This window comes from Lissotriton helveticus, chromosome 2_2 (genome assembly GCF_964261635.1).
Source record: "Lissotriton helveticus chromosome 2_2, aLisHel1.1, whole genome shotgun sequence".
NCBI classification, from domain to species: domain Eukaryota; kingdom Metazoa; phylum Chordata; class Amphibia; order Caudata; family Salamandridae; genus Lissotriton; species Lissotriton helveticus.
The window spans coordinates 352,137,991-353,291,423 of NC_136060.1; the positions used below are offsets into that span (position 1 = coordinate 352,137,991).

Below are 1,153,433 nucleotides of genomic sequence, written 5' to 3' on the forward strand. Positions count from 1 at the left end.
GATATCACTATACTGTTCGGACTTAAATTCACTAAAGCTACTGATTGGATTTGCACCAAATAACAAAAAGCACAATCTGCGTAAAATCTACATTTCTACCAAATTTGGTTTAATTCCATCCAATGTTTTGGGCTGTCGGTTCGACAACGCGTTCCTATGGGAATTAACATTTCAAACGTACCCTTTTTTGTGCCCCTATTTCTGGGCCCTCATTGCACAGATCACCTCCCAACTTTCCACAAAACACAGAACCTACTTTGACACTTTGTTTGGAAAATGTCATGAAGATTAGTCAAAAGACAGCAAAGTTGTGAGCGAGTCAAAAATTGCTTTTCCTATAGAAACTAGGTACTAACCATAACTACCTACTGGTGACAGCAAGTAGGATATATATATATGAATATATATATTCACTGAAAAAACCATAGGTTTTACACACGTTATAGTTAGGAATTAGCATTTTAAAAACCTTTGAAATTCACTGAAAAAACCATTGGTTTCACACCAGTTATAGTTAGCTGGTCATTTTACTCATACAAAACCTTTGAAATTCCCCTGTTATTGTTAGTTCAGCTAACTATAACTCGCGCGCCCGCAATGCAATGTTGATGATGTCACATATTACATCACTCATGACATGGTCAGTGACATCACTCATGACATCACTGATGACATCTCAAATGACATCCCTGATGACATCACTGATGGCATCATCCAGTGAATGTGTCTCTTTCTGAAAAATAAATAAATATTTTTTATGTATGTATATCTAAAGGTCGATGGAAGATTGAACGGGTAAATAAGTGGATTTTTTTTTGTAAAATTGATTGTATAACTGACTTATTAAGTATATCTTAGTGAATAGGGGCCCGATTCACAGAACTAACTTAAGACAAAATCCTAAACTTACAACCATTTTGGTATTCACAGAAGGCACTTACTACTTACTCATTTTGGTATTCACAGAAGGCACTTACTCAATTCGGTATTCACAGAAGTTAGGAGTCCTAACTTTAGGACTCCTAAATGCCTTCTGTGAATACCGAAAGTCTTAAAGTTCGGATTTTTCTCAGTTTAGGAGTGGTAAAGTTAGGAGTCCTAACTTTACTACTCCTAAACTGAGAAAAATTTAAACTAATATAGGTGAGTATTGATGTATATAAATGAGTATATGTGAGAGCGAGACATTGTAAGAGTTCCTGTATAAATAAGTATGTGTTTCTATAAGTGATTGTTTTAGAGAGTAAGTATGTGTACGATTCTGTAGAAATTAGTGTAGTGGTGGGTGTATAGCTGTATATGCAAGTAAATGGATGTTTGATAGTTTATTTGCATGTGTGAGTAACTCTATAGATGAGTGTCGGTGTGTAATAAGATGTATAGGTGTATGAGTACATATGATGAGTGAGTACATGTATGAGTGCCTATATAGAACTGTTAGTGAATGACTGGATATGTATGTAGATTTTTGAAATACTGAATAGGTTATTCTAACTGGAATTGGTCTCTCCATTTTTTTGAAAATGTTACTTTCTATTTTTGATCGTGTGTATCAAAGGAGAGGAGGTCTGCCACAAGGATGTTGTCATCAGTGATGTCATCAGGGATGTCATTTGAGATGTCATCAGTGATGTCATGAGTGATGTCACTGACCATGTCATGAGTGATGTAATATGTGACATCATCAGCAGTGCATTGCGGGCGCGCGAGTTATAGTTAGCTGAACTAACTATAACTGGGGAATTTCAAAGGTTTTGTATGAGTAAAATGACCAGCTAACTATAACTGGTGTGAAACCAATGGTTCTTTCAGTGAATTTCAAAGGTTTTTAAAATGCTAATTCCTAACTATAACGTGGCTGTAACCTATGGTTTTTTCAGTGAATGTCAATGGTTTTGTAAATGAAAATGTTTTAATGTAATAATTGTTATATTTATTATACTGATTTACTATATTATTATATATTTTTTATTATTAGATATATTATTTTTTAAATTACATTACATATTTTTAATATAAATTGATAAAAAATGTTTGTACACCTCTCTGCAACGCAGCCCCCTGACGCATTTGCAGAGGGGGAACTAATTCCCCTTGCATACTGGGAGTCCCTGGGGGCCAACTAGCCCACCAGGAACCTCCAGTATTCCCCAGGGGGCTGTATTGCAGAGAGATGTAATGAGGCCACGCCCTTTTTTACACCTCTCTGCAGCGCAGCCCACGGGCGCGTTTGCAGAGGGGGAACTAATTCCCCTTGCAAACTGGGGGTCCCTGGGAGGCAACTAGCACACCAGGAGCCTCCAGTATGCTCCAGGGGGCTGCGTTGCTTTGCCCCGGAGGGCGGCGGTCCCCGGGGCAGTGTGGGGGGGGGGGGGATTGGGCACCCCCCACACTTCTTTATCATTATGCCCTCACAATTTGGTCCCCCTGGGGGGTAATTTTTAAATAAACATACCAGGTTTTTTAAAAAAAACATTGTTGGCCTTGGGGGTTCTTGTGGGACCCCCTGAGCAGGCCTAGGGGGTCAGGGTGCTTCTACCCTGCCCCCTTTTTGAGTTCTACACTTTTTTTTATGTTTTCTTGTGCCTTAGTCTACTGAGGCACAAGATGGCTGTATCAATTTCTGTTTTGGAGTGTTGACAGACAGTGGCAGCCAATCAGCATGAAGCTCGTGCACGGTAAGGTGCGCGCAGGGTGCGCGCTTATAAATATATAATTGATTTCAACTTTAATTTTCTGAGCAACTACTGGAGGGATTTACACCATTTAAACAAAAGCGTGATCTGCGTACCAGACCCTACCATTTTCCCAAATTTGGTGTAATTCCGTTCAGCGGTTCGGGCTGTAGCCGTGTCTAATCGTCCTATGGAAATGAACATGGGGAAAACACGTCTTGGGACCCCCTTTTTTCTCGGCCCCCGCTTGATGAATCTTCTAGAGACTTTCAGGGAAGGAGCGGAGCGCAGCGGGCCATCTTCTTTGAGAAATTTGCGGAGATTCATCAACCGGCGCCAAAGATATTCCCAATAGAATGTTGCGGATTCCCTATGGAAACTAGGTCCTAACTATAACTACCTACTGGCGACCGCCAGTAGGTAATATATATATATATATATATATATATATATATATATATATATATATATATATATATATATATATATTCACTGAAAAAGCAAAGTTTAAAGTAATGGTATAGTTAGGTGAGCTTGTCAGTGACAACATAAATGTGTTGAACTAAAAAGAAAAACCTGACATTCACATTTAACAGCTTTCAGGACAGGTTCTATGACATAATTTATGACATCACTGATAATATCATCTAATGAGTGTGCTAGCTTATTTTACAATTTACATAGTGGTGGATAACTACCATATTACCTTTCTACCTAATTTTGTACAGGCTGTGTCCAGCTAATGGGTGTAAGTGTATGCAAAACACGTGCTTCTATGCATCATAGATGTTTAAAGGTATTACGTATATTAGAAATCTTTGTATTGAAGAGTAACTCTGTGTGCAGCTGACAGTTGATGACTTGTGCCCAGTAAATTATATGTACATTTTTTGGTTCAGCAGAAAGTTTCCAACAGGGCAAAGATTCTACATAGTAGAGAATAAGTATTTTAAGCAGCAGAGAGTTATGAGACAGAATCATTGTAGCATGACAATTTCTACATAAATTAGAAGACTGTGTGCACCAGGTACTAACCCATGTACATGTGAGTGTTCAGCTTCAAAAGATACGCTATCTGGAATGTTTTCACTGCTGTATGAAGGCTGTAGGCAGTATGATCTTTAGCACATTCAGATCTTTGTTATTTTAAGTGAAAAGAGTATTTTAATTATTTAATACTCTGTGGTGTATTTCTCATGAGAGTTTCAGTGTCTGCAAACAGTGTGAGTAAACACTCGCCATAGAATAAACACTGTTTACAGTATCAATTGTTCTACTCATATCAACTTAATTTCTCAGTGTAGGTTCAGTGACTGTGATGAATTTGATATAGATAAAAGTGGTCCATAGTAGGATAATTATTTTGGAACAGACGTTGAGTATCTTGAGGTTCTTATCTTTCTCTGAACAGTTGTATACATATTGAATACCGTGTTGCGGAACCCACACCATTAACAGCTTTTGGCATGAGCAGCATAGGGTTTGCCTTCAGGACCCAGGGACCCCACACCCTGCGGCCAAAACATATATATTAAGGGGAGGAGGAGTACAGTTCCCTCCCAAACCCTTAATTGGCCCTGAAGACCACATCCCTGGTGCCAAATACAATAAAAGGTTGTAGGGGGGACCTGGCCCCCCAAAAAGCCTTCTAATGCCCTGGGGACCACATGTCCCCGGGGCCAAATATAAGGATTATTAGGCCCTGAGCAGCCTATCCCCCGGGGCCAAACCAAAAGGGGAGGCAGGCTATGTGGCCTCCTTCCTCAAGCCCATCCATCGGGCTGTGTTTTTTTAAAAAGGATAGGAGGGCCTGTGTGACCGCACCCTCCCAGAGCGTGGGGCTGTTTGATCCCCTTCCCCAAGCTTCATTAGGCCCTGGGGGCCCCATCCTACAGGGCCATACTTTAAATAGGTTGATATGTGGGGCCTGGTGCCCACCCAGGGCACCCACCATACACACACTGGAGGCTGTAGGGGGAGTCTAAAGGCCTCCGCAACCCCAGGCCGCTCCCTGCATGCTGTGGGAGCCACCACTGCTCCTGCCTGGAGCGGGCACATATTTATGATGCTCCCTCCAGGTGGGAGCAATCTGTTGATGCAGGTAGGGAAACAGGTAACATTTCTGCTCCCACCTGATGGGAGCAGACTTTCCCTACCTGTGCTGGTATGGGCAGGGAAACTACGGTGTCCCGGGGGTGGGCTCCCTGTTACACAGCAAGTGAGCCAGTCCTCAGGGATGAGGTCCCTGGGGCCGTTAGGGGGCTCAAGGGGGACCCATGTGACCCCTCCTTTTTGGATGTTTTCAGCCCTGGGGATCGGCTCGCAGTGGCCTATAATAGCTCGGGTGGGGCTTTTGAAAGCTTGTGCGACTGCTTCCCCGTTTGTGCAAATTTTGGCCCGGGAGCAGGCTCCCAAGGGCCTATATTGGCTCTGAGAGGGGGCGGCAGGTACACATGCCTCCTTCCCGTTTTAATTGTTTTGAGCCCCTGGGATGGGATCCTCAGGGCCTTTTAAGGCTTGGGGAGGGGGCCACGCTGCCCCCTTCTATTTTTATTAGAACTGACCCAGGGAGATGGGGGTCCCTGGCAAATTTAGGCTCATGGATGGGGGGCTGCTCTCGGGAATAGGGTGGATTCGCCCCAATTGACCTTCATCCCTGTGATGTCTCCGTATCTACAGCGAAATTCCATTAGTCATGGGACTGTACTATTACGTTGATGGACGTCAAAAAAACATATTGTCAACGTAGAATGAAATTCCCTCTTCTGCCACCTAAATCCCTGCACCCGGCCATCCACTTAGACTAGTTCTGCAAGTGGCTCCACCACCAGGGTGAATAGCAGTGGTGACAGAGGAAACACACACCGGGTGCCTTGTTACATAAAAAAAGGTTGCTGTAAGGGTCCTGTTGACTTGAACCTGGGCTCATAAATCAGTGTAGAGGGTCTTAATCCATTTGATGAAGCTCAAGCCAAAGCACATTTTGCAGAGCATCACTATTAAAAAGGACTAGGAAAGAAGGGTACTGGCCTCTGATAGCTTATCTGCCAAATGCCAGGGCCAGATGTAAGCGGCAGAAGCAGCGCCTGGTACTTCTGAGGCATGAAGCCATTTTAGTCCGTGTGAAGTAGGAAACAGACCATATTAGTAAGGCAAGTGGCCACTAATTTGGCAAGGATTTTGGATTCTGCGTTCATTAATTAGATTGGGCAATAGGAAGCACAATCAATGGGATTCCTGCTACATTTAAGTATGGCTGTTATGGACGCGTCTCTTAAAACAAGTGGTAATGATCGTTTAACCCAGGCCTCTTCATAGAGGGCCAGTAAGTGTGGAGAAAATAGGGAGGAATATTGTTTGAACATCTCAAGGGGAAATCATTTGTGGACAAGGACCTTCCCCGATGGCATCTCCGCTGTGGCCCGATGGTCCTCCCCTAGGTGAGGGAAAGATCCAATTCTGCCTGAGTCAGCTCCAGGGGCTTTGGCACTATTGAGTTCCCAATTTCAGGTGTGGGAGGCTGTTTGGAAGCACAGAATTCTCTGTAATGGGCTGAAAACGCGGCTGCAATTCACTGTGCCACTCAGAGTAGTTCCCCTGTACGGGTGCTCTGCAACAAAATCACAAGTGTCTCATGTCCCCATTAGCCAGTAAAGCAGTGTCCCAGCTTTATCTTCCAGTTTGCACACTCAGCCCGTAGCATGGAGCCAGAACAGTCGGGCAATATCAGGTTTGTCTTTTACTTACGATTTCTAAGTCTAGCTGTAGCTTCGAGCCACCAGAGTTCGCTCTCCAACTGCAACAGCTTGGTCTCGCGGTCCCAGATCTTCCCACTAGTAAACAACAAGGCCCTGCCTTGAATCACCGTTTTGAAGGCTTACCATAACATAGCGGGGGAGGAAACTGTACCCTCTTTTAGGTTAAAGTAGGTGTTGTGTAGAAATGCTTTTAGGTAGCCCAGGCTGCGCTCCTGGCCCTCTAGTTTAGTAAGAGTCATCATTACCGGGGAATGATCAGAGAGCCCTCTAGGTAATATGGTAATGTGTCTTCTATTGCCTACCTCCGAGGATGAGGAGAAGGGACCGTGGCTCTGGGGTCTGAGTCTGTTGGGCATCCATCACTGCAGTGAAATTGTCCCCTAATATTATGGTCCCAGAGGTTGTATCTGTCGAGAGGCACATAACAGCATTCAGTATGGAGTCTAATGCCTGTGGTGGTGTATCCACACTGACCAGTGTCCATGGCTGTCTCTATAGCAACCCCCTCAGCATGATCAGTAGCAGCTTTGTAAGTAGTCAGAGGGAAGCTCTTTTTAAGATGGATGGCTGCCCTGAGAACCCCGGGTGTTATCCAAGTGGTATACTATTGTGTATCTATTTTTACCCAGGAAGAAGCAGTTGGATCCCAGAAGATGGGTTTCTTGAAGTAGTAGGACAGCAGGGTGGAGTCTAGTGACATATTGCATGACCGCCCACTTAAAATTTTGTTGTTGAGGCTGTTTACATTCCGAGTTCAGTCATGGGTCTAGAATGCTTAATGACTACCATTGAGAGGGGTGTGCATTATAGAGGGTCACAAGTGAGGAACCTGGGTCTGTCTTACAAAAACATGGTAACAATAATAATCAACTCGGTCATAACATGCAGCTGTAAAACTCCTGTCTCTTCCAACTCCCTACACTTCTCCCATTTAAGGATCTCTCGGCCTTGAAAAAATAAAACAAGTTAACCCAACCTACAAAAGTCTAAAATAACTAAACCAATATACACGGGAGGCTGAATACCCCTGCATAGCTGTAATTACGGGGAGGACTGGTGGGCAGTAAGGGATCCCCCGTGTCAGCATCTGTGTTTGGGAGAGCACCCGTCTCTGCGGGGTGCAACGGTTTTGGTGTAACATGGGGTGGATCCTTTGAACAGTGCTGCCTCCTGCTCCTCCTTGTGCGATGTGGGATTGGTGCCCCCTCTTCGTGCTCACTCTCACACCCGTGGGCAAGTCAAGGCAGGGTGAGTGGGGGTGACGGAGGACTGGATGTTCCTCTATGCAAATCTATACGCCCTCCGGTGTGTCACATAAGGGGATATTATTCTTCTAGATTACTTTAGGGTGCGTCGGGAACTGTAGCATATATTGGATTTGCTAAACTCTCAGTTTCTCCTTCACAGGCTGGAAAGAGCGGCACTGCTGTTGAACTTTACAGGTTTAGTCCGGAAAAAGCATAACCAGGCTGATCAGCAGTGGAGTTTTCCTGGTGTTTTGAGCTGTCTCAGTCAATCAATCAATCAGAGAATTGTAAGTACGCTACTCACCTGTGAGGGTCTCAAGGCACTGAGTGGGGGGGGGGGGGGTCCGCAGATCTGTTTAGCCGAAGAGCCAGGTCTTGAGGGTCTTCCTGAAGGTGTTCAGGGAGGGGGCGCGTCTGATGTCTGCCAGTAGCTCGGTCCAGGTCTTGGCTGCAATATGAGAGAAGGATTTTCCGCCTGCTCTGGCTCTGAGGATGCGCGGGGTTTCAGCCAGTGCGAGGTTGGAAGATCGAAGGTTCTTTTGGGTATGTGGAAGTTGATTCTGTCGTTGAGGTATTTGGGTCCATTGTTGTGTAGGCATTTGTAGGCGTGAGTGAGGATTTTAAAAGTGACTCTTTTCTCCATGGGGAGCCAGTGGAGACTGCCTCGGTGTTGACTGATGTGTTTATGTCAGAGGATGCCGAGGACGAGTCTGGCAGCGGTTTTCTGTATTGTCTGGAGTTTGCAGAGTAGGAACTTTTGGATGCCGGCGTAGAGTGTGTTCCCACAGTCCTGTCTGCAGTGATGAGTGCGTGGGTGACTGCGTTGACCTGTCGGTTCATGGTGAGTGATTGATATGTCGAGTATGATGCTGAGCCTCTTGACGTGGCCTGAGGAGGTAGGTGGGCTTCTGGGGGCGGTCGGCCACAGGAGTTGTCCCGTGCAGAAGGGGTGGTACCGAGGACGATGACTTCTGTCTTCTCAGCGTTGAGCTTCAGGCAGCTGTTGGTCATCCATACTGTGATGTCTTGCATTCATTTCTAGAAGTTGAGTTTGGCAGTGGTGGGGTCTTTGGTGAGGGAGAGGATGAGCTGGGTGTCATTGGCGTAGGATATGATGTTAAGGCCATGTTGTCGGACGATGGCTGCAAGGGGGGCCATGTAGATGTTGAAGAGAGTGGGGCTCAGGGAGGAAACCTGTTGAGCTCTGCAGGTGATTTGCAGGTGTATTGGAGTATAGTGTCTCTATCTATGTAGTTCAGAAGTCATGCTATCATTGGCTGTGGTGGGGTCCTCGATGGTGGACGTCCCATCAGAGACCCACTCCACCACAAAGCAGGACAACAGCTTTGCTGCTGGGAGCCACGACAAGAGCCAGCCTGTTATGAAACTAACAGGGTGGGAGCCCTCTGCTCCCCCACCATGCAGATGTTGTTCCTTCTTGATCTGCCCTCCGCATCTTCCGTTCTGGCTTCAATCACCATGTGCTGGAGGGTGAACATTGCAGTCTGTAGTGTATGGTGCAAGTCTACCATTATCGAGAGGCATTCCTCCATCTCAGTCACAATATTGTTCAGGTCTTGTCTCAGTAGTGACAAGCTTAGGCTCAATTCACCTATTTTGCCTTCGAGTGAGCTCAGGGAATCTTGAATGGCATGGAGTATAGAAACAATTGAGATGTGCCTTTATCTTTGTGCATGGTCGACGTGCTGCAAGTTCTCTCTCGACACATGGGGCATGTGTGTTCTCCCATGGACTCCTCATGGGGCGTGAGGAAAGCTCCACTGCCAGTTTCTACTTCTCGTAAGCTGCACATCTGTAGGGAGCGACATAGAGTGGTTGTCTGAGATCCCTTGTAATAAGCAGCCCCAAAGGCCACCAAAGCCAGTAGGGGAGAGTAGGTGGGGGGATGCGCCTTTTATTGTGACCTCAGAGCAGAGGATTCTCGCAGTGCACTTCAGATCTCTCTTGATGGGTGTTTGGAGGCTGAAGGAGGATGCCAGACGGGGTAGCGAATCTGGTATCAAAACAAGTAATCAGGAGAGGCTAGAGGGGCATATACTTCCTGGGGATGCTGGAGGTAATGGGGTGTGGGAATTCAGAGTACTATAGATCCTCCAGTGATAAGCCACAGCAGGATAAGTGAATCTGGGCTGCATGGCTCGGAAACGGTCCACCCCGTAGGCCTCTCTGCTCAGCTCCAGCCGAACCCAGCCCTACGCAGTGGCTCACCCCAGCTCTCACTCCTGCGTGTACTCACCTCTCGCACTAGTGTCATGGCAGTAGGGCTTCCCCGGGTCATCACCGGGCTGTCAACACTCGCACCTCGGGCCCTTGATCTCGACCACTGCTCTCTAGGCCCAGGCTGTTGGCTGCCTCAGTCTCTGCATTCCCTCCCCTCCCCCATTCCCTCCCCAGGTGGCTGCCCCTCCCCTGCTGGGGCCCCAGCATGATCCCAGCTGTACTCTCCTTGTGACTGTGTGGATGGCTCACCATGCTCCCTGTGCCCTGGGGTCTCTGGCCTAGCGCAGCTGGCTGGCCACCTCAATGTCATTTCTGTGCACCTCTGCATTGGATGGATTCCTTAATTTATTAACCCTGTGGGGGGACAGGCTTCTATGCCGTCTACTCCACATGGATGCTGGAAAATGCAACCGATTGCTAGCATTTTGGCCACGTTATGGGGCCAGTGCGCAGATCTCAGGGTTGATCCCTGCCAAGTACCACGCATCAGGCGTCCGACTATTGCATTTCACTGTGGTGGTCTGCATAACCGCACTGAAATGCAAAGTCACGCATATTTGTGCCTTCTCATGTGCCTGTCAAGCGCTGAAGCCCGAGCGCTGGTTGCTAATAATATCACCATTTGCTGGAGCTGAGTGGCACGCAGTGCGCCCTGCTCAGCAGACATGGGGGCTGGCTGAGCTGCTTGGTAGTATGTAACTATCTCGATTCAATCACCACGCTGCGCAGCATAATAATTAGATGCAATTCACTGACTGTCAATGGCTACTACCGAGACATTTAGGCAGTCAATCAATCAATCAGGAGTTTGTTAAAGCGCGACTACTCACCCGTAAGGGTCTCAAGGCGCTAGGGGTGGGGGGGGGGTTTGGGGGGGGTGCAGGTTCCATTCCATCAAGGAGGGGGTCTGTCGAAGAGCCAGGTTTTGAGGTTTCTTGCGAAGATGGGGAGCGATGTTGTCTGTCTGAGGTGGAGCGGAAGGGCGTTCCATGCTTTGGCCGCGAGGAAGGAGAAGGAGCGGCCTCCCGATCTGGTCTTTCTGGTGCGGGGGACCACAGCGTAGGAAAGCTGGGCTGATCGTAGGGTCCTTTGGGGTGCGTGGAATTTGAGTCGACTGTTCAGGTATGCTGGTCCGGTGCCGTGGAGGGCCTTGTGTGCGTGGGTGAGCATCTTAAAGGTGATTCTCGCCTCGACGGGAGCCAGTGGAGTGTGCGCAGGTGCTGGGAGATGTGGCAGTGTTTTGGCAGGTTGAGGACCAGTCTTGCGGCGGCGTTCTGGATGTTCTGTAGCTTGCGGATGAGGTTTTTGTTTATTCCGGCGTAGAGTGCGTTGCCGTAGTCGAGTCTGCTGGTGACCAGGGCGTGAGTGACTGTCTTTCGGTGTTCGAGGGGGATCCATTTGAAGGTCTTACGAAGGAGGTGGAGGGTGTGGAAGCAGGAAGATGAGACAGAGTTGATCTGGCGGTCCATTTTGAGCTCGGAGTCCAGGATGATTCCCAGGTTGCGTGCGTGGTCTGTGGGGGTTGGCGGGTTTCCGAGGGCGGTGGGCCACCAGGTGTCACTCCAGGCATCGGGGTTTGGGCCCATGATGAGTACTTCTGTTTTGTTGGTGTTTAGTTGTAGGCAGCTGTTTTTCATCCATTTGGCGACGGCTTCCATGCCTTCTCGAAAGTTGCATCTGGCGGTGTTGGGCTCGTTGGATAGGGAGAGGATGAGCTGGGTGTCGTCTGCATATGACACGATGTTGAGGCAGTGAGGCCAGGAGTGTGATTTTCTGCTAGACTCACAGTTATAGGCGAGTGCCGCTGGACAGGTCCGTAAGCTGCTGCCCGGTCGTGGCCCAAGCAGGCAACAGTACAATTTCAGATTAGAGGCTCCCCTGCCTGCAATGAGCTCGCCGGGGTAATGGGTGTCCGAACCACCCTAGCCCGGCCCGCCGTTGGCAGCTAACTGAACATGGACTGCGGCGGCTGTTTACAGTTCAGCTGCCCAGAGCAGAGACTGTTATCAGGCACAGAGAGATGCGAGCCAGGCGGCGGTGTAGCTGCTCTAGCTGGCGCCGGCAAATGCTGCTAAAGTAAGTATGCCTATATTATGGGGCATAACATTAGGTGCCGGCACGCTGGCGGTGTAATGCTTTAAATTCTGCATGACACATGGCCCGCATTCACAGCCATAGACACTTGACTTCCACATTCAGTCTAACATGCACATACTGCAGTGCTACTTTAGCTACGTACAGTCTTACACAGACTGTCAACACAGTCAACCTCTCCGGGCAGTGCAGGACGTGCATGACCTGCACTATGTATTTAGAGCCTGCCGTGCATAATGAAAGGAGCGGTGGTAGAGTGAGCATAATTAGAAAGTTAAACAAAACCTTATCTTCATTCAAAGTGTACCACCTGCATATGAAGCCAGCACCAGCCACGTGTCTGCAGGCAGAGTGTGGTTTATTATTACATAAAGTAATGCACAGACTTTAGGACAAAAGTGTCAGTGAGACAGTGCCAGCCATGTGTTAAACTACAAATGTACTTTTTGGACCGAGCTTCGATCTGTGGGGTTTGGCAAACCCACTGATTGCCATTGGTAATTATCTGTGGCATTCAGAAATGCTGGCTTCTTATTGGTGCATTTCTGTCAAAGTCCCTCATTTGTGTGTTTAGTTCTCTTTCCGACTATTTCACTCTGAGAACAGTTGATTTGGCCATCACACAGTACAGCTGTGATAGCCTATCTTCCCTCCTCCCATCTGGCTATTGCAGGTCAGCCGAAGTTGTTTGCATTTATTTATGCTTTTTATAGAAAAAAAATGGGGGTTAGAAATGGGGGTCTCTAGTTGGCAGAGGTAGGTACCTTTTTCCAGATAGCGACCCTTACTTCTAGTCAGGGTAAGGGGAATACACACTTTAGAAAAGCCCTGCTCACCCCCCTTGGTAGCTTGGCACGAGCAGACAGGCTTATTCCAAAGGCAATGTGTGAAGTATTTGTACCAACACTCACAGTAACACAGTGAAAACAGCACAAAAGGACACCACACCAGTTTAGAAAAATAAAATATCTTTATCTTATCATACTCCTATGGGAAGATATGCTTGTAAAATGTTACAAAGCCTTCCCCATTCTGTCCTATGAGCAAGATAGGCTTTCAATAGTGAAAAACAAAATTGGCAGTACTTCACTATCAGGACATGTTACACACGCCAGTACATGTAGCACTGCAGGGGGGTACAATGGGACTACCATAGGGGTGTCCTATGTGCAAGGAAAGGGAAGGGTAGGGCCTAGCAAGTGGGTGCACTTGCCAAGTCGACATGGCAGTTAACAAACTGCGCACAGGCACCGCGGTGGCAGGCCTGAGACATCTTTTCTAGGCTACTCATGTGGGCGGCACAATCAGTGCTGCAAGCCTACTAGTAGTATTTGATTTACCAGCCCCGGCACACTCATAGCACTTTACTAGGGACCTACCAGTAAAACAAATATGCCAATCTGGGAAAACCAATCACACCAATTTACACAGGAGCACTTGCACTTTGACTCTGATCAGAAGTGGTAAAGTGCCCAAAGCATCTAAGTCAGCAAAATCGAAATGTAATGTAATGTAATGTAATGTGTATACTTGTAAAGCGCACTGTTGCCAGCCGGCGTCCTGGTGCTGTATACCGCTGGGGAACCCGTCCTGGCTTTCCCTGTGGGATGGTCCCTGCTGGGAGTCCCTAAGGTGGAGCCAGGCATCCCTGGCGTTGAGGGGGCCGTTGTGGAGATTAGGCAAGCTAATGCCCAGAGTTGCCGAGTGGGACCCCTGGTTAGAGTGGGCACCGAGGCGAGAATTATCGAGTCCGCTGACCCAGGTCCACAACCCTGTCGCGTCAGAAATCGAACCCTGGTCCCGGGCCGACTTCTGCTTCTGGGTCTGCCGCCTCTAACCAGTGAGCCACACCACTCCACTATCCAGCACAGCATCAAAAACACAGGGGGTAGAGGCAAAAAGTCAGGGAAAACCATGCCAAGAATGCCAGGTCTAACAAGCCCAAACTCGATCTGTAGATGTTGGAGTGTTGCAAGGATCCTGCTCATACACAGAACTGTGCACAGAGACCCAGGGCATCAGTGAATTGTGGTGTACCAGAAACTCACCTCAGTACCTAGAAAAACCCAAACCAGCTAGCATCAGTGTCACATTAGCTATTCGTCCTATAGCAAAGTAACCAATGATTAGATTACCTAGAACATGCGACTTAGGACCATCCCAGGAATGGTGGGAAGTGAGAACACTCTTTTGTTATACTCTCATACCAGTCCACAACAGGAGTAAATAAGAGACACGGTAAGGTTAAAATATTTATTTTAACGACGTGATCTCAGGTGCAGTATCTTTTTTTTGTGTGAAAAAAACCTTTATTGTTCAGTTCTGTTAAACATAATGTCAAACCTACAACCCATGGGCCAGCAGACATAATCGCAACCGCATCAATGTAACACAGCCCTTCAGCCGACAACCCTGGGGTCTGGCGGCATAGTAAGGTAGAGTGCATACAGAACCACCAGTTCCAACAAGGATGTACTAACGACCTCAGGTGCAGTATCTTAGCCAACATAAGCAGACATATGATTAAAAATAATATGGTCAGCATGGTTACAATTCCATAAAATACAAAAGGAGAAATCATATTACAATGATGGTGAAAACAGGTCTTATAGCGCCGAGTTTTAACACCCTCCCTATATAGAACCTATGTATTATGAACTAAAGAAGGTCTCTTAGGCTTGTTTGGGGGACCCCATTATCTTTCCGCTCAGTAAAAGTAAATTACATCTGGATCAGCATAAGCTCTCTGCATCCCTGGAAACGGAAACTTCCAAGTGTGAGAAATCATGCAAGTGTGCAATAATAAGGGCGCCAGAGTCTTAGTTGGCTCACAGCTGCCAAAATTGTTGTGCCTAGAAAGCATTACTCGAACATGTCTAAAAACAGCTAACATGTTTTGATAACCTTGACGGCTTCAGCACTCACTGTGCAGAGTAGGGGCACGATGTAAGTCTAGAGATGTCGAAAATAAAACCTTTTCTCAAGTGTAGACCTTCGTGAAGGCTAACTTACAAAAACAGCTATGCAGTGTCATGTGTAAAAGCAGCAAAAGGTAAAATGGTGTTTAAACTTCTAAAAAGCCATGCTAACATAACATGCACGCAAAGCAAGCCTTAGGCCATACTACACTCTCCCTTGATTGGGGAACGCACAATAAAGGGGGCAAGATTCATAGAATGCAGAGTTCAATTTCGAATGAGACAGAACCAAATTCAGGAATTTTGCCAAACTTGATAATTGGGAGTAAAAATCCGAATTAAAAAGGTAACCAAGTCAGTGAAAACAATCACGAGTGGCCATGGTGTGAAAAAGACCTACAAAATTTATGAAAACATTAAGGCATTATAGAAAAGAAAATTCGCGAGAGCAGTACGTGTCTATGAAGCAGAAAAGTTCACACTTCAATCCAACAGCTTATAAGCACCATATGTTGCAACCTCCTCCAATAGGAAGACATTGTTATCATCCATGAACATTTCAGCCATCCAATTAAGTAATGGAAATGAACATACATGTTCTTCAATAGCCGGAGCCTCTAGCACCATCAGAGGCAACTCGGGCTTACTTCAAGATAACTGCGCGCCGGAAAGTCATTGGCCACAGTCCATATGTTCCAATTGCCTAGAACCCCATGTGCCGCTGCAAAGGCCATACTCCCAAAACTAGAACAATCTATTTCATGAGCAAATAAGGGACTCATTAGTAGATTAAAATCCAGGTCAGGAGACACCGTGTTGCAGAGACACAATTCCAGGGCCCATTCAAATCTACAATACAGGCAATGGAAAACAGGCTGCATGCAATTGAAGTATGAGAACCGGAAAGATAAACCATACGCCACACTCAAAGTCGCCAGAGGTAGCGATCCATAGTATTCTAGTATCCGGTTAGGAAGCTGGAGCAGCCGGGGCAGATCGTCGTGGGGCACAGATTGTGCATCCATTTTGGAATAAATAAATTAACAGCAGCACACCTGCTCCCAAAGCGAGAATTACGGGGAAATCGCTGAAGACACTCGAAAAAATCGAATAAAAAAATACTGGGATCACACCAAATATAGTTTGGAATGAGGTCACAAGGCCAGAACTTACTACTTTAAAAAAGTGTGCCAGGCCCGTGAATCAAAGCACCGAAATGCAGGGGCAGGTCCGTGTTTAATAAGGCATTCACCTCAGTACGAGTATTTGCAACGTGAAGGACGAATGTCTCACGTGCAGATGTAAGGGGGACCTCCTTCTGGGACAAAAGAGCTCTTACTCACCTCATCTTGTTGAACTCTGCTTTCAAGGTCGGGATAGAAGGCCAGATGGAAACATCGAGCCTCCCATGTGGAGGAGGAAACAAGACATTCTTACAGCAAACTACACGTTGGAAAACTGTTATGGTATAAGGAATACCGGCAAGCAGACCACAGCAATATTCATTATTTAATAACAACTAACTACCGTTTGCAAGCAATGTGAAAGTCAGTGTAATAGCCGGGGTGGGAGTGCCTTTCAAAACACAGGCAAGATTCGGTGCCAGTATTATTGCAGATTTCTACAGACTAAAGAGTGATCTGGTGTGGATGTGCAATCTTCACCTTTCAAATAAACATCCTTTCCTTCCCTCAAGCACCTATATATGAATGGGAGATTCCAGACTTTATGAAGATAAGCACCACCTAAAGGTTCAAATCTACCTAAGACATAGTGTTTCATACATGACTCAAATTTAAACAGGGAAAAAGCTAAAGTAATTAACCCATGGATGAGCCAAACTGCTGAATTTGACTTGGCCACTGAAAATGGTAACGGTTCCAGTTTTTCAATATGTAGCAGTGAAAATGTGGCATCTTTCATCAACATAAATTGTTGTTTAACAGTCAAATTAAACAGTAAAAGTAACAGTCGTGTTCATGTGATCCCAAGGCACCTCCCCATTTTTTAACGTTGGAAGTGTCCAAGCAAACTGCATAATAGACCGCAATTGATTTTGCCCATGGTACAGAACTGCAACGTCTTCTTGCACGATATCAACAACAGATGAAACAATATATCCAATGTGTAAATACGGGAAGAAAGGGTGTTAATGCTATTATCTACAACTGCAAGCACTTTTTCTAAATTGGCCTGATCTATAGCTCTGAGCCTAGAAGCAGCGTCAATCTGGGAGAGTTTCCAAACCTCGTTATAAGCAGCATATATTCATCTTTTCCATCTGCCTGCTGCAGGACCTTTATCGAAATCATTTAAATTAACGGCGTCAGTCAGTTTGGACAAATGCAACATAACTGGTCACCAGCCTATTTAGGCTCCGCCTTCTTTGCCTCGCTAAACTCGAGCAGTCCTGTGGCAGAGGACGTGCTCGCGGGCGGCACTAGCTTTTAAATTCACTTACTTTTGCTTCTTGGCTGATTACAAGCCGTCCAGCTTCCTGTTTGCGCTGACTACTAGCTCGGCGAACGCCACATTATTTTTTACCAACCCCGCCCAACCCGCCCTGCTCACCCCGCCCACCCTGGTCACCAGCCTATTTAGGCTCCGCCTTCTTTGCCTTGCTAAACTCGAGCAGTCCTGTGGCAGAGGACGTGCTCGCGGGCGGCACTAGCTTTTAAATTCACTTACTTTTGCTTCTTGGCTGATTACAAGCCGTCCAGCTTCCTGTTTGCGCTGACTACTAGCTCGGCGAACGCCACATTATTTTTTAACAACCCCGCCCAACCCGCCCTGCTCACCCCGCCCACCCTGGTCACCAGCCTACTTAGGCTCTGCCTTCTTTGCCTCGCTAAACTCGAGCAGTCCTGTGGCAGAGGACGTGCTCGCGGGCGTCACTAGCTTTTAAATTCACTTACTTTTGCTTCTTGGCTGATTACAAGCCGTCCAGCTTCCTGTTTACGCTGACTACTAGCTCGGCGAACGCCACATTATTTTTAACAACCCCGCCCAACCCGCCCTGCTCACCCCGCCCACCCTGGTCACCAGCCTATTTAGGCTCCGCCTTCTTTGCCTCGCTAAACTCGAGCAGTCCTGTGGCAGAGGACGTGCTCGCGGGCGGCACTAGATTTTAAATTCACTTACTTTTGCTTCTTGGCTGATTACAAGCCGTCCAGCTTCCTGTTTGCGCTGACTACTAGCTCGGCGAACGCCACATTATTTTTTAACAACCCCGCCCAACCCGCCCTGCTCACCCCGCCCACCCTGGTCACCAGCCTACTTAGGCTCTGCCTTCTTTGCCTCGCTAAACTCGAGCAGTCCTGTGGCAGAGGACGTGCTCGCGGGCGGCACTAGCTTTTAAATTCACTTACTTTTGCTTCTTGGCTGATTACAAGCCGTCCAGCTTCCTGTTTACGCTGACTACTAGCTCGGCGAACGCCACATTATTTTTAACAACCCCGCCCAACCCGCCCTGCTCACCCCGCCCACCCTGGTCACCAGCCTATTTAGGCTCCGCCTTCTTTGCCTCGCTAAACTCGAGCAGTCCTGTGGCAGAGGACGTGCTCGCGGGCGGCACTAGCTTTTAAATTCACTTACTTTTGCTTCTTGGCTGATTACAAGCCGTCCAGCTTCCTGTTTGCGCTGACTACTAGCTCGGCGAACGCCACATTATTTTTTAACAACCCCGCCCAACCTGCCCTGCTCACCCCGCCCACCCTGGTCACCAGCCTACTTAGACGTCCCCCATGTGTCAGCGCAGCGGACGAGCGCAGCGGACGAGCGCAGCGGGCGCGACGGAGGCGCGCCGGAGTTGCGCCTGAGTTAAGCCCGTCTGCGCCCGTCCGCGGCTGGCCGGGGCTAGGAGCATGTCACTCTGCCCCTCTTATCGTCTATTCCTCGGAGAGTTTGAAACATCTACAAGGCAATTGGCCTCTTCCGCCTGCCACTAGCAGTAACATCTCTGCCCTTGGCCTCAGCCCTCCTATTTTGGTGTCTTGCCCTCCCCTTCCTTCTCCCCCTTTCTCCCTGTCCTTTATTTTATTGAACACAAGATCAGCGGTGAAACATCACCAGGACATATTCATCTTGCTTGACTCCCAGAAGCCAGATATATTGTGCTTAACGGAGACGTGGTTTGGCGACTCGTCCTTGGCCTCTCTCTTGGCGGCTCTCCCTCCTGCCTAGGCGGCCCTTCGGGTTGATCGCCGGCAGGAAAAAAAGGAGGCGGTGTGGCACTTATCGCCAGAGCAGAATACAACTTTCAGCTTCTTCCTTCCGCCTCTATTGACTCGGTCGAGTACCTTGTGGCTCGCTCTGACACCTTTTCTCCTCCACTTATTTGTTTACTTACTTATCGACCACCCCAGAATATTCCGCATTTCACATCAGCATTTCAGGACCTAGTGGCCACGCTGGCGGTTAATTATGCCTCTATCCTTATGCTAGGGGACTTTGACTATTGGCCCAACGATCCGTCAGAATGCCAGGCCTCGAAACAATTTACTGATTCGCTCCATTCGTTGAATTTTATCTCACGCGTCCATGTCCCCACACATACCGGTGGACATGTGCTGGACCAAGTTTGGTCCCTTAATTACTCTATCTCCTCCGTGTCTGTGTCCCCTTGTTCATGGTCAGACCATGCTTTTATTTTCTTTACTCTTCACCCTAGTCTACCAGTTAAGACCTCGCGGGAAAAAAACATCTGGGCCCGGAACTGGAACCGTGTCAATCTGACCTCATTGTCATCTTCCCTCCTAGCCTCTACACCTGACTTAGCTGGCTTACCATCGTCAGCACAAGCAATTGGGATTGACACCTGGCTTACGGAAGGCTGCGAGTCAGCGGCCCCCCTACGCCGGATCTCAATCAAAAGAGCCAAGGAGGCAAATCGATGGTTTGATTCAAACCTAAAGGAAAAGAAATTGGCTCTTCGGCGCGCTGAAAGACTATGGAGAAAGGAATATTGCCCCCTTCTGAAAACCTGTTATTTAACATTATGGCAGGAATACAAAAAAGCTATCGTAGAAACCAAATCCATCTATTTCTCAGCCAAAATCTTAACTGCAGAAAATCAACCGCGAGAAATTTTTTCTATCGTTCACGAGTTAGCTTTTTAGAAAGAAGCATATCAAAACCCCTCCCCACTCAAACTTTCTGTGACTCTTTGAATTCTTACTTTCCTGACAAAATCATTAATATCAAGAATAACATTCCCCCTCCTTCTGCCTTATATGCTGACCCCTGCCCGCCAACCCTGCCGTGTAGTTTGACCTCAATTCCCCTCATTACGGAAGCAGGGTTCCGGGAAATACTACTTAAAGTTAAGTCAGGGTCCCCTGCTGACATTTGTCCAGCACGCATCCTACAACAAATTTACTCAGTCTGTACACAGCCCCCGATCACCTTTCTTAACAGTTCCCTCTCACAAGGAATTGTGACCCCGGCCCTTAAAGTGGCCACCATTGTGCCCATCCTGAAGAAACCAGGTGCCGATCCAGCTATCTTAACCAACTATCGGCCTATCTCTCTGCTGCCCTACCTGGCTAAGGTGCTCGAGCGCCATGTCGCCGCGGTGCTCACTGCCCATGTAGAGGCTACAGGAGCCTTGGCGTCCTGCCAAGCTGGTTTCCGCCCCAAGCACTCCACAGAGTCCGTTGTGGTGTCGGTCCTGAACACCCTCAGGGAGGGCCTGGACCAAACTAAACATCAAGCCCTGGTGCTCCTCGATCTCTCCGCCGCTTTTTTTTTTTTTTTTTTTTTTTTTTTTGAAAACCTTTATTAAAACAGATAAAGCTCACAAATACGGGCCTACAACCCACCAGGGCTGGCCACCACATAGCAAAAACAGCCGGAGGCATATATCAGACGTCACAATATACAAAGGCAACAAATCAGGGGAAAGTACAAGCATCTCAGAGCAATCTCAGGAGCAAACAAATAGAAAGGTAGTTTTCTGTTTTAAAGAACGGGTGTGGGAGGTCAGGAGCCTGGCGGGCCATAACATTAGCCAGAGGGGCGGGGCCGCTGCGGGCAGCAACGCAGCGATCTTAAAAACACAGGAGAAATAAACACGACAGAGATATACCAAGAAATACCGGGCAAAACAACGGGTAGAAGGAAAAGCAATTGTGCACACAGTCCACTGCCCGCCTACCGCGGCCACCACCCGTCCCACCGATCAGCACAATAAAGGACCCAAACACCAAAACAATACGAAATGCACCCCCAAGTAGAAGAAAACCCCACAAAAGGGGGGGAGGGGGAAGGGAAAGGGGGAAAAAGGAAAAGGAAGGGACCCCAACCCATCCACCCGCCCCAGGGTGACAAAGCAGGAAAAGCAAAATTCCGGTACAAAACGACCACAAAATAGGAAGACAAACATAACAAATCACCATCTTTGTAATACCGGAAAAATACACCAGAAAGACACCCGGGGGGACAGACGGCGATACAGAGCCCCGAAAAAGGGGATACACAAGGGCCATAGAACCAAGTAGGGAGAAAAAAGGAGGAAAGAAAAGACCCCTCCAAAAACAACAACAGACCCTCCCACCCATCCCACAAGCCCTCCCTACACCCCTGCAGAGGGCTATGGCCTACCCCCCGACAGCGTGTCTGTCGCCCTAAATAGAACCCGAAATATAGAAGAAAAGGAACAGGGTAGAAACAAAGACAAAAGGGAAGGGGCAGGGGAGGGGAAGGAACAACGCACACGGGGGAGGGCGAAAAATCAGTATCATCTGCTTCCATCCCGCCACCTGCTACAAGGGAAGAGTATAGCCCATGGGAAGTTAACGATACTAGGAAAAGTTTCAGGAGTCCCATAAAATTACACGAACAGCACAACAGCACTTGTCAATCACGTAACAAAGAAACCAGACTACCGCATATAAAAGTCGTTTCAGCCCTGTCCGCTTTTGTCCAAGGGTGTAACCATCCGAACAAACAAAGAGCAAACGATGAGGGACACAGGGCTCAGGAGAAAAGTTCGCGGCAGTCCAAAGAAGAAACGTGAAAGAAGATAGTGAAGATCCAGGAAAGACACAGTACAACAATCGTATCGCAGACAGAGTTCCAAGGATAGTTCGAACGAGGCAGGCCCAGCCGGGCCGGAACATACGTCTCGGTCGGGAGTCGACGCGAAGAGAAACTGGAAGAATCGTCGAGGCCAGGCCAGGATACAAGCGGACCGCAGCCCAGCGGCTGAGGCAACCAGACAGGACAACGAGGGGCGTCGGAGACTCTCCGAGCCAAGGATGCGGTCCCCGCCGGGGGCACAGAGTCCAGGAGCACATCAGTCGCGAACATCAACGAGGAGGCCAAATCCGATGGCGGGGGCCCGCGTTGTTCAAAATGAGGGTCCGCCCCCACAGTGGAGACAGACGCAGCCACGGTAGTCCGCCAGGAGTTCAGTGCATCCAGGACAACTCGAAGCGCAGAAAACTCTTTACAAGATCCGACATCCGGTCCACGCGGCGGGCCCCCAGTGCTCGCCCGGGCCCGGCAAAGACTCCCAGGGCCGGCCGCCATCTTAAGAGCCCAGCAAGTCCCCGTCCGTCGGGAACCCCGGCCGGGGTAACACCAGAGCAAAAGGAGGTCAGCTGGACTGCGACAGGGCGCCCCAAGGCAGGAAGGAGAGCCACCAGAAGAAGGATGTCCGTCGGTCCCCCCGTACCGCCGGCCCCGTTCTCGAGCCCGGGCGGAAAAATTCAAAATGGCCGGGCCGGGGAACAGAAGGGGGGACCCGACCAAACAATTGCGTAGGCTCTCCCGCGAGGAGCAGCGTTCGTACCTCTGGGCCCAGGCCAGTCGGGTCCGTCAAGGGGCACAGCCGGCCAATTCGCACATCAGCCTCCGCGTCCAGCTCCACAGCGCCAGCAAGGGCCGACCAACATGTTCCGTCACGGCCCAGCGCAGCAAGGAGGCCCGGCCAGACCGCCCCGGAGGCTCCGAGCGGGATCACTGCACAGGATCGGCGGCACTCAGGATCACCGGAGCAACGGGTAAGTGTCCGCTAAGTGATCGGAGTACCGAAACACAGCAAGGAGGGCTTCCCAGGGCAGGAGCAATACAGGATAAATGAGGATAAACAGGCGGCTGGACGGAGCCGAGCTAAAACGCGGCCATCTCGGTCGCGAGCTAGGCTCCTCCCCCTCTCCGCCGCTTTTGATACGGTGGATCACTCCATCTTACTTTCACGTATCAGAGCGGCGGGAATCGGGGGATCAGCACTAGTCTGGCTCTCGTCCTTCCTGCGGGATCGTACACAGGCGGTCCGGCTGGGAGAGTTTATGGCAGCCCCTCGGAAGATCACTTGTGGTGTTCCCCAAGGTTCCTCTCTGTCTCCCTTATTATTTAATCTCTATATCTATCCTCTTATCTTTGCACTTCAGCAGCTGGAGGTCACTGTTTATAACTACGGGGATGACCTCCAGCTGGTTTTCAATCTTTCTTCCTCCCCTCACGCTATTTCTAATTTTCAATCTATTATGATTTTTATCAGGGATTGGATGAGCCACAACCATCTGAAGCTGAACCCAGATAAAACCGAATTGGTGCTCACTGGTGGCTCCTCCAGTCCCTGGAATTCTTCCTTTTGGCCCTCCACCCTTGGTTCTTCTCCTGTTCCCTCTTCTACGGTCAAGACCCTTGGCATAAAAATTAACAATCAGCTTACCCTCCACTCACAAATCAGTTCTGTCGTCTCTTCTTGTTTTCTGATGCTCCGTACTATCCGCACTGTTTCCCGTTTTTTTCTCCACTTTGGCACTTAAACTTATTATGTCTGCCTTGGTGATCTCCCGGCTAGACTATGCCAATGCCCTCTACAACGGCATTCCGGCATATAGTCTACGCAAACTCCAGCTTGTGCAGAACCAAGCAGCCCGGCTAGTGTATGGCCTTCCCCGTTTCCACCACTCTACACCACTGCTGAAGGCGCTGCACTGGTTGCCTGTTCTGCAACGATCTCTCTTCAAGATTGGGTGCATGGTTTTTCAGGCACGACAGGGATCTGCCCCTGCCTTTATCTCTTCCCTCTTAATAGATTATGTCCCCGTTAGACACCTTCGATCTTCTTCTCAGTCCCTTTTGCAGGTTCCTCGCTATACCAGGAAAAAATGGGGAGGTTCCAATTTCTCAGTCTTGGTCCCCGTATTTTGGAACTCCCTTCCTGACCATCTACGAGCGACAAAACAATACTCTCTTTTTCGCAAGGGCCTGAAAACCTTCTTGTTTGTTCAGGCCTTCCCAAACTAATGATTCCCTCCATTTTCTGTTCTGCATGCCGCTAAAAGCGCCAAGAAACCGTCATGGTGTATGATGCGCTATACAAGCTTTTTAAATTCAAATTCAAATTCAACTGACGTTAAGGTCAAGTGTCTGAGCCAGCTCTGACATAATTTGCCTACAGAATAGGTGGTGACTGAATGTTGACTCTGAAAACGGGGATCTACTCTAACCTCTGTATAGCCAGGGGTCAGACCCAGAAAACGGTGCTGGCAGGAATCTGCACTTTTTTGCCATAGCAACCAGCCCTCGGGATTAATGCTGGAAACATTAAAAGTGGAATTTCTCAACAGGGCTTGTAATTTACTTAGGGAAGTACTGGTGTAATTATTCCAATAGGAAAATTCACCCAAATCAGGAGCATTTAATTTTTTAGAAGTAGCCAATCCAATGTAGGTGGTTTGTGAAATAGTAGCATTCAGATTCTAGAAGATCAGCCTGCAAAGATTGCAAGATGGCTGAATGTTTAGGCAGCCAGCACAATTTGGAAAAAGAAGGTTGTATCAATGCGTAAAGAGGCTTGATATGCTGGGCATATTCTGGAATGTAGGTGCGCATGAAATTCAAAAAGCCCAGTAAAGATTGCAGTTTTTTCAGTGTTGTGGGAGTTCGCAAAAGTGCGCATTTCTCCAAGAAGAGAGGAGCTAAACCTCGACCTTCATTGCTGAGCTCGTAGCCCAGGAACAAAACTGTGTACTCTGCAATGAGTGATTTTGCATAGCTAAATTTATAGCCATAATCCGCAAAACAGCAAATTATGCAGTCTACATGGCACAGATGCGGCCATAATTAGTCATCTGTGAGATAAATGTTATCCACATACGAACATGCATCTGCGTCGAGTACCTCCAAGAGGGGAACAATGCGGGCGGCAAAGACGCCTGGACTATTCTTGTAGCCCATAGCCAAACTGCGAAATTGACGCTGTTGGCCACCACTGGTAAAAACTGTCCATTGACTACCAAGAGGGGACAGATTGCGGCCAAAAAAAACATTGGATATGTTAAATGTGGTTTTGAACCTTTTACGCACAAGACTATCCACATGAGCAGAACTGTGAGTATTCTGCACCGCGCACGTACGACAATGTGAGTTTAAGTGGCGGTAATCCAACACCAAACGGTACGAGCTGTCTGGCTTGGTCACAGTAAAAAGAGGGTTATTCATCGGAGACACAGACGTTTCAATTACACCTTGATATTCCAATTGTTCAAGGATTTCCGCAACGGAAGCTTTCACTTCTCGCCGCATGGGGTATTGGGGTTGAGGCTGTGGCATTGACCGCAATGGGATCTTATGTCGAGGGGAAAATGTGTCCCACCCACAGTGAGTATGGTACAACGCCGGCGCAAGCGCCTTAGCCCAATCTTCTGCAAAATGCAGAGCCTGCTCCTTCGGCACTGTGTGCGCGAAAGCAGGGAGAATCACCTCCTCCCCTTGCGGAGCAGCTAAGACCTCTGCCAACAAAATGTCATAGGTAGTAGTTAGTTTTTCCCAAAATACCCCTTTTATGGTACGTGTTATGTCACCTTCAATTATAAGGACAATTTCATAAAGCCTTTCAGGGGGAGCCACTCTAGTGTCTGCTGTCTCAACTACAACGAAGGTGTCAGTCGCTGTCACCTTCAGTAGTGGATGCAACGCCTCGCGAATTATGGTAATCTCCCGCCGCGCTGTCCAGCAGCGTCAGCGCCCATGTCAGATTCCAAAGCTGCGTTCTCACTATCTGTGGCATATCTCGCTGTTACCGCAGCAACTTTCTTCTTCTGAAACTGGGGCCTTTGACGCGGGGACTCGTCCTGCTTGCCTTTTCCGTCAGCCTTGCGTAGCTGCTCAAGGCTCTGTTGGGCACCTTGTCCTCTGCCGCCGCCTCCTCCACCGGTGGGTGTTACCAATGTTTCCTGCAAAGAGCGAGGAGAACATTGTTCAGGAACCTGAAATCTATCAGGTGACTTAATCGTAGTGCGGTCGCACAACTCATATGTACGCTCAGTAGAGGCAGGTGTAGGTGAAGCAGGTTGGCACCCCTGTTTCTGTTGCTGTTTCCCCTGTTTTTTGTTCTTACTCCAATTTTGTTTCAGAACTTTCTAGCGGTCATCTTTATCAGATGACGCCTGCGGAGTTTACTGCTGTGTTTGTTTTTTAGCAAAAGGCCTAACACCAAAACTATTACGGCCAACGGTCTTATAAGCCTCCGTAATATTTCTCGGTAACTAACGGGGTGTCTCGGCCTCGGGAATATCGCGCAAAGCATTATACACCTGGAAACTTACCGCATCTCCCTTGACATTAGCAAGGACGAGATCGTGAACCATGTCAAACGCTCCCACTAGTCGCATTCCCAACTCTACAGCCGCCTCTGGTTCGTGTTCATCCTGAACACGCCTAATGACAGAGGGCAGGACACCCATTGACGGGGTGCCAAAGCACCTAGTATAGACTGCTGCAAAAATCACACCCCAAGTGGTACAGTCATTTACGTCCGGCACTAAGTCTTTCTGCAAACTAATAGTAAGGATCTTGTGTTTCTCCACAGGAGAGGTATTTGGGAACACTGCCTCCAGTTGGTCAAATTTCTTGGCAAGCCAAAAAGGCATTTCATCCTTATCTTGGGGACACTTGCCCATAATCGCATTAACCATAACAGGACTAAGATTCAGCCCGTTCGGCCCAACTGGATGCGCCGCACCACCTGGGGCCCTACCTGGGAGGTTGCGGGAAATGTAATGAACCAGACCCCTTATCACTGACACTCCAGAGGCATAAAGGGGTCTCAATTCAGGAGCTGTACAACGTGCCACATGAGGGTACGGAGTATAAGCTGCTAAAACAGGCCAAGATGTGCCTGCAATTGACAACGGTCCTTGTCTGCCCGTCGTTATAACATGTGGGAGGGCGCAATTAAACCAAATTGCATGCTGCCATGCAGAAATCGGAACTTCCAGTGTCCTATATGGAGCGTACTCTGCAGGCACAGCAGTCGCAGTGTAAGAGTGAAATACACCAGTACCAGCATCAACCGCAGGAAACGTGACCCATGAGTAAAACAGCTCAAACGGGTATGCTGCGTCAGGAGATACAACAAAAACAGCTGCCTGTCCTTCCAAAGAAACTAGGAAATCCTACAAATGATTCCGCAGAGCCAAGCGACTTTCAGCCGGGATATCAACCGCAGCCATATCGACACAGTGAAAGAGAAGTACAATGCAATATAAAAAAAGCACATCTGGGTAGTAATTCAATAGAAAACCATTTTATATTATTAAGCTTGAAAAGACCTATGGAACTATAGGTAGGTTTTATCCGTCACCACTGTCAACCGGAAACAATAGTGAGGAGGTCGTGGACTGATACAAGCTCTACTCAAGAGTTTCACTACAAGACCCCTACGTTTGCGGCGCCATGTTGCAAAGATCGTGCTCATACACAGAACTGTGCACAGAGACCAAGGACATCAGTGAATTGTGGTGTACCAGAAACTCACCTCAGTACCTAGAAAACCCCCAACCAAATAGCATCAGTGTCACATTAGCTATACATCCTATAGCAAAGAAACCAATGATTAGACAACCTAGAACATGCGACTTAGGACCATCTCAGGAATGGTGGGAAGTGAGAACACTATTTCGTTATACTCTCATACCAGTCCACAACAGGAGTAAATAAGAGACACGGTAAGGTTAAAATATGTATTTTAACGACGTGATCTCAGGTGCAATATCTTAGCCAACATAAGCAGACATATGATTAAAAATAATATGGTCAGCATGGTTACAATTCCATAAAATACAAAAGGAGAAATCATATTACAATGATGGTGGAAACAGGGCTTATAGGGCCTAGTTTTAACACCCTCCCTATATAGGAACTATGTATTATAAACTAAAGAAGGTCTGTTAGGTTTGTTTGGGGGACCCCTTTACCTTTGCGCTCAGTAAGAGTAAATTACATCTGGATCAGCATAAGCTCTCTGCATCCCTGGAAACGGAAACTTCCAAGTGTGAGAAATCATGGCAAGTGTGCAATAATAAGGGCACCAGAGTCTTAGTTGGCTCCCAGCTGCCAAATTGTTGTGTCTAGGAAGCATTACTCGAACATGTCGAAAAAAAGCTAACATGTTTTGATAACCTTGACGGCTTCAGCACTCACTGTGCAGACTAAGGGCACGATGTAAGTCTAGAGATGTTGAAAACCAAACCTTTTCTCATGTGTAGACCTTCGAGAAGGCTAACTTACATAAACAGCTATGCAGTGTTGTGTGCAAAAGCAGCAAAAGGTAAAATGGCGTTTTAACGTCTAATAAGCCATGCTAACATAACATGCACGCAAAGCAGGCCTTAGGCCACAGTACAGGAGCACTTTACATGTAAGCTACATACATTACAGAAGAACACATACATTTTTGTAGGCGTGCTCAGATTCATTTATTCATGAAGCCTGAGTGGGCGGAGTCGAGGCTTCTCTGGTTACCTCTGTGACTCCGGTTGCCGCTCCTGATCGCGTATTGCTTGTTCTTTTCTACTGTGCTATGTAGTCACTGGAGCAAGGACCCTCGCACTGTTGACGGCGCCTTGCCAGTTGTTCTTTTCAGAACCAGGCACAGCGACATCCCACTGTGACACATGCCATGCAATGATTGGTCCCTGAGGCTGTGGGCAGCAGCTTTGGTTGTCCTTGTCGAGCCGCTGCATCTTCGTCATGCTCGGGATGAAGCATTTTTTACATTTATTTATTTAATGCAGTTTTAGAAAGCGCAAACTTTACCCAAAGGTGTCAGAGTGCTTTACAAAAGAACCAAGTAAATTACAAAAAGTACACAAGTTAGACTAAACGTGCTAACAAGTTACATATATACAGTTACAGGTACATAAGATAGGCTCAGCACTGGAAAAAGGTACATCAATGCAGTTACAACGCTAACAAGTTGCATATTTCTATTGTAAAAAATATAAAATGTGTCAGCGTTAGGTTAGAACAGGAGTAAAATACATATTTACTAAGTTGACCTCAAAATGAGTGCCAGGTAAATTACAAAAGGTATACAAGATAGACTAAACACGCTAACAAATTACATATAAACAGTTACAGGTACACAAGATAGGCTGATCAAGCTAACAAGTTACAAATATGTAGTTACAACACTAATAGGTTGCATATTTATATTGTAAAAATATGAAAGGTATTAGGTTGAAACAGGAGCAAAATACATATTTACACAGTTGTCCTCATGTGAGTGCTAGATGGCCGTAGTGGTCAAGAAATACGTTGAGGAAGTGTCTTTGGTGGAGAAGAGGTTTAAGATCTGTGCCTTTTTTCAACTAGACAAACACATGGACACCTTTAACCTACTCGACTCCTTACAATGCAGTTTCCGAAAAGGCAGCAGTACAGAAACTGCCATAATAAATATGGTAGACGACATCCATCACTCTCTAGATAATGGCGAGACCTGCCTACTCCTTCGCCTGGACCTCTCTGCTGCATTTGAAACTGTTAACCACCATGCCTAGCTTAATGCGCTCAAAGTTCGATTTGGCCTTAATGGTCTGGTACTTAAATGGTTCTCCTCCTTCCTCCAACACAGAACACAACAAATCAAAATCCACAACTGCCTCTCTACCTCCACTCCCGCCTCCCTCGGCGTCCCCCAGGGTTCTATTCTCTCCCCCTCTCTCTTTAACCTCTTTATGGAACCCCATACCCTCATTCTAAATCAAGCTGGAATCAACTGCCACCTCTACGCTGACGACACCCAACTGTACTATAAGATGTTCTACAACTTAATGACACCCTGTCTAAAATCCAATCCTGGTTCCACTTCAACCACCTCAAACTCAAACTTAAAAAAACAGAAATAATTCTCTTCTATCCAAAAAACAACCCTCTTCCTATTCAAATATGGATCACTGACCTTAATGCTTTCAACTGTACGCTCACCTTATCAAACTCAGTAAAATCACTTGGCATCACCATTGACAATAGCCTAACCCTCCAGGCCCACATAAAAAACTCGGCTAAAGGAGCGCTCTTCACTCTATGCCAAGAAACTCAAATCCTTTATCCCAGCTGACGACTTTAAATCGGTCATCCAATCACTTGTCCTCTCGAAAATTGACTATGGTAATGCTATCCTCTCTGGAACCCTAAAAGTTCACCTTACCCCACTCAAATCTGTGCTAAACCTGGCGGCCAGGTTAATCACTGACTGCAAATGCTTTGACCACATCTCCCCGGCCCTTAAGGCCCATAAATGGCTGCCATTCGAAGGCAGATCCACCAACAAGATGGGATGCATTACTCACAAAGCCATTCACCAAAAAGCCCGCTATATCTCACTGATAAACTCAACAAAGCAGGCTGCGCATGACCGTTAAAAAGCACCAACGTCCCTCCCCTGTCAAAAAAGAAATCCACACAATCTTGCTTTTTCTCCGGATATGCCCCCAGCATCTGGAACACCCTCCCTAAAGACCTGCGCTGTAACCACTCCTACATCAGCTTTAAAAAAGACCTCAAACTACACTTGCTGAAGAAATATTGGGGTCCATAGTCCATTTCTTTCCATAGTTTTCACTTCTCTCTCCATTTCCCCTCCTTTTCCATCCCCGCCTTCCCCTTTTCTTCCCCTCTTCCTTCCATAGTTCCGTCATCTTAATTACTACCCCCTCATTTTTTTAATAATTTCTCTCTACTCCATTCACGCCTCTCCTACCTCCACCCTCCTACCATGTCGCCTCCCTCCATCTCAGGCCACTATATATTTTTTTTTGTTGAAAATTTCTTTATTAACAGGAGAAATGTATTTGCATTCAGCAGTGCAGGTTAATCACATTGCATATTTTACACATTCGTACGGTATTGTCGCACTTGTAGGATACACACATTTTCATTTTCTAGGTACCCTCGAAAAGTCTCCCAACCTGAACTCCCCCCTCCCTTCCCCTCCCCCCCATGGCACTGACCTACTTGTAATTACATTCACATATGGTGTCGCTCATTCCTACACATAGACATCACATGTGGGGACCCTGCTATAATCTTACTGAGGGAACATAAAATGTTTCACGTTTATTAGACACTATTCGAGCACCCGTAGTTGCGTGTGCCGGCCCCATTCTATGTGGTATAAGCCGTATGAGGGGCGGTGCAGTGTTGGTATTTGTCATCAATCCCGTTGCCCCAAATCTATGGTGTGATCTGAGTCTGTATCGTACCCTGTCTTGAACGACCCCAACAATGTATTCCAGTCCAGAGCAATAGGGTGCCTCCTGAGCCCTCTGCGTTCTTCGCGCTGTAACGTCACACGCTCAGCCTTCCCCCATCTCACCAACTCCGCCCTCCATATCTCAGGGTCTGGTGGCCTGGGTGACTTCCACTTCATGGTTATGGTACGCTTCGCTAAGATCAAGGCCAAGTCCGTGAATCGTGTGCCTACACTCTGTGTCCTCTCCACTGGGCCCAATCCCAGAAGGGTGTATTCCAACGTGGTGTATGGTTTAGCGGGTACTAGCTTAGCCAGGTCATTCTGAACTGTAGTCCAGTAATAACCGAGTTTTGGGCAGCTCCATAACATGTGCACTAGTCGGGCATCCTCCGCCCCGCATCTTGGGCACGCATCAGGGGCATCCGGGAACATAATGTGCAGGCGGTGAGGAGTCAGATATGCTCTGTGCAGGAGCATAAGTTGTATGAATTTGAACTTCTGGTTCCTCGACACCTTTTTTGGATATTTCAATATCCGGTCCCATTCCTTATCCCTGAGTGGTCTCCCTATGTCGTGTTCCCACTTAACCCGTAGTGGTTGTAGGGAAATAACCCTGCCCTCTCTTATACCGTGTGTTATCCATCTGGTCAGATGGCTACCCGATACCATCAAATACTGCATCGTGAGCAGTGAGTTCGTGGGTGGCTCCAACCCATCTGGGGCCCACACCTGTGTTATGTAGCATTTCACTCCTGCGTGCAGCAGGAACGACCCTCTGGGTGCGAGGTGCGTAGTGCGAAAGTCTTCGAACGTCATCATTCTGCCAACACTAAAGAAATGCCCTACTTGTGTCACTCCTGAGTCATGCCAGTCTATAAGCATTTGATTCGAGAGTGTCCTCAGTCCGGCTGGTAGTCCCAGTAGTGGTATCGAGGGGGCATAAGTGGATGTGGAGGACGCGTATTTCACCGCTCGCCTCCAGTGTTCGACCGCTATGCGGAGCAGAGGGGGTGTTGACCGCGGGACCTCCGCCCTCGGGAGTAGCAAGGCATGGACACTCCCCCTGTTCCATTCCGGTACATGTCAATTTCGTGTAGGTTGCGTCCTGCCAGCCAGTAGGCGAGCCATTGCAGTTGGCAGGCAAAGTGATAAGCCCGAAGGTCTGGGACCCCCATACCGCCCGCGGATGTGGGGAGCTGCAATTTTTTCAGGCTGATACGTCGCCTCCCGGGTCCCCAGACCAATTCAGTCATTAGTGTATCCATTGCTTGGAATACGGAGGTAGGAATTCTCAATGGTAAACCGGTAAAGTAGTACAACAGGCGGGGCAGTACCACCATCTTGGAAATAGTCACCCTGCCCGTTACCGCTATTGGTAGTGTGGTCCAGAATTGCACTTGCGGCCTTAACTTTGCTATTGCCCTCCCTATATTGCCATCCAGTAGGTCCCTCGCCTCTCTGTAGATTTGTATCCCCAGGTAACGGAAGGTGTGCTCCGCCACCTGGAAGGAGTAAGGTGCGAAGGGAATGCTGGTTTCCACTCTGGGTGCAGAGAAGAAGAAACCATACGATTTGGGTTCACTAATCGTTAGGCCCGACATGGTGCTGAAGCTATCAAAGATGTCAGGCACAGGTCCCAGATCCCCTCCCAAGTCTCCGAAGTAGGGGATAATGTCCTCCGCATAGGCTGATACCACGTGCGTCACCCCGCCTCTTTGTATGCCCCTGTGTTGTGCCGACTCTCGGAGCCTGCATAGTAAAGGCTCTAGTGCCAGTATAAATAAAAGCGGGGATAATGGGCATCCCTGTCTAGTACCCCTTGCTATCTCCAGTTGTGTTGATATGCATCTGTTTGTGCGGATCCTCGCTGTCGGTCGTGTGTAGAGCAGTGTTACCCAGCTAATGTACTCCATCGGTATCCCGAAGCAGTCAAGCGCCGCAAACATGTAGTCCCATTTGATCGAGTCAAATGCCTGTTTCAAGTCTAGTGATACGCATCCCTCCGCTGTCGCCCGACCCGGTGCACCTAGCATAATTTGGCTGAGTCGCCGCAGGTTCATTGCAGTGCTCCTGCCCGGCACAAAGCCGCATTGATCTGGGTGTATGAGCGATGGGATATATTGGGCCAGTCTCGTCGCTAGTATTTTACTTAATATTTTGTAGTCCGTATTTAGTAGTGATAACGGCCTGTAATTTGCCATATGTAAGCCATCCCTGCCCGGCTTCAGGAGTGACACTATTAGGGCCTGCAGTGTGGACTGCGGGAGGCCCCGAGTTTTAAGCGCCTCTTTATACACCTCGAGGAGCCGTGGCGCCAGAAGATCTATGAAGGCTCCATAGAATTCCACTGGATGGCCGTCTGTGCCCGGGGCCTTGTTCCGTGGGAGTGCACGGATAGCGTGGCGAACCTCTGCCACTATGATAGGCCGTGCTAGCTCTTTTTTCTGTCGTTCCTCAAGCTTCGGTATGTCCAACCCCATCATGAAGTCCCCAAGAGTCCCATCTAACATAGGTGTGTGTGGGCCGTATAGTGTCCCATAATAATCTCTGAACGCTGTGTTAACACTCATCTGCGTGGTTACCATCGACCCCCCTTGTTCAAGTACCTCCATAATGGGCAGGTGTATCTGTTCATCTTTCACCAGTCGGGCCAATAGAGGCCCCGCCTTATCCGCCAGAGCATGCTGTCGGCTCGTGTACTCTCTGTAATCTAGGAGGCGCAGCTCTTCTAGCAGTTCTGCGTGTTGGATGTGTGCTTCCTGTAGTGGTGTGAAGGGCACATTCGTGCCGGCAGCTTCACTTTCTAGCAAGGATAGGCGCCCCTCCACCTCCCAGACCCTATCCATCACAGTGTGCCTCATGCCCACTCGTGTGCTCATCGCTTCTCCCCGGATCGAGACTTTGAAAGCGTCCCACTCCACTTGCCGGGAACTCGCGGACCCACTATTTGTGGCAAAGTAAGATGCGATGGCTATCTCAAGTGTTGTGCGGAAAGTCGTGTCCTCTAAAAGTTGTGGTGTAAGGCGCCAAGTTGGTATGGGTGTCGGGATCCTGCCCCACTGGAAGCTGACTTCCACCGGGTTGTGGTCCGAAAGAGTTTTACCCATGTGCTCTGCTGTCGTAACCGACCCCAATAGTGATGCAGTGCAGAAAACATGGTCAATTCTGGTGTGAAGATTGTGGGGTGGTGAATAGAATGTGTACTCCCTGTCTAGATGGTGTTTACCACGCCACGTGTCCACTAGGCGCCACCCCTCAGCCCATTGCGCCAGCGCTTCAGCTTGTTTCCTACTTTCCGTAGCATGCAAAGGTGGGTGGGACCTATCTAGGGAAACATCCAGTAGAGCATTAAAATCCCCGCCCATCAACTAAGGAAAGCCTGCACAGTCAGCCAGCACTCCGTTAAGTTTTACTAGGAAGGCCGATTGGCTCGCGTTCGGCGCATATACACTACCCAACACAACAGGGGAGCCGTCCAACAGCCCTCGGACAAATACGTATCTGCCTTCAGTATCTTTCCTTACTTCCACCAGTTTAAAGGGGACCGAGTTCCTCAGCCACACAGCCGCCCCTCTCGAGAAGGCTGAGTAAGAGGTAGCAAACAATTGACCCTTCCACTTTTTAAGCAACTTCCCACTTTCCGAGTTCGTTAAATGGGTTTCCTGAAGGCAGACAATTTTGACATTCCTGCGGTTTAGCTGGGCTAGAATTCTATGTCTTTTGTGGACCGACCCCATGCCACGAACATTCCAGGTGCACAACTTGTAATCATTAAGGGTCCCCATTCCGATTAGCAGCAGGTAGAGTCAGTGAGGGCCACACCATGAAGCATGTGCATATAGTCAGCCATAAGTCCCATGCCTGTACAAAAAACAACCCCACAACTACTAGGTCCCCGAATAAAACCCTCCGGGATCCAAACAGTACTGCCCAACGTGGGCACGCCTTACATCGAAACATGTCTATATAGTGGGGAGCCTGGGCCACTTACACCAGTCCAGAGTCTGTTGGTAGTACTCCGTTGTGCCTATAGCAAGTGAGGCCCCACCTCCCCCGATCGCCTTGCATACAGTTCATACGTTACCATCCGATGTCTTCCCCCGCTACAGTCATAGGTCATTCGCTTCCTGTGCAGTGATCTTGGGGAACAGTTGTAGACTGTCAGCCGAACCCGACACCTCCGTGTGCGTGGCGGAGCGGCTGGCTGAGGCGGCAGGATCTTGAGCATCGTGCACAGCCAACGCGGCCTTTGTTAGTCGACCAACCCCCTTGGACCCGGTCGGCGACGACCCTCCTGAGGCTGTGTGTCGGTTCTTACGTCCCATGGTCGCACCAGTCTGGTTCCGGTCTTCCCTGCTCGTCGGTCCCTCTCCCCGATCCTCCTCGAGGGGGTCCTGTGTGTTCGGGGGAGTCAGTGTTACCTCCATCCACTCCGCTGCTTCCTCCGGTGATTCGAAGAAGTAGGACTTGTTGTTGTAAAGTACTTTTAGCCGGGCCGGAAATAGCAGGGCGTACTTCAGGTTCCTGTCTCGTAGTTTGCGTTTTACTCCCAGGAACGATGCTGGCTCGCTGCACCGCCGGAGTGAAATCTGGGTACACTGAAATGGTCTTATCTTCAAAGCGCAATGGGGCTTTCTCTCTCGCCGCCCTCAAGACGGAATCTCGATCTTTATAGTGTAGGAGGCGTGCAATTAAAGGTCGCGGTGATGCCCCCGATTTCGGTGGTCTTGCTGGCATCCGGTGCGCTCTCTCCACACTATATAATGGCGTGAGGTCCTGTGGGTCTACCAACTGTTTTATCCATTCCTCCACAAACTGAGTAGGGTCCTTCCCCTCGCTTCTCTCCGGAATACCCAGTATTCGCACGTTGTTGCGGTGTGCCCGCCCTTCCGCATCGTCCAGCTTGTCCCATATCATTTTGATCTGTTTGTCCATATTTTCAAGTTTCGCGGAGTGAGCTGTTTGTTGCGGGATTAGGTCATCCAGCGCTATCTTGTGCTCTGTGACTTTCTCCGCCAGTTTGGTATGGTCCGCCCTGAGTAGCGAGAGGCCCGTCGCCATACTGTCCATTCGGGATTCCAGTGCCTCTCTGGACGCCTTAATTTCAGCTAGTATGAGGTCCAGTTTTGCATCCTGTGAGGTCTTGCCCGTTGGGGGAATCATTTCCACGTTCGATGAAGCCAGAGGGTCCTCCGAGCCCGTAGAGTGCATATCAGTGTGCGCTCCATGTTCCTGCATCTTGGCCCTGTTTCTGCCCATAGCTCTTGTGTGCAGGGTGGTAGACGTAGTATGTCTCCAATGCTACCGGGTTGTGGCAATTCTGGGCTGTCCACATGCAAGTAGTATGCCCCAAGCGCCTTCCTGAAGCAGTCGCTGGTATGGGGTTGTTGTCCACAGTGAATTATCCAGACAGGAGGCCTCACCAGTCCCCCCAGGGTGCAACACGCCAGGTCATCAAAGGGGGGCAGAAGGAGAACAGTGGCCCACTAGGCGCTATAGCGGCCGCTATACCTCATCGCCGGAGCGCCAGCACACAGCGGGGGGTGTCAGATCCCAAACGCAACGCCCGGGGCACTGCAGCGTGGCGTTATGTCGAGCACCGTCGCTCCTTCCCCTCTCACCGCACGGTCCGCCAGGCAGCACGAGTGTCCCAGCAGGCAGCTTCTCCTCTAACCATGGGGGCCTCTTGTGTGCCGTGATGCAGACAGCGTCCGTCCCCAGCCCTCCCGATCACGGCCGCACTGGATAGGGTAGCGATGGGCAGCGTCCCCAAGGCGTCAGCTCAGTGCGACGGGTGGAGGTGTGCACAGAAGAGGAGCCAATATGGCCGGCGCCTACTCCTCGTCTAACAGGAGGGCCCTGCGGGCGGTCCTCCAAAACAGCGGCCTCACCGGTTCCTGATTGCTCGTGGGCTCTGGAGGTCTCGCCGCCGCTCCCTCAACGGCCCGCTGCAGGTGTACTTCAGCTCACCCTCAGCCAGCGGCCCGGGCCACGCCCGCAGTCCGTCCCAGTATTCACGGGTCGTCCCTTCACTCCAGTCCGCTGCCGCACCACGAGGCGCAGGCCGCACACAAGCTGCGGCTCGCGTCCGATCACCGTCAGTCGTCGGGTGCTGCAGACCGCTGTCGGAGGTTCGTACTGCTTCCCAGAAGCCAGGGGGGATATTATGGCGATCGGGGGCATAGTGGGAATCAGGATATTTAGCTGGTTTTGGAAGTTATGTACGGAGCCTCTCTAGAGCACGTCCGCCATGTTCGGCTCTTGGCCACGCCCCCCCATCTCAGGCCACTATATCATAATTAGAATACATGTATCTATTTTATTTATGTTTCTTTCTCCTTTGTTTTGACATTTGCTAATTGGTATTATGCTACCTGTTCTTCATAGCCCGACCTATGTGTGACCTCTACGCTAAGTATATTTGTATTATGCCTGTACTATCTACACTTATGTAAAGCGCTCTGATACCCCCAGGTCCAGCCAGCGCTATATAAAACCTTTAAAATAAATCAATCAATTTTGATGGTCAGGAAGAGGTGGTGGTTCGGAGGGATGGATGAAGTGGGTTCCAGATTCTGGTCACAATACCAGAGCAGGATTGAGCCATAAATCTTTTCCTTTTGAAGGTAGGAGGTTCGAGTAGTAAGTTTTCCGCATTACGTGAAGGTCTAGAGCCTCCTGAGATTCTGAGATTATTAGCCAGATAGCGTAGGGTGGAGGTGTGCAGGGCTTTGTGGGTGATACAGGCAGTCTTATAAATTGACCTTGCTTTGATAGGAAGCCAGCAAAGAGACAACAGTATGGGTGAGATGTGATCATTTCTTTTAGCCCCATATACGAAGCGAGCTGCTGAGAGGAGGATGGATTTAAGAGGGGAAAGGTGGAATTTGGGGAGGCCAGCAAGGAGAGAGTTGCAGTAGTCCAATCTGGAAAGAACTAATGATTGGACCAAGGTTATTAGGTCTTGTTCAGGAAAGAAGCACCGAACACCCCAGAGAAGGCGCAGTGGTAATGTGCATTCCTGGCAAAGGAATTGATATGGGATTGTAAATTGAGCCTTTTATCTAGGATGACGCCTAGAGATTTGGAACTGTCAACAATGATAGGCTTGTGGTTGATAATGTTCAGATTGTTCATCCAAGATTGGATAGGAGGAGGACATAGTGAGGTCGAGAGGAGAAGGAATTCTGTTTTGGAAGGATTCAGTAATAGTTGATGAGTAGGCAGCCAGTGGTGGATGGAGTTGAGTGTGGTGATAATGGATCCCGAATTTTTTTAGGAGATTACCCAGTGGTTCAGTGTAGAGGTTGAACAGAGTGGGCGCGAGGATGGGGCCTTGAGGGGCATCTTGTCCAACAGCCATTGAAGTGAAGACGATACAGAAAAGGGGGTGGTGATGAACAGAGTGTCTGAATTAAGCAGACCACTCTTACCCAGTCCAAAGATCAGGGCTTGATCCATCACCGTTATTTATCTCACTGCCCCATCCCAGCTCAGAACCTGGCTATATGCAAATTAGTCTGTCCCTGGCCCAGTGCATCATGGGAACAGGGCAGACCAAACTACAAAGCCAATTCTTCACCAGAAAGGAGACAAGCTACCGGGGACCGGTTTCTGGCATTTCAGCCTCTTCGGCCCGGCTTGCTTGAATCCTGATGGAGCAGTGAGAAAGGGACTCATGTCTGAGTATACCCTGCCACACCTATAGTGGCCAAAAACGATACAGAAAAGGGGGTGGTGATGAACAGAGTGTCTGAATTAAGCAGACCACTCTTACCCAGTCCAAAGATCAGGGCTTGATCCATCACCGTTATTTATCTCACTGCCCCATCCCAGCTCAGAACCTGGCTATATGCAAATTAGTCTGTCCCTGGCCCAGTGCATCATGGGAACAGGGCAGACCAAACTACAAAGCCAATTCTTCACCAGAAAGGAGACAAGCTGCCGGGGACCGGTTTCTGGCATTTCAGCCTCTTCGGCCCGGCTTGCTTGAATCCTGATGGAGCAGTGAGAAAGGGACTCATGTCTGAGTATACCCTGCCACACCTATAGTGGCCAAAAACGATACAGAAAAGGGGGTGGTGATGAACAGAGTGTCTGAATTAAGCAGACCACTCTTACCCAGTCCAAAGATCAGGGCTTGATCCATCACCGTTATTTATCTCACTGCCCCATCCCAGCTCAGAACCTGGCTATATGCAAATTAGTCTGTCCCTGGCCCAGTGCATCATGGGAACAGGGCAGACCAAACTACAAAGCCAATTCTTCACCAGAAAGGAGACAAGCTACCGGGGACCGGTTTCTGGCATTTCAGCCTCTTCGGCCCGGCTTGCTTGAATCCTGATGGAGCAGTGAGAAAGGGACTCATGTCTGAGTATACCCTGCCACACCTATAGTGGCCAAAAACGATACAGAAAAGGGGGTGGTGATGAACAGAGTGTCTGAATTAAGCAGACCACTCTTACCCAGTCCAAAGATCAGGGCTTGATCCATCACCGTTATTTATCTCACTGCCCCATCCCAGCTCAGAACCTGGCTATATGCAAATTAGTCTGTCCCTGGCCCAGTGCATCATGGGAACAGGGCAGACCAAACTACAAAGCCAATTCTTCACCAGAAAGGAGACAAGCTACCGGGGACCGGTTTCTGGCATTTCAGCCTCTTCGGCCCGGCTTGCTTGAATCCTGATGGAGCAGTGAGAAAGGGACTCATGTCTGAGTATACCCTGCCACACCTATAGTGGCCAAAAACGATACAGAAAAGGGGGTGGTGATGAACAGAGTGTCTGAATTGAGCAGACCACTCTTACCCAGTCCAAAGATCAGGGCTTGATCCATCACCGTTATTTATCTCACTGCCCCATCCCAGCTCAGAACCTGGCTATATGCAAATTAGTCTGTCCCTGGCCCAGTGCATCATGGGAACAGGGCAGACCAAACTACAAAGCCAATTCTTCACCAGAAAGGAGACAAGCTACCGGGGACCGGTTTCTGGCATTTCAGCCTCTTCGGCCCGGCTTGCTTGAATCCTGATGGAGCAGTGAGAAAGGGACTCATGTCTGAGTATACCCTGCCACACCTATAGTGGCCAAAAACGATACAGAAAAGGGGGTGGTGATGAACAGAGTGTCTGAATTAAGCAGACCACTCTTACCCAGTCCAAAGATCAGGGCTTGATCCATCACCGTTATTTATCTCACTGCCCCATCCCAGCTCAGAACCTGGCTATATGCAAATTAGTCTGTCCCTGGCCCAGTGCATCATGGGAACAGGGCAGACCAAACTACAAAGCCAATTCTTCACCAGAAAGGAGACAAGCTACCGGGGACCGGTTTCTGGCATTTCAGCCTCTTCGGCCCGGCTTGCTTGAATCCTGATGGAGCAGTGAGAAAGGGACTCATGTCTGAGTATACCCTGCCACACCTATAGTGGCCAAAAACGATACAGAAAAGGGGGTGGTGATGAACAGAGTGTCTGAATTAAGCAGACCACTCTTACCCAGTCCAAAGATCAGGGCTTGATCCATCACCGTTATTTATCTCACTGCCCCATCCCAGCTCAGAACCTGGCTATATGCAAATTAGTCTGTCCCTGGCCCAGTGCATCATGGGAACAGGGCAGACCAAACTACAAAGCCAATTCTTCACCAGAAAGGAGACAAGCTACCGGGGACCGGTTTCTGGCATTTCAGCCTCTTCGGCCCGGCTTGCTTGAATCCTGATGGAGCAGTGAGAAAGGGACTCATGTCTGAGTATACCCTGCCACACCTATAGTGGCCAAAAACGATACAGAAAAGGGGGTGGTGATGAACAGAGTGTCTGAATTAAGCAGACCACTCTTACCCAGTCCAAAGATCAGGGCTTGATCCATCACCGTTATTTATCTCACTGCCCCATCCCAGCTCAGAACCTGGCTATATGCAAATTAGTCTGTCCCTGGCCCAGTGCATCATGGGAACAGGGCAGACCAAACTACAAAGCCAATTCTTCACCAGAAAGGAGACAAGCTACCGGGGACCGGTTTCTGGCATGTCAGCCTCTTCGGCCCGGCTTGCTTGAATCCTGATGGAGCAGTGAGAAAGGGACTCATGTCTGAGTATACCCTGCCACACCTATAGTGGCCAAAAACGATACAGAAAAGGGGGTGGTGATGAACAGAGTGTCTGAATTAAGCAGACCACTCTTACCCAGTCCAAAGATCAGGGCTTGATCCATCACCGTTATTTATCTCACTGCCCCATCCCAGCTCAGAACCTGGCTATATGCAAATTAGTCTGTCCCTGGCCCAGTGCATCATGGGAACAGGGCAGACCAAACTACAAAGCCAATTCTTCACCAGAAAGGAGACAAGCTACCGGGGACCGGTTTCTGGCATTTCAGCCTCTTCGGCCCGGCTTGCTTGAATCCTGATGGAGCAGTGAGAAAGGGACTCATGTCTGAGTATACCCTGCCACACCTATAGTGGCCAAAAACGATACAGAAAAGGGGGTGGTGATGAACAGAGTGTCTGAATTAAGCTGACCACTCTTACCCAGTCCAAAGATCAGGGCTTGATCCATCACCGTTATTTATCTCACTGCCCCATCCCAGCTCAGAACCTGGCTATATGCAAATTAGTCTGTCCCTGGCCCAGTGCATCATGGGAACAGGGCAGACCAAACTACAAAGCCAATTCTTCACCAGAAAGGAGACAAGCTACCGGGGACCGGTTTCTGGCATTGTGAAGAGAAGAGACAATTAGCTATTTTGATCATCTGCGATCTGCCCGAGAGAAATGATTTGAACCATTTGAGCACTACGCCTTCAAACCCCATTCTTAGCTTTAAAGTGTTCAAAAGAGTGTTGTGATGAACAGTGTCAAAGGCTATGGATAGGTCAAGAAGGATCAGGAGACAAGATTCACCAGAGTCAAGCATGCAAGTCCTGCCGCCACCACCAGCTTCAGCTCCGATCTCGAGGCAGCCTCACTGCATTTGTGGACACAGAAGTCACTTGTCTGGTAGATGCTTGGCCTGCGCCGGTTTAAAAGGCGAGGCTCAGTTGACCAGCCTTGGATAAACAATCAGAAAACTTGGCAGCTACGTTAGTGTAATTGTGAAAGACGTCTGCTTTACGTTAATGAATAGGCTCAAACTTTGAAGCCCGCAGTATTGATAGTAGGATGGGCCATGACTGGCACTCTGGCATTAAAAATAAGGTGTTGTGAGGTACAGAGTCTACAACCCACTTTTGCTCCATGCATAAAGAGTCTGTTTTATTTCACCAGATCCAGTTTCTCTGGCTGTCATTACAGCAGAGATTATAAATTTGACAGCTAAAGGATCAAGTGCCAGTAGGAAATGAAGGGGGCATCTGTTCCGCTGGTGAACTCTCCCACTTTTAAAATCTGTCTCTCTTTCTCGCTTCATTTCTTCTCTTTCAGTGTTTGACTTTTTCTGTCTGTCACTTCGTGAGTATCCCCCTCTAGCTAGTACAATATATCTTGTCACACTGGTTTTCTTTTACTTCACTCTTTCTTCATATTCTCTCGCTCTCTGGACCATCTCTCCTCTTCCAAATTCTGCACATCGGCCACACCAGTACCACTGAACAACCGGTAAGTCCCACGGTTGGGTGGACAGGGCGTAAATTCCAATGGTATGTCCCTGGAAGAATGCTATGGTCTACTGGAGTCAAACAAGTGCAAGTCCCCACATTTAAAAAAGTCAATTGGGAGGTAGGAGTTTCATTATCTGTGCCTCTAGAGCATGGAAAGAGCTTCCTTTTCATCTTAGGAATGCCCCAGATCTCCTCTCCTTGCTTGAAGACATGGCTCTTCTCTCAGTAGTATACACTCAATTTCCCCAGGAACCAGCATTTAGCACCAGGACACCCCCAGGTTAACTGTGCGCTCTACAAGTGCAATTGACATAACATAACATAACATAACAGGGTGCTCAGAATGGTTTTCAAAATTCAAAAAAACCTCACCATAGCCCTGATTGTACTGATGTAATTTTAAGTATCGTATTAGATAAGGATATTACTTTATTTTCTTTCTTCCTATCTTTTTCTTTCTTCTTTCTCTTCTCTTCCCTCTCTCATTTTTCTCTCTCTCTCTTTTTCTTTTCTTTCCCCTTTTCTAAAAACTGTAAAATGCTACTTTGTTTTAAGGTATAACTTTTTATTATTGCATTTAACTTTGGATTTATTCGTTTATCATTGGTAGTTATCTTAATGTTGTTTATCCCTCTACACCGTATAGTCTGATAGCAACTTTTTCCTGCTATTTTGTATATGACCATTTTTATATTGTTGTACCACTTACCTATTTGCTTCAATAAAGCTATTTAAACATAAAAAAAGAATGGTTTTCACATTGCAACAACCTCATCATAGCCGTGGTCTTGATTTTTTTCGCAAATTAGGTAAGGCGTTGGGAATGTAAGGCCGGTTATTTATATTACAACAACAGGAAGTGCTCCTTCCAGCACTAGTGTAAGACCCAGGTTCAAATATCCGCCGGGCTCGTATCCCATTCTTCCGGAGTCTATGGTTGGCGCAGAGGTTACAGCCTGTCAAATGTACATCATTTTTTCCACGTTTTCAAATGACAGGAGTGTGCCTGAAGCACTGTGTAGAATAACTGTTCAGCTGGTGCGCTTCCAGTTTTCTGTCTCAGCTTTGCAGGTTGATGGTGTCTTGGCCAAGTGGGTAGGATGCTTACTTAGACACCAGGAATCATGGTTTAATGCACCAGGTACCTCATTAGCATTCGAGTAAGGAGGCAAAATAGCTTCAGTTCCTCAAAGCACAAGCAGGTAAGTTAGAGTTAAGCACTCCATTCTATCTCATATTTTCTTAGTATGGTCATTTCCCTTTTCCTTGTAATGACTCAGTTAGATCAGTTTGCTTTCTAAAAAATTGTGTATTAGATGCCCATACTTTCCCATTGTAGTGCACTTTAATGGCGTGCAAGAGACATTCGTTTGCTCATGACAGAGATACTATTTTGGTGGCAGGCGTTTTGCAAATGAATCATAATGCAGTGGCTATGGGGGGGGAGCGAATCGACCTTCTGCTACTTGCATATTCTGTGCTGGAAGGTCATGGGGTTATGAAACTAGGACAACCAACTAAAATAAACAGGAAACCGAACATGCATTGTGCACATGGTGCCGGTGAGTTAGTTTTCATCCTGATCCCTCGTCAGGTGTACTAAACACTATATGAATGACATTGCAATTACAAAATAGACGTGTAGGTGCTCAAGCAGCAGCTGATGACCAATCAGTTCGTTCTTACTGCCGGGTGGTGTGCTGAGGTGGGAGGAGGATGCACCCTTAGAGTTTGAGGTGCGTTCTATACTCATACCGGTAGTGGGTGCTCGTCTTGAAAAAACGTCCTTGGTGAAACCTCTGTTACTGCTTTCATAAAAAGTCTGCCTCGCTCATTTAAGTCCAAGACAGCACCCTGAGTGTTTTACTGTTCGCCATGGGCTGCACGTCTATCTCCGAGGATGCTGGCTTTGTGCTACTCTGCATTCTCTTTGCCAGTGTCACTGGAATTATGTGGCAGTGGAGGACCAAATATATGTCAGCTTTGACAAACTGTGTGGCTTGAAAACGAAAAATAAGGTGCATGATGTTGCACTATTTTGTACTTTCAACGCACATTAAAGTTGTTGGGTCAAATGTTTCTTGTAATAAGTAGCACTGAACACACAAGTACAGAAATTGAGGGAGCATCTGCCAACGCTCAGCACATGCCTGTCACACTTTTTTGTGGTTACTCTTGATCCCTTTCGATTAGAAATTAAGGGCCAGGTGTATCAAAGGGTTTTACCCATTCTGTGTCTATGGGAAAAGGTGTTCCTACATATGGCACCAAATGTGCTTTGCTGAGTACTTCAAATGATAAGGCAGGTACTATGTGGCAAGTGTGGTTAATTCATTACTATTTAGAAAACACTGCAGTAGCATATTCTCATAATTGCAGAGGCATTTGGTTATACCCAGGACCACTGGAATTATCTGACAGGAGATGACCAAATTATGTGGCAGAGATAATACAATTATACAGCAAGAAAAGGTAAATTGTGCAGCATATTTTGTAACAACATTACTACATGATTTGTCATTTTCAGCCATGTTAATACTGTTATATCAAATATTTCACCCTATTAGTAAGTCGTTAACATTTAAATACAGCATTAAACTACTGAAAGGTGACCAGTCAACTTGTGGGAGGGGCCTTCTACTGTGCACCCGCCCATGTTGCTGCATATTTTAGTTCATTTTGATCTGTATGTGAGCACTGAAAAAAATGCAGTACCTCATTTTTAGATCTCGCTTATAACACTTTTTTATTATAACTTTTCAGAATGCTGCATAGCACCCACAATGCTCTACAACATAGGTTAAAGACATTGGAACTATCAATAGCTCTGACTAAACACTTATAAGGTCCCAAAAGCGAGATCTATTGGCTTTGCCAATGCTTATTTTTGCTTAGTGCGCGATCAGCTGCCTGCCGCTCAGTGTTTTATGAATCTGTATCACTGACATCGGAGATGACAATGAGGATGTTTATTGTAAAATGTCCTAAATACCATGTGACAGCCGGCCTCCGATGCTGTGGCACTAGCAATCGCAGCCGACTGTTAGGAGGCCTGAAACTACCCGATGGAAGCAAAGTTCATATGCCCAGCTCTTCACGTGTTGAAGGGAGGGCACTTCTGCACCCCCCACCCCACCTGACCAAGAAAACATCTGCCCACTTGCGAGGGGGCCGAGACACCTGTCTGGATCTGCCAGGGTCACTGAACGCACAGTGACTGGACTCCGCTCGGCCAGCAGTCTGACTCCTCTGCCTCTGCCCAAAGACCCTCTGACTGACGAAGCTCACCGGCAGCAAAACTGAGGCCAGTAAGCTGTGAACTGAATTAATGCATGATGAGCGGCGACTTTGAACTGTCCTGAGCTCCAAGACAGTGAGAGCAGTGGCGGCCGCTCCATTAGAGCGTTGGAGCAGGGTTCCTCTGCTTTCTCTCGCGCTGCGAGAAAGCAGACGGCAGGGGTATGCCTGGTTGGGGGCGAGCGGGAGCATATTCCTGGTTGGTGGTGGGTGGGCTGGGTGGGGAGGAGTGGCTTGCACCACTCTGAGTGCCCTGACTGTTTGGTTTGCCCTGGGGCTGCCCATCAGACATAGCCGACCTCATTATCGCACATAACCTAGACCTGACCATACTCACCGAAACCTGGTTAACAGAATCTTCCTCGCCACTCATTGACATTCTAGTACCCCCTAATTACCACATCATCAGAATGGATAGGAGTGGCAAGACAGGGGGTGGAATCGCATGTATTCATCGGAGCAACCTCTCAGTAATTAAGAGCCATATCCCCTATATTCTCCTCCTGTGAACACATCTGCCTCAACATCAGCAGCGATGGCAATCTAGTATGCTCTCTACATATTATCTATCATCCACCAGTGGACAACTTCACCTTCACTGAACACCTCATGGACATGGTCACAAAGAACTCTGGACGACAAAACACACAAATATTCCTTGGTGATTTCAACCTCCACTGGAACGATCACAACGACTCTGTGGTCAATAGTCTCAAAAACCTCCTCAGCGCTCTAGACCTCACCAAAATTTGCAACAGCCCTACTCACGACAAAGGCTCTATCCTGGATCTAATCATCTCCAAAGGCGACTCCATCCAACTCGAGTCAATCCAACCCTGTGACTGGTCTGACCACCACATTATCACCTTCTTAGTCAATGAAAACGTGAAACTTAACCCGGCTCAATCCACCAAACCAAAGGTCTGGCAAAGAGACCCGAAGAAACTCAATCCCAACTCATTACCTTCTCCCAGTTACAATCTTCTCCTACCCCTACCGGCGCGTCCGATGTACAGGTTCTCACCGACCACTACCTCAAGTCAATGAACTCGATAATCAATGAGGTTTCCCCCCTTCAGTTAAAGAGAGTTTGCTCTAAAAACTCAAAACCAAGGTACGACGGGCTGCTTAACGAAGATAGACGATCTATGAGACTGGCGGAACGCAATTGGAGATCAGTCCCATCGGCTATGCACCTTAAAACACAAAAGAAAAAAAGAAATGCTTCCTTTAGAAAAATCAAACGCTCAAAAGCAGACTTCTTTAGCCACCAGCTAGATCAAGCAAGAAACGGGCAAAAATAACTGTTTGAGTTAATCAAAATTCAATCTAAGGAAGAACCTCAACGATTACAAAACACAACTAGCACACTACTGACCTGTGAAGAATTCTCTACTTTCTTTATTCTAAAGACATATAACAACAGGAAAGATCTCCTCACTGATCTAAGCCTATACTTTAGACCCCACAGCAAAACACCCCTTGATCTAAAAAACAAGGCTACATGGTCGTCCTTCGATACTTACACGGAAGAAACTATAGGCAAGATTGTCAGTACCCTGAAGCCCTCCAATCACCTCACTGACCCTCTACCAGCAAACGCTGTAAAGGTCTTTATCCCATTGCTTCTCCTGCTCTGGACCAAAATCATTAACAGCTAACTTCAACAAAGATGCATCCCAGACTCCCTCAAAGTGGGACAAGTATCGCCCATACTAAAGAAACCCACAGCAGACCCCACCGACCTAAACAACTATCGCCCTCATTCCAATATCCCTACCTTGGCCAAATTGTTGGAAAAATGTGTACACCTCCAACTGACAAAACACATCGAGCACTTTGACCTCCTCAACTCACACCAATCAGGCTTCCGAGCAGGCCACAGCACGGAATCAGCCATGACACACATAATTTATGACGAGCTTCAAACTCTTGATCAGAACAGTACTTGCCTCCTCATCCTACTCGACCTCTCTTCAGCCTTTGATACGGTCAAACACGAGAATTTACTCGATCTGTTGAATCTCAGAATGGGTCTATCAGGGACAGTACTCAAGTGGCTTACCTCCTTTCTTCATAACCGGATTCAGAAATTCAAGATTAACAATACCATGTCAACACTCATTCCAGTAACACCAGGTGTCCCACAAGGATCCTCCCTATCCCCGACATTGTTCAATCTACTCATGGAACCACTCACTGCACTGCTTCTAGCATCTAACGTGCAATTTCACATGTACGCAGACGATACCCAACTCTACCTTAAAATACACACCCCTGAAGACATCAAACTACTCAACACAACACAACACTTAGGTACACACAGACATGGCTGGTAGAGAATCATCTCAAACTTAACGCTCTAAAAACGGAATTCCTCCTAATAGCACCTCCCGCCAAAGTCCCCATCACTCAGGCTCGGCTTAAACATCTTACTGCATTCAACGTTCAAACTACCATCGTGGACTCAGCGAAATCTATAGGCATAACCCTCGACTTGAATCTCAATATGCAGCATCATATTAGCAATGCAACGAAGGGAGCTAATTTCCAAATCAATACATTGAGGAAGCTGAAACCCTTCCTCCCAGCCAATGACTTCAGGACTGCAGTCCAAGCCCTAGTCATCCCTCGAGTAGATTATGAAAGTGTCGCCCCCTGTGGCCTCCCCATATCGACAACCATACCCCTAAGAGCCTCTATTAATGCTGCAGCGAGACTCATCACTGGCTCAAAAAAACGCTCACACATTTCTCCTGACTTAAAATCCTTGAACTGGCTGCCATATGAAGCTAGAATACACCTGAAAATCGCGTGCATGACACATAAGGCTATACACCACAATTCGCCCAGTTACCTCGCTCAGAAATTGACAATCTCGGGTGGCTCTAGAGCCACAAGAAGCGTAGAAAATCTTCTTTTGAAACCACAAAGATTCCACAAGAAAAACACATATAAAAGCTCCTTCTCAGGGATGGCACCAAGAATCTGGAATGCCCTCCCTCCAGAAATCAGACTTCTCTCATCTACTGCATCCTTCAAAAAAGAAGTAAAATCGATCCTCTTGGCTAAATTCACATGAATATAGGCTGAGGAAATCTCGAGACTCAATATTTTTCCTTTTATGACAATGACCTGCCAGACCACCTATGCACCTCTGCCACCTTACCTTGAATCTATGGGTAACCATTTGCTCACCTTTACACAAAATGCCTTGTTAATTATTATTTTGTCTTTATATCCCATATGTGATTAAAGCGCTCTGATATCCGTGAGGATCTTGTACGCGCTCTATAAAACTTTCTAAATAAAAAAAAAAAAAATGCACACTCTACATTTTCTCTATGTAGGCCGCATATAGCCTACATAGAGAAAATGGCCTCCCTAGCGGTGTCCTGCTGGGCACCGTCCGGGACTCCGCACCAATCACCACACTGCCATTGCAGCATTGCGATTGGCTTACAGGAGGGGAGGGAGCTGCAGCATGCCTGTTCCTGTTCAGAACGCGGGACCCCTGCCCAGGAGCAGAGGCGGCACAGACCTGGTCAGGCAAGTTTTCTTTTTATTTTAATTTTAAACTCCCCTCCCACCCCCACGCATCCCCCCCTCCCCACCTGCGAGTATTGCGAGCCGTGACTGGGGCTGTGGTAATTATTTCATGGTCATCCTGCCCGACTCACACTTCAGTATTTGACGATAAGCAGTAAATGACTGGAATGAACTAAGCTCCCAGCTATTTGTCAAAAATGTTACCAGACACACCTTTGCAAAGGGTAAAATAACGTGAAATAAACGAATAACTTGATATGCCCTGCTTGCTTTTCCTGGCAAGGTTATACATCCCAAAATTATGCTCCAAAAAGGGGACTCGAAAACGTGTAGGGCGCATTTGCTTGACGACTACAGCTTTAATATATTTTTTTATTATGGAAACAAGGTGGTATTTTGTGTTACTGTACGGCATTTATTATTCTCGCAATTGTTCATGTTGGGATGAATTGTCTAATCAATCCTTCTGTGTTCAGTGTGCCAAACAAGATAAGAACATTAATATACAATGGCCGCTTGGTGGCCTGCTCCCTCAGGCAGTGAATGTTACAATCCTCGCAATATAAATCGGCAATCCAAGTTATTTGGATTGTTGATTTATATAGCAAGAACTGTAGGATCACTTGTTTTTTTCCACTCCTCGTCATTTTCGGATCATTTTCATTTGTTTACGGATTAACTTTCCACTCCTGGAGCATTCATAAAATTCCTCGCATCATCATCCAGAAAAGAAAAAAAAAAGTGCTGCGACGTGGAGCTTTAAGAAGGGAGGAAGTTGGTAAATACTGCAGAACTTGAAAGTTTATCTTTAAACAGCTCCTGTAGTGAGGCGAGGGTATGGGGCAAGTTTCAGTGACCGGGAAGGGTATTCTGCCTGCATAGTGTTGTGCTGAGTGCAGGCGTGCATTGTGCTTGTGCCCTGTAAATCTTTAATGTTAATCAATCAATCAGGCTTTTGTTAAGCGCGACTACTCACCCGTAAGGGTCTCAAGGCGCTGGTGGGAGGGATGTAGGGGAGGGGGAGGTTAGCAGGCTCCAGTCCATCAAGGGGGGTCTGTCGAAAAAACAGGTTTTGAGGTTTCTTGCAAAGATGTAGAGCGATGTTGTCTGTCTGAAGTGGAGCGGAAGGGCGTTCCAGGCTCGGCCGCGAGGAAGGAGAAGGAGCGGCCTCCCGGTCTGGTCTTTCTGGTGTGGAGGACCACAGCGAAGGAGAGCTGGGGTGATTGTAGGGTCCTCTGGGGTGCGTGGAATTTGAGTCGGCTGTTCAGGTATGCTGGTCTGGTGTCATGGAGGGTCTTGTGGGCGTGGGTGAGCACCTTGAAGGTGACTCTAGCTTCGGTGGGGAGCCAGTGGAGGGTGTGCAGGTGCTGGGAGATGTGGCAGTGTCTTGGCAGGTCGAGGACCAGTCTTGCGGCGGCGTTCTGGATTTTCTGTAGCTTGAGGGTGAGGTTTTTGTTTATTCCGGCGTAGAGTGCATTGCCATAGTTGAGTCTGCTGGGGACCAGGGCGTGAGGGACGGTCTTTCTGTGTTCAAGGGGGATCCATTTGAAGGTCTTACGTAGGAGACGGAGGGTGTGGAAGCAGGAGGACGAGACGGAGTTGATCTGGTGATCCATTCTGAGCTCTGAGTCCTGGATGATTCCCAGGTAGCGTGTGTGGTCAGTGGGGGTGGGCAGGCTTCCGAGGGCGGGGGGCCACCAGGTGTCGTTTCATGCGTCTGGGTTTATTTTATTTTGAAGGCTTTGTATTACACGAACAAGACCCTTACGGGTCAGGGTACTTTACAAGGGAAGATAGATGAACAAAAGAACACTGTCTGTCATTGTTATGTTCCACTATACAAGCAGCCGTTAAGAGAGTTAAATACATTGTTCATGCGGATTTAGTCATGAGAAGAGATTTTACTTCTTTTTTGAAAGAGGCAGTAGAGGGAGTCAGTCTGGTTTCTGGGAGCAGTGCATTCCATATCCTAGGAGTGTTTCCAGAGAAGGCACAGTTGTATGTTTTCTTTTTGGCAAATCGTTGTGGTTTCAGAAGAAGATTGCTGGAGCTCCTAGAGGATCTGTTGCCACATGAGAACACCATTTTCTGGGCCAGATACCTTGGAGTGTTGTAATGTAGGGCTTTGTTAGTCATGCAAGCGATTTTTAGTTGAATTCTTGTTTTGAAAGGCAGTTTCTTTTAGATCCTGTGATGAGCCTGGCCGCTGAGTTGATTGATGCTCTTAGAGGGGCCGTTGTAGATCTGGAAGGTATGCAAAGAGTTGCACTCCCATATTCTAGTCTTGTGATTAGTAGTGCTTGAACTGCCAGTTTGAAGTCATTTGCGGGAAGGAGGGCAACTTCGGGAGCGAGATTGAGAAGAGTGGCAAATGTGAGAGGTACGAGGGAGTAAAGTTCTGCTTCAGCTTTTTGTGTTTCTTTGTAAAATTACCTGATTACAAGAAGCACAACGAAGAACGGCCTCCTGAGCAGCTCGGATGACTGCAGGAACAGGAACGAGATCAGGAACAAACCTTAGATGCAGACCGAACTTTGGAATGACCCAAAGCAGAGTGTTCTTATGCTTGGCGATGTTGAGTTTTGCCTCACATTCTCTGATGGCCTTCAGGTTCATTGACAAGCAGTGGGTGCGGCCGTAGAGTTGTGGCTCAACTCCAGGCACAAGAAGAACACCTCATGAGGATCCATCACAGACATTTGTTTACAAGTTTAAACAAGGCTCGAAGCCGGTACTTTTGAGGGGTGACACTGTTTGCAAACTGGAAAAATTTGAGTAATAAGGCTCATAGCGACAAAGAGAACTCTGGATCCACATTACGTGGCATGGAAAGAAAGGAGCTGGTAACAACCTGTGAGTGTGGCGCCTAAACTAGCCGTACACAGCAATTAATTAAACTAGTAAAATTACTATCAAATTATTTGAACTAAAATAGAACATTTTCAAAAAATGTGCCTAAACTGGGTCCCACTTCTGGTGGCTTTCAGAACTACAACCCATCCCGGCTTCTACCAGGAACCTCAGTGTAATAATTCATTATGATCTATGACATGACAAGTCAAACCAGTTGTCGCATCTGTTTCTCCATTCTTAGGATGCTGAGAAAAATCATAGGTGTCCTGCCACCATCCTCATGGAATACTATCATTAAGCACTTATTACCTTGCGCCTTGATTACGGCAACTCCCTACACTTAAGAATCACAACTTATCTTCTCCATCAGCCGGAGGTACTACAAACCTCTGTGGCCCATCTTACACTGAAATTATCCACAAAACACCCATTTTTGCATCGCTAGAATTCACACTGGTTTCTGGTTCACAAACGAACACTTTTCGAGACCGTATGTTTGCTCACAAAGCCTTATGTGATCAAGGTCCACAATACCTTAAAAAGAAGATTTTGGTCCAATGTGCTGCCTGTGACCTTCATTTCTTTGGCACCGTCATTATGGCAACTGTTCCCCAGACCCATCAATAATACAGTGATGGCTACTCTTTCTTGTACTTCTTAGCCACAAATTGGAATGACCTGCCATGTTCTGTATGTTCCATGACCAACTACACTCAATTTAAAAATAAAATAAAAACTTGCTTATTTAAGCATCTGTGAGCCATCTACTGATTGATATTTTTGTCCTTGGTGCGAGATTGCCCAATTTTGGGAAGCAGGCATACTTTACAAGCCATATAATATAACACAGTAAAACATAAAAAAAGCATAACATCCCTAATCCTTCAACGAATGGATATTTGCATGCTTGCTTATCCATTTCCTCAACCAGAATTCACTGATCCAATAATAGCTTCACTTGTAATAACAAAAAAGATATGCATATGGCCCCTACATGTTTCTTGGGAGCACTGTGCTGGTGCTGCTGAATACTAAGGCTGTCTAGCATTGTTGACACTTCATATTTCTTTCTTCCTCCATCCAACATTTTCTACCTACTTATCTCTTGAGAAGATTATGTTTCATCTCCTTCTCAGATTTTCTGCCTTTCTCGTTCTTCCTGTCAGATTCCAAGGTGGCCACCTAGAACCCTCTGACATCTTTTAATCCCTCTGCAGGGTAGTGGTGACTACTGAAACACCTGCCTGCGAAACAGGGAACAACAGGGAAAAGGAAGCAGGAAAAACAGATGGAGAAAACAGGGACAGGAATGCCCTCTAGTTGGATTGGCTTTGGTTTCTCAGGCTGAGCCTTCTTTGACGTGTCCCCAGAGTGCTTGAGAATTGAGGAGCCAGCTGAAATGTGAGAGGTATACAGTATTCAGAAGTGAGTTAAAGATGGTATTGGGTAAGTTAAATATAACAGCATAGCAGTGTTGGAGACACTTACCTCTTGTACTGGAGGACTGAACTGTAAGAAGCTCCGGACAGACCAGAATACCAGGCAGAAACTGCAGAAGACAGAAGGTCACCAGCAGAGGAGCAAACACACGATGACCCCGGACCTGTCCAACTTTCTCCAGATGGTCAGTAATGGTGATTTTTAAATGTTTAATCTTTTGACTGTAAATGACTGTTGGATATGAATTATCACTTTTGGAACTAACACGACAACAAAGAAACTAAAGAAGGTACTAATGGGGAACACTAACTGCGAGGGAAAAGCCAAAAGTAAAGATAATAGAAGTTCACGGATGGTAAACAGGTGTGAGTTTGAATGAAGCAGTACAACCACAGAAACTATGGAACAGGTTGCAAAACCTCTGCTTTATGTTGAGAGTGGGTTAAATACTAGTACTACCACTCATGAGTCAGAAGTGCTCATGTGATTCAGAAAGTGAGGATTTACAAAGAAACTGTGTCAAGCAGTCCAGCTGTTGCAAAAAAAAACAGTTTCTAAACTTTGTTCCCTATATTTCCCACTGTTGGACTTGGCCCTTTTTGCTAAAGTTCCCTAAACGTTTTGCCTTCCCCCCTAGACCTTTTTTCTTACATGGTGTTGCCAACTTAGATGATTTGGGCACTTTGCCACTGCTGATCAGTGTCAAAGTGCAAGTGCTCCCTGTGTAAAGAGTAATGGTAATTGGTTGTCCATCATTAGTATGTTTGCCTTACTAGTAAAGTCCCTAGTAAAGTGCACTATGTGCGCCAGGGCTGGTAATGCAAATGCTACTAGTGGGCCTGCAGCACTAATTGTGCCACCCACATAAGTAGCCCTAAAGAGCAAACTCAGGCCAGCCACTGCAGTGCCGGCGGGCAGTTTGTTAAACTGCCTTGTTGTCCTGACAGTTCACCCACTTGCCAGGTCTTACCCTTCCCTTTTTATGCACATCAGACACTCCTATGGTAGGCCCAAGGTACCCCTCTGGGCAGGGTACAGTGTATGAGAAAGGCAGGACATGTACTAAGGTGTGTACTATGTCCTGATAGGGAAAACTGCCAAATTAGTTTTTCACTTTTGCAAGGCCATCTTGCCCAGAGGACAGCATGGGGGAGGCTGTGTAATATGCTTCCAGCCTATCTTCCCTTAGGCTTAAGATGGAGAGGTGAAGTTTAGTATGCCTGAAGTCACAATTTAATAACACATCTTTTTGTGAAGGTGGTTTTTGCATTGTGTGTTTAGAAACCACGCTTTTAGAAGTGGCTGCTTTCTTTGTTCTAACAATTCTGTGTGTCTCTGCCTGGTTGTGGACTGACTGTCTAGATTTGAATGTGATAGGATTTAGAAATGTCCTGACCGAGGGGAGGAGGTGAGACATCAACGGGCTGACCTGCATCTGGAGTGTAGAGGGAGGTGTAGCCCCCGGAGGTGAAGAGGCCTGGGCTGCTGCCATAAAATAATGGCTCCATCTCCTGCTGAGTGATTGAGGATCAAGACCCCCACTATCAAAGGAAGAAGGTGTTACTGGTAGGGAGACACTCAGAACTGGTTTGGACAGGGGTCAATGCCCCCCTGAACACAAAGACTTTAAAGACATTTAGGTGTATAACTATGAGAGCAAAAACCCCTGGGCTTTGGAGTGATCAAGACTGAAAGGATTGAAACTACTTCGCGGACTGACCCTTGCTGTGTGTTCTGGGGCTGGACTGCAGTTTGCTGATTTAACTAAGGAGAGGCTAAGGGACTTTGTTGTGTGCTGTGTCCCGAAGTAACATGTATCCAAGGACCTGAGGAGAGCTGGCTCCCTGTTGTGGAAACTCAGGAACATAAAAGTTTCCAAGTGTGTCTCAGCGACGCTGTGTGCGTGTGCTTTTTGCAGCCTGAGACCTTCGTAAGAACTGCCCGTGATCATGTGCACTCGGAGACCAAGTGAGTCTCAGCGACGCTGTGTGCGTGTGCTTCGTGCAGCCTGAGACCTTCGTGAGGATTGCTATTGATTGTGTGCACCTGGAGTCCAAAAGAGTCTCAGCGAGCTGTGTGCGTGTGCTTCGTGCAGTCTGAGACCTTCCAGAGGATTGCCCTGTGATAGTGTGCACCCGGAGTCCAAGTGAGTCCCAGTGACGATGTGTGCGTGTGCTTCGTGCAGCCTGAGACCTCAGTGAGGATTGCCCTGTGATCGTGTGCACCCGGAGCTCAAGTGAGTCTCAGCAACGCTGTGTGCGTGTGCCCTTTTGTAGCCTGAGACCTTCGTGAGGAATTGCCCCAAGACTGTGTGTCCCGGAGCAGTCTTGTTCTTTGCTTCAATCGACAGCATGTCAAGAAGTGCTGCAATCGTCATTGCCATCGGCCCGGACAGGCATCCCCAGAGCAGCTGTGGGAATTCACCGCCGCCGGCCAGAGCCTGCCTTTGCCAAAGAGAGACCTCAAACCATCACCGTCGGGGGTCCGAGTTCTACTGCCCAAGATGAACGAAGTCGCATAGGAGCCCCAATCCGAGAGGAGAGTGAGATCGTACCCCCCAGGTAACGCTCAGCAAGCTTGCATGTGTCACCGCCTGGGGTGGGGTGCGGTCTACGAGAGAAACGCTCTTGGCCTTTCCCATCTTTGCAGCGCGAGCCTCCGCTCAAGTCCGTATCATGGCCCGTACTTGCCGAGGAGTGGCAGTACCGGGGCCGGAGTTTGGAGCTGCTCTTTGTTTTCCATCATAACAGTGTTGGGGGTTATTTTGGCAGTAGCTGACCGCGAGTCAGTAACAGTGGCATAGGGACCATCCAGAGCACCACGATCGCTGCCGGAGTACATTATTTTGGCATTACGAATGGCTGGATTGTTGCATTACGAATTTCATTATTTTTGCATTACGAACTGCCGGATTGTTGCAATACGAAGGCCAAAGTCATATAGGATCAGCAAAGAATTGTCCTGCAATACATTCAACAAGCTTTAAATGTAAAAGGAAGGGTCATTATGCCAAAGTGTGCGAGGTAGTTGGTTCACAAGAAATGGTAGTGTCAAATGTTAATGAACAGGTTGAATGAGATTCCAAAAACAATGAAGTGTTGTGTATTGAGGAATAGGGCAAGTGGTAATAATAATGACTCACCACATATACACTTGTCACAGGGTATGAAAAGGAAGCTACCACAGTGTAATGTATGGATGATGGTATGGGGTTCGGTTAAGGTTAGATTCTGGTTTGCCGTTTACTTTAATTGGTCTGGACACTTTAAAAAGATCCCACCATTATCTTTGAATAGGCATGTGCTGTATGCAAAGTGTTTGTTGCCAAGAAGGGATTGAAGCTACTGGAATTTTATGTTATGTTATGCTATTTGGACTTATAAAGTACAAATAGTGTGGCCCCGAGTTTGTGGAATTCCCTCCCTCTGAAGATTAAAGCCCAACCATCCTTCTTGCTTTTTAAAAAAGCGCTCAAGACGTGGTTGTTCATCAAGGCCTACTTGGAATAATCGCGTACCTGTCTTTGCTAGATTTCTGATTAGGCGCCTTGATGCCCATGCGGCTTAGTAGCGCGTTATATAAATTTATATAATAATAATAATAATAATTACCTGAAGGTTTCAAGGGACTAGCACTGTGGAAGAGAAAAGAAGAGAACCCAGACGATGCTTACTTTGGGAAGAGGTTGGTTTTCAAGGCTTTTCTGAAACTGAGTAAGTTATGAATGGATCTAACCTGGGATGATTAGTTATTCCATTCCTTGGCTGTGGTGCTGACAAAGCTTTTGCCTCCCTAGTTGGTAAGTTTATATCTCTAGACCGCCAGTTGGCCACTGGATCGAAGGTTTCTACCTAGAAGATATCACTTGAAGTTTTTTTGCAAAAACTCTAGGTCAATACCATGGAGGGCCTTGTGCGCCAGGCAGAGGGCTTTAATTTTAATCCTTTGCTGATGGGTAGTCAGTTAAGCCGTTTTATGGCAGGGGCAGTGGATTTGTGTTTAGGTATCCTAGGTAGAGGCCTAGCTGCCACATTTTGTAGTACCTGAAGTTTATTGAGCTGCTGTTCCTGCATAATGATACATATATATGGCATTACAGTAGTCTATTTTGGTCAATACTAGAACTGAGATTACTGTTTTCTGGGCATCATTTGGAATAAAAGGAAAGATCTTTTTGTTCACACACATATTAAGGAAGGCAGAATAAACGACTGCCTTAACCCGAGGCTTGAGAGTCAGTTTTGTGTCCAGAACCACACCCAGGTTTCTGACCTATTCACTGGTGTGGGGAGGGTACTCATCTCTTTAGGCCACCAGGATGGGGCCCACAGAGTTGGGTTATTCCCAACCAAGATGGCTTCAGTTTTCCCTGAATTGAATTTATGGCAATTTTGGGTAATCCAATTGCTGCCATACAATTATTAAAGTTAAAGCTGGTATGATTATTGGTTGAAGACATGGCAACCACAATTTGGGTATCATCTGCGTATGGCGTCAAATTCAGACCAAAGGATCTGATCAAGGCTGCGAGGGGTTTAACATATAAGTTGAATAATGTGGGGCTTAAAGAAGACCCCTGCAGAACCCCACACAGCAGACAGAAGGGTTCAGATACAAAGGGATCAAGGGCCATGATATATTTCTTTTCCAAAATAAAGGATCCCAAAAGTTTTAGAGCGGACCCCTCGATATCAACAACCTTGTGACCGCCGATCAGAATCTGGTGGTCGATCGTATCAAAGGCTGCAGATAATTCAAGGAGCACTACATCCGCCATCCACTATGGCTCTGATAACGTCTGTAGTTTGTATCAGGGCTATTTCGGTACTATGACCGCTTCTAAAACTGAATTGGGTGGTGTCAGGATAAAAATTGAGCCAGTTGCTGATTCGTTGCTTTTTCAATGACTTTGGCAGGTAGGGGTAAACGGGAGATCGGTCTGTAGTTGTTAGGATCCCCAGGATTCAGGTTGCCTTTTTTTTAGCAGGGGAAGGATGGATGCCTCGTTCTAGACCGAAGAAAAGAGTCTGCAAGACAGCATAGAGTTGAAGATCGTGATCAGATAGTCTGCCACTGTTTCCGTGGCCATATGAATGATGGAAGGAGGACACAGGTCCGAGGGGGAGCCTGAATTAGTTGTTTTAATGAGCGTGGGAACTAGCTCTGAGGTAAGAGGGGAAAAACTGGAAAAGTTAGGCATATCTGGAGAAGGCAGGCTTAAGGAATGCTCATCAGACCTGGGCACCTGCTTCTGTCCAAAAAGTTTGCAAATTTGAACTAGTTTATCCATGAAAAACTGCCTGAAGTGTTACAATAGCCCTGTGTGTTATTGTTCAAGATAGTCAGGCTAGCCACAACTTTAAAAAGCTCTTTAGAGGAATTGTTGGCATCAATTATTTTTGGGTGAAGAAAGTCGACTTTGCTTTACGCGCAAATTTTTTATATTTATTAAGGCTGGCGTTATAGTTCTCTTTTTCAGAAGGGTTATAATCCTAATGGGATGAGCAGAGTGGTACTGGATCCCACTAACCCGTGGCAAGTGATTTCTAAGAACAGATTATACAAAGGTAACATGGTTTGTAAAGTACATACAGATGAAGATACAACATGGGTCAAAAAATTCCCTGAGTTGTTTTCTGACTCGTTAATCAAACTAAAGGGGTTCCAGCACAAACTTGTTCCATGTGAGGGGTCCATTCCAGTAGTGCACAAGGTTCATCCAGTACCATTATGTCTCAGGGAAGAATTAGACAATAAGTTTGATATGTTATGCAAATTAGACATTATTGAGCCAACTGAAAGTTCTGATTGGATTTCCCTGGTGGTTTTTGCACAGAAAAGTGTAGATCTTTATGATGTCAACCAAAATATATGGGTAGACAGGGAGCCATTGCATAATATATTTGGAATGCTGAGCACATTGGATGAGGCATAAGGTTTGCTACCCTTTGATTTGTCTGCTGCATATCGCCTGGTGCAGTTAAATGAAGACTCCAAACATCTCAGCTCCGTTGTAACACCTGAGGGTGCCTTTTGATACATATACCTGCCATTTGGTCTGGCGTTGGCATTCTCTGATGTTTCAGAGGATTATGAGGCTTATATTCAAGGATGTTGAAGATGTATTATATTTTCAAGACAATGTCCTCGTCTATGGGAGAAATTACGTGATCATGGTTTGAATTTGCGAGTTGACTGATGTCAGTTAAACCAAGAAGGTGTGGACTATTTGGGCCATCATATCTCTCATGAGGATGTATGCCCAAAAATGAAAATCTTAGTAGCTATCGTGAAGATTCCTGCATGTATTTATAAAGACCAACTTAGATCTTTCTTACGTTTAGTAGAATTGTATTCAAAATTTGTTCCACATATTGCTGACTTTTTCCTTTATGCATTTACTGAAGAAGGGTGGCAAGTATGTATGGGACAATGAATGTCAGTTGGCTTTTGAGAGAATTTGTGCAGACATTCTGTGTGCTAATCCGCTTAAACCACTGGATACCCAAGATAGTTTGATTGTTACAGATGCCAACAATGCTGGTCTGAGGGCGGTTTTGATGTAAAGGAGAACAGACAGGAGAGATGAGGTGATAGCTTTTGTGTCGAGGATACTTCAAGATGCAGAGGCCCCTTATTCTACAATAGAAAAGGATGTTTTGGCTTTGTGGTGGGGTGCATAACATATTAAGACATAAGTGTAGGGTGTGCATTTTACTACCTGCAGCGTTCATATACCTCTAGTGAGTCTGTTTACCACTTAAAAGTGCAGAACAGGCTATTCCCAGGATAGCATTGGGGCAGTACCGCCTGCAGGAGTATGAGGTGGAATTGAATATATTCCTGGGAGGAACAACATTGTTGTCGATAGTTTATTGCGATTACCTCTTATTGAGGTTGATTGTGCTATTGAACCTACGGATGACATTGAAATGGTCTGGGCTATTTAAAGGAGTCTTCACAGGGCTTAAAGCCGGCCTTCCTAGAGGTCATCTCTGCCACACCAGAAGACAAACTCTCAAAAAACTTTGAAAAAAAAGTGAAAAAGCACAGACAAAAAGTGACTGACGGGGTAGCTTGCTTCAGATCTGCGCTGACTGTCGTAGAAAGAAAAGAACTGACGACAGCGCACTGGAGTGGCGCCTATATAGGCATCGCACTCATCACTTCTGTCACAGACTACGCAACTTTGCCACGTAGAGCAGAACAATGCCATCTACAGGCGCACAGGGGTACTGCTCACGAAAAATCTCCGGCTCTAGTTTGACGCCCTGGGGATAAATCTAAGGTTAAAAACCTTCAGCTAGAAGTCTCAATCAGATATATGCATTCTTCCATGACTAGGGAATGGAGACTGACTATTACTTTTCCCTGTTACACGTGATCATCAGGATGGCGGCTCAGGTCAAGAGACAAGGAGCAAACTTAGTTCTCATCACTCCAATCTGAAGATCGCAATTCTGGTTTTGATGGAACTTTCTTTGGATTCACTGATCAATCTCTCCCACTCCTTCACAATGTTCTACTGGACCCGCACGGTCATGGCAGAGATTGATTGCATGGCAGATTAAAGGGACAGTTGGTCAATTCCATGCCCGTCCAGAGAGGCGCAGGATCTTATCAAACAGTGCTGGTCACTTAACAAAGTCAAAACAGTACAGATCAGCTTGGAGATAACAGGACTCTTGGAGTGTAGAACGGCGTCTCGATCCCATGGCGGCTGACACATCAGACAATAAAGCCAGTTACTAAATTGCTTCAGATCGCTATTTAGGCAGGTTTTGTGCTGGTTGACAGGATCAATTATATGTGAATATAATGAGCAAAGTTTGATTAGACCACCGTGTGTTTGGTTTGATGTACGAAATGAACTGAAACAGGAATAGCAGAACACCTCATGGTTAACTGGCTAAGGTCACACTGAGAAAGAGGGGGAAGTCCGGTTGTATTGCTTGAAACTACTATTACCCTTTTGTATTCATGAGAAAGGTAGCTTTGCTTACATATTTACTTGGTTAAAGCTGCTGTTGGAGAAGAAAGCGGAGTCAGATAGCATACGCGTCATCTCAGTGTCATTAATAGAATTGAAACTGTTTTGACGTTAGCTAAGATTTTTTTTTATTACACTACAGTTGAGAATACTATGACTTAAGTATTACCTTACTTTTGAAACAATGCTTGATGTTTCATAAAGTGAGTCTGAATTTGACAATTCTGGACACACAAAAGTAGAATTTTATGTATAGCTAATGCACTAAAAGTGCCAATTCTACAGAGCAATAATTAAAGATAAAGGCAAGCCAAGGCATTTGGAAAAGAATGGAAAAGAATATACATTTAATAAACATGATAACCTAACATTGTAAGGGCCAAGGGCACATGCATTCTAGCAATGGCTAATAGACTGATCGATTGGCTAATAGCCTGACCGCATTGCTAGAATGCATGTGCCCTCAGCACGGACCCAGTACCCTAATATATATTTTCTACTCCCCAACTAGATCGTAAGTGCTCACAGGCCCTTGTCCTGAAGATGATCTCGCTAACCTGAGATCGAAATGCCGTCGACTGTCTCAACAAAAAACTCCATCACCCAGTTCATTCATTTGTGGAATTTTGACAATATATATTGTTGTACAATGCGATGCTGTTTTTAATAGGTCACCTATATGCCTTCACCACACGCACCTTTTATCACTTCTGTGAGCACAATATGTCACAAAGCCAATGTATGACATAGCAAATTTAGGGAGATAATACATTTGCTGTTATACTTAATTGTTCCCTGTGTCCGTGCATTTGAAGTAATGGAGTCCTCTTTGGACCCCTATGAGTAATACATGTATACATTGATTCAATTCCTCCATTAAATTTCCTCAGACTAGGCTGTCAGAGGACCAATAGGCCTACCTCCTAATCAGGGCTTAAGTGTATATGGGATGACAGTGAAGACAAGGCAGATCTGCAAGAGGTATTTATTGTTTTATGATCGGATCCAGATGTGTTTTTATGGCAAAAAGCATAACATATGACCAGAGTATAAAGGTATTAAAACATTTCATGTGTCCATAATATGATTCACTTATGAATCTAAAAATAGCTCTTCGCAGGTAAATACTGTGCAGTTGTTTTATTAACCCTGAGAACAACCTTGCTTGATTAATCATTTCCATTATTTAAATTAGACGGTTACATGTTAAAATTAATTATTTCGCTTTCTTAAAAATAACATCTGTGTTATGTGGAATGTGTGTTGATCAACTACTGAAAATATGCCCCAGAATGATCAATGTGCAAAGAGTAGCCTAAACTAAATCCGCTTTAGTGGGCTGTTCTTCCCAGAAACAGACGAGCACATCCCTTGGCAAATGGAAAAATGTGACCTCGGCTTAGAGCGGTTTAGTAATTCAGTATCCGGTGTATGACGAAATCAGTTTCATTGGCAGTGCTTTCAAACTCTGCACGGAGGATCTTTTTGACAGCAAGCAGTGTCCGACTGGGATTCAGCTCACATCCTCGACCTTAAACTGCCAACAGCTGGCTTCTTGGCACAGAATTCTGCCCACCACGACGGCCTCTCCAGCACTTTGCTTCCCTGGAGCACAGCAGTCCACAGGTTTTTGTACAGCTGAAATATAAGAATGATTATCAGACAATGGAGAGTCAAATGTACACACTCGCACAGCTGAAGGACTCATTCTCGCACAGGTGTTAAATTGCCATGCGTGTATTATTTCTGGCTATATGCTCTGTGCCTGTGTCATATGCATGCTGCAGGTTGCCATGGCATCCCTGTGCAATGCAGAATGGAAGGATGGGGTGGGAGGTTGCGATGGAATATGATGGATTGAAATAGAGGATTTGCAGGGCTGTAGCAGAACAGAGTCAACCTGAAGGGGGCTCCAATCACTATTACACTGACGAGGGGCTGCTTGCATCCAACATACATCTGTCTTTCACCACTCTGGGGGTCACCACTGCTGTATGACAACTGTTTATTCACCCGATCATGGTCTACTGGAGTTATATGTGATCACCTCAGTTATTTTGGCACTTCACCCATTAGGATCATTGCTAGTGTTTGCTTGTACTAGATAAAAGCCCTGCTAGTGAAGTATTTAATGATTACAGGCTTTGGAAAACCTCTTGCCACTGATATGATCTGACAAACCTCAGACCTCTCATCTGCAGCACGTTGGTGTTGCCAATTATACATTTCTAACCTCAGACCAAGAAATAATGCTCTCACTTTCCTTGTTCTTCATCTTTCCCTCTCTTACTTCATGCGAATCTTGATAACAAGAATACATCAGATAGAGCTGTATTACTTTCACAGCTGCTGCTGTTGTGGTAATTTTAATACCACTGTTGATGCCCCTTATAAAGGGTAATTGGCACCCGGTGTGAAGACTATGTCCACATCTTAAAGCGTCCTCCCATGTGTGAAGACCTTACGCTAATGTGTAGATGTCCCCTCAAAAGCCTGTAGTGGAAACAGGAAGTGTTTCTCTAGTGCAGAGCAGTGGTTAGTGTCATCAGCAAGGCAATCATGTCCCTTTAAATCTCAAATTCTATACTACTGTCAAACTTCTATACTATTCTGTAGACATGAATGTCTATGTGGCACAAGTGGTTACCACATTCAACTGTGAACTGAAAATGTGATAGTGTGTGCCCACACTGGGACGGTGGCAGGGCTGTAATGCAGTGCTCTTTGGTGTTGTGTGGGGGGAAAAATTGCGGGGCACAACCCGTTAGCAGGGCCCCCAACCCATCAAGGGCCGCAATGATTCCAAGTCCAATGAATATCTGGGAGTCTCAGGGGCTCCTCATCATGCTCTGCAGGGGGGTCCATCATTTTCCGTTACGCCACTCGAAGGAGGGTTTTTCTTTTCAAACTCAATCGATGTAGATAATGGCAAAATAGCAACAGAACATGAGAAAAAAACTTCCTCAGGTGGAGCAGTGAGGCAGAAAATGCTGAAGGAGAATAGAAATGGGAGGTAGGATAAAGGGATAAATGGGAGCGAGGGAAGGCGAGGTGAAGGACAAATAGGGAACAGTGGGGGAGAGCAACTAGATGCTTACACAAGCGGAAGGAGGACGACCATGTGCTTCCAATGAGTGGCAATGGGCAGATACAATATAAATGTAAATGTAAATGTGCAGGAATTTATATAGCGCAAATCACCAAGCGGTTTCTAAGCGCTTGCTTAGGGAACCCGTCCTGGTATTCCCCTGTGAGATAACCCTGGCAGGGTATCCGCAAGGTGAAAGCCAGGCATCCCGCCACGAGGGGCCGTTGTGGAGATTAAGCAAGCTATTGCCCAGAGTCGCAGAGTGTGAACCTGTGAATCGAGTAGGCACCGGAGCGAGAATTGTCGAGTCCATTGACATTTTAGGACTCAAGACCCCGCCGAGCCGGGAATTGAACCCTGGTCCCAGGCTGACCTCTGCTTCCAGGTCTGCCTCCTCTAACCAGTGAGCCACACTTCTCCAATAGAGACAATGAAAACGAAAAATAGGTTCCTGATGTCAGCAATCGAAGAATACGCGCAACAAATCAATAAGTAGGAAGAAATGTAAAAGTTTCAGGGAGGGACAAGCACAAGAATAGGGAGGAAAACCTTCGAACCAGATGCAGGTTGCTGAGATAGACCAGAAATCCACCAAAACATGAGAAATTGACAACACAAAAGCCCACTCTGTGTATATTTTAATGTACTAGTTACAATACCGTCTGCAACCGACAGCTAAAGCTGTCTGTATAGAGACCACAAAAATGTGTCTTTCATCTCACATTACTTCTTTCATTCCTTGGTAAAACACAGTCATTGACTAATGAGGAGACCGTTAGGGTACTTTATTGCACTGCACTGCATTGGTGAATTTCAATGCAGAAGAAAAGAATCCAATATATATGCATGGTCACACAGTTACCTTTACCATACACCAATTAAGTCCTTGGTGCGTAGCCCGCACATATGAAAGAGAGACCATGTTTGCAAACATGAAGAATGAAAATCAAATCACTAGTGCAAAATTTAATACACCAAAAATGCTGTTATCTAGTTGTTGAAGAAAGATATTAGAAACAATTGAAAAATCATTTTGTTTAAAAAGGAGAAGCAGAAACATACCGAAAGTGGTGACGGATATCCCGTCTACCAAAATATATATCCCAAAGGCTATAATTGGATTTATTTTTCGGCAGATTCCCGAGAGATCGTTAAAGGATGACAAGTACGTTACAATGTTCAATGAGCAAAAGTGGGTGTGGCGGTTTCTCAATAAAGAAGTTTAATTGTTTAAGTAATAGGGAATGCAGGCAGCATGTAAACCCCCAACAATCTTCTTCCCTTGTCCCATTCATCTCGCTCTCCATCGAATCTTCACCAAGATACCATAGTTCAATGGAGAGCTAGACGCATGAGCAAAAGAGTCTCCCTTCAAGTCATAACACACACATGCAACTTTATTAGGCTTTCCAATGGCTAAAATCCATTTATTAGATCGCACACTTGCAACTAATCAATGTCTAGCAAACAATTGCACACCTTTAACATATTAGCACTTTAAAGTAGCATTCCTCTTGGTCAAAGAGAAGATTTGGGTATGCAGGGTGCAGTTGTTAAAAAATGCAAAAGCGACTCATGACTCTTACCTCTCCATCGGCTTTGGCAATGGGGGAGTTGAGAATGAAGTCAGGCGGAGCAATGACATCCACCAGGGCAACTGCATCATTTTTCAACTGTGGGGAAACAAAGAGCATAAACTTGGCAATCGTGTAAAGAATCCCATGAGTACAAACTGTTAGAAAGTGGATTATAAGTGATGATAAGTAGTGACTTACCACTAGTAATAAGGCCACAATCACAAAAAAGGGTTCAGTTAGGGTCTCAATAAATGTTTCCCTTGATCAACACTTGGTAGCTGGCAATGAAAAGGCAGGCTTAACTTAGGAGGCAGATGTGTAATGCATTAAAAACACCAATACATTAAATAAGACACAAGAATAATCCAACTCAAATTTATAAATAGAGAATATATTGTTATGAACACATTGACACCAACAATGATCAAATTCAATTCAATGTAGAGATGCAGGGATATTCATTTTTATAGATTAAAAGTAAAACTAGCGCCTAGAAGCAAATAGCGCTAAAGGGGTAAAAAAGGTTGTGCTGGACAGAGACAAAGTCAAGAGATCTTCACACTTACTTCCAGAAGTGTTTCTTGATGCAGGAAAGTGGTTCCAGAACCAGCCAAGGGCTCAGATGCTCTGGTTTGGATCTTGGGGCCTGGGACTACAACTGCCACAATGCACCTGGTCAGCTTTCCACCAATAGGAAATCCATTGTCTACTCTGACAGGACACGTCATGCTTCATCAAGCAGCTCAGGTTCAGCCTGGGAAAGGCTGGCCAATCAGGAGAGAGCAGCAGGAAAGCTGGGGCCTGATTCACAAAGGTAAACTTAGACCAAAAATATATGTTTAGACTTGAAGTCTAAGTTTAGACCTAACTTTTGGTCTATGTTTGGACTAAAAGTCTAACTTAGACCAAAAGTCTAACTTTAGTAGTAGTGAAAGGTATATTTTAGGTGTAAACTTAGACTTCAGGTCCAAACTTAGACTTTTGTTCTAAGTTTACCTTTGTGAATCAGGCCCCTGGACTTTGGATCACAGAAAGAAATGTTCAATAACTTATTTTCTGTAATAGTTACTAGAAATCTAAAAGTGTCAAGCTGTTGGATTTATCTTAACTGGTAATTAGATACCTTGAAGTATATTTTTAGGTGGCTCCTGTCCCTCACCAGGGCATATAAAACATCTTGCATAATGTCCCTACTTACAGTCACAAGGCACCCTAGGGGAGACCTTGGGGTGACCTATAGGTAAAAATAAGGTAGTTTGAAACTTTGGATGTACCTTTAAATCCAAAGTAAAATGTACATATACATTTAATATAAAGGCAGGCTCAAAGGAAGTGCTGCTTTTAAAATGACAACAGGCACCACAGTAGTGCACACGTCAGTGCATTAAGTTTGCTGGACCTCTAAACCTACATGCCCTATTATATACTGGGGACTTGCAGTTAGGCTGTCAGTACCAATTATAATTACACCTAATTTGCTTATCCTTATAATCAGAGCACTGGTCCTGGGCCTGGTGCCCAGGGCCCAGAGTGCAGTCCTAGTCAGTTACCAACAGGACCAAGCAAAAAATGGGGGTGATCAGGTCAAAAAAAAATGACTTTCAAGCACAAACGCATAACAAAGCTGTACCACCTTGTTGGTACGGTACTAACAAAGGGTAAATTAAGAGGGCACACTTACCTCTAACAAACATTTAGCTTTTTTACATAGTGGTCATAAAAGGAGTAGTTTCTGTCCTGTAACTCCAGTTCTGTAGTAGGGGTATCTCTGTTATAGTCATTAGTCAGATATTTCACAATGCAGGTTAGCTACAGAAATGCAGATGTTTTTAAAAATCTAGTAGTGTTAAAATGCTTTGCAATAAAGGTATTTGCACTCATATCACTCTATCAATGAAACAGTGAAAGTTTAGAGCGCTATGGCCCTATTACTTAAACTCTGCGTTCATGAAAAAACATTGGGCAAATCAATGTTGCACCATTGTTGCTGCTTAGACATTGGGAATGTTACCAGAGACAAATCATCGATTCTCTTCCCTATTCAATTATGGCTTTTTTGCATTCAAGAAGTGCTGATTCACATTATTAAAGGGTCATGAGACAACTTTGCTATACAATATCCACACCCCATTTCATATAAGGATGTTCCTTGGTTTGCATGAGGGCACTGACCAATGAAAATGCGGATCCCACATGTGTGTGTTTTTCTTTAGGAATGCGACGTTGAGGATCCCTGGCACATTCTTGAATCTACTCAGAGGAAGACCAATCACAAAAACGCCACCTGAGGAGCCAGTACTGAGGTCAGGTGGTGCAAATGTACAGACTGTCAGAGTTGCTGTGGACTCCCCGTCAAAACTCACAGGTATGTAACATGCACTGCTGTCGACTGACACAAAGCACCTTGAAGTGGTCACACAGTCAAGCAGGCAGACGCTGCCCCAGCACTCTACTACTTCTGCTACACCATCCTCTGCTCACATGCTCAGTGCGTGTGAGCACGAGAGCAGGGAATAAACACTCTTTGTAACTGATGAGAAGAACGACCCCACTGTAGGAAAGCACGACTGCTGCCCATACAGCATCGAAGCTCCCCTTTTGTGATTGACGCCCTGGAGAAAACACACAAAAAAACAAAAAAAACAATCTGACTTCTTAGGTAAACTTCTTTCTGTGAGGACTAAGAGGCTCGTTCACCCATCGTAGCCAGGCACACGTAGCCCAGAATGTCTCAGAGAAAAATGCCAGTAATATTTGTGCAACAATACTAAAGTAACATTATGCTCAGAAAATACATTATGTGAAATTGCCAAACAACCTCAGACAAAAAATTGAAAATTAATTGAGTTTTTGATTCGGATATTAACGAAGAAAATCTTATAGAATGAACATGCGTTACAGTAAAAAAAAAAGCAATTGGAAACCATGTGAAAGTCAGATTCAGTGTTATTCTACGGAGTGCGGTGTACTAGGACCTAAGCATCCTTTACCGCCAATCGGAGATTCCTGGTCGAAATGTATATTTTTGAGACAATCGTCTGCGAGCTAAAGCTGTACGTTTTAGCCAGGCAGGGCTTAACAAGACAGGACAGTCCCTTTTCACAGTCCCACAGTAATCTCAAACATTGCAGTCAGAGAAGCCAGTAAAAAATAAACAAAGAGGTCGTGATGTTTTCCAAAACGTTTCAGAAACCCTTGCCTAGGAGACTCTACACTTTTAGGAAATGCTCCGTGGGCAACAATCCAAGGGTTAACGTTGAAGGCAGACTCACCACTCTAGCTGATTTCTACAAAAACAATGTTTAGATCCTGGAATCGCTCTGCAGCAGCTCCCACTCCTAGGGCGCTCGTCATCTCTCAAACACAGGGCAGAGGTTAACACCAGGTGAGCTGGCTGAAGAAATTACCAATTGCAGCTCATCTACTTATTCTCTTTCAAATGCATTCTGCTTTCTTTGTCTGCAGGCAGGTCTTCAATCACCATCGTTAGGGCCTTTGTCATTTCTAAAAAACAGTGAAGAGGTTTCACAAGGGCAAGCTGAAGAAATGTTCAGTTGTCATTGTACTACTGATTCTCTTTCGAGATGCTGCTGCTTTGTCTCCAGTGTTTCAAAAGACAACGGTCCAAAAAAAAAATTCACATATCAAGGCTAATAATCAATATAGACCAAAATTGGAATCTATATTAGATGTCCAGCCAGACAATTTTAATAATTAATACAATCGAATGTGGCAAAAATAACAAAGAATTTCCAAGGGGGACACAAGCCTGTGTCCAAATACCACATATATACAGACATAGAAAAACAAACAATTACAAGGCAAGAAACAAGTCTGTAAGTTAGTTACAGTTAAAACAGACAATTAATACTTAAATACACTTTGTGTGATTTTGCAATAAAATGATGTTCAAATCATCAAGTGTTATCTGTCGACGACATTTCGATCCCTTTTTAATACGGGATCATCATCAGGACACATAAATACATGCCTTAACTATATATATAAAGAAGTTGCCAAACATAATACATAACATCAAGGGTACATCCATAAAGGAAGACAGTAGAATGTAACCAGAGGAAATAAAAAGAAAAGAAAAAATACCAGATTAATACATTTAGAATTACATATTCAATTACATAACAAAAAAGTTCCTGTGAACTCAAAACAATACATCTCAGAATTTGTGACTTGAGCAAGAACCCGTATATAATGTGCCATGTGATGGAGATTCATGCAACGTATGTGATTGAGTTTTGGCGGGTAAGTGACGGATAAATACGAAAAATAACTACTGCGCCGAGTCATTCAAAGTCACTGTGAACACATGATTTAGTGCTATAGTGACGTTCAATCAGTTTTAAACCCACACCATAGAGCATTATGAAGCGGTAAAGGCACGCCATACCTCTTTTAGAATCTATCTCTTCTAGCAGTACTGGACAGGATTGCCAATACATGCATTAAGGTGGAGAGATCTAAACAAACGTAAGGGTAGGACTTTAGGGCCGTGCAGATAGAGTATAAACACCAACACACGGCAGATAGAGAGTCCAGAGTTGTGCTTACCAGTAGGAGGCTCGGAAGGCTCCGAAGGCTCCCAGGGTCGATGGTAAGACAGGAATATCAAGTGTGGATACAGATAGTCCTGTGATGCATTTTTACAGAACAAATCAAGGGGATGCTTAGAATATGCAACAAAATGGGGAGAACGACTATAGCGAAGTGCATGGAAGCTTTCTTACCGCTAGGATGACAAAAAACAGGGGAGGAGGGACGTTCTTTCTGCGCGTCGATATGAAGATTAGAGCATCCGCCGAATCAATGCTCAGTCAATTTCAGGGTAAAATCCTGCAAAACAAACCGATAAATTACTCGGTTATTTGCAGATGAGCGTCCTACCGATAAAAGGACGGCAAGAATTCAATTGCACTAACGGCTAAAGTAAAGGGCATTACGGCTGTCTTACCTCTCAAATGAGATGAAAACCTCAGTAATAGGGGGTCTAGCACATCCAAAAACAGATAGGGAATGCGGTAGAGATAATACTCGGTACAGTCAGGGTGGAAAAAATCCTCCGTGAAAAATAACCTGAATAGTGAAGCAAAATCACATGATCATAGTCATGTGATGCGCAGGGATTGAAAGAATTCAGTGGTCTCTCTGGAGGCCATCTTGGAGGGGACAATTGTCAAAATATAATTAAAGATTGCATCAAGTGACAGCCATATCGGGCTCGAAAATTCACAAAATTGAATTTATACTAGCCAAAGACAATAGTATATTATCTGCATAGAAAACCTCACAGCAATAATTATGTACCTCAATTTTGACTAGATAAGCGGGTCTATTTATACAATAAAAATCAGTGATTAATGCATACAAATGCAGCAGCCATTTTGTAAAGGTGAAAAACAAAAAACCCTCCGAAATTGTCCATTGGGAATACAGAACTACAATCAACAGAGACCCTTTCACTGGAAAAGCAATTTAAACAGTTTTCCGGAAAATAATTCTTTTGGTGAACCAGCTTGTTGTTTAAAGAAGGAATGGATACCCTAGCCAATATGTAATCTGTCAATCACAAGACAACACGTTCACATATCCACTTAACAATACAGTTCTATAATCACAATGAACAGTTTCATGAATAAACCTTATTCGAAGTTAATATCAAAAGAATAATTTTTAGTCAGAGATCAAAAAAGTAAAAAATTAAAGAATTAGTGAAAGACTAGTGCTTACAAATTGACCTTATTTGCACATTTCAGAAATTCATAGTGGCAGTATGACAATGATTTTACCATTTCAAATTAAGACACATAGGTGCTCGTCTGGCAATACAATTATGCAAAAATTACACAAACGTAAAATGGATTCTGAGGACCAAAAGTATCCACACTGGTCTTAATCGTTTGGAGGACTGGACCTCATTGCTTTGATGTTTACTGAATTTTGAAATCCAGCCTCTGACAAAAATGTCTGTTCCAGCCTGTCCTGCAACTTTGCGATCTGGGGACAATTTCCTAGCTCGTCTGTCAGTACGTTTGTGTTATTTTTGCATAATTGTATTGCCAGACGAGCACCTATGTGTCTTAATTTGAAATGGTAAGATCATTGTCATACTGCCACTATGAGTTTCTGAAATGTGCAAATAAGGTCAATTTGTAAGCACTAGTCTTTCACTAATTCTTTAATTTTTTGATCTCTGACTAAAAATTATTCTTTTGATATTAACTTCGAATAAGGTTTATTCATGAAACTGTTCGTTGTGATTATAGAACTGTATTGTTAAGTGGATATGTGAACGTGTTGTCTTGTGATTGACAGATTACATATTGGCTAGGGTATCCATTCCTTCTTTAAACAACAAGCTGGTTCACCAAAAGAATTATTTTCCGGATAACTGTTTAAATTGCTTTTCCAGTGAAAGGGTCTCTGTTGATTGTAGTTCTGTATTCCCAATGGAGAATTTCGGAGGGTTTTTTGTTTTTCACCTTTACAAAATGGCTGCTGCATTTGTATGCATTAATCACTGATTTTTATTGTATAAATAGACCCGCTTATCTAGTCAAAATTGAGGTGCATATATATTGCTGTGAGGTTTTCTATGCAGATAATATACTATTGTCTTTGGCTAGTATACATTCAATTTTGTGAATTTTTGAGCCCGATATGGCTGTCACTTGATGCAATCTTTAAATATATTTTGACAATTGTCCCCTCCAAGATGGCCTCCAGAGAGACCACTGAATTCTTTCAATCCCTGCGCATCACATGACTATGATCATGTGATTTTGCTTCACTATTCAGGTTATTTTTCACGGAGGATTTTTTCCGCCCTGACTGTACCGAGTATTATCTCGACCGCATTCCCTATCTGTTTTTGGATGTGCTAGACCCCCTGTTACGGAGGTTTTCATCTCATTTGAGAGGTAAGACAGCCGTAATGCCCTTTACTTTAGCCGTTAGTGCACTTGAATTCTTGCCGTCCTTTTATCGGTAGGACGCTCATCTGCAAATAATCGAGTAATTTATCGGTTTGTTTTGCAGGATTTTACCCTAAAATTGGCTGAGCATCGACTCGGCGGATGCTCTAATCTTCATATCGACGCACAGAAAGAACGTCCCTCCTCCCCTGTTTTTTGTCATCCTAGCGGTAAGAAAGCTTCCATGCACTTCGCTATAGTCGTTCTCCCCATTTTGTTGCATATTCTAAGCATCCCCTTGATTTGTTCTGTAGAAATGCATCACAGGACTATCTGTATCCACACTTGATATTCCTGTCTTACCATCGACCCTGGGAGCCTTCGGAGCCTTCCGAGCCTCCTACTGGTAAGCACAACTCTGGACTCTCTATCTGCCGTGTGTTGGTGTTTATACTGTATCTGCACGGCCCTAAAGTCCTACCCTTACGTTTGTTTAGATCTCTCCACCTTAATGCATGTATTGGCAATCCTGTCCAGTACTGCTAGAGGAGATAGATTCTAAAAGAGGTATGGCGTGCCTTTACCGCTTCATAATGCTCTATGGTGTGGGTTTAAAACTGATTGAACGTCACTATAGCACTAAATCATGTGTTCACAGTGACTTTGAATGACTCGGCGCAGTAGTTATTTTTCGTACTTATCCGTAACTTACCCGCCAAAACTCAATCACATACGTTGCATGAATCTCCATCACATGGCACGTTATATACGGGTTCTTGCTCAAGTCACAAATTCTGAGATGTATAGTTTTGAGTTCACAGGAACTTTTTTGTTATGTAATTGAATATGTAATTCTAAATGTATTATTCTGGTATTTTTTCTTTTCTTTTTATTTCCTCTGGTTACATTCTACTGTCTTCCTGTATGGATGTACCCTTGATGTTATGTATTATGTTTGGCAACTTCTTTATATATATAGTTAAGGCATGTATTTATGTGTCCTGATGATGATCCCGTATAAAAAAGGGATCGAAACGTCGTCGACAGCTTACACTTGATGATTTGAACATCATTTTATTGCAAAATCACACAAAGTGTATTTAAGTATTAATTGTCTGTTTTAACTGTAACTAACTTACAGACTTGTTTCTTGCCTTGTAATTGTTTGTTTTTCTATGTCTGTATATATGTGGTATTTGGACACAGGCTTGTGTCCCACTTGGAAATTGTTTGTTATTTTTGCCACATTCGATTGTATTAATTATTAAAATTGTCCGGCTGGACATCTAATATAGATTCCAATTTTGGTCTATATTGATTATTAGCCTTGACATTTGAATTGCTGTTTGGGACCATTGTCTTTTGAAACACTGTATACTCCCAAGGTCCCAGGCCTATTGCTACTTTGGGTCCCCCTTGTTCTGTACAACAAAATGCTGCTTTGTCTCCAGGCAGGTCCTAAGTCTCCATCGTCAGAACAGAAGTAGTCCATGGCATGTATGCTTCTCTGGACCGGGGCATCAATGTCCTTGGTGTTCAGCAAGAATCTAGCATGAACACTGGAGGAACATGCTGGTTCCAGAGACCGAAGTCCAAATCTGTAGACACATACTCGCCGATATACAGAGGCAGGGAATCTTAGACACCATTGTAAATGGATGTTTTCATGAACTCAGGGCCGGCTTTAGGGCAGTGCGACTGGTGCGGCCGCACTGGGCGCTGGCCTGTGGAGGGGGCACTGCCCTTAGGTGGGGGAGCTGAGTTTAGCAATAATTTGTGATTGGAGAGACGAGGGACACTTTTGCCCCGTGAAAGTGAGGGAATCAGAGGAAGCGGTCATGTGGTGTGGGGGTGCAAAAAATCACTGTCGCACGGGCACCACCAGCGCTAAAGCTGGCCCTGCATGAACTGCACGAGGCAGTCCTATTGTTGAGTGTGTTCATGAAGGAATTTTAAGCAAATTAGTCCAATCAATGATAGTCGACAACTCCTTGGCATCTCAAAACAAGGTTTCCATATTCACTCTGCCTAATATTTTCAGCAGAGTGACTCTTTAGTGACTTTTAGTAGCAGCCAGCCTTCATAAGGCCGTCTAGGAGAAAGTTTTCCTCCTACCTTTCCAACCAACACCAGTTTGTACACACGTGTGCCTCGATGTCCCAAGATCCCGATCACCTGCGGAGCCCCCGCAGGGTTCCATACTGTTCTCTGTTATCTTTAACTCCTACACAGAGCTGCTTGGTGCTCTACTCGCAGATAAAAGCATCAAGATTCATCCATATGCCAGTGATAAAAAAACTCTACCTGAAAGTTTCCTCCACCTCAGACAACGACTTCAAAACTGATGTTCAAGCATAGTTCTCTCACCTTTAGATGGTAGTAATGACTGGCTCATTGGACTCACAGCCTCAATGCTGGACCCTCTTAAGCGCCTCCTACATGTCGCATCCATGACCTAAAGAAGTCTGATCACATCACTCCCATCCTGATGGAACTCCACTGGCACCCCTTACTGGCCAATGCCATCTCCAAAGCCAGCGGCATCATTTACAAAGCCATCACAACTAGCACCTCAGCTTATCTTGCGGACAAGCTCACCGTTTCTGCTGGTTCTTAGAACAATGTACCCATATCCCCAATGCTGCTCAAGTTTAGGAAAGAGTTGAATACATACCTCTTTAGAGAATACTGTATCACAATGCATTAACAATTCACAAACCAGTTACCTCTCTTATCACTCATTGACTTAATGCTTGTCACTGACTCTATACAGTGTTCTGCTGCCTTTTGGCTATGTTCAAGCTATAGAAATACATACATACATAGAGCCTCTTTTACTACATAAAATGAAAATATCACTCTGATTTAATATAGATGCGAATTGTATTCCACAGTGGAACATTTTCCAAAATGTTGCAATTTTTTTAAATGTTCCACATTTTTTAAATGTTCCTATTCCTGGAAGTCAATACTGTGCTGACCACAGTACATCTGTCTATGCCAAAAAGTGTTGTTCTCCTCCTTCTACATTGGGTGGTGTCCCTGAAATCAGAAACCCACTGACATGAACATACAGGGGTATCAAATAATTGCAACACAAACAAGCACCATGTAACTTCTGAGGCACTAACCAAGTATGCTGGAATAGATACTCATGGCTATAGGTGGTCTGGGCTACATTAACCTGTGAGATGCTTGTCTTAGTAATATCTGACTCCTTAAAAACACAGACCTGAATTATATTTTAACAATTAAAATTTCTCTTATGTATAAATAATTGTTGTTTGTCAACAATTCACAAAAGTGTGTTTTCTTATTTCCTTATTTAATAGACATATGGGATTGTGCCTGACTCTTCATTGATAAGTGGCCCAACAAAACAGTAATAATTTAGTATTAAAATATATGCCTTTAGATCAAGCAGCACAGAGTCACAGAGGGCACTTTACCTCACATCACACATTCTAAATATGACAATTAAGCTCGTCATTTCACATGAAAATTGGATTACATATAGCCAATCTTCTATACAAATCTGACACAAACAACACACGTTTAGGAAGAAATGTCCAGCAGATATGTCAACTGCCTTCCCCACATCTCTGGATATGTTGAAATTGGACATTGCAAGCATGAAGCTGACATACTTTGTTTCAGATACCATCTTACCCCAATCTAAATCACTGTACCACACTCTTCTCTCTCTGGTTACAAATGAACAACTCAGTCCATAACGAGCGGCCTACAGGATTCCCTCAACACATGGCATGCTCACACCCTCCTTAAGACTGACAAACATACAGAGATCAATCAACTACAAGCTGACACAGGCTCCATTTCCTACTAAAAAGTCCAGGGGAATGTGTAGCCAGACAATTAGAGGACTACAATTACAAAACATTGGCTAGGCTATATGTCTGCACAAGCATGTGTGTTCCTAATATCATAAGCCCCAAAAAGCTTCCTTTTAGACAGTGCTCGAAGGAGATGAAATGACCACCACACTCCAACACAAGGAAGCTAGGCTCCCCATAAAAATTAAAAATACTCCTGAGCTCCGTAACAATAAACATTAGAGTTCGAATTGTTCCAAAGTTGTCCTTTTAATTTTCTTTTCTTCTTCGAATGCATCCAGTAATAGTTTCAGTTCTGTAGCCAACACATGTTTTGTCATATAGGTAGTCAACTAATGACTTCTTCAGGGCTAAAGCAGAATCCACTGTAGTGTATAGACAAATAATTCAAAAATATGTTAGTGTCCAGCATCTGTATTCTAGTAAATCTCTATGTCAATGTCACTTGTAAATAGGTGATTTCAAGTACAGGAGAGTGCTCCAACTCGTGTCATCGCCAGCGTTGTAAGTAGGGAAAGCATCAGATTTCAATCAAACTGACGTTCTACACAACATACACAAACAGTCACGAAACTGAACCATTTTGTGACTGTTGGTGTACATTGTGGAGCACAGGAGTCTATGCATTAAAATCATGCCAGGACTTCTGATTTGCAAAAAGAAATTTACTCTCTGGAATTATACATACGTCTGATAATATTCAACGACTGGAATATGTTTTGGAAGAACTTGGGGATGTATTTAGACACTCCTTGTCACCACTTGGGCTCTACAGCAGGTTTCAGAACTTTGTGCTCTGTAGAAGTCTCTATGTTTAGGGACGAAGCGTGTAGGCTGTGTCCTTGTCCCTTTTTTTAAAGTGCAAGAAAATAAATAAAAGATGAATTTTCACCTTCGAATGCATCCAGTAATAATTTCAGTTCTGTAGCCAACACATGTTTCGTCATATAGGTAGTCAACTAATGACTTCCTCAGGGCTAAAGCAGAATCCACTGTAGTGTATAGACAAATAATTCATAAATATGTTAGTGTCCAGCATCTGTATTCTAGTAAATCAGTTCACCAAGCATATTCTCTATGTCAATGTCACTTGTAAATAGGTCATATCAAGTACAGGAGAGTGCTCCAACTCGTGTTATCGCCAGCATTGTAAGGAGGGAAAGCGTCAGATTTCAATCAAACTGACGTTCTACACAACATACACAAACAGACACGGAACTGAACCATTTTGTGACTGTTGGTGTACATTGTGGAGAACAGGAGTCTATGCATTAAAATCATGCCAGAACTTCTGATTTGCAAAAAGGAATTTACTCTTTGGAATTATACATAGGTCTGACAATATTCAATGACTGGAATATGTTTTGGAATAACTTGGGGATGTATTTAGACACTCCTATCACCACTTGGGCTCTACAGCAGGTTTCAGAACTTTGTGCTCTGTAGAAGTGCCTATGTTTAGGGACGAAGCGTGTTGGCTGTGTCCTTGTAACTGTTTTTAAACTGCAAGAAAAGAAATAAAAGATGAATTTTCTGAAAAACTCATATGTTTTATGATGTGTAGTAATTTTGCTGTAATGCTGATGTAACCCTGATGTTTGACCCTTTGGAGGGATACATTCCTGCATGAGAAATGTTCCCTTTTTTTTTCATAAATCTTTTTATTTGCAAAATTAAACTTGGTGATCGGTACATACAAGGATTGCAGTTGTTACAGTGTTGCCTTTACATATTGTTATACAAATATATCACAGCTGGTATCATAGCATACAAGATGTTAGCAATGCATGAGTCACTTAAAGTGTTAAAGGTTCACACAGATTGCCACGGTACTCATTCCATTTTGACCAAACTGCCACTCACTTCCCGGGGCAATCCCGGGCCACATGGACTGTCTTTTCTTGTAGCATGCACCAGTCCATGTCGTTCTTCCATGTACTGAGCGTTGGAGGTGTTACCGCTCCCCGTAGGCGTGCAATATTCCGTTTTGCAATTGCGAGTTCCAGCGTCACCCATAGTCTGCCTTTCGCGGACAGATCTGTGGGATTCCAGATGTTCAAAAGGCACCTCTTAACTTCAGGCCGCAATTCAACCCCCCAGACAGCACGTATACAGTTGTGCACCCGCTTCCAGTAAGCTTGTATAAGAGGGCACTCCCACAGTATGTGAAGGAACGTCCCCACCTCCCCACACTGTCTCCTACAGAGCCTGTCCTCACTCCTGCCCATCAATACCAATCGGGTGCCAGAGATATAGACTCAGTGTAATACTTTCAATTGTATTAATCTCAATTTTTCTGATATTACTACTTCTTTGGGAGAGGAGAGTGCTTCTCTCCACTCTTCGTCATCGATCACAAGACCGTCTGTCTCCCAGAAATTTTCACTTTTGACTTGTATATATGTGTGTGCTTCTGTCCTTGCTTTGTAACTTGATTCATTTTGTTAGGACCTGCATTTAGACTACCCACTTCTGTACTACATGTGATTGCATACGAAATCCTCATTAAATCCAAGAAAAAGGAGGAACTGATGCACGAGGACTAAGGTAACCTGGTCCTTATCAATGAACGTATCCTAGTTAAAGTTATGATATGCCCAAATCGAATGTGCACAAGTGTTATAATTTTGCTGTGATCAAATAGGTCTTCATAATGGGGCTGGAGCTTGCGCATACCCTGCATGATACAAACAATAAAACAATTGTATTTCAATACTGGTCAAATCAGCAGCAAGGAGTGATGTCAGCTTAAGACAACAACAGACAGACCCTCATTAAATGTAGCACAACGTTGTATTACATAATGGTTTGCAGTGGTAATATCAATAAATCACCTGGCACTATTGATCGTTGTTCCAGTTACATATTTTATATGCTTAGAGCAGGTTATTACCTCCTTAATGCGTTCTTAATATGTTCAACTATCTTCTTACTTAAAACAGAGCTGTAAAGAAATATTGAAACCCCATTCACTGCATTTATTTCAAGAGGTATTGCAGAACCAATCCTCTACACGCTCACCTTTGCACACAGTTCCAGAATGCTCCCCTGAACGATTTTTCCAGCCTGCTCACCTTGACAATATCCACCTGTCAATGTGAATAATGGTTATTACCAAGCGGTAATCTTGAAAGCAGCAAATACTTTGAAAACATACCCCGAGACCTTACTCTTCAGTTCGTAAGACAACATTTTGCTATCTGCTATTAGGTCTGGCTTACTCTCGTTTTTAGAGGAAGGCACTCACTCTTACTCTCATCTTGAGGGAACAATTTTCCAAACAGCATTGACTAGGAGGAGGAAATAGCAAAGATGCACGTAAGGCATCATCAAAACAGGTCTTAGGAGAGACTCCAGTCTTAACCAGCATTACAGAAAGAGACAGTTAAAGAATGCATGCAAAGGCTGAATTCTCTAATGCGGCCAGAGTAGATTTTCAAAAGTCTTCTATTATCCAGATAACAAGTTGAAAAAACAAAACGGGAGTTGATCTACGGATTGTAGTGGAAATCTAAAATGACTGTACAAATCATGTACTGATGAATACTCAGTACTTTGATTCATTACGATACATCCTTACAATTCCCTATTAAAAAAACCTTCAAATTCACAAACATAAAATCACGGCAATCTACTATTTGAGAGGGGAACATTGTAAATACAATAATCACAACAATCAGACAAGTCTGTGGAAATGATCACCTAAAATGCCTCGGTCTGTAAGTAACATCTAAACTTAAACGCAGGCCTCAGCAAGAAGATGGGTACAAGAAATATCTCCTCGAGAAAACTCAATAACAGTGCAATATCGTGTAATTCGATCTGATTTATTCATGTATGTACGTTATTCAAATCTTTAAGCATAAATCATAAATTTACAAACAGAATTTTTTTTTATTTAGGAAACATTTTAAATATCAAAAAGGAGGAGTTATGTTACTGGCCTCCTAGTTCAAACAGCCCATGCTACAATTCTGACTGTGTTCATAAACATCAATAGTAATAGAAGGAAATTAATGGATGCAAAATAATGTATCAAGCCAAAAAATGTTAAATGAGTCTTGAAAGAAATTTGCTTAAGTAAACAACAGATGCGGAGCAAATGTGGAATCCATATCACTGATGGATAAAATTAAAATCCTGAAAATAATTGTATCCCTGATGCAAGAAACCATGATCAACAATGGCAGAGCTTTGCAGTATGTTCAGGACTTACCTTTTTTTTGCATCCCTAGAGACCACTAACTGGATGCATAAGAGGAAGAAGGTAACTGCTCACTGTTGGACTTGGCCCTTTTTGGCTAAAGTTCCCGAAACCTTTTGCTTTCCCCCAAGATTTTTTTCTAAAATGGTGTTGCCAACTTAGATGCTTTGTGTGTAAAGTGTAATGGTAATTGGTTGTCCATGATTAGTATGTTTGCCTTACTAGTAAAGTCCCTCGTAAAGTACACTATGTGTGTCAGAGCTGGTAATGCAAATGCTACTAGTAGGCCTGCAGCACTAATCGTGCCACCCACACAAGAAGCCTTAAAAGAGAGAACTCAGGCCTGCCACTGCAGTGCCCGAGCGCAGTTTGTTAAAATGTCATATTGTCCTGACAAGTGCACCCACTTGCCACGCCTTACCCTTCCCTTTCTATGCACATCAGTGTAGGAGAGTAGGGTCTGCTTCCTATAGTTACCCCCACTTTTTGCTGTGTTTCACTGGTTTTTCGAATTTAGTCTGGCTGTGGCCCTGCTAATCAGGCCCACAGCCTAGCTGTTCTCTCTCTAAATTGATACCATGTACTTTAGGTACAGACCAGATTGGTTACTGGGTTTGGCGTGTGAGTCCCTGTATATGGTACCTCAGGTACCCAGGGCATAGGTACCCCAGATGCCTACCAGGGGCTAAAACATGTATTATGCCACCCCTGGGAAGCCTTCCAAAATGGCACCACAGGTCTGCACTTGCAGCCTGGGTATGGTGGTGTTAGCACCCCTTACTTAGATATAGCATGCCTATATCTACCTTTACATATAGACACATATTAACCTATAAGTCACTCCTATGGCAGGCGTTGACAATCCTGAAGTCAGAGTGCTTGGTTTTATGTGGGAGGGGGCCCTAGCATGAGCTGAGCCCCTCTGCAGCTTTTGGAAAAATCTCCTTATAGCTGTTCTATAATATAGCCATGCCATATACTCTTAAGTGCAATATAATCCTCGCGGTTAATGCTAACTTTGGTTTGGCTTTATCAAAACATGTTGTGTTTGGTGTCAAACACTTTGGAATACTACCTCTCTGCCAGTTCTGGCGGCGGAGCTATCAGTTGTAGGTGTTAAGGTCTTAGCACACCCTGACTACAACTACTAGAGAGGTTTAGTAGGAAACCAAGTAGTGTAGGTAAGTGCACACACCACAACTCACTAGTCATGACTTTAAAGGCAGGACCTAGTTGGTCTCTGCCAGATGTCAGCCTGGGGAAGACATCTAAATATGACACATTCACCTTTCAAGAGTTAAGGGGTCTGTGTGCCATAAGAAAATTAAAGCAAGGACAAAGTCCCACCACCCAACAACTGATAGAAATATTAGTGTTAGATGACTTGGAAAAAACATCAGATCCTGATAGACTAGGTAATGGGGATGAGGTGCAACCATCAGCAGAAGAGGATCCTAGTGGGTTGCCCCACCAGAACTCTGATGATGATGATGATGCAGACCAGGTTAATGTCAGTAGACTCAACCTGGGGAATCCAAATCTACCTGGAGATGAAGAAGGCCAGAATGGGCCTCCCTCCATCCCCCCACCTGGACATGGTGGTGTGCCTGGATTAGAAAGATCATCTTCAGTGGAATCTGACCATTCTGGTACATCTCTAGGGTCCTATGCTTCTGCTCATAGGAGGAGAACTTCTCCTGAGAAGAGGGAGCATGAAGCTAGGATGAGAGAAGCCAAGCTTAGGATAAGGAGACAAGAAGTAGCCTTAGAAAAAGAGACCCTAGCTTTTAAGAGAGAGAGAGAAAAAGGATGGGGTTAGAGCCCCATGTTGGCAGCAATACCCCTAGTGGTAGGGATAGGTCTTATGACCATGGAAACCTAAGCAAGATTGTCCCTCCCTACCAGACTGGGGATGATATCCACACATAGATAACTGCACTGGAAAAGGCCTGCAAAGTACAGCAGGTACCACCAGGGCAGTGGGAAGCAATCTTGTAGCTCTCCTTTGCAGACAAAGGTAGAGACAAGCTCCTCACTGTTAGAGAAGAGGATGCTGACAATTGCAGTGTCGTGAAGAGTGCTCTGATAGATGGGTTTGGCCTAACCATTGAACAGTATAGGTTGCAGTTCAGAGATAACCAGAAGACACAGACTCAGTACTGGACTGACTTTGTAGATTGTACTACTAAGGCTCTGGAGGGCTGTTTGCTGGTCAGTAAAGTGTGTGACTATACAGGATTGTATAATCTAATCATGAGAGAACAGATTCTTAATAACTGTCAGAACCAGTTGTTACATCAGCACTTGGTTGACTCTGATCTGACCAGAAGGCAGACAAATGGGTCAGAACCAGGGTGAAGCAGAAGGTACAGAACCAAGGTGGTGACCAAAAGAAGCAAGACCAAAAGGTGGGGAGAAAGGTAAAGGCCAGAAGTCTTCACAAGGTCCCCAAAAAGCTTCTAATGGTGGGGTCCCCAATCTAAGAAGAAAGAAGGCCCAAGAAAACCATGGTGCAAAGTTTGTAAAAATCATACTCAGTGGACTAGTGAGTGCACCAAAAAGGAGACTGCTCCAGCCACCATTGCCCCTAAGGCAACCGTTCCCCCTAGTACAGCTACAAGCGGTGGTTCCCAACAGAAGGGTGTAGTAGGGTTAACCCTGGGAACTGAGATGGACTCTGGCCTAGTCTGAGTACCAACTCAAGCTGTTTTGATCTGTGATGGAGGCATGTGAGTCCCAGTAACCTGGGCAAAGTACAGACAAACACCTTTGATTAATGAGAAAAAAGGCTCAGGCCTACAGGGACACAGGTGCCAGTGTCACAATGGTGATACCTCACTTTGTGGACCCTGCACAAGTCATACTTGGTGAAACTTACCAAGAGACCAATGCCAGCAATGTCAGTACTACCCTTAGCATGGCTGTTATTAATTTCTCCTGGGGAGGGGTAACTGGCCTTAGGAAGGTTGTGATTAGTGCAGACCTCCCTATAGAATGTTTGCTTGGCAATGACCTCGAGACTTCAGCCTGGTCTGAAGTGGAGTTTAGGACACATGCAGAAATGTTAGCAGTCTCAGCACATGTTCTTGCAGTGACTAGGTCACAGGTCAAAAGTCTAACACTGGACAGGTACTGGATTCTGAAATAATGGACCAGTTGCCTACCAAGAAAAGGAGCAGTAGGGTTAAGGCAGTGCCTTCCCCCTTGACTCAGAGTGAGGATCAGCCTTCTGAGGAAGCGGATTGCGAGCCTGAAGAAGCAACTGTCCCAGAAGAGCCTGAACCTGATCAGGTTGAGTTTCTGGGGACAGGGGGCCCTTCCAGGGCAGATCTGAGTCAGGCGCAGTTGGACTGCCCTTCTCTTGAACCCCTCAGACAGCAAGCTGCTGCTGAGGCTGCTGGGAATACTAGTGGCATCCATAAAGTATATTGGGATAAGGGGCTCCTGTATTCAGAGAGTAGAGACCCCAAGCCTGGTGCTTCCAGGAGGTTAGTCATATCTTTGGCATTCAGGGGCTTCCTTTTGACACTAGCCCATCATATTCCCCTAGCAGGACATTGTGGCCAGAACAAGACCTGGGACAGGATTGTTCCTCACTTTCACTGGCCCCACATGTCTGAAGACACAAAGGAGTTTTGTCGCTCCTGTGTAACCTGCCAAGCCAGTGGTAAAGCAGGTGGCACTACAAAGGCCCCCGTATGCCACTACCTGTGGTGGGGGTCCACTTTGAAAGAGTGGGGATTGATATTGTTGGACCAATGGATCCTCAGACAGCATCTGGGCACAGGTTTATCCTGGTGGTAGTGGATCATGCCACCAGGTACCCAGAAGCTATTCCCCTTAGGACCACTACAGCACCTGTTGTGGCAAGAGCCCTCTTTTGAGTTTTCTCAAGAGTGGGTTTCCCTAAGAAGGTAGTGTCAGACAGAAGTGCAAACTTTATGTCTAGCTACTTAACTGCAAAGTTGAAGGAATGTGTAGTGGACTACAAGTTTACCACACCCTATCATCCACAGTGCAATTGTCTAGTTGAACGATTTAACATGATCTTAAAGGGTATGATTTAGGGTCTCCCAGAAAAACTCGGGCAGAGATGGGATATCCTGCTACCCTGCCTTTTGTTTGCGTATAGGGAGGTTCCACTGAAGGGTGCTGGCTAAAGCCCATTTGAACTTCTGTTTGGGCACTTTGTCAGAGGACCACTTTGTCTGGTGAAGGAGGGATGGGAGTTACCTCTCAAACCCCCTAAACAGGATATTGTGGACCATGTACTTGGTCTCCGCTCCCAGGTGGCTGAGTACATGAAAAAGGCAACTAAAAACCTTGAAGCTAGCCAGGAATTACAGAAAGCCTGGCATGACCAAAAAGCTGTACTGACTGTTTACCAGCCAGGACAGAAAGTGTGGGTTTTGGAGCCTGGGCCCCAGCAGCTCTCCAAGACAAGTGGAGTGGACCCCACACTATTGTTGAACAGAAGGGAGAGGTTACCTATTTGGTAGATCTTGGAACTCCCAGGAGCCCCCATAGTGTGCTTCATGTCAACGGACTGAAACCATATGTTGACAGGGCAGACATGCGCTTGCTCATGGCTACTGATGAAGGACAGGAGGAAGAGAGTGACCCTGTCTCAGAACCCTGACGATGGATCAGTTGATGGAGTAGCCTTGGCAGGCAGCCTCACTGATCAGCAGCAGACTGACTGCAGGCACGTTCTACAGCAGTACAGACATACGTTTTCACTGACTCCAAGTCAGACTACCTTGTGCACTCATGAAGTGGACACTGGGGACAGTCTGCCTGTTAAAAGTAAGCTTTACAGGCAACCTGATCATGTCAGGGACTGTATCAGGACTGAAGTCCATAAAATGTTGGAATTGGGAGTGATTGAACCTTCAGATAGTCCTTGGATTGTCCAGTAGTCCTAGTACCCAAACCTCACACCCAGGGTGGTAAGAGAGAGATGAGGTTTTGTGTAGACTACAGAGGTCTCAATGCAGTCACTAAGACTGATGCCCATCCAATACCCAGAGAAGATGAGCGCATAGATAAGGTGGCCTCTGCCAAATTTAAGAGCACATTTGATCTAACAGCTGGCTACTGGCAGATCAGACTAGCTGAGGCTGCAGAGCCAAAACAGCATTTTCAACCCCTAGTGGACATTATCAATTTGTGGTAATGCCCTTTGGTCTGAAAAATGCACCTGCTTCATTTCAAAGGTTGGTGAATAAAGTCCTAACATTCTTGGAAGACTACTGTGCAGCTTATCTTGATGATATTGCTGTCTTTAGCTCCACCTGGGAGGATCACCTGATTCACCTGAAAAATGTTTTGGAGGCCCTGCAAAAGGCAGGCCTAACTATCAAGGCTACTAAATGCCTGATAGGAAAGAGTCAGGTTGTGTACCTGGGCCACCTTGTAGGTGGAGGCCAGGTTCAACCATTGCAGAGCAAAATCCAGACCATAATGAACTGGGTTGCTCCCACTACCCAGACTCAGGTCCAAGCTTTCTTGGGCCTGACTGGGTACTATAGAAGATTTGTCAAGGGGTATGGTTTCATATTGACACCCCTGAATGACTTATATTCTAAAAGACTGCCTAAGAAAGTGTCACAAACAAAGTTAGGTTGACTAACCTTGAAAAGCCGGGTACAGCAGAAGCGATGATGATGCTAGTTCTCCCCGTCCCTATATGTGGCGCCCCCACTCACCCCCCCCCCCCCCCGTGAGCTGTATATACACTCCACAGATAGGAACTCATAAGGGGAAGGGGAACAAATGGAGAAATAAAATATAACAGTCTGGCAGCTACAAACCATCTACAGCGTGTGTGGAGGGTGCAGAAATTCACACTCTAAATCTGCATTCCATACTTTATATGGCAGCCGCAAACATCCTGACTATAAAGGCACAAAAAGTAAAAATAAAGTAAAGAAAAGAAAAAGAGTACTTGTAACAATTGTCTTGATAGCTCTAGCCTTAGTTATCAAAAACCAAAAACAAAGTCAAGATAGAAGGCTACTTAGCTGCAGACGACTTCTCACTGAGTTCATGAAGCAAGGTTCCTTCTGTACAACTCGCTGGTTATCCTGAAAGGTTAATGTCACCTCCATACAATGTTAAGACCACCCACGAAAGTAATCCGAGCCTTTCAATGGCTCTGTAAAGTATTCCTCCAAGGCGTGCGAAACTCCACGCACAAAAGAATAAATAATTTCTGTGTTCGCTAGTTCCTTCACTAGTGCGCAACAAAAGCGTTTCTTTTCTTTGAACCCAAAAAACGCTTGAAAATAACACAGATACTTGCAGCGTATCCACGGAGCAAACAACTCTGAGCTGGATAACGCTCCAGCGCGTTTCACTCCTCGCTGCCAAGGCTGTGTTCAGGTCAGAGGTCACAAAAGCGCACCAGCGTTTCTGTGAACTTCCAAGGCTACAACAAGTGCGGAAACGAACCGTGGCTAAACCCAAAAGCCCGCGGTCAGTTCTTCAAAATACTCAAAATCCAAACAAGGGGTCAGAGAGAGAGCAATGCGTCTTCCTCCGCTTGCTCGAACTGCATCAAAACACAGGTGACAAGCACCCACCAACCACAGTAAGGAGCATGTATAGGAAGTAGAGACAGTTTTAGAGGTCAGAGAGAGAAGACAGACCATTCTGCAGGCATTCTGGGATACGTAGTCAGGTATCTATGTGGCTGAAAACGTGACAGAACCCCCTCTCAACGACCGACGTCTCGGCGGTCCACCAGGCTTAGAAGGGAACGAAGCGTGAAATCGCCTCAGAAGCCCCGGACAATGCAGATTGGAACGTGGTTCCCAGGAGCGTTCCTCAGGACCATATCCTTTCCATTCAATCAGGTAATGTACACTACCCCGCACCCGCGATTGATTGGACCTCATACTCCACATCCCCCTCTACTTCCACAGGTCGAGGCCTCCCAATATCTCTAGTTCCCTGTAGATATGGTTTCAGCAAGGATACATGGAACACAGGGTGAATGTGCCAGGAAGAGGGGAGTTTCAACTTTATGGCCACCGGGTTGATCACCGCCACAATGGGATAAGGACCTACAAATTTAGGTTGAAGCTGTGTATTCCCCTTGAATTTCAAATGTTTGGTGATCAACCACACCTTATCCTCTATTTTGAAAGACGGTTCAGGGGTTCTCTTTTTATCAGCGTGTAGTTTGTCACGGTTTCTGGCTGCCTCTAACTGTACCTTGGCGTTTTGTAAGACTGATGTGAGGTGTGCATGGTGTTCTTGAATGGTGGGATGGGTAGAAAGCCCAGGTTGTTCAAAGGGCAGTAAGTTGGGATGATACCCATTGAGACAAAAGAAGGGCGAACACCCCAGAGAAAAATGGGTAGCGTTGTTGTAGGGGAACTCAGCCGTCCACAAACGCGTTCTCCACTCCTCACCCTTCTGCAGGATAAAACAACGGAGATACTGCTCTAAAGTTTGATTGAGCCTCTCTGTTTTGCCATCAGTTTGAGGATGGTAGCTTGTTGACAGACGAGCATCAATCTTCATGATCTCACACAGAGCTTTCCAGAACCTGGAAGGAAACTGTGTTCCTCTATCTGTAATGAGAATGGAGGGAATACCACATGTTGCAAGAACACCGTGGCCAATTCCCCTGACGTAGGCAACTTGGTCAACGCTATAAAATTACCCATTTTGGTCAGATGGTCTATAACCACGAGTATGGTGTTGTTACCGAAACTGAGAGGCATTTCCACTATAAAATCCATAGACACTGTGTAGGAACTGGGTTCGCCAGATCCCCGGGGGTAGCCTGGCTCGAGCGGGTAGGCACCCGAAGCTTAGGTGTAAAGTGACTATACAGCACACGCATCCACTGAGACAAGAAGTACATGCAGAGACTGAAACCACACCAGTGGATTTGATTCAAATAAATAAGTTTTATCTAAAATCAAAATCAGGGCAATCAAGAATCACAGTAGTACTAACTCATTACCTTTCCTTAAAACGCATATTTTTCAGTACTTGGCCATAAATACATAAATAAAAAAATATTAAATAGTGAGTATCTGTAGGCCCTTCAGAAAATACTGCCTTAGACAGGATTAAAACATTTCATGTAGCATTGGTAAAATCTCCAATACCTACTAGCACATGAAAGGTGGCATATGCCACACAACAATTAATAATGATAGACTACTGTTTTTACACATGGAATACACTTTAATTCCTTATACAAAACATGATATTTGATAAAATCGATACATGATTATAGACAAATGATAAAATATTTCAGCATTATAGCATATGCATAATTTCATACACACAACATTTATATAAAAAACTATTGGATGGTTTCCTGTCTACGCGTTTCGACACTAAGATGTGTCTTCCTCAGGACTGTACCATCGTAGTGCTATTTTGAGGGTTGACTAGACACACATCAGGATGCCAAGAAGATAATATTCGTATCAAAAGAAAGTAATCTAATTTTTAACAAGCACCCAGACAGGGTATGTAAACCTCGTATGGGTCTTCAATATTTTTCATTGATGTGATAGTGAAAATGAGTTGCTGACATCAATTGACCGCGTGAATTGAGGCACGTAGATATAACAATAGAGGCAGGAAATTTCGTTTCTCTTGTTTAAAAGATATGCTCTATTAATGTTAATCAACGGTGTCAAGTAGCGTATGCCTGGTTGTACTTGTTAAGTTACGCAGTCTTTTATCCTGCTTAAGCGTCTGTTTTCTAATGGTTTATATTCAAAGGCGCCGTGTAGTGTTGGTCCGGATATCTTCCGTAGACTGAGCAGTTTATTATCTAGTCCTGTTTAGACTTATCTGTAGTTGTAATTATTCAGGGACGCCGTGTAGCATTTGTCCACCTGAACGTCAAAGATTTGGCGATCCTTTATCTGTATTATAGCAGAATTGAACGGACCGGCTGTGATAAGTTCCCGGCGGCATCTAGTGTTTTTTTATATAAATGTTGTGTCTATGAAATTATGCATATGCTATAATGCTGAAATATTTTATCATTTGTCTATAATCATGTATCGATTTTATCAAATATCATGTTTTGTATAAGGAATTAAAGTGTATTCCATGTGTAAAAACAGTAGTCTATCATTATTAATTGTTGTGTGGCATATGCCACCTTTCATGTGCTAGTAGGTATTGGAAATTTGCCTGGGTGTTTTATTTACATATATTATTTGCCCTGACCCAGGAAGTTGATTCTTATCAGGGGGTCCTTGTTGCTCTACAAAGCATTGGTAAAATCTTCCAGTGAGCATCTGCAAGGAATTCGTTAAGGAGACATGCACATACATTTCATGTCGCAGGAATAAAACATTTCCTTATACCCCTGTGGGCATCTAGTCAACCTTTCCTTATGCAAGAATAAACATTTCATCCAAGGAATGACGTTTCATTACTCAGCAATAACATTCCCTAGCTGCAGGAATTAGCAGATCATCAAAAGAAGGTAAACATTTCATTGAACGTAGGTAATGCATTTCATCAAGCCAAGTTAAACCCTGCATCAAGCAACAATAAACAATCCCTCAGCCCATATATCCTACCTCTGGGCTGGCCTAGGGTGAGTGGAAACAACTAGTTCTCCCCAATGGTTGTGGTAGGAGGATTGCTGGCTCCGGCCCAGTTGCGGTATTTTCAGGGTCACTTAGGGCCAACAGGGCCCAGTCTCAAGTTCTCCAGGGGGGTGGGGCGATCACGGGCTTCCCCCTCGCTCCTGGGAGGTCCCGAGTTTGTGTGGGTTCTCTGCCCTCCCCCGGGGCTTTACCTGTGGTCTTCAGGCCTTCCTAGGGCCCCTTGCGGTGATCATAGCAAGCAGAGGAGGACTGTGGCCCTCCGGGGCCTCACTCGGCCCAGGGCGGTGTGGTGGCGGATCGGGGAGGCTCGCGACTCCTGAAGAGCCCCCGTGCCACGCTGCAGTCGGCCCCGGGCCTCGCGCTGTCGTCAGAGGCCGGGGACCGGTCGGGCACAACCTCAGCAAGGGCGCGGCACAACGGGCCAATGAAGGCGCGGCGGGGGCGGAGTCCAAGACGCGCCCCCGTCACGTGAGGCTGGAGTCGGGCTTCTTCGGCCTACTGAGGCCTAGGCAGCCTCCCGGGTGCAGCGGCGGCCCTCCCCTGGCTCTGAGGGCCGCCGGGGTGAGGCGATGAGGCGCAAGGATCTCCGCGAAGGGGGCTCTGGGGCCGCGGTCGTGAGGACCGGCCTCCAGTCACAGCGGGGATGGTGTGGACAGCGCCGGGCCTCGGCGGTGAGTTTCGCCCCGCTACCGCGCTTCTTCACCTCAGCGCTTTGGGAGACAGTCAGTGCTGCTTCTCTCTCCGGGCACAGCGCAATGGGGCAAAATGTCGCGTGGCACCTTTAGCGCCTCAGGGGGTCACCGCGCTCACTCTTCACTGGCACGTCAAGAGCAATGTCAACAGTTATTGGCAGGCTACAGCGCTCAGGGGGGAATGCAGCGCTTTGTAGAGAAAGCGATGGGGACAGGTTTCTCCTTAGCGCTTAGCTGGCAGGTTATCACTTCAGGCACAACAGCACTGGGGGCACAGGTTGATATGCGGGGCGCAGAGGTGGCAAGGCCCAATACCTGGTTGATCCCCAGTAGTCCTTGGGGGCACAGAAAGGGGGTCTTCTCGACGCCAGTTGAGTCCTGCGTCCTTCGGAGGTAAAGTCCTGGTTTCTGGATGAGGGGGGGGGGGGTTATGAGTTAAAGACTTTCCTCAGCAGATCACTTCAGGTGGTCCCTGTGTTCCCCTCCCGCGGGGACAGATCAGTGGGCTAGTTCAGTGTTCCTTACACAGCTTGGTGGGAAGCACCTAAACCCTGTCACCCCCAGTGGTATAGGTTCCTGACTTGGCCCTACCACCTAAGTCTCCTGCGTAGGGTCCCCCAAGTCAGTGATGCCCCAACTCTAGACTGACTAGAAAGTTTCCCTCCCTTTTCTTTTATAGTGGCAGTTGGCAGTTGGCAGTGGGCAGTTGGTGACCACTCCCCTATTCTGGAAGGTTCCAGGAGCTTCCTCACTCTAGCTATGAGGAGGCAGGCAGGCTGGTGTTGCTTCAATGTTTAGGGGTTCCAGCCAGCTCCTGGCTACTAGAGTGCGCCTAACAAGACCACGCTGCAGTAGCAGGGGTCAGTGGCAGCCATGTTGGGGGAAAAGAGAACCTGCACCCTAGCATTGATTAGCAATGGGAAGGTGCCCAGAGACCTAAGGCCAACAAAAAGAAGGTGGGAAAAATGAGGCAAAAGCGAAAAAAATAGGGAAAAACCACCCTAAGGCTGACAGGTCTAACACACTGTATGCCACGGAGAGGGAGGTAGAGTTATAGGTAGTAGCAGTCCGCTACTTCTTTGATGCTGTGCTTTAGCTTGTGTGCAGATGGGACATCTAGAGACATACTCTTCTATGTCTTTAGGTATTGTTTCCCACCAAAAGTATCTGGATACTGCCTGTAATGTTTTCTGGACACTCATGTGTCCACCCAAGGGAGACTCATGAGTCCATTGCAATGACTGTTTCTGTAAAGATACATCAGGTACATACAGCTGCTTGTCTCTGAATAGTAACTTGTTCTTTATTGTTCTCTGTAATGGTTCCCTGGCGACCCAGGCCTGTTCATCCACAGATTTTGTTTTCTCCTCTACTTGCTTCAAGAAGTCGGTTGGGGTTGTTATGGCCATAACGTTGGGTGCAAAAGAAGCCTTATGGAGGATAATAGGAGGTTCTTCGGTGACTGAAGGAAGGTTCTTGAGTATAGATTCTGGACGGGAAAGGGCGTCAGCTTTGCCGTTCTGTGGGCCTGGACGAAATTTGATCACAAAATCAAAATTCGAGCAGAACAAGGACCATCGTAGTTGTCGAGGAGTTAGGGCCTTCGCTCTCTTTAAAAAGAGTAAATTACGGTGATCAGTGTATATTTCCACTGTGTGTCTGGCCCCTAGAAGATGATGCCTCCATTCCTCACAGGCCCGTTTTATTGCCAATAATTCCTTATCTGTGATGCTGTAGTTGATTTCACAGGCTGATAATTTCCTAGAAAAGTAGGCAACCGGATGGAGTTGTCCTGTATCAGGGTTTCTTTGCGAGAGAATGCCTCCAATGGCATAGTAGGAAGCATCCGTTTCCATCACGAAGGGTTTGGCTGGCATCAGGGTGTCGTAAAATAGGAGCTGTTGTGAAGCGATCTTTCAGGGCTTGGAAGGATTGTTCTGCAGGGTCAGTCCACTGGAAGACAGCTCCTTTCTTGAGTAGATGGGTTAACGGCTGTATGATCTTGGAGAACTCCTTAATGAACCGTCTAGAAGTTTGCAAAGCCTAGAAAGCTTTGCAAGGCTTTGACACAAGAAGGGGATTCCCACTGGATGATGGCTTGAATTTTCTTCTGATCCATTCGTAAACCATTGGGCCCAATAACGTATCCCAGAAATTCCACCTCTGTTGCATGAAACAGACACTTCTCCAATTTGGCGTACAATTCATGCTTCTTCAGGCATCCTAGAACTTCTGCCACATGCCGAACGTATTCTTCTAGTGTGGTGGAATGTATCAATATGTCGTCTATATAAACGATGCATGACACGTCCAATAAGCCCCGTAATACCTCATCCATAAAAAACTGAAATGCAGCAGGGGCATTACAGAGGCCGAAGGGCATAACCTGATATTCGTAAAGCCCGAATTTAGTGCGAAAGCCGGTCTTTCACTCGTCTCCTCTTCGCACTCGCACAAGGTGGTATGCTCCCCTTAAATCCAACTTGGTGAAAATGTTGGCATCCTTCAGCTGGTCCAACAGTACGGGTATTAAGGGGAGAGGGTACATGTTCTTCCTGGTCACCCTGTTAATTGCTCTGTAGTCTACACAGGTTCATAGACCCCCTTCCCGTTTTGGGATGAAAAACAGAGGCGAAGAAGCAGGGGAGGTAGAAGGTCGAATGAATCCGGATTCCAATAGTTTCTTCAAATATAGCTGTAAGTAGGTAGTCTCAGCCTCTGTGAGGGCGTATATCCGACTACAGGGAATGCTAGCACCTGGTTCCAGCTCTATTACACAATCGTATTCCCGGTGTGGGTACAAGTTATTGGCTTCCTTCTCGCTGAATACCTCCTGGTACTGTGTGTAGATCTCTGGGAGTGTGGATACCGCACCAATACTCATTTCCCTCCCTCCGCTTGCTAACAGGACTGCAGGAGTCTCTTCCTGGGTGTGTTCGTGTACTAGATTCTGTGTACAATTTTCCAAACAATAGGCAGAGCTGAGGGTAATAGTACGAGCTGCCCATTTGACTACAGGATCATGTGGCGTCAACCACTGCATTCCTTCAATTGTGGAGCATCTATTAGGTCAAAGCATATATTCTCGTAATGATTCTGTCCTACTTGCATGATGAGTTGGCGCGTGTGGAAGCATACTGGGCCTGACGTCAGATCCGAACCATCCACTGCCTTCACAGGTTCTGGCATCTCTTTCCTTGTGCATATTGTTGATCTATAAAGTTGCCAGTGGCCCCTGAATCCACCATGGCATGCACCAACAAAGGCATTTCTCCTGGCCAAGTAATTGTGACACGCAAATTCATGTGGGGGACTGAAGATTGCATGGTGTTTGCTACTTCATGACAGACCTCTTCTACATCCGCTGAGCTCAAACAAGGGGTCTCTAACTTGTCTGAGCATTCTCGTTTCCCGATACACCAGAGAGGTACTCCACCACAGGAACATTTCTAGCGCTTTTATCATCCTTATAAGCAGCCTTAGTCTTAGATATACAGTCCTTGATAAAGTGACCTGCTTTCCCACAGTACATGCAAAGTCTTTGACTGCGTCTTCTGTTTCTTTCCTCGGGACTCCAGGGACCTCGTACTCCTCCTATTTGCATGGGTTCTGTACTATCATTGGATGACGATGCTCCATCAACGATAGTTCTTGGTCTAGCTGTCGGGAAACAAACCTCATAACGTTGTTTGTCTCCTTTCCGCTCTTGTAACCGATGATCGATCAGCTCTTCACAAGTGGTAGGCATATTTACCACCTGGGCCAAGACATCCTTTAATTCTCCTCTCAGCCCCTGATAAAACAGGGAGACCCTCTTGTTAGCGGGCCAGTCAGTTTCGATAACAAGGCGGTTAAAATTAGTAATGTAAGACAAAAGTTCTTGTGAGCCCTGTTTGAGCGTGATTAGCTCTTTATCTAACGAGAGCATATGAGCCTTACGATCAAACAATTTGCGCACTTCATCACAGGAATCCGAATAATTAGATAACACAGGATCATTTCTCTCGATGAGAGGAAAAGACCAGCTCGCCGCGTTGCCTCCTAGATATGACAAAATGAAAGCTGTTTTTGCTTGATCGTCATGAAAGACAGTGGGTTTGCACATAAAATGTAGTTTACATTGTCCTAAGAATGTGCCGAACTTCTTAGAATCCCCTAAGAACCTCTCTGGGGGAGCCAAAGGCAACTACACGGGCTGAGTGACATGTATGGTAGTTGGACCTTGACCTCCCTGTGTTGCTGTGGAGCTGGAATGTACAGGTGGTGGTAAGGTATAATCCCTGATATATTGAACCCCTCTAGAACTGGTAGGACTTGGCCGGGCTAAACCGGCAACTTCACGTCGAAGGGTGCCCATTTCATTCCTCATGTCCTGATTCGCCCCTCTAAAGGCATCTACTTCCATCCTTAAGGCTGTAAGGGTCTCTAATACAGAAGTTAATACTGTATTCATATCCATCGCTCGGGCGGTATGTAACCGTGGGCTTGTCACTCTGTCACAAACAAAGTCAGGTTGACTAACCTTGAAAAGCCGGGTACAGCAGAAGTGATGATGATGCTAGTTCTACCCGCCCCTATATGTTGCTCCCCCGTGAGCTGTATATACACTGCACAGATAGGACCTCATAAGGGGAAGGAGAAAAAATGAAGAAATAAAATATAACAGTCAGGCAGCCAGAAGCCATCTACAGCGTGTGTGGAGGGCGCAGAAATTCACACTCTAAATCTGCATTCAGTAATTTATATGGCTGCCGCAAACATCCTGAATATAAAGGCACAAAAGGTAAAATTAAAGTAAAGAAAAGAAAAAGAGTACTAGTAACAATTGTCTTGATAGCTCTAGCCTTAGTTCTCAAAAACCAAAAACTAAGTCAGGATAGAAGGCTACTTAGCTGCAGACGACTTCTCACTGAGTTCATAAAGCAAGGTTCCTTCTGTACAACTTGCTGGTTATCCTGAAAGGTTAATGTCACCTCCATACAATGTTAGGACCACCCACGAAAGTAATCGGAGCCTTTCAATGGCTCTGTAAAGTATTCCTCCAAGGTGTGCGAAACTCCACGCACAAAGGATAAATAATTTCTGTGTTTGCTAGTTCCTTCACTAGCGCGCAACAAAACCGTTTCTTTTCTTTGAACCCAAAAAACGCTTGAAAATAACACGGATACTTGCAGCGTATCCACGGAGCAAACAATTCTGAGCTGGATAACGCTCCAGCGCGTCTCACTCCTCTCTGCCAAGGCTGTGTTCAGGTCAGAGGTCACAAAAGCACACCTGCGTTTCCGTGAACTTCCAAGGCTACAACAAGTGCGGAAACGAACCGTGGCTAAACCCAAAAGCCCGCGGTCAGTTCTTCAAAATACTCGGAATCCAAACAAGGGGTCAGAGAGAGAGCAAGGCGTCTTCCTCCGCTTGCTCGAACTGCATCAAAACACAGGTGACAAGCACCGACCAACCACAGTGAGGAGCATATATAGGAAGTAGAGACAGTTTTAGAGGTCAGAGAGAGAAAACAGCCCATTCTGCAGGCATTCTGGGATACGTAGACAGGTATCTCTATGTCGCCGAGAACATGACAAAGTTCAGTGGTCAGTCAGCTGTCAAAAGGCATTTGATGACCTGAAGCAGGCCATGTGCACTGCACTAATTCTGCAAAGGTCAACTACTCCAGAGAATTCATTGTACAAACAAATGCTTCTGAGTTGGCGGTAGGGGCTGTGCTATCACAATTTAATGGTGAAGGTCAGGACCAGCCAGTAGCTTTTATTAACAGAAGGCTGAACCCTAGAGAGAAACGTTGGTCAGCTATTGAGAGGGAGGCCTTTGTTGTGGTCTTCCCCTTCAGTAGAGCAATTAGATTCTTTCTTTAATTCTGTCCCTAAACCACCTAATCCTTTGGTGGATTTCTCTTCTCTTGATGCCCTGATTTCAGAAAAAGAAATTCTTGCTGCCCTCTCTCTTCTCCCCAAAGATAAGACACCTGGCCCTGACGGCTTTACTGTTCGTTTCTTTCAACAATTTAAATCTGTACGGATTCCTCATTTGCTCCAGCTAATTAACCACTTTCTCTCCTCTGGTAATTCCAAAGGCTCTTTCACGCAAGCTATGCTTGTTCTTCTCCCCAAAAAAGATAAGGACCCTTCCCTGTGTAAAAACTATCGACCCATCTCCCTAATTAATACTGATTGTAAATTATATGCAAAACTTCTGGCCTACGGATTAATTCCATCATCCCCGATTTGGTCAACATTCATCAATCCGGCTTTGTTAAGGGAAGATCCATTACAGACAATTCTAGGACCCTTCTCAATATCATTCATCTCTCTGCTAAAATGGATAGTCCTTTGGCGGCCATTACTCTAGACGCCGAGAAGGCATTTGACCGTGTCAACTGGGATTTTATGTTTGGTGCCCTGCGCTGGCACGGTTTCAGTCCCACTTTTCTTAAATTAGTTCATTTGCTTTATTCTGCTCCTTCTACTTCTATATGGATTAATGGTATGCAATCTGATTATTTTCCCCTTCATAGAGGTACCAGACAAGGCTGTCCACTCTCCCACCTCCTTTTTATTTTGGCTCTCGAACCTTTCCTTGAGAAAATTCGTCAATCCCCTTCCTATTCTGGCTTTCTTTATAAAGATGTGGAAATTAAGTTTACTGCTTACGCCGACGATGTTCTGATTTACATTTCCAACCCTGCTGTTGCTCTTCCTGCTTTCTTTTCTTTACTACATGATTACTCCTCAGTTTCTGGTTATAAATTAAAATATCGATAAAACAGAAGTCCTTCCCCTCAATAAATGTTGTCTTCCTCACGTTTCAGGGCTCCGGTTTCCAATGGAATTCTGGCTCTATTAAATGCCTTGGTGTCTTATATGCTAACACCATTAGAGAAACTATCAGACTTAATCATTCCGATATACTCAAAAAGCTCTCTTCTCATATAGAACGTTGGTCCCCTCTTTTTCTTTCCTGGTGGGGTCGTCTTTCCACTATTAAAATGATGCTCCTTCCTATCGTGAACTTCTGTCTTTCCATGCTTCCTATCTCTCTCCCCAATTTCTTTTTCAAGTCTATCAATAGTCTTTTTTCCAAATTCCTGTGGAATAAGCGTAAGGCTAGAGTCTCTCTTCTCCGTCTTCAACAACCTAAACATCTTGGTGGTGTTAACTTCCCTAACATCTCACGCTTTCACTCTGCTTTTTCCCTCAAGCAAATTTGGCCTTTCCTTCTCGAAACCTCATCTCCTCCTACTACGGCTTGGAGCTCTCTGGAATTGGCTCAACTTCACCCCTTCTCCTTTCTTCTTGCCTCCAATCTCACTCAACCACCTCCTAAGCTGCTTTCACCTATTTTTAAACACTCCAAAGCTTTAACACTCTCCCTTTTTCGCTCATTCTCTGTCCTATCTACTCTTCATTTGAATACCCCACTTTGGTATAATAAATCTCTTAAACTACGCAATCGGGCGCTCTTTTGGAAGGAATGGATCGACAAAGGAATTCTCACTTATAGACAACTCATTTCTAACAATTCCTTATTAACCTTTTCAGCACTTCGTGACTCCTTTGGTATCTCTAACAAATACTGTGCACATTTTCACGAACTTCTACCTAAACTTTCCGCTATTATCTTGCAACACATCCCTTCACCCTCTTCACCTCCCCTCCTTGCATCTCCACCAAACTTTCAGGCTCCCCTTAAGGCCTCTGCTATTTATAGATTACTTTCTCCCTCACCTACTGATAGGCCTAAAACTAACCTCGAACTTATCTGGGAATCGGACCTTAATCAAACTTTTCCCTCACTTACCTGGGACTCTATTTGGTCCAAACCTCATTCCACCTCTCGGTCCGCTAGTACCACACAAACCCTTTACTTTTTTTATAATAGATTATTTTATACTCTCTGTGACTTGTTCAAATTTAAATTGTTAGATGCTAAGACGTGTTGGTCTTGTTCATGTACTTCTGGTGATTTGGTTCACATGTTCTTTCTTTGTCCTAAGGTCCAACTTATGTGGTCCTGCATTTGGTCTACACTTAACAAGATTTTATCCACTAATGTTCCTTTTCTTCTTTCTTCTGTATTTCTGGGTGGTTTGGCCCCAGTTTGGGATGTCCCGCTTCATATTCGTAAATTTATTGATCTTTGTATTGCTATTGCTTTTCAAATCATAACAACTAACTGGAAAGATACCAAAAATGTGGTTTATAATGCCTGGTGGAATTTACTCTGCCATCATCACAGATTAGACCGTGCATGCGCCTCTTCCATTCCAATGTTGATTAAACGTGATTTACTTTGGTCCCCCTTAACAGACTTTTTATCTAAAAGTGCCTCATGATCACCTGTTAATGTTATTATTCGTATTACTGTTATTACTATTATTATGTACTTTTACTATCTTTTACCTCTTTACTCATTTATTTTTTAATGCTGTTCCCCCTCCCTCCCCCTTTTTTACCCTTTTTCTTTCCTTCTCTCTCTCTTTCTTCCCCCCACAAAATGAAAAGTTATAAAAAAAAAATTCATTTGTATAGAGTTTTCCCCCTTTGGGGCTTTTCTTGTTATGATGGCACATTATTCTCCATAATTATTTTGTTTCCTGCTGCTCTTTATTTATGCTGTTGTACTGATGTTTTACATTGTTTTCTTTAATTCAATAAAGCTTTTCAAACTTAATAAAAAAAAAAATCAAAGCTATTGTATGTTTCGGATGTGCTCTCCATAATTTAATACTGTACTGTTCATAGGAGTAATTGGAGGTCTTGACTCTATAAATAGGCCAAGACTGGGAACAAACTCCCTTAGAAGCATTGGCTTCTATGATATCATACTCTTAGAGTGCCGAGGTACGACCAATTTTGTGCAATACTTTAGGTACATACCAGATTGGTTACTGGGTTACCCTTGTGAGTCCCTGTATATGGTACCTTAGGTACCCAGGGCATAGGTACCCCAGAGGCCTACCAGGGGCTGAAGCATGTATTATGCCACCCCTGGGAAGCCTTCCAAAATGGTACCACAGGTCTGCACTTCCAGCCTGGGTAAGGTGGTGTATGCACCCCTTACTTAGATATAGTATACCTCTATCTACCTTTACATATAGACACATATTAACCTATAAGTCACTCCTATGGCAGGCCTTGACAATCCTGAAGGCAGAGTGCTTGGTTTCATGTGAGAGTGGGCCCTAGCATGAGCTGAGCCCCTCTGCAGCTTTCGGAAATATCTCCTTATAGCTGTTCTATGATATAGCCATACCATATACTCTTAAGTGCAATATAATCCTCGCGGTCAATGCTAACTTTGGTTTGGCTTTATCAAAACATGTCATGTTTGGTGTCAAATACTTTGGAATACTACCCCCCTGCCAGTTCTGGCGGCGGGGGTAGCATTCCACCCTTCTAGAGGGAGAACACATGTACACACTGGTATACCCGGTTAAAGTTAAACAGAGCCCCAGCATCACAAAATGGATGCTGCTGCCACAGACACGAGTCTGCCCTCCTGCTGCTGGACGAAACTCCGGCAGGGGGAGGCCTGGACAATAGGTTTCCTGTCCAGGGAGGTGCTAGCACTTCCCCAGACAGGCTTTAGTGTATTGGGGCAGGGTGGGTTGCATTCAGTGAATGCTTTTCAGACACTGCCTGGGGCACACAAGGTGCTCCATGCATTTCCCAGTTCAAATCGGTTGCTGGGGAACTCTGGCCGGAACTGGACAAAGGGGAAGGGGTGTAACCACCTCCTCCCCAGGTCCACCCATAAGTGGGACCTAGAGTTAGTCCAACCCTTAAACTTACTATAAGAATAGGACCCCAGTCCTCCCTAGGACTTTAGATTACCCTGGACTAAACTCTGCAACATATATCTTGGACCTTCGACATTCCATAACGACTGGAAGACAGAAGAAATCTCCCTTGTGGTCAAGGAGTGACCACCCCGTCCAAACAAGCACCAAATACATCTTTGCCAGTCTGCATTTTCGAGGCTCCCGCCGGATCCCGAAGAATCTGCGACACAGGACACGGACTTCCAGACATCTCTGAAGCCGACCCGAGATCCCAGCAAAGCCGAGACCCGTAGCTGACACGAGAGAAGTGGGACCGGAACTCCTGGAGATCCTGCATTTTTGCAACTGCACCTACTTCCCGAGGTATCCCAAAGTTGTGCATTGGGGTATCTGAAGCCCCTGCCCTGAGCACCTTTTGCATCGAAGCTTAGAGGCCTACACTCTACGAGTGTTCCGTAGGCCCGCTTTGTGCATTTCAGCTCGAGGCTCCTTCGCAGTTCCTAGTCCGTTGGCTAGTGAGCCCCCACGAAGGCCAATCCTTTGTTTTTCTTGAGCTTTCCTGGTTGGTCCAGACGTGCTCGGACTACCCTCCAAAGGAGGAGTCCCACAGACCTTGCTGGTCTGAACCGAAGCCAATCTTGTCATCTTGTGTGGGTTGCTTTTGCCAAGGCTTATTGGGTCAAATCCGGTGTCCGACGCTGCAGCACTCGACATCCTTCGTGGGACAGATCGAATCCAGCTCTTGGTCGTCGTCGAAGCCTCCTGGTCCTTGTGGCTGAAGAGTCAAGCTTCACCTGGCATCTTCTTGTCGCCCTCCTAGTCACTGGACAGTGACCCAGACTCTGTCCCCTCTGCTTTCAGGTTCTTCACATCTCCGATCCACCCTTGGATCCACCCAGGCCCTTTTCCTCTTGTTGCCTGCAGCATTTCTTCTCAGCTCTCCACTGGAATCGACGACGAAACCTGACACCAAAAGACACCTATGCACCCGGCTTCCCTGGGTGAGGTAACACGAGTAATCCGGTGCTCCCATGGGTCTTGACTCTCGAAGTGTCCTAGTCTAAAAGGGTTCCATCGTAGTTCACCTCTAAGTGCCCTTAATCTTTAAAATTGTATCTTGTTCGTTCTCCATAGAAAGTCAATAGTGATTTGTGGTTGTGTTTAGACACTGCACGCGTCCCCTGTGGGTCTCCTGTGTCCCTATCTGGGGTGGTTCCCAGTTGCCCCAGCGGTTCTACAGGCCCTAGGCCTGCTTTCTAACCCTCACGTGGTTCTTATACCACTATTTTAGTATATGGTTTGTGAGGCCCCTAGGGCATAACGTATACTGTGCAACTTATCATATGCTAATTAAGTTCCTTGAATTATACTTTTACCTCTGACCTCAGAAAGAGTCCAGAGGGGTTGTGTTTAGAATAAATACATATATATTTGATATATACCTTGTGTGGTGAACTTTCATTTGATCATTCAAGAGATTATAACTGGTAAAACAACTTGCTTAACTCGCCTCTAAGTCTTAGCCTGAAGGCTGCTCTCCACAGCTACCACTAGGATTGCTTTCTATAAAGGTTGACTTTTTAGAATAGTGGACATCATATGCCAGGCCAACCAGTGTGTGGGATTACAGATTGCTGCTACCCATAATACTTACATCCACTTATTCTTATGAGAAGGAGTTTGGGCTGGACCATTAGTAGGAGAAAAACAACAAAACCCTTATGTTGGGATGGGATTAAACATTGGAATGCTTTATATAATATCCCGGACAACTTACCTTTGGTGATGGTATAGGCTACAATGGTCTCAAACCTATATATTCCTGTAACTGCTGGGCAGAAATGCCAGTGTTTAGCAGTACTGCCTACCAAATGGTAAATACGTGTGCCTGGTTTCCTGGCTTCACTTTTAAATTTAAAACACGAAAGGAAAAACTATTCTCACAAACAGGGAGTAACTGATCGGCAGGGAAAGGAGCAACAGCATTATCTCATAAAACATGAACACCTATGTAACATACAGGGTTATCAAATAATTGCAACACAAACAAGCACCATTTAACTGCTGAGGTACTACCCAAATATGCTGGAATAGATAATCATGGCTATGGGTGGTCTGGGCTACATTAACTTGTGAGATGCTCGTATTAGTAATAGCAGGCTTCTTATACACACAGAACTGAATTAAATTTTAACAATTGAAATTTATCTTCTCTATGTATTGTTGTTTATTTATCAACAATTCACACAAGTGTGACATTTTCATATTTCCAGATATGTTGTCTTGCATATTAGTTATTTTGAGTGTTCTTTAAATGGCTTCAGAGTGAAGTAAAAAACATTAATGGTTGATCTTACCTTGGTACAGCACGGACATGTGTTTATTTAATGACCATAGTCCATACAAAGCACAGATATTTTTTAAGACTGGCTGAAGTGAAGGAGGTGTGCTGGAGTCTTGAACATAATCATGAAATCGTTGTAATACGGTGAGTTCAATAAAAGCCAGAGACAAAGAGCGACAATAGTACACCTTAAAGATAAAAGTAACAAGTAATGTGCATCGTTATGTGTCCTTGTATATACTTTACCATACCTACTGCAGCATAGTTTTTATCTGGCTTAAACATGTCAAAATGAATCATAAGAATAAACATTGTAAAGGGGCCTGCGAACTAGGCATCTCTCTTGGACAAGAGTCTCTTACAGAAAATACTGCCACAATCTGGGTGACTAGATTTTATGGTGTCCACACCAAATCCAGATGCTGCAGATTTCAAGGAATATTGTGGAGTCAGCAAGACTCTAATTTAAAATTTTTGAATTGACTTCAAGTTCAAGTTCAAGTTCAGGAATTTGTATAGCGCACTACTCACCCAGAGGGTCTCAAGGCGCTTGAGGGAGGGTGGGTGCATTACTTATCGCAAAGCCAGGTTTTTAGCTGCTTTCTGAAGGAGAGGTGGTTCTGAGTAAGGCGAAGGTGAGTGGGGAGAGAATTCCAGGTTTTGGCTGCTAAGTAGGAGAAGGATCTTCCTCCCATGGTGGATCTGTGGATGCGCGGAATTGCGGCGAGGGCTTGATTGGATGATCGTAGTTGGCGGGTGGGTGTGTAGAAGGACAGTCGTGTGTTGAGGCATTCGGGTCCTAGGTCGTGGAGGGCCTTGTGTGCGTGGTTGAGGAGACGGAACGTTATTCTCTTGTTGACGGGGAGCCAGTGGAGGTCTTTCAGGTGACCGGAAATGTGAGCTTGACGGGGGATGTCCAGTATGAGTCTGGCTGAGGCGTTTTGGATGCGCTGGAGTTTTTTCTGTAGTCTGGCTGTGGTTCCGGCGTAAAGGGTGTTTCCGTAGTCCAGTCTGCTAGTGACCAGTGCATGGGTGACCGTCTTTCTTGTTTCGGTGGGGATCCAACGGAAGATTTTTTGAGCATGCGTAGGATGTTGAAGCATGAAGATGAAACGGCGTTGACTTGTCTGGTCATCGAGAGGGAGGAGTCTAGGATGAAGCCCAGGTTACGTGCGTGATCTGTAGGTATGGGTGCTGTACCCAGGGCCGGTGGCCACCAAGAGTCGTCCCAGGCAGAGGGGGATGATCCTAAGATGAGGACTTCTGTTTTGTCCGAGTTTAGTTTTAAACGGCTGTTCTTCATCCACTCGACTACTTCTTTCATCCCTTCGTGTAGGTTGTTTTTGGCGGTGTTTGGGTCTTTGGTGAGGGAGAGGATCAGCTGGGTGTCGTCTGCGTAGGAGATGATGTTGAGGTTGTGTTGTCGTGCGATGGATGCAAGGGGACTCATGTAAACGTTGAAGAGGGTGGGACTGAGTGATGATCCTTGTGGTACGCCGCAGATGATTTCGGTGGCCTCTGATTTGAATGGGGGGAGGCGGACTCTCTGGGTTCTTCCGGCGAGGAACGAGATGATCCAGTCAAAAGCTTTTCCTTGCATTACGACGTTGCTGAGGCGTTGTGTGAGGGTGCTATGACAGACTGTGTCGAAGGCGGCTGAGAGGTCAAGTAGGATTAGGGCGACTGTTTCTCCGTTGTCCAGTAGTGTTCGGATGTCGTCCGTAGCAGCGATGAGGGCGGTTTTGGTGCTATGTTTGGCTCGGAAGCCGGACTGTGAGGGGTCGAGGGAGTTGTTGGATTCAAGGAAGGCGGCGAGCTGACTATTGACGGCTTTCTCAATTACTTTGGCAGGGAAAGGGAGGAGTGAGCTGGGGCGGTAGTTCTTAAGTTCAGAGGGGTCTGCTGTGGGTTTTTTCAGAAGGGCGCTGACTTCTGCATGTTTCCAGCTTTCCGGGAAGGTAGCGGAGTTGAAGGAACAGTTGATGACTTCGCGGAGATGGGGTGCGATGATGGATTCCGCTTTGTTGAAGATGTGGTGGGGACATGGGTCGGTTGGTGAACCTGAGTGGATGGAGTTCATCAGGCGGATGGTGTCTTCAGTAGTGATTGGGCTCCAGGCGCAAAGGTTGTGAGAGTGCTGTTTTGGTACGGGGGTGGGTGGAGTGGTCTGATCTTCGGACTGGTTTTCACAGCTGTTATGTATGTCGGCTATTTTGTTGTGGAAGAAAGATGATAAAGAGTCGCAGAGATCTTGGGAGGGAGTGATGTCGTTGGTGCCTGCGGTGGGGTTGGTAAATTCTTTGACGATGTTGAATAGTTCCTTGCTGTTGTGGGCGTTGTTGTCGAGTCGATCCTTGAATGCTGATTTCTTGGTGGATCGGATCAGTTGATGGTGTTTGCGGGTGGCGTCTTTGAAAGTGGTCAGGTTGTCAGTGGTTGGATTTTTTCTCCAGGTTTTCTCGAGGGTACAACATAACTTCTTGGATTTCTTAAGGTCATCGTTGAACCAGGGGGCCTTTTTTTTGCCTTGTTTGGTCTGGTGGTTTTTCAAGGGTGCTAGTTCGTCAGCGCTGTGGGTGATCCATTGTGTGAGTTTGGTGGCAGCTTGGTTTGGGTCCGATGATATGGCAGGAGGGTTTTTGTTAAGCGATGTGAAGAGTTGGTCGGTGGTAATTTTGTTCCAGTTTCTTCGAGGAATAGGTTGTGGGGGGTTGTTGTGGGTCGTGGTCTTTTTGTAGCTGAAGTGGCCGCAGCTGTGGTCCGTCCAATGGAGAGCTGTGGTGTGGTCGAAGGAGATATGTTTGCTGGAGGTGAAGATAGGGTCGAGCGTGTGTCCGGCTAGGTGGGTGGGAGTGTCAACAAGTTGTTTGAGTCCGAGGTTGGTCAGGTTGTCTAAGAGGGTGTTGGTGTCGTTTTTCTTATCCATGTGGAAGTTGAGGTCTCCCAGTAGAATGTAGTTATCGGATGTGAGGGCATGTGGGCTGATGAAGACAGTGATGTCTTCGTTGAATTGTGTGCGGGTTCCTGGAGGTCTGTAGATGAGGGTGCCTCTAAGTGTGGTCCTGGGGTCGGTGTGGATCTGGAAGTGAAGGTGTTCGGCGGTCGCGAGGTTATCGTCGGAGCTGGTCGTGATTCGGATGATGTTCTTATGGACGATGGCGATGCCTCCTCCTGTTTGTTTGATGCGGTCCTTTCGGATGATCTTGTAGTCGTCCGGGATGGCTATGGCGATGTCGGGCGCTGAGGAGGTGTTCATCCAGGTTTCTGTAAGGAAGGCGACGTCCGGTGATGTAGTGTTGAGTAGGTCCCAGAGTTCAGTGGCGTGTCTGTGGACCGATCGGGTGTTCAGCAGGATGCACTTCAGGTGGTTAGTGTCGGAGCTGTGTTTGGAGGAAGTGGATTTGGTGTGGGTCCTGCTGCAGGAGAACTTGCAGGAGTGGCAGGTGAAGGGTCCATGGGTGTGTCCTGGGGCGGCTACGCAGCATTGAGGTGTGCGTCCGGGGTTATGGGCAAAGAGGGTAGCGGCGTCATACGTTATACGGGTGGGGTGGGTTATGCGAGGACCAGGGGGTCTGGCGCTGGGCGCGGTCCAGGCGCGGACGGGCGTAGACGGGCTTACCTTTGGCGCGCCTTCGGCGCGCATGGGGCGCGCCCGCTGCACGCATTGGCATCTGTCATATGTGGATAGGGGAGGCGGGAGGGGCGAGGGAGGAGCAGCTGGGAGGCGGGATCGTGGTGGAGGGGACGGGCTCCGAGGCACAACAACAACAAAATGGCTGCAAAAGCGAAACCGGAACAGGTTGGGGCACAGACAGGGTTACGCTCTGGGCAGGGGCACTGGCACAATCAGGCTAAACACTCTGAAGGCAAAGCGGGCTAATACCAAAATGACTAAAATTATTACAGAGGCAATGCGATTTAAATGAAGCTGATCAAAGCGAGTGGTACAATGGCAGATGCAACTAGAGAGGCAATGCGAGCAGCGCAGGCACCAGATCAAATTCAATGCAGTCGAGCAAGCCAGCAGTACAATGCAATGCGATTTAAATGAGTCACAACAAAGCGAGCAGCACACGATTTAAATGAAGCTGATCAAAGCGAGTGGTACAAAGGCAGAGGCAATGCGAGCAGCGCAGGCACCAGATCGAATTCAATGCAGCAGAGCAAGCCAGCAGTACAATGCATCAGTACAACGATACCCAGGAGAGACCAGGGGTCGTGGGGAGCATCCGGTTCCGATGGGATCAGGGCGGACACAGCGTTACACGGGACGGAGCGAGGCTTGGCAATCAGTGGGAGGGAGGAGCAGCTGGGAGGCGGGATCGTGGTGGAGGGGACGGGCTCCGAGTCACAACAAAGCGAGCAGCACACAATTTAAATGAAGCTGATCAAAGCGAGTGGTACAAAGGCAGAGGCAATGCGAGCTGCGCAGGCACCAGATCGAATTCAATGCAGCAGAGCAAGCCAGCAGTACAATGCAGCAGTACAACGATATAAATGTAATCAACTAGAGAGAAAGGGCCAGAAGGACACTCTTGTACCCCTCGAAAACAACAGTAGAAAACAACATAAGAGTGACCGCAGTACAACGATACCCAGGAGAGACCAGGGCTCGTGGGGAGCATCCGCTTCCGATGGGATCAGGGCGGACAAGATTGGTCTCAAATGTTCACTTTTGGGAAAGTTCATATCATGATCAGTGATATGCCTTCATATATATAATGTATGTGCTGCCAATTGTGTACTTTGGGGGAGCTTATGACAGGCTCTGATAATTCTGAGAGTTCATGTTAGAAATTGAGTCTCTAGGTGACAGAGGTTTGCACTCTGTCCACGTGGAAACACACAGTCCTAGTCAGGGTAAGTCAGATACACAACCTTAAATTAACCTGTGCTCACCCTCTGGTAACTTGGCCCAGAGCAGTCAGGTTTAACTTAAGAGGCAATGTGAATTTGTGCAACACTTTAATTACAGTAACAGGGTGAAAACACCACAAAACGACTCCACACCAGTTAAGAAAAATAAAGAATATTTTTATCAGTAAAACAAGACCAAAACGACAAAAGTCCAATGAGTAGAACTCAAGATATGAATTTTGAAAGCTAAAACTGCAATAAAGCGTTTAGAAGGAAACAGCACTTTGAGGTTGCACTGGACCAAGTGCAGGCCAACCACGATGGAGTGCAGGTAAGATACAGGAGCCACGCAGGCCCGCTGAAAACAGCACCCTTCCGGAGGATGCATATACAATGTGTCGGTTCCCAGTCATGCAGTTGGGTAGATGTGTTGTCATCGGGCCTGGCAGATGGATCTCGCATCGTAGTCGAACCCCTTTGTGAAGAAGGCGAAGCGCTATCGTCAACCTCCACAGTAATGTCTTCGAAGCAGCTCTGCATCAATGTTGAAGGCAAATGAGTCGGTTCCGATTGGCGCAAAGCAGGTGACGGGTGGGTTTTTGAACAAACCAGCTGCAAAACATAATTTCAAATCTCAGGACCGGGTTGACACCTCTTGGCAGGGCAGGACTCATAGTTAGCAAAGTCCATCAGCTGAAGCAGAGTTGAAGGAAGTCTTTGATGACCCTAAGTTTCCAAACATGAGGCAAGCCAGCAAGTCCTTGGGGTCACCTAAGTTCGTTTTTTTTTTGTGTCCTCATTTGCCTTGCCCTCAATATAGGAAATACCAGCCACCTAGCGAGTCCTTTACTTTGGAGCCAGGCCAAAGTGCTTTTCGTGCCCTCTCTCCTGTGCCAGGACTCGAGTTGTTTTAAGGGTGGCAGAGAAATCCCAAAAACTTGAGGAGTTTGAGCTGACTCCATCTAGGTATATTTCAACCTGTAGGACCAATATCGTGTCGAGGATAGACCCAGTCCAAGGAGTGTTTACGGCATAATCATAGGACCCGGGGAAAAAAACCAAAAAAAACCCGGAGTCTATCTCCACTCGGACAACAAATCCCAAAATGCCAGATTGCGTTTACTATATGATCTGTTGAGGTCTGCTATGGATGTTTCATATAGAGATGTGAGCCATCCAGAATGTAAAGGGGCTGTTTTCTCTATCCAATGCAAGCAGATATGCCTTCTTGCCAACAAAATGGCATAGAAAAGGAATGACCTTGCTTTACCAGTAATGTTGTCTTCCAACCCAAAGATAATAAGTGGTAGTGTTATTAAGAGTGATGTATTCAGGATGGAGTTTAGAGTGGCCTTCACTTCTTCCCAAAACCGACTTATTGCAGGACAGTCCATAAACATGTGGACGTCCGATGCTCCCATAAGATTACATTTGTTACATTTTTTGTCAGGGAGAAATTTGGAAAGATTTAGTGGCGTGATGTATGCACGGTGTACTGAGAAGAGATGATTTCTTCTTAGCCATGATGGTTTTACAATCTTATGTAGAAGCGCAAAGGAATTTAACCACCTCTCCTCACAGTGAAGGCCAGTTGCCGTCCCCCATAACTGATCTGGGAGGGTGAAGTCTCCATCGATTTCTTCAAGGATCTGCCAATACCATGAGGCTACCTCCTTTCTTCCCGCTGGTTTTTCCACTAGCTGTTGTTCCAAAGAGCTTGCTTTCCCAAGATGTTTGTCTTTACTGCACTGGGCTCTCGTCCAACTATCCAGTTGAATGTATTTAAATCTGGACAGTTCGGGACCGGTGTGGTCGTATAACTCGTCCCATGTTATTAATGATCCCTCCTTCAGTAGTTTACCCCATCTTGAAATCCCAGCTTGTTCTAGTGTGGATGACAAACTATCTCTCATACATGGTGGAAGCCCAGGGGATTCCCAAATTGGGGCAAAATTTGAGTAGTAGGACAGCCCCAGTCTTTTTCTGATGATAAGCCAAGTCTTAGACCATGATTGTAGTATTTTAAGTTTGATTTTTTGGAAAAATTTCTGGCTTGCAAATTTAAACATAAACCCATCCACTGGTAGGTTTGCCACAATTAACATGGCTCTATACATTGACCCATTAGAAAGGTTGGTTGGTGTTTTTAGAAGCATCCTAGAGTGTGTCATCTGGAAGGCCCAGGCATAGTATAGTAGGTCAGGCAAAGCGAGACCTCCCTTCTCTCTTCTCCTCCTCAGCTTTTTCCACGCAAGTCTGGTGGATTTATAGTTCCAAATAAAGGAATTAATTTCTAGTTGGCTTTTTTCAATCATTTTAAGGTCAAATGCCAAGGGAATAGCGCTGAAGGCGAAGATAAATTTTGGGAGGATACACATTTTAACTAAATTTACTCGACCTGTTATAGAGAGTGGCAGGTGTGACCAGGATCTCAACAACTTTTTGATCTCGCTGTGAATTCTGTCCAGGTTGGTTTGACCAATGTTGCCCACTTCTTGGGTGACTCGTATTCCAAGGTACCGCATGGAGGTTGAGACGTTTATCCCCAAGTGTAGGTCTGGTATATTCCATGTCATAATTTCGGTTTTACTCGAGTTGATGTCGTAACCTGAGATATGCCCAAATTCCTCTGCTCGCTGGATGACTGCCGGAAATGTTGTTGTTGGATCAGATGTAAAAATCAAAATGTCATCAGCGTATAGTGCTACCCGTCTCTCCCACTCCCGGAAACCAAATGATGGAATATTGGCCTCTACCCGCAGAACCTGGGCGAATGGCTCAATATATAGATTGAAGAAGAGTGGGGAGAGCGGGCAGCCCTGCCTTGTACCTCTGGTGATATGAAAGGCTTCTGTCAGGACACCATTAACTCGTAGCCTGGCAGAGGGGGCACCATAAAGTTGGAATATCGCTCTACAGAATCTCCTTCCAAAATTAAATTTTTTAAGGACATCCTTGAGGTAGGACCAATTGACCCTATCAAACGCCTTGGTTGCGTCTAAAGTTAGTGTGGCCAAGGGTAGGGAAAAGGCTGAGGCAATATCTATGGCTCCTATCAGGTCGTGTGTTAGTTCTGATAGTTGTCGACCTTTGATGAAGCCTTTCTGGTCTTGATGTACTATATTGCCTATTACGCCGCTCAGTCTTGTTGATATTATCGTTGTAAAGATTTTATAATCATTGTTGAGCAACGATATGGGTCGATATGACCTGCATTCCCGGGGAGGTTTTCCTGGTTTCGGGATAAGCACAATTGTGACTTCCCCCCATGTTTGTGGCGGTGGATTTCCTTCTATTAAAATATCATTAAATAGAGCCATCAACACGGGGGCGATAACATCTTCCAGTGCTCTGTATATCTCCCCTGGGAGACCATCTGGGCCAGCCGCTTTCCCTTTTTTAGATTGACGTATTGCTTTCCTCACCTCTTCCTCAGTTATCTCGCTCTCCAGGGATTTACTCTGTGCCGTTGAGAGGGCTGGGAGCGTGATTTCTTCGAGCCATCTGTCCCTTGCATGTTGGTAGTTGGGAAGGTCTTCTTTATAAATTGCCTCAAAGAAATCATAGAAGGCTTTACCTATATTTAAATTAGAAGATCTTACTGTAGCCTCCCCCTCTACCTGAATTTCTCTGATATATTTGAGGGCTTGATCAGATTTTATTTTCCCGGCCAGAACTTTTCCGGCGGCTTCTCCAAATTCAAATTAGGAGATCTTACTTGCTTCCCACCTTTTGTTTAGCCTTTCTTGTAGAATATTTTCCAGTTGTACCTTCTTTTCAGCTAGTTTTATCTGCTCCTGTGGGGTTGCCGGGAGTGTGTCAATTTTTTGTTCTAATAGTCTCATTTCCTGCTCCAGGTTGGCTATTTTGTCTCTGTATATTTTACGCCTATAAGAGGCTCTGTTAGTAATCTGACCTCTTAGAAAGGTTTTAAAAGCCTCCCATACTACAGCCAAGACTGAAGAGCCCAAATTTAGATAAAAAAATATTGAGGACTCTGCTGCCAGGAACTTGACCTCTTCGTCCTCGAGCAAGAGTGTCCGGTCAAACGACCAAGATGTTGATTTAGTCTTGCTGTCCGATCTCATTGTGAATGTTAAGGCAGAGTGATCCGACAGATGTAGAGGGAGGTAATCTATTGTTATCAGAGTGTCTTTCAAAAAATAGCTGAAGAAAGCATAGTCGATTCTAGACTTGTGCTTAAAACGGCCGTTCCGAAAGGACACCCCCATTTTGTTACCAACTTTTTCTCTCCACAAATCTGCCAGGCCAAGTTGTTTCATGATTGTGATAAGAGTTTGCCTCGATTTGGTGGAACTGCCGGCTTTAGAGCTTGTGGATTTGTCTAGCCTGGGGTTGAGCACAATATTAAAATCTCCCATTCAGATCACTGGATCCTGAACTAATGTCAAATAGTTCCTAACTGCGTCTAGATGTGATGGATCATCCGAGTTGGGGCCATAATAGCCCACCAGGGTACGAATTTGGCCATCCAGTGATACTCTCACTATTAAACATCTCCCTGTATGGTCTTCTTTGTAATCTAGGATTTGCGCCTTTACAGATTTTTTAAAGATAAATATTATCCCCCTGATGTTAGCATTGTGATCTGTGGAGCAAAATTTATCTATGCACCTATATTTTTTGAGTATAGATTCGGCCTCTGATTTAAGTAGGTGTGACTCCTGGAGGACTATGATCTGTGCCTGAGAGTCTCTCAAGTATTGTAGGATACGCTCTCTTCTGCCCCTCACTCGCAGACCATTGACGGTCCAGGATATATAGTGGACAGATGTCATTTTATTATGTCTATCCCTAACTCCTTCATACTATTTCTTTTCCGCTGGCGACGTCTCTGTATTGAATTGTTGTAAATCAGATTTTGAAAAATAGGCCCCGCTAGAATACAAATTGGGTTAGGCTCATGAGGACTTTTTACTGTTTCTACCCTTCTCCCCACCCCCCCCCAACCCCCCTGGGAAAATCCCCCTTACTTACTATGGCCTGGTGTCTGGCCAACTTCACGCCGCTGCAGCCTTGCTCTTTGACTTCTACTGCAGGTAATTTTCTGATTTGGAACTGTTATTATCAACCCGTATAAACGTGGGGAGGGCCACTAACTATTGTCCTAAAGGGAAAAAAAAAATTGTTTTTATATTGCTCCTTTTCTTGATTTTATCTATATTTGTTATTATGTTTGATATTGTTTACATTCCACTTTTTTTCCCACTTTTCCTATTTATTTATATTTATATATTTATTTATTTTATATTATTTTATTTTATTTTTTTCTTCCATTTTGTCTCCCTTATATCTTTTTTTTAATTATTAGTGTTAGGGTTTTTTTTCCCCTTTTCTTCCCTTCTTTTGTACACCCTTTCCCTCTCTCTTTCTCTGCCCATCTCTTCAAAGGGCCGACATATGGGACCTATAAGTACCTCTGTTTCTCCCTGCCTGGGTTATTTTGCTTTCTGGGCCTGAGCGTGGTCACGTATGCTCTCTAGTAGGTCATCTGCATCTTGTATAGAGCGGATGTTGTGCATCTTGTTATTGTACATAATCCGTAAGAATGCAGGAAATCTCATCTGAACTGTGGCTCCTAATGATCTAAACTTTTCCATGTGCTGTCCCAACTCCCACTGTCTATCAAGAGTGGTTTTAGAAAGATCTGACCGAATCTCAAAAGAAAAATCTGGGCCCTGCATTGTTTTTGCCTTCAGGGCAAGATTCAATACCTTTTCCTTGAGTGCATATGTCAGAAAGTTAATTAACACCTTTCTGGGTTTATTTCTTGCCGGGTTCAGACGGAAGGGGTCACGGTGTATTCGTTGTATATCTCTTTCAAGAATTTCCACTGTCTCGTCCAGATTAAGAGAGTCCCTTAATAACTTTACTATAAAGCTCTTGAGATTAGCCCCCTCTTTTCCCTCAGGGATCTTCAAAATTCGAATGTTGTTGTGTCTGGAGTAATTCTCCAACACTTCGTTTCGCTCCCGCATGCCCTCCCCGTCTCTTTAGAAGGTATGTATTTTAGATCTTGCAGACTCTAGATTTGAGGTCAGGGCTCCCACTGAGCTCTCTAATATTTCAGTTCTTTCACAGAGGCCATCGACTTTCTGTTCCAATATCTCGCAGGATGCTCTTATCTCGTTCTGATTAGCTTTGGAAACTACAAAGTCGTGTCTTATTTCTTCTCTCATCGCAGTTATAGAGCTAACAAGAGCCTCAAGGGTGCTGCCCACTCCTAGTTCCTCCTGTCTCCGGTCTGCTTCCTCCTGTCTCACCTCTTCCCCTGATGTTAGCACAGTGTGTCCCCCTTCATCTTCCCGCCACTACTGCGGGTTGGGTACCTCACTAGCATTACCAGCCTCTGGGGATATAGAACGAGTCAATGGGGTGGCATTTAAGGGTGACTTGGGTTCAGGCGCGGGGTCCCCTAAAGGAGCCGGTGATAATGTCCCATCCAAACTCTGAGTGGGGGGATGACCCTCCCCTGAAGCGGCTTTTAACATTTCCTCCTGTTTGTCCAGTTGTACACCTAGAACTTTTGATGTTGCCATGTCTTGTGGAATTTCCAGCACCTGGGGTAGGGGTTTAAAAAAGGACCGCAGCGACGGGGTAATGCCCTTGGAGATCTTTAGGCTTTTGTTTTTTTTTACCTTTTCTGTTTGATGGTTTTGGCCCCCTTAATTGTAGCAGCTCTCTTTGATTCCGCTGAATTTGCTTGATAATCCAGCTCCTTCGTTGTATCTGCCCCCAAAGTGCACTCTGGGACCTGTAGTTTTTTCACCAGTACGGCCCCCTTGTGACAGCCCCTGGTCTTGCTCCTTGTTATTCTTGTTAGGGAGTCTGCACATCCAACTATCCCACTTAGGCTTGGCACGTCGCTGCTTAATTCAAAAGTCTTATTTCGAAATACTCGAGGACCTCTTACCTCTTCTATGTGAGTCGCCTCCCCGTCTGGTGTCCGGGCAAGCGAGTCGTCAACCGATTGAAGCAGCGGGGATCCGGCGTCAGTCGAGTTTCTTCCCTCTCCTTTGCCGCCGCCGTCAGCAATCTTGCCGTGGAACCCCCGAGCTGCGGCCGCTCGGCCGCGCCGAATCTCCACGGCTGCCCGCCTCCATTTCGGATGACGGCTGTAATGCCAGAAACCGGTCCTGGGAAGCTTGATTCCGGTCCAGGGAAGACATGGCTTGGCAGTTCGGGCTGGACTGTTCCCATGAGGCACAGGGTCAGACTGATTTGCATATGGCCATGTCTGAACTGGGGTGGCGGAGTGAGCTAAAGAACGGTGATGGATTAAACCCAGATCAGTTGACTGGGGGTGAGTGTTTGTATTGTCAACGCTCCGTCCATCATCACCATTGGTTTTTCTTTGTTCGCCCTATGTTGGCAGGGTATGCTCAGACGTGAGTCCCTTGCTCACTTTGCCACTGGAGTCAAGCAAGCCTGGCTGAAGACGGCTGTAATGCCAGAAACCGGTCCTGGGAAGCTTGATTCCGGTCCAGGGAAGACATGGCTTGGCAGTTCGGGCTGGACTGTTCCCATGAGGCACAGGGTCAGACTGATTTGCATATGGCCATGTCTGAACTGGGGTGGCGGAGTGAGCTAAAGAACGGTGATGGATTAAACCCAGATCAGTTGACTGGGGGTGAGTGTTTGTATTGTCAACGCTCCGTCCATCATCACCTTTGGTTTTTCTTTGTTCGCCCTATGTTGGCAGGGTATGCTCAGACGTGAGTCCCTTGCTCACTTTGCCACTGGAGTCAAGCAAGCCTGGCTGAAGACGGCTGTAATGCCAGAAACCGGTCCTGGGAAGCTTGATTCCGGTCCAGGGAAGACATGGCTTGGCAGTTCGGGCTGGACTGTTCCCATGAGGCACTGGGTCAGACTGATTTGCATATGGCCATGTCTGAAATGGGGTGGCGGAGTGAGCTAAAGAACGGTGATGGATTAAACCCAGATCAGTTGACTGGGGGTGAGTGTTTGTATTGTCAACGCTCCGTCCATCATCACCTTTGGTTTTTCTTTGTTCGCCCTATGTTGGCAGGGTATGCTCAGACGTGAGTCCCTTGCTCACTTTGCCACTGGAGTCAAGCAAGCCTGGCTGAAGACGGCTGTAATGCCAGAAACCGGTCCTGGGAAGCTTGATTCCGGTCCAGGGAAGACATGGCTTGGCAGTTCGGGCTGGACTGTTCCCATGAGGCACAGGTCAGACTGATTTGCATATGGCCATGTCTGAACTGGGGTGGCGGAGTGAGCTAAAGAACGGTGATGGATTAAACCCAGATCAGTTGACTGGGGGTGAGTGTTTGTATTGTCAACGCTCCGTCCATCATCACCTTTGGTTTTTCTTTGTTCGCCCTATGTTGGCAGGGTATGCTCAGACGTGAGTCCCTTGCTCACTTTGCCACTGGAGTCAAGCAAGCCTGGCTGAAGACGGCTGTAATGCCAGAAACCGGTCCTGGGAAGCTTGATTCCGGTCCAGGGAAGACATGGCTTGGCAGTTCGGGCTGGACTGTTCCCATGAGGCACAGGGTCAGACTGATTTGCATATGGCCATGTCTGAACTGGGGTGGCGGAGTGAGCTAAAGAACGGTGATGGATTAAACCCAGATCAGTTGACTGGGGGTGAGTGTTTGTATTGTCAACACTCCGTCCATCATCACCTTTGGTTTTTCTTTGTTCGCCCTATGTTGGCAGGGTATGCTCAGACGTGAGTCCCTTGCTCACTTTGCCACTGGAGTCAAGCAAGCCTGGCTGAAGACGGCTGTAATGCCAGAAACCGGTCCTGGGAAGCTTGATTCCGGTCCAGGGAAGACATGGCTTGGCAGTTCGGGCTGGACTGTTCCCATGAGGCACAGGGTCAGACTGATTTGCATATGGCCATGTCTGAACTGGGGTGGCGGAGTGAGCTAAAGAACGGTGATGGATTAAACCCAGATCAGTTGACTGGGGGTGAGTGTTTGTATTGTCAACGCTCCGTCCATCATCACCTTTGGTTTTTCTTTGTTCGCCCTATGTTGGCAGGGTATGCTCAGACGTGAGTCCCTTGCTCACTTTGCCACTGGAGTCAAGCAAGCCTGGCTGAAGACGGCTGTAATGCCAGAAACCGGTCCTGGGAAGCTTGATTCCGGTCCAGGGAAGACATGGCTTGGCAGTTCGGGCTGGACTGTTCCCATGAGGCACAGGGTCAGACTGATTTGCATATGGCCATGTCTGAACTGGGGTGGCGGAGTGAGCTAAAGAACGGTGATGGATTAAACCCAGATCAGTTGACTGGGGGTGAGTGTTTGTATTGTCAACGCTCCGTCCATCATCACCATTGGTTTTTCTTTGTTCGCCCTATGTTGGCAGGGTATGCTCAGACGTGAGTCCCTTGCTCACTTTGCCACTGGAGTCAAGCAAGCCTGGCTGAAGACGGCTGTAATGCCAGAAACCGGTCCTGGGAAGCTTGATTCCGGTCCAGGGAAGACATGGCTTGGCAGTTCGGGCTGGACTGTTCCCATGAGGCACAGGGTCAGACTGATTTGCATATGGCCATGTCTGAACTGGGGTGGCGGAGTGAGCTAAAGAACGGTGATGGATTAAACCCAGATCAGTTGACTGGGGGTGAGTGTTTGTATTGTCAACGCTCCGTCCATCATCACCTTTGGTTTTTCTTTGTTCGCCCTATGTTGGCAGGGTATGCTCAGACGTGAGTCCCTTGCTCACTTTGCCACTGGAGTCAAGCAAGCCTGGCTGAAGACGGCTGTAATGCCAGAAACCGGTCCTGGGAAGCTTGATTCCGGTCCAGGGAAGACATGGCTTGGCAGTTCGGGCTGGACTGTTCCCATGAGGCACTGGGTCAGACTGATTTGCATATGGCCATGTCTGAAATGGGGTGGCGGAGTGAGCTAAAGAACGGTGATGGATTAAACCCAGATCAGTTGACTGGGGGTGAGTGTTTGTATTGTCAACGCTCCGTCCATCATCACCTTTGGTTTTTCTTTGTTCGCCCTATGTTGGCAGGGTATGCTCAGACGTGAGTCCCTTGCTCACTTTGCCACTGGAGTCAAGCAAGCCTGGCTGAAGACGGCTGTAATGCCAGAAACCGGTCCTGGGAAGCTTGATTCCGGTCCAGGGAAGACATGGCTTGGCAGTTCGGGCTGGACTGTTCCCATGAGGCACAGGTCAGACTGATTTGCATATGGCCATGTCTGAACTGGGGTGGCGGAGTGAGCTAAAGAACGGTGATGGATTAAACCCAGATCAGTTGACTGGGGGTGAGTGTTTGTATTGTCAACGCTCCGTCCATCATCACCTTTGGTTTTTCTTTGTTCGCCCTATGTTGGCAGGGTATGCTCAGACGTGAGTCCCTTGCTCACTTTGCCACTGGAGTCAAGCAAGCCTGGCTGAAGACGGCTGTAATGCCAGAAACCGGTCCTGGGAAGCTTGATTCCGGTCCAGGGAAGACATGGCTTGGCAGTTCGGGCTGGACTGTTCCCATGAGGCACAGGGTCAGACTGATTTGCATATGGCCATGTCTGAACTGGGGTGGCGGAGTGAGCTAAAGAACGGTGATGGATTAAACCCAGATCAGTTGACTGGGGGTGAGTGTTTGTATTGTCAACACTCCGTCCATCATCACCTTTGGTTTTTCTTTGTTCGCCCTATGTTGGCAGGGTATGCTCAGACGTGAGTCCCTTGCTCACTTTGCCACTGGAGTCAAGCAAGCCTGGCTGAAGACGGCTGTAATGCCAGAAACCGGTCCTGGGAAGCTTGATTCCGGTCCAGGGAAGACATGGCTTGGCAGTTCGGGCTGGACTGTTCCCATGAGGCACAGGGTCAGACTGATTTGCATATGGCCATGTCTGAACTGGGGTGGCGGAGTGAGCTAAAGAACGGTGATGGATTAAACCCAGATCAGTTGACTGGGGGTGAGTGTTTGTATTGTCAACGCTCCGTCCATCATCACCTTTGGTTTTTCTTTGTTCGCCCTATGTTGGCAGGGTATGCTCAGACGTGAGTCCCTTGCTCACTTTGCCACTGGAGTCAAGCAAGCCTGGCTGAAGACGGCTGTAATGCCAGAAACCGGTCCTGGGAAGCTTGATTCCGGTCCAGGGAAGACATGGCTTGGCAGTTCGGGCTGGACTGTTCCCATGAGGCACAGGGTCAGACTGATTTGCATATGGCCATGTCTGAACTGGGGTGGCGGAGTGAGCTAAAGAACGGTGATGGATTAAACCCAGATCAGTTGACTGGGGGTGAGTGTTTGTATTGTCAACGCTCCGTCCATCATCACCATTGGTTTTTCTTTGTTCGCCCTATGTTGGCAGGGTATGCTCAGACGTGAGTCCCTTGCTCACTTTGCCACTGGAGTCAAGCAAGCCTGGCTGAAGACGGCTGTAATGCCAGAAACCGGTCCTGAGAAGCTTGATTCCGGTCCAGGGAAGACATGGCTTGGCAGTTCGGGCTGGACTGTTCCCATGAGGCACAGGGTCAGACTGATTTGCATATGGCCATGTCTGAACTGGGGTGGCGGAGTGAGCTAAAGAACGGTGATGGATTAAACCCAGATCAGTTGACTGGGGGTGAGTGTTTGTATCGTGAACGCTCCGTCCATCATCACCTTTGGTTTTTCTTTGTTCGCCCTATGTTGGCAGGGTATGCTCAGACGTGAGTCCCTTGCTCACTTTGCCACTGGAGTCAAGCAAGCCTGGCTGAAGACGGCTGTAATGCCAGAAACCGGTCCTGGGAAGCTTGATTCCGGTCCAGGGAAGACATAGCTTGGCAGTTCGGGCTGGACTGTTCCCATGAGGCACAGGGTCAGACTGATTTGCATATGGCCATGTCTGAAATGGGGTGGCGGAGTGAGCTAAAGAACGGTGATGGATTAAACCCAGATCAGTTGACTGGGGGTGAGTGTTTGTATTGTCAACGCTCCGTCCATCATCACCTTTGGTTTTTCTTTGTTCGCCCTATGTTGGCAGGGTATGCTCAGACGTGAGTCCCTTGCTCACTTTGCCACTGGAGTCAAGCAAGCCTGGCTGAAGACGGCTGTAATGCCAGAAACCGGTCCTGGGAAGCTTGATTCCGGTCCAGGGAAGACATGGCTTGGCAGTTCGGGCTGGACTGTTCCCATGAGGCACAGGGTCAGACTGATTTGCATATGGCCATGTCTGAACTGGGGTGGCGGAGTGAGCTAAAGAACGGTGATGGATTAAACCCAGATCAGTTGACTGGGGGTGAGTGTTTGTATTGTCAACGCTCCGTCCATCATCACCTTTGGTTTTTCTTTGTTCGCCCTATGTTGGCAGGGTATGCTCAGACGTGAGTCCCTTGCTCACTTTGCCACTGGAGTCAAGCAAGCCTGGCTGAAGACGGCTGTAATGCCAGAAACCGGTCCTGGGAAGCTTGATTCCGGTCCAGGGAAGACATGGCTTGGCAGTTCGGGCTGGACTGTTCCCATGAGGCACAGGTCAGACTGATTTGCATATGGCCATGTCTGAACTGGGGTGGTGGAGTGAGCTAAAGAACGGTGATGGATTAAACCCAGATCAGTTGACTGGGGGTGAGTGTTTGTATTGTCAACGCTCCGTCCATCATCACCTTTGTTTTTTCTTTGTTCGCCCTATGTTGGCAGGGTATGCTCAGACGTGAGTCCCTTGCTCACTTTGCCACTGGAGTCAAGCAAGCCTGGCTGAAGACGGCTGTAATGCCAGAAACCGGTCCTGGGAAGCTTGATTCCGGTCCAGGGAAGACATGGCTTGGCAGTTCGGGCTGGACTGTTCCCATGAGGCACAGGGTCAGACTGATTTGCATATGGCCATATCTGAACTGGGGTGGCGGAGTGAGCTAAAGAACGGTGATGGATTAAACCCAGATCAGTTGACTGGGGGTGAGTGTTTGTATTGTCAACGCTCCGTCCATCATCACCTTTGGTTTTTCTTTGTTCGCCCTATGTTGGCAGGGTATGCTCAGACGTGAGTCCCTTGCTCACTTTGCCACTGGAGTCAAGCAAGCCTGGCTGAAGACGGCTGTAATGCCAGAAACCGGTCCTGGGAAGCTTGATTCCGGTCCAGGGAAGACATGGCTTGGCAGTTCGGGCTGGACTGTTCCCATGAGGCACAGGGTCAGACTGATTTGCATATGGCCATGTCTGAACTGGGGTGGCGGAGTGAGCTAAAGAACGGTGATGGATTAAACCCAGATCAGTTGACTGGGGGTGAGTGTTTGTATTGTCAACGCTCCGTCCATCATCACCTTTGGTTTTTCTTTGTTCGCCCTATGTTGGCAGGGTATGCTCAGACGTGAGTCCCTTGCTCACTTTGCCACTGGAGTCAAGCAAGCCTGGCTGAAGACGGCTGTAATGCCAGAAACCGGTCCTGGGAAGCTTGATTCCGGTCCAGGGAAGACATGGCTTGGCAGTTCGGGCTGGACTGTTCCCATGAGGCACAGGGTCAGACTGATTTGCATATGGCCATGTCTGAACTGGGGTGGCGGAGTGAGCTAAAGAACGGTGATGGATTAAACCCAGATCAGTTGACTGGGGGTGAGTGTTTGTATTGTCAACGCTCCGTCCATCATCACCTTTGGTTTTTCTTTGTTAGAAATTTAGTTACAGATATCGTTTGAGGCCTTTTTTGGGGGATGGTTAGTGTATTGTGGAAGTCGTAGTTTTTTAGGTGGAAATTTCAGGTGCAGCTTTTTTGATAACATCGTGTGCAGGCTGTGGGGGAAGGAGTCACGTGGAGGCAATTACGAGTGTGCTTGATGGTTATTTAAGAGGACTTGAGTGTGTACGCACTGACTATACAAACAGCAAGCATAAGGATGCAACTTTTCCACGGAGAGGAGAGTGAACAGGGGACGCTGCTTGAAGTGGCTGCACACGAATGTGAATAGGAAAGAAAAGGGTGAGTAAGGGAATGAGGGTACACAAACATGGTTATAATGAGGGATAGTGGGAAAGGAAGGGAATGTTTTGAAGGTGCTTGTGAGGGATAGTCTGTGAGTTGATGTGATTGGATGGAAAGGAGCATGGTAATGGATGGTTAAGGGTAGGTGTCATCTAGGAGTGAGAATGGGAGATTACCGGGAGGGGAAATGAGCTTCAACAGGAAGTGGTTGAGCGTGAGCTGCTTGAAAACGTTTTTACACTATTTTTTTTTACGTTGGGAGGATAATAGAGTGCTGCAGTTATTATCACAATCTTTTTATTAAAAACTGGGTGAAGGAGGGGTTTTATTTATGAAGTGGTTTGCATTAGTATTTTTTTTTACAATGTTATGATAGCGCAGTGCACCAGTACGAGAGCACAAGGACAGTGCTCGTTTTTTTCATATACATTTTCTATAAGTGGCATTTTCAGACTTGCAACTTAAAAATTAACTTTGCCATAAATGTAGTTTTTTAAATTGGGGGTCCAGATACACCAAACTCCAAATGTCCATCTTTTCCCAATTGGAAATTACACTTATAAAATGTAACAAGGTAATCTTAATGTTAACCTATGGGAGAGATAGACCTTGCAGTAGTGAAAAACGGATTACATAGTTTTTCACTTCCAGGACACGTAAAACTCAAAGGTACATGTTCTACCTTTTGAATGCACTGCACCCTGCACATGGGGCTGCTTAGGGCCTAACATAGGGGTGACTTATATGTAATAAAACATTTTTGGGCCTGGCAAGTAGGTTAACTTGGCAGTTTGTCATAGCAGTTAAAACTGCACGCACAGGTTCTGCAATGGCAGGCCTAAGACATGTTTAGAGGGCTACTTAAGTGGGTGGCACAGTCAGGGCTACAGGCTCACTAGTAACATTTAATATCCAGGTCCTGGGCACATATAGTACACTTTACTAGGGACGTGTAGGTAAAAATATGCCAATTGTGGACAAGCCAATGTTACCATGTTTAGAGCACATGCACTTTAGAACTGGTTAGAAGTGGTAGAATGCCCAGAATCCTAAAGCCAGCAAAAATGAAGTCAGCAAAACACAACTCGCCTCCATTATGGTGCAAAGTTATAATAGCTCTTGACATGTTAGTGCCCCAAGGTTCATTAGTTCAGGGGTTCCTCCAGTAGAACTCTGATTTTGCTTCCACAACAAAATGATGGAATCTTATGAGAATTTTTCTCCTGCAGCAACCCTAGCCATACCCCTTCCGACATCACAAATTCTAGGCTCCAATTAGGATTCAAACCCAACAAACACACTCAGACACTTTTTTTACCATGTATTTCGCCTCTTTTTTCAGATTTTATTATATTCAAAATCCTCTTTTGTATATGGGGGAGTTCTGAGGAAAAAACTTACCTTAGTCTACGCATTTCCTTCCAAACAATTATGGAAAGAGAGGCAATCAGCCATAAATGGTCATTCTTTGTGAACTGAATAACATAGGAGGTTTCGAGCTAGTGTTCAAAGGGCCATCAAAAATGTGGACTATGTATAGTACATGGTATTGATTTCACTTTATGAACTCTTATACAAGCAAATATGCTTAATTAGGAGTACGAAACCACTCTTCAAATTCTGAATGTTTGTTTTGCATGCAGAATGCCTTTTGTGAAGATGAACATGTTTGAGGGTATTGCCATACTTCCCTCCGAACCATTCCTAGCAGATTTACATCTATCAAAGGCAGGAATTTTCAAGATCGGTAGGGGAATGGAAAAACCTGAAGAGTGGTAGGGTAAGGGATTTCTACACAAGGGGAGATATTTATCCGTGCAAAAAAAAAACAAAATAAACAAGGCTACATGCATTTGCTCTAATGCTGAAGATTTCCACCCATGCAAATATACGTGTATGGAAAATGGAGCTGACAAAACTATTTCAAGAGTACACTGGATATCCAAAAATGTTCAAGATTTGCAGTCAAATCTTGAAAAACATTTGAGAATTCCAAGAAGATGGAAATCTACACAGGTGAAATCTAACACCTGCAGGTGCAGATTTGTAACTATTTTAGGTGTAATCTAAAGACCAGAGGCACAGCAAGGGTATCATGGGTGCTCATTCAAGCAAGGAGAATAGGGCCTGTTCCCACAATTTGGTAGAAAGTGACAATCCTGACTAGGGTCCAGAGGCAGGGTCGGATTGGTAACGCAGGCACTTGGGAAATGGCCGAAGGGCTGGGAGCCGAGCTCTAGCTGTAGGCTGCTTTTTTGGGCAGCCTTGGGGCTGTCTGTGCTGTTAGGATGCCGCCAGCGGCCCAGTGGGTGCCAGAGTGGCCTTTCTGGAGGCAGATGGGCGGAGGTATCACTCCCTTTCTCTCGCTGGGCCGGCCCATTAATGTATGCTGATTGAGCGGGGCAGGGGCCTGAGCAGAAGTGATCTCACTTGAATTTATGTGTGGCTCAGCAGTGTGAACTAATCAATGCATTTTTTTTCTTTCTAAGTGAAGTTAATAAAAAATGCCCCCCACCCCTTTGCTTTTAATAAAACATCGCTGAAGCAGTGTTTTGCGGAAAGGCAATACGTAAATGTGGGCCACTTCTTTTGGTGTGCCTGGGCCGATTTTTTATTCCAACCCAACCCTGTCCAGAGGACTTATAGCCCTGCACCCTTGTTCTACTATCCATGGTGCGCTGCTTTTAGCCACACCCTTGAAACAGACCACTGGGTACACCGTGAAACAAGATCAGAACCATCTCCAGAGAGCACTGCTATGTGGCACTCACAATCTGAGCAGAGAATATATTCATTCATCTAATTAAGAAAACAAACGAGAAAACCCTGAAAAATTTAGCCGCTTGTTTAATAACTTCTACAGAGAAAGAGCACATGAGCTATGCAGGTCAGCCCCAGAAATTTTCTATGGCATTTATTATGGAGCTTAGACGAGGCTAGTGGCATTATCGCATCCGCTCACTCACGCTTTAGGCAAAATAACTGTGACAAAGCATCTAACGTTTTATCTCTTTTCTGTCTCATTCACGGCCCGAGGGCCTCGTCAAACAATATAAATCCTAACACGTTTTTTTGCCACTGACCTTGATAAAATGTGCTCACAACGACCAGGAACAAGCATTTGCAATGCAATAGGTCTGGCATTTGTCAGAGTTAGAGCTATAGGCGTTGTAAATGACAATGTATTTTATCTATGTGTTTTGGTTTGGAAGAAAACCCATACAAGAGAGCATGAAATGGGCAAGCACCAAATGAAAGAGGGTAGAATAGTGAGAGAGCGCATGGGGAGAGGAAAGAATTTTGTCACCCGGGCACAGGATAGTGTAGTGTGGCCAGGGTGCGGGCTCGTTATACTTCTTTCAGATTCTCATTTCATAACTAGAGCATTTTGAATATTCTATACAATGAAGCCATAGTTGTTGCTTATTTCCCTTATGCAACTAACCAATGACAAAGCCAATAGTCCTAGCTTCTTGTAGGTGTAATGTTACTTCAGTCAGTCAGTCAGTCAAATATCTTTATTCGGTTGATTAAAACCATAAAAGCAATACACAATTCATTTTTAAAGATAAAAAACCATACGAATAGATTAAAAATTAACAATTAAACAATTTGTACACCTGTTGCAGTTCCTAAAATGCTTCCTTAAAAGAGGTTATTTTTAAAAGTTTGAATACAAAATAGATTCACTATAAGGTAGAGTCCAGAGAAAACAGGCACCTCCATGTCCCACTAATCTTAATACAGTGCCCCAGAACAAAGTTGACAAAGTATCAACCAGAATGTGTATTTGTCTGGGTAAGTCTTGTTTTGTTTAATCGGGCAGCCGCCACCAAAAAACTGGCTACACCATATGTGACCTGCACAGAGTTAAGCATTTGCAGGTGTAAAAGTGCAGGCCTTACCTGGACAAAATTAAGTTCCTTCAGAATGGGATATAAAAATTTTTTTCGGGGCTCCAGATAGTGTTCGCAAAACATCACAAAGTGAACTGTGTCCTGATTTGAGAAGCTATCACATGTGCAAGGTGGGGAATTTTCAAAGGTCCCCCACTTTATATTAGTACCAAGCACTAAATGGATAAGGTTGAACCTAAATCTCAATAAAAGAAAACGATGGTATGGTTTGGTCACATATTTTAGATAAGGTTCCATAACTGAGGAAATAGATAGTTGATATATTGTTCTCACCATGGGTTTATTGAGTTCAACCTCCTCCCTTTCTAACTCCAACAAGTTCCGGAGATGCAACTTTACCCACCCTACATCTTCTTTCTTGAGGCCCTGTGGTGAAGAATACATATCCGGGCGCCCTAGCTTCACGCATGCCGCTCTAACATACGCTAGCCAGGGAATACTACCCGCCTTATCCAAGGCTATACAGTCTTTGAGTATGAGATGGTTCAACGTGATCTCCTCGTTTGTCCAGGTTTTCACCCAGCATAGCAGGGGGGGCCATTTTTAGAAGGTCAGCAATGCGGCCCAAACCGACTTCACTATGAATAGAGTATGTAGGAGATGACTTTGGGAGTGACAGCAAAGCTCGTATAAAGTTATTTTCTACAATGTTACTTGTTGTTTTATATATCTGGATGCAATGACAGGAGCAGAAAATTACCAGTTGGGCGGCACGCACTGTAAAGCTCAGATTTTTAGGTTACTTTTTAAGCCATGCCCTAATTACATCGGCCACTCCCCTTTGAGAGACCCCTCCCAGTTTTTTCATCCCACTTAGAGCCCTGCTTCCATCCTTCCGTGGTCGATAAACTGAATAAGAGTAATCTGGGTGATTGTAAGACCTGTTGTTTAGAACTTAGAGCAGGTAATAGTGCCTTTTTAGGTGTTATATAAAACAATTTATCATTTAGCGAACTACTGCAGTATTGTGCTACTAGTGCATGCCCTTTAGGATGCCAAGGCCTGGGTGGGTTAATGTTAAAAAAAGGTGCCCTCCACATAAAACCGAGCCCCCCAGACACTACAAGCACAGATTGTATGTATGACTAGTGCACACTACGGCCTGGTGGCTCTGAGCTCACTGTCTGATACTGTAACCAAGTGCAGACTTGCGGAACAAGAGAGCAGAGTTTGGATCCTAGCTTTCACGTACACCAAATTCTGCTTTATTATCCAGTGCCCCCGTTTACATGAGTTGGAGGAGCAAAAGGAAGAGAAAATCGGCTGCTGCCACCAGCCCCGCCTCACCTCTAACTCCACAGACTGGCAAACTCCAGTCCATTTGTATACATGACTGAGCAGGAGAGCAACACTGGGTACGGTGGTCGAATAAAACTGTTTTGTTTACTGTGTGCACGGAAGCACAGGGCACTGCTCTTAAACTTTAACCACCGCGAGGATGACCAGGCTGGAAGCCTGTGGTATGGCACCCAGTACAGCTGCGAACATAGGAGCTTGACAGGGGGCGGGGGAAGCCCAACCATGGCAAAAGAAAATTAATTACCGTTGGGGAAGCGGGAGAAAGGGTCACCCCGGGATCGATAAAAAGCCACCGCACACAAAATGTAAAAAAATGTAAAATCCTTTATAGTTGATGAAGTGCCTCTTATTGGGGGTGAGTCAGGGGGCAATGTGGCTAGGGTTCGGTGGTGTGCTGTGCATGTGGGCGAGCCGCACATAAGAAAAGAAATGTGAGGCTGCCAATGTTGACCCCGAATCATGTAACGCTGTTGAAAACAAAAGCACATGTTTAAAAAACCTCAAGTGAAAGCGGTAGTCGTAACTCGAGCACAAGAAAGTTAATGCCGCGGCTGCCATTGTTAAAGTTGTAGCACGGCACAACTATTTTCATTAAAACAAGGAAGAGAGTAGAGAGTACAAGTGGTGCACGCGTGCGCGCCACAGCGAGACATCTGTTTTGCATTATCGGGCACGATAATGCAAAACAGATGTCGCTTGTGTGGGTACCAGACACCAATAGGCCATGGGCAGGGCAAATGCGGGACATGTACCCGCATTTGCCCATATGCGTGCTGTCTTTGTTAGAAAGATGCACGCAATGCCCAATAGCCTGCAAGGAAAACAAAACCACACGCAAGAGCGTGTGGTCAACTTTCCAAAGCCCTTTTTAGGTTTTGCCTGGCGAAAAGATGCGCTCTGCGCATCTTTTTCGCGCAGGCGAAATCCTGATGAGAACTGTAGTGTGGCTTTGGTTCGGCCCTCGTCATTCATTGGCTGGCTCCATAAATGGAGCCTAGCCATTGGACGAGGGGCCTGTCCGTCAATGCCGGACCAGATTCGGGGGCGTTCCCGACATTCTTTGGCTTTTGCCGACGTCACGCGACGTCAGCCGAAAGCCGGGAACGCCCCCGAATCTGGTCCGGCATTGCCGGCACCTGCCTCTGCCTTCCTGCTCGGGACATTGCACAAAAGTCGCTCGATAGCCCCTCCCTCCCGCTCCGTGGCAGCCCGTCTCCCTCCCTCTCCTCAGGCCGGCCAGCCGAAGGAAGCAGCCGGCCGCCTCCAGCCAGGGCCGCGCTGGGATTGGCCCAGCCGGCCGAGCCTCCACCACGTCATCGGGAGGAGGAGTGGAGAGCAGGAAGCAAGAGATCTGCCGGAAGATGTCCAGGTGAGTGCTTTGTTTTTTAGTTTGTTGCTTTGTCCGTGTGTGTGTGTCTGTTCCCGCCCCTCACCCTCCCGCTGTCAGTGTGTGGCCGTTCCCGACCCCCCTCCCGCTCTTTGTGCCTTTCCAACCCCCCCTCCTAGCCGGCACCCGCCTTCCTGCTCCGGCCAAGGGTCGCCTACAATCCCTGACGAACCCCAACAGCTCTCTTCCACCAAGGGAGAATGTGCACCAGCAGAGGCAGGCAGTCTCTGACTCAACTGTCTCGCACACAAGGCTCGTGGTCCAGGTCTCTGGCCTACTCTCGGCCTACTGCGGGCACCGGAGCCGGCCGATAACGTAGCCCTGCAGCCCAATTCCTGCCAGCTCCCGACTGCATCGCGAAACTCGAAGTCCGCTCCTGTTCGGACTTCGGGACAAGCAGTCGCGCCCCCCCTTACCGGGTACAGTTGTTCACGCTAGCTCCTCAGAAGGGCAGCAGGGGCAGCCTACGACGCCAGCAACAAGAGGGCCCTACACGAAGAGAAGACACCAACTTACATCCGGGGGCACAGGGGACGGACGGCGGAACCGGAGCTCAGTTCATATGGTAGAGCTGGCCTGCATATACTGACAAGAGCCCGGGCGGAGGGCGTGTGCGCGCGCCCTGGTGGCGACTGTGGCTGCGGCTGGCGAGATCGGAGGCGAGCTGTTGCAGACCTGCGTGGGAGCGAGAGTCGGATCTGTGACCGCTGGTGGCGAACTGAAGACAGCGTTGGGAAAAGGTGCGGTAAGTGGGGCTGAGTCCGCTGCTGGGAAGGGGTTGGGCTGAGCCACGCCGCATAGGCCCTGGCCCCGTTGCAGCACCTGACAGCTGCGGGGCTGGGATATTGTTGTGTAGGCCCGGACACCACCCGCCCTTCACTGGGCCTTGGCCTGCTTCTACACAGGGGCGGCTTCTGTGCAGGCATCGGCGGCAAGAAGTAGGGAGGCTGAGGTGGGTCGCGGCCATCTGGCTAGCCTCCCCTGCATTAAAACTGCAGGAGGGTGTTCCGGCTGTACATGGGCCCGCTAAGCCTCCTTCTCCTGCTCGGCGGCCTGCGTGGGGCCCCCCCTCCTCCTGCCCTGAAGTTGGAAAGACGACCCTGGCCCCCGGCTCCGCATCCACTGTTTTTATCAGGCTCTACATATCTGGTGTGTACATGTAATGCACTAACTACACTGTGGTAGTTAACTACACTATGGCGAAGGTGCACATTTCGGCGTGACTGTTGCTGGGGCAATCAGGGACAGACTGTTCCTCACTGAGGCACTGTATTGAGACGATCTCGGCGCATTGCCTATAACCAGCTGCCTAGTTGGGATCTTTTACCGGGCGTGCTCCACCAACCGGTTTGCCTACGCAGGAGGAGTGCAAACCTTGCCACTGACACGCATCACTATGTCTATTTCATACGGGCTGGGGGCTATCTAGAACGCCCCCCCTTCACTGTCATCCTGTCTGATTGCGGAGAGGGTCCTCCCTTGGTTTTCATTCTCACTTGAGTCACAAACTGCACTATTTGTCCCTAAGTGCATGTGGGGTGGTACACCGCGGCTGGGCTAACGACAAACCTCACTTAGAGGACATAGGGGTCACTGTAACAGCTGCTGGATTGCCTTCGGCGATATGTGGGGACATTTAAGGCTTGGGCGTGGACTATCAGCTCAGACGGACTCGTGGCTGACTGCGATATTGGGCTTGCTATCATGGGTAAGATAGATCCAAAGCAGCCCAAGATCCCATTCGAGAGCAAACGTCAAACGTGCACCACGGAGGTGACAACAGAACTGGACGCCACCCAGGGCCCTAAAGAGATGGCAGACCAACCGGTAGAAGATATGCGCTCTATCCTACTTGATGTGCGCTCCAGCCTCAAAACCATAGACAATAATATTGATGCATTAACCTCAAGCCTGGATGTTGTCAAAAAGCGGGTGGTTGCACATGAAACTTGCCTGGATGTCCTGGAAAACAGATTGTCGCGGAGAAGCCTCGTTGCCTGCTTGTGCCTCCGTGTGCCCCTGTTGCCTGCTTGTACCTCCGTGTGCCCCTGTTGCCTGCTTGTACCTCCGTGTGCCCCTGTTGCCTGCTTGTGCCTCCGTGTGCCCCTGTTGCCTGCTTGTGCCTCCGTGTGCCCCTGTTGCCTGCTTGTGCCTCAGTGTGCCCCTGTTGCCTGCTTCTGCCTCCGTTTTCGTGCCCCTGTTGCCTGCTTGTGCCTCCGTTTTCGTGCCCCTGTTGCCTGCTTGTGCCTCCGTTTTCGTGCCCCTGTTGCCTGCTTGTGCCTCCGTGTGCCCCTGTTGCCTGCTTGTGCCTCCATGTGCCCCTGTTGCCTGCTTGTGCTGTGTGGGTGTGTGTGGAGGGCTCTGTGTAGCTGTGTGTGTGGGAAGCTTTGTGTGGCTGTGTGTGTGGGGGGCTGTGTGGGTGTGTGTGTGGGGGGTCTGTGTGGGTGTGTGTGTGGGGGGGCTCTGTGTGTGTTTGTGTGTGTCATTTGCGAGAGATAAAGCTAGTGGCATTGTAAATGGCAATGCCATTTATTTATGTTAAAAAAACATAAATAAAAATAATGTCAAGAGCAATGCCAATAGCTCTAACTTTAACAAAGGCAAAACCATTGCATTGTAAATGCTTGTTACTGATTACATAAAGTCTTGCTCCGCGGGTGCATTGCTGTGCACTGCAAAACTAAGCGCGAGACCTAAAAACAAAGCAGGGTCTAGCCGACGGCAGGAGAATTCAATCAATTGCCTCACATTTCGGTCCACTTTCTAGAAACACATCACATTCAAAAAGATACACAGAAGATACCGTAGGGCGTTAAAGGGGGACATAAGCCAGAATGGAAAAGGCAGCACACACCCATTTACACTTTCCAAGATGCAATCCGGACACAATTTTATGATATTCTCACCAGAAGGGAATAGAAAAGAGCCAGCTGAAGGGGCATCTACGTTCGCACATACACCACATTAGAACCAAAACGTAGATAGGTTGTAACATTAAAAACTTTATGGTGCACAATAATTCTTTGACAGGTGTTTTGATGCTCCATTTCCAAAAAAGACTGCACGCGTCTTACCATACCTGACTATTATTCCTTGCGTCAAACTCGCTGCTTCCAATTTGTTTCTCCTGCTTCAATTTTAGGCAGCTTTCCCTTAGAAGATAACACACAAGCCATTTATAGGCTGTCACAGTAACTGCAAAACACGAATAAAAGGTAAAATAGCTTGCACATTGTTTTATTCGCTAGTGTACGCTTTTGAAACTAAACAGTAATTTTTCCTCACATCATTGATTTCCTGGAAATATATGTTATAACAATTATTTTTCTCAAATATTAGACAAACCCAAGAGATGACAACATTTAGCAATACAAGAAAAACAAATCTGTGCAACATACTTTTTACATTAATGCAAATTCAGATAGCTATAACATTTCAACAAATTGATTATTAGAAAAGGAGGTGGTTTCACAAATCAGAAAAAGCATGAACAACTAAAATGTTTATTTCTTGTAAACAGAAGGCACATTGTTAAATACACCCTATGAAATCAGATTACTGAGTATAGGTTGCAGGTAGCTGGTAAATTGGTTGATGTAGTTAGGGACATGGGCATAGGAGAACATAATCCATCCCTTGGTGTAGGTTGCCTGTGTAGAAACACGCAGATGAACTTTGGACCTTATTTACAGTTTGGCAGACAGAGACCCGGTGACAAACACACCAGATGTCCCGTCTACCACATTACGAGCCCATTGACTATTGTTTACGTGCAATATGACAAATAGGATACTCGCAAAGTTTGCGACAGAGTTCCCTGTCTGCCAAACTCAAAATGTGGCACTTGTTCTCCTACTGTTTACGTCCTTTTTGTTACCCCTGTTTTCAGCTGAGCCAGTGAAGGATAATGAGACTGCAACTGTTAGAGGGGAAGCCCCAGATAAAAGGTTCAATTAAGGTAAGTCCATGCTGCTACCTCAGTCTGGATAGGCTTGGTCAGGTGCTTCCTGGCTCTCTCACTCAACGTTAGAGGGACTGTGGGGGAGACTGTACAACAGTCCATATCTGGTGGGAAAGTCCTCAGTCTAGAAAATGTAGTAGCAGCAGTAAAGAACGTACTACATTTTAAAATTCCAGAAGACGCGAGGTTTATGGTCGCCTCGGAAAGCCTGCTGAGTACAGATATGGACACCAATGTATTTACTGGTAATAGGAAAAACACGTGTTTCGCTCGAATATGAATTTACACTGATAAGATAAGAGCCATTTAGGCAAAACAGGAACCGTTGATTTAATTAAACACTTGGGCCCTGAGTAAAGCTTGCAGAAATGGGTCAGAGGATTGTCTCAAAGTACAATCAATCCGGAGCAGGATTTATATAGTTTTGGGTGTCATAAAACTACATCCGGTGATCCTTATTTGGTATAAGAATTCGGGCCTGGTCTGTGGAGTCGTAAATAAAAGGTCTCTGGTGACAAATGCAGGTGGGCCTTGACCTTGTGCGGACACAATATGGGCCAGTGGGTAATGTGTCCAGATGTTCGGCATGAGGAGTGTGTGGTCACTGTGTGTGCGGTGTCCTGATTGGCTGCATGTTCCTAACTCCATGCGGCATGAGATGTTATGGTATTTTGGGAATTTGCGTGCCCTTCTGGCCATTTGTGCATTATTGGGGCCGATTTCCTTGGGCCATTGTGGAATTGCTGTGCCTATCTGGGGGATGGACCTGGGTTTCCTGTTTGTGAATTTATCAGCCGGCGAATTGCCCCCTCGCCTGTGACCTGTCAATCAGTTACTGCAAGCCTAGGCTGCAGAGCCTGTCTGATCATGTATTTCTTAGTCGGAGTTGATGGAGAGTTCATGATGGGGAGATTTGATAATAGTGCTGCTATTTTGTTTGTGTATGCGAGCGTACTATTATAAGCATTGCCATTGTTTTTGTGATCAACATTCTTCCCTTTAGTTGAATTTTTAACGACATTATCAAACCCATACTTCATTACAGTCACATTATTGGGGACATGCTGTTCTACAGCTTTGACTAATACTACTTTCCTAGTTACTTGCATTCTGCCTAACTTGAGGACTGTGTTTTTACAGCAGAAAACCCCAATTGTAGGGAACAACACAAGAATAAAAAAATATGAAAACGGTTAACAGTGACATGCACAGTCGGTCAGCCATCAGGGGAGCCAGGCAAACCAGTTTAAATACAGTGCCTGCTCAGGGGCACCTCCCTCCTCACGTATGTCTCTTCCTAAACGGTTTATAAACAACATGAGGCCTGACTTGACTTGAACGCCTACTATTGAATACTAGACACTGAAGGGGTTTCCAATATTTTTCCAGTACTCCCTGACAAGAGTGACTCCCTATCGCTAATAAAGTGTCATGGTGTTTATAGGTTGTTGAGTGGGGGGCGGCCTGACTCCTTTCTCCCCCTTTTGCTCCAGTTGTGTTGATGATCTTTCTAAACGGTGCAATGCTTGGATGGTAAGAGTTTGAGTTTCGTTATCCAGGTTGCTACCGGGGATAAATGTGGAGCAGGACACACTGATCTTGGCACAGAACCCTCTCTCCATTGCATTCATTTAGTCCAACACATATCAATTTTGTATCACCATGAGGTGTTTAGCAAAACAGGAACAGTTGGTTTATTTAAACACTTCGGTCGGGACTACAGCTTACAGAAACTGGTCTGAGGACTGTCTCAAAGTATAATCAATCGGAGTGTTTTTTTTTTATAGTTTTGGGTGTCATAAAAGTAGATCCGGCGATCCTTGTTTGTTAAAAGAATGCAGGCCTTGTCTGCGTAGTCATAAATTATAAGTCCCGATAACAAATGCAGGTGGCCCTCGACCTTGTATGGACACAGTGTGGGCCAGTGGCTAACATGTCCAGATTCTCCAAGGGCTTGTAGTAGAGCTTGCCTCCTGTTAAGAAGTCTAAGGGACACAAAGACTTCTCCTGCAGCATCCTTCAACTGCACAGCTGGGATTTCTGACCTGCCTTGTGCTGCTGAATCCAGTTCTGGCCCCCTAGAAGTTGTTCCTGCTGCAAAGATCTACAAATAACTGAAGAAACCAACAAAATCGAAGCTTTGTCCTTCTTGTTGCAGTATTTGCCGGCACAGCAACGCCATGTAGGCGAAGATTCTGCCGCACAGACCCGTGTCTTGAGATCCTGCCATCTCCCCTCGTCCCTTTTCACTCCAGCCCGAGTTAATTTATAAAACTTACTGCCTGCATGGACCTGCAGCATATTTTTGTATTTTATTGACTTGACTACAGAGAAAGCGTGTTTCTGCATTCCTTATTGAACCAGCATTTGGGTGTAGAGGGGAATATGCGGAAAGACGATGTAGGAATGAGAAAATAAGATAGGATTTCTTGAAAAGCTTATTGTGAAGATCTATGCTAAACCATGATCCCTCTTTGCATGATGACTTAGTAGACAGCTCAGTCAAACAGGATGATACCTCCTTGCTGGTAGAAGACAAGATGTCAGGGAAACCCACAGCCTTGGACCCTTTAATGTGTTGCTTATTGTTGAAAGTTTGCACATTCCTGGTGGAAACCAAAGTGTAGGTATTAGCCACCATTGTAGCGCAGAAGGATTCCAATAAGAAGCAGAGAGGATTGTGATCACTCTCCAACCTCATATTAACACGCAGATCTCTAAGAATAAGCCAGGAACTTTTCTGAGGTCTTTAGAGGCTGTCTGTATGTTAGCATGCATTTATTGAGCGCACGTCCACCCGTGGGTTTCATGGCGCTGAGAGAGGAAGGCAGATGAAACAGAAGCGCTTAGCCAGCCACTTGCACGAATAGCCAGGTTTTCTAGGATTTTCTGAAGCTGATAAGATCTTTACAGCTTCGGAGTGCCAGAGGCAGAGAGTTCCAAAATTTTGGGGCAAGATGAGAGAAGCTGCAACCACCCAGCCGTTTACGTCTAAAGGACGAGGTGGTGAGCAGAAGGTGGTGGGCAGAGCGAAGACAGCGGCTGGGGTTGTATTTAGTGAGCCGACTGCTGATAAATTTAGGGCAGTTGCTGTGCACGGCTTTAAAGGCCATGCAGCCAGTTTTGAAAGACACCCTATGGGTCAGCGGGAGCCAGTGGAGTTGAGCAAGGCAAGGGCTGGCCGAGGACCACTTAGGGAGTTTAAATATCAATCTGGCTGCTTGATTTTGGACGATTTGAAGCTTTTTTAGTAGGCCAGCAGGAAGACCAAGGTAGATGGAGTTAGAAAAGTCCAGCCGTGAGAGTATCAGTGCTATTACCACCTGGATCAGTGCAGAGTGAGTAAGCAGATGAGCGATCTTCCTAATTTTTCGTAGCTGGTAGACACAGGAAGAGATCACAGCGCCCACCTGCCCGCGAAGCGAGAGGTCGGCCTCAATGATAATCCCCAAGCTTTTCAAAGAGGAGGAGGGGACTGGGGGGAGCCCGAGTTCAGGTGGCCAAAATTGCGGGCCCCAGCTGATTAAACTATTTCCAGGCAGGACCAACTCGGTCTTGCCTGGGTTAAGTTTCAAATGATTGATGTCCATCCAACGCTGGATGTGGAGTAAGGTGCCCTGAAACTCACTGACAGCATTGGGGGAGCTAAGGGAGAAGATGATCTGAAGATCATCAGCATAGTTGAATAATGTGATATTTCTAGTTTTGAGAGAGTGAATGAGAGGTCTGAGGTAGATATTGAAAAGCAACGGGGACAAAGAGGAGCCCTGCGGGACCCCACAGGTAGAAGGAAGTTTGGGAGCAGTGAATTCTCCAAGCCTGACTGCCTGGGTGCGGCCTGTGAGGAAAGATTTGATCCATTCTAAAGCAGCTCCTCACAAGCCGGCCTGCTCGACACGGTTGAGAAGGATGGTGTGGTCAACCGTGTCGATCGCGGCCGACAAGTCCAGGAGCACCAGCGCTTGATGTTCACCTCTGTCTGCATTAGCCCTCATGGTATCCATGACCGCTAAGATCAGAGACTCCGTGGAGTGTGCCGGGCGAAAGCCCGCTTGATTTGGTTCTAAGAACTCTGACCGTTCAATAAAGTTGGACACGGAGCTGGTCACATGAGCTTCCAAGACTTTAGCAAGGAAGGGTAAAAGGGAAATAGGACGGTAGTTAATTGGGTTACTGGGGTCCGCCTCAGGCTTCTTAAGGAGGGGGACAACTGTGGCGTTTTTGAAAGCGCTTGGGACCATACCTTGGGACAGAGACTCATTAAGAAAAGAAAGCACACTCTGGGGCAAGGTGGTAAATATATCTTTGGCGACAGACGGGGGCAGCAGTCGTCGGGGGAGCCTGATTTGACACGGGTCAAGAGTGCTGCTAAGGTTTTGAGACAAATCGGTTGGAGCGTATCTAGGGTGAATAGGTTCCTGGCAATGTCTTGTGGAGGTTCCCAATTAGAGGTGTTAGGAAGAGTGGCTTTAATGGCAGAGATTTTATTGCAGAAAAAGCGATTTAAAGAGTTACAAAGTTCTTGAGTGGGAGTCTGAGTCAACGAGGTTCTGGTGTCGTTGCACAAATCGTTGACAATTTTAAAAATTATTTTAGAGTTGTTGGGGGCATTGAGTAGTATGGAGGAAAAGTAAGCTGCTTTAGTTGAAAGGATAGAGCATACTGGTGCCGTCATTCGTGCACCACGCTGTTGCACTGCTGAAGAAAACGAGGTATCAACGTGAACCATGTCATCCATTTTAAACTGATTTAATCCACAATAAACCATCCAGTAAACTTCATTTTCATCCATTTCTGTATATCTTAGTGGAATCACTCCGGAGACTACAATGTTAACCATAAGCCTTTATTTTTGCATTTTCAGATGCCTTCTGTTGCCTATCCAGGCTCGTACATTGGCACGTGCTGTCAAACAAATCTCGATATGGACAATTTTTATAACCCAATGCATTTCGAACTATGTTCTTCGTCAGGGGTTAGCTGTAAAAAGATCACAGACAGTTCTTTAACTAACCGGTAAAGCAAAAGAGTCTCTACAAATAATATCTACACTTACATTTTGACTAACTTGACCACTTCAGTTAAACCATATTTTTTGTCCCAACCCCATTATTAGAAAAAATATAAACCAAATTATGCAAAGTGTGCCACCAGCCCTTCTTAGTTTTAACCCACAGTCATTCCCTTTACCTTAAACAAGCCGAGTCCGACATACTCGATCTATCAATTCCGCACTACTGAATGCGAGATCAAACGCCGAGTTCTCTCCCCCACATGCCTCAGTTTTAACTGGCTTACACACCTGTGATTTGATTTGATTTGATTTTAGGTTTTCTAGAGCGCGCAGCTACCCTAGGGCATCCCGGCGCTAAAAGAGAGACCACAGTACTGAGGGAAGGAAGGGTCAGGGAGACGAGCTCAGGGGAAAAGTAGGGTTTTTAGGCGTTTCCTAAACCTGAGGTGGTTATGTTCTTGCCTCAGGGAGAGAGGAAGGGCGTTCCAAAGTTTAGGAGCATTATAGGAGAACAGGCGACCGCCTGTTCTGGCCTTCCTAATTCTAGGGACATTGGCGAGGGAAAGAGAGTTGGATCTTAATTGTCGAGTTGACTGTTGTTGAGTCACAAGTGTCCTAAGAATGGGAGGGCCTTCATTGTGCAGAATTCTATGAGTAATGCACAGGGTCTTGAAATTGACCCTCTCCTTTACTGGCAACCAGTGCAGGCTTCTGAGAGCTGGTTTGGCCGAATTCCTCGCTGAGGTTCCTGTGAGGATTCTAGCCGCCGCATTCTGTGCGCATTGAAGTCTATGGACAACCGAGGCTGGGGCCCCCAGATACAGGACATTTCCATAGTCCAATCTGGAGTTCACGAGCCCCTGCAGCAGGAGTTTCCTGGACTGGAGCGGGAGTAGATGAAGAATCTTTCGAGCCATCTTTATCAGGCCGAAGCAGGTTCCCGCCGTTTTTCTCGCCTGAGTTTTGAAACTTAGATCCTGGTCAAGCCATATCCCTAAGCTCTTGACTTCGGATTTGGGAATAGGTGGTGTTCCCATGCATGGTGGCCAAGGAAGGGATGTGGGGATTTTGTTGGAGGTTCCTAAGAGGAGTATTTCAGATTTCTCCCCATTTAGTTTTAACCTTGATTCGCACATCCATTGATGCACCTTCTCCAGACAGCTGCTCAGATTGGACAAGGCGTTGTCTGATTGGTTAAGGGAGACGACAAGCTGGGTGTCATCAGCATACATTATTGATTTAATGCCAAATGGCTTGACAACATCCTCAAGGGGAGCCATGTAAACATTAAAAAGTGTGGGGCTCAGGGAAGAACCCTGAGGCACACCACACCTAAGAGACTGAGCATTGGAGATGGAATACCCGTCAGCAACTTGAAAAGACCTGTCTTTGAGAAAGGATGAGATCCAGGCCAAGGCGGAATCCGCCACTCCTATCAGACCAAGGCGCTGGACAAGGGTTGCATGGTCCACCGTGTCGAAGGCGGCACTCAGGTCGAGGAGGATCACTGCCACTGATCCTCCTACGTCCAATATGCCCCTAGCTTCTTCGACCACGGCTAACAATGCGGTGTCAGTCCCTTGTCCAGGTCTAAAGCCTGTCTGGGACATGCGGAGAAGATGGTTGGTCTCTAAAAATTCCGAAAGTTGATGATTTGCTACTCGTTCGGCTATTTTACTCATAGCTGGTAGCAATGAAATTGGTCTAAAATTGGAAGGATCTGTGGGATCTAAGTGCGGTTTTTTTATGAGAGCCTTGACTGTGGCTTTTTTCCACCTGTGCCTCATCGCTTTACAAAAAACCTGCTCACGCGTGAGCATTAGTTACAACGAAATTCTACCCGTGCCAGAATGCATTTTGCATGTTGAACAAAAACATAAAAACTATCCTAACTAGTCCCCCGTGTTCAAACCTATCAGTGACCCATTCAGTGTGATAAAAATAATACATAAAGTAAGGCAAACTGTACATACTGTGACAAACACAATGTTATAATACTAACATATGCCGATAATTCAGAAAAAAACAAAGGGAACGTTATGCTATTTGTCCAAAGACTGTCCCTTTATTTTTAGGTCCATTAGCGTTCTGTGTGAACCATTAACCATTCGAAATTGTAGTTGTTTCAATGTCTCCGGGATGATACTCATGAGGTACTTTTGCTCGTTTTTTTTAAACATGAATCATTGGGGTGCATGCTTGTTGTTGGGATGATGAATGAAATTGCAAAGCAAGAGAAGTGATAACGGCTGCACACCTTCCTTTATTTGTTTATGTTTTGCTGAAAATGCTGAGAATGTTTTGCGTGCAGAACAGCGCTGTGTTTCATCCCACCACAGCATATCAAAGATAGAGCATACTGGTGCCGTCATTCGTGCACCACGCTGTTGCACTGCTGAAGAAAACGAGGTATCAACGTGAACCATGTCATCCATTTTAAACTGATTTAATCCACAATAAACCATCCATTAAACTTCATTTTCATCCATTTCTGTATATCTTAGTGGAATCACTCCGGAGACTACAATGTTGACCACAAACCTTTATTTTTGCATTTTCAGATGCCTTCTGTTGCCTATCCAGGCTTGTACATTGGCACGTGCTGTCCAAAAAATCTCGATATGGACAATTTTAGTTGAAAGGATAGCAGTTTTGTACTCTCTACGAGATCTAACAAAGAGTTCCCTGTCTTTAGTAGAGTAGGTGGATCTCCATTTCCTCTCAGTGTGGCGCAGTTCGAGTTTTTGTTGCTTAAGGTCCTGAGAGAACCAACTGTGTGCCTTCGAGCGGCGTGCACGAGCAAATTTCACTATGGGGGCATGAGTGTCACTAGCAGATAAAAGCCAATTGGCAATTTTTCCCTCCATAGAGTTGACATCGCCACAGAAAGAGGGAACGGAGTTCTCCAAAGTTTCAATAAAGTCAGATCTATTTAAAGAGTTCCACTTCCTAGATTCTCCGCCCGCTAGCGTCGCAGCTTCTTTGCGGATGGAAGATGCTATGGTAAATTGAATCAGGTGATGATCTGACCAGATGCAGGGCTGGATGACTAGGGTGGGTATTGATATGTTATGGGACCATATATGGTCCAAGATATGGCCCCCTTCGTGAGTGGGGGCAAGGACGTGTTGGGCAAGATTGAGGTTAGATAACAGTTCAGACAACTTAGCCGACTGTGGACCTCCAGAAGCATCATTGAACCAATAGTTCATGTCCCCAACCAAGAGCACCTTATCTTGGTTAATCACCAACGTAGCCATTTGCTCACTGAGGCTCGTGGGAAAAGTGGGCGCTGACTTGGGAGGGCGGTAAATCAAAACCAGCACCAAGTATCCCGACTCCATGTTGAGTTGTATAACCAGATTCTCAGTTTCGGCGAGTACCAGAGGGGGTAAGGTCGTGAATTTGAGGGTTTTATTGATAATAGCAGCCACTCCTCCACCCGCCTTCCCAGGTGCCCGATTGGTCGTCAGCATGTAATAATCAGCCGGAAGAGCGGCTAAGATGTCGGGCAGAGAATCATGTGTGAGCCAAGTCTCGGTAAGAAGGAGGACATCTGGTTTCTCTGACATAAGTAGCAAAAAGATGTCTAACTGGTGCTTTACCAGAGATCGTGTGTTGAGGTAGTTAAGACGAATAAAGGTATCGGTAACTTCAGTGCTAGGTATGTGAGCAGGAGAAGGGAAACGGGTGGCAGTAGAAGTATCGTGCTCAGTGTGAGGGATAGCAATACCATTAATTTTTATACGATCTAAAGTGGTGGGCGCTAAAAGAGGGCAAAGTTCCAGTACAGGCCTCAGTAATTTTAATGCCTCAGAAGAATAACTTACAACTTGACCAGAGTCTATGGCCCCAGGGCCCGGTCGGGCGCGGACGGACGCAGACGGGCTTGTCTTTGGCGCGCCGCTGGCGCGCCCGCTGCGCGATCTGAAAAGGGGCCGCTTTTTACGTTCCCATTGTACGGGGAAAGGCAAATCCGAGGGGGGCATGGCAGGGGGCGTGTCTCGCTCTCACCGGTCCGCCTTCCCCACAAACAGCAAGCAGCTGCGGGGGACCGGGGCCGGAGCGGGAGGCAAGGGCGAGAGAGAGAACAGAGTAAAAGTACTTCACAAGTAAGCAAAGCGATATTTAAAAGCACACGATTATTTAAAAACACAACAACACGTGGCAATAGCCTGCAGTAGCGGAGGTTTCAGCTCTTCATCAATCGGGATTCCCTGAACTGAGTGCCATATGTAGGTTTGAGGCAGGGGGCGTGTCTCGCTCTCACCGGTCCGCCCTCCCCACAAACAGCAAGCAGCTGCGGGGGACCAGGGCCGGAGCGGGAGGCAAGCGGCGAGAGAGAGAACAGAGTAAAAGTACTTCACAAGTAAGCAAAGCGATATTTAAAAGCACACAATTATTTAAAAACACAACAACACTTGGCAATAGCCTGCAGTAGCGCAGGTTTCAGCTCTTCTTACACTAGCAGTAACATAGTTTTTTTAAATACCACCTTTATGAAAGTTGGGTTTGTATATTTTTGAGAGCAAATGCCAGAATGTAGGCACACATCTTGCATTAGGACTTATGTTATAACAACTGCTATATAGGGTAAGTGAATTATGAGAAACTTACAGAATAAAATATACAGAATGAACAAGCATCCTTCATCAAATGTAAAAATTAACACCAGAAATAAGTATATGAAAGAATAAATGTGTTACCAAAAACTTGAGTTGAAAAACTGAATTATTGTGTTTACCAGTTGCTCATCATAATCAGTATCAATTGAAAGATCATATGTGAACCCTTTAAGTTACATTTAATGGCAAGTAATTTTCTATTGGGTCCAGCCACCATCAATTTCCTGTGTCTTTATACAGACAGACACATACAGACAGACACACACCTACAACCTATCTTTCCAATCTATTTGCCCCTGGAAGCAAATTTGTGGAGAATATTACTGCCATTTACAGCAACTTCAGCCCGCAACTAAACCAGACAGACCTTGCCAAATGCCTCACAATCTTATCCAAAGAACCAATGCCAACCTCTTAACCCATCATCACCCCAGAAGAAACTGCCATACCCATGAAGTCTATCCATACAGGGGCCACATCTGCACCATGCCCTCACCACACCTACTCTGGAGGTCAGGAACCCATCAGCACCAGGACTACCAACTCCTTGACATCACTCAGTCTGATTTCAGACCCAACCACAGCCTGGAAACTGCACTCATTGCAGCCATGGATGACAATCTGCATGACTCTAGACAGAGGAGACACAGCAGTCCTCATCCTCTTGGACCTCTCCGCAGCATCTGATACAGTCTTCTTCCCCATCCTCATCCAAAGCCTACACAACATCGGAATACAATGATAAGTACTCTGGTGGATCTGCTCCTTCCTTACTGGAAAGACACAGTTAGTCAGCCTTGCACTGTATACCTTGGAAGCCTGCAACCCCATCTGCGAAGTCCCTCTAGGATCGTTCCTGAGCCCAACCTTCTTCAACGCATAGAGGATCCCTCTAGTCAGCATTATGCACTCTCACTAGATCAACGTCCTCTCCTACGCTGATGACAGGTAACTAATTCTCTCCCTCACAGACAAAATGCCCAGTACCCATATCAAGTTAAATGCCTGCACAACTGAAATCACCCACTGGACGAAGACCAACTGTCTAAAGCTGAACACTGAAAAGACCTATATTGTTGTCACAAGCAAGAAGGACTATGGGAACACCCTCTATGCCAGGATCAACAAAAACTCAACACAAGGCTCAATACTCTTCAGAACTTGGCAACCAGAATCACTCTCAACCTCCCATACTGCACTCACATCACATCACACCACACTGGAAGGACAGCCACAGGCTCCCAAATTCACAAATGAGTGCAATTCAAACTCTTCACCCACACTTTCCAGGCACTACATAGCACTGGCTCAGCATACTTCAACAAACCTTCCAAACACCCCTGCTTGTCTAGGCTCCTATTTGAACAAATCCCAAGCATACGGAAAACCAGATCTGGCAGTTGAGCCTTCTCCTACACCCCTCCAAACCCATGGAACAACCTGCTTCTACACGTAGGAGCCTCCTCCTCACGTCTTGAATTCTGCAAGAAGCTGAAGACCTGGATGTTTTGTTAGTCCCACTAAGCCTTATGTCGGCTGAGTGCCAGGGTAACCACACCTGCTCAGCACTAGGAAACCCTCCCGGGTGATAGCGCACTCTACACATCTGCATAACATAACTCCAGTAGAGGTTTTCACAAGTTAAGTGCTCCCCAAGAAACTGCACAACTGATTGGAATGTCAACATAGCTCAGATTGTCTAGGTAACAGCATGACCTCTAAAACAGCACCACAAATGTGTCTATGCATTACAATAACACAGGTACAGCATTTACATTTCTGTGACTTGTTATGAAGGATTAAATTAAGCAATGCTGAGGGCAAGGTGAATGTATTTTCAAGTTATAATTTCCACTGCCTCTAATTATTCAGAGTTGCTCAAGAAAAGCTCCAGGCTTTATAATTCTGCAGACGGGACATCTGTCACAGTTGTAATGGAGTAACCCGTCCACCAATATCTAAATCAGGCCTCAGTCTCTTGTCTTCTTTAATCAGACTGAGTGTGGCAGTTTTTTGGCAGGTGGACACCTGGTCAAGGGGCTCATCCCACACCTTTTTCCATGTATGCTGCTGTACAAATTACTAACGAGTTATTCATTTGATTCCCTACCAATGAACGACAATGTGATGGTGAAAGCTTTTGCAACTGTTGCAAAGTAACAATAATTCAGCTTCCACTAATACTAATAATAATTATCATGATGTAGCTCGAGATTTGTAGTAATGCACTCCAAACTAAAGTAAAGTTTACATTATATGTTCCTGAACATGGAAAAACGTGGAAACACTGCTATCCTCAAACTTAAAATATTGTAAGCCTGATTAAAAGAGCCCTTTATAGCCATAAACCTACATTTAGAGGCGGAAATAGCTCCAATTATGACAGGCAGGTGTCCACCAAAGGACACCTGGCAGACGTAAATTGTTTTATTAGTGTGTAATTGTAAATCATCACTGCTTTTAATTACAGATTAGCAAATTCCATTTAAGGATTGGGAAGTTAGTGGATTCAGATTTGGCTTACATTCGAGAGTTTATATGAGGTCTTCCCTGAACCAGAACATGAGGAACTCAAAACCGGTTTGGCCTTGTTATAACTCATCAGTCAGGTATTCAAAGTGACCCACTCACAAAACATTTGGGACTCCATACCATACCAATTCATCTCCAAAATGAAGAACCTTGAAAAATATTTTGATGGAAAAAATACCAAGGACTTCTGCTCAATTTGAATATTTCCACTACCCCGTTATCTACTCTTCGACAGACAACACTCCTTCAACATGTTGTCTACTGGGGATTTTGCCAACCTCAATAAAGTCTGAAATTCATCAGGATCACTAGCTGGCCAATGTTAAGCGCGCACATTTAAGGACCTCAATAAATGCTCAGCTGCCACCCTGCTCCAAGGCAGTTTTAATTGCTCACTGGAATCTTTCTTATTCATGGATGAACTTGGATAACCTCCAAACAGATTATATCAAAACATCATGCATCAAACTGATTCTAAAAAAGAGGTCTCCGACCATATAGTGCCAACTTAACAATGACCAAATTACAACTCTCCCCTGTTAATCAAAACAACAGAGAAGCTCCTGCCTCCTACCTACTCTCTCACTTGAACCGAGGGATCGTCGACTGGCTGACAAGATAGGATCTTACAGCTTGTGTAGGCACGTGTCTCTTAATTCTGCGTGCTACAAAGTCTGGAGCTTGGTCATAAAAGGATTTGTAAATAATACAAGCCTGTTGGACTAGGCCCTTTTTGGCTAAAGTTCCCTAAACGTTTTGCCTTCCCCCTAGACCTTTTTCTAACATGGTGTTGCCAACTTAGATGTTTGGGCACTCGGCCACTGCTGATCAGTGTCAAAGTGCAAGTGCTCCCTGTGTAATGGTAATTGGTTGTCCATAATTGGTATATTTGTCTTACTAGTAAAGTACACTATGTGTGCCAGGGCTGGTAATGAAAATGCTAATAGTGGGCCTGCAGCATTAATTGTGCCACCCACACCAATAGCCTTAAATAGAGAACTCAGACCTGCCACTGCAGTGCCTGCGCGCAGTTTGGTAAACTGCCATGTTGTCCTGACAAGTGCACCCACTTGCCAGGCCTTACACTTCCCTTTTTATGCACATCAGACACCCCTATGGTAAATCTAAGGTACCCCCTGAGCAGGGTGCAGTGCATGTGAAAGGTAGGACATGTACTGAGGTGTGTACCATGTCCTGACAGTGAAATACTCTCCATTTCGTTTTTCACTGTTGAAAGGCCATCTTGCCCATAGGACAGATTAGGGAGGCTGTGTAATATGTCTCCAGCCTATCTTCCCATAAGCTTAAGATGCAGAGGTGGAGTTTAGTATGTCTGAACCCACTATTTAATAACACATCTTTTTGTGAAGGTGGTTTTTGCATTGTGCGTTTAGAAACCACACTTTTTAGAAGTGGCTGGCTTTTTGTGTTCGAACATTTCTGTGCATCTCTGCCTGGTTGTGGTTTGACTGGATTTGGAAGTGATAGGATCTGGAGAAAGTCTTTACCCAGGGGAAGAGGTGAGACAGCAACAGGCTGACCTGCATCTGGAGTGTAGGGGGAGGAGTAGCCCATGGAGTTGAAGAGGCCTGGACTGCCGCCATAAAACAATGGCCCCATCTCCTGCTGAGTGACTAAGGATCCAACCCCCCACTATTAAAGGAAGAAGGTGTCACTATCAGGGAGATACCCAGAACTGGTTTGGACAGGGATCAGTGCCCCCCTGAACACAAAGACTTCAAAGACATTTAGAGGTATAATTATGAGAGCTGAAACCCCTGGACTTTGGAATGGAACTGTTCAAGACTGAAAATGATTGAAACTACTTTGTGGTCAAGAGGAACCTCTGCCAAGGAAGAAACGGCTGAAGAGACTGAAGGAAAGGGCTCACCCTTGCTGTGTGTTCTGGGGCTGGCCTGCAGTTTGCTGCTTTAACCAAGGAGAGGCTAAAGGAACTTTGCTGTGTGCTGTATCCCCCTGCTTGAAAGACTTTGCTTTGTGCTGTGTTTTGATGTAATTTATCCTCAAGGGCCTGAGGAGAGCTGGCTCCCTATTGTAGAAACTCAGGAACACAAAGGTTTCCAGGTGAGTCGCAGCGATGCTGTGTGCGTGTGCTTTTTGCAGCCTGAGACCCTCGTAAGAATTGCCCTGTGATCGTGGGCACCAGGAGTCCAAGTAAGCCTCAGCAATGCTGTGTGTGTGTGCTTTGTGCAGCCTTAGACCTTTGTGAGGATCGTCCTGTGATCGTGTGCACCCAGAATCCAAGTGGGTCTCAGCGACGCTGTGTGCATGTGCTTTGTGCAGCATGAGACCTTCATGAGGATTGCCCTGTGATTGTGTACACCTGGAACTCAGGTGTGTCTCAGCGACGCTGTGTGCGTGTGCTTTTTGCAGCCTGAGACCTTCGTGAGGATTGCCCTGTGATCGTGTGCACCCGTAACTCAAGGATGTCTCAGCAACTTTGGGTGTGTGGGCTTCGAGCAGCCTGAGACTGTTGCGAGGATTGCCCTGTGACCATGGCCCCCGGAGCTCAAGTGAGTCCCAGCGACACTGTGTGCTTGTGCCCTGTTGCAACCTGAGATCTTCACGATTGCCATCGGCCCGGAGCGGCATCCCCAGAGGAGCTGTGCTGCCGGTCCGAGCCTGCCTTTTGCCACTGCCCAACTCTACGAAGTCACATCAGAGGCCAAAGTCACGAGGAGAGGAGAGCAAAGTTGCACCCCCCAGATAACGCTCACTGAGCGTGCGTGTGTGGACGCCTGGGGCAGGGTGCGGGCTCGGAGAGTAACGCTCTTGGCCTTTCCCATTCTCGCAGCGCAAGCCTTTGCTCAAGCTCATACCGCGGCAACGTACTTGCCGAGGAGTGGCAGTACCAGGGCTGGAGATTGGAGCTACACTTTGTGTTACACCATACCCGTGTGGGGGCATATTTTGGTAGTAGCTGACCGTGAGTCAGCCGGAGTGGCCTGGAGACTATCCCGAGCACCGTGATTGGTGCCGGAGTACATTATTTTGGTATTACGAACTGCCTGAGTTGTGCATTATGCATTACATCAATTTCGTATTACGAAATGCCTGATTTGTGCATCACGCATTGCATTATTTCTGCATAATGAACTGGCTGATTGTTGCATTACGCATTGCATTATTTCTACATAACGAACTACCCGATTGTTGCATTACGCATTGCATTCTTTTGCATAACAAACTGCCTGATTGTTGCATTACGCATTGCATTATTTTGCATAATGACCTACCTTATTGTTGCACTACGTATTGCATTATTTTGGTATTACGAACTGCCTGATTGTTGCATAACGAACTGCATTAGGTTTACATTGCAAAGTGCCTGATCCTTGCATTAGGAACTGCATAGCATTGCATTAGGACTGCATTGGATCATCTAGAATTGCTCATTAACACTGCAAGAACCTACAAGGGCTTGCTGGGCTAATAACCGGGCAGGTGAAATTTTACAAATAAGCATATGCCCTAAATTCCCCCTTTCATCAATTAAATAAGTTCCAAGAAACTTGTATGGTGCATTTTGTAGGGTATAGAGGAACCTGGGCAGTGCTTTCATTTTGAAGAGGGATGCTCGCCCAGGCAGAGACAGAGGCAGGGATCTCAGTGGTGCACGTCGCTTTGCAAATGTGATCAGACCAATGAGGTTGTGTGCCTAGAAAAGATCAGTGTCAGCCGTTACAAATGTACCTAGATTTTGGTAGCCCTGTCACTACTGTGGCATCGTAATTGGGGGGCAGTGTTGGGGGGGCACTTAGTAAGTATATTGTGGATTTTGACTAGTTAATGGAGTATACTGAATATTTCCCAAAGTTGGTGCAAATTTGGAGTATTCTATTAATTGATGCCCGTGGCTATGCCGCGTAATCAAGAACGTCATCTGCATATAGGTAAATGTTGTTTTCCCATCCCTCCATCCATTTCAGGCCATGTATCAATGGGTCCCCATGTATCCAGACTGCCAAGGGTTCCAAGACAATAGCAAACAAAATGGCGACAGGGTCATCACTGACTCATGCCACTATGGAGAGCAAACCTCTGAGATATATGTCCATTAACCAATACCTGCACCAGAGGACCCGCATATAACAGGTGGATCCAGGCCATGAACTGGGGCCCAATTCCTATTTGTTCTAGCAGTGCAAACATGTAGGGTCATTCGATGATGTTGAAGGCCATTTGGGCGTCCAAAGACAATATAACGGAGTCTTCTTTAATCATGTCTCTTCGCCTCACCACCCCTTGGAGTTGACTCAGATTGAGGTCCGTGTTACGCCCCGGCATGAACCCCGACTGATCCCGACGTATCAGCCTGGTCACGACTTGGAGCAACCACAATGCAAGTATTTTTGCCGAAATTGTAACCACTGTGCTGATTAGTGAAATGAGACGGTAGGAGCTAGTGTCTACTGCTGGCTTGCCTTTTTTATGTATGACTACTATAGACTGCTAGTCTTTGGTCGCTGGGTATTATGCCCCGTTGCTTACTTTCTAGATACATTTATTGTAGGCATGGGGTTATTTTAGTGTTAATTTATCAAATTCTATCAGGATTGTATACTTCGGATTGCTGTTTCAATTTCGTCATCAGTGAGGTCAGTGTCAAGTTGTTGCCGCTCATCCGAAGAGAGTGTTGGCATGGGGAGATCAACTAAGAACTCTTTGGCCTCCTCGGCTGTAGCCGTTGCGGTGGGGTAATAGAGATTTGTGAAATGGGCAGCGAAGGCCTCTGCTATTTCCTGTGGATCGGATATTCTCAAGCTATCTATTGTTAGTGTGTTTACTCAGCAGTTTGCCCTTTCCCGTTGGTCTAGCCATGCGGGAATTTTCCCTGCTTTTTCCCCATGCTCGTAGATTTTGTTCCTCGTAGCTAGGTGTTAGGCTCTGGCCATCCCTGAGACTAGAATCATGTATTCTTAACCTCGATTGTGTGTTTGGTTGAGTCGTCTGGAGTGAGCAAAACTCCGTTCTCGGTGTAATAAGTCTTTCTCAAGCGCTTCTAACTGTTTACTCTTTTCTTTACTATAGACTGTTGTCCCTTTATTACCGTTTTGAAAGCTTCCCAGAGTATCTGAGGAGAGTCCACTGATCCAACATTTTTTTTTTTATATCTTTTTATTCATTTTAATAAACAATAAAACATACAAATGATTGGCAAATCACATGTAGGTAATATATGGCATGATTAAATATGACATTTCATTCGGAATACACAGCAATTGCAGGAAACAGTACCTATTTTGGATTGAGTATTCTGGGAGACAGGGATTCACTGTCAGGGAGGGCAGTAGGTGCAACACAGATATCTCCCCTGTATGTTTTCCACTTGGCCCACACTCTGGACCATTTTTGGGGGCATCCTCTTGCCACATAGACCATTTTCTCTCGAAACATGCACCAGTCAAGATTTCACTTCCAAGTCATAACAGTAGGGGGTGACAGCCCTACCCATAATTGAGCTATGTCTCTTTTGGCAGCCGGGGCACCCAGTGTTATGCACAACCTCTCCGCCCCTCCCAAGTCAGTGGGCTCCCACACATTAAGTAAATGTTTTTTAGCCTCTGGGCAGGCATTTGTATGAAGGACCTCACTCATGACTGTATGTATCTCCCACCAATATCTCTGAATTTTCTCACACTCCCAAAAAATGTGCAGAAAGGTGGCAACCTGCCCACACCCACGCCTGCATTACAAGTTTGTCCCACGCCCCATACGGACTAGCTGTGATCCAGTGATGTAGACCCTGTGGAGAATGTTCAATTGTATCAGACGGAGACGCGCAGAGATCGCCACCTCCCTGGGGGAGGCCACCGCCTCCCTCCACTCCTCGTCGTCTAGTAAGAGGCCATCCGCCTCCCACAACTCCCGTAATTTAACCAAGGGATCTGGTGTGTTGTTGACCAGTTTTTTGTAGGTTAATGAGATAGCTTTCTGTGGAAGTAGCCCGTCCCATAGTCTATCCTCTAGGGGGGAGGAATCAGGGAAGGGGGAGTCCCTAGCTATGGCGGTGGTTAAAGCATGTCGGATTTGTAGGTAACGAAAAAATTCAGAGTCTGCAAGTTCGTACTGTTGTTTCAGCTGACTAAAACTGAGCATGGTACCCTTCACCCAGAGGTCACCCACCGAAGATGATCCCACATTTTCTTTAAAATAATTATCTGTGGATTTAGTAAGGCCGGTTTTGATAAGAAAGACTTTGAGGTACCATGGGTTAAGCAAGATTACCTTGCGTTCTGATGTTGTCCCCAGAGAGTATTGTGCCCAGATCGGGGAGTGGTCTGGGTTACCTCTTGCCAAGTGTGTTACATCTTTGAAGTTTGATAATGGGTCAGCCGGTACGATGATGTGGTCTAATCGAGAATGGCTATTGTGGGCCCCAGAGTAAAATGTAGATTGCTGTGTAAGGGGATTATTTTTGCACCAAACGTCTACCATTTCAAATGGCTCTAAAAAAACTGGACAGGTGAGATCTGGGGAGAGGAGTGCTTCTTGGTGGTGATCGGTTCTCCTGGTCGCAGAGCGTCATATTAAAGTCCTCACCGAGTACTATATCTCCTGCTGGGAAATGTTATCATCATTGTGCTTAGATCTGTAAGTGCCATCTTGTGAAGTGCTGGGGGGACATACACTGACACAATATTGAAACACCTGCCCTCCCAGCTGCCGCATATGGCTGCGAAGCAGCCGTGTTCGTCTATACAGGATTTGTCTACTAGAAAAGAGAATCTATTGAGCAGGAGGATGCCTGTTTCTCTGGACCCAGAGGTAAAACCCAAATATGAAATCAATCTATGTCCTTGCCTATTGAGTGCATTGCATGTATTGTCACACAGAAAAAGGGCCACAGGTCAAGACTAGAAGGAGGTAGTCTAGCTATCTGAATGTACTCTGCCGTGCAAAACCAGGGGGTTTTCCTTTTCAGGACCGTTCCCCTCACACACCAAAGGTGTCATGCTTCATCATAGGGTTGCCTCATGTGATAGACCTAGTCTTCACGTGGGCTACAACCCCTCTCTATGAGGGAGGAGCTCAGGGATGTTTTTAATTGAGTCTGGAGGGATGTACTAAACCTCTATATCAGGCTGGTGTGTGTATAAAAAAGTGTGCAGTGCTGTGATGGGATTATTTAAAACTGGCTACAGGTTAGCTATATGTAACTTTATTCGGCTACCATGTGTCCGAATTAAAAACAGTGAAAAGCTGACAACACAAGTGTCGTCATTAGAGACAGTTGTGTAAATCACTCAACCAACATGTTTCGGCCAAAAAACCTAGATAGTGTCACGGCCTTCTTCAGGGTCAGTTGTTTAGCTACTGCAATAAATACAAGCAATTACGTGAAAAAACATGGACAAACGTGAATAAATCAAAAGTATAATACTGAACCAGTGTGATTGACTGTTCAGTAAGTACTGCATACAAACTATATTGGAGACAGAGAGGCATATTGTCACCGATAGCATATACTATGTACAAGAAGCCAGAGTCAGACAAACAGTTTAAAAATCCTCCTATTTGTAATTTATTTTACATCACATATGTACATATTAGAACAATGTGCAGTCATTGAAGACATGTGACTCACCACTGTTGGTTGCTGAATTCCCCACATCTGTCCTGGCATATTAGCCATGTGGTACGTGCACAAAAACCTGCCAAGAGGAGGCATATGGTCTTCAAAACAAGAGATCCCAAGAGAGGTATTCAAAGCTAGAGCCTAAATCTGACTAGGATGTCAGATGGCACATGTAAGGACTCTAAGAAAGATGTGAATGTCAATTCACTGTCTAAATCGAAGTGCTGGTATCCATAGACAAGCATACAAGCAAGGGACCCTGGGCATTTGTCATCAGGCATTTGACATCAACGGACCTTGATTTAAATAGTGGATGTTGGGTAGAGGACGGTGGGTGTGCATTGCAGGTGGGGGTAGGAGGTCATACAATGAAGGCAGCAAACACAGGGTAAATTAGTATGAGGCTAGCCTGCGTGCCACTTATATAAGGGCTGATGCCATCGGTGACGGTCTGCCTGTTCGTCATCTTGATGGCAGAACAAAACCAATTGCGCTGGTAGCAGGGGCGGCGTGGATTGAAAAAACAAAACCAAAACCCACTCATTTAATAGGCATGTAGGCACCGAGATTGGGAGGCAGGGGTCACTCAGTGTGGTGCTATTTAATTCCAAATGCCATGACGTAGCTGTTAACCGGCAGCAGGGGGGGCGAAGTCAGCCACGGTGAAGTACCGGTGGTGTTAAGTGAGGGCGAAGGTGGAAGGAGCAATCCAGCGTGTCTGGTGTGCGCTTGTGGAAGGAGCACTCCAGAATGTCCGGTGTGCGCTCGCGAATAAATACATGGATATTGAAAAAATCTAGAAGGGGGTTTGAAAGTAGCCTGGCTGTCAGCAGCCGTTGTGTCTGTGCTCAGGGATCTGCCTGAAGCAAGGAAATCCAGGGCCGGGTGTAGCCTAGGTAGTCGACAAAGTGGGCGTGTGCAGGGTGAACAAGGGGAAGAAGGGCCGGGGAGAGAAACCAGGTCCAAGCCGGGTAAGATCATGTGTTAGGCTGTATTGGCCGGGCAGGGGACGAGGGGCTCGGTGGAGCGCTTGAGGGAAAAGTGTGGAGCTAGCAAAGTTTATGCAGCTCTTACCCCAAGTCCCTGGGTTGTTCTCCGGGCGACGCATGTCCAGGGACAGGAAACACAGTTGTCGGTGAGGCTCCAGATATTTATAAAAAGGGCAACAATTGTGTTGGATTGGAAGCAGCTGGCTTCCACTTCGCGTGCCCGGAAGCCCCAAAGGTTCACAGGACTTGTAGTGCGGATGCTAACGGTCTGGAAATCTCCGTAGATGGAGTGACGGCCAAGCCGAGGCTCATGGTAGCCATGTGCATGGGGTGTCAAGGACCAAAGGTGCATTAAAAAGGATCCGGGCGCTGGTGGTTAAGAAATGACCACAACAGTAGTGGTGGCCATGGAGAAAAAAGGGAGGGAAGGTGCTAGGTTGCAGGTACATGCAGTGGGTGCCCGGGGCTGTTTGTCAAACTGTGTGGAAGGGAGTAGCCGCTGCGTGGGGTCTGCTGGTGGTGCAGAGGTATCCAGAGAAAGAAGTTGGTACCATTTGGGAGTCCCCTGTAATGAATTCAAAAGCCCGTAGCAGGGATTACGACCAAAGGGGGGGTTATAGTGATCGCAGGGGTTCTCTAGCTGCAAAGGGGTGGCTTCGAGAGGAGAACCAGTGCTGCTGGTCAGAGTTTAGAGGGGGGGAAAGGGTGGAAAGCGCGTCTGGTCTGCTGGAGGTGGTACCATAAAGGAGTGCCCCTGATGTAGGTTCAAGGTGCTCTACTTCTATGTGGTAGATTGACCAAGGTAGTGGCCTAAGGCCCGGCAGATGGCATTGACAAGGTGGGGGCTCATGCCCATGGGTATGGCCTGTACGAGCTGTGAGCAAATCAGGATGTGCACCTGGCACCACTAGAGGCAAAAGGCTCTGATCATGGTTAGTTAGGAGAGTGTCAACCAAGGAATCTCGTCGTTGAGGCGGGTTTCCGAGGTCCCTAGCCTTTAAACCCATCTTTGTTCAATCCGAGGAGCTTAGTCGTGAGATTGGGAGTGTTTGCATTCAAGTTAGATTCATCTAGAAATGTCCAACTCAAAGAGTCATGTCCGTGTTTTATGTCAAAGAAGTGTTTGGTCATTTTGGTGATTTGTATGGCGCACCTTATCGTACTCTTATGTTCTAAAATCCTGGTGCGTACTTTCCTGGTGGTCATGCCAACATATCTCAGGCCACAAGGGCAAGTGATAAGGTAAACCACCTGCTCACTATGGCAGTAAGTGTATTGTTTTAAGACCCAGAGTCTGGAAGTGCCTATATCTATGCTCTTGGCCATTTTGGTTTGAGCGCACACTGTGCAGGAGCCGCAAGAGTAATGTCCTTGAACAGGTGGTAGGTTCCAAAGCGTGTTTGGTCTTGGTGCTTCTGGTAAGGTAGGTCTTGTATTGATCAGTGCGTCTTTCAACTTGCGCCCTCTTTTAAATGCAAAAAGCGGTTTATCAAGGGTCATTTGCCCTTTATTCAAAATATGCCAATTGTGAAGAATTGATTTTTTTAATACATTGGAAAGGGAGCTGTAGGTGTTGACACAAACCAGTTTGGAAGAAGTAGGTTTGGCAGATGGTTGATCTAGGAGGGCTTCGCGGTTGGCGTTGAAGGCACTTTTGGATGATTTATTTACTAATTTTGCTGGGTAGTGTCTGTCAAGAAGGTTGCTTCTGAGTTTTGCAGCGTATTTATTGTATTTCTCAGTTGTAAAGCAATTGCGCCGGAATCGCAAGAACTGTCCATATGGTAAATTTTCCCGCAATGACTACGGATGGTAGCTCTCAAATTGGAGCAGTGCATTGCGGGCCATGGGCTTTTGGTAAAGTTCTGTCTCAAAGGCACCTTCCGCTGGATAGATCTGGAGATCCAGGAAGGCCAGTTTCTCCTTACTATATTCGCAGGTGAAGCGGAGATGTGTATTTCTGCTGTTAAGCCAGTTGTGAAAAGGGTTGATGGTGACCTCATCCCCTCGCCAGATGACAAAAATATCATCTATATACCTCCTCCACAGAAGTATATGCACGCGAAATGGATTCTGTCTCTCCAGGACTACACCTTATTCGAACGCATGCATGTAGAGGTTCGCAAGATTGGGCGCGAAGGTGCTGCCCATGGAAATGCCAGAGATTTGTAAATATAAGTGGGCAGTAAATATTTCCCGGCTCTCCGTTGCTGCAATGCCCCCCAGTACTCCCAATGCCTACGACAGTCTTATTTCGGCTGTTGGTTTCCTGCTTATTTGGTATTCTTTTCAACGTATGAGATATTTGTAATGGGACGCTTCCTCTGCTCGGATGCGCCATAGGTATTTGTGGAGGCTGATATTGTTCAAGTTTCTACCTAATCAAGTGGAGTGACTGATCTCACCTTTAGGTCTTCACGCGCAATTTTGAAGATTAACTACTGCAAGATTTGCTTCTGAGCCTCATCCCAATACAACATGGTGGTGCTTGACATCCTTATTGTGGGATGCGCCTTTTGGCCATCATCTGGTCGTTGTCTAGATACAGACGGCTCTAATTTTGGATATAATATAACATTGGACGTGGAACAGCCTATTAGTAAGGAAGCCTATGACTCATCAGCCTTTGGATATGTTTGACCCACCCAATATTTATGAAGAAGTCCTGCACTAGAACGAAACGCATCGGCTGTACTGTGTGTAGAGTCATAAAAATTTGACTCTATGTTTTATCTACTGGAAATGGAATAAAAAGAAAGAAATTGAAGAACATCTTTACTGGATATGGACTTTATAACTGTTCTTTTTGTTTAAGTTCTGAAGTGTGGTGCACCTGTGCTTGTGTTCTGAATTGTTAAGTCCCTGAGGGAACAAGCGTTGTGACGGTGCGTGCCATTCAGTGTGTACACAGACCCCAGCTAGTATAGAGGTGACAAGATTGATGGAGGAATAACAGGTTAGGTGCTGGTAGTCAGAAGGTTCCACTGTCAGGTTCCTCTGTTCATAAATATAAGTGGGACTCAAACTGGAAAAAATTCTCTTTTATGGCCATTCGCGCACAACTCATTATGAATGAGATAGGTGTGATTGTGTCGGGTGGATGGTCTGATAGTAGTTTTTCGATCGTCTCAAGGGTCTCGTCCTGAGTTATACAAGTATACAGTGAGTCCACGTCGAATGAAACCAGGTAGTCAGTTTGGGGGTTGAAGACCATATCGTCCTGTAGGCGAAGTACGTCTGTCGTACCTTTGAGATACGTGGGCATCTGGCTGACCAAAGGACGAAGGAAAAAGTCTGCGTGTATGCCCGATTAAGTGAGTTCCCTGTAGGACAACATTGGGTTGGTGTCTTATATTTGAGCACTATTCCCCTTTTGATTTTTTCTCCCAGCCCATTAACGTTCCAGGAGAGCAATTTAAGTGATTTCTCCATCTTCCTATCATTTGTGTGCTGATCTGTCATAGTCGTTATTGGAGAGTGCACCGGTTGGTGCTTTGCGTTGGGGCATTAGAGGCAGCTTGGCTGCGGTACTTGTTTGATCGGATTGTTTTTCCTGGCTGGAAAGAGATAGCTAGTTTGGGTTCAAGTGCTGCCCTCTTTGTGGTTTGTAAAGAAAGATATCTAGTTGTGATTCCTTTTCAACCCTACCATAAGTATAACCATCTTGGTAACCATAACAACCCCCCCCCACTCTGCCTCCTTGCATGACGTTTTGTGAACTTCCCACCCCCAACATTGCTGAGTGCCCGTCGCCTTCCCTCCCCATGTTGGTAGGACTGTGGCCCTAGTTATCCCGCCCCCAATTCACCAACTATGAATAATGGTAAGGCACACTGCTATACATTGCAATTTACAGTCCTTTTCCTTCTTGGCGGTAGGCCTTCGTCATGCCGAACCTATACTTGGATGGTGACCACCTTTCGCTGGTCGGCCTACAGGAGTACCGTCGTCGCCGGTCGTGTGATTCTCAGTTGCAGTTCAATCAGAATATAAAAGATCTAAATTCCTTTGGGGGAGTTTTACAAAGTAACACCAACTCAAAGTTTAAATGCTCTTCGAGCTGTCATGTGTTCTGCCATTCATCGACTGCACCTCTTCCAGGCTAGGGTCTGTTTGTCTCAATGACTTCCACGTTTGTCGCCTGCGTCTTTCATTGACTCCTTTTTACCCAATTATCTCCATCCGTCAAGCCATTCCCATGCCTGCTCCGGTGCATAAAAAACAGGTTTTTCCCTCTGCCTCCACCCTCGGGTTGGCCGGAAACAACATGGCATATTTCCGATTTTTTCCCTGAGGGCATTTTTAATTTTCAGAAGGCTGAGTCTTTGTTTTGTTACTCAAAGGGTGAAATCTGGGAAGAAGGTAATGGTATTCTCATACTTGATTGGTGGCATGCAACGGGTCGTCTGAAGTATGATATCTCTGTCTCTGAAGTTAAAGACTCGGGCCAGTAACAGTCTCGATGGCACACCCGGTTTGGGTGGGCCTCCTGGGACTCGGTGTGCTCTTTTAATTGAGAAGTAGTTGGTGAGATTTCGCGGTTTTAGGTGATTTGAGATCAAGTCTTCAACAAAGATGTCTGCTGCCGGGCCCTCCGCTCTTTCTGGAACGCTGAGAAATCGGATGTTGTTCCGCTACGATCTGCCTTCATGGTCGTCTGGCCGTGCAACCAGGTGCTTACTAGTCTCTTGCAGTTCACGGATCTCTTTCTGAGATACAGAGGTGCTTGTTGTTGGACCGGGGGTCACCAGTCCGACTAGGGTAGCTTGGCACAAGAGGGCAAGACTTAACTCCAAGGCTTTTGTGCTGTACTTGCGTCACACTCTATTCAGCACCCTAGCGTACCTCCACTCAAAAAGAATGACACTACACCTTATTTTAGAAAAAGAAATAGCGAAGCATTATCTTTTCTTTCACGTTAGCTTTCAATTTGCATCACATTTAATACTTTCAACTAGGTTTCTCATCAAGTTATCTGACTTTATAACATTTTAACAGGTCAGGTATTCAATGGATTAACAACTCTACTTCTGTCCTCTCAAAATCAGCAAAGTTAACTTTAGCATTACATTACCGTTAAGGTTACATTCTTATTACAAATATGTGGATCTTTTCAACAAACAGTTTAATGCAATCTCAAACAGCTAAATTCCAAGGGGTAAAGAGAATAAGATATTTCATCCATCACATATACATTAGCTCTGTTTCTTTAGCTACAGACGATTAGCCAATCATCAAATGAAAGATGTTAGAGCTCTTGAACCGTTTATGTGTAGCATTCCTCTTAGTCTGGCACTGTTCCAAGGCCAATACGATTTACACAACTTTCCCCAGTTGGATTCGCCTGAACGCGGTGGTTGGCAAAGGCCTGCTACCCCTGGGATAACGCTTTATGACCAGTACGATTCTCCAATGGGCAGGGCTAATAACTTGAGCCTTCTTTAGGTGAGGCCGTTTAACCAGTGTCAGTTACAGATACCTGTTATACCCTCCTTCTTATTTATTTATTTATTTTATTTTATAGCATTTATAAGGCGCACAGCTACCCACAAAGGGTTTCCCGGCGCCGAGTTGGCAAAACACAGGACACAGCTAGAGAGAGAACAAATCAGAAGGCAATTATTTGTCGAACAGCCAAGTTTTTACGCTTTTCCTGAAGCTTCTGTAATTTTCTTCTTTGCGTAAATGAATGGGCATTGTGTTCCAAAGGGTTGGTCCCAGGTATGAAAAGGATCTCCCGCCCATTCTAGCCCGTTTATACCTAGGTACCGCAAATTTCGCTGATGTAGCTGATCGAAGATTGCGATTGGGAAGGTAAGGCTTGGCAAGATCTTGAAGATACTTGGGAGCAGTCCCAGCTTTGATTTTAAACAGGTAGCTCAGGGTTTTAAAGCGAATCCGGTTTTCAACCCTGAGCCAGTGCAGGTCCCTAAGATGTTTAGTGATCCTGGCGTATCTGGGGATTCTGCAAAGCAGTCTGGCCGCAGCATTTTGTACCAGTTGCAGGCGTCTTATTACTGCTTTGTTTGCACCCAGGTACAAGATGTTACCGTAGTCAAGCCGAGATGTAACTAAGGCATTGACTACGGTCTTCTGGGTGGTAGGAGGCAACATCCAGACAATTTTACGTAGCCATCTGAGGACCGTAAAGCATATGCCTGCCACTTTGTTGGCTTGCTGTGTCATGGATAGACTGTCATCTATGATGACCCCAAGGTTTCTGACCTGAGTGGCTGGTGGCGGGAGCTTGCCCAATGACATCGGCCAGTGGGGGTCGCTCCAGAGATCTTTACTGTTCCCTAGGAGGAGGATCTCTGTTTTCTCCCCATTTAATTTAAGTTGGTTAGCCGACATCCAACAAAATATTTCGTGAAGGCCTATCTTTAATGCAGATGGGGCAGACGGGTCAGATTTGGAGAGTGAAAACAAAATTTGAGAATCGTCTGCATAGGTCATTAAGACGAGACCGAAACTTTCTGCAAGGTTGGCTAGTGGTCGAAGGTACAAATTAAACAATAGGGGACTCAGGATAGATCCTTGTGGTACCCCGTGGGGAGAGTAGAAAACATCAGAACATGCCTCAGAAGAGGTGATCTGGAAGGTGCGAAGGGATAAGTATGATCTAATCCATTCTAACGCCCTGCCTTTGACACCACTCTCCTCCAACCTGACAAGCAGTCTGGAGTGAGAGATGGTGTCGAAGGCCGCACTTAGGTCCAGCAAGACCAGTGCCACCGTTTGGCCATCATCTCTGAGCTCTCTGATCTTTTCCGTGATCCCAAGCAGGGCAGTCTCTGTGGAGTATCCACTCCTGAAGCCAGACTGGGACGGGTGAAGTAGGTCATTGTTTTCCACATATGTTGAAAGAGCCGCATGAATGTGCCTTTCCAACATTTTGGAAAAAGCAGGGAGTAACGATATTGGTTGATAATTGGCCAATATCGTAGGATCGGCGGCCGGCCTATGGGCCCAAGGTGGACTGTCACGATGGAACTCCCACGGACAATCTTCCCTCCCTCTGCATCCAGTGCCCTGCTTACTTTCCAGTCTGGCGGTCCCGCTTGAATGATAAGGCCTCGGAAAAGTCCTGACCTCCAACCGGCACTCTCTTCAGCGCAGCCAGGCCCCTATTCAGAGGCGAGCCGCTGACTGCCGTCGGAGGAGGTCCGACTCAGACGCTCCTCAGCTCTTCCGTGTTCCTCCTCATACGGGGCATTGACGCGGGTGGAGCCACGACGGAACTCGGTGTCCCTCAGCTCCCCCCCTGCGCTTCTGACGCCTCCCTGCTGGCTTGACGAGCGGAGCGCCTCCCGTTCTCCTCCTCACAGTTTTTCTCACCGCAACAATCCCGCAACCTTGAAACTTCCGCGGCGGGGTGCCAGCAACAGAACCACCCGCAGGAAGGGGGAAGGAGTCGCGAGTCAGAGGCACCCGGCCCTCGGATCACACCGGTCAGCTACGGTAGGCACAGTTCCCACAGTCTAGCGCTTTTGATGCTTGAATCCCCACAGTCTAGCGCTTGGATGCTTGAATCCCCACAGTCTAGCGCTTGGATGCTTGAATCCCCACAGTCTAGCGCTTGGATGCTTCGGGTAATGTTAGGGATACAGTTGGATTGAGTAAAGGTAATAGTCCCCTATTCAGACACAGGCTTCCACCTTCCGCACCCCCTATTTCCTAACTCAAGGTGTCTCAGTTCCTCAGGATTTTCCTAGATTCCTTAAGAAGAGCGCAAAAGATGGGGCAAAGGAGCTATCACTACAACGTTGGCCGGAGGGTCAGGTCAGCAGGCAAGGGGTCGCATCAACAAAGCAGGGTAGCCGGCCCAAAGGTCAATCAAACCCTCCTCAGTGCACCAACCTCCCCACGCAGTTGCCTTAACTCCTCTCCCCTCAGTTCCTTCACAAAATGGCCGCCCAACATTCCACTTTATATAGCCTGAGCCTTGAATGTCCAGAGTGGACCAGAAAGTTCTGGAACCCCTTATATCATTCCTAGGCCTTCAGGCTGTGAGGTAATCTGGTCAGTTAGCAAGCCACCATTTTGTGACAGAACCCTTTTCCTCCATTTTAGAAGGCACCTACACTGTGTAACGAATTAGTAGTAACAGGGCGCCCAGACCTAGGGTCAACACCAAGAAAAATCACAGTCGACACATAATAGAGGCAAAAAGGGGAAAAAGAAAAGGGAAAAAAACAGGAGGGACCACCCAAAGGGCTGACCGGTCTAACACGCGTCCCCCCCCAGCTGAAAGTGGGGAGAGCTACCCAACCCCTTGTGAGTTCTCATCACTAAGGCGTAAATACCTGGAGAGACCGTCTGCGTTGGCATGGTCCACTCCAGGCCGATGTTCCACCCGGAAGTCCATTCCCTGTAGGGAGATGGACCATCTCAACAACTTGGGATTCTCGCCCTTCATTTGCATCAGCCAGCGAAGGGGCCGGTGGTCAGTTTGAACAAGGAAGAGCGAGCCAAACAGGTATGGTCGCAATTTCTTCAAAGCCCATACCACTGCAAAAGCTTCCCGTTCAATCGCACTCCACTTCTGTTCCCGGGGGAGCAGTCTCCTTGACAGGAAAACCACTGGTTGGTCCAGGCCCTCTTCATTGAGTTGCGATAACACTGACCCAATGCCATGATCTGATGCATCAGTTTGGACAATAAACTCCTTGGAAAAATCAGGGGCCTTTAAGACCGGAGCCGCACACATTGCTTGCTTTAGGGTGTCAAAGGCTCGTTGACAAGCCTCCGTCCAGATTACCCGTCGAGGTTGTTTCTTGGAGGTGAGCTCGGTCAAGGGTGCCACAATTGTGCCATAACCCTTGACAAAGCGACGGTAGTATCCGTTTAGGCCCAGGAAAGCTCGGACCTCGGTTTGGGTCTTGGGGGGCTCCCAGGCCATGATAGTCTCAATCGTAGCCCAGAGGGGCTGCACCGTTCCCCTGCCCACCAAGTGGCCTAGGTACACTACCGACCCCTGCCCAATCTGGCATTTGCTGGCCTTGATCGTCAAGCCAGCCTGTCTCAGGGCTTGGAGAACAGCCTGTAAGTGACACAAGTGGTCCTCCCAGCTGCTGCTGAAGACTGCAATGTCATCTAGATAAGCAGCAGAGAAGGCCTCCATCCCGGAGAGGACCTGGTTCACCAGTCGCTGAAACGTGGCATCGGCGTTCTTGAGACCAAAGGGCATCACACAGAACTGGCAGTGGCCCTCAGGCGTGGAGAAGGCTGACCTTTCCCTTGCTCCATCTGTAAGGGAGATCTGCCAGGACCCTGATGTGAGGTCAAAAGTACTCAAATATTGGGCAGCTCCCAGCCGGTCAATGAGCTCATCCGCCCTAGGGATTGGATGAGCATCAGTCTTTGTCACTGAATTCAGTCCCCTGTAGACCACACAGAACCTGAGTTCTGGAGTGGTACCCGGCGGGGCAGCTTTTGGTACCAGAACCACTGGACTGGACCAGGGACTGCTTGAAGGTTCAATCACTCCTAGCTCCAGCATCTTTGTGACTTCACTCTTAATGCTGGCCTTCACCTTATCTGACAGCCGGTAGGTCTTGGACTTCAAAGGTGGGCTGTCTCCTGTGTCCACATCATGGGTACACAGGTGGGTCCTTCACGGGATAAGGGAGAACAGCGAGGAATACTGCTCCAGGACTTGACGACAGTCCCTCTGCTGTTCAGGAGTTAGGGATGGTGAGAGAATCACCCCCTCCACCGACCCATCCTTCTCTTGGGACGAAAATAGATCAGGGAGAGGCTCACTTTCCTCTTCCTCTGCTCCATCAGTCACCATCATCAAGATGACCTCGGGCCTCTCATGGTGGGGTTTGAGGCGATTGAAATGAAGCACCCGATGGGGCTGCCTGGGGTCTTAAGATCCACTAAGTGAGTGATCTTACCCTTCTTCTCAACCACCTCAAAGGGGCCTGTCCAGCGATCCTAGAGGGCACTCAGCTCTCCAGGCTCCATGACCCACACTTTCTGGCCAGGCTCCAACTCCACAGGGTGAGCATTGTGGTCATACCACTCCTTCATAACTGCCTGGCTGGCTTCCAGGTTGTCAGAAGCTTGCTTCCACAACTTAGCCATCTGGCTACGGAAGGCCAGCATATAGCTCACCACATCCTGGGGAAGCTTCCTGGGAGTCTGTTCCCATCCATCTTTCACCAGGCTCAGAGGTCCTCTGACAGGGTGCCCATACAGAAGTTCGAAGGGGCTGAAGCCCACTCCTTTCTGTGGCACATCCCTGTATGAGAACAACAGACAGGGTAGAAGGACGTCCCATTTCCTCCGCAGGCTCTCAGACAGACTTCTCATCATGCCCTTCAAGGTTTAATTAAACCTTTCCACCAGACCATTGGTTTGGGGGGTGGTAAGGGGTGGAGAACCGGTAGGTAACCCCACATTCCTTCCACATAGCTCGCATGTATGCTGACATGAAGTTGGCCCCCCTGTCAGACACAACTTCCTTGGGGAAACCCACTCGGGTAAAAATCCCCATCAGGGCCCGAGCCACCGCAGGTGCAGTAACGGTCCTCAAAGGAATTGCCTCTGGGTACCGGGTGGCATGATCCACCAGAACCAGGATAAACCTGTGACCGGCTGAAGTGGGTGGATCCAATGGCCCAACAATGTCGATGCCCACCCTTTCAAAGGGGGTGCTAACGATGGATAGTGGTTCCAGGGGAGCTTTCAGCTTAACCCCTGTTTTCCCACTGGCTTGGCAAGACACACACGTCCTACAGAAAGTGTCAGACGCAATCCTCATCTGAGACCAATAGAAATGGGGGACAAGCCGGGCAAAGGTCTTGTCCTGACCCAATTGTCCTGCCAAGGGAATCTCGTGAGCCAACTCTAGAAGAAAGGCTCAGTAATGTTGGGGTACTACTAAGGCCCGTGACGAACTGTGCACCGGAGCCTTGGGTTCACTGTAGAGAAGACCATCCTCCCAGTAAATGTGGAAGTTCCCTGCAATGTTACCTGCTGCCTGGGCTTCGGCCTGTCGCCTCAGCCCCTCAAGGGTAGGGCACTCCTTCTGCCCCTGACAAAACTCCTCTCTGGTAGGTCCTCCCTCCACATGCCATTCTGCAGGGATAGGTAGGTCCTTCAGGGAGACAGCATCCCCCTATGTGGACTCCGGGCTCACCACCTCAGGTGTCCCATCCACCTCACGGGGTGTGGATGTCGAGGCAGGTTTCTCCTGTCCCCGGATTTTCCCCTTTTTGGCAGCCGGTTGTGCCTTTGTTCCAGGCTCCAGCCCTTGCGAACTCCCCCTCCGGGCAGTCGCTGACCGTGTGCTTGCACTGGTCTAATCAGGTGTACCCAGCATCTCTGAATGAGTCCGGAATTCCACTTCCCTCCAAGCATTGTGCTCCAAGTTATTCCCCAACAGACAATCGACTGGCACGACAGGGCTCACCGCAATTTGAAGAAGACCTGCGACCCCTGCCCACTCGTGGGGAACTTCAGCCACAGGATAGTGACCTATTCTGCCGTCAGCCATCGCGGCGGGGTGGAGTACGTTTGGAATCACCTGCTCTGGGGACACCAGCTGTTTTCTTACCATAGTCATGCTGGCACCTGTGTCCCTCAGAGCCTCCCCTCTCTGGCCATTGATGGTGACCCACTGCCCATACTTGGTGGTATTTGGGGGCACCTGGATCTTAGGAACCATCTTGCTGTCTCCCAGGGACACTAAGGTTATTCCCGCCCACTCCCCTCCCTTATCTAAGGGCAATTCCTCCCCGAGCACTACACTAGACATTCCCGGTGTTTTTCCTCCAGTGGGAGGGGGTGGTCTCTTTGGGCACTTGGGATCACCTTTATAGTGCCCAACCCCACCACATTCATAGCAGCGGACAACCATTGGCTGCTGACTATGGTCAGGATGGGGGGTCTTTTGTGGGTTAACCCTAGGAGTGAAACCTGATCCCTTTCCTTGGAAACTGTTTTGGGGGCCTTTCGAGAACTCCCTCTTTTTGTTTCCCCCCTCTTTCTTCTGGGGAGCGCCCTGACCAGTCCTTTGGGAATCACCTCCAGCTCCTTTTGAGGACACCCGGGTACTAGCCCAGATGTCTGCCTCCTCTGCAAGCTTCCTAGAGCTAGTCAGCTTGCTGTCCACCAGGTGTTGACGCAGCTCCGGAAAACATTTCTCGAGGAGGTGCTCCTTTAAGAACAAATCGTACAACCCCTCGTAGTCAGTCACCTCACTGCCTTGCACCCAACTCTCTAGGGCCTTCCTAGCGTAGTCCAAAAAATCTACCCAGTTTTGTGTAGCCAGTTTGTGGCTGTTCCGGAATTTCTGCCTGTATTTTTCAGGGGTCAGCCCAAACTTTCTGATCAATGCAACTTTAATGGTAGGGTAATTGGGCTGTTCCTCCTGCTCTAAGGCTAGAAGCGCATCCCTCCCTCCCGGAGGCATATACCGGTACAGACCACCCCCCAATGACTCTCTGAGATCCCATGGGCTCTTAAGGAGACCTCATAGGCAGCCAACCATTTGGCAATGTCGTCTCCCACACTAAAACTGGCGCCTACGTCTTTGGGCAAATAGGGTCTGGGTTCCCTGGTTGTTTCTTTAGGTACGCTGCCACCAATAGGATTACTGGAGGTCCCTACCTGTAGGGCTTTGAGGTCTAACTCCTTTAAGCTAAGCTCATGAGTGAGCCTCGTCTCCTCCCTCTCCTTTTCCAACCTAGCTAATTCCCATTTTAATTGTCTTTCCTCCCTCCTGTCAGCTAACTCCGCTGCAGTCAGGCTCCTTCCAGATACACTACTGCCCGCCCTCGAAGGTGTCCTAGGACCGGGTAACAGATTCCCCCCTTCGGTTTGGTACAGCATTTCTGCTTCTATGACAGTGTCACGATCCTCCTCTTCCTCCTCCTTTTTCCCATCTGGGTGAGCTGCCACCCATGCTCTCAAGCTGGTTTGGAGTTCCACTTTGTTATGTTATGTTATGTTATGTTAAATGTATTTATATAGCGCATGGCTACCCCAGCAACGGGGCGTCCCAGCGCTAGCAGACGGACCAATAGTAGGCGTAGCGGACGCATAATAGAAAGGAGAAACGAAGTGATCAATATACGGGTGGGGGCCCTAAAGGGAGGAGAACAGCCAAGTTTTGATAAGTTTTCGGAAAAGCAGATGATTCATGGTGTTACGTGTTTCCAAGGGGATGGAGTTCCAAAGTATCGGAGCCATAGACTTAAAGGAGCGACCCCCAGCTCTACTCCTACGTACCCTAATGGTGCGGGCAAGAAGGAGGTCAGCAGAACGGAGAGCACGCATGGGAGTGTAGAAAGTACAGAGTCCCTGCAATATTTGAGGACCGTGGAAATAAAGAATTTTGTGAGTTAGGCAGATAGTTTTGAATTGAATTCTTTGTTTAATGGGTAACCAATGTAATCGACGTAAAATCTGAGAAGTGGGGCAATGTTTTGGCAGAGCAAGGAGAGTGCGGGCAGCAGCGTTCTGAGCCCTTTGAAGTATTTTAATGACTGTCAGGTTTGAGCCCAGCATGAGCACATTACAGTAGTCCAGATGAGATAGGACCATGGACTGGACTATTGTCTGACGGGTAGAAGGCTCAAAGAAACCTAAAATGGGCTTGAGAGAACATAGGCGACCATAGCAGGTGCCTGCCACTCTTTTTGCGTGGGAGTCGAGAGCAAGAGCATTGTCCAGAAGGACCCCCAGATTTTTAACTTCCTGTTTTGGAATCGGAGGTGGGCCCAATGCAGGGGGTCACCAAAGCTCATCCCACTTCTGAGGGTCTGGCCAACCAAGAGCACCTCGGTTTTAGACGAGTTAAGCTGGAGACAGTTCTCTGACATCCAGCCAGAGATGGCTAGTACATCTCCTTGAAATATAACTCGGTCCCTCTCGGCGTCACTGGAAAAGGTGAAAATAAGCTGCTTGTCATCAGCATATGTTGTTAATTTGATATTACGCTCCCTGGCTAATACGGCCAGGGGGCGGACGTACACATTAAACAGCGTGGGGCTGAGGGCAGACCCCTGTGGGACCCCGCAACTGAGGGGGAGCCTACTGGACGAGTACGGTGGGGCATGAATCTGGAAGGAACGGTCAGATAGAAAAGACGCAAACCAATCCAGAGCCCCTCCCCAACCCCGATCTCCCCAAGTCGTTTAAGTAAGATCTTATGGGAGACTGTGTCTTAGGCCGCACTCAAGTCCAGCAGGATCAGGACTGAAGTATCGCCCAGGTCTTGTGCAACCCTCAGCTGTTCAGTGACTGCCAAAAGAGCGGATTCCGTGCTATGATTAGCTCGGAAACCGTTTTGAGATTCAACCAGGATCTCATTAGTCTCCAAGTATTCGGTCAAGATGGAATTAACGTGAGATTCCGTCACCTTGGCCATATACGCAACAAAGAGATGGGTCTAAAATTCTCTGGCTGCGAAGGATCCAAGGTGGGCTTTTTCAGCAGTGGGACCACCTTAGCGTGTTTCCAGGAGCTGGGGACTATAGATGATTGGAGCGATCTATTGATCAGTTCCCGTCCCACAAGCAAGATGGAATCCTGGTGAGATCGAAACATTTCAGGTTTTACCGGGTCATCTGGTGATCCAGACTTCACCTTAGAGGCCAGGAATTCCAGATCTGTCTGAGAAAGAGGTGGAAGAGTAAGGAGAGAGTAGGGTGGATCATATGGGCCAGTAGCTTCACTTTCTTTGCACCACGCTTGAAGAACACCCCCTTTTCCTGGCAAAATTCCCTAAGTTGAGCCGCTGTGTAGGTCTCCAACTCATCCAACTCAAACTCCATTTTACCAGGTGGGACCTCAAACATTTACTTGGAGTGTACAAGAAAGAGGCGTCAAAGAGAGCTACTACAACCCACACCAGTAAGGAATTTGGAAAAAACAAAAACGTCCAATTAGGGAGACCACTAGGAGAAAACTCCAGGTGTAGAGTACGTGGTGCACACTGAGCTGCTGTCAAGTGGACGCAAGCACAAGCCCTAATCCCACCACTGAACACCAATATGTTGGACCCGGGGTCACCGGTCCGACTAGGGTAGCTTGGCACAAGAGGGCAAGACTTAACTCCAAGGCTTTTGTGCTGTACTTGCATCACACTATATTCAGCACCCCAGCGTACCTCCACTCAAAAAGGATGACACTACACCTTATTTTAGAAAAAGAAATAGCGAAGCATTATCTTTTCTTTCACGTTAGCTTTCAATTTGCATCACATTTAATACTTGCAACTAGGTTTCTCATCAAGTTATCTAACTTTATAACATTTTAACAGGTCAGGTATTCAATGGATTAACAACTTCACTTCTGTCCTCTCAAAATCAGCAAAATTAACTTTAGCATTACATTACCGTTAAGGTTACATTCTTATTACAAATATGTGGATCTTTTCAACAATCAGTTTAATGCGATCTCAAACAGCTAAATTCCTAGGGGTTAAGAGAATAAGATATTTCATCCATCACATATGCATTAGCTCTGTTTCTTTAGCTAAAGACGATTAGTCAATCATCAAATGAAAGATCTTAGAGCTCTTGAACCGTTTACGTGTAGCATTCCTCTTAGTCTGGCACTGTTCCAAGGCCAATACGATTTACACAACTTTCCCCAGTTGGATTCGCCTGAACGCGGTGGTTGGCAAAGATCTGCTACCCCTGGGATAACGCTTTATGACCAGTACGATTCTCCAATGGGCAGGGCTAATAACTTGAGCCTTCTGTAGGTGAGGCCGTTTAACCAGTGTCAGTTACAGATACCTGTTATACCCTCCTTCTTATGGGCCCAAGGTGGACTGTCACGATGTAACTCCCACTGACAATCTTCCCTCCCTCTGCATCCAGTGCCCTGCTTACTTTCCAGTCAGGCGGTCCCGCTTGACTGATAAGGCCTCGGAAAAGTCCCGACCGCCAACCGGCACTCTCTTCAGCGCAGTCAGGCCCCTATTTAGATGCGAGCCGCTGACTGCCGTCGAAAGAGGTCCGACTCAGACGCTCCTCAGCTGTTCCGTGTTCCTCCTCATAAGGGGCGTTGATGCGGGTGGAGCCACGACGGAACTCTGCGTCCCTCAGCTCCTCCCCTGCGCTTCCGACGCCTCACTGCTGGCTTGACGAGCGGAGTGCCGCCCATTCGCCTCCTCACAGTGTTTCTCACCGCAACAATCCCGCAACCTTGAAACTTCCGCGGCGGGGTCCCAGCACCAGAACCACCCACAGGAATGGGGAAGGAGTCGCGAGTCAGAGGCACCCGGCCCTCGGATCACCCCGGTCAGCTACGGTAGGCACAGTTCCCACAGTCTAGCGCTTAGATGCTCTCTGACCCTGGTTCAGTGCTGGTCGCTCCACGCACCGCACAGCTCCCTGTGGGTGCGCCCAGCCTCACCGCTGCTGCCGCGAGTTCGCCTCTGCCCCCTGCTGCCTGGTATCTATTGTATTCATTGCTGTACTGTAGTTTGTGCCCTGTGACTTCGCTTATTGACTGTGCTTGTTTTTGTGACCACTGATCCTCCTGTTTGTTTTTGTCTTCCGCCGCCCGTTCTCGGGACCGTTTCTCCCACCCTTAGCTCCCTTCTCACTCCCCGCCGCTGCTCCCCTGCGCCCGCCCCTTTTCTCTTCTGGACCCCTCTCTCCCCCTCCCATTACCCGCCCCGTTCCCGCCTCCCAGCTGCTCCTCCCTCCCACGTCGCCTCATATGGAGCCCACGCGTACGCGCAGCGGGCGCGCCGATTGTGCGCCAAAGGCAAGCCCGTCTGCGCCCGTCCGCGCCTGGCCCACGCCCAGCGCCAGAACCCCTGGCCCCCGACGACGCCAGCCCACATGACGGACTTACGATGCCGCCACCCTCAACGCACTCAAACCCGACCGGAATCCCGCCTGCTACCGAGCCACCCCGAAACGCGCCCACGGACCCTTCACCTGCCAAGCCTGGAAGTTCACCTGCCTCCGGACCAGCACCGCACCCGCAAGGCCAGGCACCAGCAACAACCACCTCAAGTGCATCCTGCTCAACACCCGCTCTGTCCACAGACACGCCGTCGAACTCTGGAACCTCCTCGACACAACATCACCAGACGTCGCCTTCCTCACGGAAACCTGGATGAAAGCCTCCTCAGCCCCCGACATCGCCATAGCCATCCCGGACGGATACAAGATCACCCGGAGGGACCACATCAACCAGACCGGAGGAGGCATCGCCATCGTCCACAGGAACACCATCCGCATCACGACAAACTCCGACGACACCCTCACCACCGCCGAGCACCTCCACTTCCAGATACACACCGACCCCAAGACCACCCTCAGAGGCACCCTCATCTACAGACCCCCGGGGCCACGCACACAATTCAGCGAAGCCATTGCAGACTTCATCAGCCCGTTCGCCCTCGCCTCCTCTGACTACATCCTCCTAGGAGACCTCAACTACCACCTGTAGAACGACAAGGACAGCAACACCACCTCCCTACTAGACAACCTCACCAACCTCGGACTCAAGCAACTGGTGAACACCCCCACCCACTACGCCGGCCACACGTGCGCCGATTGTGCGCCAAAGGCAAGCCCGTCTGCGCCCGTCCGCGCCTGTCCCACGCCCAGCGCCAGAACCCCTGGCCCCCGACGACGCCAGCCCACATGACGGACTTACGATGCCGCCACCCTCAACGCACTCAAACCCGACCGGAATCCCGCCTGCTACCGAGCCACCCCGAAACGCACCGACGGACCCTTCACCTGCCAAGCCTGGAAGTTCACCTGCCTCCGGACCTGCACCGCACCCGCAAGGCCAGGCACCAGCAACAACCACCTCAAGTGCATCCTGCTCAACACCCGCTCTGTCCACAGACACGCCGTCGAACTCTGGAACCTCCTCGACACAACATCACCAGACGTCGCCTTCCTCACGGAAACCTGGAATGAAAGCCTCCTCAGCCCCCGACATCGCCATAGCCATCCCGGACGGATACAAGATCACCCGGAAGGACCACATCAACCAGACCGGAGGAGGCATCGCCATCTTCCACAGGAACACCATCCGCATCACGACAAACTCCGACGACACCCTCACCACCGCCGAGCACCTCCACTTCCAGATACACACCGACCCCAAGACCACCCTCAGAGGCACCCTCATCTACAGACCCCCGGGGCCACGCACACAATTCAGCGAAGCCATTGCAGACTTCATCAGCCCGCTCGCCCTCGCCTCCTCCGACTACATCCTCCTAGGAGACCTCAACTACCACCTGTAGAACGACAAGGACAGCAACACCACCTCCCTACCAGACAACCTCACAAACCTCTGCCTCAAGCAACTGGTGAACACCCCCACCCACTACGCCGGCCACACGCTCGACCCCATCTTCTCCTCCAGCATGCACATCTCCTTCAGCCACTCCACCGGACTTCATTGGACTGATCACAGCTGCGTACACTTCAGCTTCAGGAGAACCACGACCCATCACCACCCGCAACAAGCTCCCCGCAGGAGCTGGAGCAAGATCACCGCCGACCAACTCACCACCTCCCTCAGCCAGAACCCTACCGCCAGCACAACGGACCCCAACGAAGCAGCCGGCAGCCTCACACAGTGGCTCACCAACTGCGCCGATGACCTCGCACCACTGAAGAACCCTCCCAGCAAACCCGGCAGCAAGAAAGCCTCGTGGTTCACCGACGAACTCAAAACATCCAAGAAAAACTGCCGCACCCTTGAAAAACCCTGGTGCCACGACCAAACCACAGAAAACATGACTGCCCTCAAGAACGCCACCCGCGCACACCACCAGCTGATCCGCATCACCAAAAGGACAACATTCAAAGAACGACTGGACAACAACACCCACAACAGCAAGGAACTCTTCAGCATCATCAAAGAGCTCTCCAACCCCAGCGCCGGAAACAACGACATCACTCACTCGCAAGACCTCTGCGACTCACTCGCCTCCTTCTTCCACCGCAAGATCGCCGACATACACAACAGCTTCGGCGCACCAACCACGCACCCCACCACCGAACCAACGCCCCCCATCACCACCCTCTGCGACTGGACCCCGGTCAGCACCGAAGACACCACCCGCACGATGAACACCATCCACTCCGGATCCCCAACCGACCCCTGCCCCAACCACGTCTTCAACAAGGGCGACTCCATCATCGCACCCCAACTACGGGACATCATCAACATCTCCTTCAACACCGCCACCTTCCCGGAGAGCTGGAAGCCTGCCGAGCTCAGCGCCCTCCTGAAGAAACCCACAGCGGACCCCACCGACCTCAAGAACTTCCGCCCCATCTCGCTCCTCCCTTTTCCTGCCAAAGTCATCGAGAAGACCGTCAACAAACAGCTCGCCGCCTTCCTCGAGACGAACGGATCCCTCGTCCCCTCACAATCCGGTTTCCGAGCCAACCACAGCACTGAGACCGCCCTCATCGCAGCCACCGACGACATCAGATCCCTGACCGACAACGGGGAAACAGCTGCCCTCATCCTCCTGGACCTCTCTGCAGCGTTCGACACTGTCTGCCACCGCACCCTAATACAGCGCCTCAGCAACATCGGAATCCAAGAGAAGGCACTGGAGTGGATCATCTCATTCCTCACCGGAAGAACCCAGAGAGTCCGCCTCCCCCCGTTCAGATCCAAGGCCACCGAAGTCATCTGAGGCATACCACAAGGATCCTCACTCAGCCCCACCCTCTTCTACGTCTACATGAGCCCCCTCGCAGCCATCACACGCCAACACAACCTCAACATCATCTCCTACGCCGACGACACCCAGCTGATCCTCTCCCTCACCAACGACCCCGCCACCGCCAGAGCCAGCCTACACGAGGGAATGAAAGACGTCGCCGAGTGGATGAAGAACAGCCGCCTGAAACTGAACTCAGACAAGACAGAAGTCCTCATCCTGGGATCATCCCCCTCCGCCTGCGACAACTCCTGGTGGCCCCCTGCCCTGGGCACCACCCCCAAACCAACGGACCACGCACGAAACCTAGGCTTCATCCTGGACTCCTCCCTCACGATGACCAGACAAGTCAACGCCGTCTCGTCATCCTGTTTCAACACCTTGCGCATGCTCCGTAAGATCTTCCGATGGATCCCCAGCGATACCAGGAAGACGGTCACCCAGGCACTGGTCACCAGCCGACTGGACTACGGGAACACCCTCTACGCGGGAACCACTGCCAAACTTCAGAAAAGACTCCAGCGCATACAGAACGCCTCCGCACGACTCATTCTGGACATCCCCCGCCGCAACCACATCTCCACCCACCTGAAAGACCTGCACTGGCTCCCGTCAGCAAGAGGATCACGTTCAGACTCCTCACCCACGCACACAAGGCTCTCCACGACCTGGGCCCCAAGTACCTCAACAACCGCCTCACCTTCTACACGCCCACCCGCCAGCTGCGATCGACCAGCCTCGCCCTCGCCACAGTACCACGCATTCGCAGAGCCACCGCCGGAGGAAGATCCTGGCGGCCAAGACATGGAACTCCCTCCCCATCCACCTACGGCTGATCCACAACCATCTCTCCTTCAGGAAGCAACTCAAGACCTGGCTTTTTGAGCAGTAGCGGAGCCCTCGCTCCCAGCACCTTGAGACCCTTCCGGGTGAGTAGCGCGCTATATAAATTGTCTGATTGATTGATTGATTGAATCCCCACAGTCTAGCGCTTGGATGCTTAAATCCCCACAGTCTAGCGCTTGGATGCTTCAGGTAATGTTAGGGATACAGTTGGATTGAGTAAAGGTAATAGTCCCCTATTCAGACACATGCCTCCACCTTCCGCACCCCCTATTTCCTAACTCAAGGTGTCTCAGTTCCTCAGGATTTTCCTAGATTCCTTAAGTAGAGCGCAAAAGATGGGGTAAAGGAGCTATCACTACAACGTTGGCTGGAGGTTCAGGTCAGCAGGCAGGGTCGCATCAACAAAGCAGGGTAGCTGGCCCAAAGGTCAATCAAACCCTCCTCAGTGCACCAACCTCCCCACGCAGTTGCCCTAACTCCTCTCCCCTCAGTTCCTTCACAAAATGGCCACCCAACATTCCACTTTATATAGCCTGAGCCTAGAATGTCCAGAGTGGACCAGAAAGTTCTGGAACCCCTCATATCATTCCTAGGCCTTCAGGCTGCGAGGTAATCTGGTCAGTTAGCAAGCCACCATTTTGTGACAGAACCCTTTTCCTCCATTTTAGAAGGCACCTACACTGTGTAACGAATTAGTAGTAACAGGGCGCCCAGACCTAGGGTCAACACCAAGAAAAATCACAGTGGACACATATTAGAGGCAAAAAGGGGAAAACGAAAAGGGAAAAAAACCAGGAGGGACCACCCAAAGGGCTGACCGGTCTAACACTTGTCACAAACGATTGCGTGGTATCTTCAACTTATTTGACTCTAGTGTCCATGTTCCGCAGATCTGCACTTACAAAGGAAACTTCTGTTGAGACTGAGTCTATTTGAGATTCCAAGAAGGTGCGCACAGTGGTGATGGCCGCCATAATTTCATGTGGAGTAAGATCACTCTGTTCCGTCTCCGCTTGCGGTTGTGTAGGTTCAGTTTGGTTGTTTGCCCCCTCCTGGTTCTTCTGCCACGAGAATTTGTCTACCTTGGGCTCGTGGGAAATGTGCCCTCCTTTGCTGCCCTTAATTTTGCTAGTGGGGGAGCTGTGGCTTCTGGGCACCGTTCGCTATGGGCCACTGGGTACTCGCTGCCTGCTTAGGGCTATGTTCCCCTTATCGGCCTGTCAGCTTCCACCAGTGAACCTTGCTATGTGTGGCCCTGTGTTTCTTGCGCCTTGCCGCCTATGGGTTCTCACTCACTGCGGGGGGTGGCCTTCGGATATCACACCTAGGAGCCCCGGGGTATTGTGGTATTAGTTATTTATATATGGCTCAATTCCGTTGTTGATGACAAGTTTGCTGTCTCAGTTTCCCTGGTGTGGCCCTTCCCGGTTACATGGTGGTTGAGCAGTCTCAGATTGTTTTGTTCTTGGGGGCTGTAACACTTCCTGTTGTTTGACTTCTCTGAGACACTACCTGGACCCTGTGTGGTTCACATTGGGTCACCGCCGTCGCAGGCGATATGAGACCTCCACCTTCACACCTACCGTCTATCTCCAGGTGAGTATCGGACGCACCCAGGCCTCAGGGAGAGCGGTCGGAAGGCAGCTCCTCCTTTTGTTTGTCTTTCACCCCTAGGCCTCCAGTGCACAGCCCTCGGCGGCCAGACCACTTGGGCCCAACGGGAGCGGTGCTGTCCTCCCAGGTCATGCCTCCCCTAGGGCGAGCGGCATGCACCTCCCCAAGGCCTCGTCCCCCTCCCGATGCCTCCACCGATCGCGCTCCACGGGGCTGCGCCAAGCCAATTCACCTTTTCAGAGGAGAGGGGGACGAGGAGCCAGTCCTCCTCGACGCCCGAGGTCGGGCCACCTTGTAGACCAGTCGAGGCACTCTGCCCACCAGCCCAGGGTCAGAGTTTCTGCAGACTCTTCTTCTCGCTGCAGCAGGATCCCACGTTGGCTGCTTTGCAGCTCAGTGGGGATCGGATTTCTGCAGTCGCTGCTATGATCCGATCCAGGTGTAGCAATATTATGTTGTTTTAGGGTGCCAGCAGATAATTGGATGGATTAATTGGTGTTTTGCAGCATGGGTCGCCGGAGCCGCGTTAGAGTGCGGCCATCTTCTTCGGCTACTAGCCACGCCCCTCTCTTTATATGTTTCTTGAATATCTTATCAGACTGTTCCTCCACCCCTCATATTTGCATGCTAGGGTGCTACAACGTCAAATTTAAACTTCGGCCTTTTCACCAAACACCTCCTAACCCACCCCCTACCTTACATTGTTACTATACCATACAACCTACTTAAACATGCATTCAGGTCACCCAAGAATCTGATGCACACAAGTGCGCTCTGCGACCCCTTGATGGAGTAAGAAGACCTATTTAAATGGAAGAATACAATACAACACTTGTACAAGTCCATGACTGAAAACAAATTACTAATGCCAAAATACAGCTGCTGTTTATATGAGTGTGAATGTTTACACTGCTTGAAAAACACGGTAGAATGGTTTAGTTTTATATTAATTACACCACTTATATGTTATGACACAATCTTAAACTATGAAGGAGTTACCTAAAAGCGCCGCTGAGACTGTTGGAACAAAGGAAAAAATAAAACACATTTAAAGCATTTTATCAATGCATGTCTAATAAAAATGCAAGCATAATAAAAAACATAAATCTATGAAGCTAAAGAAAGTGCCTATTTTATCGAATATATTGGGTGCTTGCTCTGCAAAATGAATACACTTTAACTGGCTAGTTCGTTCTTTAGCTGTAATGAAAATATGTTGGCACAAATGTGATAACAATCGTAAAGAATACTGGAACTTCCAAAAATGGTTGGGCGTAAACCACTCCAATATCTGTTATTCAGAAGTAGTGAAGCAGAATTCCTATCTGCTGATCTGTCATTATATATAACAGATGTATAGCATATGGTGAAGTAATATGTACAATTCTCTTTGGTACAGCATAATAAGAACCTGTAGTGTTTTATTTTGTTCACTACACTCAAGTTGTCCAGTAATGAAATCAATCAGAGTAAGCATTCTAGGTGTAATATATATTTTTTTGCGAATTTTCATTTATACAGTTGAGCAGAACAGATTGATAGTTAATGTATAGGAAGGCTCAGCATAAGCTTTCAATATTTAGGTGCTGAAAAGGGAAAAGACTGGGGATGCTTGTGGTACTTTTTTGAGGCCAAATTATAGGTGTTTTGGTAAGAGAGAGCGTGCTTCTTTCTTCATGTGGCAAGAAAAAAAATAAATACAACTTGCACAATTACAGATCGAGCATTGATAAAATAAAATGTAACCTTAGCAGACAGAAAGAAAGGTTTATACTGGTCAGAAAAACACGTCATATGGCAAATTTCTATTTTGATATAACTTGGAGTCAGCATCTTGTTTGGGCCACACATGATCTCGAAACGTTTTAATGAAAGTTCAACCTCACGAAGGCATTTTATTTTAAAGATGTGTGCACAACTAAGGAAAATTCATATTTTACAAAGAACATGGCTAAAATTGTAACACATAGGGAAAAAAAACAATGGTAGGAGCTAGTGTGCAAGCAAATATGTAGGCATATGGGAACTCCGTTAAGGTGTTATGACTTGTTTTTTGAGAAAGGCAATATACTGTGCTGTTACTAGTAGTACTATGAAGTGGGGAGATTATGTAAAGGGCGGATGACAAAGGAAAAAAAACAAGGTTCTTTTACATGTTGTGTATGGCTGTGCAACATGGCATAAGGTAATTTAAAAAAATGCTTGGATAATGCCAACTTTAACTCTTTTATTCTCCCACCTTATTTTAGCTTTTATTCTGATGCCATGGTCTCTCTTTCAATCTTATTGTGTATGCTCTTGCGCTGTGTGTGGAAAGATGGAACACATGCACTTGTATGGAAAGTGGGGAGGAGTTTCTGTTTTTTAAAGTACCTTGGAAGCGTGTGGCAAGTGGAAGGACACTGGCCGCATGCCACTGAGCAAAAAACCAGAAAAGGTACTTGGTCCAAGCACCAGGGAACAGCAGCCAAAGCCGGGGAAAGAAAGGAAGTGCAACCTGATGCAGTGAAAAGCTGTTGCTGACCAAGGAGAAGAAAGAAAACAAGAGTGAATGGCAAAGCCCACCAATGGTAAGTAATGGGCAAATGGGTATGCCCCTTTTGAGATTTTTTTTATTACAAAGGATTTATCAAGCACAGAGCAACAGCTGTGCAGGCGAAACGGAAAAACAGTTAAAACAAGCATTGGAAATGCAATAGGTCTCGCATCATTAGAGTTAGTGCTTTTAGAATTGTTTATGGGTTTTTTTTGAAAATCTTTAGCATTTTTGTTTCCTGTAGCCAATGCTAAAGAATTACAAATAAAAAAAGCCATAAACATTTCTAAAAGCTCTAACTCAAATGCTGCGAGACCTATTGCACTGTCGGCTGGGTTTTTTTGATGGTGCTGTGCTGGGAGAGAGAGTGGGGAGGGGTTGGAGAAGGGAGGGGGCGAGACCTTCCCTGCATCCCATGGGGGATGCAGGAAAGCTAATTTCTGTTTGCTGAACTGTGTTGTCACGGGGAGCGCTTGGAGGGAGGATCAGAAGGCAGGATAGAGGGAACTGATTGGGTTTAGACTGAGGCAAAAAAGCGGGAGGGGGAGCGGTGGGCAGTAATTTAGGCAGCTAAAGAAGAGATAGCGAGGGGTCTGGTTAAAGGGTGAATGGGGGGGCGAGGCCATCTAAATGAAGGAATTTTTTCCAGATAAGGAGAACAGGGTGGGTGATGACTATAATCCAGTAGGCGGTCCCTCACATCGGATCTGTGCGTTACGGGGTTGGCACCATTCCGACAATACACAGACTAATTTAATGTTACAAACATAAGGAGAATACAGTTTAAGAAATGCACATAGCAGCCAAGGTTTTGGTTTGCTAAGTGTGACATTTTCAGTGGGGTGAGTGACGTGTTAGCCGCTGTGAGTGCCGCTGTCCGGCGGCAGGGGTTGGGTAGTGGGTAGTGAAGTGGGTTTGTGAAGCGCTCTGACACCTTCGGGTAAAGTCTGCGCTATATAAACAAGTTGTGAGGAGCCTGGAAATAATTAAAAAAGTTCTGTCGCACGGCCTGAAAGATGGGAGGGAGGTGATGCGGGAGAGACATATAGAGACAGCAAGACATAGAGAGAATGAGCGGCAGACACAAATAGAAAGAATATGAGAAAGGGTCAGAGAGGGGTGAGCTGCAGTGGTGTCAGGCGGCAATAGGTCCATTGCATCTGTGTGCCATAGATATAAAAAAAGAGGCATTATCTTCACCAAGCTAACATACTGTGATTGCTGAAAAGAAGCATAAACAACCAGATGACGAGGCTGGAATGTTTAGTACTAATGCTTTACAAATCTGCTTAAAGCCACAGCTTTAGGAAAGCCTATTTACTTCCATGTTTTATAGAGCACACCGGGCAGCCCGTCTCTGGGGCAGACAGACCTGGATTTACATACGTGGAAACATACGGGAACTTCGATCCCGAATTTGCTAGCGGAGAGGAAGCAATTTTATTGGGTCGTGCCAAATATGGAGAATGAAATTCACCGGAGCTATAACTGCCGGCCGAACCTGGGGACTGCAGAGCACGGTATTCTTAGTTCACGTGTTCATGTTTTTGGAAAAATAACGCATCTATTTGAATTTTGGAGCCGGGAGATGCGCAAGTTGAAAGAAGTGGTTTCCCATGAGGTTACACATTTTCTGAGCGCTGTGCAGCAAAACATAATTTTAAATGTTTTTGTTTAAAGCTTGTATTTCCTGGCGAGACAGATCAGTGTTGCCCCTCATTTAAGTGGCCTGTTGCTAACTGTGGAAAGGTTTTCAAAACCAGCATGCGCAACACCCCTCAGTGCGAGGTCAGTGTGTATCCCAGATGGGAGGTTTAAAAAACAAGCAGAAACACGAGAGACGGCCTGCGGCCGTCAAAGTGAAGTGGACACGGCGGGACGGGGCGGAGCGGGGAGAGCGGCATGTGGGTGTGAAGAAGCCGGGGCATTTGAAGTGAAGCTAAGCTTCACTTCAAAAGGTGTCGGAGTAATGCGGCTGAGGGAACAGACGGCGATTGCGGCTGAGGGAACTGATGTGCACGCGCTTTTAAGCTCAATGCACATGCGCATTGAGCTTAAAAGTCACGGGCACTGCAAGGAATCGCCACGATTCCTTGCAACTTGGTTAAAGACTGTTTAAGCCGCAATAGGCTCGCAAGCTCGATGCGCATGCGCATCGACAGGCGAGACCTAAAAAAGCCTAGTACGCTACATAAGGCTTTGGAAAGTGAAAAAGTTCTAATTGCTTCACTAACACACATAGATACACCACGGGCATCAAGGGAATACATGCATCACTCATACAGAATTGCTTACTGGCAGACTACTGAAAATGTGCAAACCTGTCACTTTGGGCAGTGTTGAAGACCAGTAATGGACCAGAGGAACTTTGATCTCTAAGCTCTAAGAAATTAATGGCGTTGAACAATAGTTACATAAAAGTGACCGGTAGTTTCCAAGCCTCTACATTTTTTTCTTTTTTAAAGCATATCCACCTGCTAACATTAGGCTCTGAAACTCAACCCTGTGCCTTATCGCTACTTACAAAGTTTAATAGAAGAATGTTTTGTTCATTTAATAGTTCTAGTGGCAAAACAAGCACGAAGAACAGAAAATCCAGGTGATCAGAAATGAAGAGTAACATATAATTGGCATCAGTATAGGGCCTTTTTACCTTTTGCACACCAATTATAAGGTGGTTAATACTATATGAATGTCACAATGCAATACATTCAAATTAACTTTGGGCTGCACACCAGATGTTTACCGTTCTACCAATTTCCTTCTGTAACCCTCCCTGGAATTAATTGAAAAGAGAAATAACTTTGGTGTGATGACCCGCTCTCAAATGATCGCAAACCCACGAACCGGACACATGCTTAATTAAGACATGGAATGGCCTCTGTAGTACTCAGTGCCACTGGAATTATGCAGGATAATGCGGCACATTTTGTGATTGTGTTACTGCATTATTTTGTCATCTTTATACTTGGTAACACTGTGTGAGCATTGGGTGCACCTCATTAGTACCAGGTTAACACCCAATCAATAAGCAACAGAAAAGTGGCCAGGCCAGTTTTGCAAAGGTCTTTCCACTGCACGGCAAATCATGCAGCTGCATTTTTAGTAACTATTGAACCGTTTGAGCTAGAAACTATTTTTTGTTGTTGTTAAAATCTGCAGATTATGCTGCAAATTATGGATTGTGTGGCAAGTGCGTAAAATCTATGATTATGTGAAATCGCCGGCGGCCGCACAATCGCATTATTCCAGTGGCCACATTTAATACAAAGTGCAGCAAGATAAAGGAAGAAAGTGAATCATCTCAAACACTGTATTATTACCCGCAACTACTGCCACAAATGTTGGGAAACGCATGTTGGCACGATAAACGTGTGGTATATCACCAAAACTCTGTGTATATATAAAATACGTTTCTGAAGTATACGTGGCAATACCCCTCTGTGCTGCACTGACTGACAATGCTTGTGCTGGAGGACACAGGTGCAAACAGACAATGTTCGGTGGGAGGAAGAAGGCTACATTGACATGGCACAAGTGCCTGGCTGTGCATTAGATCTCTTATGGCTGCTCTCATTCTTAGTCCCACCTGCCCTTATTGTGCCCAAGTATGCCTGCTGTAAATAGACAAAGGTCAGTAGCAGAGACAGCTTTGCATGCACATGCATGGACATCGTAACTGTGTATGAGATTTCATATGGCACAGGTGGAGAACAATGCTGGCATTGGTTCTCAGTTACCTGCACAAACTGCACCTGTGCCCACATAGTATAAACAGAGAGAGAGGGGTCAGTGGTTGGCAGAGTTATGTCACAAACTACATCTGACTGTAGAAGGCACGAATGCAGAATGATACAGACTATATCACATCCCTAATGCCGCACCAACGGGCACTGCTTGCACTAAAGGACAAAGGGTGCCAACACCCTGGGCGGCTGCATATGGATGACATACATGTATTGGATATGTATGGCATTGAATGCCTGCCTCTGCATGAGATCCCTTAAAGCACATATAGTAATAGTATTCAGGTTGTCAATCACACCCCTATATAGGGCCTTAGGGGGTTTGAAGAGTTAGGGCACGCGAGGGGGCAGAAAAGGGTCAGAGCTGTGCATACAGTGTAACAGGACACCAGTCTGTGCACAGGGTCCCGTGAGGCAGGTGACAGTCACACTTCTCCCTGGTCCCCAGGGAGGAGGCAGTGACAGCTGGGGGTGGAGGGAAAACAGTGAGTGTAAACAAATGAGTAGTGGGATAATGTACATGGGAATGGCATCTCGTGGTGGGTGCATGAGATCCCACAAGGCTGTGGTATGTGCACTTATTCTGCGGCTCTCAGACACATCCTGCACAGGCTGCACTCACCCATTGAGTCAGGCATGGTGGCGATCCTGTCAGAGTGTGGCTGCTGCTGAGACAGTGGTCAGTGCATGCTGGAGGATGGGCAACAATGGTAGGAAAGTGAAGGGCACAAAATCAAGGGTGACAGCGTTTCACAGAGCCATCCTGTCGTGAATCAGGTGTGCCCCAGGCTGGCATGCCACCACTGTGCAACCAGAGACATCGATGAGGCGCCGCATCATCTGGTAAAAAGATGCACACAGTGCACAATCCAGCCCAAAAATCTGTCACCCGTAAGGTGAGATTTTCCCCACACAAATGGGGAAAATGTCACCCATTTGTGCGGAATATAGTCCAATCTGGCAACACTGTTTGCTGCACAGAAAACTGCACATCGGGTGTTATATCTGAACAGCACAAGTTCCTCTCCCAGTGCAAAGAGGTCTGGTCGGAAACATGCACTCTAGTGATCGGAGGTAACCGAAGAATCGAATACCAAGGCAGCGAGCAAGACGGTAACTTACCCCCACCGAAAGCGTGCCGGATGGATGTTATTTTTCACTACACGAGCCATCACTGATAGTGACCATAGAGATGAAGAAACATTCTATCACAGTTCATAGGGTCAATGTGATTTAAGGAGAGTCAAATGGAGTTTTAGTGGAGAACTATAGTGCTAACGTTTCTCAGTGAATGGTAGGACAAAAGGGAAGCAATAGTGAATGCCATGCTTGCTGTCGGAAGAGTGAAAGCTATTTGTACAGTAGTTTCATTTGTTCGACATAGAAATAGGACTATAATTCACAAACACATCTTCAACAAGAGATTACAAATGCAGCAAGCCCCCTATTCACACCCCTTAAACAAGGGTACCTAAGGGCCAAGTGACACCGACCTGGCACTAAAGTGAAACCGCGTAAATCTGATGACAGGACGGAGACGAACTGCAGAGATACATGCACTCAGCAGAGAGTAAAAATGAGCACTGGCCAGGCGCTGTGCTACCAAATGCTTAAATAAAGTTTCCAAAACTGGATACAAATAGTACTTGGGCCTCAGGACACTGATAAGAGCAAACACATGGAGGAAAAACAGGAAATAGTATGCTACAGCCAATAGAAACTGAGGAAAAGTAAGTGGCAAGCACAGGAACAAATGAAAAGCAAGAGGGTGGGATATAAGCCCCTTTTAAGATTTATACTGAAGACAATAGATTTCACAAGCACAGCGCTGTGCTGGCGAAACCTAAAAATGTACCACTTTAGAACACGATTTGCAGTGCCAACATAACAAGGAACTCTGACATATTTGCAAAAACGGCCTTCAATTAATGGGATTTAGAAATATCATAGCAACAAGTGTTCATTATAAAGTAATGGCATTCATATCATTTCCCAGAACAAGTAAATAATTAGCACCCTGGATGGAACAGTGGAAGTAGGCCTGCTAATGAGATAGTTCCTTTTGCAGCCATACGTCTGTTGCAAGTACCCAAATGGAGCATTCTGTGCTGCCAACTCCCAAAGAGCTCTTGGCGTGCTCGGCACCCCACCCTACCCAAAATCAAGCGCTGATGAAAGGAGAGAGTGCTGCAAGAGGAGCAGGAGCTGCCTATCTTCTGAAAGACGGGATGGAAAAATGGCACTGCATTCTCCAACAGCACTTGCGCAGTCTCCTATGAAGCAGCGGTGAGCGACAAGGATGTCCGGGCTCTGCTCTTTGATCTAACTGAGAGGGAAGCCCAATAGTTAAATTTGCTTTGTTGAGGTGTTATGCTCTGTGGTGCTGTTATTTTGTGTTGCTTTGTTGCTATGCTGTTTTTTATTCTTGTGATGTGTTGTTGTAGTCATTTTCTTGTTCTATGTTTTTTTGTTTCTTTATTACATTTTAGTGTAAGTTATTTTGTCGTGTAGTTGCTTGGGTTATTTGATTTCTGTTGTTATGCAGTTTAGTACTGTTGTGAGTCATACTGTTGTGTGGTTGTGTTATTTGTATTTTCTGTCGTCCTGTGTTGTGATGTTGACGATGTGTTTTGTTGTTATCTTTTTATTCTTTTGGTTTATTATGTAGTTGAACTATTTTGTATTTTGCTGTGATGTGCTCCTTGGAGTGCTATGTTGTTCTATTTTTCTACTCTATTAACGTTGTGTTGATGTATTTTTGAATTGTTAAATTGAGATGTTGTTCTGTAATGTTGTTTTGTGGCATTGTGTGCTTTTGAGGAGTTGTGTTGGATTAGTACGTTGTGAAAGAGGTGGGAGAGCCAACAAATTAACAGGGAGAGCCGAGTCTTATATGAGTTGGAAAAGGAGAGAGAATAATTACCAGGAAAAGTTGACATTTAGGTGATATTTGAACATTAGCGTTATAAGTTTCTTCCAAAAGCTGCTAGTGTTCTCTTGCCATCTGATGAGAGAGAGTTCCACCGGGGAGGGGCAGCGAATATGAATTTATCTTGAAAAAACAAAAGACAATAGGGGTTTGGCAAAACAGGAACAGTTGGTTTAATTAAACCCTGGAGCCTGGAGTAGTGACAGAGCAGATCTGAGGACTTTCTCAAAGTACAATCAATCCGAGCAAGTTTGTACACAGTTTTTGGGTGTCATAAAAATACTTCTGCCGATCCTTGTTTCATAAACGAATACATGCTTTGTCTGTGGAGCCAAAAATAAGGCCCCTGATAACAAATGCAGTTGGACCTCAGCTTTGATGGACAGAGTGTGGGACAGTGGGTTATATGTCCAGATGTTGCTGCGTGTGCTGTGTCCTAATTGGCTATGTGTTCCTAATTTCTGTGGCATCTGACTTTATGCGCACCTCCCTCTGGGCATGTGTGCTTTATTGGGGCCTATTTCACTGGGTCTTACTGCACTTATCTGGGAAATATACCGGAGTTTCCTATTCGTGCATTTATCTGCCGGCTCGTGCCACCCCACCTGTGACCTGTCAATCAGTTCCAGTGGGCTTAGGTTGCATAGCCTGCCTGACCACGAGTCAGGGTTGATGGAAGGTCATGACGGACGCATTTGATAATAATGATGCGATTTTGTTTGTATATGCGAATTTATCAATATAAGTATTAGCATCGATTTTATCAATATCAACACTAACTTTTATTTGTATTTCCGGATTTGAAGTCGAGAGGTCTCTTTACTTCAGACATGTAAAGAGGGGAAAGGCAATACCTGCTGTAGTTTTAGGGCACTGAAAGCAAACTGCCAATTTTTGTAATTGATTCTTGCCTCGAAGGGTTACCCTGTGAAGGTATCTCAAAAAAAGATGTTATGTGATCAACAGTACGTCTTTCATGGATGCTAATACATTTCTGGGAGCTTCAAAATGAAGAGCATTTCTATAGTCAGGGTTTGAGATGACAATTACTTTAGTGACAGCAAGGAAGTCAAAGTGGCTTTGGGCATTTCAGGGAGTATAACGATGCTCTAACTGACTTTACAATGCGTTTGATGCGAGTATTCATACTAAGGTCAGTGTCAAACCAAAAGCAAAGCAATGTGAATTCTTGAGAAAGTTTTGGTGCAAAACTATCCACTTTCCAATCTCCAGATTCTATGTCAGTACCAGAGGCTTGGATTATGCATTTCTCCTTCTTTTTATTTAGCTCAGTAGTCCAACTTACTAATAACGAACAAGAACAAAAGACTAAATTTCCCATGAGTCTTTAAAATCCAAAATTCTATTCCACCAATGGCCTTGCTCTACCTCGTATATAGTATATATACATCATCAGGAAAAGCCAATTTCTCTTACTTCGCTGCTCAGCAGCTAGATAACTACCTTTCCTTATGATTGTTTAATGTTATGAGGAATTGCTTTCATTGCTTTTCTAGTTATAATTGTTGTCTTGTGGCATGATTAGAGTTTAACGCTGTGGGGGATGACTTGGTTTACGGCGGGAGACACCTGACTACCATTCACTCCCCGCCACACTTCTGCTCTCTTCACAACCAATTTTCCTTTCCCACCTTTGTTTTCACTCTTTCGAGTGTTGCCTCATACACCTGTAGCCTTCTTGGGCGACGTCGAAGATACCAGTGGCCCCGCGGGTGGTGATCTCGCGCTCCTTCATAGGCACAGTATCTGTTTTGCAACACTAGAGGGCGCTCAAGTTCATCAGGCTGTCCGCGTGTCTCACTGGACTGCTCTTCCGTTGCAATATTGGTTCGGTGGTCAGAGTGTCTTTACTACGAGCGTGCGGAGCCTTAGGCTATTCTTTTTGCTTTCCTTAGGATTTTCTTATTGCCCGTTTTACTTTTCTCCTGGGCTGAATTATTTTTCAACAAGCATTGGCAAATAACCATCAGCTTTTCTACCAACATAAATACTTACTGGCAACATAAATTCTTACCTTATCATGCCCATTCCCAAGAGCAGGCTCTAGAAACGATGAAAGAAGAGTAAATCTTAATGCCCCTTAAGGGCTTTTTAGTGTACTCGATGCTGCTTTTCACCAAGTCATTTTTAATACAGTAGAGCCTTTATAGCAAGGTGGATAGGGACGTCCCTCCCTGGGGGCCCAAAGTAACTCATCGGTTCATTGGGTGCCTTACAGGTAGTCCCTAAGGGCCAGTGAAACCTTCCACCATCTGACAATTTTGAGAGGCTGCATCTGGCCGGCTTGAAGAGACTGGTGGAAGCCCAAGATAGACGGGACACAGAAACTCTTGGATTATACTTATGATGATGCTTTCCTTCCTTTAGGATAAAATGGCGGAGAAGACTCTGACAATTTTTAATCTGGAGATGAACTAGCTCCAGCAGACCATGCAGGCCGGACGGCTGCCCGAAACATCCTAGGATGGATTCTACTAATGGTCCTGGTCCTGCAGAGTTGGCTGATTCCTCGGACATGTTGAACCCAAACAACATTTCCTTCCTCGGAAAGGGTCCCGGAGGGGACGGTGGCTCAGTATGTGAGCAGCCTCATTAGAAACTCTTTGGATAAGGAGGTTCAGTGAAGTCCCCATCCAGAATGTCCTAGACCATCTCTGGCAGGGAAGGTAGCTAATACCCCCAAAACTGACCCTAAAATGGGCTCATTTAGAAAAGAAATGTATGAAGGAACCGTTAAAAGGCCTTGATCCCTCTTTGAAGTCCAGCCAGGACTTGTGTTAGATGTCTTGTGGCCTCTCACTTAAATTCTAGATATGACCGAAGAGGCCCAGGAAACTGGCAATCTCATTGATCCAGATATTCTCTCAGGTTGTGCTCAATGTGCCCTGTGCTTCCTGGGCAATGCAAACTGCTTCCTCTCCATGGAGTGCAGGAGGTATATTCTAATAAAAATTGATCCTAAACTTGGAGAGTTGGCCACCTCAGAGATGGTGACCTCTTTGGAGATCCCTTTATCAAAGAGATTTCCAAGTTTGCCATGATGTTTTCCTCCCTTGACAAGGTGCAAAAGTTGTTGTTCAGAAGATTTTTGGAGGGCCCGGGAGAGGCAGGGGGTGCTCCCCGGGCTGTTCCTACAACACAGCTCCCAACAAACTGCAAACGAAGAGATACATGCAATGGCAGGACCAGAAGAGATTTGGGGAATTCTTCCTCTATCATGGTACCAAATGAGGTAACGGCGGCAGATGTGCCTTCAGAGGAGCCACTAATGCCCATAAGGAACTAATGGTAATCAGTAACCTTTCTTTTCCAGGAAGGGTGGGGGCAGATTACGCTTCTTCCTACAAATTTGGACAGACGATGCTTGGGTTCTTGAGATTGAGTTCTTCGCTACCCCACCCAAGAGAATTCAGCCCTTACCTTTGACCTTCTCACAAGAGGCCGATCAGTTGATAGATTGGGAAGTAAATACCCTACTAGCGAAAGGTGCTATAACCACAGCATCTCTTCATCCCAAGGAGTTACTCAGGACTGTTTTCCTGGTGGAGAAGAAGGACAAAGGCTTTCACCATTATAAACCTGGGGCAATTCACCAAATGGGTGATATACAGGCATTTTAAAATGGAAGGAAAGCACTGAGGATAATTCTCCAGCTGAACGACTGAATAGTATGACTAGACCTCAAGGACACCTGTCTAACAGTCCCAATTTTCCATCCTCATTGGCGGTTTCTACAGTTCGAACAGAAGCATCAGATCCATGAGATAACGTGCCTTCCATTCGGACTCTCCTTCGCCCCTTAGTGCTTCACCAAGGTAATGCGACTGGCCATGGAATGGCTTCGAGCAAGAGGGGTCCGACTTATCGTCTACCTTGATAACATTCTTCTCATGCATCAGAACCTAGTTTGTCTGCAGGAACAGTTGGCGCAATTTGTCAGTTACAGGACCTTGGTTTTATCAACCACCAAGAAGTCCGAGGTCAACCCCTCTCAAAGGATAGTCTTCCTGGGGTTCGTTATCGAACCCATTCATCAGTCACTGAGGCTGCAGCAGAAGGAGATGGCCTTAATTTGCAGAGAACTTGGAAGGACTCTGCTGAAGGACAAGATTTTGTTACAACACTTATTCAGGGTGGTGTGTCTCCTGACTTCTTCCTTCTAGGCCATTTTTCTAGGATCCTTATACTACAGGGCCCAGCAGAGACTAAAGGTCATGCATCTCAGGTGTAGCTTGAACTACGCCAAGGAGATTTCCCTCAACCAAGAGGACCGATTGGAGATAAAGTAGTGGTTGGAACACATGCAGGCCTGGAACGGCAGGGCTATCTTTAGATCCACCCCAGATCTTATAATAGAATCAGATGCAAGCCGTTGGTGTGCCCAATGTCTGGATACTACCACCGGATGTCCCTGGTCAGATGAAGAAGAAACTTCACATATCAACTACCTGGAGCTCCTGGCTGGTTCCTTCACAGTAGAGAGTCTGGTATCGAACGAGGTGTCCTGCTCCATTCTTTGGAAACGGACAATGTGTAAGCAATGCGGTATATCAACCAAATGGGAGGAAAAAGTTCCAGGGTATTCGCAACTCTGGTAAAAGACTTTTGGTAATATGGTCTGAGCCATAAGATATCAGTAATGGCGGAGTACCTTCTGGGGAGGCTGAATCGGACAGCGGATTGGCATACCAGACATCAGAAAAAGTCCAGTGCCTGGCAGTTGGATCTATCCCTCTTTCGAGCTCTGATGAACAGATGCGGACAGTGCCTGATCAACTTTTTTGCCTCTCATCTGGACAGTCAATTTCTACACTTCTTTATCTGCCACCTGGAAAGACACCATAAAGGTGTTTCTGCAGGATTGGAGCCAGATGATGGGATACACTTTTCCACCTTTCTCGATGATCAGCAAGCTAACTGCCAAGGTCAGGTGACAGCGAGCAGCGATGGTGTTGGTACTGCCACTTTGGAGATCGCAAGTCTGGTATCCAGCTCTTCTGGAACTTTCTATGGATTTTCCAGCCTCTCTTCCCCTGACCCCGAACCTGGTGAAGGATTCTCACAGCAACTTGCTCCACTAAGGACAAGCAGGGACTCTCCAACTGCATAGAAGATTACAGGTCACAATGGGAGGACCTGGGATTATCACATTCAGCTGCTCACTTCATGAGCTGACCGTGGACAGATTTGATGGTCAAGCGGTGCAAATCCATGTGGCACAGATGGTCAAGCTGGTGTATGCAAAGGATCCTGTGGGGTCAGAAGAAGTCACAATAGTTAACTTCTTATCAGATTTATCTGAAAAAGGTTTGGATTACAGGACCATCAATGCATGCTGCTCTGCCATATCGGCAGGCCATTTTTATTTTCAGGATTTCTCAGCAGGGGAACACCCTCTAGTGTCTAGAGAAATGAGAGGGTTCAGATGATCAAGACCCCCAGTTCCCAGATATTTGTCTTTGTGGGATGTTAATGCAGTCCTTAAAGTTATGGAATCCTGACAGGACATCACATTTCTTTAGCAGAAACAGCTTACAGGCAAGTTAATAATCTTATTGTGTATCGTATCTTGCAAACGTGTGTCAGATGTCAGGGCTGTGGATATTTCGGCCCGAATATTTTCCCTAGAAGGGGTGTCTGTATCCATGTTGCGAAGAACTAAATCTAATACTAGTGTGGTTTACTATCTAGCTTTTCCCCAGCATCCACAGTTATGCATGGTACCATGCCTAAGAGCATATGAAGCCATGACGGAGGGGTTCTACCCTCAAGGAATGTGTCAGAATCTTATTGCTTTGAAAAAGCCTTTTAAGTCAATCTCCTCTCCAACCATAGCATAATGGGTAAATTGGATTTTGCAAAATGCAGGTACTGCCATTTCTATTTTCAGAGCTCATTTCACTGGGGAGGGTATAGCCTCTAAAGTATTTCAATGAAGTGGTTTGGAAGATATTTTTAATGCAGCAGACTGGTCCTCAGACTCTACTTTTAATTATTATTTTTTTTAAGGTGTTTTACATCAAGCCTTTCTTGAGTGTGGCTTCACTGGTGGTTAGTAAGCTTTAAACTTGTTTAATCTGAGAGTCCACTTCTGACATAGAATGTAAAATTCCCTAACAGACCTGAAAGAAAGTTTCAATTCTATTAAGGGCAGGGAGGCTAGGATTATCCCTCCCTGCAATACTTCTGTATTTCCACTTACCTGCCCAAGTGGCATGCCTGATACTTCATAGGGATATGTATAGTGTGCATATTCTGTTCTTACAGTATGTTCTGAACTTTTGTGAGATTTGTTTAAACACTGGGCACTCTGCTGTTAGTATCGCGGCTTTGTACTTTGTAAGTTACAATATCGTTTTTCCTTTATTCACTAGGAGCTGAATAGAAATAGGATTTTTCTATCACAAGCGGATGGCATAACACTTCGCACAAAGAAAAAGGGAGTGCCTTTCCTTGATGAATTCTATATATGAGGTGGTTGCACCCAAGAGGGGCAGCCCTATTACCCAAAACCTGGGGCATTAAACAATATCAAAACCATGATGGTTCGAGAGTCAGGTCAACATAACAATACAGTATAACAACCAATACATAAACAAACAATGCATGCTCATGATGTTATACAAAAAATAATATATACAGTGTAAACAAAAAACAATGGCAAAGGGATAACAATACAATAAGCTCAGCTTTTAGACCAGAACATAATGCAACTAATGCTTTATCAAGATTAGCCAGGGAGGCGTTGATTGTGTTTCGACCATTATCAGATCATCATCAGGACATATGAAAGTAATTAAGAGCAACCAAGAGTGAGATTTGCAATATGCAGGGTTCAAAATGCTTCATAAAACAATGAACAATTAAATTCCAAGAATCGATAGCCTACAGAATTGTCTAAAAGTCGTCTCTTTCGGGAAACAACAGTTCCCGTAGTCTTTTGTTCTTGTTGGTTCTTATTAGTATGTTGCGCTGCTGAGCTAAAATAGAAGAAGGAGGAATGCATAATCTTCGCCTCCGTGTCCTTAATAGAATTTAAACTTTCCTTTATATTAGCCAGAACATTTTACAATCTGTTTATATATGGTTGGTGTTCTCTGTTAAAAAGTATACATTCGGACTTCTTTGGATAATCTCAAGAGAATTTTCACCAAACAATTCCTGTTTGAATTTAAGATAAATCTAACATCTAACATACGGAGTCACAGAAGGAGAAGGACCCTACTTCACAGACTCTGAAGCACTAAAGTCTGGCATGTTCACGGTGAGAGGCTAAACCTGTCTTACCAAAGATAACAAAAGAAGCACCTCCTGTGGACATGTAGCATTACAAAAGAGAGCAGAAGGGAATTAAGAGAGGTTTGTAAGAGACTGTGCAGAGTTAGCCTTTATCACACAGTCTAAGTACATTGGACTAAAAACATAGGGGCTCATTACGATGGAGTGAAGACCATCGTAACAAGAAATACCCCCGCCATATTATAATGGCAGGGGTATTGTGGCGGATGCAAAATCCGTCTGCCGCTTTTCCGCTGCCGGCTGGGCGGTGCTGGGCAAGTAATATGGTGGCGGTGCCTAGCAGGCACCGCCAGCAATATTACGATGTGGGTGGTGTACAGGCCCTGAAGGGCTGGCAGGGATTGGCTTTGGGGGCCCATTGTGGGCCCCCGTGGTGGTGTGGGGTACACTTGGGAGGTACCAATGGTACTCCCCTGCAGTTCCCAGCACCAAGTGGCAGGCACTGCATGGTGCCTGCCACGTGGTGCAGGGAAATGCCAGGCATGCGATTTTTATATTGCAGTGGGTGAAGCAGCACCCGCCACAATGTTAAAATGCGGAATGCGACCGCCAGGGTGGCGGTCGTATTCTAATTCGCGGTGCGGGACCGCCGCATGTCTGGCGGCAGGTCCCAATGCTGCGAGGATGGTGGGTGGACTCAGGTCCGCCCGCCATCCTAATAGGCCCCATAATAGTGTAAAAAACCACAAGACAATCAGAGGATTCGATATATATGTGGTAAGTGATAAGGTAAGGACTATCATGCACAGGTAAGTAGTGGGGGGCAGTAGCACCCAGTTAGTCCATACAGAATAATTACGGCTCAAACAGTGAAGAGTGTCAACACATGCAGCTAGATTCATCAAAGACCCGTTTTGCGAGTCTTTAATAGCGATTCATAAGGAATCGCTATTACAGACTCGCAAAACGGGATTCATGTAGGAATCGCAATATTTAATGCGATTCATACAGCTTCCTTATTTGCGATTAGCTAATTGCTAATCGCAAATAAGGAATAACTCCCCATTCATTCCTATGGGCCCACAGGCCCATAGGAATGAATGGGGAGTTATTCCTTATTTGCGATTAGCAATTAGCTAATCGCAAATAAGGATGCAACTTCAAGGGTGCCAGGGGTGTCCAAAGGACACCCTGTAGCACCCCTGAAATGCAAATTTACACAGGTGTTGCGCACACACATGTCCAAAGGACATGTGTGTGTGTAACATGCAATTGAGAAAAATGCACTAAAGTGATTTTTTCTATTTTTTCGCTATTTACCACGAAGTCAGACTTCGTGGTAAATAGCGACCAAAAATTGCGATTTCGCAATTTAAAAATGGTTAATGAATTGCATTTAAGGAATCTCAAATAGAGATTCCTTAAATGCAATTCCTCGCACATATGCGATTTCGCAAATAGCGATTTTTGCATTTGGGATGATGAATCCCAAATGCAAAAATTGCGCTCGCAAAGGGCCAGATTCGCAGAATCTGGCCCTTTGCGAGCCGAATTTTCTTTCATGAATCTGGCTGTAAGACCATAAAGGGCAAAATCAGTTACAACTGCAAGTCGAGAAAGCTGTAAAGCACACACAAACAAACAGTTATAGTTCTAGCCTGGCATCAGGATGCCAAGACTACTATAGAACAAAGAAGGTGACAGGTGAACAGACACAAACTTAGATCACAAACATAGACTTCAAGACAGAACTTCAGGAAACAGCCAAATAATCTCACCTCGCAACAGTGAAGTAGGAAAGTACTCTGAAAAGTTAACTGTACTACTCAAAGAAGTATTTCTATACTTGTGATAGCGTCCAACTTTACAGTGGTGATGCTGCAGGTATAGAGCCACCCTCGATGTCATCTGCCATGTTGAGATTACACTTAAAAGAGGTTCAGAACTACTGGATAATCTTTAAAAGTTTAATTAAAGATGCATCTTACAACAACCTTGACTCAGGAAGCATAATAATACTACTCTATCCTGTACACTAATGTGACCCTAAATCTGGGCCTGCCTACAAACAATTCACAAGGACTATGCGGATTTCAAGTATGTCTATTTAATGCATACGTTTTGTTGATTTCAAAACATTGTTTTGGGGATGGATGTTTGAGAATACGAAAAAGAATACACCTACGAAATTCCTACACATGTAACTATAAATAACGGGGCTTACTAATTTAAAACTAAAATATAAACCCCATGGTATTCAGGGTCGGAAGAAGGACACTTGTCTAGTTGTAATGAAAACCTAGACATTTATGATATTAAACAGCACTTACACTGCAGTATTTAGCTTGTTGCTTCTATTGAAGTAATGCACAACAGTGGCTTTGTTATGCATGATTCATTCTGTGGGTGTGGTGATATAAAAATGATAGTCACAGTTCTATGTTAACACTGACTACAAGAGCTATTACACATGTTCCTTTTGTGCAACAGCCCCCCCAACAAATACTCCCTAAAAATATGACAACGTTTACCTAATCAACATTTACCAGTGTAGTCTATTGAGATGGCAACAAAACAACAGAAAAGTCACAGCAACATCTAGACATAACATCAAGCTACACACCCTAACTCTGGTTATTGTTTTGTTCGTAAAACCAATACATCTGGAATAAGTTAGGATGACATCACATCATATTAAAGGGCAGCACACACACTGTTGCTAAGAGATTCACTCCCATAAGCTGCTTTACTTTTGAAGTCTATCCGGTTAATAACCCTGTAGGCATGCCATAAACCCAAGGCCTTCATATGGTATTTTATATGCTGGTTCTTTACTACAGCTGGCAGTACGACTTAAAATGTAAATCGAACATCTGACCAACACCTGCGCAGACGTGCCTTTGACTTAGAAATGCTTCAGAAATATTGTGATATGTCTCCCAAACCTACAAATTCAATTTTCTGCACAGGAAGGAGAAGAGAGTACAAAAGTGATGTTTTCTTATGCTTTGTTTTGCTTTGGTCTTCCTGTCCGAATGGGTAAGTGTGACGTCACCTTAAGACCAAGAAATCCCTGCAGCTAAATCACCCCAGCTAATAAAACATACTGCTGCCCTTCCAACCTTTGGTAGTGCTTCACCGTATACCTTGGTGTATAGCATAACAGGATTCCAGATGCTGCCACAGGAAGCAGTTCAATGGTGACATTCACGAGCTTTGTGAACTTAAATCTGTGTATGGTTCGCGCAGTGGTTTTTGGAATAACAGACCAGAGCGATGTCTGCATGATCCAAAGTCAATAAATCTGCGAATTAAGAGTGAAAAGATCCAGCACATGCATCAAAATAATCACTTGCGATTACCAAATAGTGAATATTAAGTATTCACTATTTGGTAATCGCAAATGCCTATGCATGAAGGATTCGCAAATAATCTTGCGAATCCTTAACATTCCCTAATAGCGATTCGCAAATTGTGAATCACTATTAGCGAATGCATTCCCATTCATTCCTATGGGCCTAAAGGCCCATAGGAATGAATAGGGATGCATTCGTAATTTGCAATTGCCAAATTGGTAATCGCAATTTGCGAATGCAAATCCAAGGGTGCCTGAGGGCCTAAGGCCCCCCTGAGGCACCCCCAAAAAAGGTAAGTTTGCACATGTGTAGCACACACATGCCCTAAGGGCAAGTGTGCTACATAGTGCATTGAAAAATGCATTTTTTGTGCATTTTTCAATGCATGCACAAATTACCATCAAATTGAAGTTGATCGTAATTAGCGTTTCCTAAATGCACAGTCACATTTAGGAAATGCTACGTCCATCTCAAATAAGGAATTGCAAATTGTGAATCCCTAAATGCATTTGCAACAAAGGTAATCGCAAAAAATTGCAATTACCTATATTGCAAATGCAAAAAGATATATGCATCGGAAAAGGGCCGATTCTGTGAATTGGCACATTTGCGACCGGTAAAACGCTTGATGCCTGTGCCCTTGTTTTCCCATAATAAGTCACAGGACGAGCGCTAGTTGAAGTTTGCTTTTTCACAACGCCAAAATAGTGTGAAATAGAGTCCTAATGTGTTTCGGGTTTGCTCTGCTTTATCATAGATAATCCTGTTGTGTTACTGAATTTGCATTTTGTGCTTTTAATGACCAGTGCATTAATTTGAGGTCTCGTGCATTGAGGCTGGAAGACACTAGAAAAAGAATGACTTTGAAGAATAACCTGGGGTATCACAAGAATGGTGATCAACACTTTAAATGAGCTTTCATCAGACTAAGGCCCCGATTAAGATTGCCTCGTAAAATCCCAACGCCTGTGTAATCACTCTTTATGAATTACATATTTATCAGTAAAACTCGTCAGTCGGATTATCCATCAAATATTTACTGGGAGGAAATACCTGGCCATCGGACCTCGTTTTAGCGCTGGGGGGCAACGGGACATTACCCAAACAGTGGTGACTATCTCATCTGCCACCTCCTAGTTTCCATCTTCATTTAGAATTGGGGAAACTTGTAGCCACTGCAGGAAAACCCATGACACTGGTCAAAATCAAGTGAAAATGGCATTGGAAGGCCCTTGCTGTTAAGGGAAGTTCTCCCAAATCTGGGCGTGCTGTGCTTTTCCTCTCAGGACTGAAGTGGCAGTCCATAGCAAGGAAAACAACATTAAATTGACTGCTACTAAGTTAGGCCAAAAACACTATCAGAGCCTTAAAACGAGACGGGGAGGAACGTGCAATATAAGGGTGGCAATAATACATTGTATTATTAAATCCTTTGCATGCTCTGTCTGGGGAAGCACAACCAGCGATAAGCAAAATAGTATTTTTGTCTTCCAAAACTGAAACTACAGGCTTGTTATTGTAAGATTGAACAAACCACCCGGTCCACCATTGTCTGGTGAATTACGCAGAACTGAGCAGTTTCATCAGCACTGCAACCCTGGGCGTAGTTCGCGTAGTTGTGCTACGCGTAGTGCACTTCGCACTACGTGAGCTACGCGTACCTACGCGAACTGCGTAGTGCATTGTGCAAAATGCTGTTCGCACTGATTGCACAGTGCCGGATGCTTGTCCGCACTGTGCACTCAGTGCAAACCGCATCTTGCTCAGTGCAAGCGGTCGTTTTCTGCCGCTCAAGTAGATTTCTACTCGAGCTGCAGCTTTCTCAACGCTGAGTGGTAGTTTCTCATCGTTAGCGGTCGCGTGCATACGTGACCACTCACAATGAGAAACCTGAACTCCCCGCATTGAGAATCTCACTGGGAGGTTTATTTTCCACGCTCGCGATAAGCAACTTGATGCTGCTGATCCCGAACGAGGAAAAAGTCTCACCGGAACGTCATTTTGCTCGCTCACGGTCGCCAACTTGACGTGGAGGACCGCAAGCAAAAATTCCCGCTACGCGTGTTTGCACTGTGCTACGTGCAATTCGCGTAGTGCGAAGTAGCGCAAACTTCGCAAACTATGCGAGCGTAGCGTAGTACTTCACCCAGGGTTAATCAGCAGTGACACTCCTGTAGCAAGGAAAAGCCTTTCAGAATTATCACCTACCCGTTCAGCGATGAACTCTATCCGAGAGGTGGGCTGTGCTCAAACTTCGACGCGGCTCAGCGACCCAAAAAGTTCAATAGGATAAAATGTGCATTTCATGGAAATCATGTTACAATAAAGTAACTGGGAATGCAAACAAAAACATCTAGCAGTGCGACAGAGGGGTGCGAAGCCTCGTGGCTTTTTGTTTTTTTTCAACAAAAACAAGTCGAGCATGAACCCAGGAGCAAACGTAGCCTCAAACGTCCACATAACTAAAATGGCAGGAAATGGCCAATTTAGGTCGAGGGTAAATAGGGAGGGATGAGGAGCACGACACTTAAGGTGCATTCCACCATCCACATCGAAATAAACAGTGGGCTCAGTACCGTCCGTGCATGAAGCATACTCCTGATGCACGGATATCATGGATGCCGTGCTCAGAGTCATCGAACAACTGCCAGTAGTTACTCTAGGATTTTTTCAAAGTGGCGGCTGTGTCATGGTGGACAAAATCCAGCAATCCATATCCTTGAGATTTCATTCTGTGAGATCCCTTTACTTATTTTGGGAACCAGAGCAGGGTGGCACCAGCCAGACCACTTGGAACTACAAACCTTATTGTAGAGAAAGCTTCCACTTGATTGAATTCAAAAGTTTTTGATAATCATTCTGGAGGGATAACTACCTACACCGTTATGGAGGTAAAGACTTGCTATTATTCCAGCTTTATTAAGTTGAGCATTTGTATGATGCTGACTTTCAGCGTTGAATGGGGTAAGACCTACTTTTGCCGACCTTAATACAACATCTGTTCAGGTTAAGAGATAGAGGGATAATGCCCTATCAGTTTCTGGCTAAACTGTGAAAAAAGGCTGCTAAAACAAAATAATTTTCAAATATTGGTGAATTTTGACGCATGAGGTCAAACATAAAGTTGCGAACTAAGCAAAAAAGGCAATCATTGATATGCGCAAAAGGTAACTATAAAAAAAAGGAAATCTTCAGTGTCCTTCGGAAATCTCTTTCAGAATACCTTCATATATAGCTCAAAAGCACTCCAAGGTTTTTATAGTTCTTCAAAGCCATTTTGTAGAAAATGGTGAGCCCTTTGAGAAATGAATGGAACCCTCATGGTCTCCAACCATCCTCTTCACTTCAGTACTGGTGTATTACCTTCGAACTTGTGGCTGAGAAGGAGGTGGTGAGGCAAGCACAAGAAATTAAAGCCTCTATTTTGCCAGTGGAACTATGCCCTGCATGAATCCGTTGTTCACAACCCCCTCAACAGATGTCATCAACATGATAAACTAATCCACTGAGATGCACAATTCTGAAACTGCTCTTGAAGTAACCGTTAGAAGACCCGTACATTTTGGCCAAGTAGCTACCAATCGTCAACCTCCCATACTCATCACAAGCAACATTTTTCCAAGTGATGGAAGTAAATGCAAACCACCTGGTGCATGAACTTTCATCGAACGCCAACCCCTTACGATGCGCAGATTTTGCACTGCCAAATATCAGAGAGTAGTGTTATATCACTATCAACAAAGTTGAGGAGGCCACTGTGGTTCTTCTTGTCCTCTCAGCAGCCTATAGTAAGGTGGACCAGCCAGGGCCTTGTAGAGTGGCTGGTCGGGAAAGGACTAAGAGTGGCTTTGATGCTCATTCTTCAGGGTCAATTAGGAAATCTAAGCTGGTAGAATGCAATCATCACAGGATATTATGCAGAGTAAAGCTAAGGTATTCCCACTTGACTCTCCTTTCTTAATAATTACCTCCTCCCTTTGGTGTAGACATCTCAGAAGCCCCAGATGCCCTTGTAAATGTACTCAAGCTAGTGGAGAACACCCTTGATGAGCAAGTGGATAAACTTGTGTGAAGGAACAATACTAACTGCTGCGATGTCATTGTGCATTGACGGTGAGGAGCTTCGCTGCCAGCCATTCTCCAAGGAGAGTCTTCAGAGGGTCTTTTAATAGTGCAGTTTCCAGCCGGCTTCAAAGTCCACAATTTCAAGTATAAACACAAGAAACATGCGTTCAAAATTATTATAACCTTCACAGCTAAACTCAACAACAGAGGGAGAAATACAGAGGCATATCCTAGCCGGTGTATTGGCAGTTACAGGGGCTATTTTCCTTTATGGAGTCCAATGAGTCAAATGCGGCATTGACAATGACAGCCAAAATGGCATGTCTAAATGTAAGGTCTGCAGTCAAAAATGCAGTAAATAATACAGTAGATATGGACTTAAGATATATGGTGTAATTGAAGATGTAGTATTTAACATTATTCTCTGAAATAAATACGAAGCGCCTTTTATAACTCAGGTTGAACTGGAGAGGAGAGTATCAGAAGTAGCTATATTAAAATATATTTTTGTTGTACAGATGTTTCCAGATACATTCTTCTAGCTTTAAGAATCTTACCATTAGGTGTGTAGAGCGTGAGCGTTTACCTACCATAGTAATTGTTCTATACCACCTACTGCCTAGAATAATTGTCATTTCAGTCACTCTGCTAAACGCTGTGCCTGAAAAGTGAGAAAGTAATTATTATAGGTGTCGCTAATGTAAGAAATCGGATTATTATTTGGAGTGGGTGACTCCCAACTTTAAGGAATACCCAAAACCCTCCTAAGAGTGAACCGTCAATGTCACTAAATTAACCGGAGCTCAACCCCCTCCCTGATGCTGTGGCACAGAGTAGACAAACATAACGTAGAGTAATGTGTCAAATATTTATGTAGTACCAAAACAGTAATGAAGTCAAAATGCAAAATAATTAAAACCCCCAAAGTGAATGAGAAAATAAGAGGACAATATAATAAAAATAATGAATAAAAATGAGAACCATCCACTAGCCAGAACCAGAGTTATGACGTTTTAAAGTTTTAAGTGGAAATAGCAGCAAAATGCAGAAACAGCCAATGATAGTCAATAGTCACAGCACAGTTTGAGGCTGACCACATTGGAGTGCAGGTCAGATACACCAACCTGGTTCATCCTGGTCGAAGGTTCTACCTTCTGACTAAGTTCGATGAGTTTCAATCTACCACAGGAGCACACTTTTAAAATATTACCTGTAGCTCAGCAGACATGTAAAGCAGGATTTGACATCGTACGGCCATAGAAGGCCTGCATATTCTGCAGAGTTCAGATAATTCATCGCTACCCATTCAGGGTAGCCTATTGTTTGCTCCTGGGAGGCACTTACACCTATTCAAAGGCTAATCTCTGGCTGGAAGCTGGAAAAGGCGTATTCTAAATAGCCTCCTGACGGTTCAGACAGGCAAATGATGGCTTTCTAAAAGTTAATTCCTTAATAATTATAAAAAATGTGATTTCATCATAGTTGTTTAATAGTTTCTAGCTACTTCCATTCCCAAGATACAGATTAGGATTTTTTATCTGTACTCTGGTTTTCTACATAGGACAGCTAGGCGTGCCAAAAGGGAAAATAGCTTTTGGGTACTAGTCGCTGTAAGGACATGTTGACAAAAATATCTGCATGCCCTAATTTTAAATACTACACACCCTGCCTTGTGGGAATCAAGGCCTACATAGGGGTGACTTATTAATATATGAAAGGGAGTTTTTGATTTGTCAAAAGGGTATATTTTGACATGTTGAGTTGCAGTTTTCACACTGTTACAGGCAAGCTACAGTGGCAGGCTTGAAGCCATATTTTCACTGCCATTGTTATGAATGGCCGCATAGGTGCTTCAGTCCACTAGTGGCATTCAACTTCCAGGCACTGAGTACTGATGGAAATCACTATCTTTTGTGTTGTATTCCTTCATATATTTAATTCAAAACCCTATTTTTGCTGAACCCATTTCTGTTTACATCAGAACTCTGTGCACTATACTCCTGCTAACCAGTGGTAAAGTGCTTGTGCTCTCCCCTCCAAACATGGCAAAATGAGTTTACCCTGAGTGGTACAATTAATTTACTTATATGCCCCTAGTTTATGGTACTAAGGTACCTAAGGCTGTAAATTAAATGCTACAAGTGGGCTGCAGCACTGATTGTGCCATCTACTAAAGTGAAACATGTCCAGGCCTGCTACTGCGGCCAGTAGCGCACTTTCAAACTGCGATTCAATTTGAAAAAATAAACATTTTGTCAGGCCCTAAATCTTCTTTTTTAATACTTTCATGTCAACCTTGTGGATATAAGAGTTTCTGCATCTCTTTTTCTGTTAACGAGTCACTTGTATATTTTAGGGGGAAAAACAGCACTTACAGCGCTCATTTAATTTGTTACCATAACACTGCATTAAAAAAAATCAAACGCTGTAGGACAGTTGGGGAGGCAGAGAGCATGCATCCGCATTTCTGTGGCGCTGTTGAAGCAGTGCCTAAAACTCATCTTTGTGTTTCAAAGAGAGGAGATTACTATCTGTCTGCAGCATGAGGGTGTTCAGGGCTTCAAGCATGTGCAAAAGAGCAGGGTACATTAAGCAAGCAGGATGTTCTAACATGTTTAAATTCATGGCAAAGGAAAACCGCTGATCAGGATCACATTAAATGTTTTCCACTGTATGCATCAACCAGGTATTACAATACCTCGAGGAATGGTGCACTTTCCCACCCATGGTCCTGAGCCCAAAAAATGTCCACGGACTCGATAATTCTCGCCTCGGTGCCTATTCTAATCATGGCGTCCCACGCTGCAACTCTGGGCAATAGTTGCTTAATCTCCACTACGGCGGCCCACCCGCTGCGGGATGCCTGGCTTTCACCCTGGGGATACCCAGTAGGGGTTATCTCACAGGGAAAAGACAGGACGGGTTCCCAAGGCAAGCGCCTTGATGCCTTTGGGTGATACGTGCGCTATATAAGTTGCAATACATACATACATACAGGAATAACAATGTTCCTCAAAGAAATGCGAGAAAACGAAAGTAGTGCTACCCTGGCCAACTCTGCCAGGTGGCACTAATGTGTAGACAGGAAAAGGAAAAAGAGGGGTGGTGCAGAGAAGATGAAGTGAACACTGTAGGGAGGTGGGCGGTGTGAGATGAGTGTGGTGAGCGGTTGGGAGGCGGGGTTTATCATATTCAGATGGGGGCCCCTACAACGCGGTGAGACAGATAAATCCATGCAATCGGTTGGTTTTATTGTGAGTGGACAATAGACATGCATTGTGACCAAACGTACAGATAAATGAAACATTCTTGCTTGAGGATTTAAGAGTTTTTGCATTTCTTTTTCTGTTAAGGAGTCACATGTACATTCAGGGGTGGGGGGAACTGTGGTTACAGTGCCCATTTCATTTGTTACCACAACACTGCCTTAAAAAGAAAATAAAAGGCTGTAGGCGAGGTGGGGTTGGCAAGCCTGAGGGCATGCGTCCTCATTTCTTCGGTGCTGTTATAGCAATCAGTGGTGTAACGAACCTTGAGGGGGGGGCCCCCTGCAGGGTACGTGAAGGGGCCCCCTCCGGACTCAATCTAGAGCTCCCCAGCAGAAGTGCAGTGCTGACGGGGCCCCTGGAGGGTGAACGCCCCCCGCACTGTGGGGGCTGCAGGGGCCTGTGTTACGCCCCTGATAGCAATGCCTAAAACTCATCTTTGTGTGTTCAAAGTGAAGGGATGACCGCCTGTCTGCAGCATGAGGGTTTTCAGGGCTTCAAGCAGGTGCAGAAGAGCAGAGAACATTAAGCAAGCAGGAGGTTGTAACACACGTTTAAACTCATGGCAAAGGAAAGCAGCTTGTCAGGATCGCATTAAACGTTTTCCACTGTACGCATCAACCAGGTTTTGCAGTACTTCCAAGAATGGTGCACTTTCCCACCTGGGGAAAACAATGTTGTTCAAATAAAGGCAAGATAACAAAAGTAGAGCTTCACTGGCAAAATCTGTAAAGTGGGGTTAGTGTGTGTGGGTGTGAATAGAAGCAATCTGGCCACTTTGTGAGCACTCGGTCTTGCTTTACTTCATTTTTTATTTAGTTTTCGTATTTTTAACCTATTGTTTCTCTCTGTCCAGGGGCTGCACTTTGGAATAGAAAAATGTCTGAAAAAGACGACATTTGCAGCAAAAGTGTTTCTTTCTCTTTTTTATCCATTTCACAGGGGAACAAATAAAGGAAAGGAGAGGAAAGAGAAGGTAAGAGACATTTGTTGAAGTCATGATTTTCAGCATATGAGAAGGAGCAAGACAGAAAGAGTCACTCACCCTACAAGAGACACCCGCCAGATAAGTGCCCGGATCTCAGAGTGGGAGGCGGAGGCCTCTGTGTCCGGCTCACTGGGTACTGTGAATGGGTACACACGCGCACACAATTCGGGGGTGGGGGGGCAGAATGAAAATGCACCTTCTGCCATGTTGGCAGCGGGGACGGCAGGTCGAAAGCGGTGCAGAGCGTGACTCGTTGCTGGCCAAGTGGGGAAAGAGCGACGAAAGCAAGAATTAGAAAAACATTGCTTTCCCAAACATAGGGTAAAGACTGAAAGTGCAAGGAACTGAACTTGGCCACTCTCCTCAGCCTTAAATTGAATGAGGTTTTGGCTGCGCAAATGAATTGAGAGGTAGCAAAGAAGGGAGACACTGGAGTGAACCCATAGAAAGCAGCAAGCGGGACCAAGGTCATTTTATCGAATACAACAGGTTTTGCAGACAGTGAATGCGCACAACCTAGGCTTGGCCTAAAAAGGAAATGTGTACCAGAGCCCCTCCTGACTTCCAAAGCTGCCTTTCTTGTCCCTCTCAAATGGAGCCCACATCTGGGCCTGCCTTCCCTTTGTTCTCATAGACAGATTGGATTCAAACCCCGAGCAAAAGAGAGAAATGTTGAGAACCAGTTGAATGGTAGGCAAAGGACGTGTACCACAAGCTGGCACTGGGTATAAAATTGGTACCCTCAGAACCTCTTATCGGCACACTCCTGGACCTGAGAAAATTCAGTATGAGTGTCTTGTTGTCTGAAGGAGGAAGATTGGAACTGTTGCCTTGAACCCAGGATCCAAGAAATGACTTGTGGGGTCAGTTGGCTGGCCTCTTGTTTGAGACACAGGGACAGGACCATCCTACTTTCCAGCTGACCAGTGCCATCTGGTCTTTATCTGGTCCTCTCTGCTGGTCACTGTGGGTGTGAGTTCTGACCCCCTCCCAAAGTGGCAGTCGCCTGAATATGGAATACACTACCTGACAGCCTTAGACAGACAGAAGATCTCTTGCAGTTTAGGAAGAAAGTAAAGACCTGGATTTTTCTCCCACTGTTACTGCATAATGTTGTTGCTATCAGCTAGGCATTTTAATGCATTCTCCGTGCACGGCTAGATTAGGGTACTTAGCGCCAGGATGCCCGTTGGGTGATGGCACACTTTATATGTCCAAAATACAATACAAGGTCCTTCATTGGAGTCACAGTGTACTTCTCCCTGTCTAACTGAAAGCTCCCTCAGATTTGAAGGGAAGAGACACTGGGTATGGCAAAGCCATGCAGCTCTGCACGGAAGGCCTTAATATAATCAATGCCAAGCAATGCAGAGCCCTGCAGAGCTGCGGCTTGCAACTGAACACTTCCCTAGATCCGACAACAAGTCTCAGAGATTCACACTGTGCAGATCACACCTGACAGCTGCAACGGAACTGGCACCGAGAGTCACTGAGCCTAGTATAGCTGCACAGCTCCTACCATAAGGCTTGACATGATCTGATGCAGAATAATGTGAAGCCTCGTCAAGACTCACGGGTGACCACTTCACCAGACCAGATGGTGTGCAATGTCAAGCTCAGCAAAGCAGCACCACATAGACTTCACATCAAGGGGGGCAGTCTTCGTCCTTTATCTGGCCCTTGCTCCATGGTGGTCGGCCCGACTTGTGATTTTGTCCAGCAGAACCAGATACCCACAGCTGGTGCTTCATGGCTTTTGGTACTATTTTTAACGAGAACTTTAAAAGCTCATCTTTCTGGTTCTATTAATTGGATTTTTGTAGTTTATGTGTGATTTCAGTTATTACCATATGTTCTATTTTTCTAAATTAGTTGAGTGTATTTGTTGATTGTGTTTTTACTTTATTACTGTTTGAGTACTATATATATATATCTGTATCTCTTCGTCACGGCCCGGTCTGGAACTGCTCAGGGGGTTGAGGCGTAGGGGACCGGAGGTAACCCTTTGCATTTTAAACTTTGGGACTTTGGTGGCACAAACACAGCCTTCTCCCCCTCTCTGGCCTCACAGGGCGCACTGAAGCGCTACTCCGCTTTTTGGACTGCAGCTGCATTGCATGCTGGAAGATCGAGTTCATCCAACATTGAACAACAGCTGCAACTACTTAAGGCGGGGCCGGAAACACTCCTACTATTCTTGGAACTCCGTAATTTTGAGAGAGGGAGCTGAAGTAATCCCATGCAGCAATGGCATCTGAGGAAGGCAAGACGCCGAAATGCATTATGCCCTAACCTGCGCGAAAATAAAAGGTTACCTGGTACCCCCGCTGTGTCCTTCGGTCCTTTCATCTGGAGGGGCCTTTCTCTGCATATATATATATATATGTATGTATGTATTTATTTTACCTACTGGCGCTTGCCAGTAAGTAATTATAGTTAGGACCTAATTTCCACAGATTGAGTGTTTTGTGTTTTGCTAATAACTTTGGCGCCGTTTGACAAATCTTCACAAATTTTCAAAACTAGTTTCCACTCACTTCAGCGCCTGTCTGGAAAGTTTTGGGGTGATTCGTGAAGCTTGGGCAGAGAAAAAAGGGAGTCCCAAAACTCGTTTTCCCCATAGAATCTCCAAATGGAGTTTAGACATGACTACAGCCTGAACCACTAAACAGGATTAGATCAAATTTGTCCGAAAACAAGATCTTGGTCTAGAAAGATCTCTTTTTGTAATTTGGTGTAAATCCGTTCGTACCTTTGGAGTTATTAGGAAAAAATATTTGTAGATATCTTTCGACACTCATTCTCTGTCGATCCAACAGACCTCATGGTGAGATCTGATTGGCTTCGAACACCTCAACTAGGAAGTGTTGGGAGTCATCTTGGGACTCTGAACTCTACCAAAGTTCCAAAACGAAGCCACTGCGGTCATATGGGAGAATAAGGGTGTCCCAGGCAACTCGAGGACTGCGACCGGCCCAGACCAATTTTGAAAGGAGACTACGTAGAGAGCCAAATAAGGAGCTTGTCAGACGAAAGAGTATATTAAAAAAAAATACAAGAAACGGGGAAGGACAATCATTTTTATGATAGCTATGCAGCCCGCCAAGGAGCGAAGGGAGTTGCATCCAATGCTCAATCTGGACTGTAAGGCAGTCAATGGTGGGAATGTAGTTAAGGCGAACAACTTGCTCCCTGTCTCTATGTAACATAGTACAAAATATTTTGTGGCGTCTGTAAATCATTTACGAGGATAGTTGCAGGAAGGATGGTGACAGCTGTCAGGGAAAAGATTCAGACTTGTTCCAATTATTGTACAGACCAGAAAGTCCGCCAAATGGAATGATTTCCCTCACGGGGTGCAGAACAAAAAATAACATGTTGTAGTAGATATGAGGAGTGGTCCCAGTTTAAAGTGGAGACCTCGATGCATATGATGTTTTTGGAGGTGGCGAACCAAGGGCCCCATAGTTATAATAAACAATAGTGGTGAAAGAGGACATCCCTGTCTGCCACCCCTAGTTATGCAAAGGGTTAAGTAAGGGATCCATTGACCCATATGTGGGCAGTGGGTTTTGTATACAAGAGGGATATGAGGGCAGTAAAGCGAGCAGGGATGCCGAGCCCCTGTAAGCACAGCTGGTATATCTAGGGAAACCCTATTCAAGACAGAAAACACAGTATGCAGGCTGAGTGAAGAAGATCTATGGAGAACAAACCCAGTTTGGATGGGGGAGATAATCTGCTGAAGTAGCAATAATAGTCTATTAGCCATTGCCTTGGTCAGTATCTTATTGTCGAAATTAATAAGGGAAAGGGGCCTATAGGAGAAGTAGTAATTAGGGTCTTTGCCAGGCTTAAGCAGCAAAGAAATCGCTGCTTCCCAAATAGTAGGAGGAAGGATCTATACGACTTTCAGCATAAACATCTAATAAGTGGGGGATGAGAATGCCCTTGAATGCTTTGAAGAAGGCTCCAGGGAGGCCAATGAGGCCAAGGGCAATAGAACCATCGAAGGAAACAATTGCTTAAGCAATCTCTTCCAGCTCTTGGAAGAAAGAGTGGTCGTCCACACTAGGGGCATAAACATTCGAGTTAAAAGCAGCCAAATCCTTGTGCAAAGGCTGAGAACGCGCCTGGCAAATAAATTATGAGGAAACAGCTAAACAAATATACAAGAATGGTATGAAAGAATATCACCGGTTACTTAGGAAGACCAAGAGGGACTTTCTGAATAATAGAATTATGACATCAGAGAACTCGACTAAGGAGCTCTTTGAAATATACAAGGAATTAACATCTCTGGAGAGGACATCAGCTACAGAAGCCCACACGATAGAGACCTGTGAGGCGCTTGCTGACTTTTTGTCCAAAAAGTAGAAAAGATATATAAAACTCCTTTGAAATTGGTCCCAGTGGACCTGTCATGGAACAAAGGAGGGAAGGAAGAGGGACAGATCACCCTGGCCTTAGCCAGTTCTCAGTCCCGAGCAACCCTGAGATGATGAAAATAGTCCAGAGTATTAAATCTGGCTCTCCTAGTGACGCGGCACATCCGAAGATCTTTAGGAATTCAGTGGAACTCCTCATAAATCATATTAGTCAGACCCCCCAGGATATAGCGGCATGGATTAGCAAATTTAGCGGCACAAAAATGGAAATTTAGCGGCACAAAAATGGAAATTTAGCGGCAATTTTGCGGCATTTTATTTGGCCCTGGACCTTGATAAAGCGGCCTCCAGTGACCCCATTTGTCACCCGTCCTTCCTTACACTCTTTCTGCCTCCCATTTCTCCCTCTCTTAGTTGTGTTTTGCCGCTTTTAGCTCCTCTATCTTCCTTCCTGTTACACTCTTTCCACTGTCCCATTCAGCTTTCTGTTTCTCATGCCCCTTCCTTTCTGTGCCTCATTCACTCATCCTCTCTCACACACACACATCTTTCTCTCCTTATCGATATCTCTCTCATCAGCCCAGTCTCTTATCCCCTGTCCCTCTCTCTTTCCATCTTCGGATCTCTCTAGCACCCTGCCTCTCTAGTTCTCTCTTGTCTCCCTCTCTCCCTTCCTCGCCCTCTCTTCTCTCTCTAACTCTCATACTTTCGTTCTTCCAGACACTGTCTTTCTTCCCCTTCCTCTCTCGCCCTCTTTCTCGCGCATTCACCCTCCCTCTTTCTCTCCTGCTCACTCCTCTCTACTTTTCTCCACCTTTCAGTTTCATTCGCCCAGTTTCTCTCACCCCATACTACCCTTTCCTTCTTTCCCACCTCTATGATTTCTTTGCTCACCCCCCCTCTCTTTCACCCCTTCTTTCTCGTCTCACCTGCCCCATACCCTCAGTTTTCATTCTTGCTCCTCCTCTTTACCTTTGCGCTCCACCTTTCACCTTCATCCTCCCAGTTTCTCTCACCCCTACCCTTTCCTTCTTTCTCCATCTCTGTGACCTCTTTTACTCACTCCCCCTTGGACCCCTTCTTTCTCTTCTCACCTGCCCCATACCCTCAGTTTTCATTCTGGCTCACCCTCTTTACCTTTGCGCTCCACCTTTCACCTTCATCCTCCCAGTTTCTCTCACCCCTACCCTTTCCTTCTTTCTCCATCTCTGTGACCTCTTTTACTCACTCCCCCTTGGACCCCTTCTTTCTCTTCTCACCTGCCCCATACCCTCAGTTTTCATTCTGGCTCACCCTCTTTACCTAGCGCTCCACCTTTCACCTTCATCCTCCCAGTTTCTCTCACCCCTACCCTTTCCTTCTTTCTCCATCTCTCTGACCTCTTTTACTCACTCCCCCTCTCTTTCACCCCTTCTTTCTCGTCTCACCTGCCCCATACCCTCAGTTTTCATTCTTGCTCCTCCTCTTTACCTTTGCGCTCCACCTTTCACCTTCATCCTCCCAGTTTCTCTCACCCCTACCCTTTCCTTCTTTCTCCATCTCTGTGACCTCTTTTACTCACTCCCCCTTGGACCCCTTCTTTCTCTTCTCACCTGCCCCATACCCTCAGTTTTCATTCTGGCTCACCCTCTTTACCTAGCGCTCCACCTTTCACCTTCATCCTCCCAGTTTCTCTCACCCCTACCCTTTCCTTCTTTCTCCATCTCTCTGACCTCTTTTACTCACTCCCCCTCTCTTTCACCCCTTCTTTCTCGTCTCACCTGCCCCATACCCTCAGTTTTCATTCTTGCTCCTCCTCTTTACCTTTGCGCTCCACCTTTCACCTTCATCCTCCCAGTTTCTCTCACCCCTACCCTTTCCTTCTTTCTCCATCTCTCTGACCTCTTTTACTCACTCCCCCTCTCTTTCACCCCTTCTTTCTCGTCTCACCTGCCCCATACCCTCAGTTTTCATTCTTGCTCCTCCTCTTTACCTTTGCGCTCCACCTTTCACCTTCATCCTCCCAGTTTCTCTCACCCCTACCCTTTCCTTCTTTCTCCATCTCTCTGACCTCTTTTACTCACTCCCCCTCTCTTTCACCCCTTCTTTCTCGTCTCACCTGCCCCATACCCTCAGTTTTCATTCTTGCCCCCCTCTTTACCTTTGCGCTCCACCTTTCACCTTTATCCTCCCATTTTCTTTTACCCCTTCCGTTTCCTTCTAAACGCCCCACTCTCCCTTGCTTTCACCCCTTTCCTCACACATGTGCCCCCAGCCACTCCTCCTTTCTTTCACCCCTTTCTTCTCCTCACACGTACCTCCAACCCCTCTTTCTCTCTCCCTCCGGTCTGTGATCCTCCGTGCAGGAAGCCGACTGTCTGATGAAAGCTTGCACCACAGCAATCCCCTGACACCTGCCAGAGCCGAGGATAACAGGCGGGGGCGTGAAAAACTAAGCCTCATTAACAAGTGAAAGGTCTTTAAATGACCTGTGAAGTACTCGGGTGCGGCTGGCAGTTTTGAACTGCCAGCCGCACCCGAGTACTTCACAGGTCATTTAAAGACCTTTCACTTGTTAATGAGGCTTAGTCTGACTCTCTGTGTGTGTCCCGGGAAGCTGTTGACACACACGAGTGGGGGGGGGGGGGGCGGCGCGCACAGCCAGGCATTCTTTGTTTTGCTGTCTCACTTGTTAATATCGCGGCCAATATGGTTTTTATCGCGGCCATCGCGGTAATCTGCCGATTTCGCGATTTTTTCGTGAATCGCGAAATCGCGATAAACTGGAGGGTCTGATTAGTCATATGGCTGGGCTGTCATTTAAGACCTGTTATGTACCACGAGATTGGAAGACTGCTCAGGTCATACCTATCAAAAAGAAAGCCAACTTGAGCATAGAGCATTTGGACAATTTCCGACCCATCTCGCTTCTCCCCTTCTGTGCGAAAGTGGTAGAGAAAATTGTTAATACACAACTGGTGAAATTTATGGAGGACTTCCAACTTCTTCACCCATCTGTAAGGCTGGGCTATCTGCGGGCCGGAAAAGCAGGCGAGGAGGCCGTATGTAGTGTGCTATGCTGTAGGTTTATTTATACAATGAGCCAGAACCAATGTCCCAACAAAAGAAAGGAAAGCAAGGGGAGGTCCGGGTTCGCAGTCCGCTCCGGGTCTTGGGTGCAGTCCTGGGGCGGGGACTCTCCGACGACAGCTCCGATGCAGAGGAGATCCACGGAGGGCAGTAAGAGAAAGAAACAAAAAGGACCGTTAGTCTTCTCCTTATGCTCCAAAGCTAAACCGAACACCGACACCCGGTCGTGAGGGGGCGGGAAGAGAAAAGAGGCCGTGAGGAAAGGAGGGCGGAGGGAGGTCGGAACACAAGGACGGGGTTGTAGAAAGGGTGTCGGGAAGGGAGGTGCGATAACGGGGACAGGGGGGCCACTACAAACAGTGCGAGTGCTATACAAAATATGATACAGTGCAAAGGACGTGCTGCTAAAGAGAAGGGTATATTTACAGGGCGTTACTAGGACTCCTAAGGAGTTGGGGAAAGGAAGGCTGAAGACACTCACCCGGTCCGCCGTAACTCTCCAAGTGAGTTACGGCCGCTCTTCAGCCACCTCCTGTGGGCTCCACCACTCTTCGGTCCACACCTCTTCGTCACACGTCTGCTCTCCTACTCCAGCTCCGGTCCGAATCTCCTGCCACAAAACTCCGACGGGGTGTTCTGCTCGGATCCCGCTTTTATCCTGTGCTGACTCTGCCTCCAGGGCGGGACTTCCGGGGTCGGCGGGATATACTTCCTCTGGTCCCGTGGTTCTGGTTGGTCCCTGGGGAAGAAAGAAGGGCGGAGCCCCGTGTGTTATGGCCGGGTTGCCGAGTTCTGTCCTCGCCCCATGACAGGGGGTGCGCTGTTGTAGTCCCGGTGGCGGAGAAGATTGAGGTAGGTGCGGGGAAGTACAGCCCTCCTGGGGGGGCCACGGGGGCGCCACCTCACACCATCTCAATCGGGTTTTAGAACAAACCATTCAACGGAATCGGCTCTGCTCTTCTCAACCGAATTATTACGCAAGAGAGTGGATGAGGGACGGACGGCCGCACTATTGCTATTAGATCTCAGCGCGGCATTCGATACCGTCTCGCACCCCATGTTGCTCTCCCGTCTTAAGGAGGCAGGGATTACAGGTTCGGCCTATGAATGGGTGAAGACGTTTCTAACTGACAGAAAATTCCAGGTACACTGCCCACCTTACAAATCAGAAGTACGGGCACTAAAGCAAGAAGTCCCTCAGGGCTCTATATTGAGCCCGACCTTGTTTAATCTATACATGGAGCCCCTGGCCAAGTTAGTAGAAACATTCGGGGTTGAGATAGTGTCCTACGCGGATGATACCCAACTGGTGGTGACACTATCTCAACCCTCCAAAGAGGCGGCAGCCAACTTCTCGGCGTGCCTGGGGAAGTTGGCTGAATGGATGAACAGTAACTGCCTGCGCCTCAATGCTAATAAAACGGAACTCCTTGTGGTTGGAAAGGCTCCCTCCATCTGGTCCCAGGCATGGTGGCCATCGAAATTGGGGCCCTCCCCGTGCCCCGCGGAGCAGGTGAAGAACCTTGGGGTTAGACTGGAAACTAACCTCTCTTTCGAATGCCATACTAGAGAGGTAGCAGGCAAATGCTATGGCATTTTAAAATGCCTACGCAAAACGCTGGATCTCCTTCCATCGACCAGCAGAAAAATGTTGATCCATACTCTAGTTACTCCCCATCTTGACTATGGCAACTCATTGTATGTTGGCCTGAGTCAAAAGGGGCTCCATCGTCTGCAATGTGCTCAAAATGCGGCGGCCAGATTGGCACTGAATCTTCCAAGAAAGTCATCCGGGAGCCGTGCTCTAGCTAAACTTCATTGGCTTCCGGTCCGCGAACGTATTAGGTTTAAAACTCTCTGTTTAGCCCAACGCATTGCACAGGGGAAGGGCCCTGTTTATCTACAAAACTTGCTATCTTTATACCAGCCTAAACGTCAGCTAATGTCTCTTGGCTGTATGCTCTTCCAGGTGCCCCGAATCCATCGAGCGAGGATGGGGGGGGCGCTCTTTTAGGTACTTGGCCAGTAAGTACTGGAATGAGCTGCCTCTGGAACTCCGTATGGAGCCATCAGAGCCGAGATTTAGGCTGAAACTTAAAACGCTTCTTTTCCCTAAAAATTAGGTCTGCTTGGCGCTGCGTGTGGCTACTTCTACGTGCTAGATGTATGAGCCGATTCCTTGAGTCTACACAGCGCGGGGACACACTGTCATTAGTGTAACCAGGCGCTTTATAAGCTTGATTATTATTATTATTATTATTCGATAGAAGGATCCTCCTCTCCATCAGTGTTCCTGTTACAAGGAGATAGCGGCCTTGAGTATCAGATATAGTAGTGTGGTAGCTAAAGAGAAGGCTTTTATGAAGGGGAATACAAACTCCACGGGAGTATGAGCAATAGTTGACAAAAGATACATGGGACCCTCAAGATGCTGCATTAGGGGAGGATTGGGGAGGAAGATGTGTTTCCTGTAAGACCGCAAACTTCATAAAGTGTCAAGATTGAGATATGAAAATGCCAGTTTAGCCTTACGAGGGATGTTGAGGCCGCGGATATTCCCAAAGAGAAATGTATGGTCTACATTTTGACAATTACCCCCCATCAACTTTATAAGAGGACTCGTCACGCACACCAAAGTCGTGTATATGAGGTCTTGTATAGTCTCATTCAGCCTAATGTGAAGGCAAGAAGACAATAGGAAACAATAACGATAGAAACCGATAAAACTCACCCACCTCCTACACTGGTTATAAGAGACCCAGTAAATCCCATCAAAACCCAAACAACAAACAGAAACCCCAACATTCAAAATATGGAATACTAATTGGAGGGCAAACAAAGCAGCGGTAATCAATGCCCATAATTAAGAGTAGATACTGATGATGAATCAAAAAGACATGTGGATTACATAAGAAGGGAATTGCAAGGGCAAGATAAAGCTAGTTGACTACAGCAGTATATCACCATGGGAACATTTGAGATTCAACATGGAATGCCAAATCGTTATTGACCAGTTCAACTAGGATGGAAAGGTGTGCACTGGAATAGTGCATTCGGATGAGGAGCGCTTTGGGGTGGTGCGGGGCGAAGAGGGTTTGCCAGGGACCAGCTGTTTACAACAGGAGAGCACATAGCCCAGGTCGTCGGAGAATAGGGCCTTGCCATCCACAACCACCTGGAGCCTAGCAGGGTACAGCATTCAATACTTGATTCCATGCTCACGGAGGAGCGCTTTGGCATCGTTGAATGTTTGCTTCGCCTCCTGGGCGGTGAGAGTTGGAGATTGTGGTGTCTTCATATTGCAGTGGGGCCTGTTCCCTGGCCAGGTGAAGTATAGTGTCATGGTCCCTATCATTCAAGAGACGAGCCACAATGGGGTGGGGGAAGTGCCCAGAGGTGAATGGGGCCCGATAGACCTATGAGCGCTTTTGACAACAAATGTAGAAGTGAAAAGATGGGAAACAAATAGAGTGGTAAGCAGAGTTTCTACAAAATATTCGGGGTGACCCATGCTTATGGATTCCGCAAGGCCTACTATATGAATGCTATTCTGGCGTGAGTGTGCCTCGAAGTCCTTGCTTTTTATGGCTACTGCTTTCAGTAGACTTTTTGTCTTCTCCAAGCACCAGGTCAGGGAAGTTGTGCTGTGTTCCAGGCTGGATACATGATCATCAGCTGCATCGAGATGATTGCCATGACACTCGAGGCATTTTCCCATGCAGGCCAGTCAAGCGACATAGGCGTCAAAGACGACATCAATAGCGAGTAAACTAGCCCGGAGCTCCACAACAATTGCCGCTGTGCTCTACGGGTGTTCTGGGAACCATCCTCAAAATGACTATCCTCAACATCCAAGAGGAATCGGACCTCCTGGTCGATTTAGCGAAGTCAAAAGTGAATTTCCGTTGCCTTGGGTCCCTCCGGCCCATGATGAAATTTGGCCCCTGGAGAGGTAAGAGCGGCGGGTGGGCAGAAGCAGTAAAGAGGAAAACACCAGACTAAGTTATAGGGTGTCCCAAACAGAACAATGCACGCCTTGTTCTAAGAAGCGTGGGCCCCACCAGTAGTAGAAGAGTAGGGACAATCGCAGCAAAGCAAGTTCAGGACGCGAGGTAACCAGAGTATGCCCAGTCCAACACTAATAGAGTGATTAAGTTTCCAGGGTAGGAAGTCACAACAAGGCAGAACAAGCATTTACAATGCAATGGTTTTGCCTTTGTTAAAGTTAGAGCTATTGGCATTGCTCTTGACATTATTTTTATTTATGTTTTTTTTAACATAAATAAATGGCATTGTCATTTACAATGCCACTAGCTTTATCTCTCGCAAATGACACACACACAGAGCCCCCCACACACACCCCCACACACAGAGCCCCCACACACACAGCCACACAGAGCCCCCCACACACACAGCCACACAGAGCCCTCCACACACACCCACACAGCACAAGCAGGCAACAGGGGCACACGGAGGCACAAGCAGGCAACAGGGGCACACAGAGGCACAAGCAGGCAACAGGGGCACACAGACGCACAAGCAGGCAACAGGGGCACACAGAGGCACAAGCAGACAACAGGGGCACACAGAGACACAAGCAGGCAACAGGGGCACACATAGGCACAAGCAGGCAACAGGGGCACACGCAACAGGGGCACCAAAACGGAGGCCCAAGCAGGCAACAGGGGCACAAAAACGGAGGCACAAGCAGGCAACAGGGGCACGAAAACGGAGGCACAAGCAGGCAATAGGGGCACACGGAGGCACAAGCAGGCAACAGGGGCACACGGAGGCAACAGGGGCACACGGAGGCACAAGCAGGCAACAGGGGCACACGGAGGCACAAGCAGGCAAAAGGGGCACACGGAGGCACGAGCAGGCAACAGGGGCACGAAAACAGGCACAAGCAGGCAACAGGGGCACGAAAACTGAGGCACAAGCAGGCGACAGGGGCACAAGGAGGCACCAGCAGGCAACAGGGGCACACGGAGGCACAAGCAGGCAACAGGGGCACACGGAGGCACAAGCAGGCAACAGGGGCACACGGAGGCACAAGCAGGCAACAGGGGCACACGGAGGCACAAACAGGCAACAGGGGCACACGGAGGCACAAACAGGCAACAGGGGCACACGGAGGCACAAACAGGCAACAGGGGCACACCGAGGCACAAGCAGGCAACAGGGGCACACGGAGGCACAAGCAGGCAACAGGGGCACACAGAGGCACAAGCAGGCAACATGGGCACACGGAGGCACAAGCAGGCAACAGGGTCATGAAAACAAGCACAAGCAGGCAAAAGGGTCACAAGCATGAATTGTAATTTAGACGGGGCTGAAGTGGAGAACGGTCAGTAGGGAAGTAGTGCGGCTGGTGCAGTGGTACCAGGCCGAAAGGTGAGAGGGGCTGTCTGCACCCCAGTTTGGACAGTTTCCACTACCTAACAGGGATTGGTGGGAGGGGGGGCGTACTTCTTGCTTGCTTTAGGGCTGTTACTTCGGGGACGCAGTGCACGCTCCTGCCTGCTGCCGCCGGGACACGACAACAGGCAGGGAGAGGACAGGCTGGGAGAGGGCAGGGAGGAGACAGGCTGGGAGAGGAAGGGGACAAGCTGGGAGAGGGCAGGCTGGGAGAGGGCAGGGAGGGGACAGGCTGGGAGAGGGCAGGTTGGGAGAGGGCACGTTGGGAGAGGGCAGGCTGGAAGTAGACAGGCTGGGAGAGGACAGGCTGGGAAAGGGCAGGCTGGGAAAGGGCAGGCTGGGAAAGGGCAGGCTGGAAGTGGACAGGCTGGGAAAGGGCAGGGAGGGGACAGGCTGGGAGTGGGCAGGCCCGGAGAGGACAGGCTGCGAGAGGACAGGCTGCGAGAGGACAGGCTGCGAGAGGACAGGCTGCGAGAGGACAGGCTGCGAGAGGACAGGCTGCGAGAGGACAGGCTGCGAGAGGACAGGCTGCGAGAGGGCAGGCTGGGAGGGCAGGCTGGGAGGGCAGGCTGGGAGAGGGCAGGCTGGGAGAGGGCAGGCTGGGAGAGGGCAGGCTGAGAGAGGGCAGGCTGGGAAAGGGCAGGGAGGGGACAGGCTGGGAGAGAACAGGCTGCGAGAGGACAGGCTGCGAGAGGACAGGCTGGGAGAGGACAGGCTGGGAGAGGACAGGCTGGGAGAGGGCAGGCTGGGAGAGGGCAGGCTGGGAGAGGGCAGGCTGGGAGAGGGCAGCAAACAGCTGGCCTGGGAAAACAGCACAGGGATCCTTGAAACCAACGCCCGTACTTCATAACTGTAACCAGTCCCTATAAGACCAGGGAAGCAGTGCTTGGATCCCTGAAACCAGAGGCAATTCTCTGTGTCTGAAGCCTGTCCGGAAACTTGCTACGACTTCACCAGTGCAGCTTTCACTTACAAACGCCTACACCTACAAACGCGTAAAATGTGCTTTATGAGCGGAATTTTGTGTATAACTAACTATACAGCAAAGAATGCCCAGTACGGACTGTAATAATATTTAAACGCATTTACCAGAACTGATTTAAGAATGAAATAACAACGTACAATGCATTCTAAAACAGCTTCCAATAATTAATGTATCTGCCAGGTTACTCGCTATAAACAACGCCCTGAAAAGCAAAATACATGGAGAGGGTTAACGAGTGGGGCAGGAAGAAAGTGACAGATAACTTTCAGACGTGCTGTTCCCCAGAAGCAGCCACTGTTGTTGAGAAAAGCTGATACATACAACACGTATGGGAAAGGGCAGGCGTGATGACAGCAGCAACTGGGGAAGTTTTCTGTCTTGTTGCGTTTCACCCTTTCAGGGTTTCTCACTAATTCACGTTTTAAGGAATATCACGGATTGTAAAAGCGCAGAAAACAGAGTGACAGGATCCGTAACACATGTTTGTGTAGGTTACTCACTCGTGTTACGTGTCAATTGTTAACGGGGCGGGAGTGCTGCCCGAGTACACACCTTGAAGCGTGACTGTGGCCTACCTCTCCGGATTTCCTTATCCCAAGATCCTTCTCCTCGCCCAGTTCCTGCGGATCCAAGGGTGAGGAACAGGACAGGCGGTCACAAGAACCCCTTTACTTCCTGAAACAAGGGGGCACGGGAAGGAGGGAGAGCTTACCTGCGTTATCCAAGCTCCGGGCCGGGGGTCACATAAGTTCCTCCTCCCGGGATCCTGCGTGCGGGCCAATCACAGCGTCGCAATCCAGGAAATGAAAAGGGAAAGCTCAGCCGAGCCAACACCGGGGGCGCGGGAAGGCGCTGCGCGGGCGGACGGGGCAGTCAGCTCATCGGATCCAGTTCCTGCCCGCCTCCTGCCCCTCCTCCTTTCACTCCCCTCTGCGGTGCGTGGTGCGCTGGCTCCCAGCTCCGCAGGAAGGACAGCGGGTCGAGCAGCTGCTGTCAGAAGGGGCTGGGGAGGTGTTAATGACATGACCCTCGGATCTGTGCAACACCCCGCACTGCAGAGAGCGGGACCAACCCCGAGCCCTGAACCACGGCGTTACGACGCTCTCTGCAGACACCCAATGGTCTGCAGAGGAGACGGGTGGGGGGGCGGGAGGGGGGGGCGAGAACAAGGACAGCGGGACGGGGGGCGGGAACACGGGGGAGCGTGCACTTTGTATTAATTAGTAGAGGTGGCATCTCCGTTCCACTCGGCCACCGGTCTGTTCACGTGGGGTCGGCTCTAAACACCAACAGGATCACAGAAATGACGGCGGCTGCAATGAGGGGGTTTTCATATAATAAGATTGTATTAATTAAAACAATAATTAAACGTAGAGCCAATCACAAAATATAAATCTTATAACTGCAAATCAAATTAGAGGCCAGCTCTTAAAAGTGCAATTGTTGAACTTCAGATCGAAGAGTTGTCTGCGTACCACTGCCGAAGAAGTTACTGGAAAATTAGCTGGCAGGCTTTCAAAAACATTCTGTGCTCTCCAGATAATGGTTTCAATTATTCTTGCGTAAAAAAGCAGAAGTCGTTGGCAGAGAGAGCTTCAGGATTCTCCAATGGACGTTTTGCGCAGCAAGAAACTTTTTTTTTCTTTGTATTTCCGAATAATTCTAATCACACCGCTCACGGAGCAGGAAGGCAGCCGGACCAGATTCGGGGGCGTTCCCGGCTTTCGGCTGACGTCGCGTGACGTCGGCAAAAGCCAAAGAATCTCGGGAACGCCCCCGAATCTGGTCCGGCATTGACGGACAGGCCCCTCGTCCAATGGCTAGGCTCCATTTATGGAGCCAGCCAATGAATGACGAGGGCCGACCCAAACCCACACTACAGTTCTCATTAGGTTTTCGCCTGCGCGAAAAAGCTGCGCAGAGCGCAGCTTTCGCCAGGCAAAACCTAAAAATATCTGGAAGAGGGCCTCAATGATGAAGAGCAGAATGGAGTTTAGTTCAAAGGAGGCTCATAAAACATCAGAGGTGGCCTGGGAAGCGTTACTCACACATCGTAGCCCAGGCAGGCAGCATCGGTAGTAGTACTCGAGGTGGGTGGTCTACCTCACAGGGCCGATGGAGGAGGCCTAACCTGAAGACGTGCCGGTGGAGCGCAGACTCCCGGTGTTCAGGTGCCAAGGAGGTGCTGCGCCAATAGCCTCGGCCTCCTGCAAAATGCAGCGGCAAAGCTCTCCGCAGTGTGAGGGCGTCGTCCCAGGGAAGCGATCTTGTAGTCTGCGTCGGGCTGTAGGGAAAAGATAGCGGCCCGGCGTCCTCCAGACGCAGAGGCGGCTTGCCGTGGGAGCTCTGCGGGGCGGTGGGCGGGGGAGGGTCAGTTTGGGGAGGATGTAGTAGAGTCCGACATACGATGGACAGGAGTTGGGTAAAAAAGTTATTAAATAAATAAATAAATAGAACAATGTACCTTACACGCGCAGCATCGCCCACCCTGCCCCTCCCCCGCCCCGGAGCACTCCCACGGCGAGCAGCCAATGTCCAGACGGCCCACAGCCAAACCCCGCACCTAGTGCAATGATGGGTCAAGGTGGATGCGGGCACGATCGGCCGCGTAGAAAGAAAAGCTGTGGCAGCAAAAAACTGGAGCGGGAGGCCGGAGGAGGTAGATATGAGGGAGGCATGGGGAAGCGGGCCAGCAAGGCTCCATAGCCCCGGCCTCAGGCTCACCCGCTGCCCTTGTCGCCGAGGGGCCTCTAAGGCGGGCTATGCCACACTCTCCGGACCCAGCAGTGCTGCAGTAGGATGGTTCAGTGGGAGAGCAATCAGCGGGCGTCCGGCCACTCCGTGAGTTTGGGGGTAGTGTTCATCTCTTTATGAGGCGCAGAAGCAGGAAGGTATGCCGTAACTCTCAGGAGAGCAGGATAGAGACTATCAGCTTCAGAGCTTCATAACCGTGCAACCATTACGGCGGTGAACGGCATGGCCATGCCACCCCTAGAATTAATTCATATATAATTTGCATGTTTGAATTATGCTTTATCTAAAGATATTAAAAAGACAGTAGCCAAGGCAACAAAGGACATGCCCCCATTCCTCCTGGCTCGGGGGATGCCAGTGGCTGTGGTGCTCCATAGGATCAAATAAAATGGCAATTAAATCATATAATTACCATTTTATATTTCACGTTAGCGCGGCTTGAAACGGGTAAGGAGGCGATGTTTCCCCGCCCTCATTAAGAAACCTCCAATGATCGGATTATCACGCAGCCCAGTCCAATGTGGTTTACTGGCTCAACACACGGTGTGGGGCACCCCCATTTGCCTGTAGAAAACTAGCAAAATATTGCTAGGAAACCTACACACTAGTGTTATGCTACAAATACCCAGACCGATGCATTTAGTCTACGTGGTACACTGCACAACATGGCCAATATGGACCATGTGTAATATGCTGTGACCTACCCTGTTCTTGTCCCTTTCCCGCCCCGTCCTGCCTGCTGTGTCCGTTCGCGTGTCCCCCGGCGCGCATTTAGAACATTGTCGGGGCTTACGCTAAAGTCGCTATTCCAATGGCATGCCGTATCGCTTGTTGAATAAAGCTGGTCGCTTACTTTATCTCTCCCTGTCATCTCGTCATTACACATGGCTGAGGCGAACGATGCGGTGCAGATATACTCTCACGAATTCCCTATGTTAGACAAAGGGGTTCAAATCAGGCTTGTGACATCTGGGCTGTGGACATTTGGGCAACTATTTGTGGCTGGAAAGTTCCTGTCCTACAAGCAGTTTGGGGAGGGGCGGACACACAGACCGCTCTTGAACGCACTGACTATCTCAGAATCAGGCACGCCATCAGACTGAGAAGGCAGTTGTTTCCTGATGAGAGTTGTTTACCCCGCTCACACAGACGGTCAGAGACCCTGGAGGCGGAAGGTGTGTGTCTAGGCTGTACAGACTGTCTCTGGCCAACATATAGTTCCTAGTTGGGCACTGGGCAGGTGGGAAACTAAGAAGGGGGAGGTCTATAAATACTGCTACATGCAAACAAAAGAGGTTTCCATCAACTACTGTCACAAGCTCCTTCAGTTAAATTTCCATACAGAATGTACTGCACTCCTGCCGTGCTTCACAAAATAGGCCCTCCTCGTGCACACAGTGTCAGTCAGGGCATGGGAATGCCTGCAGTTGGTGCAGTATTTTGCTGAGACAGCACATGTTATTATTCATATTGTCGGATATGCAATTGACTGCACCCAACAAAGTATTGCTGCTGGATTATGTTAAGGACCTCGCAAAAATAGGGCGTAAACTAGGAGCCATTCTGTTAATGTACACAAAGAGCCGATTCATGAAAATGTGGATGAAAGGACTGCCCCATCGGACTGTGGAAATGGCTCAAGGATGCTGCTTATGGGGGTGAAATGGCCAGAGACTTTGCTGCCATCCAAACCCCATGCGCCAGACCCAAAGACATATGGGCTCGCTCAGACAATACCTCATACAACAAGACCCAGCGGACCATGGAGACGGGTTCATGCTTTTATGATGCTAGAAACGGGCATCACAATAGCTATAAGGATTTTATCATTCACAATTTGTATTGATTAGCGAGACCCCCTGAGTCACTTCACCAACTTTTCTTAACATTATATTCAAATTTAAGAAAAGGCATCTACAACACCTACCTTGACCGCTGCTCATTTTATTATTATGGGAAACATCAGTCTACTTTTTTGTCCCCGAGTGGGGGTTGAACAGGAAAGAGCTAATTTGGAAAATCTAATTTAAAAAAAGGAGAGAATTTGCTACCTTCTTCCTTGCGCCACCTTTATATCTTTTAGTCATTCAAGATCTAACCCTAACTGAAGTTGAGTGATTTGCTTACTTATTTGGCCAAAATTGATATTGTTTACAAGGACGGTTATAGTTCAATGTACATGTACAGTAATTGGGCTCTTGAAAGTTTCGTCTTATATACTGGAGTTCTGGGTTGCACTATGGATACCGTGGGGGTGCCTAGAAGCCAGTAGGATGCAGTACTGTTGGGAAATATAAATTCAAGATACAAAATACAAGTATAGAAGAACTATATCGGAGATGAAAACATATGTGTTCAAATATTTGTTTAAAACTAGTCTGTACGACTGGCAGCATAAAGATAACACAGCAGCACTATTGGTAGGGGGGCTGAACATGATATACCTACATCTGTGAACTTTCAATGAAAGTACAAAATGCTGCAGTATAGAAATGTCATTTCAAAAATATGTTTTATAAAATGTATTTTGCAGGATTTGTGCTGTTAATGTGCAATTCGAGTATTTGTGCTGTTAATGTGCAATGTGAGTGAAATTCAGGAAATACACCACCTTTAATTTATGAGGTCAATTTATGGAAATTAAAATGGCTCGTTATTATAAATTCATAATAGAAGTTTAAGGAATTCAGATATACTTTTCTATATCTAATGCATATTCTACGCATTAACATATTTTGAACACGAACAATTATATCAGAATAGCTAGAGTAAAGAGGGGTTCATTTTGAACATGTATCCAAACAAAAAGACCCAGACCAGAAACACAAATACATAAAGATGTAGTTCTCCCATTATTAATTTGCTCAAACTATATTTGAGCTAATTTTATGAGTAGACAGTGTGAGGAAGAAACAGAGGTAAAGATTCAATCTCTACATAGAGTACATTAGGTTATGTGGAAACATCTACCTGCAGAATCCATGCAATCTTCAACAGTGGTCGCTGTGAACTTCAGGCCAAGAATAGAATTATAGTCTTCCAAAAAGTTAACTGAACCAAGAGGGGACTCAATAGGATCATGACCTAAAATAAAAGTACAATACACCAATAAACGGCAGTTGCCAATGTATAAATCATCCAGGAGCAAGGCATTTTTAAAATTGAAAGGCTGGCAAAATATAAACAGGCAACTAGAACTTGCAAACTTAACAGTTAAACTTTAAACTCTCTTGCAAATCAGAACACGATTTGTTGGGATAGTTGCACCAGAGAATAACATTCTGAGTATGCATAAGCGCTGCCTCCTTGAGAAGTGAGGGATCTGGATCTGTTGTGTTAACTGTTGGTGTGGACCTCTATCTCTCTTTCTCTCCCTCTTCTCCCAGGAGCTTTGCAAACTTCAGTGCGGAAGGTGCGGTACTAACATGCTGCTTGACCATACCTCCTGGGCACTAAGTGGATTCTCATGATGGAGTCTGGAAGCACCTGCCACTCTGACGGGCATGGGGGCTTCACATTGTCTAAATAACATTTGGAGTTATTGATCCCTCATGTACCACTTATTGCCTGGTGAAAACCTCCATTGAAGGTGTTTGCTATGTACAGCTCAGCACATACACAACAAGGCAGAACAGCACAGATGAAGAAACTGGCTGAATACACCTGGGTAAGTCGTGGTTCACACCTTCATATGGAAGATTGAAAAACCACAGGTACGCGTTCATATCCCCTGTCCTGAGCTTTTGAAATGCCTTTTCTGCAATAAATAATACAACACCTTAATTGGATTTATTTTTATTTTTTATATTTGAACAAAAACAAGAGCAACTCTTATGTCCATGCGAACAGGGGTATCAAGTAATCCTTGAAACAGGCGATCACATGGAACTGATTTGTAGGCAGATTTTGAGTGTCACAGATCTTTCTGTGTGGAATTAATCCATGCAGACCAGTATTCTTAAATAACGTTTTGTAAAAACAATAATAGCACAACCAGTATTTCTATAAGCAACTATGGTTCAGCCAAACCGAGTTTTATTAAACAAGAATTATGTCAACAAACAACATTGTGAGTGTCTTTCAGGACATAAGGAAAGAAAATAGAATAAGTAGACCTCAGGTGTGTAATCAAACCAAAACCAAAATAAAACAGAAAAAGGTGAAGTGAGAAATAAACATTGAAGGTGTATTGGTTGATTGAAGAGACAGCAGTTTATACTCAATACTATCTAGAGTACAAAGAATAAATCATTGTATCACAGTTTTGGAAACTTTGTCTGTCTCTGAAAGTGTGTTGACGGCTTTACGACCCACTAAGAAGGATTAGAGGGTCTCATCAGGACTAAGATTGCTGCGCGTTGGCTGGGGTTGTTGAGGCGCTGAACAATATCAACAATTTGAAGCCACTGAGGGTTCAGAAATCAATCCTGCTGGGTGAACTAACATCTATTAAAATTCAAAGCGATCTCTTGCATTAGTTCTTTAGAAAAAAAAGAGCATCTTCCCCTAGAAAAGCCACCTCATGTTCCTCCTGCAAGGTGGTCGCATTAGGAGCATTTAATGCCCTATTAGGGACTATCACATTGTGATAGCCCGGTAGAGAGGTTGAGCCTTCCTTCCACCAAAATCGACGTGTTTTTAAGAGAGCTTGACATAGCAGCTCCTATTTTTCTAAGGGTCGAAACGCCATAGACACGCTTACAGAGACTTCATCTTTTTCTGTTTTGTTTTGTTTTGGTTTGATATATTGATTAATTCCACACAGAAAGGTATGTGACACTCAAAATCTGCCTACAAATGACTCTCATTGGAAGCAAGCTGTAACCATCAATCTTAATCTTTTGAGAATGGACTTGGTTAAGATATCAGGCCAAGTATGTACATATACGTTTGAATATGTACAGGGTATTTCGATAGCACAAACCTAGCCAAAAGAATAGAGCACTGTACATGGTCAAAGACAATCATAAGTTAACAAGAGGAGATGGGGCTGGGTTGAGGATTGTTAATAAATTGTGATGTAGTGCTCTTTATAGAGTCGATTCTTCAAATATATCCTGAAATGAAATAGCGTTGGGGCAATCCAGATTATATGGGGATGTTACAGATCCAGGGTGCATAGATGAGAAAGGCCTCCTGTCTATTTTTGTTCTTTTTTACAGTTCTTAGACTGCAGTCTAAAGGTGTCCTGGCTACGGGTGTGCCAGAATCCACCACAGATGGTGAGCTTGTCTTCAAGATAAGCAGGGTGCTGGTCTGATAGCTTTGTTAATAATGCAGCTGATTCTGAAGATGATGCATGCCAGCAAGGGTACCCAATAGAGTTCCATCAGGATGGGTGTTTGAATGAGAATATTTCTTCAATCCCTGGATGTGATTTGCTGCAGCATGTACGGTGCCCCTAAGGGGTACCACTGTATCTTCGTAGACGCCATGGAATAGGGTTCTTCGACCATCCAGATGTGAGAGTATGAGGGCATGAACAGCAGCTCTGAAGTTGCCTTCTGGAAGACATGTTTGACTTTTGTTTTGGAAGAGAGACTAGACATCCAGGTGGATGATGTACAAGCAGTGCTTGAGGCTTTGGATATCTGAAGCAGAAGAGACTTTCAAGTATATTTGTGAATCGTCTGCATATTGGTGAACTTCGATGCTGTTATCTGTGAGTAGGCTTCCACCACAGAGTTGGTGATCAATGAGATACCCCAAAACAACAAAGCAGACTTTGCAGCATTTCAAAAGTTGCCTAAACCTGTGGAATTGCAAGCCACAGGTGTGCAGTACAGAATACAGATACTGCGGAAAAAATATGCAGATGGTGGACTGCTGGAGAGGGCAAAATGTAGGTGTATCAAGGTCTTTATAAAGGACAGGTTAATCAAACTCTTGAAACGAAGTGGCCTATCATCCCCCTTCTTGATTGAAAGGACACAAAGACCTCATCAGAAGAAGCACCACTTAGGTCTGTGATATTTAGACTGTTAAACAAAAGACAGATGGCAGTAATTCTACAGTAGCGAGAATGATGAGATAGACACACTTCAGGAATGCAAAGATATAACTATTCCTAGACTACACTCAACAGGTTGGAAATCAAAGACTCAGCTAAGACGTTATGTATATGCAGATACTTTCCAGTATAAATAAGAGTGGTAGATGGAAACTGTTCCTAGTTCTTCAGTACTTGAAAACAGACCTGGGACTGGATGAATGAAGACAGGGAGGCACCAGGGGACTGAAAAAGGACTAATGCTTCTATGAAAACAATTCCCAAGGCATTCATAAGGGTTCAACTTGTCTCCAGTACAGAAACAGCTTGGCCCATATTGGCCTGCGTGAGAGCCTTTGAGGAAGATACTTTGCCAGGCACTGGGGTGTCTATGCTATGTGATTTTCGAGAACTCATGCAGGCTCATGAACTTCAAATATGACTTTGGCTAGAGATTCAGCTGATAAACAAATGAAGGCTTTACAAGATTATGCGGTGAATCCATATGGACCAGCAGCCTGTGTATGTATGTATACTTGTAAAGCGCACTATCACCTTTCAGGCATCCTGGCGCTGTATACCGCTGTGGATCCCTTCCTGGCTTTCCCTGTGAGATGCCCCCTACTGGGCACCCCCAAGGTGAAGCCAGGCATCCTAGCGCTTTCGGAGCCTTATTACTCTCCAATTTCTTGATGATCATTTACACCTTCTGTAGAGAAATAGCCTCCTCTGGTTCATTAGGTTACCTGGATCTACTGTTGGAAAGGTAAAATTGGTTAGGCACTGGACAGTTAGCGGGTTGTTACCCCCTTGGGTGGAGGGAGAATTTGAAGTCGAAAAAAGGCCTATAATGTCCATAGTCATGTGAAAAGCATTGTCCCTTATAGTTTTAATGGCAGATATGTGGTTTCTAATTTTAATTATGTTAAGTTTGTGTGCTAGTGGCCTATCTATTTTGCCACCATGTTTGTAATATTTTTGTGAGTAAAGAACATTTTTGCATGCAGTTTTAGTCGCAATATTTGCACTAGTTTCATTCATCTTTGCCTAGTGATGCAGTCCATAGGTTTTGCCTGGTTCCATCCCATTTGTGTTGGATATCTAGACTAAAGCTTACTCTCCTTGGTTAACTTCAGGAATATGGCCAATTGAGAGATCAATTTACCCCATATGACCCCCTTGGCTGTATCTGACACAGTGCCCCAGGACATAGTCTGCTCATCTGCTCGATATTCTCAAAGAAGCGCAGATTTAAGGAATCAAGGTGTATACAGTTGGGTCTTTAACGCCTTAACGGCGGCCCCGATTTTGCAGAAGTGCGGCACTTCCTCAAAACGGGCGGGGCCGCGTCAGCTATTGGCCGACGGCAGCACTGGGGAGGTAGTGCTGCCGTCGGCCAATGGCCGACGGCAGCACGGAACGGGTTAAATGCCAATTTGTGGATTTACTTGTGTACTGATAATGGCTATTCCAGATGAAATGAGACAACCCAGTGGTTCAAAAGAATATTCACACCAATTTACGATTCCATTACAGTTGTGACTAAGAGATTACTGATTAGAATAACGTCTTTTCTCAAATACTTCTGTATACATTGAAATAAAAGCATAATCAAACTCATTTGTATGTTGAAAAATCTATATAGGGATGAGAGCTAGGTGTTCAATACCTTGTGATAGTAGGAAATACAATCTAGTTGTGGAGCAATCTATCGTGGGGTTCAGGGCCACAATGATGTCCTCACCTAATATACTTTCCCCTCTCATACCTCCCTTTTTTCTTCCAAGTCCCAATACACAACTACTTCACATCTTGGAGCTGCACCTCGGCATCCAATAGGACCCCCCTAACCGTTACAATGCCTGTTCCGTTTGTTATGATGGTGGCTTTGTTGGGAAATTGAAAAGGGTACCAAAAACATATTTATTTATTTATTTATGCGATTTGTAGAGCGCGAACAATTGCCCAAGGGCGTCTCGGCGCTATGGATGAAGCAGAATGAAGGGGAGAGGGGAAGAAGTTATTGGTTGAAGAGCCATGTCTTTATTTTTCGTCTGAAAATGGTCAGAGTGGGGGCAGACCTGACATCAGGTTCAAAGGAGTTCCAAATTTTTGCCGTTGATACGTGGAAACTGCGGTCGCCCCATGCAACAGTTCTGGTACATGGGACTGTCATGATAGACTTATTCATTGAGCGGAGTGATCGTTTGGGGACATGGAATGCGAAAGGGTTAAGAAGAAATCGCGGGCCTTGTTTGTGAGAAGCTTTGTAGGAGATACAGAGAGCTTTAAACTTTATTCTGTTTTTGACTGCTAGCCAGTGATATTTTTTGATGGTATGGGCAATGGGTTGGAATTTAGGGGTGCCTGAAAGCAATCTGGCCGCAGCGTTTTGTATGGCCTGCAACCTTTTAATGACCTTGCTTTGGGCATTAACCAGGAGTCCGTTGCAGTAGTCCACTGACGACATGACAAATGAGGTGATCAAGGTTTTGCCAGAGTTCGGGGGAAGAAACGGGAGGATCTTTTTTATGGCTTTGAGTTTAAAGAACGATGATGAAACAATGGAGTTGACATGGGCCGAGTAAGTGAGTTTGTCATCTATGAGTATTCCTCGGTTTTTGACCTTGGTAACTGGGAGGTGGGGAGGGCCTAGGCTAGTGGGCCACCATGCATCTGGCCAGGTGGGGGTGAGCTTGCAGAATGTCATGACCTCGGTTTTGTTGGAGTTCAGTTTGAGGCAGTTTACTGACATCCAGTTGATGATGGCCAGCATGCCCTGCTGAAAATTGGCCGCTATTTTTTCTCCGTTCTCTTTGATAGTGAGGACCAATTGGGTGTCATCCGCATAAGATGTTAGGCTCATGCCCCAGTCCTTGATGACCCTTGCCAGGTCAGTGACATAGATATTAAATAGGGTTGGACTGAGGGATGAGCCTTGAGGGACACCACAAGGTAAGGCCAGTTGTTCAGATAGAAAGGTTCCTAGCTGGACCGTCTTGGTGCGGCAGGCTAGGAAGGATGTCAAGAGGTCTTTTGCCTTAGCTTGGATGCCTAAGGCATTGACACGGTCAATCAAGATATTATGATCGACCGTGTCAAAGGCCGCGGTGAGATCCAGCAGTATGAGTACTGCCGCTCCTCACTGGTCAAGTGCCATTCTTATCTCATCGGTGGATTTGATGAGTGTGGTCTCGGTGCTATGATGTTTGCGAAAGCCAAATTGGCTGTCGTCTGAGAGGGAGTGTTCTTCAATGTATTGGGAGGTTTGGAGATTCATCAATTTTTCGGCAATTTTAGCTGGGAATGGCAGGCTGGCTATCGGTCGATAGTTGTTGGAATCATACGCATCAAGGTGAGGCTTTTTCAGCAGGGGTTTAAGGAGAGTGTCCTTCCAGATTGCAGGGTATATTCCAGTGTTAAACATGGTGTTAAAGATGTTAGCAAGTTGGGGTGCAATGATATCTGAAATAGGACGGAGAATAGATGCGGGACAAAGATCTTTGGCTGATCCTGATTTAATGGTGTTCATGGTTTTGGCAACTTGAATGGGGTTGATGGTATGGAATTGTGAAAAAATGGGGTGATTAATTGGGGCTGTAGTAGGGCAGGAGTCTGTATAGGTTTTTTCTGAGAAATTGGTGTATATGTTGTTTACCTTATCAAAGAAAAAAGTAGCCAGGTTGTTACAGAACGATTGGGTTGGTTTGGGGGTTGATTGGGGGGGCAAGTGTGACAGTTTGGCTACCACTTGGTAGAGTTCCTTATTAGAGTTCTTAGCTTGCTCAATTTGGGAGGAATAGAAGCTACTTTTGGCCTGTAGAATGAGAGATTTGTATTGGGTCAGTTCTCTCTTATAATTTTCCTTCTCTTCATTGGAATAGGCCTTTTTCCAATGTCTTTCTTTATTTCGGCATAGCTGTCTCTGCTGTCTCAGAGCCTCGGTATACCAAGGTGCCGATGGGGTACCGCGATTTTTTGAGGTGGTTTTAATGGGTGCTAGTTTATTTAGGGTCAAAGTGAGCCATTTCGCGTATTCTTCGGCTGCGTTGTTAGGGTTATGAGACAGCTTAGTCGCAGAAGCAGAAAGTAGTTCTCGAAATTGTTGATGATCAATGTTTTTCCACGATCTAAAGGTCTTTAGGGTACAGGTATGTATTCCATATGTGACAGTGAGTTAGATGGCATGGTGAATATTACTGCATGGTGATCTGTCCATCCTAAAAGGAGGATCTCCGTGATGTGTAAGTTGTTGTCGTTAGTAAATAGGCCATCAAGAGTGTGCCCTGCTTCATGCCTACTGCCTATGACCCGTTGAGTAAGGCCCAGGGATTCTAGGTCAGTTATGAGGGTTTTGGTGTCGTTATTCATGCCAATTTCTAGAGGAAAATTAAAGTCTCCTAAGATGGTGGAAGAGTTATCGATGGCAAGTCTTTCATCCTCAGATGTGTCTCCGAGAATATATCTATTTTGACTGAGTGTACAGCCATTTGGGAAGGAATAATTATTTTATCGGTGAGTATTTGTTTTTATTTTGTGGAGTTTTATATAGCGCATACTAGACCAGGAGGTATCAGAGCAGTTTACATGAGCACCAGCTACGTTACTTACAGACACATTCATTTTTTTTGTTAGGAATGGGGAGATTAAGTGATTTGCCCAGTATCATAGAATGTTGGGCGTCCCTGCCGAGACTCGAACCCGGTTCCCCAGCTCCGAGGACGACAGCCCTAGCCATTAAGCCATATTCTCCCCCCGGTGTAGGGCCCTGGTGAGAAAAAGAATTAGTAATTGGGGTAGAAGCTATCCAGCACAAGTAACAAAAGTCACTAAGTTGTTAGGTCTAGACATAGGCTTCAATAGTTTAAACATGAGGTCAACCCCTGGTATGTCTGGCACAGAGCAGACAGGCTTAACTTAGGGAAACTGTGTAAAGCATTTAGAAGTACCAAAATAGTTACAAAGCTGAAAACACAATAAAATAAATATCCCACTAATTTATAAACAAAGAGCAAAATATAATGAACCACATAATACCAAAACGACAAAACTCCCGAAAGGCGAACCGGCGATATTAATTTTTAAAGATTTCTGGGGTAATAGCACCATTAGTGCAAAGGACCAATGGTAGTCAATGATTGTAGTAGACCAGGACCAATGCGCAATTTGAAGTCGACCACGATGGAGTGCGGATTGGATACATACAGTAGAGTGGCTGCACTAGGGCGTGGAAGTATGAAAGTTTGAAAAGGTTTCTAAGTCGTAATCTAAAAAGGGTTGTTTTGTTCTGAGAAAAAAGTTTTCTCCAAGTGGGACTAACCAGAAAATAAAATCCATGCTGTTGAACTGCAGTGGGATACCTTTCGCGGTCGGTCCACTTGAAACTCTAGAGCAAAGGTTTTGAAAGAGTTCCCAAACTAATTTTGGTGCCCAAATAACGGTTGAAGGACACCACAATGCATGTCATTATATCGCATGCCATTACAAAGTGGTTGTAACAACGCATGTGTTGTTACAACACGTTACCATTACAAGGTAAACATTAACCACGCATATACCTTTACAACGCATGCCTTTACAACTCATTTTGTTGTAAAAGCATGTTTTGTAAAAGCATATGCAAGGTTAAAGTTATGATTTAAAATATAAATATTTTATAGGTAAATATAAATGCTATATATGTTTACAATACAGCTTTATATTTCCCTGTACAATGCTTATAATTTTTATAGTAATGGCATGCATGGAAATGCATAAAAATATATGTAAAAGTAAACTAATGCCCTTATTTTTATATATGTTTTTATATATTCCCCATACAATAATGTGTGTTGAAAAATATCAAACCATACATAAATATGTATGTATACATTTTATATAAATGTGTCTACATATATATATATATATATATATACATATGTTGAATATATATGTATACACACTCACTTCCTAAAAATCCACCAACCCCTCAAACCCTACCCACCCAAAAATTATCCTTGCCACCCTAAAACCGCTACCCATACTAAACCCTAAAATTACCCTTGCCCCCCAAAACCCATACCCACCCTAAACCTTAAAATTACCTTTGCCACTCCTAAACCCATACCACCCCAAAACCCTTACCCACCCTGTACCCTAAAATTACCAATGCTACGCCAAAACCTCTACCCATGGTAAACCCTAATATTACCCTTGCCACCCCAAAACCCATACCTACCCTAAACCTTAAAATTACCCCTGCCACCCCAAATCTCATACGCACCCTAAACACTAAATTACCCTTGCCACTCCTAAACCCATACCTACCCTAAACCCTAAATAGACCCATGCCATCCCAAATCCATATCCACCCTAAACCCTAAAAATTACCAATGGCAACCCAAAACCCTTACCCACCCTAAAACCTGAAATTGCCAATGCCACCCAAATCCATACCCACTCCAAACCCTAAAATTACCTATGCCACCCTAAAACCCATTCCTACCCGAAACACTAAAATTAACTATGCCACCCCAAGACCCATACCCACCCTAAAATTACCCATGCCACCCAAAGACCTATACCCACACTAAACACTAAAATTACCCATGTCATCCCAAAACCCATACCCACCCTAAACCTTAAAACTACCCATGCCATCCCAAAACCCATACCCACCCTAAACCCTAAAATTGCCCATGCCACCCCAAAACCCATCCCCGCCCTAAATCCTAATATTACCCTAGCCACCCCAAAACCCATACCCACCCTAAACCCAATAAATAACCACGCCAACCCACAACCCTTACCCACCCTAAACCTTAAAATTAACCATGCCATCCCAAAACCCATACTTACCAAATTTAAAACGCATATCCCATTACCCTTCATGCCTTTACAACGAAATGCGTTGTAAAGGAATGAGTAATAAAGGCCTATGCGTGGTAGAAAACTGCATTGTGATGGTTATGCATTGTTTCAATGCATGCGTTGTAATAGCATGTGGAGTAACAGCTGCGATGTAATGTCGTTTTCCCCCAAATACCCATAGAACTACTCCTCCAAGTCCCTGGGACTTCAGTGGGAGCACATAAAGACTTCAAGGATGTCAGGCAGAGTCCAGTACAGCTCCATTTGGCACTGGTCAGCTAGGATTATAAACAGGAATGTCATCTTTAGCTTTTTTATGTTCTTGGAGTCACCCAGGGGATCAGCCTTGTGTCACTGTATTTCAAATGGGAAGGGGGGTCTAAACTCCTCAGGTCCTTTTCACGGGTCACTAGTATCCTTATGCATGTCCAACAGTGTTCTGAGGAAGGCTGGGTGATGGTCAAGCTTTGTAGGGTTCACAGCCTGTGGGTGGGAGACATTCTAAGACACTCGTAGCTAATCTCTAACCAATAGACTAAAGGCTTCCAGGCCCTGACCTACCTGCATTTGCAGTTGCTCCTATTTTCCTTACTACAAGCAGGTTTAAAATGCATGTATCTGGGTCAAGATGGCTGAAGTCTTGAACCACACTTAACTTGGGTTCCCTGTTGCCTAGTAGGACAAAAGCTGGGTCCTTCAGAAACCACACAGAAGGTACATACGAATCATCTTGGCATTCTGTTGTCTCCTTTTCAACTGTGTCCCAAGCATTACATGTGGGTCATCAGACATGTCAAAAGTGTAAATATAGAGGGGTTTATGCCTCCTACTCAAACCTTAAGAAGTATCATGTGTACATATGTATGTATAAATTGATCACAGTCATCAGAAAAAAAATTGCATACTTCACCAAAAGATAAGTGTGCATATCAGACTATGTAAAAATGTCTGTTTCTATATACATATGGGTATTTATATAAAGGGATTACTCCAACAGCCACTAAGATATATAATACTACTGGCAGTCGCCAGTAGGTCGTTATAGTTAGGACCTATTATCCATAGGAAAATGGTAGCATTCGTTTCCCAATAACTTTGGCAGCGGTTGACGAAACTTCGCCAACATTTTTAAACTTATGGGGCGCTCCGGTCAGCTTCTATCGTAAAAGTTTCGGGGTGATTCGGCAAGCGGAGGCCGAGAAAAAAGGGGGGTCCCAAAACGTGTTTTCTCAATGTTAATTCCCATAGGAAATTTTAGACACGGCTAGAGTCCAAACAGCTGAACGGAATTACACCACATTTGGCAAAAAGGTAGCCCTAGGCTCGGAAATAACTCTTTTTGTCAAATGGTGTAAATCCGTTCAGTAGTTCCTGAGAAATTTGAAAAAGAAAAAATATCGATATCTGGGCCGAGCCTAACCACACATGTCATTGTAAGAACCGAATGGCTGTCAGCACTTCATCCTGGAATTGCTGCCAGCCATCTTGGGACCAATAAACATGATAGTACCCCATTGAAATACATTGTAGTGAATCGAAGATTTCGAGGGTTACCAAAAGGAGAACTATAAAGGGTGATAACAGACTTTAGTTACATTAGAATTTATTTGTTGATGGTACCATACTAATTTAAGGAATTGTGGTGTGTTCTAAGGTGATTTTACCCTGTGAAAAACCTACTGCTGGGATAGCATGAATCGTGTTTGAGAGAAATCTATTTTCACACGCTTGTCCCATAGAGTTTTGGAAGGTGCTCCAAAAGCTAAAATGAGCGCATATTTTCTGTAAATTCACATTTTCTTTCTCAGTCATGTGAGAATGAAGTCTGACATTCTCAGTAAAACATGTACATCCAACAAGGGCAGAGACTGTCAGTTGATACCTTTGTGTTCTACTTCAGCTTCCCATAGTGTTCTAAAGAACAACTAGAGAGCTAACAGCCTTACTTATGACAAAAGTATGGCACACCTGAAGCCATCTTGATTGGAATAAACTGGTAACACTTAAAACATTTAATTTAAAAAGGAACAAAATGATGGGGTTGATTTTGTTATAGGAATTATGGTTAGTGCTGTAGAAAGAAAAATTAGGACATGTTTCAAGTGTGATCTCAAATATCTTCCTGTTATATTTCAACAGGAGCAGCCCGTCAGTTGATGTCTTTGTGTTCTATTGCAGCTTCCCAGAGTGTTCTAAAGAACAACTAGAGCGCTAACACTCTTACTTATGACAAAATCATGGCACTCCTGAAGCCATCTTGATTGGAATAAACTGGTAACACTTAAAACATTTAATTTAAAAAGGAACAAAATGAGGGGGTTCAATTTGCCATAGTAATTATGGTTAGTGCTGCAGAAAGAAAATGTAGGGCATGTTTTAAGTGAGATCTCAAATCGTCTTCTATTTCATTAGAAAATTCTGACATGCAGACTGAAACAATCACTTTCAATACCAGCAGTAGACTTCCATTTAACTCCCTGGTGAGCAGCAGCATTACTACAGTGATCTAATGAACAACTAGAGTGCTAACATTCTGAATTTATGGCAAATGTGTGACACATCTGAATGCCTTCTTGATGGAATCAAAGTAAAAAACTGAAAGCATTTCCTACAGAGAAGACTGCAGTAAATGAGGAAATTAGGAAACTTCATAACAAATGTCTCCCAAGATGGCCACCAGAGAAAGAAGAGCCCAAATGTAGCACAAATATCACCCAGATGTAGCCCACATATAGCCCAATGACAGAAGTGTGCAAAACACTTTTTATTTTTAGCTTTTGTGCAGTTTTGTATAGTGCAGACTGGTCAGGTATTGGAGCGTTACATCTTACTTGGACCCCTTATTGCGTATTTTGCACGAAGTACATGAGATTGATCTTGCAAAACATTGAACTTTACGATTCTGTTAACCTGAAGTTGCTCTGAACCGGGCTTTGTAACACCCGTTTTTACCTACTGGTTTTAATTAATTCTCACTGTATTGTATTAGGAAAGAGGATTTACTGTTTTTATGTACACTTTTATAATCTATGTTTCTAAATCAGATCAAATAAAGTGTATTTATTTCTATGGCAGGACAGAGGCGAGGAATATGCATATCTTTCCTCACTTTATTTGCATAGCAGTTCACAGAAAACGTAACACAACAATAATTAAACAAAAGACTACACAACCCATGAACCATTAGGGGGTAGTCTCCAAGGCAACTATATTCCAATCATATCACAGTCCAACGTATATAATATTGTTACGTCCCTTCCGCGACCTCTTTCTTCACTGCTCAACAGGTAAATTCATTCCTTACATTCTTGGCTTAATCTGATGTAGTTGCTGTTTGTATAGCAGTTTCTTGTGCACGTTATTAGCATTATTGCCTAGGTATTGTTTCATATTCCCTGCGAAGCAGGCTCTTGCCCAAGCGCATTCTCTCCCTCGCAGTTTCTCCGGCTGTGTGCTCGGCATGCGGTAAAATCCTGTAAGGCGCGTCAGGTCCGAGCGAGGCAGCTCCGTTGAGCGCTCCTGCTGGTCTTTATGCGTGTTTGGGAATACGGTCACTCCTTTAGTGTCCGCTTGATTCCCCACCACCCCTCGCCTAATTTTGACACAGCTACGCGGTGATTCCCCCACACGGCCACGTTAGTGACCAGCATCACCTGGTGGTGGTAATTGGTACTACGCTTCAGTCTATTCTTATAACAGCTTTGGGGAAAGCCCAGATGTTGGAGCACCGGCGAGGGGGCTGCCTTAAGGATTTGAAGAGCATTTGTTCTGTGCTCACACCCTCTGCTATCATGTCTTCTCCAGAAGACCATTTTTACTCCTCCCACCAGGAAGTGGAGGAGGAATGGCCCCCCTCTCTCTGGCTATTTCTAGAGCGCTGGCTCCTCTTAGGGATCAGGTTGATAAGCTGGCGAAAAGCATCCCTGGGGTGTTCAGTGACCCAAATCTGGTGGTAGCGGGTCCCAGTAGCTCCCAGATGGGGAATAAAAGGTCTGTTAAGCATAACAGAATCGGAGCGTCCCTGGCGTCCAGAGTCCCACTCCTCTCAGTCCCCGGTTGGGGACGGGGTCCACTTGGACATGTTCGAGCCTACCCAAATTTACCATCCTAGGTCGGCGGAGTGGACCCCTGATGCCAAAGTGGCAGAGTACGTGGTGGGCAAAATCGATCAATCCCTTGAATGGGAGGTCAGGAATAGGATGAGGGGAGAATGCCCCAGGCCCTCACTGAAGGGGAAGGTGTCACACACACCTGAAATTGATGAGAAACTATGTACCTTTTTCTCCAAGTATATGAGGGATCCCAAGAAAGGAATTGATAGGTCTTGGACGTGGTAGGGCCCTTGACCCGAATTATTCAATTGGCGGAGGGTTCAAAAGAGTCAGGATCCCCTTTGTCCACGGATATAGTGGCTGGTTGGGCGCACTATCCTAAACCCTAAAACACTACCCCCTCCACTGCCCAAACACCACTGCACTACCCTAAACCTTAAAACACTACCCCAGCACGACACCCTACACTACCCAAACATAACTGCACTACCCTAAACCCTAAAACACTACCACCAGCACGACTCCCTACACTACCCAAACACCTCAGCACTACCCTAAACCCTAAATCTACCCACAGCACAATCCCCTACACTACACAAACACCACTGCACTACCCTAAACCCTAAAACACTACCCCCAGCATGACCCCCTTCACTACACAAACACAACTGCACTGCCTTAAACCTTAAAACACAACTCCCAGCATGACCCCCTACACTACACAAACACTGCACTACCCTAAACTGTACATCCACCCCCAGCATGGCCCCCTACACTACACAAACACCACTATCTACCCTAAACCCTAAACACTACCCCCAGCACTACCCCCTTCACTACCTAAACACAACTGCACTACCCTAAACCCTAAAACACTACCCCCAGCATCACCCCCTTCACTACCTAAACCCAACTGCACTACCCTATACCCAAAAACACTCCCCCAGCACGACCCCCTACACTACCCAAACACCACTGCATGACCCTAAATCCTAAAACACGACCCACTATGCTACACAAACACTACTGCACTACCCTAAAACACTAGAACCCAGCACGACCCCCTACAGTACACAAACACCATTGCACTACCCCAAACCCTAAAACATTAACCCTACACTACACAAACACCACTGCACTACCCTAAACCCTAAAACACTACCCCCAGCACGACCCCCTACACTACACAAACACCACTGCACTACCGTAAACCCAAAACACTACCCCAGCACTACCCCTACACTACCCAAACACCACTGCACTACCCTAAACCCTAAAACACTACCACCAGCACGATCCCCTACACTACACAAACATCAATGCACTACCCTAAACCCTAAAATACTACCCCCAGCATGACCCCCTACACTACCCAAACACCACTGCACTACCCTAAACCCTAAAACACTAACCCTACACTACACAAACACCACTGCACTACCCTAAACCCTAAAACACTACCCCCAGCACGACCCACTACACTACACAAACACCACTGCACTACCGTAAACCCAAAACACTACCCCAGCACTACCCCTACACTACCCAAACACCACTACACTACCCTAAACCCTAAAACATTACCACCAGCACGACCCCCTACACTACACAAACACCAATGCACTACCCTAAACCCTAAAATACTACCCCCAGCATGACCCCCTACACTACCCAAACACCACTGCCCTACCCTAAACCCTAAAACACTACCCCCAGCACGATTCCCTACACTACACAAACACCACTGGACTACCCTAAACCCTAAAACACTACCCCCAGTACGACTCCCTACACTACACAAACACCACTGCACTACACTAAACCCTAAATCTACCCCCAGCATGACCTCCCGCACTACACAAACACCACTGCACTACCCAAAACCCTAAAACACTACCCTCAGCACGACCCCTACACTACCCAAACATCCCTGCGCTACCCTAAACCCTAAAACACTAACCCCAGCATGACCCCCTACACTACCGAAACATCACTGCACTACCCTAAACCCTAAAACATGACCCCCTACACTACACAAACATGACTGCACTACCCTAAACCCTAAAACACTACCCCCACACTAACAAACACCACTGCACTACCCTAAACCCTAAAACACTACCTTGAGCATAACCCCTACACTACACAAACACCACTGCACTACCCTAAACCCTAAATCTACCACCAGCACGACCCCCTACACTACCCAAATACCACTGCCATACCCTAAACCCTAAAACACTACCCACAGCATGAACCCCTACACTACCCAAACACCACTTCACTACCCTAAACCCTAAAACACTATCCCCAGCACTACCCCTACACTACACAAACACCACTGCACTACCCTAAACCCTAAAACACTACCCCAGCACTACACTACTCAAACACCACTGCACCACCCTAAACCCTAAAACACTACCCCAAGCACGACTCGCTACACTACCCAAACACCACTGCACTACCCTAAACCCAAAAACACTACCCCAGCATGACCCCCTACACTACCCAAACACCACTGCACCCTAAACCCTAGAAAAGAAACTCCCACACCATGCCCAATCCCCCTTACTTATCACTCCTCGTGGTTCCTCTATCCTCGTGGTTCCTGCTTCACGTCCTCTCCGAGGAGCTGCACGTCGTTGTGAGAAAACGGAACAGCCTCTGCTTCCTTACATCAACGTGGATCGTCTACATGTTTTTTAGAATGCATGGTCATTTACACATGCCTTTACAACAAAATTTGTTGTAAAGGCATGCGTGGTAAATGACCATGCGTTCAAAAAAAATGCGTAGTAATGACTTTGCGATGTACAACGCAAGCGTGGTAATGCATGCGTTGTAATGGTATCGCGAAGTAAAAAAAGTCGCTGTAACGGCTGTTTACCGATCGAAGTTGGACCCTGTTCTTCAGTGAGACGCTTATTTGATTAATTAGGAGGAAGGAATGTGTTTTTTTTACCGAAAAGTGCATTCCCGGCTGTTGTATTGTGAAAGTGTTAGCCTGGTTTCACTTCCGGTGAGAGAGTGGAAGAGTCTGTTTGGATCTAAAGGAGTTCTGTTGTTGGACGGGGCCGGTATGACACGTCATCAGAAAACATAGGTAATGGAAAACGTCCTCCCTGAAGTGTGGAGCAGTGCCATGAGAGGTCAACGAGTGTGCGACCCACCACAGTATGACCGTGCCGCGTGACCCATGTGCCGCCTCCAGGGTATTGGAGGCAGAAGCGGCATCGCAGGTCTTCTTGAAGACAAAAGTAGCTCTAATTCTAAATTTTGGTACTAGGGCATTTTAACTTTGTTGTTCCTGCCAGATACAAAGAGAAGATCCTGTGTTATTCAGTGCCCTCGTTACCTTTTTGGTGGGTTGTGGTGCTTGTCACTTCGCTGCCCCGCCGGCGGGTTTGCAAGCCCAAGCATCTGTTTCGACCCCCTCTAATGCAGAAATCTCCACATTTAAAGGAGCGCAGAGAAAGGGAGTCAGTAAAGTTAATAGAACAAAATCTACGCTTCAGTCTATTCTTATAACAGCTTTGGGGAAAGCCCAGATGTTGGAGCACCGGCGAGGGGGCTGCCTTAAGGATTTTAAGAGCATTTGTTCTGTGCTCACACCCTCTGCTATCATGTCTTCTCCAGAAGACCATTTTTATTCCTCCCACCAGGAAGTGGAGGAGGAATGGCCCCCCTCTCTCTGGCTATTTCTAGAGCGCTGGCTCCTCTTAGGGATCAGGTTGATAAGCTGGCGAAAAGCATCCCTGGGGTGTTCAGTGACCCAAATCTGGTGGTAGCGGGTCCCAGTAGCTCCCAGATGGGGAATAAAAGGTCTGTTAAGCATAACAGAATCGGAGCGTCCCTGGCGTCCAGAGTCCCACTCCTCTCAGTCCCCGGTTGGGGACGGGGTCCACTTGGACATGTTCGAGCCTACCCAAATTTACCATCCTAGGTCGGCGGAGTGGACCCCTGATGCCAAAGTGGCAGAGTACGTGGTGGGCAAAATCGATCAATCCCTTGAATGGGAGGTCAGGAATAGGATGAGGGGAGAATGCCCCAGGCCCTCACTGAAGGGGAAGGTGTCACACACACCTGAAATTGATGAGAAACTATGTACCTTTTTCTCCAAGTATATGAGGGATCCCAAGAAAGGAATTGATAGGTCTTGGACGTGGTAGGGCCCTTGACCCGAATTATTCAATTGGCGGAGGGTTCAAAAGAGTCAGGATCCCCTTTGTCCACGGATATAGTGGCTGGTTGGGCGCACTATCCTAAACCCTAAAACACTACCCCCTCCACTGCCCAAACACCACTGCACTACCCTAAACCTTAAAACACTACCCCAGCACGACACCCTACACTACCCAAACATAACTGCACTACCCTAAACCCTAAAACACTACCACCAGCACGACTCCCTACACTACCCAAACACCTCAGCACTACCCTAAACCCTAAATCTACCCACAGCACAATCCCCTACACTACACAAACACCACTGCACTACCCTAAACCCTAAAACACTACCCCCAGCATGACCCCCTTCACTACACAAACACAACTGCACTGCCTTAAACCTTAAAACACAACTCCCAGCATGACCCCCTACACTACACAAACACTGCACTACCCTAAACTGTACATCTACCCCCAGCATGGCCCCCTACACTACACAAACACCACTATCTACCCTAAACCCTAAACACTACCCCCAGCACTACCCCCTTCACTACCTAAACACAACTGCACTACCCTAAACCCTAAAACACTACCCCCAGCATCACCCCCTTCACTACCTAAACCCAACTGCACTACCCTATACCCAAAAACACTCCCCCAGCACGACCCCCTACACTACCCAAACACCACTGCATGACCCTAAATCCTAAAACACGACCCACTATGCTACACAAACACTACTGCACTACCCTAAAACACTAGAACCCAGCACGACCCCCTACAGTACACAAACACCATTGCACTACCCCAAACCCTAAAACATTAACCCTACACTACACAAACACCACTGCACTACCCTAAACCCTAAAACACTACCCCCAGCACGACCCCCTACACTACACAAACACCACTGCACTACCGTAAACCCAAAACACTACCCCAGCACTACCCCTACACTACCCAAACACCACTGCACTACCCTAAACCCTAAAACACTACCACCAGCACGATCCCCTACACTACACAAACATCAATGCACTACCCTAAACCCTAAAATACTACCCCCAGCATGACCCCCTACACTACCCAAACACCACTGCACTACCCTAAACCCTAAAACACTAACCCTACACTACACAAACACCACTGCACTACCCTAAACCCTAAAACACTACCCCCAGCACGACCCACTACACTACACAAACACCACTGCACTACCGTAAACCCAAAACACTACCCCAGCACTACCCCTACACTACCCAAACACCACTACACTACCCTAAACCCTAAAACATTACCACCAGCACGACCCCCTACACTACACAAACACCAATGCACTACCCTAAACCCTAAAATACTACCCCCAGCATGACCCCCTACACTACCCAAACACCACTGCCCTACCCTAAACCCTAAAACACTACCCCCAGCACGATTCCCTACACTACACAAACACCACTGGACTACCCTAAACCCTAAAACACTACCCCCAGTACGACTCCCTACACTACACAAACACCACTGCACTACACTAAACCCTAAATCTACCCCCAGCATGACCTCCCGCACTACACAAACACCACTGCACTACCCAAAACCCTAAAACACTACCCTCAGCACGACCCCTACACTACCCAAACATCCCTGCGCTACCCTAAACCCTAAAACACTAACCCCAGCATGACCCCCTACACTACCGAAACATCACTGCACTACCCTAAACCCTAAAACATGACCCCCTACACTACACAAACATGACTGCACTACCCTAAACCCTAAAACACTACCCCCACACTAACAAACACCACTGCACTACCCTAAACCCTAAAACACTACCTTGAGCATAACCCCTACACTACACAAACACCACTGCACTACCCTAAACCCTAAATCTACCACCAGCACGACCCCCTACACTACCCAAATACCACTGCCATACCCTAAACCCTAAAACACTACCCACAGCATGAACCCCTACACTACCCAAACACCACTTCACTACCCTAAACCCTAAAACACTATCCCCAGCACTACCCCTACACTACACAAACACCACTGCACTACCCTAAACCCTAAAACACTACCCCAGCACTACACTACTCAAACACCACTGCACCACCCTAAACCCTAAAACACTACCCCAAGCACGACTCCCTACACTACCCAAACACCACTGCACTACCCTAAACCCAAAAACACTACCCCAGCATGACCCCCTACACTACCCAAACACCACTGCACCCTAAACCCTAGAAAAGAAACTCCCACACCATGCCCAATCCCCCTTACTTATCACTCCTCGTGGTTCCTCTATCCTCGTGGTTCCTGCTTCACGTCCTCTCCGAGGAGCTGCACGTCGTTGTGAGAAAACGGAACAGCCTCTGCTTCCTTACATCAACGTGGATCGTCTACATGTTTTTTAGAATGCATGGTCATTTACACATGCCTTTACAACAAAATTCGTTGTAAAGGCATGCGTGGTAAATGACCATGCGTTCAAAAAAAATGCGTAGTAATGACTTTGCGATGTACAACGCAAGCGTGGTAATGCATGCGTTGTAATGGTATCGCGAAGTAAAAAAAGTCGCTGTAACGGCTGTTTACCGATCGAAGTTGGACCCTGTTCTTCAGTGAGACGCTTATTTGATTAATTAGGAGGAAGGAATGTGTTTTTTTTACCGAAAAGTGCATTCCCGGCTGTTGTATTGTGAAAGTGTTAGCCTGGTTTCACTTCCGGTGAGAGAGTGGAAGAGTCTGTTTGGATCTAAAGGAGTTCTGTTGTTGGACGGGGCCGGTATGACACGTCATCAGAAAACATAGGTAATGGAAAACGTCCTCCCTGAAGTGTGGAGCAGTGCCATGAGAGGTCAACGAGTGTGCGACCCACCACAGTATGACCGTGCCGCGTGACCCATGTGCCGCCTCCAGGGTATTGGAGGCAGAAGCGGCATCGCAGGTCTTCTTGAAGACAAAAGTAGCTCTAATTCTAAATTTTGGTACTAGGGCATTTTAACTTTGTTGTTCCTGCCAGATACAAAGAGAAGATCCTGTGTTATTCAGTGCCCTCGTTACCTTTTTGGTGGGTTGTGGTGCTTGTCACTTCGCTGCCCCGCCGGCGGGTTTGCAAGCCCAAGCATCTGTTTCGACCCCCTCTAATGCAGAAATCTCCACATTTAAAGGAGCGCAGAGAAAGGGAGTCAGTAAAGTTAATAGAACAAAATCTACTCGCAAAAAAAAGGGAGGAAAAGGTCAGTCAGCAACTCAGTCCATTAAGCCTTTTTTTGAACAGGAACAGGAACAGGAGGTTTTCGCGCAGAGCGCCGCTACAACATCAGGGAGCCAAGCACTCAGTAAACCATCAGTAAAACTCAGTATAACATCCTCATATCTAGTAGCTGAGATTAAGGCCAAGCGCTCATACAGGGGAAGAAAGGCAACCAAACCAACACCTATACCTAGCTCTAAGATTACGCCCTCGCTTCGCTCTTTTTTCAAAGTAGTTCCCCAGGTGTTGGACTTAGTTCAAGATAATCTCCCATCTGAACGTGACCCTTCCCCTTCTATTTTGGGCAGACCTGACCCTTTAGAGACCCCGAAACAGTTACGCTCACTAGAATCTTTTAGCTTTGTACCCCCGCTAGTCTCCGTGCCAATCCCTCAACTTCTTCATATGGCAGACTTAGCAGCTTCCCTTTCATCTTTAAATATGGAGGGGGCTCACTATTCCCTCAGGTCTCGGAGAAGACTGTAGCATTAAGCCACAGTGAACAAGACAATCATGTTATATCCCCTGCAGCTTTGACTGAGCAGTGTGCCCAAAATGGAGAAGTCGAGGCAGTCAGCTGTACCCCCTTTAGTAGCAGTAAACAGGGTTCTTTGTATCCTTTAGCGGTTGATTCTTCTTTAACCTCACTTACCAGTAAGGGTACAGAAGGAGATCAGGTAGGTCATGAAGGGGAGATCCTTGCTGAGCATCTAAATTCAGACCGACCAGACTGCTCACTACAACCAACCCTAGATATGCTTCCGACTACAGAAGATATGCCAACAGCCAGCGGCCACACAGCCCCAATTTTGGACCCTCCCTCCAGCATTTCAATAGCTTCCCTACAGCTTATGTTCTCAAGCCTGTAAGCTGACATAAAGAGAGGCTTTGAACAGTCCGCATCAATCCAGAGAGAGATCAGAAATTACTGTGAGTCTCTTGACAGCAAGATTGATGGTCTCGCTGCAAGAACGGAGGCTCTAGAAGAGACAGTGGGCGGGCTATGCCTACATCTAGAAGATACTAAGGTTGAAATATCAAAACTCAAGGGAGAAGATTTGTCACTAGCAGAGAGGATGGAAACATTAGAGAACAATGCTAGGCGCTGCAATATAAGAATTCTGAATGTGCCAGAGGGAAGTGAGGGTTCGGACATTAAAGGTTTTATTATCCCACTATTAAAACAGTCCCTCAACCTCGACATGCCGGAAGAAGAGCTCCTCAAGGATGTCCAAAGGATTCACAGGGATCCCTTCAGGCGGAACCCCCAAAGAACTAAGCCTAGAAAGATCTTGGTAAACTTTCATACTTATACTCTAAAAGAACAGATCCTCAATCTAGCGCTAAGGCAAAAATCTCTAACCTGCAAAGAATTCACCTTTCAAATACGATCCGACCTATGTAAGATCACCTTGGAAAAACAATGGGAACTGGGGAGGAGGATGGAGGCATTTCGTGATCTGGGCGCAACGGTACAAATGGGCTTTCCAGCAGCTTTAAAGATCATGTTTAATAACAAGATGTTCAATGTTCGTTCTGTCCAGGCGGTAGACGAGCAGTTGTTGTCTATCGGGGGAAAAAAGGGGGCCACAGGCTAATCAAAGAGTAATTTTATCTGGAAACAATAACATTCGGTCCTGTATTACTGATGGTTTCTTTTGGTAGCATTCCTCTAATCTCTCCGCAGTGCTTCAGTTGAAATAAAAAGGGAATTATGATTGTAGATCCCTCGTCCATACAAGTAGTGGAAATAAAGTAATTTAATTATAGTAGAAGACTAAGGATAAAAAGGGAAAAACCGAAATAGTGAAAAAAAACCACTAAATAACCTTTGGGGGAAGGGGAAAAAAAAGGAAAAAAGCAAATAAATAAAATAAAAAAATAAATTTAAAAAAAGCATTACTCTGCAGGGAGCTTGGGGAGGGAGGGGGTGCCATCAGCCGAACTTGCTCCGGTTAGATAGCACAAGAGTTCCTCAGGGGAGGGGTCGGGGTAGGTTGGGGCACTGGGGGGGTGGACATTAAACACGAAATTCCCTCATTTACGTTTAGGTTTTTGGCTATTTTTTTTTCATCTCAAAATATGGGTAGTGAATTTAAAAATAGCAGGAGTAAGTCTTGACTCTTGTGGCATTAAACCCAGAGGAATTACAGTAATGATAGGGTCTCTGAATCATGAGTAATCTCAGGATTCTCTCCTGGAATGTTAATGGCCTGCGCACCAAGACAAGAGCAAATAAGATCATGCAATACTTGCGCGATATAGATGCGCAGGTCATTATACTCCAGGAGACACATTTAATCGAAGCTGAGATGCTCGAAGTGGTTAAGAAAAATAGGTGGATTGACAGCTCTGTATCCTCTTCCCAAACTTCGAACACAAGGGGGGTAACCATTCTTTTTAAAAAACCCTTAAAAGCAAGAATTATCTCACAGGAGGTTGATTCTGGTGAGAGATGGGCGATCACATCTATAGATATGGGTGGAACTCATCTGACTCTTGCTGGTTATTATTATTACTTGGTTGATTCAGTAAAAAACATAAGATACCTCCCCTCGCACCTGTCTGACCACTCCTCAGTAGCATTATCTCTAGACGGAATATCCATATCACCTTCTAAATCTTGGTCTTTCGATCGTTCATTCCTTACATTGTCGGATGACATCTTATCTATTAAAACAGATACTGGAGAGTTCATGCAACTAAACATTGGCTCAGCGGACCATTGTACAGTATGGGATGCATACAAAGCCTTTCTACAAGGGGTAATTAAAAATAAGGTTGCGTTCCGTAAGAAGCAGTATACTCAAGAAATTGTATCTATTGAATCCGATCCTCTTAGAGTACATGCCGAAATAGAGGCCATTCATAGTGCCTCAAACCAAGATCTTATACCCCTACAGAATAACCTGCTCACACTGAAAGAGAAAATGGCCACGGTTTTAAATCAACGTATCCTCCAAAGATGGGAGAATAGTAAATTATCCCATTTTAAATATGGGGAGGGAGCCGGTAAATTACTGGCCTGGAAGACCAAAACGGACCAGGCTCGAACCATCATAGCCTCGGTAACTACAAATAATGGCACCCTCTCTTCAGATACAGAAATCAGGATAGCCTTTATGGACTTCTTTAACACCTTCAATGCTACAGGGTATTTTTCTGCTGCGCTGGACCTTCTTTTTTCCCATTGTTCATGACAAGGTCAGCGCGTCATAAGCACAGCTCCAGTGGTACTGCATGACGAGCTGACCTTGTCATTAGCATAGAAGGGGTTACAAAGATATACCAGGAGGACAAGAACATCACCTTAGATAATGTAGACAGATGGCTAGACGTTGTCTCCCTTCCATCATTTTCTTTAGAACAAAGTGCTTTTTTGGATGGGGAGATTACCGAGGAAGAGGTAATATCAGCTATCCAGGGAAGTAAGAGCAGCAAGGCAGCAGGTCCCGACGGCCTACCAGCTGAAATCTATAAGAATCTAGCGGCTGAAATATCACCCTTCCTTGTTATACTCTTTAATCTACATCCTGGAATGGCGCGTCCATCACGCTTATTTTGAAACCAGGCAAACCTGCTAATAACTGTGGGTCGTATCGTCCCATATCAATCCTAAACGCGGATTATAAAATCTTCGCATCTCTTTTAGCAAATAGGCAGGCCCAGGTGGCCCCTGATATTTTCCATCTTAATCAGAAGGGCTTCGTGAGGGGTCGCCAGTTGCATGAACTCACTTACGATCTCATAGGTGCCATAGACATAGCAGTTAAGGATTCCAAGCCCTTGTCCATCCTTACGTTGGACGCTACCAAGGCCTTCGACAGGGTTAATTGGATTTTCCTGTCGGGGGCCTTGAATAGGTTCAACGTGGGAGAGGGTTCCGCAGGGCTGTGAGATTGCTGTATAATGGTCCATCAGCCTCTGTGCTGGTAAATGGGGCTTTGTCTGAACCCTTTGCAATAACTAAAGGTACACGGCAGGGCTGCCCTCTATCCCCTCTCCTATTTGATCTCTACATAGAGCCCTTCGCGCAGAGATTAAGAGAGGATAATACCATCAAATCCTTCTTATATGGAGATTGGAAAAAGAGGGTGGCCCTCTATGCAGACGATGTCATGATAATGACCTCGGATATCAGTACCGCATTTCCTACAGCAATTAAATTAGCTTTGGAATTCGGGGAAGTGTCAGGTTACGAGGTACATGCCTCAAAAACAGAGGTTATGACTTGGAACGATGATGCGAGTGGCTTTAATGAATATCTTAGTGAAAACCTGCGCTACTTGGGGCTGAACATCGTTAAAGACATTAGTCAGATTGCCCCTTTAAATTTTGCAGCAATAGCAAAAGAGTGTCGTAAGCTAATGAGATCTTGGCAACACCTCCCTTTGTCTCTGTTGGGAAGAGCGAATCTTGTAAAGATGTCAAACCTACCAAAGGTTTCCTTTTTGTTTAATACAATTCCACTTTTCTTTGACCCTTCTTCGCTGGCTAAGTTACAGGGAGAAATTTCTTCCTTTCTCTGGAAAAACAAACATCCTAGGATAGCCTGGAAAAAGATCAGGCGCCGTAGGGAGAAAGGTGGTCTGGCGGGCTCCGATATACAGATATATGCGTGGGCGTTTCAGCTCTCGCACTCACGCATGCTCCTCAAAACACCAACAGAAGAGGGAGTAGGCAACATGTTCTCGGCTCTCCTACGCTGTGAAGGAGTTGGTCTATCAGGTTACCTCTTCAAGTTTGGAGATCCCAAATAAAAAAAAAAAGTAAAACTGAAGGTGCTTCATGGCCTGGCAAGAACTTGGGCAAAGATTAGATCTGCAATTAATTTGGGGTACTATTCTAGTAGATCTCCAATTTGGGACCTACCCTTGGCTCCAAGCTGGGCGAGTGACTTACTAGCACTCCCACTCAGAGAAGCCGGAATATCTACCTGGGGAGACTTGTTTGGTGAAGGGACCTTGCTTCCTTTGGAGTATCTAGTAAAAAAGGTGGGGCCCAACATGTCAAGATTTAAATATCTTCAAATATCGAGTTGGGCTCAAGCTGCAACCACACAATCTGCACGACGTACAAACTTGCCACTAGGAGGAGGCTGTGAACTCGAAACTCTTCTGATGGATAAACCACCAGCAAAGAAAGAGATCTCAGTGTGGTACAATTTAATATTGGAGGAGATCGATGCCAACTTCCCTCTTCCAGAGTTACTGTGGGGAGAATTAATGCCAGGCGTGCATGTAAAAGATCTCTGGCTATTCTCTTGGAGGGTCCTCTGGGATTTAGTTAAACCAGCTTGGCTGCGTTGAAACCATCTTTTTACCCTACATAGGGCATATTATTCCCCTCAGAGGTTGTCAAAGTTTTCTCTGGAAGGCCCTGTGGCTTGTCTAAGGTGGGGTTTAAAAGAGGCCCTGGATACTCATATGTTCTTCGACTGCCCCCAGCTGAAGATCTTTTGGGACTCGATTAGCAAAAAACTTTCATCTTCTTTTGGCTCAAATGTAGTGATTAATCTCTGTATGGTTATTTTTGGAGTTGTGGATCACACTCGAAGTCCAGCAAAGAACTTATTATTTTATTCCATTCTGGCAGCTCGAAGAGAAATCTGTAAACATTGGAAAGATGCTCCCCCCCCCCGTTTCACGATTGGTGTAACTCTATTCTACAGATCTCGAAATTAGACCTTGCCAGGGCTGGGAAGAAAGATAAAAGAGCTTTTTGGCATTTGTTGGACTGGACACATTAAACCTGGGTTTTTTTTTTTTTTTTCCCCAGGTCCGATGATTACATTGCCATGGTTTAATCACTCTGCAATGCCCAACTATCTTCGGCATCAGCTATGATAGCAACTGGCTTATTGGTGTCACCTGTCATTTGAGCAACATAGTTGGTTTGTTGGGAATGAGTCATGCGTTGCTGATGGGAACTGTTACCACCATCCGCTTGTCTTCCCAACCAGTTTCGACTGAGTCAGCACGACTGTACTCTATGTGCCCCACTACCTTCTTCTGTTGCTTGGCAGCCAGAAACCATGAACGTGGATAAGGATACAAAAAAAAAAAAAATACATAATTTTGACATAATGTCTTTGATACAATTTTAGATAGGAATATATCAAACTATTTCTCAAGTATTCTGCTAATGGCATATTAAAGCAACGCCTTTTAAAACAACATGATATGTTAGTACCTCTTATAAGATTTTCTTTTAAGTTAATATATCTGGCTCTGGAAATAGTTCTGGGTTTTGTTTTACAGAAAATGTCAAAATGTCTTGGCACTGCCTCGCTTGCATGATAGCTGAAATATACAAGAGTAGAAACAGAGCTTAGTGGTTCTAAGACCCCTACCATTTAGTGTAAAGGTTCTTTCATCTTATCCTTTAACAGGAACTTTTACAACAACAATGGAAAGTTGGGACTTTTTCCATAAAACATCCCCATTGAGTGTAGGAGGCTGTGTTTAAACCATTTAAACTAGTTTACCCTCCTGGAAAATATAAATGTCATGGGAAAGTGCCAAAGTTATGCAGAAAGCAAAAAATCAATGTGCAATGAAAACCTTGACCTAACCACGACTTTATTGCACTTTCACTATCTGTGTAATATATATCTATAAAAAATGCTCTTGCAAGATTGGCCTACTGAATAAGTTATACAAAACATAAGGAGGCACACATGAGTAGTTCCCAGTCTTTCGGTTGAGAGTTGCTCCTTTATATAAACACATCTACATATAAACTACATCTCCTCACGTCAAAAGTCTGCTTTTCAAGCAGAATTGTTTAGCATTGGATAAGTCCAATACCATCAACAGCAAGATAGAAATGTCACAAAGCATTTTGCCTTTTTAGCATAACATTAGGAATTGCAAATGCTATTCATGCAGACTTTTAAAAAACAAATGACAAAGGCATTTTATCTTTGCAGGAACAGTAATAAGGCTTTGGATTGGTTAATACCATCTAAGTTAAATGGAATTAGTGGGAAAAAAGTAGTCTCAAGTCCTTATGTTCATCTTTGAACACTGTGCTTATTGGCCACCAGTGGAGCCACACAGCACAGCAGCTGCAGTTCAACCCGAGCCAGAGCTGAATTAAGGGAGCTCCGAAGTTATAGCTCGAGAAAGGCCGCTGTAGGTTTCATGCAGTAGATAGTTACAGCCCAACATGGGTCACTGCAGAATTCACGCAAATGCTATAAAGTGGGGTGTTTTGGATCCCAATTTTCTAAAATGGGGATTTGGATCCATTGCCTCAAACTTCAGAACCGGTTTGGGATGATTCTCTTTAAAGTGTCCTCAGTCTGCTCTCCAGACAGCCTGTGTGTGAAGAGATGCTTCTCAGAGCAGGCAGTACTAGGGGTGTTCAAACTGGATTACCCACAACATGGGCACAATGAAGTGTGAGGTTTCTGTACCTGGCTGACACCAGCCTCTCTGAAAAAGTAATCAGAGACACATGAAAATGCACACCTGACCTAGAGACTTTTACACCTTGTCCAACATAAACTGCAGTGCCCCCACACCCCCATTCCATTTATCAAATGGCAGTGGACAGAACACACTGATCAGCAGCCTCTTGCTAACAAAGTGTTCCTGGAATTTCTGAAGTGGTCCTATTTCCACCACGTTCACTTTAGAATCTGGATTCAGCCTTCCAGACACATCAGTATACACTACCACTTTCAGGAGAAGCTGTCCTCTTTCTCCATGTTGTACCATGCTAAATTTGGGGCATCCAAAATAGATCCGACTGGCTACAGTGCTCAGACATAAAGAGCCCTACTACTACCACACTGGACACACACATCCTGTACATGCACTACACATAGCTTATACATGCATACATACTGCACATAAACACAAAATGCCACCACAAGGTTCTAGGCAATAACAGTGGAACTTTATACATGTGGGCCTGTAGGCTGCCGCCTCGTTGACTTAGATAAGAGGGTCTTGTAACACTACCAACCAAAAAATATGGTTGGCTGCCACCACCTCTTTATGTGCTATACCCAGTACAGAAACAGTATTCCTCTGTCCACAAGGAAGGTATGCGTTGTAGGCCCCTCACATGACAGGTACTGCACCTTGTACTCTCAAAGAACAGCCAAGGCCTCTATGCACGTTAGATTACCATGGCGCCAGGGACAAAATAAAAGGCAAGGCACCAGATTCCCCAGCAGTTGGGAACTTGGAGCAGGGATAAGTGTTTGATTGCCATCCAGTGTCCTGAATTCATTTTTTAAATGACTCGGCTAATATTATAAAAAGAAATGATGGGTGGTTTGGTTCCAAATGTTCAGCCTGCTTGGAAGTCATTCAAGTCCATTATTATGTTGCCCACTATGCACTCCAGACAGGGAGCTATGACATAAAGATCAGTCCTACCCTTATCCAAAAGGTAGAGCACGAATTGTCAGGGTATGACCACTAAACGGGAACTAAAGAAACATGAGACCGGCTTCACCTCAAAACATGCGCTACAACGCAGCCCGGTGTGACTGCAAGTGGATGAGGCTTTTGCAAGCTTACCAACCAAAATCATTTGGTTTTTTAATGTGATGCTCTAAATGCAACGGGTCTTTGCAGACATGGGGGACATCCTAAACTATGTCATAGAGCAGAAACTGCAGCTCTCTGGAGGCTCTAGACCATCACGTAATGCGGAAAATCTTCTGCTTGAACCTCCCACTTTCAAGAAGGAAAGAACAATGGCACAATCCTTTTCAGGCAACGCGGTGAGAATCTGGAACTCCCTTCCACCGCAGCTCCGGACCACCGCCTCCTCCCAGGCCTTCAAAACGGACCTCAAAGTTCTCCTCCTCCAAAAACACCTCCAAAAGTAATCCATGCCCACTCTATTATCTGAAGGAAGACCTCCCTTTACTGAAAATTCTATTCTCCTTGACTATGGAAGTGCCTTCCCAGTGTGTTCTTGTGGTTGGAGTGTTTAACATTCACTACTGTACTATCCTTGCACTTGTGTTTGGTACCTTTTTGTAACTTGCACACACCACTTTCCCTTGTAACACACAGTATGCTACCTCTCACATTTTGTTTGCCTTTGATACTTGCACAAGTGCCACCATTGCCTACGTTATGTTTATTCTTGTGCCTGAGTGTCTAGCTTATTTTGCAGTATTATACCTCTATTTGTACTTTGTTTTCTCTTATAACCTGCACACTTGTCACTTTTTCCTCATGGCACCTTTGCTACCTCATGTATTTTGTTTGCTCACAATTGTCACTTTTACCTCATGTAACTTAACGTCTGCTTTTGTAATTTGTTCACGTATAATGTTCTCCTCATGTAACAGTTCTGTTCCTTGTGTGAAGTGCTCTGACGCCTTCGGGTAAAGTCCGCGCTATATAAAAACGCATAAATAAATAAATAAATAAAGCTCACTCATGAGGTTCAACTAGGTCGACGCTGATGGGGTACCTTTTGTTTCTCTTCAGAGGGCTGTGGCCTGCCATTTTATGTTAAACTAATCCTAATGAACAGGGACAAGACTGATCGGCTGTAGGTGGTGGATCACACACCACGGCTAACAAGACCATACAAGTTCTTCCCAGTGCATCCTGGTAGATATGGTGCTACACAGTACTCACTTACTATGATTGTAGTGGCAGCTTGAATGTTCAAGGTTAGCTTGTGCTGCACAGTGCTTCACACGTGTTTCACAATTCTGTACTCTACACAAGGGAAAGTTGTTTGGGACATTATTCACAGATGAGTGTAAAAACAGCTCCTGAGTGCAGATGCCTGGCACCAGGAACCAATTACCAGCTTCTCTAACCAAGGGAAGCTTGTACAAACTTTCTAAAATGGGTTGTGGGGCCACACACCGGCTATAAAGACCGCTCCAGTCCTTCCAAGTGTATTCAGAGACACAATACTTGTTCACAGTGGTTAAAGAGTGTGTGGGTGAGAGAGAAAGAGTGTGTGTGTGTGTGTGCGCGTCTATATGTATGTATATATATATATATACACATATATATATATATATACATATATATATATATATATATATATATATATATATTCACTGAAAAAACCATAGGTTTCAGGCCTTATATAGTTAGGAATTAGCATTTAAAAAACCTTTGAAATTCACTCAAAAAACTCTAAGTTTTAGGGGTGTTATAGTTAGCTGGACATTTCACTCATACAAAACCATTGAAATTGCCCCTATATAGTTAGTTGTACTAACTATATTTTGCGCACCCGCAATCCACTGCTGATGATGTCACATATTACATCATTCATGACATGGTCAGTGACATCACTGATGACATCTCAAATGACATCACTGATGACATCACTGATGACATCATCCAGTGAATGTGGTTTGCTTTGTTATTTAAATATGCATTATATATAAGCAATTTGCATTGAGGAATGAGTGGATATATAAAAATAAATATTTGGATGGAGAATTTAGTAGTAGTGTAATTGACTGTTTACTTTAACAATGTATAGTTTCTCACTAAATATAGTGGATAGTGACTAAACTGGGTGAATATCTGTATCACTTTGTCAGTTGTTGTGTAAACTGGTTCTCCAGTTGCTTACTAGCTATGTGAAAGTGTATTTTATTTATTAATTAGTTAACTGAGTATTTGTATGGGAGAGTGAATGTGTGTGTGGTTCGGTAGGGGGTGTGTGACTGCCCAAAAATGTGTGAATAGTTGATTCATTAGATATATGAAGTTAAAACTACATATTCTAACATATGGCAGTGTATGTGACAGTATAAGTATACATAAGACTCAATGATTGTGTGAGTGACTGTATACTTGTAATAGTGATTTTATAATACACTAAGTATGACTTACTATGAAGTGGTGTTTGTATAAGTGTGTAGCTAAGTGAGTATGTAAGTATGATCCATTGTTTGCATAAGTGAGTAGGATAACTTCATATGTGAATAGGTTGTGTGCTGGTGTGTAATGTCGATATAGGTGTATAAGTATTTTTTATAGTGTTTTATTGTTCATTGACAGCATGTATGAGTGAATCTACAGGTAAGTGATTAGATGTGTGTATACATCTAGGAATCACTGAGTGGGTTTTTAGATACTTGTATTGCTGTGTCAATGGATTCAAATATGATACTCTGTATTTTACAAAGAGTGATGAAAGATTTTACCAGAGAAGGAAAAGTTGTATATGATTGTCACGTGGATGATGTCATCAGTGATGTCATTTGAGATGTCATCAGTGATGTCACTGACCATGTCATGAATGATGTAATATGTGACATCATCAGCAGTGGATTGCGGGTGCGTGAAATATAGTTAGTACAACTAACTATATAGGAGCAATTTCTATGGTTTTGTATGAGTGAAATGTCCAGCTAACTATAACACCCCTAAAACGTATAGTTTTTTGAGTGAATTTCAAAGGGTTTTTAAATGCTAATTCCTAACTATATAAGGCCTGAAACCTATGGTTTTTTCAGTGAATTTGCAAGGTATTTTAAATGCTAATTCCTAACTATATAAGGCCTGAAACCTATGGTTTTTTCAGTGAATTTCAAAGGTTTTTTAAATGCTAATTCTATTAGCGGATAATGTTTAAATATATTAATATCCTAGTGGGACCACCTGATCAGCCCTAGGGGGTCAGGGTGTTTCTACCCTGCCCCCTTTTTGTGTTCTACATGTTTGTTTTTCTGCTTTCTTGTGCCTCAGTCTACCGAGCACAAGATGGATGCCAACACTTCCGGGTTAGAAGTGTTGACTGCCAATGAGCATGCAGCTTTCTCGGGAAGGCATGCTGATTGGCTGCCACTGTCTGTCAACACTAGCACAAGATGGATGCCAACACTTCCTGGTTAGAAGTGTTGACAGCCAATGAGCATGAAGCTTTCTCGGGAAGGCATGCTGATTGGCTGCCACTGTCTGTCAACACTCCAAACCAGGAAGTGTTGGCAGCCATCTTGTTCGTCGCTAGAACTGAGTCAACCACTTTTTTTTCATAACTCCTACTTGCAAACTGCCATTTCATTTCCAAAACTCATCTGACTACAACCGCATCTAAGGTCTGGATTGTGGGTCATAGCTTTGTTCACTGGAGTGAAAAGTATGCAGCAAACAGAGGTATTTACAACCTTGATTTACCAAATGTGGATATTATGTGGATTGGCCAGAGAGGATTGAGATGTCACCAATTGATACCATTGGTAAAATCCTTTATGCATCTACCACACCCTGACCTCATAATTGTGCACTATGGTAGAAATGACCTTGGCACTTTGCCTGGGGTAGGTCTGGAAATGCTTTTAAAGGACACCTTTGGGCAATTGATGTCACTTTTTCCAAAAACTGCCTTGGTATATTCTAATATATGCCAAAGGCAAAAATGGAACTGGTCCAACCAATTTTGTCCACGGAAACATGTGAATAAATCTGTTTCTGCTTTCCTCAGAGACTATGGTATGGGTTCCATATACCACAACAACTTGCGTTACAACATGCAAGGCATCTATAGGAGAGATGCTGTACATTTTACAGATGAGGGGAATAGAGTCTTCCTCTTGAATTTCAGACTCTGCATCGGTACCTACTTGTAGGTACAAAAAACACCCACATAACACAACAGCTCTTTTCAGAGCTACCCTACCTGTAAGTACTCTAAATTATTTGTTTACTCTAATTTTTTACACTGTTTTTCCCCGTGGTGCGCTCAGGGTACGCGTACCTGTAAGCGTACATGGGAACGCACCCAGCGCTTACCCCGTGAAAATTAAAAAAAATATATATAGTTTCTTTGCCTTTAAGGGTCCTTCTAGGCCCCCCTCAGAAAACCTAGGGGGTGTCTACCCTGCCCCCTTTCAATCATTTCCCCCTTTTTTTTACACCTCTTGTGTCTCGATTCTACCGAGACACAAGATGGCTGACTCTCCGGACTATATATATATATCATACTGCGTCTCTGGGAAGAGATAGTTTGCAGAATCCCAGCATCCCCTCCTGCATGAATAAAATAATACCATGGAAATAATGTAGTTACATTACATGCTCTTTGTTAGAAAATTTACAAGCTATGACGTGCTCATAACAGTTCCTCTAAAACACAATCTTGACTTGTCACTCTCACACTGCAGATTTTACAAGAGAACACCATGTTAATGTTTTCAAGGTGAAGATACATTTTTCCAAGTTAACCGGCTGACACCTTATGCAGAATGTGTGCATTAAACACGGATCTATGCTTCAATTATACAAATTTAAATCAAAAACCATAACTGTAAACATAAATACATATTTTACTAGACGTGTGTGCATACATACCCTCATGCTTTAAAGTCACCCAGTTGAGTAAGTAGTTACTGGTTTGCTGAAGTAGAACATTGTTGTCTCCTTCGTAAGTGCAATTTGGGTCATTGTCATTTCGGATATCACCTAATCGATTCACTTTCAAATAAAATAATAAAAATAGTAATTAAAAGATCATCATGAGACTGGGAGAACTACATACCTTGAATTAAATATCCACTTAATTTCTACCAAATCCCTGATGCAAATAGTATAGCATATTGATATGCACATAATCTCTTTATTTGCGTACAGTATTGCAAATATTAACCAGGAAGGAATTTCTTTGAAAGTAATCAATATTAAAGTTTCGAGAGCAATCAACTCGTTGGGCAATATTAGATTTTGTCTGCAGGGAGATTTTGGTGGCCATATCTGAGAAGGTTCACTTGGAATCAAGCCAAGTATTGTGTATCTTAGTGCTATTTTATTTCTGAAGTTATTACGTATCCACATTCAACATAATAGAATGTCATTATAAATCTATTTTGATAGCCCAACAATTCTCTTCAATGGTCTCCAAAGTAATCGCCGTTTTCCCAAATACATTTGTTTTTTATTTATCGAGGCTCATGGAGCGCTGTTCATTGTGGGACGCCCGAGGTCAGTGACTGAAGCATATCTCAACGGTACTGATTGCTGTTCAAGTTGGCAACAGAAGTTCAGGGACAAAGGTCATGCTTCGGATATGCCCCTGAGCTTTTTGGAGCTGTGTCAGGGGTTGTCCCTATGCTTGCCACCCTAAGGTATCCATCCTTGCTGTACTTATGGGGCTTGTGGATCTTTGCCAGACATATGGCTATCTTGGGTCAGTGGATTAATCCTATGGCTAAGGGTCAAGTCACAGATGTGCATGGAGGCTTCCAGGATTTCTAACTGGTGGTGTCTCAAAGATTTGGAAGTCCTCATGGTGCTTCTGGTATTCTGCCCTGGATATAGAGGGATCTGCTGTTCTGTATCTAATAGCGTGGTTCAGAGGCTGCTCACTGAACTGACAAAGGAGTCGCCAAGTAGTCTAATTCTCTTAGTCTAGAAAAGACCTGAGAATCCTGGAATTCTGCCCTTGGAATGAAAGACCAATGCAGTTCAGCCAGTAGAGTTCAGAATCCTGGAATCTGCCCTTGGTATGAAAAACCAATACAGGTCAGTGGGTATAGCTCATAATCCAGGAATTCTGCCTTCAGTATGAAAGACCATTACAGGTCAGTGGGTAAAGCTTGAATTCAGTGATCTCAACTCCACCCACTGACCTGTATTGGTCTTCCATACCGAGGGCAGAATTTCAGGATGATCATGATTATTCTGGGCTAAGAGTTAGACATTCTGGAGTCTCCCTTGTCAGCTCGGTGTGCAAACTCTGAACCACAGCTTCAAACATGCATGGATACCTCCCGGTAACCACACAGGGCTTATAAGAATCAGCTATCCCAGAAGTGCATGGGAGTACTAGCAGGGCTTGTGGGATTCTGCTGTAAGTATAGAGAGATGCTTTGGGTCAACAGCAAGAGCCCCAGTATGGGGCCTGTACACTGAAAATGTCTTTGGGACTCCTCTGTAAATGCAATAGGTTCAGAACATGTCTCCCTGAAGTATTCTGGGATTCACCATTTCAGGAATGCTGCCCTGGGTTTAGGGCTGCCCCATCAGAGATCCAGTCATAGATATGGAGGCGTCACTGCAGTGTATGAGTGAATTAAAGGAATTCTAACTGAAACATATACATATCTTACAGGTTGAAAGGAGCCTGGTATTCCTAACAGGGCATCTGAAAGTCCACTAGGAGTAACAGGTCTGCTTTAGCTTAGTGGTTTGAATCTGGGCTAGAAGCCATGCTCCAGGCATGGTATCCATACGTGAAATGCATCACTGTTTGGGGCAAGCACACTGTCCACCTCTCCGATCATCAAAGTTAACCTGGCCTCACTATCTTTCCTGGGAGAAGTGTCTAGGTGGTGTTGCGTGAAGCAATATTGGTGGAGGTGACCGTGCTATCTTGCAATTTAGGTACCTGAGGTGAAAGAAGAATACCTATCATTAAATGTACTCGAAATTCTTGTAGAACCTATTGGGGCAAAATTGCAGCTGTAGTCGGGTGTCACGCCTCAACCGACCTTGGCATTGGGCTCAACAGGGATCTCTGTTCGATGACCAGAGAGCCGGCATGCCACTCGCCACACCAATGAAGAGGGTGGGCTGAGGCGTGACAGCCAACTACAGCAGGTTACCGCCAGTGAATCCTTCACTCCCTGACATTTCATGGGATCCATGGTTGGTTTTGTATATATTGTGAATATGATTTAATTCTTATTTGATTTGAGCACTTTTTGAACATTTCTAGGTCCTGAAGAAAGCCTCAAAACCTTCTGGGCATGTCGAGCATTTTATGACACACAAGTGGGTCTAATGATTCCTGTAGAGTCATGTTGTTTTTAATCCTAGCCCAGGGTCACCCTAAAACAGTTTCTTGAAACCCTGCAGTTAGTTTTAACCATCACTTTAACTTGCTCTGCTGCCCTCACCACCCGAGCTCCACAATTGGGTATTAAGTATACCTCTCTTAGTACGAAAACATCCCTGATCTCCTCCCTCTCAGTGACGGGGTTGTTCAAGATACGAGAAGTCCCCAATGATGAAGCATGCCACCTACGATGGGTGAGGACAACCATCCTATAAAAGGGACACTCCATGGTAGTTAGGTGCCCAGCAAGGCTATAAATGTACATAGACTAAAGGGTTTCTTTTTGTGCTTTGACATATCAAGTAGGGAAGTCAACCCTTGTAGTCGTTAAACCTTTTCCAGACCTCTTTTGTGATATAATAGATATCAAATGGATTGTGTGGATTGCAGTGTAGTTTTACAGTTTTGAAGTAAGGCTTCAAAAACATCGTTCCACGCAGACACTGCAATGGTAAAAGGCTGTAGCTAAACCTGCGTTGGAATCCACCAAGCCGGGACGCATAATACATAAAAAGGAGCCATGGCCAATACTGGGACTGGCATGTCCCTGCAGGGACAGGATTAAAGGCTACATGCATTAAACTGTGCATTTGCAATTCCTAAATTGTGATTTTTAAGAAATCGCAATTTAGAAATCGCAAATGCTTATGCATGTAGGAATCGCAAAAAAATGATTTGCGACTTGCAAATTGTGATTCGCAAATAAGGAATTGCTTCCCATTCATTCCTATGGGCCTAGAGGCCCATAGGAATCAATGGGAATTGCATGCGCAATTTGCAAGCACCAAATAGGTACTCGCAATTTGCGCATGCAATTTCAAGGGTGCAAGGATACCAAAAGGACACCCTGATGCACCCCTCAAGTTGCACTTTCAAAACATATTGCGCACACACACATGCCCCAAGGACATGTATGTGTGCAACAGAGAACTTTGAAAAATTAACTTTTGTGCATTTTTCAAAGTTCTTGCAAATTACCATCAACTTTGAATTGATAGTAATTTGCGTTTAATTGTGAAATCGCACATTTTGTTTGGGTGTTGGTTTAGGGAATTGCAATTTCTGATTCCCTAAATGCAATCTCAATTTAAGTAATCGCAATTTTAGTGATTACTTAAATACCGATTTTTGCATATGGGATGACGCATCCCAAATGGAAAAATTGCGGTCGCAAAGAGGCAGATTTGCAGAATCTGCCCCTTTGCGACAGCAGTTTACAATGATGCATGTGGCCCTAAAAGTTTTATCTCACTGCAAAGACTATAATCTCTACTTGTGAATGAAAATAATTTTTTTCACAAATTGGTTTTGGGAGCAACTATATAACCCACCGCATAGTAAATTCAAAATCTGATTTATTCGATTTTCAAATACTTTTGGTAAATATGTTCTAGGATGATTTTGATGAAATGTGGTTGTCTACGACTGGAGCCTGAAGAGACATCAAACTGGTTCGAATAGGTTCTCTTTTCCGGTAAAAGAAAATAACTCTCCTATGTCTCCTGGTTAAGTATACAATACATTTCTAGAAAAGATATTTCACAGAAGAGATCTCTATCACGGAGGCACCTGGAGGTTAAAGACAAGTTAGTAACAGAGCGTTCATCCCCAGTTATTTTAGAATATCAGACGGGATTTGAACAGGGGCAACATATAAGCATTACAAACAGCTGGCAGGAGCTCTCAGAGTAGCATGTTTATAGTAATTAGGGCTCTGGTGTGTAGATTGCTTTGACGAAGGGCGAATTCTGCCTAAGGGGTAACCAGAGCCTAAAAAAATAATGAGTTGGGTTGCCCCAGCATATTTCTCAGATAATTACGTCAATATCATGCAAATGATGGTGATGAGAATCATTAACACGATTCAGAAAAGGGGGTGGTGATGAACAGAGTGTCTGAATTAAGCAGACCACTCTTACCCAGTCCAAAGATCAGGGCTTGATCCATCACCGTTATTTAGCTCACTGCCCCATCCCAGCTCAGAACCTGGCTATATGCAAATTAGTCTGTCCCTGGCCCAGTGCATCATGGGAACAGGGCAGACCAAACTACCAAGCCAATTCTTCACCAGAAAGGAGACAAGTTCCGGGGACCGGTTTCTGCCATTTCAGGCGTCGTCGGCCCGGCTTGCTTGAATCCTGATGGAGCCGTGAGCAAGGGACTCATGTCTGAGTATACCCTGCCAAACCTATAGTGGCCAAAAACGATTCAGAAAAGGGGATGGTGATGAACAGAGTGTCTGAATTAAGCAGACCACTCTTACCCAGTCCAAAGATCAGGGCTTGATCCATCACCGTTATTTAGCTCACTGCCCCATCCCAGCTCAGAACCTGGCTATATGCAAATTAGTCTGTCCCTGGCCCAGTGCATCATGGGAACAGGGCAGACCAAACTACCAAGCCAATTCTTCACCAGAAAGGAGACAAGCTTCCGGGGACCGGTTTCTGCCATTTCAGGCGTCGTCGGCCCGGCTTGCTTGAATCCTGATGGAGCAGTGAGCAAGGGACTCATGTCTGAGTATACCCTGCCACACCTATAGTGGCCAAAAACGATTCAGAAAAGGGGGTGGTGATGAACAGAGTGTCTGAATTAAGCAGACCACTCTTACCCAGTCCAAAGATCAGGGCTTGATCATCACCGTTATTTAGCTCACTGCCCCATCCCAGCTCAGAACCTGGCTATATGCAAATTAGTCTGTCCCTGGCCCAGTGCATCATGGGAACAGGGCAGACCAAACTACCAAGCCAATTCTTCACCAGAAAGGAGACAAGCTTCCGGGGACCGGTTTCTGCCATTTCAGGCGTCGTCGGCCCGGCTTGCTTGAATCCTGATGGAGCAGTGAGCAAGGGACTCATGTCTGAGTATACCCTGCCCCACCTATAGTGGCCAAAAACGATTCAGAAAAGGGGGTGGTGATGAACAGAGTGTCTGAATTAAGCAGACCACTCTTACCCAGTCCAAAGATCAGGGCTTGATCCATCACCGTTATTTAGCTCACTGCCCCATCCCAGCTCAGAACCTGGCTATATGCAAATTAGTCTGTCCCTGGCCCAGTGCATCATGGGAACAGGGCAGACCAAACTACCAAGCCAATTCTTCACCAGAAAGGAGACAAGCTTCCGGGGACCGGTTTCTGCCATTTCAGGCGTCGCCGGCCCGGCTTGCTTGAATCCTGATGGAGCAGTGAGCAAGGGACTCATGTCTGAGTATACCCTGCCACACCTATAGTGGCCAAAAACGATTCAGAAAAGGGGGTGGTAATGAACAGAGTGTCTGAATTAAGCAGACCACTCTTACCCAGTCCAAAGATCAGGGCTTGATCCATCACCGTTATTTAGGTCACTGCCCCATCCCAGCTCAGAACCTGGCTATATGCAAATTAGTCTGTCCCTGGCCCAGTGCATCATGGGAACAGGGCAGACCAAACTACCAAGCCAATTCTTCACCAGAAAGGAGACAAGCTTCCGGGGACCGGTTTCTGCCATTTCAGGCGTCGTCGGCCCGGCTTGCTTGAATCCTGATGGCGCAGTGAGCAAGGGACTCATGTCTGAGTATACCCTGCCACACCTTCCCAGTGTAAGAATTGGCTTTTGTAGTCTGGTCTGCCCTGTTCCCATAATGCACTGGGCCAGGGACAGACTAATTTGCATACAGCCAGGTTCTGAAACTGGGATGGTGCAATGAGCTAAAAAACGGTGTTGGATCTAGCCCTGATCTCTTGACTGGGTGAGAGTATTCTGCTTAATTCAGAGACTCTGTCCATCACCACCCCTTGTTGTAAATATTTTTGTCCACCCTAAGCGTGGAAGGGTATACTCAGATGTGAGTCCCTTGCTCATTGCACCATCAGGATTCAAGCAAGCCGGGCCGAAGACGGCTGAAATGCCAGAAACCGGTCCCCGGAAGCTTGTTTCCTTCCCAGTGTAAGAATTGGCTTTTGTAGTCTGGTCTGCCCTGTTCCCATAATGCACTGGGCCAGGGACAGACTAATTTGCATACAGCCAGGTTCTGAAACTGGGATGGTGCAATGAGCTAAAAAACGGTGTTGGATCTAGCCCTGATCTCTTGACTGGGTGAGAGTATTCTGCTTAATTCAGAGACTCTGTCCATCACCACCCCTTGTTGTAAATATGAGAATCATTAACACAACATGGATCTTCAGTTTCACTAGAACCAAAGGGGTCAGCGGAATAAGGGAGTTTTTAATTCTCAAACTATGATCCCATCCTCCCAGTGCACAACTTTGTTTTCTAAAGGTTGATATGTGACACATGTGAAACTAACGCCTCACAAACTTACAGAACTTCATATATTTTATTATTTTAAATAAATACATTTAACACTAGAAGTTCCCAATAAAGGTTAATCAATCCACAAAAACACACCAATAACCTACCAGCTACAATCTAAATTGTGCAATATATTTTCTAGGTATATGGGTTAAATTCTACCTATGTCAATCCAGAAGAGGACTTCAGCAAACAACAGGTCTAGAACAAAATGTACTTATCAACTGAACAAAATACCATCACTACAGTGAAAAGAGCAGCTCATGGCACATGTTTCGATCTAACCTGAGTTTAACACCCAAAAACATTTTAAATTAGCACATAAAGTTGCAATATCTGAATACATCTGAAAGAAACCAAACTATAATCTGGCAAAAGAATAATCAAGCTCATGTAAAAATTGTTAACACCAATCTAACCTATCTTTCGGTGTCTAGCAGCAAAGATAAAAATGCAACATTACTTACTAGCTAGGTAGCCATGGCCTCCACAAGCTTCTCGGCACTCTTGCGTCCCATGCTGAGCAGTCCACGACGCCAAAGGTTTACTGGCACTGGAGAGAGCATGTATTTCACGTCCAAGTTCGGCCTTTGTTACAAATGAAAAAGGGGTATGGTTAGAAATTAATTAATGAAAATAAAGGAAATGTCAGTTTTCAGTATCATAAATGTATGTACCGACAGAAGAGTACCAACAACCTTACGACACGATGACAGCCTGATGGGGTATTAGAGGTTCTTTTTAAATTCCCCATCCAACAATCCAAATATAGTAAACAAGTATGTCTGTGGTTCATCTATATTTACCTATTGCAATAAGGAAACACATTAAATGAGAATTAGAACATTGGAACGTTGGAAGCGCCATTGAAAACAATGGAGAACCTCCGGGCTTATAAGGGCTGGTATAAGCCCGGAGCGCCAACATTCCAATGCTTCTTTGTGGCTTTGAACAAATGCTTCAAGGATCCTTAGGGGATTTCAATCCCCTCACGCTCCCTGATACCTTTGTTTAATTTGTTAGAACATTCTGCCCTCTAGTGGCAGAATGTTCAAATAGCCTTATAGCCCTTCATAGCAGGGCTATACCGGCTATTAAAGTCCTGCTGCCTTGTTAAACTCCCTCACCTTCAGCTCGGGCCTTTAACGCTGCAGTGGGCCTTTAATGGCAGGTATAGCCTGCTACAGTGGGCTATAAGTCTATATTGTGTTCTATGATTTATAAATGTAAAAAGGACGGACACTGAAAAGGAGAGTAGCTTACATTTTACATAGTCTTTAAGTTTGCATTTCCTTCAGTTTCGAGGCATTACACTATCCCCTGATGTAACAAGTACATGAAAGCGCATTTGCTTTGCCTGATCACTGACCCTCGTTCATTGCACTTCTGATCTGATCTGAAGGTTATCATGCTTTCTGTGCAACAAACCTTACTTCAGGTAGGGCATTTTTATCCATAACAAACCTAGATGGTACATGTCAGAAATGGGATGCCTGGTTGGCAGAGGTATGCACCCTGTCCAAGCAGGAACAACCACTCTAGTCAGGGTAAGCTAGATTGACACTAAAAGATAACTGTGCTCACCCTCCGTTAGCTTGGCAGTGAGCAGTCAGGCATATCCAAAGAGGCAATGTGTAAAGTATTTGTGCAACACACACAGTAACACAATGAATACACCACAAAAAGACACCACACAGGTTTAGAAACAAATGATTATTATATTCCGAACAAAACAAGATCAAAACAACACAAATACACTGTATAGAGGTTGAGATACTGAAGTTTAAAGAAATAAACACAGTAAAGCAAGTAGAGCTAAAAAGGTTACTTTAGGTCACTCTAGACCGAGGCAAAGTCAAAGTTGTGCCGATAGAAAGGCAGCGCTGGCTGGTTACAGGACCAAGTGCCTTTCCTGATCGTAAACAGCAAGATGCGTCGATGTCAAGGCTTGCAGGTGAAGGAAGCTTCGAACTTCTCCACGCAATGAAGGCGATGCGTCAGTCCAGAAGATGGGTGCCCGGAGTTGAGAGGTGTTGAGTGATATGCCGGATTCTGCCAGGCAGTGAAGGAGATGCGTCACTCTCACCAAGCTCAAGTGGCCGCAATATGCTGTTCGATGCGTCAATCTCGGGAGGCAAAGTCCTGGTTCCAAGGTGATACACTAATTGTAGTCCTGCAACTGGGTTGATGCGCCGTTCTGCTACATGCAGACAGGAGATGCTCTAAATTTTGTGTTACAAACATGTGGACCACTTCCAGTGAGCCAGTCAGAGGAGCAGGGTTAGAGACAATGATATGCGCTAAAGCGCATAAATTGAGAGGGACAGAGCAGCTGGGTAAGACCTAGGGACGTTCTCTTGCTCCTGAGGCGGAAGCCGGGAACTAGTTAGCTATTTTAACACATTGTAAATTGTTTTGCCTGTACTTTTAATAAAAAATATTACAACTGCTTATTTGCACCAGACGCTTTTACGAGTGATTGAATACACTCACCTCGCGCCGCGCCCTTCGGGGACCTCATAGCTACCCTCGAGCCGAGTTGGGCATTCTGTTTACCGGGACCTAGAGGGGCCGATTCACTACAGCGGCCATCTTGGGCGAGGACGAGGTTGCCGCGCTAGTTGCTGGGAGGTAGGGCTGGACACGAGGCACTAAAGCGCATAAATTGAAACGGTCCCTCTACGCGCTAGCGTACGCGTTTGCGTACGCGCCTTAGTGCGCCAAAGGAGCGCCTAAGGAAAGCCCGTCTGTGCCAGGCCGGGCTAGGACGTGGCTTAGGGCTATAATAATGGAATCCTCTCTCCCTAAAACCCTCTGTTATAGTGGGGATCTGTTAAGGGCAATAAGAGGAGATGCGAGGGCTACCTGTCCTATAGAGACACTACCAGAGGAGGTAATATCCTTCTGTCCTCATTGCAAGCCTTTAAAGCTAGTGAGTGATAATAACACCCTTTTTACATTTGCTCTGTTAAACTGCCGATCTCTCCCGAGGCATGCAGTGGAGATCCATCTGATCCTTGAGGAACGATGTCCAGATGTACTCTTTTTAACGGAGACTTGGCTGACCGATTCATCCGACCCGGACATAGTCCAGGCGCTCCCGCACAACTATTCGATCATTAGGCAGGATCGTCTGACGGGCGGGGAGGAGGTGTGGCAATTATCTATAAGAATATCTTTAGATGTAGAACCTCTGAGAGTCCACTTACAGAATGTGAGAGTCTTGGCTTTTCTATATCCTTTTCGCCCACGTGTACTTTATCAGGAATTTTGGTCTATAGACCCCCCGGGTGATTACCACGACTTCTGTAATAACCTTCAAGATAAGATCTCTCTCTCCATTAGCAGCGCCCCCAATTTTTCCATCTTAGGCGATCTCAACATTCACCTTGATGAAGTCGATGCAGCTGCATCGCAGTGTCTGCTGGATACCTTGGGAGTAGTACATTTGGAACAAATTGTGGCAAGTCCCACTCATGTAGCTGGACACCTATTAGACCATTGTTTTACTAACCTTGCGAACATCGTGTGTGATCAGCCTTACTTTGTTCCTTGGTCAGACCACGCCCTACTTTCCTTTGTGTGGTCTCCAGCAATACAGAATCATAAGGCTACCCTTTCAAAGAAAGTTGGCCGAGTTTGGTCTAGACTACCGGTCGAGGACTGGGAGGCAGCCCTGAAGAGGTGCCCGCCTATTCCCCATGAGGACCCAGTGGTAGCTAACGAAGACTTTGACAACTGGCTTAATTACACCTTAGATGCCACTCTCCCCAAAAAAGAGATGCGGCATCGGGAGGGTCATAATAAACAACCGTGGTACTCTGGAGAACTTAAGGAGCATAAACAACTGTGCAAACGAGCAGAAAGGAAGTGGAGAAAGGACTTTGCAACCGCGGCGAAAACTGAATATAGAGCATCCCTGAGATCGTACAAAAACCTATTGAAATCTACGCAAGCAGCATATTACCAGGGAAAAATCTCGGAAGCAGTTAATGCCCCCAGAGAGATTTTTAAAATCTTTCAATCTCTGGTTGCTACTCCCAGGGTTACTAGTCCTGCTCCGGACCCTCAGAAACACTGTGAGGACCTAGCTGTTTTCTTCGCGTCCAAGGTGTCTAACATCTACTCCAGCTTTGCTCCAACTCCATATATTCCAGACAAAATGGAGAGTGGTAATGAGAGGTCTGAGGGGGGAGCCCCTAACTTATTTGGAGATCTCAAGGCCTTCCCACTACTAGACCTCGTTACTGCGGAAAGTCTCCTAAACAATCTAAAATCGGGCTCTCCTCAGGAAGTTGCTCCTCCGGCGGTTCTTAAGCAGGTATCGGAAACAGTATGCCCGGTGATAATGCAGGTCATTAACGTGTCGCTGGCCTCAGGAGTAGTACCCCCCAATTGGAAGAAGGCAAAGGTCCGGGCCCTGTTAAAAAAACCTAATCTGGACCCGGAAGATCTGGCTAATTACAGGCCTATTTCGCTGCTCCCGAGTCTCAGCAAAATAGCTGAAAAACACATTAACCATATACTCCCCATGTTTGACTCATTTTTTGATTTGTTACCATTCCCTATAATTGTAAAGCGCTCTGATATCCTTCGGGATCAAGTTCGCGCTATATAAAACTTTATAAATAAATAAATAAACCAGGCCCTTTCTTCATGTATTGAGTCTACGGGCTCATTACATTCAACCCAGACTGGGTTCAGAGCCAAGCAAGGAACAGAGACAGCTCTGGTGGCGGTGGTGGAGGCAGCTAGGGGTATTGTGGATTCGGGAGGCTGCACTGCGGTGGTCCTATTGGACCTCAGCGCAGCCTTCGACACTGTAAACCACTCTCTCCTGCTGCACCGGCTACGTTTCGCAGGGGTTTCTGGTTTGGCTCTTAGATGGCTTCACTCCTTTCTATCGGACAGATGTTTCTCCGTTTTTGAGGAAGAAGTGTCATCGAGCCAGCTGCAATTGAGTCACGGCGTTCCCCAGGGATCACCACAGCCCCACGTTGTTTAACATTTACATGAGACCTTTGGCTGAGGTGGTGCTTCCCTGGGGAATTCAGCTTGTCACCTACGCCGATGACACGCAGCTGGTCGTTTCTTTGGTGAGGGACGATCCCTTAGATCAGGGGATCAACAATCTGACCCCGTGTCTCACCAAAGTGCTTGAATGGATGACCTTGTCTTTTTTAAAGCTAAATGGGGTCAAAACGGACATTATGCTGTTGGGCTACAAAGCCCCAATCAACTTGGACCCCTGGTGGCCGCATTGTCTGGGACCTCCCCCGTGCCTAAGACCAAAATAAAAAGCCTGGGGGTCTGGTTGGACTCCTCCATGAGCTTCCAATAACAGGCCAAGAAGGTGGCCGCGACCTGCTATGGATTGATGCGAGCTCTTAAAAAAGTCCTAGATCTTCTTCCATTTGAGGCCAGACGCGTATTGGTCCAGTCGTTGATTGTTTTGCGACTGGACTATGCAAATGCCGTCTATATGGGGGCACCAGCAGCTACCATAAAAATTCGGCAATCTGTGCAGAACTGTGCAGCTCGCTTGCTTATGAAAGTCCCCAAACAATGTTCGGCGAAGGCCTCAATTCGCTTGCTCCATTGGCTACCAATCCAGGAAAGGATTGTGTTCAAGACCATGTGTTTGGCACATAAGTCCATCCATAATGCTGGCCCGTCCATTCTTGATTCTCTGTTTCGTCGTCATCAATCGGTGAGATCTCTTAGATCCAACCAACGAAATCTGCTGGTGGTACCCAGGGTGAAGTTGGCCCGGATGGGCGGCCGCCTGCTTTCTGTCCAAGCAGCCAAAGGATGGAATAAACTCCCAGACAACATCAGGTATGAATTTATCCATCTGGCTTTCAGGAAGCGACTAAAGACATTTTTGTTTCAATAATGTCCTTTTAACGTCCTCTGGTCTTACAGCGCTGGGATGCTCTAGGGTAGCCATGCGCTATACAAGAAAGTATTCATTCATTCATTCATATCTCCGAGTCTCAATCAACAGCAGGCAAGCCAACAAGCCCTTGGAGATCACTTGGAGTGAAGGCAGAGTCCAGCTCTCCTTCAGAAGAGTCAGAGAGCATCCGGCTGCAGGGCAACAAACAAACAAGCAGGCCTTCCAGATCAGCAGGCCAGTTGGGTCCTTTAAGCAGGGCAGCAATTCTTCTGGCAGAGCTTAGGTTATAGGTTAGGTAATAAGTCCATTAGTCCAGTAGTGTCTGATGTTAGGAGTCAGAGCTCCAGTACTTATACCCAAAAGTGCCTTTGATGTGGGGGTGACTTCAAAGCAGCTCTCTGAAGTGCACAATTATCCCTTACAACCCAGTTCTGTCTGCCAGGCTATCTGTGGGGGGTAATCAGTGCTTTGTGTGGGGACGGGGACAGCATATTCAAGTAGAGTGGTAGCCCCTCCCTTTCATCCTCCTGAGGCAAGACCATCAGAATGCAGTGGCACATACCAATGTGCATAATGTTTTAAGCACTTTACAACCATGGTGTGGGGTTATGCTCAGGTGAAGTGTGTCTGCACAACCTTTGATATGATATTGCATTATAGCTAAAGGTCACTAAAAGTTGCAGAATGAAGAACATTTGATTGCGCTTGTAGCAATTTTATAAAGCCATTACATATACACTCACGCATTGCCATATTATAGAATCTCAAAATAACATTTGGTGAACTCCCAGGATTGTGACCTAATGCACAGTCATATCCTAGGCATGAAGTGACCAAAGTATAAAATACTGTATTCCGTTATCACATGTAGTTTAATTTATACAAAAATTATTTCCAAATTCTCTACAAACTTCTTCATTAAATCCACATACTGGACTTATTTTGGTGGCCTCAGTGCATTTCAGGACTTCTAAGTAACTTCTTCAAATGGCTATTTTATTTTGTGGGTGAAACATATCTACAAATTGAGGATATATAACAATGTTATGTGATCCTGTCTTAGAGTGCAGCAGTTTGACGTGTCTAGAATTGGGAGCAAATAACATCCTATTTTACAAAGCTGAAGCCAGTCAGTGGGCATCCCTCTTATTTTGACTGTCTGGCCTTCTCAAATACTGAAACAAACAAAGGTTACAGTGAAGTTATAGTAGGAATTGTAATTATATCTTACTTTATATTTAAGAAACATCTTAAAAATTCACTGAACAAACCAAAGGTTAAAGGGGACGTTACAGTTAGGTGAAAATGTCAGTTAAAACACAGCATTTTAATCTAACAAAACCACTGAAATTCACTTGTTATAGTTATCTCTAGTAACTGTAATTTGTGCCTTAAAGTAACTATAAATCGTGCCCTCACCATGCACTGCTAATTACCTCATATAGTACATCACTCATGACATGTTCTATGACATCATTGATATCACTGCACCATCTGAAATTACATCATTGATGACAACACAGTGCATGGTGGGAGCAGTATTTTCTTTACTGATCCTGCCCGGGAGAGAGTATGCCTGTATTCTACAGGGCAGAGAGCACCAGTGTCCTGGTGAATGAGGTCCCTGTGACAATGGAGCCATATCGGTCCACAGGGCCAGCACAAGGCCTGGGTAGGGGCGCCGCAAGTCCCCATCACCTTTTATTTAATATGGCCTGGGGGTGGGGTCAATGGAGTCTAAAAAAAACAACAAAAAAAAGGCTGAGGATGGCGCACTCCCCCTTCCCTGAAAATATAGATGCAGAACCCTCCCGGCCCTGGGGGAGGGTAGGGTGTAATTTTGAAAATGTTTGGGAGCTCATGTTTCTTTTTTACGTGGTACTATGCAGAGGAAAACAAATATACGGTTTTGGCCCTGGGGGAGAGGTGGGGAGGGTATCCCAACCCCTTCCTTCTATATGGTTTTTACTTTGTCCTCAAAGTTTTTACAAGTCCACAAGTCCTAAAATGCCTGCCATCACATTATTGTTGATGTGGTGGCAGGCAATTAAATCTTATCTTAAGATCGGATGGCTCTTCTCTGTACTCTCTCGCTCCAAGTAGAAATCTCCTATTACGGACCTCTGCCCCCCCACATCTTCCCCAACTAGGACATACTATCAACTCCTCCCTCACATCCGGCACCTGCCCTAGTGACGCGCAGAGGTGAAATCCCTCCTCAAGAAACCAACGGCCGACCCAACAGACCTGAAGAACTACCGGCCTATATCTCTTCTCCCGTTCACTGCCAAAGTCACCGAAAGACTTGCGAACACCCAGCTGACCACCTTCATCGAAGAAAACTGCATCCTAGACGCTTCATAGTCTGGCTTTCGCAGCAACCACAGCACCGAGACCGCCGACGACATCCGCATGCTGCTCGACCATGGACACACGGCAGCCCTCATCCTCCTAGACCTCTCTGTAGCCTTCGACACCGTCTCACATTTCACACTAGTCACTAGACTCCACAAGGCAGGAATACAAGGATCCGCCCTCGACTGGATCCAATCCTTCCTCGCCGGCGAAACCCAAAGGATCAGACTCCCCCCTTCCCTCTCCGACACCACTGACATCGTCTGCGTAGTACCCCAAGGATCTTCACTAAGCCCGACGCTCTTCAACCTCTACATGGCCCCCATCGCCGCCATCGCCAGACAGCATGGGCTTAACATCGTATCCTACGCCGATGACACCCAACTCATCCTCTCCCTCACCAAGAACCCAGAAATCACCAGACTCAGCTTCCAGGAAGGAATGAGAAGCGTAGCAGCATGGATGAATGACAGCTGCCTAAAGCTCAACTCCGAGAAGACTGAGGTCCTCATTCTCGGACCCTGCACCTCCGCCTGGGACAACACCCGGTGGCCCCCCGCCCTCGGGAGCCCACCCACCCCGACAGACCACGCTCGGAACCTCAGCATTATCCTCGACTCCTTCCTCTCCATGAACCACCAGATTAACGCGGTCTCCTCCACCAGTTTCAACTGCCTCCGCATGACTTTCAAATGGATCCCCCCCGACTGCAGAAAGACCGTCACCCACGCAATCATCACCAGCAGACAGGACTACAGCAACGCCCTTTACGCCGGAATCAACAAAACTCTTCTAAGCAAGCTCCAAACCATCTAAAACGCCGCCGCCAGACTCGTCCTAGGGCTACCACATCACAAACATATGACCCAACACCTCCGAAGCCTTCCCTGGCTCCCTATTGAGAAGAGGATCACCTACAAACTCCTCACCCACGCCTACAAATCCCTCAACAACATCGGACCCAAATACCTCAACGACCGAGTGCGTTTCCACGTACCCAAGAGGAACCTCCGCTCTGCTGACCTCACCCTGGCAGAGGTCCCCCACATCCGCAGAAGCAGAACGGGCGGGAGAGCTTTCTCCCACATCGCGGCCAAAACCTGGAACAAGCTCCCTGTCAACATTAGAAGCTCCCCAACCCTCCACACGTTTAGGAAGGACCTCAAGGCCTTGCTCTTCGACTGACCCAGACCTGCTCCTCCCGCACCCCTAGCGCCTTGAGACCCTCACGGGTGAGTAGAGCACTCTATAAACCACTGATTAATTGATTGATTTTATTAAAAAATACAATGCTCCAAACGTACCAGATAACTGCAGCGATTCTGTGGGATCGGAAAGCCTGCCATGTTCAGGGATGCGGATTCTGCTTGCATATAGAGGCAGGATAATTTGAAGAAACAAGCATTTTCAATGCAATAGGTCTCGCATTACTGAAAGATTGACCTATTTTAATTTCAAATAATAATGCAACACCAATAGCTCAAACTTTCAGTAATGCGAGACCTATTGCATTGCAAATGTTTGTTTTTAGTTGGTGCCTAGTGACAAGAGATCTTTATCAACATGTGCTCTAAAATAATATTAATAATAATAATAATTTACAGACTAACCACGATTCCAGATCTAGGATGTGTGTAAGGTTCAATAATAATGTTTCAAATATTAAAACATTTGGGAGAGTTTCACATACTTCATAAAACAGCAACCGTTTTGTTTATGACCTTGGTTAAAGAAAGGGAGGGAAATGTGTTCTTTTCAATCTTATGAAATTACAGAGCTATTAAATACATCAACGGAGCTTTCAAAACATTTTCCTTGTTTGGACTTTTTCGGATTCTCAATGCAAAGATGCGAGATCATAGGTTCCGAGTCGCTGCAGCAAATCACCATACAAGGTCAGCATGGCTCACTTTTTTGTGTGCTGTTATTTGGATGCATAGGAAAACCATTATCCCACAGAAAGGTCTTCTGTTTGAACTGTAGATTTGTTTCGCTAGAACACAGATTCTCATCAGTGTGAAGTACAATTTAGATGTCTCAAACTAAAAACCATTTGAAAACGCTCTATGTTACTTTTAAAGCCAATGATTTACAAAGAGTAGAGAGTTTTTACTTGAGTTTCACGAATGACAAGTTTCACTGATTTAAGGTGTTTTTCTATTACATACAGGTGCACAATCTATAGACTCTGAGCAAGGAAGGCGCCCTCCACTGGCTTCTAGAAGGACAGCTGCTCGTATTTTTTTGCAGCTATTTTATATAGTCCGAACCTGACCCGAAGGTATTGCAGCACTTTACATGAGCACCAGTTACGTACCACAAGAACCACGGGAGCTACTAGAGCCGAACTTGGGGGGGGAGGGGGAGGGGGGGCTAAGACTCCCAGCCAGGGCTGGCCCTAGCACTGGTTGTGCACAGTGCAACAGTCTTTTTTTGGTGCCGCTCCCCCATTTCCTCCTTCTCCATGAATTCCCTCACGACCACTAGCCAACAATGCACCTCATCTCTCTATAGCCCCTTTCTGACAAACATTTCATTTTTTTATTTTTATAGGGCTACTCATAGTTTACTCACACTCAGTTCTGTGTTGGTGCATGGTACACGTTCTTTGTAGCAGGCACATTAACCCTTTGCAATGTGTGCGTGACAGGAGTGCCCATGTGAGTGCACGGTGAGTGATGAGACAGTGCGAGAGTAGGGGAGAGGAGTGAAAGTGAAAGGCGAGAATGAGCAGTGAGTTGTCTGAATGCAGGGTGCATTCCCAGACAGTTGAAGTAACTCAGCATGTTATTGAGGGCTGGGGTAGGGTTTCAGATAAAAATTAAGCTATTTCTCGCAAAGAATGCGCATGCGCGGCCGCGTGCATTCGCAGATGACCCTGAGACGAAGAGGAGGACGACAGCCCGGGGACGCTGCAGTCAAGGTAAGGCACATCTTTTACCTTTAGATGTATTTTTTATTAATTCTTAATACGGGGGTAGAGGTGGGGGCAGATCAACACAGCTCCGCTGCAGAGTGTGCGGAGATTTGCATACCCCGCATTCTCTGCGGAACGTGGAGTAGGCAAATCTCCGCACACTCCGCGGGTGGAGCGGAGCTCTCTGCCAGCGCCTAGTAAATATACAAATGGTCTTTCAAACTGCCCAGCCGAGCACACAGCAGCTCAGGCTGAAGCAGCCCGGCCTGAGAGACACGACGGGAGGGGGTAGGGGTTATGGCGGCTGAAGCCGTGTCAGCCGTATGACACACTCATTTTTGTAGGCACGGGGAGATTAAGTAATTTGACCAGAATCACAGGATGTTGAGCCATCACTGAGGCTCGAACCTGGTTACCCAACTCCAAAGCCAACAGCTCTGGCCGTTACACCACACTCTCTCCCCTCTTTAGCCATGGACCTGTGTATCTGGTGTTGTGTAAATAACCGCTCCAAAACACAAGGATCAAACACAACTAATGGTGCATTTTACATGGTAATATTACAAAGAAACTGGTGAAAAGCCAACATATCTCAAACAGCTTAATGTAATCTGTTTATGCAATTTGATGTGGCTGAAGGGTGCTGTATAATTCGTGGCCTGGAGGAGCTTAATTCTACTGCATGCCACCTGTGACTGCTTATAATATCTCCAAATAGCTTTTTACAATAGAACAGCTATTTGGAGATATTATAAGCTCTATAGATGCGATGCAACAGAGCCTGTAATCTATTTTGAGTTGACATACCGCATGAGCACATAAAGCAAAATGAACATTGGCGTCTATTGTGTGAACAAGGCCATTTGCGAGGAAGAAAGGTGTTAGGGCGGTCTGTCGATAAAGCATATTTCCTGAGTACACAGCTTGAGGGTCTGTGCCTGTTTATTTGCAAGACGGGAGGAGGAATGAGATATAAATGTATAGAGTATATATATATATATATATATATATATATTCACTGAAAAAACAATGTTATAGTTACGTGAACATGTCAGTGATAACATTAACGTTCTGAATAACAACAAAACATTCTGAAATTCTCCAGTTATAGTTAGCAGAGCTAACTATAACTTGCACCCCGCCATACACTGTTTATGAACTCACATATGATTTCACTCATGACGTTCTATGACATCATTTATGAAATCTCAGATTACATAATTGATGATATCACAGATGACATCAACCAATGAGTGTGTTAGTTTATTGATAGTTTACATAGTGGCGGTTAACTATCGTATTGCTTTTCTACCTTATTTTGTGCAGCTTGTGTTCAGCTAATGGGTCTAAGTGTTTACAAAACGCATGTGCTTCGAATGCATCATAGGTATTTAACACGTTATAAATATTTAAACTGACAACTTGTGTCAAGTATGTTCCATACAGGCTTTTTGGCACAGCAGAAAAAGTTTTCAATAGGCCAACAGTTCTACGTAGTAGATACAAAGTATTGTAAGCAGCCTTGGTTTATTAGACACAATCATCTCAGCATGACAATTTCTACATAAGATAGAAGATTGTGTGCACCAGGTACTAACCTATGTACGTCTGCTGCAGAAGATGGGCTGTCTGTAAAGTTTTCACAATAGTATGAAGGCTGCAGAAAGTATGATCTTTAGCACCTTCAGACCTGGTTATTTTAAGCGAGTAGTGTCTTTTTTTAACAAGTGTCCAGCACTGCTTTTAACCTCACATATTACCTCACTCATGACATGTTTTATGGCATATTTTTTGACATCACTGATGACATCATCTCAAATGACATCACTGATTACATCATCCAAGCTTCTTCTGTATGCATTGCTCTATAAACGGATATAGATTAGAACTAAGAAAGTGCAAAATAGCTAAGAGTAATATGAAGCATAATTACCGCTATCATACATAAACACCCACAGGAAAACAAGCTTGTGTTATGGTCAACATTGACTCTATACCATACACTTCATGGGTAGCCGAGTTCATGTTGACTATGAACCACTGATGAAAGGGCAACCTATCCTGCACACACTGTTCAATCTGTATTCAACTGTTCAGGGAAAGCATATTTCCTCCAGAGACTCAAACCCTGTTACATAACTAATGACCTACTACGGACAGTCTTCACCGGTCTCAAATCTTTGACAGTCACTAAACCTGCATTAAGAAATCAAGTGGCTATGAGTAGAAAAGTGGGTAGGGTTAACACTGTTTACTCTATACCACACTGTTTTCAACATTCGGGGCAAAGCTTTATTTATTTAATCACGTATTATTAAGAAAGATATCATAAAAGGAGTATGCATCAACTACAATAACTTACCTGCCTTGCACTCTTATCTCTCATCATAAGGCCGATCTGAAGTTCAATGAGGTTCATAAACAATGTCTTTGCGAAATGGTCCAAGGCAAAAGCTGCAGCCAAGTAGGGAATCAGACGCCATTGCTGGAAATAAAAAGCATCAATGGCATTGGCAATGTTTAATAGATACAAGACATTTTAGTCCTTCAAACTCAGGATGAGGGCCTCTGTTTTAAAGAAAAAAAATGTTCTCACAATTGCTAAACAAAAGTGTAACATGGCATTGAATGCATCGTGTTCTAACTCCTCCGAGTGGAGCATAAACCAGATAACTTGTCCAAATAGCTTAGGAAAGCCAAAAAGAGATTTTGAGAAAAAGACAAAATGCTGAGTGCGTCATTCATATTTGGGGGAAAAACTGACCATAATGTTTTGGCACAGAAACATGGGCAGGGATTGGAATAACTTTTTAAGCACATTTATCCCAAACTCTATATTTGATGGACAGCCACTTCCCTAGTTATCACTCCCAGAACGTTCACTTTGACTTTAACCAGAAACGTAAAATTTTTCTTCAGATCCTGTATGTGTAATTTATTGAGGGCACTTTCATTACATACATTTCTGCAAGTATTTGGAGTGAACGCAATTGGCGCGCTGATATCTAGATACCAAGATTGTGGAGACTCTCCTAAGAAGAGAGAACGTTTTTTTTTTTAGGAAAACATCCAGTCTAAAGGTGACTTTGCTTGTTTGATCTAACAGCTGCTACATGCCAGAAATGTCCCAATCAAGATTAACTCCGCCCTAGAATTTTCTTCAGCAAATCACTTTCATCCACACTTTGACATTGTATGTGCAAATGAAAACCTAAAATTGTTTTCCACCATTGAAAGAGTCTGTGTAATATGAGTATTGGCTCCATAAGTGAGCAAACTGAAGGAGATTTGTGGCTGTATTACAAAGAGGTGCATGTGCATGTGCTCCTGCTTGGTGCACTTTGGTATTACAGAAGAGGCCGCAGATACTTGTGCAGCCCCTTCCCCTGGCTCTATCATTCAAGGGTGTTCCCTCATTTGTGTGGCCCCGTGCAAATGAGGGGAATCACTTATACTCCGTATTGCGGCTGTGGGCGCAGAGGCAAACATGACCTTAGGAAGTGCACTTGCAGCAGCGTGCAATCACTCACTACACCCGCCTGCAAGGGGATCTCTCTCCCCTCTTTAAAGTGCAGGTGTGTTGCCGCCTGCACAGTGAATCAGCCTCTCTTTATTTCACTTGAATGCGCTGCCCTGCAGGTACTGCGAGCTCACAGCTGCTCAGGGGGCAGAACATTCACAGTAACACAGCGCATTTCCCTGTTTGCGGATGGTGCACCTATTTAAAGGTGCGCCATGGGGCAAACAGGGAAAGTGCCCTGTATATATAATATGGCCCCAGATGTTTGACAGTCAGTCAAACCGTTTATTTTGCTACAAGAAACCTTACAAAAAATACAGTATAAATATTTTGTTTAATTATTTCACAATACCTATTAAAATATACCTACAGTTTACAATAAAATTACATAAACACATGTAGAATAGAGCAATTACATTACAGTTAAATAAAAACATACAAGCTCTGACATCTTTCACCAAGGTATCTCCCTTATCTGAGTCTTAATCCATTTTAATCATCCTTAGATATTCTGATCTTCACAGCTGTAACTTTAGAGATCGCCAAACTAATGCAAGGGGCATTTACCCTCAACAATTCAACAAAAGCCGGCCTTTGAGAATAGTGATCCAGTGACAATAAAATTGGTATTAAAAACGTATTTTGGGGGATTTATAAAATTTACCAAAGAAAAGACAATGCTTGAAGGTTTGGGGAAATATTGCATCACACAAATATGGGAAGCAAGTACTGTTAACAATTCTATCCTTAGGAGAACTCAGTGTTTCAGAAAAAAAAAATCAAATCTGCACTGGTAGACCTGGCATTCTTAGGGTGTTTTTTCTCCTAACTTTTTGCCTTCAACCCTCCTGTTTTGCTGCCTTTGTTTTTGCTGGCCTGAGGACTCTTTACTTTTTACCACTGCTAGCCAAAGCGAAAGAGCTTGTGCTCTCTCCTTAAAACATGGTAGAATTGTCTTAAACACACTTGGCATATTTTACTTACCTGGAAGTCCAAAGTAAAGTGGCACTACCTGTGTCCAGGGCCTGTATATTAAATGCTACTAGTGGGCCAGGATGGTGAGCAAAAGAATGATGGATTTAACCCTGATCTCTTGACTGGGGGTGAAAGTTTGATTTGCTCTGCATTCCGTTCATCATCTGTGTGTCTTTTGTTTTCTCGCCCTAAGTGCACCGGGTATGCCCAGACGTGGGTCCTGGGCTCACCGTGTCACTGGATTCAAGCTAGCCTGGCTGTTGAGGGGTGATGCCCCGAAACCGGTCCCAGGATGTTTGTTTCCAGTCCAGGGAGGACCTGGCTTGGCAGTTCAGGCTGGACTGTTCCCATGAGGCATATGGTCAGGACAGATTTGCATATGCTGGGTCTAAACTGGGGTGACATGACGAGCAAAAGAATTATGGATTTAACCCAGATCTCTTTACTGGGGGTGAATGTTTGATTTGCTCTGCATTCCATCCATCATCTGTTTGTCTTTTCCTTTCTCGACCTAAGTGCCCCGGGTATGCCCAGATGTGGGTCCCAGGCTCACTGTGCCACTGGATTCAAGCTAGCCTGGCTGATGAGGGGTGAAACCCCGAAACCGGTCCCAGGATGCTTATTATCAGTCCAAGGAGGACCTGGTTTGGCAGTTCGGGTTGAACTGTTCCCAAGAGGCACAGGGTCAGGATGGATTTGCATATGGCTGGGTCTGAACTGGGGTGGCATGGTGAGTTAAAGAATGATGCATTTAACCCAGATCTCTTGACTGGGGTGAATGTTTGATTTGCTCTGCATTCCGTCCATCATCTGTGTGTCTTTTGCTTCACAAATAGTGGGCCGGCAGCACTGATTATTTGGTCCTCTGAAGGGATCCGGAGGCATTCAGCAGGACCCTAAATAAATAGTCACTCTGCATATGTGAAAATAATGTGCACCTTCCGTAGAGACGTCCAGGCTGGAAGTCTTTTTGGATGGTGCACCATACTAACACGTTGGGCACACTAAGTCTGTTTAAGTGCATGAAGAGTTGGTCTGTTCTATCGTTCTGTAGTAGGCGAACCCCTTGAAGTGAATTGGATCATTGAACACCTGACCGCCTAGTTCCTGTGGTGGCCATTATATTGACATTCTTTTCACATATGCAGAGTGACTATTTTTATTTTACGGAGTTTTATATAACGCTAACTTGACCCGGTTTGGGGTATCAGAGCACTTTACATAGCACCAGTTGCGTTACATGAGGACACATTCATTTTCGGGAGGCACGGGGAGATTAAGTGATTTGCCCAGAATCACAGGATGTTCAACGTCATTGCCGAGACTCGAACCCGGTTCCCCTGGTTCAAGGTCGACCTCCCTAGCCGTTAGGCCAACTCATCTATTTAGGGTTCTGATGAATGCCTCCGGATCCCTTTAGGGGTCCAAATAATGGCAGAAACATGTTGACCTTTTTCTAGGGATGTATTGGCTTTATCTCTAGTCCTCCTGCTTTTTATCTGTGTCCCTGTGACCACCCAATAAAGTTTTAGTGGATCCAGAGATACACTTTTAATCACTCACAACTTTTTCTGCACTCAGCCCCGCAGTCACCACTATCCATACGCTCATCTCTGAGAAAACACCTCAGCTCCTCCCCTCGGGGAGTCGCAACCCACACCTTGATGTGAGGAGGGAACCCATATGACGAAGCATGTCACCTAACGGTGAGTGAGGGTTCTTGTCCTGAAGGAATTCTCTCCCCTCTGCTGACATTTCACCATTCTTATCTTCTTCTCTCTTACACACAGCCGGACGTACTCTTTGTGATAATACATGTTCTATTGAGGGATCAGTACCTCCTGGCTCTGTCTCCGATCCCCTCTGATCCTAAGTGTGTCGACAAACATTAAATCCAATGTATGAAATTGTTCTACATTCTGTCCATCAATTGTTCTTTTTGCATTTGTCTCCCCGAGTGGGACGGGTATGCAAAGACGTGGGTCACTTGCTCTCCATGACACTGGAGTCAAGCTATTCTGGCTGATGAGGGGTGAAACCATGAAACCGGTCCTTGGATGCTTGTTTTCAGTCCGAGGAGGACCTGGCCTGGCAGTTCGGGCTGGACTGTTCCCATTGGGTGCAGGGTCCAGACTGATTTGGATATGGCTGGGTTCAAACTGGGATGGCATGGGGATAGCACATCAGGCTCTAAACAGAAAGGCAAGACTAAAATAATAAAGTAAAAACAAAAATACTGGCACTGAAGGGAACTACCTTATGCGTGGAATTGTTCATTGTGAGAGAGTAACATACAGTCACTCCAAGTGAAGTTAACCAGTGGTTAAATAATCTGACCCACTGCAAATGCTGTATGTTGCAGTAGGAGGAAGCCCACAGACCAATGGATGAAGAAACCGGTCTGAAAGCCCTTTAAAGTAAGTATATTATTCAAATAAATGCCATAAAATTAAAAGGTCATAGCTAATGCCAAACCTAAGAAACTCCAAGTGCTCTAACACTTCTGTGGGTATGAGACCACTTCCAAGTGACCTAATATCTTACGTAAATGCATGTATTTATTTTGACATTTTCAACAGAAGCTTCACATGCTGGGATTTTTGTACATCCCTTGCCAATGTCAAAAGCCAAACTATAAATTCTGTGTGTAACGTGTTTTGGACGGACCCGGTGGCAACAATGTCCTGCTAGTGTTTATGCAAGGTTAGTGTAAAAGTGTTTAACTGCAGTGTAAAGTTCCAGTCAGTGTTGAGCATTGTATAAACTCCCTTTAGCTTTCTTCCTCCATAAAAGTTTCTAAATATTTCTGGTAAACTTGTACTCCGCTGAAACTGGGGTAAATGGAATCTATGAATGGATTGCCCATTCTCTGAAAGGTGGTAATTATAGCGTTATGAGACAATGTGCACTAGGACGGACTCAACAGAGAAATTACGTAACTTGCTGGGAGGTGTTAAGGTGTTGTTGTTGATGGCTATGACGTAATGAGAGTACAGTGTGTGATAGTATGCTGAGGAATAAAGACGTCTGTTACAGAGCTCCATGAATGGCGTTTTTATTTTGTATGCTCCTGGGCTGGGGAGGACGCTACAGTAATGAATGAAGCGTTGTACAGAATTCTACTGCACCAAAAGTGTTCTAGATTAAGTAACATTAATATCTCTACTCTTTACCTTTCATGAAAGTTTCCATTTCACAAAAAGTAGTAATTGTATATGTATAAGAAAGCTACACAATGATGCCTTTAATGCAACTGTTTACAATAACCACTGTTTGATAACAATAAACTGCATAGCACATCCACCACACCCACTGTTGTAGATAGTAGGTGTGAATTATTTGGTAAATACAAGGGACACTTATAAATTCAGTTACTGAGTCACTTAGTTTCCGCAGGGAATACAGTCAACCTTATTACCATTTTCCTTTCATTACTGTGCCATATTGTTCCAGAATCAGAAAGAACCCACAAATTTCCTACCACCCAGTGTTCCCTCTAGATCTCCCAATATAAATGCTACCTCACTTGTGTGGGTGGGACAAATGCCCGTGACAGGGAAGGGCCCAAAACGTATTGTGGAGACATCAAAAGTATCTATCACAAAATGACCCAGTTTTGCAAGGGGTCACCTACGTTTTTGGTCCCGGGCTCGGCGGCCATCTACACATTGCATTTTGGGCCGCTGTCAAGGGCACTAGGCCTAAACACGCAAGTGAGGTACCATTTCTATCGGTAGACAAGGGAAACTGCTGAGTGTGTGGAAGTGTAGCTCCCCGCAGATTACAGGTCTTTCCATCACAGAAATGTGAGGACATTTTTTTTAGACAAAGTTTGTGGTTTGCAGGGGATTCTGAGTAACAGAAACAGGTGAGAACCACACAATTCAGCCCACCCCGGATTCCCCCGAGAGTCTAATTTTAAAAAATGACCAGGATTGCTAGGTTTAACAAAATGCCAGTGGAGCTTGCAAAAAAAGGGGCAGTTTTCAGTGGAAAAATGTGATGTGTCTATATTTGGTTTTAGCCCATTTCCTATCACGGGCTCTAGGCCTACCCATGCAAGTTAGGTACCATTGCTATAAGGAGACTTGGAAGAACATAGAATAGTAAAACAAGTGTTTTACCAATAGTCTTTCTCTGCGTTTGTGCCTCCAAATGTAATACATTTTGAAAAATGCCCTATAATTCACATGCTAGTATGGGTACCTGCAAATTCAGTTTGTGTAAATAACCACGGATTCTAAACTGCATATCTTGTTCCCTTTTCAGAAATACATGGATTTCTTTGATACATATTTTTCATTCTTTATATTTTACCAAATGAATTGCTGTATACCTGGTACACAATGAAAAATTATGCCAAGGTGCAGAACAATTATTGGCTCTGTGTAACTCGAGTCCTTCGTGAACCTACAAGCCCTTTATATCTCCAAAACCAGAAGAGTACAGCAGACATAATGCTATGTTGCTTTAAAAATCTGCCACAGCTAGAAGAAGTTACAGGTGAAAATGTAGGCACAAATGGAAGTTTTTTTCAACTCAATTTCAATAATTGTTTTATTTCAACTGATAACTTATATAGGAAACCCTCAAAGGAAGGCACATAACAATAGGAAACATGGGCTATGTCCCAGTAAAATGCAAAAACTGTGTTGAAAAATGTGGTTTTCTGACAAAAGTCTGCCTGTTCCTGAAAGCTGGGAAGATGGTGATTTTAGCTCCACCAACCCTTTGATGATACCACTGCAAGGAATACAACAGATGCTTTCTTCATCAGCGCTTTTTTTTCCATTTGCCCCAAAAAACCAAAATGTAGCTGTATTTTCCACTAAATTTTCAGTCCCCTCCAGCGGAATCTACAAACTCTGGGTACCTTTAAAATGCCCAGAATGTTGGAAAAAAGGATACAAATTTAGAGTGGATACCTTGTATGGACAAAATGTTATGGGAGCCTAAGTGTGAATTACCCATAGTAGAAAAAAAGGCTTAAAACACTATTATGCAATGAAAGGTAGTTGCACAAATTAATGTGTGCAGCAGGGTTCAGCATCTATTTTTCCTGTGTTAGTTCTTCGCGCTCTCAGCAGCTGTGGTGGTGGGACACAAGGGAGGCAGGAGAAATGGAACTGGGGCACAGGCCACATCTGGCCTTCCTCTACAGACACCCCTACATAACAAACGTCTGAATACACATCAAGTATTTGGCCCGGAAACACAGCCATGACATTTTTTTAAATAATTGTTAAATGGCTATGTTTTACCTGCATTTGATATTCGAGTACAGGAATTTCTTCACTTTTTGTTGGTCCAAACTGACGTCGAGTTGCTGAAAAACGAATTGCTATCGACACAGCAAGATTTAAGTTTACGACAGCCATCCCTGTTATGGAAACTCTACCACTGGACAACGCTCCCAGGGAAGCACCGAAGCGTTGTTTGGGATCCTGAGGAAAGGAAGCAGGTGTGGGTTAGATTCAGGAGTAAGGGGGCACTCTGAGAATAGAACAAGTGATTACTGCATACACGTAGCAATACGGTATGAACTTTATTGAATGTGAATTATACTTAAAGTTTCGACCTAAAGTATCATTCTACTCAAAAGGCTGATGAAGATCGAGTAATATAATGCACATACATTTGACTACTCAAGAAGATACTATTTGCACTTAAAAAATATAGGATTATTAGCCCTGTGTCAATATGGAACTCAATGCATTTATCAATGAAAATTAAGTATTGTCCTTATTAACAGATACACCCATTGTCAAATCTACATCAACACAACTCACAAATATGTAGTCTAACAGGCCCTGAGATCAAGACCCGGGATAGGTCACAGGTGGGAGGTTGTGTAGATGGCAGGCTAATGCTCAGGCAGGAAATTTTTGATCAATCCTACAGATAGGCGCAGCGACATTACAAAGGGTCAAAGCAGATCGCACCAATAAAGCTTTAGGTATATACGCGTTGCTAAAACACCATAAAAGTAAGATGCAATATTAGTTAGGAACACATAGCCAATCAGGACCTCGCATACGTAGTGATCACTCGCTCCCCATGCCGGACATTTGGACACGTTATCCGCTGGCCACATTATGTCCACGCAAGGTAAAGACACGCCTGTGGAAACCATTAGACAATTAGATTATGACTCCAAAGGCAACAACCAACATTCCTCATCATATATGGAACGCCGGAATGGTTTACAACCTACTAAGTTTTATATGTAAGAAGAATACCTAGAGATTATACATTGAGACAGTCCTCAGACCTTGTGCCTGTAACTGTTCTTCCGGCCATAATGTTTAATTAAACAAACTATTCCTGTTTTGCCAAACGCCTCTTGTCTTCTGTTTTTAAGGAATTTCGAACTCAAGCAACACCTTACCAGGATGTGATGACAAAGCCAGCTGGTCGTGACGTAGGAAGAGTGGTTTGGGTCATGAAAGCAAGGAAGTACAATCTGCTGCATTTTGATTATGTAGTGTAAGACAGCCATAACAGCCATGCAAAGGGCTCCTCACATCTGTACGCGATGACTGCCACTGCACATGCTGCATTAAATGACAGCTATGTCTCTGTAAGCTCATCTAACTTGTTATGGGTTATGTCAGAACCTCTTTCAGAGAGCATCATGGCAACCAGTGGTCACTGGGCCTTTTACTCCTGATGTCCCAGGGCCCACCATACTACAGATTTGGAGCACCTGAGCAAAGTACCATTTCTGCACAGGACTCTTGCTTTTAACGTGGTCAAGCAGTCCAAAGCTCCCTCGGATGGAGGTAGATACAGGGTAGTGAACACAGTGTCACAATTCAAACGGTGCACTAAAGCAGCAGTAAATCATCAAATTATCTAGCCAAATAATCACTTCTTTTCTACTGTTTGCTAACACAAAGGAAAAATAGGACATTCACAAACAACTACACAATCCACCTGAGGTCAGGGCTGTAGTATTTCATTGGCAGTTCCCTGTCCCAGTCCCTCCTCGCGTTAACAATGGTGGTTATTCCCCATTCACTGTTGGTAACATTCAGTGTATCCACCACTATCAGCCAGAGTCTCAAGAGTCCCCTTTGACTCTAATTTAAAGTCAATAGTGTTCCCACAAGTTCCCCTGTGGCCGACAGGCCTGGAATCAGTCTTAACTGCACCGACAGGAGTGAAGCATCTGGAGTTTCTTAGGGGGCCCGGTCTGTGGGTGCTCAAAGCAGCTGCAACTAAGTTCTGGTGAGTCTGTTGCATGCAGCTCAGGTGGCTACAATTAGCGAGCACAGCGTTCCTCACTCATGGTCACGCTCCAAAAGCGACAGCAGATTCTCAGAGTTTCCTTCTGCAGGGTAAGTGACTGGTCATTTTCCTGTGGGGGAGAGGGTGCGCAGGTACTCCCACAGTATCCTCACTTCTCCAGCGGAGTGTTGCAGATCAGGTTGCATTCCTTGATGTTCCTGGCAACCCCCTGTGGCATACGGAGTCATCGTATCTCACAGCACAGAGGCGCCCGCTGGCACCGTGAAGTATTCGGGTGCGCCTCCTCCTGCCACACAGGTTCGTGACTCGCAGCCCGCTTCTGCACAAGGCGACGACCCTTACTGCCCGGCAGTCTTTTTCACGGAGGCCCCTCCTGGCATAGGGGGTCATTGACTCAGCACTACATATGGGTTCTGGCCCAATTGGAACAACGTGGCAAACGGCTCACTTCATAGTGGCCCTTCCATGGCATACAGGTGTCGCCAACTCTGTCTTGCACATGGGCAATGACCAGACTCCGAAGTTCCTGCTCTAACGGGTTGGGGGAGATCTTTCCAAGCTGTGGCTTCTCAGCTGTGAAATAGCCTTCCTCTCTCTTTTAGACAGAATCTGGGCCTCCTTACTTTTAGGAGGAGTCTAAAAACATGGCTCTTTCAGCTTTGTGTTTCCACTTTATAGGAATGCTTTGTTTGTTGTTAAGTGGTCTCTGTTTTCCAGGCGCCGGGACACTCCTGGGAGTAGCTGTGCGCTCTATAAATACCTGATAACATAACATAACATAACATCAATGGTGTGAAAAACTTTTTGGGGCATTTGACACTTCACTTCCTGGCTCCTGCTGGCTCCTGGAGGGTCTCGACCCGACGCTGCTGCCCTGCTGTGCCCTTGTCCTCCCGCCGCCGCACATACCATCGCGGCCGCAGTGAGGAGGACTACGTCATCCAGACTCCTCAGCGGCTGAGCCCGCCCTCGCCAATCACCGCGCCCAGAGGTGCTTTAAACTCTGCTTGCCTCCCGCGTCGCGGGAACGTGCGCGGGACGAGCCGGGCGAAGCCCGGGCAAAGGGCGGGCCGTCTGTGGCCGTAGAAGGACGGGACGGGCCACCCCCCTAATATTTCTCCACCACCATAGGAACTGTCGTCTATATAAAGGTACTCTGGGAGCTTTACGACTTTGGACTTTAATTTATAAATGTAATAGTATCTGGTGGTTGCACTATCACACATCGCCATAAGCTGCTTGTAATATTCTGGGGTTGAAGCGATATGTACAGTGCCTAGTGTAACTCTGTAACATAGTGTAGCAGTGCCTAACCAAAGGGAAATGTCAAAACCTGTCTTCTCATGCCGTATCACTAGGCTTCAGGCGACTAAGGCGCAACCCCTACCTAGTCTTACGGCCATTGATAAAATGCTCCAGAAGACCATCAGGGTTGTTGCTTCTGCAATATAGAGCATGGAACGGCGACTATCTATTACCCCTGCGGTTCCTTCCACCCAGGCCGAGGGGGACTTGACGGCCGGTACCGTTATGCCACCGGATTTTAGTTCCTCGCTTATGTGTTCCTTTTCAGACCTACCATGTGCACAAATCGTCCATGATGTAATTGATACGCCTGCGGTCCCTATCTCGCCCCCACATCCCGTAGCTAGAAGGGCACCTACATTTAACTTGAAAAGTAAGAAAAGGAAAAATAAAAAACCTGCTACAAAATTAACGACTACATCTGCTGGAACCCAGGCCACCGCGGGACCCCCGCTGCGTGATCTATGTACTCCTGTGTGGGCCACACATCTCTTATCTGATCTAGAAGCCCACATTGAACAGATTATCAGTTCCTATCTCAAACCCTTGACATCTAAGCTTGACCGATTGACCACTGCAATTAACAGTCTAGGTCAAGGGAGACCTCAGTCTGCGGCTATATCGGGGAAAGCAATTAATGGTACACCACCTAAACCTAGTGACCCCAATCCCCCATCACTAGGAGTAAACAAATCAGCTGAATCGGCTAAGGTAATAGCAAATCCTTCATTGATCCTTGCTGCACCCACGATAGGGGAGGGCTGCTGGGAAACCCCAAGTGACAAAAGCCTCCACTGGAAATAAGCCAGGGGCCCCGAATCCCCACCCCCGCTCTAATAGTAAAAATACGGAAGAGGGGACTTTACCAGCTTTGTCCACCCTTAACCTTCCAGTTGAGTCCTTACCATACGTGGTGGTTTTAGTGGGGGTTCCTCCCTTAACCCAGGGTAAAAGTGAGGATCATTCCGAACGAAAAAACAAATGCATTCAATGGCTTAATGTAAATAGGCCCCTTCCTCCCAATGTATCGGGGGAAATACTCTGTGTAAGAAGGGTTGGGTGGATTGGGTCTGGGGCTAAAAACATCGCGGGGAATTGTGTAGTGATCAACTTTAGGAGTACAAGCGCGGTAGATTATATCTGTAGTAGGTCACCATCTTGGGCAAACACCCAAATCTTCCCTCTGCATCTTTCATATTTTTATCCTAATACCCACTCTAGACAGTATAGAGGCATTCGACAGGAGGAAGGACAGAACATCCCGCAACTAAAAGATTACCAGGGACTACCCCCGTGGGAGGTTAGCCATCTGCCGCCCCCCCTTCTCTCACATTTCCCACATAGGAATAGGTTCAGTGCACTGGAGCAGGTCGAATGACGCCACAAGGGGAGCAACGGTCACAGTAGCTTACCCCCGAGGCCAACAAGTCTCATAGCAGACACCACTGAGCTAAATCTTTGTGAGAAGGGTGGGAATAAGGGAGTTACACTAGACTTGCTCTCTACGGTTCACAGGGTGCTACACTTGCTATCTTGGAATGTTGCTGGGCTGCAAAAAAGCTGGTTTTACCAGAGTGGAACGCGTTTATCGAGAAGTTCAATATCTGCATTTTCCAAGAGACTTGGAGTTTGCTCCCAGTGTACAAATCAGGGTATTCAACCTTCTTCTCGCCCGCATCAAGCTCCGGGAAGGGCAGACCCGCGGGGGGCCTTCATATATGGATAAAGATTGCACTGAATTGGGATATCACTATCCACGAACCAGTGTGCGAGGATATTTTACATCTTTCATTCGCAGGGCACAATAAGGGGAGTAGGATAGACCTACTCAATGTTTATGCAAGAGGATCCCCAGGGGAGCAAATGTCAAGTACAATAGCGACCCTTGAGCAGGTACTAGCTAAATGCCCCCCGCTCTCCAAAATCATAGTGGGAGGGGATTTCAACTGTACATTTGAACCCCTAAGTAGGGACAATCCCCTGGCTATAGAGGACGACGGACTCTAGATGGTCTATACCGGCCCTGTCACTAGCACCAATCAGAAAATGGTCTACAAGGGCAATACAGATTAATGCCCTGACCATGGAATACAACCTAAGAGCGCTAAATGGCAGGACAAGCTCAGACCGTGACGGGGCAAACACCTTTAATAGGCCTATCGGCCCGTCGAGAATAGATTATATCCTACTTGACGTCACCTTGTGGCGAGATCTAATTGATATGGAGGTAGTACCTTCTCAGGACCGTGACCACAACCCCTTATGTACGAAGTTATGGTGGGGCACTTTAAATGGAATTGGGAATAAAGCCCCCTTGAGGACAACTAAGGAGGTCGTCCCCTTTAATTCCAATCGTAGGCTGAAATGGGATAAGGTTCAATCACAGGAAGGGAACCTTGACAGGATTAAGGCTCACTTAGCAGAACTAATTGTAGACCTAGAGGAACTCGAATTAGCAAATGGTAGTGTTCAGGGCCCGCCTTTTTCGCTGGCCTATAAAAATGTAATAGAGAAAGTGGGCCACTATTTCTCCATTCAGGGCAATAAGTGTAAACTGAACCACAAACAGGCAAAATCCAGTAACCCTTGGTACACAGACCGGTGCAGGGAAATAAGGAAGGAGCTATCAGCCGCCCTGCTTAAAAAGAATCCTTCACTAGTTAGAGCGGCTAGGAAGGATTATGCCAGGTCATTAGTGTTAGCCAAACGTGAGTGGGATGAACAACATTGGCAGGTCCTTAAATCTGCAGCCAATATGAAGAATTCTTCACTGTTCTGGGATTTGATTAATAAAGCCAGGCGGCGGAGCATGGCTCCCATTAGTAATCATATAACAGAACAACAATGGTATTCCCACTTCCTTGCTTTGTATGATGGAGCAGATGTGATACGCCCCTCTCCCTTAGCCTCTGACAGCGAGGGCCAAGCGCCATCGGTGTTCGCAGAACCATTCTTGACCACTGAGGTAACATTGGCCATTAAACATCTAACCCCGGGGAAGGTGGCGGGTCCTGACGGGCTACCAGGGGACCTCCTCCTGGACGAACCCGTAGTCTGGGCCAGACTCATCGCCCTAATAATGAATTTGATCTCTAAGGGCAACCCAGTGCCGGATTCGTGGAAGGGAGCAAAGGTTGTAACCGTGTATAAGAAGGGGGCGAGAGATGACCCTACCAACTACAGACCGATCAGTCTAATAGACGTGATCCAGAAGGTGGTGGGCAGGGTCATCATCTCCAGGGTGGGTGTCTGGATGGAAGAGAATATTCTTTTCCATTTTCAAGCGGGTTTTAGACAAAAAGTGGGCCCGATGGATCAGGTCTTCCGATTTTTTGCGATCTATTGGAAGGCCGTGACCATAGGTAAGGGCAGCCTGTACCTGGCATTTATAGATCTCAAAACAGCTTTTGATCTAGTTCCCCGTGCCAGGCTGTGGGACATCCTAGAGAAGATGGGTTTCCCGGGGTCTCTCCTGCGTTTTATTGTGAAACTTCACGAGGGAAATTATGCTAGGATCAGATGGGGCTCCCAGGGGCAACTGACAGAGAGGGTGCCTGTGAGGAGTGGAGTCCGCCAGGGATGTGTCATGGCACCGACCCTGTTCTCCCTCTTTGTGAATGGTGTAGTGGATCACCTGAGGGAGGAAGTGGCCGACGCCCTACCCCTGGCAGGGGAGAAAACACCTACCCTGCTCTTCGCGGACGACACCCTGCTGATCTCTAAAACCCCCATAGGCCTTCAAAAGCTCTTGGATCGTTTTAGTGCGTTCTGCAAGGATAGAGGCCTTACCATCAATACCTCCAAGACAAAGCTTATGGCCATCTCACCCTCCAAGAGATTCAGGAACAATGTTTCGCTCAGCGGTGCCCCCTTGGAGTTGGTAGATTCATTCGACTATTTGGGGGTCAGGGTTAATAGTCGGATGAATTGGAAAGATCATTTGGCCAAAATGCTTTTAAATCACAAAAGAGGGTCAGGGGCTATTTTGAGGGAACAGCGGGAGTCAACGAGTAAACCGGTGGTACCGGCTCTCGCTGTGTATGAAGGCCAAGCATTACCATCAGCACTATATGGATCCGAGCTGTGGGGGTTCGAGAACATAACTGATCTAGTTACATCTGAAAATAGGTTCTTGAGAGACCTGGTGTCCCTTCCCGTTTCCACCCAGCTAAATCCACTACGGCAAGACACGGGCAGGCAGTTCTTTAAAAGATGTAGTTCGCTTGCGGCCGCTACTTTTCTGGGTACGACTCAGAAGGACCTAGGAGCTCCATAACTACGCAGCAGTTCTAGACGAACTCCTTTTGCTCAACTCTGGGAATAAGATCAAGTGGTTGAGCAATTTGAGGCAGCTGGTTTTAAAATTGGGCCTGAGTGTATCATGGACGAGCCAAACACCCCCCTCTAAGCTAGTGATCAAGAAACTTTACTGGGATTGGGTTCAGGAGGAGGCCACATCTAGAGGTGCAGGGGTCCCCTTACAGAGCGGTTCCTTGAGTTTTAATTGGCAAGGAAATTTGAACCTTTCCTAGATTTTATAGAAAAACCACTGGATAGATCACTCTATCTAAAACTCAGGTTTGGGACCCTCCCGGTGAATGATTTCACCTCTGGGTGGAACAACCCAGGCAGTGTACCCAAACCCTGTCCTGGGTGTGCAGCCCCCAAAGAGTCTGTGGCCCATCTCCTTTTCGCTTGCCCGGCCTACAGGGGCGCAAGGAAGATATGGTTAAAACCATTATGCTTGGGGCTGGGCCTCAGGTGCCATAAAATTGCCTTGCGGGTCCTCAGCACCGAAACAATCTTCCCTTGCCATGGTGTGTGGGGTAGCCACATTTTTGGGCAGTGCTTGGCAGACTCGTATGCGGAGGGTAAAATCCACCCCCATAGCAACCTGATTTGTTTGATGGATGCATGTTAGGATGACTTAGGCTGTCATGTATCTGTTTTTATTGTATATCTTGTTGCTTTTAGCATTGTGGTTTTAACGTGTTGATGTCTGTACACAAGGATTGGTGGGTTCTTGTTTTTTATTCTTTTAACTGTATAAGACTGTATACTTTTATGATGAAATGCTATCGAATAAAGTACTTCTACTACTACATCAATGCAGCAGCAGTTTCCTCACACCTCGCAGTGGCAGTCCATTCGACAGGGCAGGCAGGCACTGGTGCTGGTGCTCAAGGCTCCAGGGCAGAGGTTCTTTGATTCCCCAGGTGATATCCCCTGAGCTAGTAGTGGGACTAGCAGGCCTTGGCCCATAGTCATGGGTACAGGCAGAAGTCTTGCAGAGCTTACCCATTTCACACCACTCATCTAGCTGCTTGGCAGATTACAGATTTGGGGGTCTCTAACTCTCCTTCTTGTAGTACATTTCCAGACTACAAATGTGATTTAGGGACTCAGTCTTTGACATTTTATGTTGGGGTTCTGCTTCTTTTGAAGTGTCCACTCCTCTGCTCTCTCCCTCTTGAAAATGATGTTGCTCCTTAACATTAAGATAATTTACCAAGAATGGGACAGACAATCACTATTTACCTTATTTACCTCTCTGTACTAGAAGATACTAGAAACGTTAAGGCAGACCTAAACAGGAAAGACAGCATTGAACACATATTGTTTTACTTCTCATTCTTCAAATTACACTAGGAAATAAAAAAAATCGTTTTTCAATTGATGAAATGTAATCAAGTTACATGTTTTCCCATTTCATACCAGATCTACTTCATTTCAATGTTTTGTCTGATTTTTGCCAGTCGGCCATCTTTAATTGATCTTGTTCGCTGACTGAATCAGTAGCCTCCCTACCGGGCACTCACAGCTACACTGCATTCATTCTCTCTGGCAGAAATCAGCCACATTTTGAGAACTGGATACACCGCATGAGCGTACCACTTTAGCCATAGAGCTCCAGTCGGAGCTTGTTACCAGTATTTAACTTATTTTTTCAATGCTCTTCCTGGGATCTCGCTTTAATCTACCCGCATCCCACACAAGCTGCAATACTCCGCCCTGTGCTTGTTTGCAGATAGGGATGGTACATTTTTTTTTACGGAATTTGGAGTTTACGTTAGCACAGATATCCGACAGGATTATCAGCGGCCGAGTAAGTTAGACCAAATATCACATTGATTATGCTTACTTTCTAGACATGTCTTTCCCGTGTCCATTCTAATCCTTACAAAATTTGTATAAGATATTATTTAATTTGCTACAAACTTACTAACTTGCTTTTACTCACCTCTGTGGTGTTTCTTTTGGCAATAACACTATTAGCCCTTATCGCTCTTTTTTACAGCTGTCCTTATTCTAACAGTAAACCTAAGTAACCTCTTTGATTATATTAGTGAAGGACTCGATTACACCTGTTTTTCTTCAACTCAGGGACATTACCATGCCCACTTTACTAAGTCTCTACACTGCCTATGGTACTAACCTCATCCATTGCAGTCACTTGAATGAATCCCTACATAGCTGGCTTATTTGAGGTAATACTTTACCGTCCCAGTCCTGATAATGATCCTATAGATTTAGACAGTTCAAAACGTTGTAAACCGTGTCACACACAAAAGCATTTTGCAGTCGGTAACAACCCGATTTGTGGAATAGGGCAGTTTCTGACAGCAAAAATGCTTTTAAATATGTACAGAGCACAAATTGTGATTCAGGAACATGTTACCAAACCTCAATTTGTGTTTAGCGATTCGCTATTTGAAAGGGGGGCGTTTAGGGCGTCCCTTCAAAATACAGAAAAGCAGTGGTCTGAATGAACGTTTTATGACTGAATTACATTGCAAACAGTCATTTTTTATCAACACCTCAAGGGTGGTGGTAACAATTTGAAATGGGAAGGGTTCCCCAGAGGACCCCTTCCTCTTTGAGAATGCTGAAGCAAATATTTTTCAAGAGCAGGCAGTGGTCCAAACTTCAAAGTTTGAGTTTTGTTTTTAACCCCTTCCCGTTTTCCTTTAACCCATTCTATGCTTTGGATGCGTGGGAGATGTCCGACGCAACAGTGGTCGTGTGCGTCAGACGGCTCCAGCGCGTCCGAGCACATAACACTGGAAATCACTCTGGTTCGAGCACCAAATGGATTTTCTTCATCTCAAAGAGCTTCCCCAGCTCCTAAGGCTGTTCTGATTTTTCATTTCACTGAAAACTAAAGTGAAATAAGCCAATCAGCTCCTTTTGCTTTCACTGCCTAGGTACTCGGGGGGCTATGTCAGCCCCCGAGCACGTAGGCAGACGGGAGAGGTAACATTGGAAAGGGGAGAATCTCTAGTGGATCCCCGCTTGGGGATTGCCACAGGAGGGAGATCCCCAAGCAGGAATCCAACACTAGACACCAGGGAGGGGGGAGCGGCCCCTTGGGCAGGGGCTTTTGCTCCCCCCCAAAGTTTTGGGCAAAATTCAGTCTTACTACCCCTCTGGGAGTCTGATGGGGGAATAGCCCCCGATTCTCCTCCCCCCGGGGGCAGAAAGCACACTAGGCACCAGGGATTATTCATATTTGTATATGTAGGGGCTGCCCAAAATGGGCATGCTAATGCCCTCACGCTTCAGAAAAAAAAGGCAGTCTTCGTGCCCCCCTTGGGGTGCAGATGGGGGCAATAGAACATAATCTACCCCTAGGGGGGCAGAAAGCCTACTAGGAACCAGGGATAATTGATATTTGTATATGTAGAGGTGGGGGCTGCCCAAAATGGCCACGCCAAAGCCCCATCCCCCCAAAAATTAGCCACAGTCTCTCTGCTCCCCCCGGAGGCAGATGGGGGTAATAGCCCTTGATCTGCCCCCCCCCACCCACTAGGCACCAGGGATTATGATTTTTAATTACATTGGGGTGGGTGGTGCCCAAAATGGGCATGCCAGTGCCCCCACCCCCCAAACACAAATTGGTCAGTCCTCCTGCCCCCTTGGGGGGGCATATGGGGACAACCGCCCCCTATCTGCCTCCCTGGGGGGGATAAAGTCCACTAGTAAGCCAGAGACTATTTTGCTTTTGTAAGTCAGGGGTGGGGAATGCTCAGAACATGCATGCCAATGCGCTCACTGCCCCCTAAACAATTTGCAACCGTGTTTCTGCCCTCCCCCCGGTAGCAGATGGTGGCAATAGCCCCTGATGTGTACCCCCTGTAATGTTGTAACTGGGCCGGGCACTAGGACCGGCGCCAGGGATCCCAAAAGTGGGAGGGGGAACGAGGAGAAGGAACAGGAGGAGTTAGGGGCAGTTTGGGCAAGTGAAAGTAAGAGTGAGGAAGCAAGATAACTAAAGCTCCCACTTGAAATTATACAGTGTTGCCTGAGTACTTGCTGCGACACAACAGCTGGCGACGAGGGACGTGGACCTTCGCTGCACTTACCTGGTGTAATGGTATCCTGTGCTGAGCTCCGCTACGTGGAGCCGTGCTGTTCGCGACCCGGGAGCTCACCCCGGTCACGTCCTGTTGCTGCTGTGCCCGTCGTCTCGTCTGCCGCTCCGTTGTCCAGGAGCATTGCTGTTCGCGACCCGGGAGCCCACCCCGGTCGCGTGTGTCCCCTGTGGTGTGCAGCTATAAACGCGGGCCGGGAGCTCACCCCGGTCGCGCAGAATCAAGGCTGCATGGTGCCCGATGTGATGGTCGGGTTGTGAGCCTGTGGAGGAGCTTAAACGGTGGAGTCCTGGACCGGTGGCCACTTCCTCTCCACTGCCAGTAGGTTGAAGTGCCTGCCTGCTCACGTGTGGTTGAGTGTCTGCAGTCGACTGAGCTCTCGCTAAAAGAGAGCTCTGGCCGGCGGCCATCTTGGAATCAGGCACCTCGGACAACCCCATTAGAGGATTTTTCGGCAGCCATATTTAGGTCAGGCAAGCATTGGAATTGCATGAGATGACCCTCCAAATGTCTTTAGATGCCTGTGGAATGCCTTTAGATGCCTGTGGTGGACCACACTTATTGTCATTCATGGATTAACGCTGAAAAGAACATTTTACATGTCTACTGGAGTGTGACGTCGGGCCATTACCAAGTGGAGGAGCTGAATGCATGTTTTCTTTTCTTTGCTGCCTGCCTTGGTACAGACTGAATGGTGCCAATAAACAGCGCCTGTCCTATAATTAACGCATTCCTGAGTCATTTCCTGCGTAGTGAGCATCTTCCTTCAAGTGCTGACACCGTTCATATTACTGAAATTGCGCCAAGTGACAAGGCGTTGTGAGATTCATTTTGCGTAGACAACGTCTGTCAAACCTTCTGAGCACGTATACTGTCTACGCTCCGTCATCATGTCTGGGTCCCCAACGTCCAGGCAGCGTCACACCTCTGCTGGCGCGAGTAACAGGCCGGGGTCGCCTACTTCGACATCACAGACTGGAGGCCAACGTCTTGGCTTGCTTGGAGTCCCGTTTCGACGTCCACCGGAACCTCTAGTCCTCGTATCTTGGGGAGGCAAGGGCCTTCGCTGGCAGAAATGGTTGGAGGATTTCGAAGATTTTATGAAAGGGTCTCATGTAACTGAAGAGGATCAGCAACTGATTGCACTGCACCATCTAATTGAGAAGGATGTTGGCCAGATCATAAAATAACTTCCAGCTGATGCTGCGTCGTCCTATGCAAACATGCGTGATGCTTTAAATCGAAAATTTCTTCACAAAAGGAATATTGACTATGAAAGATACACAATCAATTTAGCATCCCAGGAGAAAGATTAACCCATGAGCACATTCATCACGCGACTCAGACGTTTGGTTCGTTACTGTGAATTTGACTCGTTCACGACTTAAGACGCCCTTCGCCTGCGAATCATTGAAGGATGCCAGGCTGAGTCATTACGTAGACCTCTATTGAAGAAGAGCTACTCTCTTGACGAGATTGAAGAAATTACGCGGGTACACGATTAGGCGGAAGAACATGCAAAGCAAATGGAAGCAGGAAGAGGCGAAAAACAAGGACAGGCATTTAGGCTCCAATCTCGCAACAATGACAGATCGTCCCCTGCAAAACAACGCTCAACGAGATCCAAAGTGCAGTCTCATCACACAAGCCGTCGTAGTCACAGTCGGACTGACAAACGACAGGAGCGCCAACTCAAATGCTAGCACTGTGGAAATGACTTCCCTTACACGGAGCCGTGCCCTGCAGTAGGCCAAAGTTGTAGAAAGTGTGGTTGGGACAATCACTTTGAAAATGTCTGCAGAGCCCCTCGGAAAGACACTCACAGAGATACGTACAGACAATCCACTGTTCACCATCATGTCAAGGCTGTGAGAGACCGCAGAGAGTCTTCTACCTGCTCTTCAAGGTCCAGCCGCCAGTCTCAAGGCACATACAACTCACATCGGTCACTATCTCTGGAGTCGAGGTCGCTGTCTCCAGTATCTCAAGACAGTGATGAATATGTCTTCATGGTTGCGGATCCTGACCGACTGAAGAAATACCCGCGACTACATATTCAAATGGACACTCACATGGTCAAGTTTGTACTGGATAGTGGGGCATCTCTCAACTATATTTCTGTTGCAGAATACAACCAAATGGATCCACAACCACGCTTGCATAAAGCTGCTGTGCGGGTATATGCATGGATGTCAAAGGAGACTCTTCCGTATTTAGGACAATTTCAGACTAATCTTACATACAAGAACAGGACTATTCCCGCCCGCAGCCAAGTCATTGATGGTCCCGAAGCAGATTGTCTTCTCAGTTTGCCCACAGCGGAACGTTTGCGGCTAGTTGAAATATTATATCGATGATGAACCGGACAAAATTCACAAATTTCCAAAACTATTCCACGGACTCGGAAAAATGCCTCACTGTCAAGTTCGACTGCATATAAAGGAACGAGTGACACCCATAGCACAACATCACAGGAAAATTCCATTTCACCTTCAATAGTCTGTGGAAGAGGAACTACAGGATCTTCTAAGGGCCGACATCATCGAGAGAACATCAGGACCCACTCCCTGGGTCTCTCCAGTGGTCGTAGTATCGAAAAAAGGCTCACTGGGCAAAGTGTGTCTCTGAGTGGATATGAGAGCCCCCAACAGCGCAATTGAGACACCCTTGACCTCACATCAGCGACATGATTGCGTCACTCAATGGGGTGAAAATATTTTCCAAATTAGACCTCAACAAGGAATATCACCAGCTAGAACTTCACGAAAAATCGAGCTATATCACCACGTTCTCGACTCATCAAGGCCTGTTCAGATACAAACGACTCAGTTTTGGGGTCTCAACTGCCGCTGAGATTTTTCAGGAGGCCATTAGAAAAGTAATCCATCATATTCCCAATGCTCTAAACTACAGTGATGACATTCTGGTATACGGAGCAACGATGCAAGAACACGAAAAGACACTGGACCGTTTTTGTCATGCCCTACTGGAGGCTAACCTCACATTAAATAAAGACAAGTGCGAATTCCACAAATCTATACTAAAATTCTTTGGACACATTTTCTCAGGTGCAGGCATGAGACCAGATTCCAAAAAGATTGCAGCCTTAAATGACACTCCCAGACCGAAAGACGCTGTAGATGTGCGTTCTTTTCTAGGCATGGCGAGCTACTGTGCACGTTATATTAAAGATTATGCCACCATCAGCTATCCGCTGAGAAAGCTGACCAAACAAGGCCATCCATTCCAACAAGATGTGATCAAGCTTTCCACGCAATCAAAGCTTCAGTGGAGTCTGCTAATAACCTGGCCTATTTCAACCCCCGGCGAAAAACGGAAATCACTGTGGATGCGAGTCCTGTGGGACTTGGAGTGATCTTAGCTTAATATGACAGAGAGGGTGATCAACGATACATTGTAGCCTATGCAAGTCGAAGTCTCACGGACACAGAGAGAGCATACTCTCAGCCCGAAAAGGAAAGCTTGGCGGTAGTCTGGGCCTGTGAACATTTCCACATCTTCATTTATGAAAAAAACTTTACGCTCATCACGGATCACCAGGCCCTGCTAACAATTTTTGGAAACCCCCGAGCCAAAATGCCACCCAGAATAGAGCGGTGGGGCATCCGCCTCCAAGAATACACGTATACTATAGTCCACAAACCCGGAAAAGCTGCAAATCCAGCTGACTATATGTCGAGGTATCCTAAAGCAACATCCAAATCAAATCCATCCCTAGCGGAAGAATACATTCATTTTGTAGTGGCCCAAGCCAAACCACCTGCAGTTCCCCTGGAGGTCATTCTGGACGCCACCAATGAGGATGTCACACTACAAAATGTGAAACAGTGCATTCAGACAAATAGTTGGAGACACCTAGAAGAACCCGGACAAAATGAACAGGTTGACAGTCAGGAACTGTCCTCCTTTAGACACGTGAAGGATGAACTATACATCACTTCCAATGGTCTTTTATTACGAGACAACCGGATCATCATTCCGAAACAACTGCGCCAGGGAGTCATCAACTTAGCATATGATGGGCACAGAGGCATCATAGTCACAAAAAGAGCGCTGCGTGAGCGAGTCTGGTTCCCTACACTCGATCAGATGGTGGAACTCACCCTGAAAGACTGCCCGCAGTGTCAGCGAGTGAGTCGAGAGGATCCACCTGCACCTCTACAAATGTCAGAACTGCCGGACGGTGTCTGGCAACATGTTGCGGTAGATTTCTTTGGCCCGTTGCAAACTGGCAAGTATATCCTGGTCATAATGGACGAGTACTCACGTTTCCCAATTGCACACTTCATAGCATCCACCAAAGCCGACAGTCGGAGAAAAGCTGCGCAGTCATCCATCCAAGAAGGGGATTAGGTGCTGGTGAACAAGAACAACAGCGAAAAGCAGTCAGCCGATATCATCCGTGCCCACTGTTAGTAACAAAACAAAAAGGGACCATTATCACGGCTGCGTCAGAGAACAGGAGGATCACCAGTAGTGTAGCGCACTTCCAGAAATGCACGCCCACTGTCCGAGAAGCACTGACTGTGCCTGACAATGCTTTGAATGAGAAAGCACCTGAGTTAGCAAGCGATCATTGGACTTCCACTTCTCCTGGTGAAGATGAGCAGGTGACTCTTGATGTAACTCACCAGCAGCAGCGAACTCATCGAAGATCCATTCGCCTCATTGAATAACTGTAACTATGTTGTTATCTCTCATTGTTAATTTGACATGCACGTATGTCACTGAGATGTTTTCAAGTTGTGTAAGAAGGGGGAGATGTAATGTTGTAACTGGGCCGGACACTAGGACCGGCGCCAGGGATCCCAAAAGTGGGAGGGGGAACGAGGAGAAGGAACAGGAGGATTTAGGGACAGTTTGGGCAAGTGAAAGTAAGAGTGAGGACGCAAGATAAATAAAGCTCCCACTTGAAATTACAGTGTCGCCTGAGTACTTATTGCGACACTACACCCCCTGGGGCCAGAAAGCCCACTAGGCACCAGGAATTTCTTTTGCCCCCACATACATTTTTCTGCCCCCTTGGTTGGCCAGATGGGGGTTATTAACACCGATCTGCCCCACAGAGGGGGGCAGAAAGCCCACTAGACAAAAGGGATATGTGTATGGGCATGTCAGGGAGCCGCCCCATAGGCAAGGGCCGCTCCTCTTTTTTTAGGGACACATTTTGGCTGTTTCTGCCCCCCTTGGGGACAGATCAGCAATATTTTTAGGCTCCCCTGACCCCCACGGGAGGCAGAAAAGCACTACATACCAGGGAATCTTTCTGTGTATGTGTGGGAACTGGAGTTTGGCTGACAGTCTGCGTGTACTGGCGTTTGGCTTGCTGTTTGTGTACTGGCATTTTTGCTGGCGGTGTGTGTTGACTTGCCCTTGGTTGGTGGTGTGTGTGGACTGGCACTTGGTGGCGATGTGTGCAGACTGGCGCTTGCCTGGCGGTGTGAATGGACTGGCGCTTGCCTGGAATTGTGCCGGGACTGGTGCTTGGCTGGCAGTGTGCATGGACTGGTGCTTCGCTGACGGTGTGTGTGGTTGGCGCTTGGCTGGCAGTGTGCGTGGATGGTGCTTAGCTGGCAGTGTGTGTGTACTGGCACTTGGCTGGTGGTGTGCATGGACTGGCGATTGCCTGGTGGTGTGCATGAACTGGCGACTGCCTGGCGGTGTGCGTGGACTGGTGCTTGGCTGACAGTGTGCATGGATGGCACGTGACTGGCAGTGAGTGTGTACCGTCACTTGGCTCGTGGTGTGCGTAGATGGTGCTTCACTGACAGTGTGCGTGGATGGTGCTTAGCAGGCGGTGTTACTGGATGGTGCTTGGCTGGCGGTGTACAAGCATGGAGCTTGGCTGGCGGTGTGTGTGGATGGCGCTTGACTGGCGGTGTAGAAGGATGGAAGGGAGGCGCTGGGTCCAGCTACACTTTAACTTGGATAGGCCGTTTACTGTCTCCACACAAAGGGTTGCATACCCCCTGTAGTTATTCTGAAGCCAGGACCAGGAAGGCAGAGTACCTGCACACTTCAAAGGCAAGTCTCTAGAAGTTTTTCCCCACTTCAATGGCAAAACTGTGTATAAATACTGGACCTCAGGCACAACCACTTTGGTACACTTCTGGACCAGTGAATACTCTTGTAGGGCGAAGGAGTGCTGTGCTGCTGAAAGGACTGCCACACTGCTGGACTACTGCTCTGAAGTAACTGCTGCTGCTCTGAAGGAACTGCTGCTGTTGCCTGGGTGAGAAAGACTGGACTTGCATTTCCTAAACCCAGAGTGACTCCAAGGGCTAGTTGGATGGCCTCCGGAGATGGAGCCTCAGGGACAGAACATGCTACCACAACCTTGCACCTGGACTCTGCCACCTGTGAGTGTACCCTGTCACATGGTGCCACCTCAGTCTTAGACCCTTGGAACTGAGCTTAATGTGCTATGCCAGCCTCTGTGAATTCAGTGTAACAGACACATAGCCTCTACTGGGCAACTCCGACCAGAACCAACACAACTCCGCTCTTGCGTGGATTGAACTCTTCGCAAAGACACAAATTGCCAGCATAGCTCGTATCGCCTTCCAAACTGTTCCTACACAATGCATCCTTGTTGCAAGCCCTCACATCTCTCAATGGCAGCCTCGACGACTTTGTCGGTCTACCCTGCGCAGCCTTGCAGCTCTCCGGAACAGACACATCGCTCAACTGTGTGCTGCATCCTTGATGCCGGCCCTTGCATCGCAAGCCCTGTTGACAGGATCCTCGTTGACCACACAGGCCCTCGCATCGCAGCCTCACCACACTGCAGAACGCATACATCGCTTCTGCTGCGCATTAAATCTTCAATGCAGATCCTCAGAATGCTCTGCAAACTAGGATTTATGGTACTTTGTTCAGCAGGCCTCACTGGGTCCCTGTAGCCGGCCTACGATCCATCATGGTTGGCCTGAACTTGGGACTTTTTCCCAGTCCGGCGCAACCAGATATCCATAGCTGGCGCTTTGTGCTTTTTTGGGCGCTATTGTCACTAAAATCTTTAAAATGTAATTTCTCCAGTTCTACTAATTGTATTGTTGTCATTTTGGTCTTGTTTTGTTTATTAACAGAAGTACTATTTTTCTAATTGTGTGTGGGATCCTTTTTGTGTGGAATATTTTACTTTATCACTATTTGAGGTGTTGCACAAATACTTTGCACATTGCCTCTAAATTAAGCATGACTGCTCTCTGCCAAGCTACCAGAACATCAGGTGCATGTTAATTTCAGGTTGGCTTGTGTCTCAACCCGACAAGGTTTGTGGTTGCTGCTTGACCAGTACTCACACCCCTGTCAACCAATTCCTCACAGTATCCTCCACTATATCCAAAATCCACTACACACTCATCGATAGTCTGCGCCAGATTGGAATCACTGAAAATGCACTCGCCATGGGGTGCGTTTGCACAGTGGTGAAGGGAGGGGGCGGGGCCTGAGTTCACACCTGTGCTAAAACACCCTGGGGCGCAGTTTACATTGGGGAATTAATTCCTTGTCAATCCTGAGGGTCCCTGGGGGCCAACTCGCCCACCAGGTACCTCCAGTAAGCGCCATGGAGCTGCAACGCAGCCTCCTGGGGCATACTGGAGGTACCTGGTGGGCTAGTTGGCCCCCAGGGACCTATAGGATTGAGGAGGAATTAATTCTCTAACTTAAAACGCGCCACAGGGCGTGTTTGCAGACATGTCACCTCAGGCCACACCCCCTTCCTTAACCACTGTGCAAACACGCCCCGTGGTGCATTTTAAGTTGGGAAAAAAATTCCCTTTCAATCATGAGGGCTCCGGGGGGCCAACTAGCCCACCAGGTGATTCCAGTAAGCGCCACTGCGCTGCGTTGCAGAGAGGTGGTCTGGGCCATTGGTTGCCAAACTTTTGACTCCTGAGGACCCCCACTGAATCACTACTGGAAGCCGTGGACCACCAAGCAATTTGTACAATTTCAATAAAAAAAATTAAAACAGTAATTCGCAAAAAATACACAAACAAGTACACACCAAACAAATACTTGCATTACTAAAGCTTTTATTATTTACAGTGTGTGTTAATTTGGTAATGCGAAGATCTGACCGATGCCACATTGGTTTTGCACTCTCTTCAGTGCTCTTTGGGCAAGATAATCCGCAAGTTCATGCATATAAACTGACTGCCAATGTATTTGTTTTAAAAAAATGGGTGGCACTCGGGGACACCACTACATCACTCGGGGACACCACCACATCACTCGGGGATACCACCACATCACTCTGGGACACCACCACATCACTCAGGAACACCACCACATCACTCGGGGACACCACCACATCACTCGGGGACACCACCACATCACTCAGGGACACCACCACATCAGTCGGGGACACCACCACATCAGTCGGGGACACCACCACATCACTCGGGGACACCACCACATCACTCGGGGACACCACCACATCACTCGGGGACACCACCACATCACTCAGGGACACCACCACATCACTCAGCGGCACCACCACATCACTCAGCGACACGACCACATCACTCAGGGACACCACCACATCACTCTGGGACACCACCACATCACTGAGGGACACCACCACATCACTGAGGGACACCACCACATCACTCTGGGGGACACCACCAGATCACTCAGCCCAACCACATCATCACTCAGCACCACAACAGCACTGTCCTTTCTTGCTACCAACAAGCATGGCCATAGCCAATAGGACTCGCATTAGGAAAGTGTAAGCTATTGGCTTTGTGAATAACAATGCTTTTAAGTTATATATTTTTAAAGTCAACACATTTTAAAAAAATGTGTCATTTACAATACCAATAGCTCACAATTTACTAATGCGAGACCTATTGCATGGTAAATGCTGGTTTAAATGATTCTTATGCTGCGTGTGTCAGACTGGCCTGTAGGGAAACCCGCAGATAGAGAGACAGAACTGTGCTCATAGTTGTTGAATGTCACTCCTAATTACAGACTTGATGCTTCTCACCGCACTCGTGTATTTTCTTCATGATAAACCCACGTGTAAATGTGCAATAATGATCATTAACTCATTTTCTGTGGGCACGTTTAGTGTCGCTCCCGGGTACTGCACCGGGGACACTTGGGAGATGTCACGCTTTCCCACGTGTGGTGTGAGCATCTTGTTCCACAGGCTTGCTCTCAGTCCTATTACTGACTGTTGCACTTTTTAAAGAGAGAGAAGGTATGTAAAGTGCTCTGATACCTACGGGTAAAGCTAGCGATATATAACACTTTTAAAATTAAAATAAAATTAGGGCACAGGGAAGTCCCCACCACAATGTTTACGAAAGTGCTATTCTTAACCTCTGACTATGAGTCTCAGCTGGATCAAACTGAGGAATGTGAAGAAAGTGGTTGTCTGTGGAAACTGCTACAGCGCATCAATCCTGAAGCCATGAAATCCTAGGCCTTCGTTATATTAATTTATAGTCAAGTGTGCAGCAGATGAAAAGATAATAAGTAAAGGGGAAGGGTCATCAGTAAAGAAGATTGTACCTGGAAATATACAGTCACTACTGGGTATGGTTTAAGAAGCTTTTGCAGTCAGCGAAAGGAAAGGAAAAGATTAAAATGTGCATGAATCATTTTAACTTCAGGGCAGTTGTGACAAGCGCACTTATTTACAAATATAATTACTCATCTGGTATACTGTAGTCCTGAGTGGATGCATCACAGATTTTGGACTGCTTTCAAATATACCCACATAAACACGCACACACAAACACGCACACACAAATTAAACACTTACATGCAGTTCCAGCCTCCAATGCTCTTCTATCTCGCCACGCAGCTGCTTTCAGGGCAAATGGAGACAGGTGGCAAAATGCCCTGGGCCTGGTCACAAACAGAACAGGAAACGCACGCACTCCTGTGCGAGCTCGACGTCGGGTGATGCGCAGAAGTAAATAACACAATATAAGGGCAATCACCCTTCAGCTTGTACCCATAGCTGAAGGGTGATTGGCCAGATTTCACTGCTGTCTTGCCGTCCAGGCCCCAGGCGCCAGCAACATTCACACCTCTCTACTGTACTGTGCGCCTGGGGGCCAGATTGTATTGCAGTCTTGCTGCCCGGTGCCAAGTACATTCACACCTCATAAGCCTTTTGTTTTTTTACCGACGTTGGGCACTCAAGTCCTGCGGACCCCCTGGGAATGTGTCACGGACCCCTGGGGGTCCGCGGACCACACTTTGGGAAACGCTGGTCTAGGCCATACCCCTTTATACATCTCTCTGCTACGCAGCTCTGTGGCGCTTACTTGATGTACCTAGTGGGCTAGTTGGACCCTAGAGACCCTCAGGACTGAAGGGGAATTATTTCTCCACTGATCCTGAAAAGTAATTTTAACCGTACTTACCAGTAACTTGAATTTCCTTCCATAGGATATCATTGCCTGCTTTTTGCTGAAAAAGTTTCGAAGTGTCTATTTTTGAAAAGTACAAATATTCCTCTAAAATCAGCCGTACTAAGAATTCCGATTTACTCACCTGTTATCACAAGAGACCTCAGTGTATGCATCCTTTAGCCCAGCACTGACCCTGAAAAGTAATTCTAAGCGTACTTACCAGTAACTTGTATTTCCTTCCATAGGAATCCATTGTGTGGTTTTCAGCAAAAAAGTTTCCAATTGTCTATTTTTGAAACGTACAAATATTCCTCTAAAATGAGGCGAACTACGAATTCCTATTTACTCACCTGTTATCAGGAGAGAACCCAGTGCTGCATCTTTTAGCCCAGCACTGACCCTGAAAAGTAATTCTAAGCGTACTTACAAGTAACTTGTATTTCCTTTCATAGGAATCCATTGTGTGGTTTTCAGAAGAAAAGTTCCTAAGTGTCTATTTTTGAAACGTACAAATATTCCTCTAAAATCAGCCGAACTACGAATTGCGATTTAATCACCTGTTAGCCCACGAGAACCCAGTGCTGCATCTTTTAGCCCAGCACTGACCCTGAACAGTAACTCTAACCGTACTAACCAGTAACTTGTATTTCCTTCCATGGGAATCCATTGTTTGGTTTTTAGCTGAAAAGTTTCTGTCTATTTTCACAAACTAAAAATATTCCTTAAAAATTGCCTGTATGACTTAAACGCATTCTTTCGACTGGTTACAGGGGATCACCCGTGCTGGATCAAGGATCCACCACTGTGTAAGAAAATGTAACGTTAACACTACTTACCTGATAAGTGAATTTCCTCCCACAGGATAACATTGGTGATTCTATGTGAAAAAGTTTCCAAGTGTCAACTTTTAAAATACAATAATATTCCTTAAAAATCACTGCTGTAACCAAAACGCTTTTACTCAACTGTTTACAGGAGATGTCCCAGGACTGAATCTAGGATCCAGTCCTGTGGTTAGAAAAGTAATCCAAAAAGTAACTAATTGCATTTGACAAGAAATTCACATTGAGCTCAATGTTGCATTGTGTCTGAAATTGTGTTGCGCATTGCAACTACTGTACTTAAAAGTCTATTGCCTATTTCCAAAGTATTTAAACTAAAGTAATTTATTCTGAGAAGGTATATTTTGTAATGTAATGTATAATGTAATTATAATGGAATTTAAAAAATAAAATATCTAAAATGTCACTGACCATGTCATGAATGATGTAATATGTGACATCATCAGCAGTTGATTGCGGGCGCGCGAGATATAGTTAGTACAACTAACTATATCGGAGGAATTTCAATGGTTTTGTACGAGTAAAATGTCCAGCTAACTATAACACCCCTCAAACCTGTGGTTTTTTCAGTGAATTTCTAAGGTTTTTTAAATGCCAATTCCTAACTATATCAGGTCTAAATATTTTTGTTTTTTTCAGTGACTATATATATATATATATATATATATATATATATATATATATATATATATATATATATATATATTAGAAAGAAGTGACTCAAACAGATAGATTCACCAAAGAACAAAAATATATTTCCACTACAACGTTTCAGCTTCCGCCTTCCTCAGGTAGTTTCAAGATGGTAAGCTCAGTGGCTGCACAGATGACACAGCTGAATTTTCAAAAAGCATCATGAGTGAAGATTCCATTTGGAATGTGGAATCAATGCAGCCCTGAGAGTTCTTGAGATATGCAGTAATCAGGTTGTATTGTCAGTAATGTTCAGTCCATCTGGATGCAATGATTTTAAACGGTACATCCAGAAGTTTTCCCTGGAGTCCAGTAGTTCTTCCTTTGAGACATGTTCTACGGGGAAAATCTTCAAATCTGATAGTGAATGATCCACAAGGTTAAAATGATTGGCTACAGGCTGGTCAATTTTCTTATTAATTATTGCTGATTTGTGGTTCCTGAATCGTGTGCGGAGGTCATTCACTGTTTGGCCTACATATTGTTTTTTACAGCTTTGCCGTTGGCACTGAATCACATAAATAATGCATGTTGAGCGACATGTTAGATGCTGCCTTATTGCATAGGTTCTTCTGGTAACATAACTAGTAACTGATGATGTTTGCAAAAGGTATTCACACGTGATGCATCTTTTAGAGTCACAGCAATGAACCCCTGCATTTGTTACAGCTTGCTTGATTTCAGCTTTCGCAATAAGAGATCGTAAATTTGGAGCTCTGCGGTAAGCAATGACTGGCGGTTTTGGAAAAACCTTTTGCAATTTTTCACAAGTGGACAGTAAGGGAAATGTTTTTTGCATTATATTTCTGTAGTTGGGAGCTGATGGATGATAGTCAACTACAAATGGAGTTCTGTCACTTTTGTTTCTGTCGTTGGTATTCCAAATAAGTGCTTCTCTGGGTAACTGCAAAGACTTGTCAATTTGTTGCTGTATGATATGCAGAGGATAGCCTCGCCTTCTAAATAATGTAGCAAGCTCCTGTAGATGGTCTTTACAGGTTTCCTCATTGCTGCAGATGCGTCTTATTCTGAGTGCTTGGCTGTAGATGATGCTCAGTTTAGTGTGATGAGGGTGACATGAAGTCCAGTTCAGATACAAATGAGCATCTGTAGGCTTGTGGTACAGATCAGTTGTAATGTTGTGTTCATGAATGGTGACTAGCACATCCAGAAAAGGGAGATGATGCTTCTGTTTGGTATTGCTGCTGGTAAATTTGATGGTAGGATGGATATTGTTGATATTAGCTGTAAATTGTTCCAATGTTCTACTTCCTGCAATCCATATTATAAATATGTCATCAATGTATCTTAGCCATACCAGTGGTTTGATGCTAGAAGTAGCAAGTATACTGTTCTCTAGTTTGCCTATGAAGATATTTGCATAGGATGGAGCCATCCGAGTACCCATGGAAGTACCTTGTATCTGCAGATAGTGTTTTCCATTGAATGTAAAATTGTTGGATTTAAGGATGACTCTAGCAAAGTTGGTGAGTACATTTGTTGATGGTTTTTTCACAGTTCTTTTATTAAGAGCTTCAGATAACGCCATAAGCCCATCCTCATGTGGTATATTGGTGTATAATGATGTAACATCAAATGTAGACAGAAGAGTATCCTCATCAAATGTGTAGGTTTCGTTTAATTTTTCAATAATCTGAAGGAAGTGACTGGTATCTTTAACAAATGATGGAAGTTCCTGTACAATGGGCTGGAGGTGCAGGTCAACAAATAAAGATAGTCTCTCAGTGGCGTTGTCATTGCCAGAGGTGATGGGACGGCCAGGATTGTTCATTTTGTGAATTTTGGGAAGCATATAAAATCTCCCAGGTCTTGGTTGGGGATGAACAAGTATATCTGCTGTTGTTTCATCAATGAGGTTTAAGCACCTGTACCTTACAATCATGTTTTTAATTTCTTTGTTCAAATCTTCAGTGGGATCCGTTTCTAAAGGTTTGTAAGTGTTGGTATCCATTAGTTGTCTCATTCCTTCCTCAATATAATCACTTACATTCATGGCAACCACTGCACCACCTTTGTCTGCCGGTTTTATAATGACATCCATTCTCTGTTGAAGGAGGTGGAGAGCTTTTGTTTCTTCTTTGCTAATGTTATCAAAAATCCTTTTAGGTGTTGATTCCTTGATGTGTTTGTTGATGGATAAAATATATGTATCAAGGACAGGATTTCTACCACATTGAGGAGTCCATGATTTGGGATGACGGAACTTCTTAAATGGATCTGGAAGGTAGCTTGGCTGACCAACATTAGAATTATTGTAAAAGTATTCTGCGAGTCTGCATCTTCTCTCGAAGGTTTTTAGGTCTCTCATCATGTTGGCTGCATTATGGTCCTTCGGTACAGGACAGAAATAGAGGCCTTTGCTCAAGAGGTTCAATTCGCCTGGTGATAGGAGCCCTCCAGTCAAGTCAATAACTGAGTCAGATGTCTGGAAGGGTTGAAGTTGGCTGATGCGTTGCAGTCTTTTTTGTCTTATAAATCTTCTGTTCTTTTTATGCTGTTTATTCACAGGGCTTACACTGACAAGAAAATCTCCAAAAACAGAATGATTTACGAAGTGGTTAGTTGGAAGAGGAGGTATATGAAATCTTAACATATCTCTTTTTAGTTTTTCAGATTTAATTTTAATAGAATTCTTGGCAGTCATCTTTTTTACTACTGCAATCCTCTGTAGTATGTGTGCCACTTCAGAGTCACTTTTTGTGTTCTTTAAAAGTTCCAGTTCTTTTTGTAGCTTGGCTTTAAGCATCTGCATTTTTTGAATGGTTACTTTAATAGATACCAATAGTAGGGCCATTGATGAGTTATGGAGTACAATATTCCATGTAGCGGACCATTCACAACTAGTTAGTTTAAAAGGTGGCTTAGACTTAATCTCCAACATATATATATATGTCCAGGTTACCTTCCTCCAAGAAAAAGGCAGAGGCCGCGGTATAGGAACAAATTGAAGTCTCTTTATTGCAGATTAGGCAAATGAGCGGGCATATGCATTTCGGCCGTGTGGCCTCATCAGCGCCCAGAGTGTAACGGGGGGGTGAGTTAAAATGCTGCCACAAGTTGCTGCCTCAATTTAAATAGTGCTACTTGGCTCCACCTGCTTTTAGTTCTTTGATGGTGGAGCACACTTCAAGTCCCAGCATGCAATAGTTCTGCAAGGACGACCGCAAAGTTACGGGAACAGCAGACCCCTCGAGCAGCTCTCTCCCAGTGTCCCGCGCTGCCTTCCACAACAACGCAGCTCCTGGCGTCCCCAAACTGCACAACCACCACCGTCAGGTATGTTTTCCACGGGGGCAAGTGCAGCGGTGTGCCTCACCCAATGCGGAGTTCAGTGACTCCGACACCGCTTCTGTTCCTCCAGTCGTTTGATGGTATATATATATATATATATTCACTGAAAAAACCATAGGTTATAGACCATATATAGTTAGGAATTAGCATTTAAAAAACCTTATTTTACTCACACAAAACCATTGAAATTCCATATATAGTTAGTTGCACTAACTATATATCGCGCACCCGCAATCCACTGCTGATCATGTCACATATTACATCATTCATGACATGGTCAGTGACATCACTGATGACATCACTGATGACATCTCAAATGACATCACTGATGACATCACTGATGACATCACTGATGACATCACTGATGACAACATCCAGTGACTGTATGTTTCTGTAAAGTTAAAATATGTCTTACATATTGAAGAATGAGTGGATGTATAAGTGTCTGGATGAAGGATTTAGTAGGTGCGTGACTGACTGTATGAGTGAGTGATTAAATGTGTCTCACTGAATGCATGGGTTAGTGACTAAACTGTCTTAATTTGTGCATCATTATGTCTGTTGTGATGTAAACTGCTGCATGTGTTGATCATTAGCTATACGAGAGGCTATATGTGTTATTAATTGGTTGCCCAAGTATTTCTATGGGAGATTGAGTTTGTGTGGGGGTGGCTGGAAGGTGTGTGACTCTATGCATAGATGTGTGAGCAGTTTATTCACTAGGTGTATGAGTTCAAGACTGCATGTGGAAACAGCTACATGGGCAGTTGACTGTGTGCATGAGTGTATTGATGAGTGAATGGATATCTCAATGCTACATGTCATAGTAAGTACATATGTTAAACACAGTACATGTGAGAGTTGGCATATATAAATAACTGTGCATGAGAGCCACTGAATGAGTGAGTGGTTGTATCGATCATTGTGAACTTGTATCAGGGATTGTATAAGAGAGTAAATATGTGTTAGTATATGTTTCAATAAGTAAGGTGTGTTTAACTGTATAGTTGAAGAAATGGAGGTGAGATTGTTTCTTTGCATGACTGACTGGGTGTGTGAGTAACTCCATGGATGAGTGGCAGTGTGTGAGTGTCTGTATACACTGAGTGTATCTAAGGTTATATTAGAGTCTGAAGAGGTTTATCGTATTAGCACAAGAATGATGTCAAATGAGATGTCATCAGTGATGTCATCAGTGATGTCATTTGAGATGTCATCAGTGATGTCATCAGTGATGTCACTGACCATGTCATGAATGATGTAATATGTGACATGATCAGCAGTGGATTGCAGGTGTGCGATATATAGTTAGTGCAACTAACTATATATGGAATTTCAATGGTTTTGTGTGAGTAAAATAAGGTTTTTTAAATGCTAATTCCTAACTATATATGGTCTATAACCTATGGTTTTTTCAGTGAATTTCAATGGTTTTTTAATAGCAAATATCATAAGCTGTCGAATGTCAAGTACGTGGTAAGTAAAAACATTTTCGTGTTTATGCACACTGATCTGCTTTGAATGCTGCCCCCCACCCCTCATTTCTATTAGGAGTACTCTCTCTTTGCAGATTGTGAAGGGTAGTTAACGCAGGCCTTTGCCCCCGTTGCCCCCGTTGTAATCCGTCGTGCCTGCTTCTCTCTCCATTTGATTGATTGTTCTCTTTGGTTCATTCTCTATTTACAAACAAGCACAGAGTCGCAATACTCTGTTTAGTCTTTGCAGATAGCGAAAAATCGTGTAAAAAAACAAAAGGAATCGAGCAAAATCAGTAGGCCACTAATGGGATCTCTTTTTGACCTCCCTAAAATAGAAACATTAGGAACAACCTGTTGATAATACCAATGTGTATGTACATAAGCGGCGTTCATTTGTGTTCACAGTACCCCTTGTTGATTGTTTGAATCGAGCATTGAATTGTTCGAAGTTGATTCTCTTAAGAATCTTCTCTGCCTGCAAACGAGGAAGAATAGGAATATTCTCTCTCCCTTTGCAGATAGTGAAGGGTAGGTAACGCAAACCTTTAACACGTCGTGCCTATTTCGTTCCTCATTGATTGATTGTTTCCCCAAACATTGACTGTTTGGGAATTGGTTCTTTTTGGAGGTATTCCCTGTTTGCAAATATACGTAGGAAAATCTTTGCAAATAGTGAAAGGGTAAGTAATGCGGACCTTTCTCCCCCGTTGTAATCTGTCATGCCTATCTACTCCCCACTGATTGATGCACCTGTTTCACCCGGACCATTTACTAGAGATACGTCATCTGGCCCGACCAGAGAGCACCCCTAGTGAAAAGGACATATGCAATAATAACGAAGTGATCACTGTATCCTGTTAACAGAAACTTTAGCATGAAACAACCTCGAAAGAAAAGAATAGGAAAACGAAAATCAGTAGGCCACTGATGAACATGAACTTTTAATAAACAACGAACAAAGAAACGATAACATAACGTAATGATAAAACCTATTAATGTCCTAGAAACAAGAAAACGTTAAAATATGCCAGTGGTGAGAGACCAGAAAAACAGTAAGAGAAACCAAATCACCCCTCGCTGTCCCACCGCCTGCCACGCCAAAAAAATCGATAGACTAGGGAAAATGCAAGTCAGTAGAACATCCGCCCCCACTCTGGAAACTTCCAAGGTGGGGCAGGGTTGCGGCTACGCCCAGCCGGGAGCAGCCCATAGAAGGCGGGTCCTGCTGCCACGCCTCGGCCAGGAGATCCTAACGTAGGGTGTAGCCGGAGGAGAGGCCGAGGCCAGCGGGACCCGGCCAGGGGATTGCCTTTACAACGCTGAAGAGTTGCAGGGGGGGGAATATCTCCTCGACCCTCCCCTCTCTCTCCCAGTCCGGCCGCGGTGGCCCTTGACAGTTACAGGTAGTCCCGCCACATGCTCTTCTGGTCCGGCCACCAACGGTCGGGGGGCCGAGGCCGACGGGATCCGGCTGCAGCCGATAAACCAAGGAACCCGTTCATGGGGCCAGAGCCAGGGGCGTCCGGCCGACATCCACCGGAAGCCCGGCCCGAAGACGGACGGGACACTTCTTCTGTCTTGAATAATGGCTGCGACAACACTGGGGGGGGATGTCTTGCACATGCCTCCGACCCCCCCCCTCGTCCTCATCGCCTGGTCCGGCCATAACAAATCTCAAGCGAGACGCCGTGGGGTGCACTGGGAGGGAGAGACGATGCGAACAGGCCTCTCCCGCCTCCCCAGGTGGAGGCTTCCCAGCTGCACCCTCAGCGCTCCAGGCGCCCGGAAAAGGGTTCTTCCACTGTGGCCATGTTGCAACGTCTCGCCCGGCAGGGTGGAGCCCGTCCGCTCATTTGACCCCGCGATCGCCAGTAGCTACCGAACTCTCAAAATGGCGGTCGACCTGGCAAGAGCGGGCCCAGCATAAAGAAATGGCCCGGTCACTGGTTGACTCCACCACCGTAGTCCTCCACGACCTTGAAGATTCTAAAGGAGCCGCGGGAGTCTCCGACCCCCGATGGGGAATGACTGCCATGATCGCTCGTGGAGTGACGAAACTGTATCCGCGGGACGTCGGCGATCCCATGCTGGCGCCAGCCTCACTTTGAATTACTAGAATTGTCCAGGCTATCACCTAGCCCTGCAGATGTAGTTTATGGCTCCAGCTGTAAAGAATCACCCCTCTTTAAAGGAGTTATAGTAGATCAAGGCCCACACCCGATGAGATCCGTCACACCACACGTGTTCCTACTATCTGAAAACCATCCTGTATTGTGATTGGGGAGGGGACCGAGCCTGAAGCGGAAGATTCCAGGAATGACTCTTTGTACATCAAAGTTTTTACAATTATGTGTCACATTAAAAATATATAGCACTCCAACAAAGTAGTAGGAATATAAAACTTTAATAACATATAAATATATACAACAAAACAAAAACAGTAAAAACATTTAAACAACGAAGAGACCGTGGCAATTTCTTTTGAATTCCTGATGAGGACATGTTACTAGTTCTTTCAAATTATGAAAATTCAGAAGATGTTGCCTGGGGGTGGGTCGTCAGTAGCAGTCTGTTGTGCGAATAGTTCCAAGGCAGCAGAAAGCGCTGAAATCTAGATGGCACGAAAGTGATGTCTAGCAAGTTGCCGCCCAGCAAATAACGGCGTGGGGCGCCGCGGGGGTGAGTGAGTCCAGTAGGCACCACAGCTATTCTTACCGGCATTGCAGAATTACTGCTGGGGGCAATGCCTGTGCTGTAGCAGGGTCACAGCAGAAACAAAAAGGATTCTGTTGAAGATGTTGTTGGTTTTCAATTTGAAAACAGTTCTGGTGTCAACTGCTATGCTAATGTAGTGGTTAATGTTTTGTTTTCTCTAGAAAATGTAAAAGAGGGGGAGGCAGTCCAAAGTTCCGTTAAAAGGGCAAAGGAAAGGATCGGTGGTTTGAACTATCAGTCAAAAAGGGGAGAGGGTGCAACAATTTTTCCTACCGGGTCACACAGAGGAAGAGGAGTGTCAGAGGGTGCGGTAGTGAATAGGGCGAAAGGGAGGTGTCGGGCGGGCACAGAGTGTGATTTTCAGGGAAGAGCAGCGCAGATGGGGGGAGGTTTATTGCCGATGCATAAGACCGAGAGCGGGGGTGACCAGTGCCTGGGGAAGATGCTTGCGAGGGTGGGGAGCCATGCTACGAATCGACAGCGTGCAGAGAGTGGGTCTGGTCAAGGCATCTAAAATGGCTGCCGTGCACGACAAAAGTGTGGCATTTCAAAAAAGGCAAGATGGCGCAGACAATGTTTTTCAACACTTCCTCATTTCCTTCGAATCGAACGTTAACAGACGTTGGTGCATATTACCAAAGTTAAGCGATATTTATCGCTAACGATGCTTACCAACGAATTTTTTAACGCTAAGCATCGTCAGAAATTATCGAAGATAAACCTTGCTATTATCAAGGTTTATCGCAAATGCGATAATAAACGGCCGCAATGCATGAATATCGCTAAAAAGTCAGCGATATTCATGCATTACCGAGCTAATGCTCTTAGCCATGTTATCCACCTCCCATTGGATAACATGGCTAAGAACTGCTCAGGGCAGGTGTTAGCTTTTGGAGATAATCGCGCTTAGCGCGAATATCTCCAAAAGTTGGTAATAGGAGATAGATATCTTGCATGTTGTAATGCAAATTATTGTGGTATATGGAACTCATACCATAATCTCTCAGGAAAGCAGAAACTGATCCTTTTGGGACCGCCTAAAAAGGCCTAGGGGGTGAGGGGTACTCTACTTTGCCCCCTTTTCACGTTCCGAACTATTTTATTTTACTCTCTTCTGTAATTACACAAAATAGCAGCGATAAGATGCATCGGAGACACACAGTGAGAGAAAGGAGGCCGGAGATGAAGAAGAGATGTCAAATACACATTGGAGATAATATAGTGGCAGAAGGGAAGTAAATATGAGTAAACTTACCATGTAACATAAAAATGTTGCACTCTATACTATAAGTCTCATTTTATACTACAATCACTTCGCTACAACCTCATAAAATAAAAATAAAACTGAATAATGTCTCAAACAATTTTTGATTTCTAAATATAAATTTATTCTTCAGAATTTTCTAAATTTGAAAGAACTAGTAACATGTCCTCATCAGAAATTTCCTCATGAAAAGTCTGCAATGATGATTCTTCTAACTCTATGGTCTCCAAACATTCGATAAATTCGCCATCAACAGATTGATCAAAAAAATCATTCAAGTCATCTCCTCCTTGTGACAATATTTCATTATCGGTGCTGTCAATTTCAATCAATGTAGTGGAATCATTCAAGTCATCTCCTCGTGACAATATTTCATTATTGGTGCTCTCAATTTTAATCAATGTAGTGGAATCATTCAAGTCATCGCCTCCTTGTGACAATATTTCATTATTGGTGCTGTCCATTTCAATCAATCTAATGGAATCATACAAGTCATCTCCTCCTTGTGACAATATTTCATTATTGGTGCTCTCAATTTCAATCAATGTAGTGGAATCATTCAAGTCATCTCCTTGTGACAATATTTCATTATTGGTGCTGTCCATTTCAATCAATCTAATGGAATCATACAAGTCATCTCCTCCTTGTGACAATATTTCATTATTGGTGCTCTCAATTTCAATCAATGTAGTGGACAATTCAAAAGAAATTGCCACGGTCTCTTCATTGTGAGCCATTTTATTTTGAAATTGCTTGCTGTAAATTGCAGAAAAAAATAATCACTTTCATTTATCGTTTTTAGTAATACATAATATAAAACTAACTTTATCAAGTATTTAGTATAACAGAAGGACTGCAAATAAATAACAGAAAACATTTTTCAAATTATCTTCAAGTGTACAACATAGTTCCCCTTACAAATTAACAACTCACCTTTTTAAAAGTAGGAGAAGTGTTAGTACTGTGTAAATCAAACACCAGAAATTCACCACCAAAAATTCCTCACAAATGTACCTCAGACAGTAGTATCACAAAATGGCTGTGGTTTCCTCTCATTTGACATATATACATAACCAATTAACTTTCATCACACACAAATACAAAACCAAAGTAACATTTTAATTGGTTCTAAATTTCAACACTTTCAAATGTGTTTTCCCCATGCAATTTTCCATAGGACATTTACATACGTCTACAGCCTGAATGGCTGAACGGAATTACACCAAACTTGGCAAAATGGTACATCAAACCTAAGAGGTCAGGAAGGATCTACTATGCCCCCTTATGGTCATTTCCCCCTTCGCTTTGGCCTCCTCTTGTCTCTCAATCCTACCGAGAGACAAGATGGCGGCCGCTACGGACTGTTTGGAATGTTGACAGACGCCGGAGAACCAATCAGCTTCGCAAAGCTCCGTAACGCGAAAAGTACGCGAAGCGGAGCGCTGTTACAGATATATATCTTTTTTGAACGTTAATTTCTCAAAATCCACTGGAGCACATATATTGAGACCTAGCAAAGGCACATCGGGCTACCAGTCCCTAATATTTTGCCAAGTTTCGTGCAAATCCATTCAGCCGTTGGATTATTATTATTATTTTTTTTTTTGCCCCGCGGGGCCCTTTTAAAACCTCCACATCAAACCTAGGGGGTCAGCGAGGATCTATTATGCCCCCTTATGGTCATTTGCCCCTTCGCTTTGGCCTCCTCTTGTCTCTCGATCCTACCGACAGACAAGATGGCGGCCGCTACGGACTGTTTGGAATGTTTACAGACGCCGGAGAACCAATCAGCTTCGCTTCACAAAGCTCCGTTGCGCGAAAAGTACGCGTACTGGAGCGCTGCCCGGTCCGCTGTTACAGATATATATCTTTTTTTAAACGTTAATTTCTCAAAATCCACTGTAGCACATATATTGAGACCTACAAAAGGCACATCGGGCTACCAGTCCCTACAATTTTGCCAAGTTTCGTGCAAATCCATTCAGCCGTTCGGGCTAAAAGTGAGGCCAACCGCCCTATGGAAAACTCAATGTTAAAAACACGTTTTGGGACCCCCCTTTTTTCTCGACCCCCCCTGGACGAACCCCCCCCCAATTTTCAGGGGCTGCTCAGAAACAAAATGTGCCATTTTCCTGAAAATTTCAGCCAATTCCGTCCACAAACGCCAAAGTTATTAGACATAGAATTTTCAAAAATCCCATAGAGAAAAAATCCTAACTATATATACCTACTGGCGACCGCCAGTAGGTAATATATATATATATAGACACACATATATATAATATATATATATATATATAATATATATATATATATATATATATATATATATATATATATATATATATATATATATATATATATATATATACATACACACACACACATATGTTTGCCAATTGGCCAAGAGCAGCAGACTTATTTTTCATTGTTTTGTTTTACAGGATTTGCAAATCCAGAAGATTCCTACAGGCTGAAGGAGAGACAAGAATTTGCAAATCCAGCATAGACATCAGCGGGGACTCATAGAAATATTTTTGGTAATTTTTACTCTATTGTCAGTAGGGGTCCCCAACATGGGCCTGGTGGTTAGGGTAGGTTTATCCTGCCCCCTTTTTCCTCAGTATGGTGCTTAGAACAGCATGTTGGGTAATAGCGGTCACAAACATTTTTCTGTGATGGTCAACAAATCACAGTGCAGAGGATTCGCAGCTCTGCAGCCAGATTCGCAAATCCTCGTAGTATAACAGGAGAAAACTTCTCTAGTACAGTGATGTGCCTTTTTTTAATTGGATTTTCGAATTATCTGTGAATTCACGAATCTACAAATTAACAGTCCAAATATCTCTAGAATTTAGCCACTACAAGCCCAGACTGGAACACCTATGAATCTTATGGAAAAGTACTGAACTGATACACACAAAAAAACAAGCAAAGGCACTTCCTTCAGTAAAATTCTGCTTAAATATCAAGTCTGGTGGAATTTCGTTCAACTATTTTTTTCTATAAAAAAGTAAAGAATCCTAAGGGAGTTAAAATGGGAAATGTTACTTCCCACCACCTGTTATTTTTCGGGCACACTGCTCTACAGATGTGCACAATATTTGCCTTGAAGAAACTAAACTGAATGCACTTGTTTTGGAAAGTTTTGTGCAGATTTGTCAAACTATGCGGAAGTTATTGGCAATATTTCTGCACAGACTTTGAAATATTATTGTGCACACACGTACATATGACCTCTCTTGCAAAAAATGAATCTTTAATGGCACATATTTCTTAATATACATAAGTCATACCTTAAATGGAGTAACGTAGACTCCCAAGCTTGAGACGTCACCGTTTCTATTCAATAGATTTTCTTGAGGAATTCGAACTTTGTGAAACATGGCAAATCTGTCAAAATGATAATAAAAGTGAAAGTTATTTGGCGAATGTTTAGTGAATAGTGTAGAACAATAAATGAAACGTCTTTCAGTTGTTAGTCAACTTTTTTAAAAACTCAAATTCTGTTTACTGAGTTTGACATCAAAAAAGGGGAGAACACAGTGCTGGTGTCATTACACAGAAAGACATCGTTCAGCAGTCAGACACATTGCCATAATTGCGTGTGCATGCAACATTGACATAGCTACGTGGAAGTCAGAGACACTCAGGAGAAGCCTTGGGAGGCGAGGTCCGACCCGCTAAGGGCTGTGTCAGGGCTCAAGGGCCTTTCAAGCGCTGTGAGCACTAAATAGAAAGCTTCTGCGCAAGGTGGAGGGGGTAAACCTGGGAGAAGTGAAAGGAAACTGCAGGGCTAAGGGGGAGGGAGAGGAAACCAGTGGCCTCCAGTGAAGTCCATGAAGCTGTCAACCATTGTTTAACCCATTTATCACTTCCAGCCTATTTGTCATGCTAGACTCTAAAATAATTATGCAACTATGAAAGTAATCTACACAAAATAGCTGGCATCATTTCTAGCACTCTAATGTATTTGGGAGGGAAAAACTATAGTTTTCCCTACATGTTTCAATTCAGCTACTAACACAATAATAATACAACACTTATACACAGATAAATAAAATATAATACTACTTACTAAAAAACTAAAAGACGAGTATAGATAAATACCTATTCCTATGTCTTTTCTAGTCTCATCTTGAGGGTTCCCAGCCACCGAATGTGGAATCGAAAGTTTGCTCTATTAGTGTAAAATCAGAATGCGTATCTGGTATTGAGCTGTTCATTGGCGCCGGCAGAGCTCTTTTGTTTTTACTCCTATTGTTGCAGGGTTTCTGTACTCACACAGAACTGTGCACAGAGGAGTGGAACCTCGGCAAATTAGGATGTCCCAAAACTTACCTTAGCAACCAACTCACCCCTTACCGAGCTAGCTACAGTGTCTCATTGGACATATCAAACACCCAATGTTTAGACAAACCAGAACATGAACTTACAGTACCTCAGGGTACGTGGGACTCATGAACACTCTTTCGTTATATTATCATTACAAACCAGAACATGGAGTAAAGAAGACACATGTGCATTTGAAATGTTTATTTACTAATGCCGTCTTCTCAGGCGCAGTATCTTTGATAATACAAGTATACTTATTATCAGTAGCAAAATTATCAGCATAGTTACTAAGACATAAAAAGCGAATGGTGACAGCATGTTAACATGCTGTAATGAATAAGAGTTAACAACACTTATATCTCACCCTCCCTGACACATATATTATATTATTAGCTAAGAAGGTCTCTTTGGGTTGTTTTAGGGCGGGCCCATACCTTAGTGTCCTAGCATGAAGGAATCACATCAGCATACACCAGCTCTCTCTGCATGTGCACCGCATCAAGTGTGTTAACAATTCTCGTGCAAAGCAATATCAATCCCGCCTCAAGCCCGAGTTGGCAAAGGCTGCACTTGTGTTATGACTATGAAGGCGTGGAGATCAGACCTCATAACAATTCCATATCGTGTTGCTCCTGAAACTTCAGCACTCTCCGTGCAGACATGGTTTATTAAACAAAACTGATATCAGAGCAATAACATATTATTCTCACATACACCACGGCAAACCACTAGGTTGAAAGCTAAGTCAACAATTAAGGGTCGTGTGCAGAAGTTGCAAGAAAGGAAAAATGGCGTTTAAATCTCAAATGTACCTATGCTAACTTAACACGATATAAGGATATATAGGAGCTATACAACACCCCCCCATGATCCGAGAACGGACTAAATAAGATAACAGAAGTGCCATCACATGAGAGCAGAATCCAATTATAAACGAGCATGAATAAAAATTCAATTATAAAAACTAATGCTAAAAAATAGTCCACAAGTATAATGTGGCTCAAGCCAATAGGCAAGCAAAAACAAAATGTCTTGACCAAAAGTCAATAAAATCAAGGAAATGCTATCAATCAGCATGTCATTTTGAGGCAGTGTCTATGATAAGACTGTATATGAAAAGTAAGCTGCAACAGCCTCCAGGAGGAAGTCACTGTCCTCATCCGAAAACAGTTCAGCCATCCAATTTAAAAGATGAAAGGAACATACGTGATCTTCCAGCACCGGATCCTCTATAACCATCAGAGGACAGCTCGGTGGGTTTTCAAGAAAACTTTGTTCCAAGAAATTTAGCGCTGCTGACAACACATCCCAGGGACCCATTAGTCCATGTGCCACCGCCAAGGCCATAATCCTTTCGTCAGAACAAACCAACTCGTGAGCAATGATAGGACTCATCAGTTGATCAAAATCGACGTCAGAAGATATTGGTCCGCAGAGACACAAATCAATGGCCCAATGGAAATCACAGGTCAGGCAGCGAAATACAGGCTGGACACAGGTGAAATAGGAGAACCGAAATGATAATCCAAACGCCGTGCTTAGAGTCGCCAACGGCAGTGTGCCATAATAATCAAGCATGCGGTTGCGAAACCGCGTCAGTAGCAGCCGAGCGTGGTCTTGCACAGGAAGGGCATCCATATTTAAAAAGGCAGAAAACCACCAATGCGCCAGCCGCTAATGCAAGTAAAAACGGGAACCCTCCAAATAAGGATGAAAAAATAGAATGGAAGAAGGCAGGGATGACTCCAAAAATCTTCTCAAAGGAAGTCACGAGACCACCGCTAACAACTTTAAAAAAATGTGCTAGGCCCGTTGTGGAGGATGCGTTAAAGATAGAACGGACCATGGCTCCGAAATGCAAAGGCAAATCAGTATTTAAAAGAGCCTGAACCTCCGTACGGGTGTTAGCAATGTGAAGCACGAAAGTTTCACGGGCCGAGCTCAAGGCCACCTCTTTCTGGGACAATAGAGCTCTTATTCTAGCCATGCCGCTGAATTCTGCTCCCAAGGTCGGTATCTGTGGCCAAATGGAAGACTCCCTATGTTCACGTGTGGGAGGATAAAGAACATTTCTGCAGCAAATAACTCGCTCACTAACCGTTACTATGAAAGCTATACCTTTAATTAAACCACAGCAGTTTTCATTATTGAGCATTAAATAACTACCATTCTCTAACAATTTAAACGTGGGGATGATAGCAGGAACTGGCGTGCCCTGTAAAACGCAAGCCATATTCGGTCGGTCCTTGTTACATGAACCGTGTAACTGTATGTGTCTGCACATTAAAGAATGATCTGGCGTCTCAGTACACTCATCCCCTGTTAGATAAACCTCTTGTTCATCCTTGAAACATCTGTATGTGTATGGGAGTGACCAGACCTCATGAAGAAAACCGCTACCTAAGGGTTCAAAACGACCTATTGGCACATATTTCATACAATTTGAAAACTTATATAAAGCAAAAGGCAGCGTTATTAAACCGTGGATAAGCCACGTAGCAGCAGTGGTCTCTGCCACAGAAAAAGGTAAAGATTCCAATCTTTCAATATGGAGCATAGAAAAGGAAGCATCACGCATTGAAAGCAAGCGTTGTTTGTCTGTCAAATTAAACGGTGCAAATAAAGAGGAAACGTTCATGTATCCCCAGGGAACTTTACCCATTTTTAGAGTCTGTAGTGTCCATGCAAACTGCATGATTGAACGTAATTGATTTTGACCATGGTATAATACAGACACTTCATCATGCACAATATCAACAACAGACGACACAATATTATCTAATGTGTAAATTCTAGAGGAAAGCACGTTAATGCTATTGTCAACCACTGCAAGCACTTTCTCAAGATTTGCCTGATCAATAGCTCTAAGGCGTGAAGCAGCCTCAATCTGTGAGAGTTTCCAAATTTCATTGTAAACACCATATAACCACCTTTTCGACCTGCCACTAGCTGGGCCCTTAATGAAATCATTCAAATCCACGTCTGCATTCAGTTTGGAAAGGTGATACTTAACCGCAGGTAAAGTTGAATGTTTCAGCCAAGCTTGACACAACTTGCCAACAGAGTAAGAGGTGACAGTATGACTCAAATCAAAACGGGGATCAGATCTAACAGCCTTAAAACCGTCAGTTATATTTAAAAATCTCTTTTGGCAAGAATCAGCACTACGGTGCCAAAGCAGCCAACCCTTGGGATTCATACTGGAAATGTCAAAGGAGGAATTCAGAAGCAGAGCCTGTATATCTCTAATGGACAATTTAGTAAAATTACTCCAATCCTCATATTCCTCCAACTCCGGGAAAGACGGGGTGTTTAACCTTTTAGATGTAGCCAATCCAAAGCACGTCGTCTGGGAAATGGTTTCATTTAAAAACCACATATGATTTGGGATGAGACATGCACGGTGCAAAGCTTCAGTGCCTTGTACCTGCCAGGCCCTTGAGCCCCAAACTGATTTAAGGTCTATGGTATCCATCCATAACTCATACCCTCCAGTAACTAATTGATCCAGGAAGGCCTTTGAATATAACAATTTTGTATTTGTAAGTCGAACCTTGGACAGTGGCTGTTTGTGAAATTTAAAATAAAAGGACTCGGGATTGGACTGATTAAAGTCAGTGAAATAAGTATACTTTTTAAGAAACGTTTCTGAACTCCCTTGTGTTGGTGCTGGGCAATGTTCCCACTGAGTAAAATTAACCGCATCCCTTCGGGAAGATGTCTTGTGTAAGAAGTGATTGCCATAATGTTGGTAACAGAACAATTCACCATAATTAGCAGATTCTAAATATAAATCCTCAGCATCAAAAGCAGCATAATATTTCAAATCAGAAAACAAACTTTCCACAGCATTAACATCCCAATCATCAGAACGAATGTTTTGTTTCACCACATCCCCCATATTAACTCTTAGTACATTAGGGACATTAACGACTTCCGTTGGACCATGAATCTGAAAACGAACTGCATCCCACGCGATTCCATCCAGAACAGGCCACGCTGTGATGTTAACCAAAGTCAAGTCTCTTTTTAATCTGTGTGTAGAATGTGAAGAGGAAAGTGGGGCCAAAGTTCCATTCAAATGAGTAATGCAAGTTCTCTCCTCGACATAGTGTCCATTCATAATCCGAAAAAAATAAAACACAAAACCAATTGACATAAAAAGGTAAACTGAAAAAAGGACCAGCCAAATGTATATCCAAGGAGGTATCAAAAAATGTTTTTTAAACAGGCTAGCATATAATGCAATTTTAGAGGGTTTTTTCGAGGCAAGGGAAGCAGAGTCAAATGAAAATCTGGATTCCGTGGCTAAACGAGCTTGCAGGTCAGGCATGGACAAATCAGTGGGGTATGTATAGTCTGTCTCATCAAGGTTAGTTCCTGGTAAATTATTCAATAATGGACTGGAAACAGCAGGTAATTCGATGGCCACCTCAGGTTCATTATTAGAAGCAGTGGGCATAATTGAATTTCTCACAATGGAAGGACAGGAAACAGCCGGTGTCATGCTAAGAAGAATCGGCCACTCTGTGTATCTTGACATTGTCAATAGAAATAAACCTGTTTTCCTTACGACCTGGAAGTGGTGGTAAAATGACTGTTCTTGTGCCCTTCACTCCAAGCACTGGGACCGGAGCTCGATAGGAGGGACCAAACTCTTTCTTGTTGTCGATCTTCTCTCGAACCAGTTCTCCAACTTGGGGTAGCCAGCCAACTACCGGGATCTGCAACGCATCATCCGATGTGGAGGGCAAATGTTCCTTTGCAAGAGTGTCTCTCGTCTTTTGTAGATTCTGTAAAACATTGCAATGTTCATCTGCGTCAAAGGAAGTGGCGCGAACCACCGAGTCTAGACCGTCAAGGTCAGGGACGAACATCTTGATGCCAAAGAGCATTTCGTATGGGGTCCGCCCACCCAGAGACCTTCTAGGGAGATTATTAAGAGCACGCTGCACGCCATAGAGGTGAGCCAGCCAATTTCTGCCAGTGCCTATAACTCGGGCTGTCAAAGATTGCTTTAAATCACGGTTCATTCGTTCAACTACACTATTACCCTCGGGTCTGTAGGGTGACGAAAACTTGACTTGGACCCCCATCGAAGTCATGGCATCCTTATACGCCTTAGAGGCGAAAGCCGGACCCTGATCCGAATGGAAGGTACCACAGGCAAAAATCCCTATAAAGATACGCAAATCTCTGATGACAGTCCGGGAATCAGCGCTGCGATGTGGCCATACCCACACAAAGCGTGTGCATGAGTCAACTGCTACTAAGATGTATTTATACGCAGTATCAGATGAAAATGGACCGCAGTGATCTAAATAAACACAGCCTAGTGGTTTATTAGAAATGTACAACTGAGTCTGAGGCGGACGCGTAGCAGTTGAAGGTTTAATCTGCTGGCATATGTCACAAAGAAGGACATAATCACGCGTCTGTTTGTACAGTCCCCGCCACCAGAAACGTTGTTGTAGTTGCGTTACAGTGGCTGAGACGCCCGCATGCGCAGACGCCACACCTTCATGAGCCGCTGTAATCAAGTCTGTTCTGCGATCCGAGTTGGGAATCAGCCGTTCCCCAACATCAGGAAGTGTCACAAAAGGAACCTTTTCGGGACTTAAGTGGTATTTATACTTCGAAGGGAATCCCGAAGGATGTTTACTTCCCTTCTCAGAGGCAGCAATCGCTGCCAAGATGTCGCTATCAATCTTGGTTTTAGACCTAGTAACTGCTGCAACTAAGTATGTAGATACTGCTGATTTCGCTGCTTCATCAGCAAGCGAGTTGCCAACAGCGTGAACTCCCACGCGCTGATGACCGAGAGTATGAATCACATAAACGAGTGGCAACATAGCCTTAAGCTCTGCCACTCGAACCCAGATCATTTTATGTTTTATTGTGCTACCCTTGGAATCATGAAAATCATTTTGAATCCAAAAGAACAAGTTTTCATTGTAAGACTGGACACAGTAGTAAGAATCACCTACAATTAGAGTAGTAACACTTGGATCTGCGTACTCCAAAGCTAGTAAGAGAGCACGAAGCTCTGCTAATTGTGCGGTGCAATCGCCCAGGGGCAACGTGTGTACCTCCCTGGAAATGAACTCATCATTCAACATAGCACCGACCACAATGGCGCATGCGGAAACGTAGGCATGTTTAGAGCCATGCGCAACCTGCGCCGACCCATCAGTGTAAATGATGCAATGGAAGTCCTCCAAAGGTCGCATCGCCAGAGGAGCAGGGTGAACGAATTCATACTGCAAGTACTCCTGCGACCGTAAGGAAGCGTCAAAAATAAACATGACATCCGAGGATGACAATGACGCAGCCCACTGAATCCACCGAGGGTGCAAAGCTTTTGAATTTGGTACACTCGCTTTCGTGACTGCCTCCAAATGAGGACAGGGTGTTACCACTAGCATGCGTTTCCCCTGTGACAGAGCACGTTCTTTCAGAATTGCCATCTGTACAGCAGTTAAAACTTTTTCCACAGTGGGAAACCGCATCTCAGCCGAAGTGTACAAGTGAGACTTGTAAGCGATAGGTACTGTGTCACCTTCATCAAAAGTGAGGTATGTGAAACCCACCGTCCCAGGAATTATTCTTATTACCAGGTTGGTGTGGTTATCACGAGTCAGTAAATATTTAGAAGCGAGCAGATCAGCCTGCAAGGATTGCAAAATGGCTGAATGCTCAGGCAGCCAGCATGATTTTGAGAAAGTTGGTTGGATCAAAGCATACAAAGGCTTGATACGCTGGGCATATTCCGGAATGTAAGTTCTGCCGAAATTCAAAAAGCCCAGTAAAGACTGTAATTTTTTCAGTGTTGTTGGAGCGCGTAATTGTGCGCACTTCTCTAAGAAGTGAGGAGCCAAACCTCTACCTTCATTGTTGAGCTCATAGCCCAAAAACAACACTGTATGTTCAGCAATGTGCGATTTTGCAAAGTTGAATTTGTAACCCATGTCTGCGAAGTTGCAAACAAGAGAATTTACACGACACAGATGCTCCCAAATATCGTCGTCTGTGAGATATATGTCATCCACATACGAAAAAGCATCAGGGTCGAGTGCCTCCAGAATAGAGACAATGCGAGCGGTAAATATACCAGGACTATTCTTGTAGCCCATTGGAAGACGCCGGAATTGCTTTTGGACTCCAGCGCTTGTAAAACTGGTCCATTGGGAGCTAAAGCTGTCCAATCTGTGGGCATAAAAACCATTGGATATGTCAAGCGTTGTCTTGAAACGCTTACGCACGAGACTATCCACTAGGGCAGAGCCGTGGGTATTCTGTACTGCACAGTTACGGCAATGCGAGTTCAAATGCCGGTAATCCAAAACCAAACGATATGATCCGTCAGGTTTATTCACAGTAAAAAGGGGATTATTCATCGGTGACACACACGTTCCAATAACTCCCTGATATTCCAATTGTTCAAGGATTTCCGCGACGGAAGATTTTGCTTCACGCCGAATGGGATATTGAGGTTGAGGCTGCGGCTGAGACCGCAACGGAATTTCGTGGCAAGGCGACAATTTATCCCAACCACATTGGTTACGGTACAGAGCCGGCGCGAGAGCCCGAGCCCACTCTTCTGCAAAATGCTGCGCATGCTCTTTCGAGACAGTGTTTGCGAAACTGGGTAGGATTACCTCCTCCCCTCGCGGCGCCGCGAGCACAAAAGGTGGGGGCCAGTCAGCCTCCGAAAGTAAAATATCATATGTAGAAGACAGATTCTCCCAAAATACACCTTTAACGGTACGCTGTATGTCACCTTCAATTAACAGGACAATTTCATATAGTCTTTCAGGGGGAGCAAGTCTCGTATCCGCTGTTTCTATCACAACGTAGACATCAGTCGCTGTCACCCTCAGTAGTGGACGCAGCGCCTCTCTGACTATGGTTATCTCCGCCGCGCTGTCCAGCAAGGTCAGAGCCCACGTCAGATTCCGAAGCCGCGTTCTCACTATCTGTGGCATATCGATGCGCTGTTAAGGCTGCGACTTTCTTTTTCGCAAACTGCGGACGCTTAGGCGTAGAATCCTCCTGCTTCACTGCGCCGTCCGTCTGGCGGGACTGACCACGTCCTTGTTGGCCACCACGTCCACGTCCACCCCCTCCTCCTCCACCGGTCTTCGGGGCCGATGTGTCCTGAAAGGAACGAGGAGAGCGTTGATCAGAACCCTGAAAACGATCAGGTGATTTAATCATCGCGCGGTCGCGCAAATCATAAACTTTTTCGGATGGCGCAGGAGCTTGTATTGCAGGAAAAGTACCCTGAGTCTGCATTGTCTGCTTCCCCTGTGTCTGTTTTTTAGGCCAATTCGATTTCTTGGACTTGGGCTGGGCATCTGTCACTGCAGATTGTCCCTGAGGTTGTTTTTTATCCTACACTGGAAAATATTTCAGACCTCTACTTGTGCGGCCAATAGTTTTATAAGCGGCCACTACAATCTTTGCTAACTGGCGGGGTTTGTCGGCATCGGGCAGAGCAGCCAAAGCATTCGACACCTGAAAGTTAACTGCATCTCCTTTAACATTGGAGAGAATGAGATCACTTACAATCTCAAAAGAACCACACAGGCGCATACCCAATTCCACAGCTGCCTCTGGACCGTGATCATTCTGAACACGTCTAATGATTTCAGGCAGGGCATTCATAGACGGGGTGCCGAAGCACCTCGTATAAACAGCCGCAAAAGTTTTTCCCCAGCTTTCACAGTCAGCTAGTTCAGGAGTAATATCCTTCGGTAGAGTAATCGTCAACATTCTATGTTTATCAGCAGGAGTAGAATTCGGAAAAACCGCCTCCAGTTGATCAAACTTCTCTGCTAGCCAGAATGGGAAGTCATCGTTGTCAACAGGACGCGCACCAAAAACCGAATTTACCATCACTGGATTGAGACGCATTCCGCCTCGTTCCATGGGAGCGGCCGCACCCCCCTGGGGACCACCAGGAAGATGTCGACCAATGTATTGCACTAAAGCACGAATCACGGAAATGGAAACTACATGTAGCCTGCGAATTTCTGCCAGGGTACAAGCCCCGTGATTCGGGTGCGGGGTAAAGCCACCCAACGCAGGCCAATTAGTACCTGGAATTGAGAGTGGACCTAACCTCGCACGGGACAAAGAGTGGGGGAGGGCGCCATCAAACCAAACTCGATGCTGCCAATGATCAATAGGTATTTCCAATGCCCTGTATGGCGTATATTCAGCCGGGACATCCGAGGCGGTGTAGGAGTGGAACAAACCAGAATTAGCGTCCACAGCCGGAAACGTAACCCAAGAGTAAAACAACTCGTAAGGAAACGCCGGATCTGCACTTACCACGAAAATCACAGCCATCCCATCTACTGGGACCTGGTACGTCTGAAGATGGTTGCGTACCGCTACGCGACTATGCTGCGCAATAGCCACCGCTGCCGCCATTACAGAATTGGAAACAAGAAAACACAAAGAATACTTTGTAGCACAACTGGGTAGTAATTCAAAGAAACCGTTTAAGTAAGAATCAAGCTTGAATAAAGACCTATTTCAAAAAATAGGTAGGTTTCACCAACACCCCGTTTTCCGGAAACGGATGTGAAGGGGTTAAGGCATGAATGATAAACTACTCGAGTGTCATGATATAAGACCACCGAAACCGTTGGGCGCCATGTTGCAGGGTTTCTGTACTCACACAGAACTGTGCACAGAGGAGTGGAACCTCGGCAAATTAGGATGTCCCAAAACTTACCTTAGCAACCAACTCACCCCTTACCGAGCTAGCTACAGTGTCTCATTGGACATATCAAACACCCAATGTTTAGACAAACCAGAACATGAACTTACAGTACCTCAGGGTACGTGGGACTCATGAACACTCTTTCGTTATATTATCATTACAAACCAGAACATGGAGTAAAGAAGACACATGTGCATTTGAAATGTTTATTTACTAATGCCGTCTTCTCAGGCGCAGTATCTTTGATAATACAAGTATACTTATTATCAGTAGCAAAATTATCAGCATAGTTACTAAGACATAAAAAGCGAATGGTGACAGCATGTTAACATGCTGTAATGAATAAGAGTTAACAACACTTATATCTCACCCTCCCTGACACATATATTATATTATTAGCTAAGAAGGTCTCTTTGGGTTGTTTTAGGGCGGGCCCATACCTTAGTGTCCTAGCATGAAGGAATCACATCAGCATACACCAGCTCTCTCTGCATGTGCACCGCATCAAGTGTGTTAACAATTCTCGTGCAAAGCAATATCAATCCCGCCTCAAGCCCGAGTTGGCAAAGGCTGCACTTGTGTTATGACTATGAAGGCGTGGAGATCAGACCTCATAACAATTCCATATCGTGTTGCTCCTGAAACTTCAGCACTCTCCGTGCAGACATGGTTTATTAAACAAAACTGATATCAGAGCAATAACATATTATTCTCACATACACCACGGCAAACCACTAGGTTGAAAGCTAAGTCAACAATTAAGGGTCGTGTGCAGAAGTTGCAAGAAAGGAAAAATGGCGTTTAAATCTCAAATGTACCTATGCTAACTTAACACGATATAAGGATATATAGGAGCTATACAACACTATCTAGGAGATCATCCTATTAAAACTGTTCTTGGACCCTCCTAGACAGTTTCAAATCACCTCACTTACTACCCTACACTCACTACATCTTCACTTTCGTTCATCATTACAGCTAAAAATCAGATCGTCTCCGATAAAGAGCCCGCTCCAGGGCACCGTTGGGCATTACAACGCAAGCCCAATGAGAAGCAGTCCAATGATTAAAGCATGATACCCATCTGGGTGTATGAGGGAAATCCCTTCTGATCACACTGATCCCCCAATCCAGTCGATCAGCCAGCTCCTCTCCTGGTCTCAACTACGACCTTCTCATTTCTTGGTCTTGCCTTTTCTAGAGGTACAGAATCCTGTTTTTGTTTAACTAACGTATTTAAGAAGTGTGAGAGCTGGACCTGCTATCAGCTCCTAGTCCCAGACTTCGTTTACTATCTGGTATCATGCAAACATGCAAGAGTTCAACATGGCATGTACCCTTCGATATGAGCATCCTTGTCTGTGCCCTTGTTTTTCGGGCGAACAGTCTGCATCAAAACCTGCTTACTTCCGAGCTCAGCAAACTCCTAACATAGTGCCTTATTGTTGATATGCTAAACTAAAAAACAGGAAAATCTATGAGTATTAAGGATCTGAAGTGTCAATTAAAGAAAAGAGAACAATGGTCTCTAATACCAACAAAATGTAATGGACATCAAATAGTAATATATTTACGGATGTATAACAATGTACAGTGAGGAACAAAAGTGTCTGTGTTCGGTGCTCAGAAGAGTGACACACTATTATGATCTTGAGAAATAGTAATGTTCTACAAAGCTTTCTTAATATACGACTAAGATACAAATGGCGTTATGATCCCAATTGATGACGGGATCCTCATCAGGACTCCTAATATGTGTAATGGCTCAGTTGAAGCGCTGGTCCGAGAAGGGTAGGATGAATAAGGGCAAAACGCTCAACAGACGCCTATTTCACATATTGTTGGTTTCTCCTTTTGGGAGCCGGTCCAACATGACTGTGCACCTCCCAGAACTGCGCGTCGCTGCAGCTTTATCTTACTTCTCTCCACTTCTCCCCCGCTTGACGGCCTGTTCAGCATTTTGACTTAATTCGTCCAGCCCTTCTCATGCCATCACTTGAACCTAGCCATGACACTCTACTTAGAATAATAATATTAACAATTCCTTCTTGTAAAGCGCAAACATATCACCTCCTTAAGGGTTTCAAGGCGCTGGAGGCCAGTTCGGGGAGATTAAAGGAGCTATTGCCCAAAGTCACATGATGCTGAGCTGAGCTGCTGCCAGTATTGAACAGTGACGTGAACCTTGTGCTCTGGAGTCAGTCGCTCTGGCCTCTGTGCCACACCTCTCCCTTTACTCTACACTCTACTGACTAAGATCTCCCACATCAGTTTTTGGCATCCTCTGATTGTGCTGCTTTTGCTACATGCGCTCAACATGTTTTCGGGCTCATATATTTATTAAGTCTTGATGGAGATCCTGTTACCAAAAGTGTCGAAACGCCACTGAGTAATTACGTGACATTACCCACTTTGCCCAGCAAACATCAAACTACGCATTTTACTGACATTTCCGAACGGTTTTGGAAGGGAGAGTTATACCTTCTCGTATTGAAAAAAGTACCAAATCGCCAATCCGCGAAGGTGTCTGATGTCACTACAACTGCGGTACAAATTATTTTTACTCGTTTAGATTGCCTACTACTGTTTTGCAAAGGGACGTTTGTATCAATATATGAAAATATTATGACCTAAAAATAGCCAGCGGAGAGTAAAAGCAATTCAGTACTTTATCCAGTGAATGTTTGTTTAAATGACTGATACTATGTATATTGTTTTAACTGTGCTTTTATTCTATTTTTATTGCAATTTATCCATGAAACTGTATTTAATGTATTTACTCTTGTGATTTTATCTTTTACGGTTGTGATTGAAACCGAATAAAGATTGATTTGACTTAAAGTCGTGTGTAGCCCTAATGAACACTCTGATGAAAGTAGCTACGTTGAAAGCATGACATTTTTTTTCTTTAGCCATGACAGTCCACAAAATAATAAAGCAAGGATAATAACTTTGATGGTTCTGGACACCAGAACAGCACACGCGTCTGTGTGCCCTGCCTTACTTATCATATCTGTGCTCCGTGGAAACGTTTGGATTAGCACGGACAGCCACACACAAAAACATAAGTACCAGGCACATTCCTGTAGCCAATCAGCCATAAAATCTGACTGCCCAAAGCAAAGAACACTGAGCACATTCATGTAAACTGTCCAAGCATGCCGTTTTCAAAGAGAGGAACCATATTATTGTTTTATGACTGACATTACAATGAACTTGCATTTATAGATGTTCACGTCCTTTCCAAACAGCTTTCAAGAGTGAATCATAAAGCCAATGTTATTTGTCATTCCAGCAACCAAGCTAAGTAAAACAAACTTGGAAACGCAAGTACAAAGCAGCTAAAAGAGGAGTTCGTGTGAGATTCATGTTGGTTAAAATAAAACCAGAAACAAGCATTGGCCAAGCCAACAGGTCCGGCTTTAACCTGTTCACTGCTAAAGGCGTTTGCACCTCAGTGCTGAGCCCTTCTTTGCTATCTGGGGTACTTTGCACCTAAGCCTCCATAATTCATTTTCCAAATAAAGCATCCGCACAAACATTTTCTCCTTTTCCCCCCAACATCATGGAGATTTTAAGGTTTTCTAGATGCCCTTGAAGAGGACTGAAAAAAATAGCCAAAATATACCCACAAGTTACTTTTTTCTTGGGTAAAAAGTGATGTGCTAGAAAGTTTTTTTGCCTACAAATGACATCAATGATGATAGGTTTGCTGTGCTACAGCCACAATCTTCCCAACTTTCAGGAAGAAGAAGAGCTGAATCTAAAACAAATTTTTGCCAGAGTTTTGGCCTTTTTCTAAGACGTAGTTTCTAATTTTTGTGCTTTCAATCTGCTTCCAACGTGTGGAGGAAAAAGGTATGAAACCTATGGATGATTCTGAATTTAGCAAGAGGTCATTTGTGTAGATGCCTCAAGTTTCTCTCAAGGAAATTAACCATTGAAAAGAAAATATGATAAAAATGAGTCGGAAAAAACAGCCATTTGAGACAATATTTTAATCTGTAATTTCTTGACAAGATGGCAGATTTACAAAAGCAGTATACTGTTACCTACACTGGACCCTCTGGTTGCAGGGATGTATATGTTTTGTAGATTCTCCAAGAACCTGAGGCACTCCGAGCCAACATCTGAGTTGCACCTTACAATGGTTTTTCATTTGTACTAGTATATAGCAATTCCCATGGTAAAATGGGAGATCCACAATTGATCCTGGTTTGATCTGTTCCTATCGTGGGAACTAGGCCCAGTCACACATGTGAGGTAGCATGTTTGTCGGGGCAACTGTGGGAACGGTGGGAGGTAGGAATTTTGTAGAGCCCTGCAGTTTCCAGAAGTTTACACCAAAGAAATGCAAGGGATATGTGTGATTTGAAGCAAAGTTTGAGGTTTGCATGGCATTATAGGAAAGAAACTGTTGTGGGACCCATGCGAGGCACACCATCCTGGACTAGTTTTCAGAATTGTCTGGGTTTGGTTGGTTTCCTTGAGTGGCCATCCAGCCAAATACCGCCACTATCAACCGTTACCTCTATTGCCGATTTCTTCATGTTGGGTTTTGGGGACCTTTGTGTTTGCTGATGTTAGGGTCAGCAACACACAAGGGGTACCATTATATCAGAACAAGTGAAGGAACGCTGGATGGTAGGGAATTTGTATTTTCACTCAGATTCTGTAACTATCCTACTTAGAAATGTGAGGAAAATGCATAGTTTAATGTTTGCAGGGCATTGTGGGCAAGAAAACATTGTGGGATCCATGCAAGGCACATCACCCTGGAGTCTCCTGGGTGTATAACTTTCACACTGGCTGTGTTTAGTTGGTTTCCCTGGGTGGCAGAGCACAGGCCCAAATAGCGCACCTATCACCATGGCTAGAATTTACTCTTATTCTGCTAATCCATATGTCAAGACTGAGGCCAAAAGGATCGAAATATCTTTTTGCTTGCCATGGGATGGGGCTCTGCGCTCCAGGTGGGCAGAAAGACTGTTGAGGTTTTAAGGTTGGAAGATAGGCCCATCACAAGAGTGGTCCACCCGCACACCATATTCTTTTTCTACAACAATAAAAATATTTCTCTGTTGTCTGATGGGCGCTCTGCCCTACTGGGGAGAGATGGGATAATCAATACCATCCGCCCCGCAGGAGGGGGTAGAAAGACTAACTAGGCCCAGGCAGTGAGGCAGCACAGGCCTATGCCATTGGGGATGCCCCCTCTATTAATAGGCCCATGTAAAAATCCCTGGTGTCTAGTGGGCCTTCTTCCATCCCAGGGGAGGCAGATTAAGAGTGAACATCCCCATCCACCAACGGGCGGAGCAGAAAGACTAATGGAGGCCAGGGCAGAGTTGAGACAAAGCCCATGACTTTGGGGCTACTCCCCCCCCCTCTGAAAAATAGTGTCAATTAAAACTCCCTGATGTCTAGTGAGGCTGAGGGGGAACACCACCATCTGTCTCCCAGTAGAGGCAAAGAGACTAACGGGGCCAGGACAAGGGGGAGCACAGGCCCCTGATTAGGGGCCGCTCCCCCAGCAATCCTCATATTTATCCTTTCTGGCCTAGCATAGCGGATCCCTGCTGGGGTGTCATGTGCCCAGAAAAATCCCCAAACAGAGATCCACAAGGGAAAGGCAGTACTGGAACGGGGACATTGTCCACTTTCAATGGTATTCCTCCCATAACAATCAGTGCTCAGGGGGCGAAGTTATGCCCTGTTTACCGATGCAGTGAAGCTGAAATGAGCCAATCGGTTCATTACACTTTCACTGAAATTACGCCAGCGTGCGGGTCATCATGTCACAAGAAAAAAGACACAGGCTGTTGGAGGAGTTCTTTCCCAAAAGCCGGTCAAACTTTTAAAACAAGCATTTACAATGCAATGGTCTCGGCATTATTAAAGGTAGAGCTATTGGCATTGCTCATGACATTTTTGTTGTTGTTTTTAAATCATAAATAAATGGCATTGTCATTTATAATGGCAATAGCTTAATCGCTCGCAAATGCGAAACCTATTGCATTTGCACCCACACAGAGCCACACATACAAAGCCACCCACACACACATACAGAGCCACCCACAGAGCCACCCACACAGAGCCACCCACACACAGCCACCCCCACACAGCCACCCCCACAGAGCCACCCACACACAGAGCCACCCACACACAGAGCCACCCACACACAGAGCCACCCACACACAGAGCCACCCACAGAGCCACCTACCAAAAAAGCTACACACGCACACACATAAAGACAGAGCCACCCACAGAGCCACCTACCAAAAAAAATACACACAGAGCGACAGAGCCCAACACACACACACACACACACACACACACACAGAGCCACACACACACAGAGCCACACACACACACACACAGAGCCACACACACACACACAGAGCCACACACACAGAGAGACACACACACACACACACAGAGAGCCCCCCCACACACAGAGAGCCCCCCTCACAACCAGGGGTCAGGAGAGCAAGCACAACCAGAGGGGGCCAGAAAGCAAGCACAACCGGGGGGGGGCGGAAAGCAAGCACAACGAGGGGGCAGGAGAGAAAGCACAACCAGAGGGCAGGAGAGCAAGCACAACCAGGGGGCAGGAGAGCAAGCACAACCAGGGGTCAGGAGAAAGCAAGGACAACCAGGGGTCAGGAGAGCAAGCACAACCAGGGGGGGCCGGAAAGCAAGCACAACCGGGGGGGGGGGTAAACAAGCACAACGAGGGGGGGGCCGGAAAGCAAGCACAACGAGGGGGGGCAGGAAATCAAGCACAACGAGGGGGGGCAATGGCAAGCACAACGAGGAGGCGGAAGGAAAGCAAGCACAACGAGGGGGGGCAGGAAAGCAAGCACAACGATGGGGGGTGGGCCGGAAAGCAAGCACAACGAGGGGGAGGCCGGAAAGCAAGCACAACGAGCAAGCGGAAGTCCCTCCAGCCCTAGTGATGGAAGGGTTTCTGCTGGCGAAATGACTTTGTTTAAATGACTGTTAAATAGTGTGGTGACAGTACAGACTTGAATACCCCACCCACCCCAATTATCAACCCAACCCTTGGCCGGTATGTAAGCTGCGGTTTCACTACCCCCTAGCCCTCTCTTTCATTATAACGTAACACCACATTCTGTATTTACTCCAGGGCAGGCCTCTGTGTCCGGTGCCACTCACCGTGTGCTCATGTTCATCTGCCTGGACGGGCAGCAGAGGGGAGGCGCAGAGGAGTCGCATCTTTATCGGGTCCATGTCCCGTACACACCGAGGCCGGATCTTCCTCCCGTTACTACTGCTTCTTTCTCCGGGGTAGCTTCTGCAGATCCCTAGGACTCCTGCAACTCACGGAGGATTCTGTTGCCCGCTGGGCGGCTGCTGCTCCCCCAGCGTCCTTGCCCGACAGCTCTCAGTGGCCACTTCCAGTTGGTTTCTGGTAGCAGTGGGCCCGAGAGGCGCTTCTTCCTGTCTGCTTCTCCTTCCTGGCTGCCAGCGAGCGCCTCTCTTCTTACGGCGTGTATAGGAGAGCTCCCTGTTTACAGAGGGGAGGAATGCCGCACGTCCAGGGGAGTTTCACCTGGTGAACAATGAGCCGTGGCCCTTTAAGGAACCCTGCAATTATCTCTGAGAACACAAAGCCAACCGTCCTTTCGTGCGCAGCCATAATTAGTGCTCAAACTTTAAGGGTTCATCACGGACATGCAGACGCCTGGCTCCTCCAACCCCATTACTCCAGTGCCCTTCACGCATCGTAGGGTGGCGACCATGAAAGGGCACCTAACCTTCAGGTCTGCCCAAATGTTCCCCAGCGTTATTATGCATGCTGGTTTGTTGACTTTCAGTAGCTGTCATTGCAACACGTGGGCATTCCGGGCTGGACTGCAACGCCCTGTGCAATGAAAGTGGATTAGAGACACCCATGGTCTGCTCACAGCCCCGGCATGCGCGCCTGGCACAGGCTTTCTAGGGAGATTTGAAAAAAATGGAGTACGTGGTACATCAAAACTCATGTAGACTGAGAGATAGAGGGAGTGACGCAATAACAACCAGCGGCTGCAGTAATGGAAACCGGCCCAGAAAGCAAAAAAAATCGCCTGACATGGCTTTAGCTTAGCAGCACACTCTGTCAACCTGATACTCGAAGTGCGCTGTGTATAGGAGAGCTCCCTGGTTACAGAGGGGAGGAATTCCGCATGTCCAGGGGAGTTTCACCTGGTGAACAATGAGCCGTGGCCCTTTAAGGAACCCTGCAATTATCTCTGGACCATCTCATTCTCGGCCTATAATTAAAGGTGGTGACCTGCGTTTCCTGCCTACCACGGGTGTAAACAAACCGGGGGAGAGAGTCATATTGAGGAACTGGTGGCCGGATGCTGTTCAAATCTCACAACTCATGCCCATACATAATCCAAAAGGGGACGTGACGTTTTGCTTTCTAGCATGTTGTAGGGCAGGAGTATAAAGAGTACATCATTCTCCTGCCCAGGATATTTTACGTGTGGCACATCAACAGCTTTACTGTCGCACCAGTGTAATCTAATAATAAAAATAACAAGCGGATAGATGCAAGGGCCGGACGCGGTCGGGCAGAAATGGCTGCCGCAAAGCTCCGAAATTTTCAGAATCGGAGGCGTGTTTTTTGGTGAGTGACGGATGACGTCACAGATAGAAAAAACCTAAAAAACACGCCCCCGAATCCGTAAAAGACGGGGCTTGAAGGGAGTGACGCCCATCTCCTCCAATGGCTGGCCATCATTTACGAGGCCAGCCAATGGAGAAGAGGGGCGGGTTCAAGCCCCCTAACCTAAAAACATTAAATCTTAGGACCGAACTGCGCAAGCACAGCCTACGGTCCTCGACCTAAAAAGGAAACCCTTAAGCGCTCACACCATTGGGTCCTTTAAAGCCATGCTCTGCATTGGGCAACGTCCGACAGATGTACTGGGGAAAGAGTGCTGGTGTCCGTCCATTGCCAACACCCGCACCATAGATAATAAAGTACCAACAAATGTAAAACAAAACATTCACACATGCTGTTTGCATGCTTTGTATGCACAAATATTGTCTATCACATTAAAACCTGCCCTACTGGATTTTCTAATGCTCGGTAAAAGTGCCAAAATATGGCCGTCTGTGTGAAAGTATATAGGAGAAAAACAACTGAATATGCCGAATGAGCACAGTTAGGATTATTTTTCAGTTTTAAAATGATCTCTTCCCGGAATATACATCACCAGCTCATAGCATTAGGTGAGAGAGTAAATTTCCTCGGTTGGAGCTTAGTAGGAGAAATTTAAAATTTGCATCCAAGAAAGGTCCTTTACTGGGTCATAAACACTTTCTGCCGTGATATCCGGCCTAGTGTGGGTACTACCCAAGTCAACCCCACAGCCTACATTTAACCTTCTCCTAATGTGATGACTTCTGACATAAACTGTGGTTAGCAGAGCAAGGTATAGGGTACGGAAATTCCAGACGGATGCCCATTGTGTCAAAAACAGGTGGGTTCTGGAATAAATCTACAAGCAGGAAATATGATTCCCTTTTCTAATGGAGTTGGTTTAAAAAATATCACTTTGTCTGATGAGTCAAAATGCAGCATTGAATAGTTAGTGCTATCAATTAACTCGTGTATCTACATTAACAGGGTAGGAGCAGGCTTCGATTTTATTTCATAATGTGTTGAACGCCAAAAAACAAGCATTTAAAATCAATCAGAAATTAGTAATTTCTGAATGCCTGAATATATCATGGTAGACAGTACAGTCCTTATGCTTTTTCTTTTATTTTTTTTAAATAATTCAAGCGGCCTCTTGTGAATAAATTCAAAACATATTCAGTATTTGGTCACAGTTTTTCTCTTTTCCTTAGTATGCATACACACATTCCCATTGTGTATTCATTGCTTTATAATTTGTGTATGTTTTGATGACTACACAGCTTGGCTAAAGCCCTGCTCTTTGAGCCTACCCAGACACCCTGACTCGGCTGTGACTCAGTGCTGACTGACTGTGAAGAAACTCCTCTTTGAAGATCTTAATCTTAGACCAAAAGCAATAGCGAAGAAATTCATCAGATAAAAGAATTGTGATATACAAGTAAAACGTACTGTGTAATTCTATACAGATGTCCAACCATTTCAACGACTGATTTTTTAAATGTTTAGATAATTGTAGGGCATTTCAAGAAAGTGTGTTGAAGGTATATAAAAGTAAACCATGAACATTAGAAACGTTATACAGACACCTATTACAGTATTTATAGGAAGAACATGACCAATTCCATCTCATCTGGAAACTGGTGATAGAAGGAACATTCAGCTTTTGTTCAAGATGATCCTTTTATAAAATGAGAAATCGAAAGAAACCGGTTCGAGGGGCTATAGAAAAGTTTCAGTTCTCAACAGGTGTTAATGTAGAGATGCAAACATACCACTAGCTGTAAAAAGGAAGCACGTAGCATTACAGAAGTGTTTGTTAATGCCCAGATGGATGGTAAATAAAGTCTTAGAAGATTCCATCTGCATGAACAAAGCCAGAGATAACCATGCCACTAGATGGAAAAGATTCAGCTAGTAATGGGCCTGCGAATCAGGACAGCATTATAATGTACTCGAACCACAAGGTTTATTGGATGAAGAAGAGCTTATTTTGTATGAGCACAACAAAGTTGCAGGTCATGATATGAGGGGAGGTTCAGTTTCAGATCAATTACACCCCCCCCCCACCCCCCCTCCACAACACACACCTAGCTCTTTCAATCATTGTGAATGTAAGACATTTGGAAATCTTTTCGACTCCAATCTTTTTTCCACGCTCCCTCCCCTCCCCATGTGAAAGCAGTAATCTAGAACAATACTCAGGAAAGTTTATTTCAATTCTTCTCCTGATGTACGCTGAATATTGCAACATAATCTACACAGGTCTTCTGTATAAACTCACTAGTACTCTGCAGAGGGTCAACAACCAAGCTGCTATAATGTGTCTGAACTTTCAGTGAACTAACTATATTAAACGCACTGAAAACACTTCACTGGCTTCAGAGCCAAATTCAAGGATGCCAGGCACATAATGCATACTGTGACAGATAAGTTGCCCTCATTAATACCCACACAGGGCCCTATGATCAATAAATGCGAAATGAATCACACAGAAAGACTATTGTGTCTGTCATCCCAAGTTGTTCAATACGCTTCCATTGTATTCAATTCCCGGAGATGCTAGGATTTGTACAGCAGCAAAGAAGGCTTGCAAGAGGCACATATCTTCATGACCAAGACATGACAGGATGTGCACAGAACCAAGAGGTGCTTCTTGCTATGCATGAGATGTTCAAGAACAATGAGGACGAGAGAAAAGAAGTAGCAACAGCAAACTCTCATGTGTATGGGAAGTGGCATGTCGTACACAGTGTAATGGCACAAATAATATGCAGCTCCAAAACACTGACAACATCCTCATGCGAATAACAGGATGTGGACGTGGTAGCGGTTCATGGATAGTATGGAGTATGTATATATGGCAAGTTTACCTCTGAGCCCTGGATGTGAGAGGGCACTGCTGGGGGTCTATGTAGTAGGTGACAGCGTGGTGTGTCACAGCACTGAAAAGTATGTACAAACCGTGAACCTCTCCTGCGCAACCACTCGTCCTTAGGCCCATGTTCGGAATGTTGATAGGACGTGCATAGTGTCGCTGCACTGCTGGCAGCCCCAAATTCCTGATGTATTGGCCAGGAGCAACAGTGCACATGAGCATACTTACAACTGTTAAATGAGTTGTGCAGCGCAATACGCGTCTCCAACTTACTTCGTTACACCAACACACATAAACTTGTAACATGCATACATGCCACTGTAATATGCAGTCTTCAAACAAAGAGAAGACAAATGAAAACAGCACTAGATAAACAGTGTGCTTTCTTGTCATCCTGCCCCAGACCCATCAATGAATTCCATGTGTACCGTGGTGACCTTTAATATACATTAATCCTAGGGCTCCACCCTCTGAGTCCTGAGGAAGATCTTACCTTTCTGAAGGGATCAAAACGTAGCCAACCATGGTGTGGACCCGTTAAAAAAACGCATTTCATATTAACGGGGCTTCTTGCTGTTCTTGTATATTTGATATGCAGTATGATCACGTTTTTCAAGTGTGTATCACTTTTGAAAGAGCTGCGAGATCACTTCACTCATTGGCATCTTCTGTATCGTTGTAATATAATTTTTGGTTTGATTAAATTCCATTTGGATAAGTTACCTATTTGTTAGACCTGGCATACTTGTCTTGGTATTCCCCCAAACGTTTTATCTTCACCCCTCCTGTTTTGTGGATTTTGTTACAGCTTGCTTCAGTAGTCTGTGCACTTTAACAATGCTCCCCAGTGCTAAAGTGCTTGTGCCCTCTGCCTAAAACATAATCAAATTGGCTTACACCTACACTAATTGACACATTTAATTTACTTGAAAGTCTCTAGAAAATTGTACTACATGTTCTCTGGGCCTGTAATTTAAATACTACTAGTGGGCCTGCAGCACTCATTGTGCCACCCACTAAAGTAACCTTTTAAAAACATGTCTAAGGCCTGCCACTGCAGCCTGTAGTGCAGTTGTAAACTACAGTTTCAACTTGGCAAAATGAACCTTTTTAATACTTATTACTCACTGGTAAGGTAGGCCTTAAAGGTTAATAGGGCATGGTGCACTGTATTTAAAAAAGGTAGGCTATGCGTACTCAAGATTTACATGTCCTGGCAGGGAAAAAGTAATTTTTCACTGTTGTAAAATGTATCTGTCTCATTGACTAACCTTGGGTTGGGGTTGCCATAATACATTCAAAAAGCGTCAACTTTGGATTGGGAGCAGAAAGAGGCATGCTGTTTAGTCTCAAATGAATTGTAGTTTAAAATTATCTTCAATGCTGAAGTCATATTTTGAGTCACAATTCTGAAAAAAACACTTTTAGAAAGTTGCCATTTTTTGGTCTTAACCATTTGTGCCTCCTGCCAGTTTCCTAGGTCACATTACTGGGAATGGCTCCACTCTTAGGGCTTGCGTATTCCTCCTAGACAGTGACACATCGGGGACTAGTTGTGGGCATGATGGGCCATCCATACCATAAAGTATGGACCACATGCAGAATTTACCATCTTGCTTTACTAACCCTGCCAAAAACTCAAACTTTAACAGATGTGACCATATGAATGAGTGCATGAATGACTGACTTACAGAGTGAGTGACTACTCGACCAAGTATTCCAGTGCTGATCTGTTAAAAGGTCTGTCCACCACTACAACCACCCTAATCCAAAGCAAAAAGATGGATTTTTAGTGGCTTCCTAAACAGGGATTCCTGGGAGCTAGCTCTAAAAGAGTGTGGGAGCAAATTCCACTCCTTACTTACCAGGAATGAAAAAGAGAGACCACGGCTCCCAACCCTACTGAATCTTGGCACCATGACCCATAGAGCATATGTAGAACAAAGTGTGAGAGTACGGGAATGCTGGATCCTATTGATCATGTACTGTGGGCAACCCTTTTAAAAGACCCGATGTATGGAAGTAAGACCTTTGAAAATAATCCTCTTAATATGTAGGCAGTGCAGGTCTAACAGACTGAGCAACAGATTCCGATCTGTGAATATAGAGAATGGGGCGGACCACGACATTCTATAGTGTCTGAAGTTTTTTTTGCTCAGTTGCCTTGCACACCTACATTTAGTATGTTGACATAATCCAGTCTGGCAGTTATCAAGGCACGGACAACTGTCCTAAAGGCCGCTTGTAGGAGAAAGTCAATAAGTTCCCTGTGATGACACAGGGACACAAGTGCTACAAGTTGTCACCTTTATTGTAGGGAGCACCACAGCGGCAGCAACGAAGCGTGAACCATCATCGCCAGCCAGACTCCAACTGTCGGCCTAACTGACGCTGGTGGAACGATGCTGAATGAACATTCTAAACTGGCAGAACACTGGGGCTACAAGCAGCCCAGCTCATAGAAATAGATACGCCCATTACAACATTCCCGTATGAAATGAATCAAAGCAAAGTAGATTCCGGCCACAGACAGATTCTGGGGAAGAAGAGAGAACTTATTGATCGTGACACACAGGTTCTTGGCTACTGCAGTGGACGACGGTTTAGAAGATAGATTTTTGGGCCAGCAGGCCATAACCCAAAGGTCACTTACTTCCCCGAATAAAAGAATCAAAGCTTTTTCTGTATTGCATTATAGATTACTCTCCCAGAGCCAGTGAGGCACGTTTAATAACTAGGGATGAATGTAAAGTGATGCATATGTTTGTAGAAGAAGGATTGAAATTAAGGAATTGTCTCATAACAGAAGGCGACACAATGAGTTTAGCTAGTGAGGGGCATACATATGTTAAATAGTGATAGTCTGAGAGGAGAGCCCTGTAGCACCCAAAACGCTGCTTGTTAGACCAGACAGATTGAATCAGCCAAGTGCCCTGCTCTCTCCTTTCCAAGAAACAATTTGGCCATCTTCAAAATACAGCTCTGTCAAGTACTGAAGCAAAATTGGATGGGAGACAGTATTTGGATGCTTTTCAACTCCGACAGTTAGTGAGTGGCTCAACACATAGCGGTGGGCATCTCTTAGACCCCATTTTTTCCAATCTAAATAATGCGACTGCTGAACCCCCCATCCCGATGGTTTGGACCGACCACTGTTTGGTGATTATGACCATCCCTTTTGCTAGTGACACTAACTCAAAACCCACTCAACAAGTCCTGAAAAGACCCTGGAGGAAGCTTCGCCTTGAAGACTTCCATGCACTCCTTACTATGAATTCCCCCCAATTAAGCAATGACCTTGATCTTAACTATTAGCAGTTTTGTCAGTGGATCAAAAAGGCCTTAGATTCTCTGATACCAGCTAAATGGATCAAAGCGCGTACACATGAATCTAGTCCCTGGTTCAATGAAGTACTTTCCCTGCAAAAGAAGGAATGCAAAAAAGCGGAACGAAGATGGAGGAGAGACTATGATCCCTCACGTAAAACCCTCTACATTCAAATGCAAAAAAGCTATCATCGGAACATTTGCAGGACTAGAACAGATTCTTACACCACGGAAATCAAGAACAGTGATAATGCCTCCCAAACTATCTTCAGGATATTGAAAGAGCTCAGTGCTAAGAAAGCGACATACATCCCTAATATATCTTCTGCATTTTGTGACACTATGGCGTCTTTTTTTATCGACAAAATTAAGAAAATCTATAGCACCTTCCCAACAAACACTGGCCTCGCTCCTCAAGCTGACTTGAATGGGCCCAACCTATCCGAAATTCCAGCACTTAATCAAGTCGACTTCCTCAAACTATGCAATAAAATCAAATCAGGCTCACCTGCAGATCCCCTGAAACCGGAACTATTCAGAAACTCCGACTGGACGGTCTTAGGCCCTCTTAGAGACATAATAAATCTTTCCTTCACAACAGCCAACATATCCATTAAATGGAAGCAAGCCTGGGTGACTCCCATCATCAAAAAACCCACACTAGATCCTACCCTACCCGAAAGCTTCAGACCCATTTCTCTCCACCCCTGGCCGGCAAAAATCGCAGAAGCCCACGTCAACTCCATTCTGACCAACTATTTGATATCCAATGCCATTCTGGATAGATCTCAACACGGCTTCCGCGCGGGCCATAGCAATGAAACAGCTCTTCTTAGTGTGACAGAACACCTCCGTACCATATTAGACTCTGGGGGGACAGCAGCACTGATCCTTTTAGATCTCAGTGCTGCCTTCGATACGGTGTCACATGAGATCTTGCTATCAAGGCTGGAGGTGATAGGAATAACAGGGCTTGCCCTCAAATAGTTCAAAGCTTTCCTTTCGGGCAGATCCTTTAGAGTCTCTACCCCTCCTTTTTTGTCTAAAGAACACCCCATTGAACAGGGTGTGCCCCAAGGGTCAGCTCTGAGCCCTACCCTGTTCAATGTATATGTCCAACCCTTGGCAGAAATAGCTAGAAAACATGGTCTCTGACTAGTGACATATGCCGATGATACCCAGCTGGTGGTGTCACTGGACAATGAAAACGGCCTTAGTGCACAACATTTTAAGCAGACACTTATTGACATCACCAGCTGGATGACAACAAACTGTCTCCAGCTGAACGCTGGAAAAACGGAAGTGTTACTGGTGGGAAAAGAAACAACGACCTGGGGAAACAATTGGTGGCCAGAAACTCTCGACCAACCTCCCGAATGTAGAGACCACGTAAGAAACTTGGGAGTCTGGATGGATACCGAGCTGTCTTTCACTCTCCATACCAAAAGGGTAGCAGCTACCTGTTTTGGTATCTTACGCAACCGTAGACCCATCCTTAAGTTCTTTGACCACCAAACCCGCCAAATTGTGGTGCAGTCAGCAATCCTGTCAAGACTAGACTACGCCAGCTCTCTCTTGTTAGGGGCAAACGTAGCAGAGAAAGCGAGGCTCCAGCGAGTTCAGAACGTTGCAGCGAGAGCTCTAACCGGTATCCCACGCTACAAGTCAGTGTCTACTGTCCTTTTGAAACTTCATTGCTTCCTGTTGAAAAAAGGATCCATTACAAAACCCTTTGTTTGGCGTTCAAAATCCTTAAAACTGCCTCTCCCCCCATGCTAAGTTCCCTCCTCACATCGTACGTTCCCCGACGTACGCTGCGTTCAGAAGGACAGAACCTGGCAGTAGTACCCCGCTTCAAACTGGCAAGAATGGGCGGTAGGTCATTTAGACACCTCGCCGCAAGACTTTGGAATGGACTCCCTATCCATATTCGAAAAATTTAAGAACTTCTACCTTTCAGGAAAGCGATAAAAACCCACCTTTTCTGCTAATGTTCAACGACCTAACTGTGACAGACCTATCACTCTTTACTGACACACTTCTTACAGCAAGCGCTGGGACGCCCCTTGGATGGGGCTGCTGTGCGCGGTACAAGTTCATTTAACATTAACATTAACATAAAACTCAAAACTCTGTGAATAGATCGAGCAAGAATAATGCAGCGGCTTTACCTGCATCCAGAGTGAATTTGATAGTATCCACTACCTCAAGCAGGGCGAAGGCCCGGCTGTCTATAATGGAGCAGATTATTCTCCTCCAAATACCTGGATATCCCAGAGAAGAGCTGCTCTAGCAAACAGAACATAGTTCAGTCTATATCACTAATTACTGTGGATTAAGAGGAAAGGGTTTGTGCTGCTCTCAACTTAGTTGTATATTCTGTGCAGAGTGCTCAGCCGGATAACAGCAGATACGCTCCTGGTTTTATATATATATATATATATATATATATATATATATATATATATATATATATATATATATATATATATATATATATATTGTGGTCTACATCTTTGTGGTTTCTTGGCAGCCTGGGTAATCTTTGAAGTGGAGAGTGCGCCTGCAGCTTTAAAGAGGAGTCTGTGGTTCCAGATGGCTTACAGCCTGCTTGTGCTCTGCCTGTGCTGCCACAGTCTCCCCTTCTCTGTTCTGTGAAGCGTCTAGAAGACCTGACAAACAACCGCCATCGTACTTCGATCTTAATCTAGTCGTTTTGGAAAGAAGTGCTGGAAGGTCACTGTGAGGTCAATGAGCTGTACACTATCAGAACAACGCGTTTTCTCAAAATGAAGATCAGCCAGGAGCATTAATATTAATTGCTCCTATATCTTAGTTGTGTAAGCTCAACAAACTTTAGTGTTTCTTTCAAGTAAGTTACCTGTCAGGAAAAAAATTCTGACCACAGACGCTGTCCAGCTTTCACCGTGTAACATGCATCAAGGTCTAGATAAAAACTGGCATTCAATCAATTCAATCAGTTACGAATTCCAAAACATTTCCCCCTCATCCTTCTTCATTGTAAAAGTCCTGACAGGACGAATCACCCATTTGCAGTTCCCTGCTACAGAACAGATTCATATGTCTGTCGCAATGCTATTCTGTATGGAATATACTGAGAGTGGCTTCTGATCATCCATGCATTGGATCAGTAGTGCTTTCTTTTGGTGTCTTTTGTGCAAGCATCAACTCAAACTAACGCGGAGTTCGTGCAAGGTTTGCTGACGGCAAAGCTCGGAGACACAGGGCAGTAGTCGCCTCCTACTATTTCCGAGCTCTGCTGTCAGTAAAACATGCACGAACTCAGAGCTAGCCAATGCATGTGCTCAAGACTCAAGTCAAGCTTCTGCATCAGCACAAGGCAGGAAGCGGAATCATGAAACGGCCCATGGCTATTTTGTCTGTCTCAGGTTTCCGCTCTTGATTCGATGGCTTGCCTCCCTATTCTTTTGTTTGTCTAGTCCAGGAGCCATTTTGGGGTGACAGAGTTCTAACTGGATGAGTTGTATCCTTCCACTGCGGACTTGAGGGGACTCTTTATCTCTTTTCCATTTCCAATAGAAGTGCATCTGTTTTTTACTAGGTCCCGACAGCAGCAGAATGCTGCCAGGCCACGTGCTTCCTTTGCTTGTGCTGCAGTGCACATTCTTTTAAGTTTTACTTCAACGTTGATAAAGGTCTGTCAGCCATGTCGGATGGTAAATTAAAACAAATGTACAATTTGTTTTTAAAAAATCGCAAAATGGCCACTGGTGGTTTACCAATGTCATTTTGGTGTTAGCTACTGCTAAAGAAAAACATCATTTACAGCTGGGACCTATTGGGTTTGCCAATGCTCGGTTGTCCATTGCTCCTCCACAAAGGTAGGACTCATCAGTACAACCTATTTTGGATATGTCTCACTAGAAAGAGAACTGTTGTGCTCCTGACTAACTGACTGGCAAGTGAGTATGTTTTTTTAAAGTAATCATTTTGCCATATATCTTACCCAAATGTTATGGGGCTTGAGTAGTCGCTGGGTATTTTCTTGTGCAAAGCCACCCTGTGGATGATAGGCAAAGTCTAAAGCCACAGTGCTTTTAGAAGAGTATTGTATGGAATGTGTGACTATGAAAATACACCATCCACCTTTCCTCCTCCTATGGCGTTATCTGCATCCAGTTTTAGTTGGGTTGTTGTTGCTAGAAAAATGAAGGGGCACAGTTCACACACTGCTGATTGCAACAGGGCCAAGTTACAGGAGGCAAGACGTCATTCCAGCAGTTGTTTTCCATGTCTCCCAGGCAAGTATCAATTCTCCAACTAGAACAGCAATCTAAAATGGAGGGACACACTAGGTTGACGGAAGACAGTCACAAGCTGGTGCTCTTTCCTCTCTAGAGAAAAGAGCACAAACGTGTCAGCATGGCTGGTTAAATAGGACTGGATGCTGGACACCTAAAGGAAAATTCAGAGTGGAAACTTGACCCCTGATAAGGATTGCACAGATTCAGAGACTTAAGAGCAAAATGATATATATGCATAATTTACAGAAGTATAGAGCAACATTAGAAAAGTTCCGGGGATTGCTTTGTTTTGTTTAATGTTTTCCTGGAGTTCATGTGGAGCATGATGGCTCCCTCAATCGATACAGACCAATAACTAGGACATGGAAGAATATGACAGAGCATCCTTCTAACTTCCATTTGGTGCCTATCATAAGCATGTTCAAGTTACTATCTATTGAGGGTGTATATCCACAGGGAAATACGGCGTTTATTATAGTTGGTTTCTACCATTACACACTTACGCTCAGCCCCAAGATCAAATCACCACCAACCATCTCCTGTATAAGTATCAATCTGGCATCAGATCATGCTGCAGCAGAGAGATAGCTATTTTACAAATTGTAGATAACACCCTCCTTGCCACATATGAACACACCTGTCTGCTGATACTGCTGCCTCTAAGCCACCTTTGTACCGTTAACTATTCTACCTTCTTCCAAACCTTGAAGTCCTGAATGGGATATACTGACAACGTCCTTCACTAGTTCTCATCCTATCTATGCAACTGGCACTAGTATGTTCATTGTGCACCCCCAGATCCCTATAACATGCAGAGCCCCCCAAGGTCCATCTTATAACCCTATATATGGAACTCAATGGTGTTCTACTCAGTGATAATAGCGTCACATTTTAAACAATAAGCTGACATTACCAAACTTTACTTGAACGTCTGCTCCACTCCCTACACCCAATGCCACAAACTTTGCCTTACACCTCATCCAGACAGAAATGTACAGCACCTACCTGAAGCTTAACCCCACCAAGACAAAACTCCTCTTATTTTCTAACAAAAACAAACAATAACTAGTCCAATCCTGGCTCAATGCCATGAACCCTGTTGGCTTTGAACCCCAGCTTTCACCCAATGTCAACTCACTTGGATTTGTAGAAAATAGAAACATCCTGGTAACAGCTCCTATTACTAAAGAAAGTGAAATTGTTCTTCGCAGAAAGGGAATATGGAATTCCTTTTTAAGTCTTATGCACTAGCATCTATATGGTGACAAAGCTCAACTGCATGGCATCTCAGACTCAGCAAAGCCACATCTAAGGGATTTTCACATGCCTTAGCAAGTCTCATCCATGTCCTAAAGAAATCTGACCTGCAGTCTACAATATGACTAGTCAATTGAGTGGACAATTGACAAAAAAAATAACCAGAAATGCAATGTGTAACTGTATTTTGTATGTGATACTGTTGGAATACTCTTAACAAAAATGGTTTGTGCAAACATGAGAGTTGTTTGTATTAAGTTAGTGAAAAAGAACAATAAAAAGAAAGATTAAGAAAACAATAAAAATATATATTTTTTAAAAATGATCACTCCCATACTTATAGAGTTCTATTGGCTCACTTAAGACACTATCGTAAAAAACACAGCTGCATCGTTTACAAAGCTGCCATGACCAGCACGTCTGCCTAGCTGGCTAATATGCTCAACATCTCTGGTGCCCCTTAGCACACCTGCAACTAGGAAATCATCTGACTGGAGACAAAGACGTGCAAGAAAGAAAAAAACAAGACAATAGGCCTTTTTCATCTATGCACCCAGGATGTGCATCATATCTGTATCCAATAGGACCACCCTCAACCCTGCTGTATTTTAGGAAAGAAATGAAACGGCACCTTTTTAGAGATTGTTGGCAGAGTCTTTGCATTTTACCCTGTACAGCACTCTGATTTCTTTTCACTAGATTTGCACTGCACAAAAACACACACACATATACAACACACATACATGCATACATTGCTCTCTGACTTGCTTGGCAGGTTGTGACCATCTATAAACTACTACAAGCTCTGGCAGTAGCAGTCAGAGGGGCTCCATAAATGTTAAACAGAGTGGAGCTTAGACAGGAGCCCTGTGGTACCCCCTTCTCAATCAATATAGTGTGATCCTTGAAAGTGTCCAAAGAGATAATGAGTTCTGTTTTTTTAAGAAATCTTGAAACCAATGCAATGCAGTGCCAAAAATGCCAATCTCATACAGCCTTTGAAACAACCTAGAGTGGGACACAGTATTATACACTGCATATAGATGCCACCAGCATCTATGCTGGTGGCACCACCAGCATAGATGGAATGCTTTTGTCCAGGAGAGCCTTATACAATCAGTAACCACAACCAAGGCAGTCTCAGTACTATAAGAGGAGCTGAACCCAGAATGCGATGGGTCCAAGATATTATTACCCTCAAGATAGACTGAGAGTTGAATATTTATTATACCTTCCAGTGATTTGCCCAGGAGCAGAAGCAGCGAGATGGGGCAGTAGTTTGCTAGATTGCTGGGATCAACATTGGCCTTTTTCTGTATAGGTACCACCTGTTTCCAAGCTTCAGAAATACTTCCCATGTCCACGGATAGATTAAACAGTGCTTGAACAGCGGATGCCAACTGGTGCGAAAGAAAGGCTGAAATCCATGAAGACAAGAGATCCAAAGGTGAGCCAGATTTGGGTTTCTTAGTATCTTTTGAGTCTGCTCAAGAGAGAAGGGTGCAAACTTTTCTAAGCTGTAGGCATTGTTTCGGGAGGAAAGGGGGCATTATAGTTAAGCACCTCAGCAGACTAACCTGTAGCAGTGGTAAATGCCTGAAAATTTGGTTAATTTTGTTCTTGAAAAGTCTGCTAAAGAATTACACAGGTCTAGCGAAGCTAGAATAGACTAGGAGCAGGTTGAAGGATTTACAAAACTGTTGAGGATTCTAAATGATTCTTAGTCCATGGCGAGGGGCCTTGTTTAGGCTTTCCCACCCATTCCTTTGATTCCGAGAATATTGAATAAAGTTCAGAGGAAGTCAACAGAAATAACTATAGTGCTCCAGACAAGAAGATCTTATTTTCCGCTCCATCGGAAACCAGCCGTGGATCAGGAGTTTGGATCGTTCTTTTGTCTCTGTCTCCCCCTGAGTCACCCTCTGCTGTCTTTTGCTACCCTCGGCTGGCATAGACTGTCAAGTTGGAGGAGGAGAGAGACGGTTTCTTGAGTGAGGATCTTTCCAGTTCTGTTTCGAGCTCTCTGCAGACCTCAAGAAGAAATTCCACAAATAAGGTATTTTATCATCATTGGGCTTCTTTTTGGTAATTAGTGTAGGCCAAAAGATCTTTATTCAGTACAGAGGAGAAGAATGTCCTCTAGCAAACTAGAGGATATTCTTCAATTCCTTCAACAAGAATTTCTATTTATTCAGACTTAAATTGCAATGATCTTCTATAGAGCATTTATATTCCCCCTGAATGACCCTTGTTCAAATGGGCCACTGATTACAAAGCTTTTTAGGGGATTCTAACTATTAAGACAAATGATTAAATCCCCTTACTACATTTGGCTTTAGCATTTATTTTTCTTTTGAACACTTGCAGAAGGTTTCAGTAAAAAGACTTACTGTCAGAGAGTTTTTCTAGCAGCACAAATTATGGCCAGGAGGGTATTGGTGGGTGTCCTTGTGTGTTACCACCCCTTTCTAAAGATTTTTTGAGGATCAGAGTGTTCTTTCTTTAAGTCCAAAATGTCTGCCTAGGGTATATACAGCCTTCCCCAGAAATCATGAAAGCATTATTCCTTACTTTGAGGCAATCTCATCCTCAGATATGGACCCTTTAATTCATCTCCTGGATGTTGTGAGAAATGTAAAAAGGTACCTAAAGAGAACAGCAGACTATGGGAGATGTGTCTTTCATTTCTTTACCATATCAAGATTTTGGCAATGAGCTCCCAGGTGCAGTTACACCTTATCCCACAAGAGGGATGACAGCTTCTTGGGCAGAATGGGCTGGGGTATCCATTGTAGATATCTGCAGAGCTGACACCTAGGCTTCCAATTCTACATAAATTTTTACATTATAGGCTAAAAATAGCTTAGGGTTCGGAGTTATATAATGGGTCAGGAATTCTTGTGAAGACAATGTTTGCATAAGCAACAGTTCCATTTTGGTTTCTTTCTATTTCTGTGTTTCAGTTTCAAAGAACTTTATTCGGTTAAAAACAAGTAACCATAAAAGTGACAGACATAAAAACAGATTACAATAATTACAGCTCTTAATGTGAGTTCAGTGAGGGGGATCAATAGACAGTTATTCGGTTATTACCATTTATTTCCATAATTTAGAAACACTTTTTAGGAAATTTAAAACCACAGTTACAGTTAAAACCGTATCCATTCTCTGGACTTCTAAAAAAGCTGGGCGGCATCTGGTTAAATTCATTTCTTTTAAAAAAGGGACGACAATTTTTCTACGAGAGGCACTATAAAGCCTGCAAAAGAAAAGGATATGGATATCCGATTGATGTGAGGTGCCATCACACGGGCAAGTGGGCAATATACGTGTCCATGAGTTCATACTAGGAAAGGACACCAATCTAAAAAATATACAAAATCTAAAACGAGTTAAAAGAAAGCGATCATAGTTTGTCATGGGCAGGGATAAGTATGGCTGTACAGACTTAATCTCACATAAAGTAAGGAGGTGGGAATGTACTGAATTTTTCAAAGTTTCAGCTCTCCTCCTCTCATCCTCAAGATGGTCCAGGCAGAGGGCTTTCAATGTACTCCTTGAGATGCTATCCATTGTAGATGGATCCGAGTAATAAGAATAGCACCCAATCTCAGTCAGGAAGCACTTAACATATCCCAGCCATTGTGATCTCTCCACGTAATCCAGGCTGAGGGTATCCTGTAATAGGGCCCGATTCATAACGCATTCATTTGTAGTCCATACCCTGTGCCACAACAGGATAGGTTGAATTTTAATAATGTCTGTTATGTGAGGTTGAGCCAGTTCAGCGTGACAGTTAAATGTGGCAACACACTGTGGAACTGCAAGGACTTCCCTCATAAATTTGTTTTCCACCACCTGGATTGGATCAACATTTGCGTACCCCCACAAGCCTGAGCCATACATAGCCACGGATAAGCATGTTGCTTTATATATAGTTAACATTTCTTTTATCGGCTTCCTGCCCAATTTTCTAGCAAAATTCTTTAAGGCCATGATCGTTTTCATAAATAAAAGAGTTCTTGCCTTAATTGCACTTGTCCAAGAACCTGACTCATGGAATAGAATGCCCAAATAAGAAAAGGTTGGGGTGTTATCTTGTGGAACATTATTTAGAAACATCCGTTTCATCGGTTTACCTGATTTTGGACCACAGTTCATTGTAAAAGTTTTACTACAGTTTACTAGCAAATCAAGATTCAGCATGAAGTTCTCAAAGCTTACTACTAGTTTTTGCAGAGCCTGAGGGGTACGTGCCATAAGCACGGCATCATCCGCATACATGAGCGCAGGGATTGCCCTCCTCCCCACCCTGGGCATATCTCTGCACTCCTGCAGCAGATGATTTTCTAGCCCATTAATGTAGAGGAGGAAGAGAAAAGGTGCTAATACGCAACCTTGGCGCACTCCACGACCCACACTGAATTGTCTGGAGCATTCGCCCCCCCTACCGTAGCGAACAGAAGCTGTGGCTCCACTATAAAGTTCCCTCAGGAAACAGATGATGGTGTTGTCCACTCCCAAACTTTTCATTATTGCCCACAATTTGGTGTGTGACACGCAGTCGAACGCTGACGAGAGATCCACAAAGGTAAAATACAAGCATTCTGACTTAATCCTTATATATTTATGTTGCAATAACATTAAATTTAGGCCTTGCTCGATTGTGCCAATCCCTTTTTGAAAACCAAATTGCAAGTCGCTCATGACTTCATTTTCCTCCGCCCAGCTTTGGAGTCTTGCCAACACTATTCGTCCCAAGATTTTTATTGAAGAATCAAGAAGGGAGATTGGCCTATAACAGGCACAGCTGTTTCTATCCCCCTTCTTGTAAATAGGGACGATGACAGAGGTGAACCAGGAATCTTTTAAGCCCCTCGATAAAGCCGCATTAAAAAGTTGTACCAACATTGGGCCCCAGATTTCAGTATTTACTTTGAATAAGTCCGCAGGGATCCCATCAGGCCCAGCTGCCTTTCCTCCTTTGGTAGTTCTTAGGGCGAGCAGTACCTCATCAAGTGTTACAACCAAATTTGGGCCTGGTTGTAAATCCAAGCTGGTCTGAGGACCTCCACTACGAGTATCATCCTGAGCCTTGTAAAGATTGGAGAAATGGTCCACCCAATTATCCTCATTTATTGCGATCTCAATTCGCGCCGTATGGGTTTCGTAAGGGAAAGGGGTGTTAATTACTTTCCAAAATGCGGCGGAATTTTTAGTTTTTGAAGCCTCGCAGAGTGAATCTATTGCCTCTTTGTTTAGTGCAATTTTCCTTACTTTAAGGGCCTGGTTATATGCAGACCTGCATGTTCTTATTTCACCTGTGTCCCTGGGGCTTCTGTGCACTGCATGTTTTAGATTTTTCAGCGCCCTGGTACATGCATTGTCGAACCAGCTCCTGGATCCCTTACCTCTACGTTTTGACTCCACCCGTAAGCCACTTTTTATATTTGTAGCTATAATACCAAAGTGTTCAATTATTTGATCACTACTAGAATAATCTCCCAAACAGGTCATGAAGCTAGTAGAGCATACCTCCCAGAGTTCCTTGAAGAATGTTGCGGGGATTACTTTGCTCCAGTTAAGTGTGTACCCATTTTGTCTCCCAAGAACCACATCAACCGCTGCCTCAACAAGAGGCGCGGCCGAAGATGGGTCTGGGAATAAATCTGCTACCTTAAGGCATTGGGGGAGATGATCACTTATAGGCATTGGGATATTTGTAACCCCCACAACTCTATGATTAAGATTACTGGAGGAGATAATAAAATCAATGGTCGACACCAAACCTCTACCAACAAAGGTCGGGACAAAGGGTGTGGGTTTTAGCGCTGTTTCATTGGCAAACCCCAAGTCAAACATGAATAATAATTCATTCAACAAATCCCCCATTAAAGTGTGATCAAAGTGAGTCAGATTCATGTCTCTCTCTGTCATTAGGCCGCATAGGCCCTGACTCCCTTTGGTACACAGTGAACAGTTAAACCCCCCCCCCCATAAAATTACTAGTTCTCTGTCATTTTTATCTACCTCTAACTGAACTTCCTCCTTGAGCTGCTTCATCGCAGCCGCAATTTCTTCCCTCTGGACATTACTATAAAAATTAATAATGATCACCTTTGCTCCTTTAAGATCTCTTAGAATTATGAGCTGAAAATAATTGGAATATAAATGACATTGGACCTGTTTGATTTTAAGTTGATTTGAAACAAACGTAGTCAAACCACCCCTTGCCCTTCCAAAGTGGCCTCCAACTGCTGGGGTAAAAAAGGTTCTATAACCATTTACGTGGATTGGGTCCTGGATCCATGTTTCTTGCAGGGCCACTATGTCCTGGCCGCTTATTACAGACTCCCAGGCTGGGTTAGTGATTTTTTGCCTCAACCCAGCTACGTTCCAGAAAAGCAGTTCACAAAAGTCACTCTTCACCTGTGTCGGGCCATTACCTGTCTTTTCTCTACTCCCATTATTGTCGCCTACGATAGGTTGCGTCTGCTCCAGTAGATCACTGTCACAAGGTGTCAGCCTATCGAGAGTGAGGGTCTTATTTACTATGGGAGGTTCTTGAGATGACTCAGTGGGGGCCTCGGTGTTATTAGAGAAAACCCCACCCCTAGTAAGAACTTGAGAAGCTGGGGGAGAGGGCTTTTTCCCAACCACAGTTTCTATGGGAATCTGGGCTTGCTGTCAATCTACCCCATCCAGACCAGAAAAGATCTGGTAGCGATTTTGGATCGGTAAATTATACATATATGGAAACAATCCTCTATTGTTCCACATCAACCGCTGCCTCAACAAGAGGCGCGGCCGAAGATGGGTCTGGGAATAAATCTGCTACCTTAAGGCATTGGGGGAGATGATCACTTATAGGCATTGGGATATTTGTAACCCCCACAACTCTATGATTAAGATTACTGGAGGAGATAATAAAATCAATGGTCGACACCAAACCTCTACCAACAAAGGTCGGGACAAAGGGTGTGGGTTTTAGCGCTGTTTCATTGGCAAACCCCAAGTCAAACATGAATAATAATTCATTCAACAAATCCCCCATTAAAGTGTGATCAAAGTGAGTCAGATTCATGTCTCTCTCTGTCATTAGGCCGCATAGGCCCTGACTCCCTTTGGTACACAGTGAACAGTTAAACCCCCCCCCCCATAAAATTACTAGTTCTCTGTCATTTTTATCTACCTCTAACTGAACTTCCTCCTTGAGCTGCTTCATCGCAGCCGCAATTTCTTCCCTCTGGACATTACTATAAAAATTAATAATGATCACCTTTGCTCCTTTAAGATCTCTTAGAATTATGAGCTGAAAATAATTGGAATATAAATGACATTGGACCTGTTTGATTTTAAGTTGATTTGAAACAAACGTAGTCAAACCACCCCTTGCCCTTCCAAAGTGGCCTCCAACTGCTGGGGTAAAAAAGGTTCTATAACCATTTACGTGGATTGGGTCCTGGATCCATGTTTCTTGCAGGGCCACTATGTCCTGGCCGCTTATTACAGACTCCCAGGCTGGGTTAGTGATTTTTTGCCTCAACCCAGCTACGTTCCAGAAAAGCAGTTCACAAAAGTCACTCTTCACCTGTGTCGGGCCATTACCTGTCTTTTCTCTACTCCCATTATTGTCGCCTACGATAGGTTGCGTCTGCTCCAGTAGATCACTGTCACAAGGTGTCAGCCTATCGAGAGTGAGGGTCTTATTTACTATGGGAGGTTCTTGAGATGACTCAGTGGGGGCCTCGGTGTTATTAGAGAAAACCCCACCCCTAGTAAGAACTTGAGAAGCTGGGGGAGAGGGCTTTTTCCCAACCACAGTTTCTATGGGAATCTGGGCTTGCTGTCAATCTACCCCATCCAGACCAGAAAAGATCTGGTAGCGATTTTGGATCGGTAAATTATACATATATGGAAACAATCCTCTATTGTTCCATGGTCCACCTTGAGTAAGGTTGGGTCCCAAATATGGTAGGTAATGATTACTGGGAGGGGGGTATTGGTAGACCTGATGCTCATTTCTGAGGTAAAAGTCCTCCGGCCTCTGAGTGTAAAGAGAGGGGCCTTGACCACTTGGATAACCAGAACTACCCAGCATTGGGGGTACTCCTCCAGGCCCAACCCTATCCCATGGTCTTACATTTCCAAGCCCCCGACGTTGATGGACTGGCTTCTTAATAAGCTGCCTGTCCCTGCCCCAGTTATTAAAACTTTTTGGGGGTGCATAGGGATAGAAATAGGAGAGAAGATGTGTGAAAATGGAATCGCTACTTCTAGCATCGAACCAGTCCCCAATATGCCTCACGGCCCTATGGTCCTTAAAATTGATGATTATAACATCACCATTTTTATCCTTTGGCCTGGCTCCCACCCAGTTGGCACGCCTTAGACTTATAATTTCACCATTTATTGATGCAGGTAACGGTCTATTATCACGGAGCCAGAAGACAACCTTATTCCGTAATGCACCATGATCTTCCCATTTACCTGCAGGCAATTCTGGGACCCCTGCCATTACAATAACATAAGGAGCAGAATCAGGGGTTAAGTCTATGACACGATTAGTTTTTCCGGGAGCGATGGCCAAAACATTCCCTTTACTTGTCTTGGTCGTTAGTAAGTCCTTACTACCACCTTGATTTTGGATTACCCCTGGTTTAGATGTTTGCTCCTTAGTTACAGGAGCCGCCAGTTGAGATATGGCCGTTTGTGGGGTTGGAGTTATTAACGTAATCACAGGGCTACCCGATCTTACCCCCTCTTGCACAGATTTCTGTTTTTGTACAGGTACCGGTGTTGTAGATGCTGGTGTTATGGGTACTAGCATTGGAGGGGGAGCTGCTGCTGTGGATTTTGCAGGTGGCTTGGCTCTTAATAAAGGGTTCACCTTAGGTTTCTCTAGCCCCTTTACCAGGTCATATAAGAGGAGGGAATTCTGTTCGACCTTCTTCTCTATTTGATCTAGGTGTGCGCACATCATAATTGTCTTATCTAGGAGTGGTTGCGTCACACCCCTGATAAGTTCTGCAATTTTGGCCATCATGACCGCCTCACATCCTGGGATTTGGCCAGTTTGTGACTGGGGGGCATGAACAGCCCCTTTCCTTATTTTATGTGCTCGATTTCCCAGTGGCTCGCCCCCCCTTTTTTTGCTGTTTGTCGTAATAAGGGGGGATGTAGGGGACATGGGCGATGGCTCAATAGGGAGTTTTGGGGAGCCCGATAGCCTAACACTATCATTCCCAGTAAGTAAGTCCAATGCAGATGAACTAGCGGGTGTACTAGACAAAGGATGAATACTGATCAAGGTGGGGTCATCGGAAGTGCTTTCAATATTATCTGTGACCCCTGAGTGTGATAAATCAATAAGAAGCAAAGAATCTTTAGGGCGTTTGGACGCGGTGACATCCCCTATTTCTCCTAGTCTGACTGATCTGGTTTCTGTAAATAGTGATGAAGATCCAGACTCTCCCCCCCTCTCCTTGTGTAGTTTTATGGTTGATTTTCCTTTGCTTCCCCCTGCGTCTCACTCGGGCTTTCTTAAATCTTCTAGGGGATTCCCTTGCAGCAGGCTCAAATATTTCAGAAGAGCCTATACCTGTCCCCATGAGGGCTTGGACGTTAGAATCCTCATCGTTCTGACCCGCATGGACCATGGCAATTACAGTAGTTACTTTGCCTACAGGGGGAGGGGGCTCCTCTGGCACGGGTGTATCTGTGACAGTAAATGGAAGCTCAGGTGTAATTGTAGGAGAATGCTCCAACCCCAGAGAGCCCTTCTATTGTTGTTAATTTGCGCAACCTTTTTAATTAAAAAGTTGTCCATAGTTCCCAATTTGGAGGGCATAATAGAGGATAATTCCAGACTTAAATAGGGAAAGGGGTGTGGCCCCGGCCCGGCTCCTTCGGTCCCCGGAGGGCCACAGAGGGCCCGCTCTTTGCCCGGTCTTCGCCCCGAGCTTCGCCCCGAGCTGCGTCCCGCGCTGCGGGAGACTGCGTCTAATTTATGGTGGGTATACCGGGCTGTGGGCGGAGCTACAGGGAGAGCGGACCGGAAGGTGGTATCAGTCAAGCAGGGACTCCTGGGAAATGGAGTCCCTGCAACGCTCGCAGCCCCGTAGCAGCCGCTGCTCACCTCTGACAGAGCGCTAGCCCCCACTCGGCAGAACAAGCAATCAGCCCCTCCCTCGCTTCCAAGCGATGCGGCGCCCGCGTAGCGGACGTGGCGAGGTCCGGCAGTCCAAGGGCAACAGAGTTCAGCAGCAAACTTCCTCACAGGTAGGGTGTTTTGAAAGAAGGTCCCACGATGCAGGGGGCGGAGGGGGTTTAAGTGGAGACAGGTGGGCTGCGGGCAGAGCTACAGGGAGAGCGGACCGGAAGGTGGTATCGGTCAAGCAGGGACTCCTGGGAAATGGAGTCCCTGCAACGCTCGCAGCCCCGTAGCAGCCGCTGCTCACCTCTGACAGAGCGCTAGCCCCCACTCGGCAGAACAAGCAATCAGCCCCTCCCTCGCTTCCAAGCGATGCGGCGCCCGCGAAGCGGGCGTGGCGAGGTCCGGCAGTCCTTTCTGCATTTCCTTTCTGCCCATCACGCCTGTTGGCTGTAGACTTGAAGGATGGCTATCTGTGTTCTGCTCTCAGTGCGATGTATTCTTTTTACTTCTGACTCTTCTATAAACTTCTGACGAAGGCATACTTAGTGATCGAAAGGATAAATGAGACACATTCATTCACTGAAGTAAGTACTGGGACGAGGAAGGATGACTTGGAGTAATGAAGATTACCAGTAAATAATCCTGTCAATATTGTAAACTAGGAATATGTTTGTAAGAGGGCGTTGGATAACTTATTCACTTTCATTTACACAGAGAAAAATTAATCATTTGAAAAGAGGATGATGTTCTGCATGCATGGATAGATCTCAAAGATATGTTTTTCCATGGATATCATTTAGCTGTTTTGATATTTCCACGTCATCTATAGAGTCATAAACCTAGTGTCCCATGACAGAATTCTGTGTTCTCAAAAGTAAAAAGCACTGGCCATGTCAAAGACGTTGATGTTTGTGTTGTGCGGATCAGGTTAGTAACTACTGGGTAATCAATTTGCCATCTATCTAGCTCACATTTACAGATACGTCTAAAGGTATAAACTCATAAACACACTGTTGGAACGGCATTGTTATTATATCTTTAAAATGTTGCACACCTACATTTTACACTCAAAGGTGTTAACTTACCCATTATCAATACCATTCAGCCCAAGTTTCTTGCCCATGTCTCCAACCATCACACCTGGCATTGAAAGAAGTGTTTTTGGATCTCTGATCTATGAACAACCAAAAACAATGTAAAACTAAATGTGGGCAAAATAATCGCAAAAGGTGCCAAATGCACATACCAATTAATTCAAGTATTTTTTTCATCTCATACAAGTAACAGAAGAATAAGTCTCCAGGAAGTATATGAAATAAAAGAATAACATCTATTTACACAATCATTTTTAAGATGCTTTACAGAGTTGCGGAAGTACAACATTCCAACAGAATTGAATAATGTGCGACAGCAGTGCCTACAATTTAAAATATTCAACCCACTCCTACTCAGCGCCTAGATATGGGTATATAAACAGGACTCCACTGCAAATTGAGGAAGATGTCAGTCTGATTGGAAGATGTCCCATTTTCAGTCCCCATTTGGATGGGCACATTGCAGACAGGGTCTACTTGGCCCAATAATAATGGGTGAACTTGTTTGCTAATGAGATCATAGGGTCCACACTTCTGTTGCTTTATAAAATGGGTCAAGTACAGCCCTTCTTCGCATTCATTCTCAGGGTAGAGAAGACAAGCAATATGAGGAAGGTAATGTGGAGTACAGATTGGGATCAATGAAGCCAGTTACTGTGAGATATGCAAGCAATGTCATTGGCTAACTTCCCACCTGTCACATTCTGTGTACGTCTGGGGAGGGCATTGTTAGGTAAACACAAACAGCACCACTTTCTGCTGTTCTATATCTACATAAAAAGCACCTGACCTTTTGCTTAGTGTAGATCCAGCTGGAGGGATTACCCTTGTAGATCCCACAAAGATGATCATACATTGGTAGAGTAGAGTAGAGAACAATGATATGTATTCGCAAGTCTATCATGCAATTTTCTGCCACATCCCACACATGTGGTACTCCTTCAAGATCAATGTCACACACAGGAGCACTCCTCTGAACCTGTCACAAAATACCAAATACTTTTCATAAAGGAGAGACTGCAAACCTACAACCTCCCAGCCAAGAACAACTACCAAGAAAATGGCATGTGTCTGAAAGGGCAACTCTGTCTATCATAAAACTCTCTACTTCACCTTATGCACAACTATACGTTTGCTGTGAAATGATAGGAGCAAATATCCAAGCCTCAAGCATGATACCCAGTACCTTCCACATATGCCACACAATATCAACCATGCACAGCAAATGTTTTACTTGACAACCTTTAAGTGCTTTGTGGTCTTATAAGTGGCATGAAGCAGTAATAAGCCTTCCAATACAAAATACTACAATTCTGGGGAAGTTCTTCTGCCTTTTCATGCCCAACTTTCCCTGGATTCTGAAGGCAAAAATCACTGGTCAGATCATTAAGAACTGGTTAAAAATGTTTTGCTGACTCCAGGCCAAACAGCCCTCCCATCTGTTCCATTGCCTCTTGGACCAGTAGAAACATAGAAAGTAGGGAATAACTGGGTTTCACTATAGCGGGAGGTAAACTAATGTAACAAAGGGAATGCGTTGGATGGTTTTGCCTCATTCAACAACTACAACTGGTTTCAGGAAAGAGGGTTTAGGAAGCGTTATTTGAGGCTATCATGTTTACCATTGACTAGGAAAGCTTGCCCTTCCATACATGACGAAGGCAAGAGACCACTGCCTGGGGCACTGGACAACCAATAGTCAATCCACTCACAGCGATACAGGTTGAACTTCTTGTTCCCATGCAACAATAATCTACGGATAGTAAGACCTGCCACTGTATAGCCTCATTTGATGGGCCATGAGCCAATCTCACAGATTGGGTACCATTTAGATGTCCAGAGACATCAGAGCTCTGCTACAGCAGAACAGCAAAAGGATTGAACACTTCCAGTGAACAAGTGTTAGAAGGTGGTTCTCACATAATGGCCCGGCCAGATTTTTCGCTTTTTGAGCACCTAATTGTTGAGCTTTTACTGTGGGGGTAGCCTCATAAGTTAGGACTCAACCACAGTGAATTCATAATGAAAGAGACTGCATGGGGATTTTACTGGTGTCCCCCTGGCTTGACCAGGCCACTGCGCAGCAGCTGGAGTAAGGGACAATGGGCTGGTTACATGTAGACACATGTGTACATGCGTGTGGACACGTGTAGGAGCTGTGCAGGGGAGATTCCTAGCGTGCGTGTGGCGGCGTTGGACCCATGACAGTGGCTATGCTAATGAAGAACACAGTTATTGCTGCTAAGAAAATGCTAAAACTAACAGAGTTGCATGCTGTGGCATTATAACAACTCTTGACTAAGACTGTGCGACATTCCAAATCCACTGCCAACAGGCCAATAGAAATGCAATATTTTTTTATTTATTGACATTTATTTAAGGATGAATATGGAAATACTTTTATTCCACAGGTGCTTCGACTTCATGATAGACTGGTGTGGCAGGATTTATACAGAATGGGGTGGTGACATGGAATAGGCTTTATACAGTGGGAAGAAGCATGGCAGGGAAAGTCAGTGCACTTCACAGTGTGTATTCCATTATTCTCTAAAGGTAATAGGGAGCACATGTGCTTGTTTTACTTTCCTACGGCCTAGAGATTCCAGACATGCACAAAAGTCCGCTATAACGGATGTGAACTAAAGTCCGCTGTAAGGGATGTGAGAAGGAGTATTCTGCAGAGTCCAAAGTCATATTTGTACTGCTTTTGGGTCATCCAGTACTGTCACATTTCTCTAAGTCAGTCATAACCAGGGCCTGGCTGAGGGCTGGCCTGAGCAGGATGGATTGATAACCTTTCTTGTACAAGCTCAGGCATCCTCTCCACGAAGAGAAGATGGGTGGGGCTACAGGCTCATCTATCATTAGCTATCACTGAGTGCCAGGCACCAGGCTGCACCAAGGAGGTGAAGGCAGCGAGGGGGGAAGGATGCTTTTTCAGAGACCCTGTGGCAAGAGACCCTGGACGACGCCATTTTGAACAAACCCAGAGGCTGGGCAGGAAGGAGGGAGCAAGGGCAGTGAAGTGATATGTCACTGTTTGATAGGACAAACAGAGACTTCCTGCCAGCCTCCTAATCAACTTTTAAAAAGTGCTTGCACAGGAAGAGAAGCTCTCTCTGGGGTGTGGTCTGCTGAGGCAGAAGGTGCTGGAGCCTGGCGCAATTGGCAGTTGGAAGGAAGAACCCCCTGATTGCCATCAGAATCCTGAACAGCGCCAGGAGAAGAGTCCAGGACCAGTGCGCAGAAGCAGAGGGCTCTGCGCAGGAAGAAGAGAGGCCCGGGAGGAGAGACATGCAAAAGGCTGGGGCAGGGAACCAGTGAAGACAGCTCCCTGCTGAATCCCTCCTTCGTGTGACCAGGAGGGTGGAGGAGAGTGCTCCCAGGGGATGGGCAGCGCCACCAGGAGGAAGAGGAGGTGAAAATGGTGCAAATCGGCAGCCTTGGTGCCGAGATATGCCCCCCAGAAGGTAGGCAACCTTTGACCTCCAAGAAGACTGACGACGAAGCGCGTGGGGCACCGCCGCCGGTCTTGAATGTTCCCCGGGGTGGGGCAGGTCCCGGGGACTACCACCTCAAAGAAGCAAAGCTGGAGAGCGCCGTCGCGTTCCCCGTGAAGCTGGTAAATTTATTTATTTATTTATTTATTTTTTAAACTTATAGAGCGCGAACAAATGCCCTTGGGCGTCTCGGCGCTGTGGACTAGCAGGATTCCAGACTAATTTACTGATTAAACAACCATGTTTTTATCAATTTGCGGAAATGGATTAGAGATTGACAAGAACGGATCTGCAAGGGTAGAGCGTTCCACAGTGTGACTGCTGTCACCACAAAACGTCTGTCTCCCCAAGACACTGTCTTCGTTCGTGGCACCACTAACTGATGGGCAGTCGTGGATCTGAGTTGTCTATTAGGACAATAGGTGGTCAACTGATTTATCAGAAACTGGGGGCCTAGTTTATGTGCAGCTTTAAAGGATACGCATAAAGTTTTACATTTTATGCGATTCTTAACCGCCAGCCAATGATAATCTCTGATAACATGTGAGATCGATTTGAATTTAGGAGTCCCGGATAGTATTCTAGCGGCTGCATTTTGGACCGTTTGCTTTTTATTGATTACCCTACATTGTGCGTTTGCAAACAATCCATTGCAATAGTCCAGTGATGACATCACCAGAGTGATGACCAGAGTTTTTCCTGCATTTTCTGGCAGGTAAGGAATTATTTTCTTGATCAATCTGAGTTTATGAAATGCTGTCGATACTACTTGGTTGGCGTGGGAAACAAAGTTCAGATTGTCGTCAAACATAATTCCTAGGTTCCTGAACTTAGTGACCGGGTTGGGCAGGGTTCCCAATGAGGGTGGCCACCAGGAACTGGACCACGAGGGGGATAGCTTTCCAAAAATAACCACCTCCGTTTTGTCGGAGTTCAGTTTGAGGCAATTACTGGCCATCCAGTCACTGATGGCCAGCATGCCTTCCTGAAAGCACTCAGCCACCTTCTCTCCGTCGTTATTAACTGCCAACACCAACTGGGTGTCGTCCGCGTAGGATGTGAGGCCCATCCCATGAGCTTTTATAACTCTCGCTAGGTCCGACACATAGATATTAAAAAGTGTCGGACTTAGGGATGAGCCTTGGGGGACACCACACGGAAGGGTCAATTGGGCGGATTGGAAGGGTCCTACGGTAACTGCCTGGGTTCTATCCGAAAGAAAGGAGGAGAGCAGTTTTGTTGCTCTATGTTGAACGCCCATGGCCGAGACACGGTCGATTAAGGTGGAATGAGCGACCGTGTCAAATGCCGCTGATAAATCCAACAGTATGAGCACAGCTGTACCTCCCTGATCTCTAATAATTCTTATGTCTTCGGTAGCTTTAATTAAAGCTGTTTCTTTGCCGTGAAGCTTGCGGAACCCAAACTGCGTATCATACAGCAGATGATGTTCCTCAATAAATTCAGAGAGTTGTAGGTTCATCGCTCTCTCTGCCACCTTGGCCAAAAAAGGTAGGCTAGCTATGGGTCTATAGTTTTTCAATTCCTCCGGGTCCAGGTGGGGTTTTTTTAGGAATGGTTTAAGGAATGTGTTTTTCAGCGTGTCTGGATAAATCCCAGCAGCAAACATGGAGTTACAAATTTGTGTTATCACGGGGGCTGTTGAGTTGATAACCGGGACAAACACTTTAGGAGGGCATGGGTCTGTGACAGCTCCTGATGTTATCGTTTTCATTATTTCGGCTATATTTTGTTCATTGACCATATTGAACTGCTTTAAGCAATAATCTTGCGGTATGAGGATGATTTGCTTTGCATTCGTTTTCGGTTTGGTCGAAAAATCTGAGTAGATGTTATTGACTTTTTCATGGAAGTGATTGGCCAGAGCATCGCACAGTGATTGTGATGGTGTAGGGGCGGCCTCTGGGGCTCTTCCCGCTAACTTCTTCACTACTTGGTATAATTGTTTATTTGAGTTTTTTGCTTTTTCGATTTGGTCGACGTAGAATTTTCTTTTTTCCTGCATAATCATCTTTTTATATTTAGCCAATTCCTCCTTGTAGCACATTTTTTGTTCAGTGGTGTAGGATTTGTGCCAGTGTCTTTCACTATTCCTACATTTCTGCTTCTGTTCTCTGAGCGAGGCCGAGAACCAGGGTGCAGACGGAGAGGACCGATTCCTAGAGATCGATTTTTTGGGCACTAGAAGATTCATGGCGTTACTTAGCCAACAGGTATATCTATCAATAGCGATGTTAGGATCAGTTGGTATAACCGGGCAGGTCGTGTTTAAAAGCGCTGTCAGTTGTTCATTATTTATATCCTTCCAACCCTAAATGTCCCTCGGTTGATTTCCACCACCTTCTTTACCGGTGCACTATTTGTCATTATATTAAAGATGATGGCGTGGTGGTCCGACCATGGTAGGATGTCTTGTACATAAGCTTCCTTTGAGTTAGAGAATATACCATCCAGCGTGTGGCCAACCTCGTGCGTAGGTGAGGTGACCAGCTGAGAGAAACCCAGTGTTTCCATATCAGTCAGTAGTGCCATAGTTTCGTTATTATGTGTATTTTCTAAATGGAAATTAAAGTCCACTAGGATAGTGAAAGAATCCTCTATCACTAGTGATTCCATCAGTGTATTAAAAGTGGCCAAGAATTCTGTGAGAGTTCCTGGGGGTCTGTAAAGGAGCACTCCTTTGAAGTTGTGCGAGGGTGTTAACATAATGGAAAAATGAACAGCTTTACAAGTGGAGGAGGGAACTTGGAGTATTCTTACAGGAAGATGATTCCGGGAAACTATTGCCAGACCACCCCCTTTTTTGTTTAATCTGTCCTGCCTTTGAACAGTATAGCCTTCAGGAATAGCTACCACCAGGTTCTGACGCATTATCGGTCCAGGTTTCAGAGACAAACAGTATGTTGATATTTCTATCGATGATTAGGTCTGCTATTTCCTGCCTGTGTTTGCCCAAAGAACGTGCGTTAATAAGTGCCATCACTATCGTATGGCTTTTGTTATTATATGAGTCGAGGGTGTTTGCAATGTTTCGAACGGGTGTCAGACAGAAGTTACAATGGGGGCATCTAGTTGCTTTATTTATGGCTATATTCTCCGGATCCACCAAAAAACAGTTGTTGTCTAGTACTGGACGGAACTGCATCAGTTCGCTTCTAGTGTCAGATATCTTGACTCTTGTCAATGTGGGACCAGGTGGTATGGCCCTGGGCCCGGTCCCAGCGTGGACGGGCGCACACCGGCTTGCCTTTGGCGCGCCAACGGCGCACCCGCTGCGCGGGCGCTGTGCTGGGCCTTAAGTGATCTAGAGGTGCCCAGACACTGCAGCGCTAACCCCGGCATCCGCCGGAAGTGTAGAGTGCAGTCTAAAGTTCCCATTTCAAGCCCTCCGAACAAGCGGCACAAAGTGGGGTGCCAGGAGCCCACCCTGTCCCCGAGAAGAACTGGAGCAGGGGAGCGCCATCGCACCCCCCTGGGAAAAGTGCAGGGGACCAGAATCCAACTCCTGGCCCCATGTGCAGTATAAGAAGGGGTGGCGTGCCGTCGCGCTGCCCCCCGCAAAGAGGACGCTGGGGCCCGGGATCCCAACACCGTTGAAGCGGGGAGCACCATTGCACTCCCCGTGAAGATTTTCCCCTGCGGGGTTCCAGGAGCCCACCATAGCTCCCGCCGAAAAAGCCAAGATGGGGAGCGAGGGTGCGCTCCCTGTGAAGAGAGGGAGGGGGCCTGGGACCCCATCTCTGGACCCGAGTGCAGGACGGAGGAGTGCCGTCGCACTCCCCCGCGGCCTCGCTGTGCCGGCAGCAGTCTCCGTGTCCGCCCGCTGGAGCGGGCGGACCAGAAGAGAAGTGCCGGCTCCCGCAGCAGCACTTGAGGGTGCTGGCCAGACAGGAAACCGGAGGGGACAGCCGGGGGGTAGGCTCCCCATGCTTCCCTCCTACGTGAAGACATGTGGGGGTCCCGGGTGGGGCAAGGACTCCGAGAACCAAGGAGGAGGCGCCAGGGGCCCGGGTGGGGCAGGCCCTGAGCACAGACAAGAGCGGCTCCCCGAGCTGCAGGACTCACCTGGGGTTCCGGGTGTGACCGGCCCCCCAACGAAGCCTGAGGAGGTGGCGAAGCCACAGTGGTGCGATCGTGGCTCTCCCCAATGCAGCTGGGGAGCCGCTGCTACAATTTTCATAAAAAGGAGCACCAAGCGCCCCAGAATGCCTTGCTAGGCATTTGGAAATCTGCCGTTTTGGTGCTTGGTGGCCCCCAGAGGAGGGGGCCACCTTCATATGCGAACAGAGGTGCAGGGGAGCTGCAGGAGCAATGCAGCCTCCCCCAGCACAAAGAAGAAAATTCCGCCCATAAGTTTCATGGGGCCTCTGAAAGAATAACCCCTCAAGGGCTCAGTCAGCATTTAAACACCTCCTAGGCTGGAACTTTTGTTCTGCAGCTGGAGGTGCATGGAGAAGTGCGCCAAGGGATAACAGGCTGAGTTGGGGATCCCCTGGAGGTGAAGAGGTGCAATTGCACGAGAAGTGCATTTTCATCTGTGATGCCTTTTAGAGGTTGTAATTGCAATGCATTATAATGGTTAACAACTGTGATAAGTACTGTCATTTTAAGTGATGCTTAAACATGTATTCTTGCTGCTGCTGTTAGGTTAGGAACAACCCAGACTCTTAGCCCCGAAGATTTAGAGAGGCATACTTTATGGTCAGTAGGAGATGCTCAGTCAGGGTTCTGTGTCACCAAGACAGGTGTACCCATGTTTAATGCTTGTTGAGGTAATGGTGTGGGTCGCCACTAGGATGGTGCCAGGGCGCAGGGCCCACGCCCCAGGTTATGTTCAACTAATTGAATTAGGGGGCAAGATGATGTGCATTCATGGGAATGGTGGTGCTAGATCTCACCCACCCTGTGGGAGGTGTGGAAATGTTATGCAATGTCACAAAGTAATTCCAACAGCTTAGGTATATTTGTAAATTGGTGCATAGTATTGAGTAGTGTGTGTGTTTAATAAATGTACTCTTACTTTTATAAAGCAAAGTACAGACTGGACAATCAATTATTGAGTGCTATTTTTGCGCACCTGCAAATGGCGATTACTAGCCCACAACACCTCCCTTGAGTAAGCCTCAGACTGCTCTGCAAAGGTACCCTCTGAGAGTCAGGCACTACAATTGGGTGTTTGGTTCCCAGTGAAGGACAAAAGTAGTCATGTTATTTGTGCAGGCCTCACAGATGCTACCTCGTTTTCCAACAACAAGTAATAGGGGAACACAGGGATAGTCAGAATACCGGACGGTGTAGGATAGTATAGCACTTCCAAGCCATGCAGGGTACTTTTGGCACATGAATTTAAACTTGCCTGATCTTAGGAGTCCCATAATATACTTGATGGGTTAGTAGTAGAGTACAGGCAGTATGTCATCAATACTACCCTCTGTTAAAAACTCTGAAGTGTTTAACAAGAAGGTAACTGTAAGAAAGTTAAGGGGAGTGACAACCTACCTCAAATAATAATCTCAATCCTTCTCAGGGTGAACCACACATGCCACTAAATAAACCTGTGCTTAATTCACTGGTAGTTCAGCATAAAGCAGTTAGGCGTAACTTAGCGGCAATGTGTGAAGTATTTATGCAGCACTTGAACAGTACTAAAGTTAAAACACACACCAGAAAAAAAAAAAAACTGCAATGGAGCATGGGTAGGATGTAAGGACCGCTTTAGTATCAGTCTAAGAGTTACCTTCTCACCTTGAAGAAATGCTGTAGGGCAAGGCACCAGTCTGTATCCGAAGACGGGTTCGTCTGCAATCGGGAGACACTGGATGAGGTCTCGGTGAAGCTGTAGACGAAGGCTGGAAAAACTCCAAACCGGAAAAGTCATGGTTTCAAGCTGAGAAGGTCACCATCGATCTAGTGCTGCTCAATATCAGGCCCCGTGACGATTTCTACCATTGGGCGTGGAAGTTCTTCTGAAGCTCAGATTTCCTCAGCGGTCAAGGCTACAGGCTGTACTTGAAGAGGGCTCCAGAAGATCAAATACCGTCGCTGGGAGGTCCTGCTGAACTGAATTTGCATGGAGAAGAACTGCAGATTGGCTTGCAGGTAGGCCAGGTCACCCGCAGAAATTTGCAGAAAAGTTTCTAAGTTCCATATTTCAGGATTAGGCAGGAGTAGAACAATCTACCCCCAATCCAAGTATCCAAGACCTGAAGGGACACACCTAGGGGTTAGGACTCATTCCAACAAACGAAATAATGTCAAGTTCTAATCCAACGAAATGCATTTTTAAAATCTTTAAAGATCTTAGAGTAAAAAAGCGGCTATGCCTAGTATAGTGTCTGCACAGCAATGTGAAGAGCTTGTGACCTTATTTGTGGAAAAAGTCCAAAAGATCTATCAATCTTTTCCACACACGTCTTCTTATTCCATCCCCTCGTCTTTTAGCGATGAGACTTGTCCAACTTTATCGGACATCTTCAAGGATGAATTTACCAGACTGAGTGGTAGAATTAAATCAGGCTCACCCTTTGATCCTCTGAGACCTTCCCAATTCATTGAGTCGCTTCCGATCTTTCGGAAGCCGCTTTGTCAAATCCTTAACTCTTCCTTCTCCACGGCTACCGTTCCCGGAGCCTGGAAACAGGCCTCGGTGTCACCGATCATTAAGAAGCCCACACTAGACTCTTCAAAACCCGAGAATTTTAGACCCATATCTCTTCTCCCTTGGGTGGCCAAGATTGCAGAAGCTCATGTTAATAACGTCTTATCGCATTTTCTGAGTTCCAATAATATTCTGGACCCATCGCAGAACGGATTCCGACCGGGCCATAGCACGGAAACGGCTCTGTTGGCTACCACTGAACATCTCTGGTCAATCCTTGATGCTGGTCAAAGTGCAGCGCTGTTTCTGTTAGATCTAAGCGCTGCCTTTGATACAGTGTCACATGGCATCCTTCTCCACCGATTAGAGGTAGCAGGGGTCACGGGGACGGCCCTAGAATGGTTCAGGTCGTTCGAATGGTTCAGGTCGTTCTTGACAGAGAGATCTTTCCGTGTGTCTGCCCCCCGTTCCTCTCCCAGTCCCACTCCATCGGACAGGGGGGTCCACAGGGCTCACCACTGAGCCCGTCGCTGTTTAATCCCTATGTCCAGCCTCTAGCTGCTGTCGCTAAACAGTGGGACCTTACGATGGTCTCCTATGCTGATGACACGCACCTTGTTGTCACCTTAGCTGAGGGGCCTTCTACAACGGCTACTAGATTCAGAGACGGTATGACAGCGGTGGTACAATGGATGGCCAATAATTGTCTGCAATTAAATGCAAGTAAAACAGAGGTTCTACTGGTGGGAAAAAATGTTGCTCTACGGAATGAACACTGGTGGCCATCGCTCCTTGGAGTTATGCCCATGCCTAAGACAGTGGTAAAGAATCTTGGGGTCTGGATGGATTCTACTCTTAGTTTCCAGACCCACACAAAGAAGGTTGCTGCTACTTGTGTCAGCCTGCTACGGGGCCTTAAACTTCTTTTGAAATTTTTTTGACCCATCGGTACGACAGCTAATTGTGCAGACAACTATACTATCTCGCTTGGACTATGCCAGCTCCCTGATCTAGGGGCAAACAAAGCAGAGATACTTCAGCTGCAACGAGTACAAAACTCCGCAGCGAGAACACTGGTGGGTCTCCCCCGCTCCTGCCATGTGGGGGCTACTATTCGAGGGCTGCACTGGCTTTCGATGGAGAAGCTGATTAATTTTAAAGCACTATGTATATCCTTTAAAATCTTTAAAAAACTGCCAGCCCGGCACTTCTGGGAGACCTTTTGACCCCGTATGTCCCCCCCCCACCGACAGCTGGGGCAGCACTTGGTGATTGTCCCTCGGATCAAACTTTGCCGAGCAGGAGGGCGTTCGTTTCGCTGTCTGGCCGCCAAATTATGGAATTCGCTGCCTGTACATATTCGTGGTATGGACAGCCAGCTCGCTTTCAGGAAAGCCATTAAAACTTTCCTCTTCCCCTCAGTGTAGTCTATCGATTGCGTGACGCCTGTTAGGATCTTCGCGGCTGTGTGTGCTATTTTCGATCCTTGCAGCGCCGGGATGCCCCTTTGCTGGGGCAGCTGTGCGCTATAGAAAAATGGATAACATAACATAACATAACAGCAGAGGCCAGCAAGAGGGTCCAGAGCCAATAGGAACTGGTCAGCCTGGCAGTGGTGTGGAAAAGTAAATTTTGCCATGTTCTGTGTCCCTACGCGTCCTCCATCATATGTTATGTGTGCACGATTAATATGCATATGTATTCACCATGTTCGATTAATGACGCAATTACAGTTGTGTCCATCTCTAGTATGTCAGTTTCCAGTTCTCGTGAATACTACGAATATCAGGCCTATGTAAAGCTACGTTGCCACGTTTCTCAGTGTGCACGTTATTTCATTGTAAAGTTCCCGTTTCTAGGCCTCAAAAGGGCCTGGACACCAGATTCAGCTTCTGTCTCCTGAGCCTCGCTGAGGAGCGATACAGCCCCCACCTGTGTTCCTGACCCTTCACTTACTTCCTGCCTTGCAGTGCCCGGTTCAGCCTGGCTCTGCCTACGAGTCTGCCAAGAGTATGTTATGATTCTAGTTATCAGTCCAGCCCTCCTTCTCTGCATTCCTAAGCTACTGAACTGCATCAATAGTTACCATCATAGTCTAGCCTTTACGTCTCCATGTAAGAGAAATACTGTATTAATGATCATTTAATACTCTTCATCACGCACTACATGTAGAATAATGCATGCTCCAGTCTTAGAGTCTGTTCGCCTTTACCCCGATAACTTTTGGATTCTATCAACATGTTCTCTAAACATCAGATACTAGATACTGTTTAGGTACATGTCGCCCTGACTCTCCAGACTTCAGTCTCTGCTCCTAGCACAGAGTTCATAGCCCCCAGCTTCTCCTAGTAACACGTCATTGCCAGTTTGCGCGCACCATTAGGTCAGAGGTCCCGGCTCCTTAAGTAGCCCCCTCCATGTCTCCACCCCATTCATGACATATTCTGTTACGTTTGCATCACATGTCTATGTATACGCCTCTGTTACACCTACTTTCACCCTTATCTTTCGCGACTGCTATTGACCACACCCACTGCTCCGCCTATCGTATGTATTGTAATGCAACTGTTTTAGTATATATGATCGTGTATTGTTATTAAATGTTAGCGCGCTCATCCCAGATCCTGCCCGGCAGCTGTCGGGGCCCCCCCTGTCAGGCCCTGCCATCCTATTCCTGTGCAGGTTGTCCTGTTCCTGTCCTTTATGCTGTAATAAGCCTGCAAAACTCCTACTACCTCGAATCTTGACTCTTATTTATTGAGCTATCTGTTATTGCTATGCCTAGACAAAAATAGATCCGGTATTATTTATTTATATACCACATAATGGCGCCCGAATAGGGACTTGCCCTTTCCCCACGCGTCGGTGAAGCCACGCCGACCCCCTGACCCTCTGCAGTCGTGACGGAACTCTTCTGCGCACCGGCAGATATTTCTGCTTTAAGTATCCCTCAGGCCCACGGAGGAGACGGAGGAGGCGGTCCAGCATCCAGACGAGACGGTGGAGGAACGCGGCGAGTCCCGACCAGAGCCCAAGCCGAGAGTCCAAGGTCCGAGGTATCCGGAGGCCCACCCGTAACAGAAGTCCGAAGTTCGTCCGTCCGGCGTCGAAGCAGTCCAGTCCAGTCCGAGGCCTTCCGTTCTTGCTGCCCGGTGAGTACCGTTGCTGGGGTAGTATCTAGACAGGGTCAATCTAAATTGTCTCTGGTCCGATGGGTCTGGGTACGCAGATCTGAAACGAAGTGTTCACCTAGGTGGATACGGGTCTTGATGCGTCCCTTTATGGGACCGGTATGTTCCGTGCTGTTTCAGCAGCGCATCCAGTAATTCTAGTCTGTTCCGTTCTCGAGAAATTCATGTGTTTCTGTTCTCAGTGTTCCAGGTAGTATTCTGTCCGAACTGTTGCTTCATAATGTTATTCAATGTATTTTCAATGTCGTGGTATGCCTGAATTGTTTTCTCAATTGTTATTGTTCCTCGTGTATTGTATTGTGTTCAGATTCAAGTTTGCAATGTCCCTCTTTTCGAGATTACGTCAGTTAAAAACTAGAAAGGGTCTGCTAGAAGAAGCAGTTCCTGTCCCGCCTAGGGACAGTCCAGGTCATTTTATGTATCAAAAGCATGGCATAAGCGCCATATTGTATCTAGATTTATGGGTAGAGTATACCAAACAGTTAGAAGAAAAGTATAGATGGCCCGTATCGGGTACATGGGATGCCGAGTGCATCATGAGAGTAGAAGAAGCATTATGGAAAAAGAAAGCCAGACAGTCACAGAAAGATGCCATTGAGTTATGGCGCAAAGAATCTCATAAAAGAACCGAAAAAGAAATCAGAAAGTCAGAATTAAGTAGAGAATCCTTAGAACGAGCCCAAGAAAAGGAATTAATCGAGATTGGTGAACGAGTTAAAACCGAACAGTCAGACAGACAGAGGCATGCTCTTATTAAGGGTATGTATCCTCTTCTTGCCGAGGGCTTGCCAAAAGCGACCCCGGAGGCATCCAGTAATTTCCCGCCACCACTAGTTCCGACCAAGCTACGTCACAAACCGACCGCAGCTGATATTTTCATTTCGTCCTATTTGGACGACACAGTCCCAGAATATGCAAATCCTGTTCCTGCTCCGCCAGTCCCTGTAAATCAGGCACTTCCCGCTCCTCCAGACACCGGAGTACCTGTTACGGTACCCCCGGTCCAGCCCGCCATACAAGTCCAGCCTGCATTTCCATTTCCCACTCTGCCAGGACGAAGAGCATCAGTAGACGACTCTAGTTTAGGGGCCGCAGGGGGAGGTCCTCCAGGAACCCCGCCGCCACACAAGCGTTTAACGTTAGCCGAATTACATGCACAAGCGTCACAGCGTACGCCCAGGTATCAGTCTGTTGCAGAAATAAGAAAAGCCCTTAACGAATGTGGCTATGATCCAGTCCCAGGCGAGGATAATATGGTTTTATATTCATTACGTGTGAGAAAGGTGACCGAGTATCTAGTCACTTTACCGAATATGAAGGAAGATCTAGACAGAATATATCGTTTCATCCGTACAGGGGATGATCCAGAAAGTATTAGTGAAGTCATGTCTCAAAGGAAAGCTGAGATCCAGCTCATGTTATTAAAGTTTCTGATTAATTGTCTAATAAGGGAACAAGATTATCCGACCAAAGATCGAGCCGAAATGAAAGTCCTGACAAGGTGGAGTGATAATATAGCCGAGGGTAAGCATAAGACCATCAGTAGTATAGAGAGTATGTACAAGAAGATTCGTAAAGAAATAATAAGGATACACGAACAACGTAAAGAAGCACAAGTAAGCGAGAAAGAAAATGACTCTTCTACAGAAGAGGTAGAGGACGAGAATCCCGACAGAATAGCGTATGTAGGAAAATCTAGATTTCCAGATCGCCATTTGCGCCTAGAACACAAGTCAATTTTTCATCATCCAGCACCAGAACAAGGTTCTCTGGAACAAGTATTTCAAGCTACCGATCACATTCTGAAATCACGAATCGGTTATAGCAAGTTAAGTACTATGCATGAACAAGAACTAGCCCGATCAGCAGTCCGATGGATTACTGATTCTACCACTTTTCCAGACGAAATAGTGGCACAAATGTTTCTGAAATTGCCCCCAGCCGAGCAGCGACTGGTGGGTATGTATATGATCCAGCACCTCATTACTTTGTATGAGGGTCAACATTCTGATCCAGGTCCGCTACACGATGTCCTGAACGAGTTACTCCAGTATAAATGGAAAGGTTTAGGTACCGATTTAATTAGTGTCATTCTAGAACAGCGCCACAAATACAGAACGTTTCTGAACCCGCATTTTGTTCATGTCTCACCTCCAGAAAGTAAACCCTTTTACATAGACAGAATCCGTTAAGAGAAGTGCATCCAGTTAAGACAGAGGGTGGTGAAATGCAACGAGTGTTTGTTTACACCCCTATCACAAAGATGGAACTCTTAGAGATGAAAAAGTTAATTCCCTGTCATGATAAAGATCCAGCAGGGTTCCACCGAGAATTAAAAGATATGCTCCGTATGGGAGAATACACGTATCCAGATATCATTAAAATGTTAAAGGTCCTGTTGCCCGCAGGGGTATATGAGAAACTCAAAGAAAAAGAATGGGAGGTGGGAGAGAAAAAGATCGATTGGGCAGTTCTAGAAGCCGAAGACAAGGCACGAGTACCAGGTACCGGTCTTGGAGATAAATGTAAAGGATTACCAGAACTGTTAATACAAGTTTTGCCCAGACTATTAGCAACTAAAAAGGAAGACTGGGATGCAATCTCAGCCTGTAAACAGAAACAAGACGAAGACACTAGTGATTTTTACTCTAGATTTGAAAAATGTTTTATTATAAACAGTGGCCTCAAGACGAGTAGTGAATCATACCCTCATCTTTTTGTTACTAAATTAGTCGAGAATTCAAGTCCACAAGTTAAAAACCGAGTTTTGAAAGTCGAAAGTACCTGGCAAGCTAATACCCCGTCCCAAATGTTACAGATGCTTCAATATCACCAGAATAGAATCAGAGAAGAGCAAGATCACGAGAGAAAACGTATGAAAGACACGAAAATGAAAGTACTAGTTGCACAATCTGTTCCTCAAGACAGTCAGAAAAGGGGTCCAAATCAAGCCAGTCATCCTGCAGCTCCCGTTAAAGGAAACTGCAATTATTGTAAACAGCCAGGTCATTTTATAAACGAGTGTGCAGTTCTGAAACACAACATAGCTACCGGTAAGACTAAAGAAAGACCACGTCCGCCGAGACAAGAACAAGTTACACAGACTCCTCAGTCACAGAATGCACCACAGACAGTTACTGTACCGCAGCCTATCGCTGCAACACAGCATGTTACACAGCAGATGTACCAGTATGCACAGTCAGAATATCCAGAGTATCAACCATATTCATGAAACAGCCTGGAGAGGGAGGTAGGCTTGCCTCTCATCGAGATACCTGTAGATCAAGAAGGTCCCTATGTTCATAGTCAAGTATTAGGGAAAGATAGAAAGTTTTTGATTGATACAGGGGCAAGTAGGACCACCATCAGCCACGCCGAAGTTCCAGGGGCTCCACTCTCAGGCTCTAGAAATGTTTCCCTTGGATTTTCAGGAAAGCCTATTGTAAATGAAATATCAAAGCCAGTTACTCTAGAAGTAGGTCCATTGTCCCGCACTACTGATCTGTTACTTACTAAGTCATGTCCAGAAAATCTATTAGGCATTAAGACACTGAAAGAGTTAGGTGCAGTTATATGCTGTTCCCCCGAGGGAATACGATTGTTCCTACGTGACTTCAAGGGTCACTATGTATTACGAGATTTTGATCCGAGATTGTCCAATGTCCCGCAGCATCTATGGGCACAAGGTCCAACTGATGTTGGCTTTATGCAAATCACACCCCATCGTGTGACTCTCAAGCCAGGTGTAGTGTTACCACGAATCAGGCAGTACAGATTGCCACCTGAGGCTGTAGCAGCCTTATCCAAAATTATTGACGAGCTCATCGCTCAAGGAGTAGTTGTAGAAACTGACTCCAATGTATGTAATTCTCCGATCATTCCAGTCATGAAACGTACTGATCCAAATGCACCTCCAGTATATCGATTAGTGATTGACCTTCGAGAGCTTAACAAATGTATTATTCCCCAGTACCCAGTTGTTCCAGATATCTCTTCCCTATTGACAGCCATTGATTCAGAAGCCTCATTTTTTACGGTCATAGACCTCAAGAACGCGTTTTTCAGTGTTCCCATTCATCCAGACAGCCAGTTTCTTTTCGGATTTTGTTTAAATGGAAGGAGCTATATGTTCACACGCGCTCCTCAAGGTTTCACAGAAAGTCCTAGTATTTATAGTCAAGCACTCAAGAGACAACTAGACAATATTCACATGCCAACTGACACTGCCCTGCTCCAGTATGTCGATGATCTCCTGATCACAGCCCGTTCTGAATGTGCTTGCGAGCGAGCATCCCTTACAGTCTTGTATTTCCTAGCCGAGATGGGACACAAGGTGTCCCCTTCGAAGCTTCAATTCTGTGTCCAGCAAGTGGTCTACTTAGGACACTTACTGTCCAAGTGGGGTAGGCAGTTGACACCAGACCGTATCCAGTTAATAGCGAGTCTTCCTCAGCCCAAGACCCAGAAGGAGGTACGTGCTTTTATCGGCCTTACTTCTTATTGCAGACAATGGATTCCTCAGTATGCATTTCTAGCTAAACCACTGATACAGTTAACGACACAGGAGGCAGCCGTATCGACTGTCCTCCCTTGGACATCTGAACATACACTCAGTTTTAATGAGTTAAAGAAAGCCCTATGTCAAGCCCCAGTTCTAGCAACACCGAACTACAGCAAGTCTTTTACACTTTTCGTCACTGAACGTGAAGGTACAGCATTATCTGTTCTCACACAAGATCAAGCAGGACAGTACAAGCCCTGTGCTTATTTTTCGAGCACATTAGATCCTGTAGCCCAGGCTCTGCCTGCGTGCCTCAAGTCAGTTGCAGCCACAGCACTAGCTATCAGACAAAGTGATTCCATAGTATTAGGACACTCCCTGACAGTACAAGTTCCACACTCCGTGGAAGTTCTTTTAAACCGAACACAAACTCAGCACTTGACAATTGCACGTTTAACAGGTTATGAATTGACACTGTTCCAGCCACACATAGAAATCAGACGCTGCAACGTTTTAAATCCCAAATCCTGCTACATTGTTACCATCAGTTACTTTGAATCCTGCCACACACGACTGTGTGGAAGTAGTTAACATCATGACCAAGCCAAGACAAGATCTGACAGATATTCCATTACCAGATCCCGACCTGACGCTTTATGTGGATGGTTCATGTATGAGAACAAGTACAGGAGAACTAGTAGCCGCGTATGCAGTGACTACTGACACTGAAGTTATTGAAACACACCGTATTGACACCCTGTCTGCTCAAGCAGCAGAGCTAGTTGCTCTGACTCAAGCCTGCATACACGCCAAGAACCTGAAAGTTAATGTTTACACCGATTCACGTTACGCATTTGGAGTTGTACACGACTTCGGAGTGCTCTGGCAGGAGAGAGGTTTCATGACTTCTCATGGAACCAAGATTCAGCATGGTCTCCTTATTCAGGCTCTGTTAGATGCCATACATTTACCGACATCCATTGCTATTATGAAGTGCAAAGCACATACGAAAGTTACTGACATTATTTCCCAGGGTAATGATCTAGCAGATCGCACAGCCAAGCTTACAGCACAGACACCAGACGTTCCAGTAAATAAGACACCGACATACATTCCAGATCCAACTACCTGTATGACAGTTAAAGACCCTACACAAGATGTCATAGATATCCAGTTACATGCTACTCCCGATGAAATCAAGAAATGGTCCGAACAAGGAGGGGTCCAGACAGATCAGGGATGGGTAACAAAGGGTAGAGCCACATGGTTTCTCCCCGACTCCATGGTTCAAGTCATTATTAATACCGCACATAGTCCAGCACATTTAGGAGAAAAAGCTATGTTAGACAGTATCCAGAATATTTGGTTCAACAAGCATTTACGAGCTGCAGCCAAGCAGAAAGTCCGTACCTGTATGATATGTTGTCAGTTTAATCCAGGTAAAAGTGTCCCGGTGGAACAAGGTGGATTCCAACCTCCTGACCACCCTTTTGAAGTCCTCCAAATGGATTACATTCAGATGGAGCGATGTCGAGGTTTCAAGTATGTCCTTGTAGTTGTATGCGCTTTGTCCAGGTGGACAGAAGCATATCCAGTCCCAGATTACACAGCCACGACCACTGCCAAGCAGTTGGTTCGTGAATTCTTCCCCCGTTATGGACTCCCTAGGGTCGTATATTCTGACAACGGCCAGCCATTCTCATCCGAGCTAATGAAACACGTTTCCCTTTTGTTAGGGTACCAGTGGAGGTTCCATTGTGTACGCCATCCTGAAGCAGCCGGTCTCGTAGAGAGACATAATCAGACCCTGAAAATTCGAATTGCAAAAGTTTGTCAAGAGAAAGGTGTAGACTGGCTAGTAGCTCTGCCAGTTGCTCTGTTTTATATGCGCATGGTCGCACATTCCAGATCAGGTCTGTCCCCGTACGAGGTCGTTTTCGGCCGCCCCCCTAACATGTGGGGTACACCTAGACCTCGAAGTATTACCGATGTTTCAAGTAATATGCTGACAGATTACCTAGCTTCCTTGATGTCTGCCCTCAACTCTTGTCGTTCACAGGTTGCCGCCGCATTTCCAGACAATACCGAGGTGGCACCGCATGAAATCGTTCCCGGATCCATGGTCTTAGTGAGAAATTTCGATCGTTCAAGTCCACTGGAGCCTCGCTGGAAGGAGCCCCGACAGGTCCTCCTGGCCACCCGCACAGCCGTGAAGTTGGAGGGACGCAAAGGCTGGGTGCATCTATCGCATATCAAGAAATTTTATGGATTGAAACCAGTTTTAAAGAACATTTCCGAGGATTTAAAGGACTGCCAAAGTACTATTCTTAAGGACTGTCCCGCAAAAGACAATGATACTGCACCCTCCCTGTTAGAGACAACTCCGCAACAGGAGTATAAGAAAAAGCTAAGGTCTAGTAAAATAAGTCAGCCAGTTTGATTGTCTAAGTCCTCCCCTAGGTGAAACGGTTAGACCGGTTTCTGACATGTATATAATAGACCCCCACAGAGAGAGAGTTAGTGAGAACTCTAGAAGTTGCACTATTATTTTATGTTTTCTGCTATATTTCAGCATTATGATTTCCTGCACCAGTTATGCATTTTACTTGTATTTTCCAGTTTCTCATGTAAATAAGTCCTCTAATGCTACAGTAGAGCACACGTTTAGTGATCTGCCTCCTCATGAACTCTCTTATCGCCTCGCTATGCGTAACAATTCTTTTATCCGCATGTTACATTATTCACACCAGACCAGCAATGCCACTAATTGTTGGGTGTGTGGTCGACTCCCCCCTTTCCAGACCCCGAAGGGAGTTCTGCCACTCTTTCCTTATCCATTTTCACATAATGGTTCGTGTGGAGCATGGTCCACGTTAACGTCATCCTCAACAGATATGTCTTTTCTTAACAGTACATGTTTCCCAGACAAGCAAGGTCTTCCCCACAGAACAGGGTTAGATCTAGAAAACGAAGTTTACAATTTAGGTAATTATTCTTCGAGTTTCATGGTCCTGAATGTTCAGTCTGATTCCACTCCAGACTTACCTGCTATTTCAGTACTACCAGTCAAAGGCGAATTATGTGTTAGAAATAATGGTTACGTACATGTAGGACATAGCGATTGTACTACTATTGTCAAATATAGTGACAGTGGGAAATCTATTTTCAAAGCTTCACGTCATTCTTATTTTGTTTGTGGTCAGACCGCATATGTTCGTCTGCCCCTCGATTGGGAAGGAACCTGTTACATTGCCTTCCTACTGCCACCTGTTTTCCTAGCCCCATCTGATTATCATAGAAACACACATCTAGTACACATTAGACATAGAAGGGAGTCCCCCATTGTCGATTATACTGAAACTGCTCTAGAACAATATACAGATTTCAATAGAGGTTTCTTCTTCTTTATAGGACCTATCCAGAATAGTAAGCTAATTCGTAGATTAACCAGAACCCTTGAAGCAGTAGTTAATGAGACTGCCTCTGCTCTAGGTAACTTAACTGAAGAGCAATCTGCTATGAGATTTGTCGTTTTACAGAATCGTCTCGTCCTTGACGTCATACTGGCCGATAGGGGCGGGGCATGTAGAGTCATCGGATCTAGTTGCTGCATTTTCATTCCAAATAACGCGCCGTCTGTTTATTCAGCTATAACCAGACTCCATAAAATTGCCCATCTGTTACACCAAGATCCAGGCACCTGGACATGGTCCGGTTGGTTCTGGAATATAATTTCCGCTTGGGGATGGAAAGTCTTGTCCTTTCTAGGTATTGCAGTAGCGATCATATTCAGTTGCTGCCTCTGTATACAATGTGGCCCTGCGATTTGCGGCATTTGTGCTACCTCTTGTATTCCTAGTCCCAAGCCCCGTTCTAAATCCCGTTCCAAGAAAATTCGAGACGAGCAAATGATACTGTATGAAATGATAGATGGTATCATGAATATTGATGTTTCCTGATGGAAACGTAGTGACAAGGAGGGAATGTGGAAAAGTAAATTTTGCCATGTTCTGTGTCCCTACGCGTCCTCCATCATATGTTATGTGTGCACGATTAATATGCATATGTATTCACCATGTTCGATTAATGACGCAATTACAGTTGTGTCCATCTCTAGTATGTCAGTTTCCAGTTCTCGTGAATACTACGAATATCAGGCCTATGTAAAGCTACGTTGCCACGTTTCTCAGTGTGCACGTTATTTCATTGTAAAGTTCCCGTTTCTAGGCCTCAAAAGGGCCTGGACACCAGATTCAGCTTCTGTCTCCTGAGCCTCGCTGAGGAGCGATACAGCCCCCACCTGTGTTCCTGACCCTTCACTTACTTCCTGCCTTGCAGTGCCCGGTTCAGCCTGGCTCTGCCTACGAGTCTGCCAAGAGTATGTTATGATTCTAGTTATCAGTCCAGCCCTCCTTCTCTGCATTCCTAAGCTACTGAACTGCATCAATAGTTACCATCATAGTCTAGCCTTTACGTCTCCATGTAAGAGAAATACTGTATTAATGATCATTTAATACTCTTCATCACGCACTACATGTAGAATAATGCATGCTCCAGTCTTAGAGTCTGTTCGCCTTTACCCCGATAACTTTTGGATTCTATCAACATGTTCTCTAAACATCAGATACTAGATACTGTTTAGGTACATGTCGCCCTGACTCTCCAGACTTCAGTCTCTGCTCCTAGCACAGAGTTCATAGCCCCCAGCTTCTCCTAGTAACACGTCATTGCCAGTTTGCGCGCACCATTAAGTCAGAGGTCCCGGCTCCTTAAGTAGCCCCCTCCATGTCTCCACCCCATTCATGACATATTCTGTTACGTTTGCATCACATGTCTATGTATACGCCTCTGTTACACCTACTTTCACCCTTATCTTTCGCGACTGCTATTGACCACACCCACTGCTCCGCCTATCGTATGTATTGTAATGCAACTGTTTTAGTATATATGATCGTGTATTGTTATTAAATGTTAGCGCGCTCATCCCAGATCCTGCCCGGCAGCTGTCGGGGCCCCCCCTGTCAGGCCCTGCCATCCTATTCCTGTGCAGGTTGTCCTGTTCCTGTCCTTTATGCTGTAATAAACCTGCAAAACTCCTACTACCTCGAATCTTGACTCTTATTTATTGAGCTATCTGTTATTGCTATGCCTAGACAAAAATAGATCCGGTATTATTTATTTATATACCACAGTGGGCTCCCGGAAACTTGTTGTGTACCAATAGCTCAAACAGAAGGTTACCAACTGACCCTTGGAGTCACTTCTGGGGCCCTGGGTTATAGGCAAGCAGGGTCAGTCTCCGATCAGGTATTCAGGAACGGGAGAATTCTGTGGAGAGGTCTGTGGGGTCTACTTTTATGCCCAAAGCCAGCCTCTGGGTATGGCATAAGCCTTTGTACAACCCCTAAACCACTTCTGGTCAGTTCCTCTAACCCCAATGGGTTTGGTTAAAACCCGATTAGTGAGACAATGAGGAAGTAGGCCTAGGTGTGAGCTTCATTTGCCAGTGACAAGGTAGGCATCCTTTGAAGATCAGGAAGGGCCGGGGAACAGCCTGCAGACAATCCTGTCAAGGGAGGAGTCCCCCTACCCACTTCCAGGGGCCTTTGCCTACTTTCTAGGAGTAATACACACCTCACCAAAAGGAAGCCATTAGGGGTCAGGTGACAGATGGATACTGGTAGGACAGCCTTTTATTTTTAGGCAGGGAAATTACAACTATAATACTTTATAGTTGTAATTTAAAATTATAACTATAATAACAAAAGTTCAATTTCCAAAATAGTAATATAAAATCTGAGTTGCCCATTACCTGGGACTTTAAGTTGCTATTAAATGAGTCATTAAATCATCTTTCTAGCAGCTCCATAACGGAAACTAAGCAGTATATGTTGCTATAGTGTAACCCTGCAGCTTCCTATAGGAGAGAATGCCTTGCCATAGTGAAAAAAGACTTTGAAGGTTTTTCACTGCCTGGACCTGGAAAACTTGAAATATAAATATCCTACGTTATAAATACCATGCACTCTGCTTTATGGGTATTTAGGGCCTACCTTTGAGGAGACCTATAAGTAGTACAAAGGAAGGTTTAGGCCTGGCAAAAGGTTTATTTTTCCAGGCTGATATGGCAGTTTAAAACTGCATACCAGTCTGCAGGGAAAGGTCTACAGACGTGCTCATTAGGTGGCACAGTGGGTGCTGCAGCCCACTAGTATCATTTAATTTACATGCCCTTGGTACATGTGGTATTTTATGTGCAAATTATGTATATGGCAAGTTTGCCATGTTTAAAAGGGAGATCACGAGCACTTTATCTCTGCTTAGCAGGGATAAAGTGCCTGGTCCTATGGCCAACAAAAATAGATTCATTACAAGAAGGAACACATATAGGGAAATACCACACAAAAGATGCTTATTTCTAACGCTAACCAATAGCCAAAGAAGGGAAACACAACTGTGCCAACAGATCTGTAAAGAAAATGCAGATTGGATGCCTTTTAAGAATCACATATTTGAAAAATCAGATTATGCTGGACATGTGCTCTATCTAATGTCCTTGATACTGCTTTTTAAAGGAATTAGACATGAATGCCAATGCCATTATCAATCTCACAGGTACTTACTCTAGGCAATATTTACATAACGTTTCCACGAAGGCATCTTAAAAAAATATGACTAACATTTGCTAGACACATTGATTCTAATTTTTCAAAGATATATACTTTTTCTTCCTTCTACCAAGAGATTGGAATGAAATCTCTCAATGATTCTGAGTTGGTGACTAGCATAAGATGCCCTAGGCACCAGCTTATATTTTAAAAATATTACCTGTATCCTATGTCTCCAATCAACAGATGGCACCATGTGCCTGGACATAAATTTCCAGTTACGGCCTCTGCTTTTACAAATCATTGCTTCAGGAGTTTAGTGCGTTTTATTTGAAATAGAACTTAATCAGAATTAAAATACCAGAATGCAATGATTTGTTACATAAACGTTTGGGCTACAAAAAGAGGTGCACTACTAAAATGGAGTGTTTTGGTAATGCTGTATCTGGTCCTGGGGCATTCCTGTGACTTTGTGAGTTAGAAAGAGTGCAAAGCTTTGGATACATATATAGCTCACCTCGTCAGGCAAATGATCTGATCACTGTGATCATTAGCTGAACCAATTGAGAACAGGGTTTTTTAGAGTGAGGGAAAAATGGGCGCACTGCTCACGGATAATGCGCAGGAGGTTTGTTGTGTTTGGCAGTAGGTGCATGCAGGTGAGGGGAAAAATCCCTATAACCCCTCCAAGAGTGTGTGACAAGACACACAATGTACAAAGTAGACAAAAACCTGTTGCACACTAAATAAAGAAAGTACAGAAAAAAGATGTCTCAATGGACATTTAAAAGTTCAAGTTTCCATTGTTGAAGAAAAGGGGACCACCAGTATTTCGGCTCCTCTTTCATTGCTATGAATAGCCAGCCGACACGTGTTTCGTCGCAAAGAAAATACAACACTTCCGCGACTCCTCAGGGCTGTAGTTAACGAGTACTGAACCACAGGTCGCTGTGCCGGTGATCATTCCGACCCGGCCCCGCTCGAGACCAGGTTGAGTGCTTTCAAATTGTCGTCGTACGTGGTCCAGTTTTAGTCAGGGTCATTTGGTGCAAGTTAACAACATTCAGCGTAACAAATCTTATCAATGGCATTTCAGAACCGCAATTGTCGATCGTATTATGTGCAGATTGTGGATGCTTAACCATTATATATAAATTATAGGTGTTAAGATAGGATTACATTGTAAGGGTCACCCTTACGAGACCACTCAAAATAGTTAATATAACATTACCTAATGTTAGACTCATTGAGGGTACACTTGAAGTTAGTGAAAGTTTGGTTACAGTTACAGAGTACACTTGTTGTTTACATGGTCAAAATACAGAGGATGACAAATGCTAATGTGTGTGATCGAAACAGAGATAAGTGACCACATGGTTCATGCTATAGAGGGAGATGTGACAGGAAAACGTGTTAAATTAGTCCCCTAGGAAGTATTGCATCTCCTGGTCAAAATTCAAACCATGATCCACCGTACGGAGGCGGAGAATCCACATTGCTTCCAGACGTCTCAGTTTCAATTCTCTGTTTCCGCCCCGTATTCCCGATGGGACCGTTTCAATCCCAAAAAAGGAAATCCGTTTATCCATACTTTGGTCGTAGCATGCTGCCGCATGCAAAGCTACCGGATACCTGGGGTCTTGTTTATGGATAGCTCTAATGTGTTCGGCTATTCTTTCTTTGAGAGGGCGGATGGTGCTGATAACATATTTTTCTCCTTTTGTATCGTAGAATTCGTTTGTTTTGTGTTTAGCCCACCGACACATAGAACAAAACCCACATCTAAAGAAACCTGTGATTCGTACCGTTAGCCAGGTGTCAGTTGTAATGCCTCGGGGAATTGTGGGACTAAGTCTGTTTCTTAGGGTCCTGCCCCTTCTGAAAGTTATCTGTGGATATTCTCCTATGTAGTCTTGGATACTTTTGTCGACCCTGAGAATATTCCAGTGTTTAGTGAAGCTCATACGAAGTGATCGGTGTTGGCTATTAAAGTCCGTGATCATTCGGATTGTTGTGGACTCGGTTTTTGTGTCTGTATGTTTCTTCCTAAGTGTGTCTACTCTTTTGATTTTCTTGACCCGAGCAGTTGCTCTGTTGAGTAAGTCATCTGGGTAGCCTCTTTTTTTGAAACGTACCTGCATTTCCCTCAAATGTTCGTTAAAGTCTTTGTCATCACTACAGTTTCTACATGCTCTTAAGAATTCGCCAAATGGAATAGTACTGATCTGGTGTGGTGGATGGGCACTGCTAGCGTGTAGAATCGCATTGCAGGCAGTACTTTTTCTAAAAAGTTTGCTGTTTAACTTGTTGTTGGAAATATAGATTTCCAAGTCCAGGAATTCTACTCTGTCTAAGCTGGCTTCAATGGTGAAACCCATGTCCCATGTGTTATGGTTCAAATGTTTGTGAAAATCCATCAAATGTTCGTGTGTTTTTCCCGGACCAGATTAAAAGACAATCGTCTATGTATCTTCCCCAAAATACTATAGAGTCTATAAATGTCGCACCTTTTGTGCCCCAAATCAGGTCTTTTTCAAGTGCACCCATAAACAAATTCGCGAAAGGGGGGGAAAATTTAGAACCCATGGCGACACCTTTTATTCGTCTATACCATGAGTTGTTGAACATGAACACATTGTTCCTCAAAATGAGTTCCATCATAGATATCAGCATATTAGTATGTTGCCACATTGTGGCCGGTCGATTCTGTAAAGTCTTAGTTACTACTTCCAATCCTAGATCTGGTTTGATGCTAGTATACAGTGCTACCACATCCATGGTTGCTAGAATGTTGCCTGCTTGCCACTGTAGATCAGAGAGTATACTCAAAATATGTTTTGTGTCTTGAATAAATGATGGTAGGTTGCGTACCAGGGGCCCTAAGAATAGGTCTACATACTCCGCTAGTCTCTCTGTTGGTCCCCCTATACCCGATATAATGGGTCTTCCAGGGGGGAAAGGGAGGAGTTTGTGTACCTTGGGCAAGGTATAGTGCCAAGGGTAAGAGGGTTTGAATATTTTCAAATAAAGATATTCATCTTCCTTGATTAAGCCCTCTTCTTTCCAAGTTAGAAAAAATCTATTGATGATGGTAGTGAGGGATGCTATTGGGTTGTGGTCGAGGCACTCATAACATGCAGTGTCTTGTAGTTGACCTAGTATTTCGTCTTGGTAATCTTTCTTGTTCATAATGACAACATTACCTCCCTTATCCGCTTCTCTAATGATTATGTCTTGATCTTTGATAAGGGTATTTAGGGCGTCTCGTTCTCCTGTTGTTAAATTGTCCTTATATCTAAAGGTACGTAGGTTTTTCTTATTGTCCAATTTCTCTATATCCTCCAGTACTCGTTTGTGGAAGTTGTCTATAGAGTTACCCCCTGGTAAGGTAGGGATCCATTTGGATTTGGACTTCAGCCCACTTACGATGCTGTAGTCGGACTCAATGTTGAGTTCTTCTAGTAATTTCTCCATGTCATATGGAGTTTGTTCTTGGTCAGTTAAAGAGAGTAAGAGCTGTGTGGTTTGAAAATCATTAATTGTTAAGACACCAGGTTCAAACTGAGTCGGGATGTTCGTAGAAGTTTTATTAGACATATTCCGGTTGAAAAAATGCTTTTTCAGTTTTAAATTGCGCACAAACTTAAACAAATCAATTTTCAATCTACAGATGTCAGTGTTAGCGAAAGGGTTGAAATTCAGACCTTTACTTAGAAGGGAGATTATGTTGAGGGTCAAAGTCTTGGATGATAGATTAATAACCTGTACTTCCCCCTCTTCTGTGTCAGTTATTTCTGGTTGTTCCCAGATCTGAGTTTCCTCCTGTAATCTTCTATGTTTCCCCCTCCTGCCCCTGCGGGTTTTGGATCTTGGATACGATTGCCTCTCCTGATCCGTTGTATCTCGCATAAAAAAGGTGTGGTTTCGCTATCTGTTCTGTTGGCGTCGTCCTCACTGACACTGACTGTGCTAAGTGATGTATGTGGTCACTTATCTCTGTTTCGATCACACACATTAGCATTAGGTAATGTTATATTAACTATTTTGAGTGGTCTCGTAAGGGTGACCCTTACAATGTAATCCTATCTTAACACCTATAATTTATATATAATGGTTAAGCATCCACAATCTGCACATAATACGATCGACAATTGTGGTTCTGAAATGCCATTGATAAGATTTGTTACGCTGAATGTTGTTAACTTGCACCAAATGACTCTGACTAAAACTGGACCACGTACGACGACGATTTGAAAGCACTCAACCTGGTCTCGAGCGGGGCCGGGTCGGAATTATCATCGGCACAGCGACCCGTGGTTCAGTACTCGTTAACTACAGCCCTGAGGAGTCACAGAAGTATTGTATTTTCTTTGCGACGAAACACGTGTCGGCTGGCTATTCATAGCAATAAAAGAGGAGCCGAAATACTGGTGGTCCCCTTTTCGTCAACGATGGAAACTTGAACTTTTAAATGTCCATTGAGACATCTTTTTTCTGTACTTTCTTTATTTAGTGTGCAACAGGTTTTTGTCTACTGTGATCATTAGCCACCTCTTCAGATACATTTAAAGAAGCAGGAGCATTTGTGACTCGCTCCTCTCACTCGAGCAGAGTGGTCGCTCCCAGTGTCCCCTGCAGGCATCTGGTATCGTTGGGCTGCTTAGCGACTTGCATTTCCTTTGCTTGAATTAGTTCTGCCAATTTCATATTGCCTGCGTTTAGCCTGCTGCTCGCCGCTTTAGCTGCATTTGCACATTTGTCATTGAAAGTGTACTTTGTACTCGGTTTGCGCGTCTGTGCTCCCCCCTCCGCCTCCATTTTGTTTGTTTGTTGTTATCGTCCTCGTGGACCCGCCCCGCCTCCCAGCTGAGACGCCCTCCCACTGAATACAACAGCGCTCTCCTACCTAAAGGCGCCGTGACTCGCTCCTCTCACTCGAGCAGAGTGGTCGCTCCCAGTGTCCCCTGCAGGCATCGGGTATCGTTGGGCTGCTTAGCGACTTGCATTTCCTTTGCTTGAATTAGTTCTGCCAATTTCATATTGCCTGCGTTTAGCCTGCTGCTCGCCGCTTTAGCTGCATTTGCACATTTGTCATTGAAAGTGTACTTTGTACTCGGTTTGCGCGTCTGTGCTCCCCCCTCCGCCTCCATTTTGTTTGTTTGTTGTTATCGTCCTCGTGGACCCGCCCCGCCTCCCAGCTGAGACGCCCTCCCACTGAATACAACAGCGCTCTCCTACCTAAAGGCGCCGTGACTCGCTCCTCTCACTCGAGCAGAGTGGTCGCTCCCAGTGTCCCCTGCAGGCATCTGGTATCGTTGGGCTGCTTAACGACTTGCATTTCCTTTGCTTGAATTAGTTCTGCCAATTTCACATTGCCTGCGTTTAGCCTGCTGCTCGCCGCTTTAGCTGCATTTGCACATTTGTCATTGAAAGTGTACTTTGTACTCGGTTTGCGCGTCTGTGCTCCCCCCTCCGCCTCCATTTTGTTTGTTTGTTGTTATCGTCCTCGTGGACCCGCCCCGCCTCCCAGCTGAGACGCCCTCCCACTGAATACAACAGCGCTCTCCTACCTAAAGGCGCCGTGACTCGCTCCTCTCACTCGAGCAGAGTGGTCGCTCCCAGTGTCCCCTGCAGGCATCTGGTATCGTTGGGCTGCTTAGCGACTTGCATTTCCTTTGCTTGAATTAGTTCTGCCAATTTCATATTGCCTGCGTTTAGCCTGCTGCTCGCCGCTTTAGCTGCATTTGCACATTTGTTATTGAAAGTGTACTTTGTACTCGGTTTGCGCGTCTGTGCTCCCCCCTCCGCCTCCATTTTGTTTGTTTGTTGTTATCGTCCTCGTGGACCCGCCCCGCCTCCCAGCTGAGACGCCGTCCCACTGAATACAACAGCGCTCTCCTACCTAAAGGCGCCGTGACTCGCTCCTCTCACTCGAGCAGAGTGGTCGCTCCCAGTGTCCCCTGCAGGCATCTGGTATCGTTGGGCTGCTTAGCGACTTGCATTTCCTTTGCTTGAATTAGTTCTGCCAATTTCATATTGCCTGCGTTTAGCCTGCTGCTCGCCGCTTTAGCTGCATTTGCACATTTGTCATTGAAAGTGTACTTTGTACTCGGTTTGCGCGTCTGTGCTCCCCCCTCCGCCTCCATTTTGTTTGTTTGTTGTTATCGTCCTCGTGGACCCGCCCCGCCACCCAGCTGAAAAGCCCTCGCCCCTCCCCCTCCACCATCCATATATGCCCACTGCATCAACGCGCAGCGTCCACGCGCAGCGACCGCGCCCCATTCGCGCCGAAGGTGCGCCAAAGGTAAGCCCGTCTACGCCCGTCCGCGCCTGGACCGCGCCCAGCGCCAGACCCCCTGCCCCTCGCGCTGCCCAGCCCCCCCGCATTACCTACGATGCCACCACCCTCCTAGCCCTCAACCCCGGTCGCGCCCCCAACTGCGTCCAAGCCGCTCCTGGACACACCCATGGACCTTTCTCTTGCTACTCCTGCAAATTCATCGGCACCAACAACATCCCCGCTACGACCACACCACAGACTTCCGACCCCAATCACCTACAATGCATCCTTCTCAACACCCGATCGGTCCACAGACACGCCGTTGACTTATGGAATCTACTGGACACCATCTCTCCTGACGTCGCCTTCCTAACAGAAACATGGATGAACGCTTCCTCCGCCCCAGACATCACCATTGCCCTCCCTGAAGATTATAAGATCACACGCAAGGACCGTACCGGACACACAGGAGGAGGAATCGCTATCGTCCATAAAAAATCAATCCACATCTCAACTAGCTCTGACGTCAACCTCGCCAACTCTGAACACCTTCACTTCCAGATCCACATCGACCCCAAGACCACACTCAGAGTCACACTCCTCTACAGACCACCAGGACCCCGCGCAAAATTCAGTGAAGATATCACGGACTTCATCACCCCACACGCGCTCCCCTCCAAAGATTACATCCTTCTGGGAGACCTCAACTTTCACCTTGAAAAAAACAACGACCGCAACACCACCACCCTCTTGGACAACCTCGCCAACCTCGGACTTAAACAACTGGTCACTTCCCCCACCCACATCGCAGGTCACACTCTCGACCCTATCTTCACCTCTAGCAATCATATCTCCTTCAGCCATACTACGGATCTCCTCTGGACTGACCACAGCTGCGTTCACTTCACCTACAACAAGCCGAGACCCATCACCAACCCCCAACCAACCCTGCAAAGAAACTGGAACAAAATCACCATCGACCAGATCTCCTCATCGTTCCTTCTAAACACCCCAGCCCACTCTTCTAACCCAGACCAAGCCGCCGCCAACCTCACCCTTTGGTTATCCAACACCGCCGACACCTTAGCACCACTGAAAAAACGTCAACGCAAACCTGGCAGCAAGAAGGCCTCCTGGTTCAACGATGATCTTAAGAAGTCCAAGAAACTCTGCCGCTCCCTTGAAAAGGCCTGGAAAAAAGACCCAACCACTAGCACCAAGAACGCCTTCAAAAACGCAACCCGCTCACACCACCAACTAATCCGAAAGGCCAAGAAAACAGCATTCAAGGATCGACTAGACAACAACGTCCACAACAGCAAGGAACTCTTCAACATCGTCAAGGAATTTACTAATCCCTCAGCCAACTCCAACGACATCACCCCCTCTCAAGCCCTCTGCGACTCCCTAGCCTCATTTTTCCACAACAAAATTGCAAACATCCACAACAGCTTCGACAACCAACCCGGAGACCAACCCACCCAACCATATGTTGAACATTCTCCCCCCTTGAACACCCTTAACGACTGGAACCCAATCTCCACTGAGGACACCATCCGCCTGATGAACTCCATCCATTCTGGATCCCCCACTGACCCATGTCCTCACCACATCTTCAACAAAGCAGACTCCGTCATAGCACCGCACCTCCGAGACGTCATCAACTGCTCCTTCAACTCCGCCACCTTCCCGGAAAGCTGGAAACACGCTGAACTCACCGCCCTTCTGAAAAAACCCACAGCGGACCCCACCGAACTCAAAAATTACCGCCCCATCTCGCTCCTTCCTTTCCCGGCCAAAGTCATCGAGAAAGCTGTCAACAATCAGCTCGCCGCTTTCCTCGAAGCCAACAAATCCCTCGACTCCTCACAATCTGGCTTCCGAGCAAAACACAGCACTGAAACCGCCCTCATCGCAGCAACAGACGACATTCGAACTCTACTGGACAACGGAGACACAGTCGCCCTCATCCTCCTCGACCTCTCCGCAGCTTTCGACACAGTCTGCCACAGCACCCTTTTACAACGCCTCAGAAACATCGGGATACAAGGAAAAGCACTTGAATGGATCACCTCGTTCCTCACCGGAAGAACCCAGAAAGTCCGCCTTCTACCATTCAAGTCCGAAGCCACTGAAGTCATCTGTGGCGTACCACAAGGATCCTCACTCAGCCCCACCCTCTTCAACGTATACATGAGCCCCCTTGCGGCCATCGCTCGCCAACACAACCTCAACATCATCTCCTACGCGGATGACACCCAACTGATCCTTTCTCTCACCAACGACCCCAGCACCGCCAAAACTAACCTACACGAAGGAATGAAAGAAGTTGCCGAATGGATGAAACACAGCCGTCTGAAACTCAACTCAGATAAAACAGAAGTCCTCATCTTAGGTACATCCCCCTCTGCATGGGACGACTCTTGGTGGCCGGAAGCCCTTGGAAAAGCACCCATCCCGACAGACCACGCACGGAACCTAGGCGTTATCCTGGATTCTTCACTCTCAATGAACAGACAAGTCAGCGCCGTATCCTCATCCTGCTTCAACATTCTTCGCATGCTCAAAAAAACATTTCGCTGGATCCCCACCGAAACCAGAAAAACAGTCACCCATGCTGTGGTCACGAGCCGACTGGACTACGGAAACACCCTCTACGCAGGTACCACCGCTAAACTCCAGAAGAAACTCCAACGAATCCAAAACGCCTCAGCCAGGATCATATTAGACATCCCGCGTAACGAACACATCTCCGGTCACCTGAAAGACCTCCACTGGCTACCCGTCAATAAGAGGATCACTTTCCGACTGCTAACCCACGCACACAAATCACTCTACGACATCGGACCAGAATGCCTCAACTCACGACTGTCCTTCTACACCCCCCCCCGCTAACTACGTTCTTCCAAGCCCTCGCCACTGTACCTCGCATCAACAAGACCACCATGGGAGGCAGATCCTTCTCATACCTGGCAGCTAAAACATGGAACTCACTCCCCACTCACCTTCGCCTTACCCAGAACCACCTAGCATTCAGAAAGCAACTTAAAACATGGATATTTGACAAGTAATCCTCCTCCCCTCCCTAAGCGCCTTGAGACCCATGGGTAGGTAGTGCGCTATATAAATTCTTTTGACTTGACTTGACTTGACTGGAGTAAATGACAGTTCCATAATTGGTCTCTCAGGTTTTTTTCTTGACTATTGGTATATATTCTGTACCATGTCTTCCAGATTAATTTGGAAACCTTCCAGCATCCTCTTTGATGGTTATTTGGACCATTAGACCTATGAGTTAGGGCTGTTTGGGTGCAAATTGCATATAAGCCAGTTTTAGGAGTAACTTGCGTAAAGACATGGGTGGCAATCATGTGCACTCCTTGCTTGCAATTCTACGTGGTAGTAATTGTGTTGAAATTTGCGCTAGGCATAGGTCTAACGGCTAGGGCGCTCGACCTCGGACCTGGGGATCTGGGTTTGAGTCTCGGTAATGCCGCCAAACATCCTGTGATTCTGGGCAAATCGCTTAATCTCTCTGTGCCTAACAAAAAAAATTAATGTGTGTCCTCATGTAACGTAACTGGTGCTATGTAAGGCGCTCTGATACCCGATTTGGTTCGGGTCAAGTTTGCGCTATATAAAACTCAGAAAAAAAAATACTATATGATTTCAGCTTTTGGAGAGTAGCTGAGTAAATAGTGAAGCTTCTCTGCTATTGGCACAGCTACTGAACATACTGGGCATGGCCAATGGCTAAGTGAAAAATAAAGTTTCTTTTCTCCTTGCACAGACACTGGCCACATTGTACATAATGTCTGCTACATCGTCCGAAGTTGGGTAAACAGAGAAGTTTCTTTGCTATTTAGATGACTGCCATTCAAATAGTAGTGTCAGCTATTTAACCAGCAGCTGCATAAATAATGACGTTAATAGGCTACTTCCACAGCTGCTGGCTAAACAGTACATAATTTCTGCTATTTAGCTGGCATCCGGGCAAATAATGAAGCTTGCTTGCCCTTTACAAGGCCAGCATTCAAATAGTACATATTGTCTTCTATTTATCCAACAGTGAATGGTCTTTAAGATTTGCAAGGCAACCGGCCAAACAGCACATCATTTATAACCTCCCTCAAATAATAATCTCAAATATAAAGCCAATAAAAGTGGAAATAATGAAGATTACTTACTATTTGAATGGCCAACACTTAACTTCACTATTTAGCTGTTGGCTATTTGAATGTTGAAGTTTATTTGCTATGTGCTCGACCTCTGACCAAACAGAACATACTGTCTGCTATTTAGCAACAGGTTGGGTAAATAGTAAAGTTTATTTGCTATTTGCATGGCTGCCGGTCAAACAATACATAATCCCTGCCAAGCAGCCAGATATATAGTCTAGTTTACTAAACTAATACTGAGTTGGTGAGTAGCATAACAGACCCTAGGAACCTGCTTCTAATTTAAAACTATTGCCAAAAAGCAAACATTTTCTAGTAATTATCTAGGACCAGCTAAATAGCAGAGACAAATCAGCATGAACTGTGCGGCTCTTATGCATTATGAAAACTGTACTCTTCATTTAATTTCAATGGAGAATTTCTTAAGTCGAATAAAATTGAAACACTTTTAAAAGGCTGAAACGGCGATGCTGACTCTAGCGTGAAGGCAAGAAACCTAATGTGTAAAGCTTGGAGCACTTTACAGAAAACACTTGCTGAGGGCTGACACAAGCTTGGGGCAAAGTCAGAACCTCAAAAGTAAAGTTCTTCTTATTAGAGACTTAAATATTATGCAGCCCATATATGGCGCAGACACGTAATTGCTTTGATGTTCAGGGTACGCGTTTGAAATCTGGCAAAATCTATCGGACCTTCGATTCTTTGTACGGCAAGCAATTAAATTATTTTATCTCTATTAACACAGTATTGGTAGCATCACATCTTGCCTAACCATTTAATTGATAATGAGCATTATATTTTTCCGCTGTTCAGTACAAGACTAAAAGTATTACATGGGTGGCAGATTGTATGTAGAATGGTTTTATGTGTAACCAAGTAAAATATTTGCCAAACTATAATAAGAGCAGGAAATGCTGCTCCCTGCTCTAGCACAAATGAAACAAATTCGAACAGGAGCTCACGTTTGGATGCGGAGAAAGAGCTACTTGCTCTCATTAACGTCCATGCTTCATTAAACAAACGTTCTTGTATAGCTACTTCATCATAATAACAAAATATAATATCCATTGTCATGCCACAGCTGGATCAAGCAGAACCCATTTAAGAACTCGTCAAAATAACAATGTAATGGACATGTAACTGCAAGCTAGAGCACCATCTAGTGGCACTTCCTGATATTACATTGCTCTGGTACTAAAAAAATCATTCGAAATAGGAATTTTAGTATAGCCCTCGTAAACGACTTTTTGCAATAAAAACGATGAGTGTGGGTAACAGAGAACAACACAGAAAATAGGGCGGAAGAAGAAAGTCAATCGTGACTCCAGTACTTAACATATCTTTTGTGCCCACCCGTAACAGGGTTGTCACTGGACACCGACAATGTGGTATAAGCAAAAAAAAATGTAATCTCCTAAAAATGACACTTTCCTAGTCATGACTCGGACGTGTCTCTCTAGGCCTCACTCAACGTCCCTGCCCGTTGCAAGACTACCTGTTTCGCACTTGGCGTTCTGCCCATTATGCGGATGACACTATAGGTACAGCAGTCAACAGATAGCATTTTACTTTCAGTCCATAGGTGCATTTTCTACCATCATCATATAATGTAGACTTATAGTCAAGTTAAATATGTCAGTCTTGGCTCAGACAATTTAACCATGTTTAAAAGGGGATAATAGTTAGTTTACTCCTGTCCCGAAGAGGTTATGTGCACAGAATTGTAATGGCAGCAAAAGAGATAGGGCAAACGTTGGGGTGGATCACACCCGAGATCGTAATTTCCTACACTTGTATATTAGCACAGTTGAGTTGAAATGTCTATTAATTACATATTGTTTCAAGGAAACATTCACCGGGAGAGAGCCCATGCTTCATTATCTCAGTATACTTTATCGGTTTTTTTTTAATATGGTATTGGAATGTTGAGCGCTCCATTGAAGACAATGGGTAGGTAAAAGCTTCTAATGGCTGGTAGAAGCCAGGAGCTCCCAACATTCCAATGTTTGTCTTTCACAACAACAGCTGTGAACAAAGGCCTTGTGGGCCTGAGGGGAATTCAACCCTATCGTAATTCCCCTAGGGCTGCGCAAGGCCTTTGTTTTACTAATTCGAACATTCTGCCCTGATGGAGCGGAATGTTCTAATACAGCCTTATAGCCCGCTGTAGCGGGCTACACCAGCTATTAAAGGCCTGCTCCAGCGTTAAAGTCCCGAGCCGGAGGCGACGGCCTTTAACAAGGGAGCTGGACTTTAATAGACAGTATAGCCCAGCTACAAAGGGCCATAAGGCTATTAGAACATTCTGTCATTAGAGGGCAGAATGTTCTAACAAATTAAACAAAGGACTCTCGGAGCCCGAGGGGATTGAAATCCTCTAGGGCTCTGAGATGCCTTTGTTTAAACAAAATTGGAATGTTGCTCTGCGGGCCTTCATCGGCCAGTAGAAGCACAGAGCGCTCCATTGTCTGCAATGGAGTGCTCCACATTCCAATGTTCTAATAGCCTTTATAGCCTGCCCTAGCAGTGCTATACCTGCCATTAAAAGCCCGGTCCCTTGTATAAGGCCCTTGCTTTCGGCTCGTACATCAGACAGCAATTATATACAGAAAGCACTTTTAAAAGTGTTGTAGGGCTGTGTTAATGTTCCCTGACTCATAATTAAACAAAGGAAAAAAGCCAATTTACAAATGAAAACTTTTCTGTGTTTTTTTAAAAGTCCTATTAAGTATCATGTCCAGGTCTCTTGAAACTACAACAAACAGACACCATTTTTTCTTGAAAAAGTGGCAACCCTAAAGGGGACTAGAAAGGCCACAAACAGAAAGCAGCAAGAAAAAGTCATATCGTTTTTATTCCACCCACTTTAATGTTTAAAAAGGCCCAGCTGGGAAGGAGCTTTTTTATTTTTTCCACCAAGCTGAATATTAATTGAAGGGAAAAACACTGAATAGAGTCCATTGGCTCAAAAGCAGACCGGTTTCGGTATCAGGTACTTTCGTTTCTCCTGCCTCTTGTGGTGAAAATTTCTTGTTAGGAAAGCCCGATATCCATAAATATTTCAGGTAAACAAACACTTCATATTTTATCTTTGTCCTCATTTCCATTCAGTAATAGTATGGGAGACAAGCAATGTGTATGTGCACAACGCGCAGCTTGAGCGGTCACTGAAAATAAATGTGTAAATTGTAGAGAGGTCTCTGGGGCCCTTCTCCCTCACTTTCCAGAAAGCGTGTTCCTCGGCCAATGTTCTAAAAGCCTACGTTGCGGGTCTATACCGGCCATTAAAGGGCCGCTTACTTCTTAAAGGCTTTAATAATGCAGGAAGGGTCTTTAATGGCCAGTATAGCCTAAGGCTATAATATGAATATATATACATATGGTTCTTATCTCTCTTGTGGAGTTGATGGTTCACTGACAGAATATTGATGTAAAAAATATAGAAGAAAAAAATACAGATGAAAAAAATATAGAATGCAAAAATATCGACCCCATATACTTAAACAGGTAAGTACAAAAATATTGAAAAAAAATATCGCTGTCAAAAATATAGTTCTGCAAAATATTGATTTATTATATATATATATTTTTATTTATTTAGAAAGTTTTATATAGCGCGAACATGACCACCGAGGGTATCAGAGAGCTTTACAGTTTATGCAGCAAGAAGGGTACAGGCAAACAAACATAACTAACATAGCGAAAAGTACACAATCTTAAAAAGTCCGACATTCTTGTGAGGCAGGCAGCTGTGCCACAAATCAGCAGCTATGGCCCAGAATCAAACAGAGAAAGAAGCCAGACTGAGGCAGAAATTTCTTTATCAAGAGCCCTATGACTTCTATTTTGAAGAGGACAGTGGAAGGGATCGCCCTGACTTCGGGGAGAAGGGAGTTCCAGATCCTCAGAGCCATACCTGAGAAGGTTCGATTATACGTCTTTTTTTCTTGAATTTTTGTGGTTTGAGTAATAGGGTGCTGGCGCTTCTGGAGGCTCTTGAACCACAGGAGAGCTCCAGTTTCTGAGCAAAGTACAACAGAGTCTTGAAGTGGATGGCTTTGTGCGCTATGCATGCAAGTTTTAACTGTATCTGAGCTTCATATGGAAGCCAATTCAGGGCCAGCAAGTCAGGAGAGATGTGGTTGTATTTTTTAGTGCCAGTTAAGAGCCTAGCAGCAGAATTAAGGGCCACCCTAAGAGGAGCCGTTTTCACTCTGGACAAGCCGCAAAGCGTTGCACTACCATAGTCCAGCTTTGCGATCACTAATGCTTGTATTGCAACCTATATATCATGAGCAGGGAGAAAGGGTTTGAGCTTCCTTAGGATGCTGAGTTGGAAGTTCGCTCCTTTGGTGAGGGAACTAATGTGCTTTTGCATGTTCAGACTTTTGTCTAATATAATACCCAGCGAGGATGGAGAGTCCACGAGGTGAGGTTTACAGTTAAGAGCAGTAAGCTGATTCAAACATTGTTCAATGACCGGAGATTGTTTGTGAGGTGAGATTAGGAGGAATTCAGTTTTTAGCGCATTTCATTTCAGGTGGTTACGTGTCAGCCAGCTTTGTGTTTCCAGGAGGACTGAGCTGAGGGACTGAATGTCCTCCGGGGAGGCGTTCTTCAGGTATAGTTGAGTATTGTCCGCATACATGTGATAGTGAACTCTGTGCTATGGCCTGGGCGGAAACCAGATTGGCATTGGTCCAGGAGTTGGAAATGAGGTTACAGAGTTGGGCGAGCACACATTTCTCCAGGAGCTTTGCCAAGGTGGGAATGTTGGAGATTGGGCGATAGTTAAGAAGGTCCGTGGGATCAGCAGTTGGTTTCTTTAGAATCGGGGTAACTTGACCTGATTGTAGGCAAGTGATGCATTGACGATCGTAGTCCACAATGTTAGTAAGGAGGATCTGACTTGCGGGAAAAGGTTTGATGGCAGAGGGTCCCTGAAATGATTTGAAGGTTTCAGAGTCTGCAGCATTTTGCGCATAGTGCATTCATCCAAGGTTTGTAACAGACTCCAGAATGCATTGTTGTTAGGGAGGTAGGGTTGCGCAGGGTCAGTGACATCCAAGCCTGGTGGACAGAGGGAGATCAGTGGACTGAACAACAGGTGGTCACGGGCAAAGCGTAATTCAGTTTCAATCTTAATAGTCTTATCTGTGAAGAAATCTGCAAATTCTTCACAATTAGGCAATGTCCCTTGACCTAGTGATGCGGAGTTAGGATGACTCTTAGCTTGGGACTTGATGAGTTCAAACGGTTTTTTGGACTTTTATTGCTTGGTCTAGTTGAGTTCTGAAAAAGGTGGCTTTCGAGCATCTGATACCAGGGGCGTAGCATAGGCCCCCGCGCTACAGCGGCCCCCTCCGCGGTCGCGAAGCACTTTAGTACACACATCCATCTGGGATGTGAGTTACATATCTTACGTTATGCTCGGCGTCTGCGCGGTCCTCACCATTAGGGTGGAGTAGAGGGTGGCACTGGTCAATGTCATGCGCATGCCGCTTTGTGCAATTAAAAGTGCGCATGAGGTGCGAGGGCTCCGGGAGAGCGTGCGGCCATAATTTAGTTGTTGGTTGCTAGCCGCTGGCTAACCCTGACCAGGCTTCTGCACCGACTTGAGCCAGCCGCTGAAGCTACAGGCAGGTGAGTCTGTCAATGGAGTCTTAGAGGGTGGAGTGGGACACGACTGTAGCTGTAATTCAATTCGGTGCCTAACCAGCAGCACACAGTTCCTGCTGTCTTCCCTTTGTGTGTGTTTTGAACCCTCACTGCTCACTATCTTGGTTTGTTGAGCTATCGATATTGTGAAGTTAAAAAACCTGTCATGAGGGACAGGGCCTCGGCTGAAAGGAATATTTTAAGGGCGAGCGCACACCTTGCCTGGGAGCATTTGGAATTGATCATTACGTTCTGCCCTTGTTTGTGTTTGCTGTCTATGTCCACGAGACTTTGTTCTAAATAATACTCTTTTATAGCATGTAATAAAACGCTATTGTCGTTTCTAAGTGCTGTAAAACATCAGAGTATGGCCGGGTGTACTTGCCGAGATGGAACTCATCCTTCAGACCATCGCATTTGTCAGTGTCGATCGTTCAACTCACTGAGCCACCCTGGTCCTCGCCACTTGAACTTAATTAACCTGCCCACGTTGCTGGTTTCTGTTCCTCACTCTCTGGTGCTTTCATTTGCAGTGAAAGGAAGCTGAATGTACTTGTGAGCAGTGGGCATGACAGAGTTTGTGTTCCTTATTCAATGATGTACCCAGGTTTACAACAAAACTAAACATCTAGCGGATTTTGGTTTATTGTGGCGTACAACGGCGTGTAGTGCTGGGGTGCTGTATATGGATTACGTTCGTCCTTTCAGTGCATACACACCCGTTGTGAGTTGGGTGTTCTGTTTATGGGAATATTACAAAATTGACTTTCCGTTGGCCTCCTTGGTACAAGCACAGAAAGGCAGCCTCATCAAGTCTGCCTTTTGTATGCACTACATTTAATCTTAGTGGTGGCGCACAATTTAAATCACCAAGCGTGTACACTCTTGAAAAGGGATCTCAGACTTGTCCCGCCTCATGAGCATAGAAGAAAGACCAAAGCCTCGCGGGCTCTCGAGTACACCAGACTTGGACCAGATGTACTCAACTTGAGTAATGGCAAGGAACTGGCTAAAAATTTCTCCCTTGTTTGTGTAGAGTAGACCAATCAGGGGGCCCTGTGCACCAGAACCTTGCCATCGCCATGCACGCCCTCCCAAAAAGTTCTTTATTTACTACCTCTATAAAGGAGGTTAGAATTGTCTTGAAGTTACAACACATAACCAACCTCAGATGTTTACACATGATAAATGCACCTACAGTTGATCTCAATTAAAATAAGTTCAATAGTTCCTGTAATGCTGGCATAGATACGCCCCCCTGAGCCTAAATTGGGCACAGATGGTCGTGCTGATATGCTGTCATCCGAAGAGCTGTAATGCACATGCCATGCATGGAACCATTCTACAGAAACATACATGCAAGAGGTGTCGCAACTACTAGAAACTGGAATGTAACAAATGCTCCAACTCAGACTGAAAGCGAGATTTCATTCTTCAAACCCTGTTACATGGTTCTAGATTTGTTTTACTTAATTACTTTCTTGAGTAAAGCCGGTGGCATTCCAATTCATAAATCTTTTATGGAGAGCAGAGCTCATGGTAGTCAAAGAAATGGTAACTATTAAAAACAAGACATTGCTGTTGGTGGACTTTAAGGTGTTTCTTTTTCTTTTTTTATCCCTTGAATCTATGCCTACTAGTTTCTTGCTAACTCCTGTTCTGTGACTGTCATCAGTGAGAGGCCCAATATCATGACCCATGACAAGGATAAAATAAAAATGAAAACCCGAACACACTCCATGCTAGAGTACTGACTAAAGGAACCTGGTCAGCTGATTCATAAGGACCTCGACGCCTCAAGCTATGCAATCATACACAAATAATATAGGAAGCCTTGCAACCCTGTTACTGGGACTACATGCTTGTGCCAGAGGTAGGAGACAACTGAAGATAGTATGGGGAGTATTAATTGCACCAAAGTTATCAATTATCGCCTCTAACTGAACTCTACATCTCCACGTTATCAGTTCAACTCACTCTCAGGTTCCCTTGGGGACCTTGTTTGTGTATGATTACATGGTTCTGCTACTATATTTAAGGAACCAGGGATAGGTGAGAGCAAAACTGTATACAGGGATACCAATAAATATACTACAAGTAAATTACGAAATATCTGTATGCATTTTATTTGCTTTTACGTCATTTGTTTGACAACAACCAATAGAAACCAGGCAGCACAGAACATGTAGTAACCATATACACATGATCTAGAGCCCCATATTCTGATTTATACATGTCTAGTCCTTATTTCCTTAATGATAGTAGACTTGGTATTGAAAGGTGTTTTGGCATAGAGCTGTTTGAAAAGGAGCCCCCCAGGGATGTGCCTGTTTTGTAAATTACCCAAACTCTGAGGGTAGATTGGGCAATCCCTTTTAGTAGACAGATACAGTCAACAAGAGAGCAGGGGATAGGAGTAGTGAACGAGACACCTCTGAATCTTGCCACAGTGATGAGTATATTGAAATAAAAAGGGCTTCCAGATTATCAACAATCCAGTTTTTAGATCTCTCTCAGCTGGCTGACCAGCTGCAGCTTTCTAAAGATGGAGCCATGAAGTAAATAGCATTAATTTCCTATTCCTTTAAATCTTTTGTCTAGCTAAAGCAAAAAGTATTTCAATTTGTTTTTTGTTTGCATTTTTAATATTCTTTTTACTCACTAACTAAAGCAATTGAGTCCTCGTTCTTCTTGTTAAAAGCAGTACATGTTCCTCAATATGAACATCTGAAGTTAGGTTCAACAAGGAAACCTAATTACTTTAAATCTTTTCGCTTAGGCCTAAGTGTTGTCAGTTGAGGGGTTTTATCGGTCACAGCATGCTCGTTTCCAGTCCAGGGCGGACCTGGCTTTTCTTTGAATTTCAGCTTGTCCGGACGCGGCCACGCAGAATCTAGTAAATACCTTCAAGACGGGGAGTACCTTACTGATGTGGTGATTAGGAGTTATACATGCCTCATCCCACCCTGATCTTTGCACATTTGCAGTGCTTACCCCCGGTTTTACTGTCCTAAACCTTTCATGTTTGATATGGTCGCAGTCCATGCCGAGTATCCACGTTACCATACAGTTGTGCCTCCAATATATGGCCCACTGATCAACCTACCTGCAGTCTTGATCTTATGACTAACTGCTCTGGAATATTATTTCTCTTCGCCCACTTGGACTGTTACCACTTTTATCCATATTTGATGCAATTTTGATTTTCTGCTACCCGACCAACCACGTCTCTTTCAATAGTTAGAAGATTTAGAGGCTTACCTGCACACAACGTGGATGGTTTTTGTGATCTGCGTTTCCTTGGTTACTCCATGGGAGACTGCTAAAAAATATAGCCTTGATGAAGTTCCTACGGGAACGAAACACGTTGGCTGAGGCCTTTTAAAGACTTAAAATAATAAAGGAACTTGTTCTAACTACTATACCTGCTGCAGACTTCTTATTTTGGTGCACCATCCATTTGATATACGATTTGGTATCTGTCCTGACAGTGGAGTTTCTATGTGGCTAGCTCTGGATGTGACGTGCACAGCCTTCTATTGACTTTCTTACATCGAAGCCTAAGTGCGAACCTTTTGGTCAGCCACAGTTGTTTCACTTCTAATCGGACCTGGCCTAGCAGTTCGGGCTGGTTTGTCCCTATGGGGAGCGGTTTCAAGACTGATTTGCATATGGCTGGGTCCAAACTGGGGTGACGTGGCGAGCAAAATAAAGATGGATTTTGGGGATGACTGTTTCAAACGTTTCAATACTCCATCCATAACTTTATTTTGTGATGTTGATGTAATCTAGGTACATGGCCATGAGCCAGTGAAACACAGGATTTTGCCAGTCGTTGACAATGTTACGCAATGTTAATTAGACACTAATTTCTGGTTATGAGAACTTGAAAAGTACAGTAATTGGGAACGTTGGTTTGGCTCCTGTATTTTTTTTAAGAGATTGCCACAGCGCGCAACTGGGAAGTTGCCAGTTTAGTGTATTGAATCCCATCTCACAAAAGGACTATTTTACACTCCACTATTCCTGCTATCTCCCTTAGTTTCCTACTGTGCTATTCTATGTGTAGAAATAGCACAGTTTGTTTTTCAATGTATGTTTTACATGGGGCATTTCAATGACTTCAAACACTGCGTAAGGCTTCCACACTGCACAACATTTTGTTCCTCTGACTATTGTCTCAAGCGCCTTCCCCCTCCTTCAGTTTTAAGCCTCAAGCTGGTTGCAGGTTGCATCGTCCACTCTGAGCCTGCATTCTACCCTGGTGGGAAGCTCTTCACATTGGCCCACACTACTTCTTGACCCCACTGCTGTTATAGCTGGAACCAGAGAAGGAATCCCCTGCCCAGACGGGTTTGCCCAGACATGGGTCCCTTGCTCACTGTGCCACTGGATTCAAGCTAGCCTGGCTGATACCCCGAAACTGGTCCCAGGATGCTTGTTTCCGGTCCAGGGAGGACCTGGCTTGGCAATTCGGTCTGGACTGTTCCCATGAGGCACAGGGTCAAGACTGATTTGCATATGGCTGGTTCCAAACTTGGGTGGCATAGTGAGCAAAATAACAAGGGATTTAACCCAGATCTCTTGACTGGGGGAGAATGTTTAAATCATTCAGCATTCCGTCCGTAATTTGTTGCAGTTACACTTTTTGCCCTAAGTGGGACAGGTATGCCCAGACATGGGTCCCTTGCTCACTGTGCCACAAGATTCAAGCTTGCCTGGCTGAAGAAGGGTGACATACCAAGAAACCGGCCCCAGGATGCTTGTTTGCGGTCCAGGGAGGACCTGGCTTGGCAATTCAGTCTGGACTGTTCCCATGAGGCACAGGGTCAAGACTGATTTGCATACGGCTGGCAGGGGCGTAACACAGGTCCCCGCGCTACAGGGGCCCCCTCCGCGGTCGTGCAGCACTTAGTACACACATCCGTCTGGGATGTGAGTTACATAACTTACGTTATGCTTGCCATCATTAATTAAATGATGCGGGGCCACATCTGCACTGTCCTCACCATTAGGGTGGAGCATAGGGTGCCATCATTTAATTGCTAGCCCCTGGCTATCCTTGCCCAGTTTTCTGCCGCCGACGTGAGCCTGCCACTGAAGCTGCTGGCCAGGCCTCAGGTGAGCCTATAGGAGGAGTCTCAGAGGGTGGGGTGGGCAACATACCGAACATGCCAGTCACATGCATCATGGAGCCAGGGGTAGAACAGAATATAGGCCCGGCAGCCCCCATTTTCCAGACTTCAGGGTCCTCATCAGCGCAGTAGTTGTTGTGCGCATGGGTGCACCCGTTGCCTCATAACAGTCCTGACCTCATAAATTAAATGGTGCACTTCTGAGCCTCTCATTAGTGAAGATGGGTTGCCCCTCAACTCTCTCCTGTTTACCATCCCAGCACCAAAGTCTTTGTTGTAGCACATTCTGATGACCAAGTTATAGATAGAGCCACACAACTAGAGGGACAGCAATTACATGTTAGGTTACGTTATTTATGTTAATATACTGCATTCTATGAAAAATATGGCCCATGGCCCAAATGTCATGTCTGTGCTTAGTTAGATGTAAGCAAAATGTTCTATTTAATGTGTTGTGTTGGAAGTTTGTGTGTGTTCCATGCCCTTGTAAAGTGCTCTTCGGGGCCATATTGCAGCCAGATGTATAGTATATCTACGTTATGTGGGGTGTATGCAAGGTCTGTCCTGTGCGTTATGTTCAATGCTTGCATGTGTTTATACTAATTGCAATGATCTTGGGAGTTTCGTGCCATCCAGCTATATGGTATTTCTGAGCTATGTGCTATATAAGCTCTACCCAGTGTGCGCTATTACATGTCTGCATGTGATGTACATTATTGAAAAGTGTTGTTGGGTGCTACAGTGCATCATAACAGTCAGATGTACGCTCGATCTGAGATGCATAGTCAAAATACCTTTGTAAACTGGTTACAGAGGCTTCGTTTTTTTCTGGTTCCAGTACCCCCTGGGCTCCCACTCTGCCTATTCCTTGGTTTTGAAATTTACATTTACTGCTGTAGTGTGAGAATGCATTTCACAAAAAGGAATATAAATTAGGGTTGCCAAAAAAAAAATGTCAGACGTGTTGTTTAAAGAGCCTGGAAAGACCTCGTCTTGGCACTAAATAGGGTTATAAATAAAAAAAGTATGTATTAATTTGTAATGTGACTCTTCTGTCTTTGGTCCCTTTAATTATCAGTCATGGATCTCATCATTCAGGCAGCTCTAGAACACAATTAAATACGGCTTTAGGTGACTGCTTATTTTTGTCCCATCTGGGACATCAAAGTAATGAGCTGGCAACTCCACTCATAAGACTGGAAGTTTGTTGCAGGATCAGCAAATTACTTATTTCCTACACCCTTGATCCCTGATTAATAGCAAACGTTTAACTTGTATATGAAACCATACTCTGCCGTCAATAACATACTGAGTTACTTCAAGTGTCTTGGAATGTATTCTGCATTAAGACAACTCACTACTCATTCTCGCCCTTCACTTTTACGCTCACCCTGAATGCCCAGTGATCACAATGCAATCACTGATTACCATGCACTCACCGCATTCACCCGCTCACCCTGCACTCAGTGATCACTCCGCACTCACAATGCACTTGCGCTGTTCATCCTGTACCTCACCCCGCAGTCACATGAGCACACTACTCACCATGCACTCATGAGATACTTCACCCACCTGTCCCCCTCACTGCTCAATCTGCAACCTCACTCAAACAAGCCCATTCAATAAACATGCCTTCTCTTTCGTCCCACTCTGCATTTACATTCGCACCCACATTCATATGGTCACCTCACTCACCCTGCAGTCACTCCTCTTATCCTACTCTCACACTGTCATATCGCTTACCGTGCACTCACATGGGCATTCCTGTCACCCACAAAGGGCAGTGGGTCAATGTGCCTGCTACAAAGAACGTATACCATGCAGATCACAGAACTGAATGTGAGTAAACTATGAGTAGCACTATAAAAAAAAATGAAATGTTTGTCAGAAAGGTGCTATAGAGAGATGAGGTGCATTGTTAGTTAGTGGTAGTGAGGGAATTCATGGAGGAAATGGGGGTGGGGTGGCAGAAAAGACTGTTGCACAGTGTGCGACCAGTGCTAGGGCCAACCATGGCTAGGAGTGGTAGCATCCCCCCCTCCCATCCCCCAAAGTTTGGGTCTAGTTGTGCCCCTGGTTTCAATCCCCTAGCCAACTCATGACTTTCATTCTCGCTTCTCTGATTTGTTATATGAGGCTTAGGTCGGTGATGGCCACTGGGGAAGCAAGGGGCAAAGCCAATCTGTGAATGGGCACAGTTGTGCCACCCCCAGTGCCACACTCATTTGATCTCCATAGTATAGATATGTCTGTCTCTGGACAGGTACTTCCCGCGTTTTGAACCATGAGTGAAAGCTGCTTGAGTCGAAAATGTATATATTTTTTAGAAAACAGTATGTATGATGTGAGGGCACATAAGTATCTTACTCCTCTCAGTATTGATGTTAATTATTCACTGAATGTGCAATATTCATCTACATTTTTGAAGATCAGGGATTCATCTTCACAATAACCTCTTTGTGGAAAAAAGGATGCGTTCATAACTCTACATAATGAACCCCTTAATATAGTTTGCTATACTCCCTTCTAAAATTCTATTGCGTTTATTGGCAAAAGCAAAAGGAAGGTGATCCGAATCTAACTTTTTCCTTTAACAACTACCCACGTTATCAATATCATCTCTAGCTTTACTCTGAACATCCTAAAACACTTCAATACAGACTTGCTCAGATGAAGAACTATTATATGGGAAAGGAGTGTATTGAAAAAAAACATGTTTACACATATTTTAAAAGCAAAGTTATAACTAGCTACTATTTCTTAGAAATGATGTGCCCCATGAGCAGCTTTGGATGCTTTTTATTAAAATGTACATGGTTTTGGTTTTCCAAGTTGCGAACCAACGCGAGGGGCTGCAAGACATTGTTTCAAATTATTTAGGTGCGTGGGTTTTGGTGCCACTTTGCCTGCAGGACTTTCTCTGGCCACCCTGTTACTTGCATTTACATGCCCACCATTTTGTGATGTGCTGCTATCTTCCCTCACACTTCCTTTCACATACAGTAAATTCTCAGCTCCTGTTCCATGCCAGGGCCCAAGCCTGATTCTAAGTGCTCTGCCACCTGTCATGTTTGTCAAGCCATATCCTTGGGATCGCCTCTTGCCAGGGCCTGCTTTACTTTCCCCAGGTCACTATTGCTGCCATTATTGGATGGGATATTGTTGCATCCATTAAAGGCAGATGCCATCCAGAGACGTTTTAAGGCATGGGCAAAGTGGACTCTGTCCCAGGGCCCCAGACTTTCAGGGGGCCCAGCTCTGTTCTGCAGAGTCTTGCAGTCTTGGCCTGATGGCATGAAATGATTCTTGAACAGATTGTTTTAAATACCACTTACCTTTGTTTTTTTCAATATTGGTGATATGTGTGTCTATTTCAGACATTTTGTAGAGGAATGTTGTGTTTCATGCAACATCTGTAAAATAGTTTCTTTTGGATCAAATCAGGACCTCGCACATTAGAAATGGGAGTGTGTCACAGATATTATTTGCAGTAATATTAGTGAGCAGCTGCTGTATTACAATATTGAAAACACACATTACCAGCCCTGAATATTACATGGAAACATATTTAGAATTTGGACTAGTGTGTCTGTGACACTTTCAGGGACCCTTGACAGTAGCTCGTGTGTGGAATGCAGAAAATTCTCCAGTCTATTTCTCGTTACTTTCACAGGATACAGAGGTATATCTTGTCCGTTTCTCATGTATATTGCCAGTCGAGTCTATGGAATTTGCAGGTTTGGGTTTGTCTTCCAAAGTTTGAAGTTATTGTCTGTTAATGTCAATTCTAATTCAGACTCTTCATAGTTCTTTGTTCCTCAGCCAGAGGCAGTTCCTGAGACATTAGGGCCGCTCCTTGGCATTGTCCTGATTGCTGCCTCAGTTAAATAATCTGCTTTTGGCAGTATTGTTACAAATGGCGTAGCTTATATGTTAAGAGTTTTTCCCACTTTCTCATTAGAACTTTGAGCAAGACAATAGAGAGACATTTCATCAAATGTTGGAGTTTTCAAATCAAAATATATCAGATTTTTGGGCGATGGGGCAAAGTGATAGGTGGTAGGCTGGGCCACTGGGGGGGCTCCCTCCATATGCTTCGCAGGGGGGGCCCCCTCAACTTTTGTTATGCCACTGTCTGATACGTTTATTATATATGCTTCTCAGGTATCTCAAGTGGTAGATATGCTCATGGAAGGTGATGGAGCAAGGTTTCTTACATACAGAAACTTGCTTGGACTCAGTTCTCTCGAAATAACATATAATTAATTAAATCAACACGTTTTGTATTATTAACAAATGCATTACACGACATTTCTAGCATCTAGGGGAAGCTTGAAAATGTGCCTTTACTAACAGTAACTAGAGTGTCCAAAAATGGCTGCTGAGAACGCGGGAACTCTTCTGCGCATGCGTCTGCCACATCTACGTGGTGTGACGTATCTTTCGCTTTGGTGGGAAATGTTTGCTTCTGCACACTTATGCCAAGATGGCCGTTTCATGCTTACTCATACTAAAGCACATGCTGCTGCTTGTACTAAACTTTGCTCATTTTGCTTAACTATTAATGCTATAGTTAAAATAAAGTAATGGGGTTAGAGTAGAGATAAGTGGTATACAGTGCATTCATTTATTTTAGTATTCCAATATGTTTTTCCTTGATTTTGTTATTAGCTCGTATTTTGACCTTAAGGGTGACTTGAATCGCCATATTGAATTTACTCTGCGCATGTGCAGGGAGCACTGAAGTATCTCGAGCAGTGGCATTGGAACCTTGCCAAAGACTGTCTTACCCATGATGCGTCTGAGAACCTCACCCCATGACCTGGGAAAAGGAAGACAACTTGCAAATTTGTTAAACATTGTATACTAAAATGAAATAGTATTGCTGGGTGGAATACAATTCATGAGAAAGTAAATTATGGGCGGGATCTGACCAATTACTGCAGGGGAACACATAGATTTGCAACATTTAGGGGTGGTACATTGCCCAGAAAATAGTATAACTAAGGTAGGCTTAATTAGTTAATTTGTCCGACTTGTCACAGACCTTTTACTGACCCAACGTATGCTGAAGGAGAATCGAGAACAGAGTTGCTGGCGGAGCACTCTGTCAGAAAAATCGGGGTGTGCTGAGGGAGAAGTATTGATTACCCAGTCGGGGTACCTGATTGCTAGAGAGGGTGTGATGCTGGCGTTGCACTTTGCTGAGGTCACCTGTCCTGATCTGCACCTGATTAGTCAGGAGCTCTATTCTTTGCCCTAGCCTAGCTTCGCCGTCAAAAAACCAGAGAGACGCTCAGAAATCCCAATCGGCAGAGGGCTCTTCTGCCGCACCACAGGAGACACGGGCATTCACTCACCAGTGCGGTGGCAGGCAGTCACGTCGCAGGATGAAATCACTTTGCACTACGCTCTTCCGCCGCACCTCCGGCGGCACGGGCATTCACTCACCGGGGTGGTGACAGGCAATCCTGCAGCAGGGGCGGTATAGCACCCTCGAGCCAGCCTCACCGGACCTGAGCTACACTCTGCACTCTACGCCGTCAGCATGCTCATCAGGAAGTACCTCAGAGCTCGGCTCATCAGGCAGCATCTCAGGGCCGGCCTGGGCATTCGGCTCCCCAGTGCGGTGTCAAGACGTCACTGTGCTCAGCGGATCGGACGCTCGATCCAACTCTACAACATACATACATACATATTACCTACTGGCGGTCGCCAGTAGGTATATATAGTTAGGATTTTTTCTCTATGGGATTTTTGAAAATTCTATGTCTAATAACTTTGGCGTTTGTGGACGGAATTGGCTGAAATTTTCAGGAAAATGGAACATTTTGTTTCTGAGCAGCCACTGAAAATTTGGGGGGGGTTCGTCAAGGGGGGGCCGAGAAAAAAGGGGGGTCCCAAAACATGTTTTTAACATTGAGTTTTCCATAGGGCGGTTGGCCTCACTTTTAGCCCGAACGGCTGAATGGATTTGCACGAAACTTGGCAAAATTGTAGGGACTGGTAGCCCGATGTGCCTTTGCTAGGTCTCAATATATGTGCTGCAGTGGATTTTGAGAAATTAACGTTCAAAAAAAGATATATATCTGTAACAGCGGACCGGTGTTGTATCTGTACCTTTTATTTCCAATTCTATGACATGTACTGTGTTCCATAATGACATATGCCGCATTCCATGTTCTATGTCTGAGCTCTGCTGTCGGGTCATTCGATTCCGTTACTTGGACACGACAGCATTGCTCTTCCTTAGCCTGTTCTTGTGGGTTTATATATTTACAGATTTATTCCTAATAAATCTTCTACTCAAAACTCCTGCCTTGACAATGTTGTTATTCCTTTAAAATACAACATAAATATGGCGACGATGGATTGGGATCTTGAAGATATCTTTATTGAATTTTGATTTTTGGCAGTTTGAGTTTGAATTAATTTACCCACCGAGAAAAGATTCATCTTACAAAAAACGAAGACTTTATTTACAGCGACTACAAACTTATGGTAAGATCAATTTACCAATTTTGTATGCATCGCTAGACTGTATTCGTTTAAAAATTACCTGGAGTTCCACTTGAAAATCGTTGAGAGACGAGCGCGAGTGAAGAGGAGCGAGCTGAGTGCAGAACACGGAACGTCATCAAGAACTAAGCGCGAGCGGAGAAGAGCGAGAAAGCTCAGTGCACGAGCTTTACACAGCTTGGTTACACTCTGTCATCACGCAAGGTCAAACAACGTGACCCCACGCAGCGGCCATTTTACTTTACATGTAAACAAAGGAAAATTTCCCGATTCAAGACACCGACAAAAAAAACGAGCAGGTTCTTTTTATATATAAAAAGAAGATCGTCACTGGTAATATTATTTATTTATAAATCGGAATACTTTGTTTTCATTATAAACTTGTTAAATCTGAAGTTAAATCTTTAAAAAAAAAATTTTGTGAAATAAGAAAATAGAACAGCAATAAGGTGAATTATTAACAATGGCTTACCAAATTCAACCTTATCAAATAAATCCTTTCCTACAGAATGCTGGTAAACCACCTGTTAAGTGGGAACAGTGGCATAAATCTTTTGAAAGCTATCTTATTGCAATTGATGGTAAAGATTACACAAAGGAGAGGAAACAAGCTGTTTTATATGGACTCTTAGGTGATGCTGGAAGAGAAATCTTTGACAACATGCCTGAAAGTGAACCACCACCTGGACAGTTCATTCCTTGGGATGAGTACACTGAGGCAGTAAAAAGATTAGAAAAAAGATTTAAAGAACAACCAAATATAATGGTAGAAAGGCATGGATTTAATAAGAGAAAACAGTTACAAGATGAGAGCATTGAAGACTATCTTTCTAGTTTGCGCATTTTAGCTTCAAAGTGTGAATTTGGTGACATGCTTGATACTTATTTAAGGGATCAATTGGTCTTTCACTGTTTTTCAAACAAAGTTCAAGAACGTCTTCTAGCATGTAGAAATCCCACTTTAAATGAAGTCATCGACATCGCAATTGGGATTGAAAGGTCTTCAGTTTCAGCTAAGGTTATTTCTGGAACAAGCAATGCGGAACCTGTATGTTCTATAACAAATAAGAGTAAAGTACAAGACTTAAAAAAAGAAAAAGGATCCATTTCTACAAAAAAGAATTTAGTTTGTTATCGTTGTGGTTCCAAAACTCACATTGGAAATAATCCTATCTGTCCGGCACATGGAAAGAAATGTGCAAAATGTAGAAAATTTGGACATCTTGAAAGTGCATGCAAAACTATTTTTAAAAATAGGAATGTTTCACATACTAGTGTAAATGCTTTAGATGACATGGAAGAAGAAATTAGTAACCTTGTTATTAATGTAAATTTAGTAGATTCTGAGATTACTTTCAAAGCACCTTTAGGCGAAGCTATTATTCATGGTGTAAAATTAGAAGTAATGGCAGATTCAGGGTCACCAATAACCATTTTAGATGAAATGACTTATGCCAGTTATCCTTTTCCTAGTAAACTTTCTGTTGCAGATGTTAATCCAAAAGCAATTGGTGGACAATTCCTCAGAATACTAGGATACTTCAGTGGTTTAGTTGAACTGCTAGGTAGGGAAATTACAACAAAAGTTTATGTGGTTGAAAAAGGCAAAGATATTATTGGTTGGCGTGATCTAGGTAAGATGGGCATTATGTTAAAACCTGGTAGTGACACTCCTATTATTCTTGGCGACATTCCTATAGCTTCTATAGATATCTGCAGAGAGAAAGTATTTTATAATAACCTAGATTCTATTCTTAGTAAATACAAAGAAGTATTTGAGGATAGAATCGGTTGTGTGAAGGGTGTTGAGCATGACATTAAGTTAAAGGATAATGCTATACCTATTATACACAAGGTCAGAAATGTACCATTGAGTGTACGAGCAGAATTAAAAGAGCATTTAGATGGTCTATGTAAAGATGGAGTAATTAAACCTACAGATTCCTCTGAGTGGGTTTCTGCTGTTGTCTTGGCCAAACGGAAAAATGGTAAGTTGCGCATGTGTGCAGACTTGCGCTCTCTGAACAAAAACATTTTGGTGGATTGTCACCCTTTGCCATTGATTCAAGAGATGCTTATGGCAATAGGAGATTCTACTCATTTTTCATTAATAGACTTAAAATCAGCCTACCATCAGGTTGTTTTGTCTAAGAGATCACAAGATCTTACTACTTTTGTTACTCCCTTTGGTGCCTTCAAATATACGAGACTCCCTTTTGGATTAGCTTCTGCAGCAAGTGTATTCCAGAAGCTAATGGACTCGTTGTTTGGAGACATCAAAGGGGTGCAAGCATTTCAGGATGACATACTCATTTTTGGAAATGGAGTCGAAAACCATAATAAAACTCTTGATAAAGTATTAAACATCTTGAGTAAAAGGGGAATGACTGTATCAAAAGAGAAGTGCAGTTTCTTAGTTCAGGAATTAGAATATTTAGGGCACTCTATAACTAAAGAGGGCATTAAACCTAAAAAGAACCTGATTGATTCCATCATGCTTGCACCTGCTCCAATTGATAAAGACTCTCTTAGATCTTTTTTAGGATTAAGCGAATACCATGCACGTTTTGTGCATGGTTATGCATTTGTGGTGGAACCTCTCAGGTGTTTAACGAGGAAGAATGAAAAGTATGAATGGTCTTTTATCCATGATGAAGCTTTTAACAAAGTCAAGGATATGATTAAGAATGCACCAGCCTTGAAGCCATTTTCTTGTGGTGTTAAGTGTGTTGTCACCGTAGATGCTAGTTGCATAGGTCTTGGTGGAGTTCTAACACAGTTTGTTGATGGAAAAGAAAATACCATTGCCTTTATTTCGAGAACCTTAACTACAGCTGAGACCAATTATAGTACCATAGAGCGGGAGGCTTTAGCTTGCTCATGGGCGGTCGAAAAGTTCAGGTGCTATTTATGGGGAACTCGTTTTGATCTTGTTACAGATCATAAACCTCTCATTTATTTGATGAATGGGAATGGTACAGGCCAAGCAACTTCAAGACTAGTTAGAATTATTTCTAGGCTACAAGAATATAATTTTGATGTTAAACACATCTCAGGAGGAGCAAATTTTAGGGCAGACTGTTTGTCAAGAATTCCTCTTGACAATCAGATTGGATCCTCAGATGTTCTTGATGATGAGAGTGTTGTAGTTTCAGCAATTGATGCGTGTGATAATTCTTTGGGATGTTTTTCTGAAAATGATTGGTTGGATGGTTATGAGAAAGATCAAATTTAAAAAAAAATCAAAGAATACATTAGAAAGGGATGGCCACCTGTTAGAAATCTTAGTAAAGATCTTGTACCTTATCAACAAGTATCCTCTGAATTAAGTTTGGAGAATCAGTTCATCACCAGATGTGGACTTTTTGTTCCGCCCTGTGATTTGAGAAAGGGTCTTGTAGAGAGAGCTCATTCTGGGCATCCAGGAATGTCCGGCACCAAGAAAATTTTGAGAAAATTTTATTGGTGGCCCAGTATGGATTCTTTAGTTGATGATTTTGTTAACCGGTGTCCTGAATGTCTTCTATCCGACAAGCATTGGAAAAGTAAAAAAAATGTTACATCTACTAATTTATTGCCTGAACAAGCATGGGAAAAATTAGCAATTGATTTTTCAGGACCTTATAATATTTTGCCGGAAGATATGAGATATTTAATTGTCTTAACTGACTATTATTCTAAATGGATCTCATATGATTTTGTTAAATTTCCCTCTACGGATATTGTAATTGAATTTCTAGAGAAGATTTTTAATGTAGAAGGATTTCCAAAGAAATTAGTATCCGATAATGGCACACATTTTGTATCTAAAAAAATGGTAGATTTTCTGAATAAATATGACATTAAGCATATTAAAAGTCCTTTGTATTTTCCAGCTGCAAATGGACTAGTTGAAAGAGCAAACAAATTTTTCAAAGAAGGCATACAAACAGCTTTGTCATCAGGAATGGATGTCAGGAAACATGTAAAAGACAAGGTTTGGAGTTATCTTAATACTCCGCATTCTATCACTGGTTTTACCCCTTTTTTCTTGTTGAAAGGTAGGGATGCAAATGATAACATCAAACCTCTTTTTGATAAAAAATCATCTTCTTTAAATAAGTTACATCTTTCAAAAGCTGATTCAGTTGATGAGTGTGTCAGGCAGAATTTTGAGAAAAAATATAAATTAGCGAATAATATTTCTCCGACAAATTGTGAGTTTAAAACTGGTGATTGGGTAATCATTAAAAAACCAAAAAAAGTTGTCAAAGGGGAATCTAAGTTTTCTTTGCCCCAACAGGTTGTTAGATCATCTAATTCATCTGTTATGATTAAGAATAAGGGTTGGTGGAATAAGAGTGCGGTTATCAAACTTGAACCTTATCAAAAAGACATTATCTTGAAAAAACTTTAAAAAAAAAATATTTCAAGAAATTCCTCCTTTTTATGTTACAAAGATTTCTTGGATTTTGTGCAACCATTTCTTCCTTTGCATTTTGATCAAGAGTTAACATCTAAAGATCATGAAGTTTTTGATAATACTCTAATTTCTTCACATGTTAGTGAAACTAATTCTCAATCTTGCTTTGGTGAGGAAGTGGGTGAGAGTAATCTGTTAGATGTAGAAACAGATGCAAATTCTGTAGATAAGGAAGTAGAAACAGCTGTTAATTCTGATGCAAATTCTGTAACTAAGGAGGTTGAAGCAACTCAAAGTTCTTTATCTGATTCTGATTTGAATCTGACTTCTGTGAAGAGAAACATTGTTATTCCTTCCAAATTTAAAGATTATTATTTGTATTGAAACTTGTTTAGCCTAATAATATTTGTTTTACTTACTTTTGTTTTCTTTTTCTTTTATGGAAAGGAGATGTTGTATCTGTACCTTTTATTTCCAATTCTATGACATGTACTGTGTTCCATAATGACATATGCCGCATTCCATGTTCTATGTCTGAGCTCTGCTGTCGGGTCATTCGATTCCGTTACTTGGACACGACAGCATTGCTCTTCCTTAGCCTGTTCTTGTGGGTTTATATATTTACAGATTTATTCCTAATAAATCTTCTACTCAAAACTCCTGCCTTGACAATGTTGTTATTCCTTTAAAATACAACAGCCGGGCAGCGCTCCAGTTTGCGTACTTTTCGCGTTACGGAGCTTTGTGAAGCGAGGCTGATTGGTTCTCCGGCGTCTGTAAACATTCCAAACAGTCCGTAGCGGCCGCCATCTTGTCTCTCGGTAGGATCAAGAGACAAGAGGAGGCCAAAGCGAAGGGGCAAATGACCATAAGGGGGCATAGTAGATCCTCCCTGACCCCCTAGGTTTGATGTGGAGGTTTTAAAAGGGCCCAGCGGGGCAAAAAAAAAAAATAATAATAATAATAATCGAACGGCTGAATGGATTTGCACGAAACTAGGCAAAATATTAGGGACTGGTAGCCCGATGTGCCTTTGCTAGGTCTCAATATATGTGCTCCAGTGGATTTTGAGAAATTAACGTTCAAAAAAAGATATATATCTGTAACAGCGCTCCGCTTCGCGTACTTTTCGCGTTACGGAGCTTTGCGAAGCTGATTGGTTCTCCGGCGTCTGTAAACATTCCAAACAGTCCGTAGCGGCCGCCATCTTGTCTCTCGGTAGGATCGAGAGACAAGAGGAGGCCAAAGCGAAGGGGCAAATGACCATAAGGGTGCATAGTAGATCCTCCCTGACCCCATAGGTTTGATGTGGAGGCTTTAAAAAATCGTTTTTTTGGTGGGGTGCGCCCGGTTAGCGTAACGGGAAGCGGACTGGGGAGCGTACTACAAGGAATGAAGAATGATTGACTTTTAACTTATTGTATGTTTATAGACTTTTTTTAAACTTTTTTTTCTGCTGAGTGACGTCTCGGCCTATCTTCACGGGATGCAGTCCCTACCATCTCGGCGTTTAAGCCCAGGGGGACCGGTAGTGTGGGAGAGATAACGGGGCATATTATCAAGGGGGTTTATCTCCGCTTTTTTGGCTTTAAAAGCCAAGAAAGCGGAGATAAAATTATCTCCGTATTACCTAGCTGTCGCTAACACCAGTTAGCGACCGCTAGTAGGAGATAGCGACTATCTTGGGCCCCACTTTGCATGTCAGTGATATTTATCACTAATGACATGCAAAGTGGGCATGCCAAGATGTTAGCGACTGGAAACAGTCACTAACATCGCTATCTCCTATTACCAACTTTTGGAGATATTCGCGCTAAGCGCGAATATCTCCAAAAAGTAACACCTGCCCTGAGCAGTTCTTAGCCATGTTATCCAATGGGAGGTGGATAACATGGCTAAGAGCATTAGCTCGGTAATGCATGAATATCGCGGACTTTTCAGCGATATTAATGCATTGCGGCCAATTTTTATCGCATTTGCTATAAACCTTGATAATAGCAAGGTTTATCTGCGATAATTTCTGACGATGCTTAGCGGTAAAAAATTCGTTGCTAAGCATCGTTAGGGTAAATATCGCTTAACTTTGGTAATATGCCCCAACGTCTGTTAACGTTCGATTCGAAGGAAATCAGGAAGTGTTGAAAAACATTGTCTGCGCCATCTTGCCTTTTTTCAAATGCCACACTTTTGTCGTGCACGGCAGCCATTTTAGATGACTTGACCAGACCCACTCTCTGCACGCTGTCGATCCTTAGCATGGCTCCCCACCCTCGCAAGCATCTCCCCCAGGCACTGGTCACCCCCGCTCTCTGTCTTATGCATGGGCAATAAACCTCCCCCCATCTGCGCTGCTCTTCCCTGAGAATCACACCCTGTGCCCGCCCGACACCTCCCTTTCGCCCTATTCACTACCGCACCCTCTGACACTCCTCTTCCTCTGTGTCCGATTGTCCAGGCCGGTCCCAGGCTACCAGCTAGCCCTGCAGATGTAGTTTATGGCCCCAGCTGTAAAGAATTAACCCTCTTCAAAGGAGTTATAGTAGATCAAGGCCCACACCCGATGAGATCCGTCACACCACACGCGTTCCTACTATCTGAAAACCATCCTGTATTGTGATTGGGGAGGGGACCGAGCCTGAAGCGGAAGATTCCAGGGATGACTCTTTGTACATCAAAGTTTTTACAATTATGTGTCACATTAAAAATATATAGCACTCCAACAAAGTAGTAGGATTATAAAACTTTAATAACTTATAAATATATACAACAAAACAAAAACAGTAAAAACATTTAAACATTTTTAGGGAAAAAGAAGGAAGTAGCGGTCGGTTGTGCGAATAGTCCCAAGGCAGCATAACGTCCAGATTTCTGGACGGCACCCAGGTGATGTTGCCTGGGTGCCGCACTGATTTCGGTATCCGGCGTGGGGCGTCGCGGGGGGTGGGTCATCAGTAGCGGTCTGTTGTGCGAATAGTTCCAAGGCAGCAGAACGATGGCACCAAGGTGATGTCCAGTAAGTTGCCGCCCTCCGAATAACGGCGTGGGGCGCCCCGGGGGGGGGGGGGGGAGGCGGCGTGAACGGGCCTCCCCAGGTGGAGCCTCGTCTGCTGTAGTGGGGCGCCCCTTTACCGTTTCAGTTGCCATTCCGTCCGCTTTTGGTCCACTGTGTCAAAATCCGCAATTCAGCTGAGTTGCCGCCCTCCGAATAACGGCGTGGGGCGCCCCGGGGGGGGGGGGAGGCGGCGTGAACGGGCCTCCCCAGGTGGAGCCTCGTCTGCTGTAGTGGGGCGCCCCTTTACCGTTTCAGTTGCCATTCCGTCCGCTTTTGGTCCACTGTGTCAAAATCCGCAATTCAGCCGAGTTGCGCCCACTCTTGCGGTGCAGCGATAGGCGGCTGTCACAGGACTCTCAAAATGGCGGCAGGCTCTTTCCTTTTTGGGCCTGGTCCACTGAAATGGCCCTGGGACACCTTGGAAATCGGACGCTTGTCTGCTAGGTCTTGGACCCCATTCTTGAAAGCGTCCCCTCCGCCTTGAGGATTCTACAAAAGTCTTGGGGGCCCCCGACTCCTGTAGGCTTCCGGTGGGGAGCGGCTGCCATGATTGCTCGCGGAATGACCACGACGGAGCCACGAGATGGTGGTGCTTTCATGCTGACGCCAGCTTCAGTCTGAAACATCCAGAAACAAGGTGGGGCTTTCATCGTTTGGGAAAAAAAAATAGTTTTCATCCAATGAAAAGTGTTATTTTTAGGTCATATGATCAAGCCTTCCATCATTAGGAAACCAAAAGTAAAATGAACCAATGAAAAGTTTTATAAACAAGTCACATGACCTGTTATGCGGCATAGGGTATAAAAAGCGTAGAAAATCCGTTGGCACGTGAGGCGGCGTCAGTAGCGGACCGATGTGCGAATAGGCCGAAGGCAGCACAACGCGCCAAGATCCGGATGGCACCGAGGTGGTGTCCAGCAAGTTGTCGCACTGGTGTGGCCATCCTACAATGCTGAAAGTCGACGTGCGGCGCCCCGTTGGCCTGTGAGTTCGCGTCAGTAGCGGACCGATGTGCGAATAGGCCGAAGGCAGCACAACGCGCCAAGATCCGGATGGCACCGAGGTGGTGTCCAGCAAGTTGTCGCACTGGTGTGGCCATCCTACAATGCTGAAAGTCGGCGTGGGGCGCCCCGTTGGCCTGTGAGATGGCGGCAGTAGCGGACCAATGTGCGAATGGGGCCAAAGGCAGCGCAACAATATTTTCTGAATAGAAGACACCACAAGGCGCTGAGATGCCAAGATCCGGATGGCACCGAGGTGGTGTCTAGTAAGGTGCACTGGTGTGGCCATCCTACAATGCTGAAAGTTGGCGTGGGGCGCCCCGTTGGCCTGTGAGATGGCGTCAGTAGCGGACCGATGTGCGAATGGGGCCAAAGGCAGCGCAACAATATTTTCTGAATAGAAGACACCACAAGGCGCTGAGATGCCAAGATCCGGATGGCACCGAGGTGGTGTCTAGTAAGTTGCACTGGTGTGGCCATCCTACAATGCTGAAAGTCGGCGTGGGGCGCCCCGTTGGCCTGTGAGATGGCGTCAGTAGCGGACCGATGTGCGAATGGGGCCAAAGGCAGCGCAACAATATTTTCTGAATAGAAGACACCACAAGGCGCTGAGATGCCAAGATCCGGATGGCACCGAGGTGGTGTCTAGTAAGTTGTCGCACTGGTGTGGCCATCCTACAATGCTGAAAGTCGGCGTGGGGCGCCCCGTTGGCCTGTGAGATGGCGTCAGTAGCGGACCGATGTGCGAATGGGGCCAAAGGCAGCGCAACAATATTTTTGGAATAGAAGACACCACAAGGCGCTGAGATTCGGTTAGCACCGAGGTGGTGTCTAGCAAGCTATGCAGCTGAGTTGCGTGCGCACTTGCGGCGAATAGGTCGAAGGCAGCACAACAATGTTTTCTGAATAGAAGACACCACAAGGCGCTGAGATTCGGTAGGCACCGAGGTGGTGTCTAGCAAGTTGCCGTACTGGTGTGGCCATCCTACAATCCTGCTCCGAATAACGGCGTGGGGTGCCCGAAGGGGGGGGGGGGGGAGGCGGCGTGAACGGGCCTTCCTAGGTGGAGGCTCGTCTGCTGTAGTGGGGCGCCCCTTTACCGTTTCAGTTGCCATTCAGCTGAGTTTCGGCCGCTCTTGATGCTACAGCGACAGGCGGCTGCAAGAGGACTCTCAAAATGGCGGCCTGTTCTTTGGATTTGGGCCTGGTCCACTAAAATGGCCCTGGGACACCTTAGAACTCGGACGCTCGAATTTTTTTTCCTTTCCTCTACATGCAAAAAAAGGTAAATGCCCGGTACGTTACACGCTTCATCTGCCACGATGTACTCTCCAGAGGAACCGAAAAAAAATATAGTTATGGTAACTATACCATGCATCGTCATATGGAGAGGTGGCACCGATTAATTATAGTGCTGCATAAAAGAGAGATTTGGAGGAGAACCCCCGACCTGCCAGTACATTCATCAAAGAAGTGGCACTGACAGCATCAGAGGCAAGGGAAACGGTCCCAAATATTTAGAAGAACTTTGGAAAGATTAAAATTACATGTTTAGATTGTGGCAAATTAATTTCATGTGGACAGATGAGTGTTACTCTAATAAATACAGCATATGAACATCATCATAGTCGATGGTTGGTAGAGACAATTTGACTATATCCTGGACCTGCCCGTCCTCGCCCAAAATGGCGCCGGAATAAATGGGACTCGTAACTCCTTGTTGTGTACTGGTTGCACAACCTTGATATCACGAGATACGTATGCAGTTTTGAAGCACATGGCGGGCGGGGACGAGAATAGATTGAATATTTCGATATCCCTATTGATATTAAGTTCTGATGTGTTATTGATTACTGTACTATTGAAAGTTCGAATTAACGTCACCCATGGTACTTGCCCGCAAATGTATATCTAGATAGTTTTATTGTAAGTGGCCCTGTCGTATTTTAATTATAAAATGTACGTCCACCGATTCCGCAACTGTTAGACACTTTAGTTCTTGCAACCTAATGGCCCGCCCGTTACGTTCCTCTACAGTGTAAATGTCTACTCATCATATACGATTACAGTTTGCTCCGTGGCCGGCCCACGTGGTTATAGGCCCGTATTTGTATAATGACATTTTCACAATAAAGGTTTTTAAAAGAAAACATGGTAGTAGTATATACATTGGTAAAGTTTTTAATAATAGTCACTGTTTTCGAATCAGTAAAAGGCAAGTGAAATAAAGCAGTCCAATTACATGAAGGGTAAAAGGTATAATACGCAGGAACGCAGTAAAGATAAATGGTCAAGGGCTGTTGTGTTTTCTACTCCTGCAACATAAAGTGATCGATAAGAATCTGATATTCAGGCGTATCGGCGACTAAGACAGCAGGCCGACCCTCTTTTGCTCAACGGCTCCGTCATGGGACGAAGAAACGCCCTTTTTCTCGAAAAAGGAATACATTTTACTTGCAGGACAGTTGTAAATTTTCCGGGAAAGTACATTAGCCTGGAACATTATAACATATATTTAAGAAAAAATAATGTTCGAAAGCATCATTAGAATAAGAAAAGTAAAATGAACCAATGAAAAGTTTTATTAACAAGTCATATGACCTGTTATGCTTACGTTACGCGCTGCGCGTCGCGCCCCGGATCACTTCCGGATGCGCTAACGCGGCGCGTCATATGACGCATTACGCGACAACGCAGGTCTAGAATATAGTCAAAATGTCTCCACCAACCAGCGGTCGGAACACAACCCCTTTCAGCAGGCTAAATAGTTCTGTTAAATGACAACAGAAGGGACAGGCAACAAGAACCATCAGTCAAAGAGGGGAGGGCTAGTTCTTCTTTACCGGGTCACGTTGGGGCGCTACCGGAACTGATCGAATTGGTAGTCTACAGTGTTTCTGGATGTTTCAGACTGAAGCTGGCGTTAGCATGAGAGCACCACCATTTCGTAGCTCCGTCGTGGCCATTCGACGAGCAATAATGCTAGCCGCTCTCCACCAGAAGCCTGCGGGAGTCGGGGGCCCCCAAGACTTTTGTAGAATCTTCAAGGCTGAGGGGACGCTTTCGAGAATGGAGCCCAATCTCTAGCAGACAAGCGTCCGAGTTCCAAGGTGTCGCAGGGCAATTTTAGTGGACCACGCCCAAATCTGAAGAGCCGGCCGCCATTTTGAGAGTACTGTGGCAGCCGGCTATCGCTGCACCGCAAGAGCGGGAGCAACTCAACTACATGGTGAGCGAGACGCTGTAGTCGAAAGAGCGGGCGGTAAACAGCTGAATAGCGGAAGAGGCACAGTGTAGCAAAAGCGGGCGGAATGGCAACTGAAATGGTAAAGGGGCGCCCCACTACAGCGTGTCTTTAGGTGAAACGGATTGTGGGACAAGGTCAAGAATGGAAGAGTTACCAAAAGGCAAAAAGTTCCGCTTGATCCCGGGAGCCGGCCACCTATGTCGGGGGCGATCTCAGGCTACACCAGGAGAACACGACTTGGGGAGGGAGCCGGAGCCAAGCGCCCCCTCCGAGTCCGCGCCATCACACCGTCCCTCGGGGGCCTCCGTCAAGCGGTTCAGGGTGGCACCGCATTACATTGTTCACAAATGCAGTCACGTCCTCAAACAGTCCCCACTTTACTTTGACAATAGTGAAGCTGAAGCAAGTGCAAATAGGCTTCAGACAGTGTTACAAGCACTCCTCAAAACTTTGAACCATCAGAGTGCATGAGTTTCATGCTCGATCGATTGAGCTAGCCGGATCGGGCAACAAAAAGTATAAAATAGTTATGTAAATAGTTGTTTAATAAAATGTTTTGCCCTGTTACTTTGCTGGTGTGTTGTATATATTTGTAATATTTGCATAGAGTTTATCGTTATTTTGGGCGGGGTGGGTGGCGGAGCCGAGCTGTATTGCAGCCATCATGGTGTGGAGTTCAGTTCATCTCAATAGTTTCGTGTTTGTCATGAGGGGTTGTTCCTAATGTTTCTATTTTAGCGAGGTCAAAAAGAGATCCCATTAGTGGCCTACTGATTTTGCTCGATTCCTTTTGTTTTTTTACACGATTTTTCGCTATCTGCAAAGACTAAACAGAGTATTGCGACTCTGTGCTTGTTTGTAAATAGAGAATGAACCAAAGAGAACCAATTCTAAAACAGTAAATGCTTGGATAACAATCAATCAAATGGAGAGAGAAGCAGGCACGACGGATTACAACGGGGGCAAAGGCCTGCGTTAACTACCCTTCACTATCTGCAAAGAGAGAGTACTCCTAATAGAAATGAGGGGGAGGGCAGCATTCAAAGCAGATCAGTGTGCATAAACACGAAAATGTTTTTACTTACCACGTACTTGACATTCGACAGCTTATGATATTTGCTATTAAAAAACCATTGAAATTCACTGAAAAAACCATAGGTTAGAGACCATATATAGTTAGGAATTAGCATTTAAAAAACCTTGAAAATTCACTGAAAAAACCATAGGTTATAGACCATATATAGTTAGGGCTTAGCATTTAAAAAACCTTATTTTACTCACACAAAACCATTGAAATTCCATATATAGTTAGTTGCACTAACTATATATCGCGCACCCGCAATCCACTGCTGATGATGTCACATATTACATCATTCATGACATGGTCAGTGACATCACTGATGACATCACTGATGACATCTCAAATGACATCACTGATGACATCACTGATGAAATCTCATTTGACATCATTCTTGTGCTAATACGATAAACCTCTTCAGACTCTAATATAACCTTAGATACACTCAGTGTATACAGACACTCACACACTGTCACTCATCCATGGAGTTACTCACACACCTAGTCAGTCATGCAAAGAAACAATCTCACCTCCATTTCCTCAACTATACAGTTATACACACCTTACTTATTCAAACATATACTAACACATATTTACTCTCTTATACAATCCCTGATACAAGTTCACAATGATCCATACAGCCACTCACACATTCACTAGCTCTCATGCACAGTTATTTATATATGCCAACTCTCACATGTACTTTGTTTTACATATGTACTTACTTTGACATGTAGCACTGAGATATCCATTCACTCACCAATACACTCATGCACACAGTCAACCGCCCATACAGGTGTTTCCACATGCACTCTTGAACTCATACACCTAGTGAATCAACTGCTCACACATCTATGCACAGAGTCACACACCTCCCAGCCACCCCCACACAAACTCAATCTCCCATACAAATACTTGGGCAACCAATCAATAACACATATAGCCTCTCGTATAGCTAATGATTAACACATGCAGCAGTTTACATCACAACAGACGTACTGATGCACACATTCAGACAGTTTAGTCACTAACCCATGCATTTAGTACGACACATTTATTCAATCACTCATACAGTCAGTCACGCACCTACTAAATCCTTCATCCAGACACTTATACATCCACTCATTCTTCAATATATCAAACATATTTAAACTTTACAGAAACACACAGTCACTGGATGATGTTATCAGTGATGTCATTTGAGATGTCAAATGAGATGTCATCAGTGATGTCATCAGTGATGTCATTTGAGATGTCATCAGTGATGTCATCAGTGATGTCACTGACCATGTCATGAATGATGTAATATGTGACATCATCAGCAGTGGATTGCGGGTGCACGATATATAGTTAGTGCAACTAACTATATATGGAATTTCAATGGTTTTGTGTGAGTAAAATAAGGTTTTTTAAATGCTAAGCCCTAACTATATATGGTCTATAACCTATGGTTTTTTCAGTGAATTTTCAAGGTTTTTTAAATGCTAATTCCTAACTATATATGGTCTCTAACCTATGGTTTTTTCAGTGAATATATATATATATATATCCGCAATACCTCGCGGCGCTCCACCTATTAGGTGAAAAACAAGGCATGGACCACTTCTTTCGTAGCATACAATTTATTCACCCCAACAGCTAGTCAGGACGCGTTTCGGCCGTCCCTATATATCATAATTAATATTAAATATTAACATTTAAAAAATAAAGTAGATTTAATATTTAATATAGATTATACCAAATAAACTTAATAAAAAAAGAATATATGTATATTTACTTTAACACAATTAATAAACTATTAATTGTAATTTATTTTATAATTAGATAAAAATGTACATATATATATATATATATATATATATATATATATGCCTGAAAGGGTTTTGTTTTGATATATATATATATATATATATATATATATATATATATATATATATATTCCTTTTCATTGTCGGGTCATACACACGAACTTCATTAAATACGGCTGCTAAGCATACCCGAGACTCCGAGTGTGCATTCTTTGCAAGGATTTGGTTTTATATACATATATATATATATACATATATATATATTTCAGCTCCGTTGCACCAGAAACCGGGTCACTCGCAGACGGGTGCCTCTTCGTGGTGGCGCACCACGTTACAAATTGCAGCTCCAATAATCTCCCATTCCAAAGAAAGAAAATTCGGCACTCGCAGGGGGAAGTGTTCACGTTAGTTTTAATGTCAAACACTCAGCAGACAAACGCGTTTCGGTTTTCCTTCGTCAGTGTCTACCATTGACACGGAAGGAAGCAGATTTAAAAAACATTTCCTCGCATTTTGGCATGTGTGTAGAAAGAGGACTGACGTTAAGCCCCGTGAGAAAGTTATTTACACAGTATATTACTTTTTCTTTTACATATCGTAACACACGTGAAATGGCAATATGAATGAAATACCTTGCACAATTTCATACCTTAATTTCAGATAAGTTCAATACAATATTTCCGAAATTATTTACATTATATATACATTTTATTAAATTGCCTTTTATCGTGTTGTGGGTGTTATTTAGCCGTGGATCGGCAATGCTCACGGGGTGAGAAATACTCATGAGATTCATGATTAAGTATAGTTTCTAGGGTCTATGCTTTTCCCAAATGAGATGCTAATTCCTCGTTCTTATTTAATCCCAAGGGGGCCTTCGTCTGGAGATCTATTATATAACGGGATTCTAACCTTCTTAGTCTCCGTAATCTATCTCCACCCCTTTGGTCTGCTGGGATATGATCCAAAGCATAATATTGCAGGAGTTCTCTGTTGCTATTATGCTTTAAGGCAAAGTGTTTTGCTACGGGATAGTTGAAATCTTTGTTCATAATAGCACGTTGGTGCTCTAGTATACGTAACTTGACGTTCTTTACTGTACTGCCTATGTATTTCAGTCTACATGGACACAATAGGCAGTACACAACATGGGTAGTGGTACACGTAAGAAACTTGGATATTTTTCTTGTCTTTTTTGACCCTGGTATTTCATATGATGTTCTCTTTTTGCTTTTTTCACAGGCTTTGCACTTTCCGCACGGGAAAAATCCTGGCATATCTTTAATCCTCCCTGTTACTGTTGTTTTATCAGGAAGAAGGCTATGTACAATTTTATCCTTAATGGATTTTCCTTTCTTGAATGTAATTAATGGAAAAGCTGAAATTTCTTTTCCTATAATTTGGTCCGTTTTGAGGATATGCCAGCTTTTTTTCAAAATTTTTCTCAGATGATTGGAATCATCTGAGAAAGTGGTAATCAATCTGAATTTTCCCTCATTTTTCATATTCAGCTTGGTTTTCTTGATCTTTTCTTTTAACAATTGGTCTCGAGGTATTCTCTCAACTCTTTTTAGAGTGTTTTCTAAGAGGTTTTTGTTATATCCCCTTGCTTGAAATCTGCTGATACTATCTCTTGCTGCCCTTGCAAAGTCGGAATCCTTAGAGCAATTTCTTTTGATTCTCAGAAGCTCTCCATAGGGGATGCTTCTGATCAGGGTTGGGGGGTGGCTACTTTCGGCATGCAGGACCGAATTGCCAGCTGTTATTTTCCTAAACAATTCTGTTTCTATTTTGGTACCCCTCAAGTTTACTTTCAAATCCAGATAATTTACTGTCGAAACATTAATGTCAGCTGTGAAGTTCAGATTCAAGTCGTTTGTATTTAGGTATGCCACAAACTCTTCTGCCGAAGTTACTAACCCCTCCCAAACTAGGAAGAGGTCATCAATATACCTATACCAAACTTTTAGGTTTCCAGCCCATTTTTCGAAACCCGGGCTCCTGGTTACCTGCTCCTCCCACCAGCCCACGAATAAATTCGCGTAACTGGGGGCGAAGCAGGTTCCCATCGCCGTACCAGTGACTTGTCTGTACAGTTGTCCTTGAAATAAGAATATATTGTTAAATAAACACTATTCTATAAATTCTAACAGCATTTGACTGTGTTTTACAAATTTCATTGGTCTTTTGTCAAGGAAGTACTTGATGGCTGACAGTCCCTGATGGTGGTTTATGCTTGTGTATAAACTGGTAATGTCCATTGTTATTAGTATACAAGATGAATTACAGTCCACATCCCCAATCTTATTCACAAAGTCTTTAGTGTCCCTGATATAGGACTGTAGTTGTAAGACGCTTTGAAAAAGGAAATGGTCTATGTATACGGACATGTTCTCAGATACACTTCCTATGGAAGAAACTATTGGTCTCCCAGGGGGATTTTTATTGTCTTTGTGAATTTTTGGTAACTGGTAGAAGGTGGGCACAGTTGGGTTGTTGTTTTTCAGAAAGAAATACTCATCAGTATCCAGCATATCATTATTGTACCATTTATTTATGAGTGTTTGGAACTTTATAATGCTTTCATCGTATGTCTGTCTGGTTGTTTTCTCATATGATGTTTGATCCTCCAACTGTCTATGTGCTTCTTGACAGTATTGTTCTCTAGACATCACCACGATGTTGCCACCTTTATCTGATGGCTTGCAGATGATGTCTTGGTCATCATCTAGAGTTTTCAGAATCTTTCTTTGTTCCTTTGTCATGTTAGGTATTTTTTTCTTCATTTGATTTTGTCGTGTTCTGAATTTCACCAAGTCCTTTATCACAGCCTCTGAGAAGGCGTCGATCGCATCATAGGGCATTATCGGTACGAATAATGACGGAGGTTTGAAGTGTGTCGTCGGCGCTTCTTGTTCGACACCTATCCTTCTGGTTTTTTGCGTGATAGATTCTAGTTCTTCTTCATTGGCATTTTCCTCAGTTCTCAATTCCTCCAAAATTTCCCAGGTTGAGATATCATCTGTTGTAAGGATGTCAGTTTCTCTCGTTTTTAATTGTCTGTTTTCTTTCGTTGTCGGTTTTAGTTTGAAATATTTGTGTAATTTCATCTTTCGCACAAAGGTAAAAAGGTCAATTCTAGTTTGTGTGAATTCGAGTTTTTCATTGGGGCAATACGATAAACCTAGTTTCAAAGTTTTTTCTTCTAATGGTGAGAGAGTCCTGTTCGTTAGGTTTAAAATTGTTAGATTGTCCTTATTCTCTACCATTTCACTCCTCTTTTGCTCCTCCTAATTCTGGGAGTGGTATTGCTCTGACCTCTCCCTCTGCCTCTGCCTCGGCCCCTTCCAGCCCCCTCTTCTAGTTCTTCGGTTGCCTCCGGGGGTTTGCTTTTTCCCCCTCTGAGCCAATTTGCTCGGACTAGATCGTATTCCATATGAAAAGGGGTTTTCGCCTGTGATGTACTTGCCGCCTCGTCTCCAGATAATTCATTCTCGGTCACTTCCGATTCTGAAGTTTCTACTCTTGGCGTGGCTGTGCGATAGGCTTTCTTTTTGTTCATCTCTTTACGAGGAGCGTCGAATTTTTTCGCGAATGTCAATATTCTTCCTAGGGAATAATCTCTTTCGTCCCTCTCGAATTTCTCTTGCTTCCTTTGGCGGATTTTTAGCTCATATTTCTCTAATCGTTTTCTCATTTCAGATCTTAATTCATCCTTTCTCGGTGTATTCGTCTCCTTGTCTATTTTATCTTCCAATGATTTGATCTCATTGATTGCCTTCTCCCTGTCGCTCCATGCGAACTGTATTAATAGTTTCAACATACCTCGACTGGATAGGGCTGTGTGTTCCGCCCATAGTTCCAACAGTCGAGGGTCTGGATTTTCATATGCCGGGACAGTGTATATTCTGAGTCCCCTCGGCACTCTGTCAACATCCATGTAATTTTGTAGGGAGGTGGCTTCCCACCACTTTCTAATCTCCCTTTCACGCAGTCTCTCAAGTTGAGTAAAAAGATTACTCAGCGTGTCTTTGCCATTGCTGTTCTTTTTCTCATTTGGTTTTGCACCCTCTGTCTCTTTCGGGCGTTTTTGGAACATGCCCATTGCTGCTTCCTGCCGAGCCTTGTCACCAAACATTTCGTCATCCATGATTTCGTCTAAACTGGTGACTCGTATTTCCACTCCCCCTTCGTCTTGCTCCTCACACTTGCATTCAGCACACCTGCACGCACTCGAGCTTACCCGGTAGTGAAGCCTCACTCGTCCTGGGTTGCTCTTCTCGGCGTGGTCTTCGGTATGTCCTCGTTTTGGTGAGCGCGGTGCCCCGTTTAGTATTTCAGCTCCGTTGCACCAGAAACCGGGTCACTCGCAGACGGGTGCCTCTTCGTGGTGGCGCACCACGTTACAAATTGCAGCTCCAATAATCTCCCATTCCAAAGAAAGAAAATTCGGCACTCGAAACGCGTTTGTCTGCTGAGTGTTTGACATTAAAACTAATGTGAACACTTCCCCCTGCGAGTGCCGAATTTTCTTGCCGAAAGTAGCCACCCCCCAACCCTGATCAGAAGCATCCCCTATGGAGAGCTTCTGAGAATCAAAAGAAATTGCTCTAAGGATTCCGACTTTGCAAGGGCAGCAAGAGATAGTATCAGCAGATTTCAAGCAAGGGGATATAACAAAAACCTCTTAGAAAACACTCTAAAAAGAGTTGAGAGAATACCTCGAGACCAATTGTTAAAAGAAAAGATCAAGAAAACCAAGCTGAATATGAAAAATGAGGGAAAATTCAGATTGATTACCACTTTCTCGGATGATTCCAATCATCTGAGAAAAATTTTGAAAAAAAGCTGGCATATCCTCAAAACGGACCAAATTATAGGAAAAGAAATTTCAGCTTTTCCTTTAATTACATTCAAGAAAGGAAGATCCATTAAGGATAAAATTGTACATAGCCATCTTCCTGATAAAACAACAGTAACAGGGAGGATTAAAGATATGCCAGGATTTTTCCCGTGCGGAAAGTGCAAAGCCTGTGAAAAAAGCAAAAAGAGAACATCATATGAAATACCAGGGTCAAAAAAGACAAGAAAAATATCCAAGTTTCTTACGTGTACCACTACCCATGTTGTGTACTGCCTATTGTGTCCATGTAGACTGAAATACATAGGCAGTACAGTAAAGAACGTCAAGTTACATATACTAGAGCACCAACGTGCTATTATGAACAAAGATTTCAACTATCCCGTAGCAAAACACTTTGCCTTAAAGCATAATAGCAACAGAGAACTCCTGCAATATTACGCTTTGGATCATATCCCAGCAGACCCAAGGGGTGGAGACAGATTACGGAGACTAAGAAGGTTAGAATCCCGTTCTATAATAGATCTCCAGACGAAGGCCCCCTTGGGATTAAATAAGAACGAGGAATTAGCATCTCATTTGGGAAAAGCATAGACCCTAGAAACTATACTTAATCATGAATCTCATGAGTATTTCTCACCCCGTGAGCATTGCCGATCCACGGCTTAATAACACCCACAACACGATAAAAGGCAATTTAATAAAATGTATATATAATGTAAATAATTTCGGAAATATTGTATTGAACTTATCTGAAATTAAGGTATGAAATTGTGCAAGGTATTTCATTCATATTGCCATTTCACGTGTTACGATATGTAAAAGAAAAAGTAATATACTGTGTAAATAACTCTCTCACGGGGCTTAACGTCAGTCCTCTTTCTACACACATGCCAAAATGCGAGGAAATGTTTTTTAAATCTGCTTCCTTCCGTGTCAATGGTAGACACTGACGAAGGAAAACCGAAACGCGTTTGTCTGCTGAGTGTTTGACATTAAAACTAACGTGAACACTTCCCCCTGCGAGTGCCGAATTTTCTTTCTTTGGAATGGGAGATTATTGGAGCTGCAACATATATATATATATATACATATATATATATATATATATATATATATATATGTATATATATATATATATATATATATACACCAATAACATAAAATCTAATAAAGAAAACATTCTATTATAAATTAAAACAAACTATTTAAAAATCTTTCAACTTAAATTTCCTACTCCAGTCAGTGCAGCAGTGGGAAAGTGTTGGATAGCGGAGTGGTAAAAATGACTATTCCCACTCCAACAAGGGCAACAGTATGGAAAATGTGGATAGCAGAGGGATGAAATTTACCATTCCCACTCCAGTCAGTGCAACAGTAGGGAAAGTGTTAGTAACGGACGGGTAACAATTACTATTCCTACTCCAGCGAGTGCAACAATAGGGAAAGTGTTGGATTGCAGAGGGGTGAAAATTACTATTCACAATCCAAGGAGTGCAACAGTAGGGAAAGTGTTGGATGGTGGAGGGCTAAAAATTACTATTCCCACTCTAGTCAGTGCAACAGTAGGGAAAGTGTTGGATTACAGAGGTGTAACAATTAACATTCTCACTCCAGTCAGTTCAAAATTAAAAACAAACAAAAATATTTAAAAAACAAAATTAATTTAAAAAATATATAAATATGTTAAAAATTAAAATACAAATATATTTAATATTACAAAATGTAAAAACATATAATGTTAAATAAATATGATGAATACCTACAAATGTTTTAAATAAAATACAATATACATTTCAAACAAATAAATATTTTTATTTAGAAATTGTTTAGAAACAAAAACATAAACTACATAAATTTGTTTTTTATTTATTTCCTACCCTTTGATACCACACAATTCACAACCCACATCAAAATTAAAAGAAAATGTACATCCATAATTAACATAATTAATTATCAATTGAACCAATATTAACAACACAACTTCACACACATCTCTAGAATCCCAACCCACAGCTAAAATTAAAATGTGAAAAAATTAAATTACACAATTAAAACGTATTTCAATTTAAAAAACTAATAGTATTTCACAACTAATTATGAAGTAAAATTAATTTACTCCCCACCCTTTACCCCTATAAACCCCACAAACAAAAATATATACACAATTACCCTGATTAAATATCAATTAATTAATATTCAACTAATTATTAATTACTTAAACAAAAATTACTTTCCACTCTTTACACCTATAAACCCCACAATAGACACCTGAAAATTAATTACACAATTTCCATATTTCATTTTCAATTAATTAATGATAATAAACTAATTAAACATAAATTACTTCCCATCCTATACCCCTATAAACCCCACAACCAGCACCTTAAATTAATTACACAATTTCCATAATTAATTTACAATCAATTAATTAATATAAATTAACAGCTAATTATTCATTAAACATAAATTTACCCCTATAAATTTACCCATATAAACTCCACAACCTGCACCTAAAATGAATTATTTCAATTATTAATTTTTAATCAATTAATTAATATAAATTAACAGCTAATTTTTAATTAATTAAAAATAAATTACTTCCCACCCTTTACCCCTATGAAGTACACAAACTGCACCTGAAAAATGTACACAATTACGTTAATTACCAATTAATTAATTAAATTAATTTAACAACCAATTAATTAATTACAAATACATTACTTCCCACAATTAACACTATAAAATCTCAATTAAATAAATATTAATAAATAAAAAATAATAATGAATTTATTATAATTAAATTACTTCCCACCCTTCTCCACTATATACCCACAACCCGCTATGGAACTAAAAAACGCAAAATGTAATTAAAATAAAATTGATAAGTGCTAAAAATGTAACACATATATTAAAAACATAAAAAATACTTATACAAAAAACCATACATCACATACATTTGAAATATAAACTAATATACATAACTAATAAAAAAATCGATATTTTAAAAAACTGTATTTTTGCAAACGATGTTAATAACAATATTTCTTACCTTAATTTCGATATTCTTGACCACGATATTCCTGCTGTCGATATTTCTGTGTCACAATATTTCCAACTCGATATTTGTGTAAGTCGACATTTCCAACTCGATATTCTGTCTGAATTCCGGATTTGATGAAAGTTACACCGGAAGGAACAGGACTCTCCCACCAGACACATTTCCAAATCTAAGAAAGCACACTCTTCGAATATATTTGTGAGGGTAATACCCTTGTTTCAGCGCAAGTGTGCACGATAGCACAAGGGCAGATAAGGAGGCGTTATTGCTAAAATGGACAATAATTTTTATCAAACAGAACTTGAACAACTCGTCAATGATGAAATAACCTATTTGAAATTAGATCATGACCCCACTAAAGAATGTACACAAATTCTTAAGATCGTCATACAGAAAGCCCAGGAGTATGAGCAGATCACAGAAGACAACATATTTTCTTCAAATGGAGAATCCTTGAGTGATGAACAATACTTAGGGCCCGATTCCGATCTGGGTCAGAAAGCTCTCCGACCGAGTCGGATCTGGAGTGTTTTCCGACCGAGCCGGACTCCTGCAGTCCGACCATGCAAGTACGATGCGGCCGCATGCTGCCGGACTCGGTTCTGTCAGACTTCCATAGAAGTCAATGGGAGCCCGTCCTACAATGTGTACATGGGCTCCCATTGACTTAATGGGTACGTCTCGCACAAAGGCGCCCCTACAGTGAGTACGCGCCGGTGCAATCCGCACCGTACATGCCTCTGTTGGGGAGACCCTTATGTCTCCCCCTGTGTCCGAGTCGTAAGGCTGCGGGTCACAGGGGGTCGGATGTGGACCCCCAAAGGCAACGTCCTGGACGTTTTGCGAACCGGAAACTTTGGCTCAAACCGGCTGTCCGATGCGTGCATCGTACTGGGTCGGTCGTAAATGCAATTCATTGCACGGCATGGTTTGCTTACGGAAGACGTACGGAGCGGTTCAGACCCGGAAACGATTCGGTCGGTGAATTTCGGGTTGCTCGCATCGTACTTGCTCACTCATACAGCTGTACGAGTCGGGCGGAAAACACGCGTACAGCTCGTACTTTTCCCAGCTGGATCGCGTTCGGTGCCCTTCCGAGCAAGTTTGGAATCGGGCCCTTAATGTGCACCATGGATGTTAACTCTCTGTGCACCTCCATACCACACATTGCAAGCCTGGAAGCCACTGAGTCGGCCTTACTCAAAAATCGTTCACAAGGCACTTTTCGCTCAGAATTAATCCACTGCACCTTTTAGCACAATTTCTTAAGAGTTAACAAGGATACGTTTTTGTTTACGACTCACAGAAACCTCTATATGCTTTAGAGCAGCACCAGCAAATCTAAACATCTTTCTTTACATTTAGATATGAACATTACAATATTCCCTCAGAAGAAAACTGCAAAACAGGGTTATACCCATATTTGAGATATATCAATGACATTTTCTGGATGAAAACACTGTCCTGCATTACTTCCTGTGGTGTTTGAGTTTTACTCATCACTTTTGCCAGTGCTCTTATTTTACATGTTGGTCCTAGAATCTCCTTTTGTACCTGTGCTTATATTCCATGTATTATCTCAGTTAGAATGCTTGGGCTATGTTTTGTAAGACTCCAGTGTCAGTTGGTGCCGCCGTCTTGAGCCACGCTTGTACTTTGCTCGCATTTATCTTCAATAAATCTACAGAAACTACAATTGACTACTGGCTCATACTTCTCTACGATTAATGTTTAGAAAGGAGAACGTGTGAATCCACTTAACAATTGGCGATGAGGATGGGATACAGTAGACTGGAACTGGACAAATCTACCTTTGTCTTCCTTTATGTTAGAATTATAAGACAAAATAACAGATGGATCACAAACATATATACTAAACACAGAGATTGCAACAACTTACTCCACCATCACTTATTCCATCCATGGAAATTAAAACCAATCTGCCCTACTCACAAGTTTTTAGAAGTCAAATAATTACATCCAAGGCAGATCACTTTGAAGAAGAAAATATGTACGTGCCCAAAAACGTTGTGGAACTAGTAGCATTTAATTTACAGGCCCTGGGCACAGGTAGTGCCACTTTATTAGGACTTGCAAGTAAATTAAATATGTCAATTGGGAATAAGCCAATTCTACAATATTTTAAGGAGAGAGCACAGGCACTTTAGCACTGGTTAGCTGTGGTAAAGGGTGCAGAGTCCAGGGCCCAAAAAAATGAAGTCAGCACAACAGGAGGGTTGAAGCCAAAATTTTAGGGAGACACCACACCAAGGATACCAGGTCTAACACTCACCTTGTGAATAGCTACTAAATGAGGACTGCCCGACCCACTGTTGGTGGGTCTGTGAAGACCAAAAATTCCTGCAAGAATGAACGGGCAAAGTCGCCTACCAGCCAGACCAGGCAATCAATGCAGTAGTGCCATGAACGCGAGCACTGTTGTCCAGGCAGTAGCCTGAGAGATGTCTAAGACAAGCACTCCTTGGGAGCTCCACGCAAAAGCTTTAATACAGTGCACACTCCACAATGACAAAAAGACTGGGTTCTCCCTATTGCTGGAAGATGCACTACATCACATTTAAATGTAATCACCATTCATAATCCTTTAGCCAACTTTGTCTGTCCCAGTATTTGAAGACCTTGCCAGGTGATCTACGATCCGTTTAACGCCCAGACAACTGAGCCAGTTCCAAAGGTGTAAAGCCTCTAGGCACAGCTCCCAAGACCCAATCCTACCCTGCTTGTTGCAGTACCACATGGCACTATTGTTGTATGTGAGGACAGGCACCTGTTACCCATTTATAGATGGACGGAAGGGTATTAGTGCTGTTGGAATAATCTGCAACTTCAGCAAATTCATATAGAGCCGGGCATTCACAACAGACTCCTCTGATCTCCACCTCTCCCAGAAGGCCTCTCCATCCCAGCAACGATGCATCTATCACAGCCATCAGTTCTGAACAAGGTAGGGAGAGGGGTCAGCCACTGGTCCAGGTGGGGTCTAGCAACCACCATTGCAGATCTTTTCAGTCTCCTCCAATACCTGGATGGGTTCAAACAGTTTCTATTGGTACTGAGCCCATCGAGAGCCTGCATGTGCCACAAGTCACACTAGCAGGATGAAGGATGCCAACAAATCTCAGTCACTCTCACAGACACCAAGGCCAGAGGTTGAAATATCGGGCTAGTAGCGTGAATGCCCCAGAGTCTATGAGATGGGAAGAAGGCCCGAAACTGCACTGTATCCAGAATGACTCCGATGAAGGAAAGTCAAGGTGTCTGGTGTGGCTTTGGCACATTGATTGAAACCCCAAAGATGTTAGAAGGTTTGCTGTCATTTAAAGTTAGTCCACAACTGACTAAGGCAAGCCCACATTCTACAGCCAGTTGTCGAGGTATGGATAGACAGGTATTTCCAAGCTCCGAAGATATGCATATACCACTTTTGTTTACACCTGAGGGGCACTGGTGAGGCCAAAGGGGAGCACAAAGAACTATAAATACTCATGACACATTTGGAACTTCAGGCAACTTCTGTTGGACTGAAAGGACGAGGATGTGGAAATAGGAGTTTTGCCATCAAATGCCATGGCAGACAGAATTTAGACCAGGGTGATCATCTTGAACGTGTCTTTTTCGAGGAAGAAGTTCAGAGTGCAAAGTTCTAAAACAGAATGAAGTCCTCAGTCTTTCTTCAGCACCGGAAAATAACAGAAGAAGCAACCAGCCCCGATTTCTGATGTGTTACCCTCTTGGTTGCTCCCTTGTCCAAAACAACCTGGACTTCCTTTTGTAGGATGGACAAGTTCTTTTCAGATTCTGCTGTGGTGTAGGTGGCATATGAGGAGGGGTGGACAGGAAAGGTAAGGAGTAATCATGCTGGACAATTTGAAGCACCCATCTGTCTGATGAGATGTTTTGCTACTCATGGAGTTGATAACTTATCCTGTATTCAACATGGTGACAATGAGCTGCCGAGGACAAGCTCAAAGGGCTTGGGAAGGGTAGCAGGAGAGAGGGAGACTGAATACGACATTGCCTGTGAGGGATGAGACGCTGCTGGCCCGATCCCTGACCGCTACCTCAAAAGGTCTTTGAATGGTCTCTGCTGGATGTCCCGTCTGAAGCCTTGAAAAGGGCGGTACTGTTGGGGATACTCCTGCATAGGCACTTAGAGACCACGTGAGCACGCTGTGGCTCTGCTTTCCTTGTAGCGCTCTAGGACCAAATCGACTTTGCCCCCAAAGAGACAGGTGCAAACAATGGCAATTCTATTACGGATGCCTGTACATCACTGGAGAAGCCTGTGGTTCTTATTCAGTTGTGTCAGCGAAGCACCATATGGATGACAACTGCCCTTACCAAGCAATCTGTGATGTCCAGCTCCGATCTGATGACATACTTCACAATGTCTTGGGCATATTCTATGATCTAGGCCAAATTGGCGTGAAACTCATCAGAAGTAGCGGGTATGATTTTACTGACCATGTCCCACAACACATGAGAGTAATGTCCTAATGTTTTCGAATCGCGTTTTGGGCTGCTATTGCACAGGTGCTATTCCCACCCACACAAGCAGGGTACTATTTCTATCTGGAGACATGCAGGAACGCTGGGTCTTAGGAAAAGTGTATATACCCACAAATTCTACAACTTTGCCTCACAGAAATGTGAAGAAAACATGTGTTTTTAGCCAGTGCCTCTTGGTAACAAAACCTTGTGAGATGCACACAAGTCACACCAGCCTGGACTCCACCAGGTCATTAGTTTTCAGAAATGTAGTTTCCTTGGGTGACGGCTGATCTAGGGCCCAAAACCTGCAGCAACCAACATTGTAAAAAAAGCATTGATTTTGCTGGGTGAAGGTACCATTTTTATCCGGAATACAGAATAGTAGCACATTTGTTATTACCAAATGGATTTTTCTGCATTTGAGGCTTCCAAATGTAAACCAGTGTGCAAGAAAGAATACATTTTGAAAAATGTCCTCTGAATCACATGATAATATGGGTAACCACAATTTCTGAAGTGTGCAAATAGCCACTGTTCCTAAACTCAGTATATTGTGTACATTTCAATAATACATGTTTTCTTCATATCCATTTTTCATTCTTTATGTTGTGCCATATGAATTGCTGTATAGTTGGTACAAAATGAAAAATCATTGAAGGGGCAACTCAGTTATTGGCTCTGGGTATTGCATGTTTTTGGAGAACCTGCAAACCTTACATCTCGCTGCGCCTAGAAGGGTCGGCCAGAAGCAAGAGTATATTGCTTTTATAAATTGGCCATCGTGACAAGAAGGTACATATAAGTACATTGTGACAAATGGCTGTTTTTTCCTACTCATTTCCAATATTTTTTATTTCAATAGTTAGTTTCTTTGAGAGAACCTGGAGGGATCTACACAAATGAGAGTAGAATTGTATCTACTTTTCATAAATGTATAGCTTTCTGGGATCACCCATTGTTTTCACATCTGTTTCCAGTACAAAAAGCAAAGTAGGAAAATGGACTACCTCTCAGAAAAATGCTCAAACTGGTCAAACAAATGTGTTGATACAACTCTGCTCATTCCTGAACGCTGGGAAGATGGGAACCCCAGCACAGTAAACCATTGATGTTATTTTTACAAAACAAAAACCTTTTCCTACTTGCACAGCTCCCATTAATCTCCACAAAAACACAATTTAGCTATCTAGTGTCTGTTTTCCCAGATCCCTCCAGGAGAATCTACAAACCATGAGTACCTTTGAAATCCCTAGAAAGTTGAAAAAAGGATGCAAACTTGCCACGGATACATTGTGTGGAAAGCAAAACCCCAGCAGTCAAGAGATTAACATTTTTTGATAAACATCGTCAACGCTTTACAAGAATGCACGATGAATTGCTTCAAATGTGTTGGCCATCTTGGAAAAGTAAACCAATACTAAAGTTTTGGTAAACTATTCAAAGTTTTCCTCCCATGTTTACCCACGTGGGCAGGCAGCCAACTTTTAATGATTTTTGGCATATCTCCAAATGGCAGCTGCAGTGCTTCTAAACAAACTGATCATATATCCAGAAATATATAAAGCAGATATTACTAGACATAATTTATTGCATGTGGTGCATTATGAAACAGATCTTCGTGAAAGGTTTTACTCAAAAATACTAGAATTTGTTAAATAGAAATGGTAAAATAATAGTTTAACAACAGCAGTAAGTTGTTTTACCTGTACTACAAAGGAATGCAGTCCATGACACTGTCCATCTGGAGTATACAGCTGGGCGTACACAACAGCATGAGTGGCAGTCTTGCCCATGTTACCAACCCAGAATTTGGCAGCTTCAAAGTCTGGTGAATTAATTATAAATTCCTGAAACAAGTAAAGGAATTATTCTCTACAAGCATGCACAAATTGTATGTACCAAGTTCGTACACTTTGAATAGGTAAGCAGAAAACGGACACTGCTGATGTTTAACCTACAAGTATATTCTTAGGTAGGCTTCTACATCTGAAACAGAGCGATTTGCAATTCACAAGTTCAAATTCCTATTAGGCCCACTCAACCTTTCATCATTTGGACATTAAATTGAATTACATATTTAGAAGTTACTATTATGCAAATCCACACAATGACGCACTGCATCTGCATTTTACAGACATACAAAGTGGAAGCAGGTTCATAGGCCCAATATAGCCCAACAGATAAACAACTGCAGGCCATAGTTAATTTGCAAATTAACTACAATTCTCAATATTCTGTGTGTGTCCTGAGATTGCTCCTGCCTCCTGAATTCTAACAGTCATGGATGACCTCAGATCCGACCAAGCCCTTCTATTATGTGGGCCCCATGCCTCAGCTAGGATGGATCGCTGCCAAAGCCAGGGTGAGGCTACACACTGGTGTAGGGCCCATTTTCCAGGGTTCATAGCCAGTCCCTAAGCAAATCAGTGTACACAAACATCATCATAAGTCAATTTTCAAGGTACAATATTTGCACTCCAAGAATACATCATCAGAGTCATAATGGGGATAAGTACCATCACAAACTATAGGGATTGAGGAAAGCACATATTCATGCACTGTGTATATTCATGCAGATTAGATGACTTGATGAAAATGTAGTTTTCAAATCCAACTGCTTTCCAAGCTCAGAAACATTTTATTACACACGAAGGGCCTGATTACGATGGCGGAAGACCTGCCACCGCCAGCAATGCGGTGGCGGGCCCTCCGACATCGGACGTCAATTTTCCCCCGCCATAATGCGATGGCGGGGGGATCCGTTCTTGTACTGTGGCAGTCGTAAAAACTGCCCAACACCGTTCTGCCATAGGCAATCGTTCCGATTCCCTGGCAGAGTGGTCAGCATGTGTAAAATGGTGGCGGTGCTTAGCAGGCACCGTCCGCCATATCACAATGCTGGCCGAGGCTCGCCTTTCCGTGGCGTGTACACCGCCATTGTAAGCCTGTTGCAAAAACAACAGTTAATGGATAGAATGCAGAACAATGTCATACATTCATCCCTGTACAGAGATCTGGGCCTAAATCCATCGTTTTTTTTGCTCACCATGGCATTCCAGTTTTAACCCAGCCATATGCAAATCAGTCTTGACCCTGTGCCCCTTAGGAACAGTCCAGCCTGAACTGCCAAGCCAGGTCCTCCCTGGACTGGAAACAAGCATCCCAGGACCGGTTTCTGGCTTTCAGCCTTCCTCAGCCAGGACAGCCTGATTCCAGTGGCATGGAGAGCACGGGACTCACGTCTGAGCATACCCGTCCCACTTGGGGTGACAAATGCAAAAACAACAGTTGATGGACAGAAGCAGAACAATGTCATACATTCACCCCAGTACAGAGATAATGGGCCTAAATCCATCGTTTTTTTGCTCACCATGCCATTCCAGTTTGAACCCAGCAAAATGCAAATCAATCTTGACCCTGTGCCCCATGCGTACAGTCCAGCCCGAACTGCCAAGCCAGGTCCTCCCTGGATTGGAAACAAGCATCCTAGGAACGGTTTCTGGCTTTCAGCCTTCCTCAGCCAGGACAGCCTGATTCCAGTGGCATGGAGAGCACGGGACTCACGTCTGAGCATACCCGTCCCACTTGGGGTGACAAATGCAAAAACAACAGTTGATGGACAGAATGCAGAACAATGTCATACATTCTCCCCAGTACAGAGACAATGGGCCTAAATCCATCGTGTTTTTGCTCACCATGCCATTCCAGTTTGAACCCAGCAAAATGCAAATCAGTCTTGAGCCTGTGCCCCATGGGAACAGTCCAGCCCGAACTGCCAAGCCAGGTCCTCCCTGGATTGGAAACAAGCATCCTAGGAACGGTTTCTGGCTTTCAGCCTTCCTCAGCCAGGACAGCCTGATTCCAGTGGCATGGAGAGCACGGGACTCACGTCTGAGCATACCCGTCCCACTTGGGGTGACAAATGCAAAAACAACAGTTGATGGACAGAATGCAGAACAATGTCATACATTCACCCCAGTACAGAGACAATGGGCCTAAATCCATCGTGTTTTTGCTCACCATGCCATTCCAGTTTGAACCCAGCAAAATGCAAATCAGTCTTGACCCTGTGCCCCATGGGTACAGTCCAGCCCGAACTGCCAAGCCAGGTCCTCCCTGGTTAGGAAACAAGCATCCTAGGACTGGTTTCGGGCTTTCAGCCCTTATCAGCCAGGATAGCTTGATTCCAGTGGCATGGAGAGCACGGGACTCACGTCTGAGCATACCCGTCCCACTCGGGTTGACAATTGCAAAAACAACAGTTGATGGACAGAAGGCAGAACAATGTCATACATTCACCCCAGTACAGAGATCTGGGTCTAAATCCATTGTTTTTTGCTCATCCCCTTTGGTATCGCTCCGTTCGCTCTAAGTTGGCAGGGTATGCCGAGAGGTGGGTCCCTTGCTCACTTTGCCACTGGATTCAAGCTAGCCTGGCTGATGATGACTAATTAGCCAGAAACTGGTCCCAGGATGCTTGTTTCCGGTCCAGGGAAGACTTGGTGGGCAGTTCGGGCTGGACTGTTCCCATGAGGCACAGGGTCAGACTGATTTGCATATGGCCATGTCTGAACTGGGGTGGTGGAGTGAGCTAAAGAATGATGATGGATTAAACCCAGATCAGTTGACTGGGGGTGAGTGTTTGATTTGCTCCAACGCTCCATCCATCATTCCTTTTGGTATCGCTTTGTTCGCCCTGAGTTGGCAGGGTATGCCCAGACATGGGTCCCTTGCTCACTTTGCCACTGGATTCAAGCTAGACTAGCTGATGACGGCTGATTAGCCAGAAACCGGTCCCAGGATGCTTGTTTCCGGTCCAGGGAAGACATGGCTTGGCAGTTCTTGTAGGACTGTTCCCATGAGGCACAGGGTCAGACTGATTTGCAAATGTCCATGTCTGAACTGGGGTGGTGGAGTAAACTAAAGAATGATGATGGATTAAACCCAGATCAGTTGACTGGGGGTGAGTGTTTGATTTGCTCCAACGCTCCGCCCATCATCCCCTTTGGTATCGCTTTGTTCGTGCTAAGTTGGCAGGGTATGCCCAGACGTGGGTCCCTTGCTCACTTTGCCACTGGATTCAAGCTAGCCTGGCTGATGATGGCTGATTAGCCAGAAACTGCTCCCAGGATGCTTGTTTCCGGCTCAGGGAAGTCATGGCTTGGCAGTTCGGGCTGGACTGTTCCCATGAGGCACAGGGTCAGACTGATTTGCATATGGCCATGTCTGAACTGGGGTGGAGGAGTGAGCTAAAGAATGATGATGGATTAAACCCAGATCAGTTGACTGGGGGTGAGTGTTTGATTTGCTCCAACTCTCCGTCCATCATCCCCTTTGCTACCGCCATTGAAAGCCTGGCGGAGAATGCATTGTTAGCCTGTTGCGGGCCCCCCTTGTTTTGGGGGAGGTGGTGGTGCACTGGGTGGGTACCAATGGTACCCCCTCTACATTTCCCTGCACTACGTGGCAGGCACCGCGTTATGCCTGCCACATAGTGCAGGGAAACACACTACATGCATTTTTCACATTGCAGTGGGTGCAACAGCCAGCAGCACCCACCGCATTGGTAAAGATGCAAGATGCAACTGCCACGGTGGCTGTCGCATCGTGATTCTAAATGCGGGACCGAAACCATACAGGCATCGGTCCCAAGCTCACAACAATGGCAGGCGAAAGGAATGTTTGGGGTCAAAAACTCTGACCAAGAAAGGAGGCAAATTGATTATTTTATACTGTAATTAATACACCAACCTATTGGTGCACTGTTTGTAAAAAAGTACTGTTTCCACCTGCCCACATAGCTAGAGAGGGAACACGGATGCCTTTGATAAATGTTTCCAACATACGCTTTGATTATCTGAGAAAACTGAAAGCCATGCTTTTTTAAGAGGATGTGGACTTAACATCTGCCAAAGAGAAGTTTGATCTCAAGGTTGAAAGGTCCACGTCCGAAACACAAACGTTACTTCATAATAATTTCCTACTGTATTTCGGGGAGATGGTCCTCCGTATCTTCAACATGCCTGATACAAAAGGAGTAGCGCACTTTTTAAAATGTATGGGCTCTGGATTGGTAAGCAACTTCCAGACGGTTTCTGGAGTTATACCATCATTCGGACACTCCGTACTAGGAGGCATTTTTGTAGGTCTTACGCTTATCGTGCTACTTGTTGCAGGGATTCTTATCTTAATTTTCTGTCCCACAATGGACGTCCCAGTTCAAACCGGAATGGAGACAGCACTGCCTGGGCTGCTATGCCATGAGCGCATGCTACACTGCATGGCACACCTCAGCTTTGAGAACTGAATTAGCATTGGCTCTTATCACTGGGTCTCACTCTGTACAACCTATATTACGGTGAATTTCTGCCTCAGATCGCAATTGATTGCACCATTGGACATTGAAGTATTGATGTACTTTAAAGGCCCATGGGTATAGTTGTCCCCAGCGTATTCCTTTGTTTCTGAACGCATTCTTCGAGCCACCTTGGGATGTTTTGTCTCCTAGTAAACTGGATATTCGCTCTGCGGAATGCATACAGGATGTGGTCCCTCCGTCGTCTCGGCAGCTGCTGTGGGATCTGCATGGAATCACCTATGCTCTACAAACCTGCTTTGAGGTGCGACTATGGTAACATTGTCTGCTGTTGCTGGCAACAGCGATGTTGCGACTGCCACTCTAAACAAATAATTAGCTATTCCGTGTGGTGGGAACTATTTGACCATTTTTTAAACAAAATTATGTTTTTCCCCCTCTCTCTGCATTTCTTTACTTCTGGGCAACTTGGCTTTCCGTGTGCTTGGTATTTGAAACTGTGCGTTGGCCTTTTTATTAAGAGATTGCTTTTAGGTGATTTCAGAGGATTTTTAGATATTACAGTCATTATCGTTTTATAAGGCCTGCGTTTTGGGAGTGGTGTTTTGTGCCCGGGTTAGGCCAATGTAGCAACGCTGCATATTTTTCTTACATTGTCCTCTTTTTGCACAATAACATTTTTACTGTGACCGTTTGCACATATTTGAGTGCATGACAATGTTGGAATACTTTGCTTACACATCTGGCTTCACGCAACATTATAATGATGCCTAGAAGAAGAAGTACAAGGTCTTTAATAAAGGCCTTTAAGCATGCTTTACAAATGTTGTTCTATCTTCATCCACGGGGCGACAAGGCTATCTGCATACCCTGAAAATACTAATCTGCATATACATCACAAGTATGCTTTTTAATATAAAAGAAGCATTTCTGGGGGTCAGCAGAGGAGACACTTCAGCTGACATTGAGGGGTCCCTGCATGCTAAGGTTTCGCCAAGCAGCTGCCTAACTTCTCCGTGACTGGTGTCCAGTTTGTAGGTTCTTGGCTATGCACCTACGTACACTCTAGACACACATAGAGTAGGGATTGCATAGTAGGAGTACGACTGATTATTACCTTGTTTTATATGCCTGCAAATATACACTGTTCTAGCACCATGGTGGAACTATACCTGCTATTTACTATTCTGGTGCTTGTAATCACATTCATATGCTTCTGTCTACTGATTATCGTAGCACTTGTACTATATACAAGAATAAAGTTGGTTCAATAAATCTATTGAAAACGTCCCATTGTGTATTTTCTGTATACTTCTCTGAGAACACGAGCGCACAAGTGACAGAGAAAAAGGGTTCTAGATCACCTACCACAATCCCTGAAGGGGCAGGTTTTTCATGATGCCAGAAACCATTACCTCCCTGTTTGGGTTAGAGGGGCTTATGGTGGCACTGTTAGCTAGCTGGACTCTAGGCCAACACATAATATGGGGTGCATGGAATCAGTTTAGGCACCTCACCCTAAGTTTATTTTGTCCACAAACGCTCAGATCCTAAGGATTAGTGGGAACTGCACGACAGGATGGTAGAAGAAACCAAGGGGTAAAGCACGGATTTTGGAATAATCAGGAGTTACAGAATTCAGGCATTGCAGCAGGGTGCCCACCAGCAATGGGTGCCTAAAGTTGAAAACTAGACAATGTCCTTGAAGTGAATTTGGGACATTTCCATTCCATCCAACCCTGCGGACCATAATAATGTCATCCATCAGATCAAAGCCCCACCCAGATTTATACATGATCAAATGTGCAGCTCTCCGTTTGAGGGGAAACCAATCTTCTGATTAGTTGTAACATGCGGAAGGCACACCCGTTAAGACGATGACATAGGGAGTGCAGTTAGGAGGTCATTGTAGATGATCCTGGTGACAGTAATCAACTAATGCAAGGCCCCTAGATTTCGCTTGCTGCAGCGGTTCATGTGAAATGGGGTCCTATGAAATTCTAGCTTGAATAGAGTTTAAGTTTACTGTCTGATTTTAGTTAGACATCCGCCGGTGGAGTGAAAGTACCGACTGTCATTGAAATACTAGAGGCCAGAATGGCGAATCATTCCAATTGGTGCTGACTGGGAGATGAGTGCCTGCGAGTGTTTTCCATGGGGGTCTTACAAAACTTAACGTTATTGTTTACAGACTTCAGAGGTGAAAAAATGGAATAACGCAGATCCTTGAGCAATAATTCCTGTCGAAAAAGTGTTGACACACTATGTACACAGCTATAGTGATAAAATGGTCAGGGGCCAGGATGGAATGGAATGGAATGCAATCCACTATGGAAGGAGGAAAATTTAGGGTTTGTCTAACTGATCTTGTCCTCTCCCTTCTTGGACTTTCCGTGGAAACATTTGCGCTTTGAGGCAGGTGTTTTGGAGGCATCGAGGAGAGGACTGGAGAGGCAAATAGGTGTTAGGTCGTTAACAACGGCATGCACAATACAAGGGTTTACATTAGGGGCATTTTGTGTTGTGCTGGTGTAGCCTGTTGCTGAAGCACAACAAAGGCCCATGGGTATAGTTGTTCCCAGTGTATTCCTTTGGTTCTGAATGCATTCTTCGAGCCACCCTCGGATGCTTTGGCTCCCAGTAAACTGGATATTCGCTCTGCGGAACACATACAGGATGTAGTCCCTCCATCGGCGGCTGCTGTGGGAACTGGATGGAACCACCTTTGCTCTACAGACCTGCTTCGAGGTGAGACTATGGGAACATTGTCTGCTTTTGCTGGCAACAGCGATGTTGCGACTGCCAATCTTAACAAAAACAATTGTCTATTCCGTTTTGTGGGAACTATTTGGCCTGTTTTTAAACAAAATTATGGTTTTTTTTTGTCTTCTCTCTGTATTTCTTTACTTCTGGGAAACTTGGCTTTCTGCGTGCTTACTATTTGAAACTGTGCGTTGGCCTTTTTATTAAGAGATTGCTTTTAGATGATGAGGAGTTTTAGATATTACAGTCTTTGTCGTTTTATATGGCCTGCTTTTTTTTAGATAGCTTTTAGATCGACCCTTAGTATGAGGAGTGGGTGTTTTGTGCCCTGATTAGGCCCATGTAGCAATGCTGCACATTTTTCTTACATGGTCCTCTTTTTGCACACCAGCATTTTTACTGTGACCGTTTGCACATATTTGAGTGCATGAGAATGTTGGATTACTTTACTTACACATCTGCCTTCACGCAACATTATAATGATGCCTAGAACATGAAGTACCAGGCCTTTAAGCATGATGTACAAATGTTGTTCTATCTTCATTCACGGGGCGACAGGGCTATCTGCATACCCATAATAATACTAATCTGCATATCCATCACAAGGATGCTTTTTTATTATAGATGAAGAAGCATTATCGGGGGTTAGCGGAGGAGATACTTCAGCTGACGTCGAGGGGTCCCTGCATGCTAAGGCTTCGGCAAGCCAAGCAGCTGCCTAACATCTCTGTGAGGGGTGTCCAGTTTGTGACCAAGTTGGGGTCATACATTCTGAACCACAGAAGAGGTGCCTGGTAAAACAACACTTCCCTCCGTTGGGGGGCGTGAGACAGAGCTGGGTGGGACATTAATCATCTTTTGTACACCATCAATGTGAGTTGCAACCAACTCAATCTCGGGCAAGATCGTTCCCATAGCACTAGATAGGCAGGATTTAATAAGGGGGGACGTGGCGGCTCCCTTATGACCTGATGTAAATGGCTGAAGGGGGTTTCTTGCCCATGATTAGCAAATAGGTTAATAAGTCACAGGATACAAAATGTGGAGTCTACCTCAATGGTGCTGCAGGCGAGGGAAAGGGCCCTTGTTTGGCTGCATACGGCCGCAAACAGATCCACCATTGGTGGTACTGCGGCGCACTTATGTAGCACTGAAATGGTTGCAGGTGCGGCTCCCAGCGGGAATTCTGGAACACATGGTGCCCAGCAACTGCTGACTGCAGAGGCTATTCCCACAAATGAGGCCCCAGTGTCAGTACAGTACTCAGAAATGGGCAACATACACACCCTTTACACCATTACTAAGGGTGGTGCAGCCCTGGTCGATAGCACTTATTAAACTGGATAAGTAAAATGAATACATTAATAAGCCTGTACATTATAACAAATAACATAAATGACCGCACACCAAGTGCTCTTCAAATTCAGTCTTTAAAAGCACTTAACTAAGATGAGTAAAATGTAATAATTGGCATAGATGTGGCACATTACAATTTGTTGGACATCATCTCTGGCTAGATGTTTTCAATTCAAACATTGGCCCCCGACAGTCAATAGGACTCTCCTAAGATTTCAAAATGGATGTAATCTAGAATATTCCAACCAACTACCTACAGTAATAGTCAAAATAGAAAACAGACTAACCTTAGTGGCAGCATCATAACTTGCAGTTGTCCTGATGGCCTTGGTATTGCTTCCATGGCTGATCTCAGTCAAAGCAAAACATCCAAAGATCTAAGCATTCAAACAATAGTATGAAATTTGAGTCATCACACTCCATAGTTGATACCGTACAAAATTTTAAAAGCTAAACATTTTTTTTTTAAATAAAGGTTTTAGAAAACAGTTTTGTAGAATAACAGTATGCTTTGGAATAAGGGAAAAATGAATTGAAACTGAATAAAACTATCCATAACTACAACAAAACATAACTACTTATATCTATAGCTTAACAAATCAGACATATGTTTTACATGTTTTTGCAAACAATGCCAACTACATTTTACAGTTACAAAGATTATTTTTTTCAACTCTTTTAATTAACATTATTCAAACCACCATTCTTTACATGAATCACTTGTGTTGGTACATGATGAGGTTTATACAGTACAGTAATAATAGTTACGAAAAAACAGGAGACTATTGATGGTTCAACTTTCATACCATGATATTTCCGTTCAACAAGTGTCTTGGCCCGGGTCCTCCCTTCCAACTGAGTTACAAAGATTTTTTGAAGATGCTGAACATTTTCCCATGACAAATTAATGTATTCACATAAACTCGAATGCTTGCTGGGAGCCATGGGACTCGTGGGTGTGATTAGGCGGGTCTACTTCCCAAATGGCCTGGAGCAAGCAAAGGACACCACTCTGATCTCTTCCTGTAAGGAGTTTATCCTGTCTTAATATTTAAAATCTTAAATACATTTTCTACTTTGCACTCATTTGGTTTGTGTATTTTACTTAGTGGTTTCTTGACCTTTTTGGTGTTTGGTATTGCTTACATACTGGGTAGACCCGACTCATGATCCATGGCCTACCTGGGGTTAGCCAAGGATTCCTCGGCTTTTACATAGTAAGTACATTAGTTGGTGAGACCATGCTCCAAACTAATAATCCAATATGTTGCATAGGGAACACACAGGCAGCACTACTTTCACCTTTAAGGCCACTATTTCACCTTCAAGGACCCTACTTGCACTGCTTCCTTGTCCACATCCTTCGGGTGCTTTGAATTACTATTAGTAACAGTCAAGACTCTGGCTCTCCCAGTCACTGCCCTGGAATCAGGCTTGCTGCCCTTCCCATTGGATCATGCAGGAAACACCAGAGCACGGTTCATGCCACTCTTCTGCAATTCAGGTCTCTGCCCTCCTCAGTTTTGCTTTCAGTGGAAGAGGAGGTAATCAAATGGGACAAAAGCAACCTTTGGCTTGAATGATAAGGGTCATTATATATTTGTAGATCAAGAATGAACACAGATCAAACCCCAGAACAAAGCTCACTTGCAGCCATATGCAAATGCAATCAGCTGAAAGTAGTCGCTATGGCTTTCTTCAGCCAATTGTAATCGTCTTAGGGTGGCTGGTCTGGAGCTTCTGATGTGTAATCTGTATGGTTCCTCCTTCCAACCATAAAAAGTCACGCATTTAGGATAGCTGACCATTTAGAAGTAAGGAAGTCTTTTAACAACACCTCTGAGGAGACAGCATGGCATGTAAATAAACTACTTTTTTATGCAGGGAAAAAGAATGTATTAATTCCATACCTCCATATTTTTTGTTTGCTCTACAAATTGACTGTGCCTCTCTGAGCCAGTGTTCTGAACAGCGCCAGCAAAAACCTGAAAATATAAAGCAGAATCCTTAATAAACATCAGAACATCATATATACAGGCAAAATTGTAAGTCAAGTTTCAGTAAAAGGGAGTCAAGATGTGCTCTTTGGTTGGAATCCCCCTATACAATTTCTAAATAACCCGCCTCTGCACTCAGCAAGGCTCAAACAGAGAACATTCCTTCTGCTCTAGGGGGTGTCCATCCACATCACGTCAGGTAAGGGAGCAGATACAGAGAGATGGAGGAGAACATGTCCGGAGGAGAGTTATGCAGGGAGATTACAAGGAGAAACAATCTGCTACTGGACAGAGTTGTGGGCAACTTAGAGTTGCAGCCAGCCTAATACTATGCCCCTCTCCTTGCCCACAGAAATGATTGTGGTAGAAGCGCAAGAATAGATGAGCAATATAGAACCACGGAAGACTGACCCAAGCCCGAAAATGCAGGTTTTCACCCATAGTAAACTACAGCAAGGGATAAATGCATATAACCTGCAGCACTAGCTGCAGAGATACATGGCAGAGCTTAGGTGCTACTCAAATGGTATACTGCTATTTTTTAAACCTGATTAAGCCTGATTTATATTTACAGTACCATTATCAATTTATTTGAGAATTGAAAATGAAATGGTTTCATGTTTCTGAAAAATGTGATATATGGAAAATGGACTAATCTATTTCCACCGTATAAACAGTTGAAACTATATACATTTCAATTCAATGCAATTCAAGCTTTATTTCGAATAATCAATCATGAAAGCCAATTACCATAAAATACAATAACCAATGCTACCAAACAGTTATATAAAAACATTTTTTTGTTGTCATCAACAATTCCTATATACAAATTTGCAATTCATAGTTTGATAACACTGTACAAATTTACAATAAGCAAGAAGATATAAAATCATCGGTAAAAACATTGGCCGTCGGGTATGTTTTAAAATAGTTTACTACCCCGTTGATAAACAGAGAAAATAAAGTTGGGGCTAAGACACACCCTTGGTGCACCCCTTTGGTGACTGGAAACCGTGGGGTAACTTCTCCCTGGGTACCCCATCGGACTTGTGCGAAGTTATCTTCGTGCAGTCTCACAACCATCTGAGGTGCTAAAGGTGTCTTTATTTATCGGCCAATAAGTACAACTTGCCAAAGTGACAGCACTTCTCGTAGCATATTACCCCCAGCCCGGTTCTTAGGTCTAGCGATGGATTAACCACTTGGATGCTAAGCTACTTGCAGTGCTTCCATGTAATTTCCATTGAAATCAATGGAAACTCCATGACGAGCTGGGCTCGTCATGAGCGTCGAAGGGGTTAAACCCAGATCTGTGACTGGGGGTAAATGTTTGGCAATGTGCAACATTCCGTCCATCATCTTGTGTGTTTTGCTGTTTGCCCTATGTGTGAAGGGTATGCCCAGACGTGGGTCCCGTGCTCACTACGCCACTGGAGTCAAGCTATCCTGGCTGATGATGGCTGATAGCCAGAAACCGATCCTAGGATGCTTGATTCTGGTCCAGGGAAGACATGGCTTGGCAGTTCGGGCTGCACTGTTCCCATGAGACACAGGGTCAAGACTGATTTGCATAAACCATGTCTGAACTGGGGTGGCGTGGTGAGCAAAATAACGATGGATTAAACCCAGATCTGTGACTGTGGGGAATGTTTTGCCAATGTGCAACATTCTGTCCATCATCTTGTGTGTTTTGCTGTTTGCCCTATGTGTGAAGGGTATGCCCAGACGTGGGTCCCGTGCTCACTACGCCACTGGAGTCAAGCTATCCTGGCTGATGATGGCTGATAGCCAGAAACCGGTCCTAGGATGCTTTATTCTGGTCCAGGGAAGACATGGCTTGGCAGTTCGGGCTGCACTGTTCCCATGAGACATAGGGTCAAGACTGAATTGCATATTCCATGTCTGATCTGGGGTGGCTTGGTGAGCAAAATAACGATGGATTAAACCCATATTTGTGACTCGGGTGAATGTTTTGCCAATGTTCAACATTCCGTCCCTCATCTTGTGTGTTTTGATAGCCAACATTATGGACCAATGAGAAAAATGTATATGATACAGGATATCCTCATGTTCGCGGACGACACGCTAATTATCGCCAAAACACCCAGTGGTCTGCAAAAAGCCTTAAGTAGGTTGGAGGACTTTTGTTCCAACCGGGGTCTAGTAATTAACACGGCAAAGACTAAGTTCATGTCTTTTAACGAACATAGATAATTTCAGGGCAAGGTATACACGAATAATGCTCCCCTCGCAAAGGTCGACGCCTTTACTTATCTGGGAGTTACTTTACAGCCAGATATGAGGTGGTCAAATCAAATTGATGTGGCCACATTAAAACATAAAAAACAGGCTGGGATTCTGGCAGCTAAGTTCAAATCCTCTTTCTCCAAACCGATTAGCCCACTGATGGAGATCTATGGCATGAAGGTTTTAAGCTCCGCTTTGTACGGAGCTGAGTTATGGGGGTTTACGAATTTATCCACCCTAACCGCAGCTGAAAACTCATTCTTGCGTAAGGTTACAAATGTGCCCAAAAGTACACCAATGTGCCCGCTACTGCTAGACCTGGGTAGGAAAGGAGTAATGGATTTAGCGAAACTTCGCCCTCTTTTATATTGGCGAAGATTGTGGAGTACGGCTGAACTATCACACTATGCAATGGGACTTAAAGATGTAATGGATGCAGATCATTTTCACAAGGTCAAATGGCTGAAAGAGATTAGGTCGTTGCTGATGAACCTGGGCATGAGTGATATATGGAATGATCCCCTCAATGCTTCTTTCCCTTCAAAGAAGATTCTGAAGGAGATGTATTGGGATATGATATAGGTTACAGCATGCTCTAGTGGCTCAGCAAAGCATTTGACAGGCCGGTTCTTAGAACTTAAATCAAAGCCAGCCCTAGAACAGTACTGGGACGCCAATGAGAAACCCTTTGATAGGAAGTTGTACTTCCAGCTGAGGGTTGGTACCCTTCCTGTCAGGGAATTTACTAGCAAATGGACAAGGGCCTCCGATAATGTATGCCCAAGGTGCCAAGCCAGACAAGAATCGATCAGTCACCTGCTGTTCTTTTGCCCACTATATAAGAGACCTCGTTCTATGTGGGTTATACCCATCTGTAAGTTGTTAGGCTTTAGAAGGCATGAAGAGGCGTTGAGAGTCCCAACACTATCAATATCTATCGCTATGGCCAAGTTCTTGGGTTGGGCCTGGTCTATCCGATCCAGGGTGCTTTCACAAACCCAACCAAATGCTTAATATTAATGTTACCCCGTATTACTAGCAACAAACTGGAGTTATGAAATGTTGGTGGCTCAATGTTGTTTTTATGGAATTATAAATTAAAAAAAAAAAATCTTTGTTTTAGATTCCTTTTATTTGGCAGTTACTAATTGTTTAATATCTTCTTAATTGTTTTAGGATTGGATTATTTATGTATTTTATCTTGTATGTTTGTAATGCATATATTGTGCTTTTATGACATATCTGTTGAATAAAGCTATTGAATTGATACAGGATACAGTGTGAAACCTGAAGAAATAAGGGTCATGTTTACAATTATTTCGGAAAATAGATGGCAGTTAAAGGTAATACATATTTTCGGCTGTTCACAGAACTTTCTTATTATTGCATTACTCCTTTTATCATGTTATCACTGTATGAGATATATATCACAGCTCTCAGAAAGAATAACAAGCATTGGCAAAGACATGGGTGTCGCCTATTTATGGTCTATATACAGGAGATAATGTGTTTGTCAATGTATTTCAGTCATTTTATACAGTTGTGCCGCTGCTGTGCAGCATGTCAAAGTATAGAATCAAAAAGTACTATGACACAATCAGCAAAAGGGGAAAAACAAGAAAATTTGCAAAGAAACATGGCTTAAACTGAAGGACAAAAAGTGCTATGCCGATGCCAGTATTGACCGCATCATAGCACTTTTTCTGAAGCTGAGATGCACTGCTGTGCAATGCAAAAGAAGCGACAAGCAACAATGACGAGGGGTGCAGGGCTAATATTGAGGGAAGCAACAATAAATAGACGGAGGAAGGGTGGATGTTTGTGCAAGCAAGGACGGCGCAAAGGGGTGGGAGAACGGGTGTAACCAAACACGAGCAACAAGTTAAACAAGCAATGACAAACACGAGTTGGAAACAAAGAAAAAAAAAAGAATTCCCCAAAACGAACATAAAAACACCAAAGCGTAAAGATACCATTAATTGGGCAGTGCTCTTTGGGAGGAAACAGAACACAAAAAGGAGGGACAAACAAGAAGGATTAACTACTAGCAAGCAAGCCTTTTTAAAGGACAATTGAAGTAACACATAAAAAGGCAATGGGCGGGCTGTAAGCCCACAAAGTGCATACAACATGTCTTGAAGAATCAGCACAAGCACAGCCTAGGCTCAACGTAAAAAAGATCCTAGCAAGCAGCTTCAGCAAACATTTTGCGTACAGTTAAAATTTGTGACCCAGAGAATCTAGTATTTAACGATGGCTCAAAGTAAACTTGCTATATGGAACAGTGAATATACTTTGTTTAGAAGGAAGGTAGTTGAGACATGTAATATAAACACTGTACACTAGCCATGCAGACTGTTGCTGTAAAGAGAGGTTTAAGACCCTAAGCATAGTCACTGTTCAAGTAAGCTACAGGAGTATGCATCTCCCAATGGGTCCTAATCACACCGAGTATGTGAAATGAATAAAGCACTAACATAACCTAAATGGAATCACTGTACTTTCAAAGCATAAGGTGTAGTCTAAGAACTATTTAATGCCACAGGAAAGTCAGCAATTCACGTACAAGAACTCATTCTTATTGATCAGATAAGACAAATGTAACCATAGAATACATTTAAAATACATTTAGATAAATATGTTCTTTTATGATACAAACTGAATGATATCGGAAACTTTTGAAGCAGAAAATGTATGTACTTTTGGTTTCCTGCTAAAAAGTCACTATGTGAACAAATATAAAACAATATATAAATCAGACTGGAAAATGGATTCTCCGTGGGTATAGAAGATGGTGGGAGCAGGCTTTGTAATTCACCACATTTTAGCAGATGACACACACACACAGCAATTCCGCCATTTCACCAAATCATAGTAGAAGACAGTGACTTAACCAAAGGTGGTGCAAAGTCACAAAGACTACACCCCCTTACAAAGCCATTTAGGTAAGCATTTACAAATACTTGAAATCAAGTGGGAAGAGAAGTCCTGGTCTCTATGATGATGCCGTTGTGGAATCACGATGCCCGGGCTATAAGGCATATGACTGAATCATGAGATATTGTGACACTCGTTTTATGGACTTCTGCTACATTTGTCTTATGTGACAACATTTAAATCAACAAAAAAAGGCAAAAACCCAATGGTAAGCAATGTACAAAAATATGACATTTGGGAATGTATAGCTGATTGAAGAGACATAATTAAGAGCCTGATGCTATTATAAGTCCCAGTACTACAAGAAGAGATCCGAATATGACGATCACATCAATACAAATACAGATTTCACAATCACTTACTTGTGTATTTAGCATAAACTTGGCTCCCAAAGACCAATCGTACATGCCAAGGCAGTTTATCAGGGCACGAATTTTTAACGGCTGCTCCATCATCTCATCCATTGTCAAGAAATCATATTCGAAGACCCTTTTGCATTGCAGAAATGTGAGTTCACGGTACTGCTCCAACGATAGTTCTTTACCAGAGTGCTGAGCAAAAACAGGATCGCTTTCTAGAGCTGAGAAGATTTTGTTCTATAGAGAAAAATTAAAATTAAAAACCGAACATAATGTTGGTGTACAAGAAGTCACAGCTACTGGTGATTCAACATGAGTTAATTACTGCTTCTACTTTATTCAGTGAGGCGGATGGGTATGGGTGGTGGGTGATGGGTGATGTAATGAAGGAATAAGAAGCCCATGCTACTGAGCTGAAAATAATAACACTTTAATGCACCCATAAGAAAGAGGTGTAAAATGCCAAGCAAATGACAACTTATCTGAAAATTCTTGAAGGTGAAAAAAAAAGAAAATGTGGGTTAAAATACAAGTAGGCCTTGTCTATTTTTTCTTGTGGGTGTACTCCCATATATGTAGAGGGGAAAACACCTTCCCATCAAACCAACGTAAAAGAATTAGGAGTTGCTCAAAGCAGTGGCATGGTGGGATAGCTTCATTATTTAAACTACAAAGTCTTATGTATTTTTTGCTTCGTTAAAACATGACATACAACTAGTTACTCATTGGTAGAGCCAATCAAGGTTACTACCTCTGCCTAGATCCAACATCCAGATTTTACTAAAACTCCATCTCCTTCACTCAACTGTAAAAGAGGGCATTGTTATTCCACAAGCTAATAGCACAAGCAAATGAACATATCAGAGGTATAGACACCCTAGTAATGTTGAGTGCGGTATTACAGCACATCACACTTAATCGAAGAAGCTTTACCTGCAGCTACCCTAGGTTATATGATATGTCAGAAAAAGTTGCATCCTGTGATTTTCTGATAATTTTCTTCGATCCAAAGGTACAGCACAGAAGAAAAATAAAAACTTTGCTTTACAATATCACTATCTAATAAGATGAACGGTGTGCTAATGCTCACAGAACTAAAGCATGTGGATTAAAGGCTGGCTGCCCTATTCTCAGCCACAGATAATATGTCAACATATATCAGAGGAAAACAACAAGTGAAATGCGGAGCTAACTCAGAAATAAAAGGTTAATTTGTTTTCAACTCCAACAAAAATAAATAAAGAATGTGCCAAAAACGAAGGTATGTTTTATATCGTTACTAAGATGTAAAGATAAAACTAGATAAGAAAAGGGACATTACTGTCTCCCCAGGTTCACAATTGTTGGTTAGATGTATGAGAACAAGATAATCAAATATTTATTATTGATGTTATTTCTCTCTCTCACTCATATATATGCCAGGGCCGCCTATAAAAATGCCGTCGCTAAAGCCAAACGTAATTGGGATGTGCAAAGGTGGAGCGATTTAAAAGAGGCGGGACACCATAAAGATATGCGCAAGTTCTGGAATGTTTACAAGTGGGGCATGGATGGCAACCCCGAGAAACCCCAGAATTGGGTCCCATGTGATAAATGGGTATCATATTTTGAGCCGCAATATGCGAAGGGCGAGGCATTAAACCTTTCCCCTGAGATCCCGTTCTTGCCATTTTTGGATGATCCATTTACACTGAAACACATGGAACGTGCCCTAGATCTAGTGACACCTGGTAGAGCGCCAGGTATCGATGGCATTCCCGCGGATCTATTCTTGCAGGATAGGGTCTCTTGGGGCCCATATATACTCCTCCTGTCAAATATGATTGCTAATGGCGCACCCGTTCCAAAATCATGGCTGGGGCTGAAATTATTCCCGTCTTTAAAAAGGGGGACAAATCCCTGCCTGGAAATTATCGACCGATCAGCCTGATCGACAACTCACAAAAACATTTTGGCAGGCTGATCCTGGATAAAATACTCGCATGGGAACGGGACCATAACATCCTGACCAATCTACAAGCAGGGTTTAGAACATCCATTAGTACGGTCGACCAGGTATTGCATTTCACAATGCTGTACTGGAAGACCGTGGCATTGGGCTGCGGCAGTCTATATGCCGCTTTTGTAGATCTGAGAGCGGCCTTCGATCTGGTTCCCCGTTCAACTTTGTGGAATGTCCTTAAAGATATGGGTTTACCTGGGCCCTTACTTTCACTGATTAAAAAACTTCATGACCTAAATTACGCTCAGATCAGATGGGTTAGTCCTGGCAAAGTCACAACTCAGGTCCCTGTCGAATCTGGAGTACGGCAGGGTTGTGTATTGGCTCCAACCTTATTTTCCCTTTATATTAATGACGTTGCTAGAATTTTAGTTAACTCCAATGTTGATGCCCCAATCCTTGCAGGAGCTAAAATTCCCATTTTAATGTTCGCAGACGATTGTCTCATAGTATCAAAAACCCCAAGTGGGTTGCAAAAGGCGCTGAAGCTTTTTGATGAGTTTTGCACCACAAGGGGTTTAGAAGTTAATGTACTTGAATCCAAGTTCATGACTTTTAAAGCTCCGAAAACTTTTAGAGGCTCTGAAACCATGAATGACCATCCCCTGGAGAGGGTTCAGACCTTTAGTTACCTAGGTGTGTGTATGCAGAACGATTTATGCTGGAAGCAGCAGATTGAGCTGGCCACTTTGAAACATCGACAGCTCACTGGCGCTTTATGTCTGGAACACTCAAGGTCCCTCACTAAACCGATAGCCCCTGTACTATCAGTTTATAAGGGTAAATCGATCAGCTCCGCACTATACGGAGTTGAAATGTGGGGGCATGAGAACCTTAGGGAACTGACGGTGTCTGAAAACTCCTTTTTAATGAACCTAATTAAATTACCCAAGAGCACCCCCCTGACCCCTCTATTTTATGACCTAGAGCTGTCTCCAATAGCTATTATTGCATCCCTACGTCCAGTACTTTACTGGAGGCGGACCTGGACTACACCAGAACTGACCACCTACACCCGGGGATTGCTGGACATAATTACTAGTGGCAACACCCACAAAATTAAACGGTTGGTGCATATACGGGGTGTGCTATGTGAATTAGGCCTCAAAGAATTATGGGAGGATCCAATTAACGTTATCTTTCCCCCTAAGAAGGTAGGCAAGGACCTATATTGGAAGTCCCTGGCCACTAAGCTCTTCAGAAAAACAGATCCCTGTTCTTTGACAGGTATGTTTCTGGACATTAAAGAGGGCCCGCATCTGGAAGCATTCTGGGATACTATCATGAATCCCCTGGACCGCAAACTCTACTTCCAACTGAGAGTTGGGAGTCTGTCTGTAAGGGCTTTTACTAGCCGATGGTCTACAGGAGACAAGGCTTCGTGTCCAGGCTGCCCGGAGCTTTCTGAAACTATCGTACACCTGTTGTTCGAATGCCCTGCATATGTGGCCCCTCGTCGATTGTGGCTGCGCCCAATGTGCAGGTTACTTGGCACCAACAGTGGATTGCTTGCCTTAAGAATTATCTGTACCTGCACTAATATGACGGTATATGTAGCCACGGCAAAATTCCTGGGGTGGGCATGGACCATTAGAATTAAATGACTTGTAAATTAATTTTGCTGAGGGATGCAAAATTGCTATACTTACTTTTTGTGTAATATGTACAGTTGTAAGAGCATTTTATCTGTTTTTATCTTTTTTATCAAATTTCTTAACTGTATTTATTATTTTATACATAAACTTGTAAGTACTGTATGCTTTTATGACAATTCGTCGAATAAAGCTTGTTTGACTTGACTTGATATATATATATATATATATACACACACACAAATATAGATAAACTTTCATCTATAATTTTACCTACATGTTATTCACATATTGTTCCTTCAGACATTAAGATGTGCTTTTTTTTTTAATTTAAAAAGTATTTTTTTCTTTATATTTAGGCTGGAACATTTCATTAGTACTTAGTAGGCACTTCAAACTTTATTTTCCCATTCATTTCATTTTTCCTCTTTTTATACAAACCTTAAAAGATAGGACTTAATTTAAACTGACATGTTGCTTTTATTATGTTACTTCATTCTGGAGCAGATTTTATTTTTCCAGTTGATCTTAATTATTGTGAACTGTACCCTCTTATATATCATTCACTGGTATCACATCAATAATTGTAAAATTACAATTATCAACTAGGCTTTTCAAATATAAAAACATTATTATTGAGTGTACCTGTAAATAACAAGAAAAAGACATAAGACAATAGCATTTTTGGCAAACATTAAAGACGAGATTCGCTGATAGTAAACAGAAAATACCCACTAGAAATGCTAATTTCATTTACATTTCACAATAATTATGTTAGAAGTTGGCATATGCAATTTTCAGAGAGTAATGCACAGGTTATTCTATAATGTATGCAAGGTAATTTACTTAAATGGCAATATTTGGGTGTATTTGTCAACTAAAAAACCTGTCAAATAGGCAGAATGAATGGACAGTATTGATGAGGGCGGGAGTAATGTTAAATGTGATGGGGCAGAGGTGAAATATTTGGGCAACGGATATCAAAAGAAAGTAAAAAAAAATATTGGCTGAGGCAATTGAGGGGGTATTTATTGTGGAAAATTAGGAACAGCTAACTAACTCGACAGTACGCAAAATAGTGTGGAACTCTTCTAGGATAAGACTAATGAGAATTTAGAATGAAATCTGTGGAATGTATATGGAGTGAATATGAGGCAACTGCACTGAAAACATATAATATGATAGGCAGGACTTTAATCTCAAATGATGCCAGTGCCTACAGTTTGGGAGCAATATTTTTACAATAAAGTGAAGGCTTAGAAGGGTTGCTTGACTTTGCAGAACATTTAAGGGTGATAGGAACAGTCATTCGGTCACTGATAAGAAGATTCTTGCATGTTGGTTGGGTGTGCAGCACATACTTATGTGGTGTGAAGCTTGTGGTGTGGCACTGATCAAAAAATTCCATTGGACAATTTCATGACGAAGGGCAAATCATGCTACTCCAAGGGTTGTTAAGTTGAAAAAATTAAGAATGTTAATGCTGGTTGCATGTCACTGTTGTCCTAGAAAGGGGAAAAGGGTGAATTAGAGCAAAAGTTTTCATCACATGTATGTCACTGGTTATGAGAGAGGCTATATCAGAGAAAGATTGATTAGTCCATTGGGAAGAGGAGTTGAAGGTAATGAGAAAATAAACTGAGAAGTAGTGTGCGACATGGCCCCCTCAGACTACGGAAAACCGCAGCCAGCACCAATGCTGCCAGGCAGGACCTGAGGTCCAGGCTGTTGGATCCTATTGGGCTCTACAGAATGCACCAGCACCATTGCATCATTGTTGCTGCTGTGCCCAGACATCATGGATCTTCAGACAGCATCATTGGCACCATGCCCTGAGGTCCAGAGTTACCAGCTCACTTCCACTCTAGGACTCAGTCAACCAGAGTATGAAGTAGGAGTTATTCTGGTGTGCAAAAAGGTTCATAAGTGGTTGAGGTACCTCAGTGGCTTAAAAGGGATTGGCCTAGAAGAGAGACACTGGGAACCAGCAAGTCATTTTCCGATCTGGTACAGCATTTTCACAACAGTGTTCCTTCTAAACAGGAGCCTGGGGGAGGAGTGCTTGAAATGGGGTACTATCATTACTTTATGCATGCACCCCAACCAGGACTCATGCTACTGTGCCCAGAGGTTAAGGCTGGTGGCTGCCTGCAGTCCTTTAAACCTGATCCCATCTGCCAGATATTTAAAGTGAGGCCAGAAGTTGCAGGAAAACAAGGTACTGCAACCGGAAAGCCCAAACTACCATACAGGATCACCCTGCTGCAATATAGCTGCCACCAAACACAACCATACCAGCAACAAGAACTACTGCTGAGATCACAGACTGATTATGCTGCAACTATTGGCACAAATACAGTGCTGAACTGTTGGTACAGGGATATGGATATCCAGTGTACTATGTGTCCTACTTTTAACCTCCCTAAGCAGTGGCCATAACCTGAACTATCGCTCCGCACAGAGGCCCTCAAGACATATTCAACCACAGATCTTGCGTCGGTATATGCAGATGTTTTTTATTTAATTTGTGCTAAACATATTTATATGATGCAGACAAGCCATATAGCCAGGGGAATACTTTACAATAAAGGATACCATGAAGACAAGTGTGGGTTATACTAACTGCACTGAGCAATAGTAATAGTTAAATGAGAAGAAATATTGACAAAAGAATGTGGAAAGTAGTAGAAACATAGTAATAAGAGTTCATGGAGAGGAGGGGCGTGGCTTAGCGCCCAAGACGGATGGACGCCTCGGGGTGAGGCTCCGTCTACACCGAGGACTTTCAGCGGCCCCAGCCTTCACTGGACGATATGCTGCACCGCAAACGGCAGCGGAATACTCCAGGAATGTAAGCAGTGCCTCGCTGCTCTCTGTTTCTTCCTCCCTGCCCAGCATCTTCAACTCTGCTTCGGTCGCGGCTCTTTCACCGCCGCGACCGCCATTTTAATGCCTCTGCCGGCGCCTGCATGAAGAGCGCGCACATTGCGCATTTTGCCTGTAGCAGCGGGCATATTTCTCCAAATCGGCCCGAAATTGCAGGAGATGACGGCGCTTCGCTAACACAATAAAAGGTGACTTTGTCTTTCATATGGAACTATTTTTTTTCGTTTTTACTCGACTTACAGCTCTCTCCTCAGCTTTGGCGGCCATTTTGCGATTCCTATTCACTCTTTTGATCTACCATTTTTTTTTTTTTTTTTTTTTTGCAGAGTTTTATATAGCGCGAACTAGAACCAAACCGAATCAGTTATCAGAGCGCTTTACATAGCACCAGTTACGTTACATGAGGACACACTTTCATTTTAGGCACGGGGAGATTAAGTGATTTGCCCAGAATCACAGGGGGTTTTTGGCGTCGTTACCGAGACTCGAACCCAGATCCCCAGGTCCGAGGTCGAGCGCCTTAGCCGTTAGGCCAACCCCTCTCCCTGCTATTTACTTGGTATTGCTCAGGCTGCGCACATTTCTTTTTCATTTTTTCTTGGCTCGTCCTGGATTTACCACCACTTCCTCCTCTAACTGACTTTGTTGGTTTTTCCTCACTTCTCTGGTGTCTATCTACTATATTCGCTCCTGGGGCTTCCTCATCATTGCAGTCTACATGGCGCAGGGTCCTGGAAAAACCCCTAAGCGCAACTTTGTTAAAAATTCGCGGCTATTTACCATGTTGGCTCAATTAGAAGCCTCTGCGGGCTCCTCCAGTTGCGAATCTTCTCTTAACATGGACGCCCCCCTCCTGCCAGGAGCAAAAACTACTCCTAAGAGATTGAAACACAATCCTCCGTCTCCCCCGAAGTCACCATCTGACATCTCCATGGAGCTCCTCCTTGAGGAAATACGAGCATTGCGCCCATATATGGAGGAGACCAATTCAAAGCTTCAAATTTTGACTGACAACTGGTCGTTAATGGACACCAGAGTCTCTGCAGTGGAAAAGTCTGTGTCAACTCTCCAGGAAGCTGCTACTAAGTCGGTACATATGGATATGCAACTCACCACCCTCCAGAAGCAAGTGGAGGACCTTGAAAACAGGAATAGGCGCAATAATCTCCGTCTTTACGGCCTGAAGGAAGGTTGCGAGGGGAGTGATGCCATCGCCTTCTTCACGTCCTTCTTGCCCAAGCTCCTGCATCTTCCTGAAGGCACTTCTCTTAACATACAGCGCGCACATAGGCTTGGTAGAGCTCCCTCCAGTATTTCTCCTGAGACAAAACCTAGAGGCATCATAATGTACTTTCTTGAGTACACAGATCTGCTGAAAGTTCTTTTCGCAGCTAAAGCAATACCTCACTTGAAATGGTCGGATTCCACTTTGTTTATTGCCCAGGATTACGCCAAAGCTACTGCCTCTCGCCGCAAAGCATTTCTTGACATGAGAGCGGAACTGAGATCCATTGGAGCCAAATATGGTCTTTTTCACCCTTGTTTATTTAAAGTCACTTATAACAATAAGACTATGACTTTTGAAGATCCTCTCCGACTTCGCAGTTTCCTCAATTCCTGTGGTCCGGCTGATATGGAATTCTCTGGCCCTTCTTCTTCATTTCCACCATGACTTTGTTGCTAGTATAGCCTGCCTTTCCTGGAATTTATGATATTTTGTTGTTCTTATAACGATATGTTCTTTTTTCCACAGGTTCCTTAGTTAATGTTGGACCTCATTGGTCCCAGCTCATTCTCGTCTATTTTTCTTCTCCAATTGTTCATTCCTGTGCTTTTTCCCGTTATATAGCCGTTTGTTTGTTCTAATCTCACTGTTTTTCTTTTCCTCACAGATCGTCTTATTGTGTTCCGTCATGGTCCTCCGGTGGGACGTCCCGTGCCCCGTTTGCTTGTCCTCCGTTGGTTGGCCTTTCCTCCCTCCTCACGTCTCCGTTGCTTCCCTTCTGTTTCCTGTCCTTTGACAACCCACCCCTCATCATTTTTTGTAAGTATTGCCCAATGTTTTCTCTCTCCATTGTTCACATGTCCCATGCATTTCCGCTGGTTTTCGTCTTCATCGTTTCCTTGTTCTTCCACGTTCTTCTGAGCTCTATTCTCTTTCGACCGTTCTTGCTTTGCTTTTCCTTTCTTTTTTTCTCTTTTTCATCCTCTCTCATTTTCCTTCAGACATCATTTCTATTACTTTTCTGCCCCTTTTTCGGTCATTTCTACTTATCAGCTTTAACTTCTACTCTATCAACTTTTTTCCTTACTGTCTTCCCTCTTCAGCACTTTCCTACTATTTTTCCAACACGATTCTCTTTCCTTCTCATCAATTTCATGCTCTCTTCTTTTCGCACTTCTCTGCATGTTTTCTTCCTTACACTTTCCTACTTCCATTCCTTTTTTCATTTTTTCCCTCTCGAATCCTTTGAGGCTTCCTCATATTTTTGCTCTGCACTATCCCCTTTCATATCTCCTTAATGTCTGTCCGCATTGTTTCATGGAACGTTAAAGGTTTGCATTCGCCCATCAAGAGGCAAAAGATACTCTCTCATTTAGCTAAATTCAATGTTGACATTGCCTTTTTACAGGAAACCCACTTAACTGATAGTGAAGCTGCTAAACTCCAGAGAGGTTGGGTGGGTACGGTTTTTTCCGCCCCTGGTGATGGCAAAAGAAATGGTGTTGTTTTGTTAATCCGTAAATCTTTTACTCATTCAGTGCTACATTCTGACTTTGACCCTGAGGGCAGATGGTTATTTGTTAAACTTTCTTCTAAAGGTGTACCTTTCTCTTTGCTTAATGTCTATGCCCCTACAGGTGGGAATCCTATTTTCTGGAAAGCATTTGCCTCTCGTATCACTGATTGCATAGCTGATAATTTCATTTTAGCAGGTGACTGTAACCTACCATTAGATCCCTTTTTGGATAGGCGTTCCAAATCTCCATTTGTCCCTAATAAATCCCATAACCTTTTTGCCCACGCCATCTCCCAGCACAAATTAATTGATGCATGGCGACTTTGTCATCCAACCGACGAAGAATTTACGTTCTACTCCCCAGTCCATCATTCCCAATCCCGTATTGATTATATATTTCTCTCCCACCATATCTCCCAATCCCTTACCCAAGCGGAGATTGGTCCCATTGTTTTCTCTGATCATGCCCCTGTCCTGGTCAACATTGATTTTTTACCCAAATCCAGTGGTCCTAAACGATGGCGCTTCAACAATACCCTCCTAACTGATCCCAAATTTACCGCCTCCTTTATTGACTTCACTAATGAATTTTTTGTTCTTAATGAGACTCCATCCTTGTCTGCTCACACTGTCTGGGACGCTTTCAAAGCAGCTGCCAGAGACTTTATCCTTAGACATGTTGCGGCAAAACGTAAAATTGCTCGTCAACGCACTACTGATCTTCTGTCTCAGATTAAACTCCTAGAGCACTCCTACTATACGTCTCATACTCAAGAGTCTTTGACAGCTCTCATCACTGCCAAAATGAACTATAATAAACAATCCACTGATGATGCTTCCCTGTACCTCCTGAAATCCAGTTCGAAATTTTATGGTGGGAAAAACAAGGCGGGGAAAATTCTTGCCAATTATTTAAAAGTCAAACAAAACAAGTTGAATGTTGAATCTGTTTTTGATGTTCATTCGGTATTGCAACATAAAGATGCTGACATCCTGGAGGTATTTTCTCATTTCTACTCTACACTTTATTCCTCTGACACTCAACCTTCTGATCACTCTATTTCCACCTTCTTATCCAGCATACATCCTCCTTCTACCTTTCCTATTGATTTGACCTCCCTTGAAACTCCCCTTACCATTACCGAACTCCGCACCGCACTCCATTTACTCAAAAAGGATAAGGCTCCCGGCCCAGATGGCTTCACCGTCGAATTTTACCAACACTTTGCAAACCTTCTACTACCCAAATTATTTCACCTTCTTGATTCCTTCAAGACAGACGATGCCTCCTTAGGCACTTTCTCGGATGCTTACATCTGCATCATACCAAAGGAGGGCAAGGATCATCAACATTGCAAGAACTACAGACCAATCTCCCTTGTCAATATTGATTATAAAATATATGCTAAATCTTTGGCCATTAGACTTGATCCTTTTCTCCCAGATCTCCTTGGCCCTGAACAATCGGGTTTCGTTAAGGGTCGTTTTATCTCCGACAATACCAGGCTCCTTTTTAATGTCTTATCTAAGTCCCCACGATTCAATGGTTCCTTAGCTGCTATTGCCTTAGACGCCGAAAAAGCATTTGATAGGGTAGAATGGTCATTTCTTTTTTCCGTGTTAAAATGGTTTGGACTTGGCCCCAATTTCATCTCCCTTATATCCCTCTTCTATGCAAATCCTAGAGCTGCGGTGTGTGCCAATGGACTCATTTCTTCATTTTTCCGTCTCGGTAGAGGCGTCCGACAAGGCTGCCCTCTCTCCCCTTTTCTTTTCAATCTCGCCCTGGAACCTTTCTTATCCAGAATACGTCAAAACCCGAACATTCATGGCTTCCCTCTTGCTCAAACGCAGGTTAAATTAGCTGCCTATGCAGATGACATTTTGCTTTTCATCTCGAATCCATCTGTCTCCATCCCCGCTTTCCTCGCTGAAGTCCGTACCTATTCCCATCTCTCTGGATATAAGCTCAATAGTGATAAGTGCGAAATCCTACCTCTCACCAAATTCACCTTTAAACCTGACTTTGCTGCCTCCACTTTCACTTGGAGTCCAGCTCATATCAAATATCTTGGTTTGCACTTTACTCCTTCTGCCCCAGACACTATTTCGTTATGCCTTACTAAATGCTGTCAAAAATTGTCTGACCTTACTTCTAGATGGCACCCCCTATACCTTTCTTGGTGGGGCCGTCTTGACACTATTAAGATGATGCTGTCCCCAATTATCCTCTACACCATTTCTAACTTACCGCTTTCCATTCCTGCCAAATTTTTCACTAAACTAAATTCCATACTCTCAGTATTCTTATGGTCTGGTAAGAAGCCGCGTATGTCCTTATCGCGTCTCCGCCTCCCCAAATCGGAAGGTGGGGTTAATTTCCCAAACTTTCCTGCCTATCATAAGGCGTTCCTCCTGAAACAAGCAGCCGTTTGGCTCAAAGACCCTACTGACCCCCCTCCTCTGTGGGCTAAACTCGAACGTCTTTCTCTTTCTCCTTTTTCCTTTGCTGAATACTTATCTGTGGAAGGGGGATACCACCTACCTCAACCGGGCGACGCCCGTGTGGGGGTACCACGACCTCTAACCCTCCCGCGTCTCTGACGACCGGGAGTCCTTCTTCTTTGTGTCCTGTGCAGGTACGAGACCAGAGGAACAGACACCGGCCCGTCCCAGAAACGGAGAACCCCGAACACCCGGAACCCGGAAAACCCGAACCGGAAACAGCCTACAGGGGAACCGGAAGTCCTGAACCGGAAGCAGTCCACCGGGAAACCGGAAGTCCCTCCCCCTGCCCAGGACCTGGACGTACAAGAGCCGACGACGAAGAGAGGAGAACGTTCCAGATAGCCGACTCGTGGCAGGAGACAGCGCGCAGCGAACCCTTGGCGGAGAGTGGAAGGAGTGAGAGGATAGAAGACGGAGAGTTGGAGGACGTCTGGACCGAGGAGTGGTGGAGTCCTCTGGAGGTGGCTGGAGAGCGGCCGTAACTCTCGGGAGAGTTACGGCGGGGCACGTGAGTACCTTGTTACCGTCTCCGTGTCCCCTTTGTATATAGCTGTATCTACTTGTAAATTGTATAGATATTGCATGCACTGATAGAGCACCCTTACGCACTGTATATATTAGAACTTAGAGACACTGCACTTAGACCTTGTATCATAGTCCCTACCCCCCGACCCATCACCGGAGCACCTCGTCTATACCCTTTCCCCTCCTACTTTGATCCCTTCCCGTCTACCCCCTTCCCGTTCCCATCCTCACGGTCCTCTTTAGTCCCGCACGACCCTGGTGTTGGTAACGGTACATGTATAGTCCATACTGAAAGGACTAACCCCTGCTTCTCTATCTCCCTCCGAGGTTATCCCAACGCCCGGAAGACGTGAAGACCTCCGGACGATCCATCAGCCGGTGTATACCAGAAAGGCGACTACAGCTTCACCCCAACCCTCTGTACTGACTCCGGTTTTCCTTGTTCCACCGAATAATAAAAACATCTACCATAGCCCAATACATACGGCCTCCACGCCTGTTATTCCGGTCCGCCGCAACCCCCAGTCCACATTATCCTTCTCTCGTAAGCCCCAATTCTTGTCCAGTCCAATTCATAAATACACCGCGAAACTACTTTTAGCCATTACTCCGGCTCCTCCCTCTTCTATTGCAGAACTTCTCGCCACTACGATTTGGTATAATAGCATTCTTATCAAATTGAAACCCTTCTACTGGAAAACTTGGCGACAGCGTGGTTTAATCTGGGTCTCCCAACTTTTCACTGGATCTGTCTTTACCCCTTTTCCGGTTCTTCGTCAACTCTTTTCTCTCCCTGCCTCCTTTGTTCATAAATACACCCTACTCAAACATGCAGTTATGTTCGCCTATGACTCTCTCTCCAACTCTACTCCGACTGTGACCCCTACTGCTCCCGTCTCTTCTCTACGCACTCAACTACGCTCTAACCCATCAGCGTCCTCCATCTATCACTCCTTTTACGATCCTCCATCACCTAGGCCTAAATCCAAAGTTGAGGAGCAATGGGAATCTGATCTTGCTGTCTCGTGGCCCACGTCCCTGTGGGATAAAATATGGACTAAAATTCGCAAGTCTTCTAGGGCTGCTTCTCTCACACAAACCCTTTTTTTCATCTACAATCGCCTTCTGTACACACCATCTATCCTCCACAAGCGTTTTCCCCTGACCCCAGATCTCTGCTGGTCCTGTTCGCACCCCAACGCCACACTTTTTCACATGCTTTTCACATGCCCTCCCACGAATGCCTTCTGGACTAAAGTCTGGAATCAAGTCAATTCTATTTTCAATACTTCCATCCCTTTTTCTATCCCTGACATTTTCCTTGGTTCACTTTCCTTTTCTTGGACTGATGTTGCAGCAAGTGTTCATATTGTTGACCTATTATTGGCTGTTGCGTTTCAGCAAATTACTGTTAACTGGAAAGACTCCAAGGGAATTACTTTTAAAGCTTGGTGGTTCAATGTCTGTTACAATCACAGACTAGATACTGCATTTGTTTATCCCACTTCCCTAGCTCCGAAAAGGCTTTCATTATGGCTCCCCGTTACCCTTTACCTAGATACATGTGCCAAACGTTCCTTTCAACTGACCCCAGTTCAACAAGAAGTCTCGAAACCCCCTTGAATGACCTTTTGTTCCTTATTATTCATTAATGCTTATTCAACTGCATATTTGTGCATTGCATCTACTGTTATATAGCTTCAATGCTTGTAATTTTTAAAGTTTTAGCCTCATTCTTATCTCCCTTTCCTTTCTCTCTTCCCTATCCTCCCTTCCTTCCTTGTCCCTCCCCCCGTTTTCTTTTATCACAATTTTTTTTTTATAATGCTCTCAGTTACTACCCATGCTATTCCTGTTGTTTTCACTTTGTATACTATGCTGCCATTATTTGATTATCTTAATAAACTTTTCTTTGAACTAAAAAAAAGAGTTCATGGAGAGCTCAGTCTTACAAATGCTTTTTAAATAGGTGGATCTTAAGGTTTCTCCCTCTAGCAGAAGGTTGTTCAATTCGAAATCTCGAGGAAAAGGTTTTAGCCAGACTCAATAAGGTTTTAGTTAGTGTTTTCGTTTTTCCTTTTGTTTTGGATCACTAGCATCAGTTAAGACTTGTTCGTATTTTTTCTTTATCCTCCAGGGAGCAGCAATTTGTGTTTAAGTAGGTTGCACAGGCTTGTTAAAGTTTTGCCTTTTAAACACGCTATTCTAAATTTTGTTCTGGCCTCCAGAAGAAGCCAGAGGAGATTTCTCAAATTGAGGGTGATATGATCCACTTTCTTTGCCCCTCTGACAAACCAGATAGCTGCATGTAGTAGGGCTCTGAAAAAGGTTAGAGCATTTTAGGTAGACCGGTGAGTGAAGCATTGCTCCATTTAGATGTGAGAGGACCTACGCCTTTATGGTAGACCTGAAATATTCAGGTAGGATGGAGGGTGTAGAACATAAGAGCTAGAGGTGGGTAGATATTAAGGAGACAGGTGTGATTTAGGAGAAAGTTGTTGCCAATTTAGTTTAGCCATACAGTCATTATGCAACCGTTTTTCCCCAAAAGTAAATATCTACAATTTAATAAAACACACTCCTTACTTTTGAATGTTTTCCATTTGTGCTCTGCTGCTTTTTGTCTAGTTTCACGCTATAGGTCTACCATATACATACATACATACAGATAGACTTTTTTTATTAAAGTGTTTTAAGAAAATTCACATATGTAAAAAGGATGGTATATTTACACCAACAAAAGTGTCATATTTTCTCAGTGGACGTCATGAAAGTCATCACATTAGCTCTCATTTACAAATAAAAGAGAAAAACCACAGCTCGTAGAGAGGTAGAAGATGTTGATGATGCACACTTACAACCAAGGAAGATGTTATGATAGTGAACATACAGGTGGCATGAGTCACAACAGTCACACCCAATCAGTCAAGAATCCAAGTCCAGCATAATTGTATAGCTGCACAGCCCCACACAGTGTGTATGGAGGTGCCACCTGAATGTGCGCAGCAAAGGCAGGAGTGGGAGTCTACCCTGCCAATCACTGATAGCCTGTGAGGTGTAAACTATGTGCGGTGGATGTAGTTCAGCTGCATGAGCCGCAGCCTTGACGCAATGGCTGAGCTTCATGGTGATGCGCTACCCTTTATCCGCCAAATCCCTGACGTCCCACTCCCAATCCGCATTCAATGAGGCAAATAAATCAGGCATATGCTGAACCAGGTACCAATAAACCTGAGAAATTTTATGTGTGGCTAGTTCCTCGAGGAGTAGCTTGGCATCGAGGGGGTTATAGTGAGCAAGGGTCTCCAGCCCACAAATGTGCAGTGTCATGGCGTAGCGCAGCTGGAGATAGCAGTAGAATTGACTATGATGCAAATTAAATTAGCTCTGGAAGGTGGCATATGATTTCAGCATGACACCCTTCGTGATATCCCCCAAAGTTGAAATACCTATAGTACCCCAATTGAAGAAGACCTCCAGTGCCACCACATGAGGGAGTGAAGCACCCACCCACGGGTCTGTCCCGTTAGGCATCATTTCCATCCCTTTTTTGCTAATGGCCCATCCCAGCTCTGCAGAACCAAGTTCGTCACTGGGGGAGGGGGAGTTGGGGGTTAATAAACAGCTTCCAGACCTGTATAGTAAGTGGTGGATTGGAGCGCCTTAGAGCGGGATAAAGGAAGGGCCGACCAGTTTTTAATGTCTGCTGCCAGTGTGTCAAGATGTAGCCTGATATTCAACTTCCAAGTCGGGTTAGGGCCATGGGTGATGAGTACTCCCGAATATTTGAAGTCACGCGTAGCTATCTGGAAGCTGGAAGCCCATCCCAAGTCCTGAGCATGGGGGGTGGGACAGGGGGACAGGGAAGGTGGTTGTTAAAAACGGGTAGCGTGGTGCAGAGCGGGTGGGCCAAACCCTGGAGGAAATGTGCAAAGCATCCGCGCAGCACACACAGGTGACACATAAGGCACACTACAAAAAGAGACTCCACACCAGGTTAGGTGAAAAACAGTATGTGTATTGTAAAATAAACACATCAGAAGGGAATCACAGGTGCAGATAAACTGTGCCAGCCGGCACCGGGGAATAATTCACAGGGGGACTATATATAGGGCAGCGCCAATCGGTCCGCTGCCAGAACCATCATAAGTCCAAGGTTAACAGAAAGTCCATAAGCAATAACGTCTCACCTGCCGTACCTACTGGTGAGTAGACATGTACTTGGCATAAATCACTTTAGGCGTTTGTCAAGGTAGGCCTAAACATGAAACCAGCCATGAAGGCATTAGGGAAAAACAGTAGCATAAAGGCATTAATCATGAAAACACATTATGCATAACTTCAGGCATAAATCATCGTTGACGTAGCCTGGAATGGGAACCTCAGGTTAGGCATAGTATGCAGAACACCAGCATTGCAGCCTTAGGGGAAAAGAAACCATTAGCACTAGGCATAAAGCACACAGTGGTCAGGCATAAAGCCTGAATCAACACCTTAGGCTTGCCGTTACAGTGGACCTAAAAACACGAATGCATTAGACATAAAGGCACTAAATGATGCATATCATTAGGCACTTTATACACAGCTGGGGCCTAAACCATGAGAGCATTAAATCACCTTAGATTAGGCACTTTTTGCAGGACCCCCACAAGGTAGCATTAGGGTAAAAGCATTGCCAGCATTAATGCATTAGGCATACAAACAGTATGAATAACCTATTAGCCGGGAAAAGCATTAGGTATCATCCTAGGTACAAATGCATTATGCAAAAATATTATGCAAGAAATCATGTGGGGCAATAGGCCTCGCGAGCATAAACACAGTTCACCCCAATCGGGGGCACAACACTCTGAAACTGGCCCCAGGCCAACTGGCCTCTCTCCGGGGCTCAAATGCCCTATGTCCCGCAAAGTCAGAGCTGGCTGCAAAAACAGCAAAAGCAAAGTGCGCAGAGCACTGGGGCAGGGCAGGAGTGTTTCGCACTCCTCTCTCTCTTCTCCTGAGGAGTACAATGCCCCCCAATATGTTGCAGCTGCCCACTGTCAACCAAGCCAGCAGGGGGGAATCCCACACGCCGAGATCCCTTCGTAGCGCTTTAGAATCCTGGCGCTGCAGACGTCTGCTCCTCTTCTCCTGGGCACAGTTGTAGCGCCTTGGCAGCAAGCAGAGCACAGTCAATGCAAATATGGCACTCTGGCAGCACCCCAATGCAGCACACATGCAGGGGAATTGAGATATAGCGCTTTGACAGCACAGCGCTGCAGGCATCAGCTCCTCTTCCCCATGCACCTTGAATATAGCACTTGTGAGGCACTAGGTCCCACTAGAAGCTTCAGGGATAAAAGATAGTATACCTCTTCTGGTAATCAGGAAAACAGTGCCCACCAGGCGCTAGAGTGCAGGCAGAGCAGCACAGTTACTTCAAATATGGCGCTCACCAGGCGCTAGGTGACTCACAGTTCCCGGGGTCCCACCCGTGGGAGTAGCGCCCGCGCGCCTCACCTCCTAGGAGTGCAGGCAGTCAAAGTATAGCACTCACGAGGCGCTGGGGCAGCAGAGCAGGCAGGCCAGGCTGGGCAAGATCAGCAGACAGTGGGCACTCATCAGTACTGGACAGCAGCTCCTAGAAGCAGTCATCTCCCATAAAGTGGCACTCCTCCTGACACAGCAGTCTTCACTCCAGCAAAGGCTCTCACTGGCCCTGTCGACAGAAGAGGAGTACAGATGGGCTCCGGGGCCAATACACAGGCCCATGCGGCGGTAACTCCTGGCATAGTGTCCCCTCTCATTCCAGTCCACCCTCAGTCTGAGCACATGGCATCTCTACTGCTCTACATATTCACCCCTCCTCCCACCTACCAGAAAGAGCTGGAAGCTTCTAGAAGGTCCATGGCAGTTCCAGCCTCACTGTCACTGGGGGAAGAGTAGAGCACCTTGTCACTTCAAACACTAGACCGCCAACCCACCTCAGGCAGGTGGCACAAGCAGACAGAAATGGTGTCCATTTTAAAAGTGACATTTTCGCAATGGTGAAAATAAAGGTGCGTACACCATTACACAGAATTTATTATTTTCCTCTCACACCACACATGGCATATACATTTCCTACCATGGGATAGATGTCCCCTAAAGGGGGTGGGGATTCCTAGTATACCTATGTAAGGCAGAAAGCACACACACTTTGCACTGCTAACCAGCGCCAAAGTGTCCAACATCCTGAACCTACCAATTTCATCACAGCCAAAGGGATAAGGGAAAGGCAAAATGTTTCGGGGTGACCCTGCAAGCAGGGCCAAGTCCAACAGTGGTAGACTTGGTACAATTGACAGAGAAAACACATAGTCTCACCAACGATTTGTAGGATTTGGAGCACACAAGGGCCAAATTCTCCAGTCTAGTCGAGAAAAGTAAGACGTCATCAGTGTAGAGTGCGACTCTATCCTCAGGACCTCCCTCCCACTCAAACCCCGGTACCTGAGCATTTATAAGAAGCCACTCGGCCAGCAGTTTTATAGCAAGTGCAAAAAATAGTGGAGATAATAAACACTGCTGGTGTGCCTCATTTAGTGGCAAAGGGCTGTAAATGGGAGAACCCACTTGTACATGGGAAGTAAGACCTGTATAGAGGAGTTTGACATATTCCTGGAACATTGGTCCGAAGCGCAGTCGGCGAAGGAGTGCAAATAAATATCTCCCATCCACCGAGTTGAATGCCTTTTCAATATCAGCCAGCAAAATTACTGCTGGTCCATCTAGGCCATGGCAAGCATAATATACACCCTACAGATGTAATGTCTGGTGGGGCTTCCTAGCATAAAAACACACAAGATGATGGACGGAATGTTGCACAATGGCAAAACATTCACCCCCAGTCACAGATCTGGGTTTAATTCATTGTTATTTTGCTCACCAAGCCACCCCAGTTCAGACATGGCCATATGCAAATCAGTCTTGACCCTGTGCCTCATGGGAACAGTCCAGACCGAACTGCCAAGCCATGTCTTCCCTGGACCGGAATCAAGCATCCAAGGACCGGTTTCTGGCTATCAGCCTTCATCAGCCAGGATAGCTTGACTCCAGTGGCTTAGTGAGCACGGGACCCACGTCTGGGCATACCCTTCCCACATAGGGTGAACAGCAAAACACACAAGATGATGGACAGAATGTTGCACAATGGCAAAACATTCACCCCCAGTCACAGATCTGGGTTTAATCCATTGTTATTTTGCTCACCAAGCCACCCAAGTTCAGACATGGCCATATGCAAATCAGTCTTGACCCTGTGCCTCATGGGAACAGTCCAGACCAAACTGCCAAGTCATGTCTTCCCTGGACCGTAATCAAGCATCCTAGGACCGGTTTCTGGCTATCAGCCTTCATCAGCCAGGATAGCTTGACTCCAGTGGCGTAGTGAGCACCGGACCCACGTCTGGGCATACCCTTCCCACATAGGGTGAACAGCAAAACACACAAGATGATGGACGGAATGTTGCACAATGGCAAAACATTCACCCTCAGTCACAGATCTGGGTTTAATCCATTGTTATTTTGCTCACCAAGCCACCCCAGTTCAGACATGGCCATATGCAAATCAGTCTTGTCCCTGTGCCTCATGGGAACAGTCCAGACCAAACTGCCAAGTCATGTCTCCCCTGGACCGGAATCAAGCATCCTCGGACCGGTTTCTGGCTATCAGCCTTCATCAGCCAGGATAGCTTGACTCCAGTGGCGTAGTGAGCACGGGACCCACGTCTGGGCATACACTTCCCACATAGGTTGAACAGTAAAACACACAAGATGATGGACGGAATGTTGCACAATGGCAAAACATTCACCCCCAGTCACAGACCTGGGTTTAATCCATCGTTATTTTGCTCACCAAGCAACCCCAGTGCATATGCATATGGCCATGTCTGAACTGGGGTGGCTTGGTGAGCAAAATAACGATGGATTAAACCCAGATCTGTGACTGGGGGTGAAAGTTTTGCCATTCTGCAACATTCCATCCATCATCTTGTGTGTTTTGCTGTTCACCCTATGTGGGAAGTGTATGCCCAGACGTGGTTCCCGTGCTCAGTACGCCACTAGAGTCAAGCTATCCTGGCTGAAGACGGCTGATAGCCAGAAACCGGTCCTAAGATGATTGATTCCGGTCCAGGGAAGACATGGCTTGGCAGTTCAGTCTGGACTGTTCCCATGAGGCACAGGGTCAAGACTGATTTGATTATGGCCATGTCTGAACTGGGGTGTCTTGCTGAGCAAAATAACAATGGATTAAACCCAGATCTGTGACTGGCGTGAATGTTTTGCCATTGTGCAACATTCCGTCCATCATCTTGTGTGTTTTGCTGTTCACCCTATGTGGGAAGGGTATGCCAGACGTGGGTCCCGTGCTCAGTACGCCACTGGAGTCAAGCTATCCTGGCTGAAGACGGCTGATAGCCAGAAACCGATCCTAGGATGCTTGGTTCCGGTCCAGGAAGACATGGCTTGGCAGTTCAGTCTGGACTGTTCCCATGAGGCACAGGGTCAAGACTGATTTGCATATGGCCATGTCTGAACTGAGGTGGCTTGGTGAGCAAAATAACGATGGATTAAACCCAGATCTGTCACTGGGGGTGAATGTTTTGCCATTGTGCAACATTCCGTCCATCATCTTGTGTGTTTTGCTTCCTAGCATAAAGCCAGCCAGATCACAGTGGAATAGGGAGGGGATAACCCTAGGCAAGTGGTGGCTAGAGCCTTGGTCAGAACCTTAACCACCGTGTTTATTAAAGAGATCGTGAGAGAAGAGGAGCATTGGTCTGTAGATTTCCTCGGTTTAGGAATCACCACAATCTCCTCCCTATGGATGTTCTGAGGAAGTACTCCTGTGTCAGCTGTTTCAGTGAGGGCTGCCATTAGGGGTTCCACAAGCCTGCTTTCAAAAGGTTTTAAGAGCTCTCACAGGAAGCCGTTGGGGTCTTGAGTCTTACTAGACTGCAGTTTACCCAAGGCAGTAGCGAGATACTCGGGAGTTAGGTCTTCGTCAAGGGTCTACATCTCCTATGCACCAACTCCCATACCCTAGAGGGCCCGGTGGCCCTCTAGGCCTTCAAGAGTATAGGCCCGGTGGCCCTCTAGGGTATGGGTGGCTGTCATTTCGAAAGTAACCATGAGTAAGGGAATCTAAGGGGGAGGGTACCAAGTCACTCTCCAACCAACTATGGCCTAAAATGTTTTCTTTGCAACGTAAGGTCATTAGCCAAGCACGCAACTGAGATATGAGATGTAATCACCTCTCAGTTTCCTGATATTTGTTTTTTGACGGAAACATGGCTAAACCCCACCAACCTTCCAGCTATTGCGCTAGCTATCCAAGATAACTACAAACTAATCAATCTCGATAGAGATGTAAAAATGGGAGGAGGTATTGCCATAGTTTTTAAAAACACAATCAATGTGACATGGATTACAACCACCATCACTGACGCTGTGGAGTTAGGTATCTGTAAGATAAGAGTTTCCGCAACTGTCAGCTGGAATGGAGCGCTGATTTATCGTCGTCCGGGGCCCAAGGCTAATTTCAGTCAACAGTTGGTGAAACAGATAGCCACGCATGTTTTAGTCTCAAATACATTTCTGCTCCTAGGCGACTTTAATTTCCACGGGGAAGAACACACCAACTTGGAAGTTATGAAGCTATTAACAGACATAGAAACATTAGGACTCTCCCGAAGAGTCAGAGGCCCTATGCATATAGCCAGCCACTCACTTGATCTAATTTTCTCTAACATTGAATGATTGGACTGTAAGGCACCACTCCCCCTTACATGGACTGACCATTTTTTTATCACTTCTGATGTGCAATCCTTTTATTCCCTGACTACTACGAGGAACAGCAGACTGTGACGTAATGCCCATCGACTTTGGCATAAACTCACTCCTGAAGCTTTCTGTGAAGCTTTCCATCCTAACTTACCACAAAGTAACCCCGAGGTCTCTGAATTGTTGGAATCCTTCAACTCTGCCCTAACGGCTGTGCTGGACGCAACCATTCCTTACAAAAATCACAGTTCCACCAACCATCGACCTTTGGCCCCGTGATTCTCACCAGAGTTAAATATAAAAAAAATCAAAGTGTAAGAATTTAGAGAGGCGCTGACGCAGAAGTAAAGAGGCTCTTGATAAGGACCTGTATAAACAAGCCCTGTCCCGCTACCACCATAATACCAAATACGCTAGGCGGAGCTTTAATATTAACCAAATTGAACTGGCTGGTAATTCTCCCAAAGTTCTTTTTAATAGATGCACATGATCCCCGCAAGCGTGCAATCGGTCTCCCTCGGAAACCCAGAACCTCTGTGACTCTCTGGCCAATTTCTTCCAGGAGAAAATTTCCCACATTTACACAAAATTCCATACTGCCCCCCCTCAGGGCATAGAGATCACTACCTCCAAGGAAGATCAGTGAAAAGCAACCCTCCATACACTAGATAGTTTTTCGCCTGTCACTCTAGAGGAAATACATAGTTCCTTGGTGTCAGCGAAGTCTGTCTCTCCCCTGGACCTCTGCCCACCTAAAATAATAACCTTGCTAGCTACTTGCTGCACCCCAGCGATCCTAGAGATTTTTAATTGCTCAATTAAAACAGGCATTATTCCGCCAGAGTAGAAGGCGCATGTGTTCGACCCATATTACAAAAACCTACTTTAGACCAAAAATCTCTCGATCACTACCACACAATATCCTTGTTAACTCTACTGGGCAAACAACTCGAAGGCCTAATAAACAAACAAGTATGGGCTACTACTTTGAACTCAATCATATCCTTGATCCTTCACAATCTGTCTTTCGCCTAGGGCATAGCACAGAGAGGGTGCTCCAGGCTGTGACCGAATCTCTGCAATTGGGGGTGGATGCAGGGAACCCAGTGATACTTGTGTTATTAGACCTTTCTTCAGCCTTTAATACCATCTCCATTTGAGGCTGATGAAAAGGCTGCAAGCAATCAGCATACAGGGTTCAGCACTCAAATGGCTCCAGCATTTCTTGACAGACAGACATCAAACTGTCATTCTCGGCCTTTACTCTTCACATTAATTGACCTTAGACAAGGGTGTTCAGCAAGGCTCATGCCTGAGCCCCACTTTGTTTAGTATCTACATGGCGCCGCTAGCGGTGATTGTAGAGCATTACTGCTTTGATATATTCTCATAAGCAGATGACACCCAGCTAATGTTCACACTTGGCCTGGACCTGATAGTGACAAAAAAACGATTTGCATCAGGCATGTTAGCAAATCTACATTAAGCGATATCCTCCTTGCGATCCCAGGTTATGTTTTGGACAGCCCTTCCACTCACATTAGCGGGCCAAATAGCAATGTCCAAAATGGTGATGCTTCCTTGCGTACTGTACTACTTTGTTAATCTCCCGGCCATGATTCCTACACACTATTTCACAATTCTCAATACACTACTGATAGACTTGATATGGGGGAAGGGCCGTAGGAGGGTTGGACTGACAAAACTACAGCTCCCAACAGATAAGGGCGGTCTGGTTGTCATAATGGCTGGCAGGCCGCAACCTCCATGAAATAGGCTACGACATTTCCGCAATCGCAAGCGGCACACTTCAGACAATACTGTTGCCACCTGTGAGTGTTCCATCTGAAGTGCCACTGCTACTTCGAATTGCTCTCACATATTGGAAACAGGCAATGCATTATGCAAGGCACACAGTACCATATGACCTAAATACACCGCTGCAGGGTATCCCCACTCCCAATGGCATAGTTACGATGCATAGTATACAACTGTGGTAGGAGGCGGGGGTAACGATGCTGGGAGCACTGTTCGGAGACAGAGTTTTACTCGCCATATGGACTTTGCACATGAACAGGGGGTTTCCGGAGTTGCTGTTCCTACTGCACGCACATGTGACGCGTGGGTCAGAAAACACTGGGCTCCAGAGAATGTAGAACCGCCAACACATGAGCTGGTACACACCTTACACCTGAAGGGTAATGGAAGACACTTAATTAAGTGGCTGTACAGAGGCATACGTACGCATGCAGCAATATCCCTCACACCACTAAGGGGTAAATGGGAGCGGGAACTAGGAAAATAACTTGAAGACAACGACTGGGAGGGAATGCTAGCCTACCCTAAAAAAGTATCCAGGAACACAAGATTTAAATTCATACAATATATGGAATTACAAGCATAGTGCAGAGTGCTTGAGAACCAAGTTGTGTCACTCCGCAATTGAACAGCCTATCTGACAGAGCAGTAGCTCAGACTACATCAAAAGAACGGTCTGATATATATTCAATCTGCCGTTCAATGCACCTCTAGCAAGGAGGAATACTCTGCCCCCTCCTCCACTGCTTTGAAAAGCTGCTTGAAATCAGACATTAAGGACTGTGACACGCACGTGCCATAGATGCCAGCCCTCAAAGCCAGATAGGCTCCGAATTTAGCTTCTTCAGGGTGGAAACAACTTTTTTATCCTTCTGATTACGAATAATAGAGTCCTCTGCTAGTGATGTGTGTCCCACCAAAATGGCCACAAAAGAGTCAATCAGAATGGAATCAGGCAAGACATGCTGCATATCTGTAATCGGATATAACTAAGTCATACCCCTTCGCAAGAGAGTCCTTCCATTCTCTGTGCAAAACCTGCATAATATCTGGATGCACAGGGAAATACAGATGGGCAGACTGCTCAAACTCTTGCATAAAGCCCCCACCCGAAAAGGAAGGCTCAGGGGTCTCTTTCCTCTGAAAATCCATATTCTGCTTCACATGCGCCAGTAGCTCGGTAGCAAGTCTTTCCCAATATATTTTCCTTTTTGCTCATAAACAAGTGCGGGCTGCTCTTCATCAGAAAGGGCTGACATGTCAGCACAAAATCCCCCCTAATTCGTCTTGCCAGGGCCTTCCCCTAATTAAGTTCAAGCCATGTCTCCTTAATTAGCTTCCTGAGAGCTCATCCTCCCACTCCGACCTTAGCAGTCTGTTTTGGAGAAGGAGAGCCCAAAGAATCAGGAGGAGGAGTAATCCACATGCCTCCTCTTAAGAGAATGTTTCCCTATGGCAAGTACACTGAAGTAGAAGAGCAAATACTAAGAAATCCACAATGTGTCCAGCACAGCAAAATCCAACACCACAATGCAGATTTACCTGCTCTGCAGCAGAAATACTCTCACTGCCCTGATGCTCTGAGAGAGCATAGCTGCATAAGTATGCACATGTGTGCTCACCCAGGCCTGCACATGTGCAGAAGAAACTACCGGAAAGAAGTCCGGCACCTCCCACGCCCTCGAAGACACTTCCTGCAGTATGCACACTGCAAATGCCTAGCAAGATCAAGTGCATACTACCAAACCATCATCAGTACGCCACTGTGCCTAATCCCAGAAGAGGTTATAGAGAGGGTAACCCGATCAACCCAATGAATCAAATCAATGAATCTCGATTAACCTGGGGCATAGAAACCATGTTAGCGCAGTGTGCTCGAACAACTAAGTGTGTGGTTTTTTATGCAGTGGCAGAAGGTAGCTAACTGATTAACTGTTAAGTACTTAGGGCAACTGGTGTCAACTGTGTCAGTTGGACTTTGTAAGATCTGGTTCGAAACACTCTGGTTAGAATGATATTATCTGAAAGACATGTCGATTTATTTAGAAGTATGTTATAAAAATGGGGTTAGCAATCCCAACACAAGGTTGGATATATGATGATGATGATGAAATATGTTCTGAAGAGTCTGACTGCTAGATTTTCAGCATATTGATGTATGGATCAATAACCTGGTCGTATTGTATCCACAAAGGGGGGACCCTTTCTGTGCAATTAAACACTTTTCCTGATGATGGTCTTAGAGACTACAGCTACAAACACCGAAACGTCGACCTGCACACCATCTCCTATGAAACTTATTTCTGGAAGAGCTATAATGATCCATGCTTTCTAGTTGCTCTCACCTTATTAACAGGAGTGGTTGTTATCTTATGAATTGTTTTGTTGAATTGATCTATACATTCTTTCATGACAGTTTGCATTTGATTTAATATTTTTATGTATCTCCTTGAATGAATTTGCAATTCAGCAATTAAATACAGAATATATATTTTCTATAAAAATAGGTTCTTCCTTGTGTTACTTTTGCTCTAAGAGATTCATAAGTGTTGTTGTGTAGACACCTGCGAGAAAGTTCCTCTCACTGATTAAGTTTTCAACAAATAATGTGAATGATAGTGATCAAGTAAATCCCTTGTAGACAATTTTACCTTGTACTAATCCCAGAAGAGGCTACCTTAGATACGTTTTGATGTTGGCTCCTGTCCTGTCTTGAGAGAGGAGGGAAAAATAGCAGGAGGAATGCTGGATTAAGTGGACCCTTATTGGCTAATCCCTATGGGGGAGGGACACTGTTCAGCCATTTCTGCTCTCTTTTCTGACTCTGGAGGTGGATTCACCTCATGATTAATGAATGGGATGGGGACATAAGATCATGGAGGTAATGTTGGTTTATTGACCCCTGGAACAAGGTGCAGATGTTCTTAATTCTTTGAGTGAGATTTTGGCAGTACACTGGGTGCAGTATGCATATTTTACTATATTAGATTCAAGTAGCTGAGTATAATAACTCACCTGCCTGGACATTACTCGAAATACTTTCCTTTTTAGGTCGAGCGTAAGCACATGACCTCTTGTGTACTGTAATATACTTCTCTGAGGGCTTAAAGCCATCCCCCTGCTATTCGTTTGTTTGTTTGAGTTTCCTTTAAAAATCCTTTCTTGCTAGTGGTCAGTCCTGCCTCTTTGTCCCTCATTTTCTTTTTGTTCCTCCCAGGCAGCAGGGACTAAGTACAGTATCATTACGATTGGTTGTGTTTATCTGTGTCTGGGGGGACAATTTTATTAATTACATTTTTTTCTGCCCTGCTCCTGTTACACTGCGGGTGTTTCAGGCCCGTAGCTGCTTGAATTTTATTGCAGTATTTGTCTCTCCCACCTCCTCTCAAACTGGAAAAGACCAGCCATTATGCTCCAATTGGAGCTGCTGCAAAGGAGGTATTCTGCTAATCATTTAGGCTGTGCTGTCTCTAAGTAATGTGCTTTCAAAGGTAAACTAGTTAAGCACAAATGGCCTGCAAATGTTTACTTTAATTTTCTCCAAGCGCTGCCGGATATTTTCGTTCCCCTGCAAGCAGCATCTCCTAGAGGCATTTAAGGCTGGCAGCTAAATCCCAGCAGCACTCTGTTATATATGACAAACAAACCCAGCACCAGATCACAGCAGCCGCTTCTGAGATGAGTCTATGCTGCACTTAGATAATGACATATTTCACTTCCAAAGGCACCGGGCGATATTTTGACACTCAGATTTAATTAACTCATTTAATATGGATTATTTGCCACAATATATATTCAATGCAAATATTACACCTAAAACAGAAAGGACGGCTCTTGCAGGCCATGTTTTCTTTTGACTTTCAGTTGTGTTGTTTTTGCCCTCTGGGATATAATAGAAACTAATCGTCAAAATCGAAACATTCCAAGTCAAGTGACTTTGTTAAGCCGTGAATACTTTAACAAACACGTGACCCATTAACAAGCTCCTTAGAAACAGACGGAGAGAAAGTCAATAAGTGTCCTGATTCTGCAATGAAGCAGCTTGCCCTGATTAAATCATCTAGACAACAAAGAAGGTGTTGCTTCACTCCGTGGATCTCTTCTGCACTTGCCAAGGAAAAAAAGATAAAAGGAAAATGGCGCAGACATTTTTCATCTCAAACACAAGATGATGGACGGAGTGCTGAAACTTTTCAGACACTCACCCCCAGTCACAGATCTGGGTTGAATCCATCATTGTTCTTTAGCTCACTTCGCCAACCCAGTTTGGACTCAGCCATATGCAAACCAGTCTTGACCCTGTGCCTCATGGGAACAGTCCAGCCTGAACTGCCAGGCCATGTCCTATCTGGACATGAAACAAGGATCCTGGGACCGGTTTCGGGGTAAAACCCCTCATCAGCCAGGCTAGCTTGAATCCAGTGGCAAAGTGAGCAAGGTACCCACGTCTGGGCATACCCAGCCAACTTAGGGCAAGCAAAGCAAACACAAGGAGATGATGGACAGAGTGCCGAAACTTTTCAGACACTCACCCCCAGTCACAGATCTGGGTTGAATCCATCATCGTTCTTTAGCTCACTTTGCCACCCCAGTTTGGACCCAACCATAGCATTTTCACAGAGCTCCTGGGATCCCTATCTATCCAAGTTCTGTCTTATAAACCATCTCCCAATTTGAGGCCTTCTTTGATGAGATTTCCCCTTCATTTGCAAAAAGCAGATACATAAAATTTTGTTTTGGAATTCTACCAATAGGGGCCTTCACAAAGAAATGGTCCTCGGGTCTCTGTCTTGCGACAGAGTGCAATTTGTGTGGGTATAAACCTGAGGATACTGATTATTTTTTGTTATTCTGTCCATATTACACCAGCTCTAGACACAATTGGATTCGCTCTTTGGGCCGAAATCTGCACCTTGATAGTTTTTTTACTGCACATGGGATTTTTATTTGTGATTCCTCTAGGTTTATGGTGTTCACGATTAGTAGATAGCGGTTTGTGGCTTGGTCCATAAACTCTAGGTTTTACTTACCTGAGACTTAGAATTCCCCTTTGTAATTTTGATTAACTAAACCTTTCCAAATACTTTCCATCCCAATCATAAATCAAATGAAATATAACTGAATCATGACATTTTATCATTATGTCTTTATTATATATATTTTTTCTTTTTTGTTTATTCAAGACACTTTACATTTAGATTTTTTGTGCTCCTCTGTTTTATTTTTTTAAGATAGGATAGTTTTTTTCCTTATTTTTCCCATGCTTACTTTTACACCTTAGTAGTCTACATTGAGCAAATTATCTTGCTTGGGATTCTCACGTATTAGAAGTTTTAAACATCTTGTACTACCAGCTCGAGGCCCACTGATCCCTATAGTCCTATGATGGTACACCACTACATACTTAATTTTACATTCAATTGTTTTAGTAACTTATGCACTTATATGCACAAATTGTGCTATCCTGAATTTGTGCTTTTATAGGTTGATCTCTTATTTTCTGTAAAGAATATGTAATATAGGGGGTGCGTGACCAAGATTGCACTGAAGCAGTCGCTTTACTGTAAGGCTTCACTCCATCCTGGGCTCATCAGCAATCGCCCTAGCCCCCATCAGAATATCTGGCCAGACGGTAAATCTCTGGAGGAAGTAGCCTGATTCACAGGGCATCGCTGTGCAGGCGAAACCAAAAAATTGCCATGACATGGCAAGCGTGTTTTCTTTTGTTGTTTGCCATTGTCCCTTCTTTTATTTCCCCACCCCGGTTTGTCCGCCATGTTATGTGCAATGTATTTTTTTTCTCGTAGTTGATTACAAAGTTCTCAGCACCTCTTACCGGAATCCCATTTCTTTATTCTGGTATCGCTTGGTATGAAAACAGGCAGCGTAGAAACATTAACCATTTTGCAGTAGATTTTTAACTGAAGGGAAGAGAGATGCAGTGGTTCCGGCAAAGCACACAGCAAACAAGTAGTCAGCGGAGTTATCTGCGCATTGCATCACTCACTCAGTGCTGGTGTAGCCCTAACTAATTACCGATGTCTTCCTTGCACTTCAGCAGGCTAATGCGGCCTGTTCAACATCAGACAGGATGTTATTAGTGTTTCAAGGCCAGAACGCCTGACTCAAGAGCCTAACTTCACGGTCATCTCATTGCATCACAACACATTTATTGTTGCAGTCTTGATTTCCCAAGTGACCGCCCTCCCCACCCCCTTGCACACCCTCGCTTTAAGAATTCCCTCTACTTCGTGGCACTATGGAACTATATGTAAGGGAGGACAAGGCGTGCTTTTTGAGGTTTTGATTAAATGTTATAACTGCAAACCATTCAAGTGACTGGTCCCAAATACCTGGCTCTTAAACCCTGTGCCATCCCTTGCCCAGAAAATTGTTCGAAGCAAATCACTTTATCTTCCTGTACCTTGAACTGTAAATATTTCAAAACCAGCAGTGTGCTGTTGAATAATGTCCAAATAATTATTCTGTGTGTGCCTCTTCAGTGCCTCGTCAAGGTTAGGAAGCGCTATATAAATACCTAATGAAGCTCCCCACCACTTATTTGAGCTAGTTTCGTCCTATTTAAAATATCAAAACAAGCACTGGTAAAGCCAACAGGTTTTGCAAATAGGTCCTGACATACAATGTTAATTGACACATCATATTTGTTTGCAGGCATTTTTGGAACTCAAATGTCTAACAAACAAAATGAATTTCTATGGCCTACACTATAATCAATATATCTTGTTCAAAGTGTACCCCAAAGCCCCCTACAGCTTGAGCATTAGCTTATTACCACACTTCACACTCTACCTTCTCAAATACTTTTCCTAATTGAATGAATTTCTCAAGGCTGGTTTTTCACAAGACCACTCCCACCCAAAGTTCCATTTTGATGATGACAGTTCTATCAGCCCTCCTCTGAACTGCGCCTCCATACTCTCCATCAATGCGTGCAGTGATTCCCCTTGCCTGTAAAATTCATCACATCACCCCTACCCCTATCCATATTCCTCTTCCACATTCTACTCCACCTCTTCCTTATCACCTCCTTCTGGGCTTTGGTAGTTTGCCAGCAGAGACACTCCAAACCCCCTAGTTTTACTCCTTCTGGTTTCAACCTTATTGCTGTTCTCTCTGGTCTCACTCCCCACCCACTACTATTTAGCACCCGCTCCATGCCTCAGTTTAATTTCGATTTTTATTCCCTCCCCTTAAACCTCCCGTCATTGATCTCTTTATTCTTTCCTTTTACCTTTTTATGTCTGGTGAAGCCAATGCTGTACTTATTGATTGAGCTTGGGTCAGCCCCAGTCATACCCCGTCAAACCAGAGGCTTGCCGGCCCTCAGCCGCTGGCTTGACACATTGAGGATCACGTTGGCTCCGCACAGAGGCATATTTTAGTCTCACTCTTATGATAATGGTTGTCTGGCTGCATCCTTCCTCTGCAAACGCTTCCGTTGGAATGATTGAATAACTTTTTTACAACTCAAAGATCCACTCTAACATCATACCTTTTTTGTCATCAATAATGTATCTCACAAGTGAGTTTTTTTTTTACTTAAGCCAACTGTTTTTTTAATGCTCACCATAGCAGTGTTTTTTAGAAGGTTTTCTCAGCGCGCAAGTATAAACCTGACCCTAAGAGAGCAGCCCCATTGGCCTGTCCCTTTTCAGATCGAGACAACCTGACCTCAAGATTGACAAAGTCTTGCAGAATCAACAACAAAAGATGCAGTCTTGCAGGAATTCAGGAGTGCAACATGAGGATCAGGCTGTCTACACCAGTGGAGGGTTGCTGACATTCAGTGTGCAGGATGCTCCATTCATTCTACCTCCAGGCTGCTGGCCGGATGAGAATGAGTTGCCGCTAACAAGCATTGGCAAAGCAAATTGTCTGCCTCATAACTAAACACGCAAACCTGATCTACTGGCTTTACCAATGTTTATATCTTTCTGGCTTTCCCATCCCACCTCCTTACCTTTTCCTCACTGCACAGGTGATCTGCTGCAAAAAATCGTCTCTTTCTTTGTTGGAAAACGAGGCAGTATCTGTGAGGCCTGCACAAATAACATGTCACATTTGTCCTTCACTGGGAACCAAACACCCTAGTGTAGCGCCTGACTCTCAGCGGGTAGCGTTGCAGAGTAGTCCAAGGCTTACTCAAGGGAGGTGGTGTGGGCTAGTAATCGCCATTACAGGTGCGCAGAAATAACACTCAATAATTGATTGTCCAGTCCGTACTTTGCTTTAGAACAGTAAGAGTACATTTATTAAACACACACACCACTTAACACTATGCACAATTACAATTATATCTCAGATGTTGGAATAACTTTGTGACATTGCATAACATCTCCACCCCTCCCGCAAGGGGGGTGGGGTCTAGTACCACCACTCCCATGTATCCACATCATCTTGACCGTTAATGCAGTGGGTTGACACAACCTGGAGCGAGGACCTTGCCAACTGGCACCATACAAGTGGCGACCCACCCCATCATCTCAACAAGCATTAAAAGTATTTACACCTGCCCTGGGGACACATAACCCTGACTGAGCATCTTGTACTGAGGCTAACAGTCTGGGTTGTTCATCCCCAAACGCAGTAGCAAGAATACATGTTTGGGCATCACTTTAAATGAGGCACTTATCATAGATGATAACAATTATAATGCCTTGCAATCACAACCTCTAAAAGGCTTCACAGATGAAATCACCGGATTAATCATATACAGCCAGACACCCTAGCACAAATGTCCAGCAACCTAACCCCTCATTGCTTATGACCTCACATTACACATGTGACTTACAGTCCCACCATAGAAATAACATTAGTCAAGGCACTTCATAGAAATTACATTAGTAATACACTTCTCGTGCAATTGCACCTCTTCGCCTCCAGGGGATGTGTAAAGATCAGTCCACAAATGTGTATGTCAGAAATCCAGAAGATTTATTTAAGTGTCTTCATAACACCTCAGCCAGCATACACAGCTCCTGTTCATCTAACAGCTTTAATTGAGTAAACCCATTCTAAACCTCTGTCTTAACTCTAGAATGATGTCATATAGAACCAAGAGGTTACTTTCTAATTCTTACAATGGCTAAAGGGTTAAGTACAACATACTACATATCTCCCTCCAAATAACAGAAATTACAAAATAAGTTAAAGAACAAAGTAAGTAATTAAATTGAACAAAATCGTTTAAAACGAGGAGCATCAACACAAAACATAGTCTTCTAGGTACTTAGGTTTAGTATGTTGTCTAGTGCTGTCATGTTTGCTGTGACACTTTATCATATAAGGATGATTACCATTATTCTCAATAAGAGTATCGGACGATGGGTAAGAGAGTTTTGCAACCCTATTTTTAAATTCCATACCTTGTGATCTTCGGTTATGATTGCATTTTTAAAAACTTTAATCACCTTCATAGGTAACAAGTATTTAGAACCATTGACATTAGTCACCTTGCGGGGATTTTTGATTTTGACTATGTCACCTACACCGATATTCGTTTCCTTTACACTTTTCTTAACATCAAATCTCCTTTTGCTTTCACACATTCACTTCATTTCGTTCTCAAATTTATCTTGGTCATCACCAACAGTTTTCAAACCTTGAGATTTGGCAAGAATCCAGGAGGGACAGATCATGGTACAAGCCCTTCTCTTGCGTAACAACTCGAAAAGGAGTTCTACCTGTCATGGAATGAGGAGATAATCTGTAGTTTCTTACTTTGTTATAAATTTCACCCTGCCAACATTTGTGAAGATACAAAGCACGCTGAATGGTTTCTTTGAGTACCCTGTTGAATCTTTCAACAATTCCATTTGTTTCCTCAATGATATAATGCAGACTTCTTATGACTAATACCTTTATCAGACAGATACTTGTTCATTTCATTAGAGGTAACCTGAACCCCCATATCAGACAATAATGTGGATGGGAAACCCTCTCTTGCAAAAATGTCATCTAAAAATGTTATTATATCTCTTGTCTCCACAGAATTGGTGACTTTATTTTCAGGCCACCTAGAATACACATCTATAAGAACCAAAACATACTTGTTGACCATTAAGTGTTTCATGGGACCCAAAATGTCTATTGAAACCTTTTCTCAAGGAAGTTTGGGTAGAGTCCTTAAAGTCATGGGTTGAACTCTAGGTTTAAGAATGTTGTCATACAGATTGCATTTGACACACTCCCTCACACATCTCTCAATAGAAATGTCCATTCCAGGCCAACAGTATATTTGCCTCAGTATTTCTTTTGTCTTAGAGATACCTGGATGACTCTCATGTGCAAATTCTTCTTCTTCTAAAACTTTATTTCGGTCACGAGGAGCATTGTCATAAAAAACACATGGAATATGTACAATTAAATACAGACAAATACATAATCTTACAATAGTTCATCTGAGGATATTGACACAAGACTGTACAAAAAACATTGGAGCGAAATAAAGTGCATTACTTGGTCTGCTCTGGCCTGGTCCTGGTTTGAAAATACGATACAATACATTTGTGTGTAAATGGTCAGGATCCACTCTACAGAACAGTATACATAATGAATTATAAAACCAGCATAAAAAGATAAACGAGAGTTAAAAATAATGCGAGCCTTAGTGTCATCTTAAATAGGTTCGCCGTACAAGACACATTGAATTTAAAAAACGGGATACGGCAAAGACAGTGGGAGGATGGGTATCATACTTTAATATTCTTAATGGCTTCGCGCAATGGACAAAACCTAGGTTCCTGCATAGCTGAGTAAGTCAGCGCTGCCGGGGTATTTTATAAGCGGGGCAAAAGAAAAGAACATGTAGTTCTGTTTCTTCCTTGCAGTTACAAGCAGGACATCCATGAGACCGGGTGCTGGACCAGTTGTTTGTAAAAACATGGAGTGGGAGGGTCCCTAGTCTGAACTGCACATACAGTTTTCTGGCCAGGTTTGGTTGGATGCCAACCAAGAAAGGTTCCAGGCTGTACTTGTCTTTAATCTGCAAGAAGTCGGCTGTCAAACAGCCGCAGGACAAACTTTCATGGATGATAGAAAGTTTGTGTGATCTGTAGGATCTCACCAATTCCACCCCCGAGATCAGGGGACATGAGTCCTCAGGAGAGGTCCACAACTCAGTTTTGCCCAACTTGATACAAAGGTCCCTTATACGCTTAAGCAGGGGTATGTTTGCAATGCCCTCTAGGTTCAAGAGATCTCTGAGTTCTGTTCGATAAGTGATCAGCTGTGGTGTTGCCCACATCCGCCGCCAGACGGTTACAGGTCTGAGGGCGATCTCCTCACTGATTGGCCTCATGCCCAGATCCAGACGTATTGGGGTGAGGGGGGTGCTGGATGGGAGGCATAAGAGTTGCCTCATAAAGTTATTCTCAATTTTGCTCAGACTAATGGCCGGGCAATGCCCCTAAAATTCTGCCCCATACAATGTAGCACCCCTTGCTTGAATTTTGTAAATTTCAGTTATTGGACCTGCTGGTTTAAATGAGGACAATCTATATAGTTTTGTGAGGCCTCCCACTGTCTGAGCTAGCTTAAGACTTGCCTCAGTGATGTGCGAACCCCATACTAGATATTCTGACAAGGTGACACCCAGGTAGTCAAAGACCGATACTCTTTCGAGCCGGATGCCATTCAGGGATGGATTTGGGCGAGACTTGATAGCAGGGTTGAAGACCAGGTATTTGGTCTTCATTGTGTTGATCTCCAAACCCCTATTCTTACAAAAAAGTTCAGAGCTGTTGAGAATGCGTTGAATTCCCATTGGGGTCTTTGAGATTAAAAGGGTATCATCGGCAAACAACATCGCAGGAACCCTACCAGAGGCAAGCCTAGGGGCATTGCTGTCCTTTACCTTGTTTTATGAGTCCGTTTATGAATAAGCTGAATAAAGTGGGTGCAAGAACGCAACCCTGCCATACTCCTTTCTTGACAGGGAATCGGGGGGGTTAATTCACCATATTTCGCATATCTCACTTGGGCAAAATTATTTACATGTAGCTTCTCTAGAGTATTAAGGAGATAGAGTGGGATTCCCAGCTCTCTAAGTATCTCCTAAAGTTTGTCCCTTGGTACAAGATCGAAGGCCGATTTCGGATCTACAAATATTAAATTGAGGCTGCCATCCTCTATTGTAACCGTTTTCCAGAAAAGAAGTTGGCGTCTAAAAATCTGGTCAAAAGTAGAGGTGTTTTTTCTGAAGTCGGCCTGGTAGGAACTCAGGATCTCTTCCTCATCGATCCATTTTTGGAGGCGGTCAAGAAGTACCCGAGCAAACAATTTCTGGATGACATTGATTAAGCTAATCGGCCTATAGTTCGTAGGCAGGAGGGGACAGCCTTTTTTAAAGACTGGGACAATTTCTACCCAAAGCCAAGTGTCAGGAGGGTACATACCGCTTAAAATGGCATTGAATAGGGCCCAAAAGTATGGTCTCCAAATTTTTGGCTCCTCCCGAAAAAGATCCCCTGGTAGTTTATCTAGGCCTGGCGCTTTATTAGAGGGGAGCTTCTTAATGGCATTTAGCTCCTCGGGCAAGGTGAGCCCTATGGCCAGTTCCTGGGGAAGGTCGGGGTCTATTATTAGGGTTTTGACATTTACAGTTGGGGCTTCCTTGTCTGAGTACAAGGACTGAAAATGGTTCTCCCAGACTTCAGATGCTATATCTGCCACAATGGCTGGTTTCTCACCCTTATCGCAGAGGCGACTATTGCCCAGAAGGTCTTCAGATCTTTATTGACCGATGCAATTTTGAGGGTTTCCCATCTATTCAGTTCCCAATCTTTTTTTGCAACTTGGATGGTCTGCTTGTACCCTACGCTGTTTTGTCTGATCTGTTTATCCTTAATTTTAACGGCATCCAGAATTGCCTGCTTCGCCTTAAGGCATTTTATGTTGAACCATGTACTTTTGGCCCCTGCCTTTGTCCTGCGAGCCATAACTGGATAAAATAAATCTGTACGTTTTAGGGTTAGTTCCAAGTGTATTTCTGCTACCTTTTTAAGATCGAGAGGGGAATCCTGAACAGATGTGTCTCTCTGCATTTTTGTGAGTATTGGAATTACAGTCTGATAGACTGTAGCCATTTTTTTGGGTGAATGTTGGAATTGCCCCACCTTATTTTCCTTCTGTTATGTGTGAGAATTAGGCCACTATTCTGGGTAGTGGGAGTATATTTGGGATTAACAATGCCCTAATTCGATAGACTCAATTCTAGGATCAGAGCGATATGGTTGTTATCCTGCCTCACTATCACAGAGAAGTCGTGCACCCATTGCCAGAGTCCAGTTTCCACTAGAATGTAAGCCAGCAAAGATTCCAGCCTGGTCTATTAAATCTCAGTTGACCCGGGTTTTCTGATTTTGTTTGGTCGTTGCACGCTCTTAATGAGTAATCTAATGTAATTGAGTTAATCTGGAGTGCCAGTGGGGTCCAGGCTTTAATAGGTTGAATAGGCGTGTCTGGAATTAGCCATTGCATGTCTTCTTCAGAGGGAGTGGTAGTATTTGAATCAATAAGGGGTTCGAACTGACAGTTGAAGTCACCCCCTACAATCAACCATGAAGCCGGATCAATTGTAGGAATAAAATGTGCCAATTGGTCCACAGTGGCAGATTCTTGGCTGTTGGCTACAGGTCGAGAGTATATAAACGGGTGATTTTCCTATTTGGGGGAAAGGTAAGTACACTGGATATTAGTTGTAGCAGTGGACAGTGGATCAGCTCTACAGCCCAGGTGAGTGGCTACCCAGATAGACAGGCCCCCAGATGGTCTACCCCTCCCACCTGAGCTAGCTGGAATGTTGAATGTTGCGAAGCCTACCCTCTGATGGTCTTCCCTAGCCCAGGTTTCCTGGAACATACATATGTCCTGGCTATCCATGAAGAGCAGCCAATCTGGGCAAGCAAGTTGCAAGATTCCAGGACAGCACCCTGAGCGGGTAGCCTTGCACTATATTCACACCTGGGGGTTGTGTGTCCCTTGATGGCAGCGTGGGATTGCTGTCAGGTACCCTCACATCCACCACTTTACTGTAAGCTTTATTCAGACAGCCGATAGTGTGGTGTCAGGGAGTCCCCTTTTTTTCAACCCAGCGATTTCCAAACTATTATTCTGCAGTGCCTCTGGTATGCGTTCTTTGCCCGTTACCCTGACCCCCCTGCACTCGTCCAGCTTTTTATCCATCCGGTGCCCTTCTATTTCCCCGTCAGGCATGAAATTCCCCACTTGTCAATCTATCTCCTCCAGAGTTTCAAATCTGTTATCTATTGGTATGTTATAGAGTAAAGCCCTAGGTGGAGCGTCCCATCTATCCTCAGGTCTGTTGTTTGCTGATGTATTGAGCAATAGGGACCTTGGGAGGGGGGGTGTGGGGGGGGCATACAATCTACCGTTATGTGGGGGATTTCGTAGCCATCTGGGGGTGTTGAGAGTAGTGTGGCTCCTAGTCAGCGTTTGGGGTGGGTATAAAAAAGTCCAGTGGGTAGAACCTAATTACAGTTGATGGGTCCTGGTGGGATAAATTCTGTTCAATTAAATCTCTCACAGTTGCCGGGTTTTTAAAGTTTATGATTATACAATCCCCTTGCCCTGTCTTTTCGCGTTTTCCCACCCAGCCCACTCGACGAACCATTAGAATTTCGCCTGCCCTACCACAATAAAACTGCCTGTGCCTTGCTAGCCAGAACAAGCATTTATTTCTAAAGTTAAGTTGTGGTTTCCTTTGGTTTGTTCTAAGTCCAGGGACTCCAGCAAGTATGATTACATACGGGGAGCAGGCAGGGGGTAAATTTATGATTGGCAGGGTTACTGATTCCGGCCCCTCCACAGTACAAACTGGCCTTATCTGCTCACTCAGATTCCCACTCAGATTCCCACTAGGTTCATGTGGGGGAAAGCTTTTCCTGTCCCTACCCCTTAAAGAGGGAGGTGCTTGATTTGAATGTGTGTGTTCCTGGTGGTTATCAATATTCAGTTCCCTTATCTCTTGACATAGGACAAACAACGCAGGCAATCAAAATGCGAATAGGCCAACATAAATCGAGAATTAGATGTAAAACTAGCGGGGCTCCGCTAGTACAACACTACATAGATTGTGGACACGACGAAGAGGACCTAACTTGGGCAGTACTTGTAGTGGTGACAGCTAAAAACAAAGTAGAACTAGAACGTAAGCTAAACTGTACAGAAGCTAGATTAATTGAAAGATACCACACTGCGACCAGGGGCCTTAATGACCGTGACGAACTGTGGGCATTAATTTAATGGTGTTCTTTAACGCTTTCTGGATCCGCAGATGAGTACCCCTGATGATATCCCAATTTTGTCGGGGGAGCTCTCTTTGGACCCAGTCTGTGTAGAGTAGTACAGGAATGAGAACATACACAATGCGTATTTTTACACCTAATCTAGATCTACATTTGATTGTGTTTGTCTATATTCATTGTGTTGAGTTGTTTGCCGTTTGTAATTTTTATTAATTATGTCTGGTGTATTGTGATTAGATTGTTAGCCCATATGCGTTGTTGCAATGCTCACTTCCTTTTAAATAATGCACAAACTTAGGTGGTGATGCGAGTGTTATGTTATTATTTATTTTATTTTATTTATTTCTGGTTTCCTTTTATTATTTATATGGTTTCCGAATGGATGTGTGGATAATTATATGGCAAAGGATAACACCTTGATAGACACGATGTTTTGCCCGTGGTCCGTTGTCTCTTCCTTTTAGACTACCCCCTGTCCTGTTTCTTTGTTCATGTTGTCAGCGCGCAGAGCAGAACGCCCCCTGAGACGTCCCTTCTTTAATGACGCTGCGCTTGTTGACCGCGAGACTGTCTCATGACGAACGGTCGGCGGAGCCTTTGTAAACTCAGATTGAAGGTCCCCGTTTACCGCGTGTGACTAGGGGAAACCATATCACCAGAGGTAGGCGTGTATTATTGTCACCGTAAAATGTAGTGACGCTGTATAGACCTGAGCCATGTTGAAGCACACGCGGGTAGTAACTGCGTCTGTGCTTTGTTTTGTGTTTATTTTTACTTTGACTGCAGGTAATCCCGGTGACTCCTTAGTGAGGGCGTGTAACTAATTGTGGTGCTCCACACACGAACGATATAATCTTCCCCCTCTTTTGGATACTTTTGAAGGTAGGACGCATTCGTGTGTGAGACTTGACTCACCGTGACCTTTGTTAGTTTTGAGTAACCGATAAATTATCAGAACCGGTTCTCAGGCTCTCTCTCCCTCCCTTTTAGGAAAGCGTGAACCCTTTTCCCTGTGGGAAGAAGTTGTTTATACCCCTCAGGGTGGTGCCTTGGCACTCCCTGTTGGGGGGGTCACGTACACTACCATTTTGCAGGTATTTGGAACCTTGTGGCAGTTGCCATTGCCCATTTTGAGTGGTACTTTTTATTTTTAAATGCATGCCACCCGTAATTTATTTGTAAACACATGGTGGATTGAAGAATGTGCCCTTGGTGTGTGGGTTTCTACTACCTCTGTACTCGTTATCACTTGTGTGAATAATGGGCACGCTTGGATCTTGTTGTTGTGTTTTTCTTTCTCTTGTAAATAAGATGTGGTTGAGATTTGATTTAAGTTTTTTGCACTTTTCTCATTTTTTGTTGGTCATTGCAACGGTGTATATGGGTGAGTTGGTACTTGCGGCATAGTGTGATTTTAGGAATTATATTGTATTTGTATATATATTTTTCAGTACCCTTGTCCTGATGAAGCCAGAAGAAACAACTGGCGGAAACGCGACCGCGACTGCGTCGACAGATAACTAATAGTGTTTGCTTTACCCCCCTGTTTTTCTTTATGTTTAGGGTACATAGTTGTATATTTGTATATATTGTAATTACTTCTTTTTTGATTACTGTATATAGTCTGGTTCTTCCCCCCTGGTCTTTTGATCCAATATTTTGTCCTTCGTGAAAATTATAATCATTTATTGTTAAAAAAGAGTACATAAAAAAACAGGTTAATAAATTGTTTCCTGTTGCGAAGTAGCGTTTGCTTAATTTATCCCTCAATACCTTTTTGTTCTATTTTCTCATCCATTTGATGTTCCTTGCCCAGGTATGGGAGGGTAATATGGGCAGAACCCCTGTTCATTACGCAGTTGCTAGCCAGAACAAGCATTTATTTCTAAAGTTAAGTTGTGATTTCCTTTGGTTTGTTCTAAGTCCAGGGACTCCAGCAAGTATGATTACATACGGGGAGCAGGCAGGGGGTAAATTTATGATTGGCAGGGTTACTGATTCCGGCCCCTCCACAGTACAAACTGGCCTTATCTGCTCACTCAGATTCCCACTAGGTTCATGTGGGGGAAAGCTTTTCCTGTCCCTACCCCTTAAAGAGGGAGGTGCTTGATTTGAATGTGTGTGTTCCTGGTGGTTATCAATATTCAGTTCCCTTATCTCTTGAGTTGTGGTGGGACCATCAATGGTCTCTGCACCCGGCTCGTCCGGAGATATTGGCTTTAGAATATCCACCTGGCAGCCAGAGTCGATCCTGCTAGCTTTTGTCTGGGTTATGATTATATCAGGATTTGGTTGTCTTCTTTCCCCAAGTGATATCAAATTGTCTAAGCGGTTAAGGGGGGGGCTGGGTCAGTCTTCTCTTACAATGGCTCTAAATTGGGACCTCAGATCAGTCAGGAGATTATGGTTCATGTCTGCACTAGTAGATGATTGGTCATCATGAGTTTGGCCCTGCTTCTCACCTTCCACAATACTGGATGTTAGTTCTTCACACGGTTTCTTCCTTTGGGGGCCTGCCTCTGTTGTTTGTTTTCGCTTCCCGTTTTTTGTAATGGTGGTAGTATTTCTAGGTCTGCGTGGAACTTTTACTGGTGGGATACTTAGGGGTGGTGGTGTCGTTATTGGATCTAGAGGGACACGAGGGACTGTTTGCTGAGTTGGTGATTCGAGTGCTGGAACACCCAGATCAGGGGTAATGGATAGGCGCCTCGCTGTAAGCTCAATTTCTGTACTAAATTCAATCAATTGCATCCTTAAACAGGCTGGAGGAATCAACCTGGTACCTCTCAACAAAATTCTATTCTGTAAGGATAGTTCATCTTTCACGCGTTCAAAACCCTAAGGGAATCTTTCACTTTGGAATACTCTTTCCAATTGCTTGTGATTCCACTTATCACACATTGCAAATTTTCATCATTTTCTAGCTCTCAGACCCAAGTGTCTTCCTTGATTATTCTGTCATTGACAAGACATACTGTGTAATCATCAAACTCAGACAAAGTAGCGTCAGGTTCATTGTCGTCTGTTTCAACATTGTGGGTCAGACAAGAGCATCAATCAGCTATGTTGTTCTTGGCTCCTGGGATATCTTTTATGCAGTAGTTAAATTCTTGAAGGGCTACCACCCACTTTTGTATTCTAGAAGAAACGTTATCTAAGTCTTTCTTTTCAAAAATTTCCCTTAGGGGCTTATGATCAGTACTGATTGTAAATTTGTTACCCCACAAAAATTTCCTGAGTTTTCTCACTGTTCAGAATATGCATAACGCCTCCTTTTCTTTGATGGAGTAATTCATTTCTGCTCCTCTTGGACACCTGGATAAAAACAAAATAATGCGTTCCACGCCATCATGTACTTGCATCATGACTGCACCTAGCCCAGTAGCACTGGCATCAGTCGAAACAATGATGTCTTGGCTAGGTTCAAAGCTCTTCAAAGAGGTAGCAGTAGACAAAAGATGCTTAACAATTCTAAAATCAGATTCACATTCTGCGTTCCATTCAACGATAACACCGTTTCGGAGTAATAACCTCATGTTCTGTGTCCTATCAGCAATATTAGGGATACATTTGGCATAGTATTCAGACATTCCTAAAAACTTTACAACCTCATCCTTGTTACTAGGACTGGACATGCTGTTAATAGTGCCTATTAGTTCTTTGTTAGATTCAATGCCAGAGGCCGTGATCTTGTGACCGAAATAATCAATGTCAGAGATATTGAATTTGCATTTCTTAGCTTTCAAAGAAACCATTTTCTCTAAGCTTACGAAGAACGAACCTGACTCAGTGTTCATGTTCTAGTTCAGTGCTGCCAAAAATCAGGACACCCATCTGTCTGAGTCCATGATTAGAGAGCCCTGGCCTCGGATATATGAGCATTGAAAGTAGACTTTCAAGAGGTCTTCCTGGATTGACAGAAACGCTGTAATTTATTTACGACCGACACATTAAGAACAACAAGAAGCGAGGAGATCTCAGCTGTATTTACGCTGGCAGTCCAGATTGGTGAAAGCTTTGTAACAACAGACAGACTTGGAGCTGGAAGAGACATAGGTTTCAATATGAAGATGGTGGAACCTTGAACGCCCTGGTCCTGATGAGGCCTAGAAATTAGAAAGGCTGAAACGCGTTGACACTTTTATGGAAGGCACTATTTCAAAATGTTGAATATGTAAATTTAATTCAAAAGGAGTATTAGAATACTAGAGGCTAATGAGTGTACCTCCTAGGCTCCTATTGTCTTTATGGCGACCTTTTTTGTAAGGAATGTCTTTGGTTATACATGATTCAGACGCATCCTTTGGTTAAAATAAGAAGGGCGTGGACTCTTAAAAGGTTCAATGATATATTTGTTGTACGTGTATTGATATATTGTGTTGTTTGTAAATATATATATATATATATATATATATATATATATATTACAACAGTTTCCCCGGTGCCGGGGAGGGTGGGGTCGCTGAAACAAACTGGAGCAAACAATCGCTTTTTAAGTTCTTATGTTTTTATTCTTAATCCATGGGGGGTTCAAAGAAACAAAACAACCGACGCGTTTCGGCAGCGTCCGCTGCCTTGGTCACGGTCAGCTTTGTGTTCACAACTCACACTTTTGTTACATTTCCAAAATGTCCAGTACACGCCCCCTTGTGGGTTTGACCAATTCCATTTAGGAATTCTGGGACCTGTAGTTTCCCCAAAACATCCCAAAATCAATGTTTTTAATGTTTGAAATACTTTCTATACATTTCATTATTTTGTGAATTATTCTTCACTTAATTTAATCCAAAACATTGGGACTGTTGTTCCTCAGGATTATTCAATTTTGCAAATTCAAACATTTTAAAAGAATTTGAATGAGGTTAAACACAATTAAACAAATAATGCCCTCCAGTGGGCCTATATTGCGGTGCGAATTAATTTTTATAATAGGAATGCTTAATTCTGCCCTCCAGTGGGCTGAGACCAGTGTATGTTTATCTATGGTATATGTGAGTTGTGATTAGTAAGTGAGAAAAAAGGTGTGTGGGTGGAAAATTATATTGTGCGAAGAAACAATTGGGTTAAAATCAATTACGTTCTGCGGGATGCTGAAAGGAATTCAATCAATATTTACAAAATTTACAAATGCGTGTACAGTTCCTCTGATTGGTTCAGGCCAAACGGTGTCATCGTTCTAAAGTTCAAAATGTGCCTTGACTCCTTCTGTCTCAGTATTCTTTCGTCATGGCCGCCTCTTGCTGATAAGGTCATAGTTTCTATGCCCCAGAAGCGTAGCTTTTTCCAGTCCCCTTGATGGTCTGACTCCATATGCTTCGCAACTGCGTTGCTCCTGTCCTTGTGTACTGTGGCTCGGACATGCTCCAGTATGCGTTTTTTTAATTCGCAAATCGTGCTCCCTATATATCGTTGTTTGCATGGACACTCAATCATATATATAGTATATTTACTGTTGCATGTTATGCATTCCCTTATTCGCCAGGTCTTGTTGTTATACATGATTAGTTCTGTTGTTGGTTTGGCGATTTCACAAACTTTACAATTGTAACATTTTATGAATCCTTTGGTTTTTATCCAGTTTGTTTTTTTAGTAGTTGGTTGGAAATGGCTATGGACAAGTTGGTCCTGTAGATTTTTTGCCCTTCGATACGTGACTGTGGGATGTTTTCCCATTCTTTGGCCTACCACCGGATCCAACTGTAGGATTCTCCAATTTCGCTTCAGGATTTGATTTAATTGTTTTGTTTCCCTATTGTAGTTTGTGATTAGTCTGATTGGTTCCTCCTCTGTTGTCGTTTTAGTTTCTTTCATTTTCAAGCACTCCGACCTTGATGTTTGATTAGCTCTGTCCCAGCTTTTTTTGGTACATGGTTTATTGTAATGCCTGTTGTGAAAACGTTTCATGGCATTTTGGCTCTGTTTCTGCCATTCTTCTTCCTCACTGCAGATTCTGCGCAATCGCAAGAATTCCCCATACGGAATGCTGGTTATTAATGACTGTTGGTGGAAGCTCGTGGCATACAGTGTCGAGTTTGTTGCTGTACTTTTTCGATGGAGGGTTGTTTCCATTTGGTTGTTTTTTATATATATTTCTGAGTCCAGAAAGATCGCTCTGTCCTTGGTGATGCTGTGGGTAAATTTAATACCAGGTGTACTGTTGTTCAGTATCTCGAAATACTCCAAAAATTTGTCTTCTCCACCATCCCACACAATAAACAGATCGTCTATAAATCTTCTCCAGATTATGATGTGTCGTGTATACCTCAAATGATTGTCATTCCATGCTATTTTTTCCTCCCACCATCCCATGGCGGTGCAGGCGTAATTGGGGCTGAAGGAAAAACCCATGGCGGCTCCATTTTTTTGTTTGTAGATCATATCCCCGAACATAAAGATGTTGTTATTAAGTAAGAGATTGATCATTTCCACCAACATTTCGTTATGGTGTTGATAATGAATATTCTGTTCCTGAAGTGCGGTTTTGCATGCTGTTAACCCCATTTCGTTATTGATGTTTGTGTATAATGATATTACATCCATTGTGATCATGATATACTCGGGTTTCCATTGGATTGTTTTCAGAATGCATAAAAAGTCGGTTGTATCCTTTATGTATGATTTCAGGAGTTTGACATGGGGGCTGAGGTAGTGATCTATGAAATTTGACACAGGTTCCAGTAATGAGCCATTGGCTGACACAATGGGCCTCCCTGGTGGTTTCGTGGCATTTTTGTGGACTTTCGGCAAAAAGTACATTGTAGCTGTTTTTGGAAAATCTACTGTCAAATATTTCTTTTCATCACAATCCAAGAGTTCTTCCTTTTCCCATTGGCTGATTTTTATATATATATATATATATGTTCACCGCTGCACTGTCGGCTACGCGGCAGCAGTGCAAGGTAGCCGAAAGAGCCTGGCGGGCGCAATATGACACTGGCGCCAAGTTGACATACAAAACGGTGGTTAAGGCTTATCACCGGGATATCCGTCTGGAAAAAAAAGCTTATCTAGCCAGGAGAATTGATGCTGCGTCCAACTCTTGCAAGGAGATTTTCTCCATTGTAAGAGAATTCACCTCACCTTGGTCCAACACCTCGGACCAAAAACCATCTGGCACCTGGGCCACGGACCTTGCTGACTTTTTTACGAGCAAGATCCAACGCATTCAGGAGTCATTCCTGGCACCAGTGTCTGCGGGCCAGACTGAACCCGACATTACCACACTGCCACAGGCCGGGCCAGGGGCGACGTTGAGTGTGTTTCCTTCTATCTCTGCTCCGGACTCTCTGGCTCTTATGGGCAATCTAAAATCGGGTTCTCCTCTTGACCCATGCCCTGCTAAATTTCTGGCGAAAGTCGCGGAGGTGATCAACCCGTTGGCTAATCCGCTCTTAAATCTTTCGCTGAGGCTCGGCGTGGTCCCGCAGGCCTGGAAGCAGGCGATGGTGATTCCATTGCTTAAAAAATCTGGCCTAGATCCGAAGGCCCCGGTTAATTATAGGCCCATCTCTCTGCTGCCGGCCCTCACGAAGATTCTGGAAAAGCACGTCCAAGGCGTGCTCTCCAACTTTCTTGAATCTCATGAGATTCTGCACGCCACCCAATCGGGCTTTCGTCCCCATCTCAGTACTGAGACAGCGCTCCTGGAGGTCTCGGAAACCATTAAAGGGGTTCTGGACTCTGGGGGCAAAGTCATGCTGGTGATGTTAGATCTGTCGGCGGCGTTCGACACCGTTCCCCATGATGGTCTTCTCGCCAGACTTTTCGAGATTGGCCTACGGGGGACGGTGTTCGACTGGTTTTCTTCTTTCCTAGCCGGCCGCCGGCAGTCGATCTGGGCCCCGCCGGATTCCGCCGCGATGCCGCCTCTGGGAGTCGGGGTCCCTCAGGGTTCTATTTTGAGCCCGACCCTTTTTAACATCATTATGACCCCATTGGCGGCGTTGGTGGAGTCGCATGGTGCCCAGATCGTATCCTATGCGGATGACACCCAGCTCCTCTTCTCTTGTAAGAGAGGAGGCGACTTTGATGGGGAGAGTATTCGGGATTGCCTTGGGGCTGTTTTTCACTGGTTCCATCTAAACAGCCTTAAGTGCAATTCCGACAAGTCCGAAGTTCTTTTCTTTGGGTGCGACACAGAACCAGACTGGCAGACCTGGTGGCCACGGGATATGTTCCCTCCGTCCTGCTCCTCTCAGGTCGCTAAGAATCTGGGGGTGAAGATGGATAACAGGCTTTCCTTAAAATCCCAGATCCTGGGGGTGTCGGGCATTTGCTTTGGCATCCTCAGGATGTTGCGGAGGTTTCTTCCTCTGTTATCCGTGGAACATAGGACGCTGACTGTCCAGGCTCTGATCGGGTCCAGGTTGGATTATTCCAACGTTCTTTACCTGGGCCTCCCAGAGTACTTGTTGCAGCGGCTGCAAGTGGTACAGAATGCCGCTGCCAGGGCAGTCTTTGGCCTTAGCAGGCGCTCCAGGGCCTCGGGTTTGTTGGCAACGTTACACTGGCTTCCTATCCGCAAGAGGATTGCCTTTAAGGCGCTGACCTTGGCCTACAAAGCCCTTCACAAGGAGGGAGCCAAGTACCTCCAAAAGAGACTGGTCTTTTACCATCCGACCAGGTCTCTAAGGTCGGAAGCCTTGCACCTTGCGGTTGTCCCCCGGGTAAAGAAGGCGCGCCTTGGAGGCCGCTCTTTCGGACTGCTGGCATCTCAGCTGTGGAACTCTTTACCACAGGCCCTACGGGGAGCGACCAGCCTACTGGCTTTCAGGAAGGGCCTCAAAACGTGGCTGTTCACTCAGTAGCCGGTCTCCTGCGAATCTCCGGCCCATTCTTCTGTTAGTTTTTATCTTGGTGTTATGTTTCTTATGTTGCAGTATTGTCTCTTTCTCCATTAAAGCGCCGGGACACTCTTTTTGAGTAGCCGTGCGCTATAGAAATAAATAAATAACATAACATAACATAACAAAGAGTTCAGAACCAGAGGACAGGTCCACAGTCTCCTGGACGCCACTGCAGCAGAGAACACGAGACCCAAAATCAGGTGAGCTTCTTATTTTATTAGCACCTTCGCCAGCATAACGTTTCGGCCTGCACAGAGGCCTTGCTCCCATGACGCACTGGAGAGCGTGGGCAAAATTTAAAGTGCAAGTGCTAGAATTTTAAAGCCTTCGATTGGACAATAGCGTGTGTGGGAAAACACCATGGAAGACAGACTTATCAAGGCACATCTTGGGATAATCCCAATCACTATACACTTTTCATTGGAGTTTAAATGACACATGCATAGTCAGTTAAACCCCATCATGATTCATATCATTAACAATTTAAAACCTAATTTCCCGATAATATTTTCAAGGAAAATGCAAACATGATTTACGAATAATCCAATTTCCCGAAAATGAGAAATCAGCTGCCACCAGCTAATTCTCCCCTTCTGGCGCATGAATAGTATGCTATCAAATCACTGTATAAATACGACAATGCATATACTTTTCTACTTGAAGTGCCTAAGTTTACAAAAAATTCAAATAAACACATTTGCTATGTCCAATTTCATGCGTGATAAATAGTAAATTGAAAAAAATGAATGTACAAAAAGTTAAAAAACATACAAATGATTTGTGTTGTTATAGTAGGCTGCTCCCAACCTACACATTTGATGTTGATGGTCTAACCAAAGACCAAGAACCAGATTTGTACCTGAACAAGCTACGACCCAACCTACTGAAAATACTTTTTTTGGGTTAGGACGTAGGTTAGAGACTATATCATGACCTGCATACGACATGTTGGAATAATAAGGCAAGTAAAAGTGCACTATATATTAAGGGCCCAATGGACTACATAGATCGAATTTTTCAAAGACAAGTATAAAGATCTTCCGTGGAGTTCAGACCCCAAGGGGACTTGCTATTCAATTCTAGTATGTACTTAGTCTCTAGCGCTCGGAGGATGCCTTCCCTGTCTCCACCTCTTCTCAGGGGACCCACTGTATCGATCGCATAATATCTGAGGAGTGCACTGTTGTTACCATGACACTCCCTAAAGTGCCTAGCAACTGGGTACGTGGTATCATTTGTATTGATGGCTCTTATGTGCTGGAGCACCCTCTTGTGGACCTGCAATTTGGTACTCCCAACATAACGCAGGCCACACGGGCACTCCAGCACGTATACCACGTACTCACTCTTACAGGTTAGCTGTTTTGTGATTTTACGGGGTATAGGAGAAAACGGAGTAATATACTCGGTCTTACTAACTCCATGTAAGCACGCCTTACAACTGGAGCACTTTCTGAAACCTTTACTGCCTGTAAGCCAATTGTTGGGCGCAATCACTTCAGGACTAGATTTCACTAGTGCATCCTGCATAGAGTATGCCTTCCTGTATGTGATTGCAGGTTTCTTTAGCATATGTTCTCCAATCACCGGATCAAATCTTACTAGATCCCAGTGTTTGTTCACAATTTTTCTCAAAGCCCCATGCTGCCTATTGAAGTTCCAGATCAATCTGGTAGGTTGCTTGTGCACATCTATAGTGGGTTTCAGCATCTTTTTGTGAACCAGGGCGGCCTCCCGGGATAGGGCATTTGCTTTCATCATTGCCGCATCTAAAATGCTTTCCCTATATCCTCTAGCTAGGAACCTTTGTTTACTGGTCTCCTGAGCAAGTTTACACTGGGCTTCTGTGCTACAAACACGCCTGATCCTGAGCATCTCCCCGTAGGGGATGCTCCTTATCAGGTGCTGTGTATGATGACTCATGGCATGAAGCACCGTATTGCCAGCCGTTGGTTTCCTATACAAAGTTGTTTCCAGACGGCCCTCAATAATCTCGATCGTAACATCCAAAAAATTAGCTTGGCTCTGACTAATATCTGAGGTAAAAGCCAAATTGTAGTTATTGCAATTTAGCTTCTCAATGAACTGGGTAGCCTCTGCCTGTGTCCCCTGCCAGATTAGAAATACATCTTCGATGTATCTGTACCATCGTATGATGTGCCTCTTACAGATGTCGTAGTGTTCACCATAGAGGACCTGTCCCTCCCGGTAGCCCATATGCATACAGGCATAACTGGGAGAAAAACAGGCCCCCATAGCGACACCCCTCACCTGCTGGTAGTGTTGATTGTGGAACATAACATAGTTGTTATGTAGGCAGAAGCTAATCATAGAAATCAGCATTTTATTGTGTTCTAGTAGTTCAATCGGTCTCTATCCCAGATAGAACTGGACTTCCCCGTACCCCATCCGCATGTACTATACTAGTATACAGGGATGTAACGTCTAACGTTATCAACCAATATTCCTGATTCCACTCAATTTTCCTAATCTTTCTTAGAATATCGCTGGAATCCTGGATATATATATATATGTATAATCTGTGTGTATATATATATATATGTGTTTGAAAAACAGAAAAACAGCAAAAGATGACGTATTTTCAATTTTGCAAAAGATGGTCTAATAAATAGAAAAGAAAGTTTACTTTTTGAAAAAAATATTCTTTTCTGGGTTACCATTAGTTGAAGAGACTTAAAGAAGCTTTGATTTGTTCTGGAAGAGAGTAAACTCAAATAGGTAGAGATAATTAATTGTATCTTTATCTTTTAAATGCTTACACTATCTTTCCCTAGGTATCATATTTAGTATTTCCCGCCAAAAATAAGTATGTCATCTTGATATATTTTTACACCACCACCGTTTTTGAATAGGTGCTCCATCATTCTCTGAAAGACTGCAGCAGCTGAAATGAGTCCAAAAGGCATTCTTAAGAATTTAAATGTCCCAAACGGAGTTATGAAACCTGTCAAGTATTGGGAAGTTTCATGTAGCTTCACTTGATGATAGGTTGATGCTAGGTCTATAGAGGAGAAAAACTTAGCACCTTCCAATAATGACAACATTTCAGAGATATTTGGTAATGGGTAGATATCCACAACAACACACTTATTAAGTTCTCTGAGATCAATACAAAGTCTAGACTCTCCATTCGCCTTAAGTGTCATAACGACTGGAGCTAGCCATTCAGTAAAGTAAAGATGCCACCTTTTAAAAGTTTGTCACGTTCTATCTTCATTTTATCTCTAACTTTAAGTGGAACATTTCTAACTTTACTGATGACAGGAAGAGAAGTTTTCTTTAAAATTATTTTGTAAGAATAGAATAGTTTTTCAAACAACCCAATTCCTCTTTGAACACCCCAGGAAAATCATTTTTATACGAATTGGAATCAGAATGTGCACATTTGCTTTGTTCAATATCCAAAATTACCTTATGACAAGTTTGTAATTCATCTTGTTTTAACCTTATGGATGAAGTTTCAATGGGATCAAGAATTACTCTGAGATCTTTTTATAGGGACTAACTTACTGATAAATCCCCTCTTTCGGAAACATAAATCTTTCCTGTGGCTGTATTGTTTTTGTAAGAAACACTACCATTGAAAAATCCTGACAAAATAATGGGTTCAACCACCATACCCTCTAGCGTTATATAGGACTACTCTGTCTAAAAAATATTTATCATAAACCTCTTTTGTAATCAAAGTGATTTTAGCTCCTGAATCAAACAACATGTTCACCGGAATTTTTTGAATGTACACAACGTCAAAAGGCCCACTTTTTTCACCATCACTGATTCTCATTATAATCTCTTCTACTTCGCATTCATCACCACAAGAGATTTCTTGAATTTTCTCATCCATGAAATCACTACGAGAACATTTTAAGACATGACTCTTTTTTAAAACAAAATGTACACGTTGCCTTGTGTTCACACGATTTAGCTATAGAGGTGATATCTGAGAGAGATGGATCGTCTTTCTACCAACAAGCTTCTTTAACTTTGTCTAAAGTACAACCCAGCATGAACTGGTCTCTTAACCTTTCTTCGTAGTTAGCTCCAAAATTGCATGAAGAAGCTAATTTCCTTAATTCTGTTATATATTCTTCAGCACTCTCCCCTGATCTTTAAATGCGATTACCAAAATGATGTCTTTCTAATACAATGGAGACTTTTGGTAAAAAATGCAGATCAAGTTTTTTTAGACAAACTTCATAGTCATTTAGATTGTCTGCATCTTGAGAAGACAATTCCGGAAGATGTTGAAACACTTCATGTCCCTAGGAACCCAAACAGTGTAAAAGCAGTGAGATTTTCCTCTCTGCACTGAGGAATACACCACACACACGTGCATAATGAGAAAATAAATTTTTCCATTTCTTCCAAGCAATAGGAGGTTCACCGGGAGAGGACAAGAAAAATGGTGGTGGTGGAACATTTTGCATGCTGAAATTGCTTTGTTAAATACCTATAATGGAAAAGGATAGTGCAAGGTGAATATATAAATAATACCTGTAAAGCAAGATGTTAGTGTAATAGCAAGAATATACTATTAGAAATCGCTTAAAGTCTCATAGTAAAATGAGATAAGTTGTATGAAGATTTTCGCAATAAACTCAGTTCTGCAAACAAAGAATGTTCTGCCAAGGAAGTTCCCTCAGAACATCTGATTTGGGTAACAAAGATGCTTTGTCTTTGGAATACACAGGCAAGTAAATTCTGAGATTACAGAGCATAGAATTTTGCTTTGTGGTGTAGAATCTTGCTTTGTCGTAAAGATTCCAAGTATTATCAGGAAATGAGTAGTAGATGTGTTTTGTAATAGAAAGGTTAGCAGTCTAGCATTCAATCTCTTGACGTGTGATGTAAGACGCCATGGAAGGTTAGACATCTAGTTCCAGAACAAGGAAGAGAAGGCTTTCCAAAGAGGTCAGCAGTCTAGTTTCAAACAAAGTGGGCGTGTCACGTGATAAGTGTGACAATGTGGAGTGTTAAGCGCAGACGAGGATTCACGCGGAGACAGTAGCGTTCACGCGAAGGCAGCAGGTAAAAGAATTGTTTTCAATCATAAACAATTCTAATTAAGGCGGTTACAGTTTCAATTAAATGAATGGCGCTCAACCAAAGGCCCAAAAAAAGGAGTATATGCGATCAGTCCCACAGACAGCACAAACTCTCTTGAATGACAAAACAAACGCTGAGAAATCCAGTGAGAAGACACAAAGCAGGGTGCACAAGCCAAAGTCAGGAGGCCATCTTAAAGTGCAAATAAACCCCAAACTCCTTCTCCTCTCAAAGTTCAATTAAAGTGTTCAATCAAAACAGCAAGCAGTTCTTCAGCAAGTGACATACTCCCATGCGCTTAGAAGCAGGAACTTCACACTTTAGATTAATAAAGTCAAACGATGCCAAGAGGAAAAAATCTTCAAATTCAGATGCTGGTAGCGTTGAGGTGTAGACGAGACACGAAACCTTTAAACACGTCGCCAATGTACAGATCAGTCCACAAAGTTGTAAGTCAGAAATCCAGAAGATTTATTTAGGTATCTTCATAACACCTCAGCCTGCATACACAGCTCTTGTTCATCTAACAGCTTTACTTGAGTAATAACATTCTGAACCTCTGTCTTAACTCTAGCATGATGTCATATAGAACTAAGAGGTTACATTCTAATTCTTACAATGGCTAAAGAGTTGTGTACTGCATACTACACAATGCCCTTCTTCAGACATCCCCAACTCAGTCCTTCATCCCTTGGTGCACTTTTCAATACACCCCCAGTTGTAGAACAAAAGTTCCAGCCCAGAAAGTGATTCAATGCTGAGTGAGCCCTTGAGGGGTTATTTTTTCAGAGTCCCCAGAGACTTAGGGAGGGAACTTTTCATCTTCGTGCTGCGGGAGACTGTGTTGCTCCTGCAGTTCCCCTGCACCTTGGCACTCACGGGGTGGTGACCCCGTTCTCCTGGAGCCACCAGAAACAGAGAAAATGCTGTTTTTCCCTTGCAGGCTGGTCCAGGCCTGCAATGCATTATGGGGCGATTCCTCGTTTTTGTGCATATCCTAGCAGCGGCTCCCCCGCTGTTCGGGGAGAGCTGCGCTGCGGTCTTCGGCGGCCGCACGCCGCCCTTGATGTTGTTGGGGGGCCGGTCACACCTGGATGGCTCCTCTTCTGTTTTCAGGGTCCCGGTCCCACCCGGGACCCCCACATGCCCCAGCTTTAGAGGGCAGCCCGGGGAGCCCACCCCCAGCTGCCCCCGCCGGCTCCCTGTACGGCCAGCACCCTCCCGTGCTGCAGCAGGAGCCGGCACTTCTCTTCTGGTCTGCCTGCTCTGGCAGGCAGACGCGAGACCAGCCCTGGACCTCAGGGGAGTGCAGCGGCACTCCCCCTTCCTGCTCCTGCCAGTCGGGGCCTGAAGATGGGGTCCTGGGCCCCAGAGCTCATCTTCATGGGGAGAGTGATGGCGCTTCCCGGCTTCGACTTCGCTCCCCTCAGGGGCTAGGGTGGGCTCCTGGCACCCCCTTCTCCAGTTTCACGGGGAGCGCGATGGCGCTCCCCGACTTTGGCGGGGCCCGGAATTGGTGTCCTGGGTCCCAGAGTCTTCTTCGCAGGGGGCGCAATGGCGGTCCCCACCTCCTCCTCCTCACACGGGGGCCCGGAGGTAGGATCCCGGGGCCCTCCCCAATCTTCTCGGGGAGCGCGACGGCGATCCCTGGCTGCCGCCGGCAGCCTTGGGCCAGAAGTTAGGGTCCCAGGCCCCTATCACTTTTCCCAGGGGGGGGGGCGCCACGGTGCTCCCCTGCTCCAGTTCACCTCGGCGGCCAGGGTGGGGTCCTGGCACCCCTCTCTACCAGCTTCACTTTGCTTCTTGTGGGGGAAGCCCCCCGGACCTGACCCACCGCGAGGGCATCTTTGAGACCGGCGGCGCAGCCCCACGCGCTTAGTCAGTCGACCAGAGGTCAAAGGTCGCCTACCTTTGTGGGGCATATCTCAGCCCCCAGGGGACCGTTCTTCACAATTCTGGCCTCTTCTTGCTCCTGGTGGCGCTCCCCAGCCACTTGGAGCACTCTCCTTCTCCCTCCTTGTCTCCAAGAGGGTGTACTCGGCAGGGAGCGGTCTTCACTGGCTCCCTGCGCCTGCCTTTCACCTGGCTCTCCTCCTGGGACTCCCTTCTCCTTGCGCAGAGGCCCAGGCTTCTGCTCGCTGGTCCTGGACTCCTCCCCTGGCGCTATAGAGGATCCTGGGACAGTCAGGGGGTTCCTCCTTCCAACTGCCCATGGCGCCAGGCTCCAGCACCCCGTGTCTCAGCAGACCACACCCCAGAGAGAGCTCCTCTTCCTGTGCAGACTCTTTTAAAGGATTGGGGAGGGGGCTGGCAGGAAATCTCTATTTGCCCTATCGCACAGCGACATCACTTCTCTACCTTGGCTCCCTCCTTCCTGCCCAGGCCAGTAAAAATACACATGCAGTAACCTGCACAGCCCCAACACGTGTGCACCCGCATGCACACATGTGTCTGCATGCAACAAGTCCGGTGCCCCTTACTACAGCTTCAGCGCAGCAGCCTTGTCAAGCCAGGGGGGCACCACTAAAATCCACATGCAGTCTCTTTCATCATGAGTTCACTGTGGGTGAGTCCCAACTTATGAGGCTCTCCCACAGTAAAAGCTCAACAATTATGGGTTCAAAAAGCGAAAAATCCGGGCAACTCAGATGGTCAGAACCACCTTCTAACATTCTTGCATCGAGTCTTTTAAAAAATATATATTTATTGAAGGATATTTGTAAACTCCTGTGTACACTCCACAGGGAATATCTTTCCACTAAATAAGTTGTGGTAAGTTCTTATTTTCTTTGAAATGTAACTCTGAGGTTTTTATGTTTAGAGGCACAACAGGCTTATGTAAGTGTAGTACAACCTGACTCAAACTTGCTATCTTATCCCAGTTACTCATTACATTTACATATTTGATTCTGGCCTTACAGTGAACAGAATTGAACAAAATATTCTCTGGATATTATCTTCATGCTTAACCCTAAAATAATAAAGTATGATTTCAGAGTCTTGGATTAAAAAAATAAATTTCATATCCCTTTGGAAGAAATTCCAGATGACCAGTTGCACATGGTTCTGAATGGATCTTGTCGCAGTTATATGAGCACTTGGACATTTATGAACTACTATGCTGGAAATTGTTGTTGGTTCCAGTTGTATCTCCGAAACAAATGCAGTTGTAGGCATCTAATTTGAGCCATAGGCTACCTCAGCTAGACATATAGGTCCTTATATAAAAAAAACATATGAGCTCATTTGTAGAAGGTTTGTGCACTTAAATCAGGAGTACAACAGAAGCCATAATAACACACTTCTTGCCTGTACAAATTTCACGAGTCTAATGCGCTAATTTAAGAGCAGATAACATAGAATAACAGGGAAAGGTGCAGGACCATTAAAACACAAACACAATTAATGAAAAACATATCCACTACTTTCACACTTATTTTATGTGTTCGTACCCTGAATTGAATGATATCTTCACCATCAAGAAACAATGCCAATTCTCTCCAGTTGAAGGACGCCTTTTCTCTGTATACACTCAATGGGCCCTTTGGGAAAGCAGGCAGCAAGTCTTGGTGGGAGTTTGCATCATTTCTACTGCTGAAAGGTGAGGGATTCATTTTGAAACAAACGTCTTCTGCCAGCTACAAAGAAAAAAAAATGTGAAGAAATAAGGGAGCAAACAGATAACTAGCTATAGATATATTAGGGATATCATCACAACACATGCATAACAGAAAAAATAACTTAGACAGTGTGGGGTCGCCTGGGCAAGATGGTGGCAAGGATGCTCTGTGAGAAGATGTGCTATGGTTCAACACCTGTTTGGGCATCCAGAGGCTCCAGTAGACGAGCCCGCTCAGATTGGATGCCGCAGTATGTGACGGAGGGTGTTTTTTTTTTAAACCTTTTATTTTTTCAATAAAGTCACAGTGGGTATGTAGTTAAGAGCATGCGGTCTGATGGGATCTGAATACAAGATAAGAGTAAAGAAACAATATATTTTGACAATTTCATGTACCAGTTGCTATATATCTAGGAGCTTAGGAATAGTCACATTAAGGGCATCAACTCCCCTCATTGTCAGTCACACTGTTGTTTGCATCCGATGCATATTGATCACTCACAGTTGCCTCAAGAGTTAGGAAATCTCTACTGAGTTCCCTCTACTGAGATCTTCTGATTTCACATCCCTCCTACCGGCCTTCATATGGGCCTCCTCCACAAGCGTCCACTCACGCACATCCCCTTCAGGACTGTGGATTGTTAAACGCAGTCCGATCATGTAGGCACTGTTGAGTTTCTACCAAAGTTAAGAAGGTGCGTGTTAGCTTAAGCACTGAGTTGTGGTGAAGATCATCTTAGGCTTGCCATGGCTCCGACACAAGCTTGATTGCCAAGGCGCCTGCAACAGTCTTGACTGGCGGGGAGTGGAGGGCGCTGGAGGAAGTTACCGTGAAGCTGCTGGGAAAGACGCTGTTGCCCGATAACGCCTCGCAAGTAAACAAGCATTTGCAATGTAATAGGTCTCGCATTTGCAAGAGTTTACGCTACTGGCATTGTAAATGACAAGGCCTTTTATCTATGTTTTTAAAACTAAAACATAAATAAAAGATATTGCCATTTAAAATATTAATAGCTCAAAATTGTAAATTTGAGACATATTGCATTGCAAATACTTGTTTAACAAGAAGTTCAAAAACTATTTCTGTAAAATGAAAAGAGATTGGGAACGTTGTTCCCAATGCCTCTTCAAACACTGGGGCGTAAGTTTTTTTTTTTTTTTTAAAGGACCTAGTGATACATGAGATGCACACGCATGCACACACACCCACGAAAATAAATGAGTCCCACTAGAAGTGTATTAATAATACATATTCAACTGTTTATTTCTACAGTGCAAAGGTTAAATACCACATTAATACCGCATTGCAGTCTAACTTGAGAAATCACTGCTTGGTATTGGAGTTTTCTTACAGAAGCATGGCATTGGGTACGATCTTAGGGGGCCATAACGTTGAGTGAGTGTATGGGTCATGGAGCTAAATTATTCTTGAAAGGCATGAGTTCTTACCGAAGCAGGGCACAAAATGATGTGATGTAGCAGAGCGCTGTACCGTTAGAAGAGGGCTTTAAGCAGCATGACAGTGGGTCCCATTAATCGCCATGGAGTTAAGACAGCCCTTAGAACCAGACCTGGAGTTGCATACATTCTTACACAAGTGTACTGTGAATAGGGTCTATATTTTTACACGAAACACTATTAAGTGCATCATGGGAACAGGGCAGATCAAACTACCAAGCCAATTCTTTACTGGAAAGGAAACAAGCATCAGGATTCAAGCAAGCCGGGCCCTGTTCCCATGATGCACTGGGCCAGGGACAGACTAATTTGCATGTAGCCAGGTTCTAAGCTGGGATGGTGCAGTGAGCTAAAAAACGGTGATGGATCAAGCCCTGATCTTTTGACTGGGTATGAGTGTTCTGTTTAATTCAGATGCTCTGTCCATCACCACCCCCCCCCCCTTTTTGAATCGTTTTAGCCACCACAAGTGTGGCAGGGTATACTCAGATGTGAGTCCCTTGCTCACTGCACCATCAGGATTCAAGCAAGCCGGGCCGAAGACGGCTGCAATGCCAGAAACCGGTCCCCGGAAGCTTGTTTCCTTTCCAGTAAAGAATTGGCTTGGTAGTTTGGTCTGCCCTGTTCCCATGATGCACTGGGCCAGGGACAGACTAATTTGCATGTAGCCAGGTTCTGAGCTGGGATGGTGCAGTGAGCTAAGAACGGTGATGGATCAAGCCCTGATCTTTTGACTGGGTATGAGTGTTCTGTTTAATTCAGATGCTCTGTCCATCACCCCCCCCCCCTTTTTGAATCGTTTTAGCCACCACAAGTGTGGCAGGGTATACTCAGATGTGAGTCCCTTGCTCACTGCACCATCAAGATTCAAGCAAGCCGGGCCGAAGACGGCTGCAATGCCAGAAACCGGTCCCCGGAAGCTTGTTTCCTTTCCAGTAAAGAATTGGCTTGGTAGTTTGGTCTGCCCTGTTCCCATGATGCACTGGGCCAGGGACAGACTAATTTGCATGTAGCCAGGTTCTGAGCTGGGATGGTGCAGTGAGCTAAAAAACGGTGATGGATCAAGCCCTGATCTTTTGACTGGGTATGAGTGTTCTGTTTAATTCAGATGCTCTGTCCATCACCACCCCCCCTTTTTGAATCGTTTTAGCCACCACAAGTGTGGCAGGGTATACTCAGATGTGAGTCCCTTGCTCACTGCACCATCAGGATTCAAGCAAGCCGGGCCGAAGACGGCTGCAATGCCAGAAACCGGTCCCCGGAAGCTTGTTTCCTTTCCAGTAAAGAATTGGCTTGGTAGTTTGGTCTGCCCTGTTCCCATGATGCACTGGGCCAGGGACAGACTAATTTGCATGTAGCCAGGTTCTGAGCTGGGATGGTGCAGTGAGCTAAAAACGGTGATGGTTCAAGCCCTGATCTTTTGACTGGGTATGAGTGTTCTGTTTAATTCAGATGCTCTGTCCATCACCCCCCCCCCCTTTTTGAATCGTTTTAGCCACCACAAGTGTGGCAGGGTATACTCAGATGTGAGTCCCTTGCTCACTGCACCATCAGGATTCAAGCAAGCCGGGCCGAAGACGGCTGCAATGCCAGAAACCGGTCCCCGGAAGCTTGTTTCCTTTCCAGTAAAGAATTGGCTTGGTAGTTTGGTCTGCCCTGTTCCCATGATGCACTGGGCCAGGGACAGACTAATTTGCATGTAGCCAGGTTCTGAGCTGGGATGGTGCAGTGAGCTAAACAACGGTGATGGATCAAGCCCTGATCTTTTGACTGGGTATGAGTGTTCTGTTTAATTCAGATGCTCTGTCCATCACCACCCCCCCTTTTTGAATAGTTGTAAGCAGTGGCGGACTTTAAATAAAAAAAAACCGCACATCGTGACAAAAAATGAACTTACTGAAAGACTAGGTACAAACAAGAAATGTGACAAAGAAAATGTTTTCTAATACTTGTGTAACTGATTTAATTGCCCTTTAAGACAGGCTATCATTAATACATGCTGACAAAAGCAAGACAAGCTATTCGGCTTCAGGGCAGCTTCACACGAACTACGCTCATCACGGGAGATCACACACTCAGTAAGCACAAAGCATGAGTGGTATGCGCCGATAATCCTAGAGTGGGCCATTTACTGGAGTCATCCACATAAAAGCGCAGCAGATTTAAGACACTAAAGTTCACCTTTGCAGCTATTTTCTTTTGTTTGGGTTCTGGTTTAGGAGGGGCGGGATTCTGAAGGAAAAAATCACCACAATATTAGCTATTCTGTACCGTCGCAACTTTTGTTTTTAACTATGCGTCAGGGACAAATATGAATCGTACAATACTTACAGACGATAGCCTTGCAGATCTCCTATTAGGGTGGGGACAAAAAATAAAGACGTCAGCATTCGTAGGTACAGACACAATACATGGGATAACCCTCGGAAACAAGCTGTCTCCGTGGAGCCAAACGGGGGGAAGGGAAAGTAGGCTGAGCAAAACTTTAACCTTAGATTACTGTCTGTGGAAAGTCATTCTTAGTGGAAGAGGAAACCTCACACCCTTGTTAGTGTCATGCTTCTTCATAGGAATCCTCTCCCCACCCTGGTAGGACAGTACCACCAAGGCGGACTCGACCTCCTCGAAGACTGACTAGATAGGAGGCAGTTCTTTCATAAATCTTACTGGACAACACCACAGGACAGGGGATCCAGATGAATATTAAAAAATACCTTATTATGCCTTAGGGAAATACCTTTATTCGGTGGAACACTAGGTATGGTTACAAAGTCAAAATTGGGTGGGTAATGGAGTACAATGACTCACACCCATCCACTACCTGTCAACATGTTTCTGCCCATCGTCAATAGCCTGAAAGGTCCGGGGCATTCGTCAGGGTGTGTGGATCACTATTGGTGAAGTATTTATAAACAATCAATCAATCAATTAATCAATGACAACAATCTTTTGCACTATTCCCAATCGGGCTTTAGGAAGGGCCACTCCACTGAGTCCACCCTACTTGGGGTCACTGAGGTTATCCGCCAAGAACTGGATACTGGAGGCACGGCGGCACTCATTCTTTTAGATCTGAGTGCCGCATTAGACACCATCTGTCATACAACCCTCATCAAGTCCCTGAAGGATATTGGAATCAGAGGTAAAGCATTGAAATGGTTGGAGCAATTTCTCCTGCATCGAACAGATCAGGTCTTCTCCAAAAGTAATTCCTCGGAAGTATATGATTCCCCTTATGGAGTGCCCCAGGGCTCTATATTGAGCCCCTCCTTTTTAATGTGTATGTCACTCCCCTAGCCAAAATTCCTGAAGATATGGGCCTTACCATTTATTCTTATGCGGACGACACACAACTTGTGTTCTCCCTCACATCTACAGAAAAATCTGACATCTCTCCCCTTCGTTCTAGACTACTTAGAATGGCTAACAGGCTCCATTCAAAAAAATTAAAGTTGAATGGGGATAAAACAGAGTTACTTATTTTTGGCAACCAAAAGAATCTTTGGGGCCCGACCCATTGGCCTGTTGAAATGGGCGCTACCCCGACTGCGGTACAATCCGCACGCAACTTAGGGGTAATAATTGATGATAAGCTGTCTATGCGTACGCACACAGCCAAAACTGCCTCCACATGTTTTCTGATCCTCAAATGGTTGAGAAAAATACTGTGGCAATTGCCAGATGGAGCGCAGAGGACGGTCCTACAGGCCTTAATTACTTCGAGATTAGACTATGGTAACGTCCTATTCCTAGGAGTCATGAATAGTACTCTGAGTCGACTTCAAGTCGTTCAGAACTCTGCGGCCAGAATGCTCCTCAATCTCCCAGGTCGCACGAGTATGACAGAACATCTTAAAAAACTGCACTGGTTGAGAGTGGCAAGTAGAGTAAAGTTCAAGGCACTCTGTTACATGTATAAGATCAGCTCAGGGGCAGCCCCGGAGTACCTATGTAAGATGGCACAGAAATATCTACCCTCTCGCAACTTACGCTCAATGAACCAGGCGAAATTCATCGTTCCCAGGGTAAAAAGAGCTCGACTGGGCGGTCGTTCTTTTGCCTACATGGCACCTGTACTGTGGAACTCACTCCCTCTCCAACTACGGTTAGAACCCTGCTATCTACACTTCCGTAAGGGAGTGAAATCATGGCTGTTCGATTAATAATTGCCCCCCTGCTTACTTTTCAGTAACACAGATCCAAGGCGCCAGGAAACCCTCAGGGTAGCTGTCGCGCCATACAAGTGCAAGCAAGAAATAAATAAATAATAATCTACTGTTCAGACTAATTAGGTTGGTCAGGGAAGCTTCTTAATTTAAGCACTACCAAACTACCCTACCTGTTAGTAGGTTTGTGGGAACTTGAAACCTACATTAGATAAATATAAAAGAGAAACAAAAACAGGATACAAGGATTACCAAGGTGACCTGATGGTGCACTAGGAAAAAATCAGGTCATGAAATGACTAGAGATGTCTAAGGTCGTGCTCATACAAGTGCTCATTGATAACCCTCTTCAAAATATGGAGAGTTCTATGTGAACTATGGTGCTGTGAACTATTTTCTTAGTTTGTAGCATTGTGGACATTCCATGACATTTTTTGTGTGTATCCCTAACCCTAGATTTTAGGGGATACCAGCATCATGGTCACAGAGGAGGTGGGTCCTTTGTAGTCACATACTAACAAAGAGAAAGCCACAATATAAAGATAAGTATCAATTAAAAATGCAATGGGTGGGATTGTCATCGGTTTTAGTTATATTATATGTTTGTAATGTGTGTCCTGCTTCCGACTTGTCTAGCCAACCTCGCAGACCGATGTAAAACAATTATTTCAGGTTGATGACTTACAAACATTATTCAACAGCTATCCAAACATTATCTATGTCATCATTAGTCTTCAACTCGTTCTTAAGGTGATTGCTTGCAAGATAGTGCTTGGCTGATTAATCATAGGATGCCATTAGTATACAAGTGTAGGTCCCCTTTGACAATTCTACCTTGTAATCGAGTTTGATTTCTTTAGATCATCTCATGAAAGTAGCAAAATATGTATATTTTTTAAACTATTAAACATATAGCAATAAATTCAGAAGTTAAGTGTACCCCGTTGATTGAAATACCAGTAACACATGTCGAGGAAGTTGATCAAGTCATCACAAAACTGTATTGGTATATGTATTAGTAAACCGGAATACTGTTTAGTCAGAAAGTAAATATAATTATTCTTAATTATTTAGATAGATATATATATAAATAGAAGATTTTCTCAGGATTCCATTTTACCAGCGATTCGGCTCAGACAAGTATATATCACATATTTACAGAGTGAAAAGAGAAACAAAAATTTAAAAAAATTAAATTAAATTAAAATAAAAAGGGGTAGAGAGCAGTATGTGGGGGAGAAGAGTTGGAGGCTGAGATTGGTGAGAGGAGAGAGGTGGACCTGGGGGGGGGGAAAGATAAGGCTGTCCAGTGTAAGAGAAATGTCTGAAGGTCAGCAGGATGGAATTCAAGGGACCAAAGGAAAGGACAAGAATCAACAAAATGGTGGACCCGTGTCGGGGGCATAGAAGGAAATCATCTCAACATAGCAATATGCACCCAGGGCAAGAGTGACAACAGGAGAGGGTCCAAAAATGGCAGGGCGCACTCGAGTTCCAGTCCAAAAGTTACGAGGGCCAAGTCCAAAGAAAACCAGGAAGCCGACCCAACGGAGGAAGAATAAGTGGGGAAAAGGAGCCAGTCAGTCAAAAGGAGGAGCATCTTCAGTATTTACACCTCCATTCACCGCTGCTGCACACGCATAATTCCTGGTCTAAATGCTTCCACGCTCCTGTACTGGGCACCACAGTCCACCCGTGTCATTAGCTTGAGGGGTGTTAAAACAAATCCCCAGATCTCCACCCAACTTTTTATTTATTTTATTTTATTTTCTTTAATGCAAATTTATGTAGCGCGAACATCACCCGAAGGTGTCAGAGCGCCTCACAAAAGAACCAGTTGCAATATATAAGGACTCAGGATTACATGAGGAGCTATTATAGGTTTGGTTTGGTCACGTGGTGTGCCTACCCGAGTGACATTACTATTGGGGCGTGGAAAGGGTAAAGAAGATTAGCGTTAAATAATCTGTGCATTATCCTGCTCAGCTACATGAAAAATACAAGTTCCCTTCCTACCCAAGCGGGCCGTGACACTACTGCCGCCCCAGAGAACAAGGAGAGCACTTTAACTGTGACATTCACACCGTGAGCTGGACGCAGCCCCCAATCCCTGCCCACTTACTCCCTGCTGCACCACAACACGCGTTTAAATTAAAAACACCCTGAAAAGAAGAGAGCCGCTGTCTAATTGTATCATCCATATGGATAGATATTGGACTTTTACCGACATGGCAAGGATGTCATTGTGAGAATAAGGAACATGCTGTCACGTGAGCGTACAAACAACTTCACACCGAAGGGGAGAAAGTTCTCCTGAAATAAACATGCTCGGGTGGAAATAAAAGTGTCCTGGGGAACCTGTTGCCGCAATGTCCTCAGTTTACGGGGGTGTTTTCTAGTTGCTAAATGTTTGCCTTGGGAATTTAGAAGATCTGTGCTGTCCAGGTTCTTGAAGTGGGGGAGGGAGGGAAAGTGAAATTGCGCGATGCCTGCGCCGTGCCGCCGGTTTCTCTGCCGAAGGGAGACAGGAGTTGGCAAGCGCACACATCTCCTGTCCGCGTGTGCCACCTCCTGTCTCCCTTCGACAGAGAAAGCGGCGACTGTGGACTGTGTGCTTTTTTCTAGGGTTTGTTTAGGCCATGTGTGTACCAGAAGATATTTTATACTTGTCCCTTTTCTGAATGAAAACATGGGCTTCTCAATCTTAAAACCCCCTTTTAACATAATCTTCCAATTCCTCTGTATTACTTTCTGGAAGGCGTTTGATAGTGTGTTATAAATTGAGACACAGATAAGACGATCGTTGTCTTGTCTTCTCCAAGTTTCCAGGAGCCGATCTCTGTTATTGTTCAGTGCTCTTTTGTCAGCTGATTTTATTATTCTTTTCGGGTAGTTGTTCAAGGATTTTTTTACGCTAATTTGCCAGCATGTGTTCTATATTCTTCTTTCTCCATGCAGTTACGTCGTAGCCGGAGAAACTGGCCTACTGGTAGGTTTTCTCGCAGGCTAGAGGGTGGAAGCTGTCAAAATGTAACAGATTGTTACGGTCTATAGGTTTGTAATACACCTCAGTAGTCAGCTTCCCATTCTCTGCTTGTATCAAAAGGTCTAGGAAAGGGACTTATTTTCCCCCCACTGACATCGCAATTCGCAGGTGTGGATCAAGGGCATTCAACCATGTAGCAAAGTTTGTGGCTTCTGCTGGTGTGCCCTTCCATATCACCAGCACAGCATCAATATAACGTCTCCAAAGCCGTACATTGTTGTTAAATGGGTTATGTTCACTTTGAATATATTCAAAACGTAACTCTGGTTTATCTGTTCTTGTGTATGAGAGAACTTTACGTTGTTGCTCTTGCAATCTGCCATATTAATTTTTTAGGTTTCGCCTGCAAAGCACCTGCGCTGTGCTTGTGAAATCTATTGTTTGTAATATAAACTTAAAAGGGGGTTTCATCCTATCCACTCTCTTTCTTAGCTCTTCATTGGTCCCTGTTCTTGCTACTAACTTTTCCACCATTTCTTGTGGGTGCAGCATATTTTCTGCACTTACCAATGCTTGTTCCATGTCTGTTTCAGTTATCAGTTTCACGTAGACCAGGTCTTTAAGTGGGAAAAAAACCTGGGAGTGCTCTAAAAGGGGTGGGGCAAAATGCGAAGGGGTGTGGCCTATCCAAGAAGGGGCGTGGTCTAAATACAGATAACTAGTTTAGCGGTACCCCCTGCTCTGACAAGCCGCCAGCTCTAGGACTCCTCAGAGCCCTCCCCCCTGCCCCTCTGTGTGGCAGCCCAAGCTGAGACAGCTTCCCGGGCGCAAACACAGCCGCACCCCAGTACTTCACAGGTCTTTAAAAGACCATTTGCATGTTAATGATTCTTTGTCGTTTTTTCACCCCTTCTTAGAGCCCCTGCATCTCCACACTTCCAACGCCTGTGCCCACGGGCGTTTTGTTCAACAGTGCAAATGCTCCCTCCTCCTCTTCATCCTCCTCCTCTTAATCTCCTTTTCTCTTTTGTAATCTCCTTTTCTCTTTTGTCTGTCTTTTTCTATCCGGTTCCTTGTGCTGCAAGCGCCTTGAGACCTCACGGTGAAAAGTTGCGCTATATAAGAAACTCTGACATTGACATAAGAAAGTCTGACATCGCCCTGTGGGTATGCCAGTGGGTGCTTTTTGCCAGGATACTGATTAGGCCCCTCTGTGGCTTTAACACTGGCGGTAAATACACCGAAAGGCTTGTGATGTTCCAAACAACTGGGCGATGCTGCAGGCCACCATCGAAGCGCACAAAATCAGCCTGCCGTTCTCACACTTGCAAAATAGGGATGTCACATCCTCGTTATGATGCGGTCACATAAAATTTCCTTCTGTGCAAACACGTTTGTATTATTTCACGTCTAACTTTTGTTTGACTGGACTTTTACAAGCAAGTTTCCCATGATCAGAAGTAAAAAAGCTATATCAAAATGTAGGCAGTTTCTCACACAAAGTGGTTTAAGCTGCTAAATGATCCCACTTGAGTTACCATTGATCGACACAATGGTGCGATGAAAGCACACTACCAAGGAGTTGTGGGCACTCTAGTTGCGCCTCTGATCGAGCTGGTGTGGGGATGCCAGGGGTACTGGGAGCGCATTAGCTTGATTTGCTTAAGCAGTGCACATGCATGCTCACCAGAAACACCAACAGAAACCAGTACTTCTGGTCACCCTCCCTTTGACCTCTGAGGCCTGAAAATAGAGCCCCCAAGAGAGCCCTTTCGAGGCCCCCCCAAAAAAACTGGGGGTGCTCTGACCCCTGCAGCCCCCCACCTCCCTACTTAAAACCCTGACATAGACGAAATACTGTTAACATCCGCTTAGGTGGAACAATTTTTTTCATAAAGTTTCGCTTCTTTCTGGTCTTGCAGCAGATTTATACATAAGTAACTTATCACACAGAGAAATTAAGTGATTTGCCCAGAATCACCGGATAATGCGCAGCTGAGACTTGAACCGGATCCCCAGCTCTCGAGTCAGCAGCTCTCTGACTGCTGACCACAACCCTCCCACTGTGATGCTTGTTATCCATGCCACTTCAATGCTTTCACATGAGATTCATCTGTAATATTTCACAAAATGAAATTTGCAATATTCCACTCAGGAACATTAGCCACGGCAGCACATAGTGTAATAAACAGTTTACTTCCGCCAGGGAGCAGCTTTACCTTGTTTCTCATCGAGCACCACCGTGAACAGAGCCGGTGAGTGGGAGGAGCATTACAGCAAGAGAGCAGGCTTCAGCTGCTGCAGCTTTGGTGTAATTGCTAATGTTATGTGACTTGCTTTCCTGAGTGAGGGAGTATAAACATTGACCCGCTGGAGCGGCTGCTATGGGAGCGTAGTATCTCTCTTGCCATTGCTAGCACCAGTGCACAACTCTGCTGTTGGCCCTTCTGTTCACCCTGCTCCCCACCATATTCCTTACTGCCTCCGGCCGCTAAAGCCATGTGTTGTTAGCCTTCGTCAAGTCTGCTTTAAAGGGCAGTGCGCTGCGTTGCTTAATTGTTCACGAGCTGCACAATTTAGTACAGTCCCCGCTCCCCAACTCTGGTTTGTATTAACCACTTGGATGCTAAGGTACATCTAGTTCTTCCCATTCATTTCCATTGAAAATGAATGGGCACTCCATGACGAGTTACCCTTGTCATTAGCAGCGAAGTGGTGGTACAGTCGTATTTTAGACAAATGGCTTCCGCATTGTGCCGTACTGTGTGTAAACGTGAACCTGGAAGCCCCTCTGAGCCCATTCTGCCAGGCAGAGGCTCCCCTTACTTATTTTTTACCGAAGATCAATGCACAGTTATATATACAGTGGAGTATAGCAGCAACCAGAAAATTTTAAAAACCTCATATGCTTACACCCCATTGTTTCAGAGACACAGACAGATAACAGCATTTGCCCAATATTACACATCGTGGAGAAGCTGCGGTTACACACCCGGCTTTTATATATTAATGGTTCCTTGGCCATTTTCTTGCCCTGCAGCTGCAACAGGTCCTTATTGGCACTGTTAGCCCCGGAGACAACTGCTATTCACTGGGCCGGTTATTAGGCCAACAAACTAATGCAGTTCGTAATGTAAGAATAAGGCAGTTCGTAATACAAGAATAATGCAGTGGCTTCCGACCAGAGTCCAAGCCTTACCTGGGGGTCTCTGCCTCTGTCTCTGTGTGTGTCTCTCTCTCTCCTCTCTACTCTCTCCTCTCTCCTCCCCCTTCTCCTTCATTGACGATCTTTCTCTGTCGGATCCTGGTTACATTCACTAACCAGGATCCGACAGAGAAAGACGTTGGCATTCTTCGTATCAATTAGAGGAGACTCCCCAGCTGGAATCATATCCCAAGAGGTTCACCATTGATACTAAAGAGACAAGACAGCAACACAGAGCAATATGTGCTGAGTCGGCTGACCGGCACTGTTTCATTTTATGAACAGATATCTGAGAGGTGTCCGAACCTCATAAGGCTGTCCCGTATCCATTCAGTCCTGATGAAGACCCGCACCTAATGTGCAAAATCGGCGCATCGCCCCCCAGGGTCGAAACGTCGACGCACCATATTTTGAGATCCGACTGTATAAAGTCTAATAGGCACAAGAATTAATTGATTGACCTACTGACTATTGTGTTCACAGTGGACTTTGTGTAGTAACTGTTTTATCACGAATTTATGTATGTATGCTTTAATGTACACCAATCCTTCACCAATTACCATGTTTTGTATTATATATGTGTATTCAATGCTTGGACAGCTCTAAACGTTTAAACATATTTTGAAATGAAGAGAGTATATGACTAAAACTTTACCCTCTTCACCAATGTGGTCAGTGTTTTTGTTCTAAGTATAAGTACTACTATATATGTACCCCGACAGGGACATATTGATGAAGTAATCTTACTTGAATACCGCATCACCAGGTATTCTAGTCCGACAGAACCATTATTGATTGTTTTACTACCCGCCCAGGTTCTGAGGGTTACAGGGTCACCCCATTATAATTAATGGCAGGCCCACTAGTAGCATTTGCATTACTAGCCCTGGCACATATAGTGCACTTTACTAGGGACATTACTAGTAAGACAAACATACCAATTATGGACAACCAATAACCATAACACTTTATACAGGGAGCAGTTGCCCTTTGACACTGATCAGCAGTGGCAAAGTGCCCAAAGCATCTAAGCCAGCAAAACGAAATCCATCACTGCATCAAAAATGGAGGAGGTAGAGGCAAAAAGTCTGGGGTAACCACGCCAAGAAACGCCAGGTCCAACACGTGTCCCCTCCTTCTGAAAAGTGGGGAGAACTACCCATCCTCATGGGAGTTCTCATCAGTAAGGCGGAAAAATCTGGGCAGGCCATCAGCATTGGCGTGTTCTGTTCCAGGGCGGTGTTCAACCGTAAATTCCATTCCCTGTAGAGAGATGGACCACCACAGTTTTGGGTTCTCACCCCTCATCTACATCAACCATCTGAGGGGCCTGTGGTCTGTCTGAACTAGGAAGTGAGTTCCAAACAAGTAGGGCCTCAGCTTCTTCAGCGCCCAGACCACAGCAAAAGCTTCCCTTTCAATTGCACTCCACCTCTGTACCCTGGGAAGTAGCCTCCTGCTAATGAAAGATATGGGTTGGTCCAAGCCCTCGTTGTTCAATTGTGAGAGTACTGCTCTCACACCATGCTCTGAAGCATCTGTCTGCACCACAAATTCTTCGGAGAAATCAGGCGCCTTGAGCACAGGCGCGGGGCACATGGCAGTTTTCAGGGCATCAAAAGCGGTCTGGCAGGCATCAGTCCAGATCACCTTCTTGGGCTGTTTCTTTGAAGTCAGTTCTGTCAAGGGGGCAACAATGTGCCATACCCCTTCACAAACCGTGTAATAACCTGTAAGTCCTAAAAAAGCTCTCACCTCGGGCTAGGTCTTGGGGGGTTCCCAAGCCAGAATGGTATTAATTTTTGCTTGGAGGGGCGCCACCTGGCCGCTCCCTACCTGGTGCCCTAAGTACACCACAGAACCCTGCCCTATCCGGCACTTACTTGAATTGATAGTGAGGCCTAGCCTCTGTAGGGCTTTCAATACTTCACAGAGGTGTTGCAAATGTTCCTCCCAACTGAAGCTGAACACAGCAATGTCATCCAGGTAGGCGGGACTGAATTCCTCCAGCCCACACAGGACCTGGTTAACCAATCTCTGGAAGGTGGCAGGGGCGTTCAACCCAAAGGGCATAAACCTGAATTGGTAGTGCCCCTCTGGCGTTGAGAACGCTGACCTTTCTTTGGCCTCCTCGGTCAAGGCAATCTGCCAGTATCCAGACGTCCAGTCAAATGTACTGAGGTACCGGGCAGCTCCCAGCCAATCCACAAGGTCGTCAGCTCTGGGGCTGAGGTGAACGTCAGTCTTGGTGATCGCATTAAGCCCACGGTAATCCACACAGAACCTGAGTTCTGGGGTAGCACCAGGCGCAGTAGCTTTTGTCACAAGGGCATCTGGGCTAACCCAGGGGCTGCTGGATGGCTCAATTACCCCTAGCGCCAGCATCTTGGAAACCTCCTCCTTGATGCTGGCCCTGACCTTATCAGCTACTCTGTAAACTTATTGTTTTACAGGCCGGCTGTCTCCAGTGGTTACATACGCCAATGGGTGACTCCTGGGGTCAGGGAGAACAGGGAGGCAAACTGACCCAACACCTGGCGACTGTCCATTTGCTGTTCTGGGGTCAGGGTAGGCGAGAGGTTCACCCCAACTACTGACCCATCCTTCTCTCCGGCTGACAGGAGGTCAGGAAGAGGTTCACTCTCCTCTTCCGCCCCATCATCTGTAGCCAAGAGCATGGTCACATCAGACCTCTGAAAGTGGGGTTTGAGGCAGTTCACATGGAGGACCCTCAGAGGGTTCCTAGGAGACTGTAAGTCAACCAGGTAGGTCACTTCGCTCCTGCGCTCCACCACCTCATAAGGCCCAGTCCACTCTTCGTGGAGTGCGCAGGGCTCCACTGGTGCCATTGATGGAGCGAGATAGAAAACAAAATTTTGTTTAAACTCGCGAAGTCACATTTCCATAACATGAATAAAAATATTAATGATTTGTGATATGTTGTGCTAATACAACTTAGATTAAACTTTACACATGGGGGGACTAACATGTGTGCTCATAAACGTGCATAAATGTTGCATCTTTTTGTTCGTGCAAAATAATAAAATAATTTATTGTTTTCGTTTTTGTCATTACTAACTGCTGCAAACTTAAAAGAAGCATGTGCTTGTTTTGCTTTTCCTTGTCTGTGTGATGTCATTTCTACTATTCTAGGTGCATATGGGTCTCATGGAATAACGGAGACTGGTAGATATAAACGCTGCTTTATTTGTTTGCAATGGCTAGGTAACATTTTGATTAATCGGGTGGGTTAATTAATTAGTAAAACTTGGGGTGGATACAGAATCTACATTATTTCTTACATTAATACTTTTCTTGTGTTTGTTTTATATTAGAAATCATAAGTTGCCTGCTTTTGGGCCTAGTCACTTGAGCCGCAGAAAAGAGCTGACATGTAATTCTGCAGAGAGTCACGAGACGCCCATTCTGAAATAAATTATTCGTCAAAAGCTGCGTTCACAAAGCAAAAACTAATGTGCTGTCATCATTCTGTCGGACATGGCCAAGGTCGAAAGTGAACATTTTGTCAGTCCTTAACTTGGCATCCGCGGAAGTATAATGAAAGTCAATGGACGCTGCGAGAATGACTTTATACATTTGTTGCAATATGAGGAAGCTTCTGGCTTCACGTGGAAGGGACAATGGTCTCTATGAAATATGATTTAGTGGAACTTTTTGAAAACTGGGTGACATGTCACTTGTCACTCTCAGCCAATGGGACGTCGAAGATTTCTGAAAACTTTCCTTTGCGTAGTTTAGTTAGCATAGAAAGGTATAAAAAGTCATGCCCTTAGGGATGGGCTGGCTGCTGCTTTCTGACTTTCCGATGAGGGTGATGTGCTGTTGGACTTTGCGTGGAGCACGTAAGAATCCTCAAAGAACTTTACTTTAATTTCTATCTATTTAGCTCAGTTAGGGAATTAGATTTTAGAAATGCTAAACTTTAAATATTCACTTTGATTTTGATTCACTTGCTTAAATTGTATTTTTCTCATATTTCTTTACAATCATGCTTGCTTTATTGCAAATAAAATTCATTTATAGAACTATCAACTTATATACCATAATTTAGTAAATAAAATCTTACTTTTGACAAACAAGCTGGTCTTAGTTATTCAGAAGTGTAGGTTACTATTAGCTAGATCACGTCGCCAATGGTGGTCATTTAAATGGTATAGTTTTATTCTAATGACAACATTCCTTTCGCAGATGTATAAAATGTATATAGCTTGTAGATAATGTGTATATAGATTTAATTTGACCACCTGATTCAGTAGGCCCAAAATATGTCAGATTTATAAATGGGTCCATATTTAGTATAGAATTTTGTTTATAGGTTATGAAGTTGGGTAGCGTTGTTTATGATATATTTTCTATAGGCCGCTGGATCAATTCTCTGGTAGCAGAAATTGATGGTTGCTAAGGGGTAACCAAGGTAATATGTTGGTTGCTAAGGGTTACGTTATGGTATGGAAATAGGATCGATGTTTTAACACATGTTGAGTTCGTTTTTCGTGCTATCTGTAAACTATACCGGTATAGATTGTGTGGCGAGAAATTAGTCACGCAAGCCATCTGTTCTGTTTGTAGTGATATCGCCGAGTATCACAAGAGGTATCGCCGTGTACCATAGTGTTGTCGCCGAGCAGCACAGTTTTAGGGCTAGGTCCGAATCTTGTATAGTGAGGATTTTCTAAGAAATTAGAGCAGCATGAGAATAGGGACAAAGCGCCTTCCATAAAACTCACTGTGATAAGAGTATTAGTTATATCCGAGCTTGAGTGAAGGGTAAATTAATGTCGGTGCATGATTATCTATAAACAGGTTAGAGTCCTGTACGGGTACATGTTTCATATCTATAAACAGGTGAGAGTCCTGTACGGATAACGTCGTTATTTTGCTAACGGTGCATGATTTCTATAAACAGGTGAGAGTCCTGTACGGATTTCATGTGTGCTTGAAAATAGGGAAATTTCAGTGTGAAAGTGCGAGTTTGAATTGTATTTTATGTTCAAGTGGAACTCTTAGAACTTTCACTTCGCGGTGGGTTCAGAGCAAAGCGAGTTCATAATTATACGTGTTAGAAGGGTGGGGTAAGGTTACTCTACTGACAATTGAATATTATCCTTAGTGTGAATAGCGCCGTCTATTCCGAAGTGTGGATACTTGAATGTATGTAAACTATCCTAAATAGTGAAACGAACAGATGTTGTCTTTATAGTCATCGTTAAAAATTAATTTACACTGAAAAGTGTTCTTAAAATGGCGCTGTGAAAAGATTTTGTGAAGGAGGGGTAAGCGCCAGGAGTGAGAAACGAGAAACCGCAGCTGCTGTGTACGTCACAGAACCGCGCTGGGATTGGGTGACCTACGTCACAAGCTATATTCTGATTGGCTCTTGAGTCTCTGACGGCCTGTGAGCTGATTGGTCTTTCGGAAAAACTCTAAATTTATTGGTTGAGCAGAAAAGTGACGTAGCTCAACTGTCATTGGCTTGTTGGTGTGTTTCGCGCACGGATTGGTTGTTTTGCGGAACATCCCGGAAATATTTTACGAACGATTTTGTGAATTAGATTTAACTCTTAAAAATGAGTTATCATTTTAAACATGTTGAGAAAAAGCCAACATTATTTCAGAAGTTCAAGAATTTATTTTCACCTGACAAGAAAATCGAAACGCGAGGTGGTAAACTACTTCATAAGTATAAAACACCTGCAGCGTATATGGAAGGTGAATATGGATATCATACTGTCTTATGGTTCGATAGTTGGAAACGATATACTAAAAATGACGGTGTTTTAACTTGGCCTGATGATGGTTCATTTAATGTAAGAGTCTTAAGAAACTTACGAGAGAAAATGAATGCTCTTATTCCGAAACCGAGACCAACTCAATTTGAAGCTTTAGTTGAGTGGGAAGACGAGATGTATCAGTTACAAAGAGAAGCTAGTGGAATTAAAAGACCTTCTAAAAATCCATCTTGGAAAAGAGAAACTCATGAAGATAGATTGAGAATGTGGAGACAGGGAAACATGAGTGAAGGATTGTATTTAATTCATGAAATGGTAATGGGTACTCCTACAGGGAAATCTATGGAAAGTGAATCTGAGGATGCAGTTATGGAAGAAATATATACAACTGCTAGAAAAAATCAGCCTAATCAGCCTTTGAGACCTCCTAGATCATGGTCTACTCCGGTGGTTTCTACTGAAACTTCACCGAGTGCACCTCCAATTAATGAAGCTCCTAAACTTTATCCAAATAATTGTGAAATCAATGAAACTCCTAGAAGACCAGAATTCGAGAATGCTCGAAATGAAGGTAGACATTTTACAATGACTCCAAGAGCAAGGGAACCTCCAAAAGATTATACAAGAGAGGCAAGAAATGTTGAAGATGTTGATTATAATGAATATATAAGATCAAAGGAAGAATTAATAAAAAGAATGACAAAAGGCATGGAAGCAGTGACAGTTCCAGTAACAATTGGTCCTGTTCAGCCCGTATTTGATCAAAGAGAAACAAACAAAACTGGATTAACTATTCCTTTACAGAAATTCAAAAGGCTGCTGAAAAATTTTATTCAGATTTATCTGAAATAAACTCTTCTAAATCGAGAATGCCTGATTTAACCTTTAATGAGGATTTATCTCCAAAAACACCAATGGGTGCTATATCAGATATAGGGAGTCCTGAAGTCAGAGTAACCACACCAAAACTTGATGTGGCCAAATTAAAAGCGAATATCGAAGAATTAATAATTGGAACAATTGGTTCAGATAGTTTAAATTACTATCGAGATGATGAACTACTGTTCATTTGCAAAAGCATTCAGTGGAAAACGAAAAATAAATATGATCAACTAGAGGATCTAGCAGCAGAACTTGAAATCGATGTGAGTAAACAAAAGAATTTTGCAAAGCATTACAGATTAGACTTTTCAGAAAGTGACATTGAGAGTTTGAACTCAATGGGAAGAATAGTTCATATTAAAGATTTGATTGTCTATATCAAAAAGCTAGGAGAACTGAATAAATGGAGAGTAAAATGGACGAAAAAGAAGGAAGATGAAAGATTGGATAAATTGTCAAAACAATTTCCAATGAGAGAAGTTGCAGGTGGAGGATATGTTCATGTCCCTTGGTCGAGACAGGACATTCTGTTATTCACAAATGACTTTCCAAAATTGAGGGAAAAACCAGTTGAGTGGTACAGGCAAGTCGATAGATTTATTAAAGTGTCAAAAGTTCTGTGGATTGATTTAGATGGATTTTTTGACATTGTTGTTCCATCTGATCTTTGGACAGAATGTAAAATATCGATTAGTTGGCCAAAAACAGAACCTGAGCGAATCAAAGAAACAGGTGCTCCAAATCCACTTGTAATGGATTTTTATGAAAAAGTAATTGTTTGGATGAAAAACAAAATTCCACCCAAAGAAGTTGATTGGGTTAAAATAGAAAGGACAGAACAGGAAACAAAAGAATCAGTTCATTCTTTTTATGAAAGACTACTGTTAATCTTTAAACAATACAGTGGTTATGAAAAATTAGATGAAAAAGACATGAGCCATTTTGTCTATAGATTTGTTTATGGACTAAAACCTGAAATTGGAGAAATGATCAGAACTAGTATTGTCGGATGGCAATCACTATCTGTAGATGATATTCTAAGAAAAGCAAAGTATTGCAGTGATGAAATAGAAGTAAAACAGAAAAAGCTGAAGGAGAAAGCCATGTGGGCTCAGGTAAAGGTGGCTGAGCAACAGATTGCCAGCATGGGAAATAAGAACACTAATTTTGTTCAAACTGGAAATACAAACCAGATACAAGGAAAGTTTAAAGGTAATAATTTCCCAAAGAAATTTAGCCCAAAGATTGAGGAGTTAAAGCAAAGATTACCTTGTTTTAATTGTGGCGAAATTGGACATTGGAGAGACGAGTGTCCTCATCCTCCTAAAAACTTAAAGAATCCCTTATTGAATCCACAGATGCAGAATGGTGTTGACCTGCAGCGACAGCTACAGATGCAACAGGGGTTAAACGAATTTAATATTCAGCGACAGTTACAGCAACAGCAACAACAACAGGTGAATAATCGTCAAGACCAATTGCCACAACCACCTTTTCCGAATTGTGGGGGAGTTCAAAAATATAATCCAAATGTGGGATTTCAGGGAAGTGAACAAGTAATAAAACCACAAAAACAGCAAAAGCAGCAAAGGGTTCAAATGCAAAATGCTTCACAACAATTCTTATTAACAGAAAGTCAAGACAGCGATTCTGATGATTATTGCTGACGGTGCCCGAGAGAGGAGGAAGAGTGTGTCGTTGGAGCCACTCTTGAGGTTGACCAGTCTGGTCCTTATGTAAACGGGAAAGTTAATGATGTAGACATCACTTTTCTAGTGGACACTGGTGCTACCCGTTCTACTGTTAGATCAGTGGAAATTGAAAACCTACCTCTCTCTGGGGATACCATCCAAGTTGTTGGAGTAAGTAATCAACAAATTAAAACTGACTTAACTGATCCAGTACCAGTTGAAATTGGAAACTACAGAGATAAACACAGATTTGTGGTTTGTAATAGTAGTCCAGTAAATTTATTAGGCAGAGACATCCTATGTAAAATGAATTGTAGAATATATTGTTCTCCTGATGGAGTTGAATTACAAACAATGGAGGAAGATGGTTTATACAGAATGACAATGATGATGATAGAAGCAGAAGAAACAAAATTGTTTCCTGCATTTGAAGAAAAAGATTTACCTGAAGAACTCAAAGAAACAGTGAAATCTGAAATATGGGATTTTACTGGAAATGAGATGGGTCTGATGAAAAACGTAGATCCAGTAAAAATTACATTGAAACAGGGAATAGAATTTCCAAACACTCCACAATATAAAATGAAAACAGAAACAATTGAAGGTATTACACCTATAATTGAAAAATTAATTAAGCAAGGTGTATTAAAAGAAATGGAAAGTAGCTCTTGTAATTCACCAATCATGGGAGTTAAAAAGTCTAACGGAACATTTAGAATCGTACAAGATTTGAGAAAGGTTAATCAAATTGTCGTTCCATGTTGTCCTGTGGTTCCAAATCCAGCAGTAATTCTTTTTCAGATTCCACATGATGCTGAATGGTATACAGTCATCGACCTTTGCAATGCATTCTTTACTGTTCCCTTACATCCAGATAGTTATGAAATATTTGCTTTCAGATTCCAAGGTAAGACCCTTGGATGGTCAAGAATCCCACAGGGCTATACAGAAAGTCCTTCAATTTTTAATGAACTGTTAAAAAGATCATTAGAAGACCTAGACTTACCTGGTAGGTCTACGCTAGTGCAGTATATTGATGATTTGTTAATAGCTGCAAAGACAAGAGAAAATTGTGTAACAGACACAATAATTCTGTTAAATCGCCTTGCAGAAGAAGGACATAAAGTGTCCCCAGCAAAACTACAGTTTTGCAAACAAGAAGTAAAATATCTTGGTCACAGAATTGCAAAGGGAAAAAGACAAGTAACAATAGAGAGAATAAAAATGATTCAAGCAATGTTACCACCAAGAACACAAAGACAGGTCAGAATGTTCTTGGGAATGGTAGGTTACTGTCGACAATGGATAAGTGGATTTTCAGTAATTGCAAAACCACTACAAAGACTGACAAAGTCAGATGTAAAAGATCCAATTATTCTCAATGATGCTGAGATGGAATCTTTTGAGAACCTGAAAAAGAGCTTATGCCAAGCTCCTGCTTTAGGTATGCCAAATTATGAGAAAGATTTTGAACTGTATTGCAGTGAGAGAGAAGGATGTGCATTATCTGTGTTAATTCAGAGACATGGAAATTTAAAGAAACCTATTGCATACTTCTCTGCAGTTCTTGATCCAATTGCAAAAGCATTACCAGGTTGTTTGAAAGCAGTTGCAGCTACAAGTATCAGCCTTGAACAAAGTGAAGGAATCATTATGGGATTTCCTGTGAAAGTTTTTGTGCCTCATTCAGTTGAAATATTACTGACAAGAGGTAAGACTCAACATTTAACAAGTAGCAGATTGACAAAGTATGAGAAAATCATACTAGGAGCAGATAATGTTTCGATTTCAAGATGTTTAAATCTGAATCCTTCTACATTACTGCCTGATTCTGAAATTGTTGATGACATTGAAACAGAACATGAATGTTTAGATGTCATGGAATTCTGCACTAAACCAAGAAAAGACATCAAAGACAGACCTTTGTCTGAATCGGATTTTGTCTACTTTGTAGATGGGTCATGCTTAAGATCCGAAGGAGGTGTCTTGAAAGCTTCATACTCAGTTTGTACAGTCGTAGATGTTGAAGAAGCATCATGTCTTGAAGGAGTTCGTTCAGCACAAGTGGCTGAATTGATTGCTTTAATTCGTGCATGCGAAATATCAAAGGATATAAGAGTTACCATCATTACTGATAGTCAGTATGGGTACGGAGTTGTGCATGATTATGGACAACTCTGGTCACAGAGAGGATACATGACATCAACAGGATCACCAATTAAAAATGCAGTTTTCATTAGGAGATTAATTGAGGCAATACAATTGCCAAAAGAAATCGCCATTGTTAAATGTGCAGCGCACACTAGAGGAACTGATTATATTTCCAAGGGAAATGCCTTCGCAGATGAAACAGCAAAATACTGCGCAAGGAAAAATTATTCATACAATCGGGAGAGGAGTAAAGAAACTGATTCAAATTCATTAATGCTAACAACTGTTGTAGAAACATGGCATGAGATTAGAGATTTACAAAACGAAGCAGAAGATGAAGAAAAAGACTTATGGTTAAGATCAGATTGTAGACCACGTGAAGAAGATGGAGTGTGGGTTTACAAAGATGGCAGAGTAGTCTTACCAAATTGTTTGATTGCTGACATGGCCAGATTATATCATGGTCCAGCACATCTAGGAAGAGATTCTATGGTCAGACTTTTCAGAGAAACATGGTTCAATACCAAGTTTAGAACTATTGCTGAATCTTTTTGTCAAAGGTGTTTGTCATGCCAACAAATGAATCCAAACAGAAAATCAGTGGTGGGGACAGGAATAATTGGTCGAGAAGGTGGTCCCTTTACCAGGTTACAAATGGATTTCATTGAAATGCCCTTACACAATTGTTTGAAATATGTACTTGTAATTGTATGCTTATTCTCAAGATGGGTAGAGGCTTTCCCTACACGACATTGTGATTCAATTACAGTAGCAAAACTAATGCTCAGAGAAATCATCCCAAGATACGGTTTTCCAGTCACTATTGAGAGTGATGGAGGAAGCCATTTTGATAACAAACTGATGAAGTTAATTTGCGAAGCTTTGAGTATTGAGCAGAAAATACACTGTGCATACAGACCAGAGGCATCAGGAGTAGTTGAACAAATAAATGGAACAATCAAAAACAGAATTGGAAAAATGTGTCTTGAAACAGGTATAAAGTGGACTGATGCTCTTCCACTTGTTTTGATGTCATTAAGAAGTACACCAGATAAAAAGACAGGTTTGAGTCCTCATGAAATTTTAATGGGAAGAGTTATGAGACAAGCATTTGTACCTGTAGGTAAACTGTTGAGCATAAATGACAGTGCAATTTTGGATTACTGTAAAAGGTTATCTGATATGGTAACTTCTGTGTCTAATCAGGTGGGAACTGAAGCACAATCAAATGAAAAGGTTTTGACACATGATCTGAGACCTGGCGATTGGGTCAGAACGAAAGTACATCGGAGAAGGAATTGTCTAGCTCCTAGATGGCAAAAACCTAGGCAGATAATCTTGATCACTACTAATGCTGTAAAGTGCAGAGGATTGAAACGTTGGATACATCCTAGTCATACTATTCCAGTACCAACTCCTGAGAGTTCTGATATTGAAAGTGATACCACAGATGATTCTGATTCTGAAGCAGAAGGCAAAACAGAAGGTGAAGTAATTCCAGATTCTGAAGATCGACAAGAAAGTCGACATCTGGAAACTGTGCCAGTGAATGGAAATCTGACAAGAAAAGACTTGGAAATAATTGAAATAGATTCTGAAGGTGAAGAGAATCTGTTAAAAGGAAAGATAACTGAGGATTCGGTTGTCTCCATTGAAGACAAAGAAGCAGAACAAAAAGAAGTTTCAGACCAGGAGAGTATCGAAAGGCAGAGAACAAACTCTGAAGTAAGGAACAGAAATCCGAAATCTGGGAAGTTAGAGGTAATTGAGGAAGAGGAGGAGAACGAATTACCGAGTACCAGTGATGGAAGACAAAGTGAAGTTCCTGAAGGAGTGAAATTGCCGAATAGAGAAGTTCCTGAGTCAATTGAAATTTCAGACTACGAAACTGAAGAAAGTGACGTGGAAGGTGAAAGTGAAAACAGAAAGAAAAGGACTTGGAAGTCAGAATTAAATAATTCTGAACCAAAAAAGAAGTACGTGAGAAAAGCAGACTATTGGCCAGGTGGAAGATTGAGAGTCAGATTGATCAAGAAACCAAAAGAACAAGTTGAAGAAATCAGTAGTCAAAAGAGTCCTGGAAAAGAAGTTGGAGTTGGAAGGAAAATTGAAGTGATATCAAGAAAAGGGAAGAGAATAATAAGACCAAACCAAAAATACAAGTCTCCTGAGTGGACTTACTTAGTAATTCCACCTGTTATTGACATATATGATAGTAGTGAAGAAGAAAACGAAATCCAAGAAATTAGTGACAATGATTGAAGTACAGAATTATTAAATTGGCAAAAGGCTGAAGAAAAATTTGTTAGTTGACACAAGGTCGAAGAAAAACTGTTTAGTTGAAGGAAACTTATGTATGACATAAGGTCGAAGAAATCTTGTTTAGGGTTTTAAAAGAAAAAGAAAAAGAAATTTTAAAAGGGGGGTGTAAATATAAATTTAGAATTTTAAAATTTATTTTTATTTTTGAGGCTAAACTAACCAAGAATGCCTTATGTTAAGGAGAGCACTTCAAAGTGTTCTGTTTTTAAAAGATGCTGTAAGATGACTCTGGTATGTCTGCTCATTTTAGTTCTGCTCTGGTTGGTTCTAGCTGTGATTATTCCTTTAGAAATGAATAGAGAATTACACAAAGTTAATTTAACAAGCAAAGCTCTGGTTAGTCAAACTAAACATAGTGCGTCTACAAAGGTTATTGATCATCAGCCTAACATTCATCAAGATAAATCAATTGGTGATTTTTCAAGTAATACATTCACAAAGCTATTGAGTGAATATGTTAAGGTAATGGATGCAAAAGACTGCTATGTCTGTGTTAAGTTACCTGCTTCTGTTTCTGAGGGAGTAACATATAATATGCTTCCTCTCACTTATGCTGTAACATGTAGTGTATTAACTAGTTTATTTTATCAAACTGGACGTTTAGAATATTACTATTCAAATTATGATGACATTTTTGCTAATATTAAGATTGATAACGCTTTAAATAAGCATAAGAAAGCAAAACAAATGAGAGAATTTTTCCTTGTTACTAATGAACTCACTTATGAGTATGCTTACAAGAATAATCTAACATGTAAATTAAGTGCTGAAGGAAAGAAATTTTTGAATATGGTTGAGGAGAGAAGAGCAATTTATAAGAGGAATGAATTAGTCAAACAGACTAAGTCAGCCTTCTGGCAGAAAGAGGATGAGAAATTAAATGGCAAAATGCTTGAAAATATTGCAATTCACATAGACAAACCTGTTAGTGGAAAACTTTGCATTAGAAGAGATAATACACTTTTTGATAATTACTTTGTAGGTGCAAGTAACTGTGAAGATACTTATCAGATTCTGGGAGGTTGGGGATTTAAAGGTGGAAAGGATCCTATCTTTCCTGGGATTTATTTTGTTTGTGGTGACAAAGCCTATTACAACCTTCCAGAACACTGGTATGGAACTTGTTATGTGGGAATTGTTTTTCCTAAAGTGTTTCATGTTGACAGAGATTCAGAAGGATTGTTTAAAATTCATAATTATGTAAATAGAGTTAAAAGAGAAACTTTTACTGAAGTTCTGGGAGATATTTTTCAAGCTGTAATACCTTTTGTTGGTATAACCCTAAATGCAGGGAGAATCAGAAAATTGTCCACTATAGTTGATAGATTATCAACTGACACAGCTGATGGGTTTCAATTAGTGAATGTTGAAGTTATTGCAATTAGATCTATGGTAATTCAAGACCGTCTTGCTTTAGACATACTCCTAGCAAAAGAGGGAGGAGTCTGTGGCATTTTACATGTTCAACATTGCTGTACATATATACCTGATGAAAGTAAGAATATTGAAATGTATATTAAGAATATTACACAAATGCATTCAGAGATAATTCCTTTAGAAGAAGAAGATTTTACAGGGAAACTTTCAAAAAGGTTTCTAGCAATTAAAAACTGGTTTCATAATATCGGAAGTTCAATTCTTGGCAAGATTCTGGCACCTTTGATTATAATAGTATTCATTTTTATTTTGACCAAATTAGGTTGTTTGTTACATAAAAGAAAGAAACAGTTGAAAGAAAAGAAAAGAATCTATAAACTCAGAAAAGAAGAAGAAAGGGAGATTGAATTACAGGAGTTACATAGAGAGCGTCATGTAAATTGCAAAGATTATGCAGAAACAGACTTTTAGGTTTACTGATACAAATGAATTTGAATCGATTTCTTAAAAATTTAAATTACCAAAATTTTGAGTGCTGGTGTGGTGATTTGTTAATCACCAGATGAGGGAGTTGATGGAGCGAGATAGAAAACAAAATTTTGTTTAAACTCGCGAAGTCACATTTCCATAACATGAATAAAAATATTAATGATTTGTGATATGTTGTGCTAATACAACTTAGATTAAACTTTACACATGGGGGGACTAACATGTGTGCTCATAAACGTGCATAAATGTTGCATCTTTTTGTTCGTGCAAAATAATAAAATAATTTATTGTTTTCGTTTTTGTCATTACTAACTGCTGCAAACTTAAAAGAAGCATGTGCTTGTTTTGCTTTTCCTTGTCTGTGTGATGTCATTTCTACTATTCTAGGTGCATATGGGTCTCATGGAATAACGGAGACTGGTAGATATAAACGCTGCTTTATTTGTTTGCAATGGCTAGGTAACATTTTGATTAATCGGGTGGGTTAATTAATTAGTAAAACTTGGGGTGGATACAGAATCTACATTATTTCTTACATTAATACTTTTCTTGTGTTTGTTTTATATTAGAAATCATAAGTTGCCTGCTTTTGGGCCTAGTCACTTGAGCCGCAGAAAAGAGCTGACATGTAATTCTGCAGAGAGTCACGAGACGCCCATTCTGAAATAAATTATTCGTCAAAAGCTGCGTTCACAAAGCAAAAACTAATGTGCTGTCATCATTCTGTCGGACATGGCCAAGGTCGAAAGTGAACATTTTGTCAGTCCTTAACTTGGCATCCGCGGAAGTATAATGAAAGTCAATGGACGCTGCGAGAATGACTTTATACATTTGTTGCAATATGAGGAAGCTTCTGGCTTCACGTGGAAGGGACAATGGTCTCTATGAAATATGATTTAGTGGAACTTTTTGAAAACTGGGTGACATGTCACTTGTCACTCTCAGCCAATGGGACGTCGAAGATTTCTGAAAACTTTCCTTTGCGTAGTTTAGTTAGCATAGAAAGGTATAAAAAGTCATGCCCTTAGGGATGGGCTGGCTGCTGCTTTCTGACTTTCCGATGAGGGTGATGTGCTGTTGGACTTTGCGTGGAGCACGCAAGAATCCTCAAAGAACTTTACTTTAATTTCTATCTATTTAGCTCAGTTAGGGAATTAGATTTTAGAAATGCTAAACTTTAAATATTCACTTTGATTTTGATTCACTTGCTTAAATTGTATTTTTCTCATATTTCTTTACAATCATGCTTGCTTTATTGCAAATAAAATTCATTTATAGAACTATCAACTTATATACCATAATTTAGTAAATAAAATCTTACTTTTGACAAACAAGCTGGTCTTAGTTATTCAGAAGTGTAGGTTACTATTAGCTAGATCACGTCGCCAATGGTGGTCATTTAAATGGTATAGTTTTATTCTAATGACAACATTCCTTTCGCAGATGTATAAAATGTATATAGCTTGTAGATAATGTGTATATAGATTTAATTTGACCACCTGATTCAGTAGGCCCAAAATATGTCAGATTTATAAATGGGTCCATATTTAGTATAGAATTTTGTTTATAGGTTATGAAGTTGGGTAGCGTTGTTTATGATATATTTTCTATAGGCCGCTGGATCACCATCACCCACACTTTTTGTCCAGGTTGAAACTCGACCAGAGGGGCATTCTGGTCGTATCAGCATTTCATTTTTTCCTGGCTGGCTTCCAGTTTCGCCTGAGCGAGTTGCCTGAAAGCCCAGCATGTTGCGGTATACATCCTGGGGGGTTTACTAGGAGCCTTCTCCCAGCCCTCCTTCTTCAAACTCAAGGGTCCTCTTACAGGGTGACCATTCAGGCGTTCAAAGGGACTGAACCCTAAGGACTTCTGTGGCACCTCTCTGTAAGCAAACAGTAGGCATGGTAAGAGGACGTCCCCCTCATGGGTTCCTCAAGACCCATAATCATGCCCTTTAGGGTCCGGTTAAATCTCTTAACCAGCGCGTTCCCTTGGGGGTGGTAAGGCGTGGTGAACTAATAGGTTACACCGCACTCCTTGGACAGAGATTCCATATACCTAGATATGAAATTAGTACCCCGGTCTGACACCACCTCTCTGGGGAAAACCCACGCATGAGAAAATCCTCATCAGTGCGCGGCCCATCACCGGGGCTGTCACCGTCCGGAGAGGGATGGCTTACGGGTACCGGGTGGCATGGTCCACCGAGACCAGGATGAACCTGTTGCCAATGGCTTTCTTGGGATCCATAGGCACCACAATGTATATGCCCACCCTCTCAAAGGGGGTGCTGACTACAGGGAAAGGTTGCAGAGGAGCCTTGCGCTTCCTCCCACTCTTACCACTTACCTGGCAAGTCTGACAGGTCCTGCAATGAGTATCGGAACTTTTTCTTATTTGACTCCAGTAGAAGTGGGTGACAAGCCTCTCAAAAGTCTCAAAAGTCTTGTCCTGCCCCAAATGTCCAGCTAAAGGTACATCACGTGCCAGCCCCAGTAGGAAGGCCTCGAAGCGCTGGGGTACCACCAGCACACGGGCTGACCCAGGTTCAGCAACCTTAGGCTCACTATACAGGAGACCATTCTCCCAGTAAATCAAGTGTGACCCTGACTGATCACCTACTGCCTGGCTTGCAGCCTGTTGCCGCAGGCCCACACGAGAAGGGCACTGCTCCTTGCAGAATTCCTCCCTGGAGGGGCCTCCTTCTTGCTGCCAATGCGTCCGCTCAGGCAGGTCCCCCAGTTCAGCTACTTGCTGCCCGGTAGGCTCCAGGGCATTCCCCTCAGGGTCTACCTCCTCCTGGGCAGTGGGAACTTGGGGGCCGGTTTCCCGCGCCCCCCGCCACTTCTCTCTTTGGCAGGTTCCTGGCCCTCCCTCTCAGGCTCCAGGTTCTCTTGAGAACCCCTACTGGCTGACATTGACTGGATGGTCACGCATGCCCAGTCAGGAAGTTCAACCATCTTCAAATGAGTTGTTTTCTCCACCTTTTCCCAAGGGGAGCTCTCCAAATCGTTCCCCAACAAACATTCAACAGGCATGGTGGGCCTCACAGCTACCTGAAGAGTACCAGAGACCCCCCCCCACTCTAAGGGAACCTGAGCCATTGGACAATGACTCTCTGTGTGTCGGGAGCAACAACTCGGCAGAATGCATGGGGAATAATCTGCTCTTGAGACACCAGGTGACACCTGACAGCTGTCACACTAGCTCCTGTATCTCTAAGAGCCCCCACCTTTTGGCCATTGATGGTCACTCGCTGCCCATATTTCTTAGTGTTCTGGGGCAGCTGAGCTTCTGAGACCATCTCACAGTTTCCTAAAGAGACTAAGGTCATCTGTGCGGGACCCCACCCACCTTGGACATCAATCTCCTCCCACAAGGCTACACTAGCCATCTGCCAGGGCGGGGCACCAGTCGGTGCAGGTTTACCAAACAGGCGGCATCTGGGATCACTCGCCTTGTGACCCAGGTCACCACACTTGTAACATTTCCGGGGTCCCTGTGGAACAAGACTACCTGTCGGGACCCCTTGCTTTCTCTCAGGGGGAGGCTGGGAACCTTTCCCATGGTTCCCTTGGGAATTACTTTGGGGCCCTTTGCGGAACTCCTTCTGTTTACCCTTGTCCCCCCCCACTCTTCTGCTGGGGACCCTGCCCACCTTTGCCGGAGTCTCCCACGTGAACCTGGTGGACACGGGTGCTCACCCAGCGGTCCGCCTCCTCAGCAAGCTTCCTATAGTCAGCTTGGTATATATCAGATGCTGGCACAGCTCTGGAAAACAATTATCAGACAAGTGTTCCCATGCAATCAAATCAACGAGACCTTGAAAATCATTAACCTAGCTGCCTTTTACCAACATCCAATGCTCTGCAAAAGAAAGTGACATATTCAACCCAAGTACTGTTTTCTAACTTCTTGCATTTCCTGACCCTCTGCCTATAGAGCTCAGGTGTCAAACCAGCAGCAGACAGCAATGCATCTTTCATGTGGCTGTATGAATTGTAGACTTCAGAAGGCAAGTCCAACAATGTGTCCCGCACCTCACCAAGGAACCTTCCCCACAGCCCCACTCCCCAATCTCTCTCAGGGACCCGGTGGGAAGACATGGCTACCTCATAGGCTCTGAACCACCGACCAATATCATCATTTTTGTAAAACTCTTGTACTGACGGTACACTGCCACCAGAGGGAGTAACTTCTAAACTTTTGGTTTTAAACTCCAACTCCCTCAAAACTTTTTCATGCTCAAACTGCATTTTCTTTTCCTCAATGTCTAACCTTCTATATTCTAATTCCAGTTGCCTATTCACCTTGAACTTGGTCATTTCCATTTCATGCCTCCTTGATCTCTCTCTGTCCTCCAACTCCTCTGGAGACAGACTTTTGCCAGAACCAATGCTACCTGCAGGGGAAGGTAATTTCCTTCCTCTTGAGCCCAATGGCTCTTCCTGCTGTACTTCTGCATGGTCATCCTCCTCAATCTCAGGAGTTTTCCTTGCTTCTACCCAGGCCCTCAGCGCCTTGTAGAATTCTTCTCTCTTTGTGCACCCAACAGTGGAAACCTTGAATTTCTTGCAAAAATATTTCAGCTGCTTTACTTCGTAGCTTTTTAGCCTTTCTTCTTCCCATTCAGACTCCATGGAGGCTATGGATTCTGTATCTCCCATGACAACTGAATCAGGCATCTTTCAACAATAGACCAAAAATCCAAAAAGGAATCTACCAAAAAGTATGTGGTATCGTTTTGGTCTGCACTCACTAAGTAGTGTTCACCAGTCACTGTATATGAGTCACAAATGCAAATCCAGAATCCCTTCCGTTGACCACCAATGTTAGATTTGGTGGTCTCTAGTTGGCACAGGTAGGTACTTGTGGCAAATAGGGACCCTCGTCTCTAGTCAGGATAAGGGGATTACACTCCTAAAATAACCCCTGCTCACCCCCTTGGTAGCCTGGCATGAGCAGACAGGCTTTATCTCAAAGGCTTTGTGTGTTAAGCATTTGTGACCACATACAGTAACCCAGTGACAACACTACAAATGAACACCACACAGGTTTTATATAAAAAATAAGTATACTTTATATAGAGTTACCACAAGACCATAAACGACAAAAATACACAATACTATTACTTTAAGATGGTAGATTAAGCTTAGTTCAGTTCAGTTCTTAGATGTGACACTTTGCGTCAATGTACTTTAGGTTGCATTGCGCTTCCACGACAAGCAATGTTGCAGCGAGGGGAATGCGGCAAAGTTCAGATACAAAGAAATAAAGACGTGAAGATCTTCCAGATGCGGCACGCTTCTCGGGGATGCGAGAAGTTCTTGATTCGATGCCTGGGCTGCAGCGGCGACACCCTGACGATGCGACGGCAGCAGCTCCAGCGGCGACACTCTTCTCCCACGATGCATGAAGCTTCCGCACGATGCAACAACTACAACGGCGACATCCACGATGCAACAGCAGCAGCTCCGATGGCGGCGCGCTTCTCAGGGATGCAAGGTGATCTTCTTCGATGCGGTGCAGTGCGACAATTCCAGCGGTGACACCCTCCTTCGGAGTTGCGACGGCAGGCTCAGCGACTGCGACATGCTCCGACCTCGTTGCGAAATTCTTCTCTTGATGCTGTGCAATGCAACAGCTACAGCGGGGACACCCTCCTTCAGAGTTCTGACAGCAGCAGCAGTGACGGCGACACGCTTCCTCTTCGTTGTGGCACACTTTTCTCCGATGCAGTGCAGTGTGACAGTTCCAGCTACGACACCGTCCTTCGGACTTGCGACGGCAGGAACAATGACAAGCTTCTTCTCGTTGAGTGGCACTTTTAGCTCCTTGCGACACGGAGTTCCTCAGAAAGCCCAAAACACCAACAGGCACTTCCAAAAGAACTCTGGGGGGCTGGGGGGTTGAAGTCTGTTGTCCCCGAGACTTCAGCAGGAGGCAAGCTCTTTTCCAAGCCCTTGGAGATCCTTCACAAGTTGAAAGCAAAGTCCACAACGTTCCTTTCTCGAACCTTTGGCAGTAAGGCAACCACTGCAGGCCAATCCCCCAAGCAGCACTTCAGCTTGGGAATAGTCTCTCCTCAGTTTCTTCAGGTTCCTCTACTCAGTAATGGTTTCTTCTTGTAGTCCAAAAGTGATCTAATTTCATGGGATCAGGGTCCCAATATTTATACCCCAAAGTCCTCTGTTCTCTGAGGGGAGAGGGGCCTTTGTCCAGTCCAAACCAGTTCTGAAGCCCTCTGTTTACCAGACTTCTCCTTTCCTTTCACAGTGCAGGGCAGAAACATCAGATGCCCCACAGGAGGTCTATCCAGCATTGTGGAAGGCAGGCACAGCCCTATTCAAGGTTCAGGTGCAACTCCTCCCTCCCATCTAGATGCAGATATCTCTATTCACCACTGGGTGACTCAGCCTGTCTCTTGGAATCCCCCAGCCCTGTCACTCACAAAACCAGACAAAGGAATACACAACCTAGCAGAGGCAGGTTTGAATGGTTAGACAAGCAAATACCTACTTTCTAAACGTGGTATTTGCAAACACAGAATGTTAAAATCAACTTCACTAAAAGATGTATTTTAGCATTCTGAGTTCAGGCACACTAAGCTCAAATTTCTACCATGTTCTCGGAGACAATTAGGATTATGAACATGTAATAATCTAACAGCCCATTCTGGCCTATGGAGAACAGGTAGCCTTGCAATAGTGAAAAACGAAAATGGCTGTAATTCACTATTAGGACATGACACACACATCAGGGCTTGTCCTACCTTTTACTTACAATGCACCCTGCCCTTGGGCCTACCATAGGGGTGACTGAAATCAAGAAAAGGGAAGGTTGGGTGCACTTGCCCAGTCAGCTGACAGTACCAGACTGCACGCAGGCTCTGCAATGGTAGACCTTAGACACATTTTACAAGGCTGCTTATGTGGGAGCACCACCAGTGCTGCAAGCCCACCAGCAGCATTTGGATTTACACACCCTGGGCACACTCAGTGCACTAGACTAGGGTCTGACAAGTAAGCCAAATAGCCAAACATGGAACCACTGATTAATACATCAATTTACAATAGGGAGCACTTGCACCGTGGCACTGAATAGCAGTGGCACAGTGCCCAAAGCATCCAACACCAGCAAACACACATGAGGCAACAGCAGCAAAAATGGGAAGGGAGACCCACGCCAATGGTGCCAGGTCTAACACCTGTTATCACAGGACAAGACCAAATCACATGGTAAAAATCATCTGGGGCTTGCCTGCAATGGAAACGCTCAGGATTAGTCTCGCCTTAAACAACCTGCCTGGGGCGAGGTAGGCACAGTGTAAGTGGAATGTCTGGATTAATCTGAGCCTCATCAACATAGTCAAGACGATGGGAGCCATCAAAGCTTCCCGCCGGTCCACAACTTCCAGCAGTCCAAGCCAATCGTCCCAGCGGGTACAAGTGCCATGAGCCTATCTAGTAAATTGAGGATTAAAGTACGGTAAATTGCAGATCCCCCACCCCTTACCAAGCGCACCCAGCATAATTTTGGGTTCGATCAGGCTGAGGTCAGGAATGGGTGTGTCGGGGGAATATGCACCCATAAAGCGTGCTGCAGCTGGAAATATTTGTGGAACAGTGTCCCGGACATAGCATATGTTTGCCAGAGCTCTTAAAAGGAAGCCATGTGTGTGCCTCTCCATATATCTCCCACGAGCATAATACCAATGGCGTCCAACTGGCTAAATCCATCGTGGGACGCCACCTTTCTAAAACAGGTCCTGTGCCACAGGGGAGTTTGTTGCATGAGTTTGTTCTATGAGTTTTGCCCACCAACCCATGTGGCGAAGTGCAACCCAAACACCTACCGGGTCACCTCAAGAAGCGTGCTCGAGATTGTATCACAGTATAGCATCGTCATAACACATAGGAACCCCAACCCAGCGTGGTTCTAGCCTATAGGCCGGATTGGACGACTCACCGCCCAACCAATCGTTAAGTACCAATAAGTGTGAGGCCAGATAGTAGAGGTAAATGTTGGACATAGCCAGGCCACGCTCTGAGGAAGCCTGCAGACAGGTTGTGAGTGCTAGGCGCGGTCTTGAATTATGCCATAAAAATGCAGTCACCACTGAGTCCATCTCCTTAAACCAGTGATGAGACATCATTAGGGGAACGTTTTGCAGAAGGTAAAGAAATCTTGGTAGTATCATCATTTTGTATAGTGCCATCCTCCCCATCACATTCAGCTGAAGTATTTGCCATCTTTTGAGATTGGCTTTGACCTTGGGTGTAAGGGGTGTAACATTTAGGGACCAGGTCAGTTCTGAAATCAAAGCCACATGGATGCCAAGATATTTAAAACAGAGGCAGCGGATGGAGATTGATGTTTGTCAGTCCACGCAGTCCTGTGAGGGGCCTAAAGGAGCAAACACCGATTTGGTATGGTTGACAACGAGATTCGATGCCTCCAGAAAGTAGTCCAAAAACTGCATACATCGGGGCCCACTACAGGCCGGGTCTGCAAGGTAAAGGAGGACATCGTTCGTGTAAAGCATGATAAGATCTTTGTGCTCAGCCGACCATTGCCAGCCCCGGACCTACTAGTCTCCTCATATAATCTGTGCTAGCGGTTCAATCAGTTTAACAAAAAGGAGGGGGGAGAGAGGGAAACCCTGTCAGTTCCCCCTCCTCATTGGAAACTCAGCGGAGACTGCCCTGTTCACTTGGACTCGGGCAGTGGGGTGAGAATATAAAACTTGGCCCATACCAAGGAATCGGGGTCCAAAACCAGCATTGTTCAGCACCTGTGCCAAGTAGCCTCAATCCACTGTATCGAAAGTTTTTTCGAAATCTAGTAGCAGAAGGGTGAGATGGGGTGACAAAAGATGTCGAGGCAGCCAATGCCACATGAAGGCGTCTTAGGCAATGCCTGGTGCTCCTGGTCAGCATAAAGTCACATTGGTCTGAGTGAATCAAGGGCCCAACTACTCAACGTAAACACAAAGCTAGGATAGTTGAAAAGATCTCAACTTCTGCATTAATTCAAGATACTGGGTGGTAAACATAACAGGATACTGAGAGGGGATGGGTCTTCGGTATCACCACAATTGTCACCTGATCAACCTCTCACGAGAAGGAGCCAAGCTGCAGTGCCTCTGTACAGGTTTATAGAGGTGAGCGACCCAAACTACCCTTGAGGGCTTGGGTAAATGTAAATAGTAAGGTAAGGGATGCCTTCAAGAGAATTTATTTCAAAACTGTATTCAAATTGTTTAAAGTAACTTATAAGGACAAAGTAATGGTCCCAAGGTTGAATATTCAATTATGAATTTTAACGTTCACATATGTTTCATAAGATGTAAGCAATAGTCAAACACCAACCAGAAACAAAAAATGAAAAGCAAAACAAGATTAAGCGGGTGTATATGAAAATATCGAATTTATCTTCACATGAAAAAGCAAAAGTTTATCTATACAAATATATATATATATATATATATATATATATATATATATATATATATATAAATAAACAGGTCTACAGGAATTTCAATAAAACATCAATATAAAACACTGTAGGTCCTGCTAACACCTTTCCTTCTTAACAGACTTATAAATTAATTATTGGTAGGAGAAGGCGATGGTCAATAGAACGTTAAAATTCATAATTGAATATTCAACCTTGGGACCATTAATTTGTCCTTATAAGTGACTTTAAACAATTTGAATACAGTTTTGAAATAAATTCCCTTGAAGGCATCCCTTACCTTACTCTGTACAGGTTTAACAGGTGTGGGAAAATAATAACTCTAAAGTGGCTACAAAATTCAGTGGTTTAGCCTTCAGGACCAGGAGTTTTGTCAGTCGCCATTGCTGAAATGGCGTCCTTAACCTCGTCCACTGTGACGGGTCCCCTAAGTCCTGACATTCAGCGTTGGAGAGGTGGTGGGAGATGCACCTCATCAAGAAAAGGCCTGACTACTTCAGTTGCCGGTCACAGAGTGGCAGTATAAGTTGAAGCATAATATTCTGCAAAGGTTTGAGCAATCTCCAAGGAGGCACAGTGGGAGCATCCCTTGCCGTCGACTATCTCTGGTATAACTCTGAACAATAATGGTCAGGACACTAGCCTATACAGCACCTTCCCATTCTTGTCTCCCTAACTGTAGGCACTGGCCGTTGAGGCCGGCTAAATCTGCTTGCTTTGTTCAAAATTATAGATGACTCCAATGCAATTTTATTTTAAATAGCATTACATGCTGGTACCCCTACACCCGTCAGCTTCCTTTGATACTATTGCCCACAACATCCTCGTCCATGCTCTACAAAAAACAGATTGGGCTTTCAGTGTACAGTACTTATTGGTTCAATTCCCGCCTCTCCAACAGGACTCAGAGCATCTATCCACACTAAGCTGTCCGCTTAGGTGTACATTAATGTTCCATCCTTGCTTTTGTACTGTACAAATTGTACATTTAACCTCTTCAAAAATATTTGTCTCAACAGCTGGTATGGACTTTCACCAATACACTAATGACACACAGTTGCATCTATAAATTGACAGCACTGAAAACACCTAACTCTGTGGCTTTCAGACATCAGTTTAGATGGATGAAACCCAAACTAGAAGAACAAAAATTAAAAAAAATCTTCTGTCACCTAAAAACACTGAGGCCTTTTCGCGAGGCTTAAACGACAAATTACCAGCCTTAACCATCTTTCCCAGGATTACTAAATCATCTAAATCTCTTGTTTTTTTTGTTTGGATTGACATCTCAATATTGACATGCACATTAATTATGCATTACCTACCTCAAAGCCATCCTCCACTCGTCAGCTAGGCTAGTCACAGGCACATGAAACTTTGACCAAATAACACCTGCCCTCAGATCTCTAAAAGCGAACACTTTGGAAGTTCACTATCAATACATTAATTTATGTCGGTTAATGAAGGTTTGCATCTAAATTCTCCTCCCCAACTCACTCAAAAACTAAAACGGTCTGAAAAAACACATAGAAGCTCAAACTCTTTCTCTCAACGCACATCAATTCAAAAAGCCTTCACCCTCAAATGCACTTTCTCAGGGAATGCCTCCCAAGGATACATGACCTATCCCTTACTCCCAATTTTCAACCCTGAGCTAAAATGTAATTTATTGAATCTGGTCAAATTCATTTATCCATTGGTTTTAATTAAATTATATATACATATTTGTTCGCGGGCTGGCAACATTTTGTAAATATATGCTGTAGACCAATTTTGTTGTCTCATTTCACCATGCAATTCTACATCGCCCTTTCTTCTGTTTTCTAATGTACAATGCCAATTCCAGTCATTGGTTCAACAAATACCTTTATGAAGAAAGGAAGTACCTAAGAATCCTGGAGAAACAATGGAGACAAGCGCCCTTCACCACTAATTTGGCCACGCTTCGTTCAGCAAGATCCAAGTATCTTAAGCACATCTTCCTTTCGAAAAGCATCACACTTCAGAACCCTCCTCGACTCAGCCAAAAAAAGACTCAAAAAACTATTCGATCTCATCAAGAATCCATACATCACAGCGCGAGTTTATGCACATTAGGAAGCGTATTTTTAACTGTTTCCTCCTTCTAATATCTTGGTTATTTTACTTTATTCTTACCTTGGTTTTAAACTGCGCTAGGAAGCGCTTACTGCCCTCATTGCCCGCACTGTAAAATTCGCTCTAGGCGATCCAAAGCACCGCTCTTAGCGGGTCCCCTGTCACTGCCAATCATCATACAGGCGCCATCTTAGGTGAGGACGCGCCGCTACTCGGCGCCATCTTGGTCTGCGCTCTAGCGCTACGGCGAGAGGGAGGAGAGACTACAAAAGAGCCTCATTCAGGTGGGTTGGCCTGGTAAAGGCGCCCCCTGGGTGCAGCGCTTCGGGATCACAGCGCGAGTTTATGCGCATCAGGAAGCGTATTTTTAACTGTTTCCTCCTTCTAATATCTTGGTTATTTTACTTTATTCTTACCTTGGTTTTAAACTGCGCTAGGAAGCGCTTACTGCCCTCATTGCACGCACTGTAAAATTCGCTCTAGGCGATCCAAAGCACCGCTCTTAGCGGGTCCCCTGTCACTGCCAATCATCATACAGGCGCCATCTTAGGTGAGGACGCGCCGCTACTCTGCGCCATCTTGGTCTGCGCTCTAGCGCTACGGCGAGAGGGAGGAGAGACTACAAAAGAGCCTCATTCAGGTGGGTTGGCCTGGTAAAGGCGCCCCCTGGGTGCAGCGCTTCGGGATCACAGCGCGAGTTTATGCGCATCAGGAAGCGTATTTTTAACTGTTTCCTCCTTCTAATATCTTGGTTATTTTACTTTATTCTTACCTTGGTTTTAAACTGCGCTAGGAAGCGCTTACTGCCCTCATTGCACGCACTGTAAAATTCGCTCTAGGCGATCCAAAGCACCGCTCTTAGCGGGTCCCCTGTCACTGCCAATCATCATACAGGCGCCATCTTAGGTGAGGACGCGCCGCTACTCTGCGCCATCTTGGTCTGCGCTCTAGCGCTACGGCGAGAGGGAGGAGAGACTACAAAAGAGCCTCATTCAGGTGGGTTGGCCTGGTAAAGGCGCCCCCTGGGTGCAGCGCTTCGGGATCACAGCGCGAGTTTATGCGCATCAGGAAGCGTATTTTTAACTGTTTCCTCCTTCTAATATCTTGGTTATTTTACTTTATTCTTACCTTGGTTTTAAACTGCGCTAGGAAGCGCTTACTGCCCTCATTGCACGCACTGTAAAATTCGCTCTAGGCGATCCAAAGCACCGCTCTTAGCGGGTCCCCTGTCACTGCCAATCATCATACAGGCGCCATCTTAGGTGAGGACGCGCCGCTACTCTGCGCCATCTTGGTCTGCGCTCTAGCGCTACGGCGAGAGGGAGGAGAGACTACAAAAACGAACCATGACAACGCGCAGCGGTCGAGCGCAGCGGGAGCGCCGAATGAGCGCCGGAGGTGCGCCAGAGGTAAGCCCGTTTGCGCCCGTTCGCGCTGGGTCGCGCTCAGGGCTTAGAACCCCTGCCCCCCCGGCCAACCCCAGCCCCCATTACTCCCGGGAGGACCTATTTTCCTGTAGGCAAGTGCTATTACCGAGTTGTCAGCATGCCCTGGACTTTAATAGTGGACAAACCCATTGTTTTCACTGCCCTTACAAGCTCTCAGAAATCGAGGAGACAGCTGACGATGCTAAGGGAAAGTTGAAGATGGCATTAATTAATTGTCGTTCGCTGCCTAAACACGCCACCAACCTTTCCCTTTTAATTAGCGATCTGGACATTGATATTCTGTTTGTAACAGAAACTTGGTTGGGAGCTACATCAGCCCCAGACATAGTACAGGCCTTGCCCCCAGGCTATCTGATCCAACATAAGGATAGAGGACTCAAAGGGGGAGGTGGAATTGCTATACTCCACAAGGAATACATAACCTGTCGAGTGTATGATACCCCCATCCCAGACTGCGAGAACCTCCATTTCTTCTGCTCTCTATCCGCAGTCCTGTCCATATCCGGACTGCTGATTTACCGGCCGCCGGGTTCCCTGGGCGGATTCCACGAGGGGCTTATAGAGACCTCAATGGATCTCGCAAGTAGAACCTCCAATTTCTTGGTCCTAGGGGATTTGAACATCCACTTCAACCAGGTATTAGATACCACAGCCACTAATCTGCTTAAGAACCTGGAGGCCATGGACTTGACTCAAAGGGTCACAGGCACCACGCATGTTGGTGGCAATCTTTTGGACCCAATCTTTTCCAACTCCATAGGGCTCTCAGTAAGTAACCCCCTCCCAGTCCCTTGGTCCGACCATTCAGTCATTTGCTTCTCTTGGAAGCTGCCTTTAGGCATCCCCACCCCACCTCTTCACTCCTTCTCGACCAGGGTTTGGTCCAAGTTGGACAGAGAGGAGTGGGCAAATAACCTTAGGAGCACGGCCCCCCCGCCTAATGCAGATCCGGATGGGGCTAACACAGATTTTAATCAGTGGCTTGTTCAATCATTGGATAAGGTACTTCCGGTAAAAACTATGGTCAAGAAAAAAAACCAATCATCACCAACCATGGTACAATGCCGAGCTTAAGACCTTGAAACAAACGTGCAAAAGAGAGGAGCGCCAATGGCGCAAAGATTTCGACTCAGACTCTGAGAAAAAGAACATCTACAGAGCATCCATTAAATTCTACAAAGCGGCGCTTACTCGGGCCAAAGCATCTTACTATGCCCAGAGAATTGAAACTGCCTCAAATGCTCCGAGGGAGCTCTTTCAGATTGCTAAAAGACATTACGCTGCAGTGGAAAAGGAAGCCCTGGCAATAAAGTGGGCTGTGGAAAGCCTACGATAATACCTAGAGGGCAGAGACTTTGTCCTCTACACCGATCACGCCCCCTTGGAGTGGATGGCTCGGAACAAAGGGCAGAATGACCGGGTCTTCCGCTGGTTCCTGTCCCTACAACCCTTCCATTTCAAGACAAAACACCGAAAAGGGTCTGACCAGGGTAATGCCGATTTCCTTTCTCGCTACCCTCATTCTTCAACCCGTACAAGAAGGACAGCTAGGGGAAGGGGATGTGAGATGGTGCCGCGGACTCCCCTACCTAGACGCTGCCCTCCCACACACGTACCTCCTTCCTTTCCACCGGGACTGCAACCCCGCAAACACTTCCCAGTGTCAGAAACGGGGCTCGGAGCAGCAACCATAACAACCGGACCCCCGCCCTTCTCTCTCTTACAGGAGCCAACCAGAGACCTACGTCCAGAGGAAGTACATCCCTCTGACCCCGGAAGTCCCGCCCCCGTGGCAGCACCAGAACAGGGAAAAGCCGAGACCAGGAACCAGAACGCCGTCGGAGCATCGTGGCAGGACACTCGGACTCTAGCGGAAGAAGGAGAGCAGGTGTACGACGAAGACGTGTGGACCGAAGAGTGGTGGAGTCCTCAGGAGGTGGCTGAAGAGCGGCCGCGACTCACTGGAGAGTTGCGGCGGACCTTGTGAGTACCCTACGACTTCCTTTTCGGTGCTCGCTAGGAGCTCGCTGTATAGTCCCTGTAAATAAGTCCCATCTCCGTAGAACCACGTTCCTTGCACTGTATCATATATGTATAGCACCCTCACAGCGTAACTAGCCCTCCCCCACACGACCCGATTCGACACCCTTTCTGTCTGCCACCCTGCTTTTCCTCCCCCGATACCTCCCTTCCCTCACGGTCTCTTTCCGTCCCCCCCCCTCACTGCCCGGGTGACGGTGACTGTTACAATTGTGCCTTGAGGCCCAAGATAGGACTAACGGTCCCTTGTTTTCTTCTCTTGCTGCCCTCCGTGGATCCTCCCCAATACCGGAGCCGTCGTCGGAGTCCCTGAAGACCTGGACCCGAACCCAAGACCCGGAGCGGACACCGGCATCATCCCCTGGAACCTTTTTCTGCTGTGACTTTACTTTCTGCCTTCTGTAAAAATAAAACTAACAGCATAGCCAACTATATTCGGCCTCCTTGCCTGCTTTTCCGGCCTGCAGCACACCCACCATCACACTCTCCCTCTGTCAAGGCTCCCTTCCTGTCTCCTTCAAAACTGGGCAGGTTACCCCTCTGCTTAAAAAACCCACCGCTGATGCGAACGACCTCAACAACTTCTGCCCCATCACGAACCTACCTTTTCTTGCGAAAATAAAGGAAAGATGTGTAGCGAAACAACTCTCCTGTCATATCAAGGACAATGATCTTCTTGAGAATATCCAGTCTGGCTTCATTCAAAACTGCAGCACTGAAACAGCCCTGCTGCAAGTGATTGATGGCGTGCTGCGGATACTCGATTCGGGGGACTCTTATCTTCTAATTCTCCTTGACCTTTCTGCAGCCTTTGACACTGTCAATCATAACACTCTCCTTAACACTCTTCAACAGAGAATGGGCATGGAGGGCACTGTGCTTAAATGGTTTGCTTCCTTCCTCTCTGATAGATCCCAAATGATCACAAGCATTTACAATGCAACGGTCTCGGCATTGCAAAAGTTAGAGCTATTAGCATTGTAAATGAACGCGAATTTAAGGTCTTGACATTGTAAATGACAAGGTCTTTTATTTATGTTTTAAAAACCAAAACATCAATAAAAGTCATTGTTATTTACAATGCCAATAGCTCAAAGTCGCGTAATGTGTATGTCAAACTACAGTAGCCTCCTGACGAGTGCCCTTTCACTTAATTTTTTACAAAAGAAAGCCCTGGCATTTCTTTTTTTACAAATTAAGCACAGGTGGTGTCCGTGTCTGCATGGCAGTGGTGGTGTCCGTGTGTGCATGGGAGTGGTGGTGTCCGTGTGTGCATGGGAGTGGTGGTGTCCGTGTGTGCATGGCAGTGGTGGTGTCCGTGTGTGCATGGCAGTGGTGGTGTGCGTGTGTGCACGGCAGTGGTGGTGTGCGTGTGTGCAGGGCAGTGGTGGTGTCCGTGTGTGCACTGCAGTGGTGGTATCCGTGTGTGTATGCCAGTGGTGGTGTCCGTGTGTGCATGGCAGTGGTGGTGTGCGTGTGTGCATGGCAGTGGTGGTGTGCGTGTGTGCATGGCAGTGGTGGTGTGCGTGTGTGCACAGCAGTGGTGGTGTGCGTGTGTGCACAGCAGTGGTGGTGTGCGTGTGTGCACAGCAGTGGTGGTGTCCGTGTGTGCACGGCAGTGGTGGTATCCGTGTGTGTATGCCACTGGTGTTATCCGTGTGTGTATGGCAGTGGTCGTGTCCGTGTGTGCATAGCAGTGGTGGTGTCCGTGTGTGCATGGCAGTGGTGGTGTCTGAGTGTGCATGGCAGTGGTGGTGTCCGTGTGCGCATGGCAGTGGTGGTGTCCGTGTGTGCATGGCAGTGGTGGTGTCCGTGTGTGCATGGCAGTGGTGGTGTCCGTGTGTGCATGGCAGTGGTGGTGTCCGTGTGTGCGTGGAAGTGGTGGTGTCCGTGTGTGCGTGGAAGTGGTGGTGTCCGTGTGTGCATGGAAGTGGTGGTGTCCGTGTGTGCATGGCAGTGGTGGTGTCCGTGTGTGCATGGCAGTGGTGGTGTCCGTGTGTGCATGGCAGTGGTGGTGTCCGTGTGTGCACGGCAGTGGTGGTGTGCGTGTGTGCACGGCAGTGGTGGTGTGCGTGTGTGCAAGGCAGTGGTGGTGTCTGCAGATCAAGCCTATCATTCAAGTTCAGGGACTTTAATTACTGTTATGGCCTTCAGCAGCAGATTGGCATGCTATTAGATAGCCTGGAATTGTGGGCTTTCCAAAACAATAGGTATTGAAGGGAATACAGAGGGGTTCACTTGTATGTCTTATTTTTCCAGTAAAGTCTTGAAATGTACTGCATATTAGCATATGTGTTAATGACCGACGCTGCAAACCGCACTAGAACATGGATACTGCATACCCTCAATCCATTGCCCGCGTCTTAGTTTGCACGCGGTAGACAATTCATGCACGTGTTTAACGTGACGCAGGAGCAGAGTCCCGGGATGGCCTGTTTTGCAACACATCGTAGTTTTTCAGACTCATTGCTGAGGCGTTATATACACTATGCGGGGAGTGACGCCGAGTAGGATGTTTGTGTACCGTGAGAGTGGGAGAACCGGCTATAGATTCAGATCCGTTCTGAAGTTATGTGAAAGGACCTGCATCACCGCGATGAGGCTGCCGCGCGCCTCGTGAAGAGCGCCGCGCCCCCCTCTGCAGACTCCTCTGCATTCCAGAGAGGCGCGCGACGCGATCCGGTCTGGAATGCAATTCTGTTGAGACAAGACCTGGCCGCGCGCACAACGTTATCCTATGGGGAAACGCTGCGCGCGGCCAGGTCTTGTCTCCCTTCGGCGTCTCAGACTGCTGAGACGCCGACAATAGTTCTCGGCGAGAACGCGCTTTCAGCGCGTTATAGCCGAGCCCTAAAAAATAGCGAACAGTCTTTCATCTCCTTTGGCGGTATGTCAAGGTGTTCCTCAAGACTCTATTCTTGCACCCACTCTGTTGAACCTCTATTTGGAACTATCGGGAAATCTCCTTAGTAAACCCGGGATCCTCTATCATATCTATGCGGACGACACTCAAATCTACCTTAAGGCCTCCACTCACGATCTCTCCATCCTAAACTCTACTCTCGTCTCCATTCAAAACTGGATGTTAACTCATTAACTGATTCTGAATCACTCCAAAACTGAATTCTTCCTCCTTTCCTCCTCACTTTCTCCTCCTCCGGTTCAATCATGGATGGATCAGATGAATCTACTTAACAATAAACCCATCATTGTCGACAGCACAAAATCCCTTGGTGTCATACTTGACAAAAAAACTCAATCTACTCTCCCACACCAACTCCATTGCAAATTCTGCTTGATACCAACTGTTCCTTCTTTGGGGGATTTGTTGCTTCTTCTCAGAGTAAGACCTTAAAACCCTGGTCCAATCGCTGGTTCTCTCTAGATTGGAATACTGCAATTCTCTTCTTACTGGCCTCCCCAAATCCCACCTGCGCCCCCTTAAATCTGTTCTCCATTCAGCAACTCGTTTTATATATGAGGCCAAAAGAAGCGACCCCATCACACCCATTTTATCCACCCTCCGTTGGCTTCCCATTGAGGCAAGATCGATCTACAAGACTGCCAGTATCACCCACAAAGCCCTGCACTCCTCCTCTCCTCGCTACCTGGCGAATAAACTGAAACTCTCTGGAGGCTCTAGACCATCACGTAATGCGGAAAATGTATTGCTTGAACCTCCCACTTTCAAAAAGAAAAGCTCGATGGCCCAATCCTTTCCAGGCAACGTGGCGAGAATCTGGAACTCACTTCCCCCTCAGCTCCGGACCACCACCTCTTCCCGGTCCTTCAAAACTGACCTCAAAGTTCTCCTCCTTCAAAGACACTTCCAAATCTAATTCACGCCCTCTCTATTCCCTGAAGGAAGTTCTTCCACTACTGTACTCCATGCCTATAGAAGTGCCTTCCCAATGTGTTCTTGTGTTTTGGGTGTCTGCCATTTATTGCAGTTTTATACCTCTACTTGTATCCTGTACGCTTATGTAATTTGCACACGTCACTTTTTCCTCTTGTAACATATTGTTTGCTACCTCTTCTTGTATTTTGTTTGCTTTTGATACATGCACAATTGTCACCTTTGCCTCATGTAATGTAACTTTTGCTTTTGTAACATGTCCACTTGTAATTTTCTCCTCATGTAACACTACTGTTCCTATTGTGAAGCGCTCTGACACCTTCGGGTAAAGTCCGGGCTATATAAAAATGCATAAAATAAAAATAAATATGCACTGGCCATAGTACAGAGTGCTGTCACACTTACAGGATCAAGCAGACCTATAATAAGAGCTACAAATAAATATATTCACGTATTGCCTGTGGGTTCAAAAAAGTGCAAATTCCAAGAACTCACAGCAACGATGAGTCGTCTATCTGAATCTCTGCGTATAATGTGAGCACTAAAGGAATGTCGAAGAAAGGAACAGAGGTCTTTGCCAACTTGAACGACTCGCCATAAAAGTGGTAAAGATTACTTGTGTTGAATGCTCTCCAGTGTTTTGCAAGAAAATTACCACAAAGGAAAATAATTATTGCAGGAGTTCTACCTATCTCCCCAATAAATCACTCATACCAAACAACCTAACTCACTCAAAATATAGTCTCACAGTTAAAACATATAATTCTTTGACAGCACATTTGAAAGCTCACCTGCTGCTTTCAAATCTACTTTGTCTGTGTTCTCATATGTTGTTGCCATGTTCTATGTGTGGAATGTTGGTGAGTGTGTGAGTCAGTTGGTGGATGGGCTGAGCAGCAGGAAGGTTGCTGCTACTGGTTAGGCTCTATTTTACATCTTAATAATTAATCCTGAATAAACCTATTTAAGCAATCAACATGGAACCAGATCATCATGCAATTCACTACAGTAACCTTTGCCTCCAGATAGTAGAGATGACAAGGCAACATCATCGGTAGCTGCAAAGTCCATTTTAACAAACAGATCAACTATTTCGGAATGTTTCAGGATAACAACGTAAGAAAACGCATTTTTATTTAACAGAATTGCTTTATAGAAATTAGGACTCCCTAAAAACGGACTACCAACTTGATAAATTCTGTTCTACGTTAGCAAACCTTACACTTTTATTGTCATTAATAATGCTGAGAACGGGACAAAATGCTCGTTTGTAGCGCAAGGAATCCAGAATCACAAATATGCATGGACAGCAATATTAAATTGATACAGGTCATAAATGAGAAGCCGTACTTCCAACATTTCCTGCTCTAACTGTCACTGCAAAAAGTGCAATTGCCTCCACAGGCTGATGATGCAGGATTTCCTCGGGTCAGATAGTTGCTATCCTTTTAGCCTATTCCATAAAAGAATATTATTAGTACTACAGAAAAGACCATTACCTTCCACTTAAGAGTCAAGCTGTTCCCGAGTTAATGAGTCCACAACAAGCACGAACACATCCTGGACTACAACTGGCCTGACAGCTTCATGCACTAATGAGTATGCAATTCGAGTGACCAATTGATGACATAAACATAAACGACGGACTAAATACATGCCTGTAATTCAGGAAGTATACGGAGTAACATTCAGGGACTAAAGGAGACGTGTAACCAGTGAGAGGTTCCAATACTTACCACCATTGATGAATCAGTAGATCGCAAAAGTGATTAAATATTAGGCTATCAAGAGTTTTTTTTTATTTTTAATGAAAACGAGATCGTTGACACCAGAACATGTTGTTCTTTTATTTTTGTAATTCACATAGAAAAGACCAACTTCACTTATTTTTTATTTTGACAAGTAGTTTTTCTCCTAAACAGACGTAGGACTCAGGGCATTTGCGTTATTTGTTTATGTATATTCAATCAAATAATAACACCGTCCAAGATGGTTTCAACATTCAAAGTGGTAAGAGGCAACACTTTCAGCACTGGTCCCTCTTTTGTGTCCATTTTTGTTCAAAAGAGTCGATTTCAATTGAGAAGGCTGTTATGAAATAACAATATGTCCAACAGCGAGACCGGCGAATAAGTTGTTTCTTGTTGTGTCAAGGAACGTATGCTTTCACCTCATCTGCTCAGTGTTTGTACGGTGTGTTTAAACAACACATTGACCAGAAACGTAGCCTTGTTCTAAGATGTCTGCTTCTGTGATAGGCTACTAAATACATTTTCTGACAAGCTGCACGCCTGTGTCTGAACTACAATAGGGTTGTCGGGACTGGACTTGAGTTGTTAAGAAAACAATGGTGATTCTAGGACAGTGCACGGTGAGAGGAAGTCTCTCGGTGCTGCCCGCCGGCTTCTGGGCTGCGGTGGACGTGTGGGTGCAGAAGCCACAAGTGGTGAACAGGAGGCTATGCGGATCCCAGAGCCATCAGGATGCAGATAGCGACCGCTGGTTGGCCTCGGTAAAGAATGACTTCTGCGAGTCGGGCGGCGGCGAGGAGGACGTGGACATTCTTCGCAGTATTGCTGATCAGGGGGATCTTGCGGAGGTGCTGCCGAGGATCCTTATCCCAAAGGCAAACCCACACTACTCTTCAGTGCCCAGCAGTGAGCTGGTAATTAAAGGTATCTTGTATAAAGCAAGCACCTGTCCAGCTTTGTTTTTGTGTTTTTTGCAGTTATTGTTTTTTACATTTGTAAATTTAAATATACTGAATAATACCAAAGTCATACCGTACTAGTATGTCCTTCACTTTTGCGTGCGAGATCAACCCATAGGTCTGTAGTTTTTACTTGTTACTACATCTAATGTCCACATTAAAGCAAGCATTTGCAATGGAATAGGTCTCGCATTTGCGAGATTTTGAGCTCTTAGCATTGTAAATAACAATGCCTTTTATTTATGTGTTTAAAAATCTGCAATAATAAAAAGCATTGTCATTTCCAATACCAATAGGTACAATTTTTGAGAATGCGAGACCTTTTGAATTGCATATGCTTGTTTTGTGTATTGGTTTCAAAGAAAGCGGGTGCTCGTGTTATTGTGAAAGGGGGCACCTGTGTTGTTAATCTTAAAGCGGGGGCCATGCTGAAAACGTAAAGCGCGGTGCCCAGGGGTGGAACGGAGATGAGGGGCTACGAGCCATAGTGACAATATCGGCAACACTCCCCATCCCTCCCACAGCAATACTTTGGAGAAATAATCAGACGCAACACATTTTTAGTGGAGAAAATTGCTGCAGGTTTATTTGCATAACAAATATGCCAACATGGTGGATTATTTTACGGGCAATCCCAGGGCAGGCAGCCCCTCGCCACCTGCCCACCTGATGAGGCAACCTACTCGACCAACCGGTGTTTGTCTATTTGGGGGAGGGTATAGCCCCTCCCACCGGCGGACCGCCAGTCCACCCCTTACTCATGCCCCTCCCAGCTCAGGGGGGGGGGGCGGAGAGTTGCAGGCAAACCTAGGTTGTTCAGGTCCACAACCGCCCAAAGGACTAACGGGGCGCCGTCGCTCCTCCAGGGTCCAACGTGAGGACCTCCCTGCGGATTTTTGGCTTTCACACCCTTACTGTGCTCCTGCAGAGGGTACCCTTACTGTACCTTACAGCCTCTGGATCGCCCTGTAACTCCGCCACAGCACTGGGAGTGGCACCGTCACCCCAGGTCCCCCACCACGATAGACCTAGTTACCTACCCCCCTGCTGATTCCAAGGCCTCCCCCATATCAAGCAAGAATAGGTCCATTCCCCCTTTGGACAGGTGTATCCCTTCTGCATCTAAACACCATGTGGACTTGGCGTGCAGTAACCTATACAAGATCAAACCAAACCCCTGTTCTCAGTGAATATATGTATGGCGCTGTCCACCCTCCTGCGTGATGTCTCCATGGCTTCAACTGAACGCGCCCCCTGCCACAGCTGCCGGGGGGGGGGTACTTCAGACCACCATATTTCACTGGTCCCCCATTTGATGCTCAACTCACACCTCTGTGTATAGCGCTTGTTGGAGCATGTCCATCGAAACAAGCCAGTCACCACCCTAGGTGACGCCTTGTCCCCCCCCCAATTTCTGCTAATATTCTTGGGAAATGTTTTATAATACTTTGTATCACCTTTGTGCTTTAACCCAGAGTTTCCCCAATCTTTGGACCATAGCACACTTGTTGGAGGACAACCCCCACAACCTGCATGGCTGCCGGCTATAGGGCGGGCAAATTCACATATGTTTATTGTTGGAACTGTGGTCACCAGTCCCCTAGGGTAGCACGGCACGAGCGGGTAGGCATCCGAAAGCTTCTGTGTAAAGCGACCATACAGCAACGCAACCACTGAGACAGAAAAATGGGCATGCAAAAAGTGACGCCACTCCAGTGATCTTGTGTAAAAACTCAAGTCAACTTTATTAAGATAGAGCAGGTTCAGGGTATTAGGAATTCATCATAAAATTAGCTTCATAGCTCTCCTTCCAGACACCTGTGTGTCTTCACTTGGCATTAAACTTCAGTTGCATAAATATTAGATATTCCATAAATATTAAATATTGGATAAATACATTTTCAGTAAAACACAGGCCTGACCTATGCCTTGCCTTTGGTCAGCACCTGCATCAGAAACATTAAGGAGACAACCAAAATGATAGGTCATCTTATTACTCCCCAAGCAAAGCTGAGTGTCTCAGAACAGCAACGTGTAAATGAATCACTGTAGGCTTCTAATAAATATAGCACTACGTGGAAGTAAACATGTCATTAGGAATAAACAACCTCGTGGGTAGGTATAACCATTTCAGGAATCACTCCTAGTAGGAATAAGCATTGAGCAGGTTAACAGTTAAAGGAAAACTTTTCATTAGTTATGCATCATCCTTTCAAACAATATGCATTTCACCATATTATGCATCAACTCATTTCATTAGAGGCCAAGCATTTTCTTAGCAGTAACCTCTTTACCCTACAGATTAAATTATCATCTAAGAGGGCATCAGCAGACCCCTAACTAGGGTAGAATAACCATCCTTCTAGGTACGAACTAACATCTCACCACCCCCCTGACTAAACAGGCCATTAACACTCAGGCAGGAAGCACCATCCCCTAATCGTAGGTAAAACGTTTCCTTAGCCAGGAATAAACATTTCAGGGAATAGGAGTAACCCTTCCTCTGGAACAAAAACAATTGAGCTTTCGTTGACATTCAACAACTTCCCTATTTCATTAGGTATACTCTGGTTTGCAGGTGAGAATCAACATTCCATAGAGCCCACCTCTGCAAGAAATTCATGAGAATCATTTAGGCATGTTTCATGTAGAACTACACGTAACCACCTATGGGCAGGAGCCACTCTATTTCATTAAAGGTAGAATATTCAATTTCCTGTTGTGAACATTTCATAAGTGTATTATGCACATTTCTTTTAAATACAAAGCATTTCATTAAGCTACAAATACACTATGCGAAAAGGGCCTACATTTGCTGGCATTTAGCTAGAAATAAACAGTTCTCTAGGCAGAAGTTGGGGCTTTTCATCAAGTAAGTATCCCATAAGAAGGCACAACATTTTATGAGAGAATAAACGCTGCCTTGCTCAGCCATAAACAGGCATGTAGCCTTAAATAACGATGCCTCAGGCACAGGTGAGCACCTCCGTGGACTTTCATCAACAGGTCAGTAACTCATTCATTAGGCGAATCATAACATTAGGCAGTAATGGACACCTCCTTAGATAACTCTATGCACCTCTACTCCCCTAGTATTCCTTCAACCTTTCCTTAAACATAGGTGGGACACTGGTGTAAAGGGCCAGACAACATCTCCCCACAAACAGTGTGGGTAAATCATTCCTTCCCGCAGCACTCCTTTCTCAACTCTTAGGTTGGTAGTATAAACAGAACAACTCCCCAGATAGAGGGTCAATGGAGGGCTACTGCCCAATTCGGAAAGCCTCGTGGGCACGACAGGGGCCCATGGGGTTTAACAACAGTGTTCCCCAGGGGAGGGGCGAACTCGGGGCCTTTTCCGGCCTTCCGCCCCCTCCCCTGGGGTTTACCTTCGTTCTTTGGGCCTCCACCGGGATTACGCTGGCACGTGGGGCCCTCGCTGCCTCTGAGTTTCACTCTTGGCCCATCCGGGGCCTGCACCGGCTCGTAGGGGGAGCTCTGACTCTCTCAGAGCCCTCCTTGGGGATGACCGGCTGTTCCCGGGCCTTCCGCAGCCTCCACGGCCCGGGAACCAATCAGCACGCGGCTCCTGGGGGCGTGACACTGGCAGCCAATGGCTGCGCGGCTGATGAATCAGTCGTGGCACCCCCGTCACATGGGGTGAGTGTCCCGGCCTCCCCAGGCCTAGCGTGGCCTGACGAGAATTCCCGGCGGCCTCCTCACCTTCAGGTCCGGCGCGGCCCACAGCAACACGGCGGCTGCCCCTCCTGGCACCGGGGCCCGTCGGGCGATTGGCAGGCGAAGTTGGAGCCTCAGGGCAACGCCGGCGATCTCCTCAAAGAGCGCCACGAAGTCACAGCAGCGCTCCGGGTACACAGCACCTCAGCAGGCGACGGGGGTGGCAGCGCTGAACAGCGACGGGGGCACAGCGCTCCACACAGATTCTTCGACCCCAGCGCGACACAAGATCCAGCAGGTGAGCGATTGAGGCAACCTTCCAGCGCTTCTCAGGGGGCACAACGCGCAGAGGCTTCAGTGCTTGACAATTACGGCGCTAGAAAGGCCACAGCAATTCTTGGCACCCGAGGGATGTAGCGCTCCTCAGGGCACAGCCATTCCGGCAGTTTACAGCGCTGGGCAGATTCAGCAATAGCGCTTAGTGCAGTGAGCTGGATTTAGCGCTTCACAGCCACTGTCTCTATTTGTAGCGTTCTGTTGAAAAACTCTCAGCAGGTTCCACAGGACAGGTCACACAACAGTGGCAAACCAGAATAAGGGATCCCAGGGGGCGTCAGGGGGCACAGGGAGCAACACAGCGCTAATACCTGGGTGATTCTTCTAATGTCCTGTAGTGATTCAGTCTCTTCTTGGCGCTTTATGTTCCTTGCGCCTGGTTTCTTCTCAGCGCTTTATGTTTCTTGCGCCCTTGTAAGTTTCAGTTGGTTTCTTGTTTCCTTGAAGGGGGTTAAGTTGGTGGCTGGTGTTAGATCTCCTCAGCCAATCCCCTCAAGTGGTCCCTGGGGGTTCCCTGCCGCGGGGCTAGGTCAGAGGGGGGGTTACAGGATACCTCAACACTTGAAAGGCAACTCCTAGGCCCTGTCTCTTCCAGTATCATAAGTACCTGTCCTGACCCTCATTGCCTATCCTCCTGCGTAGGTTCTTCCCCAGGTCTTCCCCTCAGTCTCTCTCAGGAAAGTTTCCCTCCCTCTCCTTTTATAGTGCCAGTTGACAGTTGGTAGTGGCAGTTGTTGTCACCTCACCTCTCCCAGAAGGTTCCAGAGGCTTCCAGGAGGTTCCACCATTCTACCTGTGGGCAGGCTGGCAGGCTAAGATGGATACATTGTTTGGAGGGTTCCAGCCAGGCCCTGGCCACTAGAATGCGCCCACTAAACCACGCTGCAGCAGCAGTGGTCAGTGGCAGCCATGTTAGGGGTATAAGTCACCTGCACCTTAACATCAGTTTCACAGTACACAGGGCTTTCCTCACTACACAACGCCTATACATTGTTGTTACCATGAGGGCATTCTAAATTAAAAGGGGAATAAAGGCGAAAAATTTTGGGGAAAGGGCCAAGTCTCACATTTATTGTTACTCAACTCCATGCTACTCTATTTATTGACTTCAGAAGGATGAAATGCTGAGTGAACCTACCAGGATCTCAACCTGTGACTCGGAGGTCAAACACAAGTCCTATCAGTTCTGCCACTCAACAGGCCTGTGAACATGAAACCCAGGGCCGACTTCTGAACTCTTCCCTTACTCGGACATGCCTGCGCTACAAACCATATCTAAAAAGTCTGCCGACCGCCTGACCATGAAATGCAGTCCCAATGGTAACTGACCACTCCCAAGGAAAATGTGCATAACTGACGCAACTGGTAGCATGCAAACCCTATGCTCAGGGGACATGGAGGAAACTTATTAGTAATGTACCTGCACCCTCTTAACTATGACTTCAAAATCTAGTCTGGTAGTTGTCCGTATAGTGCTCCATCCCCTCTCATTCAGCACTATAGGGCAAACTGCACCCTCTTGGGAAAGGCAACTCCCGGCCTAGCTGACCGAAAGTGCCTATTTGCGTGTAGACCAAACAAATGTCTTTGCCTATTCCATTTCTGGCCGCAAAGTACGATGACATTGCCTGCCCCAATCCCGAGCAAAATAAACGAAATCTTTACTGCTACCAATGTGACAGTTGCTGGTGTTAATGATGGTCCAATATAGCACAGATGCTGTACTATAGCCTTAGATAGACCCAACAGGGGGTGATCCTTTGAAATGATGTAGGTACCACCACCGCCACACCCAGCATGTGACTCAGCCCAGGTTTACTTTGCCATGACCCCTCCTAAGTCCTTAGAGATCCCCATTAACAGCCTGCAGTGGCCAGGTGGCAGGCACCCCTACGGGACCTACCAGACCTATTCACTCACCAATCTTTGCTGCCTGGCAGCATTCCCTGCTGCAGGTGTCTAGTTGCAAACCCTACTCGCCCCTCTTCGCCGTAAAGATTGACATTGCTTTAGATGCGTGGTTACCTCTCACCAGGGACGGTAGACCGTATAACCTGTGTCCTGAATGTCCAATATATGTGATGTTGTGCAGGAGTAGAGGATTCCGAACATAATAGTAACTGTGCATAAGGCGTGTGTTAGTATTCAAAACTGTGACATACAGATTATGCATGGCATGTGCTAGCTATTCCAAACTGAGACCTATACATTATGCGCGGGGTTTAGCAGCACAACTTGGCCCAGCTCATCAACTTTACAAACCTAGGAAGCAAACCTCTGCTGGTTACCCCCAGATCCTTGCCGTGCACGCCTTAACCCACGGAGTTCTCTTCCTACCGGAGCATTTGTCCACACACAACTGACACCTCTGCATTCCTCTTCCAGATGACGATCTAGTGTTTCATGTTTGCTGGCTTACTGTTAAGTGTCCCAATCATGCACTACTATATCCTAACAGCTTATCTACTTTCTCTGACCGCAAGTTAAAGGATAGTGTAATCACCAGACCCAATGTAAACAAAATTGCAAGCCGAACTTGTCAGGAGACATTCAACCTTTATCCTTGAAGCGCCACACATTTGGCAATCGAAATTACAGAACTCACAAGCCTCTATATAACTCTAACTTGAAGTGTGACAAAGGAGGCTTTCCAGTCCCCCAAGACTAACAGGATGGCTTGGGCAGAAGGCAATAGTTAACAAAGACTTGACTTACACAGTGCCTGTTGTAATGGTCCTCTCTCCAAGCCAGACAGTGCCACCTATTGGCAGACTGTCAGAGGTGCCGGAGGTGAAAATTAACTGATGGTGCCTATTGCACCAGAAAACCACCCAATCAGATTTAAGGTGAACTTGCTGCTGAAGATCACAGTGGTGCACCAATGCCGCACTTACGTAAGTCCAGACTTTACTTTTTCCCTTGTGGGTTAAAACAAGGTACAAAATTGACAAGTGTGTACCCCGTGAGTAACTAGAAGAGCGGAAAAGGTAGCCCCTATTAAATGGTTGCCCCTGAGTAAAAACCCCTATGCCCCATGCTTCTTGGTCATGAGGGCAAGAGAAGCTTCCTTGCGTGCGGGGCTTGCTAAATACCTTTCTGCAAGCAAAAATATTGATGCCTTAACAAAACCAACCAAAGGATGCGTGCCCCTGTCGCCCATCACCTCTGTATGCTGCGCACAAACTCCCAGAGATCTCAGGCATATCCCATGCAAGATAAAAAGGACACAAGATCACTGCACTCTACAATTGCCACAAGGAGAGAACTCAACTGCCAGCAACATCAGGAACGAAAAGTGAACCCTAGCAGCAGTGCCGGCTATAGCACTGGTGGCGTCCTGTGCGACAAAGTTTTTTGTTCCCCCCCATCAATGACCACCTGCACAATGAATTCTCTGCACTACCAAATACCCCTTATGTCACCATAACCACTCACTCAGGTGCATCTAATTAGTTTACAGTGTCGCTCATAAAAGTGAAGGATGTCGGAGCACTTTACATTACACACACACATTACTTAATCATGCATGTAAATCAATGTATAGGAAACGTTACATCAGACAGAGGGTGGAATTTATATGACATCCCTTCTGGTAGTTAGTAAAGTTCAGGGGGGAATTGGTTTGGAGAAACACCAACTCCGACTTTAAAACGTAAGACCATGGTAATGAATTATCATTTTTAATCTATGGAATTTATTTCTACCCCAATCAACAGTTTTTACCACATTAGGATTCTGAAAGTCTGGGGGGAAACTCAATACGCTCTAATCTATACTTTTCTGCATTTCAGTACTTTAATGACAGTAAACATCTCACTGTTTTTTATTAGAATAACACTCATCCTGTAGAAACACATTAAACATTTCGTGTCCTGCAACCTCATTGTACCCCTCCGTCAAACATGCGCTTGAGGAGCCCTAACATCGTGCCAAATTCAATATTGTGAACGCGACAGAAGGTGTGGAGCACTTTTCAGGTCGGCCTGCCTTCCCCTGATAGGGCTGTGACCAATTGCGTCACCCAAGCACTGTCCTCAACGCCACGGGCATAGAATGGTAAAGGTGCGCCAGCTTGCATCCTCCTATATAGCATAGAAGCACGGGAGCTAAGTGCTTTGTCCAGAAACACTGAATGATATAGGCGCGCTAGTGTGCCCAACACATTCCATTGCCCCTTCAAGCACGTGGAGTAAGTGATTAGTCCCTCCGGTCAGCACGGCGCCAGAGTGCCAGAATGCGCCCAGCTCCACACTGCACCCTCAGACACGGGACAACATACCAAACAATACAAAAGTAACCAACCTTGTTGTGCAGGAAGCAACACAAACGGCATTGCCCTCCGGTGGCCAAACACCGCTCGCCCCAACCCACGAGTCAGGACCGTCGACGCAGGTAATGGTTGTAACCTACCTACTACAAGCAAGCTGCAACTAGGGCTGTGCACACTAGGCCGTGAGCACAGCCACGGAGAAACCCGCAGCAAAAGGTGGGCGAGGACAATGTAGTGGAGGACGTGGCCTGAATACGTACCTAAGAAACTGTGCTAGCTTATGTGCAAAGTGCCCAGTAAGCGGTGCACCGATGACTTGTGTATATTTATTTATTTGTTTTTTGCATGTTTAACCCCTTCCATGCTCATGGAGCGCTTTATGAGCACCGATTTAACATTACACCTTTAGGCACAGGAGGGTAAGTGATTTGCCCAGAATCACCGGATGTGAACGCGACCCAAGGCTCGAACCCTGTAACCACACAAGTAACAAGCATTGGCATAGCCCATAGGTCTCGCTTTTGGGACCTTATAAGTATTTAGTCATGCAGCACAATAACATTGGTGCAACAACATCAACTATTGCATGGCTAAACACTTATAAGGTCCCAAATGCGAGACCTATTGGCTATGCACCTCTGCTCAATTCTGAATTTTTTCAAGTGATCCTCAATGCCTATTGCTGATTCGCCCTGCCAATATTGAATATCCGGATCCAGTGCGAACAGCCGAGCTTACGCTGCGTGCAAGAGATCCGTTGGTATGGCTTTTGTGAACTCACCTTCTTAAACACAGCTGCAGTGTCGCGGATGCACCAGTCACTGTGGTGACAAAGACGCAAAGAATCCTTCAAGGTAGACTGCAGTCTTGGGGGTTCTGCGTGTGTTCTCCCTGTATGCATTATTTAATTGTTTGTTCTCCAAGGCACTCTCTTTTATGAATAGTGCCTAAGGATGATGTTTGTATGCCACTCCCACCACCAAGCTCTGGGAGCAGACTGTTGACTCAGAGTAACAGACGGATACACACCAGCAATCCTGTTGTTTAACCTAGGAGCAACCTGCACTGGTACCCTTGCCCACCACCACTGCAGAAACGCATGCTACAGAAATCAAAATGTTAATTACAGTTAAAAAGTGCAATTAGCCCTGAGCTAAAGGATCCCAATGGTAAACGTGTCACTGGTTTCTGTAAAAATCAGGGCTATTGGTGATCATGGAGCAGGGCAAGGCTACATTGTACACTTATATTTTATTTAAGCATTGGATCATAGAGCAGGGATAGGCTACCTTGTACACTGATATTTATTTAAGCATTTTTTAATTCGTAGAGTGTTTTTTATAGCAATTCCCCACTGGTTGAGATGTGTTTGCTCACAGTTCAGCCACTTTTATTTGTATATTGAAATAAAATAACTAACTCTACATCCATGTGTCATACATTTGAGTAAATCCCTTTTAGATAGTGAAGCTGTGAACAGCTAAAAATATGTTTTAACTGAAGGTATAGCAAGAAGGAAAGCATTTGGTGTTACTGGGTCACAGGAAAGGCATGGGATACTGGTGGGTTAACAAAGTAATCCGAAGTTGCATAACTGAGATACTACAATTCCCATCATGCCTCCTGGAGTGGCAGGGATGATACAGAAGTACATTCCCATTATTGCCTCATGCACTGGCAGGGAGGAAAGAGTGGAAGATCAGAGGGCTGAGATGGACAAATTAGATCCTAAAAATATCAGATTGACTATGGTGAGAGGTGATTTGCTTATGTTTTGTTTTCTACTTGCCTGCTCAAGTAGAGATGCTTGCTGAGGGGTGCGATCAGAGCAGGAAGGAACCCAATGAGCACCACTGGGTTGAACCATGCAGTTTGTATCCGCTCACGCCATCTGTAGGGTCTTGTAATGAGATTTACAACAAGCTCTAGATGTCCTTGTGCCCTGGAAAGAACTGTGTGGCCTAGTCGCAAGACTTTGGCTGTTTGCTCCACTAGTTTCACACAAGTGAATGCAGATTCAGGACCTCCCTGTTGGTCATGCTAAGAAAAGATTGTGCATAGGAACTCTGAGGGATGACATGCTTCTCAAGTCAGACACCCAGAAAGTGTCATCTTTTATTTCGCCCCACTGCAAATTTCAAGAGTGGGTTAATAAAGGCTTCTGAACAGACAATGAAACCAGCAGGGAAAATTAATGCATGTACTTGTTTCAGATATGAACATGCTGAACAGAATGGAATCAGCCTGGAAAAGTACTTAGTGGGGTTCATTAGCGTATAGGCGCACACTAAAGTTAAATATTGAGAAGCAGGATGCTGCCTAGGAGATGCTTTACTTTAATCAGCTGACACAGTACTCCACCTGATCACGTGCCATCAGTCTACCAAGAAGCCAGCCATGCAAGTGAAGTCAGCCCACGGCTCCTTCCATATCCTTTTTTTAGTTGTATCCCTTTCCAGGGGAAATGTCTGTAGAAATATAGCAGATCCACTTAACTGCTCAGCTGAAAGGAATCTGGCATTTCTCTGCTGGTTCCATCTTCCCCTGTTCATTCGCACACATTCCATTTTTGTCAGACAGGGAAATACGAGGTGACTGAGAGCTGTAACTGGTCCCTTGGAGTGGTAGGTGCGGGATACGACTGCATTAACGCTGTCATCTGGGCCAAGAATTTCAAAACACCTGGCCAGTCGATTCAAACATGTTTTGATATAATCTCTGCTACAGCTTCACTCACGCCTGATAGGTAAAAGGCCCCACAGTCTCTGTTACAAATACACACACTATCAAAATCTGTTTTCAAAAGAAAACAGATTACCTTAAAGTACCCATGGTTTGGGCCGCGCTCTAATACCGCCCATTGTGGTATTTCCTAAGCCAATAATTGATAAATGCACAGCTCATATTCCAAAATGTTGGTCTTCCCCTGCAGCAGCACTGTCTCTGACAAACAAACAACGTAGGTGAAGTCTGTAATACGGTCAGCAAACTCTAAAGAGTAGAAATGATGACCCGGTGACTGGGTGTGAGTGTATGATTGGTTCAGATGCTCCGTCCATCACCACCCCCTTTTGTACCGCTTTGTTTGCCATAAGTTGGCAGGGTATGCTCAGACGTGAGTCCCTTGCTCACTTTGCCACTGGATTCAAGCAAGCCTGGCTGAAGACGGCTGAAATGCCAGAAACTGGTCCTAGGAAGCTTGTTTCTGGTCCAGGGAAGGCATGGCTTGGCAGTGCGGGCTAGACTGTTTCCATGAGGCACAGGGTCAGACTGATTTGCATATGACCATGTCTGAACTGTGGTGGCAGAGTGGGCTAAAGAACGGTGATGGATTGAACCCAGATCTTTTGACTGGGTGTGAGTGTATGATTGGTTCAGATGCTCCGTCCATCACCACCCCCTTTTTTACCGGTGACAGGCAGAAAGGATAATGTGGGGAGGAAAAGTAATCAATTTGTTTTCTCGAGTTAGAAATGGCCCCCAACTCTGCAGTGAGAGGAGTTATGATTTAGAGGGAACGTTCTCGATCCCAGGGCCCTTGTGTTGGGTCTCGGGAAGTGTGTCTGTCTTTACAAATAGCAGCGTGGGTGCACGGAAGCAGGTGGTGCCACCGGCTCGTGCCTGAAGAAAGCAAATGCGTGTTGTGCTACCGCTGAAGGGCGTGCAATCACAAATGACTTCACACATAGAATGTTCTGAGTTATATGGCATTGCTGTGAGAGACGTCATTCCAAACTGAGCACTGGTTCAGGGGTTGTACAGGTCTCTGAAGAAACAAACACATCATGAACCTCTTAGACTTCCCTCACAAGAAACAGCTGGGCGCGTGTGCTTGCAAAATGCGCGGCCCTTTTAATGCAAGTGCTATTAGAGTTGGCACACAAACACACACTTGTGGAAAACATATGAAAAGAGGTGCAGGTTGATATGTGGGAAGAAAAAGGCAATAAACAGTTCCCACGTCTGTTAACAAGCTCTCTGGTAGAATTACTGCTGAGCATTCTAAAACAATGTTTTAATGCCTCCATTGTATACTTGATATTCAACTAGGCGCTAAAGAAAACTAGAGACAGGTTTCTGCTACGCGTCGACTGCCTTTTTGAGCATTTCCGAGTTCACTTGAATTCGTAGCATTTCAACTGAATAAATAACTGTGTCGGCCCAGTGACTGCTTCTTACAAGCGAGAACAATTAATATAACCAGAATGTACAGATTCGATGAATCCAATGTCCCTCTGGTTTGTTATGTACTAAATTTAAGGTGTGTGCGTTGAGATCGGCGTAGACTCCACAGCGGCAGCATTTAACCCTTTCAGGATCTACCAGCTCTTAATAAGCATTCAACCAATACTCCACCCATCGGTCTCCAGCGGTGCAGCATGCAGGGCCACCTAGCACTGCTACGTGGCTGATGCTTCAGACCCAGGCTTCCCAGGTTCACAACTTTGTGCCTGTTGCGCATTGTTATGTTATGTTATGTTATGTTATGTTAAACTTTTATTTATATAGCGCACGGCTACTCAACAAGAGTGTCCCGACGCTTTATGAGGGCGACTCAGCAGTTTAAAAAACATAACAGTGAACAGCGAGGAAAACATAAAAAAGAAAAGAAAACAACCTAAAGGTTAAAAAGCCAGGTCTTCAGGCTTTTCCTGAACAGGATCAGACTGGGAATACTGCGTAGAGCAAGGGGCAGAGAGTTCCACAGCTGGGGAGCCTTAAGGCTAAAGGAACGACCCCTGATGCGAGCCTTCCTCACCCGGGGAACCACGGCCATGAACAAAGATTCCGACCGCAAAGAGCGGGCCGGACGATAGAGGGCCAGTCTACGCTGCAGATACTTTGCTCCGGAACCAGAGAGTGCCTTATGCACCAGCATCAAGGTTTTAAACATTATCCGCTTTCGGATGGGGAGCCCGTGAAGAGACTGTAGCACCCCAGATGTTCTTGCCCGCCTGTGAAGGCCGAAAATGGCGCGAGCCGCAGAGTTCTGCGCCACTTGCAACCTTTGGACCAGATAATCCGGAAGTCCTAAATAAAGAGCGTTAGCATAGTCCAGTCTAGATCCTATTAGAGCTTGGACAGTGATCTTTCTATGCTCCTCTTTAAGCAGGGGTAGGAACTTCCGGAGCATCTTAAGGATGCCAAAACAGGTGCCCGTCAGACCAAGAATGTGCGATCTGAACGTAAGGTTATTATCAACCTTGACTCCCAGATTTTTGGCAGTCACAGATGACTGGGCGGGGGGACACATGTCCGCTGGCCACCACTCCCGCCATTCCGGTTCCGAAGCACAACCAAAAAGCAGAAGCTCCGATTTACTGGAGTTGGCCTTGAGACCATTCTGCTGGAACCAGTCAAAGACCTTCTTTAGACATCCCCGGATGCTCTCCCCATCAAATGGCTGATCTTTCTTGCAGGTGAAGAGAAGCTGCGTGTCATCCGCATAGGACACGATCTGGGCCCCCGAAGCCTCCACAAGTGCCGCCAAAGGGGTCATAAAGATGTTAAAAAGAGTCGGGCTCAACACAGAGCCCTGTGGAACTCCGACTCCCAGTGGCGGCATCTCAGCGGAGCTTGAAGAGGCCCAGACCGTTTGTCGACGGTCCTCCAGAAACGATGTAAACCATTTGAACACCGTCCCCCTCAGACCGATGTCATAGAGTCTGGTGAGTAAAGCCTCGTGGGGGACGGTGTCGAAGGCCGCCGACAAGTCCAGCATGACAAGCACGGCCTTCCCACCTGCATCCAGTGTCTCGTGGATGACCTCCGACACCTCAAGAAGTGCCGTCTCCGTGCTCGGGTTAGGCCGAAAGCCGGATTGCACAAAGGAAGGCGTAAACTGGCAGGGACGAGTGTAACTGACGGAGAAAGAATGTCCACAGTGCACTGCACAAAAACCATCAAAATGTAAATCTGAAAAAACACACAGTGGGATTGCCGCCTGGTGCAGCTTGCTCCACCCACAAGAAACACTCGGCTGAAATCTGAAAACAGAGCCTGCTCTGGGATGCAAATAAATAAGGCAATCGATTTTGTGTAGAAGGTGGAATCTATTCCAGCACATCAAAAACATCTCGCCGGATTTAATAAGTACCCAAACCATTCAATGGGAAATTGGATTTTCAAAACGCAACATTAGTCCTAGCCCCGGTGCTGGCTGATGAGCAGGCACCGGGCCATTTCCTGTTCACACCAGTTAGCCAACATGGTCTCTGGAACATTTAATTGGACGAGGATGAACGGGGCAGGGCTTGGCACGGCTCTAAAATCATTGCGATCATTAAAAAAAATGCAAGTGGTGCGCACGTGCGTCACCGCAAGTGCTACCTTGCCGGCGAGTGGTGACGCCGAGACATTTAGTAGCTGCTTTTAAAAGTGCTATCTTGCCGGCCACCAGCTTGCTATTACGCATGCGCATGCGCTCTTGTGCGCGTAATAGCAAGCTGGTGGCCGGCAAAGTAGCACTTTTAAAAGCAGCTACTAAATGTCTCGGCCAGAGCGGGCATGCGCTGGATTAGGCGAGACCTAAAAAGTCCAGTCCTCACGGTAGGTTACAAATGCAGATAAGGCGTTACTAAGGAGAGACTAAAGTAGCAAACATTTAGAAGAGACAGGAGCCAATTAAAAAGATGGTCAGAGAGTGGGCGGAGCATCAAGTCCATACCGGAGTACAGCATGACTTGAAGAGCAGTGCATGTACTGCCCAGTCTCGACATAGCGATGTCAAACAACGTGTGACACAAAGACATCATTGTTCATTGCTGGTCTAAGGTACTGAAGATACATAACAAAATTAAGTTTGCTCACTTTAGCTTCCAAGTGAAGCTTTCATGGGTGCTTTGAGATTGTTATACTCTTCAGAAATACCCAATATTGGGGAGCTGGTGATCCACTTGGGAGAACAAATTATTGTATTTCCATAAACCTTGTACTGATTCCTTTTCTAATACGCTAAATTCCATTAACTGCAATGTAAACATTAAGGAGGGTCAGAATGAGGCAAGTAACAAATAGGTGGCAGATGCGTAACGCTACAATCAACATGACCCGCACACAAAGGGTTGTTCTATTGTCCGAGTCTTGCACTACTTCAACACAGTCAAAATGGTCTACGTTTTGAAAACCTACTCAGAGCACAAAGAGAGCAGAAAAAAAAGACTGGGCGCTCTCTTAGGGCCAGGTCCTTGTAAATAATCTGCTCTTTGTTGATAAAGTTTATCCGTTGTGCATTTCTACTGTCCCCATTCTTTCTCCAATGCAAGTGTTCAGATGATAACCCCAGACAAGGCCTTCTTTTTTTTTTTTTTTTTTGTGGAAAATCTTTTATTAACAATAAAACATAATAACAACAGTCAAGGCATTTAGGATACAGTACACATGATCCTGTGTCCGTAGAGAGCATTACTCCATTGAGCCGGTTAAGTCATATACAAACAATGCGTCAGGGGGTGAGGGGGGCAGTGGGAGAAAAATACAGCAATCGCAATATCAAACAATACGCGGAATGCCGTTTACGGGGTTAAGGGGGTATCAGGCAGTAATTCTGGTGGTAGAGTGCAAATATTCCCACGATATGCATTCCACTGAGACCAAACCCTATTCCATTGCCTAGGTCTTCCCCTGGCCAGGTACACCGTTTTCTCCCTGAACCTGCACCAATCCATGCCCTCCTCCCATACCGAGACCGTGGGCGACCTCTGGGAACCCCACAGCTGTGCGATGTCTCTCTTAGCTATCATGTTATCGAGGGTCGCCCAGCGGATCTGAACCACAGTATAATCATTCGGTTCCCATACATTCAGGAGGCAGCGCCTAGCTTCAGGGAGCAAAGACACTCCTGTAACTCGTTCCATCACCGCATGCACTCGCGTCCAAAACGTTGCCACCCCCGAACATTCCCAGAGAATATGGAGGAAAGTTCCAGGCATGCCGCAACCACGCTTACACAACCCATCCAGAGAATAGCCCATGGGCAACAGACCCGGACCAGTAACATAGATACGGTGAAGGATCTTAAGTTGGATGAATCGGAGACGGGCAGGAATGGCAACCTCCTTGGGGGATGACAATGCGGATTGCCAGTCTTCGTCATCTAATTCCAACCCATCCTCAGTCCAGACCGCTCTGAGACGCACAAGTAAATGAGCACGATTGTTGATCCATTTTTTATAAATCAATGAAATCGTGCTGTCAGGGACATAACCGTCCAATATACGGTCCTCTAGAGGGGAGGACTCGGGGACCTCAGTGCCCACAGTGAAAACCGACAACAAAGCATGGCGCACTTGAACGTATCTGAAAAATTCTGTGTCTCCGAGCTCATATTCAGTCCGCAGCTCCTCGTAGGGTTTGACATTACCCTTGGACCAGAGGTCACCCACTCTACTGATGCCAATCATGTCCCATTTTTCAAACCCTTTCGTTCTCCACAAACAACCCAATCTTTCAGAGGCATACAATGGCGCAGCACGAGTCAATCTATCACCCCATCCCAAAGCAACATTTGCATCATGCCAAATACGCACAGCAATCTTAGTGGGCCCAGTTAATGTCCTACTAATACTCCTTGAATAAAGCGCCCTAGAGAAAATCCCGCCTGGTAAAAGGTGTTTATCCATATCAAAGGCCGGTGAGGGACCCGGTGAGTAAGTAGCATGATTAATCGCACTCAGTTGAGAGGCCCAATAGTAACGCTTAATGTCGGGGAGAGCAATGCCTCCGTCGTACCAGGGAAGCGTGAGCTTGGGGAGAGCAATAAGAGCACGTCCGTCCCAAAAAAAACGACGCTGCAGGCTCTCCACCTCCCGAAAAAATACGGAGGGAATAGGGTCAAAGGAGTTTTGCAAAGCATACAAAAATCTCGGCAGCGACATCATTTTAAACAAAGCTGCACGCCCTAGTGGTGACAACGGCAACCGACGCCAGCGCGAGACATCAAGTTTCAGTCGTTGAAGCGGGGGAAGTAAGTTGCGCTCGTAACCAACCACAGGATCCAGGGAGATATAAATCCCCAAATACTTGAATCCGGACTCAGAGAGCTGGATCGGGAATCTGCGAGGCAGTGCGGGGAACCCTCCTGCCAATACATAAACACAGGATTTCGTCCAGTTAATAATGAGTCCTGAGTTCTTCCCAAATGAAGTCAAAACATCGAAGAGCACATTCAGGGATTTCTGGGGGGATGTGAGGTATAAAAGAATGTCATCCGCGTATTACGAAATACGGTCTTCGAAGTCAGGAGTCCATCTGATACCCTTTATCGAGGGTTCCCAACGGAGCCACGCAGCTAGTGGTTCGAGCGCAAGGGCAAAAAGTAAGGGAGACAGTGGGCAACCCTGCCGAGTACCTCGTCCAAGAGTGAAAACGCCAGATGCCCTCCCATTGACCACCACCTGAGCCAAGGGTTTCTCATAAAGAAGTTTACCCCATGCGATGAATGCAGGGCCGAAACCAAATTTGGCGAGGGCCGCCCAGAGATAAGGCCATTCGATAGTATCAAAGGCCATAGTGGCATCCAAGGAAGCCAAAATGGCCGGCTCAGAGAGGGTCGCGGCTCTCGCGAGAACTCCGTGTAGTCGTCGGAGGTTAAGGGCAGTGTTGCGATGCGGGATAAAACCGGAGTGATCCGGATGGATCAAATCACCGATCACCTTAACCAAACGAGTAGCCAACAATTTGGCTAAAATTTGGGGTTCGGCGTTCAAAAGGGAGATGGGCCTATAAGAGGCGCAACGGTCTCGAGGCTTACCCTCCTTGTGTATTACCACGATGGAGGCCAGCCGTTGATCAACAGGGAGGGAACCAGACTCCAGCGCCTCAAGGAACATCTTCCTAAAATAGGGCGCCATTTTGTTGGGTCGCAATTTGTAAAACTCAATAGGCAAGCCATTAGGGCCCATAGCCTTGCCAGAGCGAAGGGAGCGGATGCAACCGCTATCTCGTCTGTCGAAAGCGGTGCGTCCATGAACTCCATATAGACATCAGAGAGACAGGGCAATGCAATGTCACGCAGTAACAAATGGGAATCCTCCTCATTCCTATCACAAACCGGAGAGTACACAGTACGGAAATGATCAACAAAACAGTCAATGATACCAGTCGGGTCAGTCACACATTCTCCATTCGACCTTTCAATCATAGGAACCACACGACTCGCTATTTCTTTCTTATCCAGCCAAGCAAGCAGTTTACCAGCCTTGTCACCCACATCATACAGTCTACCCTGTTGCTCTCTGTTCATGACCTTAGCAGCGTCGGTCACCAGGGCTTTATTGTCAGATTGTTTCAAGCTGAGGGAGTGAAGTTTAGCATGGATGACCCCCGCCTCGAGGGCACTCTCGAGCACAGTTATTTCAGCTTCAATGCGGACCAGTTCCTCACATTTAGCCTTCTTGACGCCAGTGATTAACGACAATGAATGTCCACGTATGACAGTCTTAAAAGCCTCCCACAATGACACAGATGAGGAAACAGATCCCACGTTTTCGAGGAAATAATGATCAATGGATTTTATCAGCTCCGAGCGAATTTTAGGATTACGGAGATACCAAGGGTTGATAGGAGCGATTCTACCCACGCTGCGCACTCCAGCTTCCACACGGAGCCACAAGGGGGAATGATCTGAAATGCCCCTGGGGAGGTGCCGAATTTCCCTGATGGAGGAGGACTGGGCCGCCGGCATTAAGAAATTATCAAGCCTGGAGAGGCTCCCATGGACACCTGAATGAAAGGTAAATTGTAATTGTACGGGGTGCATCAACCTCCAGCTATCCACCAGTCCAAAAGTGTCTAAAAACCCACTCATCCATGACTGAGAGTTGGGCAAATCTCTGGGAGGGTAGCGATCAAAAGTACCAGAGACAACAGAGTTAAAGTCACCCCCCAAGATGAGGAGACCGTCAGGAAGCCCCAGAACCACCCTTCCAACATCAGCAAAAGTGAGAGTCTGTAGGCCAGGGGGAACATAAATAGAGAGTATAGAGAGCGTCTTCCCCTCCCATCTACCTGTGAGCGCGACATAGCGCCCCCTATCATCAAGTATTACATCATCAATCTCAAAGGGAAGGGAAGCTCGGACCATAATACCCACCCCCTAGAGCCTGAAGGGAATCCGGAATGAGCAATCAAGCGGTACCCTCGTCTATTCATGGCGTGGCACACATTACCAATTAAGTGTGTCTCTTGCAGGAGGACGAAATCAGGAGCATGGCGTCTCAAAAACGGCAGCACAACCCCTCGTTTTATCCTGTCCCCCAACCCGTTGACATTTCAAGACAACAGTCTCAACTCACTACCCCCCATTCCCGAGAAGACTACAGAGCACACTCCACACAGAACACATTACTCGAAATAAGAGAGAATACAACGCGATGCCTTGTGAAAATGAACAAACAAACAAACACCCCCCCACCACCCCCCAACAGGAACCCGTTGCAACTCCCCCCACCCTGCACCCCTGCGTGAAACTCAATAGCCACCCCAACTTGCAGTGTGCCTGTCGCCCAGCCATTAAACTAATCTAAACAAAGAAATCCAGGAGGAGGAAAGAACCCCGATTCACCCCCCGCCACCCCGGCTCTATATAACAAGACAAAAGAAGACCAAAATATTAAACTCAGCTGAAATACTAATGAAAAGTTCAGACATCGGGAACCACAGTGTCACTCCTGATCCGGCAAGCCGCCCTCCGCACCACCAGGGTGCTCGGATCGATCGTCCCTTTTAGGTAAAGAGTCAAGCCAGTCACTAACACTCTCCGGGCGATCGAAGAAAATCGTACGATCCTCATATTCGATACGGAGTCTAGTTGGGAACAGCATGCCATACTTGGGACCCAAGTCACGCAACCTCCGCTTAACACCCTGGAAACCCATTCTCTGTCTTTGGACCAACTGGGAAAAGTCAGGGTAGAAGGAGAAAGATGTGTTCTCAAACTTAACCGGGCCGCTCACCCGAGAGGCCTGCAGGATAGCGTCTCTATCACGAAAGTGAAATAGTCTTGCGATGATAGACCTCGGTGGGGCACCGACTTTCGGTTTTCCACCCGGAATTCGATGCGCTCTCTCAACGGCGAAGAATTTGCTGAGCCCGGAAGGGGCAAGATGATTCAAAACAAGATCTTCCACCAGGAGATCGACCGAGGCGTATTCATGGTTCTCAGGGACTCCAATAATGCGTACATTATTACGCCGTGCCCTATTTTAAAAATCCTCGAGCCGGTGTGCCATCAAGTCGTTAGAGGCACGTAGATTGCCGACTTCAGTCTGTATGTTGGAGACGTCAGTGGTCAGGCTGGAGGTCTTCAAATCCAGGGACTTGACTCTCTCATTTGTTTTCGCCAGGTCCGCTCTGATCAAAGTAACGTCGATGGCCACCGTATCGATCTTTGATGCAAGGGCCTCGTATTGCTGACCCATCGAAGCCTGCACACCGGCGATAGCGCTCATAACGTCATGAAGGGAAAGCTCAGAAGAAGCGGAAGATTCAGCACTCGGATCCTCAGGAGTGCGGCCGGTACCGCCGGGTGACCCCTTAGGAAGGGTATAACGATCCATAATGTTAGTTTGAATCTGTCCCCCTCGGAGAGGTGTTTTAGTCTTGCGCTTCCCAGGGTCCGGTCTGTGGCCATATTGAATAAAGTGCCCCGAAGGGGCCCGCGAGACCTGGTGAAAATGGCCGTTGATGAAGATGCCAAAAGTCAATAAAAGTGAGTCGATGTGAGATAAATGCCAGGGAGATCGAAGGCAAAAAGCTCACAGAGGAAACACTGAGGGAAAGGGCCAGCCAAGTCGGACCAAGGAGGGATCTGAGTCGTTCTCCAATCGAACGAGGCCCGGAGTAGGAAAACGAAAACGAAACTTGGGATGAGGCCACCTGGGGGAGATCCCTCCGGCCGATGTTGTTTAACTACTCCACGGCTTGCTGGCGAATCGAGCCCCCGGCCAAGTCCCGGGGCAGGCCGCAGAAGTTAAAGTCGATGTAGCAGCGGTTCCCGATGTCCGATCGAAATTTTGAAAAGAATATTGAAAAGAATATTGAGATCAGCCAAAGCACATCTTCAAAAGCCCATCTACGAAATCAGGATAGATGTCAGGATAGTTGCGAAGGGCGGCGAGGGTCCCGGGAGCTCTGTGCTCACGCGACCATCTTGGATGCTCGCGAAGCTCCTGCTTCCAGACAAGGCCTTCTTAATTCAAATCCTATTATGTACTGAATGAGGACTTGGGAAACACATAGTTAGGTGTAGAGCAAACTTAACTGCTAATGCAAGCCTTCACAAAAGAGGTAATAAGCCAAAATTCTGCATCAGATAATGCTGCATTTACTTACCAGTAAAGGCATTACTCTGAGGCCTCTCGCCATGATGACTCACATAGTGAAGCTCCTGTGCCTCCAATCACACACATTTCTAACTCCTAAAATGTCCCCTCCAAACTTCCTGTTCCGTACCAAGCCCAAACACCACACAGTTGGACTGGTCCGAAAGGGCGGTAGGGAGGTCCTGAGTCACCATGGTGCGAGAAAGACTCCGAGTATCGCCATAACTGGCAATTAATCTAAGCATTACACCTTCGTCCCTCTGGCCATGATGACTAACGTAGTGAGATGTGCCAAAGCCAAAAAAAAGACGGACTAGGACAGCAGCACAGAATGCATACATAAGTTTAATCCAAAGGCAGAAAACTGTTAACAGCACGGAAGCCATCACCTGGGTTCCAACAAATCTGGGTCTTCGGGACCCTGGAATACCTGATAGTGGGACGCAAAGGTAGAAGGAACTGCTCAAGTAGCAGACCGACAGATCTCCTGCAGAGAAGCACTCTGCACCTCAGACATGCCCCTAGTAGACCTCCTTTGGATCTCCAGAGGAGAAGACAGACCAAAATGCTTGATGGGCAACAAAATCACAGACTTGATCCACATGCTCAAGGTCTGAGTCGAAGGCTTAGCTCCCTTCTGGGCAGGACCAAAGTTAACAAATAAAGTGGAAGAGATGCGGAACCCCTGCACCCTGTCCAGGTAAATCAGAACCGCTTTACGCACAACCAGTGTATTAAGAGCCACTTCCTCAGGAGACTGAGGGTTAGGACAAAACACCAGCAGAAGCACTTCTGCTGACAATGAAACAAAGAATTCACTTTCGCCACAAATCCCGGCCCCAAACGAAGAACAATCCTGTCTTCGAACACATGAAAGAAAGTAGACAAACGGGACACTGATCACAACACCCCCAGCCAACGAGCAGATGTGACATCCACCAGAAAAAACACCTTCAAGTTCAGAAAGCATTACTCCACAGATTCAAGGGGCTCAAATGGGGGATACTGCAGAGCCCGCAACACCAGCGGAAAATCCTAAAACAGACACGTCATCTGGGGGACAGGACATATATCGGAGAACCGCTTAAAGATCCTGGAAGCCATACACTGATCGTCCACCAAACCCTTCCCCTTCTTCCCCCCCCCCCCCCCCCCCCCCCCCATGGAGCCTGAAAAGCCTTATTCGCCGCCCATGGCCCCTTATGAATGGCAAAGCTCAGATTCAGCTGGAAACCACCCTGGAGATATTCCAGCAACTGATTCAGGAAGCAACTGCCTGGGAGCAGACCAAGCCTGAAACGTCTTCTAGTGTCTAGCATAAGAAAACCGGGTAGATAGTTGTCTGGCTCCCTTCACAGAAGAGGAAACTGAAGCTGACAAACACTGCAACATCAAGCCTCTGAGAAACCAGAGCCAACCATGTAAGTAGAAATTTGGAGGCAAAATGAAACTGCTGCAAAACGGAAGACAGAGCAGCGGAGGCAGAGAGACAGCCTTGCAAATACCACGGGCCCCAACTCCAGAGGCCGGCCTAGCTGAAAGCAGCATTCCGAGGAGACACTGGCAACCAGCACACGCCCCCTAGCCGGCCATGGGCATGCACCACAGACTTCTGGCCTAACCGCATGAAATGGATGCCGGAAGGAGTCCTGACCGCAGCCCCTCCCCGCACCTGAAGCGCCAGCTCCCACTGCATAAGGACGACAGGACGCCGCTGAAGGCGACCAAGTCCATCAGGAAACATGCCCCACAATTCAGTCCTTGGGAGCTCCCCAACCCCGCCGGCACCAAGCGGCCAGGAACAGAGCCACATTGAAATGCTGGAGCATGCGCACCATGTGTGTCCATAGATGGGAGCACAAAAAAGGGACCGCAGGTAATGAGTGGGGAGGGTTTTGTATGAGTTGGAAATGTGTGTGATGGCGGCACAGGTGCCTCACTACGCGAGTCATCATGGCGACAGGAATGAAGGGGTAATTGCAGTGGCTGAAGTACTTGCTCTGCGTAGGGTGCAAAGAAGTCTTCCTTGTCAGTGGGAAACATACGGTAGGCGAGCTGCTCCTTTGACAGACTAAATCTGACCTTTGTGAGGCCTGAGGCTCCAGGTCCTGGTAAAGTCTGGATAGTACGGACAGAAACAGGATCATAATTCACAATGGTATACATTGTAGCCTATCTTTTTACAAAAGGAGCATCCAGATAATGAGTTGACTATGAACATTGATAAGCTAGGAATTACATTTCAGTGATTATAACCGATCCTAAATCGGAGGTTTGGTGATCACATATAACTCTAACTTATAGGAAAACTGAAAAGTTAACAGGGACTTTAATTTTCACGTTTCACTCCAGCTTCCTAATGTTTTTAAGTTTAAAGAAAACAGGGGCACCACTCCTACATATCACGTTAAGAAAATGAATTATTCAGTAGGCTAATATGCCTCACACGCTTATTGCTACTATGATAGGATCACGTACAAGACCACCAAAGTAATTCATAGAACAGTATTTATGACAGTCATTAATGTACAGAGACAAAACAAAAGAGATGCACTTGTACATTATAGAGAAATAGTGTGCTTAGTGTCTCCAGTGAAGTAGAACCACATAAAGTATATAAAGAAACGTTTTACAAATAAAGAAACGTTTTACAAATAAACAAGTACACATGTGTTACTCCTAAAAGCAACCACATGAGATCAACATTGATAGTCAATTGGCCTTAAACGGTGCCATATTGTTTGTTAGTTATAATTTGTGGAAGACGTTTCAACCTGAAATTGGGGTGACGGTCTCATCAGGACCTTATATGAGATGAGGAACATCTGAAATCATAGATAATAAGGGTGTATTAGTAAACATTTAATAGGCTTGGTCGAGCGTAAATGGAATGAAGTGTTAGGACACCTCATTGCATCCAAACAATGGTGAAGGGTGTCGTCAAAAGGTAATACACCCATGTGAATTCAAAATGAGTACTTACTCCGGGTGAATAATATCTGTAAAAAGTGGATCAAACAGAATGCGACAGTAGGCTGCATGAATAATCGAATCAGGAATGATATAAACGTAAGTGGGCGACTTAGCCCCTAGTAAGGAAAACTGTTTGGATAAGTCATCGGTTTTTCATGGTGTGGAACAATGGAAGCGATTCCTCAAACGAATCTCCGCCAGGGGAGAACTCTTCCTTTCAAATGACAGGCAGCACGGTCGGCCGACTGACAAACCGTCACTGTCTAAATCGAAAGCGAGCCTTTGGCCGCACTGTGTCACATGCCTTGCCGCTGGGTCTTCCGACATGTAGGAGCATAGCCATAGATAAAGAGAGAGGACCAAGTATAGAAGGAATCGGTGTCCAGTGCATACAAGGGAAAGCAGGGAAGACCGATATCTGTCAATAAATGAGTAATAATACAGAGGTACAAGCAAACAATATCATGTAGAAACAGACTGATTACATCTGTTGTGGCTATAACACCGGATTTAAATGTAGTAAAGGAACATGCACAGTCAACTGTGTATGTAAGATCCTTTATTGTAAGTTCCTTCCAAGTTGATAAGTACAGAAGTAAAACCCCACCAGGAGCCAGCTGTTAGCAGCTCAGCCTGAGTTAACCAACTGCCACAGTCAGGTAGAGAGAGACCCTGTGAGCCAGAGAGTCACCCAGGCATTCTATGATGTCACAGATGACATAGTACAGTCTATCTAGTGAAGAACAGTGGAGAGGACATTTACTACACATCCTCTTCCCTTATAGAATAGGAACAGAACAGAGAACACAATAGGCAAAATACCTCAAATGCAACATCAGCAGAAAAGTACAAGAATGAACCAAATGAGATGTACACAGATAACATTAGCATGAGGTATCATTAGCAGAAATGTGAACAAAGAAAAGTAAATTTAATACTATATGCCTCATCCCCCTCCCTTAACGAACCAAAGCAGCTAAGCTAAGTGGTCACACTCAAAACCTCCCCACACACATGGGTACACCACAGGGTAAACACCCTAGAACAAAAGTTAGTGTAGACAGAGACGCTAGAGAGAGACACAATAGGGGTAACATTCACTCAAAACAAAAGAGAGCAAACCCCTTTCACAAAAATTCACCAAAGAAAAACAATCTTTTCAAAGAACTAGAGCTTCCCCTGATAAAGACGTGCTGACACTGAAGATATGATAAATTCACAGCTCAAAGTCTTACCAACATGAAACCCTGGCCACGAGTTACAAGAAGATAGACTTAGAGCAGAACATAGTGCACAAACAGTCTACACCAAAACAGGGGACAGCCCAGAGTATGAGGAATGGACTACCCGCAAACACCAACCTCTGTTGAAAATTAGTACGTTTTGGTGAACATTATCTGCGCCATCTTGCCTCTTCCCCTAATGCCACACTTTTGTCGTGCGCGCCCGCCATTTTTTTGCCCCGAGCAGAACGAACCCATTTGCACGCCGCTGGCCCCTGACATAGCCCTTCGCCTTCACCAAGCCTGCACGCTGACCACCCCCTGCTTGCACCTGCCTTGAGTCATAAACCCCTCTTCGGCGCTGCTCTGCCCCAGGCCCTCATCCTGTTCCCAGCGCGACACCTCCCTGCTTCCCTTTCATGATCTCCGGCCCTTAGATGCAAACCCCCTTTTTTCTGTGTGCCCGTTTTGTCTTCCCCGTTCCCAGGCCGACACCCAGCTCTGCCGATACCATTCCTTGCCCCTCCCCGTACAATAGAAAGCTTCCCCCATCAAAGGATCCCCGGGTTGATCAAAGCCCCCACTCCATGAGATCCGATCAAACCCCCCACATTCCGTGAATCGGCGGAATATCCGGCTGCGTGATACTCATCACCTGTTGTGACTAGGGTGGGGACTTCAACTGTAAATGTGTGTGGGAACGGGCCCAGAGGGGAGTTCCGGGAATGTCTTTTCCATACATCAAAGCTTTAACATGAATGTGTAATCTACAATAAAGTCATAAACGTGTGTATAAGAGGCCAGGCCTCAGGGATGCAGTTAGAGCACCTCAGAACGATACCTTCTGTCCGTTTCGTTGTGTTCTCCTCCGGAGAGAATAAAAACCTTGTTTCCTGCTTTCCAGTCTCCAGCGCCTGCCTCTTCATTGATTAAATAACTAGAGGGTCACAGAGGCAATACCGCCGGGCAAATATCGATTGTCCCCGACCCGACTCAGGTTTTAACAATTGGCGTCCCAAGCGTGGGGCCCATCAGCGACTCGTGGATCCAGTGGGAGAGGTCCCGACGACAGAGTGAACGACTGCAACGATCGGGAGAGCTCTTGCCCAATAGACCCTCGTCTGGCAGCCGATCATCCGAACTTCACTAGTTCCGAACAGACCTCTCTCGAGTGATCTACGGTCCTGACTGGGGACCATCAGGAGTGCCGTGAGAAATACGAGAAAAAGAGGACGATCGGGCGCTGGATTCGGAAGACAAGAAACTGTCCACATGGTCCGGGTAAGGTCGTGTAATCACGACAAGTTGCGAAATAATTGCTTGATTGTTTGATTGTTTAAAAATACTAGTATTGCTCTTTATTTATTTGGAGATTCACTGTATACAAACGGAGAAACAACGGGCTCTCTCTTTGCAAGCAGTGGAGGATAGGTAGGGCAGCAGCCGTGCTTATTTTTTCTCCCCCACTCAATAATTACTTGAAACTGAACTGTTGTTCGCAAAACTATTGTTTCCTGGAGATTCCCTGTCTGCAAACAGGGAAGAGACCACCCTTTTTGCAGATAGTGAAAAGGGTAGGTAACGCAGATCTTTGCGGACCTACTCATTCTCCCCATTGTTATTTATTGGTCTGTTTGTTATTTTTTTTTGATCCATGAGGTATTCACTGCCTGCAAACAACGTTGAATAGAAATATTCTGTCCAGTCTTTGCACCTAGTGATAAGATAGGCAGTGCTGACTTTTTAGTCCCTCGTTACGAGCCGTCATGTCTGTCTTCTCCCCACTGATTAATAGCCTGTTTAGCCCGGACCGTGTATTAGAGGTAGGACCATATAGCTCCACTAGAAGGCACCCCTAATAAGGACATGTTCATAAACTATGGATTAGTCACCATAGCCTATAATAAATTGTGGCACAGGTATACCGAAGAGAATCAAGACAAACAGTGGCCACTGGCAGGATCCTTTGACCTTGATAAAATAGAAACGTTAGAAATAGCCCTTCGAAATAATAAGACAACGCCAATTATGCTCGACAGTCTCGGTATGTGGCGCAGAGAGGCTATGCAACGACAGAGAAAAGACGAGGACAAACCAAGTAGAGAAATATACCGACAGGACAACCCCAGGACACCGCTACCCACAACTTATCCCCCGACACTATGCAAAAGACGACCAGACTTAGGGCCAGACCAATGCGCTTTTTGTAGGTATGTCGGACACTGGAAAGCCCAATGCCCGACTCTACTGAGCGTGAGTAAAGGCAAAGGGCCGACAGGAACGACAGACCGGCAGTACGAGAAAAAGCGCGAGACAAAGAAGAACCCGACTTACATAGACAGACCAGACAGAACCACCACGTTTGATTATGCCCGATGGCACAGATTTCGCCAGGAAAATTTCAGCGACATGCTCAAGTTCTCCTAGGTCGGGCAACGTCAAGACGGGAACCCAGCCTCGTTTCAAATTCACAGACGGAAAGAGATAATTATGACCAATAACTGTTTTATATTCGTCTTGGGTCTTTGTATGTCGTACTTGTACTGTCCCCCGTCTGAGTTTGTGTGTATGTAATGTACAAATCTGCGTCATCCCTCTACACGTGTTTCCGTGTTACTCAACCTCTGTTAGCAGAAACTTAGCATAAAAGCAACCTGGAAAGAAAGAAATGGCAAAACAAAATCCGTAGACCATTAATGAACTTGAACTTTTAATTTAACACAACAAACAAGGAATAATAACGGTAAACTGTAGAAAATGAAAGTCAAACAGAACATTCGCCCCCCCCCATTCTGGAACCTTCCAAAGTAGGGCAGGGTTACGGCTACGCCCAACCGACGGCAACCCATATAAGGCGGGCCCGGCCGCCAACTCTTGGTCAGGAAATCTTAACGTATGGGGGAGCCGGAGGAGAGGCAGGAGCCAGCAGCCCGGGCAGTTGTAGGTAGTCCCGCCACATGTCTCCTCGGCCAGCCGCAACGGGCCTGGATAGACTTAAGCAGTCCCGCCACATGTCCAGAGAAGAACGAGGCACCTCTTCCTTTTCTCTTCCGTAACAGCCGCAGCAGCTCTGGACGGCGGGATGTCCTGCACGTACCTCCACAACAATTTGTCCAAATCGGGCTGGGAGGGAGAGGCGACGCGGACGAGCCTCTCCCACCTCCACCGATAGGAGGTCTCCCAGCCCCCGGCCCGACGCCGAACACCCCCAGTCAGGCGATGGTGCCAATACTTCCACAGCACCGAACGCACCATGGTGGCACCCCAGTACTTGCGCAGCACCGAACGTGCAATGGTGGCCATATTTTCGGAACACCGAACCTGCAATGGCCGCACTGATACTCGTGCCGCACCGAATGCGCGCCACAGGTGGCCATACTCCCACAGCACTGAGCACAGGACTTGGGGAACACCGGATGGGGAGAGACCTTCGTGCGGGCCGATGAAAAGGAGCAGCATGGGGTGCCCCGGAAGAAGGAGACGGCGCGAACGAGTCTCCCTCGCCCCCAGGTGGGGGCATCACAGCTGCACCCCAGCCGAACGTCCCGCTCTCACAAAACAGAGCCCTCTTCCTTTCACTCCGAAGGGTCTCTTCCACTCTTGCAAACTCGACGAGAGTGGCCCCTGGAGGGCCTCAAAATGGCGTCTGGGTCCGCTGGAAGGGCCCCGGCCACTAGAGTAACTTTGACCGGCAATATAACTCGAACATTTGCCCCCTGGAGCACGAGCCCCCATCTCCGACAGCATCTCCGCAGCCTTGAAGATCCTACAAAGGTCCCCGGCGGAACCTTCGGCCTTTGCAGGCTTCCGGTAAGGGACGGCTGCCTTGATCGCCAACGAAACAAACATGACATTGCCACTCCTTCTGTTAGCATGAATTCTAGAACTGCCGAAAAGGACTCTGGTCCAAACTGCCAGTAATGGGAAACATTTCCCCCTGATGCTGCTTCCGGACTGAGCCGGCCCCGCCCAAAATGGCGCTGGTATCAATCGGAACTTACGAACACCTCGTGGTGTTCCTTCGCACTAATAAAAACTTGATGTTCTGAGATTTTATATGATCCTTTGTACACTTGGCTAGAAAAGACAAGGAGAACTCACTCGACGAACAGTACGAAAGGATCCCCGTTACAAATGTACAATGTATTATATTTTTATAACTGATGTAAACCTCATTTACGACGCACACGTACGGTATGCATATAGGAAATCTGATTACAACTATTATGATTATGCTTCTAAATTATGAAAATAAATGCCCCCGAACCCCCAGCCAATTAGTAGACGTTTTAGTTTCTTACAAATGAATGAGTAAAACTTTCCGATGTTTTTATTGCTGCAAACGACACCCCCCACTGTACGCACTTTAGCCATTGCCACGACCGGCCAAATACGACCGCACCCTCATAATCCACATGCTGAAACGATTTTGCAAAATAAAGTTTTTGAAACTATGGACGGGTATTGCATGCTTTATTTTAAAAAAAAATGTGGGATCGGTGGGAAAGTTCTTTTCTGTGCACCCTACTCTGCTCTCTCTTTAAGGTTGAAAGAAGATGGTTGCCCAGCCCTGGAGGACGGATCGGATCGACAACACGACACTCCGCCTTCAAAGTGCGCGACTGACCCATGAACTCTCGCGCAGAGGAAGACCTTGACTTCCAAGGATGGGTAAAACGAACGGTGTAAATGAGGGAATGTAAAGGGAGGGTGAAATGAAATAATGTAAATGTTATAAAGTACAACGTTCCAAAGTATCAGGGAACGGAGCTGACCCAAGAACCGAAGAACCTTAGAACGCCACAGCGTTGAAAGAGGTTTAAGGATCCCGATAGTGAGATACATCCTTTTGACTAGGTACCTCGCACTAAGCACCTCTGGTTTCCTTTTTTACGTTTCCCCGCACATGACCTATATGGACACACTACCCCCCTCGACTCCAGAAACCATATCCCCGGGGACCCTGCCCCGAGGAGGAAAGACGAGTAAGAGGTAAGTAAAGAACTTATGAGTCCATGTATTTGAATATGCGCGAATGCTGTCTCCCCCACCCCCCTTTTTTTTTTTCCTCCCTCTGCAGGTTACATCAGAGATTACAGCCGAGGTGTGGCGAAGATCTGAAGCCTTGCCATGTCTAATACACGAAACGGACTAGCGCCGCAAGGTGGTGTCTAAGCACGCCTGCAAACTACTCACGTATCGAACAAACCCGAAAAATTAGCACAACCTGATAAAAAACGATCACCCTTAAACCAGACCGGACGAATGAACCCATGTCACGTATGATGCGAAACTATGAGGGAATGTGTGTGTGTGACTGAGGCGTTGACCCAACTGGTCGAAGGACCGAGAATGCGAGAAAGTGCGACAAAATGGTACCTCCTTTCTTCTTTCCTTTTTCTCAAGGCACGTCCCCTCTACCCTGTCTAATGCTCAAACTGCATGATTACAAGACTCTAACGCAGACCCGTGAATGCCTTTTACTGTGTAATGCACTAAATAACCTTTCTTGAATACACTGCCACCCTCTCTGTTGCATGTGTACTATTTAGCCTGCCGTTGCGCTGTCTCTCTCTCTCTCTCTCTCTCTCTCTCTCTCTCTCTCTCTCTCTCTCTCTCTCTCTCTCTCTCTCTCTCTCTCTCTCTCTCTCTCTCTCTCTCTCTCTCTCTCTCTCTCTCTCTCTCTCTCTCTCTCTCTCTCTCTCTCTCTCTCTCTCTCTCTCTCTCTCTCTCTCTCTCTCTCTCTCTCTCTCTCTCTCTCTCTCTCTCTCTCTCTCTCTCTCTCTCTCTCTCTCTCTCTCTCTCTCTCTCTCTCTCCCTCTATTTTTTTTGCACTCCCACTCTTCCGAGTGATTAGCCCCGAAATTGGCAGACTGCCACCCCTAGCACACCACCTAATTGGTTTCAAATACCGTAAGTATTTGCACAAAAACTTGTCTTTAATACAATCCCCCTGAGGCCGCGTCATTACCTCTCCTTTTCCGCTAGAAGTCAATGAACCGAGGTTGGGCCATAAGGGAAAGGACAGGTAAGACGACAGAGGTTCCCTAATCTGACCCGAAATAAGGGAACTACATGTCAACGGCTCCTATGGTATAAAACAAGGACCTCAGAATACGCGACCCTCCCCTCCCCGAATTGTCGCAATACCCAAACCGGAAAAACGATCACCCCTGTTACCTCCCCTGTATCAGCCGCCCAAAAACTGGAATTATGAAACTACCCCTCATTTCCGGTTGTGAGAGATGGGTCGATTTATGCCCTTACCACAAGTTTCCTATGTCCCTGGTTGTTTCCCATAAAACCCCTGTCCTTCCTAATTAAGTAATCGGGCTGTAAAAGGTTACGTAGGATCCAGAATGATGTTTTACAAGGTTAACAGACTAGTCCAAGGTAAAGAAATCATCGAAAATAAACCCCGTAGTAGTTGAAAAGCAGGATGCATCGATCGAAAGGAAATGTTTAGCCATGATCGTCTCTCAGCAAAATACCTGTGTAGTACCATGTTGACGACTCACAGTACCCTTTTGTAAATGTAAAACTCTAGAGAACGGCATATCTTTGCCAGGTTCGTCTCACGAAGGTGGGTCACCATCAGATGAACTGTCGTGACTGTAATAAATAATTGTTAAGGAAAGTCATAGTAAATCCAACAGGCCCGTCACCGGTCATTCATATGCCAGTTGTGAACACTGATATAACGGGCATTTTCATTCTTTGTCTGGAGCTGGGAGAGAAATAGACTTTTTGATTATCTCCATCTGCAAATTCTCTAAAGACTGTCTTTTCAAACTTGTTTAAGGGTACTGCTGTTGGAGGAGAGAAGGACCGGATGTGGGAGCACGAGGCCTGACTGCAGACTAAGGAATACCTGCGACATTAGCCAAGGCGAGACCACGACAGAAAAGAGCTGCAGGACGAGGCACTGTTTTCGACAACATGAGAAGAAAGGGTCGACCTGATGCCCCTGCTCGATGTCCAGTGTTGGTCGACAAGTCCCCGCTCTCTGAATTCGGTCACACGCCCGCCTATTTGAAGTCTCTCGTTTCCCTAGTTTGTTCCTAATTTGGCCTTGCTCCATCCCCCTTTTCCTCTGACCTACCCTATGGACTGTTTTGTACGCTCTTCTTCCATCTGAACTTTCTGACGATCACCTCAAAGGACACAGGGCGAAAAGGACCTTTCCGACCAGAAACGCGAGGAAAGGGTCATGCCCTGCAACGCAGAACGTAGAACAGAGCTGGACTTGTAGCTCCACCGCCGGTGCTCAACAGCGCCAACGAAAGGCAACAAAGAATGATGAGAACTCGTTAAACTTTGAACATTTGACATCCCCAATCGCCGTTTCTGCTAGACCTCATTTCTCTCCCAGCCGCCGTTGTATTGATCATGCTCCAATCCGAACCTGATATATATGTAATAACCTGCCAGTATGAAATATGCTTGCTGCTCTCGCTACAGAATCGTTTTTGTATTGCATTCCTATGACTTTCCTGCTAAAACAAATTGATCAAAGTTTATCAAATGGGCTCACCTCCTAAAAACTAGAAATGTTAAAATGTATTGTTTACAACTCTTTTCCTCTAGGGTTCCTACCGTTTTCTTTCTCATGCCCATCACAATAGAACCGAGTAGAAAATGAACCAGCAAGATGTCTTGAATATGTTAAAGGGAGGACTGTTGAAAATTAGTACGTTTTGGTGAACATTATCTGCGCCATCTTGCCTCTTCCCCTAATGCCACACTTTTGTCGTGCGCGCCCGCCATTTTTTTGCCCCGAGCAGAACGAACCCATTTGCACGCCGCTGGCCCCTGACATAGCCCTTCGCCTTCACCAAGCCTGCACGCTGACCACCCCCTGCTTGCACCTGCCTTGAGTCATAAACCCCTCTTCGGCGCTGCTCTGCCCCAGGCCCTCATCCTGTTCCCAGCGCGACACCTCCCTGCTTCCCTTTCATGATCTCCGGCCCTTAGATGCAAACCCCCTTTTTTCTGTGTGCCCGTTTTGTCTTCCCCGTTCCCAGGCCGACACCCAGCTCTGCCGATACCATTCCTTGCCCCTCCCCGTACAATAGAAAGCTTCCCCCATCAAAGGATCCCCGGGTTGATCAAAGCCCCCACTCCATGAGATCCGATCAAACCCCCCACATTCCGTGAATCGGCGGAATATCCGGCTGCGTGATACTCATCACCTGTTGTGACTAGGGTGGGGACTTCAACTGTAAATGTGTGTGGGAACGGGCCCAGAGGGGAGTTCCGGGAATGTCTTTTCCATACATCAAAGCTTTAACATGAATGTGTAATCTACAATAAAGTCATAAACGTGTGTATAAGAGGCCAGGCCTCAGGGATGCAGTTAGAGCACCTCAGAACGATACCTTCTGTCCGTTTCGTTGTGTTCTCCTCCGGAGAGAATAAAAACCTTGTTTCCTGCTTTCCAGTCTCCAGCGCCTGCCTCTTCATTGATTAAATAACTAGAGGGTCACAGAGGCAATACCGCCGGGCAATTATCGATTGTCCCCGACCCGACTCAGGTTTTAACAACCTCCCCTGAAAAGGGTACACCGCAGGACAGTAATCCTGGGAACCAAAAATGGGGCGTGGACTAACCGCAAAAACTCAACCTCTCCTGAGAAGGGTACACCACAGGAAAATGGTCCTGGGAACAAACATGGGGCATGGACTACCCGTAAACACTCAACCTCCCCTAAGAAGGGTACACCGCAGGACAGTGGTCCTGGGAAGAAAAATGGGGCATGGACTACCCGCAAAGACTCAACCTCCCCTGAAAAGGATACACCACAGGAAAATGGTCCTGGGAACAAACATGGGGCATAGACTACCCGCAAACACTCAACCTCCCCTAAGAAGGGTACACCGCAGGAACTTTACACTGAGAACTGATATGGGCATTGACTACCCACAAACACTACCACCTCCCCAAGGTAGGGTACACCACAGGAAATTAACACTGGGACCAAAACTACAACATCCCCTACATAGGGTACACCATAAGGTTCAACATCACCGTAGGAAACAGAACTGGGCATGGACTACCCACAAGCACACAACCTCCCTTAGGCAAGGTAAACCTACACTGGATATACAACAAAACTGGTAAGCTAACTGTCCGCTCAAGACACTATATTATACACTGAACACATACCACCAAATTGAAGTACAGTGGTATACAGGACATGAATGATGAGAACAGACGTTGTAATCACAAAGCACTAGTTAAGCACCGGTGAGCGGTTTCTCACCCGGGATCCATACACACAGACCATATACCAAACATGACATGCATTATGTCAACTTGCTGTGTGTTCTAGTAAAAGAAAACTGATCTTCATACAGTTGCTCGTGTAGTCATCGGGAGCAAAGTGAACTTCAGCAAACAAGTGCAGCCCAACCTCGTCAAACAGCATAAAGTAAATACCACAGGAATTGATTTCTCACTTATGCTCCTATTACTTGTGAAACAATGTCCTTTCTTGTGCTGAATAATTATTGTCTGTCCAACTGGCAATCCTAGGGAAGTGCGCAAAAATGTTGGAGCCAAGGAAATCGTAGGAGGACTGCCATGATAAGGGTGATTGGCAAGCAGACAGCGCAAAGAACATGTACTGTCAATTCCAAAATGGCGGCACGCTGCCTCATGCCGTGCCGAGTGGCTCACGGCACGTTTGAGCAGAGGAGTGTTGGTCAGCAGCTGTTAGTACGTGAAGACAACGAAGTGTCACTGGTGATGTCACGAAGAATGGCAGTACGAAGGTAAGTGCGCGCGCTGTGGCATGAATAAGAATATTTGAAGAATGCAGCACGCGCTAAGGATTTGAAGTCAAACCGCTTTGCGGCAACGAAGCTCTGCATACACCATGCGCAAAAATAAAAAACACATTTACCTTGATAACACTGTCCAGGTCACACAGGCACAGTCACTGCTTTTCCAAAAATGTGCAAGAACTCACCATAAGGACCGTTCCTTAATAATAAATGTTCCGCTTTCCCCCACTCGCTGTAAAACAACTGAACACAGTTCATGCGCAAAAAACGAGCTTTCCCACGACGCCGGTCCCCGAATGAGCTTACCCAGAAATGCGCTGCCAAAGTACTAAACCAGTTAGAAAGCACTGGAAAAGCACTGAAGGACCAGTAATCGATGTCGCCACATTTATCGCAAAGTGACAAAAGCTGTCACGCTGTTTACTTCTTCCCACTAACTCGAGCAGCTCACCTCTCGCCGGACACAATGCCTTCCTCCAAGGTGCAGGGACAGTGCGTCGAGTTTAGACAGAAGGCCTCCCAAGTGAGCGCCCGTTTCCAGACACAGGCAGAGAAGGCAGAGGCCGTGGGAAGGTCTCCTTCCACAGAGAAAGCCGATCACTTTGGTAGAAACTTTGATGACAAGACTTGCTGTTGAACAATGACAATTCCCACACAGGTTGAAGTGTATAAATGGATTCAACAGATATGTGACAGCAAAGTCTTGAGTGATGAAACCACAAACGCCCAGGTTGCAAGCTGTCCAGGTAGTATAAGACACTGGTGGGGTTAGCCGGGCGTTACCTTTGGGTTTCAATTGAGGTAAAGAAAATCCTTAATGTATTCAGTTCCTTGGGTTTTGGTTCCTTGGTTCCTTAGTTGGCCTTTATCCTTAGTTCACGCGTAGGTTCATCCAGTTAAAATCGTCGCCAAACTGTAGTAAAGGAACATGCACAGTCCACTGTGTATGTAAGATCCTTTATTGTAAGTTCCTTCCAAGTTGATAAGTACAGAAGTAAAACCCCACCAGGAGCCAGCTGTTAGCAGCTCAGCCTGAGTTAACCAACTGCCACAGTCAGGTAGAGAGAGACCCTGTGAGCCAGAGAGTCACCCAGGCATTCTATGATGTCACAGATGACATAGTACAGTCTATCTAGTGAAGAACAGTGGAGAGGACATTTACTACATTAAACACTGGATAAAAAGAAAGGATTGGACACAATGTGAAATTATAAACCAAGTAACCAAACGGCGATTGGTCCTTAAGTCTTTAGTAAGGCAGCAATAAGTGCCAGTGATCATGCCACCATATTTAATTCATGTTTCTAGCCCATTTATTCCTGGAGCAGAGATACAAGCCCATGTCACTCCTCAGTAGTGTTCAGTCCTTTTTCAGTGGATTCATACACATAATCCATTTACACTCCAGCTTTTGCTGAATGAGCGTTATGTTACCACTTCTTGATGAGTGATGTTTTTATATACCAACGCAACTGAATACACATCACCCTTTTTACAGTGAGCCTATTTAGTTACTTCTGTCATCATATGTTTGATTATAAAGTGCTTCCACTTTGATGTATCATACATCTGAGTCGGAAACTGATGAAGTTGTTCCTGATGTACCTTAACCATCATTCTTTATCATGTCCATTAATTTATTTTCACAAATAACAATAACAAAGCTGCAGGTTATGTGTACACTGTTCCACCTGTTTGTTACATTTTTGTTTTGAAATGTATTTATAATAACGTCTACAGGTCTGTCTTAACTTTGAACTGTACCTTGCTGACCTTGGACGTAAGCATCCACTTTTGCTCGGTTTTCCTGAGACGGGAGTGGGTGTGGGGCGGGAATCAATTATTTCAAAGTGCACTGGCACATCTAAACAATGTACATGGTGTGATTACATCCTGGTGTACCACTTTTTGTTTTTAGGTCTCGACTAGCAATGCAGCGCATGCGCTGCTCGACTTGGCGAGACCTATAGTCGATTTGGTGGTCGAAGGGGCACAGGGATGTGCACGCTCACAGCGCCCGGACAGCCCATCTGCACGCTCAGGGCGTCTCTTTTCCGAAGGGGGACAGGAGATGTGCACGCATAGGGACAGGAGATGTGCACCCCGTACGCCTGCACATCTCCTGTCCCCGCGTGAACACAGCTCGAGCAATTTTGCTTCCTCTCTCCACAGGCGAAGGGGGACAGAAGATATGTATGCGCTCTTGTTTCAATTATTTACTGAGATTTTCTCCCAGTGAGTGAGACTTCTGCTGAGACGCATTTATTGAAAGATAGAGTGCCTTCAGGTTATTCATATTACAGAGCTGCGTCAAATGAGTATCTTACTGATTCATTTAATCATTCACCTGTCTGCCAATGTACACCTCCCAACTCTTCAACCTACCTCTACCACAAACGAAAATGTGTATTTTTTGTATTTTGTGTTTTGCAAAGTGCCTTTTGCTATTCTTCAAGTCCGTAAAACAAAACAGAGAATCCCAAGTCGTGCTCAGCTTATTAAGCAACAAACGGAGAAAAAAGATTTAGCATCTTAGAAACAAAAGGTCTGTGGAAATCCTTTAAGGTGGGTCTGGGTTACGGACTTGTCCCCACAGGCTCCTTGCACTGTCTGCCAGGAGTGTCTATCTAATCAGATCCAGGCCGAACTGTTAATTAAATCCCTCTTTTGCCCCCAGCCATTTGGACTCTTCCAAAAGCTGCCACTGGTCGCCCACCCCCTGTGGTGTGTGTTGAAGGTGGCAGGACCGAGGGGGAGCGCCCTGTGGTGCCTGCCGCCTGCCAACAAATGGGATGTGAAGGCAGCAGCATGGGATTACACTCGCACTCCTTTGGATTCTGAAAATAACATCAACCCTTGCAGCACCCAGTGACTCTACCAGTGCTGGCGTCCGAGATGGTCTATTATTTGTTTATTTTGTTGTGTGTATTGCACTTAACCCGCAGCCCCCAGGCACTTCCTGTGTGTCATTTTCGGAGGACTTTTTAAATAGTATTGTTAAATTGCATGTTCAGAAAAGTAGTGCCTCGTAATTAGGAGGGACACACGTATTTTTTAATGAATCTTGTTATTTTTCATTTTCGTTTTTAAAAGAAATGCCCATTTTAAAGCAATCCTTAGATTTCATGCTGTGGAATGGGTAAACAGGCGCCCCCTCTTTATGTATGGGTGGTTACGGGTCATTTGTGGGTACTGTATGGTTGGGAGAAACCGTGGGTCAGGTAAGCCAAGCACAATGAGGCTCCTGGCTGTGTTTGATGAGGCGCTCCTGAGGTAGGAATTCAGTGCTTAATTTGAGCCGGTGGTTGCAGGTGCAGCATACTGGCACTCATTTTTGGGACCAACACTTCTTTTCCCTCAACAGATTTTGATGCAAACAAGAGAGAAAGGCAAAGAAGGAGGGAAAGAGGAGTAAGAAAAAGACGGAAAAAGAGTAACAAAGGGAGAAAGCCGGGATAGAAAATCCTTCAAAAGTGAGATAAAGAGGCAGGGACTGTCTGGGGTGGATTAAAGAGGCATGAGGTGGATTTTCTGCAGCCTTAGTATTGTGCACCCTGACCTTCAATAATGGGGACAGCGGGCTTCTTAAATCATCTTTGGGGCCCGGCACTTATTCCATTGCAAATTAAGCTCAGGGCAGGATAGAGTACCAGAAAATTCAAAAGAAATATTATTGTGCAAAAATATTACACCTTAAATAGCGACTACCAAAATATTGTGGGGTTAATTATACATGGGCAAGTACAGATTTATTACATCTAACTCAAAATCTATGTACCTTGACAATATACATATACTATACTGAACTCCACATATACATATTGTCAAGCCAGATGGATGTGAAGTTCATGCTTGTCTATATGTGCATAACTTACAGTATTCTCGTAGTTGATATTTACGTCACAATATTTTTGCCAATTGAGTATTTTTATTCTATATTGTGATACGTCCTTAAATGTTGCAGTTCTGGGTGCTTAAAGAAGTCTTGTCTGGTGTTTTCTTTCCTTCCTTACAGTTTGTAATTTCAAACAGCCTCCTTGTCCTTGCTGGTTTCCTATGGTGATGAGTTTCTCGGCCAGGTTTGCTGGTGCCTTTGGTGTCCCTGCTGAGTAAACATGTAACAGTAACTTTTGAGGATACAGTGGGCTTGAAGCATATGTCCCAGTAGTGTCGCCTTCAATAGTTCTCGATTAATTCCCAGATTTGTTTCAAGCCGTGCTTCTTCATGTGGTTTGTAGCATGTTTAGGGGATAGCATGACCAACATTGGAAGAATTTGGTGTTGTTTCTGAGGGTCGGAGAGTTGCTCTTAACTTGTCGCTGTGGACTCAAATCTCAGGATGGGCATGCTTGTGTCGCAGAAGAGTTTGATGAAGAGGGTACATTGCTTTCCAGTCAATATACTTCATCCACATGAAGCTAGCGCCTCACCCAGTATTGGGTATTCCTTGGAGCATTCTCTTACAGGCAAGGATCTTGATCGCCTCTTGTTGGCTGTTGAGATGGATAAAGAAGGAGTGATCATGGTGACTTGAGGGATTTCTTGTTTAGATTACCAGGGAGGTCCAGTGCTTGGACATCTGCTCAGCTACATAATGCACTTGGTATGCTGCGACACTTGACAAATGCTGGCATGTATGTTGGTTGGGTTCTGGATAGTCAGCTGTGGAAGACTTTAGGTCTTCCTGTTAATAATAGATGTGTTTATAAGTTTTTTTGCTAAATCGAGATATTTTTCTTTTCAAGCTGAACCAGTTGGTTATTCTTCAGCCATAAAATATTATATGAAACTCTGGACATATAATAAAACATGTTCATAGCAACCAGCAGTCTATTCCTTGAGCACTGGTAAATAACAGTCCAAATGACACTTAAATGTTTAACGCAGCACATACATAAAGTCACTGCTCAAGGCACCAATGACTTTAATGACGCTAGGACAGAAGGTGCCACTGACGTGCTTCTCCATTGATTCATTTCTGGGTTTCATTTGCTTGAAAATCAGTAAATAAACATTGCTATCATGTTGAAACTGTTAATTATCCTGGTTAATGCTATCACCTAGATTAAACAATTCAGTAGCTTATGCACCCACTGCAGAGCTCTGTGTGTAACTTGCAGGCCACACAATCAAAGCTCTGCAGATTGTGTCATTCTGGTGATAAATTGTCTGTCATTGAGTGGGGCAATAACTCCTCTCAAGTGGCAAGAAACAATTCTATTAATGTTGGGATATTGTATACAACTAGGTATTTTTATAGCGCAATACATCTCAATTACTTGATTCGCTGTCACTGTCTCGGCCTTTTCAAGACAAATCCATTCTTAAAGCTAATCACCAACTTTTAGGAACACAGTCTGAGAGTGCCGAGCAACCTGCAGTGTGACCACATCAAGAGGCAAGAGATTTGATGACAATGCGACTGATCCAAAGAATCACTTAACAAAAAGCCGCTAAGTTGCCACCAATGGAAGTTATTTAAAAAGGTAAATTTCAGCTGCTAGGTCTAAGGCAGATCCAAAATTGGTGCCCTGGTTGATGTGTATGGGGAAAATAAGAGGAAGGATCTGGGTCAGTGAGTGAGGGAAGGGCAAGGACTGGGTGGGACACTCCAGTAGTAAGTAGCAGGGCCAGTGCGTCTATAAGGTTAAGTGTGAAAAGGTGCCAAATATTGATTGTTTTTAAGTGCATGGGGAGAGCTCCATTAGTAGATTTTTTTTTTTTGCCCGGAGCGCTGAAGCACACAGTGACAGGACATATGGAGCTGGGCAGAGAAAAAGTGTGGATCTTCCCAATGTTACTGCAACACCAGACGCATAGGTATCAAGTGCAGTGGCACCGGGGCCTGCTTCACCCCAATTTCAGTTGTCTTTTACTACCAAACAGGAAGTGGGGGGTGGTCTTATTTCCTTGCCTTTATTAGCCCCCGTGGAAATCTTGCAAGATCTCTAGCAACATACAATGAAAATGCTGCGAGTGTTCAGTATATCAGAATGAACAGTGATAAACAGGACAACTTCACCGCCCCTGATTAAAAAGCAGGCTGAATACAAGAAATGAAGGGAAGAGATGACACGACAGAACACCTACTGTACCTTACACAACGCAGGATGCACTTGCTCAACAAGGACAGGCCTTTATAACAAGAAACCCTGGTGTGCTGGCCCTCTCCCAGCAGGGACCTCAATTCTGGGATGAGAAAATCCTGCTCAGCGTTCCATTAGCCCTGATTTCATCTGAGGTTTAACCCACGCCTAGCAACAGATGAGTCACCTTTATATAAAATAAAGAACAACTGGTTTGTAACCACAGTTTCAACTTCACAGCCACGAGCAATCCTGGCATAGGATGTCCACAATAGTCTTGGTGTGATCTTCTGCAATCTCCTGACTGAGTTGCATCACAATATCCAGGTCAGTGACAAAGACCTTCATGTATAGGTATAGCGGCTCCATCATAAACAGGGAAGGATAGGTTCTTAACCACACATCTACTTACCTTGATGATATAGTGATATTGTGGAGTCGATCTAATGGCAAGACAGTATCAAAACATAGAGGATGTGGCTTTATGCTAGAGCTGTCGACTTCGAAGCTGATTTTATGTGCATTTTTTTCTCCAAAAAAGAGAGGATGCAAGGAGTTACACTTATGCAGTGATATAACAACATATTGAGGAAGCTTTGTGCCCCCTGTAAAGTCATTATAACATGAAATCTGTGAATTAGTTAGTGTTTCCTTTCATGTCGAAGCTGTGATAATATAGAATTTGACCTTTGCACTGCAGTGATATATGATTGAATGAGTGTTAAATAGTAGTTACTCTAAATAACTTATGTCATTGACCCCCATTTATTAGGTCGAGCCTGGGCAGCACATGCGCTGCTCTGCGAGGCATGATGTATTTGAGTATAGACTTGAAGCTCCACCCACTCTCCTCCCATATTTTTCATTGACTTGTGTCATTGTCCTTTGTAAATGCTGGCTTCTGATTGGTTAATAGGCTTGTTACTCCATCCTTAATACCGCCATGTCTTCATTTGTAATCTCCCACGAGGACTGGCCCTTTTACTTCTGTTGTTACATGGTATGTCTTATTTAGTCTGGAAGCACTATTTTCTTTAATGAGTTTCTCCTACTGCAGGCACGACATGCTTTCTTGCAACATTCAGCACGCCATGCATGCTTTCACATTCCAAGCACCCCGGGATAATGGTGGCCGCTTCTTTGAAATGAAATGGGTCTCGCATTTACAAGAGTTTAAGCTATTGGCATTGTAAATGCCTTTTATTTATGTGTTAATTATTTAAACAGATAAATAAAAGGCATTGTCATGTACAAAGCCAATAGCTGAAACTATTGCAGTACAAATGCTTGTTCTTCATTCTCCTCACCGCACCGACTTGGCCACTACCAGAATCTCTCTGGCTGTGTGTCTGCTGAAAACTGTTGCAAGTTTGAATATTCTATGCTTTCTGTGTAGGGGCCCTTACTAGCTTCAAAATGTCCTTAATGCTTACACTGATAAAACTCCCTGTGTCAGCATAATGGGGTGTGAACAGGTTGTCTCGACTAACTGAATGTTTTCTCCCTCGCTCTGCCCCCAGCGAAGTTAATATATTGCATTAATAATTGAACAAACCGGTTCCAAATTACACTGTTCATCAGAAAATGGGGGCTTGTGCCTCCCTCACGTGGAATTTTATTATATTGCACAATAATTGGCCCATTCTATTTATATGCTACCCACGTATAGGAATTTTCTGCTATGGGTCACACTGGAAAGATTCATTCTTCAATCCGATTTAGAATTAGCAATCTATTATACCAAAAGATTAAAATTCACAAGCTCCACTAATCCTATCAATTATTCTTTGCAACTAGCATGGCAGAAAGCACATTAGCTTACAAACACTTGTATTCGTCTTCATTATGAAGCCCCACTATGGGGCAATGCAGGTATCCTTCATAAAGGAACAGAATTCAATTGTCCCCTCTTCTATAAACATAAAATACATAGGATATCAGATGCATTTTTGCCTGCTCGTTCTTTGAAATCATTTTCTAGTTTACAGCAAGAATTGTATCTACCTTCTTCACAATTAAATACATTCAACTCTCATCTGCCCTTGTTCTAAGTATTACGCAAACAAATGATGGACGGAATGCTGAATAAATCATACATTCACCCCCAGTCAAGAGATCTGGGTTAAATCCATCTTACTTTTGCTCACCATGCCACCCCAGTTTATACCCAGCCATATGCAAATCAGTCTTGACCCTGTGCCTCATGGGAACGGTCTGGACCGAACTGCCAAGCTAGGTCCTCCCTGGACCGGAAACAAGCATCCTGGGACTGGTTTCTGGGTACTACCCTTCTTCAGCCAGGCTATCTTGACTCCAGTGGCAAGAGGGTCAAGACTGATTTGCAAATGGCTGGATCTAAACTGGAGTGGCATGGTGAGCAAAAGAACGCTGGATTTACCCCAGATCTCTTGACTGGGATGAATGTATGATTTATTCAGCATTCCGTCCATAATTTGTTTGCGTAGCACTTGTTCTAAGTATGACAAAAATCCTAACACAACATCTCCTTCTCTGATTGAACGTTATATTTATACTTGGAAGCATTTTAAGGGTAAATATTTTGGACTGTATGCCATTTTAATTGATTTCTCATTCTCTACTGAAACTTCATATAATTTAAAAACATAGTGGTCCGTTCGTCTGGGTATAGAATTTACGGATTAGGAATGGGATAATATATGAGATAACTGAATTAAAAGACTTAGGGATACTCGTCTTAAATTCAATTACTTAAAAATACTACATCGTTGGCATTGGTCTCCATGTAAATTACACTCCGCTAAACTCAATCATGCTACCCACTGTTGGCGATGTGGATCTCCGGATTGTGATATTGTTCATATACTTTGGGACTGTCCATAATATATAAACATTCTGGCTTCAGATTGAAGACTATCGGAAGGCACATTCTCTTATTAATGTAACTTACTCAAACTGGTTTTTATTTTTGTATGATATTTCAATGTTTCCACCAATGTTTGCTCTTGCCTTTAAATATCTCTGTACAGTTATTTGTATATGTTATGTTTTTGGAGAACTAATGTTATTCCAACTCTTCAATACTGGCTTGAAGATATGTTTGAAGTGGGTAATTTTGAGAAAATGAGTTATAAACTGAATGACAATTTGTTTCTTGTTTTTTTTTAATTAATCTTTATTCGGATGCAGAATGAATCCATAAAAGCACAAGTCAAAAAAGTTCAGTATTAAAATACATAGAATATTCATTTGAATTATTTATGGGGTCCTTTCAAAGATTTGTGATGACTTTGATTATATTTCACACATTTATTGTTAATGGCTTTATACTAAGGCTTTGGTTTCAAATGCCTATATTTCTTCATTTCCTGCGAACATGTATTTTCATTTAATATTTCACCCAATTAGTATGGAACAGTGGTATTGGTACAACATTTCCGTCGATATTTGTTAGTTATTCATTGTTTACGGACGTTAAAAATGTTTTTTTATAAAGAATTGTGATACAAAAATATATATATTACATTAGCTATCCCTAGTGCTGTCCATTCAATTTGAACCCTTAAGGCCCCTGTAGGATCTTGCAGAGATCTTTAGCATTAAATCTCCAAATCCCACCTACAGTTTAGTGGCTATAATCCTTGCTTACCCTTCCTATGGCATAATTTTACTGAGGATGGTTGTGGCCTATCCCTCTCACAGCTTCTTGGCATATCTTGAATGCATCTTGCCTTTAAGTGAAAACACAGCAGACTTCTTAAAACTATGCTGGTGCGACGGATATCTAGTATTCTCCCTGTGCTCAATGAATAACTGTTCAGTCACCTTTTACCTGCTATACTACCTGCAGCCAGTCACCAGATGGCTACAAGAAAGTTGCAGCTATTTTTATCCTGTGGGCCAACCCAGGGTGCTAGGGGCGTGGTTGTCCCCTTCTCACCATCAGTGGTTCACTGCACCGAGTAACAGTAACAGCTGTTTTCATTGTAATGTTCCCATTATTGCGAATTCTCCTACTGGCTCATTTGTCTCCTTATTATATTCACTTAAGTCTGGTAAGGGTGAAATTAGTATAGGCTTATTTTCTTCTCGGCTATCCTTATGTATTGTAACAAAGTGGACTTTCTCAATATTGGGTCTCCCCAGATAACAGTCCAGATCAGGGATGTTACATAGAGAATGTTTTGAATCAGTGTTGACGTTGCAGTTGTTATAATGATAGTAGTCTGTTAAAGTATTTACTGTATTTACTTTCCCAGAGCACTGGGGATTGAGATAAGTTTGATGCTAGGCAGCAATGGAGATTTTTCATCCATTGATTCCTGCGATATGCAGGATCCAGAAATGAAGTCCAGCGCAAGGTAGTTTCAATTTTGCATTCCCTAAGGCATCCTTCTCAATCCTCTTTACTCATGTATGGTGCATGAATACTCCTGAGCCTTTATCTCTACACATGTGGTGACCCACTGGCATTCAACAAATATGTCCAATTTTTATAGGACGTAGTATTAGCCATGGCAAATATTCAGTTATAGTGCTTGGTTTCTCAACTTTTTATAATCGAAGTGTGGCACTCCAGGCAAAGGGGGGACCCTGCTATTTATTAGTTATTGACTCAATTCTACTATATTTGGTGTATGGGGACCATTATACTAGAGTTTTCTTTCTCTCATCACTTGAGCTATCCTCGATTGCTTCCTTAGTCTTGCATGGTTTGCAACCTTCTGATGAGTTCCTTGTTGATCCCGGCATAGAGGGCTTTTAATTCTGAAGTGTCTGCATGTGTATACCAATTAGTGAAGCAAGAGTCTCCTGCTTATTTTTGGGGAATGGAAATCGATCTTTGTTAAAGCCCTATTTTGCACAATTTAAACATTTAACTAGTAACATGCCTCAGCTGAGGTGCTTGCTAATAACATATGATGGAGCTTTGAAGCCACTATTTCAGAGTATTGGTGGCTTCATGCATAAGAAGTCGATACATTGAGCTCCATTAAGTTGTGTAGAATTAACCATTTACAATGCTTACAAATGGAAAACGTGTGGTAGTGAACGCTAAATAAAATGTAAAAAATGATTTGCTAAAGTTGTTTCATGATGTTAGAAGTATGAAACTGCTACCTAACAAAATATCCTGCCTTTGCCGACTAATTGCAGATATTTCTAATGGAGTTGCGACATTTATACCCCTGAAGAAAGTGGAAGAAGAACATGTTCAGGTGAACAGAAGCAATGTTTATCAAATTCGTCTTTCACATGCCAAGGATGATGAATGGTGAGTTTCCTTTCAAGTTTATATGTATATCCTGTTCACAACCTATGGAACAGACATTAGGCACACAACAGTCTCTAATTACTGGCAAACAACACCCTTGCAAACCTGTAGTATAGACATAAAACATTTTTATGTAATCTAATTAATCTTGTCTAATTATTATATCGAATTAATTTACTTTTAAAATGTTGTGAGTAATACTCCCACCAACGTGTGTAGAGATGCCTGCTCTCATTTAGGTCATAACTGATTTCTGGTTCTGTCTGTTACACTAGGCTCACAGCAACCCGTTTTCCAACCTACTCAATTAGCTTTGAAAAGGAGAACATTTGAAAGAGAGTTTGACTTGCTAGGACTGGTGAGGCGTAGGTATGCGATATTCCGCTAAGGTGGAGGAGCGTCTCCCCACAGCTTTTCAGCAGTGACACAAAGGGAAAATAGAATGATAATAACTTGTGTTCTTATCATTTTATTTTCATCTACTTCCGCCCGCTTTGTGTTAGGGAGCGGGGGCGGTGAAGGAGTTGTAGCACCCTCCTAAAGTGCGCAGTGACTGCTTGGCCAGCCCTCTCGGGCCACTCATAAACAGTCTTGCACACTTTGCATTTTCTCCAGACATGCTGCATTGCGGCCTACATGGAGTACACGCCCAGGCCCCAGTCATTCTCTGAGCGCCGAAACACGGCGTACAGACAAATCGCAATGCTGCTAATGCAGAGTTTTGATTGGCTGACTGGGAGCCTGGGTGTTCTTTCGGTAATGCCAAGTGAGTGAGGACTACCGAGGCAAGGAAGCGGCCTAAAGGTAAGATTTTATTTATTTTATTCCCTCTTTCTCGCATCCTCACCCCCACCGCCCCCCTACCTCCGATCAGTTCCGACCACGACTGACGTTGTTTCTGACATTTTATATTCAGAGAGACAACAGGTTTGTAGATAAATGTGTCAAATAGGCTGTGGAGGTATACTATACTAAAATGTGGTCAGATTGATATTTTGGGTGTATCGCACGACACTCCCTAGAATCATTGGCTAGGAAGAGCAACATATAATGTGATACGTCGGACATAATTAAGGGAGCATAGTGTCAGAGTGCTTAAAGTTGAAGAGCGCACTATATCAGTTGGACCAAAGTCAGGTAAAGTCAAGGCAGAAGTAAGGACAAGTAAGGACATGTGTTCAGTTGTGTGTGTTGAAAAAATGGGGCCTAATTCACAATATATTGCCAGGCTTTGTAAAAAATAAAATAAAAATAAGAGACCAGAAAAGGTGTTGTTATGAGTTGAAGGGTAAAGCTTTGAATGGAGAGTAGTGGAATGGCAAGGAAATATAGAAACAAGAGGATACGATATTTAGATGGAAGGGATGGAAACAAAACATAGGGAGCAGGGACGACCCTGCTCGTGGTTTCTATTCAGCCCACCAGTGGCCCAATCAGATTGACAGAGTAGATAGAAAATATGAGCAGCGGAGTCTCATAGTGAAACAACAAGATTGAAGAATTGCAAAGTTGGACCAGAGGCCAACAAAGGGGCCTTCCTACAGTTAAAGACATGTTAGGGGAAGTGTTTTAAAGGATGGGTAGGAAAACAATGTTATTAGAAGCTTAAAATAGGAGTATACAATAAAAGATAATTTATTAGAGTGTATATAGTAAAAATAATTAAAAGTTGAAGAAATGTATCAAATTATTTGATAATTTGTTCTCCTTCAGTAAATGCAACCTTTTCACAGCAACAAAAGAGTATGTGTATATCTTGCCATATTTTACTTAATATAATGGCAATCAGAACATGGAGGCAAAACATGATTTGCTGGTTTGCGGAACTGTGTTAAAGTTTTATTACCAACTAGAAGAGACCACAGCTATCCCTAGATACTCAGTAGTCTGTTGCAACATTTTTCCTAAAGGTCCTTCAGAATACAATGGATCCCAGATATTGCAGAGTCATAGAGGTGCTGCTGCCTACGCCTCTTCCTCATTGTAAGTGAGAGGGTTGGCTGGCTAGCTTCTGGTGAACTAATCCCTAACACAGTTTGAGTTTCTCATAGTGCATTAAATACTGTATCCTGTTTTAACACGCTCAGTTAGGAAAGGAACACTGGAAAAAAACATATTGTGATTTAGAAGATGCACATCGAACCCACTATGTTTTTCCCGCTACAGTAAAATAACTGAATGAAAAACGACCCATTTGGTCATCGAATTAATGAATATCTTATAAGGTCCCGATGATCTTTCCTGTTAATTATGTAGACTATCCGCTTGTCCTTTTTGGTTATTGAATTGCTACTCAGTGTACTTCTGCGAATTGTTTTATTCTTTAAAAACTGCCTATGTTAAGAGCAGGAGCTCTCTCCTGACCATTCCATTGTTTAAAGAAAAAGAGACAGAAGTGTGATGTAGATAACGATCATCTTCTAATGGCCTTCTTTCCTTTTATTTTGAAGGTTTATTTCTGTTTTAGCTCTATGCTCAGATGGCTGGAAATCAGATGGAGTTGTTTACCCAAAACCAGAGTGGCTGGTAAATGAACTTCTGCCCAAACTGGCTAAGTGGTCTGCCGAGCCCAAGACAAGTGATTTCAAGAGCACCTTGTCCCTCATTTCTGTAATACGATACAGCAAGCTTTATCAGGAGCTGAAAGAAAAGTATAAAGAAATGGTTAAGGTAAATGCGAAAATCATGTTGGACATAACTACTTGGGCTTGGTTGTAGTCTGTATATCGAGTAGGAAAGATCGCCTGCCGTAATATAGTAGGCAAAATAGAGAGGACCAAAATATGAAGGTGGTAAGTGCCTATAGGTAGGGATAGATTTACTATTCTTAACTCCACATCTTCATACCTTGAATATATATACATTGTCGAGGTACATATTAGTGGAGTTAAGTATACTAAGTCTGCACATTCCTTTATATACTTACCTGTTCGATATTTTGCCCATGATACTATGATAGGATGTTATTCCCTACTACATATTCTATATCTCCACTCTTGCCCTATCGTGGTTTACATTCGAAGTGCAAGCGTTTTACAGGTAGGACAAGAGTGGTACAGTAAGCAATATATTTTTAAAAATTGTCTATTTGGAGATAATAATTAATGGCTCTGTCTTGGGACAAAAGGAACTTGCACGTTTTTCCCACCCTGTTCGTATACCCGCAGGCATGATTTCTTGTTTCAACAAGCATTGGCATAGCCAATAGGTCTTGCCTTTGGGACCTTTATAAGTATTTAGTTATGCAGCACAATATCCTTGGTGCAACAACATCAACTGTTGCATGGCTAAACACTGCTTTATGGTCAGGTGAGACGGTTTTTACTATTGATTTTTATGATATTAAAGCAAACATTGCCTGCACCAAACTTAAATCAGTGCAGTTTTCAATACCTTACAAAAAACCTACACAGTATATCTTTACAAGTTTGAAAACTGCCCCAGTTTGCAAACATGGGACACTTTTCTAGCTAATTAACTCACTAATGGGTCTCCTTTTATTTTGGCACTGAGCCTATTTTCTTTCCCAGTCTGATGCTGCATGTTTGGCAGGGCCACTGGCATTATGTGATTGTGCAGCAGCGGCAATTTCTGCAGAATTATGCATTTGATGCATTTGCCACATAATCGACCATCTGCTGCATAATCTACAGATTTTAACAACAAAATTGCTTTCTATCTCAAACGGTTCAAAAGTTACTAAAAATGCAGCGACACGTCTTGCTGCATGTGGAAAGGCCTGTTGAAAAGCTGGAATAGTCAACTTTCTGTTTCGCACTGCTAAATTTGGGTGTTAAATTGGTACTAATGAGGTGCAACCAATGCCCAAACAAAAATGAAGTAATACTATTTCAAAATGTGCCAGATTATGCTGCATAATTTGCCTTTTCTTGCCACATAATTTACTAACCCAGCCACATAATTTAGCCCTCTTCTGCAGCGTAATTGCAGTGGTCCTGATGTTAGGGTAATCAGTGGTAGTGATTTTGTTCCTGTTTATATTTCACATGCCTTCCTTAATCTTGCATTCCCCTTGAGTGGTAGCTATTTCCAGCAACTGTGTTTGTGTATTTCATCTCACAGCATATTACTCTTGGATGATAAACCCTTTGTACTGAGTTGCCTCCAGGTGTTTATAACAGGCTACAGTTGAGCACCTTGGAGTTGAGGCTGCAGGCAGTACAACTCTCACACTGTGCATGACCGTGGGTCAAAAAGGTGTTCAGATTACATGATCATTCAGAAATATGGCCTCTCTGCAGAGCATAAAGAGCAGTGGTCCTGCATTCCAGTTGTGATTCTATGCAAATGTGTGTGAAGGAGCTACTTATTGGGCAAAACAACTAGACCGGCCCTGTATAGGAGCACAGAGGGGGAATAGTCATCATCATTGTGTTAGCTCACCCAGAGGGACCCAGAAATTCTGAAGGAGTGTGGACTGGCCACGCGGACGGCGCGCGCTGCTGAAGGGCAGACGAGAAGCGTGTGGTGGGGGCGGGGGCAGTGGACGACAGAGTACAGGGCAGAAGTAACCGCTAGCTTCACAAACAGCCGTGGTACGCAGTAAGGCTATGGGGGAAGAAATTGCATGGACGGCCTATCCTAGGGTGCAGATTGGCAGGAGACATTCAAATACGACAACAAATGTTACTGCACAACTGGGAACCCCAATGCTTCCCCCGGGCACGTGAGCGGAGGATCCGGTGAAAGAAACAGGAGGTGGTAAGGACTGATGGAGCAGCTTCAGAAAGCACGAGTCTGGGCTGCCTCCCGACAGTATTCCTGTGCTCTGTCGGTCTCTCAGTTTTCACTCTAGTGACAACCATGTCTACATGCAGACATTGTCTTATTGGACTTTAAGGAAGGTGGGTGCATTAGGCACACCCTGTTTTATACCAATGAATGTGCACAGGATGGGGAGCTCCGCAACATGTATTTGAAAACCTTGGAACTATAGTCCCCGCTATACGTTTATGCACATTAGATCCCAATGTATCTCCTAAATTATTACAAATTAAATAAAAGTCTGTTTGGGTGGAGGGGGGCACATGCGCCGATTTAATCAATGTAGTTGTATTTAAATATAAGCAGACGTCATGGAACCTTGTGCCCAGATGCAGAGCGCACTAACCGCTGGAAACCAAGGTTAAAGTTCATGATAGCTTTGTTTTCAGACCAAATCTATGACTTTAGGGATTAGGATGAGAGATAAGACTGGAGGTTCACCTATGGCACATATGTCATGTGCACCCCCTCCCCTCCTGTCTCCCACTCTCCAGAGGTTTTGCTGCCTTCTAATCACGGGGCAAACGTCGGTTTGAGTAATGCCTGCGCCTGGCATTCCTCAGGAGAGCAGGGCTGGTTCAACAGCAGAGACGGGTACACTCGAGCAGGAAACTGACTGGTACCTTGTACTTTTTTGCATAAATTAACGATTACACGTGCTCTGACGAAGCATAATTCAACGACGCAGACGCATAGCTGCCAAGGTTTCAGATTGCTATGTGTGACATTTTTCATAATTTCAATGTAAGGATGAGTGACATTTCAACGATTATGAGTGACACTTTCTCACGAGTAAATCCAAACAAAGAAGTGCTTGGAAAGAGATAATGTCAGAAATTACACCATTTTGAGCAATGAGAAGCTCTTAAAACTATGTAAAACGTCTACAAAATCACTCAAATGGAAAGTTAAGACTAGGTTTATAACAAACACCAAGTTTCTGCATTTTGCACCAGCCTATCTTATACTCTATGGAATTCCAGTTTAAAACAATGTGCATATCCACAGTGCTTTTTGACGCTGGCTGGGGCCTCCTAGCACTATAATACAGAGGCCGCTGTTCACCACTGTGCCAACCAGTACTGGACTTTGTTTCTCTCTGGTTACAAACAAAACATTCTTTCAACCCCCTGGTATTTTGGAAAAATAATAAGCCTCATGTGGAAACTAACTGCAGTAAGTGCAGTGACCTAATAAATTAAAGCACATGTTGCGGAGATCAGATGAGTGAACTGTGCAGTCTGAGATAGAGTGCGTGACTCACCTAGGCTGGTAGCACCAAAACTCTAACCAAGCTATAGATTAAAAGAGCTCTGCGGGGCTCTGTTGATCTACACCGCTTGGTTAGAGTTTTAACACACACAGATACATGCATGTATCAACATGTTAGACATTGGTGGATGAGTTCTCATTTAACAGATGTCAGAGGCACATGGGGAGGAAGCATTGGCGATATACTTGAGGAGGAGGTGTGGCCTTGGGGTTAGAGCTGCCAACCCCGGAAATAGGTAAGCATTACCAGGTTAAAATAACCAGCTTCAGCGGGATAACCTGTGATTTTGGGCAATTCACTTAATCACCTCATGCCTAAAACATATGTGTAACGTGTTCTCGTGCTCATGTAAAGCACAATTCCAGGCCTAGCAGCTCAGAATAGTGCCACGTTGCTGCTTAGGCCATCGGGCGTCCAAGCAGGATGGAAATATGCCCGTGAGCTCGAACCAGATAAAACTTGAAAAAAAGGCCCAAAGAGGATCTGAGAAGACCCAGGCTAATGTCAGTGGGTACTTTGAGTGGGCACTTTGAGAATCCCGTTGTTGTCTATAGTGTGCCACTGGAGCGTACCAGACACATCGGTGGGCGTGGGATTGTGGTTGACATACGGGTAAGTGCCCCTCACCAAGGCCAGTAAATGTCTAAAAGCTGATAGGTACATTACCACACAACTGCGAGTTCAGTAGCGTGAGGCTGAAATTGAATGCGGTCTTCACTTTTAAATGTATCACACACTTGGCTGCGGCATGTTTCATGCATTTCACTAATATTAAATAAACACAAAAACAAACCATCACACCCGAGAATTCTCCAGCTGGCTCGCATAGTTCACAGCCAGCCAGGGTGATGTATTATGTCAAAACTGCTCAACTCCAATCATAATAACTCCGAGCGGTCCGCCTGGGTCGGCGCGCACTCGGCAGCCAGACAGTGTCAAAAATCACACACGCAGACTGTCATAGTGCTAAACGGGCTCTGCTCTGCCAATTGTCACCGCTGTGGTGCTGTTAAAGTAATCTGTTGGACCGGCAGCCAGGCACCACAGAGTCAGTCGCAACAGCTCCCCCTTACCGACCCAAATGTTTACCGGACAGACTGAGACAGTGAGTTCGTAACAGGATAGCAGGGCAGAGGCTGGCAGCTGAAAATTAACTTATCAAAAGCAGAGTGTTCTTAAAAGCAGCAGCAGAATGAGAGGTACCTCACTCCACACAGTGACTCACTTTACAAACGAGTGACGGCCGCCGGGCACGATTCAGACTCTCAGGCTCACTCAGCAGCAGCACAGCGGTGTGCTCTAGGCTCCGTGGGCACCGCAGTCCATGTAAATTGTCAATGTAAATTGATATTTGTATAGCGCACTACTCACCCGCAAGGGTCTCAAGGCGCTTGTACGAATACCGCTGTGGAACCCATCCTGGCTGTCCCTGTGAGGTGTCCACTCCTGGGCACCCCCAAGGTGGAGGCCAGGCATCCTTAGCGTTGTGGGGGCCGCTATTGCCCAGAGTTGCAGAGTGGGACTCCATGATTGGAATAGGAACCGAGGTGTGAATTATCAGGTCCGTGGAATTTTTGAGCCCAAGACCCGCCGAGGCGGGGAATTGGACCCTGGTCCCGGGCTAGACCTCTGCATCAGGGTCTGCCGCTCTAACCATTGAGCCACACTTCTCCACTGGGGTTGGGTCCGTTTGCGGGATAGTTTTCATTATGTTGGGCAGTTGTTACTACCGATGGGAGCAGCGCTGGCATTGCCACTGGCTGCAGCCTCCCACCAAGTCATTAAAAATGAACTACAAACCACCCGCTGACGCCGCCATTCTCTCTCCTGCCGTCAGTCATCCTGATGTAATGGCGCGCGAATGGCGGCAGGCTGTCTGACTCAGAGCAGCGCCACGGGATCACCAACGGAGACGATACATTGTAGCTATGCCGCATGAACCTACCAGCACAGCAGCTCATAACTCAGTTGCGAGCATACCAATGAAGCCTGCAAGAGCAGGCGCACAGGCCATTAGTCCCCACATGATGACACTGCCAACTGCCACTCACGATCGTTAATGCTGCAGAGCCTCAGCTGGGACACTGTGGAGTATGCATCATATGCGTGACAATGCATTTCAGTGCGGTGATGCGGAGCACCGCACTGAAATGCGTTAGTGTCACACTCGATGCGTGATACTTGACAGGACTGCAGGATTTTGAAGCACTCAAGAGGGCATCTGACAAAATTACAGATATGATGAATTAATTATTGTAATTAAATATTCTAGGAATTCTATTGAACGCAGTACGGCATTGCCAGAGATGCAGGGGCGCTCCTTGAGCCTCGCTCTGAGCAGAGGCACCAGGGGCTGATTACCTGAGGAAATAAGCATTGGTCTAGTGATGCGCGCAGGTGCAACAGCATGAAAAATTGAAAGTGAAGGGCAGGCGCGAACGGGAATTGTGAGCGCGCGCGAAAGTGAAAGAGATTGCGTGTGCGCCTAACAGCAAGCTGGTGGCTGCCTTTGGTAGTTCTATTGGGAAAAAGGAGTTAGCACTGAGCAGAAGTGCTACTTATACCTATGTGCTGCAGCTATATCATAGATATTTATGCAAGTGATTGTGATTCACACATATGTATTATCAAAAAATATATCTTTTTAGGTCTCGCTCTCGAGACCTATTGCTGTTAAGATGCCTCTCAAGGGAGACAGACCCGGGCACGTGCTGATTCTGTTATGTGGACCCACTTCCCAGAAACTGTGCACAGCAAGTCAGCCTCTCGCCTCTCAATCGCGCGCACACACCCACACTCACGCATGCACACACACACACACACACACACACACGCAGGCACACACGCATGCAAACACACGCAGGCCCCCCCCCTCTAACTAAGCCCCACCAGCCCCACTTACCGGGCTACAGGCTCCGTCACGCGGGGCTTCCCTCCCTGGCATCGACGGCCTCTGCTCCTCGTATGTGCCTACAGCGTTTCTCCGCCTCCCCTTGGGCGGGACTTCCTCCTTCTGCCCTTCTCGTCCAATCACTTAGTGGGTGCGGGCTTCCCGCAGAAGGCGGAAGTCCCGCCCCAGGGGAGGCTGAGAAACGCTGTAGTGCCCTCACTGATGCATGCTGTCGCTAGCTGCCGTGATTCGCTGGAGTGCCGCAGAGTTTTAGCAATGTGTGTGAGGAGAAGTGGGCCAGCTTAACATCTCCTTGTTTCTGTTGCTGTGTTTATCATTCATAATTGCCCATCAACGATGAAATCCAGGTACCGACTTTGCACGTCGGGTTCATATTTAACTTGCCTTTATATCGGGTGTAGGTGCTTTTTTGGTAATATTTGGGAAAATAACATCAGGGCTCAAAGTAATATCTAAAATTCAGGGGCACGTTTATCAGGAGCGTAGCGATCAAAGAGTAGGTGGTTTCGTAGTACCGGGGTTGAGAGGCTGTGTTTTTTTTCTGCTGCGCAGCAAGGTGCAGGAAATGTTTTCGGTGCATGCAATTAGGGCCCGCCCATAGGACGGCACTGGCGTTCCTACCACGTTTTGTAATCCTACTTGATAACTTTTTTTTAACATTCTGCGAAATTTTAATGTTACATTCGTAAAACTCTAATCTGATGCAAGCATATATCTTTTGTTCCTTTGCTTATATTACAGCATGAATATTTTTGGAACCGTCAGTAAATATGACTATTGTACACTACATGGCAGTAGACACTCGCGGTTAGTTAAATAGTGTGGTTCTGAAACTTCTGGACTCGTGTAATTATTCTGGACTCGAGAATTGAACTTCGTCGAAACATGACGAATTTGGTATAAAAAAAACGAGAATGACGAGCACACCATGTACAAATATTTTCAGCATATTCGAGTGACGATTTCACCTCGAAATCGTCATTTGCGTTCTGAACCCTTGAATTCCATTTATGTGTTGCCCTTTACATAGGCCTTAATCCAGCTGAATTCAATTCCACAAGGACACATACTCCTTAATCGACTTTCCTATGACCTGTGCAAGTTGGAACCATTGCCCCAGGCCGAACTTGTTAGGTCAGTTCCCCTCCCAGTGGCCGAACAAGATAGCATCAAGGCTCAACAAGCCATAAAACCATTTCAGCGCGCACACCTGCCGTATCTTGCTCACATCTGTCTCTACTCTTTTTGCTTCACTTACTTTATGGTGGGGAGGTGCCTGTTTTATTGGGGGTCCACCGATATCTGATGAAATGTTGGGCCTTGCCGGGTGATTTGTTGTGGGCAGCACAACGTGAAATATGTACATGTCATCATGACTCTGCCTTTCCTTTGTAACCAAGAACTGTAAATGATATACTGCAAATTCGAAGAATGTTTGCCTGAAGCTGAATATTCTGTATAAAAAGAGAAGCCTGACTTTGTAAATTCGAGCAGTCTCCTGAGAATATACTTCCCCGTGTGTTGTACTTCTAGGACACTTGTTACCTTGGTTGCAGCCAATAAAATCGATCCTTGACTTCACCTAGAAGACTCTGAGTTTCTGTGGTCTGAATCAGGAAGAACCCGAGGTCTCTGGGTGTACCCTGACACCGCTGGGTTGCCGGTTCTGTGCCGGTTCTTAAAAACCCAGTACCTCAGCTGGCGCCCAACGTTTGGGGCGATTCCAGTGGTACCAGTCAGCCAGAGGTTTGTGAGGAGCTTCGTGTGAAAATTCCAGAGGACGGCCAACCACCTCATCGACCCCTGCATGTCGACGTGGTCCGAAGGTCTTTGCTGCGAGGTTCCCCGCTTCCCAACGGCTACAGAGGACTGCTGCTGATTTGGACCCTTGAAGTTTGGTAGAGCGAAACACTAAGACGAGTCTTCTGGTGACGTCATCGATATCTCAGTTAAGTATAAGTGGAGCGTCTCCCAGTCCTTAGTTGGTCTTAGTCTTGGGTATCCTTTGGGATAATTGTTGGTACTTGCAAGCACCAAAACCGAAGGACTCGTGTATTCACGAGAAATATCGTAATCGATAATCCTTTGAAGTTTGGAACTAGACTAGAGAGCGAAAATGCCTAGTCTTAGACTTGGAAATTTGTTTTGTCTTGGTTGTAATAATAGGGACTCCCGATTGGAGGACTCATGTCCGGTTCCTCCGGTTGGAACTCCAACTTACGAGTTATATGTCAAACACGGAGTAGGCCCCACCACATACAATGTAGTGTGGATCAAATACACCAGGAAAGATGGTGTTTTAAAATGGCCCCAATATGGTAGCTTCGATACCGAAATCTTAGACAACCTTGAAGTTAAACTGTTCAAAAAGAAAGCCTGGCTGGCGATGTTTGACTCTTTCCGCCTATGGCGTAAGGAGGCCAAACAAAAAGAAATCAAATTAGCTAAGAAAAATAAGAGAGAAGGGGGAATTTCAGTAATGCAAGCTGCTATGCAGTTTAAAGACAATGAAGAAGAGCAGATGAGCGAGCAGTTGCACAGGCAACGTAAAATGGCAATAGATAAATGCTATCCAGTTTTGCCGTCTCTTCAGCAAGAGGCAGCAAAAGAACGTGAAAAAGATCCATTAATGTCACATTTATTAAGTTCGCCACCCCCCTATGCGCAAGATGCCACGGCACCCCTGCAATCTTTAGTTGTGCAACCTGTGCCTCCTGTTCCTCCGCAGCACCCACCAGCTGTTCTCAAGCTGGCTCCTGTTTCTATGGTGCAGCCTCCTCCAGGCCCACCGACCACATCTGCTTCACCTGTGTTTTCTACGATTTTGCCTAATGTACTTTCTACTTCTCCTAATGCTCCCTCTACGATTTTGTCCAGTGCTCCTTCTATTTCTCCTGATGCCTCCTCTGCTATTGTCTCTACTCCTGCCTTATCTCACCCCGTTTTTCCACCCGTTCTTCCTTCAGTTTCACCTTCCATTCGGCAGAAAATGGCCAGCACTGTCACTAACCTTTTCTCACCTCTTTTTGGGTCGCCTACTACGACCCCTAACATGGGACGAAGACAGTTGCGAAGTCGACTGCCTGACTATCAAGAGAGAGACTCATTGAATCGTTTAGCACGGAAATGAGTTATGGACACTGTAAAGTATGATGTAGAGTCTGTCATGGAAGTCTTCCATCAATGGGAAGCACCGACGCAGAGATATGTTTTTGAACAGATGTGTGTTTTCCTTTGTGAGGATTTGGAAGACAATGATCTGGAATGCAACCCGCAAGAGTTGTGCCATGTACGGTTTAAGTTTGGAGAGGGCATGATTGTAGGTCCCGATGTGGAGAAAGCGGTTGAAATATTGTTATCATATCGGAGTAAGGGGAGCAGTTCTGGGTCACAATCTGAGCCTGGTGCATCTAGTAGGAAAAAGGCGCGACAATACCCGATGAGAGAAGTTCCCCCACAATGGAGAGAGGGCGACACAACTGTTAACCCCCCTATTCTGCCACACTTTCAGCGTGTATGGGTACATGTCCCATGGAAGCGAGCTGAAGTTTTAGCACTTAAACAGACATTACCTGAAACGCGTAAAAATCCTGCAGGGTACTACAAAGAGTTGTCACAAACTGCTGGGTCATGTATAATGAATTTAGCCGATATCGATATGTTATTTGGGAATGTTGTTCCACAGCCTTTATGGGGTAAAATTCGTCATACAGATCATGATCAGGAGTTAGGTGACTCATGGGCTAATATTGCTGCTGCAGATGCCCGACAATTTGGTGGTGCTAAGCCTGAGCCTTTAATAGCAGAACTCCCTGGTAAAATAGTTGATTACATGAAAACGATAATGCCTGCAATACGCGTAAATTGGGATAAGTTGTCTGCATGCAAGCAGAAGAAAGAAGAAACTGTCTCAGATTTCTTCACCAGGTTTGAAGAAACATTTGTCGACCACAGCGGTCAAGATATGACCACAGAAGGTGGTCAGAGATTGTTCGTCGACAAATTCGTGCACAATCTGCTTCCAGAATTGTGTAAAAAGTTAAAGGATTCGGAAAGTTCTTGGGCTGGGTCATCTTCAGCCCAGATATTGGCTACTGCACAATATTACGAAAATAGAGACAAGGACGAGAAAGATAGAGCAGAGAAGAAGACTAAAGAGTTGAAAACAAAGGTTTTGTTGCAGCAAGCATATCCGCCACGTGGTGGTGGTGGTGGTCAAAACAATAGTGGTCAGAATAACTATCAGAATAATTTTCAGCACCCTCAACAGTATCAGAGGAACTCGCAAAGAGCCGAGTACACTCAGCCACGTGTCCCTGTAGGCCCCAACCAGTGTTCGTATTGCAAGTAAGAGGGTCATTTCAAGTATAGTTGTCCTATTTTGTTACAGCGTGCAAATGGTACTTCTAGTGTAAGAGGTCGTGGTGTTCCACAAGCGCCTAGAGGTAGAGGACGTGGAAACGTCCCCCAGAACGCACGTCCCCTTCCACCCCAAAATTCTATGAATAGGTTCGATCAGCAGAACAACGCATCTGACTGGACAGCTCAATACTATGTTGATGATTACTATACAGAAGATGAGTATTTGGAGGGTAATGATTGCTAGGACAGCCATAGACAATGAGAGGGAGTTGTTTCAGTTCCAGTAGATCAGAGTGGACCTTACGTTGAGGTGATTACATCAGGTGTGTCAGAGCCTTTTCTGTTGGATACTGGTGCTACAAAGAGTTCTATTATGCACTCCAAACTCCCTGGCGCACCTTTGTCTGGCGAAATGAACGTTTCTGTAGGTTTTTCTGGCGCCCCAGTTAGAAATCCGATTTCTGACCCTTTATCTCTTTCTGTTGGTCCTTGCGAATTCGAAGCACCCCTCATTCTGACAACAGGTTGTGGTGAAAACTTGCTAGGATTGGATTTGTTAAAAAGATTGTATGCGACTTTGTACTGTTCTCCTTCAGGAGTACAACTTACTTTAGGCAAGAAAGTGGTTTCTCCCATGTATTTGTCGAGTGATAAACTTCCAGCAGAATTGTCGTCTCTTCCAGATATCCTTTGGGCCGCTGGTCCTAATGATGTGGGTCTTTTAGAAATACCACCATATGTTGTAACATTGAAAGCCAATGTTCAAATGCCACAAATTCCCCAATATAGGATATCTAGTGAGGGTGAAAAAGCTTTGCTAGCGATCGTTTACGAATTGATTGAAAAGGATGTGATTGAAGAAACACGAGGCAACGTTTGCAATAGTCCTGTTCTGCCTGTTTTAAAACTAACTGATCCCTCTCAGCCACCTGTGTACAGATTCGTGATTGATCTGAGAGAGGTGAATAAAATAGTTGTGCCACAATTTCCAGTTGTCCCCGACATTACCACATTATTGACTATGATTCCAGCATCTGCCTCTTGGTTTTCGGTGATTGACCTGAAGAATGCTTTCTTCAGCATCCCGATTGCTGAGGAGAGCAGGGATATTTTTTCCTTCAGTTTAGGAGGTCGCAGCTTCCGCTTTAAACGCGCTCCTCAGGGCTACTGTGAAAGTCCATCGATATACAGTCAAGCTCTAAAAACACAGCTTGATACGATTGTTCTACCTAAAGGTGCTGCTCTTGTACAGTATGTGGATGATTTGTTCATTGCTGCAGACACTGAGGAAATTTGTAAAAAGGCCACGCTGTCAATATTGCGTCATCTGTGTGATCTTCATCACAAGGTGTCACTCTCCAAACTGCAATATTGCCGACAAGAAGTGACCCACTTAGGTCACCTCTTATCGAAGGAGGGAAGGAAACTGACCCCAGAAAGAATTCAGGCAATAGCGAAATTAAGTGTGCCAAGAACACAGAGAGAAGTGCGTGCTTTCTTGGGCATTACATCGTACTGTAGGCAGTGGATTCCAAATTTTTCGTTATTGGCCAAACCTTTGGTGGCATTAACGCGTACAAATACACCCAATCCCATTCCTTGGTCTGAAGAGTGTCAGAAACGTTTTCTCGAATTGCGCACAGCATTATGTTCGGCTCCTGTGTTAGGTATCCCCAACTACAGTAAGCCATTCACATTGTATGTCCACGAGAAAGAGGGCTGTGCATTATCAGTGTTGACTCAGTTATTTGGAGGTAGGCAGCGTCCATGTGCCTATTTTTCGTCGACTTTGGATCTAGTAGCTAAAGCATTGCCAAGTTGTTTAAGAGCCACAGCAGCAGCAGCTGGTTCTATTCGACAGTCTGCTGGTCTAGTAATGAATAATACACTATTCGTGATGGTCCCACATGCAGTAGACACGTTGTTAAATAGAACCAAGACACAGCACTTAACTAGTGCTCGATTGTCCAGTTACGAATTAACATTACTAGCGAGTCATGTGCACATAAAAAGGTGCAGTACTTTAAACCTAGCCACATTGTTGCCAATTGTAGAGAAACCAGGTGTTTCAGAACAGCACGATTGTTTTCTTAGAACAGAGGAAGAGACGAAAGGGAGAGTAGATCTATCCGATACTCCTCTTGCTGAATGTGATGGTACATTATGGGTGGATGGTTCATGCTTCAAGCTCCCGAGTGGTGACACGACTGCAGCATATGCTGTCACGACTTTGCATACAATTGTTGAAGCTGCACGTGTGCCACATAATTCAGCTCAAGCAGCAGAATTAATTGCACTCACGAGAGCATGTGTGTTGTCTAAAGGAATGAAAGTGACTATCTACACTGATAGTCAGTATGCATTTGGAGTGGCTCATAGTTTTGGACGATTGTGGAGAGAACGTGGGTTCCTGACTTCGCATGGAGCTAAGATTCAGCATGGTCAGTTGGTGAATGAGCTTCTTGAATCACTGACCTTGCCTCTGCAAATGGCGATTGTGAAATGTAGTGCTCACAAGAAGGTGACTGATGATGTTGGTCGTGGAAATGCATTTGCTGATGAGATCGCGAAAGAAACGGCAAAGAATGTAATGAGCCGAATGTATGTTGCAGGCCCTGCAAGATGGACTGGTGATGTTGGAATGTGTGAAGACACAGTAGAGAGCGTGAAGTCCATTCAAGTTGAGGCCACAGAGAAAGAGTTGAGCACGTGGAGAGAAAGTACGGGTAGAATGGATGCAAATGGTTGTTGGATTGAATTGACAGAGCATCAGAGATGGTTGTTACCCGATGCATATGTGCTTGCAGTGGTTACAATGGCTCATGGAATGGCTCATATCAGCGTAAAAGGGATTTGCGAGTTGTTGGCCCCAGTATGGCACAATTCAGGGATTCCCAAGTGTGCAGAGAATGTTGTCAAGAACTGCATGGTGTGTCTGAAACACAATCCTGGTAGGGGAACCCCAACTCCAGCTGGTCATTTTGCACCTCCTACGTATCCGTTCAAAGTTTTGCAGCTAGATTTCATCCACATGGAGAGGTACAACAACTTAAAATACGTACTCGTTGTTGTTTGTGCCTTCTCAAGATGGGTAGAAGCCTATCCCCTAAAAGACAATACTGCCTTGTCCACAGCAAAAGCCCTTGTGAAAGAGTACTTCCCCAGGTTTGGAATGCCTTGAATGGTCTGGTCTGATAATGGGAGTGAATTTGTGGGTCGTGTGATGAAGAGAGTGTGTGAAGGGCTAGGTATCCGGCAGAAGTTCCACGCTGCAATTCACCCCCAATCAGCTGGATTAGTAGAATGTTACAATGGCACTTTAAAACTTAAACTGGCCAAAATCCAAGCGAGCACAGGTCTTAAATGGCCTGATGCTCTACCCTTAGCACTCCTGTCCACCAGAATGACTGTGCATTCACGAGTGAAACTCAGCCCTTACGAGATCGTTTTTCGCCGGCCAGCCAACATATGGGGAGTGCCTAGACCCACTAAATTCAGTGAGCTTGAACACCCTGTTTTGCTTGATTATCTGTATGAATTGACGGCTAAATTGCGTGTTTTGCATCAACAGGTTCACGACACCCTGCCTCCGGTCTCTGAAACTCCGGGACATAAGATAGACCCTGGATCCTGGGTCTTGGTCAGGAATTTTCAGAGAACTAAGAACGACCAGCCCAGGTGGACCGGACCGCATCTCGTCCTTCTTTCCACGAGATCAGCCGTTCGGGTGGAGGGGAAGGCACACTGGGTCCACGGGATCCATTGTAAGAAAATCCCTTTTCCTCTGCCTTATGACCAGTGGGTCCAGAAGGGTGTCCCTGACCCAGAACCTGATGCCGTGCCACATGTCATACCTTTCAGTGATGCACGTGTAAAAAGAGCTGACTCTGAGTTAGAAAATGAGAACATTTCGCACAAGGCTGTGCCACCATCCAAGCTATTGAACACTACAGAGCCTGAACTCTTGTTCCAGGATCAAACAGTACCTGGAAGACAACGGTATAATTTGAGTCCAAGAAAAACGAACTAATAAAAACGATTTCTTTTGCAATTTGAGACTGAGACCCATGGACTAATAAAATATTCTCTTTCCTTCCAAACCCCATTTTTTTTTTTTTGAAAGTGCAGCTCTCCCATCCGAGAAACGTGCTTATTTTTGTTTTTCGAACCGCCATCCGGGTTCCGCTGCTAGGGCCGCGGTTGCTTAAAGTCTTTGGGGTGCAGCTGACGACATTAGGTCGGTAGTTCTGGTTGGTCCAAGGGAGTTGCCCTAGACTGACAGAAGCATCCCTTAGCAGAGTCAACCTCCCACCACGGGCAGCACTTTAGAGAGGATGGAGTTTTCCGAGATGAAGAGATCTGCCAAACCAACGAACTTTAAACGCAAATTATGTAACGTGATGACAAAGAAAAGTTTTATAATATTGTGCATTTTCATGCTATTGAGTGTAATATTTTTAATAAGTTATGTTTTATTCTCTTTTCGTGTAACATTTGGACCTACTGCATCACCCATACCTCCTACTGTTTCCTCTCATTCTTTCCACCCCCTTCCTGACCATGAATCCAATAGGAGATTGGAGTTCATTAATAACTCCTTTGTTCAGCTCTTGCACCAACACCAACTCGTAATGAACACAACTAACTGTTGGGTGTGCGGTCTTATGCCTCACACCAAGGATAAAGGTATCCCTTATCTGGTCCTGCCATTCAGTCACAATGGTTCTGTATGGGCATATAGGACAATGTTCATATATGCACACGAAATCTACCCCCTACGTTCTGTAACAGACAATCCTAGAAAAAGTGCTCTAGTCAAGGGTATAGTAGACATGATTAAGGAAGGTATTTCTTATGAGACTATCCCGAGAGATGAGACACTAGTATACATAGGATGGAACATGACTGGATATGGAGCTACTCTGAGTGAGAAACAGCAAGCTAAGAGATCGTCCCCGATTTGGATTGTACCCCATCAGGGTCATCTGTGTCTGCAAAGTAATGGCACGAATCCCAGGGCTCAGTTAGGGAAGAGTAGCTGCACTAAAACTTATGTTTTTGCAGCCCAGACTTCCCCCGCGTTTTTAGCAGCTAAGGGTACTTATTTCATCTGCCATGATAGAGCCTATACATGGTTGCCCCCTGACTTTTCGGGCTCATGTTTTGTTTCATTTCTGTTGCCCCCCACCTACACAGCAGCGGCAGATTACCACAGGACAAGGATAGTTAGAGGTGTCTTGAGTACAGAAGACACTGCAGGTCAAGAATTTGGGGACTTTGCAAAGGGTTTTCGGCCGTTCTGGGGATCCATGGCTACCAGCAGGAACATAAGGCAATTGACAAGGGTAGTTGAGTCCACCGTGATTGAAACTGCTGGTGCCCTTAGTAACTTGACTGCTGAGCTCCAGTCGGATCGACTTATGACCCTTCAGAACAGGGTCGCGTTAGATGTCATACTTGCAGACCGAGGTGGGGTATGCAGATTGATCCAATCGAGTTGCTGCGTTTTTATCCCAGATAACGCTCCAACAGTGTACCAGGCCATCTCCAAACTACATAAGATTTCCGAATCTATTCATGTGGATAAAGGAGATTGGTCGTTAATGGGATGGTTCTGGGAACTGATATCCGCCTGGGGATGGAAAATCCTGATGGTCATTGAAATGGTCTTAGCCATTCTTTTCCTGTTCTGTCTATGCGTGCAGTGTGCTCCTGCAATATGTGGCCTTTGTGTCACATCATGTGTAAGGAAACCTGTATCAAGAGACGAACTAAGTACTAGAATGATGTTACAGCAACATCTCAATGACTTTAGGAATATAGATCTGGACTCAGATTAGCATGAGGACAGATTAATTGCCTATGTAAGGGCAAAAGGAGGGTTTGTGGTTCTGAAACGTCTGGACTCGTGTAATTATTCTGGACTCGAGAATTGAACTTCGTCGAAACATGACGAATTTGGTATAAAAAAAACGAGAATGACGAGCACACCATGTACAAATATTTTCAGCATATTCGAGTGACGATTTCACCTCGAAATCGTCATTTGCGTTCTGAACCCTTGGCTTCCATTTATGTGTTGCCCTTTACATAGGCCTTAATCCAGCTGAATTCAATTCCACAAGGACACATACTCCTTAATCGACTTTCCTATGACCTGTGTAAGTTGGAACCATTGCCCCAGGCCGAACTCGTTAGGTCAGTTCCCCTCCCAGTGGCCGAACAAGATAGCATCAAGGCTCAACAAGCCATAAAACCATTTCAGCGCGCACACCTGCCGTATCTTGCTCACATCTGTCTCTACTCTTTTTGCTTCACTTACTTTATGGTGGGGAGGTGCCTGTTTTATTGGGGGTCCACCGATATCTGATGAAATGTTGGGCCTTGCCGGGTGATTTGTTGTGGGCAGCACGACGTGAAATATGTACATGTCATCATGACTCTGCTTTTCCTTTGTAACCAAGAACTGTAAATGATATACTGCAAATTCGAAGAATGTTTGCCTGAAGCTGAATATTCTGTATTAAAAGAGAAGCCTGACTTTGTAAATTCGAGCAGTCTCCTGAGAATATACTTCCCCGTGTGTTGTACTTCTAGGACACTTGTTACCTTGGTTGCAACCAATAAAATCGATCCTTGACTTCACCTAGAAGACTCTGAGTTTCTGTGGTCTGAATCAGGAAGAACCCGAGGTCTCTGGGTGTACCCTGACACCGCTGGGTTGCCGGTTCTGTGCCGGTTCTTAAAAACCCAGTACCTCAATAGTGACATGGAAAAAAATGATGAGAGGGCGCACAGTTTGCCTATTTATCTCATTATTGTTGGAGTTTAATATAGCGTGAAATCGACCCTAAGCACTTTACATGAGCACCAGTTACATTACACAAGGACACATTCATTTATCCAGACTTTCAAAACAGATGTTAAAACTCTTCTCTTCCAAAGACACTTCCAAGAATAATTCGACCAATTTCATGACCTTCACGCGAGCTTTGCATTCACTTGAGTTCAACTTTGTAAACATGTATTCTATACCTGTATTAACCTAATTTTGCCACCTCTTTTTATTTTTAACTATCCCAATTGTATTTGTAACTTGTTAGTGTGTAAATCTCCTTAAGTAACTTACTTGGTTCTATTGTAAAGTGGTCTGACACCTTTGGGTAAAGTCTGCGCTTTATAAAACTGAATAAAATAAATAATAAAATTAAAAAATACATTTTTCTTAGGCGCAGGGAGATTGAGTGATTTGCCCAGAATCAGAGTGTGTTGAGCATACGGTGAGACTCAAAGTGGTTCCCTGGTTCCAAAGTTGGCGTCCCTGGCCGTTAGGTCATATCCTTTCCCATATCTATTAATTCATACAATACAAAATGGAAACATTACTCAGCCTGCGTAATAAATGTAACATAATGTCAAATGTGCACCTCCGTGGCTATTAGAAGGTACCCGAGAGCGATCCTTGTAATGTTTGTGAACAGTGAGGATGTGTGAAAGGCAAATGGAAAAGTCCAGTGAAGCTGAATGTTGTTCTTTCTTGTACGTGGAATTCTGTAACATGAATGTGCAAGTTCATTTTGGGCACTTATATTCAAATATTTCTAATATTCCTCTGGTATTTTATCCTTCACCTTCCTGCCTGCTCTCAGCGCCTACACTATTAGTCTTACAGGCGCTATAAGGGATTCTTCCAGAACCTTCCACTTACTGATTTAAAAACTATGATTTCCTTTTCACAAGCTTTACAAATCCCTATTTTAAGGCTGGATTAGAAATCCCATCTTAATCGCAGTTGTAAATTCTGGCAGCTACATTGCCTATTGGTATCTGACAGAACGATCTGAATGTAAAGGAGTGAGCAGCTTTGAGAGTGTTCTCCACCAAGGAGACAAGACAGAAGGCCCTTGATGCCACGGCCTGCCTAGTAGAATCAGAACCAAAAGCTAAAGGACTGATGCCATCTGATCCCATGAGCTTGAGAACCCAAATCCAAGGTAGGGGAGGATACCATTCTGTGTATATTCCTACAGGAGCTGGTGTGTGGAAACCACCATCAAGGACTTTGTCCAGGCAACTTGTTTGCTGAGGTATTCCATGACACCAAGAGGAAGCCATCAAGGGACAACAGGAGTAAAGTATCAACGCATACAGAACGCCTCCGCAGGCTTGATCCTCGACATCCCTCGCCGCAGCCACTTCACACCCCACCTAAAAGACCTGCACTGGCTTCCTGTTAACAAGAGGATCACCTTCAAGCTCCTCACCCACGCACACAAAGCACTCCACAACACCGGACTGACATACCTCAACAGACGACTCACCTTCTACACCACGAACCGTCACCTCCGCTCCGCCGAGCTCGCCCTCGCCACCGTCCCCCACATCCGAAGAGCGAACACCGGCGGCAGATCGTTCTCCCACCTCGCCACCAAAACCTGCAACACCCTTCCCATCCTTCAACGGCAGACCCAGGACCTACTCACCTTCAGGAGGCTACTCAAGACCTGGCTATTCGAGCAGTAGCAGCACTCCTCCCCTCAGCGCCTTGAGACCCTCACGGGTGAGTAGTGCGCTTTACAAATGTTATGATTGATGATTGATTGAAAAGGGGAATCCCTCTCAGTTTGAATGGAGCTGCAAAACTTCACTCTAGTGGGGGAATAATGGACAGTTGTAATTGAAATGATTTTAACATCAGGCACCCTCCCACAGGCGATGAGGACAAGAAGCATAGTCCGCTTCAGGAAGAGTACGTTGAGTGAGGGGCCCTGGTTGGCAGATTCCCTTCCCCAGAGATTTAGGGTGGAAGTGACAACCCAGGTGGAAGAGTGACAATGGATCTTGAAATTGAGCTCCTTCATTGTGGGTCATCAGGATGGATATTAAGTTCCAAAGGTGAAGATTGGAGGTGGCCACAGATCGGTAAATGTTAATTGATGTATTCGGTGCCATAACTTGCTTACATTTTAATATAGCAATACTCCCTCCCACCTCCTTTTTAATGCCTCAGTTTTAGTACTGGTAGTAATATACATGTTTCATATTAATCAAAAGATTACAATATAAAACATCACGATCAGTACACATATCGGAAAATGGGTAAAAGATGTAAAAAATAATAGTGTTATAAAATCATGGCATAAAAGAGTCCAGTTTCTTTGCATGTGAACTCAGAACATACAATTCAGAGTATGGACAGAATATTTAAATCACTTGGGGCCAGATGTACGACCATTTGCTTTTGCGACTCGCAAATTGCGAAAAATTGCGAGCCACAAAAGCAAATGTACAGCAGTGTCAGAGACACTGTTAGCAATTCCCAATTGGGTCGCAAAATGTGAGGTTCATGATGATTAATGAGCCACTCGCAATTTGTTGCCCCATTGGGGATGGCTGGCCCTCCCAGGGATGCTGGCCTGCTGGGCTCAGCAGACCTCCATGTCTGGGACTGCATTGCAATAAAGCACTTTTTTCAATCATAAAAGGAAAACGGGATGCATTTAAAAAAAAAAATGTAAAACGGTTTCGTTTAATTTTTTAAGGGCAGGCAGTGGTCCCTGGGACCACTGCCTGCCCGTAAAAAGTATTTTTGGAGCCAGTCACAAAGGGGAAGGGGTCACCTGGGGGCCCCTTCCCATTTGCGACTCCATTACCACCCTCTTGAAGAGGGCGGTAATTTGCCAGTGTTTTGCGACCGCAATTGCGGTCGGAAAACATTTTTGCATAGGGTAGAGACTCACTATTAGGAAGGGACGCCCTTGGCACACCCCTTCCTAATAGCGACTCGCAATTCCTAATTGGCAAGTCTCAAATAAATTGCGACTCGCTAATTGGGAATTGTACATGGCCCTGTAACATTTTTCATGTGCACACGGGTCGCAAACCCATTTGCGCATGCAATTTAGGGTCATACATCTGGTCCATGGTAACTTGTGCACCTGATCTAAAAGTTTAATTGGCATATTATTGCACTACTACAAAGAAATATACTAACGTCCAGAGACTTATAATTTGCAGTCAATATATTGGAGCAATTGCATGAATCTTGATACAAGCATAATCAAGCAAAACATAGACATTTACATGTTTGCGGAAGAGATGCTTTATAATTCTCGACCAATAATATCACTAGCCTTATTATTGCACTATTGACACAAACACGTTCAGTCTCAAGCAGACTTTTCCGTCGATCTTGTTTGACATACTAATTTTTTCCTAAAAACGCCCTAGTGATGCAAATGCTCAAAGTGTGCAAAAAGGCATATACATTAAGGCAGGTTGTATAAAAGCAAGTTGGTTAATCCAGATGCAAGAGACAAATCAGGATATATAAATGAGTAATAACATTATACAGATAGGGCTTTATAGGCTTGATCTAAAAATGTTGTTAACATTATTATTGCACTGTCTTACCTAACGCTAAAACAGTACCTGACAGCTTCCACAGTTGATCTTAATTTTGCCTTGATGACCATGGGACGTAAATGCTTTTTTTTTCTTTAGGGCAAATACATGTGACGTGCAGAAGGGATTTGGTTGCATGCCCACAAAGACAACAAGCTGTTTTATCTTTAAGAACTGGGTTCCATTTCCCTTTGAATTCATGAATCGAGATATAAAACAATCTTAACCGTAAATATTTCTTGTTAACATAGCCAGCCAGATTTGACCCTAAACATTCTTGACTCCGCAGAGAGTAGGTATCAAATACTAATTCCATATGGCTGTATTGTTTGGATTGTGCAAACAATACAGACAGATAGGTCACAGTCCCTCTGTTTAAGAGTAAAGGTACCACAGAGTAGGATTTTCTGGGCTGGTTGATTCATATGCGCCAGTATCTGTGGATCAGGTAAATCATACGTTTCTAAGCTTGCCGGTAAGGTTTGGAAATCTAAGTCCTTGTATGTAGTTTCGCTTACTTCCTGATAAATGAAGTATTTTAGTGATGTTGTATCCGCTTTTGCTCAAAACACAGAAGTAATTCCACAGTTCTGTTATTGCTTCCTCCTGCTCCGTTGCTTGTATTTTTTAGCTTTTTTGTAATTTTGGATATTGACCATCAGTTGGGGTTCTTTCCGTAAAGTATTTGTTTGTTTTTTGGCTTCCTTTTATGGGGGACTGGGTTTTATTTGAGCCTTTTTTCACTTTTGGATGTCATCCTTGTTGGGGCATCCTTTGGTAAGATGATTTGGCTTGTATCCATTTGTGTTTGCACACTCTTTTTTGTTTTTGTTTTGTTGCAGGGTACACAGGTTTTCCTGGCTCAGCACGGTGCCCGCTTCATGCATGCCCTGCTTTCTATTTTATAGGCGCTTGCTCTCCCCCCGTTATTTACAGGAAAGCAGCAGTGAAAAGCGCTCCCAAGGGCAGCTACGTGACTTGCTTTAAGGAGTGGTGACTCTTAGCTGCCTTGTTTATTTCACTGTCAACTTGATGTCTGTTCCGTGAAGCGGGCTCCATATTAATGAAAGAAAGCTGTGCAGCAGCTTTCTCTGATGAACCATTGTTCCCCAACCCATGCTCTTCGAGTCGCTTGCCCTCACTTTTAGGTCTCGTAGAAGCAATGCGTAAGCATTGTTCGGCGAGATTATAGTAAGCCATTCGAAAAGTCTACCCACTGCGGATCCCATACAGTTCATGTGAGAATGGCGCGTGCACAGGAATCTGCTCCCCCTCCCACCAAGCAAGACAAGCCAAGAACATCAAAGTGACCGGCAGCTTTGATTCCATTTGCCACCAGCCACTTCACGCGCTCCGCAGGTCATAAACAGGACCATCTGCTAGTGAATCGGAATGCTGGCATGCTTGCCCAGCCCCCCTCCCAGCGCTCGTGGCACATGCATTCTTTTGTCGTCTCTTTTGCTGCTCAGCTTCAACCAGTGCCCGACATCGCACCCCAGTTCTATGCTCCTCACATGTATCGCGCTGCCCCACTAGTGCTCTGTTTACCACCACTGCATGGCCTCAGCAACTCTGGAACTCTTTAATCCCATTTCCACCTTCTCACAACCCCTTCGAGCACTGTTATCTTAACATTTGTGTTTCTCTCTGTCTTATGATGTCTGCCCTACCACCATTTACATCGGACCCTCACACACCCTAACTCACCCTCACACCCTCTCATCCTCACACACCCTCTCACCCTCACTCACCCTCACACCCACTCACACTCACACCTCCTCACCCTCACACATCCTCACTCACCCTCACTCACCCTCACCCTCACACCTCCTCACCCTCACACACCCTCAATCACCATGACACCCCCTCACACACTCACACCTCCTCACCCTCACACACCCTCACACACCCTCACTCACCCTCACTCACCCTCACACTCAAACCTCCTCACCCTCACACACCCTCAATCACCCTCACACCCCCTCACACACTCACCCTCACACCCCCTCACACACTCACCCTCACACCCCCTCACACACTCACCCTCACACACCATCACACCCTCACCATCACACACCCTCACACACCCTCTAACACCCTCACTCACCCTCACACCCTCACCCTCACACACCCTCAAACCTCCTCACCATCCCACACCCTCACTCAGCCTCACACCCTCACCCACCCTCACACACCCTCACTCACCTTCACACCCCCTCACCCTCACACACCCTCACCCTCACACCCTCACCCCCCTCACCCCCACTCACCCTCACACACCCCCACCCTCACACACCCTAACACCCCCCACCCTCACACCCTCACCCTCACACACCCTCAAACCTCCTCACCATCACACACCCTCACTCAGCCTCACACCCTCACCCAACCTCACACACCCTCACTCACCTTCACACCCTCACACACCCTCACCCTCACACACCCTCACCCCCTCATCCTCACTCACCCTCACACCCTCACCCCCCTTACCCCTCACCCCCCTCACCCCCCACTCACCCTCACCCCCTCACCCCCCACTCACCCTCACCCCCTCACCCTCACACACCCTCACCCTTACACACCCTCACACCCCCACCCTCACACACCCTCACACACCCTCACCCTCACACACCCTCACACCCCTCACCCTCACACCCCCTCACCCTCACACCCCGTCACCCTCACACCCCCCTCACACCCCCTCACCCTCACATCCTCTCACCCTCACCCTCTCATCCCCTCATCCTCCTCAACCTCACCCCCCTCACCCTCACCCCCCTCACTCACCCTCACCCCCCTCACTCACCCTCACCCCCCTCACTCACCCTCACCCTCACACCACCTCACACTCACACCACCTCACACTCACACCCCCTCACACTCACACCCCCTCACACTCACACCCCCTCACCCTCACACCCCCTCACTCACCCTCACACCCCCTCACTAACCCTCACACCCCCTCACCCTCACACACGGTTACACACCCTCACACACCCTCACTCACTCTCACACCCTCATACACCTCCACCCTCACACACCCTCACACCCCCTCACCCTCACACCCCCTAACCCTCACTCACCCTCACACACCCTCACCAGCATAGCATAACAAAACATAGCATAGCATAACAAAACACAGCATAGGATAGCAAAACAAAACATATCATAGCAAAACACAACATAGCATAGCATAACAAAACACAGCACAATATAGCATAGCATAGCAAAACTTAGCAAAACAAAACATAGCATAAGAAAACAAAACATAGCATAACATCACAAAGCATAGCAAACAAAACATAGCATAGCATAACAAAACACAACAAAACATAGCATAGCATAACAAAGCATAGGATAGCAAAACTAAACATAGCATAGCATAACAAAACAGCATAACAAAACACAACAACGCATAGCATAACAAAACATAGCATAGCTTATCAAAACATAGCATAGCAAAACAAAACCTATAATAGCACAGCAAAACATAGCATAGCATACCAAACACAACAAAACATAGCATAGCAAAAGAAAGCTTAGCATAATAAAACATAACAAAACATAGCATATCATAACAAAACATAGCATATCATAACAAAACATAGCATATCATAACAAAACATAGCATATCATAACAAAACATAGCATAGCATAGCAAAACATATCATAGCATAACAAAACATAGCATAGCATAACAAATCAAAGCATAGGATAGCAAAACATAGCAGAGCAAAACAAAACATAGGATAGCAAAACATAGCATAGCATACAGCATCACTCAGCAGCATCACTCAGGGGCACCACAACATCACTATGCGCTACCACAGCATCACTGAACGCCACAGCATCACTCGTTCGCCATCACAACATCACTCAGCGCCACCACAGCATCAATCTGTGCAACCATTCAACAACTGGTTCAAATGGTATGGCACGTTTACTCCGAATCTTTTTTCCGCGGACTTTCAGTCCGCATACCATTACTCCGCGAGGTCTTTGACCTCGCATTCCATCACTCCGCATTTTTTCACAACGCTTGTGCATTTACCACGCATACCTTTACAACGAATTACGTTGTAAAGGCATGTATGGTAAATGCACATGAGTTGTGAAAAAAAATAGACTTCAAGAAGATGGAACCAGGAGGAGTGTGGAACCACGACGACGAGAGAGGTAAGGGGGTTTGGGTTAATTGTTAATCGTAGTGTTTGTGTAGTGTAGTGTAGAGTTGTGGTGGCTGTGTAGTGTAGGGTCGTGCTGGGGGTAGTGTTATAGGATTTAGGGTAGTGTTTGTGTAGTGTAGGGTCATGTAGAGGTAGTGTTTTAAGGTTTAGGGAAGTGTTGTAGTGTTTGTGTAGTGTAGGGTCATGCTGGGGGTAGTGTTTTAGGGTTTAGGGTAGTGTTGTAGTGTTTGTGTAGTGTAGGGTCATGCGGGGGGTAGTGTTTTAGGGTTTAGGGTAGTGGTGTAGTGTTTGTAGTGTAGGGTCATGCGGGGGTAGTGTATTAGGGTTTAGGGTAGTGTTGTAGTGTTTGTGTAGTGTAGGGTCATGCGGGGGTAGTGTTTTAGGGTTTAGGTTAGTGTTGTAGTGTTTGTGTAGTGTAGGGTCATGCGGGGGTAGTGTTTTAGGGTAGTGTTGTAGTGTTTGTGTAGGGTGTTGCTGGGGTAGTGTTTTAGGGTTTAGGGTAGTGTTGTAGTATTTGTGTAGTGTAGGGTCATGCAGGGGGTAGTGTTTTATGGTTTAGGGTAGTGTTGTAGTGTAGGGTCATGCAGGGGGTAGTGTTTTAGGGTCGTGTTTGTGTAGTGTATGTGTAGTGTAGGGTAGTGTTTTAGGGTTTAGGGTTGTGTTTGTGTAGGGTAGTGTATGTATAATGTAGGGTAGTGTTTTAGGGTTTAGGGTCGTGTTAGTGTAGTGTAGGGTAGTGTATGTGTAGTGTAGGGTAGTGTTTTAGGGGTTAGGGTAGTGTTATGGTGTGGGTGTAGTGTAGGGTAGTCTTTTTGTAGTGTTGGGTAGTGTTTTAGGGTTTTTGGTAGTGTTTGTGTGGGGTAGTGTATGTGTAATGTAGGGTAGTGTTGTAGGGTTTAGGGTAGTGTTTTAGGGTTTAGGGTAGTGTTGGTGTAGTGTAGGGTAGTGTTTGTGTAGGTAGTATTTTAGGTTTTAGGGCAGTGTTAGTGTAGTGTAAGGTAGTGTTGGGTAGTGGGTAGTGTTGTGGTGTTGGTGTAGTGTAGGGTAGCGTAGGGTAGTGTTTGTGTAGTGTAGGTTAGTGTTTTTTGCAGTGTACTCACTTACCTTTAAAAGTTTTACAATAAGTATACCTTTAACATGCATGACTTTGCGTTGTAAAAGCATGCATGATAAAGGCATATTTGTTGTAAAAGTTTGCGTTGTGTTAATTTGCGGAGTGATAGTATTTGCGGAATCATTTTTGTGGAGTGATGGTATGAGCGGTATATGTATGCGGAAAAACGTCACATATTCGGTTCAAATATGTTCTCTCAATGTTTCAAGCTTTATTACAAATGTAACAAAAAGATAGTAATATTTCACTTCTGTTCTTGGATTTTCGTCACAATAAAATACACTGAACATAATCTTCACAAAAGTTATTTACAAAAGTTTAAGCTATTGCCATTATAAATTACAATAACTTTTATTTAAGTATTAATTATTGAAAAAAATTAAAAGCCATTGTTATTTGTAATATTAATACATGTAAGTCACGTAAATACAACACATTTTGCATTACAAATGCTATAGGTGTCACATTTGCGAAAGTTATAACTATTGGCATTGTAAATGACAAAGCTATTAATTTCCCTATTTTCAAAAACAAAACATAACTAAAAAATTTGTCATTTACAATATCAATAGCTCAAACTTTCCTAATGCGAGACCTATTGCATTGCAAATGCTTGTTTATTTTTCTTATTACAAAATTTATGGTTGATATTTTTCTTTTCACATAATCTGAAATTGATATCAAATAGTATTAAAAATTATATACAAAGTTAATGTCTTATGTCCGCAAAATTTTTTTTTTTTTGTTCATAAATCATCACCATATAAATATGACCACTCTGGGAGATTGACAAAGATAACATCATTTTGTACAGTGCAAATGAAGAAATTAATACAACACTACAATTAAATGTCAATTTTAAATATTTTGAGAGAAACACTGGTGTTAAACACAATAATCACCAACGCGTTTCGGTGTTGAACCTTCCTCAGGGTGAATCTACCAGTGGCATACTAAAACAGAAAAAAGAAACAACATAAACATGTATCTATGATATAAATGCAAAAGCACTATCTACAAAATACAAATAACAAGCACATATCATCCCCACCTCCCCACATTGCACAGGTTTCAGAAGACACAGAGCTGTCAGTAAGGCCATCACAGTGCACTCCCACCACCTTACAAAAAACATTCACTCATGTTTAAACACACTTCAAGGTTCTCTAACATACTCAAATATTATTCTGAAGAAACTTTTATTCGTGATTTCATTTACACCAACCTAATAACCTAAGGCGCTGGTACCATCTAACGTAATTCTAAAGAAACTTTTATTTTGTATTCCATTTTCACCAACCTAATAACCTGAGAAGGTGGTACCATCTAACATAATCCTATCCTATCCTTATCTCAAGTTAATAGCATTGGCAGTATATTATTAAGTTCTCCTTGAGGGCCATCCTTGATTAGTTGATGGCGGAACTCATGTCTGGGACTGCATTGCAATAAAGCACTTTTTTCAATCATAAAAGGAAAACGGGATGCATTTAAAAAAAAAATGTAAAACGGTTTTTTAAGGGCAGGCAGTGGTCCCTGGGACCACTGCCTGCCCTTAAAAAGTATTTTTGGAGCCAGTCACAAAGGGGAAGGGGTCACCTGGGGGCCCCTTCCCATTTGCGACTCCATTACCACCCTCTTGAAGAGGGCGGTAATTTGCCAGTGTTTTGCGACCGCAATTGCGGTCGGAAAACATTTTTGCATAGGGTAGACACTCACTATTAGGAAGGGACGCCCTTGGCACACCCCTTCCTAATAGCGACTCGCAATTCCTAATTGGCAAGTCTCAAATAAATTGCGACTCGCTAATTGGGAATTGTACATGGCCCTGTAACATTTTTAATGTGCACACGGGTCGCAAACCCATTTGCGCATGCAATTTAGGGTCATACATCTGGTCCATGGTAACTTGTGCACCTGATCTAAAAGTTTAATTGGCATATTATTGCACTACTGCAAAGAAATATACTAACGTCCAGAGACTTATAATTTGCAGTCAATATATTGGAGCAATTGCATGAATCTTGATACAAGCATAATCAAGCAAAACATAGACATTTACATGTTTGCGGAAGAGATGCTTTATAATTCTCGACCAATAATATCACTAGCCTTATTATTGCACTATTGACACAAACACGTTCAGTCTCAAGCAGACTTTTCCGTCGATCTTCTTTGACATACTAATTTTTTCCTAAAAACGTCCTAGTGATGCAAATGCTCAAAGTGTGCAAAAAGGCATATACATTAAGGCAGGTTGTATAAAAGCAAGTTGGTTAATCCAGATGCAAGAGACAAATCAGGATATATAAATGAGTAATAACATTATACAGATAGGGCTTTATAGGCTTGATCTAAAAATGTTGTTAACATTATTATTGCACTGTCTTACCTAACGCTAAAACAGTACCTGACAGCTTCCACAGTTGATCTTAATTTTGCCTTGATGACCATGGGACGTAAATGCTTTTTTTTTCTTTAGGGCAAATACATGTGACGTGCAGAAGGGATTTGGTTGCATGCCCACAAAGACAACAAGCTGTTTTATCTTTAAGAACTGGGTTCCATTTCCCTTTGAATTCATGAATCGAGATATAAAACAATCTTAACCGTAAATATTTCTTGTTAACATAGCCAGCCAGATTTGACCCTAAACATTCTTGACTCCGCAGAGAGTAGGTATCAAACACTAATTCCATATGGCTGTATTGTTTGGATTGTGCAAACAATACAGACAGATAGGTCACAGTCCCTCTGTTTAAGAGTAAAGGTACCACAGAGTAGGATTTTCTGGGCTGGTTGATTCATCTGCGCCAGTATCTGTGGATCAGGTAAATCATACGTTTCTAAGCTTGCCGGTAAGGTTTAGAAATCTAAGTCCTTGTATGTAGTTTCGCTTACTTCCTGATAAATGAAGTATTTTAGTGATGTTGTATCCGCTTTTGCTCAAAACACAGAAGTAATTCCACAGTTCTGTTATTGCTTCCTCCTGCTCCGTTGCTTGTATTTTTTAGCTTTTTTGTAATTTTGGATATTGACCATCAGTTGGGGTTCTTTCCGTAAAGTATTTGTTTGTTTTTTGGCTTCCTTTTATGGGGGACTGGGTTTTATTTGAGCCTTTTTTCACTTTTGGATGTCATCCTTGTTGGGGCATCCTTTGGTAAGATGATTTGGCTTGTATCCATTTGTGTTTGCACACTCTTTTTTGTTTTTTCTTCAAATCTGTTTTTATTGTGAACACAGCGGTAAGCCTACAACCCCTCATCGGGGCCGGCCGCGCAGATAGAAATCAATAATAGGAGTAGGTAGCCACGTGGGGTGGAATTCTTAAACACAGCGCCTTGCCTACAACCCCCAAGGGGCCGGCCGCGTGGCCTAAGGGAGTAGAAAGCAAGAGGTGGCCATGTGCTGGCAGTGTGCCTTAGTACGGGGGAGGCGCGTATGGAAAGGAGAGCAGCGGTGTCACATTAACAAAGGCCCAACAGGGGCCAAACTGCCCCAAAAGGGGGGCGAAAGCCAGAGTGGCAAGACAAGGAAAAAGAGAAAGTCGGAAGAGGAAATGCAGGGGTGAGGTGGAGAGGGGTCAGGGAGGTGTATCTGCGGTCGCCCACAAGAGGCAGAAGACGGGGAAGTGACTATGAGCCTAGTCTGCTTGGGTCGGCGGGGATGAGGGCATCCTCGAACAATTGCAAAGCGCGAAGCCTGGGAGGCATGTGGCGGGCATAGCTTATGGAGCACAGGTGACGCACGAGGGGTTCCCACACTGCCTTGAATCGCACCCCCCTTGATTGTATCCGTGCCGTGAGCAGCTCCATGGTCAGGACCTGCCAGAGGCGCACAAACCAGGAAGCTATCGGCGGTGCCTCAGTCCGCTTCCAATATAGTGCAATGAGTTGTTTGGCAGCGCCTAGCATGTGGAGGGTGAGGATCCAGTCGCTGCGCGTGAGTGCTTTAAGTGTGGGGGGTCGTATACCCAGCAATAGTGTGCAAACCTCCTCAGGGAGGGGAAAACCCAACACCTCCTTAATGTGACTGAGGACCTCCTTCCAAAAGACAGCCAGGGCAGGACACGACCACCAGATGTGTATGAAATCGCCAGTCGCAGTGCCGCACCTCCAGCACAGCGGTGAGGAGGCAGGGAACATTTTGCTTAGACGCAGGGGGGTGTAGTACCATTGTGTTAACATCTTGTATGCATTTTCCCTCTGCGGGATGCTGCGGTAGGATTTGGGGATGTCGTTCCAGAGCCTAGACCACTGAGATGGCGTGATCTCAGTGCCAGTTGCCGTCTGCCACTGCCTTTGGTAGGGATGCGCAGGCGGAGTGGTGGGATGCTGCAAGATGTTGTAGATTTGGGAGATGAGTCGTTTCAGTCCCCCGAGGGAGCGTGCCAACTTTTCAAATGGAGTGTGCGCCCTGGAGGCGGCCTGATACATGTCATCTCCCGAGGTCCAGTGGCGCAGCTGCGCGTACTGCAAGCTAGCAGTCGAGGGGAGGTTGAACTCCTCTTTGCAGTCCAGCCACGATTTAGGCGACCCACAAAGAAAAAGATCCCCTGCAACCCTGCAGTCTCCTAGAGTCCAGCTCTCGAACGCCCGGGTCTGAGCAGCAGGGGGAAAGTGCGGATTGCCGGCAATGGGGGTATGCGGAGAGGGGAACGTGGTCAGCCCTTTGGACACTGCCACTCTGTCCCATACTTCAAGAACCGTCCTCGTGGGGACCGCCATGTACGCACTTCTGGAGCGCGCCACCCGCGGCAACCAGGGCAGGTCCCATATGGTGCGCCCCGTAACCATTCGGTCCATGTGGAACCAATGCTTGTCGCTTTCGCGTGCACCCCATTCTATCACGAACCGGAGATGCGCCGCCCAGTAGTAGTGGAGAAGATTCGGGCAGGCTAGGCCGCCCCTGTCCCTCGGCTCCATGAGGACTTTTTGTGAGAACCGGGGTCGTTTGCCTCCCCATATGAAAGACGTGAGGTCGCGTTGGAGGGTCTTGATGCAGTGAGTCGGTATCGGGGTGGGGAGGCACTGGAAGACATATAGAATGCGGGGGAGGATCGACATCTTGACCGCGTTGAGCCGCCCTAACCAGGAGACCATCAAGGGTTTCCATTTCCGCAGGTCCGCCAGGACATCCTTTCGGCAAGCAGCCCAGTTTTTTGAGGACCACGAGTCGAGGCGAGGAGTGAGGTCCAGACCCAGATATTTGATGTGGTCATCCGCCCAACGGTAAGGCGTGTCCTCCCTCAGCAGGCAGACCTCCTCCTCGGGGATGGTGAGGTTAAGCGCCCAAGATTTGGTGTGGTTAATTTTAAGGCCAGACGCCCGCTCGAACAGTGTGAGGGCGTCGTGTACCGCTGGGAGCGAGACTCGAGGGTTCGTGAGAGTAAGGATCAGGTCGTCCGCAAACAGCGCTACTTTGTTAGCACGCCCCCCGTGGGGGATGCCATGGATGTCAGGGGTACGCCTAATCAACTCCGCCAGCGGCTCGACCGCCAGGGCGAACAGGAGCGGCGAGAGCGGGCATCCCTGCCTCGTACCCCTGTGGATCGAGAGCGGTGGTGTCAGTTGGCCGTTGACCCGGATTCTAGCCTGTGGTCCAATGTAAGGGGCCATGCACCTGGAGATCATGGTAGGACCAAGGCCCAGTTTCTCAAGGACCGCCCTCAGGAAGGTCCAGTCGACCCGGTCGAAGGCCTTTTCCGCGTCTAGCGAGAGGAGGCAGGCCGGGATTTTCCAATGGTGTACCTTTCCTACCAAGTGTGCCAACCTGCGAACATTATCGGCCCCCTGGCGGTCTCGTATAAAACCCACCTGGTCCGGGTTCACCAGGCCCGGCATATGTGGATCCAGCCGCTTGGCCAGGATCTTAGTGTAAATCTTAAGATCAGTGTTAAGGAGGGCGATGGGGCGATAAGAAGCACACAAGTCGGGGTCCTTCCCAGGTTTGGGGATCAAGGCTATTTCCGCCATGCCCATATCGGGGGACGGGCCGATAGCATCAGAGAAGGATCCATAAAGGCGCAATAGATGTGGGCGGAGCTGGGTCAGGAACAGGCGATAGAAGGCCAATGGCAGGCCATCCGGCCCCGGGGTTTTCCCCACGGGGAGGTCCCCTATGGCCTCTGTCACTTCCTCTTCCCGCAGGGGGTCCTCCATCGCGGCTGCACACGCCGGGGACAGTGGGGATCCCTCAAAGTTTGCGAGCACGGCCTCCCGCGCCTCCGCAGAAGTGGGTTCCTCGGCGTATAGCGAGGAGTAATACTCAAGGAACGCGTCCTGTTTGGCCCTCTCAGAGGTGACACGAGTGCCATCCTGCCGCCTGACATTAGCGATGTGGGCCCTAGCGGCTCGCGCCCGCAGTCTGCCTGCCAGCAGGCGACCCACTTTGTCCCCTCCCTCATAATACCGTTGCTTGAGCGCCAGCAGGGAGAATTCCGCCTTGTTAGTGCGCAGGGCGCGAAGTTGTCCCCTAAGATTGGCAAGGGCTCTCTTTATCGCCCGAGTGGGGGCGTCCCGATCCTGGGCCTCCGCCAGCTTGATCTCGCTGGCCAGGTCAGTTTCCAACTTGAACACCTCTTTCCTCCGTGCCGCCGCCAAGGAAGTGATGTGGCCCCGAATGGTGGCCTTGAAGGCGTCCCACACTGTGTGAAAGGGCATGTCGGGGGTGTCGTTAACGGTGAAATACGAGTCTATGGCGTCACGGATGCTGGCAACGTCATCCGGGTCTCGAAGGACTCCCGGCGGGAGCACCCACCTGCGTTCGCGAGCGGCCCGAGCCTGGGGGTCCTGCAGTAACAGCTCCACGTGGGCGTGGTCCGACAGGGAGATGTCGGATATAGCAGCAGCTAAGGAGTCTCGGGTCAGTTCAAGAGAGGTAAACAGATAGTCGATATGGGAGTACGTCCGGTGGGAATGCGAGTAGAAGGAGTAATCTCGGGACCCCGGGTTATGGTAGCGCCATATGTCCACGAGGCCCAGGTCCAAAAGCTGCGTCTTGAGGGTAGAAGACATCGCTCCCGCGCCGTTAAAGGGGGCGCCCGCGCGGTCCAGCTCGGGGTCCCAAACAAGATTGAAGTCACCGCCCAGTATTGTATTAGCGGCGCCCATTGGGAAGTGTTCCCGCAATAATGTCTGGAGGTACTTGTCCTGCGACTGGTTGGGTGCGTACACACACCCCAGAGTGAACTGTGCACAGCCTATCTGTACCGTGGTTCGGAGGAAGCGCCCATCAGTGCTTTTAAAGGGTTTCACGGGTCCCCGCCTAATGCCAGCCCTACAGAGGATCGCCACCCCCGCCGTCTTGGTGTCAGAGGATGCCCAGAACTGTGTGGGGTATCTAGGGTGTGTCATGCGTTTGACGTCTCCCCTGAGGAGGTGTGTCTCCTGGAGGAGAACAATGTCGGGGGAGTGGTGCAGGAGATAGCGCCATACCTGTCTTCGCTTGTTGGGAGAGTTGAGCCCCTTGACGTTAAGGGAAAGGACCTTCAAGGGTGCAGGGATGTTTGCTGTCATAGCGCCAAGGGGGTTTGGAGTCGCACAGATCCCGGCCTAGCAGACCTCCCCGCGAGCGGGACAGCAGAAGCGGCAACTCGTCGCAAGCGCGGCAACTCCCGCAGGACCCACCCTGCCACCCCTCCGCAAGCGCGGGGAAGGAACAGGAAGAGGGGGATGTGTAAGAGGGAAGTAGGAAGAGAGGAGAGAAAGAAAGAAGAAAAGGTGCAGAGGGGGAAGAGAACCAAAACAGGCCAACGGGCCCAGTGTACAGTGTCCCAGGCATCGGACATCCTCCACCCGAGGGTTAGGATGAACTCAGGAATGTCACTTCCTACGGGACAAAGGGAGGGAGCGGAGATCTGGGAAAGTAGTGTTCAAACAAGACGTCTCAGAGCCCGTCTACCCCGCTGCTTCAAGGTAGTTCGGGGGGGTTGCGTCGGGCCGTGGGGTCCATTCGGCCCGGTCAGGCACCCACAGGGCGCTGGAGCTCGGCGATGCGGTGCTCGGCCTGGAAGAAGCGAAAAGTGTTGTCCATGTCTAGGGCAGTGGGATCAGGCCACCGTGATGGAAGAGGGTGAGACCAAGCGCCCAGTCGGCAAGCGAACGCCCAGGGTAGCACGTGACACAACAGCAGCGATCAGCAGCCATCCGGCGTTGAGGGGCGATCCCCACCCTCCGAGCCAGAAGCGAGGAGCTGGGAGGCCTGCCCCTCGCGGTCGCCCCCAAGGGAGCGGATGTGGGCGATGATGTCCTGCTTGGCCTGCGAGACAGAGAGTGCGTCCACCGGAGGAGATCGTCGACTTCTGCGCACAGTGGACCATTCCGGGTGTGGAGGTGCCTTCCCCGAGCGGGGAGGACGAGCCGGGCTGTGGTCCGGGGATTCCGGCATGCCTAGTATTTGTGCCGCCTCTCGGTAGGACCGGAGGGCCCTGCGCTTGCCCTCCCATTTGAAGATGAGCGCGAAGGGGTGGCCCCACTGGTACGAAATGTTCAGGGACCGGAGCTTCTCTGTGATCGGACGGAAGACCCTCCGCCTGTGGAGTGTGGTGGGGGCCAGATCCTGGAAGATCTGGATCTTGTGACCCTCGTACTGCAAGTCAGGGTTGTCTCTAGCCGCCTTCAGGATGGCCTCTTTTTCAGTAAAATAATGCAGTCTAGTGACGATGTCGGGAAGGAGGCCCGCTTTCCCTCCCGCTCCAAAGACTCGGTGCGCGCGGTCAAGGCGCGGCGGCGGGGCGTCCTCCTCGCCCCACACCTCTTGCAGGAGTAGGGCCACGTAGGCCATGGTATTAGTCCCCTCTTCTCCGAGTGGCACGCCCCGAATGCGGAGGTTGTTGCGGCGTCCTCTGTTTTCCAAGTCCTCCTGCTTAATCTGGAGCTGGATGTGCTGCTCTTCAAGGGTCGCCACTCTCCGCCAGATCTGCTCCAGGTCCTCGGTGCGGGAATCCACTGTTTTTTCCAGGCCGTCGACCCGGTCGCCAAGGTCGGTGACTTCTCTGCGTAGCTCTTTGACGCACGTATGGACCTCCGTCCTGAGGGATCCAATCTCGGTTTTCAGATCGGCCATGAAGGAGGACATGAAGGCCTGCGTCACCGGGGGGGAGTCAGCCTGCGTTGGGGGTTTCCCCTCGGATGTCGACGGGGGGCCCCCGGAGGAGGATGGCGAGCCCGCCTTGCCCCACATGGAGGCCACCGACGCCCTCCTGGTCGTCGTGGATGGGGGGTCCGGTCTGTTACCCTTGCCGCGGGTCATGGTCCACTCAGGGCGTCGAAGGGCAGCGGGGGCCTGCGTCTGCCGCTGTGTACAACTCCTGGTCGGCGGCGTGGGGTAGTGCAGGGGGGGGTGTGCTGGCGCCTCGGTGATCAAGCCCGGGTTCCACGGTCAGTAGCACAAGACCCCAGGGCTGGGGTCGGCGGTGTGTTCTCCGACAGGGCACGGGGCGCGTGTAAGCAATTATTGTCCAGCAGAGATCCGGGCCGTGATGAGGCTCAGCCCGGAGGACAAGGTGGCGCGTAGGCCGGGGAGGCGTCAAGGAGGTGACGGTCGCGGGTGCTCCACGGCAGGTCGGGTGGAGATCCCACAAGCGGAGGGCCCCCGAAGGGCCGCGGCCCGGCACAGTCTCGTGGTCCCGCCGGGGCTAGGATCCACCCCCAGCGCGATGTCCAGGTGGCCGTGTCCAGGCGAGTCCCCCCGAGTCGTCCAGCAGCGAAGAGCCCAGGGCCAGGGGGGGCAGAAGGCGGGAGCCCCTAGTGTCCTCGCCGGCGCTCAGTCGGATCTTCTGGGCTGGGGTGGCAGGGCGGCCAGGGGATGTGTCCAACAAAGTTCGGGCCCCCAGGGTACCAGACTGACCCACACGCAGCTTCAGGGTCACTCCCCAGGTCTCCGCCCGCGCGCCCCAGGCTGCAGGGAGTGCTCAAGCAGCGGCCGCCAAAGCGCGGGAAGCTGCCCCCCACCAGAAGGGCAAAATGGCGGGCCGGTCAGTAGGCAGGCCCCGCAGGCGCCGGGCCCCCGCAGAGAGGCGGCAGGGGAGGGGGGGGCGTCTCACCTCGGTACACCAGGGCGTCCAGCGGTGGGCGGGGGAGTCGTGGCCCAGGCTCGCGGGCAGGGGGATCTGCAGCAACCCCTCCGGTCGGGGGCCCGTCGTCGCCTCCAAAGCCGGGGGCTCGCGTAGGTGCAGTACCCAGGCCGCTGATGGTGTGTCCCGCCGGCGATCGCCCAACCCCAGCAGTTCCGGCACGGCTCCGCCGACGTCAACCGGGCTCCGCCGATGTGGTGCAGCCGCCGGAGGGGTAGCAGCGATGTGGCGCCTCACCCAGCCCGCTGCAGCGGTCCCTCTCGTGGCTGGCAGGCAGGTCAGGCGGCGCGGCAGAGGGCCCGGCTCAAAGATGGCGGCCAACAGTCGAGCACGGGAGCCCCGGAGCTCGGGGCAGGGGCCTCGGGCGTGCTCGCAGTCGCGGTCCGCCGATGGAGTGCAGCCGCCGGAGGTAGAGGAGCGATGAAGAGCCTCACCCAGTCCGCAGCAGTGATCCCTCTCTTGGCGGGCAGGTCAGGCGGCTCGGCAGAGGATCCTGCTAAAAGATGGCGGCCAACAGTTGAGCCCGGGAGCCCCGGAGCTTGGAACAGGGGCCGCGGGCGTGCTTACAGCCGTGGATCGCCGCTAGAAAGAGCACCAGCAGGGTCAGGATAGCACGGGGGGTCCCCAGGAGCGGATGCCCCCCAAGAACTACGCTGTAACAGGCTGATTAATGCAGCGGGGCGACGGAGCTCGCTCGAGACACGTCAGGTCACATCGCTGTCTCGGCCACGCCCCCTCTTTTTTGTTTTTGTTTTGTTGCAGGGTACACAGGTTTTCCTGGCTCAGCACGGTGCCCGCTTCATGCATGCCCTGCTTTCTGTTTTATAGGCGCTTGCTCTCCCCCGTTATTTACAGGAAAGCAGCAGTGAAAAGCGCTCCCAAGGGCAGCTACGTGACTTGCTTTAAGGAGTGGTGACTCTTAGCTGCCTTGTTTATTTCACTGTCAACTTGATGTCTGTTCCGTGAAGCGGGCTCCATATTAATGAAAGAAAGCTGTGCAGCATCTTTCTCTGATGAACCATTGTTCCCCCACCCATGCTCTTCGAGTCGCTTGCCCTCACTTTTAGGTCTCGTAGAAGCAATGCGTAAGCATTGTTCGGCGAGATTATAGTAAGCCATTCGAAAAGTCTACCCACTGCGGATCCCATACAGTTCATGTGAGAATGGCGCGTGCACAGGAATCTGCTCCCCCTCCCACCAAGCAAGACAAGCCAAGAACATCAAAGTGACCGGCAGCTTTGATTCCATTTGCCACCAGCCACTTCACGCGCTCCGCAGGTCATAAACAGGACCATCTGCTAGCGCTCGTGGCACATGCATTCTTTTGTCGTCTCTTTTGCTGCTCAGCTTCAACCAGTGCCCGACATCGCACCCCAGTTCTATGCTCCTCACATGTATCGCGCTGCCCCACTAGTGCTCTGTTTACCACCACTGCATGGCCTCAGCCCCTCTGGAACTCTTTAATCCCATTTCCACCTTCTCACAACCCCTTCGAGCACTGTTATCTTAACATTTGTGTTTCTCTCTGTCTTATGATGTCTGCCCTACCACCATTTACATCGGACCCTCACACACCCTAACTCACCCTCACACCCTCTCACCCTCACACACCCTCTCACCCTCACTCACCCTCACACCCACTCACACTCACACCTCCTCACCCTCACACATCCTCACTCACCCTCACTCACCCACCCTCACCCTCACACCTCCTCACCCTCACACCCCCTCACACACTCACACCTCCTCACCCTCACACACCCTCACACACCCTCACACACCCTCACTCACCCTCACACTCACACCTCCTCACCCTCACACACCCTCAATCACCCTCACACCCCCTCACACACTCACCCTCACACCCCCTCACACACTCACCCTCACACACCATCACACCCTCACCATCACACACCCTCACACACCCTCACACACCCTCTTGGCAGCGCGGATCAGCTGGTGGTGCTTCCGGGTGGCAAGCTTGAAGGTGGTCATGTTGTCCGGTGTTGGTTCCCTTTTCCAGACTTTCTCGAGGGCTCGGCAGTTCTTCTTGGAGCTCTTGAGTTCGTCGGTGAACCATGGGGCTTTCTTGCTGCCGGGTCTGCTGGGCGGGGTCCTCAGCGGGGCGAGCTCGTCCGCGCAGTTGCTGATCCACTTCCTGAGGTTGTCGGCGGCCTGGCTGGGGTTCGCTGAGCTGGCAGGATGGTGCTGGCTCAGGGAGGTGGCGAGCTGGTCGGCTGTGATCTTGTTCCAGCTTCTGCGGGCAGCCTGTTGCTGGTGGTGGTGGGTCATCGTTCTTTTGAAGGTGAAGTGGACGCAACTGTGGTCCGTCCATTGAAGCTCTGTGGCGTGGCTGAAGGCGATGTCTGTGCTGGATGAGAAGACTGCGTCGAGTGTGTGTCCGGCGAGGTGGGTGGGGGTGGACACCAGTTGCTTGAGTCCAAGGTTGGTGAGGTTGTCGAGCAGGGTGCTGGTGTTGCGGTCGTTGTTGTTCTCCAGGTGGAAGTTGAGATCCCCCAGGAGGATGTAGTCAGCGGAGGGGAGGGCATGCGGGCTGATGAAGTCGGCGATGTCCTCGCTGAATTGGGTGCGTGGTCCCGGAGGTCGGTAGATCAGGGTGCCTCTGAGGGTGGTCTTCGGGTCGGTGTGGATCTGGAAGTGCAGGTGTTCGGCGGTGGTCAGGGTGTTGTCGGTGCTGGTCGTGATACGGATGGTGTTCCTGTGGATGATGGCGATGCCTCCTCCCGTCTGGTTGGCGGTGCGATCCCTCCGGGTTATCTTGTAGCCCTCTGGGATGGCGATGGCGATGTCGGGAGCTGAAGAGGCGTTCATCCAGGTCTCCGTGAGGAAGGCAACGTCGGGGGCTGTGGTGTCGAGGAGGTTCCAGAGTTCGATGGCGTGCCTGTGGACGGAGCGGGCGTTGAGCAGGATGCACTTGAGGTGGGTGCTGCTGGTGTTCGACTTGGCGGGTGTTGGTGCGAGGCAGGTCCGGATGCAGGTGAACTTGCAGGTGTGGCAGCTGAAGGGTCCGTGGATGCGACGTGGTGTGGCTTGGTAGCATCCTGGGTGTCGACCGGCGTTGAGTGCGCTGAGGTGGGCGGCGGTGTACGTCAGGCGGGTCTGTCGGGGTCCTCGTGGGCCAGGGGTCCTGGCACTGGGCGCGGTCCAGGCGCGGACGGGCGCAGACGGGCTTACCTTTGGCGCGCCTTTGGCGCACAATCGGCGCGCCCGCTGCGCGTTCGCACGGTCGCCATATATGGCGAAGTGCGCGGGGGGGCGGAGCAGCTGGGAGGCGGGAGCGGGGAGGGTACAGAAGGCAAAAGGGGCGGGGTTAGCGGCGGTGGCGGGAAGCGGGGAGGGATACAGAGGGACGAAAATACAATTATACCAATCTAAACAAAAATGACAATAATACAATACTAATACACTAATACAATTCTAAGCAAGGCTAACAATACTGACAGCAGGGCACAGGAGGAGAAGCGGCGCCCAGGAGCGCTCACGTACCACGCCGCTCGAAGGAGGGGGCGTGGTCACGCGGCGGCAGCCGGACAGCGAGGCAGTAAGGCGGAGGGGGCACACGCAGCAGCTGGTGGCCGTGCGGCGCGGGGGTGTCCTACCCTCACTCACCCTCACACCACCTCACACTCACACCACCTCACACCCCCTCACACTCACACCCCCTCACACTCACACCCCCTCACACTCACACCCCCTCACACTCACACCCCCTCACTCACACTCACACCCCCTCACTCACCCTCACACCCCCTCACTAACCCTCACACCCCCTCACCCTCACACACGGTTACACACCCTCACACACCCTCACTCACTCTCACACCCTCATACACCTCCACCCTCACACACCCTCACACCCCCTCACCCTCACACCCCCACGCCCCCTAACCCTCACTCACCCTCACACACCCTCACCAGCATAGCATAACAAAACATAGCATAGCATAACAAAACACAGAATAGGATAGCAAAACAAAACATATCATAGCAAAACACAACATAGCATAGCATAACAAAACACAACACAATATAGCATAGCATAGCAAAACTTAGCAAAACATAGCATAACAAAACAAAGCATAGCATAACATCACAAAGCATAGCAAACAAAACATAGCATAGCATAACAAAACACAACAAAGCATAGCATAACAAAACAAAGCATAGGATAGCAAAACTAAACATAGCATAGCATAACAAAACAGCATAACAAAACACAACAACGCATAGCATAACAAAACATAGCATAGCTTATCAAAACATAGCATAGCAAAACAAAACCTATAATAGCACAGCAAAACATAGCATAGCATACCAAACACAACAAAACGTAGCATAGCAAAAGAAAGCTTAGCATAATAAAACATAACAAAACATAGCATATCATAACAAAACATAGCATATCATAACAAAACATAGCATATCATAACAAAACATAGCATATCATAACAAAACATAGCATAGCATAGCAAAACATAGCATATCAAAACATATCATAGCATAACAAAACATAGCATAGCATAACAAATCAAAGCATAGGATAGCAAAACATAGCAGAGCATAACAAAACAAAACATAGGATAGCAAAACATAGCATAGCATACAGCATCACTCAGCAGCATCACTCAGGGGCACCACAACATCACTATGCGCTACCACAGCATCACTGAACGCCACAGCATCACTCGTTCGCCATCACAACATCACTCAGCGCCACCACAGCATCAATCTGTGCAACCATTCAACAACTGGTTCAAATGGTATGGCACGTTTACTCCGAAATCTTTTTTCCGCGGACTTTCAGTCCGCATACCATTACTCCGCGAGGTCTTTGACCTCACATTCCAAACTCCGCATTTTTCCACAACGCTTGTGCATTTACCACGCATACCTTTACAACGAATTACGTTGTAAAGGCATGTATGGTAAATGCACATGAGTTGTGAAAAAAAATAGACTTCAAGAAGATGGAACCAGGAGGAGTGTGGAACCACGACGACGAGAGAGGTAAGGGGGTTTGGGTTAATTGTTAATCGTAGTGTTTGTGTAGTGTAGTGTAGAGTTGTGGTGGCTGTGTAGTGTAGGGTCGTGCTGGGGGTAGTGTTATAGGATTTAGGGTAGTGTTTGTGTAGTGTAGGGTCATGTAGAGGTAGTGTTTTAAGGTTTAGGGAAGTGTTGTAGTGTTTGTGTAGTGTAGGGTCATGCTGGGGGTAGTGTTTTAGGGTTTAGGGTAGTGTTGTAGTGTTTGTGTAGTGTAGGGTCATGCGGGGGGTAGTGTTTTAGGGTTTAGGGTAGTGGTGTAGTGTTTGTGTAGTGTAGGGTCATGCGGGGGTAGTGTATTAGGGTTTAGGGTAGTGTTGTAGTGTTTGTGTAGTGTAGGGTCATGCGGGGGTAGTGTTTTAGGGTTTAGGTTAGTGTTGTAGTGTTTGTGTAGTGTAGGGTCATGCGGGGGTAGTGTTTTAGGGTAGTGTTGTAGTGTTTGTGTAGGATGTTGCTGGGGTAGTGTTTTAGGGTTTAGGGTAGTGTTGTAGTATTTGTGTAGTGTAGGGTCATGCAGGGGGGGTAGTGTTTTATGGTTTAGGGTAGTGTTGTAGTGTAGGGTCATGCAGGGGGTAGTGTTTTAGGGTCGTGTTTGTGTAGTGTATGTGTAGTGTAGGGTAGTGTTTTAGGGCTTAGGGTTGTGTTTGTGTAGGGTAGTGTATGTATAATGTAGGGTAGTGTTTTAGGGTTTAGGGTCGTGTTAGTGTAGTGTAGGGTAGTGTATGTGTAGTGTAGGGTAGTGTTTTAGGGGTTAGGGTAGTGTTATGGTGTGGGTGTAGTGTAGGGTAGTCTTTTTGTAGTGTTGGGTAGTGTTTTAGGGTTTATGGTAGTGTTTGTGTGGGGTAGTGTATGTGTAATGTAGGGTAGTGTTGTAGGGTTTAGGGTAGTGTTTTAGGGTTTAGAGTAGTGTTGGTGTAGTGTAGGGTAGTGTTTGTGTAGGTAGTATTTTAGGTTTTAGGGCAGTGTTAGTGTAGTGTAAGGTAGTGTAGGGTAGTGGGTAGTGGGTAGTGTTGTGGTGTTGGTGTAGTGTAGGGTAGCGTAGGGTAGTGTTTGTGTAGTGTAGGTTAGTGTTTTTTGCAGGGTACTCACTTACCTTTAAAAGTTTTACAATAAGTATACCTTTAACATGCATGACTTTGCGTTGTAAAAGCATGCATGATAAAGGCATATTCGTTGTAAAAGTTTGCGTTGTGTTAATTTGCGGAGTGATAGTATTTGCGGAATCATTTTTGTGGAGTGATGGTATGAGCGGTATTTGTATGCGGAAAAACGTCACATATTCGGTTCAAATATGTTCTCTCAATGTTTCAAGCTTTATTACAAATGTAACAAAAAGATAGTAATATTTCACTTCTGTTCTTGGATTTTCGTCACAATAAAATACACTGAACATAATCTTCACAAAAGTTATTTACAAAAGTTTAAGCTATTGCCATTATAAATTACAATAACTTTTATTTAAGTATTAATTATTGAAAAAAATTAAAAGCCATTGTTATTTGTAATATTAATACATGTAAGTCACGTAAATACAACACATTTTGCATTACAAATGCTATAGGTGTCACATTTGCGAAAGTTATAACTATTGGCATTGTAAATGACAAAGCTATTAATTTCCCTATTTTCAAAAACAAAACATAACTAAAAAATGTGTCATTTACAATATCAATAGCTCAAACTTTCCTAATGCGAGACCTATTGCATTGCAAATGCTTGTTTATTTTTCTTATTACAAAATTTATGGTTGATATTTTTCTTTTCACATAATCTGAAATTGATATCAAATAGTATTAAAAATTATATACAAAGTTAATGTCTTATGTCCGCAAAAAAAAATTTTTTTGTTCATAAATCATCACCATATAAATATGACCACTCTGGGAGATTGACAAAGATAACATCATTTTGTACAGTGCAAATGAAGAAATTAATACAACACTACAATTAAATGTCAATTTTAAATATTTTGAGAGAAACACTGGTGTTAAACACAATAATCACCAACGCGTTTCGATGTTGAACCTTCCTCAGGGTGAATCTACCAGTGGCATACTAAAACAGAAAAAAGAAACAACATAAACATGTATCTATGATATAAATGCAAAAGCACTATCTACAAAATACAAATAACAAGCACATATCATCCCCACCTCCCCACATTGCACAGGTTTCAGAAGACACAGAGCTGTCAGTAAGGCCATCACAGTGCACTCCCACCACCTTACAAAAAACATTCACTCATGTTTAAACACACTTCAAGGTTCTCTAACATACTCAAATATTATTCTGAAGAAACTTTTATTCGTGATTTCATTTACACCAACCTAATAACCTAAGGCGCTGGTACCATCTAACATAATTCTAAAGAAACTTTTATTTTGTATTCCATTTTCACCAACCTAATAACCTGAGAAGGTGGTACCATCTAACATAATCCTATCCTATCCTTATCTCCAGTTAATAGCATTGGCAGTATATTATTAAGTTCTCCTTGAGGGCCATCCTTGATTAGTTGATGGCGGAACTGATCTTTAAATAACGAGAAGCTATATCATGTAAATACTCTGGAAGTAATCCCACTAGACATTTAAAGATTACACTTACCAGAGAAGTATGAAATTTATAATTGCTTCTCTTGTATTATGCATTCAAATTCAAAGGCCATGCGGATTATAAGATCATAACTGTCCAGATGTCTAAAAATTTATAAAAATGATAATGTCAATGAAGAAAATCTGTCAAGTGAGCAACCTCCTACATCAGGGGCACTCTCGAAAGTTCCTAGTCTGCATGGATGCTTACCTAAATCCCGTGGTAAATGGATTAACCGCTGATCGTTTGCTCCTTATATGTTCTGGATGTAATTCTTTAATTCTGGCAACTGTAAAAATATTGTAGGAGTATATGAACTATAGGTTTACACTACAGAAACTAGATCTTATCCCTAATCTGAAATACAGTGACACAAAGATCTTACCTATTGATTTAGCCTCAATCCAAAGAAGTGTGTAGGCAAATCCAAAGCGTCTAATAATCTAGGGCGACCGATAGTTGCCTAAAGCGAAGGCGATAGCTGGTTCTTCTGGTGCGAATTAACACAATGCTACAGCAAAGTGTAGCCTGTTGGAGACAAAGGTAGAGATAGAAATCCTCTATCTTGGCAATTGAAACTATATCCTACAAACAATTGTACGTACTACTAAGGCCACAGGGCTCAATATGGTTCTTACTTCCTGACTTTATCTTCAATGCATAAAGGTCTCTCCAAGGCGTCCTGTGAACTATAGAAACTGATAGTAGCTCCAAGGCATACTTTAAGCTGAGATGGCTGATAGTAGTAAAATTTTCAATGGACGATAGACATTTCTGATAGAAATAAGGTCACAGTCATAATATGATAAACGCCTATTAAGAGAAAGGAAAAAAGGTTTTTAGAAATGGTTCTCCATAAAGATTCCATAAGCTGTCTGAAAGTCATAGTCTACTTAAACGCGCATGATCCGTTGCGGGGGTCAAGCGAAAACTTACGCCAAAAGTTGCAGTCTCAAGTAAATTGCTAATCTCCAATATAATGGTGTCTAGACTAGCATGCACGAGCTATGCTAATCTCAAATTTAATGGTGTCTAGAATGGCAAGCACAAGCTATACGGTTTACTGAAATAATAATAATAATAATAATATGGTAGCAATAAACATTCAAATAAAATGCCTGTCTCTAGGGGGGCAATCTCTATAAACCGTCTCTCCCATATGGCCATGCTTAAGGTATAAGCAATCTGACTACATACAGAGCAAATTTCACGGCCACCTTGATGTTAGTCGGCCTGAATATAAACAATTGTCGCGGCCTCCATAAAAACAAATATCACGGCCTTCAAGACGAAAATCAACAAAAGAGCCTCTTTGTAGACTCCTGGTCTTTACCGTAGATCGCGCGTCTATGTGATGCAATGATGTCATAACCATGCGTCCGTGTTTGGCCTGGATGTAAACAGTATGGCGGCCATCTTGGGAGTGTGAGCTATCAAACTACATTAAAACAAATGTCACGGCCAACTGAATAGCAATCGGCCTGAATGTAAACAAATGCAGCGGCCTCCATAAGGACAAATATCGCGCCCATCTTGGAAATATAAATATCCAAGAATATACCGCGTGAGCCAACTATAATTAAATCAGAAAAAAGTATCTAGTGCAATATGTTGCTACAGAATGCGAAAATCAACAGCAGGATATTAGATTAAAAAATCAAAACAACGATTTCATTCGTAAATGTCTCTAATATAAGGCCAAAGGTCTGCATAAAAACAATTGTCACGGCCATCTGCATAATATTCTTATAAAGAGGTATCCCTCATAAGCTAACACTAACTAGCCAATAAAGTCAAATCAAGTCATCCATAAGTGACTTCAATATGAGCAAATATAGCAGTCATGTTAGGGGTGTAAAATATAGTCTCAAATAAGATGTGGCCATTTTGATATTGTCACGGCCATCTGCATAATATTCTTATAAAGAGGTATCCCTCATAAGCTAACCCTAACTAGCCAATAAAGTCAAATCAAGTCATCCATAAGTGACTTCAATATGAGCAAAAATAGCAGTCATGTTAGGGGTGTAAAATATAGTGTCAAATGAGACGTGGCCATTTTGATAATCTTTTATCTACCAGAAACCAACATTAATGGGATCAGCAGAGAGTTCCTAATACAGTATTTGACTGCAAATCAACATGATATCAACAGAGAGAGATAAGACTAGAGAAGCCAAATTAGAGATAGTAATTAGATCCATAGAAATCACTAGTCCTAGTCTGAAGGTCTACATTCTGGGCAACATGTATAGGTATCTGAACATTGCAAATGCATCTAAGTATATGGGCATAAATCAAATACAATAAAAATTATTGATTGAATTTGATTGCTTGTTCCCTAGGTATCTCCATATTTAAGCCCTTTGTTGCAGTACCCAGAAGGAAAATCCAGTATACTTCTCTCATTTTGCTTGTTACCTCCTGAGATTTCCCCTCCTTCGCGTATATACTTTCTAAAATATACCAACGTATATAATCTGGGGTGTGAATTTGTTCCATATAATGATTTACTATAGGTGCGGTTGGTTTGTTAGTCCTGACCGCAGATCTGTGTTCTGTCAATATCATATTGAATGGTCTCCCTGTCTCACCCACATAGCCCAAATTGCAGGGGCAGATCAGTAAATAAATTACACTAGATGTTCTGCAGTTGTTTAACTCTGTTGGTACTATTGTGTGACCAATAAAGGTTAATGTGGGGGCCTCTATGGCAGTTTGACATGATTTGCATTTAGTACACCTATAATTACCTGTCACTGCAGTCAGGCCTGTAATGCTCATTTGTTTAGTTTGGCCTTAGTTTAGAGAGCGCACCACGTAATCTTTCAGGTTTTTATTTAGTTTGTAAGCAAACATGGGCTTGGGAATATCCTGAGTGACAACATTTAAAATGTGCCAGCTCGAAAATACTGCTTGTTTAACCCTTTCATTCAACATAGAATGACGTGCAATGAAAATGGGTCTGGTGTTACTTTCTTCTTTCTTTGTGTGATCTATCAAATGTTGCCTGTCAAAGAAACGGGCTCTCTTATAGGAGTCCCTTATTATTTTATTTGGATAGCCCCTAGCCAGGAACCTCCGTCTCATGTCTGCTGACCTGATGTCATAGTCACTAATGTTGGCACAGTTACACTTAAGGCGCAAGAATTCGCCGAAAGGTTTGCTATTTCTTTGTACTTCAGGATGAAAACGATCATAGTGTAATAGCGTATTCCTCGCAGTGGGCTTAAAAAATAAGTCCACTGAAAGGGATCCACCGATGCACTTGATAAGTATATCTAAATACTCCACTTGTTCTTGACTAATGGTGTGAGTAAAATGTATGTTCTCTTTTTCCTTGACTCCTGCCTCCTTTAATGCAGATGGTTTTCGATGGTAAGCTGAGTCTGCGCTGGCCATCCCATGCGCTGAGCTCTTCTGAGTGACTTCTTACTTGGCCAGTCAATCCTTCTGAGTGCATTGACGTTCCCTTATATCTTGGACCACCCTCTGCCTTTTGGGCATCCATGAGTCAGTCTGGGTCTCTCCTAGCATTACACCTTTTCATAATGAAATCTCTCAATTTGGGATATTTCCAACCTCTTTGATCCCAGGGCGACCAAACGCTTTAACCAAGCTAGCCAAGTAGATTGCCAAAGCCATCTCACCTCACCTCATCCGCACTACTTGCCTTGATGTGGTTGGACAGGAGATTGTTCTGCAGCTCCTAAAGCGAGCACAGTCAAATAGGATTCATCTACTGCTGATCAACCAGTTTTCCTTGTCACTGTAACCCCAGAGTGCCCTGTCATGGTTCCCGCTTGGCTCCCCGCCTTGGCTTTGAGGGCCGCGCCCAGAGCGGCTCCTTGAAGCCACCAATACACTGCACTACATCATTGTAGTAGCATTTAAGATAGCGCTTACTACCCATGACGAGGGGTCAAAGTGCATTTCGGCGAGCAGCATGCTACTCTGGAACGCAAAAAGTACTAGTGGTGAATTAGCATAGTTCTGCAGCTCCCCCTCATTCGAGGGACCTGTCCCTCGTCTGTGCCCCAGAGACAGCCATTCCGCTCTTTGCATCAAACGGGGCCGAAGAAACCTGCGTCTCACTCAACATTTCCATACCGCCCGCAGGTATGTAAACACTTGTCATGATAAAGGACGCCTGCCGTGTTTCTTGAACCCCCTGCCCCACGCCCCTCCCTCTGGGTCTCTCTTCCATAAAGTTTCACTTTGCCCTGATGACGCAATTGAAAAATGACACATTGAAGCACACAGCAATGTGAAAACAACCCAGAAAAACACCGAAATTACACATACAAGGATATGAGTTCCAGAAATATGAAGACAAAACAACTGTTTGTCTGTCAGTTCTGTAGACACCGGTTACAGACCTAAAAATTCAGGATGAGCAGCCTGTAACGAATACGCTCCAGGCTGCAGCCCTCAGATTACTTTTACAAATAATCTAAAACTATTTGCATACTGCGCACTAATAAATGTTCTTGTTACTTATCCCCAGGCGTATCTGCATTTAAATGAGTTTTATTTTTCTCCGTTGTATGCTTGAGAAAAGACACAAACACCGCTGTTGTGTTTTTTTTTCCCATCCAAATGTCTACATAATTTTTATTTGTTCTTGAGCAATATTTTCCCGTCCGCACACATAGGACCTCTCTCTTCTCACTAGCTTTAGAACGGTTGTATGTTTTTTCAACGAACTCCGTTGTAACGCATGCCTTTACCACGCATGCGTTACAACGGAATGCTATTTACACGCTGTTGGACCTAGATTACCCAAGCCTACATATGGTAGCTTGGCACAGTAGTGGTCTACAGCTAACTCAAGGCGTTGGCTAAGTACTTACAAGTCTCACCCACAGTAACACAGTGATGAACCACTAAAATAAAGACACAACACCTCTGTTTGGAAAAATACCGTTACCTTTTATAAAAAATAATATGTCTCTTTGGATTCAAGTTATACAAGATACAACATTAGTTTCTTTCAGGAGAAAACATTCCACTTTTACTTTAAGAAATTACTTTTCACTCCTCAGCTGTGGAAAAAGGACAATAAACCACATTCTTTTGTCAATGGTACAGTAAAGCATAAGGGTAACTCTTTGGTTGGTTAAGAGAATCTCATTAGCTTCACACTCTGTAAGGTTACCTCACATTATTATACAATGACACATTACTCCACCAATAAATCTACTGAAAAGAAGATGCAGACTGTTAGTGCAATACGTTTTTACAGGTTCATTAATAGGTACTTTACCCCACAGCACTTAAGCACTGCCCAACTCAACAGCAAGACCTGAATGTAGATTTTCACTGTATGACCCACCAGTTATGTGCCAAAAGGAAAGACACAATAATATTAGTAAGGTTCCTCTCCCTCTGATTGACAGGCACACCTAGCTGGTAGAGAATCTACTTCTTCACTTATCACTAATCTGTAGGGGATTTTACCCAGGAACCCTGTGGTTCCCTGCACCATTTCCACCTTTCTTTTCTGAGTCAGATATCGGATAAGTTTTATTCTATGTTATTCAGTTCACTAACTCGTTTTCCTCGAGTCAGGTTCCCCTTGACAAGTCAGTCACTCGCGTGGGTCGTAGCCCCACTGTTCTGCTTCATTCACCTGGCTCTGCCGCCTCCCGTTCCCACGCTACCCGGCTTACTTGTGAGGTTGGGGGCGTGTCGCGGGTGTTTCCTCTACACGCGCTGGAGCCCGGTAACAGACGGGCTGAAGGGGGAAGGCAGGGAAGGCTTTCCCGGCTCAGGGCTCCCTACCGAGTCGTCCGTTGTGGCGCTTCTGCCTCCTCTGAGGGGATCGACCTCCTGGAGCTCCGACGCGGCACTCCTCAGCTGGCGCGATGACTTTCCTTCCGCTGGCACTACTCGGCGGAGCATGCGCGGAAGCGCTCGTTCCTCTTCCGCCTCGGCGCACCTGCTCCCAGGAAGGACGCTGTTCTCCACAGGGACGCTGCTCGGTCTCTTCTGGGCCTGCTCGATCCTAGGCCCCTCCTGCCTCGCAAAAGCGTTCAGTCGCTGGTCATGCGCGGAAGCGCCTACCTCTTCGTGTGACGCGGCCGGTGCCCCCGGGGTCCCGACGCCGATCGGAGCAGCGCCACTGCTTCTCCTCAGGCACTTCTCACTCCGGCTTCACAGGAAGGATGTGCACACACGGCGACCTCGCTCTTCAGGGTGCTAAGGTGCCACAGACGCCCACCTTCACTACAGCTACTCCACGACACCGGTGAGCACAGCGCTGGGATTTGACAAGCAGGAATACCCCCAATTAAGGGTGTTCTGAGTGGTTTTACTGGGGCTCTGAGATAAAAGGATCTTCTTCCTCCAGTAACTCGATTTCCTTGTCAGTAGTTGTTGTCTTGATAGAGGGATCGGTCAAAGGCTGAAGGGGGAACAATCCTCTGAAGTAACTGTCAGCCTCAGTGACAAACTAGCTGCTCTCAGTGTGTCCACCTCCTCTCACCACTGCCTCACTCCTCTACTCTGGGGTCAGCACAAAATGGCTGCTGGTCACTGGCCTTATATAGGGTGGCCTGAGACCTGCAGAAGTCTCTAGTCAATTCTAGAAAGTTCCCTAATGTTATCCTATGGACCTGTCCTCCAGTAGTGTCCGTTATGGCAGTTGGTGGACACCATCTTAGGTTTCTGGAGATCCCTAGATTTTCAAGGGGGCTGACTAGGCCTCACAGGTTATGAGGGAAAAATGGCGTCATCGCCAAGGAACACCTAGCCCCCTGACAGCATTAAAAAATTCCTGATGGACATATGTAAAAATAAAAATAGAAACTCTGGGAGGCTAAGGGGGACAAAAATAAATAATAATGGTTAGAGTCTCTCCAGAAGCAGACAGGTCTAACACACGCCTATCTTATTCCACGTATTTTAGCGTGGTGACGTCATAAATAAAAATAAAAAACGGCCGTTTCCTTCCTCTGCGATGCCGATTGCCTGCACATCACGTCTAAAGGTAAGTGTTTTTTTTGGGGGGGAAGCCCCCCCAACCCCCCTTTTTTATATGTACCCTTTACCACACATGCCTTTACTACGTACCTCGTAGTAAAAGTATGCGTGGTAAAGGCTGTCTTTGTAACCACGCATGCGTTGTAATGCATGCGTGGTTAAAGTTTTCGTTGAAACGGCCTCGTTGTAGTGGCCGTTTCCCCTTTAGAACATTAGGCTATGCTAGCACCACACAACGCTGACATGTTTCAGCTCGAAGTCTTCGTCAGGTCCTCAGCCTTCTTCAGGAGTTCTTCAGTTTGTATGAATACATGGAATTGTTAAAATGTGTCTTTAAGGTAAATGGCTGAGAGGCACCAATGGGGAGTGGCTGGGTGGAGGACTCGGAGCAGATGAAGATTGCATTTAGTTCTGTGAGCTGGCTAGTCTCGATGTGGCGGCTCAGCCAGGGTCTTTGGACTATAAAGAGTCTGCCTCCTTATAGCTGCAGTTGATGTGGAGATGTGGAACAGGTATGAGCAGATGAGAGCAGAGATCACAGAAGACTGTATTGTTATATTCTTTTATAGGGGTGGAAGAGCGATTTCACGTGGGGACGTAGAGGTCGGAGATCCAGATATTGAGATGGAAGCCTGCAGAGGTGACTCCGGGGTTGCAAAGGCATTAGAATTCCATACCTGTTACCAACATGACTGTGTTGTGGAATACTTCACAGTCAGGGATTTGATTTCTTTTTTGTCATGGTAAGTTGTACCAAGTTGGCGGAATTAAGGCAGCCATTGACAGTTGTCTCACACTTTTACTCAGTGGTCATTGGCTCCCTTGAAGAGGAGGATGAGTTGAAGAAGAAGGAGGTAGCGAAACAAGGTTGTATATTTAGATTTTTACTTTGGTGTTATTTGGGTTGATTGTCTGTCATAGCATGAGTGGTGATTTGTTGGCAGGGAGGTTGATGCTACCTTCCTGCAGAGCAGAATCTTTCCTTTTGGGCTGATTGTCCGTCATGGCATGAGTGTGATTTGTTGGTGGGGGGGTTGGCAGTACCTTGTGCAGAGCAGAACCTTTCATTTTGGATTGATTACTGCCTTGGCATGAGTGGCCATTTGTTGGTGGGGAGGTTGTTGGTACCTTCTGCAGAGCAGTACCTTTCCTTTTGGCTTGATTGGCTGTCTTGGTGTGAATGGAGATTTGTTGGCGGGGAGCTTGCCGGTACCATTTGTAGGGGAGAACATTTCCTTTTGGGTTGATTGGCTTTCTTGGTGTGAGTGGTGATTTGTTGGTGCAGATGTCGGGGGTACCTTCTGCAGAGGAGAACATTTCCTTTTGGGTTGATTAACTGTCATGGCATCAATGGTGATTTGTTCGCACTTAGGCTGGCAGTACCTTCTGCAGAGCAGAACCTTTCCTTTTGGATTGATTGCTGTTTTGGCGTGACTGGTGATTTGTTGGTGGGGAGGGTAGCACTACGTTTTGCAGAGTGGAACCTTTGCTTTTGAGCTGTTAAGTTTCTGGAAGCTTCTGTCCACTCTGGTGCTGGAACACTCCTTGGAGTTCAGGGCTCAAGTCCTAAACAAGCATTTGCAATGCAATAGGTCTCGCCTTTGTGAGAGTTTGAGCTATTGGTATTGTAAATGACAGTGCCTTCCATTTATGTGTTTTGAAAACCTGTAAGCGGTGCGTAAACACACACTTTGCACTTCTAGTCTTTGCTTACGAGAAGCAAGGCTGGCAGTAAAAGAGGCGCAGTTACTGTCAGACTTGCTTCTCGTAAGCAACACATATAAGTAAATAGTGCGTGTTTATGCACCACTTGCAGGTTTTCAAAAAACATAAATAAAAGGCATTGTCATTTACAATGCCAATAGCTCAAACTTTCGCTAGGCCAGACCTATTGCATTGCAAATGCATGTTGCTAACTTCCTATCAAACTTACTCTTTCCTTTATATACTCTTTCTATCAGTCATCGAGAAGAACACGTGGAGCATGTAAATAAGTCAATTCTACTCACAGTATTGACTGTACTCCTAATCGACTCTTTTTCTGCATACCATCCACCCTCCATCCTTTTTTTTTAGGTATGACTAGAGAGAAACAGAATTGAAGATTAGCAACCCTGTTGACCATGTTGTGGTGGATGGGGTTTTGCTTTAGTGGATTTGTGGACGAACCTGGGCATGCCTAGTTTTCAATCTAACATCCTGTGCTTGTGTCTTTAATTTGGTATTTCAATTTTAAACGAGTTTTTGGATGGAAGGTTCGTCCATACAAAGAAGAGGGTGTCTTGGAGTTTTGACAAGTTTGTAAGATGCAGATGCTTACACCATATTGACACCTTTTCTGACCTTTAAAAATTCTGATATCCAGTATTTTTGTTATTTGTTATTTATTTAATTGCATACGTTAATTAAAACCATTGCATTACAATAGATTATTAAAAAATGCATTACTATTCATGGAAATAAAACAGGATATGAGAAAATACAATAATTAAAATGCCAGCATTTGTTTACTGGGGTGGCAGAGTGGGCTAAAGAACGGTGATGGATTAAACCCAGATCTGTTGACTGGGTGTGAGTGTTTGATTGGTTCAGATGCTCCGTCCATCACCACCCCCTTTTGTACCATTTGTTTAAGGGCTTCTTATCATGGTTTCAATTGGGCGTTGCTTTTTGGCTAGATGTTAAAGTCGGGCAACAGCATGATCCTCGTTTATATTCCCATAGGCAGCATACTCCTCCTGTGTTTTGATCTGCCTAAGCTCGGCTGAAATCTGTGATTGGGAGTGCCAGCAGTCGCATGTACATAATCTCTCTTCTGGCCTTAGAGTTGAGCAGGGCGGTAAGATAAGGCTGAGGTTTATTTATTAAATATGAATCATTCAGCGATATCTGGAAGGGTGGTGTTTTTAATGCTGCCTGGTCTTGCTGGTAAGAAACTTGTGTACTTGTTTGTTGATGCGCGTTTTCCAGATGGTATAGGAAATGCAAGGCAGAGCAAGTGCTGATTTATTTATTTCCATGGAATCCATGGCTTTCATGAGATGCTTGTTCCATGGCGAAAGAGTTTTTTCAAATGTGTCTTGGAGGCAGCTTTTTTAGGTATCTCCTGAAGATTAAAAAAATTGAGTATAGTATTTTAGCAAAATTCTTTTATAGGCCACGCACTGAGCTCGCTCTAAGGTTTCTGAACAAGCGCCCGGGAATGCTTGGTGTCCATACGAGAGTGCTGGGAGAAGTGAGGCTTGAGTGACCTTTCTTATGGCCTCTGCTGACGTACTATCTAACTTGTTGTTCAATTTTGTTAAACCATACGCTATAGCCGTCGATTTACTTTTTATGAGCAGTCATTATCCTGGAGCCCATTGTGCATGTAATACTTTTTTGTGTTTTTGCCGACCTATTACTAAAATCTTGGTTTTATCTGGTTTGGTGGTAAGATAGTTGGATGTACAGTATTCATGAAAACTAGTCAGTGCTCGTTGGAGGCCCACTTTGGTATGATCCACGATGACTATGTCATCTGCGTACTGAAGAATATGTATAGGACGATGTCCTAGACAAGGAGGGGCCAGGCGTTTATTAGCAAGAGCATTACCTAAATCGGCAGTATACAAATTAAAAAGAAGGGGAGCAAGCAAACCACCAGCAGTGGAGAAGTGTGGCTCAATGGTTAGAGCGGCAGACCCTGTTCCAGAGGTCTAGCCCGGGACCAGGGTTCAATTCCCTGCCTCGGCGGGTCTTGGGCTCAAAATTCCACGGACCTGATAATTCTCGCCTCGGTGCCTATTCCAATCATGGAGTCCCACTCTGCAACTCTGGGCAATAGCTTGCTTAATCTCCACAACGGCCCCCACAACGCTAAGGATGCCTGGCCTCCACCTTGGGGGTGCCCAGGAGTGGACACCTCACAGGGTAAGCCAGGATGGGTTCCACAGCGGTATTCGTAAAAGCGCCTTGAGACCCTTGCGGGTGAGCAGTGCGCTATACAAGTATCAATTTACATTTTACATTTACAGTGTACATTTTGGCAGAGAGAGACGTGGGGCCTCTTTTCACCTGCACCCAGGTTTCTGAATAAAGGGACATTGTAGTTGTTAAAAGTGAGGATGGAATGCCCCAATTCACTAATTTCTTCCACAACAGTTGTCTGTTAACTTTGCCAAAGGCTGCAGTTAAATCAACAAGGCAGCAAAAGAGTGGAGGTTGGTTCAGCTGAGTTGCGTGGTGACAGAGGACAGATAATGCGAATATATCGTCAGTTGTTGCGGCTCCTCCTCGGAAGCCTGTTTGAAAAAAAGGGAGCAACTTGTTTAAGCCGATCTCCTTTTTTGTAAATCTGGCATAATATTGATCCCTTCCAGGCTTCAGGGGTTTTCCGAGGGTATAAGCGTTATTAAATAGTGGATTCAGTAACATTGCCCAGCCCTCTGGAGCGGATTGGAAGATCCCCACAAGGTGGCCATTTGGGCCCGGCGCCCCACTTAGTTTCATGGATTTTATTAGTCTTCTAATATCCCTTGGTTGGATTGGGGTTTGAAGATCACCCCTGTTCAATGGGACTAGGGACATGGTCGATGTTATATTATGTGTCTGGAACTGAGTTCTCACATGGTTCTCCCAGACAGGGGCCTAGACTGCATTTGTCCTCGGTTGGGGGGTGGGGGGGTCCAAGAGATTTTATTCTGTTCACATACTCCCAAAACGAGCTAAAGAGCCTTCTTTAAGCATGATGAATAACTTTTTCCATTCCTCGTCTTGCTGAGCGCGTTTCAGGGCCCAGATGTTTTTTTGTGAGTTTTCCGTGCTTCCTTCACTGCCAATAATTTTCTGTGAGTTGAGTTTATTTTCAACAGACGGGATTTCTTCCTCAGGTTCTTCCACGTGAGATTAATGGTTCGTTCCAAGAGAGATTTTTTTATGTCACTTGGCAATTTTTGAGATCGCTTTGAAAGGCCTTTATGGCCCTGAAGAAGTAGTCCCAGCTCTTTGGTCATGAAATCCCAATTTTTAAAAAGAAAATTCCCCGGGATTTCCTGTGATCGGAGGTTCACCTCATTGAGCCAGTTCGTCACCTGGGGCGAATAAATGGTTGCCATTTTATTCGTTTCACCATGTTAATTAGTTCATCTTCTGTGGAGTGGCCTATCTCTTGGTCTGTATCTGCTATCTGGTGATTTAAGTTCAGATTTATTACCAGGGGATTATGATCGCTTTCTGTGCGATTTGCGATGGCTAAGCTCTGAAGATGATTAATCAAGCCACTTGACATGAAGATTTAGTCGATTGAGGAGATTTTCTTAAACGTGGGACAGACATACGGAATCTGATTTGCTGATTTTAGGCCATATGTGATGAATAGATTGTTAAATTTATCGCATTCGATATTACTCTGTCCCGCATTATGTCGACGGCCCAAATATTTGGTGTTAAAATCGCCTACCAACAAGATTTCGTGCGCGGGATAAGATTCGATGACTGTCTTGATGGTCGCGCACAGGTTGCTCAGGGCAAGTGCTTTTGAAGTTTTACAGGGATTGAGGTAGCAATTTATGAGGACCAATGAGAAAGCCTTCTGACTGCTTCTTGGGCCTTTAATGGCTAGGGCTTGAATGTTCTAATTGGCCCGCATGTCAGCAGAGATTGAGACCATAAGAGATTGCTTTAGAAAGATCAAAAGGCCCCCCAATGGCCTCCCAAATAAGCTTGTTTGTGTTGCTGATTGAAAGCATTCATAATACCCATTGATTGCTGTTGGAGTGAGTGACCAGGTCTCCTGGAGACTGATAATGTCATTGTTGTTTAAGAAGTCGCGCCCATGTTTAGAACAGAGTGTTGAGGCCAGCCCGTCACATTCCAAGAGATGATGGTGAGTTGGTCTTTTAATACCAATTTCCCATGCTCAGTGGGCACTACAGTTGGCCTGAGTGAAAGTTCTCTCGTACGAGATAGCGCAAGGGAATTTATTATCCTTAAGAGCTGAATTTGTTGTTGCCCCCTCGGAATTCTACGGGTTGCCAGCTGATTGTCTGGTCTTTTTAATGGATTGGATGCTCGTGTTGTACTTACTCACCAATCATGAGTTGCCCCTCAAGCTCCCTTCAGTGTACATTTTCTAGCGGGAGGTCTCTAGTCCTCAGTTAGGACGTCCGGGTATGTCCTTGGCCAGGTGGGCTCTAATTCTAGGCCCCATTCGTCAAAAATGGAGGCTTCTTTGAGAATGGCATCTCTGGTGGCAGTTGAGTCCCAGCTTGTGATAGTGGATTCAGGTGCCCTTCACCCCAATATATGGGCGAATTTTACTGAGTGTAATTTCACTGAAGTTCGGTGCTTTAGAGAAGGTATATGTTGAATTTGTGTTAATAAGTTTCTTCTATTCAAAATATCAGCTGGTCCGCTAGAGATGTAATGAGGAATAAATATTAGGCCGGCAGATGAGTTTTCAACCTTTTTTTTTCTCCGTTCCCTCTAGTACGGGGATGTAAGACTTGCCCCAATGGATGATACTGGAGAGCTGAACTTTCACTTACTCCCTGGCCTGTTTCCTCACACTCCCTTAATGCTGGGGACCAGCTAGCGCTTCCTTGTGTGTGTAGCTAGAGGCTATGGCTTTGCTTCCATGTAACCTTTTTCTCTGCAGATGGTTTCATAAATTGAGATGGGCTAGGATTTCTTGTGCGATCTCGTGTATTTGTATTCCCTCTCAGCAAGGTTTCCTGCACTTGTTTGTCATCTCTAGTGAAGTTGACCGTTGTCCGCATGAGTATTCATTGAGGAGGTTTGGTCTGTGGTCATTGTTGATCGACTGATAGAAGTGGAAGACAAGGTAGAAATGGTATATATACCATTCTGTGCGGCTGCTGTTCCTACATTGGAAGGGATACCTGGGGCCATAATTTGACCCACATGCCTATTTGGAGGATGGTTTCCACTCTCGCTGTTTAGAAGTTTTCCTGTGCTGGCCTGATGTATCGCTGGAGTTTCAGCCAGGGGTTCGACCATTCCCATTGAGTGTGTTGGAATCGATGGACAATCACCTCGCATACCATTTACTAGTTTGTCTGTTTTTGGTATTCTTTGGGTACTTTCAGTATTTCCTCGTGTCGGTGAGGACTCCTTTTTCTGGACGTTAACAACTAAGTGATTGGAGTGTGAATTAGAACCTGGATTAGGTCTTTTATGGAAAATGGGGAAAAGTTTGATCGGATTTCCTTGGTGTGTAATCGTGCGTGCTCTTTGTCCTAGGCCTGTTGTCACCTGAAACCTTTTTTTGTAGGCGCTTTTTTTTGGGGAGTTTTTTCAGCTTCATTTTTGCTCTTCTTGATAGAGGAGCGTCCCCTGAGACATGAATACTAGGAGCTTGCTGTGAGTTGAGAGATTCCCCAGAGACATGAGTATTTAGGAGCTTACTGCGAATCAAGAGGAAGCTCTTCCGAAGCGTGTGCATTAGGGATTCGCTTGCTGGGACTCTTGCTTAGATCTTAGTTTGTGTGGGGGCTTAGGCTGGTGCTGAAGTGAACATTTACGTCCGTGCATTCATTGATGCGAGAACTTATTGCCTGATATATTGGTTCCCTTGTCTGCGTTATTTGGCTGGATGCAGCCTCTCCGATATCCTTTGGTATAATTGCAGGTGGACCGTTCTTCCTGGCGTTGTTTTATAAGGCCAACAACATTTCCGGTAATGTGATCAGTTTGTCCATTTGTTGAGTGCAAGAGCACGATTGGCCCACTCCTGTCTGATCGAGTGTGTGTTCGATCGCCGTTAGCCTGTTCCCTAGAGCCAGTAGTGTTGTTGCTATCGACTGAATCCGATCAATCTGGAGCTCCATTTTTTGTGACTGCCAGAGTGGAGCTTTGGCTATTGTGTATTTTTTGTATCGACAAAAATCTTCACAGTTATAGTCTGCTGGACTTCCCATGCTGGCTTGGTCATTGCTCATTTCGTGTAAATGGAGTGGCGATAGGTAATTAGTATTTGTAGCACGCATAATGTTCAGCCCTGGTGTTTGAGCTCCAGATACTTCCATTTGCGTGTCTATTTGGGCTTCTAAAGTTAATACAAATTCCTGTGATAGGCCCCCCTGGACAGGAACAGGTGTGATCCTTTGTGTCTGCTCCTCTTCTGGAGCTTTTCCTTCTGGGGAGATTGGCGGGCTTAGCTGAATAACCGTTCCCTGTGCTGAGGCGTGAACTTGAGCTGTTGTTACGGTATGGGTATCTCCCCCAGCCGGCCTGAGTGAATCTCCGACTTGTTGGAGTGTGGGATGGGAAATTGATCTTCGTAAGTCCTTAGGCTGGGTCGGTTCTGAGCTCAGTGAGGCTGCCCTATTTAAAGATCGAGAACATCTAGGTTTTTCCCTTGGGTCCTTCTTACTGTTACTGTTGTGTTTTTGATTACCGGTGGAATGTGAAGAACGAGTGATTCTTTGAAAGAAACTTTGATTTTTTTCCCTATGTGGAAGAGCGCACGGGCATAGTTGCCGGTCCGTCTTTGGATGGTCTCCAGTTCAGATGAATGCCCGTTTCTATTTCTGTTTCTGTTTCAAGTTCCATCTGTAGGTGGGTTTGTGAGTGTTTGTGAGTGGTACCCAAAGGGTCTGATACTGGGCCACCTTGCCCCCCTTCAGCCATGCCTGGGCACTCTCTTGCTTTGTCAATTTGCCCCTTCCTACCCGTGCCTCTGCCTGAGCATCGCTTTTTGACCATCCTTGAACTTTCCCGTGAGCCTTTCTCTATTCGATCTTTCACCTTAATTGCTGATGCCTAGAGGTGCAGAGAGAGTGTCACTGCTGGAAAAAAATCAGCGGAGTACTCCTTCGCCACTCCCTGGACCGGGGGTTCCTCTATGCGCTAACCACTGGCGAGACTAGACTTGGCGCCAGAAACGCCAAAGTGCCAAAGTGGCGGGGAGGAGATGGCGGCAGGCTCTCAATGCGGTTGCCAGGCCCAAGGCTCAGGTAAGTGGGACGAGTGGGGTTCTACAGGGCAGGTGCAGGCTGCACCCGGAACTAACCGGGCTGCCTCAGCACCCCCAACGGATCACTCTCTACGGCATCTGTCTGACAGAGGTCGCACTCGCCTCAGTACTCCCGGATCCACCTCTGGCTCTCAGGCCCCCCAGCTCACCTCTCTGTCCCACAAATACTGTGAAGCTGTTAGGCTTCTGGTTACAGCCTAGCAATTCCCCTGTCCTTTGAAGTGGCGGGGTTCAATTCTTGCTGTATCTGTTCCTTGCAACAGCAGCAGCAGCCGGTCGTGGCTCACTCCCTTCTGGAAGTCAAGCTCAGGTGGGCCACGGGGGTGGGGCTGAGACTCAGCCGCGGCTGCACCAGCCCGCAAGAGCCGCTCGTCACTGCTCACCGCCGGCAAAGGCAAAAGACCACCTGGTGCGCGAGCAGGGACCGGGGCCAGCGGGCGACCAAAGAGGCCGGCGGGAGCTGCAGGCCGGGAGAGGCTTTGCGAGGCAAAGATGCGGCATCCTCTCTGCTTACTCGCTCACGGTGGTTGGTGTGAAAACGTGGACTGGATTCACAAGCCACTGTAGAAAGCACCCCAGCAGAAATCATTCAAGTAGTTTTTTACACAAGCAAAATCACTATACATTTGTCAATATTTGCTATGTAACCTTGAATTTTGGTGTATTCTGGTTGAGGAAGGTCGTGAGCAGGTGAATCGAGCAGATTTTCAGAGAAAGAACTGACTATTCGAAATGTTCTATGGGTAAGGCTTGTAAGTGATCTGTTTCTGCGCGCATTGATACTCACATCTGTGCCCCTTAATCAGCAAAATGATCTCATATTTAGTCATGTTTAGAGTAACACAATGTACCTGCAGTGCTCTCCGGTTAGTGTTGATCTCTCCTTTTCATCTTAAAACTATGCAAAGCCTGCTATAGTTCCATAATGATGTTACCACTACCACTTAATGTGAAAATATTATCAGATCAGAAGACTGATTGTGCTTTTAACATATTTTTCCATAGGTGTGGCCCGAAGTAACTGATCCTGAGAAGTTTGTGTATGAAGATGTTGCCATTGCTACCTACTTGTTGGTAAGATACTAATTTGAATGCATTAACGGCTCAATTGTGACAAATCTTGCTATGTTTGTCCTCTCTTTTTGTGTCTAGGTGTTGGTCTTTAATGAAGCCACCTACTATCTAGTGGCCTATTGTAGGTATAGAATGGCCTAATTGGTACAGAGCAAACCTACCAAAAACCATCTACAAGTGAAATGAGGAACATGTTCTTCAGCTTCATTAGTTGTTGTTGCTTTTGTTTTCCCAAATTAATCAGGCCCCATAATCAGCACTGTTGGATGCTTAGTTCTGTGCTTTTCACTTTTCCATGTACTTTATCCTAGAGCTGTTACCTTGAATAGCCACCACTTGTAAAAGAGTAACATACTGCTGGTTGCTCTTCAATGTCTAACCAGTCAGCTTTGGCTGACCAGGTAGTTGTTATTATACTTGATACTAAAGGAAGTTTGTTCATGACCCAACATCTTTATGATAGAAGTTCATGTGATGAATAAATATTACTGTGGTTTAGCGCATATGAATTAGTGGTAAATGAATAGACCTCTCAGGCCCTCACATCATGGCACAAGTACTGATTCACTGATTAACTGCTTCCCTTGTACCTGTAATTGAAACTATCACCTAACCCGTTCAGAAATCACATTCTCGCTGCTCCTCTATCCGTATTCCTAAAAATGTATGTTAGGCGACCTGCACCTCTTTATAAGATCTCATTTCTTCCCAGCCAGGATGGTAGTTTACAAATGCGCCTGCATAATTACATACATACAACAGTTATGTTCACATATAATCAGCTGATTCAACGTTTTGGTAAAGTTGTCCTGCTGTTACTAGAGAAATGTATCCGCCACCAAATTCCAAATAAACTAGCTGAATAATGTATTTTCAAACATTACACCATACAAGAAAAAAGAGAAGCAGAACCTCACCAGGGCATCTTATTGCATTTGGAAGACATGTTCAAAGTGATTTGCTTGTATTTTAAAATCATTCTGAGTTCTTGTGGAACAGCTGTGTGCTTACCAATTCCTCTTCCTTTGACATTGTGAGGCAATACGGCCATTAGCTATAGGAACACGGGACATGATGTGGCCCAATGCCAAACAGTTTTCGAGGCACTTAATGAGTGCAGGGAGAGGTGTGGCGCAGCGGCCAGAGCGACTGACTCAGGAGGGCGGGGCTCACGATTCCATCCCCGGCGCTGGTGGCAGCTGAGCAGCACCATGTGACTCTGGGCAATAGTTCACTTAATCTCCCTGAAAGCCCCCAGCGCCTTGAAACCTTAAGGGGTAATATGTTCACGCTTTACAAATGGGAATTCATTAAGTTAAACTCATGGGTTAGTAATAGATGTTACTTGCTCATTTAAAAAGAGGAATGAACTAAGCTCCTATTTGCAGACCCACAGAGTCTTCTTTTTTCTTTTTGTTACATTCCTGATGTAATTGTACTAAAGGTTTTAAACAGAACTGCTATATTGTTTATTTACTGGCATGCAGAAAACAGGGTTACATCCTCAGCTGAGCCAATAGTTGTATAATTTAACTGGTTAGGTCATAGCATAATAATGTAACCATGGTCCAGAAAAGGATGTATGACGTTACAACGATTGCTATTACAACGCATGCCTTTACGACACAAGTTTTACAACGCAAGTCGTTACAACGACTTGCGTTGGGGGGCGCTGGAAAGTGAATAGTATAATTTACTATTCCAACTCCAGTCCCCGTGGATAGTAGGGAAGGTGTTGGAAACTATTCCCTATCCTAGAGCGCCCCCCAGCGCAAGTCGTTTTAAAAGTTGCGTTGTAATGGTTGCGTCGTAAAGGCACTTCATTGTAAAAGTTGTGTTGTAAAGGATGTTCCCGTCCTGAAAATCATGTCCAGTCTCTGTTATGTTATGTTCGGTTATGTTGATTTGCATAGCACAGCTTATCACCTGGTAGTGTATCCAATCGCTGGAGCAGGAGTATAGGCGTGGAAGCAGGGCCCTATCTAGGGCGGTGCGATCAGTGCCACCACACCGGGCGCTGACTTGGGGTGGAGGTGTCATTTTTGTAAGTTAATTCTCATTTTAAAAGCACCTGCTGCCGCTTCCTGGCCTTCAGCAATTATCAGGCATTAATTAAAATGTCAAGATAACTTCGGTGATTAATCCTCTTTCTGGGAAAAGACCAGCGGTTTGTTTAGTGGAAATTTGGACTAATCCTAAGGTAGTGCACATGGTTAAAATGCCTGCTGCTAAGAACATGTACCATGCGGATAAAATAATGCATATAATGTAAATAGTTCAGTGGGTTACTGCTTCTGTAAGAGAGCTCCTTTTGTTACTTGTCGTTTATAAATCAAAATCCTAATATAGAACATTGAGCTATTAATTGTCATCAAAGAGCTGCATGCAAACTGCAAGGTATATGTTAGTGCTATATGTTTTTTTGCCCAGTCTTTCATTATCCTAATCTTGCTAAACGGGTTTATTTGGATAGAAAACAATTCTTATTGTTAAAGAGTACCCCTGACAATGAAATTGTGTTTTAAATTCTGAATAAGTGCTTTTCCATAATAAGGACTCTTAAACTATATTGCCTACCAGTATTGATGACCTGCCACTCCTACACTACACCTTGTAGTCCTGTCTGATGTATAATTTCCTATACACTGCTTTACACACATGATTGTCTCTGTGCAATGTGTGTGTGATGTGAAGTGCTCTGACACCTTACACTGGTATGAGTAGTTCTATAAAACTGAATTAATCTGAGAGACAGTGGTTATTGAGACTTGAGAGGCACTGTTAAAGGGTGCTAGTGAATGAATCCATGGCAGACGTGGTCATTGGGGGGGCACCAACAAACATTGTCACACAGAGCGCCACCAGTGTTAAAGCCAGCCCTGCGTGGAAGTGAGGGTGTAAAGAGTCATCCTATGAGAATTAGTTAAAGAGCCAGGTTTTTAGTTTCTTGCGGAATTCAATAAGCGAAGAGGAGGCCCTGATGTGTAGAGGGACGTAATTCCAGGTTTTGGGTGTGATGTAGGAGAACGCTAGACCTTCCCGTTCTGCTTTTGTGGATAACGGGGGGGTGCGAGGGAGAGTGATGCTAAGCACAGGTGTCTGGTGGGTTGGTGGAAGTGAAGGCGATTGCTAACGTATGTTGCTCCTTTTTTGTGCAGTGCCCTGTATGTGTGTTTAACACCTTCAATGCTAAGGCAATTGCCGCTGGGTGCTGGTACTAGAGATTTCCCATTGTTCATAACCAGGTCAGCTCGACATAAGCACAGCTCCAGTGTACTGCATGACGAGCTGGCCTTGTCATTAGCATGGAAGTGGTTAAGGAGTTGGTGCTGTTTATGCATGGGAAGCCAGTGGAGCTCTCTGAGATGTGGAGTTAAGGGGGGGGGGGGTGCATCGTTCCGGATGGTCTGGAGGAGGTGGTTCAGGATTCAGGTGTAAAGTGTGTTGCCGTAGTTTAATCTGCTTGTGATGAAGGCTTGTGTGATTGTACGTCTGGTATTCTGGGGTATCCATTTAAAGATATTGCAGAAAAGATGTAGCAGAGCATGCAGAGTATATAGAAGCAGGAAGAGCTAATTGCGTTGACCTGTGCTGTCATGTTAAGTTTGTCATCGAGGATGATTCCCAGGTTCCTTGCGTGGTTCATTAGTGTGGATCCGAGCTGTGGTGGCCCAGGAGGAGTTCTTGCTCCTGAAGATAAACACCTCTGTCTTGTCAAAGTTGAGTTACAGGCAATTGGCTTTCAACCAGTCTGCTGCGCTGATCATGCAGTCGGAAAAGCTGGATCTGATTGTGGTGGGCTCGTCAGACAAATATAGGAGGAGTTAGGTGTCATAGGCCTAGGAGATGATGGAGATGCCAGATGCTCTTATGATGTTGGTGAGCGTAGTCGTGTAAATGTTGAACAGGGTTGGGCTTAGGGATGTGGCCTGGAGGACTCTGCAGATCAGGGACATGTAGGGTGGAAGTCTGACTCGCATTGTACTTCCAGTGAGGAGGGAGCATATCCAGTTGAATGTCAGAGTTTAGATGCCTTTGTCATGCAGTCTTCTGATGTGGGTGTATTGTGATACTGTATCGAAAGCAATGGAGAGGTTGAGTAGGATGAGGTCATCGCTTTCTCCAAGGTTCAGTATTGTGCGGATGTCATCTGTGGCCGTGATGAGGGGTGTCTCAGTGCTGTGGTTGCACCGAAAGCCTGAGAGGCTTCAGTCGAGTAGGTATTCGAGTTTGAGGTAGATAGTGAGTAGTTTGTTGATTGCCTTCTCTATCACTTTGGCTGGGGGCAGGGAAATGAATCGGAAGTTGCTCAGCTCATTGCGGTCGGTCAGTGGATTTTTGAGGAGGGCATTGACTGATGCATGCTTCCAGACTTCAAGGAAGGGAGCTGATTTGATGGAGGAGTTGATAATGTGGGTGAGGAGTTTGCTAATCTGTGGTCCTTTCATGTTGTTGATGTGATGGGGCCAGGGGCCATTGGGGCCCCTGAGTAGGCTGCTTTCATGATTGCTGTGGTGTCTTCTCCGGTAAGGGCTTTCTATCTGGTTAGGTGTGTGTCTTGCTTGGCAGTGAGCAGGTTGGTAATAAAATCAATAGGGTTGGGTTATTGTTCGAGGTTGCTGTAGACACCCTCGATTTAGGTATAAAGGAAGTTGGATAGGTTGTTCAAGAGTTCCTGTGATCGGGTATTGTGGCCCATAGGATTGTGAACTCCGTAATGACTGAGATCTATTTACAGCTATAGGGGCTTGCCTCTATATGTTTGGTTAGGACTCTTCACTTAGTGTCTCTCAGAAGATGGCCGTAGTGACTGAGTGCATTCTTGTGGGCAATTCTGATGTCTGCTTTGTAGTTGGATCTCCATTCACTTTCCAGCTGTTTGCAGTGGAGTTTGGATTCTTGGAGGTCATCCGTGTACCAGTTTGCCTATTTGTTGGTTCTGCTTCATCTGTCAAGTTTGATGGGTGAGTAGATCTACACAGTTTTTGATCCATTGGTTGAAGTTAGGGATGTCCTTGTCTAGGTTGTCGGTGGTGTTGGGTTGTACCATTTTAACAGCATTGTGCCAGTTTGCCTCTGTTATTTTGTTCCGGATCTGGCTGGGCAGGTTGATGCTGGTCGGTGCTTTGGCTTGTGGTGTGGAGATTTGGCAGTGTATGATGGAGTGATCTATTCATGTGAGCTGTGAGGCAAAGTTATATTTCATTTTGTTGCCCAGTGGCGAAAATTGGAGAGTGTGTCCTTCGATGTGTTTGATCTCTGATGAACTGGGTGAGTCCAATGTTGTTCAGGCTCTCTAGTAGGTTTGTGGAGCAGGTATCGGTGGGGTCCTTAAGGTGGAAATTGAGCTTGCCAAGTAGTATAAAGTATTTGGAGTTGATGGTGAAGGGAGCGATGAAGTCTGTGATTAGGTTGCTGATGTTAATTTGTGGTCCACGTGGTCTGTACGCTAGGGTTCCTTTCATACAAAACTGTTGTTTGTTTGTAGGCTAAAGTGTATGTGTGCAAAGAAGGGGGTGTCTGTATCTGTAGTTGTGGCTCATTTGATGGTGTCTTTGTAGATTATTGTGAGTCCTCCTCCTGGTTTGTAAAGGTGGTCTTGGCATGCAATTATATAGCCTGCTGGGATGGCCATGGTGATGTCGGGAGTCAACGTTGGGTTCAGCTAGCTGTCTGTTGGGGAACAGGAGATCCCGGATTTCGGTGGCATGCTGGCTGAGCAAGCAGGTTTTGAGGAGCATGCATTCAAGAATTTGCTGAGATGTTGGTGTTGTGTAATGTGTGGCGATAGTTCGAGTTGGCGGTGGAGGTGTTTGTGAGGCGTTTGGTGTGGTTTTGCAGCAGCCAGGTGAATCTGATAGAGACTGCTAGCCGTAGATTCCTTAACGTAGAATATCCCCCAGGTGTGAGACTGGACCTGAAAAACTTTCTTGCCCAGCATCCCTGCGCGCAGGGGGGGTGGTGCCACGTGACTCTGCCGGACGTCCTCCGCGGCCGTGAGGTCGCATAAGCCACGCCCCGGCGTGCTGACACCGCGTGCAGCGCGGACCCGAATAGTGTACGCCTTACTTTTCGCCTTGACCGTTTTCTTGAAAACAGTGTGCGAATGCCTTCGGACTTCAAAACTTGCTCATCTTGCGCGTGCCAGATGTCAGCGACGGATCCTCAATCCATCTGCATGTGGTGTTTTGGACAGCACCACGACTCCACAGACTGTGAGGCGTGTCAGCAGCTGAAGCCGAAGTCCCGGCATGAGCGTCGGATGAAACTCCTTTCGGCACACATGTCCAGGTCGACATCATCACCGCGCCCGTCCCCTGCAGACAGTTTCAAGAACCGCCGCCTGCGTCTTCGACATCGTCCTTCTCCCAGACTGCAAGAGCGTTGCTCACCTGTTGGTAAGTGTTGTAGTTTGTCCCAGAGGGCCGGTCCTCGGCCTGTTGGGGGCGTGGGTTCTCCGCGGTGTGGTGCGGCCCCGCGCGTTGCCATCCTATTTGCCGTTTCCAAGCGTGGGGGCGCCTAGAGCCCAGATGGAGGCCTATGCGGCGGCCTTGCAGGCCTTGTTGGCTCCTCCTTCTCCTCCTGGGACATCTACGGATCCCTTGCCGCTCGCAGGGACTTCTGCGGCGTCGCCGGTGGCTCCGGAAGGTTCGGATCCAGGTTCGGAGGATGTGGTGCCGTCGGGGTGCGACCCTTCGGGGTTCCCTCCTTCAGACCACGGCGCCTCTACTTCGCCGCAAACCCTTGCAGGGGCCCCTGTGGTGTCGCCAGAAGGTTGCCAGGGCTCCGGGGGTGTCCCCGAGTTCCCCTCGGTCCTCTGGGCAGGCGGCGGCCTTGTCCAAGGTCAACGTGACGCAGCTCAGGCGCCGGCGGCTGCTGGCCCTAGCGGCGCATTAGGGGCCGGGTAGGGGTCGGGCGTGTCCTCGAGTCCCCCTCGTCCCTCCTTGCAGACGGCTGCCTCATTGAGGGTTGAGTCAGCGCCTTTTCGGTGCCGTTCCTTAGCCGCCCCGGCTCCGGCCCAGCCGCGGTCTCCTGCACCGCACTCTGTGGCCGAGGTCGTTCCGACAACCACTTCGGCGCCGATCGACGTTGATCTGCCCCCGGTCGCGGACTCTACGGCGCCTGGCCGGAGTCGGGTCGTTGTTGACTCGTCTTCGGTTGCCCCCTACTCCCCGGAGGTCCGGCGGTTGATGGTTTCGTCTTCTCCGGAAACAGGTCACCGTGTCATGGCTTTTTTCCTGGCGTCGTCCTCGCGACCGCAGTCTTTGCCGGAGGCGCCTCAGGTCCCCGATTCCTCGGTCCCTTTACCTTCTTTCCAATCTTAGCCTTTTCTTCCTCCGGTGGTACTGGGGGACGGCCGCCAAAGCCTGCAGCCGTTGCCCGCAGAGGAGCTGCTTTCCCCACCACGGGGCCCTATGGAGGCAGGTGCTGCCTTTGCTCGGGCTGTCTCCACGGCTACGGGTATCTTGTGCATGGGCGATCCAGCTGCCCGTTTCCCACTGACCATCTTCTGGAGGTCCTCCATCAGGGTTCTGGTGGTCGGGAGCTGCTTCTCCCCTTCGAGGCTTCGCTCCACTCTTCACTTCTGGGAGTTTGGGGGCGGCCCGCCACGGGGACCTGGTGCCACAACCACTTCTGCACCGGCACCGGCCTGTGCCGCATGACCCTGTCTGTCTTTCCCTTCACCCTTCTACCAGGGGTCCTCTTTTGCAGACTGCCTTTCCCTCCCTGCCATCGGTGTTGTCTCCCCTGTCATTGGAGGCCCGCTGGTTAGATTCCTGGGGGCTCAGTATTTTCGCCTCCACCAGCGAGGCCTTGCGAGCCCTTAACACCGTGTGTCTTGGCTAGGGCCACTTCTTGCTTGTGGGACTCCCTTCTGTCTGCTGGTTCTCGGGAGGGTGCCTGTGTTGATCTGCGGCACCATGTGTTGGATGGCCGGGAGCTGGCGTCATTCATTCTTCTTTCCGCTCTGGACATTTCGGAGGTGCTTGGTCGTACCGTGGCTTCTTCTGTGGCCCTTCGCCGGCATGCCTGGCTCCGGGATAGTGTGTTCCCAGAGAACATTAGGGAACGACTGGTGGTTTCTGGTGGGGCTTCGCCCTTCTCTTCCTCCTACTCCCTCCACCCCCCCCCCTCAGTGACCGGTGAGTCATTCTGGTTTTTGGGAGGTGTTCTTCCCTTGTGTTCGGGGGCCTGGTGGTGAGTAGCCCCGGTTGTGTGGGTTCTGTATAATAGTTGTGCCTTCTGGTCCTTGTTGGACTTTGGTGCTGTTGGCTCCAGGTCCGGCCCATTTTTGATTGTGGTGTTGGCGCTGTTGGTCAGCCGGGTTGGCCCTAAGATTAGGCCTCCTGTATTTTCTTTCTGGCTGCTTGGCAAGCCGTCTGCGGTTCCGCCACAAGTCTTTTGTTGTCCTCTGCTGCGGATACTTTTTCCTAAGAGGGTTCCCTTGTTCTTTGGACGTAAAATACCCTATGTTGAGTAGCGGTAGATATTATATAGCTCTATCATGTGCTGGCGAGGTGTGGTCGCCCTTTGGACCTCTGCTCCCCGTGGCGTCACGGTATATCGCAGATGGGATCTTCTCTTTCTTCTTCTGTCTGCACTTTTAGCGGTGCAGCCGTCCCTGTCTTGTCCGCTGCTTGAGTCCGGGGTGGTCCCCTTTTGGGTTGTTCGGGACTGTGTACTAGCCCTTCCCTTTGTTCTGAGCCTGACGTGGTCCGGGCGTTTAGTTTCAGGGTGTTGTCAGCAGCTGGCTGCCCCGCCTGCTCTTCTGGTCTGTGACCGTCAGCCTTGGCTTGGGCCCTGGCACTCCTGTTTTTGTCACACAGGGTCATTGTGAGGTCTCGTTCTAATTCTCCCGCCTGCCTTCTTGCTGAGGCGCTGGTATGTCTTGACTTCGAGCTGTGAGGGACTTGGCTGCCCTTTTCACTGGGTTGTTTCCCGGTGGAGGGCTTGCTGTACTTTTACCCCTTCTCCTTGGAGTCTGTAGGTGGCTCTTCTTCCTCTGCGTTGTCTGTACCTTTGGGGCTTCCGGTGGAGGTCCCTGGTACGTTGACTGGGCTTGTGGTGGGCTGGCCTCCTTCGTTTGACCCTTGCTTCTCCTGTTGGTGCAGACTGGGTTGCCTCTTTGTCGTTATGGCACATGCCCTGTGGGGCTGGTTTTCCTCCTCAATGCTGAGGTCTTCTTCAGCTCAGGGCCTGTGACTCATCCCCTGTTGCTGTGGACGGGGCTATTATTCCCTGTCCCAGTGACTGGTCCCCTGTTGGGGGTCTTGTGCTTGTCTGAACTGGGAGAGGTCCTCTCGCAGACCCTCCTCCTCTTTGGGTATGGCTAGGGTATCTATTCTACGTTCAGGAATCTGCAGCTAGAAGTCTCTATCAGATGTACGAGTTACTTACCTTTGGTAACCATGTATCTGGTAGAGACGATTCTAGCCGCATATCCCTTCACGACCCACCCTTCCTCCCCGTTCTGCGAGGACCTTCTGCTTGGGTTTACTGCAGTTGACTCCCTTTGGGTGTCATGTCTTTTATGAGTGTCCTCTTCCTTTTCTTCCGGTCAGGCATCCCTCCAGCTGGTTTTTCCCCAGTGTGAGGGCCTACTTGACTCTTCTTTCCGTTGAGCTCTGATCCCCTCCTGATCTTCTTCGTTTGGGGTTCTTTTACCCGTCTCTGACCTCCTCCTCCTCCTCCTTTCAGGAGGTATGGCCATCCTTGGCAGTATAGTCTGGAGATGGATTACCGTTGCTCCCCTTTTCCGGGCTTGGGCCCTTCCCCTTGTTGTTGTAGTTGCCGATCCCCCTTTTTTTCTCTCTCTCTCTTCTTTCTGTCACGGCGCTTTCTCATGTTTGTGCCTCAGGGATGGCTCTTGCCTTGACTTGCAAGGTGGTTCCACAGAGTGGTGCTTTACGCTTTTCTTGCTATGGCTTCGCTGCTCTGTTCCTCTAGTGCTTTACTGCCACTTGGTGCTCTCTCCTTGCTTGCACCAGCTGTTCCTCAGAGTGGTGCTCTGTCCTTTTTCCTGCTCTGGCCTGCTGTTGTCACCTTCTGGTGCCTTGGTGCCACCTGGCGGTGTTTTTCACCTTTTGTTTTTCTCTATTTTGTCTATCTGTTTTTTTCGCACACTGTTCCCGTGCTCTCCTTAGTTGTGTTGTGATGGCTCCGCGTTGTGGTGCGGAAAAGTTCTCTGAAGTAAAATGATGTCAGCGCGCCGGAGTAGGGCTTATGTGACCTCGCTGACGTCACGCCTGTGGAGGACTCGGGCGGAGTCGCGTGGCACCGCCCCCACGGCACGCAAGGATGCTGGGCAAGAAAGTTTTCCGGGTCCAGTCTCAGGCCTGGGGGATATTCTACTTTAAGGAATCTGCGGCTAGGATCGTCTCTACTAGATACATCGTTACCGACGGTAAATAAGTCGTACTTTAGCATCCCAGGTCAAGCGAACTGAGGGGTAGCTGCTGTGTAGCGGTGGGGGCTGATCGGACTGGGGGTTGTAGTGCTGGATGCAGTTCAGGCTTGGAGGCGTGCAGTCAGACTTGCCTTTTGACGTGCTTTTGGCATGCCTGCTGTGCAGACGCTAAAAGGGGCTGAAGGGCAGAGTGAAGAGTCAGAAATTAAAGTAAAGCACACAAGGGGGAAATTGCCTGAAGAGAGGCACAAAATTGGAGGGAGGGAGGAAGGAGAAAAAGAGAGCAGAAGGATGAAAACGCTCTTTAGAGGGGAGAAGATAGACACTAAAATGAGAAAGAGAAAGGAAAGCACAATAAGAGGTGGAATAAGGGAGATAGGCACTAAAGCATGAAAAGGAGAGCGGGGAGCTTGAAAAAGCATGAGAAAGAGGGCACGAAGCGCAAGAAGAGGCGAGAAAAAGAGAGGTCATGGATTGTGGAAGGTAGTAGAGAACATGCATGAGAGAGTGAGTGAGTGAGAGAGAGAGAGGTGGCTGCAGTAATAGCGAGGCTGGGGCCCGAGGTGCAAAGCTGGATCCGTGACCAGTCCCAGGTAAGTGATCGGAGAGCCAGGCCTAGGCACCTATTCAGTGGGGTTACACAGCGACCTCCATCAAGTAATTACTGGGACGGGGGAAGCATGGGGGACAGTGGCCAGGGCTAATACTGGCAGGAAGAAGAAAGAATATGTGGGAAGCAGGTAAGGAGCGGGGGGCACGAGGAGGAAAAAGCATAAGAGGGGGTGGGAAGGGCTAAGGGCGCCTGAAGGGCCAAGCGGGCGAGAGAAAAGAGAGGAGCATTACAAAAGGAAGCTGAAAGGTGCACAAGGAGGAAAAGGCCTAAAGAGAGGCACAAGAGTGGAGGGTGTGTGGAGGGAGAGCGGAGGAGAAAAAAAGAGCAGCAGACCGAAAAAGCACTCAAGAGGCGAGAAGAGAGACACTAAAACGAGAAACAGCAGAAAGCACAAAAAGGCGAGAAAAGGGAGCAAGGCACTTATGCGTGAAAATAGAGAGCAGAGAGCATGAAAAAGCATGAGAAGGCATGAGAAAGAGGGCATAAATTGCAAAACAAGTTGAGAAAAAGAGAGGGTCCCTAAACAGAGGGTACCAAAAGTGGAAGGAAGTAGAGAATGGGCACGAGAGAGCAAGCGAGTGAGTGAGTGAGCGAGTGAGAGAGAGAGAGAGATCTTGATGGCTGCAGGATAAGCAAGACTGGGCCTTGAGGTGTAACGCTGGGTCCCTAAAGGCCACGACTGGTCGGACAACCAGTCCCAGGTAAGTGGTAGGGAAGCTGGGCCTAGGCCCCCATATGGCTTTTGCTGCTGGACCTTCAAAATTGGAAGACAAATCAATAAATCAGTTCTTCCCATGCGGGCACCATCATGGGAGCATTTCACCCCACAGCCCTATGGTCATAGTTACTCAACTTTTTTAACACAAATGACCAAGTTAGAGGAAACAACAGATACATTTAGGCCAAATGGGCGTAGCTAAGCCAAATATCTGCACACAGTCAACACGTTAGAAACCTGACTACCAACAAACAACACTGATTTGGTGAATAACTGAAGATCTTTATCTGCGGATGATATCCAAACACCCTGGTGTCGGTCTGGAGAGAGGGAAGGGGCACAATTTTACCAATCAGGCCCGTAGTATGTACTGGATGGGCCTCTGTTATGCCTATGACAGCCACAGAATTGCTATGAATGCCCATAGTGTGTCATGACTGGACCCTATTATGCCTGTGATGGCCAGAATCTGCGCAGTATGACAGGGGTGAGCTGCATAATTCCTATAGTATCCACAATTTTATAAAGATGCCCATAGTATTTCATGGATGTCCCCTATTATATCTGGAATTGGCAGAATGCCCATGGTATGTCATGGAGGTTCCCCTATTAGACCTGTGAGAACCTGAATTCCACAGCAATGCCCAAATTCCGCTTCAGAAAACCGTCCATAATACCTGTGATGGGCACCATTTTACAAAAATGCCCTCTGTCTATCATGGATGTGTCCCATTATGTGGAATAGTCAGAAAGTTGCTATTAATGTTCCTGTAAGAAATGGGGTTATTTGTTGGGAAGGATGTGGGCTCTTTGTAGCACTTGCCCCTCTGTTCAGGGACGGTATGTATAGCCCTTGATATGCAACAAGCACTACCCAATAAATCATAGTCCAACATTTGTCCAGAACTGCCTTTGATGTGCTGCAGGCATCGTCAGTGCTCTCGGCGCTCTCCTTTTTCTCTTTTCAAGCAGGCTGCCCAGCCTTAAGCGGGTTAGCAAGAGTGTGTTTGGTAAGGGACTGTGAGGGAGACCCAGCAGTGCCTTAAGAATCCCTACACTCATCACAACTTTTTACCAAGCCTGTTGCTCATTGTTCTCCTGCCAGCAGGCATAAATCTGCTCTCTGGGTGCACCTGGCTGCTAGTCTTCCCCCCCAAGACAAAGGTAATGGGGGTAGGAGAAGCATTAAACACTGCTTTTGGAGCGTTGGCCCTCCCATGAAGCAACTGCATGCAACCATTTTTGCTTTCTTTTTGCCCCCAGGTCCCTGGTCCGCTCCTGGGGTATTTCATAAATAGGCCCGAAACACCATGTGTTTTGATCCAAACAGTCCCCCAGGTGGGACAACACTCCCCAGAGCTTCCTGGAAGAGCAAGCATGCACTGTTTACCGCAGCTTCACTTTTCATAGCCCGGTGGCTTCGGTGGACCCCCCCCCGGACAGTTTGCAAAGAAAGTAAAAGAACAAATGCTGTTTTCTGTGGCCCTATGGTGCCAGTTTTATTTGGTGGTGGGGGCGGGGTAATTGGCGCTCTCCATTTTCTCTTTTCAAGCAGGCTGCCCAGCCTTAAGCGGGTTAGCAAGAGTGTGCTTGGTAGGGGACTGTGAGGGAGCCCCAGCAGTGCCTTAAGAATCCCTTCACTCATCACAACTTTTTACGGAGACTGTTGCTCATTGTTCTCCTGCCTGCAGTCAGTGCAGGCATAAATCTGCTCTCTGGGTGCACCTGGCAGCTAGTCTCCCCCCCCCACTCCAAGACAAAGGTAATGGGGAGTAGGAGAAGCATCAAACCCTGCTTTTAGAGCGCTGGCCCTCCCATGAAGCTCCTGCATGTGACCATTTTTGCTTACCGCAGCTACACTTTTCAAAGCCCGGTGGCTTCGGTGGACCCCCGGACAGTTTGCAAAGAAAGTAAAAGAACAAATGCTGTTTTCTGTGGCCCTATGAGGCCAGTTTTGGGGGGTAGGCGGGGGGTAATTGCATATTGCTCCTAATGGCATGCTTCCACCAACAGAGGGGTTTATTTCAGGTCTCCTGGCTTCTAAAATGCTTTTGGGGCTTGATATCAGCTGCCTTCTTTCTGATGAAGGAGAGCTCAGGGTCTCCACAGGACTTGTCTTGTGACTTAGGTCTTTGTATTTATCCTGGGATCATCCTCATTAGCACCCCAGAGGCCCGAAGGGAAGTATCCTCCCTTCCTACACCCCTCAAGCCCCATGACTTCTTGCCAGTTGCAGGGTGCCTATGTGTTACCAGTAGTCAGAGGGTCCCCCATTTGGAGGTTGTGTACCTACAACACCAGTACACTGACGTTTCTGGGGAATCCTCCAGGGTCCTCCCCAGCGGGCCCATCCATCTACTGTCTTCCAGAAGGTATAGGGGAGGGGGAAGCATAATTGGCCGTAGATAAATCATCAATCAATCAATCAATCAATCATAGACATTTATAGAGCGCTCTACTTACCCGGAGGGTCTCAAGGCGCTGGGGGGGGGGTGCTGCTACTGCCCGAACAGCCAGGTCTTGAGCTTCTTCCTGAAGGCGAGGTGGTCTTGGGTCAGGCGCAGGTCGGTCGGGAGGGAGTTCCAGGTCTTGGCAGCCAGGTAGGAGAAGGACCTTCCTCCTGTTGTCGTTCTTCGGATGCGGGGGACGGCGGCGAGGGCGTGACTGGCTGATCGGAGGTGTCGTTTGGGAGCGTAGAAGTTGATGCGGTTGTTGAGGTAGCTCGGGCCTTGATCGTGTAGGGCTTTGTGTGCGTGGGTGAGGAGACGGAAGGTGATTCTCTTGTTGACCGGGAGCCAGTGCAGGTCTCTTAGGTGTCCGGAGATGTGGCTGTGTCGTGGGATGTCGAGGATGAGTCTGGCTGAGGCGTTCTGGATCCGTTGGAGTCTCTTCTGGAGCTTGGCGGTGGTTCCGGCGTAGAGGGCGTTGCCGTAGTCCAGTCGGCTGGTGACGAGGGCCTGGGTGACAGTCTTCCTGGTCTCGGTGGGGATCCACCGGAAGATCTTCCGTAGCATGCGCAGGATGTTGAAGCACGACGAGGAGACTGCGTTGACTTGCTTGGTCATGGAGAGGGAGGAGTCCAGGATGAAGCCCAGGTTGCGTGCGTGGTCTGTCGGTTTGGGTGCAGTTCCCAGGGCGGGGGGCCACCAGGAGTCGTCCCAGGCGGAGGGCGAGGATCCCAGGATGAGGACTTCCGTCTTGTCCGAGTTCAGCTTCAGGCGGCTGGTCGACATCCACTCGGCTACTTCTTTCATTCCTTCGTGGAGGTTGGCTCTGGCGGCGGCGGGGTCGTTGGTAAGGGAGAGGATCAGCTGGGTATCGTCGGCGTAGGAGATGATGTTCAGGTTGTGTTGGCGTGCGATGGCCGCGAGGGGGCTCATGTAGACGTTGAAGAGGGTTGGGCTCAGCGAGGATCCTTGGGGTACGCCGCAGATGACTTCGGTGGCCTTTGATTTGTACGGAGGTAGGCGGACTCTCTGGGTTCTTCCGTCGAGGAAGGAGATGATCCATTCCAGTGCCTTCTCCTGGATTCCGACGTTGTAGAGGCGCTGCACTAGGGTGCGGTGGCAGACGGTGTCGAAGGCCGCGGAGAGGTCTAGGAGGATGAGCGCCGCTGTTTCTCCGTTATCCATCAGGGTTCGGATGTCATCGGTGGCAGCGATGAGGGCGGTCTCGGTGCTGTGGTTGGCTCGGAAGCCAGACTGTGAGGGGTCGAGGGATCCGTTCGTCTCAAGGAAGGCGGCCAGCTGCTTGTTGACGGTCTTCTCGATGACTTTGGCTGGAAACGGGAGGAGCGAGATGGGGCGGTAATTCTTCAGTTCGGTGGGGTCCGCTGTTGGTTTCTTGAGTAGAGCGCTGAGTTCGGCGTGCTTCCAGCTCTCAGGGAAGGTGGCGGTGTCGAATGAGGTGTTGATGATAAACAATTCCTAGTTTCTCTGTGCTAGCTGAAGTCCTTGAGTCCATCTCAGCACAAGTCAGTTGTCTTCTCTCCTCTCTTTTCCTTCTGGTACAGTTTCTCCCAGGGTCGGACTGTTTTCAAAAGTAATAATCGTGCGGGGTTTTTTAAGTGGAGTGGAAACTTCCTGAAAATGGGCACCTCTAGCCAATCCTAGGATGACACATTTTCACACCAACCCTATTCTGACCTTCCTGCATAGCATTTTGGGATTTTGAGAGCTTGAAGTCCCATCCATAACTCCACAGCTGCCTGGTTCATTCCTTCCAAAACTTCAAAAGGTGTCCCCTACTGTACTGGCTCCATAGGTCTGTGTACCCTCCTTTTTAGGTCTCGCCTAGCGATGCAGCGCATGCGCTTCTCGCCTTGGTGAGACCTATTGTTGTCGGTTTGGTGGGCGAAGGGGGACAGGACGTGCACTTGCCTGGATAGCCAATGTGCACACGTACGGCGTCTCCTCTCTGGCGATGTTAGCTTTCACGCTCTCCCACCACACTCTCACTTTCATGCGCTTGATTTAGCTTTCACTTTCATTGTGGGGCTGACTTCACACAAGGCAGACACATACATTTCAGAGCTCAAGCATTTCAAAATCTTTTTTTCCCACGCAAAGTAACTTGTCTCTGCTGCTTCTGTTCACGCAGCATGACGGGGTAAACTGTCCACGCTTCTGCTGGTCATACTTCCTCCTGAGATGCATTTTTCATTACCACCCTCATGTCCAAACCATCCAGTTACTTTATACCTAAAATGGCGTCCACTTATACTACACAGTAAGTTAATAGTGTTGTACTTTGTTTAATTTGTCCTACGTTTAAATTAAAAATGGAAAATTAATTTACATTAACTTTTAACATAAAAATGTACACAATTCCTTTTAACCGTAATACACTTTTATAAATGTTCCTGTACTTTATTGCACTAATTTAATGGGGGGGCTGGCTACTCATCGGCTATCCGAATTTCCGGTTCCAGTTCCAGTTCCAGTGTGAGGCAATGCAAGTGCAAGGTCGCTGGTGGGGGTCGGCTGCACGTCTGTTAATCTGTGCCTCAGGAGACTCATACGACCGTGGCTCTCAAGGCTATGACCACAATCAGGGACCCCAACAGGGACCCAAGAGGCAGCTGTGAGTGCCATGCTGATTCTGCAGTGTGCGGTGTCCCTTGCCATACCTCAACAGTGAACGCTGCCAAACGCCACCCAGCATAGCAGGAGACAGCGGTGGCGTCGGCAGGCACGCAGTGTGAGGCAGAGGTTTAGCGAGGTTGCAGGAGGTTGGCTGCACAGCCGCCAATCTGAGCCGCCGAGGACATCAAGCTGTGCTGCTTCTGCAGTGTCTGGCCTCCCACCGAGCAGCGCCCTGCACAACACAACCGGTATTGAAAAGGCAGCTGCGCTGAGATGGTGTGGCAGTAAGCAAAGGCGAGTACAGCTTTGGGCACTACAGCTATGGACCCCACCGACTCACGCACAGGACTTAGCGGCAGAACTTGGCAGGACTTGGCGGATTGACAGCGTGCGACAGCTTGAAGAGACCGGGCTGGGTGGCTGAGGGCACATCCACAAGCTGCGTCAACCATGCCCTGGAAAGGCAGCAGGAGGAGAGGGCAAGCAGCAGCAGCTGCGAGTGTGAGCAACAGGGTCCCGGTGCTTTTAGACCCACTTTAGTTCAGCTTTCTCCTACTTGACAAAATGGCCTTCTTAGTTTGGGAGAGTGAGACTGCTTCGGTGAGTCGGGCCGAGCCAGCTGTTTGTCCTGTTTGTATTCCTTGTTCGTAAAACATGCCTCGGATTACAGCTGCATGGGGCGGCACTGATCATCCCTGATACTGTTGTGTAGCTGAATATTCCTCAGAATCAGGATAAAATTGATAAATACACTTTCGGAGTGACAGTGGAATGCCAGATCTGGCCCCCTTAACGTGTGGTTTGCTGACTTTTGTATAACAGTTGCAGACCTTTTCGTTAAACTATATTCAAATGTGTGCTCTAGCTTGTAGAGTGTACATTTACTCCGCTTACAATGAGCAGAAATTGGTTATTTAAGTGAAATCCTGATATGGATGCAATTAATGACACTGACGCACTTACTGTTGTAATTGTGTATTTTACTATGATGGAATGCATTTTATGTAGCAAAAATAAGATGAAAATTTCAGTGTACTGCAGTTCCATAACCATACCACCAATCTCAGGCGTTAGATGGCAAGGTCAGCTTCGCTTGCAAAACTGAGGTTATCCTGGACCAGGGATCACCCATTTATCCTGCTTGGGTTCATCCTATGATGAAAAAGAATTCCCAATCCCAAAAACGAGTGTTCCTGCTCATCACCAGAAGCCACCAGCACGCATTGAGGATTACCAAACCTAGTGAGTGAGAATGTACACCCAGGTGTAGAATTCATATCACTGAATGAAAGTTTGCAAGAAGGTTTGGGGTTACCTCAAATGAGTGAGACAAAGGCATGAGCGAGACTGTGCTCCAAGACTTAAAACTCACTATAAGTGACATTGTTCACATCAAATATGTGACTGCTCGCCAAGGTGTTACAATTACATTCAATTAGTACGACTGTGGTAATTGAGTGGCTCTCAAAATAAGTGAGCTAGGCTTTGATTCATGGAGTGAAACTATTAGAGAACAGCTGTGAATAAATGAATAACGAGTATTTTTATTATTGCATAATTACTTACAATCATTGCAAATTGCGCATCAGTGACATAAAATAACAGTTAAAAAAGGTCCTCAACACTTTTGTAAACAATGACTTTGTGTCATAAATGAAACTTGACAGAACAATAAATAAAAACCTCACACCTCTTATTAAAAAATGGCTATCTGCAAAAATGCAACATACCACATGCCCCTCTTCTGTCTTTCCTTGTAAATTGCACATCAGCAGCCTAAAATGGCAGTTGAAAAACAGAGCCCACACCTTATATTAACAATAACTTTCTGCAAAAATGCAGCATACTACATGCCCCTCTTCTGCATTTCCTTGTAAATTGCACATCTGCGAGAGTATACTCAGACGTCAGTCCCTTGCTCACTTTGCCACTGGTTTCAAGCAAGCCTGGCTGAAGACGGCTGTAATGCCAGAAACCGGTCCTAGGAAGCTTGTTTCTGGTCCAGGGAAGGCATGGCTTGGCAGTTCGGGCTGGACTGTTCCCATGAGGCACAGGTTCAGACTGATTTGCATATGGCCATGTCTGAACTGGGGTGGCAGAGTGGGCTAGAGAACGGTGATGGATTAAACCCAGATCTTTGACTGGGTGTGAGTGTTTGATTGGTTCAGACGCTCCGTCCATCACCACCCCCTTTTGTTCCGCTTTGTTCGCCATAAGTTGGCAGGGTATGCTCAGACGTGAGTCCCTTGCTCACTTTGCCACTGGATTCAAGCAAGCCCGGCTGAAGACGGCTGAAATGCCAGATACCGGTCCTAGGAAGCTTGTTTCCGGTCCAGGAAAGGCATGGCTTGGCAGTTCGGGCTGGACGGTTCCCATGAGGCACAGGGTCAGACGCATTTGCATATGGCCATGTCTGAACTGGGGTGGCAGAGTGGGCTAAAGAACGGTGATGGATTAAACCCAGATCTTTTGACTGGGTGTGAGTGTTTGATTGGTTCAGATGCTCCGTCCATCACCACCCCCTTTTGTACCAACATGTAAATAAAAGGCATTGACATTTACAATGCCAATAACTCAAACTCTCAAGACCTATTGCATTGCAAATGCTTGTTTCTGTGGGGCTCAGCCTTTCCAGGCAAGGTGCAGGGTGAAAAAATAATTAGAATATGCATACTCTGTGCCCACCATTTCCTCTACCGCAGACAATCGTAATCACGGTCAAATTACCCTATTGCATGGGAATGTGTTAGAAACGGTGTAGCGTGATGCGGAGCCGGTAGGCCAAACTCTGAGACATTGTGTAAAGCATCTGTGCAGCACACTTACAGGCGACACACCGGGCACACTACAAAAGAGACTCCACACCAGGTTGCATGAAAAATAACTTGTGTATTATAAAAACACATCATAATACAAACACAGCTACATATCTACCGTGCCAGCCAGCATCGGGTAACCATTCACAACTCTTTACAAGACAGGGCCAATTGGGCCGTTGCCAGGGTCATCATACAGTACAACAAATAAAGATAAAGTCCTCAGCAATACCTGGGTAGCAGCCAGTACCTACTGGCAAATCCATGCACTTGGCATTATCACATTAGCATTACAGCCGGCATAAACCTAATAGCCTTGGGCATAAACCACACACACAAATCACATTAGCTTTAGGCACAGAACCTGTGAAACATATGCTGCATAACCTTAGGCATAAAACATGTGAGCATTAGGCATAAACGTCATCACATTACAAGGAGGCATGAATTCCAAGACATGAGGCATACCTGCATGGTCCGTCTCCATAGGCTTAACAACACATAATGCAGAACACTGACAATATAAGCCTTGAGGGAAAAAGAACATCAGGCATCACCCTTAGGTTTTGAACACACATTACGCATAGCATCAGCCTGCAGCCACCCTATGCATTAAACAGATGAGGCATGAATGCAATCTCATTAGTGTAAAGACACTCTAGACATCCATCATATTATGCCTAACAGTAGGCATGGACATAGCACATTTCGCCCTAGGCATCACAGTGGGCATTTCAAGCATGGATACAGAACCTCCTATCCGGCATGCCCATTAGACATGGAACCATCAGTGTAAGGGCATCCACACATTTGCATAAATCATGAGGCAGCTCCCTAGGCATACGTGCCTACCATCAGCATGGGACCTACACATGAGGCCTAGAAGGAAAACATCCCTGCATCATCTTATCAACATCAAAGCATGAGCATGGGAACATATGGGCATGGAGGCATAACATTAGCGATGCAGACATTAAGAAAAAACTGCACATATCATCACTACCATCAACATGGTAGGTTAGCCTTTTAGCGCCACTGCGCCCTGGGAGCCCCTGTCCTGGGATTCTGAGATGACCAATGCCCTAACCGTTGCAACTGCCCACTTTCTGGTGGGGCAGTTGAGTACAGGAAGGTCAGCCCTGGTCCGTGGAAGTGTGGAAGTCCCTCTTCTGGGGCTCTCAAATTACCAATGTCCCACCCGGTGCAGCTCCACTCGAGCCCCCACTCACCAGGGCCCTTGGTACCAGGATCTTTGGGCAGGAAAATTGACTCTAGCGCTCCCGGTGCCTCCGGGAGCGCCGACATGGCCAACTGGGAGCCCCTCTCTGGGGCTCTGAAATTATTATTAGGCCCGGACGTGGCTGCGGCCCGCAACTGCGGCGCCGCTGTGGAGAGCAGCCAAAAAGCATGGCACCCACATTGCCATAGCCAGCGCCCAGCCCCACTCACCACTCCTTGGGGGCTGGGCAGGTGAATCCGCTGCCAGTTCCACCCTCCACCACCGCTGCCGCCCGCAGGGCTCTCCTCCCGGCCCCAATCACCGTCAGTCAAGGACTCTGCTCGTGCTGCTCCGGGACTCCTCTGGGCTGGTGATGCGGCAACACGCGGGGCTCTCCTCACACGTGAGCGCCCCGCCTGGACTTCGGCTGCCTGCTTCTCAGGCGGCAGCACTCGGGGCTCTACTACGCCTCTGGGGAGCCCCCACCACGGAGTGAAGTCTCCGTCGACTCTTGGGTGCTGGGCCAGCACGGTGTGGGCTCCCGTGTGGCTTCCGGGTCACTCCTTCCCCTTCCGGGTCGCCACAGGCAGAGCGGCGGCCCGCTTCTTGTCCGCAACCTGGGATACGGCGGCGGTGATTCCGGGCAGTTTTAAAGTGCGGGGTAGGCTCCCACTTACATTGGCAATAAACTCGCGGGGTGGGCACCCTCTGTGTTTCTAATTAGACTGGAACGTGGGGTAGGCACCCGCTACGTCGAAGCCTAAAGCAGGGTGGGCATCCGCTTCCACTGGCAGTATGCGGGGTGGGCACCCGCGAGGGTGACAAAATGCGGAGTAGGCTCCCGCTATTTTGAGAGGCAACGGGGGACTTGAAATACAGCGTTCCCCCCTTCTGGTACATTAAATGCAGCACTCACCAAGGTCTAAAAAAAAGCACAACATTGCAGATTGGACGTGGAAGCGTTTCTCTCTCCTGGCAATAGAGACAAAGTGCTCACAAGGCACTCACGCTCCTCACCTCCTGGGGGCACCGTTGTAGCGATCACTAGGCGCTAGGTCCCAGGAATGCAGTCAGGGTCCCACAGACTAGGGCTGCACCGCCTACAAGTGCTAGACAGCACAGCGCCGCAGGCTTCAGCCCCTCTTCTCTAGCGAGTTGAATATAGAGCTCACGAGGCGCTAGATAGCTGCCACAGATTTAGGGTTCCACACAAGGGAGTAGCTCCCACGCTCCTCACCTCCTTCTGGGCAGTACAGGCAAACAGATGATAGCACTCAATAGGCGCTAGGGCAGGAGAGCAGGCAGGCAATGCTGGGCAAGATCAGCAGACAGTAGGCACTCATCAGTACATTACAGCAGTTCCTAGAAACACACACGTTTCAGTAAAGCACTCAAAGACCTGCAGAGCTGAGCACTTCAGAGGTACATGCTCACCCTCTGAATGCCGACTTATGTTATAAGACCTGCAGGGCTGAGCACCAAAGGATCCCATCGGCCACAGGTTATCCTGTGCACAGATACCGAGATATGAGTCCGAAAGTACTCTCGCTAGGTCAGTCAGCACAAGTGTGCATGTGCTCACGTGCAATCAGTCCAGCGCCTCTCACCTTAACTGCACAGAAGCATGCAAACCGTATTTTAGAATGCCGCCACTGTTTAGCAATTCCAATCAATTTTAACTAAGCTTACAGTGAGTGAGCCTCTGTTAGTGAGACTCGCAGCGGAGGTCCAAAAAATTGGTAGTTCAAAAAGCGAAAGCTATTAATTACTTGCCAAGATTGTCATGGACTCCCTTGAAAACAGTACAGTTTTGAGCGGCCACCAGGCCCCATGCGAGCCCTCATATTTCTTGCTAGAATTCGCTAAACATGCAAGCACAGATAAGCAAGCAGGCAGGCACAAACACGCACACACTCAAGGACCCACTTATTCACAGATCTCACTCACTTGCAAACATTCACGTTTCGAGCTAGACCCCTTCCTCACTTAGCTTCACGACAGAACCTCTGGTAATTCTAGATCTCCAAATTACTTCTCTCCTGGCTCCATATTGTACTTGGGTGCAGGCATCAGCAGAAGCCAATGGTGTGATGAGGGGCCTTGGTGAGAGAAGCCACATGGTGCCAGACCTCAGCAGCGAACAGCAGATAGGCAGCTTCTGATGTCCTCTCTCTGCCTCCTGAGCATTGCTGAGGATTGAGCATCAACCAGGAGCAGGACGGGTGCTCACAAAAGAGGCTAAAGTAGGGTAGGTGGCAGAAAAAGTTTTGAGAGGACAGAGAAGGCCTGGAATGGCGGCTGCGCAGATGCAGAAAGACACAGTGGCTTTTTGATGCTCTCTCCTGCAACCTCAGCTCATTGGATCGCCATCTGAAGTTTCATCCAGGAGCAGCTAATATATCAATCTCTCTTTCTCTCTTTTTTCCTTCTTCCTCTCCCCCACCTCTCTCTCACACCTCTCCCTCTCGCCTCCTCCTCTTTCTCTCTCACTCTCCATATCCTCTCCTACCTCTCCCTACTCCCCACCCCCCACCCCCACTAAATTGGGGCTATTTGGAAGCTGCTCATTCTTGTAGGCCCAAAGTAGGTTTGTACTTAACTCTACGGTTCTACCAGAATTGGGAATAACTGAACTGCAGACCATCCTATCAGTATTTTGCCTCCTCCAAGTCTGGTGGTCCATCTCCAGAAACCCCCACATTAATGGGGTACCCATGCATTTATTTCATCCTGAGCTTCTTGTAATAGGGCAAGTATGCAGAAGAGATTGTGTAAGATCACTCATTATTAAGTGAGGGACAAGATATGAACTCCCAAGAAGTTTGTAATACAGTGCTGTGTTGGGTAAATCCTGTTTCAGTGAGAAAACCTGGCCTTGCTTCTGATAGCTATGGCTCTAAACACCATGCTTTAACTGACAGACGTTAGTAAAGCAATTAAGCGACATGAAAAGATAGCGTTTTTTTAAAGTACATTTTTAAACCAATTTGTAGAAAAGCAGGAACATGTATTTCATATAACGAGGACAACATTTTAAAAAAAAGTAGTTGAGGAGATATGAATTTTGATGGGAGAAAAAAGCTTATAGGAAATAATGGGTCTGTTAAAGTTAGTTTATGTGACTAACTTTATTGACATCCTGATTCATTGATTACAGACATGAACTATAGATGATGGGCCGGAGCTACATGCTTTGTAGTGTGTAAAAAATCTTGGGCATTTTGTTTGTAGTAAACTGTAGGTGCTACCTTCAGTTTTTGATTACATGATTGTTATTGACTAAAATCCATTGCTACACATACATCTCTACCGCACTGTCTCTCAAGCAGGGAAATGGTTCACCCTTGGGTGAATTAAATGAAGAAGAATCATAATGGTGTGGTGAATGTGACAGTGGATGAAAAACTGATACCGTCCGATTTCTCACCTTGCGGAGTTCTACAGTCAACACACATTCGATTCTGAAACTCTTGCAATAGCTCTTTTGTGCAGACTGGTGGTGCCATTAGCACAGGTTGTGAGTCTGGTCTGCCTCCAGACATGATGACATTGAGTCTCTTCTCTGGCGTCAGCTCTTTTTTTACACGCAAAGATGTGAATCTAGTGCTCAGCTATTGGTTTCGTTTTTTCACAGGATTCTTAATTTCTTGACTTTAGCCTTGTGCGTAGCTGTGGCTCCTAAAGATATCAGGTTTCAGACAGTGCTCAGACTGTCAAAAGAAGATTTCAATGACCTACCTTCATGACAGATGCTAATGATGCGTTGGGACCAAGCATACCTCCAAGTAATGCGACAAGCATTCTTTGATGCACCCACGGGTCATCGTGCAGAGAGAGGCCAACCTGTCTGTTGCACAACACAAGAAGCAAAGTTGGTCTTGGTTGCCCTCAGGTAGGTCTAAGGTGAAGCTGACAGACAAGTCCAAAGACCAGTCGAGGAAGAAGCCCCAGAAGCACACTTAAAGCTCCTTGATGTCCAGTTGCTCCAACGACAGGGGGAGATTCTGCTGTCGGCAGCCACTGCACACTCCTGGGTTTCCGACTTCGAGCCTATGCCAAACTTGGAACTGATATTCCCCAAGACCCTGGGCCATCAAATTGATTCTGCAGTAGGATGCAACCTTTAAGGAGACCTTGCTGCAGATTTAGATTTTTAATCTGCCTCCATCCTGTGCCCCTTCTGACCCCAGAAACCTGTTGAGCCTCCAATTGAACATCTGCGGCTGGCCCTTCCCCTGAGCCAAGTTTCCCTGGTCAGCCAATGGGGCGGGACCGTGCCTCTATCTATATACCACAAGCCATGCTTTTTGGTCTTCCTTCGGTGACAGCTGCAACAGCAGTAGTTCTAGCTTCAGATCTACCATTGGCTTCAGTCTCAGAATGGACCTACCATTGGCTTCAGTCTCAGAATGGACCTATCTTCAGCTAGCGCTCACCAAATGTTGAGTCACAATTATCAAGGCAAATACTGCAGTTGATGGTTCCACTACAGTCCCTCAATCTGCAACAGTACTTCTGCAGGTTGGAGTCCTTTGTAGGTTCTCACAAGGTTTCCCTACCGGACATGCCATTTGTGAGTCTAGGGCTTTTGGCATGGAGGGTTAGGTTGCCTTGGAGAAATTTAAATGCAGCAGGCATACAGACACCTCACCCGGGTTGCTTTCCCCTCCACCTCAGGCCCATCAGCAGTATTGGAAGGTTAGAGGGTACTTCTTAAGTTTTGCGTATCTCCAGTAGGAAACTGGGTTCCTGATACATGGAGGTGGTGGGGTACATCCTATTCAAGTAGCAACCACAGATCTTGTCAGGGTGAAACACTAGCAAAACTTAAATCAAAGTGAGCTTGACCCCCTGGTAGCTTGGAACCAAAGCAGTCAGGATTAACTTAGAGGCAATGTGTAGTATTCGTGAAGCACACAAACAGAGATAACGTGAAAACACAAGTAAAATCCCACATCAATTTAGAGAAATAGTGTACCATGTAATATATTATTTGACACCAAAATTACAAAAATCCAATCATTACAACCGGAGATATGCAATATGAAAGATTTAGGTACGAAGCACTAACTGTGGTCATCTATTCATGCTGGACTGGGACATAATTACAAAAAGGGGGTGGTGATGGACAGAGTATCTGAGTTAATCAGAACACTCCTACCCAGTCAACAGATCAGGGCTTGATCCATCACCGTTTTTTAGCTCACTGCACCATCCCAGTTCAGAACCTGGCTATATGCAAATTAGTCTGTCCCTGGCCCAGTGCATCATGGGAACAGGGCAGACCAAACTACCAAGCCAATTCTTCACTGGAAAGGAAACAAGCTTCCGGGGACCGGTTTCTGGCATTACAGCCGTCTTCGGCCCGGCTTGCTTGAATCCTGATGGTGCAATGAGCAAGGGACTCATGTCTGAGCATACCCTTCCACACTCATGGTGGCCAAAATAATTACAAAAAGGGGGTGGTGATGGACAGAGTATCTGAGTTAATCAGAACACTCCTACCCAGTCAACAGATCAGGGCTTGATCCATCACCGTTTTTTAGCTCACTGCACCATCCCAGTTCAGAACCTGGCTATATGCAAATTAGTCTGTCCCTGGCCCAGTGCATCATGGGAACAGGGCAGACCAAACTACCAAGCCAATTCTTCACTGGAAAGGAAACAAGCTTCCGGGGACCGGTTTCTGGCATTACAGCCGTCTTCGGCCCGGCTTGCTTGAATCCTGATGGTGCAATGAGCAAGGGACTCATGTCTGAGCATACCCTTCCACACTCATGGTGGCCAAAATAATTACAAAAAGGGGGTGGTGATGGACAGAGTATCTGAGTTAATCAGAACACTCCTACCCAGTCAACAGATCAGGGCTTGATCCATCACCGTTTTTTAGCTCACTGCACCATCCCAGTTCAGAACCTGGCTATACTGGGACATAGTCACGGGTTCAGGCTGACTGCGATAGAGCGTGGACCGGATACAGGGAGCAAGTTAGGCACGCTGAATAAAGTAACTTAAATCCTGGTTATGGAACTTTGCGAGGTCCTGCTTTCAGGATGTCACGCAGCGGCGGTTCTATTGAGCTTCAGGGTTGCGATGCAAGGTCATGCATTGAGGATGCATCGCGCAGCAGCGGTTACGAGGGGCTGCAATGTGAGGTCCTGTGTCGAGGATGCATTGCCCCACGTGGTTGTGAAGAGCTGCAAGATCCTGCATCGGGATGCATCGTGCAGCAGTGGTTCCTATGTGAGGCACCACTGTACGTCAGTTCTGTTAGGACCATAGTGGGCTGGCAGAGCATCTTCAGGATCCGGCTGATCGGCGGTACCACACGCTGGAGGTTAACCAGCGCACGTCCGACGAGGACAGGATGCCGACACTTGGATGTCAACAGAGCCGACTTGCTGTATGGAGTGAGTAGCAGCTATTAGCTAGGTTACCACTAGGATTGACGGGACTGTGTGCTCGCTTCCAAGGATTGTGGTAGGTAGGAGCATTGTTATCCACCACATGTAGATAGTTTCTGAATAGTATAGGTCCTGATGAAATGCAATGGATCAGTATTGACCGCTACGCATGAAATGTCGACCACTTCACATGAGTAGAGCTGAGCTCTTTTGGACCATTGAGCCTGAGCACAGCCACTCAGCTTGTTTTAAGAAGGTGGATTACCATTCAAATAAAGGTTTTGTTTGGACTATCCAACCTTTTTTAATATCACTCACATGCACCACACCTACACTGTTCATTAGGGCCCTCACACCCACGCACCAAACGGCAGGAACAAAAGATCTCTGATAAAGAGCCCCGTTTGGGTGCCCGTTGGGCATTGCAGCGACGAGCAGTCAGGCTTATCTCCAAGGCACGATTGTACAGTATGTGCAACCCAATTATGTCACCACAGATCGACTCCACATGAGTTTTTATAAAACAAGTATAATCTTTATATAAGAAGATATATGATATGGCCACACAATACAAAACCAACATATAATAATGGCTGGTATTCCTTCCGGTGGACTGGTAGGTTCTTATCCCAGCCACCGCTTCTAACCAACAGTTAAGCTTACTTCTAACCGTTTCCACAAGGTTAGGCAGGTCGCATTGCTAGACTCACACACGCTGCAAAAGAAAAGAAATACTACAATGCGTAACGATATACTCCTATACTGTGCAAAAGAGAAACAATGCCATATGTAGCGCCACAGTCATGTACTTAGCAATAGAAGGAATAATGCAATGCATGTCACTACCAGCATGCCCTGTGAAAGGAAGAAACAAAGCAATGCGTCACCCTACAATCATGTACTGTGCAATGAAGAAATAATGCAATGCGCCATGTATAATCAGGTACAGTGAGATGAAGAAATAATGCAATACAATCATATACTCTGCAAGAGAATAATAACGCAGTGCGTAGCGCACCAAGCATGTAGTTAGTCAGGCACAAATAAGGTCAGGCGTCATACGACAGTTCAGTAGTTTATTAGCAGCAATACTGCAAAGTGTAATACAACAGTTTACTCGCTCTGTTAACAGTTACCCCCAACCTGGATCAATGATGACACAAAAGTACCGCTTCTCACTCCAGCCTCAGTACTGCCCCTCCTTGGGCCAGCACGGGCCTCAATCCGAGCTGAAGCAACATGCTTGCGCAGCTGACAGAAGCGAGAGACTGTCCCTCCGGGCCTGCACCCCACCCCTGGTGGTGATCCACATGACCCGGGGGGGCGCAACCCCACTCTCCGCTCCTCCTTCAGCGACTTGGGCCTTGATCCACAACTCCCTAAATGGGCACGGTGAGCTCAGCTCCTCCGGGCCTGTTGGTCCGGGCCACTTACTGTTTCACTCCGAGGGCCCAATGACCTGGCCCTCCTTCCGGCGGTCTCAGTGGACACAGAGATCCACATTCAGCACTGTGGAGACTTGCTTCGATTTTGGTGCACACGCTACACAGGCACTCCTCACCACCTCCTCTGGTTGCACCTCGGCACACACTCTGCGCGTCCAAGTCTCACCTCTTCTCCCAGTGCACACGATGACCAGGCGCTCTTCCCCAACGCATTGGCTGCAACATGACACGCACCCTGCGCGTCCGAGACTCTCTTCTTCGCTCGGTGTACACAACGACCAGACGCTCCTCACCGACACCTTGGCTTGCACCGCGACAGTCACCCTGCGCGTCTGAGTCTCCTCTCTTCTCTCTGTACACACAACGATCATGCGCTCCTCGCCAACGCCTTGCACCACGACACGCACCCTGCGCATCCGAGTCTCTTCTCCTATTCCGGAGCAGACAACGACCAGGCGCTCCTCACCAACGCCTTGGCTTGCACCACGACACGCACCCTGCGCGTCCGAGACTCAGTTTACTCCGGTGTACCCACGATCACAAGGCACAACTTCTGAGGGTCTCAAGCTGCAAAAGCACGTGCACAACGCATTGCTTGGGACTTCTCCTGAAACTTTTATGTTCCTGTGTTTCCAAACAGGGAGACAGCCCATCTCGGGCCCTTGGGGTTCAGGACACAGCACAACGCACGGTCTGGTTCAAGAAGGGGGGACACCACCCACTGCAATGTCCCTACAGTCTCTTCCTTAGTAAAAGCTACAAACTGCAGGCCAGTCCCAGATCACGAAGCAAGGGTCAGTCCAATCCAGCAGTCTCTTCAGCAACTTCTTCCTTGGCAGAGGTTCTTCTTGACCACGAAAGAGGTCAAAGCCTTTGCAGACTTGACCTGTCCATTTCGACATTAAAAACTACACCATATTTTAGGGGTTTCAGTTCTCTTAGCTATACCCCTTCATGTCTTTGAAGTTCTTTGTGCTCTGTGGTCCCTGACACCTCCCTAAATCAGTTCTGGGTGTCTCCCTCTCAGTGTCCCCTTCCTCCCTTTGATACTGGGGGTCGGGATCCTTAATCACACAGCAGGAGATGGGTCAATTGGTTTTTAGCACCAGCCCAGGCCTTTTCACCTCCTGGGGCTCTCCACCCCCTACTCTCCAGATGCAGGGCAGCCTGGTGGCATCTCAACCCCTCCCTGGGTCAAGATCTCTCCCAGCACCTCTCACCTCTCAGATCCAGACAGTCAATCCACATTCAGCAGAGACACACAGAAATGCTTAAAGCACAAAACTCAGTCACTCTCTAAAACACACAGTGACAAAACCACTTTCACTGAAAGATGTGTTATGACACTGTGGGTTCATACATACTAAACGTCACCTCTCCATTTGCAACGTATAGAAAACTAGGCTAACAAACACAACACCCCTCCTACCTCATTCTGTCCTATGGGCAGAATGGCCTTTCAGCAGTGAAAAATTAAATGGAGTGTTTTTTACTGTCAGGACATATCACACACATTAGTATATGTCCTGCCTTTTACTTACACTGCACCCTGCCCAGGAGTTACCCTTGACCTACCACAGGAGTGCCCAATGTGTTTGAAAAAGGGAAAGTAAGGCCTGACAAGTGGTTGCACTTATCAGGACAACATGCTAACTTAGCAAACTGTGCGCAGGCCCTACACTGCAGGTCTGAGTTCCCATCCCCGCACGCCTTTGCATTACTAGCCCTGGCGCACACAGTGCACATCACTAGTGAATTTACTAGTAAGGCAAACATACCAATCATGGCCAACCAATTACCATTACACTTTACACAGGGAACACTTTTACTTTGATACTGATCAGCAGTGGCAAAGTACCCAAAGCATCTAAAAGCAAAGGAGGCAGAGGCAAAAAGTCAGGGGTAATCACGCCAAGAAATGCTAGGTCTAACAAGCACCCATGGGATATGTCCTTTCATTAAGTGCAGCTATACGGCTTTCGGCGATCCACACAATTTAACCACTGGTGTGAATTGCCAGCTTTGAAAAATAGCTCCTTTCTTCGCTGAACCAAAAGCTCACTGATCCAAAGCTGTCGCTGCCACTCTGTCCCGACTCCTCCCATTCCTTGTCAACGAGGAAATGTATTCCACAACAACCACAGGAAATTATACAAAAAAAATAAAGAAATTAACAAGTTTGTTGTTTTTACAGTTCTGTAGCATTTGGGCTTACTTTCTATCTTTGGGAGGGGGTTGAAGGAGTTGGCACAGAGTGGTAGTAAAACTGCATTTAATCGGAGAGCTAAGGCTGCGGCCATCTGTAAGAGCCATTTTGCCCACAATTCCGTTGAGCTATAGTCACTGCTCATGAGGTGGAGGTTCTAGTAGCCTTGCTGTCCTTGCTTCCATTGCAATACCTGGTTTTCATCACTCAGCTGTGGCCAGCAGGAGCGGGAAATACCTTTTAAGTAAGTATTTACAGTACTCCGTTATCGCTCCCTTTGAAGATTGTTTTCGTATATCGACAGCCCTAATGAAGGCATACATAGAAAGCTTCTTGCCCAACAGTTAAGCCTGAGGGAGTACCACCGCACTCTACGGAAAGGATTATTGTGGTAATTCCCATTTCCTAATTAGTCTTCGCTCTGGAAATTTATTTTGAACTTTTTTTCGATTTGAAAATATTGGTATATTCAAACATTGGCATTTACAATATTTAATTGATGGCTAATTTTCATGTTCGTTTTTCACTATTTATTTTTTAATATTTACTATTTTTAGATCCTTTGGGAAGATGAACGAACAGAAAAGAAGTTAACCAGAAAGCAGTCCTTTGTAGACTTGGGTTGTGGAAATGGCCTTTTGGTTCATATTTTGAGCAACGAAGGGGTAAGTTCCCATTTAGTTTTACAAATAAGAAAATAGTTAGGATCTCAATTTTAAGACTTGACAAGAACCAGCATTGTAGGATTTGAATAAAAGTAGGTATCATTTCAAATTCCGTTCTGAAGGTTTCAGATCTGGGGGTGGGAGGGTCAATGAGCAGATAGGGACTTCTGGACCCCTTCCATAATGGCTGCGGTTGTTTGCTACTGGTATCCTGGTGCCAGTACTATGTAAAATCTTTTTCACTCTTGATTGTCAGCCTACTGAGGGCAAGCAGTCAAGGGCTTCTCTGTAATGCAGTGTGGGCGAAAAGACCTTAGAACTCTATCAACCAATAGATTTAATAATGTATTTCATGGTCCAGTGCTTATATTTGAAGTAAAGGAAACTACTGTAATTTCATAGTAGCGCTACATTTTAAACAGTTCAATGGGACTGCGATACAGGATTGTAATGTAAGTCACTTTTATCAGTTATGTGCTACACACACCTGTCCTGGTATTCTCTCCCCACTATGGTCCGGATCCCATGACAACAGTCCCCACAGGTCCAGATAAGTCACAGGTCCAAATGATGTCAAATCCTTTTATTGGTAAGTTGTGTAATTCTGTCTAATGTCCTTTGCCCCGTTCATTTACTTTGGCAGAAGTTTCAGGTTTACACAACATATTCATCTGCACGCGTTGGTGTCTCCTGCTGGCTAGCCCTGCGTTTACTTGCTAGTTCTCCTTTTACTTTTGGTGGTGTGAGGGTTGCGGTGCCCCTTCTTCATCCTCCTTAACCTCAGTGTCTGAGTGTCCCCACTGCAGCCACACAAATGCAGGCAATGCTTGTTCACTATCTGGGAAAAGTGTACTCATCCTCATCTAATGCCATGCTACACCACTAGCATCTAAAATATATCCCTAAACTCACACAACAAATGGATTCCTGCTACTATACATGTGCTTCACAATCACTGCATACACATGCACTCAACATGCACACGAGATGTTGGCACAAGGTTCTGGATTTCACGTAACATCTGTACTTTGGTATGTTATGTTATTTGGATTTATAATGCACCGAACCACCCCCCAAGGAGTATCCTGGTGTAGGAAACTGACCACCTGGGTGTCAAAACAGGAAAAGTAGAAGCTTTACACAGAGGGGTCGTTAGGATGCACTCTCACAGACTCCCCAAAAAAGTCTGGTCACACGAAGGATTAAAAAAGCAAGGGCAGGGGCAGTAGTGCTTTGTAAACTGTGAGAATGTTTGTGCCTCCCTCCAGGCCACAAAACATGTTCTGAGCCTCACATTATGAGAGGCAGGCCTAGGCCTCTGTGCGCACGTTAATTTAGTGTGACACCAGTGCTACAATACTAGTTTCACATGCAGTCACACACTCAAGAAAGGGGTAAATGCATGTTCAGACTAACTACAACCTTACACCACCTTTGAAGAAGTCCATTGGTTGGATCATGTTCATCTGCATTTCCATGATTCACCCCGGCTTTGTGTTCTCCTGTGAAATCAATGACCTGTACAGAGATAGACCATCTCAGCAACTTGGAATTTTAAACCACTTTAGTGTTTAGTGATCTCTGTTTGCCATAAACGTGGTACTAAGCAAATATGGCTCAAACCTCCTCAGAGCCCACACTATTGCATAGTATTCCTTTCCAACACCATCCAGTTGTGTTCCTGAGGAAGCAGTCTATGGCTAATCAAGTCACTAAATGTTCTCTATCCTTGTCATCAGTTTGAGTCACTATCATTCATACTCCTTTATTTGAGGAGTCTGTGTGAAAAATAAAGGGCTGGCCATAGACCGATGCCATCAACACATGTGCATTACATGGAATTTCCTTCAGGTCCTCAAAGGCCTTGTGACACTACATAGTCAAGATCACTTTCCTAAGCTGCTTCTTGGATGTCAGTGCTGCCAAGGGCGCAACTGTAGTCTCATAGTTGGCAACAATGTTCTAGTAACGGCCCTTGGCTGCATTGATGATTAGTTTTGTTCCTTGTAAGTTGTCCAACAGTTCAAGTAGTGATCCAGCAAATTGCTATAAATGGAATGCCGTCTTTATAAGCCATTCATAACTTTTTCAGCCCAGAGAGAGCATAGTTCACTTCATGTTGAAAAGTAGCAGTAGCATTCTGAACTGGCATGACCCTACATTGTTACAATATTTCTCACATAGAGAATGCCGTTCCCTCATTCACACTAGATGCTTGTGCAGTCTGTTAATAGCCTATGGACTGATCAAAGGTTCTCAAGAAGTAAACATCACTCAGCCTACTCAGTGGTTTATCAGCTCAGCAAACCTGGTATACATCTCTCTTGATAACCTTGTTGCGGGTCCCATACTCCATGCAAAAGCGCAAGTATGTGCATACTTGCTAGGGCACGGATGCCACTGTGCTAGAACAAGGACTACAGGAATGCTCAATCTCCCCAAGTCCCACGTCTCGTCACCCTCTGCCTTGAGGAACTCCTCAACTTAGTCACACATTCTGTAAGTCTTGGAATTTACTAGCAAGCAGTCCCCTATATCCAATGTTTAATTTGTGAATGAATGTGTACTGGTGAGCCTTCAATTCACTTCAGGCCTCTTTAATCCACTGACTCCCTACTCCTTTATCTCACTCTTGCAGGTTTCTGCTTTCCTTCTTTGTGTTGGTTTTTCCATCTCAATCTTCCTTTGTCTTTCTGTTTTGTGTGTTTTCCCCCTTGTGTTGCTCTCTGTAAATGTCCCAAGAAGAAAAGTAAATGCCAGTCCTCAAAAATAGGTGCCAGTGGCCCCCACCAACAACCACTGGCTCAAAAACAAGTGTTGGTGGTCTCCAGCGGCAACTGCCAGATCAAACTAAGCACTGCTTCTATCCATATCATGCACACAAACTGGTGTCAACCCCGGAGTCAATGAAGAGAAGGGAAAATCATCCCAGCACCTCTCTACATATTCTGAGCTCCTGAAGCTTCAGTTCAGGACCAAGTTGTACCCCATCCACAGGACCACCATTCACATCACTGTGCAGTAGGTCAGGAAGTGGTTCACTGTCTTCCTCAACCAAGCAGCGAATCCAGGATATTCATGCTATGATTCAGATGTTTCAGCCTCTATCCTGCATTTCAGTGAGACTGGCTCTGAGGCTGTTGGGCCTCATGGCATCCTGAATCCTGCTGGTTACGTATGCCGGTTGGCATAAGCGACCTGTGCAGTGGCACCTGTAGTTTCAGTGGTCGCAGCATCAGGAGAATCTCCCGGACATAGTCCAGATTTTGTAGGTAACTGCAAAAGATCTGCAGTGGTGGTTAACGAACCAGAATTATGTCAGTGTCAGACCGCTCTCCCTTTCCCTGCCAGAGCTGGCTGTAGTGACAGATGCATTGCTCCTCGGCTGAGGGGGGCCATCTTGGAGAGGTGGAGATCAGACGACTCTGGTCTCCTGCAGAGTCCGAGCTCCACATCAACCTGCTGGAGCTCTGTGCGATTCTCTTGGCATTGGCAAGCTTACCTAAAGATGCCTAGTGGATCGTGAATAGCATTTCCATCTGGAGGTGGTGGAAGGCCTCTTTTAGCAATGGGGAGAGCCTTGGTTAGAATTGTTCGCCACCGCCGAGAATGCACAATATCAGCAGTTTTTGTGCACCGGAGTTTCCAAGGTGACTCTCGTTTGGAGACGCTTTTTATCTTGAGTAGAGCTCCAGCCTTTCCGCCAATACCACTCCTGCCCAGAGTTCACAAAAAGAACAGGAACGATCGCACACAAGTCATTCTTGTGGCTCCAGATTGGGCATGGAGAGTCTGGTATCTTGAGCTGTTGAGCATGGTAATCAGTCCTCCAATCAGGTTGCCTCTTCGAGAGGATCTGCGTACCCTCCACCTTCATGCATGGAGAGTGAGCGGCGACAGTTGACAGCTTTTGACCTTCCTCCCAAAGTCTGTAATGTTTTTCTGGCAGCCAGGCATCCCTCCATAAAGTTGGGATAGGCCTGCCATTGGTACAAGTTTGGGTCATTATGTGCTGTCTTCAACATTGAACCGACCGTCTCTCTTTAAGTCACCTGTTGTGTGGCTTAAAGGCCTGCCGCATATGTTTCCACCTACTCTCCTCATTATTTATAGCTCAGTGGGACCTCAACGTGGTCCTCACCTTTGTAGTTTGTGCACAATTTGAGCCTCTACACAAATGCCCTCTTAGGCTCTTGAAAATAACTGCCTTTTTAGTGTCCATAACATCGGGCAGGAGGGTCATCGAATCGCAGGCACACTCCTCACAACCTCCTTATACCAACTTCTACCCGGACATGCTGATTCCCTTCATTGTAGGCCAGAGCATCACCCTGCCTACCTTTTCTTTGGGAAGTCGGTGCAGAAGAGATCCATTTCACGATGGATTGTTCCATGCGTTAAGATCTCCTTTGCATTGGAAAAGAAACAGCCCCTGTAGTGCTTACAGGCTTACTCCACCAGAGCCAGCGATGCGACCTCTGCTTTAGCGCTCGGCGTCCTGGTCCTGGACATTTGTCAGGCAGCAACGTGGACATCCCTGCACACGTTCACCAAGCACTACTGCCTGGACAGTCAGGCTCGATGTGACAGGCTGTTCACCCGTTTCTAATTTAATTGGTTTTGCAGTCCCACTTTTGGGAGGAATTGCTTGGATAGCTATTCTATGGTAAGGAATCTGCGGCTAGAAGCCTCTATCAGATGAACACGTTACTTTCCTTCTGTAACACCTTATCTGGTAAAGACTCTATCCAGCTGCAGATTCCGTACAACCCTCCCATCTTCCCTGCTCTGCAAACCTATTGCACTGTAAGGGACTCCCTTCGCAGGGCTTTAGCATGTGACACCATTGTTCAGTTCTCATTGTGTGTTGAATGTGAAGAAATTCAGGTCGCGTTGCACTTTTTAAGTGTTTATTAAGGTAATGAGCAGGGAAGAAGAAACAGCCCACAACCGCTCATTTTGGTGCTCTCGTCGCAGCTGCCAAAGTAAACAGTTAGAGCAGGGCAGACAAGAACACCAGAATGCGAAGTGGACATTAAATGAAAACCGCGCCCGAGGACAGGCGCACAGGGAAGACAAGTTGTTCTTAAAGAGACAAGAACACCTTGTCATTACAACATCACCTCCTTTGTTTGGACAAAAAAGAAAAGTATGTTGTAACATTACAATTAATGGATAACATAATACAAATAACAAACTATACAATATAAACAAATACAAACAATAAGTAGAACTGAGAAATCACATTAAATAATAATCTCTAAATCTCTGAGGAAGAGAAACATTGCGAGGCAATCTATGAGGAGTCACCGGAATCAAACAATCTTCAGGTAACAACTGCAAGTTGGAGGGACCACTTTGTCTTGATTCAATAGTTGGAGTAGCAACATGAGGAAAATCATTGATACAAACACCCTCATTAATATGAACATCATTATTCAATGATGAAGAAACTGGATTGTCAAAACAGAAGTCCATACCAGAGTTTCCTCCATAAAACTCTGACATACAAAGACCTCTTTTCTTTGTAGATGTAATTTTAAAAGCTTGACCAGCTGTGATTCTTGTTCCTCCTGTTCCACCACCCTCTACCATCCAACAGAACAGCCCCTTTCGAAACTGTGATAACTCTGACAGGTAGGGTGAACTTGGATTCTCTTGTTTTTTTTTATTAAAACCCAATCACCAACAGTAAATAGGACATCTTTAGTGTTCTTTAAATTCTGACGGTAAATTGAAAAGGCTGCATGTTTTCGCTTGATAGTATCCTTTATGGTTTCTAAACTGCCCTGGGAACTGCAAGGAGTAATAGTTAAATCTCTCACCCAAGCAGGACATAAAAGTGAACTGGCAAGTCTGTTATGCAATAATCTAAAAGGAGAAACACCGGTGGTGCTGTGAGGAGTTGAATGGTAAGCCCACAATTTGTGTTTTAAAAATTCCTACACATGAAAACCACCAGACAGAGCAGTTTGAATCCCCTCCTTCAAAAATGTGTTGATTCGTTCTACCAGGCCATTGGAAGAAGGGGAATAAAACGCAACAGTAAGGTGTTTAATTCCCAAATCTTGAACAAACTTTAACATCTGGTGAGATTTAAATTGTGTGCCATTGTCAGTCACCAGTTCTCTGGGTGGTCCTTCAATTTCAAAAATCCCTTTCCAAAATGTAATTACAGCATTAGTATCAGGTGACGAAACAAATCAAAGAACATCCACTTAGACATGTAATCAATCAACTAAGAGGTGCCGTTTGTTACGGGGAAGAAGTTCGAAAGGCCCCGCAAAGTCAAGAGCAACTTTGTCCCACGGAAAATCAGGTAGGGGAACCATGTGTAGATTGGGTACAGATAATTTTCAATGCTTATCGGAATTTAAACATGTGCTGCAATCAGAAATCCATTTTTTTACTTGGGTATCCAGACCAGGCCACCTGTGGAACTGTTTTAAATTGTGAATGGTTGCAGAAACACCCATGTGACCTTCATGACTCTTCTTGAATAACAATTCCCTAAGGTTAGTGGGAGGAATTAATGAGTCATGACAAAGCAAATTGATAAATTATCTGAAACTTGTGCAAAAGGTTTGTCATCAGGAGAAAGATTTCTCTCATGAGGCCAACCTTGCTTGATGTGAGTAATAACTTGCTGGAAGAGGACGTCCTTACCAAGTGCTGATAACCATGACTCTCTGGAAAAGAAAGAGTTCTCACCAACAGTATCCTCAATGAGCGCCACAACGCACTCTACTTCATCTGCCTCAGGCAGAAAAGAATCTTTGATGGGCATTCTGGAAAGGCAATCTGCACGTCCATTTTTGCCACCAGGTAAGTATTGAATAGAAAAATTGTATTCCTGCAGTCTAGAAAGAATGCACACTAGTCTGGCCGAGGCTTTACCAGTGCCATTACCACTAAGCATGTAAATAAAGAGGCTTGTGGTCAGTGAAAACTTTGAACTGGGTACCACATAGATAAGTTTTGAATTTTTCAACTGCCCAGGCACAGGCAAGTGCCTCTTTCTCAATAGTACTGTAATTCACTTCTGAGGACGATAGGGAACGTGAGGCATAAGCAATGGTATGTTCATTACAACATATTGTGACAGAACAGCACCTAAGCCCAATTGATTAGCATCAACTGTTAAGCAGCACCATTGATCAGCATTAAAGGGCGACAAAATGGGTGCAGAAGTGATTAAAGTTTTGATCTCAGAAAATGATTTCTGCACTTCATCAGACCAAACAAATGTTTTGCCCCTACGTAATAGGTCCCTTAAAGGCTGAACAATTAAAGTGTACCCATGAATTAAACAAGAGTAGTACTCGCACAATCCAAGAAATTCACTAAGAATGTCCTTGTTTGTTGGAGGTGTGGTGTCTTTAATGGCAAAGATGAGACACATCTTGGGACTAATACCTTGTTTGGAAATGCAATGACCAAGATAATCTAATTGATCCACCATAAACTTACATTTCTCCTTTCTGAGAGTAATGCCCACCTTCTCAATAACAGATAACACTCTCTCCAGATTAAGATTGTGTTCTCTTGCACACTCCGCAAAAATGAGGACATCATCTTGGAAAGCTTGCACACCCGATATGCCTTTAAGAATGGTGTCCATACATTTTTGGCACACACTTGCTGCAGAGGCAAAACCAAAAGGCATTCAGGACCTGGAATTGAGCCCTCACAAAAATGATGTGACTCTTTGGCTATGTTCTTTTCTACTAAGGTTGCTGACATCTATTCATCTTTTACCGGAAACCCCAGAGGGGAGAACAGGGAGGCAAGCCATCAAGCTAACAGTGGACATGCCACCTTCCCATCCTTTCATCCAGTCACTATTGACCAGGTTAGCAGGCTTATTGCCACCACCAAGGCAGGCTCCCCTCTCGACCCCTGTCCTCCGATGGTGATGAATGCCATAAATGAGGCAATTTCTTCTCCTCTCACAGACATATGCAATGCCATGTTTTAAACTGGCATATATCCAGACGGCTGGAAGAATGCGGTTATAAAACCCTTGCTTAAAAAACAATCTCTGGACCCTGCAGTCTCGGCCAATTATAGACCAATTGCGGGCCTTCCTTTTCCGGCAAAAATTTGTGAAGCTTTAATGAACCAACAGCTTTCTGAGTTCGTCGACTCCCACAATCTTTTAGACGATACTCAGTTCGGGTTCAGAAAGGGCCATGGGACCGAGATTGCACTAATAAAAGCATCTGATGAAATTAGATCCATCATGGACCAAGGAGGAGCGGCAGTCCTTATTCTTTTGGATCTGTCCGCGGCCTTCGACACGGTCGATCATGCCATCTTGATCGACCGTGTCACAGCCCTGGGGATTGTCGACTTGGCTGGAGATCTTATTTCATCTTTCCTGAACAGTCGCACGCAGACAGTGAAATTAGGTAATTTTTACTCTCCTGTCTCCGCAATCCCCTGTGGGGTCCCCAGGGCTCCTCGCTAAGTCCGACGCTGTTTAACATCTATGTAGCGGACTTAGCGAGGGTAATAAAAACCCATGGGTTGCGTCTGACATCTTATGCAGACGACACCCAACTAGTCCTGGCGGTGCATAAGGATGGTCCAGTGGTGGCAGCAAAATTCCAAGAAGCAATGCTGGTCGTTTGCTCCTGGATGTCAACAAATTGTCTGAAACTTAATTCGGATAAGACCGAGGTCATGACCTTTGGCAACCTATCCCCGGAATGGTCACCCATCTGGTGGCCAAGCCAGATGGGCCCCCTGCCTGTTCCAGTGGCAAAGGTCAGAAATCTGGGAGTTATTTTCGACAATAAGCTGGTCTTTAACCATCATGTAAACAAGGTAGTATCATCCGCCTTTTATGTCCTGAAGAAAATCAGGAAACTCATGCCCTATCTTCCAGCATCAGCAGGGAAAACTCTCATTACTACCTTGGTATTCTCGAAGATGGACTACGGGAATGCCCTCTTTCTGAACACTCAAAAACAAGTCCTAATGAAACTCCAATCCATACAGAATGCGGCAGCCAGAATTCTGCTCGGTATTCCCCGACGCCATCCGACAACTACAGCCATTCGACAGCTTCACTGGCTAAAAGTAGAAAACCGTATTAAATTCAAGGCATTATGTATTGCCTATAAAGCCGTACACAACATAGGACCCAGGTTTCTGAGAGAGGCCTTTAAACTGCACACCCCAAAGAGACAGCTCAGATCTGCAAACATTTGCATGCTCTCAGTCCCTCGAACCAAAACAGTGATCTGGGGAGACAGGCGTTTCATGGTAGCAACACCCAAGCTATGGAACACCCTCCCTCTGATCATTAAAACCGCCCCCAACTTGGTAGGTTTCCGTAAGCTCCTTAAAACCTGGTTATTTGACCAGTAAACTGGTGGGTATTGGTCTTTATATGAGTAATCATATGCGCCGAGACACCCATGGGTAATTGTTGCGCAATAAAAAATCTCAAATAAATAAAAATAAAATAAATAAAGAACTTGAACGCACCAAAAGGTGTTATGAAGGTGGTGAGGTCTTGACTCTCTGCAGCAAGTGGTATCTGATGGTAAGCGGATCTAAGATCCAGCAAAGAAAAAACTTTTGCTTACCCCAAATTGGCTAAAAGGTCCTGCACTTTAGGTAAAGGGTGTCAGTCGATATTATATTTTTATTTAAGGTACGTAAGTGCACACAGAGGCAGATCTCGCCTGTCTTTTTTTTTAAATATGACGACCAGACTGACCCATTCCGCGGAGTCTGTTGCTTTAATGAATGACGCCTTCTTTGCAAAGTTTGTCCAGTAAAAGTTTGAGATCATGTCTGACACTAAGCGGAACCGACCTCACTGTAAGGACAACTGGAGAGGCATTTTCTTTAAGCTTGATCAAATGTTCAAATTAACAAATGTTACTAATTTTTTCTGAAAAAATATTTTGAAATTAAGTACATTAATTTCTACATCACTTTCAATGAAATTTATCAAATGTTCAGCCACAACAATAGGATCCTCTGCCCTGGGAACTAGAATGATGACCAACAGTGCTAAATCTTTCCAGCCTATTATATTTTTTCCCTTAATGGCCACATAGATCTTGGTTGTAATTTGTCTACCCAAACAGTACAGAACACCAATGAAATACCCTAACATATTATTATCCCGTTCCCCAAAAGCTTTCGGGTGAATATCTGTTTCAGACAATTGTGTCTATTTCCACTTGTCTGCAAATAACGATAATAGTAATTGGTGCACCTTAGTCCGCCAAAATATCTATGGGGACATGAGCCACCATAGGTTGACAGAACGGGCCTTGATACTAATCTGATCAGGGTTATCATCAGAAATTGTAAGTACTACTTTAGCTAAATCACGTGCACACGTATCAGGAGTGGCCCCTACTGAGCTAATTCTGGCAGTGTTTCTTGAGTTTTTACAAACTGACATAAAATGCCTCCTCTTACCACATTTGGTGCATCACTTAAAAGAAGCAGGACAATCGGACTATAGCCCAAATGGTTGTGAGAACCACACCTGTAACAAAATGTTCGTTTTTTTAAATGATACTCTTCTTTTTTTATTCCTCGCATCAATTATGGATATATGATTACATTCCTCTGAGATGGCTGATACCGAAGTACTGCTAAAAGAAGAATCATTAGATATTGCTTTAAAAGAAATCATAGATCTCTCTATGCTTTTGGCCATTTCTATTGTTCCACTTAATGTGGGATCCCTACATCCCAATAATCTTTCCTGTATTTTTTTGATGAACAACTGTAAACAAACTGATCTCTTAAACATGTATCTAAAACAGCACCAAAATTGCAAGTTGAAGGTAAATGTTTTAAAGCGGAAATGTAATCCTCCACAGACTCATCCACATTTTGCTTTCTTTTCATGAAGTTAAAACACTAGTTTCCTCTGCAAGTTTTCTGATAAGTCTAGCTAATCCTTCTGAATAAACGTTCCTGTGGTAAATTATTAAAGACTTGCTGTCATTCAAACCCTAAATGTCCATATAGTAAAGCAAACTTTCTTTTGGCATCATATTCAGTTGCGTCTTTAGCAACAAGATAATTCTGAAAGATATTGAGCCAATGTTTCCATGGTATGACTGGTTTCCCTGGAGCAGTAAGGAAATGAGGTATACTAAGTAAGTGATTGTTAGAAGCCATGAGGATGGAAAGCAATAAGTGTGAGAAGTTGGCCTGATATGTAATGTCCACTATTCTAGTGGGCACCCTGTATCAGTCCAAACAACCCTTATGGTGATGGTTGTAAAGTCAACCTTGTAGATCAGCTATCCTAGTGGTAGCATGGACAAAGCAGTCTTAGGCTAAACTCAAGAGGGCATGTAAAGCCAGCTGTTTTACCATATGTAACCCCTTTAATACCAAATAAAAGGACACCACACGGGTTATATATATAAAATATATATGTATTTATTACTAAATTAATCCTCTGAACTCTTTATGAGATCAGAGGCACAAGCACATAACAAGATACTTAATTATCATACAACAAGCTGCACAAAATACAGTAGAGCCCTAGGGGCACGTAAAACCATATACTAAAATAGTGGTAAAGAACCACGTCACAAACAAAGGATAGGCCTAGGGCCTGGAGAATCGCTGGGGCTATGCTGTACTACCAAGAGTTGGGGAGCAGGAGGCCCAGGGGATGCGTGTGCAGTGTCTTTACACACACGCGAGTTACCATAGAGTTAGAATGGGAACGAAAGAATTGGAAACTAGTTCTTTTAGGGCACTTCCGAATGGACTAGGAGAAAGCTACTTGAAACTTGGACACTAGGATAGTCAATACCCACAGGAGTACCGAAATACTCGCATTACCTCGCCCACAGGAAGCGGGTGCATAGGTGTCAAAGTGTGTCGGGTTTCGTCGCTGAATCCTATGGAGCCGTGAAGAAAGATGCTGCAGGCGACCAGGAGGGAAGTGTCCGGTTGGATCCAAGGGCGGATCCAGGATGAAGAGTACCTGAAAGCAGAGGGGACAGAGTCTGGGTCACTAGCCAGTGACCAGGAAGGAACCAGGCGATGTCGCGAAGCAATCAGGTGATGTCGTGAAGCTTGTCTCTGCAGCCACGTGGACCAGGAGGTGTCGACGATGACCAGGAGCTGGATACGGACTGTCCCACGAAGGCTCTCGCTGTCGGCGGTGTCGGCTTCCGGATTGGAGTCAACAAGCCTTGGCAAAGGCAACCCACGCAGGAATCGAAGATGGCTTCTGGATCAGACCAGCAAGGTCTGATGGGCTTCTCCTTTTCAGGGAAGCAGGGGCCAGTCTGGAGCAACCAGACCAGCGGTGTAAATTCAAAGGTTCGTCGTCACAGAGGCCACTAGCCAACGGGCAAGTGACCGGACAGACGCGTCGAGCAGGAAAATGCAGAAGGGCCCCACGCAGAACTCGTGGAGTGTGGAGGGCTAATCTTCGGTGCAGTTGGTGCTCGGGGCTGGGGCTTCTCAATCCCCAATGCACAACTTCGAGGGTGCCTCAGAAGTTGCACGGAAAGCAATTCGCTGGCTTTCCAAGATGGCCGGTCCCACGTCTCTCGTCGCCTCCACGGGCCCCAGCACCGGTTTGAACCGGACTATGCATGGAACACCTTGTGTGCCCCAGGCAGTGTCTCATTTCATTCAGCCCTCCCTGCCCCAATACACTATGGCCTGTCTGGGGTGGTGTTAGCACCTCCCAAGACAGTAAACCTATTGTCCAAGCCTCCCTCGCTGGAAGGACTCCCAGCAGCAGAAGGTCAGACTTGTGTCTGTGGCAGCACCATCCATTTTGTAATGCTGAGGCTCTGGTTAACTTTAACCGGGATTAGTAGGAACAACATGTCTTCTCCCTCTAGAAGGGTGGAATGCTACCCCCGTCGCAAGAACTGGCGAGGGGGTAGTATTCCAAAGCGCATGACACCTTACACGACATGTTTTGATAAAGCCAATTAAAGTTAGCATTTAACCGCGAGGGTCATAATGCACTTAAGAGTATATGGTATGGCTATATCCTAGAACAGCTATAAGGACATGGTCCCGAAAGCTGCAGACAGGCTCAGCTCATGCTAGAGCCTCATCTCACATAAAACCAAGCACTCTGCCTCCAGGATTGTTAAGGCCTGCCATAGGAGTGACTTATAGGTGTATATGTGTCTAGATATAAGGTTAGATATAGGGATACTATATCTAAGCAAGGGGTGATTACACAACCTTGCCCCAACTGAGTGATCAGCCAGTTGTGTCAGTTTGGATGGCCAGCCAGGGGTTGCATAAGATATGCTGCAGCCCCTGGTAGGCCTTGGGTGCACCTATGCCCTGGGTACCTATGGTACACTGTACAGGGACTCATAACAGTGACCCAATATCCAATTAGGTAGGTACCTAAACATGGCGCCCGGGGAGAATGAACATAAATAGACTTTACAAGATGGCGCCGGTGCTAGACGCCGAGGTGATTGAAAGAGGATTATCCACCCGTACTGAGGTAGAAGATTCTGTTTATATCGTGGAGACATCCTAGCTTTGCGGGATTTTGATCAATAGGTTGGATTTTGAAATATTGTTTTATTCATTTTTATTCAGGAGGAGGATTACTTAATATGGAGGTTGTGACGAAATCGTGATAAGAAATTGGGTGAGCGGTATCGTAACATAATTCAGTTACTTTGGTTACTTTATAGGAAGTGATATTGACCATTCTTATACTTTCGTTTCCCACTTTAGAATTGAAACTCGATAAATACAGATAGTAACGACCTCCGGTTATAACTATTATCTTGACGTGGGTGAGTGTACACAACTTCTTTGAATATAGAAGGTAGATTTGGGAGATACAAATTCTGATGATATGTTCAATGTATGTTTTAGAGACAGAAGGAAAGCATCTATCTTAGGACGAGGGAACTCACGAGTAAGGAGAATCACCGTAAAGGTGAGCCTATTAGAATAAGAGTATGTATGGAGTCCGACACGATATAAGGGTAACACTACTATGTGCGTAATTTTGTTTTTAATAGGATTCGTAACCCATAATCGGAGAATACTTTAGAGAATTTCCCTCATCTAAGTATAGTCCACATGTAAGGTGAGTTGTGTTTACTACACTCACGTTAGTTAAATTGTGTAGTACTAGTAAGTTTAATAGTGAGTAAAATGTATTGCTTATCGTTACAGTCCTGATAAGAAGAAACTAAGCAATAATATTGGCAAGAATATGAACCCACCCGTTAAGGTTTGGGTAAGTGTGATGGTAATAAGATAATAAGACTACTCTCACTATTTACACGAAATATAGGTCTCAGCAAAAACATATATTTTTAATTGCAGAGTGAGATCGAAATTTGAATATTGGAAGAACCAAATGGGAATTTTGGTATAGAGTATTGAGAACGAGAACTAATAGAGGTAATTCTACTCGTTTCAATATACTTATGTTTATGGTGAGGCTGTATACAATTGGTTAAGTGATCTATGTCAATGTTTGGAATCAAAAGAGGCTGATATAAGGTCTTTTCATTACAGAAATATAATTTACTGGATTTATGAACTACTTCTGATGTTAAAAGACAGTGGATATTGGGGTGAATATAAAATTAGGCTATGCCATTCTTGATACACTAATATCTAATTTCATTTCTTGGTAGTGGGCCTATAGCCCTATCCACAAAATATAGGTGTATAGTCTAACAGCAGTGGCTTTACTATTTTCTTTCTTTTCCCTGAATACTACACACTCAGCGGACTACTACACTACTAAGTAGGTGCTTTGGACTTACTTCTTCACACTAGCCATACGTATTGCGTGTAGTAACTGTGGGTAATTTTATTTGGTTTCAGCCCTGAAGAAGTCAGTGTGTTATATTGTACACGACGAAACACGTGTTGGCTGTTGTACCATCTTTTGTGAATACTGAAGCAAGAAAATAAACAACAAGGAACACCAACCCTTTGGAATTTGGACATTTAATTTATGAAATTTTGAATTTTGGATTTGAATGACTCTTGCCTAAATATTGGTATTAGTGACGTACAGAATTTTGACTCAAGTGTGCTCAGAGGTCATTGTAGAATTTGTTGCTTTCTTTGAAAGTTGTAGATGTAGGATACGCATCTTACCTCTAGGTGCACCAATCTTATGAGAGTTTAATACAGTAGCCCAGATAGCATTGGGTTGAGCGCCCATAGTCTGCAGGTATCCCTATATTTATTATAGGTACCTAAAGTACATGGAGTCCATTTTACAGAGAGAGCAGATAGCCTGGGGACCTGATTAGCAGGATCCCAGGACAACTAAGTCGAAAACCAGCTAAACACAAGACAAAACATCTGGGGTAACCATAGTCGGGTATCCACCTTCCTACAATAAGTGTACAAGATCCCAAATAAAAAGTGAGCCAAATAGAATTATTTCACAAAGTTAAATTGGTAGTGCATCTGTCATTGAATATGCAGGCTGGCTTAAAAGTATTGAGGACACAGTATTGAATGTAGGATAGTGATCCTGTCACTGAGTGGGCAGACAATTCCAAAAAACAAATTAAATAAAAGGTGTGCCTATCACCGAAGCGCAGGCAATACTAACCAGCCTGTAATTGACTTTCCGCGTAGAAGAAAGCAGAAGAAACAGTGCTTTTTAGTGAAGAAACAGCGATGTAAACTCAGGGTGCTAGGTAACCAACTTCGCCGGCAAACGTAGGTGAGCGGGGTATGCAAATCACCCTAAATCTTCCTGAAACCCCTTCAGAGCATGCGCAATGCGTTGTCACGTTGATGGAGGCACAGCCTGCAGAAGGAGGTCTGTCGTCTAAGGCGCAGCTACAGCGGGAGGTCGGAAGAGGATCTGGAGACAGCCATGTCAATTCCGAAAAATGGCTACAAAACATCTGAGACGGTCGGTGGGTTGTTTGGACACATACAGATCGTCGCTGAACGTGAAGAAATACAGGAAGTGTTGCACTTTTTAAGTGTTTATTAAGGTAATGAGCATGGGAGAAGAAACAACCCACAACCGCTCATTCTGGTGCTCTCGTCGTAACTGCCAAAGTAAACAGTTAGAGCAGGGCAGATGAGAACACCAGAATGCGAAGTGGACATTAAATGAAAACAGCGCCCGTGCACAGGCGCACGGGGAAGACAAGTTGTTCTTAAAGAGACAAAAACAACTTGTCATTACAACATTGTAGCGCTGCACTGCTGGCGTAGAAAGTCGTAAAAGTAACTGACAGCTCGCCGAGATGGCACCTATCCAGGTACTAAGTATCACTTCCGATGCTGATGCGCAGCCGAACGACCCCACCTACCGGCGCTCAGGGGGACTGCTGGAAAATCTTCCAGATCCAGTCACAACACTGCAACCAGTGAGGGAGCAGCCTGCCGGACAGGAGTGACGAGCTAAGCACAGAGAAAGATATAAAGAGAACCATTTAGAGATTCTTGTAGGTAGCACACTGCAGGAAAGGAGTGAGGGAAAGAACAATGAGGGAGGGAGAGATAGAGGGAGTAGACACCAGAGGCAGGAGAGTGGGAGTAGAGGTCAGACGGAACGAGTGCACAAGCAAAGACTGGAGAGAGAGAGAGTAGAGCACTGAGATAAAAGCTGCAGATGTGTACTGCAGCCACTGGCAAGCAAAGTGGTGACTAGACACACGCTGACACAAGTGGAGTGCGATGTTTGTACTTACTAAGAACAACCGAAAGTCTCATACAAAATTTGCCTGGTAGAGCATGGGTTCAGTGATAGGGTAGAACAGGGCAAAGGCAGGTACCTGATGATGAACCGATATACACGTCCACAGGCACCCTCTAGGTTCAATGATACATGTTGGAACACTGTGAACCGCACATGAGGGCACAAGTTGGCTGGCATAGATGGGCACACAAAAACTGAAGCTACAGGCAGTTACCTGGACGCTATTAGAACCAGAAATGATGACCCTTTTTGCTGACAGACGGCAACTCGATTAATGCTGCTTAGAAATTTCTTTTCGGAACCTACCAGATTCTAATTGAAATTCAAAGACCTAATATGAACCTGAAACAAGCCCTGAGGAAGCGCTGGTCCGAATGACCACAGAAGGGCGAAACGCGTGTTGGCTGTTTGAAAGCTCTCTTTGCCTTAACATGCAATGAATATTGAACAAATAAATATAAATACATATATGTGAAACTACAACCTGGATTCTGAAAACATTTCTTCACCCAGAATGTACTGAGGAATAGGAGGAGGCACTCACCCACTCCCTACTGGCTATATGTATTAAGGCAATGTGTACACTGACTGTGCTACAGTCACTTTAGAAAGGACCAGTAAAAAAAAGGCAACATTTTAAAAACCAATACACGCTCTTGTAAGTGAACTTCTATGACAGGACGTCAGTTCAGGGTAAAATATCTGAACGTTATTTGTGTTTCAGCTTCGATTATTAAATGTTCATTCATCGGGAATTGCATGTGTTACAACAAAGTACAGTGAGACTGCTCTCCACTTTTGTGAGGGCTTTTCGGAGTGAGTGAGGCACCAGCAGAGCATGGGACCCTCTGATATACATGGGGAGGGTCGTCTCTCTTTCTGACGCAGCAGGGGCGTAATGCGAGGTCCTTTGCTACAAGTGTGTGGGGGTGGGGGACTTCAGAGGGCCCTTTTTATCAAGCACATAAGTCATCTTTGTACTGCTCGCATCTCAGAGGGGCCCTACTTTTGCATATTTGTGAAAAATCACACTAGTGATCGCAGTGGCAATATCGAATTTGGATTATTGCAATGGTATCTATACTTAATTTGAAAAATATCAATGCCACCCATCCTATGTTTGGTCCGAGATAAACGGCTATACTATTTGGTACTAAAGGTGCCCCATTGGATCACAGTAAAAAGATCACACTGCTGACCCTCTGTCTCATTCCAATGCTTTACGGGGATGCACACCGAGATGCATTGCTAAGTGTAGAGGGGGCATATGGCTATCACATCAACATTAATTGCCTATGGCCACTGGTAATTGCAGGTCATGGTAATGAAGTGTTCTCCATCAGTTGGTGCAGCCAGTGCTGGTGGCATCTTGTGCCTTCCCGGACACTTTGTTTTATTGCCTTTGGGGAAGGCATGTCAGATGTGAGGTGCCTCCAGTGCTGGGGTGTTTCATGAAGGCCAGCACCACTCCGGGTGCATGGGCATCCCATCGCTCGTCACTCCCGCGAGAGCTTTAAGTGTAGAGGGGAGACCGAGAACACTGGTAGCACAGCAGCACAATCTGCATTCTGACATTTAGTTTCCATTATTTAATAATGCAAAGATAGCGAACGGCACCATCTAAACTGATTAGACATTGTAAAATGTGGAAATATATTGAGTAGTAGAGTAGCTACATAACAGTAAACTAAAATGCAAAGTATATACACACCAATTTGGGCCTTGGCTGTTTGTGCTGGAGGTTAATACAAAGATGTTTTGTAAAATCAATCTGCTCTATATTCATAAACTTTGCAGATGCTGCCATCTAGCGGTGGCACCTGGAATTTCATTTTGGCTTTTTAAATCGATCATTTTGGGTGTCGAGTAAAATTTGCAGTAGAAAGCAGGACCAGCTGGCTGACTTGGTTTGCAGGCGTGCAATCCTCCTGTAAGCCAAAGACTTTCAAAACGTTCAGAAAAATGTCTCCTACAATAAAAAGTTCTGCCTAAGCTATACCATCCGTGGTAATTTTTTATGGGGGGGGGGGGGCAATTCTGAGGTATAAATATCAAAACCACGGTGGAGGTAGGTGGCATATTTCTCGCGAGGCTTCTCTGACGCATCTAGTTCACGTCTAAAGTACTAACGCGAGTAAATCTACGCGTAGAAAGCCTGTACCTACCACTATGTAGCTTTACTTCTTGTTAGCCAGAATCCATGGAAACTCCAGTCGTTGTTGGTTTATTGGTGTGGATCAGCCACGCGGCGAACAGTCTTTGGGAGTAGTGTTGGCAGTGTTCAGAAGTTGTTTTTAACTCTATGAAGAACGCAACAAAATCCTTCCTGTTCTCTCTGGAATGGAATGAATTCCTGCTATTCGCAAAAGTAACTTTGTGAGAAGTAATCTGTAAAATGAAGAGCGGTCCCGGAAGGGGAAGCCTGATCTTAATAGGACGGCGGCTAACACGCCCGCATTTGGTTGCTCTTTCTTGCAGGACTACCTGGTCTAAAATTTCCACAGTCCTTCCTCCGGGTGATGGTATTGCTTGGGTATCTGTTCAAATGTGAGGAATCTGCTGCTAGATGTCTCTATCAGATGGGCAAGTTTCTTATCTTCGGTAACGCCTTATCTGGTAGAGACATGATCTAGCCGCAGATTCCTTGCCGACTCACCCATCCTCCCATCACTGCGGATTGGTTCTAGTATTGAGGGCTTTTTTCCTTTAAGGGCCCTAGTTGCCTTTTTTAACACACCACAGTCAGTCACTTCATGGCTGCGCGCTTCTGGCGTGCAAAGTCGTGAAAAGTACTGACAGCAGAGTGCCGGAGTGGCGGTTATATTGATGACGCGGACGTCACAACAACAGTGAACACAACACCTACGACGTCAGGCAGAGTCGACCGACGCCACTTACCGGCACACAGGGGTACTGCTATCAAATATCTTCCAGATCCAACCTATCGCCTAGAAGTTAGAAGGTATGGAATCTGCGGCTAAATCATGTCTCTACCAGATAAGGCGTTACCGAAGGAAGTATCTTGTCCGTTTTGGGTAAATCCAGCGCTTGGCTGGACATGGCAGTTTGCTTGTATATTAACATGTGGCATTTTTTCCGTAGTCCGGTATATAACGGCATTTAGCAAGAGGAACCATGTCTTCTGGAACAACATTTTTGTGGCAACTTTTCCCTGGTGATTTTCGTTGCAGTATGACAACTTGTTGACATGATGTTTCATGCGTGGCAGTGCAAATTACAACAATACTGCAGCTGAGAAAGACAATTCTCACTTATTTGAAGTTGTCCTCCCCATCCTCTGGAAGACATCTCCTGCATTGTGTCTCCACCCGTGATCTGACATGATTTGACAAACTTCGAGGTCACTGGCTGTCTGTTCTCAGATGTTGTTAATTGATGTTCTGGCTGGGTCTCGCAGTGGGCAGATGGGTTCCTTACAAAATATTTTGAAAAATTGGACAACGAAATGTGTTCCTGCTTACTTCATTTCTGGACAATCTATGACAAATGTAATGTTTACAAGTGCAGCCGCATAACATACCCAGTAACCATTCGTACACATAGCTTGATCTGTGACTGAGGCTTTTGTTTTGTAATATCTGCATCTAGATAATGATCCTGCATTTCTCCTATAATAATACAGTCCATTACACATTTTAGCACCGTGGTAAGGGACTGGATGTAAGAAGAAGAAAAATCTGGGACCTGTATGGAGAACAGACTAACCTGGAGGTACATTTTATAAGTCAGGAGATATTTTACATTATCGTAGTATTTTGGCTCTCTCCAAGTCGCTTCTATAACATATATTTTCCTTTCAATTCATGTAAATTTCAAATATATAGTACATAATGTATTTAATATAATTGTTGACATTGTAACATACATAATCTGCTACTATCATGCTGGCAGAGGAAAAACGGTGTTCCTATCGGCTAGAACAAAGGAAGCAGGCATTGACAGTGCACATTTTTTTAGTTTTGGCATCTTGACATTTTTTCTCAGTCTTCAGTGTGACACAGACAACAATCGCAGAACAGGTAAGTAATGGGCATCAGCAATGCAAGCATCTCTCTCACACACAGAACCGTGCAGCATGACCAGCAGCATTGCAAAATTTCCCCCAACAACACTTTATATAATAGAGGTACAGTAGTGTTAGTCCCCCACAATCAGACACCCAATAAGCAGGCGTAATTTAGGCGGCATCTATGGAAGCTTCACGAGGAGACGCAGAACTAATACATTCTGTGCAGTATCAGTTGAAAATATACACACACACACTCACAACTTGGCCCTATGAGAGAGTCTATTCTAACATGGGTCACCAGAGTCTGGCTGCCTCCTGCCTTTAGGAAACAGACTGACCAAGAAAGGCACCCAATAAACAGCATCTGCTCGCTTCACATTTGCCCATCTACTGATGGCAAATAGGGCTATGTAGCCACAAAATACTGTTCCAGGTGCTCATACACTCCCCAGTGCCTTATCACCTATAATTAACTGCTAACTTTTCCTCATCCAATCATATCAATCAATCAGTACATGTGTAGAGCGCGCAACTCGCCTGTGAGGGTCTCAAGGCGCTGGGGGGGGGGAGGGTTGCTGCTACTGCTCGATTATCCAGGTCTTGAGGAGTGTCCTGAAGGGCAATAGGTCCTGGGTCTGTCGTAGGCGTATGGGGAAGGGTGTTCCAGGTGGCAGAACGATCTGCCACCGGCGGTTGCTTGACGGCTGCTGGGGACGGTGGTGAGGTTGGCGGAGTGAAGCTGGCGGTTCAGGGTGTAGAAGGTGAGTCGTTCGTTGAGGTACGCTGGTCCGGAGTTGTGTAGAGCTTTGTGTGTGTGGGTGAGGAGCTTGAAGGTGATCCTCTTGTTGACGGGGAGCCAGTGAAGGTCTTTCAGGTGTGCTGTGATGTGGCTGTGGCGGGGGATGTTGAGGATGAGGCATGCAAAGGTGTTCTCTATGCGTTGTAGTCGTTTCTGGTGTTTGGCTAATGTTCCTCCATAGAGAGTGTTGCCATAGTCCAGTCTGCTGGTGACAAGGGCCTGGGTGACTGAGACAACAGTGCAGAACCATGTGCAACACAGGCAGTGAATAACTGGCAATCACGTCACCAGATTACACCATGTTCACAGCAGTAATCACATATTTGTACTCTTTTGAGTGACTGTTCATCCTACCTGCCTCAACATGGGTGTGTCTTTACATAAAACAAATCCGTACTACATGAGTTTCCAGAAGTATTGGTCTTTGGAAGAAGCATGTCCTCAGCAAAAGGACTTATTCAGACTAAGTATAGCCCAGGTGAGCTACTCCAGTTAAATTCAACCATATAGAATTATGTTTAAACCAAGCAGGCAATTGATCAAGTCGAATCACACATCCCAGTCCACTTGGGCTATACAAATTATGCATGTTTGAGATCAAGAATTTTGAACTTTGAATCATGGACAGTGTCAGAATTGTATAACCATGTCCACTAGCTACGATAACAAAGACATAGTAAGCCTTTCTAGTTTACTGTGGCACTTGGAAGGTGAACGGGTATTTATGGCACCTAACAAATGGAGCTTGTTGTTGTGAGCAAGGCTACAAGTTAGCTGAGATGGGTTAACCTTTGCCACTTGGGTAAATAAATGGACCCTTCAAGCAAACCCTAGTGCCGGCCTTTCTATGTGAGCAGTGAGAGTGATGACTGATAACAATGACGTGGTCCTTGTACAAAGCTGAGCACCCCTTTCTGCTTTGGTGCATGCTTACAAACTGGCAGTCTGGTGTCGTGACCTGACCACTCACCTAAAAAGCAGGACAGCTGCAGGGGCGTTTACTGGTCCCCCGACTTCCTGAGACTCCTCTCAATACCAATAGTAATTTACTCAAAGCCACGAAATGCCCCATCTTTGTCAAATGATCGATTACGACAAGAATGGTGGTGTAACTCCTTGAGACGGGCATTTCCACGATGAAATCCATAGAAACCGTGTGCCACGGTGCAGGGGGCACAGGGATTGATCTTAACCCTACTGGGGACTGGTGGCTGGTTTTGGCTTGCGCACAAATAGAACATTCAGTGATGTATTCCCTGGAGTCTCTTTTCATCGACCCCCACCAAAAATATCGAGACAAGTTCTGCAATGTCTTTTGCTGCCCCACATGACCCCCCAATGGAGAATCATGAGTCCATTGTAATACCAGTTGACGCAAGGGGCCTGGTGGAATGTATAACTGCTTATCATAGAACAGCAACTCGTCTCTTATACAACGATGCAAAGGATCCACAGTCAACCATGCAGGTACATCTGTAACGTCACACTGTTCTCTCACAGCGTCCAGGAAACCATCTGTGGTTGTCACGGCTACAATGTCAGCTTGAAATGTGGCCCCATGCAAGATATTTGGAGGGTCTTCATTCATCACAACCAAATCCTTGGAAAGCACAGGTCTAGAAAGGGCATCCGCCTTCCCATTTTGGGGTCCTGGACGGTACTTTATAACAAAGTCAAAATCAGCGAAGAACAAAGACCATCTGAGTTGCCTGGGGGTTAAGGCCTTAGCACTTTTCAAAAACAGAAGATTGCGGTGATCTGTAAAGATCTCCACCGTGTGTTTGGCCCCCATTAAATGGTGTCTCCATTCCTCGCATGCACGTTTGATTGCAAGCAACTCTTTATCCATTATGCTGTAGTTGATTTCAGAAGTGGACAGTTTCCTAGAATAGTATGCCACGGGGTGTAACTGCCCAGTGTCAGGGTGCCTCTGTGACAGTACTCCCCCCAATGCGAAGTAAGAAGCATCTGTCTCCAATACAAATACTCGTTCCGGGTCGGGATGCCGTAGAACAGGAGCACTAGTGAAACAGGTTTTCAAAGTCTGAAAAGCAGCTTCTGCTGACTCATTCCAAGAAAAAGAGACTCCTTTGCGTAAAAGCAATGTCATAGGTTGAATTATGAAGGAAAATCCTTTGATGAACCTCCTATAAAAATTGGAGAATCCAAGAAAGCTTTGCAGACTTTTCACACTGGTAGGGGACTGCCAATGGATGATGGCATCGATTTTCTTCTTGTCCATGCATATTCCCCCTGGACCTATGACATATCCCAAGAATTCCACCTCTTTGACATGGAACAAACACTTTTCAAGCTTAGCAAACAGCGTATGTTGTTGCAACCGTTGCAGTACGGCCTTCACATGTTGTATATGCAGATCTTCAGTCTTGGAGTAAATTAAAATATCGTCAATATACACGATACATGACACATCCAACAACCCTCTTAATACCTCATCCATAAAAAACTGGAAGGCTGCAGGGGCATTGCATAGGCCAAAGGGCATCACACAGTATTCATACAGCCCATACTTAGTACGAAAAGCGGTTTTCCACTCATCCCCTTGCTTCATTCTTACCAGGTGGTACGCTCCTCTCAGATCCAATTTGGTATAGACCTTAGCACCCTTTAGCTGGTCCAACAACACTGGTATCAAGGGGAGAGGATACCTGTTCTTCTTCGTGACTTTATTGATGGCTCTAAAATCGATGCAAGCCCTCAATCCTCCTTCACGCTTCGGTATAAAAAAAAGCGGAGATGAGGCAGGAGAAGTGGAAGGGCGTATGAATCCGGAAGCCAACAATTTTCGCAAATACGATTGCAAGTACGCGTTCTCAGCTTCAGTAAGCGCGTATATGCGGCTACACGGAATGCTTGCGCCTGGTTCCAATTCGACGACACAATCATACTCCCTATGCGGGGGTAGTTTATTCGCTTCCTTTTCACTGAAAACATCCATGAATTCAGAATAGATGTTAGGTAAAGATGAAACTAGACAGACACTTTGAGTCTTGCATCCTGACGCCAACAGTACAGCAGGATTGTCTTGATTCAACAATGACGACGTAGTCCTTTCCTTCGTACAGTTTTCTGCACAGAACGAAGAATTCATATCAATAGTTCTTGCTGCCCACTGCACGTGAGGATCATGCATAGTAAGCCACGGCATACCTAATATCACCTTAAAGTTCGGAGCATCGATAAGATCAAATTGAATAACTTCAAAGTGTGTCAATCCCATCTGCATCGGAATAGGGTGCGTATGAAAACACACGGGTCCAGAGGTTAATTCGGTGCCATCTACTGCCTTCACAGGTTCAGGTCTCAATTTCTTAATGCATGATATGCCCAATTCACGCGCATACTTCTGGTCGATGAAGTTTCCTGTAGCCCCGCAATCCAGAAGAGCGTGAACCAGTATGAATCTTCCTGTAGACACTTCTAAGGTTACGCATACATTCATATGAGCCACCAAATTCTGTATAGTATTAATCAGGGCGGGAGAGACCTCCTTCTTCTCCACCCTCAAACAAGGAGTCTCCATCATGTTTGAGGATGATCGTTTCCCGCCGGTTCGTCCATCCATTCCACCACCGGCACCTTCTTGCCTTCTTGTTTGTTTTTAAAGGGGAATTTAGTCTTAGCGGAGCAATTCTTGATGAAATGACCAGCCTTCCCACAGTACATACACAGCTTCAGCTGCCTTCTTCTTTGTCTTTCTTCGTTACTGATGGGACCTCTTATACCGCCTACTTGCATAGGTTCAAAACCATCCGCAGAAGAGTTGTGATCATCTGCCATCGCTCTTGGTCTATTAAACAGTAGTCGAGAATCACCTCGCTGTTTATCTCCTTTTCTGTCCAACAAACGATGATCCAACTGAACTGTCAAATCGATAAGTTCGTCGCAGGTTTCAGGCATATGTACAACTTGCGCCAGAACATCTTTTAATTCGCTTCGCAATCCTTGATAGAACAGGGATGTACGCTTATTCAATGGCCACTCCGTTTCTACTACCAATCGATTGAAATGGGTGATATATGTCAAGAGATCTTGTGTTCTTTGCCTCAACGTAATGAGTTCTCTATCTAAAGACAGTGAATGAGCCTTCCTATCAAATAGTTTTCTCATCTCCTCACAGAAGGTGTCAAAATTCATCAGGACCGGATCATTCCTTTCTATTAAAGGAAAGGACCAAGTGGCAGCATTGCCCCCCAAATAAGACATAACAAATGCTGTTTTTGATTGGTCGTTCGGAAAGACGGCAGGCTTACACATAAAGTGCAACTTGCACTGCCCCAAGAATATACCGAACTTCTTGGGATCCCCATAATACCTTTCCGGAGGAGAAAGAGGCAATTGAAGTGGTTGAATAACCTGAATAGAGGAAGGACCCACTGCCCCTGACTGAACCGGAGTAGGGTCTCTAGCTGCAGGGGGAGGGAGGGTCCAATGCCTAATGTACGAACCCCCATGTGTTCCTGAAGGACTACCCCTAGAAAGACCAGCAACCTCCCGCCTCATTGTAACCAAGTCGTTACGCAATTCGGTGTTTTCCCCTCTAAAAGCGTCCATTTCCATACGCAAGGCAGTTAATGTTTCCAACAACGATTGCAAAACGGTGTTAGTATCCATCGCTCGGGCTGTATGGTACCGTAGGCTTGTCACTCTGTCATAAACTGATCATGAGTGGACTAACCTCATATCGCCAAATACAGCAGGAGCGATGTCTGATGCTTGTTTCCAACCTCCCCCGTGCGAAGTACCTCCTGCGAGTAATCAGACAACTCTAACAAGGGTATCACAACGAGGGAAGGGGAAAAGTGGAGAAAGAAACCATAAAGTAGCTGTAGTGTAAATCAGCAGGTGCGGGTTGTAACATGCGTGGAGAATTCACTTCCTCCGAACCCAGGACCCTGAAAGACAAGAGCACAAATCATACACACATACACTCTAGACTTCTTTCTATAAATCTACTATGTGTGTGTATTAACTTACTGTTAAACACTACTGCCGTTGCTCGTATATACAAAAAAGCACAAAATAGAAAAAGAAAGAAAAGAAAAAACCAAAAGTAATTCTGCTTCACAAAGCAGTTCGTAATTACTAAAAGGAGTTTTGAGAACCACTTTGTAACAGTACTTATCTGCTCCCAATAGTTTCCAACTCAGACATTCGTTATGTTCTCTGTTGAAATGCAAACTGTCCTTCAAGCAAAAGTGGCTCCTCTCAGATCCCAATAAACGTCAATGTTCCTCCAATTGAAGCACGGTATTGTGCAACACAAAGCAAGCCTATCTAATCCAGCGCGGCATGCGCTTAACTAACTATCCGTCTTGGTGCAGGCATGAAGAAACGCGTCTGAATCTGAATTGTTTCTCGCGTATAAAAGTCCCGCTCAAATACCTCAACCACGGAAAACGCTCACCGCGTATCTTTTCCTCCTGAGGCTTCCTGATCCAGCGCGGCCGCGCTGGGCTTCAAGAATACTTATTCCGCCTCTCGACAGGCTCTTCGGGATCCTATAGTCTTCCTCTCCTCACAGAACGATAGTGACAAGCACCCGCTCGCAGGAAAACGGAGCCAATATAGAAAATTAGAAAGTGAAGACAGAGTAAAACTGAAGCCCCAAGATTTCTGGGACATGTAGTCCAACATGCATTCATCACACAGAGGTATGCGAAATATGACAAAATCAAACCATAGGGGTTTATGATTACTAAATATACTTTTTTCCATTCCACCCTTGAAGACACGGCCCACTAGGTTTAAAGAGTTAATAAGGTGGGAGAGAGCTTTAGTTCTCTGATCTGTAATTGGATATACACACTCTGTTAACTGTCAAGAGGTTGGGAGGAGAAGTATTCACATGGCACATATTCTATGTGGAAATATCTGAAAACAATACGTACAAGGATGTATGACGAGATGATGAGAGGGAGAGAAGGTGGTGCATTACGATCAGCAGCTAGATCATCAGTGGGACCCTTACCACCCAACCAGATGGTTACCATCTCTGCTGTTTCACCAAAACTTCAAGACATGGTAACTCATTGTGGCAAATTCCATATGCCAGTTCCACAAAAAATGTCATCTGCTGCCCAGTTTATGGATGCTGTCCAAAAGCATAATTGTAATTCTTTTTCACCTCACGTTATACCTTCCATTTCTCTTAAAACACAAGTAGATAGCTAAAAAGCAAATATAGAATGCATTTAACTTTACATTACATACTAGTACATGTCACACTATAAGCAAGTGAGTAGCTACATAAGTGGTTATGTCAGTGTGTAAATAACTGAGTAAAGGTGTATAAATGGGTATATGAGTGGCTGCACAGGTGGTTAACTGGGTGTATGAGTGGTTGAGTGGATATGTGAGTGAGTGCATCAGTGCCTCTGTGAGTGTTGCACTGGATGTGTAAGTAGCTGTGTGTGAGACTGCGTGTGTTAGGGACTGTATGAGTGTCTAGGTATGTAAGTGGCTGCATGGATTGGTAACTGGCTATGTTAGTGGGTGTTTGAGTGTGTAACTGTGTGTGCAAGTGTGTGAGTGGATATGTAAGGCCACTGTCACTGTCTTACTGGGTGTGTGAGGGGCTGTATGATTTTGTAAATAGGTATGTGAGTATCTGAAAGAGACACGTTAGTGATAGATTCCTTACCTTAGAATATCCCCAGGCGTCCGTCCGTCGTCGGCGTCGTTAGCGCCGGTATGACGTCGTCTGAGTACTTAGATGCCGCCCTCGCGCGCTGACGTCAGTTCTTCTTTTTTCCACGCCAGCTAGCGCAGATCCAGAGGAGCTCTACCCCTTAGTCACTTTTTGCCTAAACTTTTTGATAAACCTTGCTCCAGGTGAGACCGACTGATGTCGGTTACTGACCCCCATCGCCGGTGCCTTCCGTGTCTAGGCCTCGACCACGACGACCGCACCTGCCCCGACTACCGGGCCCTGACGTCGAAGGCTGGGCGGGAGCGGTCCCGCAAGCGACTGGAGCTCCGGCCCCGCGCCGTTCCAGGTCCCGGTCCCATAGGAGGTCGAAGGACTGGTCGCGGGGTCGGAGTCCTCGTAGCTCCGGGAGTCGGCATCGGTCGTCAGGATCTTCCTCAGAGGCATGAGAGGTCGGAGCGACGTCATTGTTCCTCCGACCCACCCCGACGCTCGCACGACGAGGCCGGGGGTTCGATTGACACCACCCACGCGGCTCCGACGGAGTCGCAGGTGCCGCATCCTGCCCCACACCTGCCGGTCCCTGGGCATGATGCAACGCCGGAGGAGGTCGAGCGGTACCTCATGGCCATGAGGTCCCTCTCTCCTCAGCTGGGTTCCATGGCACCTTCGGGCCCAGCGTCCCCGGCTGGAGGGCATGGCGGGTCGGGTGCTTTGGCTCCGACGGCGCCCGGTGCTTCGGCCCCGGCGCCACAGGCCCTCCCTGGATCCACTTCCGGATCTTCGCCGGTCGACCTCACGACCTCGCCGGCGCCGGCTCAGCCTGTCGACGCCGTCCCCAATCTTCCCCTCGATTCGGTCCGGGCGCCGGAGCGGCGCCGCTCTCGACGTCGTTTGGAGATTTCTATTTCCACGAACCGGCCCATCCGTTGACCCTGAACTTCAGGAGATGGGTAAGAAGGGTGATTGGGAGGGGTCTATGGACCCTCTGGCACAAGAGTGCCAGTCTCAACAGGACTGGACATATGAGCTTGGGGAAGCCAGTGGTATTGACACTTTGCCAGCCACTGGATTCATCTCCCCTCCCACCGTGGCTACGGAGGAGGGGGCTGCCTACAGTGTAGTGTTGATGCGGGCAGCCAAGGCCTTGGGCCTGACGCTCCCCGTCGCGGCCGTGAGGACTAACCTCCTCACTGAGGTCCTTAAACCGCAGGCATGCTCCACTGAGCCTCTGCTGCCATTTAATGAGGCCCTGTCTGACGTTCTTGTGGGCACTTGGTCCAAGCCCGCTACAGGTCAGCCTGTGGATAGGAACGTGGCCAGACGCTACCGCCCGGCCCCGGGCGACCCTTGCTTTTAGTCCACCCATCCCATCCCCGAGAGCCTGGTCATCCAGGCCTCCACTTCCCAGACCGCATTCCCGATGGCTCCACCCGATCGGGAATCCAAGAGGTACGAGCAATTCGGAAAGAAAGTGTTCTCGTCCCTGAGTTTGGGACTGCAGTTTGTCAATACCGCATGCCTCTTGGGCCGCTACACCAACACCCTGTGGGACACGGTCGCGGACGTGCTGCCACAATGCCCGGAGAAGGCCCGGGCTAAACTCGCCCAAGCCCTTGCGGAGGGTCGAGATGCAGCGCGATACTCTATCCGGTGTGGGCTGGATACCACGGACTCACTGGGCAGAGTGATGGCAACGACGGTGGCGGTTCGATCCGCCAACTTTTCGGCCGATGTCCAGGCCACCCTCCTGGACATGCCGTTTGATGGCCATCGCCTCTTTTTGCGAGAAGGCCAACCATGCGCTTGAACGTTTTAAGGACTCCAGGGCTACAGCCAAGTCCTTGGGCCTCTCGGTCCCACGCCAGCAAACGGGTGCCTTTCGCTCCTTTCGTGGCCAAGGAAGGGGCGTTCCCACACGTACTGCCAGCCACGCGCCGCAGACTTCTACACAGCACGGTGGCGGCCGTGGAAACCGCCGTGGCGGCGGTCGGGGACAACGGCGAGGCCAGTCCACACCTTCCCCTGCAGTACCCGCCTCAAAACCCTCCTAGTCCGTGCTTTCAGGCCCATGTGACGCCAGTTGGAGGCAGGGTCCGCCATCACCTCTTCCACTGGCGCACTGTCACGTCGGACAGGTGGGTGCTGCAAATCGTCCGAAGGGGCTACTCCCTCCCCTTCGAGGTGACCCCTCCAGCCATGCCACCGCAGTGCCACCGCGTGTCGGGGGATCATTTGCAACTTCTGCAAGAGGAAGTGTCGGCCCTCTTGGCCAAGGGGGCCATCAAGCGCGTTCCGGGGCCAGAAGTAGGGTGTGGTTGTTACTCCCACTACTTTCTGGTACCCAAGAAGGGCAAAGGGGGCCTACGCCCTATCTTGGACCTACGGAACGTCAACGGCTTCCTCCGGAAGGAGAAGATCAAGATGCTGACATTGGCTCAGGTCTTAGCTGCCCTAGACCCTGGAGACTGGATGGTAGTGTTGGACTTGCAGGACGCTTATTTTCACATCCCCGTCCTGCCGGCCCACCGGTGTTACCTGCGGTTCACGGTAGGCCACAAGCACTTTCAGTTTACCGTGCTCCCCTTCGGCCTTACCAGCGCCCCACGGGTGTTCACGAAAGTGATGGCGGTAGTCGCAGCTCATCTGCACAGGTTAGGGGTTTCAGTCTTCCCCTACCTCGACGACTGGTTGTGGAAGGCGGGCTCGCCTCAGACAGTCGTCAGCCACCTCCAGACTACGGTCGACCTCCTGCACCTGCTGGGGTTCTCCAGCAATGTGCCGAAGTCACACCTGTGTCCCTCTCAGAAGCTCCTCTTCATCAGAGCGGTTCTAGATTCGGCACAGTTTCGGGTTTATCCTCCCGAACAGCTGGATTGGGATATTCAGGCTCTGATTCCGATCTTTCAACCTTTATCCCGAGTCTCGGTCAGGTTGACGCTGCGGCTTCTGGGGCTGATGGCCTTCTGCATCCTTGTGGTGCATCACACCCTGTGGCGGATGCGGGCTCTGCAGTGGGACCTGAAGTTTCAGTGGGCCCAGCATCTGGGCAACTTATCCGACCATGTCTTGATCTCGGAGGGCACTGCAAGACAGTTGCATTGGTGGCTCATGGACCGCGATTGGGTCAGCGGCAGATCCCTCTCCCTACCCCAACCGGAGCACGTAGTTGTGACTGACGCGTCCCTCCAGGGCTGGGGGGGGGCACATGGGAGTGGCGGAGATCATAGGCCTCTGGTCTCCGGCGGAGTCCCAGCTCCGCATCAGCCTTCTGGAGCTGCGGGCGATCCGGCTTGCACTGAAGGCATTCCTCCTCTCTGTCCGGGGGAGTGTAGTGCAGGTGTTCACGGACAACACCACCCCCATGTGGTACTGCAACGAACAGGGCGGGTGGGGTCATGGACCCTATGCCAGGAGGCTCTGCGCCTCTGGCAGTGGCTGGAACATCAGGGCGTGACCCTGGTGGTTCAACACCTGGCAGGTTCTCGGAACGCCAGGGTGGACGAACTCAGCCCTCGGTGTATGATGGATCACGAATGGCATCTGAACTCGGACGTGGCGCAAGGCCTCTTTCAGCAATAGGGAGAGCCTTGGTTAGATCTATTCGCCACAGAAGAGAACGCGCAATGTCATCAGTTCTGCGCTTTGGAATTTCCAAGGCGGCACTCGCTCAGAGACGCTTTTCGTCGCAAGTGGAGTTGCGGTCTATTGTACGCCTTTCCGCCTATACCACTTCTGCCCAGAGTGCTGAAGAAGATCAGGCGCGACCGGGCCCAGGTTATCCTTGTGGCTCCGGACTGGGCACGAAGATATTGGTATCCAGAGCTACTCAGCATGCCTGTCGATCCCCCGATTTGTCTGCCTCTTCGGGAGGACCTTCTGTCGCAGCAGCAGGGGACGGTCCTCCACCCGAACCTGTCCAGTCTCCACCTCCATGCTTGGAGATTGAGCGGTGACAGTTGAGGCCATTTGACTTGCCTCCTGAAGTCTGTAATGTCATTCTGGCAGCCAGGCGTCCCTCCACAAAGTCGGTATACGCCTGCAGGTGGAACAGATTTGTGGTATGGTGCACAGCAAAGGCTGTGGATCCACTCTCTGCCCCCCTTTCTGAGGTTCTCCCCTTCCTTCTTTCTCTTGCCCAGCAGGGCTCTGCTCTGGGCACTATCAAGGGCTACCTTTCTGCCCTTTCCGCCTTCTTAAGGCTACCTGATCAGCCATCTTTGTTCAAGTCCCCAATTGTAAATAGGTTTTTTAAGGGCTTCACACACATTCCCTCCTGTTCCATTCGTGATGCCTCAGTGGGACTTGAACCGTGTACTTACTTATCTGATGTGCGCTCCTTTTGAGCCACTTCATAACTGTCCTCTCCGCCTTCTTACTCTGAAGACTGCTTTCCTGGTTGCCATCACCTCTGCCCGGAGAGTGAGTGAGCTCCAGGCTCTTTCTTCCAAACCTCCTTTCCTTTCTGTCCATCCGGACAAGGTTGTGTTGCGGACAAGACCCTCTTTCCTGCCCAAGGTAGTCACAGCCTTCCACATCGGGCAGTCCATCACCTTGCCCACCTTCTTTCCGCCTCCGCATCCCTCGAAAGAGGAAGAGAGGCTCCACCGTCTGGACCCAAAACTTGCGCTCTCATACTATCTGGATCGCACCTGCCAGTTCCGGGTGGATGACCAACTCTTTGTTGGTTACGTGGGCGCTAAGAAGGGACGGGCGGTGCACAAACTGACCATCTCTCGGTGGATCATGTTGTGCATCCAGGCATGCTACTCTTTGGCTAAAAAGGAACCTCCTGTTGGGCTGAGGGCCCATTCCACTCGGGCCACGGCGACTACTACTGCCCTGGGCCAGGGAGTCCCCTTGCAGGACATTTGTCAGGCAGCTACGTGGACCTCGCTGCACAAGTTCGCAAGACACTGCTGCCTGGACAGCCAAGTCCGGAGGGATGGCTTCTTTGGCCGTTCCGTCCTCCAGGACTTTCTGGGGTGATTATTGGTTTGCAGACCCACCACCGGGGTTGGTATTGCTGGGGTATCTATTCTAAGGTAAGGAATCTATCACTAACGTGTCTCCTTCAGATGCACAAGTTAGTACTTGTGTAACGATATATTAGTGATAGATTCCTTACCGACCCGCCCATCCTCCCTGTTCTGCGAACCGATATCTAGGGTTAAGGTCATCCCCTTTCAGGGCCCTAGTTTCATGGCACCAGTGTTGGTTTTTATCATGGCTCTGCGTTTCTGGCGTGGAAAAGCTGTGTATAAGAGCTGACGTCAGCACGCGGAGGCAGCGCCTAAGTACTCCGACGACGTCATCAACGGCGCCGACGACTGACGCGGACGACGCCTACCGACGCGCATGGGTACTGCTACGCAAAAAAGTTCCGGATCCAGTCTGACGCCTGGGGATATTCTAAGGTAAGGAATCTATCATTAACTAATGTCTCTTACAGATATATCGTTACACAAGTAGTAACTTGTGCGTAAGTGTGAATAGTTTTGTGGGTATGTAAGTGATTCTGTGAGTGGGTGTGTCACTGGCTGTGCGGGTCTGTAAGTGGATGTGTCACTAGCTTTATGAGTGTGTATGTGAGTGTGTGTGTGTGTCTGAGTGGGTGTGTGAGTTCCTGTGTGGGTTTGAGTGGATATAAGAGTGGTTCTCTGGGTCTTTATTGGGTGTGTGAGTGGCTGAATGAGTGTGTAAATTGGTGTGTTAGTGGTGTCTTGGTCTCTGAAGGGGTGTGTTAGTGGGCCTGGGTCTCTGAGTAGGTGTGTGAGTGGCTGTATGGGTGTGTGAGTGGTTCTCTGGGTGGATGTATCAGTGACTGTATGGGTGTGTGAGTGACTGAATGGATGTGTGACCTGGTATGTGTGGCTCTATGGTTCGGTGTGTGATTGAGTCTCTGAGTGTATGTATCCTTGTCTGTATGGGTGTGTAAGTAGTTACCTGGGCCTCTGAGTAGGTATTTGAGCAGTGGTGTGGGTGTGTAAGTGGGTGTGTGATGTGTGAATGTATGAGTGGGTGTGCGAGTGGCTGTATGGGTGCGTGAGGGAGTGTGTCAGTGGTTTTGCTCTATGGGTTTGTGAGTGGGTATGTAAGTGGCTTTGTGGGTCTATGATTGGATGTGTAAGTGCCTGTATGGGTGTTATTGTGGCTGTGTGATTGGGTGTGTGAGTGCCTGTGTGGGTCCCTGAGTGGGTGTGTTTGTGGATCTCTGGGTCTTTAGTCTTTAATAACTCCAAAGCTACTGAAAAGATTTACACCAAATTACAAAAATCACTCTTTCTGGACCAATATCTAGTTTTCTGCCAAATTTGGTGTAGTCGTTTCTAAAATGCCTAGGGGAAATTGCATGGGGAAAACACATTTTGGGACCCCCTTTTTCTCGCCCCTTTGCTTGACGAATCACCCCAAAACTTTCCAGACCAGCTGATGTGACTAGCAAACTAGTTTTGAAAATTTAGTGAAGATTCTTTAAATGGCTCCAAAGTTATTATCAAAGCAGAAAACATTTTGGTGAACATGTCAGTGACAACATTAATGTTTTGATAAAAAAAAGAATTCACCACTTATAGTTAGCAGGGCTAACTATAACTTGCGTCCACGCCATGCATGCCTCATGACCACATATATTACATCTCTCATGACATGTTCTATGAGATCATTTATGACATCACTTGCTTTTGTTGCTTCACCAGACTATTGTTTTTCCAGAAAGTGCATACAACATATACATACATGAAGGAGCTGTTGGTCAGCAGGCTTCATTCATTGGTCTGTTAAATTATCATTCACAATTTATTTCGGCCCATCACAGCATACAGAATAGGGCAATGCTATAGTCCACTATAACCACAGGATCCCTTCTCTTTAGGTAACTGCACAAAGTGGTGAAACATTACTTACATCCATCTAAAATTAGACCCTTCCTATGTAGTAACAAAACCTGGTCCCAATTTGGATTTTTCATTTGAGTTTTTTTAATATCAAAATTGAATAGCTGCTATTTATTGTGCTTGCACTTTGGGTGCCTAGTTAGATTGCGATTTATTTAATGCCACTTTTTTACATTTATAGAGTGTTTGTCACAGTGCAGCATTTACGTGGCTTGCGATTTAAGTTCTTGGCTGGGTGGTGATTTATTCTTGGCTCTTTCACAAACAATAAAAAAACTCAATAATAAAAGGTGGTAAGTGGGCAGTGGCAGTGTCCCTACCGCTTCTCTGCTATAGCGCTCGCCAGTGCGTGGGTGATTGCTACCTGTGCGCTGTGCGCTTCATTTTGGTGTGTAACTTTTAAACTTTACTTTTAAAACCACATTGTCCTGACCTGGCAGTGTTCCTATCGCTTCACTGCAGCGTTCGTCAGTGTGTGGGTGATTGCTACCTGTGCGCTGCGCGCTCAACCTGGCGGGTGATTTTTTTAAACATTTAATTTTAAAATTGCATTGTCCTGACCTGGCATAGCGGTGTGACAGCGCGCACAAGCCTCACTGCGCTCTTGCTGATCCCGCCATTTGTAATCTGCTCGGCTGAGCTTCACTAGCGGAGACACTTTACCATCACTTAGCAACGGAGTGCTGGACTCGCCCCTCCCTCCCGCCTCGTTCTGACGCCGGTGACTAGCACCGTTCGAGCAGAGGGCGTGGAGGGTCCGAGCCAGCACTTCCGGAAGCTGCCTGCAGCGCTCTAGCTGTTGGGCGCTGGGGGGGATATAAGGCATTGGAGCCTGCTCCCTCGCGTGGTAAGTGGGCAGTGGCAGTGTCCCTACCGCTTCTCTGCTATAGCGCTCGCCAGTGCGTGGGTGATTGCTACCTGTGCGCTGTGCGCTTCATTTTGGTGTGTAACTTTTAAACTTTACTTTTAAAACCACATTGTCCTGACCTGGCAGTGTTCCTATCGCTTCACTGCAGCGTTCGTCAGTGTGTGGGTGATTGCTACCTGTGCGCTGCGCGCTCAACCTGGCGGGTGATTTTTTTAAACATTTAATTTTAAAATTGCATTGTCCTGACCTGGCATAGCGGTGTGACAGCGCGCACAAGCCTCACTGCGCTCTTGCTGATCCCGCCATTTGTAATCTGCTCGGCTGAGCTTCACTAGCGGAGACACTTTACCATCACTTAGCAACGGAGTGCTGTACTCGCCCCTCCCTCCCGCCTCGTTCTGACGCCGGTGACTAGCACCGTTCGAGCAGAGGGCGTGGAGGGTCCGAGCCAGCACTTCCGGAAGCTGCCTGCAGCGCTCTAGCTGTTGGGCGCTGGGGGGGATATAAGGCGGATGTGTTGCAGGCAGCGCAGCGGACGAGCGCAGCGGGCGCGACGAAGGCGCGCCGGAGTTGCGCCTGAGTTAAGCCCGTCTGCGCCCGTCCGCGGCCGATTGCGGCCCAGGGCCAGAACCCCTGGTCCTCCTGCAGCACATATTCGCTGGAGTCGAGAGGAACTACTTCTCCTCCACCATGGCCACCTGGCACCTTGCTTACATAGCATGGAGGCGGACAAGAGCGTGGACTGCAACTACTGCGGCTTCACCTTCTGCTCAGGGCAAATCAAAACTAGTACCCACCATCCTTTGATGTGTGGTCTGTTGAATGTCCGCTCCCTGCGAAAGCACCGTCTCGACATCCATGACCTCCTTGCTGGAAAGCGATGGGACCTACTCTTCCTCACAGAGACATGGCTGGACTCGGACTCCATGCCAGAAATTATTGAGGCCATCCCAGAGGGTTACTGTCTTCAAAGATTAGACAGACTTAGAGGGAGAGGTGGGGGTATCGCCATAGTGGCGAAACAGGAATACCAATGCCAGCTGGAACGCACCACTATTGAAGGTAGTGAAGCAGGTGCCTTTTCCATCGCACTGAATGGCAAATCCACCTTAAAAGGCTTCCTGATTTACCGCCCACCGGGCTCCCCCACAGCTTTCATTGAGAAACTAGTGGAAGCTGTTACCGAAGCCGCTCTGAGCACTGATAGGTATCTAGTCTTAGGTGATATGAACCTACATCTGGATACTCTAACAGATAAGACAGCTAACGATCTTTGTCTCACAATGGCTAATTTACAATTTGAGCAGAAAGTGCAGCATCCCACCCACAATCTGGGTCATCTTCTTGACCCAATCTTTGCAAATTGGAGTCAAGTGGAAGCATGCGCACCGGTCCCCATCCCATGGACAGACCACCACCTTATTCCCTTTACTATAGGGAGTCAGGAACCTGCTCCGACTGACCCTCCAGCCGATAAACACCCTAGGCGGAGATGGGCAGCATTCTCCCAACCCGCATTCAATCTGGCTTTAACTGCCAAAGGTCATCCAGGCGGAATAGGTGTGGTAGACATCAACTCCAACCTAGACCAACGCATTACAGAGGCCTTGGATCTGGTTGCCCCACTTGGTGCGGCCAAATTGGGGGGCCGAGCAAAAAGATCTGCTCTCTGGTTCAATGCTGATATGCAGGTGGCAAAAGCAGCGTGCAAAAAGGCTGAAAGACAATGGAGAATAGCATATTCCGCCTCAGCTAAAGCAGAGTATACTAACTGTAGGCGTAGCTACCATAAATTGCTACGGAAGGGAAAATCGGCGTACTTCTGCGCTAGGATTGAAGGAGCTGAGCAGTCCACTAAAGAGCTCTTTTCAATCTACAAGTCCATCACCATAGGCAAGTCTGCTGCATTTCCCTCGAAACTCTGCACGGTGGAGGGCTGTGACCGTGTTGCAGAGTTTTTCACTAACAAGGTCACTCACCTCTACAATTCCTTCCCTCGGCAGGCACTAAACGCTCCCACATGGGGGAAGGGTGTCAAAAAGATGGGAGTACGACAGCTTACCTCTTTTTTCACCCCGCCCACAGAAGAGCTAATCCGTATCTGCGGGTCAATTAAATCTGGCTCTCCAAGAGACCCGACGACCCCTAGTCGGCTTAAGGGTAGCTTGCAGGTGCTTGAACCTTATGTTCGCAATCTACTCGATTCCTCTTTTTTGTCCCAGAGTGTCCCCAAGGCTTGGAAGCGGGCAGTTGTACTCCCCCTGCAAAAAAAGGCCAATGTGAATTTCGAGAAATTCGACAATCTCCGCCCCATCTCTCTTTTGCCTTACATGGCTAAAATAGCGGAGAAAATTGCTAATACTCAACTGATGCAGTTCGTGGAGGAGGCATCGCTACTCCACGACTCGCAATTTGGCTTCCGTCCCCGCCACTCAACGGAATCTGCACTTCTTGCGGCGGTGGAGGCACTCCGACAGGGTGTGGATGAGGGCCAGACTATGGCGCTGATCCTACTCGACCTAAGTGCAGCATTCGACACTGTAGCACATACTATCTTGCTACAGTGTCTGAGTGAAGGTGGGGTCACAGGCGCTGCGCTTGGCTGGATCAAGTCCTTCCTGTCTGACAGGTGCTTCCAAGTCAGGATGGGAGAATGCTATTCGAGGGAGATCGAGTTGGGCCAGGGCGTACCACAGGGTTCGTCCCTGAGCCCGACCTTATTCAATATCTACGTCTCCCCTTTAGCAGCCATCGCGGAGGGCCACGGTCTCCACCTGGTGTCTTACGCCGACGACACGCAGTTGGTCGTCTCCCTGTCTCGCTCCCCCGGCCTTGCGGCGGACATCTTCAGGAACTGCATGCAAGATCTTGCAGCCTGGATGTCCGCACACTGTTTAAAACTGAACGGTAGCAAGACCGAGGTGATCGTGGTGGGGGGCGGGCCTTCTGCGTGGTCGCCTGCGTGGTGGCCAACCTGCTTAGGCGAGGCCCCCACTCCCAGTCTGGAGGCCAAGAATCTTGGTATGTGGCTTGACAAGGACCTTGCCTTTGGCCCGCAGGTTGGCCGGGTGACAGGGGTGTGTTTCGGTGTCCTGAGAACTTTGAGGAAGGTTTTAGATCTGCTTCCCATTTCGGCTCGTAGGACGCTGGTGCACGCCCTGGTCACCTCGCGCTTAGACTACGGGAACCTGCTCTATCTGGGGGCTTCAGGCAAGGTCATGGGTCGCCTCCAGGTGCTCCAAAATGCCGCAGCACGGCTCGTGCTTAGACTCCCGAGAAGGTCACCTTCTAAACCCGCTCTCCAAGCCCTCCATTGGCTCCCGATGGAGAAGAGAGTTGAGTTTAAGGCCCTCGCAACGTGCCATCGTATTCTGAGCGGCAAAGCCCCTGTGCCGCTCCAGAGTTTGGTGTCCCTCTATGAGCCTACCCGCAATTTACGGTCCTCACGGACGGGACTACTGGTGGTGCCCAGAGTTAGGAAGGCACGGATGGGGGGGAGATCTTTCAGATACCTTGCTCCCAAATGCTGGAATGTCTTGCCCCCAGACCTGCGTCTTGAGCCATCAGAGGCCCTGTTTAGGAAAAAATTAAAAACTCACCTTTTTAGCAGGTAACTCCTGGGGGAGGGGGGGATGGCAACTGCTCACTTATCATAGCGCGGGGACACGCCCTCGGGCGTCACCAGGCGCTTTATAAATGTCCTAAACAATAAAAAGGCTATATCAGTGAATGTTTTTAAATCTAAAATGTTTAACGCAAGCATATGGCGGGCACGAATAGATGGTTGCATGGTTTCTTTTTGTCTTATTCTTTTTTGTGGCACATTCTTTCTATAAACCGAGCTGCAGTTAGCCATCACAGCAGCCTGCAAAGACCAGACCTTTTGGCTTTGTGAATGCTTATTTGTTTTGTTTTTCCAACGATTCTCCGCTGCAAAGCAGTAATAATTAGTACACTTATGTAGCGCACATATCATCTGTTAATTGTCATTGGGTGCTGGTAGATTTATACCTTTTATTACTTAATTCATTTGTGGTCCTTTGATTCCCTATGACAGATGAGTAGTGCAGTGGATGCAACAAGATACACATCTGTCTTGCAGGGTTCAAGACAGGCGAGACAAGGTTTAAGTTAGGTAGTTATCATTTGTCCTGGTTTAGTAATTGCACTCCTTTATTAGACCATAATGCACTGTAACCATGTGTTGTGTAATTGTAATTTATTTCTTGATCTGTACATATAATTACCTGCCCATGCAGAGGCTTTCCATGGCGAGGTTTGATCCGAAAATGAATTGAGTGCAGATGTATCTTGCTGTGCTCCCTCTCTTCCAAGAACTGCCTTCAGCAGTCTCTTCTGATTAAACGACTCACTGAATGGAAGATACTGGTTGCAGCTAAACCACAGAGAGGTTTTGTATTAGAATGTTAGTATTTACAGTGCATCTCAGGGATTTAGCTTGTTATCCACTATTTGGTTTTCATTAGTATCCATCTGGTAGCAGTTCAAATCTGCCCATGAAGTATCTTTTAGAATGTGATTATCCTGACTCTGAATGAGTTGCAGTGCTCTAATGGATTGCAAGTGGAGCACGTGGGCCAGGTGTAAAGACTTCCAGATTCATTGTTGCAGTCCAGCCTGCTGATATCATGCTGAGACAGTTTGTGCTTGCTTTTATTCCACTCGTAAGGGGATCACTGCTGCAGCTTTTTATTTGGAAGCATGAGTCAGGTGCTGAATTGAGGAATAAATAGGAAAGCAAAAACAATCAGCACTACGCCTTTCTTATATAGGGTTTTCTTCTCTGATGACCCCCTATAGCATCGAATGTTTATAACTGTTTAATTTACACCCCCTTGATTTAGATGCACCTCACGGTAGGAGTGTGTTTAAATTCAATTCACCAATACATAAAATAATGTTGAGATTTGCACACACCACAGTACATCTGAAGTGGCATCTAAACAATGTCCTATTGTTAAGTAGTCTATGCATTGCAATTATTGCTCTCCCTTAAATCTGGTATCTACCTAATGTGTTTCAAGTCTGCATGGTACTGCCTTTACTAAAAAAATGAAAAGGATACAACAGCTCTCCTTTGATGTTTAGCTACTGCCCATTGTCTTGACTTCATGCTTTGCCAATACTTCAATGCCTTGTTTTCAATTTCCCTAGCCTATAGTTCCCCTCTGATAACCTACTACGTCCCTTCTGATAGGCTTTTCTTGCTTGACTCTCATTATTAGTGGCCTGGATTTTCACCACCCTGAACTACATCGGTAACTTTGAGGGTGAGGAAAGTCCAGGGCATTAAAAGTGAGACCCTAAAGTCTCCTTAGAAATGAGGAATTACCAGAAAAATTAGTAATTATTGGATTTGAATCTCCCATTAATTCTCAATTTTTCCGGGATGTCACACATAGATTTTGGCGACTCTCAGCAGGCTAAGTCTCCATGTAAAAATAAACAGATCACTGGAAAAACTTTTGGTCTGATAATTTGAATGGTGCTGGTAACTGCGGTTACTGGGCACATCAATTAAAAGGCCTTGCTAAAGAGGGCTTACCTCGCTTTCTCACATATGTAATTTCATCATCTCCGCTTTGCCAATGGTCCCTCATCCGTACTTGAATTCCTTAGTCTATTTTCTGCACCTAAAAACTGTTGATCATCTACTTTACTATCCTAGCTATTACTGAAGGCACACTGTATCAGCCATTAAGGGTTACTCTTACTTCTCCAACCTTTCTTCATTAGTTGCTTGGAACTGTAAGCTATCTTCACCCTCCTCACTAACAGAAGGCGTCTTCAAGGCTCAGTCCTGGGTTTCTTGTGACATTATTTCCTCATGTGGTTTTTCATACCATCATTATGTGAAAGAATAGCAAATCTCACTTCTGTCCAGCCCCTGTCCTCATTCAGACTGATAGCCAATTGTTTTATGGACATTAGTCATTGTATTAGTCTTCAGTCATTCATGTTGCACTAATGCACGATGAAAGTCCAATACTCTCCTTCTTCACCTGTATCACTTTCCCTACCTTAAGCATTATATTTTCTTCCCAAACACTGGCGGCCTTGGCCACGGTTGACCATGACACCCCGATACAAAGACTCTATGAAGCCGGCATAGAGGGGACTGATATAGACTGGATTACATCCTACCTTCGCATCAGAACTAATGTCATCCATACTCCCCTTTTCTCGTCCAAACCGTACTTCACAAAAGCAGGGGGCCCTCAAGCCTCCCCCATGCTTTTCAACATCTACTTGAAGTCATTGCAAGCACTAATCAATCAATTTCACCTCGCATGTTATAACTATGCAGGTGACCTACAAATACTCCTTCAACTGAAATGCCCAAAAACATTTGAAACGCTGCAATCTTCTGAGCTGTGGATCAATGGATGACATGGAGCCTTCTTAAATTAAGTGCTTCCAAAACGGAAATATTCACATGTGACGATTGGAAACATTATGACCTTTTCACCGCATGGCCTGCTGATCTGGGAACTAAAGTATCGAAGGAAGTAAAAAACCTCGGAATGACCATGGACTCCAAGCTATCAATGAATGCCCAAGTGGAAAAATTAGCAAGATCAAGCTTTGCTTCTATAAAAACTCTGCGACAAATCTTTCCCCATTTGGGATTTCCACACAAGGTCCAGACTACCATCTCCATCTTTTTGTCCAAACCTAGTAACGCCAATAGCCTCTACCACGGATCACCTTTAACAACCAAGAAAACACTACAACAGATTCAGAACTCTGCTGCCAGACTACTCTTACATATAAAACCACAAGACCACATCTCCTCTGCCTTGAAAGCCCTGCATTGGTTGCCAGAAGATCCACATGCAAGCTCATTTTTATCACCCACAAAGCGATACATGGAACAGGACCGCTCTTCATCAGGAATAAAATCACGAAACAAATTCAACAAAGGAATCTCCACTCTAGAGTGGCACCTGGCCTCAAAATCCCAACGTACAATAAAAAAATCCTGGGTGGCACATCCTTCTCCTTTCAAGCAGCCAAACTATGGAACTCCTTACCCCCAACATAAGATCCACGGATAACCACCTTATCTTCAGAAAACTACTCAAGAATTGGCTCTTCCCCATAAAATCACAATACGCAAACAGAAATATACAGCATAAACCTCTGTATATAAGCATTTGTTTGTACGATATATATGCACCTATATATGTGTATTGTTGCATAAACGTGTAGAATAATTGTTTTAAAAAATATAGATATCAACAGTTATTTTTTTAACATGTATATATAAGTGACTGCACAAATAAGTACATCTTTTTTCTTAACTATTTATCTACAATTGCTTCACTATTGAATTTAAAATATATATATATATATATAAATAAAAATAATTAATTTAAACTACATCAACACTTGAAAGCCGGAGTTTATTTAATGCATCTTTAATCTACATATACTACCTTCCTTTATGCATCTATATGCCTTCCATGTACTTATGGATCTATATATTTATTACTTTTATTCTAATTCACCATATCCAATGCACTACCCTATTTCTCACCCTATACTGCTCTCAATATATCCTCTACCTCAACCCTCTGACTCATCTCTAACCTCTTCCTACTACTCTTGATCTTAATCTCCATCTCGAGAACCTTGAAGACAAATCAGCCTCTACTTTTATTGAGGATATGAATCTTTTATTATTAAATTCACTTCCCACTCACATTTCTGGTCCTCTTCTTGACCCTATTTTTTTCTAATCTCTCGAATTATTTCTGTTTCACTTCCTGTCCTTTGCTGGACTGATCATTTTGCAGCTCCCTTTTCTTTTAAGCTTCCTGATTCCTCTTCCACTAGACTAACTTTACAGCCGAAAACTCTGAATTGCTCCAAACGAAATATGTTTTCTCTAAACAAAGTACTTCGGGATAATATTCCTTTTCTCAATCCTTCTCTCGACCAAGCTCAACTTAGTGTGCACTCTTGGCTCTTTTCAACCACTGAAGCGGGTCTACCTCTTGTCTCTAAACCTCAGTTTAGAACACATTTTACTGCACCTTGGTTTACTGACTCTCTTAAATAAGAGAAAAAGCACTGTAAATTGTTAGAAAGGCAATGGAGGAAACAATATCTGTCTGATGTCAAACTAGAGTACTTGGGAGCATTAAAGAAATACCCTAAATAGATCGGCACATGCTGCCTTTTTTATAGATAAGATTCCTAGCTCCCAGCACTGCCAGAAAACTCTGTTTAAGGTAGTTAATCGACTCTCTGCCGCCAGTTCGTTTCTGCCTCCTACTTCACTCACTCAACCTCAATTGGTTAGCATTGTTCTTTCGCGATCTAATTGGGGATCCAAAATAAGGTTAAAGTCTCCTCCTAGTATTGCTGGAACTGTGTGTTGTATCATATACTGCTCCAACTTTTGAAGAAAGCCGGAGTTATCTTTGTTAGGGCCGTAATAAACAGCACATTGAAAGTACGAGCTACCAATAGAGAGGAATGCCGCCAGCCACCGCCCAGACTGATCAGTTACCCAATTGTGCACCCTGATTCCCTTATTTGCGCGTACTATTATGGCACCCCTCTAGTGGAGCCCTTTTGCTTGGAACACAGAATTTCCTGAACCCAGCTGAGTTTAGCGAATACTTGACTACATACTTCTGCTTCCAGGTGGGTCTCTTGTAGGAGGTATACATGAGCCTCAGTATTTTTTAAGAATTCACAAACTCTTTGTTGCTTCTTTCGGCTTCCTAAACCATTCAAATTCCAGGAAAGGAATTTACTGCTAGGTATCGTATTTAGGGCCATTTATCAAATAATACCAGTAGTGGCCTAAAACAACAACTAAACCTAAGGACATTAAAACTTATGGCAAATGAGGACATTTTAATTATTTTTTTCCCCTCCCCCCTGCAACACCGCCCCACCCACCCCCGAGGAACCCTCCCGTCCTGTCTGGCGTTAACACGCCTTAGGGGGCCCCGCACCCTTAGAACACCACCACCCTAAATGAGAAAAAATGAAGGTTTTTTCCCCCCTTTGACAATTGCACTTTTTGTTATTTTTTTATTATTGTTGTATATATATATATATATATATCTTTTTTTTTTCTTTTCTTTTTTTTTTTCTTTCCCCCCCCATTTTTTTTTTTTCGGAAAACAAACTTGTCATATGTGTGAGTGTTCAGTCTCTTCTACTAACCATCTAGTAGTTAGGGGCGTATGGTGCGTACACCTTCTTGAGTTAAACGTTTGTTTTTTTTAAACCTTACAACTAATTCTAGCAGGGTGAACCATTTCCTCATTTTAGATAGTAGATCATCAACTTCCTCTGGGTAGTTGCAGGTGAACATCTTGTTATTCCACATAATTTTAAGTAGAGCAGGAAACTTCATCTGGACTTGGGCTCCCAGTGAGCGAAGTTCTGGCATCCTAGAACCCAACTCCCACTGCCTTTGAGCCGTTTTTCCTCCTATATCGGATCTTATTTGATAGGGATTGGCACGAAAGTGGAGAGAAGAACATGCAAGGCATCTACTTAGAATTAGTTCCTTGACCCTGTATGTTTGGAAGTAAACCAGAATCTTCCTTGGTGCTTTACGATCAGGATGAAGCCTAAAAGGGTCTCTGTGCACCCGCTGGATCTCGGCTTCTAGGTCGATGTCTGGACGATCCTTTAGTATGTCCTCCCGAAGTAGTCTACAGGCAAATCCCTTTATGTCCTCTACTTCTGCCCCTTCTGGTATTTTAAGGATTCTGAGGTTGTTCCGCCGACTCTGCGTTTCCAACCTCTCTAGATCCATCATAAGGGTTCGGTTTTGGGCTTTGATAGCGTCTATATCCTTGGAGTTCCCCGTTGAAATTTCTGAGAGCGTGGTGACTTTGCTTTCCAGCACACTGGTTCGGGCCGCTATTCCCTCTAGCTTAGTCTCTAAAATATCAAATCTATCATGTAGCCCCCTTTGGTTTCTCTCGTAGATCTCGAACTTGCCCAGCAAATCTTCCCTCAATGTTTGAAGCAATAGACTCAGTCTGTCCTTCTCCGTCTCAGCCTCACCCGGCCTACCACTACCCCCAGGATGAGGGACGAAACTGTGTACAGCACTAGTAGAGGGGTGGGAGGACCGAGATAGGGGTTGAGATAGGGATTCAATGGGATTTATGGGGGACATAGAGGGGGAGGATTGAGCCACAGAGCTCTGTGAAGCCAAAGCCTGGAGATCAGTCAACATAGGTAACAATGCTGCTGGAGTAATTGAAACAGGGGACGCCTGTGGCACGAGTGGCGTCTCTAGTGATGGCACCCCGAGGATTAGGCCACTCTCCAAATTGGAGTATACAGGAATCTCTGGGTCCCCCTCATTAGGAGCCAACTCCAGTGCTGCGTACCTATTCTCCAGGAGTACCGTAGAGAGAGTAGACACTGTATAAGGTTAAAAGGTGGCCCCTTTTTCTTCTGCCCCTATACTCCCTTTCTCTACGGTCTCATTCTCCACAGTTTCGATATTGCCTTCTTTAACACCCTGCTTTGGTCCTGGATTATCTCTCAAACCTCCCTTAGAATTTACAGCTCGCTCCATTATATTAAAATAGCTTTTAAGCGAGGGAGTGGTTTTCTGCGCTTGGGGTTGCTTAACTACCTTGGCTATCCTGCCCTTCCTTAGTTCCCCTTTTTTTCTGTTTATGGGGAGACAAGGGTATTGGTCCCCCTTTTTCTGTAGTCTCAGCAAGGTCCCAAACTCCCTGCCTCCTCAGGTCCTGCTTAGACCGGAGCTGGTATCTGTTCCTTATCTCCCCCCTTCTTCCTTTAACTGCAGACCCCTCTGCTTGACAGGAATCACCAATGGGGCTCTCCGGATTTGGTGACGACCTCCCTTCTACACTGCTACCCCTGAAGACACAGGCTTGGTTTGTTTTGCCTGAAATTGTAGTTGAGCATACATCCGATATGACAGCCTCCATGCAGTCCTCCCCTCTTGAGACCACCTTACCGCTAGTGAAAGCTGCAGAAACGCCCCAGCAAACCGGACCTCTTATCTGGAAAACGAGCGCCCCACTGGAGCGAAGCCAGAGACTCCTGCGGGTGACTCGAGTCTCTCGTCGGTTGCACTTATCCTCAGCAATCGAAACACCGACCGGAGCAAACTTCTGTGACCCGCTGTTTCCAGCGCGGCTCAGCTCTCAGGTCTCCTGACGTAACACCGCTCAGGCATCCCACGGGGTCCTAGTGCCCCGGAGCGCTCGTCAGAAGTCGCCCGACATCCAGAAACAAAAAGAACGAGGAAATTACTTAATAATGCCCAAGACCGTTTAGCAAGAAGCAAGCCTACCCGTCCTCACCGCATTAGTTTTGGAAATTCCGCTCTTCAATGGGGGAAAGAACCATCACACGCTATTGTGATGCTTCAGGTTACGGAGCCCCGCAGCAGCCGTCAGCCTGCCGCCGCCATGTTCCACCTTATTTTGGATCCCCAATTAGATCGTACTTCTAAAGCTAAATATAAATCTCCAAATAAATCGCTTCTTGCCCTTAAGAACATAATGAAGGATTTTACATTGCAGGATGCTTGGAGAGTTAACTATGGTAACCTTAGGGAATACTCCTTTTACAGTAAAAAGTACAGTCAGTTTTCCAGAATAGATTTTTTCCTTTTAGACCAAACACTTCTGTCTGATATTGTTTCAATCTCGCATATCTCAGTAGGACTGTCGGATCACTCTGTAGTCGAACTGAAAATTATTTTTAAGGTTAGCCCTTCAGAGTATAGGTGGACCCTTGATAGAACTATCCTCCTAAACGACGACATTAAAACCAAAATTAGGGGGAGTTTGTTGGAGTTTTTTCAATTTAATGATGGAACAGCTTCAGAACAAACAGTATGGGGCACACTTAAGTCCTATCTAAGGGGAATTTGTGGCTCACATATGGCATTAAATAGGAAACTCAGGAAAGAAAAAGATATTCACGAACTTGACTTAATTAAAAAGAAGGAGCAACAACTGCAGCTAGCAGCGCTTCAAGACAGAAATAGAATTTTGGTCCTTGAAAAAGAACTTTTAAAGCTACAATCAGACTTTAAAGCTAGAGCTGACAAGTTGAGTAAGAATAGGTGGGAAGTGAGCAAGCTCCGTAATTTCGAATATGGAGAGAAGTGTGGCTCTTTGTTAGCCTGTAAGGCAAGAATGGAGAGGAGTAGGAATAATATCAGCTCATTGATACAGCGAGGTTCAGGGCGGCTTCTTACAGAAGATGCAGAGATCAGGAGAGAGGCTAGAAGTTTCATGGAGGAACTGTATCAAGAGGAGAATAGTCCGAGGCTGGAAGAGCTGGAAAAATGGTGGGCTTCGAGAGAGTTACCTCAGTTGAGTGAATCCGACAAGGCTTTTTTAGTCACTGATTTTACGAAGGGGGAGGTACGGGCTCAGCTGAGAAAAATGTCCAGGAATAAAGCCTCCGGTCCGGACGGATTGCCGAATGAGGTATATAAAGACAATCTACGAGAAGTCCTAGCCCCATTACTGAGACTCTTTAATATAATATTCTTGAAGGGGGAACATACACCAGCCTCTTGGTCAGACGCCACAATTTCTTTAATAGCAAAACCTAATAAAGATCTGAAAAAAATAGTCATATCGGCCCATTTCGCTCCTTAATTCAGACTTAAAAATTTACTCCGGCATACTCACATCTAGGCTGGCGAAAATAATTAAGTCTATAATTCATCCAGATCAGAGGGGGTTTATACCGGGTCGCCAATTGAACGAACTTACGTTCCAAGTCATAGGAGCTATAGACATAGCAACAGAGAGGGGGCTGCCGCTAGCCATCGACGCAGCAAAAGCGTTCGATCAAGTAAATTAGTCATTCTTATGGAAGACTATGGCACAGTTCGGGTTCCCGGATATATTTATCGAGGGGATTGAGACATTGTACAGGGGCCCCCGGGCCAAAGTATTGGTCAACGGTGGCCTGACTGAATGGTTGAACATCTCAAGGGGAACGAGGCAGGGATGTCCCCCGTCTCCTCTTCTCTTCGATATTTATATCGAACCCTTTGTTTGCTCCCTGAGACAAGATCTTGCAATCACACCATTTAAAATTGGAAACTTGGAGCTTAAGACGGCTCTTTATGCTGACGACCTTCTTCTTTATACATCTAATCCGGTCGAGGCTATCCCCAGGCTATTCGAACTGGCTGAAGAGTTTGGCACAGTGTCGGGGTATAGAATTAATAAAGATAAAACCGACATAATGAGCTGGAACAACCCAACCCCGATACCAGAAGCCAAATCAAAAATTAGGTACCTGGGGATTTATCTTACTCACAACATAGAAGAAGTCTCCAAAACCAGTTGGCTAACAGTTGTAAAGGAAGTTAGGAAGCTTTTGACTAGATGGAACACTCTACCTCTTAACATCTATGGTAGAGTAAATCTAGTAAAGATGATAATCTTGCCCAAGATAACCTTCCTATTTAATTCAATCCCTTTAAACTTTAATAAAAAGGATATTTCAAATCTTCAAGGGAGAATCGGCTCTTTCATCTGGGCTACCAAGTCCCCTAGGATTGCCTGGAGGAAATTGAGAAGGGGATTAAAATTGGGCCGGCTGGCTCTCCCTGATTTACTCTTTTACTGTTACGCCTTTCAGTTCAAAAACTTCAGACTCTTGGCAAATAAGTTGGACTCTACATCACATGGTCGACTATTTAGGGCTATGCTATCACACCTGCCATATGGCCCTGATTTTTTCCTTTATAAATTTGGAGATCAGAGGTTTTTTAAGAAGGTACGTCTGAAGCTCCTACGGACAGCCTTAATTATTTGGCAATCAATACGTAGAATTCTGGACATTCCTTACTATCATCATCAGGCCCCAATATGGGATTCCCCGGGTACACCAGACTGCTTATTAGATCGGCTGGCCCTCCCACTAAGAGCAGCTGGTCTTACGAAGTGGGGGGACTTGTGCAATAACTCGGTACTACCAATTTGGGAATCTCAGTCAAACCTTACAGAAGGCTCTATTACAAGATTTAAATTTTATCAACTATCTTCCTGGTGGGGGAGGCAACGCTGGGTCAAGGATGATGAGAGCCATATTTTGGAATATATCAGTAGAGGGATGGGACTGAAGGGGGAGGTTGCACTTTGGTATAACATACTGGTGGGAGCAAAAGACAATCTGGGAGCTGAAATCATTAAGCTTTGGGATAATTCTTTAGTTCGGGACCCTGGTGAGATGCTAAAGGTCTGGTCGGATTCTTTCACACTTTCCCAAAATATTATAACACCATCTAACCTTAGAAGAAACCACCTGCTCACGGCATACAGGGCTTACTGGACTCCAGCGAAACTCTCCAAGATCTCAGCAGAAAATTATTTTTGTCCCAGATGTGGGTTTCCAGCAGCAGACGACGGACAAATGTTTGTTGACTGCCCTGAAATTGCTAGTTACTGGAGACAGGTGTGCGGGTTCTTAGAAGAGGTTGTGTTATCACCAATAACCTTTAGTCCCAGATTGGTTCTTTTCGGTCTTCCCCAGGACTATGATATCAGACATAGTACCTCTCAGTTCATTCTTTACGTTATTGTTATTGCTAGGAGGGAGATATATAGGGAGTGGAAATCGGTAAACCCGCCTAAATTTGCTGACTGCTTAAGAAACATCATGGCAGTGAGTTGTCTAGACACAATGTGTGGTGGGGAAAATACTATCAAGGTCTGGTCCGCATTGAAGGCATGGTGCGAAAAATAATCCCAAATGAGTCCAATGATTATGCCAGAGGTTGAGTGGTCCTGTCCTCCCTAAGGGGTAAGCTACATCGAAACTGGGAGTTGGATTCGGAAACAACCTACCTCTGGGCGATCTCTGTCGGCTATCCACAAACTCCAGGGCGGGAACAGCTAGTTTGTGTCAGTGGCCCAGAGTAAGCCTATCTAGAGTTAACATTTTCTGGTGGCATTTATGAGGACTAAAAAAAATAAATAAAAAATAAATATAAGCATTTTTCTTTCACAACAAAGTCAAGTCCATTTATGCCCAATTCGCAATGGATGTTAGTTAACAAGGTAATATAACGTTTCTTGCTGGTTTCTTGGCAACTTCCCAGGAATTTCCCCTCAGACCTCTGTGTCTGAGCACTCTGAACAGATCAGCTGTTGGCCTCTTCTGGATTTGACCTCCTTGAAGTTGTCATTGAGCTCTATTAAGTCTGGCTCTCCTGCTGATCCTCTCCCCCCTTCTAAACGCAGTTGTTTGGACGACACGATCCTTCCTGTGATTCTTAATTTACTTAACAACTCCTTAAGTACAGGCTTGGTACCGAGGGGGTGGAAGCATGCTCTTGTCCTTCGTTATTAAAAAAGGAAGTTCTTGACCCACTTTTTTGGTCCAATTTTCATCCTGTTTCTCTTCTTTCTATGTTTTCTAAAATTTTGGAGCAGCACATTAATACCTTATTTCCTCTTTTGGTAAGAGATCTAATTTGTTAAATCCGTCTCAGTCTGGATTCAGACATGGCCACAGTACTGAGTCTGCTCTCCTTGGGGTCAATGAGCACCTCTTACTACAACTCGACTCCAGGGGCACCTCTGCACTCATGCTGTTGGATTTGAGCGCCGCATTTGATACGGTGTCTCATTCCATTTTGTTAGACCGCCTCGAAGCCTGTCTTTCCTTACTGACCGTACCTTTCAGGTCTTCTCTAAGATAGTGAGATCGCACACGCTTGAGCTAACCTCTGGAGTTCCTCAGGGCTCTATTTTGAGCCCCTTACTTTTTAAAATATATGTTCGCTCCTTGGCCAACATTGCAGAGAAGTTGGGTCTGACTATCTTCTCCTATGCCCACGATACTCAGATCGTCTTCTCCCTTTCCGCTGCCCAGCACCAGTATCCTTCCATATTGCAGCTTGGCCTGAGGAATGTTTCATTTTGGATGACTAGTAATGCCCTGAAGCTAAACAGTTCCAAAACCGAGGTGCTCATTCTGGGCCATAACCCTGAGCTGTGGGGTATTAAACACTGGCCTGACTATTTGGGCCTAGTGCCTGTCCCTGTTTCCAAAGTTAAGAACCTAGGCTTTATTATTAATCAAAAGCTCTCCCTTAAACCAGGGGTCTCCATGCAAGCCTCATCCTGATTTGCTGCTCTCAGATGGATTAAAATAATCCTTTGGTTAACCCCACTGGCAGCTCAGAGAACGGCCCTGCAGGCTTTTGGTGATATCCAGGTTGTACTACAGCAACGTCCTCTATTTGGGTGCTGATGAAGCCTCTTTACTCCGCCTACAAGTCATCCAGAACACTGCTACTCGCTTTCTTTTCCACCTGCCTAGATCTGCCTCTGCTTCACCAACTTCACTGGCTTAAAATCAATAAGCTTATTGAGTTCAAGAACCTTTGCTACATGTTTTGTGTCAAATGGTGCCTTGCTCCTTCTTACATTAAAAATCTACTTACTCTTTATGCTCCAGCTCGACAGCTGCGCTCTTCAGCCTTTCATTATTTTCAGTTCCCAGGTTCCGGCTTGTCCGTATTAGGGGTCGCTCCTTCTCCTGTCTTGGCCCCAGGTGCTGGAATGACCTCCCGATTGACCTTAGAAACTGTCAGTCCCTGTTGGCCTTCCGTAGGAGCTTAAAGACATGCTGTTTAGTGAATTAGTCTGATTTCTTTGTGATCTTTGCCCTTTTATCTCTGTCTAGCTGTATCGGCCTCCACATGTCTAGCGCTGGGAGACCCTGTCGGGTAGCTGTGCGCTTTATAAGGGTAATCATAATAATAATATTCTTTCCAATGCACTACCCTATTTCTCACCCTGTAACTCTAACATTATATTCTCTACCTCCACTCTCTCATTCATCCCAAACCCCATACCTCTACTATGGCCCACAAAATAATCCTTTCAAGACTCTTCCCTACTCTACACCTCCTTGCATCATTTCATACCTCTTTAATTTTTCTGATCCCCCCAAAACAAGCCTTTCAAAACTCTTCCCTCTAACTCTTCCCCTCCACCGCCCTTTTACTCACCCCAAGCCTCCTCCTACTGCTATGAGGTCCAAAATAGATTTCTAAATCCTTTCCTCTTATATTCCACCACTATCCTTTTCAATCCAAATACATGTCCACCACTCAAATTAAGTTCATACTTCACTATACTAATTCACCACTAATCCTTTATGGGTTCTAGAGTAGCGTGTTACTTGCCGAAAAGGCGCTTCAGCACCTCACCAGGGGTAGCAAGCGCTATATAAATGCAAACCTTTTTCCTTCTTCTTTCTCTCTGCTATATTTCTCAATCCAAATAACTGACTAACATATCCACCACTCAAATTACTTTCATAGTTTACTACACTAATTCAGCACTAATTATTTATGGGTTACGGAGTAGCGCGCTACTCGCTGGAAAAGCACTTTGACGCCTCATCGGGGTAGTAAGCGAAATATAAATGCAATTACAATACAATACAATCATTCCTTACCTAGGGTATCATCTGAAACTGTGGACCATTCAAACCCTTGCAGTATCGATGTTTGATTGCACTGATAGCCTGTGCCTCAGTTTCCCATGCTACAAAAATGATAAAGGATCTAAATTCATGCAGCAAGATTATTACTTAACCTCCACTATAGGTGGCACATTACTCTTGTGCTTCTAGAATTACAACGGCTGCCTTTAGCGAGACGCTCTGCTTATAAAAATCCCTATATTCTCCACAAAACACTCCATGGAAAAGGCACAAGGTAGCTGCAATGAAAGTTTTAACAGGATTTCCAAAGCAGGACACTGCACTCAAGATTAACACATCATCTGGTTGTCCCTGTCTACAAGAAATGTCCTTTGGAAGATTCTCATTCTCAGGGCAAGCAACATTACTATTGAATTCCTTACCAGCCAAATTACAAAACATGCTAAATAATCTAAGGTGAAGGAATACTATCAAAACAACATACACAGTTATCACAAGACTTGGTCACCTCCAGATTCTCATGTATCTTTTCATCCTGTTCTCAATGCAGAAACCAGCTCTTGTCAGCAGAGCAATGAAGGTGGTCCTTTCCCTAGTTCATTCAGTCCCAAATGGTTTTATGCCAGGGTGAGACATGAGGTACAACATCAGGTGACTGAAGCTGATATTGGCTGGCATATGAATTGCCGGGACCAATTTTACTTTTAAGATAAATATTCCTCATTGTAATGGGAACTACCTATTCAGGGTTCTTCACATAACATACGTAGGCTCTAGATTCTTGTTATATATGAAGATCCTTTTGATGAGCACAGAGAACCTGGTCAGACTAGGTCCAGGTACAATTTAAAAGTTGGTGGAGCTTTTTACATTTCTGTAGCTCAGAACAGGAGGCCAGCCAGCTAACCCTTGGAGTAAATCTGGTAGTCCTCGGTTCATGCAGCAAGGCAGGCCTCAAGCAGCAGGGTAGTCCTCTGAGGGTAGAATGCATGCTTCAAGCAGCAGGGCAGTCCTTTCAAATACATGGCAGGCTTTCTGAGCATCTTCCACAGGTCCAGGAGTGAACTGTGGGTCAGATTTATCTACCTGGTGCCAGCTTTACAGTGGAAGAAACTTCTAAAGTGTTACTGTTAGAACCGGCTATTTCTGGTAGGCTAAGGCTGATGCCAAAGCCAGGCAGAAACCACCATTCTAGTCAGGGCAAGGAAGTCACACGCCAAGATAACCCCTGCTCACCCTCTAGGTAGCTTGGCACGAGCAGTCTAGGCTAAACTCGGAGGCGAAGTGTAAAGCATTTGCGCCAGCGCACAACCGCAACAACATACTAGGTACACCACAAAAGAGACTCCACACAAGGTTATATTAAAATAACTTTTGTATTGTCAAAACATATCAGATAGAAATCACACATGTACATTGTGCCAACTGGCACGGCAATATTCACAAGGGATTATTTACAAGACAGGGCCACATGGGCCACTGTCAGAATCAACACTTCGCAGATATAGAAATACTTGTCAGAAATTAGAATAAAAGTATATAAACTTCACTGTAACACAAAGTAACAGTTATAGATCACATCCTGTATCTACTGGGAACAGGTAAGTACCACCTACGCAACCCTAAACCCTTAGGAGACTGTCACGCAGGGGACCAGGACCTCACTAGGACCACCTGTACTAAAAAGAACAACACCCTAAGTATCACACAGCATTTAGGGGTCTAAGAAAGAACACATTACCCATGATGCATAAATATACATTCCGAGGAGTAGTAAAGAAAAACACATAATGCATAAACCTACACATTCAGCGGTGTTAAGAATAAAGCACATGATGAAATAAAAATACACTCAGAGGTACCAGAATAATACAGTAGCGCAAAAGTCACATGATGTCTACAAACATTCAGAGGTGCAGGAATAAAACATGATGCAAGGAAATACATTCAGAGGTGCAATAACCATACAATTGCGCAAAAGCTCACATAAGCCACCACCTGTGGCAGTCCCTAGGCCAACTGGCCTTGTTGGGGCTAGAACGCCCTGAGTCTCAATGTCAGGGGCCTAAACGATGCAGGTGCCCACTACTTGCTGGGCACCTGGGAACACTCACAAGGGCCTAAACGCTGCAGCTGGCACTAAGTGCTGCGCAGCTGTGACTGGCCTGGCACCACTGTGCCCTCTCTGTCCCTCTCAGGGACTCCCTCTCCATCTTGCGCCTAAACGGTGCAGCTGCCCACTAATTGCTGGGCAGCTGGAGAATCATTGGCCCTCAGGCGCGAACTGCGCCACGCTGGAGCCACACAGGCTCTACACACACCTATTTCCACGTTGGAGCCACACAGGCTCTGGCATTACTCGTGCCCAACGTTGGAGCCACACAGGCCTCTAAACTGCAACTGCCCTTGGGGAGCCTCGTGGGCTCGAGCCAACGTTGGGGCGACCCACTGCCATCCGGGGCCGCCCTAGATGCACCCAAAGTCAATTATGCCCCTACGAGCCTCTGGGCTCGCCAAACAAGATGAGGCCCCTTGAGCCTCCCTGGGCTCGCAAAACGCGTGGGGGCGACCCACTGCCAACCGGGGCCGCCCTGCGGGTCCTTCCTGCTATGCTAGCCCCACGCCCCAGCCGTAGCCACCCCAGAGCCCTCTGCAGAGCGGGGCGGCTGAGCACACTGCACCAGCGAGGTAGGCGACCTCGCACTTCAAAACCCAGCCGGCTTCCACTCACCGGCTCCTTGGACGTGGGGGGCAGCGTGTCTCCTTCACCTCGCCCGGCAGTGGCGCTTCCCTCGAGGGTGAAGGCGGGGCTCTTCCTGCAGCACGGAGGCCTCGCGGCGGGGGCGGTCGAGCTTCTTTCTCTCTGCAGGGCTCCCTCGGCACACGGGAGCCCTGCCAACCGGCCGCCTCGTCTCCTCGGGGCTCCCTCAGCCGAGAGGAGCCCCGCACACGGCCGCCATCTCCCGCGCCTTCCTCTTTCTCCCCGGGGCCGCCTCGACCAGCCAATCCCGTCGCGGCCCCGCTGACGAGTCTCCTCTCCTCCTCCAATCACGGCACGACAAGGGCCATGACGCTGCGCCACACGGGCCTATCCCGTCGCGGCGTTGGTGAGTGGGCTCGGCTCTCTCAGCCAATGAGAGCACGGCGCCTTCGGTTCTTTAGGCAATTCCAAGCCCTGGCGGCGGCGGTGAATGGGAGGCAAATGCCGGGTGGGCACCGGTTTCTTTAAAAAAGAATAAATCGAGGTAGGCACTCGATCGGCCCAATCAATCAAATAAACAGAACACAATAAAGCGCTCCTAAGCGCTATGGCCAAGGATAAAGCGCTCCTACGCGCTAGGGGGAAATCAAGCGCTCCCAAGCGCTAGCAAACAGGTAGAGCGCTCAGGGGGAAGCTCAGCGCCTCCAGGCGCTAGAAACACAGTACCAGCGCTTTCCACAGAAATATGCAGCTTCTCCATGCTGCAATGGTCCCAGAGCTTCCCAGGGGTAAAGCCAAGTCCCCCCATCAGCCCAGGTAGGGCAGAGGGGTCCCCCAGGAGTCCAGGGATCCAGGAGAGTCCATCAGGAGTCCTCCAGGCATCCAGGGGCTGGGCAGCGCCCACCCCCGGTAGATTCAAGTCAGCCTCAAGAACAAGAACATTTTGGAAGGGGACACAGCCCCTTCTTATACACAGAAAAGGCTTTGAAGTCTTTGTGCTAGCGAGCCCTGAACCCTGGGTGTATCTGGTTTCCCTCTCCTGTCAGCCTCAGGTCAGAGGTGACAGTGGGCCATCAGGAGGGAGAGCCAGCATGGTGGGCTGACAGGCACAGCCCGGTACCACCAGATGCTCTTTCCTCCCATCCCTGACAGCAGATGGGGGCCTTTCATCCTGGGGCTGGCTCCGACCCCCTCCGGGGGCCCTGCAGCCCCTGTCCCACTCAAACCAGACAGTAAATCCACAAGCAGGCCCAGGCACTCCTGGGCCAGGCTCATCACCCAATCACGTGCCAGCTGATTCACTACACAAATATGCCAACTTCTAAAAGTGGCACTTCTAGACTAGACACAGCCATGCCGCATATACCATTATGCAGCATTCATTCTCACGAGTTCACACATATCAAACTCGACCCTGCACTCCCCACGCATCAGGAATCTACCATGGCATACATATTCCCCATTCATTCCTATGGGAGGGCAGGTTGCTCACCACACATACACAGAGAGCACACGCACTTTACACTGTACCACAGTGAAAAAGTGCGCAGAGGACTAAAAATCACCAACCCCGGTTCCAAAAACAGGCTGGGAAAAAGCAAAAAAGTCTCGGGGTGAACCTGCCCAAAGGACCGGGTCCAACAGTTACCCCACAGATGATTCTGTTATTTCCTTTCTCCCTGCTCAGGCTGCAAGGGGTCTGGGATGACAAAAGCATATTGTGAAGTTCTTTATGAGTGTGCTGAGGCAGCACCTTTGAAATGGAAGTGGGGCAGGCAACAACTCTGCCCCTCCCATTGTGGCAGTATGGCCCATCCTGCCAACCTGCAACTCCCCCTTCCCCCTTTGTCTCACTGTCTCAGAGGAATACACAAAGGCCAATTGCCACTCGAATCACAATCATGTGACTCAGGACACAGACTGTAGGCACCAAATGTTAGGACAAAAAACTAGAAACTTTCTAAAAGTGAAATTTTCATACTTGTGACTTAAAATTCAACTTTAACATTATGGAGAATTTTAATTTATAATTCTTGAGAGATCAAGCATGACATATCTACCTGTTTCCAAACAAAAGGTATGCACATCTAGGCATCTGCAGAATATGGGGTGGAAGTCATCTCCCAGCTGCCATAGCTGCAGTGATGATATTAGAGACTTCTTGCCCACTGTCTAGGGATGCTAATTCATTCTGGGCTTTAGATGAAATATTGCCCACTCCTTAACTTAAGTGGTGGGAGATCCAGTTGATCTGTCCCATAAGATTGGACTCCTCAGTGTAATAGAGGAACTGGACTACACAAGAACTGCTCATCAATGGTTGGGATGAGACTCCTGTTGGCTAAAACCCGAACCTCCATTCAGTCCCACCACCACTGATGGGGGCGGGAGATGAGGAAACATATTGGCTGAAAGCAACCAATCTATGTGCTAGAGCGTGTCCCAAGAAGCATGCCACAATATGGGGTCCTTGGTGGGACTACTTTCTCATGTCTATAGGATGCTCAGGCGCTACTAACATTGTTGGCAAATATGATGGGGAAAACCCTAAGTGAACCTGCACACCTTGCTGAGGCTGTGCTTAATTTAGGAGACTTTGGTATGTTTTATTTGTATCTACCAAGTGCATGTCGTGTGTAATGGCAATGAAGTTGATTCTAACAAAAGAGTTTATTGGTGTAAGTGTCCCTCTAAACCTCTAAATACAACATCCGGGACATACAACAATTTTTGATTGGTGTCGCCAACGATACCCAGCCCATCCTGTCTCTCACCAAGAACCCCGAAGACACCAGACTCTGCTTCCAGCAAGGAATGAGGGACGTCGCCGCCTGGATGAAAAGCACTTGCCTGAAGCTCAACTCAGAGAAGAACGAGGTCCTCATCCTCGGACCCTCCACCTCCGCCTGGGACATCACCGGGTGGCCCTCTGCCCTCGGTATCCCACCCACCCAAGCAGACCACACATGGAACCTCTGCATCATCCTCGACTCCTCCCTCACCATGACGAGAAACACCCAACGCGTTTCGAAGTTTCCTCACTTCTTTTTCACGGGTGAGGTTACATTGTAGCCATTCTTTTTTAAAGGTACAACACATTTTGCAGAACTTGCACGTGATCTATAAACATAGGAAAAACATTGCAGTTACGCTCACTGTTAGTAGCCTGGTATCAATAAAGAGTTAAGTACATTCTGTTTTTTGAAGTAAAACAAAAACAAAAAAATTCAGTTTTTCAGTATTGTTTTTCACTTAATGGCCTTGTTTACATTACTCGAGTGGTACAACCTCTCAGTTCGTCTGTTCTAAACAGACAGTCTCTTTTGAACAAGACAATTCTGCCCAAGTGGGCCAGCCATTAGGAAAATAAATGGTAACTGTGGACACACCGTGTTCTCTGACCCAAAATTAAATATGTTTTAGGAAACATTTGTAAATTGTGACACTTCAAGCCAATTCTGCCCCGGTGGGCATAATCGATCCAGAATATATACGTTATTCAATCTTCACATCTAAAAATGAAAATAGAGAGTGCACCTTTTAGTAACAGAAAATAACAGAGTGATATACAATTAAAATCATATTTACATTATGGCCAGACAGCTCAAAATGGTTTCACTACAGATAAGCTTACAGATGAACTGAAAGTTCCTCATCGAGGTTAAGACCATCAGGTTGCTGCGTTTTGTACTTGATTATAAATTTGGACTCTAGTCTCCTTAGCTCTCTAATTCTATTTCCTCCCCTCTCTTTTGCTGGAATACAGTCAAGAACATAACATTTCAAGAGATTTGGGTTCTGATTGTGTACAGCTGAGAAATTGGGGGCAATGGGATATTGGCGATCCAAATTCTTAATACCCCCTAGGTGTTCCAGTACTCTTTTTTCGCCTTGTGGAGCGGCGTACTGCTTATATAAAACTTGTTACATGGGCATTTTAGGGCATATATAGCGTATTCTGTATTGCAATTCACATGTTTAATTATTTTATGTGGTACCTTCTCTGATGAAATGTTGAGACTTTTGCAATTTTTGCTATGCTTACAGGCTTTACACTTGTTGCAAATGAAAAAGCCTTGATTTCCACTGCTCTTTTTCTCTTCCTTAATCAGACTTCAAAAAATTGAGGAAGAGATTAAAGACAAAAAAACAAAGAAAATATTATCGCGACAGAGTCGATTACGAGAAAGGACAGATTTTGACATTTGGGAAAAAGTTTGACCATACTGGTTTTATTTACCTTACACAAAGTTCTGTGTGTTCTGTAGCTACTGTGATAAATATACCCTTTTTAAGATCAGGATTATCAGCCAGCAAGATCTCTTGTACACAGGGGTTATTGGTGCACCACAGTTGATGATACCTTATTAATGCATTGCACACATTTCACATTTGTCTCTGTTTGCCATTCCACACAGCACTATCACTTAACACACTTTTTTCCACACCCATTGTAATCATGCATCAAGTTTTGGAGCTTTAAGACCACATTTATTATTTGTGGTTTTCCATCCTCTTGAGTCCCATCGAAGCACCGCTTGTCTCTCCTTCACCAGACAGACCAAGTTTTCCATTAGACGTTGATTAAATGTACTTCTTATGCGACATCCAACATGTTTTATGAGGCAGTGGCTACCAGATAGGATTCAGACAACTTTAACTGGTGTTTTCATATCAGTGCAAGTACTCGTGCATCATTTAAAAACATGACAGACTGTGACATACTACAGCCATGGTAATGCTAGGAACGGTACACTAATAAGCAAACAATTAAATAATGTAACAAACTAAATCAATTCATCGACACAATAACGTAAAATAATGCATTGACCTTATGAAGTAAAAGTTAAAACATTATCTTGAGCAACAAAGCAACCGTAAACTACTTTACTGTTTGATGATCCTTGTATGTTCAGTTATCCCAGTAGAGCAGTGGTGGCTGGTAGGGGACAGTGGCGCAGGTGGGTCAGAAAAAAATAAAAAATAACTTGCCTGTGGTTTGCCACCCGCCGCCTCTCCTCCTTGCTGAATCCTGCCTCCCAGAAGCACCCAGGCTCGCCTAGCCAATAACGATGCTACCTTACAGCAGTGTCATGATTGGTCAGAGCACTGTGGTTCGGCGCTCAGACGGGGACTGGGGGTCTGTGCATGTTCTCCACCCCGGCTGTACAATACAGCCGGTAGAGAACACGCAAAGTGCACATGGGCACTTAAGGTGCAGAAGCCACTCCTCTTCCCTCTGGGTCACGGGAGCCCAGCACCCCCCTCTCCCATCCCCCTCTCCCACCGCCCGCCCTAGCATGGAGCTTGCAGCCAACGTAAAAAGAAAGTGCTAATAGTGTTCAGTTATTATCATTTTATTTTTCCTTTGCACTGCTCTTAGAGCAGTGAGGCGATGCTCCTCCGCCCTGGCGGAGGAGCCGCCGCTGCAGTAGAAGGTATACCAATGGTTCCTCAATCAGTGAGGAAGACCAATGCATTCTCAGCCAATTCTTCCACGAGTTCAGTTCCGGAAAACGTGATGTGCTGTTTCCCTAGCCCAATCCACATCAAAGGAGGTGCCACTGTTCACCCAATGGAATAGAGCTTATTTATAGTCGTTGACAACTTCTCAGACCAATTTGTGTCTCGACTCAGTTCTCTATTCGTGAAATGGTAAGATCACAGATTGGGCCTCAAACACCCCGGAGTTCCCTGACAACTGCATTTATGTCTCTCTGCCTTTTCTTTGGACGTGCACCACCTATGATGTAGTCCCACGTTAAGTCTTAGCATGAGTCCACTGACCTGCTTGGAAACATTCAGGATTCTAAACATTGTGCACTGCGCCTTGGAAGTTTTTCTCACGAGCCTGCTTGTAGCATTTGCAACAACAGGAGCTGTTCCTTCTTGCATCCTGGTGCACTAAAGTCTATTAGCCCACCTAGACTTGCCGCTGGCCCTCTTCTCATTACCAAACAACTAGAGATAATGTGGTGAGCACTCCCCCCATTAGCACCAATGCTTGTGCCTGCTAGGAGAAGACTATATGGAGGTTTCCACGGTTTGTACTCTGGTTGGGATAGTGTTTAGGTAGACGGTCTTATGGGTGATAGGGTTCAGTTGCTCCTTCCACGGCTGGGTTTAAATCTCATCACGAGGAAAAAATGAAAACTCCGAGTTGAGGTGAGAACATGTTTATTTGTTAAAAACATTACTAATGTTTCCAGAGAATGAAGGAGAGTCTCCAATTGGTAATAAATCAAACCCTCCATCGACCGATGGATCAAATATGGGCACACAGTTTGTGAAGCCTTTGTTAGCTATTTTGTTATTATTTCATTCATGCCAAATGATGTAAGCTTGTTAGTGTTGCTCTTAGTAATTTCCTAAGTTATGTAGCTAAGTTCTGCTTACCTAATGTAATTTAGAAATGTATGAGGTTACAACACATACATTTACAACGCATGCCTTTACACCGCAGTTTTGTACATCGCACTCCATTGCATCGCATGACACTACATCGCATTTTTAGAAACTACCTTTACAACGCATTCCATTACATCGCATTATACCTTTACAACGCATGCCATTACAACGCATACCATTACATTGCATTTGCGGTAAGTATTCAATCAATCAATCAGTACATTTTTCGAGTTGTTTATGACGTTCCGGAGGTGGGGTGCGATGATGGCGTCTGCTTTGTTGTAGATGTGGTGGGGGCATGGGTCGGAGGGAGAACCGGAGTGGATGGTATTCATGACGTGGATGGTGTCTTCTATGCTGATGGGGGTCCAGTCGCTTAGGGTGATCGTGGGGGACCTTGGTTTGACGTCCGGTGGTGGTGTCTGGGTGTCAAAGCTGTTGTGTATGTCTGCGATCTTGCGGTAGAAGAACGTGGCGAGGGAGTTGCAGAGGTCTTGTGATGGTGTGATGTCATTGTTGCTGGCGTTGAGGTTGTAGAGCTCTCTTACGATGCTGAAGAGTTCCATGCTGTTGCAGGTGTTGTTGTCTAGCCGTTCTTTGAATGATGTCCTTTTGGTGGTGCGGTTCAGCTGGTGGTGTTCGCGAGTGGCGTTCTTGAGGGCTGTCATGTTTTCTGTCGTCCGTTCGTGGCACCAGGTTTTTTCGAGCGTGCGGCACGATTTCTTTGAGTCTTTCAGGGCGTCGGTGAACCATGTAGTTTTTCTGTTGGTGGTCTTGCCTGGGGGGTTCTTCAGCGGCGCAAGGTTGTCGGCGCAGTTGGTGATCCACTGTGTGAGATTGTGAGCGGCGTCGTTGGTGTCGGGGGTGTCGGCTGGTGGGTTCTGGCTCAGTGATGTGGTGAGCTGGTCTGTTGTGACTTTTCTCCAGCATCTGCAAGGGATCTGTAGCGTGCGGTGGTGTGTTGTGGTCTTCTTGTAGGTGAAGTGGATGCAGTATAGGATAGTATAGGGGTAAAAATTACTATTCTAACTCCAGGGGGTGCAACAGTAGGGTAAGTGTTGGATAGTGTAGGCATTAAAATTACTATTCTAACTCCAGAGTGTGCAACAGTAGGGTAGGTTTTGGATAGTGTAGGGGTACTATGCGTTGTAATGACATGCGCTGTAATGGTATGCGTTGTAATGCTTGCGTTGTAGTGACATGCGATGTAGTGTCATGCGATGTAGTGTCATGCGTTGTAATGCCTGCGTTGTAGTGGCATGCGTTGTAAAGGATAATGTGATGTAATGACTGCTTTGTAAGTGTAGTGCGATGTAATGGTTGCGTTGTAAAGGATGTTTCCCGTAATTTAGTAAGTTACCGATTTCTAATTTTTGTATTTGAATTTACTTTATAATGATTATTACACAAACGTCCTCCTGCATCTATATGAGTTGGGTTCATAAGATCCCTTTTACGCAAAGCTAATGAAACCTGCTTTTAAACTGCTGCCTAGCTAGTTTACGACAATGTGCATGAGATAACATGTGACTGTTGGCCTTCTTATCTCTTTGTATTATCATTTGACATTTATTCAATAAATAAAAATATTTTCTTTTCTTTAGGAATGTGCAATTACACCAAATGATGACTTTTTATTCCCAGATGTTGACTGGTTAATTGGGAATCACTCTGATGAGCTAACTCCATGGTTACCTGTGATTGCAGCCAGGTATGTGATATAATAGTTATTTGCCGTAAAGAAAATGTATTCTTTAAGTCTGTTTTTAAAACAACGACTGGTTCAATCCACTACGTGGAGGAGTGAATGTTAATAAAAACGCAACACAAGTTGCAACTCCTACTGCAATGGAAATAGTGTGTAAAAACAAACCTTTTGACTGATATATGAGTGAGTCACTGGTCAGGAGAAAATAAAGACCCTATACCCATGCAGAGACTCTGCTGATTTCAAACATAGGTGTGAAAGTTCTCAGATGTCCCCTTGGCTCTCCTTTATGTAGCTTGTCAAAAGTAGGAGACGTAAATAAACTAACCCAGTGGCCATACTGGTTTATCTTGTATACCTATGTGTTGTGGCATACGATTGCATTTCGGCAAGAAAAGTTCTACATAGTAGCAGGAAGACAGTGCCTATGGCAAAATTACTTGGCTTAATTTTTGGGTGCAAAACATATAATATGGAAGGTCTGGTGTTTGCAAATGTTGTTTGAGAGACAGTATAGAGACTTACAAGACATTAACATCAGGAGAGAAGTAAGGCATGAGAGGAGATTAGTAACAGTTTGACATAAGTCTTGATGGTGGGTTCAAATGACTATAGAGAGCGGCTAGATCATGAATCACATGGTCATCAGGGAGCTGGTTCCAGTGATTAAGCTCCTCTAGATCAATGAAAGGAACACAAGACTGTGGATGAAGGCTTAGGAGAGCCAATTGAGGGTAAGAGTTATGGATCGGTTGCCGTTTCTGGTCAGCATTTGAGATGGGTAACTAGGAGAAAAGCTGTTAAAAGGTTTGCAATCAGTCATTAGTAACTTGTACATTATTTGTTTCTTTTGTTGCTGAGAACCAACCAATTTGGTGATGACGTTCAGCTATTGGGCTGTGCTTGGGTAGATTATTAAGATCCTACTAGCAAAGTTTAGAACTATGTCTAAGCGTAGGAATGAATAAAGGGAAATAACTCCTAGTGCAGTAATCTAATTGGGTAAGGACCAGTGCTGAGAATAATGTTTGGCCATGTATATTGTGATGCAGGGACCCAACTAATTTTTCAAATGTTAAGTACTCTTTTGTATGTCTTTAAGAACTTGTAATTTGTCAACAGTGGCTGACTTCGTTATAAAGGACTTCAGACTTATTATCTGTTTAAAATATATGATAAATAATGTAGGAATTATAGTATCTGCGGAAAATATTATAGGAATTGGACTATATGGAGAAAAATACATGATTTCAGTGTTTGAAAAGATGAACTTAAGGCAATGAACTGCTTCAGCTGCAAGTATCGTACTTTGAGCCTTTAGATTGAAGATAGGTGGCAACGGAAGGAAAAGGGAAGATGAAAAGAGAAAACAAAATATTAAATGATATCCTTTAGAAAGGGAAGAGGACAGAGCATTTGGGATCTCCAGCTGGTGGACAATTTGGTGGGGAGTGTTGTATTCTTTGTTAGTGTTTACTTATCTTAGCAACAGCTGCTCGGCAACAGCAAGCTTTCACTACTGGAATCCTGTATGTGGTGTCCAGGAGACGGTAGCTGATGCTGTTGAGGAGACAGCTATTGGGGGTTGTTCCTGATAACTTGAATAAACCTTCTTATCAAATATCCTGGAAGTCCTGTCTTCAAAAATGGCGACGAGGATGGAATAAAGCAGAAGAAGAAGGTTATCGTTTTATGGGGATTTTGTGAGTATTTATTTCATTTTTACTTGAAGACCCCCAGCAGCAAGAGAAATTGCCTCATGATGGACTTGAAATGGTTGGTGAAATGTTGCAAGTAAAAATATTTAATTACTTACATAGTAACCTTTTAGTTGCTGGCCGTGTGTGAAGGAGAGCACGAGCTGTGAGGACGCTTATCTTTGGATGCGCATGCTGAGAAGACGTCAGATTGCGAGTCAATCTACACGCTGGTATAGTACTTGAATGCGACTTAACAGACGCGAGTCCTTGACGTGCATTTTAAAGAGCACGAGTCCAAGCGTGCGCCATTTAAACCCTGCTGAAGCGCGTTGACCTTTTCAGCGCGAGTCCAAGTGTGCGCCATTCAAATTTCGCTGGAGCGCGTTGGCTACTTTTGTTTTCCTGCGTCCTCTGCGCCATACGTCTACCTGACGTGACCTTATACCGAAGGTCACATAGACGTGCCGCCATATTGATTGGCATACAAACACCAGGAATTAAAGACGGACGCTATTTGCCATTCACGTTTTTTTAATTATAACAAAAATGATACAAGCATCGCATGAAAGTCAACGGTGATATGGACACAGCCTATCATATATGCTCATAGTTTTGTGAATTGTTAAACTACAAGTATACTTTGGAGTACGACATTGGGAAAAGACATAGTAGTATTAATTCAAAAGTTTCTTTTACTTTTGAACAGTGACATTGAAAACAAACAGGTCGTTATTAACTCTAAAATTTTGTAAAAAGCACAGTGGTTTTACATTTAAATTATTTATTCATTAACTCAGAAATTTTAGTAAATAAGCATTTTGCAGGAGATTTTTAAAACATGACCTCACAGGTTATTGTTCCACCCCCCACCTTTCTTCAAGATCCTGGATCTCCTTGCATCACTTGGGAAGACTGGAAAGAGTCTTTTACAACGTATCTGGAAGCTATTGGTGGTGAAGATTATGTTCCCAATAGGAAATTAGCGATTCTAAAACACCATTTGGGAGTGGAAGGAAGAACTGTTTTAAAAACACTTCCTAAACCGTCTTCTGTATCAAGAAACAACAATGATGGATCCGGTGATGAAGAAGAAGATTCTTATAAAATTGCTTTACCAATGTTAGAAGAGAACTATGGCAATAAATTAATCATTGTGGTGGAAAGACACACATTTTTTTCTCGCAAACAACTGCATGGAGACAAAATTTAGCAATATGTCGCGACCTTAAGAAGATTATTAGACCTAATTGACCGCACGCTAGAGAAGGCCATTAGTATAACCAAACGTATTGAAAATACATCTTTATATGTTAAAGAGTTAACTATTACTGAATCTAAAAATGATAATGTTTCAGCAAATGTATGTAAAATAAGTGACAAAAACAAAAAGGCTAATGAAACTGATGAGGTTAAAGGTGATGAGAAAAAAAGTTACTACTAGTTTTAACAAGTTATGTTACAGATGTGGCAGTAACAGACATCCATGGGATGCTGTTCATTGTCCTGCTGCTAAAAGCAGATGTTATAAATGTAAAAGAATAGGAAATTTCTCAAGGGTTTGTAAAACTACTAGCACATTTCACTCAAAACCTGTCATTAATGTTATCAATGAAGATGCTTGTGATGACTTAGGTGAAAGTGATGTTGAAGTATATATGATTGATGAAGTTGATGACATTGCCAATGGTGAAAATTATAATCCCCCCAAGTGTGATATTTGGGTTGACGAAAAAATGTTACAGATGTCGGAGGCATCATGTTCTCCTTTCACCTTAATCAAAAAACAGATTTGGAAAGAGTTGGGTTCTAAAAGTCTTCAAGTTACTGACGTTAATCCTGTAGGTTATTGTGGTCAGAAATTACCAATAATGGGTTATTTTCTTTCTAATATTAAATTCCAAGATAGAGAAACAGTAGTTAAACTTTATGTTGTGGAAAAAGGGAAATCCCTATTAGGTTGGAGAGAACAAAAAGCTTTAAAAATTATTTTGAACCCTAACCCTCCCATGCAAGTACTTTTAAGAGAACATCATGATAAGCATGAATGGGTGTCAAAATTTCCTAATCTCGTTAAAGAAGAACTAGGATGTTTGAGAAAGTATAGACATCGCATCATTCTTAAGGAAGGGGTTATACCTAAAGTGCATAAAGTACGGAATGTGCCATAGGCTTTGAGGTATCCCCTCAAAAAAGAGTTAGATAGATTGTGTAAGGAAGGTATCATAGAGCCAATCGAAGCTTCCGAATGGCTTTGTCCAATTGTTATTGCACACAAACCGAATGGCAGTATCCGCATGTGTGTGGACTTAAGAGATGTAAATGAGTGTATTTGGGTGGACTGCCACCCTTTGCCCCAAATAAATGATATGTTAGCCACCGTTGATAATGGGAACATTTTTTCTACCCTGGATTTGTCACGTGCTTATCATCAAATTTTGCTACAACCGGAATCAAAGCACTTAACTTCTTTCATCACTCCGGAAGGAGTATTTCAATTTGTGAGTATGCCATTTAGTTTGGCATCTGCTTCGGCAGTTTTTCAAAGAGTTTGGCAAGGTGTTTTGAAAGACATTCCCAATATTCTGGTGTTTCAAGATGATATTTTAGTGTGGGGAAAGAATGTGGAGGAGCACAATGATGTATTAGGAATTGTGCTAAACAAATTAGAGCAAGCTGGTCTAACCTGTAGTCTGAAAAAATGCTAATTCTGTCAAACGGAGGTGGATTATCTTGGTCACATTTTAAATCAAGAGGGAATTAAACCCAAGTTTAAGTTAGTGGAAGATCTAGAAAAAACGCCTGTTCCACAGAATAAAGATCAGTTAAGGTCATTCTTGGGATTAGCTGAGTATTACTCGAGATTTATTTTTAATTTTTCCAATTGTGTATTTCCTCTACGAGAATTGATGAAGAAAAATGTGGCATTTGAGTGTACTGACAAGAGCCAAACTGCTTTTGAGGAGGTAAAAAAAGGTGATGCTGGTGCTGCTTCCTTAAAACCCTTCAATGCTAGTTATAAGTACATAATAGTGACAGATGCCAGTGGGTATGGTTTGGGTGCGGTGCAAATACATGAAGGCAAAGAGAGAGTAATAGCATTCGCATCTAGGACACTCAAAGGTGCTGAGAGCACGTATTCCACTATCGAAAATGAGGCATTGGCGTGTTGGTGGGGAGTGCAGCATTTCCGGAATTTTGTGTGGGGTATGAGGTTTGAATTACACACAGATCATAAACCTCTAATTGACGTTTTCTCCACCGCAGGTGCTGCCAAAGCTACTCCATGAAATGCCAAATGGATTTATCGTTTACAAGAGTATAATTTTAGTCTTAAATATGTACCTGGTGGACAAATGTAAATGCCGACTCTTTATCACGTCTTCCAGTTGATAAGGAAAATAGTGAAAATTTAGATTTAGAGGTTGAAGACTGGGTGTAGCCAAACTGAGTGATGTATGTCATACCATAGAAGAGTCTGATTGGAAAAGAGCAATTTTAGATGATTCTATCATAAAAAAGTTGTTGATTTTCTTTCCATGAGAGGGGGTTGGAAGTCACATGATGATTTATTAATTTATAAAGAAGTCTGGAGTGAATTATCTGTTGTGAATGGTATCTTGAGGAGGAACAATAAGTTAGTAGTTCCTTTACTCTGAGATCAAGATTGTTACAATTGTTGCATGAAGGCCATGATGGTATGTCAGCTATGAAGAGGAAGGCCAGGGAAGATTTCTGGTGGCCTGGCATGGACAGGCAAATTGAAAGGTTTGTTAGGGATTGTGTAGCATGCTCTCGTAGTGACAAGACACATGTCACACAAGAAACTGCCATTCATCATGTGATCTGGCCCAAGTAAGCTTGGGAAAGATTAGCAATTGACAATTGTGGTCCTTTTGAGATTCTTGGTGTTGGGTGTAGATTTGCCATTGTTTTAATAGATTATTTTTCTAAATGGCCATAGGTAAGCTTTGTGCGCAAAGTTAAATCTGACAACTTGATTGTTTTCTGTGAAGACATTTTTCGTAGAGAGGGCTGTCCCGCAGAAATGTTAACTAATAATGGACCTCAATTCACCTCCAATGAATTTTGTGATTTTCTTAAAACATGGGGCATCAAGCACTTAAAAACTCCGGTTTATCATCCCCGTAGAAATGGCCTTATTGAACGCTTCAACAGCATTTTGGGTGAATGTATACAAAAAGGCCGTTTACAATCAGGTTGAATGGAAATGTTTAGTAAAGAAAATGTTGTGGAATTATAGAACCACTTCACATTCTGTTACATGTCACACTCCTTTTTTGTTTACTCAAAGGTAGAGTTCCTTGTTCGATTGCTGTGCCCACATGGATGGAAAGATGCGGCAGGAAATTTATCAATGATGGTATCATTAGATGTAATGTTGAAGATTAGCAAAGTTCTTATGATCAAAGACACAATGATAAGTTGGTCAAAGAACCTAAAAAGTTTGAATTGGGCAATTTTGTAAGAGTGAAGTTGGGAACTATTCAACACAAAGGAAGTTCAAAGTTGTCTGACCCCAGTAAAGTTGAGTTTATTAAAGGTGATTTTTTTTAACTTTCTGATAGAAAATGGTGGAATACTAATCGAGTGGCCACATGCAATGAAACGGAAGTGCGAGAGTGGTTAAGTAAAGATGTACCTAATTTCAGTTCAGATGTGAACAAGGAATCAAAAGAAGTTTCTTCCAAAAGAACCTGTACACCTTTCAGTACCATGTCTGAGAATAGAGTACCCAGCACACGTGTTAAGAAGTTACAAGATTAAATTTGTGATTAGCCTTATTAACAATTTATGTTACGAATTTGTTATCTCTTCATACGAATAATTTTTTCTATTTAAAGAAAGAAGAAATGTTGTATTCTTTGTTAGTATTTACTTATCTTAGCAACAGCTGCTCGGCAACAGCAAGCTTCCACTACTGGAATCCTGTATGTTGGACTCCAGCAGACGGTAGCTGATGCTGTTGAGGAGACAGCTTTTGGGGGTTGCTCCTGATAACTTGAATAAACCTTTTTTTATTTTTTTTAGACATCCGGCACATATATATACTTACAACAATACAGTAACCAAGAAAAAAAAACACATGAACAGGATGTCAGTTATTTATCTTGAACCCTCCCTCCAAGCAGCATCCTACCTCCACCCCATAGCCTCCCCCCACCCTCTTCCCGAAACCATAGGAAAGTCTTACTTAAATTAAACCAATATATACTCTATCATAAGGATACTTTTTTCACCAAAATATATTTAGATATTGCCTCCCTGTCTGAGCTATAACTTAGCTTACACACCCTATTTTTAAAAAAAAGATCAAGACATGGTTTCATTAATCCAGATACTTATTGCAGACCATATATCAAAGCCTCTTTTCCTGGCTCTCAGACCTCTTCGTTTATATATTGCTTTCTCCCAGCGATAGGTAGCTAGCAATTTCCCCAGCCAGCAATGAACTGAGGGAGGTTCTTTATCCAACCAAACAGTAGCCAGGCAACGCCTAAAAACAGCCATCATAATGAAAAGCAGAGTCTTATTAGGATCTGTCATTGCCTGATTGCTTACCCCCAGCAAAATGACTTGCGGCGACAGATCGACTTCAAAATCCAGCATTTGTTTGATATAGTTACCCATCTCCCCCACTAATCCTGTAAATCGGGGGCAGGTTGCAAACATGTGAATGCTGTTTGCCGCAAGACATCCACAACGAGAGCAGTGTATACCTGTCGAGCCTCCCCACTTAGAAATCCGTGCTGGAGTGATGTATAAGTTCAGCCAGGTTTTAAAGCATTGAACTTGTAAGTTTGCAGATATAGCTGCGGTTGAGCTTAGCAATAAAGAGTCCTCGCAAAACCCCACCCCAGCTTGTACCAAATCCTGCCAACGGTCAGTGTGTTTAATAAGATCATCCTCCATTATGTTACTAAGTAATACATGAAACTTGGAGATTGGTGCAGATTGTGCTCCTAATGCCACCTCCATTAAGGGGACTCTATGGCCCTGAATTACTTTTTTAGAAAGATAGTCCCTCCCTTGTAAGAATTTGAAAAAATTGTTATTTCCAACCCCAAATTTTTCCTTAATTGTATTGAACGTATGTATTGTGTTATCCATTATCAGATCTCCAGTATGCCTAATACCTTTCTCCCTCCAGGATTCCATATAACCATCATGAAAGATTCCCGGCAAGAGTTGACTATTTAATTTGAGTTTTTTCCTAATAGCCGACCAAATCTTAAATGCTTCCAACAGGACCTTAAACTTGACTCTTTTGAAGTAGGCAAAATCAATATGCCGCATCAGACACCCATGGGTCTCATCCCCGAGCAGTAACCTGTAAATTGAGGGGTAGGCTGCTTCCACAATATCAGTCGATCCTTTTTCCAATAGGTCAGTCATCTGTTGTAGGTTTGCTGCCCAGTAGCATATCTGGAGATCAGGGACAGACCACCCATCCCCGGTCCTTAGGTAGGGTCATATGTTTTAGGGCTCTATGAGGGCGTTTCCCAGCCGACAAGAATTTAGAGTTAATTTGATTAAAAGCAGACAACCAGGTTTTATTAACTTCTAGTGGCTCCAAAAAAATATAGGATTCTGGGTAGACACAACGTTTTTATAATATTGCACCTTCCCAGCAATGTAAGGTGTAAACAGTTCATTCTATTGAGATCAGTCTTGGTCTTGAGTAACAGGGGCTCCAAGTTAATTTGCACAATTTCGTCCACGTTAGCGGAAATCTCGACCCCTAAATATCTAGTATTTCCAGCTACCCTTGTATTGACCAGGTCTGACCGGGAATTTTTCACGATCATTGTCTTCTCTGCATTCAAAAAATAGCCTGATATTTTGCCGAATCTTTTGGCCTCCCTTTCTACCTCCCTCATCGCATCTGCAGGACTAGATTTTGTTATGGCAAGGTCGTCGGCGTATGATAATATCTTTGAATCGCCACCCAGGGTTTGAGCTGCCTGAATCCTATTGTTCTCCACAATTTTCTTAATATAAGGGTCTATATACAGTGCGAATAAAAGTGGAGAGCAAGGGCACCCTTGCCGTGTACCGCGTGTGATTTTAATTATATCAGCTGATGCACCCATCGCTGTGATCCTTGCCACGGGTTTCTGGTACATACATTCAATAGCACCGATAAAGCCCTTACCCAGTCCCTGCCTTTCCCTTATTGCCCATAAAAAGGGCCAGGAGACCCTATCGAAAGCCTTCTCTGCATCAAGAAATATAGCCGCCATAGGGTCTCCTAAAACCCTTGCGAAGTAAAAAAGTGTAATTATGCGTCTGATATGTTCTGTTGTGCCCTTCCCAGGTACAAACCCATGTTGAAATGGAGGGACTAGCTTTCCAATAACTACAGCTAGCCTATTAGCCAGAATTTTAGAATATATCTTAACATCGGTATTAAGCAAAGTAATTGGCCGGTATGATCCAAATTCCATAACTGGTTTGCCTTTTTTAGGGAAAACTATAATATTGGCACTTTTCCAGGAATATGGAGTGGACAGATCTAGTTGTGCTCTTCGAAAAACTTCCAGCATCAATGCCAAAAGCTGTTTTTTAAACTTCCCCTGGTATTAGATTAGGGACCGACGCTTTGCCTGATGGGAGATGATCTATGGCAGCAGTTATTTTGTCCATAGTGATTGGCTCGTCTTGTCTGTCTCTCTCCTCTGCTGAAAGCTGATCCAGAGCCAGCCCCAGTAGGTAATCCTGAATTTCGCGACTCCCAGCCTGGGTGTCTTCAGTATATAGGTTTTGATAGAATTTTTTAAATGCGGTGAGGATAGCATTGGTCTCGCTCACTATATCGACATCCGGATCCCTGATTTCTCTGATCCAAGATTGCACTGTTTTCTCCCTTGTGCGTCTTGCTAGTAGATGCCCCAATCTCTCACTGCTCTCGTATGCCCTACTTCTCCAGGCAAGATATTTGCCGGCTGCTTTCTTTAGTGAGATTTGCATAATTGCGGATCTGGCAATTGTACGTTTTGACTGGCCTGCCTCCGAGTCTGCTCCAGCTGATAATATCTCTATAAGTTCGGCCTCCACCTTACCCAGATCCTCGTACAATGAACGCATCAAGGTTTTCTCTTGTCTTTGTGTCTCCCAACCGTACCTAGTAGTTTCTCCTCTGACCCCTGCTTTTAATGTGTCCCAAATGATACCTAGATTAGCACATCCATAATTATTTCCGATAAACCTAGGGATCCATTCCCCCATTTTCTGTGTATACCCTGCTTCACTTAATAATCTCCTATTGAATGTCCACCGTGCCTGCAGGGATGAGAGCTGAATATCCAGCTCAATCACCAAGGGTTTGTGGTCCGACATGACCCTGGGAAATTTGTTAATAGTACTTTTCAAGAAAAGTTCCTACGACACTAGGAAATAATCCAATCTAGCATGTACTTTATGTGGAGTAGAAGAGTATGTAAAGCCTGGGTCAGTTCCCCTTTTCACAGCCCATACATCCTCTAACCCGTGCAGTGATTTGAATTGTGACAGTGAGTTAAAAACGTTGGGTTTCCTGCTTTGGTACGGAGCCTTCTTGGTGGCAACATGGCAGCTTAAATTAATATTCAAATCCCCGCAAACAATCAAATGTAAAGTCCACCCTACAAGCTTAGTTTTTAGCCAGTCAAACAGTGCTGGATCATCCAACACTGATCCGTATACTGAACAGAGAGTGAACATTGTATTATCAATACAAACTTGAACACTTACCCATCTGCTCATTTTGTCAACCAAGCAACGAGGAAAACTACCAAAACCCTTCCGAGCCAATATAGCCACCCCCTTAGTGTGAGTTTCTTGTGTCGTGTTTGCGATAATTTGATACCCAGTCATCTCCAAAAGCCATTTCCTACATTCCTCAATATGAGTTTCTTGGAGGCATAGCATATCAGCCCTTAAAAATCGAACATCGACACTGATGATCCCTCCTTTTCTGGGGATCATTTAAACCACATATATTAATTGATGTTATTCTAATTTTCCTCATTTAAGAAAAGTAAAAGAGAAAATAAAACACATTACGAAGCCTACTAGGGCACAAGCTAAGGTCTACCATATCAACGTACCCAAAGACTATTCTTATAGAAAACTTCTTCCCTGTTTCCTCGTGGTTTCGGTGCCCCTCTCCCCCCCCTCCTTTCTCCCTCCCATCAAAAAGGCAAAACAGGTCCCTGGACCCTTGTGATGCCTCCTGCGTTTGGTTAAGCCCCTAGTTGCCCCCTACCAAGTCCCAAAAAAAACACAGAAAAAAAAAACAGTTTAAGAAATGCTGCCCTTTTTTCCCCCTTATATCTCATATCCTAGCCTATCTGTTAGAGAGCTCTTGCAAATACTCCTGGGCTTGAATCTCTGAAGAGAACACTCTAGTTGTGCCTTTGCAAGTAACTTTGAGCCTGGCTGGGTTCATTAAAAATACTACACACCCCAGCTGCTGAAAGGAAGTAATTAGTGAGCGGAGCCTCCATCTCCTCTCCACCGTGGTATGACAAAAGTCAGGCCGGACAAAAAAGGAATGTCCAGCTGCAGACCTTCTTGCATCCGGCCTGGCCTTCTCAAATATAGATGGCGGAGGAGAAAGTTGCAGAAAAATATTAAGATAGCTCTGGGTTTTTCGTCTTGACCTGGCTTTCTTTTAAGCATCAAGGGACATCTGTGCACCCTTTGCACGTCAGCGTCCCTGTTCCAATGAGCCACTTCAGGAAAGGCCTCCTGCAGGAGCTTTAGAACAAAACCGCGGATATCGTCTCCTTCCGCTTTTTCCGCAATTCCAAGTAGGCAAAGATTGTTCCGTCGCTGTCTATTTTCAAAATCCTCCAGCTTCCAGAGGACGTCGGACATTCTACTTTCATTAGAGGTGGACTGCTTATCGGAATTTTCCACGCTTGCCTCTAATTGTACTATGCGCTCTTCTAATGCCGTAGTACGTTAATTAATTTCCGTGCAGGCTTTACTCACTTTCCGGACCACGCCCTGAAGTTTCCTGGTTGTCAAATGGGCCCTCTTATGTTCCTGGTGGGCCTCAGTCTGTATTTGTTTCAGTGTTGCGTAGATTAGTTCCATTGAAGGTTGTAGCGCCTGAGCTCCTGTAGCGCTGTTTGCACCACCTTCACTCTCTGAGGCTTGGATTCTAGGTTAGTTCTCTAGTGCTCCTTCAAGCTGCGAAGCAGAATAGTGGCTGGCTTGACTGGCTGCCATCTGACGTGAAGCCCTTGTCCTTGTCCGATCCCCTATCACTCTTCTTCTTGCTGCGAAAGGGGATGCGCTTCTGGGTGTCAGGTTTCGTGACAGGGCTGCCACTGTCCTCCGTTGAGTTTTCATCAGCGCTATCTTAGAAATTTTCGCCATCTGGAGTTGCTACAGGGATACCTTCATCCTGATCCGGCAAACCGTACATTCCCTTTACCACCGGTGTACATAGAGGATCCCCTGCAGCTAGCAAGATGCTGTTATTATTTAATCCTTTTTGCGGCATGCAATCCTCTGGTTGCGCCTCCTTGTCGCATCCCTGTTGCGCATTTTCTGACCATTGCAGAAAATATTGGTCAATCTATTTATCTCATCTGCCCCAGGTCCAGTCTTAACTGTACTCACAGGAATTTTATCAGCCTTTTTTTCAGACACTGTCCACAGTAGTCTTATTTTTAGAATTGTCCTTATGTATTTTTAGGTTTATATTACTAGTACTTTTACTTTTGGGTAAATTCTTTTCTACTTGCGGTGTTGGAGGCCCTCTCCCCGTAAACATTACCAGCACTGTTGGCGCATTAGATCGTGCGCCTCTTTCTGTCTTCTGTTTGCCAGCTCCATTCGCTTCTGGTTTCTCTTTTGGCGATCCATCCTTGCCCAGGCCAGGCTGTGGAGTGTCCGTGCTAAGATTCAGGATTTTCCCTTCTGCAGCGCGTCGATTCACTGATGCAGTCTTGGCCCCTTCGGTCGCACTCGAGTCTTTGCCCAGCGGTTTTCCCTTTGGAGGCATTTCGGCGGTGTTGGAATCAGCTCCACATGTCTTCACGAAGCGTACAGCCGAGGATCTCTGAGAATTCCTCTACCGTCCTGGTGCCCCACGCGTCTGACCGCTACCGCCACAGAAGGAAAGGCTCTCCGAGCCCGCGGTGCCAGGATCACAGCCTCTGTGAAGAACCTCATCCGCTTCAGCCCAGGATTTGCCGGGCTGGTCCCTTGTGGTCAAGGAGTGACCACCCTGTTCAAACAGGCCCCAGCAGCATCTTTGCTGGTCTGCATTTTCGAGGCTCCCGCCGAATCCTGAAGAATCTGCGACACAGGGCATGGACTTCCAGACATCTCTGGCCCGACCTTCGCTCACAGCCAAGCTGAGACCTGTGGCAGGACACGAGAGACGTGGGACCGGAACTCCTGGACATCCTGCATTTTGCAAGCTGCACCTACTTCACGAGGTATCGCGAAGTTGTGCATTGGGGTGCTTGAAGCCCCAGACCCAAGCACTATTTGCACCAAAGCTCAGAGGCCCCCACTCCACGAGTGACCCGTGGGCCCCGCTTTTACATTTCAGCTCGACGCGTCTTCGTGGTTCCTTGCCCGTTGGGTAGTGAGCCCCCCAAAGACTTTTCTTTGAATTTAGCTTGCTTTCCTGGTTGCTCCAGGCTTGCTACAGCTTCCCTGCAAAGGAGAAGTTCCTCAGAACTTGCTGGTCTGCACCGAAGCCAATCTCGACATCCTACGTGGGTTGCGTTTGCCAAGGCTTGTTGGGTCCAGTCCGGATACCGACAGCGCAGTCAACTAGATCCTTCGTGGGACAGCTCTAATCCAGCTCCTGGTCATCGTCGACACCTCCTGGTCCTTGTGGCTGAAGAGACAAGCTTCACCTCCTCACCTGAAATCACCCAACATCTGGTGGCATCTTCCTATCGCCGCCCTGGTCACTGGCAAGTGACCCAGACTCTCTCCCTTCTGCTTTCAGGTTCTTCAGATCTTCGATCCACCCTTGGATCCACCCGGACACTTTTCCTCTGGTCGCCTGCAGCTCTTCTTTACAGCTCTCTATTGAAAACGACGACAAAACCCGACACGAAAAGACACCTATGTACCCTGCTTCCCAGGGTGAGGTAACACGAGTACTCCGGTGCTCCCGTGTGTCTTGACTCTCGAAGTGTCCTAGTTTAAAAGGGTTCCATCGTAGTCCATCCGGAAGTGTCCCTAAATTGTAAATTTGTAACTTGTTCGTTTCCCATAGAAAGTCAATGGTAACCCGCGGCTGTGTTTAGACACTGCACGCGTCTCCCGTGGGCCTCCTACTTCCTAACCTTTGGTTGTATAGAGTAGCCCCAGTGATTCCACAGGCCCCAGGCCTGCTTTCTAATTCTCACGTGCTTCTTATACCACTATTTTAGTATATGATTTGTGAGGCCCATAGGGCATAACATATACCGTGCAACTTATCGTATGCTAATTGAGTTACTTGTAATGTACTTTTACCTCTGACCTCATAAGGAGTGCAGAGGGGTTGTGTTTAGAATAAATACTTATATATATTTGAGGCAGCTGTGCGCTATAGAAGTCTTTTTAACATAACATAACGTGTGGTGTGCTTTCATTTGGTACTCAAGGGATTATAATTGGTAAAACAACTTGCTTAATACGCTCTCTGAAGTCTTAGCCTGATGACTGCTGGTCCATGCTACCACTGGGATAGCTTTCTATAAGGTTGACTTTACAACCACCATCAATAAGGGTTGATTAGACTGGTGCAAGGGGCCCACTAGAACTAGTGGACATCATATGCCAGGCTAACGTCTCACATGTGGTTGTTGGCAATAGGACTCTGGGCACTTTACCACTGCTGTTCAGTGCTACAGTGCATATGCTCTCTGTTTAAATTGTTATTGTGATTGGTTATCCATGATTGCCATATTTGTTTTACCAGTAGGTCCCTGGTAAAGTGCACTGAGTGTGCCAGGGCTGGTGATTCAAATGCTACTAGTGGGCCTGCAGCACTGATTGTGCCACATGAGTAGCCCTAAAATGGTGTCTCAGGCCTGCCACCGCAGTGCCTGTGTGCAGTTGCTAACTGCCATGCTGACCTGACCAGTGTCCACACTGGCCAGGCCTAACCCTTCCCTTTCTGTACACATTGGACACCCCTATGGAAGGCCCAAGGTACCCCCCTGGGCAGGGTGCAGTGTATGTGAAAGGTAGAGCATTTACTAGTGTGGGTGACATGCTCTGGTAGTGAATTACAGCCATTTTAGTTTTTCACTATAGAAAGGCTATCTTGCCCCTAGGCTAAAATGGGGAATGCTGTGTATAATGTTTACCTGCATATCTTCCCATAGGAGCAAGATGGAAAATTGCAGTGTGCTATCCCTGAACTCAGAATTTAATAACACATCTTTTAGGACTGATGGTTTTTTAATCCTGTGTTTGAAAGGAGCACTTTTAGAAAGTGGCTGCTTTCTTGTCTGACCTTTCTGTGTGCCTTTGGCTGTTTGTTAATTCACTGTCTGGTTTGTGAGTGACAGGGCTGGGGATTCCAGGAGACAGAATGAGCCCGCCCAGTGGTGATTAGAGAGAGCTGCATCTAGATGGGAGGGAGGAGTTGCACCTGGGACCTGAATAGGACTGTGCCTTCCCCCCACAGTGCGGGCTTCAACCCCTGTTGTGCATCTGATGTCTCTGCCCTGCACTGTGAAAGGAGAGAAGGAATCATGTCAACAAAGTGCTCCAGGGCTGTGCTTTCCCTTCACAATGCTGGATCCACCTCCTGTGGGGCGTCTGATGTTTCTGCTCTGCACTGTGAAAGAAAAGAAGGAGTCATGTAAACAGTGCTCCAGAACTGGTTGGACCGGGCTCAGAGCCCTCCTGCACAAAGGGAACACAGACGTTTTGGGGTATAAGTACAGGACCCCAGACCACTGAACTTTAGATCATCCTGGAATCAAGGAGGAACTTCTGCCTGGGAGAAAGTTGGAAGACTGAAGAGGAAGGACTTTCCTGCTGTGTGCTTGTGGACTGACCTGCAGTTGCTTTGGTACCAAGGAGAGGGAAAGGACTTTGCTGAGTGCTGTGTCCCCTTACTTGAAGAGATCTCCAAGGGCCTGAAGAGAGCTGGCCTCCGGTTAAGAAGTCCCAGGAACAAAAGGACTTCACCCCCAGCTTCCCCCCCTGAACTCTGCTGAGTGAGTTCTGCCCTTCCTAGAGTGCTTGATCCAATTGTGGGGCCTCTGAAAGTTGTTACCTGCTGTTTGGGAAGCTGGACAAGGAGAAAAGAGGACAATCTGCAATGTTCGTGTATCGCTCGCTTGCGGAGCGCATCGAGGACAGTGCGAGGAAATTCCCGTTGCCGCGAAGATCAAGATCATTGCAGCGCCTGTTGCTGCTGTGAGAACCGATGCATCGTTCGCTTGCGGAATGCAATGCCCCGGTGCGTAAAGATTCCTGACGCTGCAAGTATCGTCGCAGAGCCTGACGTCGCTGGGTGAGATCGCCGCACCGCTTGCTTGCGGACCGCATCACGTTGCTGCCAACATCGTCGCAGAGCGGTCGCAGAGCCATCGCATCGAGGGGCCGCGAGAGGGGAAGATCGCCGCAGCGCCGCCGCACCTAAGATCGTGGCCATCCCAAAGATCGTCGCATCATGCCTGTGCGAGACTGTTCCTACCGAACCTGCTTACCGGAATCCATACAAGATATCGCATCCCTCCCCATTTAGACCGGATTCATCGCAACACGCCCGCTGCATCCAGGGGGGCTGTCGCATCGCCTCCCCAGGTTCTCAGGAGTGACGCATCGCTTGTTTTTCAAAGCTGCAGCTTCCATTTGGAACTTTTGTCGCATCTACAGGTACTTTGGGCTAAACGTGACGCAGCTGTGGAATATTTTGAAGCAAACCTAGAACTCTTTTAAAGACTTAATCTTGAACTGGGTATGTTTAATTTTTTTTGTCGTTTTGGTCTTGTGTAGTTTAGATAAAGATACTTTATTTTTCTAAACTGGTGTGGAGTCTATTTGAAAATATGAACTTAAGGCAATGAACTGCTTCAGCTGCAAGTATCATGAGATACTTTGAGCCTTTAGATTGAAGATAGGTGGCAATGGAAGGAAAAGGGAAGATGAAAAGAGAAAACTAAATATTAAATGATATCCTTTAAAAAGAGAAGAGGACTGAGCATTTGGGACCTCCAGCTGGCAGACAGTTTGGTGGGGAGAGCGATAAAAACCATGAGATTGAAAAACATTGATCTATGAGGTACGCGGTTCGGCTTGTTGTAACAAAGAAGGTGAGTGGAGACTGGAGAATATAGTGACAGTATCAAGTGAAGAAGTTAGGGCATAGATTATTAGCAATGATGGGTGTTTGTTGTGGAGAGCAGAAATTTTAAAGTTGGCTTTAGTTATTTATTTTCAGTTTTATGTAGCATGTACAACGCCAAATGAGGTTCAGAACACTTAACAGAATGGTGATTTTACAAGAGCAGATTACAAATGTAAGTTGTTTTTAAAGAAAGTTTTCCAGAGATTGCACATAAGGTAAAGGAAGACCCCAGCTTTAACATAACATCATCTACATTGTATCTATAAGTGATAAATACAGCAGCATATAGTTAAATATGGTTGTATTGATAATAAAGGAGTAATATGGTATACAATGTTCAGAGTAGCACAAAAAGGTGACAAAGCAGGAGGAGGATAGGTACCTAGACTCAAAGGGTAAAAGCAATATTTACAGAAATATTAGCAACATCAACTCATTTGAGTGATACATAAGATATGGAAGCTTGGATAGCCGGTGTAATTGCGTTCACCTCTTTGGGGCAATTAATGAGAAGGATAATATAAATATCTTTTGTTCTAATTGTGTATTGTTTTTCCAACCCCCCCCAAAATCCTTAAACAATTTTTCCTTCTTAAAGGCTGATATTTCCAAAAGAAAGGTATCACAACTGCAAACATAACATTGGTTGCCTGAGACAACCATTTTCTTAGACCACACGGAACATTGATATGCAAGGCTTTGATTGAATGTTATGCATTCTGGTTTAAGGATACCTCCCCCTTAGGAAGTCACTTTAGTGAGATCAGTACTGGTGAGATATGGCTGCACTTTTTTAAGTTCGTGTCTAACCTGGCTTCTGTGTGAAGGGCTACTTTTAGAGGGGCCCAGGACGTATATTAAACTTCTATCTGGAATGACTGTTTTAAGTAGTTTGAGTTGAAAGTGTGCCCTTTTGACTAGTGGATTGGACTTCATATTGAAGGAGAAGCCAAAAGAGTTTACTACATTTGCAATGGATCAGTGGCAGTTTAGCACAGAGAGTGTGTTGAGCCATGCTAGCAGGAGTTAACAGTTAAGAGGGGAGAGAGAGAATTCCACTTTCAGTGAGTTTAATTTAGGGTGTTGAAGCTTCATCCCTGTTTTAAAATCTTTCCGAATTAGACAGGAATTCTACCTTGTTTAATGAAGCTCTTTTCAGACATAACTGAGGGTCTTCAGCGTAGAGGCGGTAAGAGATGTTCGACTGATTTAGAATGAAGAAAGGAGCGTGGGGAATAGCCTGGGTGAGATAATTGGGTTTGTGCACGCCCTTGTTGTAGCATAGTAGGGTTGGAGAGAGTTTTTATACATTGACACTGGTTATCCAGGTATGATGATTATCAGTTGATAGATGCGGTGTTTGACCCCATTCTTTCTCTCTTTCTTTGAGAATCCTTAAAGTGCAGTAATTCAATGTATCAGAGGCCACTACAAGTTTACGAAAGATGAAGAGTTAGTAGTCCATTTTTACCAGAATGTGCAGTGAGTCATAGACTAATTTTAGGGGTACATTATCTTGGTGGAACATGGCTTGAAACCTGATTGCAGCCCATCCTTGGCATTATTTACCTTTCTAACAAAATTCCGGTGCTGTGGAGAGTAGAGCTAGTAATTCATAATGAAAGTGGTTGAGGTTGAGTGGTAATGGACACAGTGAGCTTGTTAAATACAAGTCATTCATAGTCTTTTCAGAACCAATGGCTTTCTAAGACAGGACATTAATTGACTTGCTTATACAAATTTGCTGGGGGTTTCCGCAAATTCCATCAATTAAAATTATATTTATTCGGCTACAATGCAGCCATAAAAGGACAGATTAAAACAATAAAGCACATAAAACCAGAAACAAATTATAAAAATACCCATATGTTCATAGTTACGGTAATCTTGTGCAACCTAAAAATAACATCCAGAGAAAGACCCCTTATTAAAATGCTGATTGCTTCAAAACACACACTCGTACAGTGCATTAAAGTGAATTTACGCTCTTAAAATTTTAAAGTTGCAACTGTTCTTGTTTAAACAAGAAGAAGAAAAACTGTTTAGTCAGGACACACTGATAATCTAGAGCGTACAACTGCCCTTAAATATAAGCTCACATAAAAGCATATTTCATAGTCATGAAGTTGTTTCAAAAAGAGCAATGACTGAATACAATGCATCAGGTTTCTGGATTTAATCAAGGGCATTAAAAACATTCCGGTATATTTTTTATAAAAACCGCAAAAAAAGGTAAAATGCAATATTGACTGTTTGAAAATATTATTGCAAAGGCATGCAAGTGATTCAAGGTTGTGTTGAAAACCTAGAGGAAAACAAAGTAAATATTCTTTGGTGTCTGCCTGGAAACGAAACATCAAAGAGCACAGCCATCGTCCTCTCCCGCCACACAAATAATTACTACGGGTATTGTCATGATTTAGGGGAAGATAAGCCGAAATCGAGTTCTTTGATAATTCTACGCTTAATCTTTTCTTCTGAGCATGGTTTAACAAAAAGGATTGAACTTGCTTCCTACACAAAGTTACACAAGTATCAGCATGTGTGAATGCTTGGTGAAGGCCAATGGCAGCAAAAGATTTTTCATCGAATGCTAGTCACAGTATGTAAAGTCCTTTATCACAAGCTAAATAATCTTTTATAATGTTTCTAGTTAAACGTGGCTTCTTCATGTTTCCAGAATGAGAGCCACAGCAAGGAGGGACAGAGTTGAGCTAGATTTCAAATATAGCTTAATCCCAACTCATTGTGGCAAATGAAGTGTGAATTGGAAGGGGGAACGGATAAGAGCTTACGACAAAAGCGTCTTTCTTCTGTTTGGAACACTGATATCCATGACACGCTAAACTCCGGCCCTCATAAAGGGCAACCGGTATACATTGCATAGAATATATTTGTAAAATGGGGGCAAATACTCGACCACCTAGGGGGGGCGGTAAACTGAGTTCACAATCAGAGGCTCTGCAAATCTTCGAGTAGTGCAGACTGGGAGTGACCTAGAAGGTCAGTGCCTTTGGAAAGTAGTGGTTGTTGGAGGATAAGGAAAACTCCACAAGTGACTCTTTGCAAAAAGCCCCGGTTCTTTCAGAATTTTAATCTATTTGGCTCAAGCCTCCATATTTTGGTTCCTACTCTCTATTCCCCAGGACACTAGGACAAAAGCATTGGTCTTGACACATCAGAATGCTTTCTGTTGCTGTGTGACACTGGGATTGTATCTGCAGTCGAAAGTAAAAACAATGCTCTCTTAGAAAACTGAGGTGAGAAAATGGAAAATTAATGAGCTTTACGAATAGGAATGGAAGTGATTCAGGTAATTTTTAAAGGGGACTATTATAATGGCTTTCAGACCCATATCCTAGACTTTGAATATGGCGGAGCTGTGATGAAATTTTAACATGTCCTACTTTTATATACCATTCACCCTGCCCTATTATGCATTATGGCCAATTTAGGGGTGACATACTAATACTGAAAAGGAGAGCTAAGGCCTGTCAAAAGGGGTTATTTTGGCTGGTCGAAATTGCAGTTTTAAAACTCCACAGAAAGGTTATAGTAGTAGGTCTTCAGTAATGTTTTTCACTGTCACTCTACTGGTGGCACAATGTGTGCTGCAGTCCACTTGTAGCTTTTAGGTCCTTAAAGGTCCTGGGGACACATATATTAGAGACTTAACAGGTAAGTTAAATATGCCAGTTAGGAATACAGCCAATTTTGACTTGTTTTAGGTGTCAAAGCTCATGTGCAGGCAGCTGGTTATGAGAGTCCCAGTGCACAGAGCCAAAAAACACCAGCAGCATCACTCCACAAAAATGAGGGTAATCAAGCAAAAAGAAGCATTTTCCTACAGCGGGTAATCCCCTCTTTAAAGATGGCCACTGTGTCATGACGTTGGTGCGCAAGGGAAATCCACTAAGATGGCCAATGCATCTTGATGTGGATATGCGACCATGTTACACATGGATATTTCTGTGACAGTACATTGGCATTCTGTTGGGTTCTGAGAGGAATCTTCAATGTAAAACTTCTGCGATGCCAAGATGTTGACACCAGGTCTGAGGCAGCGCAGAAGGAGCAAAAGCATCTCCCAGTCCCACACATTCTACTGTCTCCTTATTTATTAAAACTCTGTGGCATACCTAAATTATTTTTTCAGCAGTTGCAATCCAATAATTAGTCACACAATAGAGACATACTCACATTCATCCACACAACAATACATTCATGTTTTATTTTGCACAAAATTAAATTGAGTTAATCTTTGAAATTCTAAATTATTTGCAAATATATATTTTTCTTTTTAGTATTGCTTTTGTGTTGTATTTTTATGAAATGACTCCTATATTGAAGGGGTTTTTATTTACTTTGAAATAGTAGAACCATATTTCACTAATTCAACACTTCAGGTTAGTTCATTTAATTTGTATACGGATACGTCGGTAGCAGATACTAAAACAAGCTCTGTCTCAGTCTGCGGTGCAAGGAGTTGCTCCAGTTCTGCTTCTACTCCTTCCTGGTTCCGGTCTGCGCTTTCACCCTTGAAGTCTCCCTCCACGTAACTCCCACTTGGTTTCAACCACTCGCACAATCCTATTACCGTACTTTCCTGCTGACACTGCTTGAGTTGCTATTTACTAACAAAGTGCAGTACAATGCGCTGCTATACAGTGTAAAAGTACTGTGCAACAATGCAATGCAGCACAATACTATACAATGCGGCAATACTGTGCAACACATTGCAACAATACTGCACAATGCAAAACTATACAACATTGCAAAATGCTATACCATGCAACAGTACTGTGCAAAGCTATACCTTATATTGTAATGCAGTACATCATAGTGCAATCCAGTACATTACAGTACTTTTGATTGAGGCCTCAAGTTGTAGATTTTGTGGTCTTGTCTGTAGCTACTGATTAACTCATGCACTCACCCATTCATCCACTCGGCCATGAGCCATCCACATACTGCTCTTTGAAATTTCCATGCACTCATCCATTTAACCATTGACACCTTCTCATATTCACCCACTCACTCATCAAACCACACACAAACCTGCTAAACATTGAAGAGCTACTTTCATTAGCAAATAACTAACTTTTTTGATGCTTGCTTACTCTGGCACCGATGAAAATTCTGTTTTATTTGACTCTATTGCTTTGCAGGATACAATAGGATTGTAGGTTTTGAATGAGGAAGCTCGTTTCTCTTATCTCTAGAGTTCTTAGAAAACTTGTTGCAATGAAAAATATGATTAATAACAAAAACCATTATGTAGAGCCATCTGTAAAGAATTCTCAGTAACCAAAATGTAAATTGCAATAGTGGGACTACAATACCAAAAATCCCTGAAACTAATTTCTTTACCTCAAAAATATATTTCCCAAGCACACGCATCCTCTACCCTGATCGTATCCCCCCAACCATAACATTTTAGGATTACCTAATTTTATAAACTCATATTTGCCCTAACCTTTTTTTAAAGAACTTACCTATTTTGGGTGCCTGCTTGACATATTTCTAATAATTTTAAGGTGTATTTTCGGAAAACTAAAATGTGTCATTGTGCTGTTGTAGCCTCAAAACGAATTGTATTGTAACTACTTGAAATTTTTTTTCTCCATTGTTGAGTATTCCTTCGGTTAGGCTTCGTCATAATGACAGTATCCTTTCTTGGCCAGTATTGCCCTGAGATCTGGAGTGAACTAAACTAAAGACTTCGCACTGAGGTTTAATAAGACAAATGTGCCTCAGCCTCATAAACATAAACTCCGTCCCTTTCCCCTTGCTCCAAGAATCATCTCCAGGACTATTCACATTGATTTTCTCCTCCATTCTTAATTTCACCCTAAGATAATCAGCCCTTTTCAAACTCTCTTTTTAAGACGCAGCCTACCAGACCACACATATGTCTGGTTTACTAAAGACATCTTGGGTACATTCCGAAATTTGACCTAGGAATGCATTCTGCCAGTTGTATGCCATTGGCTTTGTGGTTTGTAACTCCCATTTTTTCTTTTTTATTCTGTTTTTTATTAGACAAGATTGGCATTACAGTAAGTTAAAATACAGCAAGATGCGGACTCTATGCATGTACAGGGATAGCGTTCACACTCAGTACATTTTATGTTACGGTGTGACATTAACAATGTCAGTACTAGCCGCAGTAAGTACACCTTCAGTTTCTTACTCTAACAGGAGTACCCTATTCATTGATTACATGAAGTCTTTGCCGACCCCCAATGACCTCTGTGCTTCACCCAGCAGCCCCAAATCTTATCCCATTTCCCAGGGTACCCCCTACTCTGAAACACCACTTTTTCTGCTGCACAGCACCAGTCCAGATCTTCACTCCACTCAGTGACCATTGGTGGTTGATTCGTTTCTCACGCCCTTGCTATATTCCTTTAAGCCACACCGTCTGCTGACATAAGCCAGAGTCTTACATATTTGGGCCATCTGTCTTCTCCTGTCCCACATAATATGTGCCACTTGGCTACCATTGGGACTTCTTTCCCACTACCTCAGCCATTATCTGTACTATCTCTTTCCAGTACAGTTAAATACAAGGGCAGGCCCATAGCATGTGAAAAAAGGTGCCCTTTCCCCCACAGCCCATCTACATACATCGGCATCGCTACCATTTATTCGGAGTAAGAGTGCCCTAGATGTGTAGGATCTATGAAGAATGCGTAGCTGTATAAGGTGAAATCTCGCCCGTATGGCTACCTCCCTAGGGCTCTGTATTGCCTCTGCCCAGTCATCTTGCTCCATTTTACCCAGATCAGCTTCCCATACCTCTCGGAGAGCCACCTGTGGGTCCAGTGTATTGTTCATTATTATTTTATATATGAGGGAGGTGGCTTTGGTAGTCATAGGATCTATTAGGACCCTGTCTTTTAGCGGTGTGTATTCGTAACTCACATTTTCTTGCTTTCCATTTGCTGACTTTATTTGTTTTATGCTGTTTATCTTGAGTTCCAAACTTCCCTTGCCCAAAGCTTACTAACAGTATCCTTCCGAGTGCTCCCTTTCTGTTAACAGGCTTGTAAATCTTGTTCTTTATGCCACTGGGTGATCTCTCTCTTCATGCGTAGCTGCATCATAGCTGGGTCTTTGAGACTTAGCAAGTTGAGCAAGGTGCTCAGAACGAACTGAAATACCCAATAATTTAAGTAATAACTACTTTCTTTTTACTTGATATCAAAGTCTTTGGCTGGATAAGTGCAAAGGGTAAACTGGTCTATCCATTAACAACAGAAAGACAGAGCAACAGAAGATATATATATATATATATATATATATATATATATATATATATATATATATATATATAATATATAATGTATCACATGCGAAAATCCTCAAGCAAGCACAGATGCTCTTGCAAACATTTTTTTGTGTCCTGGGTGTTTTTTTTCTCACTGAGAAATTTCTTACCGTACATCGCCACCAGTGCTTAATTTGTAAAAGAATGAGTGCTGGTGCCCAAAGCTCTGCCCAGAAGTCAGAGGCCAGTGCTATTACATGTAAGCACACTGAATATCAAGGCTGCATAGTCTGGAATCTAGCTCCTTCCTCCCCAATTGACTCCCCTGCCCCTTTAACTCTATCCTGCAGCTACAATTTGTTCTCATTTTTTGACGTTTTGTCTGTCTTTCTCTTTTTCCTTCTTTCTCCTTCATGTGTATTTCCTTCTCTTTCTCTTGGGTAATGTTCGATGAGGAAAAATGAGTTGCAGTTCCCAGAAATGAGTTCCGGCGTGCCCCACCAGCAGCCACGGCTCAAATTAAGCACTGATCCCCACCAATTTGACAGATATTCCCTGCCTATTCGCAGCTTGGAAAGGGATTTACGCTCTCCCTTGACTGTAGACGCCTGAACACAACATGGGTGGGAAGAGTATGGAGAAAAAGCTTGTGAATACCCCCAAAAAAATACCCAATTCCTCCAAGCGAATTGGAATCTAAATCTCACTTACTTCTCCCCCCTCTCTCACATAGCACCAACGACCTTACTGAACACTACAACAATTTGATTCGTGATGCCCTTGATGACATTGCCCCTATAAAATACAAACAAGAAAAAAACATCCCACCAAAATCCTGGTTCAACTCGGACCTTAACATGGAAAGACGAGCTCTCAGGCACTCAGAGCGTACCTGGAGGAACCATCCCACCACTGACAATTTGGTGCTTCTGAGAAATGCTAGAGCACAATGCCAAAAACACATCTTCAATGAAAAAGCTTCCTATCTTCGCACGCAGCTAGATCATGCCAGAAACCGCCCCAGAGAACTCTTTAACATTGTTAAAAAACAAACCTCCTCTGGCCCTCCGAAAATACTAGCCACTATTGAAAGATGTGAAGAAATAGCAAGCTTCTTCTCCAACAGTCAACGCGATTGAACTTTCCTTTGCCGCCCCCCCCCCTTTCACCTCAACCTCCCCTCAAACTTCACCTCCTCCCTAACATGCATAGCACCAGCTCGCTCTCTTCTCCCCCGTCTCAAGACATCCTCCAACCACTCTCTATACCCCTCCTGCCAGGCTCCGCTCTCATACACCACCAAACTAAAAACAATGCCTCCTGGAGCGAATTCTCCCATGTATCCGAAACAGCTATTGTCAATATCCTCTCTAAACTCAATCCATCCTCTCACACTAAAGACCCTCTCCCCTCTCACATGGTCCAAGAATTCAAACACATCATTGCCCCGCTTTGGACCACGATCATCAACTCCTCTCTCTCCACGGGCTGTGTTCCGGCCTCTCTTCAATTAGGTCAAATCTTCCTCATCCTCAAGAACTCCTCCGCCGACCCCAATGACCTCAACAACCTACGCCCTATCTCTAACCTTCCCTTCCTCTCTAAAGTCCTGGAAAAATTTGTCCTTTCCCAACTTGATAACCATATCATCTCTTTCAATCTCTTTGACATGTTCCAATCAGGCTTCAGAAAAGGATGCAGTACTGAAACGGCTATGCTCAACATTACTGGCGATATTCACCTGTCTCTTGACAGGTGAATCCTCTCTGCTAATCCTCCTGGACCTTTCGGCAGCTTTCGATACTGTACACCACTCTACCCTCCTCAACACCCTTAAAATTTGATTTGGTTTTTAGAGCACCGTACTCGAATGGTTCTCCTCTTTCCTTCAAAACAGATCCCAACAAATTAAGCTCAGTCAATTCCTCTCCAAACCCCAACCGGTCTCACTTGGAGTTCCTCAAGGCTCTATCCTCTCCCCAACACTATTCAACCTATTCATGGAACCACTCACCCTCATTCTCAAACAAGCCAAAATATCCTATCACCTCTACGCCGATGACACCCAACTTTACTACAAGATCAAATCCCACAATGACATCCTCCACCTCAACGACACATTGAATAAAGTTCAAGCCTGGTTCCACCTCAATCATCTTAAACTGAACCCTAAAAAAACAGAAAACATCCCATTCAGTCCCAAGAACAACTCTCTCCCTATTCAACTCTAGATCAACGATATCACAGCTCTTAACTTCCCCCTCTCCACCTCGAACTCTGTCAAATCCCTAGGCATCAGTATTGATCTAAACCTTAATCTCATCCCACACATTAAAAATGCTAGCAAAATTGCCCTTTTCACCCTGCATCACCTAAAAAAACGTAAACCTTTTATTCCTGCCGATGACTTTAGAATCGTTGTCCAATCACTTGTCCTGTCCAAAATTGATTATGGTAACGCAACACTCGCTGGCACCCCGAAAAACCACCTGGCACCTATTAAATGTCTTCTCAACCTCGCCGCCAGACTTGTCTCCGATTGTAAAAAATTTGACCACATCTCTCCTGTTCTTAAAAACCTTAACTGGCTCCCAATCGAAGGAAGATCCACATATAAGATTGCATGTATCACGTACAAAGCCCTCCGCCTTAACACCCCCTCCTATCTGGCTGACAAACTACAAAAAGCTGGGTGCTCTAGGTCCCTTAGGAGCACAAACTCCCTTGTCCTAATCCCTCCCAAACTCAAATACAAAAAAGCCCAATCCCATGCATTCTCTGGTAATGCCCCTACGATTTGGAACTCTCTCCCCAAAGATCTCCGCTGCAACCCCTCCTACCCTCTCTTCAAAAAAAGGCTCAAATCACTTCTTCTCGACAAATACTGGGGCACGTAAGGTCTCTTATTTTAATGATGCCCAACTCCTGCCCCTCTGATTTCACCTCACCCACCCCTTTTCCCACCTCTCTAACCTCCTCTCCTCCTGTCCCTAATCCCCTATTTCCCTTACTCTCTATACCCTCCTTCCTCCTCTCATTCCTTGCCTCTCCTCCCCTCTCTTATGCTCCACCATTATCTGCACTCAGCTATGCCATCTTATTTAGCTACCTCCTTTCCATGTGAATGTAATGTTTTTTGCAATTCTCATGATTAGTGCTTACTGTGAACTATTTATTGTATGTATATTGACCTTGTAAAGCGCTCTGATACCCTCGGGTCCAGTAGCGCTGTATAAAACTCTCTAAATAAAATAAAATAAATAAATAAAGTGTGCACAAACCTCCAGGGCATTATTTCCCTGTAACAACCTCTCCCGGTGAATGTGTGGTGATTTATTAATGCAAACACATTTACGTGATTGAATACTTTTACTTGTGTTGTGTATATATATTTTTGTGAACTTTAGACTTGGTTTTACACTCATAAAAGAGGCTATTTGAACATATAATACATATACGAATAGTTTTGTGACGTGGATCGTCCCTATCTGAAATAAACCGACAATTGAATTTGGGGAACAATCTGGGACGTGCAGGCTAATAGGCCAAGACATTGTAGAACTCATGATGATCTTTCCAAGATGTTCAAAAATGTAATATCAATGTTTCATTGTTTTTAATCCTCTGAGATTGGGACCCAACTGTAAAGCACTTTGGTCGTAATGGGGCCGTGTCTTCAAAAATATTGCCATAGAGAACTTAAACTTAACTCCTGGTAGGTTTTCTTTTACCAATTGGTTCCTCTGAGATTCCCCTGTTGGTAGCTACTTCATATTTGTTGATAAGGTGTCCTCTTTTTTATGTTTATTGATGTATGTAGATTATTAATGCATATATTATATGCATGCGCGTGTACATCTTGCATGTTTTGTGTTAGTAGAAACTAATGCTGAAAGGTAACACTGGTGTTTGGAGCTCTGATCTTCGATTTTGTAAATGCAGTTTTTAGCTCAAAAGGACAAAAGCCACGTGTGGACGAAAATTGGGCTCCTCTCATTTGACAAGCCAGGTCACTTTTTTTTTTCTCCCCCACCCCGTCGCCAGAGTTGGTGATGTAAAGGCTCCTCCCCCGTCCTCCCTGGAGCAGATACGCGAGCCAAAAATCTGAATGATGTAACTATTTGTATCAAACGCCAAGCTTGTTAAGCACTGCTAAGTATGAAATATTTAAGTTCACGGCGCAAGTAAAAAAACTTACTGGGGTCTGCTTCTCCACTCTGAAAACTTTACGCAGGTTTTTTTCCCTCCTCCCGAGAGAGGCAAAAGAGACTGTTATTCGCGCTCTGATACTCTCCAGGTTGGACTATGCGAATGGTCTGTTCTGCGGACTACCAGCCTATCTGGTCCACCGCCTTCAGGTCATACAAAACGCCGCTGCGAGACTCTTGTTTAACACACCTAGGTGCTCCAGTGCTCGTCCCTTACTCCGTGACCTCCATTGGCTGCCAGTTGCTCACAGGATTTTGTTTAAAATTTTTGTCCTTTCCTACCGTGCTGTCCATCAAATAGGCCCAGTCTACCTGAGAAAAAGATTTGTCCTCTATGTTCCTAACTGCCCCCTTCGGTCCGCCAATCTGTGCCAAATGTCCGTGCCTAAATTTAAGTACTGCAGACTAGGCGGCCAATCCATTGCAGTCAGAGCCGCGAAAGCCTGGAATGCTCTCCCTCTTCACATTAAAGCTGCGTCTACTATCAACGCTTTTAAGAAAGGACTGAAGACCCATCTTTTTAACATTATTTTATAGGTTTCTGTTCACTTCTGTTTCTGCTACCCATCTGCCTCCCCTCTGCTCTGCCTTTACCGCGCCAGGATACTATTTTTTAGTAATAGAGCGCGCCACAAAAGCCTTTAATAATAATAATAATAATAATAATAACATAGCCTGACACTTCTTTTGAGCTGTCATTGCCACTGGTACATATTGAACACCCATGCTAAAAATAAGGCATTACTGCGCCTGATTATTTTCACGGCAGAAAATGGCATGACCACCATTTTGTATAGAAGTATGACACATGGATGCATGACATGTGTATAAATGGTGACTACATGTATGTCTGACACTACGTGCTAACTCAGTGTACTTGTTCCCACGCACATAATGAAGGTTACTATATATCTGTGTATAAATGGTGACTACACATATGTCTGACACTGCGTGCTAACTTGTTCCCACGCACATAATGAAGGTTACTATATATCTATGTATAAATGGGGACTACACATATGTCTGACACTGCGTTAGGCTAACTCAGTATATTTGTTTCCACGCACATAATGAAGTTAATTATTTATCTATGTCTTGTCCGCTGTCCTTTCCTTTACAGGTATCAGCTTATGAAAGGACCCACATTACGGTCAGTCCTTCTATTTTCTGCAAATACAGTGTTCCTTAGCGTGAACACTAAAATGCCTCACACGTGGTGATTTTTTGCCACTCACATTCACTTTATATCACGTTATTTGAGAGGTCCTGACGAAAGCCCTGTATATTTTTTTTAGTGGGCTGAAACATGTTGACCATCATTGGATAAATATACGACTACACATATTATCCTTTATCCACTCTCCAGTTTTTAAATATACCCAGGTTCACCAAGAATAAACTCAACAGGTAGTATCTGGAGGTATTTTTAATATTCACTGCCACTTCATCACATTCACTAACACCTCAAACCTGCTCCACTGTAAACAGGTGTCGTAGCACAGCTGGATAGCATTCTGCTACTCAGCTGGGACCCAATGAGGAAGCATGACACCAACCAGGCTGGTGTGTGAGGGTTTTATTAACCCCTTCCATGCTAATGACAAGGCCAGCTCGTCATGCAGTACCACTGGAGCTGTGCTTATGACGAGCTGACCTTGTCATGAATAAGGGTAAATATCGATTTGCAGCACAGGAGAAAAATACCCTGTAGCATTGAAGGTGTTTTAAAAAAAACATTGAGGTGCCTGACATGTCCGTGTCAGACAGTCTTCTGATTCTCGGGACAAGGACAGCTGTCCACACGTCCTAGCAAACTGAATCAAAAGGCAAACAGATCTGTTTGACGATTAGCTGTACATGAAATTTCTGTCATGCAAATTGGAAAGGTCCTGTACTGTATCTTTTTTTCTCTAGTGTTTTTGTGAATTAGAGAAAAGGGACAAAAATTACTGATCTTAACCCTTTCCGTGCGCACGTTGACCAACAGCCGTCGCGAGCTACCTGGCTAGTGCTGCGCACGTCTGTTGGCCGACAAGGCCCACCCACTCAATAGAACTCCCGCACCGCTGCAGAATTTGCGCCATGGTTAAGGAGTTAAGGTCTAGGGGCCCCTGCAATAAGAAAGGCTTTGGACTGGACACATCAGGGCCTCCTCCACTTTCCGAATAGCTCCCCTGCCTAGGCTACCCCTATACACCCCACCCCCAACCCGCTCTGTCCCAGAATACCCTCCAGGTGACTGTGCGATCTACAAATAATTATAACATAACAATGTAGAAATTATTTATTTCTGTGTTATATGTTGAAATGTACTATGAGTTGCCTTTCAGGCTCTTTCCAAAATATTGCATACAATTGTACGATCTTGTACTGTGGGCAGTAATTATGTACTTGTGTGCACTTGTTCTGTACAGAACAGAAAAATATTAGTTCCAAAAGTTTGCATAATAGAGCGAGTTTAAATAGTACACTCCTACTGTGAATAACAAAAGGTTCGTCATGTATGTTAATTTAAGCATCTGCATTCTTACAGCTAAGACGCTTGTGAGTAGCCCTTTAATAGCTAACGCAGCATGTTTCTATTTTCACAAACCTGTATTTAAATTGTGTTACAGGTCTTCGTATTCTTGCTGTTACTTGGTACTGCCTTGCTGCTTCTTTAATTTCCATGGAAAGTACAACCGAAGAGAATGCAAGAAAACGCAGTACAGGGAATACCTAGATTTTATCACTGAGGTGGGAATTACTTGTGGATTTGATGTAGAAGAAGACTGTCTCAGGATTCCTTCAACTAAACGGGTATGTATGGCTTTAAGTATTTCAGGTACATTATTTCAATGACCACACACGTCTTTCTTTTATGTTCTTTATATGGACTGGTATTTCTGAATCACTTTTGGCGCTTTTGTTTCAAGCTTCCGGTTCATGCCAGCTTATTTTGGTGACAAGTTGTAAGGACGCAGGTCCACGACAAACAGTGCGGATGTAAAATCTGTGCCCTTTTCCCTTTGGCCAAGATTTGGCAATTATTTGGGGCACCCACTGTGTGCCCTCACTTCGGAGTTGGGGGGGTGTAGCTCCATTGGTTTGCTGAAGTTTAGTCGAAGCCTTTGCTAACCTCGTGGTCATCCGGACAGAGGTCCTGGCTAGTGGCAATGGTGTATGTTTTAGATTTCTGCATCTGGAGCAGATGCCTACTAGCCCTCCTCGCCTTCTACATTAAGACCAGTGGCATAGGGCAGATGTGATCCCTTTATGGTTACTTTTTTAATGTGTGGGGATGTTTTCTAACATTATGTGAATAGGTGTTGCAATAATGATCAGACATCAGAGAAACATATGCTCACTGGCAATAGTTTTGGTTTGTACTTTAAACGGTGTCCCTGCCCACTGAACAGACCCCTCCCTCCCTGTGCCACCTTTGTGTTTTTGCCCCCTTTTTGGACCAATCATTTGAGTGCAGACCTTCTGTCCCCAGTTGGCCTACTTGTTATTTGGATAGATAAGCACCCGAGTACCTTAGTTTGTGGCCTTTGTTTCCTGTGCGCCCACACACCGTTGTCACTGTAGATTAAATTGTGTTCTGTTGCGCTCAGTCATCAAATTTGGACCACTTTTAGTGTAAAATCACCTAAGTCTAACCGCCTATGACCACAGGTCATGAACAATCTTCATTTAAAGGGACTGCAAGCACCTAACCTTAATCAGGGAATTAAGTGTTTTATGGCACTCTTGAGACACTTTATCAAATCTTGCAGTGTTACTGTTGCACTGCGTTTCTGTTTGCCACTGCTGTTTAGGTCTCGCCTAGCGACGCAGCACATGCTCTCCTCGCCTTGGCGAGAACTATAGTCGTTGGTTTGGTGGGCAAAGGGGGACTAGAGATGTGCTCGCTTTCAAAACAGGACGTGTGCATGCGTACGTCTGACTAACAGCTTAGCTGAAAACAAGCAGATGTGGACGTATGGCTTAAACAAGATATGCACGCGAAGTGCTCTGCTCGGTTGCTTCTTCTCTGCACGCGCTATGCTCCCTCCCTCCGTACGCAAGGCAAAACATATGCACGCGGTCTTCTAAAACATATGCACGCGCTCTGCCTACCTCTACTTCCTCACAAAGATCACCTCAGAACTTTCAAAAACACAATCTGTTTATACCCACCAGAATTACCGGGTAACAGTATTATTTGATTACAAACCCCAACCTTCTTTCAGACCACAAGGTCAGTAGAGCTGCTCTAGAGCCTAGGAATCAGGTCAGCAGAGCTGCTCTAGAGCCAAAGAACCAGGTCAGCAGAGCTGCTGTTGAGCCAGAGAAACCAGGTCAGCAGAGCTGCTTTAGAGGGAGAGAGACCAGGTTAGCAGAGCTGCTTTCAAGGCCGGACTGGGAACTAAAACCGGCCCAGGCAAAGTGCTCGGCCGCACCCACCCCCATCGCCTCCCCCCCCCCCTGGGGTTTGGGGGTGCCGCCGAGCCCTTTGCCAGGGCCGGTTTTCGGCCGATTTTGTTACAGGGCTGCAAAAACGGCCCTGTTATAAAAACGGCCCTCAGGGGCCCAAACCCGGCCCCCACCTGTGCAGCGCACCGGGGGATTGCCCGTTGCCCGCTACGGCCAGTCCAGCCCTGGCTGCTTTAGAGGGAGAGAACCATGTCAGCAGAGCAGCTTTGGAGCCAGAGAACCAGGTCAGCAGAGCTGCTTTAGAGGTAGAGAACCAGGTCGGCAAAGCTGCCTTAGAGCCAGAGAAACAGGACATTGGGGCTTGTTTACAAGCCCCTTTGCGCCGCTGCTGCGTCACTTTTTCCCACACAAAAAGTGAAGCACTGTTGGTGCAAGGGACTTTTAAATAAGCCCCATTGTGCCCATTAGAACGCAATAAAACAGTTACGTAACCTTCACACCACAGAAAAGGATTAAATAAAGCACCTGTTTCTAAAGTTATTGCTCTTTGCTCAGTTACTGGTAACTCAAGTCTCCTGCCTGAGGTCTACTACATTTATCGTAATTTAAAACTTCAGGTATCAAAATGCAAAGTTGTGTGAGCTATTAGCCTTACACTGGCTAACAACTGCATCCTACCATAGGACTGTTAGGAGTGTACAAATCTAAGATTGTATTTTGGGAAGTAGATGATGCACCTCATGCCAGCAACATAAAACAAGCATTTGCAATGCAATAGGGCTGGTATTACTAAAAGTTTGAGCTATTGGCGTTGCAAATGATAATGTTTGTTAGTTTTTGTATGTTTTTTTATAAACAATATTCCAGCAGTAGCATAAGTAATTAAATAAAATCCACGTAGACCACCAGTGCCACCACCACTAACACCACCAGTACCACCACCACCAGTACCAATACCACCACTGCTACAACCACCACAAGTACCATAACCACCACTACAATTATTACTATTACTACTCTGTGGTGATAGTAATAATAATAGTGGTAGTTATGGTACTGGTGGAAAACTACTATTATACATTACAATACCTGTTAATTTTTCAAAAGGCATTGCCATTTACAATACCAATAGCTCTAAAACTCGCAGTTGGGAGACTTATTGCATTGTAAATGCTTGCTGTTTTACTCTTCACTCTTTTGGGCAGAAGATTGCCTTCCTCACAGTTTGCAATTGGTTAGTGACTTCAAACGTTACATGTTTATGAAAATTGTATCCTCCGTGTAACCATTTTTACAGTTACTGCATTTGTGTTGGTTTGCTTCATATTTTTAGAGTGTTCCAGTGTTCATGATGTTAGAAAATTGGGTTATTGGTTGGGGAGGTAAAACCCTACTCAAGCAGCAACCACAGTTCTTGTCAGTATGAAACACAGGCGAACCTCAAATTATCCTGTGCTTATCCCTCTGGTATCTTGAGGCAAAAGCAGATAGCCCTAAATTAGAGGCTTTGTGTAAAGTATTTATGTAGCACACAAACAATAATACAGTGACCACACCAGAGAAATCCCACACCAATTTAGAAAAGTAGAGTAAACTTTAATAAATTATGTCACCAAAATGACAAAAATCAAACCAGTAGGCATGCAGATATCCAGTTTTAAAGATTTAGTGGAAGATAGTGCTGAAAAGCACAAAGGCGAACTGAACTGTCAGCTACACCTAGTCATGTAATCCCAGGATACAGGCACCTAATGGTTAGGACAAAAAAATGGCAACTTTCTAAAATGGCAGTACTGATATAAATTCTTCATTTCATTCATACACCATGATCACACACCTCGATTGTCATGACCATATCAATATTTATTCAAAATAATTTTATATAGAAATATTTTTGTCAATTTAGAACACACATTTTATCAAAATTTATATCCAAATGTTTTCAATACACAGGGACATTAATAATACAATGTTTACAACAATGAACAAACTACGTATACAATAAACAAAACAAATAACATATTACAATTTTTTTTCTGTTAAAGTGAAACCTTATTTAGAAACACAAAATGCCCTTGAGACTAATGTTACAGTACAATGATCCCTTCTTTCTTTAAGGACGCAACCAAGCAGTGACTGAGCTCATAGGAGACTGTCAGAAATCAAAACAATTAGTGTTGAGTATAGTGGTACTTCATATGTACAGCACTTGTTTGGTGATGCAAACAACAATTGACGTGTTTCGATCCCGTCTATATATCTTTTTGGGTTCTCCTCAAGACTCAGAACACGAATTAGCTAATTTCTACAAGATTTAAGTTTTGATACGAAAACAACTTTCAAAGTGGTTTGAAACAATTGCTTCGCAGAGGGTGCCTGTTTGGATAAACTAATGTGAATTAGACGAGGAATGTGGTAATGAAACGAGCGTAGGTTACGGACCCTCAAGAATGGGTTTCCTGTAAATGAAGACTCTGGTAGATACGGAGGTGGAGTAAAAGTTGAATTTGTATCTAAACTTAAATCTTGGAGAAATTAGCTTGTTCGAGTTCTTATGGTATTTGTTTTTTATATTGTCATGTGATTTGTTCATTGTTGTAAATATATTATTAATAATGTCCCCGTGTATTTAAAAAAATTGGTTATAAATTTTGATACAATGTTTGTTCTAAATTGATAAAAATATTTCTATTAAAAAAATAATTTGAATACATATTAATATGGTCATGACAATTGAGATGTGTGATCATGGTTTATGAATGAAATGAAGAATTGATATCACACCTGGCATTTGAGGTGTTGTTTGATGTTAGAAGGGCATAGCCTTACTGATTAGGGGCCCAACCCTATATAGTTTAGCAACTTTCTAAAAGTAGCATTTTCAGAATTGTGGCTTAAAATCCAACTTTACCATTAAAGAGGGCTTTAGATTATAATTCTTTAGACACCAAACTCAACATTCATTCTTTCTCCCTATTGAAAGTTATCACTTATTACATTGAATAAGGTAACCGAATGAGAGAAGTGGGCCTTGCAGTAGCAAAAAATGAATTTGAGAGTTTTTCACTACCAGAACATGTAAAAGTTAAAAGTACACGCTCAACATTTTAAGTAAACTGTACCCTGCACTATGGGCTGTTTAGGGCCTACCCATGGAGTGACCTATATATATTGAAATGGAAGGTTTAGGCCTGGGAAAAGGTTTATTTTGCCAAGTAAAAATGTCTATTTTCTGGGATTTATATAGCGCATTGGCTACCGAACGGACCTCCCAGCGCGGGTAATGGTGAATATATGTCCCTAGAATAGGTAAGTTTTCTATAACTAAGGTAATTTCTGATTTCTTCTTCCTAATATGAAAAGGAAACTGATGCGAAAACGTAGGAGCTTAAAATGAAATGGAGCTTCCGGCACCTCTTACGTTCTTGATCTTGGGAATAAGAAGAAGATTCTGACTCTCGGAGCATAAAGTTTGTTTGGCCTCCTAGGGAGTGATCAGTCGTTGAATGGGCAGGGGTCCTTTTCTGTATAAAGCTCGGTGGACTAAGCCGAGAGACTTAAACAGTATTCTCTTCTTGTTTGGCAGCCAATGAAGTGCAGCGAAGGCACAGTGACTGGTGGCGTGCGCTTAGGAATCTTAAAAAGTGTACGTGCTCCTGCGTTCTGAATTACCTGCAGGCGGTTCGTAACCTGTTTGGGACTGCCCAGATAAAGAGAGTTCCCTTATTCTAAGCGCAAATTAATCAGCGCATTGACTACTATTCTGTGTGTCTGGATTGAGAGTAAGCTTAAAAACTTTCTTAAGGTGCGAAGAAGTCCAAAGCAATAAGCTGCCAATTTTGTGGCCAGGACTTCCATAGATAGTCTTTCATCATTCTAGAATCCTAAACACTTCACTGATGGAGCAGGGGGCGGAAGCAGTCCTAACTCCTTTGGCCAATTGAGTTCATTCCAGAGGAAAGGATTGTTTCCTGCAACCAACACCTCTGTTTTATCTCCATTCAGTTTTAGATGTCTATCCAATATCCAGTTCTTAACATGCTTGAGGCATGCATTCAGCTTCTGTGAGGTGTTCTTTGATGTCTGTACGGACTGAAACGATAATCTAGGTGTCGTTTTTGTATGAGACAAGGGCAAACCCATACGTTTGTGCAATTTCTGCCAGTGGACGTATATAAACATTAAAAAGGGTGCGGCTCAAGGAGGATCCCTGGGGTACTCCATAAATGTAATGCATATGTTGAGGAGAGTGAGGACTCCTCCTGAACTCGAAAGCTTCTTAGCTCTAGTAAATTAGTTAGCCATTTGAGAGAAATTCCATTTATTCTTGCCTCCTTAATTTTCTGAATGAGGACTAAGTGGGATACTGTGGCAAAGGCGGCGCTTTCAGCTGCTTATCCACCTTGATCCAGGATCCCTCTTAGCTCTTCAGTTGCCACTAAGAGGTCTATTGCCTGGTCTGAATCTTGTTTGAGTAGGGTGTAGGATCAAGTGTGTTTCCAAGAATTAAGACAGGTGTATATTTACAAATTTTTTGAGGATCTTGCTCAGCCAAGGAAGAAGTGAAATGGGACGGTAGCTCTCCACCAGGAAAGAATTAGCTGTAGGCTTTTTCAAGAGCGCTTTTACTATCACATGTTTTGATGCCTGAGGAACCATACCCAACTCAGCAGACTCACGCACAGCACAAACACACCTTTTATATTCTGTGTGCTCCACTTTCATGTGTTTAGTGTTGTTTTTGACTTTTAAAACAGCAATAAGGAAGAATACTGTAGTGCCTTTGGTGCTTGGCTGAGCTATTTGTTGTCTCCATGTCACGGAAGTCAAACCAAAGTCAGGTTCTCACGGAAAGCTTCTCTTGACCTTCCCACCTCTAGTGAATATCTTGTTATTTAGCTATCTTGGATATCTACTGAGGGCCTTTGACATTATGGTTTTGATGTCTTCGATGTCTTCTAATGGTCTTTGTCATTTTTTAGCTCCTTCAGAATAATATATTCCTTCTTTAAAATGATGTTCCCGTGCGGTCATCATAGTGCAGTCTGATTGTATTCCTCTAAAATCAGCCTATGAACTAAGGGCCAGATTTACTAACAGGCAAGTCTGAAATAGTGGGTACAAATTGTGCAATTACTTTTTGGACCTGCCTGTGACTTTGCATGTCACAAAATGTCTAATGTAAAGGAGTTGCATAATGACCCGATTAATGCATGTTAATTGGGCAGGTCGTTATTTGTGAACCCTGTGATTGGCTACAAAGAAGTGATGGTGGTCAACAGCTCACCAACCATGCACTCGCATTCCCAAACGGGAAACATCTTTTCAAGGAGTCCATGACATCTGGAGTACTGCGACTGAGACTGTCTCAGGGACATCCCATTAGGACAGTTGTCCAATGGGACAGCTTCCCCTTTTTAGGTTTCGCCTGCACATCGATTGCACTGTGCTTGTCAAATCTGTTGTTTTTTATATAAATCTTAAAAGGGGTTTACCCCCGCATTCCATTGATTCATGTGCTTGCCACTCATTTTTCATCCATTTCTATTGGCTGTACCATATTTTCCTGCATTTACCAATGCTTTTTCCTCGTCTGCTTCTCTTATCAGTTTCCCACAGATGAAATACTGTTAACATCTGCTTTGGTGGAGCTATTTTCTCGTTTTGCGGTAACACTTTAAGTTAAATTAGCAGATTTATATAGCCCAATTTATCACCTGAGAGATTAAGTGATTTGCCCAGAATCACAGGAACTTGCACCGCCGAGACTCAAAGCAGGATCCCCAGCTCTTGAGTCTGCAGCTCTGGTCCCTGCACCACGTCCTCTCCATTCCCATGATGCTTGGGAGGGAGCTCCATACTTCGTCCCTTTGTCCCAGATGGTGATTGATAAAACAGTATATCAGTCGTCACATAGGCGAAACTGATGCATTATCAGTGCTTGCTGAATGAGTGACCTTCTCCCTTGAGGTGTAGCTTAAACTTGCGGTTATAAATCATAGACAGAACCACTGGAATTATGTGGCAAGAAAGGGACAAATGATGTGGCAAGGTTACGTAAATTATGCTGCAAAAAAGGCAGATTATGCAGCGTAATGCGGCACATTTTGTAATGGTATTACTTCATTATTTCATCATTTTTAAACTTCGTAATATTCTGTGGGCATTGGTTGCACCTCAGTAGTGCCAGTTCAACATCCAGACATAACAATATGCAATAGAAAGGTGACCAGTCCAGCTTTATAAAGGGCCTTTCACTTCACAGCAACACGTGCTGCTGCATTTTTTGTAACTTTTGAACCACTTGAGAAATCTGCAGCTTATCTGCAGATGAAAGCGTATATGGCAAATGCAGCAACTCAATAATTATGTGAAAATTTCCGTGGCCTCACAATCACATAATTCTAGTGGCCCTGATAATAGCTACTTATCATTGTGAATCACAAATAGGACTGGTTGACTCCTTCACTCCCCCTCCAAATTGCGACGTGGAACGAGTCACAAAAACCCTTATGTGATTTAGGAATGTTTTTCCAAATTGCAAAATTGTTTTTAGGGCATTGTAAAAAAACATTTTGTGGTCACAAATGCTGTGATTTTGCAAATCACACGGTTTGCAACCACAACATGGTGTCCTATCTCTTTTTCTAAAACAATAGAAGTTGAGTAGTACAAAACCTCTCTTTTTGTCTCGACGCAGTGGAACTAGCTGTTGTGTTCCCAAGTGACAATAAGGGGAAAATAAGGGGCAGCCTCATTGAGTAATCGAGCAAGAAAAGCTAATATTGTTGGTTAGACTAAGGACATACATTGCAAATCTCTTTAAGCGTACAATTAGGAGAGATCTACTTTGGCACAGTCCATTACTGAAATGATAATCATGCACGAGGAAGATAGGACATCTGTTAAGGTAAATGGAGTATGGACACCATATTGAGGGTAGGGTCAAGGGCATAGAGGAGGAAAATAATATTGGAACCTGCAGAGTAAAGTATGGTTTGAATGTCAGCAGGCAGTGATATGCCAAATAACAAATAGGCAAACGGGAGGAGCTACGCAAGCAACCAAGATGGCCGCATAAGCTCCCGGCTCCGTCGACCTCCGTCGCTGGCGGACTTATCCTGAACTTCATCCTGACCTCCCGCCAGACTCCCGTGTGTCTGAATCGTTGCTGAGCCCAGGGGGGCAATCCCGGAGTTTTTCTCGCCTTTATTGACGAAGTTACACCGACTTTCATTTTTGGGCCTCCTCCAGTGTGTAAGCCGGGGCCTCGAGTACTGACCCAGCCGGGTTTCAGTTGAACAACATCGGCCGCGGGTGCCCGGCAGAGTCCCGTCTCATCGGAGTGGAACATATTCTCTATCCTGGTGGTGGTCTTTGGTCCCTGCGAATACTGGACGAACGGCGATGAGACGTGGTTGCCACGGTGGGTGGGGGGCCAGGTCCCGGGACCCTGCTGCAGCCCTCGGGGTCCGCGGGTGGGGCCCCCGCTCTCGGCAGTGGTGTAACGGTTGCCAAGCCTGTGAGTCGCCAGTTGCCTCCGTCCACTCCGCGCCTGTTGGTTCCCCCAGAGTAGCCGGCCTCCGGGGTTGACGATCTGCTTTCTTATCGTTCACGCGGAGATGGATCGGACGGTGTGTGAACCGACCCAGGGGACCGTAATGGCCGCCATCGGGGCTCTTCGCCTGCAAATGGAGGCTGCTCTCCACAATTTGACTGCGCGCCTCGAGACTGTTTGCTTGAGACCAGACTCCAGCCTTGTGTCAGACCTGCAACATACGGTTACCCCCGCGAAGCTTGCTCTACCTCGAGAGGAGAACCCCGAATATGTTCTGAAACTGGTGCCATTTATACCCGCACGATTACAGCGATACGTTACTGGAGCCCCTGAACACCTAGCAAGATCGGCGAAGTCATCGCCCGCACAGGACTTACTTCTTCCTTCTCTTCTGGAGACCTCCACTAATATTTTTTGGATTGACTTTCGTGTATCCGATAGACTTCGAGACTTAACCTTTTTGACTCTTTCAGGCTATATTGATCTCCTTTTTCATTAACGCTTTGACTCTTTTGCCACTATATTGGTTCTCCTGGATGGGGTTTGTGCAATGGATCGTAAGGGCCAGGGCTGAATTTGACTTGAATTCGGTACAGTGAATATCTTTTGGCTCTGCTGGGTTGTATCTGTGGGAGTGCGGGCCAGATGGAATTCTTATCGTTTGGGTTTGGTGTGACTGCTGCGATCGAACAGGGATTTGCTGCCTCTGTGGTGTCGGGGGCTGGGCGGGACGGTCTTTTCTTTGTTGGTGGCTCCCCTATTGGTTTGCTTATTAGTCTGTTACAACTTGCTTAATACCACGGTAGGGGATGTCTGCTTTTGGCGGGGGGGAGGGGAGTCCGGGACCCCGTATCATCTTGTAATACATCTCCTCCTCCATATTTTCCCTTCCTTGGGGTGTAGTTTAGGGGTCGACAGGCACGCTGCTAGTGGGGTTAGGTCGTAGCCATCTGCAGGGGTGCAGGGTGGGGGGTTGAGGTTTTTTTTATTTTTCCTTTATTTTGTTCTATGACCTTTCTATTCCCTTTTCCCTTCTTCACAAGAGATGTGGCATATTCTCCTGATCTTTTTGCCCCTCATATCCGGGTGTCGAGTGTTCAATTTGCGTATCCTGTATTCCTGGTGGGCGGGCTCTGATAAGGTTTGCTTATGGTTATCTGTATCGTATTGTTTTGCCTCAGCTCTAAGCTGGTATTGATATTTTTCAGATGCCTATAATTGTAATGTATTTTCTCAATTCCTTCGCCCGTTCACCGCTGTAATATGTCCCACCAAATGACACCCGTTATGTACATTTTTCCTCTTGTTATAATCAATAAAAATATTTAAAAAAAAAAAAATAGGCAAACTGTAGAAACTCAACAGGCATAAAGAGTAGGCAAAGAGCTATGCATGTGAAAGCCACTCAATTTCAAACAAATGTTTCAAACAAATGTGTCATGTATTCTCATAGGTGACCCAGACTGCTTTGTGGGCAAGGCACATGTTCCATCTTTTTATTGACTGTGCATAGATCTACTTATTAAAATGACACGCAGCTGGGTACGTCAATGGGATTCGACGAGGAAGCTGTAAAGGGAGTCCTTAAGAGCCTTCAAGCTCATTGATGAGATGTGTCTCAAATCTGTCTTGAACTGCAGGAGCAACAGGACTTTATTTTTCTTTCTTTTCTACTTTTTCACCTTCCCATCTTTTATTTAGATTGTCTATATTTCCACAAGCCCACCTGCTGTCTTGTACAACTCTGAAACATTTAACATATATGCTCTTTAGATACTTTGGAAAATAATGGTAACAATGTAGTTGCTTTTGTGAAACATTTAACATATATGCTCTTTAGATACTTTGGAAAATAATGGTAATAATGTAGTTGCTTTTCTGAAACATTTAACATTATATGCTCTTTAGATACTTTGGAAAATAATGGTAACAATGTAGTTGCTTCTCTTGCATGTATTGTTTCTCATGTTCAAGGTAATCGATGCAATATGCTTCACGGACTTAAACTGTACAAGAAACAATTACATTTTGTTTATCTGTTTTCATAAAGGTGTGCCTCATTGGAAAATCGAGGACATATCAACCAAGAGATGAAGCTTTGATTGATGAACAGAGAAAAGAGTATATTAAGAATCAGCAGTCTGACGTAACCAGAAAAAAGGATTACTCTAGTTGCAGCATAACAGACTGTATGCAGATATCTAACCATTTTTCCCAAAGTGATGCTGGCTGCAATGATGAAAAAGAACATCAACATTGTCTATATCCAGAAGACAATAGCAAAGCCTCTGAAAGCAGGGCCTGGATATCTGGATTTTTGCCAAGAGAAAAAAATGAGCAAACCAGAAACTGTGCAACACTCCCGCGAGATTTCATTGACCAGGTTGTACTGCAAGTAGCCAATTTACTATTAGATACTGCCAAAGAAGCCCAAGTTGAATGTGTTTCTGAAGAAAATGCTAAATCTTGGAATTGTGGAAGTAAGTCTGTGCTCCTACAGTTTGCACAAATGTTCTGTTTTCCTGTTCAAGGTTATCTCTTTCACTGAGTTGTTTTCCTGCTCAAGAGTATTTAGTCCACATCAAAGTAAGTCATTGCTTTAAGTCAAAGTCAAGTCAAAAATACTTGATTTCCAAGAAATACCAAAAAACAAATTCTTATAGAAATACACACAATTCATAAAAATTGATATTTTTTTAAAGAGCCTAAAACAACAATTCATGCTTATATCTTTCAACCCCACCTATTTACAAACATACACATTAAAATTTCTCCATACCATGACTCAATATAGTTCACATCCCAAGATCTCACATATATTTATAGCACTTTAAAAACATAGTAAGATTTTAGCCAGTGGCAAACAATTCATGTTACTCCAATTGGCATTTATAATGCACAAAGTGCACAACAGCTTATCACAGCCTCCATGATCTCTCTTAATGTTGCTTGAGTTCGAAACCTATTTCCCATCTTTTGACATATTCTTATTAGATTTCCTCACTGCAATTACTAAGTAAAAAACACCCATGCCAACCTTATGTTAAAATCCTACAAAAGTGGGTAATGTCGTCGGTGTCTGTAAGATTTTACACAAATGCAGGCCTATGGCTTGCTCTAATGATCTTTGAGTCTGAAAAAACAAAAATTGCCTTCTGATTTAATATGGTGTTTCCTTTTTGTTACTGATGAGCAAGCATCTGTGCTACCCTGGGTTGTAGCTGTTCTTTAGTACAGTAGACAGATTATATCATGATTGATTCTGTCCCAGCTCGCTGGACTTTGAGGCATGAGACTGCCGAGGGCTTTTAGGTGAGTAATCATTTGCATTGGATTACGACAACTCGGTTACTGTGATGTAGATTAGGAATTTGAAGTAGGGGCTCAACTATGTGAAAATAATTTGCCTGAAGCTGATGATTTTTTAAATATTGTGCTCTAACTCTCAATTCTGAACAGATTCTCCTCTTCTATCTTGCTCCTGATCTCGCTCTCTCTCACTTTTGAATAGCAACGCTATTTGTGTTCAGCACTGACTGCAAGTTGACTTGCCTCCTGGATCTCCAAATATTGGCAACTATGAAATCAGTCCCTGGGAGAAAAGTAGTTTGCCTGGATTTTTTGTCAAGTGAGAAAGCTGAGATCAAAATGAAGTTCTCTAGGCTGTATAGTTTGCAACTTTAACACAAAACCATATATGCCAGTGCTTAATTTGTAAAACCATGAGTGCCGGTGCCCAAAGCTCTGCTCAGAAGCCTAGGTTTAGTGCTATTAAATGTCAACGCGCCGAATACCAAGGTTGTGTAGCCTTAAAGGCCTCATGTTTCTTTAAAGCAATATCAGACACTACATACTCCTTTATCTCACTCTTTGTGACAGTTTTTGAGTCTTTCTCTTCCTCCTTCTTTGCCCTTTGTGTGTTTTCCTTCTCCTGCTCTTGGTCAATATCTAATCAACAAGAATAAGTTATGGTCCTAAAAAATGAGTGCCTGTGGCTCCACTGGCAAACTCCAGCCCAAATTAAGCACTACATATTTCTCACTTCTTCCTCTTTGTTTTTCAGCTTCTTCTTTCCGCTAATCTTTTCATATATTTACTTTCCCCATCCCTACTCATCTTTTCTCCCTTCCTTATTCCCATCCTTCTTTAGTCATGCTTGTGACTGCAACTTCCCTAACTTCATCAGATCAATTGATCAATTAGTTAGGATTTTTATAGCGCTGCTAATCACCCGGTAGTGGATCCAGGCGCTTGCTGGTCCTGGAAGGCTCATTCGAACAGCCAGGCCTACAGGGCCTTTTGGAATTCCGAAACCGAGGTGATGGTACAGAGCTGCACAGAGAGTTTGTTTCAGGTCTTTGCTGCTATGTAAGAGAAGGAGCATCCTCCAGTTCTTCTTCAGTGGATGCGGGGCATGTGGGCAAGCAATAAGGAAGTGGAGCGTAATCTTCAGTGGCTGGTGGCAGTACTGGCAGTGGTTAATGTAGGTAGGTCCTTGGTTGTGTAGAGACTTGGGTACGTGGGTCAGCAGCTTGAATTGGTTGGGTGATTGGTTGGTTTTGGTGGCCATTGTGGTAGGTGAGCTTGCACATTTGAATATCATGCTCTGGAAAATAGGAGTTGTGTTGAAGTCTGAGTGCACTTTTGTAATTCGTTGAACTTTACACTCATATTGTTCTTATTACTGTCTTCTCCCTCTGCTTCTCTGCCCTCCTCCTCTAGTCTCCAAATTGTTCTATTCCACAAGTCCTCAAACTCCTCTGAGTGAGTGTGCTTTCTTTGTATAGCACACACTTGAAGTGAATTTCCTGTAAGTGCTCACGGTTTGGCAAACCAGAGAACAGAAGAATGAGAAGTGGGAAATGGTTTATTTAGGTTATTAGGCTCTTTGATCTATAGGGCACCGGGCCCAGTGTGGCCTTTTATCCAGGCCTGGTGAGATACTCTCACCACCAGGGCTGTTAGATTTGCCCACTATATGGTCCTGGGTGACCTGAATATTCATTTGGATCAAGCGGAGAGTAAGGATGCGCGTGACCTGCTAGATGTTTTAGTACTGGCTCAGCTCAACCAGCATGTCAGCCTTCCCACCCACCAAGCTGGACATGTACTTGACCTTCTTTGTACCAACTGCCTGATTTCATTAAGGGGCGCTTTTCTGGTCACATGGTCGGACCATTTTATAACGGATGTATGACGCATACTTTTACAACGCAATTTTTACAACGCAGGATCCATTACAAAGAATGTCTTTACAACGCATGTTTTTACATCGCAGGTGCCTTTACAACGCATGCCATTACAACGTAAGTATAGGTAAGTATATAAATTTTTTTAATGTAATTAATTTAAATTAATATAATTTAATTTAATTTTAATTTTACTTTATTTATTTTTTTATAAATATATATATATTTTTTATTAAATAATTTGTGTTTTAAAATAATGGGTGTAATAGTAGGGTAAGTGCTGGATAGTGTAGGGGTAAAAATTACTATTCTAACTCCAAGGGGGTGAAATAGTAGGGTAAGTGTTGGATAGTGTAGGGGTAGAAATTACTATTCTAACTCCAGGGTGGTGTAATAGTAGGGTAAGTGCTGGATAGTGTAGCTGTAAAAATATTAATTAATAAAAGAATTACATACATTATTTTTTAAAATAAATAATATTTTATTTTTAAATATAATAATTAATATTTATTTATTTTTATAAAAATAATTAAATAAATGTTTTAATATAATTATATACTTACCATTACTTACGTTGTAATGGCATATGTTGTAAAGGCACCTGCGATGTAAAAACATGCGTTGTAAAGACATTCGTTGTAATGGATCCTGCGTTGTAAAAATTGCGTTGTAAAAGTAGTTCGTCGTAAAAGTTGCGTTGAAACGGTTGTATACCTTTTATAACACTTCTCGTGGGAAGTGTCCAATATTGAGCCTTTAGCACATTCATGCTATAAATCAGCCTTTGGTAAAATCGTTCCTCTTGAGCTAAATATGGACTTGGTAGCCCCCAGGCCTAGTCTGACAGGAGACATTGAGGAACGTGTGGCGGGGTTCTCTAACTGGGTCTCGAATGCAGTCACTAGGTTGGCTAGAGAATCTCCGCCCAAACCTTAGTTTAGCCTGTCTCTCAAATCCTTGAAGCATGATTGTAAAACCCCTGAGCGGGCCTGGTGGAGGAGTGGCTATTGCCCGGCCGAAAAGAGAAAGCTCAGAGATAAGCAGAAGACATATTACGCAGCTATAAAGCTGGCTAAAGGGCAATTCTACTCAGCCCGTATTGAATCAGCCACCAATAACTCTAAGAAAGTCTTTGCGATTGTTCAGAGTTTCATGTCTCCTGTGGCCCAAGCAAGTGTGGCGTCATCTTCACCCTCTTGGTGTAATATTCTCACTTGCTGCTTCAGGGATAAAATCCTGTCTATCCAAGCAGCATTTACCTCCTGCAGCATCAGTATGGAGGCACCTTTGGCGTGTCAATCTGTCGGTACAGGCCATTCTCTGTCCGTGTTTAGGCCAGTCGATCCTCTGGAATATCTCAAAATTCTTAAAGGTTTAAAGTCTGGTTCGCCTTTGGACCCCTGTCCTGCTAGGATACTGGCAGCGGTTGCTGAGGTCGCAAATGTAGAAGTGCATTCCATCATTAATTTGTCCCTCCAGAAAGCGATGGTAACTCTGGCTTAGAAGGAGGCCAAGATCCTGCCACTCTTGAAAAAGCAGTCATTGGACCCCCCTCTGTCTACGAAACTACCGGCCAATCTCCCTCCTTCCTGCTCTGGCGAAGGTGTGTGAGAAGGTGCTAAATAAGCAGCTCACCGATTTTGTGGAAAAGATCAGCATCCAGTTCAATCTGGGTTCCGGGCATCCCACAGCACAAAAACGGTGTTGGTTGAGGTGGCTGAGGCCATCCGGGAGTGTCTGGACGCCTGCGGGAGGGCTGCTCTGATTTTGCTTGACCTCGCGGTGGTGTTTGACACGGTCCCGTACTCTCTTCTTTTGTCAGGTCTGACCAAGATTGGTCTATCGGGCACTGTGTGGGGCTGGTTTCAATCCTTCCTAGAAGGGCGGTTCGAGCAGATCTGGATTCCACCGTCCTCTTCCTCCCCTCAGCCAGTAACAACGGGAGTCCCGCAGGGATCCTCCCTTAGCCCCCTCCTATTCAATGTCTATGTTACTCCTCTGATATATTTCGCAGAGAAGTTGGGGGCTAAGGTGCTGGCGTAGGCTGATGATACCCAGCTTCTTTTTACCTGGCACAAAGACACGGGCTCTGTACTTTTCGTCCAACATTGCCTATCATCTATCTTTAAATGGCTGGCAGAGGCACAGCTCAAGTGCAATGAAGAAAAGTCAGAGATCCTTCTATTTGGTAAATTTCCCCTCAATTTCAGAGAGCAGCTCTGGCCTCCTGAGTACCCTCTACCGACCTCAACAGGAAAGCCAGCAAAAAACCTGGGGGTCTGGTTCGATGAAGATCTTTCCTTCTCTATACATATCTAGAAGCTGACCAGAAGTTGCTTCGGCCTGCTTAAAACTTTTATAAGATTTGTTCCTCTCCTGCCGCAGGCAGCGAGGGAAACGGTCACCTGTGCGTTGATCTTGTCTCGGCTGGATTACGCCAATGCTCTGTATGCTGGTGTTCCGGGCTACCTGTTGAAGAAGCTACAGGTGGTTCAAAATACCGCAGCCAGATTCTTACTGGGTCTGTCGGCCAGGGACAGTGTGCATCAACAGTTACGCTCTCTCCATTGGCTTCCCATGGTGGATAGAGTGAAATTCAAACTCTTGATTTTGGCCCACCGTGCTCGTCACGGGTGTGGCCCTCTTTACTTACAGAGGCTTTTCTCCTTTTATGTTCCTGCGCACTCCTTGCGTTCTTCGTTCTTATGTTATGCCCAGGTCCCGCGATTTAAACGTCAGAGGATCGGGGGCAGCCCTTATGCAGTGAAAGCGCCGGTTGCATGGAATGCTCTTCCTCCTGCCTTGCGCACCATTCAGGATCAAGTGTTTTCAAGAAGAAATTGAAAACTCATCTATTCACCTTAAGCCCAGTGTATTTGTTTGGTCTCACGCCGGGACACTCATGAGGAGCCGCACGTGTTATGTACTTATATAACATAGCATAACATATTATTGTGGGAACCATGATTATAATTCAGGTCTCTTTTTCGCAACTTAGCAATTAGAGCACATTGCTTCTTTTTTAGCCCTCTCTTTTTCTCTCTCGTTTTTTTCTCCATATCTGTGAGACCTCTTTCATCCACTTGTCTTGCCCTCCTCCCCATTTTTTCTCTTTTTACCATTCCCTCTATTTTGAAATTATTGAATACATTCCAACTATTTTTTTCTTTTTGGTATCTCATTTCCTTTATCACACTCCTGTTACTTTGTCTCCTTATCGTACCCTCTTCCTTATCAGTTTACTTTCTTTCTATCTCTCCTTTCTAAACTGTGCAATACAGAAACAAATATTAAGTGTGGACATATAATCTCGTTAGCTGATTGTGGAACAGTTGGGTCTGTTTCTTCACTCAAACAGCTCTCTCAGTGCAAAGAACTCCTGCAGTTTATGTCCATTTTATCTTTAAAAATAAACGAAACGCAGTCCAAGTGGCATACTTCTTATTGTCTTACCTGATTTTAAAATGAAAATTGTGGAACTGATTGATAGAAGAAATTTACCCCTCTACAAACCTGCTAACGTTGCACATTCCTTACTCCATGTAATGTGAATTAAAGAGACGGATACTGGTTAGGGTAGATTGGAAATGTTTTATATAGCATTACTACTTCCAACACAGACCTGCCTCCAGGTTCACCGGACAGCATGCTCTTAAGCTAGTGGTCCATCCTAAGGATGTCTAGGAAGATTGGCATAGTCTGAATCAAATTGGACAGCTTATAAACCTTTGAATGTTTTGTTATAATTGGCCCACAAACGAGCCACATCTGGAATAGCATGCTATACCAGGAGGCTGGATATCAGCAGATTAGAGACAAAACATTGCAAGAAGGGAAAGAATAGAAGTAATGGTTCTCTGTTCATGCTCTCAGGATCTGGCGCACTATCCCTATCGACATCAGATCAGCACCATCTTTCCTACATTCATAAAACAGCATAAGAAACATCACTTCAAAGAGCACTGTCCTGACTCAACAGTCTACCTTTAAACTTCCCCCAACAATTGTATCTTCTGGGAGCCATGCCGCGGTTCACTGCTTTTAAGTTCACAACTTACTAGGATTTTCGTTCCAGGTCAGCTGGGTGTAAACATACACAAAGATGCCTGATGATTCCCAAACGCTTCACTTCAAAAAAAGACATACGTCTTGGCTTTGCCAATGCTATTTTCTTCTTGAGCTGCTTTATGAAAACTGTTTTGATTTATCTTTATGTGAATGGTTTTGTGCACATGTTACTAAAAATGTCAACTTGCTTCCCCTCAATTGTTTTCAGGCAGTCTTCCTTTGAAGGATGTGGCTGAATATTTAGACAGAGAAACTCTACAGAGATTGAAGAATGAATGTGGAGGGCTACAGACTCTTCTCAGGAACAATCACCAAGTTTTTGAAGGTACCTAAAAGTATCCATGAAAATTCCTATTTGATTATATAAAAGCAATTTGATTTAGTATTTTTTTTTCCAAAATATTCATATTCAGCTCCAGTACCATGCAGTGATGAGTAAACCACCGATGCATGGGGAGTTCCCGTGTGGGGCTGTTTTTCAAAACGTTAAATCACACAGAACTCTTCATCTCATGCATATATTTGTCTTCTGCTCTGTGCGGTTGGTACCTGTATGTGGAGGAGCTATGGGAGGATGGGGGTATGTGCAACCATTTGAACAGAACATTGAATGAGGTTTGGCTGTTGCTGTAGCCAAAGTTTTATGACATTTTTCCAGCCTGAATGACCAGACTGGATAATTGTGTCAGGTTCTCCCACACACAGTAAAAATGGCTGTGCAAAGAAATAAAGATTTCTAATCGGGTAGAGCGAAATGAATACATAAAATCGTGTTAATTGTGCTGTACCTAACTTGCAATCGGGGCCCTAAAGGTATTGCAAGACTAATGTCAGACGTGTGTGATCTGGCCTTGGGCCCTTGTAGTAATGACTGGAAACCTTTGGAATTATTTTTTCTGATTTTATTACTAGTAAATTCATGAAAATTAATGCTAAAAAAGGAACACATATTTCATTGATATTCCTACTTTCCTTCTATCTGATATCCCAACACATAGACAACTGGTGGTGAGACAGGAACAGTTTTGCACACCTTTCAACCAAAACTATACAGACACTATTACTATGCACCTATTCCCTGCACGAGTCTCTTGTTCCAAGCGGTGGTGACAGGATCATATATACCTCGCCTTTTGCGACGTAGTTGAATTCTTACCGCCAGGAAATGCCCACACCTAGCCAGGTCGAAGGCAATAAGCTCAGCACCGCAAAGACGAACAGCAAAAAACGGCGATCGCCTCCGAAACCCTAAAGTTCGCAAGGGTCCACCCAGGTTAAAATGCCTTTCTTGGAACATAGCAGATCTCGCCCCCAAACTGGACAATCCAGAATGGGCTTCGTTCATTGATCATCATGAGTACTGCATGTTCCAGGAAACCTGGGCTAGGATGGACACTCACTGAGAGGGCTATGCTACATTTACCATAACAGCATCCAGCACGGGCAGGGGAAGGCCATCAGGGGGACTATGTTCCTGGGTTGGTGTGCACTTGGGATGTGTCGCTAAACAGATAGAGACATCATCCCGGAATATTCTTTGCATTTTTTAACCTTCGCCACGAAGATCAGAACCGCTTTGATCAATTTCTGTCCCGGTCCAGTTTGCTATTACTCAGTCACCAACCCTTAAACAACTAACACTCTTTCTTCCCTCAATTCCCGAAAATGTTTGGGTTATAATGGGCAGGGATTTTAATTGTCAGTATGAACCACTGAATGGATGGACCACTGACAACCCAAGTGACGACGATCTCCACTGGGCTATCCCGGAGCCAGACATCCCCCCAGTACGTGCATGGTCCCCTCTAGAGTTGCAAATGAATACTCATATACTCAAACACTCCCTTAGAGCTTGCAAGGACGCACTAAATCAGATACCCCAGGGCATTATACCTTTAATAGACCAGGGCAAACATCTATCATAGATTACATCCTTGTGGACTCTAAATCATGGCACAGGGTGCTAGAATTTAATATTGTCCCCTGTATCGATAGTGATCACAATACCCTTATCCTAGAGGTTATCATACCTTGTGATAAGAATGTATCTGTAGTATCATCCCCAGCAAATCACAGGCTAAAACTGAACAATTGCAGGAGGAGAGAGCGCTGGCATGGCAAAAGTGGAGAAGCGTGGCTCAGTGGTTAGAGGCGGCAGACCCGGAAGCTGAGATCGGCCGTGGACCAGGGTTCGATTCCCTGCCTCGGCGGGACTCGGGCTCAAAAATTCCACGGACTCGACAATTCTCGCTCCGGTGCCTACTCGACTCACGGGGTCACACTCTGCGACTCTGGGCAATAGCTTGCTTAATCTCCACTACGGCCCCTCGCGGCGGGATGCCTGGCTTTCACCTTGTGGATACCCTGCCGGGGTATCTCACAGGGGAATACCAGGACGGGTTCCCTAAGCAAGCGCCTTGATGCCTTCGGGTGATACGTGCGCTATATAAGTCGCAATACAATCTGAAGCAAAGATGGCTCTAGTATATCAAACATCTATTCCCTTTATTTTAACAGCGGAACATTTAACTGGGATTGATGGGGTTGCAATCTCCCTTTCCAAAATATCTAATAACTCAAAACCTAGTAAACAGTCTGGCCAATATATTCAACCCAATCAAAAGAATGAAAGGGATTGGAAGTTCAAGACATCCATGGTACAATGAAAGCTGCCGTAAGGCCAAGTCAGGTCTTATTGCTGCAATTAAAAATAAATATAGGCCCTTGATCAGCGAGAAAAAGGTGCTACATAGCAAAGCCATTCTACTAGGAAATAAAAGATGGGAAAATGAAAAATGGGAAACCCCGAACATTGCCCTAAGTGCGCATGACATGCAAACTTTCTGGAATATAGTGAACACGGTTTCACAGGAATCCAAAAGCGCAATAGAATCCAACATAGCTAGCACGAATGGAGGGTACATTTCCAATCACTATATATGAGTGAGGTGGCTGCAGACATTCCAGTGGGCACCACTTCTATGTCACATGAGATAAATGCCCCACCCATCACACTAAAAGAGACATCAGAGGCAGTAAATAAGATTCTACCCTCTAAGGCCCCTGGGCTTGATAAGATCCCAGGCGATCTTTTTCGCTCCGAACACTCCATTTGGATTTCCTACCTCTGCGCATTGTTCAATGCCATACTCTGTGGAATGGCCATACCTACCACCTGGGCTGGGGCCGAAATTGTACCCATTTTAAAAAAGGATCGCCACTTCTACCCGCAAATTACCGCCCAATTAGTCTAAATTGACGTAAGTCAAAAATTATTTGCCCGCGTCCTTCTTGGACGACTACAGAGCTGGATGGATGAGCACAAGGTGCTCAGTCCTCTCCAAGCTGGGTTTAGAGCCAAGATTTCAAGAATTGATAACATTTTTAGGCTCCAAATATTATTCAGGAAGTGTGTACTTCTAGAGGGTGGCAACCTCTACCTGATTTTTGGGGACCTTAAGTCCGCATTTGAACTCGTTCCGAGGAGGAAACTTTGGGCACTCCTGTTGGATCTGGGCGTCCCACCTTATCTTTGTCATTTGTTGGAACGCCTCCACCAAGGGAATTATTCTTAAATCAGGTATGAGAAAAATGGCGACCTAACTGCTCCATTGGTGGTAGAAAGAGGTGTATGCCAAGGTTGTGCCTGGCCCGACTCTCTTTTGTCTTTTTATTAACGGCCTAGTTGAGACACTAACCACAGAGCTAGACAATGATGCCCCCAAACTCTCGAACCGCAAAATTCCAGTGATGATGATCGTGGCGTGGATGATACCCTCCTTCTGTCTAAATCATCAATGGGAATTCGGAAGACCCTTAACAATTTTAGTTCTTTCTGCAGAAACCGAGGCTTGGAGATCAACCTACTAGGAACTAAATATATGGTCTTCAATGCAAGTCCTAGTTCTCATCCTAATCCCGGTTTAGACGGAAAACCTCTAAAGACGGTCTCCATCTTTGAGTATCTTGGCATCACGCTTACAGAAAAACTGGACTGAGGAGCGCAACTCCAGAGGGCAAGCCTAAAGCTAGCACAACCTATGGGGGGCTAACTAAGGTATATAGGAGCTGTTCCCAAAAAATGCCTAGCCCGGCAGTGGAAATCTGCAAAGTACAGGCCAGGGGTGCTGCTGTGTATGGTGACGAAATCTGGGGCCATCGCCCCCTGGGCTCCTTGATAAACTGAGAACTCCTTTGCTAGGCAACTCCTTGGTCTTCCCCCCCAGCTCCCCTCTTATACCACTCAGAATGGACCTGGGGATTAGACCAATTTCTAATGAAGCCGCCCTCAGACCCCTTATATTCTGGCATAGTTTCTAGAGCATCCCTGAACTGTCGGCCTGTAGAGAAGAGCTGAATGAAGTGCTGAGGCTTCAGGGTGCGGGCAAACTCGCCTGGCTAGCACACATTAGGAACACCTGCGTTGCAATAGGGAGAGGTAACCTGTGGGCCAACGCAGAAGAAACTTGTCTTGCTCAGGAATACCCGAGAGGAGAGCTATAGGGAATACAAACGAATTCAGCCCACAGGGAATCCCTCAGTTGGTCCTTTAACACTCGAGTCTCTAAAAGTAAAAGACCAATACAATCTAGTACCAGTCTTGGATAATATCCAGCCATTCTTGCCCAAAAAAGTATATCTTCACTTCAGCCACGGGGTGCTCCCACTGCGCGCATTTACTAGTAAATGGGCGGACACATCTGATCGGGGTTGCCCAGCTTGTAGTAATATAGAGGAGAAAGACATTCATGTATTTTTTATTTGCCAAGGTTATAAAAAGGCATGGACGCGCTGGCTACACCAGACATGTTGAAATCTGGGAGTTAGACACTGTAGAGAGGCATACAGGTTATTGAAATATGACACACACACACCTATTGTGTTTTCTGTCTCATGTTTTTTATTCTCAATGTGGTGTGTTCGTAGTGCCATTTTAAAGTTCTCTCCCTAGCGAGGGCCAACATAATGTATCATATTTTCCGAAGGGGTCCAGTTTTAGTTCCTTATTGGTACCATAGTACATTGTGAGCAACCATTTTATAATTGTTTTAAGAAAACTTTTTACCCATATTGCTCAAAATAGATATTGATCATTGCTGCTTTTCACAATTTTCTATTGTTGTGAGGTTAGATTATGGCCACGCTCCGGCTACATATGGGCCCTTTATGAATTTAATATTTTAGATAATGTATTAATCTTCAAGATTGCCCGTAGGAGGCACGAGCACTTTAATATTTAGTGGTTTGTCTATATGATGTACAAGCATTTTATGACTGTTCTAACTTAACAACAATGTGGGGCTGCGGCCTGAGGCATTATGAAAATGGAGCCATGATCCCCTAGAGGAACAAGCACTTTATCATTGTTTCACCTAAACATTAATGTGGGGCTGTGTGTCAAACTAGAAGGCCAAATGAGATGACAATGGATTTTGATCATAATACATGTTTTTATACTCCTGGTTGGTGTTTTTTTCCAAGGCAGTTGTTGATGATAACGCTATGAATGATGATGATGAAGTCTTAATTGTCTACTTCCTGGAATCCCTCTCTTTCGCATATGATATAGATTTCTGGGTTTAAAGTAGGCATATACCAACATCAATTTGCAGTAGCAAAATTGCACAGCTAATGAACATGTATTTTAGAGAGTTTTCACAAGCTTCTTGTGTGCTACGATCAGTGGCAGTGCATCCATTAGGTTCGCTGGGGCATTGCCCCACAAGCCGCCTGCGCCCACAGCTCCCTCATCTCCCTCAGCATCTGTGAACTTAAGTAAACTGACTTCGTTTACTTAAGTTCAGAGATGCCGAGGGACACAACTGACAACCATGTCAGTTAGCATGACGTCAGACCACCCACCCCCTTCAGAGTCTGAAGGGGGTGGCCGGTCCGGCGTCATGTTGACTGACATGCATGATGCATTGTCAGACTGCCACAGGTGCGCATGACTGGTGAAGGTCGGCAAATTATTTTGCCGTGTCCAGTCACTAGTATCTGCTCTGGCTGGCGCATGCCCATTAGGAGAGTGATGGTTGAGCAAAGGCTCAACCCTCGGTCTCCTAATGGGCAGGCGGGCGGCGAGTAACCCTGCTCTAAGCCAATCCTGGCGCTAGAGCCCCCCCCCCCAAAGTATTGCGTTGCGAGCTGCGACGGCAGAATAGTAGTTCTATGGAGTTGCTAAGGCGGATGTAGGCTACACAGGGACTTGATTGTGGCTGTAATGTTTGTGTCTGCATGAAAGACATTTCGTACGTTGGGCATATATAGAAGTTGGGCAATAATGTATATGGAGAGTGACTTGCTTCTGCTCTGTGTCTGTAGACTTGGCTTCTTTTACATACATTTTAGCCTAATAGTCAAAAACAACGCCCTAAAAAACACAAACTCAAGGTATTTTCAAACGGATTTTAATATATCCAAAGACTCCCGAGGCGCAAAGATATTTTACCACTGGTTTGTAGCGCATTCTGTTCAGTTTTTGCAGTTGACGGCGGTTCCGTGGTGGTTGTGGGGTAGGTGTGCTCGCTTTTCGGAGATCTTCCATTGGTGCCTGATTCCTGGACCCTGCGTTTGTGGTTGCTGTTGAAGGGTTATGCTTGCTTGCTGGCCGTGCTGAGGTGGTGCTGTTATTGTATGGAAATTATTGTGTTAGTATCTCATATTTATTTCGTAGCTGTAATATGGATGTATAATAAGGTGTTAGAATATATGGAGAGGCTTCATGCAAAGTGCACGCTGGACTTCTGTCTGTGGCATGTCTGTGTGTGTGCGTCTGTGGTACGTGAATGCCTGTGTTTTAGGTGCATGTAGCTGCCATGTAGTGAGTTGCATAGTGCTTAAGACCGTTGACTAGGCGCTTAAGAGCTTTGCGGACGGCTAAGACGATACTGCGTTAGTGGTTCCAGCAGGGCTCAAGTCGGGGTACCACGCGGGTGGACAGTGTCCCCCCACTTATTTTACTGGGAGCTCCATAACTGGAGGAAATGGAGCCACACATTCACAGTTTGGCCTCTCTGGGGCGAGATTGGAGCGCATTCAGAACGCTGCTCATGCGCTGACTTCTCTGATGCAGTCGCATCTAAGGGGTGAGCGAGGGGAGGCAATGAGTCTGATGGTGCAAGCCACCTTTTATGATGTCACTTTCTGTTGTGACGTCAGCGTCCCCACTTCTTTTTTTAGGACTTGTGCCCTGGGTTCCAGTCACGGTTACCCATAGCGGGTGGAATCATGGGTGCAGCGCATCCTTCACCAAGCGTCCCTGGCTATTGGACTGACTGTAAGAGAGTACCCAAGTAGGTGCAGTGATTGTCTTGATTACTATAAACAAGCTGGACTGTTGCTGCAATAATAGATGCAAATACAGTTTATTGTGTTTAAAAGCTATATGTATTTTATTATTATTATTATTATTATTATTCTGAGTTTTGTATAGCGCCTGGTTACCAATAGGCATCCCAGCGCTTATCAGAACATAACACTACTAAAAAAGATGCAGGGATTAAACGGAGAACAGAAAAGTTTTTAAAATTTTAGAAAGTACACAGAAATATCTTTGCTACACAATGTGAAAGGTCGATGTGAAAAACATGATGGTATGCATTGTTTTGTTAAGGCAGTTTGAATGCATAATATATTTACATTGAGATAGGGTAACAACTTGTTTTTAGAAATGTACATTGCGTAATTACAAAGTGTGCATCAGAGGAGATTTTACAGGGTAAGGGTTACCATATCTATGCCTCAGTAGGTGATGTGCTGCCGAGAGTATCAGCAGTCAATAAAAGTGCTTGCAGTCAGTTGTCATTCTAGCGCGCTTGCGGCTGCAAGTTTAATGTGTAGTAGAGTATTGAATAGCTCACTGAGCCATACACTTGCTATAAGCAGTTTTAAAGTATCCGAGGGGAAGGGGTGCTGGTAAGGGGCTTCTTGAACACAAAGGTCAGTGCTGCAGTCGGTGGTAGAATTCCATCAGGTCTGAGGCGCCGTACTCCTGTTTTAGCGCCTAGTATGCACTCCTGTTTTAGCGCCTAGTATGATGCACTCCTGTTTTAGATGCTAGTATACCCACCGGCACTACGTGTGTTTAGTTTCAAGCCACTACAAAATAACTGTTCTTGGAGCAGATGTCTGCCTCATAACAAGCAGCAGTAGCATTTCAGTGCACGCGCCCGTACAAAGAATGCGCCACACTGACCCACGTCAGTATCTGGCCAGCCACTGTCCAGACGCCAGCACATGCTCACCTCGCCCAACACCACCCACAGTGACTCATCTCTAAACAGCCTGAAACTGAAAGGTAACCAAACACAATATCAGCAGACCTCTTTGGCTCGGTCAACCACGAGCCAGAGCCGATTGGAGCGCCCAGATTCCGAGAGCGCTACGGAACTTTACAAGCGATTTTCATGTGCACATAACAAAGGAATTAAGGGAGGGGGGCAGACAAGGTAAAGCCAGTCGGGAAGTGAAAAGTGGAATATGTTGTGAGGTTTAATGCAATGCGGCAATTTAATTCATGTCGGGCTGTGTATGGTGACAAAACGCTGCTTAAGTGGGCTCATACTGTACGTGCGTGGTGTTGTGTTTGAATCCCAGGAACCTCTGGCGTCCAGCAGCAACATGTGATCCTCGATATTTTTTTGTTTAATTCTAAATTTAGCACCGGGTGACTATTGGGCAGATGCAACTTTGAGGCCACCTCCAGAGATGCATGCGCTGCTGACCCCTGGGACCTGGGAAGAGATGGAGGAGCGGCCGTGGGGGAGGGCCGTCGGGACTGAGGAGCCAGACTTGGTGAATCACTCCTGCTGCACATTGTAAAGCAGGAGTTATGAGGGTGTTTGCTTTTCATGCTGAATCATAAAAACAAAACTTTGCGGGTCTAGTATGCTCGTGGGCTCACCTACGTTACTTGTCTGTTTAAAAAATCTGAAAAACAGGTGCCAGCCGTTGTGTCTTTGTCGGGCGTTTTTCGGATCATTATTTTTTAAGTAGCGCCGTCATGCATTGCATTATTTCTTTAAGGCAGGCAGACACATGTGGGTTGGTGGAAGCATTGAGGTCAAATGAGAAGACCTACTCCACTCGTGAGGGGTGACAGGCGTATGTCTGAAAAAATATCGAGCACACAAACACCACCAAACAAAAATATTGTTCTATAAAAATATTGTAACTAAATGCCATACTCATTTCATTCCTTGTGCGTGCTGCCAGGTTTCAGGCAGAGCACCTACCTCCTCCAGGTAATACATCTGGACTTACACCACCTTGTGAGGTTCGCCCTCTGCTTAAGGCCTAAGAAGATACAAGACTCAGGTGACAAAAGGAATCCCACAGCTGCCACTAGGCGCTGGAGGTAAGGGGGGATAACGCCACTTTCACCACTTGTATTTTGATCACAACCACGCAAAACCTTTGGAGTTTGAGCCTGAAAATGCACCATTTACCCACTCTTTTTCAAAGTTTTCCCCCTTCAGATGTTTGGGCTCGCTCGCTGTGCTCGCTCGCCACAGTGAACTCCGACACAAAGTGTACGCCTCACCACTTTCAAATGTCACCAGCCGCCACTGGCTACGATATTGCTAAAGTTTCTAAAGTATTGTCTGTTCGTTGAAAGTAAAGCTGGTTTAAATTCTACATGAGAATTCAGATGTAAGTGTTGGGTCATATGGTGTAGTGTAAGCCCATTGTAGTACCAAGACACCAAATTATTGTTATGTTCGTAACATGAGTTGGCTGCAGATACACATGCTGTACATACTCCTGCCATCTAGTGCTAGTCCCAGACTCTGCAAGTTGTTTTGTCTCGAGGAATTGTTATGGTGGGTGTCATGCGTTGTATGTCCTCCTCCGCAAGGTGTTGCGCATGTTAGACAATATTTTCCCACCATCAGGCTCAGACGGACTGCGTGAGATCTCTACAGTTTCGATGCCCTATCTGGACTACTGGCTTAGCAGGATTTCCAGCAAACTGAATTGTCTGCAGGACACTGATAGGATGACAACCCTTAGTAAGGTATCACAGGGGGCAGGCGCTTTTTCAATTGCTTTCGAAATGTTCATCTTGTCCTAGATAATCCAAATCATTGCAACAAAACTTACACTTTTCTTTCTTTAAAGTTAAGCCAGATACTTCCAGAATCTTCAACACTTTTTCTAGCCTCTGATCATGTTCGTACCCATTCTTTCTATAAATTAAAATGTCATCTTGGAAACACAACACTCCAGACACGCACTTGAACAAAATGTTCATCAATCTCTGAACTACAGATGATGTTAAAGCCAAACCAAAAGGCATTCATCTGTAACGGAAAGCCTCTTTAGGCGTTATGAAGCAAGTCAGGTGTTTTGACTCCTCACACAGCTACACTTGGTGGTAAGCTGCCGACATGTCAAGTGTAGTAAATACTGCGGCACTCTTTAATATGGATAGCAATTCATTAATATTAGGAAGTGGTTGACGGTCGACCCAGATGTTGGCATTTAGGTTACGCCAATCAACGCAAAGTCTTATCCGATTTACTTGCTAGAAGAGCCGGTGCCCACCACTCTGAACGTTCGATTGGTTCAATGATGCCTCACTTGCATAATTTGTCCAACTCTGACTTGAGCTCTTCCCTTAAACTGATAGGTACACGCCTCACCTTATCCACTCTCTGTACACACTTTCCTTTAGTACAATACGATGTTTAAATCCTTTCAACTTTTGATGCACGTCCATAAAGACACCAAGATATCTGTATACCCACATTTTTATTCATCCACATTGCACATCTCACTGTTACATAATTCGAACAAACGTTGTCTGCACAAAACTAATTTGGGATGGTTAGGATCGAGAATTATATCCAGATCTCCTTGCTCATTCCATTCCATCAGGTTGGACCTACCTTTGGCCACTAATGCAGTGCCCATGGACATTTTGTTATCAAAACTTAGAGTAGCTTCGAATTGGTCCAATAACTTCACCTTTAAACCCGCATACTCAAAAATCTTGATGTGCAAATTACTCAAGAAAAGAGTGTCCTCTGGTGTTTGGAAGACCACAAACAGGAGCAGAAGAACAAAAACCTGGCCTCACTTAGGTCGGTTAAGAAAGCCCTCACTCACCACCTGGTAGTGACATGCTTCATCATTGGGCCCCACTAAAGAGGCCGTGTGCCACTTTAGTGTGCTTCGACGCCAGATATACTGCGGAGCAGGTTTGTGAGTTCGGGCGTGCAGTGAAAGTAAATTATTTTGTAGTGAGGGGATTAAAAAATGTCATCAGTATATCCCCCCCAAAAATTTTTATTATCAGATCACTAGGACATATATTTAAAATTAGATGTAGGAAAACAGTCCACAATTAATTGTGTGGTTATTTCCAAAGTTAGTTATTTGTCAGTCAGATCCTCTCTAGGCAACAACCTTTCCTGAATTTTTCTGTTCATTTTTTTGATTAACTCGTCCTGTATAATTTAATCCTTAAGATCACGGTATTTGCATGTTATAGCTAATGTGCAGAGCGCAGCTACATAGTCAAAGGTTTCTTTTTTTGTTGAAGTAAATGTATCTCCTGTCATTGGCTTCCAGGTAAGCCTCAAAGGCTTCATGCCACCATTCCCAAATCCTTAGTGGGGTGCCTGGCACTGATAAAATGGACGGAGGGAGAGAAACTTTCTCCATGACACCAGACAGTGCTGAGTTGCTGCTATATATTTTGGATTATGTACAGCCAAAAGTCAAAACAACTGACCTTAAACAGGATCCAGATGTGCCACTGATTTGTCACACTTCAACTACCATCTGAACAACTAGTATATTACTTGTTACATCTGCTAAAAGCATATTTACCATACACATCTGTCCGTCTGCATTTAGCAGCAATCGCAGTGTACCTACAAATCAGAAAACACTGATCTCTTTTCCATATAACTGTCATAAAAGCATTCATGAACGGACTTAAAACAGTTATTCCACCACGTACACTTCCTGTACCAATGGAATCTAAACATTGTGTTAACAAGACTAATGTCCACACCATTTGAACCAATGCACAAATACAAAATACAGCTCTTAACATGGAAGAATGCATTCCTTGTAGCCACGAAATACATGCACTCACTATTGAGGAGCCTTACTTTCAAGTATTTCCAGACAAAGCTGCCTATGCACAAACCTAGGGGTCAATTAGGATGGCGGACGGATCGCCACCGCCATGCAGGCGGTGGCGATCCAACTGCCATCCTTGCCCTTCCGCCACTTATTTCGCCCCCCCCCGCCATATTAAAATGGCGTACGGGACCGTGGCGGACGGGAAGACCGTCCGCTGCTTTTCGGCCGCGGTCGCCTTGCGACCGCGGCGGAAAAGCTCTAATATGGTGGCGGTGTCTATCAGACATAGCCAGCCATATTAGGATGTGCTGGGGGCTATGCCTACGGTCCTTGCATTGGGGGCCCGTTGCGTTTCAAAATACAACATGGCAGGTGCCTGTCATGTTGTGCTTTGAAACGCACAACATGCATTTTTATCACTGCGGCGGGCGGGTGCATCCTAATTCCACGGACGGGACCTCCGCCCCTGTGGTGCACGGTTCCGTCCTCAGACAGGATGGCGGACGGACTTTGTCCGTCCGCCATCCTAATTGACCCCCTAATGTTTCTGCCAGAGGTCATATCACCTTTCCATTTAAATCAAACTTTGGATTTACCTGTTTTCTTTCTAAAATAATAAGCAGTAGCAGAAAGAGAATTACATACGCCAAATGTGAAACATGCTCTTTTGCACTATGTACGTAGAACAAAAACTCTCCGGAAAGCCCAACTATTTGTAGCTTTTTCAAAGCCATGGAAAGGCAATCTCATATCAAAAGCAGAAATAGCTAGGTGGATAGAAAAATGTGTCCAAATCTGCCACATCAAAGAAAAACTAACACTACCTACAATGCCAAGAGCTTATTCAACACAGAAAAAACAGCATCAACAGCTTTTTTAGGAAATATACTGCTAACGTACAGTTGTTAAGCGGCAACATGGACAAACCCACACACTTTTACCCAACACTATTGTGTAGATGTGCAAGCCACCCAAAAAACAAGCTCTGGTGGGGCAAACAATTCTACACACATTATTTTAAGCAAATACAAATCTGATGCCAGAAGCTACTACGAGAGAATTACTGCAAGTCTGTGCATAGCATGTGTATCTGCAGCCAATACATGCTACAACTGGCGTATGTTACTTACCGTGTAGGCATTTATTCATTACCCAGTAGGCATTTATTCATAGCATTAAATGCTGCAGCTTCACGTGCACCCTCCCTCCTCCCGGCATGTTTTAGTTGGTGACACAAATCTTTCAGCATGTTCAACAGCAAACGGTAACTTAGCATGCTATAGCCTCACTTACTGTATGGCAGGGAAAATAACATTACAATCTGGCAAAGGAGCCGTTGAACATGAGCAATACTTCGAGGAGGAAGGGATACGATGCACAACGCTGACCATAAAACTTCCTCAAGAAAAACAACTTGCAGAGTCTGGGCCAAACACTAAATGGCAGGAGTGTGCATCACTTGTGAATCTGCAGCACTGCACACTACAAATAGATGCTTACAGGGTAAGTAACCTACTCCTTCCCTAAAGTTCGTATGCGTTTCTACTTGAACACAGTCATTTTTATCCAAGGAAAGAAAAGGCATCATCCTTAGCTGCCTCTTCAGCTCTTCTTCCTTGGCAGAAGTTTCTCTTGTTTCTAGAAGTAATCTAAAGTTCTAGGGTTTAAGAGCTACTACTGGTACCCATTTTTCCCTTTGAAATCTTTGTTCAGTAAGTCTCTCTTGCTCAGTAAAACCAGTTCTGTCCTCCCTAGTCCGGCTTCACTACAGGAGGTGGAGACAGCATTCTGCAGAGCAGGCACAGCCTATTCATGTGCTAGTAAAAACTCTTCCCACCACTCTAAATGCAGAAAGGTCTATTCAGCCTGGCTTTTAGTCACCCAGGAAAGGCAGGACACACCTCAACCCCCCTTGTGGCTGTCTAGAGTGAATGCACATTCCCAGCTCTTGTCACTCCAAAACCAGGTGGGCAATACACAAACAGGCAGAGGCATACAGAATGGTTAAGCAAGAAAATGCCCTTTTCCTAAAAGTGTTACAGCACTGTATGACTGACTGATGGATAAAATGCTGACAATGCAAACATTCTCCCCCAGTCAAAAGATCTGGGTTAAATACATCGTTCTTTTGCCCACTACGCCTCTCTGGACCAGAAGTAAGCATCATGGGACCGGTTTCAGGATATGTCACCCTTCTTCAGCCAGGCTAGCTTGAATCCAGTGTCACAGTGAGCTAGGGACCCACGTTGGATTTAACCCAGATCTTTTGACTGGGGGAGAATGTTTGCATTGTCAGCATTCCGTCCATCATTTGCTTGCTGTAACACTTTTTGCCCTTAGTGGGATGGGTTTGCCCAGACGTGGGTCCCTTGCTCACTGTGCCACTGGCTGAAGAAGGGTGACATACCCTGAAACCGGTCCCAGGATGCTTGTTTCCGGTCCAGGGAGGACCTGGCCTGGCAGTTCGGTCTGGACTGTTCCCATGGGGCACAGGGTCAAGACTGATTTGCATATGGCTGGTTCCAAACTGGGGTGGCGTAGTGGGCAAAAGAACGATGGATTTAACCCAGATCTTTTGACTGGGGGAGAACGTTTGACATGGCGTTTTAAAAGTGCGTGCACAGACACGGCAGTGGCAGGTCTGAGACACATTTACAGGGCTACTCATGTGAGTGCTGCAAGCCTACTAATAGATTTTGATTTACAGGCCCTGGCACACTCAGTGCACTTTACTAGGGACTTACCAGTAAAGCAAATATGCCAATCATGGATAGCCAATCATAATCACAATTTACACAGAGAACTTAGGCACTTCAGCACTCATCAGCAGTGATAAAGTACACAGAGTCCTATAGCCAACAAAAACAGGGTCATATAAATAGGAGGCGAAAGGAAAAACGTATGGGGATAATCCAGGTCCTACAAGCACCTACACAGCAGTTGCTTAAGTTATGGCTAAAAGCAAATAATATCCCTCCCACACCCCACAACACAGCACATCACAAACATAAATAAAAATAGCCAAAATGATGAAGTATACCTTCAAAGCAAGGCAAACCATACCTCCGTTTGGCTTCTGCTTGCAGTGAGATAGCTCAAAACTACATAATTAGTGTTTTTAACAACTCCTGTACTCTCAACACCAATCACACCATCACTCAATTTCAATCCACACAGTTTGCTTCCACATCTGAATATCTTTTCCAGGTTTCCAAGACTTCGGATAATTCTTTCTGACCATCATGAAATGCTTGGCATACACTACATATCAAGTAGAATAAAGATCATGGACTTTCGTTCTCCATTCTATTCTATACCATTAGCAGTAGCCATTTGCATCTTTTCCCTTGACTACCAAGTGGAAGTGTTCCAGAAGCCCATGCACTTAGGTGTGGTATGTTTTGTTGTGATTCAAATAGTTTTTTTAAAAATGTTGTCACCACTTCAGACACCATTTATATCAAGTATTAGTCATCAGAAACCTTCTCTTTAAACCCTTTTCTAAGAAACTCTATCAGGACAGTGCCATACCTGGGAACATTCCTAAATGTGGATCAGGGTTCGTAAATGTCATGTTCAATGTTGACATATATACCATCAGGAAATTCCATATATGTAACAGATTTATTTCTTACAGTGTGCACCACTCAGTTATGATCAGCTTTGTCCATAATCCCATCCAAATGCAGGCCACTAAAAGGCAGATTTATTTCATTCCAAAGTCACCAACATTTCGTTCCTGTGCCAATGTAGGATTCCAGTCTCTTCACAACCCTAGACCAGGCTGCACAATATCATCACATGTTAACTTTTCAAAAACAATAAGGTGGCAAATTTCTGGCTAGATCAATTTACATGCATTAATCCCAGTCAGGCTTGAGAGAAATCCTTGCCAGACATGGGCATCACAAGACACAACGCATTCTCTGCTATCAACTCTCTAGTCAACTTCAGAACTCCCATAGCGCAGATATGCTAAAAATGAAACATGGTGGCATTTTGCACACCGGTCCTATATAAAAAACCATTATGCCGGTGGTTGGCTATTATCTGTCTCTCTGTTATCATGCCTTATCTTGTAGATGGATCCACAGATTTTTCCCGTGACCATGCAGAACACAAATTTAGCCCCGCTCACATAGCACTGCAGTTGTTTATGGCATCCCAGCCAGCAAAGGCTTTATTTTCCATTACTGAATATTTTGGTGGTGCCCATCTGATGTATATGTTTTTAACTGTTTTATGTGATGGGGTGCACTGAATAGTTTTGCCTATATATCGGATTCCTCGAATACTTATTTCAATGGCGAAAAATCGACGGAGGTAGATAGACGCAAAATGATATATTTATTTTTTCATATTATTCTTAAAATATTGAAAGCATTTAAAGAAGTCACAGTGAAAATAATTGGTCGTGGTTCAACAGCTTGGAAGAACTATCGAGAAAATACTTTTGATACATAAATCAAGAAATGTAGACTCTAATTAAAATTCATGGATCAACAAGACTATTGTAATGACTTGTATTGCCATACCCTGTTTATGATGTGTTCTAGCTCGTGCTACATGTTCCACGTTTCCATGGTGATGTCTCTGTGTAGGACAGTTTTGAAGCTGGGGTTTTTACGAGCTGGATGTGTCTGTTGGTGGTACCGGTGTACTGCAACAAACGACTTGAAACCTACCCAGTGTCTGCCTTTTGAACAAAGACCTCCACGCCTTAGAGTCCTATTTGTCCACATTGGAATTTCACCATGCCTGGAATGTAATAGCCGATTTCTGCACTGTGCTTTTAGTTCACTCTCTTCTTAAATTCATGACCTGAAACTGGCCGTTTTGAAGCACTGTTTTTCAGTAGGACCAGAGCGAAATACATTGTTAGAATGTTTTGTTTTCCTGATAATGCCTGCCACAGTATGGTGCATGCTGAAAACGTAACCTTGATATGTGAATTCTTCATGGCTTTTGCAGCTGAGACTGCACCTGCTTTTTTAAAAGAACTATTGGCAAAGCCAATTGGTCTGGCTTTATTATATTAATGCTAGCAGTTTTACCATATTGGAGGGAGCCAGCAGAACCGGAGAGAGAGGACTATATTTTAAAGTAGGTTTTCATGAAGTTGCAAGTAATCACTCTCCTTGAGGTGGAAGGATGCACAGAAAGCATTAAGTGAATGAATAAGTCTCTAGCCACTGGCCGAAAGAGGCTGGTAGAAGAAAGCCAATGCTTTAAAGGGGCGGACCTAAAGCCCCTTCTTTGTATATTTTTCGCAATGGATTTGTTTGTCCGCTTTGCTGTCAAAACGCCATACTTAAAAATAATGGTTTTATCTTGGTTGCTGTGTGCGTTTGTACCATTTCTGACAAGAGAGAGAGAAATTAAAAACATTCAGCCCATCTCAAGAAACTAGTCCAAAAGAGTGACCTAGATACATTTTAGACATGGCATGCTTGACAAACAGGTCTCTTAGGACTATAATACTGTACTTGGCTGGCTGGTTTCACACAGTAAACACTAACTTTCACTAATGTTTTGGAGGACTGAATATGAAACTGATGTTTTTATTTGTCATCCTAAATCTTTCTTTTTCCCTGTAAGGTTGGTTCATGCACGCTGCATTCACACTTATAGCTGGAGCCAGAGTTTAGACCGCTACAGTGGTTACCCAGCTCCACCAGATCTCCTGTTTAAGGTTGCCAGCCCATCTTAAAATATGACATGCTGTTTCCTTCTCTTGCATCTGACCTTTCTGTCAGTTACACTAGAGAACCCACCACCCCTCCCCACACGCCGTGTTAAATTAGTTTTTTAGTTCACAACCTAGGTGCCAACCTTTCTCAGACTGCAAATGATTGAATGAGATGTAAATGTATTTTGCAATGTACAGATCTCAGAACTCATATGCATGCGATTTTTGCTTTTTGAGAAACAACGTTTATTGGGTAGTAGGTAGAAGTGAAAAGTTTACCATGTAGCTGTGTAAAATATTGTGATGTTTCGTAGTGTAAAAGTTGGTTCATGTACACAAACCTAAAAGTGGATCCCATTCACTATTGATTCTTTTCCACAGTGAACACTTGCTTAATGAAATATATTTTTTATGGAAGGTGAAATTCAATTGTAAAATGCCAATGGCCTATTGGCCTAAGCCACTAACATCGAACGTATTTCCACTACTCTTGAAGAATACTGTCTTATTAAAGTATATGTATTGTGGTATGTGTATTAGCATTTTTCAAGCGATTCATGCTGAATGCACTCTTTTTTTCCCCGATTTAGCTTGATACCATTTTTTTTACCTTTGCGATTTTTTTTCATTATATTAAATTTATAATATGAAAGTTTTCTCATTAGTCTTTCAGTCTTTATCCAATTAACATCCTGTGTTGCGAATTTGCCTTTCAACATTTCAGTTATGTTTACGTATTCTTTGTTTATGCATGCTACATACAGCATATGATATTCATTTAACTGACGCCACTACTGCTGATATTACTTGTGTGATGGTCGTTCGATCAGGTATGACTTTTCCTTTTTGTCCCCTTAGTTCATGATGCAAGAGTTCACATTCGCGACTGGAGAAAAGAGAAAGCAGCAAAGAGAGCAAAACTGGAATTCAGAAGAAAACCACCCTCTGACCTTTTAAAAACACGACTCTGCTGGTTTTTTATGAATCACCCAGATGGTTGTCCTTTACTTTCTGAACTCTGTCTGTTTGCACATGGGGCTGACGAACTTAGACAGCCGCAGGTTGCCAAAACAAAAAGGCAAAGACATTAAAATACTTTTTTAGTTTTCTTTTACATTTATTAAAATTAAGATTTAACTAAAAGGCTTGACTATCTTTAATTCATCTGGCTTTATTGTCCATTTCGAAGTTCGAGTTTGAGGAATTTAAAATACAGAAATGTTCCCTAAAGAAGACTACAAGGTCCCGCTGTCCTCCTAGACGGTTCTTGGATTATGAAATGTAATGATGATGTTCAGCATTTCTTTGGGATGCGGCTCTGGGCCAGTCGAAGAGCCAGGTCTTTAGGTCCTTCCTGAACGAGTGCAGGTAGGGGAGCGTGTGATGTTCACGGGGAGGTCGTTCCAAGTCTTTGCTGTAATGTAGGAGAAGGCTCTCCCGCCGGTTCTGTTTCTGCGGATGCCAGGGACCTTGTCCAGGGCGAGGTCGGCAGAGCAGAGGTTCCTTTTGGGTACGTGGAATGATAATCTCTCGTTGAGGTGTTTGGGTGGAATATGGAACTCATTTACTGACACCTGAAAGAGAAGTAGCGTTTACCTTTCTTTGGTTTCAAAGGTACTCTATAATATTTGAGGCTTCTATCATTTCAACTGGTGTGGCACCCACAAATAAATAGTCTATGTAAGTTGAAAAAAGAGAGTTTAGAGTAGCCAAGGCTTAAAGCGCTTCAACGATTAGACCGGGAACTATTCACTGTGGTACAAGCCCTTCGTGTAATTCCTGTCCTGGCCCAAAATGTGTGTTTGCAGCATGTGCCACCATAAATCACGTGCTCTGCACACTTGTACCATATAGTGGGCGGTGCTGATGTTTGGAATCTGGGTTTTTTTATTGAAGTTTTCAGTGTCAATATACCTTGTGACGTTTCCCTGAACCCCATAGTTAAAAATTTGGGTTGTTGGTTGAGCGGGTGTTAACCCTTCTCAAGCAACAACCACAATTCTTGTCAGGGGAACCACACAAGTCTCTAAATTAACCTGTGCTTAACCCTGTAGGAGCTAGACACAAAAGCAGTCATGTTTAACTTAGTGGCAATGTGTAAAGTATTTGTGAAGCACTCAAACAGTAATAAAGTGAAAACAAAATAGACCAAAGTTACCACACCAATTTAGATTTAAAACAAATATATATTATATATATGACATCAAAACAAATTCCAATCAGTGGAAACTAAGTTATGAATTTAAGCTTTTAGCAAAAACTAGTGCCGGAAAGATCAATGCACCAACCACAGTCATCTAGTTGTGCAAGTCAAAAGTTATAGCAACTGTGAGGGAGCATGGGTCAGATAAGTGAGGTAGGTTTGAACCCCGTCTCTGCTTACTTTCGGACTAAGAAGACATTTGGAGGATAAATGTCTGACAAGGTAAAGATTAGTGGAGCAAGGCAGAGATGGTGTCTGAGAAGTAGGAGCCGCTGGTCGAAATCATGGTGAAGATTTCTACGTTCAGACTTTGTCCATTTTTTGGAAGCTGAAAATCTCCAGCAGGACGAAGCTATAGATTGTAGGCATTGAGGACTCCAAGAAGCCGGATATCCCTTCTGCGAGGAGCTGCCAAACAGGATTTGCTGCTTTGGAGAAGAATGTAGTGGGAGCTGCCGCAAAGTCAGGCTGACCGGGGATGGACTTTAGGCAATCGGCTGCAGGTAGCTCCTGGTCTCCTGTCAATTCTCAGAGCACTTTTTGGCTGATAAGTTTCTACGTTTTGGGTTTTGGCTGTTTAGGCACCTTTAGCAGCACTTACAAAGGCCTAGCACTGGGTGGGCACCACTTGGAGGGAAGGGCTCACTTCAGGCAGGATCCAGGTCAGGTTTCAAGTTGTTGGAGGTTTTTGTGTCCCAGTATCCCTGTAGCTCAGGACACTAGCCCTTGGAGACACTCTGGTAGTCCTGGGTTTAAGCAGCATGGTAGTTCTCAAGCAGCAGGGCATTCCTCAGGGCAGTCCTCTGGGAGCAGCAGAGCAGCCCTCTGAAGTACAAAGCATGCCTCAAGCAGCAGGGCAGTCCTCTGAAGTACAAGGCAGCCTTTCTGAGTGTCCTCTGCCGTCCAGGAGTGAACTGAACAGTGTGTCTGAGGGTCCAATTTTTATACATGGTGCCAACCTTGAAGTGGAAGAAACTTTTAGAGATTCCTCCAAAGATGGTTTCCTATCCCTCTGCCCAGGCTCCAAGACGTTTAGGGTGACAAAAGACTTATGTGAAGTTCTTTGTGAGTGTGCTGAGGCAGCTCCTTTGAAATGTAAGTGGGGCAGGGAACAGCTCCTCACCTCCCCTCCCATCCTGGTGTGATTGCCAAATCTGCCAAAACATAGCCCCCTTAGTCTCATTGTCTGGGAGAAATACATAAAGGCCAACTGCCACTCTAGTCAGAGTCATGTTACCCAGGACATAGGCTGCAGCCACCAAATGATTAGAACAAGAAAAAGCCACATTTCTAAAGGGGACACTTTCAGAATTGTGACTTTAAAGCCTGATTGAAGTATACTTCTTTAGAGACCAAACATTACATTTCTACCTGTTCCTAAACAAATGTTATCACTTGTTAAATGTAATAAGGTAACCCAATGTTATCCTTTGGCAGAGGAAGGCCTCAGGGTAATGAAAATCTAATTAAGTAGTTTTGTACTACCAGGACATGTAAAACTTAAAAGTTAATGTTTAACTTATAAATACACTGCACCTTGCTGTGGAGGCTGTTGTGGGCCTACATTCAGGGTGAAGTATATGTATTAAAAGGGAGTTTAGGCCTGGAAAAAGGGTTATTTTGGCAGATCAAATGTGCTGCTATGGCAAGCCTGAGATATGTTTTAAAAGGCTACTTAAGTGGGCGGCACAACAAATGCTGCAGACTAGAAGCATTTAATTTACAGGCCCTGAGAACATATTGTACCACTTTATTAGGGACTTATAAGTGAATTAAAGGGGCCAATCAGGTGGAGGCAATGTGTTACTAGTGGTAATGAGGACAGAGTTCTAAAGGCAGCAAAAAAGAGGGGAGGAGCCAAAAGGTTTGGGGAAAGACCACCTTAAGGTTGACAGGTTTAACACCCTTAATGCACTGGGGTAACTATTTCTCATCTGATTTTTTTTCCCTCCATCAGGCTCAGACATTCATCTCATGGTCCTGGACATTCAATCTAAAATCGATGTCTGTTCAACTCAAGTGATCTGATTTCTCTGCTACAGCATCGGAATATTCCTCTTATTCATTACTTCAAATTGGGGCCATATACGAAGGGTTCAGTAACCAGGTTGTTGTATGAGAAAGACTCCTGGGGGATAAGATATGGAGAATACATTCTTCTAGTTCTGCTCCAAATGTAATTCAAAGTTTCATAGTCAACCCATCATTGAGTGTTCAACTTTTCAAAAGACAGAAGCAAACTGCTCTGCTTGCCAGTCCTCCTCCGTAACAATAGTACGGTATGCTCACCTGCGCATGCGCCTACTTCAGGTGTCTGACCAGGCAGTGGTCACAACAACAGGTTAATGGGAAGATCGAATATTACAGTTTTATCCTATGGGAGGAAAAACACACATAGCAAGCAGGTACTTGCAGTTGGAGTTCAGAGGTGCCCTTGGGGACTTAACGTGCTGGGGGCCACCAGCAGTTTCCTTTTACCTGACCTGGTCTGTCTGGATGTAAATGTGCTGGTCGAGACAGTAGCTTTGAAGGCATCACCACTAAAGTCAAGGGGATCTGAAACTAAGAGACTGCAATGGGCGACTTGGGGTCAAGTCCGGCTGAACCCAAAGGGAGGCTCAGGTCGTGGGAACCCCTAGGCCAAGGGGACGCAGTCAGAAGTTGTGGACCCAGGCTGTGGGGCTAGGGCGCAGAGGTGCTTTGCTGGCTGGCCACTTGCGTTTGAGGCTCTCACAGTTGTCGGTGCACCTGCGGAGTAGGTAAAAACAAGACAACAGGGCAACTCTGGTTGTGGGTCCCGTTGGTCCTGAAGTCCCTCGATGTGCAGGAAGATTTCCAAGGTGGTGGTGTCCGGGCTGGATATTGGCGCAGGGGGGCTCCTGGAGGGTCTAACGTCTCAAAACCCTGCAGAGAGATGGGCCTGACCTCCTAGAACCATGAACAATTCCTGAACTGTTGCTCCCTTGGTGGCCCAGATGGTAAACAACATGGTGAACTGGACAGATGCTTTTGCTGCTTGTGGATGCAGGGGGTGGCTACTCCACCCCAAGATAGCTGGTTGTCAAAGTGCTGGGCAGTCTTCCAAGAGTTGGAGAGGATGCACAGCCGCAGGACGAGTTGGGTCTTTGTAATTGTTAAGAAGCAAGCAGCAAGGCAGGGTTTGGTGCCAGTTTCTATCCAGGTCCCTGGGTTTTTGCAGTGTTTGCTCTTCTTTCTTCTCTTCGGTTCCCAGGAAGTCGAACTGGTGTTTGGGGACCCCTAAATACTCAATTTAGGGGAGCATATGGTAGTAGCCCATGGGCTACATACCACCAGGGTGACTACAGCCCCTCTGTGACCACATGTTTTGGGGAGTGGGCATAACCCTGGCCCAAATGTCTATATTTCACAAAAAACTATGATGGTGAAACCCTTCGTTGGCTGTCCGCTTCAGGTAGCCCAGCTTAGGGGTGTGACTAGCCTGTGAGGAAAACACGCCTCCTAAATATCTAATTTCTTGCCTGCTGTGCTGCCAAAAGGCCCCAGGGCAGAGGGTGGCATTCCTCTGGTCTGGGGGAATCTGGAAGCTCACATTGAAGGCTTCAGAGGTTTTGAAGCCTCTGGCCTTGATATGCTGAATCACTAACCATCCTGCTGGAGGAGGTGAGAACACCTTCTGCCAAACAGACATTGTTCCTGGCCACTGAAAAGTACAGGCTCTCCCTTGCAAGGGGTCTGAACCTCATCTGTGGTGGCAGACTGGAAGATACCAGTTAGCCAACACACTAACAGACTAGTAGGGTAACAAGGGGAAACCTCTAAGGTGCCGTCTGGGTACATGTCCTCATAAATTTGATACTGGCATCAGTACTGACTTAATATGACAAAGTGTTTGATACCAAACACCATTATTTTCAGTGAAGCCATTATGTAGCTGGGTAACTTGTAAGAACCAGTGCCCAGTACATACCTTTAAAAGGGCTCCCTGATCACTTGCAATGTCTAACAATGGAACTAGGCATCACCGGGACATATCTGCTCATGCAGATGTATCTTCACATGTACTATAGTTCACCCTGCCTTAGGGCTCTAAAGGCTGTAGGGGTGACTTGCATATAGTACATGCAGTGTACTTTGGCATTGTATATAGGGAGTGCATAATGTTGTGTTTTCAGCATGCACCATTTCACTCATCTTATAATGGCTGGCTGCATGCAGTTTGAGTGTGGGTCCCTGTTAGACCTCTCAGCCCTTTGGGTGGTCCCTCCTTATTTTTCTTCCTTTTTCCCTTCTATTTTTGTGTCCACTGTGATTTTTGGGTGTGTAGGCTTAAAAACTCTGGGCGCACCATCATTACTGATTAATGGTGAGGCGCAGGTGCTCCTTTTAAAATGGAGGATAGGTGCGCTGTCACAAAATGGTGGCCTGTCAGAATTTGCCTCAGAGCTTTGGGCCATAGGTTGACATGAGGGGTTCCAGAACCTTCTGGCCCACTCTGGACACTCTGGGCACAGGCTATATAAGATGGAATGTTGGGCGGCCATTTTGGGGGAGTGAGGAGATTGGAGGAGAAGAGAGTGGTCACTGAGGGGCTGTTTGGAGTACAGGCTGCTGAGTGAGGAGGTCGGCGCACTGAAGGGGTTGATCGCCTTTTGGGGCTGCTGCCCTTCCCAGTTGACGTTGCCCCCACCTGTTGATCTGACCCTGCCTTTAATCAACGCCCGGACCCACTTTTCCCCAGTGTCTCCACAGGAGTGGGGCTCCCAAATTGGACCAGGGGATCTACCAGGACGTGAACTGAGGAAGGCAGAACATTCTTAAAGGTGGTGAGTGCTGCCGCCTCCAGTGGGAGGTGTAGCCTGGTTGAAGTACCCCTTAGAGCCCCTGCTGCCGCCTGGAGCGTTAGTGGGACAGGACTGCCCTTCACGTTACCTCCGTGACCCCAGGGTTTTCCTCGCGCTGCAGGATCTCATTTATAAATACCGCAGCTAGCCCGGGATCCCCCTGTGCGTCAAACCCTAATTGACTCACCACTGCAGCCCCCGGGAGATTCTCCCGTGCATGGGGCCTAATGTGACAGTTACCGGCCTCCGCTTCTGGGGTGATTGCTGCTGGGAAGTCTTAGTCATCGCTGCGGCCCGGACTGGGAGGGGAAGCCTGCCGGCGCTGAAGTGAAGCTGAGTGAAGATTGGGAGAGACGCTGGGCGGAGTCGCCTAGCGACCGAGGCTCCAACCCAGCGCGTCACTCTCCCTCGTCAGTGCCTCCTCCTCCTGCTGCCGCCGAACAACACTGTCTTGCCGTCTCTGGCGCTGTGGGCATAGCAGGGACACCGAGTGAGGCGGAATTATTAGCAGGTAACCCCCCCCCCCTTTTTCCCGTGTGGGGGTGCCAGCTTCCTTTCATCAACAACAGTCCTCAGGTGAGGAGCTGAGGAACTTGTGCACGCTGGGCCCGAGGTGTGGAGGTCTTGTTAGCGGCCCCAGTTGACAGGATAACGGGGGTGTTCTTCCCCACACTGTTGAAAGTCCTTAAAGTGTGAGAGTTAGTCCTGCCTACCTGAGGCCTAGAAAGATATTGCCTGCTCTGGGAAGGGATAAAGGGAGAGAACCTGCCAAATAAGGGGGGGGGGGAATGTTTATAACTACTAAGTTTCCCCCATTCCAGTGGCGACTCTGCATGGGCCTGATCTTTTGGTTAACCCTATATCACTACTTCAGTTACCTGGGTTCTCTCCTCAAGTGAATTTGTTTGATCTGCTTTCCCAGAATGGTACAAGGAACTGTTTCTCTGAAATAATACCAATTCCTGTTACTGTGTAATTGTATGCCGAGAAGAGGGTTAATAACTATTGTGCCATCTTCTTGAACTTTCATGTAGGTCAAGCAAATAGATGACTAAAAGACTTAATGGTAATCATATTTAATCTTCTTCATTGGGAATACTTATGTATTTATCTATTTATGTAATTGATGGTGTAAATATCAGCCTAATTCTTAACCAATGCTGTTAATCCCTCGCTTGGTTATAGTGTACTACAAATGGCACATTGGCAATGTTATTGAATTCTGCTTGATAATGCTCTGAACCAAATGTAATGAAATATTCTTTCCCTCACTTAATGCTTATACTTGAATGTTGCATTGCTCAAGTCTTAACTGATGAAATGTGTTGACAATTTCAAACCTATCGAACATGAAAGATAAACATTTCTACTTTTCTAAAGACGGTGTGGTGTCATTTTTAAGTGGAGGTGCGCTGTGGTGAGTGTGACGCAAGTACAACACGGTTGCCTTGAAGTTAGGCCTTCCCACTTTGTGCCAGGCTACCCTAGGTGGACCGGTGACCCCGGGTCCAACAGTCCCTTTGGGTGGCATAGTACATGCGGCAACCCATAGGGACCCTCTTTAGTACCCATGCCCTGTGCACAAGGGGTACCACTTACCAGGGTCTTATAAAGATGCTAAAGTCCTTGTCAATTGGGTTACAAATAACATTTGTATCATTTAACGCAGGTTTGTTGGTAGAAAGACATATATCTCGGACATGAGACAAGGGCATTAAACCCAAGGAGAAACTTGTGGAGGCTATTAATAAGGCTCCAACACCTAAAAATAAGGATGAACTTAGTTATTTTTTGGTTTTGGCTAAGTTTTATTTAAAGTTTGTTGAAACATTTCCTGAGAAAATGCATGAAATGCGTATGTTATTGAAGAACAAAAACAAATTTGAGTGATCAGCCCATGCCAAAGACCATTTCTAGAGATCAAACAAGCAGGTTTGGGGAACATACTCACTCAGGGAGGTGAACAAGGACGAGGTTGTAATAGCTTTTGGGAAAAGTACTCTGTAATAGAGAGGGAGACCTTGGTATGTGTGTGGGCACTGGAGCATTTTCACAAGTACTAGTGGGGAAGAAAGTTTATGTTGAGATCAGGTCATAAGCCTTTGACAAAGCTTATAACAACTGAAGCATTATCTAGAGCCTCCGCAAGACTTTCAATATTGTCCATGGGCTTACAGCTTTTTAGGTCTCAGCCTGCGATGGCTGCGCTTGCGCAGTCTCGCTGGCGCGATTTAATGAGATAGAGAGAATATCATTAGCGAGGTTAAGCTCCGCCCCTCTTCTCCATTGGCTGGCCACCTAAACGGTGGCCAGCCAATGGAAGAGGTCATAGTGACGTTCTTCTTTCTCTTTAAGCCCCGTCCTTTTCAGATTGGGTTCCTTGACTTGACTTACTGCTGAAGATGGCCCCATAAAGAAGATAAGGAACCTTGTATGCCAGCAGGATGTCTGGGCGCCCAGTCTGAAAAGGACGGAGCTTAGAGACAAAAGGCTGTGTCATGGCACGACTCCATCTGGTGCTGTTACAATAAACGTCCGCAGACTACGCGTTGTGCTACCCCTCGTGTTGTCACTTGATTTCCACAGGCTGTACCACAAGCTTTATTTTCCCACAGTCCTTTGCACTATGGCTACTCCACGGTCCCGCGAAAAAAAGCTCCTTGCGATCTCGCAGTCCGACGGGCTGTCACGTTCTGCAGGTGTGCATTGAGGTCAACAGGGCCACGGCGAGTTGCAGCTTTCCGGGATTCTCAAAGGGTTTACGAAGCACGATCCTCTTTCTGGGACAGATGGAACTGGGCTGTTCCTGGGGCCTGGGAGTTCAGTGTGAACTGGACCTGTCTGCCTGTGTTTGTAGCACGAGGCCCCGGAGTCCCCTCAGGTGGTGGGTGAGCAGACAGCTTCGGTGCTGCTACTGATTAAGAAACCCGATAATCACTATGAGGGAAGGAGGGTCCGTATTTAGTAATCATAGCCCGGGCACACGGGACGGGGTGGGGGGCAGCATCCATGCAGGTTGTGTGTACACACAGAGCATGCCAACCAAGATAAGCAGAAGTTCGCGCATTGCTCCGCGGGAGCCCAGGCGGCATGTAGTTGTTTCCCCCTGCACGCCTTAGGTTTTTAAAGGTACAGCGCAGCAACTTGACAGCACACGCTCTCCTACCTTGTTTTTGCCCACCCCCTCCACTGCAATCACTGTGTCTCATTCCGACGCGCGGACTCACTTTTAGATCTTTCTCTCCATCTAGCCTGGCTGCATTGTTCTGCAGATAGAGACACACCAAAATATTCTTGCACCCCGCCCACTGCGTCCATAAAACACCCGAGCCTTCACTTCCACATTTAGCAGGTTAGACTCCTTAACAGCAGATGTCAGGCTCCTGTTTGGCAGTATTCGTGAAGTTTTGTTCGATGCTCTGCCTTAGAATAATCTAACATGTCTCCATTTCCTGAATGTTTTTTTTATAGATTAGCATGCCAGGGTGTATGATATTGGGTTCACAAACTCATATTTGAAACTTTTCTTTGACTTGTTTTATAAAGCCACCAAGTGTTTTTATGACTGCGAGTAAAGTATTGGTTTCTCATACTTTTTACTTTTTTTCCTATTTTTAGTCTGGTTTATTTTTATTTAATGCTACACTGCACGCTCAAATCTTTTGAAAACAGTAATTGTTATAGTAAATCAGTAGGTGTCATTTTACCCTTACTTTTAGGCTGATTCAGAAACATTGATCGAATATTTCTCACTTTGACATTTTTCCCGATCGCATGCACTTTGTTGGTATTTTGGACACTTAGTAATATTAATAATCAGCATTTGTAAAGCGCGCAGCTACCTCATGCGAGGTGTCCCGGTGCTGGGGGCCAGTAATGTGCCCCGTGCTGTAAACACTTGTTCTTTATGAAGTTCATTATGTACCTGGAAAGAAAAGCGTAACAGCATATTTTCTGAGCAGGATGTTGTTGCCTGTCAGGAAGAATGATGTGAATCCCTGGAATGATGCGTGTGTTTCAGGAATCTTTATGATTAATGAAGTAAAATGCTTGCAAAAGGAGAAGTGGATGAAGGGATATGACAAAGATGATACCTTAAAAAGAGTTGGAGAAAAATCTGTCAGTGGTTGATGAAATTGTGTGAAGGCAAAGCTACTAGGTGAGATGAAGACATTTTGGGAAGTTAGTGATGAATTAAGATTGAACAGAATGTTTGTGGTTTGAGGCGATATGGTGATACCGCCATGTTATATGAGAAGTAAAATTTAATCCTTTTGTCATGAGGGAAATTCTGGCATAGCAAGTATCAAGCGTAATGTGAGGGAATTATATTGGTGGTCCAATGTAGCCACTGAAACTGAGAGGTCTGGGAGGTCATGTATGGATTGTGAAAGGGTGACAAATTCCAGAGAACTTGGAATCCGCCTTTGAGTCTTCAAAGGTATCCCAATTTACCATGTGAAGATGTGGCGCTGGACATCATAGGACCTTTTATGTGGTGTGACAAAATATGGACAAAATATTTTTGAGAGAGGGCCTTCTGGCATTCTTTTTAACTAATAGTGTAGTTCAGTTCAAATCAGAGGAAATTAGAAATGTTTGACAGCAGTTTATTATCCTTAGGGAAGTGGTGTTGTGGCGAGAGCGAACAGATTGATTAAAGGCATTTTGCAGCTGGCCAACCAAGGAAGGAAAGATTGGAAAATGGAGTTGAGAAAGATGATCTGGATATATTGGGTGACTTCCCATGGTTCTGTAGGGGAGTGTCCATTCGGGCTAATGAGAGGATGAGTACCGCATTTCAAAGCTAATCCTGGTTGGATGAGGAGAGGAAAGACGGTAATTTGGAATGCGCAGGAAGTGCAAATGCATTTTAGCGTCCCAAAAGAAGAATACGTCTTCATTTTTATTTCAAGCACGGAGTACGTGAAATTGGTGATAGGACAATGGGTCAATGTGAAGTCTTTTAAGAAATTTGCAAAGGGAAAAAACAAGTTTAGTACTCCTAAGCAAATTGTGAAGGTGATGAACAACACTGTAGAATTGGATGATGTCAGTATTTATCATAGGAGTCATTTGGCAGTCGTTGGACTGAATTGTGATAGTATGGAAGAATGGATATTCGTTGAAAATTACTGGATTGACAAATAATGGTGGATAAATACTGATTCATCAAGTGCACCTAAGGAGTTTGTGAATGGAGTATCACAAGGTGATAGTGACATTCTTGTGAGCGAAGGAAAGAGGCAAAGTGGGAATAAAAATGTGAGTTCTGATGGTAATCAGAGTTGTCATTCTGAGGGCTGGAGAACGAGCACTTTTGGTGGTAGTATTAAGAAACCTAGAAATTTAGAAGATTATGTGTGTAGTATGTAAAGTAAACTGTTATCTTGAAGTGCATATTGTTTATAATATGAAGTTGTACTTAAATATTAAAAAAATTGTTAGCATTGAACTGTATATATTTGTCATTCATACAGCTATTGTATAGTTATAGGGTTTTTTCAGTTTTTTTATTAAAGGGAAGGGATGTGTAGTAATGGGGGAAAGCAGAATGTATTTATGTCATGTAGAATTTAGAGTTAGAATGGTTAGCATGTTCTAGGTATTTACAGGTGAAGCTGTGCTTTACTTGTGTGTACGTGTTCACTTGTGTCCTAGAGGCTTCTTCAATAAAGAACAATTTGCACAGCTTACCTGAGGCCTTGGTCACTACATACCTCCATCTCTCGCAACTTAGTACATTGTTATGGCATCCTAACTCGTTTATTTTTTCATTGTATGTTAACATTTTCTTTACCTATCATTTTTATAACACATTTTTTAATATGTTAAATGAACACTTTAAAAGAACATTGCCTTCATATATGTTTGGTAGTCAAAAGTTGTAAACATTTATCCACAATAGGTTCCACCATTTGTACTCTGGAATCCCAATCAATGTGATTATTTAGAATGTGGCAGATTCAGGACATTTTCCAAAAATGTAAAACACTCAACCACCAAGTGCCACTCCATAGGGAAGGAGTTATCTTTGGATCTGGCGCTTTGGTTTTTACTCCATAGGTACACTAATCATGCATTAAAATAACATTTACTGTAGCAGATTTAAATATATTTTTGCTAAAGAAGTAGCAATGACTTGTGCACCGAAGAGACAGTTTCACAAAGTAGAAAAAATGCTGGTTTCAAAAACTTGAATAATATTGGGAGTGCATGTGGGATGGTCAGATCTTTTTCAGGTAATCTTCTTTGTTGCCGCTTAATACACTATGTACTTGGTCTCTGAAAACGACTGTTGTATTTACACATTTTTGTTGTGTGGCTCTGAACCTAAACTATTAGAAGTAAATAAGAGCATTCTGTAACTCCACTGACTTGCAAGGAAGTTCAACTCTATAAATGCCTGTTGTATTTATCTACTGAGTGGAGGTCTCCTCGTATTTACTGATCTGTGAAGAATGAGCAGCTTGAGGTTAATAACAGGTTTTCCCATGCTCCTTTTGACCTGGACCACACACCTGGAACTTGTCTATTGACTACTAATCACTACTTTTTTAATCCGGTATCTTCTGAATGGAGTTGCAGTAAAGCATTGCCATGGTAAAGTGCACAATTTTGATACCTCGTAGACCTAAAGCACCCATCTGACTATGTGGAACTTCAAATCTTAGGAGCACTATCACAAGGTTTCATGCAACAGAACGTATTACTCGGATGTTTTTCTGTGGGCTTTGTTACTAAAGAGTGACTCACAGATGATGCTGAGAAGAGCTTATACATGTCATGGGGATGACTTATAATGGGATCTGCTGTTATTCCTGTGAGAATTGTTATTAACTATACACCAAACCAGACTCTGAGATAGTAGTCAGTATTATCTCGAACAGCTTACCATACCCTTGGGGACATAACAGCCGTATTCTCATTGTTGGCTCTTTTCTTTAGACCCTTGATAGAAAAGATAACAAGAAACAGATGTTTGGGAGGGTTTTGAATTAGAGGAAAAGGTAAGGATGGAACTGCAAGCAGATAACATTTTGATGTTTTCTCAGCACTCAAAGGTACACCTATAATTAAGGCAAAATGTGTGTAGTTTGAAAATATATCTGGGTATCGAATGAAGCACAAAACAACTGAATATATGTATTTGACAGAAGGGTGAAATGGTATGCAGATTCTTTAAGACAACATTCAACATAAGATGAAGTATAACTACTAGACAGCCAGTGTATCTACTTTAAGCATACCAATTGTTAAAAGTAGACCATAGGTTCCCACCGGGCAATGCCCCGGGAGCCTTTCCGCAATGGCGTGGGATTGGTAGTTTCTCCGCTGGTCACCTCTTTGACTTGCGGGGTTTCCTCCCCCTTAAAGACATAATCCAAGGCTACGAGGTTGTGTCCCCTCATCTATATCAATATTTTCAGCTCTGCCACTGGCTCACCCACCCGGACGTAGCCCCCCTGGTTGGCAGACCCATGACAGTCTTCGAGAAGTGGCTAGTGACGAAAGACTCTGACAAACATCTTATTGCGGACCTTTACAAAATGCTTACACCTACTCCCCCGTCGGGCAAAACAGCGTGCCAGAGGCGTTGGGAGGCAGAATTGGGGAGGGCCTTGTCACACAAGGAATGGAGTTATGTTTACTATAGAGCTGCACACACCACTCGCAACACAGCTGCCAGGGAAACGGCGACGAAGCTGGCCATATATTGGCACCTCACGCCGGCTTGGCTCAACAAGGGCAACCCCGCACGGAGCGCGTTATGCTGGAGGGGCTGTGGGGGAAGGGGCACTCTGACTCACCTCCTCTGGGACTGCCACGAGGTTCAAGACTACTGGAAGGCTGTCCTAGACGACATCGATTCCATATTTGATACGGAAATCCCCAGATTCCCGCCATATGCCATCCTGGGTTTGCCTAACGGACTCACATTCCCCCTGAAGTCCCTTAGAGGTCGCCAGATGGGAGTAGCCATGCAGGCCGCAACGCTCCACCGCCAAACCGACTCACACGGGCTGGTTACATAAGCTATGGTTCACCCTGGGCCTGGAGCGCATTCACACCACGATTACACAGTCCACGGCTGCTTATCAGAAAGTGTGGCTTCCGCTGCTCTCCCTCTTGTCCAGGGAATTCAATGAGATCACGTGCCTCAAATACCTGCGCATTCTGTGACTCACCGTGAACACAAATGACTTCATACACCCACCTGAGTGATTGCTTCAACCACTACATGAATAGGGCCTTGCTGGCTCCACAAAATTGGCACACTGGGCGGGGTGGGAAACGGGAGGAAGGGGGGAGAATAGGGGGGTTACAGTTGGGGTTTCTCTTCTTACGATATCACGGCTGCATGGCAACATGGTCAGCGACTAGCTGCCGCCTCCCCCCCAATCCGGCACCCAACACCCAGGAACGTGGACACGAGACGTGTTTTACTTTTTGGAAGGCGGGCGCTAGTCGCCCGGCCGTATTTATTAAAGTATGAAATTAAAAAGGTTTTAATTGCATAATCAACAATGAATACAAAAATCAGCAGGACATTCAATTATACAATTGTTATCAACAAGTTTGAGAGCCTGACCTTAACAAAACTCTAATACATGTTGTTCCTAGCTTAACTAAGCATCCTACACTTGATTTTTGTACATTTCTGGCCATATGGCAGGGTCACTACCGGTGTCAGGTCCTACAAGCTGCGCCTCCCCCCTAGAAGTGCGCATGCGCAGTGTTACCCCGGGAGTTGCCCGGTCAACGCCCTAAACTCCATTTACCCATTAAAGGAGGGCCCTTACTCTGCGCCGATGGCGTCATGAGTCCACGCGCGCGGGGTGGCTACCAGCCTAAGGAAAGCGTGAACTACTCCTACCCGCGCTCCTTTGCATATTACCTTGCCCCTGGAGTACTGGGAGTGGCCCGCAGGCCCCTCCCCCCGGGCGGGAACCTCCATAGGATGATGCCCGCCCCCTCAGACCTCAAATATGTGCTCACCGATAATGACCTTACCGCATGCCCCATACCTAATAAATACGACGACCTATGGAAAAATTCTAAAGGACAACTACACTGGCTAATAAATAACAGTATCAACGTATAGCTAAAAGGGAAAAAGGCCTAACGACACATGGCATTAAATTACAATTCGTTTCACTCATGTTTCTCAAAATCACAATATCAACGTATAGCTATAAAAGGGAAAAAAGACCTAAAGACACATAGCTTCAAATACAGTTCACTTCACACATCTTTTTGCTACAAAGGGGAAAAAATTCCTAAACATCAGATCACAAAATACACCAACAGCCCACTCTCTCCCGTGGTCCGTACCTTCGAAACTTATCATTAAACCGGACATAACACTGCTTAAAACTTTGTACCAAGGGATGGTGGGTGGGAAAACAAAGAAGCCCCGAACGCGGGGCACAACGTTCAGCGAGGGAGCGTCCAGGGACAAGGGGGTCTCCTGGGCGCTCCCTACCTCTTATTCCCGAGGGGCCGGATGGCCCCTCCTATCGCCCGCCCCCCCCGACCCGGAACCACTTCCATTGAATCCGGGTCAGGAGGGCCGCCGGCCAATCGGCGGTGGGCCGCACCCCCAGGGCACGCCCCCACCGTCGAATGACACGAGGGGAAAGGGGGGGAGACGGTCGCCGCGCCGCCATGCGTGCGGGGGGCCGAGGGCCCCCCCTTTTCACATGGTCAGCGACTAGCTGCCGCCTCCCCCCCAATCCGGCACCCAACACCCAGGAACGTGGACACGAGACGTGTTTTACTTTTTGGAAGGCGGGCGCTAGTCGCCCGGCCGTATTTATTAAAGTATGAAATTAAAAAGGTTTTAATTGCATAATCAACAATGAATACAAAAATCAGCAGGACATTCAATTATACAATTGTTATCAACAAGTTTGAGAGCCTGACCTTAACAAAACTCTAATACATGTTGTTCCTAGCTTAACTAAGCATCCTACACTTGATTTTTGTACATTTCTGGCCATATGGCAGGGTCACTACCGGTGTCAGGTCCTACAAGCTGCGCCTCCCCCCTAGAAGTGCGCATGCGCAGTGTTACCCCGGGAGTTGCCCGGTCTACGCCCTAAACTCCATTTACCCATTAAAGGAGGGCCCTTACTCTGCGCCGATGGCGTCATGAGTCCACGCGCGCGGGGTGGCTACCAGCCTAAGGAAAGCGTGAACTACTCCTACCCGCGCTCCTTTGCATATTACCTTGCCCCTGGAGTACTGGGAGTGGCCCGCAGGCCCCTCCCCCCGGGCGGGAACCTCCATAGGATGATGCCCGCCCCCTCAGACCTCAAATATGTGCTCACCGATAATGACCTTACCGCCACAGGCCAGCATTGTTAACCGACGATCTGGCCTCCCCCTCTAGCCCCTGCCTAAGGACACACTCCTCCTCTCAAAGCCCTCTAGCCAAGCCCAGATATTGTCAGACCATAGGACATTACCCTCCTCTGTCAAATGAACCCCGTCCTTCAAGTAATACTTGTGACCCCAGATGCACCCATGAGGTATTGACTGTAACAAGGGGGTTCGAAACAACCTATCCAACCGTGTGTTGATCCTCTTTACCGAGTGATTCAACGCCCTGACCGAATGACCCCCCCGCCACTGAAGTCGAGGTATGAGTTGTGACCATACTAGTGTGCACCCGGGGCAGGTCCTAGCTATCCAACCCGCTGTTGAGATAATCTCCTCAATCAAGATGCGCCTGCCCAGTGTTGCCAAATCATTCTCCCCAAGGTGAAGTATCACCACTGACGGTGGAGACTGCTGGCGTGCTAACAGCCCTTGGAAGAATCCCCTAAACTCGTGAAGACACAACCCCCCTCTGCCAAAGAACGTGATGTCCAACCCTAGTTGTGCCGCCCTTTTCCTCTTGTCACCTGACAGGAAGACACATTCTGCTCGCTTCACATATGAATGACCAACAATCCAGACATTGTTCTTCGTTGTTTCCTGTTCGCCGCTCCGTGCCGATGAATATTGGCGGTGCCCGACGACAAATTCCTCCCCTGCGTAACAGGTCTGAGAAACTGTAAGAGAGCGGAAAGAGACCAAGCGTGAGTGACAAGTAATCATAGCATGTCAATCCGAACATAACGTTTATAGCAATCTGAAGACCATCTCCCAATTGTCTTCACTCTTTCCACCGGGAGGCCCCCCGCCACCGCCTCAGTTGCTGCCCCAATCCTGAAGGAATGAGAGCCAAAATCTCTAGGGTCAAGACCTGCTTTCCTAACCCCTATTTCGAACACTCTCCTGAATTGATACCTGGTCAAGGGGCTCCCGTCGGCGTGACAGAGCAATGCCCTGCCCGCTGAACCTACCCATAGTCCAATGAGTGATTCTACGTGCCTCACCGGGCAGCACGGGTTGGCGGGGGCCCGTTGCAGAACTATGGTGTGACCCCTAGCTTCTTGGTCGGTCTTTGATTTCTGGATAGTCACCCACATGGTGTCACCCCTTATCGTCACCCCAGCCTTTTGCAAGCCGCCTAGTAGGTCTGACTTGGAACCTGTCACAGGTTCGCTAATTCTCAGCGCCCCATAGAATGCCAGGGAGAATGCCGCCTTAAAAAGAAGCACCTCCCACTCCGAGTTACAAACAGTCTCCAGCGTGCCCAGTAAGGCTGTTAGCCGGGCCAACCCAATGGGCTTCCTCTTATCCTTCTGGTGTCCCTGAATACGGCGCCATCCCCTTAAAGCCTTACGTATCATAAAGGTATTAGTGGGATCCCGGAAGCCCCTAGCTTGAGCGAAGAATGATACTGCTGCCCTATGTCTGGTCGCCGCTGCCACTGAGCGCCCCTCCTTGTGCATCCATTCTAAATAGGCTGCAAACCCATCCTCCTTCGCCCAAAGCACTTCCCACTGTGGCCCCAAGAAAGAACAATAAGACAGAAACGCCCCTTTGTAAGCCGTCTTGGTCCTGGGGGCTAGGCTAGCGACCACGAGGTCCTGTAATCTGGGGCACCAATCTGCCAAAGTACTGCTGGGAAGTGTGCTGGCGAGGGGTCTGCTGTGGGAAGATGTTCCCTGAAAACCTGCATTTTGAAGCGAGAAAGGGAGTCAGCCGCATTGTTTAAAACACTAGGGACATGTTTGGCTCTAAAATTAGCATTCAGTTTAAGGCACCGCAGAACAATTTCTTTGATCAGACGAAGTATGAAAGGACACCGCGCCCCCTGCTGGTTGATACATTCCACCACTGTCATGTTATCTGACCAAAACACCACTGATTGGTTACATAGGTGTTCGGGCCATACCATCAGTGCCACCCATATCGGGAAGAGTTCAAGGAAGCCAATGTTGCTGATCAGACCCCATGTCTTCCATTCTTCTGGCCATTGTTGAGCGACCCACCTGTTCCCTAGGATGGCGCCAAAGCCCACACTACCGGCCGCATCAGTCCATAGTCCCAACTCCGCCGATGTTGTGAGCGGGCCGGGCCAGACCACCCTACCGTTAAAATCCTCCAGGAATGCCATCCAAATAAGCATATCCTGGCGAATTTCAGACGATAGGCGCGTGCGGTGGTGCTTTTCCCTCAGCCCCCTCATCGCGTGTGCGATGGAGCGAGAGAAGGGGCGAGCCATTGGGATGATTCTCAGTGCGAAATTCAATTGCCCTACCACCTCCTGTAATTGCTGCAAAGTGACCTTCTCCTTCCGGAGGTATAACTGTAGCGATGTCTTGAATTTGCACACCTTGTCCTTAGGTAATCTAAAACATCTCTCCATTGAGTCAATCTCGATGCCAAGGAATTCTAAGCAGGTGGTCAGGCCCACCGTCTTCCCGGGCGCAAGCGGGACCCCAAAAGCCCGCATGAGCACGCAAAATTCCCGCAATGCCAGTGCGCACTCCTGAGATCCCGCTGCACCGAGGAAGAGGAAATCATCTAAGTAATGCATGACCCCTTGATGGCCCGTCACTTGTCTCATGGCCCATTCAAGAAAGGAACTAAACATCTCAAAGTAGGCGCAAGAAATAGAACAACCCATAGGCATGCATTTGTCCATGTAGAACCTTTCCCCAAAGGTGAAACCTAAAAGATGCTGGTCCGCCGGGTGTACTGGGAGGAGGCGGAAGGCTGATTCTATGTCTGATTTCGCCATCAGCGCCCCGGGTCCCGCGGCCTGCAATAAGTTAACAGCCTGATCAAAAGAGGCGTACTTAACACTACAGATACCCTCGTCAATGGCATCATTCAGTGACGCCCCCCTCGGTGCTGACAGGTTATGAATCAATCTGAATTGCCCCTTCTCTTTCTTGGGGACAACTCCCAGTGGGGAACACACAAAATTGGGTACTGGCACTTCAGAAAAAGGGCCAGCTATCCTGCCTAATGAAAGCTCCTTGTCAATTTTGGCGGCCACAACAGCCGGATTGTGTTTGACTGATAATTGATTTCTACAGTGCGCACTGCCTGTGTATCCCCCGGCCGGGATCCTAAAACCCTTAGAAAAACCTTCTTGAAGTAGTGTGGCCGATGTGTGGTCTGGGTATCTGTTCAACCATGGAATCATTGCCGCCACATCCACTGGTGTGGGGGGGCCTGACCTGTTTGGATTATACTGGCCTTCCCCTACCCCTCTGACCTGTGTTACCTTGCTTGGACCTACAGGTAGTTTCTGGATGGGAGGGGTGCCCACAGGAGGAACATGCATGTCTAAACTTACACGCGGCCCTTGTGCAGGTGCGCCTATTAAAATCCCAGCACACCCCTTTTTTCTCTGGCCCACCTGCCCTAAACTTCCCAGGTACCTCACTCGTTTGGGGGGGCCGAAAGGGCTGCTGCGGTCTAGTGAACATCTTGCCCGCCCCGAACTGAGGGGGAGGTGCAGTATCGGAGAACTGTTTGTGCCACGCCATGGAATCTACCGTGTCCCATGGCAATGATCTGTTGAATTCCAATGCCTTCCTGAAATTGACATCATAACCCTTCCATGCTTCCCCAGAATACTGTTGACTCCACCCCACAATCCTGCTCGAGTAGCATGCCAATGCTGCCTGTAAATCTGGAGGACGCTCCGCTTTAACTGCAGTGAATACAGCCCATGCTTGCATCCAGTTGTTGAGATTTTCCTCAACCCTAAATCTAGTACACTGCGCCCTCCATTCACTTGGGAGCATCCACTCCTTCAGTGCTTTTGCCTGCTCCATTTCCCTATTATCTAACAACAAAGAATAAATGTACACGTATTTATCCGCCCAAATCATCTCTTTCACAGCTAATGACACATGCTGAGCCAGATTCTCGCTCCTGGAAGGTACAACACCGTCCCCCAAGAGTGGCAATGCCACTTCCTTACCAAGTGTGGGCCCCGGGGGCGGCTGCCCATTCAATCCGTCCAGCTGGGGAACACTTGGACCTGCAAGGGGAGAAGATACTGGCAAGACAACACTGTTGGTGACCGCCGCCAATCTGATTTTTTCCACAAACTTCGCCGCCTCTGCTGCATGGTCTGCAGAATTCGGAAAAGCTCCCCCTTTTTGGAGCCATGGCATCAAGGCCGTTATCTGGGATACCAATTCAGGGGGCGTTGACTCGCAGTTAACCACAGGGACAACAGGTACCACAGGGGTTATGCCCTGTGGTACCGACACAGCTGGCAGGGCGGGTGCCGGGTGTGGCACACCTGTACCCGGGATTGTGGGCACCGGTGGGGAAGCAGGCCCAGCGTCTACTGGTTGACCTACAGGTACCGGCACCACGGGGGCAAGGGGTGTGGGGGTGTCATCCCTGGGTCTCTTGGACTTAGACTTCGTAGGTGAGGTGATAAAATCCCCCCTTGGCACTGGTGCAACCCTCTTGCGAATAGGCCTACCCGATGGACCTGGGGCGTCACCATGCTCCTCATTAAACCGTGCTTCCAGCTCATTTACTTTCCCTAGCTGCTGTTTCATTTCTTTCATGTCCCGCATCATGGCCCGCATCATAGCCTCCATGTTGGACCCCTTCTTTCCACCCCGTGGACCCGGCATGATGCTACCCCCGACAACAGCAGCCTACTCTCTCAATATCACAACAGGCCAACTCTGTGTACCTTTCAGATGGAGGGTCACCAGGGGGCTTTCAGCACCATGCAACGGCGACCGCAACACTAGCGGCTTGTCCGCTTATGTAAGGGGTGAGTAAACCTAATGCAGACCCACCCGGCGGCCACCAGGAGCGATGAGTGCTAGCCCCCCGTACCCCTCTTACCGACCAGTCCCGTGCACTCGCCGGCGGTGATGATCCGCGGTCACAGCCCTCACCACGTCGTGTGCCCTGTCTGCGAGTGAAACGCGCCAATAATGTAGTTAAGATTGCAATCGCCTGAAATTGAAACAAGTATTAGCACCGTGAAATGAAACAGGGGCAGATTTAGGGAAACCAAGCTTGAATACAAGGAGACAATTGCACACCCCTGTTATCCCCCCTGTTGCTGTGCTTCCACAAACAAGTAATATCGGCACAATTCGCAATATCCCCCCTACCAAGTACCAGACCAATGCTGCACCTGTAACTGCACTGTACTGTACACTTTGCCTAATGATATGAACAACAGATCACTCATTAACTAACATCCCCCTCTTCTGTGCACTTGTATTACGTGCGTTGCAGCCTATTGCAATGTCATGCAAGTTATTTGCTCCAAACCTGGCAGCGTACAGTGCCTATCTTTCAACCAGACCCGCTACAGTATGTATGTAATAAAAGGTGGGCTGATTGTAGGGAACAGACCCCTTGTTTTTTATCAAAATGGTGGCTTGCAATTGAAAGAAACAGTGAATAGTTAAAAGATACGTCAGTTAAAAAACATCCAGAAGTGTCCCTATTTTCAGAAAATTGCACGCTTTACATCTAGCACCATGATTTACAAAGAAACACTGCCATTACACCATTCCCAATAACAATCACCCCCTAGCTTTATCCTTGCAATTGTACGTTAACCTAGGGGTCTCCCAACCAGGTGCTGCCCTGGTCGACCCTGCTTCGCTTCCCTGCACAGTCGCTCCAAAAGGCCGCTCTGTGACCACCAGCGCGTGCAAAACGTGCGAAATTAGCTTGACACCCGAATTAGGCTTATACAATTCGTCCCCGCCGGCCTTATTTGCCGTTCAACTGAGTGCGCCCCCAACCGCTATTAAAAGAAGCTCCACTATTGTGAAGCACACAAATCACCCGTATTCCACAGCCGCTCCCGGCGTCTATGCCCCCGCTAACGCAGGCCGCTCCCGCGGTCCCCTGCCCCACACGCTACCTTACCGGGCCTCCGGCGATCGTTCACCTCGCTTCCCCTGACGCCTCCGCGCCCTTGTGCTCCCGGCGGCTCCCTGCAACAGGCGAGGCGATGCTCACGGGCAAAGGCGATGCGGCCGTTCCTCCGACGCAGCTTCGGCGGTGTCCCACGTGGCTGGGGCCCCCTAAGCCTGTGAAAACAAGAGCAGAGATCACAACGTTCCAGGCTATATCCCTCGATCGAACAAAGGTTGGCTCCCAGCGAGTTCCTTCTGCAACGCCGACCGAACAGATACCTGGAAAAGAAAGCGAGAAAAATTATCAAAACAAAGAAGCCCCGAACGCGGGGCACAACGTTCAGCGAGGGAGCGTCCAGGGACAAGGGGGTCTCCTGGGCGCTCCCTACCTCTTATTCCCGAGGGGCCGGATGGCCCCTCCTATCGCCCGCCCCCCCCGACCCGGAACCACTTCCATTGAATCCGGGTCAGGAGGGCCGCCGGCCAATCGGCGGTGGGCCGCACCCCCAGGGCACGCCCCCACCGTCGAATGACACGAGGGGAAAGGGGGGGAGACGGTCGCCGCGCCGCCATGCGTGCGGGGGGGCCGAGGGCCCCCCCTTTTCAGGAGATCTTGCACTTCTGGTACTATGTCGATGCTTTATCGAACGCAAATGTTCAATTATACGTTTTCTGTACACTGCATACCTTATTTGCTGGTTTGCCTTTTCTTTGCCTACTATGCCTCCCTTGCAATGCACTGTCTAATGCTGCTCCTGAAACCAATAAAACAAATTTGAATTTAAAAAGTAGACCATAGGCCATAATTCTGGGATATTAGCTTATTGTTTTGAACTTTTACATTGCTAGAAATAAAATCTTGTCAGTCAGTCAGCTGTTGATTGATGATTTTTTGTCTTCTTTCTATCAGTAGCAATGTCTTTTTTGCTTATTCCAAGGCACACACTAGCCACACTATTTGCCTTATTGCATACATGCCATGGTTTACTATGTAATTAATGGTAGCAAACAAGTACAGCAATGTCAGTAAAAATGTAAATGCTTCTGTACTTTATGAGAGGATAAATGCTTGAATTTTTAGGGAATACTGAAACGAGTTGTATACTTATCTAGTTGTTCTCATGGTTATTTTTCTCAAAAACATTTACTTTTTCCATGCATGGTACTGTTAAATCGCGTTTTCGTTCATCGTGCTTCTCATGTGATAAAAGTCATTTTTTTTTATGTGCTTGATAAAAGACTCCTTGCATACCAGTGTTTGTTTTTCTATGCATAAACTATCCCCTCCCTGCTCCTATTGACTCCTAATTTCTCTTCTCTTTTAGCCCTACTCTCCGTCTTGCAATAGTTTCTGATTGAGATAATAACCACACATTCCTCACCTTTTGAATATTCCCCAGGCGTCAGATGGATCCAGAAATGGATCCAGTAGTACCTCGGCGTGCCGGAAGGTGGCACCTTGCAGCTCCGCACTGACACCATACTGCTCTGGAAATGAAGATGCCACTTCAATGCACTGATATAAGTTCCTTTCTTTCCGTGCTTCCAGACGTGGAGCCGCAGCTCCCTTCCTCATTTCTTAGAAACCTGTGACATTTTCCCAGTGTACAAGGGATGCCTCCACCCCCTCCAGACTACAGGTGTCTAGAGCTCGGTATTGACTGTCACAAACTGATGTGTGTAATTGATCCCTACCAGGCATGCTTGTGGAGCCTGAGGTCAAGCCACTACTCAAAGGCCTGCACCCACTGTGCGTTGATGAGCCCGAAGGCCATCAGGCAACACAAGGTGAAACTCTACAGCACCAATCATAAGAAGACTCTGCATCTGATAGAGACATCTAGCTGCTGATTCCTTACCTTTGAACTTCCAGGCGTCAGGCTGGATCTAGAAGATTTTTGATAGTAGTGCCCCTGCGTGCCGGTAGGTGGCGTCGGTCGACTCCATGTGACGTTGTTTTCATCGTTATCATGACATCCTCATCATCTATATAGGTGCTACCCTGGCGTGCTGACATCAGTTATTTTCTTTCTGCACCAGCCAGTGCAGATCCATTGAAGAGAGCTACCCCCTGTCCCCTTTTGACTGACTTTTTTCGACTTTTTGTTGTTGAGTCCTTTTGGTGTGTAGGTATGTCCAGCGAGAAGACCTCAGGGTTCAAGCTGTGCGGCACCTTTCACCACGCCATGTTGGTCGCGGACCCACATCTGGTGTGTCTTTGGTGCCTGGAGCATGACCACAACCCAAAGTCATGCTCCAACTGCCAGGCCATGGCACCAAAGGCTTTGAGGGAGATGTCCCTAAAGCCAATCGTGACCCAGCATATGGCACCACAGAGGTCACCTCATCAATGTTGCTCTCATTCTTGGTCAAGAGAAAAGTCCAAGCACCGCTCCCGGGGCTCAAAGTCTTCTACCTCCCAGTCGGAGTCATTGTGGTCAGGTAAGAAGCAAAACAAGAAGTCGAAGCGTGGTTCGACTTCACCCCGTCCCGCGCAACGAGACAGAAGAGTCTCGACTTTCGAGGTCTACTTCTCAGAGCAGGTGCCTGGGTCTGCTCCATGTTTCCCTCCCTTTCTGTGTCCGAGAGCGACCCCCGCTCAACTAAAAGAATTCTATGACACCATGTGCCCCATATTTAGGCTGCCTGATCCTGCCAGCGCGTCTTTGGGCCCCGCAGGGTCAGTTGAAGGAGACCTTGTGACCTTCCCCGGTGCCATGTCTGACATTGAGACCCTCGGCAACACCGGCGGCCACCAGCGGTGCCTCCCCCTTTGTCATTACAGATGACACAGAGCCTGTTGGGAGTCCACCAATGCGGAGTCAGGCACCGACGGAGCCTTGTGGTTCCCTGCTGAACTCTGCCCTATCTGGAAGGGCTAGGGATGGATGATGATGATTGGGAGGGGCAGCGGAATCCCTTCGAAATCCTGCAACCAAATCAAGAACTGGACTGGTATAAGCACCTGTGTGATGCCAGCAGCCTGGACACCTCCCAAGATTCTGGCATACTGTCTCCCCCAAACCTTGCTATGGCAGATGGGGCTTCTTTTGCAATGTTGGTGCATAGGGTTGAAGAGGTCTTGACCAGCAGTTTCCTACTGTGGCAGTCAAGATTAATGTCTTGACAGAGGTCTTGCAGCCTGGTGTCTCTACCTGGGAACCCTTGCTGCCTTTCAATGAGGCCTTGACTGATGTTCTACTGGGCACCTGGTCCAAGCCCAGCACAGGTGCTCCTGTGAAAAGAACTATTGCCCGCCACCACCGACCTGCATCAGGCGACCCAGCTTTCCTCTCCACCCATTCCACCTCACATAGCTTAGTGATCCAAGTCTCCACTTCCCATTGCGCATTCCCGTCCGCAACCCCAGACAGGGAACCCAAAAGGCTGGACAGCTTCAGTAGGAAGATCTTTTATTCCGCCAGCATAGCATTGCAATTGGTAAATACCGCATGCCTCTTGGCTCGTTGCTCCCATTCGCTATGGGATACAGTTGCACAAGTGCTGCCAAGTGTCTCGGAGGAGGAGCGGGCTCTACTCTCCCATATGGGAGAGCTGCAGCAAAGTGTGCCATGTGATATGGCCTAGATACGACAGACTCGCTAGGCAGAGTGAGTTCCTTGACTGTGGCCATTAGATGCCATGGATCTCTGGCTATTCGGGGGATGTCCAACCTAACCTTACGGACATGCCCTTTGATGGCTACTGTCTCTTCGGAGATGCAGCGCTAGAGTGCTTTAAGGATTCGTTGGCTTCGGCCAAGTCCCTGGGCCTCTCCCTGGGCCTCTCCACTTCATCCCAGCCTGTGTCTGCCTTTCGCCCCTTTCGTGGCTACAGAATGGGTTTTCAACCGCACCAACCCTATTCCAGCCAGAGGACCTCACAAGTCCCGCAACCTCTGCGGTGCCTTGAACGCGGGTCACCCCGACCTTGCATGTCGGGTGGCTTCCAGATCATGACTCTCCAGTTGGTGGCAGGATACTCATTCACTTCCATTACTGGCGAGATATCCCCTCGGACAGGTGGATGTTGCAAATAGATTCTATCAATGTGAGGTGTTTTTTATTTTTGTTTTAAGGGGCTAGTGAGATACTAGGCTCTCTCTTAGGTCTAGAAAGACGAGAGCACAATGTGCTTTTTAAAATACCCCTCACACACTAAAAAGTCCTTTAGTGTCATGCTTCATCATAGGGGTCTTCCCGTCCCTATAACGGGGCGGGGCATGCTACGACCAAGCGAACTACGCGGGAGCACTTAAGTAGTGACAGAGGCTATGTGTAGGTGTAGGGGTGTCAGTGAAGTGTAGGGACCTAACAAATGAGTGCAAAAAATATGAAAATCAAAAATTCCCTGGCTTAGTATAAAAAATATATTTTATTTACTTCTCTACTGGGAACATTGAGAAGGGGATTGTGAGGTAGAGCAATAGCTTACTTCCTAGTCGACATGTTTCGTAAGCAGTCCCCTACTGCTTACTCATCAGGACCATATAGTGATCCCTACTACTGATCGCTCAGTTCTACAGTGGTATGCCTACTGTCCTACAAACAATACAGCAAAAATAGGCTGACTGTTTGGGCTTCAGGGCATGAGCTGGCCCTAGTGAAGCTTGGTAATTTTCAATGAATACCAAAAATATTGACCTATTGCGTTTCCAAGGCGACGCTTGATCACCAACACTTGTCGTTGCGCGTGGAGCACAGGCCTTTTGTATGCCTTTCCAACCTTACGACTCCTGCCAAGAGTGCTCAAGAAGATCAGGAGAGACTGGGCCTGAGTCATCCTTGTGGTTCAGGACTGTGCACAGAGAGTGTGGTTTTCCGAGCTTCTGCAAATGAGCATCGCTCCTCCAATCAGGCTGCCCCTACGGGGGATCTTCTGTCGCAGCAGCAGGGGAGGATTCTCCCCCAAACCTGCCCACTCTCTGCCTCCTTGCATAGAGATTGAGCGGCGACAGTTAACCGATTTTGATCTTCCTGCCAAAGTCTGTGAAAGTAAGGCGTGAGAAGTATTGGAAAGGTATGCCCTCGGCTTTCCAATTTTTGATTTCAATAAACATGAAGAGAGGGGAGACCCAGTTTCTTAGGAAAGTTCATTTATTGTATGTGTCCGAGACAAGCAGGTACGCGATGGAAGGCAGGTGGCTTGGCTTTCACGGTTGCTCCCGGTCACCTTTTCTACGAGCGGACTTAGAAACTTTTCTGGAGCTTTTTCTTGCTGGTAAATAGTAATAAGTGATCATAAGTGTTCTCTTTTAATAAGTAGGGATAAAGGAGAAATATAGGCACGATCTAGTTGATGATTATAACAGACACTATACCACCAAGTTTGGAAGGATAAGTGTGCAGATTCTTTCCGCTTTTTGGTGATTTGTTGGAAACCTATTGCAATCAGTAAATCCACAATATCTGTATTATATGTGATGGCTTGCCAATGTTCAGAAAGTGAACCTAGAAAATTGTTTTGAGGTGAGAAGGGAAAATGAGGATGACAAATATTATTAATTGTTATAAAATGGTTATGCCAAATCGAAGAGTTGAGAAAACAATCAAAATCAGAGAGATGCGAAATAATTATTGATTGAAATAATTTAAGCAAAGTATTATGTATAGGTAAGGATGAGCAATGTGTCTTATGAGTAAATGTGAGAGATTCCTTAATTGAAAAAGGATAAAGGAAAGAAAATTTGAGATCTGTCCAAAGTGGAGAAGTATCAGAGGAAGAAAGATTTAAAAAGTTGTTTAAGAAGAAAGGCTTTGTGAAACATCTGAAAATCAGGGAAGGTAACACCCCCAAGTGTTTTACTGCGTTTGAGCATAGCGAGGGATATACGTTGTTTTTGTTTTGTTCCATGAAAAGACAGATAAAATAGAGTAAATTTTCTTGAAGAAACAAGAGGGGATAGCAAGAGGAATAGCAGCAATAGTATTAGAATAACAGGAACAAGCATCATTTTAATAGTATCAAGTCTGCCCCACCAGGTTAAGTATCGAGGCTGCCATTTAGATATAGAGCTGGAAATTATGTTTGCGACTTGGGTCATATCCAATGTTAGAGTAAGTTTAATGGAAGGGGCAAATCATAGACCAAAATATTTGATATTTTGGGCGTTCCATGTAAAATTAGTTGAAAGAAAGTCATGTCTGAAACAAAAAACATAAAGAGGAAGGATTTCGTATTTGTCAGGGTTCAATTTATAACCACAAAGTGAGGACAAATTGTTGACCTATGTCAAAAAAGCTGGGATAGCAATGTTAGGTTTAGATAGATATAACAAAATATCATCAGCATAGACACTCATTCTAATATGAAATTTATTCATTTGAAAACCATAAATACCAGGATTTCGGTTAATGTCAGCAAAAAAGGGTTCCTGAGCAAGGAAAAAAAGAAGTGGTGAAAGAGAGCAACCTTGGCGAACACCCCTATGAAGAGTAAAAGATGTGGAAGTAGAACCGTTGACTAGGATGGAAGCTTTGGGTGATGTATATAATAAAGAGATATAAGAAATGAATTTGGGTCCAGAACCAAACTATGAAAGGGTATGAAAAATAAAAGACCATTCCATCCGGTTGAAAGCTTTCACCGCATCCAGCAAGATGGCTGCAAGTGAATAAGGGAATTTGTTTGATTTATGCAAAATATTAAAAAAGGTTCTAGTGTTGTCAGAGATGGACGTACCCTTAATGAAACCATTTTGTTCTGGACAAATGATAGATGGTAAAAGTGGTTCTAAACAAAGAGCAAGTATCTTGGCGAATAATTTATAGTAGGAATTAATTAAAGATATCGGTCTGCAATTTTTACATAAATGAGGATCTTTCCCTTCATTGGGAATTAAACAAATAAGTGCATCCTGAAAGGAACCATAAGAAGCCTTAGAAGAAATAAAAAACGTAAACAGCAAATGGAGATGTGGTATAAGCAACATGCCACAGAACATCCATCTGGACCAGGAGCTTTCCCTGTTTAATGAGACATAGGGCATGATATGTTTAACAGAAATGTCATCTTCTAAGGATGAAAAATCAATATCATTGGGAAAGCATTTCGGTAGCAAGTCTAAGTATTGTTGTATTTGCGTACAGTCTGGAGAATCCTCAGGAGTATTAAGTGACAAATAGTAATTTTTAAATTCTTCTAAAATGTCCAGGTTCTTGGTTGCTCTGGAAGAATCAGCATTTAGAATATATTCAATATTTAAGCAATCTTTCTTAACTTTAAGATAAGAGGCAAGGAGTTTGCCAGCCATAATAGCGAGCACTACCACTAAGAAGATACGAGCTGGCATTTTCTGTAGATAGTTTATTGTATTTACATTTTTCTACAATAAGATTATTAAGGTCAGCTTTAGAGTTAGAGTTAGTATAAAATATCTCTAACCTCCTAATGTTTAAGAAGTTCAGAAGCTTTCTGGGAATTTATTTTTTTCTTGTTAGCAACATAAGAAATAATAAAATCTCTGGCTGAGGCTTTAAAAGCATCCCATACAACAGCAAAGGATGAAACAGAGGATAAATTACGATTAAAGAAATCAGTATTAAAAGATTCAAAAGAAGAAGTAAAGGTCTGATCAGTTAGCAAATATGTATAAAATCTCCATCTTCTGTTAGACTTTCCAACAGGGAGTAGCCCCAAATCTAAGATTACTGGGGTATGGTCTGAAATCAATATAGAACCAATATCTGCATGTATTATGTGCTGTGTGGTGCCTTAGAAATGATTAAATAGTCTGTACGTGATTGGGAGAGGTGAGTAGGAGAGAAAAAGGTGTATTCACGGAGTTGAGGATTGCAGAATCTCTATGAATCTTTGAGAGATCTATGAGAAATTACAGTATTGAAATGTTGGTGTATCGGGTAGGGGATGATGGTTGCTTTAGAACAAAGGTCTATATATCAATCAATAATTAGGTTACAATAACAGCCAAAAATAACATATGGTGTGGAGATAGACATCAAAAGCATGGAGATATGAGGCAATTTTTTTTATAAAGTTTAATGGGTGCATACTCATTAAATAAAGAAATAGGAACATTATTAACTTTAACATGAACAATTAACCAACGACATTCATCATCTGTATCTTGAGATAAAAAGGAAACTTTAAGTTTTTTATGACAAAGAATTACTGTACCTTTCTTCTTGTAACAGGAGAGGAAAAAACAGTTCCTACCCATTGACGTTTACTTTTCAAAACTTCTGAAGAAACAAGATGAGATTCTTGTAAGAATACAATATCTGCCTTTAAATTAGCTAAGTGGGTAAGAACCCTCTGCCTTTTAATGGGCGTACCCAAACCTTTGACATTCCAAGTAATTATACGTAACATCATTTATGTAAAAATACAAGTTAAAAAAAAGCATAAAAAATAAAACATTACAGCAAATATGACCATAGGAAAAAACCTGCAGGAATCAAAAGTATCGTTAGTAAAGAGCTCATTAGAGACAGAAAAGGAAGTGAAACAGGAAAAAGGAGATTAATAAAAAGGAAAGAAGAGAAGGCTAGAAAGAAGAAGAATGAATGAAAGAAATGAAGAGAGAGAGTGAGAGAAAATACTGACTAAATGTAGAAGAACAATGAAACCTACCATAAACTCAAACATGGACGAGGGGTGCTGAGGCAACAAAAACGAGAAGACGTACGACCAGCGAGACAACTCCGGGTGAAGATCACGAGGAGAAACATATTCCAAATAATTTTTATACAATGGATGGTGGAAATACGGCAGGAAACTGGTATCTGGAGTGGGGAAACAAAAAAGGAAAGAAGATACGTCATAAGATTTATCTTGAAAAGGGAATATGAGAGATAACATAAGGTTACACATGAGACAAGGAAACAACAGTATTCTTATGATGAAGATGCTCTTGCGAATTCCATACATTCTTCTTTGCAATTATCCAGAAAACGTTGAAGTAAAGCACGTTCCTTGTAGGTGGTAGTTTTATTTTTATAAGTTACTTTAAAGTGGCAAGTGTGAATCAAACCATATCTGGAGTTTAGATCCCAAAGTGCTGGTCTCACAGAAAGGAAACTTTTCCTTTTATCTGCAGTAACGTTGGCATAGTCTTGTGAGAAAAAGAATTGTGAACCTTGCCAGGATATAAGACGCTTAAATTGAACTGCTTGTAACACTTTCAACAAGTCTGTATACTCTAGGAAGTAGAGTATTATATCTCTTGGTTTACGTTGAGACGTGGAGTAGATGGAGATTGACCAAGTCTATGTTTTTTTGTAATACTTTATTCGATAGATATTTATCATAAAAGTACAAACATACATACAAAAGTACATAAAAACAATCTACCCAAAAGTACTACATGCCAACAGAATAACTCAGACAATTTAAAAAGACGTAGTTATTTTAAAATAAAGGGGAAGATTAAAACTATACAGTCGTTTCAGATGAATTATTATACATTGCCCAACAGCCTAGATCGAATTATCCAGGCACCCGCCAGATATTTTGCAACCCCACAGATAATATACATTGAGGCGGTGTTATTTAACATAATACGCAGGGCTGATCTATGATCTTTCACACCCAGAGCCCTGCATACTGGTTTCAGCCATTTGTTCCTAACACGCTTATATGCTGTGCATGCAAATAAAAAGTGACCTAGGGTTTCCTTCAGGCAAGTGCAACCTGGGCAATTTAAATCATGCCCCCCCATACCTTTCCATCCTTCCATAAATTCCTTAAGAGGCAAAGTACCATATCTCATTTTCAAAAACAAGGTCCTGTCTCTGGGTAGCTGGATAAAGTCCAAAAAGGGTTCCAGCTTACACGTTGGTTTATGTTCAAGGAATTTGGTCGTCAGGGATCCCAGTGTGGGGTTGGCATGGACCTTGGTCTCAACCCAATCCCAGTATAACTTTTTAACAAATTGTTTGGGTGGTGGATTTTGCGAGACCCAAGATTCTCCCAAACCTATAGAGGTTACCAACAGCTTAAGGTTGTTGAGTCACTTTATCTTATTGTTGGTATTGAGGGTGATTAATTCGTCCAACACTCGTGCATATTCAATTAATTCTTGCGTCCTTCTAAGGCAGACCCAAAATAGCAGTGGCCTGAGATGGACTTTATCAGCAATTGATTTCTTGCCTATGTCAAAAAAGAATGGTAACAGAGGGGTTGACACTGGAAGTGATACCAAATCTCTAATAAACGTATTCTCTGCAGACACCAGAGCCTTGGTGTTTTCATTACCCCATAGTTCAGAACCGTAGACTGCCGAGGCTACAGCCTTACCCTCATAGATTGCCAGGGCTGGAGCAACCGGTCTGCTAATGGAGAGGCGCTGTTTTTTTAATATCATTCCAGACACCCTTTTGAGGTTAAGTACCATTTTGGATAAGTGGGAGCCCCAGGACATATTATTAGATATCCTCAACCCCAGATAATCAAATTCATTTACCACCTCCAGAGGTGACCCGAAGAGTGAGATGTGTACTTTTCTAACCTTTCTTTTTGCAGATAAAACCATTAGCTTTGTTTTCGCGGTATTTATTAATAAACCACGCTCTTTACAGAAGAGAGAGAAACGGTCAAGCAATTTTTGCAGGCCCTTCGGGATCTTGGACATCAGGAGGGTATCATCCGCGAAGAGGAGTGTGGGGGTCTTCTCTCCGGCAAGGACGGGCGCGTCCGCAGGGTCCTCCCTCAAATAGTCCACCACCCCATTTATAAAGAGGGAGAACAACATTGGGGCCATCACACATCCCTGCCGCACCCCTCTATTTACTGGTACCCTCCTTGTCAATTGCCCCTGACTCCCCCACCGTATCCTTGCAAAATTGTCCTCATGGAGCTTGATGACAAGTTGCAGCAAATAACTGGGAAGCCCCATAGCCAATAATACCTCCCACAGTTTGACACGTGGGATGACATCAAATGCGGTTTTAAGGTCTATGAAAGCCAGATAAAGACTGCCCTTATTAATAGATACTGACTTCCAGTAGACCGCACAGAACCGATACACCTGGTCCATTGCTCCTACATTCTGCCTAAACCCAGCCTGGAAGTGTGCTAATATACCCTCATCCATAAGCCATGTCTCAACTCTGCTTATAATGACCCTGCCAACTACCCTTTGAATTGTGTCAATTAAACTAATTGGTCTGTAGTTGGCAGGGTCCTCTCTATCTCCTTTTTTGTAAATCGTGATTACCTCCGCCCCTTTCCATGATTCCGGGACGGGGAGACCTAGCTGGATTAAATTTATAAGACATGCAATGAAATCTGCCCATATTAAGGGATCGTAGGATAACAAATCTAAGGGCAAGCCATCTGGACCGGCTGCTTTACCAGGAAGAATTTTAGAGATGGCATCTCGGACCTCTTGCACAGTAAATGGGATTGCCTCGGCGGGTAAATCTATTCTTGGGTAACGTAGAGCTAAGGATGTTGGGACAGGTTGAGTGTCATCATCACAGTATAGTTTAAAAAAATGGACATGCCATTGCTGTTCACTTATGTGATTTAAAATGGGATCAACTCCTCTACGATCTAGAATATTAATTAATTTCCAAAAAGTGACTGAGTTCTTTTCATATGCCGCGATTTTAAGCTGCTGCCAATGATTCTCCTCCCAATTTTTTTTAGCTAGGGTGATGGTTTTGCGATAGTCACACCTGGCCAGTCTCACGGTTCTTGGGTCTTTTAATTTAATGGCTAGGGCAATAGCCTTCCTCTTTTCCCTGCACTTTGCTGTGTACCAAAGATTATTCTTCGGGGTTCGCAGATCGGCCGATAGCTTCCCCTTAGAATTTGTAAGGAAATACTTTCCTATATTAACTACAAAGTTCTGATAATGGTCTAATAATTTTGGCCCCGAGAGATTTGTATTTACCAAATCCATCGCTGCGAAATTGGAAGTTTCTGCGATAACTAATTCCCTGATATGGTTAAGCTTCCCCTCCTCACACTTAACCACATCCCATTTTAGTTTCCTGTTGCAGTTGGTGGGAAAGACCTCCTTAGTGATCAGCTTTGGTCCTACACTCTCGCTTAACCCATTGGCCCAGTTAATTCCCATGCACAAAGGGTTGTGATCGCTATCTGAGGACTGCTTGATCTCCATATCTACAAGGTTGGCCCAGGATTGGACATCTGAAAAATATAATCAATACGCGATGGGGAGCCTATCCTATTATAGGTCATCGCCCCATTACGATCAGAAATGGTCCGCCCATTAAGAGCTCGTAGGTTATGGTCCAAAGCCAAAGCATTCAACTGTATTGCTCTGGGATACCATTTCTTGATGGGGGCCAGATCTAGAGGTGGTATGGAATATCTCCAGTCCTCCGAGCACCACCACCTCATCATCCAAAGGTTCGAATGTACAGTTAAAATCGCCCCATACCAAGATTCTTGAACCAGGTGGTAGTTCTGATAACTTACAATCCAGCAGCTCAATTGTTTGTGAAATTTGGCAACCCTGTGCCCCTCTTGCATAAATACAAAAAATTTGTATTTTATCCCCATGGGGACTTTTTAGGGAGATGTGCAAGATGTCATTTGAGGGGACACTGTGCATGGTGACAACGTAATTTAGATGACTTTCACCCATATGTGGAGGCCACCAGACGGGCGTCCTTTCCCTGAGGAGACTGCCGGAACATAATAGGTGGAGTACCCATTTTTGTAGTGCGGAGAGAGAGACCAGGTTTCCTGGAACATGCAGATATGGAAGAGATCAATGAAGTCGTTCCACTCTGGAGTTGTAACGTTTTTCTTAAGCCCTGCTATGTTCCAGGAAAGAATATTAATAGGAGTGCCGACTACAGTCGGTACAGTAAATAAATGTGTGGGACCAGGTTCCTCTTCACTAAAACTAGGGCCGCAAGGTTCCGAGTGTAACTCACCCTCCCTGTGACTACAAACCTCCATCTCCGGAGGGTCTAACATTTCCCTCAATACTTCTTTATCCAGTGTAGTTGAGAGTGAATGGCCATCTATCTCTTTACTATCACTGGGGCTCCAGGTTTCCAGATATACTTGAGTCTCTCTAGACATACATACATCAGCCCCAAGAGGGTCTAGTACTTCCCTCGATGTTACTTTCCCCGATGATAAAACTGGGAGTCAGTCAACTGCTTCCAACCCACTATAACGGTTAGAACAAGATATGGGAGGTGGGTTATGCTGTTGTCCTGGCCATGCTCCATCAAAATGGTTTGCCTCATATAGGGGCCTGCCAGTTCTTCTCGGGACTGTACTCCACCCTCCATTGTTACCACCATCCCACTGACTAGTATTATTATGATGTTGCCCAGACCATGCCCCGTTTTGCTGGTTGAAGCTATGGGGACAACTACCCATTATAGGCTGCAATGGAGTCCACCCTCCGGTGTTACTACTATTCCACTGATTTAGGTTGTGGTCCCGCCAAGGCTCCCCTCTTATTCCTCTTCCCATGTGGTTAGGACCTCTTAGGCAGCTCCACCTATTACTACGATAGTCTGAAACCATATAGAAATAGGATAGAGGTTTGGCTGAAACTGAAGAGTTAATGTTACATGGGGGCCCAGCAGTTATATGTTCCACCGAGCACAAATCCTCAAATGTCACGACAACACAGTCCCCTTGAATGTTTTTTTTATTCTCGCCTACCCAGGGGGCTCTCTCTACCATAAGTAGATTACTGTGGATATTTGGTGGTAAAGGATAATTTTGATCTAACCAATGGCAGACTTTATTTTTGAGAGCCCAAAAGGATTCAGTTGTTGTGGGGGCCAGCTCAGGGACGCCTGTTAACACTATTACATAGGGGCATGCATCGGGTGGTAAATTAATATTACGGCGTACCTTAGATTTCACAGGTGGGGGGGTTGATAGTTTGGGTGCCGGGATGGGGGGTCCATCAGAAGTCTTGGATTTATTAGGGGCATTAGATGATAATTTGGCAGCACAGTTATTAGTGGTCTTCAGAGTGGGGATTTTGGGTGGAAGTAATGTAGTTGACACATTTTTCCCTGCTGGCTGTTTAGAGGGTACAGGTGGTTTAGTATTGGACAGTACTGGAGTACTCGAGACTTTTTGGACAGGCGCTTTTGAGTGGATTTTAAGCTCCAGGTGTATAGCCTGGAGCTGCTGTTCGATCCCCTGTAATCTAGTCTCCAAGGGTGTAAGTAAAGTTTTAATAAGATTAGATAAGGAACTCATAAATATGCCATTTCTATCTTCCAAACCTTCCGTGGTTTCATCCAGGCTACTTGTCTCGAGGAGGCTCGCAAGGCTGGTGTTTGAGACTGAGTTGTCAGGAAGACCCATCGGGAGGGGATGGAGCGTATGGCTCGCCTCCACTCTCCCTACACTGTTAACCGAGTTGACCATACTAACCCTTCCCTCCATATTGCCACTGTTGTTACTGGCAATCTCTATAGGGCCCACTGCCCCATTGTCAACCTCTATACAATCCCTACTTTCCTTACTAGATGGTTTTGGATTTTTGGGGATAGCACCCTCCCTTATGCCCCTAAGCTTAGATGTCTCTTCCTGGTAGTCAATAACTGCCTGGGGAATCGCAGAGGTTGTAGGAAAAGCTAAGGGAGGGGCTATCAGGGTGGGGAATTCCAGTATAGCAGGCTGGCTACTATCAGTAGAGTGGGAGATAGGTGATGAAACGATTGGATTTAATTCAGGGGTTAAGTGGGTTTTTAGTGGTGTGCGTGCAGAGGCTATGGTACCAAAGGAAGACCTTCTCGCATGTGCGAGATCCTGGGACACCCTTCTTTCCATAAGGGCGATACCTTTATCAATTAATAAATTAGTGCGTACAATGAAGTTATCTAAAGTGCCTGTCAATTTGGGGGCACCGGCCGCAGTCTTACTACGTGTTTCGCGGGTACACATTTCTAAGGCAAGGGGTTGGTACTAACTACCAAGGAGCAAACAAAAAAGACCTGCTTCCAAAATGCTTAACAAATACAGTAAGAGAAGGGGGAACAATCACAATAATAGCAGACCTCAATGTCTACACAAGCAGGTGGGTTTGACAAAGCCAAGGGTTCTGGCCCAGACCAGACACTACAGGCCTCGGAGGGCCACAGAGGGCCCGCCCTTTGCCCGGGCTTAGCCCGCGCGCGTCTGTAGATGATTCCTAAATAGGGAGTGCTAGTGGGCGGGGCGGGAAGAGGACCCAGGTGCGGCCGGTGTCTGAGGCGCAGAGCAACCTGGTCCTCGCAGTCCCGCAGTGGAGAAGGACGAAGCCCCAACTCGGCGTTTGTCCAGGTGAGAGGCAGCAGGCTGTAACTTGCAGGTAGCGTCCGGAAAGGGTTTCACCAAAGTCTTTAGCCTCGAGCGGCTCCCGCGGAGCGGGGGCCGCGAGGCGCTATGTAGTGCTGGGGTGCGGGGCGGGAAGAGGACCCAGGTGCGGCCGGTGTCTGAGGCACAGAGCAACCTGGTCCTCGCAGTCCCGCAGTGGAGAAGGACGCAGCCCCAACTCGGCGTTTGTCCAGGTGAGAGGCAGCAGGCTGTAACTTGCAGGAAGCGTCCGGAAAGGGTTTCACCAAAGTCTTTAGCCTCGAGCGGCACCCAAGTCTATGTGCTCTTTGTGTATTTAGTGAGGGGGACTCTGGCATCTCTAATACCTGTGGAAGAAAAGATTGAAAGAAGGCTAAAGGATTGGATCCTTGAAGACCTTCTGCTAAACCATAAATGTGTAGATTATTGCTTCTACGGCGGTTCTCTAGATTTTCTACTTGCTTCTGAAGTTGAATTATTTCAGCTTTCATTGGAGGAATCTTTTGTGAAGAGACATAGAAGCGATTTTATTTTTAAATGAAGACCAATTATCATCTAAAGCTTAAAGGCGGGTGGTTGTATTTTTCATATATGGCTTGAGAGCCCTTATTGCATCTAGAAGTACCTCCAGGGAAACTGGTGGAGGAGAGGTGGCTTGTGAAGGAGGATCTTTTTTAACTCTATTAGTAGAAGATAGCAATGAAAAAAGAGTTGAGTTTAGACGCATTTTTGCCGTTGACTTGAGGTGAATGAGAACTGGAAGTAGGTAAAAATGCCAGAGGATAATTCCGCAAGATGAGGTCAAATGGCTTGAGTGGATTTCTCCATGTCGTTCTGTAATATTGAAAAGGGGTTAGATGTAGGCACTGCAGTAGCTTTTGGGCGCACGGCAGATGCGCAAGATGAAACAGCGCCCAATAGACTTAGTTCTTCCCATAGACATGGGTAACCAGCAAGGTAAACACTGACTATTTGAAGGTAAGAGGAGAAACCGGCTTGGAGCAGCTTTATTATGTAAAAGTAGTACCAGTTAATTGAGGTCCTGTGAAAAAGACTGTGTGCCACGATCAGGAGAAACAAGGGTTAAACCGTAGAGGCAGCAACATTTATAGCATGGGGAAATCAATCGTTGAAGAAAGTTGCAGCAAATGTTCAATATTAGAATATGCTTTCAGTGCCACCCAGCACCAAAAGTTTTCAATATTGAAATTGATAGCAGACCATAGCGAGAGGTGTTCCCAACACACTGGGGTAGCGGCAACTTGTGAGGTACCTCTATCACTTCATAAAAGAAAAACGTTGTAGGCTGAAGCAAAGAACAAAATGTCAGCCATGGTCCAGTCACAGAGTGCGTCATAGGATTAAATCAAGAATATCAACAATGCTGGCATACCAAAGGTATTAAAAGGCATTTTCAGGAGCAAGGTTCCACCAGGTGAAGAAATTCAACGTGAAAGAGTCAATTGTGGAAAAGGGATGTCAAGTTTTTGACTTGAAAAATATCCCTTCCGTGGCGCAGCACCAATCAATCAATCAGAACATTTGTAAAGCGCACTACTCACCCATGAGGGTCTCAAGACCCTGGGAGGGTGGGGGGGGAGTGCTGCTATTGCTCGAATAGCCAGGTCTTGAGTAGCCGCCTGAAGGTTGGTAAGTCCTGGGTCTGCCGTAGGAGGATGGGGAGGGTGTTCTAGGTCTTGGCGGAGAGGTTGGAGAATGATCTGCCTCCGGTGGTCGCTCTTCAGATGTGGGGGACGGTTGCGAGGTCGGCGGAGCGGAGCTGGCAGTTTGAGTTGTAGAAGGTGAGTCGTCTGTTGAGGTATGCCGGTCTGGTGTTGTGTACTGCCTTGCGAGCATGGGTGAGGAGCTTGAAGGTGATTCACTTGTTGACGGGAAGCCAGTGAAGGTCTCTCAGGTGGCGTGTGATGTGGCTGTGGCGAGGTATGTCGAGGATCAGGCGTGCAGAGGTGTTCTGTATGCGTTGAAGTTGTTTCAGAAGCTTGGCCAAGGCTTCTGTGTAGAGGGTGTTTGCGTAGTCCAGCCTGCTACTGACGAGGGCCTGGGTGACCGTTCTTGTTTCGGTGGGAATCCACCTGTAGATCTTGCGGAGCGTGTTGAAGCAGGAGGTTGACTTGCTTGGTCATGGAGAGTGATGAGTTGAGGATGAATCCCAGGTTGTGTGCGTGGTCTGTGGGTGTCGGTGCTGCTCCCAGTGAGGTCAGCCACCAGGAGTCGTCCCAGACCGAGAGGGTGGAGCCGAGGATGAGGACCTTCGTCTTGTCCGAGTTCAGCTTTAGACAACTGTTCTTCATCCACTCGGCGACGGCCTTCATTCCTTCATGGAGGTTGGTTTTGGCGGTGAGGGGGTCCTTGGTGAGGGAGAAGATCAGCTGGGTGTCGTCAGTGTAAGAGATGATGTTGAGGTCGTGCAGTCGGTCGATGTGGGTGAGCGGTGCCATGTAGATGTTGAAGAGTGTTGGGCTGAGGAATGATCCTTGGGGTACACCGCAGATTATCTGGGAGGCTGCGGACCGGAAAGAGGGGAGGCGGATGCTCTGGGCTCTGCCGGAGAGGAAGGTGGTGGTCCATTCCATAGCCTTGTCTCGGATCCCTGCGTTGTGGAGGCGTGTGCGTAGGGTGCGGTGGCAGACAGTGTCGAAGACAGCTGATAGGTCCACTCAAATTAATAGTGGCAGTCCACCTTTAAAGATAGCTGTTCCTTTCATACTGCGTTCCTGGAATACGTTGTATGGCGAGATTGCCCAACCTAAAATGGCTGGAGATTTAATTGCAAGAGAAATACCGATATAGCAAGTTTTAGAAATATGCTCGATAAATATTTGGAGATAATATACTTTGGAGTATTGGATTAGAGTGCTTGAGATGTGTGATAATAGGTGGAACAACCCGTGATAATTAACCATGGTACTAGGATATCTAGATTAAGACGGTCGGGCGGATCGGCCCAATCCAAAATGGCGATACTGGATCTCGCCGATATAACTCTATATAATATCCTCTTGTGCCTATTTTAATACAAATTTGGGACAATAAAGATTGCAAGGGTGGATGGTAAACGCCTCCGATTAGTGTTTAATAATCGGCGAATTTAGTTATGTTGAAATACTAGGTTAAGATGGCGCAAGAAGTTGTGTACTATATAAAGCCATTACAAGATGGCGACGATGTAGCACGCAAATTTGATTATGGAGGTCCATGTCTGATATGCGGTAAGCAGCATTTGGATGGGAACGTAATTTTAATTACGAGTGAAAAGAATACTGAGTTTGGCTATATTTATGTTTTACAGCAATTTGGACCGTGATTAATATTTACAGTGGGGCACTCGAGTGGAAAGCATTATACAGGTAACGAATTTGATTAGCTTTATGTGACCGAGAATAAGAATGGAACTTGGTGACGAGTGATATGAGAGGTATATTTATCTTATTCCTTTATTTTAGAGAGACGTGCCCGACGATTAGATACTTTTATTTGCATTTACTGGGAATTAAGGAATCGTGCCTCAGGACCTTATACATTGGAAATAAGGTGAGCCACAGGAGGTACCTAGATTTGGTGTATTAAGCTGTGTGTACACATAACCTTTGATTTGGGAGAGTAGTTTATGATTGGGGTCGTTGTTTCCTTTTAGTTATATATTGATGTTGAAGTATTGTGTAGCGGACCTGTTACATAGAAGTAGAATTGGACCTCGTAGAGGTAGGTCAAATATGTTAGTGTTGATTGGCACACCTTTAACTTTGGGATTCTTACTTTGGTTCTGCCCACTCGGCAACTTTATCATATTACAATGCAGTGATTCTTGTTTTTCTCTTGGCTCTAGGGTCTTTCAGGTATGTCTATACTTTGTGCACTGTGATTTCGGTGGTTTCTGATCGCAGTGATTTTGTGATCATTGCAAGAGCTTGTTGTAAATATTGGTAACCGAATTAAGGTTAAAACAACGATTATTGTAATTACTTACAGTCCTGAAGAAGTCTATTTGTCAAAGACTGACTAAGACGAAAGACGTGTTGGCTGTTTTGAAAGTGGTATTCTGGAAGAAGGAGGACAAAGAATAAAGAAAAGAAAATTGAAGAAAAACAGAAAATACAATTTGTGGACTGTGTTTAAACAGTGGAGTGCTTGGTGGAACATTTGCAATTGTGGTTAAACCACCTTGGTGGTTTCATTTTGGAGTCGTGGTAACCGGCTCTGATCTACCTTGAGCACCAACCTAACTGTATGGACTTACTTTCCTAAACTTGCTGTGCGCTCCTTGGAACTGTTACCACTGTGGAATTTAGTGTTTTGGTTTAGGAGCAGCCGCATAGGATTATGAACAGGGATAAAGAAGCTGAGCAACTTTTTGAGAACTTAGCCTCAGGCGGATCTATAGGGACCGCCATGAGACCTCCTAAACAGACTAGTAAAGAAGGCCTAAGAGCCAAGTTTGTTAAACTAGAATCACTGAAACATACTGAACTTAATAAGTGGTGGGATGCGGCGACCTTGAAGCAGTACTTGAAGCTGAATAGAATTCCCCACGGTCTCAGATCACAAATCATACCGACGTATGAAGATCTTGAACCTGATTTATATTTAACATGGGAAAAAGAATTGAATACAAATTCTAGAAACCTTATTGGTATTTTGAAAATGCTGAAAGGAACATTGCTAAATTGTTGATTGAAATCTCTGAAGTGGAAGATGAGATTAAAGAAATAAACCTTCCTGAAGCAACTGTCAAAAACTATAATATACTAGATGAAATATTGAATGAGTTACAAATCGACATTAAACAAAGAAAGGCAAGAAAGTTAAAGCGCGACGAAAGAGACTATTGCTCTGGCCGCGTGTACACTTTCGCTAAGCGATTTGATTATTTGATTAATAAGACACTGTTAGAAACGGGACCCCGGCCGGCCAACGCTCACGCCAAGGTCAGTCAGGGATCACCATTTCTAAGTCAGGGCAAGGGAGTCACACACCAAGGCAACCCCTGCTCACCCTCTAGGTAACGTGGCGCGAGCAGCAAGGCTAAACTTGGAGGCAGTATGAGTTAAGTATTTGCGCACGCACCCCAGCAACAACACCCAAGGCCCACCACAAAGGAAACTCCACACAAGGTTAGAGAAAAATAGCCTTTGTATTATAGTAAAAACACATTAGATAACACACAACTTTACAATGTGCCAACAGGCACGGGCAGAATTTACAAGGGATTATGTACAGGACAGGGCCACCTGGACCACTGTCAGGGGTATGCACTTTTTAGAAATAATACTTGTAGGTATAACACTTTAGCACATCAACATATAATGACTGTAACACAGAAATAGTAAATGTAGCATACAACGAGGACTATTGGTAAAGGGTAAATACCTCCTACGCCACCCTAAACCCTATAGGGAAATCACGCAGGGAACTAGGACCTTATCATCAGGACCTATGGAAGGAAAACCATCACCTAAGCAAGTCACATTTAGCAAAGGGAAGGAAACCTAAAATAATCACCTAAGCAAGTCACATTTAGCGAAGGCAATAAAACATCAACATTCCTCTAAGCAGGTCACTTTTAGCAAAGGGAAATAAAAGCACAAGGCATTACCTAAGCAGGTCACTTTTAGCAAAGGGGATAAAACATAAAGAATCACCTAAGCAGGTCACTTTTAGCAGAGGTAATAACAAACAATTGCACATGAAACATTAAAACACATTCAGAGGTGCAGGTAGAACATTTGCGCAGAAATCACATAAGCAGTAAATCATAAATTGCGCAGGGTGCACATGGCACCACACTAGAATTGTCCCCCAGGCCAACTGGCCTCGCAAGGGCTGGAATGCCCTGAGCAATGTCAGGGGAGGCTGCGCAGGCAGCACAGAACAAAAGCCTAAACGTAGCAACTGTCCACTAAGTGCTGGACAGTTGTAAATACAGCTGGGCAACGTTGGAGCCTCTCTGGGGCTCTAGAACAAATGTGGGCGCTGTGAGCCTTCTCTGGGCTCTGTACCAAGAACTGCCCCCTCGAGCCTCGTGTGGGCTTTAAATCAACTATGGCACTCAAAGAGCCTCTCTAGGCTCTAAAACAAATGGGGGCTGGGAGCCTTCTCTATCAATGCCCAGGGCGGTGGAGTCCCTCTCGGGGGACTCGAGAAATGAATATTGCCCAAGAGCCTCTCGTGGCTCTAAACAAATATGGCCCCGCGTTGGAGTCCCTCCCGGGGGACTCTGAATCAACAGAATGCCCCAGAGCCCTCCTCCGGGCTTGAACACACGGGCGCCTCAGTGGAGTCCCTCGGCGGGGACTCGGAACAGTTTCAAATGCCCCCAGGAGCCTATCGAGGCTCCACAGAACAGCGAGCGTGGGATCGCGCTACGGGGGAGGGGCGGGCACCGACAATGTGTCCCGACGCCCCTCTCCCTTTACCGGCACTTACCGGGTCTCGCGGCGGCTGGAGGGACGGTCTCGCAGCTCCTCTGTTACTCCGGGGCTCCCTCTCACTCGGGAGCCTCGGAAAGACGCGGCAGGCGGCTTCCTGCTTCTCCGGCCTGGCCCCGTCACACGGCAATCCGCCTGACTTCCTCTGGGGCCGCCAATGGCAGCGCGGCCCTGGGGATAAGGAGGCGGGACTTCCGGGTCGCACTAGGCAGCGGCCCGGCAACGGCTTCACTGTATCTGGGCTGCGGCGGTGATCACGGGCGGCCAATGCCGGGTGGGCACCGGCTTGTAAATACTAAAATACCGGGTGGGCACCGGCGTCCAAAAGAAATATAACGCGAGGTAGGCACTCGCGATGCGCCGCAAATTCGGCTAGAGTCAAAATAAAGCGCTTGGAGCGCTAGAAGGCAAAGCAAAGCGCTATTGAGCGCTGGGGTAAACTAAAGCGCTCCCAGCGCTATAAGGCAAATAAAAGCGCTTTCAGGCGCTCTGGCATAAGGTAAAGCTCCAGCAGGGTCTGGAGGCAGGCAGGGGGGCAAGGCAGGGCCAGAGCCAGCACACTGGGTCTCCAGGCAGGGAGACAGGCCAAGTGGCGGTCCTCCTGGCCCCAGCAGCAGCAACAGCCCCCTCTGGCAGGATCCAAAGCAGAACAATTTCTGTGGGGACACAGCTCCATTTTTATACAGCTAAATCCTTTGTTTCCAGATTGCAGGGTGGGGGGAAACCAGTTGCAGCTGGCTTGGGAGTACCCTTGATGGCCCAACCACCCCTTTCATTCACTGGGGAGGCTGGGGTTGTTAGACAAACCACAGGGGGGCGGAGCCAGCATTGTGTGGGGAAAAACCCAGCCCATCCAGGACCCAGGTGCACTCCTCCCACACATCACTCATGCTGATCTCACACTCACCACCGGGCAGACCCATCCAGACTTCCTGGAGCCTGGCATGCCAGCCAGCTCCAGCCAATCACGCTCCAGCACCCTCACTGCACACATACATCAATGTCCAGAAGTAGCACTTCCCTTCTAGACACATACAAGCCGCACATACCATCTCACAGCATTCACTCTCACGAGTTCACACCTATCAAACTCGAGCCTGCACTCCCCACGCATCAGGAACTAACACGGACACACACATTCCCCATGCATTCCTATGGGAGGGCAGGCCAGCCATACTACACGCACGCACTTTACTCTGGGACACAGGGAAAAAGTGCGCCAAGACCCAAAAATCACTAACACTGGGTCACAAACAAAAGCAAAAAGATTAGGGGTGAACCTGCCCTAAGGGCCAAGTCCAACAGACACCAATTGGTAAACAAAAGAGTAGCACCCCATCCACTAGTGAAACTGCACCTGGGTCTAGTAATGTATCGAGTAGTGAAAGAGAAGATACCCCTGAGCCCCTTGTTCTCCCAACACCAGAGACAACTTTTTTAGAAGAGGTGCGCAGACTGAGGCGTGGGAACAGGGACTCAGAAAGGAACAGGGATACAAATGCAAAAAAAAACAGGAGAGGGGGGAGAGGCAGGAGGAGGTCAGGGAGGAAGGGTAGGGATGAGACTGAGATCATGGAAACCTTAGTTGAAAGTGATGCAGAGGGTACTGAAGAGATTGAAATTGTGAATCTGTCTTCCATAGAGTTAACTGATGATATGAGGAGTTTACTGAGTAACGGCATGGGTTTTTGCCCCACGGCAGTCTCTGATTGGTATATGACGAAAATAGACCTATTCATATTTGTCAGGAAATTAAAATTAAAAAAGTTTTTTGCAAATGTACCAGAAAAGAAAAACATGAAAGAATAAAACCAATGAGCAACCTTACTATACAAGAACTAAAAGAGACTCAATTACTGCTCTCCATTTCTGAAAAAGAAGAAGATACGATTACCATAACTAAGCTATTGGATGATCTAGAATTGGATAGATTCTTGAGTGAGGGGAGTGGGTTGAAGGAGAAATCCAAATGGACGCCTAAAATTACATCTGGAAGTACAATAGAGGCTTTTTATCAAGCGGTTAATCTAGATATAGATAAAATAATTGATCGTAAGCGTCATGAAAAATTCAGATTGAATAATGATAATTTAACAGATGGAGAAAGGTTAGCACTGAGAGAGTTAACACGCAATTCAGAGATAACCATACGTAAAGCCGATAAAGGTGGGAACGTAGTAATCCTCAATACTAGTGATTATAAAAGAGAGGTACTCTCACAATTAAATGATGCTAAATATTTTGAGAAACTACCTAGGAATCCTTTAGTACCTCTGACAAAGATTATTAATGACCAGCTTAAGATCTGGTATGACTTAGCGCTCCTGGATCATGATGAATATGTGTATTTACAGGTTACAACTCCAAAGGCACCATGCATGTATACATTGCCAAAAATTCACAAATGTAGAGATAATTCCCCTGGCAGGCCAATAATTTCAGGGATTGGAGGGCCAACTGAGCGCCTATTTCAATATGTAGACACGTTTTTACAGATGCATGTTCGTAACCTGCCATCTTTTATTGAAGACACCAAGCATGTGCTTAATTTGATGCAAGATCTAGTATGGGATGAAAGAATGATACTCGTAACGTTAGACGTAGTATCATTATATACGAATATTGATCATGATTTGGGGATATGTGCACTTGATTATTTTTTTAGTAGAAGACCGGCAGAATTTTACGATCACACACAGATGGTTCTTAGGATGACAGAAATGGTATTATATAACAATGTCTTTCTTTTTGATGGACAGTGGTTCATGCAGCGTCTTGGTACCGCGATGGGTTCCGGATTTGCTCCGTCCTTTGCGAACCTCTTTATGGGGTGGTTCGAGGCGGAGCGAATCTGGGGTCCATCTGGGGAAAAGTGGATACAATATATTCATTACTGGGGAACATTTATAGACGATTGTCTGTTAATTTGGACAGGTTCAGTAGATGAACTTAATGAGTTTTTTGATTATAATACCGATAATAGACTGAACTTGAAATGTACTACTCACTATGATACCACTAGCATCACTTTCTTAGATATTGAACTATTTATTGAAAATGGAAAACTGTGCAGTCGCATGTATAGGAAACCTACTAGCTGCAATGCTGTATTGCATGCTAAGAGTTGTCACCCTAATAGTCAGAAGAATGCCATTCCTTATGGTGAAATGGTTAGGGCGAGGCGTAATTGTACAAATGATAGAGACTTTGAAATTAACCTTTTAGACTTGTCAAGAAGATTTATAAAACGGGGTTATCAGAGTAAAGTAGTGGGGGAAGCCATGGAAAGGGCTAAGAAACTGAAGATAAGTAAAACATTGGACAAAAAACCGTGTAACAAAACTACAAGGAATACAAGATTAAGGTTGATTACTAATTTTAGTTCTGATAGTGCACATTTATTTAACATTTTGAAAAGACACTGGCACTTGTTAAGTATGGATAAGGACTTTTTTACCTTCATAGGTAATACACCTGGAGTGACATTAGGAAAGGTCGTACTTTATCTAACTTTGTCAGCCCGAGCTACCCTATAAAGGTAACAGAACCGGATTGGCTTACGGTTAGAACAAGGGGATTCCACAAATGTGGTAAGTGTAGCTCTTGCAGGTGGGCGAAGAAGAAAGTTAAGACTTTTAACTATAATAATACTGGAGAACATGTCATTGATGTGTTCATTAATTGTGATACCACGTATGTGGTTTACGTAATAGTGTGTACATGTAAAAAGATATATGTTGGAAGCACTATTAGGAAGCTGAAAGAAAGGATGGTGGAGCACTTTAGAGCTCTAAAAATGGGAGATACTCGCTACCCTGTAGCTTCTCATATGGTAAGGAACTATGAAGAAAAAGAGAGACCTATGTTTAGCTATCATGGTATTGATCATGTAAAACGAGACCCCAGGGGAGGGGTAATAGACTGTTACAATCACGACGTAGAGAAGTAATGTGGCTTATGAAGTTGAAGGCTGTGGAGCAGGGCCTAAATATTGACCATGAGCTGGAATTTTATTTGGGACAAGAGTGAAATGTATCCTGTATGCTACAAGATTCTGATAACTACTGATTGGTTATGTACAGATTTTATGAGGTTATAAGGAGACTGCTGTGTTCTTTTGTTTATGCTGTGACCTCGTCCTTATCCTCTATTCATTCTGCCTGTACCTTCTATCCTATTCTTCTCCCTATAAACTGGTTGACAGTAATATATTTGAATTAGAAGTGAATTAGAGGTGAATTAGAGGTGATAGGAGAGTAAAGCACCCCTACCTGTTCTCTACACTCTTTGACGTTTGGGGTGATAAGAGAAAGTAATGATGCCTGGTTAATTACCTAAGGAGGCTTCACTGTTGTGATATTTTGGTTACAAGATATTTATGCTTAAGCACTCGAGACTAGCGTGGTTCTAAGTATTGCAGAAACTGTAGTTGAAATGGGACACAACGATAGAATATTACAATTGAGACAAATAATAATTGCGAATGTTGATGCAAGCAAACAGTAATAAAGTTTGTTGACATATTGTGAGAGGTCGGTCGAATAATCAAGGGGCTTGGCGAGATTGCCCAATCCAAAATGGTTGCAGTTTAAATTGTAGGAAATATAAATATTAATTGCGAATGTTAAAGAAAACAAACAGTAATAAGGTTTGTTGACATATTGTGGCAATCTAGGGGCTTGGCAAGATTGCCCAATCTAAAATGGCTGGAGATTTAATTGCAAGAGAAATACCGATATAGCAAGTTTTAGAAATATGCTCGATAAATATTTGGAGATAATATACTTTGGAGTATTGGATTAGAGTGCTTGAGATGTGTGATAATAGGTGGAACAACCCGTGATAATTAACCATGGTACTAGGATATCTAGATTAAGACGGTCGTGCGGATAGGCCCAATCCAAAATGGCGATACTGGAGCTCGCCGCTATAACTCTATATAATATCCTCTTGTGCCTATTTTAATACGAATTTGGGACAATAAAGATTGCGAGGGTGGATGGTAAACGTCTCCGATTAGTGTTTAATAATTGGCGAATTTAGTTATGTTGAAATACTAGGTTAAGATGGCGCAAGAAGTTGTGTACTATATAAAGCCATTACATGATGGCGACGATGTAGCACGCAAATTTGATTATGGAGGTCCATGTCTGATATGCGGTAAGCATCATTTGGATGGGAACGTAATTTTAATTACGAGTGAAAAGAATACTGAGTTTGGCTATATTTATGTTTTACAGCAATTTGGACCGTGATTAATATTTACAGTGGGGCACTCGAGTGGAAAGCATTATACAGGTAATGAATTTGATTAGCTTTATGTGACCGAAAATAAGAATGGAACTTGGTGACGAGTGATATGAGGGGTATATTTATCTTATTCCTTTATTTTAGAGAGACGTGCCCGACGATAAGATACTTTTATTTGCATTTACTGGGAATTAAGAAATCGTGCTACAGGACCTTATACATTGGAAATAAGGTGAGCCACAGGAGGTACATAGAGTTGGTGTATTAAGCTGTGTGTACACATAACCTTTGATTTGGGAGAGTAGTTCATGATTGGGGTCGTTGTTTCCTTTTAGTTATGTATTGATGTTGAAGTATTGTGGAGCGGACCTGTTACATAGAAGTAGAATTGGAACTCGTAGAGGTAGGTCTAACATGTCAGTGTTGATTGGCTACACCTTTAATTTTGGGATTCTTACTTTGGTTCTGCCCACTCGGCAACTTTATCATATTACAATGCGGTGATTCTTGTTTTTCTCTTGGCTCTACGGTCTTTCAGGTATGTCTATACTTTGTGTACTGTGATTTCGGTGGTTTCTGATTGCAGTGATTTTGTGATCATTGCAAGAGCTTGTTGTAAATATTGGTAACCGAATTAAGGTTAAAACAACGATTATTGTAATTACTTACAGCCCTGAAGAAGTCTATTTGTCAAAGACTGACTAAGACGAAAGACGTGTTGGCTGTTTTGAAAGTGGTATTCTGGAAGAAGGAGCACAAAGAATAAACAAAAGAAAATTGAAGAAAAACTGAACATACAATTTGTGGACTGTGTTTAATAAGTGGAGTGCTTGGTGGAACATTTGCAATTGTGGTTAAACCACCTTGGTGGTTTCATTTTGGAGTCGTGGTAACCGGCTCTGATCTACCTTGAGCACCAACCTAACTGTATGGGCTTACTTTCCTAAACTTGCTGTGCGCTCCTTGGAACTGTTACCACTGTGGAATTTAGTGTTTTGGTTTAGGAGCAGCCGCATAGGATTATGAACAGGGATAGAGAAGCTGAGCAACTTTTTGAGAACTTAGTCTCAGGCGGATCTATAGGGACCGCCATGAGACCTCCTAAACAGACTAGTAAAGAAGGCCTAAGAGCCAAGTTTGTTAAACTAGAATCACTAAAACGTACTGAACTTAATAGGTGGCGGGATGCGGCGACCTTGAAGCAGTACTTGAAGCTGAATAGAATTCCCCGCGGGCTGAGATCACAAATCATACTGACGTATGAAGATCTTGAACCTGATTTATATTTAACATGGGAAAAAGAATTGAATACAAATTCTAGAAACCTTATTAGTATTTTGATAGAAAATGCTGAAAGGAAAATTGCAAAATTGTTGATTGAAATCTCTAAAGTGGAAGATGAGATTAAAGAAATAAACCTTCCTGAAGCAACTGTCAATAACTATAATATACTAGATGAAATATTGAATGAGTTACAAATCGACATTAAACAAAGAAAAGCAAGAAAGTTAAAGCGCGACGAAAGAGACTATTGCTCTGGCCGCGTATGCACTTTCGCTAAGCGATTTGATTATTTCATTAATAAGACACCCATTGGTAAACAAAAGAGTAGCACCCCATCCACTAGTGAAACTGAACCTGGGTCTAGTAATGTATCGAGTAGTGAAAATGAAGATACCCCTGAGCCCCTTGTTCTCCCAACACCAGAGACAACTTTTTTAGAAGAGGTGCTCAGACTGAGGCGTGGGAACAGGGACTCAGAAAGGAACAGGGATACAAATGTAAAAAAACAGGAGAGGGGGGAGAGGCAGGAGGAGGTCAGGGAGGAAGGGTAGGGATGAGACTGAGATCATGGAAACCTTAGTTGAAAGTGATGCAGAGGGTACTGAAGAGATTGAAATTGAAATTGAAATTGTGAATCTGTCTTCCATAGAGACATTTATTAGGCATTTATTATTACCAAGGAATTAGAGTTTCCCCTGCTATTTAAGCTACAGAGGGACACAGCTTGAAATAAGTTACTGGGATCAACATAATGGGTGAAATTCCACTTCAATCTATTAGATAAAAGGCACGCAATTCCCCTTTTGCACGCCCTTTCTTCGATGGAGCAGCCACCGCCTCTAAAACAAAATAATCTCTCCCTACACACAATCTACTAGCGCACCAGGTCTCTTGGATGCAAATCACACTAGCGTTTAGAGAGAATAAGTACTGTAATTTCTCAGGGCTACTGTTTGTCCCGGCGGCAATCCAAGAGATAACTTTCAAATTACTGCTAAAGATGTTGGAAAAGTTTAGGGTTGTCTGTGGTTTTACTAGATAAAGCACCGGGCAGCCAATTCCACCGCTGATTGTCTTCTATTGGGAGACTATTCTGAATTAAAGGGGGGGCATTACATGTGTCACCAGACGAGTATTTTTCGATACCCATATTTTTAAATCGTCATAAGAGGTAGTATGCCCATCTTTGCCATTACCCTGCTGGGGAAGTCTATTATAAGGGAAACTGTTTCTACGAGAAGAAAAAACAGGTAAAACATCAATTCCCCTACACTGGAAATTCTCAGCCTGTTGTAATATAAGATTTACTATAAATTTAGAATAGAACTTTACCCTAGCATAGGGCGAGGCAGCTGTTCCGGATAGGAAAACTAAGTCAATATCATTTGTTTGGATTAACTTTAGACTCTCTATGCTTTTGAAACATTTGGAAAGCCATGCTCTATTTAAAGGCTGATCCGAATCAAATAACGATAGAAAATCCAAAGTCAGTGTATCAACAAAAACTTCTGATACTTTTGTGGGCAAATGGTGAGGCCATGTAACGTCGACACCTGTAGTATGAAAAACAGGTGCAAGTGGATTAAGAACCACAGGTACAATGGGACCTGACTCCATCAGCTCTACTGCGGGGGGAGGAATCGTCCAACCTGCTACATTTAAGGAGGGGACTCCCGCAGGAAGGATGGTACGTTTAGGAGAATTTATAATATTTATTGCAGAGAGATTCAGATTATCAGAGGAAAGAATGGCAATTTCCTGACTCAAGGACCCATGCACGTGCTCCTGAGTACTAGGTTCGATTATATCAGGAACAACAGAGTCTTCAAAAATTATTTGTCTCTGCTTTTTTTTTCTATATCTGCGGATTGGTTTTCTCTTTTTCACTTTATTATTTCTATGATTTCCAGATTTTACTTTTTCAACACCCCCTATCACCTTACTTTCGGGCACAAAAATTGGGAATAGCTCTTTTTCAAGTTCTGGGGCAGTAACAGACATATTTTCTTCTTCAATTGCAAGAACAGAATTTCTTACACAGTTAAATGCAGAAGATGTGGATACTAGAGGAGGCTCATTTTTAGAAATAACCACATGTTTATTTAGGACCGGGTTAACATTTCCGGCTAAGAGGTCACTACTCAACTCAGACCCATGCAATCCCGCCTTAGGATCTAAATTACGATCCTTTTCCGGAAGCTTTAATAATAAGACATTTAATATCTGAGTAACTAACTCCAAAATACAATCAGAGCTACCCACAAATTTACCCAATAACATTAGAATGGATGCCAACAAATGTTCCAATGCAATCATAGATTCAGAAATAGGTTTTTCCAATTTATCAGAGCCTGGAAGACCTAAAGGACCAATGCCAGAGATGTTAAGCAATGGGCTCTTCGATATATTATACTGTGAGGAAATATCTTGTGATTTTATGGAGGGGGTACTACTATAAAGCAAAAGTCCAGATGGGGTGACACCAATAGGGGACTTGATCGCTTCTAGTGGTTTCAGGGAAACATCAGCTAGGTATCGGCCGCATAACTCCAGGTCAATACTCGACAAATGGGAGTCCCCCCTCACACCCACCTTTGGCGGTGAATCTCCTCTTGGAACATTAGAATATAACACTTCAAGGGTTGAGGCTACATTTTTCTTTTGTTGGCCGCCTTCAGAACTGGAAACAGGGGATTTGATAACACTAGTTATTACGGCAGACGCTGGACAAGGCTCCTCAAAAATCAAGGAGCCAGAACAATCTTCATTCAACGGAAAAGGAACAGGGGTTATGCCAGATGGGGAAGCTATATCAGAAGCTTTGTTCACAGAGTTTAACAAAGCCTTATCCTGGGATTTTTCCCAAAGATTCAACAGCTGACATTGTCCCTTTAATAGCAGATTAGTGGCAGCCCTGTTTCTGAGGGGGTTGGATCGTGTCTTCATACAGGAACTTCCCGCCAATAATCTCCCTGAACGTAACTTTTTAGCAGTCATCCTTGTGCTTATAGTAGAAAGAGAAACGTAGTCCCGATGAATATGATTAATAACAAATTACTCTAAAAATGTAAATAAGTGGAGGTGAGTCTCGAAGAGTTCCTGTATAATAGGCAAAGGACTAAGCTGACATGTTTTACCATGTAGTGCTAAACACAAAATATTTACAAACAAGGTAAATAATAATGTTAATAAGTGGGCCCAGCCCAGCCTACTTCAGCCACTGAGGGCCACAGAGGGCCCGCCCTTTGTCCGGGATTAGTCCGGCGCGTCCCGCGTGCGTACTCGCGGGACGAAGGCTCTGCCGCTGTTAAATGTGCCTCCTGGCGCGCTGACTAGTCACGTGCCCAATTTCCCCCGTGGAATGGTGGGGATTGCAGTCTCTACCTTCCGACCGGCGGAGCCAAGCCCGGCCGGTCGTTTGCAGCGAGAAGGGGGGCGGAGCTAAGCCCGGCCGCTCAACGGAAGACTGGAAGCACTGCAGCGAGTAAGGGAGTAGAAAATAATGAAGAACGGGAAACTCAGCCCCTGCCGCTGTTAAATGCGCCTCCTGGCGCGCTGGCTAGTCACGTGCCCAATTTCCCCCGTGGAATGGTGGGGATTGCAGTCTCTACCTTCCGACCGGCGGAGCCAAGCCCGGCCGGTCGTTTGCAGCGAGAAGGGGGGCGGAGCCAAGCCCGGCCGCTCAACGGAAGACTGGAAGCACTGCAGCGAGTCAGGGAGTAGAAAATAATGAAAAACGGGGAACTCAGCCCCTGCCGCTGTTAAATGCGCCTCCTGACGCGCTGGCTAGTCACGTGCCCAATTTCCCCCGTGGAATGGTGGGGATTGCAGTCTCTACCTTCCGACCGGCGGAGCCAAGCCCGGCCGGTAGTTTGCAGCGAGAAAGGGGGCGGAGCCAAGCCCGGCCGCTCAACGGAAGACTGGAAGCACTGCAGCGAGTCAGGGAGTAGAAAATAATGAAGAAACACAGGTTCAGTAGATGAACTTAATGAGTTTTTTGATGATATATGTGTCCACCTGCTTTTTTCAACTACGGAAAATAAGGAAGATCAGTCGGCTGCTCACTCGACCTGCACTGACGCAGGTTGTATGAGCATTGGTGTTGTCTCACTTAGATTACGCCAATGCCATCTATCTTGGTCTGCCTGTCACCCTTAGCAAACGTCTCCAGCTGGCACAAAACCAGGCAGCGAGACTGATTTATCACCACCCTCGATGGCAGTCCGCCAGACCGCTTCTGAGGCAGCTCCATTGGCTTCCGATTCAACATCGCGTTAGTTTCAAATCGGCCTGCATGATTTTCAAATCCCTTCACAACTCTGGCCCACAGTTTATCCAAAAACTTCTTCTTAGGTATACCCCTTCCCGCAACCTTCGCTCTGCCTCCCAAACCTTCCTGACTGTCCCTCGCTACAAGCTGTTGCGCAAAGGAGGCCGAAGGTTTGCCACCCTCGCTCCCAAGCTATGGAACTCTCTCCCCCTGGAGCTTCGCTCATGCATTGCCCTCCTTCCATTCAGGAAGCTCTTAAAAACATGGCTGTTCACCCAGGTCGCGGCCTAGTGCTAACGGCCTCTCGTAAGTTAGTTCCCCTGCTGGTCAGCGCCATGAAACCTTTGGGTGTGCGAGCGCTTTATAAGACTTTGATAAGATAAGATAAGATATTAACGATAATAGACTGAACTTGAAATGTACTACTCACTATGATACCACTAGCATCACTTTCTTAGATCTTGAACTATTTATTGAAAATGGAAAACTGTGCAGTCGTATGTATAGGAAACCTACTAGCTGCAATGCTGTATTGCATGCTAAGAGTTGTCACCCTAATAGTCCGAAGAATGCCATTCCTTATGGTGAAATGGTTAGGGCGAGGCGTAATTGTACAAATGATAGAGACTTTGAAATTAACCTTTTAGACTTGTCAGGAAGAGTTATCAAGCGGGGTTATCAGAGTAAAGTAGTGGGGGAAGCCATGGAAAGGGCTAAGAAACTGAAGAGAAGTAAAACATTGGACAAAAAACCGTGTAACAAAACTACAGGGAATACAAGATTAAGGTTGATTACAAATTTTAGTTCTGATAGTGCACATTTATTTAACATTTTGAAAAGACACTGGCACTTGTTAAGTATGGATAAGGACTTGTTTCCCTTCATAGGTAATACACCTGGAGTGACATTAGGAAAGGTCGTACTTTATCTAACTTTGTCAGCCCGAGCTACCCTATAAAGGTAACAGAACTTGATTGGCTTACGATTAGAACAAGGGGATTCCACAAATGTGGTAAGTGTAGCTCTTGCAGGTGGGCGAAGAAGAAAGTTAAGACTTTTAACTATAATAATACTGGAGAACATGTCATTGATGTGTTCATTAATTGTAATACCACGTATGTGGTTTACGTAATAGTGTGTACATATAAAAAGATATATGTTGGAAGCACTATTAGGAAGCTGAAAGAAAGGATGGTGGAGCACTTTAGAGCTCTAAAAACGGGAGATACTCACTAGCCTGTAGCTTCTCATATGGTAACGAACTATGAAGAAAACGAGAGACATATGTTTAGCTATCATGGTATTGATCATGTAAAACGAGACCCCGGGGGGGTAATAGACTGTTACAATTACGACGTAGAGAAGTAATGTGGCTTATGAAGTTGAAGGCTATGGAGCAGGGTCTAAATATTGACCATGAGCTGGAATTTTATTTGGGACAAGAGTGAAATGTATCTTGTATGCTACAAGATTCTGATAACTACTGATTGATTATGTACAGATTTTATGAGGTTATAAGGAGACTGCTGTGTTCTTTTGTTTATGCTGTGATCTCGTCCTTATCCTCTATTCATTCTGCCTGTACCTTCTATCCTATCCTTCTCTCTATAAACTGGTTATGTTATTCTGAATTTGTAGAGCGCGCGTTCACCGAATGGTTTCTTGGCGCTGTGTGTGCCGCTGGGGAACCCGTCCTGACTTTCCCTGTGAGATGGTCCCTGTTGGGCATCCCCAAGGTGAAGCCAGGCATCCCCAGCAGCGAGGGGGCCATTGTGGAGATTAAGCAAGCTATTGCCCAGAGTTGCAGCGTGGGGCCCATGGTTAGAGAGGCACCGAGGCGAGATTTTATCGAGCCCGCTGACATTGGTTCCGTACCCTGCCGCGTCGGGAATTGAACCCTGGTCCCGGGCCGACCTCTGCTTCTGGGTCTGCCGCCTCTAACCGGTGAGCCACACTTCTCCGGTTGACAGTAATATATTTGAATTAGAGGTGATAGGAGAGTAAAGCACCCCTATCTGTTCTCTACACTCTTTGACGTTTGGGGTGATCAGAGAAAGTAATGATGCCTGGTTAATTACCTAAGGAGGCTTCACTGTTGTGATATTTGGTTTACAAGATATTTATGCTTAAGCACTCGAGACTAGCGTGGTTCTAAGTATTGCAGAAACTGTAGTTGAAATGGGACCCAACAATAGAATATTACAATTGAGACAAATAATAATTGCGAATGTTGATGCAAGCAAACAGTAATAAAGTTTGTTGACATATTGTGAGAGGTCGGTCGAATAATGAAGGGGCTTGGCGAGATTGCCCAATCCAAAATGGTTGCAGTTTAAATTGTAGGAAATATAAATATTAATTGCGAATGTTAAAGAAAACAAACAGTAATAAGGTTTGTTGACATATTGTGGCAATCTAGGGGCTTGGCAAGATTGCCCAATCTAAAATGGCTGGAGATTTAATTGCAAGAGAAATACCGATATAGCAAGTTTTAGAAATATGCTCGATAAATATTTGGAGATAATATACTTTGGAGTATTGGATTAGAGTGCTTGAGATGTGTGATAATAGGTGGAACAACCCGTGATAATTAACCATGGTACTAGGATATCTAGATTAAGACGGTCGGGCGGATAGGCACAATCCAAAATGGCGATACTGGAGCTCGCCGATATAACTCTATATAATATCCTCTTGTGCCTATTTTAATACGAATTTGGGACAATAAAGATTGCGAGGGTGGATGGTAAACGTCTCCGATTAGTGTTTAATAATCGGCGAATTTAGTTATGTTGAAATACTAGGTTAAGATGGCGCAAGAAGTTGTGTACTATATAAAGCCATTACATGATGGCGACGATGTAGCACGCGAATTTGATTATGGAGGTCCATGTCTGATATGCGGTAAGCAGCATATGGATGGGAACGTAATTTTAATTACGAGTGAAAAGAATACTGAGTTTGGCTATATTTATGTTTTACAGCAATTTGGACCGTGATTAATATTTACAGTGGGGCACTCGAGTGGAAAGCATTAAACAGGTAATGAATTTGATTAGCTTTATGTGATCGAGAATAAGAATGGAACTTTGTGACGAGTGATATGAGGGGTATATTTATCTTATTCCTTTATTTTAGAGAGACGTGCCCGACGATAAGATACTTTTATTTGCATTTACTGGGAATTAAGAAATCGTGCTACAGGACCTTATACATTGGAAATAAGGTGAGCCACAGGAGGTACATAGAGTTGGTGTTTTAAGCTGTGTGTACACATAACCTTTGATTTGGGAGAGTAGTTTATGATTGGGATCGTTGTTTCCTTTTAGTTATATATTGATGTTGAAGTATTGTGGAGCGGACCTGTTACATAGAAGTAGAATTGGACCTCATAGAGGTAGGTCAAACATGTTAGTGTTGATTGGCTACACCTTTAACTTTGGGATTCTTACTTTGGTTCTGCCCACTCGGCAACTTTATCATATTACAATGCGGTGATTCTTGTGTTTCTCTTGGCTCTAGGGTCTTTCAGGTATGTCTATACTTTGTGCACTGTGATTTTGGTGGTTTCTGATCGCAGTGATTTTGTGATCATTGCAAGAGCTTGTTGTAAATATTGGTAACCGAATTAAGGTTAAAACAATGATTATTGTAATTACTTACAGCCCTGAAGAAGTCTATTTGTCAAAGACTGACTAAGACGAAAAACGTGTTGGCTGTTTTGAAAGTGGTATTCTGGAAGAAGGAGGACAAAGAATAAAGAAAAGAAAATTGATGAAAAACAGAAAATACAATTTGTGGACTGTGTTTAATAAGTGGAGGGCTTGGTGGAACATTTGCAATTGTGGTTAAACCACCTTGGTGGTTTCATTTTGGAGTCGTGGTAACCGGCTCTGATCTACCTTGAGCACCAACCTAACTGTATGGACTTACTTTCCTAAACTTGCTGTGCGCTCCTTGGAACTGTTACCACTGTGGAATTTAGTGTTTTTAGTTTAGGAGCAGCCGCATAGGATTATGAACAGGGATAGAGAAGCTGAGCAACTTTTTGAGAACTTAGTCTCAGGCGGATCTATAGGGACCGCCATGAGACCTCCTAAACAGACTAGTATAGAAGGCCTAAGAGCCAAGTTTGTTAAACTAGAATCACTAAAACGTACTGAACTTAATAAGTGGTGGGATGCGGCGACCTTGAAGCAGTACTTGAAGCTGAATAGAATTCCCCGCGGGCTCAGATCACAAATCATACCGACGTATGAAGATCTTGAACCTGATTTATATTTAACATGGGAAAAAGAATTGAATACAAATTCTAGAATCCTTATTGGTATTTTGATAGAAAATGCTGAAAGGAAAATTGCAAAATTGTTGATTGAAATCTCTAAAGTGGAAGATGAGATTAAAGAAATAAACCTTCCTGAAGCAACTGTCAAAAACTATAATATACTAGATGAAATATTGAATGAGTTACAAATCGACAATAAACAAAGAAAGGCAAGAAAGTTAAAGCGCGACGAAAGAGACTATTGCTCTGGCCGCGTATGCACTTTCGCTAAGCGATTTGATTATTTGATTAATAAGACACCCATTGGTAAACAAAAGAGTAGCACCCCATCCACTAGTGAAACTGAACCTGGGTCTAGTAATGTATCGAGTAGTGAAAATGAAGATACCCCTGAGCCCCTTGTTCTCCCAACACCAGAGACAACTTTTTTAGAAGAGGTGCGCAGACTGAGGCGTGGGAACAGGGACTCAGAAAGGAACAGGGATACAAATATAAAAAAAAACAGGAGAGGTGGGAGAGGCAGGAGGAGGTCAGGGAGGAAGGGTAGGGATGAGACTGAGATCATGGAAACCTTAGTTGAAAGTGATGCAGAGGGTACTGAAGAGATTGAAATTGTGAATCTGTCTTCCATAGAGCTAACTGATGATATGAGGAGTTTACTGAGTAAGGGCATGGGTTTGTGCCCCACGGCTGTCTCTGATTGGTATATGATGAAAATAGACCTATTCATATTTGTCAGGAAATTAAAATTAAAAATGTTTTTTGCAAATGTAGCAGAAAAGAAAAAACATGAAAGAATAAAACCAGTGAGCAACCTTACTATACAAGAACCAAAAGAGACTCAATTACTGCTCTCCATTTCTGAAAAAGAAGAAGATCCGATTACCATGACTAAGCTATTGGATGATCTAGATTTGGATAGATTCTTGAGTGAGGGGAGTGGGTTGAAGGAGAAATCCAAATGGACGCCTAAAATTACATCTGGAAGTACAATAGAGGCTTTTTATGAAGCGGTTAATCTAGATATAGATAAAATAATTGATCGTAAGCGTCATGAAAAATTCAGATTGTATAATGATAATTTAACAGATGGAGAAAGGTTAGCACTGAGAGAGTTAACACGCAATTCGGAGATAACCATACGTAAAGCCGATAAAGGTGGGAACGTAGTAATCCTCAATACTAGTGATTATAAAAGAGAGGTACTCTCACAATTAAATGATGCTAAATATTATGAGAAACTACCTAGGAATCCTTTAGTACCTCTGACAAAGATTATTAATGACCAGCTTAAGATCTGGTATGACTTAGCGCTCCTGGATCATGATGAATATGTGTATTTACAGGTTACAACTCCAAAGGCACCATGCATGTATACATTGCCAAAAATTCACAAATGTAGAGATAATCCCTCTGGCAGGCCAATAATTTCAGGGATTGGAGGGCCAACTGAGCGCCTATTTCAATGTGTAGACACGTTTTTACAGATGCATGTTCGTAACCTGCCATCTTTTATTGAAGACAACAAGCATGTGCTTAATTTGATGCAAGATCTAGTATGGGATGAAAGAATGATACTCGTAACGTTAGACGTAGTATCATTATATACGAATATTGATCATGATTTGGGGATATGTGCACTTGATTATTTTTTGAGTAGAAGACCGGCAGAATTTTACGATCACACACAGATGGTTCTTAGGATGACAGAAATGGTATTATAGAACAATGTCTTTCTTTTTGATGGACAGTGGTTCAGGCAGCGTCTTGGTGCCGCGATGGGTTCCAGATTTGCTCCATCCTTTGCGAACCTCTTTATGGGTTGGTTCGAGGCGGAGGGAATCTGGGGCCCATCTGGGGAAAAGTGGATACAATATATTCATTACTGGGGAAGATTTATAGACGATTGTCTGTTTATTTGGACAGGTTCAGTAGATGAACTTAATGAGTTTTTTGATTATTTTAACGATTATAGACTGAACTTGAAATTTACTACTCACTATGATACCACTAGCATTACTTTCTTAGATATTGAACTATTTATTGAAAATGGAAAACTGTGCAGTCGTATGTATAGGAAACCTACTAGCTGCAATGCTGTATTGCATGCTAAGAGTTGTCACCCTAATAGTCAGAAGAATGCCATTCCTTATGGTGAAATGGTTAGGGCGAGGCGTAATTGTACAAATGATAGAGACTTTGAAATTAACCTTTTAGACTTGTCAAGAAGATTTATCAAGCGGGGTTATCAGAGTAAAGTAGTGGGGGAAGCCATGGAAAGGGCTAAGAAACTGAAGAGAAGTAAAACATTGGACAAAAAACTGTGTAACAAAACTACAGGGAATACAAGATTAAGGTTGATTACAAATTTTAGTTCTCATAGTGCATATTTATTTAACATTTTGAAAAGACACTGGCACTTGTTAGGTATGGATAAGGACTTGTTTCCCTTCATAGGTAATACACCTGGAGTGACATTTAGGAAAGGTCGTACTTTATCTAACTTTGTCAGCCCGAGCTACCCTATAAAGGTAACAGAGCCTGATTGGCTTACGGTTAGAACAAGGGGATTCCACAAATGTGGTAAGTGTAGCTCCTGCAGGTGGGCGAAGAAGAAAGTTAAGACTTTTAACTATAATAATACTGGAGAACATGTCAGTGATGTGTTCATTATTTGTGATACCACATATGTGGTTTACGTAATAGTGTGTACATGTAAAAAGATATATGTTGGAAGCACTATTAGGAAGCTGAAAGAAAGGATGGTGGAGCACTTTAGAGCTCTAAAAACGGGAGATACTCGCTACCCTGTAGCTTCTCATATGGTAAGGAACTGTGAAGAAAAAGAGAGACATATGTTTAGCTATCATGGTATTGATCATGTAAAACGAGATCCCGGGGGGGTAATAGACTGTTACAATTACGACGTAGAGAAGTAATGTGGCTTATGAAGTTGAAGGCTGTGGAGCAGGGTCTAAATGTTTACCATGAGCTGGAATTTTATTTGGGACAAGAGTGAAATGTATCCTGTATGCTACAAGATTCCGATAACTACTGATTGATTATGTACAGATTTTATGAGGTTATAAGGAGACTGCTGTGTTCTTTTGTTTATGCTGTGACCTCGTCCTTATCCTCTATTCATTCTGCCTGTACCTTCTATCCTATCCTTCTCTCTATAAACTGGTTGACAGTAATATATTTGAATTAGAGGTGATAGGAGAGTAAAGCACCCCTATCTGTTTTCTACTCTCTTTGACGTTTGGGGTGATACAAGAAAGTAATGATGCCTGGTTAATTACCTAAAGAGGCTTCACTGTTGTGATATTTGGGTTACGATATATTTATGCTTAAGCACTCGAGACTAGCGTGGTTCTAAGTATTGCAGAAACTGTAGTTGAAATGGGACACAACGATAGAATATTACAATTGAGACAAATAATAATTGCGAATGTTGATGCAAGAAAACAGTAATAAAGTTTGTTGACATATTGTGAGAGGTCAGTCGAATAATCAAGGGGCTTGGCGAGATTGCCCAATCCAAAATGGCTGCAGTTTAAATTGTAGGAAATATAAATAATAATTGAGAATGTTAATGAAAACAAACAGTAATAAGGTTTGTTGACATATTGTGGCAATCTAGGGGCTTGGCGAGATTGCCCAATCTAAAATGGCTGGAGATTTAATTGCAAGAGAAATACCGATATACCAAGTTTTAGAAATATGCTCGATAAATATTTGGAGATAATATACTTTGGAGTATTGGATTAGAGTGCTTGAGATGTGTGATAATAGGTGGAACAACCCGTGATAATTAGCCATGGTACTAGGATATCTAGATTAAGACGGTCGAGCGGATCGGCCCAATCCAAAATGGCGATACTGGAGCTCGCAGATATAACTCTATATAATATCCTCTTGTGTCTATTTTAATACGAATTTGGGACAATAAATATTGCGAGGGTGGATGGTAAACGTCTCCGATTAGTGTTTAATAATCGGCAAATTTAGTTATGTTGAAATACTAGGTTAAGATGGTGCAAGAAGTTGTGTACTATATAAAGCCATTACAAGATGGCGACGATGTAGCACGCAAATTTGATTATGGAGGTCCATGTCTGATATGCGGTAAGCAGCATTTGGATGGGAACGTAATTTTATTTATGAGTGAAAAGAATACTGAGTTTGGCTATATTTATGTTTTACAGCAATTTGGACCGTGATTAATATTTACAGTGGGGCACTCGAGTGGAAAGCATTATACAGGTAACGAATTTGATTAGCTTTATGTGACCCAGAATAAGAATGGAACTTGGTGACGAGTGATATGAGGGGTATATTTATCTTATTCCTTTATTTTACAGAGACGTGCCCGACGATTAGATACTTTTATTTGCATTTACTGGGAATTAAGAAATCGTGCTGCAGGACCTAATACATTGGAAATAAGGTGAGCCACAGGAGGTACATAGAGTTGGTGTATTAAGCTGTGTGTACACATAACCTTTGATTTGGGAGAGTAGTTTATGATTGGGGTCGTTGTTTCCCTTTAGTTATATATTGATGTTGAAGTATTGTGGAGCGGACCTGTTACATAGAAGTAGAATTGGACCTCGTAGAGGTAGGTCAAATATGTCAGTGTTGATTGGCTACACCTTTAACTTTGGGATTCTTACTTTGGTTCTGCCCACTCGGCAACTTTATCATATTACAATGCGGTAATTCTTGTTTTTCTCTTGGCTCTAGGGTCTTTCAGGTATGTCTATACTTTGTGCACTGTGATTTCGGTGGTTTCTGATCACAGTGATTTTGTGATCATTGCAAGAGCTTGTTGTAAATATTGGTAACCGAATTAAGGTTAAAACAACGATTATTGTAATTACTTACAGCCCTGAAGAAGTCTATTTGTCAAAGACTGACTAAGACGAAACACGTGTTGGCTGTTTTGAAAGTAGTATTCTGGAAGAAGGACAAAGAATAAAGAAAAGAAAATTGAAGAAAAACAGAAAATACAATTTGTGGACTGTGTTTAATAAGTGGACTGCTTGGTGGAACATTTGCAATTGTGGTTAAACCACCTTGGTGGTTTCATTTTGGAGTCGTGGTAACCGGCTCTGATCTACCTTGAGCACCAACCTAACTGTATGGACTTACTTTCCTAAACTTGCTGTGCGCTCCTTGGAACTTTTACCACTGTGGAATATAAAGACAACAAAGACCGCAAAACAACAAAAAAATACCAAAGATATCAAAGATATCAAAGACTGGTCAAGCCCAACCCAGCCCAGTCCTGAGTTAGCAGGAGACCTGAAAGATCGGTGTGACCCCGCAAGCTGGTGAGCAGCAAGTAGCAGCACTGTAGATAATTTGCCAAAGCAGCCAGCGATTCGCGACCCGCTGCACTTAGGCAAAAAATGCGGTCCGGCAAAACAGGAGAAGCTCTGCCACCCAAATCAAAGGGCAGAAAAGGCAAGAAAAAAAATCATGGGGATGTGCAAAGTGCAGAACCATCACTAGTTATGCTGGACCATCAACAGCGTGAGACTGTAATACGGCCAGAACACAGCAGGGCTATAATCTCCAGTCAACCCAAGTTCTACACGAAATTCACTTTTCTTAGGGATCCAGGGTCAGCCTTCTTCTCAAACATCGCAACCCTAAAAGGTCTGCAATCGCCGCTGCTACCCTTGCAGCCCCAATCCTCCACTCAAATCCCAGCTCGCAAAGAACAAAGCAAAGCAGAAGGGGTCCTTGACCAACCAATACACCAAATCTGAATTACACCTCAGCCCCAACGGTCACAAGAGCCCAAAATTGCCACTCTGGCAGGCGCGCCAGGAGATGTAAGATTTCCCCGACAAAAATTAGCCATCAGACCAGCCCTCAAGAGGTCCCCACTGTGGAACAAAAGCTTTATGCGACCCCAACATGTCTACCAAAACTGGATGCTAGGGAAGAGGACGGGGTTTCTAACAAAAAAAAGGCTGAGAGTTACACTAAAGGAGCAACGAGGGGAGTGGATTCTGAGCAAGTCAAAGTAACCAACGATACTCCCAGACACAATATCGAGTCCAGCAATCACAGTACTCCCATCAAAAGAATAGACTCTTCAAGCATAAAATTAAATTTAAAATCAATCTCAACTATGCCACCCCTTGACCAAGGATACTTACCTGAACAATTTGGAGGAACAGAAGTGGGAGCATGGCCACAGGATCTAAATCAGACAGAAGATGGGAGGGCGTCAATGTCCTATCTGACCACGCAAGAATGGGAAGACCTGCTTGCAACCTATTCACAGAAGCATGTAAAAGATAAGGACCAGGAACAGGAACAAAGTGTGGTCACCACCACAGAACACTCTGAGAATAAACTCCCCACAGACCAACCTAAAATGGGCGCAGGAAAGCCTGCGCAAACTAACAATTAAAACACCGGGGTTTGGGCGTCACTGCTAAATACAATATAACTGGCCATTAACACACTACAATTTCAATCTGATAAAATGGAAATCCAATTAACCTTATTGAATACACTGGCAGTTTTTACTGCTGGCATCGATGAAAAATTGGGAAACTTGAACGGATTAATAACAAGAGCACAATCCAATTCCCAACTCAGATGCAATTGCAATCAGGTCATCAATAAATTATCAACTTTGCCCTCAATTCTAAGCAGCCTGGTCAAGGATGTCAAAAGTTTAACCGCTGGGAAAACAACAAAACGCCAGGGCGATCCCAGAACCCCAGAGGGACCATCCAATGTCCATTCAACTAGCAATATGCACAGCGGAAATGCCAAGGTGGGCACTGAGGGAAAGGGTAGCCCCAGCCATGGTGGCTGTCCTAAACCAAATGCAAAGCAACGCCGCCAACTGAGAAGGAAGGGGCGCAACCAAAAACCGCCCCCAAGTGCAACAGCTTATTTCCCCATATTCTCAGACCAAGCCAACAAACGTAACACAGCTGATGTAAGCATAGCCGAACAATCCCAATTGGATATAAATACCCCCAATCCCCGCAGAAACCATTAAAAAGCCTCACTCCAGGCATGTGTACCTGGGGCACATGGAGAAATGGGAGAAGCCAATGGCCAAAGTTCCACACATAGTGCTTGCAAGGAACACACAGAAGAGGGAAAACAAGTTTCCACCATCATTCGTCACCCAACAACTATGGACAGTGGCCACAACGAACAGCAATCCCAAGACTCGAGGGGAGAATCAAGGGCTCAACACATAAACTTAGTGCCCTCCTTTGAACCCAGAGAAGAAGTGTGTATTGCAAAACCCCAAAAGATTTTTAGCGTAAACAACAAAAACATCAAGACCAACTTGACCTCAAACAATGGGCTTACTCGAGATACCTGGAAGTCGTCAGTCAGGCTAGTAGGGTCAAACCTGGAGTCACATCTAGAAGAAGCCAAAGGGCCTTTTATACAGCCCAATGGAAGATCCAGCTGGAGGCTTCAGGTCAGAGAGGCACAGCAGGAAGGACAAGCCACAAAACAATCCTCCCACTCACCAAGCAAAGATAAGCATACCCCTAGAATCCCCCAGGCTGAACCACTAAGCATCAAATTGGAAACACAGTCTAAAGAAACCATTGCGAGCACACTTGAATCAGAACCGCCGCGCACTGCAAATTTATTGCCGCCAGCAAATTCAAGAAAACACCAGACAGCTGAGGTTTTGGTATTTTACCCTCTTTATACCTCTAAGGGACCTCAGGACATACTGAACCGAGGCAACATCCTGAGATTAACAGGGTCAATACCGAATCTTACTGGCATAAGGTCAACAGATCTACTCTCTATAGAATGTATACACTCTACTAACCCTCTGTGTCTGGAGGCTACAAAAACAACGTGGACTAAAAGCGAAACAGCAGAGGCAATCTTAGCCGAACAGGGCATATTTCAGAGCTCGGGCATAGAAATCGTTCCTTTCCTACAATCAGCCTACCCATCGCCACTACTAAGCAACGGAAGCCCAGCATCAAATACTCGCCAAGTACACTTAAACTGCGTACTCAGAGGAGCACGGGGCAGATCCAGCCCTCTGAGCACCAATATGGACGGGAATCAACAAAAAACGGCACCACAGGCAGCTGCTCTGACAACCCAAGGTTTGTTTAAGGAATTAATAACGCGAACCATCACTCTACGCTCAGAGGAGCACTGACGCGATGAGCTAGACCAAAACCAACGTAGAACAAAGGAACTCCTTCTTAGATTATGCTCATGGAATATAAACGGCTTAGCATAAAAAATGGAGGACCCAGACTTCCGGCAATACATCACCTATTTTGCTATAATCTTCCTACAGGAAACTTGGCTTTTGGTTCCCCAGCATATCGAGGGCTACATTTGCTTTGCGAGTCCAGCAAAAAGGACGGGCAGATTCGGCCACTGCTCAGGCGGGTAGGCAGTCTGTCTCCTCAACAAGTATACCCTCATCTACTCTCATCGAGTCAGCGTCAAATGTTATATTGGCAGTAACAATATCAATCCTTACAGAGGTCGAAAAATTGGAAGTGTGCCTGATCAACTCATACGTTCACCCCAAACGGAAAGTGAAAGACTCTATTGAACTCGCAAATCAAGTAGCAAAGCTCGCTGCGGTGATGGAAAATCCGCACTTCATTTTGACAGGGGACCTAAACCAGTACCTTATAGGTTCATCTCAAGGTGAGGAAGTAGCTATACAAAATGGAATCCATAACATCACCGCACAAAGTTATCAACCGAAGAGAAAGAAGAAGCACTGCAACAGCTGCCAACTTACAGAACTAGAACATCTAAATCTGCGAGCTTTAAATGGAAGATTCGCGGATGATACACCACCAGTGGACCCCTACTACTCTCTCACAACAAGCTCCATACCGGACTATACCTTTGTAAGCCTTCCTCTCTTCCCATATATACTTGGGTACAGAATGGGGGATAAGGGAGATATCGACCACCGCCCACGCCGAAGCAGCAATTCAACTCTTTAATTCGCCAATATTCAGCCAAGAAGACAAAATCGACCATTGAGAACAGTTCACGGACAAGCTTCTAGATCAAAACGCAGAAACAATAAATAACTCCCAGAAAGCATGGGAGAAGAATACAATCTCGAATGTCCAGAGACAGCAACTGAAACATGTCAAAAAATCAATAAACGCAACACTTAGAAGATCTCCAGAGAACACCACTGTACGAGCGTCCTTGAATAAGCAAAGGGCAAAATTAAAAAGTCTGAAAAGGAACATAAACAGCAACTTTGAGAACATCTTTTGGGCAAGACTGTTACACGACACAAATAGTAACAACAGTGCTCACTTCTGGAAGACTGTGAATAGGATCACTCACCCACACCATAGGGGTATTGGATCACACATTTCGGAAGCAAACTGGGTACATTTTCTCACCATTCACTTCAATATTCAGACCGATAGAGCTGGAACTCTACCGGCGGAGAGCAGGACAGCTGGAGACCAAGATGGAGCAAGTACAGCAGGGATGAGGGACCAGGAGCAGTCCCTCAAAGTAAACAGCCCTCTCATCTTGGACAAATGCTCTCAGCCCCTCGCAATCAAGAAGCTGATAGCCAAAGGGAGGAAGGAAGGGGCCCCGGGTCCAAACGGAATTCCACCAGCCTTGTTTAAAGCTAAGAGCAAGGATTGGGCGGATATCCTGTATCCTTTATTCTTGGAAGTTAGGAGGTTAAATAGAATACCAGAATCATGGAAAGGTTCAACCATATCCCAATCTACAAAAAAGGTGACAAAGCTGAGGTCAATAAATATCGCCTAAAAGCTCTAATAGACAACGAAGCCAAATACTTCTCGGGCACCGTACGAGAGGAACTGACAAACTAGGCAGACACAAATTCAATAATACCGATGAACCAGACCGGCTTCCGCAAAATGGCAAGTACATCCACAAATATCCTCCCAATCTCGCTAATAATCGATGCAGCCAAAACCTCAAAAATACCTCTTCATTTATGTTATATCGACTTTAGCGCTGCCTTTGAAAACGTCGATAGGGGCAGATTATGGGGAAAATTGGCACAATGGGGCATACCTCAGCACACTTTAAACATGCTCAAACTTCTGCACACGGATACCTGGGTGTAGGTGAAATTAGGTGGTGGCACACACATCTCAGCAAAGGTGCCCACAACAAAGGGTCCGAAACAGGGCTATGTGCTTGCCCCAACCCTGTTTAACCTGTTTATGGCTGACCTTCCAAAAGCGCTCAATGCCTGCAATTCCCACTCTCCAAGGATTGGAGGGCAAACACTGTCAAATCTCATGTATGCCGACAACGTAGTTTTGCTCAGTCACACGTACGTTGGTCTTCAGCATCTACTGATGGCGATGGCTACGCCTCAGTAAACAACCTAAAAATAAACTTGAGCAAGACACGGACAATGTCAATAAACCATAAAAAGAACCTCCAAAAAAGCTGGTTCCTCGGTGGCACAAAACTTACTTCAGTTCATGATTATAAGTATCTTGGAGTGACATTTGACAAAGACGGGACATTCAGGCGTCAGAAAGAGGAAGCTAGAAGGAAAGGTCTGCTGATTGCCTTAACAATGAAAAATCTGGCAAGCAAACTGATGGGGCCTAACCTGACTCCGCTTTTGAAAGTTGTCTGGGCCAAATTACTCCCCTCAATTACCTACGGTAGCGAGGCAATGCGGGGAAGAGATGCAAAAGAATTGGAAAGCACACAGGTCAAGGCCTACAGAATCTTGTTCAGCCTTCCATCCTACACATCACCTGCTCAAATAAGGCTGGAGTTTGGTCTCTTACAGCAAGATCTAGCCAGGCATGGTGCATACATTATCTGCATGCAAAGGATTAGAAGTGCCACTACAAATACGTTAAATTATCTGCTCTGGCAGGACATACAACAGAGAGAGCTTTCCCAAGCCAGAAGCTACTTATACCTAGCCCTAGTATCCACCCAACTCATAGAACTTCGGAACGCACAAATCGGCTATTCTAATTTCAAGAAACTGGTCTGGAAATCCCTAAAACAAATTTCATTGGTGGAAGACAAAGCAACCTTCACAAACAGATCGCATGCCTGGAGGACCCTTAACTCCAAAAAACTCTGGCTCCACAAGTGTATTTCAATCAGGGTTATTCGAAGTCTATAAAAATGAACTTTTTGAGGCACAGGATGGGAATCCTTCCATGCAGTCAGCACCTTCCACCATGGCAAAGGTCGCTAGCACATGAGTCGTGCAGGTTGTGCAACACCGAACGAGGGGACATACTGCACTTAATCTGCTTATGCAAGGACCTGCGCCAAGCAGGTAATCAGCTACTCAAAGAACCCTTCAGACAGGAAGGCATCAGGACAAGGAGACAAGCGGTGTTAGCATGTTTTAATCCAGGAAATACACAACTAAATTGCAGACTTGTCAAATTCCTTATGCTGGCCGAACAAAGAATGCCCAAGTTAGCAGAAACTGAATAAGGCTCGGGCCGACGATGCCAAAAAAAAACACGCCGTTAATCAGACAAAAATATGAACATACTACCTGAAACTAAGGGTCAACCCTCACAACAAGCGAAGATAATTGGCCCAACACAATCACGAGGAACTGTAAAGAATTCCATGGCACATCTGTATTCATAGCAGAAGACACTCAAAGTTCCACATAATACCTACAATTAATTTGGACCTTATATCAATAAAGAAGTTCCCAACAAGGGGTTTTAAAAAAATGTGTTTCAACAGGACACAAACATTGATGGATTTATTAACTTATGTTTAGGATTTTATGTAATGTATTGCAATGGTTTTAAGTAACTATGCAGGAAATAAAGAATTTGAATCTTGATCCTTTCATACTGAATTATCAGCAATTTGTGAAGCAACCTCTCCGTTTCACATAAAAAAAGCGGAGTAAGTTGCAGAAAAACCAAAACAAAATTGCGGCTGCGGTCCAGATATGGAGCGCGTCGCAAGTTTAAGACAAAAATGCCCAAAATACGGGCTTACAGCGTGTAACAAAATGCATCTTTGGGACCAGTAAAGGTTCCGACATCATTTTTCATGTAGAAAGCCGATGTTGTAAGTCTTCCACCAGGCATAGCGAAGAGAATCCTCGGAACTTGTCGCGGAGCAGCGTCAACCAGCCGCCATCTCCATCGGCGCCTAAGCCACGCCCCCCTCTCACCTATGTATCTGACTACCAGACTTTCAGGTCTGCCGGCCTTATCCCTGGCATTAGGGCTTTTTTCTCCTGAAGGAACCATTGTATTCTTCCCTGCTCCAATGCTCCCAAATGCACGCTAATTATATTTCTGTCCTGAGGATGACTTATAGATTCCAACACCTGCGTAGAAACGTTGACTTTAGTTAAGAGGCGTAACAAGATTGTATTATTTCATAATCATTTATTATTTGAATTATTGCCCCCTGCACTGACTCCACCTCTTGTTCTGAATATTGTCGCTTAATGTATTCTTGTCCAACTGTTATTAGTGTGATTGTTTTGTATGCACACCTCTGTACCAGTGCTTATTTGGGCTCGGTACCGGTACCTAATAGTCAGCACCAGCATCTACGACAGCCTGCCAGTTGGTCGCGCTGTTTGTATAATTTGGAGATAAGCACAACAATAGCTGGTTATTAATTCAATGTACATTAAAAATGACTAATATTTGCTGCCCAAGCCATTGTTATATTGCTGGGTGGCCTGTAAGAGTCTGATTTGTTACACTTGTGGGAGTGTGATTGTTAGTAGTTGTGTTTGTACTGTCACTGGCAGTATAGGTAAGGGGAATGGGTGGTGCAAGCTGCAGTGCACTCTTGATGAAAGCCCTGGCACTTACTGTTTTTTTTACAAATTAAGTACAGCTCCGTACTCAGCATTGCGCTATATGTAGTACACAAACACTATATGCCATGGTATACAATTTGTAATGGATGTAATACAATATCAGTAGTAAATACTTCTTCCCTGTTTCCATTATTTATAAATCTGGCATAAAATGTGCAACATGTAACGAAATGTATATTGGACTAAACATGTTGATCTCAGAATAAAAAGACTATAAAGAGAAAACATTGGTCCTTTTTGTATTATAAATAAGCAATCCATGACCTTAATCTGTTTTGGCAGGAAATCCGGCAGCCACGGTGCGTCCATTGGGGCGTAGGGGCATAGCCCCACTAAGCCCTGGACGCACTGTGGCACTGCAGATAAACTATTATAAACATAACGCTAATTCTTCAAATTCAGCGCAACGCGGGAGGGACAGGCGATCATCTGATCATGTTGATGCCTGGTAATTGGTGCGGTCCGGAGTGCACAGGGGGGGGTCTGCTGGTCTGCTGGAGCTGCGCATGGAATTACCGGGCTGAGACTTGCCCGCGCATGCGCTGTTGCGCGAAAAACACTTCGGCATAGAGGAGGGGCCGGGGGTGCGGCTTCAGCCGGGCCGGGTTTACAAAGGCTGCCCAAGGCGAGTGCTGAGTGTGCCCCCCTAGCCAATCCTGGTGCTGCATGCAGCGCCAGGATTGGCTGGTCCACCGCGCATCCAAACGGTGGACCAGCCAATCCTGGCGCTGCATGCAGCACCAGGATTGGCTAGCGGGGTGCGGCGTGGGTGGGGGCAGAGTGGCGCGACACTGTGTTGTAATTTGGCAGCAGTTAGATTAAGCATTAGCTGAAGACATGCTGTATTTAGCAACTATTGTATCTTTTGTTTAGACACCATTTTTGAATTTGCGGCAGCCATTTTGTATGCCACATGTTGCCATGTGCTCATCATGTGCTCTGTCCTACCTTCCTGTTAACTGCTCCTGAAATCTGCCTAGAGACGAGATATATTTAGACCTTTCCTGTTCTGCACATGCTCAGTTGAGCTTGCAGCTGTAGTCAATTTATATCTGTCAGGATGTGTTTACTAGAAACTGGACACTGTTAGCTCCTCCTACTTGTCGACCCTGCATTTTCTGTATGACCTTATATGTCTCGAAACTCAGCACTCTGTGCTTGTACCGCCTTCTTTTGAGCCCCTGTGTGGGTATAAAAGAGCCATGCTCTTTTCATTCAGTGTGCTACTTCATACAGTTGCCGAAGGGTGCTGTGTGAATATTGTACCTCCTCTTGAGGTTAATAAACTTTGTTTTTTCTATTCCAGTTCCTGTGCCAATTTCTTCCTATTTGTCTGAGGACTCTGTGCATGAGAAAGGAGAACCCCTAGCACTGGTAGGCCCTGCTGAGGCCTAGTACTACAACCGGGCAGGAGGTTGGTGATCCGCAGGAGAAAAATTGACGGGTAGTTGAAAGGTAGCTCATCTTGTCAAATGAGGGATTATCCAATTTGGTGTGGTCAGGGAGACAATCTGTGTTGTAGTATTACATTTAAAGATACTAGAGTGATAAGAGCCGATAGATAGGTTTTTCTGGATGAAACTGCCATTTGAGAATTGTGCAGCATCCTTCGTTGTGATATGAAGTTTATTATTTATTTATAAGGTTGACACTTGTCCTATGCTGCATGACTATGGACAGCTGGTGTGTGCTGTTTGAGGGTGTGTGAATAGCCTGTGGTGTAGCATGAGTGTTGAGAGCTTCCATGTGCCGTTGAAGGTTTGAGAGATACCGAGTGCTGTGTGAGACTGGACCCCTGGTCCCCTGTGCAGGTTGAGAGTAACAGTGAAGGGCTGAATAGTCTGCCCTAAGGTTGAAAGTCAGTGCTTGTGTGGATTTTGTCACTGTTGCTTCCAGAATGTGGAGTTATGTCAAGTGAAGGTGCAGCAGGTGCATACACTGCGTACCCGTTTCGTGGTAAGGTATTGGAAAAGGCCGGTGCACAGTAAGTGTGAGCTTAATGCGTGTTGATATCCATGGTTACACTACAGCATGAAGCACTTCTGACAGGCTCATCTGCTCCCAGGTGGCACAAATAATTCATAACATCTGGCATTCCTAGGTCAAACCGTAGGAGTTTTTTTGCATATTTATATAGCGCGAACTGAAGGTATTGGAGAGCTTTACATGAGCACCGTATTTACATTACACACTCAGGCACGGGGAGATTAAGTGATTTGCCCAGAATCACAGGATGTGGACGCGACCTCGAGGCTCGAACCCTGGTCTCCAGCACCAAAGTTGGCAGCCTAGCCGACGGACCACATCCTCGGCTGCCCTCTTTTGGATGAGTTTTCCACTGAGCGATGTTTGCCAGAAGGACGTTTACACTGTAATTTTGTTAGAGTTTTCACTACATTGATCTGTTATTTTCTTGGGGTTTCACTAACTTGCTGTGCTTATCTTGGTTCGGCGTCAGTGTGGGTTTAGGGCAGGATTTACCCGCAGTTTTTGGGGCTTGACGAATCATGATGAAAAGGGAGCGAATGCACAGTCCTCTTCAGCAGGTTGTTGTAATTAACATGAGAATAATTGTAAACAACAGGATAAAACCGAGTATTTCAGAGTGTAATAGTTACCTATTACGGTGCATTACATGCCCCTTTTGTCAAGTATCCGTAAATATTCACATAATCAGTGTTATTGTAGTGTGGACAGCCAGTTGTCATTATTTTCGGTTTAAGGGCTCAGTTCTGATTGATGAAAGCCTTAGATATGTACAACCATTAATGCCTGAGGTTTAGCAAAGAGTTTTCCGAACAGCTAAGGATTGGCAGAAGATTCGGGGGGCCTCTGAGTAATCACGAATGTCAGTGTTCAGAAGGTAAGCAAGAAGGCTTGGATGTGAAATTGAGAAGGAGTTTTAATAGTCTGAAGGAACCTCAGGGGCTTAAGGTTAGTCGGTGCTTCGATGAACAATGTCCCTGAAAAGGAGCTTCTGCGCCCCTGACTCGGGCAAGGAGCCACAATTAAATGACAGTGAGGAATTATGGGCAACGGATGGTATGCAGAACATTGGGCAACGGATGGTGTGCAGGAGTCATGGTACAATCAGGAGCCTTTAAATCCTGAGAGCAAGCAAGGCTTTGTGGACCTCAGAGAGAGCATGAACCTCAGGAAGCTGAAGGTGAGCTGCAGACTCAGGGGCCTAAATAAAGCAATACCACTGAGGCAAATATTCACTCCCAATGCCCACTAAGAGCAAGCAGGCGTTTTAAACATCTGGTGCTGATTATATGCAAAGCAGCAAGGGAATTATTCGGCAATCCGGAATCCAAAAGCACTGGAGAGAGAGCTGCAGCCTCTGAGATCTGAACCTGAGCAGTACGCTCAATGGATCAAAGAGTGGAATTGAGCTTAAGGGTCCTATTGGAAAGTGGGTAGTTTATGTACCAACTGATAGGGAGTATGAGCCTCAAGTCCTTAGAATGCACAGAACCTGTGAGTCCTTGAGGTGAGCAGAAGACTTGAGGATGAGAATGAACCTCTGCGGCCATGTAGGTTCGAAGTGACTGAAAAGCCCTAAGGATGACCAGGAGTTTTAGGTCCTGACAGGGGATTCAGAAATCCCAGGGTGAGCAAAGGCTTGGCGATCTAAGAGAGAGGAATACGTTCAGGGACCTGATGGTGAGAGCTTTATGGACTTGAAGGTATGCGTCAGAAGGCAGATGGGTGATTTGTGATGGATTATTGGCATTTCCAGTCTTGGATGATGCTACTGGCTTTTGAAACTTTAAAAAGCGTAATTCATCACAAATATCTCCAAAAAATGAGCTCCTGATGATAACCACACAATGATTCATGAAAGGTTGCTATCTGCAAATGTAGGCCGCTCTTTTAAGGGGAGCTTGGGACAATTTTTCATCTCAATCTGACCCTGCAAGTCACCGACAGTGCACAGGTGCACTCGTCCAGTTCTAAATGTGTTTACATTTAATATTCAGGGATGACTCATTGTCAGTGAAATTGCTCTCCCACCCTCGCAGCTCCACCATTAAGTGAGGTGCCCCTGCCCCTGCCCTCTTGAGTGTTGGTGATCGAGGCCCTCCTCCACCCGCAGGTTTCCCTGCGCCTCATCCCTGGTGGTCCAGTGGACCTCTGTCTACTTTCTTTCTTTCTGCTCCTTCACTCGTTTTTCTCCCCTTTCTATCTTCCACCTTTCTGCACCTCTGCTCTTTTGCGCCTTATTTCTGCCCATTTCCCTTTCTCTCCCTCTGCTCCTTCACTCGTTTTCACTCGTTTTTTTCCCCTTTCTATCTTTCACCTTTCTGCACCTCTGCTCTTTTGCGCCTTATTTCTGCCCATTTCCCTTTCTCTCCCTCTGCTCCTTCACTCGTTTTCACTCGTTTTTTTACCCTTTCTATCTTTCACCTTTCTGCTCTTTTCTGCATCTCTGCTCTTTTGTGCCTTATTTCGGCTTATTTTCCCTTTTTTCTTTATCCCTTCTTTCCTCCCTTTACCTTTCCCCGCCGCTGCTGCCCCCGCGGCCCCTCCCCCCCCAGCACGACCGGCCCAATCCAGCTCCCCTCCCCGCTCCCGCCTCCCAGCTGTCCAGCCCTCCCCGACCCCTACTTAATGGCGGCCACTGCGGGCGCGCCGCTGGTGCACCGAAGGCGCGTCAAAGGCAAGCACGTCTGCGCCCGTCTGCGACCCGTCCGCGACCAGGAACCCTGGACCTCCGCCCCGCCAACGCTACGACCCAGCACCACTCCACGCACTCAACCCAGGCTGCAACAACAACTGCAAGCTAGCATCACCAGCCGACACCCATGGACTCTTCAGCTGTCACCGCTGCCGGCACACCTGCAGCACCGCCAAGAACACGGATCCAGCACAACCCGCCCACAAGAAGACAACCGAACCGAAGACCCTACAATGCATCCTCCTCAACGTCCGATCCCTCCACAAACACGCCACAGAAATCTGGGACCTCCTCGACAGCACAACCCCAGACGTAGCATTCTTCACCGAAACCTGGACCAACACCACCTCGGGACCGGACATCGCGATCGCCATCCCCCAAGGATACAAGATCTCCAGGAAGGACCGCCCCATCCACCCAGGAGGAGGAATCGCCATCGTCCACAAATCCAGCCTCCGTCTGAGCACACTCCCTGACGAGTCCACAGAACTGATGGAACACCTTCACTTCAAGATACTGGCCAGCCCCACCGCCGCCCTCTGAGGAACCCTCATCTACCGACCCCCTGGACCCCGCGGACCCTTTGCCAACTCCATCACGGACATTATCTCCCCGCAGGCCATCGCATCCACCAACTACACCCTGCTGGGAGACCTCAACTTCCACCTCGACAATCAACTGGACCCCAACACCACATCCCTCCTGGACAACCTCCACAACATTGGACTCCGCCAGATCGTGACCGAGCCCACGCACTCAGCAGGACACACCCTCTACCCCCTCTTCACTACAGGAAACTCCATCACCTTCAGCCACACCACCGAACTCCCATGGACCGACCATCGTTGCGTCCACTTCACCTTCAGAACACCCACCATCCACAGACACCAGCACCTGCTTCCACAAAGAAACTGGACCAAAATCACCGATGACCAGCTCACCTCCTCACTCAACAACTCCACCCCAACCATCGCTGAAAACGACGACCCCAACACCGCAGCCCGAACCCTGCATAGATGGATCTCGGACAGCACCAACACCATAGCCCCCCTCAAGAAAAACAACAATACCCGTGCCAAGAAAGCCAGATGGTTTACCACCGAACTTCGAGAGTCCAGGCGCACATGCCGCCGCCTCGAAAAGGCCTGGAGAAACACCAAATCCACAGAAGCCCACAGCAACTTCAGAGCCGCCACCAACGCCCACCATCAACTCATCAGAGAAACAAGGAAAAAAGCGATTGAAGACAGAATCTCCACCCACGCACACAACATCAAGGAACTCTTCAGCATCATCAAGGAGTTCGCCCAACCCACCAGCGAGTCTACCGACATCCCTCCCTCACAAGACCTCTGCGACAAACTCAGCATCTTTTTCCACCACAAAATCAAGAGCATCTACGACAACTTTGACGAAGACAACCAACACACTGAACCCTCACCAACCACCCCCGACACCCGGAAACCAGCGATTGATGACTGGACAGCCCTCACCACCGAAGACACACTGAAGACAATGAAGTCAATCCACTCAGGGGCCCCCACGGACCCCTGCCCCCACCACATCTTCAACAGAGCCGCCAACACCATCGCACCCATGCTCCGCCAAACCATCAACCGCTCCTTGGCGACCGCCTCATTCCCCGACGACTGGAAACACGCCGAGGTCAACCCCCTCCTAAAGAAACCCTCAGCGGACCCCACCGACCTCAAAAACTACAGACCCATCTCCCTGCTCCCGTTCCCAGCGAAAGTCATCGAGAAAGCCATCAACAGCCAACTCGCCACATTCATTGAAGAACACAACATCCTCGACTCCTCCCAATCCGGCTTCAGAAAAAACCACAGTACCGAAACCGCCCTCCTCGCCGCAACAGACGACATCCGCACCTTACTGGACAAAGGAGAAACAGTAGCCCTCATCCTCCTCGACCTATCAGCGGCGTTCGACACAGTCTCCCACCGCACCCTAATACGCAGACTCTACGATGCAGGAATCCAGGACAAGGCCCTCGACTGGATCTGCTCCTTCCTCTCCAGCAGGACGCAGCGGGTCAGACTCCCCCCTTTCCTCTCGGACCCCACACCTATCACCTGCGGAGTCCCCCAGGGCTCCTCCCTCAGCCCGATGCTCTTCAACGTCTACATGGCTCCACTTGCCCCCATCGTCAGAACCTACGGACTCAACATCGTGTCATATGCAGACGACACCCAGCTCATCCTCTCCCTATCCAACGAGCCCAACACCGCCAGAAGCAACTTTCGAGAAGGCATGGAGCCGTCGCCAAATGGATGAAAAAAAGCTGCCTACAACTAAACACCAACAAAACAGAAGTACTCATCATGGGCCCAAACCCCGACGCCTGGAGTAACACCTGGTGGCCCACCGCCCTCGGAAACCCGCCAACCCCCACAGACCACGCACGCAACCTGGGAATCATCCTGGACTCCGAGCTCAAAATGGACCGCCAGATCAACTCTGTCTCATCTTCCTGCTTCCACACCCTCCGCCTCCTTCGTAAGACCTTCAAATGGATCCCCCTCGAACACCGAAAGACAGTCACTCACGCCCTGGTCACCAGCAGACTCGACTACGGCAACGCACTCTACGCCGGAATAAACAAAAACCTCATCCGCAAGCTACAGAACATCCAGAACGCCGCCGCAAGACTGGTCCTCAACCTGCCAAAACACTGCCACATCTCCCAGCACCTGCGCACACTCCACTGGCTCCCCGTCGAGGCGAGAATCACCTTTAAGATGCTCACCCACGCACACAAGGCCCTCCACGGCACCGGACCAGCATACCTGAACAGCCGACTCAAATTCCACGCACCCCAAAGGACCCTACGATCAGCCCAGCTTTCCTACGCTGTGGTCCCCCGAACCAGAAAGACCAGATCGGGAGGCCGCTCCTTCTCCTTCCTCGCGGCCAAAGCATGGAACGCCCTTCCGCTCCACCTCAGACAGACAACATCGCTCCCCATCTTCGCAAGAAACATCAAAACCTGGCTCTTCGACAGACCCCCTCCTTGATGGAATGGAACCTGCACCCCCCCAACCCCCCCCCCACCCCTAGCGCCTTGAGACCCTTACGGGTGAGTAGTCGCGCTTTAACAAACTCCTGATTGATTGATTGACCCTGCAAGTCACCGACAGTGCACAGGTGCACTCGTCCAGTTCTAAATGTGTTTACATTTAATATTCAGGGATGGTGCCAAATTTGTAACACAGCAGCAGCTCACTAATATTACTGCAAATAAATTTAGCAACACCCTCCCATTTCTCATATGAGAGGTCCTGTTTTGATCTAAAATAAACTTTTTTTAATGGATGTTGCATAAAACATAAACACAATATTTCTCTGCCAAATGTCTGTAATAGGCTCTCTCAAATCACCCACATTAAAACTACATTTAAGGAACTTGATTTTTTAAACTATCTGTTTGAGAATTAATCATGATCATCTGGGCAAGACTCTACAGAACCGAGCTGGCTCTCTCACGAGCCCCCTGGAAAGGGCCCACTTTGCCCATGCCTTAAAATGTCTCTGGATGTTTTGGGCTGTGTGGGCTGTGAGAGCTGTGTGGGCTGTGTGGGCTGTGTGGGCTGTGAGGGCTGTGAGGGCTGTGATGGCTGTGAGAGCTGTGTGGGCTGTGTGGGCTGTGAGGGCTGTGTGGGCTGTGAGAGCTGTGAGAGCTGTGTGGGCTGTGAGCTGTGTGGGCTGTTTCTTTTTTTTCAAAATTGTCGAGGGGGGGTAACCCCCCCAAACCCCCCTTTTGGGGTTCGGGCTCGCTCACTACGCTCGTTCGCTACGGTGCTGTATGCAAATCATTTTGCGCCTCACCACTTTCAAATGTCACCCACCGCCCTTGTAATCCGGATTTAGGTACGAATGGGAGTCTGCGCCAGAACGGGGATTAAAACTCATCTGCAATTTCCCACGTTTTCTCCCTCACAAATTTCCCTCGTTATTAACTGCCAGTCGAGTACCCTTCCTGCGTGGCTTGCTTGAGCCAAGGGCGCCAGTCTGCTTCATTATATGACAGTGTTAATCTATCAATTGGGAGGCTACGTTGTACATTGTGTTTTCAGTTATTTAGATGAAATGTTTAATCAGCTTGTAAAGAGGCCCTTATTGGTAATCAATGTATCGACATCAGTAGGATGAAACGGTTAGTCATTCTTGATTCTAACTGGTGACCTGCAAATCACTGCATGTTTCAGCAGCGAGCATTGAACTCTGAGCCATTCACTATACTGGAATTAACCATTTGTACTGTTCTTGTACCGAGATGCCCCTGCTTGAATGATTGTGGTCGAATTGGCTTTAAGAACACATTAAACACATTTGGCCTCGCTCCTTCAGCATCTTTTCTTGTTGTCTTTAATGTGCTTCTACTTCTCTTTTCGGCAGCATCGTGGGGCTCGTCACCGTTCCGAATGTGCCTGTGTCACGATGACTGTGTGATGGGCCTGGTGTCCTTCAGAGTGCCTGACCGCTGCCACCTGCCTGGTTAACTGCGGGTGACAAACCATTCAACAAATGGCTTCCAATTAAAAAAACTTCCCTGTCAGCTTGAAAGGGGTCAGGGGAGGTATGCATCCCTCCCGTTCCCTTTCATCGAAATGTTAGCGTCATAAATAAATAATCTAGTTTTGAGAGGTTTTTTTTCATCAGAAAGAAGAGTTTATTTTTCAGTTATATTTTTCGGAAGCTCGGAGTACTGGGGATGTCATTTTGACCGGGAGTCAACGTATCAATTCTGCAACCGCATTTTCAGATTACATTTCACCTGCTTGAAAAAATGGCCACTTTGCCAGTAGAGCTAACCCAGTCTCGTAATGTGCCCCCTTTTAAATCCGTATTGTCATCTTCGATTTCCCATGGACAAAAGGCATATGCAGTATTTAAAGTGACCGGCTTTAAAGCCTATTTACTTTTGCTAAAATATGCCACCTGAAGAGCTTTCTTTGCAGGATTGCAATATAAATTGAAAAGTATTTACCTAGGTTTTGTGGAGTGGATTTTGGAGGGCAAAGTTACGTTGCACTATCCGTTAGATCACCTAAAAGGCATCAATGCCATTCAGCAATTCAAACATTTCTAGTAATAGTGGAAACGGTGATTCGCACCGTTTGGCCTCTCATGACATCAAAGGGTTCACTCTTTGTCCTACATTAGCTCTCGGCCCCCTCCAATTTACTACTGAGAGAATACGGGAAGTTGAATGAGTGTAATCGACATAAATTAAGAAGGGCTTTCTGTCCTAGGTGCTGCCTTCAAGGCGCTGGGGATAGGGGTAACAGCGGCAGTATCACTGTTACCGAAGGGTAAGCTAAGGGCAGCAACTGTAAAGCTTGGCTGGCCTTAATTGACACCCATAAGTCAATAAAAAAAAATAAGTAGTTACACAATTGAAGTTGGGTTTAAAGAAAACGGTGCACAAAAAAACCGTGTAAGTCCAATATATGTGTAACTGGAAATGTGAGATCTGTTTTTCAAATTGCCGAGACGCCCACGGGCATTTGTTCGCGCTTAATCAAATTTCATAAATAAATAAATATAAAATAAAACATAATTGAGCTTTTAATAATTTAGGCCAATGTTTGTTCTGTCGTCCATCTTGAATGTGACATCATAGAATCCACCTGGTCATTGCTGTTATTATTATTGGCGGTAATACAGGATTTTATGCTTGCTATGTGAGACTAATGCTTACCAGCTGAACCGAATGAAATGTACATCCCCAAGGCCAACCCAACTGTCTCAGACTGAATAACATGCTATGTAACAAGTTGTCACATGAACAGACTCTAGGAACACTCGAGTCTAATATAGTAGAATAGGGAGAGAATCCCTGAATGTATTCTGTAGTAAATGTTTCCTTTTGCTTATTTCGTATTAGTTAAGGACCTGTGAACAATGTACTCATGTAATGAATGCAGGAAATCTTTTGTCTAAGAATTTTTAAAAGGATGTGATACCTCCATGATAAAACCCACCTATCCAGTTTCTTAGAACGCAAATCTATGCTGGATTTCTAGCAGAACTTTACTGAGTTCCTGTTTGTATTCTTTATGCTTTGTATGCTTATTGTACTAAATGAGTAATGACTTAGCAAATGAATTCCTGTAATGGCTATTCTTTGATGAAAACCGTTAACTTTCGTTCTTGTCTGTGACTGTCGTTATTAAATCAGAATTGCTTTTATCCAAATATTAAACGTTTTAACTAACAAGAGAGATGGATCAAGTGGGGAGCACCAAAGTCTTACAGGGGCTACAACGCAACCTGTCCAAGCCATTGGTGCACAAGAGGGTAAATGAGATATAGGTTTGCGCCCAAGAGAGACTCAAGGCTTTGGGTGTTTTGGGGCCTTAATCTTCATTTTAGGCATGAACAGTGGTGCAGTCAGGGCAGGATAGGAGTCTTAGCTTTCTTATTGCATTCTTGGTCAGTGGCCTAATTTTTTTTTTGTATAAACATAATAGAATCCACCTACAGAGTGATAGTGATCCCTAAAGTGATGGGGAGCACACAGTGTTGTTTAAATGCCCCTTTCACACCAACAGGCCCCTTGGTGTCATGCTTCATCATCGGGGCCTTCGCACCCCTCTACGGGATGCGGCGTGCTACGACTTCACGGATACGCAGGAGCACTTAGTAGTGACCTATGTGTATGTGTGTGAAGGAATGTGAGTGATAAGGTGAGGTGAAAAAGTGAGAGATAAAAAATACCTGGCTCGTAGGAAAAGAATTATTTATTATATCCTCGGCTGGTAGTAATAAAAAGGTGCAAGGTTAGGTTGACTCAATATACGTATTAGGGTATGTCAACCTGTGAAAAGCGTCTACATGTTTCGGAGTGCTGGGACTCCTTCTTCAGGATGGGGATCTGCACATAAATCCCCACCTTACTCACATGGATAAAAATGTAAATGTAAAAGGGTAATTTACAAAAAGACTAGGTGAAATGTACCTATCAGTGTATCTTGTATGTTCAGTTGCGCCCAATTGGCGTGAGTAGAACCTGTGGAATACAAAACATACAATAAACATCACAGTCGGACGTCCAGGAACAAGGAAAAAATGAAATCCCTGTTATCTAAGGGTATAAATGAACCAAAATGGTGGTCCAAGGACCCTGTGAAACAATATTCAAAAAAGAAGACACACATTAAACAAAGACACACACGTAGTGGAAATACGCCAAATTGTCCATCCCAAAGGACTAGCTGAAAAGGAAGGCAAAGTCTATATAGGAGGCTTACTTCTAGTTCAAGATTCTCTGACCTCATGAGCCCAGGCGTGGTATTGGGGGAATCCTTCTTTACAGCTTAATATAGCAACCTAAAGAATGTTAAGGATAGGTTTTTAGGTTCAAATAGTAACGCGAGGACAGAGAATTGGATAGCCCTCGGTCCTGCAAAACAAACTCACGGTTACTGCACGGTCTAGTTGACTGCCTTCCCCTCAAAGCGGCTAGAGGCCCACGCATACTCACTTTTCCAAACTATGATGATTTATACAGAGATCTATTGCAAGAAAGGAAGGATAATTTGTTTAATAGTTCATCAATAATGATGAACATTTTGATAAAACATGCTGAGAGAAAATCATCGAAATTAAGAGAGGAGATATTGAAAATAGTGAAGGAAATAACAGACTTGAACAAATTAAAAAAATATGCTATCTGGAAAATAGAAATTCAGATACACCACATACAGTAAAGGAAGGAAAACAGCGTAAAATAGACAGAGATTATCACAATTATAACAATGGCCAAGTGTATACGTTTGCTAAGAGATGTGATCAAGCAATAATTACTCATAAGGAGGTCCATCAAGAATCTGAGGCTGGTATATCAAGTGGAGGCAGTAGCTCGGATGTCTCATCGATAGATGAAGTAACACCTGGCACATCTAAATCTACGCAACTCCTTGAGCTCATCAACCTTTTTAGACGAATTAATGAGATAAAGGAAGAGTTTTAAACAAAACTCTGGCCACATAAAACGAGGAGATTAGTCAAACGGAACAAAACAGGGCAAATTAGACACAAATACAGGAGACAAAACCGACAACATTCGAAGTGGAAGCAAGAATTGGCAAAAAAACTGGTACAACTAGATCTGTTAATTATGTTAATTTAATTGTCAACCTATCAGATCATACTCTGAATGTTGTGGAAATTAGTGTTCATAATAAGGGCGTACTCTACTGTCCAACTAACAATTGTGATTTCTCTGATGTCCAAGTTGATTTGCACAAGTCTGTTAGAACTTTGAATTGAAAAGTTTTTTTTGTAGTGAATCATCATTGGATTTTTGATGTGAATAAAAGTGTTACACTATCAGAAACAACTATTTCCAATGCCAAGGATATTCATTGCTTACTATCTGTTGTTAAGGAATATAAACTAGACACAGATGAATTACTGATAGAATTGGACATTCAATCTGATTTAACATGTGATAGTAAACTAAGACCAAAATCAAAAGGCACTCCAATCAATTTCAAGGTATTGAACTCTTTATGAAATAGGTCATGCATGATTTGTATGACTAGCAGTACAAAAATGGAATGTTAGCTTCTCATAGAACCCAGAAAATGATCTGTGTAAAGTAGAGTTTCAAACATTAAAGAATTTGAGAGACAATGAATACATTTTTATTCTGGATGCGGTCAAAGGAGGTAATGTGGTTGTCATGAACCACTCCCAATACCATCTTCAAGTAAAGCGACAGCTAAATGATATATCCTGCTACAAAAGGCTCACATTTAGTCCCATTGGCCCACTAATGACCGCAATTGATGAGAGATTATCAAGTTGGCATGAAATATATGCCTATTAAAGGATCTGGAGTATAGGTATTTGAAGGTAGACCATCCAAGATTCCCCTGTTTGTGTGGGTTACCAAAGATACATAAAGAGGCGGCCTTTCCCCCTGTCCGCCCTATTCTTTCTGGTATTGGTTCACCCACAGAGCATCTCTCAGAATTTGTGGACGTTTTCTTAAACCATTTGTTCCCAACTTACCCTCATACATTAGGGATACAACAGACATTCTCAGTAAGCTTGAGGATGTTTTATGTGACTCTGACTATATGATGTTTGTTACTCTAGATGTTGAGAGTTTTTATCCATGTATCAAGAAAGAATTTGGTTTGAGGGTTCTCGACCATTATTTGTCCACTAGAAAAGCCAATTTGTATGAACACTCATTGATGTTGCTTAAAATGTCTGATCAGATCTTAAAAAGCAATTTTTTGTATGCCAGTTGTTTCAACAATTTCAAGGGACCTGGCCTGGTGGCTCAGTGGACTAATGCGTCCATTGCAGCGGCCTGTGTTCGACCTCATGGTCACAGGTTCAAATCCTGGAGGGTTCACTCAGCCTTTCATCCATCTGAGGTCGATAAAATGAGTACCATTGAGCTGGGTAACAAGGAACATCTGTTATTCAGCGCCAGGAGACGTTTGGGGGAACGTGCGCTTTACAAATACACATGTTATGGGACCGCTATGGGGTCCAGGTTTGCCTCTTCTTATGCCAACCTTTTCATGGGTTAGTTTGAGAAGGGGCATGCCTGGACTACCATGGTATCTGAGTGGATGGAGTACATACACTATTGGGGCGTTACATTGACTATATTATAGTGTAATGGACAGGCTCCCTAACACAAATGGAGAGCTGCTTCACATTTCTGAACAACAATGATACATATATATATATATAAGTTTATTCGATCAATAGCACGATCATACACTTACATAAAATCACATAACGTACAATAATTCACAACAACGTTAAAAACACAGGATTTCAAAAACAGCTTCAACTTCAAATGCCTATACATCTTTATAAAAAAGCTAAAAGATTCAGGGTTACATTCGATAATGAAAATATTACTATTTTACCTAAAATCAGAGCTGTGTATTAAAAAAAGAACAACACCAGGAATAAAGCAATTCAGCCCTGTCATTATCCCACTGTCCCGGTGACTGGCCTTGAAGCAGGCATACTTGCATAATCAATGATCTACGACATGATATTATTTTGCCACTTTAGATCGCAACCACCAGGCATAAAGCAGATATCCTGAAATTGTGAATACAAACCACCTTGTCGTATCAGACTTAAATATGCAAAAAGCACCAGATGGGCGAGAAAACAAGAGCAGTGGTCAGGCAGGAATAATCGAAAATGTCCTAAAATGTGCATAGGTATTATAAGAAAAAACAGTGGCTCCTGTGGATAAAATACTTAATAGTAGATTGAGGAAAAAAACGAAAATTTGCATAAATGTGCATGGGCTGGACAGAAAAAAATAAAATGTTCTATAGTCTCTTGGGTAGAATGACAAGACAGGCACAGAGAGGTTACAGTGACATTTACCCAGTTTTTTTTCATTGTGTTAGGTGGGAGGACCCCAATCCTAAATTGTATGTAAAGTGCACATGCCTGCGGGGGTTCAACATCATCCATATACAAATCGAACTTAAAACAACCCTTGACATTCAAGAAGCTGGTGGTTAAAGTGCCTAGTGTCCTGACATTAGTGCAAATAGAATCAACAAAGTCCCAGTACTTTTGTTTTTTTAGCTGGGGAGCCATTTTTTTTGCCATAGACTTTGGGTCGTCCCACATGAATCCCAGGCCCAATCTGAAAAGCCATTCCTTCACCTTATTAAACTAAATCAATCGCCCTGATTGTCTTTGAAGAATTATAATTCCTCCACTGTATCCGTAACCAGAATCTGGGTACTATTGGTCCATAGTCTTACCCAGGACAGAAGCTACTTAAGGACAGCGAAATGGCTAACAGGCTTAAGACCACGGTCAAGGTGTAGAGGTTGAGGTTGAGGATCGTCCATAAAACTGTGTTCTCAGCGAGCTCTAGTTGTTTTAGGCACTCCAGGCCCCACAGTTCTGCCTCGTAGAGGGCCGCACCTAGCTCTTTGGCCAGATGTAGTTCTAGCATAGGGGAGATAGGGCAGACAGCGGAACATTTTACCCTCTTTGCTATTGCACATCCACATATTGGCATGTCAGTACGCTCTTCTGAATTTGGCGGGTCCATGCTGTGTTGTCACTAATTCGGACCCCCCAAATAATCAAAACCTTTTAAAAGCCTTGACCTACTCTAATAAGTGGGTGCCCAACCTCACTTTACCCTTGGTAGATTTATAGGGATTAAAAACCATGAACTTCGTATTAGAGCAGTTTATTTCTAGGCTCCAATCTTTGCATGATTTTGTAAACCTGGAGAGGACGTTCTGGATGCCCATTGGTGTTTTAGAGATGAGCAGCGTATCGTCTACAAATAGCAAGGTGGGGTTACCAGCTAATTTCGGCTGGTCGCCTCTGCAATCATAGTTCGCTTATAAGCCCATTCATATACAAAGTGAACAGGGTTGGGGCAAGCACACTACCCTGGCGTACCCCGTTTGAGACCGATATGTTATTGGTGAGACTACCATCGGAGTTCCACCTAACGTTGGCGCAGTTATCTTGATGTAGGCGAACCAGTAGTTTAAGTAGGTCACTGGGGAGTCCTAAGTCCCCGAGGGCAGCCCAGAGTCTAGTGTGATCTATAGAGTCGAATGTCATTTTGAGGTCGACAATATGACATACAAATGGCCCCTCCTGATTGTCACTTCTTTCGAAATAAGCAAAACACCTGATCTAGAGTACTCGTGGAAGCCCTGAAACCTGCAGATGGGAGAGTATATTGTTTTCCTCTATCCAGCTTTGGAGCCAAGTCAAAATAATTGTGCAAAAAACTTTCTGAGAAACATCTATGAGGCTGATTGCCCTGTAGTTTGTCAGATCCCCTCTGTCTCCCTTTTTAAATATGGGGATTATTTCAGCACCTTTCCAGGTTGCAGGGTTCTCCCCCTCGTAGAATAGTATTAAACACTGTTCGTAGCAACCAACCCCAGATGATGGGCTCAGCTTTGAACAAATCTCCCGGCAGTCTGTCTAGCCCTGGAGCTTTCCCAGTCTGAAGAGAACTAATAGGTGAGACAGTTCCCTCTAAAGAAAATCTAACTGAATCACCCTGTGCTAATTCTAGGTTATGGACACCAACTAGATCTGCTGCCACCCCCTCCAAGTTACTGGCCGTGCCGGAATAGTTTCTGAAAATACTCTTCCCAGACATGTGGCTGTATATGGAAGTTATCTTTGCTGACCTGCTTAGTTGACAGTAGGTGCCAGAAGAGTTGGCAGTCCTTCAATCTTGATCCTTTACTAGTGTGTGCTAATTCTCTGCCTCCCAGTTACTTTTTGCCTCGACCTGTGCCTTCTTATACATCCTTCTTCTGTTTTTGATATCTGTCTGTATCCCTTGCTTTACCGCCTCAGTTATGTCATTCCTGGCTTGCCTACAGTCCTCATTGTACCAGGGGGCGGTATTCCGTTTGGTCATGGTAGAGTTGCACTGTCTGTTAAAAAAGGGTCTTATGTTATTCATTAATTGTTGGAAACTAGTCATAATGCAACCATCACTTTTAGCTGGACTACTCAATACCGTAAGGGTCTGGGCCATTGCTATATAGATCTTTAGGAGCAAATTTCCATCAGCCATAATCTGGGGCCATTTTACTCTCCTGTTGTTACTGGTAGTAACAACAGGGACCACCATCTGTCGAGATTGACTATGCAAAATAGGAAGGCCAAATAGTGTCAGGGAGAGGGCGTTATGATTGCTAACCTCACGGTTCAACACAGTCATGTCATTGACATTTGACCAGAAGTCAAAGTCCACCAATATATAGTCAATCCTACTTTTAACATTCCCCCTGTTAAAAAATTTTGACTTTGTTTCTGCATCTGCAGGTGTGTCCATCCATTACAGACGCGTACCCCATAGGCAAGAGTAAAAGACAGTGCTTGCGCCCCAACCTTGGTGCATCTTTTAATGGCAGGTATCTGGAGCTTATTTACACCTCTAGCTTGCTCTTTCTCCTGCCCGATTTCCTGTCCAAAGTCTACTGGTTCGAAAGTCGTGTTAAAATCGCCAGCTACAATGAGGTAATACTCTTTCCTTGAGATATCAAGGAAGTTGGATAGCGTTGCTAAGGTGTCAGAGGGCTTATGATGGCTACTAAACCTATTATATGTTTTAAATAATATGACATGAATGTTCTCTTTTAATGATGTCAGATCTAGGCCAAGGATCTCCTCGTATACAACTTCCAGTAGCTTCATTTTGCAGGCCAGAGTAGTCAAACCACTATTCCGCCAGCTGGGTGGCCGCTGGAGAGTGCCAGGCCTCGATACTAAAAGTAGTGAACCCCAGTCTATGTACTTGCTCAGTCACCAAAGTTTTCTGGAACAGACATAAATGGGTACTGTCCACTAACTTACCCCACTCCGGGCCATTTAGTTCAGACCTTATTCCCGCAATATTCCATGAAATTATGTACAGTTGCTGGTCAGCATTTGTACATCCCTGTGGCGGTTGTCTGGATATAGAATTTACTGTCATTCGGCCTTGGTAAGTGGACATGATGACTAGACTACAGAGTACTGTTCCATTGGAGGTGTTATTACTAGTACACCCCTCATACTGAGGGGTGGGGTTCACAGCACAAGCTTTCATCAATTTAACAGTTCCTGAGTTTAGTCAGTCTGGGGTATCCAGGTCGGTGAGTGCTTGATATCGGTTTCTAATTTCAAAGTGAAATTGTTCCTGTCTCTTCATTGGGTTCTGGGCAATGTATGCATTTTGTGTGACAACTGGACCGATAGGCTTAAGATGTCTGTGGAAAAATCCAGGGGGCACAATATCAGTCCCATGCCCAAGAAACCCAACCAGATGATTTCTTGCCGCTTTTTGAGCAATTGCCCTGTGAGGACTGTGTATCTACAGTTTCCGTTAGAAGACTTTTGTAGGGGGCCAACCCAGCTTACTCTTCTTATGAAGAGAATGTCGTGGTAGCTAGAATTAGAAAAGTTGGTGTTTTGGGATAGTGAGTAACAAACTTTGTTTTTCAGTTGGCTGGTGGTTTCCTTAGGATTACCCTGGAGCGAGGGGACAATGGTTAAGATCACCACATATGGGCAGCACTCTGGGGGAAGATGTAAGGTCACCTCGTTAACATGGTCATACCCGACAGTGGTGTCGTCTGTTTGGGAAGGAGGCTGCCAAATGTGTTCAGTTTCATTTCCATTAAGTGTAGAACTGTGTGCATTAGGCCCAGTATATGGCCAGATTGCCCATCCCCAGTTGAGTGATTGATATGTGTCAATACTCTAGCTTTAGGCAAGGCTGTCCCCAAATCATACCCATTGTTTTGAAAGGTGGACACGGGGAAAGATTGGTTTAGATTATTACTTTAGCTTGCCGTCCTAGTATTGTATTTTCCATAATATGATGCCCCCCCCCCCTCAATCAGGGCTTCCTGATCGTAAGTGCCTATTTGGCCCTGCCCCAGACACGAAGCAGGTGATAGACTTTTGGATAATTCCCACACTGGCCTCAAGTTTATCAAGCCTGTCCAATATTGGTGAAAGATTGTTTTTTAGAGGTGAGTCATTAAAGTCTCAATGTCTTTCAAGGATAAACCTGTGGAGACGGGTGACATAGTGTGAGAATGTAGTACAGTTGGAACTACTTGCTTAATGCTGCTAGACTCCTCAAAAGTTATCTCCTGGATTCTTTTTGGGGATCTGGTCTTTACTACCAGTAAGGGCTCCAAAGGTTTCAATTTCTTCTTCCTTTTTACTGGAGGACCAGACGAAGGAGATGCCAAGAGTTGGGGTGGGGACCTCTCAGGGAGAGATGGTTCCAGTGTAGTTTAATCGCTAGCAGGATTACCTGGTTCAGTGACCCTTATCAGTCCATCTGTACTGGATCCAAATTTAAGTCTATAACAGAACCCCCCTCCAGGGATAAATGATGTTCGACTACTAGGATCTCCTTATCTTGGAGGTACTTTCCCTATCTCCTTTTTGCTTCAGTTTTGCCATTATTGAAAGGTAGCTACACTATGTAAATACTTAATTCCAAACAATAAATCCAAAATGGACTTACTAAGCAGGGGTCCAGAAGGTCCTGGAAACTTGATTACAGTTGCAGATATTCCAATGACCAGGATGCAGATAAAATGCAAAAAGATCAAACCAAGAGGGTAGGCCCAGCCTCTTCCAGGGTCTGACGGGCTTGGGTGGGCACGCCCTTGGCCCTGGCATGCCCTCACGCGTCTCGCGCTGCAGGAACCCTGCAGTGATTTATGCGCCTCCCGGCGCGGAAAACACACGTCGACGCTTTTTGGTGCGAGGGCTACTAGGGGCTGAAGTCTCCCTGGTAACGGTGTCAGCAACAGCAGCAGTAGGGGCTCCTGCGCTGCAGGAGTCCTGTGGTGATTTATGCGCCTCCGGGTGCGGAAGACCCACGTCGGTGCCTCCTGGCGCAAGGGCTACAGGGGATTTACAAAAGTAAACTTCTAAAAGATACACAGAAGAGGGTGGCTCAACCAAGAGAAAATAACTTCTTGGGGTATAAAAGTGAACTAATACAAAAGAAAGTAATTTGGCTTTTATTACCACATGCAATTTATAAAGCCATGATATTTGGTGAATACTGAATAGATGCTGGGGATTATTAACTAATATTCCAGGTCTGGATACTGTCCTTAAATAAAAACCAACAATGACCAATGACCTATTGAAGGGGAAGTACTATCAAAGACATTGTTAGCCCCAACTATATGACTCCGATTAAGAACAAATGACCAGCTGGCTACCACAAAAACCGAATGGCTGTTAAAACTTGCACTGTGTGTCGTTTTGGCATAAATTAAACAAAATCCTTTACATTCCATACTGGCAAGGATTATAAGTTTTATTAATTGTCGCACTACCTATGTGGTTTATGCTGTGATATGTGCCTGTACTAAAGTGTACATAGGAAGTACGACTAGGGAACTGAAATCAAGAATAACAGAACCTCTGAGAGCAAGCTGTAATAAAGATGAGTCCTACCCATTGTCATCACATGTTTGTACTAAAAATTCAGATTCACCCTTAAGTTTCATGCTATTGATGCAGAAGCAATTGACATCCATTGTGGAGATAGGGAACACACACTGAGACGGCATGAGGCGAAATGGATCTCTAGTCTTAGTACTTTTAAATTTGGGTTAAACAAAGAATATGAGTTCCAACATTATCTTTGAGGTTATAAAAAGTTTAACCAGCTGCTGTTTCAACTAACTCTCTGACGAATCTTCATTGACCAATCAGTTCTTTTCCCACAATGTCTCCATCTTCTATCCTCACTTATTTATACTAATTGAGAACATTTATGGACAAGGTTTATTGCTAGGGCTTACTTCGAGTTGTCCTGATATCTAGATTACAATGAGATGATACAATCTATGGCTCATACAAAGGACAGTGTAAATATCTAAGACTGCACTTATTCTTGTTTTTTTGTTGTCTTTGTTACCCCTCTGAAGGTTTGAAACATGTTTAGTACAGAACTCCAGTTTGAATAAATATCGAACACTAATGTTATCCGAATACATACTGACAATTTAATAACATGTATAAACTTGGCTCACGAGCATATAACTTAAATGGTTCATAGGGATGATCAATGTAATGACCGTAATTGTTTAAACCAGGACGTTATAATTTGTGATTCTATATCGTTATAAAATGGATCTTACATTTTACATCCTCATAAATATAATTAAAGGAGAGACGTTGGTAAAAATAAATTTTACACAAAGATCTAAGACATCATCAGGTTTCCCTGGCCACAGTTTGTATTTACTTATAACGGAATTGTATTCTCAATAAATGAACACCATAAACATGTTTTTTTTTCTCGGTACACTCGCCTGGAAGGGCGGCTCAGCATTGCACGTAGCGCTGCTTTGCAGCGCGCCTCTTTTTAAAAAACTCCCGTTTTTCTATTTGCTTTAATTTTCTGTTTTGTCCCCTTGTTTTTACCAGGACGGCACCCTGACTGCACATAATTGTTTTAACACCGCTATTTCAGCGGGTCCGGGCTCTGGGGCGGTTGGGCTCAGCAGTTTCTTGACTTTGGCTGCCATATTTGAATGGGCAGTGGCGCTCTGGTAGCGCCATCTTGAGTGTCCTTGTGGGGCAGGTGAGACACATTTAGGAGGACCTATTTAAACCGTTCCTCGCAGCGCAGCGGGATCGCGCAGCGGGGTTGCCCTCGCGTTTGCCTGAGTCTTGCCCATCTGCGTCCGTCAGCGTCCCGGAGGCGGCGGAGCGGAGGTAGGGGGCTGGAGGTTCTTATTACTGCTTATTCTTATTTTTCTTGTTCTTCCTCCTTGCATTCACTCTTGGGCAGAATGATTCGCTATTCTGCTATGGAACTTTGCGCCTTGCAAAAACACTCTGGTGCCTGCCGGTCAGTGTTTCCGGCCCGATACAGGGGGAAACGTCGGTGTCCTGGATGTGGTTGGGCGCCCACTTATACCCCTGCTGCGCCACGAGGGAGAGGAGATGCCGGTGTGAGACATCTAGAACTACTGCTGAATACCAGGTCGGTAGGCAAACACGCGCTGGAAATCTTTGATCTCCTTGTTAGAGAAAAACCTCTATTTCTTCTCCTGACTGAAACATGGCTGGGGGAGACGTCCAATCCGGACATCATGGCGGCAATTCCACCGGATTATAACATCTTCCGGCAGGATAGAATCACAGGTAGAGGAGGAGGGGTGGCGGTGGTAGTGAATAAATCAGTATCCTGTTCTACTCTTTCTCTTAACACCATTACAGGATCTGAGTCTTTAGCATTCACTATTAGATTGACCCCGCAACAAGCCGTGAAAGGACTGGTGGTGTATAGACCCCCTGGCCCAGTGGGTTCTTTTTTTGACGACCTTCAGATGGCGATTGCGGGTTTGGCATTAAGCACACAGCATTGCCTGTTGGCAGGAGATTTCAATTTCCATATGGATGTGGGCGACGATTTGGACGCCAACAAACTGTTGGATATTACGGCTCCTTTGTGTCTTGTTCCTTTTCTTACAGCCCCCACACATGATAAAGGGCATACTCTTGATCAGATTTTCTCTTCGTTCCCTCTGGTCGACATTGAGCTCCTCCCGGTGCTCTGGACTGACCATAGGCTGGCCAGATTTGCCATCCTGGCCAGTGAGTCACCCCCGTGTAGTGCGCCCAGACAACTTGGCCCTGCTAGAAGGGCCTTGCATAGAGTCTCACCTGATTTGCTAGCCATGGCCGCTGCGGACCACCCGTGCCCTCTTATAGGCGATTTAGAACAGGACGTCGAGTCCCTGCAGGGAGGGTTGGTGGAGAGGCTGAACGATCTGGCCCCCCCGATGGCCCTGCGGGAGACGGCTAAGAGGGTCTCGGCACCATGGTTTACCGAGGCTCTGCGGGTTGCCCGCAGTCAGTGCAAGGTGGCGGAGAGGGCGTGGCGCCTTAATTATGATCAGGGGGCGAGATTGGCCTATAAGACCATGGTTAAGTCATATCATCGCGATATTCTTCGGGAAAAAAGAGACTATCTGGCTAGGAGGATTGATGCCGCCTCCAACTCCTGTAAAGAGATTTTCTCGGTGGTCCGGGAGTTTATGACCCCTAGATCCAACATCTCCCAGGGTGTTCCATCGGAGCTGTGGGTCTGTGACTTAGCCAAATTCTTTACAGATAAGATTAAAACTATACAGGACTCGTTCACAGTGGAGTCTTCAGAGGAGGGTGTGAGTGCGGTGACAGGACCGGCACGGCTGTCCGTGCCGGTTGTGGTTCTCGAAGAGTTTCCTGCCATTTCCAGCGATGCCTCACTAGCACTCTTGTCCAACCTGAAATCGGGCTCGCCTCTAGACCCCTGTCCGGCCAAATTCTTGGCTAGGATGGCTACCGTGGTTAATCCACTGGTGAATCCACTTGTGAATCTGTCTCTTAGTGCCAGGAAGGTCCCGTCGCCCTGGAAAGAGCCATGGCGATCCCCTTCTGAAGAAGGCCGGTTCGGACCCAGAGGTTCTGGCCAACTACAGGCCAATTTCCCTTCTTCCAGCGTTGGCCAAGATCACGGAGAAGCATGTGCATGGCGTCTTCTCCGGCTATCTAGAGTCCAACGATCTGCTTCACTCTTTGCAGTCCGGTTTCCGCCCTAATTTAAGCACGGAGACGGCACTGTTGGAGGTGTCGAAGATCATTAGGGAGACTCTGGATGCTGGAGGTAGGGCCATGTTGGTCATGCTTGACCTATCGGCGGCCTTTGACACCGTCCCCCATGGGGTGCTCCTCGCCAGACTACAGGACATCGGTCTGAGGGGGACGGTGCTCAACTGGTTTACATCATTTCTTGAGGGCCGCCGACAAACGGTCTGGGCCTCTCCGAGCTCCGCCGAAATGCCGCCATTGGGAGTCTGGGTTTCACAGGGCTCTGTGTTGAGCCCGACTCTATTTAACATCTTTATGACACCTTTGGCGGCACTGGTGGAGTCTTTTGGGGCCCGGATCGTGTCCTACGCGGACGACACGCAACTGCTTTTTGCGTGTGGGAAGGATCAGGCCTTTGATGGAGAGAACATCCGGGGGTGTCTGGAGCTGGTTTTTAGCTGGCTTCAGCGAAACAGTCTTAAGGCCAACCCCAGTAAATCGGAGGTGCTGTTTTTCGGCTGCCTCCAAGACCCTGACAGGCGTGCGTGGTGGCCCGTGGATAGTTGTCCTCCGGCACAGGCATCGTTGGTGGCCAAAAACCTGGGAGTGAAGCTGGACAATGGCCTGTCATTGGTTCCACACATACGGGGTCTGACGGGGACTTGCTATGGGCTGCTCAAGATGCTCCGGAAGTTCTTACCTTTGCTCACAGAGAAGCATAGGAAGATCACCATACAGGCCTTAGTGGGGTCCAGATTGGACTATGCCAACGTCCTCTATCTAGGACTCCCAGACTATCTAGTTCAGCGGCTGCAGGTGGTGCAGAATTCCGCGGCCCGCGCGATCTTCGGCCTTCATAGGCGAGCAAGAGCTTCCGCATTGGTGCAGGCGCTTCACTGGCTGCCCATCCGAAAGCGGGTTATGTTCAAGGCTCTGACCTTGGCACATAAAGCGCTATTTGGCGCAGGAGCAAAGTATCCGCAGCGCAGGCTGACCTTCTACCGTCCTACTAGATCACTGCGATCGGAGTCTCTGTTCCTGGCCATAGTGCCACGAGTGAGGAAGGCACGCACTGGGGGTCGTTCCTTAAGTTTGAGGGCCCCTCAGTTGTGGAACACCCTGCCTTTGGCATTACGCTCCTCCTCAAACCTGCTCTTGTTTAGGAAAGGCCTGAAGACTTGGCTTTTTAATCTTTAGGAGTCCCTTTTCTTTTTGTTTTTTTCTTTGTTTTTGTTGCATCGGTGTTATGCTGTTTTATTCTGAGCTGCCTGATAAAGCGCCGGGACACTCCTCTGGAGTAGCCGTGCGCTATAAAAATAAACATATAACATAACATAACATATGGCTGCCACAGTGTCTGCAACCGTGCCTGCGGGGGATTCTCTGGACGAATAATAGTTTATGTTAAGGTTTCAGTTAAATACATTCTGTCCTTAAATATGAATACATATCACACTGTTATTTTTTCTGGCTAATGTTTGATTGATTAGAGCTATGGATTAAATAAAGTTAAAGTTAAATTTAAAATTTCTTGATATAGGGCACTGTGACCTAGCGGCTTCCTGGCGCTAAAGTAGAAGGCAAGGAAGAGTGGAATTCTACTGAGAGGAATCAGCAGGAGTACGCTTGAGAGAACAGGAAGGTCTTAAGGGCCTTGCGGAAATGAACGTAGACTGGGATTGATCTAATGGACAGTGGGAGACTGTTCCAGAAACAAGGGGCTAGTACAGAAAATCGAGTGCCTCCAGACTTGGATCTGCGGAAACGCGGGACACTGAGAAGGGCTTGATTGGAGGAGCGGAGGGTACGGTTGGGGGTGTAGGGGCTATGAGGGAATTAATGAAGGCCGGGGCAGTGCGGGCACGGGCCATGAAAGCCAGACAGCCCATCTTGAAAAGTGCACTCTGGCGGATGGGGAGCCAGTGGAGGGATTTCAAGACCGGAGTGATGTGGAGGAACTTGGGAAGGTGCAGGATAAGACGGGCGGCATGATTCTGAATAGCCAGAAGGCGGCGAAGTTCGTAGGCTGGAATGCCCACATAGAGGCTGTTCCCGTAGTCGAGACGAGACAGAATCATTGCCGAAATAATAAGTTTGAGGGCATCAGAGGAAAAGAAACGGGACACTTTCCGAATGATCCGGAGGGAAAGAAAACAAGAGGATACGACTGAACTAATCTGGGCATGCATGGAGAGGTCCCGACTGACTTTGATGCCCAAGGTCTTAGCAGAGGCCGCTGGCATGAACGGGGGGCCAAAGGTGGAGGGCCAGAAGGCAGCAGACCGAGGGGAGGTGGTCGGGCCAGTCAGGACCAGCTCCGTCTTGTCCAGATTAAGTTTGAGTTGGTTGAAGTTCATCCACTCAGATATGAAAGCTAGGGTAGAATGAAATTTAGGTAGGGAGTCTGAGGGAGAGAAAAGATCAAATACCAGCTGGAGGTCGTCCCCATAATTATATACGGAGACCCCCATGTCAAGGAGGGAGAGGATGAGGGGATGAATGTAAAGATTGAAGAGTAGGGGCGACAAGGAAGAACCCTGGGGGACCCCGCAGGGGACCAAGCGGGAGGGGGCAGTAAAACCGGAAAGATGGACCGCCTGAGTCCGTTCTGTGAGAAAAGAGGCGAGCCAAGAGAGGGCAGTACCCCGAACGCCCGCTGCGCGGACACGGTCAAGAAGAATGGAGTGGTCAACCGTGTCGAACGCAGCGGACAGATCGAGGAGCACCAAGGCTTGAGGTAGATTTGAGTCAGCCTTGCTCTTTAGTTCGTCTAGAACGGACAGGACCACTGACTCAGTGGAGTGGGCCGGGTGGAATCCCGCTTGGTGTGAGGCCAAAAGATGGTTTTCCACGATGAAGGTGGAGAGGCAAGTCGTGATATAGCTCTCTAAGATCTTCCTGAGGTACGGAAGAAGGGAGATGGGTCTGAAGTTGGATGGGAGGGAGGGGTCTAAGCCAGGCTTTTTTAGGATAGGGAAGACTATGGCCGATTTAAACAATTTCGGTACTAGGCCAGAGGAAATAGAAGCATTGAGAAGGGAAAGAGGGGGATGGGGGCAGTGAGTGAAGAGCTCTCTCAGAATGCGAGCTGGAACACAGTCGGTCGGGGAGCCTGACTTAACTTTCTGGAGAAGCTCAAGGAAGGAATCCAGAGAGATGTGGGGGAATTGGTGAAGGAAAGAAGAAGGTGGGGCAAGAGCGGGGAAAGGGGGTGGCGCAGAAATTGGAGGGATGTTGGATTTGATCTTTGCGATCTTCTCTAGGAAAAAATCGTTCAAAGATACACAGAGTTTGGGAGGGGATGAGGTTGGGGTTGGCCCTATCGGAAGCAACTAGATTGCGAATTATGGAAAAGATCTCCTTGGGTTTATTTGCTGAAGAGGTGATTCTGTCCGAGAAATAGGTGGTTTTGGCTGAGAGGATGGCCTTCTTGTAACTGGCTAAAAGAGACTTATATTCTACTCGTAGAAGAGGGAAATACTTGCGCCTCCAATGGCGTTCAGAGCGCCGAAGGTCCAGTTTAAGAGTTTTTAGTTCGTCCGTGAACCACCCATGAGGGAGACAGGCCTTAACTTTCTTGAGGGGGGCAACTAGGTCACAAGAAGAGGACAGCCAATGATTCACGGCGCCTACTTGAAGAGCGAGAGAGAGGTTGAGAAGATCGGGAGGGGAAGAAGCGAGAGAGGCGCCGAGAGAATTGAGATCAACCCGGTTCCAATTGCGGGCCAGGATATTCTTGGGTAAGAGAAGTTTCTCTGGAGGTTCAAGCTCAATAGAGAAAGAAATTAGGAAGTGGTCGGAACAAGTGCAAGGGAGGACAGTGGGGGGGAGGATGGTACAGCTGGCCGACCTAATATGTGGCCCTGAGCATGAGTGGGGGAGTGAACGTGAGGGAGGAAGTGAAGGCATTGAAGAGTGGCCGAGAAGTCCTTGGAGAACTGGTCTTCCCTGGGGTCGTCCGTCCAATAGTTAAAGTCTCCAAAAAGGAGCACAGATGAGTTGTTAACCACGAGCGTTGCCAAGAGTTCCTGTAAAGCCGGTACAAAAGAGGGCATGTTCTGAGGGGGTCGGTACATAAGGACTATTGTAAGGGGGGCCAGAAGATTAACTGAGCGGGCAAATAAAAAGTCAACACCAGGTATGGGAGGATGGGAAAGAAACTGGAACTGAAAAATGTGACGAGTTATCATCGCCACCCCCCCGCCAGCTTTACTGGCTGGGCGGTCCGCCCGAAGGGCGTAATAAGAGTCAGGGAGAGTGGACAGTAGGTCAGGAAGGGAATCGGCCAAGAACCAAGTTTCTGTGACAAACAGAAAATCAGGGGCCTCGGTGTCTAGTAAATTGAAGAGCTCAAGCTGGTGCTTGCCGGCCGATCTAGTGTTTAGCAGGTAGGCAGAGGCCGAAGCGGGGGGCGAGAGGGGAGAAGGGGCAGGCGGGGGAAGAACGTGTGACCGGGGAATGAGCAGCATGGAACTGGACGAGAGGGGTGAAGGGGCCGAGATGCCCAAGGATATAGTGCGCTGAAGCAGGGAGGGGTCGATGGACTGAGTTTTGTCAAATGAGAGTAACTGAGCTGAGGTGTAGGTTAGAGCAGGGCCAGGGTGCATGGCCCTGGTACTGGCCGGGCGCGGACGGGCGCAGACGGGCTTACCTTTGGCGCGCCGTCGGTGCGCTGGTGGCGCGCCCGCTGCGCTCGTCCGCTGCGCGCACGAGGAATGCACATTTTTATGGGGTAAGGGGGCGTGGCCTCCGGAAAGTGGGCGTGGCCTGTGGTCTCGTGTGCAATGGCGGCGAAAGTTTTTCTATCCCGCGGCAGCGCTAAGATCCGCTGCGCGGGGGTAGCATACACAAAGAATTCTGGGGAGGAGTGCCCGATTACAGAGAGGCAGGGCAAGTGAGCACAGTTAAAATACAATTTTACAGGTTTTTAAAAAGTAGTAGTCACGAGCGTTATCTCCCGGCTTCCGCCTCAGGAGCAAAGGACTTCTACCGCGCACTAGAAGTCAGCGCGACTTATGTAGGTGCCAGGGCCAGGGGGCGTGGCCTCCGGAAAGTGGGCATGGCCTGTGGTCTCGTGTGCAATGGCGGTGAAAGTTTTTCTATCCCGCGGCAGCACTAAGATCCGCTGCGCGGGGGTAGCATACACAAAGAATTCTGGGGAGGAGTGCCCGATTACAGAGAGGCAGGGCAAGTGAGCACAGTTAAAATACAATTTTACAGGTTTTTAAAAAGTAGTAGTCACGAGCGTTATCTCCCGGCTTCCGCCTCAGGAGCAAAGGACTTCTACCGCGCACTAGAAGTCAGCGCGACTTATGTAGGTGCCGGTGCCAGGGGGCGTGGCCTCCGGAAAGTGGGCGTGGCCTGTGGTCTCGTGTGCAATGGTAGTGAAAGTTTTTCTATCCCGCGGCAGCACTAAGATCCGCTGCGCGGGGGTAGCATACACAAAGAATTCTGGGGAGGAGTGCCCGATTACAGAGAGGCAGGGTAAGTGAGCACATTTACTTCAATTTTCAGACACTTTCTGCCCTGTTACATAATGGCTGTGATTTTCTTTCAAATGCTTCAATACATCAATTATAGTTAACTTAGAGTTACAAAAAAAGATTTTTTACAACATATTTCCATCTTAGTAGCTGCTGTTCTATATCACCACTATTAATTGTGAGAGATAGATGTCTAGTTGTTTTACACTATGAACGCAACTTATAATAATTTATTGTATAGTCTTACCACTACAAAATGGGCAAGATATATTTCACATTTCTTAACACATCTGCAGTAGTGAACTCAGGTGTGTATAAATATGCACACTGCGGATGGATATTTAAAGCTAGCTGTAATGATCGATTCTGGTTTTGTTGTTTCTATTGTTCAGATGCTGATTTGCTGATCTGCTCTGTGACTCTTAACTAAGGTGAGTAATATGGTCGTGTCGATAAAGATCTCACTGGGAATACAGTGTTTTTTTTAAATATTTGCCTCTTTAGACTTTTCTTTTTGTACGACACACACCATCATGGCTTTTGAGTTTCTTGTTTTGGCTCTAAATCGAACTGGCGGTTTGTAATCGAGCTATTTGTGATATTAATCAGATGTGTATTTGCTTAGGAGAAGTGTACCCAATTCCTACGAATTTATAGTAACTAAGTTTGAATTAACTTAATACCCTTGTGGCATTTGCGAAATGACGGTTTGATAATCATCACTATTATGCCGGATAAAATCTATTTATGAACTTGAGTTTTGTCAATATACTTTTCTCGTATTAATTAAAATTTGGAAACAAGCACGGAAGATGCTCTATAACTATGGAATAGTAGTTTGAAAACAAGTTTTTCTCTTTATGGGAATTGATTTTTAAACCTATTAAAAAATATATTTTTTTGTTTTATAAAGGGACTCTTTCCAATTGGTCAATAACAATGAATATATCCTAACCTCTACAATTGTCCTTATTTTGGACTACATAGTAAGCGCTGTGGCGAGTGTTTTAACGTATTTTGATTATGGACACTTTGGGATAATGGATGCAGATCGCATGTGGTTATTTGGGGGCACATCCAGTTTAGTCTACATAACCTTGCTCCTTTGGTAAGGTTAGCTTTATCCTATCATCATGGTTTTTTACACCACTTTACCTATTTACGGACTAGGTTTGAGATTTTATGTCTACTATAAAATCAGTGTTTTTAATTGCTCACTGAAATTTCTTTATAATTTTCTGAGTTTCATTTCGGATTTACTTGCTTTTCGGGCCAAAATGTTTTCTTTTAAAATTCTCATACGGCAAAATATTAATTAAATACAATCTAAAAGAGAACATATCATATCTCTTTTTTTCTAAAGATTAGCGAACGCAATCCTTCTGAAAGGACAACGCAAACATTTTTAGTGAAACTAACTGTGACTGGACAGGGCACATTGCGAGAGCCACACTTATGTCGGTAAATGCAACTACCGTTATAATAGGTGTCTGGGTTGACTACTTGTTTGTAGACTGTGGGGATTCCTCTTGTTCAACCTTATCTGTTTTCTTAATTTGTATTAAAATATTGTCTAAACAAAAGATGATTTAGTGCTGGTTTTAGCTCAAATGAACGATAGGAGCAGGAGTCCTGTTCAGATTAGAAATATATACGTCATTACTCCATGCTGTTCATTGGATTTACCATTTGAGTGTATCTTCTGTGCATTTTGAATGTATTTATATGTTTTATGGTCCCACGTAAGTTCCTCACACGAGTACCGACCACATCCACCTGTCACAGGGAGAGTGCAGGTCAGCGGGTGTGAGTCCCGCTCACAATGCAAAATGGTAAATCTTGTATAGATTAACAAGATTCAAAATCCTGCACAAAGCATGTTTGTTCCAATTATTTTTATTGGCAACGCGTTTCAAACCAAACGGGTCTTGGTCATGGCCCAGTTGTTTCTCTGAATCTGGTATAAAATAGACCACATGTTCACGTGGTACAGGGGATCATTATACATATATTCCCTCTCGCTATTCTTTCTTTCAGCTCAAAATGTACGTCTTCACAACAGCAACACCAGTAACTTACAGGGCTTTCACTGGCGACAAAAAAAGAGATTTGGACAAATTCCAGAGCCACGAGATTTCGCAAGCATTATAGAAATTAAATCTCGTCTCTTTTTAAGAGACCTAAGACTGCGGTAGGGTGCCCACTGTTCATTCAGGCTTCAGACCAGAGAGAGGATGAGAGTGTGTGCTAGCGTACAGGCTTGCATCTTGTCTGCAAGTGTTCTATAAGGGAGGTATCTGGGAGACCCTCCCCATCAGGGCCGGACTGGGAACCAAAACCGGCCCTGGCAAAGTGCTCGGCCGGCCCCCCCGCCCCCGGGCGGGAGGGGGGCGAGCGCTTTGCCAGGGCCGCTTTTCAGCCGATTTTGTTCCAGGGCCGATTTTGCAGCTATGCTGCAAAAACGGCTCTGCAACAAAAACGGCCCCCAGGGCCCAAAACCGGACCCCACCCTTGCGGCCGACCGGGGGATTGCCCGGTGCCCACAACGGCCAGTCTGGGCCTGCTCCCCATCACTTGCTCAGCTAGTTACAGTAGAAGCTGCTTTCTAGGAGATGTGCACCTGAACCATGCACCACCCTTCCCGCACACAGGGCCCCTGCTATGCGCGTGCTTTTTAAGGGGTCTGTTCAGCGCAGTGTTCCATCCAATGCCACATACACAAACCCGCTTTGATGTCTCTGGAGCTAAGGGCAGCAGGGGTGGCTCCTCCATGTGGGTGGAGAAGGGTCAACCCACTGCTTTCTTGCAGTGGGAGAAGCAGAAACATAAAATGATATTATACATACCATTTTATGTTTCTGCTTCTCGTACTGCAAGAAAGGAGAAGGGTTTGGTTGGGGGCAGGCGGGTCTGCTCGAGGGCAGGGGAGGAGTGGCTTACCCAATGCTGCAGGCCCTGTTCGTTCGGCCTTCTGGGGCCGACCAAACCTGTCATGCGCACTCTCCCTTTTCTCAGAAAATGGCCTCACTGTAGACGCCTGTGTGGTTGGCATCCTAACTAATCACAACACTGCCATTGCAGCATTGTGATTGGCTTAGGGGAGGGAGGCTGCCTGCTTCCTGTTCCTGCGGAAACAGGAAAACAGGAGCGGATCGAGTGGTGAAGATGCGGGACCCGGGAAAGGTACGTTTTATTTTATTACTTAACCCCCCTCCTTGTGTGACCCCTTACCTCGTGACCACTCGCCCATCCCCCCCACCCTGTGTGGCCCGCACCACACCCCCACCCGTGAGCCATGTCGGCCATGACTGAAGGGCAGAGCTGCTGACTTTGGAACTGCAAAACTGGGCTAGTGCCTTGGCGCCAGCTGACCATCTTGTGATTCTGTGCCCATCACAATCTCACCATCTCTAAAAAATGAATGTGACCTTGTGTAATGTAATAAATGCTTCTGTAAAACTTTGCAGTGCCTTCCGGTTGAGATAAAAAAATATATAACTAAAGTACACACTCTAGTGAATGAACAGTGAAAGGTCATGCCCAGCCGCACAGCCTTAATCAACAATAGGGATAGTAGACTCGTCACCCCCCCCACACTCCCCCCGCACCCCTCCCACGCAAACGCAACATCAGCCAATTGATTGCAAAGTACACTGTACCTGGTGGGTTGCTTAATAGTATACAATCATTAGCAGTATGCCTCAATGTCGAATTTCATGAGTTTACTTTCTGCATGCACTTTTCCCGTGTGCATTATCTGTGAATGCCCGTATGTTTCTACGTGCTTGTGAGCATCTCCTTGAGAGCATGCGAGACATCAGAAATAGAGAAAGTCAAAGTACCTTTGGTGCAGACCCTACTAGGAGCCAACAACAGCCAAGCTAGAGTCAACTAAGCTTCCTGTGGGTTGGGCATGCGCTGATGGTGCAATGTCAGCTGAGCTGTCTTGGGGGAAGCAGTGGCATGCAGGAGAGCATATCACCCGCAGTGAGTGCAGTTCATGAAGAATCAGCACACTTCTGTTTTTCATGTTTAATTCTTCCAAGCGCACTGACAGAAATAAATTCTCGTTAAATTGTGTATTCTGTAACACCTCTAGCTGTCAGCACGCAATAGTTGGACCTGTAGGGCATCCAGCAAGTAAAAAGGTGGAATTATATTTATGAGACATGGGGGACCTGCTGTGTGCTGTACATCAAAACCGATTCACAAATATTAAAAATATGTTTTTCATAAATGGAATGATGTAAGGTGACTTCATTTAAATGAGTTCTGACTGTGTCAGAGTGTGGCAAACTGAGGAGAATAAGCCACCCTTGCTTGGTTTTCCTTGTAAAACAGGCTCAATGCCTACTACTGGAAAAGCATGATGTAGGAAACATGCCATTTCTGAAGAAATATTCAAAACGCCTTTATTGGTTACCGGCCTGTAGAGAGTGGGTTTCAAGTTATTTCAGAGTACACCTTTAAAAAAATGTATTATTGTTGAGTATTCTGTGTTCTAGAATGTTTAAAGTGCATCTTTCATTATCTACTTGCTGATTAACTGTATTAGTATTGGGTCCTATGTAAGGAAATAAATCTTCTTTTCATACCAATCAACTTTGAGTTGCTTTTGGATTTATTTTGAAAATAACTTCCTATATTGTAAGTATGTTTGTGATAAGGTTTGGAGTTACAATACAACTCCTCATTTATGTTTGTGATATAGTTTGGAGTTACAATACAACTCCTCATTCAACCACTGATGTTTCTCCTTATGTATTACTAAGAGGTAGAAAACCTATTTCTATGCTTAATCCGTCATGGTTGAGAGGCAAATTAGGGGACATCAATTCTAACATAGATTTATGTAAAGTTAGGGAACATGTTAAAGAAAAACAAACAATGTACAAAAGAAATGTTGATTTGAGAAAACATGTCAAGATAACTTCTTTATCTCCTGCTGACTGGGTGCTTATAAAGAAACCTATTAAGGTTAGCAAAGGGCAATCAACATTTTCAGAACCTGCAAAAATTGTTAGGTTATCGAAAATGGCTGTAATGCTACAGGATCGTGGATTGATGGAATCGAAATGCTGTGATCAAAATTTCAGAGGAACAATCTAAGATAATTTGTAAAAGAGTCAAAACTCAAACTGATACAAATTGTTTTGATTTTGGTGATCTTGTTCATAAGGATAACAGTCTTAATCACACCACTTGTTTTTCGCATCCTTGTGGAAATGTGGGGAATGGTGATTTTGAAGATGTTTCTCCCATGGTACAAAGATGTATAAAAAATGTTCAAGATAATGCCCTTGGATCCGGGGATAATGCACCAATTAGGTGCAGTTCTCGCATCAGAACTCCCTTTCGTTCTGACAATTTTGTTTATTATTGAAATTGTTTTACTTACCTGTATATTTATTTATTTATTTATTTGTTGTTTTTCATATTACGTTATAGGAAGGGGCGTGTGTGGAGAGTGGGTTTCAAGTCATTTCAGAGTGCACCTTTAAAAGAATGTATTATTGTTGAGTATTCTGTGTTCTAGAATATTTAAAGTGCATCTTTCATTATCTACTTGCTGATTAACAGGATTAGTCGTGGGTCCTAAGTAAGGAGTTACATCTTCTTTTCATACCAGTCAACTTTGAGTTGCTTTCGGATTTATTTTGAAAATAACTTCCTACACGGCCTCATCATTTTACTTTGAGGTGTTTTTGTAAAAAGCGGTTTCCACATCTGACGCACAGCTTGCTGCATATTTGACAGCTTCTGCGTGTAGCGCACTGGCCTGATGACCACCAGCTCCAGCATGTGGTTGAGATTGCTGTGCTGCTGGAGGGAGCCAGCCGTGGCCCGTGGAGGGAGTTCCGATGGGGCAGAAAGGCGGGGTGGGGCAGGGTGGAGGGTGCTAAAAACTGGAATATGGATAATTGGAGGTAAGTAAACTATTTAATTAATAAAACAAATTATGTAGCGCGCGCTGCATTGCATTTTAAATGAATCAGCTGTTTCCTAACAAGCTGCACACAGAAGCCCCCTAAACCTACTACACCTCTGAACCCTCCAATGTGAACTAGGGTATCCCAAGAGATCTACGCTCAGGCCCATGCTCTTCATTGTTTACATAGCCCACTTGCCAAAATTGTCCGGACCCATGTTTTCAACCTCATCTTATTCGCTGATGACACACAACTCATCCTCTTCCTCTCCAATGATACCACCAACACCCAAGTGAAGTTTATTGACTGTATGTAAGAAGTCGCCGTCAGCATGAAATCCAACTACCTGAACATCACCTCAGATAAGACAGAGGTGGTACTCTTTGGAAGAGACACCACACTCTGGTACTTGGCCTGGTGGCCATTTGAATTGAGACACCAACCTCGTGCAGCTAAACAGAAACCTGGTGATCGTGATCGAGAACCATATATCAATGTCCAGGTCAATCCGACAACCTCCACACCCTAAAGATCCTCAGAAAGGTGTTCAGACGGCTTTCTCTCAACACTTGCCAAATTGTCACCCAATCCCTAATCATCTCTAAGCTAGACTAAGGGAATTTACTCTACATCAGAATCTCTCCGTCAAAATCGCCAAAAGGCTTAGATCATCCAGAATGTAGTGGACATACACTCACACTCACACTCAGCCTCGCACCTCGTACCCACCTATCCAGTCATGTGCGCCCAGTTCAAAATGGTCTCTAATCAAAGGAACTGCACAATCTAGGTCACACCTACCTGAACAACCACATCAGCTTTCACATCCCCACCAGACACCTTCATTCCACCAGCTATCTGCCCTGCTTCTGTCCTGTGCATCTGAAGAGCCAGAGCTGACAGTCTCACCTTCTTGTATCTAGCTTGGAGCAAACTCCCCCTTCACATTAGACCATCTAGCTCACTCCTACATTTTTGGAAGATACTGGTAACTTGGCTCTTCCAATATTACCCAGCCAAGGCAGCACCCACTTCTCAAAGTGGCAGGATACACATCTGTGTTATATGTGTGCTCTACAAGTAAACATAATATAGCATAGCATAGCGCAGCATACCATAACATAGCATAGCATAGCCTAGCGCAATATAACATAGCATAGTATAGTCCTTGACTTTGAAAGCAGCTGCTCTTTTGGTACAAAAGCCCCCGGCTGCTGGGTCACTATTAGCAAGACAAAGAATTATGGAGCCCCACACCGCTACAAAACAACACCTCTGGGAAGAGAGAAAGAGGGGACATTTTGGGCAGCTGTCTAACAGAAAAACATCTATGTTCACCTGTCATTCTCGCTCACAAATCAAAGACAGAAAACACTGGGAAGGGTCTCTGATGTAGACCTTCCAGTAGGAACACTGGCTCTTTGCACTCAATGTGTCAATAGATAAAATGACCAGATTGAGGGGTGGTTTCTTTTTGATGGTGAGTGGGTGACAGCTAATGAGAACGGCCAAATCTTAGAAATCCCACCCAGCAGAGCAGACCCGAATCTCTCCACTGGCATCTAGGATTAGTGGATCTTGAGATAACATTAGACGGTAGGCAGAAGAACTGCTAAACAGTAGAGTTGGGAGAGCCCTATCTTTAGTGTTTGGCTTCACCACCCATCACTACTTGGTCAGTAGTCCAAGGAAGGTTGTCCGCCACCTAGAAATTGGAATGATGCTTAAACTGAAATTGACTAAAAGAGGATATGGAAGGTGTACTGTTGCCACTAGAGGATGGATCAAGTGCAATTCAGTGGGGCTGAACTTTGGCTGAAGATCTAGCTGAATAGTGAAGTATTTTATCAGCCAATTTTCCACGGTTATATATGGAATGGCACTAGTGTCTCTGAAAGTGTAGAAGGTGCATGTGTGCCTTGGAGTAAGTGTGAGAAGTTGGCCTGGCATATGCTGTCCACTATTCTAGAAGGCACCTTGCACCAGTCCAAATGACCCTTATTGATGTTAGGTTAAAGACAACCTTAATAGAAAGCTATCCTAGTGGTAGCTGTGGAGAGCAGCCCTCAGGCTAAGTCAGGCTAAACCAGTCTATAATCTAGTGAATGATCAAATGAAAGGAAAACCACACCAGGTATATATATCAAATATATGTATTTATTCTAAACACATCCCTCTAGTCTCTAGTAGTGTGTCGAAGTTCCAGAATTCAGCTTCAGAGTTTCGTCCAGGTATAATTTAAAGTCCTGTTGCCAGGGATCCCTTACTTATACTAAAGAAAGGGGTTAGACATACTCTGGGGACTCACCTATGGGCGAGTCTGGGAAGAGGGGTGGGAAGAGGGGTGGTTACATCCCTTTCCCTTTGTCCAGTTTTGTGCCAGAGCAGGGGCTGAGTGCTCCTGCAACCGGTTTGAACTGGGGTATGCCCAGGGACACCAAGTGTGCCCCCAACACTGTCTGAAAAGCATTCTCTGAATGCATGCACCCAGCCCCAATACACTAACGTCTGTCTGGGAGGTGATTACACCTCCCTGTGACAGGAAACCTATTGTCCAGGCCTCTCCTGCCGGAGTTTCATCCAGCAGCAGGAGGTCAGACCCGTATCTGTGGCTGCAGCATCCATTTTGTGATGCTAGGGTTCTTTTAACCAATTACAGGTTAGGTCAGTGTGTACATGTCTCTCCATCTAGAAGGGTGGAATTGTACCCCCGCTGCCAGGACTGGCGAGGGGCGGGTAGGATTCCAAAGTATTTGACACCAAACACGACATGATTCCATGCAGCCATTCCAAAGTTAGCATGTACTGCGAGGCTATAATGCACTTAAGAGTATATGGTCTGGCTGCATAACAGAACAGCCTCAGAATAGGCTCTGAAAGCTGCAGAGGGGCCTACCTCATACATGGGCACCCTCTCACACAAAACCAAGCACTCTGACTTCAGGATTGATAGGGCCTGCCATAGGAGTGACTGATAGGTTTATATGTGTCAGTGATTAAAGGTAGATGTAGGTAACCTATATTTTAGTAAGGGGTGCATGCACCACCTTACCCAGGCTGCAGTAGCAGACCTGTGATGCCATTTGGAAGGCTTCCCAGTGGTGGCATAATATATGCTTCAGCTCCTGGTAGGCATCTGTGGTACCTATGCCCGTAGTACCTAGGGTACCATATACTAGGGACTCACAAGGGTAACCCAGTAACCAATCTGGAGTGTACCTAAAGTACATGCAATCATTTTAGAGAGGAAGCAGCTAGGCTGGGGTCCTGAATAGCAGGGACCCAGCCAGACTAAAGTCGAGAAACAGGGAAACACCAGCAAAAAGTGGGGGTAACCATAGTAATCAGATCCTACTCTCCTACAGTAACATTTCCATACATTCTATAAATGTTTTAACTTCCAAAGTAGCAGATACCTTTAATAGGCAAGATTTACTTGTTTATATTACTCAGAGATTCCGAGAGACTTTCAGAGCACCTGCAGTGTTTCCGAGACTACGCATGCACCCTCATGGAGTTCTCTTCTTGCTGCAGTTTCCAGCTTTCCCAGCTTAAGGATTTTGAGCACTTAAGATGTGACTCAGACCAAACATAAAATGCAAGAGCGAGAAAAGGTTTTAAAGTGCCCCCAGCAGTTAATTGAGGCTGGAGGCTGCAATTTTCCAGTCTGCTTACAGGCTTAACTCAGTCAAGCATTTAGAAGTATCAACACAGTTAAAAAGCAGAAACACCCCAAACATCATAGTAGAAATCTCACTCCAGTTTGATGCGAATAGAAAATATTGTAATGAACAAAATGACACCAAAAATCCAAAAAGGGGCACCGCAGATATGAATCTTTAACATTTTAAATAAAAATAGAGCCAAAAACCGTTGAGCGCCATCTGTGGTAATCTGGATGCGATTAACTTGCAGCCAGGAGCAATATAAGGCCAACTGCAATGGAGGGCGGGTCGAATATAGAAACTAGGTTTGCCCTAGTTGCAAGTTTTACCTTCTGACTCAGGGCCTGATTATGATGGTGGTGGGACTACTACCGTCAGCCCGTCGGTGGTGAGCCCACCGCCATCGGACCCTGTCTCACCACCCACCGCATTTTGATGGCAGGCGATGGTTGGGTCATGGAGACCGACTGCCATGGACCATCGGAGGGTTACCACAATCCCTACACTGGTGACGGTGCCGCCGCTGGGATTATGATGTCCCTTCCCACTTCCGTTTCATGGGGTTTACCCACCATGAAAGGCAGATTGAAAGGGAGATTGGGGGCCCGTAGAGGCCCCCCCTTCTCTCCTGGCCGTAAGACATGGGACCACAAATCCCTGTACCATGTGGCAGGCATGACATGGTGCCTGCCACATATTGCAGGGATATGCAACGTGAGCATTTTTTGTCCTGCAGCGTGCTGCAGCCCAAAGCACACAGTGCAATACAAAAAATACACTTCACGACTGCCTTGAAGGCGGTCTCATTGTAATTCCCATGGTGAGATCCACCGACAGCAAGTCGGGCAGTACCATTCCCGATACGATGGCAGTCGGACGAAAGTTTCATATGGAAGTCAAAAACCCACAGAGAGGAAAGGCAGCAGGCTGTTACAAGGAAGGGCTCTATGAGGCTGGATAGCCTTCGGACAAGGTCTCGGTGAAGCTGTAGACTTTTAACTGGAAAGCTCAGAGTGGTAAAAATTCAGAATTCACCCTCAAAGGAAGGACCCTCGATGGCCGGGTACTTTTGGCGGCTTTGTCCGGTGAAGATTTCTATGTTTGAACCTAGTGATGTTTTGGAGGCACAGATTCCTCCGGTCGACGCGCCAAGCTGTAGCTGCACACGGCTCCATAAGGATGAAGACAATCCCTGAGACATTCCACTGAATTGGGTTTGCTGCTGCAGAAAAGCTCAGAGCGGGGCATTCTGAATCACTGCTCAAGGCGGCAATGTACCTTCATCAGATTGACCTTGGAGCCAAAACGTTTCTAAGTCACAGTTTTTTCACGATCTTGGCAGGAGTACACATTGACACACCGAAGGGTCCCAGTACATCAGGAACAGCACTTGGGGATGGGAGGGGAAGGAGTCACTTCAATTGAAGCCACCAGCAGGGTCCAGGCATATCCAGTTGAAGATGCTCAGGTGGACTCTTCAGGAAAAGGCTTCTAACAGCTTGTTGGTCCCTGTAATCTAACAGGCGGTCAGCCCACCTCACCCTTTCAGTCCAATTCTTTGTCCTGGGTACAAGTGGGAGCAGGGCCAGCCTTTCAGATCTCCTCACAGGTCTCAACAGCAGGTGCTATCCTCCTTCTGTCTCATTTGTGCCTGGCACTAGCCCCTTCAATATCAATATGGAAAAAGCTCACAGAGGTAACCATACCCAATTTTGCAGCTCATGTGTGCCCCCCTGCAAGCAATCCCACAATGCCTCTCTCTATCTGAATACAAGATGGCAGAATAGAATCTTTCTTCCCCTGTACAGATCTCTTGTACGCATCCTAGAGGGTAGCTAGGAAAATGAAAACCCTCTCCACTGTGGATAGCTTCTCTCCCACTGGGATTTGTCCCTGGCCGACTAGAGGGGAAAAGGTGGGGGTATGTCATGTGTTAGCTATATCCGCCTGTGACAGCGAGGGCCTTTTTGAAGTTAATTAACTTCCTGGGCAGCACCCACATGGCCATCCTGCTAAAGGAACAGCACACCTTTGACTCAGCTGCTTGGCAAAAATAATATTATTAGCTTTAATATTGTATCCCAATGCTTCCCTATGGAACCGCTAACTCTGCTACAGTAAAAATAAAACCTTTGGGGCCTTGTCACTGTAAGGAAATGTTTAACATGAAACTTTTACATTTTCTACTTTTAAATTTCATGCACGCTGCCTTATGGGTATTGAGGCCTACTTAGGGGTCACTTATTTACATTTAAAAGGAAGGTTTAGGTCTAACAAAGGAGAATATTTTGAGTGGTCGACATTTTTAGTTTTAAAACTGCACATACAGGCAACAGTGGTAGGGCCTGCAGTCATGCTTGCACTGTCACTGTAGTGGAGGGGGCACAATTTGTGCCACAGGCCAGTAGTGACAGGTAACTTACAGGCCGAGTACACTTTGTACCATATACTATAGAACATGTTATAACTAGCTCTACTCCTAACTGACATCTTAAACTTAGGGGCCCATTAGGATGGCGGGCGGAAAACCACCCCGCCCGCCATGGAGGCGGATCAACCGGCGGACAAATTAGGATCGACCGCCACTACAGACCGACCGCGGCGGTAGCGGTGAAAATGAAACCGCCCGACGTGTGCGGTGATGCCAAAACTCCGACCGCGGCGGTCGGAAAAGCAGCGGAAAAGACAAAACCGCCCACAGGGAAAGCGGAGACACCGCACGGGAAATTACGATATCCCGAGGGTGGCGCGGCCGGAACCGCAGACACCGACCGCCGCGGTCGCAGCCAGGATTGAATGGGAGAAATGGCGGACAAGCAGCAGCAAAGTCACCGCAGCGGACGAACATGAAATACATGGCGGTCGATGTGAAAGCACCGCAGTGATGCCAAATACTGCATAAACAAAGTAGTCCTGCCCCCAATAGATACAACACACACACACAGATACATAAATGACTCAAACAAATATACAAAACAACATAACCACACCCACAACACACCTGACAACCACAATCCAATTGGACACACCCACACAGCTGAGTACAAAGCCACCCCCTCCACTCACCACAATCCTTTGCATCTTTCCAGAACAGAAGGCCACACACCACATCTGAGAGGAGAGGCAAAATAGCACACTACACCCACCCACCCACCACCACCATCAACACCACCATCACAAACAAACCCCCAGCACACAACACACCTCATCACCACACCCCTGCACCCACACACCCCTGCACCCACAACCACCTCAAACCCCACACACCATGACATCACAAAAAATGCCAAAATTCACCGAGAGTGAGTTGACAGTCATGGTCAACGAGATTGTGAGAGTAGAGCCACAACTATTTGGTAACCTAGTCCAACAGACACCATTAGCCACCAGGACACACATGTGGGAAAGGATAGTCCAAAGGGTGAATGCAGTTGGGGCCACCCCAAGATCCAAGAAGGAGATCATGAAGCGGTGGCATGATCTCAAGAGGGTTGTCAAGGAGAAGAAGAGCAAGAACTGGACTCTGGCAAACGTGACTGGCAGTGGCCCTCCCATCCCACAGAAGACATTCACACCATGGGAGGAGAAGGTGCTTGCCATCCTGCTACCTGAGAGTCTCACAGGAGTAGCCGGTGGAGCGGAGGCTGGTAAGTACAGACAAATGTTTAACACCACATTGAGATTTACCTCCTTGCAATACCCAACCACCAATACACTGTCCATCCCTAACCAACATGTAGCCAACCATTCTGCTGAGCAGGCCTTTATGGGGCCGGAAGGTCAGTACAACAACTCCCACCATAGCCCCTGTCCCACAGCCCAGCAGCATGGAGGCCTCCCCCACCCAGGAGCAAGTGTCAGCCATTGCACTGTTTAACAAACAAACCTGCAGGTAGGTAGCCATCTTCACTTTGAGGCTGTTTGTGGGAGGCAGGGAGGGAGGCCTGTCTCACTGCACCCACCATTCCCCCTGTCCCACAGCCCAGCAGCATGGAGGCCTCCCCCACCCAGGAGCAAGTGTCAGCCATTGCACTGTTTAACAAACAAACCTACAGGTAGGTAGCCATCTTCACTTGGAGGGTGTTTGTGGGTGGGAGGCCTGTACCACTATTCCCAGCATGCCCCCTGTCCCACAGCCCAGCAGCATGGAGGCCTCCCCCACCCAGGAGCAAGTGTCAGCCATTGCACTGTTCAACAAACAAACCTACAGGTTGGTAGCCATCGTCACTTGGAGGGTGTTTGTGGGTGGGAGGCCTGTACCACTACTCCCAGCATGCCCCTTGTCCCACAGCCCAGCAGCATGGAGGCCTCCCCCACCCAGGAGCAAGTGTCAGCCATTGCACTGTTTAACAAACAAACCTACAGGTTGGTAGCCATCGTCACTTGGAGGGTGTTTGTGGGTGGGAGGCCTGTACCACTACTCCCAGCATGCCCCCTGTCCCACAGCCCAGCAGCATGGAGGCCTTCCCCCACCCAGGAGCAAGTGTCAGCCATTGCACTGTTTAACAAACAAACCTACAGGTTGGTAGCCATCGTCACTTGGAGGGTGTTTGTGGGTGGGAGGCCTGTACCACTACTCCCAGCATGCCCCCTGTCCCACAGCCCAGCAGCATGGAGGCCTCCCCCACCCAGGAGCAAGTGTCAGCCAATGCACCCTGCACACTCACCTTACAGGTATGTAACTACCGTAATTCTTCATGAAGTGTGTGTGTGTAGAAATCAAATAACTATTGGACGCAATGCATAGACATTCAACCTTTATGACTCCATGATGTCACTCTGCACTATGAAATGTAACACGGTGTTGCCATGAATTGTCCAACTGATGACAGCATATTGAACTAGTGTACAGACAGATGATGATACGCAGATGACACAAACACTGACCACTCCCCATCTACTCTACAGGTGATGAAGAACTCACTGCTGGGGACCACACCAACGACCAGCAGAGCCAGTCTCCACCTCCGGCACATGGACTCACAGATGCGGACTCCCAGGACAGTTCGGATGATGAGCTCCAGGCCGGCCAATCTGGTGTGCCAAAGACCCAGAGGTCCCAGGCCCCCATCCTCCCCACCACCACCTCTGCTGCAACAACAACGCAGCAGACCCCTGCTGTCACGGCCTCTGCCTCCACCGCAACCACCACCGCAGCCACTGCCACCAACACCACCACTACCACCAGTACCACCTGCAGCACCCTCCCTGTCCCTAGGGATGACCAGCCCACAGCAGCACCTGTGGAGGGCAGGGAGCCAGTGCGTGGCGCACCAGTGGCAAGGGAAGAGGTCCGTGGCAGCAGAGCAGGTGGGAGGGCCAGGGTAAACACCAGACCTCAGGAGGAGTGGACACCATCCCTGGACCACTTCACCAGAGTTGTGGAGGCCTACCAAGAGGTCGGATGAACTATTAAGGGAGCTCATCCTGCTGATGAGGTCCATCGATAACCGCCTGGGACAGATGGTGGACCTCATGGGCCAGCAAGTGGCGTTGCAAAGGGACAGGCCTGTGTCCCAACCACCACCTCCGTCCCCTCCTGTTGTGCAGCAGGATGACAGTCCACCATCCTCCCCTGCGCCAACAGAGAGGGGCGAGTCCTCTGACGCCGCTGGCCATTCAGCAGGCCCCCCACCACCAAAAAGATCTAGGGGGCGTCCGAAGAAGAGCCTGGGAGTCTCTGGAGGCAAAGCACCTGCGACACGCCAGTCAAGGAGCCAGCCGTGAAGACAACCCTCTCCCCAACTGCATTCACTGTTTGGACTGTCTTTCCCCACATTGCCTTGGCAATGGCACCTGTCTGTTGGACTGGGTCACCACATCCATGTGGTGTCTACTCTTGCATCTCTGCGACCATGACTGTCAACTCACTGCTCATTCCCCACCTTCCTGTAAAAAGTTCCGCACAATTCACATGTCCACTCCGAAAATAAAATACCTGACACTCCAGATTTTGTGTATTGAATTCTTTAGTGCAGTATTGACATTGTTGATAATGTCCATGATGAGTAAACATGATGTACAGTATGCAGGGCAGGAACACTCTGGAGCACCTAGGGAGACACAACAGAACTATAGTCACTGGTCTCATCCTGGCAACACACACAGATCACTGCTCCACAAATATCCAAATTATCACAGGTACACTACACATTATCTAGCAGCTACGCACAAATACGGTCCAGAATACATCTCCATACGTAACGTCAATTCCAACAATACCATACATAGGTGACAGAACATGTGGCTATCGGGAACATCTGCGCATATCCATTCACAACAAAAGCTACCACACCAGACTATGTACACGTTGTAACTCGTCACACACCTTCAAGTGAAGTAGCGTTGGATTAGCTGCTGGCGTAGGTCAACTCCTTCCTCCTCTCACTGGATTCAGGTCCCTGAGCAGGTTGTGGCCTTGGTTCCTCACCATCGTCCAGGAGCAGGGGGACCCCCTTGTGGATGGCCAGGTTGTGCAGCATACAGCATGCCACAACGATCTTGCACACCTTCCCAGGCGAGTATGCGAGTGCGCCTCCGGTCCTGTCAAGGCACCGGAACCTTGACTTCAGCAGGCCGAAAGTCCGTTCGATTACACGTCGTGTCCTGCCATGGACCTCATTGTAGCGGATGTCTGCTGGTGTCCGGGGATTCCGGAATGGGCTCAACAGTCATGGCCTACTGGGATATGCAGAGTCACCTGTGAATGATAAACACCCATTGCAATGTTGTACGACCACAGTAACGCCAGTGACACATAGCACGTGATAGCAGTAGTGTAACTCACCCACAATCCAGGCACGTTCGGGATGCAGATTCTCCATCATCCGTGGCACCATGCTGTTCCTCATAATGTACGAATCATGGGCCGAACCGGGATACTTTGCACACACATGTGATATTGTCATGTCCGCAAGGCACACCACCTGCACATTCATGGAGTGGTAGTGTTTGCGGTTCCGATAAATATGCTCCGTCGCCTGCGGTGCCACCAGAGCTACATGGGTGCAATCTATGGCACCGACTACATGTGGGATGCGCCCAAGTGGATAGAAGTCCCCCTTAACGGCAGCCAATTCACTACCCCTGGGGAAATGTATGTAGCGATTGCGATATATCATCATGGCCTCAAGTACATCCCTCAGCACCATGCTGAACATGGGCTGCGACATCCCCCCAGCGTTAGCCACGGTCTCTTGGAAGGAACCAGTTGCAAAGAAGTGTAGTGCTGCCATTACCTTGTAGGTGGGTGTGAATGCCGTAGGATAGTGACGGCGAGGCTGCAGGTGGGGCTCCAATAGATCACACACGATGTTCAATGTTGGTCTGTCAGGCCTGAATTTCCTGATGATTGCCTCATTCTCCATGTCCTCAAGCACAATCAACTGACGTAGGAGATTCGGCCTCCTCCTAGTTGAGGAGTAAAATGAATAGGTCAATGACAAGCATCACGAGATGGCCATAGCACAAAGCATCAATGATGTAATGGGAAAACAACAAGGGCCAGAGAGATGCATGGCACATCTGGTTACATGGCTGGCCAATAGCTACACTCAGAGGGCAGGCCTCTCCAGTGACAATACCCAAGTGACAGTAACACATCGGGGAATGTGAATGCGGATATAATGGTTGAACATTTGACATGTGCAGACATGGTGCAACAAGAGCCGCAAATGTAATGTGACTTAACATGTCTGTCATACCCATCTGCTGTACCTGCCACACCTCAATGCATCATGTACATTCTGCAACCATTCATTAACACAATGATCACAGTAGCAGGGACAGTTCTGGTTGCCCGGTCAAGGTCTGCACTGACCAACAACACATTAAACGTCACAACATCTATGTAGAGCATCTGACGTCTGTCAATCATCATCAGCCATCAAAACCCTTACTAAAATGGCAGAAACACAGGCAAAAGTGGCTCACACTGAACGTGCGTCCTCCTGTGGATGACATGGCTGTGTGGCATCGTGTGTACAATGATGTGCCCTACACCATGTAGCTGCAGTGTGCTGATACATTGCCCAGGATTGACATACACAGCAATGTGTACGAAAATGGCAGTACCTACCGCCGGTCCCCGGCGGTGTGGCCCCAGCACCACCATCTACCCAGCCAAGGTAGCCATTGGCACATGGACTTGTGTACATGCCGGTGGCTATGCTCCGCCACATGAGTCGCGGTACCTACCGCCTGGCCCCGGCGGTGTGACCCCAGCACCACCATCTACCCAGCCAAGGTAGCCATTGGCACATGGACTTGTGTACATGCCGGTGGCTATGCTCCGCCGCATGAGTCGCGGTACCTACCGCCGGTCCCCGGCGGTGTGACCCCAGCACCACCATCTACCCAGCCAAGGTAGCCATTGGCACATGGACTTGTGTACATGCCGGTGGCTATGCTCCGCCGCATGAGTCGCGGTACCTACCGCTGGTCCCTGGCGGTGTGACCCCAGCACCACCATCTACCCAGCCAAGGTAGCCATTGGCACATGGACTTGTGTACATGCCGGTGGCTATGCTCCGCCGCATGAGTCGCGGTACCTACCGCCGGTCCCCGGCGGTGTGACCCCAGCACCACCAGTTACCCAGCCAAGGTAGCCATTGGCACATGGACTTGTGTACATGCCGGTGGCTATGCTCCGCCACATGAGTCGCGGTACCTACCGCCTGGCCCCGGCGGTGCATCACCGCCATGGGGCATTGCATTCAGCCAATGGCAGCGATGATCGCGGTGGCATGATGCAGATTTGAAAATTGCGGAAGCTGTGCTCCGCTGCCGCGGAGGCAGTCATTGGATGCTTTTGAATGATGCACCATCACGGTAGCGCACCCCGGGCACCCGCGGTGCGTCACCGCCGTGGAGCATTGCATACAGCCAATGGCATGGGTGGTCGCGGTGGCATGATGCAGATTTGAAAATTGCGGAAGCTGTGCTCCGCTGCCGCGGAGGCGGTCATTGGATGCTTTTGAATAAGGCAGACCCAGACAACCAATTGTAGCAGCTTATTAGCTTCCTAACGACCCCAGGGGGCTATAAATCTGTGGGAGTGAGCCACACATTCCCACTGCTCGCAGAGCCTGCTGCCTGGGACCATCTCCTGCTGCTGCTGCTTCAAGAGCCTGCTGCCTGGGACCCTCTCCTGCTGCTGCCTGGGACCCTCTCCTGCTGCTGCCTGGGACCCTCTCCTGCTGCTGCCTGGGACCCTCTCCTGCTGCTGCCTGGGACTCTCTCCTGCTGCTGCCTGGGACCATCTCCTGCTGCTGCCTGGGACCATCTCCTGCTGCCTGGGACCCTGTCCTGCTGCTCACAGAGCTTGCTGCCTGGGACACCTCACAACTCACTTCCGCCACAGGTCTGCCATATCCACAGGGATGTCAAGAACAGATAAGATCCGTGCCAGTCCATTCACGAGTGAGGAGCTGGATGTCCTTGTGAACGAGGTGCTGGCACAGTACCCACGCCTGTTTGGTGGCCCCAATGTCGTGGTAAGTCAACATGAAGGGAGCAGTAGGGCAGGGTGGTGTCAGACGTGTAGTCATGATGCTGCAGTATGTGCTTTTGGATGTGGGGTGCTCACAAACACTGACAGACAAGATGTTTCCAGGTCGTGGGAGTGTGTGTGTTGCATTGTGACTCTGTCCTAGGCCTGTACTTGTATGTGTGAGTGGGATTTGCTACTTTTTCGGGCAGACATAACCAACGGTTGTTTGCCTTGTAGATGCCAGGACAGTGTACGCTTGTGATGAAATTTCAGGGTACCCCTGTAGTCATAGTCAGTGTGACCCACAGAGTAGGTTCAGTGGCTGCACAGCCAAACATTGAACATCAGCCAACTTACATGCTACAGTTGCTTCACACTGATTAGTGGATATGCCCCATCAGTGCCCTGTACTATTTCTGAATTACACAGTGCTGTCGATGCATTTGTGTTGAAGCATCATGCTTTAGTGTGATTATCATGGAGACTAGGAACCTCAATGTGTGCATCCATTCACTAATGTTCATGCCATGCAGAGTGGCCTTGTGAGGGTACCCCCAGTTCTGGAGGGAGGGAGATTACTGTAAGTCCCGAGTCAGTGTCTGGCTGCTGTACTGATAGATGCTGACATATGCCATTGTGTATTTGTACATTTGTCCTTCTTTACTCTCATACCTGCAGCTCAAGGTACACCAACGTAAGGCTGTCTGGAGGGCCATAGCAGCAAAGGTGCGAGCCCTGGGGGTATCAAACAGACACACACACTGTCACAAGAGGTGGGACGACATCAGCCGGCTGGCTAAGCAAGTGGCAGAGATGACCTTGGGGATGGTACCACGCACAGGGCGTGTGGCACGGCGCACCATGACTACGCTGATGGGACACATACTGGCAGTGACCAATCCAGACCTGGATGCACGTCTGAAGGGGCTTCAGCAGCAAGACAGACATGGTGAGTATCCGGGGAGGGAGAGTTTGTCTCGGAATGTATGCATGTGTACAGTGCCTGTGGCAGCGGTGACACATGTGATGTGCGTGTGCTGCCATGCTGTGATATGTGATGTGAGTGGCAACTGTGATGTGTGTCTGTATGAGGCATTGGGCCACCATGGCCTTACTGTGCTGCTCCTGCCTGCAGTTTTCAGTCCTTGACAGATTTTTGGTGTCCACATGGTCACTCTTCTTTGTGATGGTGGGTGGAATCCATATTCTGCCGTACAGCTGTGTCCACTTAATGAGTGTGACACCATGTCTGTCTACTTTGCATGCACCTTCATGGTAGAGGCCCACACATCTGACGACAATGTGAACCCTGATTGGCACATGGTGATTGTAATGGCCTATTTGACAATGTGGCATGTGTAGTCAATACAGGTGTGTGTATTCCCCTCTGGATCCCTTTTGGGCTGTAAGTGGTGATGTGTGTTGTGGCTACATCATGTCCATGGGGCAGGTCAATGTGGGCTGGGGGAACACCATCCATGGGCAGGGTGTAGTGCTGTGTGTCATCGACATTGCTCCACTCCTGCCTGTTTGTCCGCATGACAGGCACTGTTGTGGTCTATATGGTGTGTAGCTGCACAGTGATTGGAGGGTGTGGTGGTTACCATGTAGCTCTAGGCCTCTCATGTGCTGCATTGATCTGATATCGTGTGACCAGATGATGACACTTATACAACCATGTTTCTGTCACTAATGCAGATTCGCAAGACACCACGGCGGAACATGATCCTGAAAGTGGTGGCGAGACCAGCACGACAGCGGCAGCAGAGCAAAGTGAGACGGAGCCAAGGGACACTGACCACACCAGCGCTACTGAGGGTGACAGGAGTATGCATGAGGAATCTGTGGCTGAGACACAGAGTACCACTTCATCTGATGGCAGGAGGGATGCGTCCCTGTTAGCAGCCACAGGGGATGGGGAGTCTGCTGCAGCATCTGACAACCAGCGCACAATGCCCAGCCTCCCATCCACTTCCTCTGGGGCTGGCCGTATTCATGTCACTAAGAGGGGACGTGTAACATTCACACATGGCACCGCTGCCCCAGCACCTGTCCCCCCTGCTGCCCTCAGTGCAGAGTGCGTAGAGCTCCTGCGGCAACTTTGCGTGGGCCAGACCGCCCTGCTCAATGCCTTCAGTGCACACGATAACAAATTAGGCCAGGTTCTGGCATTCATGGAGGGCATACACTCTGACGTGGGTGGCCTAGATCGTACACTCCAGTCATTGTCAGGAACAGTCACGTCAGCCCTCCAACAGGCACATGCCCCCATTGCAGCTCAGGTGCCTGTGACGTCCACCCAGTCAGTGGCCACATCAGATGACAGTGACCACTTGGGACCTACATCAACTAAACGATACAACACTAGGAGCACAGGTCAGACCCAAAGCAAACAATCCCGTCCACAGACTCCATCCCCAAAGAAGAGCAGGCCCCCCCCAATATGCACAGACAAGGTGAAGTCACAGAAGAGCAAGGCCAGAAGAGCATTGTGTCAGACATCAGGCTCACATGCTGCAGAGGCATCCCCAGAAATTGACTCAGCTATGCCCACAGAGGATGTGTGGGATGTCATGGCTACACCTGGGGAGAGCACAGGGACACAACCACCCACCACATCAACCCCAGAACAAAGTACATCGAGGCAGGTGGGGGGAAGCCCTGTTGTGACCAGCCCAGTCATTGTGGCAGAGGAGACCCCTGTTGTGACCAGCCCAGTCATTGTGGCAGAGGAGACCCCTGTTGTGACCAGCCCAGTCATTGTGGCAGAGGAGACCCCTGTTGTGACCAGCCCAGTCATTAAGGCAAAGGAGGGCAGGGTTGTGTCCAGGCCAGTGACTCCGGTAGAGGAGGGCAGTGTTCTGGCCATCCCTGGCAAGAAGGGACAGGAGGGCACTGTAGACACCACCCCTGGGGTAAGTGGGAAGGTGGTCACTGTAGGGGGTAGGGGGTACACCTTCCAGAGAGGGTAAGGTGGTCCGGAGGCGTAGCCAGCCCAAGCGTTCTGCAGGATCAAGCACTTCTCCAGAGGGAATGCCAGTGTCTGCCCCTGATGTGGGACAGTTGGGGTGTGTGCCGGTGGTGTCAACGCCACTTCCCATCAACCCCATGACAGGGAAGCAATTTCATATTCCGAAGAAGTGGAAGGGCACCCCTCCAACCTCTCCCACCCACACTGTGTCAAGGGCGTGCATGACTCCACCTCCACGTGCCACGGTGCCACCTGGTCCGCACAGCCCTCCTCCTTGCAGGCCCTCTGTTATAACCACATCACATGTCCCTCTGTCACACCAGTCAAGTGGACCTGCAGTCCCTGACACACAGCCAGGTCCCACTCCACATGACAGCCAGGAGTGAGTTGTCGACACCCTCATACGCCTGTGCCATACAGAGGTGTGCTAGTCTAGACCATTGTTAGCGATCTGGGTGTGTTGCTGGCCTCGTTGCTCTGATGTGCTGTACTCACCCCTGCCCTGCCAAGGACTCTGGGCCTGTTGCTCTGATGTGCTGTACTCACCCCTGCCCTGCCAAGGACTCTGGGCCTGTTGCTCTGATGTGCTGTACTCACCCCTGCCATGTCAAGGACTCTGGGCCTGTTGCTCTGATGTGCTGTACTCTCCCCTGCCAAGGACTCTGGGCCTGTTGCTCTGATGTGCTGTACTCACCCCTGCCCTGCCAAGGACTCTGGGCCTGTTGCTCTGATGTGCTGTACTCAACCCTGCCCTGCCAAGGACTCTGGGCCTGTTGCTCTGATGTGCTGTACTCTCCCCTGCCAAGGACTCTGGGCCTGTTGCTCGGATGTGCTGTACTCACCCCTGCCCTGCCAAGGACTCTGGGTCTGTTGCTCTGATGTGCTGTACTCTCCCCTGCCATGGACTCTGGGCCTGTTGCTCTGATGTGCTGTACTCTCCCCTACCAAGGACTCTGGGCCTGTTGCTCTGATGTGCTGTACTCACCACTGCCCTGCCAAGGACTCTGGGCCTGTTGCTCTGATGTGCTGTACTCTCCCCTGCCAAGGACTCTGGGCCTGTTGCTCTGATGTGCTGTACTCACCCCTGCCAAGGACTCTGGGCCTGTTGCTCTGATGTGCTGTACTCTCCCCTGCCAAGGACTCTGGGCCTGTTGCTCTGATGTGCTGTTCTCACCCCTGCCCTGCCAAGGACTCAGGGCCTGTTGCTCTGATGTACTGTACTCATCCCTGCCCTGCCAAGGACTCTGGGCCTGTTGCTCTGATGTGCTGTACTCTCCCCTGCCAAGGACTCTGGGCCTGCTGCTCTGATGTGCTGTACTCACCCCTGCCCTGCCAAGGACTCTGGGCCTGTTGCTCTGATGTGCTGTACTCTCCCCTGCCATGGACTCTGGGCCTGTTGCTCTGATGTGCTGTACTCACCCCTGCCAAGGACTCTGGGCCTGTTGCTCTGATGTGCTGTACTCACCCCTGCCCTGCCAAGGACTCTGGGCCTGTTGCTCTGATGTGCTGTACTCTCCCCTGCCAAGGACTCTGGGCCTGTTGCTCTGATGTGCTGTACTCACCCCTGCCCTGCCAAGGACTCTGGGCCTGTTGCTCTGATGTGCTGTACTCTCCCCTGCCAAGGACTCTGGGCCTGCTGCTCTGATGTGCTGTACTCACCCCTGCCCTGCCAAGGACTCTGGGCCTGTTGCTATGATGTGCTGTACTCTCCCCTGCCATGGACTCTGGGCCTGGTGCTCTGATGTGCTGTACTCACCCCTGCCAAGGACTCTGGGCCTGTTGCTCTGATGTGCTGTACTCACCCCTGCCCTGCCAAGGACTCTGGGCCTGTTGCTCTGATGTGCTGTACTCTCCCCTGCCAAGGACTCTGGGCCTGTTGCTCTGATGTGCTGTACTCACCCCTGCCCTGCCAAGGACTCTGGGCCTGTTGCTCTGATGTGCTGTACTCACCCCTGCCGAGGACTCTGGGCCTGTTGCTCTGATGTGCTGTACTCACCCCTGCCCTGCCAAGGACTCTGGGCCTGTTGCTCTGATGTGCTGTACTCTCCCCTGCCAAGGACTCTGGGCCTGTTGCTCTGATGTGCTGTACTCACCCCTGCCCTGCCAAGGACTCTGGGCCTGTTGCTCTGATGTGCTGTACTCTCCCCTGCCAAGGACTCTGGGCCTGCTGCTCTGATGTGCTGTACTCACCCCTGCCCTGCCAAGGACTCTGGGCCTGTTGCTCTGATGTGCTGTACTCTCCCCTGCCATGGACTCTGGGCCTGTTGCTCTGATGTGCTGTACTCACCCCTGCCAAGGACTCTGGGCCTGTTTCTCTGATGTGCTGTACTCACCCCTGCCCTGCCAAGGACTCTGGGCCTGTTGCTCTGATGTGCTGTACTCTCCCCTGCCAAGGACTCTGGGCCTGTTGCTCTGATGTGCTGTACTCACCCCTGCCCTGCCAAGGACTCTGGGCCTGTTGCTCTGATGTGCTGTACTCACCCCTGCCGAGGACTCTGGGCCTGTTGCTCTGATGTGCTGTACTCACCCCTGCCCTGCCAAGGACTCTGGGCCTGTTGCTCTGATGTGCTGTACTCTCCCCTGCAAGGACTCTGGGCCTGTTGCTCTGATGTGCTGTACTCACCCCTGCCCTGCCAAGGACTCTGGGCCTGTTGCTCTGATGTGCTGTACTCACCCCTGCCCTGCCAAGGACTCTGGGCCTGTTGCTATGATGTGCTGTACTCTCCCCTGCCATGGACTCTGGGCCTGTTGCTCTGATGTGCTGTACTCACCCCTGCCCTGCCAAGGACTCTGGGCCTGTTGCTCTGATGTGCTGTACTCTCCCCTGCCAAGGACTCTGGGCCTGTTGCTCTGATGTGCTGTACTCTCCCCCGCCATGGACTTTGCACTTCCTGTTTGTGTTTGACCTGTGCATAGTCTGTGCCATTTGTACATGATTTTGTGACTTGCTGTTGTCTACTAATGTTGTATTGCTACATCTGTGCAATATGTGAATAAATACAGTTACTTCTGGTGTGTTTTTTCAGTCTCCTTGCTGATTAAAGTCCTTTTCTTGTTTGCATTTGCTTGACTGAGTACCATGCTCTATTTTAAAGTTCACCATTGCAAGGCTCTTTGTGGCCATATGATTTTTAGACAGGGGGGACAAGGTCTTCAGTCAATTCTGGCCCTGCTGATGTTGTACTCTGTGATGGATATTTTACAGGCCATGCAGTTTTCGTGTTGGTGAATTGCTATTGCTGCATACACTGTTCACAGGTCACCTTGGGGGACACTGGCAGCACAGGGTGTGCAGCTGTTCAGTGGTTTTGTAGCTGTCTGTGATGTCATGAGGTGTGTGTGTTTTCCTTTCTGTGTGCCCAGGCGTGTATGTGTATGGTCGTCTTGTGTTGGCCCTTAGTCCTGGTGGCATGGCTTACATGGCATGTGTGGTGTTGGGTGTGGCAGAGGTGTGCAGTGTGAAGGGCGTCAGTTTGTAGTGTATGTATGTGTTCCCCTGTATGGTGTGAGACACACATGTGCCAGCCAGGAGTTGTATGCCTGTTGTTCGTTTTGTCTTGCCCTGTGTGGATGATTGTATGCAATTGTGTGGGCTGTGGGGTGTGCACTGGTGTTGTGTGTTCCTTGTCAGCCAATCCTGCAGTGCCTGTGTCCCTGGTTGTGTGTTGCAGTGTGTGTGTAGTGTGCTTGTTGTTACAGTGCTTGTTGGTGTGCATGGGGGTGCATGGGATAGGCACCTGGCCTGTGACTAGCTCGGGTGGGGTGCAGTGTTGTTTGGGGTGGTGTGTCACTGTGATGTTTGGGACCTGCCCATGCCTTGGTGTGGCCCTGCCTTCTGCATAGTGCGCATGTGGTGACCGCGGCGGTGACGTGTCCGTGACCGTGACGTTGCTGCAGGTTGGCGGACGTTGTGTGTTCCGGATGCCGTGGGGTGCCTTGTTGTGAGGTGGGTGATGTGTGGGTGCCCATGTGGATGTGTTGTGCCCCCCAGCGGGATGCCAGTGTTGTGCTTGGGCCCTGTGTCGGCATGTGTGTTGTGTGGTGCATATGTGTAGTGGCGTACCTGCGGCGGCGTCCGCGGCGGCCCATCTGGCAGGAGTGTTGCAGCAGGTACATGACCGGATGCATGTGGAGGGCTGGGTCCATGGGGTTCATGTCGGGTCTCGACTTTCCGACTGCTTCAGCTGTGCGGTGTCTCCGCTGCCCTGCGTCTGCTTGTTTGGGCCATCCTAATTTGTCGAGCGGGGCGCACGTCATCGGGCGCGGCGGAGGGTCTCGATTGGCTGCAGCCGCCGCGGTGGCGGGCGCACCTTGATGGCCGAGCGCGCGCTCCGCGACGGACGGGAAATGACCTGTGTTTACCTATCCTAATGTGGCGGACGTGAGTTCCGCTGCTCGCGGGCGGTAATAGCTGTTTTTCCGCCCCGCCACCACCGCGGTGGTGCCACCGCCCACCATCCTAATGGACCCCTTAATGTTTAAGATCCCAATTAGGAGTAGAGACAATTTCAACATGTTTAAGGGATCAGAGCATGTGCACTGGTGCCTGGTGAGAAAAGTCCCTGTGCATGGCATCAACAAACCAGCAGCAACAGTCCAAAGAGATGGGGTTGATCATGCTAAAAAAGGTATTTTTCAAAAGCAACAAAGTTCAAGACTTGTGTGGTACCCAGAGTTGATTAAACCAAACTTTCCGAAATCATCTTGGAGTTCTGCCTTGCCTCACTAAATTATTCAATTATGTTTATTTCCATCTTGCAGACTAAATAAGGTGAAACTGTTAAGCAGGACAAACAGCTAGGCTCCATCACAGTCATCCTGAGGCTGTCCCATTTCTTATTGACTAACATGGCTTTTTTACATTCCTATTGTTTTCTTGGTGTTTTTTCTCTTTATTTTCAAATGTTATAATTCTTGATCCCTTTACCTGTTTTTATGATTTTTCTTTTTCTTTCTTCTTCTAACTAACTTGGTTGGGGGTTTTCTTTAAGCCTGGGTGGATGTTTCGATTCCACCGGCAGGATCGGTGTAATTTTGGCAATTCCACGTTACTCTTGTAACACAGAATTACTGATTAATTAAAAATCTGCCATTCCGCCGGCGGAATTAAATTATACTGTTGTTTCTAAAGTTTAAAAATCACTGCATACTAATCACCCTTGCATACTCTGCAGTGATTAACGTTTAACCATTGCAGAGTATGCAAGGGCGCTGAGTAGTATATGGCTATGCTATTTTCCTAGCACCCTCACATCAATTTTTTTACATGAGGGTGCTTTGTGTGCTATGAAAATATCACCAAATGCCCAATCTGCCCGACACAGGATTCCGCATAATCTGGTGGAACTGTAATATAATTCTGTATAAATCTACAGAATCAAACTCCGTCATTTCCACCCACCGCTAGATTATATATGGTTAAGTTCTTGTTTTAACTGACTTTCTTCGATACAGGCCATTTGTTTGAGCCACAGCTGCCAAGTGTAAGACCAGGAATCCCACAGAAACAAGATTTTGTTTTTTAGGACCTACATTGTCTTACTTTTGTGGCATCTCAGCCACAGCTCATATGAAGGCTAGAGTCACTACCTCCAAACTACCAACCCCAGTTGTCAATTCCCTTCCCTACAAGGGGCCTGCAATTCATAAGAGTAAAGGGGTTCACTGACAAAATATAGACCCTCAAAATATCCCCATACCAAAATATTGTGACCAAAATATTGAGGTAAAAAATATCGTAATCCTATACTTATCATGGCAAGTACAAGAATAACAACAAAAATATTGGTGCAATACATATTGTTGTGTTAAATATCGTTTTTTTAAGATATAGTAAATAAAATAATAAATGTTAAATATATTAAATAGTAACATTAATTAAAAACATAAAATAGACTTAATATATATTTTAACAAATGTAAAATAAACGAACTTAAAAGAAAGTTAAACACACATATATAATAATAATATATATTTACATACATCTACTTAAAAACAATTATTAAACTAATATTTTTGAATTATATTATAATTTCAAATTTTTTAACTAATATAAAAATATACCAAATATATACCAATAATATAACATATTTAAAAAACAGACCATTCTAATTAAATTAAAAAAGTAAACAACTTAAAATATAGTTACAATATTGTTCACATTAAAATCGTTATTAATTAAAAATATTATAATTTTAAATAAACAAAAACATAATATCAATTGTAACAATATAAAATAAATTATAAAATATAAAATGTAATACATATACTATTCCCACTACAATTAATACAAAACTATGCAAACTATTATAGTAAATATATAAAATATTTACTACTCTCACTTCACACAACACAAAAATGATAAAAATGGGTAAAAACTTCAAAATCTCCCTCCAGTAAATGACAACAGTAGTGAAAGTGTTCGACTTTGGAGGGGTAACATTTATAATTCCCACTCCAGTCAGTACAACAATAAGGAAAGTGTTGCATTGCGGAAGGGTAAAATGTGCTGTTCCTACTCCAGTCAGTACAACAGTAGGTAAAGTGTTGGATAGTGGAGGGGTAAAATGTACTATTCGCACTCCAGTCAGTACAACAGAAAGGAAAGTCTTGGATAGTGGAGGGGTAAAATGTACTATTCGCACTCCAGTCAGTACAACAGTAAGGAAAGTCTTGGATTGCGGAGACGTTCAATTTACTATTCACACTCCAGTCAGTACAACAGTAGGGAAAGTGTTGGAAATTCAGAGGGGTAAAATTTACTTTTCCCACTCCAGTCACATTGAAAACAAATAAAATATCTTGCACAAAATAGAATTATTTAAAAAATAACGTAAATAAAGAAACATATAAACGTGTTAAAAAAACTACAAATTCATTTAATATCAAAAATAAAAACATCTTACAATTTTAAATACACTTCACAAATAAATACAAATATTATTATAAATAAAATACAAACATGTTTTTCTTACATATAAATATTTTTATTTAGAAATTATTTACTAACAAAAATGTTTTATTACATAAATGTTATTTAGCTACTTCCCACCCTAGAACCTCACAAAACTCACCTGCACCTAAAAGTTAATGTTAAAAAGCTAAATATTTACACTGTTAATATAAATATTAATCAACAAACTAATTATCATTATTGAAATATTAACCATTAATTAATTGTAATTAATTTACTTCCCACAGTACACCCCCACAAAACACACAGCACACTCTTTGAATTTAACAGGAAATTATTTACACAATTAGCATAATTATCAATTTAATAATTAATATTATTTGAATATGAATTACAAATTACTTAAAATTGATTTACTTCCCACCCCACACCGCTACAAACCCCACAACCTACACCTAAAAGCACAATTAATTATCAATAAACAAATATAAATTAAAAACTAAATATGAATTCATTACAATGAATTAACTTCCCTCTCTTTACCCCATAAATCCCACAACCTACACCTAAAATTTAAATTAAATATTAATGATTAAGTAATGTAATCAATGTAATTAAATATTAATGATTAAGTAATGTAATCAATTTACTTCCCTACAATATACCCCCACAAAACACGCAACACATTCCTAAAATCTAACTCAATATTATTTTTTAACATAATTAATTATCAATTTAATCATTAATATTAATTTAAAAATTCATTATTAATTACTTACAATTAATTTACTCCCCACCCCATGCCCCTACAAACCCACAACCCAAATCTAAAATGTTTAAAAAGATAATTGCACAATTAACAAAATTAATTAATACATTGCTCAGTAATTGGCCCTCTTGCCTTGTGAGTAATGACATTTTCTGATCGAAGCAGAGTGCTAATGACACTGGGACAAACCAATGTCAAAAAATAGCTGACCCAACAGCTAAGTCCCTAGTGTTTACCAATACCTTGGCACTATGTACAGCACAGGACTATTGAACTGTGTGTAAAAGGGCACCCATCATGCGTGCAATTGTAAAATTACATATATGTACAATAGTACATTTGGCAAAACTATATAGGGCCTAACAAGAATCAGCACAGTGAAATTCAGCCCCCTGCTTTTTTCAGAGTGGGTGATCAACCCCAAAACCCTTACCTGTTCTGGTAATCTCTGAGATTATATGTACCCAAATACCGTTCCACTGACTGTAACATAATATGACAACAACCTACTGATAGAGGCCTATTGGAGGTACCATATGTTTTTTGCAATAAATAATCCAGACCTACTGCCTTTGTAATAACTTTTCATAATACACAGACATTGGCATCTGACATAAAATTACCCTGCACACCAATTAAGCCAATTTCTGGTGTCATTGGTTTGTCACCATAACAAACTCAGGATTTTTGTGCTGAATGTAATCCTTCTCATCAAGCAACCATCAGGCATGCAGTCATACAATGGTAAATGTACACAAAAATGGTGTTGACAAAGCAAAACACTATCTATCTCGGTGTAGTAGATGTTGGAAATGGCCTTCTCTGTAGATTCAACCCAAACGTTTTACCTTCCTCCTCCTCATTTTTGCTGAATTTGTTTGTGCTGGTTTTAGGACTCTTTGCACTTTACCACTGATAACCAGTGCTAAAGTGCTTGTGGCCTCTCTTCTAAACATGGTATCATTGGTTAACACCTGTTTGGCATATTTAATTAACTTGTAAATCCCTCGTAGAGTGATGTACCAAATACCTATGATTAACAACCACAGGGGCTGTCCACAAAACCCCGAACCCGGGACAAATACTTATTATATCAAACAAAAAGACTCAGGGGAATAAAAAATATAAAAAAATTGGAAAGATATCCAATCTATTAGTTAGAGAAGCCCTTCACAACAGCCCAGTAGTATAAAAATTACACATTTATTTATTTTGACATTTCAAAAGGTTTTGTTTGGACATACAGATAATCTCAAGCAAGAAAAAACGCTGGTATACAAAAAAACAATACATATAAACCAGACAAGTGGCAACAACAATACATATCACAAAAAAAGGAACATCATAAACATAAATACTGTGTCCTTATAATAACTTAAGCCACAGAAAAGCGTCAACGGCGTTTCGACCGATACGTTATTTAGCGGTCATCTTCAGGACTCAAAAGTGTTCTTCAGCAAGAGATCTTCAACTTTAAAATGGAAGGGATAGGCCAATTTAAAATTCAGGTCCTCCAGAATCACTCTTCAGTAACGCAAAAAAACGGATAAATGCACGGTAAAGTCTAGCTACTCGATAGCATATTGTGGAAGTCGTCAAAACATTCGGCTGGCCACCTAATGACCCCAGTGGTGATGTAGGAATTTATTCACCAACTCATCGTCTGTGGGCGCCTGTTCAGCTCAAAACGCCAACTGGTTTCCGCTTAAGCGGAACACTTTTGAGTCCTGAAGATGACCGCTAAATAACGTATCGGTCGAAACGCCGTCAACGCTTTTCTGTGGCTTAAGTTATTATAAGGACACAGTATTTATGTTTATGGTGTTCCTTTTTTGTGATATGTATTGTTGTTGCCACTTGTCTGGTTTATATGTATTGTTTTTTTTGTATACCAGCGTTTTTTCTTGCTTGAGATTATCTGTATGTCCAAACAAAACCTTTTGAAATGTCAAAATAAATAAATGTGTAATTTTGGTACCAAATACATATGGCCTGTAAGCTAAATGCTACTAGGGGCCTGCAGCACTTATTGTGCCACTCACTTAAGTAGCACTGTAAAACTTGTCCCATGCCTGCCATTGCAGCCTTAATGCAGTGTCACACTGCCATGTCAAATTGGTATTAAAACCAATTGCCAAGCCTTAAACTTCCCTTGTATTATATATGTCATCCCTAGGTATCCCATAGGGCAGGCTGCTGTGTAATTAAAAGTTAGGACATGTGCTTTTAAGTTTCACATATCCCGGTAGTGAAAATCTCCCAAATTAATTTGTTATTACTGCGATGCCTACCGCTCTAATAGGATAGCATTGGGGATTCTTTATTACATTTAATAAGCTGTAATTCCTAACTGAGAGGATTAAAACTGTCATGCTTGGTACCTATGGACTGGTATTGATAAATCATCTTTAATGCCAACGTCATATTTACTATAACAATTTCGAAAATACCACTTTTAGAAAGTTGTCACTTTCATGCTCTTAGCCCTGTGTGCCTGAAGCCTGTCTCTGATACATGTCTGGCGAGGGTGACAGCTGGGCTTTGTGTATTCCCTCTAGACAGCCACACACAAGGGAGCTTAGGTGTGACTTGATGGGCCATCCTGGGATTATAGGAGGGAGGTGCTGGGCCCAGTCTTGCACCTGCACCTGAATAGAATGTGTCCTGTCCCACACAAAGGGCTGCATACTCCCCTATAGTTAGTCTCTTCAAGGGCAGGCAGGGAGGACCTCGGCGTACTTCAAAGATCCTTCTTTGAAGTCTCCTCCACTTCAAAGGCACCACTTGGTTTAAGAACGAGACCTCAGACCCTAGTATGTCAGTACACCTTTCGACCTCTGGATACACTGCCAGGAAGAGGAACTGCTGTGCTGCTGGAGGACATTCACCATGCTGGCCTGCTGCCCTGGAAGAACTGCTTTCTTGCTTTGTTGACCTGCTGCCTGCTGTCCTTCGGTTGTGGGTGAGAAGCACTGGACCTGAATCACTTGACCCCCAGAACCCAGAGTGTCTAAAAGGGCTAGTTGGCTAGTCTCCTGATCTGAAATCTCAGTGCAAAAACAGACTTCCAACTAACCTGCTTCTGCACCTGGACTCTGACATCTGTGAGTTTACCCTGCCAAGTGGTGCCACCCCATTTCTGGACCATTGGAAGTGGACCAAAGGTGCTGGCTCAACACTTCACCGCCTCTGTCGAGACGGACCCGGCGTCACCGTCATGGCATGGTGAGCACCGATGCATTTTCGATACTGCCTGGATCAGAACCGGCATATGGCCGTCATTGCAAGGACCAGAACCGGTGCATTGCTGCTTTGGCATTGCTCGGACTCTCCGTCCTGCACTACATTGTGACCCTGCTCAAGTAAAGTCCTTGCACCGTGTCGACGATAGCATCAATATCACAGCTAAAACTGCATTGCATCAGAAACAAAACATTGTCGCTGTTGCAAGACCAGTACCAGGGCATCACCCCCAAACATGTGGATCAACATCTGTGCATCACCCCCTCTGCACTCCACAGCCTCTCTGCCGACAGGATCTTTGACGTCGACGAAATCTGGACAAAAGTACATTTGCCCAGCTTGCCCAACCTGGTCCCTATATCCTGCCTGAACTCAATTGCGGTTGGCCGCTGAAATTTTGACTTTGTCCAGGTTCAGCGCAAAGATATGTTCCTGCTTGGTGCTTAGTGGTTTTTTGGAGCTATTTTCACTTATTCTTTTAAAAATCAATATCTCTGGTTCTACTTACTTGATTTTTGATGTTTTGATCTTGTTTATTTATTAAAATATTCTAATTTTTCCTAAACTCACTTGGATCTATTTTGGGCGGTGGTTTCACAGTTTTGACTGTTTAAAGTGTTGCACAAAAACTTCACACCTTGCCTTCAAGTTGTCTGACCGCTCTGTATCAAGCTAACAGGGGGTGAGCACAGTTTAGTTTGTGGATTTCTGGTGTTTTACCCTGATAAGGATTGTGGTTGCTGCCTGACTTGGGCTCATAGCCTAGTCAACCAACAACCCATTTTCTAACAGCAGAACTAAACAAAGTTTCTCACAGTGCAAATTTTATATACCCATAACTGTAGGCTTTTATTCTGAGTAATAACAATCCGCCCTTAAATACCTGTTCAACTTAACATATGTTTTTTGCAATCAATTTGACAGGCCTACTGCCTTTATTGAACATTTCATAATAAACAATCAAGCCTATAGCCTTTTTCATTGGCATGACACCATAACCAACTCAAGCCAGTGTACTAAATGTAAGCTTTCTACAAGGCAACCTTCCGTCATACATTAATAAAAGTACAAATGTATACAAAATTACAGTTATCAAAGCCAAGTACTATTGCTCCTGTGAGAGCCTAACAAGGATTATTATGGTGCACAGTTTCTATCCCAATGGTTTGTTAGGGTGAATCACCAACTCTAAAACCTTTGTCTGGTACAGTAATCAGTGAAATTCCACGTAGCATAATACCTGCCTACAAGTGTTAGCGCAGTGTAATAACAATCCATCCTTAACAGTCTTTTGTCTTTAACCCATGCTTTTTACAATACGTAGGTCAGGCTAATAGCTTTGTTATAATGTTTCATAATAAACAGATCATAGCTACAAAATCCTGCATGACTGTTCCCAATGAACAAATGAAGCCTTTAATCTTTGCCACTGACTCTCCGCCTTACCCTACATTGGCCTATTTAAGTGTACATAAAGTGGTAACCACTATGCATACAATTATAGAATTACAGATATGTATTAGAATACAGCTTGAAAAACAATATACAACCACTCTCAACTGGGCCTAACAAGAGTCATCACAGGTAAATACCACCAGGGTTTATCCGGGTCGAAAGCCAGTGCCAAAACCCTTGCCTACTTCAGTAATCTGTGAGATTAAATGTTACAATACCTGTCAATAGCCTGTCACCTAATATGATACCAACCAACTGTAAAAGGTTTACTGATTTTAACAAATGATTTTCACAATTAATTAGTTAGACCTACTGCCTTTGTCATAAAGGTGCTTAATGAGCAGACCTGACCTATGGCAGCGGACATATTATTTCACAGTATACTAATCAGGCCCATAGTTTGTCATAATAACCATCTCAGGCCTACAGTTTAGAGAATAAACTGTTTCTCAAGGCAACCATTGGACAGGCTGTAATACAATTGGAAAGGAATACAAAATTACAGTTGGCTAACTAAAATACTATCTCTTCTATGAGGGTCTAACTAGGATTCTCTCAGAGAAAACCTTCTGTATCCATATTTTGTCACTCGGGGTAACCAAAACCAAACCCATTGCAAGGCGTGGCTGGCACAGGTTACAGCAGTGGGCGGGGTGGGGGTGGTGGTGGGCAGGGCAGGGGGGTAGTTGACAGGTGACGAGATAGGGAAAATAAAATAAACAATAAATAAAATCACTTACCCTGTGCTCAAAGCATCACTGACTCAGCGATGCAGCGAGCGCAAGGTAAGTGGTTTTATTTATTTTCTAATTTTACTTTCCCTATTCTGTTGTCTGTCGACTTCACCCCTGCCCCACAGCACCACTGTTACCTGTGCCGGCTGCCCCTGCCCATTGCCTGCTACTGCAATGTGTGAGATCCCATGTAATAAAATACCTATCAGTAGGCTTAAATATAGAGTAATAACAATTGACACTTAAATGGCTATTGTCCTTAACAAATGATTTTTACAATAAATATTTCAGGCCTAGTATCTTTATTATAATATTTCATAAACAAATCAGGCCTATAGCCATGATCATTGGCTTGCCACCATAATTATTGAAAATGGCCCTTTTTGCTGGGTGACCCCCAAACATTTTGCCTACTTCCTCCTACTATTTGCTGAATTCTTTTTTATTTCCCTTAGGATTCTGCACACTTTACCATTGCTTAACAGTGCTAAAGTGTTTGTGCTCTCTTCCTAACACATGGAAATATTGGCTGATACCCAATTGGCATATTTTATTCGCTTATAAGTCTCTAGTAAAGTGGCACTACTTGTACTCCGGGAGTGTAAATTAAATGCTACTAGTGGTCCTGCAGCTCTGATTGTGCCACCCACTCAAGTAGCCTTTTAAACGTGTCTCATGCCTGCCATTGCAGAGCCTATGTGTTCAGTTATAAACTGCTGTTTAATTTGGGGTTTGCTAGTGCCTTACCCTGGGAAGCGGGGCCGTCCATTATCAAGGGCAAGCTGGGTCCATGCTCAGGGCTCTGCCCTCAGAGGGCAAAGGAACTGCCTGCCATATTCTCCCTTCAAACTAGTTCCAGCGAAAAGTGTGCTTAAACACTTTTTAGAAAGGCTGCTGATTACTGTGTGCTCGGTTTTTTTCTAGTGAATCCCTCTTAACCATCCCCCCTCCAAAGATTTTAATACATAGACAATTAAAGATGAGTGAGAGAGAGCGCAAAATGTGTTTTTGCCCAGGGCGCTATCTAATCAAAGAAAGGCTCTGCTGATAAGAATTGTGGTTCCTGCTTGACTAGGGCTTACACCCCAGTCAACCAACAATCCAATTTCTTGCAATAACCAACTGAGTCTTGTATCAAGTATGTTTTGCCACAAGCTTAAAAGGGCAATACAAGAAGTCCATTTAGTGGTAGCAAACAAATGTGACCCAACTAAATCCATATGTGGATATAGCCAAAGCCCCTTTCCCAGTACTACTCTGGATTTTATTTGTTGATCACAGAAATTCAGGTGATAATTACACTGTCGAGTCAGACCTCAAAATCCATGTAGAGAGGTGTAGCCCTTGGTATCCCATTCTGAGTTCAAACACAAATCTCCAACCTGAATTTAATAAATGAAGTAAAGGGAGTGTGCTGGGACTACAATACATTCCTCATTGCTGCCATCCTCCCATCTGTTCTGCTGTCGGAGAAAGACACACAACATAAATAATATATAAGATACTTTAATATCATTACTGCGTCATGTGTGTGCCCCTGACAGATCAAATTCAGGCAGCAGGAAAAATAAACAACATGATTACAGCTGCTGGAGGACAAGGACTTTTCTGTGGAAGCCGACAGCTTCTGCTAAATCAATACATGTATTCCTGGCTACCAACATGTGGGTGGAGCCAAATAACCTTTTTTAGTGATTCTCACGGAATTGTCTGGTGACAGCTGTGATGTCAAGCAAACCCATAAAAAGAAGCATTAAGATGAGCAGAGGTGGGTTAACTGCAAGTCTTTTAGACCAAGAGGAAGTGGACGTGTGTCCAGTTTTCTCCCTGCAGACAGCCTGCTCTTTACACAACTATTTTGTGGCTGAGACACCAAGAAGGTCACAGGGATTCAAGAAGGCCACCCTCATCTTATACCCATTACTGCAGACTGCAGTGTGGTTTCAATAATGTATTAGTCCTTTTCTAACCTTTTGTTATGACCAAATTACTATTTTCATAGACAAAATTGTAACAGCGTAATGCAAATCCAAGTAATGTAGCATAATATAACATGACATAACAGGAACATTTACATTGGTGAATACACCCCAGGTTTTAATGAGATGATGCAATTATAATAAAAAGGAGTGAGGGAGATACACAGCATAGCATGTGAATTTGTAAAGCTCATATCCACACCTTGATGCATCATGTCACTGAATAACAGTTGTTTGTTTTGCCCCTCCCAATTAACATTCCTTGCCCCAGCCATAGACGTTGCCCTGACTCCTTGCTCCCTCACTATATACACACCCATCACCACAACCAACACTTCCTCTTAATGTAACTGTCATTTGCAGGAAAGCACGGGAACATTAGGAACATATGGACTGCCAGGAACCAATGCTAGGGTGATGATCACTACATCCAAGAGTGGGCAGGAAGGAGGAGGGTGGGATACACAGAGGGTCATTTAGGAAGGTAGTGGTTTGGGATAGCTCCACTATTCACGGAGGAACATGAGCAGCAGGTGCATGCCAAATAAAGCATAGTTAGCAGAACTTTGGTGTCAAACCTTTTAATTTTCTGTGGTGCCCTGTGGAGCAGGTAGTACAACCCTGTGCTCGTTGGCGTGGTGATCTCCTACTCCCAATTTAAGTATCCCTCCTCCATATGGTAATGTTCTGTTACTTTGCCGCTAGGTTTGCACTATAGAAATATCAATGCATAAATAAATACAAAGGACACTTCTCAATGTGTTTCATAGGTCTCAATGACAAGTGCCCAGGAGGACTTAAAGATAATAACTGCATCTTGGAAAATGCAGTTCCACAGGGTTCAGTATTTATTGGTGCAATAATTATCTCCAAATATAAATTACCCTGTTCAAATGGGGAATAGTAAGTAAGTGGACTTTAATACATTCACCTTTTTACTGGACTTTTTTCCCGGTAAATGTTGGCATGTTTGACCTGCCAAAATGTAACCCTGGCTTGTAGACTTCATATCACTCACTAAATAGTGTTTCATTTTAGTAGGGTATGAAAACTTGCAAATTTGTGGCGAGTCCACAAGTACGGATTCAGCCTCAGGCTGGAGTGGTGGGGGGAGTAACATGTTTTATTAGCAAGAAGTCCAAACTTTCTAACAGCATTTTTACTGGGATGTGCCTCCATGTGAGAAATCAGGACTGGTTTGCAGTGTTCACCTACTTTCTGCCCCCATTTTTACCACTAAATGCTGGCTTTCTGACTCTCTACCCTGGGAACTGCTAAGCAGGCCCATGGCCAGTGCTATGTTTAAAAAGTTAGATGTAATAGGGTACACTTACAATTGGCAATGACAGGCCCTATAAGTCCCTAGTATATAATAGGGCCAGGGGGTGCAATCTACCTATAAGTCCCTAGTATATAATGGGGCATGCAGCTTTAGAGGTCCAACACATTTCATGCACTTGCATGTGTGTGCTGCTGTGTGCCTGCAGAACTTTTAAAAGCAGTCCTGCCTGACAGCCTGTATTTAAAAGTAAATTCTCATAATTGGCATTAACAGACCCTATACGTCCCTAGTATAAAATAGGGCTTGGGTTTCAAACATCCTATAAATCCCTAGTATGGTTTTGTAGACTGACTTTAAAAGTACAATTGTGTGCAAACAAGACTTTAGTGGTATGGGCACTTTAAAAGTGATTATCTACCTTATTCGTACATATTAGGCACCCCCCATGTCTCCCTAGGTGTCCCAGGGGTGGGAACCATGTAACAATAAGGAGGGACCTTATAAAAGAGGTTTATATGCCCTGGTGAATAAAAACTGCCCATCATTTTTTCCCATTGTAGATACTTGACTCCAAAGGCTAACATTGCAGTATTTTATTTAGATATTAGATATAGCCTCTGTATGATAATACAGAGGCTTAAATGATTGGTATTGATAAATGCACAGCTTGCCCTGCTGAATTTATCATAACTAGTACAGAAGAGAAGTTATCGAACTTTCTCTTCTGTAAGCCAAAATCCAGCTTTCTAATGGTCTCTGCTGATTGGTCAGCCTTAACAGGCTTAGCAAGGATGCTTTGATTAGGTAACAAGTGGCCTGGCAAGAGCAGAGGCTATCTGATGCATAGAGCTCTGCAGCTGTGGAGGTTAAGTCCTAGAGAGGGGGCTAGCTAAATCAAACTTAGCTCATAGAGAGACCAGATCAGTAAGGAATGCCAGGGGTACCTACCCCACACCCTGTGCCCCCTAGCCAGACAACAGGTTCAGGAGAAGAATTTGCAGAGGTAAGGGGGAGAAGAGCTAAGGTAAATGAGCCACACTGTGGGTTGGTTTAGCTAGATCTAGCTCCCCGGGAGAGAAATCATCCACGTTGAAGTGTAGTGGTTTGTGAGACAAGACGATGCCACACTTTGGAGGAAGTTATCATGCGTTTGTGTGGCCCGCCGCATCTCATTGAACAGAGGTGCCCCCTGTTTTTTGTCCCAGAACACTACATAAGTATGTGAGACCTGCATAGTCTCTTAGATCTGCTGCCTGAAACTACAAGGAAAAGAAGGACTGCCCTGCTGGAATCTGGATTTGCACCCAACGGCATGTATTCTGGATGACTGCATCTACTGCACAATCTGGTACTGCAGCCCTAGAGACTGTGCACTGCTTCAAAAAGGATTAAGGAGTGGACTCCCTGCAAGCTACAGGTTAACAGAGCCGATTTGCATCATCTCCACCCAAAGTCCCAATCCTGGAATGCGTCCAGTGGACTTTTAAGGATTTGGCCAGGTGCATTGTGGGGATTGTAGTCCAGACATCCTACGGACTATCTAGGAGATTCCAGACCTTTGGATTGGTGATTAAGACACTTTGAACCTGCAAAGCGACCTTCAAGAAGCACCTCCTGAGGTATGGAGAACTCTGGGGAACTTTTGTGAAAAAACTCCATAAGGTGATCGACCCAACTTCGACAGTCATGCCTTCAACCAGGACAGGATTGCAGGTTCATCTCGCTTAAAGCTCCAGAGCTTCAGACTTCCAGGATTTGGCTGGGGCCTTGTGAAAAGCAAAGAGGTGAACCCTCACAGAATCTGACCTGCTGTGGAGGGTCAAAAGTAGTCGGAAGAAAAAGCTCCTGAAACGTTTAAATGTGAAGGTACATTTTTTACCGGGGGCTCCCGCTTAATTTATCCAATCAGGGCTCCATCGCGATCAGCCTCAAACTTTGACTTTGTCCCATTCAAGCATGACCAGATGTCCCAGAGAAGCGCTATATGTTTTTTGAGCACTATAAAGTGGTTAACCTTTACAAATTCATATCTCAATTTCCCTACATTAGATTTTTGTTATTTTGGTGTCTATTTGTTCATAAAACTATTTCCTATTATTATAAACTGGTATGAGATTTTCATTGTGTGTTGTTTCTTACTTATGTGATGTATTGGTGTTTTTAAATGATTTTCACTACTGTATCCTAAGTTAGGCCTGTCTGCTCCTTGTAGGTGCATACTTACCCATACCAAAAATCCACTTTCCAACACTGAACAATTCTCTGCATTTTCTTTCCCTTATTTTCTCTTTCTTTATGCAATGGGCCTGATTTTGAGTTTGTCACTTTGAAGGTGGCATTTACTGCACCTGATAAATAACAAATTGTGGAGTGACTCCTCCCCCACATCATTGTCGTGCCACGGTTATGCCCGCCACACCACCGTGAGAGAGGTAGGAGCTAACGAGGAGATGCCAGTGAACGACAGTAGAGGATTCTCTCCGGCTACTGTTTTTTTCTTACATAGCTGACACAGTCGCTTTGCAGCCACATCCTGTATTTGCTGCTCTCTACCTGGGGAACCCGGGCAGATTCTTCAGCCGAGTGACTGCTGACCACGAGCTACACAGTTGACAGTCAACATAGCACTCCCCTGCTTGTGCTCCCACCACCATCACTGTGCTCGGTCGACCCGCGGAGCTGGGTGGATATGGGTGTGTGGCTGGATGGCTTTTGGTGGTGAGCGGTGGCACACCAGTGTGTTCTTGAGGTTGCTGTGGCTGTGAGTGTTATAGCGGTTTTAGGGCCGCAGGGGCAGGCAGACAGACAGGGTGCTTTTGCCTGCAGTGTGTTTCCATGGCCTGGCCATTAACTACTGTTGGCCTGGGTTTGGCCCAGATTGGCCTGACTGATTTACTCTGATCCTCAACCATATCTCTTAAAACTCACAAAAATGTAAAGTGAAATCTTAGCAGTCACCGCCAATACTACTGGATAGCATTCACAATATTGGACATTGCTTTGGTAGCCTGTGTTCTGGATGTGTGGTGGAGGCAGTGGCCTGTGATCCAGGGTGGAGGAGGTAAGTGGATTCTTTGTGATTTGATACCATGCTACCACTGCTCGACATTTCCCCTTACTGTGACTGCAGCTCCTACTGTGACAGTTACTGCTGCTGCTACTGGCTACTGGTTTTTACCGCTACTGCTAGTGCAACTGATATTGCTACTGGTCATTGGTACTGGTACCAGTACTAGTGTTACTACTAGTATTGCTATCAATATTGCTATTGCTACTGGATCACACATGCTAGGGTGTGACACCAGTTATTTTTCACTTACCCTATAACTACTAATTTACCGTTTTACTGACTATGATCGCTGTGTGGGGCCCTTAGATTTTGGAAATGCGAGTTCACTGAGGCTTCATGCGCATCCCAAAAAGGTGTGGTGTCTAAATTTTGGGTGTAAATTAGGAAACATAAAATACAGACATGCAACACACATCCACAACTGCCTCCACAACTAAAACTACAACCTTGGACGTGTTTTTGACATGTGCGGTGGACATTATAAGCAAAGAAATTGCGTTGGCAGAATGAATCCTCTCCCTTTCTTCCCTAAATTCACAACAATTAAATTCTCCAGAAGGGTGCTTGCTTAGCCCCTCAAACACAGATATAAGACCATGGGCCTCAATGGAATCGAAGTAAGAGGGGGAATTGCGAGCTGAGGCAGCCCATTGGAGATCCCTGATAGCTCCAGACACCACCCGCAGATTACCCCACTAGAGCATGAAATTACAGTAGTCACTCCTATCACACAAGGTACGGCTGGAAAAAGAAAGAGATAGGAAGTCGCATCTAAATCAAAGCTCCTCTGGGTCACAATTAGTCAGTTGCCCAAGAGGAAGGACTTCCTGGGGAGGAGAAAAGAAAAGTTGGGCCCCACGCTGGACTATTATCATGAAACAATCACTGCTGCCTTCGACATTAAGCTGAAACCCATTTTGTACCATCTCACTGCTGCCATAGAGCTGATGCTCAGGAAGCTAGAGGGGTTAAATAAGAAAAACAACACTATCGTACAGCTCTTGGTTCCCTCCCCTGTACCGGTGTCTACCCTAGGAGCAACATCAAGGGAGATGTCAGGGGGGATGTTGTGCCCTTAAGTAGGGCCTTCTCCCATTTTTGCCAACACCACCATGAGAAACCGTGCAAGGCCACACCAAACAGTGGGACTTCCCTTACTAATACTGCATGTATGAATCCTGCTAGCAATAACAGCTAATTCCCTGATGCCCAGCCCACTAAAGCCAAGAGCGCTTCCTGCTTCTCTACAAAGTACACATGGCAGCAAGATGAGGCCCTTAACTGAGGAACGCAGAAGTAAATCAAACAATATCGGCCCCCATATCCCACCCGAGTCCACTCCCTGCACTCACAGCCCTGAAACACATGCACCCTTAATGTATAGAGTGACTGTTGGAAAGTGGGTCATTGGTAGGGGCAAATGTAGGTCTGGCACTGGCAATAAGGCCACTAACACATGGTAGGACTCAGCTTAGGTTTTAGAAAATTATTCCTATGCTCAACCCTTAGTAACGTGGCTGCGAGCAGACAGGCTTAACTTCAAAGACAGGTATGTAAAGCATTTAAAAACACAAATTCAGTAATTAATGAAGACACCACACATATTAAAAATCCAACACCAATTTATAAAAATAGCAAATATTGTTATCTTTAAAATAACACCAAAACGACAAAGATCCAATTTAGGGAACCGGAGATATGAATTTTAAAAAATTTAGTAAAATATAGCACTTAGAAGGTTATAGCACCATATTGTGATACCTGCTCACGATAGACCAGGCCACAGTCAAAGTTTCAGGCCGGGCGCGATGGAGCCCTGAGCGGCCACAGCTCACGGCAGGTCCCGGTCTCAGTTTCTACCTTCACACTTTGAAACTTTTTTGGAGCTTTTCTCCTCGAGGCCCCCCCGAAGCTCACAGCCAGTCCGTATTCGGTGAGGGTTAGCCTGCTTGACTTGTGACGAGGTCCCTGTCAGCTTCCCTGGAGCGGGCTGCAAACATTTCTCAAGATCGCTTCAGCGGGGCAATCCAGGAATCCAGGCCAGCACGCGATGGAAGGCAGGTGGCTTGGCTCTCGCTGTTGCTCTCGTCACCTTTTTTACGAGCGGACTTAGAACATTTTCTGGAGCTTTTTCTCGTGGGTCTCTCGATACTCCTCATGTAGCCAGATCCGGTGAGGGCTCAGTTTTCAGTTAGTCCCGGTCAATCTCTGGAAGTTGGAGCGATGGAGCTTTTAGCAGGACAAACCTGGTTGGCTTGGCCGGCTCGCGGTTGAAGGCAGGCGGTCTGGCTGGCCAGGTTGAGTCGGTCCCTCTATGGAGCTTTTTTTCAAAGTTGGTCCAAAGTTCTCCAAACTTCTTGAACTTCTTCCTGAAGTTGCTCAAGGGGTCCCAGCGTGTCTCAAACTCACTCTAAGGGTCTGGAAGCTCCAAGATGGTCCTTGAAAGTTGAGGACTTCAGTTCCCACAACCCACTAGTACAAAACCCTTACAAATCCACTGGTGGTTCTCCAAGGTGTGGATTTAGTTAGTGATGTTCCAGATGAGCTCTTTTAACCTGTAGCTTTCAAGGAGTCCACTGTTTAGTTCTTGTTCAGCAAGATAATCCACAGGGCTGCAGTTTCAAATGATGCAGTCTTTAGAGGTCAGGTCTTAGAAATCTTTGCACAGCAAAACTTCTCAACAGGGCACTTCTTACTTCAGTGAGTTTCAGCAGCAGATCTGGAGGGCTCTGCCCCTCTCAAATACTTATTCCTAGTTCTCTGGGTCAAGCACTTCTGACCAATGTGAGCAGGGTAACTACTCCAAAATATGACCACATCCTGTAGAGTGTGGCATTATTTTGTCCCAGAGTAGATCAAATCTTCCAAGTCCATAATGGCTGATTTTCCAGCAAGGAGGTAAGCGCTGGCTAAACACACCCCTAGGATGGCTAATTTACTTACACTCTCCCCCCTGCATCTGCTCATACGTTCCTTAATCCTACCATCTACCTAAGGTGGGAAATTCAGAGCTGTAAATGACAATGGTCTCTACTCTCCTCTTTGAAGAACATAGTTTACGACTCCTTCCCCTGGTGTGGCATTCCTATGGAAAAGCACACTGCCCTGCCAGCAGTGCTGGTTAACCCCAGGGGCTCTTTATCACTTCCACGAGGCAGCCTGGCTAATCCACTTAACTCTGACCAATCAGGGGAGACCACTGGAAGGCTGAATTTGGACTTACAAACAAGAAAGTCTTATCACTTCTTGTATGTACACTTAAGGAAAATTCAACAATATTATATTGTTGGATTTATTAATACCATTGTGGGAAGTCTTTGAATGGCATTTCTATCACTCTCCTATCAAGAGTTATTAATCAATAACTTCCTACCATGTTTTTTTTCTTCAAATTTTTTTATTTGGTTTTCATGTTAACCTATGTAACAGGGGATATGCGATGGGAAAAATGACTTGGGTCATTTTTCCAGCACCAGGACATACAAAAACATATTTTATAAGTACCTGTGTCTTATATCTACAGGATCCCCACCCCATGTGCAACTAGGGGAGACTTTAGGGTTTCTGAATCTGTAGAAATATTGCAGAATCTTCCTCCACAGTGCACCTAACATCAAAGTCGAATTTGAGCAGCACTTTACCACAAGGTGGGGAGTGAAATGTAAAATCTAACTTTACCCAGGCATATAAGAACTTATTTTATAAGGGTGTACCTTATAAATACCTGACCTCCCACCCCTGGGATACCTAGGGGAGACCCTGGGGGTCCCTAATAAGCCAAAACATGGTAGGTTATCGATTTTAAGTGTGCCAAACACAAAGTCGAGTTTGGGCACAATTTACTTTTTAAAAGCAGCCCATGCACCAAGGGCTGTTTTTAAACTAACCTCAGGCTTCAGGAGTGCACACATGCAAGTGCAAAAAGAGCGTCTGGCCTCTAAATTGCCATGCCCCAGAGTACTGGGTACTACTAGGTAGTTTCCATCCCCCTGCGCTATCCTATATAGGGGCCTATAGGGTAGGTCATGCTAATCACAGGGGTACCCGACCATACCATTGTGTACCCTAGTGTATATATGTGTTTTAACTGTATTCTAACGTGTCTCTTTCGGCATAGCACTGACCCTGGGCCTGGTCAGGCAGAGCCCAGGGTCATTCAGAGTCAGGTACCACCAGCACTATTCATCAAAAAGGTGGGGGTGCCCGGGGCACAGGATGACCTTGCAACAGTGACATACTGGATGCAGAAACACTCCAGATGGTCCTGTGAGCTATCTAACGATATTATCTCAACAAGAAGGGTCTCTTGGGTTGGCCTGTTAACAAAATCCTTGCAAGGTACTGTGTGATAGCCAATTTTAGAAGATGAAGTGTAGTGTGGGGTTTACTACATTCTCTCAGCCACACTGCCTCCTCCTCCTCGGGCATCAGAGTCCTTTTACTGGGCTTCTTTTATCCCCCTGAGGCTCACAGGCTCCTGTTCAATGCCTATTGCAATCCCAAACTAGATATTACCTCATGGGGTAACCCTAAACATGGCTAACTTCCTCAGAACAGCAGTATCTAACCAATGGGGCATTGATGACCTTCCAATGGGGGCCGAGTCTCTGAGGTTAATCTTGTGGAAGGTGGCTGGCCTGCGCACCACACAGGAGGCTCCAGACTGGCTGTATGTAGTTGACCATCACCAAATTGTTTGTTGTCAAGAGACAAGGTTATCGGACCCACTGCATATATAAATGGATTTGTCACCTACCACGTCTCAGCTAGCCCCTCGAAGTCAGGTAAAGCTAAAGGGGCCTAGTTACTTTCATATCTGTTTCTTTGGTTGATTGCACAGTAGCCAAGAAGGCTTTCAACCATAATCTTCTGATTACCTTGTTGAAAGCATTTAATTTTAATTTAATTGAATTTAAAACACTTGTATAGCGCGGCTGTCACCTTACAGGCATCCTGGCGCTGAGACAACTCCAGAGGGGGGAAAGGCACGGGTGCGGTAAAAAATGGCCAGGAAGTTAACATATAGGAAACAGCCAGGTTTTGACCCGTTTCCTGAAAGGGAGGAGTTCTTTCGTTTGACGGATGTCTAGGGGCAAGCTGTTCCAAAGTTTAGCAGCCGCAACTCTGAAAGATCTACCTCCGGTCCTAACTTTTTTGAATCTTGGTACTTTCACAAGGCATGCCGTTGTAGAGCGAAGGGCTCTGGTTGGGATGTACCAGTCGAACATAGCTTGTAGGGAGTTGGGCCCGAGTCCCTGCAGGGCTTCCAAAACCAGACAAAGGGATTTAAAGGCCACTCGCTGTTTAAGCGGGAGCCAGTGTAGTTCGGCCATCGCCGCTGTGGCAGATGATCTCCTAGGCCAACTAAGGGCTAGTTTAGCAGCGGCCGATTGTACTCTTTGGAGTCGGTCTAACAGCATGGCTGGAGACTCGAGTAGCAAAGCGTTGCAATAGTCAAGGCGACTAAGAATAGTACACCTGACTATTAAAGCCCGGGCCTGTAAGGGAAGTAGTGGCAGGATCTTGCGTAGGGAGCGAATGAGGGCCGAGCAGGTGGATACTGTTTTCGTAACCTGGGCTTCCATGCTGAGTTTGTTGTCCATCATAACACCCAGATTGCGGACAGTGGTGACCGGTTGGGGTTTTTCCGAGGATTCAGGGGGCCAAAAATCCACCGGGAAAGGGCGTGGGATCCGACTACCGGCACAAAACAAAACCTCGGTTTTGGAGGTGTTAAACTGAAGTGAGTTGTTGTGTAGCCAGTCAGCTGTGTCTCGTAAACAGTCATGAAAGGATTCCAAAGGGAACGATTCCTCACCCTCCCAGGAGAGGATGAGTTGAGTGTCGTCAGCGTAATTAATCGCCTCTAGCCTATGAGACTTTATTAACGTGATCAGTGGCTTGAGATATACGTTAAATAAAATCGGGCTGATGGATGAGCCTTGAGGCACCCCGTGAGACACTGGGGAAAAAGCCGATTGAAACGGAAGAAGGGACACAGCCTGCTTCCTATCCTGCAGAAAAGAGCGAAACCAGGACAGAGCAGTGCCACCGACCCCGGCCTCCCTCAGTCTCTCAAACAGAATCCCATGATTAACCGTATCGAATACGGCAGACAGGTCCAGCAGAATCAGGGCTACTGCCTGGCCCCTGTCTGCGCGCATTCGAAGGTCCTCCATGGCAGTGAGTAGAGCTGTTTCGGTACCATGGGCTGGGCGGAAACCAAATTGTATTTCGTCCAAGAAATGGTACCGCTCCAAATGATTGGAGAGACATGAGCTCACCCTGCGCTCAGCAATTTTTGCAGGGAATGGTAGCAGGGAGATAGGTCTGTAATTCTGAAGACACTCAGGATATAGGGAGTTTTTTTCTAGCAGTGGCGAAACAAGAGCCTGCTTCCAAGAAGCAGGGACTGGACCGCTGTCCAGAGATTGGTTGCAGATCCTGCGGAGAGTGGGAAAGAGATCCTCTCCGAAGGCCTTCCAGATTTTGTGGGGGATAGGGTCCAGAGGGGATCCAGATGAAATACCGCGAGCCAGTCTGTCGAAGTCTGCCTCTGTAATAGGGGGAAGCTCCAGCAGACAGTCCGCAAGCTGCCACCCTGGATTCTCAACTCCGATGTCTATAGTGCCTTCCTCAGAGCAAGGGGGGCCGACCGATGTGGGGGAGATGCTCAGGTTACGAATTATGGCTGCTATTTTTTCGTCAAAAAACAGCGCAAGGTTGTCGCAGAGGGCCTGTGTGGGAAGGGTCGATTTTTTCGAGCAATCAGGGTGGGTAAGGCTGCTCAAAATCCGAAAAATGCTTTTGGAGCTGTTAGCGGCTGTACATATTGTGGAGCAAAAATAATCAGATTTAGATTTCTGGATCAAGGATTTATATTCGGAGAGTTTAGTTTTCCAAAGTAGCTTGTTGGCATCGAGGTAACCTTGCCTCCATTTCCTTTCCGCCTGTTTACAGGCAAGTTTTATAGCCTTTAAAGAGTCATTATACCATGGAGATGACACTCTGCCCTTATGCTTGCGTTTATTTAGTGGAGCAAGAGAGTCCACTCTGATTTGGTACTTGTAAATGTTTTATTATAATATATTTGATTATACAGAAACTAAAGATTTGGATAGTATAGATGATGCCCAGCATAAAATCTTAAGTGATCACATAAAGGAGGCATTATTTCAGTAGGTGATTTTAACACCGAAAGGTGGACTTTTGGAGTATCTCCAATATGCGGAGTCATTGATTAATTTAATCAGCCCCTCCTACATTTTAAACACAACCCCTATGGTGTCTTACCAAACAGAGATCCTTGCTAACAATTTAATTTCTCCATCAGAATACTGCATGCTGAGTGCGCCAAAGCTCCCGACATATATGGGTCCTAGTTCAAGCCCCACAATAGTTCAAGTTTTAATTTTCAAGGATTTGACATCAGTGCTTATGACATGTAAAGTTGTGGCCTTGTGTATAAGTGACCACAACCCGCTCATATTGGAGCTTAAGATACCCCTAGATAAAGTCACAGTGAAAAGCCCTCAACCCCAGATAGAGTATAGCGGGAATAAAGGACTATCTATTAAATGGGAGAAAATTGATAAGGAAGCATTCCATTGAGATCTTCTTATAGACAATTAAGCAGAAATAGACATGATTCTCCAAAACAAACCAAACCCAACAGAAGTAATAACTGCATACACCAGGCTGAATCATTATATGGCAGACAGATTAACCAAGTGTGCGGCAAAATCCAGTCACAATCCAAGGTGGTTTGATGGAACCTGTTCCAACACCCATAGACTTGGGCAGAATAAATGCCCACAAGACCAGCCAGAAGTAATCCAGGCTAGGAAAATGTACAAAGAAGCAACCAAAAACAAAAAAGGAACACAATTAATGAAAAGGCTTGGGAGGAACTTAGTATAGCAAGTGAAATGAAAGACTCTCAAGCTTTTTGTTAGACAGTAAATTCCCTGAACCCCCTATACAAGACTCTCCAAACAATGGATTGCGTTATTCCACGCAAAGACTGGGTGGTCCATTTCTCTAAAGCTTCAGCCAAAAAGAGCAGACTCTGAATGCAGACCCTGACACTATAGTTTTTTGTTTTTGTTTTTTTAAACATACTTTATTGAAACACCTCGTCAGAGTAAAAGTAGGACCATTCGACACATAAGGTATTTGGTTTTAGTTGTTTTCATCATATACATAATACATATTTAGCCGTGATATAACTTCTGGTTACAAATATAATTCGTCAGTTGACCGCCTGTGCGTTATGGGAGGTATGGTCATATAAGCAGCCAATAATATTACATTGAGATCAATAATATCAAGCATATTTATGTTTAAACTAACTTTAACTATCTAACTAATTCCCACCCACCTCCTGTTCCCTCCCCCCTACTGGTCTGCTGAGTCTGATGCATGTGGTCACCTGATAGGGCTATTCACGTGGTACTGAGTGTCCTATTCCGTCTGTACTCTATGGTAAGTGGACTGGGGTTAGCGTGAGTCCAGCTATGGTTTCATAAAGAGTGAATGTAGATTATTGCGTGGGATTGTGTTGTGCAGGGATTAGATCTAAGTGTTTGAAATCCTCTAACATAATGTCTCATTCCATTAAGATGGGCAATTTCCGTAACCCTCTTGCCTCCTCTCTTCTAAACACCGCGCTCTCAGCCCCATCCCATTGTATCATATCATCTTGCCAACTAGACATTGATGGGCATCTAGGGGATTTCCATCTCATAGTGAGGGCTCTAATGGCTAGTAAAAGGGTAAGTTCCTGAAAACGTCTTTGAACTTTCTGTGCTTTGGTGCATCTACAGAGCCCCGTAATACACTCTAGGGCATTGCCTTGGACTGGCATATGCGTGACTTCTCCCAGGAAATGTCGAACTCCATTCCAATAATCTAATATACGGGGGTAGGTCCATAGCATATGGATAAACTCCTGACTCCAAGTGCGCCGTAGTCGCCAATACTTATATTTCAAACCTAAAGCTAATTGCCCACGCATTTAAGGGTGTGTAAATTGGTACGTCAGGCTGTTTGTCAACAGGATCCCACCAAGATGCATCTGCTGTAGACTAGTAGGCAAAATACCGCAGGTACGCAATTTGCACATGTGTAAATAAAATGTGAATTTAGTGCAAGGGGAAATGGTATCGAATTTTGCCTTTTCTTTAAGTATCTGTATTATTCTTGTATCTATACAATTTGTAATCTAACATGCTTGTAGTGACCTTGGATTATCCCTAAAGTATGATATCTCATAGACAGTAAAAGCGTGGAAACACTAGCAGCCTGACCTGGTCAAGGGCATCAAAATACAGCACACATTTCTCAAAAAGGATGATAACGCCATATTCAGGGCCCTGCTCCATAAATAGCATTCCGGGAGCCCAGCGCAGTGACATATCTGGGGCATTCTCGAGGACTGCTGCACAAATGACTGATGACTGCTTCACAGAAGTAAGATGCTGCCAGTGAATAAATATACCGTACTCCAGGAACCACGGCCCAATGACGGCCAAGGTGGTGCCTGACACGCCTGACCTTGTTATTTCTGCTGCCTTAGGGACGAACATAGAACTCCATTCGTTCATTAACAGTATTAAATGTATTTAGCACAAATACTTTTCTAAAGAGTGATACAGTTTGTACTGCAAATGTCTTGTCATGAAAATGATTTGTCTAGTGCATGAGGCAGCCAGTGTAACCACTACTCCGCTACCACCTTATCGTGTAAATGCTATTTTCGCCATTTAATTTAATGGCCAGGGGTCAACTGTGGCCATACCCCCATGCCATCCAACTTACCTCTCTCAGAAGTGCCTAGAAGGAATTGAGGTCTGCATTGCGAACTATAGAAAGCAATAAACGTTGTTTGGTGTCATTTTAAGGAATGCCTCCATTCTGATCATTTTAAATACTTTTTAAATCAGATGTTTCATTATATTCATATCTATGCAAAAAAAGACATATGAATTATGTGTTGAGATAAATTCACTGAATCAACTCCTAAAGCACAATAAAACAGTAGAGAATTTAGGCCACTGCGGTCCTGCCTTCAGATGTTAGATGTTGCACCTATTGGGGAGTTATGTTTTTTTATAGTTTCAAAGAGACGGCTGTCAGAGACTTTGTAAGGGTACTCATCTGAAGTCGTGCTGTAAATTTTCTATAAGTATACAAAAACCTTAAAGGCTATTTTCTATTGGATCCGCATCTATTTGACAGGTAGGAATTTCCTGTGGCTGCTATCAGATTAGCCACCCGAAACTCTTTTACAGATTAATGAACCCAATGCATTGAGTATATATCAGCGCCAATGGACACGGTGCCGGTGGTTGAAGCACCACGAATGTAGCATTTACATCATCTTTGTTTCTTATCGAGTGCACGTTGGCAACAGTTTGGCTACTATTAGATTTTACTGGGTTATTACTGACCGAGTACTCCATACACAGGGTACAGGCTATTCATCCTGTGCAGGTAACGAGGAAAAGATATGACTTTACTGCCTGAGCCGCCGACCTTAAACGTGGGAAGTAACTTCGAGTCCTGCTAGTGCTCTCGGCTCAGCAGCCTGTGATTCTGAGCAAACCATGTAATCACCCTATGTCCAATTTAAAAAGAAGCACAAGTTAAGCTGTTCTCCTGTAAAGTGCTCAAATGCTGGTCTTGCTATATAAAACTTCTAAAAATACGTATGTCTTAAGCATATATGCATTCTATAGGAAACGTCTAGGAAATTGATACAGGACGCTCATTTACATTTAGAATTACAAATCAGAGCGCTGTAGTGAACTGCATATCTGTCCAGTGTAAGCTATTACAGATGTATAAAAAGGTGATACATCATTTCCCACGCCCCCTCTGAAAAGGTGCACTGGTTGTACAGCAGCTTTGTTGTGGCACACTGTTAGTGCACCTCTCGATAGCTTATTTGCCCCTCCACCCACGTCAGAAACTCATCGCAGGTGCAAAGGTATTCTCTAATTTGCAAGGGGCCTTGCCCCCATGAAAAGAAAGGGATTCCCCCTGAAATCACACAGGCGGAAAATGTGGGTCCATGCGGTCTATATCACAGAAGCGGCACTCATAGGCCTGCAAATCCTTCTGTATTGCAGAAGTGTCAGCCTTCAAAAAACATAAATGGACAGAAACACCTTTGTGCTCACTGTACACTTTCATAACTCCCCAGAACTATTCATTTACGCTGTGTGTTGTCTGTGAGGTCTGTTGAGCAAGCATCAAAAAGGTGCATTGTTTTAAACACAAGTCAATGTAACAGGAGACAGGTTTGACACATTCAGTCAGGGCAGGCATTAAACTTCAACAATTTTTCCGAACTAAGGTATGTCAGGAAATAATCAATGCTATATCCATAAAGTGTTGGACCTGTGCTACATTGGTTAGCACGCCACTCATATAAAAAAAAAAGTTTTTTTCTGATGTGCAATTTTGGGAGAGAAATTATTTGTGGAAATTAGTAATTTTAATGATGCTTTGTACTGTCACCAGTGAAATAATGATTTTGACCTTAGAATGATATGATTAGTTCATTTAGCAGTGTGATTAATAATGTAGTATACAATTGATTCAGCTTTTGGTGTTCTGCTTATCCTACTCCTTCCCATTTTCCCCTCCCAATCAGTTACCCTCTGCAAGTCTTCTCTCTGTAGAGTGTCCTCCGAACAAGGAGAGCAAAAATGTAAATGGACTGTAGTGTCAGAAAGCATGCATTGCGAATGAAACTTTCCATCGTTTACCTGATTCATTATTTTGAAGGGCATCCGCTGTTACTTCCGATGTAGGTATACAGAAAAAACATAATTATATGAGCTATTGTTGAGAAAATGTTTCATATTGTGTTCTACAACTCCGGAGAGCAGTTGCTAAGGAAGCAAGCAGAATATTTCTCTTACCTTAAGAAATGGGCTAGTGTTAAACACCTGTCAGGTTTACAAAATTGTTTTTGATTTGCCAAAGAAACCTCCAGTTTTATTATTTAATATGCAGGAATTGTGTATAAAAGTCCCTAGTTCTGAAGGATTTGGGGCGATTTTCTATTTTCCCCCTGAAAATCTGACTGAATATTTTGAGATTTTCCTCACTTGGTATGCTGTCATTACTCTTACGAGTTCAACAATTTAGAGAGATTCTTATGGACTAACTAGGGTATCTGTTATGATCTGTGATTCTGTATTCTGTATCTGGGCCTTCAAACCAAAATATACTAATTTCTCTCTAATGCTCATTTTGACAATTCTGTATCTTTTAAACATAATTTTGATCTAGAACTCAGTTTTTGAGCTGTCTCACTTTCTAACTATGATTCTACTCTGCTACATTGTGCTATTGATGGAGAAGGTAGTCTCTTACCGTTAGAACACTGAGAAGACTCCTGGGGCTGAACTGCATGAGGTAAATTTTGGGGGTCACTAAAACTGGGATTAAGATTATTGGGGCTCGGCACCTACATACGTATCTTTCAAATCTGAAGACATCGCCCACTGAGCTGTTACTTCAAGGAGAAAACAAAAATCAAGGCTTTTATCCTTAGAATGAATATTCAAATGCTCTCCAAAATATTTGTTTGTTTAATGTACGAATTGTTCGATACGCACTAGAAGAACTCTGGAATAGATAGCTTGATGCATGCAGCTTTTGGTATCTTGTCAGTGGATGAGTGAAAATTAAGTTTACATTCGTTGATGATATAGACTCATAGAGAATAGTCAGATCAGCGACAGGAGTGAGATTGTCAAACTCAACACTTCAGATTCATTCCTGCTGACAAAAATCCCTAAAGTTTTTCTCTCAGGACCTGACCCTTGAAAAAAAAATCTGATCTTTTGAGGATGTGCTGAAAAAAATTGATAAATTAGAATATCATAGCTTAACGTGTTAAGAGCATCAAAAATATGTAAACATACCTGCAGAGAGTGATAATCGTGGTCAGCTGCCCTCAGCATATCATTTTAGATTGACAGAGTTAATCTCTTTTACAATACATGGGATTCTGCAATCCCTGTATTGAAAGCCTGTCTCTAATTTCATTATAATCTGCGACTTGTGACACACCCAGTCATCGAATAGAAAGAAATCAAGTCAGAAGTCAACTGTAACAACTTATTATAAAGAAATCATGTCAGAAGTCAACTGTAAAAACTTATTACAGTCAAATTTTTACATCTCAATGCTTGCTGCCAGAGCCAGCAGCCGAGCTGAAAAGCTGGTCAGGTCACGGAGCATAATTAAAGCAGCTGTTTAAACAACAAAAATGAAATGTTGCTTTTGTGTCTTCTGACCCTATTTATCTGGTTGTACACTGACAATCTGAAAGGTGAGATGTAGGGCAAGATGCTATTTTTACACTCCTAAGGTAGTTAAAGAAAAGTTAAATCTTTCTGTTTGTATTTACTATGTGTTTTGTTTTTCAAAATGGCTTGTATTAAACTGATTCTAACATCTTGTTGCAACGATTATCTAACAGCTTATGTTTATAATTTTGCAGTAGAAATTGCATGACTCCATTTTTATTCTTTAGTTTTGCAAATAAGTTCTCTCTTATATGAAAGTACTAGGCACCAAGGATTTAAGTTGTGTGTTGGAAAGGCAATGGTGTGAGCATATATTAGAAGGAATAAAGTACTCCCTGCCGCACATTATAAGCATATCGCAAGTCACCTCAGAGTTCCCCAACCTTATTGTGGAACCACGCCCTTTCCCTCACTCCTGTATATTGGCATGGAACTCCTCTGTGATGCGCAATATACTTATAATGCACAGCAGTGGGTATGTTATCCCAAATATTAATTATAATAATAATTATAAAAATTCCACATATTCTAAAAGGCAGTCTCAAATACACCAGCACAGCATACATACACACATCCTTTAGCTATTTAATATGAGCTAAAACAGTAGTATCCACCCATGTGGGGGCGTGGCCTGAAGCCGATGTTAACTGACGCGGGCGGCGGAGCTCCATCCGCCGCTAATCCCCGCAATTAATCATCCTGAGTCCCTGCAGCAGACTAATTCAGCGGTCTGCAAACCGAAACGTCCTGAGAGCCAGGAGGAAGAGAGCAGCGTGCTTTATACTGCTCCCGAAGACGATTGTAGCGGCGATAACCCAGAGAGACCTGGCGTGGCTCCCTCGGCACCAAGATGGCGCCGTCCAATCTTTGAGCCGACAGACAAGATGTCGCAGATGCGGGAGCCCCGGCAGCATACTACATCAGCGATCTGCACACCGGAACGTCCTGAGAACCAGAGGAGGTGAGCAGTGTGTGCTTAGTACTGCTCCTGAAGGCGATTAAAGCAGTGATAGCCCGGAGTGACCTGGTGGTGCTTCCTCGATGACAAGATGGCTCTTCCTGGGCATTGAGCCAGCAAAGAAGACGTCGATGAAGCGGGTGAGCCTGTTGCCTCTGAGGAACCCAACCCGCTGCAGTGTGACCCGCAACGCCCTATGAGTGCAGGGCTGTGAGAGGAGAGCTTAAACCCCCTGCCCAGCGGACCCTGATCCCTGATGTAGATTAGAGTGGGCACTTTGTACCTTGCAGCAAAATGGCGGCCGCGCCTTGGTGAGTGAGCGGTGTAGTGCATACCACCTTCTAGCACGAGGGAACTTGTTGGCAGCAGTGCCCCACCCGTGAGGAACTAGCTCCGGCGAACAGCGGAAGTATTTTGCCCGGTTCTGTTCCTAGCATTGTCCGACAGGAGCGGCATAGTGGTGAAGAGTAAGGGACAAGATGGCACCCGCCCGAGCTGGCCTGCGCTGAGAACACCTACGTGCAGCAAAGATAACAGGTGAGCCTGGAAGATACCCAAAGTGGGGAGATCTGCTGACCGGGATGCAGGCTGGAAGTCTACAAGGGCTGCCACCTAGAAAGTACTGGGATGCCCCTATAGTGGGGGTGAATGCAAGTTAGCAAGGTCTGATCGGGGGACGACGCATAGGGATTGACAAAGACCAAGAGCTCATCTGCAACTAACATTGAGGCCGCAACAGACATTGAGCCTGTCACTGCTGTGGCTAATTTTTGTGTTTGCTCTATGCGAGGGGCATGAATAACTACCCTATATCCTTATCCACCCCTAAATTCTAAAAGATTCCTTACAACCCTATGCACTTACTTACCCCTAAACAAACCCTTACTATCCTATACTTCTATCCCCCCCTAAACCCTAAACAAATCCTTTATTATCATATACCCTTACCTACACCATAACCCTAAAATACCCTTACCATCGTATACCCCTACCAACCCCTTAAACCTAAATAGAACCTTCCAACCCAATACTCGTACCCACCCCTAAACTCTAATGGAACAGTCAGCAGTCACCACCATCCCAGTGATGACTGCGATTCACAATGGTTTGTAAACTGTGACCTACCTCCTTAAAATTCACAAGGTGGGTCAATTTACAAACCACTAGAAATCGCTATGTCAAAGATGTACGTTTTCTTACATCAGGAATTGCGATTTCCCAATTGTGATTTGGTAAGAATTGTAAATATGAAATTGCAATTCTAAAAATGTTGTACATATGGCCCTTACTTTCTTAGGCATGTTCTGCAAGTGAGCTTTTGTGCAATGCAATATTTGCACATTGATGTCCAAAGGACATGTTACCATTACAGCAGAATACAAGTTCTGTCTCTGAAAAACTGATTTCCTTATTCTTACCCACTACTCCATTATCACTGTCTATTGTTTCTGCCTAATTAGCTTTGTATAAACATTTGAGCATGAACTGTTTTAGCAGCATCTATATAAAGAATCTACCAAGAGACTTGCCTACCTGCCTCTGCTGGACACATTTCAGCATTAGGTAAAAACCTCTCTAATTGCTAATTTGTATTTTCTGAAGCATGCGACTGCAAGTGCCACAATCAGCTCAATAACAGCTGTTAATTGACATCTTAATTACCACCACACTTTATCGTGCATAATTTATGATTCAACAGTATTCCTGGTGATACATTGTTTTCTTTGGAATTCATCGAGCAATACTTTATAAAATGAACATTATGACTATCATTTACGAATTGCACTCCAGTAGTACAGTTGTATTTTCTAAAGTGTTTGCTCCAGGTCTCAGGTAACCTGCTATTCATTTTTTGAGTCAACATATGAGTGTGTTTTTGCCACCTTACCCACTTTGGAACTAAACATTGTCTTGCTGCTATATGTATAGTTCATTATATTTTCTTAATAAATAAAACAATGGAGAACAAAGATTTAATGATATATGATAATATTTATTCCAAGATAATGAGATTCCCATTATGTGTGTACTACAAAAGGAATCTCTTTACCACTTTGCAGACATTAGTGATCTGGCCGTGCAGTAACATAGTAGGGTTTGTGTTGTGCAATGCTGCTGGCTGTAGGTAAATATCACTATCGAGGAGCAGTAAGTGGGTAAATTGGGAAGCATACCACCAGAGGATGATATAACAATTGAGATCAATGCAGAACCAGCAACTAAAATAAAAAAAACTGGCAACAGATCAGAATATCTGTCAGTCCAAATAATGTATCAACAGCAAAACCTTGGAGAACATTAGGATCTGTGAAAACATTGTTTCTACACAGTACACACATAATCTGGACACAACTAGCACAAAAGCAGTGCTGAAAAAACAAGCTATCTCAGGAAATAGTACCTATCTGTCCGCTACTCTGTAGGACACAGGAGATGTATCAGAGTAGTGATGGTTCTGCCATACATTCCACTGAAGATGTTTTTTTATGATTCCATTTGACAATATGACAAATATGGACAGGGTTTGCACACTACTAAGGAAAGTAGAGTACGTTTGCAACGCCAAGTTTCATGGAGATCTGTTAATGGAAAAATAAAGTTAAAAGAGGGTCCAATAGACAAGGACATGTTTCTATTCAAGTTTGTCTAGGACAGTTTTGCCATCTGCAACAGCAAAAACTGAAAATGGTTTTGCATGAAACTTGGCATTTGAATTAAACTTCACTCAGAAAGTATGCTTTTGAAAAATTTGTATAGTTTTTGTAATAATATTGTTTTAAAAAAATATGTAGGGCAGGCTTTGATGAGTTAAAATTTAGAGATATTTTGGATATTTAAACTTGTGTGCTAGACATTTGCAGGTCCTGTCAATCACATTTGAATTTTGTCAAGCATTTGATTTGCTGATGAATAGCTTACATTTTTGTTTTGGCCGGCTAGAAACTCAGAAATCTTGCAATATTCATGAATTCTGCAACTTGAAAATAAATTCAGAGAGACGAGAGGGCTGATGCTTGTTTCCAGTCCAGGGGGGACCTGGCCTGGCAGTTCGGCTGGACTGTTCCCATGGGGAGAAGGGTGAAGACTGATCTGCATACGGCTGGGTCCAAACTGGAATAGCGTGGTGAGCAAAGAGCAAAAAAACAATGGATTTAGGCCCAGATCTCTGATTGGGAGTGAGTGTTTGACATTGTTCAGCATTCTGTCCATCAGTTGTTCTTTTTGCAACTTTCTAAAAGTGGCAATATCCAATTGTAACTCAAAATCCGACTTTACATTTAAATATGATTTTAAATCACAATGTTTCAGATATCAAAGAAGACATTCCTATCTGCTCCCAATCAAAAGCAATCACTTATTAAATGTAATAAAGCAACCCAATGTTACCCTATGAGTGATGTAGGCCTTGGAGTAGTAACAAACAATTTTTTGAGTTTTCACTACCAGGGCTTGCAAAAGTTAAAAGCACATGTCTGACATTTCAAATGCACTGCACCATAACCTGTGGGATATTTAGGGCCTACACTAGGGGTGACTTGTAGGTATTAAAAATGAAAGGTCTAGGGCTGGTAAAACGTTTATTTTGCTAGGTCAAAATGTCTGTTTAAAACTGTTCATGCAGGCTGCAATGGCAGACCTGAAATATGTTCAAAGCATTACTTAAGTGGGTGGCACAATCAATGCTGCAGATCCAAAAGTTGCATTTAATTTACAGGTTCTGGATACATATAGTACCACTTTACTAGGGACTTGCAGTCAAATTCAATGTGTCAAATGGGTCTAAGCCAATTTTACCATGTTTAGAAGCAAGAGCACAAAAACTTTAGCTCTGGTTAGCAATAGTAAATTTCGCAGAGTCCTAAAAGCCAACAGAAACGGGTTCAGGACACAGGAGGTTGAAAGCAAACAATTTGAGAATGACCCTGCAGAGAAAGCCAAGTCCAGGATAAAGTTTAATAGGTTTTATTAAAATAAAGCATAATATTTACAATAGCCTGAACAAAAATAGAGGCCATGGCTAGTAATATATAAATTATATTATGGTATATGATAAATTACATGGAACATCAAAGAACTACAATAGCTATTACATTTTAATACATGTGTGTGCTAGATTTATAAACATTCACGATTATATTGTCAGCCGTTATTACAAAGAAATTATACATTATAAAATAAAAGGTTAAAGCAGACAACAATTAAATCAGAGAATAGAAGACAGAGATAAAAAGGAAGATAAACTAAGGGTACCATAGTTGAGGGAAAAGATAAAAAGATATATACAATTACATGAGTTATTCTTTTTGATAAAAAATGAATATTTATAATAGAAAACAGAACATAATGATAATAAAGTGCACTGTAATAAAAACATTAAAGGACATAGATTGAACACTGTTTGAAACATAATTACTGCTAATTTAGGGAGGTTCATAAATGTTAGTGACATTAAAGGAAAAAGTAGCACATTTTGATAAATATTTAATTAAAGAGGACCACATTTTATCACCTTTGTAGGCATGTGAACAGAGTTCTATCAATATTTTAGGGTGATTCGATCAGCCAACATTTTAAGGTGATTTGATCAAAAGATTTCCAATTAGAAGCAACAGCTAAATAGTGATGAGTTTTCCCAGCAATGGGTTACAGGTTAAGAAACTTAAAGTCCCCCCAAGAAAACATATTACTAAGAGGGAAATTAATTGAGATATCACATATTAACTTTATCTTTGTCAAAACATATTTTCAAAAAACGTACATAGAAATATTCCCTTTGTTCACATCACAAAGCCAACACGTCATGGTTTAAGAATTGTATCATATGCATATGTATACAATGTGGTTAGGTACAATCTGTTATAAAAGAGGAAAAGGGATTGTGCCTTCCTAGCAGATCTAGAGTTGGAATGGATCTTTGACCATACTTTAGCAATGGGTAGAGAAGTGTTCAAGTCAGTTTCCTACATATTTATCTCTGTTTAAATCAAGCATTTACAATGAATTATATATGAAAGAAGCCCTAGGATGAACACATTTAAAGTTAATGCATTAAGACTGGACAGTGTATTCGAGGCTAGTAAATTGTATTGTGCCAAGCCATCCCTAAGAGAGGAAATTAGCTTCTTACTTTGAGGGAAAGCCTTTTTATGAAGACCATACCTATACATACAATTAGCACAAGAAATGATCTATTTGGGGGGGAGCTACGACAGCAACAAGATGACCGCTTAGTTTCCCGACTCCCCCGACCTCCGTCTTTAGCGCGCAGATCCTGTCGTCTATCCTGTTTTTCCGTCACACATCCGTGTCTATGAACTGATCTGCAATCCGATGGAGCAATCCCGAGGTTTTTCTGACATTGTGGAGTGGAGTAATGTCGAGGTTTGGCTTGAATCCTAACCCAGTCTAGAAGCCGGGGTCTTGAGTGCTGATCCTGCCGGGTCCCAGTCGAACAACAGCGGACTGGTGAGGGCGGCAGGGTCCGGTCCGTGGAACTTTCAACATCTTTTGAACTGCTTTGCTGCCGATCTGCTACCCGGATTCGTATTGAAGGTGAGGAGACGTGTGACGCCCCAGGCGGTATAGCGGAGGTCCCTGACCCGGAGACCTAGTGTTTGCCTCGCTGGTGCCTTTGGGTAGGGAACTCGTCGCGCAAGACACACACGTTGACGAACTGTCCCTCACGGTTCATCCCTGCTCCGCCTAATCCTCCCCTGGGGTGAGCGGCCTCTCCGTGGGCATCACTATGCCTGATGTTGTGCGAGACCTGACGGGGCGGGCTGAGTGCGGCCAGACACTGCGGTCTGTGCTGGCAGCCCTCGAGGCACTTCAAGTTACAATGGAGGCCCGGGTCTGTGAACTGATGTCGGCAGCAGACGGAATTAGGCAATCGGGACCGGACCCTGATTCATCGCACGGGACTCGACGGCCAGCTCCACTCCCGATAGACACCCCGGCGTGGCACTTAGACCCTGTGCACGGAGATGTGTTTACCCCTACAGAAGTGGAACTGATTGATCATGCTGCGATCTGTGTGTCGACTGAATGGTTTGACTTCTTGGTTTCATTACCAGTGGACCCTTTAACTGCTATCCCCATTTTGGTAACTTGTGGTCGAGATTGTGAACTGAGTTGGATTGTGTTGCACCCCCTTCCCAGCTGGTTCACCAAGATGGCGGAGGAAACAGTGTCGAACCTGGCAGTCGGGGAGGAGTATCGTCGGAACCGGCCATGTACTTTGGGGTTCGCCATTTATCCTCCATCTTGCAGACTGTATTTCGGCAACTGCTATGTATATTTTGACACTTTGTGGAGAGGGTCCTACTTACCAGAGGGAGACCACCAATTTGATCGACGGGGACAAGGCTGAGGCTGTTGTTTTGGGTTTACTGTTATGGTTTGATCGGCGACGGGATCTGCTTCATTAGGTTATCGGAGACTGGGCGGGGTTTATAGTTTCCTCCAGTGTAATCTTCTCTTATGTTTTGCATGATGGTGACTACTTGTGAGAGATTCTGTGTTAGGGCGGGGGGGGGAGTCCGGGAATGCGTACGATAATGTCCTCCTCCATTCCTACTTTTAGTGTCGGGGTCTAGTAACCTTTTTATATCTCTTCTTTCTCTCTATATTTCGGGTTTTAGTTATTGGGGCGACAGGCACGCTGCTAGGGGGGGTAGGCCGTAGTCACCTGCAGGGGTGCAGTGTGGGGGGTTGGGGGAGGGGATTTTTTGTTTTGCCTTTATTTGTTTCTATGGCCTTTTCCTTTTTTCGTTCTCTTTCTATTGCCTTTCTTTCGTTTCTTTATTTTTTTGGGTCAGTGATGTGGGTTCACTTTTGTGTCTATTATTGATCCTTCTTTATCTGTGCCAATATTTCCTATAGTACTATTTGTATCGATGGGCGGACGCTTAACTGGTGCGAATTGCGACTGTATGCCTGCTTATCCTGACTCATATGCTCTAGCGTCATTATTCTAACTGCGATCGTTCTGTGGTTGTCTTCCTACTTTCCCCGCCCTTTGTGTGACGTTGTATTACTGTACGGCACCTGATCCTTCATTTTCATATTATAAAATGGAGCCTTTTTAATCCTGTACTTTAGTTGGTACGCTCAATAACACGTTCTTAATCGAATCTATGGTGCTTCCGATCCACGGGCTGTTGAGTCGTGTCATAACTGACTCGCTGTGGTGGAAACTGATTAGCGGCCGGCCCTGGTGGATGTAGGTCCATACTTGTAATCGTTTGAAGTAACAATAAAGGTTTTCCAAAACAAAAAAAACAAGAAAAAAAAAGAAAAAAAAAAAGAAATGATCTATTCAATTTTCATGAGTTGTGAAACTAAGAGGATCTGTTTGGATAACCATTTTTCTAGAAGAACACATTGTCATGGGAGAAGCAGCGCTAGTGAACAGGAGGCTTTCCACCAACCAGGAGGCTGCGGGAGGATGCGGTAGGCGGCGGCCACACCCCCTTGCTACCCGGGGATTTAAAAACGGACCTTGCTTCGTGGGAGATGCAGCGCTAGTGAGCAGAAGGCTTTCCACCAACCAGGAGGCTACGGGAGGACGCGGCAGGCGGCGACCACACCCCCTTGCTACCGGGGGATTTAAAAACGGACCTCGTGTCTCCCGCTTCGCGGGAGATGCAGCGCTAGTGAGCAGAAGGCTTTCCACCAACCAGGAGGCTGCGGGAGGACACGGCAGACGGCGGCCACACCCCCTTGCTACGGGGGCTACTTAGCCAGCCTCTATTTCCGGCCCCTGCGGGACGCACACGTGGGCGGGCGCCGGGCAAAGCCCGGGCCAAGGGCGGGCCCGTTTTAGCTTGTTCGAGCCCGAGAGAGGACGGGACAGGCCACCCCCCTATCACCACATGGATTAAGGTCAGTGCCTGCAAAAACATACCTTGTACTATTGCAAGTGGCCAGATAACTGTGCAGCGACCCACGAGATATCATAGACGGTCCTCAGCTGCTCTCTAAGCTTCCACCATGGCCACCAACATCGATGGTAAGGGCGGGAAATCTAATGTGGGCAGTTCTATCGTAGGTACCCTGGATCGCTTCATTACAAGGGCTTCATCTGTCCTTTCGTGGGAAATTGAACTGACAGAGAAAAGACTGTCCCTAGACCCAGCCTTTGATAAACGATCATCGTTGGGGTCACTAATGCACTCAATTTCCCCTAACCGTCATTTTGTGGTTAGCATTGGTGATTCTGAGTTGGAGAGCCCAAGTACACAGGTTAGCCGTGTTGCAGAACTCGTACAAGATGGGGGGACCAGAGCACCACCTAGTACTAGTTCACCTGATCGCCAGAATGCCGATACAGGCACAGTAATCTTGAGACCACTTACGAGATCCTTACAGTGCTCCAAGACAGAGAGTGCAAAAGTGACAACAGACTTGGTTGTGAAAAGGATGCGTGGAGGAGCACCCTTAGCTAGCACAAAAGCTAAACTCAAAAAAGGGAACGACAAAAACTAAGAATTGAGTCTAAGAGCCCAATGTATTTCGGATACAAGCCCACAGCCCACTTTAGAAGCCACCAATCCAATGAACATCAGAGACATCAACCCGGCAGATTTGGGATCTGCATTCTAGGGGGAATTGGAGCGCATTTTTACAAGGACCTGTCTTCCGATATACGATAGACTCGTGCAGATTGAGAAGAGACTATTGCACTTGGAGTCCCGAACTGGCCCACCCCAGTCACTGGCAGATTTGCAAGTTGCAGTTGGGGCTGGTCCCCTAGAGCGGGGGATGCAATTAGGGAAAGGAGACTCAATTGATAACTACAGGTCAATTAGTAATGCTATTCCTGATGCTAGGCTACCGGTGGTAAATCCCACTTCATCGACTAGCAGTGTCCCCTTACCACCCAGGGAAAAGTCTAAAGATATCAACAACGTACATCTTTGTAGCGGGGCCTTGGGGAGGAAAATGGGGTGTGTGGATGAACCACCTAAAGCCCATAGAAATACTGCTGTGGATAAGCAGGTGCAACCACTACCTAGAATTGATCTTCCCCCGCTTCATTGCCCTATGGGGTAGTGCTTGCAGGGGTACATGTCTTAGATAGTGGGAAAAATGAGGACTACACTGAGCTCAAGAACAAATGTATTCAGTGGTTGAATTATAATAGGCCCTGGCCACTCCCTCCACAGGTATCTAGTGAATTACTTTTTGCGAGACGGGTGGATTGGATTGGTGATGGGCCAAAAACAATCGCTGGCAACTGTGTAATTATAAACTTTAGGAACACTTTCGTAGTGGATTACATGTGCAAGGGGGCCTTAGTGGGGAGTAAAACACAAATTTTGCCCTTACGCCTGTCCTACTTTTATCCAATTATCAATGGAGGACAGAAGCAACTTAGAGTAGGGCAGTCTCGGGGGTTACTGCATTCTCCACTACGCAGAGACTTAACAGAGTTGAATAATTGGGAGGGCCCACAAACTACTACTCCGTTGCTCTCCTTTTTTCCCCAGCATAATAGGTTTAGTACTCTCGACTTAGTAGATTGACAACCAGTGGACATAGTATGTCCGCCACCAGTAGCTAGAGAACCGGGTCTGCAACTAGTTGGTAGCTTGGATATTGTCGAGATTAATCTTATCAGAGACCCTAGCAATATGCATCAAGAGGCAGCAAAAGGGAAGGGGTCGAAAGAGCCAATTGTGGGGCAGGTTAGGGGAAGCGTTTGCCTGGTAGTAGACTCTAATGAATCTCTCTGTGCAACGCAGGAGGACGCTACGGGGTTGCAGGGTATGGGTCTTCCTCCTGATTTGTTAGACATCCTTATTAGACTACATACCAATAATTATGCACAAGTTAGGTGTGGACAATATGGGGAACTGTCGGACCGTTTCCCTGTGAAGAAAGGGGCTCGCTAGGGGTGTGTCCTGGCCCCAACTCTATTCTGTCTTTATCTGAACGGGCTAGTTGACTACCTTCGGCATGTAAGGGACAGTGATGCCCCTGAGTTGGTGACTGGGCGTGTCCCCGCGTTGATGTTTGCAGATGACACCCTGCTGTTATCTAAAACATCAACGGGGATCCAGCATACCCTGGAAGGCTTTGCTGTTTTCTGCAAACAGCGAGGGTTAGAGATCAACTTGGATAAGACCAAGTTTATGATTTTTAATCCCCCCCAAAAAACCAGGCCGAACCCTCTGTTAAATGGTAAACGTCTAGAAAGAGTAAAGATCTTCGATTACCTGGGAATCACCTTGACTGAGAATTTTGATTGGGGGGCTCAGATAGCGAAGGCGGGCCTTAGGTTGTCCCAGGTGGTGGGGGGAATTAGGAACGTTCATAAGTCTTCGGTCTTCAAGCCTGCTGCGCCTGTCGTAGAAATTTATAAACTTTAGGCCAGAGCAGCCTCTATTTACGGTGCAGAATTGTGGGGCCATAAACGTCTAACGACTCTTGTGAGGGTAGAACATGGCTTCATGAGAAACCTATTTGATCTACCAATTAGTACACCATTAACTCCGCTGCGTATAGATTTGGGGTTAGAATCGTTAGAGGAGGTAGTAGCCCCTCGGCCACTAATGTATTGGAAGAGGCTTTGGTCTATCCCTGAATTAGTACCCTATAAAGCAGAGTTTATTGAAGCATGGGCTACTTTAAAAACTAGGAAGGTCCCTTGGCTTGTACACGTAAGGGCACTCTGTGAACGTGTTACGTGTACATTGGCTTACCCGAGTTGTGGGAGACTCCGGCAGACAGCTGCTAAGCTCCTAAACCATGTCAGAAGATACAACCTAGAAGCCCTCCAAAGGTCTTCAACCCTGGGTAGACTGACAGTGGAGTTCCTGCAAGTGAAGGTGGATCCAATTGTGGAGAATTTATTGGATATAATCTATCCCGCTCTTGCGAGGAAACTCTACATACAGCTTAGGATCGGTAGCCTCCCACTCAGGGTATTTACTGGTAGATGGGCCAATAGTGAAACCATAGCTTGCCCAGCTTGTAATTACAAGCGAGAAGACATTTCCCATGTTTTGTTTTTTTGTACTGCCTATCAAGAGAAAAGGAAACGCTGGTTGATCCCAATCTGTAGGAATCTTGGATTCACCCAATGTGCCCATGCTTGTAGGGTCCTACGTTTTGACACACATCCTCCAATTGTCTTTGCTGTATCCCGATTCCTGCTGAGTATGTGGCATAGAAGGAGAAGTCTTTTATAATGCTGTGTATTTTATCTCTATGTAGCATTGATAACTCTTGGTTTAATCTGTTTTATCTTTATGGTTTTACTGTACATGTAATTTATTGTTTTAACCCTCAGTGAAATGTATTGCTTTTATGTGCACTTTTATGGTCTATTTGACCGAAATAAAGTTATTAAACGAACGAACGATTTATTTTGATTGATGGTATACCAAATGGGACTCATTTTAAATTGGTCTAGGAAATAAATGTTGTCAACAAAGTAAGGCTTAATAAGGGCACATTAATACGTAATTGTTAGTGGAAAACCCAAAACTTAACAGGTTTAGTCATGGAGAGGGCATCTAAAAGAAAGGCAAAATAAAAGTGTCTTCTAAGCAATACAACAATGTATTATCATTTGTATCCTGGTCAATGATATGGAGAATTATTTGTTTCAAGCCAATGGCACTCTGATACCTACTAAAATATGGAATATGAACCCTTCAATTTGATTTGGGCGTCTTAAGTTTATTAAGAGATAGCTTTGCGTTTTTGTTATCCATATACATTTAGAAAATATTCCATTCATTTTGGCAAATAAAAGATTTTTGTATTTTAAGTAGCACCATCTTAAAAAAGAAATTATGGTAAAATCATCATCTTGACAATGTCCATTCAACTCTACCTTTTTGTCCCCATGTCTGCAAGGAACACCCAACACTACACAGGAGAGCCAATCACAGTCAAGTGACCCGAGACACTAGCACAAAGGCACATTTGTTTATGTAGATTAAAGAGGATTTTAAATTACAATTTAAACTGAAGTTATACGTATTAAGTGCAATAAAGTAACCCACTGTTAGTGTACTGGAGAGATGGCCTTGCTACAGAGAAAAATGACTTCAGGAGTTTTTCACTGCCAAATGTCCTGCATTTTAAATATCACGCACCCTGCTCTATGAGCTGTTAGGCCCTACCTTAGGGTGGCTTATAAGTAATAAAATGTAAGGTTTAGGCCTGACAAAAGGTTTTGACAGGTTGAAATTACAGTTTAACACTGTCCTATAGGTTGTAGTGGTAGGTTTGAAACATGTTTACACGGCTATATTAGTGGGTGGCACAAGGAGTTCTGCATCCTAGTACTAGCACTAGTAGCATTTAATTTACCCGGCCCTGGGCACATGTAGTACTATTTACTAAGGACTTATAAGTAAATAAAATTGGCCAATTAGGTGTATACCAAATTTACCATGTTTAGGGAAGAGAGATCACAAGCATTTTACCACTGGCTAGAAAGTGTAATGCCTACAAAAACAAGTTAAGCAATATAGAAGTGAAGGCAAACATTCTGGGGGAATATCACAACAAAGCTGTCAGGTATAGCACATCTTTAACCTCTTTTATATGGAAAAAAATGATAAATTCAATTCAAAATTAAGGTTTACTTTAATATTTTCAAAATATAAATGTAGAGATTCTTTAATGGATATAGTCTCTAAACTATATACATTTTCAGCCAGATTTCAACATTAGTTAGCTATTGTACTAATGATTTACTAAAAAAAATATTTGTAAGAAATTGGAATAATATGTCAACCCCCTGGCGGCTATGCACAGAGCAGACAGGTTTACGCTTAGGGCAGTGTGTAAAGTATTTATGCAGTACCAAAACAGTAATAAAGTTAAAGTGCAACACAATAAAAATCCCAAACCAAATTAGAAAAATAGAGTAAAATTGGCACCAAAATGACAAAAATTCAATATAGGAAATGGTAGGCCTGCAGGCATGGTTCACTGTCACTATACTGGGTAGCACAATGGGTGCTGCAGTCCACTAATGACATTTAACATGCCGACCTGGAGGTAAACTTTGTACCATATACTGGGGACTTGTAGGTAAGCTATTTATGCCAATTATGTGTATACCAATTCCACCATTGTGAAAGGGGAGCATAAGCACTTTAGCCCTGGTAAGAAGGTGGAAAGTGCACAGAGTTCTACAGCCAGCAAAACAGGTAATGCAACACTCGCAGGAGATGGCCATTTCCTAAAAATATCATCTATTTTGGTCAAGGATTCATGTACTGGAGAGAAAAAGGATTTATTTTTCAAGGTCAGGATTACAAATTTGCCATACTTCAACAAGCCCTCTTTGAGGAATAACTCCTTTGAAGGACTTTTGCTTAATATTTGATACATAGCTAAAATTTGGATTTCTATCAAGAAAATGATTTATAAGATGATTAAAGTCACCCTCTAGAATACAGTTGTCATCTAGGCACGTCATTTTAGATAATAAAATGTCCCACAATATGGAATCTGTGTGGTAGCTTCTATGGACGTTTATGGCTGGATCTATGTACATTCAATTAGCAAAAATGCATACTATCAATTTTAGGCTGGGCCAATATCTACCTCCCTTCCATATCACACTCATGAGAAATGACAGAAACCTTAACCTTTTAAATAAAATAGCCACACCATTCTTACTGTTTAGTACAGAAAACGGAGATACCTCACCAACCCTTTCTTTCTGATAACATCTTCAAAAGAAAAAGAGGTTTCTGATTGCAAACAATTCGACCCTGTAATTTAGCCAGCTGAGTCAATACTCTTTGTCCTTTGAATCTATTAAAGAAAATTAGTCATGAAGCAAAACAAAGTGTATTTGACATAAAGCATCTTTTCAAATATTGTAAAACTAGGTACAATTTAGAAAAAGGTAGAAGGAAAGGAAGATGAGACACAGGAAAAAGAATGAAAGAATACAGAATGAGAGGAGGAAATTCCCCAGAAAAAAAATCAGTTGCATAAGGTCAACAAGGAGAACCAAATCCTTAGTCAAAAAGGGTGTGCGAAAGTAGTATCTGCTTCTTATGGTTACCCCCACTTTTTGCTGATGTCACACTGTTTTTTGACTAGCCTGACTAGGATCCTGCTACCCAGGACTCCAGTCTATCTGCGTTCTCCCTTAAATTGATATGCATGTACTTTAGGTACACTCCAGATTGGATTCTGGGGTACCCTTATCAGTCCCTAGTATATGGTACACCATGCACCCAGGCATCGGTACCCCAGAGGCCTCCCAGGGACTGAAGCATGTATTATACCACCCCTGAGAGGCCATCCAAATTGACACAACCAGCCTGCTACAGCAGACCGTGTAAGCTGATGCTTGCACCACTTACTTCAGATATAGGTTCACTTAACAATCCTGAAGGCAGGGTGCTGGGTTTTACGTAAGAGGGTGCCCCTGCATGAGCAGAGCCCCTCTGCAGCCTTCGGAGACCATTCTCCGGGGTAGTCTGTGATGCACAGACATATATGTTTAAGTGCATTATAACCTTGCAGTAAATGCTAACTTTAAAACGGCTGCTTAAAAACATGTTGTGTTTGATGTCAAACACCTTGGAATCATACCTCCACACCAGTAGCTGGTGTGGAGGTATGATTCCACCCTTCCAAAGGGACATAGGTGGATCACTGGTCTACCCGGTACCAGCTTTCTCGACCTGGGCAGCATAAAATGGACGCTCCCAGCCACAGACACGATTCTGCTCTCCTGCTGCTGAGCCAAGCTGGAGCAGAGGAAGGCATGACAATAGGCATCCTGTCACAGGGAGGTGTGACGGCCTCCCAGACAGGGTTTAGTGTACTGGGGCTGGGTGGGTGCACTCTGAGAGTGCCAGAAAGCCTGCACTGGAGGCACATTTGGTGTCCCTGTGCATAGTCCAGCTCAAACCAGTTCTGGGAGCCATTGGCTCCTGCTCTGGTGCAAAACTGTACAAAGGACATGGGCGTAGCCACCCCTCCGTCCTGCCCATCCCCTAGGGGGGTCGACAGAATCTTGCCAACCCCTTCCCGTGGGAATAAAGTGGGCTACTTGACTACAGGACTTTATATTATACCTGGAAAAGATTCTGCAAAGAAGAAACCAAGTACTTTAATTGCCTGCATGATGCTGGACGACTGAAGAATCTCCCTTGGAGTAAAGGAGTTACTCCCCTACAAAAGCAGGCACCTAAATGCATCTGACTGGTTTGCTTCTCCCAAGCTCCTGCGGACTCTGAAGATTTCAGCAACACAGGAGGTAGGTTTCCAAAGGTCCCTGAGGCTGATCTGCCATCTTGGCAATTCTGAGACTAGTATCCTGTATGGGGACCGTGCAAACTGAACCACTGTGCACCGTGTACATTTGCAGTTGCATATGCTTAGTGATGATTACCAAGCCTGTGCATTGGACTCCGTGTATTCCTGACCCCGAGCAGTAATTGCACTGAAGATTTCCGGCCTCCACTCCACTAGTGTCCTGTGGGCTGGTACTTTGCAAACTTGCTTGAGGTCTCGTCGCGATCCCTGGTTCGTTGGCCTGTGGGTTCTGGCCTGGGTCACCTTGTTAATTCTTGAGCTTACCTGGTTGCTCCAGATGTGCCCTGACTCTCCATTGTTTGGAGAGTCCCCTGGACCTTGCGGGTTCACATCGTAACCTGTTTCCTCGAACTGTATGGGTTTCATTTGCCAAGACTTGTTGGTGCTCCAGCCGGACATCGACCCCTGAGCACTCGACATCCTTTGTAGGACAGCTCACCTCCAGATCCTGGTAATCTTCGACATCTCCTGGTCCCCGTGGCTGCAGAGTCAAGCAACCCTTCTTCAGCCACGGCCGGAGAAGCCTGCACACACTGCATCACCAAATGCGATGCAGTGTGTGCAACGAAATTCGTTTTATTTATTTTTATGTTTACTTACCTTTTAAAGTCCGTAATCAATACATTACTACCCCCACCCTGCCCCTCCCCCTCCCCACATCACCGCCCGGCCGGTACTCCCACTACCGGCCGCGGCTGCCCTTCTTCACACCTGAAGCACCCCACATCGGTGGGCATTCGACTACCGAGCCCCTGGTCACCTGAAGTGACCCAGACTCTCTCCTCTCTGCTTTTAGGTTCCTCTCACCTCAAATCCAGGCTTGGATTCCACCGTAAATTATTCGCTCTCCTGGCAGCAGGACTTCTTTGCAGCTCTCCATTGAAAACGACGAAGGTTTCCGACACCACGTGACCCCTATGCACCTGGCTCCTCTGGGATAGGTAACACGATTACTTCAGTACTCACTGGTGGGTACGCCTTAGAACCTCCTAAGTTCCAAAGGGTTTGCTCAAAGTCCTCTTAGAAGTGTCCTTAACTTTTAAATTTCCAACTGCAACTTTCCCATAGAGTTGTACGGAGCACACGTCTGTTTTTCCTCACTGCACCCCACCTCCGTGAGCTCCCTGTGTCACTCCTCAGGGTGGTTCCTTAGGATCCCAGTGATTCTACGTGCTCTAGGCACTGTGTCTAGTGAAGTCGTTGTTGTTATACCATTTGTTTAGTATATGATTCGTTCTCCCCCTGGAGCACGCTGTGTATTTTGCTATTTACGAATGTTCTATTGATTCAGTATTGTGTGCTTTGTGCCCTAGTCTTGTTTAGAGACTATTAGAGAGTGTTATAATGGTATATACATATTTTTAGCTTTCAATAAGGTTATCTTTGACCTCATACATCATAAGGGTCGTGTGGACTGGTATAGGGTGCCGACTTTAATAAGTGGACAGCATATACCAGGCTACCTTCTCACAAAGGGATAAAGAAAAAAGTAGATTATCCCCAAAAAGAAAAGAGAGTGTTCAAATGCCTAAATAGAAGATGGGCAAGAATGTACTCCAAAGAACCTGAAACAGAAAAGTCGCAAACTACATGCAATGCAAATTTGTAAAATGGAACACGGAAGGAGTCAATTAGTGGTCGAGGTTCTAGTTAAGTTTCCAGTTAGCCCTTCTGTTTCTGGGATGCTGCAGAGGCAGTGTGATTGATGTTGCATGGTCAGAGAGTGCTTAGAAAGTGTATTCTGTAGCTTGTGAAATCAATCTCCCTTCCCAATTGTAGTCATCTAGTATTGTGCAAGACCAGCGTACATAGGAATAGAACGTGAAGTCAGTTGAGTCAGGATGCTGCTCCTTTGAAATATCTACCAGACTCAAAGAATTAAGCCATTGCTTCAAATTAGTGGAAGTTGGACCTTTCCCACTATTTTTGTGCCATTTGGTCTTGTAATCATTCAATGACCAGGTTTAGGTCACCCCTTATGAAGATCTCCCTGCTTGCTACACTGAAGTCCTGAAATAGTCAAATTTATCAAATCATCCAGCTGGAGGAGGGGCTATAATGGGACCTGACGGTCAAAGTTTGAGAGCTTATGGGAACTTGCGCAGTCAATAATCTACCCTCTTCAACTGGGAAAACCCCGGTGATCTTACCCCAAAATTGTTTGACACATAATATGGCGATCCTTGCTTTTTATGTGAGACAGAACTGAAATATCGCATCAGGAACGATTGGACTTGTCCATGTGGAGGAGGGGATAAAAAGTCCTCTGCATTGTTGAAAAGGGTACCCTTGCCCTGAGTGCCCAATTGTACTGTTGTCTGGATACCTAATGCGGATTTAATTGTCATAGGCGAACACAGATCATGCATGTGCCCCATGACATAGGCCTGTCTCATTAACTGCAATCTTATTGTACAGGGAGGGGTGCCCAAAGTGCTACCCTCATAGAAATGGAAGGCTACCACCTAGTAGAAATGGTCCATGAAATAATTGGGAGGACCAATTTGAATGAAGCTCCAGTGAATGAATAAGCCGACGTGCTCATTCATTCACTGGACCTTCATCCAGAATTTGTCCTCCCAATCATTTCATGGTGGCTGTTTAACTTGGCATTTTGATTAATTCAGGGTATGGACAGTATAGGCTATTTCTTCTTCATTATTACTTCACAAGTCATGAGGGGTTGTCTTTGTATTTCCAATTTATAGTGGTCCCGAGGATGGTCTAGCGGACTAAGCACACAGAGACCGAAACATCGACTCAGAGTCCAAATCTTTTCAGAAGAATTTACTGGATCTTCACCAGTTAATTGCTCAAATTTCATGGTGTAAAGACATTGATAACACCCAGAGTGGACTCTTCAAACTTTATTATTTAGTATTATTATTGAAATATTGATTTTGATTTGATTGGCAAGCTTAATATTTGTGTGGATTTCTATGATTTGCACCTCTGAATTGTATATATTGAACACAATGATCTGTCTCCAATCTAAATTCTGTGTGCACCTGGTCATTATGATAAATGTTTTCATCAACTTTGCTGACAGTTCTGTTTTGATATGATTTCTACTGTCACTGTTAGTCCAGATAATTCAAGCAAATCATTCCCAGAGAATTTTCTATAAATGATTCCATTGTAGTGTTTCTGCGCTGGTTGTATATGTGCCTAGGATAACACACAAGAACCTAGGAGGGATAAAGGCCAAGCAGATTGCTGGCAAAAAACTGGCAGGAATTATCTCTATGTCAGTTGGTGCCCCAGTCACCATATAACAATGTATACAGAAGAAGAGAAGAAAAAAGGGGGAGCAGTGATATCTAATAATCAATTAGAGAACTGATCAAACCAAATCCAGTACATGTGTATATTGTGGATAACCATCAAACAAACCAAATGATCAGTCCTATCACTTGGTCGTCCACACTGTGACCTGGCAGGTCCTTAGATCATCTAGACCATATGCCGTCTTGATAAGTACTGGATACGGTCCACAGTGTGCCTCCAATTGTTGGTCAGATTGTGATGGTCAATAGGAAGTGGTGAAAAACAGTGCAACATACAAAAAAGTGGTGAGTCTTAAAATAGGGTGATATGTCTGAAACAGATACTTTAATAGAAACCAGGCAAATCCCCTAGTTAAAAGATAGGAACAGCGCAAACGACAGTATGAAACAAATGACTGTCGCAATTAGGGCCAACATGTTTCTGCCTACCGGGCAACACGTCCCTTGGCTTTCATCAGGGCCACTGCTCTAAAAGGTTGCTACTGTTATATGTGTTAGAAAACAAAAAAGTATATAACAAATCAATGAACAAGAGTATAAGAGTAGGGACGATACAACCTGTACCCACAGTTAATTACTCATCCTCCTTGTCAGTAGGTGCTCAACGCGATCCAACATGACAGGGGACTGGACCTCACCTCACCTGGACCGTGCTCAGGTATACGAGGCCCTGCACTCTCCGTCGGTGCCACCAAACTCGCCTGAGGCGATAGGACTAATCATTTGGTTTGTTTGATGGTTATCCATAATATACACATGTACTGGATTTGGTTTGATGAGTTCTATAATTGATTATTAGATATCACTGCTCCCCCTTTTTTCTTCTCTTCTTCTGTATACATTGTTATATGGTGACTGGGGCACCAAATGACATAGAGATAATTCCTGCCAGTTTTTTGCCAGAAATCTGCTTGGCCTTTAGACCTCCTAGGTTCTTGTGTGTTATCCAATTGTTGTTACTGGGGAAGTGAACCAGTAGTAGGTCTTTAAATTACTTCCCTCTGACCCAATTCTCCCTGTATGTTTTTGATATGTATATGTGCCTAGGAAGAACATAGTACAAGGTTAGAGAAGTACTGTGTAGTATGCATGTGTTTAGTTCATGTACTGGGTGTACTGGGTATATGTATGCCTGTAAAGAATACATGACACAAAGGAGGTCGTGCTGTGTAGTGCATGTCCAATGAGAGCATTTGCTGGGTGTATGCATGCTTGGATAAAGTACAATACATAAAGGGTGAAGTTTTGTGCTGCGCGCACATAGTAAGTTTGTGTGGTGGCAGTGTGTGTGTTTGTGAATAGCGCACCCTGGTTAAATATAGAAAAAGCTTCCTTGCTGAACAGTGTACGCAGACTGAGTGTGTGTGCTGAGTGCATGTGTGCATGTAAGGGTAAAATGTGTGGCAGTAGTAGTGCTGAACAGGAAGTGTAATGTGAATGTACACTAAGTAAGTGTGCCTGCAATGATACAATACATGGAAGACCCTGGATTCAATTTTGGGAAGCCCAGGCCTGTCATGAAGACATGAGGAGGAGAGGAATCCACTGAGACAGATATGTGTATTGCTGTATTCCTGTGAGCTGGATGGCACACAATGGAGGGAAAAAGGAAGAGACTGCCTTTCCATTTCAAAAGACTGCGCTTTGATAGATCACAAGGACGGGCCTCATCACCTCTCAGGAAGGGAGATTTGGTTTGATATGGGACACATAAAGAGTAGGGCTGGGGGTTTGTGATTAAACTTTTGAAGCACATATCAGTGTGAGTAACATCAAGGTGTGAACTTTGGTCACGCCCATGATTTCTGTGGGACAATCAGCTTCAGAGTCTTGCCTGTTCGGACAGACAGTCTTCCATGAGGAGTAAAGGAGAAGTGCCCCCTTCAAAAGAAGCAAAACCCAACATAAAACGTCAAAGACTCGGACCATAAATTACATTTTGGTGTCTGGAAATGGATAAGAAGGGGAGGTTAAGACCTCATAATTTGTCATCTGCCAATCAGCCACACGGGTTCTATAAGACTTCTGCCTGTGACCAGGACTGGGAGAAAAAGGCCTGCTAGTCTCCATGCTCACCCAGGACGCCAAGATCACCTGCTGTGGAGACTAAAATCTCAGTGCCTGTCTGCTTGTCCAGACCAGTATGCCCTGTGAGGAAGAGGAGAGTGTTGGAAGGAGCGAGGTCCAGTGGGAAGCCTTGCTAGAGGTGGGAGGCTCCAATTGGGTCATTGCCCATGTGCCATGTTGGCTTTGCACGCCCTGTATGCTAGACGAGGGCCGTTGGAGACTGAACCCAGAGTGAAATGCCATTTGGGTGTGGGTAACCCGTACCACTGCACTGTGGTGATCCCATATGCCAGAAATGGCCACCAGTAAAGTTACCACTGCTGAATCGCTGGAATCTGTGACCGTCTCGGCCTGGGTGTTTGCACCAAGAAAATCTGTGTCTTTGTTTTCCAAGTACTGCAGCAACCCTGTATGCCAGGAGGGGCTGTCCATATCAATGTGCCAAAGGATTCAGGTTTTTACCCGAGGGAGACACTGAGGCTACATTCTGAGGGTTGGACCTGCACTGCAAGGGAACTGCATCTGACTGACCTGAGGGTTACTGAAGATGCTGTGGACTCCAGTCGGGTATGAAGAAAGGATTTCCCTCCCCCCACCGGGTAAAGCCAACTTACTGTCTCTTCGCAAGCTGGGAGCTTCTCTGACAACTGAGAAGGACTTCAGCAGTGACAATCAGGAGAGAGAGCCTGCGCCTCCTGTTGCTGCAACATAGGCTGCAAGCAGCCCAACCTCTCCGAACTGAGCAACACTCATGGCTGCCTGATCCGAGGATAACCGCTGCTCTGGCGATCTCCATGCTGCGAGAGTGGGAAAGGTGTGAACCAAGCCTTTTGACTAAAATCTTGAAGAGTCAAAGGGGAACTCTTGAGTACAGAATAATAGTGTGCACTCCCTGCATGCGGCCACCAGTGAATTGGTAATATCCCCGAACACGTTTCATGAAGGAGGGTGGGACAGTGATTTGCCTGAAAACTACTAGAGCCCCGATTTCAGGGGGGAATTGTGTTGTTGCTCCTGAATGTCAAATAGCTTTGCATGTGTAGACTTATTGTATTCTGATTGCAGTTTACCAAGTGGGGTTCTCTCCTCCTGTGATATCAAGAAGTAGAGGACGGCTAGGTGTTTGTCTGGGGTTTTTGAGACCTTTAACACTTATGCTTACAATTTTTACCATATCAAACCATTGAATGTAGAAGCTTATGGTGGAGCTCCCTGTCCTGATTCCTCGATCGATATATAAGAAAATATGAGTATCAGAAATCATTAAAGTGTGTACTTTTCTACATGTTGTGCGGTCAATACCACCTGACATCCTACCCTCTGTCTTCCCCCACTTTTCCTAGGAAGGAACTTCACACATATCGGTAGAAAGAACTCCAACTGTATGTCAACTTACCAAAAAAGGAATCCCTTCATACCTCCATTACCTGGGGTATTCAGTTTGATTACTGGAGTGTTCCTCTTGCCCTCTACCCATGAAAGCCATGTGGCCCCCACCATGGAGCCACCAGTTCCAACATGCTCAACCAGATGCTTTGGCTCAGGATCTGGCCCAAGTGTTGCTCATTGCAAATTTCAAGCAGCAGGGGAGTGCTTCAGTGCCATCCACTCCAGCTAGGCCATATAAGATGGCAGCCAGTGCGGTCTCTCTCTTGGTATACAGGGTCCTCCTTTTACCCGCGTTTGTGCTTCTCTCTCCTCTGTGGGTCTGTCCCGACATTCCTGAGGACCTCGGGATGGCAGTAGTGGGGGTTCGGTAGAACAGCGATCAGCTCCTGTAGGCAGGTCCACTAGGGTGTCTTTCCAAGGACCGGCACTTAAATATTAAGCCAGACGCTGGACCTCAGTTTACATTTGGTCTGCAGTTCAATCCAGTTCTAGAAAGCACAGAGGATACATGACATCTTTCTGCTCTGACCTGCATTTCAGTACTCAATGGTGATGGTGGGGCAGTACTGGAAGCCATTGACTGTTGAGTTAGAGCAGAGCCCACAAGATGGATTCACAGAAATGGCAACCAGGTCATAAGTCAGGCACACAGCTGGAGGTAAAACAATATAAAATGAGATGTAATTACCGTGAACTCCAAGGGAGAAAGGGACAGGTTACCACTCTATCCCAAAGAAACCCTGAATGAAATTCAGAGTTTATCAAGCAACATCATTGGTTACTCCCTGAGCTCCACAACAATAAATAACACAATCCGTACAATCATATATTTGCGAAAGTATTCAGTAAGTGCAGAAGTAATGTCTTTAAAGTTCTCCTCTATTAGGTAATCAAAAATATCACACGGTGAAAAATCCACTGAAGTAATGTGATCCACAAATCCAACTTGATATAGTTGTCCAAAGTAGTTTAATGGTCGTTGTCCAAAAAGTAAGTTCTTTCACAACCACTTTTATAATATTCTTTCTTCAAAACAATTTCTTTCGCAGCCAACAAAATTGTCAGCGCCGTTAAAGCCTACCCATTGCTGCCGGCAGCGATGGGTAGGCTTTAACGGCGCTGACACAGGCAGCAAGAACATTATTTACTATGACTTCTCCCCTGATGTCAGACCTGCTGGGCACTGTTGACACCCTTTAACTCTAACTATTAGGCAAGAGCAGGTGTTAAACAGGTAGTACAAATTGTGTACCTTTTATAAACTGACACTTTATAGGTCATGTTTTTGTAGATAGTAGTTTTGATATATACTAGGTCCTGAAGAATCGCATGTCAATGCACTTTAAGCGAGAAACATGTTGACCACATCTTTCACTTCTTAGTACTGTCTCGCTTTGGAAACTTAAGTTCTAGCGAGGACAGACTAATATTTATTTTAATTGCGGCAGAGGACCACCAGAATAAAATTGTTTTCCGGTACCTTGTGCCTCATTTTATCCTCACCCACACCATCTAGTCTATCCTGGCCCCTTACCCACACTTCACCCATAGGTAGTTGGATAAAAGATCTCCGATAAAGAGCCCCTCTTTGAGGTGTGCCCGTTGGGTATTGCACCGCCTACCCAACGAGGAGCATCGCCTATGATGAAGCATGACACTCGCAAGGGTGTGTGAGGCCAATATATCCAACACAATGGATACCCAGGGTTAGTTCTCCACGAAGTACTGCCATTTACTCCTAGTGACCGTCTTCTCCTTCCTTCAGGAACAGCCCAGTCTCCTCTTTGTTGTCTGTGATTCCCAGGGCTACGACTGCGACTGGACCTTCCTGAGTGGTAATCACAGCCCTGTTGGATCACAATTGATCCTCCTCTCCCCTACCTTTGTTATATCATTTGATCAATACACATGAAATTGTAAATGACATCTAGCCTGTACATAAAATGTAATCATGCAGAGTTAAGAAAGTGGTAAAAAAAAGCTCTGTTTTCCCTTTTAACCCACACTGAGATCATTATTGTCTAGTGTACTGGGCCGGAGTTTGTTAACCTCTGAACAAGACTCTTAGGTTTGCATATCATTATCCATCATCCATTGACTCCGTAGGAGGGCTCTTGGATCCTTTTTGGCCCCTTGCCCCCCCCCCCTCTATCAGGCTTGTGAATGCTGCAGGGTTGCTGAGGCCCAACAAAGAGTCACAAGACCTTAAGGTGTAACTTGCTAACAGCCTGTGAAATTACATGAACACTCATTAAATACCCGCCAAAACTATTAGCACATGACCGCCCCTATTTAACTGTGCCACTTGACAAATTAGCATAAAACGCTAAACATGAAGACTAAGTAGAACTTGCTAAGTGTCTGCAAATTTTCATTAAAATCGATGAAATTGGGACAAGGATATTAGCAAATCAAATATTTATTTCCCCCCTACACCCTTTAACTTCACCTTCCTTTGTTGGGTCTGTATAAACCCTGAGATTCCTGCAGTGGGTTTAACTTTTTACTAGCCTTGCAAATGTCATGCAGATTCATTAAATGTGTCAAAGTTATTAGCACATAAAATTGCTTTTGCCCTCACCCCTAAAACCTAAACCTCCTTTTATGTATCCACAGAAAGCACGACATACTAACCCAAAACTAAACATTCTAATGGCTGCTAGACCGCCCACTTTTTTGACCCCTACCATTAACCTGTGCCCCCCTTCGTGGATCTGCACACATCTCAAAATGCAAACAGCAATTTAAACATGCTACGCATTTGGCAAGTTTTTTGCAAATTCGTCAAATGGCTCTAAAGGTATAGGCACTATATTTTAACAGTGAAGAAATCGTTGAACTGCAACTCTTCGATGCCTGTTGATTCCCTTCTGAAACCCTTTTTCATTCGCTAATATCTCAAATACAACTGTGCGGATTCGTGTTGTTTCATGTGTTCCCACAAGCCAATGTGGCTTTGGCAATGTTTGATCAGAAAGGCACGAAATATATTGCTACGGAGTTTTTCAAAACCTTCACTTCATAGAAGTATACACTCAACTGATTGCTGCATGCAAATGGTTCACATAGAAAAAACTGTTGAATTTTCTCATTAAGCTAATCAAATTGCAAAAAACGTTAAGTTGTCAAAGCTTAAATTACTGTTTTTAAAGAAGGTGCTATTTTAGTTTATCTAGGAGGAAAGAATTCATTCCGAATTCTAGAAAGGAGTGAGTCACTCTGCAAGCAGACAATAATTAGTTTCAAGGTAATTCATTTGCTAATGACATAATTTCCAGCTATGCAGTGGAACACTGCGCTCTCAGTCATGCTTTAGTTTTGCTCGTTAATTGCCCACTTTTCATTAGTCGGGTATAAAAAGCACATGTACTAGTGAGACAATAGGAACTTTAACATGAAAGTAAATGTCTTCAGGCGCATGGGTTGAAGATGACGAGCCAAATTCTTAAGGGCATTGCAGCCATAAGCATATGTCAGGTTAAAAAACATGGCTGAATTAATTTATTTCTGATAGAAAATATCTCTAATGCAATTTTTCACAAATCTTTCACTAATTGGTACTTTTGTTGCTGTCTCTGTAATCAAAATGTTCACGCTAGACATTCTGTACTATACTGACTCCTGTATAGTCCCTCCTCGTGCACTGTTTCTTTACTCCTGACATGCTTCCTATTGATAGTAAAATGTTTCATTCAATCATTCAAATCTTATTACTCGATTGTGTTTAATCAAATATATTTATCCCTTTTCTTAAAAATTGATATCTCTGCCTTTTATTTTAATCTTCACTGTCATTGGACTGAAACAATTCGTAAATATGAAATCATTTACACTTTGCTCACCTCTGGTCTTTACAGGCATTGTTGCTCTTCATCGGGAGTAATCAATAGATGCTTTTCAAGGCCTTGCATGATCTACATCAGAAATACCTCGGAGCGTCTCACAATATCTCAGGTGGCAACAAAAACTTGAGAAGCATTGACAAGCTATACGGAAAGCTTTACACCTTTAAAGAATCTGAAGGGTGTGTTACCCAAAGGTACCTAGCTGTCATGCATTGTTGGTGAATGTTAATATGGGAAACGTTTTCGAGGTTGCCCTGCTATTTAGTTTCCTTCTTGCCTGCCTTGATTGGTTGCAGCCTAAGATGCTACTGGGCTCCTTTTCAATAAATTCGTTTGTATTACCCTCTCCTTCTGTTTTCACTCAATTAGCCTGTGTCATTTCATTTGCAGCTTGGGTGGCACTCGTTTAGCTGTGAATGTCTGTTAATGGACATCTGTGGGAGGAAAGTGGTCTCAAGTTTTCTCAGCCACGAGGTGTGCAGTTTCTATCTTCCATCTTAGTTGCAGTCTAGCACATGACTTGGATCATATGATTGTCCCTTAACAAAATTAACTCATTTAATTTCTCTCGATTTCTTGTTTCCCCTTATGTACAATTAGAGTGCCACCTCACTCCAGGTCATTACGTCCACTCTCACCAGTCCTGACCGTTTCCCCTACAAAGCATTGATTTCAGATTGCTTAGTCTATCTAATTAGTTGCACTGATGCAAAACAAGACTACAAAACCCAGAATGCATTAAGCTATCACACAAAAATCCTGGTCTGGAAGTAGTGTCCGCAATGACTTGGTGCGAGATGGTCACTCTAGCTACCATCTGTCCTTCTGTTGCTGTCATTATTGGCAGGTGTTTGGCAGTGATCGGATGTCAAGATTCTCACATGGAGAAAGCCTCCATCTGTCATTAGGCCACTTAACTATTCAACTTTTATCTTGCCTGCCCTAAATGGGTGCAGACTACAACGTCATTTGAGGAGCCACATAATTAGTCGACTAAGAAACAATTCAGTGCATCGTTTCAAATTCTATTTTATAAGGACACATACCAAAATTACTTTTAGATCTTAAATGCAAGCAATTGGTGTCTCCCACAGTAGTATCTTATTTTCTTATTAACAATGTTCCAAAATACATGTTTTTTCTATTCTTTTATGATGTAGCTGTATGGGACTCTTAGGCATATATCCCTCATGTCATTTGAGAGGTCCTCAGTGATGTCATGAGTGATGTGTGATGTGTTGAGGTCAAAAGCAGTGCATGGCAGGGGCGCACGTTATAGTCAGCTGTGCTAAGTATAACTGGTGAATTTCAGTGTTTTTTTTTAAATTCAAAACTTTAATGTTGTCACTGGCATATTCACCCAACTATAACGTTTCTTTAATCTTTGTTTTGTCAGTGTGATATATATATATATATATATATATATATATGTATATATATGTATATATATTACCTACTGGCGGTCGCCAGTAGGTATATATAGTTAGGATTTTTTCTCTATGGGTTTTTTGAAAATTCTATGTCTAATAACTTTGGCGTTTGTGGACGGAATTGGCTGAAATTTTCAGGAAAATGGCACATTTTGTTTCTGAGCAGCCCTTGAAAATTTGGGGGGGGTTCGTCCAGTGGGGGCCGAGAAAAAAGGGGGGTCCCAAAACGTGTTTTTAACATTGAGTTTTCCATAGGGCGGTTGGCCTCACTTTTAGCCCGAACGGCTGAATGGATTTGCACGAAACTTGGCAAAATTGTAGGGACTGGTAGCCCGATGTGCCTTTTGTAGGTCTCAATATATGTGCTCCAGTGGATTTTGAGAAATTAACGTTTAAAAAAAGATATATATCTGTAACAGCGGACCGGTTAGCGCTCTGGTTCGCGGACTTTTCGCGCAACGGAGCTTTGTGAAGCGAAGCTGATTGGTTCTCCGGCGTCTGTCAACATTCCAAACAGTCCGTAGCGGCCGCCATCTTGTCTCTCGGTAGGATCGAGAGACAAGAGGAGGTCAAAACAAAGGGGGAAATAACTATAAGGGGGCATAGTAGATCCTCGCTGACCCCCTAGGTTTGATGTGGAGGTTTTAAAAGGGCCCCGCGGGGCAAAAAAAAATAATAAAAATAATAATTGAACGGCTGAATGGATTTGCACGAAACTTGGCAAAATATTAGGGACTGGTAGCCCGATGTGCCTTTGCTAGGTCTCAATATATGTGCTCCAGTGGATTTTGAGAAATTAACGTTCAAAAAAAGATATATATCTGTAACAGCGCTCCGCTTCGCGTAACGGAGGTTTGCGAAGCTGATTGGTCATTCTGTCACTGGGCTATAGTTGGGCTACATCTGGCTGATATTTGGGCTACATTTGTTTTTTTGTGTGTCTGGCGGCCATCTTTGGGCTACATTGGGCTACATTGGGCTTCATTGGGCTACATTCGGCTAATTAGCAAATAGCTCATCGCAAACTAGGAATGGTAAAGAATCGCTATTTATTCCTTAAAGTTCGCTATTTAGGAAATGCAAATAACTTTGATGATACATATGGCGGTTCATCTCTAACAAGATAAGAAGCATAGGGATAGATTTATGATGACTGGCGCATCACCAGGGATGTGTTAGTCATTCTGTGCCGCTGTTCCGTCACCTATGGTGTGCTGCATTTACAATGCGGCGCATCATGGGGCAAAAACAGCACAGATGCGTGATGTATCTGTGCCGTAAAGGTGGCGCATTGCTGGAGTTGTATCGCAAGTGTGATGAAGGTCCAGCAAGGGTCGGGGGTGCCCCTGTCGCAGGGTTTCTGTTCTCACACAGAACTGTGGACAGAGGATTGGAACCTCGGCGAATTAGGGTGTCCCAAAACTCACGTTAGTAATCAAAAACTATTTAGCAAGCTAGGTACAGTGTCACATTGGATATAACAAACTCTCAATGTTTAGACAATCCAGAATATGAACTTATAGTACCTCAGGATACGTGGAACTCATGAACAGTCGGTCGTTATATATTTCTTAGAAACCAGAACATGGAGTTAAGAAGAACACATGTGTATTTGAAATGTTTATTTACTAATGCCGTCTTCTCAGGCGTAGTACCTTAGATAATAAAAGTACACATATTATCAGTAGCAAAATTACCAGCATAGTTACTAGTACATAAAAAGTGAATGGTGATAGTATGTTAACATGCTGTAAATGAATAAGAGTTAGCAACACTTATAAGCAGCCGCGGGCCGTGGAGGGAGTTACGGTGAGGCAGGGAGGCGGGGAGGGGGAGAAGCAGGGTGGAGAATACAAGTACACATATTATCAGTAGCAAAATTACCAGCATAGTTACTAGTACATAAAAAGCGAATGGTGACAGTATGTTAACATGCTGTAAATGAATAAGAGTTAGCAACACTTATAAGCAGCCGCGGGCCGTGGAGGGAGTTACGGTGGGGCAGGGAGGCGGGGAGGGGGAGGGGCAAGGTAGAGAGGGCTCCACCCTGCTTCTCCCCCTCCCCGCCTCCCTGCCTCACCGTAACTCCCTCCACGGCCCGCGGCTGCTTATATCTCACCCTCCCTAATACACATATTATATTATTTGCTAAGAAGGTCTCTTTGTGTTGGTTTAGGGCGTGCCCATACTTTAGTGTCTTAGATTTGAAGGAATCACATCAGCATACACCAGCTCTCTCTTAATGTGAACCGCATCAAGTGTTGTGTATGTGTGTTCGGCAAAGCAATATAAAACCCGCCTCATGCCCAGAATTGGCAGAAGTTGCACTTATGTTATGAGTATGAAGTCGTGGAGATCAGACCTCATAACAATTCTGTATCGTGTTGTTCTTGAAACTTTAGCACTCGCTGTACAGATATAGTTTAACAAGTAAAGCAGATAGTAGACCAATAACATATTATTCTCATGTAAACCACGATGAACTACTAGGTGGAAAGCTAAAGCAACAACTAAGTGTCGTGTGCAGAAGTTGCAAAAAAGGAAAAATGGCGTTTAAACCGGTAATGAGCCCATGCTAACTTAACACGGTGTAAAGATATCCAGGACCTAGATGACACCTCCTCATGATCCGGAAACGAACTGAATAAGATAATAGAAGTGCCATCTCATGAGAGCAGATTGCAAGTTTATATGTGGACGGTCCGCAAGGTAAAGCATTAAAAACTAGGAAAATTCAATGCTAAAGAAAAATAAAACAGCCAAGTACTTTATCGAGTCTTAAGCCAATAGGCAAGGTAAATAATAAAAACTTGACAAATAAGTCAATGAATTGTCAATGAAATGCTAGTACTCAGCATATGAAACATGAAAAAGGTCTATGACATAACTGTGTATGCAAAATAAGCTGCAACAGCCTCCAATAGGAAGTCACCGTCTTCATCCGAAAACAGTTCAGCCATCCAATTTAAAAGCGGAAAAGAACATACGTGCTCTCCCAGCACCAGATCCTCTATCACCATCAGAGGACAGCTCGGTGGGTTTTCAAGAAAGCTGTGTTCCAAGAAAGACTGTGCTGCCGCCAGTAAATTCCAGGGACCAAGTAGTCCATGCATCAATGCCACAGCCATAATCCTTTCGCCAGGACAAATCAACTCGTGAGTAATGATAGGAGTCATCAGCTGATTAAAGTCGACGTCAGGAGAAACCGGTCCGCAGAGACACAAATCAATGGCCCAATCGAAATCACAGGTCAGGCAGTGAAATACAGGCTGGACACAGGTGAAGTAGGAGAACCGAAAAGATAATCCATATGCCGTGCTTAATATCGCCAACGGCATTGTGCCATAATATTCTAGCATGCGATTGCGGAACAGTGTCAGCAGCTGCAGGGTCGGAGGTTGCATAGGAGGGACATCCATATTTAAAAATTTAAAAAAGCACAAGAGCGTCCGCTGGTAATGCAAGTAAAAATGCAATCCACGAACCAGAGTGGAGAAAATGGAATGAAAGGGAGCAGGGATGACTCCAAAGATTTTCTCAAATGAAGTCACGAGACCACTGGTAACAACTTTAAAAAAGTGTGCCAGGGATTTTGTGGAGGATGCGTTAAAGATAGTCGGAAACATGTTGCTGAAATTGAAAGGCAAACCTGTGTACGGGTGTTCGCTATGTGAAGTACGAAAGTTTCACGGGCCGAACTCAAGGCCACCTCTCTCTGAGACAAAAGAGCTCTTATTCTTGTCATGCCGTTGAAACGTGTCCCAAGGTTGGTATTTGTGGCCAGATTGAAAACTCCCTATGTTCATGTGTGGGAGGAAATAGAACATTTCTGCAGCAAATAACCCGTTCACTTACTGTTACGATAAAAGGAATACTTTTAATTAACTCAGAACAATCTTCATTATTGAGCATCAAATAACTACCATTTTCCAACAACTTGAACGTGGGGATGATAGCAGGAACTGGCGTGCCTTGCAACACGCAAGCCATATTTGGTCGGTGTTTGTTGCATGAATCGTGTAACTGTATGTGCCTACACATTAGTGAATGATCTGGCGTCTCAGTGCATTCCTCTCCATTCAGATAAACTTCTTGATCATCTTTGAAACATCTGTATGTGTATGGAAGCGACCAGACCTCATGAACAAAAGCACTACCTAAAGGTTCATAAAGACCTATTGGTATATATTTCATACAATTTGAAAACTTATATAAAGCAAAAGGCAGCGTTATTAAACCGTGGATAAGGCATGTTGCCAAAAAACCCGCAATCCTCTGCTGATGATGTCACTGAGCATGTCATGAATGATGTAATATGTGACATCATCAGTAGTGGATTATGGGTAATAGTATCTCTAGTTTACTCCCCTATAGCTGTCTTTCTTTTAACATAAGTGTGTGTTTCCTTCCCTTATACTTACTGTTTTTGGTTCGCTTCCAGTTCGCGTACCAGCGAGCGAACTAGGAAGCGAACTAAGAGAAATAGAGGTTGGCACAGTTCCAAATATTGTACCAATTTTTTAATAACGGGGAGGTAGTTCTGAAAAGAACTTTTTTTTTTATTTTTCTGAACATTTTTTTACTGTTTTTGAATTTTTCGGAACAGTTTTATATTTTTTGGGGTTTTTCTTGGAGGGGGCAATGAAAACGATTCATTGTAAAGGGCTCAACAGGAGCAACAAAACAAAAAAAAGAAGTATTTATTATTTTGGGCGTTTCGGACAAACTTGCATATGATAGTCAATAGCTCTGTTGATCAGAGTGATGCTTCTTTCTCCGTAGGAAATGAATCCATCGCAAAATACGCAGGTGTGTTTTACTTCACCAAATCTCATTTGTATATTTGGCACCATCTCCCTGCCCTCTGGTCCCGTTACTTCCGGTACAACAGATCTTCTGGCCATAATAGGGAGATTATCTAGGTCGTTCCGAAACTGTGCAGCACTGTAGTTGTTAGGATGCCACCTAGTCATATGGCGATGCATTGTGTAGTTTCCGAAACTGTATTTTTTGTGGGTCCCTCTGGACAGTCTATCTTGACATATAAGGCAAGTTACGTATCTTGCATTTACTTTTTTCTGACCTTTGGGAATTTTAAAAAATTGCCAAATGAAGTTTTCTTTCCGGTGAGACGTCTTGGGCTGCTCAGGCAAAAACTGCCTCTCTTCGTGCTCGTCCTCCTGTTCCTCTTCTTCTTCTTCTTGTTGAATTACAACTTGAGCAGGTGGTCCACTCTTCCTTGGATGTGGTGGAGGTGGTGGGGAAGCACCAGCTGAAGCTACTAAAGAAGCCATTGCTCAGTGATCACAAAGGGTCTTTCTCTCACAATGATGAAAGTCAGAGTGAGGAAAGAAGGAGGGATTTTCATCATTTGGGAAAAACAAGAGTTCTCAACCAATCAAAAGTGTTCATTTTAGATTATATGACCTAGTCTTACATCATTAGGAAACCAAAAGTGAAATGAACCAATGAAAAGTGTTATTACCAAGTCACATGACTTGCTGTGTTTACGTTAAGCGCTTTGCAGGGCCTCCCTGTTTGCTTCCAGAAACCTGCGCTTTGGCACTTGCTTCGCGTACCAGTTCGCTAACGTAGCACGTCATATGACGTATCAAGCGACAACGTGGAACGTCATGCGGACGGGAGGCGTCACGATGTTGTTTTCTAACGCGGCACTTGCGGTAAAGAAACGTTTACCGGCTCGCGGTCTATTTCGCGGCATCAAGGTCAGCTAACGGGAAGCTTCCTGATTCGCGAAGCGGGAACGAAGAAAAAAAAATATTTAAAAAAAAAAATATTCATAAACATATAAAATATATTTTTGGATTTAAAGAAGAATACATTTTACAGCTACAGATATTAGCTGTTAAAAAACCAATGAAATTCACAGAAAAAACCATAGGTTATAGACCATATATAGTTAGGAATTAGCATTTACAAAACCTTGAAAATTCACTGAAAAAACCATAGGTTATAGACCATATATAGTTAGGAAATAGCATTTAGAAAACCTTATTTTACTCACACAAAACCATTGAAATTCCATATATAGTTAGTTGCACTAACTATATATCGCGCACCTGCAATCCACTGCTGATGATGTCACATATTACATCATTCATGACATGGTCAGTGACATCACTGATGACATCACTGATGACATCTCAAATGACATCACTGATGACATCACTGATGACAACATCCAGTGACTGTATGCTTCTGTAAAGTTAAAATATGTCTTACATATTGAAGAATGAGTGGATGTATAAGTGTCTGGATGAAGGATTTAGTAGGTGCATGACTGACTGTATAAGTGAGTGATTAAATGTGTCTCACTGAGTGCATGGGTTAGTGACTAAACTGTTTTAAATTGTGCATCATTGTGTCTGTTGTTTTGTAATCTGATGCATGTGTTGATCATTAGCTATATGACTAACTATATGGGTTATTGATTAGTTGCCCAAGTATTTGTATGGGAGACTGAGTGTGTGTGTGGGTGTCTGGGAGGTGTATGACTCTGTGCATAGATGTGTGAGCAGTTGATTCACTAGATGTATGGGTTCAAAAGTGCATGTGGAAACATCTGTATGGGCGGTTGACTGTGTGCATGAGTGTATTGGTGAGTGAATGGATATCTCAGTGCTACATGTCAAAGTAAGTACATATGTAAAACACAGTACATGTGATAGTTGACATATATAAATAACTGTGCATAAGAGCCAGTGAATGTGTGAGTGGCTGTATGGATTATTGTGAACTTGTATCAGGGATTGTATAACAGAGTAAATATGTGTTATTATATGTTCCAATAAGTAAGGTGTGTATAACTATATAGTTGAGGAAATCGAGGTGTGATTGATTCTTTGCAAGACTGACTAGGTGTGTGAGTAACTCCATGGATGAGTGACAGTCTGTGAGTGTCTGTTTACACTGAGTGTATCTAAGGTTATATTAGAGTCTGAAGAGGTTCATTGTATCATCACATGAATGATGTCATCAGTGATGTGATCAGTAATGTCAAATGAGATGTCATCAGTGATGTCATCAGTGATGTCATTTGAGATGTCATCAGTGATGTCATCAGTGATGTCACTGACCATGTCATGAATGATGTAATATGTGACATCATCAGCAGTGGATTGCAGGTGCGCGATATATAGTTAGTGCAACTAACTATATATGGAATTTCAATGGTTTTGTGTGAGTAAAATAAGGTTTTCTAAATGCTATTTCCTAACTATATATGGTCTATAACCTATGGTTTTTTCAGTGAATTTTCAAGGTTTTGTAAATGCTAATTCCTAACTATATATGGTCTATAACCTATGGTTTTTTCTGTGAATATATATATATATATATATATATATATATATATATATTCACTGAAAAAACCATAGGTTATAGACCATATATAGTTAGGAATTAGCATTTAAAAAACCTTATTTTACTCACACAAAACCATTGAAATTCCATATATAGTTAGTTGCACTAACTATATATTGCGCACCCGCAATCCACTGCTGATCATGTCACATATTACATCATTCATGACATGGTCAGTGACATCACTGATGACATCACTGATGACATCTCAAATGACATCACTGATGACATCACTGATGACAACATCCAGTGACTATGTTTCTGTAAAGTTAAAATATGTCTTACATATTGAAGAATGAGTGGATGTATAAGTGTCTGGACGAAGGATTTAGTAGGTGCATGACTGAATGTATGAGTGAGTGATTAAATGTGTCTCACTGAGTGCATGGGTTAGTGACTAAACTGTCTTAATTTGTGCATCATTATGTCTGTTGTTCTGTAAACTGCTGCATGTGTTGATCAGTAGCTATATGAGTAACTATATGGGTTATTGATTGATTGCCCAAGTATTTGCATGGGAGACTGAGTGTGTGTGTGGCTGGATGGGAGGTGTGTGACTCTGTACAGATCAATGTGTACTTGTATCAATGATTGTATAAGAGAGTAAGTATGTGTTAGTATATGGTTGAAAACGTAAGGTGCTCTATGTTTAACTGTATAGAGTAGAAAATGGAAGTGTGATTGATTCTTTACAGGACTGACTAGGTGTGTGAGTAACTCCATGGATGAGTGGCAGAGTGTGAGTGTCTGTATAGGTGTATGAGTGCATATGATTGTGTTGTAAACATGAGTGATTGTATGTATGAATGATTGTATGGGTGAATGAGTGAATGTGTGTGTAGACGTAGGAATCAGTGAGTACGTATGTAGTAACTAGTATTGGTGTGTCAATGGTTTCAAAAATTATACTCTGTTTTTAACACTGGGTGAAACAGAGGTTATATTAAAATGTGAAGAGATGCATTGTATTGTCACATGAATAATATCATCAGTGATGTGGTCATTGATGTCAAATGAGATGTCATCAGTGATGTCATCAGTGATGTCATTTGAGATGTCATCAGTGATGTCATCAGTGATGTCACTGACCATGTCATGAATGATGTAATATGTGACATGATCAGCAGTGGATTGCGGGTGCGCAATATATAGTTAGTGCAACTAACTATATATGGAATTTCAATGGTTTTGTGTGAGTAAAATAAGGTTTTTTAAATGCTAATTCCTAACTATATATGGTCTATAACCTATGGTTTTTTCAGTGAATTTTCAAGGTTTTGTAAATGCTAATTCCTAACTATATATGGTCTATAACCTATGGTTTTTTCAGTGAATTTCAATGGTTTTTTAATAGCAAATATCATAAGCTGTCGAATGTCAAGTACGTGGTAAGTGAAAACATTTTCGTGTTTATGCACACTGATCTGCTTTGAATGGTGCCCCCCCCCCCTCATTTCTATTAGGAGTACTCTCTCTTTGCAGATAGTGAAAGGTAGTTAACGCAGGCCTTTGCCCCCGTTGTAATCCGTCGTGCCTGCTTCTCTCTCCATTTGATTGATTGTTATCCAAGTATTTACTGTTTTAGAATTAGTTCTCTTTGGTTCATTCTCTATTTACAAACAAACACAGAGTCGCAATACTCTGTTTAGTCTTTGCAGATAACGAAAAATCGTGTAAAAAAAAGAAAAGGAATCGAGCAAAATCAGTAGGCCACTAATGGGATCTCTTTTTGACCTCGCTAAAATAGAAACATTAGGAACAACCCCTCATGACAAATACAAAACTAGTGAGATGAACTGAACTCCACACAATGATGGCTGCAAAACAGCTCGGCTCCGCCACCCACCCCGCCCAAAATAACGATAAAGAGCGGCTGCCATGATTGGTTGCGGAATGGCCACGACGGAGCTACGAAATGATGCTGCTCTCATGCTAACCCCAGCTTCAGTCTGAAACATCCAGAAACACTGTAGACTACCAATTCGATCAGTTCCGGTAGCGCCCCAATGTAACCCGGTAGAGAAGAACTAGCCCTCCCCTCTTTGACTGATGGTTCTTGTTGCCTGTCCCTTCTGTTGTCATTTAACAGAACTATTTAGCCTGCTGAAAGGGGTTGTGTTCCGACCGCTGGTTGGTGGAGACATTTTGACTATATTCTGGACCTGCGTTGTCGCGTAATGCGTCATATGACGCGCCGCGTTAGCGCATCCGGAAGTCATCCGGGGCGCGCAGCGCGTAACGTAAGCATAACAAGTCATGTGACTTGTTAATAAAACTTTTCATTGGTTCATTTTACTTTTCTTATTGTAATGATGAAAGGCTTGGTCATATGACCTAAAAATTACGCTTTTCATTACTTCCGAACATTATTTTTTCTTAAATATATGTTATAATGTTCCAGACTAATGTACTTTCCCGGAAATTTTACAACTGTCCTGCAAGTAAAATATATTCTTTTTTCGAGAAAAAGAGCGTTTCTTCGTCCCATGATGGAGCCGTTGAGCAAAAGAGGGTCGACCTGCTGTCTTAGTCGCCGATACGCCTGAATATGAGATTCTTATCGATCACTTTATGTTGCAGGAATAGAAAACACAACAGCCCTTGACCATTTATCTTTACTGCGTTCCTTCGTATTATACCTTTTACCCTTCATGTAATTGGTCTGCTTTATTTCACTTGCCTTTTAATGATTCTAAAACAGTGACTATTATTACAAACTTTACCAATGTATATACTACTACCATGTTTTCTTTTAAAAACCTTTATTGTGAAAATTTCATTATACAAATACGAGCCTATAACCACGTGGGCCTGCCACGGAGCAAACTGTAATCGTATGTGATGAGTAGACATTTACACTGTAGAGGAACGTAACGGGCGGGCCATTAGGTTGCAAGAACTAAGGTGTCTAACAGTTACGGAATCGGTGGACGTACATTTTATAATTAAAATACGACAGGGCCAGTTACAATAAAATTATCTAGATATACATTTGCGGGCAAGTACCATGGGTGACGTTAATTCGAACTTTCAACAGTACAGTAATCAATAACACATCAGAACTTAATATCAATAGGGATGTCGAAATATTCAATCAATTCTCGTCCCCGCCCGCCATGTGCTTCAAAACTGCATACGTATCTCGTGATTTCAAGGTTCTGCAACCAGTACACAACAAGGAGTTACGAGTCCCATTTATTCCGGCGCCATTTTGGGCGAGGACGGGCAGGTCCAGGATATAGTCAAAATGTCTCTACCAACCATCGACTATGATGATGTTCATATGCTGTATTTATTAGAGTAACACTCATCTGTCCACATGAAATTAATTTGCCACAATCTAAACATGTCATTTTAATCTTTCCAAAGTTCTTCTAAAAATTTGGGACCGTTTCCCTTGCCTCTGAAGCTCTCAGTGCCACTTCTTTGATGAATGTACTAGCAGGTCAGGGGTTCTCCTCCAAATCTCTCTTTTATGCAGCACTATAATTAATTGGTGCCACCTCTCCATATGACGATGCATGGTATAGTTACCACAACTATATTTTTTTTCGGTTCCTCTGGAGAGTTCATCGTGGCAGATGAAGCGTGTAACGTACCGGGCATTTACCTTTTTTTGCATGTACAGGAAAGGAAAAAAAAATCGAGCGTCCGAGTTCTAATGTGTCCCAGGGCCATTTTAGTGGAGGACATGATACAGCGATAATGCCCTGGATAAGGACACTTCCTTCGGGCACCCCACGCCGTCTTTCGGCGCAGCATTAAAGGATGGCCACACCAGTGCGGCAACTTGCTAGACACCACCTCGGTGCCATCCGGATCTCGGCGCCCCACTGCAGATGAACTGCCTCCACATGGAGAAGCGGGAGAGGCTCGTTTGCGCCGCCCCCCCCCCCCCTTCGGGCACCCCACGCCGACTTTCGGCGCAGCATTGTAGGATGGCCACACCAGTGCGGCAACTTGCTGGACACCACCTCGGTGCCAACCGAATCTCAGCGCCTTGTGTTGTCTTCCATTCCGAAAATATTGTTGGCAGCATTTTGAAAGGAAAGACAAACAGCCGTTTGTGGCCCTCACTACACCGTTCTCCTAGTGAGTCTCACATTGTTACATTTAGGAAGAATGTTGAAGAGTAGTATGTTGAAAATCTGAAGCCATTGTTATACAAACTCTCAACCAGCCTTGGATGGAAAAATCCTGAAGAATGTACAAACTGAAAACCAGTTTTTCTCTGTATAGCATCAGCAGCAACGCTTGAGTCAGCTTTGTGTGAAGCCGCCATTTTGATTCAATCAATAGCGTCCCCCTGCACACATTCAGGGACCTGGTCGTGTCTTCAGGTCAAACGGATTGTGGGACAAGATGCACAAAGGAAAAGGAAAAAAGTTCCGCCGGACCCCGGGAGGTGGCCGCCTATGTCATGGGCGATCTTAGGCCACACCAGGGCAATAGTGAAGCTGCAGCAGGTGCAAATAAGCTTCAGACAGTGTTACAAGCGCTGCTCAGAACTCTCAACTATGACACCACCTCGGTGCCATCCGGATCTTGGCGCCTTGTGCTGGTTCCGGCCTATTCACACATCGGTCCGCTACTGACGCCACCTCACAGGCCAACGGGGCACCCCACGCCGACTTTCGGCGCAGCATTGTAGGATGGCCACACCAGTGCGGCAAATTGCTGGACACCACCTCGGTGCCATCCAGATCTCGGCGCGTTGTGCTGCCTTCGGCCTATTCGCCACAAGTGCGCACGCAACTCAGCTGCATAGCGAGTGAAACACCAAGGGGCGCCCCACTGCAGCCGAAGAACCTCCATCTTGGGGGCGACGCACAGCATCACATTGCTTTCCAATGCAGTCAGATCCTCAAACAGCCCCCACTGACTGACGCGAACTCACAGGCCAACGGGGCGCCCCACGCCGACTTTCGGCGCAGCATTGTAGGATGGCCACACCAGTGCGGCAAGTTGCTGGACACCACCTCGGTGCCATCCGGATCTTGGCGCGTTGTGCTGCCTTTGGCCCCATTCGCACATCAGTCCGCTACTGACGCCATCTCACAGGCTAATGGGGCGCCCCACGCCGACTTTCAGCATTGTAGGATGACCACACCAGTACAGCAACTTGCTAGACATCACCTCGGTGCCATCCGGATCTCGGCGCCCCACTGCAGATGAAGTGCCTCTCAACTATGAAACCACCACTGTGACATCCGGATCTTGGCGCGTTGTGCTGCCTTCGGCCTATTCGCACATCGGTCCGCTACTGACGCCATCTCACAGGCTAATGGGGCGACCCACGCCGAGTTTCAGCATTGTAGGATGACCACACCAGTGCAGCAACTTGCTAGACATCACCTCGGTGCCATCCGAATCTTGGCATCTCAACGCCTAGTGGTATCTTCCATACAGAAAATATTGTTACGCTACCTTTGGCCCCATTCGCACATCAGTCCGCAACTTAGACATCACCTCGGTGCCATCCGGATCTTGGCATCTCAGCGCCTTGTGGTGTCAGTCAGAAAATATTGTTGCGCTGCCTTTGGCCCCATTCGCACATCAGTCCGCTACTGACACCATCTCACAGGCCAACAGGGCGCCCCACGCCGACTTTCAGCATTGTAGGATGGCCACACCAGTGCGGCAACTTACTAGACACCACCTCGGTGCCATCCGGATCTTGGCGCGTTGTGCTGCCTTCGGCCTATTCGCACATCGGTCCGCTACTGACGCAAACTCACAGGCCAACGGGGCGCCCCACGCCGACTTTCAACATTGTAGGATGGCCACACCAGTGCTGCAACTTGCTGGACACCACCTCGGTGCCATCCGGATCTTGGCGCGCTGTGTTGCCTTCGGCCTATTCGCACATCGGTCCGCTACTGACGCCGCCTCACGTGCCAACGTATTTTCTCCGCATTTTATACCCTATGCCGCATAACAGGTCATGTGACTTGTTTATAAAACTTTTCATTGGTTCATTTTACTTTTGGTTTCCTAATGATGGAAGGCTTGATCATATGACCTAAAAACAACACTTTTCATTGGATGAAAACTTTTTTTTTTTCCAAACGATGAAAGCCCCACCTTGTTTCTGGATGTTTCAGACTGAAGCTGGCGTCAGCATGAGAGCACCACCATCTCGTAGCTCCGTCGTAGTCATTCCGCGAGCAATCATGGCAGCCGCTCCCCACCAGAAGCCTGCAGGAGTCGGGGCCCCCAAAACTTTCGATGAATTCTCAAGGCTGAGGGGACGCTTTCGAGAATGGGGTCCAAGACCTAGCAGACAAGCGTCCGATTTCCAAGGTGTCCCAGGGCCATTTCAGTGGACCAGGCCCAAAAAGGAAAGAGCCTGCCGCCATTTTGAGAGTCCTGTGACAGCCGCCTATCGCTGCACCGCAAGAGTGGGCGCAACTCAGCTGAATTGCGGCTTTTGACACAGTGGACCAAAAACGGACGGAATGGCAACTGAAACGGTAAAGGGGCGCCCCACTACAACAGATGACACTCCACCTGGAGAGGCCCGTTCACGCCGCCTCCCCCGGGGCGCCCCACGCCGTTATTCGGAGCAGCATTGTAGGATACCAAAACCAGTGCGGCAACTTACTGGACATCACCTTGGTGCCATCGTTCTGCTGCCTTGGAACTATTCGCACAACAGTTTGCTACTGAAGACCCACCCCCCGCGACGCCCCACGCCGTTATTTGCTGGGTGGCAACTTACTAGACATCACTTTCGTGTCATCTAGATTTCAGCGCGTTCTGCTGCCTTGGAACTATTCGCACAACAGTTTGCTACTGATGACCCGCCCCACGCCGGAAATCTGGACGTTGTGCTGCGTTGGGACTATTCGCACAGCCGACCGCTACTTCGTTGTTTTTCCCTAAAAATGTTTATATGTTATTACTATTTTTGTTTTCTTGTATATATTTATAAATTATTAAAGTTTTATAATCTTACTACTTTGTCGGAGTGCTATATATTTTTAATGTGACACATAATTGTAAAAACTTTGATGTACAAAGAGTCATCCCTGGAATCTTCCGCTTCACGCTCGGTCCCCTCCCCAATCACAATACAGGATGGTTTTCAGATAATAGCAACGCTTCTGCTGTGACGGATCTCATCGAGTGTGGGCCTTGATCTACTATAACTCCTTTGAAGAGGGGTGAATCTTTACAGCTGTGGCCATAAACTACATCTGCAGGGCTAGCTGATACCCTAGGACCAGCCTGGACAATCGGACACAGAGGAAAAGGAGTGTCAGAGGGTGCAGTAGTGAATAGGGCGAAAGGGAGGTGTCGGGCGGGCACAGGGTGTGATTCTCAGGAAAGAGCAGCGCAGATGGGGGGAGGTTTATTACCCATGCATAAGACAGAGAGCGGGGGTGACCACTGCCTGGGGGAGATGCTTGCGAGGGTGGGGAGCCATGCTAAGGATCGACAGCGTGCACAGAGTGGGTCTGGTCAAGGCATCTAAAATGGCTGCCGTGCACGACAAAAGTGTGGCATTTGAAAAAAGACAAGATGGCGCAGACAATGTTTTTCAACACTTCCTGATTTCCTTCGAATCGAACGTTAACAGACGTTGGGGCATATTACCAAAGTTAAGCGATATTTATCCCTAACGATGCATTGCAAAGATTTTTTTACCGTCAGAAATTATCGCAGATAAACCTTGCTATTATCAAAGTTTATCGCAAATACGATAAAAACCGACCGCAATGCATTAATATCGCTGAAAACTCAGCGATATTCATGCATTACCGAGCTAATCCTCTTAGCCATGTTATCCACCTCCCATAGGATAACATGGCTAAGAACTGCTCAGGGCAGCTGTTACTTTTTGGAGATATTCGCGCTTATCTCGAATATTTCCAAAAGTTGATAATAGGAGATAGCGATGTTAGCGACTGTTTCCAGTCGCTAACATCTTGGCATGCCCACTTTGCATGTCATTAGTGATAAATATCACTCACATGCAAAGTGGGGCCCAAGATGGTCGCTATCTCCTACTAGCCGTCGCTAACTGGTGTTAGCAACAGCTAGGTAATACAGATATAATTTTATCTCCGCGAAGCGGAGCGCTGTTACAGATATATATCTTGTTTTTGAACGTTAATTTCTCAAAATGCACTGAAGCACATATATTGAGACCTAGCAAAGGCACATCGGGCTACCAGTCCCTAATATTTTACCAAGTTTCGTACAAATCCATTCAGCCGTTCGATTATTATTATTATTTATTTTTTTTGCCCCGCGGGGCCCTTTTAAAACCTCCACATCAAACCTAGGGGATCAGCGAGGATCTACTATGCCCCCTTATGGTCATTTGCCCCTTCGCTTTGGCCTCCTCTTGTCTCTCGATCCTACCGAGAGACAAGATGGCGGCCGCTACGGACTGTTTGGAATGTTTACAGACACCGGAGAGCCAATCAGCTTCGCTTCGCAAAGCTCCGTAACGCGAAAAGTACGCGAAGCGGTGCGCTGTTACAGATATATATCTTTTTTTGAACGTTAATTTCTCAAAATCCACTGAAGCACATATATTGAGACCTAGCAAAGGCACATCGGGCTACCAGTCCCTACAATTTTGCCAAGTTTCGTGCAAATCCATTCAGCCGTAAGATTATTATTATAATTTTTTTTTTTTGCCCCGCGGGGCCCTTTTAAAACCTCCACATCAAACCTAGGGGGTCAGCGAGGATCTACTATTCCCCCTTATGGTCATTTGCCCCTTCGCTTTGGCCTCCTCTTGTCTCTCGATCCTACCGAGAGACAAGATGGCGGCCACTACGGACTGTTTGCGGCCACTACGGACTGTTTGGAATGTTGACAGACGCCGGAGAACCAATCAGCTTCGCTTCACAAAGCTCCGTTGCGCGAAAAGTACGCGTCCTAGGCCGCTGCCCGGTCCGCGCTTACAGATATATATCTTTTTTTAAACGTTAATTTCTCAAAATCCACTGGAGCACATATATTGAGACCTACAAAAGGCACATCGGGCTACCAGTCCCTACAATTTTGCCAAGTTTCGTGCAAATCCATTCAGCCGTTCGGGCTAAAAGTGAGGCCAACCGCCCTATGGAAATTAACATGGGAAAAACGCGTTTTGGGACCCCCCTTTTTTCTCGGCCCCCCCCTTGACGAACCCCCCCCAAATTTTCAAAGGCTGCTCAGAAACAAAATGTGCCATTTTCCTGAAAATTTCAGCCAATTCCGTCCACAAACGGCAAAGTTATTAGACATAGAATTTTCAAAAATCCCATAGAGAAAAAATCCTAACTATATATACCTACTGGCGACCGCCAGTAGGTAATATATATATATATATATATATATATATATATATATATATATATATATATATATATATATATATATATATATATATATATATATATATATATATATATATATATATATATATATATATCAAAACAAAACCCTTATATATTCCAACCTAGTACGGGTCCTTCCAAGATCAATCCCATTGTCGAGTGGTGCATCTGCCGGCAGGAGCCCCAAGCCGGTTTTGTAAATATTCCAAAGTTTATCTGAGTGAAAATGCACACTCGGAAGTCGTTTGCTTAACACCAAAGTTTATTCCTGTAAACCGCTACGCGTTTCGACACAAAAAGTGTCTTGATCACATGAGTATGATCAAGACACTCCAGAAAGGAGAGTTGTTCACTCAAGGCAGTAAAGCGTGTAAATCAGATATTTATTAGTGGCAACATGATATCCTCATGATGTGTTTCAGCCTCACGGCCTTGATCACTGGCCCCTCTCCTGTGACCTGTCTTTTGGATTATGGGTGTGCAAATTAGAGTGTGAAAATGGGGTTACCTCTCTGGTCACACTTCTTCCTAGGATGACAGATGTACAAGTAAGGTGTGGGGAAGAAATTCCCTCTGTGCTGAGACGTTTATCTTGCATAACAACTGTAGAGGCTAGGGTATGGAGACACACACTGCCCTGTCAAGTCAGAGGTCTCCCCTGACTAACACATGCAAAATAGTCTGTGGGTAGAGACTGCTCTCTCTGCTTATACCTTTATTTATGATGATGAATGTCCATAGTAGGGTAAAAAATGCAGTGGCCTCTCTTCTGAGAACTGACTCTTAGATGACTGGTGTGCATTTTTGAATGTGAGGACACACTCAGCTATCCCTCAAACATCTCCCGATGAGGACAGGCATGTGTAGTAGGGTGTAGGCAGAGATAGACCTCTCTGCTTCAACTTCTCTCCAGAGCCACAAGCTCATGTGCAGAAGAACTGCCCTCTCCACTATCACATCAACAACCTCTGATAGCTGTGTGTTGTATAGTACGAATATACACGACCTCTGTGCCAAGACCTCTCTCTTGTATGAGAGGTCTCTATATGACAGTGTGGACAAGGACTGATCTCTTTACTGAGACCTCACTGTTGCATGACAAGTCAGCATACAAGGGTATTCAAATAAATGAGTTCTCCATTACCCGCTCTCTGTAGCCATAAAGATGTGCATGGTACCGTATAGATACGTATAAATGCAGGAACAGTTCTCCACTCCCTGAAGTTGGGACTGACCTTTTTAGTCAACTTTACAATACTGTTATAATATTACACTTTATAATAACTATTAAATAAACAAATCAATAGTAACTTTAAACGTTTTTTATTAGAACAACATAACTGAACATAACAAAACTACAACAGTTATATTAATAAACTATTTCAACAACTGCAAACAAACAAAACAATCAGCCTCAATATCTTATGATGTCTTCATCAGATTATGATGAGCAGCCTGGTGTAATTGCAGCAACTCAGTCACCTCAGCCTGCCAAAGAATGTGGTGGTAAAAAAATCTTAGCAAAGGTTTTCATGCATACAGTTTTTTAAAAGGAGTTCACGAAAGATAACTCGGACAGAGTTAGCTAATGCTGTTGAACTTGAGAGCTTTTCATGTGCTTCCACATCTTTTCTACTTGGATACACTATGCCTGCTCAGGTACTTACTGCTGATCAACACAATAATCCTCCTTCACTTAATAAGACAATATTTTACTGCTTATCGAAGCAGTTAATTGTTTAATTAAAAGCTATATTTAGCAATCTACACCTCCACAAATAGGTTTCACTAAGTAAACCTTGTGTCGAATAAGTTTACCTCTAATAGTGCACTTACTGAGACTACTCAACAACTTCATAAACATATTATTGCATACCTAAACTTGGTGCTGATTCTTAAATGCAGTTCAAACCACCAGTGTCTTTCAATTCCAAATTAAGTCATGACTGCTGAGCACAACTCAAACAGACTTCTTTCTCCTCCAAAGCACCAAGGACAATCTGACATGTCTCTGGCTCTGCAGCCAATTACATCACAGCATTTCTTCAACCATGTAATAGGAATGTTAAATATTGGTTGTCCTTGGCCCTTTTTTTACTTCTGCCCGTAAAGATCTCGCTAAACTCTTGCAGGATCATAAAACACCTTGTTGTAAGTCAAGTAATTTTCCATGCGGGCCTCATGAGAGTCTCGCAGGATTGAATGAGCCTCATGCAGTACGCTTAACTCACTGAAACTTTTGTTCTACTTTGCGAGACTCTCGAGAGATTGCAACAGTATTGTAGGCAAATAGTATTATATGCAAAGGACTAGCCTCTCCAATGACGACCCTCTCTTGTATAATGGGTGTGCATACTAGGGTATGAAGAGGGACTGCCCTCTCTTTTCAAACCTCTCCATCAGATGACAGGTATGCATAGTAGGGTGTATGGCGAAAGTGGCCTCTCCACTGAGACCCCTCTCCAGGATGATGGGTGTGCATAGTAGGGTGTGGAGAGAGAGGGAATGACCTTCACTCAGAACTCTCTTCTACACCCTCCACATACTTAGCAATGTGGAGGGTTCCTCCTCGAATCCAGGGAAACCGTCACCCACACACTCATCACCAACAGACTGGATTAAGGAAACACCCTGTACACGGGAATCAGCAAAAAACTCCTCTGAAAACTCCAAACCATCCAGAACGCCACAGCCAGACTTATCCTCGACTTCCCACGACATGACCACATTACACAAAACCTCTCTGCGACCTCCACTTGCTCCCTGTTTAAAGAAGAATAACCTACAAACTGCTCACACAAGCTTGGAAAGCCCTCTACAACACCTTACCCCAATACCTCAATGATCAAATCTCCTTCCTTGCACCCAAGAAAAACCTCTGCTCAGCTGACCTTGCCTTAGCCACTGTCCCTTGTTTCTACAGGACCAGAGCAGGCAGAAGATCATTCTCCTAACTCGCAGCCAAGACCTGGAACGAACTGCCCCTTAACCTCCGACGAAGAACGACACTGAACCAATTCAGAAAGGACCTCAAGACCTGGCTCTTCGAATGACCCCAACGGAGTAACATACCCCCCCGCCCCCTCCTACAGTGCCTGGAGACCCTCACGGGTGAGAAGTGCACTTTACAAAAACCCTGATTGATTGATTGAGTAATTGACCTCTCTCTAAAATGACGGGTGTGCATAGGAGTGAGTGGTCAAGGACTGGCCTCTCCTTTGTGACTTCTCTCTCACATGACAGGTGTACATCATAGGGTGTGTGGAAAGACTAGTCTCTCATTTTAGACCTCTCTCAGATAACAGGAGTGTGTAGTAGGGTATATTGGGAGCAGCTTGCTTCTCCCTTGAGACCTCTCTCTCAAATTATGGGTGTGCTTGCTAGTGAGTGGAGAGGGATGGGCCTCTCTTTTCACATCTCTCTCTCAATTCATGGGGGTACGTAGTAGGGTGTGTGCATGATCTGCCATCTCCTCCAAGAATTCTGTCTCAGATGAGGTATGTGATTAGTAGGGTGTGCAGATGGACTGGCCTCGCCTTCAAGACCTCTATCTCAGATGATGGGTGTACATAGTATGGTGGAGGGGGAGAGACTGGCCTCTCCTTTGAGACCCCTCTCGATGATGAGTCTGCATAGTAAGGTGTATGGATGGATGGATGGTCCTCTACTTTGAGACCTCCCTCTCAGATGACAGGTGTGCGCAGTAGGGTGTTTGCTTGGACTGGCCTCTCCGTTGAGACCTCTATCTCAGTTGATGGGTGTGCATACTAGGGTGTGAGAAGAGACTGCGCTTTCCTTTCAAACTTCTCTCTTGGATAACAGGTATGTATAGTAGGGTGTCTGGAGGGACTGCCCCCTCTGCTGAGACCCCTCTCTCGGAAGATAGGAGCAATAGTAGGGTGTCAGAAAGAGACTTATCTCTACTAACAACTCTTTCCAAGCTGAAGGCATAATTAGTAGATTCTGATAAACTCCATCTCCGTTATGACTCCTTCCTACAGTAACAAGTGTGCATACCAGAGTGCATTCAAATATCACCAACTCCTTCCTATTTTTCTCAATACAGAGACAGTCAAAATCAAAATCAAATCAAAATAAGCTTTATTCGGTTTCTTTTGTTTAAAACCATAAAAGCAGCAAGTGAAAATACATACATGTATAAATGACTCAGCATATCATGTACAAAATAAGAAGGAACCAACTATTAAAAACAAACTAAAATCAATTTGACAATGTAGCTGAAATAAAAAGGTACGTGCAAAATCGAAAAGGGTAGATGGTTAGTGGCACAAAGTTCTCAGAAACCCCTTTCACCAAGAATTGTGGTTCAATGTCATTTGCCTTAGGGACGGATGGAGTCGGGGGCCAGGATAGAAATCATACAGGTCCCAGATGCAAATGGGGCCATCTCCCTCTTTGGGCAGGGAAGATCGCATATAGGGGACAATGTTCATACTCTTGAATTTAATTAAAATCAGGTCGCCCGGGATGTCTTTGGGCGACGTACCTAGCCACCCCACCCTCCTGACACTCAGGATTCCACCATCTAAAACAGATGGCAATGGTCTGTTTTGTTGTAGCCATGAAATGGTTTTGTTTAACAGGTCTTGATGAGTTTCAAATTTACTCTGCCTAGATGAACTAGAGAACAGCCACGTAGGGGGCGGCTTCTGGAGGTAAGTTAATCCGAAGTGCGGTCCTGGGAACTCTATGGGGTACAGGTACGGAGTTAAAAGTAATATTCCGCCTTCTTGGGTTAGGTATAGACATAAGGGGTTCAAGAGTTTGAGCTTTCGTCGTAGGCTTGAGCTTTTCATTTTTGCTGGGGAGAATGGGGTGGATGGGTGTAGCAGTTTTTTCAGTTAGAGTATAGTTCCTTAGTATTGTATTTTCAATACTGGTCAGCCTGTCTCCCAGGGCGTTGATTTTTGTGACCAGGGGTGATAAAGCAGATATTAACAGTTGCTCGATCTGGGCCAGTAAGGTCAATTGAAGTGGTGATACGGAGTCAGGTATTCTGTTCACGGCCTCAATCGGCAATAATAAAGGTGGGTTGGAGGGAGATAATGAGGGGCTAGTGCACATTTTGTCGGCATTAGATGAATTCTCAGTGTCATTGTCTTTTTCCTCATCAGCATTTCTACCCACTATAGGGGGGTAGATACATCCTGGACGTAGTTCGTACCACACAAGACATTCAGCTCCTCCCAGATGGACATGTTGAGAGGAAATCAGAGAAACGGTACAATGTGAGATAAATAAAAAGGGTGAATAAAAAAAAACTCGATACCTCCTCCTTCGTTGAAGCCAATTGGGGAGGCCCGTCCCGGCCTCCTCGTGCCTCTGAGGGCCACAGAGGGCCAGCCCTTTGCCCGGGCTTAGCCCCGGGCGCCGACCCGCGCGCGATCCCGCGACGCGGGGGCTCGTGCTGACCTTAAGCGCACCTCCGGGGGCGGGACAGGATGCACGCCTTCCTAGGCGCAAGCGGTGCTGGGGGATGTAGTCCCCGGTCTGCCGCCTCGCCGCGGTGGTTGAGAAGCGGCAGGCAGCAGGGAAGTAGAGAGCCTGGTGAGTGTTGCAGCAATGCAGCGCAGGGGCTGCGGTGGTCGAAGAGCCCAAATGAAGACCTCCCAGGTCAGTGTCAGCCCAAGTCCCCCGCTCCCCCGGGGCTCGCGCTGACCTTAAGCGCACCTCCGGGGGCGGGACAGGATGCACGCCTTCCTAGGCGCAAGCGGTGCTGGGGGATGTAGTCCCCGGTCTGCCGCCTCGCCGCGGTGGTTGAGAAGCGGCAGGCAGCAGGGAAGTAGAGAGCCTGGTGAGTGTTGCAGCAATGCAGCGCAGGGGCTGCGGTGGTCGAAGAGCCCAAATGAAGACCTCCCAGGTCAGTGTCAGCCCAAGTCCCCCGCTCCCCCGGGGCTCGCGCTGACCTTAAGCGCACCTCCGGGGGCGGGACAGGATGCACGCCTTCCTAGGCGCAAGCGGTGCTGGGGGATGTAGTCCCCGGTCTGCCGCCTCGCGCGGTGGTTGAGAAGCGGCAGGCAGCAGGGAAGTAGAGAGCCTGGTGAGTGTTGCAGCAATGCAGCGCAGGGGCTGCGGTGGTCGAAGAGCCCAAATGAAGACCTCCCAGGTCAGCGTCAGCCCAAGTCCCCCGCTCCCCCGGGGCTCGCGCTGACCTTAAGCGCACCTCCGGGGGCGGGACAGGATGCACGCCTTCCTAGGCGCAAGCGGTGCTGGGGGATGTAGTCCCCGGTCTGCCGCCTCGCCGCGGTGGTTGAGAAGCGGCAGGCAGCAGGGAAGTAGCGAGCCTGGTGAGTGTTGCAGCAATGCAGCGCAGGGGCTGCGGTGGTCGAAGAGCCCAAATGAAGACCTCCCAGGTCAGTGTCAGCCCAAGTCCCCCGCTCCCCCGGGGCTCGCGCTGACCTTAAGCGCACCTCCGGGGGCGGGACAGGATGCACGCCTTCCTAGGCGCAAGCGGTGCTGGGGGATGTAGTCCCCGGTCAGCCGCCTCGACGCGGTGGTTGAGAAGCGGCAGGCAGCAGGGAAGTAGAGAGCCTGGTGAGTGTTGCAGCAATGCAGCGCAGGGGCTGCGGTGGTCGAAGAGCCCAAATGAAGACCTCCCAGGTCAGTGTCAGCCCAAGTCCCCCAGAGACAGTCTCGTGAGATCATAAATGTTTTAAAAAAAAGAATTCACATTCTACTCATGACAGTACTTATGTCTTACACACTTCCTCTCAAAACACGCACCGAAATAAGCATTTCTACTCATAGAGAGTATTGCAAACTTACCTACTCCAATTTATGATCCTGTGAGAGTCCCACGGTAGTTATCTCTTTGAGACCTCCTTTGTAAATCTAGGGGGACAGTATGTCTTTCTGCTGTCCCCTTATATAGATTTTTTACTTCATTTCTATAACACCTGCAATTTTTCACAGTTAACAGTAATTGCGGCCATTTCATTTTTAAAATTCCAACAGCAATCCACAATCACAGTGCTTGCAGGACTCACAGGAGCCTCTTGTAATAGTACAAAGGCTAATGGGAACAGTGGGCCTCTCAACCAATCACAGGGCTCCATATTTTTATTTGTTCTCTTGTGGGACTCTCGCTAATCCAACCATCTAAATATCTATATTTTTATGGCCATATATCTCATAAACTTTATGAATGGATTTACACCGAATCAGAAACAGAACGATCTAGCTTCCTGCCAAATGTGGTGTAATTCTGTTCTGCAGTCGTTGCTCTAGCCAGTCTTAAAGAATTCTATGGAAAATGCATGGGGAGTTTGCATTTTGGGGCAGCAGTTGTTCTTTTGTCTCCTCTTAACAGATCACCCTGAAACTTTTCAGTAAGGAGCCGAGGTGGATGAAATTTTTCTTTTGGAACGTTTCGTGACGATTTGTCAAATAGGTCCAAAGTTATTAGAAAACCAAACAATGCTCCATCTATGGAAAAGCAGACCTAACTATAACTACCTAGTGGTAAATACATAAAGCCTGAACGGATTTCCTCCAAATTTGACCGAAAACTAGAGCTTGGTCTTGAAAGAGTGCACTTTGTGATTTGGTGTAAATTTGTTCAGTAGTGTTTGTCGAATTAATGCTCAAAAACATTGTTGTGGAACATCAGCAGAACCAACAGATCTCATGCTGAGATCTCATTGGCTTCCACCACATCAACCAGGAAGTGGTGGCAGTCATTTTAGGACTCTGGACTCAGTCTAAACCTATGCCTTGCAGTGTGTATGCAGAGCTAGGATTACAGTTCTCATCTCACTGCGCTATATCAGCAGGATTGTAACTTAAAACCTTGAAGTAATAAACAGTGTGTTCTGCAGCAGGCATATTAACCCTGTGTGCTACTTTGAAGTAAGTCAACATTATTATTAGACAAAATGCAAATCATTGTACAAGGTGGATTAATCAACAGATTTATCCTACTGTTATTGGTATTCTTCTTTCACCTCATATCGGGCCTCAAGCATGACATGTGGCATAAAAGAGGACAAGGTGAGGAGATTTTTCTATTTCAGGCCCGGTCGCTGTGAAGATTGACTCACTTCCTGAGCACGGGGCACTCTGTCACTGGAGGACAGGACACACCCTGGGGTAGGATTCTTTTCAAACAAGGCCGTCATTAGAAGCGTTTTCATGCACTGAGTGAGAATGACATCCCTACCATGAAACAACACTGGGGGTTGGTGCCAATAACGACACAAGTAGTTACATTAAGTTGTAAAACGTCTCATCACACCTTAATGGAAATCCTTGTGTCATTATTTTATGTGAGACCATGATAGGCTGCTGTTGAGTTTGGGGTCTGGAAGGGAATTGACCTGGAGAAGGGAAGGCAGGCTGAGGAAAGACAGAGCAAGAAAAGCAGACAGCTGAGCTCAGAGGGCAGTGTGCCCATTGGGAGCACAGTGCAACGAGAGACATCCATGAGGCGCCACTTCATAAGTAAAAAAGATGCACACAGTGCACAACGCAGCCCAAAATTCCAAAACCCACCAGATGTGGTTTTTCTCCATACAAATGGGAAAGATGGAAAAATATCAGCCATTTGTACAGGAAATAGCCCAATCTGGTTCTGCTGCCTCTCAGAGTGTTATAAAGAACAAGTAGAGTGCTAACAGTCTTACTTATGACAAAAGTGTGGCTTGATTACAACAACTTGGTAAAACTTAAAACATTTTCTTTAGAATGGTACAAAATGAAAGTATTCCATTTTGTCATAGACATTATGTTTAGTGCTGTACAAAAGCAAAATTCTAACTAATCTATTTCATTAAAACATTCTGACATGCGGTTTGAAACATGCACTTTCAACACCAGCAGCAAACTGCCAGTTAAGTCTGTGGTGATCAACTGCAACTTTGCCACAGTGTTCTAATGAACAACTAGAGTGCTACCATTCTGCATTCGGTGCATCTGAACGCCATCTTGAGGGAATCAAAATGGAAAAGTGAAAGCATTTTCTACCAAGGATACTGAAGCACATAAGGAAATGAAGGAGCTTCTTAACAAAAAAGTCTTCAAAGATGGCCACCAGAGAAAAAGAGCCCAAATGTAGCCCAATGACAGGCTTGTGCAAAACACTTGAGTTTTTGTTTTTTAAAAACTTTTTTTAAGTGTGAATGTGACAAAGGTAAGCAAGTGTTTTACATGAGCATGAGTTATATTACACAAGGAAACATTCATTTTGGTTTTAGGCATGAAGAGATTATGTAATTGCCCAGAATCACAGGATATTGAGCAGACACCAAATCCCGAATCTGGTTTCCCAGTTCCAAAGTCAGCAGCTTTGACGGTAATGCCCATTCTTTCCCCTAAATGCAACAAATAATCAAGTGATCAACAGGATATTTTACAGTTTTAGAGCACTAACCATAATTTAATATGGGAAAAAGACCTCCTCATTTTAACATTTCTAAACAAAGTACTTTAGGTTTTACAGCTTTGAATCCATTCAGATGACTTCAGTTGTGTTCGCTCACGAACCTGCGTCTCATTAACTTTCCCAATGTGCGCTAACAGCTTGGACTGGGAACGGTGTAGTCTCTTTCGTGCTTTGGTGCTGATCCAGCGCTCTGGGCCAAACCTCTTACGATTTGTCTGCCGATGGATCTTTTCTTTTCTGACAGAGAGGTGATGGGAGTTAACATACGATTAATCAAAATTAAATTAACAGTGTGACCCATTTGGCTACACAATAAGGGGCACAAATTAGTAACTAAAGTTAAGAAGATTTAACAAGAGTTATGATACAGGAATCTCAGCACCATGGTATAAAGTTACAGAATAACAACCGTCTAAAGAAGTTTAGGTGTACCAGTATTAAACAAATAAGAAGTTCAGTCACAGCAATACAAAAGATCAACCATAAGATCTGGTGCTCAGAGAATAGTTTCTGATTCTGTCTTCTATACATGGATGAATCTAAATTGGTTAAGTCAAAACTTAAAGGTTGGTTGCATCTTAAAAGAATCTCAGAAGCTAAGGAAATGTAATAAAGGGAAAATACAACATGGCAGGAAAAGCAGTGGGAAGGTGTCAGCATTTTAGATGCCCAGCCAAGAGTCTTCTTGGGTCAGGGGAATGTGTTAGCCTAAGCCACACTCAGAAATAAAGTGAAGCATAGAGGTATAAACCTCTCAAAGTCCACAGGAAACGTCTCCTGGGAGTCTGGGGAGATTCTGAAAGCATTCTGGGACCTGTTTTAGTGAACTCTAGGTTATAACACAAGAGTCTCTTGAGCAACACCCCTCTGTTTGCATCATCAGGGGTTTCATTGTCCTTTTCCATTCTCACGTTGTACTCTGCAACATTTACGAAGTATCCCACACTAGACATGGGAACGACATTGTTCTTGTTCACTTAAGTCATGTTGCAAAAATTCTACAAAGGACTTGTCAGTTAATGCTCTTGCTCTCCATGTTTTTCTGTCCAGATCTTCTTCTCAGGCTCTCTCTCTATCGCTAATGCAGTATTGTATCTATTCTTCATTAAGAATCCCACGTGAATTGCAACTGCAAGAAAAGTCATGTAAGCATTAAATGGAAAATATGCAGCATGGAAAACAGGACAAGTTAAGGCAACTTAAGATATTAAATCATAAGTGCACATTTAATATGTGTGCGCACAATCAAATACAAATAAATGTAAGTTGTCAGTACATTTGATTCATATTACATGTGGCATTAGGTTAAATCTTAAATGTGTACATGTAAGTATGTCTAAGAACTACATTTGAATACAATAAATGAATCATTAGTGCACACAGCACATAAATTAATGTTGTTACTATAATGAGTATGTCTACTAATTAAGGATGGGTTATTCATTAAGTCTTCAAATATTATATCATTTAACATGGATAAGGCACTCAATATGAGTAAAGTCTCTAATCCTACAATGAATGCACTTTTAATAATATCAAGTGCAACTCTTTCCATTGTTCGTCAGATCACACAAAAACATGTACTAAGTGCACGTTTATGCTATGTATTTGTGTTGTATATGGGTGGGGCTAAATTTACACTGCCCCAGTTCTCCCGGTTGGGCCCGTCTCTACCTTGTTGTAATGTATACATTTAATTTCCCTGCAAGCATTCCCACTAAGATTGGCAGACAATCACTAAAGTTTAAAAGTTTACACACAGAATATCAGTACAGAAATAAATAAGCTGGCCATCCATCAATTAGTGTTGAAGCATGTAATCATAAAGAAGAAGAGGAATTAAGTAAAGGTCTACTGAAAATCCAGCATAGACTTACCTTCTTAAAAAGGCAAAAGGCGAGCCCTTAACATAGAGAAATGACAGCCTTTTATACGACTTTAGACAAAGAGTTTCATACATTTACTACACAAATAAATGATTCACAGGGTATGCGCCAAAAGGGAACAAGCGAGAACAAAAATTTACTACAGAATACATTTGTGGATTCTCTCACCATCCTACTGCATTAGACTCAGGGTCAGGGGCAGGGACAATTGAGGGCAAGGAGGAGGGTCCAGAGGGAGCAAGTTGAACATGCTGGACAGACGGTAGGGGGCAGTGGCAGCACAGTGGACCACGGAGGGCAGGGGGAAGGGGGCAGGGGCAGCAAACCAACCATGGAGAACAGGCAGGAGAGGCTATTGCAACACAATGGACCACTGAGGGCAGGAGGCAGAAGAAGTGGCAGTACAACCATACATGCCACAAACTCGATTCATAGCAGGAAACTCATGATTTTTTAGCCAAAGGGGCTTTATTTTATCTGTCGCCTGCCTAAAATCTCTTCCTTTTCAATGTAAGTTAATGGGAAAAATCAATTCCCCTGATTATTTTTTCAAAATCTCCCTCTTACTGAGTTCAAGTTGTTGGCATGCATGGTACGTAGGACAATGAAAGGCAGAATGAATGGGGTATGGACATGGACCCGGATAATAGAGGGCAGGATGGAGGTGGCAGGGGCCCCAAACTTATCTCATAAGGCAGGTGCCCTCCTGCTTGGCCTGTCACATATATTATTTGGGCATGGTGAATCTGATTCCCCCATATATGCACTTTCTGAAGTTTGTGTTTGACCCCGTCCTGATGTACTGAATTTCCCTAATGTTTGTTAGACTGGAAACAGAATACTACATCTGACCACCCCTTGCCTTATCTATGCACTATTGCCAATATGTTACACTGGAACTGGAGCAAAGAATCTGAGTATCAGCACTCCCCAACTACCGTCCCCCCCCCGCCTGAACTTTCTTGATGATTTTTCCACTGGAGTCAGAAGAGTAAATCTGCTCTCCCTTGCCATTATATTCACTTTCTCTGATAGTTGTTCGACCCCCACAATGTATCCCCAATTGCATCCACTTATCCCAGTATTTATTAGATCGAGGTTAGAATGGTTAATTTGCATACTGAGCCACAAATGCGTGTTAACCACGCATTCTTTTACCACGCAAGCCTATACCACACAATTTTGTTGTAAACGCATGAATGGTGAAGGGGTATGCATGATTAACTTTGCCACTACTCCTACTCCCATAACCTGCCCTAAGCCCTAAGTTACAAACCTCCTACCTGTCCCTGAGGTCCAAAAACTGCCCTGAAAAGGACCCCTTTTAGCTTCCCTGCCCTAAGGCCTAAATACCTGCCCCTTAACATACACTAAGCTCACCCCCGTGATGTACCTAAAACTATCTCAACCCCTTCTACTGCCCTGAGGCCTAAAACCCTGCCGCCTATAAAAAAAAAAACGACCCCAATCCCCCCACCCTGAACCCTAAAGCTGCCCAATCTAAAAAAAAACTCCCCCCTTAATCAGTCCTTAAAACTACCCCAACTCCCTGCCCTGCACCCTAAAATCCTGCCCCCTTCTTAAATGTACCCCTCCCTGAGCCCTTAAAGCCTGCCCCCTTCCCAAAAGTGCCCTGACCCCTGCCCCAGAAAGCGACCCACGGCCCCGGCCTCAGTTGCACTTACCTGTCCGCGTTCAAAACTTCCAGTGCCACCGCTTCTCTCCGTAGTCCCCACCAATCCTGAACACAGTCCAAGTTGCGGTTTGCATTTTTCTTAAACAAAAAAATCATAATTATTATAGATGCTTGTATTGTGTATAGTTATTTAATATTATTGAATGATATATTGTTAGAGTTCTATTTAATACATTTATAGAAATGTATAATTTAATAGTATATATTTTGTATTAATTGACGAAGCATGTGTTGAAGTTATGTGTACGGTAGGATACCCTTGATTTTCCCTGAAGTACGCTGAACAGGCTTCACCCGTGATGGAAAGGGAGTGCCCATTTAAGAGAGGCATATTGCTCATTGGGACTCATTTATCTCTTGTCCTATCCCAATCGACATGAATTGAGTTGTGGTCAGGAAAATATGTGACACCATTTTGAGGCTTTAGACAGCACCTGTTGATTTTGATAAAAATACATATACAACCTACTTACTTAGAAAGGCTTTCACAGGGCCCTCTTCACCCATTGGTCTACTACAGTGTCATTAACCTTTTGCTTCCGCCCACCACAGCATATAGCTTGGAGCAATGAGTCACCCTGCTTGAGTCAGTGGCTCCCTTCATGTTGAGTGAAAGCAGTCTGCTTGTTCACAAAGTGCAATCTCATAGAAAAATAAGACCTGTAAGCTAATGTGTTATTTTTTTTTAGAAAAAAATCCCCTTTCTTTAATTTTGCAAGGGTCTGATGCAGTGTCGTACTGGCCTACAGGGCAATCAGGCAGGTCTGTGTGGGCTGGTCTGAGTGGTCAGTATGTGTGCTAGGTTTTTGACTGTTTGTGGGCCTGTTTATGGTATGGTGGTCCGGTTTTACAGTTGATTTCCCTGATATTGCAAACATTCCCTGCAGCAAGCACAAATGCATGAAGTCTCCGCTGCCTTAAAAAAACACGTAAACAGCATGTCTTCATAAGGTCAAAACTGCCCCAATTTACAAATGTGGGTCACTTTTTCAGCTATTTGATTCACTAATGTGGGCCACTTTTATTTATGTGCATATTTTCTGTCCCAGTTCGACACTAGTCTGTTCAGACACATCTACTAGGCCCTTTCTGCTGATTATAGTAGCCCACATCACAAACCAGTACGGCAACCATCGTTTATTTGAAAATGAGCTTCAAACCCATTGAGAAAATAGCCATTAATGCGTGTTGATGTGTCAAATATGTATGTACTACGCTGATCTTTGAATTGGCTTCAAACTGAATCCACATCAGCTGTTCAATTGGTAGCATGAAATTACATGCACACCCATCAGCAACCATTTTATATAGTTTTTGCATAACTTTATTACACAAAACCTTTGTGCATGTGCACACTTGGGCATGCAGATACGGCAATCCTTAAATACGTTTGTGAAGTTTATTAAAAAAACATTCACAAACTGTTGTTTGTGCGTCCTCACATATAATTTATATTTTTGTAATAAAGCTTTACAAAAACATAGCTAAAGCAAGCATTGACAAGGCACTGTGGCTAGCACCCAGCATCAGACCAACTGGCTTTGCCATTGCTTGTTGTTTATTCTTACCAACAAGCAGGGCGTACTCTGGTTCAACCCAGTTACAATAGTACATGTTACCTCTCTTTGGGCCTCATTTATGAGGCTATGCGTCACTTTTACACCGCTGGTGCGTCACTTTTTGTGACGCACCAGTGGTGTAAAAAATGCGTCTTGTTGCGCCATATTTACAAAGTGATGCATCTAAGTAGATGCGTCACTTTGTAAACCCCTGCGCCACATTATACCTGCGCCAGGTATAATGTATGCAAGGGGGGCGTATTAACGCGAGAAAGGGTCGTAGAAGTGACGCAGTGAAATCTATGTGATTTCACTGTGCCACTTCTAGGACACAAATGCGTCAATTTCTTACGCCTGCCTCACAGCAGGCGTAAGACTGACGCAGGCCCTTTCACATGGAGCACACTCCAGCAATGCGCCACTTTTGCGCCATACAGATACATCAGAAATACTGACGTGCCTGTAACTCCTTGCGCAATGATGCGTCATACTGTAAATATGACTCATCATTGGTGGTACAAGGAGGGCGCAGTGAAAAGTGACGCATCGCTGTTTTCACGCAGGGATGGTCACTTTTCATAAATGAGGCCCTTAGTTCTTCCACCAGGACGTTGGGAGCAGGGGATTTTATTGCGGTGTTTGAAATCTTTCTTGATTTTTTTATCTGCTGTTAAACTGAAATAGAGGGTGTTTCATGACAAATAGGACTCGGACTAGATCCGAGTCACTAAGAGGGGCTTCTATTGTACACCCAAGACAGACTACTTAAAGGTTTCCCCACCCAGAATTACTCTTTTCTGAAAAAAACGTTGCCCTTCCTCATACCAAGGCAACATGTTTGTTTATAAGAAAATATGTTAATCTGTCGCTACACCAATGCAATTGGGTAATCATTTTCAAAATGATTTTCAATAGTTGTTGTCTTGTACTAACAATTGATGACACTTCCACTGCATTACCTACCATCTGGGAGAAAGATCCATCTCTTAGTAGAGACACCATGGCGCTTGCTTCCCATTATTGCACGCAGTCTCATGCGTGCCTTTCTCATCTCTGCCTTAAGAATCATGTAATAACCTAAAAAAATTGAATTAAAATCCAACTGCTTATTTTTCTTAGCCATTAGAGTTTTATTGGAGTTGAGTACTTCTGCTTTGCAGTACTACACTGCCTCTTGCAACATTCTTGTAAGCTTCGAAGCGGTTCGTTTGTCCAAACCTTAACAGAAATGTGTCAAAAGTCACGCCTATGTAAAACAAGGCCAATTTAGAGCCATTACAAATCGTGAGATAAAAGAAAAAGTGCATTACGCGTCTGTCTTTTTTTTTGTTTTTGGGCTTTATAAAAGCTTTAAGATGTGCCTAGCTGTGTGCTCTACAGATCCCCGTTACAGTGATGTTGTGAGTTGGAGTTGCCATCAAAGGGCACATCAAAAGGGAACTACTAAGAACTAATTTTAAGTCCTTGGCAAATCCCAATAGGGTGTACGTCTGGTAGGCTAGTTGCATACCCTATGGGTTTTGACGACACAGTATGTTAGAGCAAAAGTCTGCCACTAACTGCGCAGGAGAACACCACACATTCTAATCTGAACTGGGGAAAGCATGCACAATCAGAAGCTTATTTATGAGAGGCTTGTGCCACCGGAGCATCACTTTTTCTGATGCTCCGGCGGCGCAGACCCCTCAACCATATCTGTGTGGGCACACAAAGCTACCCTGCGTGGCTTTCCATAGCCCCATAGATATGGAGTAAGACAAGCAGTGCAAGTGACTACTTTGCCTTGCTCTGCTCCAGGGAGGCATTCCTTCGGCGTTGCAGTGGGTTTTCCCAGGCTGCACCAATGGATTTTGATGCTACCCCAGTTTTACTTAATCACGTAAAACTGGGGCAACGCCAAAACCCTACACCCTCCCCTGAGCATGCGTAACAATGAGAAATATTTCTATTTCTCCTCTTTTTTCCTCTTTTCACATGTGTTGTATTCTGCAGCGCACATAGAAAGAGGAAACGCCTATTTGGATTATTTTTGTGCAGGAAGGTGCCCCTGTCTGCAAAAAAACAAACTAGCATGCAACGCATGCACACGTGAGGGGGGAAAGGACAGGAATTTCACATTGGCGTAGGGCAGCGCAGCAAGAAGACTTGTGGTGCTGCCCTACGCCAACTCCCCATAAATGAGGCCCTCAGTTTCTAAGGTCCAAAATACAGATGGTGCAATAATCGTGTATCTGCTAAAGACCACTTCACATTGGCAATAAATTGCACCAACATTGTGTGGGGATTAGGCTGGGCACATATGGTGAATTCAATATTTGATGGGTGTTGTATTAACGTTTTTTCATCAACTTTTTCGATGTAGTTGCTCCTATGCTGACATACATACTCTCCAAGCAATGAGGATTGGCGCACCTAAAAATATCATTTGCATCGAACAAAGTTGTATTTTGCAAATAATAAATATTAAGTCATTGTCTGCTGTCAAGCGTATTAGCACGACCAAAGAATGTTTGTGTTTCTAAAATTGAACAGGCTACTCTGCAGTATGTTACTTCTACTGCTCCTTTACAGTCTTCCAGACAGATTTACTGAGATTTGTGCAGTGGTGGCTGGTGGATTCTAAAAGTGAAGAGGCGGAAAGGTGAATTTCGAGTTAAAAACGCAAGGAAGCATAAACTGAAAGGGAGGTACGGGAAGTGCATTCTCCCATACATGAAATGTTGAAAAACATGGGCTTAAATGGTATATTTTGGGCCTCATACCAACAAGTTATGCCAGAGTATTTCTCCACTGGCCGTTTGTTATAACACAAATGACCAAGGAAGCAACAAACATCCCTGAACTATGCAGTTCTCTTCTATCCAACACTCCATAGCTCAGCTTGAGGAGCTTTTAACCCTGAAGAACAGTGTTATCATACAGGCAGGGATGTCCCTGTGAGAAAAGGGTGCTGTTTGAAAGAAACAATACTATATTTGCATTATGGTGCTAGAACTGTTCATATTACAGCTCAATAATGTCTTTCTTTGCTTGGTGTGGTTCTATGTCTGCACAGGATACCTTATGAGCTTTTATCACAATGGACCCAAGAATGCAAGAAACAGTCAGCTCTGGAGATCACAGACTGGTCTTTACTGGCCAATGACTCTTTTTAGCTTTTACTATTTCAGTAACTCACCAAAAGGATGCTTTCATTATTTCAGTTACTGGTGGTGTTGCCAGGGCTTTCCAATGCATCTGTTTGATTTTTATTTTTTTAATGTATTAATTAGCCATCAATGTACATCCCTCTTTGTAATCGTGAGCACTGCAAATAATGTCTATTTCCAAAAAAGGGTGGCATAACAGGATAATGTGCTAAGATTGCTTCCCCGGGTGCAGCTCCAGGGGCAAGGATTTTTGGAGCTTCAGACAAATGTTATCCTGCTTTTAGTACACACCCTGTGCCACAGCCACATAGCCATTTTTAGGTCACTTGGTCAAATCTCATACACTTGTGGCGTTTGGTTGTTGTGCTGTAAGGCAGCTTAGCTGCCTATCATTGCCCTAGTGTAAAAAAGCCCTGTGTTGCCCGGGTCCTTCTCATTGCCCCAGTAAATGAAACTCTAACGAATGCTGAGAGACAGGCTGGCAGTGGCAGCAGTCACTGGGTAGCACGGGTGGGGCAGGGGGAAAAATAAATAAATACAATTATTTACCTTGCTGCCAGACAGCCATCTCGCATCCTCTTCTTCTGTTCCTGCTTGAAGCAGGAAGTGCACCCAGACTCCCCTAAGCCAATCTCAACCTTGCAATGCAGCATTGTGATTGGTCTGAGTGTCGTGGTTCGGTGCTCAGATATGCAATGGGAGCCTGTGCATGTTCCCCACCAGGCTGTGTATTACAGTCTGGTGGGAACAAGCAAAGTGTGCATGACTGTTTGGCTGGCCCACCGCTCCTCCCCTTACTGGCTGTGATGAAAGCCAAGCTCCATCCACCCCCTAAACCTGCCTGACAACAGAAAAATACAATTGAAATAACATAGTGCTATTCTCATTTTATTTTTCCTTCTTCCACTGCTCAAAATGCAGTGGGGCGGGCTTAGCGGGGAGCCGCCACTGCAGGCTGGGTGAGTCACAGACACAATTGGGGACCCTCCACTGCTCCCTCTACCTCTCCTGCTCCCTCTTTGCCTTTTGTATTTCTACTATTGCTACTAACACTTGTATCCAGACTCCATCTCCATAACGGGGCTGCATAGTCTTATTCTGCATATTCTTTGCAGAGTTAGAGGGAGATTGAGTCCATGGGCACCACTCTTTCCATTCACTGCACTCTCCGTAGGCCAACTAAAGTCTGTCACCGTGACCCCTCACTGCCTGCTTTGTGCCACCCGTGTTCGGGGCCCTTAGGGAAGAGGGGCCTGAGGCGAGGTCTCTGCCTCCAGACTGTAGCAGGAGTTTCTGATGCTGATCATGGTCAATCGGCAGTGGATCTAGAGCTGGCATATTACTTTCAGCTAGGTTTGTTCTTTTTTTGCAGTTTTTATATAGCACTATTTCGAGCCGAAGGAATTGGAGCACTTTACATAAGCACCAGTTGCTTTATTCAAGTTACATTATGCAAGGACACATTAATTCCTTTTTAGGCAAAAGAGAGATTACGTGATTTGCCCTGGATCAACGGATGTAGAGTGGAGGCCAAGACTGGAACCTTGTTCCCAGCTCCAAAGTCGGTAGCTCTGACAGTAACACCACATCCTCAGTCCGAAAGTCAAATTCAATCTGAAAGCAAAAAAGCAGGACTGCACTGGTCCATAAACAGGAACTGAAAGGCAGTGATATGGCAGAAAGGGCACACTGACCCACTATACAACAAGTGTTCCTATGAAAGTCCAGTAGCCAGCAGGTGCCACCTGCAAGTGTGGTTTTCCAGGAAAACTAGCCTAATTTATTATGCATGAGGATTCTCGGATTCACAGCTGGACTACCATCTTCTGCATAATAACTATTTATAAGGGTCATCCCTTTTGTCATCCTCAATCGACATGACACAGCAAGGTAGAATTCTATGTATTGGCAGCAAGCTTGAAGGAAAAATTGTTCCCATTGCGCATAAAACCTTATCTCAGTTTCCTTGAAAACTTTTTCAACAATGGCTGGCGAAGTCAACCCTGCGCCAGCACAACGTGCGAATGCAGGGGAGGAAGGAGAACAAGAAGGCTAAATAAACATTTCAGAAAATGTCAGAACTGCCCTTACTTCAAAACTAGCAGATTATGGAGTTACAGCTAGGGGTAGGATACTAACATTCGCGATTGAGGCACACAAATCATATAGAACAGAGGTATTCTATTCATGGGTTAAATTTCCACCAGCAGATGCACTCACAAATACCTTTCACTCTTACACTGAAGATGAAACACCAGGGAAATATTGTCCATACGAGGACATTGATGTTCTGCTCTCCTACCAGAAGCACATAAACTGGTTTAAAGGTGCCTTCCCATACACAAAAGATAAAGTAAGACTCAGGCCACTCGGCAGAGATGGAGCCAATTGGCCGGTCTTAACGGATTACACACCGCATCCAGACATTGACACAATGCCAGTCGCTGACTTATGTCCACTATACAAAGAAATAATAAAACTTTACAGAAACCTGACACAGTTCGTGATGAGAACACTCACTCTACAGCCAACAATGGCTACACCAGCAGGACAAAATCAGGGGTCCGCAACTAAAATTACTCCTCAAACGCTACACACAGTTATGGGTAAAATGCACACTAGACATGAACAAATACCATTAAGGATGGCTCAGAAAATCACACAGTTAGAGGCAGTGTTTCCACATACAAGCCCTCAAGAAAACACAGAATGCTAACAATCTGCTTGCCAATGTAGACAGCTCTCCAGATAGAGAATTGTACCTCTTGGGGTACAGTTTTAGCTGCCGTTTGTACCAGAACACATGGTATACAGAATGACCATGGAGCAGCACCTGCTCTTAATGTTGGGACGAAATTGTTAGGAAATGTTGCCCAGGCATCAACTATTATATTGGGAAACAGAAAAGGGGAGGCAGCAGCAGTGGCAATACGCCATCGCCTGAGGGATTTCACTCCTATACAACAGTAGCGAGAATTAACTAAAATTATTGAATATACCTATGGCGATTTAAGTATAGATATTTTGGGACCCAGAACAACAAAACCTCCACTCTTGGGTGGACCTGAAAAGGATAACACCAAGCAAGCACCTGATTCTCCCAAGAAGAAACACAGGCAAGAAGAACAGACAAAGTACATAGATACACATCGAACTTTGGACCATGATATCAAAACAGAAGAAAAAACAAAATCAAAACCTCAATTTAAAGAAGAAAGTAGCAGGTCTCAAAATTAGACATGCCCAGAATTCTGAGGACTCAACTTCTGAACGGGGAATGGGCTCTGACGATGCTAGTCAGCGCAGCAGAAGTAACAATAGGTCACCAGAACCTGATGGAATTTCTGGTGATAGTGGAGTTGAATGAACACATCACAGTGGAAACACCTGATACAAGGGTAAGTGGCCCACATCGGTTGCATGTGTTAACACTCCAAGTGGAGGGGGACAAATTAAGAAAAAGTAAAGGTCTCTTTTGCGAGAACCTGACTTATGGCTGTGACATCCTTTTGGCTGAAAAAGATTGTTATGGAGTGCCCAAAGGGAGAACCAGTAATTTTACCGGCTTTTCCGACCTTGTTCCAAAATACTTAAAACATTCATACGAGCAAGAGTGGGTGGTAACACTTGCTCCAGCATTATATTGCAACCATGTAGGGTGGGATGCTGAGTCACCTCACCATGTAATCCCAGTAAAAAAAAACAACTCTATAGAGACCGTACCCTATTAATCAAGAAGTGAAAAAGCAAGACAGCGAGATCTTAGATCAACTTGAATACCAGGGTATAATAGAAACACATTCTCATCATTGTGTATTTAACCCCTGTATCTTTAAATGCTCCTTGTTATGTTTGGAATATTACAGTTCCATTAGAACTGCTGTTACTGCAAGCCATCAGGCAGTTTGTTCTTCTTCTCTGCGCTGGCTAGCTGTCATTATCTGTTGCTGTGCTGCTTGCTATTAAAGCATATTACTACAATCAACTTGTCTGCTGGTATTTACAACAAATTTTGGCGACGAGGTGAAGCAACCATCAAGCAGCACAGGTGTGGAACCAATTTCAACAAATTCATCGTTTTTTTTATTTCGGGACTGAGTTGGAAGTGTACTGAAGCCATCTCAAGATCTACAAATTGTATGGACTATATCACAGGAAATCCCGGAATTTTGGTTCTAACCAACAGTGAGTGAAGCAATTTAATGTAATTTGAAGATTTACCGGACTTTGTTTATTTTCGATTGTGGATGCTTCGGCCAGTTCTCAAGGCTCGCGGAAGGCTCGTGGATTCTCCATTGAACGTTCTGTGAGGACTCGGGGACAGCCGCTTTCTTCTACGCTCCACTGCAACGCAAGACTCTGCAACGCAAGACTCCTGGACTCCATTGCGAACACAAAGGAAGGACGACACGCATTTCGTCATCACGTTTAACACGTGAATGCGCGTTGCGTCATCGCGCACCCGGTGGCCATTTTGTGTATTATGTTGCCATAGTTACACATCGGATCGCAAGGGCCAAGTATCTCTTTTGTCGTTTTGCTGGAAATTACTGTATTATGTGCTCTCGTTAGCATTTAATGCAAGAATCACTTCAGAGGTCCAGTGGAAGTAAGTCGCTGCAGTTTATCTTTGTGTGTTACTCGACTTTAAAAAAAAAAAATATATATATGTTTTTTTCTTTATCTATCTCACAAATGGTTTGAAACACTGACATCTACACAGTTTTTTACTATTCCATTTCTTCATTGACACGGTTATGGATTGATCATTGACTAAGTGACAATATTGGAATACAGCCTCAGTGGAATTCAGACTCGGTTATTGTTTTGGGCAATTATTTTTTTTGTTTTATTTTTGTGTGAAGTGTTTTTTTTGCTGCCCCTTAAATCTAAATTTAAATTTTTGCTGCCATTTCCAACAACATGCAGTTTGATCCTCCAGAGAAGTTTCTGCAAAATAAAGGCGATCCTCCCATACCTTGGACACGATGGAAAGAAGAATTTTTCAATTATATGAAGGCCATCGATGGTGATCGCATGGGGTCCGAAAGAAAAAAAAGTATATTATTGCATTGCCTAGGTTCAGAAAGGCAAATGGTATTCAGGGCATTACCACCTATTGCGCCAACAGAGGGCGAGAGTGATACTTCAAATGTATATAAGGAAGCATTACTCAGAATAGAAAAAAGGTTTAAACCAGTGTCAAATATTGCTTTAAATAGATATAAGTTTTATACGCGTGCACAACATGAGTTGGAGTCTTTTGATGATTTCATCACAGCACTTAGGTCATTATCTTTACACTGTAATTTCGGCACGATCTGTGATGAAATGCTAAGAGACCAAATTATTGTTCATGTCAGGAATAAGAAGACCCAAGAACGGTTATGGGAGTTGGGGGATCCAAAACTATCTGAAGCAATTTCCATAGCCAAGTCACTGGAACAATCAGAGAAATGGATGTTGACAGTTAAAAAACATTCGGAAAAAAAATCAGAGCCTCTTGATGAGGTTTGTTTAGTTAAAAAAACAGATGTTCAAAATGCTGGAAATTCACATTTCTCGCAAAATTTAGCAAAAGCAAATAGTTCAGGACAATTTAAAAAATTTGACAAGAATGTAACTTGTTACAGATGTGGGGGTAAAGGACATTTTGCTTCGTATGCTGGATGTCCTGCCATCAATAAGGAATGTATTAAATGTGGCAGACTGGGGCATTTTTCAACTGTATGTAGAGATGTCAAGAAATTTGGGCAGAATACTAGGAACAAGATAGCTTATGCATCTGAAGAGGGTGTGAAGGCATGTAATTGCTCTTGCACTTCTGGTTCGTCTTGCTCTGACGACAAAAAAGGTTTTGTGGTGTATCTTTCTGAAGATTTAAATTGTATTAATGCATGTTTGGAGGAGTTTCCGGTCAAAAAAACAATCTGTGAAATGTTTGTGTTGGGGGTGAGGATTGATCTCATGGCAGATTCAGGTTCCCCGTGGACGATTGTTACTAAGGATTATTTTGACGAACGTTTAGGTTCACTTCTCAATCTTAGCAACATTGTACCACCTGATATTTCTCCTTTGAGTTTTAACAGTACCAGGATTGATGTTTTAGTTTTTTTTTTGGTTGATCTTATTTTTAGATCTAGGTGTGTTAAGGTAAAATTATATGTGGCAATAAAAGGCGTTAATGTTGTAGGTTGGAAAGACCAGTGGAAGTTTGGAATAATACTTAATCCACGTTCTAAGGATCCCATTTCTTTGGATAGTACATTTGAGGGCTGTTATGTTTCCTCAATAATTTCCCAAAATAAGGCTGACATGGTCCAATCAGAATTTGAGGATGTTTTTTCAGACAAGTTGGGTATGTTACAAAAATTTTCGCATCAGATAAAACTTAAAAAAGGGGTGTTGCCAGTCAGACAGAAGTTAAGAGGTGTGCCAATAAATGTCAGAGAAGAACTTAAGAAAAATTTGGATGACTTAGTTTCAGAAGGGATCATTGAACCTATTGAGTCAGCAGAATGGGTTAGTCCTATTGTTTTGGTGAGGAAACCTGACAAAAGTTTGAGGATGTGTGTCGACCTAAGAGCTTTAAACGCTGCCATTATTGTGAATTGTCATCCTCTTCCCAACATAAATGAGGTTGTATCCATGTTGGAGGGAGCAAAAGTTTTTTCTACTCTTGACTTGAGATCAGCATATCATCAGATCCCTTTGACGGAAGATTCTAAATGTCTCACCGCATTCATTACTCCTCAGGGTCTATATCAGTATACTAGGATGCCGTTTGGGTTGGCATCCGCAGCCTCTGTCTTTCAAAGGGTTATGTTTAATATTTTCAGGGATCTTGATAAATTTGTCAGGTGTTTTCAAGATGATATCCTCATTTTTTCTGCCAATGTTGAAGAACATGTGTCACATCTGCGCTGCGTGTGTGAGAAACTTAGGAAAAGTGGGCTCACACTTAAGGCGAAAAAGTGTAAACTGTTTCAGGACTCTGTTGAATATCTGGGTCACATGTTATCGGGTGATGGTGTTGTACCAAAAAGATCCAATGTTGAGGGTATTACTAACGCTCCTTCTCCATATAACAAGGAACAGTTACTTTCCTTCGCAGGCATGTGTGAGTATTATAGTAAATTTGTAAATAACTTTGCAGCAAAAATGGAACCGCTTAGGAAGCTTCTCAGACAAGGCAATGTTTTTGAATGGGGAATTGAACAACAAACTGCTTTCGAGAATATTAAGTTGGAAATTTTACATGCTCCAACACTCAAACCTTTTTGCTTAAACAAAACTTGTATCATCACTGTGGATGCAAGCATGTATGGTATCGGTTCAGTGTTATCTCAGAAATCGGGGAAAGAGGAATGGAATGTGTGCTTTGCTTCACGGACTTTGAATGATAGTGAACGCAGATATGCTGTCATAGAAAAAGAGCTGTTAGCGTGTGTTTGGGCAATAGAGCATTTTAGAAACTATGTGTGGGGCTGTAAATTCATTTTGAAAACAGATCACAAACCTCTTGTGAATATTCTCTCTCCAGGTGGGGGGTGGAATTCAACTGCACGTATTGCCAGATTGACGTCTAGGTTACAAGAGTACTGTTTTACACCAGAATATGTACCTGGAAAGAAAAATGTCATTGCTGATTTTATGTCACGTCTTCCCTGCCAAATGTCCTCTAATGATAATTTGGATGATACTGATGTGGTCACATCTTTACAAGATGTTTTGTCAGGTACGTTCGGGGATATTTCTGAGGAGTCTTGGGCTCTTGCAGATGAACAGGATCTTTCGTTACAGACAATCAGAAAATACATTTTAGATGGGTGGCCTGACAAGAAAAATGTTACGGAAGATTTTATGCCCATGTTTAAAGTGCATGATGAATTAGAATTAGAGAACAATTGTGTTTTTAAGTCTGGTAAATGTGTTCCTCCTTTTCCAATGCAAACTGTTATTTTAGATTTGGCACACAAAATTCATCCAGGTATGTCTGCAATGAAGTGTTTAATTAGGAATTATTTTTGGTGGCCAGGTTTGGATCGCATGGTTGATAGGAAGGTCAGGGAATGTTCTATTTGTATGGGTAGTGAGAAAATGTTAAAAGTTAATGTGCCTCCGTTGAAAACCACATCTTGGCCGATTGATCCTTGGAAAAAGATAGCGTTTGACATTTCTGGACCATTTATGTGTTTGCCTTCTAATTCTCGTTATGCCTTGGTCCTCATCGATTATCACTCCAAGTGGCCTGAGGTCAAATTTGTGTCTACGGCTTCAACATCAAATGTCATTGAATTTTTTAAGGAAGTGTTTTCTAGAGAAGGCTGTCCCTCAACCCTTGTGTCTGATAATGGAGTGCAATTAACTTCTTTAGAAATGGGGAACTTTCTCAAACAGCAGGGTATTTTTCATCATACTGTCTCTGTTTATGAACCTCACGAAAATGGCTTAGTTGAGCGTTTCAATAGAGTTTTAAAGGGTTACATTTCTGATGTTGTTAAGTCTGGTGAAGATTGGAAGAATGTTTTGAGAGAAAAGCTATGGTTATATCGCATAACTCCACATTCAACCACTGAGCTTAGTCCATTTCGTCTTCTTAGGGGACGAGATCCTGCCTCTAATATTTGTCCTTGGTGGATTAAAGAGAAGTGTGCTAGTAAGTTTTCTTCTGAAGTAGTCATTGATGATGTTGCTCACAAGATTGCGAGTAAACAGGCTAAATCTAAAGAGTGGTATGACAGTAAGTGGAACACTAAAAGTTCCAATTTGTCAGTGGGTGATTGGATCAGGATCAGGAGGCCAGGTTTTCTTACCAAGTGTTCAGATAAGTTTGGTAAACCCATGAGAATAGTTAAGCTTTTTCCTAACAGTGTTATCACTCAAGATGGTAAACTATGGAACATTAGGCGGGTTGCTAAATGTCCGGAGTTCCATGAGCATTCTATTCCTGTTTCTCAGCACAAATGTATTGATTCCATTGCTTCTAGGGTTAAGTCTTTTTCCCGTCCCATATCTGTGCCAAGTAGATTTTCTGATTTTGTTTCCTAAGTTTTTTTTCCTTCTTTTCTTTCCTTTGTTCCCTTTTCTTCTCTTTCCACTTTTTCTTTCTTCATTCTTTCTTTCTTTCTTTCTTTTCCTATTGGGGGAGATGTGTTACATTCTCATCATTGTGTATTTAACCCCTGTATCTTTAAATGCTCCTTGTTATGTTTGGAATATTACAGTTCCATTAGAACTGCTGTTACTGCAAGCCATCAGGCAGTTTGTTCTTCTGCTCTGCGCTGGCTAGCTGTCATTATCTGTTGCTGTGCTGCTTGCTATTAAAGCATATTACTACAATCAACTTGTCTGCTGGTATTTACAACACTTGCACCTCTTCAATGCATACGCCTTTTTTTCCTGTAATGAAACTCGATAATTCATACTGTCTAGTTATAGACTACAGACATATGAACACAAAGACATTTGTAGTACAGAACTCACACAGTGCTGTATTAATGAATAACATTGTGTGGAAAAATACAAAACAACACTAGATATCTCAAATTGAGTTTTCTGCCAAAACCTGAAAGCAGATATTTGACAGCATTTTCAGCACTCGGTTCTCAGTGTCAATTCTGTCAACTCCCCCAAGGGTATAAAAATAGTCCTGGGTTGTTCTCAGTTAGGGTAACAGAGTTACTTCGAAATTTTGATGAGGAGGAATTGTCCTATGTAGATTATATTTATCAGAAGGATGAAGATATGATGGATCATTTGATCAGGGTGAGTAACATCATTTTGGGGTTCGCCTCTGAGGGCTACAAATTCAACTTTAAAAAATCAAAAATAGCCCACCTCAATGTCCTATTTTTGGGTTATGAGCTTTCAAGTGAGGGGAAAAGCCTAGCAGCTAACTTTCTAGAAAAGTATGCGTTGCTCCAACCTCCAAAATCTTACAATCCATATTGGAATTCCTAAATTTTGGCAAAGCATACATTTTAGATTATGCAGAAAAAGTAATACCTTGCTACGATTTAATCAGACCTGATTTTTCAATTAGACATTGGACACAAGAACACACAGATATACTTTGTTCCTTACAAGCTGACATGATAGCTTAAAACACCTCCACACACGTGTAAATAACACAAACTTGGTGATCCGTGTACTCGGGGGTCAATCATGGTACACTTACCTAACCTTCAATGAAGGCAAAACGGTACCCATAGCATATAAATCACACCTGTACACAAACGCTGAAATGAGCTTTGCTTTTACAGAGAAAATTCTAACAGCAGAACAGACTGCTGTAGTGAGAGAAAGAGCACTGGCTCTGGGGAAATAAATCTTTGTTGTAACTCCAGTACCAGCCTTAGAGGCTTTACAAAGGCAAGAGTTCCAAATGCTAAAGCTTTACATCCGAGATGGATACAATGTGATAATTCTCACACTGCAACAGATGTAGAATACACATTTGATTGTACACTAACAACGCAAGCATTCCTGCAATACAAAGAAGAATATCATCTCCTGAACGAAATAATGCCTCTAGATCAGTATGAATACATTATTTACACTGATGGTTCTGCTCAGCTTGCCCTAGAAGTAAACAGCCACACAGCACAGAGTGTGCAATTGTAAAAGAATGTATGTAGGATACGGCAAGTTCCATCCTTGCAGTACGAAGACACAGTCTCTAGGAGACTGCACAGCAGGCAAAATTAAAAGCCCTATTACTGGCACTAATACAAACTGATCAAGAATTTCTCACACTTATAGTGTGCTATTCATTTGACAGTGTCCTGTTTTACAGTGAATATCCTCACTACTGGGTTCAGACTTGGTTTAAAGACTCAAAAGGTTGGACAATCAAGAATAAAATGTTTTGGGAACAAGTGGCAGAGTTGAAAAAAGACTTGCAGAGAGCCCATGTGATTCACAAAGTAAGTCATCAATGAGATGGCGTTCACGTTGATAGGAATGTATTGGCTAATGAAGCCGCAAAAGAGGCAGTACGAACTGCTGCTGTAGCTGCAATTACCCGTTCATGCACGAGAATAGACGAGACATAATGGTAGCTGTCATTGCTTCATACGTATTAAAGACATTTCCACTGAAGTACTCCTACAAGTTAGATGCAAAGAACATTCCGTATGCTCAAATTACAGTGGTGTAATATCGAACATGGATTGCAGATTAGGTTTAATTCTAGCTGCACATGAGAGTCTGGGTTCTGCACACGCAGGGGTTACTGCAACAGTTTCTCCACTGAAGCAACGCTATTGGTGGCCAGGTTTAACAAAACAAACAAAATATTTTGTTCTAATGTGCGACATCTGTCTGCAGATGAAGGGTAGGACCGTAGCTTGTCTGGCACAAACACCACTACTAATATCAGACAGACCTCTCGCATGTGTCTATTTGGACCACTGCGGCCCCTTACAATTTGATGTGGCTTACAAGTACAACTTAGTGGATTCATGTTCTAGATTCCTTTGGGTTTGACCTCAACGCTTGGCTGACGCTCGAACTGTTATAAAATATTTGCAAGTCTTCATAGGGACCTACAAAGTTGGCACATTACATTTTGACCGTGGTCCAGCGTTTAGCTCTAGGGATTACAAGCAAGCCATTTGAAGTTTGAGTGTTGCATTGTGGTACTCCTCTCCGTACCATCCTGAGGGAAATTCATCATGGAGAGGAAGAACCGGGACTTAAAGCAATCTTTAACAGCAAGGGAATTAGGTTCGGGTGGTATTTGGATCAATCCCCTACATGGGGTCCAGAGGGCACTAAATAATATGCCAAGAAGTTCCCTAGGAGGTGTCACCCCTTACGAAGTCCTATTTGGAATGAGAATGTGGGTACGATAAAGGTTTGGCTGGTTTACAGGATCTTAATGAATTCCGAGCACTACAGAGCAACGTGCAAGTAAAACGCACCGCCACTGTGGAAGTCAAATCAGTCACGGCAAGTTGGGGATCTGGTCAGAGAAAAGATTGTGGACAAGAAAGAATTTGTGCCATCCTACAGAAAGCCTGTACCTGTCCTGACTGTCGAAGGAACAAGAACAGTACTTTTTCTGCCTTGAGCCGACAAGAAGGAAAAGAGATTTGTCTCAATAGATCTGATCAAACCACACTATGTGGCCAATCCTGAATAGCTGGCCACGTGGGTTCCTGGGCAGCCGCCTCTCTCCTCTCGCTACCGTACAGGATGTTCAGACAGAATGACATGCGAAGAGTCTTCTATACGTAGTAATGGAGTTACCAACAATGAAATGGAACTCAATCCTATTGAAATTGAACATCAAAACTCAAATGAAACAAGATATCAATTCGGCCTACCACCAACATCTTCATCAATATGCCTCAACAGGAGACATCTTCCAGTTCATCAAAACCTGCTGAGCTTCCAAAGATAGATCGAACTGCATATGGCTATTTCATCAATTTTGACACATTGTCTCTGGATCCAAGTGAACCTGAGTCACCGCTAGCTCCAGTTTCCCACAAAAAACAACTTCATGATTTCTACATTTTTCAGAAAAAGACATACCTAGTCTCACCATGGCTACATCTCTGGATAATCACTGGAATACGTTTCCAACTGTTTTGGATAGGTTTAGTGACTGTCTTTTTCTTACTCCTGAAGGGACACTATCTTCTAGAATGCTCCACAGCATCACATGTAAACTTGGTACTGAAACCTCATACATCATCTCATTGTGAACAGAGAGACCTGTCCTATGTGAACATTACAGCAGTTCTGGTTCCTGATGGAATAGTTTATATACGGTTGCTACTGATGTATTTGGTCCCACTGAATTTTTGAAAATACCACATGTATTAAAAATTTCTTTCAATATCATCACCTCCACTACATGCTCTGACGATTGGGATTTTGAAACTGTAAATAATATGTTGTCTGATTTATAACTTTCTGCTGCATTTACAAAGTATGAAATGTTTGATGGTAATATTGATTTTTACACAATGTACTGTTTTCAACATTATGGTCATCACTTTCTGCATAAAACTAGATCACCATGTAATGTTTTCACATATCACCAATGGGAACATTGCCCGACACCCCCAAAGGATAGTTCACAAACGTTTGCACAGAAGTTTGCTTATTTTTCTGGGTTTAATACATCAGATCCACACTCACACTATTATAAGCTTGCACCCACATCTGAGGAAAGTATGCTGACTAACATGAAACAGATATACTCAGCATCCTTTATTGTCCAACTGTCTGAACAAGGTTTCGACTTATGGAAGGACACTACAGACATAAAATCTGTCTTGGGGTACTAAGCAATGGCAAGTTCAGGGAACGGGGGCACTATTTAGCACATGCCTCATACCCCAACAAATCATCTTTCCAGAACAACACGGTGCAACAGACTTTCTGTCTTGGGTTAGCCAAGATTAAGGATTTTGACACACCAAGTATTCCCTCATGTTCATACTCTGAGTGTTGGCAAAATTACACAGAACTTGGTGAGGGTACACTAGATAATATTATGCAGGGCATTTTATACAATTCAACAGACCCCAATTGGAAGGGATGGTTAGTTTGGCCTGTAGACACGAATAGGCATCAGTCAAGATTCAGGGGTACCACCGAAGGGTTTAGTATCCATCGGCCCGACTCACACTATGTACAGCGAAAACATCCGGGGGTGGTGACATCATACAGTGTTGGGAAGTTATGCCTAGATTGGCTAAGAACCTCAACACTGCCTCAGGTGAAACAACACTTGTCCATACTGTCAGACAACATGGATTGAAGGGATTTTTTGCTAGGTCTCCATAAGCCACGTCGTACCAAATGCTTCTTATATGCCACTTACAATTAAATTTGGAAACTCTCTCAACAAGAAGCTGCGGACAGATTGCGTAAAATTGACAGAATTAACCTAGAAAAGGCCTAAGCAGTGGTTGATAATGGTATGACCACATTAACATCCAGAATTTATTCACTTGGCAATATTGTATCTTCTGATATAGATATACAGGAACAGGGTCTGCCCATCTAACAACACGGACAATCACACTTACGTTCTATTATGTCATTAAGCTGGATGCTACAATCTTTGCGTTTTGGTTATATGCACAGGCATTATATCAACAGTATGTCTCTGTTTTCTGCATATAATCTAACTGAAACACAGATAACAATGGCACAAAGGGATGCGGAATATACAATGCTGCGCATTGAAAAATTAGACCGATTACCTTTCACCGTAGCAGAGTCACCATCCACAGAATGGTTAATTCATGGCCATATAACATTGCCAGTAATAACTTTGCAGTTTCAATATTGCCTAGAACACCACCAGGTAGGCAGATATGAGGTAATTGGTAGGGAATTCATCAATGAATCTTGGGAAATACCGTATAGATTTAGATGCAGGAACGGGGACACTGAAGTGTTTCTCTGTGGTACAGACTGTGAGGATTCTTTTAGTGGATCTTTCATTCGCCAGGATATTATGCTTCATGGGGCCTGTAATGGTTCAGTTGCAAACTTGTCCTGTCATTTGAAAGGGTCCCCAGCTGCCGTGATTAATCCGGTGTTCAGGCTACTCTCAAATGGGAGTTACTTAATGCTGAATGATCAAGGTTGTGTGGGATGCTTTCAGGCATCGCATATCTTGTCACTGTAAGTTCCAGGGTTACTTGTTGTATGAAAGTATTGTTTCCACCGACCAGCACAGTCAGGAAGGCCCTGGTATGGCCTTCACTGAATGTTTCCTTTATACGGTTTGATACTCTGAGCTGAATGAAAGCCATGCTTTTACAGAAAGATGTCTCCTTTACCTCAGCCCGAGAGACTTTTGATCTCCCGGTTGCAAGGTCCTCAGATGAGATACAGGCACCTGTACGAACTGACTGTCCCTTCCATTTCAGAGAAATGGTACAGCACATCTTTAACATGTTTGATATGAAGGGTATAGTACACCTATTTAAGACCATAGATTCTGGACTGCTAGGCACCTTTCAGAAAAGACTTCGGAGTGATTCCAGCTTTTACACACTCCTTATTCTGAAGCATTTTCAGAGGACTTCCACTAATCCTGCTACTGGTAGCGGGAATCCTGATTTTAATTTTTGTGCTACGCAATGGACATCCCAGTCACCGAGGAGATGGAAAAAGTGCTATTGCAGCGCCGTTACCGTGAATGCATGATACTCCATCTGGGCACACCTTGACTTCGGGAACTAAGCGAGTTTTGGTTCCTATCATTTCGACCAGTCTGAATTGACTGTGTTTTGCCTGTCCTCCGCTGCCTATTCTGTGGACAAGAATGCATGTTGGACCTTTGTCTGACACTTCCATCGGTTGAACCACTGGACGTGGATGCATTGCTGGACCCGTTAACAGCCAACGTACTGCAGTGTCCTCAGCATATTCCCATGTTGATGTTAGCATTCTTGGAGCCACCACGGGATGCTTCAGCTCCTGTTGGATCGGATACTGCCTCCTCTACAGGCACACATGCTATGGATATTATAAAGGGTTCCCCAGCATCAGCAACTGAACTGAAGAAGATCATCTTTGCTTGATTGACCTGATCTGTGAAGTGTTACAGGGACCGTTGCCTGTGATGGCAAGCAACAGTGATGTTGTGTCTCTCACACAGGACACATAAACATGTGGCTCTCCGTGTACTGGGAAGAATTCGTCTTTTTCCAAAACAACCAAAATTGAAATTTTAAACAAAAACTTTTTCTACTCTTTTTCTCTTGCTGAGCACCATGGTTTTCAGACATTTTCAGTTGCTCAAACCATATAGAGAACTTTTTACATATATAAATGACTTTTGCGCATTTTTATGAACATTTTAGAAAATATTTTAAACAGTTTGTTTTATTGTGTTAGAATGACATTTCCTTTTTTAGTATGTATGAGGAGTGGGTGTTATGATTTGTAAATGTACCCCAATATAGGCTTAGGTAGTCACCCAACTTTTCACCTATATTTCTCCTGGCATTACACTACAATAACGGATTTGCTATTGACCTTTTACCTAGTTAAGGTGCTGCATAAATGTTGTGTAGTATTCCCAGAAAACTAGCCTAATTTATTATGTATGAAGATTCTCTGAATCACAGCAGGACTACCAGCTTCTGCATAATAACTATGTATAAGAGTCATCCCTTCCGTCATCCACAATCGACATGGCACAGCAAGGTAGAACCACTGAGGCTACCTTTTGGGATATATACACAATATCTTTGTTGGGGCAGAAAAAAGAATAACACTTCCATGCTGACATACTGAAGCAAGACACTGAGGTTCCTGCACGCAGACACTCCAGCTCGCAGTGATCTGACATCCCTCGCGTGGCGTCCATCTCGGGACCAAGATGGGGTCCCACAGTCTCTCACTTCAGGTAATGGGGTTGGCTTCAGCATAAATGGATTCTTGGCTCTACACCTACATACATGCTAGGTACACTTAGGTACATCTAGTTAGGGTTACATCGTAGGAGTACGTATTATTATTGTCATGTGTTTTTATACCTGCCTTTATTCATAAGTTTAACAACAAGGGGTGGTGATGGACAGAGTTTCTGAATTAAGCAGAATACTCTCACCCAGTCAAGAGATCAGGGCTAGATCCAACACCGTTTTTTAGCTCACTGCACCATCCCAGTTCAGAACCTGGCTATATGCAAATTAGTCTGTTCCTGTCCCAGTGCATGATGGGAACAGGGCAAACCAAACTACCAAGCCAATTCTTACACTGGGAAGGAAACAAGCTTCCGGGGACCGGTTTCTGGCATTTCAGCCGTCGTCGGCCCGGCTTGCTTGAATCCTGATGGTGCAATGAGCAAGGGACTCACATCTGAGTATACCCTTCCACGCTTAGGGTGGACAAAATATTTAACAACAAGGGGTGGTGATGGACAGAGTTTCTGAATTAAGCAGAATACTCTCACCCAGTCAAGAGATCAGGGCTAGATCCAACACCGTTTTTTAGCTCACTGCACCATCCCAGTTCAGAACCTGGCTATATGCAAATTAGTCTGTTCCTGTCCCAGTGCATGATGGGAACAGGGCAAACCAAACTACCAAGCCAATTCTTACACTGGGAAGGAAACAAGCTTCCGGGGACCGGTTTCTGGCATTTCAGCCATCGTCGGCCCGGCTTGCTTGAATCCTGATGGTGCAATGAGCAAGGGACTCACATCTGAGTATACCCTTCCACGCTTAGGGTGGACCAAATATTTAACAACAAGGGGTGGTGATGGACAGAGTTTCTGAATTAAGCAGAATACTCTCACCCAGTCAAGAGATCAGGGCTAGATCCAACACCGTTTTTTAGCTCACTGCACCATCCCAGTTCAGAACCTGGCTATATGCAAATTAGTCTGTTCCTGTCCCAGTGCATGATGGGAACAGGGCAAACCAAACTACCAAGCCAATTCTTACACTGGGAAGGAAACAAGCTTCCGGGGACCGGTTTCTGGCATTTCAGCAGTCGTCGGCCCGGCTTGCTTGAATCCTGATGGTGCAATGAGCAAGGGACTCACATCTGAGTGTACCCTTCCACGCTTAGGGTGGGCAAAATATTTAACAACAAGGGGTGGTGATGGACAGAGTTTCTGAATTAAGCAGAATACTCTCACCCAGTCAAGAGATCAGGGCTAGATCCAACACCGTTTTTTAGCTCACTGCACCATCCCAGTTCAGAACCTGGCTATATGCAAATTAGTCTGTTCCTGCCCCAGTGCATGATGGGAACAGGGCAAACCAAACTACCAAGCCAATTCTTACACTGGGAAGGAAACAAGCTTCCGGGGACCGGTTTCTGGCATTTCAGCCGTCGTCGGCCCGGCTTGCTTGAATCCTGATGGTGCAATGAGCAAGGGACTCACATCTGAGTATACCCTTCCACGCTTAGGGTGGACAAAATATTTAACAACAAGGGGTGGTGATGGACAGAGAGACGGCTGTAATGCCAGAAACCGGTCCCCGGAAGCTTGTTTCCTTTCCAGTGAAGAATTGGCTTGGTAGTTTGGTCTGCCCTGTTCCCATGATGCACTGGGCCAGGGACAGACTAATTTGCATATAGCTAGGTTCTGAACTGGGATGGTGCAGTGAGCTAAAAAACGGTGATGGATCAAGCCCTGATCTGTTGACTGGGTAGGAGTGTTCTGATTAACTCAGATACTCTGTCCATCACCACCCCCTTTTTGAAATGTATTCATAAGTTGGCAGGGTGTGACCAGACGTGGGTCCCTTGCTCACTCTACCACTAGATTCAAGATAGCCTGGCTGATGAGGATTGTGAATCCGAAACCGGTCCCAGGATGCTTGTTTCTGGTCCAGGGAAGACATGGCTTGGCAGTTCGGGCTAGACTGTTCCCATGAGGCACAGGGTCAGACTGATTTGCATATGGCCATGTCTGAACTGGGGTGGTGGAGTGAGCTAAAGAATGGTGATGGATTAAACCCAGATCAGTTGACTGGGGTGAGTGTTTGATTTGCTCAAACGCTCCGTCCATCATCCCCTTTGGTATCGCTTTGTTCGCTCTAAGTTGGCAGGGTATGCCCAGACATGGGTCCCTTGCTCACTCTACCACTAGATTCAAGATAGCCTGGCTGATGAGGATTGTGAATCCGAAACCGGTCCCAGGATGCTTGTTTCTGGTCCACGGAAGACATGGCTTGGCAGTTCGGGCTGGACTGTTCCCATGAGGCACAGGGTAAGACTGATTTGCATATGGCCATGTGAGCTAAAGAATGGTGAAGGATTAAACCCAGATCAGTTGACTGAGGGTGAGTGTTTGATTTGCTCAAACGCTCCGTCCATCATCCCCTTTGGTATCGCTTTTGTTCGCCCTAAGTTGGCAGGGTATACCCAGATGTGGGTCCCTTGCTCACTCTCCCACTAGATTCAAGACAGCCTGGCTGATGAGGATTGTGAATCCGACACCGGTCCCAGGATGCTTGTTTCTAGTCCAGGGAAGACATGGCTTGGCAGTTCGGGCTGGACTGTTCCCATGAGGCACAGGGTCAGACTGATTTGCATATGGCCATGTCTGAACTGGGGTGGTTGAGTGAGCTAAAGAATGATGATGGATTAAGCCCAGATCAGTTGACTGGGAGTGAGTGTTTGATTTGCTCAAACGCTCCGTCCATCATCCCCTTTGGTATCGCTTTGTTCGCCCTAAGATGGCAGGGTATGCCCAGACGTGGGTCCCTTGCTCACTCTACCACTAGATTCAAGATAGCCTGGCTGATGAGGATTGTGAATCCGAAACCGGTCCCAGGATGCTTGTTTCTGGTCCAGGGAAGACATGGTTTGGCAGTTCGGGCTGGACTGTTCCCATGAGGCACAGGGTCAGACTGATTTGCATATGGCCATGTCTGAACTGGGGTGGTGGAGTGAGCTAAAGAATGGTGATAGATTAAACCCCGATCAGTTGACTGGGGGTGACTGTTTGATTTGCTCAAACGCTCCGTCCATCATCCTCTTTGGTATTGCTGTATTCATTGTTTTAGCACCATGGTAGGAATCTACCATCCATTTACTCTATTGGTGCTTATAATCATTTATATCTGTTTCTTTCTTATGGCGGTTTCAGCACACCTATTTTACACTAGAATGATGCTGGTTCAATAAATGTTTATTGAAAAACATCCCCACCGTTTATTCTGTGTATCTCTCTGAGACAAAGCGAGCATGAGTGACTGAGCGAAAAGTACTGTACTGTTTCCAAGATCCCTGATGGGACAGAGTTGTCATGTTCGATAGTTGCCAAGAACTATTCTCTCCTTGGTAAGAGGAGTTTATAGTGGCACTGTGAGCTAGCTGGTATACAGGTGAACATACCCGGTAGGGGTGTCTGGAATCAGTCTGGAAACCAAGCCCACAGTCTATGTTGTCTAAATGCACAGATCCAATATAGATTTATAGGAACTACACAACACTATATTCAGTGGCAATGAATGTACTGCTAGTATATTATGCCCAGAAATGTTTCCAGTTAACGTAACTGGGCACATCAAGAGCATGTCCTCTAAGAGTCTGTTGCTGCTATCTAGAACTGTATTTTGCATATTTTAGCTCTCAGCAGCACACACATGTTTTTGAATGTTTCGCGTTTGGTTTGTCTCTTTGCTTTGCATTGTTGCTCTTAAAGTTGGAGGGTAGGCTCACTGTACTGTCAACGACTACATATCACACTTCAGATTGCTCGGGCAAGCATGCCACAATCTTCAAAGTACCTGGGTCATAATGGTAAGTCGCAGTCTAAGATTCTGCATTGTTGATGGTGTCCCTCTCAGTATGACGACTCCTTTATAATACCCTTGAATATGGCTTCCGGACTGTTTGTATAGTGACCCAGAACAATGAACCAGAACATGTGTGCTCAAGTGGATCCTGGTTTCTTCCAGCAGAAATAGTGGAAGGTGTAATATTTTTCATTAGAGGGCCAAATGGGACCACTAGTTCCCTTTTGGTGCCTCCTAAAGTAGAAAGGGACCTCTTCTCCGAGCTACCAACAGGGTCCTTGAGGAGGCTAGTACACTGCTGTTGCTGGCAAGATCTCATCTGCCCTAAACGCGTTGGCTTGCAGGGAGCATGTCTCAATTTGGGGTCTAATTTATTCTCTTCATAGTCTATTGATCTTGAAGGTAATCTGGGATTCTGTACAGGATTATTAGTTGAATGAATAGGTCTCACATACAAAAAGACTTGTACTAACATAGAGATATGCACAAACAAGGAACGCAAGTGCCAAGAGCACAACCATTGGAAAATGGCCCCCCTGACTGCTCTATGGGTAGTAAAGTACATCAATTATCTGGGATCAATGGACCCCTCCGGCCTCAAAACCTGATGCAAAAACTGGCAGAAAACTGGTGTTTTCTAAACATTATGGTTCGGTTGTATTACTCAAAATTAACCTTATTTTCAAGACAATTTGTAAGAGGGTTAGTTCACATGAAATGTTGGACTACTTCAGTGGCAAATTGTAAGTTCGCTTTTTTCCTGAAAACTCATCATTACCTAGGGCCTTTAAACCAATGTGTTAGCAGTTTTATTAGGTCCTATAAAATTCGAACTGTGCATTATATAATGTTTGTAATGCTCATGCACCATGGGCAATTCCTCTCAGTGAGACCTAAAATAAATGTTAGTGACTGACATTACATCTGCAGAACCCTCATGGCCATTCAGTACCAGTCCTTCAATCACTGCTAAAATCAGGGTCAGTGCTCCTCATTGATACACTACCATTATCAGTACATAAGAGTGGAAAATCTTCACACTGCTTCTATGAGCACATCATATTCCTAAAGCTAAAACATAATTGTTCCATGTCATTAGTACTATACACTAAGGCCCTGATTCTGAAGTTTGGAAATTAGGGAGGTATTTGAAAATTGGTGTGGTAGGACACTAAGATTGATTGTTATACCCATAGCATTGCTTTAAAGATAGTAAACACATAGCTGGTAGGTTTTAAAAATCTTATGCCTGACCTATAAATAATGTGTTTCAGGGATAGTTCCAGTTTAGCTTTGGAGTAACATCAGTGCTGTCTTAACACTTGGCAGTTGCCCAGGGGCTCCACGAGCATAGAGGCCCTAAGCAGACAACAATTTAACACTAATTTTCAGTTAAACATTTTTATTCCTGTGAGTGGTTCTGTAGGCAGGGCCTAGTGCACTGCTATTTGTAGGGGGCTATAATGCATTACTGTATATAGTTATACTTGGGCTATGCACTCTAACAATCATCTACCATGTGCACACCTGAGGTGCAAAAGAGATCTGGGGTTGTAGGTTTTGGGCCTTTGCCAACGAAATGCTTTGCTATTGGATTTTAGAGAGACACTTACTCTAGTTATTAAATATTAAAACCCGTCTTCCTTATATATATAGGTCCTGCCTCAGTAATCCTAGTTCTTGCGCCCTCTACTCAGTATTACATTAATTCTATTTCTTCTATGAAATACCTGTAAACATTTAAGTTTACGGTTGGCTCATAGATCTCCCAAGTCAAAAGACTTGCTTACACTAGGCCCTTTTCTAGCAGACTTGGAAAAAGGTCTACACCCCAACCTAATTCTTTGTAATGACATCTGTATTACTGTTCTCTCTCCTCTCTCACATTTGTGGTTAAGTGGCAAGTGGGTACTCTTCTCTGTCTGTGTGTCAGCAGATCCAGCTCTGTTGCCTCGGGCAGGGAGGTAGTTAGCAAATTACTTATTATTGTTCTGAGGGAAGAGCCTAGCAGAACTGAATTAATTACTGCTAAAGCTTCCACCAACACAGCACAAAGTAGGTGTTAACAAAGTAATCTTTCTAGTCGATTTTGTAAAAAGATAACTTCACTACTAAACAAAATATTTCAGAATTATTAAAATTAAATGTGTATGAACGTTGTAGTGTTTCCCCAGCCGACCTCTGAAAAAAGTGCCTTTTAATCACAGGTCTGCACTATACATTGTTGTATATCAGAATGTTCTATGCATAAATGTAGTCTGGCATAAATATTGTGTACTAAATATTGTTTGAAAAATGAGTCCCATTGGGCGTAGGTTTTTTAATTAGCAACTCAAACCAGTGATATTTTTGTAAACAATAGATGAGACAAAATATTTATGTCAGAAGATATGCAAAAAATAATATTCAAGTAGCGTACCTACACTACAGCAAAAGCCACAGTGAGAATAGCACTTTGTAACTAGTCACTTTAGGGGCAGACAAGTCGTAATATTTAACATGGTTTATTTATGTACAGTAAGTTTTGTGGGCTTCAAGGAGCCCTTAGGTGTGATTTAACTAAGTTTTACAAGTAAACTTTTCAACATTCAAACCAGTTTCTTACAACATGTACTACTACACTGTTTAGGCTTTCTTCTGTCAACCTATGATGATAGGCCTGAACCCATGCATTTTCAGTCACTGAAGAGAGTGGTTACGATACTGCAGTCACATGTACAATTTGACTTTTAAGACACTCTTGTATTTCCTGAACCTCAATGGGGTCTTATTTAAAATGTATTATAACGATTGGGCTTAGCCCATTTTACTCCATGTTTAGGATGCAGCTCATGTGCACTGGGCCGCTAGATATTAGTCTCCAAGAGTATCAATAAGCCAGGCTAGCCAGTTAGAAATAAATACAGGACTATGTAAAAGACTTTCCTTCAGAAACACATTGTCCTGGGATTACAGATTCAAATAAAAACAGTTGCTGTGCAAATATAAACATGATAACGTCACAATGTGGCAGATGATTCTTAACAAGTGTTTTCTTGATCTAATTCGGTTGACTGAGGAAGTAAAAAGCATGGACAAGAATATAGTGAAAATTAAGAATGAATTAACAAATCAGCAGTAAAAAGAATTCACTTCAACACTATCACAGAAGCAAATAGAATAGAAGAATTTATATAAATTTAAAAGAGAATCACGAAAGGCGTTGCCTTAGAGAATGGTGGATGGGTTATCCATCACGTTTGTGACGAAGTAGCCATCTGCCAAACTCTAAATCAGAGCCTAAGATCCAGATAGGTTTGGGATGACTAGACATGATTTACTACTGAATTCCAGGGGAAAGCAATCAGTACTTGCATCTTACTCTGGGCTTGCACCTGTAATTTAGGTGTCAATTATAAATACTCAAATATATGTCAATGCAAAAAGATTTGTAATTCGAGTCCTTCATTTTTGGTCATAGATACGGAGGACTACAAGAAGACCAGTTTATCACAGGAATGTTTATCACTCTCGACAAAGTAAGCGCTACAAAAAGACTATAATTTGCACAATAAACATAATCATCAAATTTGAAATGAACATCCAATTCTTGAAATTCAAAATAAGATAAAATTGTAATTCTACATTCAGGGATTTGAGCAAACGGATACAACAGAAGCAACATCTGATGACTCTGGTCAGTTTATACCAAAAAGCACACACAAAAAATTCCAGTTTTGATGAAGGATACCACATATTTTCTGAATGGATTAGAGTCACAGCAATAAGGCAAATATTATGTTTCATGTGAGATTCAAGAGAACTTTACTAAACTGCGTAGCTAGGCTGGTGATGAGTTATTTCCAGTGAGGTTCTGTTTCTTCACAAGGGTTGAATGAGTGAAAGTCTCTGTCTTGGATCAATCCAGCTGCTGGTCTATTAACAGATGTCAGGTGAAAATTAAAACAGAGGGTTCTACAGTATTCACAAAAGACTCTGATGGGTTTAGTTTTTCCTGGGTTTCTTTGTGTTTTCCTTTCTAGAAGGGATCCTACTGATCCCAGTTAGAACAGGATCAAGGGTCTCCTTGCTCTCCGGGGGTCTGTAACACTTTCAAACAGCCCTTCTCCTTGGCCCCTACTTGCAAGCCAGAAAAGAAGAGAAGGAATCAGGTAGGTGATCCGGAACTTGAGTGTTCGGCTGCAATTCTGACTCTTAAATATGGAGCTATAACCCCCTCCCATTGCCCAGCCATACCTATGACAGCTGTGATTGGTGGATTATGGTTTCATATAGCTCTGCCTGGAAGGGTCCAGTGGATGTCTGTGAGCCTATCTACCCTTAAAAGGGGAGACCCACTCTAATTGCCGGAGTGAGTAACCACACGGCTGATGATGTCTTCCTGCAGGGGCACGGTTTCCTTGTGAACGCCAACTTGTATTCCTTTGGATCCGTTGGTGTGCTGCTGTAAGTCAATCCCAGAGCCTGCCTGGACAGTCGGGTCCCCACTCCTTGACTCCCAGAGTCACCAAGATTAAAAACAGGATCCACAGATAAGGGCACATCAGCGTCTGTTAGAAAGATGAGTCCTATTACAGACAATGGGAAGGGTCATGGGCAGCACCATGTTGCCTCCTTACCCTAATATTTATACAAATGTTCTGGAAGAGAAGATGATGTTTCAATAACCAAATTAGAAAAATAAACATGTACTTTTGTAGTAGTTTCTAAATTATGTTTTTAATCTTGGTAAGTTATAAAGACAAAATTGGAATTTGTTAGAAATTAACATGTATCATGACTCACAGATTTGTGTGCAAATGTATTAAACATGAACATTGATTTTCAAGACATTAAATTCAAGACTGAGTTGTTAATTTAACAAATCGCACTAAAGAGACTATTGATGGCAAAATTATTTTATTTCAATTTAAAAGAAATTAAATTAACCCTTCAGTCAACTTCCCAGAGTAAAATGCATTCTTATAAAATGCATGAGAGATACTTAACAAATAAAGTGAAAGAAAATATTTCTAAGATGTACTTGTAATAGGAATAAACAATGCAACAAATACCACATTTGAAAGCACTAGAATAAAGAGAACCACATTGGGTTTGTCATGCTGTTAAGTAGGCAGCAATATAACAATGAAAATGTTATTAAACACCAGTGGAACATAGCACACAATGACAAAAATCTAAAACCATTGTACGTAAAAAAACCTCCCTGGTATACACAAGGAAATACAACTTAAGAGATTTACTTAGCAAGGGGAACAATTAATAAAATCAGATGTTCCATCTATATTAGCTTCATAAAACATAAAAAAATGTGTATGTTTGACATGCAGTATTTAAAATAATGCTGTTAAAGAACAATATAGAATCCTCCCACAAACACGCAAAACATTCATTTGAGATGTTTTGTACCCTGTGAGACAGCAAGTGTTATATGTTTTATAAAATGTCAATGTAGGCAGGTATACGTAGGACAAATGCCAGGAGAAATAAAGCTGAAAATTATTGAGCACAAGTCAACCTTCATAATGAAAGCCATGCGTTTTCTCTAAGACATGGGGATATGTAATCACAAACTTATTACAATGTAAATGTTGCTATTACTATGAGAATGCAATGTAATATTTATACATAGAACATCTTTATAGCTCGAATAAAAAACAATACTCCAGTTTCTTTTTGTAAGTGAGGTGAAAAATTGTACAGATTATAACACAGAATCAAGGTTAGTTTCAGGGATACACTAGAAATAACATATGCTGGGGGTATGCGAACAATTGCAGATGAAAGGCACAAACAGGATCTTGAGTTTGACTTTTATCAGATTATTGGCCAATAAGCCTGAAGATAAAGAAACGATATTAATGTGATGGAATGCCAAAGAACTTCTTGAATGCTATGATCTTTAATATCATAGAAAAGTAACACCATGTTTATGTTTTTGTTTGAAGGTTAAAGTATTAATAAACATACTGGTGAAAAGTACATTATTTAATTGAAATATATGGAGGATATTTTTTTGCTACCCGTAACTATTCATAAAAGAGAACAATTGGGCTCCTTTGATTTATTGTAAAATTTTAAACAAAATAATGTCTTCAATTGAAGTAAAAATAACTGTGGTCTTGTAGGTTGTCATTACCACAATGGGCAATGTGTTCTGAAGTGCAACTGAAGCACTTGTAAATCTAAGTGCACTACAGTTTAACAAATCATCAGACATTTGGGTGGACCCAGCGGATTTCTTTTACTGATGAGAAAGTGGATATGATCCATTCCTCCAGACTAGAGTCACAGAGGTACTATCACATCTATTTCAGAGTTGATTATGTTATCCCAGCCCATTCCTTCAAGCAGTGCAAACGTGTCTAATGTGCTGGTGGTGAAGGATGTCACAGCTCTCTGCATGGGCTGTTGTGTGCTGTTTTCAAGACATCGGGGTGAAAGCAAAAATTAAAAATGGATGATTGATTTTCTGGGTCTTTTGGGCACACACATTTTGTAAGCAAGGGTGTTATCATGTCTTGTGTCAGGAACACAGTTGATGGTACCAGAACATAACAGAATTATAGAGTTAAAACATTAAAGTCAAAAGGTACCTGCTTTGGAGGCACTGTAGATTATTTTCTGAACTGCCTTTAAAACAGTTGCTGAAGACACGCAGGGACATATTTATGAAATTATCAAGCAGTGCTGCATGATAAAGAGCAGGCAATATATGGTTCATTCCTATCATTTCCCGGTGGTGCTGCGCACAGTGCTGCCTAGAGCCAATGCAGGAACCATCGCACCATGTTAAAACATGCCTGAGTTGTCAGGAGGATTGTTTGTGTGCAGGAAGGGACACCTTTTAGCACAAACATAATCCCCCGATGTATTTTCCTCTTATGTGTGCTGCAGAATAGAAAGGAAGAAAGAGGAAGTAACAAGGACAAATAAAGATATTTCTCCTCTTTGCACCTCACCTGGGAAGCGTAGCACATTGACCCATTGCCAGCTTTGCCCATGATGGTAAATCTGGGAATGCACCAAAATCCATGGGCACCCATGCTCCACCCATGGAACGCCTCTCTGGGGCAGAGTAATGCAAAGTAGTGATTTGCGCGGCAATGCGTTACTCTGGATTAATCAAGCCACACAAGGCCACGTAAGGCGGCCTTGCGTGGGTTTATATAAAACTCTTAAGAGTTACATGATCACTCTTGCGCCCATTGCATGGGGCAAGGACAATGCAACTCCTACATATAAATGTCCCTCAATGACAATTTCATTAGAGATATTCGAAATGGTGGCTGCGATTTGTTTAAAGGAAGATCTGCAGTCTAGTTTTTCTGATTCCAGCATGAGCAACTCTTAAATCATCAATGTGCATGCCCAAAGCTCGTGCCGTGCATTTAAGTTGTTGTCTGAAGAGTACGAGCATCTTTTTGTTTCACGCATGCTCCTAAGGGGATTTTTGTTACATATTTCCTAGTCCAGCTGTTGTTCCCCATTAGTGTGTGCACAGATAGGTATTCCCCATTTTCAGGACTTTCATTTTTTGTAGTTTTGAATCAGCACTTTCAAAGAAGGTTGTCAGAGGGCTTCGGTGAAGTGAAAGAAGTGAGTAAGCTATTCAGTTTTCAGTGCAAAGGAACATTGTTTACAGAGAAACCTGAATAGAAGTAAATGAGAAAAAAAGTAAAACATGTGAAGCATTATTATCAGACATTTGAAGAATGGTTGCTTAAGTGGGCAGCAGGTCTCTTTATGACATTTTCAAAAGAAAGAAAGACATTTTATAAAAATCATTAATAGAGAGAAGCTAGTCCTCAGAAAGATTCAGGTATTGTTTAATGTATTCTATATAGTTTTTATTTTTTTTTAGTATTTATTAGGTCATACATTACAGAATTAACGAGCCTTGCTTCCATTAAGAACCGTTAATGGAAACCAGTACCAAATGTACATTCTGGGAGCATTTTACATACAAGCATACTGTAATAAAAAAAGTAATGCTAACCATTTTTTATCCTAAAGGAGCCACAGCAAAGACATGTAGCGGACACTACTTCCAAAATTCCGTAACACCTCAAGTTCAACTACAATGATAGGGTGATTGTGCATTTTAGTTACGCACCTCAGTGCAACATCTGTCAATTGGCCTTAGTATTTACCCCGGGAAATCTTCTGTATCAGAGGGTGGGTCTGCAGTGGGGTGGGCTTTCCCAGCTAGATATGTTTGTGATAGACCCCAGAAGTTCTTGGGGTGACTTCAGGGGGGGGAGGAGGGGGGGTGAAGCAGCTAAATATATAATTCCATCTGAGTATTGCAAAACAACATGTCCGCGACCATTCCTGTATTGTGGGAGGCGGGCCTCACATCCATCGCACAGCCAAACTGCGCTTTGCAACTAGCATGCCATTTCAATCAAACAACGGATACCCTTTTTTAGTTTCTCGGTATAGCCCAGCAGGGCAACCGAGGGGTCTGGGAGCATTGGGACTTCTGTGATGTCACTCAGTGTCTGAAATACCTTTTCCCAATATATGAAAATGGTTGGGTAGCGCCAAGCTACGTGAATGAAGTCCGCTGGGCACGTCCTACATCTCTCACACTCTGCAGGCTCCCGCAGGCCATATTGAAATAACCTTTCTGGGGTATAATAGGTTCTTATGTATTGTACATAGTTACAATAGCTTGCATAACAGTAAGTGTTAGGATTTAAATATTTATTGTTAATTGAGAACTGTATTTGAGGAATGTATAATTGAGTTTAATTTTAGGTGTCATGCATAACATACCCTGGCATTCGTTCAAGAAGATAACACTGAGGGGGAGTTCCATTCCTTCATGAAAATAAATAAGAGGGGGAGTGAGGAGATAGAACATAAGGGTCAGATCTCATCTACTTCTAAGGAAGTCTCTCTTTTCTTCCCCTTCCCCTAAACCCTCTGGCTGGCGCATTGTGACAGATTCATTTTGGTTTCGGCACATGTAGTGATAGAGCGTCATTGGAAGTACTCTTCTGCTCATGTGGATTTCGCTGGCACAAGGTTGGTTCTGATAGACTGAAGTGAAATTTCCACCTAGGCAGAATGGCAGAGGGATAGTACCATTGAAGAGAATAACATATGGTGAGAAGACATAAAAAGATCCCAACAGGAAACAGAACATTATTTCCAAAAGACTGATGAGTTAGTTGCAGGAGGCTCGCCATTGCCTAGAGATAACAGGGCATACGATTAACCTTCTCAATCCCCAACATCTGAAATCTCCCCTCAAGTAATTCATGCAATTTCCCTAATTGTCCTTTAGCCCCTCTAGAGCTCTATAGTGGGGATTCTCATAAGGCACTGAAAACCAATCCAAGTTTGCGTTTATAGTGTCTTATCTGAGAGTAATGCAGCAGCTTGGCCCCTGCAATTGGTGTCTTGCAACAATCCAATATAAATGATTTTGAGAAATTTAAAGCAACATTTCATAGCATTTTGATAGAAGATCAGTGTCACTAGCAACTGATAATGAACTTTTAGCACTAAAGCAAGGGAACAGAGATTTGAACTCACACAATTCAATAAATTAATTTTAGAAAGGGAATGGGCAGAAGACAAAAGAGCAGCAATTTTTTACAGGGGACTTAGAGAAGATTTAAAATATTCCTTCGCACAGATACCCAAGAGACCCTTGGAAGTTTCAGAATTGATTGATTTCTCCAGGTTGAGCAGATAATGAATAAATGTAAGACGGAAAAGAAGAGAGATTTTTGTCCAAGTCTGTCACGCTTTGACAGATTTAGAACTGGAATCAACAAAACCAGTGAGTCAATGGAGGAACCCATGCAAATAAGGTCCATTGGAGGTCTGGTATCAAAAGAAGAGATGGAGAAATGTAGACATGGGAATCTTTGGATATATTGTGGTAATGCAGGGTACTGGGTACTGGATACTGGGACTAAGACAACTCATGATGTACAACAAGTCATCAATAAACTTAAGTCAGCTGCTCCTTAACTGATCATTCCCTTAACTGCAAAATTTAGAAACACAGTGATCAGTTGTTGTTGATTCAGGTGCCACAGGGAATTTCTGCAACATAAAATATGCCTGCAAAATTGGAATGCAATTCAAGAAACATTTTGCGTAGGTGATGGTACAAACTTGTCTTCCTGACCGATCATCGGCAAAACTGAACTATTAGTTTAGATCATCATCATGACCAAATACAATTCACTTTAATTGATGCCTGTCAGTTTCAATAGATGTTCGCCCTGCTTGTCTTACAGATCATAATCCATCTATAAATTAAGAAAAAAGAATGGTGCTGGTCAATTCAAGTTATTGCCAGGAGTATTGCTTTCAGACCAAGGATCAACTACTGAACATTCTCAAGCTCAACAGACAAAGGTGATCTGTCCTACTGAAGCAATTGAGATTTCCAGCTGAATATGAAGGTTTGTCTGCAGTAGTTAATGAGAAGGATGCTGAGAAGGTATGATATCTGATCCTGATTATAGAATTGAGTTGGAACCTAGAGCCAGTTTGGCCTGTAGTCAATTCTACATTTTGATGGAAGCTGAAAGTTTATATATCAAGTAGTATTTGGACCAGTATTTGAACAGAGGATTCATCTGTCATTCTCAATACCAGGTGTCTTCACAACAGCTCCAATTGCATCCAGAGGAACCCTTTTATGTGGAAGCTGAAGCATCAGATCTAGCTATTAGGAGAATTCTTTCCCATCGGCACAAACCTACTCGTCAACTCCATCCAGTTGCAGATCATTCAGGAAACTACCTTCTCCTGAAATAAATGATTCCACAGCTGACAAAGAATTGCTGGAAGTAAAAAGATGCCTTTCAAGAATGGAGGCCCTACCAGTTAGGGGCTCGACATGTTGTTACAGGTTTCACTGATCATTGATGTCTGGAGTTTTTAAAATCAGCTAATTCTCTCCCTTTATGGAGAGACATTGGAGAGAAGGGTATAAAGAGACCTGAGATTTTGGGAGGGACAGAGCAAGAAGGCTGAGCACTTAATGGGAGATACTGGAGCACCATTACATGACTGCAGGCACACCAGAATTCTAAGGTATGCAGACATAAGTATTTGGCTTAGGAAAAGTTAGTCTGGGAAAATAACAGTCAGTCAACCTATACAGCCTATACAATAACCATGAGGCTGAAATACATATGTGTAGGTATGAGGTAGGGATTAGACTAAATGCTTACAGTTTGAAGGGATATGTGATCTAAAATGCTTTGCATTTTTCATTTTATTCTACATAATGACTGCTGTGGTCACAATAATAATTTCCAGAACTACTACACACAAGTCTGATGTACTGATTCTATATAATACATGTTGGAAAATGGCCCTCTCTAAAGGGCCACCCCAAATGTTTTCCCTTCCTCCTCTTTTTGCTGAACTCTTTTGGTTGGCCTTAGGACTCTGAGTATTTTACCTCTGCTAACCAGTGCAAAAGTGCATGTGCTTGTCTCTTAAACGCAGTGACATTTGTGAATAAATGATTGGCATATTTGATTTACTAGTAGGTCCCTTGTAAATGGGTATACACTATAGTTCCTGATCAGAGAAGATTAGCTTTTCATATTTCATATGTTTGAATGGTAATGACAAATCCTCCTTACTGGTAAAGTTGGATTTGGCATTACTGCTTTAGAAATGTTTCTGTACTTATAACTCTATGTGCTTTTCAGCCTGTCTCCAATGCACATCTGGGGTAGGTGACAGATTCACGTTGTACATTCCCTCTAGACATCCACCACACAGGAAGGATAGATGTGTCTGAGTACCCATGTACATACATATGCATTCTGATGGGCTTGCTTGGGCAAAATGGAAGGGAGGGTCTAACACTTTAGTTGTATAGGTAGTGTCCTGTCCCCACACAAAGGTCTGATTTCCCCCCCGATAGTTTGGCAGACGGGACTGGGTTAAAATTAATCTTTGGGCATTTCAGACAGTTTGCCACATGAAAGGCACTTTTGGGTCTTAGTACTCGGTCTCAGGCCCCCTAAAATCAGACACTACTTGACATGTAACTTAAGCTCTGCCAGAAGCACGGCTGTGCTGCTTAAAGGACTTAACTGGACTGCTGATCTGGAAGGCCTGGTTTTCTGTTTGTTGCCCCGCTGCTTGCTGCTCTCTGACGCTTCTGAAGGAGTGCTAGACTCTACCTTCACTCCAAGTGATCTTCAAGAGCTTGTTGGCTTTCCTCCTGTCATTTTAAACTCAGGCATATCAAAATCTCTACCCAGCTCCTCTGCTGGCCCACATGAAGTGGCTAGATACTTGCAACATGGATTTCAATGCATTTCTTGTCTACGTGTAGCAGAAGCAGTGCATCGACCCGGTTGCTGAAATCAAATTAGTGCATCACCTCGGAACCAGTGATTTGCCTCCAGAGATCGACGCATTAGACAGCGTATCCCCACTGCTGCATCTTGATGAGATAGATGCATCTCCTCAACTGCGTGGCAGAACCCGGGGCATCGTTCAATGTTTCTCGTCTCCGGTACTCATCTTCGGAACTGACATATTGCCTTCAGCTGCGGGCCTCAACATTGATGTTTGCAACCAGGAAAGGTACTTTGTTCACCAGGGCCTACATAGGTCTTATAGCCGACCGGCGCACCATCACGGTCAGCCTGAACTTTGACTTTATCCCAGTCCAGCGTGACCTAAAGTATTCTTTTTAGTGCTACTTGCTTCTAAGCATGTTACTGCTCTTTTACCTTCAAAATTCAATATCTCAACTTCTATACATTGGATTTTTGTTGTTTTGGTCCTGTTGTGTTTAGAATATAATCTATTTTTATAAACCTGGAGTGTGGAGTCTTTTTGTGGTGTATTAATTGTGTTGCTGTCAATATGTTTGCCTGACTGCTCTCTGCCAAACTAACAGAGGGTGAGCCCAGGTTATCTTTTAGTGTGTATCTAGATACCCTTGACTAGAGTGGTGGTTCCTGCCGGGCCTACATGCATACCTCAGCCAACCAGGTATCCCATTTCTAGCAATAAACAATATATTTTTTATTAAAATACCTACAATTGTGTGTTTCTATTATTTCTGGCTTCTGAGGTGAGAGTTTACACATCCACAAATGGAATTAGAATTTCTCTGGCAGAGTTGTCTGATTCATTACGCTCTGACTCTGTATGACCTTACCTTCTCATTGCCCCTTAGGGCTAAGGAAATATAACAGGGACTTCCACATCTCCCCCGCTAAAAGGGGAGTTTCACAACAATAGGTTATGTCCAATTAAGGAACCAGGGTTTTTGTCTTGATGTAGTTGAGATGTTCCTGACAGAGTTGGATGCTTCCACAAGGGGTGTATTTGAAGTCATCTAGTCTATGATTTCCCTGTAGGTCTTGAAAAGTTTACCTGTCTTGTTTGTCATTCTGATTATTCATGCAAACTATTACCCTTTTGTTGCACTGTGAACAGTACTATGATATTCTCTCTTGCGTATTTTATGTCAGTTATTGTCTTCATTTGTTTTCATCTTTTCAACTCTGTCATTTTAAAGTTGCAGGTTATTTTTCAGGGGGCAGCAATCTAAGTGAAATATAAATTTGCTTTAGGGGTGGGATTACTTTAGCTGGAGTAACATAGACTCACTCAGTGTTTATGTGATCATAAAGAGGGGTTGCAGTAATGTTTATTGTTCACTTACCTAAAAACATAACTGTGTATATATCCATTGATAGAAGTCAATGGTTTCTGATGATGTTGGTCAGGGAGGTCTTGTAGGCGTTGAACAGAGTAGGGCTAGGGATTAACCTTGAGGGATGCTGTAGATGATGTTCTTGGGCTCCGAGGTAAATGATGGAAGACATATTCTATGTGTTCTGGTGCGGAAGGATGCGATCCATTTGAGGATGTCCTCTTGGATTCTTATCTGATGAAGCCTCTTGATCAGGGTGCGGTGGTATACAGTGTTAAACACAGCTGAGAGGTCAAGGAGGATCAGGGCAATCACTTCTCCCGGGTCTAGGAGAGTTCTGATGTCATCAGTGGCTGCAATCTGGGTGGTTTGAGCAGAATCTGGATTGGGATGCGTCCAGAAGACTGTTCTTCTCGAGGTATTATGTGAGTTGGTGGTCGATGGCCTTTTTGAGGACTTTAGCAGGAAAGGGGAACAGGGAGATGGGCAGGTAGTTGTTCAGCTCATTGAGGTTGCGGACGGTTTCTTTAGGAGGGGTTTGACTTCAATGCATTTCCACTCATCTGTGAAGGTGGCTGAGGTGATGGATCTGTTGAATATGGCTGTGAGTTTGTTGCTGATGGTCCTGTTGCCAAGTCTGAACATGTGGTGAGGACATGGGTCCATAAGAGCTCCAGGATGGATGAAGTGCATGATGTCAGTGGTGCTCTGCGTGGTGAGCTGGTCCCAAGTGGTGATCCGATGGTCGGAGATTGCAACTGTGGAAGCAAGGAGGCTGAGGATGTCGGTGGCGGCAGGTTGGGGTTAAAAGTGTTTGTAGATGATGGCGATTTTGTCATGTAAGAAGTCCACCAATACGTCACAGAGTTCTTGAGAAGGGGTGATGAAGTTTTCTGTTGCTGAGGGATTGGTGAAACTCCTTGATGATACTGAAGCTTTTGCTGTGGTTGAGGCTGGCTTCGTGGGGGTCAGCTAGGACGTTCCTTTTCATCTCTTGGTGGTGGTAGTGGTTGAGTGATGTATTGATAGTGGTCTGGTCGGTGGGCTCCTTGCTGGTGCACCATTTCCTTTCTAGTGTACCCACTAGCCTGTTTGGTGGATCTCTTGATTTTGGTGGTTTTGATAGGGGGTGAATGTGTCGGTACAATCGGAGATCTAGGAGGTGAAGCCTGTTCAAGGTTGGTAGCTGAGGTGTTACATGATCAGGGTGGTGTCGTCCATGGTGGTGCTGCAATGGATGGATTCTTTGTGGATGATGGAGATCCTACCTCTATGTTTCTTGAAGCGGTCCTGGTGTGCAATCATGCATCCATTGGGCATGGCGATGTTGAGTGTGGGTGAAGGGTTGAGCCAGGTCTCGGTGAGGAAGACAATATCGGGGTTGAGGGAGGTGATGGTATCCTAGATCTCTATGGGATGTTTGCAGAGTGATCGCATTGAGCAGGATGCAGTGGAGTTGTCCGGGTGCAGTTGTGGTCGGCGTGGCGTTGGTATGTGCATGCGCTATAGTTGTGCAGGTGAAGAGACAGTGGCAGCATGCAAAGGTTCCTACTGTTGTGCATGTCGAGTTGTGGCATCTGGAGTTCAAGGCAGTGAGTTTGCTGCTGATGTAGGTGGGGGTGATAGGAGATCCAGGGTTCCTGGCGCTGGGTGCGGTCCAGTCGCAGATGGGCACAGATGGGCTTGCCTTTAGTGTGCCTTTGGCGTGGCCACACTGCGGCCTCTATTAAGTAGGTCCTGTGAGGGATGCTTGAAGCTGGGAAGCGGAAGGCGGGAGCAGTGGGTGGCAGAAAGTGAGAGACGAGTCGCACTGTGCCCAAAAGCACAAAACAACTGATTAGCCGTCAAAAACAGGCACAAATAATAATAAAATAAATAGAATTAGGTAAAACAGGCAACATTAATGATAAAATATACAGATTCGGGCAAAAAGAAAGAGCATCAGTTACGGCAGCAGAATTGACAATACACAGCCAGCAAAGGGACAACAGAAAGGGTACAGAGGGCAAGAACAGAGAAGGGTGGAGGAAGAGACAACTGAGCATAGAGCTTACAGGCAGTGAGAGGAACCTTGTGCCTGCTAGGTTGCAGCTTCCTTTAAAACAGAATACGAGTTTCCCTATCACAGACCTAACTGCTTTTAATGAATATGGGTGTAATAACTTTGCCGCTACTTTGCAAGATTGAGGCATATGCAAAATAATTGAACCTTACCTATTAGTATCCAGTTGCATTTCATCTATCCTGGGTAGTTTTATTTTACCCTTGTCATCCTAGTGACCAGTCCAAGCAAAGTTGCTTGCTAAAGATTACGTTGTAGTTCAGCACCAAATTAAGGAATGAGCAAAATATTAGTGTTGATCTACTGTACAAAAGGTAGCAAAGAATGGTGCATAAGTGCAGGACCTTTCATAGATCCAGTGCTTATAAGCTACAAGAGCTTTCTTTGCAAGGCCACTTACAATAAATGGCCTCATTTATGAGGTTTGGAGCAGGGCAGTGCTGCAAGGAATCTTGCTGAGCTGCCCTGCCTCAAAACAAAAGGGCAGGAATGGGTTGTATCTATGAGATATGGTGCATTCCTGTCTTTTTCCCCTGCTCTGGTGCACAATGGGCTGCCATGCACCAACGCAATCAACATTGCACCGTGGTGCAAAGGTGCCTGTGTTGTGGGCCTGATTGATTTTGTACAGGTAGGGACACCTTCCAGCACAAAATCAATCAATATATGTGATTTTCTCTTTCTCTGTGTGGTGCAGAATGGAGCACACCGAAAATTGAAAAAATGAGGAGAAATGAAAATATTTCTCCCCGTTGTGGTCTATAGTGCCACCCCTGGGTGGAGTTAGATTCTGATGCATTCCCATGTTTAGGATTTCTCGTAAATCTGGGGATGCTGCTGATTCCATGGGTGTTGCTGGGAACACCCACAGCAACACCTATGGAACATCCCTTTCACCCAGTGTTCTGCGTGAAAGGGACACATATTTACAAGGTCATAAAAAGCCACGTAAACTGGCTTTACGTGGCCTTGTAAAAATGCTGTGGCGCAATGCGCCCATGGAATGTAAAAAAAATGACATTCTAGTGGCGCAAAAGTGCTGTAAGGGTCCTCATAAAGGAGGCCCATTCGTTTTGTTGTGGGCACTTGGGAGGCTGCTTCCCATGTGTCCATAAATAGGGAAAATAATTAAATACAAGTGGCAGTGCAGACAAACCTTACCCGCCACAACTGTATGTCATCTGAATGCAATGCTGAGTGGAGGACATGCCTTGGAACATCAAGACTTGTGGCTCGCAAACAGGCGCACTGTCTCCATATTCCTCGTTTCCACAACAAGCCTGTGCTTCACTGCACTACAGGGGAAGAAACAACAGCATAAGGTTTTCAAGCCTCCCCACAATGCAACCCCAGCAGTGTGGCTGCACCCCTGGGGCCGTATCATGATAGGCTCAGCTGGGGCAGGGCACAGCGCCTGTTTTTATCTGCCTACGGTGGCAAAATCGATTAATTCTACCAGCTTTTCTTTTAGACAGCAGCTCAGAAACAGAAAGAGTCAAGCCTTGCTCACCGTTTCACTGATTCCCAACTATACTGTCTGAAAAAGAAGCTCTAACTTAGAGAAATATCTGGTTAAGTGAATTACCCCCTACATTCTTTGACGGAGTTTTTGAGCATTTCAAAGCTGCTTGAAATTGGAAACCGCAGGATCCCATCAGACCTGAAAGATAACTACATTGTAATGCACGTGACATTAAAATGCTGCAGAGTAATTAACAGTTCAAAGCAGCGGCTCCGAAATCAAGGAAGAGAGTCAAAAGGATTCAAGGTTGTAATTAAAATGTTTCCAAACTTCTAATCCGAGAATGTTTGAAGACCTATCACATTATATTGGGAGGTTTATTTTGTCTTTGCACTGTGATGGCTTTCAACTCTGAATCAGATCTGACGAATTCATTCCCATTAATATCTGCACTAAAGGTCAGCAGTTGAATTTTTCTGGGGAAATAAATATCCAGTAATTACTGTTCAGATTGTTCAAAGAGTATCCTTTTGAATAATTAGGTTTGTGGGCAGGCAGCTCAAAATAGAATTGGCGCACTAAATATGCCGTCGTGGCGAATTGTTTTATATGTCCAGAAAAATCCATGCACGTAGTTTTAAAGAGTAGTATATATGCAGATGTAAGGGCATTCTTACAATGGGAATCAGGACCCTCAAAATCGAAAATGAATCCAATTTGACTGAACCAGCATTGAAAATATATTACTAGGACAACAAGGTCACTCCCCAAAATAGATACACGAATATACTTCCGTATTTTATTTTCCAAATCAATTTCAATTTAGGACGTTTTTTACGTATTTAGGTTCCAAACCTCAAATGTAATAGAGATACAGAGACATCTACTCTTGAAGTAGTCAAAGACGCCCAACTCATCAAAGACAAAATGACCCATCCCTGCGACCCTTCTCGACCTTGCTGCAGGATAGTAGACTATGTTGACAATCATGCACAGATTCACACCATGCAAACTCTCATGGGGGTTCTCATTTATACTCTCTTATACTGTAAAAGGGCAGGAGTCTTGTGTATGTTTTGCTGTTTTTGTTTAACCTGCTGCATACACTGACCATAACCATAGAGTGCTTTTGAGTGGGCAAGGAAAGCTCAGGGGACTTGTGTGTATTCAGAAGAATCCTCATATGGTGTTATTGTATGTTACTTTCTTTTAATATGGCACAGAATTACCATCACTATGGCCTTGGAGAGCAGCACAATGCATGTTTGTTTGGAGGTTGGGTTGCTTGTAAACCAAATTTAGTTCTGGTGGTACAAGTGGTATAGTACCTGTGTCTCACTGTATCTGTACTTTCTATGTATGTTTCTCTTGAGTCTACCCATGTCCATTTCCTCATATGTCATCATTGTATGCGAGTTTGTGTCTTCATGTTCTAGAGTCTAGGACTCCACAGTAGCAGTTGTCCATAACTCCTGGTCTGCAGTATGGATGTCATTCCATCCAGAGTGAGTTATTTTAGTGCCATGTCTACTTATGTACTAGTTTCTGCTGTCAGTGTCTTGATGTGTTTCTATTAGTGAGAGTTTCTATCTAGTTCCCAGAGTACCCAGGACCATCTCCCCATCACCAGTGTCTCACTATCTGGTGTCAGTCTCCCCATCACACCTGCAAATACCACCCTGCTCTAAATATGCATGTTCCTTTGTCCAGTGGTAGGTATCCCAGTAAAACGATCACAGGAGTAGCCTTCTGTCTAGTTTAAGTGCCCTACATAGGGGCCGATTCCGATTCGGTAAAGTAATCCGTACAACTAAATCGAATCCTTAGCCCCTTCCGTACGACTCGTCCAATTACTGTCCGAATCCCGTAGTACGATTCGTAGGAAAAATATACGACAGAATCGTTGCGAACCGTATGAATAGCAAGGGAAAATCCGTACGACCCGGACCCTCAAAGTGAACCGTACGAATCATAAACATGCTGTATGACCTGACAAGTACGATTCAGACCGTGGAATCAGAATGCGATTCATACGGGAAACATCACGTATAAGCGAGCCACACAATCAAAATACGTGACGAACCCACACTGAACGACGCGCACGCGAACCCCATACCCCGGCATTCATGTGTGTGCACCTCGTATCACTATTGTGATGGAGCCATACACAAGCGTGTATAACGCACCGTACCCGGGCATTCGTGGAGTGTGTGCACCTCGTATTACTATTTCAATGGTGCTATACGGGAGCGTGTGAAACGCACCGTACACAAGTACACTGAAGACGGCTGTAATGCCAGAAACCGGTCCTCGGAAGCTTGTTTCCGGTCCAGGGAAGGCATGGCTTGGCAGTTCGGGCTGGACTGTTCCCATGAGGCACAGGGTCAGACTGATTTGCATATAGCCATGTCTGAACTGGGGTGGCAGAGTGGGCTAAAGAACGGTGATCGATTAAACCCAGATCTTTTGACTGGGTGTGAGTGTTTGATTGGTTCAGATGCTCCGTCCATTACCACCCCCCTTTTGTACCGCGTTTGGCCACCATAAGTGTGGCAGGGTATGCTCAGACGTGAGTCCCTTGCTCACTTTGCCACTGGATACAAGCAAGCCGGGCTGAAGACGGCTGTAATGCCAGAAACCGGTCCTCGGAAGCTTGTTTCCGGTCCGGGGAAGGCATGGCTTGGCAGTTCGGGCTGGACTGTTCCCATGAGGCACAGGGTCAGACTGATTTGCATATAGCCATGTCTGAACTGGGGTGGCAGAGTGGGCTAAAGAACGGTGATGGATTAAACCCAGATCTTTTGACTGGGTGTGAGTGCTTGATTGGTTCAGATGCTCCGTCCATTACCACCCCCCTTTTGTACCGCGTTTGGCCACCATAAGTGTGGCAGGGTATGCTCAGACGTGAGTCCCTTGCTCACTTTGCCACTGGATACAAGCAAGCCGGGCTGAAGACGGCTGTAATGCCAGAAACCGGTCCTCGGAAGCTTGTTTCCGGTCCGGGGAAGGCATGGCTTGGCAGTTCGGGCTGGACTGTTCCCATGAGGCACAGGGTCAGACTGATTTGCATATAGCCATGTCTGAACTGGGGTGGCAGAGTGGGCTAAAGAACGGTGATGGATTAAACCCAGATCTTTTGACTGGGTGTGAGTGTTTGATTGGTTCGATCTTCCGTCCATTACCACCGCCTTTTGTACCGCTTTTGGCCACCATAAGTGTGGCAGGGTATGCTCAGACGTGAGTCCCTTGCTCACGTTGCCACTGGATTCAAGCAAGCCGGGCTGAAGACGGCTGTAATGCCAGAAACCGGTCCTCGGAAGCTTGTTTCCGGTCCAGGGAAGGCATGGCTTGGCAGTTCGGGCTGGACTGTTCCCATGAGGCACAGGGTCAGACAGATTTGCATATAGCCATGTCTGAACTGGGGTGGCAGAGTGGGCTAAAGAACGGTGATGGATTAAACCCAGATCTTTTGACTGGGTGTGAGTGTTTGATTGGTTCAGATGCTCCGTCCATTACCACCCCCTTTTGTACCGCTTTTGGCCGCCATAAGTGTGGCAGGGTATGCTCAGACGTGAGTCCCTTGCTCATGTTGCCACTGGATTCAAGCAAGCCGGGCTGAAGACGGCTGTAATGCCAGAAACCGGTCCTCGGAAGCTTGTTTCCGGTCCAGGGAAGGCATGGCTTGGCAGTTCGGGCTGGACTGTTCCCATGAGGCACAGGGTCAGACTGATTTGCATATAGCCATGTCTGTACTGGGGTGGCAGAGTGGGCTAAAGAACGGTGATGGATTAAACCCAGATCTTTTGACTGGGTGTGAGGGTTTGATTGGTTCAGATGCTCCGTCCATTACCACCCCCTTTTGTACCGCTTTTGGCCGCCATAAGTGTGGCAGGGTATGCTCAGACGTGAGTCCCTTGCTCACTTTGCCACTGGATTCAAGCAAGCCGGGCTGAAGACGGCTGTAATGCCAGAAACCGGTCCTCGGAAGCTTGTTGCCGTCCAGGGAAGGCATGGCTTGGCAGTTCGGGCTTCACTGTTCCCATGAGGCACAGGGTCAGACTGATTTGCATATAGCCATGTCTGAACTGGGGTGGCAGAGTGGGCTAAAGAATGGTGATGGATTAAACCCAGATCTTTTGACTGGGTGTGAGTGTTTGATTGGTTCAGATGCTCCGTCCATTACCACCCCCCTTTTGTACCGCTTTTGGCCGCCATAAGTGTGGCAGGGTATGCTCAGACGTGAGTCCCTTGCTCACTTTGCCACTGGATTCAAGCAGGCCCGGCTGAACACGGCTGTAATGCCAGAAACTGGTCCTCGGAAGCTTGTTTCCGGTCCAGGGAAGGCATGGCTTGGCAGTTCGGGCTGGACTGTTCCCATGAGGCACAGGGTCAGACTGATTTGCATATAGCCATGTCTGAACTGGGGTGGCAGAGTGGGCTAAAGAACGGTGATGGATTAAACCTAGATCTCTTGACTGGGTGTGAGTGTTTGATTGGTTCAGATGCTCCGTCCATTACCACCCCCTTTTGTACCGCTTTTGGCCGCCATAAGTGTGGCAGGGTATGCTCAGACGTGAGTCCCTTGCTCACTTTGCCACTGGATTCAAGCAAGCTGGGCTGAAGACGGCTGTAATGCCAGAAACCGGTCCTCGGAAGCTTGTTTCCGGTACAGGGAAGGCATGGCTTGGCAGTTCGGGCTGGACTGTTCCCATGAGGCACAGGGTCAGACTGATTTTCATATAGCCATGTCTGAACTGGGGTGGCAGAGTGGGCTAAAGAACGGTGATGGATTAAACCCAGATCTTTTGACTGGGTGTGAGTGTTTGATTGGTTCAGATGCTCCGTCCATTACCACCACCTTTTTTACCACAATTCTGAAAATGACACTTTTACAAAATTGGTATTTTCTTGTCCTAAGCATTTGGTGCCTGCAACCTGTTCCGGAGTAACATGATTAGGTGCAGTTGGCATTTTTGTAGTCCTCCCAGACAGCATCACAATGGAGGGTCTGAATGTTGGCTGGATTTCCCATCCTGCCTTAATGGTGGGCCAGAGCTGCTACCTACCATATTTGTATTTCAAAGGCACTGGCCCAGCTCATTCAAAAATTACTTCACATTAGCCTATTGTGCCCACAGGCAGACTGGGACCATGGCAGGTATGCAGGTTCCAGACACCTCTGAAGGGGAAAACTCCAGAAGCTTCTCCCACTTTAAAGTTGGCACCGGGTATAAACATGGGGCCCTCAGGGACCCGTCAATACACTCCTGGGCCTGTGGATACTACAGAACAAGGATGCCCTGCTGCATGAGTCCTGCTCTGCTTGCTGAGAAGTAAGACTGGACCTGTTCTCTTAATCCCAGGCTGAGTTACACCAAGGGTCAGATGACTGACCTCCTGATCTGAGCTAAAGGGACAGAGACAAGCTCCAGAAGCCTTTCTGTATCTGCCTATCTGACCTGCTGCCTGGACCTGAAACTGGACCTGCAACTGGAACTCCCTGTACGCTGCTGGCCTCTGCAAGAGATAGTACCTGGTCCCCAGGAGGTGCCCCCCAGGTCCTGGGTCCTTGCCTACTATCAGAGTGTACTTCACTGACTCAAAAAGGTGAAATCCTGAAGTTTTGAACTCTTTGCAACCACAAATGAGCCCGCCAACAAAATGCTCAAGTGAACCCGACTCCAGCAAAGACCGTCAATGCGAGATCTGCACCTCACAATACATTCTGCGGTAACCACTGACTTAAACCTTTAGCATTGACTGTCCGCGATAACCAACACAATGTTTGCCCTACAGGGACAGCGAACGGTGATGATCGGCCTGCTCTTCGTGCTACAGCGATGACATCTGCAACACTCTCCCTGCTCCAGGCTGCCTGCTCCACTGCAAACTGGCTGGACTTGTGAAGGCAACTTTTTCAGTGGGACCAACCGGGTTCGTATATCACGCCTGGTCTTCATTGGGGTCGGCCTGAACTTGTGACTTTCACCGGGTCTCGCATGATCTGGTAACTGCAACTGATGCTTTGTGCTTCTAGGTGCTATACTTACCTTACATTTTTGAAATTGTATATCTCTGGTTCTACTGATTATTGTTCTGGTATCATATTATTTATTAAGATTTACTCATGATTTTCAAAACTAGTTTGGGAATTTTCTTGTGTTGTGTTTTCACTTTATTACTACTTATGTGCTGCACAGTGCTTCTAAGTATATAAGTCTATTCTCAATTATTACTTAAAGACGTGGCTCTTCATTGAGGCCTACCCATAGACACGCTCTCGGACCTAGGATTATGGTTTGGTTAGGCGCCTTGACGCCCGATGGGCTAAGTTGCGCTATATAAGTCTATTCTCATTCTCATTCATTCTAAGTAAAGCCTGACTGCTTTTGTGCCAGGCCATCAGAGGGATAAGCACAGGTTAATTTAGTGACTTTTTGTGATACACCCTGTCAAGGTTTCTAAAGGAAGGTTTCTTTCAAAACAAGGTTGAGACTGTTTTTAATGATTTTGACGTGAACACCAGTTGTTAATCTTATCCTTCTGGTTTCAAGGTACAGACTAAACGCGCTTTGGGGCTTCCTTTGCTAACTCTATGTATGGAACAGCAGCCCCTAACTCTGATTTGTAAAACTTAACACAAATAGTCACAATAGTGCATCTGACTAAAGACAAACCTATTTGGGGTATTTCAAGTTGAAGAACCGGGTTATTTAAGACCCAGCAGTGCCAGGGGACACACCCAAAGTCTTCGGATTCACCTGTGTCAGACTACAGAAACGCGGAAACTTCTTGGTGACGTCAAAGATCAAATTTATTGGCTGCAACCAGAAACAGAGGTCCACGAAGTACAATGGCGTATATTCGTAGGAGACTGCTCAACTTTATGAAGCGAGTCATCCCTTTTTATACCAAATATTGTGCTTCAGGCAAACATTCCTTATTTACAGTTCAACCAACCACATGTTACCACAACTCGAGGTATTGTATAACGACAAACCCACGTTCTAGTTTGCCCAGCCCACCATTAATTATACAGGAAAAAGCCCAACATTCTTTCTCATAATGGTCGCCCATACGACGCCCATAATAAAAAGACCACAACCCGTGCCATAAAAGAAGCCATAAAGGAGGAACAGAAACAGATATAGAGCAAGATAAGGCAGGTGTGTGTGCATATCAAACTTTACAACGTCCTGTGCTCTGATCCTAAATCTTGATCAGCTCTAGGGCACAGAACTCATTCGGTCAGGTCAGCTTTAGGCAGCGATGTCAGTTTGCTAAGGTCATTCAGAAGTCAGCTAAAGTGTACGTGTACTAAAGACTCGCTCGCCAACAGTCATCGGCCTATGTGAGGGCAACCACACAAAATGGCTGCCACACACAAAATAGAACCCAGGGTTCGGAACAAAATCTTCACATACATGGTGATTCTGTAGGTCTAGCATGACGAAATCACTCGTACTTGCCAAACTCACCAGTTACGGTTCGCTACTATAAAATTCGTAATGAAACCATACTATTTATAAAACGGGCTCAGAATTCACGGAACCACAGACCCTCCTTTTGCCCTTACATAGGCAATCACTCAGTCTGTATCTGAATCGATGTAAATATTCATCAGATCATCAAGATGTTGTTGGAGCATCATCCTATTACTCAGGACTTCTCTCGAAACCGATCCTCTCACACACGTACTAGCACAGAGGCCACATATGGCAGGGCCACACTGTACGCAAAGACAACATGAGAGTAGAATCGCTAAAACCATCCCAATGATCATCAGAATCTTCCATCCCCAATTCGATAACAGTTCCCAAAACCATCCAATCAACGACCAATCTCCTTTATACACATGTATCGACTCAGAGATCTTATGTAATTTGGAAATGGCCTGGTATACTGTAGGAGCATTGTCTGGTATGAAAACACAGCAACTCGATTGGATCACTTTACATACCCCACCTCGATCTGCGAGTATAACGTCTAAAACCATACGATTTTGTAACGTCATAAGGCGATCCGCATGAAGCTCAGCAGTCAAATTACTAAGGGCACCGGCAGTCTCATTTATGGTGGATTCAACCACTCGCGTCAACTGTTGCAGGTTTCTACTATTCGCCATAGGTCCCCAAAACGGTAAGAAACCCTTGAAGAAGTCTCCCACTTCTTGTCCTGCAGTATCTTCCTTACTGAAGACACCTCTACCAACTCTCGTTCTGTGGTAATCTACGGCAGCAGTATACGTAGGGGGTAACAAGTATGCAACAAAACATGTTCCCGAAAAATCAGGGGGCAACCATGTGTACGCTCTATCATAGCAGACAAAATACATGCCCTTAGCTGCTAAGAACGGTGGGGAAGGTTGAGACGCGAAAACATATGTCTGAGTACAAACACTCTTCCCCAACTGAGCTCTCGGATTCTTGCCCTTCACTTGCAGACAAACACTATATCCAGTAACATTCCATCCGATATAAGCTAACACCTCATCTTTGGGAATAGTCTCATATGTATCGATGTCTCTAATCATATCTGTTATTCCCTTGACTAAGGCACTATTGCTCGCATTGTCTCTCATGGAACACAGGGGATAGACTTCATTGGCATATATAAACATCGTCTGATATGCCCATACAGACCCTTTATAACTGAACGGCAGAACCAGATAAGGAATACCTCTATCCATAGTATGTGGCATAAGACCACACACCCAACAATTAGTGGTGTTCACTACTAACTGGTGTTGATGGAGGAGTTGCACAAACGAGTTATTAGCGAACTCTGACCTTCTAATCAGTTCATGTTCAGGTAAAGGGTGAAACAAATGTAGAGAAACAGTAGTAGAAAAAGACATAGGTTGGGAAGTAGGTGCAAACGGCTGTTGTGTGGCATAGAAAACCAAACCCACACAGGCTAATACAATACTCAAAAACATTAGAACACACATTGTTAAAAAACATTTGCTATGAATCAATGTACATATTCGAACTTTAGAGTCCATTTTTCTAACATTCTGGGCAGCATCAAAAAACTCCATCCTCTAACCGTTGCTGTTCGCGGCAGTTGGTTCTCTTCTGCTAAGGAATGTGTTTGTCGGTCTAGGGAACTCCCTTGAACCAACCAGAACTGCCAACCTTGTGTCTAAACAGCCTGCACTCCAAAGTCTTTGTACCACGACCCTACAGCTGAACCCGGATGGGAGTTCGAAAAAAAAATATATAAAACGTTTCTTGATTTGCCAAAACGTAGATTCACTATATAAAAAAAGAAGTTTTATTTGTCCATATGTACAGTCTTTCTTGATCTCAAATCATAGTGTTCTCTGCCAGGTACAGTCTGGTCCTTAAATAACAAATCCGGATTGGTGGTGTCAATCTTCAGATGAGACGGCAAGGCAGCTTGGAGAATGTCATCATCCTCGCGTTCAGACCTTGTCCATGTCAAATGATCATCACTAAACAGGGTAAATCTAGGGACCTTCTCACAATCAGAATCGGCAATATAATCCCTTACCCACTGATCATATGGCAAAGGCAAAGGAACTTTTTTGCAATGGGTGGCATGCACCCAGTTCTTTTTGCCTGCTACTCTAACAGTGGTTCTAGTAACTAGCAAAATCAGATAGGGGCCTGTCCATCTAGGCTTCAGGTTCTTCGTGCGCTGAAAGTTTTTCACCAGTACGTAATTTCCAGGTTCAAGGATGTGGCCTGGATCTGTAGTAGCTGTCGGCAAAGTGTCATAGACCTGTTGGTGGAGAACACGTAATTTAGCAGTCATGTGGAAAAGTCAGCCCATAACACACCTGATGCCCAGGCTGCTGGTGCAAGACGCCTCTTTAGTTCCCATCTTGAACAATTACCAAATAAAGAGACGGGCGCTGAGAGCAGGAAAACAAGAACAGAGTTTTATTTCTCATGAGGAGAGCCTGTCATTTCGGACACTCGCATAGTGTCTTCAGGAGGTGCTCTGACAAGTTTCTCTGAGGCTTCGTCTTTTATACACATGTTTATGATGCACAAACATTCTTTATTGCAATAAAGACGCTTTGAAGTAGGAAAAAAAGCATGCTTGGAATCCCAGCTTCAGGCCTATTCCCATACCAGTCGCTCAGATGTCATCCTCCCCTCCTGAATGTAACAAGAGATTGTGATCTCTCAGCCGGACATTCCTACAGGACACGAGGGCAGGAGGGGATGATCAGATCAAAGGTTGGGCAGGCGATAAGATCGGGCACTTCGGTTGGTGTATCGCAGTTTTGTTATGCTGGGCAGAAAAAAGGGGGGGGGTGTACATCCACGAGGCTTGGTCTTAGGACTTAGGACCGGGTCGAAAGGCCGAGTGCAGCTGGGGGGGGCTTGTCAGCAGAGGGGAAGGGTGTTCTTGGGAGGAAATAGGGGGGTGTGGGTCAAGCAGGAGTGTTGCTTCTAGAGCAGGGTCACGCAGAGGGAGAGGGTTTTATGGCCGATGCATGAGCAGTGCGCGCGGGGAGGGGTGCCGGGGGTTTAACAAACGGGCAGAGAGGCCATGGTGCCTAAAATGGCTGTCGTGTACGTGTGTGCATGGGTCTATGCTGGCGGGATAACACAGTCAGTGTTTCGCGATATCCGTTCTGCTTACAACAAGGGGTACAGTGAACACAAATGAACGCCGCTTATGTGCATATACATTGCCATTTTCAACAGTCGCCGCTTTTTAACATAAGTAAGTTCATTTCGGTGTTTACCCCAACTGTCGGAGTGTACATATAGCCATGTGTGGCCAATGAAATAGCGTTTGTCAATACTAGCAGATTGCGTGTAACCATATGCAGTTGATACGAGTGGCGGAATGCGGTACATATGAATTTACATTTGTTGGGTTATTCATACAAGTCTAGAGATCGGCATAATACTTAGTCGGGGTCAATCAAGAAAAAGGTTCCGATACATTATAGAATCAGGTTCTGACTTTCTCTCCGGTGACATCAACATACAGTAAAAAGTGCTCTGATACCTTCGGGTCTTGTCAGTGCTATATGAGACTTTTGGAAAACTAAATACATGAGTGACCGATGAAACATTTTTGAAAGCAATACAAACATGGTTGAGGGAGGAATTCAGTTCGATACAAGCAATTAGTCAAGGGGTGGGTAGAAAGTTCAGGAAGGGGGGTCTTTGTCACAATGTCTTTTTAACAGTGAGCCATCACTGGTAGGCTTTGGTAGTCCGTCTTCTTTCGTTGGCGCTGTTGAGCACCGGCGGTGGAGCTATAGGTCCAGCTCGGATCCATCCTTACGCGTTGCAGGGTGCGATCAGTCCTCTGCTGTTAGATCACAGTCCTGTTTCCTAACTGATCTTCTTAGGGGTGCCTCATGCTGGGCACCTGCGTGTCTTTCTTCTTCCGTGGAAAAACCTTATTCTATCTAAATGCTGCTCTTCTTTTCTGAGTCAAAAGTAATGCGAAAAAGGGTGATGTTGTTGAATAATCGAGGGAAGAGAGGGCGGAGCGGGATCAGATCTTTGAACACACCAAGGGACCAAGGGAGCAAAGGACGACGAGCAGGCAGGCCCATCAGTCGGGCTCAAAAGGGACGGGGACTTCAGGCACGAGTGGGTCAGCAAATCGAGGGCTTCAAGGCAGCCCTTCATTCCTTCATCTGCCGAGTTTGAGAGTGGTGCCTCGTCCCGCGTCTCGTTGCTCTGCGGCTCCACCTTTGGTTGAGGTCACACGTGCTTCATGATCTGTGGCCAGGCTGTGCGTCACGTCCAGCTCCTCTCCTCCGGTGATTGTATCTTTGAATGGGTACAAAACAAGTTTTAGAAAAACTGGCAGGAGAAGACATTTATACATCTCAATTCCGTCCCCAATCCTAAGTAGGTGGGGAATAGGTTCATCGGTCACAGTCAGAAGTCATCACTTATGGAGTATGTAGGAGGGCATTTCCACTGAATTCGTAAGCCTATTTGGCGTTCATTCGTGACGTACATGTAGAGAAATCCGACTCCCATCGACAGTGTATTCTATCAAACTCAAAATCGAGTCCTTAGGTAGAGACTCGCCTTTTTTTTTTTTTTTTAACCCAAGTACTGACAATCTTACATTTCCCTTCGGGGTCGGCTAACTCTTGCAAGCAGAGGGGTTATCATCATGAGGGGGGGGCAGAGGCTAAACATTCTTTTCTTGGGGAGCGACGGTTAATCAAGGTCATCAATTACGCTTCGGGGATAGCTGATATGGAGCTGGGGTCAATCGGGAGAAGCGAGGACGCTTTGGACAGGGAGCTGGGGTCAATCGGGGGAAGCGAGGACGCTTTGGACATCCGCACTTAAGTGCAGAGGGGTGGGGCAATCTGGGCATTGGGGATTGCATTTCTAACGAACTGAAAAACAGAAGACCATTGACGTTATAGTCCCCCTATAAAAAGGCCAGGTTAGGGGACATCAGTCGTCTTACTTGTCCTTTCTTTCATTACCAACTCGGGTTCTATCGTTTTGCAGAAAGGAGAGGTAGTAATATGGCAAGTTACAATCGTTTTAGTTCCTGTCAATTTTGCCGAACACCTTTGTGTTCGAAGAGACCCAATTAGGTTTGTGCCGGTGGGGCACAACGTTACCTACACAAGGGAGGAGGGAACAGGGGGACCCTCAGAGAGAGAGAGTCGTCCGCACTCTAAACAAACCATTCGGTACACGTATGACATGGAGAGAGAGAGAGAGAGCGAGAGAGAGAGAGAGAGAGAGAGAGAGAGAGAGAGAGAGAGAGAGAGAGAGAGAGAGAGAGAGAAACGTGTACAATAATAGGCCATTTAGTGCGCACACAACACAGAACAGCAGGGGTCAAGTAATACGGAAACACAGGCAGAGGGACGACGTAGATCCATACATTACGTACACACAAACTCAGGCGGGGGAGACAGTACATGTATTATATACAAAAATCCGAGACAAAACATAGAACAGTTATTGGTATTATATACAAAAATCCAAGACAAAACATAGAACAGTTATTGGCCAAAATGATCTCTTCCTGCATGCTGCGCATCCTTAGCATCCTAAGCTATTTTTACCTTTTTCTTCTCTTTTATCGTCGGCTGCCTTCACTGGTGGCTTTGGTTGCACACACTTACACCTTTACCAATTGGTCAAGAACTAACCTGGTCGGGCTAATGCTCATGGTGGGATTTTCGAATCATTTTTTTTTTTTTTTTTACCAAATGTGTTTCCAGGCTGAGGCAACAGTGGGTGTCAGTTGGGAGAGCAATGGGGCAGCTTTCAGTTTCATGTCTATGAGGGTGGGAAAAGGAGGTAGTAGATTTTAAACATTGGCAACATTCCTAGTCCTCCAGGCGGAGGGTACTTGGGTAAACCTCACCTCGGAATATTCCTTAAACTTTCCCTATTTAATTAAACGTAGGAATTTATTCATTGGTGCACGTCATTCTTGGTTGTATTATTCGGGGTGCCAAGCAAAGTCATATTTTGTAGTTTCCGCTTCAGGCTGTCCTCCCAAGCGCTAAGTTCAGGGAGAGAAATAGTCATTGTTTGCTCGTCGTGTGTAGGCACCATAATCAAACCCCTTTTTCCCATCTCTTCGTCCGCTAGATCACCATTTTTTCGTACTTTAATCGACGTTCCGATGTGACCTGCAGAAAGAGGGAAAAAGAAGGGGGGCGGGGGCAGCATTTAAAAAACACATTAACGCGCATAAACCCGAAAAGGCTTTTACTTACTACATACTCGGCCTATCTCCACGGGATGCAGTCCCTGCCAACTTGGCGTTTAAGCCCAGGTGGACCGTTTAGTGTGGGAGAGATGATTATCGGAAGCCTGTGGATAGCATAGGTCGCCCAAGTGTGGTATTACGGATCGTGTGCAGGGGGGGGGGGTCAGAACAAAGGGCAGTCGGTGTAAAGTGGGGGGCGAGCTCGTGCTCTCCTTTGAGGAAGAGGGATAACCTACAGTGGTACGGGGTAGTTGTCGTTCGTACTAGGGGGGTCAGGTGGCACTCCTTCAGGGCGACTTAGGGGCATTTTAAAACAACTTTCCTGATACAGGTAGCATGTAAAGTATAGGCTAAATACCAGGATCTTTAGCGGTTGCTTTAGGTTGTACAAAAATGAGAAACACATACAACAAAAACCTGGACCGTTCATATTTGCAATATTTCTGCGTACTATACTTTTTAACCCTTAACTAATCGAGCTGAGCCATTTCCCCTGTATTTTAGTTATATCGGAAATAGTGGTCATTTATTCGAAACTTACCAATCTACGCGTGACAACTACGTTTGCTTTTTCCAAAAATCTTTAATAAGAATGTCGGTGTACAAATACGGGCCTACAACCCCGTGGGCCGGCCACGGAGCAGGCTGGAACTGTACATGTGGGGATACTTATTAGTGGAAAACCTAATGGAGTCGGTGGTCGTTGATTTCATAATAAAAAGTGCGACAAGTGCAATAAAATCATATCGAAACTTCAGTGTGAGCGAGTATCATAAGTGTTGAAATTCGAACTTTCAATAATCATGATGCGCCAAAACTTAACAACAATTCATTGTCCGAATGTTCAATCAGTACCCATCTTATGTCAATTCATTGTCCGAACACATAATCAGTACCCATCCCATATCAATTCATTGTCCGAACCGACAGTACACATCCCATATCAATTCATTGTCCGAACATATAATCAGTACACATCCTATATCAATCCATTGTCCGAACATATAATCAGTACACATCCTATATCAATCCATGTGTTTAAAAAAAAAAAAATGCATATATATATCTCATGACACCAAGGCTGAGCAATCGGGGTACAACAAGGAGTTGAAAGTTTCATTTGTACCGGCGCCATTTTGGGTGCAGCCAGGCAGATCCAGGCATAGTCAAAATCTCCACCAACTCGTGGTTGGCCCAGAGCCTCTTTCGTCAGTCCAAAAGTTCCGTTAAAGGGCAACAGAAAGGATCAGCGGTATGAACCATCAGTCAAAGGGGGAGGGAGGCAACAATTTTTTCTACCGGGTCATACTGGGTTTTCACCGGAACTGATCCGAACTGTAGTCTGCAGGATTTTAGTCATTCAAACTGAGGCTGGCGCCAGCATGGGAGCGCCGACGTCTCGCGGCTACATTTTCATCGTTCCGCGGGCAATCATGGCAGTCATTCCCCATCGGGGGTGTCTGCGGGGGTCGGGGGCCCCCGTGGCTCTTATAGAATCTTCAAAGTCGGGGAGAACACTTCTGATAGTGGGACTCATTTCTTAATTAACAAGCAACCGGGCCATCCCTTCACGCCGGGCCCGCTCCTGCAGGATCGACCGCCATTTTACGAGTTCCAGCAGTCACTGCATCACAAGAGTGGACGAACCCTTGTCGGGTGAGTGGAGCGTTGGGGGTGCCACTGGGGGCCTCCACCTGGGGAGGTGGGAGAGGCTCGTTCGCGCCGCCTCTCCCTCCCAGCGCACCCCATGCCGTTTTTCTCGGCGTTGGTATTCATGATGGCGGGACCAGGCGATGAGAGGGGGGGGTCGGAGGCATAGGCAAGACATCCCCCCCCCGGTGGCCTGCAAGGCGCCGCTTCAGGGCCGAACGGGGAGCTCATACCAAGCCGGGGCTGGACCAGGAGATACGAGGGGGGGGGGCGATGGCATGAGCAAGACATCCCCCCCCGTGTTGTCGCAGCCATTATTGAAGAAAGAAGAGGAGGGGACGCCCGGATCCCGTCGGCCTCGGCTCCTCTTCTGGCCCACCTTATGCGACGATCTCCCCGGCCGACGGCTGGCAGCAGGACCCGCCCTACACGTGCCGAAGATCTCGTCTTCCGGATAGGCGTAGCCGCGAACCTGTTGCACTTCGGGAGTTTCCAGAATGGGGGTAGGTATCTGCTGACTTGTATCTATCTCATGTTACCGTTATTTGGGGCGTGGCAGGCGGTGGGACAGACATGTTTGGAGCAGTGAGGGGTGGCGAAGCCTAGTTGCCTCGTGGCCGTCGCGATGTCAAGCTTGGCTTCTCTCACCATTTTCATGTTTCTTATTACGGGCTTATTTCTAACGTTTCTTATTTCTAGCGAAATCATGTATTTTATCGTGAGCTATTTTTAACGTTTTCCTATTTGTAGCAAAATCAAAAACTCATCAGTGGCCTACTGATTTTGCTTTCTTGTTTCTTTCTTTATTTCTCTTTTTTTTTTTTTTTTTTTTATTTCCTTTCTAGTGTGTTTCATGCTAAAGTTTCTGTTAACAGGATACGGTGATTACTTCTTTACTGTTGCATATGTCCTTTTTATTAGGGGTGCCCTCCGGTCGAGCCAGATGACCTACCTCTAATAAATGGTCCGGGTGGAACTAGTTTACCAATCAGTGGGGAGTAGATAGGCACGAGAGATTACGACGGGGGACAAAGGTCCACATTACCTACCCTTCACTACTTGCAAAGATGAGACAGAATATTTCTTTTCTACGTTATTTGCAAACAGGGAATGCCTCGAACGAACTATTCCTTGAACAATAAAATGTCCAAGTAATCAATCAATCAGTGGGGAGAAAAATGGGCATGACGGATTACAATAGGGGACAAAAATCTGCATTACCTATCCTTCACTATCTGCAAAGGGGGGCAGAATATTTCTATTCTTCCCTGTTTGTAGACAGGGAATATCTCAAAGAGCAATAATCGATAAAAATCGATAACAAACAATCAGTGGGGAGAAAGATAGGCATGACGGATTACAATGGGGGACAAAAGTCTGCATTACCTATCCTTCACTATTTGCAAAGAGAGAGGAACGTTCCTATTCATCGCTGTTTGCAAATAGAAAATGTCTCAAAGAGAACCAATACTTCAAGTACAATCAATCAATCAATCAGATGGATAAAGCCATCCTACCAATCGAACGTAAAGACGTCCTACTTAACCTTACCCGGACCGGACCGTGTGGGCAATTCTTCGCCTTCCCTTTTCCAGCGCCCGATCGTTCTCTTCCTTCATGTTTTTACCGCAGCATTCCTGTGGGATTCCAGTCAGGACAGTAGGTCACTTGAGAGAGGTCCGTTCAGAATCGGTGAAGTTCATTCAATCGGCAGCCGGACGAGGGCCCTCTCAAGGCAGGTATACTCCAATCGTTTAGATGTTCACCCCATAGTCTGGACCTCTCTTACCGGACCTTATGTCGCTGATGGACCCCGCGTTGGGACGCCAATTGTGGAAAAGTCAGCCCATAACACACCTGATGCCCAGGCTGCTGGCGCAAGACGCCTCTTTAGTTCCCATCTTGAACAATTACCAAATAAAGAGACGGGCGCTGAGAGCAGGAAAACAAGAACAGAGTTTTATTTCTCATGAGGAGAGCCTGTCATTTCGGACACTCGCATAGTCTCTTCAGGAGGTGCTCTAACAAGTTTCTCTGAGGCTTCGTCTTTTATACACATGTTTATGATGCACAAACATTCTTTATTGCAATAAAGACGCTTTGAAGTAGGAAAAAAAGCATGCTTGGAATCCCAGCTTCAGGCCTATTCCCATACCAGTCGCTCAGATGTCATCCTCCCCTCCTGAATGTAACAAGAGATTGTGATCTCTCAGCCGGACATTCCTACAGGACACGAGGGCAGGAGGGGATGATCAGATCAAAGGTTGGGCAGGCGATAAGATCGGGCACTTCGGTTGGTGTATCGCGGTTTTGTTATGCTGGGCAGAAAAGGGGGGGGGGTGTACATCCACGAGGCTTGGTCTTAGGACTTGGGACCGGGTCGAAAGGCCAAGTGCAGCTGGGGGGGGCTCGTCAGCAGAGGGGAAGGATGTTCTTGGGAGGAAATGGGGGGTGTGGGTCAAGCAGGAGTGTTGCTTCTAGAGCAGGGTCACGCAGAGGGAGAGGGTTTTATGGCCGATGCATGAGCAGTGCGCGCGGGGATGGGTGCCGGGGGTTTAACAAACGGGCAGAGAGGCCATGGTGCCTAAAATGGCTGTCGTGTACGTGTGTGCATGGGTCTATGCTGGCGGGATAACACAGTCAGTGTTTCGCGATATCGGTTCTGCTTACAACAAGGGGTACAGTGAACACAAATGAACGCCGCTTATGTGCATATACATTGCCATTTTCAACAGTCAAGTCATGTAAGTAATCCACCAACATAGGGTATTCAATACTGCTGTACTCTCTCGGACGAGGCACTCCCCAAATATTCACCGGACGACCAAACACTATCTCATATGGACTAAGTCCCACTCGAGAATGCACAGTCGTCCTTGTTGACAAAAGAGCCAACGGCAAAGCATCTGGCCATGTAAGACCAGTACTCACTTGTACCTTAGCTAATTTAAGCTTAAGCGTACCATTGTAACATTCAACAAGTCCAGAAGACTGGGGGTGATTCGCTGCATGGAACTTCTGGTTAATGGCTAATCCAGAACATACTTTCTTTATAATCTGACCCACAAATTCACTCCCATTGTCCGACCACACAATTCTCGGCAATCCATACCTAGGGAAATACTCTCTCAACAAAACCTTGGCTGTAGACAAGGCAGTATTGTCTTTTAGGGGGTAAGCCTCTATCCATCTTGAAAAGGCGCAAACAACCACAAGAACGTATTTCAAATTGTTGCACCTCTCCATATGAATATAGTCTAACTGTATCACCTCAAACGGATACGTCGGAGGAGCAAAATGACCAGCTGGAGTTGGAATTCCCTCACCAGGATTATATTGCAGACAAATCATACAATGTTTCACCACGTTCTCTACACATTTCGGAATTCCAGCATTTTGCCAAACTGGAGCCAACAACTTACATATGCCTTTCGAACTTATGTGAACCAACTCATGAGCCATTGTAACCACTGGGAGCACATACGCATCTGGCAACAACCATCGCTGATGTTCCGACAACTCAATCCAACAACCTGTAGAATCCAACATACCCGTACTCTCTCTCCAAACACTCATTTCCTTTTCTGTAGCTTCAGCCTGAATCGTCTTCACACTTTCTATCGTATCTTCACACATTCCACCAGCCATAACCCATCTTGCTGGTCCTGCAACGTACATACTGCTCATCAGATCCTTCGCTGTTTCCTTCGCTACTTCATCCGCAAATGCATTCCCTCGACCAACATCGTCCACAACTCTCTTATGTGCACTACACTTCACAATTGCAATCTGCTTTGAAAGAGTGAGAGATTCTAAAAGTTCATTCACTAATTGCCCATGCTGAATTTTCGTTCCATGGGAAGTAAGGAACCCACGCTCTCTCCACAAACGCCCAAAACTGTGAGCAACACCAAACGCATACTGACTATCGGTATAAACATTCACTTGTTTTCCTTCTGACAACACAACGCACTAGTCAATGCAATCAATTCTGCTGCTTGCGCAGAATTCTGTGGTATGCGTGCTGTCTCAACAACTGTATTTAAAGTTGTGATAGCATACGCTGCAGTCGTCTCACCATTCGGAAGCTTAAAACACGAACCATCAACCCACAGCGTACCATCCACATTCTCAAAAGGAGTGTCTCTCAAGTCCACTCTCGCTTTTGTTTCTTCCTCTGTACGAAGAAAACAATCATGCTGTTCTTGAGCATCCGTCTCTGTAGAGAACGGCAATAACGCAGCTGGATTCAGTACGTTACATCTCTTGATGTGAACGTGACTAGCCAACAGTGTCAACTCATAGCCTGAAAGACGTGCACTAGTAAGGTGCTGTGTCTTAGTCCTATTTAATAAGGTATCCACTGCATGCGGAACCATCACAATCAGCAGATTGTCGAATAGAAACGGCAGCTGCGGCTGTAGCTCTCAAACAACTCGGCAATGCTTTAGCAACTGGATCTAACGTTGCTGAAAAATACGCGCATGGACGCTGCTTGTCCCCAAAAGGTTGTGTCAACACTGACAACGCACATCCCTCTCTCTCGTGGACATACAACTTGAAAGGCTTGCTGTAGTCTGGAGTACCCAACACAGGAGCCGAACACAATGCATCCCGTAATTCCGAAAAACTTCTCTGACATTCCTCAGACCAAGGAAGAGGATACGGAGTATCTTTCACAGTCAATGCTAACAGAGGCTTCGCTAACAAAGAAGAATTAGGGATCCATTGCCTACAATATGATGTAATACCCAAAAAGGCACGAACTTCTCTCTGTGTCGTTGGCACATTAATTTGCGCAATCGCTTGAATTCTTTCTGGGGTCAATTTCCTTCCCTCCTTCGACAAGAGATGACCTAAGTAGGTTACCTCTCGGCGGCAATATCGCAACTTCGAAGGCGATACTTTATGATGCAGGTCAGACAAATATTGTAACAACGAAAAAGTAGCCTCTGTACAAATCTTTTCGTCATCAGCAGTAATCAACAAATCATCAACGTACTGTATAAGAGTCGAACCAACTGGTAACACAAACCCGTCAAGCTGAGTTTTCAACGCTTGACTATATATTGAGGGACTTTCACAATAACCTTGTGGAGCTCTCTCAAACAGGAAGCTTCGTCCTCCTAATGAGAAGACAAAAATATCCCTACTCTCCTCAGCAATAGGAATACTGAAGAAAGCATTCTTCAAATCGATGACAGAAAACCAAGCTGCCGAAGCAGGAATCAGAGTCAATAAAGCAGTGATATCGGGTACCACAGGAAACTGTGGCACGACAATCTTGTTCACCTCTCGGAGGTCGATCACAAACCGGTACACAGGCGACTGAGAAACAACTGTACGTTTAAGAACAGGCAAAACCGGACTATTGCATACGTTACCTCTCGTTTCCTCAACCACACCCTTCTCGACTAGATCATATACAATCGCTAAAAGAGCTCTCTCACCATCGCTCGAGATTTTATACTGCGGTATACGAGGCAACTTAGCATTCGATTTTAGCGTAACAACATAGGTGGAATCTGCAAAAGACCAACATCATTCGGACCTGTAGCCCAAAGCGTTTCAGGAAGCGAACTCAATTCCGGTCGCAAACAATCTTTAGACAAATACATTGCAGAAATTACTTTCTTACCAAGTGTAAGTTGTACTCCCGAAGGAGAACAATGCAGTGTTGCATACAATCTTTTCAGCAAATCCAAACCCAACAGATTCTCACCACAACCAGTCGTTAGAATAAGTGGAGCTTCCAATTCACAAGGGCCAATGGAAAGAGACAAAGGACTAGAAACCGGATTACGAACTGGGGCGCCTGAGAATCCTACGGAAACATTTGTTAAGCCAGACAAAGGTGCGCCAGGGAGTTTAGAATGCATGGTAGAACTCTTTGTCGCACCAGTATCCAAAAGAAACGGCTCTACTACACCTGATGTAACCACTTCAACATACGGTCCACTCTGATCTACTGGAACTGACACTACTCCCTCACTTTGTCCATGGCTGTCCTAGCTATCATTATAACCAACACTCTCACCTTCAACATAGTAATCCTCAACATAGTACCGAGGAGACTGACCACTCGGAACATTCTGTCTATCAAAATAATTCGCAGAATTCTGTAAGGAAGAGGAACGCTCATTCTGAGGGATCATTCCACAACCTCTTCCTCTAGGCGCTTGCTGAAAACCAACACGACCTCTCTGACCAGGTGCACCATTCGCACGCTGTAACAAAGCCGGACAATTGCTCTTGAAATGACCTTCCTCTCTACAATAGGCACACTGATTCGGGCCAGGAAAGAATGGCTGAACATAAGGTTCAGGCTTCTGTAGCAATCTCTGAAATTGCGGAGGTTGCTGGAACTGAGGCTGATTCTGACGTGGCGGATAAGCTTGCTGCAAAAGAACTTTCGTCTTTAAATCTTTCGTTTTCTTCTCTACTTTATCTTTCTCAACCTTATCCCTATTCTCATAATATTGGGCAGTAGCCAATATTTGGGCTGACGAAGAAACGGCCCATGAACTCTCAGAATCCTTCAACTTATTAGAAAGTTCGGGAAGCAAATTAAAAACAAATTTATCCACGAACAACCTCTGATCACCTTCTGTACTCATATCCTGACCACTATGATCGAGAAACGTCTCTTCGAACCTAGTGAAAAAGTCAGACACACTCTCGTCTTTCTTCTGCTTGCATGCTGCTAACTTATCCCAATTCACTCGTAAAGCAGGCATCATCGTCTTCATTAGAGTAATAATTCTACCAGGTAAATCTGCAACCAAAGGTTCAGGTTTAGCACCTCCTACTTGTCGACCATCTGCAGCAACAATATTCGACCAAGTATCTCCTAACTCTTGCGCATGATTCTCATGACGAATCTTCGCCCACAAGGGTTGCGGAACTACATTACCCAGCAACATATCGATGTCGGCTAAATTCATTATACACGCATCTATTGTCTGAGACAATTCTTTATAATAACCAGCAGGATTCTTACGAGGGTCAGGTAAGGTCTTCTTAAGAGCCAAGACCTCTGCTCTCTTCCAAGGGATATGTACCCACACTCGCTGAAAATGTGGCAAAACAGGCGTATTAGCAGCTGCATTTCCTTCTCTCCAAAGTGGAGGAACCTCTCTCATTGGATATTGCCTCACTTTCCTTCTAACAGAGGAATCAGGTTTGTACAACATTTGAGACGGAAGTCTAGATCTAAAAGTCAGTATCGTCTCTACAGCTTCTGTGACATCAGTGTCCGCTATCATCCCTTTAGCAAAATCTGACTGAAAATCGAGCACATCCTGCGGAATCGGACCCAACTCATTATCTTCCCATTCCTGAATCAGGAAAGAACACATCACATCAAAAACATACCTTTGTTTAGGCCGTTCCCACTGGAAGAAAACATCCATAACTGCCGGCAAATCATACCTTGAAGCATTCGAAATCCACCTACGAGCCAACAAATCCAACGCAGTCCGTTCCTCGGAACTAGGAAGCTGACAACAACTCTGCCTACATTCCGAAACGGGGGTCATATTCAATGACCCAAACAATGGAGACAATAAATTCACAACAGTCTCAGTCATTCGTTTTCAAACAGAAGGAGAAGAAGTAGACATAAGAACAGGAGAACAAGTATTCTGAGGTAAAGAAGATGTAGGCGTAAAAACAGTCGGAGTCGGAGAAACAGAAGTAGAAGTAGAAGGCAACGGAGTTTGAGGCAAAGCTGGTAGCAAAGATGGCGACCCTAGAATGGGTTGCACCGGAGAAGACAAAACTATCGATGGAGAACCGGGTGGCTGAACAACAGCAGGAGGTTGAACAACAAAGGGTAGAACAACCGGTGGTAATGGAGGCGCAGTAGCACCTTGTACATAAGGAGGAGGCGATCTTAATAAATGAGAGATTAAAGAATCTTTTTCAAGATCTTCTATCATTTTCGGAGGAGGAGACGGCAAGGCCGGGTAGCATTTATCTATGGCCATACAACGTTGTCTGTCTAAGACTTCATTAGCGCGCTCCTCTCCATCATCCTTATACTGTCTATCAGCTTGTAACACTGACATGCTCTTCTCTCTCCTATCTCTTTTCGCTTGCTTGCTTAATTTCTCTCTGTTTGGCTTCCTTTTGCCAATGGCGAAAGAGTCAAACATCGCCGGCCGGGCTTTCTTCTTAAATAGCGCTGCTTCCAAATTAGCTAAAATATTTAATTCAAAACTACCATATTGGGGCCATCGTAAGAGACCATCTTTCCTAGTGTAGTGGATCCAGACTTCTTTATAAGTAATAGGGCCCACACCATGTTTTGAATAGAGCTCATAAGTCGGAGTTCCAACCGGAGGTATCGGACACGAGTCCTCCAATCGGGAATCCTTGTTGCAACTACAGCTAAACCATTTTCTAATCTTGCTAAGACCAGGCATCTTCGCTCACTAATCTAGCTTCCAACTTCAAGGGGTTATCGATTATCGATATACTCGCAAATGTAGGAGCCCCTCGGCTTCGATTGCTGCAGCAGCCGATTTAACCAAGACCAAAGACCAAAACTAAGAACCAATACCAAGAACCAAACCAAGAACCAAGAACCAAACAAATTAGTGGGAGCGACCCACTTATACTTAACCAAATATCTGTCACGCCACCAGAAGACCGTCTATCGTCTCGCTCTACAAAGGATCTATCGAGGGTCCAAGACAGGGCAACAGTCAGGGCAGCAGTCCTTCGTAGCCGTTGGGAAGCGGGAAGCCTCGCAGAAAACAACTTCAGTCCACATTCGACATGCCGGGGTCGATGAAGTGGTGGCCGTCCTCCAGAATTTCCTCATGAAGCTCCTCACGAACCTCAGGCTTGGACCGGTACCGCTGAAGTCGCCCCACGTTGGGCGCCAACTGAAGAACCGGGTTATTTAAGACCCAGCGGTGCCAGGGGACACACCCAAAGTCTTCGGATTCACCTGTCTCAGACTACAGAAACGCAGAAATGTCTTGGTGACGTCAAAGATCAAATTTATTGGCTGCAACCAGAAACAAAGGTCCACGAAGTACAATGGCGTATATTCGTAGGAGACTGCTCAACTTTACAAAGCGAGTCATCCTTTTTATACCAAATATTGTGCTTCAGGGAAACATTCCTTATTTACAGTTCAACCAACCACATGTTACCACAACTCGAGGTATTGTATAACGACAAACCCACCTTCTAGTTTGCCCAGCCCACCATTAATTATACAGGAAAAAGCCCAACATTCTTTCTCATAATGGTCAAACGACGCCCATAATAAAAAGACCACAACCCGTGCCATAAAAGAAGCCATAAAGGAAGAACAGAAACAGATATAGACCAAGATAAGGCAGGTGTGTGTGCATATCAAACTTTACAACGTCCTGTGCTCTGATCCTAAATCTTGATCAGCTCTAGGGCACAGAACTCGTTCGGTCAGGTCAGCTTTAGGCAGCGAGGTCAGTTTGCTAAGGTCATTCAGAAGTCAGCTAAAGTGTACGTGTACTAAAGACTCGCTCGGCCACAGTCATCGGCCTATGTGAGGGCAACCACACAAAATGGCTGCCACACACAAAATGGAACCCAGGGTTCAGAACGAAATCTTCACATACATGGTGATTCTGTAGGTCTAGCATGACGAAATCACTCGTACTTGCCGAACTCACCAGTTACGGTTCGCTACTATAAAATTCGTAATGAAACCATACTATTTATAAAACGGGTTCAGAATTCACGGAACCGCAAAGTTTCCCTCACGATTTGTAAACTTATATGAAGCTAAGTTGACCAAAAAATCCCAGTAAACAAAGGGTCACAAGAGTCCTTGCGACTAATCAATTTTTTTGTTATTTCTATTTTGCCTACCTTATGGAACAGTGGTCCCCGACTTAAATTTAGGACCTTTGTAGACATAGCAACATAGTGCACCTAACTAAAGGGTGCTATTGGAAACTTCTAGCATTACCAATACATGTATCTAAAACAGCACCCCCCACTCCAAGTGGATCAAACATTATTAGTAAACAGAGACTGTCTAGCCATGCATTGTGCCTCCCACTAGTACTCTCATTAAATTCAGAGACCATTGATTTAGGTGAGGTATACTATAATCCTTCTTTTAAATTCACTATCAAAGTTCAAACTAACTTTGCTGCGATTTCACGTGTGGGAGAGTCATTTTTAGGTTTAGGTTTAGGTTTTCATAACATAACCAAATGTGTTTGGGTCTCATCATTTTTGAGTCAATATATTGTTTTAACTCCGATTTATTTTTCATTAGATGTCTGGAGTAACTCGAGCATCAAGACGTACAGGCCACACTCTCAATACATTAAACACTAGAGTAAGTTAGAACAGGCTGGGAATAGTTAGAGAGAATGGTTCCTGTATTATTTAGGACTTTATGAAGGCCCTGGGATAATCTGAAAACACATGATAGGACAGTAACATGTCGACCATAGCATATTTGAGAGAGTTGTCCTCATTCACCCGTGCCCCATTCTATGTGTTTTAATCATGTATAAGCCAAGAGGTATACCCGTTAAAGTAACTCTACTCCTTTTTTATGCATTTTAGACGAGCCCTTCTCAAAAACCTAAAATTGCTAAGTAAAGAGCTGTGGTAAGATCCTGCTTTGTAACACCTGTTGCTGGCGAAGGAGCAACCCTGTGATAGCATACCACCTATGGTGGGTGAGAGGTTGCATTTTTTAAAGTCCATTCCTTGATTCATGATTATCCTTTGGCCCAAGAAGACGTAAGGGTGACTGTTTTCCCTACATGAACAACTCAGCAGTTTATTAGGTCTACCTGAACTTAACATTGTTGTATCCCTGGTATTGTGTTTCTTTATCACTTACTTGCCCCACTGTTCGTGTCACGATATATCAATGTCAGAATTTCCCTTTCAATGTTACTGGTGTCTCTCTGACTCAGGTTTCAGTTACTTTTCGCCTGTCTCAGTGTCTCTCTGGCAATACTTTTAAGAACCCTTCCTAAGTGAAGCGGTACCCTGTCTCCACTGTAAATTGCCTGTCACTAAATGTGTGCATATGTCTCACCTGTCAGTGTTTCTGTGTACCCATTGTAGTCGTCTTCCTGAATTTTGCATCAGTTACATTTCCCCTCTCACAGTGTCTTTCTGACCAAAGTGTCAGATAGCTGGCCCTATTGTAAGTACCCTGCTACCCCTGTGTCATTCTTTCTCTGTCCTCATGGTTAGCATTGCCATTTCCACTTCTGTAAATGTTCCGCTGCCCCTATTGCAGGTGTCCCCTGGTGTCCACAGTCAGTTAGGTACCTGTTGTGTCTATGTTCCCCTGTTCACATGTTCACTGTGCCCTCTACGTATCCTCAGTTTGAGTATTTTTCCAGTGGTATTTAATTCCCATCCACTGCAAGCCCTTTTCTGCGCTCTGTTATGGTATTTTCTTTTCACTTTTGTGGTCTACATATGTCGGAGTCACCTGGGAGGTATTTCTTTGTCTCCTTTATCAGTGTTGCTGGTTCCAGAGTACTTTGGTGTCTTCTTTTGTGATGTCTCCCTCCTCATCGTTTGAGCTGTCCAATCAAAAGTTGGTATACACAGATCCTAATGCCAGTGTCCTCTTGTCTCTCCATTTGTGTATTGCATTTATTTTAAGTCTTGTGAGCCCTTGTGTAGCCAAAGGATTCCAGTGCGGCTAGAGACAGATGCTTTGCAGGAGTCATGAGGTGGAGGTGCCACTGAGTGCAGGTGCCAGTGAGAAAGGATGACTTTACATAAATGATTGGTTCAAGTGGCATTGGATAAAGGTGCTGCTAGCTGCAGATGGCAACGGCTGAGTGTGCTAATGTAAGCATTTCTGATGGAGGTGCCAATGATTGGACATGCAAACCAGTTGCAGATACCAGTGGATGGGGTGGCATTGGGTTCTAGTGTTGTAGTGTTTAAGCCAGTGACTGATGATACACCTGGGGGCAACATTAAAGCTGTCTTTTACTTATGTGGTGCAGATGTCTTTGGGTGATAGATTGCTAGGGTTTGTACTAGGAGCATAGCTCAGCCCCATACTGTGTTAAAAAATACCATTTTATTTTTTAACACATATAAATATATATATATATATATATATATATTCACTGAAAAAACCATAGGTTATAGACCATATATAGTTAGGAATTAGCATTTACAAAACCTTGAAAATTCACTGAAAAAACCATAGGTTATAGACCATATATAGTTAGGAATTAGCATTTAAAAAACCTTATTTTACTCACACAAAACCATTGAAATTCCATATATAGTTAGTTGCACTAACTATATATCGCGCACCCGCAATCCACTGCTGATGATGTCACATATTACATCATTCATGACATGGTCAGTGACATCACTGATGACATCACTGATGACATCTCAAATGACATCACTGATGACATCTCACTTGACATCAATGATCACATCACTGATGATATCATTCATGTGATAATACAATGCATCTCCTCACACTCTAATATAACCTCCGTTACACCCAGTGTTAAATAGAGAGTATAATTTTTGAAACCATTGACACACCAATACTAGTTACTACATACGCACTCACTGATTCCTATGTCTACACACACATTCACTCATACAATCATTCATACATACAATCACTCATCTTTACAACACTATCATATGCACTCATACACCTATACAGACACTCACACTCTGCCACTCATCCATGGAGTTACTCACACACCTAGTCAGTCCTGAAAAGAATCAATCACACTTCCATTGTCTCATCTATACAGTTAAACACAGAACACCTTACATTTTTGAAACATATACTAACACATACTTACTCTCTTATAGAATCACTGATACAAGTACACATTGATCTGCACAGAGTCACACACCTCCCAGCCAGCCATACACACACTCAGTCTCCCATACAAATATTTGTGCAACCAATCAATAACCCATATAGCTACTTATATAGCTACTGATCAACACATGCAGCAGCTTGCACAACAACAGACATACTGATGCACACTTTCAGACAGTTTAGTCACTAACCCGTGCATTCAGTAAGACGCATTTAATCACTCACTCATACAGTCAATCACGCACCTACTAAAACCTTCATTCAGACACTTATACATCCACTCATTCTTCAATATGTAAAACATATTTAAACTTTACAGAAACACATAATCACTGGATGTTGTCATCAGTGATGTCATCAGTGATGTCACTGACCATGTCATGAATGATGTAATATGTGACATCATCAGCAGTGGATTGCGGGTGCGCGATATATAGTTAGTGCAACTAACTATATATGGAATTTCAATGGTTTTGTGTGAGTAAAATAAGGTTTTTTAAATGCTAATTCCTAACTATATATGGTCTATAACCTATGGTTTTTTCAGTGAATTTTCAAGGTTTTGTAAATGCTAATTCCTAACTATATATGGTCTATAACCTATGGTTTTTTCAGTGAATTTCATTGGTTTTTTAACAGCTAATATCTGTAGCTGTAAAATGTATTCTTCTTTAAATCCAAAAATATATTTTATATGTTTATTAATAACTTTTTTTTTTAATATTTTTTTTTCTTCGTTCCCGCTTCGCGAATCGGGAAGCTTCCCGTTAGCTGACCTTGATGCCGCGAAATAGACCGCGAGCCGGTAAACGTTTCTTTACCGCAACTGCCGCGTTAGAAAACAACATCGTGACGCCTCCCGTCCGCATGACGTTTCGCGTTGTCGCGTGATACGTCATATGACGTGCTACGTTAGCGAACTCGTACGCTTACCGAGTCGCAAAGCACAGGTTTCTGGAAGCAAACCGGGAGGCCCTGCAAAGCGCGTAACGTAAACACAGCAGGTCATGTGACTTGGTAATAACACTTTTCATTGGTTCATTTCACTTTCGGTTTCCTAATGATGTAAGACTAGGTCATATGATCTAAAATGAACACTTTTCATTGGTTGAGAACTATTTTTTTTCCCAAATGGTGAAAATCCCTCCTTCTTTCCTCACTCTGACTTTCATCATTGTGAGAGAAAGACCCTTTGTTACCAGTGAGCAATGGCTTCTTTACTAGCTTCAGCTGGTGCTTCCCCACCACCTCCACCACATCCAAGGAAGAGTGGACCACCTGCTAAAGTTATAATTCAGCAAGAAGAGGAAGAAGAGGAACAGGACGACCTAGATAATCTCCCTATTATGGCCAGAAGATCTGTTGTACCGGAAGTAACGGGACCAGAGGGCAGGGAGATGGTGCCAAATATACAAACGAGATTTCGTGAAGTAAAACAAGTCTGCGTACATTGCAGTGGATTCATTTGCTACGGAGAAAGTAGCATCACTCTGATCAACAGAGCTATTGACAATCATGCTCATGTTTGTCCGAAACTCCCCAAACAATAAATTCTTTTTTTTTTGTTTTCTTGCTCCTGTTGAGCCCTTTACAATGAATCATTTTCATTGCCCCCTCCAAGAAAAACCCCAAAAAATATAAAACTGTTCAGAAAAATTCAAAAAAAGTAAAAAAATGTTCCGAAAAATAATAAAAAAAATATAAAACAACAAAAACAATAAAAAAAAAAGTTCTTTTCAGAACTACCTCCCCGTTATTAAAAAATTGGTACAATATTTGCAACTGTGCCAACCTCTATTTCTCTTAGATCGCTTCCCAGTTCGCTCCCCGGTACGCGAACCGGAAGCGAACCAAAAAATGTTTTTTTTAAAAAAGAACAGTAAGTATAAGGGAAGGAAACAGACAGTTATGTTAAAAGAAAGACAGCTATAGGGGAGTAAACTAGAGATACTATTACCCGTAATCCACTGCTGATGATGTCACATATTACATCACTCATGACATGCTCAGTGACATCATCAGCAGAGGATTGCGGGTAACAGTATCCCTAGTTTATTCCCTATAGCTGTGTTTCTTTTAACATAACTGTCTGTTTCCTTCCCTTATACTTACTGTTCTTTTTAAAAAAAAAATTTTAGATCAGTCAGAAACAGTGAAAGTAATGAAATATAAAAGACTACGTAGAATATGAGCACTGTATGCAACAACTTTGACACTTACAGAAGCCTCACCTTCTCCATGCCTCCTACACAGTTCTACATATACATCATAAATGCAAACAGAACAGAATTAATTATACATGTTAAATGGTTTATTTTTGCTGTTCTCAGAATGTATCAAATTTCACTAAAACAGTGACTTGAAGGTATTCATCATATAACAGCGGGGAAAAAAACCACAATCAAAATGATTGTGTTTAAAAAACCCATACAACATTACAAATCAGAATTCAGAACTCCTTAAAGTTAACTTACTTTCCATGACGGCCAAGGATGTCCTATGAACAGCTTACACTCTGTTGTGCTGTTATTACTTTCAACCCGCCACTTTCTGAAAGAAAACCTCCATCGTTTTCAAAAACATGTTACATACAATAAATGACTTCTTGCTCTCTACCACAAGATTCCACAATGCCAAATCTTGTCAGAGCCATGTATAACTCTTGGATTTCTTGTTAGCCAATCCCGTCTTTTCGCATTTCCGCAACTTTCAGAATTAAAATGTTGAAGATCATTTACACAATCCTGGACTAGTAATATCTTCCCCTTCTTGCTCAATCATGTTCTACATTTCCTATCACACTGATACTGCTTACTATAAAGCAGACTTACACTACCTTTATGACTAGTACAATTATTTAATTCTCTACATCACTTTTAATCACAAAGCAATGTAAAACAGTAGACAGCATTGCAGACTTACATTCCCTCTACTCCATGTTTTGATTCGCTGCTTCAATTAGCTTATAAAAAGAAATAGTTTTTCTGAACTCATTCAAAGTGCACGTATTTCTCAATAACGTCCAGTGTTATGGTAAAAAGTTATGTCTCTGTACTACACTTATCTTCAAGGCCAAATAGTGTAGGAGCCATGAGAACTTCTTGAAATTCCTCAGAGCACATCCCGAGATTCTTTCCCTAAAATTTTGGTTTTAAAAACACCAGGTAAGAGTTTTTAAGGTCATATGGCAATTTTTTTTTTTAAATTAAAACAGAATCATTGCAGAATGACCAGCCATTTCTACACTTTAAATAAGCTGTATAATGTCCTGATGTTATTGAAGAACCATCATGATATATAATTGCTACAGTTACAAAAGTCCTTCCTGATATTGACAACTGTGAAGCCACAAAATGTTTAATTAAAGTTGTCAATTTTGTTCCATCAGGCCTACATCGTTGGAACATTAAAATGACATACTGGCCATATGTTCGTATAAATAATGTGGACATCATTTCAGATTTACATTGCCTACACTCCATATTGTGATCAGCTGCTTTTACTAGCTTATTAAAAGAGACTGATTTACTGTCTGGCAAAGTTAAATATATAAATCTTTCTGAGTCTACACTAGTACTACTTGATACCCTACAGTTCTCGCAGTCATGCTGCCATTGATAAGAAAGCCCAAACAGATGATCTACATCTACACCTTCAGCATACAATACATCAAGCATATACATTAAAAACTCCTGACAATCTTGCTGACTATTTTGAGAGAATTGTGTTTGGCCTGAACATCTGTCTAACAGATTTCGAATTTCAGACACACTTTCTATGTTTGTTCTATCAGTGCTACATTTCTCTAACACAGAATTTAACAAACTGCAAAATCTTTGATCAGAATTGACCACAATCTCTTCTTTTACATTTTGTAGAGAAAACAAAACATTAACCACTACATTAGCATAGCAGTTGACACCAGAACTGTTTTCAAATTGAAAACCAACAACATCTTCAACAGAATCCTTTTTGTTTCTGCTTATAATTTCAGGTTCATCGACTTTTCGTCTTTTTGCTACAACCTCCCCAGTATTGGTCACATTTCTTCGTTTCCGGCCTACCACACGTTTCTCAAACAAAGGATACTGAGGCAAATGTGGCGCATACTCTCTTCTCAACCTATTGTATTCCTTAACACAATCTAGATCCGCACAAATGTTTGTGACATCACACTCAATCAAGTACAATCCCGATAAAGTCCTAACTCGTGACAATGCCACATATGCCATACCCTCCTTGAACACAGAACTGCCAATATTCACCAATGCACAGTCTACACTTAAACCTTGCGATTTATGGATTGTCACCGCATATGCCAAGCAAACAGGAAACTGCTTACGACGAACATATAAGTCTTTTACAAGCAAAAATCTAGCAGAACAACGAGCAATTAGCTGTACTTCCTCAATGCCATCAAATTTAATTTTTTAAAATTCAATTCCATCTCTATTTCTGTATTTCACAAAATCAACAACATTACCCATTGATCCATTTACCAGACCTCTTTCAACATGTAAATTCCTTCTTAAAATTATACGGCAGTTCAAGCACACATTCAGAGTCTTTTCAAAACCCGCAGTTTTAGATATACTCTTCTCTAATGAATCCAATTTTGTTTTCAGATTCTCAGACAAAATAATTGTTGATCCCATATGCTCTACTCTGTCAATAGCTTCCAATTTCACAATCTCTTGCTTTTCTAAATGCAACATTTTGTTGTTGAATTTGGCACATTCTGCAAGAGTTGGCATCAAACATATTCCAGATTTTTTCTCAGTAACTTTCTGAAAAATATTCTCAGGCACAACATCTTCGTCTGGATATAAATTTGTCAGTAATCGTGCATGTAAAGCTTCTTTCCCATGCTCGGTCACTTTTCCAATTCTAACATCTTGTAGAATAGTCTTGTAAACTTCATCCTTTGCCTGACGCATATTTTCATGCAGTTCAGCATAATTGAAGTTTAACCATATATTGACGTTGCCAATACTCCCTAAGCACTTCCTGGTATCTTCATGCGTGAGCATTTTGAACACAGGTTGCCCTTTCACTGGTGTCAGCTGCAGAAGATCTCCGAAAACAATGATGTGTTTGCCACCAAATAACACATCATACTCTGTTTTGGAACTTCTTGCATTCTCAAATGCACAAAGGCAAGCATGACATTGGAAACCATGCTTACTTCGTCAATGATAAGAAGTTTCATTTTCCTCAAGACTCTTGAAACTTCAAAACAAGCATCTCCAGATAGCTTGTGATATTCTAATTTGTTGTCATGCTCCACTGGCAGCATCAGTAAACGATGTAAAGTAATCCCTTTAATGTTATGTGCTGCCAGTCCAGTTGGAGCGGTGACAACACAAGACAGCGATGACTCTGTCCTTTCCTGCAAATAACATGAAATTGCTTTAATAAGGAAACTTTTTCCAGTTCCCGCTTCTCCACTCACGTACAGTCGGACAGGCTTCAACGACGTACATGAGCACTCTTTCTTGTCATGACTTAATCCATGATCAATTTGCATGGTAAGTTCGTCATATATTTTCCTCTGCTCAACGTTGAGTTGTCTTTCCAACTCTTCTAAGTTAACCACATCCTCCTGAGCATGTGCCATGGCTCTTTCCACTTCATTCATAGCAGTGGCAGCTTCATTTTCGATAAGAGGTCCTCCTAGTGGATCCTGACTCAATGAAGCAGAACTCTGACTGTCCTGAGAACTGTCTCTGGCAATCTCGGCTGCAATCGTTGCTTCCTGCTCAATTTCCACATTCAACATTTCTACATATTTGGGAAAAGCAGGACATTCTATGGTCTCCTTGGCAGCATTGAATGAGTCTTCGTAACAAAGGAAATCTCCAAGCAGTTCCTCTTCTGCACGCCAAGGCTTAAAAAGTTGCAAAAGTGCTAAATAGAAAAACTCCTTTTTTTCAGGAGATTCGCCACTCAATTTTCGATGGTTTATCAAGTGGCATTTTCTTTGCTTGACCAGACATCCCTCACTTCCTATTACAGCATACACTCCTTTCTCAGTATCTTCTTTGATGTTCCTCTTGAATATGTAATTTTGCAGAACCTCATACAGACAAACATTCTCGAGGTGACTGCTTCGATTTGGATAATATGTATCCAACATGTTGCTCTTCAAAATGTCGGTACTGTTTGGCTCCTTTTCCGCCAAATACTCAATTTCCCGCACAGGTTTCAGAACTCGATTACGCGTTGCAGCAAGACCAACACTCGCCCAAACGATACTCCTGGACTTGGCATAGAGACTTGCTGAAGACAACCGGTCAGAACATTCGTAAGCTCCGATTTCTCGATGCGACAACATCTTCAGACTGAAACTGTACAACTTCTTGCTGAGGCTCTTTTCATGGGAAATGTCCTCCCACATATCCTTCAATTCTGTCTTCTCTTTTTTGGTGATGTAAGATGTCACATACCGAGCCACAGCCATACAGTTATCAGCCACAAACTGTATATCCATGTTAGCATTCCACATGGACAAAATCACCGGGTTGTAGTCGTTGATGTACTTAGACTCTTCGTTCCTCTTCAAATTGTATGTGTTTTTAGGTGATTTCTTCATCACATTATGTCGCAGCGAAGACATCAAACTGTTCACTCTTCCTTTAGAAATCACCGATCGTGGAAAGCCGAAACGACATTTGGTGTAGAACTTGTCTTTGTTCCGGAATTTACGATGACAGTACTTTCCACATCGATGGCTTTGGAAACGTAGAACTTTTTCTCTTAGGCTTTTTTTCTCCTTTGCGTTTGGAACAGCACACGTAGAATACTGTTCTATGAAACTCATCACTGAGTCGTCTGCATCCGTTCCAAATTTAGGTGCATCCTTGATCCACAGCAACATATGTATATGAGGAGCACCTCTTGCTTGGTACTCCTTCCTCCAGAAGAAATCCAACACCTCTCCAAGAGGTGGATTCTTCTTATTCATGATGAAAGACATCATACCTTCAAATCTATGATTGAAGTACCTACATACATTGACTGGATCCAAAGAGCACAGTTCTCCGGGTGTCTTGAATTCGATGTTTTCTACGTTAGCATTTGCCTCTCGTAGAAATTCAAGTAAGTCTTCCCAGCCATACTCAGCACAGCTCAAAGTGAGGAACCATGTGGGAGTTCCTAAGTTCCTCAGCATACATTTTAAATCACCATGACGACGGTACCAGTACTCATTAGTACCACGCTGACACGCCATGAGATTAATCAGGTGAGAATCCAAAATACTGTCTTGGACATTGACTTTATCCATAAAGTCACTTGCCGAGATGTTTTGCATGTGTATACCACTTTTCAAGATGTGGTTCACTGCATATGACAGTCCAGACAGATCGCTTTCAAACAGGAGATGAAACAAATAAGGAATGCATTGTCGAAACCTAGGATCTCCTGCATACAATCGCAAAGTCCGGTATTCAGAAGCAGGAATTTGATGAGGTCGCTCATCATATCTTCCTCCCTGACCTGTTGGAAAAAGCTGTGGGAAACACCGAGCTTCCAAACTTTCCTCCCAAACACTAATGGGACTCCCTTTCACTTGTTTCATTTGAAACAACTCAATAGCATTCCCCATGACTTCCTTGGAATGCAAAGGATGAACACTATAATGTTCATATATTTCTTCACTAGTACAGGGTTCTACTTTCTCAATTTGACCAGCACACAAATCGCTATCCTCTTCCTCACTTACTTCCTCTTCTGCAACATATACATTTTTATAGTATTTATTATATTTTTTCAAATACAATGTTGCCCTTTTGACTTTCCTAACATCTACTAAATCTTGCCATATTTTCTTATTCTTTGTCGGAACCCCATTAACTAAGATAACAAGAGGTTCCTCTTCCACTTTTTCTACTCCAATTGTGTTAATGTTTTTCTTCAAATCTAGAGGCAAATAAACAACTCTTCCCTTTAATCCTCTCTGTAAATCTGATGGAGGCAATTTCCCTGTCTTTGGCTCCATTCTTACAATAGCCTGAAAGGGATGGATACTTTGAATCAAAATAGATTCATAAGTATTTAAATCCTTCAATTCAGAAGGAATCTCAACCAATTCCAGATTATTATGAACTGCTCTAGCAGGCATCTGGTTTTGATTTAATTTGTTACAACAATAAGTACACACACGTTGATCCAATCCCAAATCAAAACAATTTTCTACCATCAAGTATGTTGTAAAATCCTTCCATTCACTATTATTTTCCCTTTCACTTTTTCCATATAAATCCACTAACTTAGTCTGATTCTTATAATAAGTGCGTCGACAACACACACAAGTGAAATTTGGCCTCTCACTTGATTTCACCTCAAACGTCGCAATTTCCCTCTGGAAATTATCTGTACTGGAAACCTGTACACTATCTTCCACATTACTCTCTTCTTCTTGGTCAATTTCAACATTCTCCTCTTTACTTCCAAAGTAACAAAACTCAATTTCTTCACATATATTCTTCACATCTATTTCAGAACCATGCAAAAGAGCAGCGCATAATTGTTTAAGCATAATTGCTGGACTCTTAGCATAATACAACATTCTAACTAATTTCCTCACTTTATTATGATGCACTGCTAGCATCCTGAAATGATGAAAAACACTCTGGCATACTCTCCTGGAAAGACAAGCCAGTGAATGACCATGCAAACCTATCACTTCTCTCACTCTGCAAGGATCTAATTCTTGCAACAACTTCATTTTCTGCTTCAAACTTTTCTTACTAAATGACCGTATAAAATCACAAAGCAAATTGATGGAATCCTGTCGTACACTGCAAATACTACTACACTTCCAGGTGTACACAGGACCCTTAGGACGTCTCCCTAAAACCTCATTACCTAACACCTCTTCTATCTCTGTTCTCACAAGTTTTTCTTTTTCAACTGGACAACCATCTTTCACTTCATAAGCTCAACCACTGGTGTCAACTGCATGCACCAAATCATTATCCTGGAAATAACTCTCCTCATTAAAAAATGCCTCAGAGCTTGAACTATGCATCCATTCTCCAGAAAAAACTTCACAAAAATTACTACGATTAACTATTCTCTTCCATCTACTATTTCTTTTGAAATCATAAATTACCTTGTTTAGCTTCCTAATTCTATTGATTGTCAAAATAAATAACTTACGTTTAATTTCAAATGCCTGATCAATAACTTTCTCAACTATTTTTTTTCTCTTATAAAAAACCACTTTCTGCTGACCTTTCTTAATATTTTTTAACAAATTCCAAATTATCCTGTGGCGGAACATTCGTTTACGAATATCCCTAAACTGTTGTTTCCTTCTACTTTCATGCATAGAGTTATCTCTTACTCTAGCAGTAACATTTCTCATTGGCCTTTCCTTACCATTTGAATTCTTTCTCCTTTTCTGGACTGAAACATTTTCTGTAGTAATATTTTTTTTACTACACATATTTCTTATGACTGTTTTTCGACTCTTACCCGGTGCTTTCTTGGTGACTTGACAAATCTTTTTGTTAGAGGACTGCTGCATTATTCCATGGTCCTGCTGTCTTTGACGTTTTGCAGCCTTTCTTACTCTTTCTTTGCTAGGCATCCTAAAATCTTGAAATAATCTGCAGTTGAATCTGTGGTAAAATATAATAAAAAATGTTATTAACCACTATTACCCAACAGTAAATTAATAACAGTCATCAAAAACTTAACACACTACTTAAGTATATAATATACTGAAGCCTATCTCCAATTTTTCACTGAACAGGACTCATCTCTTCTTAACCTTGGATAAACCTCACCTACTCTGTGTCCCCTGCACATAATTAAATGTAAAGGGGCAGATTTATATTAACTAGCACATCCCCAGGGATGCACCAGTTAACGTGCACCGCTGCTCTGCCACCCACGGTGTGCCGCATTTACAATCAGATAGGACAAAGCTACATCAAAACCCTGCGCCTGCTTGAAGCAGGCATAGATCTTGACGCAGGTAGGCTGAAAGCTAAAGCAACAACTAAGTGTCGTGTGCAGAAGTTACAAAAAAGGAAAAATGGCGTTTAAACCAGTAATGAGACCATGCTAACGTAATACAGAGTAAAAATATCCAGGATCTACATCAGTTTGGGGTTCACGAACCTGGCAGGTACAAGGCACTGAGGCTTTCCACCGTGCATGTCTCATCCCAAAACATATGTGGTTTGTGAATGAAACAATTTCCCAGACCAAATGCTTTGGATTGGCTACTTCTAAAAAATTAAACACCCCTACTATCCCGGAGTTAGAGGAATATGATGGTTGGAGTAATTTTACTCGTTGTCTATTAAAGATTTACAGGCCCTACTCCGTAATTCTTCCTTTAACATTTCCAGTATAAATCCAAAAGGTTGACTGCTTTGGCAACGTGCCTTATCCACGGTTTAATAACGCTGCCTTTTGCTTTATATAAGTTTTCAAATTGTATGAAATATATACCAATAGGTCGTTATTAACCTTTAGGTAGTGGTTTTCTTCATGAAGTCTGGTCGCTTCCATACACATACAGATTTTCAAAGATGATCAAGAACTTTATCTGAATGGAGAGGAATGCACTGAGACGCCAGATCATTCACTAATGTGTAGGCACATACAGTTACACGGTTCATGCAACAAACACCGACCAAATATGGCTTGCGTGTTGCAAGGCACACCAGTTCCTGCTATCATCCCCACGTTCAAGTTCTTGGAAAATGGTAGTTATTTGATGCTCAATAATGAAGATTGTTCTGGGTTAATTAAAAGTATTCATTTTATCGTAACAGTAAATGAACGGGTTATTTGCTGCAGAAATGTTCTATTTCCTCCCACACATGAACATAGGGAGTTTTCAATCTGGCCACAAATACCAACCTTGGCAGCACATTTCAACGGCATGGCAAGAATAAGAGCTATTTTGTCTCAGAGAGAGGTGGCCTTGAGTTCGGCCCGTGAAACTTTCGTGCTTCACACAGCGAACACCCGTACAGAGGTGCAGACCCTTTTAAATACAGATTCGCCTTTCCATTTCAGCAAGATGGTTCGGACTATCTCTAACGCGTCCTCCACAAAGGGCCTGGCGCACTTTTTTAAAATTGTTACCAGTGGTCTCGTGACTTCATTTGAGAAAATCTTTGGAGTCATCCCTGCTTTCTTACATTCTATTTTTTCCACTCTGCTTCGTGGATTCCCATTTTTACTTGCATTACCAGCGGACGCTCTTGTGCTTTTTTACATTTTTAAATATGGATGTCCCTCCTGTGCAAGCTCCCGCCCTGCAGCTGCTGACACTGTTCCGCAATCGCATGCTAGAATATTATGGCACAATGCCGTTGGCGATATTAAGCACGGCATATGGATTATCTTTTCTATGCTGATGTGATTCCTTCAAATCTAAGACACTAAAGTATCGGCACGCCCTAAACCAACACAAAGAGACCTTCTTAGCAAATAATATATTATGTGTATTAGGGAGGGTGAGATATAAGCAGCCGCAGGCCGTGGAGGGAGTTACGGTGGGGCAGGGATGCGGGGAGGGGGAGGGGCAGGGTGGAGCCCTCTCCACCCTGCCCCTCCCCCTCCCCGCCTCCCTGCCCACCGTAACTCCCTCCACGGCCCGCGGCTGCTTATAAGTGTTGCTAACTCTTATTCATTTACAGCATGTTAACATACTGTCACCATTCGCTTTTTATGTACTATTGACTATGCTGGTAATTTTGCTACTGATAATATGTGTACTTGTATAATCTAAGATACTACGCCTGAGAAGACGGCATTAGTAAATAAACATTTCAAATACACATGTGTTCTTCTTAACTCCATGTTCTCGTTTCTAAGAAATATATAACGACCGACTGTTCATGAGTTCCACGTATCCTGAGGTACTATAAGTTCATATTCTGGATTGTCTAAACATTGAGAGTTTGTTATATCCAATGTGACACTGTACCTAGCTTGCTAAGGGGTTTTGATTACTAAGGTGAGTTTTGGGACACCCTAATTCGCCGAGGTTCCAATCCTCTGTCCACAGTTCTGTGTCAGAACAGAAACCCTGCGACAGGGGCACCCCTCAACCTTACTGGAGCTTCATCACACTTGCGATACAACTCCAGCAATGCGCCAACTTTACGGCACAAATACGTCACGCATCTGTGCTGTTTTTGCCCCATGATGCGCCGCATTGTAAATGCAGCACACCATAGGTGACGGAACAGCGGCACAGAATGACTAACACATCCCTGGTGTTGCGCCAGTCATCATAAATCTATCCCTATGCTTCTTATCTTGTTAGAGATAAACCGCCATATGTATCATCAAAGTTTTTTGCATTTCCTAAATAGCGAACTTTAAGGAATAAATAGCGATTCTTTACCATTCCTAGTTTGCGATGACCTATTTGCTAATTACAAATTACCCATTCATTTCCATGCAGCAGGAGGCCCATAGGAATGAAGGTGCAATTTGCGATTAGCAATTACCTCATCGCAAATTACGAATTTTTCCGACGGTGCAGGGGTGTCTCAAGAACACCCTGCTGCACCCCTGAAAAAGAAATTTGGGGTCATATGGCGCACATAAATTTTGAAAACATTCCTTTACCTCAAAAACGATTTTCAACTCATAATTTGAAAACACTGCACATGGGGAAATGACTTAAAATGTCCTTAAGACACATAAAAGCATTTTTTGATTGCCTTTGCAGCATGTTTCAGTCACCTTTAACATGCCTATGTAACGGAAACATTCAAAATCTAAATTTGCCATGCACAGGTGGGAGCATATTTACAAGCAATTTGCTCCACAGACAAACTTCTTACATTGAAATGGGAAAAATAACATCAGAGACTCTCAATTACCTTATAAAGAAGCAGACACCATTATGTCCTTCTCATCAATATTAAAACCATTGCTTTTTCTCAAAAACGATTTACAAGTCATAATTTGAAAACACTCCACAGCTCCTATGCACATAAAAGCCCTGTCAGTACTAATACTTCACATTTTCTCCAATTACAATTTCTCAAAGAAACAAAATCTATTTGTGAAACACTTGAGACAAAGCAACATTTGAAAAACACAACTTTCTTCATAATTTTCTCCTTAAAGCACACTATTTTCTATCTAAATTAAAGAAATCTTTTCTCACCTTAGCAAATACTTTGAGTTTCAAAACAGTCTCAGAAACACACCAATTTGTCTTCAGCAGAGCAAAAGGTATGCACTCCAGAGTCTGCAGCTATCAAAAGCACAGAAATGCTGTAATTCCTCACACATATCTCTCATGTCACCCAATCAAAACCCTTCCCTCACTTTTTTTCAAAGCAAAACCCTTCCCCCCTCTGCCCCCTCTCTGATTTTTCTGCATAGCAACCACCTCTTGCAAGACCTCTCACACAACAATGTTGCAATTGAACTCTGAACTCTCAGTGCACCTGCATATCCAGAGCATTCTTTCATTTAATGATTTTTTCTTCGCCACTCAAAATACATCTTTCAACGAACTCATCCATGCACACTAACTTTCTGTTTTCAGCAATCAAAATCCACCAATCACTCTTACTGCTTCATTAACACAGAAACTCCTCAGTTTTTTTCATTTTACACTCTCATTTTTTCAACTGCCATTTCATTGCCACACTTCATCTGACTGCAGCAGAACCTTCTCTCACCATGTTTTCTGTCTGGATTGTTGGACATAGTTACATATATTGGGCTCAAAGGTACGCTGAAAACAGGAATTTACCTAACCTCAATTTACAAGATGTGGAAATTAAGTGGTTTGGCCACAGAGGATTAAAATGTCACCATTTGATACCATTGGTGAAAACCTTTATGCATTTGCCAAAACCTGACCTGTTAATTGTGCACTGTAGAGGTAATGATTTGGGCACTTTGACTGGGGTAGGTCTGGAAATGCTTTTAAAGGACACCTTTGAGCAATTGATGGCACTTTTTCCTCAGACTGCCTTGGTATATTCAAATATATGCCAAAGACAGAAATGGAGGTGGTCGAACCAATTTTGTCCACAAATTGAGAAGTCGAGGAAGCATGTAAACAAATCTGTTTCAGCTTACATGAGAGACCATGGAATGGGCTCCCTGTACAACAATAACTTGCGTTACTACATGCAAGATATCTACAGAGGAGATGGAGTTCACTTCTCAGATGAGGGCAACAGAGTTTTCACTCTGAATTTAAGAATGTGCATTGGTACCTACTTATAAGTACCTAAATGTACCATAAACCCAAAAGCTCTTCTCAGAGCTACCCTACATCTGATCACTCACAATTATTATTTTACTCGAACTTTTTTCACTAATTTTCAAGAAAGTACGCTCCCCAGAACGCTTCCCGGTTCGCGAACCGGGCGCACTCCACTCAAAAAAACTAAAAAAACGGTATCTTTTTTTTTGCCCTGCGAGACCCCTTCAAAGCCTCCACATCAAACCTAGGGGGTCAGGGACGATCTACTATGCCCCCTTATGGTCATTTGCCCCTTCGCTTTGGCCTCCTCTTGTCTCTCGATCCTACCGAGAGACAAGATGGCGGCCGCTACGGACTATTTAGAATGTTTACAGACGCCGAAAAACCAATCAGCTTCGCAAACCTCCGTAACGCGAAAAGTACGCGAAGCGGAGCGCTGTTACAGATATATATCTTTTTTTGAACGTTAATTTCTCAAAATCCACTGGAGCACATATATTGAGACCTAGCAAAGGCACATCGGGCTACCAGTCCCTACAATTTTGCCAAGTTTCGTGCAAATCCATTCAGCCGTTCGATTATTATTATTTTATTTTTTTTTGCCCCGCGGGGCCCTTTTAAAACCTCCACATCAAACCTAGGGGGTCAGCGAGGATCTACTATTCCCCCTTATGGTCATTTGCCCCTTTGCTTTCGCCTCCTCTTGTCTCTCGATCCTACCGAGAGACAAGATGGCGGCCGCTACGGACTGTTTGGAATGTTGACAGACGCCGGAGAACCAATCAGCTTCGCTTCACAAAGCTCCGTTGCGCGAAAAGTACGCGTCCTAGGACGCTGCCCGGTCCGCTGTTACAGATATATATCTTTTTTTAAACGTTAATTTCTCAAAATCCACTGGAGCACATATATTGAGACCTACAAAAGGCACATCGGGCTACCAGTCCCTACAATTTTGCCAAGTTTCGTGCAAATCCATTCAGCCGTTCGGGCTAAAAGTGAGGCCAACCGCCCTATGGAAATTAACATGGGAAAAACGCGTTTTGGGACCCCCCTTTTTTCTCGGCCCCCCCTTGACGAACCCCCCCAAAATTTTCAGGGGCTGCTCAGAAACAAAATGTGCCATTTTCCTGAAAATTTCAGCCAATTCCGTCCACAAACGCCAAAGTTATTAGACATAGAATTTTCAAAAATCCCATAGAGAAAAAATCCTAACTATATATACCTACTGGCGACCGCCAGTAGGTAATATATAGTTAGGATTTTTTCTCTATGGGTTTTTTGAAAATTCTATGTCTAATAACTTTGGCGTTTGTGGACGGAATTGGCTGAAATTTTCAGGAAAATGGCACATTTTGTTTCTGAGCAGCCCTTGAAAATTTGGGGGGGGGTTCGTCCAGTGGGGGCCGAGAAAAAAGGGGGGTCCCAAAACGTGTTTTTAACATTGAGTTTTCCATAGGGCGGTTGGCCTCACTTTTAGCCCGAACGGCTGAATGGATTTGCACGAAACTTGGCAAAATTGTAGGGACTGGTAGCCCGATGTGCCTTTTGTAGGTCTCAATATATGTGCTCCAGTGGATTTTGAGAAATTAACGTTTAAAAAAAGATATATATCTGTAACAGCGGACCGGGCAGCGCTCTGGTTCGCGGACTTTTCGCGCAACGGAGCTTTGTGAAGCGAAGCTGATTGGTTCTCCGGCGTCTGTCAACATTCCAAATAGTCCGTAGCGGCCGCCATCTTGTCTCTCGGTAGGATCGAGAGACAAGAGGAGGCCGAAGCGAAGGGGCAAATGACCATAAGGGGGCATAGTACATTGTCGCTCACCCCCTAGGTTTGATGTGGAGGTTTTAAAAGGGCCCCGCGGGGCAAAAAAAAATAAAAATAATAATAATCGAACAGCTGAATGGATTTGCACGAAACTTGGCAAAATTGTAGGGACTGGTAGCCCGATGTGCCTTTGCTAGATCTCAATATATGTGCTCCAGTGGATTTTGAGAAATTAACGTTCAAAAAAAGGTATATATCTGTAACAGCGCACCGCTTCGCGTACTTTTCGCGTTACGGAGCTTTGCGAAGCGAAGCTGATTGGCTCTCCGGTGTCTGTAAACATTCCAAACAGTCCGTAGCGGCCGCCATCTTGTCTCTCGGTAGGATCGAACAGCTGAATGGATTTGCACGAAACTTGGCAAAATTGTAGGGACTGGTAGCCCGATGTGCCTTTGCTAGGTCTCAATATATGTGCTTCAGTGCATTTTGAGAAATTAACGTTCAGAAACAAGATATATATCTGTAACAGCGCTCCGCTTCGCGGAGATAAAATTATATGTGTATTACCTAGCTGTTGCTAACACCAGTTAGCGACGGCTAGTAGAAGATAGCGACCATCTTGGGCCCCACTTTGCATGTGAGTGATATTTATCACTAATGACATGCAAAGTGGGCATGCCAAGATGTTAGCGACTGGAAACAGTCGCTAACATCGCTATCTCCTATTATCAACTTTTGGAAATATTCAAGATAAGGGCGAATATCTCTAAAAGCTACCACCTGCCCTGAGCAGTTCTTAGCCATGTTATCCAATGGGAGGTGGATAACATGGCTAAGAGCATTAGCTCGGTAATGCATGAATATCGCTGAGTTTTCAGCGATATTAATGCATTGCGGTCGTTTTTTATCGTATTTCCGATAAACCTTGATAATAGCAAGGTTTATCTGCGATAATTTCTGACGGTAAAAAAATCGTTGCTAAGCATCGTTAGGGATAAATATCGCTTAACTTTGGTAATATGCCCCAACGTCTGTTAACGTTCGATTCGAAGGAAATCAGGAAGTGTTGAAAAACATTGTCTGCGCCATCTTGTCTTTTTTCAAATGCCACACTTTTGTCGTGCACGGCAGCCATTTTAGATGCCTTGACCAGACCCACTCTGTGCACGCTGTCGATCCTTAGCATGGCTCCCCACCCTCGCAAACATCTCCCCCAGGCAGTGGTCACCCCCGCTCTCTGTCTTATGCATGGGTAATAAACCTCCCCCATCTGCGCTGCTGTTCCCTGAGAATCACACCCTGTGCCCGCCCGACACCTCCCTTTCGCCCTATTCACTACCGCACCCTCTGACACTCCTTTTCCTCTGTGTCCGATTGTCCAGGCTGGTCCTAGGGTATCAGCTAGCCCTGCAGATGTAGTTTATGGCCACAGCTGTAAAGAATCACCCCTCTTCAAAGGAGTTATAGTAGATCAAGGCCCACACTCGATGAGATTCGTCACAGCAGAAGCGTTGCTATTATCTGAAAACCATCCTGTATTGTGATTGGGGAGGGGACCGAGCCTGAAGCGGAAGATTCCAGGGATGACTGTTTGTACATCAAAGTTTTTACAATTATGTGTCACATTAAAAATATATAGCACTCCGACAAAGTAGTAAGATTATAAAACTTTAATAATTTATAAATATATACAAGAAAACAAAAATAGTAATAACATATAAACATTTTTAGGGAAAAACAACGAAGTAGCGGTCGGCTGTGCGAATAGTCCCAACGCAGCACAACGTCCAGATTTCCGGCGTGGGGCGTCGCGGGGGGTGGGTCATCAGTAGCAAACTGTTGTGCGAATAGTTCCAAGGCAGCAGAACGCGTTGAAATCTAGATGACACGAAAGTGATGTCTAGTAAGTTGCCACCCAGCAAATAACGGCATGGGGCGTCGCGGGGGGTGGGTCATCAGTAGCAAACTGTTGCGCGAATAGTTCCAAGGCAGCAGAACGATGGCACCAAGGTGATGTCCAGTAAGTTGCCGCACTGGTTTTGGTATCCTACAATGCTGCTCCGAATAACGGCGTGGAGCGCCCCGGGGGAGGCGGCGTGAACGGGCCTCTCCAGGTGGAGTGTCATCTGTTGTAGTGGGGCGCCCCTTTACCGTTTCAGTTGCCATTCCGTCCGTTTTTGGTCCACTGTGTCAAAAGCCGCAATTCAGCTGAGTTGCGCCCACTCTTGCGGTGCAGCGATAGGCGGCTGTCACAGGACTCTCAAAATGGCGGCAGGCTGTTTCCTTTTTGGGCCTGGTCCACTGAAATGGCCCTGGGACACCTTGGAAATCGGACGCTTGTCTGCTAGGTCTTGGACCTCATTCTCGAAAGCGTCCCCTCCGCCTTGAGAATTCATCAAAAGTTTTGGGGGCTCCGACTCCTGCAGGCTTCTGGTGGGGAGCGGCTGCCATGATTGCTCGCGGAATGACCACGACTGAGCTACGAGATGGTGGTGCTTTCATGCTGACGCCAGCTTCAGTCTGAAACATCCAGAAACAAGGTGGGGCTTTCATCGTTTGGGGAAAAAAAAAAGTTTTCATCCTATGAAAAGTGTTGTTTTTAGGTCACATGATCAAGCCTTCCATCATTAGGAAACCAAAAGTAAAATGAACCAATGAAAAGTTTTATAAACAAGTCACATGACCTGTTATGCGGCATAGGGTGTAAAATTAGGAGAAAATACGTTGGCACGTGAGGCGGCGTCAGTAGCGGACCGATGTGCGAATAGGCCGAAGGCAACACAACGCGCCAAGATCTGGATGGCACCGAGGTGGTGTCCAGCAAGTTGCAGCACTGGTGTGGCCATCCTACAATGCTGAAAGTCGGCGTGGGGCGCCCCGTTGGCCTGTGAGTTTGCGTCAGTAGCGGACCGATGTGCGAATAGGCCGAAGGCAGCACAACGCGCCAAGATCCGGATGGCACCGAGGTGGTGTCTAGTAAGTTGTCGCACTGGTGTGGCCATCCAACAATGCTGAAAGTCGGCGTGGGGCGCCCCGTTGGCCTGTGAGTTTGCGTCAGTAGCGGACCGATGTGCGAATAGGCCGAAGGCAGCACAACGCGCCAAGATCCGGATGGCACCGAGGTGGTGTCTAGTAAGTTGCCGCACTGGTGTGGCCATCCTACAATGCTGAAAGTCGGCGTGGGGCGCCCCGTTGGCCTGTGAGTTTGCGTCAGTAGCGGACCGATGTGCGAATAGGTCGAAGGCAGCACAACGCGCCAAGATCCGGATGGCACCGAGGTGGTGTCTAGTAAGTTGTCGCACTTCTGTGGCCATCCTACAATGTTGAAAGTCGGCGTGGGGCGCCCCGTTGGCCTGTGAGATGGCGTCAGTAGCGGACCGATGTGCGAATGGGGCCAAAGGCAGCGCAACAATATTTTCTGATTTGAAGACACCACAAGGCGCTGAGATGCCAAGATCCGGATGGCACCGAGGTGGTGTCTAGCAAGTTGTGGCACTGGTGTGGCCATCGTACAATGGTAAAAGTCGGCGTGGGGCGCCCTGTTGGCCTGTGAGATGGTGTCAGTAGCGGACTGATGTGTGAATGGGGCCAAAGGCAGCGCAACAATATTTTCTACTATATTTTCGGAGTAGAAGACACCACAAGGCGCTGAGATGCCAAGATCCGGATGGCACCGAGGTGATGTGTAAGTTGCGGACGGATGTGCGAATGGGGCCAAAGGCAGCTCAACAATATTTTCTGAAGAGAATACACCACAAGGCGCTGAGATGCCAAGATCCGGATGGCACCGAGGTGATGTCTAAGTTGCGGACCGATGTGCGAATGGGGCCAAAGGTAGCGTAACAAGATTTTCTGTATGGAAGATACCACTAGGCGTTGAGATGCCAAGATTCGGATGGCACCGAGGTGATGTCTAGGAAGTTGTGCCACTGGTGTGGCCATCGTACAATGGTAAAAGTCGGCGTGGGGCGCCCTATTGGCCTGTGAGATGGTGTCAGTAGCGGACTGATGTGCGAATGGGGCCAAAGGCAGCGCAACAATATTTTCTGACTGACACCACAAGGCGCTGAGATGCCAAGATCCGGATGGCATCGAGGTGATGTCTAAGTTGCGGACTGATGTGCGAATGGGGCCAAAGGCAGCGTAACAATATTTTCTGTATGGAAGATACCACTAGGCGTTGAGATGCCAAGATTCGGATGGCACCGAGGTGATGTCTAGCAAGTTGGTGTGGTCATCCTACAATGCTGAAACTCGGCGTGGGTCACCCCATTAGCCTGTGAGATGGCGTCAGTAGCGGACCGATGTGCGAATAGGCCGAAGGCAGCACAACGCGCCAAGATCCGGATGTCACCGTGGTGGTTTCATAGTTGAGAGGCACTTCATCTGCAGTGGGGCGCCGAGATCCGGATGGCACCGAGGTGATGTCTAGCAAGTTGCTGTACTTGTGTGGTCATCCTACAATGCTGAAACTCGGCGTGGGTCGCCCCATTAGCCTGTGAGATAGCTGTTCTTTGGATTTGGGCCTGGTCCACTAAAACGGCCCTGGGACACCTAAGAACTCGAACGCTCGATTTTTTTTCCTTTCCTGTACATGCAAAAAAAGGTAAATGCCCGGTATGTTACACGCTTCATCTGCCACGATGAACTCTCCAGAGGAACCGAAAAAATATATAGTTGTGGTAACTATACCATGCATCGTCATATGGAGAGGTGGCACCAATTAATTATAGTGCTGCATAAAAGAGAGATTTGGAGGAGAACCCCTGACCTGCTAGTACATTCATCAAAGAAGTGGCACTGAGAGCTTCAGAGGCAAGGGAAACGGTCCCAAATATTTAGAAGAACTTTGGAAAGATTAAAATGACATGTTTAGATTGTGGTAAATTAATTTCATGTGGGCAGATGAGTGTTACTCTAATAAATACAGCATATGAACATCATCATAGTCGATGGTTGGTAGAGACATTTTGACTATATCCTGGACCTGCCCGTCCTCGCCCAAAATGGCGCCGGAATAAATGGGACTCGTAACTCCTTGTTGTGTACTGGTTGCAGAACCTTGAAATCACGAGATACGTATGCAGTTTTGAAGCACATGGCGGGCGGGGACGAGAATTGATTGAATATTTCGACATCCCTATTGATATTAAGTTCTGATGTGTTATTGATTACTGTACTGTTGAAAATTCGAATTAACGTCACCCATGGTACTTGCCCGCAAATGTATATCTAGATAATTTTATTGTAACTGGCCCTGTCGTATTTTAATTATAAAATGTACGTCCACCGATTCCGTAACTGTTAGACACCTTAGTTTTTGCAACCTAATGGCCCGCCCGTTACGTTCCTCTACAGTGTAAATGTCTATTCATCATATACGATTACAGTTTGCTCCGTGGCAGGCCCACGTGGTTATAGGCTCGTATTTGTATAATGAAATTTTCACAATAAAGGTTTTTAAAAGAAAACATGGTAGTAGTGTATACATTGGTAAAGTTTTTAATAATAGTCACTGTTTTAGAATCATTAAAAGGCAAGTGAAATAAAGCAGACCAATTACATGAAGGGTAAAAGGTATAATACGAAGGAACGCAGTAAAGATAAATGGTCAAGGGCTGTTGTGTTTTCTATTCCTGCAACATAAAGTGATCGATAAGAATCTCATATTCAGGCGTATCGGCGACTAAGACAGCAGGTCGACCCTCTTTTGCTCAACGGCTCCGTCATGGGACGAAGAAACGCTCTTTTTCTCGAAAAAAGAATATATTTTACTTGCAGGACAGTTGTAAAATTTCCGGGAAAGTACATTAGCCTGGAACATTATAACATATATTTAAGAGAAAATAATGTTCGGAAGTAATTAAAAGCGTAATTTTTAGGTGATATGACCAAGGCTTTCATCATTAGAATAAGAAAAGTAAAATGAACCAATGAAAAGTTTTATTAACAAGTCACATGACTTGTTATGCTTACGTTACGCGCTGCGCGCCCCGGATGACTTCCGGATGCGCTAACGCGGCGCGTCATATGACGCATTACGCGACAACGCAGGTCCAGAATATAGTCAAAATGTCTCCACCAACCAGCGGTCGAAACACAACCCCTTTCAGCAGGCTAAATAGTTCTGTTAAATGACAACAGAAAGGACAGGCAACAAGAACCATCAGTCAAAGAGGGGAGGGCTAGTTCTTCTCTACCGGGTTACATTGGGGCGCTACCGGAACTGATCGAATTGGTAGTCTACAGTGTTTCTGGATGTTTCAGACCGAAGCTGGGGTTAGCATGAGAGCAGCACCATTTCGTAGCTCCGTTGTGGCCATTCCGCAACCAATCATGGCAGCCGCTCTTTATCGTTATTTTGGGCGGGGTGGGTGGCGGAGCCGAGCTGTTTTGCAGCCATCATTGTGTGGAGTTCAGTTCATCTCACTAGTTTTGTATTTGTCATGAGGGGTTGTTCCTAATGTTTCTATTTTAGCGAGGTCAAAAAGAGATCCCATTAGTGGCCTACTGATTTTGCTCGATTCCTTTTCTTTTTTTTTACACGATTTTTCGTTATCTGCAAAGACTAAACAGAGTATTGCGACTCTGTGTTTGTTTGTAAATAGAGAATGAACCAAAGAGAACTAATTCTAAAACAGTAAATACTTGGATAACAATCAATCAAATGGAGAGAGAAGCAGGCACGACGGATTACAACGGGGGCAAAGGCCTGCGTTAACTACCTTTCACTATCTGCAAAGAGAGAGTACTCCTAATAGAAATGAGGGGGGGGGGCACCATTCAAAGCAGATCAGTGTGCATAAACACGAAAATGTTTTCACTTACCACGTACTTGACATTCGACAGCTTATGATATTTGCTATTAAAAAACCATTGAAATTCACTGAAAAAACCATAGGTTATAGACCATATATAGTTAGGAATTAGCATTTACAAAACCTTGAAAATTCACTGAAAAAACCATAGGTTATACACCATATATAGTTAGGAATTAGCATTTAAAAAACCTTATTTTACTCACACAAAACCATTGAAATTCCATATATAGTTAGTTGCACTAACTATATATCGCGCACCCGCAATCCACTGCTGATCATGTCACATATTACATCATTCATGACATGGTCAGTGACATCACTGATGACATCACTGATGACATCTCAAATGACGTCACTGATGAGATCACTGATGACATCTCATTTGACATCAATGACCACATCACTGATGATATCATTCATGTGACAATACAATGCATCTCCTCACGTTTTAATATAACCTCTGTTTCACCCAGTGTTAAATACAGAGTATAATTTTTGAAACCATTGACACACCAATACTAGTTACTACATACGTACTCACTGATTCCTACGTCTACACACACATTCACTCATTCACCCATACAATCATTCATACATACAATCACTCATCTTTACAACACTATCATATGCACTCATACACCTATACAGACACTTACACTCTGCCACTCATCCATGGAGTTACTCACACACCTAGTCAGTCCTGTAAAGAATCAATCACACTTCCATTTTCTTGTCTATACAGTTAAACATAGAGCACCTTACATTTTCAAACATATACTAACACATACTTACTTTCTTATACAATCATTGATACAAGTACACATTGATCTGCACAGCCAGCCACACACACACTCAGTCTCCTATACAAATACTTGGACAATCAATCAATAACCCATATAGTTAATCATATAGCTACTGATCAACACATGCAGCAGTTTACAGAACAACAGACATAATGATGCACAAATTAAGACAGTTTACTCACTAACCCATGCACTCAGTGAGACACATTTAATCACTCACTCATACATTCAGTCATGCACCTACTAAATCCTTCGTCCAGACACTTATACATCTACTCATTCTTCAATATGTAAAACATATTTAAACTTTACAGAAACACACAGTCACTGGATGATGTCATCAGTGATCTCATCAGTGATGTCATTTGAGATGTCATCAGTGATGTCATCAGTGATGTCATTTGAGATGTCATCAGTGATGTCATTTGAGATGTCATCAGTGATGTCATCAGTGATGTCACTGACCATGTCATGAATGATGTAATATGTGACATGATCAGCAGTGGATTGCGGGTGCGCGATATATAGTTAGTGCAACTAACTATATATGGAATTTCAATGGTTTTGTGTGAGTAAAATAAGGTTTTTTAAATGCTAATTCCTAACTATATATGGTGTATAACCTATGGTTTTTTCAGTGAATTTTCAAGGTTTTGTAAATGCTAATTCCTAACTATATATGGTCTATAACCTATGGTTTTTTCAGTGAATATATATATATATATATATATATATATATATATATATATATGCATATATATATATATATATGCATATATATATATATATATATATTTATATATATATATATATATATTCACAGAAAAAACCATAGGTTATAGACCATATATAGTTAGGAATTAGCATTTACAAAACCTTGAAAATTCACTGAAAAAACCATAGGTTATAGACCATATATAGTTAGGAATTAGCATTTAGAAAACCTTATTTTACTCACAGAAAACCATTGAAATTCCATATATAGTTAGTTGCACTAACTATATATCGCGCACCCGCAATCCACTGCTGATGATGTCACATATTACATCATTCATGACATGGTCAGTGACATCACTGATGACATCACTGATGACATCTCAAATGACATCACTGATGACAACATCCAGTGACTGTATGTTTCTGTAAAGTTAAAATATGTCTTAGATATTGAAGAATGAGTGGATGTATAAGTGTCTGGATGAAGGATTTAGTAAGTGCGTGACTGACTGTATGAGTGAGTGATTAAATGTGTCTCACTGAATGCATGGGTTAGTGACTAAACTGTCTTAATTTGTGCATCATTATGTCTGTTGTGATGTAAACTGCTGCATGTGTTGATCATTAGCTATACGAGAGGCTATATGTGTTATTAATTGGTTGCCCAAATGGAGGTGAGATTGTTTCTTTGCATGACTGACTGGGTGTGTGAGTAACTCCATGGATGAGTGGCAGTGTGTGAGTGTCTGTATACACTGAGTGTATCTAAGGTTATATTAGAGTCTGAAGAGGTTTATCGTATTAGCACAAGAATGATGCCAAATGAGACGTCATCAGTGATGTCATCAGTGATGTCATTTGAGATGTCATCAGTGATGTCATCAGTGATGTCACTGACCATGTCATGAATGATGTAATATGTGACATCATCAGCAGTGGATTGCGGGTGCGCGATATATAGTTAGTGCAACTAACTATATATGGAATTTCAATGGTTTTGTGTGAGTAAAATAAGGTTTTCTAAATGCTAATTCCTAACTATATATGGTCTATAACCTATGGTTTTTTCAGTGAATTTTCAAGGTTTTGTAAATGCTAATTCCTAACTATATATGGTCTATAACCTATGGTTTTTTCTGTGAATTTCATTGGTTTTTTAACAGCTAATATCTGTAGCTGTAAAATGTATTCTTCTTTAAATCCAAAAATATATTTTATATGTTTATGAATAATTTTTTTTTTTAATATTTTTTTTTCTTCGTTCCCGCTTCGCGAATCGGGAAGCTTCCCGTTAGCTGACCTTGATGCCGCGAAATAGACCGCGAGCCGGTAAACGTTTCTTTACCGCAAGTGCCGCGTTAGAAAACAACATCGTGACGCCTCCCGTCCGCATGACGTTTCACGTTGTCGCGTGATACGTCATATGACGTGCTACGTTAGCGAACTGGTACGCGAAGCGAGTCGCAAAGCGCAGGTTTCTGGAAGCAAACCGGGAGGCCCTGCAAAGCGCTTAACGTAAACACAGCAAGTCATGTGACTTGGTAATAACACTTTTCATTGGTTCATTTCACTTTTGGTTTCCTAATGATGTAAGACTAGGTCATATAATCTAAAATGAACACTTTTGATTGGTTGAGAACTCTTGTTTTTCCCAAATGATGAAAATCCCTCCTTCTTTCCTCACTCTGACTTTCATCATTGTGAGAGAAAGACCCTTTGTGATCACTGAGCAATGGCTTCTTTAGTAGCTTCAGCTGGTGCTTCCCCACCACCTCCACCACATCCAAGGAAGAGTGGACCACCTGCTCAAGTTCTAATTCAACAAGAAGAAGAAGAAGAGGAACAGGAGGACGAGCACGAAGAGAGGCAGTTTTTGCCTGAGCAGCCCAGGACGTCTCACCGGAAAGAAAACTTCATTTGGCAATTTTTTAAAATTCCCAAAGGTCAGAAAAAAGTAAATGCAAGATACGTAACTTGCCTTATATGTCAAGATAGACTGTCCAGAGGGACCGACAAAAAATACAGTTTCGGAAACTACACAATACATCGCCATATGACTAGGTGGCATCCTAACAACTACAGTGCTGCACAGTTTCGGAACGACCTAGATAATCTCCCTATTATGGCCAGAAGATCTGTTGTACCGGAAGTAACGGGACCAGAGGGCAGGGAGATGGTGCCAAATATACAAATGAGATTTGGTGATGTAAAACACATCTGCGCATTTTGCGATGGATTCATTTCCTACGGAGAAAAAAGCATCACTCTGATCAACAGAGCTATTGACTATCATATGCAAGTTTGTCCGAAACGCCCAAAATAATAAATACTTCTTTTTTTTGTTTTGTTGCTCCTGTTGAGCCCTTTACAATGAATCGTTTTCATTGCCCCCTCCAAGAAAAACTAAAAAAAATATAAAACTGTTCCGAAAAATTCAAAAACAGTAAAAAAATGTTCAGAAAAATAAAAAAAAAAGTTCTTTTCAGAACTACCTCCCCGTTATTAAAAAATTGGTACAATATTTGGAACTGTGCCAACCTCTATTTCTCTTAGTTCGCTTCCTAGTTCGCTCGCTGGTACGCGAACCGGAAGCGAACCAAAAACAGTAAGTATAAGGGAAGGAAACAGACACTTATGTTAAAAGAAACACAGCTATAAGGGAGTAAACTAGAGATACCATTACCCGTAATCCACTGCTGATGATGTCACATATTACATCATTCATGACATGCTCAGTGACATCATCAGCAGAGGATTGCGGGTTTTTTGGCAACATGCCTTATCCACGGTTTAATAACGCTGCCTTTTGCTTTATATAAGTTTTCAAATTGTATGAAATATATACCAATAGGTCGTTATGAACCTTTAGGTAGTGCTTTTCTTCATGAGGTCTGGTCGCTTCCATACACATACAGATGTTTCAAAGATGATCAAGAAGTTTATCTGAATGGAGAGGAATGCACTGAGACGCCAGATCATTCACTAATGTGTAGGCACATACAGTTACACGGT

General features: G+C 45.0%; 2 protein-coding genes across 3 annotated transcripts; one reads left to right on the plus strand and one right to left on the minus strand.

Moving 5' to 3' along the window:
* Positions 1-63,121: 63,121 nt before the first annotated feature.
* Positions 63,122-565,557, minus strand: ACOX3 (acyl-CoA oxidase 3, pristanoyl). The gene is made up of 18 exons (XM_078678532.1): positions 565,430-565,557; positions 518,366-518,551; positions 461,835-462,068; positions 456,202-456,276; positions 454,579-454,668; positions 445,560-445,703; positions 364,637-364,725; positions 322,220-322,316; positions 286,550-286,732; positions 279,156-279,278; positions 266,090-266,210; positions 258,852-258,974; positions 224,190-224,303; positions 132,674-132,789; positions 104,247-104,421; positions 80,620-80,687; positions 66,825-66,911; positions 63,122-63,788 (listed from the first exon to the last, which is right to left on the minus strand). Exons 2-18 carry the CDS (start codon positions 518,525-518,527, stop codon positions 63,669-63,671), a joined length of 2,121 nt encoding a protein of 706 aa, XP_078534658.1. The 5' UTR covers positions 518,528-518,551; positions 565,430-565,557; the 3' UTR covers positions 63,122-63,668.
* Positions 565,558-565,998: 441 nt separating this feature from the next.
* On the plus strand, positions 565,999-841,852 carry TRMT44 (tRNA methyltransferase 44 homolog). 2 transcript variants are annotated; one of them, XM_078678533.1, is made up of 11 exons: positions 565,999-566,605; positions 613,451-613,568; positions 616,019-616,238; positions 677,302-677,370; positions 708,841-708,948; positions 729,299-729,370; positions 773,093-773,199; positions 804,324-804,507; positions 815,715-816,144; positions 823,130-823,246; positions 841,568-841,852. In XM_078678533.1, exons 1-11 carry the CDS (start codon positions 566,278-566,280, stop codon positions 841,798-841,800), a joined length of 1,986 nt encoding a protein of 661 aa, XP_078534659.1. In that variant the 5' UTR covers positions 565,999-566,277; the 3' UTR covers positions 841,801-841,852. The 2 variants fall into 2 exon arrangements, with proteins under 2 accessions (XP_078534659.1, XP_078534662.1); XM_078678536.1 differs by lacking the exon at positions 729,299-729,370 and having other exon boundaries at positions 566,015-566,605.
* Positions 841,853-1,153,433: the final 311,581 nt, after the last annotated feature.

Excerpts from the sequence above, each read along its gene's own strand:
- ACOX3 (XM_078678532.1), bottom strand. The coding sequence starts at position 518,527 with ATGAATCCCTCACCTTTCAGCAGTAGAAATGATGCAAACTCCCACCAA. Across the intron at positions 445,704-454,578 it reads GTTATGATGCTGCCACTAAG|GAATTTATAATTAATTCACC; the intron begins GTTAGTCTGTTT and ends TACTTGTTTCAG. Across the intron at positions 63,789-66,824 it reads TTGCCAAAGCCGATGGAGAG|CTGTACAAAAACCTGTGGAC; the intron begins GTAAGAGTCATG and ends CTTATATTTCAG.
- TRMT44 (XM_078678533.1), top strand. The coding sequence starts at position 566,278 with ATGGTGATTCTAGGACAGTGCACGGTGAGAGGAAGTCTCTCGGTGCTG. Across the intron at positions 566,606-613,450 it reads CAGTGAGCTGGTAATTAAAG|ATATTTCTAATGGAGTTGCG; the intron begins GTATCTTGTATA and ends GACTAATTGCAG. Across the intron at positions 616,239-677,301 it reads AGTATAAAGAAATGGTTAAG|GTGTGGCCCGAAGTAACTGA; the intron begins GTAAATGCGAAA and ends ATTTTTCCATAG.